Source organism: Vicugna pacos, chromosome 25 (assembly GCF_048564905.1).
Source record: "Vicugna pacos chromosome 25, VicPac4, whole genome shotgun sequence".
In the NCBI taxonomy this organism is placed as follows: Eukaryota; Metazoa; Chordata; class Mammalia; order Artiodactyla; family Camelidae; genus Vicugna; species Vicugna pacos.
The window spans coordinates 36695088-37782194 of record NC_133011.1 but is presented as its reverse complement, the minus strand read 5'-3'; the positions used below and the strand labels follow the sequence as shown (position 1 = coordinate 37782194).

At 51.1% G+C, this 1087107-nt stretch overlaps 6 protein-coding genes, 2 long non-coding RNA genes and 2 other non-coding genes across 45 annotated transcripts; 4 read left to right on the top strand and 6 right to left on the bottom strand.

The window, feature by feature from the left end:
* Nucleotides 1–5173: 5173 nt before the first annotated feature.
* DENND3 (DENN domain containing 3) lies at nucleotides 5174–50991 on the bottom strand. 5 transcript variants are annotated; one of them, XR_012064255.1, is made up of 24 exons: nucleotides 50842–50991; nucleotides 44480–44759; nucleotides 43862–43977; nucleotides 42524–42666; nucleotides 42199–42310; nucleotides 37426–37545; nucleotides 36953–37171; nucleotides 34017–34132; nucleotides 30505–30660; nucleotides 28713–28809; nucleotides 27120–27223; nucleotides 26392–26591; nucleotides 24736–25257; nucleotides 19881–20140; nucleotides 18796–18966; nucleotides 17922–18051; nucleotides 15936–16043; nucleotides 13237–13376; nucleotides 11000–11160; nucleotides 9659–9792; nucleotides 6659–6777; nucleotides 6445–6582; nucleotides 5937–6242; nucleotides 5174–5822 (listed from the first exon to the last, which is right to left on the bottom strand). XR_012064255.1 is itself a non-coding variant. In XM_072949803.1 (23 exons), the coding sequence occupies exons 1-23, from the start codon at nucleotides 50941–50943 to the stop codon at nucleotides 6042–6044; spliced, it is 3849 nt and encodes a 1282-aa protein (XP_072805904.1). In that variant the 5' UTR covers nucleotides 50944–50991; the 3' UTR covers nucleotides 5174–6041. The 5 variants fall into 5 exon arrangements, 4 of the variants coding, with proteins under 4 accessions (XP_072805904.1, XP_072805905.1, XP_072805906.1 ...); XM_072949803.1 differs by having other exon boundaries at nucleotides 5174–6242; XM_072949804.1 differs by having other exon boundaries at nucleotides 5174–6242; nucleotides 6445–6579.
* A 63715-nt stretch (nucleotides 50992–114706) lies between these two features.
* Nucleotides 114707–314770, top strand: PTK2 (protein tyrosine kinase 2). 19 transcript variants are annotated; one of them, XM_072949789.1, is made up of 34 exons: nucleotides 114784–114919; nucleotides 137541–137631; nucleotides 152951–153042; nucleotides 176114–176340; nucleotides 184657–184823; nucleotides 195662–195749; nucleotides 206995–207074; nucleotides 209060–209122; nucleotides 216686–216740; nucleotides 224976–225116; nucleotides 225611–225688; nucleotides 232231–232338; nucleotides 233948–234065; nucleotides 239424–239454; nucleotides 242601–242653; nucleotides 258825–258881; nucleotides 260271–260291; nucleotides 261378–261475; nucleotides 266348–266432; nucleotides 268657–268757; nucleotides 270388–270503; nucleotides 271330–271430; nucleotides 274457–274546; nucleotides 277230–277434; nucleotides 287562–287673; nucleotides 291720–291806; nucleotides 293264–293401; nucleotides 294168–294299; nucleotides 301463–301522; nucleotides 305452–305491; nucleotides 305780–305886; nucleotides 309954–310109; nucleotides 310706–310786; nucleotides 313566–314770. In XM_072949789.1, exons 4-34 carry the CDS (start codon nucleotides 176146–176148, stop codon nucleotides 313776–313778), a joined length of 3177 nt encoding a protein of 1058 aa, XP_072805890.1. In that variant the 5' UTR covers nucleotides 114784–114919; nucleotides 137541–137631; nucleotides 152951–153042; nucleotides 176114–176145; the 3' UTR covers nucleotides 313779–314770. The 19 variants fall into 19 exon arrangements, with proteins under 19 accessions (XP_072805894.1, XP_072805890.1, XP_072805889.1 ...); XM_072949790.1 differs by lacking the exon at nucleotides 152951–153042 and adding an exon at nucleotides 137375–137442 and having other exon boundaries at nucleotides 114797–114919; XM_072949788.1 differs by lacking the exon at nucleotides 152951–153042.
* A 16435-nt stretch (nucleotides 314771–331205) lies between these two features.
* On the top strand, nucleotides 331206–426261 carry AGO2 (argonaute RISC catalytic component 2). Of its 5 annotated transcripts, XM_072949782.1 has the most exons (20): nucleotides 331213–331388; nucleotides 331932–332129; nucleotides 368793–368985; nucleotides 382393–382513; nucleotides 388916–389097; nucleotides 390652–390788; nucleotides 391493–391627; nucleotides 392372–392459; nucleotides 393588–393735; nucleotides 394538–394657; nucleotides 394818–394940; nucleotides 397500–397633; nucleotides 399026–399210; nucleotides 400374–400533; nucleotides 403907–403997; nucleotides 406083–406277; nucleotides 408296–408430; nucleotides 412124–412225; nucleotides 414159–414358; nucleotides 414614–426261. In XM_072949782.1, the coding sequence occupies exons 3-20, from the start codon at nucleotides 368909–368911 to the stop codon at nucleotides 414720–414722; spliced, it is 2442 nt and encodes an 813-aa protein (XP_072805883.1). In that variant the 5' UTR covers nucleotides 331213–331388; nucleotides 331932–332129; nucleotides 368793–368908; the 3' UTR covers nucleotides 414723–426261. The 5 variants fall into 5 exon arrangements, with proteins under 5 accessions (XP_072805882.1, XP_072805881.1, XP_072805883.1 ...); XM_072949781.1 differs by lacking the exon at nucleotides 331932–332129 and having other exon boundaries at nucleotides 331206–331388; nucleotides 414228–414358; XM_072949780.1 differs by lacking the exon at nucleotides 331932–332129 and having other exon boundaries at nucleotides 331206–331388.
* On the bottom strand, nucleotides 333814–333887 carry TRNAD-AUC (transfer RNA aspartic acid (anticodon AUC)). Its single transcript has one exon. It is a non-coding gene; the product is annotated as a tRNA-Asp (tRNA).
* Nucleotides 358289–358361, bottom strand: TRNAV-CAC (transfer RNA valine (anticodon CAC)). Its single transcript has one exon. It is a non-coding gene; the product is annotated as a tRNA-Val (tRNA).
* A 3558-nt stretch (nucleotides 426262–429819) lies between the features above and the next one.
* Nucleotides 429820–432791, bottom strand: CHRAC1 (chromatin accessibility complex subunit 1). Its single transcript, XM_072949779.1, has 3 exons — nucleotides 432539–432791; nucleotides 431092–431218; nucleotides 429820–430475 (listed from the first exon to the last, which is right to left on the bottom strand). Exons 1-3 carry the CDS (start codon nucleotides 432683–432685, stop codon nucleotides 430360–430362), a joined length of 390 nt encoding a protein of 129 aa, XP_072805880.1. The 5' UTR covers nucleotides 432686–432791; the 3' UTR covers nucleotides 429820–430359.
* On the top strand, nucleotides 432761–866516 carry TRAPPC9 (trafficking protein particle complex subunit 9). Of its 10 annotated transcripts, XM_072949770.1 has the most exons (25): nucleotides 432768–432994; nucleotides 434451–434515; nucleotides 436440–436608; nucleotides 469976–470569; nucleotides 478906–479051; nucleotides 481755–481883; nucleotides 490737–490763; nucleotides 499766–499887; nucleotides 504455–504580; nucleotides 518386–518602; nucleotides 522685–522828; nucleotides 539088–539214; nucleotides 547560–547705; nucleotides 552379–552464; nucleotides 553997–554123; nucleotides 557040–557172; nucleotides 560607–560770; nucleotides 571561–571713; nucleotides 589287–589411; nucleotides 703661–703803; nucleotides 717261–717371; nucleotides 768829–768982; nucleotides 778695–778785; nucleotides 864833–865053; nucleotides 865714–866516. In XM_072949770.1, exons 3-25 carry the CDS (start codon nucleotides 436526–436528, stop codon nucleotides 865879–865881), a joined length of 3537 nt encoding a protein of 1178 aa, XP_072805871.1. In that variant the 5' UTR covers nucleotides 432768–432994; nucleotides 434451–434515; nucleotides 436440–436525; the 3' UTR covers nucleotides 865882–866516. The 10 variants fall into 10 exon arrangements, with proteins under 10 accessions (XP_072805876.1, XP_072805879.1, XP_072805871.1 ...); XM_072949778.1 differs by lacking the exons at nucleotides 434451–434515; nucleotides 864833–865053; nucleotides 865714–866516 and adding exons at nucleotides 782404–782482; nucleotides 783151–783405 and having other exon boundaries at nucleotides 432766–432994; XM_072949773.1 differs by lacking the exon at nucleotides 434451–434515 and having other exon boundaries at nucleotides 432768–432935.
* Nucleotides 866517–975696: 109180 nt separating this feature from the next.
* On the top strand, nucleotides 975697–976452 carry KCNK9 (potassium two pore domain channel subfamily K member 9). The gene has a single exon (XM_072949675.1). The coding sequence runs from the start codon at nucleotides 975697–975699 to the stop codon at nucleotides 976450–976452; it is 756 nt and encodes a 251-aa protein (XP_072805776.1).
* A 36098-nt stretch (nucleotides 976453–1012550) lies between these two features.
* LOC140689198 (uncharacterized) lies at nucleotides 1012551–1014014 on the bottom strand. The gene is made up of 2 exons (XR_012064082.1): nucleotides 1013794–1014014; nucleotides 1012551–1012720 (listed from the first exon to the last, which is right to left on the bottom strand). It is a non-coding gene; the product is annotated as an uncharacterized lncRNA (long non-coding RNA).
* A 27682-nt stretch (nucleotides 1014015–1041696) lies between these two features.
* Nucleotides 1041697–1080373, bottom strand: LOC140689185 (uncharacterized). Its single transcript, XR_012064073.1, has 4 exons — nucleotides 1079978–1080373; nucleotides 1059574–1059613; nucleotides 1056199–1056344; nucleotides 1041697–1041800 (listed from the first exon to the last, which is right to left on the bottom strand). It is a non-coding gene; the product is annotated as an uncharacterized lncRNA (long non-coding RNA).
* Nucleotides 1080374–1087107: the final 6734 nt, after the last annotated feature.

Sequence of the window (1087107 nt, the reverse complement as noted above, 5' to 3'; positions counted from 1 at the left end):
TCTCATTACCTCCTCGTGGGGAGCCAGCCATCACCCCTGGTCCCGGCTGGCCCCTGGGCCAGCCCATCCTCAGGACCTCAGCAGAGCTGAGCGCCCACTCCCACTCTCTCGCCCTCCCTGGGTGGCCAGGGGCACATCTCCATATGCTCTGGACCAAGACTGTCTCTTGGTGGCAGAACCACCCAATTGTTGGAAATGCCTCTTGTTACCAGAGAAACTCCCCAGGCATCTCGGAACAAAACTTATTTAGTTCCATTGTGAACTGGCCACAGGACAACTTTTTTATATCAACTTATTAAGTTGGAGCACTATAATAGCTCTTGCTGATTTTAGCAATGATGTAAGTGTGTGTTAAACACATAATGTTTTCTGAGGAAAAGGGATTATATAGAAGAGTAATATCGCACATTAATTTTTTAATCAGGTGGGCAAAAGCGGCCTGGCGTTTGTGTTTCCGCGCAGAGCCCTCGTGTGTTCTTCCCGTAGGTGTGGCTGCACGGCGCTGTCCACTCCTCCTCCTGTGCCCGCAGTCCTGTGTGTGTGACTCTCACCTCCACGTGGAGCCCAGCCTGGGTGTAGACCAGGCCCTCCCTGTGTCTTTTTGCTGTTACTCTGTGGTTGACTCTTAATAAACCTTTCCCTAACAAGTGACAGTGTGGGTGTGTGTGTCACCTCCCCACAGCCCCTCCCCCTGCTCTCCGGGGGCTGGGCTGTGGACCCAGGCCCGCCCACCCTCCTGGAGCCTGGGTGGGTCCAGGGCAGGGAGGGCCAACACACCCCAGCTCTGGCCAAGGCCAGCTCGTGGGTGTGGGCCAGATATCAACTCATGAGGTCCTCCCGGAGACAACCCCTGCTCCAAATCTGGGGGCCCATGTCTGAACCCCCAGCCCCTCCAGGACACCTGCCAGAGGTGCGGGGGTCTCAGCTCTGCTTGCCTCACTTGGCTCAGGTGGGAATGATACCCACCCAGCATGCTGGCTGTGCTGGTGACCTGACATGGCCCTTTAAGGCCAAACCCAGGATTGGGGCCCCAGCCAGGTATGGCCAGACATCTGGCAGCCCAGGCCTGCCTTGGTGGGTAAGTGGGGGACATAGCGGGGTCCTGACTGCTGGTAGAGAGCCCTCGGGAAACAGGGGAGCTCAGAAGCGGCCCTGGTTACCACCAGCCAGCCACAGAGTGAGCTGCCACCAGACGTGCGGCTACCGCAGGGCCTGTGTCGGCAGGGCAGCTGCAGGCGGCTGTCACCAGTGCAGTTGGTGAGAGGAAATGAAGGGGGTGGGACTCGCCCAAGGTGACACAGCTGTGTGAACTCAGGACGGGCTGGTTTGTTCAAAGGCTCTGCTGACGTGGGGTGGGGAGAAGGGTGGTCATGGTTTGGGGTACCGCGGAGGCCGCCCGGCATGGGGGATGGGAGAGGGGGTCGGGGTAGGGGTCGGCTCGGACTGCTAGGTCACCAAGGGCTCCCGGGGTCGAGCCTGGGTGTGTGGAGGCGGACGGAAGCCCGGACACCCCGGGGCCTTGGTCCTGCACCGTGACCTGAGCGCCCCGCGGTTAGAACCTGGGCACCACTCCCTGCTGTGGGGACTATGGGGTCACGCGGCACAGGCGCTCCCTGCGGGGCGGGGCTTGGGGCCAGGGCTCCGCCCTCGTCCCGGTCGCGGCCAAGGCCAGCGCGCAGCGCCCCCTGCTGTCCGCCCAGCCTCGGCGCTGGACGCTCAGAGCCAGCGAGACCGAGGCGCGGGGTGCGTGGGGGCCTCAGAGATCTCTCCGCCCCGCCCCCCACTCCGGGCCCGGGAGGCCTCTCCAAGGCGCCGGCTGGAGGTCGCACACGCATGGGCCGTAAATAACCGAAAATCGGTGCCCCAGGCCCCGCCCCCACCCGCATGCCCCCACATCTGTCCCACATGTGCTAATGCAGAAACTACTTTAACGAAAACTGGACCACACTGTGTAGAGTTCGCAATCCACATTTTCTGTTTAGTAAAATAATCCTCTTTCCTCATTAGCACATATTGGTCTACTACATTGTTTCAACAGTATGAACAGAAGTTTCTTGGGGTTTTGTTTTTATTGAAAAATCAAGGGGAAAGTTGTGTTTATACCTTATCTACGATCTGTCTGCCTGTCTGTACCTCGTCATTCTAAAAATTCACGGATCTGTGTTTCTGGAATGTGTACTGAAGGATTTTCCTGGAGGGAGGGAGGGACCTCAAGTAGGACACATGTAGGCAAGAAAATTTCATTAGTGAAAAGAGCTGAATTCTTAGAAATCTCACATGTGGCCTCGAACTCAGTCGAGGAACCACAGTGGCTTTAAGTATAAGCCTTTGGTTGCTTCTCACTTGCACAGCTCTTTTACAGGTCCTGTTCCGTGCTTGGTTCTCCCCCAAAATGGAGACTACACTGTGATTTTTAGATCAGGAAACAGCTCTGAGACACCAGAAGGTGGGCCCATTGTGTATTCGAGGCCCTTAGAAATGACAGAAAACACACACACAAACTCAAAAGACAAGTGTAGGGATCTTCCCAGGGCCCAGAGACCGCGAGGACTCCCGGAAGGGTGGAGAGCGTGCAGAGTGAGGCTGAAGAAGGAACCCAGTCTCAAGACTCAACAGAGGACCTCTTCGCAGAGGGTTGCAGAGGCGCCAGGCGGAGGTGGTGGACACTTGATGGGGATCTGGTAGCAACCAGGACACATACCACATAGCCACCTAGCAGCAGGTGGCGGCTCCAGGAGTGGACCCTTTCCCGGGGCAGCTTCCCAGGTAAGAACAGGAGACTGTGGACTTCGTCAGTCAGCACAGCAGAGTGAGTAGACATTTGGCACCACCTCGTGAATGCGAGCGCTGTGCATCCCTGCTGAATCATGAATCATGATTTAATTAATAATATAATGAGTTATTTCATTAAGAATATAATTGATGAATCGTGATTTTTCTATTTGAGTCCAACTTTAATTTTTGCTCAAAAAATTAGCTTCACTGAGGTATATATAACTTATGTGCAATAAAACTGACCAGTGTTAAGTGTGCAATCTGATAAGGTCTGACAAATGTCTACAGGGCGTAACCACCACTGCAGTCATGATATGTTCCTCAAAAAGTCGGACGTGTGTCAGGTTACGACACAATCCAGCAATCCCACGTCGAGGACATGCCCAGGAGAAATGAAGACATGGCCACACAGCAACGTCTGTACACATGTCCACGGCAGCCTCTTGTCCCCCCCAAAAGTTTCCCTGGTGCCCCTCTGCAGGCGTTCCCTTCTCCCACCTCTCATACACGGCCAGTCACCCGTTTGCTTTTCGTCACTATCGTTTTTGCCTTTTCTTGAGCGTCAGATACACGGACTCACGCAGTGTGCGATCTTTTGTGCCTGGTTCCTCCGAGTTAGCAGAAAGCTTTGAGAGCCATCCCTATTACTGCAGGTGTCATTAGTTTGTGCCCTCCTACTGCTGACCAGTGTTCAATTAAATGACGGTACTGCCATTCGTTTAACCGTGCAACAGCTGACGGACATTTGGATTGTTTCTAGTGTTTGGTTATTATGAACTGCTGTGAGCATTTGAGTACACGGCTTCGTGTAAATGTGTTTTCCTCTCTCTTCGATAAACACCTGAAGGGTTGCTGAGTCATATGTGCATTTTTAACTTTATTAAAACTGTCAAACTCTTTTCTGATGCGGCTCTACCATTCTGCAGCCCCACAGTCAACGAACGAGGGTTCTGTTCGCCCCACATCCTTGTCAGCAGTTTAAAATTTTTTGCCTTTCCATGTGTGTGTAATGTCTCACTGTGGTTCTGTTTCCTTAGATGTTAAGCATCTTTTCCTGTGTTTATCTGCCATTTGTATATTTTCTTTAGTGAAATGTCTGACATAGCTTTTTCGTCCTCTTTGGGGATTGGTTTATTTTCCTTGTGACTGCTGAGTTTTAAGGATAGAAGTCCTTTATCAGCTATATAGTTTGTGAGTATTTTCTCCCAGTCTGTGAGTGGAAGAAGTCTGCCTTGTTCCTGATTTCAGAGTGAAAACATTTAGTCTTCACCACTGAGTATAATGTTTGCTGTGGGTTTTTTGGTGGCTGTTCTTTATCCAGTTGAAGTTTCTTTCTAGTCCTAGTTTGCTGAGAGCTTTTATCATGAATGGATGTTGAATTACGTCAAAGACTCCGAATCTATTGGATGGACTTGTGGTTTCCCTTTTTGCATTTGTTAAGATGGTGAATTGCATTAATTGACCTGGATATTAAAACAACTTTGCATTCCTGCGATGAATTCCACTTGATTGTAAGGTGGTGTCCTTGTTTTGTATTGCTAGATTTGATTTTCTAAAATGTTTCTAAAGATTTTAATGTTTATGAAGGATACTGGTCTGCATTTTTTTTTCTTTGTAATATCTTAGCTGGTTTGGGTAGCAAGGTGATGTGAGTCTCGTGAGTGAGACTATCCAGATTTTCTATGTCTTCTTGCACTGGTTTCGTAAAGTTGTTTTTTAAGAAATGTGTGCATTTCCTCCCAGCTATGAGGTGTTTTGCCATAAAATTATTCATGACATGCTTTCGATGTCTGCAGGATTCTCTCCTCTCTCTCACTCCTGATACTGGTAATCTGTGTTTGCTTTTTTTTCTTGATCAGTCTTGCTAGAGTTTACCTATTAGTTTTAAGAACCAACTTTACAAAAGCAGAATCCCACCTCCCGCCCTTTGCTGCTGGCCTAGTCTGCCTCCTAGAAGTCAGGGCACACCCTGCCCATCAGGGCTGACGGGGAGGGATTCGGCCACCTGGCTGTTCTCCTCACCACAATCTCAGAACGTTCCCGAATGTCGATCAGTGATCCAAACCTTCCAGAATGCTTGGGTCTTGCAGACCCAGCCAGAGGCCCGGCCAAAGCGTTTACCCAGGAGGCACTGCAGATGCCTCTGGAGTCTGGCTCTGTCCTGGGGGCCTGACAGAGACCCTCAGAGACCTGTCAGGGGTGAGCAAGGTCTGGTGCGGTGTCTCCCCAAGTCCTAAGAGTCCAGGGCAGAGGGTCCAGCAGCCAGTCCCCTGTGCCTGAGCACTTCATGGGTCCACATGGGACAGGCCATGGGCCCTCAACAGTGCTCCCTCCTGGTCCAGCAGCCATGCCAAACCTTACTGACATTTGAGAATGGAAATCTCAATGTTACAGAAAAAAATGTGCAAAAGGTCTTTTTTGCAAATACTTTTTTATAGCTAGTAAGATTATCTTCAATTAAATAGTAAGGCACCGTCTACATATACATACATGCTATGCACACAAGATGCACATGGAGCAGAAATATACATTAGCGTCTGCTGAGTCTGTACATGATTTTAGATGGAGCTCTGATCTTTGGTAGAAAAAAGTCTCTGGGTTTCCTCATTCCAAAATTGTTGCATTCTTTTTGTTTGTTTGTTTTTAAGGCAAAGAACTTGCCTCAGTGGCCCAGCCCTGTCCAGACAGCCTTATCATAGTGTTGTCTCCTCCCTGGGGCAGATCCTGGTCACCTGCTCTGATGGTGGACAGTGAGGGCAGGCGCAAACCTGTTCAACCACAAAGCGGCCATTTAAAAACGCCCCTTCTTGTGAGCTTTGCTGGAAACGAGAGGTCAGTGTGGGGCTGTCGGCTTCAGCATTTGGTGAGTGAATGAGTGAGTGAAGCCAGGGAAAGGCAAGACCAGAGCCCTGAGGTCTGCGGGTCGCGTGTGCTTTGGCTAAACTGCTTCCAGCTGGCCCGGTGCTGGCCCAGGTCGTGGATTCTGAAACTGCCTAGACAACGCAGGGGTGACTTCTCAGCGGAGGTTAACTGACAGGCAACCCAACCTGAAACGGTACAGTTAAATCCGTTAAGCCCGAGAGAGAAAGTCCGATATTACAGGCCTGGTAACTGAGGCCCGAGCGCCGAGCAGGCGCCTGCACTGGCCACGCCCCGCTCACCGCTGGGCAGGTGGGGACCCGCCTTCTCTGGGAAGGCTCCAGAAAGCCGGCCGAAGGCACGCCGCTCCCTCGCAGGGCTCAGCGCCGCTCCCACGGGCGCCCAGGTCACTCGACTTTCCAGATGGCGATCTTCCCTTCCTCGCGGCCGGACCCGCTCAGCACGTATCTGTCCTCCGCGGAGCACAGGGTCTTCACCGTGTCCGCGTGGGCCACCAGCTCTTTCTCCACCGTCTTCCTCTCGGTGTCGACCACGTAGATCTTACCCTTGGACCTTCCCTGCGACAGCCCGGTGCCGCCCACCCAGATCTGGGAGGAGAGGCGGGCGTTAGCGTGGGGACCCCCTCTGCCGGCAGCCCAGGGGCGAAGCCTTGGGCGGAGGGGCGGGGCCTTGGGCGGAGGGGCGGGGCCTTGGGCGGAGGGGGCGGGGCGGCGGGAGGGGCGGAGAGGCCGTGGGGGGAGGGGCGGAGCCCCACAGGCAGGCTCCTCCGGGAGGCCTGGCGCCCCTTACCTGCTTCTTCACCCTGATCATGCAGTTGACCTCGGAGCAGTCGGGCAGGTGGATCCTCTGGGGGGGCTGGGCCAGGTCCCTCAGGCTCCAAATGTAGAGGTCGCCGTACCCAGCACAGGCCGCCCAGAGCTGCTCCTGCTAAAACATAAGGTGTCAGTGCGGGCGCTGGCTCGGGGGGCCAGCGTGCACCGCCCAGACAGAGGTGCTGGGGTACCTCGGGTACGAGCTGGAAACCCAGGAAGGAGGTGCTTATCTCTGTGAAGTTCTCGTTGATCTTCAGTTCCTGACGGACAAATCCATTCGTGGTCACGAGCATGATGCTGGTACCAGTACCTGCGGGACGGCAGACCCAGAATGAGACGCAGGTGGGGCAGATTCGACGCACAGGGAGGAAATCGCTGTCCCAGCTGCAGTGTGACTGGCGGGGCCACTGGTCCCTTGCCACATCTGACCACGCGGTGGGCTCTGTGACTGTAGTGACCACGGGGTGGGACTCTGTGACTGTGACAGCCATGTGGAGCCTTCCCGTTCTCTCAGCCACGTTGTCCTCGCAGCGACACTCAGACCATTAGCCCCATTTTTACTGATGAGGAAACTGCTGGAATCCAGCAGCCTCTTCTGAGGCTTTTGGGATTCTTCCTGCCACGGTTATGGAGCATTTCCCATCCCTTGAAGCCACAGTGTCTGCGAACCTCGTCAGTAAGGACAGAACTCTAGGCGGCAGTGCCCAGCCCACGTGGGACATGTCTCCCTGGTTAAGTGTCTCTCCATCTGTTTCTATTAATCACTCCAGGAGAACGTCTTTTTGTAAACCAAGAGTTTCCACACCATGAGAGCTGCAGGTCATCAAAATCAGCACCGCAGGGGAGAGGTCAGACCAAGGCTACGGGGGATGGACTCATCTCCAAGGAAGGTGAAGAGCTACAGGGCTGTCCTTTCTCAGCTTTTACTGCCAGCTCCCTCCTCCCGCCCCTGTGCTGAAGCCCCTGGGACAGGAGGGACCAGCACCCCGGGCGGGCCCTGGCTTCCTGCCGTGGTGGGTGGACTGCAAGCCCACAGAGAAATGACGCCCTGTCCTCAGCCGCCCTTGGGACTCGGCAGCTCAGCTGGGGTCTCGGTCCCAGAACCTGAGAGCCCGCCCCCACCTCTCCTTCCTGCCCGAGACCTTATTAGCAAACCCGGGCATCCCTTAGGAGGCCTTTTATCCAGAGATGCCATTATCCACTTGGGCTAATTAATAAGGTCCTTTTGGAGGCTGCTGACTGTCAGGAACACCTGGGCAGCAGGAAGCCCTGCTAAGCGGCACTGATGCCCCTGGAGGCCCCTCCCTGAGGCCAACCAGCCATGCTCACTGCCCCAGGCTCTCCCCAAGTGCAATCGCCAGGTACCAACAATGCCTGGGCCCGCTGGCAGAGAGCAGCAGGCAGAGTTCACACCAACCCTGCTTGTGCGAGTCTGGAGGGGGCCTGCTGCACACGGAGCAAGGAGTGGAGGCAACAGAGGTGGGTGGGACTGATCACTGTCCCTGAGGTGGGCCAGGCACCCAAAGAGAAGGGGCTCCTGCCACCCATGGGCGACGGAAGGGGGAGGACCCCGGGAGAGCTCTGTCCACAAGATGACCCCCATGGGGGACAATGTCCTCTGCAGCTCTGCCACCCACCCCCCTTTGAAGCCAGACCTGCTGTATGCTGGGTCCATTATACATGATGTGGTGTAATAGTTGCGTAAGGTAGACTGTGAGAAATTAAGGTGGCATATCGCAGTCCTTAGAGCAACCTCTAAAAAATAAAGCAAAACACACAGGCCTAAAAAGACAATACAAAAGATTAAATTGATTATAAAAAGTACTCAGCCTAAAAGAAGGCAGGAAAGGAGAGACAAAGGAACAAAAGAACATGGGGAAGATGGAAAAGAAATAAGTAGGTTTATATCCAACCATGTCATTAATAGCCTTGAGAGTAAGTAGACTGATGGGCAAAGAATCTGAACAGATGTTTCTCTGAAGAAGACACAAAAATAGCAAACAGTCCATGAAAGGATGCTCTGCATTGTGAGCCATCAGGGAAACGCAACGAAAGCCACAGTGAGATGCCACTTCATGCCCACTAGGACAGCTAAGATGAAAAAATAGATAGGTTTTGGTGAGGATGTGGAGGAACTAGAACTGTCATGTACCTCTGGAAAGGAATGACAGTTTCTCAAATGGTTAAACATAGTTAACCCAGGTCCATCCAAGGGAGAACGGATAACCAAGTTGCAGCCTTCATGCAATAAAATGAACGAGCTATTGCCACTGGAGCATCATGGCTGAACCCTAAAAGCACCCTGTTGCCTGAACGGAACCAGATGAACAGGTGCTCTAGGGTCCATTCAGAGAAAGTTTGGGAACAAACAAAACAAATCAGTGACAGAATCCAGGACAGTCGCTCCCCTCGAGTCAGGGGCTACCTGGAAAGGGGCACAGAGGGACTGGTAGCTGGGATGGAAATGTTCTGTGTCTCGATCGTTGGGTGGCTCTGTGGTGTATACTTCTGTCAAAACACTACAAATTGTACAGGTCCATCTGTGCATCTCATCATATATAAATCCAGCTTCAATTTAAAGAAAACATTCAATTTAAAGAAAACATTCACCAGTGTTGTCTGGCATCCAGCAGGGAAGCCTTCAAAGTGCAGGCAACCATTGTGCCGTGCTGCTCAGAAATGCAGAACATACGCCACCAGGCACAGTGTCTGCACCTCCCCGTCACACTCCAGCAAAACGCCCAGCTCACATCCACAGACCTCCCTGGCCCGAGGTCTGGGCAGGGGGTGGCAGAGGTGAGCACAGGGCACAGTCTGCCAAGCCGGCCCTCGGGCCGGGGAGACAGGACCACACACAATAGGGCCACTGAGGGCTCCCAGAAGGGGCAGCGATGACCCAGGGGCATTCAGGCTGGCTGCACACTACGAGCGGGGACAGTGAGAGCAGAGGCGAGGGGCAGGAGCGAGGCCACGCGGGGAGGATGCAGGCGTCCCGTCCCATTAGCTGCGAGCAGGGAACCCAGGGGAGCAGCAAGCTCAGGCAGGGAGCGGGGAGCCGCGAGCAGAGAGAAGAAACCAGAGTTTTACAGTCAAGGTTGGAAACACGTAAAGCCAAGGAAACAGGCTTTAGCTCTCATTTGGTTTCCTTTCCCGGGACGAGCAGGGCTGAGGGCGGCAGACAGAGGACTTACAGCACCACAGGCGGTCGCTGTGCAGTCTGATGGACGAGAGCCCGCAGCTCGGCAGCTGGAACCTGCTGGTCACCCGCAGCGTGCTCACGTTCCAGGCCAGGACCGTCCCGTCCATGCTGCACGAGTACACCTCCCTGCGGTGCAGACACGTGTGCACGTGCATGTCATGTGGCTGGGAGAACCCCGTGCATGCTCTCATCCAGAAAAGAACGAAGCTGCTGTCAGGGAAGGCACCCACAACACAGATAGCGAGTGACACAAACGCCGTCCATGTGGCAAGAACAAGGCTCGGGGAGGATGTGAACAGGGAGCGGGGAGAGGTGGGTTTCTGAGCTCACCCAGCACCTCCCATCACTGCTGCGTGTGCTGCTGCCAGGAACTGGCGAACAGAACCATAACGTCACCGTTAACTGAAACCCACCCCTCACAAGAGAGCTGGAAACAGCACGCGCCCCTGCGAGCTCAGGGGCCAGCATCAGCACGGTCCGGGGGAGGCGCGCCCGCCTGTGACGCGCAGGCCCCTCCGCCTTCTGATGCCGTCTCAGCTGCAGCTGAGACCCTGCGCCCACCGGACAGATGGCGTCCGTGAAACTCGGGGACGGAGGGGTGGCAGGGAGGGAGCCTTGACCGCTGGGTCCAGGGCTGGGGCTGCCTGCTGAGCCCAGGCTTCCTCACAGAGGGACCCGGGGGCCCCACCTGGTTCTCACAGCTCCCCTGGGCACCTGCTGGGCACCAGGCCCTGTTCCAAACACAGGACACAGCAGAGAGCAGGACAGACAGGGGCTGCCCTCGGGGAGCTGACGCTCTTATGCAGGGACGGCAACGAAGGAAAGAGGTAAACTGTGTCCCCAAAGAAAGATATGCTGAAGCCCTAACCTCTGCCCCCGTACCTCAAAATGACATCTTGTTTAGAAACAGTACAGAAGTATTCAAGTTACATGAATGAGGGTAAGCCATAGTCCAGTATGATTGCATCCTCATAAGAAGGGGACACTTGGACACAGACAGACACACAGGGGACTCTGTGCAAAGACAGGTGATTGGAGCGATGCATTTACGGGCCAGGGAGGGCAGGCAAACACCAGGAGCCAAAGAGCAGGCAAGGAAGGCTGAGTGCCAGCTGCTACTGACCACCACACTTCCCCCGGAGTTGGTCTCCAGGAGAGACTGCTCCTCTGTGCCCACAGCAGAGACAGGCAGGAACACCCCCGAGCTCTCCCTCCAGACCCGCTTCACTCTCCCTGCCCGGCCCGGCCCCCGTAGGCGAGCGATCCCTGCCCTCTGGGAGCCCCCGACCCAACCAGGAGCCAGGCAGCCCCCCCCAGCAGAGCCTGGACGAACCTCGGCGCCTGAGCTCCATCCTGCACGACCAAACCTGTGACGCTGGAGCGGTGGTCCGTGAGCTGCTTGTTGCAGGACATGCTGTGGATGTTGATGATGTAGATGACGGAGTCCTCGGAGCCGACCCACACCTGGCTCTGCTCCGCCATCACCATGCAGTTCTGACAGGGCCGGGATGACATGGGGAGGGCCATCAGTTCCCACTGACCCTGGGGTGAGCTGCGTCCTGCAGGCTCAGCGAGCGCTGGGACCCAGGCTGAGGCTCCTACAGCCACATTTTTCTTAACCGATCAATACGTCACCTTGTTGTATGTGTGTTTCTGTTTAAAGACACCTTATTTTATATACACTTGACCCTCAAACAACAGGTCTGAACTGCACAGTCGACGTACACATGGATTTTCTTCACCAGACACGCAGTGCAGGACCACACCCTCTACGGTGGGTGGAATCCATGGATCTGAAACTGGGGCCGGCTGTCAAGTCACACGCAGGCTGTCGACAGCGCAGAGGGCCCCCTGCACCCCGCTGACCCGTCCGCCTGAGCTCGCCCTGGACGGAGCCTGTCCACGGCACGGACGTCATGAGGCTCCGGCTTCTCGCACTCAGGACATTAGACAGCAGTCAGCTCTGCACTGGGGCACCGCTTTAAACAGCAAAACCACCCATAAAAAGCACAAAAATGCAAAAACCGTGGCACTAAATGGGCCGTGGAGAGGACACCCATGTACAGTGTGAGCTGGACCAGGAAGGCAGTTGCCTTGTTCGACCTCGGCTGGGAGCTTGCACGCAGCTGGCATCCTTTCCAGCTGTGTGGGCGCGCACGTCTGTGGAGGACCCTGAAAGCACCGTGAGTATGTGTCCTGGGGGTACAGGCAGGTTTTGTGAGCAGGTAAATCCGCACATGTGGAGTCTGCAAACAATGAAGCCTGACTGCATGTTAACTACAGATAGACCTGCCAGAGCTCGCTGTAGCGCGTTCTCGGGGTTCCAGCTTAGCAAAGTCAGCAGCCAGTGATGAGTTTAAGACTGCTGGAAATTAAACAAGAACTAAAACACCGAAGAGTTATAAAAGCCACATAAACGTGAAACACAGCTGTTTGCCTGGACATCTCAGCAAACCCAGCTGAATCCCTAAAAAATGCTCCCTAAAAATTTTCTGAGCTGGTGTCCAACCCCACCCGTGATGTGGGCAACACTTTACTGGTAACTGAACAAATGTCTCAGATTTTCAACACAAGTCGATTTTATAGAGTAACAGTTACACTCATGTTGGAGGGCTTGAGGCTAGACCTAAAACCAGATACAACCAGCATCGATGGTGGTGAACTGTTTAAGTCACAAGAAAGATCTTATAAAAACTCATAGTTTTAATTTTACCAATAAATATTCTTATAAATTAGGAAAAGGTGCTACCTTGCTAATTTCAGAATTAATAATTTTAAAAAGCCCTTTCTTTTGAGGGATCTACCTGAGAATTGTTATAATTTCAGTAAAACATCTTTCTTTAGTGGCCGAAAGATATCCTACATAAACCACTTTGAACTTCAAATTTCAGCGAAGGGAGCATTTTCTAGAGATTCTGCCCACGTTTCTTCCTTGTCAAATGGTACGAAATATCTCTGTGAAACTAGTGGGAGGATATTTTCACATAATTGGAATAACTTTCTGCCTCAGTTGTTAGCTGCCCTAATTGGGGAGCAACAGAGACTGATAACAAAATGCCACGTTTTGCTTTAATTTTCACTAGGATTTTAAAAGTTACCCTGTTATTGAACAGTCTTTGAAATGCTTGTAACTAAGAATCAACCCCCAAAATTCAATTTTAGGATGAGAATGATGAGATGAGGCTGAGTCTTTAATTCCTCCTTCTTGTTTCTCGTTTGGTCTAAATCATTCTCAGACTTCTGTGAATAGTCTGCTTTGACGTATCTTGGATCTTGTTCCTTTATCATATGAGACTCCAGTTTCGGAGTAGGGGGCAGTAGGGGTTTAAACCCATTATCTGCTCACTTAAATAAGAACACTTAAGAATAGAACAAGTTCACATTTAATTAAAAAACTCGAGATAAAAATGGGAGCCTTCCTGCTCGTAGGATTCAGGGAGGCAGTGAGATTCATGCATCCTGCTGCCTGTACAGGTGGGCCTGCTCACTTCCCAGAATCACAGCTTAATCTGGACGCTTACTTAACACAGTGTCAACACTGCCTGCATTTCCTGGGGACTTGCTACTCACCAGCTTAGAAGTGCCCACTTTAAAGCAGTGCTGGTGGACCGTCCACGAGGAAGCATCGAACACAATCACCTTGCCTTCGTCCAGAGCACACCACAGTTTGGGGTGAGCGTCCTCAATTTTTTCTGCTGGGTCCAGATGCCCTGACGAGGGAAGCAACCCAAAATGTTGGAAGGGATCCTCTGCTGCATCAGCCTGGGATGGATACAGAGGTGAGACAGCCCAAACCCCCTGCCCCAGGGAGCCCAGAGTCTCGTAAGCGAGCCAGCTCCGCCCAGAGAACCCCACAGAGAGCCAGCCAGGAGCACGCATGTAGGCGGCCTCCCCTGCCAGGATCTGAGGGGATCTGAGGAGGATTCACAAGGGAACAGCGGTTCAGGTACAGGGAAGTGGGGGCCAGGGACGGAAAGGAGAAGGGGAGGGAGGTCTGCGTGGAGGGACGGGCTCCAGGGGACATGCGCCGACTCCTTTTGCTCCGCGTCTTCGCCAGCACTTGGCCCCGTCAGTCAGTTCTCCCACCTTGGCCATTCCCGTGGTGTGAAGACGTGGCCTTTCCGCTGTGGTTTATCTGCCTTTCCTCAACTGCTCACGAGGCTGATGGCTACAGCCGGCCGTTTGGATGACCCTCTGTGGTGACACGTTTATGCCCCTGCACATTTCTGAGCTGCGTGTCTCACTCTGTGATTCGTGGCCACTCTACGTGTCCTCTGCGAGCCCCTCATTGGTCCTACTGTCTCGCAAATATCCTCTCCCCATCTGTGACTGCCACTTTCACTCTTGAAAGCTTCTTTTAAAAATCCTTTGGGATTTGCAGATACTGACTACTGTATATAAAAGAGGCGAACAACAAGGGCCTCCTGCAGAGCACAGGGAGCCACATTCACTACCTTGCGATAGCCTACGACGGAAAGGACATGTGTGTGTAACAGAATCACTATGCTGCACACCGGAAACTGACACAACATTGTAAACCAACCGCAGCCTAAGACAGCTCGACGCAGTCCCACCCGCCCCTCCTCCTCCACGGCCAGCGCGCTCTGTGTGCCGCTGTGACTGCTCTCCTCGCCGTGAGGTCATGGGTATGGCCGCCTACGTTCCCGTCTAGCTGTGTTTGTTCACGTTTGGTTTTGCCCTACGCGTCTGGACTTCAGTCCACTTGGCACTGATGACCGTGTGAGGTCTGAGGGGTCGTCAGCTTCATTCTTCCACACAAACGCACAGCGTCCCAACGCCTCTTACGATGAAGACAGTCTTTCCCCAGCCACTGCCCTGCAGTACCACCCCCATCGTAAGCCAAGAAGTGTGTATTTGCCGGTCTTTCTGGGGTGTTCCCCCGCTGGTGTGCTGGCCCTCGGGGGAGACACGCCCACTGAGATGCAGTCTTCAGTCCACCAGAGGCTGAGATGCCATGAAGCTGGGCTTCGGTTCCCCGGGGGCCTGGCTCCCTCTACTCCTGGGGTTCTCACGGGTTGACCAGCACTCCCTGCTCCTGACAGGTCCTGCCCCCAGTCTTGTCCCCCTAAACCCATGCGGCCCTGCTCACCTCTTAGCTTCTGGGCCACCACTTCCAGAGCTGTCATCCACTGCACGGGAAAGGGACCCCAGTCTTCCACATCGTCGTTTTTCATCCTTTGTCCGAACCCTCTCGATGTTCTCAGAGGAACGGGTACTGGCCCATCATGATGGGAAACCCAGAGTCTAGTCTGGTTTAATTTAAGGGAAACTAGCTTAGATCTAAAAATGGCTCATTTACTCAATTCAGATGTCTTGGTGGAAAGCATCTTGGTCTCTGATGTTACAAGCCAGTAACGTCAACAAAGAGCCTCGGCCGGATAAACTCAGCACCCGGCAGGACGAGGGCTGCCTGTGGTCCCCTCTCCCACGTCCGTAATCAGCTGCTTTGCTGGGTCTTCTAGACGCGCAGTGAGGAGACCAACGTCTCCTGCTGGGAAGCGGCTCTGCCACATCACTTCCATTTCTCCATGAAACCAAGTGAAGCAGGAGCCCCGTGGCCGAGAAGCCCTAGTTTCGCGAGGCCACAGACCTCGGGGGTGAAGGGGCGGGTGGGAGCGCCCGCGTGATGTGCTCACTCCTCCGGGCGCGGATGGACTGAACGCAGGGCAGCTGGCTTCTAAGGTTCTTTCCTGCCCAGATTGAGTGTCTTTGTTCCCCAACATCGTAAACCCTCAGAGTCACACTCGGCTGCCAGTCTCTACAAGCCGGAATTCAATAAAAGCGTTTTGACGGCTGTAACACTCCCACACAATGGCGGTCTTTGTTTATCCTCGGCCCCTGCGGTGGCACCAGAGTCTTCCCCCTTCCTCGCTTGGATGCGCCCTGTAGGTCCCAGCGAGTCTGCAGGAGGAGGACCGTCCGGCCACACCAAACAGGAGGAACGGGTGGTAACACATGCAGATCAGTCACCGTGACACAGGCTCAAGCGCTCTGCCAACCGCGACCTGCTCTCGCAGGCTGGCGGGGACTCACGTGCCTGCCGCCCCCTCCAGCCCTGCACGGCCCCGCGCCCCGGCCTGCCAGCCCACGGAGCAGCCGCACCTCCCCGCTCCGGGTTTCACCTCAAATGCAGAAAACCGCCCTCCATCAGGCCGTCTGCACCCCCCTTCCAGGCTGACCTTGAACACGCATCTAAACTCTCAGACTGTTCAGAAAAAAGCCACCACCAAGAGGGGAGAGACCGCTACCTGGGGTGTAGAGCAGGACGTCCACGCCGCGTGGGGTTGTCTCACCCGCCGACGGGTTTATCTTGTGCTTCAGCGTCTCCGAGGTCGTCTTGGGAACGGCCAGGGGCACTGAAACGCCAACGCACGCAGGGTTAGCTCACGTTCTGCCTTCCCTGGACTAGTAGTTCCGGGGTAAAACCTCTCGTTTGTGAAGATGAACTATCTTTGCAACCAGACGTTAAAGTAAAGCCACGTGCATCCCGCCTCCTTCCTCTGGCGGTGGGAAGTGACCGCCTGCTGCTTTCTGTTTAATCACAGCTCCCGAGCTAAATACCCTGACCTCCATCTGCACTCACCTGTCACCTGGCAGAGTGAAGACTTTTAAACACTTCTCTATACATCTCACCTGCGAGCAGTCTCTCAACCGTTGGGGCCATAGGGTGGCTGCCGCGGGGGCGTCCTGTGCTGTACGATGTTTGGCAGCCTCCCTGGCCTCACCCCCCCACTACACACCCCCCACAAATACCTCCAATCATTGCCAAATGCCTCTCCCCAGGGATGGGGTGCAGGTTTCAGAAAGTTTCATTTTTAGATTTTCCATCACGAATTGACCATAAGCTACTAACTTAAGCCCAGGATCATAACTTAAGCATGTTGCCTCGTCAAGCTTTACACAAGGGAAGGCAGTTCTTGGTTGGCAGCAAGGGGTCAGGGACCCCGAGCTTGCACAGCTCCCCTCTGACGGAACTGAGGGTCACGTGTTGGGTGGAGCCCTCGTTCACGGAGGACTCAGGAGGCTTTTCTGTAAACCTTGATCAAGATTAGGCGTGAGCGTGGGGCGGTCTAAACAGCTGACGTGCATTTGATTTTGTTCCTAATTAAGGGAAAAAAACCCCAGCAAATCAACGTCTGGTTCCAGGATTGTTGACAAGAGCTTCTGCAAGTCACTCCAGCAACTGGAGCATCCTGGCTGCTCCTGGAGATGGGGGTCCTGGGACATGGGAGGGGGTGGTCCCAGGACCAGGAAGCACGAGGGATCTCACAGCAACAGACACCGTGAAGGGTAAAATGCATGGAGGTGAGTGAACGTGTGCCTGAAGCTTGTTTTCCCTAAAGCAGGGGTGACACTTTAAAAACAGAGTCCTCCTCGCCAAATACCCAAGAAAAGTGAAAATACATGTCCCAGCAAAACTTCCGCGTCAGCGTTCAGGGCAGCACCATTCACGGCCAGAAAGCAGAAACTCAGTGGTCAGTGGATGGACGGATGAACTGCACTACGTCCGTACAGCGGAGTATAACTCAGCCGGAAAAAGTGACACCTCTGCGCGGATGAACACGGAAGCCATGCTGCATGGCAGGGGCCAGGCACAAAGGACACGTATGATGTCGTGCATGTGAAATGCACAGACGGGCGACCATGTGGCAAGTCCATCGAGACAAAGTAGACCAGCGTTCGCTTAGCAGCTGAGGGACGACTGCTGACTGCGTGGGGTTTTGTACACTTGTGGGTGATGAAAATGTTCTAAAATCCATTGTGCTGATGGCTGTGCAACTCTGAATTTGCTAAAACCAGTGACTCATACACTTTAGAAGGGTGTGGCATGAGAACTGTATCTCAATAAAACTTATTTTCTCAAATGCATACAAACAACTAGACTTAGTTTTTGAAACATCCCCACACCTTGGCCACCGTGTGTCATGAATTTACGTCGCTGGTCTAGCCCAGCACCTGTGACCTGCGGCACATGGTCATTTGACAGTGGTTAGCGCCTACTTCCGTATGCGAAGCCCAGGACAGGCGCCTCAGTGCATCCTCAGGAGCGGAGAGCCCCGAGGACTATTGCTAGGTAAGAAAAGGAAAGACGCAGAGCGACGTGTGCTACTCAGAACCTGAAAGCATGAAAGGGGGAAACGCGAGAAAACCGAGGAGACAGAAAGACAGCAGACAAAAGTCCCTGGAGACAGACCCAACACACCACGGCCGCGTCAGACACAGGCTTAGCTTACTCTCGTTCTTCATCTTATCGAAGTAAGACAGTTTGGAGGCAGCGTACACGGCCCCGGGCGACTGCAGCGCCCCGACGACAGCATCCATCAGCAGGACGTGGGTCAGCGCCTGCTGCACGTACTGGGGGTCCTGCCGGAGAGACGGTCGTTTCAGCACAGCCACAGTCGCTTCCCTGCAGGACCGTCACGTGACACGGAACGATACTTCTGAAGACATGTGTTTTTTCCAAAGTGACATGAAGCGTTTGATTTTGGATTTGATGTCATGTAATCATTTACTCTCAGTTGAGGCAAATACTGACTGTGTCTCCCAGGGGTCAGCAAACTTCCACAAAGGGTCAGGAAGCAAGTGTTTTAGGCTCTGTCACAGCCATCAACTTGGCCCAGAGTAAACGGAGGTCCAAAACTCCCCAGGATAGAAACGTAACCATACAGAAGGCATCTATTACACCCCCAACCGAAACCCTAATCCTGTGCAGGGAGAAGTGGAGAGTCACTCGGAGCAGGATGTGTGTACCCAGAATACTCAGCCTGAACCTGCCAGAGTCCAGCCCCCGACCCCCTTGCCCTCCAACCCCGGGGATGTCACCAGAATGGGGAGGTGAGGAGAGAGCAGACAGCCATCCCCACGGTCCACCCACAGCACCCTGCTGGCCCCTGTGTTTGCCCCCAGGGTGTCCCCAACCCCACGGGGCCCGCGCTGGGTCCCATGGGCCGCAGCATCCTCAGCGAGACGCTCCCCAATGAGACCTCATCTAATGCCACCCTGCTCACGGCCCGAGTGCCCCGGCTTCTCGCTGGGCAGGGCCGCAGAGACACGTGCAAGCCCAGAGGAGCACGGCACGAGCAGGCAGGGGCAGCCCGGGGCCCAGACCTTGTACTCATCGGCCAGCCTCTTCCCAGCGCACATCTCCTTCACCATCAGGTGCCACAGGTCACACTCGTTCTTGAGGTTAGCTTCAAAGACTTCCTTCTTGGACACCATTTTGACTTTTAAGGTGGGAATTCTCAGGAGCAGGAAAGCCACCGTGGTGCTCCGGACTTCCTGCAGAGGCAGAGAGAGAGGCCGTGAGGGGGATGATGGGCCATGGGGCAGACGAGAGGTGAATGTAGGAGCGGCGCGCTAAGGTCGTCCACTGTCCCCGTGCACACACGCCGAGGGGCTCAGCGAGCCCTCCCTGGGGACCCGGGCGGGGCGTGAGCAGCCCACCAGCACAGCCCCCCGGCTGGGCTCGTCCACCGCGTTCAACGGTGGTTCATTCTTTTGCCTCCTTAAGTCCCTCTCTCCTTGGACTCCTGGGAGGAAGTCTGTGGAAGCAGGTGTGGGGGGCACTGAAGGAAACAGTGAGAAGGGGGTCCGCTGGCTGCAGGGGCGTTGCCTGCCTTCTCTGTCTCTGCGAATCTTCTGCTGCTGGGTTAACACAGCTGACCTGCTGCTCACACACTGAGGAAGTGATCTTGGGGAAGTAAAGCTAAGGCAGCCACGGTTCCGATCTCCTCAGTGGGAAGATGACAGAACAGGCGTTCAAAGTTGTTATAAACTGAACCGCGTGGACCGGCCAGGAACCTGATCGGGAGGCGAGAGCTACGGCAGCTCCCAGGGGCCGGCAGTTTCTCAGTGAGTATCTCGGGGAGGAAGTTCTACGCTCCTCACACGTTCTCTGATCCGAGGTCGGCAAAAGAACAAGCTGCATGGCTTCCCGCGCTTCCCCTCCCAAACGCACACCAGCTGTCTCAGACGTCAGTCATCGGCAGCTCTGAGCGCGTGACACACCTAATCTATTCAGTCCCCACAGCAATCATGGTTGGAGGGTACATCATTATCCCCACTTTGCAGGTGAGCACACTGAGGCACAGACCGTACGGGGCCCATGGAGGATCTGCAGCAGGAAGAGGCGGGTGGTCTGCTCCGGCCGGTGTGCCCTCCAAGCTTGGGGCGGCTTCCAGAGCTGCTCTTACCGCTATGTTTCTGAAGGTGGAAATTTCCACGTAGCCCGGTCTCCCTTCGGTCAGGAGGAACAGGCGCTTCTGGGTCATGGCGATCTTGCCCACGCCGCGGTTCGTCTTGACGGAGCTGGACAGCTTATAGACACACTCGTTTTTATCCAGGTGTTCTATCACGGACAAAGGCAGACTGACTTCTTGGGCCTCTGCTTCTGCCTCCTTCCAGCAGTTGTAGAAATCCTTGAATGTTTCCGGGTCAATCTGTTTCTCGTGCCCTTAGTTTAGGAAGAGAAAAGAGACTTCTTACGGGCACTTACACGAACTTCAGGAATGTTGCTTTGTATCACGAAGCAGCGCATTACCGGCAGGAGGCAGCAGGTGGCGCCAGTGCCTAAGTCTACCCTGACGGATACCCTCCCCTCCTTTCCCGGGCTGCCCCAGGGGCCCAGGTGGGCACTTGATCTGGGCTGAGCCCGTCTGCCCCCTCCAGCTCCTGACCCAGGGATGGGGGTCCCCATGGGACCTAAGCAGTTAGTCACAGTAACTCTTGGGGCACCAGGCAATAACAGTGGGACAAGGACGAAGTCCTGTCACCCCTGAGCTGCTGGCAGCCACCCTGGGGCCAGTCCCAGGGTGAAGCTCACACTGAAGAGACCAGGTCTTTGGTGAGGCTTCTACACCACTGGACCGAGCCTCGCCTGAGGCCAGGTTTATCACCCTTTCAGTATTGGTTATGTGAGCAAATGTATCATTCTTAGTGTTTGTAACCCTGACGATCTTAGCTGATCCAGCAGCCTTCCCAATACCCAGCAGTCGCGGGCTCTGGAACTGGACAGAGACCCAAGTCTGAAGTCCAGCTTCACTACTGTTCGGCAGTGTGGCCAGAGGCAAGCTGTGGAACAAACCTGCTTCCCTCTCTGTGAAATGGAGCTGGGACCCCCACTGTCACCCAGCTCCCACCCGCTGCTAAGAAGTCCAGCCCATCCCAATCCCCCTGTTCCCCTGTGTCTGGCGCCTGCCCTGGCTCAGTGCTGCCTCTGCTCTGCATCCTGGACCTGTCTGCACTCCGTCCTGCGCAGGAAGAAGCCCACAAGTGCCCCACCTTCAAAGCTGCCCTGCAGGCGGCCTGCTTCACCCAACACCCAGAATGATTTTTCTCAGATGCTAACAAGAGCTCCCCCCTCTTTGTTCAAGCACTTCGGGGCTCCTGGTGTTCATCAGGCCCAACTCCCTCCAGGAGTGGGCCCCCTCCCCTCCCCTCCCCTCTCCTGTGTCCCAGCATGGTAACAAGCACGCTGTTACACACCTCTGTGCACGCTTCAGGTCTGGGTGCTTGGACCTGAAAACTCCCACCCATTCCTTAAGACCCAGATGAAACAACTCGTGTGCAGCTTTCTTGACAAGGCTGTCACCCTGGCCAGGCGGCCGCTGGGCTGGCAGGCTCTTTCCTCACGACACCTGCTATGCTCCACCCTCTGCATGGGCCCAGCCACCACGGGAGGCTCAGTCACAAAGGGACGGAGGCCTGGAGAGCAAGCCCTTGCTGGCAGGCGGGCAGGTGCCAGGTGGACATTCCCCCACCGACGCAGTACTGCTGTGTGTGTGCGTGGGGACCTCCCCGTCCCAACTTGGCTGCAGGCCAGACTGAAGCAGCCCAGAGAGGCTGTGAGAGCCCCGCTCTGGCTCCCCAGGCTCCTCACCATTAGGACGACAGTCGTCTGGGAATGTGACATCACGGCCACAACCCAGTGTGGCTGGATTGAGGGGCGGCCGGTGAGACGGGGGGCACTCCCAGTCTTGGGGGCACATCTACGGGTGGAGAGTGACTGCTGCCATTGGAACGACAAACGAGGAGGTCAGACCTCATCAGCACGCAGTGCGGGCGCGGGAGCGCTCAGGGGAAGCCCTCCCCCAGCGGCGGGCCTCGGAGATGATCCTCCAGGCCACCTGTTTCCCTGACTGCTCACAGTGGCTGCCTGCAGCCTTACGTATTTGTTTGATGGCACTGGATCCAAACAGAAACCCACACCCATGCCCAGGTCGATGGCACCTGGAGTCCCTGTGCCGGGCAGTGAGGCACCCGAGGGCACGCAGCAGGCGCCCGACCCCGCAAAACCGCTCTCGTCCTGCTGCCACCTTGGAAACACGACCCAACGCAGCTGCCTCCGACGGGGCGCCTCAGTCCACACCTGCTGGTGGCTCTGAGCCGTGTGTTTCATCAGAAGCATTTGCTTCAAGTGGACAACGTGAAGAAAACACTTAGCCTAAAGAGCCGAGCAAGAAAACCCAAGAATCAGGAGAATAAGAGAGGGGAGCTGGGGAGAACCGAGAAGCTGTCACTTCTGAAGGCAGGGGGACGTGGACCCCACACCCAAGCGCCTGGCCCTTCCATCATCATAACAAGCCCTCCTGCCAGCTGGGCCCCAGCACAGTCACTGGGCCCTGCAGAGGGAGGCGTGGGTCCCCAGCACCGGAAACAGCTGCCTCTCACAGACAGAGGTGAGGCGGGCCCGTGGGCTCTGGGAGCCAGGGCCAAGGACACCCAAGAGGCCAGGGACCCCCGCACGGGCCGGCGGGCGCCACCCTCCAGGGCTGCGGCACATCTGGACGGTGCACAGCCCCCGCCAGCGCGCACACCAGCCATCACGCACACAGGGGCCACACGCACACACCCCCGCCACGCACACCCCACCAAGGACAGAATCCTCATCCCCCATTTGTCTCCAGTTCTGCACAAAAATGCCAACTGTCGGTCTCTGCCCCTCACCCACACTCCAGCACACTCCCCAGGTTGTCTCACAGGGGAGGTAGGCTCACGGAGCCCCGGGGACCACGCTGAGGGCTGCATGTGGCAGCCTCCCGGCCCTGAGGCCACAACATGAGGGCCCTGCCCCACGAATGTCAGACTGCGACGTGTGTGCTCTTATGTCACGTTGATTCATTCTAAGATGGGGATACTCAGTGTTGACCCAATCCTGCTTTTTTAACACATAACTGGCCATCAGGCAGACTGTCCATTTGGTGCTGCATTACAGTGGCTTACGTGTCCCGGAATCAGGACAGTTAATGACCTAGTAAATGCAAACGGAGCCAGAGTGACAGCAGGGCCATCGATGGCATGTCTTCGTGAGTCAAGTCTGAGCACCTATGAACATACATCTGGGGCTGCTGGATGGTGCTCACGTGTCCAGCCATAAAATCACCCTGCCTGGCTCCCCGCAAAGGCGCTGTGGGCCAACAGGAGGTGACAGCTGGGGGACAGACCCTCTTCTTCCTGCGAGAAAACAGTGCCACCCAGGCCATCAGCCAACCTGGACTGTGAGGCAACAGGCCGGGCAGGGGCAGAAGGGGATGCCCCGCTACACGGGAATGATACCCCAGTAGTTCAGGCGCTGTCCGCAGGCTCTGCAGCTGGCCAGGCACCCGGGTCCTTGCCAAGGCCCCACTCGGGAGGGTGAGGGGCAGGGCCTCCTCTGAGAGCACTGAGTCCTGCGGCGCCCACCCGCCCAGCTCCTGGCAGCCCAAGGGCGGCCGGTCAGGTCCCAAAAGTGCCTCTGCCCCAGGGACTCAGCGCATCCCTGGGCCTTACCCTCAGGCCCACAGACGCCCTGGGAGACGGGCTGGTTCAGCCAAGGAGCTGCCACTTCTCCACGTAAGTGTCACCACGTGGAGAGTCCCGCGAGCCCTGGGCTGGCCGCGCCCTCATCATGCCGACTGAGAGGCCCCTGAACAAACAGTCCACGGCCTGCCTGGGGGAAGGGCATACGCGTGCACAGAAATGACACCACGTCTGCCCGCAGACGGGAAACAAGGCAGGAGCCATGTCCTGTAGTCTTGGAGTTGCACGAGGGGGACGTCCCCAGCCTGTTACTAGCAAAGGATGCCTTTCCAGAGGACACAGCAGGTCCTGCCCACAGAAGTGAGGGTAACTGTCCGATGGGGAAATGGGCAGGACTGCAACGAGGGCTCAGAGGACAGGGACCGGCGGCTCCAGGCACAGATGCTCGGCCAGAACGACAGCAGAGGTCTCCTCCCTCTCAAGGTGCGCCACATGCTTTCAACGCCAATGCCCAGGGGTCCCCAGGAGGAGGGAAGCCGGCCCCTCACAGGCGGGGCAGCCGGGGGTCGAGGCACCTGCGGCAGGGATGACGGCTCTCCTGCTGCAGCCCCAGAGGAAGGCGTCCCGCACGCTCGGGGGACAGGTGGCGACCCTCCGTGTCGGCACCTGAAAAGCAGAATCACCGACACCACCGGATGGGGAGCAGCTAACATGCTGAGCGGTCCTCAGGCCACACCGCCGGTGACTAAGCGAACGTCCAGATCCATGTGTCACCACGGGCACACTCTGAGAACACAGCATTGAAGAGAGCAGAAAACGCAGGCTGACATGCATACTTCACACGTGGTTCAGTTTCAAAACACAAATCCTGTGCACTGTTGGTGGGGACAGCCACTTCCAGCAAATGCATAAAAAATGGCCCGAAGGCAAAGGCCCAGTTTAGGACGGTGTCCCTCTGAGGAGGGAGGAGCGGAAGGGAGCTCAGCCCACCCGCAGCTGCAGCAAATTCGGGGAAACGAAGGTGGCGGGGGGGCGGGAGGTGTTTGCCACACGGTCTCCCCGTTACGAGTGTCGGAAGCGTTCCCGCTGAAGCCGAGGGCCCCCACTTGGGAGGGAGTGGTCATCGCGCAGCGAGCGGACCCCCAGGACGGGAGAGATGCCGTCAAGCATCCCCAGCCCCGCCCCCACCAGGGCCAAAGGCTTGGCAGCCCCCTAGGTCCTCACGCCCAGGGAGCCAGTGAAGGCCTCTCGGCGCAAGGCTCCTCCCTGCGGGCCGCCCCGCCCCGCCCCGCCCTGCCTGCGGCCTCGCACCTACGGTCAGTGCGGCGAACAGCCGGTGGATGGTGCCGGCGTCCTTCACGATGCCCGACTCCTGGACCCTCTTCACGAAGTCGTCCAGCTGCATGTGCGTCCTGGGCAGCTCGAAGTGCTTGACGCGGTCGTCGGCCTTGGGGGCGTCCGCGGGCTTGTCCATGACCTCGCTCATGAGCCTCCGCAGCTCGGGCGTCCGCTCCGCCTGCACGCGCTCGGGCCCCGACAGGGACTCCACCGTCCTCTGGACGAGGTCGGCGGGGAAGATCCGCACGTCCGTCTTGTATAGGCTCTGAAAGTCCAGGAGCGCGCCCAGCAGCTGGCCCTGCGTCAGGCGGACGAGCCCGCGCAGGTAGAGGAACCCGGCCAGGAGCGCCGAGCTCTCGGGCGGCAGCGAGCCCATGGCCTTGGTCAGCTGGGCGGCGCAGTCCGCGTGGAACGCCTGCACACACTGGCCCACCAGCGGGAAGTGGACTTCCGGGATCTTGAAGGTGTGCGTGGACTTGGGGGCCACACTCAGAACTGACGGGGGAAGCGGAGGCGAGCAGACAGTTAGCAGGGCCTTACACACCAACGCCGCCCCCTCCCAGCCCGCGGTCCAGGCCAGGGCTCCTGCCTCGGCACAGGGCAGGGCAGGGACCTGTGTGCCTTGTCCAGGAAGTTCCACACACACCGCCCCCCGCCGCTGAACAGCCCCTCACTGCCTTCATGCCCTCTGCGAACACTGAACAGCTTTATTTGCTAAAACTATTGATGCTCAACGGAAACAAGTGGTAGTGAGTCCTTACCCGTCGAAGGATTAAGCTAACACCCTAAGCTGAGATGGACCTGCTGGGGGCGGGAGGTGGGCAGCACCTGGCCTCACCGCAGCTTCTCTGGTCCACCGTGGACGGATGGAGACTTCACCCGGGGACCACAGGGAGAGGACCCAGAGCACAAACGACCGACACTGTGACTTGCTTTGCCGCGGCCCAGGCAGGGACAAGTGGGCTCACACACGTCCGTCGTGTTTTATAGCAACTTAACACCGACAGTCGGGGCTGCGCAGATTCCTTCAGAGATGCAGCAGCCGCATCTCTCAACTTGCCCTCCCCCGGAGTCTACCCGCTGGGGCCGCAGCTGGCCTCTCCAGTCACCGCATCGCTGCCCATCAGCACCCGACCACCCCGTGACGGCTCAGGTCATGACCCTGATACCCCGAAGTCACATGCTTCTCTATCACCTGCCTTTACCCCGGGAACGTCAGCTCAGGAGGGTGGGGGCCTGTACCCCCAGTGCCAGAAAGGGCCTGGTGGTCACTGGGGGCCCAGCAATTGTCATGTCCCTTTAGACAGGGAGGTACGTAAACACGTACTTGCTGTGTACATGTACATATATGTGCACCTACACACACACGCATGAAAGACACAGGAAACTGTACGACTGCCGCCTTCAGCAGTGGGATGGGATGATGGAAAGTACACACAAGAAATCATTCTCCACACTGGACACGGTCTGCAGGATGAATACTCGAGAAGTGTTTCAAATAATTAAACTTCTTTAGGAAAACCAAAAACCCGTCCCTTCTCTGGTTACAGGCTTCGGTTTCTTCTGATGACCTGCAGCATGAGAGTCACGTGACAAACAGAAGCCCCCAAACAGAAGTGGCTGTGTCACCTGCATGGCTGCTCCCACAATCCGAGGTGTGCATTTTCCGAAGCGACGAGTTGCGGGGCGGCAGCTCGGGAACCACGATGTCCTGCAGGTTGGGCATGCTGACCACCATGCGCCTGTCGGCCGCATGCAGCGACGAGGACTTGCGGCTGGCCATCTTCTCGATCGTCGGTCTTCTCGGACTTAGGAGCGTCCCATTTATCCTGAGTAGAGAAAGCCAGCACATCACTTTCCAGATGCAACAGGGACTGGAGAGCAAGGCTCAGCTGAGCATTCTCCCCGGCGTGGTGACCAGCACCCGACACTCCCGCACTGAGCAGGAAGCAGCGGGGACACACCGGGCTCTCCCACGTGCAGTTAAGGCTGAAGGACAGTCCGCACCCCAGGAGAGGCCACAACACAGACAACAGACGAGGGCACTGCCAACGGCTGGCGCATGTTTGGGGGATCAGGAAGAGCATCGAGGAAGAGGCAGGAAACAGTGAAGACGCGGGGAGAGAGAGAAGGTGGGAGAAAGCAGCAAGCCCAGACCCCGAGGGGCCAGGGCGGGCGCATTCCACGTGCTCCCCCAAGAGGCAGAAACGCACAGGGGGCGCCTGGCTGCTCCCCGGCTCCTGAACGTTACAGAGGAAGCTTCCCCGACTGAACGCGTCGTTATCCGCCCCGTACAGCCGTGCTGCATGAGCCCCAGGCCCCAGAGAGCCGGGCAGCCTCCAGCCCAGTCGCAGCACCTGTCCTCCTCGGACTGCGTGTGGAGGTCCATCTGGGCAAAGGCGTCCATCCTTCTGCTGAGCCGGGCCTTGAGGAAAGCGTGGAACATGTAGGTATCCAAGACCTGGAACGGACGCAGAGGGCGGGTCACGGCGAGCGCTCACTCGCTGGACCGGCCTCGCTGAGCCGAGCTAGAGCCCCGCCCCCGCCCCCGCCCCCCGCGTCCTCTCCCCAGCTCCTCGGACCGAAGCTCCCAAACACAGGTAGCTTTCGTAATTTATCACCACCTCAGAGTCCCCCTCAGTTCCCCACCAGCCAGTCTGAAGGAAGCAGCCACTCTCTGCATCTGAAAAATCCCTGAAAGTTCAAAAGCCCGAACCACCCTGCCCCCCAGGACAGCAGCAGCCACAGTTCCTGCATTTTATCAATGAGTCTGGGGTCTCCTGTGGACGGTGGCCTCCCAGGCGATCCACACCTTGCGGCCAGCGCACCCTGTCTGCGGGCTCTCAGGGACGGATCTCCACATCAGCTCCCGGGGAGAGAAGGCCGGCAGCCCAGGAGACCGCGCGGATGGGGTGGGCACTGCCCGGCCCTGGGACGGGGTGGTGACGGGAAGGGCATGGAATTGTGCAGGACGATGGAAAGAAAGGTTCGAGACCAGACTGGGGGGTGGGCTGCCAGGTCTATGCCTTTGTCAAGACTCATCACACTCGATACTGCAAATTTCTTTTTTAAGTGAGTAAGTTTATTCAGGGAGATACACCTTTCACAGACAGAACGCAGCCCGTCTCACTCAGCGGGGACAGCGGCCACGAGGTGCGGGTGTGGTTAGTTTTTTTCCTTAATTTTTAAAACTGAAGTAGAGTTGATCTGCAGTGTTAGTTTAGGTGTACAGCACAGCAATTCAGTTATGCACACACACACATATACATTTTTTCAGATTCTTTTCCATTATGTGTTATTACAAGATATCAAACACAGTTCCCTGTGCTGTACAACAGGTCCTTGCTGTTTATCTATTTTATATGCAGTCATATGCGTCTGTTAATCCCAAACTCCTAATTTATCCCTCCCCCATTCCCTTTCCCCTTTGGTAACCATAGTTTGTTTTCTGTCCGTGAGTTTATTTCTGGTTTGTAAATAAAATTTGTATCTTTTTTTAGATCCCACATAAGTGATATTATATGATACTTGTCTTTCTCTGTCTGACTCACTTCACTTAATATGATCACCTCTAGGCCCATCCATGCTGCGGCAAATGGCATTATTTCACTCTTTTTTATGGCTGAGTAGTGTTCTATTATATACATACCACACCGTCTTTATCCAGTTGTCTGTCAATGGACATTTAGGTTGTTTCCATGTCTTGGCTATTGTAAATAGTGCTGCTTAAAATGAGTGCATTTTGTTATATGTAAATTACACTCTAAAAAGCTGAATAAAAATAGTCAGAGCCTGCCAAAGGACCAAAAGGAACCACGCTAAAACAAACTGCTGGAAAAGCTGAAACACTGAGTAAAATATTAACGGATGCTGGAAATAATTTGTTTTGAAAAATACTTCCAATACAGAAAGGTGGGCAGATCATGGACACACGCCCCACCACCTCTCACCTGTTTATAGAAGGCCTGGTCCCCTGGGGCTCTGGTTTTGAGGAACTCTTCACTGTTGAACACACGATGTTCATAATTTAAGTGATTCTTCACATCCCTGACGAGGAGAGAGAGTCTAAATGGTGAAGTATCTTTATACATGAAGAACACATCACTGTCAGCAGAAAAATGACCGCAAGACATACACACTTTGAAAAGGCCCGTTCTGCAGGAGGACTGCCCCGACCCCTGAGCCACACGGCTTGGGTGTGCTCTGTGGTCAGGCTGTCTCGTTACTTAGAGCACAACTGAAGCTGAAGCTCCAGGAGGGGGCATCTGTCTTCTTCAAGCCCTGAAAGTTCCTTATGCAAATAAAGGTGCACGCATCAGTAATTATCCATACAAGTAAAACTGAGTTCAGGATGGTGACACGGAGGGGGGGCCAGACTCTGATATTAAACCAGCAAAGCCGCCAGCCTGAACACCACTGGCCACCTCGCATCTTTGTACCCAACCTCCCCACCTACACACCATGGGGACTTTTGCACATGATCCCTCGATCTAAAGTCACCGCTGCCAATAGAATCAACAGCCCTCCAGGGCGTATGCAGTATGTAGTCCGCTCAGTGTCTTCCTTCTCTTGTGAGGGAAACCATTACTTTATCTAGGGGAAATTCAGTTTTATAATCTGATATCATATGTTCTGCTTTTTAATGAACTAAACTCATCAAGCATGCAGAGGATTAAAAACAACCTTCTTCACGAAAGATTTCATCTCTTTTGTTGGGGGTGGGGGGAGGTAATTTTATTTGATTAAATTACTTATTCATTTATTCATTCTTAAAGTACTAAGGAATGAACCCAGGACCTCACGCATGCTAAGCATGTGCTCTACCACTTGAGCTACACCCTTGTCCCGAAAGATTTCGTCTTAAAAGAACAAGAGGAGAACAACATTTCTACGACCACACAAACTATCCTGCTTTGAGCAAAGAGCTGATACAACCTGTCTATAACACCACATCCCACTTCCCCCCAGTAAATGATCTGCTTTATGGAAACAGACAGCAAAAGAACCTGGCCTTTAAAATGTCGGTTTTGAAATCATCACACAGAGTGTCGTGAGGTCTGCTGGCCGGTCTAAGCCCCTCCCAGGCAAGGGGCCACCCAGATCAGAAGGAGACCTGGAGTCTGCCACCTTCCCTGCCACACGATTGGAGGGAGAGGGGGAGAGAGAGAGGGAGGAGAAGGCTGTGAGACAAAGCAGAGCGTTGGCAGAAAGAAAGGCCTGAAGGCTGCTCCACTAATACCTTCTTTAAAAGCTGGCATGTTACCAGGGCAAGTGCTTAGCATACGCTCCTCAAACGACAGCACGTTTAGGCCAGAAATAGCAGCTCCACCCCTGCACGTCACCACACCGAAATAAACACACTGTGCTGTCTACGTAACTGATTCCGCCCAAGTGCCGGTTCCCAGCAGCACGCGAGAGACGCTGATGGCAGTTACAGGGATGAGGAGAAAGGAGGAAGGTCTTGCGGGGCCAGGCCTGGGTGGGCTTCGTTCCCAACATGATCTGCCCATCCACTCCCTCACCCAGGCTGACCCTCCAGGAAGTCATCAGCAGGAGAGACGAGGGGTGGGAAGGGCCCAGGCGGGTCAGCGCCTCCCAGGGACCTGCTGATGTTTAAGATCACAAGGCAGGGTTCCTGGGGGCGGGGCCTCTCTCATGCCCCGTCACCTGAGTGCTGGTGTCAAGGCCAGCAGAACTGGGAGCTGGCAGGTCCGCTACAGACACGCGCAGCGTCGTGAATACCTGAAGATGCTGACAAGCAGGTGCACGGTGATCTGCTGTATCTGGTGGTTGAGTCCCTGCTGCCAGGCCCGCCGAGAGGCTCGGTCCTCGTTCAGGTCAGTGCTGGCGCAGAGGTGGGCGAGGTCCAGCTCGTGGTACAGCTGCAGGGTCTGGACCCTGGAAAGGAGCAGAAGGATGCTGACCACAGCTCAGGCACATCACCTGATCACTGCCTAATGGCCGGAGAGAGAGCCCCCTGGGAAGAGGTAAATTAACACTCAGGAACACAAAAACAAAAGCACTCATGGGATGCCTGAAATACCTGTCAATGACCGGAGGCTGGGGAAAAGGGAGATTAAAAATACACCCCAGAAGAGTTCATTCACCTCCGGACACACACTCACGAAGGCCTTGTCTTTGGACCATTGAGTTTTCACCCGAGCTGAATCATTCTGTCCCCCTTGCAAAGACCCTCCTCACACACACGGCGGCCCCCTGGCCAGGCAGGCTTGCGGCACCGCAGGATGGCCGCTGACTCGTCCAGAGCTACTCAGGCTAGCAGCGGTTTTCATCAAATGGGGTCCTGGCCTCCTCAAACCACCCAAGGCTGCACTTTTAGATGCAACTCTGGAAACCAAGGAGCGAGTCTGAGGCTCTAAATATGCAAAGGACACCCGCCCAACACATACCCATCCCGCCGACACCCCTGAGCCCAGAAGCCACGCCAGGCATCAGCTGAGGGCAGCAAAGCCCAGCCATGTGAAGCTTACGTTTGAGTGGGAAAAAGTAGAAAAATGGATAATGTGCCCAAATACGAGGTAGTGGGAACCAGAACAGAGTGACAGAGAAATCTCTCTGAGGACCTTGGACCTGAAAGGTGGAGGCAGGCCCTGAGCATATGGGGCGGGGGCCGGGGGTGGGGGAACACCGGCCACCAAAGGCCTCACTGTTGGTGAGGACGGGCTGGCGGGGCCGATGTGACTCCAGGTGGGGGTGGAGGTGAGACCAGGTCCCAGGAGCTCTCTGTTTCGCGCCCCATGAGGAGAGGCTGTGCAGGAGATGGGACGTCTCAGCCCCGGCTAACCCGGCTGACGGGTCAGGAAACCGCCCTCCTGGAAGGAGCGCCAGCCGCTGCCCTGCTGCTGTCCCCCAGCACCGGGCTGGCCGCTCACCCCGCAGAACCGGGGTCCCACGGGCAAAGGAATTTCAGTGACTTTTCCTGCAGAAAAGGCCCGGCGCTGCCTGCTGCAATCTCTCTCCCCTCCCACCCTGTCTTCTGTGCAGGGACCAAACATCTGCAGAAGCCGTCCACTCCCCCTGCGGCCATCCTTCCCTCTGCCCCAGGCACTCCGACAGCTCGGCCCTGAGAGCTGGGGGTCCCGGTCCCCATCCTCCAGGAGGCCAGGTGGGGCAGGGAGGATGCAGCAAACACAGGTGAGGAAGACAGGGGGCGTCTCGGGGAAGAAGGGCACTGCCCCTTGTCCCCCTCGGCCAAATGCGATCTGCAGACTCACTTACACCAGGCCCTGTCAGGACACTGACCACCACAGCCCGGGCCATGGCCCCAGAGGGCTTTACAGACATGCCACTGACCACACATGGGCTAGTTCATGCTTATAAACAGCCCCCATGGCGAGCCTGAGAGACTTCACATCCCACCTTCTAGGGGTCTGGCCAAGTGAGAATCCAACCGGCTGAGAACATTCTAGAATTCTGACAAGAACACATGGGCAGAGGCGGGAATCCCGTCTTACTGGGGACACTCTACCTGAGTAAACACTCGAGAAGCCTCAGCAAACGCTGGCAAACTTCAGTCCTAGAGTGTCACACTCCAAGTCAGGGGAATGTGGACTCTGCTTATCAGGAAGGCAGGGTTCGCTTTCTGAGGTCATGAAGGGGACAGCCCCACAGGACTCCTTGCTGGGGTCCCCTGAGCACCGCCCGCTGACCACACAGGACTCCACACCCACAGCCTCAGCTCTGGGTGGGGACTTCCATCAATTTTTTTAAGATGGAAAAAACAGTACTAAAGGTGACCCTCCTGTATGTTTTGCAGAAACCACCCAGATAGAAGGAATCACTGATACCAAGGTGTGATGGGCTAAACTGTGTTCCCCAAAATCCTTATGTTGGAGTCCTAACCCCCAGTACTTCAGAACGTGACTGTATTTGGAGATAAAGAGCGAATTAAGTTAAAATGAGGTCACTAGGGTGGCCCTAATCCAATGTGACTGGTGTCCTTATAGGAGGAGATGAGGACACAAACACACACAGAGGGACGACCACGTGAGGACACAGGGAGGAGACGGCCGTCCACGTGCCCTGGAGAGAGGCCTCAGGGAAAATCAGCCCTGCCGACACCTTGATCTTAGATATCCACTCTCCAGGACTGGGAGACAATAAATGTCTGTTGCTTAGGTGCTGTTTGTTACAGCAGCCTGCACTGACCAATACACAGGTAAGAGTCAGAACTCAGAAGAGCCAGCACAGAACAACCCACTCCCTCCCCGTCCTCTCAGGCCTCAGCTCTTTCCACATCGATCTCCCAACAGCAGACAGAGTAAAGGGGAACAGCCACCCCTGATGTAAGACTGGCTGCACCCCTGGCCCCTGGAGAGTGGCACAGCCCGGCTACTTGACCAAAGCCGAGAGCAGCTGCCCCACACCCCCACCTGTCACCACCACGAGCGTCCCACGAGGTCTGCCTGTGGACCGCACACACGGGCTGCAGGCCTGAACGCAGGACCTCTCCCACCACCGTTAATTAGATTCCAAAGGGGGGCAGTCCCCCGCAGGAGCACCCCGAGGGAGCCCCCGGCGCGGCCCCGGACACCCCGGGTGCACCTGCTTCCTGACTTGGGTAGTAAGCACACCCCCCCCGGGCGCACGTGTGAGGCTCGCCGCCAGGCCCCTCCCACTGCCACAGAGGCCGCCGGGCCTGCAGCGCCTACAACGCTTACTGCCTGCCTTTCTGGGAAAAGGCTGGCTGATCTCAGTCAAAGAGGTTTAGAAAACGCGTCAAGAGCCATTAGACAGTCGTGAAAACTAAGAGCGCTGAGCGAGCGCAGGGAGGGAGTGAAGGGGAGAGGCAGCCCCCTGCTCAGGGAAGGATGGAGCCACACATGTCGGGGTCCCCAGACCGACGGTGCCCGAGGGTGGGGCCACGTCGGTTTGCGCATCACACACACACACCCCTCCAACGCAAGGCATGTGATGGGCGCTGGGTCTGTGTCTGGTGAGTGAATAAGGAAAGAGCGAACGAATGAGGAAAAGGAAGCCTGGAGATCACAGGTGCAGGCCCTGGGGCACAGAAGAGGGTTGGGAGGTGACCGTCCGGGACCTGGGGGCCACCGTTAGCATGCAGGCAAAGTCGGAATGAAAACAAACAACTTTTATTTTTAAATATTCACCAATAACTTCCACACTCCTAAATACATCAAACATTTACTAATATAAGACTGGAAAAGACACTCAGAATTGGCGAGTACAGAACCCGAACAAGACTTTCCCAAAAACGCTGCTTCCCCCTTTACCTCTGGACAAATGTCTGCGCAGCCAGGAGAGGGATGTCGGGGACAGCGGCATCCTCCTTTCTCAAGTGCGCGATGCTGCCACTGTCGATGTTTATCAGAATCAGGCCATCGGCTTCCTGTAAGATACGTTCGTAAAGACCAGACCGACGTGAAAATCTGAGTCTATCTACCTCTCTGGACTCATTCCCTAAGATCGTATCAGCGTTCATTAAACGATCATGTCTCACATGCACACAAAGCTTTATATCATCTCTACCACAAATGCGGTGGACACCAAGAGTGAGGTCAACAAGCTCGTCTGATTAAATCTGCCTCTTTGACTCAAGATTCCAACGCACAACATCAGGCTTTCACCCCCCACCGTGTACAAACACGCCACGTCCTCCTTGAGGAGGTCTGGGGAGAGCACTCAGAGCTCCAGGGAGAGCGCCGGCACCCTGCACTCACGGCTCAACGTGCCCGCTGGGCTGCCCTCCAGGCACGGGAGCAGGGCGCGTCCTGGCCCGGGGAGCCCACACACTTAAGAGTTCTTGAAATGTGTGCATGTCTTACTTGTAAAGTCTTATCAGGGACAAAACACACAAATAATGCGCCAAACCCAGAGTTCTGCACCTCAGCTATCCCTGGAATGTGACACCAGCTTTCACCTCTTAACGTGTGTCTCGGGGGCACGTGAGCACGCCATAACACGTCTTTGGGGCAGAGCCCTAAGCCGGCAGGCGAGCGGGCCACCCTCGCGGAGCAGCAAGGATCCCCTCCAAGCCCCCAGCCAGAGAAAACACCCCAACCCTCAGACGCGTTCGGTCCAGGCCGCTGCCTTGTCCTGAAGTCTTCCTGGACAGGAGAATCACTCAAAGGGCTTCCTTGGTGGCTAAGGACTGGAATCAAGTACCCATGCCTGCAAGCTTCCCTTCTGAAGGGTCTGAAACAAGATGGTTTTTTTTCCCCCGAATGACTTAAAGAAGAAACATAATTTTAAACTCCGGAGCATGGTCTATTTTTCCCTTGTTTGCAAGGGTGACATATTTCCGTTCCTTCCATGAGGTCTGAATGGCCTTTTCCCAAACTGTGTTTGTCCCCTGGTAAGTCACTCGCTCTGGCAAGAAACACAGATACTTGGCTCCACCCCCGGAGGGGCCCTGGGCCAAGCACAGCGTCTACCCTACCCTCTTCCAGGAGTGGCTCTATATGCCCGGAAAAAAGCCAGATGATGGCTGAAGACGGAGGGGCGTGCACAGCATCCCCTCTGCTCCTCTCTCTGTTTTTGTGCCTACTTAGAAATTTTCAAAATGACAGTTTAAAAGGAAAGCTACCCTGTACCAACTGCCAATAAGCACATGAAAAAGAGCCCCACATGGCCAGTCACTGGGGAGATGCCCACCAAAGCCGCCCAGCAGGGGGGCTGGGGTCCAAAGACAGGACTAGTGCCGTGAGGCGGGGGAGAATCAGAGTCCCCCCACCCCTGCTGGAGGGAGGCGCGAGCCTGCAGCCGCTGGGGACCACAGCCTGGCCATTTCCCAAACGTTAGACGCCCCGTTACCACCTGACCCAGCAGCCTCTCTCCTAGGTGTGACTCCCGAGGAAAATGACACACGTCCACACAAACCGTGTATGTGACTATGCACAGCTGCGATGTCCACAACGGCCAAAAGGCAGAAACAACCCCAAGTGTCTCCAGCCCACGAGTGGATAAACTGTGGTCTCTTCATTCAAGGGAATCCTATTTGGCAAGAAAAGTCAAGTGCTGCTGCAAAGGTGAACCTCAAGGAGCATGACGCTTAGTGCGAGGAGCCAGTCACGAGAGACCACGTGCTGAGTGACGCCATCTACGCAAAACCCATGCGTACAGAGCAGGCAGCTCCACAGAGACAGAGGGTGGACACTTTCTGCCAGGGGCTGGGCAGGGGGCAGGACGGGGTGGCTGCTGATGCACACAGGGTACCTTGGTGGCTGACGGAAAAGTCCAAAATTAGTCGTCACAGCTCTGTAAAGTTACTGAAAGCCACTAAGTTGCACATTTTAGTCCAGGAAACTCTGGTATGTAAATTATATCTAACAAAAGCTGTTTTGAGAAAAGCAAACCTGCTCTGCCCGCTGGCGATACTGCAGTCCATCCCAGATCCATGGCATTAGCTCCCCTTCTAAATATACCCCGTCTCTGTCGGCATGGCGGGAAAGACAGCTACCACGTATTAAGCACTTGCTGTATGCAGCTGTTCTGTCGACCCCTAGATGCTGCCACGATAACTCAGCCACGCACGTACCGTCCTTTTGCCACCAGGACACTGAAGGGTGTCACACCCTGTCACAAGTCAGCCCCACGGCAAGTAAACGGCCACTGAACTCAGCACAGCCCACAGACCCCTCTGACACAGCTGCACACACCTGCATTTTTCTAGGAAGTAGGTCCGTAGTATTCGTGAACAACAGAGGCTTAATGAGAAAACTAAAAATGGAAAATGTGGAGCAATAACAATGCCGGCTCTGGTCTACCAAGCGCCAGCCACCTGCCGGGCACCAGGAGGGACGGGGACATTCCTCAGCCAGAGCCCTGCTCAGGAGCCCGAGGCAGTGTCCATTTCACAGACAAGGAAACTGAGGCTTAGCAAAGGCAGGGAAGTCACTCAGGGCAGAGACTTGAAATCAGGCTCCCTCGACTCCATCGCCTGCCCTGGCCTCGCTGAAAGGCCACAGAAGCCATCAGAGCCACTGTGATCTAAGTGGACTAAGCGGCATCAGGGTGTGACACCTGGAGCGCGGGCCCTGAACACCCCGGGACACAGGAGGTCGTGTACACCGTGCGTGTGACGCCCAGAGCAGCAGCGCTCAGGAAGAGTGACCGCGTCTCTCTGCCCCCACCCACCCTCGAGGGCCAGGGCACCGCCCAGCAGCTTCCCACCCGGCGTCCCCAGGCGCTCACGGGGTGGACCACCAACCTTGCTGACTTCTTCAAAGTGGTCGAGGTGGCAGCCCATGAGGAAGGATGTGGGCGCCATGAGGAAGTCCAGCATCTGCCCCGACAGGATGGGCACGAACGTGTGCTGCCACTGCAGGGGGTGCAGGTAGACCATGAAGCACTCGGCCACCAGCGTCAGCAGAGCCCAGCTGGACGAGAAGAACACGACGCGCTGCTCCGTCAAGAGGCATGTGAGGATCTGGGCGTGGACAGCACCGGGGACAAAGCTGAAGCACCGGGCATGGCACCCAGCATCCACCCTGCTTTCCCTGCTCCGTTTGCTGCAACCAAAGCCACTCTGACCCCCTAAAAGTGCTCTCTGCATATAGTATCCATTGTAGTGAGTGTCAGCTTTAAGCAAAAAAATAAAAATAAAATAAGTATTTTGAGTAGTGTGGATGCCCCAGGGAGCCACTCAGCTCGAGATGCTCACAGGCTTGGAAGGACGCGTACCTGCAGCACCTTCTCGGGTCTGAAGCACAGTAAGGGCAGGTGAAGGTCCAGGTCGATGAGCGGGCTTTCGGGGTCCGCTCTCGAGGGAAACACGATCTGTAGTGGTTTCATGTTAAATATCTGCAACAACCGATTTCCATCATTAGCTCAGGAGGCTGAAAGGCACTGAGATGCACTGTTCGGGCTCAGAAAGCAAACACTTTGATGTCACAGAGTAACAGAACAGTCTAGAGATAAACAGAACTGCCAGGGACTGTTCATGCTCAAGCTGAGCGCTTAGTGTCTTTTTCAGCTAAACTTCCTTAAACTCGTTAATCAATTAGCACGCTGCTCATTCACAAACCAAGGACAAACTGCCTCCCAGCCGCCCACCCCAACCCACACAGACTCTAACCACGCACATCCAGGTCAATCTTGGCTAGTACACATTGTCTCGGGTCCTGCTTATTACACAGTCTCTTGTATTTTCAATTTGATAGTCAAAGCTCCTTAATGACATGGGATTCAAAAAAAACTTAGCAAAGACACTTTATTTTTCAAAATGATGTTATTTAAAAGTAACACTTCAATTCAAATTCCACGTCCACAGGCCTGTGGTGTGTGAGAGGACGAGGCAGACGTGAAGGAGGAAGGTGTGGCCCCCCCATGTGGGGCTGAGGGAGCCAAGGAGGTGGAGGGGTGAACAGCAGGTGACGCCTCCCTTGGCAGCAGGCACCTGGGGGGCCCTCAGCAAGTGCTGGGGCCCGGCCGCCCCTGACGCTCCGACACACGAGTGGATGGAGGGGGCTGAGCACGAGCAGAGCTTTGGGAAATCAGAACAGGAAAAGGGAATCAAATCTTCGATGAAGCAGCTTCCTCTAGGAAAAGTGTGGAAGGTTGAGAAATGCAGGAAAGCAGAGAACTGGGTCGGGAAAAAGGCCAGGCAGCCAGCACCCACCAGCCCGCAAACAGCAACTGCTGGAGAGGGCGAGGGGGAAAGGGAGCCTCCTGCGCTGCTGGTGGGAAGGCAAACCGTGCAGCCACTGCGGAGGACAGTAGGGAGGGTCCTTAAAAAACTAAAACTAGAGTCACCATGTGATCCAGCAATCCCACTCCTGGGCGTATATCCAGAAAAGATGAAAACTCTAATTCTAAAAGACACCTGCACCCCAGTGTTCACAGCAGCACTATTCATGACAGCCAAGACACGGCAGCAACCTAAGTGTCCATCAACACATGGCTGGATAAAGAAGAGGTGGTGTATTTATACAATGGAATACTACTCAGCCATAAAAAAGAATGCAATAATGCCATCTGCAGCAACATGGGTGGGCCTGGAGATCAACATACTGAGTGAAGTAAGTCAGACAAAAGACAAATATCACATGCTATCGCTTATATCTGGAATCTTATAAAATGATACAAATGGACTTATTTACAAAACAGAAGCACTCACAGAGAAAACAAACTTACAGTTACCAAAGGGAAAACGGGGCCCTCGGTATTGATTAATTTTTGCGCGTGCACACGCACACACACACACACACACACACACACACAGAACTGGAAACAAGACAAGACCGTCATTTCTGACAGCCAGGACATCTGCTCGTGCCTCCAATCAATACTGGGGTTTCTTGTTCCCAGTTTGGCTACAGAAGGAAGGCATTAAAAATAAGGCAGATACACTTACGAGACCAATACATTTGTTTTAAAACAAAACAAAACAAAGCAGAATTAAATACTCCAAGCTGTGATGAATTATTAACAATTCTAACACTTGTACGAAAAATTCTCCTCAGTGTTTCAAAAACTAAACATGCCAACCAGACACCCATTAAAGACAAAAACCAGCTCCATAGTTTGCTGGTCACTCTACAGTAACATGGTCACTGCGACATCTCGGGTGGCCTGCTAACGATCTTACAGCCTTGACACTCACACCCTCTGAGGTGGGCTCTGTTATTCTACCCACTCTACAGATTTAAGAAACTGAGGAGGGAGAGATATTCTAGGTCAATATTTTCCGGATTTCAACCTGATTGGAGCCCCAGAGAAACAGCAGACTTCTCACACAGAGCAAACAGAACGTGACTCGGGTACAGTGATAAGCCACACGCCTCACTGGGCATCCCCGGTCAGGCCCATAATTTGAAAAGCAAATAAAATCAGAACCACTGCTGGGCAGAGAAAGCAGAGCAGGCCCAGGGCCTCTGCTCTCCTCGGCGGGTGGTCCAGGCCCCTGAGAGGATGTGCGGGGTCCCTGCCTCCCCACTCCCCACCCTGTGGGCCTCCTGCCCCATCAGCGCAGGTCAGAGATGAGCACGCGCACTATTCGACACACAAGGACCACCGCTCCTGGCCGCTGTGACAGCCTCTAACCTGGCGCTGGTTTGCAGTGGGTTCTGGAAGATTCTGCCGCAGCAGCTCCTGCCTCAGAGGACACTGGCCTAAGCTGACCTCTCGGATTTCTTCACAACAATAAACAGCCACTATTATACAACAGTCCCTAAAATAGATGACAACTCTTATGTCAACTTGGACCCAACAGCTAATGAGACGTGTTAGTGGAGGATCACAGTGACGGGACTTATCCAGACTCGGCCCAGGCGGACAGACCACGGGCCCCACACGCAGACCCTGGCTGAAGGAACACTCCTGGCTGATGCTGAAACAAGGCTCACTCACATTCACTCGCTGAACAGCACTCCGGGGGGTAGCAGCTGAGCGCTGGACGCAGTGGCAAGTCCTGCATATGCAGATCTGAGCGTGGCCTCCATCCTCACGCAGCTCAGAGTCCAATGGAGAAAACAGACATTCACCAAAAAACACGTGCATGCAAGCCCTAACTGCAGGCTGTGCTGAGCTCTGCAGGAAGAGAGCGGCTGCTGCGAGAGACCGCGGGTCCAGCTACTCTGGAGAACCAGCATCTGAGCCAGGTTGGAGAGAGGAGCAGGGGCTGGAGAGGGAAAATGGAGAGAGCCATACTTCCAGGAACAGCACATGCAAGAGCCCTGTGGCAGCACCTGCGAGGGACCGACCGACGTCCAGTGCAGCCGGAGGACAGTGACCAAGGGAGTGAACGGAGCTGGACAGAGCTGGACAGTGACGCAGGGGCCAGGGATGCATCTCTTGGTGAGGGCGACCAGGGAGAAACTGTTGTGGGGTTTTATGCATAGAAGGACAGTTCAATGTATAGATTTTAATGCTCTCTCCAGCTACTGTGCAAAGGATGAACTATATGTAAGGTCAAGAATGGAAGTGGACAGACCAGTGGTTCCCTAAGTCAAGTTAGTGGGAAAAGCTGGTGGCCCAGAATGGGGTGGTGACAGTGGAAGCGGGTGAACTAGAACCAGATGTTGGAGGCAAGCTGGTCAAGTGTGACTGACAGGTGTGGGTGACAGGTGGGTGTGACAGGTGTGGATGGTGGGATTAGAGGCATGGAGAATGTCCCCAGGACACTTTTTCACTGGGGCTGGCAGAAACGGAGGAACCAAACATCAACCACTCCAAGATTCTAGGACACAGGAAACTGGTGTAAGTACCATTTATACCATGTTACTTATGGCAAAAGGTAGAGCACAGCACATGACAGTTAATCCTAAAACTGTTCTGAGCTCAGGGACTTTTGTTCACTGCTGCAGCAGATCCCCAGTGAATATGTGCTGAGTTTCTAGAACAAGAAAGGAAACCTTGCTGATTTCATTGCACAAAAATACCAATTATCCGCATAGTAAAGGTGAGTGCCCAGCACAAAAATCCAACAAATTTCCCCACAAAGGTTTCTGGGGGTGGAACCGAAGCAGACAGAGGTCCTGCTCTGCCTTGAGCCTGGAATGCACTTGGCAGGATATCCCCCTCCGCCCACTGCCCCGAGCAGACTGCTGGGCTTAGGGTAACATTAAACATAAACGTTTCAAGTTCATAATCACAAATTTCCTAATAAATGTTTCAACAGCCCATAATAATCAAAATATAGAAAAACAAGACTTAGAAACATAATCTTCCAGAAGGGGCTAACAGAGGGAAACTGACTTTACATTAACTGTACATTTCAAGACGTTTATCAAATAGGTGTCTATTTTTTAAAAAAAGGGAAGCATCCTATGGTTAAATTTGTTTGGAAACCGCTGAGTCAAACAGGTTTCACCACACAGCTTAGCAGTCTGACACGTTACTCAACCAAGGGAAAGGAGGGCAGCCTCTCCCTGGCGGTCTCAGCCCTGAAGCCCCTGCCACGACACGGCCAGCGGCGACTGAGGGCCAGGGCTCCCCACACCCCAGTTCGGGAGACACCTGTTTATCAATTAAGTCACACAAGCGTTCTGCAAATAACAGAAACTATAAACCAGTTACTTCAATACTCACACCGACAGGAGAAAACATTCACAAAGTGAATATAATAGCCAACTGTCCAGACAAACACACTAAAGGGAAACTAGCAACGTAAGTAAACTTACATTTTCTGCAAGGCAAGTGATGAGTTAACAAGATAACCACCAAAGGGGCCTATTACTAGCTCTGATTCTGTTTTTCATGAGTCACAGCAAAACTCAAGCCTAAATATTTGACTTCTTGCCCCAAATTTTAATTTCTAATTTTTAGAAAATAAACTTCTGATTTATCCCTAGTTTTTTGACCTTTGAAATAGTGTATAAAACACTTCTGTAAGGAACTTGAGAAGCATAATTTAAATAAAGCCAGAACTTAAGAGAATCACTTAAAACATTTCAGCCATCTTCATCATCTTACATGTGTGCAAGGGAAAAACAAGATAATTCCAGATTTAATTACCAAATGGAGAGGTCCAGGTGGCGGGCTCGGTATTAAAGACAGTTTTGCAGCAAAATCTTTTATGTGATTGTCAACTTCAAAATCTTTACAGAACTTCAGATGAGTCAATAAACTGAAATTAATAAATAAATAAAATCGCAAAATAAATACGAGCATCCAGTGGTCATCTTAGCATTTCTAATCAAAGCTGAAATCTCTGTGCCAGGAGCTCTGGGACTTTTCACAACGAGGGAAGAGTCGGGGTGTCAGACTGTAGGGCCTGGCTGCCCGGGTGGAGACGGCGTCTGGAAGGGGGCTGGCGGGGGGTTCTGGGGGGCTGGCTCACCAGGACAGGCAGTCCTTGAGGGCGTTGTAATAGGGGAATCTGGAGACGACACACACGGCGAAGGGTATGAAGCAGCCGGCTGCGCCCCCGCTCGGTCCCGACACCTCCCAGTGCGTCTTGCCATTGTAAAAACAGTACTCGTCCTGGAGAAAAAGCAACGGTGCTGTCACCTCCCGACCCCGGCAAACCCCAGCCTCCGTCTTCAATAGTGTGGCATCTCCAGGCGGAAAGGAGACTGAGGGGCCGGACAGCCCTCCTCCTGCACGCCTGGCCCGCCCACTCTGGCTTCACTGTCCTAGCGAGCACCGGCCTTTGGACCAGCTCTGACAGGATGCTTGCACTGGCTGAGCGAGGGGCTCCGGTTACAGGTTCCCGCCCCAGAGAAACTCAGCGCCTTGCGTGGGAAGGTACCCACGGTTAGAACACAGGGAGACGCGAGAAGGGACCCCACTCAGAAAGGGAAATGCAGCATGTGAAGGTCCGGCAACCAGCTGGTTGTCACTGACCAGGGGAGGGGGCAGGAAGGGCCCTGGCCAATGACAGGCAGGGGCGGGGGGCGTCTTAGCTGGAAGAGAACACAGCAGCCAGTTGCAGAAGGCGCAACCCTCTGCGTAGCTTACAAGGGGCATAATGTTGGGGCCCATTATCTGGGCCCCAGGAGATGGCTCTTTGGGGTTGGAAGCAGTCGCCCTTCACCTGTACTGTCTGTTCCATTATTTCCCCAACACGTTCCCCAAGGCCGGCTGGTTCACACACAGTGGCCCTGCCCAGAAAGCACTCCCCAAATGTGTGATGGCTGGGCCACCCCCTCAAAACCCAAGCCTGGGCACCTGCCCTACATGAAAGGTGGAAGCAACCCACACGCCCGTCAGCTGAGAAAGGGGTAAGCAGAACATGGTTTACACACACCGTGAACCACGACTCAGCCACAAAAAAGAATGAAGCACTGCCACACTCCCATGTGGACGAGCTCTGAGAAAATCCAGCTATGTAAGAGAAGTCAGATGCAAAAGGACATGTATCGTGTGTTTCCACTCGCTTGAAATGAAATGACCAGAAAGGGCAAAGGCACAGAGCAGAAAGCAGCGGGGGTGGCCTGGGGCTGGGGCAGCAGGGACCGGGGGTCACTGCTGATGGCACAGGACTGCCCTCTGGGGCGATGAACACGCTGTGGAACCAGACGTTGGTGATGGTGGCAGAACATTGTGAATGTACTTAATGACACTGAACTGTATGACTTTTTAATGGCTAAAATGGTGATTGTTCTGTGCATTTTACCACAATTTAAAAAAAAACAACCTAGATCCAATTTGAGAGGGAGTCACGGCAATCACGTACGTGCAAGGGTCGGTAGTACTGGGCAACCACGCCATAGGTTCTGTTGCCGCAGACGTCGGTCAGCACCAGAAAATGGACACAGTCCTCCTTGGGCTCAGAGGCCACACACACGCCCCCTGTAGACAGAGAAAAATCAAGAAAAACTTCATTCCGGCCACATGGCATCCACCTTGAGGCCTGCGCTATCCATAAGCCACAGGACACGCCCTCTCCGACTGTCCGCTGCGGCTCTTTGATGCCAGATGTGCAAATTCTTCGGTCACGCACCACCTCCCGACATCCCGCTCCCGTCAGTGGCAATTCCTCTCCACCCTCTGTGCTCTGAAGACTCTGTGAAGGGATGTGGGCACAGCCCAGAGACAAAGACTTCAGGGTGCACCTGGGGTGCTGACGGGGAAGGGGGTGCCCCAGCCTACTCAGGTTGGAATCCCTGAGAGCAGGAAGCCACATCGATTTCTCGATGGAGACTCCAGACAGGTCCTTGCGTCAAGTCTTCTGTGTGAGTCCCCGCACCGGGCCCCCGCACGCTTCTCAAGGACCAGGGAGACAACACAGCCAGAGCACAGGCCGGCTCCTGGCGGGACCTGGCAGGCTGGGGGAAATGCGGGCCGTGCGCACCAGGGAAGCACAGCTGCGGCAGGGCCAGCAGGTCCACGCCGTTGGGGACGCTGACGTCCTCGGGGTCCGGGCCCCTGGGGCCGCCCGGGAGGCCCCTCCAGGGCTCAGCTTTGGGCCGCTCTCTCTTCTTCCGGAAGGAGCGCCTCCTGGGCTTTCCCAGAGTTGCACAGTTCACGCCAGCCGCCGCTCCGTCCTCCTTACTGACGAACGGAGGCACGAAAACGGACAGGACCTCCGGCTCGAGAGAAGACAGGCTCTTGACCCCCTTTCTCTGGGCGACCTAAAACAGGCAGAAGTAGGGGTCACTGCTGCGGGGCCGGCCCTGCTCTGTCGCGTGCTAGCTTTCCCCTCCAGTGGCTGGTGACAGTGAGGAACTGCCCTGAAGGATTCTCAGGCCCTGAGCTCAGCAAGTCAGGGGACCTCTGGTCATGGTCCATCCGCTGCTAACGTGGACCACAACCGGCCCCCGGACGCAAGGGCTCAGTTCAGAGCTGGCACTGCGCAGAGACCTGAGTTCAGATCCTAGCGTGGTCAGAACCACGGCAGCCAATTACTTGCACCCTCCGAGCTTCCCTTTCGAGGGGTGAGTGCAGGGAATAAAGGAGGTGACCCAGGTCAAGCGCTCAGCCCCAGGGACCCCTGGAGGCCCCCATGTCCCCTCAGAGGCAGGTGGGGAGGGCTCTGCACGTTGTCAAACCCACAGAGATGGGTTTGCCCGCTGGGCCGCCGTGCACATTAGCTCGGTCACCTGGGACCAGGGCAGATGCACAGAGGAGTGAGGCCAGGCCTGATGGGCCCAGAGAGGTACCTCCTTCCTCCATCCACCTGACTGTCCCAGGTCCATACAAGGGGCTCACTGAGCCAGAATCCTTTCAACCTTGAACTTGGTATAAGGTTTTTTTTTTTAACTTTTCTATTTTCATTCTTCCCCCAAATAACATAAAGCACCTTCTATCTCTTTTCTATCAAACTAAGCACCTGACAGGGCTCTTCTTCCTAGGCAGTTAGGACTAAACAAATGTTGGTGTCAGACTGACTTCAGATCTTCCCAAGAAGGTGTTTGAAAAGCAGTCTATTCCAGAGAAGGGAGTGGCTCAAGTGTCAAGCCAGCCACAGACAGAAAAGTTGAAAGCAGGATTCTCTGGGTACAAAAGAAATGGGCAGGTACGAGGTGGCCGGGATCCAGGATCTTTGAGGGACCCTAGAAATGGCATCAGGAAGGACACCAGGAGAAATGGGACCTTACCTGGCAGAAGAGGAATAGCCAATATCAGCTTTTCAGCAAGCATCCCTGGTACCAGCAGGGGACCCCTACACTTAAAAGGGTTTCTACAATGGCAGCGCTCCCAGTCAGTAAACACGCACAAACTCAAGAAGCTTACTTTCATGCTCTGTAATTTGAATTCGGGTAAGAGTTTCTTAATATTTGGTGGGTGGGTGGTGGGGAAAGTAATGCCAGTAGGAAGCAAGAGCAAACATGGGACCTCCCTATTATTCTGTCATTTTAAAAGCTTTTGCGTATCCTGCATGGAAGGAATCCACTTCTCTGGGTATAGGAAATCTTTTCTAAAACTTTCCTGTCAAAGCCCAGCAGTTCGGGCCTAGTTCTATGAAAGCCATCTGTCTCCTCCTCACATAAAACGTTATGCCCCTGGAGACTGGGAGGCCCACTACCACACCGCGGAACAGCTCTGGACGTACATCCCTGTCAGAGCAGCAAACGAGCTCGCTCCACGTGGCATGTGAGACGGCTGATCAGCCCCTTTCCTGACACTTTGCGAGGATGCCTCCCTTCTGCTGTTTCGCCTCCCCTGCCTGCTCCTTGGTGGCCCCCTGTGGGCCCCTTCCTCCCAGCTGTGACCACCCCTGCCCCGTTCCTACTCACCCTCCAGCCTGTGGAGCAATCTCCACACGCCTGTGATTCTGTCTGTGCACAGGGTGGGCAGCTCCCAGGGTCCCATCCCAGCTACACTCAAGTGGGTCCCCTAAACTTAGAGTTCCAAAAAGTAAGCTCTTGCTCATTTCCAAAAACCTGGTCTTCCACCTCTACGCTCCTCTGTGATGAGGACCGAGCTCCTTGGGGCTTCCAAGCTGGACTCAGCACTGTGTCCCCTCTCTCCCCATCCAGAAACTCACACCTCAGGTCGTGGGCCTCAGAAAGGTCTCTAAAATCAGCCCAGCTGGTGTTCCACCTGTACCACGTTTGCAAACCCACAGCTCAGAGGAGGTACAGATTCACTACGAACTAACCCATCACGGTTACTGCCATGAGAAGAATGACACCGCCTCCTCCCACCTGGCCCTGGGCTCCCCATCTGCATCTCCATCCTTCTCCCAAAGGGGGTCCCTGTCTCTTTAGAGGGGACACGTGGCTCGTCACTCACCTGCCCCAACAGCAGTGGCTTCTGCTGCCTAGCGCCAGCCTCTTACTCCAGCCAGCCAGCCAGCCCCACAGACCCATCTCTGACCCTCTGCCAGACCGAAAAAACATGTTTGTACACATAACTGGTATCACTAGCCACCCTCAGGCAGGTATCGCACAGGTGCATGTGCCACAGGACAGGCCAACCACCTGCACGGGTGCACCTGGGCAGTAGGCCAGCCTGCCTCCAAAGCCACGGCGCCCCAAGCCACTCACTGAGCCCCTCGGCCACCTCGACATACGTGCCTCTGTCACAATGCTGTGCTCTTCCCTGCTCGGCACTCGGCCTGACCCAGCCCACTGCTTGCCCCACCTTCTTACCAGCAACCCCCTCTCCCTCACACTCACCAGAGGGGGCCTTTCCTCGACTGCAGCCGGGCTGCACACCCTGAGGTCATCACCTCCTAGACCACGGCCATGCAGAGTCCACCTGCCCTCCCTCACACCTCTCAGAGCCCGCCTGCCCCACTCCGTGGTGCAGGGCCACCTGTAGAATCTCGGGGTGGGGCAGGGTGGGGAGCCCTGTGCTCCTCTCTGCGGCCACAGGCAGCACAGAGGATGCCTCCTGGGGACGCTGTTCGTCTGCTCGTGCCCCAGCACTCACGATCTCTTAGAGGCATGCTCAGTCTGGACAGAAGACTGGTCATTACGTTAAGGCCGAGAAACTCCGTAATTCTCCCTGTTTATACCTTTGGTCACTTAAAGTGATGTGGCCACAATCCAGTCAACTTGGCGTGCAGCAGTTTATTACATACCTATCTTTTTTTTCCCCAAAATGTAAATCCCTGTTGTCTTTTCTGATTGGAGAAGCAACACAGTCTCATTTTAAAAGATATTAACAACAATATGAAAATAATAAAGGAAATAAAAGAAAGGGAACGCCTTCCCCATAGCCCCACAACTCACAGGTAGCACCCTGCACAGCCTGAGGTACAGGCTTCCCAGTTTTTAATGTATAAATATAATTTTTTCAAAAATACAACCATCATTTTTTTTTGGTTTTGTTTTTGAGTTTTATTTTTAGTTTAATTTTATTTATTTATTTTAATGGAGCCGCTGGGGACCGAACCCAAAATCTTGTGCATACTAAGCACGCCTTCTACCACTGAGCTATACCCTTCCCACTCCACAATCAATATGTTTAAATGATTGCATTAGCTCCCCCCTCCACATTTAACCAGTGTGCTGACCCCCCTGGAGACACCTTAGAGTGTCACAGTGTGTGACAGTTCAGTACTGCATTAGCCCAGTGCCCTCCTGGGGGACAGTGGGGTTGCTCTCAAACCTTCATCTCTGAACACCCTGAGCAACGGGCAGCAAAGACCTCTCACTGACATTCTTTCACACTGCCCACTCTGTAATTAGAATAATCTCCTGAAAGCGCACTCCTGGACCCCAGAGGGTTCGTGTGTTACTTTCTGACACATGTTGCACCTGCCCCTCCCCCCAGAGGAAGATGGGGCCCATGTCCACAGACTCTGCCCGGGGTGGTTTCCTGCTCTTCTCTCCCAGACACTGACTTACTAAGCCCCTCCCAGGACCATCATTTCAGTTCAAAAAGAAAGCAGACTCATTAAAAAGCAAAAACCACAACACTGTAATTCATCTAAGGCACTGTTAGATCACATAACGGCATTGATCTTCACTATAGGATTGGCTGTCACTTGTGAAATAAAACAGAAATGGATTTTTAAAATATGCTCTAGAACGGCATTGTCCACCACAGCTGCCAGTAGCCACATGTGACTATTCACATTTAAACTGATTAAAATTAAATGAAATATAAAATCCAGTTCCTCAGTGGCACTAGCCATAATTCCCGCACCCAGTAGCCATCTGTGGCCAGCTGCTGCCATATGGATGGCAAAGATGAAGACCACCAGTTGTCATCATCTGGTAGGTTCTGTTGGACAGTGTTACTCTAGAAACTGAAAGCCTGGATGCCCGCCACTGAAAAACAAAAATATGCCTTCCCACACAAGACTTACACCAGTGACCTACACTGTGAGAGGTGCTCTGAGCACTTTTCCACCACCCTGTGATGGACCCCTTCACATCCTGTGCTAGTTTCCATAGCAACTAAGGAGTGGAAGGAAATGTAACTGACCACAGTAACTCACTGGGGACTGAACTATATTCTTGAGTTCTTTGTCACTACCTCAATAAAACAAACACCACTCCACCTAAAAAATAAATTAGGTTAGCACAAACAAAGCAAAATGAAAAGTTAGGACACTATACTATAGTAACATTTAGCAAGCATTTCTCCTACCTCTGGGTTTCTGTTTTCATGTGTCACCAAATAGGAATGCCTGAATCAGAAAGAAATAGTGATTTTTTTAAACTAAAATTAAAAGTTATTTAAAAGCCTTGGACATTCAAAATAGAGCTGCTATAAAAATAAACCTGAGTAAGTAAACTCCGATGTTTGGTTAATTGTAACAGTCACGTCAGCCTTATGAATAGGATGTTACTCCATCTCATAACACTGCTTTTTCTCCTGCTCCTTTACCTGTTTCTCCCTCCACCCTTTGCCAAACCCCTAACAGAATCAAAGTGTAGAATAAAGAGGATGAAAGTTAAAGTGCAGAGCAGCCAACTGCACACTCGACCTGGGCAATGTTGCAGTCTGTTCCGTTCAGGAAAGCACCACTGTAAATATTTCAGTTGATTCATCCTGTTCACACTGAGGCAACAAACAGGCGTGTTGTAATCGCCGAAGAAGCAAGAACGCCTAACTGCAGAGAAGCCACAAATGAAACCAGGTCCTGTTCTATCAGAAGAAAAAGGAAGAAATGCCATTTGGCATGGAGAGGCAGGGGGCCAAGTCAACGCAATCCCCAAGGGTCAGAGGAGACAGAGACCAGAGGGGGACCCAGATATGATGGGGGTGGGGGGAGGAAGAAGGAGATGCAGAAATCATCTAAATTGGCTTTGTATTAAAGTCAAGGAGTACAGACCACCAAGACATCATCAGACGTTTATCCGGTTAATTTGAGCAACATTTAGCTCCTCTGGGTGATGTCCATTCACCTTTCATTGCTGTCATCAGGTAACTGGGCAGTAGAGTCGCGGAATCTCCCAACTCACTGGGCATCACCACTAACCAGAGTAAAACGACAAAGTCACAGACCAAGGGAAAAAAGAGGGCCACAGACCCACTTCAAAGAAATCTGGGATTCTAGAACTAAGAAAAAGTGAGAACACAGGAAAGAAACAAGGAGAAGGAGAAATGTCCAAAGCTGCTGTCCTGGAGGAAAGGACAGGAGCTTAACGCTTTGGCTGCCCGGGTGCACAGCGGAGAAAAGGAGGCGGCGGCACAGAGTGAGAAAAACAGCTGGTTTCATCGCGAAACGGCTAAATGCAGAAAATATAAAGGTGGTCCTGAAATCTAGAACTGAAAATCTCATTATGCTGTGCCCAGAACAGCATGGCACCTAGGAGACAGCGAATCTTTGTGTCACGAGTGAAATCATTTCATTGGTGTTGGGCCAGGATTCAGTCCTAAAGGCCGCGAAACTCCAGGCGGCCCGGCCTCGTCTTCACCTGGTCCAGGTGGGCGTAAAGAGACAGAAAAGCCGAGAGGAGCGAACTACTTAAGAAGCGCCCGACGAACGCGAGCGCTCTCCATCATAATCGCGGTGCGACGCCAGCGGGTCCCACCCGAGAGCGGCTCCGGGAGCGGAGAGGGCGGGAATCCCCAGCCGGCAGCCGCTCGCGACTCCGCCGCCGCTGGGGAAACAGCTGCTGCTCCCGCACCCGGCAGGCTCCCGAGGTGGCCGGCCTGGCCGGTCCTTGGACTTAGCGTCCCCACCCCGCGGACGCCGGGGACGCCGCGCGCACGCAGCGGGGTGTGCGGGACCCGACCCCGCTCTCCGGCCGCCGCCGCCGCCCCGCCGCCCGGCCAGCGCCCGCGTCGGTGTTCCCGCGGGGCCCTTACCTGCTCGGGGCCGCGGAGGCTGTCCCGGTCGGGGCCCAGCAGCGCGCATAGCTCCAGCAGCCCCGAAGGCAGCGCTAGGTGCTGCGGCACGGCCTCCGCCATGGCTGCTCCGCGGCCAAGGCCGGCTGGGCGCACCCCGCTGGGGTGCCTCGGGCCGCGCCCTTGCCCCGCCGCTGCCCCACCGCCCGGCTCAGCACCGAGCGAGCGGCAGCCCGCGGCGTCCTGGGAGTGCGCCGTCCGCGGGGGCGGGGCTTGTCGTGGGGCGGGGCCTGAGCAGCGGCGGGGCTAGGGCCTGGGCGGGGAGGGGCGGGTCCTGAGGGGAGGGCGGGGTCTGCTGGAGAGGAGCTGGGGCTGGAGGGGGCGGGCCCGCACGAGATCGTCATTTCCGAACCGGCCCGGCTGATCCCGGCGCGTGCGCGGAGTCTGCGCGCCTAGACCCCTCTGTCGGCCCATTCCCTGCCCGCCCGCATCCCCCTCCCAGGGGAACCCAGGAAGGGGTGGCCAGGGTCCTCAGGTAGCCCAGGAGGACTCCCAGACCCTGGTGCCGAGGGTTCGAGAGTCTCTTGCTCCCGCAAGCCCCCGGGTCCACCCTGGAGGGACTAAAGACTTGGACAGGCCCCTGCAGCCGCCGACTCCGGGAAGCCCTCCTGCGCGCAGGGTTCCAGAGTTGGCCGGGTGTGGACGGCAGGAAAGGCCTGCAGGGAAAGGGGTGCCTGGTTAATAACTCTGCAGGGTTAACCTAAGGCTGGCCTTGTCTACTAAGAGGTTGAATAAAATTCAGCAGGAAACGGGGCGGGGTGGGCGGTGCCTGACTGGACCCCAGGGAGCGCTGGACTGAGGAGTGTCAAGAGGACGAACGGGGCCCTTCCCCGGCCAGCCCCAGGCCTGGGCTGATCCCTGCGGACCATGGGCCTCCCCAGCCACAAGTTGCGGCCAGGAGGCTGGCTTTGGTGCCAGGTCCCTGAACAATGAACTTAGAGGGACCCAGGTCCCTGTCCTAGCTCTGCCTCCTGGCTAATGACCTTAGGCTGCATGTACACAACCGAGTGGGAAATGACTCCAAAGGAACTTTTCTAGTTGTAATAATCTATGATTTTTTTTAATTGGAAAGGCTTAATGATAATGTCAAACAATAAATGCAAAGCAATGTCAAAATCAAAATGGGGAATTGGGAGGTGCTGGATCTGGGGGTGGAAAGATTCCTTCATCCTTTCCAGCCTGGTGAGGCCCCCAGGGACTGCAGCCTGACTCATGGGATTTGTGTTTCACTGTCAAGTCACTTAGCCATTGTGAGTCACAGCTGGTTCTCACTCAGGTCTGGAGGCTGCCAGGCACCCTTGCTCTTATTGGTGAGCCGTGACTAGCAGTTGCAGTCACGGACTTGAAGAGAAGGACAGATTTTGCTCATCCTGGTCTGGCTGCCTCCACGGTGTCCTGGTTGTTGGCCTCAGCAGAGGGTAGGCTGGACTCCGCCACCTGGGAATCTCCAGTGCCCAGGAGAGAGACTCACAGATGACCCTGGGGGAGTGAGCTGCTCCGGGAAGGCAGCGAAGCCTTGGGCCTGCAGGGATCTGGACTTGTGTCTGGCCCCTCTGTGAGCTATGTGACTGCCAAGCTCCTCACGGCCCTAACTTTGGCTTCTTGTTTGTTCAAACACCACCCAGTATGGCCAGGATTCAGGGAGGTAAACACTAGGCAGCTGTCTCGGTGGGGACCCAGCGAGGCTCAAGCAGGAGCAGGCATCCCTTTTCCTCCGAGAGGTGGAAGGGTTTAAGAAAGGGAGCTCCAGGCTGGGGCGGAAGGTTGGGGGCCCAGCTCCAGCTGTGGGCAGGGCTGTGCAATTCCACTTTCCTAGGCCTCCCTTGACACCCAAGGGGCCAGGTTACCTCCGTGGGACTCCTAGCTCCTTATGCTGTGCTTTTTAATAAAAGTCCCTATTGCTCATTCTGAAGGGACTTCCAAAGTGCCTGCAGAAAGATTTGCCCCATCAAGAGAAAGTGCTCATAATGGGATTGGAGATAGATTTGGAAATAACGAGCCATCAAAGTCACAGGCGCATGTAAGAAGCCCTTAGCGGGGAAGGGGGTACTGCTCAGTCACAGGAGTGGATGCTGCTAGCATGCACGAGGTCCTGGGTTCTATCCCCAGTACCGCCATTACTAAGTAAATAAATACATAAATGAATAAAACTAATTACCTCCCCCAAAAGAATATAAAAAAAAATCACATAGAGGCAGAGATGCAGACCCAGAGAAAAAGGGAGGAGCACTTTGAGCCTGGCTGACAAGACCACCTGCCCAGGTGGGTATCACTGGCCAGCACATTAAAGCCAGGGGAAGTACAGCTCAGATTGGTTAAAGAACTTGCTGGAACAGTGCCTGCTGGCTCTCGTGAGTAGGTTGCCCCCTCCTCCCTCCCCCTGCCTGTGGGACGTGTTTGATGTTCTGCCCAGCTCTTGGGATTGCTGTGCAACTCAAATGAGAAAATAGATAGGAAATAGTTTGCAAGTCATGAAGCGCAGATGCAAGGCTACGGGGTGAGCACAGCGCTGTTAGTATGTTAAGTGACACTAAGTCGTTCCCTTTGAAGTGGTTAACTTTCTGGTCTGGAGTTTCACCTCAGTAAATTATTTTTAATGGCATTTATGAGAACCGCAGTCTCAAAATGCAGTATATCAATACTTCTTTGGGCGTTTTAGCAGAGACTTGGGTGTTAACTACAATTCTTTTGAAAAAACATAGTGAGGGAGTGGGGGGGAGCTTTATAACATTGAATTTGGCAATGACTTCTCCCCATGACATCAAAAGCACAGGCAATGAACGAAAAGGAGATAAATTAATCAAAACTAAAAACTTTAGGTACATCAAAGGGCACCCTGAAAAGAACGAAAAGGCAACCCAGAGAACAGGAGAAAATGTTTGCAAATCGCATATCTGATAAGGAATTGGTCGTGTACAGCTCAACAACTACAAAAAAAAATTTAAAAAAGACCAAGGATTGAACATATGTTTCTCCAAAGAAGATCTACAAATGGCCAAAAAGCACATAAAAATGTGCTCAACCTCACTAACCACTAGGGAGATGCAAATCAAAACCCCGGTGGGTTACACCTCACACCCATTAGGGAGGCTACTACAGAAAAAAAAAAACAACAGAAAATAAGTGGTGTTGGCCAAGAAGTGAGGAAATTGGAACCCTCGTGCACTGCCGGTAGGAATGTCAAATGCAGTCACTGTGGAAGATTGTGTGGCTGTTCCTCAAAAAATTAAAAATAGAATTACCATTTGATCCAGCGATTCCACTTTCAGACAGATAGCCAAAAGAATTGGAAGCAAGGACTTGAGCAAGTGTTTGCACACCCATGTTCAGAGCAACACGTTTCAGAGTAGCCAAAATGTGGCAACAACCAAGTGTCCATCAATGGACGGATAGACAAACAGATATTCTTTTACTTTCAGTAAAAACTTCGACAGTTTTTACTGAAAGTAAAAGAACCCACTGGTTGAGTGCACAGATGCACAGCTTTCTCGACTTTTTCCTATGCTTTTCAGAGCAGTATGTGGTATGATGTAGTATCTTTATATGTGGATACAAATGCAACCAGCTTGTTGAGGACTTGGTGGTTGATGTGAAAGTGAAATGGTCTCCGATTAAACAACCGCACAGCGACAAAAAGTAGGGCACTAGTGTGTAGGGTGTTCAATGTCACTTTGTCCCCTGAAGAAGGGAAGAATGGTCCTGTTGATCAGTAGGAGGGGTCATGTCCGCATGACGGCATGTGGGTGTTTTAACTATTGGGAGGGGCCAGCCATCTCTCACCCCTGCATTAAAAGTCGGACTCCCTCTTCACCTCTCCCTGGGGCCCCTCCTGCGCTTCCCAGACCCAGCAGCATCCCTCCAAGTCTGTGGCACGTCCTGCTCCCCTGCAGGCTGCCTGGGGTGCCCTTTCCGGCTCTGGCCTGCACCTGCCCTTCCCCACCTCATCCTGCTGCTGGAAGCAGGGCTCCGCCTCTAAACTCAAGAACACTCCACTCTGGATAACAGCATCTTCATTCTCAATTGCCTGCTGCAAATCCTGTTTCCAATTTTTGCTAAGTACTTGACCTTGGACAAGTTACTGCATCTCCTTTGCGCCTCGATTTCTCATCTGTAAAATGGGGGAAATAATAGCATCTACTTCGCAGGGTTGTTCTGAAGGTTCAGGGTCACGGAGACCACTGTCATTGGTCCAGTGCAATCAGTGGTACCTTCTAAGGTCATCATTTACAGGAACTGATGTAAGTAGGGACTGGGTCACGTGGCCACACATAACCCCAAACGAAGCACATGGCGCAGACACCCACACGCAGCAGGCACGCCATACCTGCTCTCTGATGCACTCTGCATGCTTTGGATGCACTTTGCCAGGTTACAGCTGGTTTTTAAACATTTAAATTGTTTTTCCTCACAAAAATTGTGAGGTAGGGTTTAGCTGGTTCTCCAAGCAAAACTAGAAGCCAAGCGTCCCCATTTCTTGGGTAAGCACAATCACGTATCTGTAAGCAAAGAAAAACATAAGTCTGAGTAAACAATTTTCTCCAGGAAATGAGAGGACCAGCAGGTGGAGAGAAGGAAGTTCACCATGCAGAAATCAGACTCGAATCTTTCACATCCAAGCCTTCTTACTAACTGTCTGACCTAGGATGTCCCTTCACCCCCTCAAGCCTCAGTTTCCTGATTTCTGTTCGGATATTTATTGAGCACCTACTGTGTGCCTGGCCCTGTGATAATAGCTGGGAACACAAGCAATAAAATGCAAAATACAGACCCTGTCCACCCCCAGGAGCTCCCAGTGCAGCAAATGTGTGTTCAGTGGTGGGAAGGAAGCAGAGGGTGTGTGGAACCGGAGGAGTGATTCCAGGGAGATCCAGGCAAGAGGAGAACCCCTGAAACGAAGCTCCAAGGGACAAAAGGCCCGAAGGGCACAGCAGGCTACACAGAGGGAGCAGTATGGTATGTGCAGAGGCCCCGCGCGGGCACGTGGGTCCTGCAGCCACGGGAGCTGGTGGGAATGTGCCTGACACATAGTGGGGGTCCCTGCACGCCTGGGGGAGGGATGAAGATGGGCAGTGGAGACCAGGGTGGGATCGGGAAGGTGGACATCTGCCCTGGGGATCACAGTGAGCGGCTGAGGACTTTGACCAGGAAAGAGTCAGGGCCGGACAGGTATGTGACAAGGCTGACTCAGGCTACAGGGCAGAGGCGGGAAATGGAACCGGAGTCCTGCAGTCATCAGGCCAGGGAGAGGGGTCTGAATGGGCAGTGGGTGCAGAGTGGGGAGGCTACAGGGTGAAAGACTCGGGAGGCAACAGGGAGGGGGCAGGCGAGTCCAGGCTTCTCCTCCCTGGCCCCACAGGCGAGACCGGACCCCCGTACCACCTGTCCAGAGTGGATGGGCCCTCCAGAGGCTTGTTTGTCTGTCTGCCCGTTGCTTCGTCAGCAACTGAGGGGCAGGGATGCGGCCGAGAGGCCTCTGCTCTGTCCCCAGAGCAGGCAGAGCTCAGTACAGTGCAGGCCCTCCCTCGTGCAGGAAGACCTGATGAGGACCAAGGGGCACAGAGGAGCCTCCAAGGGACAGATGACCCTGACAGGCCCATGTGCACCTACATGGGACATCCAGGCTACTTGTTTGTGTGTTTAGTATGTTGCATCCTTGAGCGTTCAGGTTGGGGCCCTTTCTCCCCTCTCCCATGGGGGAAAGGACGGGAGGATTGTAGACAGAGGACTGTTACAATAGACGGTACGCAGGCTCTAGGCAGTGGGCATCAGGAGGGCGCCTGAGCCATCACCCAGAGAGATGGAAATGTGATGATGTCACAGCAAATGGCACAGGAGCTGCTAGACGCCAGAATAACGGCGCCCTGGGAGGGGCCGCCTTGCCGATGCGCCTGCCCAGACAGCACACTCCTGCCCTAGCCAGCTACAACCCCATCTTTCAACGTTGTTTTTCTCTTTAAAAAAATTAATGAAAAAGAGGAAGCCACATGTTAGCAGTGCTAGCCTCCTGGGGCCACTTGGAGATTGTACAATCTGAGCCCAGCATCTCATAGGATTTTGAAGGGTGCAGACAGTCTCTTCACACCGGCTGTAGGAAAGAACATCGGGGAACGTTTCAACAAACCCATCCTCCCTTCCCTGAGCTGTGGAGGGCCGTGTGTGGGCCGGGCCCTGACAGCTGTGGTCCTGCAGACACTCCCAGTGATGTAAGGTGCAGCCAGGCTTCAAAACCACTGGGCTGATGCTGCGTTGTCAGTTGCACACTGAGAGTGATAGCACTTCCTGCCCCCAGATACATTTAGCTCTGCTCAGCCAGTGCCCCGCGGCCGTGAGCCGACCACGGTCATGCCTGACGACTCTGGCGCGTAGGGGGCTGAATGCATGCTGGCGAATTAGAATCTGCCCCAATGTGGACCCAGCCGAGTGCCAACAGGTCGGGTGACCCGGGGCAGGCTGTCCTCACCCTGTGCATGACAGTTCCTGGCGCCTAGCCCTGTCTGACACAAAGGATGTTTGAAAACACTCTTTTTTTCAGATGTTAGTACTGGGGATTGAACCCAGGACCTCATGAGTGCTAAGCGGGCACTCTACCACTGAGCTACACCATCCCTGGCACAAGGAGTGTTTGATGACTAAAAGAATAATGATCAGGGTCCATTTGCACTGTGGGCGACATTCAGCAGTGGCTCACCAACCTAGTATCGAGTAGGAGAAAATCAGGGGGATACATACACTATGACACCGTTTAACAAAGTCCAAGCGTGGACAAACACACGTTCGTGAGAAAACCAGGAAGAGCAAGGGGTGGCGACACCAAATCAGGATGGAAACAGGCTCGGTTCTGCGCTCCTTCAGCAGGCGGGGCAGGAGCATCCATGTTAGAACAGTAAGACCTGTTCTTTGTCACCACTTTATCGGAAAAAGGAGGAAGTCAGTGATCTCCTCCATCTCTGGAATAGCACTGCGTTTAAAACAACGTGCGTGCGGTGAGGATGCTTCCCCAGAGTCAGACACCGAGCAGCTGTCCCAGGCCCCGGCCCCGAGAGGGTGGCCTGGGTCTAGGAAAAAGCTGAGAGGGGCTGAGGATGAGGATGAACTGTGTGACTTCAAAAGAAAAAGGGAAGCTAGCCTACCGCCTCGTGGGTTGTCTTGAGGCCCCAACAGGCTGGTGGCCAAGGGGATGCTCTCGACTGCACCCAAGAAGTGTCTCCCTTAAAGAAAACTCTTGGAAGGGAAGGATGGCAGAAGGGAGACCTCAGAACCTTGGGCCCTGGTGCCGGGAGCCTGTGTAGACGTCTGTAGCCGCAGACCCAGAGCTGCCAGGCAGAGCAGCTGCGGAGGTCCTGGACCAGGGCCCTCACGCCTGGGTAGCCACACTCATCCTCCTCTGTGCAAAGACTGACAGGAAGCTGCGGTCCGGCTGCTGCTATGTGCTTGGGTGGGAGGAAGGGGACAGATGTGAGAACTGTCTGAACTCATCCGGACTGGGAATCAAGACAAATAAAAATAGAGAGCTAACAGTAAATGGGTGGGAAAGGGGAAGTCAGGTACCAGCCTGCTTGAGGGCCCGAGAGGGAAGCCCAAGGTCATTCAAAGTTATTTCCCTGTGCATCTGCTGCTGTCCCCACTGCCCTGGAATGCCCTCTCCCCTTCTCCCCTTTTCTCCCCAGTAACTCTGCCTTATCTTTCATTGGCTCAGATACCCCCTCCTCCAGGAAGTCCTCCCTCATCTCCCTCCCAGCTTCCCCTGCCCAGACTGGGGCAGTCCTCCCCAACCCATCACACCTCCTGGGCCCTCATAATGTCCCCTGAGAAGCTGGTGTGAGGGCAAAAAGGACTCTCAGTAAACATCGACACTCCCCTCCACCTTGCCAGACTCACCCCTCCTCGGGACCCTCTGCAAAGCTGCAAAGCCTAGCCAGGGCTAGCCCGCAGCCAAGGCGCACAGGCTGCTGACTGGGCACCTAACTGATGCTTTAGGTGCACAGGTGTGTTCTTTCAGCCATTACTGCTCCAGCTTATGACCAGGTGTCACCCTGTTTGGCAGAACAGGACCTGTGGCCCGGCAAGGGAAGCCCCTTATCAGAGAGCACATGGCCGTCAGTGTGGGGATGAGGGTGCACACCTGCATCGTTCGGCCACCAGAGCCCAGGCCCCTGCCTGAGGCACACTTGCCCACCTTCGGCCCCTCTGCAGGTGGTTCTAACGTTTGCTTGGTTGTCACAGTACCTCCCACACAGGAATGTTATCATTAGAAGGGATTTTCAGACCATTTGGCCAAACTCAGTCAACTCTAACTCCCCAGGGCAGTGAAAGTTCAAAATTGGAAATACCCTCTTTGCATCGTAAGAACACATTCCTAAGAGAGGAGACCAAGCCCACTGAGGCTCTTAAAGGAGCCCGTGGAGGCCAGTCTTGAACAGGGCGCACCCTCCCACCAGCCCAGGAGGGTGGTCCTGTGCCCACCTACAGAGAAGGGTGCCGCTTCACAGAGGTGCCCAGCTTGCCCAGCCCCAGCGGGGAGTGGCGCTGGGGTGGCCCAGGTGGGGCCAGCTGGCCCAGTCCCTCGAGCTAGCTCAGGTCAGAGCGGCAGCTGGACTGTCCTGTCCCTCCTCTGTCCTTCTTCATCTCCAAACCCAAATCCAGGCTGACCCCAGGGTCGAGGAGGGGAGAAGCCCGCAGGCCCAGCCCTGTTGCTTCTCTCTCAGCCGGCCGCCTGCAGAGCCGCCAACACCCATTTCCTGGTGTGCGTTTGTGCGGCTGGGGCAGGGGGCATGTAGAACCCTGGGGGGGGGCAGGGCTGGGGAGGGCCCTGGACCTGAGTCCCCCACCCCAGCCCCCGGCTCCCCCTGACTTGTTGAGACATCCTTTTCAAGCACCTGGAGCCCTTCCAAGAACTACACGGAAGGAAGGAGCCGCTCCCACTTCCTCCTGAATCTAGGAATGCTCCCAGCTGGCTCCGTAAGAGAGAAGCCCTGCCCCACAGGAGAAGTGGGGATGGTGACTTCGGCCTCCGAAGAATTCGATGGAATGATCTGGAAGGCCTGATGGGGAGTCAGCCAAGGCCGGCTTTGCCTGAAGCTTTTCACTGCCTGAAACACAGTCCTCACCCTGCGGTGGGCTCTGTTCAGAAGGCCTTTCCCTGCTCCCACGGGGAGTCAGACATTGGAGAGGGAGGCTTGCGTGACCACAGCGCCTCGACACCCACCTCTGGCCCCAGCAGGGTCCTCCCCTCTGGATGGGCCCCTTTCCCCCCCTCTTCCCCTCACCCAACTCTCCCCAGGATGAGGGACCTACCATGGGCCTTGCAGCACTGCCCCAAAACCTGTCCACAGCCTTGATCCCGGCTGCCCCCACTGGCCATCGCTCCTTCTCTGTTCCTATCCTGCTCAGGTCCCCTGCTGGACTGGCCACCATGGTTCTGACCCTGACCTCAGCACCTGGTGCCTGGGGTCGGCACCATCAACCCAGTTCCGTGGACGCCTGGGGCCAGGCGTGCATGTCTTCAGAGCTCCGTCTGCTGCGTGCTGCCCCCAACCCTGGCAACAGACTGGGGACCTGCAATGGCCCTCGGGCCCCAGGACACCCCCTCACACGTGCTCAGCACCCCAAGCCTGGATGCATCCCCTTCCTGCAAGCCTGCCCCCGACTGAGTTCCCATGTTGGCGACTGCACATTCCCCACTTGGCTGACAGAGCCAGACACCCAGGCTCAGCTGGGCGCCTCCCACGCAATCACCTACTCAGTTCCAGTCTCAGCTCTGGGGGATGCTAAGCCTGGACACCACTCGCCGCCCAGTCTTCCCTGTGCCTGCCCCAGGACGAGCCCCAGCCTCCCAGGCCCGGCAACTCCAAGTCTTTGTGTCAGCCCAGGTGCCCCCAAGAAGAAACATCATTTGGGATTAAACAGGCAAGAAATGTATCAGGGGACGCCTGTGAGACAACATGGGGGAGGAGCTGGGGGACCGGCAGGCCCTGTGGTGGAGTGAATTGGGTCCCCCCAAGATTCATGTCCCCCAGGCCCCTCAAAATGTGACCTTACTTGGACAGTATCTTTGCCGACGTAATTAGCTAAGATGAGCTCCTCCTGGATTCGGGGGCCCTGAATCACACCACTCCCTGTACGTTAGGAGCGGAGAGGACAGACACACAGGGGAGGCTGCTGCCTTTGACTGGCTCTCCCATCCAGGCCTGCAGCCTCTGCACCTTGGCCGCACCTCACACACACCCCACGCAGGCCGAGCATCCCCCGGGTACTGCACGCTGGCTCATCCAGCCCTGCGCTGCCCAGCGCGGGAACCAGCCACACACGGCTGCCAGCGCCTGACACGGGCGGGCGTGAAGGGAGCCCACTTTCGTTTCAGACATCGCGAGACAAGAACGTTAGGTGCCTCCTTACTGATTTTCACATTGATTCCATGTGGAAATGAGAACATCTTAGGTCTAGAGTTAAGTGTATTATTAAAATGAATTTCACCCGTTTCTTTTCACTTTGCTTAGCACAGCTGCTAGGTTCTGTCTGTGCCGGCATTCTTCTTCTCTCACACAGGCCTAGTCCGTGTTTAATTATCCTTGGAAAGGAAATCTCAGGGACAAATTCATGTGTGCATGTCCACTGACGTTAACTGAGCACCTACTGCGTGTCAGGGGTGCGGCCCCAACCGGCCAGTTTCTGCCTTCTGGGACCTCCCTAGAGGCCACACTCCGAGGTGGTGGGGGACGTGGGACTCAGATCTGGGGGGCTGTTCCTCATGTTTGCCCCGGAGCGTGTGGGGGTTTGGTGAATGTGGGTGTCAGTTTCTCCTTCTTGGAGACATACCGGTTCAACAACATTTGGAGGCAGCCCGGCACAGGGCTGGGACCCGCTGTGCCTCTCCCTGCCTGAGGGGCCATCTCGCACCTCTGAGATTCTCTAAGCCAAATGGGGTGGTTGTCCCCAGGGCGGCCAAGGGGGACACTGAGCTGGAGTGGGCGACGCACCCACCCAGGGCCGGCACCCAGCAGCCTCTTGGGTCCTGGACCCCAACCACATCCCACCAAACACAGACGCAGGAGGAGGAGTCATAAAGAGAGCTCCTACGGTGTAGTCTGCACTGCGGGGGTTTTCTTACAATCATTTTGAACCTATTTTTATTAAACCTTTTTTAAAGACATGTAAATGAAAGCACCGAGTCAAACTGTAATTCTGCTCTTTCCCTTAACATGAAACCTTTATTGAGACTGAAATTCATTTATGTAAAACAAGCTTTCCTTGAACAGGCCGAGAGCGTCTCCTGCCCTGGTCCGCCCCCAAGTCTTCCGAATCCCCGGACTGGTCAGAAAGTCTGGCTTGTCGCGTCACCACACAGGCAGCGATTTCATGATAGATGTCACGTTCTGGGGGGTACTTTTCCCGAAAGCATTTCATTCTCAGGCTGACTTTTGCCACCGTATCACAAACGCTGAGCATCTGGGCTCTGGTTCCACTTCCTGGCTCACCCAGACCTGATGTATTTGACAGATGCTTAACTGATGATTATAACTGGAAAAAAACAAAAACCACCCAGAGAAACATACAAACAATATAGGCCAGGAAGTGCCTGGCTTCTTCACAACTTGCAAAACGTAGCAGGGAGCTCTTTTTAAAATACTAGTATTTGACTCACGGACATAGAAAACAAACTGTGGTAACCAAAGGGGAAAGGTGAGGCAGGAAAAAATTAGGAGTTTGGGACTAACAGACAGACATTACTATATGTAAACTAGGTAAAGAACAAGGACCCACTGTACAGCACAGGGAACTATATGCAATTTCTTGTAATAACCTATAATGGAAAAGAATCTGAAAATATATGTATACATATGTATAACTGCATCGCTTTGCTGTACATTGGAAACTAACATTGTAAATCAGTAAAAATGAATAAATAAAATAAAATACTGGTATTTGAAAAGATACCTGCAGGTGGGTAACAGCACTGTTGGTCGTTTTAGAATTACCTGCATCCTTCACCACGTAGTCTTCACCACCCTGCCCCCCTAAGAGTGAATATCCATTTTGCACGAGAGAAACCCGGGGCCTGTGCCAGTCAGCCTCTGACAGCGGGCGAGGGGCGAGAGGGTTTGCTGGGCACCTGCTTCCTGTAGGGTCTCCGGTCACGCTCCTCCCGTCAGCCCTACACTCAGCCCGGCTGGGACTCCCAGGAAGCCCACTGCATTAAACTCGGGCTGGGAGGATCCCTGTGGTGGATCGGGAGCTGGGATACCCGAGAGGCCTGGGGAGCCCTCGGGGTCAACGTCCTCACCAACACACACTCAGTAACCCCCCTCCCTGCTGTGGGTTTCTTCCCTGAATGTGTTACTGTAACTGTCCTTCCATCACTCCCGTACCTTGCTGGTCATCTGTCTTCTTGTCCGAAAGGGCAGGAATTTGGCTCTGTTATTCACAGCTATATTCCCAGCACGATAGACTCTCAATGACAATTTTTAGGATAAAGCCTGGAGGAATCTCCTTGAATCCTCAGGACAACCCCTTGAGGGTCCCCTCTGGACACAACCCTGCCATATTTGACTCTTGGCACTGACTGGAACCTGACCTACCAGATACTGGCTTGGTGACCACTGCATCCCAGAGCTCTCCATCAGCCATAGAGACCCTCGGTCGGGAGCCTCAGGGATGACATGGGGGGATGACAACTGTTGAGGGGATGTGGAGCATGTGTAGCTCCGGCCACACCGTGGTTTCCACTGTACAGACAGGGAGAGATCACAGTCTTGGAATTGGGGTGGGGGAATCTAAAATCCTCTCCTGGCCACTCTTCTAAGTCACCTGCAAACTATTTTGTTTAGGTCTTTTTTTTTTAATATTTCAAAAAATTTATTTATTATTGTATTATTTCACTATTTTATTTTGGCTGGGGAGTGGTTTGGTTTATTTATGTTTAGAGAGGGAGGTACTGGAGATTGAACCCAGGACCTCAGGCACACTAAGCATGCACTCTACCACTTGAGCTATACCCTCCTCACATTTTCCTGGAGAAAATATATACATTTAGAACAAGTTGGCTGGACTCAGTTTAGATGATCCCAATGTTAGTAGCATCAAAAGCATCACAGTCTGGAGCCAGCTGAACACATACCTTCTCCCTCCATCAGGGGCTGGCCTCGGCCACACCAGGTCACTGAGCACCATCTCAGTCTGCACGACCGGGTGTCAGAGGCCTTGGCACCCACGATAAACACGGGCTGTTCTCTCTTTTTCTTGCCCACTCGGTGGCCTGGAAACTCAAGCGCAGAGTGCTCAAGCTTGTGGTTCCCAGGGTGCTCTTGCCAGGATGTGTGGGCTGCAGAGGTGGGTGGTATGGGGACCTTCCTTTTCTTTGTGGCTGCATCACCCATCAGCTCTGTCTCCTTGGCCATCTAAGTCTTTGCTTTGGCACTTACCACGGGCCAGTTTCCAAGCTGGAATCTTCACACATTGTTGTTTCGTGAATTCTCACAATATCTCTCTGAAGTAGGTATCGTCACCCCAGTGTACTGGGAAGGAGACTGAGATCAGAGAGAGACAGTGACTTGCCTAAGCAGACAGCCAAGGCAGGACTGAAGTGCTCTGAACTTTCCAGTCCTTCTGCTCCAGCCCAGACTCAATTAGGGGGTAAGTAGAGTTTTCTGACCCCCATTAAAGCCAAAGTATTGAGGCCTCACAGTGGTAAAGAGTCATCTGTTCCGGAGTCCCTTGACCACTCTGGGACTCAGTTTCCCCACCTGTAAAATGGGGTTGGGTGGGGCTGGTGTCTGCCGTCGAGTCCCCTCCTGGCTCTCAGCTCTGGGATCCTAGCACTACCTACTCACCTGTTTGGTTTGGTTTTTAATCCTCTCCTCCCCACAGAGGGGCAATTCCAAAAAAGCTAAGTGAGCCCCTGTCCAGGCTGGGTTTGAGAACCTTCTGGATCAGGCAGGAGCCCCGTGGAAGCGAAAGAGGAAGTGTCCTTCTGTTTACCTCTGTCTGGTGACATCAGGCTTCCTGGCTTTGTGCAAAGCCCACAGGCCCCGCGGCCCACCCGTCCCCAGGGAGGGGGAGCGGGAAGCGCCTCGCTGAGCCGCTGCTCTGGGCGGGCCCGCTCCCCAGAAACAGGAAGCGCTTGTGTGGGGCCAGGTCCCCTCACGGGAGGTGGGGCTCCTTTCTCTTTGAAGCAGGTCTGGCTGCCTTTGGGGATGGCTCCTGGCTGGCAGGCCCCTTTAACCCATGCCTCCCGCGGGGCAGTCAGCGGGGCAAGGCTGCAGCTGCTGGTGGCTCTGGGAGGCCTCTGGCGGCCTCGGAGAGACTCAGAAGGGATGGGTGCAGGCCCCAGCTTTGCACTCACAAGCTGAGTCACCCTGGGCCAGTCACTGGCTTCTCAGGAACCACATTTCCCACCAGGACGTGGGAGCAGGAGAAAGGTGGGAATCAGAAGCCCCGGAGGCCCCCTGTTGGTCCCGGAGCCACCACTCACCAGCTGCATGACCTCGGACAGGTCACAGCCTCAGTTTCTCCACCCGTCTAACGAACAAGTTGGAGCAGTGCGATTCAGAGTGAAAACCAGACAGGATGAAGGTACCACTAGCTCTAAACTGTACACGGTCCACCTGATCCCAATGACAAAGAAATATAAGTCTCCACTCTGCAGGTACGTAGTAGGCCCATGGTGAACAGAGGCCCGCAGGGCAGAGGTGCAGAACTCCACAGTGGGCGGGAGGCTGGGCGCTGAGTCAGACATTCACTCCTCTCTGTTTACTAAGGGCCTGGCGTGTGAGGCCCGGCCGGGCTGGGGGCTGAAGATGCTCCCGTCTCGTGGAATCTCACATTCTAGCCGGTGGAGGCCACCAACAAGCCTAATGCATCGATGAAATCATTTCAGTTTGCATCAAGGGCTGGGATACGGTGGAAAGTGACCAAGGCAGGGGACCCTTGAGCTGAAATGTAAGCGATGAGAAGGCGGAAACCTGGGGAGAGGGAGGAGGAAACTGCTGGGCAAAGACCCTGACAGGGGCCGTTTGCTGTGTCCAGTGTGGCTAGAGAGTGTGGGGAACAGGGAGGATGGGACCAGATGAGGTTGGTGACGAGGCCGGGTCAGATGATGCAGGGCCTTACCAGTCAAGGTGGGGAGGCTGAGTTTAATCTGAGTGCAGCTGGCAAAGAGGGGTGGTTTTAAACCAATGCAACAGGGATCACATTGCATGACCCCCAGGGCCGGGTCATAGGGGGCCACATGGCTTCTGTCTGGTTCTTGAGCACAGTGGCTCTCCACGTGTTTCCACTCAGGATGCTCTCTCTGCAGACACAGCTGCCACATTGGGAGGAAGCCCAGGGTCCAGGGGGCAGTCACGGGAGGGGCTCCAGTCGACAATCCCAGCAGAGCCCGGTCTCCAAGCCATCCGAGCAGGGCTCGGGTCCTGAGAGTGAGATGACCTCCAGTGGCCCCAGCCTGCAACTGCTTGGGTCACCTCCAGTCATGGAGTCGTCCCAGAGCCCAGCTGAGGCCCTGGGCATCACGGAGCAGAGACAAGCCATCCCTGCAGAGCTCTGGCCAAACGCTCAGCCCTCGGAGTCCGAGAGCAAGAGAGCATGCGTGCAGCCGTAGATGTCAGGGCCGCCAGCTGCGACTGTGTTACGTCGGCCCATCTTCAGGCCCTGGCCCACGCCGCGCTCGCGCGAGCACCACGAGCATCATTTTCTCCTTTGCTCACCTTGGCTTATCATTGATAATCTAGATTTGCAGTTTGAGAGCTTGGTTTTGACACCACAGAATTCTTTGTTTCAAATGAAATCTCAGGCAAATCCAAGTGGAACTGGGGTGGGGAGCCCACAGCAACCTTCCCCTGCCCCTTCCTGCCTGGTGGCCCTGGGACAGCCGGGCAACTCAGGGGCCCTCCCCAGTCTGGATGTGGGGGGGTCTCTCTCTTGTCTGTCCTGAAATAGTTAATGGTAGCAGCAGGGGTCATGGTAACAGTGGCAGCTTCCAGGGCTGTCTGGCCCCTCACTCCGTATTTCACGCCCACCCTCTGGTTTGCCATCTGTCCGGGTGCCCAAGGGCACAGACTGGCCAGGTTCCGCCAGTCATCTGCCCACAGGAACCCACTTGTGGGGTTTTCCAGAATTCAGGGAAGTGGTGTGGAGAGTGATCTGCGCCCAGGGCTAAGCATGCAGGAAGCGTTCAGTGGTGCCAAACGAAAGAAAGTTGGTGCTTAGTAATGATTCAGGAGTCACGTCCTCCTTGGGGTCATGACCTCTCAGTTCTGGCCTGGCTCTGTCTGTAATGAGCCAGGTCCCTGCCCTCACCCACCAGGCCTCAATTTCCTCACAGGTGAAATGACACTGCAGACCCCCTCCCCCACTGTCTTATAAGGGACTCGCTGGTCCTGTGGCCAGCGGCTGGGTCAGGAGATGTAGGTCTGGCCGGCCTCTGTGTGACTGCAGACAGGTCACTTTCCTGCCTGGCCCCAGGTTCCTCCTCGGTCTGGCGAGGGTGCAATCACATGCTTTGACTCCAGTGGGCATCAGTGACCACCCTGCATCATTACTCTGGCCACAGCTTGGGTCATGCGGCCTCTCAAGAGGGTGGGTCCCCAGCCCAGGGTCCAGACAGGCCTGCAGAGGGCCCAAGGTCAGGCAAGAAATGGACTCCGGGGGCCACTCTGGTCTCTCACAGGCCTGAAATCTAAAGACAGGAGAGCAGTGCCTATAAGCAGGGAGCCTCCAAGAAATTCCAGGTTTTTAATTCATTTCTAATCTGTTTATGGTTCCCTAAACAGTGGCTCTCAATTGGGGAAATTTTGTCCACAAGGGACATTTGGTAGTTTCTGGAAACATTTTTGATGTCACAGCTGGAGGAGGGGGTGCCTCTGGCATCTAGCTGGTAGAGACCAGGGGTGCTGCTGAGCACCCCACATATACCACAGGACACCCCCCACCCCCGGCAGTGCTGCTGAGCACCCCACATATAACATAGGACCACTCCCACCCCCGGCAGTGCTGCTGAGCACCCCATGTATACCACAGGACAGCCTCCACCCCCGGCCAACAAAATTCTCCAGTCCCAAATTTCAGAGTGTCAAGGTTGAGAAGGCGTGGTCTAAAACAAATTCTGTCCACTCTCCAAAGCCTGCTTCAATCTTGCCTCCTCCAGGAAGCCACCTGGTCTGCTGTCTGTCATTAATGGGCTCTGACTGGATCTTCCAGTCCTTGGGAGTAATTACAGCAACTGCTCTCTCCCTCAAGGGGAATGGCATCTACCGTCTCACAAACCATGCATTTGTTCACCTTTGCATTGTAAGGTAAAACACATCTACAGGGAAACACGTGAAACATAAGTACAGCTCAGTGAATTGTCATAAAGCAAACGCCCCTTGAACCATCCTCCAGGCCGAGAAAGAGACAGTTGTCCCCCCTGGAGCTGCCCCGCAGGCCCCCTGACACTCACAGCCCCACCGGCCTGTAAGTTCCCACTATCCTAACTTTTACAGAAATACCTTCACTATGGATTTTGATCCATAGTTTCATCACCCTTATCCGTCTCTCGACGATATAGCTTAATCTTGCCCTTTTGAAATACTTGAGTCTTTCCTTTTATTTACCAGTTTTTAGGATAATTAACTGGCTCCCTCTCATCTTCCACAAATGACTAATCAGGGTGTTTGTTTCATATTCTATGAACACTTGAAAGTTTTAATCAATTGCGATTACTATCCTTTCCCAAGGTCAACTTGACCCGTCTTGCGCAGGTGGACACCTCTGCAAGGCAGACCCAGACACCTTTCAACACGACCCTACTCTTTGACGATGTTCTCACTGGCTGGTGTGTCAAGATGTTCCAGGTTCATCTTGTGTATTTCCTGCCCCAGGCCTGGAATCAGCCGTTTCTCCCAAAAGCCCTGGTTTGTTTTTGTAGGAAATTGTATTTCAAGACCATTACGTGGGTTCCAGGGATCCTCATTTCTACTAGATTAGTCTCCCTCTCTCTCTCTTTTTGAAGGCTTTTTCAGGGGACAGAATTAGGAAATATACCAGTATTTCTTTTAAATATAAAGCACCTCATGGGTTCAAACTGATACTTGGAATGAAAAATTCAGGACTACAGCATTTTGACGTGAAGTCTTCTCTATTACACCATTATCTCTTTTCTTCCACACTTAGAATTCTGGCACTGAGGCCATGGGGGATGATAAACCCACAGGACCACATGACCATGCCTTTGCTCTAGTCCACAGCACACTCTCAACCATCTTGGGGCGACAATACTAATATTACCAGCACCAGCGTGACTGCTGAAGGCAGCTCAGTCTTTCTTCACTTGCTCTCCCCATCCTCGGTCCACTTTTCGTACCCAGCCTGGTCTGTGCTGTCAGGTACTAGACTCCATCTCTGCCAGGCTTTCCTCTGATGCCTTTGGGTTTTTTCCTTCTTTCCACCCCCCTCCCCCGCCTCCAACTGTTCAGTGGAGGGACTGGGGATTGAATCGAGGACCTCGTGGGTGCTGAGCAAGCCCTCTACCACTGAGCTATATCCTACCCACCACCTCATGCCTTGAGAATTTTCCTGGCTGCCTGAAAGTCCCTCTCTAGTAGAATCCTCCGGACCCTCAGGCCACGAGACCCCAGTTTCCTACAGGCTGCTAACTGCCTGTGTCTTTTACCCGCAAAAGTCTGTTTTGCTGGATGTACTGTATCCTGCTCACGTTTGCTTTCTGATTTCAAATTTCTCCATTTTCTTCTGGCAGAGAGTGTGGCTGTTGCAAAGCCTGAAGGAATCAAATTTTCATTTTCTCATCAGTCTCTTGCTCCTTTTTTTCCTAGATTCCAGAAGGATTTTCTTTTCTTTGTCTTTAAATATTAGTAGTTTTACCACAGTGTATCTCCGTGTCGGTTACTCTGGGCGGATATTCTCAGATACACGGTGTGCTCTTTAAACACGCAGTTGCAAACCTCTCTGTCTCAGGACGGCTTTCTGCACCCCGCCTACTTGTAATTTGGGTTTCACGGGGACGTCTTTAGCCAAGTCTTGTCATAAATGACATTCTTTCTTTGGTTTTGCTCCCTAGTTACTGTTTTTTTCTGTGGGATTGAGGGATATTAAAAACTATGCTGCCCCAAACTGCTGTCTGCGCATACCCCCACAAATCCTTGTGTCCAGATGCCTCTTCCATTTATCCCACGGGAGCCCTGCGAGGCAGGGATACTCACACCACGTGACAGGCTTGGGAGGTGGAGCAACTTGCCAGGGCGCCTCAGCTGGCATGTGGCCAGGTGGGACATGCCATCACGGGCTTGAAAGCACCTGGCACTGCACCTGATGCCTAGTGAGCCATCAGGCACCCCTCACTTACTAAGAGCCTACTGTGTGCCAGGCACTGGGCTGGGGTGGGGGAGGGGCACTTTACTCTCTCCCGGTAGCCCAGGCTGCAGCCCCTTCCCCCCGACCTGCTGATTCTGCACCTGGGCACCTCGTCAACCAGCCACTGCCCAAGTTCGGGTCTGCACCACCTCTCCCTGGACCACCAGCTCACCTGTTGTCTCCACCTTCACCCCACCTCCCCATCCAACATCAGGCTGTGGCCACAGCCCTCTAGGGGCTCCTCACCCCCAATGAGAATGAGCCAGAGGTGAGCACCCCACCAGGGGTTCCAGGAGCAGAGCTGTCTCGTGTCATCCTTGTCTCTCTGGCCACATCAAGTCGGGCTCTAAGTGGGTTGATGTTCATGAGATATTAACCACTGTGGGTTTCCCCAGACTTCCTGCCACCCACAACCCTTCCCGGCTCTGGCCACAGCTGGGGTGGGTGCTCGAGGCTCCCGATCTGGGGAAGGGATGACGGGGCAATGCACAGGGGACGGAAGAGCCGAGTCAGGCTGTTTCCCTCCTGCAGGCTCTGCAGGGACACGTGGACTAGGTGTCTGCCCACCACGCTCCAACTCCACTCCACTGAGGGAGGTCCAGCCCTGCCCCAGGCCAATCCTGGTGAAGCACCCCAGAAAATCCAGGGGAAACTCAGGGTAGAAGGGGAGGATGGTGCCTTCACCCCAGGTCTAAGGCAACCTCATGCACCTCCCCACACGTCAGAGTGTAACACAGCCCGGGTTTCCTTGGACCCCAGGGTGGCACAGCAGGGGCAGGCCCACGGCCTTGGTGTCAAATGCAGAGGACATGGCCATTCCGCGGCTGGCCCAGCGCCCGGGGTGACTGGAAGGGGCCATTGCAGCAGATGTCAACCCGGACAGATGAGACCCCCACCTACAGTTAGACCCCAGGACAGAGCCCAGGACAGAGGGGCAGCCCCAAAGTGACTGGGAAAAGCCGGACAGTCAGGAACCACCGGTGTGGTGTTTGGTCCTAGATTCGCACGCAGCACACGGCTCGGAGCAGCCACTGAGAAGCCTCAGTAGCGTAAATGGAAGAGTGGACTTACTCCAGCCATTACTCTATCGGTTGCCAGATAACCCAGGAAGAATGTGGGGAAGCTGGGGTCTGACCTGGGGATCCTCTGAGCTGGGAGTCCAGCCCGCCACCCCCTCCCCATGTGTCCTCTGAGTGGGCCCCCAGCACTGCCCCCTGGCTGGTCCAGATGTGGTGATGCAGCCTGGACAGGTCACAGGGGCCCTGAGGCCAAGGCAAGGTGCCAGCTGCTACCCAGAAGGAAGCTGGAGATGCGGGTAGGATGGAGGCTCAGCAGAGAGCTGCCTGGCTCAGCCACCCAGAGGCTTCAGGAGAGAGCCTCCTGGTGGCCCATCCACCCTGTGGACCCAGAAGAGGAAGAGCCTCTCAAACCCACTCCCCAGGGTCTGGCCTGGCCCTGACCCCAGCTGTTTACACTCCTGGCCTGATTCCCTGCTGGATGGGAGGGGGCCCCTCACACTCTAAATTCAAGCCCAGGGAGGCTTCCAGGGGCTGCTGGCTCATTCAGCACATTCCACTTGTGCACAAGCTGTGCGGGGGCACTGCCCTAGGGGAGGGGGCCCCTGTGGGCTATACAGACACCGGAGAGATGTGGTGTTCACACTGGCAGCTAGGCTAACACGTAACTGTCATGTAGCTGTCATGTAACTGTCACAACACGGTAATGTGGGTGTATCCACCTCCTCTTCACCACTGTGGGGTGAGGCACCGAGAGCGTGGAGGCTTCCCAGGGTCCCACGGCGTCTATTGCTCTTAGGGACTGTGCGTTTGTGTCCCCCTAAAGCCCATGCTGAAGCCCCAGCCCCATGGAATGGTTGGTGTTAGGACCTGGGACTTTGGGCGGTCATTAGGTCATGAGGGCGGAGCCTCCACGATGGAAAGAAGAGGAAGAGGAGCCGGCCACTGTCTGTCCGTCACGTGAGGACAGAAGGAGACCGCAAACCAGGAAGAGGGACCTCACCAGAACCCGGCGCACTGGCACCCTGACCTCGGACTTCTGGTCTCCAGGCCTGAGGGAGAAACGTTGCTTTGACGCTGTCTGGCTTATAGCAGTCTGTCACAGCAGCCTGGGCCACCTGGAGGGCAGCCCGGACAGCCTGTGAACCCGGGACATGTGGACCAGCGTCCGTGATAAATGCACACAATAAATAGTATGTTAGGCGGTCTGCGTGCCCAGCAGGAAAGTAAAGCAGGAGAGAGTATGTGTGCGGGTGTCTGCATCTGTGCGCTTATGTCTCTGTGTCTGCTGTGCGTGTGTATATACACGTGTCTGCCTGTGTGTGCGTGTGTCTCTGTGTGTGCTGGGGAGGTTGTTTGCCAGTTCCAGGAACTTGGACTTGGAGCTAGAGCTGCACGCCCCCCACCCCGGGAAGCTCCCACATGACCCTGCTGGTGCCTGTGTCTCTCTGGGCCCTTGAGGCAGACTCTGCACCTCCATCGCCTTTACTTCACAGGCCCTGCCATGCCTGGGGAGGGCCTCTCACAGGCTCGCCACCAGCCCCGTGCTGGAGGGCTGTGTGGACAGCCCAGCAAGGGGGCGCCTGCCAATGGCCAGGGCCTTAGAGACTTCGCAGCCGCTCCTCCTGAGAACCCAGGAAATCTCATCTGGCGGCTGTGACAGATAAGGAAGTGGAGTAACATGACCAGGGTCGCAGAGAACAGGTTTCCGACTCAGCGGCCACCCTCCCTGACACAGAGGTGGCATGCCCGAGGGCACGTAGACCTGGGAGCTGGTCACCTGCTGCAGCACAGGAGATGGGCCCACAGAGGGCCGGCTCATTCATTCACTCATTCATTCATTCTCCCATAGGGTCGCCCTGAGCCCAGAGGGAGGAGACCGTGCAGCTGCGGACACAGCACCACTTCCGCATCTGGGAGGCACAGGACTGAAAGGCCTCCCTGGGAAAGTTGCCATGGGACTGAGGTGGTGTCTGTTCCTCATCCTCCGTCGGCAGGCGAAGCCACGGTCCCCTTCCTTGCCGCCTTTCACGCGGCCTGGGTGAAGGCTTTTGACCCCTCCCCTCCTGCCTTTCGACTTCTACTGGGCAGCCTTGGGCCCCCGCCTCACCCAGCCTGCAGGACTGGGCCAGGGGCCGCACTGCCGTGCGAGCCATGCAGCCACTGCATGGGAACATGGGGCGCCCCCAGAATGGGCAAAGGGGAACCAGGGCCCAGAGAGGTGACAGTGTGTCACCTACACACCACAGACCTACCCTGGCAGCTGGGCCTCTGTTCCGGGTCAGATGTGGGTTTGGCCTGGATGAGCTTGGCAGAGAAGTCTACAAGGCGAGTCCCCCACCCATCTCTGTCTAAATGACACCCACGAGGAAGGTGCTGGAGGCGTGCACTTTGAGATACCCCAGGACAGAAAGCCACGCCGTGACCTCCTAGGGTGAATTCCCGACAGAGTCTCAGGTTCCGAGTTAGCCCTACTCTGTAAGTGCACATTTGTTTTGTCTGTTGTCAGACTTCCTGACCTGGCATTGCCTGGCACATAGTGGGTCCTCATAATGTGTTGAATGAATAAAGAAATGAACAAAGGATGTACACAACTGGGTGGCAGTGGGATTGTAGGTGATTTTTTTTCTTTTTGCTTATTTTAAACTTTTTTGCAATAATTATCTAGAATTTCTAATGTGAGAAAAAATGCAATCATTGCAAAACCTGCACGGCTGGTGTGGCCACAGGGAAATGAAGGGGCTTTTGGCGGAAGGCGGCCCTGTAACTCCCTTAGGGTCATGATGAATAATGTGACCTCTACACGTGGCCAAGCTGTGGACGGGGCCCCAGAAAGAACCCAGCTGTGGGGAGCTGGGGTGGGGTTTCTCTTCTGTCTCTCCCTCTCAGTTGCTCTCTTTCTCATTTCTCCTCTGGTTATCACATTGCTGGAGGAATCAATTAAATTCAGAAAGGAATTTAATTTAATTTAAGGGTGGGATGGGGCTGGTCACGGTGGTGTTGGGCTGGGGAGGTGCAAAGGATGTGGGGTTCCAGGGCAGCTCATATCACCTCTGGGAGCCTCGGTTTTCCCATCTGTAAAATGGGGTGAAGGCACAGACGTCCGGGTGTTCTGAGAAGTGACAGCTGCTACCCTCGGGCTTGGCACTCATATTGTCCTTGGGCACCTCATTTCCTTCTCTTTTTGCTGCCCTGCCGCTCACAGGGTTAAGCAAGACTTCGCTGATTCTTGTTTACTGGCTGCCAGGTCAGAATCTGGAGCAGCTGGCATCCAAGATCGGGGAGGAAAGGAGGATGACAGTGAACGAGGGTCCTCGGCCAAGAACAGGGCTTGACGCCTCGGCTCGGGGCCGGGTCTCGGCTCTGCCACGTAGCCATGGGCACTGCACCCTCTGACGGTGGGCACAGTGGAGCCCACCTCCCTGGGTTATTGAGGGGCTTGCTCTTCCGACAGGTGGCTGTGCCCAGAGGATGCTCCATCCCAGCCCTTTCCTCCCATGCAGGACTGACAGCTCTGCCTCCAGCCCCTGCCCCGGCTGCCCTCCCTTCTCGTGGGTCCACCCCCTTTCCAGCAGGCCCTGAGCTGGCCCTCAGCAAACCCGGCCTCTGCTCTTCTCCCTCAAAGCCGAAAAACAAAGGCTTGAATCCTGGCGATGCCTGTTTTACTGCGTAGCGATTTCAGAGGAAACGGTAAATCTGAGGCAGAATTTTGGGGAGTTAGTGCTTATCTCATGTTAACTCCTACCCTGTGCCTGCTCCGTGCCCCACATCCTGCAATCTGGTCTTGTCACAATATCACAAGTAAGTCATCCTCATCTCACAGAACAGACGCACGATCACCAGTGTCTGGCTCCCCGTAGACTAAAAAAGCATTCGTTGGATGGGTGAGTCCACATACACACTAAATAGTTTGCATTTAAAAGTGGCATCACACCACACAAAGATGGACAACAAAATTCAAAATTTTGTTTGTTTTATTAGTATTATTAATTTGGGGGTATTTATTCAAAATACTGATGACATAATTTAAAATTTTTTTTCTTTTACTTAGAATGACATTCAATAGCTAATTAAGACCACTGAGAAGTCAGGGGGAATGAAGGATGGGGCGAGGGGCCCCCCTCCCGGGGCCCCCCTCCCCCCCTCCCCCCTGCTGAGCCCGCAGACCCTGAGCGCCTCCCCGGGGGCGGGAGGGCTCCCTTGGCCGCTGTGGCAGTTCGCTGCCAGCAGACCCGCGGTTATTCCTTTGCTCGGTGGTTCGCTGATTCCTTCTCTCAGCATCTCGCGCTGCCCAGCCGCAGCGTGCCCTGGGTGGGGACCCCGAGGAGTTCGAGTCGGGATCCAGCGGGGGAGGGCGCTGCAGGAGCGACAGCAGCTTAGACCGTGTCCTCACGTCGCGCGCGAGGACCGCCCAGAGTGAACAGAACAAGCAGAAGTGGCTTCTCCGCCCGGCGCCTCAGTTTCCCCGAGTGAAGACCAAGTGCCACCCCGCAGCTCTGGCTGGAAGCCCCTGAGGCCCCTGCCTTCCGCGCGGGGTGGAGCGTGCGCCCCCTGGAGGGAGCAGGGAGGAGGGGCCAGGCTGGGGCCCGCCTTGACCCTCGCTGCCCGTTTGTCTCTTCAAACCTCCCTGGGACGTTAGCGTCCGCCGCCTCTGCAGGGGGTGATAGCGATCCCTTCCCAGTCACAGACGCGCGCACCCCTGCCCCTGCCCCCCTGCTTCGAGGAACTTCTTGGGAGCGTGTCCATGCGCACCTGCAAAACGATGGAGACGATGCAGGTACAAGGTTGTCTCTCGAATAAACAAGCAGAGTCAGAGCAGCAGCGTGGAAGTAACGGGACGCCGCGCGGTGGTGGGAACAGAGGCAAGCCCGTGCTGGCCGCCCCAGCGGCCGAGGCAGCTCGGGGCCCTCGGATCCCCCGCCGGGCTCCCGGAGGCAGGACTCCTGGGTATGCCGCGGGGAGGGGCCGGGCCGGGCCGGGCGAGGCCACGCGAGGGGGCAGGGCCTGGCCCCGCGGGAGACCCTGGAGGGTGAGAGACGCCTCATAACCCTGGGGGGTGAGTTACAGCCCCCCCCCCCGCCGGGGAAGGGAGAGGGCGTTTGTTCCCCCGCTCCTCTGTCAGTGGCCGAGTTTTAAAATGGGTAAACCTCTGAATGTACATTTCTTCAAAGAAAATATGCAAGTGTCAAACAGCACGTAAAAAGATGCGGAACATCGTTGGCTGTCGGGGAAATTCAAATCAAAACTAAAATGATTTACAACTTTCATTAACCATAACAAACACCACAGGCTGGGGTCTTAAACTGCAGAAATCCATTTTCTCCCCGTCCTGGGGGCTGGGAGCCTGAGATCCAGGTGTCGGCGGGCCGGTTCTGGTGAGGCCCCTCCTCCTGTCTCGTGGACAGCCGTCTTCGCTCTGTGTCCTCACGTGGCCTTTCCTCTGTGCGTGTGTAGCGAGAGGGAGAGAGGGGTCTGGTGTCATCTTATAAGGCCACCAGTCCTCGTCCTATCAGATGAGAGCCACCCTTACGGCTTCATTTCACTTTAATTACCTCCCTAAAGGCCCCATCTCCAAACACAATCACACTGGGGGGTGGGCGGGGGGGGTAGGGCTTTAATATCCGAATTTGAGGGAAACACAACTCAGTTTGTAACACCACTCACACCCACTAGGCCTGGATTATTTAATAATAATAATAAAATAAAATACTAAAAATACGGGAGAAAATGTGGAGAAATTAGAACCCCCTGCAGTGCCAGTGGGGGTGCCTGGCTTCACAGCTGCCTGTCTCAGGAAAAAGTCAGCAAAAGATGAGTTCCTGAAACCCAAGAATCTTTTTTCATTTTTATTGTAGTAAAATAGACATAAAATGAAATTTAGTCTTCTGACCATTTTGAAGCATCCAGCGTGGTGGCATCAAGTGCATTCACACTGGTGTGCAACCCTCATCACCATCCACCTGCAGACTGTTTCACCTTCCCAAACTGAAACTCTGTCCCCATCAAACAGTAACTACCTACTCCTTGCCCCATCCTGGGCCCCCGCCAGCCTACTCTCGGCCTGTGAACAGGACCACACTAGGTCCCTCATACATGTGGACTCAGACACATCTGTCCTTTGGGACTGGGTTACCCCATTTACCATACTGACCTCAAGGTTCATCCATATGCTGTAGCATCTGTCAGAATGTCTCTCCTTTTTTAAGGCTGAATAATATCCTCTTGAATGGATGGACCATCCTTGTTTATCCATTCATCGTCCATGGACACTTGGGTTGTTTCCACCTTTTGGCTTCTGTGAATAATGCTGCTCTGAACATGAATACAAATACCCATTTGAGTCCCCACTTTTAATCACTTTGGGTGTATACTCAGGAGGGCAATTGGGCAGTCTACGTCTAATTTTTTTAGGAATTCTCATACTGTTTTCCATAGCAAAGCCCAAGGATCTGGAGGGATTCATAGACAAGGCGGGCCCCCCTGGAAACCCACAGGAGGGCAGGGGGACGGTTCTCTGCTTGGCTGGCCTCAGCCGGTTGCAGACCATCTGGAGGCATGAGGAACCACGAGCATGAACGCATCAGGCAGACCCTCATGCGTATCCTCCTCAGCCGCTTGGCACCAGGAGCTCTGCGGGGCTGTTTCTCCAACCCAGCGGGACTCTGGGAGATTTAAACGAGCCTGCGTGTGTAGAGGGCCCAGCCAGCCCGGCCCCCTCGCTGCTCAGCAGCAGAGTCATTGCTGAGCTTGCTGAATACCCTTCCTAAACTCCGCCAGCAAGACAAACCCATGCCCCCGAAGCAGAAGTTTTAAGAATAAGCCACCCGCGTGGGACACCTCCAAGGGGGCCTCCATCTCCAGCCACGTCTCCTGGCCTGTGAGCCCAGAAGAAGCAAAGGCTGTGAAACGATCCAGGTCCTCAGATCAAACGGGAATCACATCACCTCCTCTAGGGCAGCTGCACCACACAGCGCACCAATGCGGCATTCCGGAGGGTTCAGACCTCAGCGCAGCACTTTCCAGCTGCGGCCCTTGGGCTTTTCCTGCTCTATAACCTGGAGCTGATAACGGCAGACACCTGAGAGGCCGTCATGAGGGTTAAATGAGATAACGCAGGTGACCGATAAGCATGAAGCCTGCCCCTGACTCAGGGCTCAGCCCTGGGGCTAGCATGACCTTGTGTGATCTCTCCAGCCTCCCAGGTGACCGCCCTTCCCCAGTGCCCCAACCCCAGGGTATCCGGCTCCTCTGTGATGACCTTCTTACACCTCCGGCATCTTCACTCACCTGCTCCCTCTCCTTTGGCTCCCCAAAATGACCCTGCCTCTCCACTTCCCAAATGTGGACCAGTCTCCCCAACCTCACTTATCATTCATTCTGGGTTGAGTTGTGTCCCCACAAAAGATACATTCAAGTCCTAACCCCTGGTACCTGTGAATGTGACCTTATTTGGAAATAGGGTCTTTGCAGATGTGATCAAGTTAAGATGAGGTCAGACTAGAACAGGGTGGACCCTAATCCAATGACTGCTGTTCTTATAAGGGGAATTTGGACACAGACACAGAAGAAGAAAACGTGAAAATGGAGGCAGAGATTGGAGTGATGTCTCTAAGCCAAGGTCCAGGAAGCAAGGGTCGCTGGAAACTTCAAGAAGCTGGGAAGAAGCAAGGAAGCATCCTCTCCTAGGGCCTTCAGAGAGAGCCCAGACCTGCCAGGACCTTGATTTGGACTCAGTAAGTTTCTGTTATTCTAAGCCACCTGGTTTGTGGTACTTTGTTGGGCAGCCAAAGGGGACTAATATCCTTACCCTATCCCCTCCACAGCATCACTACTGTCTAATATTTCCCCCATCCCAATACTGCTCCATCCTTCCAGGTTAGTTTCAAAAACCTCCTCTTCCTCCAGGAGGTCTTCCCTGAGAATATTCTCTCTCCTGCCTCCCGTTGCTGCCCCCGTGTCTGTGTGTCTGCCACTGTGCCCAACACCCCATAACACTTTATACCCAGTGTTCTGCCCTAGAGTGAAATGTGCTAAGTGGCCTCCCTGAAGGGTTTCAGAAGAGGCTTCCTTCCAAGAAGTGGTGACCCTGAACAAGGTTTTAAAGGCTGAGTAGGAGTTTGCCAATTGGAAACATGACAGCTTTGTCCCAGTCACCCAGGACACTTACTTAGTCATGTATTCATTCAACAAGCATTTATTAAGTGATTTTGCAATGATTTATTCACCAAAATGTGGCCCCAGAGGCAGAACAGCAACTTGCTTATCTCTAACCAGGCCCCCCACTCTCCAGGAGTGCCTTGCAGCCCTGGATCAGCCTCAGTTCATGCCCAGTCAAGGTTTGTGACTCAAAGGCATTTTCCAAGGGTAGGTGGGGCCCCAGGGATGGACACATTTGGCAGGAGGGAGGATCAAGGGACTCAGAGCTTCCTGGGGTAGCAAAAAAGGGGACCACACATATCAGCTGAAGAGACGGTCCTGATTCCAAATCGTCTCTGCTTCTTTCCAGCTGACTGACCTGGAGGCTCTAAGTCCTGATTTTACCTGTGGAATGGGGATGATGGTGCCCGGCCAGGTTCCCAGTGGGCACCTGCTGGGGTGTTGGTGGGGACTGTACCTTCCGCAGTAACAAGCACTGGCCAGCAGGGGGCACGAGCCCCACCGCCTCCGGAGAGTCTGGAGGTGGGCACGCTGCACTGGGTGGAAACCACACCTGGTTACCCTTTGAACGTGGGTCCAGAGTGGGAGGCTGAAAGGTGGCTCTGGAGCCAGGTGGTCCCTGAGCGGCCCTGGAGAGGCCTGCTCTGCCTTGCCACACTGCGGACAGGTCCCCCAGGAGAGGTCCAGGAAGCAGCGGGCCTTGGAGCCAGGCCCTGGGGACAGCGCTGGATGAGGCAACTGTTGGCCTCTGGGGGTCACCGTCCAGGAGGCATCCTCCAGGGCCACAGGCAATGCCAGTGCAGGCCATGGGCTCTGATGGTAATAGACCTGGTGTCTTTCAGAGCTGCCCACGTCCAGGCACACACTTAACTCACTTCCTCCTCCCGTGTCACATATGGGGAAACCAAGACACAGAGAGGCTTAGGGACTTGCCTGAGATCACACAGTAAGTGGCAGCGCTGAAATGAGAACCCCGGTGATGTGGCAACACCCACACTGTTACCACCATGCCTTAGACCTGGTGGGAGCTGCCGGGGCTTCGTGGCCAGGTGGTGATGATGGACAAGGAGCAATTACCCAGGTGAAAAAGAGACTGAACTCCAGCAGTGACTTCAGGCCAGCCTCAGCCTCCTTGGTCCCTGAAATGGGGGTGCCAGTGCCTCCTCCCAGGGTCACTTGAAGGCCGGAGAGGCAGCAGATGCTGGGCGGAGGGGCACTGCCCAGATGCCTGTCGAGAGCCTGGTCTTCCTGGACTGGGAGGGAGACCGTCCTCTGAGGGCTCGGCTTCCCCGAGACGGATGTAGATGGACCCAGCTGAGTCCCAGGCCTCAGGGAACCGGAAATGTCCTCACCCAGTGTATCTCCCCCCTCTCTCCCCTGATCAATCTGCCTGCAGGTTCGTCCGCGGTTCTGAGCTACAGACCAGCTTTGATTCCAATGGTCTTGATTTTCTTGACGTCTGCTCTGATCCAGTCGCCTGGGGCGTCTTGACCCGAGGGTCTCACGCCGGGCATGGCCCTTCTGCAGCTGCTGCAGTGGTCTCAGCCCCACATCTGCACAGAAGACCTTGAGAGTCCTGGACCCTCTCCTGGGAGAGATGGGAGCAGCCTGGGACAGAGCTGTGGGTGTGGCCCAGGCCCCTCCCCACCTGGGAAAGTGGGGGACAGTCACAGCACTCACCCTCCCGGAAGGAGGCAGGCAGAGCCCACACGTTTCTGTGAGCCTCACTGCCGTCCATGGCGTCAGTACCATTGGCATTAACTCCTCTGTACTGAGGGGGGAACAGAAGCAGGGAACGGGTAAGTGATTTGGCCAGGGAGACAGAGGTGGAGCCAGGATCTGAACCCCGTGATCTGGCTCCCAGGAAGGGAACCTGGCTGTGTGGCGCGCAAGAGAAGGAGACCCTGAGTGGGACAGTATCACCACCCCTCCCCTCCACCCCCATGGCCAGGCTAGCTCAGACCCTCTGCTCCCTCCCCTGGATTCTGCCCCAGGCCCCTGCCTCTCACCCTCCTGTCCACAGGGGCTGGTGGCTACAGGACATTTCTGAGGATAAACCGTCACTTCCTTCCCTTTTCTGGCTCCCATGGTCTCAGGGCACAGGCCAAATTCTTCCCTATGTGAGGCATCCCCCATCTGGCCCTATCTCCCCACCACAGGCACCACTTCATCCCTGCATCCACCCGCAGCTACAGGTGCTTCTGCCCTTTCTAGCTGCACTTGACTTGAGAACTCTCCAAGGGCAGGGACAACACATCTACTTTTGTGTCCTTAGCATGCGGAGCTCAGACAGGAGAGTTGAAATGACCCATCCTGGATTGGGTTCCCTTAGGTGCCCCCCCTTCCGATTCCCTCCCCTGTGCCCATCCTCACCCTAGGATCCTGGTCCACCACCTTCCCTTGTCCAAATCCTCTCTCTCCAGGAGCGACTGTCAGCTCGGACTCAATGCTTGAGGCTTGTTTGGGGCAGTGGCGGGGAGGGGGTGGTCTGAGTGCTCACCTGTGTCTAACAGGCCTCCCCACCCCCTCCTCCCAGACTGGTTTGAGGACCCTAGGGCCACTGGTAGGGCTGGGGGGGTGCTGGTGCTCAGGGCCCAGCAGGGTCCCTTGAGCTGCAGGGGGTGCTCCAGGGGGTACGTGGAGTTGCCCCAGAGGAGGGTGGCGCCAGGGAGCTGGGCTGGGTCAGCCACGGCCCAGGCGCCATTTCTCATCGAGTTAATGCAGGAAGTCAGCTGGGTGATTTGCAGAATCCTGAATCAATTTTCTTCTCAAGGTAAAAAAATATTCTGCCAAGGAAGCAAGCAGACAGGAGCCAGACAAAGAATAAATAATGGTACTGTGCCGCCTAAGAGGCAGATGGAAGGGGGGAGGGGTTCTCGGCACAAGCTTCCCCTCCCCCTAGAGCACGACCCCACCAAGGTCACTGGCTAGGAGGGACAGGACAGGACAGGGAGCAGATGCCCAGATGCCAGGGAGAGGGGGTCCCTTTGCTGGGCCCAGGGCGAGGCCTCCTCTGACCCAGGATTCTTTTCATGGTTAGTACAGGCACACGTGGTCCATTTTCATCTAAGTGTGGTCTCTCCATGGCTAAGGTGTCAGCTGTCGGGAGTGGGGAGACAGGCAGCAGGAGGGCGGGGGTGCCAGGGCATACTTGCTGGGCTGAGTCCACGCTGGGCGGTGGGAGGGAGAGGTCCACCCGAGCAAGGGCCACAGAGGAGGGAGCCCTTTCCCAGGGGTCACAGGGAAGGAGGCACGGCCCTGGGTGAGTCAGAGATCCATTTCCAGCCCTGCCTCTCCCTGCCATGTGCCCTCTCTGCCCAGCACCCAGGGGCCTTGCCTGGAAATGGGGCACGGCTGCACCTCGCAGAGTGTGGGGTGATGGAGCATGCACCCTGCCTCATTGTCCTTGCCCTCGTCCCCCAACCCCCCACCCCCCACCAGCCCACCAGAGCGCCCCTCTGGACCACTTCCACTAGACCCTGGGCTGAGCCACTGCTCTCCTTGTCCCCTTTCCAGACCTTGTCTGTCATGGTCCCAGCAGGAAATAGATGTCATGTGCAAACGATGTTCTGGAAGGATTTTGGCAGAGGGACAGTTCACAGGTCAACCAGGGGGCTGGCACCCCGAAACAGGATCACCCACACCCCCTATATAAAGATGCAGCCATTGATGGACGTTTTTCACCAAATGTATATTTCTAGGAAATGTCCAGGATGTTTGGGCCTCTCAATTCACACCCTTGTGTGCAGTGAGGGGCCTGGGCATCTTCACACTCAATGCACTGAAGTTCTTCCAGGTGGCCAGGTGCCCACCTGGCACCTGCACCCCTGGGTCACAGGCTTCAGGGATTGGGACCCAGATATCCTCGGGCACCTTTACCCAGCCTGCCGGTGTGCAGATAGCTGTGGGGCTGCCATGCACTTGTCCACTTATGACAGACTGTAGTAGCTCTTTGCTCACTGAGCCTGGACACAGCCTCAGAAGCTTTCTTAACCCACCCCCTCCAGGCAGCCATGGCCAACAGGACAGAGTTGGTACACGAGATGACATTTAGGTTCCTTCCCCACAGTAAGCATTTGAAATCACTTAACTAATCTGAACTATAAAAAAAATTTCACTGGGCTGCTTTTTCCATTGGTAAGGAGTGTTCTTTACCATAAAAATATTTTAATGCATTCTTTCAGCTAAGAGTTGTATAAAAGTCGAACTCATTTCCATCCATCTCCCTTGAGGAAGATGCTCAAAGCTGTGTGCCTTAGAGATCATTCCCCCGGACATGTTTGGCAGCAGCGTCGGGGTGGGGGCCTGTGGGAGACTGGACTGGACCCCAGCTGACCCCATGCCTCATCCCCTCAGCCCCACCTCTCACACTCCAGCCGCTGCCAGCGTCCACCTGCACGGGGACGGCAGCGGGCCTGCGCTGAATGGCAGACCCTGGGGTGGGGGGCTGCTGTCGTGTTATCACTGAAGGGTAACCGGGGCCTGGACTAGCTGAGTGTGGAGAGGTCGAGGGAGCCAGGTTAGAACCTGGGGTACCCTCAGACCTTCCCAAATGGACTTGGCCCAGGAGAGGCCTGGCAGCCAGGAGCAGGACCCTTGCGGCCCTACTGTGTGTGGACCTGCATCTCTGCAGGCTCCAGGCCCAGCTCCATCCGGCTTCCACCTGGCCTCCCTCTGCCTACTTTCTGAACTTCCCCAGAAAGGGCAGGAGGGGAGCAGCGGGGTGGGCTGGGAGCTGCCCGTTTTCAGAGTTCCACCGGGACAACCCAGAAACTGGGGCAGGAGGAAGGAGAGAGGGAGAGGCCCAGACAGAGAGGGAGGGGAGGGGAGGCCCCAGGAAGGGGCTGGTCCCACACCTGCTGCCTGGTGTCTGGCCAAACGACTCCAGGGAGTGGTCAGTGTGAGTTTGTGTGGCTGCGTGAGACTGTGTGCATGTGTGAATAGGAGTGTGTAAGCGTGTGTGCAGGAGGGTAAGTTTATATGTGAGAAGGCGTCTGTGTGTGCCAGGGAGAGCAGGCGTGGCGAGGGGACCGCAGTGTGGCGTCGAGCTGGCAGGGACCTGGAGGCCGACTTCATGCCAGCTCAGCCTTTCCCAGAGGGGCCCTGGAGTTGCCCCAGGGTGAGGGGCCAGACCCAGGGCTCTGCTGCTCAGCCCCAGGAGCTGGGAGAACCCCTATTCTTCACGGTCTTCATCCTCCCTGGGGCAGAGAGCCCCCGCCCCAGCACCCCTGCAGAGCCCGGACCCCAGCTAGACCTGTGTTACCCTGTTTCACTGAGGAGGCACCCAAGGCTCCGAAAGGGTAGCTAGGGGCCTGAGGTGGGCACCGCTAAGAAGGGAGTCTCACCTCCAGTCATAAACCCCCTGCCCCAGGGAGGTGACGGCACCGAGGGAAGCCAAGGTTGCAGGGCTAGGGCCTGCGGGAGCTTCTAGAGACAGCGGGATGGGAACCCTGGGCCACGGCGGGTAAAACAGGGAAATGACACTGCCCTGTGGGCATGTGGGTGAGTGTGAGCATGGGGGTGGGGGGATACAGGGACCCTCTTGGCTCAGTCCCACCTTCCTTCTGCCAGTTCTCGCCCCCACCCACACTGACCCACTGCCACCTGAAAAAACAGACTGCAGTCCACTCCCTGTGACCCCGATCACCACCCCAAGTGTCCCTCCCCAGGACCCTCGCTTAACACTGCCCCGGGTCCCCCAAATGGGGCACATAATGAGTTGAAGATTGTGCCCCCCGAACCATGATCACCTGAAACCCCAGCATGTGACCTTATTTGGAAATAGAGTCTTTGGAGGTGTCACTGGTTAAGATGAGGTCATACTGGAGTTGGGTAGGCGCTCAATCCAGTGACCGGTGTCCTTGTAAAAAGAGGAGGGTCATGCAGAGACATGGAGGGAGCCGGCCCTGCTGGCACCCTGATTTCAGATTCTGGCCTCCAGAGCTGTGGGAAACAGCATTTGGGGTTTTTTAAGCCAGTTTTGGTCACTTGCACAGCAGTTGCACGACACAGACCCAGGACTCGTCCCCCCCTTTCCCGTCCCCTTAGCTGCTTTGACTGAGTTCTGGAGACAGGAGGCCCCGGTACTTTAGCAGTGGAGGGGACAGTTTGGTGCAGGGGGCCACATGAGACCCCTAGTCAGACCTCCAACTACGGGCGGCTGACCAGGACCTGGCTGCCCACTGTGAAACCCGGCCCGGCCTTCGGGTCTTGGCCCCGGCTCCCCTGGGCTCCTGGGCAGGGAGACCAGGGCAGGCATTCCTGAGAGGTGCCAGCCACCTCCGAGGACTCCCCAGTGGCAGTGGGCCCCACCCCGAACCCTCAGATGACAGGGGGGCCATCCAGGATGCTCCTCTGATTAACCCTGCCCACGCCTGCTTCCCTGAGGACCTGGCTGACAGGAGCAGACACGGTATTGTTACCCCCATATTACAGACGCCAAAACTGCGGCTCAGAGAGAGGCAGCAGCCGGCCCGGTCCACGGAGCTGCCCTCTTCCTCTCCCAGAGCTGGGCGGGCTGTGAGTGAGAACAAGAGGCCTGTGGCTCCTGCCCAGCCCACCCCGTCTAGGCAGCGCCAGGGGCTCCCCCCTGCCCTGGTTGCCATGGTGTCGGAGGAGGAGTGGATTCCTGAGACATATCCAAAAATACACCCCAGTGCCCCTCCTTCCTCACTCCCTTTCTCCAACATCAAAGCCTCCTTTTGTGCAGCGGAGGCCTGGGCTACTTCCTCCCGCAGTAGCAAGGGAGCAAAGGAGGTCAAGGAGGCAGAGGGTCCAGGAAGTGAGTCACGGGCGCTCAGCCCAGCCCAGGGCCACTTCCCAGATCAAGGGCTCCAGACTCTGTGGGTCTCCCATCCATCACCATCCACAGGGAAGAGCTGTGGGAGTTTCCAGACCAGGAGGGTCCCTTCCTACCTCTGGGCCTTGGCACATGCAGTTCCTTCCACCTGGAATGCCCTTCCTCATCCTTCAGATCCCAGCTCCAGCTTTAGTTCACTGGGAAACCCTCCCTGAGCCCCAGGGGCTTCCCCTGCATTCTGCACCCACCTCCATCACAGCCATTTTCTTGTACTGTGGGGGCTGTTGGTGGGCCTGACCCTCCCATGGGGCTAAGAGGTCTTGGGGGTACAAACTTCACCTTTTTATCCCTGTGTCCCCAGTGCCTAGCCCAGGCAGATGCCCAGTGAATACAGAAGGAAGGAAGGAAGGAAGGAAGGAAGGAAGGAAGGAAGGAAGGAAGGAAGGGAAGGGAAGGGAAGGAGGGAGGAAAGGAGGAAGGGAGGGAGGGAGGATGGAGGGAGGAAGAAGGGAGGAGGGATGGGAAGAGGCTGTGAGTCCACCGGGTAGCCCCCTACACTCACACTGCACCCAGGCACCCTGGTCCAGCCCACCTGTACCCTCACACTTCCCGGCTCAGATCTCATTCCTGTGAGGCCTTTCAAGTTCCTGGCCTATGAGAGGTTCCTCCCTGGTCCCAGCTCCACTCTGTTCTCTGAGAGTCCAGAGTGGTTGCTTAGGAATGAAGGAAGGCAGGAGGGAAGGAAGGAAGGAGGGAGGGAGAAACGAGAAGACGATAGTCTCTCTCCAGGTTCGGGAGGCTTTTAGAAAGGCACTTATTCAACAAAACTTGGGGCACAAGCAGACCTGCTGCATCCAGCCTGTCACAGGTGGGCTCGAGGCAGGAAAGGGGAGTAAAAGGTGGATATTTATCAAGGTCTAAGCTGGGTGTGTTTCCCCAGTGCCTCAGTCAGCCCCCACAGCCCCCCAGCAGTTAGTCTGAGGAGTTACAGATGAAGAGACTGAGGGTCAGGGAGGCAAAGTCACTGGCCACAGGCAGACTCTGTGCTGCCATGGAGCCAGCCTGACTGGCGCCAGCCACCTGGACATGGACAAGCAGGTTATGGCCAGAAGCCCTCCCCTGTGGGGCTGGCTGGCGGCTGGGGCACAGACAGTGCTGAGAGGGACCTGGGGGCTGGAGGGCACGTGGCCCATGGCAAGAGGGCATTAAGTGTTCTCCTTCATGGCCCCTCCTGCAAGCTGGGCCCCGGCTCTAGTGGGGAGGAAAACCGGTCTGACCCGTCAGGCTCCCAGAACTTTCCACTGAAGACAAATAAGTCCAGCAGGGGTCGCCTCTGAGGACAGAACAGGACTCAAGGTGGGGACAAGGAGGACAGCCATGCACAGGGCTCACTGTGCACAGTTCTATGATTATCTGAGTTTTTACCAAGAGAATGTATTACATGTTTTTGTTTAGTGAAAACAAAATGAACATCAACGACCCCGCGGCCTCTGCCTGCCCCAGAACCCTCCGCACCTTGACATGGTCGTGACAAAGCCCCAGAGCCTCTGCCTCCCACCAGCCCTCAGCCCAGTTTGGGAGCATGTCCCACAGGCTAGACCCGGAACCCAGAGGTGGCATGCATTCATTCATTCGCTTGTTCGTTCTTTTATTCCTCTGCATCAGGGCCCTGCCCCCCTTGAAAGCTGCTGATCTAATGGGGAGATGGGTACAAAGACCACACAGCACAAAACAAAGTGATCAGTACTGAGGAAGAATGTGGTATAGGAATGTGGCTGTGGGAGCAGTCAAGGAGGGCTTCACAGAGGAGGTGACCTTTGAGTGTGGCCATACAGAGTGAGTAGGAGTTTGTCAGAAGGAACGCATGTGGGGAGATTTTGCAGGTGGCCAGAAGAGTGTTGAACCTCAATGTGGTATGTTACCTGGGTGCTGGGAAGAGTTTGGGGAGAGTGAAATATGGGTGTGGGGTTGAGGGTGGCAGGAGATCAAGCTGGTTGGGGGCTGAAACCAAAACCACAAAAGTCTTGGATGCTGAGCAAGGGGCTTGCAGGTTTTCCTTTGGGCTGATGACTTTGGGCTTGCTCACCAGGGGCACTTTTGGCTCTGGGTTCTGATGCCTAGGCCAGGATTGAAAAGTCCCCAACTGGTTCTGATGGACCCCCAGAACTGGCATCCCCTGCTGCACCTGGGGTCATGAAAAACGTGAGTGGAGTGACAGCCCAGTCAAAGCCTCTGTATGAGGATAAGGTGGGGGGACAGTGAGGAGGAGGAGGTGGCGGCTGAGCTGGGGCAGGGACAGTGGGGCGGAGAAAAGGTGCCAGACCTGGACATATGGAGGAGGTGGACGTGGCAGAGAGCCCCAGCGTCTGGGATGGGAGCAGGGCAGGGACACGTGGCCGCAGCACACATCACTGTGCCCATCCAGCTCTGTGTCCCCAGTGCCAAGCCCTCAGCCCCTCCAAAGCATCCTTCATCTGTCTGGGTGTGTGGCAGGGGTCCTGTCTGGAGCTCCCCCACCCCCGGCCCACCCATGCAGCTCCAGGTGGCTCTGAAACGTGGAGATGTACACTACGTCTCCCAGAACCGGGGTCCCAGGATGCTTCTGCAGATTGGGCCCCACAGGCCTTCCCTGGGAGGGTGGAGGATGGAGATAAAAGAGCAGGTTTTGTTTCCTAGCTCATCTGTGTGGTCACTGAGCTGCTGGCCACTCCCTTGGGTGAGGCACAGCCGGACTACCACAGGCCCTCCTTTATGTCCATCTCCCGGGCCCCAGGTTCCACAGGGCAGCCTCACCACGGATGTCCCCCACCCCAGACCCAGGAGCTCCAACTCATGCTTGTGGGTCTGGCTTGTCCTTTCCTTGTTCGTCTCTCGTCCATCATCCCATCCCTGACTACCTGTCCTGTGGACTTAGGGCTCTAGCTCAGCCCCAGGACGTCAGCCTTATGGGGGTGCTGGCTGGCTCCATCTGCTGCAGGGACTCAGCCCCTGTGACCCACCATGCGTGTGTCGTACATGTTTCTGTCTGTCCATCTAGTGGGACCTGCTTCTCTGGCCGAGTCCCCCTTACGGCTGACCTGCGGGGATAGATACCCCCTCCCCACTCCAACACACACATACAAGACATACAATTTTGGGAACAAAAGTCAGATAGAAGTCCAAATTACCATGTTTCCAAGCTCAAAAAATGACCATTACCACTGGTTGAGCCCCTGCTGGGGGTACTGGGCACACCCCTTAACCGCTACCATGTTATGGAGAGGAAACCGAGGCTCCCAGAGGGCAGTGATCAGCCTGCGGCCCCAGGGATAGGGACAGAGCTGGGGCTTGAACCCGGGCCACTTTGACTGCCAGATGCTATCGGGCCACCCGCCTCTCCGCTAGCGTCCTGCTGGGGCTCAGTCTCTCCAAAGCCCCCTCCCTCGTCCACTGGTAACCTTCCAGTGCCCAGTCCTGCTGCCCTCGGGGCGGAAAAGCACTGTCACGTTTCCAGGTGTTTGTCTTTACAAGGCAGCAGGAAGATGTGTCGGAGCTGCCGGCTCCCAGCCCCGCCCGCGGCGGCTCCTGACGGCTTCTGTCCCCTCTCCGAGCAGCACCCGGGGCCCTCAGCGCCTGGGCCGGGAAGGGCAGAGACCCTGGCGTGAGACGGACCTGAGTTCACGTCCTGCCTGCCCCACGGGCCGGCGCAGAGCGGAGCCCCAGCAGAGCTCACCCACTGCCTGCCCCTCAGCGTGTGCCTGGCCTCCAGCACCTTCCGCCTCGTCCTATTTGGAGCCAGCCCACGGGGGAGTTTCCATACCCGCGGGTCTGCATCTGCTGCCAGTTAGGAGGCAAGGTAATTACCCGGTGATGGCAGACGTGTGCTTCCACTTCTTAACGAGCTGCGTGTGCTTGGGCGGCAAAGTCTGTTCTCCAAAACCGTGCTAGCAGCCAGCCTACGCACTAACCTTGCAGAGTGATCTTCAAACTCTTCCCAACCCCCTTGGTGCCTGAAGACTTTCTGCAAACATCAACTTACGTGAATGCTCGATATATAAAAAATAGATGATTCCATTATAAATATACATTCTTTCTCATATTCTTTTCCACTATAGGTTATTCTAAGAAATTGAATAGTTCCCCATGCTATACAGTAGGTCCTTGTTGTTCATCTATTTTATATATAGTAGTTAGTATCTGCTAATCCCGAACTCCCAATTTATCTCTCCACCCCTTCCCCTTTGGAAACCACAAGTTTGTTTTCTGTGTCTGTGAGTTTCTGTTTTAAAAAATAAAAATAAAATACAGATGAAAACTGAACGACATGGGTTGAGGTGGGGGTGTTGAAGGTGGGTTGAGAGAAGGGTCCAGAATCCCATTTGCCCTGTAGGTCTGGATCCTGAGGAGGCAGGGATTAGGGCTGGTCCTAGCGTAGAGTCAGGGTAGCTTGGACAGAGGGAGAGCACTGGGGAGAGAGTCCACTGCTGATGTTTACCAGCTGGTATAGAAGGACTTCAGTATCTCAGAGCCATAAGCTCATGCCCCTGTAGCTGAGCCAATTAACTCATCTTCACAGCAAGCAGTCAGTCTATACAAACAAACATAAAAGTCCGTCTTTGAAAAACATCGTAATGAGTTCAACCTTTTAACAATAACCCCACAGATTCTTTTCTTGAATTTGGAGGGATATTTTAGGGAAAGTATCTCTTGTATAAAAGAAATATTAATAGGAATTCAGGCATCCACTTCTTTTTCCTCTGGTAAAGCCAACAAAAATAAATTTAAAATAGTACCCATGATACGATTTTTCTGGTTTTGTAGAAGCATTTCTACCCACCTGTCCTTTACTCATCCTTCTGGTTTTTGGGTATTTGCAGAGTTGTCTAAAGTGATGTTCACCTAATGTTGATGATCATTTTGGCTGATGGGATTTGGGTTGGTTTTTGACTTCCATCTTTGGGATTTACAGCATGTTTTGAATTCTTTACAATGAACAGGTGTCACTTATTTCTTTTAATGTGTTTTTTTCCTTGAAAAGAGAGATGGGAAGGAAACTGATCAAGATTGTTAACCAGAATTAATTGTGGAAACTACCGAGACCATGGATGAGTGCTATTTCTTTTTTCTTCTTTAATTTCTTGAAGCAAAAGAAAACAATTTTACTTTTAATATAAGGAAAAAAGAAATCGTGCAGATTGTGAAACAAAAGCAGTGACAGACTGCCTGGCCATGATCTATTCGCTCAACAAATACTTGGTGGGAGGGTGAAGCTCAGTGGTAGAGCGAATGCTTAGCATGCATGAGATCCTGGGATCAATCCCCAGTACTTCCATTTTAAAAAACTCCAAAAAAACCCTCCAAATATTTATTGAACAACCTGATGCCAGGGGACCACTTCCCTCTCCCTGCACACCTGCAGTGAGGGCTCCTGGGTCCTCCCACCTGGGGCTACATTGGTGAGAAAATTATTGGTGCTTAATTTGTGGCTCTCACCTGCCCCATCCTAACCACCCCCTTACCAGTCTCCTGGACACCAGGCTCCTCTCTCCTGCCCAGTCTCCACTGGCTGCCACTGGGACCCTGACCGACCCCTCTCCCCAGTGGTCAGAGGCACTCCAAACAGCATGGATCTGAACTTCTCAAGGCCTCCAGGACCCAGTGCATTCCTCAGCCCCCACCCATGCAGTCATAGTAACCACATCCTCACCAGCACACACACTTGTACGCACACGTGCAGACACACGTGCATGCTCACACACCCACATACAGAAACGCTCATCCCCCTGCCGCAGTGGACCACCTCCCGTTTCCAAGGAGTCATCTCCACCTGCTCTACCTCCCAGCCCCTGCTGACTGCTGCGCTCCCACCCAGCTGGCAAGATGGGCGCAGATGCCAGCTCAGTGCCCTCTCCTCCCCCTCCCCCGTCTGCCTCCCTGAGAGCCCTGGCATCCTCCTGGGACCGCATGCTGGGTGACAGCTCCTTTGCAGCAAGGGGAGCTTAGATTCCCCAGCACGCCGTTTCTTCCTGATAGGAAGCTCTGATCTGGCTGATCTTCTGCTTTTTGACCTTCACCTTTGTCCTTCTTCCTTCCTGGACTGCAAACCCAAAGCCTAGAGACAGAGCCCCTGTCTTGCAACTGTGAGGACAAATGCCCTGCTCTAAAGATGACAGAGCAGGAAGCCAGAGGAGCCTCACGGGTGATCACCCTCTCGGGACTGCTCCAGCCCTGTCCTGCCTCCTTCCGGGCATCTTGCTTTGTGAGAAAGAGAAATCCTTTGTGGGTAAGCCACAGGGTCAGCTGCTACTACGGGCTGCTGCTGGAAACCCTAATCCGCAGAAGGATGGTTCATGGGAGACCCCCTGCAGCAAGCCTGCTGGATCCCCCTGGTGGATTCCAGCTGGTGCTCTGTGTTCGCACAGGGCTGGCCCTTGCCTCATCCCGGGTGGCGCACGTTTTCTCTCCAGAGAATCCGGCACCCCCGCCCACCGCTCACAAGGAAACACAGACTTCCGGGGCGGGGCCCGTCATGCTGACACGAGTGCCCCCTGGCTTCTCAGCCGAGTGCCTGGTGTGTTTCCCGGGGTGTGGAAGATGGAGCGGAGGACTCCACGTCCCAGCGCTGGCCCTTGAGTTCCCTCTTTAAGCCGCTGCTTCTCCGTCTACAAAACTGCAGCATCCACCTCCTGGGGGTGGTGAGGCTCCAACGAGGTAGCCTACGCGGAGCGATCCGGAGACAGAACGTACTGCTGTACAGATGGTAAGGGCTGCGGGGTCGGAGCTTTGCCGTTCACTCTGTACCACAAACAGCAACACACACACACCACGTGCATACACATGCCTCACACTCACACGCACACTCTCACGCGCGCGCGCACACACACACAAGCCCATCTCTTGAGCAACAGCAGCTTGAACTTCCCTTGGAAGCTGCCCAAACCAGCCTTAAGCAGCAGGGAGGCCACCCTCGATGATCCGGCAGCGGTTTGAGGCCTCGCCAGGCTTCTCTAGGTTGTTTCCGTTGAGCCAAACATGGTGTCGTCACCTTACGTGTTAGCGTTTGGCACTCTGTTTCCCACCCCGAGGCACAGGGGAGGCCTCTCCATAGCTTAAGCGAGGGAGCTGGAAAGCAGAGAACCTTTCAACTCAGGATCTCTAACATGGGATCTGGAGGAAGATGCTCTGGGCCCCTGCCTGCAGTGCGCCGCCCTCTGGCCACGGCCTGGAGCAAGCAGGGGGAGCCTCTCTCAATCTCTCCCTCCGACTGTCTCAGCAGGCAGTCTGTCTCTCCGTTTCTCTCTGTCTCTGTCTGTCCGTCTGTCCGTCTCTCCCTCTGCTCCTGGCCCCTGGCACAAGCTGCTCCAGGTGGGCAGCCAGGGCCCAGGCCTTCCCCATCATGACAGGGTTGCCCAGTGTCCAGGCTGCCTGTTCACTCAGCAGACGTTGCTTGAGCACCTGCTGTGTGTCGGGCCCTGGCTGGGCCCTGGAAGAACAGGCTGGACGCCCGAGACAGTGGCAGCCTGAGGAGGGAACGGAAAATAAACAAACGCGTTGGGCGCCCCCTTGGGCCAGACACCCCAGGGGTGCTTTCAACATCTGACTTAATCCCTGCACCAGCCCCAAAGTATTTACTTACTTACTTAGACTTGACGACCTCCACCAGCTTAAGGTACAAACATGGCCTGTTATTAATACCAAAATTATTCTCTCCCCAGCACCTCCCAGACCAGCAGAAAGGCCATCATATCTGTCTCTCTCTCTCTCTCTGTTTCATCTCTGTTTTTGTGTCTCTGTCAATCTGTCTGTCTCCCCATGTCTGTCTCTGTCATTGTCTCTCCCTCCAAGCCAGCAGTCCCACTTCTGGGTACGTACTCAGAAGACGCAAAAGCAGAGTCTCGAAGTTATTTGCATCCCTGTGTTCATAGCAGCGTTATTCACAGTAGCCAACGGGTGGAAACAACCCAAGTGTATGGACTGAAGAAGGGATAAACAAAGGTGGTCCAACCATACAAAGGCATATCACTTGGCCTTTAGAAGTAGGGGGATTCTGACGGATGCTGCAACATGAATGGACATCGAGGACATGATGCTCAGTGAGAGAAACCAGTCCAAAAGGACAAATACCGTATGATCCCACTAATATGAGGCCCCTAGAGTCATCAAGCTCACAGAGACAGAGAGTGGGATGGCCCAGGGTTCCAGGGGCTGGGTGTCGGGGGGGTGAGAGTTTAATGGGGGTGGCGTTTCAGTCTGGGAGGATGGAAGAGTTCTGGAGACAGAGGGTGTGGTTGGTAGCGCAACAGTGTGAGCGGACTTAATGTCACTGAACTGTGCTCTTAGAAACGGTTCAGACGGTAACTTTTATGTCATGTGTATTTTACCGCAATTAACACAACAGCAACAACTGCATCTGTGGGTGTGGACCTGGGAAGGGCCTGCTAGGTGGTGCTGGATGGTCCCCAGGGGTCCCACTCGGGGTCTTCCACTGCAGTCTTATCTCCTCAAGGGCAGGAACCAAGTCACGGTTATCTCAGGGTCCCCGGACAGTGTTGGTTGACTGACTAACTGACTGGCTGCTTCCGTAGTACAGTCCCGGCAGAACCCAGATCCTGGGCAGCAGGGCGGTAGAGGAGACCAGGAGCCCGGGTGCAGCTCTAGAATCGAGGCCTCCTGCCAAGAGGGAAGTCCCAAACAATAGCCCCCAAGAGGCCTCCCCACTGCCGGATTTGCACCTCTACAGACAAAGGAGGCTTCCTCTGAGGGAAGTGATACCCGAGGGAGGGCTTCCGCTGGGGCAAGCTGGAGGAAGGGCTGGGAAGGACAGGCAGGAGGAGGGGAGTCCTGGACACCCCTGGCCCTGGCTCCCAAGGCCACAGCAGTGGCCACCTCCCCTGGCCACTAAGGACTCCTCTGTCAGCACGAAGCACCAGTTCTTTGAGCCTGGAAGTCTCAGTCAGGACGTGAGGGTCAGGGGAACATGCACTTGACTCCCAGCCCCCCATTCTCATGCTGCATGGCCGGGAGCCCTGGTCACTTGTCCCCTCCCTGTAGACGGGACCAGGCATCACACAGACATTCCTGTGCATCTAGGCTCCACCATCCCAGTCCCCCCCCAGACCCAGGCCCGCCCTCATGTCCCTCATCGCTCTTCCAGGGAAAACAGACAAAAATAAACAGAGACATAAGAAGTAGCTGTGAAGCCCCACCTGGGGTTGAGTGTGGTGATTAACCGCCCCCTTCCATGCTCTGAATCAATGACGAGCCTGAGTCAGGAGGCAGATGAGGACCGACAGGTCAGCTTCGCTGCTGCAAAGTGGAAATGAGATGCTGGGGGTGTTCTGACTCAGAGCAAGATGGGATCTTGCTGCATCCCTTGCATTCAAGGTAACCGCCCAGGAAGGAGCCAGGTGGCGGTGGACAAGGGTGGGCCCCCAGCCCCCAGTCCCAGCCCCCGGTCGCAGCCCAGGAGAGCCTTCCCCAGGGAGCCAGCTAGGAGGAGACACTCACCCCAGGGCCACAGACAGGCTGGGCCAGAAGGGGAGACAGATGTGGACTTGGGAATCCTGCTACCCAGGGAGGGGAAGCAGGGAGGGGCAGGGGCTACCCCCCAACAGTGGAGTCACTTGCCTCCATGGAAACCTGAGGAGGGAGAGGGGCTGCCCAGTGTAACAGGTGTTAGGGAGGAGCCATGGGGCGGAGTGAGGGGCTGAGATCTGCAGTGGGCAGCCACTGAGCTGGCGACTAGAGAACAGAATTTGAGGGAGGGGAGGGGGCGGGGGGGCTCAGGACACCTGCACAGACTAGGGGACCAGGAGCCTGGGGGAGTCCAGGCAGCCGCTGCCAGCTTGTGATGGCAGAGAGGAGGCAGGCCTGGGCCTCTCGAGGAGCCAGTGACCGTGTGTGTGGCTGTTGGTGGAGACCCAGGAGACGGTGTCTTCCTGCCACCCATTCCTAGGGCTTGGGGGTCCTCCCAAGAGGGTGCCCAGCAGATAGCCATCACCTTCTGCCTGGAGCAAGAGAACGGAACAAGGCCAGGAGAAGGAGTCAGGAGAGCCCAGGGGAGCAAGGGAGAGAGGGAGAGTGTGCAGAGAGAGCCCAGGAATCTACAAATGAAGGGGGAAAGTCTGGGAAAGGGAGGCGGGAGAGCAGTGCCTGCAGAACAGAGTGGGCAGGACTTCCTGCACAGCTGAGGGGCGGGGGCGCTGAGCGGGCTCTAAGATGCACCCCCACCCCAGGGGCTCATGGTCTTGCTGCGCAGACAGGAGTGAGGAGTCGCGGGCAGCCCTGCAGGGCGGGCAGCCACGTGGCTGGTGGAGGACCCTGGGTGAGCTCTCTGGGTTGGGGGTGGGGTCACTGCTGGGGGAGGGGAGATTGGGCCCCTCACACACTCCTGCAGGTGCAGAACAGCCTCTCCTGCTTCTCTGCCTGCCTTCTCCCCACCCCACACGCCCCTGAGTCCACAAGGCTGGGTCAGGTCATTGTCCCAACTCGTAGTGGGCTGGATTTTATTCCCCCAAAAAGATATTTTCGAATCCAAATCCCCAGTTCCTGTGAACATGACCTTATTTGGTAAAGCTTTTGCAGATGTAAGTTAAGGATCTTGAGATGAGATCATCAGATGTAGGGAGAGACTTCGATCCAGCAATAGGTGTCCTTAGGAGAGGAGGGAAGACACAGAGGGAGGAAGGGCCTGTGAAGATGAGGCAGAGATGAGAGAGAGACACAGGGCCGCAGGCTGGGGAGCCTACCCAAGAGCCTTGGCAGGGAGCACAGCTGCCCACACTCCGTCTGGGATTCCGGCCCCGCGGGAGGGCACAGCCCTGCTGGTCTGAGCCCCGCATGTGCGGCATGTGGTAGTTTGTTAACGGCAGCTTTGGAATCGGATGCTCCGTAGACACCGAGGCCCACTCCCAGGTGACCAGCCTACAAGCAAGCGACAGGACACAGATGTCCTCGACCCTACTTCCAGCTCTCTTCCCTGCACGTCCTGCCTCTGGGAAAATCACGAGGAGCGTGGTGGCCAGGGGACCCGGCTTGGAAAGCAGGAGGGAGGCGAGCAGCAGCTGCGCTGGGCGCTCACCGCAGGGCGGAGGCTGAGCAGCTGAGGGGCGTGCGCTGAGGGAAAGTGAGCCTGTCTGGAGCCGGCCCTTCCCTAGGCCTCCTCAGACCTGCCCGCCTCGAGGGGAAGCGATCTCAGCGAAAGTGCTGTCTGCGGTCAGAGCAAGGAGGAAGTGGGGAGGTGACCCAGGCCTCCCAGCCCTTTGGGGCGTGCCTCTTTGTACCTAAACCCACAACGTCGCTTTTCCCAGCAAAACGACCAGCAGAGGTGAACCTGCCCCGGTGCCAGCGAAACTTAACGTTCACGGCCCCGTCACTTGCAAAGACCCCTCTAAAGCCCTGTACCTGTTTTTGGATTCTTTTTGTCCAAGGGGACCCCCTCCCCAGATTGTAAAAGCAGCGGGTCCCACACGCCCTGGCTCCCTCCCGCCTGACCCCCCTCCCCCCGGGGCACAGCACACCGCACAGCGTGTGCACACAGCCAGTGGTGTGAACGCTTCCCTGGATTTTCAGTCATCTGACCATCCGCCCAGTCAGCCTTCCTCACCTTCAACCAAGCTGGGTTTTCAAGTCCCAGAATTGGGAGATAAGCCTTGCTCTCAGTGCATACGGGTGGAGGCAGGGAAAGAGGATACAGAGAAAAACTGGAAGCAATTAAACTGACTGCAGCATGAGGAGCATGAAGAAAGAGATGGTCTGAAAGGCAGAACTGTGGAGGGAATGGTTGCTCCACCTGGAAGTCATGACAGCCCCACTGAGGAAATGATCTTCAGTCTAGGTTTTTAAGGATGAGTAGGAGTTCACTGGCAGAAATTTGAAGGGCAGCTTAGGCAGATGGAATTGCGTGGGCAAAGGTGTCGGACAGCCCCAGCCCTTGGGCATCAATGCGTGTCTTAGCCTGCCTGGCCCACAGGAGCTGCTGGATGAAGAGAGAAAGGAAAGGGCCCAGGCTGGGCGTAGGGTGTGAGCTGGTAGCCTGGGGGTGGGAGAGGAAACAGGTGTGAGGGCCCCAGGGAGTGTGTTCATTTACTATGGCTGCCATAACAAAGGACCACAAACATGGCAGCTTGAAACAGAGAACTGCCCCTCCTCGGAAGGCTCTGGGGGAGAGTGTTTCCAGCCTCGTCCAGCTGCTGTCTGTTGCAGTGATCCGGTCCTCAGTCCCTTGCCTTGCAGCTGTGTCCCTCCAACCTCTGCCCGCACTGTCACATGTCATGGTCCCAGTGTGTCCCCATGTCCCTTCTCCACTCCTTATAAGGACGCAGTGGCAGTAGATAAGTTACTAATCAGGTAACTGATTTCATCTGCAAAGACACCACAGTATTTCCAAGTAGCATCACAGGCACCTGGGGTGAGGGCTTCAGCAGATCCTCTGGGGGAGCACAACTCAACTCACAACAGGGGGGTGACACAGACAGAACTTTGTCCCCCCGCCCCCCCCCCCCGCCAAGTCCATATGTTGAAGCCCTGACCCCTGGGACTGTCCTGGAGATAGCGCCCTTAGGAAGTGAGAAAGGTACAGTGAGGCCACAGGGGTCAAGCTCTGACCCCATAGAACTGTCCTGGCCTTATCCTTACAAGAGAGGAAGACATACCAGGGTGTTCTCTTTCTCTCTTTTTCTGCAAGCCACCCCCACCCATGTGAGCACACAGCAGGAAGGTGGCTGTCTGCAAGCCAGGAACAGAGCCCTCATCAGAAACCAAATCCTGCCGAAACCTTGATTTTGGACTTTTCCAGCCTCCAGAACCATGAGAAAGGAATGCGTGTCTTTCAGGCTGCCCGGGCGCCAGCATTTTTGTTACGGCAGCCAGCAGCAGGAGCTAAAAGGAGGTTGGGTTGGGTGAGCGGGAAGCAGAGAGGAGCTGAGGAGCAGTTCCCCAGCGGTGGAGGAAGCGCAGCCCGCAGGCGCCAGGGCCGCACAGCTCCACCAGGAACTGAGGCTTCAAGGCCGAGCTAGGTGCTGCTCAAGGCTCACAGGAGCCCTGATCGGGCAGGGAGGCGGGAGGGGGCCCGGGCCTGCCAGATGCAGTGGTCCGTGTGTCTTAGAGACTGTAGGGGCAGGGCCGGCCCCAGGGAAATGTCCTCAGGACAATGTCAAGAATGCTGTCATCTGCTCTGACTGAAGGCTCCCCGCTGTGCCTGTCCAGCGTGACCTCTCTCCTGACCTCCTGGCTCACACGTGTGACTGGCTCAGCCCCCTCTGCCACCTCCAACTACACCTCCACAGCCAAATTCACTAGCCTTGTTCCCAAGGTGGCTCTTCCCGCCCCTGTCACAGGCTTTTCTCGCAGGCCCCTGCACTTCATCCTCCCCCCACCCTACCCTTGTCCTAAGACAGCCCTCTCCCCACCCCCACTGAGTCCTGAGCTTCATTTTCACTTGCCCCGGTGGCCCCTCCAAGCCTATGGGTTTAGCAAACAGGTCAAAGAAAACAATTCTTCCTGGGCTGTTTTCCTCTCTCCTGCTTCCAGCAAGCGCTGAGCCTGTGAGTCCCACGACCTCTGACTCCTGGGTTTCACCTAGCCGTGGGCTCTTGGCTATTGGGCCCCCTGTTCCTGGAGGGCTTTGGCTGGCTGCCCTACCCACTCTTGGCACCCAGAAGTGGTCCTCACCAGACCTTTCTCCAGCTCCATACCCAAGACCCTCCCGAGCCCTGGGCCCTGGCCAGCCTCTGGGTAGGGTGGGGTGATGCAGGTGAGGTATTTGGACAGTCACAGACCCTCAGGCTGAAACTTCAGGGTCATTCTCAATCCCCTGCTCCAAACCTGGATGTCCAATCAGCTTACTGGTGCTGTAGGTTGGGCCTCTAAGATGCTCCTCACACTCAGTTCCTCTGTGCTCTGGGGCCGCGTCTCCAGTGGGCGGCATCACTGTGCACCCAAAGGTCACACACAGGACGTGTGGGGCCGCATCTCCAGTGTGTGGTGTCACCGTGCACCTGAAGTCCACACACAGGAGCATGGTTCTCCTTCTGATGTTCTCTCACCCATTTTGCACAAGAAACTGATTGAGCCCCAGGAACCTGCCCCTTCTCCCTACTCCTGTCCCATCTCCCTCCGACAGCTGGAACAGGACTCAGGCTTGGAGAAAGGTGAACAGTGAGACCCCCTGAGCAGGTCCTGTGCTGGGCCTTGCGCTCTGGGAGCGCCACGCGTGAAAGGACAGGTGTGCATCAAGGGCTGGTGACACGATGCAGAGCAAACTGCTTCTGCTGAGAATTTTGTCGTTAGGGCTGTCCAGCCAGCTCTCAGCCCCAGCATTCTAGCTCTATAACCCCTGTGGTGTGTGCCGAGGCCTCGGGGTCTGCTAGGCTGGACTTCAACATTCCAAGACTGCCGGACCCCGCCCGCCGTGGGGCCCCACCTGGTGCGAGAGCTCCTCCCAACGTGAGAGAGGGAACTATGATACACGTTTGTACCAGTGCGTCAGTCAGGCTGCCTTGACCCTTTACCAAAGGTCAGGAGTTCACCCTCTGGAGCAGGACGGCCTGCCGCAGCGCCTTCTCACCTGTCCTGCCAGCTGGATGCGCCTGGGCACTTAACATCTGTTAGCATGTTCCTCATCTTTAAGAAGAGAATAACTGCGATACCGCCTCACAAGGTTCATGCAGAGTGAGTGAGATAGCACCCACGAAGGGCCTAGCACAGGTCCTAGCACGTGGTACATGTTCCGCAAGAAAACTGTTGTTGGGACGAAAGGCAGGCATATGGAAACCCAAGCCCCAGAAGGCTGACTTTTTGGGGCTTTGATTCAAATATACACGGATTTTTGTCTCTTTGGGAAGCAGATGAAAGTAGAAGGTAGATGGGTTGAAAATGGAATCATGAAAGTAAACTGAGTGGAACAATGTTTTTATATGAGGAATCCCTCCGCCTGTGGATGATCTGAATTTCCCGTCACGAAAGCCCACCTTGGCTGTTCGCTCAAGCCTTGTCCCTGTCGCTCCCTTTTCTCGGTCACACTGGGGCAGTAAATGCAGACTTTACTTGGATTTCACGTGCACTGAAATTCTTCTGCCACTTAAATGTCTCCTCCACCACGTGCACAAGCCGGTGGACACGAGCACGTCGACTGGGTGACATTTGGAGGGTTTGGCCTCACAGATGGTCTGCTCTCTGGGTTGGCAGATTCCAGTCTGGCTCGGAGTTGCCGTTGCCATGGCGCCCGCGTGTGTGCGGGAGACAACAGAGTATCTCTCCTCGGCTTCTGGAACACTCACCCCGAGCCTTGGCATCAGGTGGTGGGAAGACCGTGTGTGGAGAGAGTCAAGGAGGCGTGGACTGTGGGAGGGAGTCACTCTGGGCACCTGTGCCTTGCGGTGATGGAGGCTGGGAACAGGGGCGATGCCCAGGCGGCCTCTGGACCAGAAGAGATGGATGGGGGTGGAAGGTACATGGGGCAGAGGTGGCTGCAAGGCATCCTGGGACCTCAGCAGCACAAGCCGGTGGGGTGAGGGCATCAGACGGAGGGCCTTCTGCTGCCCCTCCTTCGACAGCAGCTTTCTGCCACTGTCCCCAGGTCACTGTAAACACAGCCCAGGAATTAAATGGTGCTGATTTAACCTGTGCCTCTAATAAATCAGCAAATAAATATTTAACCATCTGCCTGTGATACTCTCTTCCCAGAATTTTACGTGGCTGGAGCATTCTCAATATTCAGAGTTTTGCTCCAAAGTTATCTTTTCAGTGAGGCCTTTCCTGACCCGCTTCCACCCCTGCCAGCGTCCTTCACCTTTACAATGCCCTATTGTGTGTTTTGTTTTTGTTTTTGTTTTCCCTTTTTAAAAAAATTATAGTTGATTTATAATGTTGTGTTAGTTTCAGGTGTACAGCAAAATGATTCAGTTTTACATATATATACTTACTCTTTTTCAGATTCTTTTCCATTAAAGGGCATTACGAGATATTGAACACAGTCCCTGTGCCGTACAGTAGGTCCTTTTCCTAGTGCGTTTTTCTGTAGCGCCCCGCAGTGTCTGACATGATCATCTACATAAGCCCCAGCAGTGCACAGGTAACGTGGGTGTATCTTCATAACTGACTCATTGTAGGCACTAATAATATTGGATAAACAAAGTAGCAAATTGGTATGTTGTGGAATCGTGGGACGGTTTCAGAGCAGGCCCATTGGAGAGAGATTTCTTCCTGCCACGTGACCCTGGGAGAGTCACCTGGCTTGATTTCCTGGTCTGTAAAATGGGGATAGTGTAATTACTCAGAGAAGGCAGCTCTGAAGCATCCATGGAGGTCCCTGCACAGTGCTCACCCAGCCCGCTCTCACCTTGTTTGGAGAAGCTGGGTCAGCCGGCCTGTAGCACCGCTCAGCTGCAGAGGTACCACTCCCACTCCCAGGGGTGGAGGAGAGGCTGGCTCCAGTGGCATGAGCAAGAAGGTGGTTGGCAGTCACTGGAGGGGCTTGTGTGGGGAGGAGCTGGGGAGCAAGTCAGGGTGAGGTCTGCCCTCCCTCCTGGTCTGGTCTCCCTCTACGGCTCTGCTCACTGGGTGCCTCAGGCTGCCCCAGGGACTGGAACCAGGACAGGACACAGGAAATCTAGGGGGCTGAGGGAAGGACAGGAACCTTTGGACTTTGGGTCTGGCTTCTCCAGAGCTGTCCTCCCCTGCAGACTTCCTTCAACCCCCCGCCTTGGGGTCACTCGGTGTCCCTCTGTCTCCTCCAGGGACTCCTGCTGCCTCCAGCCAGCTCAGAGCTTTGGCTTCCTCATGCTGGGTTTCCTATACCTGCTGCCCATTCTTGCTTCCTCCTGGCTTATCTCCCTCCTGCCCCTCCTGCCGCAGGGCTTCCTGCTCTGCAGCCTTTCAATGTCTCCTCCTGCCACCTGTGTTGACAGGCACCCTCGGAAGGGAAGGGCATACAGGCACCATGGTGGACGAGTCTGCTCAGCGCCTCCACTTGCTGATGAGCCAGTCAACACCTTGCTTTCCCACAGCACCCTTGCCCTCCCCACCTCAGCACCTTTGCATGTGGGCTGCCTTCTGTCTGTCATTTCAGCTCAGATGCCACCTCCTCCATGGAGTCCTCCCAGATTGCCACAGTCAAATGTCACCTCTCCCTTCCTGGACCACGAAATCCCTTTGTCCCACTTTGATACTTTGACTCGTAATCATGAGGGTGGTAGATAGAGGAGCAATCCTCTAAAGATGTCCAGCTCCTAATCCCTGGGCCCTGTGAAGGTGCGACTTTACATGGCAAAAGGGACTTTGCAGACGTGATTAAGTTAAGGACTTTGAGAAAGGAAGCTCATCCTGGATTATCCAATGTAATCACAGGGTTTATAAGAGGGAGGTGAGAGGGTCAGTCTGCAAGGGAGATGTGAGGACAGAAGCAGACGCTGGCGGGATGCGTTTGGAAGACGGGTGAAGGGTGGTATGTCAGGGCTGCAGACAGCCTCCAGAAGCCGGAAAGCCAAGGAAATAGATTCTCCCCTGGAGCCCCCAGAAGAAACCAGCTCTGCCAACACCTTGATTTCGGCCCCTGGGACCCATATAAGACATCTGACGGCCAGATCTGTAAGAGAATACATTTGTGTTGTTTCAAGCCACTGAATGTACGGTACTTTGTGATAGCAGCTGGAGGAAACTCATACAATTAGCACTCGTGGGATTGTTCTTTTACTAGAACATCAGTATATTGAGGGGGGACTGCCTTGCACGTCTCTGTGCACATGCACACGTGTTTGAAACACCTGTTTAATGACTGCACTGATCTATCAGGTCTTAAGTGTATCAATCATTCACTCATCACCCCCTCTGGGCTTCTCCCACAGCAGGAAACATTTCCAAGAAGAAAGGAACGTTTGCCCTGGGGCCTCTACATCACTCCATCCCTCAATGGATGTCTTTCAAAATATTTTTATAATAAATTGAAGCTTGATTTGCCTATGCAATACCATTCACATATTTGTTAGGAAATGTTACGAAACTTCAAGGAAATATCTTGCTTCAATAAAGCCACTTTGGCCTCTGCTCCTGGCCGCCTGATAAAGTTTGAAAACTGGCAAAAAAGATAAAATTCGAACTTCTGTGGCTCTGATGCAAGACCATTCAGTCTGACCCTGTTCTTCTCCACAGCCCTCAGAAGCTTCTCCCTGCCACAAAGCCTCTGTATTGTCCTGTCCGGCACCGGATCCCCTGAATGCCGGGACTGTTCCAAGCTTAGGAATCTTAGCAAGTGTTCCTCCAGCCTAGAGCACCTTCCTCAGCCTGGCTCAGCCTTGCTCTTTGCAGGGAACTAAGAGGCAAGAGGCTGGGAGGTGACAAGGGGTGCAGCCATGGGTGAGCGGAGGCTCCAAGCATCCCCCACCCACAACCCCAGGCATGCTTCATTGTCTCTGGACCTCGCTTACAAGACACAGATTCAAAGATACAATTATTAGGAATTTCAAGATGGTGGCCGCAGAGCATCGAACTCCAATCCTAGGCCCCCTTCTGAGAACGGGGCCTTCTGTGACTTCACCGGTCACATGCCCAGGGAGCCAGCCCTCCAGCCAGCCTTCTGCTCAGACAGGGTGGGCCTGGGCCTGGCCGCCTGCCTCCTGTCTGTCCGGGTGGCAGCTGCAGGCCAGCAGCACGTCCCAGAGGCGCTCACAACAGTCCCGCAGGGGCTTGTCTAGCACACTCCTTGGGCCACACGAGCTCCAGGGGAACATCCAGGGAGTCTGAGGCCCTCCTCTTATCCCTGACCCAGTCTGTCCGGATTCCATCCGCCCCTTGCACCAGCCCCTCCGGGCTGCTCCCACCGGACCTGAAGGAACAGCGTGAGGCCACGGTGGCAATAACGATCCTGATGGAGCCAATCTCTACCGAGAGCTGTGGCCACACTCCAGCAGATGGAGGAACTGGGGTTCAGAGGTGCCAGGCCACGAAGCTAGGGAGGGCCGGGCCGGCTGGTGGGAGCCAGCAGACCTGCAAAGCCTGCTGCTCCCCGTGCCCTCCAGGCCCTGCCCCCTTCCCGGATCTCGAGGCCCCAGCCCAGCTCGCTTCTTGCTACAGAGGCTGCTGCGGCCAGGTCACATCTGCCCTTGCCGCATGCACCCAGTCGCTAAATTTACATTAATTATTTAAGAGAAAAAGGAGCATGTGCTTCTGAACAGCTAATCTGTTTCCACGTGCGTCAGGTCTTGTGACGTGCCTTCCTTCAGGGCAGACTGCTGTCTGAAATCGACTGCCTGCCTGCCTGCCTTCGGTTTGTAGCTACATTTTTTTCCTTTTCCTCTTTTGGTATGTTTCCATGTGTTTATTAAATTTGTTCTCAGTGGCTCATGTATTTTGATGTCCAGTTAGTAATTTCCGCCTCCAGGCCTGCAGACCAGAAGGGAGCCGCCCCTTCGGGCTCCTACGACCTCTTTCAGGCCCAGCCCGTCTGCTGCTCAGAGCTACCCTGATCTATGCTGAAGGGAGGGTCTGCCGGACCCACAGCTCCAGGAAGCACACAGTCCTTATCTGTTTCCTCCCGGCCACTGCTTTGTCTTAAAGTAGGAGTACAAGATTAATATATTTTGCAGGTCAAAGTGCTTGGTGGATTGAAGGACTGTTACAGAACGCATTGGCAGATGCTACACATACTGCAGCCGCCGTGAAGGCAAGGACCTGGGACCTGCGCCACCCGAATTCAAACCCTGGCTCTGCCACCTCCTAGCTGTGGGCCCTGGGGCCAGCTTTTCTCTCTGGCCCTCAGTGTCCTCATCTGTAAAATGGGGCTACTAGTAGTAAGGATCTCAAAGGGCTGTTATGAGGTTTAAATGGGTTAAGATTGGTAACCTGGTACATTTAAATGCCATCCAAGTATTTGCTAAATCAATGACACTTTCCTCGTTCCCTCCTGAGTTCTAGACCAAATGAGAAAGACACTGGAGGTTCAAGTAGAGGCTGTATTGCTGGTAAGGCTGAACTTAAGTTAGAAGGCTTGACTCACAACCACACTCTCACACCCCGGTACAAATACATTTGCCCCCAACCCCACCCCAGGTTGGCCAGGGCCTGTGCTATAATCTGGAGTCCAACCTCAATCAAGGGTGCGACCCGGGGACAGGGTGGGAAGGAAGCCGGCTCGGTGCCCACTCCCAGTCTCCGAGCCCCCCACACAGATAAGAAAGGGTGCAGAGAGGCCAGCGCCATGCTGCCCCTTCTTTCAAATGCCCAGACGGAGGGCCGGGGGGGTCTAGGGGAGCAGAACCATCTACCAAGTACCACTAATGGTTTTCATCTATCGAATACCCACTGTGTACCTTACGTGTGTTTCGTTGCTCCCTCCTCACAATAATATTGCAACAATGGGCTACTAATTTTTCAGATAAAGCAACTGGGACTCAGCAATGTGAGTGGACCTGGCTAAGGTCACACAGAATGCAGCTGAGTTGAGATGCACTCTTCCCCCTTTACCACGCCAACTCAGGCTCCACCCAGACAGTAGCAAAGGGCTGGTAGCCGGTAACCGGTAACCAGCAGCGAGAACCATCCCTTTCCTCTGAAAGAGGACACACTTTTGGCCCCCACAGTCAGGGGAGGTGCAAAGACCCAGGCCTCAGCAGGCTGGAAACTGGGGCAGCCCTGCAGATACAGGTGGGCAACGCCTGGGGGATGGGAACAGCAGGGTGGATGAGAAAAGATTTGGGGAGTGAGAGCAACAGGGACTGGGAACAGGTTGGGTGGAGAGAGGAGTCCGGGACGAGGTGAAAGGGGCTGTGAAGAGGCCCCCTTTCAGGAGCAAGGACCACCTGGTGGGAAGGAAGGTACACCCTTCCTTCTGGGGTACACTGAGTTTGATGTGCCTGTTGAACCCCCCACCCCAGTCAGAAGCTCTGGGCCAAAGCCTGGCCCAAGGTCCAGATTTGGGGGTCACCGTGTAGGGTGACGACAGAGAATGAGTGAGAATCCACAAAGACAGGGGAAACCACAGGATGCAGGGAGGGGAGCTGGGCCTAGGACCTTGCCTGCCCCCGCCCAGCCGCACCTCATCGTCCACACAGGCCTCGGGCACTGTGGGCACCTGTCAACGCAACACAGGCAGCCAAGCCTAGCGGACGTCTGCTTCCTTGTCCTTCCACGGCTCCTGGCCTGGAGTTTCACACAAAGCAGGTGCCCAGTGAATATCTGTAGCTTGATTTATTAATTGGAAGGAGACAGCTGGAGGCAAGTGGTGCCCCTGGTTTGCCGGGCCTTACACATCCCCAAGGATGACACGGAAGAGGGTGTCTGCAGTGGTGCACGGGGTCTCCCTAAGTCTCAGTTTCTGCTTCCCGACCCTTCAAGGCAGACAACTGTGCTTATTTGAACGAGAATCCTCGACTTGGCATATCAGTGCGTAGTAAGGAAATACAGGATGACACGGCCCTCCAGCTCACAAATTCTATGTTCTCCTGAGAAATACAAATAAATCCACATATTTAAACACAGGCCACCCACTCGCATCAAAGCGGGTGGATCCCAGGGGAGACGAGTACGCATGATGCTGGCTGGGTTTAAATCAAAGCCTTTCCTCACAATGCCTCATTCACGGCCCCCTTGGCCCACCACAGTCCTAATTCAGCCTCCTTTGTCCCAGATGCCCTTGTCAAGGCTGCCTTCTCGCAGGCTGATTTGGGGCTCTGGGCTAATCTGCATAAAACCTCAGCCGGTTTGTAACACCAAAGTGCCTCACAAGTTGTTTGTGCTCGAAATCTGCCTGCTGCAGCAAGTCAGGCCATTGGAAGTGTGGGAATTTTCCTAAAGCATTGTTTTAAAGCAGGCGAATGCTTTATTTATTAAGCACTCACTACCAGCTTTGCAGTTTGTGCGAGAACAAGGCCATCCTTGGCCTTGGAGAGCTCCCCGTGGGGGACTGCTAATGTCTTTCACAGACTGTCACCCTTTTGTGAATTCATGGGATTTCAGAGTTAAAGGGGCCACCTGGGAGCCCACGGAAGTCCCCTACCCCTCTACAGACCAGGAGCACGAGGCAGAGGAGGGTTGAAGGAACCGCCAGGCAGGAGCGACAGCTGGTGACTCCTGGTTGCCTGCTCTTCCCTGTGAGGCAAACAAGAACCCACGTTGACATTCCACTGGGAATCAGGGCGCTGCCTCCCTGCTGGGGCTGGTCAAAGTCCCAGCTCTTTTCCTGTCCCCGAGGCATAGGTGGTATTTCCACCCAGCTGAGTCACCAGAGTTTTTTCCAGGTGGAGATGGTAATTACCAACCCAGGCAAGCTCAGAGTTCCTTAGCCCCTTGTGGAGGAGGCCCTGGGCTGCCAATTTAGAAACAAGTCTGTCTGTGTGGAAATGTACCCTCCAAGCCCATTTTTAGAATGTGGTAAGAGTTCTGGATGCCATAGATGAATTATACACCATGCACACTTTAAGAATAATGATCACTATTGCTGTGCACCCCTGTGTCTAACCAACAAATATTTTAAGCACCTTCTATCAGACAGGTGTCTGTGCCAGGGAGGTGCTCCATGAGGAAGCCACCAGCTCTTTCCCACACATATGTTGTCTGCTCCTTATAACAACCCTAGGAGGCAGCTATGACAATGATCTCCATTATAAAGACAGAGGAACTCGATTTTAGGGAGCTCAAGTCACTTTGTTTCTCCTCCTAAGGAGCTTACAGCTTAGACAAGTCAAGAAATACAAAACAAAGTCGGAGTGCCAAAGGTAACACGCTGGGTCCACAATCGTGGGGAGAATCGAGTAGTTAGGAAAACAGTCACTCAGTCACTCAACAAACACTAGATTCAGCAATAGGTGATCCTCATTCTCAGCTGGGCTCTGCCCATGACTCCTTCTTTCCACATGCTTCCGGTGCTCATTTGCTGATGCCTCCAGTGCATCACTGACCTTGCCAGGCCTCAGTTTCCCCAGAGGGTGATCACACTGGCTACCGATACTGTGGACAATGATATTGTAAGCATGATGAGGTGTCATTCTCAGGGTGTGAGTCTTCCCAGGAGCGGGTGCAGGACTTTCCCCTGTAACTTATTTTTAGCTCTGGTGTCTGTGAACCCCTCCCAACCTTGCTGCTGAAGTGTGTGCAGTGTCTGTGGGCTGTGGCACGTGTTAATTACCTGGTGAAGTTTGGAGACGGCCACTTACTTTGGCTGGATAACTTTAAAGCAACGGCGTTCATCGCCGTCACAGTTAAATGCAACAGCACAAAGCTGGAGAAGATGAAAAGGATAATAGCTCAAGCCAAAGAATAAACAGCATTTCAGAGAAAGCAGAAGAGGCAGATACGAAGACCAATTGTAATTTAAAGTGACTCCATGTCCGATGATATAATTGCTGGCTTCTGGGTTGTTTCAGGTTAGAGTGAGGCAGGCACACACCGACCCAGTCAAGAGGCGCTGTGGCAGGTAGCAAGAGGTTTGATCTTGGGCAATCTCTTAACCTCTCTGTGCCTCAGTTTTCTGAAGATTTTCAGGAGAATGTGCCATTTGATCCCTCCTCCTTCTTCCTTCTTGCTGCTTGGAATGTGGAAATGATGGCTGGAGCTCTAGATGGCTGAAGCTCTAGCAACTCTTCTAACCCATGGGGTGATCTGAGAATGGAAGTCACATACCATGTAGCAGAAACAGAGGAAGAGCCTGGAGCTCTGATTAATTGACTGGGTCTCCATATCAGTTCTTTCTACCTCTGGACTTTGTTTATATGATGCAACAAATCCACGTGTGTTTTCCCGATTGCAGTAGTGTTGAATCTTACAGGTGCACCTCCCAGAAAAACTCCTTTAGCTTAAGACTACCAGGGTTAGTTTCTGCTGCTGGTAGCCTCACAACTGAGTCCTGACTGACTCACAGTCCCATTCGTTCTCTCTCCCAGTCTCCAGCCCCACATTCAGGCCCTAAACGCCTTGTTTGCCTTGACAGTGACCCAGCTGGGCTGCATTCCTCCCCAAGGACAGGTTCTCTCACACTCTGCCCATCTGTGCCATCTACCGGGACGCCCCTCCCCAGCCTTGCCTGCTTTTAAGACTCAGCAGAAACATCCCCTCTGTGGCAGCATGGCTGGGGTGGCTGGGGTGGCTGGGATGGCTTTGTGTCTTAATTACCTGTTTACTTGCCTGCTCCCACCAGACGCGAGTGCCCTGGTGTCTAGCAGTCTGTGTGGGCTGTCCTAGGGCTCAGTGTGACTGGTTGGAATGAGGGAATGAACGTTACAGACGTGGCAGGGGAGTCCAAGCTTGATAACTAGACCCATCAATCTCTATCCACAGGCCTGCTGCCTGCCTGGCTCTTTCCATGCGTGGAGATTTCTGTGCGTCACCTGGGCTGGTTTCTAGCTGTGAGGCAGCTCTATGCCAGGCCAGACGCGGGCCTGGCTTTGAATTGGTGATGTCAGACTTGAAGGTGTTTTGGATGTTACCAATGTCCCCAAGAGAAACAAAATTAACTGGCCATGGATTATAACCCAGAGAGAAAAATTAAATACCCACCGAGTCCATCCTGATATAAATGACTGAATCCACCAACAAATGGGGGGAGAAGGGACAAAGCTCCCACCCAAAACAGTTTCCAGGTAATCTATATAGCCACTCTGCCCTCAAGGGGAAGGGGAGCGCCAGTCTCTCCTCTTCAGGTGTGGGCTACACATAGTGACTTCCTCCCAAAGCACACAATCTGAAAAGGAGTGTGGGGGGAGGACTTTGCAGTGGAGCAGTCTGGCAAGGACATCTCAGCCAGGTGACCAAGGCCAAAATCAACTGCCGTAAATCACGCTGACAGTATGCACTCGTAATGCGATGACAGTGGCCATCAGTATCTGAGGTCTTCCTCCCAGTCAATGGTAACCCCCATCTAACATCCAGAAAAACATCAGACAAATTGTTGGTGGGTCATCTTACAAAATGCCCAACCAGTGCACGTAGTGGTCCTGACGCATCTTGTCTTTATACTGGCCAGAGCCTGAAGGAGGAACTGTGTCTTCCAGTCCCTCACACTGTCCCTCCTTTGGGCCTCTTTCCTAGGGGCATTCCCTGACTCCGTCCCTTCTGTTCTTGCAGTCTGCCCCTTCCCCCTCCTCACTTTACAGGTGAGGAGATTGAGGTTCAGAGGTTGAGTGGCTGCTTAGGGCCACCAGGTTGTCACATGGGGGAGCTAGTATTGGAATCCTGGTCACTTGGTCTCCTTTATTGTTCCACTGCTCCCTGACCCCTGTTCCCTGAGTAGCCTCTGATTCTTAACACCTAAGGACCAGCATCCCCAGGTAGGGTGACAGGCCCATAGCTCCCAGAAGCACATCTTAGTGGATCTAGAAGTGGCCCAGGCACCTGTCCCCTGGGTCCAACTTTCTCTCATTCCAGCTTCTTTAGGCAGATCAGAGGCTGGCCAGTGCCACGTTGTGGGCAGTAACCTGGGCCTCGGTGTCATCAGCTCCCGTGCCCTCATCAGCATGCATCGACATCCTGGCCTAAAAGGTGTGTTTCTGCTTCCCCACGGTAAGCAAGGCCCTCTGGGGGACAAGCCTCCCCAGACGAGATAGGCGGGGGCTTCTCCAGGGTCGGTGCAGCTGCTTTGCCAACGCACAGAAAACCCTTCCTGAAAGCTTCCCACGCGAGGTCAGTGCTCAGCCCATCTGGCCAGTGCAGGAAGGGAGAAGCCAAATGGTGTTCTGGGTTTTGTGTTTTGTACAGGGCCTGAGTGCAGCAGAGGCTCACAGGGAGAGGGAGGAGCACAGCCTTCATGGCCGGACAGACTGTGGCTCTGAATTCCAACCCTGCTATCTGTCTCATTGCTTTGTTTTTTTTTTTTCTTCTAAGCCACAGTTTTCACATCAATAAAATGGGGGTGATGATCCCAGTGTCTACGCTGCAAGGATGCTACAAGGTTTAGAGACAGTGTTTGCAGGCTCCGACCTACCCAGCCTTTGGTAACACACTCTGGGTGGTCCTTTGATATCCCCTCCATGATCAAGATGATCAGTATTCCGTACAAGGCTACGGCTGACCAGGAACACTTACTGAGGGCACACTATGCCAAACACTCTGCTGACTCTTACCAGATGGCTCATTTCCTCCCACAACAGCCTGATTTTGTGTATGTAGGTCCTTTGTAAGCCCCATTTTACGGATGAGGAAAGAGGCTCAGAGACATTAAGCAGCTGCCCAGCCTCGGGCGCTGCTGAATAGTGCACTTGAGCCTGGTCTGCTCCACTGTTCGTCCAACTCCCGAGCCTGAGCGCTCAGGCACCACAGCCCCGCTCCAGGGATAGGGGTCTGTTAGACCACAAACTCCTCACCATCTCCTAGTGAGTCTGCCTTTCTCCTATTTGTATCTCTTTGCCCGTCTCATTTGCATCACAACTTCTTCCTGCCCCTTCCCTATTTTCTTCGTTTATTAAGCAGAAGAATAATCAAAGCTGCCCTTCAAGAGCATCGAGCTCAAACGTATCAACATAGTCGAGGAAACTGAAAGTATCGGTTCTCTATGGCTGTGTAACAAACTGCTTCAAAATGAGCAGTGGCTTAAAACCACAAGTTTTAATTTGACTTGCTCATGATTCTCTGGTTTGGCAGTTTAGGCTGGGTGCAGTTCTGCTGGTCTTCTGGGTTGCAGGTGGCTCCAGGTGGCAGAAGACTTGACCGAGGCTGGGTGGTCCAGTGCAGCCTCACTCACCTGCCTGGCAGTTGGCTGCCTGTTGGCCAGGGTGCCTCAGTGGCCACTCACTAGGCTGGCATGGGCTAGTTTAAGAGGGTGAGAAGGAAACTACGTGGACTCTTGAGGTTTCAGCTCAGTTGTACCTGACTTGTGACACATTTTTGGGGGCAAAGCAAGTTTCAAGACCTATCCAAACTCAACGGGTGAAAAAGTAGATCCCATCCCTCATCGGGAGAAGTGTCAAAGGCTTGGTGCTCAGTTTTACTCTCACACACTAAGCGCAATCCCTCCCCCAAAGATATTCTTAATATAATCTCTTTTGTCCCTTCACTCCTGTCCCTCACTCCCACTCCTTTCGAATACTTTTAATAATAACTTCTTACTTCACATCACCCAAAGCTTCATTCACTCACTCAACAAATATTTTATTATGTGCTGGGGACCCAGAAGTGAACAAAACAAAGTCCCTGCTCTAGAGAATCTAATACTCTCATGGAGGGAGCAGAAAATCCAGAGATAAACAAGCAAACAGTGTTGGGCAGTGGTGAACAATACGTGCTTTGGACAACAACAGAACAGATGGGGGTGGGGAGTGTGTGTGAAAGGGTGGAGGGGAGTGGGTGGTTCCAATTACATACTGAGTGATCAGATGACATCTAATGAGGTGACATCTGGGCTTGAAGGAAGTGAGGGAGTAAGAAGGTCCAAGCAGAGGGCAAGAACTCCAGGTACAGCAAACAGACATGCAAAGGCCCTGGGACTAACACCGACAGACACAATTCCTTACACTCTTCAATGTAGTCTAAAAAAAACCAGTCATATACATTTCATGAAAGAATAACAAAACATTTAAATATGGTAAAAAACTCTTGCTAAATGAAAGCATTTTATTTTACCTGTTAGAACCGAATGATAGCTCCTGAGGAGCTCTCTCCGAGCTTGAGGGAGTTCACCTTTCGAAAGGAGTACAGTGTGCCTGGCTCCCGCCTTGCGGCGAGTATCAAAGTGACATCGAGAAAGTGAAAGTTGCTCTGCTTCTGGTTTCACTTCCTACTGCAAAGTTGGCAGTGATTTTCTTTGAAGAACACAAATCAGGTATCACTTCCTGCTTAAAACCTTCCAAAGGCTCCCTGCTGCCTAAGAATAAGTGCCAGGCACCTAAGCCCGACCTAAGAGGCCCCTAGCCAGCTGCAACCTCCTTTTCAAGCCTCAACACCTAGGGGACCAGCGCCTTGGGGCTTAATGGCCCCGAATCAGTGCCCCGCTGGCGCTCATGTAGATGTGTCTACCTCTAAGCCGGTTCATAAAGCTCTTTTCAGACCATCTTTCAAGACCAAATCTTGGTACGGCTCAGCACTCTGTGATGCCACGGAACAAGTCCCTGAGCCTGTTTCCCTATCTGAAAAGGGGTCAGGGCCACCAAACTCATCAGAGTGGGCGTGAAGCCAGGAGAGGACCTGGGCCCGGCCCGGGCACACAGCGTGGTCCCGACAGCGGTGGTTCCGACTCTGGGGCGGCTGTAGGGCAGCCTACCAGGGAGGCCTCCGGAGGGGCCGCGTTTGGGGTTTTGGGCAGGGAAGTGGGGCGACGGCTTCCCCGAAGTCCGTCCGACCCCTCCCGCCCAGAGTTTGGCTGGTGGGACCCCCGGACATCCGTTCGGCGGGGCGCCGCTCCCGCCCCCGGCCAGGGCTTCCCCTGGGCCGCAATCAGGCCGGCAACCACGCCCGCGCGCAGCCCCAGCCAGCCCGAAACCCCGGCCGGGCGCCCCCTGCGCGATCCCGGGCGCAAAGCCCGGCGGCGTGCTGGGCATGCGCGGGCAGCGGCGCGCATGCCCAGTGCTCCCGGGAGGCGGAAGCTCGGGACGGGGACACCGCCGGGAGCGCGCAGCGGGGAGGGGCGCGCGCCTCAGCCGGCCGCCGCGTACGCGCGGCCCGCGCCGACGCAGCACGGCCCCGAGGGCGCGAGCCCGCCGCCGCCGCCGCCGCCGGGCCGGGACCGCTGTGCGCCCGCGGCGTGAGGCGTGGGAGGAGTGCGGCCCGTCCGCCGCGGCGCCGCCTGGTCGTCGTCCGTCTTCGCCTCCCGGCGCCGAGCGCGGTCCTAGTGAGTGCGGGGTCGGGGCCGGGGCCGGGGTCGGAGTCGGGGCGCGGGCGGGTGGGAGGGCCGACTCCCGGAGCTGGTGGTTGGCAGGGCCGCGGCCCCCAGGGCGGAGGGCCGAGCAGGGCGGACCGACCAGTCCCGGCGGCGGATGCGGCGGAGACCGGCCCCTCCCGGGTCGGCCGCGGCCCGGAGAGGCCGGGGGCTCAGGCAGGCCGGGGGCTGAGGAGGCCGGGGGCGCGAGGAGGCCGGGAGCTCGGGGGGCGCTGGGCGGCCGAGGGTTCGGGGCGCGGACAGTCCTAGCGTCTCGAGGCCGGGGGATGTGATGAGGCCGGGGACTCGGGGAAGCGGGGATTTGGGGGCTGCCAGGAGGCGGGAGACTCGGGGAGGCTGGGGGCGGGGGCGCTGGGAGGCCGGAGAGCTCGGGGAGGATGGGGAGGCCGAGGGATTCGGGGGCTCGGAGGATCCGAGGGGCTCGAGGCCGGGGGACTCGGGGAGGACGGCCGGCCTCTGCCGGAGCGGGCCGAGTGCCTCCAAAACAAAAGGGGAGAGAGAGAGGAAGGAGTGGGGAGAGGGAGACCGACGAGGACGCGGGGGGTCGGCCGGACGCCTAGAGAGGACTCGCCGGCCCGCGGGCGGGGAAGGCTGGGCCTCGAACCGCGTGCCGGGCGGCCGGCGCGCAAGTTTTCTGAAGCCCGGTGCTCTTCTCGGCCGTAGCCCTGAGGACCTGGTGTGATTCAGTGCGCTTCCCAAGTTTCCTGCTCCTCTCGCCCCGGCCCCCGGTTCTGCTGCGCCCGCCAGCTCGGTGGAAGCGCTGCGTGCCGTTTCTCTCCGGCTCTGCGTTCCTTTCCGAGCACCCCATTCTTCCTCACAGGGAGGGGGTGTGTGTGCGTTCGCGTGCCGTTACTTGTTTTGATTTGATATTACTCGGTTTTTTTTTAAATTGCAGGATTTTGTAGCTTAGTGCACTAAGGGTAAAGTTTTTTTTTCCCTTAGCCATTTCAACAGTGTCTTATTCTTGCATAGTTAGCCTGCAGCTGGGTTTTTGGCAGTGAGACTTAGATAATAGTAATATTGTAGTAATTTCGACGAGTACTGGTTGAAATACAGTCAAGTTGAAGGCAATGTAGGAGTTTGGGGATCTACTTAAGACGACCATCCTTGGGATTCTTACTTAGAATGTAAACATTTTCATGATCAAAAAAATAGGCCGTTACAGTTTGAAATGAAATACCAGAGCCTCACGCTTAATGTTTTGTTTGTAAAACGGGTAATGAAATCGTCTCCTTTTTGAAATGACACAGCCAGGCCCTCTCATTAGTTGTCCTATCTTTGACAGCCTCTGTAAAGTGGGAGGGAAGTTTTATGCCTGAAGTGACTAAAGGTTCCTAATAAATTAGCATTCAGCTTACTTTGTTGAGCTACAGTGTAGATAGTATTTTGGTCCAGACGTACTGTTGAGTTAATTTTTAAAACCCAATTTTTAATATTGAAACACATGAATCTTTTAAAGGAAGTTTGTGTTTCAGTGTTCAACTCATAAACATACTGTGTTTCAGTATCTTGGTGAGTATACTGTTTCATATTTGTGGTGTCCTTATGGCGGAAAAGCCAGTTGAGTTACCGTTATGGTCTCTTCTGAACACTTCTGTGTACTAAGTGCTGCAGAAACAGCAAGATCAAATGCTACGGATTCTCCTCTGAAGAACTTCTTTCAGGTCGTTATCAAGTAATCCAATTTAATAAGCACTGGAAAATATTGTTTAAAACACATGTTCCCTTTTAAAGGAGCCCAGGTAAGACTTTAGTAAAGGACTGAATAGAAGGGCCTAGACGTCACTCGAAGGTGATGCATTCGGAAGCAAATCCTTGGATAAATAAAGACATTGACTCCAAAACTTATTATTTAAGTGTGGGGGCCGAGAGCGTGGGGACTCCTACCCGAGATCTTCGGAAGCTGGCAGTCACTGAACGCGAGAAGTCGTTGTGGGATCAGGAGTGAAATGTCTGAGGAAAGTGGCAGTTAGGAGAGGCAGTAAGGGTCATTAAAAAGATTTTAGCTAAAATCGCTTCTGTAACACTCCGTGCCCATTGATGGAAAGTATAGAACCTAGTGTCCCAGTTCTCAAAACTGAGTTTTCCAGCTAGAAAATTTTTCTTCCTAGGAAGTTGGAGAACTTGTCTAAATAACAAATTGTATTATTAAAGCTAACCTCTTAAAAAAAATACTGGTTAGCTCCCTCAGAAGAACTTATTCTGTTATATTTTATGTATGCATATATAGTCTACAATATAATAAAATATTATGTGTAATAAAAGATAATATTTAAAATTATTGGTTTTTCTTTGGGTGTTATTTTAAGTGAGGGAGGTAGATTGTTAGTTCATATCTCTAAAGATTTTATGGAAACCTTTCTTCCTGTATTTTAAGGTATCTTAATTTTGAGAAAAATAATTAAAAATTGTCTTAAGGGTAACAAAAGATGCAATTCAAATTGTTAATACAATATGTAAATCTTTAACTTCTGAAATTAAACATTTTCAATTTGGGCAAATTTTCACGTAGAGTAACTCTTGTTTTAAATTTCAGTGATGTTAAAAATTTTGTTATTTTTATCATATTTGTGAAATGAATTGTTTTTGCTAGTAAATCAGAAAAGTTTCATTTCTTTAGTACTGTATTTTGCCTGGAAGCTCCAGTTTAAGAACGTATTTTCATTGATTTCTCCATACTAAAACCCTTTAAATAATTAGCAAAAAATTACCATGGGAATCATTGAGAATTTTTACATATGTCTATATAAGTTACTTACAATGTTAATTTAAAAAAAATTGGGCAAAGTAAATGACCTTATCTGAGTCAATAGTAATGCACTCCAAGAAGTTTATGAACGCAAATAAGCATTCAGGTGTTAAGTTGCTTATCAATCCATAGAAGGGTCCTTGGAATGGAAAAGGATGGAGAGCAGTTCCAGCCCACCTTGGGTGCACCTGTGTTTCTCTGTCTCACCCACTACATATAGAAATTAGGTTTTTTTCCTTCTTCTCTGTGAAACTCTTTAGTAGTGAGTTATTTGATCCTTTATTGCTTTTTCTCTCTACTGACATTTTGGCAAGGTTTTTTTTTTTTTTTACTTCATTTCATGGCTACCAAAAGGCAGCCTAGTACAAGACAAATGAAATTCATATCTACCAGTTCCTGGCATTAATTTCTAGGAATTGTGCCAATTCTTACTGTTCAGAACTACACAAATGTGTTTCTGATTATAAAGCAGCAGAGGAACCCCCTCTGTTTCTATCTACAACAATTTATTGTTTTCTACTAGGCTCTATGATAGAAATAAAACTCATATAATCACATATAGTTAAACTTCCAGTTTAAATGGAATTTTTAGCAAAGACTGTTAATCATAGTCTGATTTGCATACACACTAATGAAATGGTTTATAGACAAAAATAGGAAATAGATGTTTTTCCCCGAGTGGCACTGTTCGTACTCTTTAGCAGTTGGAAGCCTCAGAGAAAAATACTAGTAGCATCACCACAAAGTTTACCTATTTTTAAGACCATGAAGGTGTTTCCTTACAAACTGTATTTAGTTAAAATAATGCTGTCTAAATCATATTCAGGTACATTGCCATTTACTATAAACTCATTTTTTCAAATCAAGAAAAATGACTAAAGTACACATTTGAATATTATCCAGTGCTGGGGAAGAACTTTACTGGGTGCCTGTGTAGGTACCGCATGTTGTCGTGGGTGTTACTACCTTTTACTGGTGAATTACACATGGGAGGGGCTCTGTCCCGGAAGTTGCGTTTGTTGAACACCTGAGCTTGGTGCTGTGCTGCTCCAGGTCCTTCACTCCTCACCAGAACTCTTGTTGTCGTGCTCTTTACACCCTCGTTTTATAGGTGAAACCCTGCAAGTGTAGTCAGGGCAGCTCGCCCTGGGCCTGCAGCTCACAGGTGGCGGGTCCTGGTTGGCCAGACCTGAGGGACCGTCCAGTGCAGGCTCCCAGCAGCGTGTGTGGGGCCTCCCTGGCTGGAAGGCAGCAGCCTTTGAAACCATACTGCAGTGTTTCGGAGCAGGAGTAAGTAGTGTGCTAGTGTAATGACCGTGTCTGGGAAGGTTTAGATAATTGTATTTTCTGTTTGACTCCCACACTTTCAAACCGTGAAGTTCCAGTCTGCCCAATATAGTGTAGGTAAACATTTTAATGAATATACCAAAATTGTTAGAAATTAATTCAGAATTAGGTAGGTTAAAACGTACAGTGCATGGTACAGTGATTGATGCTTTTTATTTGTCAAAAGACGTGCTTTAGTAACCTCCATACTACAGAGGTTTTCATTGGTGACTTTGTTGGGGTCTAGATTGTTTGAGTACAGTTTTGTGGGAAGCACAGAGTGTGTAAAGGAAAAACAGATTGTGCAATTCTCACACAAGTGTGAGCCCCTTGTAATCCTGGTATTTATAGTCTGACACGCTGCTGCTCTGGAAATGTTTCTGAAATGAATGTGTTCATTCTCACCAACTTGAATTTTCCATTCTGCTTTTAAGAGTTGACATATACTCTGCTCCTTTATTTGGGGTCAGCGAGCCAAAACCAAGGTTTTGGAGAACCTAGAAAGTCGTGTCTGGGCTGTCTGTGCCCAGGGTCTCCCTGCTGCCTCCATGTTCTGTGCTGAAAGTCCTGCCATCTGGTGGTTTGGGTTCTGCTGTGAACTGGTGCTCCTTGTCACTGACGACCACAGCACCGTGTTTGCCTTTGCTGGCCTGAGAAGGAGCTTAAATCACTTTATATATTGTAGGTTTTTAGTGGATTTTGTGTCATTTCATGAGGGTTTAGGCACCATGAGGGCAGAAACTTTGTTTCACACTGTTGCTTTCCCAGTGTCTGACACAATAAATATTTATTGAATAAAAGAACCCCAGCTTATTAACTATTGGAGAATCATTATTGGAGAACTGCTGTTGCATTAGTCTGCTGTCTAGTTTTGTTTGGCTTGGTAAAGGACCTCACTTAAAAGCCACATGAGACTTGACCCCAGGGGAGAATTGGGTTATCTGTGTTCTTACCTGTGTCTGCTTTATTTTAGATTACTGCTGTCCTCAAACTTGTGCCAGGAAAAAAGTACTGCTCTGCTCTGTGACAATTTTGAAATGTTCTTTTTTCCTAGAAAGTGATCTTGTAAGAATTGCTCTTGTATTCATTAGGACTCAGCCTAAGTTCTGAAGACTTAGAAAATTGCCCAAGGTGACAGAAGATGAGTGGGATTTATGAAAAGTCCTTGATTACTGGTCCAGAAGCTGTGATGTATCTTTTCCTAGTCAGCTGGATTCACTGGATGCTTTACAAGGGTTTTACATTATGCCCTGAAACCATTGTTAAAAAGTCACCTTCCTGTTGCTACAGTGCGGGTTATACAGCATGCTAGCTCTCCCAGAACCTGTCCCTGAAGCCCTTTACTGTCCTGCTGTTGTTCAGATAAAACCTTCTGAGAGTGACAGGTTGCTTCCCTTAACTTAGCTGGGGAAGAGTCAACATTTGGGTGAGAAGGAGCAGGTGGTTCTTCCTCAGCAAGTTTCCCCTTAGTTGTTTGCTGTGGTTCTTGCAGGAGGCACAGTTTGGCGGCAGCACCTCGCCCAGAACTGGTTAGAGGTGCAGATGCCACCCCTGCTTCTGACCTGCTGACTCTGGGGGCCGGCCCAGCACTCAGTTTTAACTTGCTGTCCGGGAGCTTTTGATGCATATTGGTGTTTGTGAACCCCTGCTTTAGAGCGCTTTAAAAGAAAAGCTAGTCGTTACAGGCAGAAGTTGGTCATAAATGGCAGAGGTATGTGTGTGGTCTCTTTTTTACCACTTAGATTTGCTGACAAGACTGCCTTCACTTCAGGCAGCAGTCTTTAATGCTGAGACCACTTAATTCTTTTTAATCTTGGTGTGGATTTTAAATGAGCAGTCTTATGTTGATGTATAGTTTGTCTGGCTCCTAGACTTGTGGCTTTTGGCAAATAGCAGGAGATCGTGTACATGTGAGTGCTTAAGGCACACGTTCCCTTTTGTTTTGGTGCTGAAAAATTGGCTAGCTCATACTAGAGTCAGAGTGATTGCCAAGTCTTGGGGTGACTAATGAAGCAGTACTGTGTGAATTGATTCTGTGCCTAGCATTAAATTCATATCTAGATTTAATAAGTTTAGTTTTGCCTTTTGTCCTTTCCTTTTTCCCTAAAAAAAGGGTAAGTAAAAGTGAGTACACCAAGATGGGATTAATAATGTGCCTTATTTATGTTTAATGCAGAACTGCTTGCATCTGTTGGTAAACAGCATGTTGTGAGCTCAGGGAGAAGGATTCTGTGTTAGCTATCACATGTCCGTGGTCCCCTCACAGCTTCCTCTTACTACAGTAGTGTAAGGTCAGTCAGGAATTGTTGCTGACTGAGGAAGAGTCTCTCCTGCTGAGGCCCTGGAAGGGGTCAACCACGAAGACTAACGCGAATGGCTCTTTAGTGGGGGCTTTGTGGTAAGGTGGTGTTAAGTATGTGAAAGTTGTTACAAAGGTAGAGAAGAAGAATTAGGCAAAGACAGATGGAATTAAGTGTGATAAAATCTCAAAACAGTGAGAAGCAGGTTGTTTCCATGTGAATTTTTACCCCCTACCAACATCCCCATCCTCATTATCAAGCTTTCAGTCAACTGCAGCTCTATGAAGGCAAAAATAATAGACGTGAGCTGGTGGGAAAGAGCTGTTTGGAACAATTTCTTTCTCCTTAAAGTTGGTCAGATGAAATTAAATTTCTAGTTAATGGTCTTTTGTTAACATGACTCCTGTTAAATGAGGAGCCGTCCCTTGGTATCCATGGAGTTGTTTCCCAGATCATATACCAGATCCCTTGGATGCTCAAGTCCCATATGTAAAACGGTGTAGTATTTACATTTAACCTATGCGCATGCTCCTGTATATTTTAAATCATCTCTAGATTACTTATAGTACCTAATACAGTGAGTGCAGTGCTATGTAAATTACTGCCAGTGTGACAAATTCAAGTTTTTTTATTTGGAACTTTCTGGAATTTTTTCCCAGTATTTTCAGTGTGGAACAGGAGGATACAGAGGGCTGAGTGGACTTCAGAGCACCCAGCTCAGGGCAGCTTCTCGGTAATGTCAGTAGCATTCTCCCGTTACTTCTCAGGAACTGTCCCCAGCCTTCTCTCTGATAGCGTCTTCAGCACAGCCTGTCTCTAGTCTCCTGTCCGTCTCCCCTCACCACCCCTTCTGGTGGTTTCTGTAGGATTCCTGCCTTGTGGTTTTAAATAGCCTTTTCCTGGTTATAATGAGGTTGCACATCTTTCTGTACATTTACTGGCCATTTGGATTCACTGTTTTGTGAAGTGTCCGTATTTTTCTATTAGGTTTTAAAAAATTGATTCGGAGACTTCTTTATATATTCAGACCACAAGTCTTTTGTTATATATTTTGTGACTGTCTCTTCCTACTTTGTCAGCAGTTTCACTGCCTCAACGGTGGGTTGTTGGTTTTTTTTTTTTTTTTGATGAACAGAAGTTCTTAAGTTTAACGTAGTACATTTTATCAGTCTTTTCCTTTATAGTTGGTGCTTTTTCTGTCTTTCCCCACCTTAATGTTATGGACTTAGTTCCTCTGTATTTTTCTAAGTGCTTTATGATTTCGCTTTTCCCCTTTAACTTTATAATACTCTCGGGATTGGTCTCGGTGTGTAGTGTGAAGATGGGACCCAATTTCACTGGGCATCTCGTCCCAACACCACTTACTAGAAAGAGCATCCTTTTCCTCAGTGCTCTGTGCTGACACCTTTGTTGTCATCAAAGGGCCATGCACGGTCCCTCTGTTTTTGGACTCGATTTGATCCCACTGGTACTAAGCTGCCTACGTTACTGTAGCTTTGTAATAAGCATCACCTCCTCGTGGACCTCTTCCCACTGGTTCTCCTTCGGGTGTGCCTTGGCTGCCCTTGACCCTTTGCAGGTCTATGCATGTTCTAAGATCACTTGGCAGCTTCCAAAAAAATTCTTCCAGATGTTGCTTGGGATGACACTGGACGTACAGATCAGTGTGTGGAGGATCGGCTCTAGTTTTGGGTTATTACAGGTGAAGTCTATGAATATTTTTGTACCAGTCGCTTTGTGGACACAGGCTTTCATTTCTCCTGGGAGTAGTTGTGTGTATGACTGTCGTGGCTGGGTCTCTGGCAGGGGTAGCTTTTGAAGAGAGTGCCCAGCTGTGTTCTAGAGCGTCTGCACCATCGTCCATCCCCACTAGCCGTGTGTGAGTCCCAGTGGCTCTGTACCGTCGGGGCAGCACGGGGTCAGTCTTTTCAAGTTGAGGTGTGTTCCAGGTGTGTAGTGATAGTTCACTGTGGTTTTAATTTACATTTATTTCCCACATGCCTTAATGACACTGAGTATCTTTTTATATGCCTACTTCATGTATCTTCTTTGGTGTTCAAATCTTTTGCCCACTAAATTTTTTTTTTCTTATTGGTGGATTCTCTGTGTATTCTGGATACAGGTCTACTCTCAGATATATTGTATGCTTTTCCCTCATGCTAGGGCTTGTTTTTTTCATTCTCTTAACAGTGTCTTGAAGAGCAGTAGTTATAATTTTTGATGATGTCCCATTTATCAGTTTGCTGTTTTATGGACTGTTCTTTTTTGGTGTTGTATTTAAGAAAGCTGTACCTAATCCTTGGTCACAAAGATTTTCTCCTGTTTTCTCCCCTCTCTAGAATTTTCATAGTTTTAGGTTTTACATTTAGGTCTATGATTCATTTTGAGATGATTTTTGCTGATGGTGTGGGATATGGATCCAAACCACTTGTAGGACCTTTTTGAGTTGAGAATGCAGGTAGCTCCCTCCAGAGAGCATTTGTTTTTGCTTCAGCCAGTCTGGGATCACCTTAAACCAAGTCAGGGTTTGAGGTTTTGTGGACCACATAGAGCTGTAATTTTTCTGCTGAGATGATTCACTTCTGGTTTACTCTCATCCTGAGCTGTGTAGCCTTTGGGGTCCTGCTTATGGAGGAGGGGAGACACTTGGGGGAGCCCAGCCTTTGATTCCTGTCCCTCTTTCCCTGCACTGCTATGTAAAGGAAAGCTGAAAATTTCAGAATTGGCAAATGACTTCAGGGCAGAGGTGGTTGCTGTGCTTGTCTCTCTCTTTGGGTTCCTGATTTTACTTTAATTTTGACCAGGTGTTTCCTGATGGTCCTGTCAGTTTTTGCTTGCTTTTAAGATTTTTGGAGTGTCCTGTCCATCTTTTTAAGCCTTTTTCAGTGGAAGCTTGGACCGAATAACAACCTGCAGTTAAAGAGCCGAGGAACGATCTCCTTTGTTTAATTAAAATGAAATACAATGAAGTGTTTAGCACCCACATGTGGCGCCCACGGGGTACAGTGCAGGTACAGAGCGTGTTCCCTGTCGCAGGAGGTCCTGCTGGATGGCACGGGCTCAGCCCTGGGAACCTCGCCGGGCCTTGTGATTGTGGGTGGAGAGCCACCCGCACAGGTGTCCTTGCTGCGTAAAGTTGGACTTTTTCTGGAATCCAGCCCAAACATGATTGAGCCCCTTCAGTAGGCTTACTGGGCAGTGTGGGTGCGCAGACCAGTGTGGGTGGGGAGCGGGGAAGCTGTGGTGCACGGATGAGGAAGCCAGTGAGTACTTACGGTTAACTCACAAATCTGTCCATTTAGCTGGGACTTTGTGAACACGTTTATTCTGTATTGAGCTGAATGCCTGTCCTGGGCTGGTCATAGTCAGTGACCAGGGTGTTCTTGGCCGCCTGGGCCCTGATTCTGGAGGGATCAACAGAATTAGCTTGGGGGTGAGGGGAGGCTGGGGGAGGGTGTGCTGGTGGGAGCAGGCCAAGGCTGGTTTACCACACTTTACATTAGGTCCTAGTATCAACAGAGGTGGCAGAAGCCACAGATTAAGGAAAATGTTATGAAAGGACAGTCCGTCCACTCACTCAGTATTTTCTGTGAGTTGGGAAGAGTGTTTACCGTCAGGGCTGGGTGGGAAGCTCTGTTTTATCTCTCAGAGCACCAGTCTTGGGAGGACTTGGTGGGATCATAGGACGTGCTGGAGCGGCCCCGACTGCCCCCCTTCTGCTGGCTTCCCGGGGGCTTCTGGGCCTGGTGCCTGCAGCCCTTGTCTGTAGTCTGCTACTCAGGAGGGGGGCTTCAGCCGGCTCAGTGAGTGGGGCCTGGCTCTGCTGGCTCTGTCCGAAAGATGAAGAGGACAAGTGGGACACTGGGTGGCTGGGGGAGAAGTCAAGGTCACAGACATGAGGTGGTCATTTCAGCCCTCCTCATGGCCACCTGGGGAGTGGCCTGCCAGCATGTGTCTGCGTTTGTTTTGGGATCAGAGAGCAGGCAGAAGAGGTGCAAGCTCAGGTGAACTGTTCTAGGATGTGTCTTTGAAATGGATAAACTACTTCAAAATACAGTGCTTGCGTGCACTGTGTCAGGGCTTCTCAGACTGTAAAATGCACATACGTCATCCAGGGATCTTGTTAAATTTTAGGTTCTAATTCAGTTTGTCTGGGTGCGGCACCAGATCCTGCATTTCTAGCCGGCTCTCAGGTGATGCCAGTGCTGTGGTCCGTGGCCCCACTTTGAGTAGCATGGCATCAGTTTTCAAAGTTTGGGTGCTTTTTCGTGGAGGCTGGACAGGAAGCACTAGGCTCCGTGGGCCACTGCTGCCTGTCGCCAGTGCTCAGCCTGCCCTTCCAGCGCGGGGGCGGCCCGCCCACAGGTGAAGGCATGAGTTGTCTCTGCTCCAGTACAGTTACATTTCTGAACCCTGAAACTTGAATATCATGTAATTTCACATGCTGCAAAATGTTACGATTCTTTTAATTATTTCTTTTGTCACATAAAGTATGGAAACCATTCTTAGCTCATGGGCTGTGCAGGAAGCAGCAATGGGGCCGGATTGGCCTGGGTGGCAGTGTGCCCCTCTGGTGTGGAGAAGTGAGCGAGTGAGGCCGGGCCCCTGCGGCCCCCTGGATGTGGAGCGTGCCCCCCGCAGGCCTGCGCCCCAGCGTCCCCCACGGGCAGAGCCTCAGTGCCCATCCTCCCTCCAGTCCCCTTAGCGCCCTCCTCCTGCAGGCCCTTTCACCATCCGATGTCATTCCGGTTTTACTTTTCTTTGTCACTTGCTGTGACAGGAACTCTGCAGGCAAAATGGCTGTCTGTTTACCACTGTATCTGCAGCATTTAGAACAGCAGCCACTGAATGAATATTGTGTTTATCATTTCTGCTCTGGGCTGGTCTTGTCTGTTTTGAACTTTATGTTAAGGCAGTGACGCTGTGTGTTTCTGCGTGGCCTTTTTCCTCAGCGCTGTGATGCCGAGACTGTCGGAGGCCCGGACAACGTCACTGTTTGTTCACGTTCACTGTTGTGTAGTCTGGGCTATGGTTGGTGGGCACTTGGGTTGTATCTAGTTTTCTGCTGTTGCAAACACTGCTGTACAGCCTCCTGCTGCCCACGTGCGTGGACACGCCTAGCCTGCAGGCGGAGGAGTGCGGCTGCCGGTTGGGGCTGGCTGGTCCTCAGCTTGACTGCTTACTGCCAAACTGCTTTCAAAGTGCTCTGCCAACTTACATCCCCACTGGTAAGAGAAGGAACGAGTCCTGGTTGCTCTGCATCCCTGCCAGGAGTTTATTTTGTCTTTTTTTTTTTCAGTTTTGCCATTCTGGTGGTTATGCAATAGTAGCTGTTTGTGGCTTTAAATTGGATTTCTCTTATTACTACTTTGTTGATCCTCTTAATGTACTGGCCATATCCCTTCTCTCTTCTCTGAAGGACTTGTGAACATTGGCCTAATTTTCTTTGTATGTTTTTCTTTTAGACTTGTAGCTGTTCTTCCTGTGTGTGGATTGCTAACCTTGGTCATTCTGAGTTGTGGGTGTTTTCTTTCAGTTTGTGCTTTAACTTTTTACTTTAGAGGTATCTTGGAACTGAAGTTCTTAATTTTAATATCGTCCACTTTATTAGTTTTTTCCTTTATGATTATTATTATTTTGCCTCATTTAAGGAATCTTTCTTTACCCAAGGTGTGAATTTTGATGTGAGGTATTTTTATTATTTAGTTTATAAACTTTATTTTCATTGAATACGTATGTTCAGTTTTTAGACATTTTCTAATTTCTAATAAGATTGCTTTGATGACTCATGATTTCTTTTAGTGTTTGATAAATTCCAAATGAATGCATTTTTTTGACGTACCTTGTGATTCATTTCTAAAATTGGATTGTAGTCAGAAAATGTATTCTGTATGGAACTGCTTCTTTGAAATTACTGTTTTCTCTAATAGACTGAAATCACGGTTCAGTTTGGCTGCATCATCGTCCTAACTCAGAAACTTCTGAGCACCTAGCTACTTAAACTCCAGCTATGCATAAGGATTATAGACTAGTAGATTAGACTAAATTTTTTAATTAGTAGTTTTTAAAAATTTTTTATTTGTTTATTTATTTTTTTTAGTTAGTAGAGTTTCTTATATTTCATGTCTGTCTCTGGGAACACTTGTTTCATTTCCTGCCTGAAGTTGAGGTGTTAATGTATGTTCATCAGCTTTTGGACTCTTCTGCCCAAACTGAAGCTTAAGGACAGGTGACTGCTTGCTGCCCGTGTGTCTCAGCTTAGCCGACAGGCAGGGGCGCATGCTGAGACTGCAGCTGCCTCCTTTCAGTGGCGTTTGTTAATTAAGCTGTTTAATTTTACTTTCTCAAGGACTGTTTTAGAAAAAAACCAATTTGTAGTTTGTGGTTATACCAAGGTCTTTTAGCCTAGTGCTTATTTTGGGTATCTACTTCATTTTTGTTTTATTTGTTTACAGAAAATAACCCTGACTTAAATGATCAAAGTTAAATAATGAGTCAAATTAAATTTCATTTCTCCCTTAACGTCTCAAATATTGGTAATGAAGGTGTTTAGGAACGTCGTTTGTGTAAAGGGCAGGTCTTGTTAATAGAAAGAGCGTCTCATCTGGGAAACAGAACCCTGGGTTCTGATATGCCTCCCTGCCTGTTGTCACTTGACTTTCTTTTTTTTGTTTTGTTTGTTTTTTCTTTAGCGGGGAGGTAATTAGGTTTATTTATTTATTATTTACTTATTTAATGGAGATACTGGGGATTGAACCCAGGACCTTGTGCACACTAAGCACACACTCCTCCACTGAGCTGTACCCTCCGCTTCATGCGACTTCCAGCAAGTTGTTTAGTTTCTGTGATTCTTAGTGTCCTTGTCTACAAAGTCTAGTGTTTACGATCTCAGCCTCTGGGGGTATGTGTAGCTGCTGCGTACAGTGTGGACAGATGGGAAGCGCTGGGGTTAGGGTCTCCACCAGACTGACACAGGCCCGGGCTCCTCCACTTACATGTTTGCCTGGTCTGTTCCTGAGCTCGTCTTGTTAGTTCATTCATTCGTTCAGCATTTATTAAATGCCCGTCTTTGGCCCTGGCAGTACAGACAAGAGGGGAGCGGGGCTGGCTCAGGCCGCGGGACGCAGCATGGTGTGACAGTAGCCTTGTCACAGCAGTGCTCTAAGGACTGGAGAGATGGTCAGGCGTCGGCACACCTTCTCTGGTAAAGACCAGACAGTAAACACCTTGGGCTTTGCAGGCTGCAGATGGCCTGTCACATATCTTTTTTTTTCCCCCCTATTTAACCTTTTAAAAAGGTAAAAACTAGTCTCAGTCCAGGATCCATACAAAAACTGGCTCTGGACCAGATGCGGCAGCCACTGTAGATTCTGTCTGAAAGAATCTGTAGAAGCTCAGTGGAAAATGAGAAGCGAAAGGGCCTTCAAGACAGGACCCAACCTGTGCACAGCTGTGGAGGTGTGAGGGGCAGGGGGCTTTGTCAGTCTGGAGTCTGGGGTGGGCTGGGCGGGGAAGGAGGTGAGGTTGGTGTTACAGGCAGGATGGAAGCAGTCTGTGCTGGATTCCATGTGGAGCAGAGTTAAACGGTGGGAAAGGTGTGGACTGGGTTACAGACTCTGTGCAGGAGGCGTCACAGTAATGCACTTTAGAAGGGGAGGCACCACGTGTCTGTCACACAGAATGTGGCTGCTGGTGTTACTGGCTAATGAAGTCACGGGCAGAGGTCAGGTGGTGCCATTTCACAGCCTGCGTTCTCTCAATCAAGTAATTATGTGCACACAACTGAAGAAGGCCTTGATTAAGTGTGCGGCTGAGGAACTGGAGAGAAGGGGATAATTTGAAGCCTGTTTCTGAGTTAATCTCCAGGCCCCGACCAGGCAGATGCCATGGCAGGGCCGGGAGAGGGGTCCAGGGTAACTCCAGCACTGCTCCTGGATTTCTCCTGGGTACCACGTTCACGAAGCTCTGTTGCCCTTGGGTATACTAGTACTCACAGCTGCTTTGAGAAAGAAACATTCTCTCCTAGGTCCGTGATCCTCAGAAGTTAAATTGTAAGCAGAACCGTGTGTCAGTGTGGTGTTCTTCCTTTGGGGGTGAGCTCCCGGGCTCTCTGGGTTATTAAGGGAGCCCATCACCCTGGGAGCTGCTCCATGTTGTTAGTCGTGCACATTTGGCCTCTGCAGTGACTTAGTGAGGGAGGCTCACCATCCCAAGTCACAGGAATGTCACTGGGAACGTGGTGTATTCCAGGCTGCCGAGTAAATCCCAAACACACGCAGCCGCTTCTGGGTGGAACTGCACCAACCCTCTCCTCCCTGCAGAGACAAAACAAGACACTAGACTGCCAGCCAGGTGTGTGGGGCTCCAGTGGGCATGGTGTGTTTTCTGCATACTCTTGTACATTACACAGAACTCAAGTTTACATCCTGTTGGGCAAATCTTAATAGTCACATGACTATGAGATGGACAGGTGTCACTTTTAAGTAGGATACGCCATCACCAAAAATGAATGTCCTTTCTTCTGAGGGATGTGTGACCTCAGGCTCTCAGCTAAGCTAAGGCAGTCTTATCAGGCAGGAGATTCCAGGGGCTTAGAGGTGACTTCCCAGGAGCTGCACCAGGACAGAACCTTTCTGTGGGCAAGGTTAATGCTTTACTGCCTGAAGCCCAAAGACGTTATTATTTCTATTGTTACTAGGGAGTTCAAGAAATTATTACTTTATTATTACTTCTACACTGGAGTGAAGATGTCTCCAGAAGTGTGTCATACTTGACACCTGTCCTAATGTTTTTATGAGGAACTTGAATAAAGATTAGGAGTCATGCTTGGAGACAGCTCATTTTTAGAATCAGAACTGTAAAATATTTTGACAGGTTGTAATGAATGCTAAGATCGATAAGGTAAAATTTTTCAGGAATGAATGTAAAGTGGCAGACCTAAGTTAAAAAGAAAATGAATTGAGAAAGTTGAAGATGGGTGAAATGTGTCTTAACTGTCCCCATGTGCAGAAGACGTGGAGGCTTAGTTGACTGAGACAGGGATTGTCAAACTTTTCTGTAAAAGGGCACATGGGAAATGCTTCAGGTTTTGCAGACGGATAGGCACGGTTAGATATATTATGTAAGTACTTCTGTAGCAAGAGAGAACACCTTTCTACAAATTTTGCATTGACAGAATCCAAATTATAACAGTATAATTTTTTTATGATAGAGGTCTACTCATGAGAAGAATGGAATTCTCTTTTGGGGGAGGAGAGGGATACCATTTTTCTTAATTGGAATTCAGAGTTAGTGCTCCTTGTCATCAAAATCAATGGCAAATACTCATCTCTTAATGCTGATCTGCCAGGGAAGTTTCACATGTTGCATATGTGAAATGTCTGTATGCTGAGAGGTATGCTCAGGTCCTGACATCATTGCAGGAGTGTATCATTTTAATTGAGCATATTCATTGGTTGGAAGGCATTTATAGAATTCTATTAGATTCTTCTTGATATTTGCCTTCTAGCATGCCATTTTATTGTGGATTAATCACTTCCAGTGATGGTTAGAGGGGTGCCTCAATTGCATAGTTAAATGGATTTTGAAATATGTAAGTTTTCATTGTACTTGCATTAAGGTTCAAAAAATGCTGCTGAAATTGTAGCTTAAACTTAGAAAATATACCTACTGTGAATTTGGGGATGGAAATCTCACTCCTCGTTCTAGCTTTTGATAGCGCAGGAAGTGTGTAAAGAAGCGCGGTGTGACTTGGGATGCAAACGTTGGCTGTCACTGAAATAACTTCACTGCAATAGAAGTCCCTCATAGAAGCACAGTTGTGCCTGATAAATTTAGGTTGAAGTCACTGAGAAACATTATCAAGTCTTTAGCAGAAGCTAGTTTCACTGAATACAGTGTCCTGTAATAGTGATAACTGAAGGAGGGTCTTTTTCAGAAAAATTTCACTTTTGGCTTTCAGGTCAAGAAGTTACGACAAGACCTACCAGACACCATTAAACTGCCGTGTGGTAGGACAAGCTGGGATGTTTCAGTGACGTCTGCTGTTGATGCTGCCGGTTCAGTAACACACGATAAAGTAGCATACTTCCCGCACAGTGCCTGCTGATGAGTGGGACGGTGCATGCCCGTAGTTCAAATAACCCTGGTTAAATGCTTTAAACATCTCACATTTTCATAACCTTTGTAAACCTTTGTCCAGCTAACCCGTTTGCTCCCCATGTATTTTTACTCTCGTTTATATTGCAGGTCAGCTGGTACTAGGTTATCTTAGTGTGTTCTCCAGCTCTTTGAAAGTCCTCTCATGTGTGGCTTCACATGGACTATTCCTGGCGGCCAGTTCCTCAGTGCTGTTGACTCCTTGAATGAGCAACGTCTGAGTGGGTAACGTTGGCTGGCTCCACTCAGAATCTCTTGTCTTGTTCTCTTGTTGATTATTGATGCTGTTCCCAATGTCCTCAACTCTGAGCAGCTCTTCTTGCTGAAAGGCTGAGAGTCTTAAACAGGTTTGTTTTTCCTCAGCACATTTCTTTGGTCGTGTGGTCAAACATGGTTCAGTTAACTTCTTGTCGTCCCACACAGCTGAGGGACCACCATTTAGGGTTTTGAGTTGAGAAATGGTGCATCTGACTGAGACTCCGAGTCACCTCCTGTGTTGAGAATAGGCACTGGGGTGGCTGGGGCAGACCTGTGCTCAGTGGCTGCTGCAGTCACCTGGGAGAATGATGATGGTGTCTCGAGTCAACGTGGCGCTGGTGAACGTGATGCCAGGGGCACAGTTTCTGGGCACATTTTGCTGGAAAAGGCAACAAGATTGGGTGGGGAGTGTGGAAGGGTGATACCTGTCGTTTTTGGCCTCAGCAGTTGGAAGCAGGGCCTGTCATAAACAGATGAGAAGTCAGTGTGAAGAGGGTTGTAAGGAAGAACCTGGCCTGAGCTTTGAGGGGTCCATGGGCTTCAGTTGTAGAAGTTGGTCCCAGCATACACTCTATCCGTCAGGGTTAGGTCAGGAAAACAGAAGCCACTGTAGATGGTTTTAAATACAGAAGTTAGAATCCATCACTGCCGTAGGAAGGGCTGGCAGAGTTGAAGGTCAAGGAAGTAGCCGTCACAGTGAGTGCTTCCTTGGAGCTCGTTCTGGAATCAACAGGGATCTGGACAGCTGGAGCCACTGCTCCTGATCTCTGTGATTGGAGCAGGTGGTTCCTGGTGTCTCTCTCAGGAGCCTCTGGGAATTCTTAGTGGAAGCCACACTCCAGGTCTTAGCTGCCGAAGTTGGTGAATTCCCTTTTCTCCCTAGGCGTCTGCCTGCACCCATGTTTCTGCCCACAGCTGCCTCCAGAGAGTAATTTTCCCTTTGACCTTACCAGTCTTACATGAGTGCCTCTTACTAGTTACCTCCAACCCTGAGTCGTAGCAGGAAGGGGTTTCAGGAAATGTTGTTCTGGCTTCTCCTCTGTGATGCGCAGGACAATGTAGAAGGTGGTGGCTGTGATGCAGAGCTGAGACAGTCAGTCCAGATAGCAGCCAGGCCACTGGTCTGAACTGCAGATACAAATTTTAAAGTTGTTAACATGGAAACAGCATTTGAAGTGAGCTGTCCTGGGAGGTAAGCGTAGACAAGAGGAGAACATTATGTTAGGAGACAGAGCCTTGGGGGCCTGTGAAATTGACTGGGAGGAGAGAGGAGGAGGAGGCACCTGGGAGCCGTGAAGATGGCATCCTGGGGCCGAGGGGAGGGGAGTGGTAGGCTCTTGTCAGTTGCTGCTGAAAAGTCCAGGGAGGCCGGGAAACTGAGCCTTGGATCCAGCAGTTTTGAGATTATTGGTAATTTTGGGTAGAGAACTTTCCACAGAGCAGTGGGGGCTGTAACCAGTGGGTTAGAGAGAGAAAGAGAGAATTTGTGCTATTGAGTGTATTAAGCATGTGCTAGGTTATAGAGTTCTTTGCATAGTAGCTGCTTTAAAGGCTTTGTGGGCTGATCTGACATTTGTTTCATCTCAGTATTGACTTACCTTGATTTTCTTTTCTCAGGGGAAATGAGGTTTACCTGGTTCTTCCTATGCTGAAGAAGTTTGCCGTGTATCCACCACATTTAGAATATTATGTTAGGAGACTGTTATATTTAAATCTCCTAATTTGATGATGGTTTGAATTCCAGTCTCCTTTCCTGTCTACCTGCTAGCATTTACTTTTGATTAAATAGCTTCTGCAGTTATTCTGTCCAGGTTTACTTTGCTGTCTCTCGGAGAGACAGGTTGGGGGAAGTTTTAAAGTGCAGAATGGAGCACTAGTTAAGAGCCTGAGCTTTGGGCGGATTTTGCTTTGAATCTCAGATCTGAAGCCTGCGCCCTGTGTGATGGTGACCAGGTCACTTAAGCTCTAATTTTGTTTTCTCATCTGTTAAGTAGAGATTATCTTGACTCTTGTAAGAGTAGTATAACACACTTCCTAGTCTGTAGCTAGTCATATAAATGACTAAAGACTTCAGGCAAGAGTCAGCCTGATGTTCAGCAAATACAGTTCCTAACAATGTAGGTGTTTCTACTGTGGGAATTTGAAGGCTAATCTTAATCATTCCCTGATTTAGTCTGATCATTTTGTCTAAGAACTAGAAAGCAGTTTATAGTCATCATTTACTCTGCAGACACAGCAGGCAACCTGTCAGTGTTGTTAATATTGTCTATTCAGAGTTTAGTAACTTACTTTATTCTTCCTTCGCAATGTATTCACTTAGTCAGTGCCGCTTGGTACTGGAGGGACGGCAGACCCCGTACCGGCCCTGACGCAGCGATGCCTGTGCACACCGTCCCCACTGTAAGCAGCTCCGTAGTCTAGTATTTGAGTATTTTTGGCTAGAAAATTATTTTGAAGCATAAAGAAGTTTTTATTTTCCCAGATGATTTTCATAATTACATTCACATTCCTTATGTATTTTTGGTTTTCCAGAAAGTTACTGGCCTTTGGTTTTTTGGTTTGTTTGGATTTAGGTTTTTTTTTTTTTTTAGAATGTAGGTTGGAGCTTGCATAAGTGCAGAAACTATTGGTAGACTGAGCCTAGAGGAGCTGCAGTCTACGTAAGTGGTTGTATGTTTTGGACATTGGAGATCTTCACAAGTAACTTACATTGTTAGGATGTTGTGGGTTAAGAAATAGTGGATTTGGGCCTTCTTTAGCAGTTAGTGTCAAGCAGACCATTTCTTCTCCAGGGGCTCAGCCTACTTGCTTAATTCGAGTATCTTAAAATTTGTCAGTATGTCGTGTTGAATGTTACTCAGCTTTAGGAAGGATTTTTCTGTCATGCTTGCTTTGGAAAGCCCAGATCGTTCATTGTTTTAACAATAATATTATCGTTGGTTTAACAATAATAATTTGAGAAGCCAGAATAGCATCACGATCTTAAGAGTGCTGATAAGCTCGTGTTTGAATCCCTGATCTTGCCCATTTGCCGTGTAACCTTGAAATATATCCTTGTTTCTCTAACATTTAGTTTCCTTTATATAAGATGGGAATACTAACAGTAACTACTTAGGGCTACGAGGATGAAGGAGCTAGTGCTTGTAAAACACTCAGGGGAGCGCATGGCATCCCAGTACTCCGCTGACGCCAGGCTGTGCCTGTGTAATGGTTAGGCTTGTTACTGGGACGCGGTAAGAGGTGGATGTTAGGAAGCTGGCCGCGTTGGGTTGTACACTGAACTGAGAACATGGGAAGCAGGCTGATGGAAGGGAATCGCTTACATGTTAATTAATGAAGCACAGATTTAGAGTGTGTGACACGTGGGAAGTTTTACTTTGCATATTGGAAAGGAAAAGGGATTCAGAGCAGAAAACATGAGTAAATGCAGAAAAACCTTTGCTTCCGTGTGTCGTGTGGCAGGCACTGTGCTGGGCTCTGAGCAGTGGCAATGAAAAATGGCTCTCTCCACAGGCCTTTCCAGGTGGTGAGGGACCGAGGGAGGTCAGGCACCGACGATGCCCGCGGGGCGAGTGCAGTGTGGACAGGACACAGGGCGATATGCTGGATGTCCGTCTTCCTGTGACCCCTCAGTCCCCTGTGTGCTTGGTTCTTTTTATACCTGCTGCTTCCCCCGTACCTTCTCATAGTCTCGTAGTAGTAAGTGTTCACAGGGCCAGTCATGGAGACTCATTTCTTCACATTTTCTCTCTGGGACGCAGTTTCCCGAAGCCCTCTGTTCTCTCCTCCTCTGAGCTGGAGGCTCCTTGCGCCGATCCCTGAGGAGCTCCCTGGACGTCCCTTCGCTCTCATCCCTTGGCTTTTCCCTGAAGTTGGGTTCCATGTTTGTGGTAGCTCCTGTCTTTGTCCTTCTTGACTGACTTTGTCATTTTGGTGGAGCACACCATCTAGAGGTTAGTCACTTTAATAAGGTGATCCAGCGTCTGTGGGCAGGGTGAGGACCGCCTTCTACATTCCCTTCTTCACCGTCATCCTGGAGACGCCTGCATCTTCTTCATCCAGGCTCATGTTTTCGGTGTCTCGTGACTTCCTCCTCTTTGTTATGCTCACATTTTGGTGGAGGACTTTCTCCAGTGGCTTTTTGAGATAAGATGCTTAAGAGGTAGGCTGTTTGAGAGTGTACATGATGGAGGACTTGCCTGACGGTGTGACTTTCCTTCATAAATCCAGAGCTGCTGCCCTCTTGCTCCTGTTCTCCATATTGGTGCTTAGTTCAGAAGCTTACTCTAATTTCGCATTCTTTGTATGTGACTTTTTCCCTCCCATCTTTAGAAACTTGTAGGAATTTAAAAATTTGTCCCAAGTCCTTTGAAATGTCATGATGTGTGGGTCTCTTTCCATCCACTGTTCTGCGTGCTCAGTGGGGCCCTTCACTCTGGCAGCTTTCATTCCTCAGTTCTGGGAGAATGTTTTGGAGTTGCTGTGCTGAAGATGTTCTCCCTTCGGTTTTCTTACTCTTCCTGGAAATCCTCTTAAACACAACCTGGCTCTCCTAGACAGGTTCTGTAATTTTCTTATACTTTCACTCCAATGTGTTTTTCTTTCCTCCCTCCCTCTCTCCCTCCCTTCCTTCTTTCTTTTTTATTCTGCTTTCAGGGAGTGTCTTCAATTTGACTTAATCTTCGTTTTTAGTTTATTTCTGTTTTCCAGTTCTTTAATATCCAAGAGCTCTTTTTTTGTTCTTTTGGAAGAGCATCCTATTTTTGTTTATTGAGTGCAGTGGCTTCTTCTCACTAGGTTATTGACAGTGTGTATAGTTTCTGTTTCTTTCAAGTTGTTTCCTTCTCTTCATCCTTCCCTCCCTCCCAGCCTCCTTCCTTCTGTCTGATATGGGTGGGGCCTTTTGACTTTTAGGTCAAGGTGTTCTGTGTGGGCCATTTGTTGGGGAATACCCAGTGTCGGTATCTTTAGGTCTTCCTGGGCTGATCAGATTCCCCAAGAATATTCTCCAGTTTCTTTCCTGTAGAATTCTGACTATAGGATTCTGGGAGCTGAGGGGGGGGGATTGGGATGGTCGGGTGGGGGTGGGGAGGGGTGGGGAGCAGGAAAATTCAGCTTAAACAGCCTCACCCGCTCCTCTGTATTTAGGCCTCTGCCTTTGTGCCCCCAGTTCTGTCCACACTGAGGCGGCCAGTCCACAGCCTTCTGGGATGCTGCTGTGTAAAGGGAGTTGAGTCTTACTTTTCCAGTGCTGGCTTAGGACCTGGCTTTCCTGGAGCGGCTGAGTCCTTTACTGTGCTTCCAATCTGTTACAGTTCTTGTTTCTTCCAAGTGTTTTCTTCTTTGCTCCTGTTTGTTTTGGTCTTTATCTTCCACGTGAGAAGCTTTTCTCACAGCCTCCGGAATTCTGTTTCTTTTTCTCCTTTCAGTCCTCCCTGAGCTATGTTTTGCTTTAAACATTTTTTGGTATCTCGTTAGTGTAATTTTAGTGGAGGAGACAAAATATTATTGGTGACCTTACTCTGAACTTATTAGCTGATTTTATGCCATGTTAATTTATGCTTGTTGATAGGTTTTGATAGTTTCAGTTTTTTACATGTATTTTCTTAACTGCAGTGCAGGTTTGAAGACAGGGACTTGATGCTGTGTTTTTCTCTCATCTCAGGTCTGGTGCAGCAGGCATGGTAGGTAACAAAACTGACTGGGTAGGGGATGGACACTGGAGTTTGAAAAAATGGTGGAAAAGGTGATTTCATATATGCATGTTGTCTTTTCTTGTCAGGTCCTCTGACTGCTATGGAAAGAGGAAAGAGAGACTAGGAGCACTTGTAAATCCTTGTTTGACGTCACAGAGTTATGGTGCCTTCTGAACTGTGAGTCCAGTGTCCTTGCTACACTTGTGCCTGGGTTTTTTGTTTCGGTTTGATTTTTCTTTCACCTGTCTTAAAGTAACATTTCTTTGACATACAGTAAAAACAGACAAAAGGTAATGAATTTTGCAGAGTAGGTGAGAAAAGTGTAAGTTGTTCAGTGCCTTCTGTGTGTAGATACTTTCTCTGTATTTTTGCTGAGATACACAGTATAACATAACACAAAGGACCTGTATCCAGAATATATAGAGAATCCACCAATAAGAAAAAAAATTTTAGTGGGCAAAAGATTTGAACACCAAAGAAGATACATGAAGTAGGCATATAAAAAGATACTCAGTGTCATTAAGGCATGTGGGAAATAAATGTAAATTAAAACCACAGTGAACTATCACTACACACCTGGAACACACCTCAACTTGAAAAGACTGACCCTGTGCTGCCCCGACGGTACAGAGCCACTGGGACTCACACACGGCTAGTGGGGATGGACGATGGTGCAGACGCTCTAGAACACAGCTGGGCACTCTCTTCAAAAGCTACCCCTGCCAGAGACCCAGCCACGACAGTCGTACACACAACTACTCCCAGGAGAAATGAAAGCCTGTGTCCACAAAGCGACTGGTACAAAAATATTCATAGACTTCACCTGTAATAACCCAAAACTAGAGCCGATCCTCCACACACTGATCTGTACGTCCAGTGTCATCCCAAGCAACATCTGGAAGAATTTTTTTGGAAGCTGCCAAGTGATCTTAGAACATGCATAGACCTGCAAAGGGTCAAGGGCAGCCAAGGCACACCCGAAGGAGAACCAGTGGGAAGAGGTCCACGAGGAGGTGATGCTTATTACAAAGCTACAGTAACGTAGGCAGCTTAGTACCAGTGGGATCAAATCGAGTCCAAAAACAGAGGGACCGTGCATGGCCCTTTGATGACAACAAAGGTGTCAGCACAGAGCACTGAGGAAAAGGATGCTCTTTCTAGTAAGTGGTGTTGGGACGAGATGCCCAGTGAAATTGGGTCCCATCTTCACACTACACACCGAGACCAATCCCGAGATGCTAGTCTCAGCTGCTTACTGGGTCCTCATGGTAACCCCATGAGGAAGGACGCTCTTCTCCCTTGCACATTTGCATAACTGCAGTGCGGAGAGGTTAAAGGTCACTAAGCTAGTAAATGCAAAGCCCAGAATCAGACTCGGTCTGGCTGCAGAGCACGTGCCCTTTGCTCCATACCTGATTCTCAGGGGCTCTGGGTTCACACAGCGACCCAGCTACCGACTAACTCTTTGCCTAAACCTAGCTTCTCACCCAGCGAAGGCGTTACGGTAGCATCTTCCAGGGCAGTGAGAGATGTGTACCGTGCTCAACGCCACAAATGTTCGCAGTTATCATTCAGTGGAATCTCCCCATTTTAATGATAGGAAAACTGAACCCCAGAGAGATTGGGTTCTTTGTAATTTGTCAGTTGGTAACTTTGAAACTTGTTCAGTGCTCCACAGCTGTAGCATTGAGTTTTAGAAGTTGCAGGATTGAGATCCTGTCCCAGTTTGTCTTACTTCCAAAGACTGCTCTTTCTCGTGAGTCTAGTGGTGAATTGAGGACAGGCAGTTGGTAGAGGATTCTTGACTCTCTCCTGGGGCGTTGGCATTGGTGAGCTTTGTGTTTCCCCAGTATGCTGTGTTGGTAAAGGTCTTGTGAACTTGGGCTGCGTGAGTTCAGAATCCACGGTACCTTATCACTGTGTTGAATTTCACGTTGGCCAGTGTCCTTATCTTGGATGTCCAAGCGGCAGGGCCCTGGGTGGTTTCTCCGTTTCCTTCTGAGGGTCAGCTCTTTCCTCTGCTCTTGGCCTTTCTCCCCCAGCCCACTTCTGTTTCTGCAGAGGCTAGGTGTTAGGGATGGGAGATCATGTCCTGTGGCATCGGTTTCTTAGTGAGGCCTGGAAGCTTCGCCCCTGGTTTCTCAACTCCCTTTGCCCTTTATTGGCTGAAAGAGGAGCCTCCCCTGCGACTGTGCCAGTGTGATTCTGTCACAGGGTATGAGGCCACAGCCCAACTGCTCCATACCTTGTTTCACTGCCCCCGCCCAGTCCAGATAATGTATTTCTTTCTGTAACTGTAATGTTTATTTGGGTGCAGATATATTTTTGAGAGTCTTTGAGGGCAAAGATTTTATTTCATCTCTGCATCTTTTCTGCTTAACGCACAGGTGGGTTGTACTCAGTGCTGAACAAAGAGATGTTTAATGCTGACCACAAAGTAAGTTCTCTTAGTAGATCTGAGCAGGGGGCAGAGCATCAGGTGTAGCCTTTCAGCGACATTAGCTCTCAGAATTATCTCACTTGGTGCAGTCACTGGGGGCAACATACAGTAAAGGCTGCTCAGAAGTTTTCCTCTGGATGTGACGCTGTGATGTGCAGTGGCAGAAGGACCGACGGGCGGGGGTGGTAAGGTGACCTGCCAGCTCCTGATGAACTAGCTCAGTGGAACTTTTAGCTCTGGGATGTGATCTCCCAATTCTGGTTTGGCTTTTTTAATTTTCCCCTAGTATTTGAAAATATGTAAGCCCAGGAAAATACCTTCTAACAAGTGTTCCTATAAATGTTTCCCCCAGCTTGTAGACAAATGGTCAAACTGCACGAGTAAATCTCAGTTCCCACAAGGTGGACCTAGGGATGTGATACTGAGAGCCAGGTCCTTGGATCTATCTGACAGCCCCATCATAGTCCCTGGCCCCCGCAGGATGGCTCTGCTCCTGAAGCTGCTCTGCCAGAGTTGGTTTAGGTTCTTGCTTTGTTTTGGGATGTTGCATTAGAAGGCAGAAATTTGAGATGGAGGAGTATTATAACCATAACTCTAGGAAAGTAAAGAAAAGTTTTGGAGGAGGTGAGTTGCTGGAATATGTGTGGAGATCATTTTCAGGGTTAGTGGGTTTGGGGAAGGTGACAGAAAGGAAGGCTGTCTTGAGACCCTTCTGAAATAAAGGGTCTCATTTGTGAATGAAGACATTGTTCAAGCATCAGAGCAACTGAGTACAGTGGAGATGGACTGAACTCTGAGGTCCTGGGGCTGCTGACTCAGAATTTGTTTTAGTGTCTGGAATTCCAGACGTTGTGCTAAATGATGAGACTTTCCTAGTTGAGCAAGACGGACATGGTTCATTTTCTCAGAGAATGTAGATCTCCCTCGGGTTGCAGAGAGTACCAGACTCCCGAGTCGCATGGTGGGAGAACGTGCAGACTGCCTTGCTTGTGTTCGTAGCACCTCGGGTCCAGCTGGGTCAACACAGGCTTCCCAGGGGTGTGATGCCCACGCTGAACCTCAGGGAGGGAGTCTGGCGTACAGGAGATCAAGGAGGGAAGTGTTCGAGGTTCAGAATACGTCTATGCAAAGGCTCAGAGACAGGAAAGCTTGGTGTTTGGGGATGTGTGAGTTAGAGCAGTGACTGCCTTAGTGGGAGCATGTGCTTTACCCTCAAGGTGGTGGGGAGGGACTAAAGGGTGGATTTTTATTTATTTATGTAATTGAAAATCAGTGGAATAGATGAGAGGATGATGAAAGGCAGTGAATTTCCCACCTCCCCAGCCCCTGGTTCCAGCCTCTGTCGTCATCCTCGAGCCATTTCTCATCCTGGACTTTCTGATGGTTACCCCCTTTTCATAAGAACCTGTCCTTGTCTTAAGGATTCACAGATCTTTCCAGGTGTGCATAGAGCATTATTACTTGTTTGTCTAAGTTTTATTCAGCTTTCCCAAGTTAGATCTTTCTTCCAAGGTCATGTTTTCTCTTTGTTTATCTTCATTTCTCTTTATTGCTCTCACATGCAGGTGTATGTCTGCTATCCATGGACATCTGTAAATAGATAAGAGATACGGACTAGTGCTTGTCTGAGTTGGCTATGTTCCTTGGGTGGGTCCAGGACCTGAGTGCTCAGTCAGAGTGCTTTTAGGCTGCGGGCCCCTGAACGAGAGAGCGAGGAGAGGTTTTCTGTAAGCACGTCAGCCCGTGGAGCTGGGACCTTTGCTTTATGTTGTTAGAGAAATGCCCCTTGGGATTTTGTTAAATCTGAGGGTGAATGCTGGGTTACCCGAGTACCCGCTGGTGTGGGAGAGTCAGGTGCTGAGGACGCGGGTGCTGCTGGGCTTGGTCCTGGATGAATCCCTGGCCTTCCCCCGCTCTCCGGTTGCCCTCTGCACACCTGGTGCCCTGTCTCCTCTCCCCCCGCCGTCTGGCTGAGGCAGCTGCTCCTGCATCCGCGTCCCTCTCCGCCTTCATGTCGGCTGGATACTTGTTCAGGTCTTATCTTCTGCTAGCTTCCTTTCTCTTATTTTTTTGTTATAGCATCCTGGAGGGGAGTAAGCAGTTAATGACAAGATAGTGTAAAACCGAGGGTGACTGGGTTGGTTCCTTTTGAAAAGCTGAGGCAGAAGGATAAGAAATCAGGTCCATAAAGACTTTGATGAACGCCAGCCCCAGGGCGCCTGTTGTGTAGACGCCCAGCTGTTCTCCTATGCGGCCAGGACCTTGCGTTTATCAGCGGGTCCGCTGTGCACATGCCGCCTGCAGTGTGGGCCCGATTTCACACTCAGCGTTGTGGGGAGCACGTCTTAACCTTCCCAGTCTCACATGTGTGATTCAGGAGCTTTGGGTAAAGGAAAGAGGACGTGTTATATTATAGTTATAATGTTATTTAATTTTTTATAGTCATTCAGTAAGGTAGCATTTACTATTTCCATTTTACAGATGAGAAACTGGACTCAGAGACGTTAAGAGGTTTGCTCAGGGTTTCCTGTGGTGGCCCCGAGCTTTCAGGTTCCTTCCCAGGAGCTCTGAGCCCTGCTGTGCCTCCCTGCGCCCAGTGTTTGGGTCTCCACTTAACAGTGGGGGGAGCTGGGCTGCCAGCAGACCCTCTCCCCCAGTGCTGCGCTACCCTGTGCCCTGTCCGCCATGGCTCGACCGCAGCCCTGGGTGCAGCACGGGTGCCCACACTGAGGGGCGTGAGCGCTGTTTCTGCGGCCCACCACAGGTGGTTCCCAGCCACGTGCTCCTGGCTTGGCCTGGGGAGAGTGTGGTCTCATCAACTACTTGTAAAAACAGGGAAATGGGTCCACTCTTGTCCAGAAAAATACTTTTACCAGCTTTAGAAATTAATAAAAATTTTGCTCTGATTAATGAGACAAATTTAACTGTGCAGTCTTCAGCTCTTTTGCTTAGTTGGCTGTACAGGAGGGTAAAGTTACATTTTACATTGCTAGAAATAACAGGAATGTACACAGAAAATAATACAGGTTAGCTTCAGTGAACTGAAGGCTTACTTGTGAGTGTAAGCACAGTTTCTTGAAAGTGTGCAAGGCAGGTGCTTGTTGGTGCTTTGTGGTGCTTCTGATGTCCTGCCGAGCAGTCACTTAGCATTTCCCCCAGTAAGTCCTTGTTGAAGAAAGGCCTGTTTAGGGCAGCAGGGGATATTAAAGTGGGAAGTTGTGTATGTGTTTTTAAATTTTCATTTAAAAATCAAAATTTGTTTGACTTTAGAAAATAAGAAAGGCTGCTATTTTAAGTGCTGGACTCTATTACTTTATGATGGGAGGATATTCCACTGCGTGAATCAGTGACGTGAGGTGCGTAGTCGTGGGGCCTCCTTGAGCTGGTTTCTGCTCCTTTGTTGCATGAGAGAGGCCTGCCTTACTGTCCCCCATAGGTGGTAAGTCACCATGTGCCCAGCCCCGCTCTGTGTGGTGAGCACATGGCGGAGACCTGGGGGCAGCCTCCCTGACGGTGTCTTGGGGACAGAAGAGAGGTTAGGACTGTCCTGCCGCATGTTTTCATCGTCTGACTCCAACCCTGTGTTTTCCTCTGGACTCTGTATGAGCTTGATCCGGGGTCTGAAGGCCGAGGAGGGTGCTGGGATGCTTCTGACCACTGGCAGCATTTCTAGGTGCCATCCTGCTGCCTTGTCCTTGCTGCGTGGATGTGGGCATGGGAGAGCGGTTCACACGGTGTCTGGATCATGTGTGTCGTTGGTGTCCCACACATGTAGAGCTTCACTGCTGAGTACAGTTCTAAGAGGTTATAGTGTACCTCACTTTCAATTGTGTATGCAGAACAGTGAAGCATGAGTTAGAAAAAACATTTACCCCTGTTTATTTTCTTATATTTTTCTGAAGGATACTTAACAGGTCTCCTTAAACAAAATGTATTAAAATATATTAAACTTAGTTTTAGCTTTTTTGGATGACATGGGGTCCTTAATATTAACACTTGTCATTCTCAATATGCAGTAACACAACTTCTGCCTTTTTCCTCAGTGTCAGGCTTTTGGGTGGGCTGCCTCTGAAAGCCCCTCCCTCCAGCACCCTTTCTAGTTAGCTGCTCCTTGTTTTGTTCTTTTCAATGAAAAAAAATTTCTTCTATGGAAGAGTTGTAAGAAGTAGTCTAGGGAACTCCCAAGTACCCTTTACCTGGATTCACCAGATACTAACATTTTATTACATTCGCCTACTTGCCCTCCCTCCCTCACCCCCGTGTTCCTCTCTTCTCCCTCCATAAAATTTAACATTGGTAGTGTTGTTATCTGGCATATAGTCCATGTTCACATTTTCCCCTTTCCCCATTAATTATAGCAGTTTTCCTCCTGGTAAATTGTTCTAAAACTTGAGAATTACTTGTCTTAGGTGATGAAGGTAAGATGAATGTCAAGATTCTCCACTCTAAGATCACTGTGTATTCCTGGTAATAAATGAGTAATCTTAGGGTAGTGTTTGAGGCTATGTGACCTTTCAGACTCTCCAGCTAATAGTCTGGGCACCCACTGATGACTCTTGCTTGAAACATTTATTACCAAGTAGTTGTGAAATGGTGATTTCCTAACACCACCGTTCCTTCTCGCTTACCAGCCATCGTTCTACCGTAAGGGAGAGTTTTCCCTCGTCTCTGCACTCCTTCTTTTACCCACTCATCCATCCGTCCAGTACCCGTAGCAGTTTAGCACCCTCATGGATTCTTACTTGCTTCGATGTCTTATAATCCATTGCTGTCATTATTCATTTTGTTGCTAGAATTCTCCTTAATTTGACTGTCTCCTGGGAGACAGATCATCTCCTGTGTCCTTTCAACATGTCCTCATTATTTTTTAAGAGCTTTTTTCCCTGTTTGGCACAATAAGATATTCCCAGCGTTTCTTGTTTCTCTGCGCTGTTACGGAGGCAGCTGTTTTTCCTGGTAGCCCTGGTTCATTTTTGTGGGAAGTGGACTTCAGAGGCCAAGCTTGGGATGCTGAGTGTGCCCTTTGGTCAGTGGGGTGTCACTGCTTCTCAGCTCTTTCCATGTGTTCACACATGTGCGTGCGCACCTGTACTCAGGATGCAGATCTTTCTTGTCGTATTCTCTGCTCCCAGAGACAACTGCTGTTTCCCTCCCACCTCAGGTCAGTCTTGCCTGTTCTAGGATTTCATGTCACAGAACCGTACAGTATGCGTGACTGTACGTTGAGGGTCATCTGTGTTGCCGTGTAGTTGGTTCCTTTTTATTGTTAAGTAGTGTTTCACTGTGTGAGTCTGTCATATCTTGTCTATTCATTCTTTCTTGATAAACACCTTCATTTTTGAAAGAAATTCTTGCTGGCTGTGGAGTTCTGGATTGACAGCGTTTACTTTCAGCAGCTGAACGTGCTGTCTTCTGGCTCTTCTTGCAGATTTCTAAAACTTATTTTCTGTAACTTTTTCATCACCCATCCTCTGCCTTGCAAATGAGTGTCAGCTCACTAAGTTTCCCCAAATCCAAAAACCTCTCTCCTCCGCCTCCTGAGGCTGCTGTGTGCTGTTTGGATGCCTTTTCTGTGCTGTGGTCCAGGGTTGCTTGCAGCCAGAGAGCGGTGGCGCTCACCTGGTGGCTTTCCTCCTTTTGGGGGGTCACAGCCCTGCCTTGCCCATTGTCTCAAGATCTGAAAAAAGTTGTTTCCTGAATCTTGTCCATTTTTCTATTTGTTTACTGTGGGAGGCGTTTTCCATACTAGCTGCCCCTTCGTAGCTGAAGTGGCCATCCCTGGGTCAGTGCTTTTCAGTGGTAGGCAGTTCATATGTGCACTTCTACATTTTCTTTTTTTTTTTTTTGACAGTTTTTAGTTGTGCCTTTATTCACCTTAGTTCATTAAAAATGTCCTTGTTTTAAAGATCCTATAAATCGAGTGACCACCCACTAATCTGGGGTACAAATCACCCCTCTTAGCATGGTATTTTTCTTTAAAAAGCAGAATTTCTTTAAGGAATCTTATTGATCACGCAGTAGTTACAAGAATGTCAGATATAATGATGTATACAATCTAAACAAGACAGGCTGATTAAGAATTTACTACATTTTCTGAAAAATAAGACGGTAAAATTGTACTTGTTTTAACATTAGCTTAGGTACTGATTTGTCTGTCTACAAAATCTCATGTAATTTCCATTTTGACAGAGGGAAGTCTGTTGTTTTGGCAAAGCTTTCACTTTAGTTACTTTGTTCTTAAACTGCATTGTATTTAGTGCGCAGTAGCATTTCTTGCCTGGTTTACTAAGTGCTGTGTTGCTTGTGGTGAACATAGCAGTTAATCCCAACTCCTTCAAGCAAAAGTTAGTTTCTTCCAGTCACTTGCCCGCCCATCAGTGACGCGTCGTTGTGTGAACAGTGAGTAGAGCCGGGCCAAGTGGGTGAACGTGAGCAGCAGGAGGATGCGGTCAGCACGCTGCCCACTGGCCGCTGTGACCCCGGCCCTGTGCTCTGCACGGGTCAACCTCGCTTTTCCCCTCTGATCTTTCAGATGATTGGTTGGAGGTTTGGAATTATTTTTGGCTCTTCTAGTTTTTAATGTACATTTTAGTAACAATCTTTTCCTTTAAAAAAGTCTGTTAATTTGTGAAACTGAAATTATCACTAACAGTTAATGTTAGAACGGTATGAGTATTGAAGTAATTTTTCATTATGGGAACCTTTTTGAGGTGACATACCATTAAATAAATGAATGTGTGCGTAGTGCGTAGTTTCTACCCACTCGTCACAGCTGCCTTAAAATACAAAAGCCTGGGCGTGTGTGTGCCTTTTGCTCACAGCCTCTGTGTGAGGTTAGGTTAGGACTTACCCTAGAACGGGGCGGGGGTGGGGGATGGACGCCACTTTCATGGCCAGCCTGGTTCTTGAGACCTGACTGAGAGAGATTTGGGTGTCCTCAAATGACAGTTTTGTTCTGGACCTGCACTGTTGATGAAGGCTACCTGTTGCATTTATGTGGAAACTCTTGGTACTAAATTTACCCTCTTTTGGGGCACTTGTGCACAGTTGTTAAATATTTACCGGCACGTGTATATCCCTGTCTGTTACATGCACTGAGGTGTTCACTGCATCTAGAACGGTCCTGGCGACGTAGGAGGAGCGCACTGGTTCCTTGGTATGTTAGAACAGAAGAGTACCTCTTCTAGGGTGGGTTTTGGTGATTGGGAATGTTGCTAGCTTATAGGACTTAGGTTTATGAATTTTGTAAGTGAAGAAATTTTGAGTTGCAAATGACAGAAACTCACCTCCTACTAGCTAAAGTGAAGAAAAGGAATATATCATTTTATGTAATTCTGAATATATTTAACAAATAAAAGCTACCAGTTGGTATTTGGAAATAAGTCTCTAGAAAAATCAACCAAGAAGAGAGAAATACAAATAAATAAAATTCCTAAAGGAACTATAACTACTATGAAAATGATAAATCTAATAATTCTTTGATCCAGCCTTGTTTAAAATTACAAGAAATTAAAAATAATCCCCCCCACCTCGTACCTGTCGGCATCATTCTGCATTCCCCTGACCCCGGCCCAGTGACCGCTCGTCCTCCTGTCTCCTGCCGGAGCCCTCCTGGGCCAGCTCACGTGGGACCCCTCCTGCGCATGGTCCTCTGTGTTGAGCTTCGCAGCTTACAGCATCTTCGGGCCCTTCTGCGTCCTCCTCTTACTGCTGAGTCAAGTGCGGCCTGAATACACTGCATTTGCCAAAACCGCTCCTGTTTTTCTGTCCTGTGGCAGCAGTTTTTAACGTTTTCAAACTTATTTTTCTTTTTTCCCTTTTGTTTTGTTTTTGTTTTTTGTCTTCTGGCAGCAGTTTTTTGTGGATGCAGAGCGGGGCTTCTCAGCCCCCTTCTGGTTCCCAGGGTTGACAAGGGAAGAACAAAGGGAAAGGCAGCTGCAGGACGTCAGCTCGGCTTCGTGGTTCCTCACCCTTGAAGTCTTAGCCCCTCGTGTTCTCACTGCTTTAGCAGCTCTCTGATTGTAGTATTTTATGTACTTCTCTCATTTTTCTGGAGGAAATGCTGTTCTGCTGCCAGCTGCTACATCTGTCTTGGATTCAGAAATCTCAAAAGAGAGGGGGAAGGAGAAATCTTTTAACAAGTATGCTGTTTCCAGACTCTCTCTTGTAGCTGCCACGCCCTGACAGTATGGTTGTGCCTCTCGGTGGCTGCTGGTGTTCTGGGTCTTCGGACGAGAGTAGGAGGGAGCAGATGTCGGATTTCTGCCCCGTCCCGGGAGGTGCAGATACCCACAGCCAAGCGTGGATGTTGCTCACGCATGGTTAGGGCTTGCCTCCTTTATTTAAAGCCGGAAGCTTGCTGGTAACAGCATGAAAAATACATCCCAACACTTCAAGTAAAGGAGATACATTTTGTCAGTTTAGTTACTGAGATTCTGGTCCTTGAAAAGGAAGTGTTAAATACCTTTATTGTCTCAGAAGGGAACTTTTAAAATTGAGTGATTGCGTTTAATATGCCTTGAGCAGAAATGTTTCTAGATTCACAACCCCCCAGGTGGTAGCCCTGGGTGTTGCAAGTCTTGGGTGGGAGGCTGGGGCCAGCAGGGAGACTGGAGTGTGGGAGTGGGTGTGTGAATGGGGCTCTGAGGAGGCATTTCTCAAGGGCGCCGAAACACTTGGTGATCAGGGTAAGTCATAGTTCAATGCAGGATTTTTAAAAAATCAAGAATTAATGGGAAAAATCCATGATGAACAAGATACCAGAATTCTAAATGAAGACAGGGTCATAATACTCATTTTCCTTTTGCCCCAGCGTGTTCTTTGTTCTGTCTTAACTTCTGCTTACTTCGGGTTTAATTTGCTCATGTTTTTTCTTCCTTAAGGTAAAAACACAGATAAGTGACATTTTTACCTTGTAAATATAACCACTTGAAGCTATACATTTCCCTCTAAGTACCCATACTCTTTTAGCTGAACCCTAAAGATTTTGATGTTCTGTATTATTATTCTGTTCTGAACATTTTCTAGATTTCTCTTTTGATGTGTTATTTGACCATACGTTATTTAGAAAGGATTGTTTACTTGCTAAGTATTGGGGACTTTATTAGATATCATTTCTTTAAAATGGTTATTTTGTATGTTTATTTATAATTTGGAATAGAAATACGCATGTTACAAAACTCAAATGGAGCTTGAAATGAATCATGACTCTCTCTTGTACACTGAGCTCGTTCTGGGTGAGCAGTGATCCTGGTTGTATAACCGCCCAGAGGTGCTCCGTGTGTAGAAGGAAGTGCGTGTGCGTGGACTTCTCTTTCGCTTTATACCAAATAGACATCATATTCTACATACTCTTCTAGATCTTTTTTGAAAAATTACTTAAAATTTGTATCTTGAAAATCCTTGTATTTTAGGACTGGGAGTTTCCGTAACTGCTTTTTTTTATTACATGTTGCTTTTTTCCACTAATATTTTCCAATATCAATGAAAAATTTTCAGCCAATGCCATTTTTTTAATGCTTGTGTAGTCGCTTATTTTGATGTTCCACACTTTATTGGCTCATTTCCCTTGTTTTGAACAGGTAGGCTGTTCCCAGTTTTTCGGCTGCAGGTAGACCTGGGAGTCACTGAAGCCTCCAACTACTGTAAGCCGCAGAGGAGATTTGTGGGGGTTTCTTAGACTGGCCTTCCCAAAGCTGGGACTGTGGGTGTGTCCTGTGGCTTCTGTGCTTGTCCTCTGTGATCTCTGAACTCTTTAAGGGCCAGGGCTGTGTTATTTTTGGATTCCTAGTCCTGAAGTCACTGCACTGGCATGGAAGATGCAGACTATTGCACTAATGATGGTCACTCTCAAAGCTCTTCACGTTACGGTATTTAATTCTCCTAATGACCGTGAAAGACAGATACCATGTTAAACTTTATTTAACTGATGAGAAAAGCAGGTCAGAGAGAGGTTAAAAAAAGTGCCCAAGGTCACATATCTAGTAGGTGGCAGAACTGGGATTCAGGGAACACTTGAAATAAGCTGAATGGACCACATTTTGGGCTTCCAGGTTTAAGGAGGGGCAAGTGGAATTATTTGGGCTTTGGAGTCACTTGTGGCTTGTCTTTTACCAAGTCTGATCTTATCAAAGCACTTTACCTGTCTAAGCCTGTTTCTTCTTTCTTGAGAAAGTCGATATTAGTAATTATCTCAAAGTTTATTAGGGGATTAATTTTTTTAAGCCACGTAAAACACCCTTGTACTGTGTGAGACCAGTATCAGCAGTGCTGGACCAACTCTGACCTAGTCCAGGACTGGTTACTCTCTCGTCTTCCCTCCTTTTGCACTGGGGGAATGTTCCGGATGTCTCAAGGCTTTCTCTTCATCTATAAGGGTGGACATGATGGTACCGTGTTTGCAGGTTTGTCATGAATTACAAGTTAGATTCACTCTTACAGTGGTTTTAACATTTAAAAAAAGCTTTTTATTGGCACAAACAAAAAACACGTAACATAAGATTTACCATCTTAACTATTTTTAAGTGTACAGCTCAGTAATACTAAGTGTATCCACATCATTGTGAAACAGATATTTAGGACGTCTGATCTTACAAGTCTAAAACTCTGTGCCTGATAAACAACACCCTCTCCCTGCTCTCCAGCCCCTGGTAGCCACCGTCCTACTTTCTGTTCCTATCAATTTGACTACTTTAGATATCTCAAATAGGTGGAATCATACAGTATTTGTGTCCTCAAGGTTCGTCGGCGCTGTAGTGTGTGGCAGAGTTTCCTTCCTCTTAAGGCTCAGTAGCATTCCACTGCAGGACACACCACATTTTATTTATCTCTTGAACCATCGATGGACACTTGGGTTGCTTCCACCTCTTGACTAGTGTTAATAATACTGCCATGAACAAAGGCGTGCAGATATCTCTTCAAGATCCTGCTTTCAGTTCTTTTGGATATGGAATTCCCCAACTAGATCATGTGGTATTCCATTTTTGATTTTTTGAGGAACTTCTGTACCGTTTTCTGAAGCAGTTGCACCATTGTACATCCCCATCAGTGGAACTCAAGGTTCCAGTTTCTCCACATCTTTGCCAGTGCTTGTTATTTTTGTTTTCTAAAAAAATAGTAATCATCCTGTTAGGTGTGAGATTGGTTTTAATAACGTTTTTAATGGTAGGAGATTTTAGGTGGGCTTGGAAAAGTGACTCCATCAATTTCTTGCTAAGTTGGAATAGTATCTGTTGATGCCAATGTGACAAGACCAAAAGCAAGAAGAGGGAAACTGACAGAACCGACCACTACGTAGCCATGCTTGAGAAAAAGACGAGCGATCTGTTTGCTTCTTACTGAGACCATGGCCAGAATAAGGACTGGGTCTGTGCTGGGTGTTTCTGGTATTTCTTGAAAACGGAGGGAAGAGTCAAATTGTAGGGGCAGTTTCCTTTTCCAGGCCTTGGTGAGGCTAGCTTAAATGTGGATCATCGGTGTCTGAGGCACAGGCTGGAGGAGAGCCTTGCGTTTGCCGCCAGGGGTCCTCCTGACACCGCGCTGACTGCTGCCCGGCGCCCGGTGCTGCTTGGCCCCCGCAGTAACTCGGGGAGGCGGTCCTTGAGACCGGCGCTGTTTGCTAGATAAGGTGAGTCATCCAGCTATGGGTACGTTGGATTTATAGGGTAAAGAGAACGTATGGTGATGAAATGATGCGTGTGTGCCTGTTCAATAAAATAAAAGTTTCAAAGTTGATTTGAACAATGTTAACATTAAAACAAATAACTACTTGATTGCCTTTTGATATTCGTGTCGTTTTGGTCAATATAAACAGCCCTCTATTTTATAACGTATCTAGTTAGGTTGAAAATTTCTGTTAGTCTCTCGTGCTGTCCTGTGTTTCTGTGCCTCTGCCGTGCACAATATTTGAGAAACTAAAGCAGCATCTTACACGTTTCAGGAGCCTTTTTTTTTTCCCTCTTAAACTTCATGGTGAGTAACCGCCAACAGTTTCTAAACCCAGAATTTAACACTGATCTTTGATATGGCAAAACAAGTAAGAAATGGCCATGAACTAGTGTCTGTGGAGATGCTGCAGTTCAGATTCTTGGGCCTTTTTAGAAGGCATTTTGCTTCTGTTTCATACACCTCAGTGCTGCTTAACCCAGTGCTCTGTTGCTCTGCTGGTGATTTCCGTGCACCCTCCCGGTGCCAGCCGCGTGTCCAGCTCGGGCTGCCAAGGCCCTTCTCTGAGTTTGTTCTGCGCGGGGTCGCTGACCCCGGGGCTGCTGCAGGGCGTCGTGTGGGGAAGGGAGCAGCCCGTCTTCTCCTGTCCTTCCTGTGGGCATGCTTCTCCCCTTCGTTTCTTTGTCCCTGCAGTCCTCACCATGATGCAGTCATCCCCCAGAGGCCGAGTGGGCCTGCTCCCTGACTCTCTAGAAGGCCCTGCAGCTTCTGGAGGTGGGCGCCACTGTAGCTGGTGGTTGAAGGGGGAGGCCTGGCTGGCGTGCAGGTGCTGGTGCAGATCCCAGCCCTGCTGTTGATGGTTAGCTGAGATGGCAGGTGTGTTGCTTAATTTCTCTGTTCCTCAGTTAGTTCACATGCCACACGTGGATTGTAGCGCCATCTACCTCGTTGGTGGTTGTAAGTGTTAATAGAGAAAATAGATGTTAAGTGCTGCAGCAGGTGGGTGAGGAACAGCCCACGGAGCCTGACTGACTGGGTTTGATTTCCGGCTGTGCTGCCTAGAAGCTCTGTGACCTTGAACAAGTCGCTGCCTCTCTGTGCTTCTGTTTCCTTATGTGTGCAATGGGGGTAATAGACTCTGTCTCATGGGATTGACTTTTAATAACTAAGTCAGTATTTTAAAAGCTCTTAGAACCAGGCTCGCATGTAGTGAGCAGTAACCCGTGTCACCATCACCGTCGTGTTTCCATCGTCAGTGTTGCTGTTACATGTTTTGTGACTGGCACATAGTCACCGTTCAGCAGGGGGCAAGTATTGTTTTGTCATCGTCCTCATTTTATAGGTGAACAGACAGGTTCAGGCTGGTGAAATGATTCTTTGTTTGTCTCACAGACAGAACTGGGGCTCCGGCACTGCGCCTTCCAGTGGCAGACTCAGCGCCTCCCTCAGCTCCCCCCGAGTCCCTGCAGAGTAACGGAAGGCAGGTATGGTAGCTGTTGTGAAACTTGGCCAGGAGAGCGAGCAGCACCAGTGCTGTCACCTTCCGGACTGTGTGTGCTTTGAGACCTATTGTCTGTCTGTCTTCGGAAGGTGGTTATATCCATTGTTACAGTTAAATTTCTTTAGTCCTTGTCAAGTCATTTTTATTAAAACTTAAATTTTCAGAAAAAGTTTTTTTTCTGTTTTTGTGGTCGAAATAGTGAGACACAATGACAAAGAAATGATAATTCTATGAGTCTTAATGGAATTAAGCTTAGAACAGGATACCCAACTTACGGAAGTTAGGGAGGTACCTGTGTGTTATAAAAGTGTTGATTTTATTTAAATTTGTAATTTTTGGTTATTCCAAACATAAAAAAGGTAAGAAGATTAATTTTGAATTGTGTGTGTATAATATGAATTATATCTTTCTGTTGTATTCCTCCTACTGGCTGGTATAAAAGCAGTTACCAGTGCTTTATTCTTCTAAGAAGCCCTGCCCTAAAGTTTTGGTATTAACTTAAGGCAACAAATAAAACCACGCTAATTGTGTAAGAGCTATGAAAGTCAGACTCGCAGCTTTGTGAGCTGCTCTTGTGACGTGTGAGCAGTTTGCTTGTGAACCGTTGTTTCCCAGTAGCTTTCTTACTAAAGGCCAGGTTTCTGCAGGGAAGCCAGACTGGGCAAAATTGTACGGCAGATGAAGGGTTCTTCTTAGTGATCTTGCTTTGAGCATTGTTTGTTAGCCTTCTAACGAGTTTGTTCTAATCTCACACTAGTTTCTTCTTTGCTCTACTGAAATCTGCAGTGGAAGTTCTGATCAGAATACCAGAGTACTGCAGTTGTGTGATGTATTTTTTATGTGGGTTGGAGAAGGGCATTCCACATAGTTTTCCTAGAATTTACATCAGTTTTTCTTTTCCCATTCTTATACCCTTGAAAAAGCAAGGTTTTCAGCAAGTTTACTTCATTTATTCATTCAGTAAATCTTTTTAAAGCCGCTGTGCTGGGTTTTGGAGGTGAGGCAGTACCCAAGACCCAGGCCAGGGCACGCTGGCGTGAAGCTTACTGTTGTGTCCTGATGTCTGGGACATCTGATGCCTTCTCTGGCTGTGGTTTTTAAAATAAAACAGAATTTCCCTCTGCAGTCTTATTACCTACTGGGATAGAAAAGTGTGTGGAAAAAGGCCTGTACATCTTACTAACCATTTTAGCAGTAAGACCCTGGAGACAAGGTGTGCAGTACAGAGTAAATTCCTTCCTGCCGTGGAGGTGCTGTGGGGAAGATGAAGCTGGGTGAAGGGCATGGGGTGTGCAGTTTTAGACGAGGCGGTCAGGAAAGGCCTTCTTGGCTGGGTGATCTGACCAGAGACTCAGAGGAGCAGGAGTGAGCCTGTGGCAATCTGCTGTAAGAGTGTCCCACTGGGAGGGACAGGCAGTGGAAAGGCCCTGAGATCGGAGGTGCCCGGTGGGCACAGAGCAGCAGGGAGGGCATGTGGTTGGAGCTGGGAGAACCAGAAGGGGTGAGGAGGAGGGGCTGAGACGCAGGGTGTGGGCGGAGGGGAGCACTGTGGTGCAGGGCCTTGCCAACCGAGCTCGGTGTGTGTTCCCCTCTTCTGGGGGGGGCTGGAGAGGTCCGGAGAGTGTTAGCGAAAGAGTGAAATGGTGCGAGTGGTATTTTGAAAGGGTCAGTTGCAGCTGCTGGGCTAAGAGGAGTGTAGGGCAGCAGGATGGAAACAGGGAGACCAGAGGAGGCCTGGGGCTGTAACCCGAGCGCAAGACGGCAGTGGACAGGGAGCAGCAGGCAGGCCGGAGCGCAGGGTCCAGGTGTATTTTCAAGGCAGGGGAATGGGTCTTGTTGATGGATTGCTTTGATATAGGAGACACAGAGAGGAGTCAAGGGTGACTGAGGTTTTGGGTCTGAGCAGATAGTAATCTTTCTTGTAAATTTTAATTAAGAGTTTACTTATTAAGTGGGACTTACCAGAGTTGCTTTTAACTATACTGATGCTATAAAGAGTTCGTTTTAAAAAAATCACAGAATTTTTTTAATGAATGATAGCCTTTGCATAGTATATAGGTTTTCATTACTTAGAGGATAAGGAATTGCTAATTTTTTTCATTTACATTGCCATTAACTGTAGACTAGTCCTATTCTTTTCAAGATGTTCCTGTATTGGGAATTTAAAAGCATATGGTGTTTTAATGTTTTGTGAAAAGAACATAGGAGCAGTGGTATCATCAAACCAGCTAGGACGCAGTCATCTGTCAGCTTTTTGGCCTGAGGCAGGTTGCTCTACCTCTGAACTGGGGTCCTCTTCCTGCGGAGCAGGGAGGGCTTTGTTGGGATTGTGCTGAGGGTTAAACCCAGTTGTTTTGGCCCCGTAGCTGGGGCTCCTGCTCTCTTCTGTTGTCTGCAGCAGCACCTGCACCGGCTGCCCTTTCTCCTCAGGGGCCGCACTGGGTCTTTACTTTCCCAGAGCTGCTGCTTGTCAGGCAGGCACGGTCCCCATGTCCTGGGGAAGTTCATGCTTCTTTGTATCCAGACATCTTTTAGACCCTCAGGACCTTGCACATCAAGAGGTGACATTCGAACTTGAAATAAAATACAGTTTAGCTTGGCAGGTGGAGCGAAAGCTGCCACCCACTGGTTACTTCATTTGAAGACTGGACCCTCTCCCTGACTCTCTCTCACTCTCTCCCTCCTGAACCGCTCCCAGGCCCACCCCTCGTCCCCGCCTGCACGGCCCTGCCGCAGCCCCAGCTTCCACCACTGCCTGCCCACACCTGTCCCTCTCTCTCCTGCCCAGCTGGGCCGTGGCATCTGTTCATTCCGGCTCAGAAACCCCTCTGGGGTGTGTGTGAAGACCCCTGGCTTCCCAGATGACAGGTGGACTCAGTGACACTGTGCCTCTTCTGGTCAGATGACTCCGTCTTCACTCATCTTTAGAAAATGTACTAGCACTGATTTTGCTTAGGGGATGTGAAAATTAGATGTGATGAGTATTTGATGTGTAGAATATTGTTGGTGACAAGTAAAAGTAGCTTTAATTTTTTCCTTTTGAGAATCATAGGTTCCAAGAGAGACTCACAGTTTGCCTGGGTTGTTTGCACAGCCTGTCCAGTTGATGGTTCAGATGAAACCCCAAGCCGTTCTCCTGGGGCTGAACCGGATGCCCGGGCTGCCCACTCTGTGCTGTCCGGGGGGCAACAGGCCTTTGTGTCCTGGCTCTCCTCGGTGATGGGGAAGCATTTTCCTCTTTTCTGCTTGATCTGCTTGTTTCTTCTGTTCTTTCCCTAGCTTGCTTGCCTGTGTTTTCTGGAGCCCCTTTCTTCCCAGTGTTGCCTGAGGTCAGAGCTCTTGCTGGTGAATGATGTGTTTTCACTGGGGCATTTGAGAGGTCACTTGAGCTCTGCCTACTATTAGGAGCCCAGAGGTAAAGCCTGCAGACAAAGCGTCCTCACGGGGGTGTTGGAAAGGAAACCCTTGCCCCGGGGCATCACTGCACACTGGCCTGCCTCTTGTTCTCCTCGGCCTCTGTTCAGCTCTTGTTTTCAGAAGTTAGTGTTCAGTTAAGTAAAGTACTTGATTTTTTATTAGCTTGTGGGATTTACTGCTAACAAAAAATCCCCCATATATTAGAAGGACTAAACTGTGTGGAGCTGAGCTGTGTACCACGTGTGCTCAAGACAAAGGCTCCAGGAGCCTAGTTACTTATTATCTTACTGCTGAGATAGTAAGTATGGAATGTGTTCAGATAGCTAACATTTTTAGATGACCTTGATTATTTCTCGGTTTGAATAGAGAAAGTAAGCGGCCTTGCATCTTTAAGAAAGTTGCCAGGACAGATTGTGGGAGTGTTTCCTGGCCTACTTCTTCAGTGTGAATTTACTGCTCACTTACATTTTGAAGCTAAGAAAAGGAATCATGCATGTTGGATCCCTCAGTGTTTCCTAAAGCTAATTTTGAAAGTATCTTGCAATCTCAAATTTTTGGTTTTTATTTGTTTTCTAGATAGCTTTTATAAATTTATAAACTTAGTAAAGTATCCGTCTGGAAAAATATTCGAGTTCCTATGGGCATATTTTTTGCAGACTTCTTTTTAATGTTGATCAGGATTTTGTTTTCAAGATTTCTGATTTCATCAAGGTAACTATTTTAACTGCAAGGTCAGAATTAGGCTGGTAAAATGCCAGAAGTATGACCGTGAAAACAGAAGAGGTTTGAGGAGGCACCTACAGACATGATCTGGGTCAGACTTGATTTGCAGCTTACTCAATTTGAGAATCACCTGTCAGTTTTGTAAACAGAAGTCTGCCAGATGAATTGGACAGAAGGGTGAGATTAACATACTAACGAGGTGCTGGCTACTCTCTGCCTTTTCTCCTCCCTCTTTTCCCTCCCTCCCTCCCTCTCTCTCCTTCCCTGAATGAATCTAGGAACACAGACCTCTGGGGTCACATTACTTGCTGGTTTCATTCTGTTCAGTAGCTTAATCTGGCCAGGACGGTCTGTGTTTCAGATTGCGGAAGCATGAGAAGATTCTGTAGCTGAGAGGCATTCTTCACGCTGCTGGAAAATATTACAGAAGGAACACCTCCCAAATTTTGCTTCAAGCTCTGAGAAAAGGAGCACGCAGGGGAAGCTTAGTCTTGCTTGCAGATCGAAGCAGATCCTGTGGGAGCCATGAACTGGGCCTTGATGCGCGGACTCCTGGCTCGGTCTTTCTAGGACTGCGTTTATGTTGTTGGAAGTGGTGGGCCGAGAGGCCCTGAGACCGTCAGGTGCTGTCTGCATGGAGAGGAGCGGCTGTAGTCCCTTTCCAGTGTGTTGGGCTAAAGGTATAAGTAACTTAAGTCTGTTTGGTGTAAATTTTATTTAAATTCATGCTTTTGCCCTAAAATGGTGGGTAAAAGTTTTTCAGAGTTTATTTCAAAATATTTACAGTTAAATTTAAGCAAAATAGAAATTGATGTGGTATGGACTTGCTACAACTGAGCATTTCAAATAGTAAATAAAATTGTTTTTATGGAAATGCATTTAAGTGAGTATTAAAGTAGTTTTTTATGCTTTGTCTTGGGTCTCTTAAAGTTTTATGTTTTGAGTTTTAATTAAGATGTCCATATGTGTTCTTCGATGTGAAAGTTTTTAAAGAATAAAGAGATTAATTTTAACTTGAACAGGACTGTAGGAAAAGGAGTATCATAGGATTCTGATTTCAGAACTTGGTTTCCTTGGCTCGCGGTAAAGACTGTGTTTAATTGGAAACTCCTTGTTATTGCCGGCGGGCTTATCACTGGGGATCAGCAGTCGTGTGCATAAGTCATTTTCCACTGTAATGCTGTGAGGGGTTTAGTTATATACAAATATAAACATAAGTTATTAAGCATTTCATTATAACATTCAACACAGTATTTGGGAAGCAAGTTTAGAAGTTAAAAATGCCATATAACTCACGCATGAATAAGACCAAAACAGGTAGGCTTCTTTGCTTAAAATAGTGAACATTTAACCTGGTAGATTAAGTCTTCAGTGAAGAATTTAATAAAGATATTTATTATTTTAAAAAATATACTTAAATATGTTACTGCACTTTGGAAAGATTTTTAAAAGGAAGAGTCTGCACTGGGTAAGGAGCTGCAGTAATACAAGTAAAGCTTCAGCTGATTAAACTTAGTGTTTAGGTTAAACATTTTAGTACCACTGGGACATTGATGTATTAACACAGAACTACGGTTTGGCCTTAAACTGAGGTCGTTTTCTATTAATTCTTTTCTAGGCTTTTAAACATTTCTGAAACATATTAGAACTCCTTTAGTTTGATGCTACCTGAAAGTACCTGTCATTTTATTACAAAACTAGATGTTCAGAGTAAAGATTTTGCTGAGTTAATTCAGACTCTTGAATTTTAAAGGACGTTGGGTTTGGGAACTTTTTTAAATTTCAGTTTCTCACCTCAGGACTGTATAGTGTAATTAAGCGTGACCAGTAATGAGTGCTCAGAGCCAAAGAGTTCTATTCTTGTTAAAAATTTTGTTTTTTCCGTAGACTTGGTAGGATTCATTTTCATAATGCCGCTTCCTTTCTGTGATAGGGGTGATAGCTTTCTGTTAGCAGTGCCCCTTAACAGTAAGGCTCTGATTCTACTCACAGAGTCGGGGCTAGATTCACGGTCTGTGAATCCAGTAGCAGTGCTACTAGGGTTTAAAAATCAGTGACTTTAGAACTATGAACTTTGGAAGAGAGATTGTAGTGGTCCTGCTTGTCCCACAGCAGTTGATTGAAACCACATATTTTTACATAATGTTTGCTGATTGACAGAGCAAATAGGTAGAGACATTTCTAACAGAAACATCATTTTGGTGGAGGTAGGGTTGGGCATGAGAGCAGAAGCCACGGCTGCAGAGGAGGGAGGAGTAGGGTCAGAGTCATTGTCAAGGTCAGAATCAGTCTACCTGTAGGGCTGGAAGTGGCTGTCTCCTCAGGTGCCTGGTCTCGTTCTGGAGGGGATTCTCACAGCACTTGGGAGCTTGCGGCCCTGTCCCATAGGGCTGAGTGCTGCCCTGAGGGCGGGGCCGGCCTCCGCCTGCCTGCCTGCCTTCGCTGCCCACCCTCTCACCCCAGGACAGGAGGGCAGGGAACCTTAGGTGTCTATCCTGCTTAATTTCTGCTGTGTGATAAAGACGAAGATGTTAGTGTAGAGGAATTGGCTGAATTGGTTATTTTCAAGTATAAAATTACTACTTTTAGATAAAGGCAAAGTAAAAAGCTCAAATCCAAAGAATATATATTCAAACCTCTGTTTGCAGTTAGACATTCTAAACCTCACATTTGCTTTTATCAGTCACATTAACCTCAAAAAACAGCCATGTCCCAATTTAGGAAGACATAAACTACTTATTAGAACAGGCTAAAAATAATAGAAAAGACCTATATTCATATACTTTGAACTGAAACCTTTAAAGTATCCTTAAAACACTGGAGCCTTTCCTGTAGCAAAGTTTATTGTACTGATGAATTCAGTGTAAAGACTCTACCTTAGATGCCACCTGCAGAAGATTGTATTTTAATATATTTAACAGGGCTTTGTTATAAATTATGCTCAAGTATATCATGATTTCCTAGGCTTAAAGACGGTTTTAATTTGGAGTCAGTATAAATTTTTACAGTGCTGTGCTTGGTTGCAAGGCTACTGAGTGCAGAAAGCCCTCCTTGGAAAGTTCTTCGACTATATCAGCATGTGGATTATTTGTTTCATCTCTTTGAAAGACTGGGGAGGATTAAGAGGTGTCAGATTTGGTTGTTAGAAATGTGTCTTGTTGATTTTTTTCCCCTGTATCTTTAGTGGTAGATTGAGATGGAATATATATATTATTAATAGTTCATTTGTGTGATTCTGGATGCTGTGGTTGATGTCATGCTTTTTCTGTGTCAATGTTTTAAACATCCATCTATCCAGATAGCTCTGTGTACAGCCCGTTGTTTCTTCTGTGTCTCAGGCTTCAGTAGTCAGCTGCCTCTTTTTTTTTTTTTAACTGAGTTATAGTCAGTTTACAATACTGTGTCAATTTCCAGTGTAGAGCACAATTTTTCAGTTACACATGAACATACATATATTCGTTGTCTCATTCTTTTTCATTGTGAGCTACCACAAGATCCTGTATGTATTTACCTGTGCTATACAGTATAATCTTGTTTATCTATTCTACATATGCCTGTTAGTATCTACAAATTTCTAACTCCCAATCTGTCCCTTCCCACCCCCATCCCCCCTGGCAACCACAAGTTTGTATTCTATGTCTGAGTCTGTTTCTGTTTTGTATTTATGTTTTTTTTTTTTAAGACTCCACATATGAGCAATCTCATATGGTTTTTTTCTTTCTTTTTCTGGCTTATTTCACTTAGAATGACGTTCTCCGGGGACATCCATGTTGCTGCAAATGACGTTGTGTTGTCATTTTTATGGCTGAATAGTATTCCATTGTATAAATATACCACAACTTCTTTATCCAGCCATCTGTTGATGGACATTTAGGCTGTTTCCATGTCTTGGCTATTGTAAATAGTACTGCTATGAACACTGTGGTGCAGTTGTCTTTTTGAAGTAGGGTTCCTTCTGGATATATACCCAGGAGTGGGATTCCTGGGTCATATGGTAAGTCTATTCCTAGTCTTTTGAGGAATCTCCATACTGTTTTCCACAGTGGCTGCACCAAACTGCATTCCCACCAGCAGAGTAAGAGGGTTCCCTTTTGTCCACACCCTCTCCAGCATTTGTCATTTATGGACTTTTGAATGATGGCCATTCTGACTGGTGTGAGTTGATACCTCATTGTAGTTTTGATTTGCATTTCTCTGATAATTAGTGATATGGAGCATTTTTTCCTGTGCCTATTGATCATTTGTATGCCTTCCTTGGAGAATTGCTTGTTTAGGTTTTCTGCCCATTTTTGGATTGGTTTGTTTGCTTTTTTCTTATTAAGTCATATGAGCTGCTTATATATTCTGGAGATCAGGCCTTTGTTGGTTTCATCTTTTGCAAAAATTTTCTCCCATTCTGTAGGTGGTTGTTTTGTTTTGCTTATGGTTTCCTTTGCTGTGCAGAAGCTTGTAAGTTTAATTAGGTCCCATTTGTTTATTCTTGCTTTTATTTCTGTTGCTTGGGTAGACTGCCCTAGGAGAACATTTCTGAGATGTATGTGAGATAATGTTTTGCCTATGTTTTCTTCTTGGAGGTTTATTGTATCTTGTTTTATGTTTAAGTCCTTGATCCATTTTGAGTTTATTTTTGTGTATGGTGTAAGGGAGTGTTCTAGCTTCACTGATTTACATGCTGCTGTCCAGTTTTCCCAACACCATTTGCTAAAGAGACTGTCTTTATTCCATTGTTAAGTTCTTGCCATCAGCCACCTCTTGATATTTAAATTTGTATTTTTCATAAGCATCTGATACCTGCCAGAGAGGAGCCTCTTATGTGTAGCCCCTGAAATTGGTTCCTCCCTAAATCCTCTGTCTTAATAAACGTGTTGAATCCCCATCCACTCCGTTGTTCATGCCACAGACCCAGGATGCCTCTTTGACACCTTCTTCCATGTGTAAAGAATCCATCTTTTTATCGTGTTGATTCTGTGTCCCAAATACGTCTTAAATTCTTCCCCTTCCCTCCCTCTTTGTGGCGTCCAGTCCAGTCTATGTGACCCCCTCCCCTTTGGGCTGATGGAGTTGCTTCCTTTTGGTCTTCCTGTTTCCTCATTTGTTCATCCTTCACACAGCTGCCAGAGTGATTTTGTAAAAACATAAATTTAATATTATTATTCTTAATACTCCCCAGTGGCTTCTCATTAGAACTGGAAGAAATCGCACATCCTTACCATGACCTACAAAGTTTCACCTGGTCAGGCTTCTCCCCACCGTCCCCAGTTTGGGCCGCTGACCTCTTGTTCATTTTAACTTTTCAGCACCTCGAACACCCGAAGCCCCTTCCTCTCGGGCCTCTCTATCTGTGGTTGCCTCTTCCTGGAACCGTCTTCTCTCCCTTCTCTGCCTGGCTAATTCCTGCCTGCCTTTCAGGTCTCAGCTAACCCAGTTTCCCTCTGATGTTCCCCTCTGTGCCTGCTCTCCTGCTCTTGCACAGCATTTACTGTTATTGATCATGATATATTGTGCTTGTTTGATTTCTGTCTTCTTTGCTAGGTAGTAAACTTCACATAGTCAGGGATTATGTCAGGGTTTCTTTGGCTTGCAAGTAATTGGCACAAATGAATACTACCTTAATGAATGAATAAATTTTGTATGGTTATCCAATCCACATGCCATTAAAAATAGCTCAATGAGAGGAGTGAATTGGTCTTTGAAGCAGCATACGTGTCACCTTCCAGTTCTCAACAGATGGGTCTTGGTCAGGCTCCCAGGGTCTGATAGCTTCCCTGGGGGTTACCTCCCCCATCCTGCCACTCTGGTGGGATGACAGCCTCCCGGCCCGACAGCTTGAGCAGCTAGTTGACTTGTGGAGAGGCAGTAAAAATGGATTTTTATGTAAATATATAAATATTTTATACTGTTCATGCAACTACCTAGATGTCTATAAATTTACAGCAAAAGAAATTAAACGCTTTCCTGAGGAGTGACTGAGTTTTCTGAGTGCACAGCCCAGGGCACAGCTCACGGTCCCTGAGGCAGAGCATGCCCTCAGTGAAGGCTTAGTTGGTCCAGGCCATTTCCCACCTGCTGGGCTGTGCCTCTTCCTGCCCCTTCACACTTGGGCTGCTTCTGCCTGGAACATTCCTTCTTCTCCACACATGAAGCTGTCAGGACTCTGTGTCTCACCTGGACCCCAGGGCTGGCCCTCACCTGTCTTTGTGCATCAGCTCTGCGCACCGCGTTGGACCTGGGAGCTCACTTGGCTTTGCTTGCTTGCCTGTCTCCTGTTGCCTGGTTGTAAACTTCTTGCCGGCCAGGTTCAGGTCTTAGTACTTTTTGAATCTCTGTGGTGTGACATATTATCAGCACTCAGTAATTGTTGGCTAAAAATGAAAACTGAATTGGTGGAGTTTGGGGCTTTTTTGATTCAGGCAGAGAGGATGGGGAGACTACATGCTGTCAGAGTTCTGCGTGCGAAGGTGCTGAGAGATGAAGGTGTCTGGAGTGTTGAGGAAAACGTGCTTTTCCATTGATTGCGGTTTGAGTTGCATTAAAGCAACTGGGGAGGGGTGAGGAGGGAAGGCTTGCTCTTCCACCCCGTGTCTTCAAGGGGTAGGAGTGGAGCTTTTCTAGTCACTGCCCACCCTCTCCCTGGCGGCCCCATCTCACCACACAGCTTTGCACACCTTGTCTGCCTCTGTCCTTCCCTGTTAGCCATGGGCGTCATCTGTCAGCTCCGTGAGCTCTTCTTCAGGTGATGGATACTCTTCCTATATCACCTGGGACCCCTCTCTCCCGTCATTGCTCCCTCCAGTCCCCTGTGGACCTGGAGCAGGTCCAGGTCACATTCCTTGCTTATCTCCTCCTGGTGCTCGTCCCTCTCCTTGCTCAACTTTTCACATCGTGGTGAATTAATTGTCAATAAATGTTCGTGCAGTATTTGCATCCCCTGCGTGTAACAAGTATATTGAGTAAATGAGTTTATGATAAATAAAGAATATGAAAGTAAAAGGTGTCTCTGTCATTACAAGGAGGGAACAGAGGGAGGGGACAGTTAGGCAGCTCTTGAACAGACATAAGGAAAGCAGCCTGGCGTGTGACCTGTGTGTGGGGTGCACCTGCTTCTGATGTCTCAGCCAGAGGAGCGCGGTGCACTCCCTTCCCACGCCTGTGTGGAATACTGCTGACTCAGCTCCCTCACCCACAATCCTGGTACCTTGGGTATTCAGGTCTCTTTATCCTCAGATTCTTTCACTTGTCCTCATTGTATTTGAGCAAAAGGCTCCTCGCACTCTCCACGTGTGGCCCTAGAGCTTTTAGGTTGAATGTGGGGTATTTGCTCAAATAACGCCCTTCTCAGCAGGGTAGGTAAAGTGTGTGCCCCAGTGTATCTGTCATCTCCTGGTTTGTGCAGTAAGTTATGTGTGTACCCCTTGACCACCCTGTTGGAAATTGAACCGTCCTCCTGCCCTCAGCGTCCTCCCCTCTCCTCTGCTCTCCCTTCCCCCACTCATCACCATCTCCCACACTGTACGCGGTTCACCTGTTTGGCTCCCTGTCCTGTGGTGCAGTGCACACCTGGGAGGCAGGTAACCGGTCTGTCCTGCTCACTGCTGTGTCCCAGTGCTGCGCACCTGGCAGACTCCTGTAGTGAGCAGAGGAGTTTGCCTTCACCTTTGTGGATGACATCATCCTATCTGCCTGCAGCAACAGAGGGCTAAATCATTAGAAGCCAGCGAGAATAGTGGAGATTTTTGTGAAAGTTAAAAAACTTTTGAGTTCTTTCTGGTGCTTTAGTGGTTAGTAACACTGATTTTTTTAAAATATTGTTCACAAATCCTTAATTCCAAATTTATCTGTAATTGTTTAAACTGTAAAGAATTCATTGTAAATCAACAGTTTTCTGAATTTCATCACTATCAGTTTTCAGTTAAAGAAATCTAACATTAAAATAATTATCACTGAATATTTTTGTTTTGCATTTAAGTAATTATATAAATTTTGTAATGTTATTGACATGTAGCTCATATAACTTAGGCTTATGATTAGGTGTATATGTACTGTCTTTTTAAACTTAAATTATGTACATTTGTATTTTTGTACTTTTTTTCTGAAAAATTGTATGAAATGAGTCATATTTTAAGTATTTTATTGGAGTTTGTTGAAAAGAAACCAGTGGTAGTAAATTTTTCGTTGAGTAAAAAGGTAATGAAACCTTGATTTATTTTGTGGTTCATGTAGCTTTAGTTTGTTGGGGAATTTTTTTAATTTTTTTTTTTTTTGGCCAGCTATCACAGTGTTCAGTTGAATTTGCAGGCTTATGGATAGAAAGTTTTACCAATTATAGCAGTTTTTGGAGGTTTTTTTTTTCTCTTTTGTTTTGATGGGGCTGTGTTGAAGCTATAGGTCGGCTTAGGAGAATGCTCTGTGAACACAGTCGGGACTTAGGTTGGTGTACCTATCCAGTTACATAGGTCTTCTTTAGTATTTCTTAGCTATGTATAGTAGCTCTGAGTGTGGAGGTCTGGATGTTTTTTTGATGCTGTTGTAAAGAATATTTTTTGGTTTTTTTAAGTTTAATTTTCCAGTCCTTGGCCTACTGTGTAGAAATTGGTTGTCTTGTTAGTTTATCTCGTGGCCTTCCTGTAAATTCACTTCCTGGTTCTCATGGTCTATTTGAGCAAGTGCACAATCCAGAGAAACTGTGGTCACGTAATGTGTAGATGAAAACTATCTTCCTCTCCAGTCTTGGTATCTTGTATGTCTTTGTCCTACCTTTTTGCCTACCTCAATGCGGACCTTCATCCCAACGTTAAGTAGAAATGGCCAGAAGTGATGCTTGTCCTGTTCTGACCTTAAGAAGAAAGTATTCAGAGTTAGATATGACTTAGCTGTAGTTTTGTCTTTTTTTTTGTTCTTAAGGTATTCTTTATCAAATCAAAAAGCTTTCCTTTTAATTCCTGGTTTTCTGAGGTTTTTCTTTTTTTTTAAATCACTAGAGAGTGTTGAATTTTCTTCTGTATCTATCGATGTGATTGTGTGAATTACGTTTTGCTTGTTAAACCAACCTTGCATTACTAAGTCCTACCTGATCATGATGTGTTATCTGTAGTCCTGTTTGTACATTGTGAAATTAAGGATACAGCATTTTGTTTAGAATATTTGTGTCTATTTCCATGAGGAACATCAGTCTGTAACTTTTTTCTTGTAGTCTTTTTGTCAGGTTTTCATATCAAAGTACTGCTGTTCTCAAAGAACAAGTGAGAAGATGTTCCCTTATGTGTCCATGTGTGTGATTAATTTACATAAAGTTTAAGAAACACTAATCTGCAGTAAGTAATGGGATTAGTAGTTCATTAGGAGGGTGTGGTGTTAGAAAGGGACATGGAGATAAAGCAGGCATGGAGATGTCCACACCTCGGTCTGGGTGTTAGTCATACAAGTGGAGAGTCACACACATGCATATATGTATGCACGTGTGTATAAGTCCTTGAAGTGTTCACTTAAGGTTTGTACATTTTACGATTATACTTCAACACAGAACTATTAAATTTAGACTATAAGTACATCTGTTTAGTAACACATTTCTGGAAAACCAGGCATTATTCTGGTTTACGAAGGGAAAACTGCACAATCAACAAAAAACATTAAGCCAGTTTCCTAAAACCCAGTGAAAGGACTGTACGTAAATAAAACCTAAAATGTAAGATGTAAAATACTGTTTCTTGATTGCCAGACAGTGTGGTTAACAGCTGTTTGTATATGGAAATTGTGCATGCTCTTCACTAAACATTTCATGGATAGTAAAGTGATGCAGCATTAAATAAATTTGCTAGAAAAACATGCAGACAAAAACTTACACTATTGGATATAAAATAAATATGGTACAAGGATGTAATATATAGCACGGAATATAATCAGTATTTTATAATAACATCACGTGAAATATAATCAGTAAAAACACTGGATCACTATGCTGTACACCTGAAACTAACATAACATTGTGACTCAGTTGTACCTCAGTTTAAAAATAAATAAATAAAATTACCAAAAAACCTCTTATAATAAAAAAGAAGGCAGTTTCCTAGAATTATGAAATGGAGATGAGAATTGAGACTTGAAGGAGGTTGAGGAAGGAGGCTGAGGGACGTCGGAGCAGAGGATTTTGGTGATGAAGGGGCAGCCCAGGCAGACTGTTGGCCAGGGAGGAAGTTCCAGGGATGCCCTGTCACTCCTCTGGCTGCAGAGCCAGGAGAGTCTGGTGGCGTTCTGTGGGTGGTTGATACCTCAGGGTGGAAACACTGCAAAGTGGAGCTTTGCTTACTTTCTCACTGTATTGTAGGGACTGTAAGAGGCACGAGGTGTCTGTGGAGGGCAGACTCCTAGAGCAGTCTCTGTCCAGGGCAGGGTTCCCCTAATTTTCTGAGGTCCTACAAATTTTATTTGGATTGTGACTTGAGACTTTTTCATACATGCTTTTGTTTAAAATTATGTCTTGAGTTTGGGAGATGTAAATATAAGGAAAATTATGTTTTATTTCAATCCAACTGAAAAATGATGTATTGAAAGATATATGTAGTCTGTTCTGCTGAGAAAACCAAGGGGAAACTGGGATCTGTTAACCAGCATGAGGCCAGCTTGTTGATCTCCCCGAGGTCTGTTTTGTTACCCCCCCTTTTTTTTAAGAGAAACAAAATACTGCCAGAATATCATACATTAATATTAATTTTTTACTGTGAAAATCTTATTGCTTTGTAAAGTTGACAGAATTTCATAGAGGAGATAATAGTCCCAAACTGTTGACTTTTTTTGTTTCAACTTTTTTTTTTTTTGGTTTCAGCTTTTATGTAGGTTCATGATGGAATGGTATACTGGTGGTATGCTTTCAGTTAAAAAAATGCATATTAGGGGGAGAGTGTAGCTCAGTGAAAGAGTGTGTGCTTAACATGCACAAGGTCCTGGGTTCAGTTCCCAGTACCTCCATTAAAAATAATAAAATAAATTAAGAAAAATGTTTAGATGCTTACTGCTTTTTTATAGGACAAGGCTTAGGAGAAAAGTCTAAAGGGACGCTTGTGTTTGGTTATTGGATTTAATAATACATTTCATATATACTGGATATTATCATGGTAAGAGTGGCAATCTGTTGTTTCCTTTTTTGACAAGGATTCATAAAGCTGTGCATGGCCTTGCAGCAGTGTGGCCCACGAGTGACAGGAAAATCGCTGGTTGGGGACTGAGATGGGACTTTTTAAAGTATTCATTAAGTGGGAGGGTCTTTCAGGATTTCCATTTGGAGAACAGCCTGACTTAGAGCTCTACTCTCTTGGGCCCCAAGAATTCGGGTCCTCCTCCTCTAACAGCTGTCATTTGTCGAATGCTGCCTTGGCTTCCGGTATCTATCTGAACACTTGATGCTTATTATCTCAGCTGGCAGGGTGGGTACCAGCAGGCCCACCCCACAGATCAGGAACTAACAGTAACTGAGGAGCCCTGGAGCTGGGAGTGGGCACAGGTCCTAATGTTATTAGTGACACGTGCTGCTCCTGAGTCCGGTCAAAGGCCAGAGGTCATGGCCCTAAAATCTTCCCTGGGACATGCCTGTTCTGTTGAGTGTCCAGTCTTCTTCAGCTACAGCTCCAAGATTCTCTTGGGCTCCTTCTCTTCAGGTTGGTTTGTGCGATTTTCATGAAGTTTTGGCTGTCCTGTAATCTCCAGGTGTCTCGCCCGTAGAGAGTACATGGACAGCTTGGGGAGGGGGTGGTGTGGAGGATGTCCGGATGTGCAGGGATGAGCCTGACCGGGCTGGTCTTCACCTGGTGCTGCTGACTGGCTGTCGTCATTTATTCTTCCCTTTGTAGGCTGTTTGCACATCTGGTTTTAAAAACTTCACTGTGGAAAATTTCTGGTGAAACATAGTACCTTGACTGTATCTTGTACTCAGAACTGGGGACTAAGTGCAATTAGGCATGCTTTCCCTTTCCGTCGTTCCCGGAATCCACGTCTTCTGAGGAGGCTGGGACTGGAGAAGAGGCCCATCCTGTTGGGCGGGGTCTGCTTCCCTGCCAGGAATTTGGTCTCCAAGCCAGCCTCGCGCTCAGGGTTGCTTGACTGACAGCCAGGTATTCAAAGACAGCCTCTGCTTTCACAGCATGAGACCAAAATAGAGAAACAAACCGAAAACAGTTTACAGGCCATGAAGATGAAACAGCGAACATAAGGAAGCTAAAAGAACGCGATAAATTTGTTTCGTAAGATTTCCAGAGTGCTAAGAGGAGATATTGCCTACATAAAAGACAAACAGAGTTTTTTAAAAAGTGTACTCAGAAGCAGAATTAAAAGTAAGAAAGCAGAAACAGACTCACTGGTTGCATTGAGAAATAACGTGGAAGGTATCTCAGAACATGAAAAGGAAAGACAAATGGAGAGAAGAAAGAAAATAGGATGATGAATTCAGAAAGTTTGACATCCAGGCAGAAAGAGAAAAAGGATAAAGTCATCAAAGAAATGATGCAAGAACATTTTCTGAACCAAAGGATCAGGGTTTTTGGATTGAAGTTTCCCTCATACTGAGCCTGTCCTTCCCCAAGCCCCTGAAGTGGTTCCCTCAGCTGCTCACAGCAGGTGCCCCGCGGCTGTGATGGGGTGATGCTCTGACGATTTTGGACTTTGTCTTTACAGCTCTTACTACAGTTGTAGTTCTTTAATAGTGCTTGTTACAGTTGTAACTAATCGTGTGTGTGTGTGTGTGTGTGTGTGTAGTTACTGTAAGGGAGGGGATAAGCATGAACAAGTGAATGAGGCTGGCTGGCTGGCTGGCTATGGAAATATAGCATCATTGGCTAATTATTAGAGTCTGGAGCCTAGTTTAGGTGTCTTGGGGTTAATGCTGTTCCAGTATTGAATATAAAAGGAAGTGTGATTCTTAGTTTTTGGATGAAATGTAACACTGTGTTCATAGGTTCAGTTCTAATTAGATCCCTGCCAGAGAGGTTTGGGGAAAGAATAAAACAGGCAGGTAGATTGTTAGTGAATGCAATTATTTTGGGAAGACAGGGAAAGTTCAAGAGATAGTAGAGAGGAAGGCAGAAGGCCCGGAGTGGCTCTTTAATATTCGGTAGATTGACCAGCACAAGACGAAAGCATGCGTTGGAACGTCTGGCATCAGTTATTTTTGGTATGGCCAGTTGGGTTGTCTGATTAAGTCCTCTGGATTCATTAAGTCAGACAGGGCAGCCGTCTTCATAATGTGGAAATAGTAGAAAGGGGGAGATCTGCATGTGTCCAGTGCCTCCAGGACACTCCTTTTACCTTCAAGGTGTTCTTAATACAGGCTTCAGTTATAGTAAGTGTGCCTTTCTTAAGATGGTTTCTTAAATAAGTCATCATTTCCTGCTCCCTTTCTAATTAGAGGTGTCTGAGAGGAAACCCTTATGTTTTCATAGCATGCAGAGGTTGTGAACAACCTTGAAGGCCTGTCTCCTGTCCATACAGATGTTTAACTCCTGAGCCTTAAACGGGAGGCAGGCTGCTGTTGGAGCTGTCAGCACAGCCCCTGAGCATGGGAGAGTCCTCTGTAACACAGCCATCCCCAGTTGAGGAAACCCAGCACCCAGCACCGAGTATACCTTAATATATTTTTAATATTTTAAATTGAGAAGGCACTTGTTCAGTAGTTTTGTACTTTCCAAGACCAAAAAATGGGAAGGATTTAGCAATGTTAGAAATGTCAAAGTACAAAGAATAAACTATAAAAGGAAGGTGACCCAAACTTAGGAAGGGCTATGACAGTTTGCCAAGGCATAGAAAAGACACTTGCTCTGTATCTTTAGTTTAACAATGAGGAGAAGGCAGCACGCATCATTCAAGCTACTTTGGGTAGTCATTTTCTGGCCCCACGCTCCACGCAAAGCGAGAACCACCTTACTTCCTGGAGTTGAGCATATGCTGTGTCAGTTACCTATTGCTGAAAACAAGTCATCCCAATGCTAAGTGGCTTCGAATGACACAAGTTATTAATGTTGTTCAGACCTGCAGTCTGGACAGGGCTGAACAAGGACAGATCATCTCTTCCCATGTGGTGTTGGCTGGGGCAGCACAGCTGGGAGCCAGAGGGTCTGCTTTCAGGGTGGCTCTGTCACGTGGCTTGGAAGTGTCAGCAGGTTCTTGGGGCTCAGTTCTTCTCCGGTTGCTTGAGCTTCTGAACAGCATGGTGGTCGGGTTCCGTGAGTGAGCATCCCAAGAAAACCGAGGGAACCCAGGTCCCTGCCTTACTTTTTTGTTGTTGCGTTTTATGATGTAGTTTAGGAGGTTTCTTAGTCTGGCCTGAGGCCCAGATTCAAGGGAGAGGGATGTAGACTCTGCCTCTTGAAAGGAGTGTCATAGTCATGTTGGAAGAAGAGCATTGAGAATGGGAGATTTGGAAAATATAAACTCCCCTACACGTGTTGATACTGTAATAGTAAAACATTTAAGTGACTTGATGTTAGCGTCTCTGTCTAGTAAAATCACTATAGGACATTTAAGATATCCGGGTTAGACTTTTTGTGAGGAAATAAACCCAAGTTTTGTGTAAAAGAACAAAATTAGGGAGAAGGAAACTTTCACATTGATCTAGTTTGCAAAAGGATTTACTTAAACTGGGATCGTTGTCAAATTCTTAGAAACTCTTCAAGCTTGATGATGTCTTAATTTTTACAAATGTCAGCTGTTTCAGTTTGTTTTCTTTGCTTCTGTCCTCTCCTGGCATGGTTCTCGAGTTTTATTAAAGGGCCAGCTTATTTCCAGCAAAATGAGTTTGCTCTCCTGGTGGGATCTTGGTATGTACCGTGAATGTAAACAAGGTGGCTCTGGACTAGGGTGGTCGTTATGGTCCGTGTGCTTTTCCCCCTCTTTCATACGTGCTGTTTTATGAAGCATTTCTGTCAGATTGTGAGGTGAGCCTTGGAGTCAACGCCATGGTTTGTCAGCACCGTGCTTCCTCAGCCTGCCTTGGGACTGCCCTCCTTCCCCCAGGAAAAGAAGTTAGACGCCAGGAACCCTTGAGACGGTCCCTAAGTTAATGAAAGGGAGGCCTGAGCTGGAAGGTCAGTGGCCATCCCTGGCAGGCCACTCATTCCTGGTCCAGGGAGCTCTGGCCTCTTGCTGCTCTGGGGACCCCAGCCGGGCAGCCTGGTGCCTGAGTCAGGACTCGCCGAGTGTGGCCAGCAGACTGGAGTTGATGCTGAAACTGTTGCCAGCCTAGGACAAAGTAAGGTAGAATTTGGTATAAGTGTCTAGAAACCTTTACAGCAATTTGACAGTAGTTTTATATTAATTGAGTCTAATGATAGAAGTTCTGTGCTTGGCTTTTGTATGTCTTTTATTTTTATTCTGTTCTCTAGAGTTTTTCTGTTTTCTGTTTTCCTCTTCATTTTATTTTACAATAGTATTGGCCTGTGACAGATTGAAAATTAAAACAAAACTGGTCCATAGTTTGAGGAGGAGGGGTTGGCCCCTCTCTGGGTGAGGATTCCTCTGTGTCTGTGACTCTGTTCCAAGGATGCACCCAGCCAGGGAGCCTGTGGTAATGCAGTGCTGATTTACTACTGAAAAAAATCTGCGCGTAAGTGGACCTGGGCACTTCACACCTGTGGTGTTCAGGGGCCAGCGGTAGTGATTTTTCATCACCAGTGTATCTTCTGGCCACTCTGGAACTGGAGAGCTGCTTTTCAGGAAGCAGTAGATACTACACAATACTTAGTCATCCTTACTGTCTAATTTGGGGAGCGAAAGAGATCGCTAAAATGATCAGAGTAGAGTTGATTTTGTTTAATGATCCAGCAGCCTTGCTAAATTCATTTATTAATTCTTTTAATTCATCTGTAAATTATTACAGATTTTCTTCACACATAGTTATGTAGTCTGTAAATAGTGATAATTTTATTCCTTCCCTCCTACCCTATGTTTTACCTCTCCCCCCCCCCCGTTTTTTTTGCATATGGAAACTAGTTAAGACTTTGGAACAATGTCAAATTAGACGTGGTAGTGGTGGGCCTCTGACTTATTCGCAGCCTTGGGGTGAGGTGCGGGGGAAGGGGCTCCTTTCCACCAGTATTTAGTTTAATGTGAATACTTTCATCAGATTAAGGAAATATTTTCCTATTTCTGCTTTGCTAAATTTTTATTGTGAGTGTTTGGTAAACTTTATCAGATACTTTTTATGCATATATTAAGATAACTGTGGTTCTCCTTTCTGAAAATACAGTGAGTTACATTGATTTTTTTAAAAATTTTAAGACTGCTTTTTTAAGAGCAGTTTTAGGTTCACAACAAAATTTCAGGAAGGTACAGAGATTTCCCATTTCCTCCTCCTCCAGTACATGCAGAGCCTTCCCCATTACTAAAGTCTCTCAGCAGAGTGGTACGTTTGTTACAGCTGAGCCAAGAAAGACACATCATGATCACCCAAGGGCCATAGCTTACATTCTGGTTCACTCTTGGTGTTTGCGTTCTGTGGGTTTGGACAAATGTATGACGACGTGTATCCCTTATTGTAGTGTTACGTTGATGATTTTCAGTGCCTTAAAGATCCTGTGTTCTCTCTGTTCATTCCTGCCTCCCTCCATCTCTGCATTCGCTAACATTTTTAAGGTCTCTGTGATTTTGCTTTTGTAGAATGTCACATAGTTGGAATCATGTAGTATGTAGCCTCTTCAGATTGACTTCTTTTACTGAGTAATGTGCATTTAAGTTTTCTCCAACTCTTCCCATGGCTTGATGGCTCATTTGTTTTTAGCAGTGAATAATACTATATTGCCTGCATATACCACAGTTTTTTTATCCATTCACTTGCTGAAGGACGTCTCGGTTGCCAACGAGTTTTGGCAGTTATGAGTGAAGCTGCTACAAAACATGGATTACTTTTTGAATGTTTAATTGTCTTTGCATTCCTCTTGGCCATAATATATTTTTCTTCTTAAATGTTGCTTGATTAAATTTGCTAACATTTTGTTAAGATTTTTGCACCTGTGTTTGTAAGGAAGCTTGATCTGGGTCCTTTCTGCTATTGTCCTCTCCATGTTTTGTGTCGCAGTCTTGCTGGTCTCATAAAACAAGTTGGAAAGTGTTCCCTGTTCTCTGGAAGAATTTCTGTAATATTGATATTACTTATTCCTTAAATTGTTGGAAGAACTCACATATTCCTTTGTGGGAAGAATTTTAATTACAAATTGACTTTTTTATAAAATAGTTCTGCTTGGATTTTATATTTCTTGTTTTGGTTTTGAGACATTGTATTTCGCAAGGAGTTGTGCATGTACCTACATTTTCACATTCATTGGCTCAAGTTGTTCATAACATTCTCTTACCGATCTCCTCACATTGTATTTCTGCCTCACCTCATTCATATCCTCTGTTCTCCTGCATCCGTGATGCTGTTAGGATTTGGCTTCCCTTTTCCTTGATTAGTCTTCCTGGAGGTCTGTCAGTTACATTATTCTTTTCTAAGAAATAACTTGATTCTGTTCAGCTTCTAAATTGTGCTGTTAGATGTGACTGTTGAGATCATTGATTTCCGGTCTTCATTTCTAATTGTGCATTCAGAAGTGCAGATTTCTGTCTCAGCACAATGCTATCCGGATCTGGTTTTGATATTTCTTTCTATTGTATCACTCAAAACACTTAGAGTTCTTTGAAATACATTGCTTAATTTCCGGATAATTGGGGATTTTCTGGTTATTACCTTTTTGTTGTCCAGCTTAGTGCTGGACACAGCACAGAACATACTCTGAATAATTTTAGTGCTTTGATGCTTCCTGAATCCTGCGCTTTCACCCAGCACGTGGTGAATATCTCACCTGTAGAGATGAAAGGCTGCTGGGTGCGTGTTTTCTGTGTCATCTTGTCCGTTGGTCATGCTGTTCAGACCTTCTCTGTATAGAAGGTGGAAGCTGTGCTCCCACCCCTCTGCCTCTCTTCAGCTTTACTCTGCTCCTGGGGGCTCCCTCGGGGCCGGTTTTGGGACTGGTGAGTGTCCTGGAGGGACTCATTTCTCCACCGTGTCCTTCTCACCAGAACCCGGGCCCCTGGCTCTCATAACCGGGGTCTGTCACTGCTGGTCTCTCTCTCATTAGGGGCTTTTTCTTAGATCCTCAGGCTCTCAGAGGCCCTCTGGGAAAAGGTGGCGGTGAAGTGTCTGTCCCCGGCTCCGTCTCTGTCACCTGTTGTCTTGGTTGCCTCAGAACGTCTCGGGCTCCAAATGTTTGGGTTGCTTTTCGGGTTGTCTTTTGTGAGTTTTCTCAGTGGGAGTTGAGTCTTGCCCATGCTCTTCCCTCGCGTTCAAATGGGAGTCCTCCCATCACTCTGAAAATAATTTAATTGTGTTGTATGCATTTGGGTTTATTTTGTTTTCAGTTGTGACCTGTCTGCTCTCCTGCTAAGTATTAGACTAAGCAAGAAGACCTTGTTTTAATTAGTGTTTTTTCATCACAAGCTCCTAGTGTATCTAATAACTACTCATTGAATTTTCTTTGTATGAAGAGAGAACTTGTACCTCATGTGAAATTTGTTAAAAGTAGGCAGCAAAATTAACATATTTTGCTTTCCTGTGAGCTTTTCTCACAAACTTAAAGGCTGTGATTTAAAGGGGGTGGTGGTGGTACATTAATGTTTATAGATAACATAGTGAACCTTTAACAGAGCTGAATTAGGATTCCTGGCCTTTTAATAATTTAACAAACATGCTTCTCTGAGTCCAATACTGCTCTGGGGCGGGGGCAGGGGCGGGAATACAGTGATGACCCTGGGAGACCAGGTCCCATTTCTCCTCGGGCTCACCTTCTGTGTGTGACATATCACAGGGAGAGAATGAAGAACAGTGTTAAGTCATTATCCACACAACACGTTTTATCCACAGATTTCAAATATTGCACACTGAAAATTATTTTCTTTTACAGAATATGACAGATACCTGGCTTCTAGCAAAATAATGGCAGCTGCTTACCTTGACCCCAACCTGAATCACACACCGAATTCAAGTAACAAGACTCACCCGGGTCCCGGTGTGGAACGGTCCCCTGGGGCCATGGAGCGAGTCTTAAAGGTCTTTCATTATTTTGAAAGCAACAGCGAGCCAGCCAGCTGGGCCAGTGTTATCAGGCACGGAGACGCCACCGACGTCAGGGTGAGTGTGCTTGCCTACGAGACACGCTCAACGTGTATATTAGGCTAAATGTTAATGGCACATACCGAAAAAAGACAACGTAATAATTTGTATTCCCACATTTCAGAGATGTTAACTTTTCTCTGTAATATTTATACAGTTAATAAATGACTGACCAGAGTTTTAATTGATATAAAATTTCTTGGAAAAATAATAACTGCATCAGATACTATTCATATAACGCCATTGACTTGTTTTTCTCCCGTTTTGGGTTTTTTTTTAACTTTTTGAAGGAGACAAGGGAACAAAGCAATTAAAATAGCCTCTGATACTTAAGACATATATTATTTTCTAGAAAGTGTAATTTTGAAGATATAAGCATGACTCCAAATAAGGTTGATTCTTCAAAAACTGGCAGATCTCTTCTGTATACCAGACATTTGGCAAGGTTCTGGGGATATTAGAAGTCTTGATCTCAGAGTTTCCAGTCTGCTGTGGCCAGGCCAGTGCACAAGGTGCTTCCCGAGGTGTTCCAGGTGACCAGGAGGGCTGCAGGGTAACTGCGTGTCGATGTGGGTGTTAGCTGGAAAGGGTTTCTTCTGGATGCTGAGGAGTTTGTAATGAAGAGCTCGGAGAAGCGTGTCGTAGGGAGAGGCTGCTGAGGAGGGAGACGGTGGCACCGTGATTTCAGAAAACTGAGTTCAAAATGTAAATTTTCAGAATGTTTCTTCGACCAAATGTTGCAGAAGCCCCTCCTCCTTCCTGCCTCTCCCCTTAGTCTGTGTTCATCTTCAAGGAGGACGAGTGTCCAGTGAGTAGGGCCAACAGATAGGTCTCCCCACACTTCTTTCATAATAATGAAACAAATTAATTTGCCTTAACTATTTTTAAGCAAAATAAAGGGATTGGTAGAATTTGGATTTGAGGCTACAACATTATATTTGAATTAGTATATAATTTTCTGTTACCGCTGTAATATTGTAATACTGACTTTTCAAGTGAAGTATTAAAAGGAGAGTCATTCACTCAGGGTTGACGTACATACTAGTATCTCTCAATGTGCTATGCTTGAAATATAGTAGTCTCTTTTTACAGATTGTGCATGAAGCTTGTTGGCTTTTTCTGGTCTTTTTCTATTTCTGTGTTATATTTATAAACACAATCGCTTGATGGAAAGACCTGCACCCAGTGTTCTACCTTAAGGTTAATCAGATGATTCATAGGGAGAGAAGCCTTGTAACTGTAAACGCCCTGGAGAGAAGCAGCGATCATGGGGCACATGGCAGCCTTAAGCCAATGCTGAGGACTTACCAGATATTAAAACATTCATATTGTGAAGAAAAATTTAAACCAGATACAAATGCATAAGTTATGAGAACACATTTGTCAAACTTCTATGGAGATCAATATGAGCAAAAAGCTCTGTGGCCAAAGAGCAAGCTGTTTTATTTCATAGTAATTGATGAACGTTTGAAATTCAGCAAATCTTATCAGTTGATGGTTGATTTTCCACATGAGGCAGAGAAACCTCCGCTGGCATTGATTCGCCACAGCCCTCTCCTGGAATAATATGAAAATCCATGTGAGCCTGGCTCACTGCTGTGGAGGGTGGGTGTTACTCCATTTAATGCTATAACATTCGAAAATGCAGTGTTTTAATTGTAAATTAGTGGATGGGTCTGAAAATCAACCATTTTCTTTTTAATTTTTATTTTTTAAGCTCTTGATCTTATTCAACTGGTTTTCCATTTCATTGATTTCTTTTGGGGGCATTAATTAAGTTTGTTTGTTTGTTTATTTAATGGAGGTACTGGGGATTGAACCTTGTGCATGCTAAGCATGAGCTCTACCACTGAGCTACACCCTCCCCTCCCCCTAAATCAACCATTTTCTGAAAGGAGATAGCTTATTGTTATCCAGCGTTGCTGAATAATTAGATTCAAACTCAGACTCTGTTGCTACAGTGCCCAATGTGGTAGCCGTGTGCAGCTATTGAACACTTGACTATAGCTGGTCTGAAGTGATGTTTTGCAGATGTAAATATATACACGAGATTTCAAAGGTTTAGGATGAATAAATAATGTAAAGTATCTCAATAATTTATTGTGATTTTGTTCTTGGCATACTAGTTTAAAGAAAGTACATTATTAAAATGGAATTCACCTGTTTCTTTGTGCTTTTTTAATGTGGCTGCTAGAAATTTTAAAACAACGTGTGGCTTGCATTGTATTTCTGCTGACAGTTGTGCTCTATAGAAAGTAATTATCTGGGAGGCTGGTTCAGAAGAATCAAAACCTTTGGAGGTGTTGAAAGATTTATTTTCACTAGGAAAGATCTGTATTCTTGTTACAGTTCATTACAGAGGTTCTATTTCTTGTGCTTTGATTAATAAACGTCACTCCTATCACATGCATGTGCTAATTATGCATGTCTGATGGCTGCTGACAGGGTTCGCAGGGCTCCACAGTAGGTAGAGTTGACAGAACAGCAGCAGGAGGTGGAAGGGCTTGTTGAGGGACTGGAGACCTCCTCCTCGAGGCCTCGGACACTCACAAACGAGCACTGGCCACGTGTGCAGCACCTGGGTGTGAGGTGGTCGAAGGCCTCTTTATGGTAGGGTCTGTGAGATGGCACGTTCCATCTCCATAACCAGCCTCGACCCTTGTAACTGCCCAAGTGCTGCCCAAATCAGGTGCAAGTCGGAAATCCCATTATGATTACTAAACAATAACAGGCTAGTATGTCCTGCCCTGGGATAGTCAGTAGCCCATGGTCGCGGGCATCACTTGTCTTGGCCATAGCCAGGTGTCAGTACCATGCTTCAGGCAGCCCTGGAGAGCCAGGATTCACCATGTTGGACAGTATTAAGACTGGCCCTGTAGAAACACTGTAGTGAAGGGAGAGGGTACAGCTCAGTGGTAGAGCATGTGCTTCTATGTTAAAATAGGAGTCCCCAGGACCTATGTTAAAATAAACAAATAAATAAAATAAATCTAATTCCCCCTCCAGAAAACAAAACCCAAAAAACAAACAAGAAACATTGTGGTGCTACGTCAGAATTACAAGGGTAGAGAGAAGATCCACATTGTACCAGAGAAGTCTCCTGCTTAGGAAGAAGGATGACATTTACGTCAGGCTTTCATCAGCAGCGCTGGACTCAAGATAACAGAATCTTCAGAATTTTCAGAGGCTCTGGGGAAATAACTCGGACCTCTGCGGTCTGTACCAGACAAGTTTTAGGTCACAGAAATGTGGAATGGAGGTATCCGCAGAGAAATAAGGATGTAGAAAGTTACCGTAGGCTCTCCTTAAAAAATGTGATGGAGTGTGAAGAAAAGAGAACTGAAAGGAAATGTGCGGTGGGTGCAAGGGCTGTCCTGGTGCCCGCGTGCGGTCTCCCTGGCACAGCTCTTACGTCCTCACTGCCTCCTGAGGCGGTGGTGGCGGTTGAATCCAGGGCTCTGCCTGTGCCACACCTGCGCCCCTTTCTGGTGGGTCCCGTTCTGCCTCAGACCTCATGCCGCCCAGCTGCACCTGCACTGCTCTTCTGCACCCTTCTTTCCCTGAAAGAACCCCCAGTGCTTCAGTCTAAGGGTTCCCCTCTTTTAGTTCCTTAGATCCTTGGAGTTCTGCTGCTCCTCTTTTGCTTGTACCCAACACCCAGTATGTTAGCTAGTCCTGTCCACACTGTCTTCAGAATATACCTGGAACCCCCATGTCCTGGCACCTCCACTGCACGCCTTTCTTGGAGCCAGCACATCTCCTGCGTGCAGTGTCACATGGTTTCTTGACTGACATCCCGCGTCCCCTTCTGCCTCCTCTGTCTCTTCACAACCCAGCAGTCGGGCCACCCTGCTGACTTGAGGGCCAGAACACATCCCTCCTTCACTCAGAACCTTCTAGCACCTTCCTCTCTATTTAGAGTGAATACTCAGTTCCTTCAGGGGCCCCTGCCCACTCCTCTCCGCGTCTTGCCGTGACCATCTCTCTGGTCTTCACTTTCACATTCTGCTTCCTGGCCTGTTTCTCTAACGTGCCAGCCTTCTAGACAGTAATTTGCTCAAAACCTCCAGGAGCTCACCATTTCTCTCAGAGAAAAGCCAGATTCCTTCAGTGGCCTACGAGGACCTCCTTGTCATCCTTCCTGGAGCTTCCCTAAAGCAGCCAATCCCTGCTGACACCCGTATTCTATCTCAGTGTTACCCATTTCAGTCTTGTGGTCTACAGAGCTGAAAAGTCACACCTTTGTGTTATTTTAAGCCCCTAAGTTTGTGGTCATTTGTTACAGCAGCATGGGGGAGCCAGCAGTGACTATAGACCACGGAGACAAAAGCGCATGCTTTGCCTTGGAGGGCCCCTGTCCACTGCTGCCCCGAGAGGAGGAGGCACGCTGGCCCGCAGAGAGCAGGATTTGGGTTTCCGCATCTCGTCTTTGGAGACTGAGTGATGGCAGCCTCCTGCCTGTACAGGTCCGATCAGAGAGGAGCAGCGGGAGCCCGTTGGCTTCCTAAACGTAGAGTGTACCTGGAGGAGCAGCACACTGAGAACAGTAGCCCCTGGACACAAAAAGACAGATCAGTACTGATGAGTGTATTTGGTAATTCTTAGGAGGAAGTAAAGAGATGAACAGTGTTAAGAGCAATACATGTGGCCTCAGATATCTCCTTTCATAGTAAACAGAGAGATGTTGCAAATTGCCTGTGGGGAGATAGCTAAAAATGTCAAACATCCATTTTCATCAGGTCCCCCGCCTCAGCTTCCCCACAGACTACCTAGTTTCTGCGTGTATTCATCATCGCGCCCTTCTCATGCTAGACTCCGAGACCTCTGAGGGCTAGGGTCACATCTCCCTCGTCATGCGGCCACTAGCCCCAGGCCTCAGTGGGCTCAGGTGGTCACTGACCTTATGAAGGGGTGTACATCCGTGAACAAATGGGTACGAAGGACAGGTGCACCACACCTGTGGAGAAGATCATTTCCTTCCAGAGCGCTACCTGCGAGATCAGTGATGCACTTGAATCAAGCGAATCATAGAATCACAGCCTCATCTCACTAGTTAGTAATCAGGGAAATGTGGGTTGTAACACCCACACCCCCTCATGCCCCTTTGGTCCATCAGTTTGATGAGCATTTTAAGATTGGTTTTATCCAGTACTGGCATGGGGTGAAGGACCGTCTGTAGCGTCACATGTCAGGTGTAATTGGTATGGTCTTATTGGGGGGCATTTGGCTGCACTCATCGAAAGGTCGCATTTTAAGTAGCTTTTGACCCAGCAAGTCCGTTCTAATCCCTAGTACTTTCACAAACGTACAATGGTGGCTAGAAGGATGTTTGTGGCCGTGTTGCTTTTGTTCCCACTTCCCCTTCTCCCCCAAAACAAGGAAATGAAAAAGAAAATGACCATCTCCAGTAGTAAGATGGCTGAATGCTGTGTTTTTGATGAGGTACAAGCCTAGTGCAGACCCTGGCTTCTTTTATTTTCAGTTTTGAGAAGGATTCTTTCTCTGTGAATATCTAACATGAGAATTTAATCAGGGAAATTGTATATTTCCAAAGCCTGGGCTGTGATATAAATAAATAAACAGATTTCAGAGTAGCTGAGTGTTGTCTTGTATACTTTAGGACCAGATTGTCATGAGCCTTTAAAGCCAGGATGAGAAATTTAAATTTAAGTTGGCTACCATTATTGGTATACTGTAAATCCATGTCCAGTTATTTCCCTGGAGACAGTGGAGACAGTCCCTTTTCTAAATGTAAGCATTCCAGAAACAGTATACACGTATACTAATGTATGAGTGTGTTACATGGAAATGGTAGCATTTCCTTATGGCAGTATTGTATTTGTTGAGTGTGCATTTCCCACTAAATACTTAGTTTTCAGAGTTATCTGTTCAGTTATCCAGAACCAGATACTTGGTTCTCAGAATTATTTGTTACTTCGTACATACCTGCATTCAGCATCAAATATTTAAGTACCGTGTATATTCGTAATCTTGGCTGCTGTCCAGATTGACTGAGAAATGACATAAGAGTACTGCAGAATGAGAAATAGGACAGAACGCAACAGGGAAGCATAATGGAAAAGTGAAAAATGAAATAAAAGGAAATGTCTGTGTTTATTGCTTAAGTTTTTGGTGGGGCGTGAGATTGCGGCCAGGCATAGTTTACAAGGCCCTGCAGTGTGGGACCCGTTGTTACGCAAACCCATGCCTGAACCATCCTGGCTGTCTTCTGGCAGTCTGATCAAGTGCCCTGACTCAGACTCTGTCTACTCCATAAGGCTTCAAGACTAGGAACTTGCTTTCCCCGAGTCACCCCATTTGTGGACTGTCTCTCTCTAATTGATACTGCCTCTCTTGCAGGTGGGCACCCATGTGCCTCGTGAGTTCACAGGACGGGAGGGTAACCTCTGCAAGGGGTAGCAGAGAGGGCAGCCAGAGAAGGTGGGATTTTTCCTGGGTGTTGATGGCAAATGCAGGTGAAAGGAGTGGTGTGTGCTCGGCCTGGCACTCTGTCTGGTGTGGCAGGTTAAACAGACCACATGCACTGACAGAGACGGTGAGAGATACAGGTGGAACTTGTAGCCCTGCCAGGAGAAGTGTTGGTCTGGAGTCTGAAGCAGCTGGGGGGCCCGTGGCGGGTGGAGGTCCGGCGAGAGAGGGTGGTGAGCAGCTGTGAGCTCTGGTAGTAGCCGGCAGAGCTGGGCTGGGAGACAAAGCCGCTTTTGTGGGAATTTGAAAGAGGCGCCAGCTCCTGTCCTTTGCAGCTCAGGGCTTTGGATGTTGGCAAGGAGAAGCTGCAGAAGGCGCCTTTCAGAGAATTAGCAGAAAAGATGTCCCTTGCTGTAGGCAAGATTTGCAGGCAAGCTCAGGGGCCGGACCTGGGCTCCCACGGCCACCTGTGGCCGGAGCCCTGGGTAGTGCCCAGCCCGTGCCGCCACTGTCAGAAATTCTAGGCCTTGAATCCGAGAGCCAGAAAGAGCCTTTATGTTCATCCCAGTTCCACCCACAGTTCTGTGGACTGTGCACACCCTGCTGTCCCAGTAGGAGTTCATCTTCTGTAGGAAGCTGTTTCTGACCCCCCAGCCTGATCCTTTGTTCATGCTTTGTCTCTGATGCCATGTCGCGGCCCCGCCCCATGCTTGGTGTCCAGCCTTGTCCTGGAGATGGAGTAGTTGTCCCAAAGGGAGGGCGGTCACGTGCGGGCCCTGGGAGCACAGCATGCATTTGCCCTTGGTGTGGGCAGGCTGGGTCCTTGGCAGTTTTTGTATTTAGTAGTGTCATTATGTATCTATTTTATGGGTAGGCCTGGGAACAGCCTTAATTGTATTATTAACAGCATTATGCAGAACTTGTAATAAAGAAATACTTTGCGCAGAACTTTTAAGATGTGTCTTACACTATAAGATACAGGATAGCTTCAGTTAATTGCTAATTTTTAAAAACCAGTGATATTTTTCTTTAATAATATTGATTTTCTTTAATAGGAATTTTCATGTTAGTATCAGCATCATTTAAAAAACAACCTTATTAATGGCCTATAAGATTGAGAAGAAAGCAGTGGACTGTGATTAGCACAGCCTCGTGGAAGGGCTGCGGGTGGTTTCCATTGTATGCTCAGATGAGTCTTCCACACATGCTGCCTGTTTACAGATACACGTGCATGACTTCCATGCCTCTGCAGGTTCAGGGAGGAATCAGTCCTAACGCTTCCTTTCCCATGGCCCCTTCTTCCGGGGAGCCTGTCTTGATGCCCTCCTTCAGAGGTTGCCTGTATCCCCCCTGAATGCAGGGCGCACACGTGTTGGGGCTAGCATTAGACTGGGGGCTGTTGTAGATTGCTGCATATTAATATATAGGGAGCAAACAGCAGGTGAGTAGGCCCAACTTTAAATAGCTTTTCATAAGTCATCAATATTATCAGAAACATGGCCTTGATTATATGTTCCTAAATGTTTGGTTTTGAAAATGATATTAAGGTTGCAGCCTGTTCTTAACAATACACATGGTACAGAGAGTATAACCCCTCCACAGGTCTTGTTCTCAGCAGGTGACACTGAGGGGTGGCTGGTGTCCTCTGACAAGTCGGAGTGGTGCAGAGGCGGCGCTTCAGAAATCAATAAAGGGGAAGAGGTTCTTGTGGGATTTCAGAACTTTTCTTTGTTTGTAAAAATACTATTTCTGAAAAAGGTCCTAAGTAAAATTAAGTAATTTATTTAAGTTGATAGTTTTTTACCAAAGATTTCTGATAATTAACCAAAGAAATGAACATTGCGTTAACTTTTAGCATGCAGTTTTTTGTTTATAACCGTCGTCTTTGTGGGGGGTGTGTTTTAGGGCATCATTCAGAAGATAGTGGACAGTCACAAAGTAAAGCACGTGGCCTGCTATGGATTTCGCCTCAGTCACCTGCGGTCAGAGGAGGTTCACTGGCTCCATTTGGATATGGGTGTCTCCAATGTGAGGGAGAAGTATGAACTTGCACACCCACCAGAGGAGTGGAAGTAAGATTACCAACCTACTTTGGGGTGGCTCACACTTGATTTGTTTTGCATATTAAAAAAGCACAAGAGGATGGTTATCTATGCTTAATTTTCACGCTGATTGTCACTACACCTCCTGTATGAATAGAGTTGGCCGTAATTTTTAACCAGTGATCTCTACACTTCCGTGTGGTCCTCTCTGGGCACCACTGATTTGCTTGCTTGACCCATCTGATTGATTTCGTTCTTCTGGGATGATCCTTTGCTCCTCACACTTCTCTTGTCTGTGCTGCTCTGTCCAGCCTCTGCCCTGAGGAGGACGCAGGCCCTGGTCCTTTTATTTCTGTTCTGCGGGCATCCTTTTGTGCAGCAGGACCCCATGTGCCCAGAGGAGACCACGCTTGATGATCCTATTAAGGGGCTGCCGAGCTTGCTTTTTTGTGCCCAGGAGTCTGCAGCCCGCCCAAAAAGTCGGTGTGAAATTGATGTTCACATACAACCCTGATCTCTTAGTGATACTGACCTTACTGAAACTAAAATCATTTGAGGTGAATTAAAAGAATTGCCTATAATTGTCCTTTCCCTGTTTTTCTTCTAATACCCCCCCCACTATTAAGTAAACCAAGGTGTTAGTAGATAATTGTACATCTTCAACACATACGTTTGAGAGAAGTGTAAGTTGTAAAATGAGGTTCTTCCACAGGGGTCCTCATCTCTGAGGATGATAAAGATGCAGAAACAAAGATGTTTGTGGAGGTAAGAGGGCTCTCCAATGCCAGGAGCTTTCAGTCCAAGCATCTGAGTAGGTAAAAGAAAAACAAAACATGTTTAGATGAATAAATCTCTAGTTGAGTAAAATCTGGTCCCAGTGATAGTTTATCAAAGAAGTAGTTTTATTTTCAAATTTATCAAATGGTTGTAACTAAGCTAATAAAATATTCTGTGAGTTGTAGTTTGGTTGGTTTATATCAATGGCTAGCCAAGATTTGACCTCCATCTACTTAGTCAATTAAGAAGTGTTTAAAATTAAGAGTATCTAAAAGTCACTGAAGAGAAAATGGCTGAGAATTTTGTAGAATCAGTGGATGACATGAGTTCCTTTTTTCTCCCCCTGTGTTTTTTAAATGGAGATACTGAGGATCGAACCCAGGACCTTGTGCATGTTAAGCATGCACTCTTGTCACTGAGCTATACCCTCCCCTCCATGAGTTTTTGAATGCAGATTAACAATCTCGAACAGGGTAATAAGATGAAATACACGTTTTGGCACATTGTAGTGAAGCAGTATTGTACAAAAGGAAAAGAGACGATGCTGGAGGCAGGCAGGGCTCAACTTCTCAGCACAGCGGGTGCCCAGGAAACAGCACGTTCACAGTGCTGGAAGTGGAGCTGGCTCCCTGGACTTGTTTGTGCTGTTAAATTACCTCAGGAACAGGTGCCTGTAAGTTTGGCTCCACAAAACAAAAATAATGATAACGCATTTTTGTATTAAAGAAGAGCTCAGTACTGGGTGCATGTTGAAAGATAGGTGATGAGAATTAAAATTTTGTCAGCTGAATCTTAAAGCTGTATATGAGGGTAACAGCTAAAACATTAGAAATAGATTTTATAACTTAAATCGTGGTTGAGTAAGTAGGTATTAAAGAAATGCAGCAATCAAAAAGAAGGAAAGAAATGGAGAAGCATGTGGAAACAAAAGAAATAGAAATCAATAAGGTTTAGAAATAAATGCAAGTATGCTAACAGTAAATGGTCAGAGGTTGTGAGCGTGATTAAAAAATAAATTTTGACTCTGTTGTTTACAAGATGTATCCAAAACACTGACGTTCATACGTTTTTGGCTTACTGGAAGAAATATATTTTGCCTTAAGAGCCAATACACATGTACACGTATGAATGTATGTGTCACAACTGTTTATGTATAATGGATCCACGTATTTCGCAGAATCATACTCAGCCTTGTTATTTACACTAAGATCTAAAAGTTTTCTCAGTAAAATAAATAAGTAGTTAAAAAAGAAGTCTTCCTGCCTACTCATGAGCTCTTTCAGTTTGCAAAACTCACATAAAGCATGAGTACAAGTGTACCAAGCAAATAATAACCAGGAAGAAAAGGTAGTGTTGGCCATTGATGTCCTGTGAAAAGAGATGTAAGGCAAAGAAGCATTGTGGCGGATGTAGTGGGCAGCGACATTATAATAAAAGGGTATTTCACCAGGAATTTAATTAGTATGGAAATAGGTATAACTCTTACAAGTTTCTAGACATTCCTGAAAAGGTATAAAGAAGAATAGCATATAAAGGAGCAAAACTTACTTCTCTTAGTCATTAAAAAAAGGAGCACAAACAGCAGTGAGTGAGCAGGTTTAATCACACGTGTAACTTCCCTCCCGGGTGGGAATGTGGGGTCCTGCTCTGACAGCATGGTAAGCAGTTGAAAGACACTTTCTAAGTCATTTGTGGTTGCAAGGAAGACGCCCAGTGTGCTGAGGCTCTGGCTTTGAAGTTTTGTCCCAAACCCACCACGGGCGCTGCTCCCTCGTCCTCTGCCCACTGTCTGCAGGGGCTGCTGCAGCCGCTCACTTCCTGTCTAGATCCCACCTGTTCCCTGCTTCTCACCTATGGATTCCACCAACCACGGATGGAAGGTTCTGGGGAAAAAAAATTCCAGAAATTTCCAAAAAGCAAAACTTGAATTTACTGTGCCAGCAACTTCTTACACAGCATTTGCGTTATGTTAGGTATTGTAGGTAATCCAAAGATGACTTACAGGATGTGGGAGGGTGTGCTCAGCTCACGTGCACACTCGTCATCACTGTATGTCATTGCACGTGAGATCCAAGGATGTGGTGTCCGTGGGGCCTGGATCCAGTGCCCTGTGGACCCTGAGGGGCTCCTGGACACCTGTCTCTCTTCTGTGAAGCCTTTCTTCCTGCTTTACTGACCATTCGCAGTCTGTCTTCTCCTGCTTGACGTGTGGGACTGCTCCGGTGACCTCTTCTTTCCTCTTTCTACTCTTCCAACATCCGGTGGGATATGCAGGTCGCTCCTGCTCAGAAGCTTGCAGGAGCTTCCCATCACACCCGGAGCCCCCTCCAGAGTTCCTGATCGCTGCTCAGCCCTTGTCTCCACCTGCAGCCCCTCCCCTTCCTCCAGTCTGGCCACTTTGGTCCCTGTGAAACTTCAGTTCTCTGTTTTCACAGGTCCTCGGGTTGGGACCTAGTTTGGTGGTCTTTTCTCGGTTGTCAGTTTCTCACATTGAGTAGCACAGCCCTTCATCTCTCTTCTCATTTTGCCTTTATCTTTTCCAACTTTTCACTTGCTCCACCTTGGCCACACTGGCACCCTTACTGGCTCATGAACAAGCCAAGCGGATTGTTCCTGGTGCCTTTGAACTTGATGTTCTGCTGCTGTATGTGCTCCTCTGCCCCTCTTTCGTTTTGGGGACCTCCCTTCATTTGGGGCGGTGCTCCACGTGACCTCTTGCCCGTGGCCTTCTCCAGACTTTCTGTCTGAGAGCTGCTGCCCTCCTGGCACTGTCTTTCTCCCTCCCAGGCCCTGTCTTAGTCACTGCTCTGTTTCTGGTTTCTAGTTGTGCCTGGTATACAGTAGCTACCCAATAAAAATAATCTTCAGTGAATCAGCAGTCATGAAATGATCAACCAGGAACTGAACAATACTAGTTTATGTTAGTAGCAGTATTGCTGTATCAATATGCGTCACTTACTGGGGGTCAGACACTGTTGAGAGACTTAACAACTTCCCGAGAGCACATGGGACAGAGTGGAACTGAGTCCCTGGACTCAGATGTTTCTTCTCTAGTCCTGTGTGAGGTGTGTGACTACAAGAAATAGAAGAGTGGCCATTTTCTTCTCTCACTAACAGTATCTTCTCTCAGTCCATAGGTGGCACGTGAGGGCAGCTGCAGTTCTGAGAAGTAGGATGTTAATATTCAGATGGAAGCACCAGGACTCATTAGAATCACTGGGTATCAGTTCCCATTCCCATGAGGTTCTTGAGCATAGATTTTCTTTTCATGCTGTCTGCTCTAGGATCTGTTCACGTTGTTAAGTAAGCCTGAGATATAAACTTGTGTAATTGTCTTCAGTTTTTCAAACACCACGGCAGCACATGCGTTTAGTCATAGCTGTCTCAGGCAGGATGACCTTACAGGGATGTCATGACATGTCATCGGGGGAAGGAAGGCCTGGGTCAATAATGGCTTTCCTTTAGGAAGAGTGACAGCAGAATTAGATCCTACCTTGAACAGTACACCAAAATCCTCTTGGGATGGTTCAGGTTAAACAAAGAAACAGAGGAAGTTTAATGGAAAATACAATTGAATGTGTCTTTGGCCCCACAGTAGGAAGATTTTAATGCCACCAAAACGTTCACTCTATCAGACAGGAATAACAAATTTGACTTTACTGAGTTAGAAACATTGTTTATCAGAAGATATAAGTGCAGAAACAGCTGAGCTGGGAGAAGATATTTTTGACACTTGGAGCTGACAGAAGATGGTGTCAGGTGTTCTCCTGCTGGTCAGTAAGAGAATTGTGAATAGCGCAATAAATGGGCAAGGGACACGAAAGAACTTTCGTAAAAGAGAAGCCCAGTTTGACCCTAGTCACAGGAAGACACCGTCAGCTTCATCAGTGATGAGGGAGACGTGAGTCTAGGCCGTGAGATTCCATCTCGCACTGTCTGGTTGGCAGAAAGTAAATCGTCATTGCCGATAGCTGAAGAAGTCATGGATCTGACGGGATCCTGCCTGTACTGCTGGGGAGAATGCAAATTGGCAGAGCCTTTGGGAAGACCACTTGGCGCCCCTTCAGGCTCTGTCCTCCAGAGGCTCTTGGTGTCCGTACTGGGAGCGAGCCAGGAGTGTTCATAGAGAAACCAGTGACGGCTGGGTCGGTTGTGGGTTGTTCACAGTGAACAAGGTCTAGGGACTGGCAGGGCGAGTGAGCCTTAGCCAGGTAACACCGTGTGACCAGAGGAAGTGTCAGGACCATGCTGTGAATGCAACACCACTGAATCGTACACTTTAAAATAGTTAATTTTTATGTGAATTTTACCTCAACTGAAAAACAGAAAAGTAAGTCCCAGAAGACTTACAGCATGATATGCTTTAATGAAGTAAAAAGCAAACCTGCAAGACTGTTACTGGGGACACATCAGCTGGGTGAGACAGTGTGGAACAGGTACGTGAAGGGTCGGGGGAGACGTCAGGCTCGAGCCTCTGTGGGGAGAGCAGCCTGTCCCCTTCCCTCCCCATAAGGCTCCAGAGGAACTTGTGCCGAGCCCGCGGGTCCCAAGGCAGAGCCTGTGGTCCCTGCTCTGTGCTCATGTGTCCGGTCCCTGCGTCCTCCTCAGGCTGCCTGGGAGCAGGCGCTGGCTGGGCCGTCCTTGGGGTCCTGAAGATCCCAGTTAAGCAGGCAGCGTTTGCTAGAATCTTGAGTCAGCCAGAAAAGTGTAAATTCCAGCGCCATACCTAGTTTATCACGAAGCAGAAGGTGTCATGCAGTTTTGAGAGATTTCCACCAAACAGATTTAAACATTAAAGTTTTGCACTTAGATGATTAAATTCTAGTCAGCTCATTTTCGATAACTGAGTTTTAGGTGTCTGGAATCACCTCCGTGGTGACCTGACTTCTGATTCGGTTACTCCGCTAGACACGGGCTAGGAGCTGTTGGGGAGCGGCCCAGTCCTTTCCCGTGTGTAATCCAGGGCTTTGAGAGCCAGGTGACTCCCTTGGCAGCTGAGAAAGTACTGCAGGGCTTTTTCAGAGCAAGTGAAAAAGAAAGTCCTTCTCACTGTTATCAAGATGTGGTTCACATTATCCTGCTTGGTGCTTCTCTGTTCCCCGCTGTTTCACAGCTTCTCGCTCTGCAGAGAGGTGATCCCCCCACCCAGACCTTTGCAGGACAAAAAAGTCTTTTATATAGAGGAAAGGTGTCCTTTTTCAAAGATGACAAAAGAAAATGACTAGTGATAGGTTAGGAAGGTTTAGGTTTTGTTTTGATGGTTTTCTGTGTTACCCTGAAATGGCATTCCATGTGCATATACCCTAAGTTGAAGAGCCGGTCTTTCACTGTAACACCGAGTTGAACCAGAGTTCTTTAAAAGAGCTAAAGCACTAAGGCAGTGAATAGAGGAGCATTCTGACGGGCCTGGGAGTGGTACCTTTAAAGGACAGGACGGACTTCCAGACTTGCTGACTTATTAATTAAACATTTACTGGGTGCTCCTGCACCAGACACTGACAGTGCAAAGATGAGGAAATTTCTAGTTGGTCTGTGACTGCAAAACTAGTGTTTATTGACCAAGCTGGTTTAAAACTGGTTCTGGTGGGTATTTGTTACCACAGTTACAGAACAATCAGCCTTGTGTATGTGGAAGTTTCTTTTTGTTTTCTGTAAGTATGTAATGTTGCGAAAATAACGCACAGCAGTCCTGTGTACCCCTCAGCCAGCTTCCCTAAATGTTGAAATCTTACTCGAACACAGTGCAGTTATTGAGACCAGCAGCTAATAACACTGATACAATACTGTTAGCTAATTTACAGGTGTCCTCTAATTTCACAGTTGTCCTGCTTAGTGTCCCTCTCCCTGGCCAGGATCCAGAGCAGAACACCAGGGGCCTCTCAGCGTCTCGTTGCCTTGGGTCTTTCTCTAACCTGGGACAGGTTCTCCGACTGTCTTTGCCCTTTATGACCTTGGCCCTTCTGAAGAGTACTGTCTGGTCATTCGTACTTGTCCCTTAATTTGGATTTGTCTGTTTTTTTTTTCTTCATGTTTATATTCAGGTTATGCATTTTGGGGACGAACACCACAATAAAGATGTTGCATTTTCTCATTGCATTTTATCAGGTAGTCTTTGATGACAATATGACTCATTTTACAGGTGGTTTTAAGCTGGATTGTTTGACTTGAGGTGGTGGCCAGGTCTCTGCACTGTACAGTTATTATTTCCCCTTTCTAGTAAGTGCTGTATTCTGGGGAAATCCAGGGACTGTGCGGGTATCCTGTTTTCTCATTCTGTCTTCACCCACTAATCTCAGCATCATTGATGGTTCTTTTTTGGAGTGTTTATTACTGTAATGTTTGCCGAATGATGAATTTCTGTTTTCATCCTTCCTTGTAGGTTTTTAAAATTGAAAATCTGTTATAAGAAAGAGCTGTCTGCAGCACAGTGTTCATGGGGGTCATCTGTGTAGCTTCCTGGAGTTGGGCTTGGTTTTTTCTCTCCACGCAATCTGGCCAGCTGATCCTTCTGGAATCAGGGTTGTCATATCATGTTCCAACTCAGTGTTTCAAAAAAACCACATTTCCTGCTCCTCCCCAGCATTAGTTGGTTAGCTTGTGGGTACCTGGGGGCCCGTACTTGGTGGTAAGAATGAGGAAGTTAGATGTCAGTGGTGCTAATGGTGATCTGTTCTTGGGGAGTAGACGCGGAAGGCTGGGCGTGCTAGTTTGCTGCTGCTGAGAAAGCCACGAGGGGCCCGTAGCAGAGACTTGGAATTGTGGGTCCAAATACAGCCAAACTCCAGAACAGAACAGAAGGGTGAGGAAGGTGCTACTTTTCCAGGAGGAGCGGGGTGGGGGGGTGTCGGGCTGGCCGTGGACGCCATGTGCTATGGTTTAAGGACTGACGTGAGGTGACTGGACTAGAACTGAACTAGAAGACCTGGGGTGGAGCTTGTGGGGTTGTGGGGGGGGCGTGCTAGACTGTCATGGGTTGAAGTGGGGACCACAGCCCTTAACATGACCTGGAGACCTTGCCGACCTCTGCGAGCAGCCTCACCTCTGTTCCTGTATTTTAGCCGTAGGTGCCTTGTCTTAGTCTCACGCTGCCCTCCTGCCTTCGTGCACGTTTGCCCCCATCTGCGTCCGACTCCCTCTTCTTAACCCTGGGACCTTGGGAGAACCACCTAATTCCCTAAAATTCTTTTTTCCCCATCTGTGAAAATGGGTCAGATAGTAACCTGGTCAGTATTTCTCGCCAGTCACTCCTGGTCTCCCTGCACCTCCCTGTAGCCCCTGTTTGCTCTGCTGGTGTTGCCTGACGGCCTCAGACAAGTGCGCCCTGTGGTGTCACTGTTCTGTGTGTGCACAGTGCTCACGGGGCTTCCTTTCTCCCTGAGGACAGGCCACCTCCTGACCCCACCTCTCCCTGAAGCCCTTTACTCGCTGCCCCAGTGGTCTCTGCACTTGCCTCCGGATGTGTATCCTCCAGCCTCAGGGCCTTTACACATTCTCTCCTATCTGATTCTCTCCTGTCTGACCGGAATGCTCTTCCCTGAGCAGAACTGCTCCCTCCCTCCCTCCCTCCCTCCTTACCCCCTCCCTCCCTCCTTCTTTCCCCGCTCCTTCCCTCCCTCCCTCTCTCTCTCCTCCCCTCCCTCCTTCCTCCTTCCCCCTCTCCTTCCTCCCCTCCCTCCTTCCTCCTTCCCCCTCTCCTTCCTCCCCTCCCTCCTTCCTCCTTCCCCCTCTCCTTCCTCCCCTCCCTCCCTCTCTCCCTCCCTCTCGCCCTCCCTCCTTATCCCCTCCCTCCCTCCTTCTTCTTTCCCCCCTCCTTCCCTCCCTCCCTCTCTCTCTCCTCCCCTCCCTCCTTCCTCCTTCCCCCTCCTTCCTCCCCTCCCTCCTCCCTCCTTCCCCCTCTTCTTCCTCCCCTCCCTCCTCCCTCCTTCCCCCTCTCCTTCCTTCCCTCCCTCCCTCCCTCCCTCCAGCTCTTTGTTCAGCTATCACTGAGTCAGAGCATCCTTCACCAACTCCCTTTATAAAATAGCACCTCATCGCTTGTTCCCTTTACCTGGCTTATTTGTCTGTATCCAGTTACCTGCCAGCTCAAAGAAATTTACGCATTTGCTGTCTGACTTCCACCACAAAGATATGAATTTATTGAAGGCTGGCACTTTGTGCATGTTTTATTCACTGATACATTCCCAGCCCCTCAAACAGTGCCTGGTAGGTGATTGGTATTAAAGTAAACATTTGTTGAGTAATTACTAATGTGGTAAATACACAGTAGAGACCATTGTGATTATGTGCCAGCGACTCTCTGGCCGTTTTGCGTTTATCAATTCACTCACTGCTCCCAGGGTCCTGATGAGGAAACTGAGGGATAGAGAGGCGATGGCAGACAGTGAGTAAGCAATGGACCAGAAGTCAAGCGTGCATGATCTCAGTCCACAGCCCATGTTCTTTCTGCTGCTTGTAGGGTTGTTGCTGATTAAAAGAAGGCATCTGGTTAAAATGCTTGTCACAGCCTCTGTCATGCCCAAGTGGTCACGAAACGTTGGTTGGTGTCAGCATCAGTGTCAGGGAGCCGGCCGTTAGTAGCAATGGGTGTGGAGCCAAGCTGCCGGATGTTTGATTGTGGACCAGTTTTTGTCATTAAAGTAGGATGGCCTCCCCATCAAAGCCGCCTGCAGCCTGTTTGATTCTGGCACGTCTGGCCTCAGGTCGCTTGCCCTCGCTGAGCATCGTTTTCCTGGTCTGCTGAATACGAATAGTTACTCTTGTGTTCTCTGATTGTTAAGAGAAACGGTGCGTATGACGTGCCTGGGAAGTCCTAAACTCAAAATAAATGAAATGTATTAAGCTTCTGTGAATAACTGTCCAGTATAGAGCGTTTGCGGTGGGGTACAGAGCTCCTTCTCAGAGTGAAAAGGAACCTCAGTGTTTGGCAATTGTGTATTTTAACAAAACGGACACTTAAAATCTCAGCAGAACTTGTGTATGTGTGTCTTGAATTTTTTCCACCCTTAATTGAACCAAAAGAACCATGTTGGCTACTTTGCATTATTTTCCTTATGAGCCCAATACGTTTTTAAAAGGTCAGTTTTATAAAATTTTTAGAAAAAGCAGATCTCTGTAACCTTTGGGTAGGCAAATATTTTACAAACGAAAACACTAAAAGAATTTACTAAAAAGAAAAATAATAAATAGGACTGTATAAAAATTACAAACTTTCTTCCTCAAAAGATACTGTTAAAAAAAAGATTTTTAAAATAAAATTTTGCAAGATACCACTAAAATAGTGAAGAGCAAGAGTGGGAGAGACATTCACCAAGTCTGGCGAAGGCCTCACGTCCAGAATATATAAACACCTGTGGATATGGGGGGCTGGGACTCCCCGTGCTGCTCGTGGGAGTGAGTCGGTGTGGCCCCTGGAGCTGACTGCTGACACCTGCCCTGACGTGTGTGTTTGTTACGACCTGGTGACGGTACTCCAGTGTACACCCAGCAGACGTGTATGTACGTTCACCGAAAGGCATGTGTGCGAGAGAGCTCGTGTGGGTGTTCACGCTCGCACAGAGAGCATTCTGGTGAACGTCATTTGCTTTGACCATTCTTGAAGGTTGGCTTCCTGAGCAGAATTCTTTTTTCCGCCTAGAGGAAGGAAATTAGAGTGTTGCTGGCAGCATCGTTCCTCACAGCCTGAGTGGAGAGCGCTCAGACGGCCATCACGGCCGTGTGGTGAATGATCCTGCGGTGCTTGTCGGCTCTGGGCAGACCGTGTTCTCCATAGGGGGCTCTCGTGAGCAGAGCAGTGACTGGAAGGGGCCCGACGGTGTGGTCCACTCTGGGGAGTGTCAGGTGCTGCGGCCCCAGGCCGGGGGCTTCTCACCACGTCCTGCTTCTGCAGGGCCTCCAAGCTGTAGCACACTCACGTGCACGTTTGTGCTGCAAACCAGAACACTTACATTGATAGAGTAATTGATTATATTTTCACTTATTTTAAAAATAATATTTCAGAGTAATTGGCAATGCCATACGATAATATTATTGTAGACTATGAATTGAGAAAATTACTTATTTCTAATTGTTTTATTTTGTTAATTATTTTTTAGATATGAATTGAGAATTCGTTATTTGCCAAAAGGATTTCTAAACCAGTTTACTGAAGACAAGCCAACTCTGAATTTCTTCTATCAACAGGTATAGGAGGGTGCTTTAATTATACTCTTCTCTTTGTTTCTTTGAATCCTGTTTACTTCAGATTAAACCTTTTTATTTTAGAATTAGATTAAACCTAACATTTGGGAGAATATAAAGTTATCACTGTATGGCAATGAGATTCTTTTAACTAGTGAGAAATCAGGAATTTTTGACACTTCGTGAATTTTTGTATGCTTGGGCAAATCTTAAAAGATGCTTCTTGTAAGTGGAGACAGTAAGTCCTCAGTGGCACAACACTGTTTTGTCTTTAACTCAGGAGTGGTTACCCTGCCTCAGTGTCAACAGACTTACCAGATTTCATTGTCAGAGCCACCTGTACTCGTATAGTCTCAATAGCAGTTTGCAAAATAAAGCCAGAATTGCTGTCTTTACACTAAAAGTACCTTACTTTTTTACCCATTAAGGTATTAGTTAGGCAATAAGTACATGTGGCAAAAATGAATCAACACAGTTTTAAAATCGAATAAATGTTACTAGTTAGATTTGTGAAAAGTGTGAAAAAAGATCTAGTGAGTATCAGTGAGACATTTGTATGTACAATTTTGCAATTAAATGCATGGGTAATTTTTTGTTTTAATAAAACTGTTCATTAAATGTCTGCTGTGGGTCAAGGATGCAGAAATTAATGACATCACCTACAGCTGCTTTGTGTCCGGCCCCTGCTGTCTGTGAGCACACGTAATGTGACAGTGTGTCGGAGCGTGTGCCGACTCAGGCGGGCTTGGGAGTCTCCAACTTCATAGGCGAGGCAGAAGCTGTACTTTAGAAAACACAGTGCCTTTAAATTTGAGCTAAAGTGGTTTGAAGAGAAATGGGTGAGAGGTGGGGACCGCATTGTGTAAAGAGGGTTTTAGGTTTTTCTGCTGCAGAATATTGGGAGCATTTAAAGAATTTAATTTGTGAGTGTCTTGATCAGAATTTTTTTTTTTAAATAAGACCACCCTGATGATTGATGGCAGAACTGGGAATGGATTGGGTCTTGAAAAGGCTGCAGGCCAGTTGGGGGCTCTTCGGCCATTTAGACAAGACATTCAAAAGGTGGAAGGTAGAACAGTGTGGTGGAAGCAAGTTGATGGAACAGAGGCTGGTCTAACTGGAGCGTGAAAATGAAGAGAAAAGAGGCCCAGAGTGTCAGTCCAGACACCTGAAGGCAGGAGGGAGAGAAGGTGGGAGGGGTTCCGGGGGGCGGGGAGGAGGACTGCCTCTTCCCCCTGCTGGGATGACTGGACGTCCTGCTTGTGTGAGAAGGGCCCAGTTCTTAGGATGTCTCCTGTCCGTGGGGTTGAAGTCATACGGGAAATGTGAGGTGTTAGGTGAGGGACTTATGGAGAGTTTTGTAGATTTAGGGTAGTACAGAGTTGAACGGAAGAGACGTTATGTTTGACGAAGTGGAAAGAGAAGAGTTATGTTTGGGTTCCAGCTGAGAGTGTGGGGCCTGCTCATTCTGCGGTTGTGACTTCCAGGTTACAGGCCGCTTCCCACGTGTGTTACCGAGTCCCCGCCTGCAGCTGGCCCTGAGCTTCGTGATTTGGTGAAGGAGGTGACGGGGTTTAGTTAGCGGACTTACTTATATTGTATTTTTCCCTCGTGTAGCATATCTGTGTCACCGGTATAATTTCCCACCCACTGAGAAGATCTGTGACTGCTTCAGTGACGTGGATTTTCAGAATGCATGATGCGGGTCTAAATAGCTCGTGGTCACTCCTTCGTACAGTTTCTAGGCTAACCTAAAGCCTGCAGCTTTTTGTTCCTTTCACTCTGTTACTCGGTTGTCCTGGTTTTTCCTTTCGGAAGATCTTGCTTCTGTATATGTGACTGTAGGTTAGCACACGTACCAGTGAACCCCAGATGTGCTAATAGGACGTGTCTCACCGCGGTCTGCACAGTAAGGTTGAGTTGTCTTCATAAACCTGAGAGAAGGGGAAGTGGGGCGAGCCTGCATCTGAGTGCCCGCTCTGCGTCTCCCAGTTCTGGGACTCTGGGTGCCCCGGGAGCTTCTTCATGCTGAACTGTCTCATCTCCTGAAATGCAGGTGTATGATACCTGCCCCTTGGGATCTTTAGTTGGTTGAATGAGGTAAGATTGTCTACCATGTAGCTGCCTGATGACTGTTTGAATTTTGGTCTGTGGACAGTTTACCACTTGCCCATCGTGATGCAAGTGTGAGCTCTCCCCCATCCCACCTTCTGCCTCTGTCCATCTCTGCAGTTTCTCTTCCAGCCTGTCCCCTTTAAATTTTTTTTGAAAATCGTTAAATCTTATGGTACATTTTTTCAAAGTCCAGAAAATGTTCTAGAACATCATTTAAATGATCTCTATCCCAGTACTTACTTTCATTTTGCTTATGCTTTTATAATCTTCTGCCAGGCACCTATCATTTACAAGGAGTAAAAATGAGTGTGGTCATAGAAACGTCTCTTTCCCATGTTGACTCCAGTTCTCTGTGTCTCCACGCCCACATCCCAGCCGTACATGACAGGAAGGGAGGGAAGGAGAGGTGGTGCTAAAACTGCACAGCAGGAAGGAGAAAGGAAAAGGCTGCGGTTGGTGAGAACTCATGAATTGGCAAGTGTGCTTAGAGCCCTAACTACGCTCAGGTTTGTGTGTGGCATTGTTGACATCGGCAGTCTTCCAAGTACAAACTAGTTGAGTGCTGGCAGTTTCATGGGATTTGAGCTGTGGTTCTACCTCTGGGGGTCTATTCTGAAGAAATGAGTACACACGTTACGTATGTGCAGGGAGGCCCGTGGGCACGTTGCCGTGACAGATGGGAGGCTGGAGCCATTGCACTGCCTGTCAGTAAGAGACTGGTGAACAAATTCTGCTGAGTTCCAGACCCAGGCATCCTTTGTAGCTAGTGAAGGACAACCCTGCTTGTGGGTGTGGAAGGTGTTCCATTAAATGCCGCTGTTGAAAAAGGCCATAAACAAAGTAAAAACATGTATAATATGGTTCCATTAATGTGAGTGTGTATATTTTTATTTTTACGCTTACCTGACAAAGTTTTGAAAACAGTACATTATTTGCATTGCTGCTTTGGCAAGTAATTATGTATTTACTTGCCTTCTGGTGATAATCTTTGAATGCAGATCCTGTCTCACATGCATGGAAACTTCAGAACTATTAGAGGTGACCTGTGTGTTGTCCAGAACAGACAGCCCCCAGCTTGGGAACAGGTTCAATCCCACTGTTGAGAAGCCAGTTAGGAGTTCACAACTTCCTCTTTATCTAAACACACACGCCGCCACCCCCCCATCTCAAAAACGAAGTACGAATAAAAAATTGGCTGTTCAGTTATTTACAGCCAAAGTCTTTTGAACTGAGAATGCAGCTGAAAAATTGAGTAAGAATTTGTGTTTGGAAATTTTCACTGCATTCTGAGATAAATTATTTTATAGGAGCCTCAGGATTTGATGACACCCAATTTTTAAATTTTAAAGGTCTTTAATAATTTGATGCAAATATGTAAGTTATATACATATCGCGTGCATATATTTTCACTGAGTTCTAAGCTAAATCGATCCACTTTTAAGAGGCTCAGAATTCTATGACATTGATTCAGTTGTTTAGATTCTGTAACATTTGGTACGTGCATTCTTTTGTAAGGTGTGATAATAAAAAAATGAACACCACGACCCTGCCACCTAGAGGAAGAGCACATACCTGACGTTCTCCTGTCCCCTGTCCCTGTGACACCCCTCGTGCCCCCCCCTTCACTCCAGGCAGGTAGCCATTGACCTGAGTTGGGTATTTATCACGCTCTTACCTGCTTTTGTTTGCCGGTTTTCACGTTTTATAACATATATGTGTGTTTTTCAGTTCTGGCCTTAGGGTAAAAGCTGACCCTGGCTGTCCCTGAACCGTCTGCCATCCACTGTCTGCCTGAGTAGATTTTTTATTTTGTTTTGCTCCTTTGTTATCCAGCTCATAGAAGCATTCCAGAAGACTTTAAAAAATACTTTATTCAGCATTCTTAGTTGTTTTCAGTGAGCACTTTGGCCAGGACATTGAGTCCACTGTGTTGGTAGAAATGGAGGCGATCACATGGGTATTAAAATTGTATCCCTTTTGGCTCATTTCTGAAATAATTCACATGGCAGTTCATTTGAGCTAAGTGTTCAGACCGCTTCATCCTCTTCACACCGAGGCTTTGTCAGAGCCCCGGTTTTGTCTGAGGGAACATGTCTTCTCAGTGCGGGGCTGGACGGGCACCGCTCGGTCTGAGGTGTTCCCTGTGCCACCCACATCTCCCGTGTCTCTGCTCGCTCTTCCGGCTGGAAAGATGGTGTGGCCTCATGCAGAGCCGGGTGGCGCTGTCTTCCCGCAAACTTGGGTGTGATTCTGCATCTTTTGTTTCCTGTGGCTGCTGTTGAGAAGCAGGCTCTCGGGGTCTGTCTTCGTGGGTCACCTGTCTTCTCTCTCCAGGTGGCTTTAAGACGGTTGCTTTGTCCTCAGAGGTTTGCGGCTTTATTACGAGCTAGGTGTGGATCCCCCCTGATCGTCCTGCTTGATCTATGGTGTGCACGCTGGGTTTCACCAGTCTTGGAGGCGTCCACTCGGACACCTCCTTTTCTCTGGTCTTTCCGCTGCCTTCTGGGTCTCAGCTGAGGTTACGTCAGAACTTCCCAGTCTGTATCTATTAACTCTTTCTTGTTTTCAGCTCCTTGTCTCCCTAAAGACCTGGATTCAGACAAATCTCTCAGCTTGCCAACTCTCCTTAGCTGTGACCAGTTTGAAGTCCAGGGCATTTGTTGGATTTTGTTTTTAAAACAATTTTATCCGCCCCCCCCCATTTTTTTTTAGCCCACCAGGCCATCTTTTATGGCCCTTATTATTTACCAGTTTTCCTGCCTTTTTATTTCTTTATCATTTCATATGGAGTTCATGTCTCTGTTCGGAATCTGAATGACAACACCATGGGCTTTCCACCTGGTGGTGGTGATCTGCACTGACTCTTTCTCACGCTGGCATGTTGGGTGTTTGTAACGGACCTAGCATTTTGTTGAGCTTCTCATGTGCGAACCTTGAGGGTCTATGCTTGGGGACAGTGAACACTCCTGAGTGTTTCTTGTTACTATTTCTGTTTTAAAAGAATCAGCATTTTTATTGTTATGGCTTTTATCAGGGTAGAAATAAGAGAATTATGTTTAGATTCTCTCTATAACCAGTCCTGTCCCATGAAAGAGAAAGAAAACTTATAAACGACTTACAATAAATTACCTTAATTGTATTATTCCTGATTTTGAGCTCCACTCAGGCCCACGGTTCATCATGCCCCTTGTGGATGGAGTCATGAGGGAGGCAGCTTGTCAGTGGGCATGCTGAGTGTTGGGGTGCTGCTGGGGGGTGATTCTGGGGAGGCATGCAGTTTCGTTGAAAGATGTCCTAGATGTGACTACCAGTGTCACACATCGCACATGAGTCACGAAATGTTTTTGACCCACTTTAGAATATCCTGAAAGTTACTAATCAGCACACTCTAAAAATAAACTAGACTCTCGTTACAACCCTGTTCACTGGAGAGCAGGAGTCTAACACGTAACTGCTGGTGCCACAGCTACGGGCTTATAGAGCAGCCAGAGTATGTTTTACCTTGAATTTGAACTTTTCTCCTACCGTGTAACATTTTATCCCTCTTTATCTCTGATTTGTTACAAAGTGTATTTGATTGGCAACCTTTTGCGAATAGTGGTGGCTGTTAGTTTGAAGGGCTGTGTCCACGTTTAGCGAAGCAGTTGTCCTGTTAACTTCGCGTGACGGTGCTCAGCTTGCACGAAACCATTTGGCGCCTCTGACATTTTCAGCGTTGGAGAGGCTTGGGTCTGACAGGAAGTTGTCACCGTTTTCTGCAAATATATTAAGATTTTAAATGAGTATATCCATCTGTTGGCTCTTAAAAAGCATTGAATGTGACATAATTTGTGATTTATTTGGCAGAAAAGTTTCCATTAGGAAGGTGAAGATGGTGAGTCCAGAGCCACCCCTTCCCTCGTGTGTGTGTCTGAACTTCCCTGAGAAGTAGGTGAGGTGCCAGCACACACTTACTTTTTGTTGATCAATCTTTCTGTTATTTTTATTCCAATTTTTTATTTTTATGCACTTTAATTCAGCTAATTGTATTATCAGAAATGATTTCTGTAACTGCATTTTCTTGGCCAGAAAGCTTTCTGTCAGTTACATATTTTGAAGGGTCAGCTGCAAGTGGGAAATTTTAGTTTGAAACTTGGCATTTTTTCCACGTGGGCATTATCAGCCGTCCTTTTCCAGAAGGAAGTTAAAATTTAATATAGGTCTCAGTCTGACGCATTAGATGAAGTATTTTCTGAACTTCTCTAACTGATGTAATAATGTGCATTTCTCCTTCTCCTCCACTCCTGCGTGTGTGGTGATTCCAGAAGCACTGTGGGCACGGAGGACGGGTTCGTGCTTTCGTGTTTGTACTCTTCACCCTGTGCTTTGGATCATCCTTTTTCATAAGAGAAGTTAGAAATGCGAAGGCAGCAATGGTTATTTTCTGGGTTAGTCTTCCCTGCTGATGCTTTACGCTTGCGTTCAGCCCCTCCTTAGGGCTTTGACCGACTAGTGGGAGTGCTGCTACCTTTGGCCCCCGCTCCACCTTCAGGCTCAGCCATCCATCAGGAGGCCTTACGGGACACAGAGGTGGTTATATTTGTGGTTACAGTTTATTATAGCAAAAGGGTATGAGGAAAATCAGCAAAGGGACGGGGTATGTGGAGTGACATCCAGCGGAAACCAAGTGGAAGTTTCCTGGTGTCCCCTCCCAGGGGAGTCACTTGGGACAGCAAATGCTGTGTGACAACAGGTGCAAAGGTTCACCAGCTTGGGACCCTGCTGGAGCTTAGATGGTTGAGGTTTTTACTGGGGTCAGGCTGGTGGGCACACAATACCTGTGGAACCGCATGTAGTCCTCCTCCAGGCCTGGGGGAAAGCAGGTGTTCATCATCACCTCAGTGTTTAGGCCGGGGTAAATTACCCTGTCACACTGGTTCATTGTGGTCCGAGGCTTCAGGTATGCAAGAGCACTCTTACCAGAACATTCTAGGAGTTCAGTTTCCAGAAGGCCCAAGAGCCAGTCCTAATGTTGGGAATGTGGAGGCACCGAGCAGCCCAGGCCTGCTGAGTTAATGTTTCTGTGTGTGACTATTCTTTCCTTTCCTGGTCCTAGATAATTTCTATCCATTCATCAACTCTTAAGTGTGTTTCCTGTGTAGAGCCTTCCATAGTACCTGTACATTTCTCATATAACTTGTAGTTATTTTTTAAATATTTTAAAATTAGTTTTACTGAGGTATAACTTCACATACAATAAAAATCACCAGTTTCAGTATACAGCTCAATGAGCTCTGACCAGTGTGTATAGTCAGGCAGTTTCTATCACAGTCATGCTATAGTACAATATAAAAATATAGAAAGTGATACTGGCAGAATACTATTAAGTAGACTACAGACCATATTCAGATTTCACCAGTTTTTACATGCACTGGTGTGTGTGTGTGTGTGTGTGTGTGTGTGTGTGTGTGTGGTTTATGCAGCTTCATCATAGGTTTAGATGCATGTAACCACCACCATAAGTAAGGCAGAACCATCTCTTCAACACAGAGAAACTCCCTGATGCTTTGTGGTCGCGCCCTCCCCCTTCCCCAGCCCTGGCAGCCACTGGCCGGTGCTGTTGTATTTCTGTGTCGTCATCTGCTGTCCCCACTCATAGAGTGTCACTCAGGCTGCCTTCCTCATTGTTGTGTCCCAGCACAGTGCGATGATGTGGGTTTTGGGCGCTTAGTTTATTCTCTTGAATGACTTATTAATGATAGTTGAGTTTTAATGTTAATGCCCTGATGGTCAAAAAATTTTTATGAGATTTATAAGATGTCAAAAAGATCCAAGAAATACAGGAATTTGAGAAATCACATGAAAAAAAGTAAATGTAATACTTGCCCACAGAAGAAAGTCCAATTACATCCTATTTTTTAAAGTAGGAAATTGACATCAACATGGAAACTAATTTAATAAAACAAAAAAACAATATTCAGAGATCTTCTCTTAAAAGACGTGCAGATTTGCTGGACCTAGAGTTAATAAGCAGTAGTAAACCAGGTCATGAGAAGAGAACACAGTACCGTGATGGTGGCAGAACAAACAGATGTGTGTGTTAGACCCTGGGGTACCAGGTGGTGAGATGCGGTCCTCACTTGCCCTTAATCTTCCTTGCAGCACAGGAAGTCTGTGCTTTCTCTGAGCTCACAAGCAGTGCACACTGATGCCCAAGTTGTGGGGTCGGTGGATCTGGTGTGTGAGCTTTAACTTTAACACTTGCTGTGTGACCTCGAGTAAGTTAATCTTGAGTCATTGGTTTTTCTGATCTTTATATATAAAGTAGGGCCACTGAAACCTGCCTGGAAGAGTCATTGTACAGACTACAAATAATACACCTGAACAGCGTAACACCCAGCCTCTGAAATGATAACTAGTCCTCTGCTCTCATTTCATTCTTTTTGTTTGTTTTTTTCTAAGGCTATAAATTGGGGATTACAGTAGTGTCCATCTCACAGTCCTTCTGTGAAGATTAAATAAGATTATATATAAATTGGTTTGATGTAGCAATGAGTATCTTTACTTTAAGCAACTGTGGATACCTACACCTACACTTAAATGCTCTATCAATTGCATTTATTTCACAAATGAAAGTGATGAATGCTGCTGGGAGTTAGTAGGAGGTGAAAGTTAATCACATGTTTTATAAAAGAAAGAAACACTGAGTATAAGAAACCCAAAGTCTTGAAGAAAACTGCATGAGCCCAGTGTCAGGAGTGAACGTGCCCAGAGGCTCAGAGAGCAGCATCTCTGGAGCCTGGGAGCCTCCGTGGGGGCTGCTCCCTCTCCTCGCAGGGGGCGGCTGCACAGTGCTGGGGAGGGTGCGGGGCGAGGGCCTGTTGAGGTGGCCTGTTCCATTGTGGCTCAGTGGACTTTGCAGAAAACAGAATGACTGCTGGCAGTGCGCGGAGTTCAGGCCGAGGCACCTGCAGCTCTGAGAGTCGAGGAGTAGCTTGTTGCTGTAGGAGAAACAGCTCTCAGAACTTTTAAGTCAGGTTCATAAATAAGGGGGTTTTCCATAAAGATTGTTAAATTTAACGTTTCCTTTTTTCCACTTTTACAACTAATACAAATTTGGTTTTGATAAATGAATAAAGCATGTGAGTACACTTTTCCACCTTTGAATAGTGTTTTAAAATTACAGTAATTAATCTTCAGGCAGCTTTGTAATGGTGCACTTTCCTCAACGTGTAATTGATATTCTGTGGTTGCTTCGAAGTCTGCGCCCAATTATAAACTAAGACCCACTGAATGTTACAGTCAGAACAACTGTGGTATTTCTCTGACTCATATAAATACAGTCTTTATTTATCTCTTCATTTTGTGTTCACTAATAAACCTACTTATGATGCAAAAACTTAGTTTTAAAATTTGAATTTATTTTTTGCTGTATAGGAGAAGGAACCAATTGAAGTGTAAACAAAATGATTGTAAAATTAAAGCTTTTTACTCAGTTTATTGAGCAGCTCAGTTCCATTGAATCAGTCTTAAATGCCTACTATATATAAGGAATAGAAATTAGATACTGCTTGTAAGTGTTATATGGAAAATAACGTTTACACACAGAGTTGTCCAAACCCCGATTTGACAGCTTTATTCATCCATTCATTTGCTCCCCCTTCAGTCAGTCAGTGTTATTGACCACCTGGGTATGGGTGCTGCTGCAGAAAATAGCAACGGTTTGGAGGAGGTGGTGTTTAGATCAGAAGCAGGCAGCTGCCCACTGCTAGCTGGCGTCATCGCTTCTGTCACAGAGAAGGAGTAGTACGTGACGTGCGCTTCAGGGTACAAGCTCTGGTACTTTAGAGAGGGTTTTCCCATCTGAAGACTTACTTTCTGTGTAAGAAAGAGACGTGGCAGGTTGAGAAAGTATGAATCTGTGTGTTGAAAGGTTCCTAGGCAAGCACTGCTGAATTTACAAGCAGTTTCAGGAGACCATCGGAGATTTGTTGTCACAGGTTTAAAGCAAAGCATAGATCAGCGTTTCTCCAGTTGCTCGCCAGTCAGCGTGGAGAAGGAGGTGGGTGGTTGGTTTCAGTGTTTGTTGGTTCTGCCAGACAAGGGAGATAAAGGGATAAGGGGAGATTAGGGCGTTGGTGGTCTTTGCAAAGGAAGGTTATAATGATGAGCTATCCACTGTAAGGCAGACGGAGTGCTTAACTGGGAGTAGGTATCTTTTGAGCAAGTGAACTGACTGGCTAGGAGGTAATGGCTGAAGAGCAGGATCTTCAGAATTTTTTTCCTAGTAAAGTGCTTTTTCTGTAAAGGGCCAGAGAGTGGATATTTTAGAGTTGAGGACCAAGAGGCAGAATGGAGGGTGTTGTGAAGTACTTACATAACAAGAGACAAGACACATTTCCACAGAGTTTCGTGTTGGTGAAGTTCATAACGGAATAACTGAGTGCGGCTGTGTGACACAGGCCCGCTGATGAGAAGACCGGCGGTCCTCTGGGGGCAGGGGCGACGTTTCACGCGACCAAGGTCTAGACTTGGTGCTCCCTGTCATCCAAGTCCATGGCACAGCTTGAGCTCTTTGTGCTGATCTCTGAAAATGTCTTCACTCAGTAAGGACTATCAGGTCCTGATGTCGGTTCTCCGGTTATATTAGTTGAGCAGGGTGGTTGCTTGGAAGGCATTTATAGAATCCTTTCAGACCCTTCTCTTTCCATCAGGCCTGAAGCGCCTTGTGACTTTGCGGATTAACATTCCCCGTCAGTGGTCAGCTGGGAGCACGCCAGGTGCAGGATTTTAAAATAATGTCAGTTTCCTTTGCGTTAAGTTCCGAAAATTGCTGCTGGGACTGTAGTTTGAATTCAGAAAATACATCCACTGCAAATTTGCATGGAAGTGGAGATTTGTCTTCACTCTGACAGCGTGGGGAGGGGATGAGGCAGCCAGCGCTGTGGTCAGACGATGCTGAAGTGCTCCGAGAGTGTGTTTCCTGCTGGAGGACTTCTACACTTTAACTCCTCTTTGGTGTTACTCACTTTTATATCTAGTGTAATTATTGGCACAGTGTGTATAATGGCACCCAGTAAACCTTTACTGAATGAGTGAGTCTAAAACATATTCCTTTAAATGACATTATTTTTCCCATTCCTTTTTATCATAGGTGAAAAGTGACTATATGTTAGAGATCGCTGATCAAGTGGACCAAGATATTGCTTTGAAGTTGGGCTGTCTAGAAATACGGTAAGGGGGTAACTAGACATTGAGGTCTTTACTCATCGGTATTTTCCATTAGTTTTGGAAATTACCTAGGTATTTCCTCTTTCTTGTAAAGCTTATCCGTAAGGTGTTGAGTAAAACGAGTAAAAATTTGAGAATATTCTGAATTCTAATTTTAGAATCTTTTAAAGTGATATTTCATTGCATGTAGAATGGAAGGGCTTATCAGAGCACAAATATGTAAGCAGGTCTAGGGCCAGCGCCCCAGTAGAGCCTGCTGAGGAGAACTGAGTGTTCAGCATCCGTGAGGCCCCTTGCTGGCCACCAGCTGGGTGGGTGCCGCGTGCTCACGCTGCACAGCGATGGACACTTGAGCGTGAACGACCGCGCTTGCCTGGTGCTGGCCGTGCAGCCTTATGGGGCTTGGAAACCTGAGAGCTTGTTTCTTATTTCTGATAACATTTGCCACCACTTGTCATATATTATCTTCTGTGCCACCATTTTAAACTTCGAATAAAAGAGTATTTTACTTTTGTCAGTATAATTTAAATTAAAATTTACCCTGGGTTACTAGTCTAAGATGACTTGGCTAAATTAGCTCAAGTTTGGTGTACCTAGTGGCAGTTTTCTGTAGAGATGACTGCTTTTCATGTTGCATGAGGCTGTTAAATCACAGTTCCTGTAAGGACCCCAACATCACAACTCTTAATTCTTCTTTAAAATTCGTCTTCAGCCTTAGTTGTGTATCCCAGGAACAGAGGCCATCTCTCACTGGCCTCCTCGTGTTCCCGTCCCTTCCAGTGTAGCTTGGAAAGCACGCTTGGACCGTCTTTCCTTAGTACACACAGTACTGTAGTATGTGACCTGCAGGAGGAACCAGAGTGTGTCAGCTCCCAGCTGAATGGCTTTTGTGCCTCCCGAGCCCCAGGTCGCTTTTTCCCTCTTCCCACTCTGGTCTCTCCCATGTTACACTTATCCCTCTCCTCACCTCCTGTGTTCGGTGTTGCTGAGTTTTGGGCTCTAAAGAAAAGCTTGACAAAGTAGTCACCCCTCCAGTTGCCCCTCCCAGCCTCCTCCCCTAATTGAATAGAAAACAGAAGAACAAATTAAGTGATCCTCTTTGGGCCCTTTTAAATTTTGCATCTAAATCTAGTACCTTCCATTTTAAGTAGGCCAAAGAAAAACTCAAACAAATTTAAAAAGCAGAATTAGTATTCATATTATTACAGACAGGTTTGAAACAAAATCTTGTTGATTGAACGTTCTCCTGTGAGATGAGTTCAGATGATTTGTAATATCTGTGTGTTCCAAAGCAGCGCAAGCCAGACCTTATCCTTTTGTGAGAGAACTGTGAGCACGCAGAGAGAATCCTGCCCACTTGTGGCAGGTTTTGTAGAGCAAGGACTTGGTTCCAGTAAGACCTGCAGCTACTTGCATGTGTCACTTGGAATAAGAAGGTAAAATCCAGCCTGTGACCACTCAGAGAGGTAGGCAGCACTTCTCTCCAGAGCCTGGCGCCTGTTAGCTGGACTGGCCCTCTCTGATTCTGCTGCTACAGGTCCCACGCGGTTTCCTTAGTGACAGACAGTGAGCCTTCCCGGGAGCGGGCGGGGTGCACACCTGGCCACAGCAGCGGCCTGGGGTCCCTGCTGCTGCTCTCCTGGCGCGTGCTGTTTCTGGAGAAAAGGCCAAGTCCAAGTAGTGCGTGCAGTGAATCTCTTTTACAACTGGAAGCTTGTTTCTCATTTTGCAAAGAGCCAGACTGCTCCAAATCGCAAGGGAAAAGGAGATTGTTCAGTAGACGTGAGGTCTGCGTTAACGGCTTTGTGCTGTGTTAGGGGGTAGGGACGGTGCTCTGAGTCAGATCCGTTCTTTATTCGTAGTTCATCAGAATGTTTGCGGCTGAGCTGCGGGACAGTTACATACCACCCCCTTCACAGTTTTTAACCGTTTAACACCGTGGGCGCCCCTGATAAATGCACATAAGTTTCTCTCTTCCCTGATTTTAGGCGATCGTACTGGGAGATGCGGGGTAACGCCCTGGAGAAGAAGTCTAACTATGAAGTATTAGAGTAAGTACTCCGAGGGGCTCAAACTGAGTTGCTCTGTACACTGTCGTTCACACTAGTTTATGTTTACTTAAAGTGTAATTTTAAACCTGAAACACTGCTGTTCCTAAAACTTCTGTATCTGGAAGAGGGGAAGTTTTATTAAGCATTCTGGATGACATTAATAGTGTTAGCTACCATTTAAATTTGTTGATAAATATCTTAAGGCTAATAGCGTCTTTGGCATGTTAGCATGCATGTAATAAACTTCTGTCTGTAGATTTATGCTGGGATGGAGTTTCACTTCTAGTTTATATTGAACTGCAGAATTATTATCATTTATATTTTCTTTTTAAGTTTGTTAAGGTTTTTTTTTCCCCTTGCCTGAAAAGAAGTGGAGATATAGTTACTTGTTGCTCATGTATCAGAAAATTTAGAATAACTGAACATTTTTCCAGTAGTGAAATTAATGTGTATGTTAGACTGTTAGATTATTTTAAATGCATATAAGACAGAGTGGGGCTTATATCTTGGAAGGCTAAAAGGTCTGCATGTTTCGTCTATTGAAGGTTAATTCAGGAAAAGACAGTTAATGTTTGTTATTTCTGGTTTTAGTTTCATTAGCAGTGGTGCAGCTTTTGCCAACACTTACTTTCTGGACACTTACTTTATTATTGCGAAATTCTCGTACCATTTGGAAGATGTTGCTACAGTGAAGTCAGAGTTTGCCCATAAGCGCTCTGCTGTCGTAGAGACTTGGCCTGGCTTTGGATTTTATTTGGGCTTTCTGGGTCAGCCCGACACCCATCACACTGTGAAAGTGTAATCTCTCACCATTTTTGAAAGCAAGGTTTTACAAGGGAGGTATGGTCATTTAAAAGTAGAAGTAGAAATAAATATTTGGGGGAATTGGTTACGAAGCGTGTCTGACCAGCAGCATGACAGTTACCTGTGCGATTCTGTGAGCCTCCTCCGTGCCATGTACACACTCAGTGTCCATTTCTTTCATAAAATGCTTCTTGACTTTCATTTATGACTGGTATCAGTACTCCTGTGCCATCAACTGAAGGGCAGGGGAAGTTCTACTTAAAATAATTCTGTGGGCTAAGATACCCCAGTTAATCTCTAAAATGCTTCATTCAGCGTCAGCCAGTTCCGTGTTTTGTTCTTCTCGCCTCTGTTAAGAGGCACAGCCTACGTGACGGATGTGTCCGTAAACACAACCACAGCTACACGGTGAGCACCTTCCACACGGCACACTGTGACGGACCTTGCACAGACGCTGTGGCGGGGACAGGGGGCCGAGGTCCCTGGGGTGGCATCTGCCTGCCTGGCTGGCTGGTTCAGCCTGTAAAGAAGGCCCAGGACGCGTCCAGGGACTCTCGGTTTTCTGTCCTGGGCCAGGAGGGATGGATGTCAGTCACAGAGAGGGTTTCGTGTTTGAAGGGAAAAAGGATAAGTTGATTGGGGAGTGTTGATTTTCAGTTCTGAGGGAACATAACATGTGTTTTAAATGAAAATGAAAAGAGAAATGTTGATTTATTTTCTGTTATAAAATCACTAATAAAACAGCAACATAAAACATTTCTGATGGCACCCAGTACCTAGGTCTTAGTTTCTAATGTCATTCTTCAGTGAAAGAAAGCAGGGCTCCAGATCCTAGGGAGCAGGGTGAAAATAGAAGAGTCTGGAGCCAGAGAGAGGAAGTGCTCAAACAGCCAAACAGTGGGGCCCTGTCAGAGCATCGCCAGAGCCCACTGAAGGGGCTCCCGGGTCAGGTGGGGCATCTGAGCAATGGCTGTTTTGTATTAGTTACTATACGTGTAAGACGTTTAAGGAAACATGGTAGTTCAGGGAAGGGAGGGCCAGCACCAGAGACATACAGTTCCGGGATTTGCTGTGCCTCCTCTCCGATCCCCACGCTGTCGCCCATCGTGGTGATTCAGCGCAGTCACATAAACAGAGTGAAGTCACCGCCTGTCCCTGTGGGAGAAGTGGGGGCTCGAGCAGAATGTCCCACCTTTGGCTCGCTCTTCCAGTTCTGTCCTGGGATCAGTAAAGCTCTTGATATCTGTTTCCAAATCTGTGAAATAGGGACGATGGTGATACCTCCCTGCAGACAGGGTTGATACGGGGCGTGGAGAGAGGTGACGCACGGCGGAGCTCCGTGCAGTGCCCGCCGCCGAGTGAACGCCGTCCTTAGTTGTCGAGAGCTTCGCCCCGATGACGCAGTGACAGCCAGTCAGCAGTAAACCAACTGTGCAGTCTTTTTTAGAATATTATCAAGAAGAAAAATGAGGGGGGAGGAAGGTATAGCTCAGTGGTAGAGCTTAGCATTCATGAGGTCCTGGGTACAATCCCTGGGTACAATACCTGCATTAAAAAATAAAATAATAAAAAAATCTAATTACTCCCCCAATAAAAAACAAAGCAAAAAAAAAAAAGAAGAAAAATCATAGAAAAAAATGTCAGTAGAAAAGAGTTCATCTCTTAACTTAATTTTAAGCCCTTTTAGAATATTTTTAATTTATTTGTTTACAGAGATAATAATACATTCCAGCTGGAGAAAATTGAAACTACACTGTCAAATGGAGGGGGAAAATCCTCAGATCCCACGAGTTAGCATTAACCACCTTCACAGTCTTAATAAATATCCATGTAACCCTCTTTGAAACACACGTGTGCACACAGTGCACTACCTAGTTTGATAAAAGACTGATAACACTGTCCTCTTTTTTATTTAGCATCGTGCTGAAGAGGTTTCCATGTGACTCCATATAAACACATATTAGTGTATTAATTCCATCAGATTGCTATATAAAATAGCATTTAACCAGTCACCTGATGGCAGACATTCAGTTAATAACAATATAAGACAATGTCACCATTTTGTTGTTTGTTTTGCCTGTTTGATTAGCAGCAAATAATAACTTACTTTGTTTACATTCATTTGATTATTGTTGGTACTAAACACATCATTTTGGGGGCCATTTTGTATTTTTTTATTAATTGTACTTTTCATCAGTTTTTCCATTATGCTTATGTTTTTTCTTAAGAGATGTTTGTCATACTAGCCCATGATTTGCAGTATTAGTTCCGTATATTTTTTCCCAGTTTGGCTTTCAAGTATGCTTATAGCTTTTCGTCAGAAGTTTTTCTTTTTTAATATAGTAAAATCTTTCAGTTATTTTCATTTTGGTTTCAAGTTTGAGACCTGATTGTTTGTTGTAAAACTTTTGTGGATTTATTTCTGTTTTTACATTTCCAAATGTGTGGATATTTTTAGAAAGATATTCTTAACTTTTAGCTTAATTGCATTATGAGCAGTGTTTGTGATAAGACTTCTTTGGCTTTTGTTGAATTTTTCTTTGTGGACTCGTGTAAGATCATTTCCCTCCAGTCATTTATTGTGGAGAAATTTCAGACATACAGAAAGTTGAAGAATTGCCTTATTTTTGGTCTTTCCTAGTTTCACTGTGTCTTAGGCTTGGATTTCACCTTGTAAATCCAGCTTGGAGCGAGGTGTACTTCCTGACTGTGGATTCATGTTTCTCATCTGGAAAATATATGCCATTATCTCCTTGTCAGCTAGATATCTTATCAGTCTTTGTAACATCGTAACATCTTTCATATTTTCCATCTCTTTTTCTCTGTGGCAGCGTGTGTGTGATTTCTTTCCTGTTTTCTAAATCCTTAAGTCTCTTTTAAGTAACATCTCCTGCCATACCATGTCTGTTTGGTTTTTCACATCACCGTTTATGTTCCACTTCCAGACTGCTTGTCTTGTGATGGAATCTGCTCTTTGTTCCTGGTGCCTCTGTTGCTCACATACGTGATTGTGCCATATATTTCTTCAAGCTTTCCATGCCAACTGTTTTGTGTTCTGTTTCTGACAGTGACTGGGGTGCTGGGCTGTCTCAATTTGCTGTCTTCTGACTCACTGAAGCCCCCAGGTGGAATCAGAGCCTGGGAGCCTGGAAGTGCCGAGAAGGGGTCTGGGGCAATGGGGGGCTTCTGATGAGAGCCACGCAGTGGATGGCACCACTCAGGCTCCCTGAGGTCGAGCTCAGTCCAGGGCCAGAGTGGCCAGGGCTCCCAGCCCTCTCACCGCCAGCACATTGGGTGTGTGGGAGGAGGGTCCTGCAGACCTGCTTGTTTTGTACTAAACGTTCTTTATTGTAGCTCAGCCTGTCTTCTGATAGCAGTTCCCTTTTTCTTAAAGTGTGTCATTTAGAAATTCTTTCACAAGTGTCTTTGGTTGTAAAATTCTGCTTTTGTCATCTTGTGATTTTATTTCTTCTTGTTCTTGGAAGGTAGCTTTACTGCATTAACAATTCTAGTTTAGTCATGATATTTTCTCAGTACTGCTCCCTGGGTTCTGTCTTCCAGCTCAGCTGTTGAGAGGCTGAGCCAGGACACTGGACCTGGAGCCCCGGGCACACCGTGGCTGTCCTGCCCGGGGGTCCAGCAGCCCCTGGCTCCCAGGGGCCCAGCACTTCCCTTTCCTACTGGTTTTCACCAGCAACCTGGAGCCACTTAGATGTGTCAGTATTTTCTCACTGTGGAAAAGATGGTACATGAATGCAGAATATTACTTGTTCCTTACTAGTTTATTTTTGGGTTCTCTTTTTCCTTGCCAATAAGGAGAAAACCTGTGAAATAGTCCATATATTTTTGCCAGAAAATTTATGGACAGTCTCAGTCATTTATAGCCTAATGAAGAAAACCCCTTCAACTTTACCACATTTCAAATTAACTGTTTTTTAATTATGCAGAAAATAATCAGGCCTAACTTCTGAAGTGAGAAGAGCACTGTTTGAAAACTTTTGTTGTTTTGTTTTTTTTTTTTTTCAGACCAACCAAAGTTAATCAGTCTTTTTTTTCCCCTGTGTCTTTCCAACCTTGGTAGAACCAGAGTACCTTTTCTGTAGGCAGAGGGAGGTACAGGGCAGTGCGATCCCCAGCCCCATCCCCGGAACTTGGCCTCCTGAGGGCTCACCCCGGAGTGCACGCTGAGGGCTCTTTTATTTACGTCTCCTGTATACCAGAGGTGGGATCAGATGGGGTGTTTTAAGAAAAGTGTTTTGTTGTAAAGCTTAAAAACAGCATTGTTGACAATGACAGATTAATCCAAAATAAGCTCATAATAATAGTGTTAAATTTATGGTTCCTAATGTGATATTGGAGAAGGAAGAATCTTACATACCAATGATTCTTCTCCAAACTACAGAATTATATTGTGAAATTATTTTAAATGAGCCATGGTAACTTTTCGATTCTGCTCATTTCTTTATTAAGTGGTTTGCTTTTTTTAGAAACTTGTTTTTAATCATCTTTGCATTTAATGTATTTTGCTGTAGTTGTTTGTGTAACTGTCTCTTCTCTACATAATAAACTGCATTATGTAGGGACCTCCTGATATTTCTAGCACTTAGCAAAGTGTCTGACATTTATTATGTATTCCATCGATATTTCTTGAAAGAATACATTCATGATTTAAAATTAGCTGAGGTTAATTCTAATTGTGCATTATTTTTATTTTTTAAAATTGTGTTTCTTATGAGTAGTAACCCAGTGATTTCTGTAACGACCAGTGATAATATGTCAGTGAAAGGGATGCTGACAGTGCGGCATGAATTGACGGACGGGCTTGACTAAGATAGAAGGCAGTTTCTCTTTCATAAGAACGAGTGCTGGACAATCAGTGACCCTCACCGAGGGCCAGGCCCCTTGAATCTGGCTGTCTGTCACCCGGAGTGAAGCCTGGTAGCCCGGGGCGGCTGGTGGGCCTCCCTTGTCCCAAGGAGAAGAGGGGACTTTCTCTCTCCCAGCCCCCTTCAAGGACACGTATGTGCCGAAACACCTCGCTCCAGGAGAGGAAGGCGGCTCCGCCTGGTGTAGCTGCCCAGAGACAGCTTCTCACTGCTCAGGATGGAGGACAGGGTGCCATTAAAAAGCAAACAGTAGTTTCTATTGCAATTAGAGAATCGTAACATTTATCAGTTTTTAAGAGGCTTAAAGGCATCATTTTAGAGGTTAAAATACCTCAGTGGTATTCTTAAAGGTACACAATTCTGAGTTTTGGGTTGAGGATAACAGGGTTATTACATGAAAACATGCATTTTCGTTATAGTTTAAAGTTGATTTTTGTTGCTCTTTTGCCTGGGCTTTAAATCTGTGAGGAATTATTTCTACATGTGTTGGCTAAAGCCAACTGACAAGCTCTGAATCTTCTCAGAAGTAGTGTTGAAGGAGAAACACATTTATCCTTGACAGAAGAATTCACTTATAATCAGCTCAATACACGTAAATAAAGCTATTCCAACCTCAGGCCTCCAAAGCCTGCTGTGTTCCAGGTTTGTGGGCCCGAATCCACGGGGCCTGGAGAGGCCACAGGCTGGGACCCGAGCGCGCTCCCGAGAGGTGGTGGTGGGCGCGGGGAGCGCGGGCAGTCTGGGGCGGGCGGGGAGGATGCCGGTGGATGACCTTGCTGAGGTAAAACCAGGAAGCAGCCTGTTGCAGGGGCTGAGGAAGAACTTCACACGCATGCAGTGAACTTAGTAAGAATCAAATAAAAGGGATGGGAAGCGAGACCAGGACATATCGAGGAGTCAGTTGGCTTGAGTACTGACTGGTAGTCAGGTTGTAGGACGGGGTTAAAGTGGTTGGAGGTCGGATCATGTAACCATGTAAACGCTGACACTTGTCTGTGGTTTTGTTTATAATACCCGCTAACTTACATCCCTGCTTTATTATTGTTTGATTTTGTACATTTAGTTCACTTTTATATAATCCTGAAAAGATACCCGCACGTCACTTTCCTCCCTGGGGGCTTTGATGTCATCTCTAACGTCTGCATCGCGCACGACTGCCGTCTGGTGGCCGAAGGGCCTGGCTCAGCCAGCAGCCAGGAAGGAGGAAGCAGGCGTGAGCTGTGCTTTCTGCTCCGAGGCTCTTGTTAGTGGTGACTGGCTGCGTAGTCTGAACTGAAGAAAATCACTGGGATTTCCAGCTTTTTGACTTGAGGAAAATCACTTAATTTCTCTTTTTGTTTTGCTTCCTGTGTGAAACTGAGATATAAACATTGATTAATATTAATCAAAAAAGTTTGTTTTTAAAAATAGTCAACTTTTAGGATTAATCTAATGTATTTAAACTTCCATAGTCTATCCCAAATTTTTTCTTAATCAGGCCAGAGTCTACTTTCCCTACTAACACACTATTCCCCAGTTGGAATTGAGGTTTATAAGACTAACGTTCAGGCAGAGTTTGGAAAAAAATTGTTTACTTACGCGTAATTTGCAAAGAGGCAATATTTTAGAAGGGTTTGTAATAGTAAGGGTTAAAAAAAAGACCTTCTACCCAAACCAACCTGTATCGATGTTTTCTGCACTCATCTAGAAGATGACCTATCACACCTGTTCTCTGACTCTGCTGGTGAGTCGGAGCTTCATTACACTTCCTTCCTTCCAGGGTAATATGTAGAAGGATAAGTTATGTAAACCGCTTTTACATTCCTACAACAATGTCATTATATTCGTTGATTTGGTGGTGTTATTTGTTAATACACTTCTTTTTGTATTTCAGAAAAGATGTTGGTTTGAAGCGATTTTTTCCTAGGAGTTTACTGGATTCTGTCAAGGTAATTTGTCTGCTTTATCTTAATCAGATGACTGTGTTAGGCAGATACCTCCCCCGTGGTATGTGCTTTTTCTCTCTTACATGTAAATGTCACTGTAAAAAGCTGACAGTTATTCTAGTCATATTAATGGTAAGTAGGTTTTTGTAGGCACAGCTTTCTCCCAGAAAACCATGGTTTCATCCTGGATTGTGTGTGATGCTCAGCTCAGTGTGAAACTAAGAAAGTTGCATTCACAGTGGTCCTCGTCACCTTACTCTTCATAGTCTCAAATTCTGACACAGGGAGGTGACGAAGCAGAATGAGAGAGCATCACTGTGGCAGCGGGATTGTGTGCACAGGCACGCACGCACACGCAGAACTGTGTTCTGAATGTCTGTCTTCTCTTGTTTCAACCAGCAGACACTCCTCCTCGCTGGGTTCTGACCTGTCCCTGAGGTCCCTGCTGCAGGGCGAGGGCACTGGGGACTGTGAGCTGGGGCTCCCCAGCCCACCCAGCACACGGTCGAGTGTGGTGTGAGTTCACAGACTTTGGGTCGGGATAGAGTCCTGCTCAGATGAGCTCTGCCATTTCTTGGGCTCATGGTCTTGGATCAAAATAAAAACAGTATTTTGTAGGGTTGGTGAGGGTGTGTATGTATTACCAGCGTAAGTACCTGTCGCAGTGCAGTCTGTAAACAGTGGCTGTCACTCTGCTAACTTGTCACAAAGGCCGTGTTCTGCACCAGACAGCTGTGTGGAAGACCATCCCACCCCTGAGGCCCAAGCAGGGTAAGAAGGATGAGAGAAGCACAGGGGTTCCAAAAACTAGCTCTGAAGCCAGACCACCTTGGTGGGAGCTCTGACTTCCTCACCTGGAATCACATGGGCCCCAGCTTTACCTGGAGAGTGAGTTCCTGGTGGGGCCGACGAGGCCCGGGGGCAGGAAGCAAACCACCACGTACAAGACACCAGTCTTGGGGATTTGCTCTGTCATTGGACAGAGAAGGGCACTACCCAGTGTGCAGTTAAAAAGCAGGAAAGCACATGGAAACGACCGTGTTACACTGGTAGTCGGCAGTGCGCCGATGTGGGTCCCATCAGAGTGGCCTCAGAATTACTGCCAAGTCCCCTCAAAACTGTATGTGGAGAAGCAGTTATCATGGGAGGCATGACTCCTGTCATTGGGAGTCCAGGAAATTATTCTGCATTTGCAAAGGATCCTCACACTCCAAATAGGGCACCCTTGGCACAGGTCACAGGTGCCGTGGGTGAGGGTAGCCGGGTGGGAGAGCGCCCAAGGAGGTTCAGCCGAGGATGGGCCCACCCTCCCCTGATCCTGGTCCCCCGATCCTGGTCCCCTGTGACTGCTCGTGTGAAGCTCAGCTTCTGAGCTCTTTTCCCGCGCAGACTCCTCACCTCCCCAAGGGGAAATAAAGAAATGGTCTTCTCTACCTTAGGGTCCTGATCAGTATCTTAACTTTTCATTTTACCTTCTCAGGCTTTAATCCCATAGATACTTACTCATTTGCATTTTGTCTGCCGGCTTCCACTGTGGTTTAAGATCCCTGAGGACACATACAACACCGGCCACATCTCTGCTCTCAGCCCCTTACTTGGCATAATGCCGGCCACACAGTAACAGCTGATAAATCTTACTTAAACAAAAGAAATGAAGAATAACTATAAGAGCAACTTGAAAGAAGACCAGAAGCAGAGGAGACACTTTCTGGGTGGAGGGTCCCATGTGGACGGAGCGTGAGGGTAGGACGATGATGCCCTTCCACAAGGTCGCAGGCGTGGTTCCCAGGCAGCCTCTGCTGCGGCCGCTGCTCCTGGAACTGTCCCCACGCCTGCGCAGCACCGCCCGCTCCGGGCTGTCCTGCAGGGCCTGTCCTGACCCTGTGGCCAACCCCAGTGTGCTTTTGCTACTGCCTTGAGCCCACGTGGCAGTCAGGTCGCTGGTGCGAACTGCAGCACTCAGATGGGAGCACAGAGGGGCTCCCGGGGTCTCTAGTTTTGGACTTTAGACTATGAGTCTGACAGCAGCATGGAGGACAGGTTGAAAGCAAAATGAATCAGGAAGAGTTGGAGGTGATTACTCTATACAAGACGTGCAGTGGTCATGTGTGGTGATCAGCCCTGGTCATGTGTGGTGATTAGGTTGACTAATAAATTATTTTTGTTGCCCAGAGTGGAGGGCAAGGAGCTGACCTTGGAGAACCAAGCAAAGAGCAGTGTTTTCTGAGAAGTTCAGTTGCTGCCGATTCTGATGCAAGTAGGAGAGAAGAGAATTAATTTTTAGCTGCAGTTTCTTAGATACAGATTCATCTAGTTTTTTATTTCTTACGCGCTTTTAATAAGAAGGGAATTGGTGTAACTTTGTCAATCAAATAATGTATGTTTGGCTTCTTAAACAGCTTAGTCAGCAGTTCATGTCCTTGTGCCAGGATTTTTTCATCGTCTTTGTAAGTTCTTTCAACACTGCACTGGTTGGCATCAGACTCTCACAGGCGTGGTACCAGTGTACACACACACTGGCGTATACGTGGTGTGCAACAGCTGCAGAACAGATTAGCTCGCGCTCGGATAGTCCCTCCTTCAAAACTGGCCCGTGAACCTTCTGCTAGTGAGAAACTCACATCGGCTCCTCGTTTCCTCCACCAGCCCTGGGGAACGTCTGTAAGATTTGCTTCTCCAAAGCCATTTTGTTTTACGTGCCTTTTTCCCTTATATCTAGATTTCTAGGAAGTTGTTTGTAGTTAACGCTCACACTGAAGGGTTGAAAATTTGCATCATTATATTAGACGGAATTTAAGCTATAATTGGCTGAAGGCAGGAAGGGATCAGGGGTGTACATGCCCAACTACTAAGAACGGTTTACAAGATATTTAAGATTTCTGTCTCTTTGATCTCGGTAATACCAGAAGCACATTTTAAAAAACAGTGTACCAGTAAAACTAACACATCAAAGCGAACCTGAGGAATAGTCTGCGAAAGTCTGGTCCTTACTCATCAGAAGTGTCAGAAGCTGCCGGAGCGGGGCGATGAGAAGACATGAGTAAACGCCAGCGGGCCCGGGGCAGTGAGAGGCCGTCCGGGCAAACTCGGGGATCTGAGTCTGGTCTGTTGTCAGCGAGTGCTCGTTGTACCCGTGTTGGTTTGTTGGCTTTAACGGATGTGCTGGTGTCGTGTGAGGTGTTGACGGAGGGCACTGGGTGGGGGGACCCAGGAGCTCTGCACTGTCTTTGCAGCTCTTCAGTTTATATGAATGTAATTCACAGTGGAAATCTAATTTCACAGCTAGAAATGTTACACGGTCAGTAGTTATCAGGGTTTGAAGTGTCTGCACAATTCCCACGTAACCAGGTGCTTTCCAAGGGCACGTCGGGAACACCGGGCTTACTCGTCACTGCCGCTTCCGTCGTCAGTGCGGCGGCGCCGGGCTCGGCGGCCGTCAGCAGTCCGCTCCTGCATCCGCTTGTGCCGGAGCCCGAGCCGAGGAGGAGGGCACCTGGGTCAGCGCGGGTTCCTGCCTGTGCTGGGCCCCGTGTGTAGTGTGGAAAAGAGGCACGCGCACACACACCGAAAAATGGTTCAGCCGTAAGAAGGAAATCTTGCCATTTGCAACGGTGTGGATGGGCCTTGAGGATATTATGCCAAGTGAAACAAAGAGAAAGACAAAAGCTGTATGACCTCACTTATATGAAAAGGCCAAAAAAAAGTTCATAGATACAGACAGCAGACTGTGGTGGCTGCAGATGGAGGTGGGTGAAGGGGTCAAAAGGTGCAACCTTGCGGTTACAAATAAGTCATGGGGATGTAACGTAAGGCGTGGAGGCTGTAGTTAATAATGCAGACTACCAGATTGCATATTGGAAAGTTGCTAAGAGAGTAGGTCTGAAAAGTTCTCGTCACGAGAAAAAACCTTGTCACTATGTAGGTGTTACCGAGACTTACTGTGATCATTTCGCAGTGTAGATAGATACTGAGTGACCACGTTGTACACCTGAAACTAGTGTAGCGCTGCATGTCAAGGCTCGCTCACTTGAACACACTTCGCAAGCACTTTTAACACACCTGTATTTAGTTCTTGACAGGTGAGTGGGTAAGGTAATTTCTCAGCTGATGTTTCTCAGCCTGCTACTCTTGTCGTTCATGTGTTTGGCGTTGTGTTGTGACCTTTTCATCCAGGAAGCCCTGGGCATCCATTGTTGCTAGCGGCACTCGAAAAATGTTGTGTTGACTAATAAATTATTTCTGTAGTTCAGAAGACTGGGTAGCAGCAATTTCTGATGATCCATCCTAATAATACTGCTTCATTTTGAGTACTTTTCTCTGTTTATGCATTGGTTTAAAATTGAATAACATTTCATTAAATAACGCCGTGTTTCCTAAGTCTGGGGAGACATACAGCGCATGTTGAAACCCTGCAAATGGGGGCGGAATGCAGTGCAGAACAACCGTGCTTGTCCCCCATGTTCTGGAAGCGTGTGGATTCGTATCAAGAGATTCCAGGGAGTTAGTTTGTGGAGTTTTGTCCTCACTGAGAAAGAGGAAAGCCCTGGCGCTTCCTGAGGCGTCCTTCCTGCAGAAACGAATCTAGGGCTCCTCTCGGCCAATGAGGGTTCTCAGGTTCTTGCCCAGCGCCAGATGCTGGAGGCCGGAGCTCGCAGTCCTCCTCTGGCCGCACTGAAGCGCAGGCCCAGGAAAGCTCGGGCATGCACTGCCAGCCGGGCGCCCCTCTACGTTGGCGGGGCTCAGTCCCTGAGTGGATACTGCTCCCCTCTGCAGCTGTTTGGGGAGTTGGTGTTTTTGCTGCTGTTTGCCACTGTGACTTCCTGCTTCTTTGCCTGGTGATGTGTAACACATGGGCAGAGCCAGGCAGAGAAGCCTGCAGAAAACTGACTCTTCCCCCAGAGTCAGCTGGATGAGACAAGTACAGTGAGACCACAGCCAGGCTGGCTGGCTGTCAACACCGCATAGTTACTGTTTTCAAATGTGCTTGCTGGTTACTGGGAAATCTTCCAGCAGGTCCAGGGCTCAGGTGCACGGTTTAGTTCTTGACCCCACATGCTCAGTCCATCGCCGAGTGTCTTGGGGAAGAAGACAGGTTGGCTGTATTTAGCACAGGGCTGGTGGCTTCGATCCCTGCCACGTGGGAACAGCACATGGCCCTGTATGTTTCTCACGTCAGGACACACTGTCACCACGACGGTTGATGGAGGCTCAAATGAGGAGGAGCAGAGGTGGAGTGGTTGGGGGCTGCGGGATGTCAGGGTGGAGTCACGCAGGGCTAGTTGTTGGCCTGCCATGAGCCTGGCCTCAGAAGCGGTCACTGGTGCCGGGGGTCCAGGCACCACAGTGAAAGGAGGCAGAACTGGAAGCATCGGGTCGTGGGGTCAGCAAGAAATGAGGCCCAGCAGGGACCACAGAGTGGTGCGCTGTATACACACACAGGTTTACCTGTCACAGGTGAATCGTTTCTGCACACTTGATACAGAACTGATTAACTGCGTGTAAGGCTCACGATCACAGGTACTTCCATTGCCTTGTTTTTTCAGTTGTCTGTCTTATGCCAGAATTTTGTATCCACGGGAAATACAAAGCAGGTATCAGAAGTCAAAGCAGGTCTGGGGCTGGTGCAGTGGGAGGCTTACAGAAAACCACATGGCCTTTGGGAAAGTGCCCCCAGGACGTGGCAGTGTAGTGAGTTTGAAAGGTCAGGGAGGAGAGGTCAAGGTCGACGCACAGATTTCCGCCTTAGCAGCTGGGAGACTTGGTGGCCGCCAGGTTTCAGGAGTCTGGGAAGTCCAAGTGGAAACCTCAGGTGGGCGGGTGGAGATGTGCAAGGCCGACGCTCGTAATCACAACCGCTGTGAGATGCCATCCCAGCCGTGGGGAGGGCCGCCTTTCGCAGTCCCTTGGCTCGTGGCCGTTGCTTGGGTGGTCCTCCCCAGAAACGCTTCCCAGACTCTACACAGCATCCCAGGCTGATGCTCATCTTCTGGGTGACATCTGATAGTCAAGCCTTGTTAACCTGGAACCCACTTGACTTCACTTTAGTTTCTGTGATTTGAAGCTGTGACTGAGTATCTTCAGAATGCCTGTAATTCCACACTTTGTTCACCTGCCAGAACTCCTGCCCCACCTTCCAGGCTTTGCCCACTCATCTCCTGCGTCCGCTTTATTTGTGGGAGCCTTCAGGTCCCCTGCCCGTAAGTACAGCAGCTAGAGGCCATGACGATTCCAGTCCAGCTCTGCTGTCCCCTGGGCTCCAGCTCTGTGCCCAGCGTCCTGCTTGACGGGTCAGATGGAAGACAAGGGAGCATAGGCATGTTAGAGTCAGCATGACTTCATCCTCACCGAGCCTGCCCTCTGTGGCTCATTTGTTCCTTCCAGAAGTCAAGTCAGTTCACTTACCCACTTGCCCCACCATCCCCAGCACACCCATCCAGGTGCCCGCTCCTTCCTGCCACGAGGAGACCGGCTGGTCTCTGTGTCCATTCTCACCCCCACCACACCTTCTCTGTGCAGGAGTGGAGCCAGCTTTTGCAGTAAAAGTCACACGCCCCAGGCCAGCACGTGTGCCCGCCCCCTGCCCTCCCGCAGCCTCCCGCCCCATCTTTGTTTCCGGCAACTGCAGCCCCTCCGTAGCTGTGTTCCGCTCTGTCCACCGCTCCTCGCTCTCCAGCTCATGCTCAGTGGTGTCCCAGATGCAGTGGTCCTCTGACCTCACCAGGACCGCAGGCCTCTCCCACCAGGCTATCACCGCTGTGAACCACCAGAGTGTGCCGCTGCTCCTGGTTTTCCTTGTGGACGCTCCGCAGCCACCTCGGCCTTGGCTGCTGCCTGCTCCCCACCTCCCTGGTTTGCTGAGGCGAGCAGGCCGCCAGGGGGCGAGGTCCTTTCACTGCCCCTCTGGCTCCTGGCCCTGGGCCTGTCTCCGGTCTCCTGGCTTTGCATCCTGCCTGTGTGAGCCTCACACGTCAGCTCAGGGTGGCCCTCGTATCCTCCAAGACCCTCCTGTGCCAGCCTGTTTCTCCCAGTCTCTGCCGTTTCAGTTCAGTGGTAGCTCTTACCTGTCAGTACATCTTGTTGGTTTTTTAAAAATAAATCTGAAGTCTGCCTTCTTCCTGCCCCTTTGTGCTTCTGCACTTGGGCAACAGTGCCCGGATCTCGTCACCTCTTGCTGGATTACTTTGGTAGCATCTCACTGGGTCTCCTCTGCTCGCGTCACACCGTTCCCCGCACCGCGGCAAGAGTGTCCCTAAGTGAGATCGTGTGATTCGTACTCCGGGCCGCCCAGGACTTCACATCTCACCGGGGTGGGGGCCGGGTGCTTCCCTTGGCCTGCATCCTCTTGTGCCTTCCTTGGACCTCGTCACACATCCTTCGCCCGCTGGCGGCCCCAAGCCACACTGCTCTCTGACGCCGCGGGCTGTGGGCTTGCTGCCCTCCACCCCCAGGTGCTTGTGGTGTATGAACAGAAAACTCAAGTAAACGGGAAAGGGCAGAAGGGCGCCTGTGGCCCGCCACACAGAAGCGAGGGCCTGCTGCTGTGTCTCCCCCACTGTGCCTGTCAGAGCCCCATCCCGTGGGCTTCCCTTTTATAGGCGTCTGCACAGTACAACAGATTGCTTTGTTATATTTTCTCACGTGGCCCCGAGATGCGGACCCTGATGTCAGTGAAAGAGATGTACCCAGCAGTCCTAGAACGTGGGTAGCAGGCACACCGCGCCGTGAGCCGTCCGTGCAGTGCTGCACACAGTCCTGCCCAGGGGCTCCTTATTGCTGGGTCTTTGCATGATTCTTTAACCATTTCTGAAGAATACTTTGAGTCGAAAATTGTGGTTTGAAGGTTTTTGATTTCTGTTGCCAAATGACCCTTCAGAAAGGGTGTGTGACCTTCCCTCCCAGGGTGGCATGTGTGAATGCACTTGGATTTTTAATGCTGGACTGTTTGACACATGTTCTGTTAAGCAGATTATTGCCTTACAAATTTCTGTTAAAAAAAATAAAGCTCGATCCCGCTGAACTGTAAGCGTTAAAATGGTTAAGATGGTGTGTTTTATGTTGTGTGTGTTTTATCATGATCGCTTTTTCAAAAAAAGCCCAGCTCTGATAAGTCTTGACATTTCGTGAACACGGGCGGCACTGAGTGGTGGGCGGGGAGGAAGTGCCCCTTGGTGCTGACTTACTGCTGTGGTCCTTACTCATTGTTGACTCTAAAAAGATTTTTGTAATTTTGTCATGCAGGCCAAAACACTAAGAAAACTGATCCAACAAACGTTTAGACAGTTTGCCAACCTTAACAGAGAAGAAAGTATTTTGAAATTCTTTGAGATCCTCTCCCCAGTGTACAGATTTGATAAAGAATGCTTCAAGTGTGCTCTTGGTGTAAGTATGGGGACATGGGTGCAGGAGACTGCTGGGGCTGACTTCTTTAGCTTTTTCTTATCCATGTATATCTAAATTCTGATTGAAATCTTATTTGTTACGTTTTTAACATCATGAGAATATTTTTTTGTCATAATGTGGAAAATACCAAAAGAAAACATATCAATTTGAGAATAAAACCTCCCTTTTTTGATAGCATGCCTGTGTCCATAATTAGATTTTTTTAATCCCAGCTCAGCGATTCATTGATTAACTGCTCTCTGAGGGCTAGATAATCTTCCCAAAGAAACCACGGGCTTCAGGCCCCTGGGCGGAGCACAGTCCGCCTCTGCCCAGACTCGGCAGAGGGCTACAAATGCTCGCATGCTTTGGTCACATAGATTAATAACAAGCCAGTACAGCCCCCTTTGGTCTTTTAACGTGTCCATGGCTCTTTATCTAAAACTCCTCTTTTTCCTTCTGGTACCTTTTTGGTCATCTGTTTCACCTTCAAGTCAAGCTGGATCATTTCTGTGGAGCTGGCGATTGGCCCGGAGGAGGGAATCAGCTACCTCACGGACAAGGGCTGCAGTGTAAGTGGCTGCGGGTGGCGCGGCAGGACACACCTGTCACTGGGCTCCACCGTGGACGCAGACAGGGGGCCTCGGGAGAAGCAGGTGGGCGTGCTCTGGGGGAAGATGTCATTCTGCCGTTAAACCTCCCAGTTCACAGCGTTTACTCCTCAAGGGGCAGAAGGGAAGAGAACGACCCTGTGCGGCTCTTCAGAGCTCTTTAGTCGGGAAGGAGAAGCGTCACACAGATTGCTTATTCATGCTCCTGAGGGTGAATGGGGCTGTTATCTGAAGAAGTTTGGGGCACTCACTTCTTCATTCAGTTCCATATCTGAATATAGATACGCAGCCGCTTCCGGCTCTTTCCAGAGAAGACGTGCCTCGTGCTTTCCCAGCTCTCCTCTGAGCCCTCCCGCACCGCTGGTCCTCCCGTGGGAACCCCGCTGGCCCCGCCACGCCCACGCCCTTTCCTTCTCTTCTCCGGGAGGGGCCGGCCGCTTCCTGTGCTCGGTTCCCACAGTGCGGCTGAGCACCTGCTGGGGGCCCAGCAGCCAGAGGGCCCTGCCCTTGCGTGGCCTGCAGTCAGGGTTGGGGCGGGCACCCACAGTGACAGGTGTGCAGGACAAATGTGGTGCCTGAGGGGCTTCTTCTCAGACACAGCTCCACCAAGGGCTCTCTTCCCTCAGCGTAGTCATGCGTGTCCCTGTACAGGTGACTGCATGTAAGTCACATACCTGAACAGGGGTGCCCTTTGTTTTCCATTCCTTTCTCCGCAGCTCCTGTGTCCCCCAGTTCCATTTTCCTGAGCCCTTCCCTTCCCCCACACCCATGGGAGATGACCCCGTGTTCTCCTGTGCCTGGTTATTAAAAAGTGCAGTGGTCTTGGGGCATCCTGTCCCATGCGGTAAGACCCGGTCCTGCCGGTCCTGCCAGTCCCCTGGGGCCAGGTCAGGGCACTTGCAAGCCTTTGTCGGGCTGACACATCTGCACCCTGCAGAGGTGTCGTCGGCCCTCTTCTGCGCACGTCTTCATCTTTATGCAGGGCTACTCTTTCTACTTCCAGGAGACACTGCCAGGGCTGGGTCCCTTCAGGTAGTTTTAATTTTGAAAGCTTCCAGATGGCTTTTCAGGAAGGCTAAGAACCTTCACATTGTGACCAGCAGCACTCACTGGCCGGCAGCAATTGTAAAAGCTCCTTTAATTTTTCCATTTTAATAGGTGTAAAATGACATTTGCTCAGTTTGATGCAAAGTGAACATCTACGGAATTTAAATGTACATTCGTGTCCCGGCCGTTTTGACTCCCACTTCTGTGAGTTATGCTCACATCGTGTATTTTGCCTCGTTTACTGATACTGTTGTGTTGGGGCAGGGGGGCAGTAAGAACATCGGTTAGCTCTCACAGCAAGACGTCTGGTGCTGGAGGAGTTCCAGGATGATCTGTTCACGAGCCCCATTACCTCCTCATTTACAGAAGATCTGTCTTTGCCATTTTCAGCACGTTGCCAGTCCTTCTGCCTGGTTGTCCTCGGAAACCCACATGTCATTTTCAAAGTGATGTCCTGGGGCAGTAAAGGGGGCGTGTCTGTGTGTGTGAGAGACGGGGAGAGAGAGAGAACATTGACCACTTACAAAGCCCCTTATGCTCATATGTATGTGTTTTTATTTGAGGACTGTTTTTGAATAGTTTTAGGTTTACAGTGAAATTGAGAGGTGGGTAGAGAGACTTCCCATGTATCCCCGACACAGTTCTCTTTTTCATTTCAATTTGTAAGTCTCTTTACACTTCAAGAAGTTGGTGTGTTTTCATTCATCTTTGTAACAATTTATTTACAAAAATCTCTCATCCACCGGTCATGTTAAGTAGACCGGTCTGTGTCCCCCGCGTGCCCTTTCTAGCCACTAGTCCTGCCCCAGGGGTGGCCGCCATCCTGATTTCTGGCATCACTGATTAACTTTTCAGTAAATCCTGGGGAGCCAGCTGGTTGTTCACAGAGGAAGATGTAACAAAAGTCTGTTCCAGCTGAAGTATCAATGTACTCGTGAAAGATAAAATGATAAATCAAGTTTTGGAAGAAAACACAGGGGACTATCTTTATAACTTTGGGGTAGGTAGAGATTCCTTCAACGGCATAAAAATGCTAACTCTGAAAGAAATTGTTGTTAAATTAGGCTACTAATGTAGTCTAATTAGAAAGAACTTCTCATCAAAATGTAGTAGAAAGGCAAGCCAGATACTTATATTTGTCAAATATAAATATAAACATATTTGACCATAGATTTTTTGATCCAGGGTAAAGAATGACAGCAGATCATTAAGCAAAGGGCAGCCAACCCAACAGAGGATATCCAAATAGCCAATAAATAAGTGGAAAGGGGTTCAGCCTCACAGCCAGGTAAATGCACCCTGTGATACTGTTACACACCTACTGAGTGGCTAAGGTGAGACCTGTAACACCAGGTGCTGGCAAGCGTGTGGAGCAGCTGGACCTTGCCTGCCGGCAGAGGTAGATGGGCACAACCTCTTCAGAAAGCTCTGACATTGTCTTTCTTTAATGTAGTCTCATATTTTCTTGCAAGGTTTTCTTTGTCTTTGTACATTTGACCCATGTGGATTTAGCCCATGGTACAAGACAGGGTGGGCACCTGCCTAGACTCCTAGGGAGAGAAGAGTAGAGGTGGGCTGCCATGTGTCCAGAGGCCGGGCTCTGCCGTGCGAGGCTCGGGGTCCCAGTTGGGCCGCCTGACTGCCAGCATCGTAACTTTGGGTCCATTCCTTCCGGTGGCTGTGTTTCCTTGTCAGCACAATGGCAGCGGGAACTGCAGAGTGTTAATTAGCTAAGAGGGTTGTGGGGGGATCAGGTCAGTGACACGTGTGCGGTGTTGAGATCATGGCCTTGCACCAGGGTAGCGCTTAGTGGGCCCTGGCCGCCCTCGTCCCCTCGTTGCCCTGTCCGTGTTCTGGGTGAGCACCAGCGTGTCAGCACAGTAGATGACGTAGTCTAACCTTCTGCCTCTGAAGTGGATCTTCCTAATTCCTGTCGTCGTCTGTGTCTGGACCTCTGCTCTGGTCCAGGGCCCCCGCCGTGTCTTTCTATACCTGTTCCATGCTGCCTTGATTGCTCTGGCTTGGTACCACTCCCAGGGTCATCTTTTTTGGTGTACTTTCTGTGTATATCATTCTTCTTTTGTGCACTTTCCTGGCTATTCCTGGTTTAGTCTTTCAAAACGAAATTTATAAGATGAACAGAAAATGCTGTTGGGATTCCATCTTGTGTGTTAATTTTGTGAAATTTTGTGAAAGTGGATATTTTCAGATATTGAGTTATCTGTCCCCAAATATGGTATGTGTGTTCAGGACTTCTTTTACATCCTTCAGTAAGATTTCATAGCCTTTTCCATATAGATCTTTCATGTTAAACTAGCTCGTAAGTATTGTACAGCTTTTGGCCTTATTATGAATAGATTTTTTTTTGGCCTTTTCCAATGTAAAATTCATACTGAGCACATAGCAGAATATACTTGATTGTTGCCTATCGTATATTCAGCAACCTTGTTCATGTAATGAGTCATTTTTGTTAGAACCTTAGATTATCTAGGTATATAATCATGTAATTAGCAAAAAAAAAAAAAAAAGAACTGGTTTAACTTTTCCCTCTCTAAATAATTTTTTCCTCTTCTCGTATTCACGGGTACCTTGAAGACCAACGTGTTTAATTACTGGTGGTAAAGGATTTCCCTGTCTTGTTTTAAACTTTGATTTCTCAGCTGAAAGTGTGTCATTATTTAGGGTAAAGTTTGTTGTTGGGTTTTAGCGTCTTAAAGTGTCTTCAGTGTTTTTAAACTACGCCCTTCTATGCTTAGAAGTTTTATTAAGAGTGGCTACTGGATTTAATCAAGGGCCTTTTTAGCCTTTATTGATATAATCCTGTTTCCTCTTTTAATGTGTTGTTAGTGTGTATTGACAGATGTGCTGGCATTGAGCATTTAACAGCTCCTGCTTGGCTATGGAATTTTATTCTGACACTTTTTGTCTTCTCTTTGTGGGGACAGGACACACTGGTTCTGTCAGGTGAACTGGAGGGCTTTTCATCACCTTGTGGCCGGATTTTTTTTTTTTAATTTATTTATTTATTTAGGTGATGGAAGTACTGGGGACCGAACGCAGGGCTTTGTGCATGCTAAGCACACGAGCTGTACCGCTGAGCTGTACCCCCTCCACCCCGCACCGTTCTCTTGTGGCCTGAAATGTTTGAAGTCAGAGTAGAATTGTTTTCTGTGAAGGTGGATGGAGTCAGTCTGTATGGCCACATGGTGCCTTTCTCGGGGACGGGTGTTACACTGCCTTTTCAGGCTCTTCTGCAGCAACGGGTCTGCTCGGTCACCGTTTCTCGTGTCGGCTTTGGTAATTCGTATCTCTTAGTGTACCGTCTGCGTCTCTGTGTTTTCAAATTGTTGCTCTGGAGTTGCAGCTCATCATTCTCTTAGAATCTTGACAGTAACTTTATTTCTGTGTCCTTTTTCGGTCGTAAGTTCGTCAACTTGAATTTGGCTCTTCTTTTCAGATTTGCAGAGGGTGTATTTATTTTAGCTGTCTTTGAAGGAGAAGTTTAGGGGCTAGGGTTATAGCATTTCTATTCACTTTCAACAATTTCAGTATTTACCTTCACAGATCCCCTCTTCCTAATATCTTTCGGTTATTTTTATCCTTTTCTTCTGCTATTCAATTTAAGTACTTCTTTAAACTTTAATCTCGTGTACTTTAAAGGTCATTTTCTTGCACAGCTTTTAATATGTTCTGCCAGTTTTGGTACTCTTCTTTTCATTGTATTTCTACATAGTTTGAAATTGCATTTCTATTTCTCTATTACATTATAATATTGTTTAATTTTTACTTAATTTTCAAGTAGCTCCAGGGGTTTGGGGTCTCATTTTTATTATTTCTATTGTTATTGGCTTATGAGCTGAAAACATGGTTGTTTTAAACATTAATTATGTTTTATTTGTTACAGTTTTCTTTATAGCCAAGCATATGGTTGATTTTTGTAAATGTTCCATGAAAATAGAGTATATTTATCTACTTGAGATTATAAGGATCCCTGCACCTTAGAAGTAATTTACCGGTTGTATGAAGTAGAAGGAAACTAGGAGGGGCTGTCAGGGTCGACCCCGGGAGTCCCTGGAGCACCAGCCCTCCTCGTGCTTCTGTGTGCCACACCCGCCCGCCTCCCCATCCTGTGCCTTCTGTGGGTAAACGTCCCACTCTTGGATAAGACCACCTACATATTTTGGCTCAGGAGCAGATTCAGTGGTGATGCTCTTGCTGATGTGAGGAAGGCTAGAGGAGGAACGTGTTTTGAGGGAGGTCCCTGTGACCAGGCTGAGTGTGCAGTCTCTCCCTGACGTCCAGTGGGGATATCATGGAAGGGTTGCATACATGAGTCCGAGTTCAGGGCTGGAGATGGTACTCATGCCTCGGGACTGGACGGTATTGCTGGGCCGTGCACAGCTAGGGAGGAGGATGTGGCTCGGCACAGAGCCATGTGGCACTTGCGTATTTGTGGACTGAGGAGGGGAGAAGCCAGCAAAAGGAAACAGCACCAGGGAGGTGGGAGGAACCCCATGAGGGCAGATGCCACAAGGGCCAGGAGAGGAGAAGGGGCTGGGGACCCTGCTGCGTGCTGCCCAGAAGCCCAGGGCAGAGAGGATAGAGGGCTGCCGTGTGGAGGCTGGAAGGCCTTAGAGAGCGCACCTGTTTCCCTGTGGAGGAGAGCTGAGTGTGCAACACCTGTGAACTGTCTCTGCGGCCGTTGGTGCTTAGGGGGGACTTGGCAGGAAGGGCTGATACCTGTGGCATTCTGAGAGGAGGCTCTAACCAGACTGGTTGTGTGAGTCAGTGTGTAGGAAGCGTCACGTGCGAATGACCGTTGTCATGAGGTGCTGGAAGGAGAAAAGACAGATGAGCGTGTTTTATCTTCACAAGACGGAAGAGAGTTTATTCTTCTTGGGAAAGTGAACACATGTCTGTGTGGGAGGGTTTGGATACCTGCCCCACCCCCAGCTCCGTCGCACTCTGGGGCTTCAGTATGTTTCACACACTTGCTCCAGCGCAGGCAGTAATGGGAATATTTTCCCGTTGGGAGTTGGGAGGGGGCTGAGGCCCTTCTCTATGTGAAAAGGGAAGCAGAAGGTTCAGTTGGACCAAGAATTGCCCACGGTTCCCCTGGCGGCAGGTGAGGCGTGGCGGGGACTCCTTTCTGCTTCCTTTCTCTGTCTTGTTTTTGCTCCGTGGTGCTGGTGACCCCTATTCCAGCTCCTGTGGCTGGAGTGCTCCTTGGCCATCAGGAGCACAAAGAGCAGACACATACCTAACCATGAAGTGAGCAGACAGTGGTTCACGACTGCTCCTCAGGAGAAAGGCGACAAGGACAATCGCTTTCCCCGGACGTCCGGTCTTGGGAGGTGTCTTCAGGAGAGGTGGTGGTCGGGACCGTGAGGACTGCACAGGAGGGTTCATGTGAGTCTTTCTTCTGGGTCCAAAGTGTCTTCCTTTTCTTTCCAAAGCCCACTCATCTGGCCGACTTCAATCAAGTGCAGACCATTCAGTATTCAAACAGCGAAGACAAGGACAGGAAAGGAACACTACAGCTGAAGATAGCAGGTGCACCCGAGGTGAGGAGGCTCAGTGCGTCACCGGGGCGGGGGCGGGTAGGGAGGCACAGTGCTGTTTAGAAATGGTGGTTGTTTCAGGAGAGGGATGACGGTTTCGTGGGTCATCAGAACCACGGCTTTCTCTTGTGTAGTGAGTGTTACCTTACAGGTAATAATGGTTAAATGCCCTCAAGAATAGGAGACAGATTTAAAAAATCAGTCGAACTTTATTGTGGAGACGATGGAAGATTGTCTTGAATTACCAGGAAAACCCAGCTCTTAGAATGTTGTGTATGTGTGTGGTAAGCAGTGGTGTTTCCCAGACTGTGGTGTGGCACAGGTGGCAACAGCTGGGATAACTGCCACCGCAGCCGATCTTTCTGCCATATGTGTCGCCCACCATTCCACACTTAACACAGACTCCAGGAGCAGCACCTGCCACCCTCAGCGCTGAGCGAAAGAGGTGGCCGAGGTCCCCTGTGACCCTCGCTCTGCCAGCGAGGAAGCCAGGCGAGGCGGTGGTAGAGATGGGTCCGCCCAGTCAGTCTGGACCCAGAGCCGGTCCTGATCGCGGGCAGGGTCGTCATCCAGGGTGGGCGTGCACGAGAAGTGGTCGTTTGGCAGCTGTTGCGCAAGATGACCTTTCTGAAAGTGGACAAAGCAGACACGTCTGGGGAGTCTGAGCGCCCGGCCACTCATGAGGCACGAGTCGGGAGTTCCCGGGCCCGCACACCGGGCTCCCCGCTCTGCCGCAGCCTTGCCTGCATGCGTCCAGCTACGCTGCCGCACTTCCTGTCGTCCCTCTGCTGCATGATTGCGGCATTCCTGAGGCTCTGGGAAGTGCATTTGAGTCTCAGGACTAAACAGACGGTACCACGAAATATTATGTCCCAATCGCAGATTGAAATGTCCAGCAGGTGCCTCCGTAGTTTTCTTGTCTGCGGCGTGGTTTTCAGGTGGTCCTCCCTGCTGCTTGACATTAGGATAACGCAGGCGAGACGAATGGGTCTTCAGAAGGAGGTCGTGATCGCTGTGTGAACTGCACACACTTGTGCCTGAAAGGAAAATACAGCTTTGATTAGCTCCTGGATAACATTTAATGATAGGTCTTTAGGAAATTTATCAAAATTGCATGTTCTACATGAAAAGAGTGATTTCTAAGCTCTTAGGCAGAACGTGCTATCCATGCTAAAAATAATGAAATTTCATGAATTTAATGTTAGAAAAATTATGGTGGATGGTTGATAAAAATTTTCTCCACGTTTGTCTAGTTTCTAAAATAACCCACACTTTAGCTTACTGACTTTCTAAATTCTTTCCTTAATTAGAGTGTGCCTGAGGGGCCAGACATTCTGGAGGAAAGTATTTTTCTTCACCGCCTTTTGTTGTAGAAAGGGAATCTCAGTTTAAGTGGTTCTTTTTTTCTGGATTTGCCTTCTGTCACATATTCTAGGAATAGCATCCTTAAATATCAAACTTCCTTTTTCACTCAAACCTTCTGACAGATCCTGCTTCACTCCCACTCTTGTCTGTTTTCAAGTGCATCTAGAGAGCTGATGTCACAGGCAGCTGGCCCTTTGATTACTGGAAAGAACAATAACGGCCCTTTCTCGGTCTCTCCCCGGCTCAGCCTCTGACCGTGACGGCGCCGTCCCTGACCATCGCCGAGAACATGGCCGACCTGATCGACGGGTACTGCCGGCTGGTGAGCGGGGCCGCGCAGTCCTTCATCGTCAGGCCCCAGAAAGGTGAGCGCCCCCCCGGCTGCAGCCCTTCTTGTGGGTCACTGCGTGACTGTGAAGACCACACCGGCGCCTCAGCCCCGTGAACCTGCGCTCTTGTTTTTCTAGGGAGCGGATGCAGCTCGCAGCCTCGGGGCTGGGTTAGGATAGAGGCTAAGGAAGACGTTGTTTGTGTTTAGACTATTTTGAGCAACATGCTTAAAGTATTTTCTAGGTTACCGTTAGTATTTTTAAATAAACTTTTGGGATTGTTTTCTGGGTTAGAATAAAAATGTGCCCTGTAACTCATGATTAGTGAAGTCTCTTTCCTGTTTTTCTTGGAGAGCTCCAGCGCTCAGAGCAGTCACAGAACAGAGCTGCTCCTTGGCCGTGATGTGCTGGACCCCAGAGACAAGGCTCTGTCTCCTCAGCCTTCTGCAGGAGAGAAGGAAGGGGTATTTCAGAGGACTTGGATTTCTGAAATAAGTGAAAGTATTCCCAGCAGAGTAAGACGTGGTGGTAGCAGGAAAAAACTGGGCTTGGAGTCATATCAACCTGTAGATTCAGATCACGAGTCTTCTGCTGCCATCCGCAAAGAACTTAGCTCTCGGCACCCCAGTTCTCTCTCCCATAAAATACGAAAGGCGATACCTGTCGTCCCTTGGTTGGGGGTGTCAGCCTGGTGTCTGTGGGTGGCTGGCGCTGTGCCGGCACAGGTGGCACTCGCACATTTCAGCATTGCCGTTGGCCCCAATGCTGCTGCCAGCTGCCGAGTGGTGCTGACAGCTCTGAGCCTTGGCTTGGAGACTCCTCATCCTTCAGGGAAGGACACCTACTATGTAGCCTGACAGGTGGGTCACAGTCGTCCCCATAAAGCAGCCGGCCCTGTGGCAGGTGGACACAAGGCCCCTGCCTGCACTCACCTCCGTGAGTAGGGTGCTCACAGAGGGGGAGTCGGGAAGGTCCGCGGCGCTGGATCTGCTGGGGCCGAGGATGTGGGGAGGCACAAGGCAGGCAGAGGACAAAGCCCTAGACTCCGGTGCCGGCGAGCAGGAAGCCCAGCCCGCCTGCAGCGAAGTCCGTGGTGCTGACAGCGCGGTGGTGGGCAGCGCGGCAGTGGGTGTGAAGCGGAGCATCACTGGAAGCTTTGCTTAAACGTCAGTGTCATGATGTTGTGCTCTGAAAACCATATCTAAAGCCATAAAAGCCAGTAAGCACATGGATTCCAGGACGTGGCTAATCTAGCAAAAATGTTCTCTCAGTGTGATCAGATCAGTAAAGTCTGTTCACTTACATTTTTTTCTGAATTATAGTGCATATTTATCATAGCTTTCTTTATATGAAAGATAATGAATTTGCTTTTAGAAATATCTCAAGACTGCTCTCAGTTTAAAAAAACTTTTGCATCCATGAGCTCTTGAGTTTTCATTTTGTGCTTTAAACAGAGGCATATACCTTGCAAGCATTATTGAAGTGTTTGGGGAAGATTGTGTCACATAAAGGTAGTATTCTGTGAAAAATGTTAAATGTGACGTATTGCCTGTCTCCTTTTTAGTAAATAAATTTTTTGCATTTCATCCTAATTTACCATAATGTTCTTTATTGGTTTGTTGGTATACAAAAAAATTACATCCAGACAGTAGGCATTAAATAAGCTGTTCCATGTTTCAGTTTTCACATCTTCCTGTGTTGGTTTTTAATTGGCTTTTTTTCTCCTTTAGGGAGAAACATTTTGATATCAAGTCTCATGAAATGAGATGCATTAAAGTCATCGTACATATGAAAACAGCATAAATGAAAATACTTCTCGTAAATACCTAGCAAGGCATTGGTTGCTGCCAATGTTGTGTTGTCGTTACAGAGTTAGTTATTAAGCTTGGATATTTACTTATTTATTCTAAATCATAGCATATCTATTTATTACATGGCTATTTTATAACAGATACCTAAAGTGAAGCTGTATTGCTTAATTGAAAGAATATTTTAAGTCAAACATTTTTAATGGATTATAGTCAGAAATACATAGACAAGAGCACTACATTTTTTTATGTAGTCTTTTTTTTTTTAAGAATTTCAAATAAATGTGACATGTTTCTACAACTCTTAATTTACCGTTGTCTTGGTAACATACTTTGAATAACAGTTATGTGTGTCCCCAGACGTCTTCTCTGGCTTATAAACTACTTACCAGGAAGCAGCAGCTGCCTGCTCGTGAGGCAGTCCACTTGTGTGATCTGCGGTTTCCGTACGTGAGCTCGGATGTGCCCGGAGCACTCTGTTAGCTCTGTGAGCCACTGTGATTCCTTAGAATTCATAAGTGCTTTTAAAGGTGGTTTCACTGGGGCAGAAAGCAGTGGGTCACGGGCCAGATGCCCTGAACCAGGTCCCACCGGCCCCCCACGTGACCTAGGCCTCTATTGTGAGGCGTTGTCTGACCTTTACCTGCAGGAAAACTATGTAGCAGTTTTTCAATTTTAGTAAAATTCTCAGAGGAAAGTATTGTGCAAATCACGGATAGAATTTCACCGTCCTTGAGCAGACTGTCTGCAGTAGGATGACAGTGGATGCTGTACGTGTGAGGGAGGGGCTGCGTGCTTGTCACTGACAAGAACCCGGAAGACGGGAGGAACAGATTTGACAGAGCTCTTTAGGATATAAATATGAAAATGACACAGAAGGGGGACATTTGTAACACGTGGAATGAAGAATTAAAATTTCTTGCTTCTGAAGTGTTCATATCAGCTCATGATATGAGACAGCCCAGGATGAAAATGTGCACGTTGTAGAATGCACTCACGTGTGTTCATTAAACACGTGGACACAGATGGCATCCCGTGCCCCGGAACACAGTCAGGTAGCGAGAAGACGGGCCGCACACACTCTCGGTGGGGCTCGGGAGGCGCACTCCCTCTCCCGTGGCAGCGTGAGTTGGTACCGTGTGTTCAGAGGACAGTGTCACCGGGCCTCCCTACATTAGTGCCCCTCCTGACACCAGCCCTACAGGGTGTTCACCGTCCACTGTCTACACTAGCAGAAAAGTAGAACAGCTGAGTGTCCCCGGGGCGGGAGCTAGTAAGTAAGGGAGGAAGCCTGCCTACACTGTGCAGCTGTTTGAAGGGACGAGATAGCACTGTTTTTGTGCTGAAAACCTGCATGCATGTGTGTGTATATATATCCAAACCTACATGTATTTATAAAAATAAAAGAAGTCTGGAAAGTTAAGTGTGGAGGATGGAATTGTGTGTGAAGTAGAGGAAGGAGCCTCCAACTTTCCCACTTTTTCTGTCCCCGTTACATACCTTTATGATTTAAATGTGTTACAATGAATGTATATTGTTTAATTAAAACACAATAGATAAAAATTTTTATTTAAAAAGTAAAAGTCTCAGTTCAAAAATCAAAATTAAAATGTGGATTAATACAAGATACATCCTTATCTCTAAGGAAGTTGAATATTCAGAGAAATAAGATAACTCATAAATGACAGGAGAAGACGTATTATTCATTCAACGTATAAATTTAAAGCAGTGTCAAAAGTTAACTCCTAGAATTGGGCGTTTTGGTTAGTGAGTACTTAGGGTTTTTTACATAATGCTGAAGCTGATAGTGTCTGTTGCTGTTTTCCTCGATATTCTGTTACTTTCTTACTGAAAATTTACTTTCTTAGGATCCTTCATTGTCAGTCAGCTCGTTTTCAGCCTTCTGACTTCTACCCAGCTTCTTATGAAGTCTGTAGTAACCAGGTATTTCATAACCTGGTTCTTTTCTCTCCAAGGAAATAAAAATTTCCACAAAGAACACAAAATAGCTGCAGGTGGCCCTGATGTGTCATTTGAAATCCGTGTTACTAGTTGACAGTGCGGAGTGTGAGGAGGATGGTAGTGGCAGCATTCATGGGGTAATAAACTCATGGCAGGGTTCTCTAGTTACTCTAAGTCTGGTCTTCATGATATAACATGGTTGTTTTCTTGAAATCTGGATGTCAGAAGGTCAGAGTGAGGACGCTGGATGCGGTTCTGCAGCGTATTGGGCATTCTACAGCAGCGGTGTGCACGTTCTCGCTTATTTAAGCCTCACAAGTATCCAGCCAATTAGGTGTTAGGACCTCTGTTTTACAGGTAAGTAAGCAGTAGTTCAGAAAGAGCAACCCACTTGGGGTCCAAGGCTGGTTCAGTTCTTCACTGACCAAGGAGTGGTCTGAGAGCCTGTGGAGTGCAGGGCACCTGCTTGGCGTGGGGTGCCTGTGGACAGGGCCAGTCCGACCTTCTCACTGTCCGATGCTCTGAAAGGACTCTGTTAGTGCAGCTGGAGCACCGGAGGGCCACCCAGAGCCGTTGGGGTGTTCCTAGAAGGGCTCCTTGGAGGAAGTCGCGCCAGAATTTAGCTTTGAAAGATTGAGAAATGATATTTCTTCCAGAAGGAAGATCCTCTTTCAAGGGGTGGAATGTGCAAACAGCATGACGTGTCCGGGGACGTACAGCATACAGTCACATGGGACAGGGAGATGGGAGAGACCAGACAAGGGCAGCCTTGGGAGCGCGGGGACTGGTGGGCTGAGCTCACGGGCAGTGCGAGGCGAGTGGCTGTGACTGCTCTAGGGGTCGCCAAGGAGCTGCCTGGGAGGCGGCAGAGGAAGCCCCCCACGGGCACACCGAGGTCGGGAGGCAGAGCTGAGTGGTAGCCGGTAGAGACCAAGTGGTGCCCTGTGGGTTCAGCTGAGATGCTTACCTTTCAGCCTGAGTTACTGCGAGACACCAGAGTATTAAGTTGGGGAATGACTTTAAACTTGTATTTGGGGAGGATTACTCTGGGAGAAACTTAGCTCGGGGACAGGTGAGTAGAGAAGATCAGCTGGAGTAAACCAGCGGCTCAGCACTTCCTGGCTCGTGAAAGGAAGGCAGGGAGGGAGCGTCTCCCCCACCCCGGGGAGCTCTGCGGGCTGCTGGGCTCCTGGGGGCCTGGCACCCCAGGTCCTCTGGTCACGACGCAGCCTTGGCTTTGTCGTCTTCGTATTCTAGGTGCTCCCTGCACAGGGTTGGTGTTGCTGCAGACTGTCCATCCAGTGCTTGGTAGAGAACGTTGGCCTTGCTTACGGCAAATCCTTCATCTTCTAGATCTCCTGGGGCGGACGTCTTTCACCATCTACCCCGAAACTTTGTTTTGATTAGGCCGTACCATTTTAAACAGTATGCAGCCACAGTCAGTTTGTCATAAATACTGAAAATAAAGCCAAGAAAACCCAAGATAGACAGAATAGTAACTTCCTTCAAGTGTTACTGCTGAAATTCTGAAGTAGAACTCATCTTCTTCCTCTGATTTCTACACTGAATCTTTTCAAAACGAATAGAAGGAGCCTCATCTCTCTTTTTCTTTTTTTTCCCCCAGAAGGTGAACGGGCTTTGCCATCGATACCAAAGTAAGTGCTGCCTTGGGTGTCTTGTTCCCTTGTTGTGCTACAGACTGTGAGGAAACCACTTTGCTTTATTATCCGTTTGCCTGAGTAATCACATTTCTACTTACATGCTTTTGGAACAAGAAAACAAGTATTTCCAGAAAGAAATCAAATCAGTTGTAAATCATATTATCTATTTAAGTTTAGTTGAATGTGTAGAATGAGTTTTCCCTGTAAGCTCAGTGCGGAAATGGTCCTAGTGATGACACTGTGGGGTCTGTCGTTAAACAGTCACTGTAGTTGGTGACAGTCTTTATAAAAACCTGTAAAAATAGGTACCAGTCTGGCTATTTTACAAGTGAGAAAATTAAGAATATGAAACTTACAGTAATTTTGAAATTTGTGTATGTCATGAATTTCATAGTAGATGTGTTGATCTATAAAATGAGAAGAAAGCCAAAGAGCTTATGTAATAACTTCTCTACTCTCAGCCAGTGTGCGAGGAAGTGAGGACCAGAGGAAGGTTACAGTCTAGACGTTCAGAGGTATAGGTGAATAAACACGGCCGTGCACTGAGTGCTCAGAGAGAGATCTGAGCAGAGTCCCAGGGCACCTGCAGAAGAGTCTGGCACCTGAGAGGCCACCAGGTGTAGGGATGAGGCAGAATCTGAGCGCCACCTCTGTTCCATCACTGTCCTCCATCACTGTCCACACCAGGTCCTTCCATTCTGCCTCCTCAATCTTTCAGGTCCATCCGCTTTTCCCTCCCATGATCCCTCCCCAGTTTTTAGCTGTCGTGATCACCTGTCTGGGCTCCTCCTGTAGACTCCTGTGTCAGGGTCCCCAGGACCACCCAATTCAGTGGTTCTCTGTGAGGAGCTGTCGGGACTCGGCATAAAACTCACGGCTGGGATAGTCGGCCGCAAAAGAAGACAAAGCAAAAGCGGCCCAGGGAGAAAGCGGTGGCAGGAAGTCCCGGGAAACCAGGGGTGGCGCGTGGGGCAGGACACGCCCAGCCCTCAGGAATGGGCGAGAGAACCCCTGAGGATGCCCGGTAGAGCCTCAGCGCCTGGGAGTTCACGGGGCCTGGTCACGGATGCACACTGTGCTTGGCAGGTCCCAGAAGTCCAGACTCCCAGAAGGAAGGCAGGAGCTTTACAGTGAACCGCATGATTTGTGCAGACAGGCTAAGCACCAGCTAGGGGTGGGGGAAACCCTCCCCGAGTCCGGGTTCCCACACAGCAGCCAGGGGCCGCCTCCTTTTGCCTGCCCTCCCACCCAGCATCCCAGCCATTCTCTGCAGCAGCCTGAGGGGCATCCTGAGCTCGCTGGCCCTGCCTCTCCTCCAGCCTTGCTTCCCGCCCCTCACACTCACTCCAGCTGCACTGACCTCCTTTGGTTCCTTGCTTTCCCCCACGACCCACCCACCCTTCCTCCTCCCTTGTCCTCAGCTGGACTCTGCTCAGGTCTCTGCCTGCTTCCCCTCCCCTGGGAACCTCCCATGGTCCCTAGTCCTGGGGAGCATCACTTTGCCATCATGCTTACCAGTTTAAAAAATTACCTCTCTGCTTTTCACACCCCTGTGGCCTCGTTCATGGCCAGGGTCATGTGGTGTTGCAGACCTGACACTGGGCAGTATCTGGCACCTAGTAGGTACACAGCAGCTGAGCCGGTGAGTGGAGGGATGGGTGAGACCAGCTTTCTCTTAGTTTTTAGGTCATGTGTTTCACAAACTCAGAAATACCCCATAGATACTTATTAATGCCCCACAGCAGGCAAGGAGCTAGTGCTCAGAGTATCTTGAATTGTGGAAAGTCTTTAAGAGATGACTTCAAGGATTAAAACTTACAGGAATCATAAACAGATATAAAAAGGTAGATTAGAAGTGGTAACACATACTAGAGGAACCCAACAAATAAAGCAAACCGTGAAAGAGCAGAATTTCCACAAATTGTAGAGCAGCAGACCCTGTTAGTGCTGTTGGTCAGAGAAGTGGGGGAACCCCTGCAGCCGCAGCCGTGAGTGAGCTGGCTGAGCTGCGCCCCGAAGTGCAGCGTAGCGAGGGTTGACCCGTGTTTTGTCGGCAGAGCCAGAAGCAAATGACATGATCTGCTTAGGAACGCACACCCTGGGACTGGCCAGTGCGTGGAGCTCAGGGACAGTTGTGATAAGTCATGTAGCTGCCGTGCTTGTGTGGAAAGCGGCTTTGGTTGAACTTTCATAGTAAAGGTACCATTTCAAATATTTTGAGAATTCAGTAAAAAGAACTCAAGTCTACGGCTTCATGCAGTAATCCTTAATTACAGAGGTTATGCAGTTGCAAATTGAGTATTTATGGTTCCCAGAAATGATACATTAAGGTCTAATGTTTCCTAGTGTGAGTCCCATGTGTACTAGAAAAAGTTTCTACTCAGTTCTACAGTAAATGCTTACGTAGTTGGAAAAAGTTTTCTTTTATAAAAAAGCTTTATAAAAAAATAGTAGCTCTGACGTCAAAAAGACCGCAGGGTTCCTTCTTCCTCTGTGCTTTGTGCTTTCCACAGTTTTTAAGCTGAACTATGTCACTAAAACTTTTGGCCACATTTTTATTTTATGTGGGTATATGTGTAAAACACTGATGTTGTTGAGCCATTTCATGAAATAAGTAGCCAGATACTTTAAACTTAACCTTTTTTCAGTCTGTAAATAACAACAGTATGTATTAAATGCACTGCCTGCTCTTTTACATGCTCTGAATTTAAGGACCAGGCATATAGCGGTACTTCAGAATGCATTTTAGAGCAAATTTCAGGTCCAGGTGTTCTTTTCCCACGTTATTTTATAACTTTGGCCAGTCCCTTGCAGCCCAGCATTTTATGTAACCTGAGTCCTGTCCACCGTGTTGACTAGCGTGGTGGTGCTTTCAGGCACTGGCCTGGGCTGCTTCCTCAGAGCAGTTCGGCGCTCCTTCTCTTGTCTGTCTTAGTGTCTGATCTTTGTAACATTAGGGCAGTCTGGTGGTTTTAAGGGCCTCGGGTGGTGGAATCCAGTCTTTTACAAAATCACCCCTCCAGAATGTGTAGTCTCCGTGGGAAGGGGCATGGCGGTCCTGATCCTGGGCAGCACTGGGTTTGAGAGAACAGCGGGGTTTGGTCTGAAGGTGGCACTCATGGTTTGCACCTCTGTTGCAGGCTGGCCAACAGCGAGAAGCAGGGCGTGCGGACCCACGCGGTCTCCGTGTCAGGTAAGAGGCCCGCGCGGGTGGTGGAGCAGAGGGTTCCGTGGCGGCGGAGGGGAGCATCGCGGGTGGTGGCTGTCTGCCCGTCTTCATCATGAGCACTCCTCTGTGGGAGAGCTTATGGAAATTACACATCCCCACTACCCATATTTGCGTAATTTTATCATTGCAAACAAGTTTAAATACGGCTCTTGGGTTTTTTTTTAGAAAAGATATACATGTGTAATACTGGATCACTCATAAGATTATATAGAATTCCAAGCTGTTTTTCAGTTTTAATTCTATGTTAATTATATTTAGAGTGAAGATTTTTACTTTTGATTATAATTTATCTTTGCAGTTCAGCAGAAATTAACAAATACTTTATTTATTAGTTTTTGAAGTTCAGGAAATGTGAAATGTTTTTAAACAGCTTTTGTCTTTCACAATCAATATGGTGTTTGAATATTGGTTTTTTAAAAAATATAGTTAAGATATTGGCACAAGCATTATCTTAACTGTTTGCTGGTGTGATTTAAGTGTGGTGTGCTTTCCTTGATATGTTTTCAAAATACATGTGCCTTTTCTCTCTATTTAAAAATGTGGAAAATAGAGGGAAGGTGGGAAAAAGGAAAAAGCATCTTCTATGGACCCAGGTTTGGTATCTTAAAATACCTATACTACACGTGTGTGTATATGTGTACGTGTATATGTGTACGTACACATATATAATATGTTCTTGTATATGTCATTTTTCTAAAATACTGTGTTCCTCATAACTCTAGCACCTGACTTGAAAGAAATCTAACTCCTGTTAGTTTAATTTACCTTGAGTTAATTTTTATCTGGAATTTAGTTTTGTGCTTCTGCTTTGTTGATGACTGAATTATTAATGTTCTCACATACAAATATAATGGCTTTTTTTTATTGTCCACAAACATCCCACTAGCCTCCTCTCAAGAAATACTTGTTTCACATGCTTAGCAAAGACCCTCGCGTGATGGAGGGTGTGGGGCAGGCGCGGGTCGTGCTGTAGCTCAGGAGACGGATCAGCTCCCGGGGGCGGAGAGGAGTCGGTGCTGGCCCCCGTCCTGCTGGGCAGTGTCGCCTGCGGGCTGCAGGGTTGCTGGCACATCATTGCCTCCCCTGGTTGCTCCTGACCCCTAACCCGGCAGTGACGTGGGGGCGCCGAGCAGCGCTCAGTATTTCCGCTTAGGGGGGCCCGTCCTCGCTTGGTCCGTGGTGGGAACAGATAGTTGAGGAGACGGAGGACAGGCCCTCAGGGGCTGTGATCTAGCTGGAGGGGGAAGGCCCCCCGTTACGAGTAGGCCTCGTTGTTCCTTCCTGCTTATCCCTTAACCACTCAAGTTCGTACTCCAGTCCCTTCGCTCCATGAGTCCTTTGATTGCTGCCACCTGAAATTTCTGAAAGAGGCACTTCTCTGGGCAGGAACTTTCAGGAGTAATTTACAATCCGACAGATGAGGTCTTGACTTCTTAGCTAAGCCCCAGTAGCCTGCCTCCCCTCCTCCGTCCGCAGCCTGCCCCGCCCCCCATCACTTTCAGCCAGGTAAAGCTGGAATCGTGCCTCTCGCTGTCTCCTTACCTCTAGCGCTGCTCGAGCTGCTCCACCACCAGCATGTTCTTTTCACACATCAGGTCCTTTCCGTTTTTCAGTGATGCGGACTCACGTGTGCCTCCAGTTTGGCGGTTTGCCCACATGGGCAGAGAAGGCATTCAGTGCCAGGAGGATGTTCAGTGACAGGACTGATGTTTCGGATTCTTGTCCTGTTGATCCTCCGTCGTTCAGCCTATGGCTTGCTCCCTTTGGTGGAGTTGGACTCAGTGTGTCTTATTTATATCTTCCACAAAGACTGTAGAGCATAACATCTCACCAGCCTGGCCAGCAGGAGCCGGTGTCTTTTACTTAACCTATAAGCTATGAGGTTGACTCCTACAAAGCTGACACTGTTGCTAAACCCCGAGGTTATTTGTTTTCCTAGCGACCCGGAAACCCTGCACCATATGAGTGTGGTAGTGGTGCCGAGGGGCCCTTGCCCGCTCCCAGATCCCTGCAGAACCCTGCCCTCCTCCCCCCACCCGTAAGCTCATCTGTCTCCAGTCTAACTACAAGCCCGCCGTGATCATTTGCTTTTCCGTACACTGCGTTCTGTTTGACCCCCAGCAGACCCTACAAGGTGGATATTACACCAGTTTTACGTGAATTCAGTCGGATACTTACCATGTGCCCGCTGGGCCGGGCCCTTCTCCACATGCTGGGGCAGCAGTGAACAAAGCCAGGTCCCTTCCTCCGTGGAGGAGACAGACCAGAGACACTGAATTAAGACAAAGCAAGTAAATGGAGTTGTGGGAGTGCTCTTTAAAGTTGTGGCCAAGAAAAGTCCCTCTGAGCAGGTGACTGAATGTGGTGAGAGTTGGAATCTGCAGACATCACAGGACGGCAATCCCTGAAGTAGGAGCGTGGCTGACGCAGGCACCAGCTGGGTAGCAGAGAGCAGGGCAGAGGGCTCGGAGATGCCGTGGGCAGGGCGGTCAAGGTCACACACAGCTGAGAGGTGACATGTCTCTTTTACTAAGTACCCAGTGTGGTGTGCACAGCGCTGGGGATTGTTTAATCCCTACGGCAGCCTCACGAGGTCTCTGTCATCTCCCCACTTCACAGATACGAGGAAAGAAATCAGAGCGGTGAGCAAGCTTGTTCAGGGTCACCCAGCCTAACGTGCTGGGCTGGGACTGAACTCAGGTACTTACTGCCCTCTAGGCTATAGTGCCTTTCAGTGCCAGTTTAAGGACATTACCCCAAGTCACCACTTGGGAAGATGGAGAAGGTGGGACTCACCTTACTCCCCCATTTACGTTCACCCGAAAGTTCTCACTCGACCTGCAAGATGCCTCCACCTCCTGCAAGCCTTCCCTGGCCACTCCAGGAGCCTTCTTCCTCAGAGTTCTCCAGCCCACTGTCCATCTCACTGTTGTGGATAGTCTCTAAGTGGATGTAATGATTTTAGAAACCTTGTCTGCTAGACCACAACCTCACCATAGGCTAAGACATGTTCTGTCTGTCATTTATTGTCTGAGATGTAGTGTTTAGTTATTGTTTTTAAGTGAATCGATGGAGGCCTGAGCATGTTACGGAGCCGTGCTGAGACCTGGAGGAATGCCTTCCAGACACGGGAGCAGGAGGAAGAAAGGCAGGGACCCTCAGAGCAAGCAGTGGCCGTGAGAGCTGCTGGACTCAGACGATCCCTGTGAGCCGGTCACCGTGAACCGTCCTGAGTGCTTTCCTAGGAGGTTTTGGGCACGTGGCATGGGGGCTAGGCGGAGGAAGAATGAGGGTCCTGATAACTTCAGACAGCTCTCAACTCTTGAAGGGTCCCTGGCTAGGAAGTAAAGTGATACCCTTACATTCCGGAGACAAAGTACCGGGTGCTCCCTCGCACATCTGCTGGCAACTCATCTTCAGGGAGCACAGTTAAGCTGCTGCTGAACATACTCAGAGTTACCTGTGCAATCTAGACGGAGCTCATCCATAAAGGCAGTGTAAGGCTAACAGGTCTACAAAATGTCTAGCAGAGCCGTGCACTTCCTTGGGCACAGTTTTCTGAGGGCCTGGAGTAAGTTGTTAGGAAACTTGTGCTTTTAAGGAGCTCGGTTAGAACTGGGATGGACAGGCCATTGCTTGTGCTCGGGGTCTGTAAGCGTGGTCAGAGCGGGCTGGGCCTGGGTGGGGCGCGTGCTTGAGCGATGTTTGTGTGGGTGAGAATTCCCCAGGATACAGGAATTTCCGGGGGAAATCAGTGAGGAAGGCTGGATTTAACTGTTTCAGAGGTGTACGCGTTGTTTCCTGTTTGGCTGGCTTTTGTGTTTTGGGGTTTGGGTTTTTCAGTAACCAGGCCCTGCATCAGGTGGTAGAACCTGAAGTGTAACCAGGAGTGCAGGTGGCAGCGTGGCTCGTGTCCCACGTCTGGGTTGTAGCAGGGGGACTGGGGATCATTAACAGTTTTCTCTCTTGTGTGTCTGTCACAGACACCACGGCAGTGACCTTTCCCTTTCCTTAGATATTTGAGTTGATCGTCTCTGCTGAGCTGTGGTGCTCAACAGGTGCACTTGACGATGATACTTTTTCAGTTTTCATTATGAACTTGAAAAAAATTTTTGTAACTTTGTATCAGCTTCTTTGGTTTAGTTGTTAATCATAGAGCCTCACTCCACTTGTATAGGATTACTGTTAATGTTTTTCAAGTTAGTGACTGAAAATTGTTCTAAAGTAAAATATACTTAATAAAATAAACGTTATTTGTATTAAGCTACTTCATTACAAATTCTGGAACAGCTACTGTGTATATGCAGAAGCAGTCTGTGAACGGAAGAGTTCTGTGAAATACAAGGTGGAATACGTATGGCCCATAATAATTATTTGAATTTTTTTCCCCTTTTTTTCTCCCGGTGTCTGGAGCTCTGGGTCTGTTAGTCACTCCCTGCCATGCCACTGCTTTGTGAATACAGGAGACGCTTACGTGTGAGTGAGGCTCGGAGCTCCTGCCTGGCACGTTCTCTGCCCTTGCCTTGTTTAACACTCAGGGCCTCGTCCTTGCACTGTTTCCACTTTACAGAGGAGGAAACTGAGACTCGGAGCTGAGGTGCAGGCCTGGCTCCCGGAGCGGGCGGTGCTGGGGAGCCTGATGCAAGCCCCGGCCCTGGCCTCCAAAACCCAGCGTCTCCCCATCAGAGCAGCTGTGCCGTCGGGAAGGCTTGCGCTGCTCACGTGTGGAAGGGAGGGTACTTCAGAAGCGCCTGAGTGTGGCTTCAGAGTAGCTTTCCCCCGTTTATCAGGAATGGCGCAGTGCTGACTCATCCTGACTCTTCCGTCGGAGTTCGGAAGTCGGTCCCGGACTCGGGTTCGAAAGGTTCCTTCTGCCGGGTGCACGCCCTGCTTTCACTCTTGGCAGTGTTGGGACTTAGAAGCTAGTCTGCATCTGTGCTGGAAGCTTGAGCCAAACGAAAGCTTTTAGGAGTTCTTTTTTAAATGCCCTAATTTAGAGTATTGTCACCTGGTTCATGTGAAGTTAATTTTTGTAAATTGTAGGCTTTACTACACAACTTAATCAAGTTAGTGCTACATAGTAATTGTATTTATTAAGATCAAACTACACGAGTCAACATAAAATGTGTTTGGTATTTTTATAAGCAAGTTACCGTGTGAATGAAAGGATGTCGTCATGCTTTTTGAATTCTGAGTTTTTCAACTTTTTATCCTGGGAAATTTCACACATGTGCACAAGTAGAAAGAATAGAATTGTATGGTGATGGTCACCCAGGTTCAGTGGCTAAAACCCAGTCGCAGCTCTGCCTCCACCCACTCACACGTACATGCTCCCTGCTGGTTGTCTTGAAGCAAATCTAAGGCGTATCATCTATAAATGTTTCTAAAAGGTAAAGATTTTAAAACAAGATTATTATACTGTAAGAAAGTTAACAGCCACTCCTTAGTACCAGCCGTCTGGTCAGTGTTCAGATTTCCCTGGTTAAGGCACCTCACACGCAGTGTTGTCCCGCGAGTCAGGCCAGCAGTGCTGTGTGCTTGGCTGTGTCTCCTCTCTGTGGGCTGGGCCTCCTTTTTCTTTTTTTCTTTTTCTCTTTTCTTCATTGCAGTTTATCTGTTGAAGGAATTGTGTCACTTATGCTGTGTTCCCACACTCTGGTCTGGCTGATTGGAGCTTCACGAGGTTGTGTTGGGCTGGTTCCTCTGTGGCCCCTGTGTTTCTGAATTTCCTATAAGCTGGTCTTTAGGATTGAGAGAAGTTTGGTCAGATTTGGGCTCAAAGATTTTGGTTTTACAAGAACATGCCATAGGTGATGTGGTAGCATCTGGCTGTCTCTGTGATGCTCAGCTGATGAGTAGGTTTGGTCAGTCTGTGGTCCGTTTATTAGAAAGTCCTGTGAGCAGTTCACCTATTGGCTTTGATGCTACTGACGATCGTGCCTGGATTTCATTTGGGGCCCCAAAGCGGTGCCTCCAAGTCACCATCGTTTATTCAGCTGCGGCACTTCTGAAGACAGCCTTCCCTCATCCGCTGTGGCGTTCCCCTGAGGAGCCGCCCTGCTCCCGGGGAGGCTCCCAGGAGGCCTTTTGGATCTAAGGCCCCGTCACTCCATTCACTCCTGATGTCACTCAGAGTAAAAGCCGGAGCCCTGCCGGTGGGCTCCTGGTCTGCTGCTTCGTCGTGTACCATCCAGTGCCGTCGCCCCGCCTGACCTCCCGCTGTTCCTCTGCTCCCGGGAGGCTTTGAGCGAGTGACTGCTTCCGGACTTAAGGCTGCAGCCTCACAGGAAAACACCCCCTGTCCTGCCTCTGCTCTGGGTTTTTCCCTCCTTGGCACTTACATGTTGGCATACCACGCAGTTGACTGACTTTATCAACTTTTTGCCAAACCAGAACGTGCAGCAGTCAGGTAGGAGTCTGGGCCGTCCCACCGCCGTCGCCCCATCGCCTGCCCAGCGCTGGTAGGTGTCCGGCGTGCGTAGTCACAGTAGTCCTCTCACGTAAAGCCAGGCGAGGGTCCTAGCGCTTTCATTTTTAAACGACATGGGTGATAGTCTTGGTACTGCTCAAGAAGAGGTATGCTTAACACTGAAAAAAAAAAACAGTTTGCTTTCTGAGTTAATACAAAGAATATTCAGCTCAATTTAGAAGTAAAATGAACAATAAAAAAGTCGGCCTAGCTGACAGTTGTGGAGTGGTTGCCCATGCCGGGTGCCCAGGGAATCCCGCGGAATCCTCTCCGCACCTCCTTACTCGAAGGAGCTTCTGTTATTACCTCATTTTACAAATAAGAAAATAGAAACAGAAATTGGGTAACTTTCCTAAGGTCAGGGAGTGAGTAGTGGAGGTGGAACCTGAATCCAAATAGAGATTCTTAGATGTTTTATTTTTCCAAAACTTTACACTTAGAGGATGGTTATAAGAATAGTGACGTGGAGTCTCAAATGCTCTTTACTCAAATTCACTCTGTATTCTGACCCACTCGCTTTAGCCTTCAGTCTGTTTTTTTCTTTTTTTTTTAATTGAAGTATAGTTGACTTACAGTATTGTATTAGTCTCAAGTGTACAGCAGAGTGATTCAGTTAAAAGTGTATTTTTTGATTATTTTCCATTGTAGGTTATTACAAGATACTGAATATAATTCCTTGTTGCATATCTATTTTGTATTTAGTAATGTGTATCCATTAGTCCCACCCTCCTAATTTATCCCTCCTCTCTCCCCCTTTCCCCTTTGGTAACCATAAGTTTGTTTTCTATGTCCGGGAGTCTTTCTGTTTTGTGAATAAGTTCATTTGTGTCATTTTTTTAGATTCCACACATAAGTGATATCATGTATTATTTGTCTTTCTCTGTCTGACTTACTTCACTTAGTATGATCATCTCTAGGTCCATCCATGTTGCTGCAAATGACAATATTTTATTATTTTTATAGCTGAGTAGTATTCCATTGTAAATATACATACCACATCCTATTTATCCAGTCCTCTGTTGATGGACATTTAGGTTGCTTCCATGCCTTGGCTATTGTAAATAGTGCTGCTATGAACATTGGGGTGCATATATCTTTTCAAATTAGAGTTTTCTTTTTTTCCAGATACATGCCCAGGAGTGCGATTGCTGGATCTTATGATAGCTCTATTTTCAGTTTTCTAAGGAACCTCCAAACTGTTTTCCATAGTGGCTGCACCAATTTACTTTCCCACTAATAGTGTAGAAGGGTTCCCTTTTCTCCACACCCTCTCCAGCATTTATTTGTAGATTTTTTGATGACAGCCATTGTGACTAGTGTGAGCTGATAGCTCATTGTGGTTTTGATTTGCATTTCTCTAATAATTAGCAATGATGAGCATCTTTTCATGTGCCTGTTGGCCATCTGTATGTCTTTTTTGCCTTGAACCATTTGAAAGCAAGTTGAAGATAACAGTGTGCGCCTTTACTTACAAACACTTCAGTGTTCATTTCTTAAGACCAAGGGCATCCTCTTAGACAGTCACAGAGTAATTATCAGAACCAGGAATTTGATGCTGATAGACTGCTCTTGTCTCGTCCACAGTCCTGTTCTTGCTTCGTCTCAGCAGCATCCAGTATAGCAGCTGCCCCTGCCCCCTCCTCCCCACTCCCACCCAGAATTCCACCCAGCCTGACACAGGACGTTCTGTTTTCACATTTTTGACTGAAAAAACTAGAGCCGCACTCTGGAAACGTAGTGTGTGCTAAGGGTGGCTTTTCACTCGAGGGAGGAAGATGAGCAGTAAATGTCGGCCTCACAGCACACCATTTGGAAATAGTACTAAATTGTACGTCTCGGTTCTCATTTCTGCTCCTAACATGTGGACTAATGACTGTTACTTGTTGCCACCTTCATCCTGACCCATCCTTTCCCTGGGCCCACACCTGGAGTCTTTACCTTCCTTGATGGGACCCTGTGCATCTGCAGTTAAATTTTGCGTGTCCTGTGTCTTTTCTGTCGCACGTTGTCATTGCTGCACGTTACAGGCTTGTACACCCCTTGTTTTGACTTCACTTTGACCTGTCTGCTGTTGCCCTCCCCGTCCTGCACTTGTTCAAGGCTTCTCTGTTTTTCTGTGCTGGGTGCTCCTGGAGGGCTGGGCATGTCTTGTTCATCCAGCAAGTGCCTGATATAGAGAGAGCTGACTGTCAAATGACTTTCCAGTACGTGAAAGAGGGAGTGAGTGAACAAACATAGGGGCCTTGCAGCCTGTGTGTTCAGGTATCCTCATCAGCAGTTTTTTATGTTAAGATAATTTATTTAAGGTGTGCACTTAAGGTCTGTGTCTTTGCTGATGATTTGGGAAATTGCTCATAAAGCTCTTTCACGAATCAAGATCTGCTCGTTTTCTGCCATTTTTTCTTTGTGGTTGAGTGTTAGACGTTCACAAGAATCTTGAATTATTTATTGGTCTTTGTTTTTTGTCTTGTTTCATTTTGTTTGTTTTGTCATTTGTAAAGGTATCTGTACCTTTACTTGTCTGGCTTTGTGGAGCTGGGAGACTCTTTGTGCCTTGCTAAAAGTTTCTGTGTCTACTGCTAATCTTTGCTAAAAGGGAAAATTGCATTTTGAAATATTAGTATGTTTTTTAAAGCGTCAATGGTAGTAAGAAATAAAGCATGCCAATAGTCAAATAAAAGCATTGCGATTTTGTATTTGTTTTTATAGATATGCCTTAAAGTGTAACGTAAGTTTTCTTTTGTACTGAAATAACGTTTCTCTTTCTCTCTTTTCCCCTCCTGCCTCTTTATAAAGGAAGCAGTCACTGTCAACCTAAGGTTAAGAAAGCTAGGCGCTTCCTCCCTTTGGTCTTCTGTTCCCGTGAGCCTCCCTCTGCGGGTACTGCACTTGGCCTTGCACAGACCCTCTCATAACCACGGCGCCCTGGGAGCGGTCTAACCAGACGCTTGTAGATTGTCCTGAGCCGAGCGTGTCTCTCCCGGGGTCTGCGCAGTGCTGTCCGCTGCCCAGCAGGGTACCGTGGGCCGGGGCTGCTCTCCTGATGCAAGGCTCTTCGTTTGCCTGTTTGCTGGTTTTTAAATGCATGACAGGGCGAGGAGTCGCTTACTGGTTTCACTCGTGGGGTCTTAGTATGTTACCGCAGGGGCTGGCGGGCACCACATCTTTGCTTCTTGGGTTTCCTAATACAGCATGCACCCGAGTGAAGGAGGATGGTCGGCGTGAGCCTGGGGTCTGCTTTTCATGCGTTGGGGGCAGATATTCAGGAATGCAGCAAACAGAGGCAGCCAGGCCCCGTGGAGAGTTTTCTCGGAAAGGAAAGACTGTTCGTAATAACTGAAATGATCATTTCTGCAAAAACTGTATACGTGTAACTGGAAACATGTCAGCAGAACTTCAGGTGCCTGGGTCCTCACAGCTTGTGTGCGGGGCCGGCCTCCACCGCCTGGAGCAGCTATAATCCCGGCGGCTCCCTGGAGGAGCCGTGCTGCAGGCTGTTCCTGGTTGTTGTTTGGTGTACACGCTAATGACCAGTGGTTTTCATTTCTGTCTAAGAGGATACAGATTCCCTTTCAGGAAAGCAGTTTTTCTTTAACATTTAATTGTGAGAGGCAGATTAATTTTGCTTAGTGCAGCAGAAACCAGCTTAAACTCTACAGCACAGCTGTGAACTTGGGACAACGTGTGGACAACTCAAAAACTCGCATAATACCCTTAAGTCAAGTCAACATGCTTACTCCTGTGATCGTTCTGTTAACTTTTGAACTGGACTTGGTGGGGGGTTAACTTTTGTGTTTTCCTTAGACGTTAATTTACTTGTCATTTTAATAGTATGTTTCCCTCTCTCCCCCCCCTTTCCTCTCTTCCTTCCCTCCTCCTCCCCTCCTTTCTTTGCATGCTACCTGGATCTTCAGATGAAATTAGTGGGGACGGTAATATTTATTTTCACATTTGTGTTACTAATATGAGATGATTATGTACAGATAGAAATATCATTTGGTATTTAATGAAGGGCAAAATGTGGCTTTGATCCAACAAAACAAGTATGAAAAAGTAACGATGCGAGTGAACCAGTGATCTCTTCAGAGCTGTTTGGGGCTCTCCCATGGGAAGAGTAGCTGTTGGTTTGTCACAGAGAAGTGGTGAATTCAGGTTGTGTAGCTTCATAGTGAATTTTAGAGATTTCATTAAAACTTCAGAGGTGAAGAAGAATTGTCAGAATGGTGTTGTTCAGCAGTAATACACACACTCTTTCCCACTTAGATGTTTAGGCTATTTTAGTTTGGGCGTGAGGTAGTGGAAAGGGAAGAGGAAAGGGATTTTTAAGAGTCACACAGACAGATAAGTAGAGAAATATCAGCAGTAGAGACGATGAGTATTTTCAACCAGCTGAGGGTAGCACTTAGTAAACTAGAACTTTGTCCCGTTGAGAGTCTTACGTTTCCTTTCCTTTGTGTGCTGCCTGCATGAAGCTTTGTGCTCTTTATAGAAAGGAGTAAGATTTTATTAACTAAAATTCAGGGGGGTTTGCATTTTTCCTCAGGGTTGAATGAATGGGTACTTTCACTGACGGTTTCGTCTTTGTTCATTTTGTGTCGGGTTGATAACCTGAGCTAATAGCAGGGCACTTGCGGAGAAGGGGCTTAAGTAAATGCAGCTTTGGAAGGTGCATCTTCTTCATGGGCCTGAGAGCCAGAGCATGGAGCTTTGTTTCCAGGCCAACTCCTCAGTCGCGACTGGTTAGCAGGGACTATTCGGGGGAGCCCCCATGTGCGTGCACTGAGCGGTGTGATTCCCTGTGCTGGTCTCGCTATGCTGTGGGTGAGGAGCCTGGTGCTCAGAGGGCTGAGAGGCGGGCTGGTCCATGGCTGCGAGGTGAGTGCCCCAGGCCCAGGCTCCAGCCCGCCGCATCCTGCCATCAGCTGGCCGCGTGGGTGGCCTTGAGAGAGCACTGAGAGCACTTCGTCTCCCATGTCTTCATCTGTGAAAGGTCTTGGTGGCTGTTGTGAGGATTACTGTGAAGGCATAGAAATTTAAACAAATGCATATAAACAAGTGGTTATTACCACACTGTTTACCTAAAGGAAACATTTTTGTGCGTTTTCCCCACATTTGAATTTCCCAATACTGTGAATGAGGGCCAGTATTCTTAACCCCATTTTACAGGGGACTAGGCTGAGCCTTAAGGGTTTAATCTCTTAGTCTAAGTCGGGGACCCACCACCTAAGGCTCTTGGGCCAAATACGGCCCATACCTGTTTCTGTTTCTCCTTGAGCTGAGAATGATTACTGCATTATTTAATGGTGGAGGGGAAATTAGAACAGTATCTGTGGCATCAGAACTTTGTGAAATTCAGATTTCAGTCTCCGTCAGTAAAGTTTTATGGAACATGGTCACACCGCTCATTCATGACACGTCTGCTCGCCCTGTGACTTGAACAACAGAGCTGAGTGGCTGCATTGGAGACTTTGTGACCAGCAGGATCTGAAACACTCACGGGCCGTTTACAGAAAAAGGTGTAGGTCATAGAGCCAGTTAACCCCTCAGCAAAGTGGAGCCTTCCTGGCTTCGCCACCTCTCAGGTTGCTGATGCATCCAGGCCTCCAGGTTGCTTAAGAAGCTGTGAAGAGGGTTGGTCCCACTGAATTGCCTAAGTCATCCAGTCTCGGTAAGGATGCTGCTTTGCGCAGCCATGACCTTCAGACCTCCTGAGGGCAGCAGGATGGCCAGTCAGGAGCAGCTGTCGGAACTGCAGGGGTCAGGCCGAGGCAGGGGCACCAGTGCCCCCTAGGCAAGTGCAGGAGGTGTGGTGACAGAGTCACAGCGTCGCCCGGTCCTCTGTCCTGCAGGCAGGTCAGCCGGTGTTGGCATCTGGGAAGCGTGTGCGCCCAGAGGCTCTCGTGCAGGCCCTTTATTTACAGCCAGAGGGCAACGCCCGCTGTCCGCTGACCCGTCCCTCTGCGACCCTGCACTGACCCCACCAGTGACTCCAGGGCACCAGACTCTTTATGACAGAGCTCGACAGGCGTGCGTGTCGCTGTTTCCAGCGCTGACTCCCTCAGTGCCTGTCGCTGCGCGTTAGAGCACCAGCCTGCTCTTTTCTCTCCTCGCTCCTGAGCTGCCGGTTTCTGTCCTTCTGACGTGCCTTCCTGTCGTGTTTATCTTAGCACGCATTGTGATACCAGACCTTTCAAACTGTAATGTTACTAGGGTTTTAGAAGTCTGCATTTTTCAAAATGTTTCAGATATTTAACTCTCAGGACAGGTCTCCTGAAATTACCTCCCAGGTGTGCAGCCCAGATCAGCCTTACTGGGAGCATCCCTGGCACAGAACGGCGCCCACGCTGGGGCTGAGGTCCCAGAATACCCTCAGGGAGACGTTCATAGTTTCGAAGCATAGGGCGCCTGGGCTCACAAAGGAAGTCCCTGTAAATGCTGTGGAAGATGACGAAGAAGGAGGCGTGCTCTGCTCCAGCTACTCGGCTCCGGGACCCGGAGACACTCTCACTCATGCCTCAGTGTCCTGCCCGGGAGGCGGGGATGACGGTCACAGACGTCCCTGGGGATGAAGTGGCGACGCGTGATTGTGTCAGACGGTGTCTCCGTTAGCTGTCCTCACCGTCGGATGTGTTCCTTTATTTGTGCCCACATCTTTGAGCCTGTTTCCTTTTCCTTCGTATTTTCCTTCTCTTACGCCATTATTTTGGGGGCCCAGGAGGTTTCAGGCTGGACTTCAGTATTTTAGGGGCCTTTGAGTTTGTAAAAGTACCTCTAGTGTCAGAGTCTTACCATCCCATAACCCTAAAAACCAGGAGAAAATAGAAAATAGAGCACAATCAAGATTAAGAATTCTCAGAGAAATGTGCAGTGAAACCTTCGTAGGTCCACGTGCCTTCAGCAGCGCTGACCCTGCTCCTCCAGCACCACCTCCTCAGGGGAAAAGCTGTGAAAATTCTCTGTTCGTGAGACATCAGTGCACGAATCTGCATCCCATGTGTCTCCCCGAGTGGCTCCGAGGTAGTCCGGATAATCCCCAAAGTTTTTATGCGAATTCGCATAGCACCAAAAGAAAAAAAACTGCAGGCTCTTCCTCGTGATGGTATGGATTAACTGGAGTGCACGTAGCTTGGTTTCTCCCGAGTCAGTTTTGTGTGCTCGCCTGATGTGTGAGCCATTTTCTTTTTGCTTCCTGAGCGTTGTTTCAGAGGCTGGTGTCTCCTTGCGGGTTTTATGAAGAGAGGCAGCCTGGAAGCCGCCCCCGGCAAACCAGGAAACCCAGCGCCCATCTCTTGGTCACCTGTAGCAGGCAGGGCCGAGCCACCACTCTTCCTGCATCTCCGTCATCCTCAAGACAGCCTCCAAGGCAGACACACTCTCCTTTCACTGGAGGGCACCACCGAGGCCCGGACAGGTGAAGCCACTGCCCCCAGGGAAAGGGCGCCCGGACTCTGCCCGGTGCGCGCCTCTGCCCTGGCCCGGCTTCTTTGTTCGTGGGGACACGTGGCCCCTTGCTGCTCCTCTTTGGTCAGCGCCTTCCCTGTCCTGGCCCCGTTTTGGATGCTGAGAATGTGGCGGTGGAGGAGATGCCCGGGTCCCCCTGCCGCAGGGCTGCGCTCTGGAGGGGCTGGCAGTGGACAGGAGCCATGGGACTTGCGGGCGGCTGGCAGTGCTGGGCTCTGAGGGGAGTCCTCAGGCGTCGTGGTGGAGAGTGACAGGGGTGAGGAGGTGTCTCTGAGCAGGGGGCACTCTGGGAGGAGCCGCATGAGCTTCAGCGCTGGGCGCGCCCCCAGGAGGATGGCTCTGCTCTGCCGCCCACCGCCTCTGCCCAGACGCTGCAGCACCGATGGGCCAGCCATGTCTCCTTAGCAGAGCTTGGGGCCAGGTGCAGGGTGTCGAAGGTTCTGAAGGGTTCTGGTCATGGGCCGCTGGGGGCTGGGAAGCAGAGGCAGGGGTTCTGGGCAGCTTTACTGCCTGCGTCCTGCTGCCTCAGTCAGCGGTGTGTTCTGCTTCCCAGGGCGTGTGCTTTGTTTGAAAGGAGGCCATGAGGGTAGGGGTGTTGTTGGCAGGAATGCAGCCTTAGTTGCATGAGCTTCCTGACGGGGTGGCAGGAAGTGGGGCCCGTTAAACTTTAGAATAGCGCACGAGCGGCCCTGTGTCCGTCTGTGTAACCAGTGTGGCATCCCACGTCTCAGCTGTGAGCAGGGCCCTCACGTAGTCCTGCCTCGTACACCTGCCTTGCAGCCTTCTGTCCCCAGGTTTCGTTTCACAGACTTTCATTCACAAAAGCAAGGCTCCAGACCTCAAACACGCCATGTTCACCTCTCAGTGTCCACTGAGAACAGGATGAGAGGCAGAAAGGAATGTAAGACTGTGAGGCGTGGGGCAAAGATTCCCCTTTAATCCTGTATGTAGCATTACTTAGAAACATGAAAGAGTAATATGAATTACCCCCCTGTGCTGCAAGACTTAGGAACAGTTTTCCTTTGCTAAGTGTCTTAAGGAGAACTGATTCACTGATTTCATATTCCACCAGCTGAATTTTTTTTCACCTTAATCACTTTTAATGATGATTACAAATTAAGAGATGAATTCTTCCAGTTGCTCTTAGATTGTGTCATCACCACAGCAGTCTGGAACAGTTGATACCCTAGTGACTGTAAGCTATGTATATTCTCTGTTTTCATTTGTTTTAATACCTGAATGAAGTAATAATGGCAGCACAGAAAAAGGAACTTTCAGTTCTTTAGCTTTTAGTTTCTCTGGGGTTAAAATTTCGAGATGATCTCTCTTCAGATGATAACTCAGGAATTACTGCCCCTCTTTCCTGGCCCAGCAGCTGAGAGCCTCGTGCGCAGAGCAGCTGGAAGCTTTCCTCTTCCAGAAACCTGTGTGGTTATTCAGCGTAATTGTGATCAGAGTGAGTGGTGCTTCTCCTCCAAAGGGCCCCCCATTCTTTACGTTGCTGCATTGCTGAAAGGGGTTAGTGGACACATTGGAACTCCTTGACATTACCTCCAAAAAGAACTCATCTTAGTATGCTGTCTGTTCCCATTTTGTTCTTTCTCATACATCTCTCACCCTTTTGCAGTGCACACCGTTCAGATGTCTAAGGGAAGAGTTAGGAGAGAGGAACCCCTGGGATGCTTTCATCCTGAATGAATGAAACAAGTTGCCCAGTGACTGTCCTCAGAGGTCAGGCTGCCACCTTGTCCTCTAAAGCAGAACCTGCAGACAGTGCAGTGAAGGCTGATTCTGAACGAGATCTGAGCTGCGCTCTGGGGGTGCTGGTCCCGTTTGGAGAAATCCCAGTACACAGCACTGGTTTTAAATGTGTTCGGTGTGGCTGAGGGAGAGTTTCACAGGCAGTATGGCTTGGCGGATTTGGATCATATGTGTGGTTGTTTCATGTCTCTGTTTCTCACAGGGGCTTTCTGTGTTAGCTGTTTGCTCTCTGAGAACAAGTCTGTGTATTATAACATAGTGGACCATGATGTCACTTTTATTTCCATAAGTGACTCATGTGTGGGTGAAAATTGAGTATTAGTGTTTTAAGAATATGTCAGCGTAGCAGGGGATTTAGGCAGATCGTTTTGCATTTTAAAATTTTGTTACAGGCCAGGAGGTCAGATATTTAACCTCTTCCAACACGTGTTTCCTCTCCTGTAGAAACCGACGACTATGCTGAGATCATAGACGAAGAGGACACTTACACCATGCCCTCCAGTGAGTCGCATCCCCTCGTCTTGTTCTTGTTCAGAGTTGACAGATGTTTAACTTTTTAAATGTCTCACGTTTAAAAGTTTTAGATGCTTATTGTCCTGTTAGAACCGTTTTTAATACCTTATTGCCTGCGTGACAGAAAGTCTTTTCAGCCTTTAGAACTCCGTGTGGTGTGTGCCCGCTGTCGGGTCAGAGCCCAAAACTCAAATGTCTGCAATAAGTCCGCTTAGCTACAGGATTCTTGAAATCCTGTTTTCTGGCTCCATGATAATGTAGCCTTTCTTAATTAGAGTGTTTCCTCTTTGTAGAAAATTAGTATTATTTGAAGTTAATTATATGCGCACACACATCTACCATTCTTCGAATACACACATTTAATGAATTACATTTCCCCTTTGAAGTTTTGTTTTTTATTACGCTTGACCAAGCAGCCCCAGAGGGCTTCCAGCACCAGCCCGCACCGTGCCAGGCAGGTCGCGCAGGGCCAGGCGGGCTCCCTGGGACCTCCCAGCACCCCGCCATGTCAGCGCCCCGCTTCTCTCTGCCACGTGGCCTATTGAGGAGGACAGTCTGGAAGCCCCACTGAGGGGCTGGAGACGCCCTTGAAATTTCACTCACATTTAAAACAAAAAAGTTACACCCACCTCTTAAAGAGGCCCAATTAGGAGTTCACCTTACAGCCTTGGAGGCCTTCATAATTCAACGTCTGATGTCCTCGCTTCACTAGAGCTCTACGTACTTGTGAAGTAAGTGTTTCAGGTGCTCTACCCTGTTGTGTAGATATCTGAGAAGAAGTTGTCAGTAGATTTACTGTGTACGTTGAGGAGATGTCAAAATGAAGAGTAATAATCTACCCCTCTCAGGCTGCGTTATCCTGGGGACCCCCTGGGTCTCCGAAATCAGGAGCCCCCCGGTAGTGATTTGAAACAGAGGCCAGAGCTGAAACTGAAAGTGTGTTCATTTTGACTTGCAGTAGCAATGTAGAAAAATGTTTAAATTTAAGTTTAAATTCTTGGTTAGCCTGTCAGTCATTTGTGCATTCCTGCAGAGTTTCCACGTTTTCATTCCTGTTTATTCTTAGTTGAGTAGTAATTGTCCAACATGTCTAACTTTTATCCAAACCCCACAAAATGCGTCACACTAAATAGGGCTAGGAATATCCCTGTGACCAGGAGCTCGTGGGATGGAAATGTAGAGCTTTGTTCATACACATTGAGTTAGCTTGAGGACGTCATTGTGTTTAGTCCTCTTGTTACACCCGTGTTCGTGGTTGAAATGTTTAACACAGTAAATATTGAAATGTACTCTCCGAGTTTGTTGTTGTTAACCTCATTGCTATTAGTTATTTCTAAGCAAGGTCTTCAATTTTTCTCTCTCTGAATTGCAATGCAGAAAGCTATGGAATAGATGAAGGTAACAGGATTCCTTTAAAATAACTGCGTTTGCTTGCAATTGCAACCTGTGGAATGATACGGGATGTTTCCGTTTTCGGTTAACTTTTATTTTTAAACTGTTTTTCATTGGTTTACTCATTGCTGTTAAATCGATGGAACTAGTAGCTAAAGTGATTTTAAAGAGGAAGATAATCATTTAAAATTTGGGTTGAATTTTCTGTATATTTATAACTTGACAAACCAGGGAGACATTTTTTAAATGTTTGGCTGTTGTTTTACTCCCTTGGTGACGACACTAACAGAATATGCACAGTGTGCATTTCCTGACTGGGAGAAATAAAAACGCCAAGTGGCTAATTGGACTCAGATCAGTCTGCTAGGTTAGCACCTCCTTAGCTAACCTTAGCACCTCCTAAATAGTGGGTTTGTGTGAATCATCACAATTTAACACATTACTTTGAGGCAGATGCTCTCAAAAATACAAAATAGGGGTAATTTACTGTGTGATATGTTCAACCTTGATTCCACGTCCTCTAATTTTGAAATTACCTTTTAGAAGCTGCCTCTTTAAACTCTTTTAGCTCCATGAATAATATAGATAGGATTATAATACAGTGGAAAACTCTTAAACTTTTAAAACATGAAGTTGCTCATGACACAATTTTTCTTGCCTCCATATTTATAAAGTTTAATTACTTGTAAAATAATTGCTTTAAATAGCTTTTTTAGCCTTCATATATTAATAACTGAACTAACAGCACATAGTAACTAAGCACATGATTAATTAAGCACATGTAAACTTGGAGCAGTTGTTTAGAAAACTATCAAAATAGATACCAACTAAATCAGACATTCAGAAATATGAAAAAAATCTACTTTGTGTAAAACTCATTGTTTTGGTAGTTGAACCAATGCCATAAAAGTTACATAAATTCCTTTTAAAATGCTGTTTAAGAGAATTCCACTCTATTTAAAGTATCTTCATAGAATGATGTGTCATCGATGGAATTTTACTCATGGATGATGAAATGAAATGTGTCAAGTGTTTTCCACATTGGGAATGTTGCACTTAGGTGTTTCCTGGTGTATGTCTCGTGTTTTGCAGCCAGGGACTATGAGATTCAGAGAGAAAGAATAGAACTCGGACGGTGTATCGGAGAGGGCCAGTTCGGAGACGTGCACCAGGGCGCTTACACGAGCCCGGTAAGTGCTGCAGGACAGCCAGCCACCCGGGCTGCCTTTGACCACTGACAGCCACATTGCTTCTTGTTTGTCTTCACGAGTCCTTAGTGCTTCAGGGCGTTCACAGCTGCCCTTTGTAGCGCTTATCGTATATGTCAACTCACTTGCTATGTTCAAAAACCCCAAAATGGCAAAATTAGCTGCTGGAGAGCTGGGTCTGTCTTTTCTTCATTTTACTCTTTCATTCAGTGTCGGTCATCAGTAACAGATTCTGCGGATGATTGTCCATCAGGTGGAATCGACAGATGGATGACCAGAGTCAGGAGTGGTTAGGCACTGTTCCCACTGACCCGTCTTCTCAAGAAAAGAACATTAATTTGCATCAAATTGCCCTCCAAAAGAGATCAGTGAATTTTAAAAATTATTTATTTAGTAATAGTTTTATTGAGATACAATTCACATATTATGAAATTCACTCTTTTAAAGTGTACAGTTCAGTGGGGTTTTAGTGTATTCACAGAGTCGTGCGACTGTCACCACAGTCAATTTTAGGACATTTTCTTTACCCCAAAAGAAACCTCGTGTCTTGGTGAGGATGTGGAGAAAAGGGAACCTTTATATACTGTTGATGGGAATGTAAATTGGTGCAGCCACCATGGAAAACAGTATGGAGGTTCTTCTAACTAAAAATAGAACTACCATATGATCCAGCAGTTCCACTCCTGGGTATATATGCAAAGAAGACAAAAACACAAATTCTAAAATGTATGTGCACCCCAGTGTTCACTGCAGCATTATTTATAATAGCCAAGATATGGAAGCAACCTGAATGTCCATCAACAGATGAATGGCAGCATGTAAGTCAGTAAATTTAGAACGCTCCCTCACACCACACACGAAAACATACTCAAAATGGCTCAAAGACTTAACATAAGACAGGACACCATAGAACTCCTAGAAGAGAGCCTAGGCAGAGTGCCCTCTGGCATAACTGGTAGCACTGTCTTCTTGGGGCAGTCCGCCCAGGCAGTAGAAATAACAGTAAGAAACAAGTGGACTCTAAGTTTATAAGCTTATGTACAGCAAAGGAAAGCATAAACAAAACAAAAAGATGACCTGGGGACTGGGAGAAAATATTTGCAAACGGTGCGACTGACAGGAGCTTAACTTCCAGATTCTGCAGGTAGCTCATACATCTCAATACCAAAACATTAACAATCCAATCAAAACACAGGCAGAAGACCCAGACAGACATTTTTCCAGTGAAGACACACAGATGGGCCGGTAGTATGCACACGAAAAGTTGTTCAGTATCACTAATTATCAGAGATATGCAAATCAAAACTATAATGAGGTATTACCTCATACCACTCAGAATGGCTGTCATTAAAAGTCCACAAACAATAAAGCTGGATAAGGTGTGGAGAAAAAGGAAGCTCTTACACTGTTGGTGAGAATGTAAATTGGTGCAGCCACTATGGAAAACAGTTTGGAGGTTCCTTATAAAACTAAAAGTAGAGCTACCATACGATCCAACAAGTCCACTCCTAGACATACATGTGAAAAAGATGAAAACTCTAATTTGACAAGATGAATGCACCCCAGTGTTCACAGCAGCACTATTTACAATAGCCAAGGCATGGATGCAACCTAAATGCCCATCAACAGATGATTGAATAAAGAAGATGTATGGAATATTACTCAGCCATAAAAAAGAATGGAATAATGCCATTTGCAGCAACATGGATGACCTAGAGATTATCATACTAAGTGAAATAAGACAGAAAAAGACAAATATCATAAATCTAAAAAAGTAACACAAATGAACTTATTTACAAAACAGAAATAGATTCACAGATGTAGAAAACAAACCTATATTACCAAAGTGGGGAGAGGGAGTATAAATTAGAAGTTTGAGATTAGCGAATACAAACTACTATATACAGAATAAGCAACACAGTCCTGTATGTAGCACAGGGAACTATATTTAATAGCTTGTAACAACCTGTAATGGAAAAGAATACCTATAATAAAAAACATGTTTTTGTATAACTGAATCACTGTGCTGTACCAGAAACTAACACAACGTTGTAAATGAACTATATTTCAATTTAAAAAAAAAGCACAGGCGAATGGCTAAAGAAGATGTGTATATACATACAATGGAATACTACTCAGCCATAAAAAGAATAAAATTTTGCCATTTACAACATCATGGATGGACCCTGGAGGGTATTCTGTTTAGTGAAATAAGTCAGAGAAAGGCAAATACTGTTATCACTTACATGTGGAATCTAAAGAAGAAAAGAAATGAATTAATGCGACAAAACAGAAACAGACTCATAGATCTAGAAAACAAACTTGTGGTTGTCTGTGGGGAGAGGGGGCCGGGGAGGGGCAAAATCGGGGTGTATGGGATTAAGAGGTACAAACTACTGTGTAAAAATAAGTAACATTAATAAATTTAAATGGAGTATAATCTATAAAAACTTTGAGTCAGTATGTTGTACACCTGAAACTAATACAACAGTGTAATCAGCTATCAGTTAAAGAAAGAAAGGAGAGGGAGAAGCAGCTACGCACCCGCTGGCAGTGCCTTCCCATCCACCCTCTCCCCAGCCCTGGACGGTCCCCTGTTTGCTCTCCGTTTCTGTAGATGTGCTTATCCTGGACGTTTTGTGTAAGTGGAGCCACACACGCTGTGGCTTCTCGTGACGGGTGTCTTTGAGTTAGCGTCCTGTCTCAGGGCTCATGCACGGGTCATCTAGCACTGCCTCCCTTCTTCTTACGGCCCAGTGACGTTCCCTTGCGTGGAGAGACCGCTTCTGTTTTTCGTTTCGTCGGGGTGGTCATTCGGGTTGTTACCGCGTTTTGGCCATCATGAACAACGCTGCTGTGAACGTTCGTGTACAAGCTCTGTGTGTGCAGGTGGTTCTCAGTTCTCTCGAGTGTATGTGTCTAGGAGTGGAGTTGCTGGGTCGTATAGTAAACGTTTATTTAACTTTTTGCCAAATTGCTGAACTTTTTTTGAGAGAAGCTGGACCAGTTTACATTGCTGCTGTGAATTAACTCTTCTAGCAGTTGTGTACTGACTGTCCACCAAGTGACAGCTCGATGGTGGGGACATGCTAATGAGCAGAACGGGCAGTTCCCGCCCTCACAGAACTTCACTTCTGTCTGGGGAGAGGCGAGAGCAAACACACTGAATGTTGAGTGGGGAAGCGGTGCTCTGAGACAGACAAATTCTGGGTGCAGGGAGGCCTGGGCGTGGGGAGGTCCGGACGCTCTTCCTGTGAGGCCGTGAGGCCGTGACGCGGAGCAGAGACCTGGGGGCCATGCGGAGAGGCAGGGTGTCAGCCCAGGCGAAGGGAACTGTTTAGATAGGGCAGTCTGAACAGGGACCCCAGTGCACATTCCTGGGGGAGGGGCATTCCAGGCGGCAGAACACGAGAAGCCACTGGCAGAAGATGCTGAGACAGAAAATGAGTCTGGGGGTGAAGGATTTGGGTGGAAGAGTGGGCCTTTGTTCCACGTGTGATGTGTGATGGGAGATCAAGGAAATCGAGGAACCAAAAATGGTGTCTAGGTTGTTTACCTTGAACAACTGTATGAATACTGTCTCTTTAATGAGATTGAGAAGACTGGAAAGGACGCAGATATGACATCAGGTGAACTAGCCTGGGTCATCTGAAGAAACGGAACCAGTAGGGTGGGCGTGGGTGTGTTGTTTTAAAAAGAGATTTGTGAGGAATTGGCTCACAGGGTTATGGAATCTGGCACGGATAAAATCTATGGTTAGCAGGCTGGGGCCCGGGAGAGCTGATAGTGGGTTAGTTCCACTCAGTCTGGGAGCCAAGATGGCGGGGCTGGAGCTCTAGTCCTGAGGCTGGAGGACGGTGACGCCCCGGCTCACCGGCCGTGAGGCAGGAGGAGTGCCCGCCTGCTCGGGGAGGTCAGCTTTTTGTTTTACTCAGGCTTTCAGCTGAGGATGAAGGCTACCACATCCGGGAGGGCAGCCTGCCTTACCCGGTCTGCTGATTTACGTGTTAATCCATCCAGAAGCACCCAGAAGAGCGCTTGACCAAGTGTCTGGGCACCACGGCCCAGCCAAGTCGACGTGTAAAAATAACCATCGCGGTGGGCGTCAGGGGTTTTGTTTTAGTCACATCAAGCTCCAGAGCTGAGCTGAGACCTTCCTTTTTCTGTCACCAAAGACCCCAGCTCACCCTGTCTCACGACGAGTCCAAATCTCCCCGCCTCCCCGCCCCCGCTGCTCCCACTCCTGTCCAAGCCACCAGCCCGTCACCTGCACCTCGTCCCCATCCTCCGCCCCGGGCCCTTTCTCAGAACCGCAGCTGGTGCTCCTTCCTGGAGGTCAGCCCTGGCCCCCTCTGCCCAAACCCTCTCCCTCAGAGTAAAAGCCGTGTCCTTCTGTTGGTCTCGAAGGGCCCCCGAGGTCCGGCCCCCCCTGCCCTCTGCCCTCATGGCCTCCCGCCCCTGGCCAGCACCTCCTCCCCTCCTGCAGCTCTTGGCTCTCACCCCCTGTCCGCTTCTCTCAGGGAGGCTGCTGCTTGCACCCCCCCCCCCCCGCCGTGAGCGTGTGTGTGTATCCCCACTGGAGAGTCAGCTTGAGTAGAGCGGTGTCGCTGCCCATTTTTGGCTGGTGCATCCTGGGCACCTACCGAGGCAGCAGAAAGGAAAGGTCTGTGGAACAGCTGAGTCCCCTGCAGTTTTACATGCAAGTCCGTTTTTTCCGGGGATTTTAGACAGAGGATTTTGAGTGTTCTAATTCTGTCTGATCCAGAATCCAGAGTTGCAGAATAACTAGCCTTCCCTGAACATGCCTGCTGATTAATACAGAAAATCTCTCTTTCGTGTGTTCCTCTGTCACAGGAGAACCCAGCTTTGGCAGTTGCAATTAAAACGTGTAAAAACTGTACTTCAGACAGCGTGAGAGAGAAATTCCTTCAAGAAGCCTGTAAGTTTCTAGAAATTTCTGTGTAACTCCATTTGTCTGTCTGTCTGTGAAATCCAAACCATCTCTGAAGAAATAAGAAGTAACGTTCCGACTTCTGTGGGCGACTGCACTCGTTACCGTGCAGGTGGTACCTGTCTGTGCAGGCGCAGGGCCGCATTCCCAGCCCGGCCGTCATGCTGGGAGCAGGGGTGGGGTGATTTACTGTCCCTTCCCCGTCGGCGCCTCGTACCTTGAACATCTGTATGCTGGAGCTGGGTGGAGGTAGGGATGCTGCCAGGCCCTGGAGGTGGGGGTGAACAGGGCAGACACAGCCCCCGCAGGACGGAGCCCACAGGCTGTGAGGGGCAGGGACCGCGCCCAGGGCCCCGGTCCCGCCGCAGAGCCGCGTGCCCGAGGGGGCTGCCTTGGAGACCCGTGTGTGACAGGTCCTCTCCTGAATGCAGGCTCCTGGGCCGGGCTCTAGTCCTGTCCCTTGGCCCACGTCAGCGCTCTCCCACCTGCCCTCAAGCCTGGGACGTGCTTCCTGCTAACGTTTCTCGTCCCTCCTCGTCAGCGCACGTGCGGGCAACAGCTTCCTTGGGAGGCTCTGTCACAGGACTGCTCTCTCCCTTCCTGAGCAGTCATAGTCATGATTCAGTGTGCAGTGTTTCAGAGTTATTATTGTCTCTCTGTCTCCCTCTAGACAGACGTTCAACTCCAGTGGGGACAAGGACCTTGTCTGTTTGCTCACCCTCAGACCCAGTGCCAGCACAGGGCTTACCTCAGGGAAGGCAGTCAGCAGCGCCCGGCCTGAGCTGCTGCCCTGGGCCGGTGCGTGCGGGGCACTGCTACGCCTGCTGAGCGCTAGTTCAGCCGGGACGGTTTCGTAGTGACCACAGGATCCTCCTCCAGCCCTGTACTGTGCGGCCTTTTTAATAGTTACTTTAGAGGAAAAATGAAAGGCTTGATAATTATGTATAAGGATATAAAACCAAAAATGATGGTAAATCAACTGAAATAAGAGTAAATATACTGGGTTCCTGAATGTTTCTCCAAAAATATCACAATATATTTCCACTGATGAACTAAATCTAACAAGATGAAAGTCAATGATACACTCTGGATTTTGTGCCAAGTGTTTATGTGTGGTTTTTTTTTTTTTAACTACTAGGTCCTTTGCTTGGAATATGTAAGAAAAATTGAGGTGGGGGAGAACACCATAAGGGTTTGAGTCATCTCAAGTGAGGGTGAGGTGACTTTGCAAGAAGCCAGCGTGACCCTTGGGTGCACTGGTGCGATATATAGCCCTCCGTGCCCCCAGGTTCTGTATCTGCAAATTCAACCTCTTGTTGAAAATCCTCCAAAAAAAATTCCAGGAAGTTCCAAAAAGCAAAACTTGAATTTCCTGTGTCCTAGCAACTGTTTGTGTAGCATTTACATTGTATGAGGTATTACAGGTAATCCAGAGGTGACTTAAAGTTATACAGAGGATATGCGTAGGTTACATGCAGATACTGTGCCATTTCACATGAGTGCCTTGAGCATCCGCAGATACTGGATTCCCCCGGGGGATCCTGGAACCATTCCTCTGCAAATACCAAGCGATGTCTGCACGGTGTCCAGCGTGAAGTCAGTGAGAGGTCTGTCTCCTCCAGACGTACCCAGCTCTGAGTTGCAGCCCACTCTGGGCTTCATGCTAAAGTGGATATCATGTATCAGTCCCCAAAATTTAAAAAAAAATCCAAGTGCTTTTCAGACCACAGAAATCCACGGGATAGGTTCCAGGGCCCTGCAAGGGAGCCACCCAGCCACACCTGCACTCAAGGAAGCCCATGCGAGGCCTGCGTCAGCCGTGCACCAGCCAGGAGTCCCCGTAGAGAGGGCTGCTTAGTGACACGTCACACATTGCGTCTGAGTCAGACTTCTAGGAGGAAACCTGAAGAGTTAGCCCAGGTCAGATGGGTTGTAGAAAAGAGGAGGAGGTTTCTCACCCCTTTCCCTCAGTGTGCCCTGCCGCCTCCCCCCCCCCACTCTGTAAAGCCACTACCGAGCTCACTGCAGAGGCATCTCGTGCCTCAATCTGGAGTCTGTTTTTTGTGCCATTTTATACCCACTGGTGAGGTGAACTGACCTGTGAAATTGAATTCAGTTTCCACATCTTTACCCTTGAGTCTCCGTTGAAGTAGTCTTCAGAAAAATTGAAAGGTTTTCAAAAGAATGACCACGGCCCACTGTTTCTCCCCAGTAACCATGCGTCAGTTTGACCACCCTCACATAGTGAAGCTGATTGGCGTCATCACAGAGAACCCCGTCTGGATCATCATGGAGCTGTGCACGCTGGGAGAGGTACCGCCCCGCCCCGCCCAGCCCCGCCTCTGTCTCGGCAAGGGGAGGTATGGGACTGTACCCTCGGGCTCCGGGTCAGAGAATGTGGAAATAGCGACTTCGACATTGAAATCCCAAGTAATACCCTAACTTTTCTGGCAGCAGTGTCTTCCCAACGGGAAGTTTAATAAGGACTGGAAGCAACAGGTGACCAAGTGGTTGCTTTTTCATTTCTGCTGCTGTTGCCTAAAGAAGAAGCCCAATAATTTGAGGATGAAAAAAGCCACATTAATGGAGTTTGGGCAAGTTAATGTGGAATTTAAGTAAATCAGATCAGTTCCTCCTCCTTTTTGAGACTTCACTTTGCAGAGTCTTTCAGACCAAGTAATGTTAGTCATGGTTTCTTTTTAAACAGTGAGTGAGTAACAGATCGTGGGCGGGTCTTCTTAATCTGTCTTTCCCCAGAATACAGAAACGCGTCCGTCTTTCACCAGTGTCGCTCCGTCACTGGCAGGTTGCCCCCACCCCGGCCTGTTGAGTCACAGGAGGGCAGGGCAGCTCGGGCCCCGCACTGTCCTCATCCTCAGTCAGCTCTGCAGCTGCCTGCTTGGGGATCCACAAGTCCACTCTCCAGTTTCTACACTTGACTTTGTGGTGCTCAAACTGAGTAGTTTAACCTGCTAGAACATCACAAACATTCCTTCTTTTTGGAAGGACACCAGACCCGGTTTTGCTCTTCATGAGAATTGGAATGACCAGTTACCAGGACTCAGGGTGGTTCAGATCCACCCTCCTCGTCACTGCAGCGTCAGCCCTTCCCTCCGTTGAGAGGGCGCTGCCTTGGCGTCTCCCCACTGCCATCTGGAGCGTGTGATAACGAAGGCGGCTGAAGGGGAGGTTTTAAGGCCTCTGTAACGTCTCTTCGCCCTCTCCCCTGCCTTTCCCAATAAACCGGTGTTTAGATACAGTTTTTTGTTCACATTATTTTTCTGCTTTTGTTTTTGGAGAATTTGCTAATTTTTCTGGCTTAAACTATTGCTAAATGTTTAGCCTTTAGGTACTGATTTTATAGAATTAGAGTGTTAAATTCATCTGCCTTCTTTGCTCTACTGGCATTTAGCTGAATTAATCATAAGCCGGATAGGAAGGACCAATAAGCCCAGCACATGACCGTTTTACCCTCCTGCACCCCAAAGCATCCCGGGGGCAGAGGGAGAACTTGTCACCTCCCCTTCCTCTGCACCCCCTTATCTCACACCCGCATGGGGAGAGCTGGCTGTGGCTGTGGGGTAGGCTTGTCTGAGTGGAAACAAGATCTTTTGTTCTCCAACTGCTGTCATCCAACAGTGTTTTATACTCTGCTCTTACTCATTCCCTGGGAGCATCTTTCTGTATTTTTTCAGAAATTCATCTACAGTCATAAACATCCCAATTTTGCAATAGGATTTCAAATAAAGAATGACTAACCATAATTTCTGAGCCACTATGTTTGTTTCATTACATGTTTTTGCTAGGGTAGAGTTAAAGCCATTCTCATAAAAATGCGTTTGGAAATGATGAGCAGTGTTGTTAAATGTAGGTCTTCTGCTGTTGATTCCTAGTCTCTGTCACTAATTCTTTTTCTTTTTTCTTTCGGTCACTGTTCCAAAAGCTGAGGTCATTTCTGCAGGTGAGGAAGTACAGCTTGGATCTAGCGTCTCTGATCCTGTATGCTTACCAGCTTAGTACAGCCCTCGCGTATCTAGAGAGCAAGAGGTTTGTGCACAGGTGAGAGCCGGTGGTGGAGCCGGTCATCCTGGTCTGAGCAGGGTGGGTGCCCCCTGTGCCCTGAGGCCCTGTGCCCCCTCGATTCTCATGCACGATGCCCCTAGGAAGCCCCACTGTGTGTGCCCCAGCCAAGCGAGGCGCCGCGGTGCACACGCACTTGAGGGCTTTCCCCATGTGGAGTTTGAAGCAGGTTGGCTACTCCTTCCAGACACTTGGGAGCCTGTGCATGCCACTATGGATGGAAAACAGACGCTGTCCTGGGACTTCCCAGGACACCACAGTGTCATGAGTGACATCTGTTGGCCTTCCGCAGAATTTCTGTTTATAATCCGGACCTCTCATTTGAGTGCACGGGAAAGCCCTTATAAATTGTTTGCTTAGTATTGTGTGAGAGTCTCGTTATCCAGTATTAAAACAGACCGTGTCAGCAAAGTTGTTTACAGGTGTTCAGAAGATAACTTTAATTTTATTTAATGATCTCTCTTAGTAACAGCAGGGTCACACATCCTGCTGGTGTGTCACTGTCAGTTAATGCAGTTAGCGATATGATAATCTGAAAAGTAGTAAGTGGTTTCATTACATGAGAATATTCTTTGCCATCATTCAAAATATTCATCACCGTATTAATGAGTAAGTATCTGCCAAAGGGATATATTTGAAGTAAAATAATTGAAGTGTCTTTTTTTCTCAGTTTATCATAGATCTCTTTTGTGTTGTATATAAGCTGTCTTTCAAAATACCTGTGTGTCTTCATATAACATAGATGAACCTGTGGGGCCTTTTTCCTTGTATTAAAATTTATTGTCCCAAATTCTTCCTTACTCAGGGACATTGCTGCTCGGAATGTTCTGGTGTCTTCAAATGATTGTGTGAAGTTAGGAGACTTTGGACTATCCCGATACATGGAAGACAGTACTTACTACAAAGGTGAGAAATCAGAGCAGGAAATAATAGGCTCAGTTCTTCAGTGATCTTTATTTCTCAGAATGGTACATTCTAATGTGCTCGGCTGGGTTTGGACAGGTGTGCCGTCGGTTCTGTGGAGGAAGGACAGCCTTCTCAATGACAGGGCGGGAGCAGCCGGTCAGCCCTGGGCAGGAAACGGCCCTCAACCCAAACTCACTCCGTGTTGACTCAGAGCGGGTCGTAGACCGAGTTACAAGACTTTTAAGAAAAAACATAGCAGTAAATCTTTTGATTCTAGGGCTGGGCAAAGAGTCCTTAGACTCGACACCAAAATCATGATACATAAAAGGGAAAAGTTGATAGCTTGTACCTCCTCAAAACTAAAAATTTTTGTTCCGCAAAGACCCAGGCCAGTGAAGGGAAAGACAAACTACAGACAGAGTGGGAAGGGGGGGTCTGCCAACCAACCACATGTCCAGCTAAGGACTAGCATCTAGATCACAAAAAGAACTCTCAAAACTCAACAGTAAGAAAAGAAGCAGAGAGCATGGGTAGAAAATGGCCAGAAGATAAGATGCGAGATCCCACTGCAGGGGTGCTCAGCACTGAGCCTGTCACCTACTGGGGAGGCGCACAGTGAGCCTGCAGGGAGGTGGCGGGGTGCACCTGTCAGGATGGCCGAAACTGACACAGCACTGACACCAAGTGCTAGCAAGACAAGACGCAGAGAAGATGAGTTGCCTATCAGTTGCCGGCGAGAATGCAAAATGGTACAGCCACTCTGGAGAAGAGTTTCGCAGGTCATTAAAAAAAATAAACGTGCAACCACCAGATGACCCAGCCATTACACTCCTAGGCTTTCTCCCAAGGAAACAAAAACTTAAATTTCCACGTTGCAATGTTCATTGCAGCTTTATTTCCAGTAGCCAAACGTGGAATCATCCCAGATGCCCTCTACCTGGTAGGCACAGCGAAATACTGCCCAGCAGAGGGGGTGGGTGCATTGGCTCAGTGACTGCCAGCGAACTTACAGATGTCCAGCCTGCTGACTCCGACACTTTGATCCTTTAGTTTCAGAACTAAAATCTAGCTGATGAAATTTTTCTTTAGTTTTGCCAGTCTTGGAATCAGATTGACTTGGTTCTTCAGATTACTGTTGAACAAATGTTTTCATTAATTTTCATATTCCTAATACTTCACCTGAGGTTTGGATTATGAATCCATATTATGCGCTTACTTTGTGTGCTTGTTATTGCGACCATTTTACAAAGGCTCTTTCTCAGTTTGTTAGGTTTTTATATCGCAGCAAAATGAGCCTGAATCCTACCTACAAAACTGACCTTTATTTTGTACTGCAGCTCGTGACTGTTCTCTTTTCAAGTGCTTTTTGTATTCTACAGTCTGATCCTTTGTTATGCAAAAGGAAAACTCTGGTTGTTTGTTCATTTTGGTTATATAGTCATTTAATTTAAAAACGACCAAGTCAGCTTTCCACCGTTTAAGATATATTTCATATTCAGCTCAAATCCTAACTAGTCCAAGTGCTAGAATTCCACTAGAGAGCTAACCGCCAGGCAGCACAATGGCCGAGGCCCCGCATCCAGGCAGCATTTACAGCGGGCCGCTGGCAGGTGCCATCCATGTTGTCTCAGAAAGGCCGGGAAGCGTGGCTTCCACTCGGCTTCAGGAGAACAGCCCCTGGAGGCTGGGTTCTTCGTGTGGAGCCCAGGTGTAGAGTAGTTTGTGAGGGAGTTCACGGAGGCTCTGCCCCAGTTGTCATGAAGGTGCATCAAGTTACATGGGAGAAAAGTAATGAAACAAGTGTAGTTGTCTTTTGATAAAAAGTCTTCAGAGGCACCCTTGTTGCAGAAGGAACCCAGCCCCTTGCCAAGCTGGCAGGGCCAGGCATCCCCGCTGAGGCCCGCCTCTCCCTATCTCGGGCCTGTGCCCTGCTGGGCACCCGCAGCTCCTCTTCTCCCTCCCCAGGTGACTCCCTCCCGGCCCGCCGGCCCCCAACTCCTCTCACTTGCGGGCACTCGGCCTGGGTGCGGGGTCCCTGGTGCTCCCACGCCGTGTCTGAGAAGACTGTCTACTCCTTAGAGCTCGACTTCTGGAGGGGCGGGTTCCCTGGGTTGTAAGCAGGTGAAGTCACGCTCAGGTGGGGTGCTGAGTGACATGCCACAGGAGAGCGCTCAGGCCCCTGCGGGGGGGCCGGTCTCAGGCTTCCTGAGAGTCTCCTTTCTCATTCCTTCGCCCCCTCCCGCTCCTCACCTGCTGGTGAAGGTACAGCCCGTCCCCACTTTTTGTGGATTCTATTTTTGCGCATTGGTCTACTTGCTGAGATTGGTCACGCCCCAAATCCATAGTCAGGGTGCTGTCACGGTCACGTGTGGACGTGCAGGGAGGAGTGGCAGGCTGGTCTGTTTCTGCTGGAGGGCGGAGAGGTGGGGGCAGCCCGTGCCTTGCAGGCACCCCTGGCTCTGGGCCTGTCCCATGGGTTTGAACCCCAGCATTGGGCGCTGTTCATGGGGCAGCCTCAAGCAAGTCACCAACACAACCGATCCTCAATTTCTAAAGAAGTCAGGATCTACCGGGATAAGTTTTTAGGGTTTAAGGTGATGATCTATGTGAGGCATGGCTGTATATTTACGTATTTGTCCTCTGAGCGGGGTTCGGTGTTCAGGGCTACCATAGGGTCAACTGCTGCCAATGAGGACTGGCCGGTGTCGTCACCTGCTGTTTCTAAAGTTAGGGTCTGTTCGGGGGTGTTGCGAAGCCTGCATCACTGAGCTGTGAGCTGATACCTCCCGGTAACCGGGGCTCCCTCCCCTCCCCTGCCCCCACCAAGGACCCCCATGCTGGTTCCCTCCCCAGTCCGGCCCCGTGTCAGCCCGGTGACCCGCATACGTCAGGAGTGAGGAGTCCTTCTCCCAGAGACGGAAAGCCCAAGTGGTCGAAGGTTTGAGGCTCTCTGTTCTGATAAAAATCTCAGCTAGCTGCAACTGGTAGAGAACAGGGAAATTTTACTTTTAAAATTAATCTTCTAGCTTCCAAAGGAAAATTGCCTATTAAGTGGATGGCACCAGAGTCAATCAACTTCCGACGTTTTACCTCAGCCAGTGACGTGTGGATGTTTGGTGAGTACTGGGGAGCTTCTTGAAATCGGTTTGAAAATGGCTTAGAAATGATGGTTCGCCTAGCCTACAGAGGAAGTTGAGTGCCGTGTCTCCAGAGTCTGCAGGTTGACGTGCCCGCCCCCCCGCTTGCCCCTGCCCTCCCCTCATCAGACCCCCGTCCCGCCTCCCTCGCGCACCTGCGCCGCTCTGGCTTGGCTCCTCCCGGCCTCGGCCCTCCGGTCTCCGACCGCCCCCTTCCCTCGCAGGGAGATGCCCTTCCTTCCTCCTCTGCTCTCTCACTGCAGCTTGGTCACTCCTGTTACGTGAATGACTTAGTTAACCTGTCCGTCTTCTTCTGGGACGGCCCCTCGATCCAGAGCGTCCTTCCAGTTACAGATCCAGACTCTCCTTCATCTCTTCCTTCTGGAATCTGACCTCCTTCCCGACTTGTCTCAAGGCTTGAGAGCTTGATCCTCCGTGTCCTGTAGCTGCTGCTTTGATGTCCACTCTGTCCCTTCCACCTGCTCCGAGTCCTCACTGTCGTCCTCCTCCTGCTCTGTGGGTAACTGCAGAACTCCCCCCACGAGCCAGCTACTTGATCTGAAGTTTAAAGTTGCTCCCCCTTTTAATGTGGGTGACACTCCCCCGCCCCCCTTTCCTGGTGTCACTCCTCTACTTGGGACACCTTATCCTTGCACCCTCCCTGCCGTGTGAAACTGCCTCACCCTCCAGATCACCTGAAGTGTCCCCTCTGCCATGAAGCCCTGTAGCAGGTGTGTCACCCCGACATGGGTCCCCTCCTCTGCTCCCCCTGCTCTTTCTCCGTCCGGCACAACACGTGCGTGTTGACTCTTGTGAGTGGTCTTGTGCCTGTGTTCTCTGCTGCCTTGTTAAACTACTTGCCAGGAGACGCCTTGTTAAGTTTATGTACCTTTTTTCCACAATAAATAAAAGTAACTTTATGCATCAAGTATGTGTTCTCATTTTTCCTTCTGTTTACTTGCTGTCGACTTTTGACGACCGTAAGTGCCCTAACTGATGCTCGGTGAGGAAGGGCCTGCGTAGAGCAGGAACTGGTGGGACGTGATTGGAGGGGGCGCCGGGCCCAGTTGGTTGGCTTCAGATCTGAGACCTCACGTAACAGCTTTGTGACCCAGAGAGTACGTTTCTTATCCTCTCAAGGAACTTTCATATTTCGGAGAGTCTACGGCTCCTGTTTCTTTTCTCCTTTCTGCATTTCTGGGCCTGGGGTATGTCACCCTCAGTGGCACCTCCCGGTTGGTGTTAGCTGGGGTTGTGTTCCGTGTGGTTACTCGCCTGCACTCAGGTAGACTTTGCTTTGTTTTGTTCATATTGGTGCTGCTTTCTTGTCTGAATGAGTTTAAAAGAGCTCTGTGGTAGGAATAAAATAATTCTAGACGGTAACAGGGATCACATAATGATTTAGGCTGGCAGCACACACCCCCTATTCCTGATCATATGATAGTGGCTCTTACAGTCCGTGGTATCTTAGATTTGATAAAATACTGTATTTAAAGAAATGCAAGGTGTGAGGATCAAGAATAACATGCAAGTGTCAAAGAAGGATGCCAGGGACATACTAAGGTCTCAGGAGATGGTACCCACGGCTGGTCTTGCTAGTGATGCTGTCCCAGTTTCTGAGAAAGGCAGACTAAGGCATTATTTTTGTCATACACTCTTTACTTTGAACCTGTTGGACTTTGGGCTGATTCCGGAATCTGATTCACATCAGTGTGATGATGTGCCCTCCTCCATTGAGGCGCACGCCGTTTGAGGTGCTAAAGATGCAAGAGAAGGTGGCCTCTCCTGTCCTCGAGGCCCTGTGGTGCCGGGCACACTCGGGCTGGGAGTGGACAGGAGGGGCAGGAGGGACAGGAGGATGGTGTAGAAACTCACAGATGAACCTCAGAAGAAGCGAGCTTGTGAAGAGGAAAATGAAAGGTGTTGAATCTAGAGAATTTCGCACACGCCAAGGCACGATGAGGGCTTGTCCAGAGAGGCAGAGCTGAGTGGCCAGAGTGGCAAGTGATGACGGGCAGCTGCTGGGAGGACAAGGTCCTGGAAGGCCCGCCAGGTGTTACGTGATGTGGTCCTTGGGGGGAAGGCTCAGGATGGTTCAGAAAGTTCTGGGAAAGTCTCTCGTTTCCGAGGGCAGTGCAGGTAAAAAGCTTCTCGGGGTTGATTATGGAGTTCGTGGATGAGACTCCGTGCGGGAAACACGCTGACCGATCAGCGGACGCGCGGACAGTGGTGCCTCTGTGCTGCTCGGCACAGGAAGCCTGCAGGGGAACCTGAGAGACTTCGGTTTTAGGGTTTTCTCTGCTGGGCCTCAGCTCGGCTGCTGTGATCGTGAGCAAGCTGGACTGCAGTGGAGGGAGGGAAACCTGAAGTTCATTCAGCCTCTTTTGGATTTGTTTGTGCAGCTAGAAGTGTCACTGACCTGGTGGGCCGCTCCCTTAAGATGAGTTTCTCAGAGGAATGGGCCTCCTAGAAAAATGATGGCTCTCCCCTTGGTAACAGGTTAATACCTCATTGTTCACGTCGTGTTAAACGACTGTTGCTGTTCTCACTTGGTCCCGGAGCTGCGGGTGCGGCTGTGTCCGGCCGCTCCGCCCTGGACCACTCAGCGGGCGCGCCCCTGCCCCTCCCGCCGGTTCACCGCTGTTCTCCGCCCGCTTCGCAGGTGTGTGCATGTGGGAGATCCTGATGCACGGCGTGAAGCCCTTCCAGGGAGTGAAGAACAACGACGTGATCGGGCGCATCGAGAACGGCGAGAGGCTGCCGATGCCTCCCAGCTGCCCTCCCACCCTCTACAGCCTCATGACCAAGTGCTGGGCCTACGACCCCAGCAGGCGGCCCCGGTTCACGGAGCTCAAAGCTCAGCTCAGGTAGGGGCGGGCCGGACTGGGGCCGGCGGCTGCCACGCCGTCTCCTCCCTTCAGGTCGCTCATCAGGTTCTGAGGACTCTCGTCAAGTTGTATCTGTTTACGCCTTGTTGGAGTCTTCGGAGATTTCTTCTTGAAGTCCTGAACTTCCAGTTGTGATCAGATATCCTTCCCCTGACTTTTACCTGACTTGGCGTGGCCTCCAAGACCGGCATGATCTGGTCCCTGCTCCCTCTCCAGCCTCACCTCACACAGCCCCTCCGTCTCCCGGACACCTCCGCTGCAGCACCGCCTGACCACCTGTGTCCCCCCACAGAGCTCACTGCCAGTGCCCTTCCCCACCTTGGCCCCCGATGACCCCTCTTGAGTCTTCAGAATCCAGTTCAGGTGTTCCCACCTTCAGGGAGCTTCCCTACCCAGCCCTGCTCCCGGAGAGAGGGCCACTCCTGTGGCGCCTCTCCAGAACTTCCGTCATTGTGGTTAAATCATCCTCACTCCCACATTCGTGCTGCCTCCTTTGTGCCAGACACTGGTGGACCCAGACCCCCAGTCGCTCCCAGTCCCGGGGCAATGCACAGGACTTCAGAGTCTGCACAGAGCTGGCCCACCACTGGCCAGACCCAGCCCTCTACGGGCCACACTCACCATGCCTCGTTCACCCTGTGGCCCCGGCACACAGGGCTCAGGGCCAGGCATCTAGGAAGTGCTCAGTAAATAGTTGTTGGATTGTGTTAAAGTCTAGCTCGAGACCTAATATGTTAGTAAACAAGATATTTTAATATAATACATATGCATGGGAGCTTAATTCTATAACCCACCAACCCACGCCATGGTTTAATGTGTTCTGTGTCACGTGCTTTCATATTTGGTATTTGGGGTATTCCCCTGGTTTTATGTGTTTTAAAATTTTTGCTGTATTTTTAGTCTTTTTTCATAAAAATTGCCAAATACTAGGATCCAAAAGACCCTGGCAGCCCCTCTCACCCTGCCTCATCCCCCAGTGCTGGGACCCTTGGTCAGCCTGCCCCCGCCTCACCTCACCTCACCTCCAGCAGCTCCCCCTGCTCAACAGGTCTCCCCACGGGGAGGACATTCCGAGGAAGAAGCAGGGCTGTTAGTTAGAGGTGTGAGAGATTCGTCCAGCCAGCAACTATCTGGCTAAGTGTCTGCTTTGTTCTAAGCTAAGTTCTGTGGATCCAGCAGTGAGCACAACCCAGTCCTGCCCCCAGACGGAAGTCCTGCAGGCTCGGCGGGCACTGACCACACAGCTGGAGTCCATGACCCTCCCCACTAGCCCGGCCTCGCACAGAGGGGCCTGCAGGACTTCCTAGCCTCATTCACGCAGAAACCTCCAGCTTCTTCGTTCTCACGCAGCTCCATTGTGTTGCGGTCACTGTTGGAGCTGGGTTGGGAGCGCGCTTTATTTCTTGTTTAGCTCATACATTTTTTGTTCCTCCTTGACCTTCCTTCTGAATTGACAGTCTGTCTTTGCAAATCTCCCCTCTGATACCAGTTCCATCCGCCCTCCTCCCAACGTGGTCTCCCCTGTTACCCTGCGTGCCTCCAGCTCCGCTGTGCAGCCCCACCTCCTCCCTCAGCACCTCTCCTGGATTGTCCTGTCTTAGCCTTCCCGCACTTTTGCTCCTACCGTGTCTGTATTGAGCGTCATCCTGCCTTTTCTCACGTGTCCTGGACCTGTTTTCAGTTACAGCCGGACATCATGTTTCTCCTAAAGTCAACCTGTACCTCCTCCTCTTGCCCAGCTCTTGCCCGCCACCTTCTGTAGTTACAATGGTGCCTTTACCTCCATCTGCTTCTTGGAACCATCAGTGGGTCCTCACCCTCCCCTGTCAGCTGACCAGCTGGGGAGTCCTCACCCCAGGGTCTTCAGACCCACCCCTTCTCCCCTGGTCCGGCATAACTCATCAGTCTTACCAAAACGTCACAGTGGGGGAGTGCCTCCCTCACTCAGAATGACTTTCAGTGGGTCTTCCTCCTGCGTTAGGTGGAGGCTTCCAGAGTAGCATTTGTCTGTACGACAGCTGGCCGGGGGCTTCCCGTCCCCTCCTCACACTGGGGCCTGAAAGGCTGCAGTCCTCCCCACCTTCCTCGCCGCTCCCCTCCTCTGCCCGCAGGGCGTCCGGGGCACGGGGTTCTCCTGGCTGCGCTTGCCCGGCGCTGCCACAGTGGGCCACGTCCCATGGTGGCCGTGCACGCCAGAGGTGGGCCTGGCGCCGGTCGCTGGGCCGGAGCACCTGACACTCTTCCTGCCCTCGAGGAGCTCACAGTCTAGTACGTCTCCTCCCTACTAGACTGAGGCTCCTTGAGGACAGGGATGGTCATACTCACCTCGCGGCTGCCCGCACCTCCAGGCCGGGAGCCTGGACCCAGTCAGGAGCCAGGCCGCTGCGACGTCACTGCCCGGCACGCGCAGGCTCATGCTGGCCATTTCATTAAGGCAGAGTAGCTCCAAAACTGTCCAGCATGACATCTTAGAACTAAGTACAGTAAATTTACACATGCACACGTACACGTGGACAAACATACTGTACCTATTTATAGATACTTTCTTGTGAACCATTAGCACAAGTCACTGGGCGTTGATTTGTTATGTATTGTTTTGTGTCAATCAGAAATGGAGTTCAGCTTTGCATTTGGAACGTCTGGCTACCAAATAAGCCAAAAAAATGTAACTTTATGATATAATAGCTTCCTGGGACATTTATATGTAACAGTGAATCACAATAATTAAATAGGTTCTTTTATTGAGGTTTTCAAATTTTCTATTATAGTCAAGGTTTTAATGAAGTAATAAATTTTGGATACCCTTACCCTGGGGCAGTTAAAAATGTTCCCCAAACCCCTTTCTCCCTGTCTGCCTTCAGAGAAAGTGCTGGAAAATAAACTCCAATTATCGCAGGCGTCCACTCCTCTTTGACTGGGCCACGCGCTTTTACTGTGAGTTGAGGAAGGTGGCCTCTCGGGGTGACTCTCACTAGGCAGGTCATAGAGTGCTGGACTCATGCTTCCGTGGGCTGATCCCTGTGACTCAGGCCTGTCCTCCTCGCATCCTGTTTCTTACTCACAGATGGGAACTTACTGGGAAGCAGAACGAGGTTAACCTCTAGGTGGCCTGTAATCAAGTATGAAAGTTTCCCCAAGAGGAAACGTCTCGCGGTGTGTGCCCAGCATGTTTGTGTCGGATGGCTGCCAGGTTGTGAGCGCTCTAAGTATCTTTTGAATGGAAAGAAAATCATTTAATCCCTCATTAATTCATTTAATTCTTTGTTAGCTACTGTGCCAAGGAAGCCACAATGAACAGCTTTAGTATTTTGCCCTTTTGGAGCTTAGGTTAAAAATATTTTTCCCTAACAGTGCACTGCTTGATTGATGTACCTGTGCCATTATAGGACAAGATTGCTAGTTTTATCGCAGGGAAACACTTTAAGTTAATGTGCGGTTCTTAAATTCTTTTTAGACAAATGAGAGCAATAAACAAAACTACCAATTTGAAGTTTTGTACCCTAATTTTTGTATTTTTTCGATTTTTTATGGACATGCAAAGGTGTGAACATATAAACATGCCAAGAAATAAACAGCCCACTGAGTCTTCACAGACAGGACACACTTGTAACCAGCCCCTGCACCCCAGAAGCCCACCAGGTGCCCCCTTTCCAATTACTGTTCACTTTCTAAGGGTGACCACTCACATGGCTCTGTCCTGCCTGCTTTTAACCTTTATGTAAATGGTGTCATTCAGTGTGTACTTGTTTGTGTATGGTTTATTTTGGCCAGCGTTTAGTGTGAGATCATCTGTATCATTCAGGTGGTACAGTGCTTCACTCATGTTGCTATATTGTGTGGTGTTCCGCTTGCAAATATACCATAGTTCATCCATTGTACTCTTGGTGGAAATATAGGCACTTTCCATCTGGGAGCTCAAGACTGGTGCTGTCTGGACATAACAGAAAGTGGTCTGGGTGAGCACATGTCCAGGACTTTCTGGATTTCTGGTGGGCACATACCCAGGAGTCAGCAGGAAGGCACGAGCTTAGCTCTGTCTGCTGGCTGCCTGTTTTTCGCAGTGGACCTACCAGTATCGTGCTCCCAGCAGCGATGAGAACTCTGGTTACTCCAACCATAGTTTTTTTACACCTTTGGAAATGGCTCCTTGTTCCTAAGCATGCCATTTTCACATATGAAGGTTAGGTTTAAAACAGAAAAAAACACACAGTTTGCCTGAGCTTTTCTGTTGTAAAGAACACTCACTTGCCAGGCCTTGTGCTGTGAACTTGCACACGCTGTTGCATCTCTTGATCTCGTGGTCCTTGGAGATGGAGGTAGTATTGTCGTCATCGGCTTGCAAATGAGGAACTCGAGGTTAGGAGGCTGGCCTGGGGTGACAGCTGGGATTCAGGGAAGGCCCACCTGAGTCCAGGGCACAGGCTCTCAGCTGTCGGGCTCCATACCTTGATCTGAGACACGGCTAGAAGTCAGCAGTGCTCCGTCTTATGATCGTGACTGGTGGTCAAGTTGTCGATATCTTTTAGTTAAAAACGAAAAAGAAGGAAAAGGGGAAGAAACCATACTGTTAAGGGATTCCTGCAGCTGATTTTCAGGCGTTTGCTTGTGTACCAACCAGAGAGAGTCCCAGAAAGAAGGCAGCATCTCCACATCAGACTCTTTTTGAAGGGGTTCGATGTCCTGCGTTACCATGTTTGGCTGTCACATCTCAAGCATGTTGCATGTGGCTGCTTGGCTGCCATCATCCCAGAGGTGGTGGGGGCAGTTGTGGAAGTTTCCCACGAGATTGAGTCTCCCCAGGGGAGCTTGAGGCAAAGTGGGGACAGGCGAGTGATGTACGCTGGCCGCCCTCTGCAGGCACCTGCTGAGCCCTCCTCCTGTGTCTAATTCACAGCCTGAGCTCCAGCTTGGGTCTTGCAGGGGTCTGAGGGGTGGGGAGTGTTGTCTTTGTTGTTATAACTTAATGTTGTCACGTTTGCTTCTCAACTTTATCATGTAAAGCTGGCGTCTGAGAAACCTGTTTGATCTAAGTTGACCTTGGGCAAGTGACTAACCTCCCTGAAGGGCAGAATCACAAATCCTGCTGCGCTCAAGTTTTCGAGATTAAATAAAATCATCTGAAATGCCCTCAGATGTACATGCTCACAAGCACACACACTTGATGGCTGTTCTGGCAGTGGTAATAACAACAAAGCTTTTTCTGAAGATCCACAGGGGGCCTGGGGATCTTAGGGGACTGGAAAATGATCAATTACTGTTAAAAAAAAAACCCAATAACTTTGTTATTTGAATTTAAAAGTGTTAACTATTATTATCCAGACACCAAAATGCAAGGCACATCTTTCTGACATTTTATAGGTATCTCATGGACATCTTATACAAGTATTTTTTAATCTTTTTTGGTTCTTCATTTATCCTAAAATGTGAACTCTAGATTAGATTAACGACATTAGGTAACTTGTGCTTCTTCGCCGTGTGTTTTAAAGTGGTTTTGTATCTGCTTCTGAAATTCCTCTCAAAGGTGATGTCTGAATTCCTCCTTAGTCATCAAACCAGTGTTTTCTGTCTCATTGCCATCCTGCTAGGTCTTGATATTGTCTGGAAGGGTAACCCATTCGTCAGTTATCCCGTTTTTTCTCGAAGTCCTTCTCATTGGATGATTTTTTTATCAGTTTATCTTCAGTTTCTCTGACTCTTCTGTCATCTCCATCCTACTGATCGTCCAGTCCTGTCCTGTAGAGATTTTTATTTCAGGTATTTTATTTTTCATTGTAGAATTCTCATTTGGCTCTTTTTTATAGTCTCTGTTTATCTGCTGACATTTCCTATCTTCTCATTAACTGTGAACAGATTTTCCTTTATGTCCTTGAATATAATAGCTCTTTAAAGTTCTTGCTTGCTAATTCCAGCTTCTGAGTCACCTTTGGAGTCAGCGTCCTTTAGATTGTTTTTTCCTCTTGAGGGTGGATTGCATTTTAATGCCTATTTGTGCATCAGGTAATCTCAGATCACGTCCAGGGTGGTGGTACTGACAGGCTGCAGGAGCCGCTGAAGAGCAGTTGGTTGGTCGGTCGCTTGGTTTTAGTAGGCACCTGGCTAGGCTGCCCTCACACTGCGCACTCTCCCCGTGCTGTGAGCTCCGATCTCAGGTCAGCTCTCTTAGCCTCAGTTGGGCTCCGGAGCCTGCCCTGTGTGCACAGGGCAGGGTCAGCTAGCAACTCCGGCAGAGTTTATGCTCAGAATCTGACAAAGCCCCCCCCTGCTCTTTCCTTCCTGGGACTTCCCCCCTCGCTTCCCACCAGCTGTGATGAGCCAAACCCAGTCGTCGGAGTCTTCAAACCAGTGAGGCTGGGGCCTGCTTTCTGGCTAATAGCCGTGCAGAAGTAGGAGTTGCCGCTACCACTCCCTTCCTCCTAGTGTCAGCGCCCTGCTTTGGGTTGCTCTGTGTGTGTGCCTAGCCCATAGTTGCTGTCTGCAAGAGGGTTGGTCAGATAGGCGTTTCTCAAACCTGGCAAAAATACGAAGCAGTCACCGTTTTAAAGTAAGGCTTTAGTAGAAATCACTTTTTAAAATAACTTTGAGATGTGTTACCACAACCAAACAAAAGTGCATTATTTCCTGCAGTTTGAGATACATACTAGTAAAGAGAGAAGCGCCGTTCAGGTGTGCTTGTGAAACGAGGTGTTGGTCTGCGGTGCCCACTTACAAGAGAAGAGAGCAGAGGCATGTGCTGTCCCCCTCTGTTTGTGGCATTTAGCCACTCAGTCAGCCAGCTGCACGGATGCCTTTCCCAGCTTTGTCTCAAGCCTCCAGACTTGTTTTCTGCAAAGATACCAAGGGGTTTTTTTGTTGCTGTTGAAAGGTCAATTCCATTCCTTTGTGGTGAGGCAATGCTGGCTAATTATAAGAGATCATGTTTCAAAACTGGTATTCCCATGAACTTGCCAAAACAAGCCATTTCCCTCGTGGCTTTTTTTTTCATCCAGTTTCTTGCTGCTCTTTCTCTGACTATTTTCCGAATTAGCCTGAGTAGCTATGAACTCAGACTGATTTTCTGTCCAGAGCAAATTTTGTGATGTCATCATAAAATTAGTATGTTTAGGTGATCAAAGTCCAGTCTTTTTTTTTAAGTTACTCAAGTACGGAGGAAATGTTTATGGTTTCAAAGAGAAGAAGAGCAGTATAATCAGCCTCGGGAAGGACGCTGCAGAACTGAAATAGGTGAAAACAGGCAGGTAGAAGTGCAGAGCTTACATTCACTCAAGCTCTCACTGGCTCTTCTTGTGTGCTTTGTTTCTCCATCCTGGCAGCGGGCGGGACAGGCAGTGTCATTCTCGTTGATGGGCGAGGACACGGCTGGCACGGGCCGCTGCCCTGGAGCCGAGCTCAGCAGACGCGCGGCTGGTAGCTGGTGCCTCTCCTCTGGGGCGGCGGGAGTGGCTGGAGTGCCTCCCTCAGGGCCGATTGCTCGTCTGCTGTGCAGCTTGTCTGAGTCCGAGATTTGCTCTGGTATCTTAGCCCGGTACTGGAAACGAAGAACCTCGCAGACCACTTTCTCGCCCTCCATGAAAATACCTTAGAGGTGAAGTCACATCTTGGCTCCAGAACGGAAATGTAACGAGACCTCCCCATCCCGGCCTGTGGAGCCCGGGAGATTGGGTTTCCCAGGGAGTGCTGCAGGCCGAGAGAACACAGGTTTCACGTCCTTTACTCTGATTTGATTACTTTGATGACTTTTAAAGTGGGAGAAATAAAACTAACTTTACATAAATACTCCTTTTCCCTCTTTCCGACTCTCTTCCCAGATGAGGCTCGTGGACGATCGCGCGTCCCAGCACTCGTTAGATGAAAGGTCTCACTAGCTTTTGTTTCATCTGTTTGCAAGTCTGAGACACAGAAGCCACCATCCCAGGAAAACACATGAGGGCTCGTTTCCAGTTCACATTAAGCAGCTAAAAGCTTTCAAATGGAATGTATTGCAACTAAAAATATTTGTAGTTTGGGAAAGAATGTTTCAAGTTGACCTCCTTGCCCCTGTGCACTCTGGTGCTTTGCTCTGGGTTCCTCAGCTGCTGTAAAGAGAAAAGGCAGAAATGTCTCCATGCGCCCTCCTCTTCCGACTCTGGAATAGGCTTCCTTTGTGAAAATGGATATTTTATGGGTTGTTTGTATTCTTGACTACACTGAGCAACAAACTGCGGTTTCTCAGAAGCCTTTTGACAAGTTATTTTTGGTTTGAGACTGAAGGGTCTGGCCTCCCGGTTAAGCCCGCCTCGGTTCTGCGGGGCGAGGCCGGTGTGCTCCATGAGGAAGCGCTGCGGGGCCTGACACGTGCAGGTGCTGTGCAGCTGACGAGGGGCCTGGCCCGAGTGTGCAGCGAGGGAGGCCCACGGAGCAGCGAGACCACCCGTGGGGTCAGTGTGGGCTGGGGGGCTGGGGGGAAGGGGGCAGAGCCGGGGAGACCAGTGGGGGCAGGATGGAGGGGGCGACAGGGTCTCCCTGTGGCGAGCGACCGCCCTGGCCTGTTGGAGGCTTTTGTGGGGAGCATGACCCAAAGACCAGGGCGGCCCAGCTCACAGGATGGCCCGCGGGAAGTCAACGGCCTTCCCGGGACCTGTGTGAGCCGGAGTCCCCTCGCCTTAGGGGGAACGTCACGCTTGGCCTCCTCGTAGCTTGTTTGTGTTTTAAGTCTTTGAAGAAGTTGGAAATAAGGACAGTTTTTTTAACTTGATTTTCTTCTTGGTTTTTATGGACTTTTCACTTGTTTAAAACTACGAAATCTTGGGAAGTTCTGATTCCAGGTCTGTTATTTTGAGGGTCAGGCGCCTGAGCAGGGCACTGAGGTGCTCATCGCAGACGGCCCAGCTCCCTGGCCAGCGTCTGCCTGGACTCCTGCTCCCGGCGGCCCGGGGCTTCACGCGCGGTGCTCTGCCGGCCCCGGGCACGCCAGAGCGGGCAGCTCTCAGCCGCCGCGTGAGAGTCCCAGCCGCGCAGGCCGCGTGCCCCTGGCCAGTCCTGAGGGCGCCACCAGCTTCTTCACTGTTAAAGTTCCGTGTGTCTCCTCAGCCCTGATCATCTAGCTGGAGTGAGAAGAAAACCCAGATCATGTTTTGAGGAGGGGTGGCACCTTTTGACTAAAATTTGCTTGTCACTAAAGTGCTGATGTGATCACTGAGGAGAAACCATTCCGTTCCTTTGTGTTAGAGGGAAAGCCCTGACATCTGGCGTGGCTTGCCGACTCGGGGCGGTTACTTTGTCTGCCGTATCCTGATGTGGAAGGGGTTACGTGAGGGAGGCTGTGTGAGAAAGCAGCTCCAGTCAGGCAGGAATGTCTTCCTGAAACCGCGAGCTGAGTTCCCAGATTAGAAAGGCCGCCGGCGGCTGACCTCACCCTCCGGAGCGCTGCTCACTCGCTGCTCCGCCGGGAGGCTGGGCTGTGCACGAGCGAGCAGGCGGCCAGCTCGCCCAGCCCGGCCCGGAGCCGGGAGCCGGGGCCCCGCTTGGATGGGGTGGGAGCCCGCGGAGAGGGCGCTGGGGGCGGCGGGTGGAGCGCGGTGCCCCAGTTTAAAGCAGGCGGTTTTGTCAGCAGTGCTGGGAAATACTGTCGCCTCTTCCCTCTTCCCTCTTCCCCGGTGAGAAGAGCGCTGGTAGGAAGATGGTCATGAGCAGTGAGGGGGTGACTGGCCAGGCGGCCGTTTGTCACTTAACATGGGATGTGTGACATTATGCGGGGCCTGTGTCCCAGTGAACAGTCTGTCCCGGGCTGGTCTGGGCTTGATCCAGTGCTGCTGGGGATTTCTCGGGGTGACTCAGTTCAGTTCTGCTCCGAGGAAGCGCTGGCGTGTAGACAGTCGCCCCGGCCATCTCTGATTCTCCAGCTTCTGCTTGTCTCACCTGCTGTCCGCTTCTTACCTGTGGCTGTGCTGTACACGGGCTTGCCCTTTGGACCCAGGCCATTCTGGAATCCTTTTGTGAAGTTAGAAACCGGCCTCTCTCTGCTTCCCTTTGCTTGAGTCTGCTGCGTGGCTGAGAGCAGCCGGAGGTCTGGGCTGTGTGCTCTTCCTCTGTTGCCAGCTCCCCTCAGTAACCCCGTCTTGTCTCTCTAGCACAATCCTGGAGGAAGAGAAGGTGCAGCAAGAAGAGCGGATGAGGATGGAGTCCAGAAGACAGGTCACAGTGTCCTGGGACTCCGGAGGGTCCGACGAAGCGCCGCCCAAGGTAGGCGAGCCTCCCCCTCAACCTTGGCCTTGCTCCTGCCGACTTCTGAGGTCTGTGGTGTAGGCAGTGCCGTCAGCAGGGAGGGCCGAGTGTCAGAGCCGTCGTCACGGCTGTTGTTTCATATCTGCTCCTCTGTGTGTCACCCTCCTGTGCGCTCGTTTCCCTGGTTCGCATTTCAGCCATAGGTTGTTCGAAACTGTGAGCGGTTGGATTAGACGTGGTCCTAAGATGCTCCTCCTCCCCACCCGCTCGGCAGACTTAAGTGCGCACACCTGGCTTGGGGGAAGCTCCTCTCTGCTGGGTGTCAGGGACCTTGCTGATGACCAAGTCAAGGTTAAATCATCAGGTGGACTAAAACCAGGCCATGAATGCTTTACATTTTGTTTTATTTTGAATTGAGTCAGTTTTCACCTGACCCTGTTCCTTCCGGATTTGGTTTTGCTTTGCTGAGAACCTAGTGTACATCTTCTGTCCTCTTCTTATCTGGGGCTGGTGGCTGGGCTGTCGGCATGGGGAGATCTGCAGGCGGCCTCTCAGCCCTGCCCTCCGGTCCCCCGGCCCCCAGGAGGCGGCCAGAGCCTTCCCGCCTCACTCAGCTCTGCTGCGGCCGGTGGGTCAGACACAGCTGGCCCTTCAGCACGCTCCTCAGAATTTTTTGTTCTCTTTTTGCTCTTGACGGGATGGTGTTTTCACACACTGGCGTACTTGCCGTGAATAATCCAGTTCAGGTCGTTTTCTGGACAATTAATAGTGGACTTTTTTGCAATTAATAGTTGCCAGCTGTTTAGCATTTGGTTACCTAAAAATATATTAAGGAACTTTGACAGTTCTTTACTTCATTTTCTGTTTGAAAAATATTCAGAAATTTGTTAACACAAAGTGCTATTTAAATATTGTACCCATTTTTTTTATCATGATTCCTGAAAGCTTCTATCTATTGGCCAATATTTTAAACTGTGTAAGACCCAGTCTTCAGAATTTTAGAGGTGAGGGTCCCGTAGCCTGGGTTCCTCAACAAACGGGGAAGCTGAGGCCCAGGGAAGGGGTCTCTGGGCCGGTTTGTGATACAACCTGAACATTTCTCCATCTCTCCTAGTTCAACAACCAAAAATTCCTTAGCTGCCTACCACAAATCTGTGAACCCCCATCCCAGCGTGGCCCTACAGAACAGTTCAGTCCTGGAGGCGGGAGAGTGTGGAAGTTACTCTCTCAGGCCTAGAAACCAAGTGGACCTGCTCACGGTTGGCTGCAGTGAGCGGGCAGGTTGCCGGCCTGCGCCCTGCCCCCTCCCCCGTCTGCAAGGGGAGGGCGCTTAGGCCAAACGAGGTGATGCGCCTGCAGCACTTGTGTCAGTCACAGAAGTGTGAGGCCTGGGTGTGCTCAGCGATCAGCACAGATGGTGCAGCGTGTCCCCTGCAACTCACAGAAGAGCTTCTCCATCTAAACGTGTTCCGTATCTGAATCGATAGGATTTGAGTGATTTTCTTTAGGCCAAATTTTGATGGTAGAATACTAGGTTCATGGGCACAAGTGGAGGTGGTTAGGCTTTTTCTGTTTGACAGAAGCGAAGTACAAAGGTGAGTTCTGCTCACATTTGTAAATGTCCTCACGTAGTTTGAGGTATTTTCAGAGTGTGTATTTTGAGGCTCTTTTCTATCATCAGAGATCGTTCTACGCTTTTGAAAAAGGGTCAGCAGCAGGCTGAGCCCATTGCCGGTTTCTGTTATTAGCTTTTTATTGGCATGAACGGCACCCTTCACTTGTGTCCATGGCTGGTTCACCCCTCGCAGACTGACTTGAGTGGTGCCGTTACAGTGCGGCTCAAAAAGATGACAATGCGTACTCCGACCCTTCAGGAAAAGGGCTGGCGACCCGCGGGTCACAGCTTCTAGCGGGTGGAGAATCACCTCTGGGAGCATGAGCACGCAGGGCTCGGCGCCTGCAGATGGGCTGCTCAGCCCCCTGCCGGTCAGAGCCCGGTCGCCTGTGCGGTGCTCACCTTCTCCATGCTCACCTTCAGAGTCGCATCCTGCTTCTGTGGTCACAGCATTGGACGGGTCTGGGAGGCGGCTGTGGCTTCCCAGCTGTCAGGCCAGTGCTTCCTCTCGCGGCGAAGCGGGAGCTCCGTGGGTCATTCTGCCTATGGTGTCTTAGGACAGCTGGATCCCACTGAGATTCCTTCAGTTAAGTAGGCTCTCAGGCTTTTGTAGGTAAACAGTGTATACTGATAAAATTTGCAGTATAGCTGAATTTATTTTTAAAGGGAAATATTTTTCTCTCCCCCTTTTAAGATTTAAAATTACCAGCTTAATTATACTTGCTTAATGGCAAAAGCATGGTAACCGCAAAGGTAATTATTACAGATACGTTGCTGATCTCTTCATCAGTACGTTAACACCGGCTCTTTCACACAATCATCATCTCTGGAGCGGTTTGCCTGTGAACAGCATGGGGAGGGTCACCTTTAGCCCTCGTTTCATTCCTGCAGACCCCAGTAGACTGGTGGGGCTTCATGGTAAAAATATCCTGGAGCTACAGTTTTCAACGTCTAACCCTTGGGCCTGAGAGTCCCCCAGACCATTTCAGAGGGCTGTGAGTTCAATCTTGTTTCATAATAATGTTAAGGTGTCATCAGCCCCGCCCGCTGTGTTGACATTTGCAGTGATGTTGCACATGCATGGGTGGGTAAAGCCACTGTCACCTGGGCAGGAGTCTGGGTGGCAGCACCAAACCCACTATTCGTCCCCGAGATCCTCGCCACTGGGCTCACACGAGGATGGGGGGGAGTTTGCTTACAAACCACCTTGAAGCAGCAGTGGGGTCTCCCGTGCGAGGCAAGAGGAGGCGCCCAGCCGGGGCTCCCGCTGCGCAGCAGATACGACGCATGGCTGGCTTTGTCTGGACGTCCCACCTTTGTCATGGAAGAACAGTTTTACTTGAAAAAAGAACTGGTGACACACGTGCTTGTTCGGATTTGGACATTTGCTCAGAGAAAGACGCGAGACTGTCTCATCAAGGAAAACAACTGACAGTGTTTGTTGCTGACGATAAAATAGGAGTTTTCATGCAAAACTTAGAAATTTGAAAACCTTGTCTCAATCCCCGTGACTTTGACAGCTTCCCGTTTCTTAGACTTTTCTCATGAGCTCAGGGCAACACGAACAAAGGTGATCTTTTCTTTCATGCTATGTGCTGAGATGTGTCCGCACTGGAAAGACCTGCATAGCCCAGAGGTCTGCATTTTCCAGATGATCACTTGCAGGACGCTCTAAAGTCACACATGGAAGAAAGGTCCCGGCACAGCGCAAGACAGAGGAATGGATTTTAATGGTCTGCTCCTTGCCTGCGGTCACACAGCCAGCAAGCAGCAGAAAGCGTCCGGGTGTGCGTTTCCCCGGCGCCGAATGCTGTTGGGCCTCTCTTCTGTGCTTCCTGGCCACTGGCATCTTCTTTGGGTCTGCTCATGCCTTTGACCTGTTTGATTCAATTATTTGGCTTTGTATTGTCAAGCTATTAGATTTGTTGTGTATTCTGGATTTGAGTCACTTAGCAGATGTGTGACGTGCAAGTACTTTCCGTTTGTAGGTTGTCTTTCCACTTTGTTGACGCTGTCGCTCTCAGGGCAGAAGCTTTTAATTTTGATTAAGTCCAGTTTCTCTTTTTTCCTTTTGTTGATTGAGCTTTCAGTGTCAAACCTAAGAAACCATGGCCTAACCCAAAGTCACAAAGATTTACTCCTGTGTTTTCTTCTAAGAGCTTTATAGTTCTAGCTCTTACGTGTGGAAGTACGATCCATTTTGAGCTGACTTCCGTGTGTGTTCTGAGGAAGAGGGCCACCTTCACGTCCTCTGCACGGGGGGGCTTCCTGCTGTCCCAGCGCCATTCGTTGAAAAGACTGCTTCCCCCACTGAAATGCCTTTACGCCCTTTATTGTTCTTTCCAACCACGCTCTTGTAGAGGCTTAACTTTTTCTATTCTTTAAAATATACATTTACTGAAATAGTCAAAATGCTTGTTCATATGACACTCTGTTGATTTGTTCACAGCCCAGCAGACCTGGTTATCCGAGCCCGAGGTCCAGTGAAGGATTTTACCCCAGCCCACAGCACGTGGTGCAAACCAATCATTACCAGGTATACCAGTCGTTCCAGGTCTGGGACGTGTTATTTTAGTCTTCAGCACACTTGGGGGCGGGAGTACACTGCATGTGTGTATAAATTAAAACGTTCTTTTCATCAAACAAATGACTGATTAACCTCTCCCAAGCCCCGAGTTTCCTTATCTTATAAATGAAAGCAGCTCCAGGACACTCCTCGTGGGCCTTTCTGGTTAAGATGCGTGTTGATCCATTCACGTGGTGGGTGTTAAAGAGGAAACAGCCTTAGATCATTTGAAGTCTTTGTTGTGAAAATTCCGAAAAGTTCTCTGACAGTAATAAATCCCTTCTGGTCAAAAGTAGTAACTGGTACAGCATTTTGTATTTAGAATTTTTTATTACAATGTTTTTATTCAAGTGAACTGTTAGAACTATCTGTCAGTCTTATTTGAAAGTCTAGTGATTGCATGTTGTCGGTGTGGCATTTTGGGATAAATCAATGCCTAGAGACTGAACGAATGCATGGAGTCTTTGTTGAAGGACGTGCGGGTATTTGGAAATACGGATTTGACCGTGATTTATCTCAATTTAAAAATCGGCTGACAGCTGTGGCCGTCTAATACTGACCTGGTGAGCTCTGGAAGCAAGCACAGATCCATTCTCGCCTCTCTTGATCGAGGGAGGGAGCCATATAAAGAACCTCCTCTTATTTTCCATCTGCCTTGAAATTTTCCTCCATGAGCAACTAAGTGTTTTCTCTCCGCCGTGGTCCTCGTTGTGAGACTGTGAGGACAGGCCTTCTCCGCCGTCAGCCCTTGTTTGTTAGAGGACAGACACTTGGGGGTTTGTTTGCTTCTTGTTGACGAAGCAGTACTGAGTGGGCAGCAAGGGGACTTCTGGAGCGGCGTGTGGCTCAGCCTCGTGCACGGCCGCCTGTGCTTTGGTGCCCGAGGACGGCCTGCTCTCAGCGTGCTGTAAACGTCAGCTCCGCAGTGAAGGGCGTCTGGTTTTCCCGCGGGTGTTGCGTTAGTTTTCTAGTGCGGTCATGATGGGCCACCTGTCTCGGGGCTTCAGCTGAGATCCAGCTCCTTGCCTCCACCTGCGCCCAGAGGTACCTGCGCCCCGTGGCTCATGACCCCTTCTCTGTCTTCAGAGCCGGAGCACCTCTCTGACCGTGCTTCCGCAGTCACCCTTTCTCTCCCCTTCTGCTTCCCTCTTGCATTTTTAGGGACCCTTATGATCACATTGGGTCTACACAGATAATCCAGGATAATCTCTCCATCTCAAGATTCCTAATTTATAATCACATCTGCAGAGTCCCTCGTAAGGGACTGTATTCACAGGTTCCCGGGATTAGGACAGGGACCTCCTGGAGGGGCCGTTCTGCTACCACAGTCTTTTCTGTAGCCTTAGTACTTCCTTGCACGTGGACAGCAGAGCTGTGCGGAAGTCACATGGTGTCAGAACGTGACGCTGCCGCTTGCTCACCCGCAGGTCTCTGCCTTCCCTGCTTCACATGGACTCACAGCCATGGCTGGCAGCATCTACCCAGGTCAGGCATCCCTCTTGGACCAAACAGATTCGTGGAATCATAGACCCCAGGAGATATCAATGTGGCAGCCCAGCGTGGAGGTAAATTGGATGTTCCTGGGCTTCGGTTTGTTAACTGATGAGGCTTTGCCCAAGGTAACTTTCATTTCTGAATCCTAAGATTTCTCAGTTTAGATGACCTAATTCTAAGATAAGGATACTCCGTCTACTCAGATGCTTTCTGATTCTGTGAGTCTTTTTCACTGAAAGAAAGGAGAGATGCTACCATCATTAGCTCATTCATTTGAAAAGCAGACTCTTAAAGTGAACATAATTAGCATTTACACGAGGCCAGTGAACAAAGCAGAACCTCCAGCTCTGAGGACTGTGTTAATTTCTACCAAATTTTCCCAGTAAAACCAGGAACCACCCCTGTAGTATTAAAAGTCATTTCTTTGACTCCAAGAACATCGTGCTTGTCTGCTGTCATGCTCTTTTCCTCAGCGTAAACATGCTCTACACCGCAGAACATGCATGTATCATATTTAATCCTCCTCCCATTGTTTTACATCGATGTGTCTACTCTTTGCTGTGACTAGTGACGCATTCTTTGCACGTATCTTGGGTCACTTCTTTAGAACAGATCCCTACCAGTGAAGCTGGGAGCTGAACGATTATATCCTTTCTAAAGATACTTCACACACATTAACCTGCAGCCTCAGAAAAGCTGCTCCCAGAAGCAGAGTATGAGAAACCCTATTTCCACCTCCCTTGCCGCGTTGCTTAACTTTTTGGAAAGATGACAGAAAAGAGTATGAGCATCACAAATAGACTTCTAAGCGTGGACCTGCCGTTTTGCACTCTCCAGGACTCTGCGGCGCTGGACCTGCGAGGACTCGGGCAGGTGTTGCCGACCCACCTGATGGAGGAGCGGCTGATCCGGCAGCAGCAGGAGATGGAGGAGGATCAGCGCTGGCTGGAGAAGGAGGAGCGGTTTCTGGTAACTTGAGTTTGGAGGCTCTTCCGTACCCTAGGCCCTGCCGGCATCTGCTGTCCTGCAAATAATTGCTAAGTCCGTCTTTTCCAAAGCAAGGGAGTTTTACATCTGCTCCCTAAAGCTTGCAATAGTGGGCTGTCTGCTTGTCTTGAGTCACGTTTCAGGACACTGTCGGCCTGCAGACATCACACACACTCCACACTCGGCTGACTGCGGGGCGGGACTGCTGCACACACCCTTGTCACAGCTTCACGGCTAATGTAAATCATAGTACTTCTCACATGCCATCACCAGGCTACGTGTTCTGATGTATCAAGTCATTCAGTCTTTGTAACCAGTGTGTAAGAAAGAGACAGGTCCAAAATACTCTTTCTGAAACTCTTGAAGGTTCTGCATGATTCAGAATTCACTGTTTCTTCACTTTAGAGAGCCAGTGTAATCGGACGCATGTGCCACATGTCATGTAAGAGTCCAGTAGCACAGAGTTAAAGGCACTGATACTCCTGCCGTAGAACACAGCTGTTCACGCCAGCAGGTGTGAAGTCAGCCACATCAGTTCAGGCCAAGCTTTGCCATGAAATTAATTTCCTTCAGATTTAAAATAACAAACACACTTACCCATCTTCAGTACTTTGTAGATTTTGGAAACGAGGATAAAGGACTATGGCTCTGTCCTTTGTTGTCCTCATTTTAGAAGTGGGGAAGTTGCCTGAGACCACCGGATCGTGTGGGGCAGAGCCAGGCTCCAAGCCAGCAGCCTGGCTCCGGGGCCTGCGGTGTGGACGGTTCTTCCGGGTGGCCTCCAGCCGCAAGGACACCACTCAGCAGCCCTGGCAGGCACCCGCCGCCAGCCGCTCCTCTGGGAGGTCTGCACAGTCAGGGGTGTGAGATGTTGACGGGCACTGTGAGCGAGTTCCTTTGCAGCAGAAGTTTCATGGCACCAGAATTCTACATTACTTATTTAAATTACAGCATGTCTTGAGGTTATAAGGAAGGCTGCAAAAGGGGTTGTTATTTGCTGCACTAATCTGAGTGAACCCGTTCAAATAATGAATCAGTTCCCAGAACACAGCTGCTGTTCCCTGGCCCTTCATTTTAAACAAAAAGTCCAGGTAGTCTGTTACTCCACATTGATCTGCATAAGTGAATGTTACAGATCGTCCAGACGAGAGTTAGCGTCCGCGAGCGCTGGTGTCCAGCACACATTGGCCCCTGAGCTGCGCGGGCCCGGGGCGCAGTGGGGAGCCAGGGGCGCTTGGAGGAGCTGGAGGCGGCGGGGCCCGGGCCTGGGGACGGGTGGGGCTCTGCAGGACACACAGGCTCAGGGAGTCCACTCGGGCCTGGGAAAGAGCATGTGTGACGCCCGGGCTGTGAGGCGGGGGTCTCGGATTGCCCGTGTGGACATGACCCGAGCTGGTCGGTGGGGAGTGGATGAGGGGTTAAGGCACTGGCTCGGCCTCTCAGTGACTTCGGGTCCTGAACCAGAGGTTCAAGGCTGCCTGCTCGTTGGCTGTTAGTGTTGTTACTTTTAATTGAGATCATTACGTGCAGTGGACTGCACAGATCCTGAGTGTGCAGTTTGGTAAGTGCGTGTGACCCGTTCCCCATACAGAGAACATTCCTGCCACTCCAGATAGTTTCCAAGTCACGTCCAGAGTCCACTGATGGAGTTGTGTGAGAAACCCCCGGGGTTTTGCTCACGCTGCGTCCTGTGACTGCCTCACCGTGTCTGTCTCAGCTCAGGAGGACGTCCCCGGAGTTTGCTCCCGGCCCCTTCATTCCTCCTGTACATTTTATTTCATGTTTTCTCAAAGTGCGTGTCCTGCTTCCCCAGTAAGTCACCACCCGTCCGTCTGGAGCTTCCTGCCACTAACACGATGCGTCTCATTTTTACTGAACTTCTTAAAAAATTGTTGTTTCTGTGCGTGCAGTTGATTTTTAGGAATTTATCTTGTGTATCCCAGGACTTATCGCATGAAATCTATTTGACTAATTTCTTTGAATTTTTTGAATGTACAGTTGTCACCTTTTAAAAAGACATTTTGTTTCTTCATCTTCAGTATCTGTTATGAAACTCTTATTGTTTCTAGAGTATCTCTTGCCAACTTTAATATTAAATGGGTTCTCACCTGCTTTTCCTGCTTTTGTTTTTAAAGGTAACGTCTCCAATCATCCTCTCTGCTAAGTATAATGTTGGCCCTCTATTTAAACGATACTGTTTTACCTTTTTAAAAGGTTTAATGTGATGAGTTATGTGAAGCACTCATAACCACACTCCAGAGATAAGCCCCGACTCAAGACATAGCTGATCGTCCTTTTAAGGTCATGGTGTGTTTGGCTTGTGATGTTTTTATTAGAATTTCATATTGACATTCACAAGCAGGAATGACTGGCTTGCTGTCATTGTTAATGGTTTTAGGGTCAGAGCAATATTGGTGTCATAAGCTGAGGAGCCTCCCCAGTCTGGCGGGTACTGGTAGGTGGGTGGTGTAGGTGGCGGGGCTGAGAGCAGGCGGGCAGCCAGGGCGGGGCCTCTCCCAGCGTGAGTAACTGGGTGGGCAAGCCACGAAGGCAAGGAGGTGGGGGCGAGCAAATGTAAACACCAGAGCACTTAAAATTGTCCCCTCCAAGCTATGTTCCTTGTCACAGCCACAGTGATATTTCTAGAACCTGGCTCTGACACTGTCTCCGTCTGACTTAAAATCTGCCAATGTCCGCCCCAGGATGACCACCCGAGGTCCTCCATTCTGCCCGTCCTCGAGGTCCAGCCCTCCTAGACCAGCCCCTGATTATGACAGAGAGGCCAGAGCGGCGTACAAGGCCATCAGGGACCTGCCCAGGAAGATCTGGGGGAGAACATTCCAGGGAGAGGTCACACCGAGTGCAGGGCCCAGGGCGAGGTGGGAAGGAGCCAAGAACGTCTGAGGATCGGAAGGACAGCCGCAGTGGCCAGAGCTCAGTGCAGGCATGAGGGGCGCAGACCACGCGGGCCCCGTAGGCCAAAGGCAGGGTGCGGGGGACAGGAAGCGGAGAGCAGGCTGCAGCTCTGCAGCCCAGATAGTCCTTCCCATCCGCGACTCTGCCTTTCAGGAGGTGGTTTTGGAAGGAGCCCAGGCTTCAGAGTTGGCTAGATGAGAATTTTAAATCCTAGTTATTATGACCCTACATCGGTTGGTTAACCTCTTTATGCTTTAATTTGTCAATCTGTAAAATAGTTATAATTTCCTCTGTGAAGTGCAGTGATACTTTTCTGTAGGGTTGGGTTGAGGATTAAATGTATAACATGTGAACAGCAGAGGGGCAAGGAACACACCATTAATTTTTCCAAGGGCTTTTATCTCTCTGACTTGGTTTGTTCTCTGTAGCAGCCATGAGAGCTACGTTGATGAAAATCCAGGCTTCTGGGCCATACACCTCACACGACACAGTGCCCTTAGGCAGTCCCAACCAAAGACTAGTGTAACAGATAGGGCGAGAGGTTCTGGCCTCTTCAGGGTCCTGTAGGCACCGCTCGGGAACTGACATCCTCTCACTGGATTTCATATCTATAAGCCTGAACTCGGTTTGCTCTCGTTAGAGCTGCCTCGGGGATTCTCTTCGCCAGGAGCTGACGGGCCCGCTGGGCCTGGGCGTGGTGTGCTGCTCCGAGGAGGCAGGCTCTGCTGCGCCAAGTGAGGGAGGACCCTTCTGTTTCTTCTCTGAACCACCCTAGACCTGATACTCTTATAAAATAAAATAAAAAGCAGTCACTAGAAACAGGAAGTTTTTTGAGATGTACAAACTATAAGCCAAACTTTTTTATCATGAGCTCAAACAGACCTAAAAATTGCTGTTTCACATTACACTAGAAATTTCTAAAGATACGTGTCCTCTGCTCCTGTCTCGTCGTGACTTGGTGACAGTAAATGGTTCCTGATCCGCCCTGGTCCTTGGACGGGGCCTGCCGCGCCCTCCGGCGGGGTCAGCTGTGCACCCTGGTAGGGGAGTTATGTTCTTACTTGAAAAATTAGCTCTCATGTTGCTTTGCTGTCTAAACGGCCGTTAGTGATTCCCAGACTTTTCTGATAGATGAGAATCAACAGCTGTTTGCGGACGCCGCCTCCTGTCGTGTGGGGTTACTGTCCTCAGTAACAGCCTCTGCTGTCACTGAGGGCGCTGGCAAGTCCAGAGTCCCTCAGCCCCTCTTTCGGCACGCTCTTCACGCGGCAGGCTCCTGCCGGTCACACGGCCACTCTCTGCTCCCCTCTCTGCTGTTCCTTCAGCCCGAGCTGTTTCCAAGGTGGCTCTGTGCCTGCGAATCCACGGCTGTAGAAGCTCTCCTGCAAGGTGGCCAGAGGGTGCCAGAGCCTTGACTAGGCCTCAGTCTGTTCAGGGGACTTCCTGTCCTACTGGGTGCTGCTCAGAGATAGAGCAACTCTGTTTGCTGTCTGTCTTTATTAACTACTCTGAGCACAGAAATTTTCTAACAGTACTGTGCTAAAAACAGGACTTTAAGTTGAAGATGAGAAAGTTTGGGTACACAAAGCCTGCTTTGTGTTCTGAGACAGGACATGAATATTGGAGCTGTCTTCCTCGTAGCAGAGCCGCCAGCAGGAGTGAAAGCTGAACGCCCCGGCAGGGCGGAGCGCCGGCAGAAGGCCGCCTCCGGTCCTGCTTCTGCTCTGAGCAGGCCGGCCCCTCCCAGGTCTCTTACAAGCTCCAGATTTGAAGACACTGTGGGACAGGGGGAGAGGACTCCGAGGTGAAAACTGTAGTAAGTTTGGCGTTTCCTAGAGTGATGGAAGCAGCTGAAGAACAGAGGCCACACCTGAGCTCCTGGCCGCTGCGTCCCCAGACCCAGGAGTAGGGCCTTCGCTCTGGGCTGCTGCCTGAGAGGGCAGGGCACGCTTGCCCACGTGGGACAGAGCCTTCACAGCAGTGTGTCCTTGTGACGCCAGGAGCAGGGACCCCACCTGCCTAAGGACAGCAGGATGGATAAACACGCCACAGTGGGTGCTGCTCAGCAGTAGAAATGGGCCGGCCGGCTGCACAGCCGCAGGGACGCCCTTAGACACAGCGTCCGCGGAGGATGCCAGCCACCAGTGCTGCTTGTTCGACCATTGGTGTGATCTGGGCCAGGAGGCAGGCCTCGCCTGGTCTGGGTGCTGTGTTCGGCGGGTGGATGCAGACGTGAAAACATGTAGATCTTTACACTGAAGGTTTGAGGACTTTGTTGTGTGTAAGTTATACCTGAATTTAGAAAAGAAAGAAAAAAAAGAAAATGCATGCCTGATGGGGAAAATGATCAAATAACCCCAGACACTCTTTATGTCTACGACCGCTTTGAAGTACCGCTTTGAAGTACGATTGACTTGCTGGTTTCAGATGCACCACGTGGTGATTCAGGACTCTGGTGTTGCAGGGTGGTCATCCGTGCAGGACCGGCTGCCGCCTGTCGTCACACAGGCATCACCGTGCCCCCCACACTGCGCCACATCGCAGTGCCTTAGTTTATGACGGCAAGCTTGTACCTCAGTCTCCTCGCCTGTCACACTCCTCCCAGCGCCTTCCTCTCTGGCAACCACTGGTTTATTCTTTGTATCTGAGTCTGTTTCTGTTTTGTTATGTTTGTCCATTTGTTTTATTTTTTTAGATTACACGTGTAAGTGAAATCATACAGTATTTGTCTTTCTCCGTCTTATTGTACTCAGCACAATACTCTTTAAGTCCAACCATCTTGTTGTAAATGGCAAGGTTTCATTCTTTTTGGCAGCTGAGTAATATTCCATTGTGTGCGCACACATGTGTGTCATCTGTCAGTGGAGGCTCAGGTTGCTTTCTTATCTTGGCTATTGTAAATAATCCTGCAGTGAACATAGAGGTGCATGTATCTTTTCAAATTAGTCTTTTGGTTTTCTTCAGAAAAATACCCAGAACTGGACTTACCCAATCGTATGGTAGTTCTTTGTTTAGTTTTCTGAGGAGCTTCCATACGGTTTTCCATAGTGGCTGCTCCAATTTACATTCCTGTCAGCAGTGCATGAGGGTTCCTTTTTCTCCATATCCTCGTCAACACTTTTATTTGTTGTCATTTTGATAATAACCATTCTGACAGCTGTGAGGTGGTGTCTCACTGTGTTTGACTTGCATTTCCCTGATGGTTAGTGGTGCTGAGCGTCTCTTCACGTGCCTGTTGGCATCTGCACGTCCTCTTTGGGAAAATGTCTGTTCAAGTCATCTGCCCATTTTTAAATTAGGTTGTTTGGGGGTTTTTGATGTCGAGTTGTCGGAGTTCTTTGTGTATTTCAGATGTTAACCCCTTATCATATATATGATTTGCAAATATCTTCTCTCACTCAGCAGGCAGGCTTTTTGTTTTGTTGATAGTTTCCTTCACTGTGCAAAAGTGAAGTAGTTTGATGTGGTCCCATTTGTTTATTTTTGCTTTTGTTTCGCTTGTTTGAGGAGACAGATCCAAAAATGTATGGCTAGGACCAGTGTCAGAGGGCACTGCCTGTGCTTTCTTCTAGGTGTTTTATGGTTTCCAGTCTTTAATCCACTGTGCGCGGCAGGGTGGGTGGCAGTCGGCATGGGGGCTCCTTCGGGCTCCATGAAGTCGATGGCATCGTGGGGCTGGCTGGGCCACCACACAGCGCTGTTTCCTTGAGGAGAAAACACTCCAAGCTCCACACCTTGGTGGCACATGGCCTACTGTGTTTATCCTTCTGTTAGGGAAATTTGCTTACTCTTATTTCTCTGTTTGGTTTCTGTATTCTGGATGCACTGTGAGGGGGAAGCGTGTGATTGGACCATTTGCCGCTTTGGCAAGACAGTCAGACCAAGCCTTCCTCTGCCAGGACACAGGAGTTGGTGCCTCCCCCTGGGTGGGAGCTTCCTCGGTGAGAGGAACTGGCTCTGTGGCCAGGAAGCGAGGTGAAGCACACGTGCTCTGTGTCACGTGGGGTGGGCCTGCCAGCTGTGCGCGTGTGCGGAGACGGGGGCTTTGCGGGGGCAGCTGACCTGGGCTTGTCACCAGTGGGTTTTGAGAATTTGCCTGAAAGTGGGGAACTTCCACCTCTTCTCTTCGGAGGACAGTTGTGTTATAAAAAGGAGAGACTTCGTACAGAAACACGTCAGTGGTTCTCAAGCCGAGAATGAAACTGTCTGGTCTGCTTTCTTTCCTCCAGAAACCTGACGTGCGGCTCTCCCGAGGCAGCATCGACAGGGAGGATGGTCTTCAGGGCCCGGTAAGCAGCTGCCCGTGTGTTTGGCGGGGTCTGGACCGTCGTCCCGTGTCCTGAGACGGCCAAGTTTGCCGCTGTTTGTAATACAGGCACAGTAGTTGATTCTATAAGTAAAGTGAATGTTTCAGCCCAGGCTGCCCAGCATTTGCATCAGCTACGGAAGTGTCTGCCCCATTACTAATACAGTCTTTTCAGTAGCAGGCTGAACTCTCTGTGCCCCAGAGAAATAAGTATACACATTAACTGTTGCTACAACAACTTGTCACCTGCTACATTTTTATACTCTCGTTGTGTGGTTATGAAAGTTTCTACTGTCACAGAAAACCGGTTCAAGCAAGGTATTTTTCTTCTGGGTGTTGTGAGGAGAAATGCCTGAAATTCTGTTTAAAGAGCTAGCTTATTATTATTCCAAATGTATTTAAAGTCTGGTAGAAACACTCCCTAGTCTTCAGGGAGGCAGTTAAAATTGATTTGTTAGGATTTTCATCGGCAGACATCTGGTTAAAATAAATGCAAGTTTCTTTAAACACTTAAAGAAGTTCCCAGTAAAAATGGGAAACCTGTAGCTGCCAGGCAACAGACACAGGGAGATAAATCTCCATCCTAATAAGGCTTCTGAGTAGAAATAAACTATTTCATCTCTAGACACGCATGTGTACGTACACGAGACATGTCATCATCCGTCTCCAAGATGCGTAGTTTTCCTTCATCTCTGCAATAAAATCAGCTGCCTGTAAGATGTGTTCGATCTCCAGCACATGAAAGTTTGGCGTTTCCTGTCAGATATGCTGGCGCAGTGGGTGCTACAGAGTGTTGGGCGTTCCTTGGTCCACAAGCACAAGGTCATTCTGTTCCCCACTTAACATCACACAGGGTGCTCCTTCCTTACATTGAAACGATAACACGTAGCTGAAAGCACTTCCTCTAAGATCAGGAACAAGACAAGAACGTTCACTCTCGTCACTTTTATTCAACATAGTTTTGGAAGTCCTAGCCACAGCTATCAGAGAAGAAAAAGAAATAAAAGGAATCCAAATTGGAAAGGAAGAAATAAAACTGTCACTGTTAACAGATGACATGATATATACATAGAACATCCAAAAGATGCCACCAGTAAACTAACAGCTCGTCAATGACGTCAGTAAAGTCGCAGGATACAAAATTAATAAACAGGAATCTGTTGCATTTCTATACACCAACAACAAACGATCAGAAAGAAAAATTAAGGAGACAGTCCCATTTACCATCTCATCAAAAATAAGATACCTAGGAGTAAACCCACCTAAGGAAGTAAGAGACCTGTAGGCAGAAAACTATAAGACGCTGATGGAAGAGATTGAAGACGACAGAGATGGAAAGATACACTGTGTCGCTGGATTGAAAGAAGTTATATTGTTAAAATGACCACACGACCCAAGGCAATTTACAGATTCAGTGCAACCCCTATCAAAATACAAATGACATCTTTTACAGAACTAGAACAAGTTTTAAAGTTTGTATGGAAACACGAAAGATCTTGAATAGCTGAAACAACCTTGAAAAAGAATGGAGCTGGAGGAATCACACGCCCTGGCTTCAGACAATACTACAGAGCTACAGTAATCAAAACAGTGTGGTATTAGTGCAAAAACAGACACATTGATCAATGGAACAGAATAGAGAGCCCTGAAATAAACCCAGACACCTACAGTCAATCTCTGACAAAGGAGGCAGGAAGACACAGTGGAGAAGACGGTCTCTTCAAGACATGGTGCTGGAAAACTGAATGAAATGAAATGAATACCTGTAAAAGAATGAGATTAGAATGTTCTGTAACACCATTTACAGAAAATAACTCAAAATGGATTAAAGACCTAAATGTAAAACCAGAAACCATGAAACTCCTAGAGAAGAACACGGGCAGAACACCCTTTGACATAAGCGATCGCAGCGTTTTTTGCTATTATACGCAATTACAGTCAAGTGGGACCCAATTAAACTTAAAAGCAAAGGAAACCACTGACAAAAACGTAAAGACAGTCTACTGAATGGGAAAAAATATTTGCAAATATGATTGGGGTTAATAGTCAAAATATATAAACAGCTCATACTACTCAACATCAAAAAAACAAATAACACGATTAAAAAGTAGGCAGAAGACCTGAATAGCCTGGCCGTGGGGGGCCTCCTCTCCTCCGGGGTCTGGTTCAGGTTGTGGGGCCCATACACGCGCTGACCACTGCGGGCTCTTTCTCTTCTGTCCTTTGTTAAAATAGCTCTCTTTGTGGCCCCCTTCCCACTGACGTGTCTGAAAGTGCACGGGCTTCGGGGAGAACCCTATATCCAGAGAGCAGTGTGGGCCTGTGAGCAGGTCTGAGCTCGTCAGCAGACGCAGCTCACTGCCTCACGGAGGCTGATCCCGCCTTTGTGCATAAAGAGTAAAAACAAAAACTATTTGGGTTTTCAAGATAGCATCCAAGTAGGCAGCTTGCTCACCTTGTGACCGCCATCCCATGGTGGGTGAGTGTTGTTGGCCTCGGTGTGCACGTGGGCAAACCACAGCCCCAGATGGGCGAGTGGCCCCTGCAGGGCCGGCCCTGGACGCGCGAGGGGACTGGCACCCCCTCAGACTCGTGCGCGGGGGGCCCTGGGTGCCGCCCGGCCCGGCGTGTGCACCTGCTGATTGAGCCACAGCGCTCTCAGAGTAGGACGTCGCAGGGAACGCACTTCTTGTTACCTGAGTCTTTGTGTTTCACACCTTTCACTGCCTGGGTCAGCGAGTGCAGCGTGTGTCTCTGTAAAGCTGGGGCCCATGTCCCTCTGCCCTCTGCTCACTTACTCTCCCGTCTGCCAGCGCCTGGGTTCCTCACGCTCTGCTCTCCTGGGGCCCTGTCTCCGGGTTGCTCCCCTCCCAGCCTGCACGGCTTCCCAACTCCTACCCTCTGCTCAGGGCTATGGCCAAGAGGCCTGACCTTCCTGTTACACTTGCACTTTCCTCATCTTCCACCCCACACCCGTCTCTTCTCACTGGACGCGGCCCCTCCGCACCCCGGGCAGCATGCCGTCCTGTGTGCTTGCTGTTACCTCCCACTTCTCTGCGCTGTCGGCTCCGGAAGGCCAGCACCTTGTTCTGGGCTGGAACAGTGTCGAACAGCAGGTGTTCAGTAACTGTCAAATAAAGGGCTGGTGGAAAAGTGGTGCACACAGTCAGCGTGGAAGGAATCCTCCTTCTTTACGCCTTCCAGCTCGGAGGGTTTTGCAAGTCTTCAGAATCAGGAGCGTCTCGTGGCGCGTTGGAAGCAGCTGTGATTCTGGGAGAGGAGCAGTTGTAACAGTGTGTGCCATTTCTTGGTCCTTGCGTTTCGAAGAAATGGATCTCTTCTCAGTAGAAAATAAAGCACCTTCAAATCGATGTATTTTAACGAGTCTGTTATTTTAAAATGAGCAAGGAAAGTCTTTCCAGAAGTGTAGTTCCACAGCTATTTCTTCCCGCTCGGCGAGCCTCGGGTAGCTAGTTGGATTGCAGTTGCAGGGGTAGCTGCCTGCAGCAGGACAGGTCTCCTGTGGAGCTGTCCTTCCATCCTGTCCTGGGGGCGGAAGTCACGGCCTGTGGTTTGGCTTCTTGACTTGGCCTGTGGCTTGTCCAGAACCAACGGAGGTGTCCCATCACGTCCCACTGCACTTTACGTCATAGACATAATTTCTTCAGGCAACTGCCCCCGTCCGTGATCCCACCATGTCCTGTGCTTCCTCCCCAGCCCTTACCCCACACCCTGTGGGCATTATTTGCGTATTAGCCTAATCCCCCAACTGAGGCCATGCAGGCGGGCGCCTCCTCCCGCCTCGGTCTCTGAGCCCAGCGTTCAGCACAGGTGTCAGAGGTGGGTGAAGGGGGTGGGAGGGGAGGGTCGTTACCCTGTAAGTGCGCTGAGCAGACTTTCCTTTTCCTGCAGACTGGAAACCAGCACATCTATCAGCCTGTGGGCAAACCAGGTAAGTGGAGAAATGAATTGCGTGTCCCAGAATTTGTGTGATGTGGAAGGAGCGGGGCTTTGAAGTATGTCGCTTCTTAGCTCTGGAGCACCTCATGACCTGGTCGCACTTGTCCTCTACAGACATGGCGAGTGTGACGTTTACTAAATTCAGCCCATGTCGAGAACACTGAAAACAGAGTTCGTTGCTCTGATGCATCAGAAATGCCTGTGGAGGGTCCGCGTGTGTCTGGGGCTTGTTTCCTTCCTCTTCACCGCGTCACTGAGCGGGACCCATTCCCTTTTGCAGACCCTGCAGCTCCGCCAAAGAAACCGCCGCGTCCCGGAGCCCCCGGCCACCTGGGCAGCCTCGCCAGTCTCGGCAGCCCTGGGGACAGTTACAACGAGGGGGTCAAGGTGAGCCTGGGCGAGGACCCTGCCACGCGCAGCGGGGCCGGGGCTGGGGCCGGGGGTGGGATAGCCCGTGCTGAAGCCCTCTCACAGTCGGCGAGCGCTCCTGGGAAGCCGTCTTTCCTGCTTCCCTCACGTGAGGAATTTTAGGGCCTTAGTCGGAGCCCCGCTTTCTGAGTACGCTGTCTCACCAGACAGGATGTTTCTTTAACATTGGTGCTGGGACGGCGTCTGGTTTAAAGAATGGATCACACACCTGTAATCCAAGAATTAAGGCCTTCTTTAGGCTCACTGTCGCCAAGGCTGCCCGTGTGGCCCCTCGGTCTCCATCTGGGGCCAGAGCTGCGTTTGCAAAGCCTCGTGTGCGGGGCTGTGGGCGGTGGGGGGAGAGGGGAGGCGTGGCGTGGAGACTGCAAGTGCCACCTCATCCTCCTCGCACCCGCTTCAGGCGGGCACTTTCTGCTTCCCACCAGACAGACCACCTGTCAAAGTACATCCTGTTCCTCAGTTCCCCCGTACGCTTTTCCTTCACATTTTAGTGTCTCTGAAATCAGGCTAGTGTGTGAATCCAGCTGGCGGTGTGGCTTTCCTCCGCAGTGGTGTGTAGCGAAAAGGTGCATCTTAGAGTCCAGTACCTATGGTATCAGTTAAGACTGACTTTGTTTCACGAATAACCACCGCTTACTGAGTGCCAAGTGCTGGGATGGGCCCGGCCCATGTGTTTGAAATCCTCACATCAGCTCACGGGCGGGGTTATTATTTTTCCCACTTGTCACACGAGACAGCTGAGGTTCACAGAGATAAAGGGCGTGTTCAGGGTTACAACCTCCCCGTAGCTGTCCACATGGGCGGTGTGTGCTTCTGCTCCAAGTGCCCCTCCAGGGCCGACGGCTGATCCCTGGATAGAAGCAGGTGCACTGCCAGTTCGGGGCATCAGAGAGGTTGTCCCCGGGCAGAGGAAGTGTCATCTCCAGGCACAGGGTGTGAATCAGCCCGCGGTCCAGAGGGTGGTGACCAGGGAGGGAGTGACCGGCACCGTCTGGGACCAGCCTGCTCCCTGCTGGCTGGGTCCTCAGCTCCTGGAAACTGGGGCGCTGGTCCGGAGCACTGCCTGGGGCTTGGCTCCCCCAGCTCCTGGGCCTCCAGTCCCAGGAAACCTCCCCACAAGCCTGCAGGCATCACAGAGGAGCAAAGGAGGACACAACCTTTCCTAATGTGGCTTCTTGACATAAATTTAGAAAGAAAAGAGAGAAACTGGGTTAATGAACTTTTTTCATTTTCATAAGGAAAAGAAGAAACTTCCAAAATGGTTTATATTGCAATGAAAGACCAACTTTAAAAGTAGATCAGACACCAGCTTAGCATTCTGACCTATATTCATTTTTTACATTTGGAATAACGTGAATGAATGTAATTGGGAAATACCCTTGTTATAGGGGATTAAGCAAGTAGGAATCTTAATAGAAAGAGTAAGCTTACTTAAAATACACTCAGTAAACATCTTAAAATAATAAGTATGACATGTATGTCTCTATTTCTTCATTACCCATCTGTTTGGAAGTGGTTATCAAATCCAGTCTAAAAGAACAGTACTGTTTTAATACAGAAATGCTCACTGTTAACTGGGTATAACTGAAATAATTCATCCAAATTATGTTTAGCCAGAAACCAGCCTCAGTTTCTCCTTGGTGGCTTCACAGTTTGGTCCCGAGCTGAGTCTTTATGGACCGTGTCCCCGCGGGTGGTTGTGTTTTCTAACCGCCTGCCAAGGAGACTCCAGGTGGATGAGCCCCGGGGAGCAGGGAAGCAGGAGTGGGTGTCTCCAAACCAAGCCGGTGCTTCAGGGGGCTCCGTGCACGGTCCCTGAAAGCGTGAGGGTGCTGCGCTGACAGGAGTCGGGCAGAGCATAAGCCCAAAAGGACAGGTTGGAATACACCACCCTCCCCCTCCTGGGGTCTGGAACCGTTGAAGTTCTTCTGCAGGAGCCCTGTCTGTGGCACCCCCCGTTCATGTTGGTCCCCTCTGAACTGTGCCCCTGCTCCATGAGCAGAGCTCCACATGCCTCCTCAGCGCAGAGGAAAACGCAGAGACGCCTCCTCTTCGAAATGATTGGTTACGAGTAACCACCCTCTTTCCAGTGCACAGACAATAACGCACCTGGAAGATGGAACCTCCCGGTTCAGGATTCTGCTAAACTTCTGTACCAAAGGGCATACTTTTCAGACAGCACTGAAGAAAGAACAAGATACCCTTATTTCCCCCAATTAACTTATTTAGCCTTCCAAGTCACAGTAGAGCAGCTTTGGTTTAAGTAGAGAAGAAAACATTCAATAAAGCTTCTAAGTTTTAAAGGGAAAGGGTTTAAAGTAACCGTAAGAACTGGTTCAATGAAGGGCTTTCTGTTTTAGTTTGTTTTCGTTTTGTTTTAAAAATAAGCTCCTGATGTCTTTAAACACAGCCCCAAGCCAGGCGTCTTCTCCACCTCAGGACGGCTGAGAGCCCGTCCCCGAGGGTGGGGACGCTGGCGGCGGGGCAGGGCGTGAGGCTGCTGTTCCTCACGAGCCGCTCAGAGTCCGATGGGCAGTTAGTTTCCCGTGATTACGAGCATAGATGCGCCTTCTTTCTTTTTAAAAGACCCTTAATTCTTTGTATCCTTGCATGGCTGCCAGATTGTCACTCTCGGCTTTGCATGCTGTTTTCCTCACTTACTCATGGGGACAAGCATGGTGCACGGCAGAGCCCTACTGAGCACGCAGTGCCCTGAGCGGAGGCCCGGTGGCCGTGCTCGGATGGCCCTGCACTGAGAGGCGGCAGGCGGAACCGCGTGCCTCCTGCCCTGCTCGGGTTTTTACTGGGGGGTGTCTGCTGCCTTTATTAATACTGTTTTTCTTTTTTCCCTTTCTCTGATAAATTTCTTTAACTTGTCCTCACCTTCCGTTCGACAATAGCCGTGGAGGGTAAGCACATGGTGTCTGTGTGTCTGTCCAGCTCTTTATCACACCCAGCTCTGCATGTGACTCTGGACCAGGAGTCGGGAAGCCTGGGGAGGGCTCTTTTGCTTGGCTCATCACCAAAAGCAGCATTTACATGTGCCCAAGAGTGAGACGTGAACATCTTTGCAGTGACGGACTATCCCAGACTCGGCACACGCAAGTTGCAGGCTCCTGGGGCAGTCAGCCCAAGGGTTCAGAAGTGGGCACAGAGTTTTAGGCTGAGCACTAACAGCAGACTCTTGAGTGAGCAGCTACTGGGTGCTGTAAGTTAGTGTTCTTAAAGTAGACATACACTGTCCTTTCTGTGCCTAGTGTGGCCAATTTGAATTCTTAAGTCCACTGAAGGTTCCCCAGAGGCCTTGTGCAGCCTTCAGGGCACAGGTTGTCTTGGATAACATGGGCTGGAGTCCCTCTGTGCCCCAGCCCTGGTGTGGGCACCTTTATGTAAGTTCCTTCGTTTCACCCCTGTCAGGACTGCAGAGTGTGGGAGCAGGGCCCCCCCCAGCAGCGCAGCACCTGCAGGGCTCTGGCCTCCGCAGAGATCTGCAGGCAGGCAGTGTCACTTAAAGAAGACTCATGCTGGTCACTTTGTATAATCGTCCAGGAACACACGTTCCCACCGGTGGTTTGAAGGCCACGAGCCCCAGCCCCAGAGGCTTCACTGCAGCATTCAGACGAAGTGGAACTTCTTAGTCTTAATGTGGAGCACTTGACCTCCTGGCCAGCTTTCTCTAAACTCCTCAAGGAGATGTAGAGTATATGGGTTCTTTCTCTTTTGGTGAATGATCTTGAGGGGACAATAAACCACTTCTCCGAAAGAATCTGGGGCTTTTAGTATAATGTGTGATTCTGTCTTATTTCCTTTAACTGAGCTCAAAGTTGGAAAAAGTTACACCTCATTTATTTGTCACTTGGATGAACTACTTTACTGTCATCCTCAAACTGAACCGTGTCCCCTATGACAAGAAAATCAGCTCTGTGTTCTGCTTTGATCTCTTTTAAAGTCCCTTTCTCCCCAAGTTGCGGTGATACGGCGCCACCTATGGAGAATAGAAAGGTAATCGGCTTCTGTGTTGGCAGCTTCAGCCCCAGGAGATCAGCCCCCCTCCCACTGCCAACCTGGACCGGTCCAACGACAGGGTGTATGAGAACGTGACGGGCCTGGTGAGGGCGGTCATCGAGATGTCCAGCAAGATCCAGCCAGCTCCGCCGGAGGAGTACGTCCCCATGGTGAAGGTGAGCGCAGGCCCGCATGTGGGCTTGTGCGGTGGGTCAGGCCTGATGCTCAGGCATCTGCCCCACGCGGTGACCATGACCCTGGGATGGGACTGTCCTGGGGGAGCAGAGCCCCTCGGTAACCTCTGCTCACACAGATCATCTTGTGTGAAAAAAGCAAGAACACTGACTGTGATGCCGTCATGTGAAGTTGGACAGTGGCATCCTTTCTGCCAGCGCCGTGAGGCCTCTAGGAGGCCTGGGGAGAGAACGGGGTCCTTGAGCCCATGGGGGAGGTGCCGCCAGGTCCAGGCGCTGGCGGGTGGGCGTCGGAGCCGTGAGGGTGCAGCGAACTGCGGAGGGCCCAGCACTGCTCTCCCCGACGTCCATGCGGCCCCTCCTCGGGCGGCAGGGCCGTGAGTGTCAGAGCTCTGAATCTTCAGGGAGAAGCAGCCTTGTTACTTAACGAGATCAGGCTCAGCGTGAGGAAAAGAAAGACAGGTTTTCCTCCAAGTGGTGGAAACGAAGCAAGTCGTGTAAGTGGAAGGGGAAGTTGTCATTGCTGGCATGAAACTCCTTCACGTGTGTCCTGACACTGGTGTGATCCTGTCTGCTAGGAGGTCGGCCTGGCCCTGAGGACGTTGTTGGCCACCGTGGACGAGACCATTCCTGCCCTGCCAGCCAGCACCCACCGTGAGGTAGGGCGCGGCTCTCCCCTCAGCGCGGGCAGGCCTTCATCCCGAGGACAGTTGGGGGTGTTGCCTGCCTGGGCCTGGCTGTTCATCCAGGAGTGGTGTGACCATGTTGGGTTCTGGCCTGAAGGACGGGGTGAAGGGTGCAGGTGCCGGGCGGGTCTTGCGATGGAGCCCCTGGAGGAGAGGATGAAGCGGAGGCAGCGGGCATGGTCGGGGGGCGCATCCCGCCCTCCCTACTTGAGTTCCTCTGGAAGATTAGAGTTGGCAAGGGGCCCTGGTATTCCACGTCAAACAGCGATACAAAAATTCCTCGTGGGCAGGAAGTACATTGGAGTCCAGGCCGGCACAAGCCCCGCTCACCTCCCGCAGCTCGCCTCCAGCTCCCACCGCCACGGTTCTCCTCTGTCCCTCAGCCCAGCAGGCACCGTGTGTGTTTGTCTGTTTTTGTTTTCTTGGTTCTTATTTTAAAATGATTTCAAACTTGTAGAAAGGTTTCAAGAATAGTACAGAGAATTTTCAAGCGTGCTTACCCCAGCATCTCTTCACTTGCACACACGCGGCAGCTGCCTCTCCTGAGCCGTTGGGCACAGGCTGTGTATCGCGCCCTCTGACTTCCCTGTTTCCAATTGCGTTTTCTGTTCTCTGACCTGCACACTGCCCCTCCCGGAGCTCAGCACTGACTAGTGTGCTCCTCTGGTTGCCAGGTCCCGGTCCAGTTTCATCAGTCACCCAGAAATGCTTTTTCCTCTGGTTCCAGACAGTCCAGGGCTCGTGTTTCCCCCGACATCACACGGCGGGTCTGTAAGCCTCTCTTCTGGACAGTTCCTCAGCCCCTCTGTCCTCCGAGATAGAAGGCAGAGCGGTCCTCGAGTTGAGTGGTGGAGTCTGTGAAGGCCCACGTTTCCTGTTAGGCTGAGGTTTGCGCCTGCGGTGATGCTGCGTCCTCCTCGGAGGCCGTGTCCGACAGCACATCCAGCTGTCAGGACGTGCGGGGCAGGCGTCACAGCTGGTCCTCCATAAATGGCATCAATTTGCCTGCACGGCATTACTGAAGTCGTTCTGAAGAACGCCTCAGACCGGTGGCCACAGCGTAGCTTTCTGTTTGCCTACAGTTAGGGGATTAGCTAGTTTATCTGCTCTGTTAGCACTTTAATTGGTTTGCACGGTGAGCAAAATTTTTGTCCACAAGTGGAGAAGCTGAAATGTACCCTCACAAATGAATATTTTGCCAGGATGGTTTCTGAATTCCTGCTGTGACGATCAACCTGAGATGGTCTCTGCGCCAGCCCTGATCCCTCTGCTGCCACCCCCCTCCTGGGGCCCCTCCCCACCTGCTTCCCATGGGTCACCAGAGGCCACGCCCCCCAGTCCTGACCCCCTCAGCGAGACCCCCAGATCTTCTCTGCTGCCCTGAGTGCAGCCACCCAATGGTGTCACCCACCTGCTTGTGTTTCACGGACCCTTTTTCTCCTTGGCATTTCTCCCCCCCGCTCAGAGATCCGAGTGTCAGATACCTCCCACACCCTGTGCTTTTAGTGGACCCGCTACCTGAGCGCTGGTCCCCCGTCTGCTGGATGTCTGCCTTGGTCGTCCACTCTGCTGCCTCAGTCTGTGGGCCCAACCACATGCTCCGCACCCCTTCGCACCAGGAGCCACCCTCCTACGGTCACTGTCAGGTCCCAGCTGGGGCCTCGCTGCTCCGTCCTCATGCCCGTCTCCTCCCTGAGTCACCGCTTAGCCACTTGCTCTGCCTCCCGGCTCTCCTGCCCTCCCGCTCACCTTCCACACGGCCACCGGCGCCATGCAGACTGTGTTGCTCCCCTTCCCAAAAGTCTCTGAGGCCTCCCGCTGCCAGGTTCAGCAGGACAGGCCAGCCTGGTGTCTGCGAGGCCCTTCCCATTGGAGCCGGCCTGCCTGTGCAGCCTGGGCCGAACTCACACCAGTTCTCCTTGTCAGTCCCTTTGCACCTCCGAGGGAGTGAGCTGCTCGCTGCTCTGTGTCCCCTTCTGGGGTGACGTTCCCGGTGTGTACCAAGTGCACGCTTCTCCCACACTGGACCTGAGTGCCAGCCTGTCCAGGTTGTCCTTGTAGCACAACACCAAGGGCTTGTGCACAGCCAGTGCTCAGTAACTCAAGAGAGCAAGTGGGTACACCTTCGGTGATTGAGTGAACAGGCAGGAAGGATGGTGAGACACCCCAGGCAAAGCTTTCTCATCCTGTGGGCACATTCCGTGGCCTCTTCCACCACCACTGCCCCCACTGCCGACTCTAGTCAGTTCAGAATGGTCTAGGGTTTACATCACGATGGGGCAGGAGTGTCTCGTGACTTCCTGACACCAGCCCTTGTGGGGAGACAAAGGTCTTGAAGTCGGTGCAGTAGAGAGCGCGCAGGCCTGCAGGTGCAGGCCGGGTGCTGTCCTGCCCTGGACGCACCCTGGCGGGGGCCCAGCCAGTCACTCCACACCTCAGTTGTCTGCTCTGCCAGGAGAGACTCTGGTCCAGGGACCTCGGAGGCTCGGTCAGACTCTGGAAGGAAAAGCCCTCCCGAGCCCTGCGATGGATTCAGTCGGAATAGTGCAGGCCAGGTGGAGGCCGGGGTGGTGGGGTTGCCGCGGGCTCTCAGGAGAGGGCAGAGGCCGCTGTGCCCGAGCGCACGCAGTGGAAGCAGTGAGTCTCCCCAGAAGACTTGTTTAAGGGGAAGAAAGAAGGCTTCTGAGGAAGGTGCGTAGAAACTCCCTGAGAGCCCTCGGAGGCGGCTGTCCTGACTGTCTTGTCCTTGCAGATCGAGATGGCCCAGAAGCTGCTGAACTCTGACCTGGGCGAGCTCATCAGCAAGATGAAGCTGGCCCAGCAGTACGTCATGACCAGCCTGCAGCAGGAGTACAAAAAGCAGATGCTGACAGCTGCGCATGCCCTGGCCGTGGACGCCAAAAACCTGCTGGACGTCATCGACCAGGCCAGACTGAAGGTGCTCGGCCAGACGAGGCCGCACTGAGTGCCCGGGCCCGCCCGGCGACGCCCTCCCGCCCAGGTGCCAGTACGCGCGGCGCCAGCTCTGGGTCTGGCGGCTGGTGACTCTTCGCCCTCATACAGTTCAACTGCATTTTGATTTGGGTTCAGTTTTTGTTTTGGTTCTTTAATCATGGTGTTCAGAAAAGTCCGGGATCCAAAATGTGGCATTTTTCTGAGGATAGAAGTTGTACGTGAGAAGTTCTGAGAATCGTGAAGAAGAGAGTTTGTTCACATTAGGGTATGCTTTCATGGAAATGGCCACGGCGGTGATGCGGTGATTCCTGAACCAGCCTGGCTGCATTTTGGAAGGAGAGGAGGAAGTGGAGAATTCCAGGAAACCCACGGGGCTGAGAATTCTCTGCCTCCGACAGACTCACTGTCCAGACTGGGGTTTTTGTTGTTAGAACTTTCTTCAGTTGCAAGATGCTAATACCACTTTACAAAGGAAGAATATAAAAGCTATATTTTGAAGACTTGAGTCATTTCAAAGAAAACCAGCCCCTTCCTGCTGTTTCCCTCCGTGTGGGTCCATGGGGCATCTGGTCGGAAACTAGCCGTAGAACGCACTAAAAACTTCTGTCTTTCTTCAGCAGAACGACGTGCCAGTTTTTTGTAGCAATGCCGTTTCTCTTGGAAGAATGCTTTGTACCAGAGCACCTCCAGCTGCATCAAGAAGACGTTCTGGAACCATCCCTGTTCTCCATTTTTATATAATTTATAAAGAAAGATTAAAGCCATGTTGACTATTTTACAGCCACTGGAGTTAACTAACCTTTCATTGTGTCTCTTCCCAGGAGAGAATTGAGCAAAGCAGAGATTTGGTTTCCTTTTGATGTCCAGTTTTACCATCCACTCTGTTAAATTCTTTTGGAAAATATACCTTCCCTTTAGTTTGTTGGGGGATGTAAATTATTCTCAGGAAGAATATAATGAACTGTACAGTTACTGTGACCTAGTAAAAAGGTGTTACCAGTAGCGTCTGGGTGTAACAGCCTTTCTCTTGGTTCTGTTCCTTCAAATCGTTTGAAGTTTCTCAGGTGACTTTTCAGATAAAATTACACACAGGAGAGCTCCCAATAATTACTAGTTTCTTTTTTCTTTGTCTTCTAGACAAGTCGAGAGCATTATGTAGAAGGAGGGCCCAGTATAAGCCAACCTTCTTGTTCCGTGTCCCCCTGGCACTGCCGCCGCCATCCGGCCTCCAGAAAGCTGTTTCCTTGAAGTGCCCTCATCGAGGGAGTTGTTACCACGCAGTCCCCCGGGCCCCCCCTAATCTGGCTGGGCCGTAGGACTGGGGTCTCCAGTGCTGGGGCCTGGGGGGAAGGGGCCCCAGAGCCCAGCCTCCAGGGAGGGCCTTGAGGGCGTGGCCTCCGGGTAGAAGCACCTTCTCTGTGTGCAGTCTGTGTCCCTCCTCATCTGAAAAGGTCAAGGGGATATCGCCCTTCTGAGTTTCTCTTGGTTTCTGAGCCCCAGTTTCCTCATCTTTAAGATGCTGACTGTGCAGATTAAATAAAAAAAAAGGCTGGTGTGATGGGTGAAGTGCTCCGCAGGCCTTGCAGGGATTTTGCTACGGGGCTGTGAGAGCTCCAGCCTCAGAGGGCACATCCGCCCGAGAGCAGTGCCAGCTGCTGCTGGTCTGACCTGCCCTCTGGTCAGAGAACTGCTGGTGAGTCTCCAGTGTCCTGTAGGTCACAGGAAGGGGAGTAGATTTTGGTGGTGAGGACAGGTGTGAAGCCGGTGCGTGGGCTGGAGGCCAGGCGTGCGGGAACAGCTGCATGATGAGCCAGTGTCTGAAACACGCCCGTATTGGGCAGGAGAAGCAGTGAAAAAGGCGAGGGCACGCCTGTCCACAGCCTCACCCTCCATCTCCAGCTGCTGGTATTGTGACGTTATTTTAATTAAAGACTAATTTAAGTGGCAAAAAGGGCACGTGAACTTAGACCTCACTGAATTTTTCACACAGGAGGACCCTCGTGTAACTGACGCAGATTCAGAAACAGAATCGCGCCGGCACCTGGAAGTCCCCCGGGCCCTGCTCGCCTCTGCTTCCCCAGAAGGGTCGCAGCCCCCGCCTCCCTCGTCAGCGCCATCAAGGTCGCGTTTCCACATGGGTGACTTTCTTAGGCACGCGCATCCGTCTTGGTCTGCCCGTGCGGGTGGGATCGCGCCTGTCACCCTGCCCCGCAGCAGGCATCCCCTCTCCCGCCCGCAGCACCGCACACCCGTCTTCTCGTTGCTTCTGAAACTGCCGTCTGTGCCTGCTCTTCTGGCTTCTTTCACGCCCAGGCTGTTCTCAGTGTCCGTGTGGTCATCCTTCCTTTCGTGGTGATGCTCTGTGGCGTGACTGTGTGCACCACAGCCTGTTCACCTGTTGGGGATGGGATGTCTGAGTTGTTTTCAGTTTCTGGCTGTTAGAATGGAGCTGCTGTGGATGTTTATGTACAAGTGGACGTGGTTTCCATTTCCCACGGGCAGACAACTGAGTGAATTTCTGGTACTTACGATGTGTACGTTCGGCTTTATTAAAAACTCCCAAACCATTTTCCACTGAGGTTATGCAATTTCATACTTCAGCCAACAATGCATAAACCTTCCTGTTGCTCCACATTCTCACCAGCATTTGGTAAGGTCAGTCCCTCACAATTTTAGACTTTGTGGTGGGGACGTGTTCCGTCCTCTTAGCGGGCAGTGATGTTGAGCATCTTTCCCTGTACTTCTCGGCCATTTGTGCATCTTTCCTGTGAAGTGTCTGCTCAGAGCTAGAATTGGGTTGTTCATCATCCTGCTCCTGGGCGGTAGGAGTTCCCTGTGTCCTGGATGCCAGCCTTTGTCAGACACTCGTTTCCCGCACGCTCTCTCCCAGTCTGGGGTGTGGCTGTTCATTTCTTTAACTGTGCCTCAGTGTGATTTTATCTGAAAAGTTGGTGGTGGGATTGTGATTGGAACTTCATTGACTTTATAGATCAGCTTGGGGAGAACAGACATCTTAAGAATATTGAGTCTTCAAAAACATGAACTTAATATGTCATCTCCGTTTCTTCAGACCTTTACTTTCAGTAATGCCTTGCTATCGTCAGTGTAAATAAAGGTCTTAAACATCTTTTGTTACCCGTATTCCTGCTCTATGCTTTTGATGCTTTTATGTTTTAAATTTTTCAAGTGTTGGTGGCCAAGAGTATAGAAGTGCCTTATTTCCACCGACCCTCGCCGGCAGCCTCGGCGAGCTCACCTCTTAGTCCTCGGGCTTGTCCGTGTGCACAGTCGCATCAGCTGTGAATAAGCAGTTTCAGGGTTTTCTTGCCTCGCCGGCCTGGCTTGGAACTGCAGCACGTTGCGGAGCGGAAGTGGGGGGCTCAGGCCTCCTCGCACTGTTTCTCGTCTTTGGGAGACAGCCCTGTCTCCTTTCAGCAGTTAGGCAGGGTGTTAGCTGCAGGCCCTTTCGTGATGCCCTCTGCCAAGCTGAGGACGGCGCCTTCTTTTCTGCTCTCAGGCAGCCAGGGGTTTGTCAGAACAGGCACTGAACTGTGGCGACTGGTTTCTGAGGCTGGGTCCTCAGTGTACTGAGCTTAACTTGCCCTTTTCCTGGCTTCTTCAAATGGGAAGTTAGAGCATGTTTGTTTGTGTCTTAGTGAAACTTCTTGTTCTGAGATACTTGTAGTTGCACGTGCAGCTGTAAGAAATACCACAGCTGTAACAGACACGCGGTGTGCCCTTCATCCAGCCCCCCACAGGTATCGCTGTTTAATCGTGAGTTGTTACGGAATTTTTGTCAAATTCTTTTTCCGTACCTATTGATAGGACAATTTTTCTTCTTTAGACTCGGTGTGTTGGGTTACAGTTACTGATTTTCAAATACCGAATCACTTTGCGTCCCTGGAATAGGCCCCCCTGGCTGTGGTAGGAGACTCCTGTGGTGTCTTGATGAATTCCATCAGCTACTGTTTTTTCAGGGTTTTTGCATCTCCGGGTGAGGGATGTTGATCCGCATTTGTCTCTTACTGTACTGTCTTTGTCTGGTTTTGATATCAGCGTAAGAGGGTCAGAGAGCTTCCTCCCCGGGGACCGCGCGGAAGTGCTGGAGGGCGGCGTGCTGGGGGCCGTGGCCGCCCGGCGCCCTCCCCGCACGCCTTGCCCTACGCTTCTCCTCCTCCTGGGGGTCCTGGGTTGTGTTCTTTGTGACCCACCGGTAGTCTCGAAGTGAGCCGTTTTCCTGAGTGCTGCTGGGACGGTCTGTGACCAGGCCCCCCGCCTGTGGGGTCTGACGCCAACTCCAGGTGGACAGCGTCAGAACGGCGGTGAGTTCCGGGATGCCAGCACCCACACGTCCAGTGACCAGAAGTGTCAAGTGAAGTATGCTGAGTGAAGTGTTGTAAGTGATGTAAGGGAAAACGAAAGCTTTTTCCCTTTACTTTCCATTTATAGAAAATGTCCAGAATAGGCAAGACCATGAAGACAGGAAGCAGATTGGTGGCTGCCAGGGGCTGAGAGGGGAGGAAGGGGGGTGACTGCTAATGGTACGGGGTTTCCACTTGGGCTGATGAAAAATGTCTGGAACTGGATAATGATGGTGGTGGCACAACATGATGAATGTACTGAATGCCACTTTAAAATGGTAAATTTTATGTGTATTTTGCCACAATGATTTTGTTAAAAATAAGATTTTTTTATTTGAAAACATTAGGGACGTTTTTCTGGGCATGTGTATGTGCTGCTTTTTTAACCACAATCATCTCACAGGCCCCAGATACTCTTTTGTGCCCCTTTCAGGTGGTGGCTCCACCTTCCCACCCTGTAAATTTTCACTGCTCTAGTCCCAGATCCATTTTCTTCGGTCCACCACAAAGGGTGTTCTTTCCAGCCGCTCTGTGAATGAGGATCCGCTCAGTGCCGTCACGCCAGTGGGAGCCCCAGCCTCTCACCTCGTCTGCTGCCTCCTCCTCGCGACAGTCGGGGTGTTCTTCTGTGGTTCCTGTAAACTGGGGGTGATGTGCAAAGAGTGAGGGTCTAGGTATTTGTCCAAAGCACGTCTCAGATGATGTGCACGTGTGGTGTGTGACATGAGGCAACACACATCTGCTCGCCTGCCCGAGCGGTGCTGGTCCCAACCGTCTCCATGTCTTGGGAAAGGTTGCTCCCATGTCTAGGCTGTTGTAAATAGTGCTGCTATGAGCATTGGGGTGTAGGTGTCTTTTTGAATTAAGATTCCCTCTGGGTGTATGCCCACGGCCTGGCCTCACCTCACCTTACCGTGACTGCGGACACGGGACAGCCCCCACCCTGGGCTCTTTCGGGGCCTGGAATCGCACAGACTACACACAAGTGATGACAGCGTGTTACGAACAAACTGAATGTCGCTGAGCCGTACACTCTGGAGTGGCAGCTCTTACGTGCCCGTTTGTTGTGCACGTGTTGCCACCACAGACCAGGAGAACAAGGGGACAAGGTGCGGGTGAACCTCAATGTCCCCTAGGACATCGGCAGGGGACCAGCTCACTCATCTGAGTGGTCCAGACCCTGCCCACTGTCCTGTGCCACCTCGGAGACACTTGACGTAACCAGCCCAGCCATTGCCTGTCCCCTGGGGAAGCTGTAGGTGGAAGCTCACCAGTTAGCTTCAAGGGCACCAGTCATTGTAACACACAAGTGCCCCTTTTACATCTTGTGTGGCAGACACGGCCACGTTCCCTCTCAGCAGCGACACAGAAACTGGTTGGAAGCCTGCATCTCTCGTTTGTGGCTCCTGCGTTTCCTGACTCAGAGGGCCCCATCCAGCATCTCCAGGTGGTCAGTTGGTCTGTTTCACTGAGCATCTGGGAAGATGCCCCTGAGTCCGCAGATCATCAGGAAGCATGGAGAGCTCTGCAGGGCCTCTTTCCAGAGGCTCCGTTTCTACTGATGCTTCTCTCTGTGAGGACAGAGGGCCCCTCGCTGGTCCCAAGTCCACCTGGGGCCTGGACCTGAACTTGGGAGAACATTCACGGCCAGCCCAGGACCATGCGCCCTGGGATCCAGGCTCTGGGCGTGCTGGCTGTTGGGATGCTCTGAATTGAGGGAAGTGGTGGAGTGGGGCTGCGGAAGGGGTGACCTAGACTGTGCCCACTGTGTCCCCAGCATGCACTAAAGAACAGAGTGGCCTCGAGGGGAAATCTCATGAGGGCAAAGCAAAGACGTTGATGAGAAGAATCAGGTGCCAAAAATACCTTTCTGGATGCATGTCAGCAATTCCCCGTTTTGTTAACCTCAGGACTCATCCTGGCTGGCATGTCGTTAGGCTGAAAGAGAAAGCCCCTTTGTGCAGCTGAAACAGTGACAGTGACAATGACAACTCTGTGAGATCTACCTGGAGTGTTTCCTGGGGCTGTCACGGTTTTCAAGATACATCGGATAAAACCCAGATAAGATTTTCATAGTGGATGAGCAGAGTGGTTGTTTTTAAACAGTGTATTCCTTTCTCTTCCTTTAAATTCAGAAGAAAATCTGGTCATGATATGCAACAAAGTGAATGGAATTATGTCTGATTTGTGGCGGGGAGGAAGCAACTAGGTGTGTTTGCTTGTTTACAGAGGAGGGGCTGCGGGCTGAACCCTGGACCTCGTGCCTGCCAAGCATGTGCTCTACCACTGTGAGCTATTCTCTCCCCACTATTTCTGATTTTTATACTTGATTCTCATTTAATTAATCTCAGGAGCCAAAGGCACACTTCAGTACACACATTCACACACATTCACTGAAGGAGTACCGTGCTTTCTTTCTGTCAAGCTCCTTGCTTCATAAGTACCCTCTCTCTCTAGGTACTGGTTACATTGTATCATTATATATTAAATAATGTTAGAGAGCACATCGATTTATTTTCTTACTTTTGAAACATAAAATAGATAACATCAACTACATTAGAACTTTATCAATTTTATTTTGACTGCTTTTAGTAATCTGTTTTACTAAATGCATTCCTTAATTTAATTCTCGGTGGGTTCTGTGATATTCCTGGAAATGTGTATTAGCATTTGAGTTGTAAAATGAAGTCACCTTCTGACCAAAGTGTGTCTCTTTGGCTGACAGATTTGACAAAAAGGCCTGGCTCTGCAAATCAGCTTCGGTACTTTTTTTTCCCTGATAAATTACTGAATAAATCTGCTGCTCTAAGAGTTTGACCAAAGATTTTATTTAAAGAAGTGATAAAAACTATTTCATTAAAAAAAATTTTGTTGGCCATGATAGAAATGAATGAGTAATATTTTATGTCCCTCAAACCTTTCTGGATATAATGAGTTAAACTCGGTCCCTCTAAGTGAAAGAGTATCAGACCTCCATCTCAGAAAAATACGGTTCTGCACAGATTCCGCCACCTCGATGACTGTTGCTGTATCATCAGTCTTGAAGTTGCTGGTGTGAGTCATCTAATTCTGTTCTTTTTTTCAAGATACTTTCTTTTCTGGCTCTTCTAACTCATTTGCAGTTATATATAAATTTTGGAATCAGTTTGTCAATTTCCATTTTTTAAAAAACCCCTTGGGACTTTGAATCAGCCTCTGCCGTGTCACGACACTTACTCGTTTTGCTGCACGTCTGTGCACCAGCTGGCGGCCAGCTGACCGGACGCGGCAGCAGCGCAGAGAGGAGAGTTGGTCTCGGTGACCTGGGTGGACTGTGGGGAGCGGGCCAAGCCCCAGGCCAGACCCCACAACCACACCTAAGGCCTCTCGGGGTGGCTCTGCTGACATCCTAGTGGCCTAAGCAAGCCATGTGGTTGAGCCCAGCATCAGTGGAGGGAGAAATAAATTGTTCCCTTGGGAGGAGGAGCTGGAACGATGACTTTTGGACGGGAATTGAATCCACCACACCTTTCCGGCAGACAGGATGGACTCTACTGGGGCCATAAAAGGTGCCGGGAAAGCTGTGTGATTCCCAGCGCTGGGCTTGCTTCTCCCTGAAGGCAGAGCTTGCTGAACATCAGCTGTCGGTCATCACGTGTAGCTGGCGGTGGATTAGGCCGTGGTGGGGGGCGTCACTCGGCCAGGTTCGGAGCTGCCACGCTGCTGCGACACAGCCTCCTTCCACTCCAGCTACCGGTGATGGAGCGCAGCCCTCAGCGCTGGCAGCTACAGAAAGGAGGTGTGGCCACAGAGCTGATGGAGAGCTTCATCTCAGTCCCGCCATCAGTCCTTCCCAGACCCCAGAACTCATCAAAAGTAAAGCCCCATCGCTACTTTAAAAGATGCGTTTCCAGGGTGGGTGGTGGGTAGAGCTCGTGCTTGGCAGGCATGAGGCCCTGGGTTCAATCCCCAGTATCTCCACTAACGAAAAAAACAAAAAGGAAAGGAAAGGAAAAGGTGCATTTCCAACAAAATTGTACTTCTCATGGCTAACAGTTATTTCTCCAGATGTGTAACGTACTTGTGTTTTGATCAGTTGTGAGTTGATCATTGTACTGATCAATAAATCCAAAAGAGTTTTTTTAACACTTTAAAACCATGAGGGAAATAAAGCAAATTTTTTAAAATTTCAATGTATGTACACACTGAGTGCAAAGAAATATGTAGAGTGATTAGTAAGACTTTCAAATTAAAAATATTATTTTGGGATAAATATCTGTGGAAGAATTAAAATGAAAGTAGGATTTTTGCGGGTCACAGAAGCATGTGGAGCATCTGAACGTTAGAGAGGTTCGCCACGTACTGTCTTTAGGGGCTGCGCTGGGTGTCGGGTTGATACGATGTGTATATTCCACCTGGTTACACTGTGAAGTGATGTGGCATTTTCATTTTAAATGTCAATATTTACAGTGTGCCAGAAATCGTTTTCTTTGTCGCTGTTTAAACTTATGAAATATTTTAGGTGTCAACTTAATGTGTGAGGAGGATAAAATATTTTAAATTAGGGAATATGTAAACAAAACCAGGGACCAAGGGCATCAGAGAGCCTCGCCGTCAGAAGAAACCAAGGGCTCAGCTACGGAACCCCTGGTGTGACAGCCGCGCTGCGCCTCGCCTGCTGGGAGGAGGCTGGTGTTGAGGTTCGGACCAAGCTGCTCGGTTCAAAGCCGGGCTCTGTGCTCACTGGCTGTGTGGTCCCCTGCCTCATTTCCCATCTGCAGCCTGAGGATTGGATGTGGAAATCACCTGCGGTTCTGAGAACAGGCACGGGGGCCAGAGGACACTCAGGAGCCCAGGGGACGGAGGTTACGCCTCTCAGGAACCACACTCAGCTCTGCTTTTTCAAGATACATAGAACCAGACTCTTCCCTTCACAACTTGGGAGCCCAGCGAGAGGTTGGAAGCCGCAGCCCCCACTGCACCCCAGATGGATCCCCACGTCCTCTGGTGTGACTGCACGGTGTCTGGACATGCCCCAGTTCTGACTGCCCTCTCTGGGGGTGGGCGGGATCTGGAGACAGAAGACCTTGGGTGAGTGTTGGAGCACCACTTAGAGCAGGTCATGTTCCAGCCCTGCAGTAGGAATGAGATCTGTTTACCCTCACCACGGACCACGCCAGCCCGGGCGTCCCAAGGCAGACGCCACGCTAATCTCAGCAGGTGCAGGGGACACAGGACCCATTCCAGAGCAGCGAGGCTCCACCCACTGCCTCTTCCAAGCAGTGAGGCCACCTAGCTTCACCAGGGTGATGTGTAGGGGGCAGAAACCCCAGCACGACGTGAACACTAGTCACTCCCCGCGCTCATCAGCGTGCCCGGCGTGGTGCCGTTCAGAAGTGGAGGTGATGTTCCAGCTGTGGGCAGACAAGAAAAGCATGTTGTCTATGACCTCCTCCAGGGCGGAAACCTAGATTTACCTCTGGGTTTGCTTTTCCTAACACTCCTCAGCCCTCGGCTCAGGGCGTCATGAGGACAAGTGATGAAAGGTCAGGATGGCCCAGCACGGGGCAGGGGAGGAGGCTCAGGGGATGTTCCCGAGGAGGCGGGCTTTACCGGCATGTGTCTTTTGCCCCCACAGGCAACAGGATGGCAGGAGAGGTTTCAACAAGGAGTGACAGTGTCTACTGTGCTGTGAAAATTATGGAGACTAGACTAGGGGAGGCTAGGGGTACAGGAGCCTGGGGCAGGTGGGGCAGGAGTCCATAAGGGGAGAGAGCTGGATGGTGCAAGGTGTTTAAGAGATAGTATCGCCCGTCATGGTGATGCGTTGGGAGGGGATGGAGAGGAACTTCTAATGTAAAACATTTGATGGCGCCACCACGTGCTGAGATCTCCTCCTCCTGACTTCCAAGCCGCCCCCCCCCACCCCGGGTCTGTTGGGTCTGTGGTGGCATCTCCTTGTGACTACAGTTCGCATCTCCTGTGTAACCAGTGGGGCTGAGTACCCTCTCCACACGTTTATGACCTTTTGAATTTCTTTTTGAAGTATCTGCTGAAACGTTCTGCCAGTTTTCCTATTGGATTGTCCTTTTAGAACATTTCTGAACCCCCTTGTATATTCCAGATGGATTCTTTTGCTTGTTCTTGGGCACATGTGATGCAATGTCTGCCCCACTGCATGAGCTTTTTCACTCTTTATGATGCTGTTTGTTGACCTTTCATTGTGGAGATTTTCAAGCGTATACAGACACGGAGTGAGGAGCGTGACGGGCCCCAGGGCCCATCAGTCTTGCCTTCTTCCGTCTCGAGTCCCCACCTCCACTCCGCTGTGGGGTTTCTTTGAAGCAAATTCCAGCCATTGTGTCTTCTTACTTGAAAGTGCTTCCATGTGATTCTCCGAAAGACAAGGATTCCTCTTTCACTGACATAATCAAACCCCCATTATCATAGCTTTAAAATTTCAATAAGTATTCCTTAGTATCATCAAAATAGCCAGCTGTAATTCAGATTTTCCTAACAGTCTCACAATTGTTTCTAGTTTCCTTTTTTAAATTGATTCCAAGTAAGGTGCACACTTCTTCTGATGAACAGAAGTTCTTAATTGAATGAAATCCAGTTTTTCATTACTTTTTTTCATGGTAGCATTCTTTTGCCTCATTTAAGAAATCTTTCCCTACTTCAGGGTCATGAAAACAATCTCTTCTACTGTCTTACAAAGTCTGTATTGTTCTGCCTTTCACATCGACCCCATTGTCCCTGCACTCCTTATCAGAAGGCCAGTCCTTTCCCCCCCCTGCTCTCAGGTACCAGCTTCGTCATAGATCAAGTGCCTGATAGCGCGTGGTCACTTTCTGACCTCTCTCTTCTGTTGATCTCCACCACCGAGTGACAGTGCCATGCCATTCTGGTTTTGTTTTGTTTCCCTGTTCAATTTTGTTTGTTTGTTTTGGGGGTTTTTTTGGGGGGGTGTAATTAGGTTTATTTATTTATTTGCTCATGCTGAGCATGCACTCTACCACTTGAGCTATACCCTCCCCCCCATTCTGCCTTAACTACTATAAAGTAATTACTTAGTTACTATGACTTCATAATAAGCCCTGATCTGGCAGAGCAAGTCCTACCACCTGGTTCTTCTCTTCAAGAGTGACTTGACTATTTTTGCCCTTGGTATTTCCACAAAAATTATAAAAGAAGCTTATCAAGTCCACCCCCCCCCAAAAAAAACCAAACATACTAGAATTGCATTGAATTTATAGATGAATTTGGGGATATGTGACATCTTTAGTGAGTTCCAATCCAGGAACATGCTCTCCCTCCACTGATTTCAGTCTTATAAAATTTCTCGGTAATGTTTTATAGGTTTCTGTGCAGAGGTTTTGAACATCTCGTATTACATTCACTCCTACATTGTTTGATGTTTCAATCTGTTTACATTTAATTTTTCAGTGTTCATCACTAATACATAGAATTGTGGTTCATTTAAAAGTATTGAACTTATAGGCAAACAACTTGCTAAATGATCATTTATCAGTAAATTATTTCAAAGAAACATTGTACTAGGTGATGAGACTGACAGTGTAAAGGAATCGCTGTGGAGAGTTAAAAATGAGGCCTCGTTTACACGTCCTATGCTTTACTCCTTTGAGAAACAGTATAATGTTTCCTTGATGGTTTCTCCCTCCATGAAAATAGCTTTTCTTTATCTCTTTTGACTCTGGGAGACACGGTAAGCTGCATATACCACATCCACACTCATGCCCAAGAACTTTGGAGAACGTGCCTTTGGGAGAGTTTGTGACTTTTTTTTACCCCCCTAATTGAAGTATAGTTGATTTACAATGTTGTGTTAGTTTCTGGGAGTTTGTGACTCTTGACCAGACAACATTAACAAGTCTTTGTGGCTTTGGCATGTGCTGGGGGTGGTCCAGAAATTTGGGCTGTCCTTGGGCTGGACCAAGGGAGGCAAGGCCAACCTTACCTTGCAGGTGAGACCCCAGGTCCTCCAAAGAGGGATTCGATCTCGAGTTAAGGGGCATCAAGTACGTGTGCTGGCCTGAAAAGGGGGGTCAGCACCCGTGTGGAAAAGGCAGCGATTTGAGGGGAAACAGCTCACAGAACCAAAAAGGACTCATTCTTCTCTGGTGATGCAGGTGTGGCCAGTGTTCAGACGAGCTCACCGAGGACAGACTGTAATGTGTGGGCCCCAATCACCCCTCCCGCCAGGGCCCGGGCCATCGGGCCTGCAGAGGATGGTGGTGGCAGATCTGGAAGAGGCTGGGGCTCTCCACACTGCATCTGTTCCTGATTTTTTGCTCTGACAGTCCCTGCTGGTGGGGATAGAACCGCCTATTTGAGCAGTGGGGGTTGGGGGTGGGAGTGTGGGTATCAGGAAACACGGGAAGGACAGGGGTTGGTGGCTGAGCAACAAGCCTTGTGGGTGAACTTGAGGGTGACCACGCAGGTGACCCTCCTCCGTCACACAGCTTCTGAAGGACGTGAACTTGTTTGGGAGGTTGCACTGTGTTGTAACTCCCCAGAAAGCAGTTCTGAGAGTCTTATGAATTGTTTTTCAGAGATTTAAGCCTGGGAGCTTCCTCCAGGCAGGGAAAAGATATTTATAGCAAAATGTGTTGGCATTAATCTAATAATTCTATTTCGGGGGAGTGTTGGAGGGTTGATTCTAGCATACGAGAGTGTTTTTTTTTTCAATTAAATTTTTTACTTTGAGATAATTGTAGATTCACATGCAGTTAAATAAGAAATAATATAAAGAGATCCCAGGTACCCTTCATCCAGTTTCCCCAATAGTAACAGCTTGCAAAACTACAGTACAATACCACACTAGGGTGTTAGCATGGACAAAGTCAACACGGAATTTTTCTACCACCGTGAGGATCCTTCATGGTGTCCATTCATAGTCACACCCTCTTCCCTCCCTTTCACCCGCTTCCAGCGCCCGGCAACCGCTAACCTGTTCTTCATCTATTATTCTGTCGTTTCAGGAGTGGTTTACCAGTGCAATCGTGTAAGATACCACCTTCTGGAACCGACTGATTTTCACTGCGTAAATCTTGAGATTTATCCCAGTGGTCGTGTATCTCAACACTTTGCCCCTTCTCACTGCTGACGAATGTCTCGTGGTGTGGACGAACCACACAGTTGGTTTAACCATTCACCCACTAGAGGACATCTGGGTTGTTTCCAGCTTTCGGTTACACAGAGAAAGCTGCTGTAAATATTCATGTGCAGTTTTATGTGGAAACATGAGTTGTCTCTTCTCTGGGAGAAACGCCCGGGAGTGCAGCTGCTGGGTCCCTGGTCGCTGTACGCTTGGTTTTTTGAGAAACTGCCAAACTGCTCTCTCTGAAGGCGGCATCACTGGACATTCCACCAGCAGAGCAGGAGCGTCCAGTTTCCGCTCAGCTGCTGTGGCCGGCGTGCTCTGCGCTCGCCCTTCTGCTGGGTGTGTGTCGCCATCTCGCTGTGGTTTGAATTTGCATTTCCCTCACGGTCTCGATGTCGAACATCTTTTCGGGTGCCTGCTTGCCGTCGGCACCTCCTCTGTAGTGAAATGCCTCTGTCTTCTGCCCGTGTGCAAGGTGGATTGCTCGCTCCTTTAAAGCTGAATTTTGAGGGTTCTTTCTGTGCGCTAGATGCTAGTCCTTTGTCAGACGCGTGGTGGGAGAATATCTTCTCCTGCCCTAAGGCTTGTCTTTTCCCCTTTTTAAACGGGGGGGGGGTGCTTTCACAGGGGAAGAGCTTTAATTCTGATGAAGTCCAGTGCACCCACTTTTCCTTTTATGGGTTGTGCCCGAGCACTGTATGCCTAGCCCCAGAACCCAAAGATTTTCTCCTATTATTTTTAAAAGTTTTGTAGTTTTATGTTTACATTTAAATCCTTCATCCATTTTGAGTTAATTTTTCGGTGTCTCAGTCAGTTGTAGCACCTTGGCTGTTCTTCCTTATTTTACAAGGAAAGGACACATCCAGAAGGAAATAGTGTCTCCAGGACACGCATTAGATGCTCCCCAGCACTTACAGGTTCCAGCGGATGCCAGGCTCTGCAGCACAACCGACATAGCCTCCTGGGTTGTTCAAAGAGGCAGCCCTGGCACTGAATAAGCTATGAATTGGGTCAAGGAGAAAGACTGGACCCGGGAGGCCCCTGAGTCAGTCCTTGTGGTCAACATCAAAGTGCCGGATGAAGGCTTGGAGGAGCAGAGCAGTGGCAGGCTGGAGAAGGTTCCAGAGACGTTTCACAGCAAGAATTGACTGGACTGGATTAGATGGATTAAGTGAATTCACTTCCTGGGGAGAGGCAGAAGGCAGAGGGACCTGGGGTTTTCCTGGTGGGTGGTGAATCTGTTGGCCACGCTGGGGACATGGGAGAAGGAGCGAATTGAGAGGAGGGAAGAGAAGATGGTGGTGGTGTGGGCCTAGAGCTCCTGCCGGAAAGGCGGGGCGCACAGGGTGTGCGGAAAGGGGGCGGGATTCTCCAACATCGGCCCGCACTAGGTGATGCCTGGGAGAGGTGGGCGAAGGAGGACCGGCCTGGTGTCCCAGCGGCGGGGGAGAGGGGGAAGGAGAACCCCAACCCGGAGGTGAGGGAGTGGAGGGAGGGGGCCAGGCCAGAGGTGAAGCGACCACAATGAAGCGATCGAGGGGGACATCATCTGGTCCGACCTGCAAGGGAGCCCTTGCAACAAAGTTACCCAACAGGTGCATCAAAGAAGCATAAGGCAGAGCTGAAGGGAGGCGGCAATTACAGGGCCTTCTGGGCGCTTTTTGGAGTTCAAGATTCCAGGAGCAAAAAGCAGAGTAGTTAGGCCTCTGAGTGATTCAGTGATTTTGGGCAGAGAATAGTAGAGTGCGTGGGGGCGGGGTGGGGCGGGGCGGAGGAGCCAGGGAGACACAGCGCAGGCCCTCGGGGGTGGAGTGTTGCTAAATGGGAGACTGATAACATTTACGATTATGCTTTTAAAATATCTTTATGGTGAAATATAGCAGAGGTACAGAAAAGTGAATAAAGATAATTGTGCAGCTTAAGAGACTGCTGCAAAATGAACAGCACTGTCATGGGAAGGTGCCTTGTGCCCCCAAAGCCTCAGGCCTCCCTGTGGTCACAGCACCCCCGCCCCCAGGGTACCCCAATTCTGACTGTAAGGTAATCACCTTCTTTCCTTTAGTTTTTCACTCCTTAATGCTGCATCCCTAAACAAGGTCATTTAATTCTGCCTACTTTAGAACTTCTATGAATGGAACAATGCACCAGGGCTTGTGGTTTCTTTGATTCAACATTGTAGAGATTCATCCACATTGTCGCCCTTGGCGGAAGGGTTTCACTTCCGTCGCTGGATTCGTCTTTATGAGTACATATCACGCATCACTTACTCCACAGCTGAAGGACATCCGGGTGAGACCCAGCTTCCTGTCCTGGCCTGCATTCTTACCTGGACTTCCTGGGCTCCTAAGCACACATTTCAGCTGAGCAGCTGCCTAGGGGCCTGTGCCCTCAGCTTTTACCAGACACTGCCAAGCGTTTTCTTCCCCACAAAATGAGTGTATTGATTCACACTCCCACAATAATACTCTTCAGAAGGTGAAGGTGTGGACCTGAAGATCCTGAAGGAGGTGAACTGGAAGATTCTGGAAAAGTAGGCAGGGGATGTGCTGCACAGGGCATTGCAAACCAGACTCAGGATTCTGGACCACGTGCAGATGGAAATGGGGAGCCAGCAAGGGTTCTGAGTGAAGCGGGCAGGTGCCCAAATCTGTGTTCGCAAAGCATAACTGTCAGGTAGAGAGATGGTTCAGGTCTCTGTGAGGGTGGAGGCGATGGGCAGAGGATTAGAGAGGAACGGATGGACATCTGGGAGGCCGATGTCATGGGACCAGCTCCCATTCGTATCAATGACTTGATGAAGACTGATGTCCTTTTAACTTTCTCTCTGGAGGACATGGTGGTTCTCCTGCATTTATATAAGGATGTCCCTGAGGACTACAGAGAACTAGTAGTAAACCTACAGGCAGGCATCCTGTTCATCTTTGTGCCACTCTAGGCATGCGGAACATAGACTCCCAGTGTGCAGATAATACATGCTAATAGGATAAAGAAATGAGCAGGCAAATATGTTAAAAAAAAAAGATGACAGTCAATTTTGGATTGTATTTCACTTTCTGGTTTCTAACTAGCCACCAGCTAGGGGAGAAAAGAAGTGACCTCTGGCTGGCCTTCCTGGAAGAGCCTTCAGAAAACAGCTGGACCCAGGGGGACTTCATGGATGGATCTGGGTAGGAGGGAGAACGTCCCGGCCCAAGCGGGGCAGAGACGCATGGAGGAGCATGATGGGGCCCGATAAGGGTCCCAGACAGAGAAACTGGGAAGCCCTGAGGGCTGGAAGAGGAGTTTTAGTTTGCTCTGATCACTAATAGCAGCTAAAATTGACCAAGAAGTTCTTTACACGGATTATCTGGGTTCTCGGCCGGGAGGTGGCGGTGTGGTAGTGCGCGAGGGCCGGGGCGCATTCAAGTTCAAGCTCCGGGTCGGGAGGAAGCTTCGTGACAGTCGTGTTTCGTTAATAACTTAAAAAAAGCCTGGCCGAGATGCCGATGCGCCAGGACGCGGCCACCACCACGTCAACACGGTGCCCGGTTCACCCGGCCGGGTGGGGGGGCTCAGGGTGGGGAAGGGTCCAGCCCGCGAGCAGCCAGAACGGGCTCCCGCGCGAGCAGGGAGCGACGAGGAAACAAGGGGTGTGTTTTCTTTTCTTTTCTTCCCGGTCTCGGGTGGCAGCGCCGCGCCGGCCCGCTCCGCCCAGCCGGAGGAGACGTCGCTCTTCTGAGTGGCTGCGAGGGGTCCCCCCGCCCCGCCTCCACCCCCGCGGCGGGGCCTCGCGCCACCGGGCCCGCGCCGCCCGCGCCCGCGCCCGCGTCCCGGATCCCCCGCCCGCCCCCGCCTTCCACCGCCAGAGGCCCCCGCCCCGCCCCGCCGCCGCGCGGGCCCGCCCCCGCCCCCGCCTGCCCTCCCCTCGCCCCTCCCTCCTCCCCCTCCCTCGCTCCCTCGCCCCTCCCCCCCGCCCGCCCGCCCGCCCGCCGCCTCCGCCCGCCGCCCCGGCCGCGTCGGGTAAACCTGTTTGGCTGAGCGGCCGTGCCGGGGCGGATCGTGCGGCCGGCGGCTCCCTCGCGGCTCGCGGCGTCGGGGCCCGTGGCGCGCGCGCGCGGCCGCCCCTCGGCCCCGGAGCCCCTCGGCGGCGCCACCATGTACTCGGGAGCCGGCCCCGGTGAGTCCTCGCGCTCGGGGCGCCGGCCCAGCCGCTCGCGCGCTCCTCCCCGCGGCGCCGGCGGCGGTTGGCGGGCCGGGCGCGAGCACGGCGCGGGCGGCGGGCGGGGGGCCGGGGGCCGGGGGCGGCGGGCCGGAGCCGGGGGTCGGGGCGGCCCGGGCTGCTGACCGTTTCTTCGGCCCCACGGTGGACGCGCAGCCCCGGCTTCCTCGGGCCCGAGTCGTCGGGGCGCCCTGCGCGGCCTGGGCCCTCCCCGCGCCGCGGCCCGGCGCGCTGGGACCGGGCGGGAGCGGGGACTGGGCCGGGCGGCCCGCGTGTAGGCCCGAGGCCCGGGCGCCCGCCTCGCGCGCCTGGCCCGGCCGCGGCCCCGGCCTCCTGCGCCAGGCGCCCGGGCCCCACTGCGGGGCCGCGGCCGCGGCCGGGCTCTAAGCGCCCGAGGGTGTTGAGGCCCGGGCCGGGAGCGCGGAGGAGACCGGCCGCTCCGGCGCAGACCGAGCCGCGGCGAGCCTGGAGCGCTCTCAGTTTCGTTTTTCTTTTTGCCAGCACTTCTGGGGCCCCTTCTCTGGAGGAAAGTCTGGAAATGCTGAATTTTGGCCGGTTCTTGTTGGGAGTTAGGACTGTAGACTGAGGAATAGGAAGCGGCACCCTAAAACCCTAGAACTGCGTGCGTCTCATTTTCATTCCAGACACGCCGGCTCCTTATTCAAGTGCTAATTGCCTTTTACAATTTACTAGCGGAAGGTAAGGAGATGTGTTGATTTCCTTAGCGTCTTTTCTAACTAGTCAGCCTCTCTTTCTTTAGAAAAGTTCTCAAAAACTTAAGGCACTAAAATTTTTATTTTCAACTTTTTTGGGGATGCAGAATAGAAGGGCAGTTGACTTGCTGAGCCAAGAATATGGTCAAGTGTTGTAAAGCTTTTTTCCCTTTCCCGCCAGGCACGTGGCTCCTAAATTTCCCGCTGGCCTTGCCACTTGGACAGGGCATATCCTGTCCCCTTTGTCCACCAGGCTCCAGCGGGCTGCAGGCCCTGCTGGATGGGCTTGGTCCTGACTTCTGCTAGGTGTGCTCCCCCTTCCTGGGCCCCCGCCCCCTCCTGCTGATGGGGCCCTGGCCCCACCTGTTCTAGGCCCTCCTGTGCCATTTGGGTCCTTTGACGTTTTCCCCCATTGCTGTGTCTGTTCACAAAGCCTTGTGAATACTCAGTGTCTTCTTTTTTTGATGTCATTTAGTTAGAAAACGTCTCCAAGGCTGAGCCTGACCAACTTTTAAATCCTTACGGACTCTCAGCAATTTGATGGAAGAATGGTTTTACCCCTACACCTGAGAGGTGACTCAACCCTAGTGGGGAATGGCCTTAGGCTCTGTTGTCATGGTTTTGGGGGTAGACTTGGCTTCTTGAAACCCTGGGTGGGCAGTCCACCCCCCCCGCCCCCACCCATGCCCATAAAATGCCAGGGTAGCTCTGTCACCTAGTTGAGTGGGGCTCTCCCAGCTGATCCAAGCCAGTGGTAGCCGCTACACTGCACGTTTTTTCCCCAAGATTTTTCAGTTTACAAGTTGAAGGCCCAGAAGAAGTGAAGAACCTCGAGGAAGGTCAAGCTTTTGTGTTGTGTCTTACATTTTTAATCTGTTGGACAGCTTGTTAAGTTGATGGTGGTCATCTTGAAGATGGGCAACAGAGGCTCAGAGGTTAAGAACCTTGGGAAGGTCATATGGCCAGTGAGCATTAGGATGGTCTGTCTGACTCCAAGCTGACTCTCCGTACACTCTTCTTAGAGAAGTGGCCCGCAGTCCTTTTGACCTTGACCCACAGTAACAAATACCTGTTACGTGTAGACTGGACTCGTGTGCTTAAATATGATTGAAACAAGAGCTTCAGGAAGTGCTGCTAACCCTGTGCTGTGTGCTCTGTATGGGGATATTTTCTTATCTATTTCATTTTAAAAAACGTGTTAGTTCTCTGGAACTCCAGGTTCATTTCAGGTCCTTAACGGCTCTTGGAAGAATCTTGCTCTAGTGTGGGTCCCTGCACTGTGGCATGGTGGGGAGAGGGCCCCAGTGCTCTCAGGTCAACCTGCCCTGAAATTGGACAGCTCTGGTTGAAAAAACTAAATGGGTCTGTAGGATAGTTCTTGGCTAGCGGCAGGATGGGAAAGAACCCAAATTTCAGGCTGTACCAGTGTGCTGTAATTATAAGGCTGTGGTGCAGATCAGTTTTATTCTACATACTAAGGCTTTTAATTTTGTTTTAAAGGAATTTTTGGAAGAGTCTCTTCAGTGAAACTCTTTTAATGTATTCCCTAATTTAGAATAATAAAAAGACATTTGATCTGGATTGTAGAAAAAAGTTACAAGTAGTTTTGCTACTTCGAGTTTGTATTTTTTATTTTGGGGAGGTAATTAGGTTTATTTATTTATTTTTAATGGAGGAACTGGGGATTGAACCCAGGACCTCATGCATGATAAACATGCACTCCACCAACTGAGCTATACCCTCCCGTTTTGCTACTTTGAATTTTAATACACTTATAAGTGATTTACTAAGTAAATTAATTTAAAAAACAAGAGCCTTTGCTAGGCCTATGTTACCTATTACAAATGCTGTTACATACATGAATTGATATCTGGACTTAGGTGTGTTACTGTTTCTTAGTTTTTTGAGCTGTTGGAAAGTGCTCCTGGTTTAGGATGGGTGGATTCTTCCGTGACCCTGAACCTTCATGGATGATCAGTCACATTTTTTTTTTTAAACCACTTAAGGGTCTTAAACTGAATGTCATTATTGCCTGTTGGAAGGAAATTGTTTCTGTCCGTTTCACTGTGCTGGGACTCCTGCGTGTTACACCCCTTACAGCTTTGCTACAGAGTAACTTCTTGTTTGCAAGTTGTCTTGTTTGCAAGTTGTCTGAACAGGATGGTGACTTTGAGAATGACGGACTTTTACCGTGGTGTCTAGTGTCAATTAACACCTCCTGTACCCAGCTTTTCCCCCACCCACCGCCCCAGTTGTCTCAATGAAGATATGCCCCGTCTCCCAGTGATGGTGTCCCTCTGCCACCCAGCAGACGGCCCTCTGACCTGCGGGGCTGCTGCAGGCTGGAAGGCGTGGCTAGGTGGTTGTGCAAAGTCCTGTTCAATCTGTTACAAACCTTGGAAAAGGATTTAAATGAATGTGTAAGAAAAAAAGATGTGAAAGGTTCAGCTCCTAATGCTTTGGCAGTTCTCAGAAGCAGAGCATTATTTCTTGGTCACTTCTGGTTTGAATGTCAAAAGTTTGTTTGTGCCAGTTGGGTTTATTCTTTATAATCTGTTATGCAACACTGCTGCAGTGTCCCAGGCCAATAAAATATATTTGTGTTTTGTGAATTGTTATTATGAGCATTCAAAATGTATCACTTGATTTTTTAAAATAGTTTCTTTTGTGAAATAATGTAAAGCACAGTGAAGCAGAGGGACCGGTACAGTACGCTCCTATTTATCCGTCAGCAGCTTCAACAGTCACCAAGATTTTCCACAATTGCCTCAAATGTGCCCCTTTCTCTTTACAGGAATATTATAACGTGAGTTCCAGATCTGTCATTGAACCCTGAATACTTAAGTACCGTGTCTGAAGGACAGGGACATTTTGAACCCAAAGCCCATTACCGCACTTGACAGCGCAGAGTCAGTTTCTCTCATTATCTCAGAAGTGTGTTTACAGTTGATTGTTTTGGATCCTTGAATTTTAATAAAAGTGCACACTTGACTGTGGTTTTGTCTTTGAGGCTCTTTAATCTAGACTCTACAGCTAGTGCTCCCCCCCCCCCGCCGCGTGAAGACATCGACGCTGCTAAGATCTCTCTTCAGAATGTGTCTGTCTCGCCCACTGCCTCCTTTCCCCCACCCAGTTCTCTTTCTGTGATTGTTTCTAGGAAGAGCCCCCTTGTTCAGCGTCCCTGTGTTTTGTTGGAGAAGGCTGATTGGAGACCCAGTTGCTCCTGACTTTAATTCTGACACACTCACCTTAAGTCATGTCTGGGACGGGTCACTTTGCAGCCTTAGTTTTCAGGTGCAGTGGAATCCGCTCTTTAGTTGGCGCTCTTTCAGCAGAAGGAACATGTGATGTGTGGAGAACAGGCGTGATGCTTGCAACTCCTGTGTGGTTTCTCTCCTCCTCCTCAAATTTGATGGATTCTTTCCTTCCCCGGTGTGTGGTGGGCCTCAGGTTGTCCCGAGGGTGAAATGAGGTGTGTGGGAGCTTCACTCGGGTGAGGCCGGGTGTGAGTCTGAAGGGCCCACGAGGCTAGGGGGTGCTGGCCACAGCCTTGCCTTCCTGACCCCGCTTGTTGAAGTTTGAACAAGAGGGTGTCACTGCATCTAGCTTTGTTACTGGCAGAAGGTGAATGTTAATAAAAATAAGGAATAAGGAAGGACCAGCAGGCTTTTGGGAGGAGAGTCGTGTGGCCTTTGGTCGTGGAGGGTTGGAGGCGGCGCTGGAGGTGGGGTTTGGGGCTGCGCACAGCCGGTGCGCCGGCAGGAGTTAAGTTCACCTGTGGTTCCCTTTTCTGCTAAAGCTTAAAGGTCTGATTGGATGACCAACACTCCTTTCTTTGGCTGTAATTTATGGTTCCTTATTGCTCTGATACAACTTGTCTACGGCTTCACTTAGAATTGGGGCAGAAGGAGACTTCTAAAGATGATCACTGGGGACGTCAGTGAATTCTCAAGGAAAATTGGTTTGTGTCCATCTTTGAGAACCTGTAGCAGCAAACGCACAGAACTGCAGCGGGGCTAAAGCCAGCTGGCACAGGGATCCAGGTGGTTTCTCACCTGGCTCTCTCTCGCTGTAACGGAGCCCACTGATTCTCAGGTCCTGCTGCCTGCTGTGCGGTCACTCATGGGGCAGCGTTTCGTGGTTTTTCAAGTTATTTCTGAGTGTTTCAGCTCTGAGCTCTGGAACTCTGAGAGTTGCACATAACAGGTCAAAATAAAAATGTTCATAGGTCAGAGTCGTTTGAGATGTTTTGTCAGCTCTGAGTCAAAGTAAAATAACACAACCACTGGGAGCAGACCCTGACAGTGTCACGTTCGTTTGGGAAAGAGCCTGAACCCAGCAGCCTGTTCACACGGCCGGAGGCGAGGTTGGTGCTCTGTGCCCTTCGTTCGTGAACTTGGATGGTGGGAGGCCCCGCACTGGAGCTCGCTCACCACCTCCCCAGGCCCCGGGGTCAGTCTTGCTTTAACTGAGCTGTACAGCATATGAAGGTGGCGTTTGGTGTGACTGTGGTGCTTGGAGCTGGTGCTTTTGGGTGGCTGCCTGAGTCTCAGAGACAGTGACCGATGCTCCTGTCCTAGTGGCACTGGTGTCATCAGTGTCCCCGCGGCCACTCTGTGGCACGTGGTCCCTCCAGTTGGTAGGCTGAGCAGAGCGAGAGAAAGCCGAGCGTTTCCCTGGACTTAGAGCTGGTAGGTGGTGGCACCGTTTGGTTTTTGTAGGAACAAAGGAGCAAAGAAGTCCAAGTAAAAACTGGAGAGAAAGCAAAGGAAGATGCGGAGTGAGAAAAAGGCTAACTTTGGGCAAAGCCCCGGTGTCACGGTGTCTGGAGCTCCCGGGAGAGAGTTGTTGCCGTGACACCCCGGCACGCCGCCCCTCCCCACGACACGGACCCAGAGCACGGCCTTGACTCCTGGCTCTGTGACTGCGCTTCACTCCGCCTCTCTGAGCCTCAGTCTCCTCCTTGTGCAGAGTGAACGCCTGACGGTAGAGGTGGTCGGATCAGATGAGAGAATGCGGGCGAATTCTTGTGCTTGGCCACCAGAAATGCCTCCTGTTCATTACGGTTCCTGCTGCAGTCAGTTAATCCTTGCTGTTTACTCTGCGCACAGTAGCTTCTTGCCCTCTGCCTTCCATCAGGTGCGCACACCGGCTCCTGGCTGCTCCTCTCCATGACCCTCCTGGCTGGCCTCTGGGTCTTTACTTTGTAAACTGTGAGGGATAAGAACACATTTTAAACATCAGGGGAGTGAACGATTGGCCTTGGTGCTCCCAGCAGAGTTGATCAGACAGGGCTCGCCGTAGGCAGGCCGCCTGGCCTGGTCATGTGGCCTGGAGTGATGCCGAGGGAGCCCCAGGCTCTGTCTCCAAGTGACGAGCCCAGTCCCGACCGTGTGAGCTACAAGACAGTTTCTGCTTGTGATTCTACGTGGTGGTGATGCTAGAGCGGCCGCCAGTGACTGGGGCAGGGACGTCGCTGGGGACGTTTTCTTCCTTCTGCATGCTGCTGCTTCGAGAAGTGTGTCTGCTGAATGTTACACACGTGGCTCCCTGCAGGAACGTCAGTAGACTAGGAGGGTGTCTCAGTGGCTGAGACTGGTAATTACAGCTTAACCTGGAGCTGTAGGCATTGAAAGCTTTTGGAGATGAGCAGTCAGAAGCACTTGGGTGGGGAGGTGGACAGAACAAGACATGCACGGGTAAGGTGGTCAGCAAGTGTGTCTGGGCACCTGCGACTGGAAAGCCAGGAGAGCAGGGCCGGGGGTGTTGAATGGTGGTCAGTGCAGGTGCCTCGTGATGGCCAGCCTGGAGCAGGGACCAGAAGAAGGGGAGGAAGGGAGGTCAGGCTGAGCTTGGAGCCTGCGGAGGGCCTTTGAGTCCAGGAGGGACTGAGCAGAGGAGGGTGTCGGCTGGCTGAGTTTCTGCTGTGACCCCTGTGGGTGGGTGGAGGCAGGGAGCCGACCTGGAGGAGGTTAGAGTGGAGGGACTGAGCCGGGAAGGCTGGGAGGTGTGAGCCGATGGAAGAGCATGTGTCCTGCCCCCACCAGCCTCACAGAGATCCTTGTTTCATCGAGAGCCCTCGTCACAGTCCCTGCCCCTTGTTTTGATGCAGCCCCAGCCGTCACCTCATTAATTTATAATGTGCCAGAAGAGACCTCTACAAGATGAGGGTGTCTGTTCTCTTCCTCCCCTGCTCCCCCCACTCGTGTAACCCCTGGTACCAGTGGCCTGGACCACACAGTGAGTGTCCAGATCTGCCCAGTGTCTCGTGTGTTGTGGATTTTTAATAGTTGATCAAATCAGGTCCCAAGTAACACCCACATTGTGATTGGTTGATGTGCCTCTTCAGTATCTTTGTACAATAAGAACTTCACTGAGTTATAACTCAGGCTCCACACAGGTCGCCATCTGAAGTGTGAGGCTCGGGTGTTTTAGTACGGTCACAGCCTTGTGCAGCCATCCCCACGGTCTGATTTTGGACGTTTTTGTCCTCTCCTTCCAAAGGCGCGCCGCACCCAGTAGCTGCCCCGTGCACCCCCTCTCCCCACTGCCCTCTGCTGCTGGGTGGGCCTGGGCCTGCCGTCAGGCTTCCTGCGGGCTGGGGCCGGCTGAGTGCGTCGTCTTGGTGTAACTCAGTGTGCTCGTCTGTCCCGTGTGGATTTCCTGCCAGTTAGTGGTCAGAGCCAAAGGCTTGCTCTGATGCAGGTTCTACATTTTGGGGTTTTGGCTCTTTTTTGGTGTGAATATTAGCTGCCACTGATCATGGATTGTTAGGCTCCATTAATTTGTTAGAGCTTGTACAACGCTGCTCTTCTGCTTCTGCAGTGAAGACTTCCCCAGTCAGCTGTTCAGTTTTGGGTCTGTCCTGAAGGCAGAGGAATGTCAGTGAATGCCATGAAGGCAGGACGACTGTTGAGAAGGGAGACTGGCTCCGGCTGGCACTGAGGGCGATGGAGGAGGTTTGGCGGTGATGCTGGGGGTACCTGGAAGGTGTGCCGAGGGTGGAGCTTTTTGGTTCTGTAGGTAGTGGGGACCCTCTGAGAGTATTTGGCAGGTGTGACAGGACAGGGTGGGCTAGCCTGGTGGCGGGGGTCTTCATGTGTCTGGTGGGGATGTAGTGAGATCCCCTGTTGGTGGCAGGTCAATGCAGAGGAGAGGGGCGTGGAGGAGAGCGCAGGGAGGCCCGTATCAAGGTGGGAGACAAGGTCACCCCCCAGGTGGCCTGGGAAGAGTGCTGGTCTCAGTGACACCGACCACGGGTGGGGGTTGGGGGGGAGCCCCGGGGCTGCGTTGCCTTTTACAGGGATGCTGCGTCTGAGGCGGTGCTTCTCGTGGGTCCAGGAGAAAAAATCCGTGCTGTTGACTTTGTGTGTTGCTGGTGGGGGTCAGTCCCCTTCATTTGCTGTCCAGGACCATCTCGGTTATCTTTTATCTCTCTCCGTTGTCCACCTTTATGTTTTCTTTTCATTTGCTAAATGCTTATTCCACTTAAATGTTTATTGTTTTAAGTTAAATCTGTTGACTTGAAAATTGTGTACACGTGACCCTGCACCTAGCCTGCCCTGAAACCCTGGAGACTCTTCGGTCCTCAGCAGAGGGGGTTGGAGTGGAATGTGACGGGGTGGGCGTGCCAAGCAGTCTGGAGGGAAGTGGACCAGAGGGGCCACTAACTAATTGATTTACTTAAATAGACAGTGGGCATGCATGGGAAAGGAAGGTCATAAGTTACCAGCGGGCAGATGGTGACGTCTTCCTCCATCCCATCCCCCTAACCTTTCGGCTGCCCCCAACCCCGTGGGGAAGTTGGCTGTAGGTGTTGGTAGAGTCAGTGCATGTGACACTGAGCCTGACTGCTGACCTGGCCTTGCAGGCAGAGGGAGACCAGGCTGGCCGCCTCCCTTTTGGCTTCCGTGGGTCTTGTCCAGCTGCGCCCTCAGGAGACGGGCCTAAGGGGTGGCCAGTGCTGGGTGGAAGGCACCTGTCTGTGGGCGCTGCCTCTCCCCACCCCCGGGCTGTGGAGCCTGAGGAGCCTGTCTGTAGCCTGGTGTCTTCATCTGTAGAAGGGGGTGCACACCTCCCTCCGTGCGAGGCTGGAGCGCATTAACACGTGTGAGTCCCAGGGCAGGGCAGGGCAGACTTGGGACTGAAGATAGAGGTGTGGTTTCGGCGACCTCCTTCAGTGATGCGACTCTGGAGTGCATGTCTTGGGTGAACATTCTCTGAAAAGTGAATGCTATGAAGTAAGTAGAAAAGATGATGAGAAATTTGGTTGTGAAGCTATAGGAGCTCTGGGTGGCATTAATTTTTTTTTCCTTTTTGTCTTTAGAAGAAAATCCAAGAAGTGGGTTGACTTTTTCAGGGATTTAAATCTCACTCCATCAGGGAAGCATCTCACCTGACATGATGAGTGGCTGAGAAGTCTCGGGTGCTGAGGGCAGCGTGTTGAGAAGGGGGCTGAGCCTCAGTCCGGGCTTATCAGAGAGGAGAAGGTGCCCAGATGGCTTTATCGTGTGCACCCTGGGGCCCGTGAGGGTGGGGCGCTCCAGTGGCGGGTTACCAGCCCCACCCGTGCTTTTAGGACGAAGTGTAAGCTGTGGTTTGTAAGACACACCCTGGGAGGCTATCTGCTGGCACCCAGTGTCCTTCCAACAGGCGTTCATTTGAAGCGTGGTTTACATGTTGTTTTTGCATGTTTTATTGAAATGAAGTGTCTTTTACACTCCCCACCTCGGGCGCTCGCTCATCAGTCAGGGAGTCCTGTGCTGCGTGGTCTGTGACAAGCGTGTCTGCACAGTAACAAAGGGAAAGAAAAAAGGTGTTTCAGAGGGAAGGTGCTTTCAAAATGCCATAGCCTCTTTTTGTAAATTGAGGTGGAGTTCACACAGCATAAACCATTTTAAAGTGAACGGTTCAGTGGCATTTGGTGCATCCGCAGCGTTGTGCTGCCGTCTCCTCTGTCTAGCTCCGAAGCAGCCTCGTCACCCTGGAAGGAAGCCCTGTACCTACTAAGCAGCCACACCCCGTCGTCCGCTCCTCCACCCCTGGCAACCTCCAGCCCGCCTTCTGTCTTGGATTTGCCTCGTCTGGGTATTTCACGTAAATGGAATCTAAAATGTATGACCTTTTCTGTCTGGCTCTTTTCACTGAGCACAGTGTATTCAAGGCTCATGTCCCAGTGTGTATCTGCACTTGATTTCTCTCTATGGTTGAAGCGTCCGTTATGTGGCTGTATCACAGCTGGTTGATCCATCCGCCTGTTGGTGGACGTTCGGGTGGTGTCTGCCTTCCGGCTGCTGTGACTGGTGCTGCTGCGAACACCCATGCACAAGTTGGCGTGTGGCGCCGGTGCTCATTTCTCCTGGGCACACGCCTGGCAGTGGAGTTGCTGGGCTTGGCTGCGCTGCCGGCTGTGGCTGCGCCGTGCGTTGCCCCCAGCAGCAGTTTCACCCTCACCAACACTGACTGTTGTCATCACAGCGTTTTAGAATGTGAAGCTCTTAATGGAATAAATCATTCCTGGAGTATCTTATATTTACCAAAGTGGGGAAAAATGATTTAAACATGCTTTGCCCATCTCTACCTAGGATACAAGGTGCATCCGTTTCTGTATGCCAGAGTTTAGAGTACATTTGGAACCTGGACAGTTACAGCAAACAGTAAAGCTGAACATACTTTAACAGGTGGGACGGAGCACCAGAGTCAGCACCCATGTCAGGCCTGTGTGCCTGGTGTCAAGTGTTCCCTCCTCGAGCGAATGCTGAGTGCCAGCCGTGCGCTGGGCATCGTGCCCAGTGCTGGGGGAGCAGGGATGGTTGCCAGTCCGGAGGCCCCTGCCCCCCGAGCTGACTGAGTCGGGAACATAGTAGAGAATCCCACGGTCCCCACAAATCCGTGGGAGATGGCAGGTGTTTCAGGGCAGACGGGAGGAGAGTACATTACAGAGGGAATGTGGTGGAGCCCGACCGGTCGGGGGCCTGGGAGGGGCCGCACAGGCCCAGGGGCAGAGGCCACCCTGGACACTGTGGTTTTAACCCAGAACACCGGGGAGCAAGTGTGGGAGACACATGTGTGCCAAGTGTGTTTCTAAGGAACCGCTGGTAGTGGGTAGAGAACAGGTGAGAAGTGACACATGGAGAGGTACCGAGGGTGGGGGTGGAGAGTGGGGTTGAGGGAGACCAGAGGTCTGGGAAATACATACATATATATCACACACACACACATATATGTATGCATTTCCGGGCGCGGGTGACTGGCGGTGCAGCGTGCTAACAGAAGCGGGCAGATGTGCATTGAGTTTACAGACTTGGAGAGAAAGTTCAAAGGACTTATTAATGAGGAAAACTTTAGGTGTCCAGAGCGGTCGAGGGAAAGCACGAGGAGCCCCACGTCACCACCCCTCCGCTCAGCCATCCTGCCAGTCCTGCCCGCTGCTCCCTCCCTGTCACTTGCAGCATCATCTCATTGCATTCATGAATGTTCTCTTAGCTGTTTATTTTGAAATAAATTCAGACTTGCAGGAAAGCAGCCGAAGTGATACAAGGTTCCCAGAGCAGCTTCCCCAGCATCACCGTGGAGCACGCTCAGTGGCCCTGCCCCACAGCCAGGAGGCTAGCACGGTGTGCTGCTGCCGCCTGGACCCAAGGTCTTAGTGTGGCTGCAGCCCCACCAGTGTCCGTTGTCCGCACACCCCGCGTCCACGTCTGCACCCCCGCCCAGCCTGGGGGCCGCCTTGCGCTTGCTCTCACACCTCTCCAGCCTGTGACACCTCCTCCTCTTTGTCTCTTGTGACCTTGACGTGGGAGCTCTTTCAGGGTGGTGCCCTTGTCCTTTCAACACACCCCATCATTTTCTGATTCTCTCCCTCCTGGACCGAAGATGCTCCGGGCCCGTCTTGGGTTTCCCTGCCCCAGTTTGGTTAGGCAAGGAGCCCTGGTTCTCTCTGTTGGGGCTCCGTGTGAGAAGCTAGCATGTGTCTGGGTGCTGAGGGTGCTCTTTGCCCCGGGGTGTCCTGGCCTGTGGTCTCTCCATGGTCATGGGATGTACATGTATTTGTCCTCACATACATGCACGCACACCTGTATGTGTGTTAGAGCCATGAGTTCACACTGGCATTTCTGATTCAGATCCACTGCCGCAGGGTTTATTTCCTCTTTCCTTATTTAGAACTTTCTCAGATGGCGAGAAGCCTGGGTCTCACTATCCACAATATATTAGCTTATTTATTCAGACCTAGCAGGTACAGAAAGCAGTTTCAGAATTACTGCTCGCATCACTGGGAGAAGCACACCTGCTAACCAGAGGGTGACGTGTGTGTCGCGCTCGGCGTGTAGCCCGGAGGGCGCAGTCGGCACGCCGTCACCCAGAGCCCCCCGCCGGGCCCCCTCTCCCCACTCCCTTCCACGTGCTTTACACCCAGTCTTCCCAAACACGCAGGCACTTGGGTATAAACAGTTAGCGCCAAGACATAAGAAATGATAGTGCCAATTGATATTATAATTAATAACTATGTGTTAATGTAAAGTTATGTATCACAGAGCTATCTTGATGATCGCCAGGGTGATATATTTTACATACAATATAGAGATTTAACAAATGTTAGTTGTGCTGATTCGTTGTGATTATTGTTGTGATTGTTAATTACGTAGTAACTAATGTAACGATTGGTATGATCATAATGAGCACTTTGTTGTGAAGGTAAAATGAGTTAACGTGGGGAAGGTGCCTGCTGCTGCCAGAGTGTGCTCTCAGTGCGTGTTCCTTATTATTCTAGTGATTATTTCAGTGGGTGGAAGAAATGTCGCAGCTCCTTTGAGGAATCAGCCCTGGGTAGAGGAGTTTGGAAATCACGCTTGGAGGCATGTCTTTGCGCGTGCTGCCTGGGGCTGGGGAGGCTGCAGGAGGCGGGTGTGGATGAGGCGGTGGGGGCGGTGGTCCGGCGTCCGGGGAGGCTCCTGTCCTGCCTGCACGACAGGGCAGGGGGGCCGTGCAGGGCTTGGCTCCCGGGTGCCGGCGCAGGGTTGTAGTCCACTCTGCAAACCCTGTGTGGGCCGCTCCCCCTTAGAGCGAGCCTATGTGACAGCATGTCGGTCAGTCCACAGGACCTTCCATCACGTTCCAGAAAGGCACGGCCTCTAGGGTGAGCTTCTCTGGTTTAGATGTTAGAGATGAGAGGCTACAAATTGATGCAGCTCAGTGATGCGGCGTGTGCTTCTCATTAACTACCTTTCTTCGAATGGGAACAGGTTTCTTGCGTTCTTCTAAGTGGCTTTCCGTCTTTGGTCCCCATTGCTTGCTGGGCATTGTCAAAGTTATTTCCAAACAAAGTCCTGGAAGAAACAAAGCAGGCTCCTTAGTGCTATAGCTCAGTAGTGTGTTTTAATTTGGAGCAGCCCTCTGCATGGATGGACTCCACGGTGCACAGAAGGGGACCATCTCTGCGTGTGACAAAACCGAATAGGGAACTGGAGACGGTCACTTGTAGGAGGAAGCTTCATCCAGCTTTTAAAAAAGGCAGAAACCACTCTGAGCGTGCTCAAATTTCACTCAACCTGTGTTTACCCCCAAAAATGTGCCACAGTCCACAGAAACTACTATTTCTGACCTGACTCGGCGCCTTTTCATTCTGTGCCTAGAAGAGCTGCTGTTGATGGACTGGTGGAGAGGCCCCACTCTGTTTTGGTGCTTTGGCCGTGAACTGGAGCCTGTGCTGCTCAGACGGCTGTTTAAGTATCGAGAGCTGTGCCATGTGCTCGGCAGACACCCCTGGGCACCTTGTGGGGACCGAGAGCAGGTGCAGGCTGCTGGTGGCAGCTGGCCCAGGTTGGCTACTCCTGAGCCAGCAGGACCTGCACCCTGCAAGCTGCCCTGTCACCATCCACTTTATTACAATTTTGTTTACTTTAAAAGTGGTCTGTTTAAAATGTTTGCATTTGGCAACCAATAACCTTAACCCTTAAAACTAAAAGTGCTATTTGCAGCACAATTACAGGACTTAGGAAGTAAGTAGTGGTGGATCAGTAAGACACAGGGCTGCAGGGCGTGGCTGTGGGTCTGTGTGTGGGCGGGCGCTGATGAGGGTCACATGGGGGACGTCCGAGGCACTCAGTAAAGTGGCTGCAGCTGCTGGGTGTAGACTGAGGGGAGGGAGGAGAGCTCAGAAGCAGCAGGAGCTGAAGCTCACGTGGACGTCGGGCTGTCTGTACCAGGCCCCTTAAAAAGTGCTGTACTTGTGCGGACTTGACCCTGCCGGGACCTGTCATCCTCCCCGCTTTTGGAAGTGAGGAAACTGGCACACAGAGGTGCTGGCCACACAGCAGCCCAGATTCAGACCTGGGCAGCCACCCGAGGTTCTAGGACCTTGACCCACTAGGGCATTGCCTGGGCGTTAGACCCAGGAGGGCCGCAGGCAGGCGGGTGAGCCCGCGGGAGGGAAGCTGCGTGGCTTTTCCGTAATCGTGCAGACGTACAGGACTTGGCCAGCCAGGTCTTTGTAGGAGCACCAACTTCATTAAGGAATAAAAGGAGAGCGTTGACTTGGAGTGAAGTGGGTTTGGATTTTATGGTGTTTTCATCAAAGAGCAGGCAGTTGATTTGGGGGTAGGGGATGCTGTTTTGAATTAGTGAATATTGACTTGAATTTTACTTTTGCTTTTTTCCAAACTGTGGATTTCTGAGTCCGTTCTGGGCTGTGGTTCCCTCACTGTGCTCCGTGAGAAATTTTCATTAACTGTCCTGGCTAGCATCTCAGACGCTTTCTGATACCGCCCCTGCCGCGCTCTGACGTCCGGTCACTTTGACGTGCTTTCTTGGAGGTTGAGGACCAGGAAGGGGTGATAGGATGGAAGGCCTTGTTAACACGCAGCTCCTGGACCCACTGTACCATTTCCCCTTTTTTACTTCAGAATGAAAAGGGCAGGGCTGGGGGAGGTGGCCCAGTGAGCCACCGCCGAAGGGGACGTACCGTGGCTGCGCGGGGCCCTGTGGCCCCCTGGTTGTGCTGTGCGGGCCGCCAGCCCTCGGCCTGCACAGGTGCAGCGCGCTGGCGCGTGGAGTCCGCCCGCCGTGCGTGGTGAGGAGCCTTGTGGTCCCTGTGAGGCTCTTGCTTGGGGGCCGGTTGAGAGAGCTGCTTGCTCACTGAACGTGGTGAAGGGCACCTGTTTGCTCACGTCTCTCCCTGGGGAAGTTGTATGTATTTTGAGGTGAATGATGTTTGCTGTCTTTGAGTTGAGCACTTGATAAATAGTTGTTTAAACTGAAGTAACTGGCTGCACTCTGAGATAACGTGATGATTTGCCAAACCTCAAAAAAAAAAAAAAGGACAGGAAACGTGCACTGGGGCACAGGGCCCTGTGTTAGAGGATTGTGAGGGTTCGGTGCTTACACGGACTTTGTGTCCCCACCACCCTCTCCTTCCCAGCTGTGCACCTTAGGAGAGTATGAACTAGGGTGATCCACAGACATTTGTAAGTGCACTTAACCCACTGGGGTCTGTTGTGGATCCTTTCATTCCCTTTGGAACAAGCGTGGACTGCTTCTGTGTTTATTCTGGTGAAATTTTCTGTATATGTCCCGTTCCCTTTTCTACTTGGTCGTTTCCCAGACAGCGTGGCTGTGGGTGCAGTCTTGTCCCTCACCTCTCACAGCAGCAAGACAGGCAGCGGCGGTGGGTCTGTCTCTGGTCAGCCATGCAGGTGGGCCTCCGGACGGTAGCCGAGTGCGGGCTGACTGCGGTCGCCTGGGCTGGATTGGACCAGCCATTCCTGCCAGCTGCCTTGTGTCCAGGTTCTCATTGCCTGTTGGGAACCGGAGCAGACGTGTCTGCAGCACTTCGGTAGCTGGGGGTCCCCTGATGTCACTGGTATTTGCTGCTACTGTGTTTATTCTTGGAGAAACCAGAGGCAGAACCCCTGTGTTTGCAGACTGAATTATCAAGGACCCCAAGGACCCTTTGTTCATGTGGGTTGTATCTAGTAATACTTACGGTATTAGAAACTGAAATTGAGATGGTTAAAAATATTTCATGTACTGACAAGAAATTCAGTATGTATTAAAATATTTTTATGAAAGAATTTTTTAAAACTAGAAAAAGAAGTATTGGAAAGAGTGGTATTGTTCCCCATTTTTGTGATTCTCTCTGAGGTTTTTCGTGATAGAAGCAGCAGCTCATTTCTGCATTCAGTCTGCTGGGACGTGTAGTTTTGGTTGAAGTACGTTGAGAAAGTCTGGCCTCACACAGACCTGTGGCCTTTCTGCATGGTCGTGGGTGTTCTTTGCAGCCACACCAGACCTCAGCAAGTCATAGTTTCCTAAAGGCTAGTTGCTGTGCAGGGTAGGAAACCCTGACGGCTGCAGTGTGAACCCATCTGTATCCAGGGGTGACTCTGTGATGTCATGCGCCAGTCATTAGAGGATTTGGTGCCTTGAGCTTGCAGGTCTTCCAAACATGGCACACAGTCAAGTATCAAGTTCGTAGAATCACCTCTTCTCTCATCAGAAGTCTTGAATCATTTGGAAGCTGTAAGTTCGTGATGAATACAAGTTTCCACGATTCCAATTTTCATGTTAAAGCTTGAATTTTATCATTGCAGCTGTTTTCCTGAGTGTCAGGCCCGCTTGCAGTTTCCCCTGTGGTTGAACCTCCAGTGCAGTTGTCAGCACAGAAAGGGCAGGTGACGTCTCAGTGCTATGATGAAAATAGTTTTGACTGGGAATCCCCTGTAAGAGCCTCGGAGACCCCCCAGGACTTCCCAGGACCACTCGTGGAGACCTGCTGAATTAGGAGAATGTTGCGTTGCATTCTGTTCTGTTTCACTCTACAGAATCATCTGCATGTGAATACTTAATTCCAGAGTGTGTCAGAGAGACGCTCCACTTTAATTAAATTGTATCATGATTTACAAGCATGTTTTAATAAAACCACCCAAAGGAGACAGTCTGATGTGGAGTCTGAATTCTCTTCTGCACGGCCCAGCTGGGACCGCAGGCTGGATTTGGGCTGGAACAGACCTGGATGGCCTGTTCCTCGGAGCAGGTGTGGTCAGAGGCCATGGGGTTGACTGTGGGAGGGAAGAGGGCTGCCCATCTCTGACGTGGATGGAAGTGGGGCCTGGCTTCTCAGTGATTGCTCAGTGATTGCTTTTGGGTTCTTGGTGGAGTACTGGCTCTCCCTCAGGTCTCAGACTGCTTTTTGAAAATAGGCAGCTTTAGTGAGTGGTGTCTTTAGTTTGTTGAATTCTACTTGTGCTTTTTATGAAGTGCTTCTAAAAGTCCTGTTAAGAAAGCCTGCCTTTGCCAGCAGGTGCTGATGGGTTTTTCTGAGAGTCTAAGTACACGTCGAGGCGTCTTCATCTTAGCGGGGCTGTCAGCTTGGACGGGCTTCCGTTCCTGGCTGGAATCCAGGAGGAGTTCGCCACAGTCTTGTGGGCCTAGAAAACGACCCTGCCCCTTCCTGCCACCAGTCCTCCTTGTTCTTGGTCACTGTTGTGTTTAAAAATAAAGTGTGTCCCTCCCTCCCCACCTGGAGGTTTGTTGCTGGGGGTGTGTGTGAAGCATCTGTGTGCTTTTGCCGGGAGTAGGGGGTTCTGACCTGCTCTAGAAAACTTAGGAGTGGGTGGGTGACCTGCTTGGAGGGGGCTTCTCGCTGATTCTCATCAGCAGGCAGTCACTTCTGGGCGTTTGAAACTTGTCGGTGGACTTGTGCCGACTTGCCTGCTGTCTCGTCACGGCCCTGGCCCAGGGATGAGGACAGCAGCCTTGCCGGCATCAGCCCGGCGTCCTCCACGCTCCTGGTCGCTCAGGTCTGCAGTGTGCCCGTCCCTGCCTGCCCCCCTCCGTGTGCTGAGCACCTACTCTGGTTTTGGATCCCATCCTGGATACTGCTGAGAAAGGGCACCAAACAGACAGTTCCTGCTGTCGGGGAGCTTGCAATCTGGTGGGGGAGGCAGGCGAACAGCCAGCGGTTAGACTGCAGTGGGAGCGGGGAGCGGCCATGGTCCCGCACAGCAGTCCTGCAGGCCGGCCCAGGCCCTCCTGAGGTCACACTGCCCACTTGGACAGTCTCAAAGGTTGCCGGCTATTTATAGAACATATTCTGACTCCTGGAGCAGCAACAGGAGCCAGGACCTTGCCCCGCCGGTGCCACCCGCCGCACTTCTGGCCGTGTGGCTCTGTGGCTGCCATGCAGTCCCCTCCCCCCTTTCCAGTGGTTGGAAATTCCTTCTTTCCAGGATCTGCTCAAATAAGGTTTCATACGAAACCTTGCAGAATAGCGTGGTCTTCTCCCCACAGCCCGCAGGCAGTTGGCTTGTTACCCAGCATTTGTTTCCTTCTCTTTGTGTTGTCTGTGACCTCGCAGCCTGTCTCCCCCACCATATGACCAGCCTGCCCCTCAGGGGCTGGTGATCCTGCCCCGGCGCCTCCCCTGATGTGCACTGAGCAGGCACAGGGTTAATAGAATAGGGGGCTGGTGGGCATTAGGTCCCGGGGATGTGGTGCTGGTTGGACCCGCAGGTCCCGCCCGTGGAGAGAGCTCACGGTGCAGTGGGAGGTGCTGAGTGGGTGGGAGAAGCACTGGACACTGTGGACGGATGGACAGATGGGTGGTTGGATGGACAGGTGGACTGACAGACCTGACACTGGACGAGGGCTTTGCGATCAGCTCCTTTGCTCAGCTGTGCTGATCCTGTGTGCGGGACCCTCCTTGAGAGCACCCTGAAGGTGCCCATTCAGGTGTTCATAGGTTCAGCCCGTTCTGTAGCCAGCGTGTGACCCTGGTGTCGCTCTTTGGAGGGGCTGAAAAGTAGTAAACCTGGTAGAGAAGCCCCTCCCTTACTGCTTCCATCTGGCCCCTTTAGCGTTTAGGACTCCGGCGAGTTTTAGGGATGGTAGGTCACTGGCCACAGAGCGCAGGAGCTTTGCTGGACGAGAGTGCAGTGCTCGGTGGCTGGCTTGGTGCCCGTGCCTGCCTGGGTGGCCGAGCAGCTCAGCTCGGGTGAGGTTTACAGTGACATGCTGTGTGCCGCCAGCCGTGACCTCTTCGGCTTGCGCCACACCTGCTCAGGTCCCCTGCGAGCTTGGCCATCCCCCCCAGCCTGTGGGCAGCTTACCTGGCCTGAGCAGCTCCCAGAAGGGGGATAGAGTGACTGGCTGTTGGGGTCTCTGCTGATGACTGTGGACAAGAGAATGAAGGCTGATATGGCCAGCGTCCTGAGGAGCTGGTGTTGTAACACTGGACAGCGGTGGCGGCCTTCCCAGAAGGTGCGGCGAGTGAGAATGGAGGTGGTGATTGATGGGGGAAGAAGGCTGTAAGAACCCATGTTCTGATTGTTATCTCTGTCTTGTTTAACACTGATATTCCGAAAAACAGCAGCTTTATTTTCTTAAGCTGTAGCTCTCAGAGCCCCAGATTAGCACCGTGATGCTACCTGTTGTTGAAGGTCTGAAGGTGCTGTTAGTGCCCGGGGTTCATCCAGTGGGCGTTTCCCCACTGACAGTCACAGAGGAAGGCACCAACTCCTCTCCAGGGGGCTCGGAGCTCAGTGCTGAGGACACACCAGGTGTGATGTACATGTGTGCATAAAACACGTATGACATAAAAGTTACCATTTTAAAGTGTATCATTAAGGGGCTTTAAGTCCGTTCATAATGTCTGCAGCCACTGCCTCTTACCTGGTTCCAGGCGTAGCTCATCCCCCAGACAGAAACCCCGGACCCTTCGCTGTCACTCCCTGCCCCCGTCCTCCCAGCTGCTGGCAGCCACTGCTCTGCCTTCTGTCCCGTGTATTTGCCTGTTCCGGGTATTTCATACCAATGAAATTATACAAGATGTGGATTTTTTTTAATTGAAGTGCAGTTTATTTACAGCACTGTGTTAGTTTCTGGTGTGCAGCACAGCAATTCAGCTGTGCACATACATGTTCCTTCTCATCACAGGCTGTTACAAGATACTGAATACAGTCCCCTGTGCTGCACAGCAGGCCCTTGCTGTTTATCTGTTTTATATACAGTAGTTGGTATCTGCTAATCCCAAACTCTCAATTTATCCCCCTCTTTTGGTAACCGTGTTTGTTTTCTGTGCCTGTGAGTCTCTGTTTTGTAAATAAGTTCATTTGTATCATTTTTTAGATCCCATGTCTAAGTGATATCATATGACATTTGTCTCTGTCTGGCTTCCTTCACTTTCTGTGGTGATCCCCAGGTCCATCCACGTTGCTCCCCGTGGCGTAATTTCATTCTTTATTATGGCAGAGCTCACGATGTGGGCCTTGTAGCTCACTTCTTCACCCAACAGTGTTCCCAAGGTCCTTCCACGTCACATGGGTCAGTAACTTCATTCCTTTTTATGGCTGAAGAATATTTCACTGCAGGGATAGACCACACTTTATCTATTCATCTGTTAATGGAAATTTGGGGTCATTTCCAAATATTACATTTTTAAATTATAAAATTCTTAATTTGCTGTGCCTTCAAGCCTTGCCAGGATTAATAAATGTGTGTGACTCTTTTATCAGGGTCATAAGGATGGTTTTGCTGGCCTTTCAGTGTTCTGAGCACATCGGCTTCTGGAGAGTGTTACTGCCACTCTTGTCTGCTTTGTGGGTGGAGGGCAGTGTCTGTGAGTCTCACTGAGCCCCTCCTTCGAGATTAGAGTCTGCCTGCTTCCTTCGGGCAAATTAAAATGCCGATAATGTTCTGAAGAACAGTGTCCTTCAGTGTTACTTCTGTGTATGTGATTATGGGAAAATCTTATCTTGTTTTTAGTGAACTATTTGTGAGCTGTAAGGTTTTTTTAAGGCAAACTCTGAGCATGACCGAGTTGTAAGCATGGAACAACGACGTATTCTGCATAATGTGTTTACGATATTGGCCATATTTAGTATATTTCAAGACTTGAAGTTTTGGAATATTAAACAGAGTGGGGGAAGAGTTATTTTCTGCACTTCTCTTCATTTTGCAGGAGTTAATTGACATGACCCTCTACTGCGGACCTCAGCAAGCCTGCGGGGCTTCCCTGTGCCAGAGCTGTTAACTTTCCCGTTTTCTCTTAGCCCCTGGGCTGGCTCTGAGGCCCCCTGCAGGCTTGTAGCTTCCCCTCCTTTCTCAAAAAGTTCCTTCCATTTTCCTTCATCAGCTGGGTTTATGATCATTCATTTTCCTGTGCAAGCCCGCGGGCAGGAGGAAGCTGTGTAGGGAGTGGGTCTGGACCAACGTGAGGCTGCTGTGGGTGGCTCCCAGGGCCGCTGCAGAGCCTGCCGTCCCACCCCTCACTCCTGGCAGCTCCAGACCCTCCCCTGGAAGAAGCCTGTGTGCTCATCCACAGCATCGCCTGCGGTTTCAGGCAACGAGCCATCCTGGTGAGAGCTGGTGGCAGGTCCCCCGTGTGTCCCTGCTGGGGAGAGTGTGTCTCCCCTAGCCTGGACTCTGCCACTGTACTCTGCAGCTGTCGTGGACCCGCTCACACTTGCTCTGTGTGGGAATCTCATCCACTTTGAGAATCTCCCCACTAGCTGTTGTGTTTTTTTATCCTTTAAAGGCACTTTTAACTTCCTAATGTGCATAGAAGGAAAGTCTCGTGGTCTCTCTGTGCTCATCACGCAGCCTCAGGAAGCACCGTCACGCAGGCAGTCTTGGAAGAAATCCACGTGTCTCGTCACTTACCCACGCGTCCTTCAGTGTGTGTCTCTGAACGGACTCCCTGTGGCCCTGGGGGGCGGCTGCCCCTTCACGTCGCCCGGTGACCAGTTAGTGCTTGGCTCTCCCCAGTGCGTGTTTGCTGTGCATGCGCCTGGGTCAGCACTTGTGCACACAATTAGCTGTTGCTTCCAGCATGCCTGAACTCTTTTGCCTGTGTGATTTTCAGCTTCTTGAGAGTTAACTGCCAGCTAACTGCCCAGCAGAGGCCGCACCTGCTTCTGACTTTCCCTGCGGTGCCAAGCCCACGCTGGCCACTCGTGTTGTAGGGGTGACTGCTTTCTGGGGTGTCTTCTGCGTAGTACGCGGGAACTCTGGCTTCAGACAGCATCTGCTCATGGCCTGAGCCTCCAGGCCTGCGGGGTGTTCACCTGGGCCACTGCAGGCTGGCTGGACAGCTTTGCCACCATGGTTGGGTCCTCTCACGGGCCTGGACAGCTGGCGCCTCCTGCTCCATCTCGCCTCCCAGAGGCAGGATCCTAGAAGAGTGAGCAGCAGAAACACACACCTCTTTTGAACCGCACGTTACCGTGGAAGTTCGCCCCTGTTCCCTTAGCCAGGGCAGGTGGTGCACGTTGGGTGGGAGGGGCCCCAGATGCAGGGCCCCCAGCCCGTCTGCCACAAACCCCTCCTGGAGACAATGTCAGAACTTCCCCGAGGGAGATGCTGACACCAGCTATGCTGGGAGGGAGTCCCTCTGCGTGAAGGGCACAGGATGGGTGAAAGGATTGGGACAGAAAGTGGTCGCCTGGGGCTGAGGGTGGGAGGCCTGGGAGTGACTGCTGTGGCGTGCGGTTTCTTTTTGGGGTGAAAATGATCTGGAAATAGACAGTGATGATGGCTGTAACAGCATTGTGAATGTACTAAAAGTCACTAAACTGTACAATTTAAAATGGTTAGGATGGTAATTTTTATGTTATGTGAATTTTAATATGGTAAAAAAAAAAACTGGCCCTGATCATATCATGTGTGTTCATGAACCCAGATTTCCAAACTTGGCATTGAGCTTGAGGGCGCTGGCATACTTCGCTTTGAGGTGTGACCAACCACAAATGACATTTGGGGTTCCACCTGCTGCTCAGGGGGCCCACCAGGACTCAGGAGACCCAGCCTGCAGTCCTCGCCCAGCTGCAGAGGCCCTGGGGGGTGCATGGAAGTCCAGCTGGTGGCTGGGACCGCACGTGGAGGGACATGCCATGGTTGTGTCCTTTCAGCGTGGTGGTCACACTCTGCATCTGGCCCTGTCCACAGGCCAGGATTTGTGCGAGTCTCTTTACATGTTTTCAGTCTTCTGAGGAACACAGAACATTTCTATTTACTTTAAATGGTAAGCTTGTTTCTCTTACGGAAGAATTGATTAAAGAGGCCCAGCAGTCCTGGGGGTTTTATGTGCTTGATTTTCAACAAATTTACTCCTAATTAATTATCCTGACTTGAAAAAAAATTGTACCTCCGCAGGATGCCACTATTTAGAAGTGACGTTTAAAATACCTAGTTGTACAAATCGGGAATTTTCCGATTCCTGTCGTTTGGTAAATTTGCTTTTAAGTATCCCCTTGGGAGTTGTGTTCATTCCAACTGAGGGGATTACCGTCGAATCGGCTCTTGGCTGAATTGGACTGAGCCGCGGGCCTTGGCTGCAGGAGCCTCGCTGAAGGGTGCGGGCAGCTTTACTTCTTAAAGCTGAAGCCCGTCTGGCTCAGTCTTCTCAGGTGGTTTTCTTGTGTGAGGAGCGTCCTGGGGTCTGGTAATGGCACCGGAATGCTTGCTGTTCAATGTGTGCCTTGTTGTATTAGCCTTAAAATAACATTTCTTTTCAAAATACCGTGACTGTAGTTTAAAATAAACGTGGGAGTATTCTTACAACAAAATCTAAGTTGAAACGCTTGATTTCTAAATGCATCATTGAGAGGAAACAGTTTTTCCCTTTACAGTGTGCAGTGTTGCAGACACGACCCTGTAGATATCTATCCAGGCTGGGAATATTTTGACGTATAACAAGCAACCGTGTTTATCACAAAGAAAAGGCATAAGGAGAGGCCGAAGTTTTTCCTTTGTAATGTTTATTTTTAAGCTCTGTTTTATCCTAGTAGAAAGAAAGGCTGTGTTCATTGCACGAAACATGGTGACCACAGAGGGGTATGTGAGAGTGCATGAAGCTCTTTAACCAACAGACCCAAAACGTAAAGGCTCTTACAGGAATCCAAACCCAGTGGAAATTTATTTGTACTTTGTGTAAATTTCTAGGGGTGTGAGGGCTTAATGCTCTGTTCCCAGAAGCCAGCCGGAGAGTGGGGCTGAGTGTGCCTCCGCCCTGGAGGAGAGGCCTGGGGGCGTTCCAGGGGCCGCCCGCAGCTCCCTCCTGCCCCTCCGCCCTCCTAGCCCACGGGGCGGCCTGCTGCCTGTGCAGGCAGTGTGGCTGGGCAGCCTGTGCCCATTTGCTGCAGAAGAACAGGTAACCAGACCCTGCCAGGTCGGGGAGACGAAGGAAGTGAGACTCTACCAGAGAGCTTTCGTCACAGCCCACTACGCCCGTCAGCCCGCTGGGATGAGTACTGGTGACAGCAGCACTTTGGCCTGAGCAGTGGCCTCGTGATTAAGAGGGACACTGGTGCATGTGGAGTTGTTAATGATGCGGGTCTTGGTGACCCTGTCAGGTGGATTCAGAGGCATCTGGGGGGCCAGCCTGGGCAGAGGGGTGGGGAGGAGGAGGGGGACCGAGTGTGAGCACGGGTGTGTCTGGAGAGCCAGTCTGGGGGAGGGCAGGGCTTGGTTTGGGACACCTCAGGGTTCAGGGTGTCTGTTGGACGTCCAGCAGGGGGACCGCGCAGAATGACTGACCACTGCCTGCGCGTCCAGGCTCACCTGCAGTTAGTTCCCTGGACGGCAGCTCACACGGCCCTGGGCTGAGAGACGCGGTGTATTAGCAGGTAGGGAACCTGTTGATGGTGTCACCCCCTAGCTGGCAGGAATAGACATTTGTTCTTTTCAAGGCAGAAGAAAGACTTCACTTACTTGCTCTCTGGGACAGAGCTATGATTGCAGTTTTTTTTTTTAAGTAGCAATTTCTTCTTATTTATGTGGGGGGGGTAGTTGGGCTCTTTTGTTTATTTAATGGAGGTGCTGGGGATTGAACCCGGGACCTCATGCATGCTAAGCACGCACTTTACCACTGAGCTGTGCTCTCCCCCGTTTTTCATTCTTGATGTCATTTTTTCCTTCCCGATTCCTTTTCTGTTAAAACTCGTCAGGCCTCACAAGGCAACACTGATGGATCAGGTTTCAGCGGATTTGCATTAGCTGGAGATATCTGAACGCTGATTTATGCTGACTTATTCTTAGTTACCCAGGGATGGCAAGCCTTGGATGCCTGTTGTGGCCAAGCTTCGCCGCCAGAAACGCTGTCGGGGAAGCAGGCGCCCAGCCGCACTGCTCGGCTGCCCCAGCACCCCAGCGCGTTCCTGTGGAAGCTCACGGGGCCCTGCCCTGAGGGAGAGGTGTGCTCCCAGCAGGATCTTTTCTTTAAGAATGGAGGAAACGCGGTGGCCCCCTGTAGTTTGGTGCACTGCCCCATCCGGGTCATGTGGCTTCTGGTGCAGACCGCCCCCCACCGCATCAGTGCAGATACCACACACCACCTGCCCCAAATGTGTAGCCACGCTGGAAGCCGCCGTGTCCTCTCAGCAGCAGAATCCCCGCGTGTGTGTACGTAAATGAGGTGGTTTCGAAACGTCTCTGAAAGTGAGTCAACCATGTGCTGTGTGTGGAGGGAGAAGGGGGATCCCCTCCTGAGTCAGACGGCTGATGGAGGAGCGGGTCCCGCCGGGGTGGTGCCCTGGGGCGTGTTTACAAATGAGCAGAAACAGGTCTTCTGAGTTGCTTTTTTCTTTTATGCAATTCCAGTATGATTCCCTTTATCTGGGATGTAAAACCCAAGTTAGGACTTTAATCTTGTATTTCAAGTAACATGTCTGCCAGCAACAATGCAGAAGAGTGTGATAAGCTTTGGGGCTGAGGCACCTAGGTTTGTGTCCTGGCTGGCTGGGTGCCCTCTGGCACGTCCCCAGGCACTGGCAGGCACCTGGCATCCTCCCAGGCCTCACGGCTGCAAAGTGAGGCGGTGGCTGCCCATCCCTCGGACCCCCAAGTGCCATCTCCAAGCTGGGTGCCCACAGGCTGCCTGCTGCTCTGGGTCTGCAGCTGTGGGCGTGGGTGGGGGGCTTAACCTGCAAGTCTCACTTTGTTCATCTGGAACATGCAGATGGGAATCTTAAATCCTGAGGCCCACCTGAATCCTGAATTGGGCACGTTTTTAAATCAGTGTGAACATCTATTAAATGGGAGTAATGACTGTGCCTACATCTTGTAGGTTTTTAAAAAATAGCTTTATTATTGTTTTTCTAATAATGGATGTGAGATGCCCACTTAAAAAATAGAGGCATAGAGAGGGCCAGAGAGACCCATCACAGTGTGATCATTTGGGAATAATCACTGTTAATATTTTGTTTTCTAATCCTTCCATAGGCTTTCCCATTCATCCACCAAATGTGTGTGTGTGAAGAAAGGACAAATACAATTGCATCAGACACTGTTCTGAAACTTCCTCCCACCCATACGTCTTTCCATGTAGTAACTGTGGATGTGTGGTGTCAGTACATTATCGTAATGGTTCGTTTAGCCAGCTTTCTGCCGATGGACATTTACGTCGCTGGCAGTCTTCTGTTATGACACACCAGGATAAACGCTCTTAGGTACAGCAGGTGTCTGAGTGTGTTAGGGTGAGCATCTGGATGATGAGTTACCAGATCAAAAGACACACGACTTAAAAGATTTCTGAAATATACTTTAAAAACCACCCAGCTCGGTGGTAGAGCACGTGCTTAGCATGCTCGTGGTCTTGGGTTCAATCCCCAGTACCTCCATTAAAAAAATATATATCCCCCCGCCTAAAAAGAAACCGCCTGGCTTGGACAAGTGTGGCTGCTTTTTCCAGCTCTTACAGACGTCAGGCAGACAACCATAGCTTGTGTGTGTGTGTGCTTCATTGGCTGAAGGCTGCGTGTGTCTTCCCTGTGTATCGGCTGCTGGTCTCCTGTGCGTACTGTCTACTCACAGGTGTTGCTCGCTTTCCAGGTGGAGTTGTTAACAAAACCTTATTAATTTAAACTCTGTATCAGGTTAATATTTTCAGGTTTGTGAGTTTGTTATGTCTGAAAATTTTTGAGTTTATCGAGCAATTAGGGAAGTTTAAAAATCTCCTGTAGTCAGAATTGCCTCCTGTGACCTCTGTTTTTTGCTCCCACCCCAAGGGTTATCAAAGGTTATTCAGTTTTAATGTATTTCTTTAGATGTTTCTGTTTAGTTTTAAAATATCGTTTACAGGTGGAACCCATTTGGATTTTTTTTTTTAATTTTTGTTGTTGGGGGAGGTAATTAGGTTTATTTATTTATTCTCAGAGAAGGGACTGGGGATTGAACTCAGGACCTCATGCATGTGAAGCATGTGCTCTACCCTTGAGCTATACCCTCCTCCTGGAATTTATTTTTAATAAAATGTGAGGAAGCTTATCCTAATTTTTTCCCTCAAATATTCAGAAAATTGTTCCCACTGTTCTTTTCCTCCTGTCCCACTAGTGGAAAGGCCACCTTCGCCTGCCCTGACCTGTCCCACAACCTCTCCCAGGGTGATTTTCTGCCTGCCCCCCTGAAGGTGAGCACTCTGGGAACAGGAAAGAGTGTCCAGTGGGCGTCATCGGGGTGACAGTGTGAGGGGATCTCCCCGCCCGGAGCTGGGCACACAGGTGACTCTGCACTGCTGGTTCGCACGTCTCTTCTGCTGGATTTAAATGTACCTGCTGTCTCGGACTCGCGGCAGCTCGTCTCAGTAGCAGAGCTCACGTCTCTGATGGCAGCAAGACCTGTGTCTGAGTCTCAGCATTGCCTGTGGTCCCCTTCTGGAACCTGGGGGTCACACGTGCGTTCCCCGGGGTGAGGACTGTATGAGGTGGTGCAGGTGAAGAGTTTACACTGTGACCTGTTACAGAGAAATGGCACGTTTCCTGTGGCTGCTGAGAGACGTCCTAGGCATCGAGGATGAATTAGTGACTGTAAAAGAGCTCCGAGTTGACTTTTCCGAACTTCCCTGGCTGCTTTGGAGGGATAGGGGTGCAGGACCGTGGTAAGTTAGGTTCTTGTATGTTTGGGGTGATAAAAAGGATTTAGAGGCTTTCCTGATGTACAAGAGATGTCAGATGGGCTCCTCTGTGAGGGAGGCTGGCGGAGTCTGTGGATGGCGCCGGCAGAGGCTCAGTGGAACCACTTGGTGGTCGGCCTGCAGGTGCCCGGGGCAGCCGCCCCCCATGCACCCTGGTTCCTCATCTGTGGCATGGGACAGTTTGTGTCCAAGAGGGTGGATGTGAGAATGACAGGGAGGTTCCAGAGATCTCGCGCTGGAATATTGTAGATGCTTGATAAACGCGGCTTCTGTAGCTGAAAGGGTGCAGGCAGTCTTCACACAAACACCTGACTCCTGTTTTGCCCTAAAACACTTAGCATTGAGTTGTAGATCAGTAAAGGCATTCCTGATGAGAGTTGGTTTAGTGAGAGGCTAAGATACGTTTTCTCACTTGTTCATTCATTCATTCATTCATTCCGCAGTTGGACAGAAGCAGACACAGTCCCTGTCCTCATGCTGCTTGCCCTGGTGGGAGGGGCAGTGACTAGTCAGAATGACAAAGTAAACGCAGAGTCAAAGCTGGTAAGCGCCGCAGGGAAGTGTTTGGGAGAAGTGCCACATGTGAGATAGTTCTCGTGTCTTCACAGGCTTTTTTAAAACTCGTGCAGATGTTCTGGCTGAATGGCTAAGTTTTCTGACGGACGCTTGGAAGACCCACTAGCTGCATTGATGTCGTATCAGCCGTGTGGGGGGACGTTTCTTCGGGAGGTGATTTGCATTTTGCAGGTGTTTCTTAAATTCTTCCTTGTATTGTATCACTTCTAATACTTTTGAGTAAAGACAGGTGGTGAATCAGAGGGGACATTTTTAACAGGAGGGAAAGTTTACTGAAACAATTTTTATGAGGAAAAGGTTTTCTTTTTATAGATCACAGGGTGGCTTTAGGGACCATTCCTCAAAGAAGATGGCTTTTTAAATGATGGTTGGAGTTTCAGGCTGAACCACAGAAGCCCCCTTGAAAGCCCACTGTAGACAGAGTTCTTAGAGTTTGCAACAAAAATAGAGAAAAATGTTGTTAGTCACTGGCAGAGGGTGGCTGGATGTTTGTTTCGTAATTAACCCTGCGCTGTCCGCGCAGCCATGTGCTCTCCTGGTGCCCGCGGTGCTGCTCACTAGGATGAGGCTGAAACAGTCTCAGTCTTACTCAGCCGACTGCAGTAGTTGAGTGAGGCGTTCTAGCATCAGTCTTGGGAGCTGACTTGGTTTGCCTCGCGGTCCACACGCCAGGCCAGCCGACATCACACCCGGGGACCTTGTGCCCTCGTCCCCTTGTGCCCTAGTCCCCTTGCCAGCCAGCCGGAGATGCTGCTGCGTGTTCAGGCCGCCTCCCAGGGCCCCTTCTTGGGGTGTTACCAAGAGCTAGGCTGAGACAGATGGGAATTTCCCTGAGAGTTTTTACCAAGAGAAGAAGAAATGAAAGACTTACAGGAACCGTGGCCCCCACGAAGATGACACATTTCCAGAGAACAGCCCTGCAGCCCACAGCTGCCGCCTTCCTCATGGGGCTTGACCCCTCACGCCTCCCTGGGGAGCCTGCTTTGGGTGTCAGCCTCGGCCAGGCTCTCCCTTCCTCCTCGTCCCCGGGCGGGAGGTGTGACCAAACCTGCCAGGGACACGAGGAGGGACATAAAGGGCCCGGGGTGCCCGTACGGCCTCCTGTGGGCCGGGACTGTGATGTGTGGGTGTGTCCTCCCCCCTCCCGCGGGGCCGGGAAGGGGGGTCCTGCCCCCACCGCTCAGGCTGGGGCCTGCACACCAGGGGCGTCAGCAGGGGCTGGCGCCAGGAAGCAGGGTCAGGACTCAGTGGTGGTCAGCTTCCCTGTGAAGTGTCCTGGAGCCCCTGCTCTCTGGGCCAGTGTTTGCCATCACGTGGACACCACAGTGGCACCTGCTCCCTTAGGAGCACAGATGCTCCTCACTGCAAAGCTGCCGCTGACAAGTTCCTCCCGGACAGCAATGAGCGCACCTGCTGCCTCCATGCCAGTCAGGGCCTGAGACACAAAGCCCGGGTCTTCCCTGTCCTGAGCATCTTACTTCCAGCCAGGGAGCTCATGAGCTGAGCCTGAGTTTACGGAGGGTGAGGAGCGAGAACTGGGCCAGTTAGGAGGCATCTGTGACGCAGGCTGGGTTCCTTCCAGGCTCCACTTGGTGGTGATACTTGAGCTGGACATGAGCGCGCGTGTTCCCGGGTCCTGGCGTCCGGCCAGGCTGCAGTCCGTTCCTCTGGGAACCCGGGCTGGGTCTGGCTTGTTTTCTCTGCTCACACTTGGCGGCTGGTTGCCCAGGTCTAACGCTGTAGTTCTGTGGGGAGTGCGTGTTTGTTTTACACCATCTCCAGCCGACAGAAGCAGATGCCCGTCTGCATTCTCAGCGCTTCATTCTGAGAATGCTTCCATTCACTTCCCCACAAAGGCTGCTGTGATTGTGTTTACTGTAGCTCAGTCAGTTTCGGTGGCCCAAGCGAAAGCTGCCTGTGTGGGCAGCAGGTGGCTCTGTAAGCGGCTGGTCTCAGCGGAGAGCACCAGTCTGACGGCCTCTGGTTTGTGGTCTGCGCCCGAGGGGCTCTTGAAGCCCATGAGGGGAGCTCGGGTGCAGGAGACACAGCGACCTGGGTGTGGTCCTGCGTGGCCACTGCCTGGCCAAGAGGCCCAGACACGTCGTGCATCCCCAGAGCCTCCGTGTCCTCCTCACAGGGACGTGCAGAAGCAGGTGGGGGCCCTCTCCACGCCCAGCTTGGCCCAGGGTGGGGCGTGGAAGGGCTGGGCCGCCCTGTGCTGTTTTGATCGCTTTCTTTTGCCTTCCTGGTTTCTGGCTGTGATGCCCCCCCCCCCTGTCATGAAACCAGAATTCTGAAGGGAAGGTGGAGAGCACGTGGCTTTGAATACTCAGGCTCGCTGTGAGATTCTGGAAGGAGCTCCCTGGTATTTGGGTGGAAAGTCTTTCGCATGATCCCGGTCCCACTAAGACGTGGGTGCAGGTGGGTTGGGCTCCCTTCCCGAAGGAGCGCCCTGTGCCCCCCAGCCTCCCAGCAGGGCTGTGACACGAGCCCGGGAGGCAGCCGCGGCCGGTGAACTGAGGCCTGGGGCCTCGGCAGTCAGCAAAGCTGCTTCACTTAAGAGTCAGGATATTGGTTTATTTAATGACTCTGTGACTTAGACTTTTCTTAAGGAACATGTAAGTCACCAGGGAGTGAACAGTCACACAGATCTCTTTGTTTCTGAAGGTCATATAACTCATAATAAGATGTAGCGGAAGGAACACTGTCTGGAGTGGGGGTGGTGACAGGCAGCGCGGTGCCCCTGCTGGGAAGTCCTGGTGCTTGCCTCTTGGTATTTTCACTCTGTTTCCTGCCCCTCCCCTAGGCCCGGCCCCCAGACCTGTCTCGTTGGCGTTGTGTCCCCAGCACCTGCACAGTCGGTGACTCAGAGCAGGTTGGAGGGGAAGCGTGGGTTACTCTCTCCTCTGAGTCTCTGAGGTTTCCCGAGGTGACTTCTGGCTTCGAATTCTGTGATTTATTTCGTGTAGTCTGTGGTCCGGGGTGCTGTTCTTGACCTGACGTTTGCGTTCGTGCTTGTGATAGCAGACCGCAGTGGGAGTCGGAGTGAAGGGTAGGGGGCTGTCATCTCCCCGTCAGATTCCAGATCCCTGTGCCTGGCCTAGTGTGGTTCGCAGTTAACTGAAGATCCAGTTCCTTGCACTTAAGTACTGAAGTTGTGCTTGTCCTCTCACTTGTCCTGGGAGAGCTCGATGCCCACACCGGTCGCAGGGTTGCCCCACCCCTTCCTGAGGCCTGCTCCTTGTGGCCCTCAGTGGACAGCGGGCAGAGCCGTGAGGCTGCCCTGGGGTGATGCTGTCAGGCTGTCTCATTTCTGATTCCCAGCTCAGCCGCGTGGTAGGCAGCCCGTGTGATGAGCAGGAGCCTGGAGAGCCTGTTGTCATGGCAGCTGGTAAATCGTGAGCTCACATCACATCAGCGATGGGTGATCACAGAGCAGCCATGGAGACGGGGCCCTGTTGGCCGCAGGGTGTGGTGCTGTCGGCAGGGCTGCTCCTGGTGAGGAGTGTCATACTTGCCCACCCTCCATGCTGCCGCAGGAACCATGGAGGTTTTGTGACATTTTCAGCAGCCAAGAGACCCTCTTCTCTGCATAGAGGTGAGAGCACCCTGTCCCCGTAGAGCAGGTGGTTCTCAGAAGTGTGTGGCCACAAACTCCTTGGACAGGCTGGTGACGCTTCCAGAAGGATCCCTGTCCAGAATGTTTTCCAAGACCCAGAACAAGATACATAGGATGACAAAGAGAAAAACAAAACAAAGAACACCTGGTTGTATCCAAGTAGTTATCAAAATACCAAAACAAAAGGATGACAAAGTAACAAATGGATCCTTTACCACATTTAATAACAAGGCTACCAGCAGATCTAAAACATGTCATAATTTTGAAGTAGCGCGAGTTTAAAGCGTGCTTTGCAGCACCCGTGGCTGCGGTGCGTGCTCCGTGAGCGTTCCCCCGCAGTCGGACGCAGTCACGGCAGCTGTTACCACGCTCTCAGATGCTCACTGAGCGAACTGGGCAAGACAAGACTATGATGCCCTGTTAGGTCACCCATTTCTTGTAAATTGTGTCTGATTTAAGCACATCTGCTGTCTCAGAAGGACTCGAGGCAGCTCGTCTTGGCGGCAAAGATCACATCTCTGATGGCAGCAAGACCCGTGTCTGAGTCCCAGCTTTGCCTGTGGTTACCTTCTGACATTATAGGCGATTTTAACGTCCTTTGATTTTTCTGCATCTTCTGTAATAAGTGTGTGCTTGATCCAGAGAAAACTACCACACAGGAACGGTTTCACCCAGCCCACATGGACCGTCCCGGGTGGGGAAGCAAGGCGGCCTCCCTCCGTGGAGTGTAACGCCCTCCCGCCAGCGGAAGGTGGGGAGGGACAGTGTCCGGGATGGCCGCACCCATGGGCCAGATGTCCTCTTCCAGGGAGTCTTGGCCACTTGTGAGGCTGCCTTGTGTTGTGGGGGCCCTGCCAGCCCACGTGGCTGTGCCCCTGTCTTCTCCCACGCTCCTGCCAGGGCTGGTCCGTGCAGGCCGCAGTCTCAGGATGCCTCCTGGGCTTCTTGGGTCAGTGGCCTGGGCCACCCAGTTCCAGGTGGGAGAGAAGAGAGATGGTTGTGGTTTTTAAGTTGTGCCCGTGTGTCTCCATCCCTTACTTCTGGGGAGGGCTGGGACGCGTGAACCACGGTGGCGAGGGGACTGCCTTCCTTTTTCACACGGGAGGGGGCTGCCAAGAGACGGTGAAGGGGGCAGGTGTCACACCGCCCTGCTCTGGGCCTCCTGGGAAGTCAGTGACAGGCCGAACTGCACGGGGTGGGTTTCTGTGGGAGACCAGCTCTGACCGTCAGAGCCTTGCTCACAGTGTTATGACCGACTTGCCTCTGTGGAATCTGTTAAACGCTTTCTGGTTTCTGTGACCTGGTTACTCATACAGGAAGTCGATGACTCATTCACAGCATGTTTCCCTTTCACTGATTGAGATGTGGCTCTTTAAACGCACGTGCTGAGTGACTAGCAGAGGGTCAGCAAGCGCTCGGTGCCTGTGTTGCACCTACCTGCCCCTGCACCAGGTTCTCAGGCCGGGGCTGTGCTGGCCGCAGCCATGGACGAGTCATTTCCTGCTGTGACCGCCAGCATCCTGGAAGAAAGAAGGGTCTGCCCCCCCCCCAAAGTTCCCCCGTCTGGAGGCAGGGCTGACGCCTCAGAAGCAGTGGGCAGTCTGCTTCCCGCAAACCTGTCTGATGAGCTGCCGGGCGGGACGTGTGGCCGTGCGTGCTGCCCGTGGCTGGGGCGAGCGCAGGCTGGGTGTCTGCCGGTAGTCTTCACGAGAAGCTGGAGCCTGAGTCCCTCCGTGAAGTGTGGAGGAGATGTGAGAGAGCCTGGAAGGTGGGGCAGGAGTAGGGAGATGGGGTGGCATCTTTGAGGGGTCGGAGTGGGGCTGGGTCCCTGCCTTGCAGGCCACCAGAGCCACAGCCAGTTGGCCTAATGCCAGCATGGTGGCATCTCATGGGGTAGGTCTCCCCAGATGCCCCCTCCTCTTGAGCCGCTCCCTGGTCTTCCATTTAGTTGTGGATGTTGGTGGCACCTGCTGCTGAGGAGCCCAGGGGTAAGGAGGTTGACGAGGGAGCTTGGGCTCTGGGGAAAAAAAGGACCGTGCGACTCGACTCAGAAGTATGTGCGCCTTTCTCGGCTGCTGCACGTCTTGGTCCTCCTTCCTCATCTTTTTCCTCCAACGCCCCACTCAGTGCACACGTGGCCCCAGCCCCAGCTCTGCCCGCAGCCGGCCAGGGGCCGTGGGCTGTGCAGGGAGAGGGCTTGGAGGCCTCCCCTCGGGTGACCCCAGGGTGGGCTCTCAGAGTCTTGTGTCACCACAGTGGGGGGCGCGTGTGCCCAGTCAGGCCACTGTGGTTCCCATTTTGGTGCTTGTTTACCTCAGGGCCGAGAGCTCACGCCCTGGTGAGAGGTCGCCTCCCTCTCTGGCTGTCCTGTTCCTTACCCGCTCAGGGCGGGGGGTACAGGGGGACGGTCCCTGGTGGTCTTGATCCTCGCTGCACCCTCCCCAGCGCTGTGTGTGTGGACCCTCCTGCTCTTTTGGGCAGCTTACACCTGGGGCTCCCCACATTAGAAAAATAGATCAAGGTGTCTCCAAGGACTTCATGTCCCTGAGCGGGAGAGCTTCCTTCCCGAGGGCGCAAAGCTCATGGGCCCCCTGCCCGTCCCTCTGCTCAGACAGCTTTGACCTGTGGGTTTGCGCTCTGCGTGCCTTCCCACGACTGTCAGTGTTTTCGTTATTAAAAGGTAGAAGCAGGGAAGGGCCGTCTTGTGAAGTCAGGCTTTTTATGAATGTGCTGCCACTGGGTCTTCTCTGTTGCTTTTGATTCTTGTGCGTGTGTTGGGGGAGTGGTAATTGGGTTTATTTTTTAATTTAATGGAGGTACTGGGAATTGAACCCAAGACCTCCAGCATGCTAAGCATGTGCCCTACCCCTGAGCTATACCCTTCCCCCTTTTAAAAATTCTTCTAATTCTTTTCCCCATTGCTTTTATTAATACGGGTGAGCAGTGCAAACTGGTAGGCAGCTTTCCTTGTTTTCCGCAGCACGTTTTGTAGAAGTGATAGGTGTTGGGGAGACAGGAGAAATGGGCTCAACCTGAGCAACAGGCCCCTGGTCTCCTCTGTGCTAGTTGCTGAGATTTCGGTGAGGCTGGGCACTGCGGTCCGGTGGGGGGGGGGAGCCTGGGTGTGGAGTGGGCACATCAGCTGTGTTCCTCTGTCCCAGCCTGGATGGCTTCACCTTTGAGGGCGACCTCTTTGCCCATAGCTGTGAGGTGCAGTTGAGGAATGTGTGGAAAGCACTTTGTGTGCTGGGAACCCTGTGCACGTGGATGGTGCTCCCATTCCTGAAATTCCTGAAACTGACCCGGGGTCAGGTTTCTCTGGATTTCGGGCTGGATGTTTCCTGGGACACAGTGTGACCTCTTGTAGTCTAACCTTGTCTCTGCATTACAGGGGTCCTCTTGCTGGGCGGAGCCCAACTGAGAACAGGGGCCTTGTGTCAGTGGGCACTCAGTGCTGAGCGCGGAGAGTGAGTGGTGTCCCCCCCTTGACGTGCGTGGCTGGGTGCTCAGTGCGAGGACCCCGTGGGACCTGCTGACTTGGGAGAAGGAAACACACTTATCCATTTGACAGTTTGCACTCAGACGCCCTCCTGGGAAGTTATGCGTGAGCTGCTTGCGAACAGTGTTTGTTTCTGTGTCCTCGGTCTCTACCTCCCGCACACGAGCCAGCACATCACGGGCCCGTGGGCATGCCTGCCCGGGGGGTGAGCCCTTGTGAGAGACTGAGTGTGTCACCTGTGAGGTGGTTGTGGCTTAGTGGAGAGAGACCCAGAGGCCTCCAGGTGGTCTCACTCAGTGGTATTATAACCTTTAGAGCATGGTCGTTTTCTCATACCAAGAAATCAAAATACAAAACAAGTAATTCAGGGGCTCTCTGAGTTTCTGTGTCAGACATCCAGTAGGAACAGCTTCTGTTATTTTTTGTAGAGTACTTTTGTTTCCAGGGAATGTCAACAGGGATTGACGTAGACATGGATTTTTTTTTTAAATGAGGACTTTATGGAAATAAAGATGTTGAATGAAAACTAAAGGTATTCTGTTATTGGAAAAATTTTTAGTTAGTTTTATCCTAAAGCTGCAGTTTGAATTTTATTAGTGGAATTACTGAAAATTTGAGTTGAGTTTCTTTCTACTGTCTATGAAAGGAAAGAAAAAAGCACCCTTAGATTAAATTAACAGGAAGAGTCACACAGGAGGGACCCTGCTGTGACGGTGTTGGCCCCTTTGATTACATGTGAGTCGTACCCTTTTGGCCTTGTCTTGGCTGCTAATTCACACTGCCCCATCTTTACTCTCCCACATGCAGAGAGCGAGAACAGAAGTGAGTGTGCGAGCATGACAACCAGAGTTACTGTGACGCATTTTAGGTGAAGAACTGACTTAATGTTCAAAGGAGGCGCCTCCTTTGTAGGAAGGCGAGGCTGATGTGTTGCGGAGAAGAGTGTTGCGTCTTGGCTTCTGGGGCCCAGAGATCTTGTGTGGGTGGAGGAGCCCAGCCCTTGGCAGAGGGACTGTCGTTAGGAAGTGTTGCTCGGGGCGTGGTGTCAAGGTGTGTGCCTGCGTGTTGGTGTCGGGAAGGCTGGGCTTTCCTGACGCGATGCTGCACGCGTCTTCCTTTGTGACGGTGGTGGTCCGTTGTGACGACGCTTTCTGAGCGACTTTTGCAGCCTTCCTTCATCTGTCTGAGCTTGAGCTTCCCCACGTGTAAGAGGAGGGGTTGATGGGATGTTTCTGGATCTTGTGCACTGAGTGTTCTCTCAGACCCCAGGCAGGCGGGGATCTTGACCCTCATGCTGCTTGCGGTCCTGCTGGGGAGGCCGATAGCCCAGTGTGATTACAGCACAGTGCGGCACATTCGTACTGGGAATGTGGCTACAGTGAGCTGGAGACTCAGGAACTCCATGGATTCTATAGGATTCTTGGGCCGTAGCCGACGTGTGTGGTCCTTGGGATGGGGGTGGGAGATCTTAGAACTGCAGAAGATAAAGCTGAGGCCAGATCATGAAGACCACGAATGCCTAAATATTGGGGCTGCGTGCTGGTATTTGGACAGGGTGAGATCAGACTGTGTAGAAGTGGGTGAGGGGTGCTTGGAAGCTGAGATCCCACCAGGATGGAATGGGGCCCCAAGTGAGGCAGACAGGAATGGACAGGAAAGGATGAATTTGAGAGAAAAGCAAGTAGGGTCATGAGTGTTGTGCACCTGGCCTGAAGACTGTGTGGGAAGGGTCTTGACTGTGGAGGAGACCCAGCCTCATTGACTTGGGTGTGGGCCCGAAGAGGTGGACTGCCAGCCTGCAAGAGATGGGGCCAGGTAGGGAAAAGCCAGTGTTTCAAGGATCTGGCAGAGCGAGGAGAGGACCAGGCAGGGAATAGTTTGAACACGGAGGGCCTGGTGCAGTGTGGAGAGGTGACCGGGTGGGGTGGGGGTGGGAGTCTTGGGAGGAGGGGGAAGGGAGAAGGAGGGGTGGCACCGCCGAGGCCTGGGATGGTGCGAGGAGGCCCCCCGGGGAGCCAGCCCTCTGGGTAACTGCCTTCTCTGCTGTTTCCAGTGCTCGCGCCTGCACCACCACCACCACCCATCCAGGGATATGCCTTCAAGCCCCCGCCACGACCCGACTTCGGGACCTCGGGGAGAACAATCAAGTTACAGGCCAACTTCTTTGAAATGGACATTCCAAAAATCGACATCTATCACTATGAGCTGGATATCAAGCCAGAGAAATGCCCGAGGAGAGTTAACAGGTACTCCGTTCTGTCTTTTATTCTGAAACGGTTCAACCCTTTGATTCTCAACAGGTCCTTCTGACTTTTCTCCCCCAAGAAGCTTCCGTTGAGTTTATTTTGTGAAAAATGTTTTTGTGTTGAGATGCAATGAGATACACGTCGTAAGTGTATGATTCAGTGCTGACAAATGCCCATCACCCCGGAACGTCGCCCTGTGCCCTGTCCGTCAGCACTGGGATCTGCGTCGCTGGGGCTGCTCTCTGCCCTTAGAAGCGGGGACACGCAGCCCACGGGACAGCCTCCCCTTCCTCCCGCCCCACCCACAAAGCCTGGTTTTGAGGTGCACCTGTGTGATCGTGTGTGTTAATAGCTTCTTATTTCTGTTGCTGAGGAACGTGCTCTGACCTGAATGTTCTATGATTCATTTACTCCTCCTCTTACATTAGGTGCTTGGGCGGGCGCTGCAGGCTTTGCTGTTGTGAATGAAGCGCTCTGAACACGCTTGTTCACGTCGTTTTTGTGGACGTTTGTCTTCATTTCTCTTAGATGAACACCCAGGAGTGAAATAGCTGGATCAAGGGTGGTGCAGGGTTAGCTGCGCGAGACGCTGCCCGGCAGCTCCCCAGCGAGGTGTCCCCCCTCACTCTCCCTTCAGTGAGTCCCGCTGCTCCCGTCCTCCTCGGCGCTTGGTGTGGTCAGGCTTTTTGATTTTTGCTATTTCGACGGGTGCGTAATGGTTTCTCATTGTGGTTTTAATTTTCATTTCTTGATAGCTGCTGAGTTGCGCACCTTTCGTGTACTTATATCCACAATCATTATATGCATATGTTACATATGGTATTAAATCTGTATTATTTCTACCAGAGTGTCTGCTGAAGTCCTGTGTCTGTTGTGCGGGCGTTGTGTCTGTCGGTGTCTGACGTGCTCTAGAGGCGGGTCTACGCTGGGAAAGTTCTCACCCGGCTGAGGCTTGCTGCTTTGCTGTCCTAGTGAGCAGACGTTTGTAACTTTGTTCGAAACTGTTTATTGTTTATTACATTGCATGTTCTCTCTAAGAAATCTCTGCCTTCCTGAAGTTCACAGAGACGCTCCCCGAGACTTTTTTTAAGAACAATTACAGTTTTGGCTTGTTTGAGGGTCACCTGTACTTTCTTGAATGTTTGGCTGAATTTGTCATTAAGTCACTGGGCCATAGAGTTTAATGTCTGTAGGACCTGTAGTGAAAGCCCTTGTTTCATTTCTGATGTTATAAGTTTTTGTTTTCTCTCTTTTCTCCTTGATCAGGTTTGCTAGGAGTTTGTCAATTACATTCATCTTTTCACAGAAACAGCTTTTTACTTTGTTGATTTTTCTTCTTTGTTGTCTCACCATCCCCCATTTTTCTTCTCCGATCTTTATTATTTTCTTTCCTTCTGTTTACTTTGAGTTTAGATCATCAATTTTAAACCTTTCTTTTTTCTCTAGTCCATTTATTTAAGGCTGTGAATTTCTCTGTGAGCCTGGTTCTGGCTCTGGCCCACAGGTTTTGATACATTTTAATTTTCATTCAGTTTAAAATATTTTCTCATTTTCTTTATGAATTCATTGTGGTTTTTTGGTTTGTTTTTTGGGTTTTTTGGGGGGTTTTTTTGTTGTTCTTTTTTTTTTGAAATGTGTTCAGTTTTTAACTCTTCGAAGTTATTTCGTGTGTTTTTTTTGTTTTTTGCTTTTTTTTTTGACATCCTGTTGTCATTGATTGCTCATTTAATTCCTTAATGATGAGAGAGCATACTCTGTAAGATTCCAGTCTTGAAATTTATTAAGACCTGTTTTTGGTTAAGCAAGTGATTTATCTTGTTAAACATTCCTCACATACTTGAGAAGAATGTGTATTCTGGAGCTGTTGGGTTTGGGCAAATCTGTAAATATTAGGTGGAATTGGTTAATAGTTGGAAACTCCTGTATATCTTACTTTTTGCCTGAGTATTATGTAGGTTTGTCTGTTTCCCCGTTAATACGATCTGGTTTTGCTTCATGTGTCTCAGAGCTGTTAGTAGGTATGTACGTATTTGTAACTGCTGTACCTTCCAGGATAAATCGACCCGTTTATCACCAGGAAACATCCTTCTGTATTTGCTAATTCTCCTTGTTGAGAAGCTTTTTCTGTCTGACCATTACTACACCTTGTGGACACTCCTACACTTACTCTTACGTCTTTGGCTGATGTACCTTTTTCCGTGCTTATTCTTTCAACCCATATCCGCGGGTGTGTTTCAAGTGCATCCATTGTAGATATCATATAATTGGAATTTACTTTTAGGGGGGTAGTTAGGTTTATCTGTTTATTCATTACTTTTGATGGAGGTACTGGGAATCAAACCCATGACCTCATGCATGTTAGGCACACACTCTACCACTGAGCTATACCCTCCCCCCAATTGGGATTTACTTTATACAGTCTGAAAATTTCTGGCTTTTAATCAGAACGTTAGGCTCATTTAAATTTAATGTAATTGTCTGTGGTTGGATTTAAGTCTATCATCTTGCTATTTTTTTATTTTTAGATCTGGTGTTTTTTAATTCTTGTTTCTCTTTTCCCTTTTCTTTTTGGGTTCATCATATGTTCTTTTGTTCTTTTTTTAGTTTTTTTTTTTAAACTGGATATAATTAGGTTTATTTAATTTCTTTTTTTTTTAATGGAGGTACTGGGGATTGAACCGAGGACCTTGTGCACGCTAAGCATGTGCTCTACCACTTGAGCTATGCCCTCCCCCAGCACATGCTCTTTAATTTTCCATTTTATCTCCTCTATTAGTTTTTAACTTTAACCTTTTTTGCTTCTTAAATGATTGCTCTGTAGATGTCAGCCTGCATCTTTAACTTACCCCAGTCTACTTAGTATTAATGTTGTAACTTCATATAAAATATAAGATTGTTATATTAGTGTAGTTCCCTTTGCTACTATTGTCTTGTATTTTATGTCTATATATGTTACAGACCCCATTGTTAAAGAAATCAGGAAGAGAAGATGGTCTGTTTGCCCACACAAGAACTGTGTTCGGAGAGTTCCCCCTGTTTCTTCCTGTTGGTGTGCGTTTTCACCTAGCATCACTCCTTCAGCCTGAAGAATGTCCTTTAGCCTTTCTCACGGTGTGAGTCTGCCAGTGATGAATTCTCCCAGCATCTTTTAAAATCTGTAGAAATGGAAAGATTTTTGCTGGATATAGAATTTTAAATTGGCAGTTTTTCTCCCTGACTCCTTAAAGATGTCATTATATTGTCTTTTAATCCTCATTGTTTCTATGAAATCTACTTTTCTTACTGTAATTCCCCAGTACGTATGTATTTGTCTTTTTTTCTCTGAAGAGTTTCTGTTCAGTTTTGCTTTTCAGCAGTTTGACTGCGATGTACCCAGGTGGGATTTTCTTGTTTTTCTTCTTGGGTCCTTTCAGCTTCTGGATGTGTACACTGATCTCTTTCATGATATTTGGGTGAAATTATTTTTTCAAATAGTTTTCCTGTCCCATTTTCTTCTCTACTTCCAGGATTGCAATTATTTGTATGTTAGATCATTTGATATTGTTTTCAGGTCATTGAGCCTGTGATTTAAAAAACAAACAATACAAAAAAAGTTTCCTCCTCTTTTCTCAGTTTGGGTAATCTTTATTGATTTCTTTTTAACCCCCCCCCCCCTTTGGGTAATACACAACCTTCTGTGGTAACCATCCAATAATTTTTTTTTCATTTATATATTGTAATTATTGGTTCTATAATTTACTTTTGGTTCTTTTTAATACTTTACAATCTCTGCTGAGATTTCTCATCTTTTCATTCATTGTTCCTACCTTTTTCTTGATGACCTTAAATGTATTTATAGTAATAGTGTATTTATTATAGCAGGCTTTATCTGCTAGTTACAACATGTAGGTCATTTCAGGGTCTGTTTTTACTGGCAGATTTTCCCCTAGATTACATGTCACCTTCCCCTGCTTATTCTTATGATCATATGCATAGTAAATTCTTGTTTGTTGAGCATCATGTATGTTACATTGAAGGAATCTGGCTTTTGCTGTCTTCTCTGGTACCTCGCCCCACAGATTCATGCCTCTTCTGACCCCTGTGTCCACAGCATAAGACTGCTGCTTCCTAATGCTCCTTACTTATTTTGTGATTTGGAAATTGCTCTGTGGCAGAGTGAATGTGTGGCTTACCTCATATGCTTTCCTTCCTTCAATAATCACAGTCCTAAGCTCCTGTTTTCCAGGGCTAGGAGTAGCTGTCTCATGTTTTCTCTAGGTTTTCAGCTGTTTAGGGCAGGAGGATGCTTGTCTACTTGCTTTGTCATGGTCAGAAACAGAATTCTCAGTCGGAGTTTGATAAGTCAGATTGGTTACCCAGCTTGTGCTGGTGCCTTAGAGAGTGTTCTTTCCTGTAATCTTTTTTTACTGATCACAACCTTTGTAAGAGAAAGAATGTTTGGGGATTTGAGCCCCTCATCTGTAAAACTAAACAGTTGGATTCACTCAGTGTACACATTGGTCCGGACTTTTTAGAAGGTGGCTTGGTGTATGTCTTAAAATAAAAAGTGTGTGTGTGTGTGTGTGTATACATATACATATATACACACCCTTATATACACACACATATATACACACCCTTTCACCCACCAATTCTACTTCTAAGTGTTTATCCCCAAAAGACATGTTTCCAAAGAAACAATACTTGACAGTTATATGAGGTCCTTCAAATATATGCTTATTAAAAAATGTGTTTCTGAACCAAAACTTTGGGCACACCTGGTTTAAACAGCTAAGTGAAGGTCTTCGGAGATCTTTTAAAATGTCTTATATGCTTTGAGATGCTCCATGAATGGGCTTTTTTGATTTTTAATGTCCCTGAGACAAAATCCTGTGTGAGTGTGTGATTTGGATACACCCTTAGAGCTGGAACGAGGTGTGAAAAGGCCCCTTCTGGGTTTCTGATTGCTTTGGTGGGCCTTGGGCTCTTACCGCGCCATCAGTCACCGCGCATGAGGAGTTCTCTTTTATGACAGTAGGCACGACTAAGGCTTTGTCATCTGGCAGCAGAAAAAGGCTGATGGTGATTAAAACTGGATGTTTTCACCTGACTCTGCTCCCATGTTCCTGTTGCAGTTATGACCATAAGGTTTAGAAATCGCCTGCATCAAGTAGTAAGTAGCGAAGGTGGGTCTTGAGCTGCATTTTTGTGGCCGAGGCCAGCCGATGTGCTGGCGTGCCGAGCTGCTGCTCTGGGTTCCGAGCCGGCCTGAGGTTGCTGCCTAGTTAATGTGTGAGCCTTCAGGGTTGTTCGTTTTACTGTTAATTCTGATGGACTTTGGCTGAGGTCCAATCTCAAAATTGTAATCAGTCGTCATGGTGTAGAAAAATGTTGGCAGTCAGGTTTTTGTGCTGGCAAACCCACGTGCTTGCACCTTGACGTAGTCCCTCTCTCTCCCGACCGTGCCACCAGCCAGCCACCATTTACGAAATGTCCACTGTGTGATAGGCGCTGTGCTACTTGGAGGTATGGTGGTGGACAAGGTGGACACAGTTTCTGTCCCTAGTAGGGAAGAGAGTCGGGCCCGCGATTGACAGTCTCCGGGTAGCACTGGAAGAGGGGAGCCCAGAGTGGAACAGAAAGGTAGGAGACGGGGGAGGGCATAGCTCAGGGGTGGAGCATGTGCTTAGCATGCACGAGGTCCTGGGTTCGGTCCCCATTACCTCCATTAAAATAAATACATAAATAAACCTAATTGTCCCCCCCCAAAAAAAAAATTAAGGAAAAGAAAGGAAGAAAGGTAGGAGAGCAGTAAGCTCCTGCTGCAGACCATCCCCTGGCAGCAGCCCTGGCCAGGCAGCCCGTAGCACCCCGTCTCCTTCCACGCTGCAGTCTCTGTTAAAGCAAAGGCAGGGTTCTGATTCTGCATTCCCAAAACCTTGAGCAGTACGTGTGGTAGACATTTAATAAATTCAACCCTGAGGCTTCATGCAGAGAAAAATGCCATCTACACACATTATGATGAGTCATTGTGAGTCCTGGCCTGGTGTGCCCTCAGTCTCAGAGTGCGTCCATGCCCGTTCTGAGTGGCTGCTGTGGGGAGGATACAGCATTCTAAGATGGGGTCCCTCTTCTCGGGGTGCTTCCAGTATCCTGTGGGCGCACAGGTGGTCACACAGAACAGTCAGTGCCAGTGCTGGTCCAGGCTTTGTGGGCCTTAAAGCCAGCCCTAGGAAACCTTGCTGCAGAGTCAAAACTGGCAGCAGCTCCTTGCTCAGAGGCACAGGGTGGGCTACAGGAAGGAAGAAATTGTGCTCCTCATCCTCCACCTGCCCTTTCCCTCCTGCTGCTCTTGAGCTCTGTCAGGTGGCCCCAGGAGCGCCCTGTGGAAGTGCTGGCTCTGTGCTGGGGGAGGGGGCCAGTGCAGCATGGCTCTGGCCTTGGCACCTGCCGCTGGTAGGCACCTTCCTCTGTATGTTGGTCCATACTTTTTAGAAGGTTGTTTAGTGTACATATTAAAATGAAAATAGTATACATACCCTTTGACTCACCAGTTCTGCTTGATAATGTACAAGGATGCCTAGTATTGTGATGGGGGGAAGGGAGGGAGGGAGAGAAAAGAAGTCATCTATGTAAGCCAGTGGGGCTGGTTAAATAAACATACTGTGGAGTGCGGTGAAACTGCAGATGGCAGTGAAATGGAGCCTTACAGTGTGAACACCGTGTCTGCAAACATAGACGACTGTGTGGTTGGTTAATATTACAGTACATGATACAGTAGCATTTCTGTTCTAGACTTGATGCCACTTTGTACATAGTGACAAGGGAAGGTGTCAGAGACACACATCCTGGGAAAACAGCAAGCTCCAGAACCATTTGGTGTGTGTAAAAAGTAATACACAGTATGTGTTTATGTAATTATATAGATAGGTCTGAAATAATAAGGTTGCTTCTGAGAAGAGGACTGAGGTAAAGAGGTGGTTTGGGCAGACTTGCAGCATTATCCATATTTGAAATTTATAGTGAGTATATTAATGCAAAACCTGTGTACTTTGAAATTAACCGAAAAAAATTAGCGATTTATTTATTTTATAACTGAAAGTTTGTACCTTTTAATCTCCCTCACCTATTCCACCCATCCCCCCCACCCTCCACTCTGGCAACTACCTGTTTCTTCTCTGTATCTGTGAGTCTGTTTTCTGTTTTGTTATGTCTATTTGCTTGTTTTTTAGATTCCACATGTACGTGAAATCATACAGTATTTATCTTTCTCTGTCTGACTTACTTCACTTAGCATAATACCTTCTGGGTCTATCCATGTTGTGAAAATGGCAAAATTTCATTCTTTCTCATGGCTGATTAATATTCCATTGGATGTATATATATACCATGTCTTTATCCATTCATTTGTCAGTGGACACTTAGGTTGCTTTTGTATCTTGGCTACTGTAAATAATGCTGCAGTGCAGCAAAGGAAACCGTAAATAAAACAAAAAGACAACCTATGGAATGGGAAAAAAATTTTGCAAATGAAACCGACAAAGGCCTGATCTCCAGAATGTATAAGCAGCTCATACAACTAAATAAGAAAAAAATAAACAACCCAATCCAAAAATGGGCAGAAGACCTAAACAAGCAATTCTCCAAGGAAGACATACAAATGATCAATAGACACATGAAAAAATGCTCAATATCACTAATTTTCAGAGAAATGCAAATCAAAACTACAATGAGGTATCACCTCACACCAGTCAGAATGGCCGTCATTCAAAAATCCACAAATGACAAATGCTGGAGAGGCTGTGGAGAAAAGGGAACCCTCCTTCCCTGCTGGTGGGAATGCAGTTTGGTGCAGCCACTATGGAAAACAGTGTGGAGATTCCTCATAAGACTAGGAATAGACTAGAATCCCGCTCCTGGGCTTATATCCAGAAGGAACCCTACTTCAGGATGACACCTGCACCCCAATGTTCATAGCAGCACTATTTACAATAGCCAAGACATGGAAACAGCCTAAATGTCCATCAACAGATGACTGGATAGAGAAGATGTGGTATATTTATACAATGGAATACTACTCAGCCACAAAAACCGACAACATAACGCCATTTGCAGCAACATGGATGCTCCTGGAGAATGTCATTCTAAGTGAAGTAAGCCAGAAAGAGAAAGAAAAATACCATATGAGATCCCTCATATGTGCAATCTAAACAAACAAACAAACAAACAAAAACAAAGCTTAAATACAAAACAGAAATAATAGACTCATAGACATAGAATACAGACTTGTGGTTGCCAAGGGGGTAGGGGGTGGGAAGAGATAGACTGGGATTTCAAAATTGTAGAATAGATAAACAAGATTATACTGTACAGCACAGGAAAATATATACAAGATCTTATGGTAGCTCACAGAGAAAAAAATGTGACAATGAATATATATATGTTCATGTATAATTGAAAAATTGTGCTCTACACTGGAATTTGACATAACATTGTAAAATGATTATAAATCAATAAAAAATGGTAAAAAAAAAATAATGCTGCAGTGAACATAGGGATGTGTATATCTTTTCTTCTTGTTTTCTTCAGAAAAATACCCAGAAGTGGAATTGCAGGATTGTATGGTAGTTCTGTTTTAAACTATTTGAGGAATCTTACACTTTTTTCCATAGTGGCTGCACTAATTTACATTCTCACCGACAGTGCACGAGGGTTCCCTTTTCTCCACATCCTCGCCAGCACTTTTTATTTGTTGTCAGCCATTCTGACAGGTGTGAGGTGATGTCTCATTGTGGTTTTGTTTTGCATTTCCCTGAGGATTAGTGATGTTGAGCATCCTTTCATGTGTCTGTTGGCATCTGTGTGTCTGCTCAGGCCCTGTGCCTAGTTTTTAATCGGGTTGTGTAGTGTTTCTGATGTGGACTTCCGTGAGTTCTTTGTCTATTCCGGGTATTAACTTCTTATTGGATATATTGCTTGCACATATTTTCTCCCATTCAGTGAGTCACCTTTTCATTTTGTTGATGGTTTCCTTTGCTGTGCAGGAGCTTTTTAGTTTGATGTAGTCCTGTTTGTTTATTTTAGCTCTTGTTTCCCTTGCTTCGAGAGACAGATCCAAAAAGAAATACTGCTCAGATGATGTCAGAGTGTACTGCCTATGTTTTCTTCTAGGAGTTTTAGAGTTTCAGGTCTTAAATACAAGTCTTTAATCCGTCTCTTAGTGTATTCTTATATGTGGTGTGAGAAAGTAGTCCAGTTTGATTCTTTTACATGTAACTGTCCAATTTTCCTAACACCATGAAGAAACTGTCTTTTCTCCATTGTATATTTTTGCCTCTTTACTTGACCATGTAAGTTGTGTTTATTTCTGAGCTCTCTATTCTGTTCCACTGATCTGTGTGTCTGTTTTTATACCAGTAGCTTTTATACTGTTTTGATGGCTGTAGCTTTGTAGTAAAGTCTGAAGTAGGAGCATGAGTCTCTCAGCTTCATTTTTCTTAAGATTGTTTTGATTCCACATATAAGTGAAATCATACAGTATTTGTCTTTCTCTGACTTACTTCACTTAGCATAATACCCTCCAGGTCCATCCATGTTTTGACTTAAGATTGTTTTGTCTATTTGGGGTCTTCTGTGTTTTCATACAGATTATAGAATTGTTCATTCTAGTTCTGTGAAAAATACCGTTGCTATTTAATAGATACTGCTTTGAATCTATAGATTGTCTTGAATAGTCTGGTCATTTTAACACTGTTAATTTTTCCAATCCATGAGCACATTGTATCTTTCCATCTGTTTGTGTTGTCTTCAGTTTCTTTCATTAGTGTCTTATAGTTTTCGAATACAAGTTCTTTACCACCTTGGTTAGATTTTTTCCTAGATATTTTATTCGTTTTGATGCAGTTGTAAATGGAATTGTTTTCTTAGTTTCTCTTTCTGATAGTTGTTAGTATATAAAAATGCAACAGGTTTCTGTACATTAGTTTTGTATCCTGCGGGTTTGCTGGATTCGTTTATTAGTTCTAATAGGTTTTTGGTGGTGTCTTTAGGATTTTCTATATGTAGTGTCTTGTCATCTGCAAACAGTGGTAGTTTTACTTTTTTCTTTCCAATTTAGATTCCTTTTATTTCTTTTTCTTATCTGATTGCTGTGGCTAGAACTTCCAGTACTATGTTGAATAAAAGTGGTGAGACTGGGCTTCCTTGTCTTTTTTCTCATCTTAGAGGAAATGCTTTCAGCTTTTCACCATTGAGTAGGATACTGGCTGTGTGCTTATCGTATATGACCTTTAAGATGTTGAGGTATATTCTCTCATACCCACGCTTCTGAGAGTTTGTAATTATAAACAGATGCTGAATTTTATCAAAAGCTTTTTTCTGCGTTTATTGAAATGATCTTATGATTTTTATTCCTCCGTTTGTTAACGTGGTGTATCCCACTGATTGATTTGCAGATACCAAGCATCATTGCATCCCTGGGATGAATCCCAGCTGATCATGGTGTATCTATCATATTTTTAACTGTTGTTGAATTTGATTTGCTGATGTTTTGTTGAGGATTTTTGCGTCTGTGTTCATCAGTGATACTGACTTGTAATTTTCTTTGTCTGGTTTTGTATCAGGGTGATGTTAGCCCCATGGAATGAGTTTGGAAACATTCCTTCCTCTGCAGTTTTTTGGAATAGTTTCAGAAGGATAGGTGTTAACTCTTCTTTAAATGTTTGGTAGAATTCACCCATGAAGCCATTTGATCCTGGACTTTTGTTTGTTGAGAGTTTCATTGCAAGAATGCATTTTTTTTTAAAGAAAAAACTCAGAATTATGGGAACAAGGCAGACAAGCTGCCAGCGAGCATTGCAGCATCTGGATTAACAGACGTGCCCCGTTACCGTGAGGCAGCTCACATCCAGCCGCTGCCACTCTCCAGAGTGTGGCTTGTGCCTCCATGTCCTTGTGTGTAGAGTGGAGGTGGCACTGCCCCCCTAGGTCACTGTGAGCTGTTGCTGGGCAAGTTGTGCATGTGCAGGGCCCAGCGTAGTCGGTGCCGACCCGCTTGCCACTGTCATCCTCCTCCTCCCTCTTAATATGTGGGTTTCTCTGTAAGATAGTGGGTACATACTGAGTCTCTAGAATTGGTATGGGTAGTATTTTGAGGCTGTTGCCTGAATGAGGTCAGAATCATAGCTTTAGAACGAGGTTCTTTAGTAAAGGTGCTTGTCCTAGGAGCTATACTGATGCAGCATAGGAGCTTGGCTTTCCAGGGGTCAAACCTGATGTAAGCAGTGAACTGAACACAAGGTCTTGAGGAATAGCACGTCCCCAGGCGGCCCCTCTCAGACAGCTCTCAGCAGTTGCTGGGGAGAAGCTGGTCAGAGAAGGTCCTTGGGCCTGGATGGAGAGGCGTGGGAGCTAGCGTTTACTGAGCATGAGCTTCTGTTGGGAGTAAGAGGTTTAGGCTGGACGGCGGTGATGGTCGTGCAGCACAGTGTGTGTACCTGATACTGGTGAGCTGGTGGCAAAGTTTATGTTATCTGTATTTTACCACAATTAAAGCAGAGAGAGGACAGGAAGGAAGTTGCTGGCCAGCCTGGGAGTCAGTCTGGGGTGATGGAAGGGACCTCCACGGTTTGGAATTAGTTGCCATCCTGTCATAAAACTTACATAGTATGGTCCCTAGTAATGTTTTGCGCAAGGTGATACAAGATGATCGCGCCTTCATTCCCATGAAAGTAGGCCATCGAGGCCTGGGGGGCAGCATGTGGGGGGTGAGGGGTGCTCTCTCCTAGGCCACGTGGCAGCCAGGGTTGTATACACTGGTCACCCAAGCAGGACTGCTTTGTAGTCCATGAGGGCGAGTCCCAGATGTAATGACTGGACAGCTTCCTTCTTTGAACAAATATTTACTGAGCCCCTGGCAGGGCAGGGGTCTGGAGACAGCGTGGGAGAAGAGAACACCTTTTCTGGGGTGGCTCAGAGCGGTGTGCGGCGCTGCAGGTGATGCTGCACCAGCTGCCCTTGGGGCTTGGCGCTGCCAGGGCTGTGGTCTCCCAGTGGATGTCGGAGGCCTGGTGCATAATCAGTGAAGCCAGCAAAGCAGGGGCTCCGTCTGCCCTGGGGGCTTCCCAGACAGTGGGTGTTTGGGGCAGGATTAACTGGGTCCCTAGACACTCCCTCCTGTAACTAACTAGCACGGTCGACGCCAACTGGGCAAAGCCAGTCTGAACAAGGAAACCCTTCTTAGGTCTGCTTTTCTCATTCAGGGAAGAGAGTGGAATGAATTTCGGGTCCTTGCCTTCTGAAAGATGACCAAGGCTCTGCCCCAGCGAAAGACCCTTACAGCAAGGCTGAGCCAGGGGTCCTCCCCTCGCCTCTCCCTCCCCTTTCTCTGCTTTTAGAGTCCATCTCTCCCTCTTAACCACATCGCATGAGCTGCTGTTTCCGGACAACCTCTGAGATTTTGAGCCTCTGACAGTTTGTCTGCTGTCAGTCCTTGGCATGTTTCCTCTATGAGGACCTTTAGGGGCCAGGCAGGCATCATGACTTCTCCTGTCCGTGCTGTATTGGAGTCGGGTGTCTGGTGAGTCGAGTGGAAATGTGGACAGAAACGTGCCACGTGGGGCTCCCCCAGAGCAGAGTTGTGCCGAGGGCACTGGCCGCCCTGAGCCTGGGGCCAGCAGGACAGCTGCTGTCTCTGGCCTCCCGCAGCGTGTTTCTGTGCCTCTGCTGGGCTGCGGACAGGCAGGCGGACGGGCCAGGCAAGGGCCCAGACCCGCTCGGTGCTCGGGGCACCACGGCGGAACAGCTGCTTCGCGCTCACCAGTTCCTGCTGCCGCCACGCCGGAAGGGTCACTTACAGCAGCCAACCTCCTCTCCACACCTGTGACCCCGCAGGGGCAGTGCTTTGGCTGTGCGGCCGAGTCAGGCTGGGCCTGGGCTTGGGCCACGTCAAGGGGCTTGTTCTGGAGCCCAGGCTGACAGGCAGCGGCACCCAGGCCGCCTGCCGCGGCGAGTCCCAGGAGTGGGAGGCGGATGGCCGAGCTGGCCCAACTTCGGTGGGTGGGAGCGCCCTGTGTGCACGGCAGGGCCTTGCAGGGTCACATGTGGCAGCTAGTCCTATAGCTCTGGGGACAGGAGCCCTGCCACCCTCGTCTTCTGTGCCTCCAGGGAGTCCTGCAGGGTCCATTGGCTACAGCGGGCACAGGGCCTGGCAGCGAGGGAGGTCTCTGATGGTTGAGTCGCCAGATGAATGCAGCAGAAACCCACCGCAGGTCTAGTTGATTCCTTACAGAAGGCATTTGAAAGTCATGTTATTAACAGGAGCCCCAGGGCTTATGAAATTGCTTAAAAACCAGTGTCAGAAGAATGTCTTCCTTGTGTGCCATTTCCCTGATTTTATTGACATTTTGCTCGAATTCTGTCTTGTTTCAGGGAAATAGTGGAACATATGGTTCAGCACTTTAAAACACAGATCTTTGGGGATCGGAAACCAGTGTTTGATGGAAGGAAGAATCTCTACACGGCGATGCCCCTTCCAATTGGGAGGGATAAGGTGAGCCCACAGGTGTGCCTGGACGACGGCGCGCAGCGAGCGCGCTCACCATGCTCTTGTCACGCCGAGCCCTTCCACTGAGAGGGGAGAGCTGCTGTTGGGCCCCGTGCTTCGTCGCGGGACCCGCGGAAACCACCTGACGCGTGTTGTGGTTTTCAGAGGCAGAAGGTTAAGTTGTCTAAGTCCAGAGAAAGGAGTTGAGAACTTCTTGAAACCACAGACTGCAGTGTCAGACACACACGTGCAGGCGTGTGCCCCAGCCCACCACCGAGCAGGAGCCTGGGTCATGAGGCTGGGCCTGCGGAGAAGTGTGTTTGTACAGGTGTAGGTGTGTGTGACAAAGGCCACAGAGCAACGCTTAACACTCAGCTGTAGCCCGAGATGCCTCTGAAACCATCATCGTGCTGGTCGGTCCCCCCTGGAGCAGCGGGCAGGTTACAGTGTCGCCTTCTCTTGTTGTCTTCATTCTTACTGTGGCTTTGTTTACAAAGCAGCAGCACTTCTCCCCAGAAGCTGTCACTTCTCGGCGTGTCTTCCAACAAATGGGCCGCTCTGGGCTGATAATGGGTGTTGTTTATACGAGAGGAAGAGCAAAGACTCGGTTCAGAAATGATTTTTACTCGTACTTAAAAAAACGCCACAAACTGGCAGTTTAGCAGTTATCCAAATCCCAGTGAGAACGTGGAAGCTGCTCCCCTTCGGCAGTGACCTGCACACTGAGCTTCTCAAAGCCTAGGGTCCCTGAGCAGGAGGAGAGCTCAGAGGGGCTGACGCTGCTGCCCAGTGACCTGCAGGTTCTCTGCAGGCAGTGAATTTTCTTGCATTTGCATTTTAATGATGATCTTAAATGACTAAGCGCCTTTCGCCTGGCGGGCGGGGCAGCAGGGCCAGTGGCACCAGCGCCCAACAGTGTGGCTCGGAACGGCAGCGTCTGATAAGGAGGGTGGTAAGGGCCGCGAGGAGGCAGGTGCTGACACAGCTCTGCGCAGCGACCCCGGGAGACGGCAGTGCCGCGGGGCCGGCTTGCCTGGCGCCGGGTGATTGACCTGGTGCCCTAAATGTGGGGGCCTGGGACCAGATGCCTGTCAGCTGAGCAGGGTCACCCCTGACAGGTTAACATGCTCTGCATTTGAAATTTATCAGTTATAAAGCTGTGTGTTTAATTTGCACATTTGTTTTTGTTTAAAGTTGTACAAGAAGGAAAAGCATACGGAGTTTATTCACAGTTTGGCCTGTGCACGTGTATGATTAGGTACTAAGAGAGGTTTAGGGTTATTTTTCCTTCTGAAGGGGTGGTGGAGCGTGCATGGTACTCAGATTTGAGGCATGTCATTGTGGGCATTCACATAGGCCCGGGTGTGGTCCCAGTCCCCAGGCCAGGCTGTGACTGCCACACCCCCAAAGTGGGCAGACGGTATAGATGCTACCTCTGGTCCTTGTGAGAACTGAACCCTTGTGTGCAAGTGAGCACGCCCGAAGGAAAGCCCCTCCGCTTGTGATGTGCTTTCTGCACCCCTGGGGCCTCAGTTAAAGGGTGGGTGCTGATTCAGGGTCTGCCTTTGGAAGCCGTTCCCGGGTGGTGCTCTGGCTGCTGGTTCTAAATCGTACTTTGAGTTGTCAGGTTTCAAGTAGTTAATCAGAACGCCTGGGACGTGGTACACACGTGGTCACAGATGCTAATAGTTACTGTTCCTGGTCTGAGGGATTCACAGCGGTCTCCTAACTGGTGTTAGTGGGGGCTGCCTCCGTGCCCACGGTAGCCCTTCAGACACATGGCTGAGTACCAGTGTTCGCACAGGCTCTCTTAGATTTAATCCCACCCAGCCCCACCCTCTCTTCGGGTGGCTTAGAGAACCCACCCAAAGCCACGGCATTCAGTTAGGGTGAGGTGCCTCGACTCCAGACCTCTCCTTCCGCTCATTACGGTGCTAGCAAACACTCGTGGGATGCAGAAATTATCTCTTCTGTCTGAGAGTTAATATCAGGTGTTACCCCTTTTCTGTTCCCGTACATTCACATCTTATAGCAAAGTGTCACACACACACACACACACACCCCTTTTTCCTTTTGTGTTTGCTCTGTGTTCTGTGAAGTATTTTTCTTTGTATCCTGGATGCTTCTGTAGTAGGAGAGGAAACCCTCGAATGTCCTGGTAGCCCCGCTGTGTGCCCGTGGCTGTGCGGGCTGCCGCAGACGTGCCCAGGGCTGCACGACGCCTGGCTCTGGCTGCAGGAAGGCAGCTCTTGTGATCTGCTCCTGATCTCTCCTGCTGACACCCTCGTCCACCCTCCCAGCTTCCAGCCCCTCTGTGGAAAGAGACACGCACCTTACGGTGATTGAAAGGCCCTGTGCCCCAGGTCAGCCCCTCACTTCTCAGAACAGGAGACTGGGGAGGTTGTTCGGGCTCCTCACAGTTTGGGATGTCCTCTTCAGCAGGAGCATGACATGATTTGCACGATGGGAATGTGTGTTGTTGTTCTGAATGCTGGCTGCAGCCCAGGCCTCCCCCAGGGGCCCGCAGCATCCTGGGGCTACAGCCTCTGCATTTATTCCGGGAAGGACACAGCACAGTGGGGCAGGTGCACACTCGAATGAATTGGCAGCAGACCCTGCAGGGAAGGCTCTCGTTCATTCACGGAGCCCACCACACGCCCCCTCCTGCTCGCCCTGTGTCCTGGGCTGCACGAGCCAGGCCACAAGTACCCAGCTGACCTGCGGTGACAGGTTGGAGAGTCTGAGCAGGGCGCTGAGGCTTCTGCACTTGGAGGGGCAGGAGATTTGAGGACAGGCAGGAGGCGGGGCCAGGGGCCATCCCTGGGGCCCCTCCTTGGGGAGGCACCGGGGAGGGCCTTCTCTGCCTCGCTGGCTCTCCTTTGGGGCTGTTCTGCCGCCTTCTGGGGCGGAGGGGCCCTCCAGTGAAGCCACAGTGTCTGCCGGGTGCTTTGAATGCAGCAGGTGGGTGGGAGGTGCTTCCCTTACAGAGCATTCCCTTCGGGCACCGGCTTTGTCCCCTGCGAGGGTGGTGGGACTCCTAGCGTGTTGTCACCTGGCGATGGTTTGCTTGTCGGAGGGGTTTGTTGCTGTGCAGTCACCGACCTTGGGTCTCAGCTCCCTGCACATGGAAACAAGGCCCGTGGCCCCAGGCACGGGCTCCTGCAGGCCCGGGACCGAGCCCACGGCGAGTCCGGCGGCCCCACGTCCTGGGGACGGATGGCAGCCGGTGTACGGGCCGCATGGTCTGGACACTAACTCTTACTGAGAGCGGCCCTCTCTGCGGCCCTGGCCGCGGGCGCGCCTTCGCGCTCTTGGCAGTTTCCTTTTCTTTGTTTTTTGCTGTGTGGCGGCACCGGGTTCTAGTCTGTCACCCTGGTGGTGTTCAGACATGGAGGTGAGTGTGGCTTTGGACTGTGGAGCTGCTGAGCTCTGTAGCCGGCTCGCGGTCCTCCAGGCCCTGGGCAGTGCCGGCCGCAGGTCTTCGGGTTGTGCGTGTTGGGAGAGTGGCTGTTGCAGGGTCCCCGTGTCCCGGCTCCTGCGGCTGCTGGCGTCCTCGGTGGCACGAGTGTCTGTGAGGCGGGTGGGCTGCCCTCCTGTCCCACCTGTACGGACAGGGAGCCCGGTGGACTCCCCTGCCCATGGTCAGACCATCGCAGTGATGGAGCTGGGAGCCCCGACACCCTGTGCACCTCCGGTCAGCGCCCTCGGACACGGCGCTGTTGGCAGGCAGTGCTCCAGGCTGTTCAGAGGTCCGAGGATCGTGGTGTGTGGAGTGGCTCCGCTGGCCAGCAGCCCCGACAGCGCGAAGACTTTGCTCAGGCTCCTGCCGCAGCTGACACCCAGGCTGCCTTGTCCCGGGGGTGACATTTCTGTTGAAATCTCTAGTGTCCCTCAGATATGAGGTGCCTGTAACTGTCGGCCTCTTGAGACGTGGTGGCTGGCAGGGAATGTTGTCAGGCCTGGAGTTGGTTCTGTTCCCTTCACTGAGGCTAAGAGGAGGCTGATCTAGAAACTTTAAAAACGTAAGCACCCTCTGCTGACCGAGGGCACGCCCCTCCGGGCCCCCCGCCCTGCAACCGGCTGAAGAGTTAACAGGCATCTGATTAGCACCAGCTCACAGGACTGTCCTTTAGATCCGCTGCGTCCTGCTGGGTGGAGACGCATGCGATGGGCTCCAGATGCCTGCTGTGGACGTCCGTGTGTGATTTGGAAATTAGGTTGGTGGTTTCCATCCACCTGTTGGCCGTGACCTTGGCGTACTGTTTCTGAACAGGTGGGGCTGTCTTCTCCCTCTGTTGATGTTGAAGCCAGGTCTCTGCTGGTTCACACAGAAGCCTCCCCCACCCCCTACTCCCACCACTATCCTGATGACTTGGGTTAAACTGACCCTTCGGTCTTTGCTGGTTTCATCAGCTGTGTGTACACCCTTCTCATGTATCTGCTCTGAGAGGAGCTGTACAGTACTGTCCTTCAGTGGCTTGCTTCTTTTACTTGGTCTTAGATACTTGAAATCCATCCATCGTGAAGAATCTGTTCCTTTTTCAGTGCTCTGTCCTCCCTTGGATGGACCTGGGGCCTTTTGCAGGTTGGGGCTGTCAGCATAATGGTACTTGGAGTGCTGCTGGGTGTGTGGGCCTGTGCACAGAGCGGAAGGATGTGTCTGCCTGGACACAGGTATGCAGGGGGCTTCCGCACAGTCTGGTTGCTGCTCCAGTGATGTTTGGATGAGGTGTGGCAAGTGCAAGACGGAGGAGCCCCCGGGAGCAGAGGGTGCATAGACAGGAATGAGAACAAGCTGCTGGGAGAAGGCGGACGGGGAGTGAATGAATAAGCCCGGTGCTGGCCAGGTGCTTGAGCCGGGATGCAGCAGCTGGCGGGAGTTTGCTGGGCACCTGAGGGGGCGGCCTTCCAGGCAGATAGTGCAGTGGGGTTGATCCCCTTCCTTCTGAGAGGCCCAGGGTGGGCGGGGCCGTGGCCTGGCCTGGCCTCTGCTGTGTTGCCCTCGAAGTGACAGCCCCCAGCCCGCTACTGAGGACCTTGCGGCCCCCTGGTCATCGCGTGGTGAGTGGAAGGACCTTTGGTCTCAGCCAGCTGGCTCCCAATCCCACCTCTGCCCTTTTGCGGTTGTGTGGCCTTGGACTGGTTTCTGTGTTTTTATGTGTAAAATGTGGCAAGTCTCCCTTGCTAGCATTTCTGGGTGTTTGAGGATAAAATGTGTGTGGTCTGTGACCTGTGGGCCATAGATGTTCTAGACACACGAGGAGTATTGTCAGCAAATATTAAAACTGCTTCAGTCCTCACCTGAGGGAGGTTTGTGTGTGCCGTGTTCAGGGTGTGTCTGCAGTTACCAGGTGACTTACCTGGAGGGTTTGAAGTGGTGGCGTAAAGTGACTGGGAAAAGGTGAGTCTGGGCATCACGCGGAGCGAGGTGGGGTGGGCTGAGTGCAGATGAGGGGCTGGCTGGAGGGGAGAGACGTGGGTTCATGTTCTTTGCGAGGGTGGAATCTGGAGGCCACACCGTAGACCGTGGTCCAGTACTGGACTGGCCACTAGCTACACGTGGCTCTGTGTGTTTAAGGTTATTAAAAATGGATGGAGCTAGAAGTTTGGTCCCGCAGTCACACCAATCACATTTTAGGTGCTCGGAGCCGAAGCTGCTTGCTCTGCCGTCCTGTCCCTGGTGGTGGCGGTGCCGCGGCACGTCCCTGTGCTCGGTGGGCGTGGGCAATCGGTGGGTGGGCAGGGGGCACGTCTACCTGGTGAAGAGCCGGCACACGCTGTCCCCGCCACCCGCATCCTGCCTTCAGGGACTCATCGGCTTACGCTTTAGCACGGACTCGTTTACTCAGACAGAAGGGGTGAAGGGACTGGAGGAGGCACGCCCCTAGACTCTCAGTCGTTAGCATCTTGCTGTTTACCTCATGTCTATTCTGAGAAGGCTTTTTGTTCACAATTCACCTACTGTGAAACCGGACCCACTACAGTTTTCTCAGTTCCACTGGAGAAAGAATGGCCCTCCAGGACCCCAACGATCTGCCGGCGTCCCTCCCCTGTCCCAGGAGCAGCCTCCACTCATGCCTGCCCCCGCTTTCCTCTCCCTGGGGCACCCTCCTCAGAGGGGCGCCGGGATCCAGGCAAGCAGCTGCGCAGCAGCCCCGTTGCCCTGATGTTGCCTCCTCGGGATGTTGTCTCGCTGCTGCTTCTCCTGGCTGCCCCGTGTGCGGCTTAAGAGTCAGCACCGGGCACCGCAGAGGGAAGAGCTGAAGTGCCCAGTGCGGCCCCAGTCACCGTGCGGGGGGCGGGCATGCTCGTGTGTGCTGGAGAAAGGACTGACTGAATGTCCCTGACCCCTTGATAGTTCCTCAGGAGGGAAGCATCAGTAACCGTGTGCTCTGGACGCCCCCGCAGGTGGAGCTGGAGGTCACGTTGCCAGGAGAAGGGAAGGACCGCATCTTCAAGGTGTCCATCAAGTGGGTGTCCTGCGTGAGCTTACAGGCCTTACACGATGCACTTTCGGGGCGGCTGCCCAGCGTCCCCTTTGAGACGATCCAGGCCCTGGACGTGGTCATGAGGCACTTGCCGTCCATGAGGTGAGGACCGTCCCTGGGCTGGTCCAGGAGCTTCTGCTTCTGACCCCAGTGCCACCTGAGCACTTGTCTGCTCTGTGTGAGGAAGAGCTGCCTCCTGGGTCGGGTGGTGATGGCCACGAGCATGCATGTGATGGAAGCACTACAGTGTCAGCCTGGGGAGAGCCTGCAATGGAAGAGCAGGTTGCTGGAACTCTCAGCCCAGCACGGCGACGCTGCCGCCCTGTCTCTGGCACAGCTGGGCATCGTCCCTCACTCCGCCCGACTGTGAGCTTGGTCCTGTTTCTCTGTCGCCCTCACACTGGGGACCCATAACAGTAGAATCCTGTTCCAGGTTCTGGGCTGGCCTGGCGTCCAGCACATGGAGAAACCTTTTCAGGACTATGGGCAGCGCCCCCGCCCCTGCCTCACATGTGGGCTTATTCTGCGGGGTTGCTTTCTCTCCATACCTGGGACAGAGCGCATCTGGGCACTCTGATGGCTCATAACTGACCAGCGGGAGACACAGGGCTGCACTGACTCCCCGTGTGGCAGCACGTGCGAGCCACACCCATACCTCTGTTTCCGACCTGGGGCGCCTGTTCCTTCCACGTCTGCGGCACACAGTAGGGCCTCAGGAACAATCTGAATGAGTAAGTGGAAGAAGGGATGCCTCAGACTGAAACAAACCTCCATCCTGAGCACTGCCCGTACCGACCAGAGCTCTCAGGGCTGAGGGGAGAGAGGAAGTGTGAGAGGAGGCGCCTGGAGGGGCTGTGCTCAGTTTCACAGCAGTCCCCCCGGCCCCCAGCATCTAATCTGTCACCACTTGGAGCTGTTGACGGCAGGAAGGTGGGTGGGTGCAAAATAACCCCACTCTAGAAGGGTTGTTGCCAGAACGTCGAATACGGTTTTTGATGAGTGGCAGGAATTACTGTGATTTTTTTTCTCTGAATTCCTTTGAATTAATTACCATGTGACTTTTATAGTCAGGAGGAAAGTCTTTCATTTGGGGAAAATAATAGAGAAAGAGGCAGGATTAACACATTAACACATCTAAGGGAGAGACAAAGAGGGTCGTGTGGTGGCTCAGCCCACAGGTGACAGGGTCTTCCCTTGGAGACCCTCGGAGATGCCGCAGGCACCAACTGCTGCGCTGTGGCAGCAGCTGGCCCCTGGGAGGGCGTGGGTCTGTCCCCCCTTGGCCTCGCTGTCCCACAGCTTGAGGTCTGAGCTCCTGCTCCCTGTGTTTGGAGCCTCTCCGTAGAGTAGCTGAGCGGGCACTTCAGGCTGGTCCAGCCGGCTCTTCCTGGCTGCGGTCGTGTGCACCCCGCCCCCCTTCCCAGTCCTAGACAGAGGTGAAGTGCTGCGTGCAGGTCGTGGGCTGTGGGCGGGGCAGTAGGTGGTTGGATCGTGTGGAAAACCGAGACTCAGCGGGTCCCCGTGTGTCCTGTTCTCCACGTGTCCCCGTGAGTCAAGGCCAGGCTGGGCACCCCGCAGAGCCGGCCGTGGACAGGGCGTGGGGCCGGCCATGGCGGGTGCCGCTGGCCGCCTTCCCAGCCCGGGCCCCCGTTGCAGGTACACCCCCGTGGGCCGCTCCTTCTTCACGGCGTCCGAGGGCTGCTCCAACCCGCTGGGAGGGGGCCGAGAGGTGTGGTTTGGCTTCCATCAGTCCGTCCGGCCTTCTCTTTGGAAGATGATGCTGAATATTGACGGTAAGCGAAGCCCTGGTAGTCGTGCTGGGGTGGGGCTGGGGACCGTCAGAGCCGGGGGAGGGGGCTGCAGGTGCCCAACCCGCCTCACTGCTCCTTCAGTGAGGGCAGTAACCCTCAGGCTTGGCCATCATTGCCACCGTGGGGCCCACTCCAGAGACATGGTTCAGGGCACTGAGGTGGACCTGGGCTCAGCTGGTGTCCGCGGGGGCTGGCTCCAGTTGGTGAGCGGACCCCCTGCTGCAGGAGCTTCGTCTCGGCCTGGTTGGTATGAGAACAGGGGGGCCGTTTGGGGGCCAGCTCGCGGTCACTTCCCGCCTTGTCTCCAGACTTGCAGGTGGCCCGCCTCTCTTGGGAGACTCCTGGTTGCCCTCTGGGTTGGCTCACACGCGGGGGTGGTAAATTTCAGAGGGACCTGTACAAGAAGGCAGTCAGAGTGCTAGGACATCCAAGACTTGTGGGGGTTGTCACGATCTGTGAGGCTTTGTTCTAAACCCAGCTTTGTTCTCAGAGGGTGACTTTACCTTTCGACTCTACCACTGCCTCTGACTGGAGTCGGATCGGGCAGTCAGTGACCGACTCAAGCCCCCCCGCTGCTCCATCCAGACTCTGCAGGTGCTGGGAGCAGAGGTGTGGGGTTCACTGGAAGGGGCTGCACCGGGCACAGCTGGTCATGTTTCTGCTTTTGTCTCTTTTCCTGCCTGTAGTCTCGGCAACAGCGTTTTACAAGGCACAACCGGTGATTGAGTTTGTTTGTGAAGTTTTGGATTTTAAAAGTATTGAAGAACAACAAAAACCTCTGACAGATTCCCAAAGGGTAAAGTTTACCAAAGAAATCAAAGGTAACTAGCCACCTGGCACGTGGGGTTGCGGCCCCTTCGTGGCCCCGCCCCTCTCCGGGTCTCTTGAGACCTTGTCCCTGCGCATTTCTGGGGTGGGGCGGCAGAAGTTTGTTGTCTGATGGATTAGCACGGGGACAGTTAACCCATTTCAGAGTGGGAGCAATTTCTAAATAAGTGGGTTTCTGTGTGGGGGCTCAGCAGCGTCCAGGCATGGATGCTCGGGCCTGAGGGCGGCTGCAGGGTCACAGTCAGCGTCTCATGACGTTTGGGAATCTGATTCCCTGGCATCTGACAGTCACAGCTTTGGCACTGTCTGTACCCAGCGGGCCTGGTTTCTACTCGAGGAAGTGCAGTCCAGAGTTCACTGGCCTGGCTGGGGTCCGTCTGCCCGTCATCGGATGGTGGGCGGGCCCCGCCGCTCTCCCCGAGAGCCCCGCCCCTCTACACCTGTCCCTTTCTGGGGGTGTCTCAAGATGGGCAGCAGTACTCATTGCTGAAAATAATCCTGAAGGAAGGAGAAAGCTGTGGTGCTGACACCGTGCCCTCAGCTGGCCCGCGCCGTCACCCTCTCTTTGAGAACAGTGCCCTGCCGCTGGTCTGGGCGTCTCGGGTGGCCGGCGTCCCTGTGGGTGCCGTGGCCCACTCCAAGGGCCCCCAGAACGCCCTTGCAGGGGTCTTTGGGCGCCAGTCCCTGTTGCCAGGTGGCAGGGCTTGCGCTGAAGCCCAGCTGCTCTGTGTCGCCAGGTCTCAAGGTGGAGATAACGCACTGCGGGCAGATGAAGAGGAAGTACCGCGTCTGCAACGTGACCCGGAGGCCTGCCAGCCACCAAACGTAAATGGCCCCCAGACCCTTATCCGCCCAATCTGCACTGTCGCCCAGATGTCACCCTCAAAGCTCAGAAGTACACCTTTGGCTTAGTGGGTCCTGTACTTCACGATGTGAAATAATGAGGTTCTGCCTGGGTGGGGTGGGATGGGGGCCCCCGTCGGTTTTCCTTCTTGAGTCTTACAGGCAAGAGGAGGGTCTTTTGGGTTAGTTTTCCAGTCCTCACTGCTGAGCGTGGTCCTGGAAGGGGGTGGCCATCAGTAGACACTGCCGCAACTCACAGGCGTGGCCCCGACCCCCGCTGACGCCAGGGCCTCTGCCCTGTGCTCTTGGTGCTCCATCAGCTCACAGTTTGGGGCTGTGATCCGTGCAGTAACTGGCCTGGCCACACAGACGCAGGGCCGTCTTAGCGTGTGTGGCCCCCGAGCCCCACCTTGAGGCCTCCTGGGTCCAGTGAGGACTCTTCAGTTTATGGCATGGTCATTCCATGGCAGTGCCGGGTGTGCTTCTGGGCACTGGTTACACCAAGATGCCCAGGGCCTGTGCAGCAGGAGCGCGGGATGGGCCTACACTCTGGCCCTGTGACCTCCCTCCACTGGCCAGAGCCTGCAGGGATGGCCGACCGCCTGGGCAGAGCAGAGGGATCAGCAGATGTCCCCTGACCCATGCCCAGCGCCCTTGGCCCCACTCTGCATGGGGGTCTCTCCCACCAGCTTGTCCCTTCCGCTCTTCTGTCCTGGGAGGTTTCAGGTCCCGTGGGGCAGCACTGGGAGCTCTCAGTCCACAAACGACATTCAGAATCAGCCCAGTCAGAGGCCAGCTAGAAGGCACACAGGACTTTCTGTCTGGTTCTGTCTTCGCTCGTCCTGAATCCCTTTTGCGTATGTTAGACGTGTGTGTCATTTGGGATTTTTGTGTATTGTAAGCATGTGGGTATTTTTCGTTCCGGCTCCAGAGGTGAAACAGAAGTTTAGGGACATGCCGCAGAGGGCATGATCTCGTTTTGACCCTTGGGAGATGCTTGACCTCCCTGCACCTTCTCCAGCCCTAAGGAAGCAGCCCTGTGCGAGCTGAGCAGGCAGGGGGGCTCCACCGTGCGTCCCCCAGGGCCTGAGCTGCCTCTCTGTTCCCTAGGTTCCCGCTGCAGCAGGAGAGCGGGCAGACGGTGGAGTGCACAGTGGCCCAGTACTTCAAGGACAGGCACAAGCTGGTCCTGCGCTACCCCCACCTCCCATGTTTACAAGTCGGGCAGGAGCAGAAACACACCTACCTTCCCCTAGAGGCAAGTGCCCCCCGTCTCTGTGTGCTGGGGGGACTCCGGGGGCAGGGCCCCAATCGGACCCCGGGTCCAAACGTCGTCACTTCTGCCACCGTGAGACCCCTGGCAGGCTAATGGGCGTTGTCCAGCCCCAGCTCCGCAGTAGTAAGATGGGTTTTGTGACTCATGGGATTCAGTGAAGGTGGAGACTGTGTGTAATGTGCCCAGCAGGCCTCTGGCATGGAGTAAAATGTGCTCAGAAAATAGACTGTTTCTTTCTTCACTTTCTATCTAGGATTCACTTCTGGTTTGAAAAATTCTCACCTGGGGAAAGATCAAATGCTGAAATTAAGATGCGAGTTTTAAATCTTTTCTGTTGGTGCTTTAAATTCCTGGAATTTGTCAAGTTGCTCGAACATCTAGGGCCTTGGTTTGGTTTTTCCCAAAACCAGACTGTCCAGGAGGTGGGCTTCCCTCCGTCAGCTTCACACCTGCTCCGCGCTCGGAGGACACAGGGGCCCGCCCCGCTGGTGGCGGTCTCAGACTGTGCCTGCTTTTACCAGCTCCACTCCCAGCTCGAGACTGTGATGCTGGGCTCCCTTTGGGGGGGTTTTGCTGTCGACCAAAGGGCCCCCTGCAGGTGTGCTGTTTCTAGTGGGTTTCAGGATCAGCTGCCACCACCAGAGTCTGTTTTGTGCCTCACAGTTTACCGCGAGGAGTAGACTTGTCACAGACAGAGCTGGGTGCCAGCCCTCACGCTCGGCCTCAGACCTGAGCCCGCTCCCCGGTGCTGGTGCTGACGCCCCGTTCCTGCGTTTTCTCGTAGGTCTGTAATATCGTGGCGGGACAGAGATGTATTAAAAAGCTGACGGACAATCAGACCTCAACCATGATCAGAGCGACTGCCAGGTCAGCCCCCGATCGGCAGGAGGAGATTAGCAAATTGGTGAGCGCATGTCCTTGGGCCAGTCCTGGGCGGGACACCCTCGGGAGGCCAACACTCGGTCCCAGGGCGAGGTACCTCTGACGCTTCGGACAGATGCGGCTTCTGGAAAGAAGCAGGGGCCGCCCCTGACTCTGTGCCTTTTCTTTCTTCCCTTTTCAAGATGAGAAGTGCCAGTTTTAATACAGACCCGTATGTTCGTGAATTTGGAATCATGGTCAAAGACGAGATGACAGATGTGACCGGGCGGGTCCTCCAGCCGCCCTCCATCCTCTACGGGGGCAGGGTAGGTGAGGGCCTTGGGAGTGTGGGAGTGCGAGTCCGAGCGCTGATGGGAGAGCAGCAGCATCGACCCCGCTTGGGGTGGGACCACCCCCCAGGTGCAGACCATGGCCAAGGCAATTCCTGCTCCCTTGTGAGCCTGTAACAGCTGTGGGGCATCATGAGGGACTGGTTTCCTTGACCCCTTCGAAGTTTCTGGAATTACCCGTTTTCTTTTCAAAAGGTAGACTTGATTATTCCGTCGAAATTGTAAAAACATCGTTGTTGTGTGTGAGGTGCTCTGCCGGTGGCCAGTTGTCTTCCAGAAGCTTATGCTGCTTTTCTGTCATCTAACTTCTGTTGGGAGGTATTTTGCAGTAAGTGTGTCAGTTAGTCCGGGTACAGGGCTGTCTGCCTGCCTGTCTGGTTTTGCCCATTTGACCTCTGACTCTTATCATCAAAGGATCCTGACCCTGGAGCCCTCAGAGCGCATGAGACGCTCTTGTCCCGCCCCCCCGCCCCCCCCCCCCGCACACCACCCCCGCCCAGGGCAGAGCGCAGTGCCCCTGCGCAGCCAGCAGGGCCGGAGCCTCGGCGTCACCGAGACTGGCGGGAGCCTGTGTTCCTCCTGACCTGGCACCTTTCCGCCTGGTGGCGCTCGGGTCCCCGGAGCCTGTAGCAAGGCTTAATTTCGTTTTGTTCGTAGGGTTATTTCCTTCCTTATTTTAAAATATGAGTTCTGTTCTTTTTTTAAATCTTTCAAGGTTCAGAAGTTACAAAGAATTATAGGGAAAAAATCTCTTTTTTCCCCATGTGGGCTGTTCTGCAGGAAGGCGTTCTCCTTTGTAAAATTGCCTCGGATCATTCATGCATCTTTTCACCCCTTCTTGTGCAGATAGCAGCGTATTAACTACACTGTGTGCCTTGATTTTTTTCTTTACTTACTGTTTTTCTCTTAGTCTCATGGAGACCTTGGAATGTGTGTGACGTGCAGCCAGTTGCTTCTGCCCCGCGGGGCGCTCCTTTGCGCGGGTGTCTCGCCCCGTCAGCGGGCATGGCGACTGCTCCTCGTTCTCTGAAGGAGGCCTTCCGAACAAGTCCCCCTGGCTCCTTCTCAGCCCACTTGTGCACCCGGGAGCCCAGACCCTGCAGACACAGCCCCTTCGTACCCTCCCTGCCGCCCTAGGAGGGAGGGCCTGTGACTCCCCTTCCAAGTCAGTGAGGCGGTGCCCGGAAGTAGTGAGACTCACATGGCCCTTGTGTGGTCAAACCAGCATTGCAAACCCAATGTCCTTCTACTTTGATCTAAAACCAGGAGTGGTCTGGAAAACAAAATAGCCCTGGTAAATCTAACCTTGCAAAAATATTAGAGTTGTAAGGATTCAGACCTTTTAATGCTGCTAAAGGAGCAAATATTTGCAGATTTCTGGAACAGTAGGAGCAAATCCTCTCCATCACTTGCCCTGCCCGGTGTCCACTGTTAGAGCAAAACACTGGATGCCCCCGGGGAGGGGTGGGGGGGACAGACGTCTGGAGACTGGGGTCGGGTGGGCAGGAACTGCTCACATCGCCCAGTGCACGCCCAGGACAGCTCTGCAGCGGCCCTCCAGGCAGATGTCCGTGGGGCTGAGGCTGAAGGACACGGGGAGCAAGGGTCCTTTGCTGTGAAACGCTGTGTGTCTGTGTATGTCTGCTTGCTGAGTCCGGAACACTAGACTGTTGGTGGTGGCTGTCTCTTACGGAAGGGGGCCGGTGGGGGGAGGGTGGTGGTACAAACCATACAGGGAACAAGGACTTTTGTTTCTTTAAAGTTTTATGTTTACAGTGAGCTTTATCACTTTAGTAAGACAGACAGTGTCTTCCATGAAAAACCACTTCTGCAGAGTGAGTGGCAGTGACTCAGACATAGCCTGTACTCTGCTGGTACCCACTGGCCCAGGGTGACCACCTCCACATGGCCCTTCCTGACCGTCCCTGTGCTGCAGAATCACTTGAAGGCAGTTCAGAGGTTCCTTAGGTGACAGTGTTGGGACCTGGTCCTTTCTGGCTGAGAGTAACAAAGTTAGGTGGATGCATCACCCGCTGTTTCTCCTCCCAGTGGGAGCAGCTTAGACAGCTGCAGGGGGCCATGGAGGGTCAAGGGCAGCAGGCTCCATCCTAGCTGGCCTGGCCTGACCACCCTGGGCACTTCTCTTCCCCTCCCTTCCCGGCGGCCTCAGTGGTGGTGAATGAGATGAAGTAAACACGGTGCTGTCTGAGCGTCACACAGCACTTCTGCTCCTCCGGGTGCCCGTGAGGTTGGATGGGGCTCTGGGCCCCACCTGCTCATCTTACCACCCACCGCCCTCCTCACTCCACCTCCTCACCCCATCCATCCCTCTTTCTGTCCTCCACCCTTCCATCCATCCAGACCTCTGCCGATGGCCTGCAAGGCGGGCAGCTCAGAGGCGGGCTGCCCGGAGGTTCAGTTCTCAGCCTCAGGAGCCCCCATCTGGTCGGGGAACCCTCAGCAGTAGGGATGGTGACAAAATCCAAGATCAGTGGAATGTTTCCCTTTGTCTTCTCACTCTGACTTTGTTTGCAGAACAAAGCGATTGCCACACCGGTCCAGGGCGTCTGGGACATGAGGAACAAGCAGTTCCACACGGGCATCGAGATCAAGGTGTGGGCCATTGCATGCTTCGCCCCCCAGCGCCAGTGCACGGAGGTCCACTTGAAGTAAGGCCCCGGGCGGGCGGAGGCGGAGGCAGGTTATGGGCTCAGTTTTGACGGCGGGGTTGGCAGCCTTTCCCCCTCAGAGGGCTCTGCCCAGGGCGCACCAGGCTGGGAGGCGGGGCCACCGGGCCACTTTGCTCTCAGGCTGCAGCTGCAGTGAGTGGAGGGGGGCGCAGGTGCATAAGGAACAAATAGTAAATGAAGAATGAGCGTACAGAGTGGAGGTACAAGGGAAGACTGCGTTCAGTGAACTGGAGTTATTATTTTTTTAATGGAGGTGCTGGGGATTGAACCCAGGACCTCACGTATGCTAAGCACGCACTCTGAGCACCACTGAGCTGCACCCGTCCCTCTAAAATTATTTTTTAAAAACACTTCAGCTTCATGTTTCTGTATCAGCCCGTGCTGGCCAGGAGGCGAACCCTTTGAAAGTGGCACCAGAGGCGTACTGTTTTGTCCCCCATGTTCTTGAGCCAAACAGACTAACAGGGAAGGGAAGGTCTCGGGCGGGGACAGGAGGGGAACTGCGAAGCCGGGGAAGGCAGCAGGTGGATGTTTCAAGACAGGGTGGTTCTGCAGAGCTTGGCTCCCAGGTTCCTGGAGAGGCGGTGTGCGGGGTGGGCTGTTCAGCTGCAGGCGCGGCGGGGGGCTGTATAGCTTGGCGCCTGACCACTGTGCCCCTCCTCCCCATTCTCCATCGTGGCCCCTCACCTCATGGTCCCTGGAGCTTGGTGGTCCCGAGGTAAACGCACGTTGCGGGCACAAGCACAGGTGCGGACTCGTGTTCCTCCGCCTGCACTGACGGGCTGGAGGTTGAGCGCTGACTAGGTTGGGTCGGGGTGTCCTTACCCTTATTGTAAAAGGCAACGATATTTTTACTCCTAAGCTTAAGATGGAAGTGGTGGCTCTGTCTCCCCAGCCCCACCTGTGACTTCTCGGGGCTTGTCGGCCGCAGCTGCCAGTGCTGCTCTGGCTGTGGGTTGTTTTGTTTTCTCCAGTGATTGTCATCCAAGGCCCCTGGGGGTGAATCCAGGGACAGTCGGCTCACAGTTCCCCCGACCCGGGCAATGCTTGGCACCCACAGAGCACGTGGGCTGCAGCTGCTCTGTCCGTGCCCGGCTTTGAGAGGCCAGCACGTGTCCCCACGCCCCAGAGTGTCACGGTGGTTGAGGTGTCTCCTGTTTCATCCTGGCTTTTCAGTAACCTGTGCTTGTGATGAGCACGCCTGGCCTTTTCCGTGAGTTAACGTGTTGAAACGGGCTGGTCCAGGACTTAAACTGGGGTTCCAATCTCAGTGAAAATGGTCTGGGTCTGTTAAGGGGCCCTTCCTTGGGCCCCTGCCTGGTGTGAGCCCTTGGTGCGCACAGGACTTACGTGACGAACATTCTCCTTCAGGTCCTTCACAGAGCAGCTCAGAAAGATCTCGAGGGACGCGGGCATGCCCATCCAGGGCCAGCCGTGCTTCTGTAAATACGCCCAGGGGGCCGATAGCGTGGAGCCCATGTTCCGGCACCTGAAGAACACGTACGCCGGCCTGCAGCTGGTGGTGGTCATCCTGCCTGGCAAGACGCCCGTCTACGGTAGGCCTGGCCGCACCGTCAGCCCCAGGGTGCTGGATGCAGCTGGAGCCCTTGGCGTCTTTGCTGCACCGAGGAGGTGCCTGTTTCTGGCCCACTTGGGAGCTGGGAAAGGCCAGGAGGTTTCTGATTGGTGCTGCGCTCATGCCCAGGGCTGCCCTTGTTGGTCTTGTGAGGCAGCCGGCACCTGGGGCAGCACAGAGCTCAGCACTTGAGCAATTCCCTCGTCCATCCGCCAACACAGACATCGGCCGGATGCCATCCTCGGGGAGTCAGCCTCTGGGGCCGACTCCTCCACTTGTGAGCTGGGCGGCATCAGAATCCTCTGAAAGTTCAGCAGAGTGCTTTCTGCCAGGAGGCTGGTTGCACATTCACTCAGCTAAAAGTTACCAAACTCCTGTGGTCAAGTCCCAGGCCCTGGAAAACACAAAGATAGATGAGACAGTCCTCATTCGGGGGAGACCCCGTGGACGGTGATGACCGGACAGGGAGGCAGGTGCTGTGTGCATCTGTTGGCAGCCCCGTGGGCACGCAGAGGCTCCCGGGGCGGGGGCATCTGGATGAGAAGCTGTAGTGCGTGGGGCCTCCGAGGCAGCGGGAGAGGGGGATGCGGTTTGTACCGCCCACCGGGTTCCGCGGACAGCCTTCCGAGCCGCACGTCCACAAGAGGGGAAAGAGCCCTTGTGGCCCCACCCTCTTCTTCTGGAGGCACCTGTCTCTGCCGGCCCGCTCAGGGAGCCCTGAGCAGCTGCTTCGTGAAAGAATCCAGCCGGAGAGGGGGTGTGGGCTCACACAGCTCTTTGATGTCAGGTTTGCATTTGCCAAGGATGCCAGTGTTATATTTTTAACTCCTGGAGCATGTGCTTGCCATCCTGAGCACCTCAGTGGAGGGCAGAGTTCCGAGGGACAAACCCTGGGCTCCAGCCTGGCCCTTCCCGCACCGCCCTGCAGGCCTGAGCAAGAGCTGCACTCGCCCGGCCTCCCTGGCAAGCAAGGGTGGCAGCCCCACAGGCAGCACAGGCGTGGGCAGGGCGGGGCGGAGTGGAGCCCAGACTCTGCCCTCCCTCCCCGCCGGTCCCCCCTTCCATAGGTTCGGCTGCATGCGGGGCTAGGGGGCAGTGGGGGGGCCATCAGGAGCAGTCTTAGCAAACTCTTCCGCTCCACAGCCGAGGTCAAGCGTGTGGGAGACACAGTGCTGGGGATGGCCACGCAGTGTGTGCAGATGAAGAATGTGCAGAGGACCACACCACAGACCCTGTCCAACCTCTGCTTGAAGATCAACGTCAAACTGGGAGGCGTGAACAACATCCTGCTGCCACAGGGGAGGTGAGGCCGGCCCCTCCGCCACGGGTTGGGCAGCTGGCACGTGGTTCCCAGGGGAGGGCCCAGGGGCGGCGGCGGCTCCCCTGTGTCCACCTCCGGCCTGGACACAACAGATGAAGGAGATAAGACTCCAGTCCCGGCTGCTCACAGTCTAGGGGCCCACGGCCATCTGTGGGCCACTGAGTGCCCTGGCCGTGTTCCCAGGAGAGCACAGGGGCCCAAGCAGAAGGGACTTCTTACCCCATCCCAGGCTGAGGGTCTGGCATGTGGCCAGTGAGCAGGCAGAGCAGGGAGCCAGCTCTGTGTGGACCGGATGACCGCTCTCCACTCGCCAAGCCAAGCTGACCGTTGCGCGGACGAGCAGACGGGGTTGAGCCCCAGGCTGTGGCTGAGTCTGTGCCCTGGAGCTGTGGGGTCCTCACGGCCCTCTGGCCAGGCACGCTGTCCCAGACACTTGGGCAGGGCTCAGCTCAGAGGTCCCAGCCTCTGGGGCCGGCAGGAGAACAGGTGTCCTCCACGAGGTATTGCTGGAGAAACGTCATTGCTAGAGTGAGACATTAGAGATGGCAGTCAGGTGGCTTGACAGGCTCCCCCTTCAATGAATCTAACTGTCTTCGAGCAGAAGTGGAACCTGGGAGGTGACAGGCCGCTGGTGCTGCTTCCGCTGGCTGGGAAAAGAGGCGCCGATGGGCGCCCACTACGCCCAGCCCTCCAGCCCTCCCTGGGGTCTGGAGCCTGCACACAAGGGCGAGTGTCTGAGTCCCCCACCTGCCTCTGGGAGCGGACCACCGAGGTTCTCACCAGCTCGTGTGGATCAGACCCAGCTGCTCGCGGGCTGAACAAGTTGCCAGGTGCTGTTGGTGCTGCTGGCCAGGGCCACGCTGTGAGGGCTGAGTCTCACTGTTAACTGCAGAGAGTCTGCTGAACTTGTCAGGAAGCAGGTGGTCGAGCAGGAAAACCCAAATTTGGAGTCTGCCAGGCTTGCGCTTGGATCCTGGCTCTGCGATGAGGGGTCATTGGACGCAGTTCGTGGGAGGAAGAGAGGCCTCTCCGGGGCTGGTGGTGAACCGTTCGTTCAGAGCAAATTCTGTGTTGGTTGCCTGCTGAGGGCTGGGAGCCAGGCACAGCAGTGGGCACAGGGACAGAGTCCTAGCCCTCTGGCGGAGGGGCCCAGGCAAGGGGATCTGTAAGTACAGGGCATGTGACTTCTCAGGGGCACAGGAGTGACACGGCGAAAGGGACCGACGCTCAGAAGGGTGAGGCCCTCGCGGGGAGTGTGGCACTAAGCAGACTGCAGGCGCTGGGGGGACCCTGGGAGGGGAGCACTCTGGAGGCCCAGGGTGTGCGAGGGCCCTGGGGCAGGATCCTGCCGGGGGTGTGGGAGTGGGTCTAAGAGGGCCTGAGAGGCAGAGGGTGCTCCCTCTGGCCGGGTTGCAGCTGTTGGAGGCTCACAAGTGGAGGCTGAACTCCACCTGACCTTGCCACAAAGGCAGCTGCAGCCATGCACGTAGTGGGGACCGGGCGCTCCTGCGTCATCCCGGGAGAAGTGCAGGTGGCGGGGGTGGGCCGGGGTGCCCAGAGATGTTGGATGTTTTGCAGACGGAGCCCTGGGGCTTGAGGACACATTGGGTTTGGTCTGAGTGGAAGAAGAGGATCAAGGGTGAGAGGGGAGATACAAGGCCGAGTTCCGGGTGAGGAAGCTAGAGTTAGGCAACAGCGTCAGCCTCCCAGGGAGGAGTGGGGTCTGGTGTGGTGGCGTTTGCTTAGGGATCCTCATGTGGAGGTGGCGTGTAAAGCCTCCAGGCTGGTGAGAACCCCCAGGGCAGGGTGCAGACGGGAGGGCTGTGGGAGTCTTTGGCCCTGGTGAGAGCCAGCAGGCCTGGAGCCTGAGGGTGGGCTTGGGGGTGCGAGCTGGGTCCCGGACCCCAGACACAGTGCGTGCTGTCACGTGGTGCAGACAGCCAAACGTGATGAGGTCTGAGGTCAGCCCTGGGCTGGGGGACGCGTGCAGGTTGTTGGGGACTTTGCAGAGAGGGGTCTCATTGCCATGGCAGTGCGAACCCTGGTTGGCAGGCAGTAAATGGGTTCAGCTAATTCCGGGAACTTTGCCACAAGGGAAGCGAGGGGCTCTGGGAGGAGCATGGAGTCCAAAGGCAGGTGCGGCTGTGCTGGTGTAAGGTGTGCGTCATAACTGTGTGTGGGGGTGTTTGGGGATAGTGGCGGTGGGGGAGGCGGGCAGCAGGTGAGAGCTGCGGGGTGAGGGGCATGTGCTGGGGGCCTGGGCTGCCTCCTCCTGCTGCTGCACTTCCTGGCCTTCAGGGGAGAGTAGGGACCGGGTGGGGCAGGGTAGGGGGCACCGGGGTTCAAAGAGCGCAGCTGGTAGGACGCAGTCTTGGGCTGTGTCTCCTCCAAGCCCGGCTCCCTCTGTGCACATGGTGCTACTGCCGGCGGCAACGTGAGGGTGTCCAGGGGCCCCAGGTTCTGGGCTTTGGAAGGGAGAGCCACAGCTCCCTGATGTCCACATTTTGTGGGAACCAGCACATGGTGTGCAGGCTTGACACGCCCCCCTTTTCCTCGCACCAGCTCCCCTGGGGCGGGCATTCCTCAGCAAGAGTCGGGGGCTGGTGGGGGTTTGATCACACCCTGTGAGGCACTGTCCAGTGGGAGTCCCGCTGGGACCCCTCTCCCACTGAAGCCGTCTCCTGCGGCGTCAGCTGGTGACCCCACGCTCTTTGCTACCAACTAAGAAGGGCAGTGCCGGTGGCGCTGAGTTAGCGGCTCCTGGTGTGCGTGCTGGGCCAGGCCCCCTGGAAGCATGGGACGCTGAGTCCTCGTGACCACCCTGAGGGTGAGCACTGTTACTGTCTCGGGTTTTCAGGAGAGGAAAGTGAGGCAGAGGCAGCAGCTCCAGGACGCGCAGCCTGAATCCCGGCTGCCAGCTGGCTCTTCAGAAACACCACCACTGGGAGAGAGGCTCCCCAGCTGGGTGGTTTTGCCCCCCAGAGATGGTGTGGCCGTGTCTGGAGACATTCTGGGGTGTCAGGATTTAGGGGTGCTACTGGCATCTAGGGGGTAGAGGACAAGGATGCTGCTGAACGCTGGTCACTGCCCAGGACAGTCCCTTGGCCAACAGAGTGACCAGTCTCGCTTCATCCACACTCCACCTATACCCCCGACCCCGGGTTATTCTGAAGCAGGTCTCAGGCTGTGCGTCATTTTACCCATGAGGTTTTCTGTATGTGTGGTTAAAAGGTGAGGACTCTTTAAAGACATAGCCGCAGCGCTCTCAGCACTGAAAGGAACAGTGCCAGGATTAGAAGGTGCAGGCCGTGTCCCTGCACTCGGCCTCTAACGCCCTGCTTCTCTCTGCACGCAGGCCTCCAGTGTTCCAGCAGCCAGTCATCTTTCTGGGGGCGGATGTCACTCACCCCCCCGCCGGGGACGGGAAGAAGCCTTCCATCGCTGCCGTGAGTGTCCGCGCCTCCTGCTGGGCCGTCTGTGGGTGCCGTCCTACCCTGTCTGGGCCTGGCGTCCCTTCGCAGCCATGGGGCCAGAGTTTCTCCCTAAAGAGCACTCAGGTTTACTGAACTGCAGTTGTTGAAATCGGAGTCTCATGGAAAGTAGGTTTTTGAGGCGGATATTCCAGACGGCGTGAGCCCTTCCTGAGAAGCTGTGCGATTGTTTGGGTGAGCGCTGCCCGGATGCTCCAACCCTGATGGGTCCGTCAGCACGACAGGCCTGCGTGAGGTGGCTCTCGTCCTGCAGGGCCTCACCCGTAGCTCAGGGAGCACCTGGTGGCTCCATGTTCCGCTGGGCCAGATGCTGCGACAGGTTTTATGCAGGCAGGCTGCACCTCGTCGTGAGTGTTTTCCAGCTTGTGTGTCAGTGCTAAACGTGAAGTAACTGTCGACAGTGTAGAGTTAAATGCAGACCTTGCCCTTACTCTCATTTGGTGAGTTTCACCCGGTGGGGTGTCGTTTCGCAGTCACGGTGCTGAGCGCCTGGCTCGCCGTCCCCTTCCCTCGGGGCCTGAGCCGAGCCTCAGACTGTTCTTGGGAGGGGACAGCACAGACGTAGCCACGGCCTTTTGTTCAAGAGGGCCGACGCGCGAACTCGGACAGCGGGGGCAGAGGCCTCCATGCGTCCCCCGAGCCGTCCCTGACGGGATCCCCAGGGCACCAGGCACGAGGCTGCGCGTCCCTGTGGGACTGCAGAGCGACAGCGAGGTCGCCGTCGACTGTCTGGAGCCACCTGGGAAGCTCATCTGTCCCTTGCCTCACTCCCTGCCAGCTGAGCACCTGCTACGTGCCAGGCACCGTGTAGGTGCGTAACTGTATTGTCTCAGCCTTACGAGGTCAGTGTTGGTTTCCCCGTTTCACACAAGGGGAAGTTCAGAAAGACTGAGCTCAGCTGCGTGAGAGAAACAGCGGAAAACCCAGCTGAACCTGCCTGAGGCTCGGGCTTGGCTTCTAAGCGGGTGTCCTTCCCGTGCCGTGCAGGCGATGGGGCTGCCGTGCCCATCGGGTCCCAGGTGCCTCTCTGTCACAGCGACTCTTCAGAGCAGCCGCAGGCACACGTGTCCCTGCAGGGTCTCAGGCAAGGAACCCGAAACACACTCCTGGGCAGCCTAGTGCTTCTCTGGGGAGCTTTGCATCCCGAGATGCACCTGACCACTGTGCAGGGAGGCCAGACCCCAGGTACAAGCTTCCAAGAGGGCAGCCCTGGGCCCCCGGCTTAGGTGCATGTTATTCAGGGGCCGAGCCTCCCCCATCAGGTCAGCATCGCGTAGTGTAATTCCTCCTACGTGGCCTAACAGTCCAAGTGCCAAATCCAAGTTGACCCTTGAACAACACTGACCCCTGCGCAGTAGAAAATCTGCGTATAACTTAGTCAGCCTTCCGTGTCTAAGACCCCGCCCGCATCTGCAGATTCAAGCACCTGCAGGTCGGGGAAGCTGAGAGAAGGTGCCTAGGAGAGGCCTGGTGCAGCTCAGACCTGTGTGGTTCAAGGGGCAGCTGTACCACCTGCACGCACAGCACCTGCGAGCTCCTGGCCCTTTCCTTGTTGGTCAGCGAAGCAGTGCGTCCGGGCGGCGTGGCATGGCCACGACCCCGGCAGTCTCGCTTCCTGCCGCCCTCCGCTTGGTCCCTGCAGACAACTGCTTTTGTGCCAGCGTGCCTTTGGGACACTAACCATTCCTGAGGTCAGAGTCTTGGTGTGTTGTGCGCTGGTATGCACGTGACTTTGGGAAAACAGTAGAACTGAAAAAATCAGAAACGCTGTCACTGTCACCAGGTGCCTTCTCTTGGCAGATGTAATTCAGCCACATCTGATTATAAACAGAATAGGGGTTCAAAATAATTGTCGATTTTTTGTTAGGTGCCTTGGGCAGACTTGTTGAGAGTTCATTTATAAACACTGTTGCCATGTGCTCAGAAGCAGTGCAGACATAGTGGGTTCACACTGTGTGAGCTGCCCACCCGCCCGCCCCCTCTCCGGCATGCACCCCAGCGGCTGGCTGTGGGGCCTGATGCGTGTGTGTCGCCCCGCAGGTCGTGGGCAGCATGGACGCACACCCCAATCGCTACTGCGCCACTGTGCGGGTCCAGCAGCACCGGCAGGAGATCATCCAGGACCTGGCTGCCATGGTGCGCGAGCTGCTCATCCAGTTCTACAAGTCCACGCGCTTCAAGCCCACCCGCATCATCTTCTACCGCGACGGCGTCTCGGAGGGGCAGTTCCAGCAGGTCAGCCACCCCTTCTCTGCCCCTTCTGTGTCGTAAGTTCACCCGTTTGTCCACAGAGCAGCATCTCGGGTTCACTGACGAAGTCAGTGGTATGGTTTACGCTCTGCCCCTGTATGTGGTCACAGTGTGGAAGGTGGGCCGAGAGGGAAAGGGGGCACAGGGTGGTCTGGTCAGGGGAAAAGGTCGGGGGGTGGGTGGGCCTGGATCTGACTGCCGTCCAGGGAGAGGCTTGTCCAAGCTGACTCCGTGGCACGGCATACCAACCAGGGCCCTTCCAGGTCCGGGCATCACCTCCTAGGCTGTGGGCATCTCTGCAGGGCAGGTCCACTGTTGTGGCTGGAGGTGACCTCTGTGTGCGGTGGGGGTGTGCTGGAGCCGGGGAGTGTGCGAAGTGGAACTGTGGCCTGGCCCAGGAAGAGGGTTGCTGGGAGCCCTTTTAGAAGTAGAGTCAACAGGACCCAGCCCCTGGATGTGGAGGCAGTGGCAGTGTTGGGTGACCTGTGGGGCATGGCCTTGGGCAGATGTCTGGAAGGCCAGGGAGCCTCAGGGACGCGGGGGCACTGGAGGAGGGGCCGGCGAGGACAGGGTTGGGGCTTGTTGCTGGGCTCTGGTTGAAAGCACCTGCAGCACCTGTGGGTCAAGGTGACCGCAGGCAGCAGTGAATCCATCTCAGCCCGGACCTCAGGAGATTGCTGCCCTGAGCGTGTCCATGTTGGTCAGGGCTAATGCCGTCCCCATGTCCCCAGCACACGCTTCATCGGGAGATACTAGCAGGGAAGGCAGAAGTAAGGTGTGGGGCCCACACCTGATGCCGCAGGAGGTCCGCCCACAGGGGAGGATGTCCTGAGAGCGGCCCCCATGTGTCCAGAGGCCCAGGCTGCCTTGATAAATGGGGGATGGCAGGTAACAAGACAGGGATACCAGTGCCTTCCTGGAGAAAGCAGCCGCTCATCCCCCTGAGGCCCACAGTGGCGAGAACGGCCCCGATGTGCCTTGACCGTCAGGTGGCTCCTGGCCGGGGCCTCTGATGCGCAGCTTCTGCGGGAACCTGGGCTGGTGGCCGCCCACGGGTCCAGATCCAGTGTGTGCCAGCCTCCCTTGAGGCACCTCTCATCCAAGGCCTGGGTTCCCTCCGCCAGGGAGCGCCCTCCCCCGTGCGAGCGCCCTGCGAGCTGCTGCCACATGGTTCTTGCAGGGGAGACAGGTGTGTCCTCGTCTGCCGTTGCTGCTGTGAACGCGCCCCGTGCCCTACAGAACCTTCACGGGGGGCTTTCAGGACGGGAACCAAAGACATACTTCTGAGACATCAGAGCACAGTTTTAATTAGGACAGTCGCTGAAACCCTAAGCGTGTGGCCCCGGGACAGCCTTTCTCGCCCCATGGCAGGCTGTTTGCCTGCGTCTCTGATGACAGACGGGGAGAGTCCAGGGCGTCCCCCCGTCCCGTGCCCTGACTCCTGGTGCCGCCGTGCCTCCTGCGTTGCACGTGACCTTAGTCTTCACGGCGGACTCTCAGGGTGGGATGTTCCCAATTTAAAACTGATGAAACTGGGGATCAGAGAGGGTACACGGCTTTTCCAAAGCCCCACAGTTACTCAGAGGAAGAGCCGGATTTCGGCTCAGGCCCAGCTCCTAATTCAGTGCTTTTTCTGCTGGATTCTCCCTCTTCTCCAATCCCGAGAGTAAGTTGGGTTGATTTGCTCACGTGTGTTACCCACAGTGCCTCGCACCCACTGTGTGTGATGGCCCTTGGAATGTTCCAGAGACCATGCTAAGCCTGTTTATGCATCATCTAACTTAAACCATTTAACCGTGAAGTCTGGGTGTCATCTGCTCCATCACATGAGTGAAGAAATGGGCTCTGAGAGGCAGAGTCACAGAGCTAACAACACGCCGGCGGGCCTGCAAGTCTTGACTTATGTGTTTATCACATGTCCATATCCTTAAGGGAAGGTTCTGAGGCAGCAAGAGGCCCCCAGACATAAGGGTCCTCAAGCGTGTTCTCCCTTCTTCCCTTAGGTTCTTCACCACGAGCTACTGGCAATCCGCGAGGCATGCATTAAGCTGGAGAAGGACTACCAGCCAGGGATCACGTTCATCGTGGTCCAGAAGAGGCATCACACACGGCTCTTCTGCACCGACAAGAATGAGCGGGTGAGTGTCTGTGGCTGAGAGGGTGGCCGTGTGGCACCCGGCCCTGGGCTGTGGGTCCTGGGGGCACAGGTCTCTGTGCAGCCTGCCCTGTGGCGACACTGTTGTCCCCGGCTCTTGGGAGACCCAGCCCTTCTTGGGGACCCAGCTGAGGCATTGGAGTTTGGCGAAGAGTTTGAACCTGTCAACCCGCAGGTCTAGGGTAGGTCCAGGCAGTCATCATTTATCCAATAAGGAAATGGCCTAAGAGGGGGCTTCAGAGCCAGTTAGCAGCTGTGGTGGTAGACAGTGCAGCGTGAAGAATGCAGTGGAATGGAATGGACTGGGGGCCCGCAGTGGGGTGGCAATGCCAGAAGGGGCCTGGGGAGCTCCTTTCGGGGTCTGGTCTGGTGTTGAAAGATGGCAGGGTCCAAGCTCCTCCTCTGCTACCTGGGTGTCCGGAACAAGAACCCCGAGCATGCAGGAGACACAAGACCAATAGACGGAATGTGGAGACTTCTCCACAGCTGGAGAAAGACAGGAATCCTCGCGTTAAAAGCCTTTTCATGTTCCCGGCAGGATAAATAAAAATTCACACTAGTCACATTGCCCTTAAACTGCTCAGCATCAAGGTAGGTGCTTAAGGAAAGAGTCTTCCCAGAAGGGAAAGCCATCACGGCAGACTGACCGCCAGCAGAGCAGGGCCGGAGGTCAGGGCTCAGTGTGCAGGTGGTGCCCAAGGAAAGTCCAGCAGTGCAGCCCGCCCATGCCGCAGCGGTACCACAGCACCGAGCATGCTTCTTGTCCAGGTGGAGGACAATGCAAATTGAGAGTCGGCAGTGAGGAAAGGGGATATTCTGTCACAGTCACAGAAACATCCACCGAGAAGAGACAGCTTTGAGCTTGGTGTACCTAACACCGTGACCTACAAATATATAAAGGGGAAAAAATGTAGAGCAAAAACGGACAATTTCAAGGAGAAATCAACAAACTCACCATCTAAAAGAGGTCTGTTTTAACACATCACTATCAGAAACTGTAATAAGCGCAGATTAGTAAAAACTGGAAACAAAGTGCAATGAATTTGCCAGATCTCACAGTTAGACAGAGCCTGCCTGTGACAGTGGAGCTCACTCTGAAGGCTGTGTGGGTTGACCTTGTCCCAGGTCCTAAAGGAGGTTTTAGGCAATTTCCAAACCGCAGTATTATACAAACCACATTTTTTGATTGTTATACAACTTTAAATCAACAATAGAGAAAAGCATAGGAAAACTTAAAATTTTTAATTTGATTCTAAGCAGCATAAGCATTTAAAATGTAAGAATAAAAATTATGAAATTTGATCAGAACTGAGCAAAAATTAGAATTTCATATCAAACCTTGTGCAGTGCAGCTAAAGCAGCACTTAGAGATGAGATTTCAGACATAGATGCATTTGTTGTGAAAGGAGGAAGAGAACCATCAAATCAGACAAGAAGGATGTCAGTTCCAGGGGTCAAGGGAAGCTGAGCCGGTGGGTGTCTGCTCCCTTCCTCCTCGGCCTGCAAACCTCCCTTGCCAGGAGTGAGGAGGGCTCAGAGTCAGCTTAGTCCTGCACCCACTTTCCTCCCAGAATAGAAAACAGTGAAGCAGAAAGTGAAGAAGCAACGAGCAGATTAACACAAGCAAAACCTACTTCTTTGAAGAGAGATAAACTTAGCAAGACTCAGCAAAAAAAGAGGACACTTCTAATGATGTTAGGAGCAAACAGGGAACTGAAGCTGCAGAGGGCGTGCATGTTGTTTGTATCATGTGGAACGGCACAGCTTCATGACAACACACTGGAGAACCCAGAAGAAATGGAAACAAACTCTTGTTTGTAGAATCGCATAAATTACCAAAATCAGCTGAAGAGGATAATCCAATCATTGTTCCGAAAGGCATCAGGCCCAGAGAGTTTTACAGGCAAGCTTTACCAAATCTTCAAAAATAGATCATCTTAATGTGTGGCAGAGAGTAGGAAAAAGGGCAAAACGAATTAGCTTTTTTTATGAAGTTAATCTAGAGATTTTTATAGGCAAGTGTTACCAAACCTTCAAAGAATACTATTGTACAGAGTATTTCAGAGAATGAGAAAAGTCCGGGGAAATCACATTATGGTGGTTAGCCTGATAATACCAACATTGTCAAAGATGTGGGTGCTGTGGTCAGGCACAGGGTCTGGAGCTAGAAACCCTGACTCTGGCCCAGACCCTTGGCATCTAGGCTGCATGACCTCAAGCCGTCAGCTGCTCTGCTCTCTGTACCGCCTTCCTAAGGGTGTCAGGAGAGTTAGCTGGGCTAACACGCAGAGCACTTAGCCCAGAGTAAATACATTTTCATGAAGAGGATTCTCATGCACTTCTGATGTACAAAGCGAATGACCAACTTGGAACACATTTTGGCAATTCTATAGATCTACCCTGGAGAAACCCACACACTGTAAACAAGGAGACATATGATATTATGGCACGTTGTTTCTAATAGCAGAAAATCTGTTTGCTAACAGGAGGAAAGGTTGCGATGTTTTTATGAATTGCCATTTATACAGCAATGAAAAGTAATAAACTATGTCTACCAAATGAATACATCTCAAAATTATAATATGGAACAAAACTGCAAGTAGCAAAATATACATGCTACACGTATACAGTTTAAAAATCTCAGCGTAACAGTGTAACGCCGCTGGAGACTTAAATACGGAGTGAGAACTGGAGGTGTGTGGGGGAATAGCAGGGTCCACACTGGAGACCGGGATAGGGAGGATACGAAGGTGGGCACTCTTTTCAAATACTTCACTTCTTTTAGAAATCTGAGGGTGTAAAAAAACAGTTGGCAAGAAGGAAAAATCAGAACCCAGGTGAAGGTGCAGGGAGGTTACACTGGGGATTCTTTTTTGTATGTACATTTGCAGTGTTGCACAGCTGAAAAACCCGTCAGCGACTTAGTGACCGACTGGGGTTTTGCTGTTCAGGAGCAATAGCTGGATATGCAGTGGCTTTTCTTTCTTTTCTTTTTTTATATATATATATTTTTTTAATGGAGGGACTGAGGGTTGAACCCAGGACCCCGTGCATGCTGAGCGCGTGCTCTGCCACTGAGCTGCACCCTCCCTCCGTTTGGTGGTTTTTCAATGCCAGCATGTAAACTGGGAGTTAAGTAGTCTGGTAGAATTTGCAGTCCCCTCCCACACCCCGGCTCCTTCCTGGGGGCGTGTGGATGGTCTCCAGGGAGCAGCCTGCCCCCCCCCCAGCGCTGTCAGGGTGTTCTAGCTCTTCTGCCTTGAGTATTGTGTGTGCGCCTGGATGACGGCTTGTCACGTGTCCATCGTCTGGTCTTAGATTTGATGTTGGTGACAGTTTGCATCTTGGCCTCAGCAAGAACAAAAACCCTTTAGGTGTCCCACACAGATTCTTCAGTGAAGACAGTGCGTTTCCTCATGGGTCGTTATGAGACGTAGCAAAAAATAACCCCAGCCCAGATACAACAGGAATTCATTTAATTGCAGTTGTTACTATGTTAAATTTTATTTTAATTCTATAACACTGAGCACATGTATTGGCCAATTTAAAGACTTAAGAGTAGGGCGGCTTTGGCCAGGAAGGCCTGGCCTGAGGCAGCGTGGCCGAGTCTTGTCTGCTTGCTAGCTTACCTTCGTCGTCCCCTGGGCATGACTAATGGGTTCCTGTGTTGCTAAAGGTTGGGAAAAGCGGAAACATTCCAGCAGGCACCACCGTGGACACCAAAATCACCCACCCGACCGAGTTTGACTTCTACCTGTGTAGTCATGCCGGCATCCAGGTAAGGACAGAGCGTCCCCTTTGGGCAGCGTCTTGGTGTCTCTGCGCTGTCATCAACACATTGAGCAAACACGTGCAGAGCACAAACCTCGTGCCTGGGCTCTGGCAGACACCGGGGATGTGGTGGTGGGCAGCACGGGTGCGGCTCCCGCCCACCCCAAGGGAGAGCTGGCAGTTAACTGGGGAGCAGATGGGGCTTAGGACCGTCAGGTGTTAGGGACGAAGCACCCACTGGGGTGCTGTGGTGGGGGGTCCCCCTTTAGCTGAGATGAGGTCTGGGTGGAAGGCCAGCACACTAGTGGGGACAAGGGGCGTCTCCGGGTGCCTGGAGCCTGGTGAGGTCTGAGGGGTGACGGGGCGGGCTTGCTGGTATCTGGGGGAGGTCGCCAGGTGACTTGTCGTCCCCTCAAGGCTCTTCTTGTTCGTCTTGGTGAAGAGATCCACAGCTTGCCAAGAGTGATTTTAGGGGAGAGTGGCCCCCTCAGAAGTGCCCCGTGCAGCCAGGTCTGCTGTCAGAGCAGGGACACCAGCGTCTGTGAAGGAGGAGCTTAATTCTGGGCACCCATCCTGCTTCGTTGCAGAGGGGCTTTTGTATTTTTTGAAGTAAGGATGTAAATATCTCTCCCCAAAGGATTTGAACCTAAAGCCTGAGAATTCACTTTGAACTGTGTCCTTTAATGTCCTATGGGAAGTGCTCAAACGTCCACACAGTTCACATCACCGTGGAGCTGGAACAGGGCTTAGCAAACTGGCCTGTGGGCCACATCCAGCCTGCAGCCTGCTGGGGTGGAGCCAAGGGCTGAAAATGGCTCTTACATCTTTAAAGCATCGTTGAAAAGAAAAGGACGTGGCTTAGAGAGCACAGTGCTCGCCACGTGTCCCGGCGCGTCTGTTGGGCGACGGCTTCTGCGTCTGGGCTGGCGCCTCTTCCGTCCGGGCCACACGTGCCTCCGCCAGTCTTCTTCCTGGCTTCCCTGCTGGTGGGTGGGGCCCTTGCCCTCAGGAGCCTCTGGTTTGTTTACGGGACAAACCTTTCTCCCTACGTTTTCTGTCCAGGCCCCTTCTAAAGGGGGAGAGCCCCACTGTGGAGATATTTAAGTGATGTGACAAAGTGGACTCAGCGGGCCCTGTGCAGACCCTCTTATACAGAACACCTGTTGCCCCAGGCCCTGTGACAGCTGTCATTTAAGTGCGAGAAGTGGTACTGGGATGTGTGCGGTGGTCAGTCAGAGGACAAGGGTGTCTGCCGTGCAGCGGTGACTCCGGCGGCAGGAGTCACGGAGGCCCCTGGCTGGGGTTGAGTGGCAGGGGAGGCAGGTGGGTCGAAGCCAGAAAAAGGACCCCCACCACACTACTACCACCAGAGCGGCTCTTGTAGGACCAGCACTCTGGGGACCTCGGCCCCCAGGTGCAGTGACCAGGACAGCACCAGGGCCACACTCGGCCAGCGGGTGGGCCAGGTGATCACCTCCCACTTCCTTCAGTTTCAAAAGGTTCCAAATGCATAAAATAATAACGTTCAAAGTCTCATCTAAAAAGCATCATTGTTACTTTGTACCTTGCCAGAGACTGCTCTCTTGCCTTTATGAATAAAACAGTGTAGGAGTCTTGGTATACACAGATACTGTCCTCAAAACAGCCGTTTCTGTGTTTCACATCTTTCCTGCGATTCTCTGTACATAAGTACGTGTGTGTGGCCTGTATTTTACAAACGGGGGTCCAAGTATAAAAGTCTGATGCCTTTTTATAATAACGCGTAACAAGGTAACACACGCATCTTTCTGTCGTTGAACACCCTCCCGCCGTGTCTTCTGCAACGCGTCCGCGGGCTCTGCTGTGCGGCTGTAGCGCGTCCCGTCTCAGCAGCGCCCTTTGGCGGGCACATCCTGAACTTCTCTCCTGCGTGCTCACCTCTGACTCTGATCTGCTTTTAGGGAACAAGCAGGCCTTCCCACTATCACGTGCTTTGGGATGACAATCGTTTCTCTTCCGATGAGCTGCAGATCCTCACCTACCAGCTGTGTCACACCTATGTGCGCTGCACACGCTCCGTGTCCATCCCGGCGCCAGCCTACTACGCTCACCTGGTGGCCTTCCGGGCCAGGTACCACCTGGTGGATAAAGAACATGATAGGTGAGTGTCCTGCCTTTCCTGGCTGGTGGTCATGGCAAGGGTCATTTCTGCTTTTCCAGAATGGGAAGCAGCATGGTCCCAGTAGCTGGAGATGGCTGTGACCCAGACACCCAAATGCCAGCATCTTCGCCATCACTTGCTAGCTGTGTGGCTGCCTCCCCAGATGTCGGGGCCTAGCCCTAACTTAGCTGTCAGCGCCCTGTCTCATGGTGCTTTAAAGGCTGCACTCTCTCTCTCTGTCCCCCATCCCCGCAGTGCTGAAGGAAGCCATACCTCCGGGCAGAGTAACGGACGAGACCATCAGGCCTTGGCAAAGGCTGTCCAGGTTCATCAGGACACACTGCGCACCATGTACTTTGCTTGACATGTTTTAGTGTTTACGATTGTGTACCGAGGTGGATTCACACGAGACCAGCTACACTCAGACCAACAAACGCCCAGCCCTAGCGTGACAGCCAGCACTGAACACGAGACGTCAGTGATTTAGCAGATTCTCCGTTTTCCAGAATGCCTTCCGTCCCAGATCTCAGACTTGGGTTTTGAGCTGCAGACCTGTATGAGACCCCACTGTCGCAGGAAATGTGGTTTGCCAAAATCTATGAGCTGCTTATTAAAATAGAGTCCCGTGTTTCCTAAAAATCTCCTAAAACCAGTCTATGAACTCAGGGCTTTAAAACATTTTTAATTTATTTGGTCACTCAACTTACTTGTTTTTAACACATGATCCTGTATGAAATTGATGGACTCAAACTAGCTGTGAACGTTCTGAGAGTGGAAGCAACACAGCACACAACGTGGTTTTAAAGCCTTGACCATTCTGATGTCGTCAGTAGGGCTTATTGCAGAGTGACGCCAGTGCACTCCTGACGTGACTGGCGCCAGCCCTGCAGGACCCCAGGCGGGGCCGGGCTGAGGCGCCCGCGGTCTCTCGTTCTGCCATTGCCTGCTTTTCCCTCAGCTCCCAGGAAGGCGCCGTGGCAGGGGATGGGCCGCGTGTGTTCACAACAGTTACAGGTCCAGAGGGATTGGCAGGCAAGTGCCGTTTTAATAACAGTTTATTTAAAAAAAGAAGAAAAAAGACAATATGCCGACAGTCTAATCATAAGATTTGTCCTATAGGACTGTGACATTTATTTTCCAAAGTTTCTAAAGAATACGGGTCTGTGGTGATAAATACAGTACAATCCTTTTTCACTGTTTTGTCTTTAATGTAAGAGAAAAAATATATATATCTGGTTTGCAGTATTAATGTGATAGATAGAAGCTGTTTTTCATTTTATCGACTACGGGGTGCTTCTTGTGATCTGTTCAGCATATCAAGAGTGTTTCGGAGCCTGGAGACTGGACCACCTCTTGTGGTTCTCAGTGCTTAAGTACAGGAGTATGCAATTGACTAAATGTGACCGCGGCCTGCCCCCTCAGTGCAGACTGGACCCTCGGGAGGGCCGGGTGTGCCCCCAGCAGTCACCCCCCTTCCCTCCTCCGCATCCCGTGGGTTGCTCAGCCGATCAAGCACAAGTGGAAAGCGTTTCTTCTTCCATTCCTGGGAACGAGTTGGTGTGTCCCGGTGCACTTCTCTGCGCGTGGTCTGTTAGACAGGCGTCATAGGATCTGTGCACTGAGGCACACAGGCGGCCGGCGGTGCTGGCGCTCTGCTGGATGCGAGGCTGGCAATCAGCGACGGAGCCCTGCCCCCGGGAGGACGGCTGAGGGCGAAGCCAGCAGGAGAGGCAGACCCTTCTGCTAGGATTTGCGTCCTGGGCCCTGGACGTGGGTTTGCCAATCTAGAAACCATTGCACTAAGAGTGACACCGTGGACAGCTCGCCGGGGGAGCAGCGGAGCGCCATTGGTGCTCGGTGGGTTTCTCATCCTCGTAGGCAGTTTTATTAAGAATCAAATCGCATTCAATACAGAGATTCGAGCAAGGAGACGAGCCTTTCCCTAGTGCTGCTTTGTGCTCTGCAGGCCACCTTGGGCCCTGCTGACGGCCCCCCTTTCTGGCCTGCCGTTGACCTCTGGCGCCCAGTGCTGTGTGTGAGGCTCCGAGGGGCGCGGGTAGAGCTGTAGTGGGTGCTCAGCCTGGACTTTGGTGGCAGCGACAAAGGGATGACTATGACTTGTGAAGATATATACTCAGAGTGGTGTGTGCGTGTGTGTGTGTGTGTGCGCGTGCGCACATGTGGGTGTCACATTAATGGCATTAGTCTCTTCTTGCTGTATCTTTTTATTTTTTGTCTTTTTAAATGACAGAAGCCTCTGCTCTAAAAAATGTTGCAATTCCCTGTTGTTTTATTAGCAAGTGGCACTTTCTCCCGTTCAGAATGATCCCAGTGCACTCTTGGCGTAAATTACCAGGAACATTCAAGCTAAGGGGGGACTCTTTTCACTAATAAACTTTTAAAATCTGAAATTAGGTTAATTTTCAGCCATTTAGGACCATCTAGAACTGTGTGTCTCAGAGGGGTGTTTCTGCCATTTGCAGGAGGATCTTGGTCGTCGGCGCAGTGGTGGTGAAAAGGCAGCGCCCCTGCGGCCCTCCCTGCGCAGACGCTCCAGGCCTGGGGCTGCCTGTCAGTGGGAGCTCCGGGGCTGAGCAGCTCCAACCTGGCGGCTTCTGGAGGCCCCGGGGTGGGGGCTCCCCGGCAGTTCAGGGAGAGGTTTTCTAACCTCACACCCTGGGGTGGATCTTGGGCTGGCTGGAAATTAGACCAAAATTTTTTTAAAAATCAGTTTGAAGGAAAGTTTTCTTTCTAGTGGGCCGAAGTACTTTGAGAAAGGTACATCTTACAGCCCTCTGCTTGTTTTGTAAAGCTTTTCCTACTTAAAAACGTTAATAAACCAAACGTCTCCAGCAGGGTTGGCTGCACACCCTCATACGTGTCTGATGGTCAGAATTCAAATGGCTGTAATTACAGTTTCTCAGGTAAATAATTGTTTTCCTAGATTTCTACCAATCCCCCCATTATTAGGATAAATTTTGAGACAGCATTAAACCTCAGAGTGCAGCAGAGTAGTTCCAAGCCCTGTCCATCTGGAAGCCAAAGGGGACCCTGCCCATTCTGATTGTGTTGTGCCCAGGGCGGCCTGGTGACCACGTGGCCGGCCTGAGAGGGGCCCAGGGACGTCGGCCTCTGCCTGTGTTTGGCGGGTTTCCTGAGGCCCGTGTGGGGCCTCGCCGATTTCAGGGGCCTCCGCTTGCTGGCTTTGCCCCACCCCACTGTTAAGTAAGGTGTGCCTTGCTTTAATTAAGCAAACTGAATGTGAAGATTATGATGTAGAAAAGCTGGATTCATTTAAAAGAAAAACTGGGATTTATCTCATCTCTTTGTAAGAGGCCTCCCAATTCAGTTCTTATCCTGGGACTCTCCCTGGTGTATTTTAAAACATTCACTGTAAGAAAAGTTAACGTCTTCCGGTCCCTTCCGCACTGTCTGTTCCATTGGCCAAGCTCTTGGCAAGTAGCTCGGTGATGAGACGCCCCAGGTGGGGGGTCGCCCTGCTCCTTGTGTTCTGATCACAAGCTCAGACTTCCTCGTTCACGTAGATCGTGTAAAGCTGGGCATCCCTGTACTTGCAGAAAGGGGTGGCTTTATTTTGGTTTTGGTTTTCTGTTTTGAGAGAAACATATACACTTGGCTTCTGGTCGTGGTCTCACTCTCCCGTGAGTGAATGCCTGTGAACCACGGCCCGGCCTGGCCCACCCGGAGGGGCTGTCGGTGCTGGAGTGATCCCCACGCCGTTCGCGGGCGGCCATGCCTGGCGCTGTCCCTGACGATTGTGCCGCGAGTGCTCACTAGAAGAGACAGTTGAAGTTCAGTTCCTACAGCAGGGTTTTTGGGGGGTGGGTGTCGCTGGTGTGTTGTGTGTTGTTTTTATTGTTGTAAATGGAGATGTCGCTATTTATTTTTCCTTTCTGCTCTGGTTTGATTTAGCTGGTGTGGATAGTCCAGTGCATGTGGTACCTGATGGAGATGATAGAAATTACTTTCCCCAACTTTTATAAATTACCTGATGTTTGTTTCCCTTCAGGTTTGCTGGATGATTTATTTTTGAAAGCCGCAAATGCGGTTTCTCGGGGTGAGTTGTTTTTCTTACACGTGCAGCAGTGTAACTTCACACTGAGCTGCAGGGTGATTTAAATTTTATTTTTACAAGGCAGTTTTCCAGTCAGATTATATATTTGATACAACGCGTTAAGGGCAGACCAGCCACGCACTGAGCAGCTGGGGCCGCAGACTGTCTCGAGGAGGCCGGGCCGGCTGCTCTCGGCCACGCCCCGTCGCGGAAGCCCTTGGCCGGCTTCCGGAGCCGTCGGCATCGGGATGCGTCCTGCAGCGGGACTTGGACCTGCTGGACAGTTGAAGGACTTTTCCTGGGCATTTCCTGCACCTAAGGCAGCTCCATTGGGAGGAGCTTTAGAAGTTGACACGATCCAGACAGTGGACAATCCCAGTGGCCCAGACAAGCCATAGAAGTTTTCCCCTGTGACCTCTCTCTAACTCACCTCTCGCGCTCCCGAGAAAAGGAATGTACAGTAAACAGAAACTTCCTCAACGTCCACGCGCCTCACTTTCAGAATGCAACTGTTCTATTTGTATTTTCAGCCCTTCCCCAGAGTAACCCAGAATGTTCTCTCCAGCTGCCGTGCCAGCAGTTTCGGCTGCTGTGACGTTTTCAGTGTAGACGTAACGCTCATGTGACTTTGTCATGGGGCTGTCCGTGTTACACACACATGCTGACTCTTTTTGTAAGGAAAAATTTCAACTCAAAATAATTGCACTGATTTTTTGACAACTTCCTTTTTATTATGTCCGACTTTGCATCTGCTGTACTTGTTTGAAATGATTGTAAATAGACTTAGGATAGCAGAAATGATGTGAATACGCCCCATTGCTTTGTTTTAGTGGTATTGCCCCATTTTTCAGTATTATGTGCTAGCGCTGTGTGGACTGACTTCTGCCCCCCCTCCCCCCAGCCGTGTGCCTGTGACCGCTGATGAAGGACAAGCTGGCCTCGTTGTCTTCTCGTCCTGGAGGGGAGTTTGCAGTCTGTTGGAAGGAGAGGATGCCCTCTCCTTGCGGTCTGAAGACTTAATTCTAAGAGGATTAACTCTAAACCCTTTTGCTCTGTTTAATTCCTTGTCATTTGCCGTGACTCCTTAAAGCGTTTGCCTCCGGCTCCATCCAGCATTTGACAGCTCGGAGGGGAAGCATCTGAAGGGCCACATTTCCCAAGAGTCAGGGCCTCCCTTCTCTTTGCTCCGCCGTCATCTCAAAGCCATGAGGTCACTGTTGTGTCAGAACCGTCGTTTGTGGCTTAACCCAGAGGTGCTGGGCAGGCCTGAAATCCAGTGCTGTTCCTTTGTGCCCTGTGATTTGCCAGACTAGAAGCGTTGCTCCAGCCCACAGCGTCTAATTCTGTTTGTGGTCGGGCTGCTGGGACCTCTTAAACCCAAACCAGTCATCTGAGTATGTATTATATGTCACGTCCATGCCATTCTCGGTGCCCTCACTTAACGCTTTTTTGGATGTTTTGCCGTTTTATTGTCTAAAGTGAATGTATTGGCTTAGCCATATCACTACAGAAGGTGGTTATTAAATACCTTTTAGTTAAAAAAAATGCAGATAAAGGCTACCTCTGAATTCTCAATAGACTCATGCTTTTAAGCGTAGCTGTCCACCCTGCAAACAGCCAAAATGTTGCCTGAATAAACTGAATTGTGAGCATCTCTCTGTTCGGTTCTGGCTTGACCATTTGTGTGCCATACTGTGACCCACGGGCAGTCCCCTCCCCAATGTGTGTCAGGACCAGACCAGGGACTCCTCTGGGCTGCCCAGCTCCGAGAGTCTAGGACTCTCAGTGCCAGCGGGACTGGAGCCGGGGGCCATTTCTGCGCCGACCTCAGGTGTGAGGCCTTGTACGGCGAAACCTGGAAATGACCCGCAGTCCTCCTGGCTTCTTACTTTCCTGTTTGACGTAAGAAGGCATTTTTTTTTCTGCTTTCCTTTTGAAAGGGTTGAAGGTGGCTCCCTCCACTCTCTCCTCCATTTTCGTGCGCTCTGTAAAATCACGAAGGTGCTTGCACGCCGACTCCCACGCAGACAGTGCCCTTACAGTACTGCGTGGTTTCAGATGCAGGGCAGACGTCAGTGCCCTTGACTTGGGAGCTTTGAGTTACTGTCACTCCGTACTTTAAAACGATAAGATTTGAAAGCAGAATGTTCTGTTCCAATCCAAGGCCCTTGGTTTGAAAGGAGCACAGGGTCCACGGCGGCGTCTCGAAGTAGGCGTGCCCTCTGCCTGCGTGCTGGGCATCTGTCCTGGCGGGGGGTTGTCTCACGTGTGATTAACCACTTTGCTGTCAGGAATGTCCTTTGCCCGCACGCTGCTGTGGGCCGGTCAGGCTCACCCTCTGCCTCCTCCACGTCTTTCCTTAGGTTCCATGTGTTCTCTTGTCGTCACAAGGTGAGTGTCTGCTGCAAAATCACCTGCACTGGTTGCTTCTGAGTTCTTGAGGGGCAGGTGAGCAGCGTTGCACTTGCAGACACCTGGGTGTGCCCTGGCAGCTTTGCTCCCCTCCAGATGCTCAGCCAACCTTGACTTTGTCCCAGCGAGGTTCCAGTTGCACCGTACATGGAAGTCATTGCCTTTAACGCTGTTGTTTTCATGCTGCGTGGAGTGGTTTAGTCCCAAAAGTGCTTAGTGTCCTTTGCAGTTTTTCTAAAAATGTGTCGTTCTGCGGTCACGCTGTTGTGCAGATGCAGGCGCCCCCAGCATCTGCTGACTGCTCCCAGGGCTACTGGGGTCTCTGAAGCAGTTCGTTTCCAGCCAGAATCCCATACAGGGTTTTCCGGGGGGCGCTGCACGTGGCCACCTCCTCTCCAGCAATGTGAACCGCTGAGCTCAGGTCTGCCCGTCAGCCTGTTGTATGCACGAGGTGGGCCTCCGCCACTGTCTTTGTGTTCCTGCAAGATCATTAAAGGTGAGGAAACTGAAGGTTACTGGTGCTTTTGTGAACACTTCGCTGTCTTACTGGTCGATGTGAGAAACTGAGGTGTGGTAGGTCTTTCAGTGCCCTTGGTGGGCGGCAGGGGGGCTGACGGGCCCTGACGCCTTCTTCAGGCAGTTCGAAGAGGCTGAATTTTCTCCTATGTACAAACTCCTTGGATTTCAGTAGTTCAGAGTTAAAGCTGGCACACCAAATACTGGCTTTTCTCCCCTCCCCTCCCCTCCCCATCTCCAGGAGCTCCTTGTGGAGGCCAGTCCCATCAGTACTGTCGGCACCTGCATCCCGAGTTGATCGCAGTTGCGCCCCACACCACGAGTCCGGGCTGCGTGGCACCGCCTGGCAGAGCTCGATGCTAGTGAGGGGCCCGAGGCTCCTTTGATCTCTGGCTATGGTAGGGACAATCCCCAGGGTGGGACTGCTGGCCCTCTGACCTAAGAAACAGTTGGCGCCCAGGCCTCCTCCGGTCCCCGTCGGTGCCGGACTGAGTGTGCCCAGAGACCCAAGCTCAGCCTCTGTGCCTTCCAGTCGGGTCCTGGGGGTCCTTCAGCATCACGATGGGGCTGCGTTTTTACTGGGAAGGAAGCCTGTTCTGTTCCACAGTCAGTCCCTGACACCCCCCGCCTTTGAAGCTGCTTCTGCTCCTTGGCTCCCAGCATTGTAAACTGTGAGGCCAGCACGTTATCTCTGGCTGGAAGGCTCTGGGTCTCAGCTGCCTAACTCCCCTGGCCCGGAGCTGCTGGGGCTTCAGGAAGGCAGGGCAGGGCCCACCTCTCGGTCAGACCACGAACCTTGTGCTCATGATCACCTGGCGTGAGTATTTAGTGGCACTAGATTTTTTAAGAGATGAATTGGAATTGGAATCATGTCTTTATAGAATGCATGTGAAGTCCTAGATGAAGGTGCTATTTCAGCCCTCCGTCTGTCATGGCGGAGTGCTTCTCCTCACTGTGGCTGTTTTGTGATGTGCGGGGAAACTGCTCCCTTGGGCATGGTGTCACCTAGAGCCAGTTCCAAGGTGTCTAAAGCGCAGCTTTTAGCTCTGACTTTTTCAAAACAGGAACCAAGCAGTTTTCTTGGCTGATGATCTGATTAAACCCTCCTTCCCTCTCAGTGGATGATCTTACTGGTTTTAAGTGGGGAAAATAACCCAACATTATTTACTTTAAAGTGTATAGAAAAGCCTTGTTGGTGGCTGCTCCAGGCACCGCCCTCTCCCCAGCCCTCCATTCCGACGGGGCTGCACAGAGACACTGGCCACAGGCAGGCTGGAGAGTAACGATTTTGGTCCTTCCTTCAAAGCCAAATGTACACAGGACTGAGATCCTGGATGTCTGTAGTTTAGCACTAAACTGAAATCTGACTCCTGAGTTTGATAGTGGATTTTAAATGTAGTTGTTGAAGGTATAAATTCATGTTTTGTAACTGTAGAGGCAAGTGAGTTTTTACTTTTTAAAAAGTTTTAAGGGAATAATTGTAAGTTTCTGTGCAGCAAAGTGGCTAATTACTCATTAAATACAAGAAAAGAATGTAGTGTCTAAATCCAGATTTTTCTTACCTCTGGTACACTTCAGATTGCTTACCTAATATGTATTGAGGGGTTTCAACCCTGAGTTTTATCAACTTTTCTAGTTTTATTTTATTTTTATAAAATAATTGAAAAAAACCAAAAATGAATTCAAATGTTCCATAGGTAGATCTTGCCCCTTCGTAATTCCCCCCCACACAAGAAAATTTTAGAAGACATTTTGAATCAAAATGTATTCTAACCATTTAAAGTTTACTATTTTCTAAAAAGCTGAGCAGCTCCAAGGGCCTCATTTCAGGTGGTACTCTGCGTGCCGTCTGCAGACTCCTTCACCTGTGCGGTGGGTCTTGTGACAATGTCTTGTGCTTGCAATATGGAAACCGTGCGGTGCTGTTGTGTAAACTGGCAGTTCCTGTATAAACTAGTATTTATAGACATTGGCCTCTCTGTATGACTTTTCGTTTGCTACATGAATTGTAAAATTAATTATAAAATTCTAGTACCTGCTAAATACGATTCTGAGGCTTCCTGTCCTTGTCTTTAGTTTAATACCATTCTGTGTGTTTTAAGGATGTCCAGTGCTTGCATGATGCTAGGTGGTAATGCCACTTTAAATTAAGCCTTAATCAGATGTTAAATTTGTAAGTTTCAGAGTATGCAAAAATACTAGGCAGAATGAGTTAAAACTGTTCAGATCAAGATGCTATATCATAATTCAACAAGTCTTTCCTTCGGAGTTACAAAGGGAAACTTTCAGTGACAACAGACACCTCTTTCTCTCTCTCTTTCAGTGACACAGACACCTTTCTCTCTCTCTCCCTCTCTCCCACTCTCTCCCTCTCTCTCTCTCTCTCTCTGTCTCTCTGTCTCTCTCTCTGTGTCTCTCTCTCTCTCTCTCTCTCTCTCTCTCTCTCGGGTCTGGCTGGCTGTTGCCATTGCCTGATGAAAATGGACCATTGTACATTTCTGTGGCAGTCAGCCAGAAAGACCTGTTCTGAAAATCTTGAGACTTTTTCAGGGTTATTTTTAAATGTTTGATTTTCCCCCTCCAGTCTGAGATTTCTTTATGGCTGATGGAGAGTATGATTTGGGCGTAAATCTTCTTTGCAAGCCTGCTCATGTTCTAAGCTTCCTTCAGGTAGTGCCACCTGCCACCTGCCATTGCTTCTGCAGATGATTACATGGACTTTTGTTTTTGTAAAAGCATCTTAAATTTAGACATAAAATGGAGGGGACCCAGCTTTCTTTACAATGTGGATCTACCTCAGTTAAACAGTTGGGTGCTATTTACTAAATCTGTCAAATTAAATTGGAAAAAGTAATGAAACAGCGAGATATAACTCCACATGAAGCTTGAAATCATAATTTCTGTTTATTTAATAATAATGTATTTATTTTGTGCCTTTTGTGTTGAATCCTAATGCATTGAGAAAAGTCCCTATGAAATTAAGTATTTCATGTTGCAGACGGGGAGAAAGAGCCCAGTTGGCCCTGGAACTTGAGAAATCACCCCGCCAGCTACTAACGCATATTGGAGTCCCAGCTGCCCTCTCGGGAAAGGAAAAAACGTCCAAGAGCAAATTCAGCATTTCACAAACAGATTCCAAACTCTTCTATGCACATGTTTGTAGCTATCACTTCATCTTTTGTGCCAGTGAAGGGGCGGCTAAAACATACTCACAGACACACTTGTCATTGGTGTTTTCACCGTGAGTGCCCCACCCCTTCCTCTGGCGTTTGATGTTTGTTTCATAAGCAGCGAGAGGACTTGTGGCTTTTGTCTCCCCGGCTTCCTGGTGGGGTGTTGAGCGCCATCGACAGAGGGAGGGGGAGCCTGCGGGGGGGGGGGGGGCCTGCATTCAGCAGCAGCCCTGGTGGTTCTGGAAGTTAGGAAAGCTTTCTGGCAGGTGAGAAAATAAGGTAGGAGATGGATGACTTTCCATGCTTTTATATTTGGCAGTTTACAATTCTAGACTTTTCCTACTATGGCGATCTTTTTTAACTTAATTCTTTGGAGGTAACACAATATTTTGGAGTCTTAAGAATTTGATTTTATACCAATAAGAAATAAAAATTAGGGATCTTTCCTGTAGTGTATAGTTTTACTATTTTAAAGAGATCTCTGGATTTTACAAGAGAACCAACATTCCTTAGTGGCAAAACTTTGAAAGTTGATTTGGGAGGCTTTTTGCTGCAGGATCTTAAAAAAAAAAAAAAAAAGGATGATACTTTAGGGGTTTTTAATTTTTAAACTTCCATCAGGTCGATTCTTAAGCTATATTCTGTAAAGAGTAAATCATCCTTTCGTATGCTGCATATGGAGATCAGCCTTGTTGCACTTTCTCTAATAATAATAAATGCCCTACGATTGGCTCACCAGGAAGCGTTTTTTTTTTTTTACCTATCAAGAGTGCTTTGGGGCAGGTGATTAAATTTATATAGGTACCTCAAGAAAAAGAACCTGAATATGCTGCATTTTGTTTCTTTAGCTTTTATAGGTAGCATTTTGTTCTGCTCTTAGCATTTTGTTTAGATACATGCTGTTTGGACCCCAATAAACTGTTGAAAGAAATCTTAAAAGTTACTCTTGTAGGGATACAGTATCCTTTTTTTTTTAAACTTTCTGCAATATCTGGTTCAAAGGTTGCCCACCAGTAGATTAATGCTTTACCCAAATACATCCATGAAAAAGGATGCCATGTTGATAAGCAGACAATAATGTTCCCAGTCCTTTCTGTTCATGCTGCTTTCTTAATTCTTTTCTCCATATCATCAAGAGGTTGGATAACTTATTTCTAAGGTCAGACTGAAACATCACAGCATCCAAACGTTTTCAACACAGACCTCACAAAATCGCCCTTGAGTAAGTAGCATGATCCTAAAGGCATTGCTGGCGCTAGGCAGCCGGCTTGGCCTGGCCTCTCAGACGAGCCAGTCTCCGCACCTCTCTTCCCCAGCGCTCGCCCTGAACTGAACAGGCGGGGAGTGGGCTTGACTGACGAAGATAAACTGGTGAAGAAAGCTAAAGGCTGAGACACTGAGCATCTATTGTCGTGTTTAAACTTAGCTGGGTCCTTTTGAGTTTGTTTTACAGCTTACTAGGTTAAGTAGTTTGCACTATTTTTGCAATAAATTCATGGAAAACCTAACAGTTACTTGTTTTCTTATTGTGGGTATGTAAACTAATACTAAAAGTTTGGCATAGTGTTTTTTCACCTCCTTACATAACCCTTAACATGCACAGAATGCTGTAAATCTGATAAACTATGATGTGAATGATATTTTATAAAGTTATTTTGTATGGTGTCAATTTTGTTTTGCCTCATAGTATGTCAGCAAAAAGTTAAATAAAATTCCTCGTATTTACAGCTGCCTCTCCCAAAGATCTTCAGTTACTCACGTTTATTTGGGCATTTCCTTCTGCACAGGTTAAGGTGCCAGGCTTCCAAGGTGGAAGTCTGCCTTCAGTCAGGAGTCTAGAGTCTCATGCTACACGTTGGGCCTCTTCTGTGAACAGTGTCCTCAACACAGCTAGGCATTAGCCCTGAGAACTGGGGGCTTGGGGGTGAAAACTTCAGGGGTGAACTGGATTGAAGAACAAATGTGGTGTTTAGTGTGAGTAGGGTGTCCTCCCTCTAGCAGCCATGAAAAAGGATGAAGCACAAAGTCATTCAGTTAAACCCCAACCAAGTGCGAAGCCCTGTGCTCCACACTGTGCAGGAATCACAGCTGGCCACATCTGGGGCTTCTGGCCTGGTGGGTCACTTGACACCCTCTGCCCTGGTTGACTCCCTCTGGACTGTGTCTGATTCTATCTGTACTGAAAGACTGCGGTGCTGGGAAAGGAGGGTTGGATTTAGAAAAATCCAGAAACGGCTGAAAGTCTATAGGATTATTCTTGTTAAAGCAGTCCAAAGTTTTGTTCTCATTTAAAGCCATTTCCTGATTTTTAAGAATATATGTTCATTATAGAAAATATGAAAATTCAGATATACAAGATAGAAATTTTTAGTTAATCTGTAATCACAACACTGATAGGTAATTTCTCTTAACACTGGTGTATTTTGTTTCAGTCTTTTTTTTCCTCTAAAAAATCAAGTCGTTTTGTTTTGTTCTCCTTAATGTGTCCAGGACCCTGTGCTTCTTTCTTCTTCTTGGTATCCAAAACTACAAAGCACCTTTGAGCCCACGGGCCCTGGGACGTGCTAGCTGAAGAATACACACCAACTGATGAGAGACTATGTTACCCTTACTCAGTAAATACAGTCTTCCCCTGTTCCCTATCACTTCCTGAACAGCCAGAAGCAGGCCATCTAATTGGGAAAACCTGAGTATAAAAACAGTGTATGATGATGTTACATGAATTAGGAAGATTTCAGAAAAGAACTAGTTCCTTGATCAGAGGGGTACAAGGGAACTTTCTTTTCTGTAGAAGACGGAGCCTATCTCAGCAGGAATGGAAGGTTCCTGCAGGAAAACAGAACGTAAAGCAGAGTAAGATCCGTGTCAAGGGCTTTGGCTGCCAGGTTAGGAATTTGTCTTCCCATAGATGGTGGGGAGAAGGTGCGCTTCTGTAAGTTCCCGTGAAGAGTGGAGTCTGGAATTTGAATCATAGTTCCACCACTTCCTAGCGGTGTCTTGGACCAGTTCCTTAACCTGAGCTTTAATTCCCTTCTTCATAAAGTGTGGCTACTTTGTAAGTTGTGAGGATTAGATGAAAATGAGCATGGTGTACACAGAAGAGGCTCAGCCCCCGTGGCTACTTCTGACCAGGAAACTAAGATTAACATTCATAAAACTGTTCTGATGATCTGATAGCAGCGTGCGTGGTGATCCGTGAAGAGGAGAGAGGCTGTAAAGGTGGTGAGGAAACCAGTTAGGAAGCTACTGTGGTTGACTAGCCTGTGGCTCAAGGAGGGGCCAAGGATGAACGCTCCCCAGTCGGATCTGAGGTGTTTATGCAGTTATGGTTAGGTTAAGGATGTTTCAGCTGGTTACACACAAAAATCAGCTAGTATTTTCCCCGGGGATTACACAGCACCACATTACTGTAGGCACAGAGATTGAAAGCAACGCACAGCACTTACACTGACACAGGAAAAGACCTTTGTGACTTTGGGTTTGGTGACAAGTTTTTACATACAAGAAAAGCATGATCACCAAAGGAAAAAAACTGATAAACTGGACCTCTTCAAAATTAAAAGAATTTTTCAAAAACATAATTTCTATTCTTTTAACAGTGCTTTTGAGAGAATGGAAAGACAAGCCACAGGCAGGAAGGAAATAACTGCAAATCAATCTAGCAAAGGACTTGTACTCATAAAACTCCCAAAACTCGATAAAAAGAAAAGCCATAAAGAGATGGGCAAAAGAGTTGGACAGTTCACCAAAGAAAATATATGGATGCAAATAAGCAAATGAAAAGATGTTGAATGTCACATGTCATTAGGGCAACAAATGAAAACCTACACCTGCTAATATGGCTAAATTTTTTTTAAAAACTGATAGTTTTGCAGAAGATGTAGAGCAAATGAAGCTCTTGCTCGCTGTTGGTGGGACTGCAGGACGGTACAGACACTAGAAAACAGCTTGGTGGTTTCCTATAGACTGAAAATAACATGGTTCCACTGAAGTGAAATGAAATCCTACATTCACACAAAACCTGTACCAAGTGCTTATAGGGCTTCAAGTGAAACCATCAAAACCGGAAACAACCCAAGCCGGGAATTACCCATTCACTGTGGCATGGATGAACAGATGGTGTATCTGTACAGCGGAACCCACTCAGCAACGGAAAGGAATGGGCTGCCGCTCCCTGCAACAACATGGATGGGACTCAGAGGCACCGTGCTAGGCCTCGAGTCATGCAAAGGCTACATACTATGGTTCCATTTGTATGGCGCTCTGGAAAGATGGGCGGGCAAACCACGGACTGTGGGTCAGGTCTGGCCTGCTGTGTTTTTGTGTGGCCTATAAGCTAAGAATAGCTTTCACATTCTCAAATGGTTGAAGAAAAATCAGATTTCATGACCCATGAAAATCATACAAAATTTAAATTGCAGTGTGCAGAAATAAAAGGCTTACTGAAGTACAGCCGCACGCATCCCTTTCTGTGCCATGGCAGCCTCTGTGCTGCAACAGCAGTGCTGACTAGTTGTGACAGACTATATAGCTCACAAAACTTATTTTCCATACGGCCCTTTCCAGAAGAAGTGTGCTGACTCCTGCTATGGGAGCAGAGAATAGCTACTTCAGTGGGTTGCCAAGGGAGAGGGCAGGAGTGAATCCGACCCTGAGGGATTTGGGGGATGTGACAGAGCTGTTGCATCTTAACTGTAGTACTGGGTATATGACTCTGCACTTGTCAAAACTCAGAACTGTAAACCAAAAGGGGGACTTCAAACTATTTTGTTTTAAAAGGACAGAAAACATCAGTGATTGCCTGGGGGTAAGAGAAGGAGTGAACTCCACAAGGGTCCAGGGGAGTATAAGGAGTGATAGAACTGTTCTGTGTATCGACTGCTTTAGAACCAACAGCGTGGACATTTAAGGATGATTTTACTAAATGAAAACTAGAACTCAGTTTAAAAAAAAAAAACAACAGAAAAGACAAGCCAAAAATGTACCATACGTGAAAAAAAACAGGACTTATGGTTTTCTCTTGTGGACAGTAAAAATTTCTACGGGTATAAAGAACAGTAAAATGAGAGTTCTTCAGTATACAAAATGTTTTTAAATTTTTTTAAACACATGGTAAGATTTCTTACCTGAATTTGATGTAATAGTTTGACTCAAAATTCTTCTCCAGGAGTTAAGGTATTAGAAAATGCTTATTTTTAAATGTCACATCTCAGATAACAAGCAGACCATTAGAATAATAGATGTTTTAAAATTATTTCCAAAAAACACTTTACTGTAAAGATATGTAAAGCTGTCAATAAAAAAAGACAATTTTATTTCTTTACAGTTAAAAAAACGCAGTATCTGGACAAATACAAAGCCAAGGAAATTTTCTTGAAATACGAAAATGCAAACGTCAACGTGCTGCCCACAGGCTACATATTTAGCTAAAACAGCGTCTAGCTGTTTACAGGAACCAATTTCAGAATACACATGTGAATTTATACAACTGGTATTTAGAAGCTCTTCAAAATCTACCTGTAAACTAAAAAGTTAAGCAAAGGTGTCTCTGCCTCCACCGCTCACAGCTACAGGCTGCTGGTGCCTCGGTCCCTCCAGCTCCAGCTGCAGAGGCCTGTCCGAGAGCGCCTGTTGTCCGGGTTACTCTCCTCCTGGCTATTTGTGGCAGAGGTAGTGTGCTCTCTCTCTGCCGGGAAAGAACACAGTGTGCTCAAAGGCTCTGAGAAGTGGAGAGACAAAAGCTGCCCAGCGTCATGCTCCCTTCAGAGCAACGGTGCTAATCCAGGAGCTCCTTCCAGGCTGATCTTGAAAGCACTTCCTTGGGTTTAGGATTCTGCTTCGTCAGCGTCACTCTCATCCTTCTCCTCCTCCTCGTCGTCTTCCCTCTTCTCTTTAAGCATTTTCAGATATTTACTAGCTAAAATCTTCTTTGGTAATATATCTTAAAAACATAAAGCTAACATCAGCAGCTGGTTATGGGAGGCCATGAATACGGCGATGCAAATTTCAGAATGTGCCAGTTCCTGCTTTGACCTCAAACAGGTTCCAAACAAGACAAAATTCAGACGACACTTCTTGGTGAAATAGCAGGAGACTAGCACTGCCTCCTGACTGATGCTAAAGACCTGTTCCTGTTCCACTGACTGCAAACCACATGCTTCTCTGTGCTGCTACCTCCTGGGAGCAGCCCTGCCCAACCCACCAGACCTGCAGATCACCTTAAGCTCTTTTGACTGTGGTGCACACAGCTTGTTCCACAACAGCAACTCTTCGTTCCTGTTTTGGCCAAGTAAGGAGTCTAAGAAGGGGGCCTGCCAGGCTCCCCCAGCCACCCTTGTGCATCGTTGCTGACTTAATTCTCACTCTAGGTGAACCACATTACAAACCTACTCAAATAGACAAAACTAAAAATCCCATGCCACGTCATGGTAAACTTTGGCACCTGGGGAAAGCAGCAAAATGTCTATTTCAGTGAAAGGAGAAAAAGAGCAGGGGAAAAAGGTTGTAAATTACTAAGCACTTTTTAACTGTTTCAGGCTGTTTCAAAGGCTAAGTACCTGCAAGAAACTGGAAAGTTTCCGACTCCTCTGCAGTATTTGATAGATCACTGTAAGTGAGTGCTTTCTTTTCTTTTCCACTGCCATGTCTGTAGGAATAGGTGGCTAGATACTGAACAAAGAGTTCCTAAAACAAAATGAAAAAGTAAAATGAAAGGTGTGCTTTGAAAACTCATCATAGTCTTTGTTTAATTACGTTAAGTCTGGATAATCACAGATTATCTTGGTTCCTCAAGTTACAGGAAATTACTGGAGAAAGGAGAACTATGAAGGCAGAAAGAAAGCAAGGCTGAATTAAAGTTGGCAGGGAAGCAGAAGTGTCCCTGAAGTTTACTTTAGACTTCTAACTTATGAAAAATATTTAAGTGATTCAACACTGAATCGTAAATGTTTAATGACCAATCTCCACAGTTAACAAAAGGAGCAAGAGACCATTCAAAAATTGTTTGGCTCAGGAACACACTTTAAGTCTTCTGTTTGAATACACGGGTTAAGTTAAGATGGGTCGCCTGCAACTGTAACAATCAACAGCCTGAAGGTGAAAAATGATAGTATTTCCGATTCTGCCCAGACACCTTCCCTAAGGCAACGACCTGGGCTGAACTTCTTGCTCCGTGTTTTTATTTTAAATCCTAGTTTAGTTGGTAAGGGATTAAAGAAATGCCTGCATAACTCTTAATTCTTTAGTACCTACAGAACGAAACCGTACAGAAAAACACAAATATTCCAAGACCACGTGGTTTCCTATTTCCCCCAGCTCTGACCAACATGCCGTGGGGGCACAGTCTACCGAGCTAGCGGGGGCTGGAAACAATCCGAGGCGAGTTAAAGCAACGAAGACGGTAGAGCTTAGACACGGCCTGGGGAAAGAACCGGAAGGTTCTGGCCTTCCAACACCACATCTAAGACACAAAATTACCTATCTGGACCTAGGAGAGTAAAACTAAGGAGCCGGGAGTTACTTCCATTCTGGCCCGGGGTGGCCCGGCCTGTGAGACTGCGAGGTCCGTGGGGCGAGTAGCCGGGCGGGCCCCGTCCTGAGGAAGCCGCAGGCCCTCCCACTGAACCGTTGGGGGAGATGGGCCCAAAGCCACGAAACAGACCGGAAACAACAAACGGGGAGGCTTTGGGGCCCGGAGTACGGGGACGCCGCAGGAGAAACGACCGGAAGAGACCCGTGCGCGCGGCCACCCGGACCACCCCCGCGCGAGGGACGGCGGGAGCGGAGCCAGGTGGGCGAGGCGAAGGGTGCGCGCGGCGTGGGAGGGGAGTGAGGCGGCTCGCGGGAGGGTGCGCGCACGAGGAAGCCCGGAAGGGGAGCCGGCGGCGCGCGGGCCGAGGGGCCGGGGTAGCGCGGCGCGACCGGGAGGGAGGGCGGACGGGGCGCGACGGTTCTGGGAGGCCCCCCTCGCCGCCCCCCGCTCCTCCCCCGCGCGGCCCGCCTCACCGTGGCCTTGGCCGTGAGCACCAGCGCCTCCTGGTTGATGCTGGACACTTCGGGGGAGCTCTTCATGATGACCCGGATGCGGGACAGAGGCAGCGACACGAGTCGCTGCTCCCCGCACTTGTCTCTGCCCGCGACCCCGTCCGCCATCTCCGCGGCCCGCCCCCGCGGCGGCAGCCGGAACCCGCCGCGAGGTGGCCGGCCGATGCGGTGGTGCGGGAGCGACGTCCCGCTGCCCCGTGGGAGTTGTAGTTTCGGGAGGCCCGGCCGCGGGAACAGACTACAAGCCCCGTGATGCCGCGCGCCCCGGAGGCTGCGCGGACGGAGCGGAAGGGCGGCCGGCCGGGTTCGCGGCGCCGAGAGGCCCGAGGCGGGCGTTGGGGCCCGGCGGAGGTGGACAGTAGGTGTGAGATCTGCCTACAGGATGCCGAGAAGTACCAGGAAGGAAAACGAAGTAGTGTAAGGGAATAGAAACCGGAAGTACTGTTTTAACCAGGGTAGTAAGGGAGCGGGGGGCAGTGAAGAGAGAAAACCGCTCTATTGGTGAGAAAGCGCTTTGCTGGGAAAGGGAGCAAAGGGTAAAGGCCCTGAGGGAGGAGCCTTTCCATAAAGCTCAAAACGTCCGCTTTGTGGAGGCAGGTGTGCCAGACGGAGTCTGTCAGGTAGCCAGGGGCTAGGTCCTGTTGGATTTTATTCAACGAAATTTAGGAGGAGCTTGAAGGATATTAGAGGAATGATGGGATATGTCTTAAGATTTTAAAAGATCCCTCTGATTGCTGATTGTGAATAGACCAGAGAGGAGTCTTGGGGATCGGGAGGTTGTAAGGGTGGGAGCAAAGAGACCAGGTAGGAGGTAACTGTACGTGATGAATAGGATGCCAGTGTGGCTCAGGTGAAATGAGCTAGGGAAAGAATGATAGCCACGGGGCAGATCTGACAGGGCCTTGTAGATCACGGAATTCTTTGAAGAGTTGGGAGGCCCTGGGAAGAGTAACGTGGTCCCGCTTAAGTGTTACAAGGAATACTCAAGTTGCTGTGTGAATAGACCTAGAGGGGCAAGCACGGAAGCAGGCAGAGAGCGCAGTTACTGGGCTGGAGAGAGAGGATGGATTAGACTGGAGGTGGAGGAGGTAGTGGGATTTGGGCTCTAATTTGAAGGTAGAGCCACAGGTCTTGCTAACGGAATACGGAGTATGAGTGAAAGAATGGTGGTGCTGTTTACTGAGCTGGGGAACGCGGTGGGAGGAGCAAATCTGGCACAGCTATGGTTTGGAGCAAGTTAAGTGTCAACTGTCTAGGAGACACCAGTGGGTGTTGAGTGGACTGTTGACCATTCCAGCTTGGAGTTCAGGCCGGAGCAGTGAAATTACAAGCCACGACTGTCTAGGTGGTATTAAAACCATGAACATAGCTGGGAGGAGAGTACAGATAAGAGTAGAAAGATCTAAGGACCACGACCTGGAGTACTCCCACATTTTTAGATGGACAAAAGAAGGAAAATCCAGCTTAGGAAACTGGAAGGAAGTGGCTGTTGAGTAAGAGGAAAACCAAGGGATTGTGTATCTGTAAAGCCAGTCGAAGAAAGTCTTTTTGAAAGAAGAAGCTGATCACCTGGGTTGAATACTGCTGAGAAGTGAGGTTGGATTGACCTACTCACTAGTGGTGTGACCTCAAGCAAAGCAGTTGCTCTCCCTGGGCCACTGTTCCCTCACTTGCAAAGATGGGCAGTCTCGGGGTCGTTAGGAAATGTGAAAGTGCCTGGCACGTTAAAGTCAGAGTCGTACCCCCATCCAGCCAGCACTGTGCCCCTCACAGGTCAGCCCTGAACGTCAAAGGAGATGAAAGTGAGAAGGTGCTTTGTGTGCCGCGCAGCGCCCTACAGAACCCATGAGCTAAAGTCTCTGTTCTGCTGCAGGGTCTTGTCACCCCAAATCAACTTTGATTTCAAAGCTCATATGGAAGGGGTCTGGAAAATTAAAGGTATATCTTGTTTAACCTCTCTGATTTCAGTTCTGTTCATCACTTAGGCACTGATTACAAAACATAAAATGTGTACTTGGAGAGCACATGTCCGCAAGTTTAGTGGGTTCTGAAAATTACTTCTCTTCCATCTTCCTGAGAAGAGGAGCCAAGGCCAGATGTCACAGGTGGTCCAGATTACTGATGTAGTGCTAGAAAAGTCTTCACATCTACCCTCAGCCATAGTGACCTAGTAATATTGGCACCTACTGTGTGCTTCGCCCCTAGAAGGTGAAGGCTGAGAATGCAAGGACAGTGTCATCTTCACCACTGTGACCTCAGGTCTTGGCCCATTAGCACCCAATACATGTTAGGGACCTCTGGGCACAAGGAGAGGTACAGGCAATGAGCAAGACGGCTGTGGTCCCTGCTCTCGCAGAGCATACTGTGAAGAATAAAGGAGACAAGAAAAATAACATCTCCTATGGTTAGCGCTATGAGGAAGCAAACCAGTGTGAGGGTGATGGGATAGCTTCTCTGAGAAGTGGTATTTCAGCTCAGATCTGGAGGTGGGAAAGGAGCCAGCCATGCAGAAGGGCTGAGATAAGATGAGCATTCTGAACAGGATGCCTGTGGGAAGACACAGCAAGCCTTCAACCTCCCCTTCCCTCTGAGCCTCTTTGTCAGTGGAAATATCCCCCGTGTCTGCCTGAGGAGATGAGTCTTTGCCTACTTGAAGTCCTGTTAGTGAACTCACTTGAGGTCTTTACCTGGCAAGACTCACCCCTCATTAACTCCAGTCCATAATTGGAGTCAGATCCTAGCATGCCAGGGAAACAACAGCAAAGCCTGATTTAGGAGATGGTCACACCAGGAAAGAACTGCAGGATATTCATGCATTCACCAGCAGAAATTAAGGGAGAATATGAGAGATAGATTCCAGTAGTGTCAGTCCAGGTACACAGAGCACGTTGTTGGGTTGGGCTGGACTTATCAATAGAGCAGATTTACCAGAGATTCTGGATTCAGTGTGTGAACAGTTAGGCGGGACTTGATAGTTTGCTTCACTAAGCTGGTGGAGTGGGGTTTGGAGTGTCCTGCACTGGTGGCTGACTTAAAGTCTACTTGAACCTCATCTGACTGTGCTGCCCTGATGCACTCACCAGATGACCCCACAGATCTAGGGCAGGCTGTTTGTGGCAGATTCCAATAGCAGAGTCAGCACAGACCAAGGGGTTTAGAGCAAAGATATACCTTCGAAAAAGAATCCTCCTACACTGCTGGTGGGAATGTAGTTTGGTGCCGCCATTTTGAAAAACAGTATGGGAATTCCTCAAAAAACTAATCCAGCAATCGCACTCCTGGGTATATATCCAGAGTGAAGTCTAATTCAAAAAGATGCATGCACCCCAGTGTTCATAGCAACACTATTTACAATAGTCAAGACATGGAAGCAACCTAAATGTCCAACAGATGACTGGATAAAGAAGTTGTGGTATATTTATATAATGGAATACTACTCAACCATAAAAAATAATAAAATAATGTCATTTGCAGCAACATGGATGGACCTAGAGGTCTTCTTTCTGAGTAAAATAACCAGAAAGAGAAAGAAAAATACCATATGATACCACTCATATGTGGAATCTTAAAAAAAAAAAAAAGACTATGAATTCAGTCTACAAAACAGAGACTTGCAGGTAAAGTAAACAATCATCCTTACCAGGGAAAAGGGATGGGAAGGGATAAATATGGGAGTTTGAGACTTGCAAGTGTTAGCCACTATGTATAAAAATAGATTTAAAAAAAAAACGAGTTTCTTCTGTACAGCACAGGGAACTATATTCAATATCTTGTAATAACCTTTAATGAAAAAGAATATGAAAATGAAATTTAAAAAAAAGACACATCTTTGGCAAATAACTATTTTCCACTTGAACAACAGCTCCAGACTTGCTCCTGAACACTGGTAGAGACCGGATGCAAGACTACAAGGCCCCAGATAAGCATGTGACCTGAACTGGGTGTGACATGATCCACCAAGCCACATGCACCATCAGTAGGAAGTTGATGTGTACGATGCCAGCAACCTTGAGCAGGTCCCAGGAGCACAAGTAAGTTGTGGCTGAGACATCCATGGTACCTCCTCCATCCCCTCCTCACCCACTCCCTACAGCAGTGGCCTCGGGGGATCCTCTGTAGGCAGAAGAGTGAAGAAGGAAAATGCAGTCCCAGTTAACAGATTGCTTTGTAAATATACTGGTACCAGGCAGAACAGGAACACTATGCATAACAGCTTCCCTCAGCCTGCCTGAAAGGTAGAGGTGAAGGGGCTTCTTCCAGAGGGCCACCTCCCTGGGGGAAGAGAAAGCCAGAGGTCCAGGATCCACACCAGTTTAGGGGTGGGAGCTGACAGATTGACTGATGGTCCAGGAACTTGGACAGAGCAAGACTGGAGACTTAAAGACAAAAGGATCTGGGGAAGGGGTTTGTGGATGAACCTCTGAGAACAGGGAGAGATGTGAGGGGGTGTAGCCCACGTGCGTGTTCACCAAAGGGCCCCTCCTACACAGGGGGCCTTGCTGGTACCTCTTGGTTGGTCTCCTTCTCCAGCCATCCTCCGGTGTTGCCCAGTGCTTGCTTGACCATGACCACATCTGGAGCTGACACAGCAAGCATGTCATCAAGGACCCCAGGTCTTTCCATCTTTCTCCTTCATTCTTGCCATGTTGGTTTTAGGCTTATGCTAATTGCCGCATGGTTCCAAAATGCCTGCTGTTCCAGACTTCATCACTGCATTAGACAGGAATGAAGGGAAAGGACCAGTGGCAAAACGGTCTTTCCTCATTAGGTCTCAAGGCTTTGTCTTTTTACTAAGGAAGGGAAGATCTCCGTAGTCTTCCCCTTACATCTTATTTGTCAGAACTGGGTCACTAGCTCACCCTGAGACCAATTACTGGTCAAAGGGAATGAGACTGCTAGGACTACTGTGTATACCATTTAAGATTTATCCCCTGGAGCTGTCTCCCTGAGATCAAAGAATATCTGATCCCTACTGTTGAAAACTGAGGGGGGTGGGAGGTGAGGTTTGAGACAGGGAATGGTTGCAGGTTAGACAATAACCAGTGTTGACCAAAGTTGCCAACATTCAAAATTCTGGAGATTTTACTTATAAATCTATCTCAAAGAGTAGGAGGGTGAGACAACACTGACCCCACATTGCCTTGTGGCAAAGTTGGCTGTCATCTTTGGATGAGTCACGGGCTCTCGGGCCCCACTTGGCCCTACCACTGTCCACCACTGCCCTGTCTGCTTCATCCACTTCCATTGCCTGCTTGGCCCCTGTGAGCATTTGAGTTTGTGGCTCTGACTTAAGGCATTGTTCTGGAGTGGTCTGTTTGCTTGCATGTTTCTCCCACTGACCTAGCATTGTGTTGGACCAGGAAAGTGTAAATAAGATGGAAAAAAAATGGCCCTCCCTGATAAGCCAGGCTATCACATGGCATGAGAACAGTGGTGGAGGCTCTGCCCAGTTTCAGTCTCGCCCCATCTACTCCCTGGCTCCTGCAGTCTGATTCTCATTTTCCTCGTCGGTAAATGAGGCTCGTTGCATCTGCTCCCCAGCGTTCACTGAGAAGCTGGTGTGAGCTCATGCATATAAAGCCTCAGGCAAAAAACTTGCAAGTTCCCTGCTCTTTCTCCTGGAAAGAGGAGTAACCAAAGTTGAAATGAATTTGGGGTGGAATTAGGAAGGAAAATTTTTAAGAGCTGAGACTACATCTTGTTAGCTTTGCATGGCTAGAAGTGCTTAATAAATATTTAATAATGATAATAGTCTTCATTTAGCTCTGTAGAAGATAATTATACAAATTGTAAAAATATAATTATGCCAGGCTGTCATTACAGATAATGACCTGAACACGGGGATAATGTGGGCAAACCGGAGCCCACCGTGGTGATGGCTGCCAACAAGCAGGCAGCTTGCAGAGCTGCTCCAGATATTCATGGGGAGAGCTGGGAGGAGGGATAGGGGAGGCACTCTGGGTCAAGGAGAGAGGTTGGCGGGAGCCAGACTGTACGTGGGCTTGTGATCCAGAATGGAATAGGGGAAAAGCATTGGAGAGTTTTCAGCAGGAAAGTGACAAGAGCTGATACATGATTTGGGGGGCAAGTTTTTTATCATGGCAAAATATATATAACAAAAAATTTACTTTTTAGACCATTTTTAAGTATAAAGTTCAGTGGCATTAAGTCCATTCACATTATTGTACAGCCATTACCACCATCCACCTCCAGAAACTTTACAGCTTCCCAAACTGAGACTCTGTCCCCGTTAAACACTGACTCACTATTCCCCCTTCTCCCAGCCTGGGGCCCCTACCATCCTACTTTCTGTCTCTATGAACTTTGCTCCAGGTCCCTCATACAAGTGTAATCATACAGCATTTATCCTTTGGGACTGGCTTATTTCACTTAGCAAAATGACCTCAAGGTTGATCCACGTTGTAGGAGGTATCAGAACTTCATTCCTTTTTAAAGCTGAATTAGATTCCATTGTATGGATAGACCACGTTGGGTTTGTCCATCCATCCATGGGTGCTTGGGTTGCGTCTACCTTTTGGCTGTTGTGAATAACGCTTCTGTGAACATGGATGTACAGATATCTGCTCCGGTCTCTACTTTAAACTCTTTTGATTATACACCCAGAAGTCAAATTGTTAAATCATATAGTAATTCTGTGTTAATTTTTTGAGGAATGTCCATACTGTTTTCTACAGTGGCTGCACCATTTTAACATTCCCACCAGCCATGTCTGAAGGTTCCAGTTTCTCCACATCCTGTCCAACAATACTTTTGTTATTTTTTAATGATAGCTACCCTAATGGGTGTGAAGTAGTATCTCATTGTGGTTTGGATTTGCATTTCTATAATGATTAGTGAGGTTGAACGGCTTTTCACAGGCTTATTGGCCATTTGCATGTTTTCTTTGGTGAAAAGTCTATTTAAATCCTTTGTCCCCTTTTTAACCAGTTGTTTGTTTTCTATAGTTGAGTTTTAGTCCTTTATTCCAGGTATTAACCCCCATCAGATGCATAATTTGCAAATATTCTCTCCCGTTCAGTGCCTGCCTGTTCAGTCTTGAGTGGGATGCATGAAAGTTTTTGTTTGATGCCACCTAACATATCTGTTTTTTTCTTTTGTTGCCTCTCCTTTTGGTGTCGTAAGCAAGAAATTGCCAAATACAATGTTAAGAAGACTTTCCTTCTGTTTCCTCTAAGAGTTTTATAGTTTTAGCTCTTAAGTTTAGGTCTTCACTCCATTTTGGGCTAATTTTTGTATATAAGGTGAGTCCAACTTCATTCTTTTGCAGGTGGATGTTCAGTTTTCTCAGCATCATCTGCTAAAAAGACTGTCCTTTCAGCCCTGAGTGGTCTTGGCACTCTGATCAAAAATCATCTGACCATATGCGCAAGGGTTTATTCCTGGTCTCTCTATTCTATTCCGTTAGTCAACGTGTCTGTCTTTATGACAGCACCACATTGTTTTGATTATGACAGCTTTGGAGTATGTTTTGAAATGAAGATGTGAGACTTTCTACTCTGTTCTTTTTTTTTTTTTTTAAGATTGTTTTGGCTGTTCAATTTCTTGAGATTCCGTATAAAGTGTAGGATGAATTTTTCTGTTTCTGCAGAAAAAATCATCGGCTGATACCTGATTTTAGCTTGGAGGTGTGGTAATCATGGAAGCAGGAGTCCAGTTAAGAGACAGTTTGGGCAAAGATTGCTGGTGTTTCTGAATGACATGGTAGCACTGGAGGTACAGAAACCTGGAGGGATTTGGGAAGTGTTTCGATGGTGAAATCAATAGGATTTAGTGATAGACTGGATGTGAGTGAGGAGGAAAGAAGAAATCAAGAATGGTTCCTTGGTTGTGGGTTAGAGGAAATGGTGGTGCCCATTTCTGGGATGGAAAGAATGGAGAAGGAGCAGTTTGGGAACCAGAGGTGTCGAGAGTTCCTTTGAGGGCATGGGTGGCTAGGAGACAACCAGATGGAAGGAAAGGCAGCTACACCGTGGACCCCAAGCTTGGGGCGCAGGGGAGACCGCAGGGCTGGGGAGGGAAGTAGGAGTGTCGGTACCAGATGGGTGACTTGCAGAGCCCTGAGACTGGTCGGGCGACTGAGGGAGAATAGTAGCTGGAGAAGGAGGTCCGAGGAGCCAGCCTACCTGGTTATTCCATGCAAGGGACCAGAGGAGGGAGGGGTCAGTGAAGCTCCTGGGGAGACTGTGCCCAAGTGTGAAAGTCACAGGAGACTCAGGAGCCAGGGCTCCTCCATGACCCTGTGCTTTGGGGCTGGTACTCTGCTACTGCAGGGAGGCAGCGGGGCAGCGCTCTCCTTAACCTCAGGGTTGGGAACTCCCAGCCCCCATGCAGCCCACTTCTGGCCCACTGCTGTCCACCAGGCCCCACTGTGTCCCTTCTTCATGCCCCTCCTCCCCCTTGAAGGCTTTCCCCTATGTGCTCGCCCTCCGGTGGATGACCCCGGGCTTGCCCTCCTGTGTGATCCTTGTCCAGGTGGTGGGGCCTGAGAGCGCTTGAAGACCACCAGTGTGTGCTTTGTTCACCTTCACTTCCCCAGTGCCCAGTATGGAGCCTGGAACATGCTGCTCTGGGTGGAGAGATTAAGGGGTATTTTTTAAATTATTTTTTCATTAATGGTCTAATTTTTGTATCCTGGCTATATATTATTTGTGTAATTGTTAAAAAGAACAAGATTAAAAACACCCAGAGAAGTGGAAGTGGAATAAATGTTGGTTTGGAAATGATAACCAAATAACAAAAGCTAAATGCATCCATTCACATCATTCACATGTGACGATGGATTGAGTACCCTTGGTGGGCAGCACTGGTCCGGGAGCTGAGGACGTGAGCTCTGCAAGAAGAGGCCTGGTCAAGTGGCACCCAGTGTTGGAGAGGGTGCTGCAGCTGCTGCCCTCACTTGCTGCTGCTGCTAAAGTTGTCCGGACATGTTGGAAAACAGGGTGGCAATTCTTAAGAAGTTGTACATGTTATTTCTCCTAGTGTTTACCCAAAGAAATAAATGCTTATGTCCACACAGACGATTGTCCCTCTATGTCCCTATCAGCTTTATTCATAATGACTAAAGATGGAAACAACCCAGATGCCCACGAACAGATGGAAGTGACAAATGGTGGCACTTCCACACAAGGGACTTAGCAATAAACAAAGAATCACTGAGACACACTGCAACCTGGATGAACCTCAGAGGCATTACAGCAAATGAAAGAAGCCAGACACAGCAGAGGACATGCTGCGCTACTCCATTTCTGTGAAATTCTAGATCAGGCAAAGCTAATCTACAGTGACAGAGGACAGATCCCTGGTTGCCTGCCAGGGTGGGGACGGGGCTGACTACAGGGGACATGGTGGGGACTCTGTATCTTGATGGGATGGTTGGTCACAAGGGTGTGTACATTTGCCAAAACTCATTAAACTGTACACTTGAAATGGATGCCTGTTATGGTATGAAATTATATCATGATGAAGGTGATTTTTTTAAAAAACGAAAGACACTGTCCCTGATGGAGCCAGTGGGGGTGAGAGATGAAATTCAAGGAACAGCAGAAATGCACGCAGGGTCACAGACTGTGGTAAGTGTCCTGAAGAAAATGCACAGGGGCTCAGAAGGCACCTCGCAGAGGAGCCCCGGGAAGCAAGAGGCCAGGACTGCTTGGGGGAGGCAAGGTGAGTTTCACAGCAGACGTGAAATCTGACCTGGGGCTTAGCACCCTTATCATCATTTTCTTTTTCAAAAGCAGCACTTCTTGCGTATAGAGAAAAATGAGGGAAAGCAGACCTGTGAAAGGAAGAGGAGAGACCTCGTGTGTTCACCTGCCCTCCTGCCTCACACAGCTTTCTGCACCTGCCCCTCCACACCTTCCGCCTGGAGCTGGGCCTACAAAGACAAGCAGGAAGGAGTTCCCCACACAGAGAAGGAAGGGCACTTGGGGCAGGAGGAACAGCTCATACAGGGGCTGGGTCCCAAGTGAACTCCAGGCTGAAGATCGGGCTAGGACTGTGCCACCCACACTGGAGAAGATGGGTCACAGTTGCAGCCCTGGTTAGAGCTGCAAAGAGGGAGTGGCCAGGACCCAAATTCCTGATGGGGCCGGGGAGAAGACACAAAGAGGTCTGGGATTGGCTTTGATTAGAAATCGCACCGTTATCCGCATGGGTCCGTGCCCTGGGGCTTACAGAATGTCGCTCTTGATTCACAAACCACAAAGCTCTTAATTCCATCCATCAGTGATTAAGCTCAGAAATAATTGGGGGAATCGGGTCCCCCAGGGCATTCATGTGGTGCCCACATGGCCAGATTCCTTTACAGGCACGGCTGACTAACTGTCCCCTGTGTCATGAACACCCCTATTGTCTCTCCTTTTTGTGTTTCTAATCAGAACCCAGCACTGTCCTGGGTTTGGATTAGGGGCAGGCTGGAAACCTGGAGCAGCTTGGATTGTGGGCAGGCCCTGGGGGGCCGGGAGGCTGGAGCCTGGAATCCTCCCCGCTGAGAGCTGGGTTTGGGGGTGGGGGTTGTTCTTCAGTGCGGCTTGCGTAGTGCTTTCCCATCACTCACAGATCAGCCTCCACTGTAAGTCTCTGGCCCTAGCTCCAGGAACTGAGCTCAGCTCAGGGGAAGGCGTTTGCAAAGCACTCACCCTCAGACCCAGCAACCTGCTGCCAGGTCTGGATGCCTTAGGGACCCTGGCCCCTCCAGGCCCTGTCCAGCCCTGCCTTCACCGGCTCCACCAGTGACCTCGAGGAGCACTTTTTGTCCCGATGCTCATCTGGATGTCAGTTTCATTATTTCCCAGGATTGGGGGCTTGCTGATCTGTGTGACATCAGGCAAGTTGCTTTGGCTCTCTGCCCACCCCCTTCCCCAGCCGTAAAAGAATGGCACTGATTTGGCAGCTGGCGTGAGGATCCGGTGAGCAGCATGAACCGGCACCTCCCTGGTGCCTGGCACATAACGTGCAGTAGATGGATAATGTCTGTGTGCTCATCCATCACGCATTGTGCCCTGTGATTAAGCAGCTGAGTGTTTGCATATGTCCTAGTTTGCATAGGTGGTCCTGGCTGACATCATTTGATCCAGAGTGGTAATTAACAAACCCTTCTTTCACTCTCAAAAATGTCCTAACTTAGATGACAAATGACATTGTTAGTACAGCACTAACCAACTGCCTCCACCCTTTCTCACCTGGGAAGGAAAAAGCAGCCATCTGAGTGCTGCTTGTATGTCATTTTACAGCCTGGGAGTTAGAGGTGGATTCCAGATACGTTTCAGGGCTAGACTGGTTTGCCTAGAATGCACACCAAATCAAGTTCACGTTTCTTGTATGACAAGGTGTTCAGCCTTCAGAAGAATCCTTGCTGTTTTCTTTGTTTCTTTGTTTATGAAAAAGAGGTCTTTTGTCTTTTGAGCAATAATTTTCTTTCTTTTCTTTGTAAATAAATCTCTCTGGGGACTCCTTTGCCAGAACTCCAGCTAGCACAGTGACCACATTCAGGAAAGGCCAACTGGGGGCAGAGAGGGCACTGTCGCCCCCTTAGAGTTGGGGGAGGACCACGTCAGGGTGTTGAGCGCCTATGTCATCAGATTTCCCCATCTTCCCTGGGGGTCTGGAGGAAGCCTGAGCCCCAGTGTGGGGGGCTCAAGTGCTGTGAAATGCCACACACCTCCCTCAAGCCTGGAATCATGTTGGCTCAGTGTGGTCACCCAGTGGGAGCTCCTGCTGCTCGGAAGCTCTTGGGGTGATCTTCAAAGAGTCTGATTAATAAGGATGGTGAGATGAAGCAGTGATTCCTTAACGGATGTGGCTGGCTTGGAAGGGCTCTCGGACACACGCCACGGGGCAGCGCAAGTGCACTCACTCGGCAGCTCTCTGGTGTGTGTATCTGAGGCCTTAGGAGGCCTTTGCCCCTGAGAATGTCTCTGAGGAAATCATCTGAAATTTGGAAAACTCATTATGCACAAAGATGCTGGTAACTGTCATCTATAGCAGTAAACGTGGGACGGTTCAGCTCCCGACACGGTGTTGGGTTGTGGTTCACCGCGGCGCAGCCCTGATGGGATTGAGCACAGTCGGTCAGAGTGAGATGCAGACACACGGAATGAGACTCGCTTGTCCCCAGACCTGCCTGCCCTCCACCACCTCTCGTCATTAGTCTGGTTGATTTTCTTTTTAGGGAGGTAGGGGGCGGGGAGAGAACGCCGTTGTGAATGTCGGAAATAGAAAGCGTGCATAAAGATTTTGAAAACGATGCTTAGGCATAACTGGCAACGGCGGGGAAAATGCTTTCTGTTCAGCGAAGCAGGCTAGGAGGCTGTACTCATGCTGGGATGTTACCCACGTTATCTGCAAACTTGGGTTCAAGAAAACTTTCAAGGGATAATTTTCCATGTTTATCCCGTTTCTGCGTGAGTTCCGTATTGCAGGATATTAGGGAACCAACAATATCTATTAAACAGAATGTCACGCATAAGACAAAAGTTACGAACAGTGGTGATGAAAAGGTTGTGACCAGGGATTCACAGGAGCCCAGCCCTGTGTGTTCCCCGAGGTGCCGTGGCCCGGGGTGTTACTAATTCAGTGTTACTAGTGACTTTAAAAACTGCCACTGATAATGAGCATCAACTGTATCATAAAGCAGGAGGAAGCAGTCGTGCTCCTGTGATGAGGTTGCCAGGAGCCCTTCTGTGAAATGCTGACATCCCCAGCCACCAGTTCCCAGCCACTCACCCACCCTGCACTTGTTCGGCCTCTGCCACATTCCTTAACTTTGCCACCTCTCTGTGCCCTCAGCTGTAAACTGAGAACCACACATACTTGGAGAGACAGTTGTATCACCACCACCACCTCTCCACCCGCTGCCTCGCACCCCCGCCACGTGCCCAGCACTTGTGCTCAGTTGATGCCCCACCTACCACAGTGTCACCTCCAGAACAACAATGCTTTCTTGCTCCAGCGGTCTTAGCCCTGTTTTCTAGATGGTGACACTAAGGCTCAGAGCAGTCCCACAGCTGGTCTGGAGTCACGCAACAGATAAGAGGCAGAACTAAGGTTCAAATTCAGGGCTTGCTGACTCCAAAGACTGGGTTCTTCCTACCCCAGTTCCTGCGTAGGTGAGCCTTCTCGACTCTTCCTACATCTTTTTTTGGCCAGGAGGGTGCAGCTTTCCCAGGGCTCTGGAGGTGCCTCCGGGTATCAGTGGATGTGTCTGCTCTGTGCCTACGAGTTCTTCCTCATGCTGTGGGGGGGGGCTGATTATGGCCTCCAAAGACACCACCGATCTAGTCCCAGGAGCCTGTAAGTGTGTTAGGCTACGTGGCAAAGGGGATTAAAGTTGCAGATTAAATTAGGGTGTCTCATCAGCTGGCACTAATGTAGGGAGGTCATCCTATTACCCGTGTGCCCAGGGCCATCACCAGCAGAAGGGGGACTTCGTGTCCAGACAGACCTTGGAGCTACTGCGGGTTCAGTTCTAGACGACGGCAGGGAAGCGAATGTCACGATAAAGTTAGTTGCATGAGGTTTTTGGTTTCCGGGTGCACATAAAAGTTATGTTCACACTAGCCTGTGAAAGTGTATTAAGTGTGTAATAGCATTATGTCTAACAAAAAAGGCATATCCCTTAGATCTAAAATGCCTTGTTGCTAAAAAGTGCTAACCATCACCCGAGCCTTCAGCAAGTTCTAATCTTTCTTGCTGGTGGAGAGTCTGGCCTCCATGTTGATGGCCGCTGACTGATGAGAGTGGTGGTTGCTGAAGATTAGTGGCTGTGACAATATCTTAAAATAAGACAGGAAAGAAGTTTGCGGCATCAATTGACTCTTCCTTTTGAGAACAGTTTCTCTGTAGCGTGTAGGGCTGCTTGGAGGCATTTTACCCACAGTAGAATTGCTTTCAGAACTAGATTCAGTCCTCTCAAAGCCGGCCGCTCTTTCTTCATCCACTAAGTTTGTGTCTTAGTCTAAATCCTTTGTGGTCATTTCAACAACCTATTAAGTTTGTCATCGTACATGGGAGCAGGTCATGGCACCCCAAAACAGTTACAATAGTGACAGCAAAGATCACTGATGACAGATCACTGTAACAAGTATAATAATCATGAAAAAATTTGAAATATTTTGAGAATGACCAGAACGGGACACAGAGATACAGAGTGAGGAAATGCTGTTGGAAAAATGGTGCCAGTAGACTTGCTCAAGGCAGGGTTGCCGCAAACCTTCAATTTGTGAAAAATCCCGTATCTGAGAAACGTAATGAAACTAGGTGTGCCTGTAGTCAAAATCATAGAGACTGAAAGTAGAATGGTGTTTGCCAGGGCCAAGGGGTAGCAGGAATGGGGCATTATTGTTTAATGAGTCCAGAGTTTTAGTTTTGCAAGATGAAAAGGGTCCTGGAGGTGGATGACGGCGATGGTTGTACAACAATGTGAATATACTTACTGCCACTGAATTGTACATTTAGTAATGGTTATATATGAAAAACTACTCAATGTACACTTTAAAATGGTAAATTTTACTTATGTGAATTATATCTCAATTGAAAAACAGAGATGTGAGACAGGACAATCCCTTTTTCCTGCCTCTGGGCTCGATATATAAGGGTATGGTGCCTGGAGCTGCTGCAACCATTTTGTAGCCATGAGGGACACTGGAAACACAGACAGCAGCCAAGCACAAAGACAGGAGGCCCCTGAAATAACTGACCTACACCTGACTTTTGTAATGTGATGTAGTCGAGGTTCTGACTGGAAGCCAGTTAATGGGCTGCTCTGTTCCTTGCAGCCGAGAGCATCCCTCCACAAAGTCCTGAGCACGCTGTACGCCACCTAGGGGTCTCTCCACCAGAGAGGCACATCTTACTCCCAACTGCTGGGAGGAAGCCACATGCCCTCCTTGCTTTGCCCCGCTGTGTCTTCTCCCCGGTTGTGCCCCCCCCCCACAGGGACTAGAGTTGACTAAGTGTCCCTCCACCCTCTTCCTGGGGGCAAGCCCAAGGCCTGACACAGGCCTCGACACTTAGTAGGTCCCCAGGAATTGCTTATTGAGTTGATCACAGAGGTGAGAGCAACTTGCACATGATAGGATAAAGGCAGCCTTGTTAACAGAGGGGGAAGTTTGAGCAGGAGCCAGAGCACCTACTGTTCAGGCCCTAAGGCATTTAGTCTTCACGACTGACCCCCACCCCAGCCCCACCCCGAGGTAAGCTTTACTGTCTCCATTTTACAGGTGACACAGGGAGACTCAGCCAGGTGAAGTCACCTGCCCAGGGCCACACAGCTGCCAGTGGGCAAGCTGGGATTCACACACAGTTCTTGCTGACTCTGAACTCTTGAAAAAAAAAATAGTAACAACTAACCCGTGCATAGTCATCACTACCTGACAAGCTCAACTCTGCCTCGTTTACCCTCCTGACTGCTCCACAAGGTGGTGGTGTTATCTGCTCTGTTGTGCAGATCAAGAAGCCGAGGTTCCTGGGGAGTAGAAGTTGCCCAGCCGGGGGTGGTGGAGCCTGGCACTGGTGGAGGCTCCAGAATCCCTGCTCTCTGCACCCAGAATGTCCTGGCTGTAGCTTGGGACCGGGGACATTTGGAGTCTGATTGGGAGCTGGCCTCTAGGCAGCGGTAGTGGTGATGGTGACAGATGGTTGACCAGTCGTACACACTGGCCCCACTGTGGGTTCTGGGGTGAGTTGGATGTTGTGTTGACTTCACTGTTTACTAACTGGAGGCTGACGTGACCACTCTGGTCTTTCAAATCCGACAGACCTGGGTTCTGTCTCTAACCAGCTCTGGGACCCAGGGCACATTGTTTCCTGTCTCTGAGCCATAGTCTCCTGGAGCGTGAGGGTGACATGTGCACAGGATGTGAGGGTGGGGTGAACATGAGTGCCCCCCAGTGGTGGCTGTCATCTTGTCATTGAGTCTGTTCTGCCCCTCAGGGCTGGGGTCCGCTTTTTCCCTGTGGTGAGCGGAACAGTGGTCTCCCAAATACCCACGCCCCCGTCCAGGACCTGTGCATATGCTGCTTTACATGACAAAAGGGACTTTGCAGATGTGATAAAGTTACGGACCTTGAGCTGGGGAGATTATCCAGGGTTATCCAGATGAACCGATTGTAATCACACTGAGCCCTTAAAAGAGGAAGACTTCAGAGAGGAGGAAGGCAGCAGGGTCTGTGAGAGAATTAGGATGACGGGAGAAGAGGCAGGAGAGACTCCAAAGAGACATTGCTGTCTTTGTAAAAGGAGGAGGGCAGTGTCTGGAAGCTGGACCTGGGACCTGGCCGACAGCCAGCGGCGATATGGGGGCCTCTGTCCTCCAATCGCAAGAAACTCACTTCTGCCAACAACTTGTAAAATGGATTCTCCCCCGGACCCTACTGGCTTTCCAACTGCAGAACTGTGAGATAATATATTTGTGTTGTTTTAAGCCCGTAAATTTGTGGGAATTCATTATGACAGTAATAGAAAGTGATAACACGTCTCAAAACTTCCTTTCCACTGGGAACGAGGGTTGGTCTTCATCTCAGCCTTGAGTCCATCCACAAGTGTGGGGCTCCCAGCCCTGCTCTCCTGAATCAATGTGCAGGATAACTTTCCACGGTCTCCAGCTGGAACACAGGCAGGACAGTGCAGCCCGGCAGAGGCCAAGCTTACTTGGCTTTATGCCCAAATAAAGCTCTGGATATGAGTGTACTTGCTTAAAAAAAAAAAAGCCAAGTGCTGACCCACTTTTTCCTGACTGCTCTGGCTCACACATGTCCCTCTAAAAGGAAATTTATTTCCAGTGCATGCTGTTCCCAGGGCTGACATCACCCAGCTCAACTGGGAGCAGAAGTACTTACTCTCAGGAGCTGGCGTCCAACATCTGATAATGGAGCAAAAACTTTGTGTTTTGTTTGTTTGTTTGATTGTTTTTCCTTTTTAACTGCATCAGCCTGGAGATGGAGAGGCTGGGAGTTTGGCCTGAGTTAGACTCTCAAGCCTGGAGAAACGCTTGTGGCATTCAGTCCCGGGTGCTCCAGCCCTCCTGGGCAGACCCTGGCAGGCCGCAAAGCAGCAGCATGGCCTGCCTTATGGCTTGGGTGACAACTATTGTAACCTGGCGCAGGGGCAGCTTCGAGGGCAGAGAGCCTCCCTTGGGAGAATGAGCCTTCCCAGCAACTACACGTCTCTGAGTGTCTGGCTTCTGTCTAGGGTGGCTTCTCTGGCCCTGTCTCAGAGGCTACACTAGCCCTGAGATGCAAAGGTGCACCAGGTGGAGTCAGAAAGGATGGGGCCTCTGGCGTTGGCCAGCCTCTGCTTAAATCCTGGCTCTCCACTCACTTACCTGGGGTACTTGACAATGAGCCTCAGTCACCCTTTCTGTAAAATGAGAATCGTGTTAGTTGTTGAAACAAATTACCACAAAGTTGGTTGCTTAAAGGACACATTTATTCTCTTAAAGTTCTGGAGGATGGAAGGCCTGAAACTCAAGTGTTGACAGGGCTGTGAGTTCCAACGGAGAGTCCATTCCTTGCTTTTTTTTACCACTTCCAGGGACACCTACATCCCTCGGCTCACGGCTCCTTCCTCTGTCCTCAAAGCCAGCAATATTGGACCTTCAAAACTGTCTCTGACCCCTGCTGTCGTCATCACAGCTCCTTCTCCGACCCTCCTGGCTCCTTTTATAAGGACCTTCGTGATGAAATGAGGCCCATACTAGGTAATGCAGGATAGTCTCCCATCACAAGATCCTTAATTTAAGCACATCTGCGGAGTCCCTTTTGCACTGTAAGGTCACGTGCTCACACATTACCTGCACCAGTGTTGGTATCTTTGAGACCACTGTGCTCCTCCCACCAGGATGACCACGCGTATTTGAGGGCTGTTGGGAGGACTCACCATAACCCGGTCTGCTGGTGTGCTGGGGCACCCTTCCGGAGCCCCCTTTCACGAGTGGGAGGGTCCGTGTGAATCTGGACCCCATGCCCTGGTTCCATGTCCCGTCATGCCTGACATGGTGCATACCTGATGCCATTCCTGTCCTGGGTTTAAGCCCCACCCTCCATAGTCAAGTTCAGGACCACCCTAGACCCCACTCCCATTCAGCTTCAGTTTTTTTTCTTCTGTTTCTGGTCAAGGCAATTACTTATCTTGCTTTTTGTGCACAATTATAGCTATTTTAAATATCGCTTTTTTTTATACTTTTTCCATCATTGCTGTGATTTGGAACAGAAAGGGCGCCTGGACCCTTGAATTTGCCTTCCATCCTGATTGGAATTCCATTCCATGAGAAGTTGTCTGTATTACACCAGTAATCTTAAGATTTTTTGAAGAATTCTCAGAAACTACATAACGTTCGCAAGTGGGTTCTGTGCTGATACCTAAATGTTTCCAACCTAAGTAGCTGCAAAGGAGGTAAACGCCAGCATTTATGAATACTGAAATTTTAACGGGAAATGTTACTTTTAAAATGCCTGAGGTCCTGTGTTCAATCCCAATACCTTCTCTAAAAGTAAATACAGAGAACCATGTTCAATATCTTGTAATAACCTTTAATGCAAAAAATATGAAGACAAATACATGTATGTATATGTGTGACTGGGACATTGTGCTGCACACCAGAAACTGACACATTGTAATTGACTGTACTTCAATAAAAATAAAAATAAAAAATAAGCCTGATTACCTCCCTTCCACTGCCAAAATAAAATAATATAATGATAAATAAATAAAATACTTTTAAAAAATAAAATATATCCAAGTGGAATTAAAAAGCCATATTATCATAATCCATTGATAACATAGATATACAAACCCTTCCTTGACCTTGCAGTCCTGTTTCCGTCCCTCCTCTCCCACCAAGTTGTATCCTTTTACTGATCACCTGACACTTCCCTTCCATAAAAATATCTATACAAGTTGAAATTTTAAAGATAAAAATTTCTAAGCCTGTAGGCTCTAAGAATTACAATATTTTTCTTCTTCATTGATTTGTCATTAAAGTTACTATTGGTACACAATTGACCAAAACATCATAAATATATTGTACATTTTGATAAATACTAAAGTAATATAAAGATATATTTTAGTGGAAATAAATCTCTTAATGAAATATTTTAAAGTTATTTTATGGACCTACAGATATTTACTGTTTGCTTGAATGGGAGAGATTACGTACCAGTCCTATCCCTAGTTTTAGTTTTTGTGTGTAAATGTTGAGAACTTGTTCACATGAACCATGTGAATAGATGGCGATAGGAGAAAATGTGTTACAGCAGTGTCTCTCAGTTCTCCAGATTTTTATAACAAAAATCAGATGATGATATAATCATTTCAAGTGATTTATCAGCTAACAGCTCAGCAGGGCTTCCTTCAATTTTGTTGAATGAAAATGATGGAAACTGGTTAATTTGCAAATGATTTCTTACCCAGTTGTTAGACTCATTCATGTTCTTAGCTCTGGGTGGTACACTAAAAGTTTAAAATTTCAGAGCAGTAACACCAAGAATTAGCACATGACTCTTAAATATACTTGTTACTCTTTTGCTTAGAGGCACCTCATTTAACCTGACTGCTTAAAAGAGGTGGGAAAATTGAAATACTGTTTCAGTTCACCTTTGCCAAGTTAAAAAAAAATTAGTGTAAATTTCCAATATCCAATGGTATTTTGGGAAATGTTAATGAAAATAATTGCCTTATGAGTCTGAATAATGGCCATGAAAATTTTTATAAAGTACCATGTATCTAAATGTAATATTGACTGTCAGAAGCAAAATGAAGCTTTTGTGTGTGTGAAAGGAATCTTCTGATTTCTTCCTCATTGAAATCATATGAAATGCAACTGAGTTACAGACTGAGCTGCAGGAAAGTAAAACCACAACGCTCTCCCATTGCTGAGAACAATGAGGAAGGAGAAAGGACCTCTCAGAAGACTAGCGTTTTCCTACGTGCTTTTCACATGTCTCAAGAATTCTAATCGTAAGAAAAAAGTGCCCAAAACTTGGCAATGAGTCAGAGAGATTACTGCGTGTCCTGCTGCGTGCTTTGTGGGCTAATCTGGTGGTGTCATTTGGGGCTTTTACGAAGTTGTCAGGGTAGGCATTACATTCTAGAAAGCTGATAATGATGCAAGATTCTTGAGTTATGGCAAAGGAAATGAATATTGTCTTACAGAGATGCAAAGGAGATCACAATCCAAGACTCTGCTTTATTTTGGATTCATTTTGCAGCCTTATTCTTATATTAATTCTTTCAGAGAATATATATATGTATATATATATATTTTTTTGCTTCTCTCTCTTTTTTGGAAACAGCTTTGTTAGTCTGCTGTTTCCTTCCTTAAGGAGTTTAGTTTGACACAGTTTCATTTTATATATTTTTTATCAATTTTATTGAATACTTCATTGCATATAATAACACGTACCCATTTTAAGCATAAAAATTCAGTGAGGTTTGATAGAGGTATACTCCCATGTAACCACTGCCACAGTCCAAGTATCCACCCCGCCACCATCAACCACCATCAGCCCAAAGAGCCCCTAGGCCTGGTGCCAGTCAGCTCCACTCTGGGCCCCAGGCTATACTTGATTCGATTTGCCTTTTCCAGCGTCTCTCATAAATGAAGTCATTTACTCTCTCTCCTACATCAGACTTTCTCTCACCAGCACGTGTTGGAGACTGATCCACGTGGTAGCTGGTGTCATCGCTGGCTCCTGTTTATTGCTCTGCAATATCCTGCTTCCCTGGTTATGGACATTGGGCCAGTTCCTATGTGTGACCATCGTGAATGAGCTTCTTGGACAGTCCTGGACGCATGACTGTGACTTCTATTCGTCTTCCTACGAGGGGGAAAGCTGGGTCACATAGTACATGTCTGTGTGTGGACTGGGAACTGGCAAGCCTTATTCCAGAGCGTTTATCCCCGTGACAGCCCCACCCGCAGTGTTTTGTCAGTCTTGCGTAGAGGCGCCCGCCGGAGGGCCTAACGTGGGTAGAGGAGGGTCTTCTTTCCTCCCTGACAACATACATGCACACGTGTGGACGCAGGAGCTCACACACAGCCTCCCGGGTTAGTTCTCCCGGACCCCTCCTCTCCAGTCTCTGGCTCCTCAACTCAGTGAAGCTGGTGGTCTTTGAGTGACCCGTCTCTGTGCCCCGGATCGGGTGTGGACTCCAGGCAGAAAGCCGGAGTGGTCAGACGCGCCTCATTCATTTCTCTTCTGTCCGGGCACAGTCCTGGGTGGGCTGTCGTCCAATGTCTGAAAACCCTTTTCTTTTTCCTCCCACATTTCTAGTTGGTTTTTGTTTGTTTCTTTGTTTTGTTTTTATTGAAGTATAGTCCATTTGCAATGTTGTGTTAATTTCTGGTGTACAGCACAGCGATTCACTTACACACACATCTCTCTATGTACTCCTTTTCATGTTCTTTTTCATTATGGGCCATTACAAGGTATTGAGTATATTTCCCTGAGCTCTACAGTAGGACCTTGTTGCTTGTCTATTTTATATATAGTGGTGTGTATCTGCAAATCCCAAACTCTCAGTTTATCTCTCCTCACTCTCTTTCCCTGCTAGTAACCACAAGTTTGTTTTCTAGGTCTGTGAGTCTGAATCTATTTTGTAAATAAGTTCATTTGTATCCTTTTTTAAAAGCAACTTTATTGTGGTATAATTCCTGTACAGTAAACTACACATATTTCAGATGTAAATTTGATGAATTCTGATAGACGTACACACCCATGAAACCATCACTACGGTCAAGATAGTTAACGTTTCCATCACACCCCAAGAGATGCAAATTTCGAACTCCCAATCTATCCCTTCCCACCCCCTTTACCATAAGTCTGTTCTCTATGTCTGTGAGTCTGTTTCTGTTTTGTTAATAAGTTCATTTTTTTTAGATTCCACATATAAGTGATGTTGTGTGGTATTTTTCTTTCTCTTTCTGGCTTACTTCACTTAGTATGACGATCTTCAGGTCCATCCATGTTGCTTCAAATGGCATTATTTCATTCTTTTTTATTTCTGAGTAGTATTTCATTGTAGATACATACCACGTCTTCTTTATCCAGCCATCTGTAGATGGACACTTAGGTTGCTCCCATGTCTTGGCTCTTGTCAGGTTTCTGGTTGTTTAAAGTGGATGCTGTTAATCTCCCGACATTTATTTTTCACCTTTTGAAAATTATACTTTTACATAATTTTAAGATAGATGCAAAGCTATGGCATGGGGCTTTGCCACGGATTTGTTGTGTGGATGAAAGAAGCAACTCCACTTTTGATACGATCTGCAGTTTCTCTCTTGGCTCTTACAGATGCTCCCTTAGTGGGGAAAGGAGATTCTGTGCTTCCACTGCAGATGAAAGTCTAACTAAGACGGATGCATTTTAGGAAACACTACATGTGGACACTGGGACTTATTTTTATGGAGGTCCTGGGGGCTGAACCCAGGACCTAGTGCATGCTAAGCATGCACTCGACCACTGAGCTGTACCCACTCCCAGTCCCACACTGGGACTTCTGATGGAGAAATTGAGTCCCTTAAAGCAATGTGACAGTGGGAATGGTTCTTAGAATAGTGTCTGTCATGCTTTAAGTGCTCAATGCGTGGTGGCTATTATTAGAATTAGTACAATGTAATAAAGGAGGTGAGGTCTGCATGAGCACTGCCTGCCTTGCAGCACGCCACTCGATCCCTCGAGGCCCCTGGGATCGTTATGCTATCTTGCCAGCCTGGGGTTTCGGATCCAAGCCTGCTTTCCTGGGCTTTCGCCCATGTTGCGTTATCGTTTCTCTTCTTACTTCCGTAACAGACTTCAACTGAGGTACTTACTTTGTCCTGGTCCTTATCTGGAGATGGAACTCACAGAACTGTGAGTGGGTCAGAAACGAGAATAGGGCAGCAAGTCATAGGTCAGAGGGATGCAGAGCAGTGCTGAGGGAGCCCTGAGGACAAAGGAAATCCCTTCGCTTGGGGAGCTGGGGTGGCTTCTCAGAGGAAAAGGGACTGAAGTTAAGATTCGAAGAGTGAGTAGAAATTTGCCAGACAGTCATGGTAGGAGAGAGAAAGAGAGCAGTGTCTGTAACTGTCAGAAGTATGGGAAGGATGACATTCAGAAAACGGCAGCAGTTCAGCCAATGGGGTGAGGCTGGAAGGGTAGGCAGGGAGCAATACTTAAAACAGCCTTATTGTGATGTAAGTCACATGGCACACAATTCACCCACTGGAAGAGGACGACGCTTTGGCTTTTAGCACATTCAGAGCCGCACGCAGCCACAGGAAGCAGCGGAAGCCCTTTCTGAAGCCCTTGTAGGACCTACTGAAAGTGGTCTTTCTGGGGCATCCCGAAGTGTCTTTTGGGGGATGTGTGGGTTCACAAAGTCTAGGGGAAGCTGTAGCAGCGCTGGATCCAGGCAGAAGAGATCACAGGCAGCAGTCCTTGTGCTGAGCAAAGCAGCGCTCCATCAGGTCTCCTGTGGGCGGTGGGGGAGGGGAGGAGGCCCCTGGCAGAGCCCAAACCACAGACCACAGCTTCTATAACCTGGGGCTGTGACTTAACAGTCAAAGCAAAGGGGACCATAAAACCCCAGAAGTGTGGCCCTGGGACTGAGGCTCCCGGGAGTCCTGCCTTTCTGACAGATACTAAGTGGGGGCAGGTGCCCCAGCGCTGACTTGGGAAATGCACCGAAACAAGCACTTTCCAATAAGTTCTTAGTTTTCTTGTTAAAGGTGGTACTTTTTTAAATGGGAGAGAGTCTCCAGTTTAACGTCAGGAATGGAAAACAAACACCTCAGATTGGTGGAGGTTGATTTTATCCAGCCAATTTGTTGAGAACAGATCTTTTTGAGCTGCCCTGATGATTAGATGCAAGGATGAGGAAAGGAAATTGGTTTGCACATACAGGCTGTTCTTCCTCTTCCCAGGCCAGGGGCAGAGATGCTTTCCAAACCTGGCTGTGTTTTTACAAACACACATTTCAAGGCCACACCCCCATGTTCTCATTCAGTGATTCTGAGTCAGGCCAGGAAATCGTGGTACTTTTAACTGCTTGGACTTTTTTTGGATTTCTCTTTTTGATGATTTTTAAACAACTGCAAACGTAAGTTTCAAGTAAGGTACAAATATCTCATTTTCCTTAACCATTTTAGAGTAAGTGGCTGCCTCAAAACTCCAAGAATTTAGTGTGGATTTTCCACGGGCAAGCATAAGCACAACACAGCCACCAAAACTGGGAAATTAACATCAGTGCGGTATTTCCATCTGATCTCTGGCTCCATTCAAGTTTCACCAGCTGTTGCAATTCTTTTTTTTAAGAAAAATGGTCAAGCCCAGCGTCACGGATGAGCTTTTGTTGTCCCGTCTCGTGAGTCTTTAGTCTGGGACAGTTCCTCAGTCTTTCAGGGACTTGCATGGCCTGGACACTTGCTTTTGAAAATCACAGGCCAGTTACGCTATAGAACGTCCCTAATTTCGGTTTATCTGTTGTTTCTTCATGATTAAATCCAGGTTACGCATATTTGGCAGGAATGTTACAGAAGTGATGCTTTGTTCTCTCTATTGCATCTTACCAGGTGGTGAATGATTTAGATTTGTCCCATTACTTCAGTTTGTCTCATTGATTCAGTTTGATACAAGTCCGTTTTTTTAAAAAAAAATTGCGATATAATTGTGTAAGATTAAAGTGTACAACAAGTTGATTTGATACACTTATGTATCAAAATACGATAACCACTTTAGTGTTAGCTAACACCTTCATTATTTTACTAATTATCATTTCTTTTCGGTGGTGAGTACATTTAAGATCTAGTCCCTTAGGAACTTTGAAGTATACAGTACAGTATTGTTAACTATAATCACAGTGCTTTGCACTAGAGCCCCAGAACACATTTATCTTCTAACTGCAAACCTGTACCCTCTGGCCAACCTCTCATTTCTCCTACCTGCCAGCCCCTGTTAGCCACAATTCCACTCTGTTTCTTTTGGTGATCTGCATCCTCTTTCTCTGCTCTGAGAAACAAGGAAAGACATGGTAAAAGTATGGAAGTTTAAAAAAAAATCCCACTTAATATTATTTGAGTAATTTGGTCTATGTTATTTGAATAATTCAGATACATCCTGTATCAAGTTGGCAGTCTTTCCTTTCAAAAGTTAACCTTACTGCTGTAATATTTAAGGCACACAAAAGATATAAAGAATAATATAACTCAAATTATAATAACTTGACATGTAATATACAACATATATTTCCAATTGGATTATTATTATTTTAACTATAAGATATATAATATAAGGTAATATATAATAAGTTGAATTCTCAAGAATTGTTACTGCCAGTTCAGTTCAATCTCTCTTATGAATTCATTCCTAACTCCAGTCTACTCTGAATTTGCCCAGAACTGACTGACCCAGGCTCATCTGACAAAGTGACAAAATCCAAGGTCTTAGAGGCAGTTTTTGAGGCCATAAGACCCTAATTCAGACCAGACACAGATGTTGTTTTCCTAGAGTAGCTACTTAGCTTGTTCTGGCATCTGGCGGTCACAGATGGGATTGCAGCTACTCTCATACGTTTTCCTTCTCTGGATTTTTCTTTTCCTTTTTAAATTTTTTTTCCTATTTAAACTTACTTTTGAAATGTAAAATCCAATTTTCTTAAGTTGGATATACCATAACTTTATAAGCTTTCTGCCTCTACAAGTGGCCACCATGCATTTGTAAGAACTCTTAAGTATTAGCTGTTTACACTTATAATTTTTAGTCTTTGATATAGTTTCTTGGTTTGTGTGTATCTGTGATTTTTTCCTTTGTTAATTCTAAAAATTTATTGCTGATGTATGGCAGGCACTGATGTAGATGCTAGCAGGAAAAAGAATAATCTGAATGGCAAATTAACCTAGTGCTTCTGATTATATACTCCATGAAGCAGGATACCTGTTTATTAAAGGAAGGAAACTTAATAGAGTAACTAATGTTTGCTGATCACCTATTATCTGCTGGATGAACACATGTTACTTCTCAGGAAATGTCACAGTACATGTGCATCGTTTGAAATGTAGTAAATAGTAAATTAGTCATTACTAGGCTGTTAGGTAATCATTCTTAAGATATCTGTGGATGTTAAATTCATTGGTGAAAGTTTGGTGAAGAATAGGTTATTTATGTAATCTCAAAGTATCTTCAAAAGATCTATAAGTTACTTATTAATTACAAAGGGAAAAATAGTAACTTTACAGTGGAGAAACCTGGCCCACTGCACATTAACCAAGTGATCACAGTTAACATCACGAACAGTGAGACAAACCAACCCCTGTGCCTCCCGAGATGACACACTAAGGACTCACATCACTTCTGTGGTCTGTTTTGCAAAAAACACATAACCTGAATCAATAAGCATTAGACAAACTCAGAATGAAGAACATTCTACAAATGAGCTGGCCTGTATTCTTCCAACACATTAAAGTCATGAAAGATGAAGACGGAGAAACTGTTCCTGATAAAAGGAAACTAAAAAAAGATACCACAAGTAATTGCAACATGTGATACTGGACAGGGGAACAACAGCTATGAAGTACACAATTGGGATCTATTTACCTACAAGATGATAAAACCAATGAAACAAAAATGTTAATAATTGGTTAACATGGATAAACGGTTTGAGAGTTCTTGTTACAATTCTTGCCACTTTTCTGTGTTTGAAGTTACGCACAAAAAAGTTAACCCAAAAGTGTTTCCAAAAGTAATAAGCTCTGTGATGACAAAGAACCGATCTCTTTAAAATGATTTATTTTCCATTATGAAATCAACATACGTATGTTTTTTTAAAGGAAAAAATATATTTAAATTTAAATATACATAGAAGTTAAAAAGAAAAACCATTAATCACGCACACGTCTATTTCAGACCAACACTGTCTGGGAAGACTGAACAGAGGGCCGTTTCACGGTGCAGAGATGTGCTAGGTGGAGGGCATTCTGGACCCAAGGAACAAAACAAAAGACAACGAAGCGTGGAAAGGCACGGCTTAGGGGGAAATGAGAAGGGTGCGGTGGGCTTGCTTTGAGGCCGGGAAGCTGGCGCCAGCAATCTGAGCAGAGGAGTAGACGCGGTAGGGCTTCCCAGGTGCCGGACGCACGCTTGGAAGGGGAGATCCGCGCAGGTCCGACTCTCCCCCGCGCCGGGGTCCACAATGCCTGGCCCACCGGCGGTGTCTGATACTTAGTTCGGGGCTGAATGAAGGAGTGCAGGGGCAGACCCTCGGTCCCTCCCTGCATCAACTCCGCCGCCCGCGCACAGCCCGCCGTTCCCGCGCCACCGCCTCTGCCCTGCTGACGCAATCGGGACGCAGGTGGGGGGTTCGGTTTCCAGGGCAACGAGAGCGGGGCCTCCGTCCTTCCGCTCTCACTCGTGCGTCACTTCCGGCCACTTGACGTCAGTGCCCTGCCGGTCTGTGGGGAGGTTCCGATTGGGACTATCTCTCCCTTCGTTAACTTGGGGCCTCTTGGTGGGGACGGTGTCAGCCAAAATGAGCCTTCGGTCCTTTGGGAAGAACTGGTCGGGAGGCAGGTGGGGCTCCGCTTCCGTCCGCCAACCAATCGCTTTCAAATCCGCCCCCTGAACGCCTCGGGGAAAGGCAGTCTCCCCGCTGCCGCGCTCCCACCGAGGCAGCCTCGGGATCCAGTGTTCCGGGTTTTCCGCGCAGCCGGAGGGGCGCGCGGAGGGGCGGGGCGGAGGGCGGGGCGGGCGAGCGAAGGCGCGATTGGCCATTTAGAAGCCCGGTGGTGCAGCCGCCTGGACCCCTGTGGCAGGCTCTGGAGTACACTCATTCATTCTCTCCCTGAATGGAGTGATTCACCCTCCGACTTCACTGCGAGTTCGCTGAGTCTGAGCTGGGCGCTGGGGACTCAGGTGCTCGGACTCTGGGAGCCCGCGGTTTGGTTGACGCTCTGCAGTGTCCCCTCCTTTCTTCCTATGCAACCTTACCGCCTCTCCTCTCCACCCAGGCCTGGTATGATACGGTTCTTGCATAGGAGCTGACCCCGGGCTCCTCTTACTCCAGGGAGCTTCCCTGAAGGGTCCCCATCTCTGAAAGCAGCAGCTGAACACTGAAAGGTCTGAGGTGGAGTCTTGGTTAGCCTCTCAATTACTGAGCCACCTCCATCACTTTAATTCAACTCTGAAAGAAATGGATAGTTATTTTCGGAGCGATTGTGAGGTTTAAAGTGAGCTTTGCTGCTTATTTCGGGGTTGAATCCCAGCTTTGCCCCTGATTAGTCTGTGCTACTAGGCGCCACTGGAGGGAGGCCTCTGTCCAGCCCTAGATGAGACTCGAGTCTGACTAATTCTAAGGCGAAGGATTTAGTAAACTCAAACATAACTTTTGGCTCCAGATCTAAAGCACCCTCTTCGACGGACATATTGGTGATGCAGTTTACTTGTAAATATCCACTGTCTGATTCTTTTGTATTATTTCTCAATGTTTCCACACTCAGGAAGGGAAGAACAACCTACCTGTTAGAACAGTAGGGCCATTGTGAGATTGTCTGAGAAATTTGTACCAAGCGCATAGTACATTACGTGCCAGGTAAATGGTAGCCACCACGATTGGGTTATTTTGAGAGAGTAGATGAGAAAGCCCTGCTCAAGTGGTGCTAAATAATGTAGTTAATTAATGAATCTCTTCCTTCTTGGCTTGGGAACTAGAAAAGCCCAAGTGAGACTCAGCACTATGAACAAGTATCCAAGTGGACTGCTTGGTAGAAGACACCCCTACAACATGGAAAGGAATTAGCAACCCCTTATAATACTGTTGGTGGATCAGAACTCCTGAGCTGTGTTGGGCTTTGCCCAAAGTTGGGTGATCCTATCACCAGACCAGAACACCTTTAGCCAGGACAACAGGAATAAACTGGGATTGTCTTAGGTGAATCAGGATATATGGCTACCCTATCCCAAAGCCATGCAAGTAGCACATGACAGAATTGAGACGGAACTTAGGTCTACCCCAGTGTCTCAGTACCTTCTCATACTTGATTTTTATTAGTCTGGAGAGTGACCCTATGAAGTGATTATCCCCATTTTATAGATGAAGATATTGAAATTATGTAGTTGGTGAATGATGGAGCTGGTGCTCAAACCTGAACTTTTGACTCCTGTTTCAGTGATAATTCTCAATTCCACAAAGCCCTCTTTGGGCACTGGTCTTCCCCTTTGAGACTGTGAGACTGGATGTTTCAGGGAAGCAGATTCTGCCTTACTTTATTGGAGGACTTTCTCACAGGACTGTATCACCCTGTCACTGAACTTTGCACCTCTGTTAAGACTTTTGTGGAGGGGATCTGGTGTGGGTGTGAGATTGGACTTGATGATTTTAGATGCTCCTTCCAATCCAACTTTAGGTGCCTGCAACTCCTGGAGAATTATTTGAATTCCCAACATTCAGAGGACATGTGCAGGAAATGTTACAGATACGTAAAGAGCAAGACAGAAGCAAGACAGCCCTGGGACTGTCTGGACACCCCCATTTGATGGCTGCGGTTGGGGCTGTGGCAAGCCTTTATATTCTCTGAGCCTCAGTTTTCTTATTGGCAAAAAATGCAGAATAATCTCCTTCCTCCCTCCCCCACAGATGTGCTAGGACAATAAAATAAGTGGGTACACTGTAAACAGAAACTTTGTACAAAGATAGCTCTGTTTCCTTTTGCCAGCTTTCCATCTTGCTTTCCAAATTGCTTCTATCCACTTACAGAGAGAATGGCAACAGGACTATGGAAAGGGCACAGGCGGCAGAGACAGACAGCCTTGGATTTGAATCCTAAATAGCACCAGCCACTTGTGTGAACCAGCCAAGTGGAGTGTTGTTTTTGGACCTCAGCGCTAAGAATAGCTACCTGTATGGATCTTATGAAGACACTGTGAGCTAAACTCTTTACAGAGGTCTGGGTGCCAGGAGCTCTCTTCTTGGCACCCAGACCTCTGTAAAGGGTGTCCTTTTTTTTTTTTAACCTTTTTTTTAATTGAGTTATAGTCATTTTACAATGTTGTGTCAAATTCCAGTGTAGAGCACAATTTTTCAGTTATACATGAACATACATATATTCATTGTCACATTTTTTTTCGCTGTGAGCTACCACAAGATCTTGTATATATTTCCCTGTGCTATACAGTATAATCTTGTTTATCTGTTCTGCATATGCCTGTCAGTATCTACAGATTTTGAACTCAGTCTGTCCTTCCCACCCCAAGAGTGGCCTCTTTTAACGTCTGTCTTCTGTGTTCTGTATCTGTCAATGTGCGTACTCTTAGTGCCATGGAGAAGCCGCTTTGGGCAGCTTTTTGTGGGATCCTGGAGGTTTTCCCTCTCAGCCTCTGGGTGCCTCTGCTGAAAACCCTTCCTAGCTGTCTGGCCTGCTGGAAACCACCTATTTTGCCCTGAAGATGTGTTCTGTTTATAACTCATTCCTACTCCTTGGAAAACAATTCAATAAAAACTCAATTGGTTGTCCACCGGCCCTGGGCAGGAATGAGGGATAGCATATTATTATTTTATAAAAAATATAAATAATAAAAGAAGTCATAAAACAGCACTGGGCACATAGTAGAGAGTCAATAAATGCTTCCTGGCTTAAAGCAAAAGTGACGGCTCAGCGTTTCCATGGCTGCTGGGTTTGCTGAGCTACTCTCTTCCTCCATTACACTTTGTTTTTTTTTTTTACTGAAAAAGAAATACATGCATATGGTAAAAAATTTAAACAGACCACAAAAATACACAAGGGAAAGAAGATCTCCCTCATCCTCTGTTCTCTCAACCCTCCCTGTGATGCAGGAAAAACGGATGTGGGGTGTGAAGAGGGCCGTGTCCCAGGTCTCATTTGAGTCCCTGGGACGTGCCCTGCCAAGTGTGGGCCCTTGGCTCTGTGCAGGAAAGAATTCAAGAGCGAGCCACAGTTGAGTAAAGGTAGATGTATTTAGAGAGATACATAGTGCATAGAGTGTAAGGGAAGAGGAAGGCAAGGACAGAGGTGGGGAGTTGGGTGCTCAAGTTAAAATAAATAGGTACACACTCCATAGACAGTGCGGGCCGTCTCCAAAGGAGAGGGAGTGAAAAAGGGCGGCCAGGCATAGTGTTGCCAGTTTTTATGGGCTCGGTAGCTTCAACTATCTACTGGTGAGACCATCCCAACAACCCTGGGGAAGGGGCTGGGATTCCCAGGAATTGGGCCACGGCCCACTCTCTGCCCTTTTGCAGTTAGCCTTGGGGCTGCCACGGTGCCCGCGGGCATGTTGTTTATCGATGAGCGTATAATGAAGCTCAGGGTCTCTTAGAAGTCAAACCTCCAGGCATCTTAATCCTCAAGGCCAACTGATAGTTGAATCTTACACAGTTTTGGTGTTAATTGCTGTCATTCCTTAAATGGCTGTGCCCTGCCCCCTTCTATTCTGTCTTACCTGGAGATGCCACTGTTTACAATCCTTTGTGTATTTTTCCAAAAATGCTATCCACATCCCCACCCTTGTATGTAAATTCCTTTAAAGCTTTACTTATTTTTAACCTAAAGGAATTTAAATCCTTAAGTGGCTCCTGCTCCTACCTACCTAGCAAGCTGGGTGCTGGAACTAAGGACAGCTGTCCCACAAGGTGGTGGGGGTGGTGGTGGGTGGTGGGTGGTGGGTGGTGTTGGTGTGTGTGGGGGGTGGGGAGACCTACTGTGAGACCTTGACGGCCCCCCCAGGGTGGGGAGTGGTTTACCCGGTTGGGATGGGGACAAGCAACCAACTCTGAGCAGTCTGCCCCCGCCTTGGGCTCTGACCTTCTGCTTCCTGATCCCTAACCACCCCCACCCGCCCCCGCCCTCAGCCCCTGGAACAGCAGAGTTAAGGCCCAGACCGTGCTGCCTCAGTTTCCCAGCCTGTAAAAATGGGAACTTAAACTCTCCCCAAAGTAGTTCTGAGCATTGGTGACAACGCCTCCAGGTGCTTGGTCCCCAGAGCGACACGAACCCCAGCTCTGCGTGGGGGCAACAAGTGTGATCCCCGTCCGGGTTCCGCAGGGGCCTTGGCTGGAGGCGCCACCATGGAGGTGAAATCGGAAATGCGCTTCTTGAGGGGTTAGAGAGGGGCGCTGAGGCAGGACTGGCACCTTCTTCGGAATGCCCCCCAAGCTAAAGCTATTTTCTCGGGCTCTGCTACTTCCCTCCGCCCTCCCCTCCCCTCTTCTTCCTCCTCCCTCCACTTTTTCACTCCTCTTCTCCCTCGCTTCCCCGGCGTCTTTCCCAAAACCCGGAGCGGATCGCTGGCCCGGGACGGGACCCGCGCATGCGCACGGGCGGTGCCGGCGCCTCCGCCAGTCGGAAACTCAGGCGCCGAGCGGGGGGAGCGGCTGAGAGGCTGCTGGGCCCGCCGCCCGCCAGGCCATCGGCTCCCGCTTCGGGCTCGGGGCCTCGGGCTTTGTAAGTGCAAGGTTGGGGGCTCCGGGGCTGGGGGTCGGCCGGCTGCGGGAGGGCGTCCGTGAGTCAGCGCGTGTCCCGCTGAGGGGCTCGCCCCAGCCCACCTCTGTCCGGGCCACCTGCCCGCCCGTAACCCTGCCCGGCGCCCCGGCCACACCTGTCCAGGGCCGGGTGCGCAGCTGCCGGGGACCCCGCCCCCCCGTCCCCGTCCCCGCCCCGGCCCGCACCTGCCGCCCCTCGGGTCCCGGCCGGGCTCTCTTCAGTCCGCGGCCGGCGTCCCCTTCCCCTGTCCCGCCCGCGAGTCCTCTCCCCGCTTCCTCTCCTCGGCCGCGTCCCCCTTCCCCGGGCGGCCGTGTCCCCCGGCCGGCGGGATCTGGGGACCGTGTCCGGGTCGGGGGCTGCAGCCCGCGCCCCCGCTGGGATCCTCCGGTTGTGAAGCCCAGCCTCTCCCGGCGAAGTCCTGGGGAAGGAGAGCGCCAGTGCTTGCTTTGGTCTCCTCCCCCGGTGTTTCTGCTCCACGTAAATGCCTCAGAACACGTTTTCTGGTATTGGGATGGGGGTGCGTGTTGATCTCACATTTATACTGAGAGGGATTACCGTGTTGACAACAGGGCTCGATTCAGTTAAAAATGAGCTGAAAGCACGAGGCTGTGACATCCTCCACCCCCCCCAACCCAGGGTGAAATATGTGACTGTTGATTTTAAAAAGATAGTTACAGCCCCTGACTAGTCCAGCCCGACTGGTATTAACGGGAACAACAGCACCAGAGGCATGATATCGAAGACCCGGGAGTATTGCAGTCTTAAAGATCTGACAAGTTTGTTTGTTTGTTTGTTTGTTTTGTTTTTTTGTTTTTCTTAAATTGTGGGGTAGTATAGAGGGAAAAATAGTTGTCAAGAAATATTTTTTCATGTAACAGCTTTATTGCGATATTGTTCACACACCATGAAGTCCGCCCATTTTAATGGTACAATTCAGTGGCTTTTAGTATATTCACAGTTGTGCAACGATTATTATTTCAGGAAGTTTTCATCACTTCAAAAAGAAATTCCATACCTGTTGGCAATCTCCCCTCCTGCAGCCCTTGGCAGCCACAGTTGTACTTTCTGCATTTGCATATTTTATGCATTACATGTAAATGGAATGTACAACACGTGGCCTTTTGTGTGGCTTCTTTCAGCTTGCAGGACGTTTTCGACTTCATGCTTCAAGGCTCACCCATGTCGAAGCAGTGTCAGTACTCCATTCCTTTCTACAGCTGTGTAATATTCTATTGTATGGATAGACCACACTTTTGTTTATTCATTTATCAGGTGGTGGACCCTCATGCTGTCTCCACTTTTTGGCTATTACTAGTAAGACTGTTGTGAACGTTCGGGTACATGTTTTTGTGTGGGCATATGTTTTAAATCCCTTTGATATCTACCTAGGAGTAGAATTTGCTGTTGATATGGTAACTCTATGTTTAATTTTTTGAGGAATTACCAAGTTGAAGGAATACATTCTTGATGTTTTTAATCTTTGGATTGGATTAATCTCAGACGCCAGAACTGACTCAGTGCCAGGGCTTATTTCATCACATTCTCCCTTGAAGAAACCAGTGGACGACCGTGGACTCTGGAGCCTGGCTCCAGTTTGTCAAGTACAGATTAGGAGACCTTGAGCAGGTGACTGAGCCTGGGTTGTTCATCTGTCAGGTTGAAGCTAGAAATGCTCTTTTCTTAGGATTCCTCTGAAGTCTAAATGTTATAAGTTGTAAAGAGCCCAGTGCAGTCCTTTTCCCACTTTATGTGAGACAAATTTCCTCCTGTTGCATGTTTTGAATCTGGGGCAAAAGTGAACAAGAATTTTGCTGATAATGACCTGCTTCAGGGAAGACTCTTGCTTGAGGCTGTAAGGTTTACTGAGCTGTGGATTTGATTGTTGGCCTGCTTTTCAAGGCCTAGTTGGAACTGGAAGGGACCCAGAGGGATCTCTTAGTCCAGGGTGACTTTGTTGTTCAGATTTCATAGATTGGTAAACGCCTAAACGCTGGAGGGTCAGTCCTGGGCTTGTCAGGTTTTATTTTTGCCCAGATAGGATGATGGGAAAACAACTACCATCTACTCTCACTATAGTTTTATAAAAGCAAGACTTTCAACAACAAGAAAACAAGGAAGTTCGTAACCTAAAAATAAACGATAAGAATAATAGCGAATATCTCTAAAGCACTTACTAAACTTACTTAAGTTCAGCTTTATGGATGTCATATCCATTTTTCGTATTTGGCTCATTTTCCTTCAGACTAGAGAAAGTGAACACCTCCTGTCTGCACCCTGTATCTGAGACCACAGTCTGCCTGTCTTCAGGCAGCTATGCGCCTGTACACACTTGCCTCTTCTGTACATCGACTGTTACCCACAGGAGAGGCAGCGTGACCTACCGATGCGTGAGAAGGCCTGAGGCCAGGCTCTGTAGCTGGCCAGCCTGCTGAAGCCCACACCTTAGGCCCCTGGGAGTCGGGCTTGCTTTCTTTTTTAACTCTTCACAATTTCTGAGATCTATAATACATTAAAGGATAGCACGACAGGGACCCCTGGGTCTACTGTCCAGCTCAGGGGATAGAACATAACTGCTGCTTCTGAAGCCTGCTGCTTCCCTTCCAAGCCGTACTCCTCTTTGCCACCCAAGCAACCACGATCCAAATTCAGTGTTTCTTTATAGTTTTACCACCTGTGGAAATATCTCTGCAATATATTGTTTAGTGTTGCTTGTTTCTGAACTTGCCATAAATGCAGTTGTGCTGCTTGTGTGAATCCACGGTTTGTTCTGTTCACTCGTCATGTCTTTGAGACCCATCCATATTAGTGGAGCTATAGGTCCTTCATGTACACTGTTCTAAAGCGAGCACTAGAGCATGAACAGTGGACATGAATGACCTGTCCACCCCTCCCCAGTGGTGGTTCTTTGGAAGTTTCTTGGCTGTTCCTGACCATAAATTAACTTGCTACCTTCCATGAAAAATCTGGTAGGAATTCTAATGAGAATTTCATTGAATCTATATATATCAAAATGGGGAGAATTAATGTCTTTACGACATAAACGTTTTCTACCCATGAATATATCTGGGACCCTGTCTTTTCATTTCTCCAGCACCTGGCCCGTGGGAGGTCCTTACTGTTGTGTCCGTGAATGATGAGATTTTATACATCATTAGTTGTAACTGTAGACTTTCACAAAAGAGAAAACTAACTGCTGTGAGGTATGTGACGCCCTGATGTTCAGAAAGAGTGACAACCAATGCTGGAGTGATCCAGTGGACTTGGTGCTTGCAACCACGGTTCTCTGCCACCTATTGCTAATGGGATTGCAGCGTCCTTTAATTTATTTATTTTTATGGCGTTGCTTTTTTTTTTTTTACTTACTTATTTTTTAAATTCTTATTTTTTATTGAAGTGTAGCCAGTTTACAATGTTAGTTTCAGGTGTACAGCAAAGCCATGCGGTTATACATACACATACATAATATATACATATATTTCAGATTCTTTTCCATTATAGCTCATCACAAGACATTGAATATAGTTCCCTGTGCTCTACAGTAGGTCCTTGTCATTTATTTATTTTATATATAGTAATGTATATGTATTAATCCCAAACTCCTAATCTAAGCCTCCCCTCTCTCCCTGCAGCTGACCACAGTTTGTTTTCTATGTCCGTGAGTCTATTTCTAGCAGCATCCTTTTTTGCTAGTAATATATGCTGGTTGGCTGCTTTCAGTTTCATTAATTCCGTCTTGTCTGTGGGCGTTTTTCTTCTGGTGGGCCTGCATGTGGTTTGCATACGTGTTAATAGAGATCTGTATTTGGGAGAACTCCAGGCCCCGTGTAGTGCCTGGCACGAAGCGCCCGCTGAGCTCATGCTTGAACTGGGAAAAACCATAGTGAAGGTTGGAATTTCCACTGTGGCTCAGACTTCTGGATTTCTGTAACCTGTGACACCTTGATGTAGCCCGCCTTCATGCTGGCCGCACCCGTGCTGGGTAATCTGCTGGAACTGCGTGGTGTGGCGGTGTAGAGAGGGCTTTGTGTGCTTTTTCTCTTTCCTTTTTTCTAACACTTGTTCCCCTGGACCTTGCACGTCCTTCACCAGCAGCGCCCAGGGCTGGCTTGGTGCTGCGCTGAGGCAGTGTTTGCTAATAAGGCCCTTTCCTCATCTCCTCTGAGCCTCTGTTTCCTTCTCTGTACAAGGAAGGCTTAGACTAGATAAGTGTTTTTCAGTTTCTTTTAAACCTGTGCCTCCTTTTGAGAAACAAAAAACTTAAATCTCTCCTCCCATCCCAACCCTTCAGATTTGGGTATGTCCTCTAATGGATGACATGGCTGCTCTTTGTTGAAAGTTGGTGTGATTCTGGTTCTTTCCAGGTGGTGCAGAAAAGACTCTTCAGAGAGTTACTGCAGGGAGGGGGCAGGAGGGGGGCAGTGTGTTGTGCTTTATAGTGTGAGCCCTGGAGCAGGGGCTTGGGTTTAAATATGGCCTCTGACATGGCCTCTCTGTAACCTTGCTCAATGTGATAAACCTCTCTTTCTCTCAGTTTCTTCATGTGTCAAGTTGGGGTGATACTATTTTAGGGTTTTCTGAAACAATACACACATGAGCCATTTGTGTCTGGACAGAAGTAAGACCTGTTAGGAGTCAGGGATTTCTTTAAAAAAAAAAAAATCCTGTTCATACCGCTTGGCCTATGTGTTATTTTGAAGTTCCTGGAGGGTGAGGGTTGAGTCTAAAGTCCACGATGGGACAGGTTGCCCCAGCGTCTGCGTGCCCCAGATTGCCCCCCACCCCAGTCCTCTTCCTCTCAGCCCAGGGTGAGGTTCCTGCCATTGGAGTTACACAGAGGTCTTTGCTCGGGCTTCCTCTGCCTTCCGGTGGGTACACAGCGGATCACCGCACCTCAGCCTCCTCTCCCCTCTCGGCAGGGCCTGCAACATGAGCGTCCCCGACTACATGCAGTGTGCTGAGGACCACCAGACTCTCCTCGTGGTGGTCCAGCCCGTGGGCATCGTATCGGAGGAGAACTTCTTCCGCATCTACAAGCGGATCTCCTCCGTGAGCCAGGTCAGCGTGCGCGACTCCCAGCGCGCGCTCTACATCCGCTACCGGCACCACTACCCGCCCGAGAACAACGAGTGGGGCGACTTCCAGACCCACCGCAAGGTCGTGGGCCTCGTCACCATCACCGACTGCCTCTCGGCCAAGGACTGGCCGCAGACCTTCGAGAAATTCCACGTGCAGAAGGAGCTGTATGGCGCCACGCTCTACGACTCGCGGCTCTTCGTCTTCGGGCTGCAGGGCGAGATCGCCGAGCAGCCGCGCACCGACGTGGCCTTCTACCCCAGCTACGAGGACTGCGGGACGGTGGAGAAGAGGATCGAGGACTTCATCGAGTCGCTTTTCATCGTGCTCGAGTCCAAACGCCTAGACAGGGCCACCGACAAGTCTGGGGACAAGATCCCCCTCCTCTGCGTCCCGTTTGAGAAGAAGGACTTTGTGGGACTGGACACAGACAGCAGGTAAGTCTACCTGGAGGCCTGGCCCCCCTGGCTGTGTGCCGCGGTTGCCTCCCTACATCCAGAAAGGGCTGAGCCAGCAGCAGGGTTGTCTTGCACCGAGGAGGGAGGGAGGTGCAGCCTGCTGGTTTTCAGACTTTTTTTTTTTTTTTTTTTTGGTTTTCAGACTTTTAAAAATGGGACTGCCTTTGGTTCAGGGAGATCCTTTGAGGGTTAGTGTGTCCTGGTTTCAGCCAGGACCCCTGGTGGGACCCCTGGAGCTGCTGTCCAGTAGGGTAGCCACAGGCACGGAGGCTGGGAGCTCTGGGGAGGAGGCTGGTCTGAGCTGAGATGTGCGTTAGGTCAAATGCACGTCAGACGCTGAGACTTAGTCTAGAAAAAATGTTCAGTATCTTGATACTTTCTATGTTAACTACATGTTGAAATGGGAGTATTTTACATATAGTAGATTAAGTAAAATCTGTTCTTAATATCAGTTTCCAGTGTTTGTTTTTTACCTTTTTTAATGTGACAGCTGGAAAACTTTCTTTGCGTGGCTCGCATTTCATTCCTATTGGACATCCTGCCCCGGGCACAGTCCCTCCCTTTGATGTATCGGTGAGGTGCTGAATCCCCAGAAGCAGCAGAACTAGGGGTGGAGCCGGTGTCTCCTGCCTCCTGAGCCTGGCACCTGCTCTGCTCAGGCCCCTCTACCTGCCTGACAGCCACCATGCCAGGTTAGGACATCAGGAACGTCACCAGGGACTTCCGAAGGAGCTCCTTATGCAGGGGAAGGCGTGTCACAGGGAGTATGGGATAGAGCAGGGAAAGGTCAGTCCTGGATTTGTCCCTGTGATTAAGTCCACGGCCCCACTTTGCCCTAGAATTGCAGACAAGCTCTTCTGGGCCGTCTGCCTCCTTTGCCTGCTGCTCTGTTTCCCTGTGTGGCCATCGTGCCGTCACTCCGGCAGCAGAGAGCGAGATGCACGCCTTTGTTGAGAGGTGGCCCCCTTTTTCTGGGGAGCACGTGGGTAGCTGTGTCCCCCCGGCCTTGGACCTCAGGCTCTGAGTCTGTCCTCCCCGCTCTGGAGAGCTCGCACGGTAGTCTCACAGGTGAGGGTCGGAGGACCTGCGGAGTCGCTGCTCCATGTTTCTTGAACTTACCCGAGGTCAAACCTGACTTTCTGGTTGTTGGTAAGTTGGAGGAGAAGATGCCAGAGAGTTGACAAAAAGAAAGTCCAGGCCAGCCCTGCGAGTGAGAGGCACAGGGGCCCCGAGTCCCACCTGTGCGCGGTGCCTGGAGGGCTCTGGGGAATTTTCACTTCCTCCCCCGGACCTGTTTCTGTGGCTTCAGGAAAGGGCAAGGCATGTCATAGCCACAATCTGTACTTAGTCCTCACAGGGTCCTGTGATCTACACGCCAGCGCTCCCCTTCTGCTCCTGGGAGCTGAGGTAGCAGGTTTAGGAGCCTGGGCACTGCCAAGGGCACAGCTGCCAGCACCAAGCCACTCCCACGCCGGCTCCTTTCACCTCACCTGTCGCCTCCTGCTGAGCCCCAGGCATCAGGCGAGGTAGCCGCCCAGGTGATGGTCCCTCCCAAGGTGGGGCTGCACGTGTACACAGCACCTGCTGTGTCTGCAGGGACCGCCTTTTCCCCCTGGACAGGCTGGTGGGTAAGTGGTGGAAGCCAGGAGCCCTGCCCCAGGCCCCTGGCCAGTGCCTCCTCTTTTGTCGTGTGAGGCACTGGTGACCTTTTTGCTCATCAACTTCTTGGCTCTGAGTCTGCGGACCCACCAGAGAATGCCAGCTTGTTTTTGCCTTTTGAAGTCTGTGCTCAGGATTTGGCGGAGTAGCTAAGTTTCAGAACACTGTGCTTGGCGCATAGTGGTTGATACTGTCACCAATGTTTACCCAGTGCCTTGTGTACCAGGCACGGCTCTGGGCATCTAAATACAGCAGCGCATTAAACCTCCCTCCTGCTGGGTCTGTCTGTTCTGGTACTGTAAATGCTCAGCCGGCATTTCAATGTCAGTGAGATAACGATGCCAGTGAGTTCAGATCAGACACATTTTACTCCATTGTTGCTTTCACTATCCCATAGTCATCTAATTTTTAAAACAGTGATTTGGTGCCAGAGCAGAGCCTAACTCTCTCCTGCTACTCTTGGTGGGAGTGAGAAAAAATGTTCAGCCTGAAATGCGATCCCATTTTGTAGCTCGACAGACGTCTAGGTACACGTAGGTGGAGTTTTGGTCTGGGGCACCGACCACGCTGGTGGCTCCACGGCAGTGCCGCTCCCCTCCGGCACCTGCCCTCCCTGATCTCACTCATGTCCACGCGTGGCCCGGGCCTCATCACAGCCACATAAATTCTTGTACATGCTGTCAAAGTTGTTTTTGTTCTTGTGTGTTTCTAATTTTTGCTTGTTCCTCTTTCTTTTCCTTTTTCCTTTTCCTTTTTCTCTCATACTGCCCTGTGAGTGTGTTGTTGGGTCTGAAAAGGTAGGCTGTGAACACACCGCATTGACAGTAGCTAGACTGCCCTCTGTGCTGCCTTCTCACCGCCTCCATCGCTTTAAAAATCAAAAACTTAACTGCTGCTTTGATCCATGTAATATCCTGGTTGTCTTTTTATTTTGTAATTTTTTGGAATTTTTGCTTTGTTAGCATGTAACCCACTGGTGTTTGATATCTGTTAAAATCCTTGCTTTGAGGAACCTGTTTGGTCCTCCATATACTTGGTGACAAATGAGCCCATAATTTTTTTTTGTTTTGAGGAAGCGAGATGCTAATCAATTTAGGCGGCTGCCAAGGGATTTTTCACGGGGTATTTTAACTTGGAAAGTCAAAGTCTGCAGCACCTTGCTTGATTCTGGCTTTTAAACGAACGTGCTCGGCACGTAGTTCTTGGCTGTTGCTGTGTGATGTGCATGACAGTGCTTCCTGGCCGGCAGTCACCGGTGAAGACGTGGCCGGCTGGGGAGTGTGCTGGCCGCAGAGGGACGCTGCTGGAGGAAGCAGTCACCAGGTTTTCTTTTGCTTCCACCTTGACCATGCCATTTACTTTACTTTGCCTTCATAAAGGGGTGGAAGCTGATCTAAAATCCATGCTACTCTTTTGTTCCCTTTATGAAGCTGATTTTTCTAAGTATCAGGAAAATATGGCCTTTTCCTAAATAGTTGGTTCATTTGGATCTAGTGGACACAGGGACCTTTATAAGTGACCATAGCTTCCTCTCTGCTTTAGCCAGTGAGCATTCAGAGCGGGGTCTGTGGTTTACCTTAGCCTCCCTGCTCCCCCCCATTACTCTTAACTCATGTTGGCAATAAATAGCTGATTCTGTATCTGTTGTGGCTAATGTCCACCACTGATGGCCATGTTATTAGTTTGGGGTAATGAAACTCCAGGTCAGCTGTGAAGGGAGATGCTTTGGCTGACCTAGGACCTCACATTCCCCTTCCCAGCCCACCTGAGGTTCACCTCACCCAGGGGAAGGGTTTTCCCACCACCGTCATGCTGGCCACAAGGCCTTGTTTCTCCTTTCACGTTCTGGTCCAAATGTGGACGCCTCATCTTTCACTGACTTGGTCTCACTTGAGATAGGCCAGACTTTCTGAAAGAGTCTATCACATTCTGGAGGTGGGGTGCGGGACAGAACAGAAGTAAGCGTAGCAAGTGGGCGGAGTTGAGGCTGTGCAGGTTGGCAGATGCAGGCTGGGGTCTGTGATGGCCGGGCTGCGTCCCGGATGCAGGGCCTTTCCTGTGGCTCCTGAGAGCCTGGGGGTCAGAGTGAGAACAGCCTTGCCTGGGTTCCTCCATCCTCACCTGCCCACTGGCTCATATGTCCACTAACTAGGAGCTCCCCAGACCTCGGGCACTTCGAAGTTCAGACCACAGGAGAGCCTCGAGTCCCTTCTCCTGGGCCTCCTGTGCGAGAGTCCAGTGTCTTCTGAGGTGACTGGTGCCAGGAGACACTTCCCCCTGCAGGGAGCACCTTCGGAGGACTGTGACTCAGCGCACCCTGCTGTGAGCTTGCAGGGTCCCTGCCGTGGTCTCTGCAGAACCAGAGTCCAGACGGACTTAGAGACAGAAATGACAGCACCGACTTCAGGGCAGGGCTGGGGGGAGGGATGGGGGAAATCAGATGTGACCTCAAGCAGCTGGGCGGGTGCCAGGACTGGTACTAAAAGGCGGGAGACCGGGAGACTGGGAGGTATCTGCCGGGTGGGGGGGTCGAGTTCCAGAGGAAATGGTGGACGTGAGGCATTTTAAGACGCCATTTGTCGTCCAAGTGACAACTTCAAATTGATGGTGGGGTTTATGAGCCTAGGGCTCAGGGGAAGGAGCCGAACCAGAGAGATTTGCTGGGAGTTGTCAGTTTTAGCTGGTGTTTCCAGCTGTGTGTGTGGACGAGCTTATCTCGAAAGGTGTGGACTGAGGTGGAGGGAGGGCAGGGCTGCGGCTGGGTTGGAGAAAAGCCTAGGCCATGCAGCTTTGGTGTGTCACTCGAAGGGCATTGGGGTTTTCGGAGCAAATGCCATTTATCCTCAAGGTGCTGAAGGGAGGGACGTGGCCAGGGGTGCATCTTAGGAAGATGCTGTGGCAGCAGGTTGGGGCAGCTGGAGTTGGGGGTGGGGAGAAGGCAGTCGCACTCACCTGTGAGGGAGGGAGGGAGGGAGGCCTGGGAGCTCCCCCAGCCCAGCGGACTCCCTTTCCCAGGGACAAAAGGCGACCAGACAGGGAGTCCAGGGTGAGAGGGGAGGGGTGCTGGGGGGGGAGCTGACGCGTAGCGGGATTGTTGGACAGTTCTGGAATAGTCTCTCCCCGCAAAATAGACTTAAAAACCCCAAACCCTTAAGAACACTGATAGTTACTAGGGAGGAAGCAGTTCTTTTTCTAGCCTCCTAAGGGTAAGTAAGGCATGTATCAGTGAATCGGACAGTCTGTCCCCGGGACTCAATACTTACCAGGAGGAACAGTGCAACTTTAAAAGGGGAGAAGGGCAGCGGAGGGACACTAGCCAGGCTCTGTGTCAGGTACAGTAGGCCGCCCTGCCTGCATGTGTCATTCACACCACATCCCTGCCTCCCAGGTGGGCGGTGGCAGCCCCCTTTTGCAGACTGGGAAGTCTTGTCAGAGAGGTTAAGTAATTAGCCCAGCATCACACGGCTAGTAAATGCTGTGGCAGGATTCAGGCAGGGCCTTGGCACACTTCCAGGGCAAGTTCTCTCTACTAATTCCGGTACCTCCCTGTTACATCTGGAATGGTAAATAGATCGGTTTTGGAGCCTTTCAGAAAAGCTCTCTGATTTAAGTGCCTCAGATCTGTTTCACAAAGCTCAGAGTTCTTTGACGGTTCGGAAGCATCACAGTGCTTTATGTCCCAGAGACGTAGGATCTTACTCCTTTGACGATGACGTGGATGCAGGTGATGGACAGGTGCAAAGTCAGTGTTAGAAACTTCTGAAGGGAAACTCTCCAGTTCTCCCTTGATCGGCTTTCTTCCGTGGGATGTAACTCTGCTGCAGCGCAGGCCTGAGCTTTCCGTACGGAGCGAGCTTTTAGTATCCAGCATTATCGTGAAACGGATCGGATGGAGAAAATTGACATTGACAGTCTATTTTCAGGTTTCATTAGACAAGATGCACTGTCAGTTAATGGCCCACATAGTATCTGAAACTGAGTACGAAACATGGCATTTCTTACTTTCTATTTAGAGCTGTCTTCCAGCGCAAGGTTGTCTGCTTTGGAACTTCGGCTCCAGCACCAGGGCGCCTGTGGTGTGTTATGTGACTGCATTTACACGATGCACATAATCTGGGCTTCCTCAGCCCCAAACACTCCAGCGCAGAATCATGGGCTGTAGCCATCACTTAGTCATGCAGCTACTTCTAAAACTCTGTTGCCAGGAAAAAAAGAAGGGAGAGAGAGACTTCCTTTATCAAAGTTCCTTTGGACTTTAATTGCAAACTGTTGTTGAGCAGCTCCGGTTTCCTTTGGATTCGAGTATATACGTTTCTTTGCACGTAAGTTGGTTTTTACACTAGAGCACCAAAGCCCTTGTGTTCCATGAGCCACAAAAATCGTACCCAAATTGCATACATGTGAAACATTTTATTCTTTTATCCGAGAAGGAATCCTTGAATTTGAGACTTGGGCTGCGATTTTGCTGTTTGCTCCGCGCACCCCTCTTGTCATGTCATCTCTGGCTCCTTCTTCCCGCGTGGCCTCAGAGAGATCGTGGTCTCAAAGGAGGAGGTGAACAGACACCCAGATGGTCACCATGCAGTGCTGCTGTAGAGGGAGCCCAGCCGAGAGCTAAAGGACATTATCAGGGAGGACTTCCTGGAAGAAATGGGCTCTGCATTCAGTTCTGAGGACAGAGTAAGAGTCAGCCAGGAGAAGGGGCCAGGAGGGTGGCTCAGTGGCAGGCGCAACCTGAGCAGAGGCCTGGAGGCTTGTGGGGAGGGGACTCGGGGACAGTGCCCTGTGCGGTCCAGGGTGGAGGGTGCCCCTGCTGGGGAGGACACTGGAGAGCGCCTGGGGTGGAGGGCTTTGGAGGAGCTTGGGTTTATACTAGAACTGACACAGAGGAGGCAGTGAAGGGTGTCAGCAGGAAGTGATCCACAGGAGAGGTACTCCCGGTTTTGCTTCTGCTGACGTTCTACAGAAAGAAGGGTTGGGATGGGCGAGAGAGCTCTGTCTGTCCCTTTGAGACCCACCCCTGCACTCGTTTATTCCCAACACACACGCCTCTTAGTGCCTAGTGGGGAAGGGTGGACCCACAATAGTAAGCAAAATGAACTTGCCTCTTGGGAGCTTATCAGTGTCAGAAGTTGACTCAGTGTAGAATGTTCTAGGAACACAAGAGGGGCCCCTAACCCAAAGTGCAGAGTTTGAAGGCAGGGAAGGCTTCCTTGAGAAAGAGTCAAAAGGAGCCCGGAGGCAAGTGGGAGGTAGGTAGGCAGAAGGGCAGGTGGCCCCTGAGGTCACTGGGGATCTTGATACGGTGGTGAGGCTGGGTGTGCAGGGCACAGTGTTGGGGGTGGGGGTAGAACTCTTCCAGGGAACCTCTGAAGGGTTTGAAGTGGGGGAGTGACCTAATCAGATTTGTGGTTTGGGAAGGCCACCCTGGCTGTGTGTGTATCTGTGTACGTGTGTGTGTGTGTCTTGTGTGTGTGTGTGTGTGTGTGTGTGTGTGTGTGTGTGTGTGTTTGTGTGTGTGTCTGTGTACCGGGGAGGATGGGGAGGGTGCTACCAAGTGGGAGGGTGGGAGGGTCATTAGAAGGCCATTCACAGTCTGGCGAGGTGACCGGTGGGAGGGGGCTGGCGGGGCTGCGTGGGGGTGGCGGGGGCAGTGTGGATGTAGTGTTTTCTTATGGGGAGGGCTTGTTAGCAGGCCCTCCCAGCGGGGCCTTGTGGCTGAAAGAAAACAGGCGGAGGCCAGGCTGACTTTCCTCTTCTCTCCTTCCCTGCCTGGTGTGATGATCTTAGTTCATGCAGCATTTGGAACAGAAGAGCTAAGTTCCAGGAGTTTGTTGAGCTCGTTTGAGTGAGACCCTATAGGGTTTAGGTTTGTTTTGGGATCTGTACGTTCATTTAGCTAGAAACTACATCTTTCGGATTTCCATAGGGGTTTTTGTCCTTGATAAGACTATTTTCTTGGTGAGAGGAAATTTGATACAGCTGCTGTTTTTCTTGAAAAAAACTGTATCTTTTAAGGAATTTAATATTCAAAACAATAGGAATATTTAAAAATGATAAAGTAAGGCTTTGGTGCAGTTTCTTTGGTTTCTGAGTTGATACAGAGTTAGAAGACTTTGCATTATTTAATGGCACATCCTTGCCAGTATTTAAAGAGCTGTTAGTGAGCGCCCCAGGCCCACCTCTCAAAGCATCACAAAAGTTTGCTCTGAAATAGTGAAGTCACAAAGGTCTTCTTTGCAAAAGCCCAGCAGCTGGTTTATAATATGCAGCATAGCTCTCTTTATAAAATGATAATAGGTTCAAAGTTAAGAAAGTGGAAGATAATTGATTTTTTAAAAAAGCTGAAATATGAACTTTCTTGTGCTAATGTTGTGACTGGAAAAGTTGAAGAGAAAAATCCTACCCTGATATCATCTACGTGAAATTCATATACACCTGCCACGTTTAAAAACAACTTCACAGCAGTTTTTGAAGTCAGGACTGTTCCAGCTCAGATACTGGCAGTGACGGTTGCTGGCTTTCAGTTGTAGAGCCCAGTTTGCCTTCTTAGCATTCTGCTGTAGGGAGAGGGTTGAGTAGTGCCTTGCCAGCATGCTTTTGGGGCAGACGTCATGCACTCTTGGTGATACATTTCCACGTGTTTTACTTTCCAGACATTACAAGAAGCGGTGCCAAGGGCGCATGCGGAAGCATGTGGGGGATTTGTGCCTGCAGGCCGGGATGCTCCAGGACTCCCTGGTCCATTACCACATGTCCGTGGAGCTGCTCCGCTCAGTGAATGACTTTCTGTGGCTTGGAGGTAAGATGGTCTGATGCAGAGGATCAGATGTGTAGTTAAAATGCTGTCACTTGAAATAAGAGAAAACCGAGAAAAATGGCTCTAAAAAGAGAGAAGGGAGGAGAAAAGTTGGCTGAGCTGGTTGCAGCGGGGAATCTTCTCACCTTGTCTCCTGCCACTCTCCCCTGCGGCCCTGCACGGCAGTCCTGCCGAAGCAAGCATGCACTTTCCTCAGAAACGCGCTGAATTGCCTTGTGCCTCTGTTTTTGGCTTTTTTTTAAGCACATCTTGCCCTTTGCTTAAATGCCATTCCTGTTAGTCACCTCTTACACTCATTCTTCCAGACCTTGTCCATACGTAGCTGCTGAGTGGATGAACAGAATGCAGTATCTCCATGTAGTGGAATATTATTCAGACAAAAGAATGAATGAAAAAGAAAAAAAAGGGGAAGATGAAAAAGGCCACCTACTCTGGAAAGTCCACCCTGATTGCTCAACCTACCCTTTTCCCTGGGAAACCCCACCCCTTATACTCTGCTCTGCTCTTTTTGATAGTACTGCCCACCTTCTAATAAACTATAACATTTTTAGAAGAAAAAAAAAGAATGAGATGCTGATACCATCTCAGCATGGACGGCCCTTGATAACAGCATGTTAAGTAAAAGGAACCAGACACAAAAGGCCACGTGTTGTTGATTTCAGTGGTCTGAAATGTCCAGAATAGGCGCGTGTAGAGGCAGAGAGCAGATGATGGTTGTGAGGGGCTGGGTGGAGAGGGATGGGGCGTGACTGCTAATGGGCAGCTGTTTCTTTCTGGGCGATGGGGTTTTCTGGAATTAGATGGTGATAAGTGCTGCACAGCCGTGAGTGTGCAGAAAGCTGCTGAATCGCACACCTTTAAGAGAGTGAGTTTTATGGTATGTGAATTATATCTCAATTTAAAAAAACCCAACAAACAAAAAAAACAACCCTGCAGCTGAGGACAGCCTCTCCAGACCCCACCCCGCAGCCGGTGCCCGCAGGCCCCGTCGCAGCCCCATCTGTCGCAGGGCTCTCCCTCCGTCTGGAGCTGCCTGTTGACGTGATTTTCTCCTGCAGGACCTTCTCCTGGAGGCAGGAGCGGGAGGCACGGTCTGTGGGTTTCCTGCCATGCTTGTTAAAAAAAGCAGTGGGGGAAGGACTGAAACGGGGCTCTCGTGGGAGAAGCGGACAGCTGAGTGAGGGCCCGTCAGCCGCTTACGATAAATGCGGTCAGGATGAAGTAACGAAGTTCTCTGACAGCATTTTAACCACGTGCTATGGCACACACGAACTGGAAGAGATTCTTGAAATGGACTTAAATTTCCTAATTTGGCTTCTTAAAGAGGAGAGGGAAATAGAAGTGGGAAAGAGAAGGAACAGACGCAAAAGAAAAGAGAGAACAGGTGAAAGATTAAGCCGGATGAGAGGGGCACGAGGGAGCTTGGCCTCGCTGTCTCGGGAGAGAGGTCTGTAACTCCTCGAGACTGACGGGCGGGGTGGAGCTGCGAGATTGGGCGCTGCTCCAGGGCGAGTGCCCACCCGGGCCCCTGACCCACGTGGTGGTGACGGGCTGTCAGCTTCCTGCAGGGGACGGTGCCCTGTGCTCTTGGCCTCCTCACCGTCACTCCATCAGAGACGCACAGTGGAGCTTCCCGGGGGCTCCACAGCGTGTGGCACCACAGCAGACGGAGCGCAGAAGCAGAGGAGAGGGCCCAGCTCACTCGTGTCGGGCTGGACAGGAAGGAAATCTGTAAGAATGTGAAACAGTGCTACTCTTCTGGTGCATTGTTTCTGTTCTAGGAAGCGGTTATTTTTCCTAAAAATTTAACATGTGATGGGCTTATTATTATTTTAATAGGAATGAACACATACATTTTAATATCCTTTTCTACTTCCTTTTTTTTTTTTTTTATGGAGGGACTGGGGATTGACCCCAGGACCCCGTGCATGCTAAGCATGTGCTCTACCCCTGAGCTATATCCCTCTGCCCTAGTTTTATTTTCAAATACGGTAAGTGTCTGTAGATGTAACCCGCATGCACACACAGAAGCACTCTTTGTGATCCTCAGTGGTTTTTCAGAGTGTCAGGGAGTTCTAAGACCAAGAAGTTTGAGACCCGCAGAACTAATGAATACAGGTGAAAACTGTCGCGCAGCTTGTCAGGCGTGCGGCAGCCCAAGGTTCTCTGGGTGGAACTGCCAGTGAGAGGAGAGCAAAATGTGGCCGCCCTTGAGGAGGCAGGCCTGGTGAGGCAGATGCATCTAGGGTGAAGGGTGCGGAAAGGTATTCTGGTACTGCTTTGGGTGCTATGACTGTAAGTGTTTTCAGTCCAGGGCACTTTCTGCTACACCCCTCATCCCTCCGCACGGCCAGCGTCTGGCCCAGAGCCTGCCGCATAGTGTGCACTAGACTCTTGGTTAGATGACGGAGTAGATGGTCCATGTCATGTGTGTGCTTGCCCCTCAGTGGGACCCTGAGCATCATGAGTCTTCCGTGTTGCCAGCCTGGACACGGGCATACAGAGCAGAAAAGGTGGCACGTTCCTGTTTGTAGCAGAACCAGCGATCTGTGGGTTCGATCTTTGTTTGGGGGAGAAAATCGGCATTTGCATGTAAGCAGGCTGTCTGAATCGTTCTTAGTCACTGCGGTCCGAGCTGAGGATGGCCTCTAACTTTGTTCATTGTACTCTCATTTTAATGCCCAGCTGCCCTCGAGGGGCTGTGTTCGGCCTCTGTCATCTACCACTATCCTGCTGGGACTGGTGGCAAAGCTGGGGCTCGGAGGTTCCAGGGCAGCTCTCTTCCTGCCGAGGCAGCCAACAGACATCGCCCAGGTAAGCTCTGCCCGTGCCTCTGTCCTGGGCTTGTTTGCAGCCCTTAAGCAAGCAAGAGTAATTCATTACTGTCCCCGTGAGTTAAGCTCGGCTATTGCTGAAATAAAGAGTAAAATCCGTTGAGTCAGGAATCCTGCACACGAGACGTTTTATTCTGATTTTATTGAATATGTGTTGATCTTATTGAGTCTTACTGAATGATATTAATGGATTACAGTGATTGATTTCTGGAACAGGTGCATAACATTTCATGGCAGACTGACCTTGAAGTTCTGTGTCTGGGTCCTTTTCATAATTCCTGGGTATTTGGTGAAGTTAACCCCAGATGTCAATTTTACCAGCTAACTTAGGGCCTGGGGGCTGTTACTTATTTTTCTGGTTGACCTAGTTCTCTAACTGAGTGAAGTTGGATTTGGTTATGTTTGTTAGCACTTAACAGAGAGTAAAGAAAAAAAATCATCTTTGGAGAAGCAGACCTACAAATGATCACTGAATGACTTTACCCTTTTGGCCCCTAATGAATGAACTTGCCTTAAATGGTTCAGGACATAGCTGTCATATTGTCACAAAGTTAATAACAAAGGGTGCAGAGATCCAGGTGGGACACAGAACTGCGAGGTGTTTTTTGATCCATGAGATTTTTATAGACTTTTCCGTCCAAAGAGAAAGCCCACGGTAGTAGGTGTGTATTAGACGAGGAAATGCCTTAAATTTCCTTTTCCCCGATTTATACCAGCCCCCACCGTCAACAAATTGTGCAGAGACCACCTTCATGAACCGTCAGTGCAGCCACACGGTCTGAATCTGGGTGCGCTCTTTGTGGAAATGCTTAGATGAATCTGTGATGGCTCTTGAAGATATTTCTTCGTCAGACCATTCTAGTGGTTTATTGGGGCCTCGGTTATTGGAGAGGAGCGTGAAGCAGGCTGGGAAGTGATAGAGGAGATCAGGCCTAGAATGTCTCTGCCCCCGCTTCCCTGGGCTTGATTCTGGCCTGAGGCCCCTCCCGTCAGTGTTCCCCACCTGTGTTTACCCTTGCTGTCGACCCTGCTGTCTCTGGGAGGAGGGTCAGCTTTCTAAGTCCCGCGGTCCTCTGCTCCCTCTGGGAGTGCCTGCTGTTGGGGGCGGCTTTGTTTTGTTCTCACCCTGCAGTGTGAGGTCATCATGTGCTGAGACCGCTCTTCTCGGGTAAGTGGTGAGGCTCCGAGACTTTGCAGGGTCGTGTTTCTTTCTTCCCCTTGCCGAGTGTAGGCAAAAAAATTTAAGCCTGAAAAGGTGCTCCATCTGCAGAAATGCCTTTATTTAGTTTTGCATAGTGTAAAAAGCTTGAGACCTCTTTAATCGTGGAAGGCAGGCTGGGGGGGAGTTGGGGAACAGCCAGTGAAGCCCAGGTGGGACCTGAAAGAGCCGCGCTTCCCTCACCGAGACGGGGGACGGTTTCGCTCCGTTCAGGCAGTGAAGGGCCCAGACCCGTGGACGAGCTGACATCAGGAATGTACGTGTGTACCCGCTGCTTCGCCTTGGATATCAGTGTCAAGCCGGGCCAGTTTGTGGCGGCGGCCTCACCCTGCATCAGGAACTCACAGCGCCTCCTCTCTGAGGCGGAGGCCAGGCAGACCGGTTATTTCACACTCCCCCTTGGACTGGCACCTGAGCTTCCCGTCTCAGCAGCAGAGCGGCAGGAACACACGTGTCCTTTAGTGCCGCTGTGGCCTGAGTGGGCTGGTCTCTGTGCCCCAGTGGCCGTGTCTGTCGGTGGGGAAGGCGATAGCAGTGCTTCCCTGTCTCCAAGGGCTGGTGGGGGGGGGGTCAGATGCACACGAATGAGCGAGTTCAGTGACCTCGGCCCAGGGAGGCCTCAGGGGAAGAGATGCCAGGACAGGGCGGCCCCAGCCGGCGCTTGGTCCGTGCTCGCAGCTGTTAATGTTACCAGTATCACTACTGTGGGTTATCGAGTAGTTTTAAGACTTGGTAATACGAATTCATGAATGATGTTAAAAGACTAGACATTTCAGATCTGGTTTACATAGTTTTCAAGGTTTCCTCTGCAAAAAGGGTTTTGTTTTTTCTTTTTTAACAAAAACCCTACAGTTTATTTATCTTTTAGTTCTTCCAAAATTGAAAGTGTCAAGTCCTACTGCTAAGGAGAAACAAACAAACAAACAAACAAAATCTGAAACCCTTCCCCCCTCTTCTTTTAAAGTCACAGAACACAGAAGGAACCGCAGGGGGACAGGTGGGCACAGAGAACCAGGAGGGGGAGGATGGCAAGATTAACTCCCCAAACACATAAAAGGCTGTTCAACGTAAGTGTGATAAATGCAGGGCAACGTGAGACAAGTAAAGACCAGGCGCGGCTGGGATGAGAGGCTGTGCTGCAGCCGTGTCCCCCCCAACCCATGCTCCAGGCCCGGGCGTGCCTTGCGCCTTCCAGGGCTAAACGCTGACTCCTTGGAGCCGCCGAGATTTCACTAGAAACAGTAATGAGGCACCACCATTCTTCCTTAGACATATCAGAAAAGAAATAGTGGTAATTTTGCTCCTACCAGTGAACCGTGTGTGAATTTGTGAGGAAGATGAAACTGAACCAGGGAGTATCACTGCTTCTTGTCTTTCATGAGGCAAGAGAGCAGGAGAAGTCAGGCGAAGGCAGCAGTGCGCGCAGTCTCACCAGCTCAGGTTGCACCGTTTATCACATCATTAGCAAATTCCAAGAACCTGAGAAAAGGGGTTTTTCCACCCCCTGTTAAATCTGAGTTTAGTCTCCAAAAGAATCCGGTAGTCCCTCCCTCTTTCTGCTTGAATTCTCCCCTTGTTTAAATAATGGTTTTTTCAGGTGGATGTGCTGGAGACTGAACTGAGGACCTCTCGCTTGCTAATAAGCACGTGCTTGCCTGACTGAGCTATCCTCTTCTCCTTTGAATTTTTTTTTAACTTTACTTCCTTAGTTTCAGAGGTTAGAGGCCTCTAATTCTTTTTCTGGAGACTTGTCCATGAACCTGTAAGTCTATAATTAATGGACAAAACTTGGTTTATTAAAAAATCAATAGAACATTCTGCAATCCATCCAAAAGGAAAGGCTCATTGACTTATAAATGTTTCTCCTTTATGATGATTTCTACTTTTTGCTCGAGCTTAACTTATTAACAGTCATCATCATCGTCATAATGACCAAAATAGCTCTGAGCGAGTGGGCTCCTCGCAAAGCCTAAATGCCTTCCTTGTGTTTTACCTCGTGGCAGGTGTTTGAGGGTAGGTATCAGTGTCTCCTTTTTGCAGGTGAGGGATTGAGAGATGGGGCCGCTTGTCCCACATCACACGCAGCTGGCCTGGAGCCCAGGCCACACAGTGTGCATTCTTAATCGCTCCTCTTACCAGCCTCCCACTGAGTGGTTTCCCAACTCCTGTGAGTCCATAAATGACCGATTTTAGTGATCTCAGCCTGATGAGGCTTTAAAGGAAGAAATACTAGTGAGAGTATGAGACAGAGTGGCATAGATTAAAATTGTACATTTTCACAATGTTTTATTCTCAGCTAATGATCTAAAAAGTTAATATTTTTTATCTTAGTGCTCTGCAAGCACTAAAAACAAAACATTAGAAATGATGCCAGTGCAGAAGAGAAGTGGGCTTTGAAAGTCCAACCATTGCTAGTGACTTATTGCTCGTTTTTCTCCAGTGATGCTTGTTGAGAGAAAAAGTTATAAAGACTAAATTGGTTTTATGTCGTCTTTAGTACGGAAGAAAAGATTGTCAGCAAATATTGAGAGAAAGTAAAATCTTCACTCTTTTCTTTCCTGATGATAAATATGTAAGTTGTTTTTCATGGCTTAAGTACATTTCCTCACTTGTGAAATTTGACTAATGTTATTTACCTCGTCTGACTGTGAGAGTTAGATGACTGTACACAGAGCACCCAGAGGTGCTCAATAAAAGTCCGCTGTCACAGTGACAGACAGTTTAGAAGGATCGGCTCTGAATACTGACGAGGGTGGCTTATTTCTGATTCATATTCATTGTGTATATGTGATATATATGAATGTGACTTAAAGTAACAAGGATTCAGTGGCTTTTTTTAGTGCAGTGTGTTTTGATGAAATCAGTGCCATTCTAGTAAGTAGGACTAGTTAAATTGCCTTAAGCAGACAACCTTGAAGATTATTTATACAGAATGTATTCTTACAAGTCAGGATTCATATTGCCATGTAACCATCCGCTAGAACCTTTAAATTCGTAGGAATCTGACCACAACTATTAAGTTTAGAAAAGTCAACATTGATTATTTTCATGATTGAAGAAAATTTTGATTTTTCTTCTGTACCCCTGAATAGGTTTTAAACAATCAAAACATTTATTTGACATCTGTCACTTTTCTTAATAGAGGGAGTAAAAGGAGAGTTCATGTTGTTTTCATATGTAAATAAATGCGTTTGTATTTCAACAAAATTGTGTGACTTCCTGGCTCTTGGGGAACTATTTTGCAAGACACTTAGATTACCTACTGTTGGAAGAATACAGACGTGACTTTTATGAATATAGGGCTAATACCGATCTGTTAGTTTTTGATACAGTGCAAGACACGAGGACTAGGAGAGCTTTGCTGCTGACTGCCAGGACAGGTCCCGGGTCTCAGTCTCCGTTTTCTGTAAAAGGAAGAGGCTGGCCTGGATTCCTTACTCTTAGATGAATTTCCATGAGCCTTTCTTTTGTTTATACTCAGGAGTATTAACAATTTCAGATTAAATACTGAATACCACTCCCTTCCCTGAAGCAGAATTCAGTATGTGCTAGATAAGCTTTTAGTTATGGACTCTGAGCATCCTGTTTTTAAAAACCTTACATACATGCAATTTTTGTGTTGCGTGTTTCCCAGCAACCCGGAAGGCCTTTCTGGCCATAGGTGGCGCTGTTGCACCTTTTTACGGTCAATTTTCCTGTTTGTAAAAGAAGGCTTAAACAACGTTCCTTTAATTTGATTTCTTTGTTTAATGCTTCAGGATAGCACAATGTCCATTAAGTCTGGCTACCTGGAAAATTTATTCTAGTTGTATCTTATTTTTATTCTGTCATCTCACTGTGAAAATTTCAGACTTGCTGTGCAAACAGTGGCAAAATTGGACTTTTCTTCCAGTATTAGAAACCAGTGAGCCATGCTTTTATAAAGCAGATAGAAGCAGTCTCTGGAGCACCTTCAAGCTGAAAAATGCATTGAGCTCCCTGAGTACTGAACCCGCTGCTGTGTGTTAATTAGCTGCAGGTGATTTGGTATATGGAGGAAGGGGCGTAGCTTTTTGACTTGGGTTTGCGTGCACGCGCTGCCACTGAGCCACGTGAACCTGAGTCAGTTCGTTCTGAGTTTTCCCCTAGTCTGTGAGATGGGGACCCTCATACCTGCTTTGTAGAATTGTGAGAATTAGAAATCATGTGAAGTGTTTTAGCACAGTGGGTATCTCAAAAGGTCTCATAAACTTCAGCTACTGTTTTGTACGAAGCCGTCATTTTACAGTCTTTGGCAATTACTGAGAAATTAAAATAGGAAAAGCTGGTTTTATGACGAAAGATAGTATTCGAGGAAGGTCAGTAGTTCCTATACTCGTTATTTAGCCTCAGCTGAGTTAGGACCGTTACAGTCACCCTGAGCCAACCAAAAGCCACAGAATTTGTGTATGTTGGGGCTTAAGGGGACCCAATAATTACACACTTGTTTGCTCCGCCAGCCAACTGAGAGATGACGCAAAAGAGCAGGCGGGCGATAAATGTTTCCTTTGTTTCTGAGGAAGCCACGTTCTCCATGAACTTCAGGGCTTCGGAAAAATGGGTGTCCTGATACTGTGTCCCAGAACCAGAGACTCACCCAGTCCTGGCAGCTCTGGGCCACAGCGGGCCTTCCCTTGAGAGGATCTGCTCCATCATGCACAGGGCTGTCTTGTCATTGAGCTGAGCATCCTGGGTGCTTCCTGGGGTGGCCAGCACCCAAGGGAAAAGAAGGGTTGGTCTCCCCAACCCCTGGACTCACACCTCCCTCCATTAGTGTGAGGAGGACTGGCCGTGGGCCAGGGGCCAGGGGCCAGGGGTGTGGAGGGAGAAGCGCCCCCAAGGACCGGAGGAATGGGGAGGAGGTGCCCCCTCCCTCAGTTTAAACAGGTGGTGGGGTGGGACAGAAGGGTGCTCCCCAAGAGTTTATAGAAGGGGAAATAAGGATAGCCTTTGGGACTTAGACTAGCCAGGAAACACAGAAGATGAGTAGAAGGGAGATTTGTGAATAACTTTAATAGGTGGCATTTGTTGAGCACTGAAAATGTGCTACATTCCTTTCTGAGCATTTTACAGAAACGAATCCTTCAATTTTCACAACAACCAAGAAGGAAGGTTGATTGTTACCCCAATTTTCCAGGTGTGGAAATTAAGGCACAAGAGGGTAAGTCAGTTGGCCAAGTCCCAGAGCTCGTAAGTGGCAGAGCTGGGACTTAAACCCTGGCTGTCCGGCTTCCAGGCTCCCAGGGACAGGCTCTGGCTGTTGAGAGGTATCTGCGTGCCTGTGGATCTCAGTACATCTGTACATCAGTCAGCCCAGAGAGGACGGGAGGGGAGAGTTAAACAGGTGCTCAGCCACTGTCCACGGAGAGCGCACCGTGATTAGTGTTACTGTTTTCTGGGCAGCAGGTCTGTTCTTGTAACAGAAATTTAGTCCATCGAGTTAATCTAGAAACAAACCCCTCTTGCTCTGCTTCTGTCCACGCTTGCCATGTGACCTCCTGCCTATGACTGTGCCGTTGGGGAGAAAATGTACTGACTGTTGAACTCCGATATTTTAGTCTGGTTCATAGTTTCATGTCTCCTGTTACATTAATAAGTTAAACCTCTGGTTTTCTTGCATCAGTCTCTTATGAGCTTGGTTAATGCAAAATCAGTCCATTGGAGCCCAGTGATGCTAACGGTATAATTTCTGAGCACACTGAGGCACTTCTACCCGTGGAGACCTGGCTGGAGGGTGCCCCTCTTTCTCACAGTGATTTCCTCCAACAGCACCGGTTATTCTCCCCCCAGCCCTCTGCACATGAGGCTTTCTGAGTAGGCCAGAGCCAAGTCTACCAATCAGAAAGCTATGAAGTGCCTGGAAGTGGGTTCAATAGAAGAAAAGGGCTTCCAGGGAGTCCGATGAGATGTTCAAGTCCATTTGGTAACAAGCTGTCCATTGTCTGTGGTTGAGCTTGTCCTTCGCTGTTTTGGAAAGACTGGACTGGATGAAGGGAGTTGAAAGGCACAGAGGGGTTGTTTCGGGTGGTGCCTCCACATCGGTGAGAAGTGGTGGTTGACCGCCTGTATGAGGCATAGACCGATTTTCACAGACTTTATAGAACAGCTTTAGAAGCTCAGCTGTCTGAGTGCACTTAACATGGGGTCCGGTTCATCACCGGACGTGCTGAGAGGTCAAATAATTGATGATTGTGAAAGTGATGTGGAGACATCAAAAAAGTCTCAATCATATCCCCTATTTAAAGGACATGGCACAGTGTAATATATTTGGCCTGTTTTTTTCACTGAACAGACAGTGTTTAGTGTTTTCTGGGAATCCCCAGTCCCCCGAGGTTCCATGCAGCTGGATGTCCCCTCAGTGCAGCTCTGTTGGCGCTTGTCCTGGGCGTGGTGTCTCGGGGAGCAGGACTGTCAGCAAGCTCCGTCTCCTCGCCCGCAGTGCAGGGTTTCTCATCCCCGGCTGCTCTGTAGCGCCGAGAACCACACGTGGTGGTTGTCAAGCACTGTGTTTGACATACAGTCAGTATTCGGTGGAAAGCACCTGTTTTTTTTTATTATAACCGTGGCTTCTAGATTGTGATGGGTTTCAGGCTGCATTTATTTTTTATAACTTTATTGTTATTTTTCATAAAAACTTGTTTTTACTTGTATTTATTTATGTTTATAGCAGTGCTGGAGATTGAAGCCAGGGCCTTGTGCGCTAAGCACCTGTGTTACTACTGAGTGATACCCTCCCCCGTGTCTGCATTTGAAAGTAGAGATTGCAATGCACAAGGCAGCTCTTAGATACCATCATGGGACCTGTCCTCTGTGTAGGCAGCTAAATACATACGCTAGTGCTGTAAGACTAAATGTTGTTGGGACATACCTTTTTGAATCTTGTTAACACATTTTAAAAACGATCATAGCTAGTGATATTCGTGAGTTTTGGATCCAGTACCACTTGGGGTGTGTTTTGCCATCATGGGAAATTACATTCTACAGAGAAGGCTAATTGGGTCTCATTGATATTTGGATGGTTTAGCAGATAGATGATCAAGGCTTTCAAAAGCTTCCTGATAATAATGAAGTTGACTGTTTCATATTTTAAACTAACTACAAAGTTACCTTCTAAAAGATGGAGCTCCTAGACTGTGACATGTTCAGCAACTCAGTGTGTATGTGTGTGATTTCAGGAAGGCAGGAATAAGTTCCGTGCAGCCTTCCGATACTTTTCTCCTCCAGTCCAAGGTGTGGGCATATATTTACACAAATAATTTGATATTCTTTTGTCATTGGCGTATTGGTGGGAATAAGAGGTTCTCATGCTTGTTCAAGGGTTGGGAAGAATGAGCTTAGAAAGTGGGAGGGGAAAGAGGCAGGTAGGCACTTTACGCTTTGTGCAGGCTATGAGAAATAGTAGCTTTTCTTTCTCTTCCTTCTAAAGCAAAAAGGCACTGAATTATAACATACTGTTACTCAGCATTGCTTTTCTGATCAGATACACGTGTCTCACATTTTTCAAGGCAATGGGAGTGATGAAATGTGTTTTAGCAGTTATCTTTAAAAGAAGTTTTGTTTTTCAAATAAAAGACCGTGATCTGTTCTTTCTTCCAGGGGCGCAAGAAGTTCTCATTGATCCAGGTACATGATCTATGTGCTTAGTTTCTTTGGCTTATTTTTAAGTGCTTGTTTCATGGTGGTGTGAATGAATGGTTAAAATTTCTGGATTATGATCTTTGGAACATGCTGATTTAAGTAACTTTAAATCAGAACTGTTAAAAGCCTGAGTGTTGTTTGGTCCTTGTTTGATGGGGGCACCCTTTTGATTTATGTTGTCTGTCGGAGAAGAAAATTCTTCCCCCAGCATGGCTAAGTGAATGGTTTGCAGTGTGCCTTTAAAATCCTCTGAATGCATCGAGCATGCTTGTCCAGTGAATTGTGAACTGACTCATAGTAATGACTTTGCTCTGATTCTGTGGCTTGTGCTTCTCTCCACGTGAATTTGAATTCTCTGTTGCATTTCGTGTCTGTGCTCTTAATGGGGGAAGAAATTTTGCATTTTTTACAGAGGTGGGTTTTCCTTTCCACTCTGAATGCCTTCTGTAATTAATACAGCAGAAATCTCTCATTGAGGTGCTTAATTATTTCATAATGAGCTGGATTATTTTTTTGGCTTAATTGGAAACAGTGACAAAGAGTGATAATAAAAAATATGAAAACCTTCCTTCCTTTGAAGAATAGAAATCAGATGGGCACTTGCTTTGTGACCAACACACTTACTTTCATGTCATTGTGTATCATGATTCTGAAGTGGAGTTGCTTCAGGTTTGTAGATTTTTGCTTTAACATTTGTGTTGAATTCTTCCTCTAGGCTGATGTTTCCTGTTGGGTGTGTGGAAACTGTAGAGGAAGGGAAACAAATGCTTTGTTTTGTTTTCAGGAGACTTCAGTTGCTGATGAGAAAACGGTTGAGGTGGGTGAGGAACAGAGTGGCACTCCCTCACCTCCCGGCTGAAATTGATGAACAATGAAATCAATTAGATGTATTGGTATTTGACCAATAGAAGTTAGCGAGCCCAAACTGGCTAGTTATGCCCAGTGGAAAGTACTGAATTCACCTGCAGGAGAATTAGGTGCTTCACCAAGCAGAAGTAGCTTAGAGCGATCAGAAAAACCAGTCATTATGATGAGACATAAAAAGAATATAATATCTTTTATTTCTGAAGCTTTTCAAAGTAAGGTTGTGTAGCGCTGAAATTGAATTTCGAGTGCCAGGAGTAAGAGTGTGGGTGGTTTTGTGGGGTTGTCACTCAGGGATGTGTCAAGACCCTGCTGGAGAGGTTGAAGCTGGCAGGAAAGGACACAGAGCCAGGGCTCGGCATCCCAGGGCATCTTCCGTGATGCTTCCCGGTGAGAAGGATGCGGGCTTGATCTCTCCTACCCTAGGGAGAGCGAGGAGGGAATTGAGATTCTGCTCCCTCTGTGCTCCGCTGCTGCCCTCCAGGGCCACTCCAGTTCGCCTGCAGCCTTCTGGCCTCTGCTCATAAGGCCTTTGTCCCAGGACCAACCGCAGCCTTTTCTTCCCTTGCCAACATCTCCTGTGTCTTTCAGACGTCGGTCTCTTCTCTGTGCTCCAGCCCTGGCAGATGTGATGGTGGTCAGCGTGCTGGTGGGCAGTCACTTGGGGACTCCCAGGAGCCTTGCTGATTCTCCTTAGTCTCTGCATCTGAGCAGCTCACGTTTGGGGTTGCAGAACTGTTCAGCTCCGGAGGAAGCCCGTTCACGTGAGGCAGCACAGCATCACATCACTTTCATTTTATTTTTGAATTTTCAGTGGAGAGATTATTTGAAGCAAACTGCTTCGGGTTTTCTGCTGCGTGCTTTCCTCACCACCGTCTCGTTGTTGTCTCCGGCTCTTGTTTTAAGAACCAGGCTTCTCTAGTCATTTCTAGCAGCTGCCTTGATCTGCAGTTGAAGCAGAATGCTTCTTCGTGGTGTCAAACTGGTTTTCCTCGTCATTTCTGAATATGTACGTTCAGTAACTGTTTCAGGTGAAATGATCTTTTGTCCAATGTCAGTTAACTCGGATTTGCTGATTTCCTATTTTCTTGTTGAGGGCAGTTTCTTCTTCCTATAATATAAGTTAGCAATTTGCAGTTACTGTGGGGAGGCACTGGTCCAAGGCCTTTTTTCCCCCCTTAACATTTGTAATACAATTCATGCATTATAGTCTGCAGTGGTTTGTACTCTATGTCCAGAGCTGTGCATCACAGTCGACCTGAGAGCTTCTTCATCCCCCAACAGGAAGCCCCGTACCCATTAGCAGTCACTACCCATCTCCCCCCTCCTCTCCCAGCCCCAGGCAACCGATTTTCTCTCTCTAGGGCTTTGCCTGTTCTGTACGTTTCCTGTAAATCGAGTCATTTCATCTAAACGGAATTGTCTTTTGTGACTGACTTCTTTCACACTGCGTAAGGTTTTTAAGGTTTGTCCACGTTGTTGTAGCCTGGATCAGGACTTCATGTTTTGCTATTACTGGATAATATTCCACTGTATGGATGGGCCACTTTTGTTTACCCATTCATCAGGTGACGGTCATTTGGGTTGTTTCTTCTCCTTCGCTGTGATGGGTAATGGCGCCGTGAACATTCCTGTAGAAGTTTTTACGTGGACATATGTTCTCAGTTCTCTTCCATATGTGCCTAGGAAGCGGAAGTTTTGGGTTATACAGAAACTAAATGTTTAACTCTTTGAAGACCTGCCAGGTTGTTTTCCAAAGTGGTTGCACTGTTCTACATTCTCACCAGCAAGGTCTCAGGGCTCCACTTTCTCTGTATCCTCATCAGTACCTGTCGCTGTCTTTTTGATTGTAGCTATTCTAGCGAGCGTGAAGTGGTTTCTCCTCGTGGTTTTGATTTGATTTCCCTTACAACTAATGATACTGAGCATCTTTTCCTTGTGCTTATTGGCCATTTGTATATTTTCCTTGAAAAATAATCTTTTCAGATCCTTTATTCATTTTTTAATTGAGTTATTTGTCTTTTTATCATTGAGTTGTAAGAGTTCTTTTTATCTTGAGGATACAAATCCCTTATCAGATGCATGACTTGCAAAAGTTTTCCCCTGTGTGTTGTTTTTTTCACTTTCTTGATGGTGTTCTTTGAAGCGCAGGAGTTTTGGATTTTGACAAAGTCCAGTTTATCTGTGTTTTCTTTGTTGCCTATGCTTTTCAGGTCATGTCTAAGATCTGAGGTATTTTATATAAACTTTATATATAAAATAACTTAATTCTTAGGGCCGTTCTGGGAGATAGGTGCTGTTGTCCCCGGTCTATTTATGAGGAAACTGAGATGCAGAGAAGTTCTTTGACTTAATCAGGGTCACAGCTACTTAGGGGTGTGGCGGGAGTTCAGACCCGCGTGTTTGTCTCCGGCATCTCTGTCCCTTCCTAGGAATCGTTAATGAAAAAGTCTTTACTTCTTTGGTTTCTTATTAATTTTTTTCTCACTGGGGACTTCATCTTTTCATTCTCCTTGCAAAGCTCAGCTTAGGCTGATTTTAGGTCTAATGTAGGCAGAAGCATTGCTATCAGTTAATTTCTTTATTACTCACCCCCAGTGATGATTGTTGCTAATTGACCTAATAAAGTCATACTTCAGTTTTTCCTGGTCAAGACACTTAAAGTAGAGTCATGACTTACAGAATGCTCAAAGAAGAAAGTATTTAATTGATTTTATTTTGCTAACCAATGAAATAAAAACCCCAGAGTTGACAGAGATTATAAGCCTTCCAGAATAGGGTCATTGTCTTACGTTTCATTTTGTTTGGTCACAGTGTCTGGATAGTGCCTTGTTGTCCAGCAGTTTAGTTAGAATATGGTGCCCGTGAATCATTGTAATGACAGTTTTGACAACAGACTGTGTTGTTCATCTCACAAGGAGAAAGAGAATATAGAATTACTGCTATTTTAAAATTAAGCTTGGAATTTTGAGAAGAGTTCCACAAACCGTATCATACAAAGGTATTTTCACTAACTTTAGATCTAACTTAGACACGTTATGGTTACATGGCAGAGTAAATTTATTAACTAGATTTGACAGAGTGTAATATTGATTATTTGTTGTTAAAATATTCTTCCTTGAATAAAGTGATTAGTGTCCAGGAGTGAACAAAAATGTTTGTATTTATGTGCAACATGGGAGCAGACTTCATATATTTATATATATGTGTGTGTGTATTTTGATCTGTTTTTCAGAGTTTTTGTAGTTTTCCAGCAGTGTTCTAACTTTAGAATTCTTCTAAAAAACATCACTGTGTCTAGTGCAGTTTGTACTGTGTATCCTGTCTTATGCATGGAATTCCACTGTCTCCTCGGTGAAGAATTTCCTCTCATACTGAGCTAGTAGCAGAGTTACAGGAACTGTGATTTCTAGGCCTTTGCTCTCCATGTGTTTGAAGTTGGCTATCATATATGATTTTCCCTTTCTTTCTTGGGTTTTCATTGTTTAGTTAGAATCTTTGAAAATGACTGTGTTAGTATGTTGCACAAATTTCCCTAGAAACTTGATGTGTTTGTGCCTTTAAGGTTTCAGTTTATGGAAAACGTAAACGCACTCTTGTTTTTAAGAAGTCCCTTTTCACTAGGTATTTATTTACCTCTTTATGGTTAAAAAATTTTTTTCCAGTGAATGAATAGGTTTGCATGTTTTAAAAAATAACTTGCTTTTATTTTCCTTGTTGTAAAAGTTATATTCATCGTAGAAAATTTAGAAAATAAAGATAAGCACAAAAAATAAATTAAAAAATTACCTGTAACTCTTCACCTAGAGATAAAGGTGTAGTAAGTTTTGAAGTTGAGAACTATAAGTCTTCTCACTTTGTTCTTCTTTTTCAAGATTGTTTTGGTTATTCTGAGACCCTCGAATTTCCGTATGAATTGTATCAGCTAGTCAATTTCTGCAAAGAATCCAGCTGGGATTTGATAGAGATTACATTGAACATATGGGTCACTTTGGGGGGTATTGCCATCCCAAGAGTATTGACTTCTGATCCATGAACATGGGATGTCTTTCCAGTTATTAGGTCGTCTTTAATTTTTTCCAGCCATGTTTGGAGTTTTCAGAGTACTGTTTTGTTTGTTTGTTTGCCTTTACACTGAGGACAGGCATACAAGGTACTGCGATCAGGAGTTACTTGTAGTTGTTCTTTAATCCTCCCTGTCAGCATAATTATGTTATTTATTTGAAATCTATTTAAGCTCATTTGTTTTGTTTGTCTGCCATTATCCGTCAGTCCTTATTAATCATGAACATGGTTCCACAAGTCAAAACTGTACAACAAGTTATCCCCTGAGAAGTGTCACTTCCTCCTTTATCCCTCCCACCCTCTTCCCACCTACCTGTCGGTGGCGAATCTCATTTGCTCCTGGTTTTTCTCTCTGGTGTTTTTCGTTAAACAGATGTTCCTGTTTCTATTTCTTGTGTAAAAGGTAGCATATTACATGTATCTTTTGTACTTGGCTTTTTTTTTGTTTTGTTTTTTTATTTTACTTTATTATGTTTGTATTTACCAACATGTCCCAGAAATCAGTTCATATCAGAGATCATCCTCATTCATTTTCATTGTGTGTACATGTCTCATGTTTTACTTAACCAGTCTTTTTTCCTGGACAATTTGGTTGTTTCCAATACTCGGTAATTACAAATGACGCTGCAGTGAATAACCTCGTACATGTGTGTTTTTGTGTTGTTGGAGTTGTGTCTTTAGCATAAATTCCTAGAAGTGGAATTACTGGGTCAAAAGGTAAACATATATGTACTGTTACTAGGTCTTGCCAAGCTCCTCTGCATAAAGGTCACCCCATTTTGCACTTGCAGTGGCTGTACTCGGGAGCACTTTCTGCGGTTCACCAACAGAACCTGTTGTCAAGATTTTGCATTTTGCCAACTAGATACGTGAGAAATGGCATCTCTTACTATTAGTGAAGTTGAATCATTTTTTTAAATGCTTGAGGGCCATTTTTATATTTCTCTTTTATGAATTATCTGCCCATATCTTTTGCTCATTTTGTTCTGTTGGTTTTTTTTCTCTCAATTTTTATGATCTCTTTATGTATCAGGGATATCAGCCGTTTGTGATACATGTTGAAAACATTTTCCTGTGATTGTTGTTTATGTTTGGCTTTGCTTATGGTAGTTTTCCTGTATTTTTATGTAATTGGATTGATCAATTTTTAAACATTGCCTTTGGATTTGAATCACATTTAGAGAGCCTTTACCTGTAACCAGGTTTTAGAAGAATTCACCCATGTTTTTTGAACTTCTGTTATGGTTTTCTGTTTTACATTTAGATCCTAGATCACCTGGAGTTTGTTCTCGGGTTTGCTGTGAGGTAGGGGTGCAGTTTTATCTTTCTCCCAAAGGCCATCTCAGTACTGTTTCCTAAGAAGCCCACCTTTGCCCCAGGCAATTCTGGTGCTGGAGGCGTGTATCTTACTCTTGCTTAACATCGGACTTCCTGGTGGCACTGTCTTCCTGCTGTTCCCTGCGGGAGGGGGCTGGTAGGACCCGCATGGCAGGGCTTTTGCTCTTCAGCAGAGGGCAGATGTCCGTGATCTCGTGCAGCGCCAGCCTGTCAGCTGTTCCTGGGAGCTTTGCCACCTGGCGCTGCTGTTCTAAGCCCTTGTTGTGTGTGGTTCTTCTCTCTTTACGGTTGATTTTGCCTTTCTCTCGCCTGCTTCATTTGTCTCTGCTTTACTCCCTCTTGTTTCTACTTTGTTTTACTCTTTGTCTGTTGACTTCCCGTCCTGGGCCCTCTGTACGATCTTGCACCTTATAGGAACTCAGTAACTCTTCCTGAATGAATGATTGAACGATTGTTGGATTGGAACTTGAGAGCCCTTGTGATGCTGCCTTTTTTCCACCCTTTCCCCACGTCTTCTTAACTATGCCCTTTCTCTTCCTTTCCTTCAGCCTGGGTTTCAGCCGGCCTGTGGCATTGACTTTTCCTGTCTGTAGACTCCTTGTTTCACTGGTTCACAATAATGTAACGTGCAGGCTGTCGAAACTTGACATCATGAAAGATCAAATCCATCGCATACTAGTATTTTTAGAGTGTGTTATTCTTTTATTGAGTGAAGTTAAGTCAGTCTGCCCCCCGAGCTCTCCCGTGAGCACTTCTCACCTTCCTGCCGAGGATACTGCCCTGGTTGCTGCATGTGCCTCCCCCGCCCCCAGCCTCGGGATTGGAGTTGAGCAAACCATCATCAGTGGTGCCCTTTCTTTAAAGGGTGGGGGGACATTTGCTCCTTCTCTCTGGTTGGGGACATCTTGGATGAGACGAGGCACTAGATAAAGAGTGAAGACCCACCTCATTCTGCCCCCCACCCCACTCTTTCCCTTCCTTTCTCCAAGGGAAAAGAGTAAAACTCAACAATGTAAAGATTAATCATTAGAGATAATGAGGTAAGTCAAGATGACCTATCACGTTTTAAGTATTATTTCATGCCGGAAAACAGATGTCTTACACACACAAAAAGCACACAAAGCACAGCAGCGTCGTGTTGAGAACGTAGGTCCGAGTTCGAGTCCCGCTCTGGAGGAGCTTGTTCTGTGGTCTGGAGAACTGGTAGGTCTGCTTAGCCTCTCTCGGACTTGTTTTCTCTCCTGCAGAGATGGGGCTCGCTAGGCGTCCCACACGTGTAGAGTTGCTGTGGGGTGTAAATGAGGATGCACGTGGACCTCCCTAGCGCAGGTTCTCATTCCTCGTAAGTGCAGCACAGCTTTTGCTGTGATGGCATTGTGACCACCCGTGTGGACTCTCAGTGCTCCAAAGGGATGCCCTGTGGTTTGGAGATGGGGTTCTCAGTTCTGTAAGGACCCGAGGATTGTCATTAGGCCTTGCTGATTTGAATATATTCTTTAGAAAGTATATATCGTAGATATTTTCTTTCAAGCATGCATCTCCTTTTCTTTTATTATTTATAGTTCTACCCTCTCGTCTCTTGCTGTGATTTTTCACAGAATCTAGGAAACAGTCCTAAGCCACCTGCCTCTTCACAGTTCTCTGTGGTGGTTTTCTTGCCTGACTAGAAGAAGGTTTTGCACAGGAAATTTTCTTTGTTCCCCTTTACTTGGAGTCTCTCTGTCCGTCTGCCCATCTTTCACCTGTCCGTCTGTCCATTTATCTACCCACTCATTCTTCTGTCTTGCTCCAAAAAGTGTTTGTGGCAGCTTACAGAATAACAGATATCAAATAAGCAGGTGAGAAAGTGGGGCCAAGTTCAGACAGCGAGGCTAGGAGGCGAGCTTGCAGGAGCGTTGCAGGCGTGAGACACACACCTCTGCCCTGTGAGTTAGAAGATCAACAGCAAACGTGTGCCTGAGGCTCCCAGCAGACACAGGGAAGCGGGGTTTGTGGGAGATGCTCACTGTCCGTGAAATAAACAAGTGGCTTAGGAGAAGCCCAGCCTTTCCAGCTACTAAGGCTTAGGAGAGTAACATGCGAGTGTCTTCCGAAATCAAAAAGTGTTTCATCTTTTGTTTTGTCAGAGTTCTACGTGTAGTTGGTCACATTCTATACCTGGAAATTTCTCCAAAGGCCTCCCCACGTGAGCTGGATGGCTAGGGAATGAGGTGGTTCTGCTTATTGACGGGGTTGGCCAGAAGTAGAAAATGGCAGCCTCGCAAAGGAGACTAACATTTGTCAGTTATATTTTTTTTAGCGCCGTAGAGTTCAGAAAATCCTTTTGCACAGTTTCCCTCTGTCTGAGGCGGCAGCGTGCTCTCTTACCAGCATTAAGAGCTTAGAGCTGGGGGATGGTGCAGGCTGACTGCACTGTCAAGACAGCCGAGCCAGTCACTGCAGGCGTGGTGCTTTTATATAGTGCATTTCGTGTTCTTTAATGAAAAGTTTCAACAGAGGAAAAAACGTATTCTAAGTTAATTAACCTTTAATACAATGCTTTGTTGATAAGACTATTATAGGGAGACCATAAGCTGTGAAGACTTCAAAAACGGTTTCATTATTGAAATTTCAGTAGAGAAGATTCACATTTTGTCTTATTTGTGCCCCTCTTTTAAAGTAACAAAGAAACAAGACGGAAAAGGCAAAAGATTATTTCTGTTCTTCCTCTCGGTTTGCAGGTGCCCTCACCACCAATGGCATCAATCCAGACACCAGCACTGAAATTGGACGTGCTAAGAACTGCCTCAGCCCTGAAGACATAATTGACAAGTATAAGGAGGCCATTTCCTATTACAGCAAGGTGACTTTACTCTGTGGGTCCTTGTGTAGTTGTGTTGTTTTAATCAGGAGTGCCCGTGTTACATCAGGTGACGGTGCTGCGGTGTCTGCTAGTTATCTGCTTCTGTAAGGATTCATGTGTTGTTCTCCAATGTGTGATTTTGTATGCGTAAAATGGCTTTTTTTCTGATTGAAAATAATGGGTATTTAATAAGTTTGAAAGAAGGGGCAAAAGAGGCTATCAGAGCCCTGCTACTCAGAGATGATAATTAACATTTTAATACCTATTTTCTGTTCTTTTTTGTCAGTGTGTGTTATCTATATCATAAAAAACAGGGAGCGATCTGGACTTACTGTGTGGGGAAATCCATTTTTCATTTGGCGTATTACGTGTTTTCCTATGATCTTAAATCTTCCCTGGCATGACTTTTGATGCCCAGTATAGCATTCTGTCTTGTGGAGGCATCGTTCTTTTTACTTTGGACTTAAACATTTTTTAATTCCAAATATACTTAACTGAAATACTGAAAACAAGAACTGAGGTTGTACAGGAGAGTAGTATCAAGTAAAAAATGAAAGGCCCCTACCTCCTCTCCCCTTATTTCCTAAGAGCGAAAGCTGTTAACAGTTTGGTGTATGTGTTTCATGACCTTCATGCCTGTGAAATACATGTATATATGAGAAATACATGTATGTGTGTGTGTGTATGTGTTTTATTTGGAGAACGAGACCATACTACATGCTTTTCTGCAGCTCGCTTTGCTCACTCAGTGTGCATCATGGATGTCCTCCCCTGCAGACCCGGCCCTTTCAGATAGAGCGCAGGGGTCTCCTGATGTGCGGATGTGGTCGCTTGTCCACCGACACCTTTGGTGGGGGAGTGCCGTGGACAAGACCTAGACCACGTGGAAACACCGGCTCCCTCGGAGCCCGCAGCTTGCCGTGACTTACTGTGTCTTTGCCTTGTCGGTGGGCAGTTAGGTTTTCTCCCGTTTCCACTGTCAGAAAAGATGTTTGAACATCCTTGTACACATGTTCCTGTGATCTTGTGTTGGCTTTGTAAATATTCATTTTGTAACTAGTCATTTAAAAGTTGTAAGTATGAAGTACTTTTTCCAGAGCCCTTTCTTTTCTACTTTTAAAAATTTGTTTCTAGGATTATCAAAATGATCATAGCTAATTTGTATAGATGGAGAGACAGATGGAGAAAGGGACTGCAGATACGTACTCTGAGCAGTTTCGTGGCTGCTTTTGGACCAGAGAAGCCCCGAAAGAGCCCAGGTTGGACCAGGGGTGGCTTTGAATGCACTTGAAAGCCAGCTCTCGTGCCTTTACGGGGAAGCCTGGTGGGCGTGGCAGGTAGGTGCCACTTCACTGGCCCAGGCCAAGCCAGGTCAGTGGCTGCACAGAGCACTGTGTCGGTGAGAACTGGAGGCTTCATTGCCCCAGGAAATGCTTGATGCCACGAGCATATCAGGGGAGCCGGGGAGCCTGTGTGTTAAGAGTTTTCCAGTCCTGGGAGTGGGAAGAGCAGACACTGCAGTTGGAGCTGAGTTTGAATCCATACTCTCCTGTTCACTGGTCCTCGGACTTTTGTCAATTATATGGCTTTTTTGAACTCCTGTTTTCTTGTCTCTTAAAATAAGAGAATTACAGCCTGCTGCTAGAGTTTTTAATCAGGGTAAATGATTTGTGTCTATAAAATGCCACGTACAGTGACAGGCTCGTTAGTGCTGCTCAACGAGAACCGGGTTATCGTCTCTTCTTCTGCATTTCAGTGCTCGGCAAGACATCGGGGGAAGGCCAGTTCCTAGTTTGTGTGTGATGCAAGTAGAAAAGCTAATGTGTTGCATTTCTCTAGCTGTATTCTTGGTCCTTTGCTTCATTTACCTCCTTCCTCCTTTTCTTTCCTCTTTCATCTCCTCCACCAAAAGAGCCTGAGACTTTCCCATGCACCCGGAGCACTAGATTAAAATTGCTTTTAAGGTTGGTTCATCACTGTGAAATGACAGTGACATAAGAAATATCTGCACGCGTCCCAGATTTGATTGTATATGATTTGTACGCACACACATATCTGTCTGCCTCCCACTTGCTGAGGGAGAAGGACCACCTTTGGTTTCCATTCGCTGAGAGTGAGAGCGAAGTCTTTTAGGCAGACTTTTGCCTGGCTTCTTGAATGATTTTTTACTGGATTTCTGCTTTGTGGCCAAAGGGGTAGTCTGCTATTAGAAGAGATGAAGTGGAGATGTAGACATTCTGCTGAGATACTGGTGTCATCATCTTTGAGTTGGAAGGAACTTAAGACAGCAGAGTCTTACGACTTTTTATGGGTGAGAATCCATAGTGGCAGATTTTGAACTAGAACCTGGGTCTTCTGTCTTCATGTCCACGCGGATGAAGAGGCAGCGGGGTGGGGGATGGCAGGCACCCTTCTTGCTTGAGTTCCAGGGTCTTGTGGATTTTCATTGCTCACCTGCCTTTAGTTTATGTCCATGTGGCCTCTTACATGAAGGTCACTCTGTCCTGATAGATTGAGCTTCTAATCAGCAGAAAGTTCTGGGGCCACTCATGTTCCCCAGAGCTTTTCTGCTGGCCTTCTGACACTTTGTAAATGAGACTGAAGAAACTGTTCGGTGTGAAATCCTTACTGTTACTGTTTGCCCTCGAGTCCCATATGTACGGGGTGCTGTCTAAGGCTGTGTAAGGCAAGATCTGAACAAAGATAGGGTGATAGTCTGTGCTGCTGGCATTGCCACTGCAGTTTTAGAGTCAGACACACCTGAGCTAAAATCCTACCTTCGCCAATTAGAAACTTTGTATGTTGGGCAAGAAACTTTACTCTTTTGGGTCTCATTTTCTTTATCTGTAGATAAGTTCAGTATTTATTTTAGGGTTTTTGTTTTAGAATTGAATGAAATAATCTCCTCATTTATTCCTGAAATACTGATTGCATGGTTCTATGCTGGTGTCCTGGCCTTGGCAGCTGATTGCCAGGGACTGAGCAGTGAGAGCAGCTGTGGCCCCAGGTCCCAGAGCTTGTGTTCCGGGGTGTGCTTGTAAAAGACTGGGTGCGAGGTAGAGTTTTAGTGAATGTCCCTTCTTTGCCTGGTCCCCATTGATTGTGGGTATCTTTCTACTAATATATGAATAATTTTGTATGATTGCAGTTAAATCTCTTTTAATATTTAAAATATGGAACTATAACCAAAATATGTGAAAAAAATGAATTGACTTTTATTTTCCTTTCAGTGGAAGTTGCTTTAAGAGTTTTGAAGGAACAGAAATTATTTTATTTCCATGGAATCAAGTCCCTGTGTTAGGTTTTTTGGTTGTTGTTAAATGGTATATAAAATGGGTAAATTTTGGCTTCCGTGTTGGTAGTTAGGTTGTCTTTGATGGATTATTTGCAGTAGATCATAAATGACGTGCGTGTCACATATTGGAAATGAAGGAACAGTGGAGATGTGCTGCTTCCGACAGTCATTTCTCTTCCTACCTCGTAAGTAATTTCAGTAAGAAGCGTGAGCCAATTGTGTGTTTTTGCGACTTGGTAACCAGTGAGTGGCCGACTGCCTTTCCGTGAGTCGTGCCGGCCTCGGGGTCTTAGTGAATGCTTATTGGGGGTGGTCGGCCCTGCAGCACGTCTGATGCCTCCGTGAGTGCCGGTGAGGGTCCCCCAGCCTGGGGCTCTCTTCAGGCACCAGCTTACGTGTGTTTACCTCCGGAAACCTCTTTTTCAGCTGCAGGGAATTTTTTCAGATAACTCGATTGAAAATCACTCCAGCTGGGGATAATTGGGACAAAAAGGAAAAGGGTTTGGAGTAGAAGAGAAGAGGGGCAGAAGAACAGGGAGGCAGTGGGGCCTCGGGAGAGAGGAACCAGCTCCTGTGCCTGTCCCTGCGCCCGAGCCACACAGCCTGTAGGTGGCCGGGGACCCCTCTCCTGGATGGATATCACTGTGGGCAGAAGCTTGAGAGCTGAAGGTGAGGGCGGGGCAGCACTCGCCCAGGGCGGGTCACCGAGGTCTTCGGTCCAGTCCACGGTGCCTTTTCTGGTCGTGTGTCTTCCCTTGTTCATCTCAGGATCTGAGGAGCAAGAGCAAGGAACTCAGAGAAATCCAGGCAGACATCCAACTGTGTTGACAGGAGGGACACAGTGACACGGGGAGCTAGGACTTTTGTAACAAAGTAAAAAGGATTTGCAGCTAGTACAGCAGAGCTGCAGGTGTGAGAGTCCAAGACTGTCTCAGAGTGCAAGAGACAAGTGGAAAGGAATGGCGAACTTTCCATGGACCCCGTTGTGAAATTTTGTAAAATATCCCGCTGCTGTTGGTTGAATTACCTGAGTGAATGCAAACATGTTTCTGTGGGCGTTTACAGGCTCACTCAATCCCGCCAGCCCCTCTTGCCCCCATCAGGGGTGGGCTTTCTCAGGCACAAGTCCTCACCCTCAGGCGGCGCCGCGGGTCCTCGTGCTGCGGACGGGCTGCTGCGGGGCATTGAGTCCCTGTGGCTCGGTCTGCGCAGCGTGACAGGAACATCTGTACTCTGCTCTTTTGACTGAGGGGCCTCCTTTTCCCCCTGCAGTATAAGAACGCCGGGGTGATTGAATTAGAAGCGTGCGTCAAAGCCGTCCGCGTCCTCGCCATCCAGAAGCGGAGTATGGAGGCTTCCGAATTTCTCCAGAATGCGGTTTACATTAACCTGCGACAGGTGAGTGGGTGTCCTCTCACAAGTGGAAGAGTTGATGCAGTTCTCCTGGAAACTTTTCTCCTCGAGTCCATCTGATTTTTCTGTGTTGATTCAGTATGGCCTGCTATAAACTCTGCAGTCAGAGCTTGAAACCCGGATGAATGGGGGTCTTTATTTTACCTCTTTATACCATAGTCTTTTACTTTCCAAATTCAGAATTTTCGGTTCTTTCAGAAGTTTTTCGGGGGATTGGAGAAACAGCTTTGCTCTCACCAGCTTTGTGACCTGCTGCTTTATGCCTGTCACTTGCCTGACTTCTGTCGCCTGTGAGCTGGTTCCGTTTGTGGCCCTGTCCTGGTGGTTCATGTTATAAAACACGAAGTTTGTGAACGTACAGTTCCTTTTACACTGAAGGCATTCCACAGATGTCACTTAATCTGGATGTGTTTGTAACAAGACAGAATCGTTAGAACGTTTACTTGCAGGTCGCTAGTGCAAAACCCCTGGGTTGACAGTCCAGGTGAAAATCTAAAATCTTTCTAATCTACCTGGATCTTTATGGATAAGGCATCCGAGACTCAAAGTTTACTTAAGGACCCGAGACCAGGATTAGAACACAGGCTGGTGCAACGTAGCAGGTCTTCCCTGAGCCCGGCCTTGTGCTAGAGGGCGGGGGGAGAGGTGGGGAAGGCAGGTCCTGCCCTCACCGGGCTGACAGTTCACGGCAAAGACCTTCACCTGGTGAAGAACTTGAAGTTGATTTTAAGAGCAGTGGGTTTTGAAAGAAAGGTCTTAAGAGCACGGGAGTGACACAATCCTACTTGTCTCAAGTAGGGGAGAGGGTGGGGGGGCCGGTTGGGAGACTTGAGTCCAGGTGGGCAGTGTTGGTGGCTTCCACCTGAGCAGTGCGACGGTCAGTGGAAAAAAGCGAACAGCTTGAAGACATGTTTAGGTGGTAAAAGGGAGAGGATGAATGATGTCTGTGAGGGTCAGATGGAGTAAGGCCCAGGCTTCTGGGTGGATTAATGAGGTAAATGATGATCCTGCTGTGCTCTGAGAGGGGAAAGCTGCCGAGGGAGTTCTGGGGGAAAAGTGATGAGTTCAGCTGTGGGTAAAGTGAAAGGCTATTAGATGTGTGGGTCTGGGGGTTCAGGAGGGGGAGGGTGGGGGGAGGGAAGAGAGACTTTAAAATCATTTTGTCTTGTGAACATATAAAAAGTTATGAGTAATAAGACACTCATGCCTCTGAAATCCGTATTTGACCCATTAACATTTTGTCATATCGACTGCAGAGGTTCTTAATTTTTTAAATAGAAATAAAATAGAAACAAAATAATGGAGTTAATGAACATCTTAGAGTTGATGTGTATCCTCCTGGTACGTATTTTGATACCTCATCTGTTTATGACCCTAATCTATAAAACGTTAACTAGTTTAGTGTAAGAGTTAAGCAGAGGGACTCGATATACATTCTTGGGCCTTGAAGCGGACCTCTTGGGCGGAGGGTTTAGCCTCTCTGCGCCTTCCTTCCGTCTCCTGTGACTGCCCCTGGGCCCCTCGCCATAGCTGATTTCCTAGACTAGACGTTGGGAGGGCGGCTGCTCAAGGGGGTGGGAAGTGGCAACTGCCAGGGGCACCGAAGCGAGAGACGATAAACCAAGTGCAAACAAATACCCCGAAAAGAGAAAGAATCCCACAGTGTTTTGAGCCACTTCGTGTAAGGGAGACAAAACCACGTGGACCCAAAGCTCTTGAGCACATCAGTGTCGTGGGTGGGCAGGTGTCATCAGAAAAGGGTTGAGAAAGGTCTTTTGGTTTCCCTTGACGTTTCCGGTAAAGGTGGGCAGGAGAAGTGAAAACCCACCGCTTCACAGTGGAAGGTGCCGTTTTACGGGAAACCAACCCAAGGGTGGAAACCAGCCGTCAGTGGTGCTGGCAAACGATGGACATCTGGATTGGATGGGCCACTTACCGCGACTTCTGGATGATCTGCTGGGTGGGGGCGGTGAGCCGGGTAGTAGGTTTGCAGGGTGACCCGGGCATAATCCTGGCTCTGAGGCTGCTGGTGTAATGAGCAGACCTGGGCACATGCAGTCCTAATGGGGTGGCCCGGGATGTGGCCGGGGACACCTGCAGTGCTGAGGATGAGAGGAGGGCTCCCCCAGTGAGGTGTCCCTGTGAAGAGTGGAAACCTCCACCTGCAAGGGCAGAAGAGGCTCTGAGCAGGGGGCCGGGTGCACATGCACGACCAGCCTGAGCACAGAGAGCTCAGGGAACCAGAAGTCATTCGGGCCCAAGCAGCTTTGCTCCTGAGAAACTGTGGAGGGAGATGCTGAAAAGGCAGGCTGGGGTCGGACCCTGTGCTGGGTCATGAGTGACAGGAAAGGACTGGTCAGGCAGGCATGAGAGAACCCTGTGGGTGTCCCAGCTGGGGCGTCACGCCGGCGGGGAGGAGCAGAGTCATGGACTTTGCCACTTATTAGCTGCATGACCTTGAGCAGGATCACTCTGCCTCTCTCTCTGTCTTCATCTGTAATGGGACAGAATGACGAGCTCATGTCATCAGAAGGCTTAGTTTAGCTCCGATCTTGGTGGCCAGTCCTGTCTCAGTGCTACCCTGCAAGGCCCCTCAGCAGCTGCTCTCATACGGAGGTCGGAGGGCGTGGAGGGACAACTGTAGCGCCCGAGGGCAGGAGGGAGGGTGCTTCCAACCTGGACATTTGACTGCCTGCAGCTGCAGGCGGTTTGGTTGAGGTCGTGGGGGGTACTTTGGAGGACCCAGCGTCTTGAGACTTGCTTGCCCCTCGGGGACCGGAATTGCCTTTGCAAGTTAATGTTGAGAATTTGGGCTCCTGGCAAAGCTGTTTTCACAGGTGGGTATATACATAACATGTATAAAATAAAATTCTTTTATTTAATGTGTGAAACTTCGCAGCTGTTGGAAACAGCCCTCCTGCTTTGTTGGCCGGGTCTCCACGGAGGACACTAGGGGTCAGCAGAGGTGTGCGGAAGAGTAGGCAGCCCGCCGTGCTGCTGCCCGTGTGTCCCCCAGCGGGACGCTCTGTGGAGTTGACTCAGCTCTGCGTTTGGTTGCCAGATGAGCAGACAGCAAAATAATGAGTTCTGGTGGGATTTTATAATGACAGGAACAAAGGAGGACCTGTAGTTTTTCTGGACTAGAACATGCTTTTGGTTCTTGATCCAGTGTGTTCCATTGTAGAATTGTGGAGTTGTAAAAATTCTGGGACTGATTTTGGCTGATCTTGAAACTTTGAAGGAACCAAGATGGAATTATCGCAGGTGCCTTCTGCTTAAGAAGCTCTGTGTAAACATAAACACGGATAAAGCATGCATTTGAGTTTAGTGGTGTAGACGAGGGTTTCTGCACGTCACAGAAGGCAAGGCAGAATTCCCCTTTGTGGACAGGGACGTGGGTCTTGTCTTCAGCGGTTTACGAGAGTAGTTTATGGTAATTAACTAGCACTGACAAACAGCACACGTTGCATTTAAGAGCTGGCCGGCTGTAGACTGTGTATTGGACAGGTGGGTTTCACAGGCACGTGGTCAGGTGGATGGGAGAGAGAAGGAGCGCAGGCCTTGCACCCCAGGTTCAGGTTCAAGTCGCCATTTCCTCACCGTAGGACCTCGGACTAGAATGTAAGCTCCCTTAGCCTGTTGGTGAATCTGTAAAATGGGCGTGATAATATTCATTTCTTCCTGGATTTGTTGATAACTCCCATGAAGCACTTAACACACGTCCTGACGCTTAGCAGCGTTCACTGTGTATGTCCGCCCCGCGGGTGACGTGTCAGAGCAGTAAGGACGTCTTGTGTCTGTTGAGGACCCACTGGTAGAGACTTGACTAGGTTGCACATTTGGTTCTTTCATTTAATCCTTGTAACCCTGTGTGTTATGGGCAGTTATTCCTATGGACAAATGAGGAACCTCAGGCTAAAGAAGACTGTGTAATTTGTCCCAAGTCAGGCCATAATTTCGGGTGCAGGGGCCTCGGGAAAGCATGCGCGTCTGGGCTTTCTGCCCTCTACGTTCAGCGCCAGGGTCGGGCGCGGGGCTGGGGTTGGGGTCGGCTGTCTCCCAGCCCAGGATATCCAGCTGGCAGCGAAACAGACCTGGCTCTGAGCTGCTTCAGCAGAAACTCTGGAGAGGGAGGCAGGTACTAAAGGGATAAACATAAAAACAGATGACGACAAACTGTGATCAGCTCTGAAAAGGAAAGGAACACGCCTCGCCCCGCAGAGCTGGGAGTTTTCCCGTCAGGGCTGCTCTGGGGGCGTTAGTCTTGGCTGAACAAGTTCTGCTCCTGGACCAAGGCAGGAAGGCAGGGCGTGTGTTACCAGGTAGACTGGGCCTCGTTGACATACTCACTCCCAGTTAAGCAGCCAGCTGTCGTGGGCACTTACCTGGTAAACAGATACAAGCCACAATCATCACGCACTTTGCTCGGTAGTTTTATTGGACCCAACTTGAGAGATGAGGTAACAGGCCGGGGTGTTTGCTGCATGCCCATGATTACCTGGGAAGTACCTCCACTGGTATTTAAATCCAGTTTGTGTGGTGCTAACGTCCCAGCTCTGTGAACGGTGTCGTGTAGCTCCCCACAAGCAGCCCAAATGACTGAAATTAACTTTCTTAATTAGTAGGAAATGGTATGTGACAATAAGAGAAAGAGGTAGTAAGGAATTGTTTGGAAAACTAGAAAAAAGCCCAGGACTTCCCCAGCTGGGGGAGTGTGCTCCGGGACCAGTGCCATTCACCCACTGCCCGGCACTGCCTCCCTGCCTCCCTGCCTCCCGTTCCACCCAGGGTTCAGGACCCACTCTGAGCCGTTTAAGAACGCCTGGACTCGTGACACTGTTGACTAGAACCTGCGACCTCTCTGTCCCTGGTTAACTTTCTCTTCAAAGCCATTTACATTTTATGCAGGCTACTCCACTCAGATGTACAGATAGCCTCTTTAAACTTCTTGATGCAGTTCCTTAATGAAGCTGTTGCTAAGGAAACCTAGCCAAAACCTGGGAGGTATGCACATAACTGTAACCTCGGAAGTGTGTCAATTCAGGTTCAGAATCAGAGGGATGGGAGACTTAGGAAAGGCTTTTTGAACGGAGATGCAGGCTCGGTTAGACTGAAACCTCTCGGTCCCAGCCAGCAGCCAGCAGGGCACCTGGCTTTCAGGATGGCCTGTGGGGAGTGCAGAGTTCTCACAAGGGAAGGAACGGTGGGGTGACGGGGGAGGAAAGTCAGGTTCTTTACTAGGGAAGGAAATGCTGGGGGAGGGGCTGCCACCCGCCAAGCCCTGGGGGCTGGCTCTGCTCTTCAGCTGGAGCCTCAGAGCTCGTTTTTTGCAGCCCAGTCCTGTGGTGACACAGAGAGAGGAAAGGCAGAGGCCGCGCGTGTTTAGCATGGGGAGGGTGGGGTGGGCCTGAGGGTGCCGCTGGGTGGTGAGAAGGATGGTTTGGATTTTCCCACCCGGGACCTGGGGACCCACCAGCGGCCGCTGCAGATTTATCTCCCAGGCATTACGGTTTCTCTCTCTCATCTTCTTTTCCTTTGTTTTTTCTTTTTTAAAAATACTTAATCTAAATTTAATTTCAGATTGTTTTTGTTTTTTACAAAAGTGAGAAATTTCTCTCTCTTCCTCTTTTTTTTTTCAGTGAGTAGGTAATTAGATTTATTTATCTGTTAGTGGAGGCACTGGGGCTTGAACCCAGGACCTCGTGCATCTAAGCAGGCATTCTGCCACTGAGCTGTACCCACATCCCCACCTTCATTTTCTTTTTGCTGCAGCTTCTAGGAATCTTAGAGCTGAATCTCTAGTTGGCCTCTAATACTTACCATGACTTCATGGCGTGCATTTTTATGGCTTTACCTGCCCCTAGTTTCATTTAAGTATTAAATCTCCATTTTTCTCTTCAGCCTCATTTTTGTCTTTTTGTTATTGTTGTTAGCTTGTTTTTAAAAATTTGTTTAGATTCTTTTAGCAGGAGGCTGAAAGTAAACAAATGTGTAAAGAGACCATATCACACTGCTTTTATACATTCTAAGCTGTTTAGTAGTTACTTAAAAACAGAACTCAATTTTAAAGTGGTATGTTTTAAAATTTAAAAAAAATTTTTTTAGTAAGGTATAATTGATTTGTAATACAAGTTTCAGATGTACAACAGTGATTCACAGTTTTTAATGTTATGCTCCATTTATAGTTGTTGTAAACTATCAGCTGTATTCCCCGTGTTGTAAGATACATCCTTGTAGTGTGTTTATGTTAAATGTAGCAGATTGTAGAAGAAAGTTGGGTGACGCAGGCAGAGTCTGGAGCGGGCGCTGTGTCTTGTTCAGGTTCACGGTCACTGCCGAGCATGGCGCCTGCCAGAGCCAAGCCCTCACTCCTGTTTGTAGGGGAGTGAGGGAGGCAGCTCTTACCGGTGCTGGCACCACCCTCTGAGTGGCAGTGACAGCGGTGACTGTGGACATGCAGAGTGTTGTTCCAAGAGCTTTACATATGCATTTCTGCGTTTAATTCTTAAAGCCCTCCTGTGAGGAATCATTTTATGTTTTTTAAGGTATATACACTTTGTTTTTATTTTGAAAGACTTCAAACCTCTGGAAAACACCTAGGGGTATAGTACAGGGAACACTTAGATACCCTTCACCTAAGCGGACAGTATTTGTCCTCTTGTTTCTGCCTTACTCACTTAGCATAATGTGTCAAGCTTTAATCCATGCTGTAGCCTGAATCAGTACCTTATTCTCTTGGCTTGATAATATTGTTGATAATTCTGTTTATCCATTTGTTGACGGATGGATATTTTTTGTACCTTTTGGCTACTCTGAATAATACTGCTATGAATATCGATGTACAGGTTTTTGTGAGAACATGTTTTCATTCCATTGGGTATACAGTTGGCCCTCTATATCTGTGGTTTCCACTTTGTGGATGCAGATGGCTGATTGCAAAGGGACTCGAGCATCCTTGGATTTTGGTATCCAAGGTGGGGGGGTCCTGAAACCAATCCCCCACTGATACCAAGGAATGACTGTATACCTGGCAGTGGAATTTCTGAGCCATGTGGTTACTCTGTGTTTAACCTTGTGAGGAAACACCCGACTGTTTTCCAAAGCAGCTGCACCATTGTCCATTTCTACTGGCCGCGTATGAGGGTTCCTCTTTCTCAACATCCTCACCAACACTTGTCATTGTCCATTTTTTGGTTATGACCATCTTAGTGGGTGTAAAATGATACTCATTTTGGTTTTGATTTGGCTAGTGATGCTGCGCATCTTTTCATGTGCTTATTGGCCATTTGTATCTCTATTTAAATCCTTGGCGAATTTTTAAATTGGGTCTGTTTTGTTTGTGTTGTTCAGTTGTAAGGATTTGTTATATATCCTGGGTACTAGTCTCTCATCAGATACCCGCTTTGAAAAATTTTCCTCCTGTTCTGCGGGTTGTCATTTCAGTTTCTTGGTGATTTCCTTTGCAGCACAAAAGGTTTTAATTTTAATGAAGTCCAGTTTATCTGTTTTTTCTGCTATCACTTGTACTCCTAGTATTGTATCTAGGAAACTGTAGCCTAGCCCAAGACCACAAAGATTTACTATGTCTTCTCTTAGGAATTTTATGGGTTTAGTTTTTACATTTATATCTGTGGTCCATTTTGAGTTAATTTTTATTTACTGCATATAGTCGGGGGGCGGGGTCCAGATTCCAGATTCATTGTTTTGCCTGTGGTGGGGTGCTGTGCAGATGATTCTGAGAGCTTATTCAGGATGATGGCTTCATCTTAGTTTCTTTTAAACAATCCTTTGGGTCTGTTTAGTCAGGTGCTTTAAGAAGATGCCCTTTTGATGTGCAGAGGAGCTAAGGCTGTCATTTTCAAAACAATTTCTAGTGAGAGTGTTGTACTTGAAACCTAATTTGCTTTAATCTTTGAAAAGATTTATGTTTCAGGAGCTTTGACTGAAGAACACCTGTCTTTATTCAGTGACTGTAACTAAATGGTCAAACAACACTTACGAGATGAAGCCGGCTCCCCCCGTGGTGCTGGTGGCTGCAGCTGTAACCGGAGTCAGTGCTAACCTTTTCTCATACACTCCTGGTGACCTGCTAAAATGAGTTCAGTAAACAGTTTGCCAGCAGTCTGCTGGACAAAGCCATAAAGCATTGATTTACGGTTCCTGGGCTGGAATGTGTTCTTATTGATAGTAAGTAAGCACGTATTGAGTGCTTGTTCCCCTGCCTTTCTTGTGTATTGTTTCTCTGAAAATCTCACATGCATCCATATTATTCCCACTTTACAGATAAGAAGACTGAGAAGTAGGTCTTCTCTCTTTTGGGGGGAGTTCATTATCGATGAATGGAAGTCAGAGAAAAAGGTCTTGGTTCATCCTGAGGAAACGGTTTTCTGAGAGTCAGCCTTGAAGAGGGTGCTCGTGACTGCTGTCTGAGTGAGGCGAGTTCCGGGTTACGTGGAGTTGGCGTCCTCGTCCCGGCACATCAGTGTAGAGCTTCGTGGTGGGCGGGGAGGGCGGCCGCGAGAGGCTGAGAGGCGGCCCGGGCCGTGCGGCTGTGTTCCGTCCCTGCGGGGCTTTGTCCTAAGGGCAGTGGACCGGCGCTGACTGAGTTTAAGTAGGGGAGTGGGTTCTCGAATAGATCGCTCTTACGCTTGTGGAATGCTTGGAAGCATTTAGAAGGCTCTGCAGGAGGTGATGTAATGAGTCAGACCAGGGTGGCTGTGAGATGTAGCAGTTTTCAATTTTCAAATGGTTTTCAGTCCCAGGTTTGTAGCTCAGCAGCCATGTCGCTTTGGACGACTCACTCAAGGGAGAATGAGTGAAACAGCAGAATTTATCTTATCAGTTGGAACAGCAATGTACCCACTTCCCAGGACAGTTGTGAAGATCCAGTGAGATAACTGTGTGCACAGTGTGCAGCGTGGTCCCCGGCACAGAGTCAGTGCTGAGTGAGTGTCAGTGAGTACCTGGCGGGGCAGGTGTGGGTGGTGGGACTTGGTGACTGAGTAAATCCGGGCTGTGAGGGAGGGGTCCAGGCATGTCTGTGAGTGATGAGAGTGAGCCGGGAGACGCAGAGGGACCTCGCCCCCCGACCAGGGGCCCTGGGCAGGACGGCTGTGTGAGGAGCACTGTGAAGTCAGCTCTGCGCAGGTGGAGTTGGAGGTGCCTTTGACACATCTAAGTGCAGTGTCACGAGCTCACGGAGGACTCCTAGGCCCGGGCTGTGCATTTTCCTGTGATCCGATCTGTGAGGACCCCGAGGTATTGATCACTGGGCGTGAAGATGTACTTTACAGGACAAGTGAATAGTAGTATCACCTGTGTCATCAAAACTCACACCTCTTTATTCATCACTTACTTGGCTAATTGGATATTTATGGAGTTCACTTTACTGCCCTTTCCTGGACGCAGTTTCCACAGTAAAGAGCTAGCAAGCCTCCTTCTCTCCCAGGAAGGAGACACACTTAATTGGTAGCCTTCTGTACGTTGCCAGACTTAGAATTTTAGTTTCTTACTTTAATTCTGTGTTATGTTGGCTGTTTCCTGATAAGAGAGACATCTTACCTCGTGGTCACGCTTTGGTTAACTGTTACTGAGAATTGCTGATCCCATCCGCAGTGTGTGTATTTTATTAACCTTGTAGATTATCTTCTCATTTTTCTGGCTTTGCCCTTTAATTTTGTATGTCCCTCCAAGGCTCTGTTCTATTTGGGGCCTTAATTATTTTTTTAATTAAAAAATGTCTATTAGCAATTAAGAAAACAAAAGAAAAGGAAAAATTCAGATGATACGTAAGTTTAGAAAATATCTCGTGTGTTTTCCGTCCTGGCGACACAGGGCTCTAGGACCTATAACAGCCTTCACTGCACAAGTTTCTTTAAAATGCTGGTGAAGAAATAAAACCTTTCTTTCTCATCTTTCAAGCTGCATAGCTAATTGGCAAGAAAATGAGGGGAAATACTCAGTAGGCAAGACAAACCGGAAAGCAGGAGTTCTGGGAGGTAAGTGAGCCCTGGAAGCCACCGGGTGCCGGCTGGCTCCTGAACTGGGTTTCAGTTGCCCTGACAGGAGGGCAGGAGGTGAGCCCCGGGCCTCTCACACTGGGAGTTGGGTGGCCGATCCCGTGTAGGCCAAGACCCGCCTGAGGAGCCTGGTTTACTAAAGGGTGAACTAGAAAAAAATCCTACTCCTCGAAACAAGAAAGTAAGGAATCTCTTGATTTTTGTTGGAAGGGAGAAAAATCCAAAGCAGACCAAACCGAGGGTTTAGTTTAAAGCTGCTCTGGCGTGAGAGTGACCACAGACTCCTGGCAGAAAAGCACGGCTCCTTCTGGAACGAGCAGTTGTGTTTGGAATGAATCAGTGAACAGTCAATACGAAAAAGGCCCCCAGGGGCTCCTGGGTCACGATGTTGGAACCCAAGCACACCAACCTTGCCTCTCCTCCAAGGTCTCACTTAAATAACCAAAAGGATTTTTAAAGGAAAGAAGCCATAATCATAATTCTGCCTATTGATATTACTGTATGCTAGGAATTCAGAGGTGACTGGAGCTGTCTTCTCTTTTATGGACCTTGCTTTCTGTTTGGAGACACACCTACGACACTTGGGAGCTTGGTGGAGGGAGGTGTGGGTCTGTTGCAGTCAGCCAGGAGAGATTAAGAAGGCAGTGCAGGGTGGGGACAGTCTTGTTCTTGGCTGGCTTTTAATTGCAGGCTCGATGAGTTGTCATTGGAGGGAATAGCTCTCTGGAGGATGGACTCAGGACTCTTCAGAATGGAAAGGTGAACCCCGAGAAAGACAGTCAAACCTGTGCAGTCATTAAAGTGCACATGAACGTGCCCCGTCCCTGAGCCAAAGATGGGACAAGTAGGCAGCAATTCTTGAGGCCTGAGGAGCTGGTTTTTAAGGTTCTCCTAGAATAAATCCCAGGTAACCGGGTTGACCAGCAGTCAAACTGTGACTTTGCTCTTCGGACGGCATGCCCACCAAGGATATTGACCATTTATAGTTTTCATTTCTCGTTAACGTGTGTCAGGTGATGAGTGCGTGAGTGCAGGAGATTAACACCTGGTCGAAGTGCCTTTTAGGTGCCTGCCTAGGAGCGCTGGCACAGCTGCTGCTGCGTCACACGTCTCGCCATCCATCCCACTCCCCGGCCCGGCGATCTTGGCAGAGTGACTCATTACCAGCTTGTCCGTCTCCTCCATGACCTCATAACCCATGAAGGGACTGGATCTTATTTAACTTGGTTTTGTTTTTTTCCCTCCTTCTCTTTGAATGATTACAACTGAAGGTGGATCCAGTTACGTTAGCAGATGTTTTACAAGTAAGGCCCTCGGTACAAACCTTGTAATCCTGCTTTGCAGTCTAGGAAAGAAAATTACATTCTTTGCAAACTGTTTTGATACACATATGTGGAAAATCGGTGTAATTTTGAATATGAGAATGCTGGGACCACTGTTTGTTTTCTCTCTCCCAACATCTTTTACCTTATTTGGCAACAAGGGGTGCAGTCAAAGGCCTGGCAGTTTCCAGGTTTGTGAGAAAGGCATGCAGGACTTCGGCCTCTCCTGTGTAGCTCTCCTCAGTCCTCTGCCTGTGCCTGGCACCTCACTGCACCGGCTCCTCTCTCTGCAGCTGTTCTGTGCTCTCCTGGGAAGCAGAGGCTGTGTCCTTCTCAAAGTGGCATATCCACGAGTCCTCTACCTAAACATAAAACTTCTAGAAAAAAACATGAAGATTATGTTTGGGACCTTGGGGTGGGCCAAGGTGTCTTAGATAAGGACACAGAAAGCATTAACCATAGAAAAAAAATTTATACATTGAGCTAATCCACAATTTCTGCTTATCAGAAGACCCCCTTTGGAAAACAAATGGCAGCAGACTGGGGGAAGACATTTATACATGACTAAGGACTTACATGCAGAACATATAAAGAGCTACAACTCAGTAATACAGATGACCTAATTAAACAGTGATCTGGAGGTCTGAACACTTTGCGAAGGAAGATCCGGAAGTAGCCAGTCATCTTGTGAAAAAGTGTTCAGCCTCGCCAGCTGTCAGGGAGACTCAAATCAGAGCCCCTGACTGGCTAAACGGAGAAAGACTGCTGACGTCAAGTGCCGGCGAGTGTGTGCAGCGGCGGTGATGCCCACGCACGGATGTGTGCGTGTGAAATGCTGCTGCCGCCCAGGCAGACGTGAACAGGGCTGGACAGGAGAGAAATGACACTGTGGGGTCCAGAGTGGTTCTGAGAACTTCAGGCAAGAAGCGGCAGCTGCAGGGCGTGGGGACGGGGCTGTTGAAGAGGCAGCCTCCGAAGGGACCTTTGAAGGAGTCAGACCTGGAAATGCAGGGGAGGGGTGGCAGGAAGAAGACAGCCAGCCAGCCAGGAGCTGAAGTGGGAAGCCCAGGATTTCCGGGTTCTACCTGGGGCATCTCTGCCTGGTCAATTCCTTTTTATTCCCTAGGTAAAGGGTAGTCTGCCCTCAGGGTACATTTCATCATGGTTTCATGGTAGAGTCATGGTTTCATTTCTTTATTCACTTATGTGCTGTCGTCTTCCCTGAGGGCAGGGGTCTTTGCCAGTTTTGTTCCCTGCTGTGTCCCCAGCCACAGCTGTGGTGGCCACAGAGAAGGCATTCAATAAACATGTGTTGACAGAATGAGAAAACCCATGAATTAGAGCGGTTCCATTTGGACAGGTCAGAGGTCGGCAGTGGGACCTAGAGTCACACAGACAGAGTGGGGCTCACTCAGGAGGGCCTGGCGTGCCGAGGGCATTTGGGTTCCATGGTGTAGTTCCGAGGGGGTTCTGAGCATCTCTGAGATGGGGTGATGGGCTCTGCACCGCGCCTCAGGACTGCTTGTCTGGCAGCTGCGTGTGGACAGGTTAAGGAAGGAGAGAGAGCTGGGAGGAAGACGACTGAGATGAGGCTTCTAGGTGGGAGCTCATGAGGGCCCAGGGCGGGCGTGGCAGTGGGCGTGGGGAAGAGGGGTGGATGGGAGGGCTTCCGGACGATGCTTCTGTGCAAGCTGTGCTTCTGTTCACACAGAAACATCTGGGAAACACATATTTTGTCAGGGATGTGAGAGAGTTAACGGCCCCCTTACATAGGGTGGCCTTGGTGGCAGCGGGGTTCTGGCTGTCCCTCCTCTGGAAAGGTAGCTGCGCGTGGGGAGGGGGCACCGGGCGGTAAGCAGAGCCCCACCCCAGACTCAGGTCTTGCCCCGGACACTCACTGGCTGTGGGGTTTGTCCAGGATGGTAATACCTCCCTGAGTTTCAGATTTCTGCGCCTGTGAGCTGGGGTGGTGACAGTTTCTGGGATTATTGCAATGATTCAGTGAGGGGCACTGCGTTTGCTGGCATGTGGTTGGTGCTTAAAAACAGAAGTTGTTACCATCATGTCAGTCTGTTACTGTATATTCTGTGTTTTGAGAAGTTGGGTATTTGATGAAAGTTCTGCCCAAGCCCTGGGGTCTGCATGAGCTGCTGTTCCTTTCCTTTCCCTTCCTTTTCCTCTTTCCTTTCTCTGCATCTCATGTGTAGGAGGCAGATTCCTTTGTTTCAGGGAATACAGGCTGGAGAGGTGGGGCCCAGAGGGGCTTGGAGCTTCATTGTGGCGCTGCTTCCCTGCGTTTCTGGATCCGGCCCCGTCGGCGCGCTAACTCGACCTTCCTCTTCCTCCCTGTGTCACCGGGCCTCTGTTTAATGGACAGGCCTTTTCCACGTGTCCTTTTTCGCTGGCAAGTCTCTTTCAGATGCTTGTTGCTTTTCTCCCTGTGCTCCAGCTGTCCGAGGAGGAGAAGATTCAGCGGTACAGCGTCCTCTCCGAGCTCTACGAGTTGATCGGCTTCCACCGCAAGTCCGCCTTCTTCAAGCGCGTGGCCGCCATGCAGTGCGTGGCCCCCAGCATCTCGGAGCCCGGCTGGAGGGCCTGCTACAAGCTCCTTCTGGAGACGCTCCCTGGCTACAGTCTGTCGCTGGATCCGCAGGACTTCAACAGAGGTGCTGGAACTAAAATGTCATTTCAGCCCTGCGAGTCGTGCCTGGCTTGGGCCCTGGGCTGCCTGTCTAATCAAGGTGCATTCGGATTCGTGTAGAGCAGGGCTCAGCAGACTTTTTCTGTCCAGGGCTGGGGAGTGAGTATCTCAGGGTCTGGGTCCCGGGTCTCTGGCGCAGCTGCTCGGCCCTGCTGCTGAGACGCGGGAGCGGCCAGGCCGTCTGCAGGCCGGCAGCTACACTCATGGCAGCAGCCGGGCTGGACTTGGTGTGCGGGCTGCAGTTTGTCCCCACAGCCTCCCTGTCATCGACACCCGCACCGGTGTGTGCGTTTGCTGCAGTGGGTGAACCCGCGCTGACATGTCGTCATCACCCAGAGCCCATACTTGACAGCAGGGCTTCCTCTTGGTGCTGTGCACTCTGTGGGTTTGGACAAGTGCACAATGACATGCGTCCACTGTTACAGCATCACACAGAGCAGTTTCCCTGCCCTAAACATGCCTGGCTCCCCCTTATTCATCGCTCTTTCCCCTCTAACCTCTGACAGCCACTGATTTTTCGGTCTGTATGGTTTTGCCTTTTCCAGAGTACCATACAGTTGGGATCATACAGTTGCATGGCCTTTTCAGATGGTCTCCTTTCACTTAATGATGTGCGTTTAAGGTTCCTCCATGCCTGTTCATGGCTTCATAGCTCATTTGTTTTTAGTGCCGAATAATAGTCCATTTTCTGGCTGGACCATAGTTTATTATATTTATCCATTCACCTACTGAAGGGCATGTTAGTTGCTTCTAAATTTTGGTGATTATGAAAAGAGCTGCTATTAACATCTATGCGCAGATTTGTGTGTGGACGTAAGTTTCCACTTCATCGAGTAAACACCAAGGAGTGGAGTTGCTGGATCATATGGCAGGAGTACGTTTAGTTTTGTAAGAAACTGCCGGACTGTCTTCCAAAGTGTCTGGACCATTCTGCATTCCCACCAGCGGTGAATGGGAGCTCCTGTTGCTGCACATCCTTACCAGCCCTGGGTGTCGTCAGTGTGGTGGCTTTTGTCTGTTCTAGTAGGTGTGCAGTGGGACCTCGTTGCTTTCATTTGCATCCCCTGATGACCGGTGATGTGGAGCATTTCTTCATGGACTTCTTTGGCATCTGGATATCTTTTTTGATGGGGTGTGTGTTCAGGCCTTTTGCTCATCTTTTAATAGGGTTGTTTATCCTTCTTGTTGAGTTTTGATAGATCTGGGGTATTTTGGGTACCAGCCCTTTATCAGTGTGCCCTGCCCTTCACCTGCTCCACCACAGTTGCCCTTTGGGTCTTGGCAGAGCGTCAGCTCTTCGAAGAGGTCCCCTGTTGTCCTTCAGCCTAAATGTAGTCCTTGTCTTTTTCTCTTTCATTGACTCCTGTTGTTCTTTTTAGATAGCATTTCCCATAATTTGTAAGTACATTAAAAAAAACTGGGCGATGACTTAATGGCGCCTCCCCCACCAGGCTGTGTGCACTGTGAGAGCAGAGACCCTGTGCCCATTCACTGTGTCCCGAGCTGGCACACGGCAGGTGTCCACGTACGTATGTGTAACATGGGGCCAAACCCGATGAGCAGCTACAGTGACCTGTGTTGGCTGCCATTTATTGAAAAGAGTTTGTTTCGTGATCTTAATTTGTAAATCACGTGAAGAAAACATGTTTCTTTTGAAAAGTAAAATGACAAAGCACACCTCCGCGTGACTTGGTGCTTTCTGCTTAGCCTCCTGATCCGGGAGGGGGCGCTCCCATCATTCTGTGAAGGAGGCTGGGGGGGGGGAGGCAGGAGAGCGAGATCAAATAAAGTAAAAACGGTAACTCGCAGCTGGCTGCGTTTCCAGTAAGACGTAAAAGCTGCTTTAGAGCCCATCTCCACTGTTGCCCTGGGCCTCTTTAAACATTTCTCAGAGAACTAAATGGCAGTCCACTAAACCCTGAAAGGGAAATTGTGTTCTCAGGACCTGACATATGTCTCTGGCTATTTCTTGAAGTGGACGTTTCCCCGCTGGTTACGGAAAGTCAAGGCTGGACACAGACGGGCACTGTGTGTGTTTGCCAGCTTTGCGGGCTGCTATTGGTCATTCTTGTCTTCTTGTGTTGCTGTGTGTGAAAGTTTTCGATCAGTCCTTTTGCTCAGCCTTGCCCTGAACAAGGGATTGACTTTTCTGCAGGAACTCGTGTGAAAGAGACCGACAAGGCACATGGGTTTGCCAAAAAGTAATAGTTGATGTAATAAACGCTCACGCTGGTGAAGTTTTTGAATACAAGAGAGTTGAAAATTTTATCACTAGGCCATATGCTGCAAATCTGTCTTAAGAATAAAAAGATTCAGATTTTATAGGAGGAGCAGTTTGAATCACAAAGAAGTTACGATTTGTACACTATTTGGTGTTAAGAAAATTTATCCTCAGTCTTATCATAATTGCCTGTGGTAGGGAAATCTACAAAGTGATATTTGGCCCATTCTTGATATGGTGGTGATGAGGTTAAGCTGAGTCGTTGAGAATTCTGGGCTAGGTTGTCATGGCATTGATTTCAGCCTCTTCATCTTCTTTAGAATTTCTTACTTCCTTTTGACCTGTGGTCTTCTGATGACGTGGACTTACTGTGGGATCTTTGCCTCCTTTCCTGTCATTGTCGGAAGAGATTTCTGTAAGGCAGACTACTAGGACATTAAGGTTTTTGTGTGGGGGTAGGTTTGGTCAGCTCTAAGGATTTCAATCAATAAGTATTAATAATTGCTATTCAGTTAATAATTTAAAAATTATTATAAAATAATTTAAATATACACAAATTAGAAAGAACAGTACCATGAGCCCACCACCCAGGTTAAGGCATTTACAAGTTTTGCTGTATTTCCTTCATTCATATTCTTCCTTTTTCTTTAATTCGTCCTTTGTTGAAGTATTTTACAGCAAATCCCAGAAACCATGTCATTTTATCCTCCGTACTAGAGTAGGCATGTCGGAAAAATGGGGGCCTTTTCTTTCATCGGGTTTTCAACTTGACCCCTGTGCTTGTTAAGTACCAGCCATGTCAGACATCTCACTAGGCATTAGGGATACTTGGGTGAGTGAGACACAGCCCTGGCTCCCAAGGAAGTTAAGGACTGATGGAAGAAACAAACACAGGAGCTTATGTGCCTCATGGCACCTGCTGGAGGATGCCTGTGGGACAGAGTATGTGCACGATACAGTGGGATTCACAGAAGGGACTGGTCAGCCTTTTAGGGCGGGCGGTGGAAGAGGTGGTCAGTAGGGCTACGAGAGTCTGAAATCCTTTCTGCTCCAAGCCCCAGGGGCCCTGGACTCACAACCCTGTGCGGTAACTGTTTTTGATTCCTGTTACCACGTCTCCCTCAGGAAGGATTTTAAGGTGGAAAAATTTTAAGAGCAGTAATTGTTGCCAGAAGGGACATGGAACAAGAAAGTCTAAAGATCCTGTGATCTGAAAGAGATCCTTTTCGATGGTTGTGAACCAACTTCCCCACCTCTGATTTTGAACACGGGCTTAGTTATTTTGGAGGGAGCAGCCGTGCAAGTTTGTTGGTAACTTTTTCTTTTTCTCTTTCTCTTTCTTTTCTTTCTTTCTTACTTCTTCTTTCTTACTCTTTCTTCCTTTCTATTTAGCTATTTACTTTTCTTGTATTTTAGAGAAATGCTGTGCTGTTCAGTTTCATGACTTTGGTTGTTGATAATGAAATCCCAGCAGATATCAGTATTCTTTTGAAAAAAAATTATGTTATAATACAAATACATGCCATTGAAAACATAATCTTTTGTTCTAACCTCACAATTATTTCAAACTGAGTTATTTTTGAAATTGTACCTTTGCAGAAGAGAATATAGTATATAAAACCTTTTTAAAAACCGTGTGAACAAACATCCCTTAAGCATTCTTTTCCGGGGTACACAGGGGAAGTGCTTTTGTTGCCCTTTGGGTTTGATAGTGGAGGCATTTGTCCTGACATCACTGAGTTGCACACATCAGACGTGGTTCCAAAAAGGATCTCGGCCCCGAGGCGCTGCTGCAACGTTTTGATGTCTTGTGCGTTCTGCTGCAGGCATGCACCGAGGCTGGGCTGCCGTCCAGATGCGTCTGCTTCATGAGCTGGTCTACGCCTCGCGGAGGATGGGGAACCCGGCTCTCTCGGTCAGGCACCTGTCCTTCCTGTTACAGACCATGCTGGACTTCTTGTCAGATCAAGGTGAGTGGCTTCAAACTCTGTTCTTGCCGCAGGCCCCCATCGACACTGGCCCGTGGAGGCGGTGGTGCTCCCAGCTCCCCGCTGCAGAGTGGCTCCCTGTCCCCCACGTCCTCCCCTCCCTGGCCACTCTCAGCACACACCACCGCTCTGCTTGCTGCTCTCAGCCTCCTGCGTGGGCTCCCCTTGCCTTGGCCTGCATTTTATAAAACATCAACGTCCAAGTGTAATTTTTAGGTGGAGAGGTGCACAGTTCACATGAACTCTGCTCAGTGAATTGTCATAGTGAGCACGTGGTACCTAACTCTAGGCCCCTCTCTGCCCCTTCTGGTCACTACTCCCCTGAGGGCAGCTTCTGTCTCCACTCCTGAGGGGCCGTGCGTGTCTGTGCCCACATGTCGGTCCTCCGTCAGCTTCTCTCCTCATTAGCAGTCTGAGTGCCTCCTGACCCAGGGTACTGGGCAGCTCCTGTTCAGTCTGGCTCTGTTCTCTCGGCACCACCCCGCCCCGACACTCCTCACAGGCAGGTGCGTGTAGTCTCATGGGCTGCCCCCTCTTCCCTGAGTGCTTCCCCTCCCCCTGCCTCATCTGCCATCTCGGACTTTTCCCCACAAATACACATCTTCCTGCAGAGGGCCTATGCACCCTCCCCTCCCTGTCCCCGGCTCCTTGTCAGCAAACTCCTGGGGTCTGGACTTGCTCTTGGCAGCCTTGTATGCGTCCCAGGGGACCAGTCCTCCCACGGTGTGGTCTCGTCCCTTGTGCGCTGACGGTCAGTGCCCGCCCTCCCTGTGGAAGCGTCACAACAGAAGGATCTTGCTGGTTATTTGAGGTCATACTAATTAGTGATCTAAAGGCACTGGGTTTAGAAGGAGAGAAACTGGGGACATCTGACCCTGTTGAACAAGCACTGTTTCCATAAAGGCCTGTGTATAGTGGTGTTGGGTTAATTGGAGTCTTCCGAGGAAAGGACAGAAGTCGGGAGGACGAAGGGTCCTGGCCACTAACCCCACCTCTGATTCCGTAACCTCAGATGGGTGATTAAATTCTTCCTGGCCTCCCTCTTCTCCTTTGAACAACTGGGATGTTACAGACAGTGTGGCAGTTTATTATTATTTTAATGATAGATATTTTAATTGATTGGGTGACCTTTCTCCTGGAGAGCTCATGGTACCACTCACAGAGCTGATGATTAACCTTTCTAAGTATGGCTGCAGTGAAATGAAATATGGAACAGAGGAGCAGCCAGGAGAGGGGAAAAATGACTCTGGGCGCGAGGAGGGGCTTGCTAGCCGTCTCCTTGCTGTAAACCGTCTGGCTGTTTGTGGGTGGAGACGGCGTACTCTTGGGGTGTTCTCGCCCTTCCTTGCACCATGTAGCCCCTTGACTGTGTGCAGACAACGTGCGAATCCAGAGACAAGTTAGGAGACCGACTATTGACATGGAAAGGCTCTCGGTTCCCCAGGACGGTCCTCAGTTTTGGCAGATGGACGTACCAACTTGAAGATTTATGGGCCTTGCTTTGGAGGTGCCCGTGTTACTTCTTATGGTCATCGGCGTGGGGTCATCTCTGCTGAGGCGTCCTGACTGGGGTCTGGGCACGAGCTTCTGTGGCATCGTGGCAGGAGACCGATGAGCTCCTCGGGTGGTGAATGCAAACCTGGTCCTGCGTGCTGCACCGGGAACACCGGTGACGCTCTCCAGCCCCGGCCTCTCTGCTCTCGGATCCCTGGTGGTCTGGCCACCAGGTGCTGCCAGTTCTCCAAACACAGCAGCAGGTCTAGCCTGTGGCCTTGGCACCTGCTGTCCTGCCTGCCCTCCGTGGCCGCTCCCAAGTGCCCCAAAGTGAAAACACCATTCACCAGTGTCCATCGATCAGTGAATGGGTCAGAAAGTGTGGCGCATCCACCTGGATGTCTCTCCTCTTCCCCGTCCCTTCTCCCTGTCCGTGTTCCTCCCTTCCTCGGGCTGGCGTCCTCCATCCTTCACATCTCAGTGTAGATGCCACTTCCGCTGTTTCCGGTGATGCCTCGCTTGGTCCCTGAGGTTCCTTGCAGTGTTCTTGGTGGAGCACGTGCTGACCCCTCGAGCACTGTCGCCCATGGGTTTCATCGCTTATTTAATTGACAGGCTCCCCAGCAAGGCTGCAAGCCCTCTGAAGGCAGGGCTCTGTCTGACTTGCTGTTTTTCCTGTTCCTGCCACCTCATGGCAGGTGTCGGCATCCATGTATGGCTGTTTGCTTTAATAATAAATGCTTTCTTTTCCTTTCTCAAAAACAACTTTATTGAGATTTAATTCACAGACCACACAATTTGCCCGTTTAAAATGTGCACTTCAGTTTTTCAGTAGATTCAAGAAATGCGCGCCTGTCACCACAGGCAGTTTTACGTTTCATCACCTCAGAAGGAAGCCCGTGCCTTGCAGCTGGTTGAGGTGCGTGCTGGTGCTTAGCTCCTTGTTGGGCGCATTCGTAACAAATACTTTCTTTCATTTTCATTCTCTCTTCTGGGCTCACCGGTGCTGCTTTTGAGGATGCCGTGGCGTCCTCAGGCCTTTGCTGTCTGAGCAGGAGAGACTCTATCAGGAACGGGGTTGTTGGGTCAGCCGTGGGGACCGTTGTCGCTGCTGCTGAAACACGCTGGAAATTGCCTTCTAAAGGATTGCCCTAATTACAGCGCCAGCAGCGGTGCTGCGGATTCAGCAAGTAGAGAATGCTGCCTTATTGTTTTAATTTGTATTTCCTGGGTAGCTTGCAAGGTTGGGTATTTTTCCTGTGTGCCTGTTTACTAATTGTGCCTCCTTTATGTGAAACTCTTTTCCAGCCTTCTGGGTGCTTCCCTGTCTCTCGCTTCATTTGATTCTCATTTCTTGGGAGGCAGAGGGTGTCCAGGCCTCCGTGCTGAGGTTTGTAACACTTTGAGATGCTAATTAAGTCCTTTGCCCAAAGTCTCCCCATTATTCAGGGCAAAGCCAAGCCTAGAACCCAACATTTAGCCCTGGTCCCAAGGATGTGTACGTTGTCAGCTAAAACACATTCTGTTCTGTGACATACCTGATGGTGTGCATCAGGCTTGCAAGAGTTCAGACATCTCCCCAAAGGGCTTTGCTTGTTTCTGAACTAAAGCTGAAAGTTGCAGGAAAATCTGTCTTAAACATTTTATGATAAATCTCCTCAGCATACTTTGTGATTAGAAACTTGCTGGAACTTTGAGAAATGTAAAATTGCAGAGGGTTATCTCAGACCAACACGTGTGCAGTTAACAGATGGTAGGAAGCTCCCTGCGATGGACCCACACTGTCCGTCCTTTTGTTTCTTGAATATGTCAAGTCTTTGTTTCCTTTTTTTCCCTCCTGTCTCAGAACATCGGTAAAGCTCTCACCCCTGCTTTCACGTGGCCATTCTTCCTGTCTCTGTCCCGTGGTGGTCTCTGCAGGTGGCCTCCCCGTCCGCCTCTCTCTGCATTTTCTAGTAGTGTCCTGACTCTTCTTCAGGGTGGGCAGTTTTGGAGGAGTTGACCCACTCTCGATGGTTGATTCTATGATTCCTCTCCCGATAAATCCCCTCTGGGAAAGTCAGGCCCCTCGGGGCCATCAGGGCAAGTTACCGGCCGAGAAGCTGAACTGCCTGGGAGCAGAGGGGTTTCCTCTCGTCTGCTGCATTCGTGTGGAGGAGCGTGAAGCCCCACGGCTGCTGGTGCCCACCCTGGGTCATGCGGAGAAGAGTCTAGAACTTCTCCTTCGGGGTCGTCTCCACCCTGTCCAGCGCCCCCCCAGCTGGAACGTGCTGTCCAAGAGAGCAGTGACTGCTTTGCTCACTGCATGTTCGTAGCGCCTAGAATGGTCGTAGGTGTGTGGGAAGTATTTGTGGAGTGAGCGACCACAGTGATCAGTGACACTCAGGAAATGCTGTAGGAGGGGGACGGGACGCCAGGGCCCTTGCTTGGAAGGTGCGTTTCAGTAAAACTTGCCCTAAGATCATAGTTTGAGTGATGTCGACCAAGCGACAGGAACCGTGAGGTGGCTCATCCCTCCCGCTTTCCCCACCCCCTGCCCCTGGCCAGACTGTTTGTGTGGGTTTGGTCCTAAGGAAACCCAGAAGAGGGAAGAGATTGGATCTTCCGGGGAGGGTGAGAGAGCTTTCATTAGGAGGCGGGATGTGCTGGGACCGCCCCGGGAGTGAGCAGGTTTTAGCACACGGTAAGGGAGAGGCGGAGGGAACGAGTTTTGGGGGAAAAAGGCGTGTGTGGGAAAGAGATGGTGTGTTGCTGTGCTCGGGCTCAGGGACTAGGCTCAGTCCGAGACCTGGATCTCCTGCTCCTTTGGTTTGTGACAGTGCCTGCCAGGGAACTGATCCCATCTGTAAGATGGAAACAAAGGCCCTTTCAAAGGATCTGTATGTCCACAGGAGGGGTCCTGGCGTTGCTTCTCTGACATCCCTGTGCTCTTGGGCCACCAGGCTGTTGAAGGTCAGAGCTGAACAAGACCCCTTGCAGAGGTGAGCACTGAGGTCCCACCCGGTCAGTGGCCTGTCCCAGTCTCACAGCGAGTGGCAGAACAAGCCGGACCCCTGGCCTCTCAGCTCCTAATGTGGGAGGGGGAGGGGGGCCACTTGCCCTGACACCTCTCAGCGGAGATTTGCTGAGCTGCCCCGTGAGTGACTGCTCCCTTGTAGTCACTGAAGTTGCTGATGGCGTGTTCGAGGCAGCCTTGCGCTGCTGCCCCCTGGTGTTGGGATGATGACACATGTATTTCATCAGAGGGGAAAAGCACTCACTGAGCTTGGAAGCGATTTCAAGATAGCCTGGCGTCACCTCCTTTGCCTTTTTGTCGTCTGCCTCCCTCCTCACTGGAGCACGAGCTCCCTGGGGCGGGGCTCTGTCTGTCCTGATCAGTCTGTACCCGGAACGGTGAGGGCAGGGCTCAGTGTTTGTCTGCTCACCATCCAGGTGGGGAAGTTGTTTAACTTCTCTGCACCTCACTGTCCCCATTTGTGTAAAGGGGATGGGGACCTGCCTCCTCTGGGGTTTCCTTCCCTTTACTGCATCTCTCACCACATGTGGAACTCAAGTAGCTTCTCCTCCCTCCCCCATCCTGAACTTCCCCGCATCACTCAGCTGGGTGAGGGTATGGTTATTTGGTTCAGATAAAGCTTAGCTCGTCAGAGAAATACTTATATTTTGGAAGAGAACAATGCTTAGCTGACAGTTAACTTCGAATTTTTGGTGCCAGTTGCAGGGCCCCCCTTTGGATCCAGGACCCAGGAGCCTGCATTTTGCAAGGACCCCTGGCAGGCCAGTGCGGGAGGTGTGCTCCGCAGGCTTGACAAGCAGAGGTTCTTGGGAGGCAGGTTTCGCTGAGGCCATTTCCGGGTCTTCGCCTGTTTCTAAAAAGCAGCCTCCCTCCTTTCTCCTCGTTAGTCGTCATTTGTTTGGTCAGGAAGTAAGATGCAAAGTCACCGTTGCAGCCTGGTCACCGCCCTTGGGAATTTCTGCATCCTTCTGTGCCCTGTCCACGGGGAGCAGCGTTTCCCACACCAGCTTTGTGACTTGGGGCCCCATGAGATGTCTTATGGAAAATACTAATTTTCCTGGATTGTACAGTGACTTGTATGAAAGTCATGCACAACTGTATCAGTTGTGGCACATTTAGTTAGAGATCTAGTGAAATGTTTCTATTGGGAAACAAGATCCTGATGTGAAATCTGAGGTGGCAGACGCCACGTCCAGGTTGCAGCACAGCAGTGACCTTGAGGGAGTGGAGACCGGAAGACACAGAGGCCCCACCCACAGTGTAAGGTGCAGGACGAGACGTCTGGATACCTCTCTGTCCCCGACCCCCGTGCTCTTTCTCTTGTGATAATTCTGGACTGTTGTGAATTAAAATGTACTTTTCTGATCATCTTTTATAATACTGGGTTTTAAAATATATGTTCTTTCTCTTTTTTTGAATTTAAGTAAATCATAAAACGGTATTGAAAATAAGAATGCGTTATTTTACTAGATTTTATTTGGTATCAGAGATTATGGGTAAAGAACATTACTATAATCATTGAAAATCTCTTATAATATGGACCAATTTTAATACAAGTTTTGGTTTAAAGTCCTTTGTGTTGTGTTTTGTTCTCACTATGAAGAACATATAAGTTTTTCAAAAACTTATTTTAATGTTTTTGTGCTGTTTTTGTTGTCTGCATTTTGATTTTATCACTCATAAGATGCAAAGGGAATAATGTGTCCCCTTAGACAGGAACTTAGCAAACCTCAGCATGTAACAGGTGTTTACTAAAGACTGTAGAGTAAATAATCGAATGAGGTAACAAGTTGTGATAGGAAATTCCTGTTGGGTTTTATTTACTTGATTTATTGAAGTATAGTTGATTTATAATGTGTTAATTTCTTGTGTACAGCATAGTGATTCTTTTATACATATATATTACTTTTCATATATTCTTTTCCATTGTAGGCCACTACAGTGTACTGAATATAGTTTCCTATGCTATATAGTAGGACCTTGTTGCTTATTTTATATATAGTAGTTAGTATCTGCAAATCCTGAACTCCCAATTTATCCCTCCCCATCCCCTTTCCCCCTGGATAACCGTAAGTTTGTTTTCTACGTCTGTGAGTCTGTCTCTGTTTTCTGAATAAGTTCATATGTGTCTTTTTTTTTTTTAAGGGTCTGCATAAAAGTGACATCATATGGTATTTTTCTTTCTTTTTCTGGCTTACTTCACTTAGTGTGACGATCTCCAGGTCCATTCATGTTGCTGCAAATGGCATGATTTCATTCTTTTTTATGGCTGAGTAGTATTGCACTGTGTATGTATGTATATTTCTTCTTCATCCAGTCATCCGCCGATGGACATTTAGGTTGCTTGTATGTTGTGGCTACTATAGATAATGCTGCTATGAACATTGGGGTGCATGTATCTTTTCAACTGACAGTTTCCTCCAGATATGTGCCCAGGAGTACAGGTTTTAGATGTGAGTTTCTGTCTTTTAGCAAAGCATGAAGAGCTGCAGCATGAGCTCTGCCCAAAGATGAGGCCATACGTTTTATATTGTGAAGGCAATATGTGTTATTTAGCTTCCTGTTGTCCCTTCCTGCCATGCACCTTTCCCCTTGCTTTACTGCCTAGATGATCTCCGGTTTCTTCAGGAGTTTTGAGTCACTGTGTTCCGTTTTTCACCTGGGTGGAGGGGAAGGGCAGCTGAGCACATGAATTGCTGTGTTATAGAGTTCTGGTGGGAGCTCTTCAATAAAGGACTATAATTTGTTTCCATTGCAATTTATACAGTTCCTTTTGTTTGTTCAGAAATAGACAGAAGGGGTTGAACAAAAACCCAGCAGAAATGCAGGCAAGCTTTTGACTTCCTTTTAGTTCTGTGTTGAAGAGATAAATACTGCATAGTGTCAAATAATAAGTACCTGCTAATGAAATGCATTCTCAGTAGAGAAGCCACACACGTAAAATAATGAGGTGGAGAGAAACTATCAGTAAGTCAAAATCACAGATGCATTAGTGGATTTACTAGTTATGGGAAAATACTAATTTTCCAAGCTTTAGGTGAACCAAATAGAGTGTCCTGGGTGATACCAAGAAGAGCCTTGTGCGCCTTCTCAAAGATCTGCGCCTGGGGCACGGCCCTGAGGGGGGTCCTGCTCTTCTGCTCACTCGCCCGGCACCCGCTGCACCAAGAGCCCACGGCACTTTCCAGACTGCCGCTTCCGGCCTGGGGTGTGGTGGTACGTCTAAGGAACTGCTTTGTCTCCCAAGTCCCATTTCTTGCCTGTCTTCCACCCAGGCTGTAAGTGAGCTAGTAACCAGGCAGGACCCTGTTGTCATCACGGTGACCATCTGGTATCTGTAATGGCGTTTGCGCCTGCTTAACTGCGTAATTATTTAGAGAGTTTTTCTCATGCTGTTGTTGACCAGGGTCAGGCTGGAGAGAAGGTGGGCTTGGGTGGTCTGCACAACCCCTCGAGGTGCTGCGTGCAGGGGTCATGCTCAGTGCCCTGCTTTTGCCCCCAGTGCCCTCCTTTTGCCCCCTTGTGGTTTCCTAGTATCCTGTTGTTCTGGCTGCAGGCCTCAGCCTGCTTAAAAGTCTGAAAGCATTTGTCAACCTGACTCTAAACTGCACAAGTTCTTGTCTAGAGCTTCCATGGAGTCCTGTCCTATGCATCCTTTGTTCTGTGTGTCATGTCCCGTATTGGTCAACGTGGGCTGCTGTAACAAAATGCCACAGGCTAGAGAGCTTAAGTGGCAGACATTTATTCTGGAGGCTGGAAGTCTGAGATCAAGGTGGTGATGGGGCTGGTTTCTTCTGAGGCCTCTCTCCTTGGCTTGTAGATGACCACCTCCTCCTGTGTCCTCACATGGTCTTGTGCGTGCGTGTGTGTGTGTCCTTCCATGTCCTAATCTCCGTTTCTCATAAAGACAGCAGTCTGATTGGATTGGGACCGACCCAGATGAGCTCATTTTACCTTAATGACTTCCTTAAAGGCCATCTCTCCAAAGGTTTTCGTATTCTGAAGTCCTGGGTATTAGGACTTCAACACATGAATTTGGGGTGTAGGGAGAGACAGTTCAGCCCAGAACATGAACCGTGACCTGTTCCATCTCATGGGATGTGGGTCACTATCCACTGAATTGATCTCTGTGGCCCACAAAGAGGTCAGAACAGCTTACGGTAAGTTATACACGCACTTCTCTTTCAGAATTGGCAGTGGAATTTAAAACTCATGTGTTCCATGCTGTCCTGTGGCAGCTTGCTCTGTCCTGGCACTTGTCCTGTCTCCCGTGTTACTGAGAAGGTAATAATCCCTTCCTCTTCATCTCCTCACTACCTGGCTTAGCTCTCAGCTGAGCACCAGCTCATCGTGTCCTGAGAGCAATTTCTCTGCCTGGTTCCCCCACTGGACTACAGGCTCCTTGGGGACCGGACTGTCTTACTTACTCACCTTTCATCTTCATCATTTTGGACAGCGCTTCCACAGAGGAGATGAATGTGGAACTGAATTAATTTACCATTGCCTTTCCCGAGTTACTTCTTAGTACATACTAATTGAGCCCCACTGGGCGTGAAGGAGACTGAGGAGTGAGACCACGTTGCCCTTGAATGTGGGGGTCCATTTGAGTGCTTTAAGGTAGATATTTTCCTTATACAGGGCAGATACTCAGTATTTGTTGAAGGAGCATTGAGGGAAATATGAAACAGTCTTAGAAGAGAGGGAGGTGGCTGAGCACATAGCAACTCATTACAAATGAGAGCCTGGTGGCGAAGGGGAGGCAGGCTGACCGGGGACGAAGACCTTCCCGAGGTTCGGTTTGCTCATCTGTAAAATGGGGAGAACAGCGGTGCCTCTTATGTAAGGTTTGGGGATGGTTTAATCAGGTAACACTGGAGAGTGCTTGGCACGGTGCCTGGCACATAGTAGGTCCTCATTAAATGTCCGTGGCTGCTGCTGCTGCTGTTCCTAAGCTTTGCCAAGGACCACTGAATGGGGGCAGGAAGGACTGTAAGTGTCCCTGCAGGAAATGCTCTGTCCGAACAGGGAACCTCAGAAGTGCCTGACTCCACTGACATTTCAGGATGGCTGTTCTTCACTCTTCCAGAATGCTGGTAAACAAACCCTGCTTTTTCTTTGTACATCTTCCTGAAAATTCAGTTTTGAGTTTTTTTTGTTTGTTTGTTTTGTCTTGTTTTTTGGGGGAGGTAATTAGGTTTATTTACTCATTTGTTATTATTATTTAATTTAATGGAGGGACTGGGGATGGAACCCATGACATTGTGCATGCTAAGTATGCACTCTACCACTGAGCTACACCCTCCCCCAATTGTAAGTGTTTTTAAAATAGCTTTTGCTGTGCAAATGAAGTATGCTCCCTTTAGAAACCTTGGAAGACATAAACAGAAAGGGAAAAAAATGTGTATAATCCTACATGGACAAACACACACACTGTTAACATTTTAGTATATTTCTTTTGTACTGTTTTCTATTTTTCAAAAAAAAAAGGGTGAATTTTTGAAATTGCATTTATTTCAGAAATACTATTTTGAATCCTTGTTTTCCCTGTCTCATAATAGACATTTTTCATATTACTGTGAACCCTTTATAAATGTCATTTTAAATGACTGCCCTCATTTGCAGTATGTTTCTGTTCCATAGCTGATCTAATCACTGCTTCATAACTGGGTGTGGGGATGCTTCCAAATGATTTATTAAGTTCCTATTCTTAAGGTAATTTTCCCTCTTGGGAGTTACATGATCCCTACAGATACTTACACATTTTCTATGTAGTGTTTTAAATAGGTGGTTATGTAATAAGTTGATGGCTTAACATAATTGCCATTCATTTTGGTAGAATGTGTTTATATACTTGAAAAGAACAAGGGAAGGTATTTAGTCTCCTGATGTACTTGAGTGATTGCTTATCAGGGCCTCTGCCCTGTCACTACGTAAAGTAAGTGAGAAACAAGTATGAAGTAGTGCTGAAGGCGAGCAGTGAAGGCGGCTCACTGCAGGTTGACCTGAGTCAGTCAGTGCTCTGTTGAGGAGAGGCGTGCTTTCTTGGTGCATGGCAGGGCACGTTCTGTATCTGCTGGTTTGGCAGGTGGTTAATCTCTGCAGTGGTGGCACATGGCGCTTCGGTCTTTTTAGTTGGACCATTATGCTGCCTGGTTGTATGAGCTGATTTTTTTCTTGCTGGACTTGCCAGATACCATGTTTTGGATACCCGTGTTTTCTTCTGTATTTTCCCATGCTGAGGCAGTCTGGGTGAGCAGTGTAACAAAATGGAAAAAGCATAGAGCTTGAGCTTATAGCTCATCATTTAGCCACTTATTACCTGAATGACCCCAGGAGAGTTCACGTGACCGACCATTCTGAGCCTCACATTTCCTATCTGTAAAACGGGCTCAGTGATGCCCCAGGAAGTCATTCCAAATGGTGGGAGGAGCACTAGATTTGAGAAGCCTGGGCTTGAAATCTTGGCAATTGTGAGTGATGTGCCTGTGAACATGGTTATAGGTATCTTGTTGAGTCTCCACTTTTTAGTTCTTCTGGGTGTCTACCAGAAGTGGAATTGCTGGGTCCCATGGCAGCTCAATGCTTAACTTTTTTGAGGAGTGCCATGCTGTCTTCCGCAGCGGCTGCTCCGTCTTACATCCCCGCCTGCGGTGCCCGAGGCTCATACAGTTGTCTTCTGCACCACTCGTCTTGTTTCTTTTTTAATACCCAAGGAGGAGGTAAGTAGTGCACAAAGTCATCATTAAGGATGTAAGGATGTTTTCAGACTGAGTGGAGAGGATAAGTTGTTGAGACGTTGGCACGTGGGAAGTTTGCTGTGGCTGTCAGAGCGTGGGGGTGGGGGACAGGCAAAGTGGTCACCTGATCGTGGGGAGTGAAGTGCTTTGTGACCACTGCTGCTTGTGAAGCAGACAGACCCCTGTATGTTGAGTCACCAGAGCAAACACCACAGGGCTGAGCACCTAGTGGAGGCTCGGGAAGGCCTTCCGGGTGGGTAGTGAGTGCGGGGTCTTGAGGGCCTTCCTACGTCGACCCCCCCCCCCCCGCAAGAAGACAACCCTGATTTCCGTTCTCTGTGCGTCAGTGCTTCCCTCGTAGAGGCGCGTGTGCTTTGGGGGACTCTGAACCCAGGCCTGGCCTGGCCAGCGGAGCATCAGTCTCCAGTCGCGGGAACGGCCGCGTGACAGTTTGGCTGGAGAAGCAGGAGGATAGGCTTGCTTGGGGCTTTTGAGAGAGAAGCACTTTTGCCTTTTTGAAATATCTTCCCAAAGCTGCACTCATTTGTTGGCGGAGAGTCAGTCTCTTCACAATGCCTAAGGTCCCCTTCCCGTGAGGGGAGTTCAGGTAGGGCGGCGGCAGGCCTCCCCGCTTCATCCCTGAGAGGCGGGATGACTTACCTGACTGCCACCTTTGGTCCTAGTGAGCAGCGTGCTCCTTTAGCTCGCCTCCCCCTGTGCTGCCTCCCCTTGGGAGGTGGTCCCCTGTCTCCGTGCTGGAAGCTGGGCCTGGCCTCTCTGGGCGGGTGCTGGGGCACGTGTCCAGTGCAGCACAGCCTGTGTCTGGGTAGGAGGCTCTGTCTGCCCAATTCTTAGTGTCAGGAAGGAGGTGCACTTTCTAAGAAAACATGTCATGTTCTTCAGTGTGGCCTATTCATGGTACTAAAGATGGCATTTTAGCTTTTTTAACTTGTTTAGAAGCGAGGTAGACAAGAGGGGGCCTTCTCAGTGGGAACCGTCTGAGAGATCTCAGCACGATGATGTGGGAGGGTCAGTAAGGTTCTTCAGCGAGCAATTCAAAGACCAGGTGTGCCTTTATTTTCAAAAGTGAAGGGGTCAGAATCGATTCTGAACGTGTAATTTCACGCTGTGCCAGGCCACACCTGTACCTTTCCCTCTGTATTCTCCCCCCACCCTTCTTCAGTGTCTTCTTTCAGATTTGGAAGAAAAGATACACCTCTTTCTCCTCTTCCTGTTCTCTGCCGGTTTATAAAAGCATAACTGACAATGCAAACGTGGTTGTCTCAGATTATTACTTAGAAGAGACAAGAATAGATAAACTGTGAAATCACAATGTGCTGGTTTTCATGTCAATGTCAACTCTTGAAATGGCAAATGGCCTGTGATCAAAAGTTTTGGTGATCATATTTTCTGCTTGTGTAAGGAATATCTAGTTAGGTGGCACCTCAGTTTTTATTGAAGGTGTTCTTTTTGCATGATTTCTTTGATTTCTGGGATGGGAAAACCTCTCAAGCTCAAGTTTGGCTGAAATAATTGTTGGATGTTCTGATTGGAATTGAACAAGATACACTGGTATTATGGGCTGAATGTTCGAGTCCGCTGCAAATTCATATGTTGAGGCCTTAACTCCCAATGTGATTGATTGTATTTGGAGGTGGGGTCCCTGGGAGGCGAGGAGATTTAGATGAGGTCGTGGGGATGGGGCCCCCACAATGGCATTAGTGCCCTGCAAGGAGAGGCAGAAACACAGAACTCTTTCTTCCCTTGTGCCCACACACTGAGGAAAGGCCAGGTGAGGACACAGTGAGAAGTAGACATCTGGACATACGGACCGAAGGCTAGCAGCCACCATGGCCTTGAGCTCTTTTTTCTGTGTTTTGGTGACACCGGGTATCCATGGTCAGGCCTAAGCTGTGAGGACAGGAAGACACAGTCAACTGGGGTCTGAATCCCAGATCTGTTCCTCTCTGGGTGACCTTGAACAAATCATTTCACTTCCTCAAGATCATTAAATATTTTTGCTATGAAATAATTTCAAACACAGAGATGCAAAGAACAATAAAATGAATCCCCATGTAACAGTCACCCAGGTTCAGTGGTTATCAAGATTTTTATATATTTACTCTATCTCCTACTTTTCCTATTTGCTGAATTATTTTAAAGAAAATCCCAGAGCTGTCATTTCATTTCACACATTCATGTTGAGTATGCATTGCTAAAAATCAAACAAACAACAAGAAAAACAGACATTTTCTAATATAACCATAATGTTAATGTTGTACCTAAAAATTAATAATTATTTTTGGTAACGTTTAACACCAATCCATAATCACATTTCCCAGATTGCCCCGCGTTCACTTTCTATCAGCTTTAAAAGGAGGTTACTAACCCCACGCTGCCCTCTAGGCAGGGATTTTTGCGGGAGGGTATTGTGTACCTATTATGAATAAAAAAATGTTTGAATTTGACGCAACATGGTAAAATGATTATGAATCAATGAAAAATGTTAAAAAAAATGTTTGACGTTCTGCTGTATAGCAGGGTCTCTTGCCTTGAAGACTTTATAATCTGAAGAACCTGGTACGAGATGTGGCCCAGAACACGCGCTCAGTGCGTGTGATGGTGGTAATGACTGCGGGTGCCTCCACGGTGCTCGCTCTGTGCTCAGAACAGCGCTGGTCTCCAGGGAAGAGACAACAGGGTACAGACGGCCTAAAGCAGACCCTCGACTTGCTGTTAGGCGTCCTCTCTGTGTCTGTCTCCCCGCCCCCCCCCCCCAGCAGAAAGCCTACCTTTGCTGCCCAGCAAGCTTGCCTTCACTCTCTCCTGTCAGGAGTGAGACTCCTCCAGCAGCTGTCACCAGTCTTCGGGGACCCTGTGTCCCACAGAAGGTCCCGCGCTGAAGCCGTATGTCGAGTACTTGGCAGTCAGTGTGCTGCCAGGCCAGCGGCATCCTCCCCATGCGGCCATGTCACTGTTTCCGTCAGGTTCCCCGTGCCCCCTGCGCTGCTCAACCCTTAGATGCTCCCGGTCGTCACCAGCCTCGCCAGGTCCCTCCTGCACGTGCCCCAGGCACCTTCTCTGTCCAGTGTTGTTTTGTGTGTGTACAGCTTGTAAAAACGCGTTGTTGTTCCCCCTCTGTCCTTACTGTTGTGTTCTTCCCTTGTAACCGCAAGACCTCCGGATGTTGCACTCGCTGGTTTTTTTTTTTTTTAAATTTCAGTTATTTATTTATTTATTTTTAATTGAAGTGCAGTCAGTTTACAATGTTGTGTCAATTTCTGGTGTGCAGCATGTTGGTTCAGTCATGCACATACATACATGTATCCGTTTTCGTATTCTTTTTCATTATAGGTTACCACAGGATACTGAATATCGTTCCTTGTGCTGTACAGTAGAAACTTGTTGTTTCTCTATTTTATATATGGTAGTTAGTGTCTGCAAATTTTGGACTCCCAGTTTATCCCTTCCCACCCCCTTTCCCCACTGGTAACCACAAGTTTGTTTTCTATGTCTGTGAGTCTGTTTCTGTTTTATGAATAAGGTCATTTGTGTCTTTTTTTTTTTTTAGATTCCACATATGAGTAATATCATATGGAATTTTTCTTTCTCTTTCTGGCTTACTTCACTTAGAATGATGATCTCCAGGTCCATGTTGCTGCAAATAGCATTATTTCATTCTTTTTATGGCTGTGTAGTATTCCATTGTATAAATATTCCACAACTTCTTTATCCAGTCGTCTGTCGATGGACGTTTAGGCTGTGTCCGTGTCTTGGCTGTTGTGAATAGTGCTGCTGTGAACCACTCATTGTTTTTGCCTCCAGAGTTCTGTGACCCTTGGCAACGACCAAATGTTGCCTCGTCTGCAAAACCTTCTTTGGCAAAATTCGGTGTCCAGTGTGCTCTTCCCCCAGTGCTGATCCTGCCTCTGTGAGGGCACTGATGAGGCGTGGTAACTCCTTGTCGTGCTTTGACTGTGTGTGCTCTTTCTGCTTGGGACACCTCAAAAGCAGAGCCTGCAGTGCTTCCGTGTGACTGGTGCCCAGTGCTGTGGGCACAGAGTAGATGTCTGATGACAGCTGGATGAGTGAGGGCCTGAATGAGTCAATTCAGGGAAGGTTAAAAAAGAGAAAGGGAAACAGTGACTTGATAAGTGAAGAAAAGCGACGTAAAGGGGAAGGGAGTCGGGGGGCGCCTTGGATGGTGGCTTTGGCCGTGTGTCGAAGCAGACGATAATGGAGGAGAACCACCCCAGGAGGGCACAGCCTTCATGTCGGCACGCGGCGCCCAGCGCTGCTGTGCCGTTCCCATTGCCGGAAGGCACACCAGGGAAGCGGGCAGGTGGTCCAGCCACGCTGCCTGGCGTTTGTTGGAGAATCAGCGGCTGTTATTCCGCACTGTGTGGGCAGAGTATGTGTGTTTATTTTATTTCACTCTTGCACAAAGAGTGATTCTCTCCTGCCCTTGGATGAACGAGGGCACCCAGCCAGCACGTAGTTGCTTCACACCTTTTGTCTTCTAAGGACTCTTTAACGGAGGCACTGGGGATTGAACCCCGGACCTCGTGTACACCAAGCATGCGCTCTACCACTGAGCTAGTGATTGCTGGAAAAATATTTGTTAAGTAATAAAATATTACTGATTCTCCAGTCCTGCCTGCCTCTTGACTTTCTTGGAATTTGATAAGGGTTTATTCTGTTGGAAATGAAATCTCCTCAGAGATAGTAACTTAATTTCCTTTTTATCCATTGGCCCTTAAACGGAGCAGCTGCTGGTGATTATTTAAATAAATTGAATAAAGCTTCTATTTTCTTTTTATCTCTTGTGGTCGCTGTCCCTTTATTTCTGTCAGAAGATTGGACTCATTGGACTGTCAGGGGTTGGGTTAAAATTTTTATTTTTGCTCAAAAATTAAAAGAAAGCAAAACAAAAGCTCTCCCACCCCTTACTTCAGTATTAACAGCCTTCATTTTGTTTTTTGTTTTCTCGTTAGAAAAGAAGGACGTGACACAAAGCCTGGAAAACTACACGTCCAAGTGCCCCGGGACCATGGAGCTCATCGCCCTCCCGGACGGCCTCCCGCTGCCGCCCGTGCCCTTCACCAAGCTGCCCATCGTCAGGTAGGGGGCCCCGCGGGAGGTGTGCTCTGGCCCCGGCGCCTGCCTTGGGTCTGACCAGGGGTGCCGATCTGGAGAAGAGTTACTCCCCGCTTACGGAAGCAAGTCAGTTAACCTCCCCAGGCATCAATTTGCTTAGCCAAAAAGAGTTGAGAAATAAAGCCCACAGCAGGGGGTGACTAGGAGGGTTCAGTCAAATAGCGTGTTAAAGTGTTGTCCTGTGCTTGATAAATGTGCGTCTTCTCTCTTTCTGCATTTTCTCGGAGGCAAGTGTGGTTCTGCTGGATGAAATGGTCTTGTCACCAAAGTGAGAGTTGTGTGCTCCTGAGAAATGCGGGCAGAAAGGGTCGCTGTGCACAGAAGTTGCTGGCGGGCTGCCCTTGAGTTCTAAGACGTCCTGGTGGACATGCATGGAGTAGCTGGCAGACTTGGCGGGCTGTCCCATCCAGAAGGCTAGGCTGTGGCCTGAGAGGTGTGGCCACATGTCTCAGAGCAGACTTGCAGCCCCTCTGCAGGGAGGCCTGAGGAGCGGGTGGCAGTCCTGTCCTGCAGTGGCTGATACACACTGATCCCGGGTCCTTGCTGGGCTTGTCTGTGAGTGAGACTTCAATTGGAGTGTGTTTGATGTGGGATTAAGGGCATGATTCATTTTTTGAAAAATTAAAAACTAGAAAAGCTTTTCTTAATCATTTTCCTTCTGTATCGTGACCTGGATCCTTAGGTTTAGACAGCCTTCCAATACAGAATATCTTGAACCTGAGAGAACATTCTGGGCTGTGGGTGCTGCATCTAGACCCTCAAGTGCTCAGCCTTCTGTCAGTGGAGCTGGGGGGTCAGAGCTGGCAGGTCACTGGGACGGAGGACGGAAAGCCCCAGGCTGGGTCACAGAGGTGGCCCTGGGTTGAAGTCAGAGCCTTGGGGTTTAGTCTTCACTCATGTGTGACCTTGGACCTTGGGCTTTGTGAGCCTTAGTTTCCTAATCTTGAAAATGGGTAGCATTTAGCATGCACCAGGTCCTGGGTTCAATCCCCAGTGCCTCCATTACAAAAATAATTAATAATAAAAATAATTAGTAAATAAACCTAATTACTCCCCCCAAATTAAAAAATTAAAAAAAAAACAGAAAATGGGTGAAAAATTGTCCCTCCCAGGCTACTGGTTTTGTTTTAGCTGGTCTGGTGCCTGTGAAGCAGGGAGCTGGGAGTAAGCCTTAGTTTTCTTCCTGCAGACATTTTTATACCTACATTTTCAAGCAGCGTGTTGATGGAAAAAAATCCTATCATATTAACATTTTAATCCCTTGTCTGTTTAAACACGTCAGCTAGCACAGATTGGGTGCTTAATAGTTTAACATTTAGGTGAATACTCTTTTTTTTTTTTCTTTTCCTGAAGATATGTTTCCCCAAAGAGAAACATTTCCTAAATTCACAATATCCTCAGAATTGTTCTTGGCTTAAACTTCTGTATAGAAATGTCTGGAATAGAAAGTTTTAAATATCAGAACCCCTAGGCAAAGTCTCCTCCGTGCGTGGCAGCGGCGCTCACTGTCGGGGTCCTCGCGGCCCGCGGTGGGGAGCGTCCCTCTCAGCAGCTCCGGGAGCCCGGCCTTGGGTTCTGGTGCCGGTTAGTCTCTTGTCCGCTGTGGTCATGGACTGTTCTTTGAAAATATGGTTTCACATGCTCCCCACTCTCTGCTTGACTATGTGTTTTAATGGTTCCTGGAGACTTTGAGCAAGAGAAATAAGCCCTCTCCGTCCCGGTGACTCATTCACTGCGCCAGTCCTCCCTGATGTCGTTAGGAACTGGAGAGAAGTACTGCCTGGGCTTAGGTTCGGGAAGTCCAGCGTCTGGGTTCCTCGGCCCCCGCAGCGTTAGCACACGGCAAAATGGAAGGAAGTGTCTCTGGGAGTTGGACAGTCAGAGTATCTCACTGCCTGCCTTGTTTCCTGTGGCTGTAGGCCAGAATCCAACTTGCTTGCTCTGCGTGCTTTGCCTGTGTGACAAGGTGCAGCTTCTTTCTTCTGGAGCCTCCACACTTGCCCCTTGCTTTCCCCTGTGGCTGCTGGGGCTGCGGGCTCCGATCTGCGTCAGCCCCCCAACCACGTGGCGGAGCAGAGGCCGTGTGTAGTCCCCCTACAACAAAACCGAGGAACTGTCGGGCACAAGACAAGGGGCAGTGCCCGACAGGAGGCAGCCGACGAGGCCCACCGCAGCGGCACCCCCGCCTGCCTTGCCCCAGCCTTTTGGCTTCCTAACTGTAGCGCTTGTGAGTCAGGACAGTGATAGATTCGTGTTTGTCCCTGTGGCTTCCTTTCCCAAGACAAAAAGCCTTACCTCGGAACAGCGCCTCCCGGAGCTAAGTGACTGCTTTACTGGGACCCTCTCTGACCCAGCGGGCTGCTCGTCTGCTTCCTTTAATCTGTTTTATCGGTGTTCCGATTCTCAAATTGTCCCCGATTTGGCTGGTGGGAGCCCCTTCCCGCTGGCTCCTGTGTCCTCTGTGCTGTGCCCATCATTCTTCGAGCATTTTCTCCTTTTCTGGGACAAAAGGACGCCTTGGGCTCAGCTTGTGCTTTGCTGCTCCAGCCCCACAGCCAGCCATCTCTTCAAAGAGCCCTGGATCGTTTCAGTGGGGAAGGAATCAGGCTAAGATCTGGGTGCTGTGTGTGCTCGTGCTGTTGGGGCGTCGCTGCTCTCAGTGGTAGAACCAGGCGAGGTGTGTTTACGCGCAGACATCAGTCACAGGCACGTTCGTATCTGGACTTATTTCTGCACCTGTTTCTATGCAGTGGAAGCCATGAGCTCACGCCACTACCTTAGTTCCATCCAGCATCGTAGGGTTCCTTCTCATTTTCTCCAGTCTGTAACTCCCTTCACAGACAGTGGGAAGCCTGTCTCCCGTTGTCCTCAGTGCGGTTAGTTATTTGGTCAGTTCCCCGTTCGTCACCAGTTGTTCCCACGGTTGACCTCTGACACCCCTGCTGCGCTGCTGCCCCCACGGGCCCTCCCTGCCCCACGCCAGCTCTGCCTCCCTGGGCCCGTGTTCCCTCTGCCCTGTCGCCTGCTAAATGCTAGCCCTAATCTTTGATGAATGTGATTTCTTGTCAGTTGGCTTTTGGCAAGAGTGAAAAAAAAGAAAGACAATGGTAGGTGTTCTGTGATGCTGATGAGGTGGCCGACTGCGGTATTGGTGTCGAGTCAGAACTTGAGCCCGGCAGGTGACTTCGTGTGGGACGGTTACATGTTCCTACTGCGTGTGGGACTGCCACACTCTTGTATAGTCCATGTTCCTCATATCTCTGAAGGGGCCCATATGGCACCTCTGGACTGGGCCCATGTTTTTTCTTAGAAAACCAGTCTGGAACTATTTTAATGTATTAACCAAATGTTTCAGAGACCTATGCCTGGGAAACATAGCCTGTATCGGTTTAATTTAAAAAAAATTCAAGTCAGGCCCTGCAGGTAACCCCCTGAAGCCACGGGAGGAGCTCAGAACATGTACATTTGAAGGCTGAAGCTCTCGAAAAATGTCCACATCCTGGAGCAGATTATCCGACCTGCTGAACAGAATTGTTGGACATAAGCTAATTTAATGTCAGTGGTGCATCATCATTATAATTTTGGTTTTAGAAGAGATGATTGAAGCCACTTTTTTCTGTTGAGGACTTTCCTCATTTTTGACAATAAAACCATTTCATCAATTCACAGGAAAATATCAGCTTGTTCCGTGTAGCCTGGGAGCATGAACTGGGCTCACCGCGAAATTGTTTCAAGTCATCATGATGCAAGTTAACAATGAAGAAAAACAAAGGGCCAATGTGTATACCCCTTTTAAAATTCTATTCTAATATTCAGGTAATCAAAGATTTATTGAGTGCCTCAGATGCACTTGGCTCAATGGTCAAGGCCAGGGATTTCAGTAATGGTTGATGTGCCAGGAGCCTGTGTGCCAGGAGGCTGTCAACTTGTACCAGTTCCTGCCGTCCAGGGTTACAGCAGAGTTCACGTTCCTCCTTACAGAATTCCCCACACGGTTGATCATGGACACAAAGGCCAACAGTAGTTGTGTAGGTTGTTCACACACTGCAAGCTGTGAATTATTAAAGAGGAAATTGGAGCAGAGTCTAGATGGCCTTTCCAGGAAACCAGTGGGCCTTTGCTTTGGGGCGAGGTGGGGGTGGGGGGGACGAGCCGGTTGCTTCTCTGATGAACTGACCTTGAGCCCCTCAGCCTGGCAGAGAGCCAGGCTAACGAGGCCACGTTAACTGATGAGGATCAAACCCTCCAGTCAGAAGGAGCTTGGGTTGCTCTGAGTGGCCTCACTGCTTTTAAAACTTAAATTTTTAAGTTAATTGTATTTGAGGAAGGATTTCAGGCATTTATTTTATTCAAAAACGAGCTTAGAGGCCACGCTGTCGGGGCAGTTGCTCCTGGTTTATGAAGCAGGGCAGGGTCAGCCCCCGGATGGCAGCCAGGATGCGACTCCACCATCTGCCCTGGTTCTTACCGATGTCCCGAATCTTCTGTCACCCTCGGTGTGGTCGCCAAGCCCACAACCTCCTTGTGGCCGTCTCAGACCGGAGCTGTAAGAAATATGCAGTATCACTGAGGAGTCCGAGCAGGTGGCCTCGCGCTGCCACCTTGGACCAGCTGCTCTGTGACGCCCGGGCTCAGGACACGGGCGACCTCCCCATCCCTCCAAATGTGGGCAGTTGTGGCCAGCTTTAGCCGTCACCTGTCTGTGCAGAGATGTCCACGAGGTTCTTAGATGTGTTTCTCCTGTGAAAAGGTTGAGGGATTAAAAACCAAGGGAGGAAAAGGAGCTGTTTTCCCCTGTGTCGTTCTCCCCAGTTTGTGCTGCGTCGCCTTCCGCCCCGGCCCCATGTGGCCCCAGTGAGCCAGAGAACACGGAGAGGCCAGGGTCTGAAATGTCAGCAGCATCCAGATGGGACCCCTAGAAGCGACCCTGGCCTGGGACGCTTCCTCTCTGGGCGCTGCTTTACTGTGGGCCGCTTCGCAGACCGGTACGGTGTTACTAGGTCCACAGCTACGCATGCTCAGTGAGTCATGTGTCCTTTCGGTCAGGTGCCTTGAACGATTGTTTTCTGGCGTACATTTTAGAGGTGGACATCTGATGCTCAGTTTTGGGTTATGAGTGAGTGCCGCGACTGCTTGTGGGCTCCTTTTCTGGCTGACTGCGCCCTCAGGATTCCTGGGCGTCTTATGTGATCTGGAACTTCTCTGATGATTCCTGGAATCCCAGATGACATGTCATTTTTAGGTGGTGACGATGACATGGAGTAGAAAGCTATCTGTGTTGCAAGCAAATGGAGTCCTTTTACAGATGATTAAACGTGGGGGCTCAGGTTGACGGTGCTGGTCCAGGTTCAGCAGGATGCTCGCAGCATCACTGGGACCAGCGCTTTTGTTTCTTTACTCCAGTGCCATGTTGTAATCTTTGTGCCAGGAACTTGGCTCTCTGCCTATAAATGAGTGTCATTTTAAGGAGGGAAGAGGAAGACTTGTGTGTGCCTACTATGCGTCAGGTGCTACTACAGGGGCTTTACACATACTAGCTCAGCTAGTCCTCACAGTACCCTGCTAAGGTTTGAAGAGCTCTGCTTCAGACCACTCCCTTTCCCTGCCTGAGTTTGGAATCAACAGAAGGAAGCATCCGTCTCAGGTAGATGGCAGAGACAGTGCCCGGTGTGGTTCAGGGCTGGCCAGATGGTCCCCAGACTCTGGCAGAACTGGGCAACCGTACGCTCTTTCACGGGACAGGCCCCGTTCAGTCCGTGCAGAGAGCAGGGTGGGATATGTGCTGTCGGCAGACAGGCAGGCCCCAGGAGAAGGGCCTGAGTGGTGTACACGCCAGTTCTCCTTCCAGATTTGCACCTCCCTTAGGAGAAGTGACGGGGGGCAGCGCGAGGTCAGGACTGTTGCTCTGAGGACGTCCCCCTCCATGGAAACATGGAATCAGGGAGAGGCGGTGTCCTCTTTCTGCACAACATGATCAGGTAACTGTTATTTTTCCTATTTTGTAAGTGAGGAAGTTGAGGTCCGGAGAGATGGAGTCATCTGTGCCTGTTGCCCAGCTGGTAGGTCCTTCTGGCTGCAGTCAGGTCTGTGCTGACTGGAGACGCTTCTCAGGAGCAGCTGAGCACCAGCTGCAGGCGAATCCCATTTGGTTGGATGTGCGTGGACATCAGATGCCCATCAGAGGTGGCATCTTGGCCAGCGCCAGGATTTGCTCATCCTCATCCTGGTGCAGTGCGACAGGTATATTTTGAATGTGCTCAGAGAGCTGAGATTTGCAGTTGTTACTGATAAACTGCTTAGCCTTGAGTGTAGTTTTGAAAGATCTGGAAGCTGAGTATGGAATTCAGGTTTTGGGAGTTTTTCCTCAACATTCACTGAGAGCTGCGCACTGAAGTGTTGCAGTAGTGCTGGGCTAGAGATGAATGAGGCCCTGGGAGCCCTTGTCCTGGGAAAGCGCACAGCTGAAAGGAAACAAAGAAGCCAAAGAGATCCTGCTCCTGCACTATACACGATACTGAGGGTGGTTGCAGGGACCAGGGAGTCGGAGGCAGGTGTGCAAGAGGGAGTCCTTGGTTTGAAGAGCTCTGACTGGGAGCACCGTCTGCTGCCTTGGGTCACTGTGGGCACGGATGAGAATCAGGTGGTGGCCCTGACCCTCCCGGGGCCGGACGCGGGAGCTGTCCATGACCGTTGAGTGTGGTGGGGCCGCTTGTGCGCAGGACAGGATCGCCCTAGATGTCTAAGAGCCCTTCCAGCTGAGGAAGGCGTGGTTTTGTGGATTCTTCTGGAGGGATCTTTATTAGTCAGTGTAGGTTCGCCTGTGCTGTGGCAGAAAAATTATCCCTGAAATCTCAGGAAAGTGAACCCTCACCACAACACAGGTTTACGTCTCACTCGCATGAAGCCTGACGCAAGCTGGCAGCTTTCCAGGACAGCTGACCCTCCTGAGGTTACTGTGATCTAGGCCAGGTCCACCTGCTTCGCCTGCTCTGTGTCTGGCCCCCAGGACCGCCACGCGGCAGAAGGGGAGGCGCAAGGGTGTTGTCTCGGAGGGTCGTGTATTGCTTCCCCTCACAACAGTCTGGCCTCACCTCCTGCAAAGAGGCTGCGGGTGGGGAGGGGAGGAGCAGTATGCATCCTGCCAGCTACCCCCTACCCCCCGGGCCTTCAGTCTCAGCCTTGGACAGTCCAGATCCAATCCCGACTCTTGCCCAGTGGCTCTGCTGGGAGGTCACAGTTGAAGAGCATCCTGCCTCCTGCCTGCCCCAGTTTCCAGCTGTGGGGGTTGCTGTCCTCATTGACCCGTGGGCGCGGTGCTAACAGTGCCCGAGCTAGGAAGGTGACTGTGAGGTTTGGTGGGGGTGATGTGTGAGCGGTTAGCACAGGGCTCCACAGACTGTAAACCTTCAGTAAGGCTTGCTGATTTTTTTTTTTAGAGTCTAGTTTCTAATTCTTTTTAAAATTTATTTTTTTATTTAAAATTAAAAAAATTGAAATATAGTTGGTTTACAATATTGTGTTAATTTCTGGTGTACAGCATGATTCAGTTACACATACATGTATATATATATTTTTCACATTCCTTTTCATTGTAGGCTGTTGCCTGGTATTGAGTGTGGTGCCCTGTGCTGCACACGGGACCCTGTTGTTTTTCTGTTTGGTGTAGAGCAGTAAGGCTAGCTGACTGAGCTGGGCGTGAGTGTCGATTAGCAGACGTCCACAGAGATCTGGGCTGTGCTGATGGACGATCAGGCATAGATGAAGCCGGCGGTGCTCGTGCCCTTCACACGTGGTGCTGTGGGTCGTCCAGGTCAGGGGTGCACTCTTGCTGGCCGTGGGCCTGCGTGTCGGGAAGGAGGGGGGCAGAGAGGGGACTCAACTTGTGCTGAGGGGTGGGCTTGGTACCCAGAGCACTTAGTTGAATCGTTGCAGTGGTTCTGTGAGGGAGGGAGCTTATCTGCATTTGATTGGACTGGGAGCCTGAGTTGAGGGAAGGCAGGGCGTGTGCCCCCCGGGCGCACAGCTGGCAGATGGCGCAGCCCAGGCCTCCACTGGACCCTCTGGCTCTAACGGCGTGGCCCAGGGCCCGGCCTCTGCCTGGCTGCTGCCTGGCCCTGGGCGTCTTCTCCTCCCGGCATGGCCCAGCGGGGTCGCGGGCAGCCCTCTCTGCTTTGGCCTGCGGAGTTGAGTGCTTTTCCTTCCCTCGGCTTATCCGCTGTTTGATTTATAGTCCTTCTGTTTGGTCATGTTTACGCTGAAGCCAAACTAACAAGGCAGTTGAAGTATTTTTGTCCTCTTTGAAACAATAGGCGCGTGAAGCTGTTGAATCTTCCTGCCAGCCTCCGGCCGCAGAAGATGAAAAGCCTGCTGGGTCAGAGCGTGTCCACCAAGAGCCCCTTCATCTACTCCCCGATTGTGGCGCACGGCCGCGGAGAGGAGCGGAGCAAGAAAATAGGTAGGCGGCCGCCCCAGCTCCTGACCCTTCCCCCCACCACCCCTACCCTGGCCCCTGCGGCTCTGCTAGGTTTCAGGTCCTTAGACCTGGTTCCAGTTCATTCGTGCACGTGTGAACCCACAGAGCTTTCTTCTACCTCTGCTGCCTCTGTCAAGCCGTTGCTTATAGATCAGAGTTTTGAAAATATCTGTTTCATAAAAGGTGGTTTCTGTGGAATCTAGAAACCGGAAGAGCTCTGTTATCTGAGACTTATGTAAACTACAGAAGAGAGATTCTTGGAGATCAGGGTGATTTTCCAAGGCTGGAGTGACTTCTGAATCATCTAAGGAGGTTCAGGGGTGACGGGGGCATTTGGATGTTGTATCATCATCTGTTTTGAACACTGGCAGCCCCCATTTTGTGTTGTGCTAATGACAGCCGCTCCTGCGAGGCCTGGTGACTCAGCAAGGAGCGATGTCTTTGTGTCTCAAGGTGGGTTGGGAGCGGAACTCTCTCATCCTGAGATTCCCTGCATGCTGAGCTTCCTGGCCTCTTCCCAGCCTGCGGCCCGCCCGCCGCTTCCTCACGGCGGACTCCCACGCTCACATGTGCCGCCACCCTGCCCCTCCGGTCCCTCCTGAAGTCTGGCCGTGCTGCGGGCCTCCTTCCTCCTCAGCTCCCCCTCCTCAGGCCCCTCGCATTTTGAGATTGGGGTGGGTGCGAGTCGCAGTGACAGAGCTAAAGGGTGGAGAGCCCCGTCCCTGGCTGGTGACGCTGATTCCCCGCGAGCGGTTTCAGTGGAAGACCTGCAGGACTTTTACACTCTGCTTCTGAAATCCAGTGCTTGCTTCACTTTTCTGTCTTCTCTTTTTCCTCTTAATTTCTAAACCCTCGATGTAGGAGAAGGCATCCTGACCTCCCAGGATGGGGGTGTCCTGCTGTACCTGCACCCCCCCGCACCTGTAGAGCAGGCGGCACGCACCTCTTAACCCTGCCCCGCACACTCCGTCCGCCTTCACGCTCACCTCCCACCTTTTCCTTTCCTGCTGTTTGGGCCCAGCCAGCAGCTCCTTTGTGTTCCTTGACCGTGACCTTCTGGTTCCAGCCTCAGGGCTGTGTGCTGGCTGTGCCTCCTGTGGGGCTCCCCCACCCCCAGGCTGCCCCGCCCAGAGAGGCCGCTCACTCAGAGAGCAGAGCTGTCCTGAGGAGCAGGTGGGCTTCTAAGGTGTGGCTCGGAGGGCTCTAGTTAAAATAAGAAGAAAATAAAGGAAAAAATTTGGGATAATGACCTTGAAAAATAGCCCATGGAGCTGGCCTTGCCTCTTCATTTTTTTCTCTCTAATCTTAAAAAACTGCTGAAGCCTCCTTTTATGAAAAGAATACTCTGCATTTGCTGCGGGGGCTTCAGCCTCATTCAGTGATTCTCGTAACTGCCTGACGCTGCAGGTATTGTTCCCAGTTTACAGGTGGGAAGGTTAAACCTGAGTGAATATAAATCCTGGCCTAGTTCAGAGAGCTAGTAAGTGGCTGGCCCTGGCCCTGGTTCAAGACTCGAAGCCCAGGGACTTTTCCTTTCAATATGGCTCTTCGTGACAGCGAGAAGCACCTGTTCGTCTGGGCTGGGGATAAATTCAGTGGTTGATGCAGGATTTTTTTCTGGGATGTAACGGAAACTTCAACCAAAATTCATGTTATGTGTTGAATACCGATGGGTAGGAAAATGTGATTTTACTCTGTGGCTTCTAATATCTTTTTGGCAATAGACTCATCAACGAGTGCCTGCCTAGAGGTTTGAATAATCACGTCTTTAACCCAGAATCACAGTCTCTATGAGTGAACCTTTGTGTATAATTGGGGGGTTATTACAGCAGGGGGTGCAGAATATGAGAGGGGGAGAAACCCCGGAGGGCACTTGTTGAGACTGCTTTCCGGTCTGACTTGGAATGAGGTACCTACCAGTCTTTCTGTCTGCACGTGGCTAGCGTCGCCAGCATCCCCGTGACCCCAGGCAGAGGTGACGCTGCCCGTGTCCCATGAGGGGGCACAGTGGCGTGAGGGGTTTTGTGTGATTTGTGCTGGGACTTGGTGGTGTGGCCAGGTGTCGTGCCGAGGTCAACAGCCGCCCTCGAGGGAGTGTGGTGGCCTGGACTGGCCATAGCTGTCGGATGGCCGTGGGCTGCCGCTTGGCCTCGCTGGGCTGTGGTTGTGCTGTCTATGGTGGGGGGTGGTGAGAAGCACCCTGAGGGGGTTCTTCCGAGGCTCAGGTGACATCACGTTCCCACAGTGCCCGGCGGCTGTTCCTGTTCGGCTCTGAGTAGCCGTTGTGTGCCCTGTGTAGGTGCTGGGCTGCAGGGAGGAATCGGGAGTGCCCTGGCCTGGTGGAAAGAGGCGAGCTTGTCAACAAAAGCCGCCGAAAGCTGCTCTGTCTGCGGATGAGAACATGCTCGGGGATGCGCAGGCCAGAGCAGGGAGGGCCCAGTACAGTGGGTGCTCGGTGGCCCTCTGCGCTCTTCCTTCCCACGGCTTCTGGACAAAATATTGAGGAAGGGACCCCCCCACCCCCGTGTGCTTTGACACACTCCAGCTCGGGAGGGAGATGCTCTCCTTTCAGAAAAAAGAACTATTGCTGTGATCGGGGATTGATCTTGGTTTACCTGTAGTGACGAGGACTGGACTAGTGCAGACAGCTCCTTTCAGAACCCCAGGAACATGAGATTTAAAGTCACGCTCTTTTGACTGACAGAGAAGACAGTTCTTTAGCTGTTGGTGTAGCAGCCTGTTGAAACAACATTTTCATTGGCTGCAATAAAGGGCTGGGGTGCTGACCGCGGAGCCAGTGAAGGGCTCAGTAACGCCAGTGATGGGACATTGCGGGCACCGTGTGCTCTGGGGAGTGACTTCTGGGAGCCTCCCATGAAGCTTCTCTGCCTGAGGGCCCGGAGGCTGGGTGAGGAGAGGCAGGTTGGAGGAAGCAGGAGCCCTGGGTTTCTGGAGCCAAGAGGGGGAGGGCGGCAGAGTGAGGGGAGCACAGGCTTTGGGGCCAGGCAGACGGCAGTCTGGCTCAGGGGGCCGCAGGTGGCAGAGTTTAGCCTGGCAGTGTTCCCTGCTGGTGAATGAAGGTGACATTTCAGTGCATCATCCAGAGGCCCAGTGGTCACGCAGGCATCTTTAAAGCTAATTCACCTGCTGGGCTCCTTGTTCATTTTGTGTAATTCCAGGATACTGGCTCTGGTTTGTGTGTCACAGTTTTGGGGGCACCCGGCTTAGTCTGTGTGTGGGGCCCAGTGCAGAGTGTTTGGAAAAACTGGTGTCTTTGTGAAAGCTTACCAGACTGAAGAATTCTAATCAGTGAATCTTAGTCTCAACTCCAGAAAAAACCCTTTAGCCACTAGGGTCCGTTCTCGACACCTCTGTAAGTTCACCGCCCTGGGCTTGAGTCCCTGCTGCACCATGTCCTGGTGACTCCCAGCAGGTTTACTGGCCCGTTTGGACCTTGAGTACCTGCCTCACCAGGTCACCGTGAAGGGCTGGCTGGGGCATCTGCCCAATGTATTGCTTGATCCGGAAGTCCCTTCTGAGTTGCCTAATGGAGTGTCTTGAAGGGACAGGGCAGTGGAAGTGGGGAGGGGGACCATGTTTGTTTTCTTTTGGTGTGTAACCAATGACCACACACTTAATGGCTTAAAGAACACAAATTGGTTTTCTCACTGTTGCCAGCATTAGTCCAGTGCTTGTTAGCTGGGTCCTCTGCTCAGGGTCTTGCAGGGTCACACCCAAGTGTCAGCTGGGCTGTGTCCCTGTCTGGAGTCCCGACTGGGGCGGATCTGTTTCCAGGCTCCATCAGGTTCTTCACTCATCTACTTACGTTGTAGGGCTGAGGGTCCCGCTCTCTTGCTGGCCATCAGAGGGACCACTTTCTGCTCACGGAGGCTGTGCTCGGGTCCTTGCCACAAGCCCTCCTCCATACGCCCTCTCGCACTTTGAATCTTTTCACTTAGGGTAGGTTTGGTTAGTGAGCCAAGGGCTCGTCTGATGGGACCAAGCCCTCCCAGGATAACCCCCTGATTAACTCAGAGTCCACTGACTGAGGGCCTTAATCACATACAAAAAATCCCTTTACCTTTGTTACATGACATAACCTGACCATCAGACCGCACTTAGGGGGAGAGGATTGCACAGGGCGTGTACACCAGGGGCCAGGGTCTTGGGAGTCATCTTGGAATTCCGCCTCCTATAGGTGTTGAACTGTAGCTGACCTGGGAGAGGTCAGGGAGGGGAAGCCACCACCTCCCCTCACAGTCTCGGGGCGGGGAAAGAGGGGTCATGCTGTGTGCCGCTCAAAATTGACCACAGTGCCATCTTCCTGGGTGCCAGCCTATGGGCCCGCGAAGGCCTTCGTGACCTAAGGCTCTGCATCAAGAACAGTGCTGTCTGGGTTGATTTCAGTTTCGTGAAGCTGCGTGTGGCACCAAGGGAGAGAGACATCAGTCACAAAGCGTCCAAGGGGCAGTGATGGCTTGCTTTGCTTCGGATAAAGCTAGCAGTAAAACCAGCGTTAAGGTGTTTATCTCAAGGGGATCACCACGCCCAGTTGCCTCACTGGAAAAGTAAATGGCAAGAGGAGTCCTCTGAAACCATGTGAAACATGCAGCAACACCGGCTAATAGTGGGTTCCTGTGTGTTTGTGTTTCTAGACTTCCAGTGGGTCCAGGGAGATGTGTGTGAGGTTCAGCTGATGGTGTATAACCCAATGCCGTTCGAACTCCGTGTGGAAAACATGGTATGTATCACCAGTATTTGACCATTTTGGGCTAACCATCAACTTTCCATTAAAATACTTTTTTTGCTTGATGTTTGAGGCACACTTTCTATGATATATGTCTGTTTTTGTCTTTGCTTTGCTAAAGATTGTAAACTTTTGTTGAGTGGAGACCACACCTTGACATTTCTGTGTCTTTAGTGCGTGGTGCTCATTAAATGTGTGGGTCAATGAACAAAGACGTCTCAGATTTGAACACATGCCGAGTTTAATTGATTCAACATAAGATTTGCAATAGTCATGTTGCAATTTACATGAGTTCAGCGAGGTTGCAGAGACTACACTGTGCCAGGCCCTCAGTGTCAGTGACTTTCCTGCTACAAGATGATAAGATGATCAAGTCTAAGGAAGCGCACGCTCTGAAGGGTAAGAGGATAAATCACTGCTCGGCTCATGGGAGCAGTTCTGTGCTGTGTTTCTGTTTCCATGTACGGCATTAGTGGCTCGCTCTGCAGTGGTGCCCATTGGAGCTGCTCACCTAATTGCACAGTCGGCGGGAAGGAGGTTTGGACTGGCTCTCCAAGCTGGATCCATGTTTCCAGAGGAGAGCCCTCCCCCACGCCGTGGAGTCCATTCCTCAAGCCTCGCCTGTGCTCGTCAGTGCGCAGAGCCGCCCTGTGCCTTTGCAGTGACGAGCGCGGGTGTTGGAGAGCTGGTTGATGCTCTCCTCTGAGGTTTTGTGACTCCGGTTCAGGGTGGGAGGCGGGCTCCCCAGGCAGGTGTCTTGTAGAGGGTCCATGCCACGTGTCCCTGCTGTGCCTGCAGCCAGTGCTGTGGTGCTGCAGGACTCACGTGGAGAGTCAGGGAAGGCCCAGCTGAGGACGCAAGGGTGACTGGGAGTTCACCAGGCAGACTGGGGGTTACTGAAGACGATGTTTAGGCCTCCAGCATGAGGCATGGTTTCCCCAAGTCGCTGAGGCTCCTAGCAGTTCAGCTAAGTATTAAGCTTAGAGCCCTGAGGTCACTCAGAAAACAGACCTCCTCCTGTTGTACAGCGTGCTGGCCCGGGGAGGCAGCTCCCGGTCGGGGCTTGCAGTGACCTTCTGACGCCCCTGCAGCCGTGGGGCAGCTCCTTGAGGCCAGGGAGTCTGTCTTGCTCGTCGTCAGGCGCAGAGCCCGGCACTTCGTGAGAGTCACAGATGCCCTGGAAGGATATTAACTGAAGATGTATTCCACGCTTCATGATTTTTCTTTTCGATTGTAAATAAAGTATTGGATTTTTTTCTCTTTTTTACTTTCCAACTTAGTAAAACAGCGAAACAGAACAGACATTAAGCACACAGCAGGCGGAGCCACCACTGAGCCGGAGCTGTTGTTGGAGCCAGCGCCGCGCTGTCCGTTTCGAGACTGTTTTGCGTGAATTGCCCTCTGAGGGCCTCTCTACGGCTCTCTGTGGACTCTCCCGGAGCCGCCAAGGGGTGTTTTCTTTCTGACAGGCCGGGCGGCCGGGGGTTTGGGTGTGGCCGCGCTCAGCCCCGCCCCTTCCGCTGCAGGGGCTGCTCACCGGCGGCGTGGAGTTCGAGTCTCTCCCTGCGGCGCTTTCCCTCCCGGCTGAGTCCGGGCTGTACCCGGTGACGCTCGTTGGGGTCCCGCAGACAGCAGGGACGATCACCGTGCACGGTAAGGAGAACGTCCAGGTCACAGTCAGGAGGGTGGTCGGCCCCTGCGCCGCCCCTCTGAGCCCCTCAGCTCCGCGCGCGCTGCAGTCCTCACCCACTAACAGGGAGCAGACGGGCGGTGTTTCTTTGGGAGGTGACGCGGAGAGAACCGCCTTGCGAGCGCAGGACGTGATGGGCACCACCCGCTGCTGTCCGTCCTCCCCGCGGCCTGCAGACACGCCAAGGCTCTCCCGCGACAGTGAAGCCCTCCCGGGCCCCCGGTTCCCCCTCGCTGTGGCCTCATCTCCCGTCTCTCCCTCTCAGCAGACAGTCCATACTCGCTGAATCCACTTTTCCACCCCTGTGCTGGTTCTCTAACCCACTGCGTCCTGGGTTTAGCCATCTGTTCACCAAAACTGCTGTCACTGAGGCCACGGGCAGTATTTTTCCAGCTAAATCCGGGGCCTACGATTCAGTTGTCCAGCTCCCTGCCCAGCAGCCTTTGGTGCCACTGCCCGCCTCCTTCCCGGGGCGCCTGCCTGGCCTCAGGGACTGCCCTCCCCACGTTCTGCTGCCTCTCCTGCCGTCCTCGGTCAGTGTCTTCCCTGACGCTGTCCTCCCCCCCCCACTTCCCCTTTCCTCTCCTTCCTTCCCCAGCCCTGCTTCCCCACCCGTCTTTCTCTCCCCTTTGCTCCCCACTCCCTCGCTCTGCCCTCGCCTCCCCCTCTTTCTCCATCTGCTGTCTCTAGGCAGTCCCATCAGACTCCTCTGCTTTCCTGGCTTCAGGTCCCATTTACATGCTACTGATGCCCCGGGCACGTCTCCCGTCCAGACCCCTTTCCTGAACCTGCATATCCAGCCGCTTACCAGCCATCTCCTTGGCTGTCTCATGGGCACGTCACATACGACATATCTCAACCAGAGCCCATCACCTCATCCCTGAAGTCTGTCTTGCTTGGCTACATCCTCCCACCCGGCACATAGTAGGTCTTCAGTAGCTATTTGGTGGCTGAAAGAACAAACATCCACCAGGAAAGGGTGCTCTCTCTCGAGCAGTGAGGCCAACAGCATCCTAGGTGAGGATGTGTTGCAGCCACTGCTGAGATGGGTGAAGCCCCGGCTTCTGGGGTATGGGGGAGGGGAGACCAGGAAGGGCAGGGTGGGTGGAGGAGGACTTCTCCTGGGATGTGACCCTGAGGTTTGAAGGTGAACCAGGAGTTAGTTATCTGGGTGAATGGGACGGAGAGTGGGGGGGATCCAAGCAGGAAGAACATCTGGCCAGGCTCTTACTTACCTGGTGGGGAGAGAGAGCAGGGCACAGAGGGGGCTGGGGGCGGCTCAGAACACCTGGTCCAAGGCAGAGGGGTGGCAGTGACGGGGCCGGGGAGGCAGACAGAGGGCAGACCCAGGGGGCCTTCTACATCCTGCTGAGGACTGTGCACTGCTGCGTTACTTGATTGGAGGAGAGATATGGTCCCATGGGCAGGTCAGAGCGACCCCTGACTGCTGTGTGGAGAACGGGCTGGACCTGTGAGGCCTGGCTGGAGGCAGGGAGACCAACAAGGAAGCCCCCGCCTAGTCCAGGGAGTAAATGCCAGATGTCGGAGCCCAGCTGTGGCTGGGACCAGAGCAGAGGGGCAGATCAGAGAGGAGGTGCCCAGGACTGGAAGGCTGGATTCGGGGCAGCACGACCAGTGCCCAGTGTGTCCCTGGAGGAGTCGTCAGCCCTGGTGACGGTGTTCTCAGCCCTGACCCCTGGTGCAGACGAGGCGGTGTTTGTTACTTGGTGTGCTGTATGTGTGAAGTGGAAAAGGCTGGCCTTGTATTATTGGACATAACACTGAGGGTGTGTCATCAGATTTTAAGTTTATTTGCAGTTGTCTTCAGCAGTCAATGAGAAAAGTCTGATTTTAATTAAGAAATTGAAAACGAAGATTGCTTAGTGGACAGAGCCACATTATCTCAGGTTTACTGACGGAACAGGAAGGGGGTGCGTTGTGCTAGGTGTGGGTTTCTGGGGAGAAAACGCGGGTTAAATTAGTCTTTTAAGAAACATACTTTAAAAAGAAGGAAGTATGGGTTCTGTGAATTGGAGTTATTTTAAGTTGAGGGGCCCGTTGGAAACTGGCAGAGGGTCCTGGGGGGCGTTGATGAGGCTGTATCTGGGCCCTGATTTGCCCTCTAGATAACAGCTTGCTTGTGCTGAGTGTGTGACTGTTTAATGTGAATGCAGAAAATTTGTCACCCTAGGCATTTAGCCATTGGGTATTATCTAACTGTGTTACAAGTGAATATTATTGATAATAATTATCCCTTGAAATTTCAAAAGCCATTTTAAAGCTTTGCTTAAACAATTTCAAGTGCTTATCTAACCAATGGAGGATTTTTTTTCATGGAAAATTTGCTAATCTTAAATTATAGTTCTTGTACACATCCAGCGGACTTGCTGTGTATCACGCAACAGTTATAATAACAATAATTGACTCTTGAACTTTCATCTCTCAACAGAAGATTTTGAATCATTTCTTCAAATACTTATTAAGTCGCATTAGGTCCTGGAAAGGAACACAAACTATCATTCTTATTTTAGAGGTGGATAAATTTGAGACGCAAATTAGTAAAGGGATGAGACACTAATTATTAGGTTGGGTGAGATTTACAAAGAGTCTCACATGCACTGTCGCTGGGACCCAGTGAGCCTTGTGAAGTAGGAATGCAGGTGCCATTGCCACCTCCACTCTCCGCTTGAGGACACCGAGGGTCTCCGGGGTTGAGTACGGGAGCTGGAGGTGAGCCCAGCAAGCGACCGGGCCTGAATCTCAGCGCAGGTCTTTGGAAAGGGGCTCTGTGCTCCTGTCACTCCTGGGGGCCACCTCAAGGTGCGGGCGTGAGCCGCGCAGCCTTTCCCGGTGGGTGAAGCTTTGCCTTTTGTTCCCAGGTTACCACACCACGGTCTTCGGCGTCTTCAGTGACTGTTTGCTGGACCACCTTCCGGGAGTAAAGACCAACGGCTGCACAGTCGAGGTCACCCCTGCTCTGCCCAGGCTGCAGGCCAGCACCTCTCTGCCCAGGTAGAGCCCGCTCGTGCCCCGGCTACTGTCTAACCGGGGGGCCCTTAGCAGCACCGCCGTGTGTGCCCTCTGACGTGGCGCCGGGTCTGAGGGCGCCTGAGTCTTATGGCCAGAACGTGGGCAAACAGCAAACCGGAACAAAGTTGTACTGGTTCTTACCGAGATCAGAACAAAATGTGGAATTAGCCTTTGGAATCACAGTTTTTGTGAGAAATAGTTCTAGTTTTGGAGAATTTAAGAAAACCTCTTATCTCTTTAAAAAATAGTCTTTTAAATTAAAAAAGTTTTTTAAAAGCATTATGGGGAAGCATAAAGAAGAAAGGGAAATCTGAGAGGGGATTACTGTCAGTGCTTTGTGGGGTTTCCCTCCAGTGTCTACCCATTAAAAAAATTTCTTTTTGAATAGTTGAGCTCACATTGTGTTAAATGTATGATACATTACTGTTTACATAACCATGTGACATAAGCTAAAACTTTTGTTTTAATTGCTTAAAGAAGCACATAAACATCTCAAAGTGGCATCACCATTTTGTTGCTGTCAGAATTTGGGACTGCCTCAAGTTTTGCTCTTATGGACGATGCGTTAATGTTTATCCTTTGGGCTGTTTTTATAAAATGTATCTTGGCATTTTCTGAAATGTTTTGAAAGCTCAGCCACATATTTAATGGCCCCTTTCAGATGCCAGGCACTGTGCTGGATGCCAGTGCTGTGAGAATGAACACACTAGCCCTGGGCCTTGCCCGGGAAGTGACCGTCAACAGGAAGAGATTGACAGGGAGCCAGTCACCGTCCGCTAGTGTGAGGACTCCGATGGGGCTGTGGGAAGATCCCTTCCAGGAGGTGACATCAGGTGTGAGGGGAGGTAGCCGTGTGAAATGTGGAGGCAGGAGAATTTTCTAGCAAAGGGAGCGCCTGTGAGAGACCCCAGAGGTGGGAGAACGCGTCGTGGGGGTGGGACTTAAATGAAATGCAGGGAAAAATGAGCTCAAAAGGCATCATGGTACTAACTGTGAGAGCTAAAAGTGTGAGACTTTCAGAAGAAACAGAAAATTTTGGTGACCTTGGGTCGGGCGGCGTCCTGTGCTGTGACAGCACATGCAGAATCTGTAAAGGAAAACGCTGACAGAGTGGGCGTCATCAAAACTAGAAACCTTCGTGCTTCCAAGGACACCACCACGAGGACAATGAAAAGACCAGGCACAGGGTGGGAGGAAATATTTGCAAGTCACGTGTCTGATGAAGAGCTGGTATTCATATAAAAACTCTTAAAACTCAATAGTAAGAGGCAAACAACCATTTTAAAAATTGACTAAAGATTTGAGTAGATAATTCACCACAGGAGATGCACACAAATAGCCAGCGAGCAGCCTGGAAAGACACGCGATGCCGTTGTCTCTGTGGAACAGGCAGCTCGGTGAGACTCCAGCTCACATCCCCCAGGGTGGCCGTGATCTGAAGGCAGACTGCGCCGGGGCTTCTGGGGCAGGGAAACTGGAGCCTTATTCATTGTGATGGGAGTAGAAAATGGTACATCCATTTTGGAGGACACACTTTGGCATTTTCTTGAAAGGTTACACATAAATTTACCATGTGACCCAACAGTGCAACTTGTGTTTGCTTGAGGCAAATGGAAACATGCATCAGCATAAAACCTTGTCTGTGAACGCTGACGGCCCCATTATTTTTAGCAGCTGGAAAGAGCCTGATGCCCATCAGGTGCTGAACGGACCAGCGAGATGTGGCCCCTCCATGCGACAGAGTGCTTGTAGCTCAGCAGTGAGAAGGAACAGACCCCTGCTACAGGCCCTGACGTAGAGGAGCGTCAGGAAGGACAGGGAGAGAAAAGGGAGAGGGGCCAGATGTTGCACCGGCCGGCCGGGGAGAGTCCTGGTCAGCCGTGTTGCTGCTCGGTCCTGAGGCCGACGCGCCGACACAGATGAGAGATGGCGGCCGCATCCTTAATAGAGAGGGTTTGCTGCTGCGGGGCTCACGCCTCCCTCCCGAGGATTGCCCACGGGAGCTGTGTTACCACGCCGGAGCGCCTCCCCACCAAGAAGCACTGCGCTCCTGTGCCCCTGGGGCCGAGCTGCAACCCCTCCCTGGGGGCCCTGCCTCATCTGCCGTCTCTTCCTGCCGCGACTTGCCCTGGGCTTGGCCCCTTCCCAGGGCCGGCCTTGTCTCATCCCGACTCGGTGCTTGGTGTGTGGGACGCTGTGCTTTGGGACAGTGGGCGCCTGTGTCCTGGCCAGGCCGTGGCTGTGTCATCCCCCGCCCTCTCCCTCCTTTTCCTGCTGCACCAGAGGGGCTGGCATCCTGTCTGCTGAGAGGCAAAGTAATTCATGCTCGCTGCATCTTGGTTTTTCCAAACACCTTCCCTGCAAATTCAAATTGACTACAAACAGCTTTCACCTGAGAAGGACCACATGTTAAAATATGGAGAGAAGTCATTACCGTGAGGACAGGAATCGCTTTTCCTTCCTTGATAGAGGAGGTTTATTTCTTGACTCATGAACGACTTTAAAGATATAAAATACAAAGAAACTCATGTCGATTCTTCGTGCTGTGACTTTCTGGACTTTCTGAAGGTGCGGCTTAGCTGTGCCCCTTAGTCCCACCCACCGCAGCGCCTCTCTCGTTGTTGGCTGTTCTTGTCCCCACTGTGGTCTTCCGTGATCTCCTTGCCCAGACGTGGGTTTGCTGCCTGTGGGTTGGGAGGGAGACACCCAGGGTAGTAAGCGCTCAGGGCCACGTGACAGTCAGGGACCTCAGACAAGAGCTTCAGACTGAGGGCTGTCATGCTGGGGCCTCGGGCCTCGGGCCTCGGGCTGCACCCGCAACCTGGTCCAGGGCCTCACCTGCCTGGTGCCGGGGACCCACCCGCGCCCTGGGTCACGGCAGGAATTTGCCTGTATTGCTTATCAGTTTACCTGTGGTACAGAGGCTGTTGTGTGTTCTTCTTGTTTTTCTTTTCCTCCAGTTCCCATGTTATCATTTGGAATGGTTCATTTAAATTTTCTTCTTAAATCTGTGGATTTTCCCAGGGCATTTCTGAACAGAAGATTTAAAATTTTTTTGAGAGTGCACCATGCTCATGGATCATTTGAATTAATCCCGTTTCATTTTTACCCTCAATCTAATCCAATAATTAAAAATTTGTATGCTTCATACACACGTGAGAAAGTAAGGCCAGGTGAGCGTGATCACGTGGATGGCACGCCAGTGACCCGGGGCACTTCTGTGTGTGGACAGCACTCGGCATGTGGCGGTTTGGCCGTGTGTCCCTGGTCGCTGGACGAAGCTAAGCTGTGAAAGCTAGGCTCCCTGGTCCCCGGTTCTGAAATGCTTAAGTGTAGTGATGTGAATAATTCTGAAGTGCGATTGGCTTTCTTTTGTTTCTTTCTAAAATTGATTGTAATCATGACTGTTGTTTTAGGTCTGCACACTCATTGCAGCCTTCCTCTGGAGATGAAGTATCTACTAATGTGTCAGTGCAGCTTTACAATGGAGAAACTCAGCACCTGGTCGTTAAACTGGAAAATATTGGGATGGAACCACTGGAGAAACTGGAAGTCACCTCAAAAATTCTTACCACCAAAGGTAGGCATTTTTAAGCAGAAATGTTTATCTTTTTTATCTACAGAAGATACACTTAAAATAACCAGTGTTCAGAAAGTCTGAAAACTCCTTCCACTTTTAATGTGATGCCACCACAAAATTAGTGTCCTAATCAGGGGTGACGAGCTCACAGAGAAAGGTAACGGAGCAGAGAATGCGCCTTTGTACTGGCCATGCTCTGTATGCTGATCAGAACCTCGGGAAAGTTATCCTCGAATGAACGGAGGAAGAGAAACATCTGCAGGCTCAGAAGCATCACCATTTGGGACCCACCCGTTCAGCCCAGTGTTTTCTGTGGGGTCTGCGCTTAGAATCCCCACGCTCCCCTTAGAGACGGGTGCTGTGTTTCCTAGCTGTCGGGCATGTGTAGCTCGGGGTCGTAAGACTTGTGTTAGATTTGGCTTCACCGTGTACCAGCCCTTCGTCCTGCACGTGCCTCAGCTTCCACATGGCTAAACAGGGGAGGCAGTACTTACCCTGTAAAGTGGTTGTAAGAATTAGAGGCGGTTGCCTGAGGCAGTGCCTCGTTACAGGTGAGTGAGTGGTGTTGCTCAAAGGGGGCATGTGTTGCATAGGAGGAGGGAGGGCAGCAGGAATAGTAAGTGGGAGTGAAGTCAGGTCGTTTAGTAAAGTTGGAGAAATTACACAGGCCGGTGAGGACGAGGACAAAGGCAGAGCAGGGCGAGGAGGCTGGTGGGGCTTCGGGGTGTTTGTTCACGTGCTCTGGACGCAGCAGCGAGGTGAGCCGGGTGTGCAGCGGGAGCCCGGCTGGTCCTGGTCGGGTTTCTGGGAACAGATGTGCTGTGCACATGTCACTCCCTGGCAGAAGCCCACGCCGCCCCGTTTACGCTGATGACGTTGCAACAGGAAAACCCAAGTGAAGTAAGCGCCCATTAGAGGTAGAGCCACAGGACAGCTGGTCACTTCAGCTGGAGGGAACGTCCAGGGATGAGTGTGGGGAACTTGTTGTGCAAAAACTTATGTCACGAAAGAAGGAATGTGGGTTGTGTAAGAAGGGGTTAGTCTGGGCTGGTCCCACTGGGGAGGGTTTCGGGGTGCCTGGTCTTTTTCTCCCATTGATGTTGATGAAAGTCTGTGCGTGAGAAGTGAAGCATGTGTCTGTCTTGTCTGTCCTCCTCGTCTGTCTCTCTCCTCCTTGGAAGATGCTGCCTGGGTTCAGATTCTGACAGTCACTCACTGGCTGGGAGTTACCTTGGGCAGGAAGTCGGACCCCTCGGCGTCTTCCTCTTACGTAAAGTACCACTAATGTAGCAGCTGCACCCGAGGAGTATTAGGAGGATGAAATGAGATAATACATACAAAATGCTCGGTGTGTTACTTACTAGCTGCTGTCATTACTGCTACCATCACCTCCCCCACCCCCCGCTCCCCCCTCCACTGCCGGTTCTTGCTGCTGTAGGGTGGTCTCCTGCAGGGCGTCTTCCATTATGTGGTTGAGCAGATCGGATCACTGTTGAGAACAGAGCTGCTGTGAGTACCCTGGCCCAGCCGGTGGGTCGAGGCAGGCGTCTCTGTGGATGTCTCCAGGATCTGGTGCTGGCCGACGGGCTGCAGGCGTTCAGCTTCAGAACTGCTTTTCCGAAGTGCTTGTACCAGTTGCAGCACCGTCCTCTGGGAGGGGCGTTTGCCCCGGGCCCCCTCCGCTGCTTGGCGCCCACAGTCATTTTCTCTGTGGCGGTGGGGGTTGGTGTAGTGCTGGAACACCATGCTTGAGTCTGCCTGCCCCTGATGACCAGCGAAGTTGAACCTTCTCACGAGGTTTTGGATACTCGGGTCCTTTATTGTGTCAGCCCTTGTTCCTTTCTTACCCAGTAGGTGTTCTGCCTTCTCTGGCCACCTGTCTGTCTGTCTGTCTCTGTCTGCCGCTCCCTCCCGACTTGCAGGACACCTTGGGTCCCTGAGACGACTTCTTTGCTGGGGACGAGTGGTGTGAGGGCCTCCTCCGCCTCCTCTGTGGTTGCCTTTACCGCTCTCTCAGCAGCGTCCTTGGATGAACAGAAGTCCTTAATTTTAATATGGTTGACCTGCTTCATTGGTTTTTGCTTTTATGGTTATTGCTCTTTGTGTCTCTAAGGCTTTGGGAAATTTTGATGATATTACCTTAATCTCATCCTTTCTTACTTTTCCCTCCTCTCTTCAGGAGCAAACATATGGATTAGGTAGAAAATGCCTCCCTGACATGAAATACCTTCATCTGGTATTCTGAATTTAATTAATTCGTTATAGGGTTTGGTTGTTTGAATAAGCGAACTAATACTGAATGGCAGAAAACTGCTGAGTCTGTAATGGTAAAAATTTTCACATCTCCTGTGACTTACTTTGCCTTCACAGCTTAGCAACTGGAAAACGTCTTCCTTTTTCTTAAGTAAACCCAAGTGGTAATCACAAGTCTGTTGTTCATTACAAACTTGCTGCTTCTTTCTGAAGCGCACATCCTAACATTTGTCCTTTGGAGATCCCGATTGTCCCGAGACCACTGGCCTCTGCCTCGGGCTCCAGCTCTGTTCCCCGCCTCTCCCATTAAGCTCTCGTCACTGCGATCATTAGGAACTGACTTCAGTTTGCTGGACGTTCGTGCTGTCTCTCTCAGCTTTCGGATGAGCCATCTGTTCTCCCTAGAAGCCAGCCTGCTTCCTTCTGTTCCTGCCCTTTGCCCTGTCTTCCTCAGTTAACTGACTCCATGGGTTTCTGCTCAGTTGTCGCTCTGGAGAGCTTCCTAGGCTGGGTCACTGCCCCGCCCTCTGTTGGCTCAGAGGCCGCAGGTGACTTCCGGGGAGCCTGTCCATTGGGGATCGTCAAGGCCCGTGTGCTGGTCTCTCGGGGCAGTGAGCGGGTTTCCCCTTTTATCTCCAGGCCTGGTGCCTAGTTGGTGTTCAGGACCAGGGATTGTCCACGGAGAGGGCTCTTCTCACTTCCAGGATGTGTGCCAGTCCCCCCTGGTGGTGAGGGCGTTACAGAAGGAGATGTGTGGGAGTTGCTCTGAGGTCTCTAGTGAGCTATGTGGCTGCGCTCAGGTGCTCTGCTGCCGTGTCCGCCAGGGGAGGTCCTGCCTCTGCCCCTTCGCTCAGACCTCCTCTGACCTCTCGGAAGACCCTCAGCGTCCCTGTCGTCTGAGTGCTTCCCTCTCAGTGTCCAGCCTCTGGGCGCCTCCAGCCTGTGGTGTTCTTTGAACTCTTCTGGAGCTTACTCTTTGTATCAGCTGTCCCCTCCCTCTCCAACCTTTTATTGTGAAAATATTCAAACATACTGAAGGGTTGAGAGAATTTTACAGCGGATGCCGTACACCCACCATCCGGGTTCTATAATTAACGTGTGGCTCTTTGATTCATCAGACATCTATCCAGCCTCCTATCCGTCCTTTAATCCATCTTTTTTTGTGTGTCCGTAATAAGTTGCAGATTTCTGTGCATTTTACCCATTAACACTTCAGTATGCATATCATTAGAGTTCAAAATTTATTTACTTTTCTTGGCTTAAGTGTATGTGCGGTGAAATGCACAAATCTTAAGCTATCGTTTGATAAGTTTTGTCAGATACTTGTGTCTCACCCAGACTCTTATCAAGATGCACTATGAGAAAGTCATCACCTGAGAAAGTCCCCTCACGTGCCTTCCCAGCCAGTCCCTGCCCAACCCCAGAGGCAGCCGCTCCCTGGTGTTTATCTGGCCAGCCCTCAGCCAGCTTTGATGGACAGTGATATGGAAGGTTGGAAACACGCATGGGAACTGGGCAGAATTCCCGGGACAGGCCTTCTGTGGTGGGTCCATGTGACACTGTCAGCACTCACCTTCTCGCCCAGCCTTCAGTTTAGTCCTTTGAGGGCAGAGAAGGCAAGTATTATTACCCTCACTCTGCGCAGAGGGAAGGTGAAGGCAGAAGAGGTTCAGTGACATGTCTGGGGTCACACAGCTGGCTCACAGGGGACCAGGGTGAGGACTGAGGCTCCTGGCTCTGGTGTCTTCGCCCTTCGTCATGAGACGAGAACCCCAGGCCCGTTACGTACGGAATGGTCTTGCCATTTGAAACGTCATGTTTGCAAGTGAAAAATTAAAGCTCTCATTCTTTTTTAATTCTCACCCCAATCTGTAGTACATTTACATGTGGAATTGAATGAATGAGAATCAACCATCTGCTTCCAAAATATACAAAGGGAATAATTCCTGTCACTCATATTCCACAGAACCAAAAAGCTGTCAGTATCAGTAACTGACGTGCCGTATACGTGAAGATGGGAGGATGTCGTAGGCCGGGAGCGGGAGCAGGGGTGCATGTCTGCGGGGGCAGGGTGGCAGGGCCGGCGTCAGGGCCCCTCGTGAATAGTGAGTAACGTCTCGTCCATTTGAGCACTGTCTTCATTTACGCCCTGAGTTGAGCTCCTTTAAACGTATCCTAAGTGTCTACTCTGTGCAGTGTCCACGTGGAATTAAACGCTCCCCGCCCGGGTCCCGTAGCGCCTTGTTGTACTGCTGGTGGAGTTGCTTTATGTCTCAACAGTAAGAACAGCCGTGCTTCTTAGCACTGTCCATGTGCCGGCTGAGTGGTACTTCGGATAATTTTTTTCTCATTAAATAATCGTGACACCTGTACGAAGTCATTTTGGGGTATAGAGGTGGCCTGTTTATTTCACCGCTACATCCAGGTGCCCAAGAACTAGCCCTTGTCACGGAGGAGGTGCCAGTGAGCACAGCTAGTCCCCGCCACGCAAGGTTGTCACAAGATGCACGTGTTAACCCTGAACCCGGAAAGCTGTCAGGACCATTCTGAGCACAGGGGCACCTAAGTCACACTGGCTGTGAGAACGTGATTGCTCTTGGTGTGTCCTGTCCGCGGATGGTCTGCGGGCTCGGAGCCTGGGTGCGCGGGAGACCTGCCTGCGGCCCCCGCCCTCTCCTCCTCCCGTTCCTCCCACCTGTCAGGGGCCCTCCTGGGTCTCTTCTCGACGACTGTCAGGGTGAAATAACCAGTTTCCCTCGATTGCACAACACTAAACTCTAGCATTAAAATGATGACTATTATTTCTGAAACTGGATTCCACAGGGAAGGAGTTAGTGGCATGGGCTACACTGTTGATTTGTGTTTCTCTCATTATTCCTGACGCTTCTCGCCGTACAGGATTTTGACAAGCCCCTCTGGACATTCCGTTTGGTGGCACAGCAGTGAAGGGAGGAAACAGAGGCCACTTTTGAGGCATAAAGCTGGATTAAATCTCAACAACGCTCTTCAGCTTTGCGTCCGGCTGCAGCCGGAGGAAAGCCTGTGCCCCACGCCTTTCTCTGTGTGACTCCTTAGCGCTGTACACCTTGGTCATTTGGCATCAGAAGGTGGCTAAGTGCTCCCCGTGAGTGGGTTTGCCTGTGGTCTGAACGTGTCACCCTGCGGCCCCATAACTTAATCCAGAAATAAACGGCGCAGTTGGGAAGCCTTCTCAGCGCCCCTGCCACGTGCTCGGGGACAGTGGGGTGCCGGCCGCGGGGCTCTGAAGGCTGCCTAGTTGCTGGCCTTTTCTGAGGGTGGAGGCGTGGATGGGGGCAGTTTTCAGCCCTCCTGCTGAGAGTGTGCCGTCGGCTCCGCTCCCCTCTGCTCGGTGAGCCCTTCTCCCCCATCTCCTCTTCCTGTTGCTGGTTCCCTGGCAGTGCAGGTGGCAGCCTGGCCTCTTTTCAACAAGTGACGTGAGCAGATGGGTCATGGAGCCCAATGGGGCTGGCGCTCGGCCCCTGCTCCGTTAGTTGTCAGCTGTGTGACGGTCCTCCAGCTGTTGTCCCCAGGTGCATGGTCCCCGGGCCACTGAGGGATCAGTGCTGCAGCCTGGGCTCCCCCGACCCCACCCCCTCCCACGTGGTGATTCCGAATGAGCGGTGGTACCTCCTGGGCGCCCGGCACGGGGCCTGGCACGTGGCAGCTGATGAGAACCTGGGAAGCTCCCTCCCCTTCACGTGGGGGAATGAGCTGCTGCTTTTGCTCCCGCTCCCCGCTCTGGGGAGGGTCTGCTTCCGGGCCTCAGAGTGGTCGGGCCGACTCGGAAGCAGCAGACACACACCCCGCCCGAGGCAGGTGAGGGCTTTGCTCTGCGTTTCCTGGGCTGACCTCTCTTTGAGCAGTTCAGAAACCATCTTCGCTTTCTTGTTGCTTTCAGATTTTCCCTGGAGTGGTGAAGTTGAATGATTCCCTGGATGAGTGAGGGTGTTCTGGCGTTAAACCTGCTCATCACACAGGGAATGAGCCCAGAAGAGGCGAGACGCTTAGCAGCAGCCTAGGAGGCCGTGGCAGCTCTGACAGAGAGGAGCTCACTGGCTCCTTTGTCCCTAGTCGCCTGGGGAAACCTGTTCCCTGAGTCCTGTTCTCAGGACCTGAGGGGCTCGGGAACCAGCTGGCTGAAGGGCCCTGGAGGAGTTTCAGTCAGAGTTACCCTTACTCTTCTTACTTTTTTTGGCCTGGGCTCTTTACGAGTTGCTTATGTTATGCTATTTTTATATAACTTAAAAAAAATTACAGTAATACACGGCAAAATTTAAAAAATAAATCTTGTAGAAAAGCACTTTGTTACTCCTTAGCATTGTCAAGGCATGTGAGTGTCCTGAGGGAAAAAAGACCCAGTTTCTTCAGTCTCCCCTCAATGTTGGCACCAAGCTCCCCCTGCGTGTTTGGGCGAAGACGGATGTCGGGGAGCTGGGAGGAGGCTGCTGTGGCCACACCGGTTCAGTGGGGGAAGTGGGCTAGTAGGAACCCCCTGGGATCAGGCCATCCTCCATTTTAAACTTAGTTATTACGGTTCAGATGACCGTCTCTGGAATCAGACAAACTGGAGCTGGAGCCCTGGCCTTGCCGCTTACTGGCCGATGACTTGGACCACGTTACTGGCGTCTGTCTGTGTCCTCGAGACGGGGGGAGCACTGTGGCATTCTTCCGGGTGTTGGACATGCGCTCAGCCCTTCGTGCACGACGGGGCCTGGAAGCAGTAGCCCCTCCTGTAAGCGGTGGTCGCTGTCATCGATGCCACCTCCGTCGTGACCTGGAGCAGCGTCCGCTCTCTTCCCCTTTCTTCAGCACGTTTTGCACAGCTTTACTGCATCTGCTTCTCGGGCCGGCATTCAGGGAATCCACCCTCTAGCTGGCTGCCTACCTGTCTTCTTTCCTTTCTTTTCTGCACAAACACCTAGTCTCCTCCTTGTTTCAGACTCTGTGCTTTCGGGGCAGGACGACCGCCGTCCCTGTGCTGGGCGCCTGCGGGGCGTGCGGAAACTTCTCTCTGTCTCCGGTCTGCCGTTTTACCCCCATTTGCTCATGTGTTTGTCCTGTCACCAGCTCTGCATTCTTTGCTCAGCTCTTCAGCGAGCCTTCACTGTGCACCCTCTTCCTGCTGGCCATGGTGCTGGGCACCAGGGCCACCCAGGAGAGCTGGCTCCACACCCCTGCCCCCCGGGCGCAGGAGGTGCTCCCCTGGTGTCTGTCCTCCGGCCACCTTGGGACACGTGGTCATGTGTTCAGAACTCTGCCCGCTCAGATCCCAGCCGCCACTCACAGACCAGCCAAAGGCCAAGCTTTCCTGCTCCTTTAAGAGAACTAGCGATGCCACTCCTGCTGTGAAGGCCTTGCTTATTCTCCTCTACAGCGAGGTTCATTCACTCGGCTTCCTCTTGTTCAGCAGTCCTTTTTCTGTCCCTTATCTGTCTCAGTCACCACGCCAGGCACATGAATAATACATGAAGTCTATCCTGGAGGAGCCCACAATTTTGAGTGGGAGTCAGGCATGTTCACTGGATTGAGTTGAAGTCTGACCGCACATCCGGTATTATTTCTGCTGCCTTTGAGTAACCGCAGTGAATGGATCTACCCGTGTCCCTCCTAGGGGGACATTCAGGAGTGACTAGAGCTCATTCAGCTCCAGATCCCTCGGCCACGTGGTTGTAGCGGCTTCTCTGTGCAAGGCAGCATTTGATACAGGTCTGGGGGCACTCCGGAGAAGTTCACAAAACAAGTTCATCTGAGACCAACTGACGTGACTTGTAATCAGTCGTGCGAGATTCGATGTGTTCACTCAGTGGGAGCACAGATGAGTGGGGAACAAATGTGCGAGAAGGGAGGGCAGGGGAAGTCAGGGTGTCTGGCCGGGAGTTCGGGGACTTCTGAGTTTCAAGTTCCCGGTTAGCTGTTTGGGGTTGGTGGCATTTCTTGCTGACAGCGTGTAAGTGTCAGGCATTCTGATGTCGCCTCCACAGGGCTCCCTGGGCCCCAAGAAGCCAAACACCCAGCAGTGCCCACGCCAAAGATAAAACAAGGGAAAAAATACACCTTTCAGACCTGAAATACAGCACTATTTCACAGGCTTGTTTTTGGGCTTAAACAAGCACACATATTCAGGGCAGGTGGTACAGCACAGAGTATGGCCTCAGGCAGCTTCCCCGCAATGGGGATGGTAGTGGGACCTATTGAGAGAGTCAGCGTGTGGATTCAGTGAGACAGCACCGGCGACACAGGACAAGGTCTCAGCATCGAGCCTGCCCCAGGGAAGCCCTCCGCAGAGATCCACTGTCGGGCGGTGGTGCTTTAAGTAACAGCACGTAGCGCACAATAAACGTGCATTTGTTCCCCTTCCCTCCTTGGGATTGTGTTAGGTAGGTGCCCCCCACAGCCCAGCTGAAATCACAGTTGACGGTATTTCTTTAATTTCGCATCTGTTATCAACCCCTGCTCGTGATCTCTGAGACACAGCCGGCCTTGGGTGTCCTGTGGCCAACTTTGGGAGCCCCGAGGACATCTCAGAGTTCACTGGAGCAGAGTTCATCTCTCAGAAACACTCTGAGAAGTGAGAAGTTGGCCAAATAGCTGAGAATCATGCTGTAATTAGGGTTTTTATTGTTCTCCCTGCACGACTCACACATTCCTGGCAGGCTAGACTAAGAGCTGAAAGAATGAGTTCTTTTGTACAAACCTGGGGCCTCGACAGGCTCACTTCTGAGTTCAGGCCTCTGGGACAGGGAGTCAAGTCTTACTTATTCGCCACCCAGACGTGGGCAGTTCATTCTTTCAGCAGTTATGGAACCTGTTCTGTAGGTAACGTGTATGTCGTAACTTTTCAGAAATGTTTAGGTTGAGAAGAACGGCCTCTGTCATCTCTAGGCTGCTGGGGGCTTCTTCTGTGCTCCCCTGCTTGCTTCTTCCTCCAGGCAGAGAATCCTCCCCGAGGCCCTTGCCCCTTGTGGGTGGGGCCACGTCTTCCTTATCTCCTCCAGGACTCAGCCCTGCGCCTGCTGCGAGGGTACTGAGTGGCTGTGCCGTGATGCTCCTTGAGTGAGTGACCCGGGCAGCAGACTGTGAAAAGCAGGTGTTAACGTAGTTGACGGAGGGCCTCTGTGTCAACCATGTAAGCAGTTTCTGTGTGCCCCGGGTGGTGGTTGTCCTTGTCATTGGTTCGCATGTTTTTTCCTACCCTGCAGTGGGCACCGTGAAAAGCAGCTGTGCTGGCTCAGGTTCCCATCCGCTGTCTCGGGTGGGCAGGCCTGGGCACCCTCAGTCTGCGCCGGGACTCTTCATGGGCCCGATTCCCGGCCTTCCCTCCCCACGGCCTTGAGGGCGGCGGCGGCAGTGAACCTGGACACTGGACTGAGTGGATAGCGTGTGCGTGAGAGTGTAACATGCACTTATTGCAGAAAACTCAAAAAATGCAAACAGTTGAAATCACCTGTGACCCCACTACTCAGATACAACCACTGTTAACATGTAGGTGTGTTTTCTTCTTTTGTTCCACGTGAACCTTTTAATGCGGTTGAAATTATATTGTGCATTCAACTGGGTATTCTACTTTCCACGTCACTTTTTCCCACCAGTTCTAATCTGCAGTCTGAAATGATGTCTGGGAATCCATGTTTCTGTCCCACATCGTCTGCTTGCTGAGTGTCTCCCGAGGGCCAGGGGTCTGGGCTTCCAGCAGGCAGGGGCCAAGTGGTTGCCTGCCCTGGCCGCACGTTGCCTGGTGTCTCTTTTCCCCTTCCATCCTGAATTAATTTATGGGACTGAAAAATAAAGACAAAGGATGTGTTAACCTGGTTAACACCTGTTTATAGACTGTGAGTGACCGGGTCATTGAGAGGATCTTGGTTGCAGCAATGCTTGGGGAAGGAAGGCAGTAACTGCCTTGAAGTTTCAGCTTTAGTCTTGATGCTGCTTTTGAGACATGACTGTTTAATCTGTAAAACAGCCACATGATGTCGGAGTTGTCGCCCCCATTTTATACACCGTGGCATAAAGGAATCATCGCTCCCCATCCTGCTCCAGGGAGTCAGAGACAGAAAGGCACCACACCCAAGGCGCTCTGGTGCTGGAGGGCAAGATCTTTTAGAGACAGGAGAACTGAGGAAGCTCCCTCCACGGGCCCTTTCTGATTGTGTTCCTGTCTCCTGAGGAGGGCCTCTCCCATTGAATACGCACCTCCCACTAAACGTGGATCCATTTCTCTTTAAGGTGATGGAACGTAGAAAGCACTTGTGGGAACCTTGGCTGAGTTCTGACCCCGTTCAGGAGAGCGGGGAGCGCACTGCGCCCAACACGGAGACGAGCCCGCTCGGTGCTCGTAGGCACGGGCGACGGCCTCGCAAGCAGCCGCACTCCTGGACTTTTTGGTACTTGGATCGGTCCTATTTTAAGTGATTTGCATCTTTCCTTGCTTTTGAGAGTGCGTCTGAGTTTTCTAGGGGGTTACTGAGCCTCCTGCTGCCTCAGTTGCGTCATCGTCTCCATTCTTACTGTCCTTGCAGAAAAATTGTACGGTGACTTCTTGAGCTGGAAACTTGAAGAAACCCTTGCCCAGTTTCCTCTGCAACCTGGAAAGGTGGCCACTTTCACCGTCAGCATCAAGGTGAAGCTGGATTTCTCCTGCCAGGAGAACCTCCTCCAAGACCTCGGCGACGGTAAGCTCCTGCCCGGTTTTAATTAGCACGTGGCGGTCCCCAGACGCACGGGCGCCGTCAGCGCTCCTCGGTGCCTGCTGTTCTCTGTTTGTAACGTGCTTGTCATTCATTAACCAGAGCAGCTGGAGACTTCTCCTGGGCACTTGGTTAACGAGTGAGTTACTGCGTATGTGGAAGGTAATGAAAGTACGTTTTAGCTGAAAGATTGTTTCATTCGCACTCTTACTGTTTTGTGCTCATTTGCCGGGAGGTCACCCTGAGTTAGCAGAATGTAGGAATCACTGCATTTTTCAGGTGTAAATACTGTGACCACTGGGACATCTAATTAGCTGTGATTATAAAGTTCTCCTTCAAAGTCAGGTGATTTCTGTAAGGAGATGGCGTCTGGAGAGAACGGGAATTTATTTTTGCGGCAGCGTTAGGCCCAGCTGCTCAGGGGTAAGACTTCATAGACTAACGATGTCAGATTATGAAGCGTGCACTCCTGCTCTCACTGGGAGGCATCGTGGGGGTGCTAGTTCACTCAGGCTGCCGAAAGAGGATTCCACAGACAGCGGGGGGACCGTACGAATGTGTTTCCTCACAGTTCTGGAGGTTGGAAGTCCGAGCCCAAGGTGCCAGCGTGGCCGGGTTCTGGAGAGGGCCTCTTCTTGGCTTGCGGACGGCTGCCTTCTCATGGTGCCCTCATGTGCCAGAGACACCACGAGCCCTCGCATGTCTTCCCCTCTAATAAGGACCCCAGCTGTCAGACTAAGGCCCCACCTCCTCGTGCGCCTCTGTCTCCAGATACAGTCACGTTGGAGGTTGAGGCTTCAACACGTGAATTTGGGAGTCCACAGACATTTGGTCGAAGGGTATTATTTGGGACGGTCAGAAGATTCCGTTACGAGAACTTAGTAACTGTGTCACTTGGACTTCTCTGTGCCTAAATCTTCTAATTTATAAGACGATAACAGTAGCCATCTCTAGGGATGTGAAGGTTTGCACCCCACCGGGAACACGGTGGGTGTAACGAGTGTTAGCTGTTGTACTTCCCCCCCGCCCCCCGCCTCACGGGTTTATGGCGTCACAGGACATTTAGCCACCTCTCGTTATGAGACGGAAAGCAGGGACTGGGTCAGAATGGCAGGTCCTGGCAGGCTGTGGAAGACCTGAAACTCCAGAGAAGCAGCTCGGACTTTACTGGAGGATACGGGAGGGTTGCTGAAAGTTTTTTGAAAAAGGTTGATGTGACGGAGACTGTTGGGGGAAGGTGAGTGGGTGGATTGGCGGGGGAGCCTGAGATTCACCTGGTGCGCAGCTGACAGGTGTGCTGGTTCAAGGGCGGGCCTCGAAGGTCTTAAGCGGGAGAGGAAGGAGAGTCAGAAGGCCGGCGTCTTCACCGGGGCGCGTCCTCCCCGCGGCCTGTCGCTGGCAGCCTCCGTGTATTTGCAGGACAGAATTTAGTAGCTGGTCCAGCGTTTGGTGAGCTGTTGGAATTCTATGCTGTTCCCCATGGAGAAATGCACTTCTTCTTGCCTGAAATGTCTCTTGTTTATTAAGCTAAAGGCAAACTCTGCCTCCGGGAAGTTGGAATCAGTTCAGCTCCTTGTCTAGAGTTAGAGATGCGTGTTAAAAAAAAGCCGTGTTTGCACTTGGCATTTCATTAAATTCTCCTTCACAAGTTAATGACAGCACACACTTCGCCTTGTCACTGGGGCCAGGAGTTGGTTTTATGTGAGAGCTGTCGCTGTGGCCTCTCCCGCGCTCCCTCTCGTGACCCGCCCCTCGCCCCGGTCGCGGGGCTCTGAAGCTGGAGCGCCGCTGAGTGTCCTCGTCCTGGCCTGCTGCTCTCCTCGGATGGAGACCGTATTTTGGAAGACTCAGTCTTACATTTTAAAGAACAGTGACTTCTCTTGAATTACCTGGAAATCAAAGGTGGTTGGAATCTTAATGCTGGAAGATTTCACCTTTCTTTACAATTCCTAGTTGCCTGAGGCTTTCATGGATGTATGGGATTTTTAAGGCCAGGGGTTTTCTTGAACCCCGGTTTTTTCTGAGGCTGGTGTGTACGGAGGAGGGAGAGAGGAAACATGCCCCGCGAGCTCTGTGCCCGGGCTGTTCTCTAGGCGCTGCCAGTTCTCTCGGCCCCAAGAGGGGCTCGGACAGCGGCCCTGGTGTCCGGGCTCTGTGCCCACCTGTCTGTGGCCCCAGCTCCCAGCGGCTGTAATTGTCTGCATTTCTGGTCTTTCTCACCACACGTCTCCCGTCCTGAGGGCCGGGCCAGGGTCCTGTGGGTCTTTTAGCTCCAGCTCCAGCTCCAGCCTGGAGGTCAGCGCCCCCTCCACAGCTTGCTTTCCCTTCCTGCTCATGGGCAGCTCTTAGTTGGTTCTGTTTGCTGGCTTTCCTTTTCCTCCTGAGAGTACAGACCAGAATGGCTCAGGGCTCCATCCAAGAGCCTCTGTTTTCCAAGTTTCCTCTCTCATGAGGCTTTCTTATCTGCTCCGATGGATTCAATGACCATCTCCCCCACCCCACCCTGGCCAGACCTCTTCTCTGCACACCTGGTCTGCATATTTGCCTGTGCGCCCCGAAGGCGCTGGGTTCTGGGGGAGGTGGGCAGGTGACGCTGGGGGGACGTTTACTTGGCGGCTGCCGTTGCCCTTCCCCAGTGGTGGGGGTCTCCGTCTGTGCTCTTCCCCGTGAGGGAGAAGGCTTGGGCGAGGGCAGAGGTGGTGCAGTGGCTCTGGCCCCTCCCACTCAGCACCAGGAAGCATTCTCAGAATTTTTGTGTAACGAGTCCACACTTGTGCCCCTTACCGCACGACAGGTCAGTTAAGTTGAGAGACAGAGTGTTGGGGCAAGAAAAAGTGACTCGACTTGGAAAGCCAGCAAAGTGAGAACATGGTCGGCTAACGTCCTAAAGAACTGTCTTAATTTGGGGTAGAAGTCAAGCTTCGCTTGTGCCAGGCAGTGGGGAAGTGGGGGGCCTGCTCAGCTCGTGGACAGTCTTCTGATGAGTTGGGGGTGAGATTTCGGGGTCAACATCATCAGCCTCTGGCTTCAGCCTGCCTGGGGTCTACCTGCTGGGGGGCAACATGCAGTTTACTTCTTCCCCCCGGTGGGGGTTTCAGCCTCTGCCAGAAGCCTCAAGGACATGGCTCAGAATGTTACCTATAGCCCTCAGGGAGGAACTGAAGGGCCTTGACTGTCACACGGCTAAAAAATTTTGTCTTGCTTGACTTTTCCTTTGTTGCTGCATTTTCTCACTTCTCTGATTAAATTTGCTTTTGGAAGTTGGGAAAGGCCTAGTAGACTAAAACTTCAGACAAAAATTTTCAACAAACAAGAAGTGGGGCACATGTCGGAATTGGGGGGTGTCTGTCCCTGGAAAGGCCCGGCAGGACCCTGCTTGGTTACACTTTTCCTGGTGGGAAAGCCTGCGTGGCGCTGACCGCGGCCCCCCAGAGCCTTCCCGCTCCTGCCGTCCACACCCGGCCTTTAGCGCTTCATTAGCAGCGTCTAGCTGAACCTTTCCACTGGCTTTCAGGGCTTCCCCAGAGCCCACTTGGGCACGTTCGCCAAGGTCCTCCCCTCCGTAGGTCCCTGTCCACAGATTCCAGGTCAGTTTCCCTGTGACGTCAGTTCTCTGATCAGTTAATTTCCAGTCTGTCCAGCTTTTTTCTTATCTTAACGCTTTTTTTTTTTTCGGCTCTCTGCACCTCTGAGCTGAAATCAGAGGCCCCCATCCTGTATGTTAAACCAGGCCTCCGTCACTTTCGGATTGTGCTGGCCGTTTGTCAGACGATACACTCCTTTTGTTTTGTGTTCAGTGGCTCATGTGCTTCTGTTCTGAAGGAGAAGGCTAATGATGCAGACAGCCCGCCCACCGTTACACTTAGCCTGCATCACCCACCCACCGTCTGACTCACAGGTCGTACTTTCACAGCACGATGGCTTGGCCAAGGGAAAGGTCGGGCTGCTTCTGCTTCCCGGAGCTCTCGGGAGAGCCTCCGAGCGGGACCAAAAGCCGAGTTCTTGCCCCTGACATCTGTCTAATCACCTGCGGAGGTGCGCCGAGCCCCAGGCCCTGTTAGCCTGTAGATGGGACAGTTGACTCAGTTCTGATTGAAATTCAGGTTGGAAAATAACTTCCTAAGCCCCCGAGAGCGAGTACAGATTCAAGTGTTAGTCATGCCTCAGCAACAGGTGAGCCTGCCGCAGGCAGCCAGAGCCGGGTCTCCTGGACCGTCAATCTCAGCGTTCCCATTACTGCCTTTCCAGCCAGGCTGGTGGTGAGTCCCTGGGAAGGAAATTAGGTGGGTGTTCGGTAGAGGTGATCCGAGAGTTTTTTCCCCTCAGAGGGGAAGAGGAAGGGACCCTTCTCTGGGTCCCTGCAGGTTGGTATAGTGTCAGCTCGCTCTCTCGATGGCAGCAGGTGCTGTCAGTTCCTTTTACTGAGACCTCCGGCCCTTTCTCCACGTCCAGCAGCAGTGCTCTGCTTCAGGCCCTCATCATTTCTCACCTGGACCATTTCTCACTGGCCTCCCAGCAGCTCATCTGCCCCCTCCTCTCTGTCTTCCCCATTTTCCCTGCGGTCCTCCTTCCAGAGCAGAGTCTTCTGTGCCCCTCTGTGGCTGGACATCTTCCGGGGCTTTCCATTGCCCTCGGATAAAGTCCAGAGCGTGACTCCCCCTGCTGTTCCCCCTCGCTGCCTTTGTGTTGGGGGAACACGTGCGCTGAGTTACGTGCAGTGCTGACTAGCCGGGCGCCCTTAGGCTTGCTGCCTGGGTACAGCCTCTGCGCGCTGGCACCGCCTCGGGTCTTCAGCAGCTCTGCCCGGCTCCACCCTAGGTCTAGTGAGCTCACAGGCCTGGGGTGTGACCTGGTGGCAGGGTGTCTCAGTGTCCCCGGTAATTCTTAGAAGCAGCGAAGTTTGAGAATCATTGGCAAATTATCTTTCTTCTTGAAAAAACTAACACATGCTCCCAGTCTCAGGTTGCCTTCAGGCAGGCTCACCTGCTGCTTGTTCTCTGTCTCCTCTGGAGGGTTTTGGCCCGGGAGGGGGAGGCAAGCCTCCCCTCTAGGTGACTGTTCAGGAGCTTTTTGGATATTTTCTGTCCTTCGATTACAAATTTCAGAATAGGTTTGTCAAGTTCCTCCTGGTAGCCTCTTAGATTATTGAGTGGATGGCACTGAGCCTGTGGGGCAGTTTAGGGAAGATTGGCGTTTTTATGGTACTTAGTCTTCCGAACTATGAATCATATCTCTTCGTTCATTTGTCATTTTTAATGTCTTTCAATAACATTACCTAACTTTTTTGAGTCTTAACAATATTATGCTAGATTTATTCCTAGATGTTTTTATTATAAATGGTGTCTGAGTCCTTTTCGATGGAGGAGTAACTTACATGCAGTAGTGAGCACAAAAGTTGTGTACAGCTTGATGGATTGTTATTTTTATGTTTGTATCCACCACCCAGACACGGATAATCTCCAGAAACTTCACGGGTTCTCTCATCTTCTCCCTGTGGGTGAGTCTGCATCAGGGTAACTGTAAACGTGGCGTCTATCGTAGATGCGCTTGCCTGTTCCCGACTTTGTCATACAGAAGAAAGAAATACAGCTACCCTCTTGGTGTCCGTTAGTCCTGAGTCAGTGTGTGTGCCCCTTCCCCGCTTGGCATTATGTGTGAGATTCATGCACACTGCTGTGTGTTGCATTTGTTTGTCCCTTTTCACTGCGTGAAACTACCACAGCTATCCAGTCTACTCGTGACGGGCATTTAGGTTGTTTCTGGGTTTCGGCTATCATGAATAGTAAACATTCTTAGACAGGTGTCTGGTGGACAGCAGCCAACGTTTTTGTTGGGTGCACGCCGGAAGTTGCCTCACTGGGTGATGGGTCCTGCGTGTGTCTGGCATTAATAGATCTCCAGTCACCCAGACTTTCAGCCTGCTTGTTCTGACTGGCACACACCGTCTGCATGTGAGTTCTCTGCTGCTCCAGATCCTCGCCCCTGATTGGCATGGTCAGTCTTTTCAATTGAGCTTTTCTGGTCCATGTGTAACGGTATCACAGTGTGGTTTTGTTTTGCTTTTCCCAGATAACTAATGATGTTGCCCAGTTAAAATGTTTTCTTTTTCTTTTTTTTTATTTAAAAGACACCTCACAAGTGTGTGGATCCAAGCCGTAACGGTGGGCAGCCTCATTAGTTACGTGTTCTGCAGCTTTGTTGTGACAGCTGTCACAGAACATTGTGTAAATTTAAGGGGTACATTGTGTTGATTAGATACGCTTGTACATTACAAAAAGATTATCACCATAGCTTAGGTAATACCACTGTCACCTCTCTTAGTTATGGTTTCTTTTTGTGGTGAGAACATTTAAGGTCTACTTTCTTAGCAACAGTCAGGTGTATAATACGGTATCAGTGCTGTGCTTCAGAGTGCCAGACCTTACTCGTCTTCTAACTGAAAGTTTTAACCTTTTGACCAACATCTGTCTCCTTATTTTGCCTGCCTCTCAGCCTCTGGTACCACCATTCTCTGTTTCTGCAAGTTTGGCTTTTTCAGATTCCACATATAAATGATACCATATAGTATTTGTCTTTCTCTGACTTTTTTCATTTAGCTTATCCATCCACCCATGTTGTTGAAAATGGCAGGATTTCCTTCTTTCTCAGGGAATAATATTCCATTGTGTGTGTTGTATCTTCTGTATCCATTCATCTGTAGATGTATACTTAGGTTGTTTCCTTTTTGGCTGTTGGGAATAAAGCCTCAGTAAACATGGGAGTGCAGAGATCTCTTTGAGAGCCTGTTTTGATTTCCTCTGGATATGTACTCAAAAATGGATTGCTGGATCTGTACAGTGGTTCTGTTTTTCATTTTTTGAGGAACTTCCACATAGTTTTCCATTGTGGCTCGCCCATTTACTTTTCCCATCAACAGTGCACAAGAGTTTCCTTTCTCCACATCCTTGCCACACTTGTTATTTCTTGTCTTTTTGAGAATAGTTTTTCTAACAAATGTGAGGTGATATCTCTATGGTTTTGATTTGCATTTTACTGGTGATTGGTGATTATGAGCATCTTTTCATGTGCTGGTTGGTCATTTAGATGTCTTCTCTGGAAATAAAATTGAGGTCGTCTGCCCATTTCTAAATCAGATTTTTTTTTGTTACTGAGTTGTAGGAGTTCTTTATATATTTTGATATTAATCCCTTATCAAATAGATGATTTGCAAATATTTTCAAAGTTTCAAATATTTGCAAAGTTTGACTTTTCATCTTGTTGGCTGTTTCTTAGGCTGTGGAGAAGCATTTTAGTTTGAAGCCGTCCCACTTGTTGGTTTTTGCTTTTGTTGCTTGTACTTTTGGTGTCATATCCAGAAAATTATTGTCGAGACCAGTGTTAAGGAGATGATCTCCTATGTTTTCTTCTAGGAGCTTCACGGTTTCAGGTCTTACATTTATTTAAGTCTTTAATCTATTTCAAGTTAAATTTTGTGAACGGTTTATGATAGGGGTCCAGTTTTACATTTCTTCATATGATTATCCAGTTTTCTCACCACAATTTATTTAAGAGGCTGCCTTTCTCCATTGAGTATTCTTGGCTCTCTTGTCAAATATTAGTTGACCATATATGCCAGAGTGTGTTTTGGGGTTCTCTGTTCTTTTCCATGTATGTGTGTGTCTGTTTTTCTGCTCTTTTGATAACTGTACTGTTTTGATTACCATAGATTTGTAGTATAATTTGAAATCAGAGTGTGATACCTTGAGCTTTATTCCTTATCAGGATTGCTTTGGCTGTTGGGGTCTTTTGTGGCTCCATGTGAATGTTTGAATTGCCTTTTCTATTGAAAAATGCCATTGGAATTTTGATAGGTAATGCATTGAATCTATGTCGATGGCTTTGAGTAATAGGGACATTTTAACAGTATTCCTATGATCCATAACCTATAATGAAAAAGAACATGAAAAGGAATATATGCATGAATATGTATGACTGAAACATTATGCTGCACACCAGAAATTGACACAACATTGTAAACTGACTATATACTTCAGTTAAAAAAATTCAGAAAAATTCTCACGATCCATGAACACAGGACATCTCTCCATTTGTCTACAACTTCTTTAATCGGGGTCTTAAAGTTTTTAGTGTTCAGATCTTTCGTTTCCTTCGTTAAATTTATTCCCAAGTATTGTTTTTGATGCTGTTGTAAATGGGATAACTTTCTTTATCACTCTTCCAGATGTTTCGTTGTGAGTGTGTGGTAGAGCAGCTGACTTCTGCGTGTTCGTTACACTTGCTGATTAGCTCTAACAGCTGCTGTTGTTGTTGTTGTTGAATCTTCAGGATCTGTCCAGACAAGATCATGTCCTCTTCAGGTAATTTCCCTTCTTCCTTTCTGACGTGGGTGCCTTCTGTGTCTTCCTCCTGCCTGACTGCCCCGCCGAGGACTTCACTGCCCTGCTGTGTGTGCGTGGTGAGAGTGGGCACGCTTGTCGTGTTCCTGATCTTGGAGGAAAACCTTTCAACCTTCCACCAGTTGAATGTGATGCTAGCACTGTGCTTGTCCTGCGTGGCCTTTGTTATGCTGAGGTATGTTCCTTCGCCACCCAGTTAGTGGAGGGCTTTCATCAGGAAAAGATTTTGAGTTTCATGAAATGCTTTTTCTGCATCTATTGAGATGACCATATTTCATCCTTCGTGCTGTTGATACGGTGCATCACATCTACTGACTTGTGTGTGTTGGACCATCCTTGCATCCCAGGGATAAATCCCACTTGATCATGGTGTGTGATCTTTTTAATGTGTTGTTGAATTCAATGTGCTAATATTTTGTTGAGGATTTTTACATCTGTGTTTGTTTTTTTTTTTCCATGTTGGACTGAATGAGGTAGATTTATTGCCATTCCATTGAAACTGAGCAGATGAGATTTTGGGGAGAATTTTTTTTAAACATTTGTTTTATTGAATTATAGTCATTTTACAGTGTTGTGTCAAATTCCAGTGTAGAGCAGTTTTTCAGTTATACATGAACATACAAATATTCATTATCACATTTTTTTCTCTGTGAGCTACGTTTTACATCTGTGTTTATCAGGTTTATTGGTCTGTGGTTTCTTTTCTTGTAGTGTCCTTGTCTGGCTTTAGTTTTGGGGTAATGCTAGTCTTGGAAAATGGGCTTGGTGTGTTCCCTTCTCAGTTTTTGGAAGACTTTGACAAGGATTGGCATTAATTCTTTTAAGACTTCTAGTTACCTGTTTCAGTCTGGGTTTTGAGCTGAGTTTTGCATGTACATATTAGGTACTCGTAAGTGTTTGTTGAATGGGAATGGCCATTATAGAATATTTTAAGTTTTGCCATACCGTTTTACGTTATGGCAGTAACTAATATTCTGTTCTAATCAGGAAACAAGACTTAAACCATTTCTTCTTTCTGGGTTTTTATAAAGCAGTGTATAGTTCAGTAAAGTAAGCTGTTATGGTGTGTATTTTTCTCTCTCCCCTTCACAGATATTTCTGGAATATCTGTTTTGTTCCATGTACAGGCGTACGTTGGAGATACTCCGGGTTAAGACAACCACAGGAAAGCAGATGTTGAGCTAGAGCAAGTCACGTGAAGCTTTTGGCTTCCCAGTGCACGTGAAAGTTAGGTTTCCACTATGCTGTGGTCTGTTAAGTATATAGTAGCGTGATCTTAAACAGTATGCGTGCCTCAACTAAAAAGTGGATTATCACTAAAAAAAAAAGCCAAAATAACTGTAATAGTAACATCAAAGGTCCCAGATCACCATAATAAATATAATAATGAAAACGTCTGAAATATTGCCAGAATTACTGAAATGTGGGACAAAAATGTAAAATGAACAAATACCGTTGGAAAAATGGTGCTGACAGATTTGCTTGACAGAGGGTTGCTACAAACCTTAAATTTGTAAAAAGTGCAGTATTTGTCAAGGGCAGTAGAGCAAAGTGCAGTGAGACGAGTGGTGTCTGGACTGCACTGCCCCCGGCATTGTCCTGAGGAGTGAAGTGAGGGGCAGTCCCTGCCCTCAGGGAGCCCAGTGCCCAGTGCCGGGCTGTCCGCAGGCCCCTTGGTGACAGAGAGGAGGCTGAACCGTGAGCCGTGGGGCCTGGATCACTTGTGGTGTGGATGGCACATCTGAATGGTGAAATAGTATTTGATTTTAATTGCTTTAAAATTTAAAGGCCCACCATCCAGCAGCCACTATACTAGACCACACAAGACTAGTGCGAGAGAAGGCCGTTTCACGGAGAAGTGGAAAGCCGCGCCTTTGCTGAGTGCCAGGTGGGAGAGGTGCGGGCACTGTGACCATGCCTCCGGGAGCAACGATCTGAGGGATGGGGGAAGGCTTTTCTCTGGAGGTGATGATTGAGGTCAAGTTTGCAGAATGAGCAGGGCCTAAGAGGATGAAAGAGGGTGAGATGGAGAAAATAGTTTCTCATGCATGTGAAAATCCTGTGGCAGAAAGCAAGTTCTAGAACTTAATTTTTGGAAAGTGTGTGGTTGTGTGTGTGTATGAGTGAGAGAGAGAGAGAGTCTTCCGGTTGACTCCATGAGAAGTTCTGCCCCGTTAGCATTAACAACTAATTTGTTGGGGAAAAAAGGTTTCGAGGGACGATGCTGGGGTGAACTTCTTTTGATAATTTCTAAAATTAATGTTCGGACTTAGAACTGTCAGCCTTGGATTTCTGTGATCTGGCTGGCTGTTTAATAATGAAGCAGTAATGACTTCCCCTGTCTTTCAGGGATGCGCAGTGCTTGAGGGCCGCTGTGAGGCGTGCTCCGGCATTCCGATTGTACTTTTGATTTGCTTCTAAAAGGAGAGCAGGCACATGTCTATTTGGCGGGGACCGCCACTCTCCCTTTGTTATCTTGTGGAAAAGGCGTTCTCCTTCCAATTTCAAACTGGCAATACTCTGCTTTTGTTTTCCTGATTTTATCCTAAAATAACATATGCTAATTGAGCTATTTCTGTGGCTTTCTTTGGAGAATTAATGTTCATTTATTTGTGTTTCTCTTCAAGTAGAAATGGAGTAACACATGTAAACAAGATAGAAAAGATGTAAGACCCAGAGTGGGTGCGTGAGAGGAGCGCTGATGAGCACGGCTAGGACCAGTCCTGTTGATCAGTGACTCATCGTCTCTCCTGAGGTCAAGCGAGAGGTCAGCAGGGTCAGGGCTGGGCCTCCACATCCAGTGCTCCTGTAAGCAAATTGCTTCTGGGCAAACCAAGAGGACACATCTGAGCTTTGAGCACCTGTCCTCATGTCTCTTAATCCTTGGACACTTCCTCCAGCAACTGCTCCCTGGTCATCCTCCAGTTGACCCCAAGCTCCTGGCCAAGAAGTTATCTAACTCCTGGTTGGCCAAGTCTAGTAACAAGGAATTCACTCCTCATCCAAGCAATCCATTCTGGCATCCTGATTCTACAAAGAAGTGATTTATGAGTGGTTTGGGACAATAATTCTTGGATTTGGAAGCCTGGGAATAACCCTTTCTGTCAAACACCAGAGAGATGGCTGTGTACGTGTTCCTGGGGAAGTCATCACTCGTCGTTCCCTCTTCTTCATCAGGTGCCCTAGATGCAGGCGTGCAGCTGGAGTCACACGCTGCATGGTTTCCGGGACTCTGTGCACCCCTGTCTGGGAGTGATGGCCCTGGAGGTTCGCCCTCGGCCCCCCATGTGCTGGGCTGAGCCCAAGGGTGTGAGGCATTTCTTTCTAAACAGTAGCTGGGAGATGATGTGGGATCACATGTTGACCCAGTGCACGTTCCCCCTGCGTACCAGGTGCTGTGACAAACTGCAGACACAGACTTCGACAATGCACAGTTCCCTCCCCGACATGCTCACGGTCTAGTTAGTGGAGGCGTTAGTGCCAGGACCAGAGTCAGTGCTGATTGCAGGGCCCCGTCTTCATCAGGAGCCCCGACGTCGCCAACGGCTGGAACGTCTTCACTTCCTTCACAGATTCCCAAAGAAGGCGGCGCTTGTGTTTGGCCTCTTATTTCAGGGCTCCGTCTTTGGTGGTCACTGAGGTTCCTGTTTTCGCTGCATGTCACTTGCTTCTGTTTAATCTCCTTTTTGTCTTCACACTTACGACAGGGAGAAAACTCAGTCGTGTCCCGATGCTAACAGGAACACTGAATAGTTTAAAAGTCACTGGCGAGGACCCAAGAAGAGAGGGCCGTGGAATGAAGGTGCTGCCCAGGGAGGCGCCGGAGGTCCAGGCCCGGTGTCGGCACACACCCGGCCAGCCCCTGTGTGTGCTGCTGGGTCTCGGCCACCCTGCCCTGCTTGTGGGCATCTCCCAAGAGCAGAGCTGAGCAGTTGAGATGGAGACCTATGACTGTGAAAGACTAAAACGTTTACTCTCTGATCTTTACAGAGAGTTTCATGACTGTGGTCTGGAACGTGGACTCGGGCTGGAGGAGAAAGATAAGGACTAAGGGAGTCTGTGGGTGGAGGAAAAATGTCTTCAGAGAGATCAGAGCAGTGTCGGGGGAGCGCTGGAGGGAGCGAGCGTTGGCATTGATGAACGAGGCACACAGAGCACGTGTGAGACTGGGGTAGCCTGGTGGGAACCACCTGGAACACTCCATGTGCTCAGGAGGCAGGTAGCCATGTGCATGGAGGTTCCTAAGGTCGGCGAGAGCAGAGGCCCTAAGTGTGGTCCCCTTGCTGGACAGGCAGCACCCAGTGGAGGGGGACCGGTGGGGAAGCAAGGCTGCCCGTGGGGACGAGGACTGTTCCCATTTGAATAGTACATGACGGCCGCTGTTTCTACATGAACCATTTTTCCATCCTGAGCATGTCCCAGAGTTTCTGAATGAATGAACACACTGCTTTCTCTGTGGAAACTGAGGATGAGCACTGCCTCATTTCTGAGCCAAATGCTTCTGCTGCGTGGTTTTCCTGAGGATATTTCATGATAACCAGATGGGCTTTTTTGGCACCCGTGGATTTTATGAATAATTGAAAAAGCATCTTCAAAACTTACTCTACCTGGAGCAGCATACTCGGACAAACTCCCACTGGGAGATCACTGTCTCTTTTTGCCTTTGTAAACATACTTTATTCTAGTTTAGTTACGTATACCTGTCACTTGAGAGAAAAAAGTATATTCAGCCTTAAGCATCAGTGTCTCTTTTGAAAGTGCCCCAAAATGGACACCTTCTTGGAGGAGCCGCCCGCCTGCAGATGGGTGCCGAGCTGTGTGAGAGCCCTTACGGTACAGGACCCGCGTGCTGCGCTGCAGGACGGCCTGGGCGGGGAGCTTCTGTGCAGCTCACGTCGGGGCTGAAATGTGCTGTTTGTCCCAGTCCAGCTGGGTCGTCCAAATTAGACCGTCCTGACTTGGAGTTCCGGCTGTGTTTCTGGTGAACTACCAAGTCAGCTTCTTGGAACCTCTGCTTCCTCGGCTGTGAAACAGGCACGCCCACCTCGCGGGGTGTCTGCAGTCGGTGGGTGGCAGGTGCCCGGGGCCGCGCCTGGTGCACAGCTGGACTTGGCCGCCAGCCCTTCCAGGCCATCCCTGTCCTCCAGCTGTGCTTCTTTCCACCACGCAGAGCCCTCTCCGAGCCGTCCTTTCTCCCCGTTGTCACCGTGGTGTGATACAGCTGAGTTGGAGAGAGAAGTACTCTTTTAGCATATGAGATTGTATTTCTGAATTGCCCACAGAGATGCTCTTAATAGAATGGAGCGCTATAAGCAGTAACTATGAAATTCTCCCTGGAAGCGCAGTTTGATTCACGACGATCTGCCAGACTCGCACCGTTCTCGGGCCTGGCAAATCTGCCCAGCTCGGCGGCCTTCCTCCGCGGCTGCCTTCATCTGCCTGCAACTTTTTTGGTCCTGTCTTCCTATTAATTGTCATCCCAATCTGTTCTCTGTTCTATTTGTGATCGCCTGTGTTGGCAGGAGAATTGGCCGAAATGGTTGAACAGAATTTCCTCTTCTCCACTCGCCCGGCGGGGGAGCGGCTGTGTCCCTGCTCCAGCCTGCCTCACACTGCCCCGGCGCTGCCGCCCCCTGCTTCTCTCCAGCCTTGTCCTCACGGGGCCATGGGCTCATCTTCCCACCTTCCAGAGGCTGGCTTCTGCCTCTCGACTGGGCTGGTGGCCTTCTTTCTGTCTCCATTCAAATTTGTGCGTCACTTGTCTTTTCCATCCTTGATTGAATTAGAGGGCAGAGTTCTTAATAAAGAAGCTGTGGAGTAGCTTTTTCAGTGTTGTTTTTTTTTTTTCCCTTTTTTTCCCAGAGCTTGAAGATGACAGGCTTCTGAGGTCTCTGTAGTTTTGGAGTCTTTGTCAGAAGATGCAGTTTCTAGCCTTTGTTGCCAAGTGCCCACACTCTAGATGCTTCCAGTTCCAAGACGTTACAGATTTGCACTTTCCATCGATTCCCTTGAGTTGGTTCCCATTTGAGTGTCAAGAAAACTGAGGTTACAGGGTTGTGTGACTTGCTCAGTCTCTTGATGTGGTGGGAAGGATGGCGGCAGGGAGGCCCCAGATCTGTACCTATACCAGACGATTCGAGGGAAGGTCCACCCCACCCTGCCCTCCCCTCCCTCCCTGCCAAAGATCAAATCTCAGGAAGACTGTACGTGACCCTTCTGGTGCTGCATGTCCGTGTCCATCACTGCGGACAGGACGTTTCTGTCTCTTACCCCAATCCCACCAGAGCCGCCTGGCGGGGGAAGGAGCTGCTCAGCAGGGTGGAGGGGAGGATCCGGCAGACGGGTCAGTGGTTCATGACGTCCTCCCTCTGTGGCGCAGCGCCTCTGGCCCGCCTGCAGACGTGAAGAATTGAGCATTGTTACAAGTGGAAAACGGGATGGTTATTTCCAAGGCAGAAGAAGAATCGCAGTCCTCTGGGAGCCAGCAGCATTTGTGTAATTTGCTAATGATGGAAACTTTCCCTCGGAAAGAGCGAAGTGCCCCAGGCCGTGTACAGGACAGGAATGGCACTTCAAATCCACTGGGCACTGCCCTCACTCAGCAGGGCGTGGCCTGGGGCGCACTGACAGGCCCCACCTGACCTAGCTTCCAGAGGAGCGTGCTGAAGAGCGCGGAGTTGGTTTTGGTAACGTCTGTGTTCCTAGGACTCGTTCCCATTGCAGCAGGCGCTGTGCTGTAGTGGGGAGGGTCTATAGGTGATGCCCAGGTGCTGGGAGAACGAGGAGAGGGAGGGAAAAGCTCACTCAAGCCCAACAGATTCAGACTGAGTTCCGCAGATGGGCGTCGGCACGGAGATACACGAGGAGATTTCAGTTACCTGTGAATGAGTTGATTATTGAATGTGACCCTGGGATGATGGGATTTTTGTTGACCATGGTGTGTAAACTACCAAATCTGACCCTGTAATTCACTCATTTACTCAATGTTTACTGTGGGTTTACGATTGGCCGGAGCCTGTGCCAGCCACTGTGGGGGTTACAGGTGAGGTCGACAGGGACTCCGTCTTCGAGGAGCTCAGTCATGCACGGAATCCAGGGCACTCGTGTAAGTGGCAATAATAATGATAATAGGAATAGTAATAGCTCTTTTTGTTGAGTGTTTGCCAGGTCCCAGGCATCGTGACACACACTTCGTACGCTCTGGCCCATCTGAGTCCCCTCCATGGCCCTGCCTCGCAGCCTGTTCCCTGGGTACAGGGCTGCCTGTAGTGAGCACGGGTCTCAGTGTAGACCAGCTGCTGGGACTCAGAGGAAGGCGTCCTTGCAGCCAGGGCGGCGGGGGAGGCTTGGTGAAGAGGACGCGTCTGAACTGAGACAAAGAACTAGGAGGATTAGGATGCACAAAAATGGCCGTCAGAGATGTGCGGAGGAGAGGACACAGGACAGAAGAGGGGGTGACAGGGCGTTTGTTTTGGCAGAAGAATTGCCTGAATCTGGCTGCAGGTCCTGACCTGATTCAAGGCTGGGCTCGGCTTTTTTTTTGGGAGGCTGTCCCTCACTTAGTGTGTCGTCCTTTGGGCCCCACCCAAAGCTTCCGGGGCTTACCATCCACTGTCCTTGGGGACACAGAATGTCACTGTTCCCCCCACCCCGGGCCCTGTGAGTGTGAAAGGCTCTGCTCAGATTCTCAGCCTCCTGTCAGTTCTTGAGGCCCCTCTGGGGGAGTTCAAGACGGGCTCCTGTCCCCGTGTCGCCTTCTGCCAGGCTGGGCTCCGTACTTGCTCCTAGCCTTGGTGGCTTTCCGGTTCCTCGGAGAGACTGTGGAACGGCTCTGTCTGTGCTCTCTGGTCGTCTGCAAGTGGCTGGGCTGGTCTGAATTGTCCATCTGCTGTTACCAGAAGTCAGGGCCCCTGAAGTCCTTTTTGTGCCTGTTGACTGTGAGCTGCTTGTGGGCCTGCTGGGGGTTTGCACTTACCTGTTTGCCTGATGGATGATACGCTGGCACCTGGCTTACCTGTAACTGAGTCTTCGTGTTGCTCTCTGCTGCTCTGTTGACTTCCTGTTGGGATTCCGAGGGATTCAAAAACTGTTCTGTAGCCACCAGCTGGAATTGTATTTGGGTTTGCTTTTTCTTTGCTTAATGCAGGTCATTTAAAAATTAACTTTTCATGGTGATGTTTCTTCAGATGTTTCTTCAGAATTGGTGGGCACCTCCATCTCATTTAGAAGTGGCTCTGGTTCATCACCAAGTCAGTTTCTTTGGGTGCGAAAGATACCTGCACTGTTGTCAGCAGTTTTTGTGGTCTGAGGGTGAGAGTTGGTGCATTTTTCTTCAAACTTATGCAGCCGTTGTGCTGTGCAGAGAGCCCTTGAGTAACGGGTGTCCTGGGAGCAGGTGATCTGATGTCCATTTCCTGGGCTGACCGCTTGGGGGCGGCGGTTGGTGAACCAGAGAGCATAGGGGAGGGAGCAGCTGGGAGGCCCCGGCGCTAATCTGGAGGGAGAGGATGGAGACCCAGATCAGGGTGGTGGCTGTGAAAGCTGCTTCTGGGAACACTGAGAGCTGGCAGGATTTCCAGTTGGATTGGGTGTGGGCGTGAGGTAAAGAAAGGACTCCAGGACGAGTCCCGGATTAAATGGATAGGTAACCTCACCAAGAAGAAAAAAGATCAGGGGACATCACGCTCTCCCGCCGCCCTGGCTGTGGGTGCCCCACAGAGGTTTAAACGTGCTCCTGTGTCAGAGAAGAGGCTTCTTGAAATTGGGAGAGGAGGTGGCTTTCAGACTCAGTTGAAGTGACACGGAGCAGCTGCCGCACGGACGAGGGAGCTGCTCGCGCCGAGGCCCGGAGGTAAAGGTGGGTTGTTGCCGTCCGGGCACGCAGCAGCCGGGGCGGCGCGGGCACGACAGGACGCGGTAGCTGTGTCTGCAGACAGGTGGTCGGCACCTGCCCTCCCTCAGAAGTGCTCCGTTCTCCACTCTTGTCGCCTGTGGCAGGTGTGACTGTCCGTTCGTGGGGATTCATCAGGCAGTTGTGATTAACAGGAGACGGAATAGTGAGGACACACGGGAGTGCTGCCCCGGTTGCTGTTGACACTCGAATAAAACCGCCAACGTTAAAAAAAAACCCAGCTGACTTCCGACTTCGTTCTCGCCTTGCAGATGGCATCAGCGTGAGCGGCTTTCCGCTGTGCAGCCCCTTTCGGCAGGTGGTTCGGCCTCGAGTGGATGGCAAAGCGGCGAGCGCGGCTGAGAGCAGCCGGCCCGGGGACCCGAGCCACGTGAAGGTGAGTCGGCCCCACGCGGGGCGGCCTGGCGCTCTTGGTTTCAGCCCAGCCTTTTCGGAGACAAAGTTTTGAGTATTTTTCAGAAAGGAAAGGAAGTGTGTATTTCGTAGCCGACTTGTGTTTGTGGGAAGCTGGTTTCTCAGCATCTCCCCTTCTGCACAGGCTCGGGAAGCGGCTGGAGAGAAGCCGTGTGTGTTGGCGCTGCTGACTTGTGTCCTGAAGGGTTGGGAAGTCGTGGGTAGAGTCTGTTTTGGCTTTCTGTCCCTCCACCCCCCGACCCGTTTTGTGTTGACACGAGGGGTCAGACGTGGTGGCTCTGCCCTGTGCTTTTGTGCCTCTGTGCGCTTGAGCCCCTGCCCGGCTGGTTGGAGAAAGCCTTCCCTCGGAGGGGCTCCTGACCTCAGCAGGGCCGAGGTTTTCCTCCAGGTGGGCTTCAGGCCCCTTTCTGGCCCACCTGCACGGGGACTGAGTCCAGGCACCCTCCAGGCTGGCGGGATTGGTACTGCTATAGGAGTCGGCCACTGAAACGTGGTTCAGACTGGAGGGGTCACTCAGGAGTCATTGACTGACAGCTGCTGTGTGTTGAGTAGCAGACCAGGTGATGGGGATGCATTAGACAGCTCTTGACTTGAAGGAACTCATGGGCTGCTGGGAAGGACGGACATAAACAAAACAGGAAAAATGCTTAGACGAGAGGTAATCCCGTTGCTGTGGCTGCACAGAGACAAGTGCCCTCTCTGTCCAGGGAAGCCAGGAAGACCTGTTGGGGGGAGTGGTACTTGAATGGAGTATTGAGGGAGGAACGTACTGGAGATGGCCAGCAAGCCAGGGTGAGAGGGTACTCCCCCATGGGGAGGAGCATGTGCAAAGGCCCTGGGGTGGGGGTGGTGCACTGTGGGTCTGGTGTCCTGGAGCTGGAGGGAGACTGTGGCCAGGCTGGCCTCTCTAGCTGCATTCAGGGCCCTTCTGGACTTTGCACCTGGCAGATCTGTCTGTCCCAGACTTCCCCTCTGCGCGTCAGCCACACCGAACTTGTGCTGCTTTCCTCAGGCGGTCTGGGGACCCTTGTCCATGAGTTTCTTATCAAGAAAACAAGAAGGGAAAGAGCTAACACTTCCAGGGGTGCCCTGCAGGCAGACAGGCACCGTGCAGGTGCTCTGCATCCATCACTTGGCCCCATCTTTGCACACACCCCATGGAGGTGGGGGAGCTGAGGCTGAGGGCCAGGGTGGCTCGCCCAAGTTCATGGGGTAGCAGGCATGGATGGAGGCTGTGAACCATGCTCCTTCTCTCACCTTATGTGAGTTCAGCCCTATGTAGGACAGGATCCCATGTGGGTGACGGACGCTGGGTGCTGCACCATCGGCAGCAGGCAGGGAGGTGCGGGAGCCTGTGTGCCTGGGATGGAGCCTCCGGTTTGGCTGAGGTCAGGCGGAGGTGGATGTGGTGCTCCCGTACCTGCGAAATGTCACAGTTCTTCCCAGTCGTTCAGATACGTCCTCGTGGCTCAGGTGAACTTCTGAGCGCTGGTGGGACTGGTGTCAGAGTGGCTTAGATGGCTTCTGGTGCTGTCGCGTGGGGGCCTCCTGGCTCTACACAGTCCTTCCCCCAAGACCAGGAGCAGTTTTAACTGGAAACGTGCTAAACCTGTAAAATCATCACTGAGGAATGGCGTAGCCATGGAAACAAGTAATTCAGTGAAAGCAGCCTCTAGGGAGCCCCTCAGGAAGTGGGGAAAGATGACAAGTGTTTCTTCAGGTTTCCTGGAAAGATTCCTTCCCCCGCTCGGCGAGCCCCAGGTCTATCCATGTTGATGACTGTCTTTTCCACACACCTTAAAGAACCTTCCAGGATGGAAAAAAGATTGTGTGAAGTGGATGCACACTTGAAATAATATTCCTGTAAGCCAGCCTCTGCAGCACGGCCTCTCTGATGCTCAGTCTCTCCATCTGTGAAATGGAGCAGAGGATTGTCAGGGAGTTTAAGCTGTGCCTCTGAGCAGGATGGTGCAGAGACGCAGCCCAGCTGTTCACATCAGGTGCTCTGTTGGAGTCACGGCTCGGGTGCTGATGGCCAGTAGCACCTTCAGCAAGCAGTTCACCCCAGAGAAGAGCTCCCGTGCTTGGTGTCTCCGGCCCCGGCTTGGTATGCACAGGGTGGATGTTACGTGTAGCTCTTACAGTGACAAGTCATGCTAAGGGGTACAATCATGGATCAGTCATGGTCCCTGCTCTGCGGAGTCTGCCACCTGGCAAGGAAGACAGAAAATGACAGAATTGCTAGGAGAGTGTGAAGCCGTGTTTTATGGGAGGGCAGGTCTGGGATGGTGTGGGAGCATCAGGTGGAGAGACACACCTGGGGCTGCGGGATGCTTCCTGCAAGATGTTGGAGCTGCTGTCGGGAGCTGCAGAGAGGTTGGCCTGGTCAGAGGATGTGGGGCATTCATGAGGGAAGAGAGAATGAGTAACAGTAGGTAGCTGCAAGAAGTTTCTTCCCATTTTCATATGAATTTTAGAATCCATTTGTCGATCTCTAAAAGAAACCTGCTAGACTTTTGATTGGAATTGCATTTGCTCTATAGATGAATTTGGAGAGAGCCAGCATTTTAATAGCATTTAGTCTGTTGACCTATGAACACAGAGCATTTCTCCATTCATTTAGATCGCCTTGAATTTCTGTCATGTTTCCTAGTGAAACTGAAAAGTGCAAAGGTCTTACTCGTTTGTCAGATTTATCTCTAAGTGTTTTGTATTTTTGGTACTATAAATGGTAGTTTTTAAAATACCAGTTTCCAGCTGTTCATTGCATAGAATGCTATCATTTTATATTGATCTTATATCTTACAGCTTTGCCAGCTCACATATTGTTACCAGCTGCTTTTTTGTAGATGTTATAGAATTTTCTTAGTAAATGTTCAGGTTGTCTGTGAGTAAAAAGCTTTACTTCTTCCTTTCTGAGCTGGATAACTTACTTCTTTCCCTTGCTTTATTGCACTAGCCTTGTTTGTGACAGTAAAGATGAACTATTGAGTCTGTCATCACTAAGTATGATGTTAGCTGGAGGTTTTTCATACGTGGGCTTTATCATATTAAGGAAGTTCTCTACAGGCATTAACAAAAAATATAGCTAATAAGTAACAAAGGAGGTGAAAATGAATCATAGATAGTATTCATTTAGTCCAAAAGAACAAATAAAGACAAAGGAAAGGAAGGAAAATGGGACAGAGAGAAGACAGAGAGCGAGACGATGGGTGATAAACTTGCATCAGTGATCAGACCAAAGGTACGGCTGAAGTGCTCTAACTGCGGATAGAGAATGTCGGACTGGGTAAGAAAACAAGACCCAACTGTACCTCCAAGTAATGAGTTTTAAATACACAGACAAAAATACACTGAAACTAAACGGACGGGGAAAGATACACCAGGCTTACGGTAATGAAAAACCTGGAGTGGTATTATGAGTAGCAGGAAAAAGTAAACTTCAGAGCAAAGAGTATTACCGAGGACAAGGAAATCTTTTCATAATGGTAAAAGGCTCGATTCAAGAAAACGTAAGCCATAAATATTTATATCTAATGACAGAGCTTCAAAATATGTGAAGGAAAGACTGACAGAAATGCAAGGAGAAATAAATCTGGAGAGTTCAATTAGCAGTCAGTAACTGATGGGACAAGTAGACAGAAATGAGTAAGGATACAGAAGATTTGAACTGTGCTGTCAACCACTTTGACCTGCCATTCGTAGAACATCCTACTCAACTATAGCCAAGTGCAGAGTACACAGTCTTTTCAAGGGCACACAGAACATTTTCCACAGTAGACCATACTGGGGCAGTGAGGGTTAGATTTTGTGTGTCAGCTTGACTAGGCTGTGGTGCCCAGTTGCTTGGCCAACACAAGTCTAGACGCGATTTTTGTCGATGTGATTAACATTTACAATCATTTGGCTTTAAAAGAGATTATCCTTGCTAATATGGGTAGGCCTCTCCAACAAGTTGAAGGCCTTTGAACCTAAATTGAGGATTTTGGGGGAGGAATTTCTCCAAAATTTCTTTCTCCAAAAACGGAGAAGGAATTCTGCCTCAAGGCTGTAACTCAGCTCCTGAGTTTCCAGCCTGGCAGCCTGCCCTACAAATCTCAAACTCTCCAGCCACCGCAATCACATTAGCCAGTTTCTTAAAATAAATCTCTTTGTACGGATGTGCACACATACATCATCCACACACATGCCTTACTGATTTGTGGTTGTTCTTCTCTGAAGAGCCCTGACTGATCTGAGAGCCACAAAAACAGATCTCAAACTTAAAAGGATCCTCAGTTTATAAAGTATATTCTGTCAGTAATCAAATTGAATTAGAAACCAGTAACAAAGATCTTTTTTAAAAAACCCCTCAGATTTGGAAACAAAACAGCACACTTATAATTAACTTATGGGTCAAAGAAGAGACTAAAAAAAAAAGTATTTTGAAATGAGTGAGAATGAAGCACAACGTATCGCTGGTGGGATGCCGCGAAAGCGGTGCTTCTGGGGAACTTATAGTGCTTAATGCCTGCGTCGGAGTGGGAGCGTGGCCTTAGATCAGTAAACATCAGCTTCAACTTTAAGAAAGTAGAAAAACTGAAAGTCAAACCTCAAGTAAGTAGAAAAGGAAATAAAGACCAGAGCAGAAAACAGCGAAGTGGGAGCAAAAAACCTGCTGTCAGCACCAAAAGCTTGTTGTTTGAGGAAAATCAATGAAATCTACCAGCTTCTAACCAGACTGATCAGAGAGAAAATACACAAAACTCAAACATTAAGAACGGAAGCGGCGACATCGCTGCAGGGTCTACACATATTAAAAGATAACAGACGTTGCGAACAACTTGATGCCAGTAAACATGAAAACTGAGATGAAGTGGACAAGTTCCTTGAAAGACATAACGCCCAAGCTTACTCACGGAGAGAAAGAGTCAGCGCAGCCCCGTGTCCAGTAAGGAAACAGGGTTTTCTGTGAAACACGCCCCGCAGAGGAAACCCAGGCCCAGGCGGCCGCACTCGCACGGCCCCCCAGACGTGAAGGGAGGACTACTGGGAGTTTTATGCGAACTCTTCTTTCAGGAAACCTGGAAAGGAAGGAGTACCCCTAATTTTCTGAGGTTAGCATTACCCTGACTCTTGAACACAGATAAGAAGTTTTAAGGGAAGTTTACCAGATCCTATTCAACAATACATATGATTGAGTGAATCAGGCTCATCTGAGGAATCCAAGGTTGGTTTAATTAGAAAATCAGCAAATGTAATTCTTCACGTCAGACTCAAAAAGGAAAACTACAGAAGCATCTCAACAGACGTAGGAAAAGCATGTGACAAAGTGCAATATCTGTGTCCCATAGAAACTCCCAGGCAGCTTCGTCATCCAGATAACGGGCCCCTGCGGCGCCCTTGGTACCTTCAGGTGAAGAGCGGGTGTGCTTTCCCCTCAGGGCCCTGGCGCCCCGGGCTCTGCTCTTCCTCCCTGCTGGCTGCTTGCTTTGGCTGGAGGTTCTCGCTCAGTTCTTTGGAGTCCCCAGTCCTCCTCCGGGGTCAAGGGCTAACGTTACTTCGTGGACCAAGCCTTCAGGTGCGGCTCCGGCAGGGCCAGGCCCTCCTCCCTGTGTCCCCCGCCTGCTCTCCACTGCCCCCTCTGTTGTCACACTGTGCTCGAGTCCCCAAGTTCCCCAGGACTGTATGCTCCATGTGGCACAGCGCTCTGCCTTGGGGACACCGTCTGGCCCCAGATACTCCAGATAGCTGGGTTGGGTATTCCTTTGCCTCAGGAATCCTCTCTTCTCTGAGGAGACTCTCCATCGGTGAGGCGAAGTGGGACAGAAAGTACGTTTCTTGTCACTCAGTGTGTTTAAGTCTAATTCTGCGATTCTTTAGAAGCCCAGCAGCATTCAGATGGTGTCTCATGTCCTGTTAAATATTTTCTATTACTTTAGCCCTTACAGTAAAGAACAGTAAGATGTTCATGATGTTCTTAGGTGCTTGTTCATTTTAATAATTGTATTTATGAGTGGGCTGACTGGAAGGATCTGCCAAGAAACCTTAAGAGCAAATGTGTTTGTTTTAAAAAAAATAACACATGGTATGCAATAGTATATTTTCTTAATCAAGCTGTGTTACGAGTGAAAAATGATTTCATGAGCCTTTGGGCACCTGGGGTGCAGCAGAATTAAGGTTCCCATTAGCTGGGAGGAGAAAGCATATTAGACCATTTATTCTCTGGTCGCTTGCCCGCTCCAGGATGGCTGGCAGGTGGGCATGCCCAGGCTGGGGAGCCGTGCAGGCCAGAGGGGCCTTGAGGGTGACACCAGGGAGACCGAACGCTTTAAACAGTCTGTGTGGAACACCTCTCTCATGGCCGCTCCTTCTCAGGGTTCCAGCGGGAATTTCTGAACAGCTCGAAAGGTTAAATAACATGCCCGAGGTCAAGCAGCTACAAAGTAGAAGCTGAAATTCAAACCCAGTTACGGCTAAATCCAAAGCTTGTACTATTCCCACAGTATCATGCTTCCCCTCTCTCTATAATCTGTAAGTTCCCCAACTTATTATGGGATACAAAACATCCCGATTGATTCAAGCCATATTTACAGAACAGTGAATATAAGCTTCTAGCATACTTGACCCTCAGTTTTTCAATCTGTAAAATGCAGATAATAAGACTTCCTCCTGAGCTATTGTCAGGAGTAAAGTGTCTGCTATTAGCTCTGGTAGATAAGAAAAGCTTACAAAATGGCAAATCCAATTCAGCTCCAAATTATTTCTAATCTGTCCCAGTAATAGTTACAGAGACAGTTTAAACTCTACAAAGTTGAAGCATAAAAACTTCAAAAGAATCCTTTAATCTGCTCAGCAATTTCAAAACTTAATAAGAAATGCAACAGTAAGAGAAGTGGAAAGAGCCCGCCGCGTGTGGAATTCTACAACAGATGCCAGGGAGGCAGGCCGGTCAGAGGACTATTCCTGGAGGCTCCGTGACACGCCGAAGACCTTTGTCCACCACGACAGCCACTGTTCGCCTGAGCCCTGGGGCGCTTCGCCCGCCCCACCGCGCAGCGTGGCTCTAGTGTGTGATTTGGGGCGTGGGGGAGTAGCAGGGAACAGGCCGAGGCCCCGGAGTCCACCTTCTGGCGAAAGGGACAAACAGCAAGCAGGCCCACGTCAGGCTGTGAGAAGGGCGAGGAAGGAGGCCGGGGCGGCTCACCGTTGGGGAGGCCCCTCCTTGGAGGCCGTTCTGCAGAGAGGCCGCGGGCCCGCGGTCCCCACACGCAGCGCGGCCGCAGGTGCTCACTGCTCTGGCGTGCAGGGCGTGGTCCGCGGCACCGCCGTCAGCTGCAGGGTGTCTGTTACAGGCGCCGTTTCCCCCGGGGGGCTGAGTTAGTCAAAGCTAAGGCCCTTCTTGATCTCGATATTTTCAGCACCTGGAACGGGGCCTGGCCCAGTACACGCAGTAGGCTCTCAGTAAGTGCTGAACGCTGAACAAGAAAGAGGAGGAAGTGCTTCTACGGCATTGCTATGTTTTCTCAGCTTTTTAAAAAATTAATCATGTACTGCGTCTGACTAACAGGGCCTTAAGGCATCAGCTGGTAAACATTTGCGTGCATCCGAATCACCAGGGGGCTGTTAATCAGTGCTGGGCCCCATCCTCAGGTTCTGATTCAGCAGGTCTGGGTGGGGGCTGAGGGAATGCGCCCCTAAGTTTCCAGGTGATGCTGCCGTGTTGGTTGTGGGGACCACACTTTGAGGACCACTGCCTTCAGATGTGGGATGTTTTCTGACTTGTCTGATTTTTACTGACTGTGGGACTGGACTGTAAGCATCGTTCTGGACCTCTCTGGTGTTCCTCGTGACCTGTGATGTGACCCTGGATCAGCACACGGGGACTAAGTAGCTCAGACTGTGGTACCTCAGTGACTGGCGCACAGCACCTGGATTCCTGGGAAGGCGTTTTCATAAATATTCGTGGTGAAGTCTTAAACATACAGTTAAGATTAAACCTGAGCCTTAAAATGCGCATTTTGGTGAAAGTCTGGAAATGCCCGTCCAGGATACGCCTGCCAGCGGGCCCCAGCCCAGGGCCCTGGCGCAGGGCGGGGTTCACGGAGGCACGGTGGGGGTGCAGCAGCTCTGAGGCCTTGAGCGCCTGACCCCGTGCTGCCGGGCCACCTGCAGGAGCCAGAGTCCCAGGCAGGCTGAGGTGTAGAAGAGATGCGTACTTCCATCGCAGTCTTGCCAAACAGGGAAATTGAGCTAGATCAGCTTTGCAGGATGACTGACAGAAAGCCAATATGTTTGCTTTGGGTAAGGAAATGGAAATTCCAGACCATGAACATACGGGGTCCAAAAGTCATTTCCCTGGGGAGGGTGTAGCTCAGTGGTAGAGTACGTGCTAGCATGCATGAGGTCCTGGGTTCAATCCCCAGCACCTCCACGAAAAATAAGTAAATAAATAAACCTATCCCCTCACCCCGTCACAAAAAATCCCAACCCAACCAAAAAAGGTCTAAAAATTAGAAAGTCATTTCCCAAAATGTACTGTCATACACATTTAGGGGGTCTCATTAGTTCCTTAAAAATCCCAAGCTGGGTAAATGGCGATCCCATGAAACAAAAGATTTCTGCCCCCCACCTCAACTCAGAAACATCTGCGCTAGTGAAACGAGCAAAACGGGGGGAAGTTGTTTGGCACCGACAGCCCTGGAATAAGCCTCGGCACGTCGCGGTGGGGGGTTCGCTCTGCCTGTGAGGGAGATAGCCCTGGGTCTGTGAGGGGAGCGGGTCACAGAGCCCAGGTGTGGGGACCCCCCAGCTTCCTCCGTCCCTCTCTAGCTGACAGTTCCCTCTGTTATCTCACCATCGCTGGACGGCATTGTTGGCCGTTGACCTGTCTGTCACCCAACATGACCCCAAGCTCCACAAAGGCAGAAAACACTCACCTTTCCTTACTGACTCTCTGCAGAATATCTCGCACATGCTGGGTGCCCGATCAGTGACTTTTAGGCTGAGAATCACGGGAGGCTGTGAAGGAGCGCACAGAAGGAGGAGCCTTCTCATGAACAGGGAAAGGCGAAAGGCATTTGAAGCTGAGGGACCAGCCTAGACAAAAGCAAGGCGGAATCAGCTTCTTTTACATATTTGGAGGAATTCTGCTTAAGTATGGCAATAAAAGATGAGCAAAGAGAAGGTCAGATGAGACCACGTGGTGGAGAATCCTGAATGTCCCTTGAAGGTCCAGCCTATCTATTGTGGGCAGTGGGAGCCACTGTGAGGCTCTCAGGGAGCTGCGATGTCACTGTAGCCGACCCCAGCTTGAAACTGTGGGCTTTGTAAACCACATCTTGCATATCCCAGGTTTTCTTCCTTGCTCTGCAGAGGAAGTCAGGGCACACAGAATTATCAGGGAAGGTGTAAGACAGCTGATGATAGGAAAATCATTGCTTTATAAATAACAGCCTCTGCAGAAAATTGTGAGGGGGAAGCAACAAAGAAAGTACAAGACTAGATACTTAAAAATTGTTATTAGATGCTGTGGAAAAGGCCTTGCCTAACTTAAAAAGTGTAACTTAGCATTTATTTTCCCTTTCTGACTCTTCTATTCCTATTTTGTTGAGAGTTTTTAAAAAGTCAGGAATGGGTGTTAGATTTCTCAGGTGCTTTTTGTGTGTCCTCTGAGATGGACATATGTTTTCCTTTTTCAGTTTGTTAGGACAGTGACTTACACCGATAGGTGTTAGAATGTCAAACCAACCTTGCCTTCTTGGGATAAGCCCCACTTAGTCTTGCTCTAGCATCCTTTTTAGCTCCAAAACATATGGAATACTTAAAAATAAACCTCACAAAAGATGCGAAGGCTCTGTGCCCTGAAATAGTCAGTGAGGAGGATGAGGAAGGTCTGAGATGACACAGGACGTGGGCCATGGGCTTCAGAGGCTTCCCCTGGGGTCGGTGTGCTCCTTTGTGGTGAGAATCAGCGTTGAGAGTGTGAGGTGGAATCACAAGACTGGCTGCGAGGTTTGGGTGGAGGGTGACTCCCTGAGATGGAGTGTGTTGTCCAGACCTGCCGGAATTGCCGGTCAGGGCGGCCGGCGGCCAGGATCTGTCAGGGCTCCTGAGCTGGGGCTTCTTTTACTCCTCTGAGTTCTCCCTAGTCTGCTGGAGTTGCTTTCTGTGATTTTTAAGGTAGGTCACACCGTGCATTCATGGTTTAATCTCTGATTTCCAAATCGGCTGTGAGGTGGCAGTCTTAGAACTTGTTTATTTACATTAAAGTTCTTAATCTTAGGCTTCCTCTGATCACGGCATTTAAGCAGTATTAACTCTTTATTAACGACGCTGACATAACACTGTATTTCTAAACGATGCTTCCAGCGATGGGTGTTCTCCCTCTTTCTAGCTCGCCAGGTTTGGGTTCGTTTCCTTGCAGAGCTAAAAATACATGAGCACGTTTCCTGCCACCTTCAGGACGTGACTTCACGTGTTGTGTGATATGACTTGCTTTTCAAGTGACCTACTCGTGTTCTTGATAGTCTTTGTGTCTTGTGAGTAGCAGTGATGTCTGATTTAACCCCCGATGACACTAAGAATTTTCTAGGCCGTGCAATTTTGACATTGGAGTCGTAGGATCAAACTTGAGGGTTGCCCCTCAGTGCGATCACTTCTGCGTCTGGTTTGGGTTTCCTGCACACTGACCTCTTTCTCCTCCTTTCCTTTCTTTGTTGAAGTGACATCTCCGTAGATGATTTTGAGTTCTTCAAGCACGCTCTCCCTGTCCGCTAGTTTTGTTCATTCTCTTCTCCCTGAACTTAACCTTCCAGCAGCTGGCTTAACTTCTCAGCATATTGGTGAAATAACTTCCTATGGGATCAGCTGTGAGTCTTTTTCTGTTGAAGAAATCTGATCATCTTTTTTTCACTGCCCGCATTCGTCTCCCGTCTTTTCACCGAGTCTGACACTACTAGACGCTGTCATTTCCTGCTGTGCCCCCTCGCCCTCCTACTCTGAGTGTGAGAGAGGTCTTCGGACTTTTCTTTACACTCTTAGTCTTTGAAGTTTAGCACCCTGGCCTTGTATGTGATGCTTCCGTGCCCTGGTACCCAGCGGCCAGGACGTCCTGCAGAGTCTTCTTTCTCGTGTCTCTTAGCCTGTATCACCTCTCCATGACTGCACGCACGCACCACCTCAGTCGAGCCCTTCCCCCACCTCTGGCTGAGTCCCTCCGGTCTTCTCCAGCTGGCCCCATCTGTCTCTGATTGAATCCACTTTGCTCTCATCTGGTGGCTCCGCCGTCCCCCAAGCACTGACTGAGACCATAACGTTCATTGAACAAAGCCGTGAAGTTGGTGTTGGCAGTGGGCTCACACAGGTGTGAGCGTTGAGCACTGTTGCCGTCCTGACCTCACTGGCCAGCACTGGGACATCGTCAGAGCACGGGGGTATTGCAGACAGACAGATGGACAGGCAGACAGAGCTTTGTCACCATTACAGAAGCGGCGCCAGCAAAAACTGATTGAGACAAGCAGAAGTGAAGGGAGTGAACGTCACTCTCCCTCTGCCCAGGGGTTCCACCCTGAGACCGGAGCGATGTCCGTCCGGGTTTTTATGGACACGCGTGTGTGAATACCTGTGCGTGTCTTTTCCCCTATGTCAGAGTTATGCTATAGGTATTACTTGATAACTTGCTTTGTCTAGTTTGTTCTTTTCAGTTTTCTATTTCTGTACAATTTTATTGCCTCTGACATGCAGATGATATTAAAATTTCTCCCACTTAACCCCCAAATTCTATTATAACTAATTAGTTCAAACCAGTATATGATCTAGGATCACTCATTTAAGTGGTGAGTGTGTCACTTAAGTTTATTTTAATCCAGCGCCATCCTTTTAAAAAAAATTTTATCAAATTAATTAAATGTGACAGAGTAGGAAGAGTAGATCTGGAGCCTAAAGCTGGCTTTGGGTTTACATCTTGCTCCTTACGCTTTGTGATCCTAGACGTACTACTTTACCTCTCTATTGTCGCTTTGTTTTTTGACTGACATGCTTCAGGGACCAGGCTGGTGGCCCTGTGGCATGTCCTGCTGCCCGGATTTGTCTAGTTACTTCCTCACGGTATTACCTGTTCCTCCATCCACTGACTTCACTTCAACTGCTGATTGTGTGCAAGGGCGTGTCGGGCTCCGGTGCCACGTGTTTGGCTGGAGCACCTCATCGATGAGGTTGGCTTTCTAACTTCGTCACATTAGAGATGGCCGATCCCGAGCTGTCCCCACCGCCAGTGAGGTTAGGGTTGACCGTTGCGGGGGGATGGTCTGAGCCCCCCTTGCAGCTAGAGAGTCCTCTGCCTGTCAGCACTTGAGCAGTGATACAGTTGCATCAGTCCTGCGTCTAATGTTTTTTAAATCAGTTGATAATTCTTGCCCGATTCAACAGTGTCATTAAAATTTAATAAAATGATTTTCTGTGTCTATCATGTCCTCTGCTTTCATAACGTGGCCTTCTCCTGCAAAGCAGCACTTAGCTCACGTGCTGGGGCTATTCAGTGACCCAGAAGTGCAATGCCTACTGGAAAAACAGAAACAAAATGCTTTTTGTCTTTTGATTTCTAATTGCACATGAGTGAATTGTTTAAAACCTTCTTCAAATGGTGAGAAATTAGGGCTTTTTCCCCTCTTCTTTTTTGAGTCCCATCCTGGACTCGGTTTTTTTTTATTGATTTGGTGTGTTTTGATCCCATAAAAATCACTATTCTGGTTACTCCAATTGTTACAACTTTGGCCAGTTATAGCTTTCTTATGTGCTTTTGACCTGACTCATTAATCTTTGAAAGACTCATTGCTTTTTTGTTACAGGGAGCTATCTCAGAGCAGGGGGATTGGACCTATTTTATTCCTCGGGAAAATGAGGCCTGAGGGAGCTGAGTGACTCCCTAAAGCTGCCCTGCTGGGCGGAGGTGGGGTGGGTGGATGGCGCTCACATCCCTGACTCCATGTCCAGTGCTTGCTCCACTCAGCCCATCTGTGTAGCATTGGTTGGACTAGTGAGTTGTCACTGCTCTCAGTCTGAATTTGGTCCTTCACGTGGACCAGTTACCTGCTCCCTCCTTATTCTACTTCGCTCCCTAAACCCACAGGTGACGGGGATATTCTCAGTCTCCCTGCCCAGGTGCTTCACCGGCTGCTGTAGGGGAGTACAGAGATGTCAGGGCAATTCTGGCCCTTCAAGAGCTGGCAGTCTTGTGGGGAGGTTGATGGACACACAGGTCCCAGAATGTGGACCAGAGAAGGAAGGCGGAGGAGAGCTATGTGTAACTGGCTGATGGCGGAGCCAGTAGCTTCAGGATTCCAGAGCAGAACCCTAAGATCAAGGGGGCATACACTTCAGATGGCAACTAGATTAAGTCACTTAAATTCGAAAGAGTGGAAAGAGTGGGGTTTCAGAGTCTAAAGCTAGATTTGGGTTTAAGCCTTGCTCCTCGTGCTTTATGGTCCTAGGTGCGTTACTTGACCGCGCCAGGCCGTCGTCTCTGAGCTGCTGCCCTTTTCTCCTTCTTCCCCTTGCTAAGTGCTGGAGTGAGAGTCAAATGCAACAAGGAAAAATGTCACCGGCGTCAAAATGACTCAGTTAAAGTTTCACTGTATTTTCGCGTTAAATATCAAGACCTGCCATCTGATGGCATGTATAAACGACGAGATACAGTGTTGGAAGTGAGGACTGTTCTAGGGAGTGAGAAATACCCTGCAGCAGTGCACACAGTGGGCACTGAACAAGTGAATGGAAACTGACTCTGTGATGCACCTTCTGGAAGCGCCACGAGATGACATTTGTCAAACATCAACTGAATGTTCAGAAAAAAATGAGAGGCATCCTGAAAGAATCCAGGAACAGTTTTGTTGTACGTCAAGCCAAGTCAATAGGCCAGCAGTGTTTACCGAGGAAATGGGAGACAGGAACCCTTCCCTCCAGAAACTTAATCTGCTAAAGTACACAGGGCCCTATAGTTAATTTCAAAAAAAAAAAAGAAAAAAAAATCCCCCAAATAAATATGCTGCAACTGTATAAATAAATGTGAAGTCTTTCTACTGCAGCCATGATGTTGCAGTCTCCAATATCCGTACTTCAGTTCAGAGGAAGTAGATGCTCAGCGGGCTAGAAAACTTAACCTGCGGGTTGATGTGTGGCCCTGCTGGTGCTTTAAGGACATTTTGGGTTTTAGACAGAGGGGCCCTTTCCAGCCCACCAGAGCCCCACCTGTCCCTGATGCTTCTGTGACCCCTGTGTTTCTAACTGTACAGTGGTCTTCAAAGAGGCCACTGGGATGCAAGAAGAATTTTATATTTATTTTTATTTCACCCTTTTAAAATAAAGTACCTTTTTAATTTAAGATAGTTATCGATTTGCAGAAAAGCTGCAAAGATAGTAGAGAGTCCTGTAGAGCCCTCAACAGTTCCCCTGATGTCAGCCTCTGTTACCACGGAACATTCCCCACAGTCAGGAGCCGCCTCGGTGCCTCCCATTCAGTTTCACTGGTTCATCCATGGCTGTCCTTTTCTGTTCCAGGACCCCACACGGGATACCTGGTGAAAGTTAGTCCTCAGGTCTCCTCTAGTTTGTGACTGTTTCTCAGTCTTTCCTTATTTTTCATGACCTTGACCGTTTTGAGGAGTACTGGTCAGATCCTTTGTAGACTGTTAATTAATCTGGGCTCCTTTGACGTTTTTCCTACAACGGGACAGAGTGGACTTGCGCTTCTCATCGCGGACGTCACTGATGGTACTGACTCGGATCACCTGTCTCGGGGAGGGGTTGCCCAAATAGAGTCCACGGACTCAGTTCCCTGGAAGCAAGTCCCTAAGTGCAGCCCACGCTCTACGGGAGGGGGCTTAGAGGGAGGGAGGGTGGGATTTAAACTCCACCCTCTGTTGGGGGAGTAGCTATGAAATAATTCGGAATTTTTCCGCAAGGAGGCTTTTCCCTGGCGTGGCATTACTTCTAGGCCCCTCCAGCAACAGAGCTAGGAAACGTGTGTGTGGAACAACCCCCATGCCTGCACATGCTTCTGTGTTTATCCATCTGTTTAACTTAACATCTGTCTAAGTTAAACGAGAGTTTGTACTGATGTCTGAGTTAACCCCGTCCTACCAAGATCCTTCTAGCTTTCCTCTCATTTCTTCAGCTTCCTGCCCCTGCCACTGCTCGACCCCAGGGTGCGTGTCCAGCAGTGTGTAGGGCAGTTAGAACAGCCTCAAAGTTGTCCATCCACACCCATGGGAAACAGCACGGCCAACTGGAGTGCAGAGTTTCCGTGCAGTTCCTTTTGTCTGTAGCTCTGCAGTTGCCTGTCTAAACAGCGCCTTCCAAAGTTGCCATCTCATCTTTTGAATATTTTATGTTTTAAAATGTACGTGTGTATAATTTACAGAAATGTGCATATTGGGGATGCATTCTGAAAAGTGGTTTTTTTTTAACTTAACAGGGAAATATAATAAAAGTAAGGTCTATGGATATAGACTGTGGTGCAGGTATAAGGCCAAATGTTTACCTTTTGGGATGCATTTTATTTATTTGTGTAGATTTGCTTTGTTTATTGATTTGAACATTTAATGGAAGCAGCCTGATACAGTGGCAATAACAGAGGTTCTGGGGGTTAGATAGCTCTGGGTTAAAATTCCAGCTTGGTTGTCTGCTGTGTGACATCAGGCAAGTTACATAACCTCTCTGACTAATTTTTCGCACCTGTGACATTGGTTCATATGCATCTCACAGGATTGTTGTGTAGATTGGGAGATATGTCTGGAATTCTCTGCACTCCTCCTCAAAGTGTGGCCCAGCGACTAACAGCATCCGTGTTCCTTGGGAGCTGCTGGAAATACAGATTCTCAGGCCCCACCCCAGACCTCCTGAGTTTGCAACCTGCATTTTTCCTATATCCCCAGGGGACTTGAATGTATGTTACAGTTTGAGAAGACCTCTGGGTACTGGGTTTTGAGCAGCTGTGGTCTACACGACTCCTGGCTCCCCTGATCCTTCTTCATGTTGTAGTGTTTCAGGCCTTGGCTGTGCTGGCATCTCCTCCAGGAAGCCCTCACCACCCCATCGCTGTGCGCTTTCTCGCAGCATTCAGCCGCAGTGCCGTCTGTCCTCTCTGCTGTATCCTCCCGTCTAGCGCAGTGCCTGGCACACAGTAAACATCAGCTGTATATGACTCAGGCTCTGGGTTCGAGGCCAAGTTCTGAGAACACTAGAGGAGAGAAAGTTGTGAGAAATACCTGCCACTCAGGAACTGTCCCCCAGGGGGCGGGGTGGGTCTGGAGAGGGCAGTGGTGATGCAGGGCCACAGGCTCGATGCTGGGAAGGCCCCAAGGAGGGGAGTGAGCCGCTTTCCCTGCAAGGTGTCGGCTTCCGCTGAGTCCCGCTGGCCAGGAGACTTGGCCACCTCCTCACTGCGCTGCGTAGGCGTCCTGAGGAAAGCCGATGGTCTTGTTCCCTGAACGTGCACCTTGGATGCACAGGGAGGCGCAGGCCTGCTGATCTCATGCCCTGTTCGAGTCAGAGAAAGATGCTTCTTGAGTCCCGAAACCGCTTTGTCTTTAGCCTGTGCCGCCTCTCCCAGGACAAGTCTTGACTCCCCCTGCCCCTCGCTGCTCTTTTGTCCTGTGTTCATTTGTTTTATGTTCTGGGCTCTCGCAGAGATCGAACTATTTAAAAAAGCAGCACAAAACTTATTAAATAAAATAACCCTAAGGGTTGGGTTGTGGCCTGAGTGTCATTACCTGTCTGGTAAGGAGAGAGGAAATTAAAACTCACATCACTGTCTCATCTGGAGCGTCCCTGATACGCGGGCGAATGAGTCCCAATGGTAGGTCCACATACAGCCTCTGCGAAGAGAAAAACCCAGCCTGGGCTCGAGTCCAGGTTCTGCTCCCTGGTTCCTGTGACCTTGGGAACGTCACCATGCTGCTCTGGGCCGTGTTTCTCATCTGCAAGGTGGGGGCACTGCCTAATCCGCTTTCTTCACAGGCCCTTCGAGAGCGTTCACTCTGGTCGCCCTGGGGTTAGAAAGATGCATTGGAGCTGGGGTTAGAGTTTGTGGCTCCGGACATCCCTTTTGCAAAATGATAAAACATTGTTGCTTCCGCATACTGGGAACCGGCTTTGTCTCTCACACTGTGCTGAAGGCTTTGCTGGCATTAGTGGCATTTCTCAGAACAGCCCCGAAAGGTGAGACTGACGATCCTCTTTTACAGTGATGGTCTGTCTGGCTTGGAAGTAGCTTGGCCGCCTGACCTCAGAGCACCCGCCCTGCCTGCCCGGCCGGCCTCTGACCTTTCAGTGGGCTGTCCTAGCAGTGTGTGGGCACAATTATCAAACAGGCGTTTTTTTCCCCTGAAAGTATAGAGATTGCGTTTGCTTGTGGAGTTTTGTGGAAAAGTGTCATTTTCTTTCTTTTGGCTCGAATCTGAACTTCTTAAACGTGCCCGCAATCTTAAAGAACAAAACACAAAGCAAAGCAGAGTTCTGTCCTAGATGGTCTGTGCTCAGCTTTGCAGTGTCTGCACCGTGAGGCTGCTCCCTGCTCTGAAGTTAGGTCAGTCCTCCTGGGTTAAATCTGTGTTCGTGATTTTTAAGCTGAGATCTGCAAGACCCTCCGCCTTAGCTCTGGGTGTGTGATTGAAATTGATTCTTCTGAGGGAATAACCAGGCTCTCCAGCAGAGGGTCACTCTGGGACGCGGTTCCCCATTTTAGATCTTTAAGCCGGGGATTTAAAATATTGTTGTTAAGAAACTTTTCTCCAAGCCACTCGGGGATGGAGGTGTATGCAGCAGGAGTCGTTTCAGACTTGCTTTCCCCAGTGGATTACTTGTATCTCTGCTGAATTTAAAGGGCCATTCCTTGCATGTCTGGGAAAAATCCCTAATACGATGCAGTGGCTGCTAGTTACTAGTGTCAGTGAGATGGTCAGTGGCCACCTAGGTGACAAGCATCCTGTTGAACACACTGCACATTGTTCCTAGTACCTGACGTGAGGCTAGTCGGGGTAGATTTTGCGTGTGCTGAAGCCGCATTCCACGTAAAGTGGCTTCAACTCTCTGGAACCTCTTTCCCAGGCTTGGCGATTTACCCAGCCTGCTTGGCCTCCATTGCCTGGCCCCGGGCTGGCGATCGCAGCCCAGGAAGACTGGGCTTGAAAGTGGACACAGCTGATTCAGCATGTCTGGATTGAAAACACTCTCACATGTTGACGCTTACGCAGAGGAGAAGGGCTAGCCTGCCGATGCCGCTGGGTGCCAGGCAGCAGCACCCCTGATCTCACTTCACCCTCGTGCCTGTCCTGAGTGGTGGACACTTAACGCCCCTGCAGGGAGGCCTGGGCCCAGGAGGTGAGCAATTTCTCAGTGTCCTGTGGGTGCGAAGTGTGAGAGTGTAGACCTCGGCTTTCTCCTGCTCAGGCCAGCCTGTGCTCTTTGCCCTGTGCTGTGGGGATGAGCCCAGAGACACCTGCCGTTCCGTGGGTTGGAGGAGGAGTTTTAGAGGGAATGGACACCAGGGGTCCAGCATGGTCTGTCACCAGTGGGCAAGTTACTGAGCTTTGGCTAGCCTCTGTTTCCTCATTTGGAAAATGGGAATCACATGAGCCCCAGAGCTCTTGTGGGAATAGAAAGAAATGTCCACAAAGCATCTAGCCTGCAGCAGGTCCTCAGCAGAAGCTGCTGTTCCTCCTGTCCCCGTGGTGCGAGCCCCTTGGGGGGGCAGTGCTGAGAATTTCAGAGATGGCTGTGGTGTTCTGTGCCCCCGCCCCCAGGCAGCCTGTGCGTCCTGTCTAGGAGACCACCAGTTCTGCGTGCGTGAGAACCGGGTTCTTGGGGTGCGGCTTGGCTCTGGTGCTTGAAGCGGAGGTGCAGGGTACAGATGGGAGGTGCGTGGGGCGGGGTGCTGCCAGGGGGAGTAGGAGAGGGGGAGGGGGGACGGGGCGCTGCCAGGCCCAGGGCCACACGCGGCCCTGCAGCGCAGGTTTTGCTCTGCCCTCTGTTGGTCTCTGTTCTTACATGTTTTGCCTTATTTCTTTGGGAAAGTCTGGGCAACAGAATTGAGCGAGTTCTTGAACTGTCTGAGCTTGGTTTTTTGTTTTTTTTTTTTCCCGAGAAATCTGCTTCCCAAATAGTGAATTTTTAGAGGGAGGAAGAAGGGAAAGAAATGACAGGGAAGAGGCTGCGGTCTGTACTCCTGTTAACAAGCTTGCTCTCTGCGGCGCGCCCTTGTGTGGCCAGACGCGCCGCTTCCCTGAGAGGCAGATCCGGTCCCCTCCCGGCTCTGCGGCGTGGACACTGGGTGGGCCCCGGACTCTCTGAACCAGTCCACACCTGCCTGGAGTAACAGCTGTCCTTGACGCCAAGTCTCCCCTCTGTCTTCTGACCAGGGCATCCGGCACAGCGACCAGCAGGCGATGATTAGCTTGGGCTTCTCCATGTTCACAGCTTGGCTCCCCAAGTCTTGACGGAAGTGTCTGTGCTTCAGAATTGCCTGTGGAGGGTGGCGGTGCCCACGAGGGACGGGGGCCCGTGGCGGCTGCGTGCCTGCCCTCCGGGCCCTGGCTGCTGTCCCGGGCCGGGCGTGGCCGTGGGACCGGGAGGAGTGTGTGTGCGGAGCAGGGGACGGTGAGGCCGAGTAAGTGGGAGCAGACAGCTTGCGCTGGGAGCTGCAGATGCAGAGCAGGAGCTCTTGGAGTTTGTTCTTTCAGGTGTGCTTCTGGTTAGTTTTCCTGATCACAGAAGCAGTGAAAGCCCCTTGTGAGAAGAATTTGGAACGTTAGGAGCAGCATGAAGGAAGCGAGCAGGACGTGCCCGTGACCTCTCCACCCGGAGCTGCGAACTGGGACCGGCTCGGCGTCCTGCTCAGCGTCCTCTCTGCGGCCTTTCATGTCGGAGGACCATTTAGTCTTCGGCCCATTACACTGAAATTCTATGCTAAACTTTCATAAACTTTTCCTCACTGCATGAAAGGCCCTTTGCAAGCTTATTTTTCCATTTCTTTAAATCATCTTTAATTTCCCTTGTCAGTGTTTTGTAGCTCTCAGCAGGCTTATTTTTAAGCCCCTGTCCTGCAGGACTGTACCACGACTGACAACATGACTCTGCTTGTTTGGCGCCTGAGTTGCTGGTTTTTCACAGTGGTAACCGTTTGACGTGAGCAGCTAATCTTCTGAAACAGTGGGCCGGCAGAGCTTCATAAGCCAGGAGTTGTTTCTCGGATCTGACTTTCAGGGCCGTCCCTCCTGCGGCGGGACCTGTGGCGGGAGACTGGGAGGAGGCGTTACGGGGGGAAGCAGGGAAACTTCATTCACCCAGCTCTCCTTCAGCAGATACATTCCAGGCAAGCATCAGGCCCTTGAGGAGGCTGTTGAAAGAGCCCAGGGGCAGGTGCCTCAGGCTCACAGAAGGTCATCTTAGTGGAGGTGGAGAGGAGGGGATAGAAAAACAGTCCTTGTGTGTGTGTGGCGGGAGAGGGGGTGTCCGGAAGCAGCTGGAGTGTTACCTGGGCCGTGTGGCAGAGGGTGGGGTGGTGACGGTGGGGACGGCAGGTTTCAGATGGCGCTCGGGGAGTTACAGCACTGCCTGTCGGACGTCCAGATGGATGTGTTACATGAAAGAAGTAACTTTCACCTGGAGTTGCAGGAGGAGCTTGAGGCTGTGAGATTGGGTTTGGACCATCAGACGGTGGACAGGGGCAGAGTCATGAGCAATTCTCTGGAATTAATGAGAGACAGGAGGAGCAGAGGTGGATCCCTGGGGAACATCAGCATTTAGGGGGCAGTCAAGAAGGTGAACAGGGACTACACACACACGCACACACACACACACACAGGGACCACACACACGCACACACACAGGGACCACAAACACACACACACACAGGGACCACACACACACACACACACAGGGACCACACACACACACACACAGGGACCACACACACACACACACACAGGGACCACACACACACACACACAGGGACCACACACGCACACACACACACACACAGGGACCACACACACGCACACACACAGGGACCACAAACACACACACACAGGGACCACACACACACACACACACAGGGACCACACACACACACACACACAGGGACCACACACATACACACACACACACACAGGGACCACACACACGCACACACACACAGGGACCACAAACACACACACACACAGGGACCACAAACACACACACACACAGGGACCACACACACGCACACACACACAGGGACCACAAACACACACACACGCAGGGACCACACACACGTGCGCGCGCGCACAGACACACACGCTTTCCCCCAGGATTAGAGAAGAAAAGGGCATTGCGGGCGGGGGCATCATGTGCACTGAGCAGGGGCTGGTAAAAGGAACGACATGTTCAGAGGCAGCGCATGACAGTGGTCATTGTGGTCCAGAGAGCTGCACAGCCAGGGCCGGCGGGGGTCGGTGGGCAGTGGTGGGGGCTGGGAAGTTTTGCAGGGATGGGGTCCAGGAGGGTAGAGGTGTAAGAAGTGCACACAGTAACTGCTAGCGAGCACAGAGAACCGAGTTCCCGAGAGCAGTGCTGAGGGGCTCCGCATTGCGGGTCGGAGGAGGGAGCTGCTGCTCACATCTGAGAGCATTAGGAAAGGCACGTTTATTCGTGGGTTTCTCTTCATGTTTTCATCTCTTTACCCAGTTCTGTTTGTGCATTGATTTGATCATCTGCATGTTTCGTATACTTCGAGAGATCAGTGACTGAAAGAATTTAAGTTTCCTTGAGGCAGTGACGCTCACTCGTTTGTGCTGGGGTAGTGCCCAGTCCCCCGACCCACTACCTGCCCTGCTGCAGGATTTCCTCTTGCCCCACGATCTCTGGGGAGGGGCTTCTGGGGAGGGACCTCGTTTCTCCTGGCTGCTCCTGGATCTGCTGGGGGAGCAGGACAGGGTGCTGGGAAGCGCAGAAAAGGCCTGGAGAGGGTGCGGCTTTGGGAGAACACAGCTGCAGGTGCTCAAAGAGCCAGAGACCCGGACAGAGGGGGAGGACGGGTGAGAGCTGGGTTGAGGATCTCACCATTGCCTCCAGAGCCCTCGTCGGGGTGAAGGAAAGCAGGGACGTGGGAGGGTTTGGGGTGGTGCAGGGTCTGCTCCTGTGGAGAGCCGGACTCCCCATGCACCATGTGGAGCGCGGCCCGGGCTGGGACAGCCCCGTGGACTGTCAGGGCTGCAGCTTCTTAGTGGGCTGTCCTGCGGGTCAGTACCCGGTGAGTAGTTTTGATAAATGATTGAAGTTTTACCTGCACTAGAATAGTAATGTAGCATTGATCTTTGATATATTTTTCTTTTTTCATTGCCTTTCAACAATAGTTTTATTGATTTATCTGACTCAACAAACGAGGGGAAAATTTCAAATGGTTTAATGTTCCATGTTGAACATAATTCTTAAGAAGACTTGATGATTGTGTACCACGAGCAAATGTTTTGCCATCCGTAAATTCTCTCTCCTACTGGCAGCATCTGCTCATGTTGGATTCTCTTTTTTTCTACCTACTTGAATTAAGAATTACGAAGAGACATAGAAATCTTTATGATGAAGTGTACAATCAGGAAGAAAAAGCTGACTGCTTATGTTATAAGCAGTAGTGTTAAATACAAGTGCTGTAACCACTTAATAACTTAACAAAGAAAGCAGAATTCATTCTGAAATAGGAACAATAGCAGTTTGTAAAAATTGCAGAGTTACGGGGACGGGGTGGGGGGTGCGTATGGTAGTAGCTCAGGGGTGGAGCACATGCTTAATGTGCACCAGGTCCTGTGTTCGGTCCCCAGTACCTCCATTAAAAAAAAGCGCTGTTAAATAATTGCCAAGTGACCATTGTCTTGTTATAGAAATTCGTTAATAGGTTTCTTTAAATTTGCTTTGCAAATTGTTTAAATTTAATTTGAGAAAATGGTTTACTGTGGAATTCGTGTAGTGATTTATGCCTTTCACAGGCCTTAATATCCTTTGTGTTGTTTGACCTTCACAGCTGCCTGGTGATGGCGGCCTTTTGGGCGTTAATATCCCAACTTCATGGAAAGAGCCTGGGGCTCTGAAGGGTTCTCCTCCCGTGTCTGGCTCAGGCCTTGAATCTCTCTCAGATTCCACAACAGCAGCCTAATTGGTCCCCTGGCCTGTCGTTTCTCTTTGCTATAGAGCTGCTCCTAACATACAAAATTATTTACATCACGCTGCACTTGAAATCCTTCCCAATCTCCCTGTCGATGGTGAGAGGGTCCTTGACGTGGCCTACACGGCACTTCCCAGTGTAGCCCCCACTGCACTGGATGGTCCCTGCTCCCCCAGGCGAGGCAGCTCCTGGTCCTCAGTGTCCACCTCCCCTCTTCTCTACTCACCCCTGCTTCCGGCAGGCCGTGCTGCTGGTGAAGACCCCCCGCCAAGGTTCCATTGCTGTGGCTGTGGGCAGGGGCTGCGTTCTGGAGCTCTGGACGAGGAAATGTCTGGAATGCAGGAGATGTGAACAGGACTCTGTCTCCTCCCTCTGGATGGAAGAGCCCAGAGGCCTGAGCAGTCTTGGTCTCTAAGGGCTGGACTGCACCCTGGGGACCGAGCAGCAGGGCAGGAGTCTGAGTCCTGCACTCTCGGAGCAGCCGCCTTGGCCCTCAACTGCTGGGCCTGGGCTGTTGCTGAGAGAGAGGCGTGGCGCCGCCGCCTGTGAGTCGCTGGCGCTTCGGTGGTGATGTGAGACCCCTTCCCCTGTCCTCACCAGCGCACCTGCCTGGCCTCGTGTGACTTTCAGCTTATGCTCAGCTCCAAAACCTGCCGGGCTCGGAGGCCACACCCTGTGGCTGGTCTCCTCTGTGTCTTCATGGACTCGTCCATCCCGCCACCCACCATGCTGCTGTGTGACTAAATGTGTGTGTGGGGGGCCCCTGGACCCCGGGGGCCGGAGGGCATCTAAACTGTGTGAGCGGAGGGCTCAGTGTGGGTCTGTCGAGCGAGGCGTGCGGCCGCCGCCCGCATGTGCTCTGATCGTGGAGGACTGTCAGTTTTATCACAGACCTGATGCTGAATTTGAGAGTTTGCTGGGGTTACAGCTACTATCCTGCTGTTAACTACAAAACTCCTTGTGGAAAGAATCCTCTCCTGTCTGGACATGGTGTAGTGAACTGAAGAATTAAAAATTCTTTTGTGTTTATTCACCAGTTCTATGCAAATCTAAAGTTTGGTGTTGGAGGTCAAGACAGGTTGCTGTGGGGTGAAGCGAGGGCGGGGCACCTGAGCCTGGGTGTGTTCGGTGTCCTGAGCTGAGCACCAGAATTACAGATGTTTGCCTGGTGATAATTCATCGAATTGACCTTTATGTTCGGTACACTCTGTGTTTTTTTTCCTTCCACTATTGAGATATAATTGACATATGGGGTTAGTTTAAGATGTACAACATAACGATTTGATGTATGTGTGTACTGTGACGTGATTACCGCAGTAGGGTCAGTTAACATCCATCACCGCGCATAATTACACATTGTTTTTTCTCGTGATGAGAACTTTTAAGACCTCTCCTAGCAGCTTTCAGATACACAGTGCAGTGTTGTTAATTCTAACCACTGTGCTGTAAGTTGCACCCCCAGACTGATTTACCCTCTAACTGGAAGTCTGGACCTGTGAGCACCTTCACCCATTTCCTTCACCTCACCGCTCCCCTCTGGTAACCACCAACTGTTCTGTTTGTGTGAGTTTGGCTTTTTTGATTCCACGTACAGGTAAGATCATTCACAGTTCTCTTTCGCTGTCTGATACATTTCACTTAGCATCGCACCCTCAAGGTCCATCCTGTTGTCACAGTGGCAAGCCTTCCTCTGTCATGGTCGAGTAATACTCCTGTGTGTAAAGTGCGTCGCATTTTCTTTATGCAGCCCCGTCGATGGACACTTCAGTAGTTCCTCGTCTGGGCTATTGCACATAATCCTGAAATGAACGTGGGGTGCAGTCATCTTGAGAGAGTGATTTCATTCCCCTCAGATGCATACCGAGAAGTGGCATTGCTAGAGCGTATGGTAGTTCTGTTTTTAATTTTTTGATGAATCTCCACACTGTTCTCCGTAGCGGCTGCACCAGTTTACTTTCCCGCTAGCAGCGCACGAGGGTTCCCTTTCCCCGCATCCTTGCCAGCACTTGTTATCTCCTGTCTTTCTGAAGACAGCCGTCCTAACAGTGTGAGGTGATGTCTCGTTGTGGTTTGATTTGCATTTCCCTGATGGTTAGTGAGGCTGAGCCCCTTTTCAAGTGCCTGTTGACCATCTGTATGTCTTCTCTGGAAAAATGTCTACGCAGATCCCCTGTGCTTTACTTGGGTTGTTTGATTTTTGTCTGTTGAGTTGTATGAGTTCTTTATATATTTTGGATATTAGCCTTATCAGATAGATAATTTGCAAATATTTTCTGCCATCCTGTAGGCTGGCGTTTTATTTTGTTGATGGTTTCTGCTGCTGTGCAGAAGCTTTTCAGTTTGATACAGCCCCACATGTTTGCTTTTGCTTTTGAGTCACATCCAAATAATCACTGTGAAGACCGATTGCAAGAAGGCTACCTCCCAAATGTTCTTCTAGGGGTTTTATGGTTTCAGCTCTTACGTTCGAGTCTTTAATCCATTGAGTTACTTTTTGTGTATGGCATAATATAGGGGTCCAGTTTCATTCTTTTGCATGTGACTGTCCAGTTTTCCCAACACGATTTATTGAAGAGATGGTCCTTTTCCCATTGAGTTTTTGGCTCCTTTGTTGTAAATTAGTGACTTTATATAAGTGTGGGTTTATTTCTGAGCTCTCCATTCTGTTCCGTTGACCTTTGCGCCAGTGCCATACTGTTTTGATGACTGTAGCTTTATAGCACAGTCTGAAACAAGGACGTGTGGTCCTGCCAGCTTTGTTGTTCGTCTTCAGGATTGCTGTGGCTGTTTGGGACTTTAGTGGCTCCATACACATTTTAGGATTGTTTTGTGTTTTACTTCATAATAAAAACAGTATTTAAGAGGTAGTTAGTTTCAGTCATTTTAAAGTATAAAAATGGTTTGAAAATGAGCACTGCCTTTGCAGTTAGACAACCAGTATCGCATTCGGGGGAACCCTCTTCCAGTCCTTCCCTAAAAGTATCTTGCTTTTAGAGAACAGTGTGCCACTTCAAAGTGGAAAAGAGCTACATACCGTATCTTGGATACATTTAACCCCTGCATACTTACAGAGGCCTTCCCTCTGATGCTGTTAGATTCTCTTGTCTAAAATGTGCGCTTTGCTGTGTTTTCCTACTGTCCTGCTGTCTAACTGGCTGTGGTGCTGTGGCCACCCCCAGCCCCCCACTGCTGAGGGGGCAGTGCCCTTGGCCACTTCTCCAGGCCTGGCCAGGAGCCTGAAGGGTCAGGCCTTGTCACAGGGTCGAGAAAACTATTGCTCAGACGCAACCAGTGTCAATTTCTTATTGTCAGACGCTTACGACTGGCTGCCAGATCGTGCTTTTTGGACCCATCTCAATTCAGACCGGAGCTCGCAGAGCTGCGGCCCAGAGCAATAGGTGACAGGGATGGAGTTCTGCACTTACTAGTATGTAGCACCTGCTTCTCTCTCCTGGGCTGGCTCCTTTGATTATGTCCCTGGGCTCGGTGGTCCCTCCTTCTCTGTGACTTTCGGCCTCTCTCTCCCATACCTGAGTAAGCCATGTCAGGATTTGGGACTGCGGAGATGAGACAGACTTTGCATGCACGTCTGCCACCAGCCCTCCCCGCTGCCCGGCTGTGCTGTGAGACCTGTAGGGCAGGGGGCGTTCCTTGATTTTCATTCTCTTCCAGGGCGCAGCACAGGGACTGGCATCTCGGGGACTCAGCAAAAGTGCTTTTTGGACTGAAGAATGAATGGAGATGTGGTCTTTTCCCTGGAGGAAACAAACAATGGCTTAGTGGTAGGGAAAGTTAAAACTGGGGAAAATGAGGCAAATCCGACAGCAGCTCTTTTTCCCTGTCCCCGTTCTGTGTGAGGAGTGAGTGGGGGGATGTCCAGGGGTGCTTTGGGCTTACGCTGCAAGGTGTGGTGAGGCGGACAGAAAGCTCTGGAAGGGATGCCCTGGATCTCTTGGTTGGAAAGGCTGCCCCGGGAAGCTGACAGTTGAGCTGTGGTTTGAAGGGTGCATCAGGCGGAGCGGAGGGCAACAGCCGAACACACGGCACAGGCGCCTCCGAGGCAGGGTGCGCGAGAGGACGCAGGGCAGATCTGGAAGGTCCTCGTTGCCGGCAGGGTGCGTTTTTAGAATTTGAAATTTCTTGAAGATAGATCTTAGGCTTACTAGTCAAATGGTACAAGGATTTGTTCTGCTGGCTCCTCATAGTCATTACTGGAAGATGAGATAGAAGGGCTCTGACCGAGCAGGGGGCTGAGAATACACTTAATGCAGTGACACTTCTCAGCCGATCACTGTGCACTCAATCTTTGAAAAATGAGTGTGAAGGCAGAGCTGTGCAGTTTAAGAATTAGGAGACATTAGTGTATCAGTCCTGCAGCTGTTTTCAGAAATATTTGTGAAATTGAATTTAAAATAGCAGGCAGTTATTTTTGGAAGCCAATCTTTCTAAGCTCTATTTCTTTTGATTTAGCTGAAATATGTAGAAAACAGATTGATAGACCAAGTTCTTAGGGAGACACTGTTCTGAAATACTCACCTCCTTCCACCCAGATACCAAATGTAATGAATTTTTAAATATATGTTTGCATAAGAAACCTAGAGAGTAAGATTTCCAGCTTTCTGAAACAAAGAGGAAATTCAAAACTGAAGCCAAAGTGCTTCCTTGTGATAAATTTTACCGACCAGCCCTGGGCTTCTGCTGCTGACGTGGAGAAGGGAGTCTAGGCTGCAGGCCTTGGTGCGGAGTCATGAGGGCTTCCCTGAAATTGGGCCAGGAAAGTGCCCTCCGGATTGGGGTGGCAGCGGCATACTAAGGCCTGGCACCACGAGTGTGCGAGGAGTTAGCCTTAGGGAAGTCAGCACGTCACTGGAATTTGCAGGGAGCAGTGAAGTCAGATAGAAAACTGCTCTGCAGAGACACTTCCTCGGCCACGGACACATGAGCTTTCCACGTGGAGTAGCTTCTGCAGAGGATGAGCGTACAGTCAGAGGCCACGGACGACTGCCAAGGAGGGGGATCTACAGGTGCCGCAAACGGGGAGCTCTGCCTCAAGACCTAGAAGTAAGAGGATAAACTGAAAGAGGCTTTTCAGTAATCCTGTTTGAAGTGGTTAGAATGATAGTGGAAAAGAACAAGAGCATAAGCATGAAACAAGAGCAGGCCGACTGAAAAAGGACCAGATGGGAATTACGAAAATTCCAAAATTAAAGAAGTGTGTAACTACTGAGGTAAAAAGAATTGGACACACTGAGCGGGCGGGTTGAAGAGGGGACTCAGCGCAGTGAAGACTGAGGAGAGAGAGAGTGGACTGGAAGGCAGGTCGTAAGGAACCTCCCAGCTGCCCTCGTAAGACAGGTGGAATGTGAAAGAGCGGTGAGGAGTCTCCAGGCTCCACCCAATGGGAGTTCCAGGGACAGAGACCAGGGAGAAATGCTGGGGAGAAAAATGTTTGCAGGTAATGAGTGACAGCTTAAGAAATACACGAGCCCTTATTGAACAAGCACCTCAGCTTCTTAGTTCTCAGATTTATTGAGAATGATAAATCCTCAGATCCAAGAAGTTTAACAACCCCAAGCAGGGTGAACACAAAGAAAATCACATCGCAGTCCAATTGCCGTCAACCGATAGTACTGAGAAGAGACTGAAGGAGCCAGAGGGAAAGCGTGCGTTCCATGGGGACAGAGGTAATGCCGTGCACGTTGTCAAATGCAAATGCAAAAATACAGCCAGAGTCAGTGGAATTGTAGCTTTCACTTGGCCAAAGAGAATACTGTTTACCTAGGATTCTGTGTCCAGCAAAAATATGCTCTAAAAAGAAGATGAAATAAAGACGTAGAGACAAAGGTTGACAGAATTCATCTCTCCATAAGACTGGCTCTGCAAGAGGGCTTGAAGGAAGGTCTTAGGGCAGAAGAAATCAAGGCTTCAGATCTTGAAATGAGGTGGAGAGAGTAGAAATGTTAGTAAATGTAAGGGTACATAGAAAATGCTTATTCTTAGGAATTTAAAAATTTCCTTAAAGAAAATAAACCACATTTTAAGCAAAAACACTCATTTTATTGTGTTTCAAGACATATATAAAGTAAAGAATATGACAAAAATAGAGTGGTAGGGAGAAGTGCATGGTGGTGAGTTCCTGCATGGTGTATGCTGCTGCGTAGTGGTTTTGAAGATTATGGTAAGTTCAGATGCACATAATAGCCACAGAAAAGCCATGAAATAAAACTGAACAGTACCCAGGGTTATAGCTAAGTGAATAATGAAGACAAAATAGAATCCTAAAAAAATTCAATCCTAAAATACAGTAGGAAAAGGAACAAAAAAAGAGATGAGACAAGCAGTGAGATGGTAGAACTAAATCCAGCCACATCTGTAATTACATTAAATGCAAAGACTTGAAAAACTCCAGTTTAATGGTAGACTGTCATTTTGGACCAAAAATTGAGACCCAACTATATGCTGTTTACAGAAAATTCATTTTAAATACAAAAACACAGAGTGAACATGAAAGGATTGCAAAAGCTACACTATCCACACACTTAAAAGGAAGCAGAAATAGCTATATTAATAAGAAACTAGACCAAGAATGTTATCTGGTATAAGGAGGGCCATCTCATAATGATGAATGGGTAAACTCTAAGAAGATGTAACATTTGTAAATGTGTAGGCACCTAAGAACAGAGCTTCTATGTGTATATGAAGCAAAGAACTGACAAAATTGAAATGAGAAATGGACAAATCCATAATTGTATTTGGAGCTTCTACCGCTCCTTTCTTGGTAGTCAATGAAATAGAAAGAGTATCAATAAAGGTACACAGACTTCAGTGATGCAACCAGCTGGAGCTGGCCGACATTTACAGGTCACTCCACAACCCAACACCGTGATACACATTCTTTTTAAGTACATGCTGGACACTTAGCAAGGTAGACCATATGCAGGACCATACATGGAGCCTCAATAAATTTAAAAATATTTAAATCATACAGAGCTGGTTCTGTGACCACAACAAAGTTAAATTGGAAGTAAATGCCAATGAGATGTCTTGATTAGTCCCAACATTTGGAAACACTTCTAAATAACCCATAAATTACATGAAGAAATCACAAGGGCAATTTGAAAACATTGTGAATTGAGTAAAAATGAAAACAGCATATCATGATCTCTGGATGCACCTAAAGCAGCGCCTTGAGGGGAATTTTGTAGCTCACATTAGGCAAGGAAACTAGTTTGATTAATGAACTGTATTGCATCTAAAGAAATGCCAAGAGAAGAAAAGAAGAATGGATTAAAGCCAAAGTAACCAGAAAGGAGAAAATAAAGACTAGAGATCAATGAAATTAAAGACAAACGATAGAGGAAAACCAGTGAAACCAAGAGCGCAGTCTTTTAAAATAGCAATAAAACACCTAAAGCTCTAGCCTACTGATCAAGAAACAGAGAAGACGTGCGTGATCAGCACTGGGGTGAGCGCGGGGGAGGCATGCGTGATCAGCACCGGGGGTGAGCTAGGGGATGTCAGTCTCTCCCACAGATGCTGCTTGATAATAAAGAGTTTTAATGGATCTCTTCGTGAGCGAATTTGATAGTTTAGATGAAATGGAAAAATTTTGAAAGCCAGGGTACCAAAATTGATTCAAGATGAAATAGAATACCTAATGAGTCCTATCTATTAAAGAAAGTCAGTTCATGGGTTTAAAATATTCCCCCAAAGAAAACGTTGGCTAGACAGCATCACTGGTCAATCTCATCACATTATAATGAAGAAGAAATACCAGTCCTTCCAAATCTCTATCAGAAAATCAAAGGACGGAAATTTCCCAGTTTGTTTTATGAGGACAACATTATCCTGTTGTCAAAATCAGACAAAGACTTTACAAAAAAAACTACAGACCAATACCCTTCATGAGCACATATTCAAAACCTTTAAAGTTATTAGCAAATGGAATCCAGTGATATACTTACTAAAACAAAATAGAAAAAGAATCCTGCAATACAGAAAATGGGTAATTCATCATGATCTGGTGGGATTTCTTCTAAGAATGCAAGGTTAGTTACATATCCAAAGTCCAGGTAGTGTAATTCACTGTGTTAACAGAATAAAGGATAGAAACCATAATCATATCAATAGAGAGATAAAAAAAGCCTTTACAAAATCACACATTTATAATATAAAAACTCCCAGTGAACTAAAAATGACAGAATCTTTCTCAACTTGCTAATGGGCATCGAAAGAGAAATCTGCCCCGAAAGTGATACTCAGTGGTGAATGCTTTCCTCCTCAGGTTGATGAGGAGGCAGGGGTGCTGATTCCTACTGCTGTTCTCTAACGTTGTACTGAGAAGTCCAGCAGGGAAAAGAAATAAACGTGCACAGGTTGGAAATGAAGACATAAAACTCTTTATTCCCCCGAAACATTTTTATGTACATAGAAAATCCTAAAGAATTTACAGAAAATATACTAGAACAGTTAATTTAGCAGAGTAATAGGTTACAAAGTCAGTATACAGAAATCATTTCATTTCTGTGTATTATTCATAGGTATTTGAAAAATGAAATAAAAACACCATACCACTTACAACAACAATAAAACCGTATACTTAGAAATGCATTTAAGAAAAGATGTGTAAGAACTGTACGTTGAAAATTACAAGATTTATTTTCTTTCAGAAAAAGACCCCAATAAATAGAATGGTATTGAGAGCTATGCATATTCATGGACAGTAATACCTAATATTGAGATGACAGTTCTTTCCAAATTCATCCTTAGATTAAGTTCCAGCAGGCTCATTTTCTAAAGAAATCGATAACTTGATTGTAAAATTTATGTGCAAGTGCATTGGACCTGGCACGCGCCACACAACGAAGCTGCAGTAATCAAGACAGTGGTGCTGGCTTATGGATAAACACTCAGGTAAGTGGGAACAAAATACAGAATCCAGCGGTAGACCCAGCCATATAAATTCAGTCGATTTTGGACAAGTGTGCCAAGGTAATTCACAAGGGGAAAAGGATAAACTTTATCAATAAATGATGCTGGAACAGTAATCAGTAAGCAGAAAATGAACTTCACCCTTATCCTACACGTACATGAAAATTAAATCAAAATAGACCTTAAACCTAGAATATAAGAGGTGAAATGCTAAAGTTTATTGAAGAAAATATTGGAGAAAAATCTCAGTTTTGGGATGTGCAGAGATTTCTTAGGACAAAAAGCATGAAACATAAAGGACAAAATGATCAATTAGGCTTCATCAAAATCAAAAACTTCTGCTCTTCAAAAGCCACTTTTATGGAAATGAAAACATAAGCCTTAGCCTTAGAGTAAATATTTGCAAAACATATATCTGATAAAACACTTGTATCCAGAATATATTTTAAAGAACAAACAAACAACACCTCTTACAACTAAACAATAAGAAGAGAAAGAACCTGATTTTAAAATAGGCAAGAGATTGGCTCATTCATCAAAGAAGATGCATGGATGGCAGATAAGCACGTGGAAAGCTCAGTATCATTTGTCAGTAGGGAAATGCAGACTAGAACCATGATGAGGTACCATTTTGTAGCCATTAGAGGACTGAAATCAAGAGAAGTGATTGTTCCAAGTGATGGTGAGGATGTAGAGGAACTGGAACTCTCCTCCGTTGTTAACGAGACTGTAAAATAGTACAGATACTTTGGAGAGCTGTTTAGCTATTTCTTACAAAGTTACCTTAGGACATGGTCGTTCTACTTCTAGGTATTTACCCCAGGAAAGTGAAAACATAGGTCCACACAGAGGCTTGACCGAGTTCAGAGCAGCTTTATTCATCATAGCCCCAAATTGGAAAAAGCCGAATGTCTAGGAACAGGTAAATGAATGAGCAAAGAGTGATTTATCTGTGCAAGGGAATGTCACTTGGCAATACAAAGGTACAAGCTACTGATGTGCCCAGCAATACAGATGAGTATCGGAAGCACTCTGTTCTGCTGAAGAAGACAGACACAAGAATGCATACTGTATGATTCCATTTATAAGGAATCCTGGAGTGTGTGAAACGAAACTGTAATGAGCGAAGCAGGTCTTTGGTTGCTGGGGGCTGTGGGTGGGACACACCCTGCATGGCCTGGCGGAGGCAGGAACTTTGAGGGGTCATGGAGGTATTCTGTGTGTTCCTCGGGCTGGTGGTCACACCAGTAAATTCGTTTGTTAAAGGCTGTTGTTCTGTGTACTTCATGTGGCAGCATTTTATTTCCTGTTCATTATTCTCAGTAAAATTGATAAAAACAACTTTCCTGTGCTCAGAGAAGTCGTCTTTGACCATCTTTCCTCACCATTCAGGCTGCTGATGTGTTTGGTAGCACCCTGTGATTTTATTTACCGAATCACTCAGCTCACCTGGAGTTGTAATTGCCTCCTTCCCTGCCTCCCTCTTAGGAGCAAGGAATGACTTTTATGCGTTTGTCTCCAGAGCACAGCCCAACGATGTCTGGCACAGGTGTTCACTGCTTAGTTTAAGTGTGTATTTAGTGTAATAGTGTCAGTTTATTGATCGCCTGCCATGTGCCAGCGACAGTGTCAGCCTTTCACTTACTCTTCCTGGTCTTTAGTGAATGTCTGTCAGGCGAATAAAGAATCCTCCATACATTCCAGAAGTTACCACGGTGGGGTTGCACTCTGTCATGAAGTACGTCTCACAGGAAGGCTGAAGCTCAGATGATTTAAATATTCGAGATCATTCGACTGTGTAACGGCCCTGTCGGGGTTGGAGCCCAGGGAGGCCGTCAGTTCTCTTGTTCTGCGGGTAGATCTTCACCTGTTGTTTCCATGTGTTTGGGCCTCCACTTCTGTGGTTTTAAGAATTGGTCTCATCAGCAAGCTGCATTCACTTTGGAGATGTGAGCCTTAAGTTTTGTGATCTCTTTAACAGCAGTTTGTTCTATTTGGATGATTGATTTAAAGTAGGAGATAGGCTGGAACCAACTTCAGAGGCTAGCCAGGTCCTTTAGGTTGAGCAGCATCATTGCCTGCTACTTGCATAAGAAATGAATTAATTATGCTGCACAAGCCTAAAAATCTCTTGTGACGACTCTGATGCCAATTTCTGTTTGCTCGCTTCCCCGCAAGGAAAAAAGGTTCCCTTACCCTCCGGCATAATAGAAATCCCTAATCCAAAAACCAGTTATTTTGGAAACTATTGGATACATTTTCTTTGGCATCCTTTTGTTGGCTGAGTCTCCTGTTAGCGTGAGTGCTGTTTCCCCACAGATGCGTGGAAAGTGGTATCTGCTGGAAATTAATTGAGTTGGGTAGATTGTGAGAGCGGACGATGGAAACCCGGCAGCACCAGAACTGCCGCTACTGCCACATTTTTCTTTTTCTTAAATCCTAGAGATTTAAACATATCTTTAACCTGAGATTACAGTCAAGAATGATCCCCAGCTGCACTGGAAAACAGTTTGGCAGGCCCTCAGAAAACTAAACATAAAGTTATCATATGACCCGGCATTTCCACCCCAAGGAATGACCCAGGAGAATGGGAAACACGAATCCACACATACACTTTACACAGATGTTCATAGCAGCGTTATGCAGAGTAGCCGAGTGGAGACAACCCCAGTGTCCGTCAGCGGTTGAATGGAGAGGCAGACTGTCGGGTATCCGTGCGACGGGGTATCACTCAGCCGTAAGAGGTGTGAAGTGCTGATGCGTGCTGTGACTGGTGAATCTTGAAAATGTTTGCTTAGTGAAAGAAGCCAGTCACAAAAGGTCACATGTTGTATGATTTCATTTATAGGAAGTACTCAGACTGGGCAAATCCTTAGAGACAGTAAGCCGATTTGTAGTTGCCAGGGGCTTGGGGAAGGGAGAGGGACTTTGGAGTGACTGCTTAATGGGTACAGAATATCTTTTGGGGATTGACACGACGCTGAAATTAATGGTGGTGGTGGCGCAATTCTGTGAATACACTAAAAGCCGCTAAATTGCCTAACGCTTTAAAAGGGTGAATTCTGTGGCATGTGAATTACTCTTCGATTAAAAAAAATTCCTAAGCAAAATCCTCCCCCCCAAACCACTTCGTCTGGGACCGCACCCCACTCCCCACTCACATCCTCTGAGTAGTCACTGTAACAGTGGGCCACATTTCTTGGGCTCCTGCCACATGTCATCTGCTGTGCTAGGTGCTGAGCATCTGCAGTTTTATCTGCTGCCCCCACACCCTCCACCCCACAGCTCCTCTCACAGATAGATGCCGATATCATCAGAGGCTCTGACACGCCGGGTCCCTCACCAGTTTCACATAAGTATGCAGCAGAGCCAGGATTTGAAGCATGATCTGTCTCCCCCCACCCCAAGCCTCATACACTCTTCTGCATCATTCAAATATACCTTCCTGGTGTATATCCTCAGCAAGTGCATAGCTATGTTTAAACGCCCATCTGTAGGCACATCCTGGACCAGGGTTAGCAAATGCTTGCTGGACAAGCAGGCCTCCTACTGCAGGCGAGTGGGAGACCCAAAGGTCTGTGCTCTGACTAGGGAATTTCCGCCACCGATTTTTAGGAGACACCGAGAGGCCTGAAGAGGAGATGTCTTTAACCCAGCAGTCCTAGTCTGTGACTCCCCTGATGCACCTGTTTCTTCCTACTTCCCTCCTTTCTTGCAATTGTAAAGTTTTAATCTGAAGTCGTACCAGTTAAGAGATTGCACATGTTGGTCACTATAAATCTGGCAAAACTGTACGCTCCACTGAACACAGCGTTATCTTTGCTCATCCGGGCTAGGAAGTGACTTCTCAGTGCATCTGTCTCCCCAGCCGGGCCCACGTTGTCAGGGCCCCGTGACCCTTGGCTCTGACAATTGTGAGCCTGTGAACTGGCCCCCTGGCCTCAGTTTCTTTCCCTCCAGTCCATTCTCTGATCTGCTGCCCGGAAGCATAGTGGCGTGGAGACAGTTTCTGTAGTGGGACTGTTGGACCCAGCCGCTCTGTAGTTGCGGACCTTGTTCTGTAGCCTTCACCTCCCTGAACCTCGGTTTAGTCGTCTGTAAAACTGGGAAGGGTAGTGCTTTGCTTGTAGGTTTCTTCGGGGGAGCGGTTTTAACAACGGCGGGGGCTCCCTTTGGGGCCTGCTAACTGTATGCTGGAGCCCTCCTAAACTCGTGGAAGGCAGCACAGTGCTGAGCATTGAGCTAAGTGCCCGGAAAACGTCAAGTGCTATGATTATTACTGTGTTGCTTCTAAAACTGAGATCTAATTAGGTGGTTCCTTTCTTCAGTCTCCTCCGTCGTCTGCCAGAGACAGTTCAGACCGGCACCTAGGGTCTTTCCAGCCTTCTTTCTTGGGGCAGCCTTTCCCTCTGTGCTCCATGGAAGCTCCTCACTGCCGGGTGCTCTGCATGCTCTGCTGCGTTTCAGAGGGACTGGGGCTCCAGGCCCAGCCCTGTGCCACTTCCTCGGCTTGCCCTTCCGTTCCTGAACAAGGAAACTGGCCTCCTATGTTACTCCCTTAGCAATGGCTGCACTGGATTCCCAGTTGACTTGTCCTTCGGGCACTAACTCGGCCTTTCTCCCATGGCACCTGCAGCTGCCGTCATTCTTGTCAGTTATCTGCCCTCCTCACCACACCAGACTCTGCTTGAAGACAGAGACTTTACATTTGCATATTCGATCCGTTGACTGAAAAAGAAGATACGTCCCGCCCGAAAGCTGAGAGTTATGCTTTGTCTGGTGGACTTTCTGAGGGCTCGAGCCTGGGAGGTGGCCTCGCGGGTCGCTCTGAGGGACTGCTCCCAAGAGACAGGGAGGACTCAGGATATACAGGAGCTTTCAAGAAGGATCAGGTAGTTGGAACATCAGAAGATTACTGTTACTGAAAGAAAGCCAGACACCTCAAGGAGCTTAGGGCTTTGTGCATGGGAAGGTGCAAAAGTCTGGGCTCACTGAAGTCAGTACTTCCGTATGCGCCTTAGCTCTCTAGGGCCAGTGTCCTGTGCTTTCCCATCTCGAGTTTTGTCAGGGGCACTGTTGGGGGCAGCGGCCAGGCTGCCTGCTTCCCTCCGTCCTGAGTTCCCTCTGCTCACTGTCAGGCTGGTGGCGGTAGCGGCTGATGGCTTGATGGCCGCAGCATCCTTTGTGTACTGATATGGCTGGCAATGTTCTTCATTCACAGATCCTGGGCACAGAGCTCCTTGGCTTGGTGTAGCCATCCTCTATCCCCAAATCTCATTTTCAATGTATTACAAGGTAGAGATGTTACATCCTGCACCAGTACACAGCCTGGCAATGTCCCAGCTTGCTCCTGCAGAGTCCTGGGGTCCTTCTGTCCCCCTCAGAGGCACAGCCAGCATCGCCAGTGTCAGGAGTTTGTGTGAGGGGCATTGTGAGCCGGTGGCAGAGCCTTTGCGGTGAGGACCTCAGCTCTTTTATGTGCTCTGACTCTAGAGGTTACTTTTGTATCTTGCTCTGTATGGTTCTTGCTATAAATAGCTCCTCAAAGATTTAACAGGACACAGCTGTAAGCAGATAATCACAGTAACCTCCGATGACTTGTAAGTAAGGGCTTTTCGGTCTGTTCCTCCAGAGGAATTAATCTTCAGTGGTTGCCTACTTAATTTCATATATGTATATATATATACGCACAATAAAAATGCAGTGTTTTCAATGGATGGGTGAATGGATGAAGAATGTCGCAGTATTTACTTAGTAATTTAAAAGTTCTTGTAAGAGTTTTTTCCTCACATATATACGACCACTTACCTGTTTGTGTCTGGTGTTAGTGATACCGTTTTATGTGTCTCTGTAATATTATGGGTAAGAATGTTAAGGTTGAGGAGGACAGTTTGATTGCATATCCAGAGGCCCAGAATGCCCAAATGACCTGCTAATTGCCTCTCGCTCCCTCCCTGACGTCCGGAGGGGGCTGTGTGAGACTGAAGGCCCAGGCGGGACTCAAGGAGCCCATCCGTGGCTGTGGGGAGACCCTGTGAGCCGCAGGTGCCAAATCTGCTAAAAACAGGTCCGGGGCCCAAGGCTCCCTTAGGCTGGAGGCCTCAGCTGGGTTCACGGTGTTTCTGCCCTTCCCCCCCGCCCCCGATTCTAAAGCTTCCAGCTTCCTCTGGCCACCGTGCTGTAGAGGGGCCCATCAGGTTGATCCTGGTTCATTCTAGTCTCCCAGCTTTTTTCCTGATGGTGACAAACCCCGAGAGTAGAAGAACACGGTGTGATCCACCTGCCAGCACGGGTCGTCGAGGCCATGCTGCAGATGCGCACCAGACAGGGAGTCCTGGAGGAGGTGGTGTGCACACGCGCTTGTGTGTGTGTGTGTGTGTGTGTGTGTGTGTATGTGCGCATGTGCGCGTGCGCCTCATGTGCCTAAGATGTGTTTGCTCCCACTGGAGCCCTCTGCCTTTCCCCCGTGGCCGTGTGCCCCTTCCTAGTCCGGAGCAGGGTTTCTCATGCCGTTAGTGGCAGGAGCCTGGCCCTACTTCGTCTCTGATCTCTCTCTCCTGTTCCCTGCAAGTTGGTACCATTCTCAGCTTCCACGTGGCAGGAACTTGGTTGCCCTCCCTCCAGGCCTGGATTCCCCCAGGCTTAAAATGAGGGAAAACAACACGCACTTAGCTTTTCTTGACCAAAAAATCTTGGACCAGCCTCCCCAGCAGCCAGTCACATGCCCCAGATTAATGGAGGCTGGCGTGGGCCCCGTCCGAGCCTCAGGTCCACCCCTGAGGCTGGGGGGACCAGGTCACTCCCTCCAGAGTATGTGAACTAGGCCCCGGTACTGCATGACTCTCCAAAGAAAACAGGGAGCAAGTGGACGTTGGAAGGCAGACCAACCCGCGTCCTCCCTGCTCTCCTGCAGAGTCCGCTCTTCCGAGGACTTGTTCTGCTTCTCAGATCCCCCCAAGGCTCTTCTCCCACCGCAGTGATGTACTCCTGGAGTTTCTGTAACTCACTCTGCTGTGCACTGGAGTGTGATGTCTGTCAGGTTCCCTAGGTGGCTTGTAAGTTCCTGAAAGTTAGAGACTTTCTGCACTGTTTTTCCACACCCCCAGCATGTGTCAGATGCTCGGCCAAGATGTCAGAAGGCCGGCGAGCAAGGGAGTCTGGGCTTGGAGCATCATGCCTGGCTCCCTGCGTGGCTGTTCTGTTTATTAGCTGAGTGGCCTGAGGTAGGTTCTTTTGTTTCTGTGAACTCGGTTTCCTCATCTAGAGAACAGGCACAATGATGTCTCCTTTTGTCAAGTAACATGAGGCTTCATAGAGCATCTCATATAACATCCGGCAAATTGAAGACGTTGGCTCTTATGCACCTGACGTAGAGGGCAGTCATACCACGACTCCTGCCGCCCCCACCCCACTGCCACTTTCAGAGTCACAAACAGTGGAATTTGGAAAGATACCTGCACACCTTTGTTGACCGCAGCATTATTTACAGTAGCCAGGATGTGGAAACAGCCTAAGTGTCCACTTAGAATGAACGGATAAAGACGTGGTGTATACATACATACAATGGAATATTACTCAGCCATAAGAAAGAACAAGACCTTGCCATTTTCAAAAACATGGACAGACCTAGAGGACATCATACTAAGTGAACCAAGTCAGAGAGAGACAAATATCATATGACTTCACTTGCATAGGGAGTCTAAAAAACCAAAACGAGCGAATAAACATAACAAAACAGAAACAGACTCCTAGGACAGAGAAGACACAGGTGGTTGCAGAGGGGAGGCAGGTGGGGGCGTGGGCAAAATAAGTGAAGGGGTTTAAGAGGTAGACACTTGTAGCTATAAGACAAATAAGTCAGGAGGACATAATGTGTGGCACCGGGACTAGAGTCAGTAACATTGTAATACTTCATACGGTGACATTGTGACTAGACACTTTGTGGTGATCAGTTTGTATGTAAGTCGAATCACTGTGTAGTATACCTGAAACTAATATATTGTGTGTCAACTGTACTTCAGTGAAAAAGAGAAAAGGAAAAAAAAAATCACAGATGGAGTATCCTGCTAGGGCTTCTGTTTGTTAAAACATCAAAGAATATTCGTATCACAACTTTATTACTTTCAATAAAAGGCTTGGAAAAACGTTATGTAAACTATTTGAGCCAGTTTTGTTTTCACATCTGTTCGGTTCATTTCCCTTGTTGCTCTGTCCCAGTATTTTTCCAGCATTACGTTCTTTGCTGCTGCTTTTGTTGCTCTACTGGAAAGCTTCCCTGAGTGCTGGTCTGAGCTATGCCTCTCCAGCGCCCGGGTGCGCGGGCGGCGCTGTCAGCCCCAGATGCACGAGGGGCCCTTGGGCTCAGTAGCGGCTGCCGATTCGAGTTACAAGGGCTTCTTGCGGCCTTCGCAGCTGAGTGCTTCTTCCTTCATGTGGCCCTGCCTGCTTTCCTGTCTGGTCCTCCCTGTGAAGCTGGGACAAACAGACTGAGGACCAGGAGCGGAGGTGCTGCCCGAGGGGCCGGCATCTGGAGGAACCGGCCTGAGGCCTGGCCAGCTGGCTCACAGGCAGTATCTCCTTCACCAGAATGTCACTGTCACTGGGGCGAGGACCAGGTTCTGTTCCCTGCTGTGCCCCAGGTGTCTTGAGTGGGGCATGAGATGTTAACAGAGACTTTTTTTTTGTTTTAATTCAAGTACACTCAGTTACAATGTGTCAGTTTCTGCTGTATAGTGTAATGCTTTAGTTACACATATACAAAAAAAGATTTTTAATAAACCTCTGTTGAATGAATGACTGGACACTGGGCATGACCTAAACTGTCACAGGGGCTCACAGTCCAGGGGAGACAGGCAGGTGAGCCAACAAAGAGTGAGGGGTGAGACGTGGACCCGGAGGAGCCTGTGCATCCCTGCAGGACCCGGGAAAATCATCAGTTTTTGAGTAAGTAAAAACAACATTACTTAGGAGTGTTTTACAGTGAATGTTGACTTGACTTGTAATCAAGTAGTTACTGAATGCAAATCAGAACCACAGTGAGGTGCTACCTCACCCGCTAGGGCGGCTATTATCAAAAACGGGGAAGTAACAGATTTTGATGGGGATGTGGAAAAACTGCACCCTATTGACACAGCTGGTGGGGATGAGAATGGTTTGGCTGCTGTGGAGAACAGCGTGGTGGGTCCTCAGAAAGTGAAACAGGGTTACCACCTGATTCACAGTTCTGGCCCTGGGTATACATCTGAGAACTGGAAACCTGCTCAAACAAATACGCACAGTGAACCCTTGAACCCTGTGGGTTTGAACATCATAGGTCCACTTATATGTAGCTTTGCTTCCCTAAATACGTGCTACAGGACTACACGATCTGTGGTTGGTTGAGTCCATGGACACAGAAGGGTGTATTCCAAAGGCTGACTGAATGAAGTTATATGCAGATTTTCTATTGTGGGTGGGGTGGCAGCCCAGAAGGGCCACCTATGCACTCACATTGACAGTAGCCCAAAGGTGGGAACAGCCCCTGGGTCTGTCAGTGGGCGAGTGGATAAACAGATCGTGATATATCCACAGTGGAATATTACACAGCCATGAAAAGCAATGAAGTACTAATCCATGTGGAAGCTTGGATCAAAGACAAAATCACCTCGAGAGGCTAATGTGTGTGGTGACAATGACACAAGGGCTGCACTCATGAGATGCATACCCTGTTGTCACTGCGTTTCACTAGGCAGCCCCTCGTGGTGGGAGGACCCACGTCTCAGGAGGGAAACGCGGGTCTGTCCTCATCTTCAGTGCTCTCCACGCACTCCGCCCCACCAGCAGCACCTTTCATGCAGTCACCACACAGATTCCTGCAGAAACCCCCCACCCCCCGCCTCCGTGGTGCACACTTCCTGGGGCTGGAGGGCCGTTGCTCCTGGGGCAGGTGCACCCGTGAGAAGGGGCTCTCCCTCCAGGTGGGAAGGGAGATGTTCTCAGATAATCCCCGTCATCTCTTTACGGAAGGACTGGGTCAGCTTGCGTGTGGCCTTTTATCTTGGAAGTGAGAGGCAAAAAATACGTGCGCGTGGCTTATGGAATATTAGAAGCTTAAGACTCACCTTCAGCTCCATTTTCTTACTGGAATTGACACCTCAGTTTCTAATTTCCTTTGAGGTATTCCCATTCAGATGCCTTCATGGCCCTGTACACTCAGCATCAGTAAAATTGAAGCTATCCCTGACAGACAGCCTTAGGTTTGAGAACTATTTCAGCCACTCGCCAGCTGTGTGGTCCTGATCCGATCCGAGAGCCTTGTCCCCTGACTTGTGCAGTGATGCCGGGACAGTGTGTCTGGGGTGCAAGGATGGTCTTCGGCATGTGGCAGGTGCAGAAGGATTAGTGCTTTTTCTCCCCATCCCCCGCTACACCCCTTCACCGTTTTTGAAGAACTTAGACACAATGTTTATCCTCCCCCTAATTACCAGTGTCACTGTGTTCCCAGAGACTTAGCTCTATGCTTTATACTTGGACAGCACCCCCCTTACCTGTGGGGATATATGTCCCAAGAACCCCTGTGGGTGCCTGAAATCCTGGACTATGTTCTCCACAAAAATGATTTAGTTTATAAAATTGGGATAAAATAGATGTAAAATTGACCATTTTAACCACTTAAGCGTACGTTCCAGAAGCTTGAAGTACATTCACATTGCCGTGCAGCCAGCACCTCGTGCACCCACGGAGCTTCACACTTTGAATTCTCCCCTCCTCCCACAATGTGTTTTGCAGCGGCTTCCAGGCTGCTGGAATTTTTTGGTTATTCTGTCATTCATTGTTTATTGACCACCTACTGTGTGTTATGCACTGGGCTGAGTACTGGGGATATGGAGCAGACGAGACTGGCACCGTCTCTACGGAACTCAGACTAGCAAGGAGCACAGTAATAAAAAAAAAAATCAATCCTGGACTAGGTCGGTGCGCACGGAGAAGCCTTCCACACAGGAGGCAGCGTGTGAGAAGGCGCAGAGGACTGAAGACGGCCGGGTAGTTGAGGGAAGCGCGGGGGCGTTCAGTGCCGAGGGCGGGCGTCGGAGCCAGCAGGGGGAGGCTGGGGCCGTCCTGCCTCCTTCATTTGGGTTTTTCCTGCAGCAGCAAACTGTAACAGTTCCTTCTTTCCCAATTTCACTTGGATTCTGTAGGTACATTTTAGCACAAGTGGTACTTACAGAGCAACAGGCTGTAAGCTCGAGGCGGGTAGTCTGGCCATACAGTGGGGCTGAGTCCGCTGAGCGCTGGTGGGCGCCTCCATGTGGAGCGGGCGGGATGCAGTGGCACTGAGGGTGACGTCTCCAGCCCCCGCTGGCGGAGCCCTGGGACCCGGCCTCGGGAGGCTGTCCTGTGTCGGGAACCGGGCCTTCTCTGTTGTGCTCTGGACACCCTGTGGCTTACTTCTGCACCCCCTTCTCTCTCTCTCTGCCCCTCCAAGCCTTGCTTCGCTCTGAATCTTGAGCCCGTTCTTCAGTCTTCATTGTGGTTGGAGTAATTAAATGAACGCTTAACGCCTGGAGCGGTGGGTCGGGGGTGAATCCTGCCTCTGCTCCCGGCCAGCTGTGCCATTGTGGGCAAGACGCTTCACCTCTCAGAGCTGCAGCTCCTATGCCTGTCAAGTCAGGATCAGATTTACCTTGAGGATTGTGCAGAGGAGATACGTTGGCAAGGTGCTTGGTGCACAGTCAGGGCCCTCTGAAGCCTGCAGACAATACTTTATTTTGTGTCACCGAAAGGAAGAGTGGGGGAAGGGTTGGGCATGCCGCTTCCAGTGGAGGTCCACCTGGGTTCCAGAGAACTCTAGGGATCCTCGGTTATTCGCTGAGACCTTCCAGCAAGTCATTGACTCCTCTGAGCCTCGACTTCCTCTCCTCTGAAAAGAGGGATGATAACAGCGTGACCAAACCAGGCAGGGATCGAGGGCCTGGACACGAGATTGGCACAGCGCGAGCCTCAGTAACAGACGATGCTCATCACATGTGCCTGTCGTGACCGCTCGCTCTCCTTTCAGAACGCAGGCTAGTCTGGTCCACGGGCACCTGCTCCGCTTCCCTGCCTACTGAGTAGGACAGCAGCCTCTCCAGCCCAGGCAGGAACGCGCTCGCTGGCAGTCGCACTCCTGGGCAGTGCACTGCCATGCAGTTCCTCGTCTCACCACACGGGGCCGCCCCTCCTCAGCCCAGCGCTAAGCTGCGCCGCGGGTGGGCCCCCTTGAGGAGGATTGCTTCGGAAACAGTATCAATCACTTGATTTGGGTGTTGTTTTTTTCTTTTCTTGCTCCTTTTTTACATGTAATGCTTGATTTTATTTGGGTTTGCAGAGTGAGAGACCTGCTGTCCTTCTTTACTTCAGCTGAGTGGTGTGGCTGAGATTCAGAACTTCTGGCGGTATCCCCTAAGTTCTGCTTTATTCAGCCAGCTTTTCTCTTGCCTCGTGGGCTTTACTTGTGGACGTGGTTTGGAGGCCGGTGGGAGGCACAGCTCTGCAGGGAGGACACCTGCTGACACCTCTGTTAAATAGAGTGACTCCCCCCTGGCTCCCTCGCCGCCTGCTGTCACCGGCTGTCACCGGCTGTCACCGCTGGGAGGGGAGCTCCTCTGAGGGCAGAGACGCTTCTTCCCTTCCCTGCTGGCGAGCAGAGGTATTTCCGTGTTCAGCGTCTATTCCGTATGTACCTTTTCAGTGTATTTCAGTATTTGTTGAACAGCTGAATAAATAAGTGAATCTGGGGGAGTCACTTGACCTTCCTGAGGAGTAGTTGCTGCGCTGTAAACTCACAGTAAGTTAGTCCTTGCTTCCAAGATTCGGGAGAGACCCTCTTCCGGGGAGGGGGGCATTATTTGGCCTCCTAGAGTGTGCAAATTTTCTGAGCCAACAATTCTATATTTAGTTAATTTTTAGAAAAAGAAACAGACTCATGAACAAAGATGTGTACACTGGGTCGTTTGTCATAGCATTATTCAAATAACTGAATTACTGGGAGCAGCAAATACCCAGTAATAGGGAATTAAGTAAGGCACAACATATCCGTATGGTGTATGCCCATCAAAAGCGAAGACCCGGAGGCCGTGCTAACATGGGAAGGCACCCAGGACTTAAGTAACGAAACACGTTAACAAAATAGTGTGAGCGACATGGTCCCACTCCTATAAAGTACACGCCCTGTATGTGTGCACAGGAAACGTCTGGAAGGACACACATCAAGGTGGTAACAAGGGTTCTTTCTGTGTTTTGGGATTATGTATGATTTTTTTTCTTTTTGCTTCTCAATATATCCTAACATTTTGACAGTGAAAATACATTCATTGTATAAAAAGAACCCACCTCCTTTTTTAAAAGGAAAAATGACTGAATTTAGTGGGAAAGAAAATGTATGATTTCATGCAGAATTGGCACCTGGAAGTTCCGCTTGTTGAAAAAAGAATTGGCTTTTTCTTTGAATTGAATCCTTAGCCCCAAATTGATGGCAGCCCCTGACTCAGAGCTCCAGGGAGCCTTGTGGAACCTTGTTCTGCTCTGGACCCTTCTCAGAGCCACACTCTCACTTTGTCACCCATGGGTCACCCCTGCTCCCCTCTTGTCCACAAAGAAGGAAGGCTTCTGAGCAGAGAAGCACTGCTTTTTCCAATTTTTGCTGCAGTGTGATGGTTTTACAGTCTTTTTTTTTTTTTTTTGGACTTGCTTTTTTGAGGCTCCTTCCCTCATACATGAAAATTTTTGCCATCCTCTCTGCTCTTCACAGTTAAAAAACGTTCTTGGCCATATCTCCATTCTGGAGATCCTGGGGCAGTCCCCACGTTGTATCGGTGGCCGCTCTCTTTCCTTCGTGGTGGTAACTTCAAGAAAGACTGCTTTTCCTCGTCTTTGTGAGCCTTGGGCTGTGTCTTCCGTGGCTGCGGAGGGCGTGGAGGAGCCGGGCGGCGCTCCGCTGCCCCTTGGCGGTTTTGTTCCTTTATTGCAAACTGTTGCTAGGCTCCTGGTGCGGATACAGATTGTTTTCAGATTTCTTTCTGGAAGCATGTGGCTTTTTTCTTGCATACTAGGAGAAAGAAAGTAAATTTATAATTCAAAAATAATTGGATAGTGTTTTTGCTCACGTGTTAATAGCGGAAGTTTAACACCCTCTTTGGTGCCCACCCTTCCTCTGAGTCTCCCAGCAGTCCTGGGAGGCAAGCAGAATCATTATTTTCAGTTTTCAGAGGCAGGAGTCGAGGCTCTGAGATGTTGACTGGTTGCCCAGGCATTATGTGGCGAGTGAGTATCCCTGTGGGACTGAACGCCCACGTCTCCTTGCTCCCAGCGCAAGGCCAGGGCCTCCTGTGCGTCAGGCCCTGCTGTCGGCATGCTGTCTGGATCCTTACAGCAGTCCTGTCGTGTTGAGTTTTATCCTCTCCATGCAGTGGGCCGAGGCTCAGAGAGGGAAGGATGTTGTCCTCCATCACACAGCTAGTGGGAGACCAGACCCGGGACCCTCGTTCCGAACCCCAGTGCTTTTCGCCTCCCCTCGTGTTCCTCGTAGCGAAGGCACTGACCGCTGTGCTTTCTAAGGCATGCCCTTGAACTTGCTAAGTGGTGGCTCTCGGACAAGCCACTTGCAAGATTCACAAGTGTTTCCAAAACCAGCGCCTGCCTCGTTGTCGCCATTATCGCAACAGAGCCCCCTTTCCCGTCAGGCTTTGCCCATCAATTTGGCAGGTGTTGCAAGAACCAAATTACACACTCAGTTGGCTTAGCAAGGCTGTTTTTTGAGCATTGGTTGACAGTCAGGGGTCACATGTCAATAGATCCACAGAAATTTATCTTTTTGGCCGAGGGATTACGTATTCAAACAACTGGGACTGTCCTTTTAGTTAGTTAAAGTGACGCCTAAGATCTAAGGGTTGGAAGCCATCTGAACGGTCGCCCTCATGCCCCTCGGGGCCCTTTGCATCTTCTCTGCGTCTTCTCTGCGTCTCTTCCCCTTGTTCCCAGCATTCGTGTGTTAAGTGTTGGACAAATACTTTCTGACTTAAAAAAATGTAGTCCAGTCTCTGCCAAATACGGGGATTTTTTTCTCCAGCATGCGAGTGGTGGCCGTGAGGTCTCTGCTTGGTCACGTCCAGCAAAGGGAGCTGAGGTTCTTCCTTACCTTGACCCGACGGGCCCTGGCCCCTGCCTCTGGGAGCCTCACCAAGTCTCCACTAGAGACTCCCAAAGGGGAGGCTCTCCCTTCCTGAAGCTTGGTGTTCCTGAGCTGAACAGTCCCAGGTTGGAAGCGCATCCAGATCTCCCTGCCCTTGTGTTTACCGGTGAAAACTTTTGCCCTTCGAAGTGGCAGCCCCCAGAATCTACCCATCCACGGAGTGAGCCCGTCGGCCATGAGCTGTTATTTAGGGAGCATCTGCTAAGGGTCAGGGATGGTAATGAAAGAGCTTCCTGCCCACAGGGAGCTCAGTCCAGCAGGGGGAGATGCATCAATGCAGCAGCTCCACAGCACAGCCGTCTCAGAGCACAGCCCAAGTGCCGTGCTGGACTTCCGCCGAGGGACTGGGCCAGTTCCACTGAGACCCGCAAGGAGTCAAGATTCCACGTATGTTTGCTAACGTGACAGATACGCGCTGAGCCCCTCTCTCTGCCGGGCGTGTGCTGGACCATGGGGCACAATGATAGGGTCCTTCTCTCACAGGGTTTGTAGTCTGTAGACAGAGTCCTCTGATTCAAATAGCTGAGACAGAAGCTCTGACAACAAGGATGTGATTCTCTGAGGTCAGAGACTAACCCAGACTAGGGTATCAGACGAGCTTTTCCCGAGGGGATGCTGAGATCTGAAGGGAGAGTGAGGGCTTGGGAGACAGGCGAGAGGGTGGATGCTCAGAGTGGAGGGAACAGAGGGCGAGGGGGCTGGAGTGGTGGTCGGCCGGGGGAACGTAGCCAGGCAGCCTGTAGGCCACAGTGAGGCTTAGTGTTTGTTACCAGGGTGTTGGGAGCCTTGGAGGATTGCAGGTGGTGGGGGGACGAGGGGCGTGAGATGGTAAGCGTGCACCCTTGCTCCAGTGTGGGGGCCAGCGCTGGAGGGGAGGCCAGTGTGGAAACACTACGATACTAGTCCAAGAGAAACAAGATGATGGCTTGGGTAAGGTGATGGCCTTCAGAGAGATTTGGAAACAAGAAAGGCTGGCACCTGGTGGTGGAGGATGTGGGGGAAGGAGACGGAGTTTCTGACCTGGGCGTTGGGACTGATGGTGGAGTCGTGTCTGTGCCGGGAAACGTGGGACAGGAAAGGAGTTGCCTTGGCAGAGGCAGGGTGGACCTGGTCATGGGCTCACGCTCAGATTTGGGCAGTGTGGGTGCCTTTGAAATAGCCAAGCGGCGTAGACAGCTGTGTAAACAGATCTAGAGCTCCTAGGTGCTGGGTGAGCTGACTCTGGAAAAATGGTTGGCGGGTTTCCAGGTGAGCCTCTGAGAAGGACACTGGGGGCAGCCGGCAGAAGGAGGGTGGGGCACAGCGCAAGCGCGGTGCTCAGAAGAGCTCTGGTATTGGGAGCGCAGACGGCTCTCGGGGGTTCAGGGAGTGGTGTGTAGTGGAAGGTATGAACGGAGAGCTGTGGGCTGGAGCAGGTCCTAGAGAACCTTTGATGCTGCGGTAGGGAATATGGACTTTGTCCTGGAGGTATCAGCAGCTGTCGGGATGTTAGCAGATGACTGTTACAGTCAAATCTGCTCTTCAGAGAGAGCCCTCTGCCGGTAGAGTGGAGGGTGGGTTTGGTGAGTCATTCATTCATTCGTCCGCCGGTGCCAGAGGGCGCAGGCTCTGGCTCGAGCACTGTCTTACATGTGGGTGGGACAAAGGCCAGTGAGACGGAGATGGTGCTTGAATGGGTGGACACCTGCCAGGGAGGAGGTCCTCACAGCTGTTGAATGGTGACGTGGGGACTGTGGGCACAGGTGCTCAGGGGTTGCAGCACGGACCAGGGAGCTCAGCAGACTGCAGAGAGCGCCTTTCTGAGAGGAAGTAAAACAGACTCAAAAGACCTGTCGGGACTTGGGTGTCATAGAATCGCATGCGGAGAGAAGGAGGCGGTGGTCACGGGTAGGGGGAGAAGTGGCCAAGAGTGCTGGGGGGTCTCCATTGGGTTGCTGTCAGAAGTTGAAGGGCAGAGCGGGGGTGGTGGGAGGTGCTGGGGAGGGGCCGGGGCTCCCACAGCAGCCTAGAGTCCGAACAAAAGGCTGCGATCCGATCAGCGCTGCCTTTCAGAGGGACCGCAGGGAGCGGTGCAGACCTGAGACTGAGGAGCCCTTCACCATACAGACAGCCCCGCAGAGAGCAAGCCCCGTTAGGGAGGGCCGGGACGCCCTGCCAACGTCACCTTGGCGGCGGGAGCCAGGACGCTCCGCGAGACCAACTCCGGCCCCTCCTGCTCCACGCTGTTCAGGCGGTGCTGGCCGGGGACTCGGGCCGGCCTCCAGGTCGGAAAGGGGCAGGCAAACCACCTCCGCTTGCAGAAGGTACGCCCTTGTGTGAGTCTGTCACTCAGACACCGTTAGAACTGCTCAGCGAGGTCAGCAGAGCTGCAGGGTACCAAGAAAATAATTCTTTTAATAATAGTATTGAGAGTAATAAAATAATTAGGAATAAACTTAACGCAAAGAAGTGGAAGACGTGCATCTGTAAAACATCACTGAGAGAAGTTCCGGAAGGCCTAGCTGCCGGGGGCGCCCGTGCTCCTGGGGTGGACTCCACGCTGTCTGCACGTGGACCTGCGGGCGGCCGGCCAGAGCCGACGAGAGGCCTCGGGGGGAACCGACCCTGCCCACACCTGCTGCTCAGACTTGCAGCCCCTGCGCTGAGAAACAGTGCATTTCCGCTGTTTCCGTCACGCCACATTTCGCTCCTTTATTTTGGCAGCCCTGGCGGGCTAATCCAGAGAGGAAGGAAGGACGTTCAAGAGGAGAGACCCTCCACCAGACGGTGGAGTCCGGGCCTGTCCGCCAGCTCTGGCTCCTCTGTGCAGGGGCTTCTGTGTCGCCACGGTTACTGAGGGTGTGCCCATCCCCCGCTGAGGGGCTGCCCGCCCTCCTGCCCCCTCCCCTCGTCCGCTGTCCCTCTCAGCCTCCCTGTATCTGTCCCCTGCAATCGATTCTTTGCAACGGAATGTCGCAGTGAGATGAACCCTTTGTTGAATGTCATCTGACTGGTTTTGATGCCGTGTATCAGCCAGGAGAAGTCACTTACAATTTCAGCTCTGCTGTCTCTCACGTTGGCTCTCCCCAGAGACCTGTGGTGTCCAAGGAACTGAAACAAACTTCCTTATTCTGTTCTTATTGAAGTCACTGATTTAAAACAGAAAAACAGTCCCGTGGGAGACAGTGCCAGAGGAGCAGCAGCAGAGAGCCCCGGCCGTGCCTGGGTCCTTGTTCAGTCTTTCTCCTGGGTCTCCTGGCCATCTCAACACCCCCACCTCTCTTCTCCCCTGCCCTTAAGTGTGGATGTGGCTGGGGTATGATTATGAACCAGCTGCTTTGTACGTTTGTCTCTGTCTCGAGCCCCTCTCCTCTCCTGGTTCTAGTTCACCACCCGTGGCTGCTGGTGATTTGGGGGGCTTACTCCTTTGGTCCAGCTGGTGTCCACCCTGAGTACCTCCTGGCCTTCCTTTTCCTCATCTATAAAACGAGGGCCACACTGATGATGTACACACAGGAGGGTGTTGTGATTAAAGAAGGTGGTGTGATGGCAACCTGGGCAGTTGTACCTGGTCCCCGTAAGCCTTTGCGGTGTGTGCATTCAGCCACCTCCGCCGTCCCCACCCCACCCCCACCCCACCCCCACCCCCACCACATGCACGTCTTTCCCGCCAGACGTCCTGCCCACGTATCTCGCCAGAGCGTGTCATCCAGTCAGAGTCCTTTGGGGTTTAAATAGTGTTACACAGACATACCTGCAGGTAGACACGTGTACATAGGGGTGTGTGTGCAGTGTTACACAGAGTCATCTCGTGTCGGCTCCTCAGACCTCTCAGGGCTCAGATTTGTCCCTCATAAATGGGGTTAAGTTGAGCAAAGACGCGAGTGAGGTGACGGATCCCCGGGCACCTCGGAAGAAGACGAACTGTATACGTCTCATCAACACAGCAGCCCGCGTGCAGGTGTTCTCCCCCCGTTTCGCAGGCGAGCAGTGGGATGCCCGGTCAGTAATCAAAGAGAAGAATGTTCTGCATCCATCTGAGGGCCCGAGGGCCCTGCGTTGTTGGCTGTCCTGGGCTGTTCCGGCCTGGCTTGCTGTCGGGGCGACACTGGCCTGCTGGGCACCCGTGGGGCGTCATTTGCAGGGACACTGGCACCACAGGAGTGAGACCCTAGGTTGGCAGCACCATTGCTCTCAGGGGTGTAATAGTAGTAGTAGTAATGATGATGATGATGATGATAGTTCCTGCCACCGGGAAGGGGCTTTCATATTTATTACCTTGTTTAGCCTCCCCAGACAAGCCGGCTTAGCCCGGCAAGGACAGATGGACAGTGTAAAGGACTTCCGTGGGCACTTTTTCCGTGGCCAAGTGGGTGCGCCCTTCGGGAAATGCAGTCAGTACGACAGGGCTGTCAGTGGTGTCTGTAAGTCAGCAGCTGGCACCCCAGCAGCGCACGATCGGGTGCAGCAGCAGATGGAAGCACCGAGCTCGGCGTGAGCACCCGTCTCCCTGTCGTGCGTCTCCCTCCAGGAGCCTCCCCGCGCCGTCTCTTGCAAGGTGAGTGCGTGTTGTTGGACACGAGTCTTAAACGCCCTGCCCGAAGTTCCCTGTGGGTCGCAGCAGGGCAGTGAGAAGGTGCAGCCTGAGAGGAGAGCCTTCTGGAGGAATGCCGCGGGCTCCGATGCAGGGTTTTCGGCGAGCACGGTGGGACAGTGGGCGCTGCCTGCCCGCCTGCCTGGAGGCCTCTCACCATCCTGAGCTAGCTTGGGGACAGCTGGTGGCATGGGACACGGGGCGCATGAACACGACCCGGGGCGGTGAGAGTGAGGTGACAAGTGGACCAGCCTCAATTCTTCTCAGGCAGCGAGTCCATCACACGCCTCGGGAGCGCTTTTCTCTGACAGCAGAAAATCTGTTACAAGAGAGAATTTGGGGGAGTAAAGTGGAGTCCAGAACCCAGGTGTGACAGTCAGTGAAGGTGTGGTTGGTGGCTCTGAGTGGTGACAGGGCAGAGTTGTGGCAGAGAGGCTTGTTTCTGTTCCGGCGGTCCGGGCGTGTTGGTGTGAGTGATGAGACCTGCCTGCCTCCCGCAGCTGCCTGGGTGCCTCTCTCCTCCCTGCACCCGGGCCCTGGAGGGTGGGCTCCCTGAGGACAGGGCCTTGGTGCCCTGCTCACTGCTGGCGTGAGCCAGCTCCTGGCACAAAGCAGTACCTCAGCAAACATTTCCTGATGAAGTGAGCGAGCGCAGCTCCCTCCCTTGCTGCGGAGCGCTCTGCACGGGAGGCTGCCGTGAGGAGCTCCGGCAGCCCGGCCAGGGCCCCGGCACTGGGAGCCCGCTGTGAGTGTCCCAGTCTGGTGGCCTGGGCGCTGACTCCATATACTTGTCCCTGTACCTGTCCTAGCCTCAGTGTCCTCTTCTGTCAGTGAGCTCTCTGTGGCTTGAGAATTCAGTGAAATAATATATATAAAATGCTTTTTAAAACCAGGAGGCGTTGTTGGTGATTGAGCTGTGTCTGTCTGTCTCATCAGTCATTGTAATTACGCTCATTTAGGACAGGGCCCAAGAGTGATGTTCACATTTAAGATAAAAATAACTCTGATAATGTTAGTATATTCTGATTTATTCTTTGATTTCCCATCTTCCTGCCATGAAGTTATCCAGCTATAAATAAATACTATGACTCTTATGACAAAGGAATTGAAGCAGTGCTGTTTTCTGACACAGCCAACTTCTCTTGACAGTGTTAGCCTGTGCAGCTCCGTGTCTCCTCTGATTATTGGCCACGCCTGGCTGTCTCGTGCCTCGAATAAGACATCATCCAAGAAGTGGACATATTTCTGAGATGTGAACATCTGCATGTGTGCTGAGAGTCTGTGTACACTCTCTGTGTGTACCGGGAGTGAGAGGCACGTGGCATTGCGGTGGCACAGGGGGCGGGTCCTGATGTAGGATGTTCATGCCAGTGGGTTTTCTGCTGAAGTTCGTAATGATGTGGGTGGTGAGTGGTCCAGCGTAGCAGGGTAGAGCAAAACGTGGGACCAGAAAAGGGAGAAGCGGCAGTCATACAGGAAGAAAAGAAGAGATGGATGCCTGAATAGAGATGGAAGGAACCTAGTCTTTACCAAGCACCTGTGATTTCACACACCTGACTGCTTTCAGTTACCAGAATTGCCCTGCAAAGCCAGGGCTCTTATCCCCAGTTTTTTTTCCTATAAGAAAACTGAGCCTCGTAGATACTAAGTAACTTGCGCAAGGCTGTAGAGTTTATTAATGACAGGGTAAGTGGTTTCAGAGCCTGCTGCCTGAGAAAATATAAGGAGCTGATTAGTTATTATTCATTATAAGAGGCACAGTAATTTAGGAGAGAGGCTGGCAAGAACCATGTTATTAAGGTGGAAGTAACATTTAAAAGCTGAAATTGATGATAAAATGTCCTAGTGTTGCTCTTTAAAAAATAGCTTTAAATAGAGTTGGTTTCTAGGAATATGCCTTTTGAATGGGTGGGCTTACATTGGCTTGAGTGTAACCTGAGGGGAGAACTGTGTCTGTGTAAACATCGCATGCACCCCGCAGCCCCCTGTACATGTGTACACTGTACCTGTTGACACATATTCCTGGGGGCTGAGGGTAGACTTCAGTTCCTTACCAAACCCTTGGAATCTGCTCTGATGGGAGTGGCAGACGGGTACCTGCTGTGGCAGCTGGCACACGTCTCAGTGGCCCCACATCTGCCTCCTGCATGTGCTGCGCTGTGTGACATGTTTCCAGAGGAGGCAGAGGAGGCATTGAGAAAGTCCAGCATGCGTAAGAGTTGACTAGCTGGTGAAGAATTTACTAAATATATCCTCATAAATTCCTTAAATATGTAGCATTTCTTGTTTTCTTGAAGAGAGTTGGTTTTGAAAATTCAGCTAGTGTATTAAACATTCAGCAATTTGTTAATTGGAACGAATCAACTCTACTATATGCCAGGTATTCTGCTAGGGCCTCTGACAGGCATTGTCCCATAAGGGAGTAAGTACTGAATTTAGGCAAAGGTTTAGCTACGGAGAGACGGTGAGGAGGGACTCATAGGCGGGGAACTGGGGTGGAATTCCAGGCCTCAGCAGATTCTGCTTTGATTTGTTCTTGCCAGAAAAACAGCTTAGGCAGTAACAGGAAAAAAAAAAAAAAGAGAGGGAGAGAGAGAAACCCAAAATACCTCTGTGAGTTAAAATGTGAACATTTTTTGAAATATAAATAAAATAAAAAATATGAAACAACTGGATTCTGGGTCCAAAAGTTGCATTAGTGACTAAATTTTAGCACAATGCAAAAGACAAAAGCAAAAACAAAAAAACTCCAAAATCCTGAAATAGAATGTAAGCAAATCAAGTTCTGCTGGGCGTAAAAGGAAGAAAATGCATGGCCAAGTAGACTTTACCTTAGAAATGCAAGGATGTCAGAAAATCTGTTACATATCATACTAGCATATTAATTGAGGGAAAAGCAATTTAAATAGATACAGAAGATTCAATAAAATTCAACGTACATTAATTATAGCAGCTCTTAATAAACTAAAACTTCAAGGGAGCATTGTTAGCTTAATGAAAGGTGTCAATGAGAAATCATGAAATGTCGCACTTACCGACAAAACTTTTAGCACATTAGCTTTTCAGTCAGGAGCGAGACAAGGCTCAAAACCGCCCCAGTTCTAGCTAATGCAATAGGAAGAGATAAAAACATGAGAAATACATGAATCAGAATGGAAGAAACAAACCCATCTTTATTTGCGGATGATCAGATCATTTGTTGGGAAAATTCAAGGGAACCTATAGACACCTATTAGAATTGGTGAGAGGATTCAGTAAGCTTTCTCGATTCAGGATAAAAAATTAATAGCATGTCTCCATACTAACAAAAACAGTTAGAAAATACAATTTAAAATACTCACATTCACAGTAGCCACAGGTACCATAAGGTACTTTGAAAAAGAACCTCAATGTAAGTCCCTTATGAAGGATATTACAAAGCGTAAACGTAGATGTGATGGAATCGCCAAGTCTGTACCATGTTCATGGATGGGAAACCTCAGTATTGTGAAGACGTCAAGTTACTCCTAGTTTAATCTGTGAATTCTGTAGCATTCCTAGTAAAATTCCAACTGGAGTTTTAACTCGACCTGACAGGCTCATCTTAGAATTCCCACGGGAGAAGAGCGAGCCGGGAAGGAGCAGCCGAGACAGGCTGAGGAGGGACGTGGCTGGGGTGAGGGCGCTTGCCCCGTGAGACACTAAGGCCTGTACCAAACAAGGGCAGTTACAACAGTCTGGTGACTGTACCGGGACAGCAGACACGTGTTGTAAAAGTAATTAGAAAGGCCCAAGTCAGATCCACAGGCGTCGGGAACGGTGACGCGCCTGGTTTCGTTAATTCTAAGAAGCCTTTGTTTTCTCTCTCAAAACAAATTCACCTTGGAATCTATGATGCTTTATAATTGTCGTCAGCCAGGTGGCAGACCTAACATAGTTTTATAAAAACGTTCTGATGAGAGCGTTGGAGCTGATGGACAGGCAGGCACCGTGAATCAGTGGGGGAAAGTCGTGAATGACGCTGGAACATTTGGTCATATGTGTGGAGAAAAAGGAATTGGAATCTGATAAACAAAATTAGTATCAGGTAGGATGAAGACACGAGGAAAAAGCAACATGAATGCAGTTCTTGGAGGTACTGCAGGAGACTCCTCAGCGCCTTTGCAGGAGGGAAGGGTTTCTTGGGCTTGGCCTATAAAGGAGAAGACTGACCAGTTTGATTACATCAAACTTATACAGAATTCTGCAGAGAAGACAGTGAACAAAATGTAAAGCTAAGTCCTGTGTGCAGCACACGTTCTGCGTCTCTCGGTGTATACGACGTATCCCAAGCAACGACAGGGTTGAACAGACAGGGAGAGAGTCCACAGGAAGGGAGAGGTGACCAGCACTCACCACCGCCCGGGGCTGGGCTCTAGACTGGACGGGGGCACTTCATGGAGGCTGAGTCAGTAAGAAATTAGAGAAATGGGCGGCGGGGGCAGCCGGCCCTTCCGAGAAGAGGAAGCCTGAGCTGGTGCGGGTCCTGCCTCTGGTGCCCCGGTGGCCTCGCTCGCTTGCCCGCCCGGGCCCCAGCCCCGGGGGGACGTGTTGTGGCTGATGCGCCTGTCGGTACTGACCAGGGAGATGCATCAGTGGCCGCTCCCTCGTTCTCTCCCCTGCCATCTTGCTTCACTGTTCTCCATACGGTTAGGACTCCCCGACATTCCATTCATCATATCTTATTTCTGTCCACAGCCTGTTCCTTGAAAAGGCCACTGATTTGTCTGTCTGTTCACTGTGTGTCTTCAGTGTGTTTAGCACAATGCTTGGCGTATGACAGTTTAAATTTCTGTTGGGTGAGCAACTGGATGGACAGATGTATGGCTGGATGGAACAATGTAGTTTCACATTCGTAAAATGTACCCATCAGATTGGGAAAACTAAACAAAAATCTTTAATCCCAGAAATGGCAAGGATGTAGCAAAACAGGAACTCTCCCTGTGGTGGTGGCTGAAGTGTAAACCCATGCAGCCATTCGGCCCTTGTAGTAAAGGTGAGGCTGTGTGCATTTCGACCTGTTGCCCCCACTTCTTGGATGACACAGCAGAGAAGCTCTTTAACAAGGAGGCAAGTGCGGGGTTCCCTGTGCTGCTGTGGGAGTAGTGAAAGTTAGAAACAGCCCAAATGTGCGTTGATAGGGGCTCTTAGATACAATATGTTAAATTCATATATTGAAATACCACACAGTAGTTACAATGACTGGACTAAGTCTACATTTATCTGCGTGGTGAAATCTTGAAACGATCATATATTGAGCGAAAACAGTGAGTTTCAGAATAAAGAGATGAGTATGATTACATTTCCGTCACGTTTGAAGACGTGCAGAAAATAATATAATATTTGCATACATGTCACAAGGTTATAAAATACATGCCAACAACAGACACAAACTTACAGGTCGTGGTTACTTCTGAGAAGGGAGGCAGGAGCCCTGAGGCCTCCGCCTGTAAGTAAATATGACAAAATGTGAAGATTTCTTGCAGTCTCATGGGTTTGAGTCCGTAGATGAGGACTGTAAAGTGTACATGGTACCCCTCGGCTCATGGATTCTTCACATCTTGCTGGATTGCTGGCCGGCCGGCCGGCCTTCCAGTGAAGCCAGACGTTGAAGACACAGCCGAGCTGGTACCGCTGGTCTGATTCCCCGTCGTCCTCCCCACCACGTGGCCGGCTTAGCCACTGCTTTGAGTCTGGCGCTTGTCGTGCCGACGCCTGTTGGGTTGGCTGTTTGTAGTTTGTTCTGCAGGTTGGTTGGGATGGAGGGGTGTGTCTGGAAGTGTGTGGGTGAAACACGCCCGCAGACACACGTGTTCCCACCAGACTCAACCACGGCTTCAAGGTGAGCACTCGGTCCCACACTCCCCTCTGATTGCTTTGGTGAGTGGGTTTGGTTTTGAGGTTTTAGAAGACTTTCTCCTTTAATCTTTTCTCTTTCCCCTTAGAATTCCTCTGTAAAAAGGAAAGTGACCAGAGCTCACTGTATTTTCTGCCCCAGTGGGGGAGGTTGAAGGGATTTTAAGGTCCTTCTGTTTTTATAGAGGACCAGACACGGGCAGAAGTTACACAGAAACTGGAGACATCCCTCTTGCTCTGAGGGCTGGCGGTGGGATGCAAAAGCTGGCGCCCCTGGCGCTCAGGGTCCCAGCGGGAAGAAGCGGGCAGGTGGTGTTTGTCATGGGTGAGGCTCCCAGCAGGTGACAGTGGTGGGAGCTGCCAGCGCCTCTAGGCCTATAGGGGGATGAGGGGACCATGTGGCACTACCAGAGCCTCTGAGAGCTGCAGCTGTGGACGTGTGGCCAGGCTGGGCTCTGGGCCCGGGAGGACCCAGCCCTGCCGAGCTGGGGAGGTTGGGTACCCTGCCTCCCTCCCGCCACCCTTGAGTCTCCTGCTGTTCCTCCTTTGGCTGAGTCCAGCCGGGGAGCAGGGCCCGAGGGGTACAGCCCAGGCTGCAGGGCAGCCAGGTAGATGGGGCCAAGGGTGGGAAGGCACGTCCAGCACTCTCTGTGCTGCTTCCCCGCAGTGGATCTTCTCACCTCTGTGGGGTCCATCCTCTGTCTCCTTCCGACAGGGGAGGTGGAGGCTTATGCATAGGGAGGTGAAACCTGCCATTCGGAGAGTCCTGACGTCGGCCCCCATTTGCTGAGGGACTCGGAGTGTGGGGCTCCCTGCTCCTGAGCTCCGCCGTGGGGCCTGAGTTGCTCTTTGAGGAGAGTGGTGTGTGTCGGCGCTGCCTGTTTCTGTAATCTTTTCCTGGCCATATACACACACGTCTGCGGCACGTGTCATGTATTGCTGTGGCTAGAAGACTGCCCCATCTTTTTTCTCTGATGGGATGCTTGAGGAATTGTGATGGATGGGAGCAGAGAGGAGGCCCCACACCTGGGCCAGAGGCTGCCAGGGTGGAGGTGTCATTCTGTACTCATGTCCCAGGGCCCAGGACAGGGCTGTGGTCACTCATTCACTTGCCCCAGTAGCAGCTGCTTCAGCACTGGGCACCATACTACCTGGATGCGTACGTGGGGTGACGTGGTCCCTGCCTTCCAGGGGGTATAGTCCGTGGGAATAGGAAAGAGAGCGAGAGACATTGTGGGAAACTGGTATGTTTTGTGCTACCAGGTGCTGGGCATCTTTTTTTTGACTCTGATTTATTCTTAATTCTCTGATTTAGGCATTGCATGATCCCTCTTTATAGTGGAGAAGTGAAGGTTTGGAGAGGTTGATTTATTTAAGCAACTAAACTAATAATGTGGCCAAGCTGAAATTCAAGCCCACAGCTCTCCGACTCTAAGCCTCTTGCTTGTGTCTGGAAGACAAGCTATATTTTAGGAGCAATGTGGATAAGATGTCCCTCCAGGTAGAAGTAGCAGAAATAGGAGAAGCCTGCACAGAAGTGGCCTCTGAACTTGGTGTGAAGCAAGGGCGAGGATGGGACACCCCTTCTTGGGAGCCGCTGTTCGCCTGGCCCATCCTCCTCCACGCGGGCTCATTGTAGGAACCGCCTTCCCAGTGAGTGTGACCTGCGGGGCGCTAGGGCGGTGGTTTGGAACAAGGGTGGAAGCTGGACCCCCTTTCTGTGTTGGGGGCTCCTTTTTGGAATGTTAGAGTGAGAGAGGAAGGTCATGAGATGTCACGGTCTGTTGTGTTCCTCCAGTGTTCACTTCTTGGCACTTGGAAAGAAGAAAATTAAAAACCATTCTGTACGCGTGTGAATATGTGCACGAGATGCAGTGTTTCTGAGGACACGTCTTCAAATGCAATCGTGCGGAGCTATTTTTAGGCATCCCTTCTCCCAACAGTGCTGTTTAAAGATTCAGCTCAGGCTGCTAATAGGTATATTTATAACCATTCTGTCGACTGCCCCGGCATGAATGCTGCTGCAGATGATGCTATTCTTGGAGGCAGTTGCCATGGTTACCATTAACCCTTTCGCCTTGGAAGAGTCTATCGGTGGTATTCTTTGTTCCCCCAGGGCGCTCAGGAGCATCTGAATGCATACATGTACTCTGAAGTGGAAACAAAAGTGGAGTGCATTTTAGGCTTAAACAGTGAATAACTCCATAAATGACTAGGCAGCACGAGTGATTAATATTAGTAGAGGCTCCTCCCTTGCTCTTAAAAAAAAAAAAGCAAGACAAAACGATAAAGTTAGCTTTGTAGCCACTGCTGAGCCCTGAAGTGCTACAATCATCTTTTAAGTCTGAATAGAGACACCTGAGGAGAAAGAAGACTCAGCCCCTTGAGATACATCGTTCCTGCTTCACTGCATGTGGTTTCTCTAACTTTGCAACTTGGTGGTTTAAAAATGCAAGCTGCTCTTTATTAATATTCATTCATTACCTAGAATGCCAGGGCAACAAGCTCTGAAACTGGCTTCTCTTGGGATGCAAGTTCATTCCTGATGTATCTTGGAGGACTCATCGGTCACTGGGTTCAGAGTGAATAGAGGTGTAATCCAATAAGCAAACTTACTCCCCCTGCTTGTAACGAACCCCGCTGTGTGTGTTGGAAGTGGGGTTCTCCTGCCCCCCAGGGGCTTGGAGTAAATAGTGAACTACTCTTGAGTGAAGAACACCATCCCTGGAACAGAAGGAGCAGAAACGCTTTCTAGAAACGTAGGGGAGGTGCCACTTGGGCTGGTGCTCCAGGACTGTGATGAGCCTAGGTGGGGAGGAAGTACGGCTGGGAGAGAACCCGTGGCAGTGCACGGCCTGCTGAGCCGTGATTGTAGCATGAACACATCTTGGAAAGGGGTTGAACGAAGAGGGTGGGGCTGGAAGGGAACCACAGGGCTTGACGGAGGGAGGCAGAGAGAGCCATGCTGAGGGGTCTCTGTTAACTGAGGAACCACCCAAGGCTTTTGAGGAGAAGGGTTGACCTGGCCTGGCCCCTGTCGTACGGAGACAGGACAGTGTGTCTGGATGCTGGAGGCAGAAAGACAGTGGAATATGAGGTGTTGCTGGGGTGTAAGAGCGTTGTTTGTTGAAGTGGGCTGTCTGTCATTCAGTGGTTGACGAGTCTGCAAGAGACGTTTTTATGCTCCTGTTGAACACCCGGCGTCCTGTGGGGAGCCAGGAGTTAAGCAGACAGGCACACTCGCACTGGTAGGAAAATATAGGTGATTGTCCGTATTTAGAGCTCATGACTTCACTGGAAGACATGCATCTATGGAGGGAACAGTCAGGCTGAGCCAGGTAAAGGTGAAATAAAATGCAGACGCCTGGGATGAGTGTGTGAGGGTCTAGCGAGAGGGTCACTGCTGGGAGCTGGGGTGTCTGGTCCGAGTCCCGCTCTTTGGCTTTAGTTTCCTTTTGTAAAATGAAGGGGAGAACAGTTCCGGGTTCAGATCCATCTGAGACTATGAGCCTGCTTCCGGGAAGTCCTCTGGATTCTGTCCCTCGGTGCCCACCTCCTGGCCTGCCCGGTGCAGAGCGGGTGACTGGTCCCCGCACACGAGCGCCGCCTTGTGGTGCTGCTGCCTCGGGGTGTGGTCTTTATCTTTTGTGTTCCCTCCCCCACCCCCCTTCCTCTTCCGCCCCCAACATCAGACTTCAAGTTCTTCAACGGCAGGAAATGACCTTAGGTACATGTGTTCCCATTCCTACAGTGGAACTCCACTTATAACAGATACCAGGAGTGTTGAATGAATGAACAAATGAAAATAAAACTAAGACATAAAGGTTTTTTGGTGGAGTGGGTTTTAAAAAGTTTATTGGGAACTATTTGAGGTATACCAAAAAGGTATAAAGAACAATATATTGATTGATTGTGTACCTACCATCCAGCTTAAGGGGTGGATTCTTTTGATGCCTTTGAAGTGTGGACGAGCACCCAACCAGAGCCTCCCCCTCTCCACGGAGGAGAACCACGGACCCCCAGTTGGTGGTTTCTCGCTCCCATGCGCTTCTCTGTACTTTCACTAAAGAAGCACCACTCGTTTAACAGTAATATTGATACACCTATTTTAACCTTTTTATAAATTGAATTGTGTGTGTTGGAGTGAGACCAACTTCCAGAGCAATGTCAGACACACATTTGGAGGGAAGACGTGACAGGCAGAGAGGTGAGTCTTGGAACTGACAGCTCACTGGAAAGGTTGGGTCAGGGAAGGGGACAGGAGCCAGGAGGGAGGTAGCACATGTCTGTGTGATTTAAATAGCGAGGAGCCCCTTACTTTTGCAGACCCTGTGACGTACAAGACACTTAAACGTTTGTTTTCTCTTTTCATCTGCACTTAAATGACCAGGGCAGATGCTGTTCTTATTCTATAAATGAGAAAACCGAAATTTAGGAAGATATTAATTCAGGAATTTTCATCAACCGTACCTGAAAACATCCAGAAAACTGAATTCGTAAGAAACTCAGGAAATTCTGGGCTTTTCTTGGGCACCAGCTTCGAAACATATGCTGTAAGTTCTGATTCTTATTTATTTTTAAGTCCATTACACGGGTCCGACTTTGCAGTACTTTTTTGTTAATCACAAGAAGAGGTGAGCACACTTTCCATTACATCCATCCTTATCACTTAGCATGCCAGTGAGGGCTGTAGATTAGACACCAGCCTTGGATTATACATCTCTGGAGAATCTTCTAGAAAATGGGAAATGCAGCACTGTCTTCTCAGAGATCTTTTATTTAGAGAAAGTATCCGCTGGATAAAAACGCGCAACCTGAAAGTTGTGTGTTATTAGGTGGACCTCCTGAGGAGTGAAGCCCGGGAGTTAAGCTCTGAGGAGCTGCTCTGAAGACGTGGGGGAGGAGCCAGGATATACAGGGGTTTTTGCAACAAAGACCAGGTAGAGGAAACATTAAAAGTTCACTGTTAATGAAGGAAAGCCAGGCATCTCAAGTGAAGGAATTCAGCGCTTTTCTCTGCACGGGGAGGTGCAAAACTCTGGGCTCGCTGAAGTCACTCCTTGGATCTGCACCGTGGCTCTCTGGGGCAGGTCTCCTGTGCTTTCCCATCCTGGGTTCCCTCAGGGGGCACCGCTGGGGGCCGCAGAGGCCGGGCGGCCTGCTTGTCTCCATCCATCCTGAGTCCCCTCCACCCACTGTCAGGGGTGACGGTAGCGGTAGCGGCTGAAAACTTGATGGCTTCAGCAGCCTTTGTTTATGATAAGGCCGGCAGTATTTTTCATTCACAAAAGAAAAAGAAAAGGTGTTACATGAGATGGGTTTCTGTCCTCTCTGTTAAAGGATTGCCTTAATTGTTTGGTGTCATATGCCAAATAAGTAAGTGGCCAGATCGGCAGACAAATGAAACCAGGAAGAAATGTCAGGAACAGTCTGCACTTTTGAATGTATACGCATTGGAAGTGATTTCTGAATAAGGATGCCGCTTCTGACATGCCACAGAATTGGTAAGGAGGCTACACTATCAACCTGTAGTTGAAACTCTGGACCTTTTTGTGTGTGTGTCAGCCTGGTTACCCATTTCAAGGTGGATTTAGGACAAGCTCGCACGTTCCTTCCTTGTAGGATGGTTTGGGGTTTATCTCACTAATTTATCTGGTTTGAAGTGGTAGATCAGCGGGAGGCGGCTGGCGCAGTGGGTTAGGGCGGAAAGAAGTCTTTGCTAACAGCAGGTCTCACAGCGAACTCCCTCCTGGCTGGCGGGGCTTCTCTAGCATCTAAAACTTTAAAAGGGGAAAAGGTGGAACCAATTTTTACATTAGTTGAAAGTGCGCTCTAACAGGAGACTGACTGTTCCCTGGAGCAAGCAGGAGCTCATGGATGGAGGCTCCTGCAAACTCTGGAAGATGTCCCTGGCCACTGTGTTCTCAGAGCTGTGGCTTATTGCCCGGGGCCCTTGAGAATGGAGGGGGCCTTACATTTCATTCATCCTTTCATTCATGCGTAGAAGGCTGTGTGTCTTCACTCGCTGCATTTCATCATCAGTAAACAGAGCTAATGATAGTGTCGATGTCACAGAGTCGTGATGTGGGTTAAATGAGCTGCTCCAGGAAAAGCTCTGGGCACCGGGCCTGCCCCGACTGCAGTGCTCCGTCAGTCCTGGCTGTCGTGTGGCCATCGCTGACTCATGCCTCCCTCGAGCCCGTGCTGGGTCCTGGGCGGTGGGGGCAAAGCCCCACAAAAGGCAGGTTACGGTCTGCTTTCAAGGAACTCGCGGTCTAATGAGTGAAGTCATTGGGTCACCAGGTGATTACTGGTGTCCAGAGTCCAGTGAAAATACCAGACAGGCTTTACTGTGGAAAAACCCTTGGGCTGAAGGGTTACTGGGTGTTGGAGGCCACCTGAGCCTCAGGCGCCCATCTGGAAACGAAGATGGCCCCCACCCAGCGGGTCAGGGAGGCTTCAGCGAGATCCTGCATGTGTGCACTCTGCCCGACCTGACGCTGTCCTGTAATATTTGCTCAGTGAATGATGGCTTGGTGGGTTTTTTCAGTGAAGTTTTTAACTGAGTTAAAACTTCAAGTCAGAGGATTGCACAAGTCGTAATACAGCTTAATGCACTGGGCTCCCCTTGTGTGGCTGGGTTGTAGCCGCTTCTCAGATCAGAAGCAGGACTCTTGCAGTGCCCTAGGAGCCGTCCCCGTGGGGCCCTGCTCAGTCACTGCGCCTCCTCCTCCCCATTCCTCACTGTCCCAGCGTCTAACCCCGCAGATGCTTTTGCCTGTTTGTGAGCCTGACGTGAATGAGTTGGTGTGGGCGCACTTTCTTTTGTACCTGGCTTTTCCTCGGCATCATGCTGTGAGATTCTTCCACGTTGAGGTGACAGCAGTTTATCTGTTTTCCACTGGGGTGTAGCATTCTACTGTGCAAATCCACTGCGGCTTACTCCTCCTGCTGTTGACGGGCCTCTGGGTTACTTCCTGTTTGGGGCTGGGATGCAAGAATGCTGGCTGGGTGTTCTTGTACGCGTCTTTCTGGTTTCTGCTGGGTAGAAACCTCAGGGTGGAAATGCTGGATCATCAGCTGTGTGACTGTTTTTATGAGAAAACTGTTAGGAGCACAGTGTCATTCATACAGGTAAAACTGTACAGAGAGGGGAGAGAACCCACCGTCCCCAGGAGGGCGTTGAGGAGAGCGGCACAGAATCCGAATGGGCCGCGCAGTCTCGCTGGGGAGATGTGCCGGAGGTGCTGGCCGGACCTCCCGTGCCTCCTCCCTCGGGCCCCTGTGCCTGTTGCATTCGGGAGTTCCGGGATGCTGTGGCTGAGCTGTCCTTGGCTTCCTGTATTTGTCTGCCCTCTCTAGAATGCGTGTGCGGGGACTTCTGTGTCTCGCTCCAGTTCCCAGGTGTCCCGGGCGGCTGCTCCCAGTCTGTGACACCATCGAGCCTCTGGCTGGGGGTCAGCACACCGGTCTCCTGTGTGGTCCAGCAGGGCCTGTGCTCTGCATCTTCAGACAGCTCACGTGGCTCCGTGCCCCAGGCTCCGGCCATCACTGCCACCTGGGTTAGGGCTGACTCTGCCGCTGGTGTCCGAAGCCAGTACTCCCTCCCCTCTTTTTCTTTGGATTGTTTCCTTTTTTGTTGTATAACCACTTGTCCCTTTCTCATTAAGGCAGCGCACGCTAGGCCCGTTCCTGTCATTCCGCCTTTCTGCTTGTTTCGCCTCTGAGTGGACGAGGCGGGGTGTTCTCACTGTTCAGAGCTGCTGTTCCCGTCGGGGCAGCGTCAGCGGGCGGAGAAGCCGATCTCTCGCCCTGTGGAATCCGTCGGGCCTGAACTGAAACTTACCGTGACCTCCACCAAGCACGTGGAGGAGCCAGGAGACACACCTCTGTGTGTGAAACGCAGATAACGGACCGGCAGAGGCGTGGTTTTAGAAAGGGCCTCTCCCAAGCTTTCTCAAAATAGCCGAGAGAGACTGTGTCCAACCAGAGAAACAGTGCCTCCTGAGTAGGTTTCTGCTGCCCAAACACTTGCTGCTGGTTTAATTATTGCCTTGATAGCATGACAGTAACGTTTCCATGTATGTGCCACTGCTTCAAGGAGACTTGGTCACACTGCATGATATGCTTAAAGCACAAATTTCAAAACAGACATAACATGGATTTGAAAGTCAGCTTAGTTACGATCTTGGACAGAATACATACTATCACTAAGTTCCATTTCTCTCATGTGTAGAGATGCCAATGCCCGCTTCATAGGAGCTGAACGGGCAACTGCAGTGAAGGAGGTTCTTCCCAGGTACTCACCAGCACCAGCCATCTGAGGGTCCTGCTCAGAGTGAGGGATTCAGCCGGTCGGGGCGGGCCGAGGCTGGGGACCCCGTGTTTCTAACAGGCTCCCAGCAGATCCCGGTTGCTCCCAGTGCTCAGACAGCATGTGGAGCAGCCTGGGCTGGAGCTGGGGGACAGGTCAGTTTGCAGTAGGCATCCAGGGTGTGGTCCCCGAGTCCACACAGCCACAACCCAGATCTGAACTTGGACCCTCTGCTTGCACTGGCCCTGCGTCCACATTGCTGCACCGCGTACCCAAGTGTAGACCTGCACTGACACCGCTGTGCCCCGGGTGCGAGTATAGACCGGTGCTCTGCCACCTCCCCAGCTGCGTGTGCTTCCCGCAGCTTACACTGCCTCCTTTCTTCTGCACCTCGGGGCCCTACCCACCCTCCCAGAGCAGCTCAGATACCCTTCTTCCTGAAGACTTGGCCTCCCCCCCACCCCCGCACTAGGGTTACTTCTGGCACCTGCTGGGAGTGGTCGGGCCCCAGGCTTTGAGCTCCTGGAGGCCAGGATTAGAGCTGTAGTCCTTCTGGCCCTTGCAGGTGCCTCACAGTTCCTTACCCACAGACCTGGAGCAGTAAGCGCACAGTGGGGACCCAGACAGAGCTGTGATCCCGGGGTCCGCCCTGCCTTCCCTTGTGGGTTCCTGCTGGTCCCCTGGTTTTGTGCAGCTTTGCTTTGTCTGGTGGGAGCTTGATTTATCCAGACGAGGTCCCTCCACCATTCTCCCAGCCCCGCCTCACTGGCCCCTCACCCACCGACTCCCCTGGTCTTTTTAGGGCACGATGAACCCACCTGCCTTTCTCTCCACACAACCAGAACCATCACAGGCCGGAAGCTGAAGAAAGTCACCTGTCTATTGCTTTTCACTGCGGTAACGCGTAGTCTTCCGGATGGAAGTGTAGTAATTCGTCACTTTTGTTTAATCATCAGGATGTCTCTTTCTAACACAGCTGATTCCGCCACTATTCCTCTTAAAACCCTTGCTTGGAGAACGGAAGCCAGGCTCCTCCCGCTTCACCAGACCCCCCTCCCACTCGAAGGCGGCAGCTATTTAGAAATCTCTCTCCTTTACAAAATTTTATTGTGCTATGTCTGTGTGTGTTTATATAGACACATTTTTTGGAAGAAGTACCAGATTGTTGTCCACATCGGTTGCACCATTTTAATTCCCACCAGCAACGTACAAGTTTCTCCACATTCTCACCAACACTTGTAATTTGCTTACTTTTTTCTTGTCCTAGTAGGTGTGAAGTAGTATGTCCCTGTGGTTTCGATGCGTATTTCCTTATTGATGGACAGTGTTGATTATCGATCCGTGTGCTTCAATCTGTTTTGGAGAGATCTGTCTCATTGCTTGGTCCATGTTTTAGTTGAGTTGTCATTTTGTTCTTGAGGTGTAGTTCTTTACATACGTTCCGAACAGTAGTCCTCATCACAGTGGTTTTCACATACTTCCTCCCGCCGTGCAGGCTGTCTCTTCACTTGCTTGAAAACGCCCTTTGATGATGCCCAAGGGCGTTAGAATGTTGAGGGAGTCCAGTTTACTCTTTGTCTACTTATGCTGCATTTTCTCTTGCTTATGCTTTTGGTGTCAGATCTGAGGCGCCACTGCCAAACTCCGGCTCGTGGGGTGTCGCTGAACGTGTGCTGGCGAGTACTTATCCGTGAGCCCTGGAGCGTCTGGGTGGACAGGACCACGTGTGCACCTGAGTCTGGGCGATTCAACCTCAAGACTTTGTCCCTCAGGGTTTCTGTGGAGGAACGGATCTTGGGCGTGACCTCTGGGAGATGGAGACATCAGCTGGCGTGGAGACAAAGTGGGCGAGGAGAAAGGGCGTGTGAGCCCCGTCACAGAAATGGGAAGTCCTGCACAGTCGCACCCTTGAGAGCTTCGAGGTCCGCAGCAAATTGCTCAACCCACCGAGCTTGACCTTCTCAATGTGTACTTGGAGGCTCATACTAATTTCCTTCCCTCCTCAGGGCGTTGTTGCAGAGGCCAGATGAGCTATGTCTGCCTACAAGAAAGCCTTCTGAGTAGCTAAGCACTGGACAGATGGTGATTGTGTGAGAATCCAAAGCAGTTTTTAGCAGATCCTCTCCATACAGCTCATCTTGTATAGCTCAGTGTAATGTTTCTGCTGGGCAATTTGGCAGCCCTCTATGTATCAGGAGTCTTTAAAAAGTCTATATCCTATTACCCAGTGATTCCACTTCTAATATACCCTAAGGAAAAAAATCCAATACGTGAAAGGATTTGCATGCAAAGAGGGTTATTGCAGTGTTATTTATAACAAAGGAAAAATTGGAAACAATCTAAGTGTGACATAATAGAGCATTGATTAATGGAATTATTGAACAGCTTTATAATGGAACAATATGCAGCCACTGAGAAAGTTTAAAAAGTACATTATAAAATATTTTTTCAGTGTAATTTCAGTTTATTAAAAATCCATGCATGGGGAAAAGACTGAAAGGCTGCATATGGAATTAATGGCTGTTACCGTAGTGATGGGAATAATAGGTTATTTTAACTTTCTGTCCCATGTTGTACATTTTTGATGATGAGCATTCACTGTACTTGACAAATTTTTTGTGTAGTTTTTATTTTGAAAGAATCATAAACTAATAGAAGTTTCTAGTACAAAGAGCTTTTTTCCCTCCATCAGTTGAGAGTAAGTTGTCAACCTGATGCTATCACCCCCAGATTCTTGACTGTATGCTTCCCGCAAACAGACATTCGTTGTATAACCACAGTACCATCATCAGAACAAGGAACCTGCCTGCCGGCCCGCAGGCCCCGTTCCCTTTGCCGGCCGTCCCGGCTGTTGCCTTTAGGCAACAGGGCCCTGCTCTTGGTCACGTGCGTCTTCAGGGTCTCCATCCCTCGTGCAGTCTGGGTCAGCTCCTTGGACTGTGTTTGAGTTTCATGACCTTGATGTTTTATGATTATAATTCAGTGATTTTTGTGGAATTTTCCTTAGTTCAGGTTCACTGTTCCCTTGTGATTAGATTCGGGGTGTGTCTCTTTGGCAGGAATGTCCCAGAAAAGATGCCGTGTTCTCACTGCATCTGTCAGTGACTCACGATGTCCCAAGTCTGATGAATTCCACCCTGAACACTTGGTTCAGGTGGGGTCTGCCCGGCCTCTCTGCTGGGGAGCTGCTTTGAAGCGCTCAGGTATTTCGTAGGAAGGCCCTGTGAATCTGTGTAACTCCTGTCCTCACCTGCCTCTCCGTCTGCTCACTCATTTATTTGCACCGACATGCACTCGTGGTCTCCTTTTGCTTCATGCGTTGTAACCCATTACTGTTACTGTTCAGTAAGATGCTCACGTTGTCTCAGTCAACCAGTGGCAGCTCCTTCAAGATGCCTTTGTCTTTTTGACACGTGTGACTCGATTTTTGAGTGCTTCCTTGCTTTCTGGCATAAGATGTTTCAAGCTCATTGTACTTTCTTTGCTCCAGCTCTGTAAAGGATGGGAGGCCAGTTGTCGCAGCTGCTGCTAAATAAAGAGGTTTAAGTAGAGAATTGGAATGAGATTTAGAGGTGACTGGAGACTAGGAGGGGGGACTGAGCCTTGTGCCTGCTGAAAACCCCCACGCAGATCCCTCTTGCGGGCAGCGCCGCAGATCTGTGGAGAGGCGTCTTCTCGAAAGGAGTGTCTCAGGTTTCCTGCTGTTAGAACAGGAGTCGGTCCCCTGTGTGCAGACTTCACAGGACAGTGTTGACTCATCCTCAGAAGGACTTGATGGAGGCAGCGTGGGTGGGTGGAGAGGGCGGTGGATTCGCAGCTGGAGAGACCCATTCCCAGGTCTAGGCTCTACCATTCATTGGCTGAATCATGTTGGTCCCTTGGGCGAGTCACGCCATCTCCTCTAGCTTCAGCGTCCTCTTGTGTGAGGTGGACACTGATGCTCCCTGCCTCACTGGACTGCTTTGAGGAGTTACAGTGTGTGGACCGTAGTCGGTTTCAATTCATGCTAGTTCCCTTCTTTCACCACTTTTGGAGAAGATGAACCTGCCTCTCCCGACTTTGAAGTGTTTCGTCGTTCTGGATGCCGAGGCTCAATAACTGATGAGAGCGTTATTGACGAGGGGCTGAGACCCGCGTTCCCTGGGTTGCTTCCTTAGCATCCCTCGGCCCTGAGGTGACTAGCCTGTGCCCCTGTGCTTGGTCTTGAGCCTGGCAGCCTCAGACCCTTATTGTTTCCTGCACGCCTGCTCGCGTTCTGGGTGGGCTCAGGGGGACACACCCACCTCCATCAATCTGTGGGCGCCAGCCACCTCCTTGTGGATGGCGTGCCGACGCTGGACCTGTGAGCGACTTCCATGAAAACCAAATTTTTTTTCTGTTTCAAAGTAAATGAAGCCACACTTAGGCTGTCTGGACACCAGGCATGATCTGGGTTGACCTGTACTCTGGTGACCTGAATTAAGCAGTGACTAACGAGCCTGGGAGAGTACCATGGGCATTTCTTGCCTTTGGTGTTGACAGAAACAAACGAAACACTGTGAACTCTAACTTTTTGTGTCATTGGCTAAAAAGCCAGTTTAGATCTTCACTGTGAATCATGTTAGTAAGTCGGGGAGATGCCGTCTTTGTTGATTTATTTCCCTGCAAAAGATGAAGTTACCTGCACTTTCATAGTAAAGGTGGATTTGGGCTTTAGAATTTATGACTTTCGGCTAATCTAGTGAAACGGCCTTATTTTATATCCAGGAACTTCATTTTGGCAAGAAACTGGTGTAGCAACAAACGTAAGTACTCGTGAACGTAGACTTTCTCTGCTGCTGTGGTTTTAGGCTCTTGCTAGTTGACATAGGAGCAACACATGGGGACATGGTGGGTCTTTCCCGTGATGGGATTGCCTTTGACACCAAGAACACATCTCCTTTAAATGTTCACTGATGAAATGAAATAATTTCTGGAATATATTTTTTAATCATCAGTGAAATCTGAAACGTGAAAAAAGAAAAAAAAAACACGTTGTTAAAATGGCTCTGAGGCTGAAAGATTCTTCAGGTTATTTAGCTCACTGGATGTTTATTGAGTGCCTGCTGTATCCCTGGCGCTAGTCTGCCTGCTGGGGATGTGGTTATGTGTAAACTGTGGCACTGCCCTGCAGGCACCTACTGTCTGGTCGGAGAGAGCTGCGTGACAGCGCAGCTCACAGGGGACGGCGTGTAACCGCGGAATTCAGCTTTTCCTTCCAGTATCTAACTTGCTGAAAGTCATCCTCACTCTGCTCCTCCACTTTGGATTCCATCTGGTTGTACGTGGCGTGCTCGCGATCCTTTTCACTCATTCGTTTGCTGTTTGTTACAAGTCCACAAGTGCACACGTCTTGGGCCGCTGCCCTTCATGCTACTCAGCCGGCCGTGCTGACTCAGTGCACACCCTCAGGGAGCTTCTGTCTAGACCCTTCTTTGTTCTGAAGAAACAACTCTGACGTCTGCTTTGAGAACTTGGGGCTTTTTTTTGGGGGGTGGTACCGTATTTCACTCTCACTGCCCATTGGAAGGGGGTGTCTCTCCCCCATGGCTTACAGATAAAGGGCTTCTGGTTCCAGATGTGCGTACCAGGGAGGCACCGAAAGAAGGTAGACTTCAGCTCCAGACCCGTCTTTGCCCCGCCTGTGCAGGCATGTGAGGATCAGGACTCCTGTCTGTCTGCAACGTGGGTGGGGCGGGGTGGGGCGGGGGCCCCCGCCGCCTCCTGTGAGTCCCGGCCCCGGGCTCGCCAGAGCTGCTGCACATCCGGGCGGCTGTTGGGTTAGAGATGAACTTTGGCAGAGTTAGCCAGGCTGAGCTCCTTCTCCTCCCTGCTTTGTTCTGGCTAAACACACTGTCCTAATTAAATGTTGCTTTTTCATTTAAAATTCCACACTGCTGTAATTCAAATGAGAAAGCTGCTATTTTGACAGATGATGTCATTTAATTTTAGGATCATTGTGCTTCTTGTTTTCAAGTGCAGACCAAGTTGGACCCCACCTTGGAGCTTTTATACATTGTAAAACATCACATTTTTACACGTGTCTGATCAGCGTGACTGGATGGGATGCCCATCTTCTCTGAGAGACCCCCTTGACACAGGTCGTGCTGATTACTTAACTTACTTACTTGGAACCTGGTGGCTTGTGAGTCTGGTTCTGAAATAGACCCGTAAGTTTTCACTTGTGTGGTGGCCACAGTCTCTGTCTCGTGCCTCAAATGCTCCAGGTGGAACCCCCTGTTCTCCCTCTTCTGTGAGCCCTGTGGCTCACTCCCGACCCAGCACCCTCTGTCCTTGTCTGATGGCCTCCCAGTGCTCCTGACCACCTCTCTCAAATCTGCCTCACTGAGGTGTCACTTACGTACAGCACAGCGCTGGTTCAGCTGTGTAGAGAACGACTGTGAGAGATATCTGTGCCCATGAAACTGCCACCAGTCAGGACATAGGGTATTTCTACTGCCCCTCCCCAAGCCCCCCAGACCCCCCTGTGCCCCCGTTCGCAGACGGCTGTCGTTCTCTCTGTAACCACAGGTCAGGTTGGCCTTCTCCGTGCACATGAACGGTGACCTCCTGCAAATCTGTTGGGAACGTCAGCTGGGTATCTGCTCCAGTCCTGCAGGGGGCTCCCGCCTTTCACGCGGGGTCAGCACACTGGCCTCCTGGGTGGCTGCCCAAGTCCAGCCCGCTCTCCCCCCATACACCCCACGGCCTCTAGGATGCTTTTTCTCAGAAGCACCCCAGCCTCGTGGTCCCCTCTCTAGACCTTCTGGGCAGCTGCCTCTTCAGCCTTGGGGAGCATGGCATCCCACCCTGGGCTCTCGGTGGGCTGACACATGGGTCAGCACCTGCCCTGGCCTCCCGCCACCGTCCCCTACTCGCCACAGCCCCTTTGAGGAAGTGGCAAAGGGATTATTGTCATCTGTTCTAAAGATGAGAGTCAGTGTCAGGACTTATCCAAGGCCCTGGGGAACAGCGAGGCCTTACACCTTTTATCAGGAGCTGTCTTCAGAGTACTTTTGCTCTAAAAATGGAAAGATTCAAAGCCGAGAATTCCTAACATCTTCCCTTCCAGCTCTGCAAAGTATGAAACTGTGTACTCCCTAGAGCTGACTAACAAAGACTTCTCCAAGAGAAGACTCCACTGTGGTGGGCGGTGTCACATCACACGTGCTTGCTCCTCCTCCCCCGACCCCTGTCTTCGGACCTTGCTGACTGCGCCCCCTCCACAAGGCACTTGCGCTCCCCGGCCCTGGGGACATCAGGCATGGCCTTGGGGTTTGTTGTGGCCCCTGTGATTGCAAGGGACGTGTGGGAGAGGGGATAATGTTCCTGCCAAGGTGCCCGCGTCCTAATCCCCAGGCCCCGTGGACGGGCTCCTTCCCCAGCAGAAGGGGCTCTGCAGGTGTGCTTACGTGAAGGAGCCTGAGACGGAGGCTTCTCCCGGAGTGTCCGGTAGGCCCAGGTCCTATGAGAGGGAGGCTGGAGGTCCAGAAAGAGTGGTAGATGTGGTGATGGAAGCAACAGGTTGGAGTGATGCCGGGAGTGCAGGTGGCCCTAGACACTGGAGAAGGCAAGGAGACAGGCCCCCTGAAGCTCCAGAAGGAACGCAGCCCTGCTGACACCTGGACCTCGGGACTTCTGACCTCCACGACTTCCATCAGTCTGTGGTGTTAAATTTGTGGCCATTTGTCACAGTGGTTTTAGGAATCCACGACAGGGCATATGCTGCTTCTGAGCAGAGTTTGGAAGGGTCATTGTGGGGTGAGGTGTCCTGGGCAGGGCTACATCTTCGGCCAAGGTCCCGGTGCAGACCGACCAGAGCCTGGCTGCTGTAAGACACGGGCCCCGATGGCAGCCCCTGACGTTTGTGGTCAAAGTGTGACCCAGCCTCTCCTGGTTGACCTTCTTTCCCAGGGTAGTTACATTCCTCACATTTAGCTGGCTGTCAGGTGGAGACTATGTGCAGTTCCTTGCCACAGAGAGGTCTCACCAGATGACTGCCTGTGTCCCACAGGCAGCCTGGGAGAGGGGGAGAGAGGAGAGGACTCCCGCAAGACAGGAGCCACAGCCTCGTGTGATGTAACCACACACGTCCCGTCACCTCTGCTGTGTTCTCTCGGCTGAAGCGAGTCAGGGAAGTGGGTCACACGGGAGCGTGAGCACCAGAAAGGGAGTCGTGGGAGCCCCCTTAAGAGCCTGTGGGCCGTATAGACAGAGGCCATGTCTTACGTGTCGCCTTAGCCCCTCCTGGAAGGAGCACCGTGCTCCCCAGAGGAGGTCTAAGCACATACTGGCGAGAGTTAAGCCATTGGTTTTCCATCAGAGAACTTACAGTTGAGTCTCCAGGAGGCTAGGCACATGCTGTTGTCTCTGGCGATAACTCCACAATGTGCCTGTAGATATAACATGGGGAGAAGGCCGGCTCATCTCTCTGTAATCCATCCTGCCACCTCTGCAGCTTCCCCAGGGCCTCTGGAATGAAACCCAAGCTCCTTGGGTAGCCAAGTCCTCCGTGACCTTTCCCGTTCTTTCTTCTGCAGCCCTGTCTCTCGACACCATCCCTTGTGTGTCTCAAGGTCGCCCAGCACCAGGGCCCTGTGATGCCCTCCTCACTGTCCTGACTCAGGCCTCTCTTTCCACTAGCCACGTGTGGCCTGTTGAATTCCTACTCCTCCGAGACGCCGTGCAAAGCTTCCTCCCAGGTGGAGGCCTCCCTGACGTCATTAGGAACAGCCCCCTCTCTTGGCTTTACTGTGTCGTGCCGTGTAGACCACCTCCACTCCCTTACAGGGTTCCATATGTTGTGTAGTAATTTGATTTTGTTCCTTAATTTTAAAAAAAAGTTCCCCATTTCATTCTCAGGACCTTGGACAGTGTTAGCACGTGCTCCATAGTTTTGATTGGACTGATGAAAAGGATGAATGAGTGAATGGTGGAGGAGAAGTATCGCCATGAAGCTGGGCGGAGCTGAAAATCTTCACAGCAAAATCTGTTTAAAATTCCTGTCTGGGAGAGGCATGCTGTATTGTATTAATTAACTCAGAAGCTTGCAAATCAGGGAAATGCTAACGATCTCTCTTTCCAGTTACTGAAGAGACGAGCTGGCAGAGTGCTGGCTTCATTCATCACTTCAGCTCAGGTCTGGCCGTGCTCATCCTTCTGGTAAAGAAGGAAGAGAAAGTACACCGTATTTTGAGTTGGAGGGAGTTTCCTCTGGAGTCCAAATCTGCCTTGATTTCTGTTTTGTGGGCACATGCCAATATTATCCAGTCCAGGGCTGGGCCGGGCTGCCTCCTCTGGTGGAATCTGCCATGGCACCTAGACCAGGGCTGCACATCCACGTACTCACACCTTTGGGTTTCCCTGAGAAACAAGTCCACGTTGATCTTTGCCCACTTTCTGAACGTTTACTGAGCCCTTGTTACATGAAACTAGGCATCCGGGCATCTAAGCCTGGAAGTCAAGGAATTTGCCGAGGTGGATGTTGGGAGAAGTGCAGTTAGAGCTGGTGGGCGGGGCGGGTACTTCAGTCCTGTGGGAGCCCAGCGAGAGGAAGGGGCGTTCCTTTCTGGTTTAAACAAACTTGAAAGTTTGTGACATGTGGGAGGCCTCATGGCAGGAGGTGGAAGGGTTTGGAGTCAATAGGCCTGGCTAAATTCCCTGCTTTATTTCTCTGCTGAGCTTCCCTGGAGAGGTTAACCTCCAGGATGGGAATATTCACGTCCACCGTGATGTGTGCATGTGATGATCAAATGATACAACAGTATATAAAAATACCTTAAAGGATGACTTTCGTTTAAATCATTTTGTTGAAGCTAGATCCTAGAGGTTGGGTGGGAGCTGTACACAAAGCAGCAAGGATGTGCCGGGGGTGTGTTGGGGCTGTGCCTGGCTGTGTCTTGCTGGGCTGGGGGCATGTCTGGTGGGAGTGTCTGGGCGGGGCTGGGGCGGGAGGGAGAATGCTCAGCCTGGTGGTGTAGGCTGTGTGGTGGGACCCAGGGTGGAGACGGTTTGAGAGGAGCCGTTCAGGGGTGATACTGAAAGGATTCCTGTTCTGCTTTATCATGTATTGCATTTTTGTTTAGCCAGTTCATCATCCTGATCAGTTTTCTTAGGCTGTGGATAAAATTAGCCTTGGTTTCCTGAACTCATTCCAAGTGACAGCCCTCCTGCCATGTGCTTGCTGGCTGCAGGCTGACAGTGCTGGCATCACTGGGCCGGCCTCCTTTCTGCCACAGGCCGCAACTGTGTGCTCTGGATCCCTGCCCTCACCTGTATCTTAAAACACAGCTCTCCCCTCTGGGTCTCCCGGAGACCCTTAAACTTCAGATGGCTTTGGTGTGACTACACCTGGAAGGGGCCTGGCTACATTAGGACTCTTGATTGTAGTTAGCAAAATCGCTTCAAGCTGTCATAAGCAAAAGAGGGAATGCACTGGGGGAGAGGCTTGGGTGTCTCCTGGAATCCGAGGGCGCACTGTGGAGTCAGGCTGCAGGTGGGGCCTGGGCTGGACGGCTCTGCAACCGGCCTGCCCGGCTCTCGGCTCCAGCTGCCCCCGGCTCTGTCTCACTCTCTCAGTGGTTTCTTGTCCCTCCTTGGTCTTCCTCTGCTCACCAGTTCGTCTGCTTCTCTGAACCCATGGGTCCCAACAGTAGTGATCTCACACCACTTCTGGTGAAACCAGCAGCCCTGGCTAACTGGATCCTCTCAGCCCCAACTCTGTCTTTCCCGGAGGAGGAGTTGTCCCGGCCCAGCTTCTGTTAATGTGTCCTCCCTGGTCCTGCCCCCTGGGGCCAGTAGGGCCTGCGCCCGTTAGTGACAGACATGGCTGCTGGTGGCCCTGCCCATGCACAAGAGGACAGACGCTCAGGAAGGAGGTGACTGTGGGCTGGGCAGAACCTTCAGACACGATCACTGCAGGTCCTGGGGGTGTTTAAATCCTTTGCCTGCCAAGCGGGGATCCCAAGACCCCTTCAGAGGCCGTAACAGTTGCAGTGAAGGATAGTCATTCATACAACGTTTATTAATCTCCCTCAGTGGCCGGTGCTGGCTGTGTTTGGAGGGTAAAGTGTGTCTGTTTCTTTGGTTACTCTCCAGAAGTCTGGTAGAACTCTGACTTTACCTGTCCTGAAGCTTTGTTTTGGCTGGACTTCGGTGCACATAGTGTCCAGCGCCCACTCCTGGCCAGCCCAGTGCTCTGTGGGCGCTCTGGCGGTCAGAGCCCTGCCCCCGGGAGGGCAGGCGCCGCCGTGCGCTGTACAGGGCTTCTCCTTAAGCACATCCTGGTTCCTGATTTGTAAAATGTGATTCATAAAACCATCTCATGGAATTTCTGTGAGAAAATAGGTTATTATGAACTCTGTAAGCTCTGAAATGATTATGCAGATGTGATTGCAAATTACTAGTGATTTCAGGTAAATAATTTAGTTCAGTCACCGGAGAGATGAATTACCTGTTGGTCTTTGTAGGTCCTACGCTTTGGAGGATCTATTTGTCACTTTCTAGACCATGTGCATTTGCTGTTGTCTCCCATAACAAAAATACAGTGCTGAGTTGGAATCTGGTTTCCGAGTTCCTCCTAAGAGTGGAAGTATCAAGCTTACCTTCGCCACTCACTGGGTTCCATATGTTGGAGGCTGTTTCTTTCCCTGTGGGTTCAGATTTTTCACTGCTTGGCCTTCTGTGGAGCTGCCCTCACGTACCGGCCCCGCGCCCAGCGCTGTGTGAGCAGCTCATGGTAATTTACACGGCTTTCCCTTGCAGGTGAAGAAACTGAGTCTGAGTGAGGAATGATGACCTGTGTAAGTCACGTTAGTAAGGCTCTCGGACTTCAAAGCACCCCCCTCCCCACAGGACCACACTGCCGCACATTGTAGAACAAGGGCGCGTTAACAGCTGCAGGCAGGACGGCGTCGCCCACTGCTGTTCCCATGGACCCTGGCAGCATCTGAGTGACGTGGGAGAGCCTGAGCCCCACCCACTCAGCCCGCCTTGGGCCTCCGGCCCATCTCCAGGGCACCCCACTGGGAGCCCTGGCTCTCCTCCCCACTGCCCGTGCCCCCCCACATTTTATACACTGGCAGACTGGGTCCGCGTCAGCCAGCCCTTCCCTGAGAGCCACCACGCTTGTCAGCTGCCTTCAAAAGAGTATGTCTTGGATCGGAGCAGGGCCTGGGGTGACTTACACTTGCAGTCACAGCAAGCACTTACTGTCTGTAAAAAACAATAGCGTCATGAATCAGTTTTAGTGCCTGAGCGGGACAAGCGGCTTAGTGTAACGGCTCCCTAAAATCTGTAAGCTACAGGCACCAGCACCCATAAAGCACAGACAGCGCCAGCCCGTGACTCCTTGTCTCCTCCCCCAGGGCCCGTGCGGCTCTTACCTGCTCTCGAAGGGAGGACCGAGAGTGACAGGTTGGCTGCCTCCCTGGATTCTCCTGAAATGTTCACAGGGGAGAACATGTCACGTGTAGATTAACCTGCCTCTGTGGGTGACTGTCGCTTTTAGGTGTGAATTTCCTGCCTCTGGAAGTTGTCCAGTTTCTTCCAACAGGTGCAGAATAAACCCTCTCCTCTTCGCGTCATGGCCAGATTTCCATAATGCAGATAAGGTCCTACCTCCCCCTGCTCGAAATCCTTTCATTATTCTTTCGGGGTAACCCCCACCCCAGCCTGGCAGGCAGATGTTCCGCCCCGCCTCTTCCCCCACCCTTTACCACTGTCCAGAATGGCAGGTGGTCCCCTAGCTCACTGTGCCTTGTTCCCCCTTCATTGGGCACCTGTGCTTCTCTCCTTGGAGCCACCTTCCCCCGCCTTGTGTGTCCTGGGGGCTCCTTCAGGTTCTCCCTTCTCCATGGTCTTACCTTCCCCCCAGCAGTGTTCATAATCTTGTTTCACCAGCACCCGCCCTGCGCCCGCGGGCTTGTAGATGTGTCCGCTCACGACCTCACCCAGCCCCCCGGTCCTTCAGAGGGTGCTCTCTGCAGGGCAACTGGGGGTGCGGGCGAGGGAGCAGCGTGCCCCGGGTGCTGCAGCCCGGAGACGTGGGCCTGGTGCTTAAGTCCAAGTCTGGGCTTCCGGAGCTCGTGCTGTCCTCTTTCTTCAGGTTGTTTCTCTCCGATGATTAATCAGTCCCTTATCTGTGCACCGCTGCACTTTTTATTGCTACATTTAGCACACTGTGTTGTAATTCGTCACTTGCACATCTGTGCTCTGGGCTAGGCGGAGCTGCCTGCCATCAGGAGCCAGCCTTTTCATTCTTCTCTCTCACTCCACGCCTAGAGCGAGTCTAGCTCTCCGGACGTGGTGGAAAGACTGTTGGCTGAATGCAATTGAATGGACCGCTGCACTGTCATTGTGTCTGTGTTGTGTACATATATACGTACAGTCACCTTGCCAGGAAAAAAGCTTGTTTTTGGATCAACAATCTCCTTCCCTCTTCTTGCCCCTTGACTTACTCTACTTCCCTTCTGTTCCAGAAGCTTTCTCCATATCCACTCAGTCTTTGTGGGAACTGTTGGGGGACGCGTTTCTCCAGGCCCCTCCTGTGTGCTTTCCTGTCCTGTGCCTCTTATTTGCTCCCCTAATCATGGCACTTCACCACTTTCTTTCTCCTTCGTCTTAAGTCTTGAATGTAGGGACCCAGTGCAGAAACGCCGTCATGAGTCGGTCGCAGGGGTGATGGATGGTCCCGTCGTGACTGCATCCTATGCTGGGACTAGGATCTTACCATGAAGTGCCAAGGATGACTACCGTACTGCCATCTTTTTGATCAAGCTGAACTCAGATTTTTGTCAGCGAGAACAGTTGAATCGATGGCACTGTGGCGGCAGACTTCTGCTTTGGGCTGCGTGGCCCTCACGTGTCCCGTGTCTTTCACAGTGTCAACTGGGAATATCTTCTTTTCGGAAAGAGGTGTTTTTGTTTTTTAAAAATCTCTTTCTTCCTTACTCACCCAGTGCTGGGGACAATTGTGGACACCCAGTGCTGCCCGTCTTGCTGGGTGCAGGGCCTGGGGCAGCATGGGGGTCTCCACACACGCCTGGCCCGACATACCTGTCCAGGGCGCTGCCGCTCGCCTCTTTCTTCCTCAGACGGAGCTCCTTCAGGCAGGGACCACGTCCCGTGTGTCGTGTCTCTGTGGTTCCCAGCTCAGTGCCGGCCACAGTGTGACCTTTCCTGTCCTGTTCTCTGCTCCCTGGTGACACGGGGCTCACTGCCACCCCTGTGGCAGTCTCATAGATAATACTAATGCGGTGCTCAGTCTGTACTGCCGGGAGAAATGACTAGTAAATAATAAATAAGTGAATGAAAAATTATGTGCAAGGAAATGTTTTATTTATGAGATCTCAACAAAAGAGGAGTGTAAGAAACCGAGGCTGTGTCTCGGCTGCAGCACGACGTGGTGGGAAGGAGGGGGCCTTAGAGTCAGACCCTGGCTGTGAGCCGGGGGCTCCAGGTGGGATGTCCGCCTGCACATGAGAGCTGGAGAGCAGGGGTGACGGCGGTTCTGTGGGAAGATGGGGCGGCTCAGGGCTGCTGAGAGGGCCGAGGACAGTGCCTCTGGGAGGGTGTTGCCACCATCCAGAATTCTCCATTCCCTCTCCGCAAGCCTTCGAGGCCGAACGAGCCGGAGCTTCCTGCGCACACAGCTGTTCTCCTGTGACCTCCCTCTTTATAAAACAGGCGACCTTGATGATGAAGAGGACCACCTACCTGCAGACCTGCCTTCCTGGAGAAAGCTGTGACGTCTCATGATCACCGCCGGGGCCTCATGCCCTCCGCCTCCCGCAGGAGGCCCCTCATGAAAGTGTCCCCTTGATGGAGTGTCCCGCCTGCACGGGAATAGTGCCCTGTTTCAGAGCCACTTAAAGTCACGCATACTTTAGGGTGCTCTGTCTGTCCCGCGGATCGCTGGCAGGACAGGCCACCTCGCCTTTGCTCTCACTAGGGCAGTGCAAGCGCTGTTGTCAGCCCCCTGCCTTCTGCTTCTGTTTCACCGCAGTCCTGAAGGAAGTTTCCACCTTGTCCTTGTCCATATGTTCGGGGCTCTTGAGGGAATCCTCTTCGCCCTAGGGGACCGTGACTGTGGCGATTAGGCGTGTCTGCAGGCTGGTGGCTCTGTGTGCTTTGTTCTTCTCCACTGAGGGCCTGGGAAGGAGGCGGCCTATCCTCTGTCCCCTCCAGGTCCCCGAGGCCGCAGCAGGGCAGGAACAGAGCTGGGGCTGGAGAGAAGAGTCGGGGCGGCCATTTTGAAGGTGGTAATCTCCGGGCTTGCTGACCTCTCTGGGGCTCAGCTCCCCGCTTGTGCAGGGGACAAGGAGGAGGTCCTGCCGGCTGACTTGCTTGCAGGGCTAGGCCTGACTGTGCCTGGAAAGGACAGGGGCTCAGGGTCCCCACCAGAGGCAGACAGGCACTCAGGGGTGACTGGGGAGGCTGGAATAAAGAGAGTCTCTGTGCCCATGTGCGTGGGTGGCGGTGCAGCCCTGGTGAGCAACAGCTGGGAGCCTTTAACCCTCCAGGAGGGCTTTGGTGCAATGAATTTGCCCGAGGCTTCGCTGCCGGGTCTGCGTGTCCTCTGGAGACCTGCTTCAGCTCACGGGGCCAGGAACAGGCAGGCCGCGCCCAGGTGGATGTGGGGCTGTGTCTCTCAGCGGTTTTGATGCCATTGCAGGGAGGTCACTGGTTGGCCGGTGAGGAAACACATTGTTGGAGAAGGTGACCATGTGCCCCGCCTCCCATAGTACTTGTAAGGTGGCTTCTCACCAGGCCCACTACCCACTGTGCACCTGGGCTCCAGTCTAGACCGAACCCACCACCTTTTCTTCTACAGCTCGTAACCCTGTGATGGGAGTAGAACCTCGCTTGGCCCGTGGTCACACCGCTGGCAGGGGGCAGGTCTGGAATTCAAACCCAGATGTGTTAGCTCCATTGTGCCGTGTGGCTTGTTTGTCTTCAGCATTTTTTGAGTCTCAGCTGCCTTTCCCTAGGACCTGACCCTGTGCTTGACCGGATGATCGCTGTCCTCCATCTGAGCGAGCGGTAGCCTTGTGTTTAATGCGCTCCGTCTGGAATGACTAGAGTGACCATGCGCCCCAGGTTGTCCCAGGCACGCCGTTTGCCCTGGTGTCCCTGTGTCCCCTGTCAGAGCAGGCCCAGGACCCTCAGACTGACCGCCCTGTGCTTACCAGTGAGGGCCCTCAGCCCTTGTGACTGTGCTGGCCCTTGGCCAGTGAGGGACTGTGTTGACCTCGCCTCCTCTTTACTTGTGAGATGTCCCTTTCGGTACATAATTTTTATAAAATTTGAACACGTACCTCGAGGCATTTTGGAATCGGAATTGGAAAGGAAAAGTAAAGTATTTGGGGCAGCTGTAAATTACCTGTTTTGGTTTTTGGAAACTCCTTTTATATTGTGCTTTTCCCAGTGACTACAAAGGCTTCTTGAAATAAGGAAAAGAAAAAATCCTACCCTCTGGATAGTTGTTTTGAATTTATTCTTGGCTGGAGGACGGTGTGTCAAGGGAACCCGTCCAAGAACCCCGAATACAGAACAGATGAAGGTAGAGCTACTGTTGGAAGCGACATCGTGGAAGCTGGGGCTTGGGGACGTGCAACTCCTCAGCTCCGCAGCTGTTTGTGGAGGGGCTGCTGCGTGCCGGGCTCTGATCTAGGCGCTGGGGACACAGCAGAGAACAAAGGAGACCAAAAATGCGGCCAGGAGGATGACGGCCGTGCCAGGTGGGGAGAGGCTGGAACCACGGCCGTGGCAGACTTGCTACCTTGATCTCACCCTCTTGCGCGTGCTCTTGGGAAGGTGAGGGGTGGGAGGGGGCTTGAGGAAGGTCAGGGAGGGGCTGCATTCCAGGTGAGGGGGGGCGGAAGTTGTGCAGGCCTCCGAGGGCCCTTCCCTCTTATTTTGCAAAAAATGTTGTGGAGTCAAACCAGCCTGTATGCTTCGCACCTTCTCTGCGCCAGGTCTTGTGTCCGTCTCCTGAGACGACAGATCAGAGTAGCTCGTTACAACTGAGGGAACACTGGCCATTCACCGTGAGGAGTAACAGAGGACTGTGCCCCCCTGAAACCAAGGGCTCAGGGCCGGGAACGTGCATTTTGGGCCCTAATTCTCGTTTTGCGAATACCTAAGCCCCGACCCTGATAACTGAAGAATGGGTTTCTCCCCTCTCTGTGACACGGTTTCCCTGTTTGGACATGGAGGGTTGGGCTGGATGGATGCCTAACCCTCCCCTTTGCTGATTCATCCTCATAGATTTATGAGTCAGAGGTCAAGTTCAGGTTTTACCCAGAGGATATCTTATTTATGCATATAGTACACATATGCATATATGTGCATTTATTGGGGGAAGGGTGCAGCTCAGCGGTAGTGTGTGCTTAGCATGCACGAGGTCCTGGGTTTAATCCTGGACCTCAAAAATAAACATAAAAAATAAATAAACTTAATTACCCCCTCCAGAACGAAACATATATATATGCATATGTATATTTCTTTTCTTCTTGTTTTGAGAACTGAGATCCTCACACTGCCCTTCCTGGCCTAGGCTGGGAAGGATGAAGACCTCAGGAACCCTGAGCCTTACTCATCGCCCCCGCGTGGATCCCACGCCCCTGCCGCTGCAGTGCCCGATGGGGCGGTGCCAACCTCCCAAATCCGTGCAGCTTTAGATGAGAGCAGTTGAGCTCGTCCTTCTGAAGCCCGTTACTGGCCGCTGGGCTGTAAGGGCTTGTTCTTGGGGTGACGTCACGCGCTGGGCATCCCCCACCCTCCCAGGGCTGGGCCAGGAAAGTGGGCTAAGCTTCTGCTTGGCAGGGACCCAGAGCGACTTCATGCACAGTCTGTGCTGGGGAACGAGAAAGGCCGGAGCTCTGGGCTAGAAGTGCAGGAGGGGCGCCGCCCCGAGGATGGGGGCCGGGGTGGGGGGTGAGCGCCTCCCCGGGTTCTGCAGGTTCCCGGGTGGCCGAGTTTGTGGGGGTCTGGGAGTGGCCTCCAGGTCACTGGAAGGATGAGCAGGAGGACACTGAGAAAGCTGATTCGTCCCCGTGATGAGCACCGCAGTAACGACTGGAGGCATACTTGTCCCCGGCGATGTAACATGTGCTGTATACGCACCACCTGGTTTAGTTCCCTGGTGTCTTGAGGTCAATGTGTTAATCCCATTTAACAGGTTAGGAAAAAAAGGCTTAGAGAATTTAAGTCATTTGCCCAAGTTCTCGTAACTGCTCAGTGGCAGAACTGAGAACTTAGAGGTTTCTGACTCTAAACCCCTTACACTGTATGTTTGCTTACAAAAACGTGAGAAGTGTAGAAACACGTTAAAAAGCCCCCATTGTTTCCAGCACCCAGAGATGATCACATTTTGAGGTGTCTGTTCTCCAACCCTTTGCTAAAGGGCGGGGAGGGTACCTCTGGGTGGGGTGCGGTGGGAAGAGGGGCTGGCTCATGGCACTGGGGAGTCTCCCGCCTCCTGGAGAGCGCGGTTCTCACCAGTAGGAGGGGTGGAGACACTGCAGCACTCAGTACTGAGGAGGAGGTGACAGAAAAGACTTATTGGGGCACCTGACACAGTTCGGTTCTCAATGACTGGTGCTTCCACTATTTTGGTAAAAAAGGTGTTTGGTGAGTGCTTGTGGGTTTGCTGAGTGGAGCCGGAGGCAGAAGAGGGGAGGCTCTCTAGACAGAGGAGAGGGCCAAGGCCGGGCAGACGTGCCGTGGGGAGGCTGGGGCAGGGCTCTGGGGCTGACTGGCAGGGTAGCTCGTGAGGCTGGCCGGAGGCGGGTCTGTGTGGGTGGGTAGGATGGCCCAGACCTCACAGGCCTTGAAAGCCGCGCTGAGGGGGTCAGCCTCTGTCCCGAGGCCCTGGGGGGTGCCACTGATAGCTGAGAAGAGACTGCTGGGTTGAGCAGCCCTGGGCTGAGAACGGTTTTGAGAACAGTTTTTAATTCTGTTATTTTTGTAACTTTACTGCAGCAGTGGGCAGGACAGCAGATCAGAACCCTTTGAAGCTGACTTCAGAGGCCCCTCGCGCCCCTGCTGCACGGCTGACTTTCTAATGTCTTTCATCTCTGCTCTGATCCAGATCATGGAACTTAATTATCTCCCCAAATATTAACTCTCCCCATGACTTTATAACGAGATTTTCCCATCACCTTCCGAAGAGAACCTGCTGGTTCCTGCGGGAAACACCCTTTGTAGTGTTTTGGCGCCGAAAAGTAGAGGCAGCAGAGGCGCTTCCCAGATGCGAGGGGTGCTGAAGGGGCGTCCTTTGAGCAACGTTGGCGGGAAACTTGGGCAGACCGCCCACCTCCGTCCAGAGCCTGCCCATCTCCTCCGCAGCGTCGGTTCAGCGTTGGGCCCCAGCGTTACGAAGCCAGCTGGGCCGTCACGTGTGACGGGATCTATGTGACAAGTCAGACAGGGCCGTGCACAGTGAATGGCAGGGACGGAGCAACGAGGGCAGAGGGCAGGGCGCCTAGGTCTTCAGGAAGTAGGGGCGTCAGCTCTTACCGGGCGTTTTAACGTTCAGGACTCAAACTGCATAGCTGTACTTTGTTCCCTCTCTCCCTCTGTGCTGTCTCTCCCGTCCAGCTTTGAAGCGTGGGTCAGCCTTTCAGGCTCCGATCCCCTCAACACTGGGCTCACTGACGTCTCTGGGCAGAGCTACACCGGCCCAGCTCCCGGAGGCCAGTTGGTTACTGCGCTGCACAAGGGGGTTCGTGTGCACGCGACCTTCCCACCCGCCTGCGCGGGGAGCAGCCCGAGAGCAGAGTTGGGCCGGTGCGATGCCTGGCTGTAGGCTGTCTCTGGGGCACTTGAGGGGTCTGAGATGGGGGGTGACTGTCCGTTTGCAGTGTTTCAGCAGATCTCAGCGCCACTTGGGGTTAGCAGTATTCATCTAAGGAAAATCGCCTCCACCCAGTGGGGTGAACCATCGCACTCTCCCTGCATGGGCCTTGCCTGTCTCAGGTGGGGTCCATTCTGTGTTCACTGAGGGGTTCTCAGGAGGTCGGTCCATTCCCCCTCCTTCGAGATCATAGCAGTTTTATCCCCGCTGCATCCTGCGGAGGCACTGGGAATGAGCTGTACTCCGCCCGGTCTGCCCTCAGGGTGCGGGCGGCATCGGAAGCCGGTTGTAGGGTGGAGGGTTTTCTGGGGAGGGAAGGAAGAAGGGGCCTTGCCAGGACATCAGCGGCTGGGGGGACCTGGAGGAGGACCTGGAGAGACACAGCAAAAACCTGTTCTAGTAAACAATGGGGAGGGACTCTTATTTTTGTTTCTGTGTTGCTTTTTTATAAATGCAATTTTGTTTTAATATAACTATGATCTTCATTTTTTCAAAAGTCAAGCACAACAGAAAAGTATTAGAAGCAAATATTCTGGATCTTACTGGGCGGACGGAGAAATTATTTTCCCTAAAAGTCGCATCATACTGTGCAAGTAATTTTTAATAAAATAAGTTGCATTTCACTTTAGTGTAACCGAGGAAAAGGAGGTGGACGTAAAATGTAAGGAACTGCTGAACTTCTGGTGTGCTGATTCGTGGCAAGAGAAATTGTTACCGAGAAACCCTCTTTAAGAGGAAGAAATTGTGAAGACCCCGAGGACAGAGCGTAATTACGTCATACTGTTAAACTCTGTATTTTAGTTTTGCACATTATTGACTTCTTGTTATAAAACATGAGAAGATTTGTACTTGTATATTTATTATCGTTTCCTGATCCCCATTCTGCCCCTAAAGGTTGGCTGTTTCTTTGCTAAGGTTTGTAGCACTTACGTTCTGTTCTCTGATCGTAGTTGCCCAAGGTAATCGGCCCTCGCCGGGCGTTTGAACAGGGGCGGCGCTCTCCGCCTGTCCTGAGCCTCGGCTTTTCCCTTCTTGGGTTTGCTCCTGTGTGTCTCTTGGTTGATTGGATCGCATCAGGGGTATTTTTATTGGAGGCTGGCTGTCTCTTGGGCGGTAGATTGTCATATTTCTCACACGGCTGACAAATGCTTAATGAGTGTATACTGCGTGTCACACAGGTTTGGAGGCAGGAGGCAGGTAGCAGCGAGCAAGGCAGAATCCTGCCTTCAGAGGCTCATGTCCTGGGTGGGTGGTGAGTCCCTGAGGGAAGCGGAATGTGAGCGTGGCAGTTCTGGGAAGGCATGCGGCGCTCAGACTAAGGAGGCCGGTCTCCCAGGGCGGTGGGGGGCTTCTCCTGGGGAGGCCTCTGTTCTGAGGTCTGACTGAGGGGAAGACACAGCCACAGAGACCTGGGGTGGGGGCACCAGCTTCCCAGCAGAAATGACAGACGGTGTGAAGGCTCAGGGCGGGACCCGGGGGTGTAGAGACCACTGCCGGGACTCGCGTTGGCTCCCAGTGGTTTCGTGGGCTGAGTCTGGAGGCCGCAAGAGCCAGCCTGGAGCTGTCTGGTCGCTCCTGTGCTGTAGAACGTCGGACCTTGCGGCTGCGGGTTGGAGATAGAGTGTGAGAGCGGAGGGCAGGAGAGCAGGGACAGGGAGACGGGTATGAGAGGTGGCGCCTTCCAGATGGCCTGCATTCCACGGGGGTGCGGAGAGGTGGGCAGATCGGAGAGACTCAGGAGAGTGAGGCCATCCCGGCAGCCATGGGCCTGAGCACGTGGCCGTGGGTCGGCTGTGACTGAGATGGGAAAGTGCGGTGGGAGGGAGGTTGTGGGGAAAACTGCAGGTCCTTTGAAGCACGTTCTGTTGGCGTCACTTAGCCCTCGGGCAGGGCTGTGCCGGGGCCGTGCCAGGGCCTGTGGGCCTCCAGCTGGTGCGCCAGGGAGGGGCCTGGGCTGGAGGGAGAGTGTGAGAGTCCACAGCTCGTAGAGGACCATGTTGAAAACCACAGGTCTGGACAGGACGACTGAGGTGGTGGCAGAGAGGGAGCACCACACTTGGGGCACCTGGCATCTGCGCGTGACGGGCCGGGGTGGGCACAGGAGACCCGGAGGGAGGCCCACAGAACGGAAAGTGATGCAGGTGCCTGGAGAGGGGAGGCGCCTCCGGGAAAAGGTAGCGGGAGACCGGTCACAGCCACTGAGTCACCAAGGGAGGCGGGGCGAGAGCTGAGCCCTGGCTTTGCTGCAAGTCAGGAGCAGGAGGCGGGAAAGCTGGCCGGGGTGGGTGCAGGGAGAATGGGGCTTCAGAAGAAGAGGCAGTGAGAGTGGGCAGGGCTGTGGGGGGGCTTGGCTGCCAAGGAGGGGAGAGCTGGGGGACACATTGGGTCAAGAGGAGGGGGTGTTTCTAAGGCTCGTGATGGCACCGTGTTTGTGTGCCGCCGAGGATGGTGGGCTAGAGGAGACTGCGGTGATGCGGCCGGAGCGGGTACCAGGGTGGAGCCTTCCAGAAGGCCCTAGAGCTGAGATGCACACAGAGGCAGATGTGGCCTCCAGAAGCCACCGGGATGCCACTCCTCTCCTAACAGGGGGGTGTCGGACTTGGGGCTGCAGTGCAGGGTGGAGGCATCTCTTCTCATCCTTCCTCTTCCCCCTCCTGCCCCCTCCCCTCCCACCGCCCCTCTTTTCTCTCCCTCCTCCTCCTTCACCCTCCACACTCTGAGCTCCTGCTGCACTTTCTTGATGCTAGCACACCTCAAAACCTGTGATCCCCCTACACCCTGCCACCTTTTGACACCGTCTAAGCCACAGTTAGGTTATGGCTGAGTTTGGCTGCATCCTTTTAGTCTGCAAGAGGAGAGGTGCTCTGACAGCCTACTAGGTGGTCCTGTGCTTCGGGCAGGGAAGTCATGGGTGCAAAACAGGAGTCTGAAGGTTGCCCATGGGGGCCTGGACTGCTTCGTTGGTATTTCTTTCCTCCAGCCTCCCTGTCTAGACGCCATAGTGCTTCCCAAGGAGGGAGGGGAGCTGCCATGCGGTAGCTGTAGGAGACAGTTCTGGCAGCACTTTGAAGAAGAAATGTTTATTTTTAACAATGAATCAGAGAAATGAAAGGCATTTCATTGACAGAGTCAGGCTGCGGCTCCCGCATGGAGAGCACCAATCAGGGCCTCCTTAACCAGAGCGGCCGCTCCCTCCCCTCCCGTGGGGTGGGGGCCAGACCTCAGCAGGGTCCTCGGGTGAAGGGCTTGCCCCTTTCCTCACTAAGTGGACGGGGAACAGAAGAGAGATGTTTGCTTTGAAACAGAGCAGAGTCGTCAGCTGGTGAATCCCGTGGCAGGTCTGCTTCAGTGAGATGAGTTCCTGGAGGTGCGGGGCTGGGCCAGCTGATGACGCTTCTCCATGATTTTCATTTTACACCATAAAGACTTCTGCGTGGAAAAGAAAGGATGGCTTATATTTACAGAGAGAGATTTTCTCAGGACGTTAAAGATAGAAGAAGTTGAAATTTATACTTTTCAGTATAATCTAGTGGGTTTCAATACCTTTTTTTTTTTTAAATAAACAGCATGCTTTCTGCAGATCAGCCGTGCAGAGGGAACCTGAGGTATAAACAACCACACCACGCCCAGTAGAGGTGGGTGTGCGGCTGTCGGGGGGTCTTACTCACAGAGTCCCTGTTTTCCTGGGACAGCATCACTGAGCACCAGCTTCTGGAAGCTGTGGGCCGTGGGGCTCACAAAGGCCTTGAGGGAAACAGGTCACTCTCTGCGTGTCTCTCTCTATCCAGTATCCATATTTGTAGATGGTCTAGCTGCAGATTGTGGAGATACAGAGGCAGCCCAGAGAACACAGAGAAGGAAGAGCTGGAGCGCATGGCTTTCAAGCCCAGCCCTGCACTGATCCCAGCCCTGTCACCTTGGGCAGGTGATGGGACAGGACCTCTCCAGGTATCAGTTTCCTGTCTCTCACATAGAGTGACCACACGCCTGCTCTAAGGATTCATTGTGAGAGATGAGAAACACGACCCCACGACAGGGCTCAGCACTGTGCATGGCCCTGACTCACGCTTGGTGAGCCCCCCGCGGTGGGGAGTGTCACCCAGACCCCGTGCGCTCAGGGAGGCAGGTCATCTGGCTGAGGACAGGCAAGGCTTCCCTGGAGCCTGGCCGCCGGCTGGAGCCTCACGGGGCCCCAGTCCCGCTGACACTCGGAGAGCAGCCCCATCCAGGAGCAGCTCTCAGTGGAGCTCAGGAGGCAGAGTCAGCTGTGGTGGCCTGGTACATTCCAGCTCTCCCGCTGGCCTTGGGAAGGGTAGGTGGGGCTGCATGCTGTGCAGTGGGCTTGGTTCTTGTGGCTTTTAGACAGGAAGGGAGTGAGCTCAGCAGGCTGTCACCGTCAGTGGGGATTGGAGACCCTGGGCTCCCAGCGGAGTTACGGGGCCTGCGAGCCAGGCTGCCGGCGGTATTTCTATGACCTCCCCCAGTTTAGGAGCTTTTAGTGGGCAATTTTACTTTTACAGAGATTTGTTTTCATTATAATAGCCTTACAAGTTCACTATAGAAGGTGTTAAAAATACAAAAATGTTGGAGGAAAACAATTATACTTCTACTGCCCAGACTCAGTCACTGTTGTCTTTTTTTTAGTTGAACTTTTAATTTTGCAATAGTTGTAGGTTCACGTGCAGTGATAAGAAATAATACGAAGAGATCCATGCAGCCTTTACCCAGTCTCCCCCAGAGGCGACACCTGCGGAACTGCAGTGCAGCATCACGACCAGGTCAGGACGCAGGGCAGATACATCACCCCAAGATGCCCCGTATCATCCTTTCATAGCTACACCCACCAGCTTCTCCTTAACCCCTAGAGTTCACTAATCTGTTCTCCATTTACTAATTTTTTCCATTTCAGGGATGTCATGTAAATTTACTGTACAGTCCTTTGAGTTTGCTCTTTTCACTCACGCAAGTCTCTGCAGATTCATCCAGGTTGTTGGGTTCATGCGGTCGTTCATTCCTTATTTCAGCTGTTACTCCGTGGAAGGGATGTACCACTGTTGGTTTGACCATTCACCTCCCTGAAGGACATACAGGTTGTTTCCATTTTGGGGCTCTTATGAATAAAGCTGATAAAAATTTTCATAACTGGTTATTGTATGAGAAACGTGTCTTCATCTCTCTGGGGAGAAGGAGCAGGAGGGCAGTGGCTGGGCAACATGGCTGTGACATGGTTAGTTGACCAGTTGGGGGGAAAACTGTTCAGTGATTTCCGGAGCGGCTGTACCGCTTGACGGTCCCACCAGCAGTCTCTGAGTCGTCTGGTATCTCCTTCTCCTCCTCCTCCTCTTCAAACTTTGATTCAAGCACTGTTCTTATTCCTTTTCTACACACAGTGGTAACAGTCACGGCCACCGTTTATGGGGTGCCCGCTCTACGATAGGCAGTATGCTAAGCTTCTCATTAGAACAGCTCCCAGGGTGGGTTCACCTTCCCCTACTTTACACAAAGGGAATCTGAAGATCAGAGAGGTGGAGTGGTCGGTGCAGCATGCATGGCACGTCTATGAATGGCAGAGGTCGGATGTGAGCCCTGCCCTCCAACACCATGGTTCTTTTCTCAACATCATCAAGTTGGATGGATGTTTTTGTATCTTGCCTTGTTCACTTAGTGTTAGTACATTTCAGTCAGCATCATTGTCAATGTAATTTTAATGGCTGTGTGATACTCTGTTGCACAATGTTACCAGAATATCCTAAATATTTTTCCCATGTGTTGGACATTTAGGTCCTGCCCCTTTTATTGTTAATTTAACAAACACTGTTGTGATAAAGATTGCTTATCTTGTTTATCTCCGTGGAAAGGGTTGTCCGGATCCCAGATCACATTCTCAGGAGAGATTCCAAGAAGTAGAATGGCTTTGTCTGAAGGTGTGAACATTGAACGGTGTCAGACTGCTTCCCACAGGTCTTTCCCAGCTCAGCAGCCCAGCTGTGTGGGCAGACGTCCGCATGGCCCCACGCTCCACGGCAGTGGACGTCCTTGGGGTGGCCTCAAACAAATGTGAGCTTGACTGAAACATGAGTGGTTTTGACCTGCAGGCACGTGATCTCAAACTAAATCAGACCATTCTGATTTCTTTCTGTGTAACAAATGCTGCTTTTTCTCCTTTTAGCTATCTTTTGCAAAAGCTTCATTTCTAGCAGAAGAATTAATTTGAGCGCCAGGCAGGCTGGGAAAATATGAAGTTTGTTTGTCAAGGACGGGCCTGTTCAAAGTGGTACGTTCAAGTCCAGTAGTTTATAATCCTTAACTTCTTAGCCCTCTCTGTTGTGTCTCTGTCACCACCATAAGGTTAATGAGGTTGCTGAAGTGCAGGGACGTCTCAGTGCCGTGACGCTGTCCTCTTGGTCTCACCCGTCTCCGTTATTTGGCAGAGCAGAACGCTCGCTGTGCCGGAAGCTTCCGGGCATTCTGTCACCGCCCAGCCCGGGAGCCACCTCCCTGAGACGCCTCGTGTGCAGGGGGACGCTGTGCGCTGGTTCTTCCGATGCGTTCTTCATGCCGAGGAGACATGTGGCTGTCTCATGTTACATTTTAGATTCTTCCTTCCTTTGAGTTCTGAGAAAAAGATGGCTGCTGGGCCTGGGTCCTAAAACACGTGGCTTTCGTCGGGCTGGTGTAGCTGTTAACAGCAGCAGGAGGCCTTCCTGCAGGCTGGATCAAAACTCAAATTTCAGATGAGGAAGAAACGGGTCACCAGACTTGAGAGTGTTTCTTTCCGCTGGCAGCATCCTTCCCTTGTGAAGCCTTCTTCAGCTTCGTTTAGTTCCCAGGCTTGGAGGATGTGCGGTGTGTGGGAGAAGCTGGGCCCGAGTAGCACGAGGTGAACAGTGGCGCCCCTGGTTCCCAGGGAAGGGGGGGCAGAGGCGGGGCTATTGCCAGACTCTGGCTTCGTTCAGTACGTGCTGTGAGAAACAGCCATGGAGTTCCTCCTGTGCGCTGGGCCTTGGGCTGGGTGTCGGGACCGAGAGAAGCACTGAGACTGAGGGTGGGAGCCACGCCTGGCTGGTCCAGTGACCCGTTTATGACCCGGCCACTTAGGATGTCTGCAGTGGATGACTTACATTTATTTTCATTACAATAGATCAGCGACTGAACACACCAGTGTGACCAGCTTTCCCAAACCAAAAAAAGAGGGGGGTTACCCCCCCAAGGAATTTTCCCTGGTTTGTATCTTTATGTGGAATATCTTATAGCTGCATCAGGTGTGCATGTTTGAACGCATTGATGTGGTGCTGAAGAGGGCTTGGCCCACTGCCTCATCACCTGTGAAAGAGGGACCTTGACGGTGCCTCCTCCCAGGTCCATGCCAGGTCGACGTCAGAATCCAAGCCTTTTGTCAAATGTATACGTTGTGAATACTTTCTTCTCATCTGTGCCTTGCCTCTTCATAAAAAAAAATCAGATTTATCTGAGTATCGTTATGTGCATTAAAATTCACCCTTTTTGGTATATAGATTTCTGAATTCTGACAAAACCATGCATGTAACCACCACCGCAAAAACATTCAACAAACCTTTCCCTAAATCCAAGTAACAGATGTTTTCTCCTGAAACTTTCATAGTTCTAGGTTTTACATTAGGACCATGATCAATTCTGGTTTTATTTTTTCTTCCGGTGCAAGGCATGAGTTGAAGTTGGTTGGTTGGTTGGTTGGCCCAGTTGCTCCAGCAACACTTGTTAAAAAGACGTTTCTTTCCCTGTTAAGTTGCCTTTGCATCCTTGTTGAAGAGCCGCTGGCCGATGTGTGCGGGCCTGTTTCTGGGCGCTCTCCTGCTGTGTTGACTTGTGTGTCTCTCTCGCCACGCGTCTTGGTGATGGCAGCTTTGTAGTAAGTCTGGAAGCCAGATAGTGTGAGTCTCCCAACCTTCTTCCTTTTCAAAATGCTTTTCTATTCTAGTTCCTTCGCCTTTCCAGATTACTTGTAGAATCAACTCATTGATTCCTCCCGAGTGTCCTGCCGGAATTGGGGCTGAGGTGGCAGGAAGCTGTAGGTGAATCTGGGGAAAGCTGATGCCTTAGCTCCTACCTAGTCTCCCAGCGAAAAGGGCTCTGCTTTTCCCACCGAATTGCTTTGCTGTTTTTCCCCAGAGCTCATGAGTCTGGATCTGGCTCTGTCAGTTAGTGACCGTATCCGCTTAGAAAAGACGCACCATCCGTCTGACCCTCCACGTCTTCACTTGTCAGTTGGAGAAAGAATACTTACGCTTTGGGACGGCTGTGAGGACTGAGTGGGGTGATGAGGGCGGAGCGGCTGGTGCGGCCCCCGCCGTGACAGAGTGCTGTGCTGCGCTGGGAGCCGCGCTGGGGCAGAAACTCCTCCTGTTCCGCCAGCATTTTGCCACCGTGGCCTGCGCCCTCGTGCTCCCGCTGCATCGTGACACTGCCCAGAGCTAAGGGTGCAGGGCTGAGAGGGGCTGCACGGGGCCCTGTTGGTCTCTGAAGCCCCTGTGTGAGTGTGGGCGGGGAAGCCCTGCTGGTGGCTTCTAGCAGGTGTGGCTCCTCCGGGGTCAGCGCGGGTTTGGTTCAGGGGGCAGCTGGGCTGGCGTGAAATGCCGCGGATACTGGTCTGATCCTCCTGAGCCAGGTGCTGGCTTGGTTTGAGACCCCACTGTGCTGTCTGATTGCTGTGGCAGATGTCAAAATAAGACCCGGTGCCCCCCCACCCCCCAGGGAGCCCCTCACCTAGCCGTGGAGTGGGGACTGTCTGGGGTTTTGTTCCCATTGCAACCGCTAATTGTTACGATTCTTTAAAGGAAAGTCCACATGTCTCTGCGCCATCGTTAAATACGTATGTGTGTGTCACATATGTGTCTGCACGTGTGGCGCATGTGTTCATGCGTGTGTGCATGTATGTATGATGTGTGCGCACACGGGGCACGTGTATGTGTGTATACGTGTCGTGTGTGTGTTATGCACACGTGTGTGTATTTGTGTTTCGTCTGTATGCATGTGTTGTGTGTGCACATGGATGTGTGCAGGTTTTTTAACTGTTAAGTCTAGGACTGGCAGCCGTGTGTGGAGCCTGGCCTGTTAACCTGTCTCTGTTGCCAGTGTAAGTTGGAACAGTCCCTCAAGAAGGCTGAACGTCAGTACACATCACCTGTGCTATAGTGACGTTTCTGTCTTCTGCCTCCAAATTCGTATAATTCAGATATGGGGAAAGAAGGCGTGCGTGAAGATGTGTTCCAAGCTTTACCTGTATTAGCAGATACGAGAACGACTTGAACGCCCACAACCAGGGGCACTTTTGGTGGCTTGCAGTTCGTTCAGGTAGTGGTTTGTGACGTGGTCAGTAGAAGGTCTGTGCACGTCAGTTATCTAAGCTCTAGAGGTTGTGTCCACCCATAAACTGTGTGCCTGTGGACGTGGCCCAGAGGGGACTACCCAGGCAAAGCCATGGCGACGTGGCAGAGTCGGGTGCTCTACCCGTGTCGCCTGAATACCCCCTCCTGACCCTTCAAGGTGGACAACATCACCGTTACCTTTTAGAGGAACAGTCCGAGGCCTTCGGTGGTTAGTGTGTCCAGCCTGTGTGGGCAGTGAGCCGTGACTGCGAGGTCTGAATTTGAACTCTGGGCTCTCTGCACCTGAGATGGTCTGGGCGGTGCTGGCTGAGCAGCCTAATGGGGTTGAATTCTCCTCTTCTTTACGACTAAGTAATTCTGCTATCCTGCTCACATTCTTTACAAGTTGGATGAGCACAGTGACTTCGGGAGGGGAGCTGGGGGCTCTGTCTTTGTGCAAGTAACTGTTCACGGCATGGGACTGGCAGGCACGTTCTGTGTGTGTGGCCTGGACCCTGCCAGGGCCAGTTGGTTTGTGCATTTCAGAAAGTTAAGTTTTTCAACATTTAAAATTTTGTTTTCCTTCTAGTGTTTTTTATCCACAATATATTGTGAATGCAAGGGAAATTCAAGGATGAATGACGATTTAATATAGTAACAGATAAAATAATAAGTGACAGATAAAATAATCATATTCGCATTGACAGTGGAAAGGTCTTTGTATAATTCAGGTAGTTAATACTCACTCATTTACCTTATCAGGCAAAGCTGCATCGTTTACGCCAAATGAGGCGTTGTTATCTGTTATGAATGAGGAGGATTGAACACGTGTCCTGGGCAGCGCTGTTTGTGGTAAGCTGATTAGGTTTTGATTGCTGCCTGCAAAATACAAATGGACTAATTAAGCTACTTTGATTTAAGAAATTCAGAATACAGGTGATCACCCATTCCCGTTTCATCCACGAGCCTGGTTTCATTAGGAGGTCTGCTGAGTTTGCATTATTCTTTTGAGTGAGGAGTATTGATGATGGAAGTGTCTTTGCAAGTGAAAATAATTTAATTCATAATTATGTAAAATTTCCCAGGGAAAGTCTCCTCCAAATAGAAAAGCTTCTGTCACCTGGGCATCGCTCAGCAGGTGACGTGTAAGGGACCCGTGGCATCTCTTCGATCCCAGCGGGAATTAGAGTCACCTCCTTCTGGTTGCCTTTGTGCCTGTGCCTGCAGGGCTGCGCACGGCCAGCAGAAAGCTGAGCGCGGGCCACGCGCCTTCACACCTGCTGTTTCTCTTGCCTGGAAGGTCACCACCCTCTCTTCGTCTCCTGTGAAGCCTCCATTTCTTTCCGAAATGGCTCAAATATCATTTGTCCATGGCAGCTCTGTCCTGCTGCTGAGTGCCGGGTACAGCGCAGGAGAACTAAGATGAATCTGTCATAGTCCTTGCCTGCAAGGGGCTCACACATAGAAGGAGGCCTTCAGTTCCTGTACAAGGTGGCACACACGCGCACGCGTGCATGCACGCGCACAATGGGAAGTGCCAAGTACAAGCAACCAAAAAAATGCGGGGATGCCTGAACACACATTTCACTTGCTAGTGAGAAGGCTCTTCCTCGTGTGCACACAAATGTGCCTTCTTAGACCTTCTCTGTGTGGAGCCTGGTTCTCCTTGGTAGACGTGCTCCGTGCCTCACTCCTCTTTCCACGATCCTGCAGAGCTTTGAAGGTGGAGGCCAAGCTTTCCTGGAGTTCTCCCCTTCCTCTCTGCGGCTTCTCTGGTGGTCACAGGGGTGACTCTGTCCTTTCTCCGCACGGGCCCTGGCTGTTCTGTGGCAGGTGCACCCAGACACTGAAGGAGCACAGAGCGTGTGCCTCTCACGCCGCCGCCTCTCGTGGACTTGTCCTGCCCGTCCCCTCCCTGCTGCCTTGGCGAGAGCACTGTCCTCCCTGGGGTTTCATCTGCAAAGTGGAGAAACTGGGAGACATCCTCCTGTCTGTCTCTTCCCTTTACTTCCATGGACCCAGCGGTCAAGCCCTGTCCTCACCTCTGTGGGCTCTGGGCAGTAGCTTCCTCACGGAATTTGAGGGAAATCGGGTGGCCTATTGCCCAGAGCCAGATCTGACTATTTAACAGCATGGAAGGTTGAATGAGAAGAGGGGCTTTCACAAGCCACTGCTCTTCTCTGGGTGACTCCTCTGTTCTGCTGGAAGGGAACGCGACCAGCATGCTTCAAGCAGAGGGAAGATTCTGACCCCCTTCAAGGCTCCCCTCACCTGTCCTTCTGGACGCGGATTCCGCTGACTTCCCTGGAGCTGTGAGGGCGGCGGCTGGCCCTTCGCGTGCAGTGCCTTTCTCTTGTGAGGAGATGCGAAGACAGCATGCTGCCGCCAGGGAGTCCGAGCTGGAGGTGGTCGGGCGCCGCACGCCCGTCCCCGCCCCCTTGGGCCGTGCTGCTGCCAGGTGGTGTCCACTTCCGTCTCCTTTTCAGACTTCTTTCTCCCTTAAAACACAGTAGTTGCTCCTTAGATGTTGGTTCATCCAGGCTCCGCACATGGTGGGCGTTCGGTAAATCCTCGGTATTTCGTTGAGAATTTCCTCCTGTACATAATTGCGCTGATTCCTTTCCTTCCCACTGACCGTTTTACAGTTAAAAATCCTAGCAGTGAATTTCCCACGAAGACGTTTCATTTTCCCTGTTTTCGGAAACTCGCGGGTCTCGCCCGAGCACATAGCAGTTCAGCCCAGCTCCCTGCATGTGAGCACGTGCTCTCTGTGCCGGCCCCGGGGCTGTAAACTGGCAGGGCCATTCCCGCCCATGTGGAGAAGACGTGCTATCTCTTTCAGTTTCCACAGCAAACTTTTCAGGGGGCTGGCATGGGCAGAGACCTTTCTAGCCCAGCAGGAAGCGGGGGCTGGGGGTCTTCTGGGCATTAACAAGCACATCCAGACCGTATACTCTTGTCTCTTCTCCATAATCTGATGTCCAAACCTGTCCCATGGAAGCACTTTACATGCATCCTGTCGCCGGGAGTTCCGATTGTTGTCAAAATCCATTGCCCAGCGTTTGCAAACTGCAGGACAAGCCTCTACAGGTTCCTTTCCCCCGACAGCTTCCCGCCCATCTTCTTGGCCTCTGGTGGTGAGGCCTCCAGAACACACACATCAGATTTTCTTTCATCTCTCAGCTCTCTTCTGTTGCACCAGGGAAATTCACAAGTAAAACGTGGTCCTGCAGGAGCTCCGGGGAGCCTGCCCGTGAATCCCTCCGCTCCCAGGTGGACTGTCACAGGACTGTCGCCCCACGTCTTGTTTTCCTGGGTCTTCACAATTCATCAACTCAAAAATGTCTTCCTGTCCCTCTGTGTTTTTCTGCCCTTACTTCTTTTTTTACCACTGCAGTTGAAATCTCCAGCTCATATTCCACAGAATTCTAAGTATTTGTCAATAAATGTCACTGTAAAACAAGAGACAGTGAAATAAATGCTGACCGGTTCACATAACCCATTGTTGTGCAAACACAATGACATTCTTTATATTGCTTAGGAAAGGGTCATGTGGGTCAGTGCAAATTGGCATAGAAACGTGTTACTCCTGCCAAGCACATGGGCTGAGCTGGGAAGGTGGACCGTGGGAACACGCTGTTGTGGAGACTGCTGTCACAGTGTGTGGAGTCACAGAACCACACGAGATGACCGGCTACTGAAACGAAATGACTGCGCAGAGAAACATGAATGAATTTTCCCCAGGAGAGCCCTCATGGACTCATGGACTGCCATTTCACTGCCGTTTCTCATCAAAAGAGCATAGGATTTTGGCTGGTAGAGAAGAGGGACATGGTATTAACAGAAGAGACACACGAACGCGCCTCAGGATGCAGGGCTGTGCCTTGGGCAGGGGCCTATGAGGTAACACGCCAGCCCCCAGGGGGAAGCTGGGGCGTGGGCCACTTGGGAGGCCTAGGGCAGGGTCCAGTGGATGCCCCACCCTTGGGTTGCTTGCTCTTCTGAAGACGTAAGATAATTCTTCAAAAGCAGAGCTGTTTTGAGTTACTCTTAGTTCCACATCCTCCTGAGATAAATCTTTGGTGAAGGAAGTATGCCCTGAATGGTCTGAATACTACTCAGACATCATTTATGTTCAGTATCAAAATCTGGGGGAGGGTGTGGCTCCACGATAGAGTGCGTGCCTAGTGTGCGTGAGGTCCTGGGTTCAATCCCCAGGAACTCCATTAAAAATAAATTAGTAAGTAAACCTAATCTGCTCTCGCCCCCTCAGAAATCTCAGTGTTCTTTATTGACACTCTGCTGTTCTGCTCATTCATCCATTCGACAAGCATGTTTTCCTAGGCTGCCTCTGGCCGGGCGACCTGGTGTTGAACGCGTCAAGTGCTGAAAGGAAGTGTGCTCAGTACATGGGGAGCTGCAGGAATGGAACGGCCGTGGGCTCATTTCCCAGCGCCAGCACCCTTGTCCCTGAAAGGTCTCTAAGAATTTGCTAGCTGGATACGCCAGGCATGTGCGTAATAAGCAGGGGCCACGTGTATGAGAGCCTCGCGTTCGTGACTCAGAAGCACCTGCTTATGGCCGAGGCGCTGGGCAGATATGGGGCCAAATTAGGAAGTGCCCAGAAGACCTTGCATTCATTCCTTAGGTGTTCCTTGAGCACCACTGTGTGCTGGGCAGTGAACAGGGAAGGTCCGTGTCCCCAAGGAGCATGTCTCTAACTCCATGACACAGCCCCTGGTGCCACCCTCCTCTCAGCTCTCCCGCCTGCCCTCCCATCTGGGCTCCTGGTCTATTCAGTCTCACATTCCTCTTGCTTTATGCTTAGAACGTGGGCCTAATGCCTCCACTTCCTTCGCTACCTTATGCCACCTTATCCTTGAGAACCCAGCACAGACGCCCCATCTTCTGGGACGGCTTCCCAGACTTGCTTCCACAGGGCACCGCCAGCCCTCTGCAGGGCACCCCAGTCCCAGCTCATTTGCTGACTTCTGGTTGCGGTAACGTTTCTCCCCCGGCTGGGGCTCCTTGGGGGCAGAGGCCAGCCCTGTTCACGTCCACAGCCCCAGCTCCTCAGATGGCGACTGCATGGACTCGAGGTCGGAGTGCCAGCTGCAGCCCAGCGCGGTGGCCGCTGGACTGGCTCCCGCGGGCGGCCTGCCCCGCTCCCTGGGAGGGGATGTTTGCAAATCGAGGGTTTATGCCAACTGCAGCCTGACAGTTACCACATGGTAGCCTCACAGCTTTTAAATCTTTTAGTGGCTCCCTAGTGCCTATAGATCTGTTCCTCAACTCTGGCTTCCCATTAAAGTTGAATTATCTGGGGATATTAAAACCTGCCTGGGTCCATACCCGGCTGACTGAATCCTAATCTGAGGTGGCGGTCTGCACGGCCTCCCCAGGCGGCTGGAATGTGACCGACAAATGCTGGCCTGTAACGTGTGCTGTCTCCCTCGTAAGGCCCCGCTTCTTTGGCTGAACGCTGGACTCACCTGGTGACCTTAAAAACCCACGGATGCCGAACCTTCTGGTAAATTCTGATTCAGTCTCTCGGGAATGTGGCCTGCACATTGATTTTTCTAAAGGTTCACAGGTGAGTGCCTGCCCCAATGGAGAAACTGGTGGCAGGCCTGCCCTCCTGCCGCAAACCGCCAGAGAACTGGGAAAAATGATCTAAATAAAAACTGCCAGACCAAGAAAGAAAACAGAAAGCCAGCCCAGCGCCGTGTGGGCCCCAAAGAAGAGAAACCAAGGAGGTGAGCCGTGTGGCTGCCCTGGCGCCGTGCCGGGGTGCGCGGGCCGGAGGGGGTCAGGCGCGGGATGGCAGTTTGGCCGGGCTGGGGAGGGGAGGTCAGAGTTCAGGAAGGCTGCGGTGGATGGAATTGCAGGCAGAGGGCCAGAGAGGGATCTAGCAAAGAGAGCCCCTAGAATGTGCCCCGGGGTCAACGTGAGCGCCCTGCTGGGTCCTAAGCCACGGACGTGGAGGCGGAAACCGCTCTGAGCCTGGGTGGGACCCACCAGGAGGCTGCGGGCTGGAAGGTGCCCGTAGCTCACGCCAGGCACGCTGGGAGACAGTCACCATGAACACCACGAGCCTGCTGGATGGAGACCACCCTCAGCTGGAGGTCACTCCTCAGTCGTCAGGCCAGCCTGACTCCAGAGGACAGGCAGCCCTAGACTCACCTGAGAGAGCTGAGAGGCAGGGCAGGGAGGAAGCCGCTGACGCACAGGCCCTGAACCTCCGGGCGCAGCCGGCCGCAGCCGTCCCTCAAGGACGGCAGCTGGAGCCGGACGGCCGGTGGCCTGAGCCCTGTAAACTCCCGGGAAGCGGTGCGAACAGGCACCAGCGCTGGAATAGGCTGAGGGGTAGGCGTGTGACGCGGCTGGCGCACACGGATTAGGGCGCGGTTACGGGGGACTTAATGGAGACTACAAACAGGATGCGGGAGGAAATGGAGGGAAAAGGACAAATGGGAACTTTGTATCGCTGAAAATGCAGCTGGAGTTGTTTCTAGAACACGTCAAGAAGTAGTACGACTGGGCAACATGACCCAATTAGAAGGGTGCAAAAATTTGACCAAGTAGAAGAAGGTATACAGACGGCCCACACACGTGAAAAGTTGACCAAGATCACCAGTTTTCTGGGGAATTAAAGTCAAAACCTTGGTGCGACACCGCTGCACACCCACTGCGCTGGAGGGCCAGTGAGGAGCGGAGTCACTGCGATGCGGGTGCTGCTGGTGACAGCGTACAGCGGTGCAGCCACCTTGGGAACTGCTGGCAGCTTCTTTGAAAGTTAAACCTGTAGTCTCTGTACAAGGAAGCAGTCTCACTACTTGGAATTTACCCAGGAGAAACGAAAACTTTTGTCTACACGAGTCTTGGACGCGAATATTCACTGCAGCTTGGTTCAGAATAGCTCTAAACTGGAAGGAACCCCCACGTCCAACGATAGGTAGACCGCTAGTTACAGGGGAGTTGTGGAACACTCCCGGTGCTGACAAGGACCAAACTGCGACCCACTTAGAGCCGTGGGCGGGTCTCAAAGACATGACAGTGCTGGACACAGAAAGTACATACCGTGTGATTCCATTTATGTGAATTCTGCAGTGAGCAAACTCATCCACGATGGTAGAAGGCGGATGTCTGTTTTCCTGGGGGGTGGGAGGCTGTGAACTGACTGCACGGGAGCAGGAGGGACCTTTTTCTGGTGGCGGTGATGGACAAGCTTCATCTCTTTTGCTGTGTCAATTATACAAGCATACAGTTGTCAAAACTCATTAACTTGACAGGTATGGTAATTATGCTTTGCTACCATGGATTTGAAAAACAGCAACAGGACAACACAGACCTGTCTGGGAACTTTTAGTGTACAGCAGAGAACTTGAGAACTGCAGCCTCCGAGGCCCTTTGTGATCCGACCTCAGCCTGCCTCTTCCTTGTCTGTTCCTACCTGTTTTCCCATCTGTCAGTCTTCCTGCTCTGGCTGGAAGCCCACATGGAGTTACGTGCAACTCACAGGGCATCCTGTGTTTCTTTGCTTTTCCAAATGCTACTCCGTTTCCCTGAAACGTCTTTCTTCCACACCATCTACTTCCACCCCCAGCCTTCATGGAGACTCACCACCACCCTGCGTGTTCCCACTGGGGCCTCCCTGCCTGGTGGGTCTTTGTCTCCGCAGCGCCTTCTCCCGCTGTTTTGTGAGAACGCGTGGTTTCAGGCCCTGCATCTCCACCTCTGTATCCCAGGGCCAGAGGTATCCGGTGAGCGGGAGAGGCTGAGTGAATGAATGAATGGAGGAACGAATGAAGAGGCAGGGATGCTTTCCCAGAGGGAGCCACGTGAATGGGGCTCAGAGGCGGGGCAGCGCTCTGACACAGGGAAAGAGGAGAGACGGGAAGGGAGGGGATTTCAAGGAGGTTTCACCTGTGGGTTTATGTTCTTATTTATATGCTCTTGAATCGACACCGAGCCTGTGACCATTTATAGGGAGGGCATTTGGAAGTAGCCGAGAAGTCACCCCACAGTGCCCTCCCACACACACCCTGGCCAAAGATTCTGAGAAGTGACTGGGGGAAAGGAAATTAATTTTCCTTTGACACTGACTGATTTTGATCTCAACTCATTTAAGGGCTGACCCAGGAATCTTCTACGACTGAGCGGGGGCAGTATCCCAGAGTCAGGAGTCGACGCGCCTGCGAGCTGCCACAGTTGCCAGGAACTTCCCGTATGCGATGCGCTTTGAAAAATAAAAGCTTGCACACGATGTGATGCCGTCTGGTGGCCGTGGCCATTCTGTCAGGGGTGACGCCACCCTACCGGGTGGGTTGGGGGGACACTCGCTTGCTGGTCCCGCCCCCTGTTCCCCCAGCTCATGGTTTGCTGAGCTCTTCCTAGATCCTCGGCTAGGACTGCCACACCCACAGACTGGCTCTTAGCCGTGACACTGCCAGGCTAACGTGACATCCCCTCCTTACCGCTGGGGAAAACTGAGGCCGGAAAGGTTGAGTAGCTGCCTTCACGTGGGGGAGGGGGGAGCCCGCATCCCCGACGGCATCTGCGCAGTCTGAGTATTCGTGTGGTGGGTGCGGGGGGTGGAGCCTGTGTTCACGTGGACGGGGTGGGGCCCGCACTCCCTGCGACGGCGGCACATGCAGCGTCTGAGTCTTGGAGCAGTGTGATGCTTGCTCCACTCTGCTTTTTCTGACCCAGCCTCCTGCCTGAAATCATAATGCTGTTGTTCCCCAGCAGCATTTTGAGAAACTGTCCCGAAAATCTTTTTTGTTTTTAGAAAATTTTCATTTTTTGGTGAGAGCATTCTCTCAGTGTAGGTGAGGGGAGCTGAAAGGAACGCTGGAACCCCCCCCCCCAGACGGTTCTGGTTGTTTGTGTCTGTCTGTCCCCAGAGGAGATCTGGTGACACGGAGACAGGCCGGCTGTGCTGGGGCGGAGGCCGTTTCTCGTTCCAGCGCAGGGGCTCCGGTGCCTGGACCTGTCGCAGCCTCTCCTCTCACCATAAGCTGTGAACGTAGCGCACGTCTTACAAGGCTTCAGGGTGACTGGGTGAAAGCAGATGCCTGGGAGGCCGTCCCCTCCCAGCTCTGCTTTGTCCCAGGTCCAGTCCTGAAGTTTTCTGCAGCCCTTAAGCTTTCAGAGTCACCGTGGAGGGAACGAACACCTCTGCAGTCACCTTCCTGACCACATTTGAGCTGGTGCCAGTGCTCCCAGGCAGGGGAAAAAGAGACTTCCAGGATCCCCCTTTTTCAGGTGAGAACCCAGAGGTGAGGGGTTCGTGTTCAGGTCCAGGAGGCACAGCCCGCTCCCTGCTGCAGTGGAGTAGGTGCTCACTGAGCGCTGCCCTGCCCGAGGCTCCCAGGTCTCTCCCCACTCCCCAAGGCGTGGCCTCATCCTGGAAGGCTCGGCAGGAGCTTGCTTTCTGCAGGCTGTGTGGTGGAGGCCCGGGGTCACAGTTCCGGTCTTCACGAGGAGGAGACGGGGTCTGGGGGAGCCTCTCAGCTAGCCCGTACCTGCCGTTCTAGCCTCATCTTCCCCGCCTGGGACTTCTTATCCACGTGCTCCTTAGGTAGAAGGTGGGTGGCCCCATTACCCAGTCTAGGTCTAGTCCCACAAGCCCCCGATTCCTTTCACTTCTGGTTAAAGTCCCGCTGTTCTTTCGAGAGGGACAGTGCATCTGTGGGAAGCCAGTGCTGCTCGAATATTAACTACGTTCAGATCGTTGTCTTGGTGATCAGTGCTTTTCACTTTTCTTGGTTAAACAGATTAATATTGACTCAGAGCCACTGTTTGGAGAAAGGACTGTCGAGGGGCACAGTGGGTCTGGGCTCCTGGCCGCTGGGCGGTTGAGCAGGCAGCATCCTTGCACTTGCACTGTCATTGGACCGTTGGTTTCATCTCCCTAAAGGCCGCGAGGCCCCCTTCGTCTTTGTCCAGTGGGAGGGGCTCTCCACCTGGGAGCAGAGGCAAGCGACACTGGTTAAACCCAAGGCCCTCGTGTTCTAATTCACGGCTCACAGCTGCCTGGCAGGCGGGCAGGCGACCTTCCTCACGTCCCGAGGAGCCTGGAGCTGGAGCCGGGCCGCCTGCCCAGGGCTCCTGGCCCGCAGGTGCAGGACTGTGTCCAGCCACAGGTCCTCCCGGCCTCCTGTCTGCCTCCTTTCTCTTCCTCTGTGTCCACAGTGGGGTGACCAGAGGCAGGGACCCAAGTGCGGCAAGAGATCAAATGCCTTGGTGACTTGGCTCTTGTTTTGGGGGTGAAGTTCTCTGCCCTCATTCTGCATCTTTTTTGTTTTTAATACCGATGATTCTCTGTGGTGACTTATTGACTGCTCGCTAATCCTGGCTTACCTCTGGTTTCACGTTTTCAGCTGACACAGAATGTTACTCCTTTGTAATTTATATTATTTAGCTGTTCTTAGTCTTTGGAGTGAATATGTCTTAGGTGAGTGTAATTAGAAATGCATATTTAGCACACAAGGGATAATTTCCTCGTATGCAGTTGTGCATTAAAAAAAAAATCTGCGGATCTATGAGGTTTTCATTTAAAACAGATTTATTCTCCCAGAGGCTCGAAAGCCATAATCCGCTGAAAGCTCTTAATATCATTGCTGAAGGTACTGCTTCCATTCATTTATTTGTTTATTCAGTGAGCGATGATTGAACCCTCCATCGGGCAGCGGGCCAGGCTGTGAGCTAGCACCGGGGACACTGCCGTGCCTGGAGGGACTCCCAGGGGAGGAACCTGACATTTAAATGGGTTATAATGGCTGTTTTTCCAGCGGTTCCAGGGTGGCCTATTATGAGGACTCGGGGAGATGGGCGAACATGGGATTGAATTCTACCACCACTAAGCTTTGGGATTGGTTGGACAAATTATAAATCCAAGCCAGTTTCTTTATCGGCCCATAAGGGGGTCTGGAGAGGTGATGTCTTGAGAGTCATTTCCTGCACAGAAAGCGCATTGTAGGTCTGCTGTGACTTCTGTTTGTCACTGTGGTTCAGCTGCTTGTGCCCAGCACTCCGTCCCGGGCCCTGAGCGTGCTCTGGCTGGAGCTCAGCGGCTGGCCTCCACTGGTCCACTTCCCACCTCTCCTGCTGGACACCTGCCTTCATGCAGCTGGGGTCGAATGTCACACCCGAAAATGGTCAGCCTGGATTCCTCTCATCTCAGGCCTCTCCCAGGAGAGTGTGGCCCTCTCCTCGCGCTCTTGCAGCAGGACCAGCAGCACAGTGTTCCGCACGGGGTGGGGCTCAGTAAACGTGCGCTGGACAGTGAAGGTGGTGGCTCTGCCTGGCCTGCCAGGGGAGGGGGGCATTTGGCTGTCAGCCTGTGTTCCTGTGGGTAACGGCTTGAGAAGTGCCTAGCCAGCATCTTGCTTGCATGACCTAGGAATCTTCTAAAAAGCACCCGAAGTCATCCTTGAAGCATGTTTCTGCTCAGCAACGTAGCTACATAGTTCTCAAGTCTTCCGTTATTTTTTTTAAGTCAAAGGCTCTAGCATCCTTGATGTGTTAATTCTTTCTTCAGTGTTCTATATTGAAAAATTTCAAACGCGAAGTTGGAAGAACAGTGCAGTGAGCATCCGTGCTCTTTGTCTTTCTTCTTTCGGATACCATTTGGAAGTAAGTTGCAGACTTGATATTACTTCCCCCTTAAATACAGCTTCACATAGCTCGTGAGAACAGTGACATTTTCCTAAATAACCACAACACCATGATCACACCCATGCCATCTAATGTCGGTTCGGTGGTGTTATCTAGTGGACAGTCTGTAATTAAATTTCCCCAGCTGTCCAAAATAACAATTTGTTGGTGGTCATTTCTTCCTGATTGATAAGCAGTCTACAGACTACAGTCCCGCCTCAGAACCTGCACAGCTTGCTCTGTGGTGTCTTCTCCCTGTTTTCCTTCACTGACAAGACGCTGGGGTGGCTCTCACTGCTACCCGGGAGCCTCTCAGCGTCGTGCGGCTGCCTTGAGTTGTGGAACTGGGTAATGGGGTGAGCTTCTGTACTTTTCTTTCACATTTTCTTCAATTTGAGGTATTGAACTTAAAAGTTTAAAAGATAAACTTTAAAGTGGTAGGGGAAACTGGAGAACGTTATTTTATAACTTTGGAGTGTGGGAAGTGTTTCTATGATTCAGGCGCCATAAAAAAGGTGTAAGAGGCATAAAGGAAGAGGTTGGTGCATTAACTGCAGAGATGGTAAAAATTTATGCAAGGCAGAAAACATCAGCAAATCCAAAGACACTGTCCAACTGTGAAAAAGTCTTTGCAGTTTGTCTCACAGGCAGGGAGGAGTCTCCTTAATAGATAAAAGTCTCCTAGACGCCTGAGAGAAGAAAGACTGATGAGTCAATCAGAAAGCGGTCAAGTGATGTGAATGTGTGCTTCACAACAGAAGCGGTGAAATGGCGGCTTTTTGGATACCAAAAATCAAATTTTTGCCTTGACCTTTTAACAGCCCCCAGACACATCCCCCTCCATCTGGACCTCGTGTCCTAGCCCTTCTCCGTCACCCAGGGTCTTCTGGGCCTCCGGAATAGGGGCTGTTTTGATGGCTGGTGTTGCTCAAATTCACTCCTAAGTTACTGTGGATGGACGGTTTAATTTATAGTCACTTGGTATCTTTAAGGCATAATTAACGCTGAAGAAAGACTTTGGCCAAAAGTGCTAATTAAGTAATGGTAAGGATGCCATTTGTATGTTTCACTGACCTTAAGTAAATGGTAGGACTGGTCTCCTGGGGTAGGAGCCCCAGCTGGGACCTGTGGTCCTGAACATTTGACTTAATAAGCGAATCACATCACAGCTGTTAATCTGATACCACATCACAGAAATAGAGCAGAAGGAAATCTGCGGTGACAGGTCCACTCGGGGTCTTTATATATTAGCAATCTATTTCTTAGACATTTAAATTAAGTAAGGATACCGTACGGGGTGGTGGTTTTTCTCCGGCAGTAGCCTTAGTTAGATTAGAAATCATGGGACATTAGGTGAGTATTGCAAAATGCACAGTAACAATTCGTGTAAGAACCGGTAAGAGCCTCGGGCAGGATTTTGCATACGTCTCAGATCTCACAGATGAGCGTACTGAGAACTAGAGAGGGCACGTGGCCTCTCCAAGGCCGGGTGAAGTTTTAAGTGCAGTAAATCATAACGTCACTTCCATGACTCTGCTGCAGACCCTGGGAATCCAGGGCTCCACACTCATCCCCAGACGCCACAGGCCCTCGTCAGTGTGGCCCATGCTGTGACCTGGGAGTCTTCTGTTGTCATGGCTGCAGGTGATTTTGTGCCTATTAAGGATCATGATCAGTTTCTGAGATCAACCTTACTGAGTGTGATCTGCATTCCGTAAAATGCAGCCACGTGAACTGTACGGGCCTCAGCTGATCTGCGTTTTGTGCTGAAGGGTAACTTCTATCTTCTCAGGTGCACACAAGCCCTGTGCCTCTTTCACGCAGAACAATGGGGGTTTTTTTCCGTGTTGTGTGTATCAGAAGTTTGTCCCATTTTGTTGCTGAGTAATATTCCATTTTATGAAACATATAATTTAATGTATATATAAAATACATAATTATATAATATATAATTTAATACATAATAATTTGTAATAATATAATTTGTGTATCTTGTCACCTACCTCCTGTTGGACATTAAGGTAATTTTCAGTTTGGGATTAAACTGTATTAAGAGCAGAGTTTCCGGGGACATTCGCATATGCTTGCTTGGTATGCATTTATATTTTTATTTTTCTTGGTTGGAGTTTCATTGCCGAGTAATATATTCTATATTTAAATTTATGAGGGATTACCTGGTTGCATTGCAAAGTGACTGTGCATCTCACAGCACCACAGCAACTTCTGCGAGCTCCGGCAGACCCCTTAGGGTTGGGGCGCACGCCTGCGTTGCTTGTAAACAGTTTCACTTCTTCCTTTCAAACGTGTGTGCCTTTAATTTCTTGCCTTATTGAACTGCCCAGAATCTCAAGTACAGTGTTGATAGAAGTAATGAGAGCTGCGTCCTTCCTCACCTTATTCTGGATTTTAGAGGCAAAACATTGTTTACCATTAAGTCTGGTTTTAACTGCAAGCTTTTCATGGGTGCACTTTGTAGACTGAGGATGTTTTTTTAATGCCTAGTTTGCTGAGATTTTTAAAGAATGATAAATAGGTTTTGAATTTTGCCAACTGAATTTTCTAACTATTGAGATGTTCATATGGCTTTTCTTTTTCTTGTCTGTTAATGGTCTGTTACGATGGTGAATGACATAGATTGTTTTCTAATGTTGAACCAACCTTGCATTGTTAAGAACCTTACTTGGTCACAATGTATTACCCATTTTCAATATTACTGAATTTGACTCAGTAACTGTTGTTAAGGATTTCTGCATCTAAATTCAAGAGGGATGTGGGCCTGTTGTTTTCTTTATAAACTCTTTGCTTTTAGCATTTAGGTAACACTGGTCTCTTAAAAAGAATGGGGATGTTTTGCTGTCTTTTCTGAAGCTGTTCGTGTTAGCTGATATGGCTGCTGACAGTAAGTTCTGACAGAGCTCAGCTGGGATGCCACCCCAGCTTGGGGTTTCCTCCGGGAGGGTGTGTTCTGAATCCGTGTCTTCAGTTAACAGGGGCTTCTTCGGGCTTCCTGTTTCTCGTCAGTTCCGTTTGGTACTGTGCGCCCGTTTTACCTGAGTTGTGGAATCTATTGGCACTAAATTATTTACACTGTTTCTTTATTATCCTTTTCATGTGTGTACGATCTGTACTGATACACATTTTCATTCCTAACATTGGTAATTATTTTCTCTCTTTTTTTACTGGATGATACACATTTTCATTCCTAACATTGGTAATTATTTTCTCTCTTTTTTTACTGGTACTTTCAAGAAATAGGTTTAGTTTGAGTGATTTTTTCCCTTCCGTTATTTATCCAGTTTCTGTTTAATAATGGCCCAATCCTGTCTTCTTTGCTGGGTCCAGCTCCACACCAGGCACACAGTCCTCTTCCCTCCTGTGCCTCTACACGTCCTAGGACACTTCTCTGGACGTGACACGTCACAGTTGTTTTACGTGTTGGTGGCTTGTGTCTCTGACTGGACCTGAGTCCTCGGGTGGCATCATGTCCTCTGCCGTGCTCCCTTGCGCTTAGCAGACCCTGCTTCAGGATCAGTGAGTGAGTGACTGGGTAGGTGCAGAGCGTTGTCTGAGCAGTTGTCAGAAGTGGAGGAGAGTGGGCCGTGCAGCCACGCAGCTCTGTTTGGATCCTGGATGTGCTGCTACTTCCTGGGTGTGAGGCCCCGGCCAGGCACCTAACTGCTCGCTGATGAAACCTGGGCTTTCCTCGTAGGGCTTGTAAGAACGTTAGAGCCCAGCTGCAAAGATTACTTAGCAGAGCATCTGGCACTTAGTGGGTGCTCAATGGAAGACAGTTATTGGAAGACCTTTCATTTTAGCTCAAATAAGAAGTTGTCGTATGCCTAGAAAAGGAATAATTTTTCTTTAATTCTTTGCCCCTTTCTGATTCTTATAACAGTCTTCTCTCAAAGGCTGTCGCACACTCTGAGAAGGGACAGTCTTAGGGCAGACTAATGCTCTGCTGCTGCTTACATTTTGGTTAAGAAAAGCTTGGATGTCCTCTGTCTTTTCCCTTACCAGCCCGCTTCGTGGCTTGATTGAAATGCTCTGATTGTACAGGGCTGAGGTTGCTTTTAATCAAGGAAGAAGGGAAGTAATACTCGATGGTTTTACAAAATCTTTTCTGTGCTTGATTTTCATAAATTGAATATTTTCCCATAATGATATCTTTTCCTTGCTTCTCTACAGAGTAAAGAAACAGCCAATTCCAAGAAAACAGAGACACAGACTATTTCTTCTGTCTTACATAGTGCTTGACACTTACCTGTCTCTGTAGTTTTTGCTCATTTCCCAGGTGACCTCTGCTACATCACTCCCTGGAGACAACTTTTAAGTTCATCTTAAAAAACAAAAAAGCCAGTGTGACATGTTTTGTTGCTTTCCTAGATTTTGGCTTTTCGAGGCCATTATTGAGAATCTTATGTTTATTTCCTTGACCACCATGCCTGCAGTTTAAGGAAGTTGCCAGATATATGTTGGGTGATGGGTTGGTTTTATTTGTTTATTTATCAGTCAATTGGTTCAGACATTCTTTGACTCAATATTTACTGAGCTTTCTGAGATCAGGGACCACCCTGTACTCATCTTGTTCTAGCACTGACCCTGGCTCTCAGAAAGTAGCCAAGAAGCGACTGAAAAGCTGAATGAAAGAAGAGACCCAACGGGGAGGCAGCTGCATTGAGAAAGGTGTTACAGAAGGGCTGGTTGGGCTGTGTGTGAGGGGTTCACCTTCTGCTGACAACAAAGAGGTTGTCGGAAGTGTAAGACGTGTTCACGTGAAACTGGCATCCTTCTGAGATGATAGTACAGTGCCTTATGCTATGGGAAAGGAATTTGGGATTTTGATGAGACCAGTATATGATCCTTAAGTATTAAAAAACAGACAGACAAACTAGTATTTCATCGAGTTTCTATTAAAGTAAGGCAGTATGGGTATCTTACAGGAGAAGGTGTGGCTCTGGGGGGCCATGAAGGAGGAGTGACATTTATACAGGCCAAGAGAATTAGTAGTCCCAGGGCTCAAGGAAACCTGTAAGCATACGGACCTTGAGGAGTTGTGGGAGGTAAGTTGGAACAGTGAGCTCTTAAAGTGGGAGCGAAGGACTTGAACGGACGTTTCTCCAAAGAGGATGTACACATGGCCAGTGACATAAAGACGACGCTCAGCATCACTAGTCTCTGGGGGAATGCAGATCAAAACCAGAATGAGGTACCACTTCACCCCCATTAGGGTGGCGATTTTTAAAAACAAACAACAGGCACTCCCTCTGGCCCTTTGGAAGCGTGGCCACCCTTGGCTCCCGCAGGTGAGAATGCGCTTGAGCCCCCCCCTCCCCCGGACATGTGGCTCTGGGGCCCCATCCGGCACTGCCAGCCCGACGGTGCTCTGAGCTCACCTCACTATTCCTCTTCTTGAAAATGCTTCCACTAGCATCTTTAGCGACCAGCTTGTCGCCAAATGTGTCAGCTACTTTCTCAGACCTTTTTTGTGTGGCTTGGCAGCAGTGATGGGCCTTCTGGCCCTTCTTCCCAAAGCTCCGCCCTCCGTGGATTTCCATGACACCAACCTTTTTTGTCTCTTGTTGCTTGCACTTCTAGTGTCCTGTCTACCAAACCACTGCTTATCCAAGATCACAGAGGTTTACTCCTCTGTTTTCTTCTTAGAGTTTTATCTGCAAACTTTATGTAAAGGACCAGATAGTAAACATTTTAGCTTGGTGGGCTGCGTGTGGTCTCTGTTGCATACTCTTCTTTGGTTTTGTTGCTTTGTTTTATGACCTTTTAAGAATGTAAAACCTGTTCTCAGCTCTGAGGCACAGAGAACCGGCTGCAGGCCCGATCTGGCCCGTGGGCCGTAGTGTGCTGATGCCTGTTTCAGGACCTTACTGGGGAAGGCTGAGCCATTTCAGTGAGGAGCTGAGCTGGGGGTTGAGATTTCTTGTTGCTGTGCTTGCTGCTGGTGCGGCACAGGCTCCAGATTGTGCTGGGGGGCAGGGGAAGAAAGTGGGGGCCGCTGGGATACCAAGGGCTTTTCCCATCATGGCCCTCCTCCATCCTCAGCCCTTAGCCCTCCCTGCCTGCCAGCACCCGGGCTGGGTCTCTCCCCACCTCTGTTCCTCCCCCAGGGACGCTGCTACCTGGGCGCCGCCAGGTCTGTGCAGGAGCAGATGGGGCTCTGGCTGTCCCGTGCTGCTGCAGTCCTAGGTGGGAGCCGCGCCCTGGATCTTGGGTGTGGGCTCTCCGCACTCCTGCTCCCGCCCCTGGAGCAGCCAGCCTCAGCCTGGTGTCATGGCGGGCCTTCTGTGTGAATGGGTTTCCCACCTCTGCCCCAGTGGCACTGCTGTGGGGCCCGGCCTTGGGCCTGGCTCCGGCCCTCCCCTCACGAGAACGGATATTTACCCCTGTCTTGGTGCCCTTGGCATTTGCAACCTCTCCCCGAGAAGCTTAAGATTTTGCTTCAGAGGAAAGAAGGTTCTGGATGGCGTTGGGAGGGGGCAGGGGCTAGGGTTGGGGTGTTGGCTTCTTGTTTTTCCTGTGGTGGCAGTTGACCCCCTCCTCTGTGCCCGTGCCGCCAAGGGAGGCCCCTCTGCTCTCCTGCCCCCGCCAGTCCTTTGTGTGTGCCCCCAGGGAGGTGCCTGGCAAAGGGCCTGGAGTGGGGGCAGCTGCTCTGGGGTCTGGGCTCCTGGAGAGTCTTCGCTATGGTTGGAGCCCCTGCTCAGCCTTTGGCAACTCAGTAACACCTGAGCTGATTCCTTCCTGTCAGCCTCTGTGGTGCTGGCCCTGCCCCTGCCAGATGTGTCCCCACCCCGTCCCTCCACGAAGGGCCTCGCTCCTCCTTGGCCTCCTGGCTACGAAGTTGCCCTGTGACTGTAGCTCTCCATGGGTTCAAGGAAGGGTCAGGAGTCACCGATAGTCTCCTGGGAGCCATGCACCACCTCCTTGATGGAAGTTCCCCCACCTGATCTGTATGTTTAAGTGATGCTAATTGAAATACGTTTCTCTCTCTCAAATGCTTATCTCATCACAGAGTAATTTCGGAGCTCCTTTCCATTTGTGTTTCCAGGCTGAGAATTGTTGGTGTTAGACACAGGGCATCGTCCTAGGAAAGACGGTGCCGGGCGTCAGGTGCCAGGTTAGAGCTGCCTGGTGCTCATAGCTTTGCCAGCGGGGTTACCTTCAGCCTTCTCGGAGTGAATCCTGCCTCCTGGAGGTAGGGTGACCAACTTAAGGAGTACTAACTTACCATTTTTTGCATCTTTTTAGACCCTGGAAGCTGTCCTGAATTTTAAGTACTCCGGAGGCCCGGGCCACGCGGAGGGCTACTACCGGAGCCTCTCCCTGGGGCTGCACGTCGAAGTTGAGCCATCTCTGTTCTTCACCCGAGTCAGCACTCTGCCGGCAACCAGGTAAACGCACGTCTGCTCTCTGATCGCCCTGTGCTAGAGTCTGACGGCCCTGCGTTTGGAATTCTGACCTTGGTGTCCGTCTCGGTCCCGCCTCCCATTAGATCCGAGCCAGGGTGCCAGGACCTCCCTGGTCTTAGGTTCACATCCGTGTGCAGAAATGTCCCTCCAGTTAGATGTGAGTGAATGGGCTTGGCACCTCTCAACATGCTGTCATCATAGTGTCAGCACTGCAGTGTGCTTGCTCGTGGTCGTCACTGTCCTGAGCCTGGCCCCTGCCCCTGTCTGGTTCTCCAGTTCACAGGGACTCAGCGGTTAGCCACATGTCTTAGAGACTCCTGAAGGAGGCCAACATCTCTTTCTATGTCACTTCCGGCATCGCAGGAAGACTCTATGTGCAGCCAGGCGGTCCAGCATCTCAGCACCCGATTCCTGGAGCTCCCAGCCCCCGGAGCACTGGGTCATTTCTGCCCAGAGGGCCGTTCTTCCTGGAGCCTTGCTCTCCTGGTTACTTCCCCAGGCCTAGTCTTCTTCAGAGAGAAAGAAATCAGGTCACTTGTCTGCTTCAAACCCCGAAGAGACCAGAGGTACTTGGAGGTATTCCTCCCTAAGGCGGGAGAATGACAGTTTCTCACCCCAAACTGTGACCCGGGTGAGCTAGGAGCAGTGGGGCCTGAAAGCGCTGGGTGGAGCCCAGCCACCTGGAGGCCCTCTGGGGTCAGACCCCTGCCCAGGCCGCGAGCCGCCTTTGGGAGGCGGGGGCTGGTCACCCTGTCACTTCCGTGTTCTCTCGTCCCCGGGCGCCTTGCGTCTCCGGGTGGGGTGGAGCGGGCTGGCATTATTTATTTTCAGCAGAGTTAAGGCTGTATTGACCTCAATAGCCTTGACCGTGGGAGAGAGGACGTCACATGCAGCCCCCTCCCTCTCCCCTCCAGCAGTCGGCTCTGTGTTCCACAGAGTGTGGCGGGGAATGTCGTTGTCCGTGTTGACGTGGGGCTGAAGCTCTCCTTGCGGTGACACAGCCCCAGATACTGAGAGGGGCTGTCGTTCACAGGGAAGACTGTTCTCCCCAGCCACTGGAGAATGGCTCAGCAAGGACTGGCGGCTTCGCCTGAGCTTTCCAGCATCGCGTTTCACCGTCGGTCACCTTTTCAGTCCTCAGAGTAATGGTCTTTCTTGCCAAGGCTCGCCTCTGTTTTGAATTTGTACGAAGCATCAAAGCACTTGCCAGCGGGAGGCTTTGGCCAGGGCCGCTGCCAGATGCTGTCAGCGTTTTTCTGGCCCTTTCTGTGCGTTAGGTCCGCTCTGCCGTCAAGCCGGCGTGTGTTCCTTCCTCACCCCCTCGTTGCCTGCTGCCGCTGCTCACGTGAGTAGGTCTTGGAAGCAGCACAGGTTGTCACCAAGTTGGTTATTTTCCTCCTGTTAATATCTGGCTTCCGTGTCATGGCCCCCACAGCTCTTAATGGCAGTTTAAGATGAGACAGGTGTTGCCTTGTGGTTTGGTGCAAATATGCACTCGGAAGAGTTGGTGGTAACTGAAGGGCTTTTGGCTCCTAATTTCCTAGCCTGTTGACCTCACTCTCTTTCTTTTGACCTACGTGTTTCTTTCCCCTGCTCTTGGAATGGAGATTCGATTTCCTTGAATCCTCCCTTCCCACTCCTGCTAAGTCTAACTGCTCCCCAAATCCTGTCGGTTGAGCCTCCGAAATGTCTCTGAAAGCCCCTGCATCCCAGTGCACATCTTTGTCACCTTTCCTTGGGACTTCAGGAATACTTGCCTACTCGGCCCCCTGCCTCTGTTCTGGCTCCTGCATCTTCCTGTAAATACAAATGTTCCCACGTCACCATCTAGCTTAGAGACTTTCCCAGTACTTACGAGGTAAAGTTGAAAGTCCCTTCGTGATATTCAGGGCACTTAAAAATTTGACTTAGATGTTTCTCTTCAGCTGTTTGCCCCTAGTCCCTCCACAGTGCATGTGAAAGACGCTTCCTTCTCACCGTCCCTGGGACGTGTCGGGGCAGCTCACTCCAGGGTGCACTTGCATCCATCCTTTTCTAAAACTGCTCTTTTTCTTAAACTCTCATTCCTTCAACGAACCTTTTGGAAAATGTCTGTTTGCCATTGATCTGTGTTACCTTTTTGTAAAATTTTCCTGACCATGACTAGCCATAGTGGGGGTCCTTCTGTGGGCTCCCCTGTGCATTCTTCGTATGTCTAATAAAGCACTTACCAGACTGTAAACCTTTAAATCAATACCTCTAATGTTTCAGGTGCTGTATGAAGCACTTGTGGGGTCAGAGATGGATAGAGCATGGTCTTTGTGTTTTATCAGCCTGATAAAAGCTCATCAGACAGAAATAATACCAAATGGAAACCTGGACCTACATTAAGGAATGATGAACCCCAGAAATAATAAGTGAATAGATATAAGAGATTTTTTCTCATTTTTTGATTTCTTTAAAAGACTCCTGACTCTAAGGAAGAAATGATAGCACTTAATTTGGTAATGTGTGTCATGTGTAGAAGGAGAGTAAGTAACCAAAAATGTAGCACAAAGAAATGGAAAAGGAGGGGGAAATGGGGGCTTTTTATATGCAGTGTTACATTATTTGAAGTTAGAATGTGCTCATTTAAAGTTGCATATTGTGAAGCCTCGAGCAACCACTTAAGGTATGGATAATATGCCAGAAGAGATAAAACAGAATGCTAAAAAATACTTAATCCCCCAAAGGGGGAATGAGGTGGCAAAAAAGAAAGAGGAAAGAACCAGAAACATCTAGTCAAATAGGAAACAAACAGCAATGTGGGAAACTGAAACACACTGTACCAAGAATTACATTAAATGTAGATGGACCAAAAACTATATTTAAAAGTGGAAATTGTCATACTGTTTAAAAATATAAGAGCCAACTATATGTTTTCTATAACATTAAACTCACATGAAATAGGCACAGTTTTAAAAGCAAAAAGATGGGAAAAAGATATGTCATGCAAACACTAATCATAGAAAAGTAGGCATGGATGTATTAATGTGAAATAAGTAGACTTTGAGGAGAAAAGGAGAGAGAGAGGATAAGTTGTAATGATAGGAGAGTCAAGTCATCAAGAGAACCTAACAATTCTAAATGCAAACGCACTCAAAAACATAACTTCAAAATGAAACCAACATCTGAAGGGGGGGATGAAAAACACACAATTATAGTTGGATATTTCAACACTTGTCTCCCAGTTTTTAATAGAACAGGGAGATAGAAATTTAGTAAAAATATAGAAAACTTGCACAGTTCTAGTAAACAACCCCAACTAACGATATTTATAGAGCAGTCAGTGCTTACATTAGAAGTTGAATATCTTAAAATCAGTGGTGTGAGTGTCTGTTAGATAAAGAAGAGCAAAGTGCACCCAAGATAAACAGAAGTAAGATAGTAATGGTAATAGTAGAGTGGCTATAAATGAAGTGGGAAATGAAAAAATAATATGTAAAGTAAATGGAACCAAAAATCAATTCTTTGAAAAGATTAATGAGATTACTAGACTGTAGACAGATGATCAAAATTTTTAAAAAGAGAGTGAAAACACGTTACCAATAACGAACATAAGAGAAAGGGCATCACTACAGATTCTGCAGACATTGAAAGAATGACAACAGTGTACCGTGAGAAATCGTGTTCTGGTAAACCTGACAACGTAGATGGAAAAAAATTTTGAAAGACACAAATTACCAAAGTTGGCACAAGAAAAGACCAGAACCCCTGAGATAGTCATATTAGAGAGTTTAATTTTTAGTTTTAATTAATTTTGATTGTTAATGAAAATTTTCCCATGAAGCAAACTTCAGGCTCAGATGTCTTGACTGAATACATGAAGCTTTTAAGAAAGAAAGAATAGCACTTTTTGGGGGGAGATAATTAGGTTTACTTATTTATCTATTTGTCTATTTATTTATTTAATGGAGGTACTGGGGAATGAGCCCAGGACCTCATGCATGCTAAGCACGTGCTCTCCCCCTGAGCTGTACCCTCCCCCACCCCCGAAATAAGCACTTTTACAAAAACTCTTCCAGAAAATAGACAGGGAGGGAATACTTCCAACTCCCATTTTATGACGCTAGCTTCATCCTGGTGCCAAACCCAGAGACATTATGAGAAAATAAAACTTTAGACCACTATCCTCATAAATACGTAATTGTGAAGCCTCAAAACAAAATACTTACAAATCAACTTCAGTGATGTATAAGGTGGATAATGCAACATGACCGATTCAGGTTTAATCCAACAACACAAGGTGGTTTCACTTACCATTGAGAAATTAGTCAATATAATTTACCATATTAGCAAAGTAAAGGAGAAAAATCATTAGATCATGTCAGTTGATGAAAAATCACTTGACAAAATGCAACACCCACTTATGATCCAAGTCTCAGTAAACTGGGACTAGGGGGGAATGGCTGCAAGCTGGTGGAACGCGTCTGCAGACCTGCAGTTCCGTGTAATGCTGCGCTTGGTGGCGAGAGGCTGAATGCTTTCCTCTAGGAGCACACGCAAGGCACGTGTGTGTGCGCTTACCACTGTGTGTGTTACTTTTCTGCCAGTCCTAATCAGAGCAATACAACGAGGAAAGCAAAGCTATGAAAATTGGAAACGAAGCAGTGCACTTGTATTATCTGTGTGCCTTTGTGTGATCGCATGACCATGTACATAAATATTCTAAGGTACCTACCACTCCAGAGAAATCATTAGAACTAGTAAGTCCATACACTAGTGACTAATAATTTGTAAATGAAATTTTGAGAATGTATGTATTGTAATAAAAAATATGATGCACTTGGGATAAATTTTTAGCAGTCTGTTGCCTTAACCACTGGGCTGCCTTGTCTCACTGGAATCCATTTTAAAAAATATGATTTCTACCTTGAAAATGACATAGCACAGCTAAGGAAAATTAAAGAAGACTTAAATAATTAGGGGGAATACCATGTTTATTGATTGGAAGAGTTGGTTTTGCTAAGATACCAGTTTCCCCAAATTTGATTATATATTCAGTGCAGTCCCAGTCATAATCCCAGCAGGATTGTTTTTGGAGGGGAATGGAAATTGACAAGCTGTTTTAAAAGTTATTTCAAAATGAAACAAACTATTGCCAAAGGAATAGGCTAATGACTTGAGAAAAGAACAAAGTTAGAAGACTTCAGCTATATGATTTTAAGACTTACTGTAAAATTACAGTAATCAAGAGATACGCTATTGTTGTAAAGATGGAGCAATGCCATAATAGTCTGGAAGTAGCCTCTGTCCTTTATGATCAGTTGATCATATGCAATCAACAAGGTATGAAAACAACTTCTGTGGAATGAAAATCTTTTCAACAAATGGTGTTGGAAGAATTGGATATGTACGTGGTGGAGAGAAGAACTATCACCTGTGCATCACATCATGCACAAAGATCCATTTGAGAAGGGTTCTAGGCGTAAATGGAGAAGCTAACTATAAACCTCCTCAAATAAAAGTAGCCGAGTGTCTCCATCACTTTGGGGCGAAGCTTTCTCAGATGGGATCAGAAACTGCTAATCATAAAATAAAAAGTTGGTGATTATCAAAATTAAAAGCTTCAGCTCATCAGAAAGCAAGCTCCCTACTGGGGGAAAATGTTTACAATGCACTTATGCAACAAAGGTCTGTATCTAGTATAGAACAAAGTCCAGAAAGTAAATAATGAAGAGACAAAAATGGGCGGAGCATTTGAACAGATATTTCACAGAGGTATACTAATGGCTTGTAATCACCTGAATGTGCTCAACATTATTGACCATTACAGAAGTGAAAATTGAAGCCTCAATTAGGTACCACTATAAACCCTCTGAAGTGGTTAAAATTAAAGAAGATTGACAAAATCAAATGCTGGTAAGGCTGTGAAACCACCAGAACACTCCTAAGTTGCTTCTGGAAACGTAGAACAGTACAACCACTTTAGACATCGGTCAGCCAGCCTGTCGTGAATTGTAACATCTACCTCCCCAGTGTCCAGCAGGTATTTACATAAGAGAAATAAAAATTCACATCCATGAAAAGACTCCTGCAGGAATTTTCGTAACAGCTTTATTTATAATAACTCCAAACTGGAAACAACTCCAAATGCCCACCAGCAGATGAATGAATAAACAATTTGTGGCTTATCCACACAGGGGAGAGTTGCTCAGAAGTAAAATGGACCATTGATACGTGCAACACAGGGAATAAGCTCAAAGTCATGATAGTCAGAGGAGTCTCGTCACAAAGGAAGACATACTGCTTGACTCCATTTATACCAATTTCTAGAACAGGAATAATGTGTATTTCGTTGTGTATAAATTATACCTCAACTTTAAAGTTTTGCTCGCATGTGAAAATAAATGCACAATTGAAGAGAGACCAGTTTTTACTGGAGAAGTCTAGGAAGGCTTCACAGAAGGGGAAACACTGTCCTAATTCTTGAAGAAAGAGTAGGATTTCACCATCTCTTCTCCGGGAGGAATTGGGAAAGTGTTGCTAACCGTGTTTCTCTTTCCCTTGCTGGATTCTGACCTCTGTGCAGTCAGGAGCCAGGCAGACTGGCACCCGGATACCCCGACTTCAAGGCCTCTGCAGCACAGACAGGGAGATGACCGCATGCACGTTGTTGGAGTCAAGCTGAATTTGGTGCAAAAAGAAGCCGCGTAGACATCACAAGATAACCTTATTGCTGGCATCAACGGAATCATCTGCTCTGTTCTGAAACCAAGATACAAAGGGATATTGCTCCAGGGGTAGTTTGTGTATCGGCTCCTTTATTAATATTGATAAGCTATGCAGGCTTTCTCATTGGTGGTTTTTCACTAGTAGAGGTCTAGAAGAGGAAGGGGGAGGGAAACCCTGTTTGTTCTGGACCCACTCTATTCTAAGGCTTGCCCTAGGTCCTCTGTGTTCAGCATCCCATTTAAACTCCAGAGAACCCGTTGAAGTCAGCATTGCTGTATGGAGTTGAACATTAATGGGAGGCAGAGATGCGATTTGAATTATGGCCTTGTTGGCACCGAAACCCGTGCTTTCTGCCACACACGCTCTGAACTGGGATTCCGGAGACCTGGGTTCCTTTTACTCCCATGGCGTCTTTGGAAACTTCTCTTTGTCTCTCCCAGCTTCAGCCTTCCTGTCCCTCGTGGGAGTGATCACCGGCTCTGCTCACCGCCTGGGGGTGTAAGAGAATCAAATTAAACAATAGAGGGATCCGTGTTTTCTCAGAGCCAAAACACAATAAAGGAGGGAGGTGCACATTATAGGTGGGAGGTGGAATTCTCATTGGCTTTTTTTTAAAGCGTTCTCCCTCAGGGGTGTGTATATAGGTTTCAGCTGACTTTTATTTAGGAGATCAATTACCTTCAAGATCCACTTTTTGCACCAAGCTGCCTAGTAATGTCATTAGGGACAAGATTGAAATGGATTGGGCCACGCCGCCCCGTCTGAGGGCCGAGCCTCCCTCTCCTCCGGAGCCATTTCTTTCTCGGCTGTTAGGATAAATGGTCCAGTCTCAAACATTGCTACTCTGAGCAATGTGGAAAACACACTCCCCTGAGCAGGGTGCAAGGTGTGAGCGTTATTACATTATTAATAGAAATCATACAGTTTGACACACCGCAGTGCTTCTCTCGGCCATGTAGAAAAATTCCATTTCCCCCCACGGGGTGGGACTGCGCTACTCTGTGGAGAGCGTGTGCTCACCGACACGCAATGAAGGCAATTTCAATGTTGGATTTCATCATGGACCATCTTTTGCAAGTTGCTGTGTTATTTAAATTGGTTTTTAAATTTAACAAGAATTGAGAATTTTAACAAGCACAGGATTCAGAGCCCAGCGGACCTGTATCTGATTTCAAATTTTGATTCTACCGTTCATTTGCTCTGTGGTCTCAGGCTAGTCATTCCTGTTTCTTTAAGCATCATTTTTCCTTCATCTTGAAATGAAGGTAACATTGATCTTGCAGGCTCGCGGTAGGGCTTAATAAATGTATGTAGAGTGTCTGGTACAGTGCCTGACACGAGGTAGAAACTTGGGGAGTGGTGGTTGGTGAGGGCAAGATAAGGGACTCCCGCTCTTGCCTTGTGCGAGTGACACAGGGACAGCCCACCCGGGGACTCGTGTCTGGCTGGTTGGTAAGGAAACTGGGGCTGTGTTACTGAGAGGGAAGCCCTCTCCCGCCCAAGAGCTCCAGCCTCTCTGCGGCATCCCTGAGGCCAGGCTGTGAGGAGTGCCCTGGGCAGGATGGGAGAGGATATGGGACACCTGCCCGAGACCGGCTTGTGCGATGGGAGGGGCTGGGGACATGCACTCTGCACCCTGCACCCTGCCTCGGAGTCGGAATCTCATCTTAGTTCCTCATCAAGTCTCCTGTTGGAAGGAGCTTAGCGACTCCGTTACTTTGCTTCATCCCATCCTGCTCCTATTGACCTGTGTTCCCTGAAATGATAAGCACGCTTTTCATCATCTTTGCAAGTGTTAACGTGGTGTCTATCTGCGCAGGCAGGAGCTGCGACCCAGCCCTCCCATCCACTTGACGGCTTCCATCCAGCTTGACACCCTCTTGGTGGTTAGCGCGCGGGTCCCCAGTGTCCCCAGGGGGAGCTGCCGAGGCAGACCACCTCCCAGTGGACTCCCTCCCGCTTCCCTGTCTGCACAGCTGTATCTTGAAAGGACCTTCTTTCTTTCTTACTCATACATATTATTAAATTATTACAGTCAATAATTTTAAGTGATCTATATTTTACTTTGAACTATATTATTGAATGTTGTATATTAATATTCACTTAAAAACACTATCAATATTCATTTAAGGCATTTAGAGATTGCTCTATTTAACAAGTAATACATGCTAATTATAGTAAGGAGTATGATTTATAAATGTCAGTGGGAAAGGCCCACATCATGTTTGATTTAGGAGTTGGGTGTGTGTTAAAAGGGAGATTGTTCATCACAACAGTCGGCCTGAGTTTTTCATGATCTTATATTTAGAATTTTTGCATTCTGCATTTTCAAAGTTTTACTGCTTAGTTTACTCATTACAGAGTTCATTTCAAGTGGTGATACATGAAACATGATTTCTGGTTGTTATCTGCAGGTTCATTTCCATCCTTTTTGAACTGGACTTGTCTTCAGTCCCAGAAAACGAAAAGCCAATATGGCATAGTTGTCATTGTATGTTACCTATTCACCTTGGATTTTGAGGCACAAACGTCTGGGTGTTCTGTCGGTTTCATGCCCTTCTTAACATGTGGTCTTCATGGTTCTTTTCTTATACCTGTGGCCCGTTCCGAGGACAAATGAGATGATGTAACAGGGAGTAAATGGTGTGTTTGTCGCTGAGCGCTGGACCCTTGTGAGGTGACGCAGCCCGGTGCCAAATTATATCACCAGAAGATTTGTTCTATTTTTTCCCCTTTAGATTGAATTAAGCTCCCTGGCTTTCTTAAGACTTACAAGAGAGCTCTCCATCCTGAAACTAGCTACTAGTTTTTTTTAGGAAAGAAGACAGATTAGGAGCAGGCAGGTTTATAGAACTTTAAAAGACCCCACAGATTTGGCCAGAGGTGTTATCTGGCTGTCACTGCATGTTCGACTGTGTCTCCCGTCACTTCACCGCGCCCCCAGGAACGATGGGACGTTGATGTCTGGACCCTGGGAGCCTGGGAGAATTTGGCCGGGCCTGGGGAGGAAGAGCCCCCTTACACTCTGGGCGTGGCACCGTGGTTTTAGATGGACTGAGGCCCCGGTGTGGGGTTTCTCACACTCACTTGTAGCTGAGTCATCATGGAATAATCAGCTGGGATTGCTTTGCTAGCAGGGTTGTGAGCTCCTCTGCTGCTCCACTGACTGCAGCCAAGCTAGTAATACTCACCCGCTCCGACTTCTGGCACCCCCTGCTTGCAGCGCTACAGAGCACTTTCACTTTGCCCCTCACTGGAGCCTCCAAATCATTCCATGACACAGGTGCTCTTGTTCCCCTGGGGGAAACTGAGGCTCAGAGAAGTTAAATGATGCTTACATGCAGTAGCCAGGAAGCAGCAAATCTGGTATCGGAACAGACTTCGTGCCCTGCAGCTCATGCAGCTCAGCACGAGGTTTATTTTTTATTATATAGATTTTAAGAGATTTAAATTAACGTGATAAAATTGACTTTTTCTGGAGCACAGTTGTGTGTTCTAACACGTGTGTTCTGCCACAATCAGGATAAAAAGCAGTTTCATCACCCCCAAAACTTCACCCTGCTGCCCTGGCAGTCCTGCCCTGACCCGTGTCGACCACCGATGGGCTCTCCACTGCTGTGTGTCCTGTAGACTTTTCCAGAATGTCATGTAAATGAAGTCGCACTGCATGTGACCTCTTGAAAGTGACTTTTTTTCACTCGGCATAATGATTTTGAGATCCCTCCCTCCTGTTGAGTTTGCAGTTTGATTTGTATTTTAAATGTGGAGGAGCAGTCCATTGAATAGATGCACCCTAGTCTGTGGGTCCATCCTGCAACTGAAGGACATTTGAACTCCCACCGTTTTGATTATGACTAGCGCGGCTATAAATACCCGTGCAGAGTGTTTGTGAACATAAGTTTTACTTTCTCTAGGAATGGAATCACTGGATTATATGGTCAGTGCATATTTAACCTTATAGGAGACCCCCAGGCTGTTTACCACAGTGGCAGTGCCATTTTATTGTCCCGTGAGCAGTATGTAAGTATATATATATAAATATATATATACACACACATATATTATAAAGGTACTCAGTAGACACTGATATTTTTCACATGAAATAATTACGAAAATGAGTTGTCCTAATTCTGGACAGAAGAAATAGTGTGCACTGACTGTACAGATGTGACTTCACACACGCTGCTCTCTCTGCCTGGATGGTGCCCCGCTTTACCCCGGCGGCCTCGCCCCCTTCCTCCCACTTTACTCCAGATTCTTCCCTGCTGCTGAGACCTTGCCCCCTTCCTCCCTGAAACCAGGCAGATGGATCTGTTCTTTGAAGACCTGCTCTGACCTCAGGTCTTCCAGGAAGCTTCCCGGGTTTCCCTGTACTTCAGGAAGATGGATCCAGAAAAGAACCGACCCCCCCCCCAAAAAGCAAACAAGAATTCAAAGTAAATATACGCTCAAACACATCTTAAAACTTAAGAAAATCATCCTGAGCGACGCGGAGAGATACAAAGAGTGAATGGCATTGTCGTGAGCTCGCTGCCGCTGCAGTCTGGGGAAGGGACTTGGTTTATGAATGATGGGTGGAAAGTGAACAGCAGGCAACAGTTGGAAGGCGTGGGAGCACTGGGGCAGGACACCCCACACTCAGACAGCGAGCCAGGAAGAGAGGACAGAAAAGTGCTAACGTTCCGACGTCCTTGACTCTCGTGCAGTTTTCTAACAACTCTGTTCTGCGAGTGAAGACAACACGTATTTGAACCTTTTCTTCCCTGCTTTAGAAAAACCACTTCAATTTTCTTCCTGTGATAAATGTTTTCTGAATTCCCTTTTATGATGGAAGATTTCTCTGTGATTAAAGATTTCATGAAGTTATGACAAAGGCAGAAGGGATTGGATCTTCCCTCTTGAAAGCTCATCTTTCTGTGAGCTGAGTGAAGAGGCCTCTTGTAGGCAGCTGCCGGAGCTAATGAATGTTTTTCCAACTGCTGAACCTCTGAGGAGGACACCCCACCACAGAACCCAGAATCTACTGACGTGACCCCGCTCTTCTAAGACGTGGCGTGCAGCATCTCATGGCAGTAAGAGCCGGACCATCAGGTGCCTCCTTGCTTCCTCCCCTGAGAGCAGGTGAACGTACACGTTTGGAAAAACTGGCATTTCACAGGTGCGCAGTGGCTTTTTGATGATGTCCGTCTTTGTGTGTGTGTATGTGCGTGTGAACCCGTGGACACTTCACTGTGCCCCTCTCTCCCTCAGTCCCCTTCTCTGGAAAGAACAGAGGACGTAGTTTGGATTTGGCATATGCATCGTCTGCTGTGAGCACGACAGGGTTTCAAGCTCTAAGTCGTGGGTCTCAGTCATTCACCAGCATTTTTCGTCACCTCCTGAGCGTCACTCTCCTCTCCTGTCACTGGGTCTCTGGAGCACACCCTCCCAGGGCTTTTGTATGAAATAACCACGTGCAGGCAGCCCAGGACATGGGTGTGAGCCCTCCCTCACCTTTGCTTAACAGCCAGCGACGTCTTGCATCATCACACTTTGAGGTGCACATTTGAGGATTCAGATGCCCTTTGGAAGGCCATGTTTTGCAGAAATGCTCAGCTGAAAATGACCCAGAGCACAGATCCTTCTCTGAATCTGTTTTATTTTCCCTTCAGTGAAAATCTCCTTACCCTGAACCTCCAGAAAGGAGAATGGCTTCTGCCTCTGCTGCTCTTCCCTGGCTGCTCCTGTCTTGAGTCCGGCTGTCCCGTTGGGAGGAGCTGACACTTACTGACCAGCTGTCACACGCAGCTGTGACACTTGGCATTTGAGATGCTGTGGTAGTTTTCGGCAGGCATTCGACCGTCACGGAGACCTGACAAATGGCAACTAACCAAATGAAGCGTGTGTGGTTGGACTTTTGTTTCGCATGTGTAGCTAATGAGTCTACACCATCACTTCCTGGACCCCTCTTCGAATGCCCCCCTGCCATCCACAGCCGTGGTGCGTGAAGGTCTTGAGGGTCCACTGGGTCACCCGGTTTCCCTGCAGAAGAAGGAAGGGAGCGGGGAGGCGGAAGGGTGATGCCTTCCCCTCTCAAGGACTTGTCTTCTTATTCGGGGTGGAGCGTCTCCAGAAGCCTGCAGTGGGCTAACTTGGTCCATGGCCCTCCCCCTGGGGAAGGGGGCGATGGGAACTTGGTTACTGTGGTTTACTGTCTGCAGTAGAGAAGGCCAAGGAGAGGAGGTTTCACGTGGGTGGTGAGTGAAAGTGTTATCCAGAGTTCTGGAGGGAGCAGGGGGTGGTCCCTGTGGGGACTTGTGGTGAACGTGCGCGTGGACAGTGTGGACGCGGAGCTGCGTGTGCCCCGCCCAGCAGCCGCCCGGCACCTGTGGAAATCCAGGTCTGTGACGCGGTCATGTACTGAATGACACTGTCCCCAGCGCCTTCCCTCTGGGTCCTGTCCCCTAGTTGTCACATGTGTGAGGCTTGGAGAACTCAGGTTACCTTCCCGAGGTCACTCATGTGTAAAGGGTTGTTAAGCATGTGTCCCAGGACCCTAACCCTAACCCTGTCCAAACCCACTGTTGAGAATTCAGTTTTTTCAGAATGAGTCTCAGTAAACCTTTAGGTCCAGGGACACTTGACATTTTGCCAAATCGCACTTGTGATGTCCCCAGTCGTGGAGACCTATGGAGAGGATAAGGCGGAGTCACTCCCCTCTTTGGCTGCCAGAAGAGTCTGAACTTCCCTTTGTCTTTGCCCCGCAGTACCCGGCAGTGCCACCTGCTCCTGGACGTCTTCAACTCCACGGAGCACGAGCTGACGGTCAGCGCCCGGGGCAGCGACGAGCTCATCCTGCACGCCGGCGAGTGCCAGCGGTGAGTGTCCCCGCGCCCCGTGCTCCCTGTCCCTGCCTTCATCAGCCGCTCGGGCGACTCTGTAGTAATCCTGCCCTTGAGGCCCTAGAGGTGGGCAGTCTGGTACAGTTCTTGTTCAGGTTCAGTGAGAGTCTGCGTGGCTGAGATTGGAGCCAAGTGTAAAGTCAAGGCAGGAATGAACGGCGTCCTCCTAAGGGGGGCAGTGGTACCACAGCTACGTGCGCTCTGGGGCGCCACCTCTGAGGACGCTGAGACGGCCGGGCGAGACCTCTCACTTTTCACTTCCTAAGGAAGCTGTATCTGGGGACGCAGGGTGTGGGTTTGAGGAATGAATGTCAGTAGCAATGAGAAGTTCCTTGCAGGAATTCATGCCACAGAAGACAGGCCAGGCTCAGGCCTCTGGGGGACAGGCAGTGTCACCCGAGCCCAGTCCTTGGTGGGTAAAGAGAGGTGGCCCCACCAGGGCCCAGCCCCGGGGCCAGCCACTGGACGTGCCCTGGCCCACAGAGGCGCGCAGGGAGCCAAGTGGAAAGTGAGGAGCAAAGCCGGGGCCACAGAGGCCAGTCCCGAGGCAGGACTTCTTAGTGGCTTCGGGAAGCAGCTCTTCTGTGTTGGGATCCCTTCCCCAGGGCCTGGCCCACTCCCAGCTGGGACGCTCCCCAGGCCAGAAGCCGTGCCTCCAAGCCCAGCTCGGGTGTTAGGGCCGTGCCCTTACAGGGGGAATGACAGATGGAGCAAGATTCAGGTAGAATACAGTTTTCATGTTTAATTGTAAAATACTTGAAATAGACAGGAAATAATTAGACACTAGCATGCCTAATCTCAGGTTTGAGCACTTTGCTGTGCTTGCTCCAGATGCGTGTGTGTCTGTGTGTGTGCCTGTGTCTGTCTCTGTCTCTCTCTCCTTCTTTCTGTCTCTTCTCTCTCTCTCTCCCTGTGTGTGTGTGTGTCTGTGTGTGTGTCTGTGTCTCTGTGTCTCTGTCTCTGTCTGTCTCTCTCTCCTTTCTGTCTCTTCTCTCTGTCTCTCTTTGGGAAAAAAAATGTTAAAAAACAGCTGATGTGAACACCATTAGTCAGTGGGGAGGAGGGAATACAAATTCGGTCCTCAGTGAGACACCACTGCGTACTCATCAGGATGATGAAGATGACAGACTGACAATATGAAAGTGACAGCCTGACAATGCCGAGTGTTGACGAGGAACGCGGGGCAGCTGGGACTCTCACGCCCTGGTGGGAACATGAGGTGGCGCAGTCACTTTTCAAGGACGTCTGACAGTTTCTTATGAAACTAAACATGCACTTTTCCCTAGCAATTCTAACCTTAGTTACTTATTCAAGAAAAATTGAAACATGTGTTTACAGAAAGACCTGTAAAGAACGTTCCTAGCCAAAACCTAGAAAGAGCTCCGGTGCCCATTATGGGAGAATGGCTTAACAAGTGGTGGCACTTCCGTAATGGAATACTACTCAGCAACAAAAACGGACAAATTCCTAACACGTCCGTCACCGTGGGCGAGCATTACTCTCGGAACATTATCCTGAGTGCAGGGAGACTCACCCAGAATAGCACGTACCGTGTGAGTCATCCTTCTGAAATCCCAGAACAAGCAGAACTCTTCTATGGTGATGAAAGCACAACGGTTGCTCCTGGAGAGGCTGGGATGGGCTTTGACTAGGAAGGGCCCAAGGGGACCTCTAGGTGATGGTCATGTTGTGCCACTTGATATTTGGGTGTGGGTTGCACAGCTGTTTGCAATTGTTAAAGTTTAGCAGATGTTTACTTAAGATTTTGCATTTCACTGTAAGTCAGTTTTATATCAAAAGAGAAGCTGTAAGCAGATGTGAAACTGGTGATGTTCCTGCTGAGGGATTTGAGGGTGGCGTGTGGTATCTGCGCCGGCCTTTGAGATGCCTGAAAATTAGATCCATGTTGGGTAGAGGGATGGAAAGGTGAAGAGACTTGGTTGATAAAGCAAATGTGGTAAAATGTTAGTTGTAGAATCTACCAGTGGCATACAGAGTCTTCACGGAGGATTCTTTCAACTTCACATTTGAAAAGTTTCACAAGAAAATGTTGGGAAAAAATGCGCAAATGAAGAAGTAGTGAGGCTGGACTCCCTCCCCCTTCCCTTCTCCACCTCCCTTGTCTTCCTCCCCGGGGGGGGGGGGTCTGCCCTCTGGGAGGCGGTAACATTGTCCACACCACGTTTTACCCCTTTGTTGTGTTTACAGCCACAACAAACACGATTTTCAGAGTGTCTTTTAAAATGACATGAGTGGTTCCATATTGTATGTCTTTTTATAACTGGAGCGCTGTGCTCTGGAGCTGAGTACGCGTAGGGGTTTGGCCTTCTGGCCGCTCTGCATACGGGGTTCATGAACGCGTCCCGTTTGCCCGTCTCCACGCTGATTTACCGCAAGGTGTGATTATTGAGGATGAGACCCATGAACGCAGTCGTACCTGCGATCCGGGGCTGGTCAGTGGGAGGGCGTCGTGGCCTGCCCTTGAGAGGAGGGAATACTGCCTCCCAAGAGCTGCTGCTTCCAGCGGGTTCTCGCTGTGTGGGTGTGTCCGAGGGGCTCCGGGCTCCTCCTGCCCGGAGGCCGTGGCCTTGCTGCTGACCACGTCTGGCTCCTGGGCGGAGGCACAGGCTCTTTCCTGGGGCACGGATGCGTCCTTGGGGCCTAAATTGTGGAGGAAGCCGTCTGCCCCCCTTGTCTGTCTTGTCCAGATGTTTTGATGTAACCCGAGATCCCAGAGGACGTCATTCTGGTCGCCCCATGACACCAGCATGAAACCTGCTTTAAAAAAATGACAAGGAGCTGAGCTTGTTCTGAGAGTGGACTCGCCCGCGGCGGCGGGCGGCTGCCTGACGCTCACAGTGCCTCTCGCACGTGACCGCGGTGGGGCGTTGTGCCGCAGGCCCTGCGTTATTAAGCTTATTGCTCAAGTTCTCATTTCTCAGTGCTCCTAACTCACACATGCTTTATGCATTCATAAAATATTCATTCAGTAAATACCGATACGTGGAGAACTTGCTCAGTGGTACCTGCGTCAGGCTCAGCCATGACAAGTAAGGACCCCTCCTCCCCCAGAGTGACGGCACGGTGTGACGAACGTCTCATGCAGCCTGGGCGGCCCGTCTTGCTCTTCCGTGGGGGGGGTGGCAAGCCAGAGGCCACGCTGTTGCCTTCTTTCATCTCGGGAGTCAGCTTGGCTGCTGCGTCCACGGCCCCCACTAACCCAGTGGTGGCTGCTGGGAACCTGCTCTTCCCTTTCCAGACCTCTCCAGCCCCGCCCGGGTCGGACACATGCTTTACCTCCCTGGAGGGGTCCCAGGTCTTTGGTCTCTCAGGGCGGGTCTGGTGGAGGGAGCGGCGGCAGGGGACTGTCTGGCGGCACCGGGACGCCCCTTGCAGACCTGGCTGCGGCCCCTGTCCCTCCAGGCTCTGTCTCTGTTGCCGAGCTTACGCTTCTGTGCCCCGATTACCGAGTTAAAACTTGGAGACAGGTGTTTTGGATGAAGTAGAAAAGGCAGCTTGCTTTCTTTGCCAGGCGAAGGCGGTCACAGTAGGCTAGGGCTTCCAAGACTGTGAGCCCCCTTGGGAGGGGTGGTGGGGAGTTCTCTAGCAAATGTCCAAGGAGCCATGCTTCTGATGAGGATCCGAGTATACACGGGGCTGCTGCCCTTTCCTTTTGATGCAGTCGCACTGGGGCCTCAGATCTGGTGACGGGGCCTCCTGTTCCTGCAGTTCTCAGACCACGTCCACCGGGCGGGGGGCCAAGGTTTGCCTCCTGTCCTGGGAGTTAACAAACCACCTCTCTTCACATCCCTGTACCTGGAGCAGAGGGTGCTCCGGGAGGGGTCTGTGGGCTTGTGCTGTGAGGACGCGCGCAGCGTAACACCAGGCTGGCGTGTCGCTGTAGCCCGAGGGGAGCTGCTCGGGGTTACTGCTGTGCAGTCACAGATGTTATGCGGTCACAGATTCCTCACTGTTAATCTAATCCTTCCGTTTGGTGGGGGTTTTTAGCATCTAAAAAACTCATGAGATACCCTCATCTTGGCGCTTCAGAGAGGAGGGTCTGTCCCCTGAAGGCCCCACCGGGTCCTGCTTGGTTACACTTTCTTAGAGCCCTGTCTCTTCCCAGAGCCCTGAGCTCAGCCCCACTCCAGGGTCTTCCCGCCCCCTCTGGGAGCCAGCCTCACCACAGCCCAGGCTGCCCTCGGCCAGGCAGGCAGGCGGGCTCTGCCCAGAGGTGAGAGCCTCAGTGGTCCTCAGCTCTGGTTTGGTTTACCAGCGTGGGCAGCAAGCCAGGTTCTCTCTGCTGCCCGGGGTGTGGGTCCTGCTGGGGCGGCACGGTCTCATCTTCCGTGAAGAGCTGCGTCCTTGGAGTTAACGTGGCTTTGCTGCTGCTCTTCTCGGAGCCCTGGTATCTGGGTCATGAGGCATTTGATGTCCTTCTAAGGGTGGCCTGAAGTCTGGGAGAGGCACCAACTCCAATTAGGTTGTTGGGGTCCCCACCTCTGCCTCCCTCTGGGTAGAAAGGCAGGCCCAGTACAAGAGGAATGTGTCCTCTGGAACAGGGAGTCACAGTCACTGAGTGTGGGGGAGTTGGGCCCCTCAGTGCTCATGGTCGCCTCACGTGGAGAGTCTGTCCACAGTTTGTGGATAAGCAGCCGGAGTACGCTGATCAGAGTCATGCGGTGGAACCCACGTCTGTCTGATGTCATGGATGTGCTTAGAATGGGCTGGAGGGGTCGGGGAAGCAGGTTCTGCCCCCCCCCTTTCTGTGCTGTGCAGCCTTAGGTAAGCTGCGACCAGCACCGTGAGGGCCACGGTCAGGAGTACAGGCTGGCAGAAGGCAGCGAGGCGGAGGAGCAGACTGGCTCCTTGGCTTCTGTGGTGCCATTAATTCGTTCGGCGAGCGTCTCCTGAGTGGCAGGTGGGTGTGAGACAGCGAGTAAGGTCGTACCGCCTGTGTCTCTGCCGTGCTCGTTGTGGTGTGGAAAAAAGTCGCAGACAGGCACTACCACATAGTGGGAGGAGAGTCAAACCCTGTAGGAAGAACGCCAACACGGGGGCTGTGAAGGCTTCCTGGAGGAAGTGATGCCAATGCAGAGCGGATGAGCAGGAGTGAGCTGGGGCCGGAGCGCGAGGGACGGCAGCCCAGGTGGAGGAGAGCGCGCCCTAGAGGGTGAGTGTGCGGAGGGTGGTGGGAAGTTCTTCAGAGGCTGAATATTTGAGGTTTTAAACTAGAAGTACCTTTCTTGTCACATCTTAGAGATACCTTCTTAAATCTATAATTTAAAATACAACATTACAGCAAATGGTTGTAGAAAATACTTTTTCCTCTTCCTCATCTCTTCCTTTAAAAGTTCTTTTTGAAATCAGTGGCTCCTCTGTTTCTGAGGCAGGGTTGGTGTATCAGGTCTGTCATTAAGGACCGTTAGGTGCCCTCTCTTTTGCCAGACACGGCTGGTGATGCATGGTCTGTGCTGGTTACGTTGCCTGGGCACCCCCTCCGCTGCCCAGTCCTGACACTGAGGACGCCCTCCAGACCCGCAGCCACCTGCCTGCAGGAACACTCACGCTCACTTGTGGGTGGTGTAAAGAAGATGCTGTGTGCCTTGGCATCTTTAACACGCAGCCTCAAGTGTGGGCGCCGCACCTGTTTTTGCTTGTGAGTGAGAGAGGCCAGACTTGCTGAGGGCCGCGCAGTTAGTTGAAATCGGAATCCAGGGCCGCCCCGACGCCAACGCAGCTCCCGGGGTACCGCGCTCTCACTCCCGCAGATACACAAAGGGTGTCGGTATAGAACTTCTCCCCCAGCTCCTCCGGCCAGCGACACAGCCAGACTTTTTCACCCCTCCCTCGCCAACCCCCCTTTCTCCCTTGTTATTTTGAAGCCAATCCGAGAAAGCACGTTATCTCACTGTAAGCACTTTAATATCCGACATTGGAGCTCTTTTTAAAAGCATGACCGCCATGCCACAGCATGTCTTAAAATGAGCAGTTCCTCAGTGTCAGTGTTTAAATTTCCAGTGACCTCGGGGTCCTGTTTTTAAAACACTTTTTAGAATCGGAATTCCGGAAGTTGGAAAGTCTCAAGGCCGGTTTTAACCTGTGGGCGCCCCGTTCTTGGCTTCTCGCAGGCCGCCACTGCCTGAACCGGGGCCCCGGCGGGCTCTGGCCCCTGGCGGTGCTGCTGCGCCGGCTCCTCCGACGTCTTTCTTTCCCTTTATTCCTCATGAAATGGGGAGTAAGATCTAGAGGCTTGATCATGTTCAGTGACAGTTTTCTGTTTTTGCAGAGAACCTCCATCAGAAGCGCCGGTGTCTGCTGCTTCTGCTTCCACTGTCTGCAGTGGGGCCCTTATGATCAGATCCTTCCCTCTTATGTGACCTTACACCCCGAAGGTGCATTTTTTTCCCCAGCAGATCCGTAAACATTAAGAAATTCTCTCTTTCTTATAAGCTCAAAACAAAGCACACGAGGGGGTGGGGGTGTCGCTCAGTGGTAGAGCACGTGCTTGGCGCACACAGGGTCCTGGGTTCAACCCCCAGTGCCTCCGTTAAGGAAAAACAAAACAAAAAACACACCAGCATTTTCTGTCTGTGGTTTGGAAAATGACCAGATGGAGTGAAGTCATTACCTGTGTGCCCTCCCTCCAGATCATCCCATTCCTCAGGTAGAGAAGGCGCATCGTTCTCAGCAGCTGCCAGGGAGAGAAATTGGGAAAATGCTGGTGCGGTTTAGGGCTCTCAGAGGCCCAGCGGGACTGGAAACCTCACAGCCGCCTCCAGGAGCTGGCGCAGCCCTGGAGCCAGTCGCTCTGGACCTGGCAGGACTGGGCTGTGGCCCCCAGGGGAGGGACCGCATCCCCGCTCTCCCTGGAACCGTTTCAGGGCCTGGGGGGACAGGCAGGGGCAGCCGAGTTCAGCGTGTCTGGGACTTTCTGCCACAGACTGGCTGGAGCAGCATGTGTGTCTCATGCTGAGCTGCTTCCTCTAACAGTAACCTAAGCTCGTAAATGTTTGTGTTTTTCAGGGACAAGGGTTATTTTCCCGTCTAACGGATAGTTCACCGCAGCTTCGGATGGGAGAGGTGTCTCAGGGATGGGCGGGTGTTTCTGTGGCCTGAGTGTACAGGGAGTGAGGACTAGTCTGGGCCAGACCTTAGAGGACCTTGGAAGCTGGGCAGAAGGAAGTGATTCGTACTCCATTTTTAATGGGGGATTCGTGTTTTTGAAGGTCTTTGTCTTGTGGGTTTCTCCCGTTTTCACCTGCGGGGTAAATGACAGCTTCCGCACTGGCTTGAAATCCTCCCTGGGAACTGTGGTTTCCAAGTGTAGCCCCTGGACCCACAGCGACACCGTCGCCTGGGAACTTGCTAGAAATGCAGATTCTTGGGACCCACCGAGCAAGTGGTGGTGTAACAAGCCCTTGGACGCTTCTGATGCTCAGGGAGGTTTGAGACCCTGTGTGTTAGAGAAACGCTGGGCAGTGCAGGCGGGCTGTGCAGACACCCAGCAGGCAGCTCAGGTCCTGCCCCCGAAGCCACGCTCTTGTCTGCCGCTCCTTCACCTGCACGTTGATAGAAGATCTTGTCTCTGGCAGCACTGGTGTCTGCTTGTAGTGAAAGGTGCCAGATCTGGGATGTAGGCCCACTCAGAACTGCCTCCCTTTTTCCCTGGCTGTGCTTCCCAACGTGAAGAGTGAGCTGCATGGGATGCTTTCAGGGGACGAGGATGGTCTTGGCTCAGACAAGTTTTGCACAGTCAGGGCTGCAGTGTCGTAGGAGGCGTTGAAATCTGTAACAGCTGATCTGGGTCTGCCGATGGGGAGGGAGGGCAAGGTAGCCCCAGGAGAAGCCTGCGGGAGATGCCCTCCGCGGGGTTCCAGGCCCGAGAACTGGGCAGGGAGGGCCGGGGCGGCAAGAGGAAGGCTGTGGGAGGAGCACTGAATTTACCCCTGGGGTCCCGTCCTGCCTCTGCGTCTCCAGGCCTCGTTCCCGCATCTGTAAGACAGGGCAGTCCTGTGGATTCGGAAGGGACGAGTATGAAGCCCTGGGAGAGGAGTCTGTGCAGTGGCACGGGGCATGTTTTCCTTTCCTTTTCTCTGGTGATGCTTTGGGGAGGCTGGAGCCCTGACTGGCTGGATGTCACGGAAGGAAGTTTGAACTCAAGTGCCCTTGATGGAGGAACTTCATTTATCTGTCTCCGGGAGCTTTAGTTTCCAGTCTGTGTAGTGGGGCCAATAACACCTACCTCTAGGGCTGCCCTGAGGCTTAAATAAAAGGACGTGGGTCTGTCCGTGGGTCTGTGCGTGGTGGGGACCCTCCCCTGCTGACCCCGCAGCTGCCAGAGCAGTCGGATGTTGAGTTTCCTGCCATCGTGGTCACGTGGCAGAGAGACTGTATTTTAACTTTATAGATCTATCCCTTTGGGAAGAACAAATATAAGTTTTTGTTCCATGCAGAACTACCTTTTTGGTTCTGCGGGTTTCGCGCTCACCCCTCACGTCAGGGTTGTGCCACGGAGGTTTTATACGCCATTAGAGGCAAGTGTGTTTGTCTCCTTTAATGTGTTTCACCAGAACCTCTCCCCGGTTTTTGGTGGCGGCACGTGGGCATGGGGAGGGGTGGCCACAGGGCACTGCCGTCGGGCGCGTTCTTCTGTGCGAGGAACGTAGAGCAGGTAACTGGTGCCTTCGGCGTTCATTGAGCCTTCGGCTGGTTCAGCCCTTGTGAAGTGTGTATCAGCCATCCTGCCACACGGTGCTTGGTGCTGGCGAATCAGCTGAGGCCAAGACACGTTCTTTGTGCCCAGAGCCACCAGCTCGCGGTGTGGGGTAGGGCAGAGCACCCCTCCCCCCGCCCTTGGCGTGTGGTTGGATGCGGGGAGTGAAGGCAGGCGCTCGTCCACTAACCAGCCCAGGGGGAGTCCGGGATGGCTTCTCCGTGGAAGTGACCCTCAAGAGAGACTTGAAGGCCCAGGAAGGAGCTGGGCAGACTGGGGCGGATTTGGGGCAGGAGTGCTTAGGCAGAGGGAACAGCCCGTGCTGGGCCAGGAGGTCAGCACGCTGGGCAGTGGAGGCTGGAGGTTGTTCAGAGCTGGAACCTAGAGGGGACTCCAGGGTGAGGCCGGAGGGGCAGCAGGGCCTGGGAGCCAAGGTCAAAGCCGTGTCTGTCTCTTGAGAGAAGGGATGGTCACAGGAGGGTTTGAGGCAGGAGAGTGTCAGATTGGCCTTTTAGGAAGTGTCTGGAAGGGGTGACAGCTGGTGAGAGCCTGGGTGCTGGTCTAAGGTAGCTCACAGTGGCTGCGTGGGGGGCGCCCTTTGGAGCAGAGGGGCGTCTGGATCCACAGACCCTCGGACGGAGGGAAAATTGGCGGGGCGTGTGAGTGTGGGGTGCAGAGAAGGAGACGGAAGTTTCTAGTCTGGGCAGCTGGGTGGGTGGTAGTGCCGTTCGCTTGCGCAGGGGACGTGGGGCCGGAGCCAGGTGGGGAGTGCGTGCAGGGAGCAGGGGCCGTGGCCACATGGCTGCTGTCCTTGCGGTGCAGCTGGTCCCCCTGGCTGTGTCAGAACTGCCACCCTGTGTCCTTGGATGAAGAACGTTGTCCTGGAGCCGAAGGTCTGGCCTCTGGCTGTGTCGTTCAGGTCCTGTGAATTCCCCAGACCAGCTGGGGCCTGGGTGGAGCTGATTCTAACCTGCAGGACGCTGGGAAGGTGTGACCATTTTCCATCTCTTCCCTCTTGCGAGCGAGACCCTGGTGGGAGGCAGGGGGGAGGCACACTCTTCCCCTTCTCCTGGGAACAGGCGTCCTTTACAAATGGGGCGTTCCTCTGGGGCTCCAGAAGGCTCTCAGGCCCCTGGGACCTGGTCTCCCAGCTCCGATCGGATTTACAACCAGTAAACTCTGTGAGCCGGCGGCTAGCCGAGCTGGGATGGGGCCCCCTGCGGGACACTGGGTCTGCGCTTTTGTTTGGGCATACCTGGCGCCCAGTCCCCCAGCTCAGGGAAGCGCTTCCCGTGCCGCCCACACCCCGCTTCTTGGCCTGCGAGGGGGACGCAGGTCCCACTGTGGGTGGAGAAGTGAAGGAGGAGGGCAGCGTCCTTGTCTGGGTCAGCGGTGTGGGGTCAGCCTGAGGCTGGGCAGGCTGGTCCCAGGGCCTGGACGTGCAGGGACTGTCCTCTGGGGCGGGGGTCTGGTCCAGGCTGTGCTGTGGCTTATCAACAGACGGATGGTTGGCCCAGACAAACCACTATGTCCTTTCTCAGACTGCAGTTTATACATTTTTCACATAACGAAGTACTTCAGGGTTGAAGTCTGGCTGGGAACGTGGATAACCAGGCAGCCTCGGAGCAGAGTGTGCGAGCCACTGGCGGCACAAGCAAAAGGAAGTGGGGCTGATGGAACGGAGCCATCTAACCTGTGTCCGTGCAGAAAGCCCCCACGAGGTTGCACTCACTCAGAAGCCCTCCTAGCTTCAGAACCTGCCCCGGTAGATGCCGTGAAACCGGTGCTGTCAGGGAGCTTCTCCTGGCTTCCGGAGCACGAGCCCGGCTGCCCGTTGCGTTGGAGGGGTGGGGAGGGGGAGCGTCCGAGGCTTTCCACACAGACCACTTGCTGACACCTCTGCATTGTATATGGGCATGCTTTAGAGTCTGACGCCATTAGCAGAAGGCTTTCAGACCTCTTCTGTCACCTCCGATCCTTGTATTACCCCTGCATGCCAACTGAGGAGACAGGCTCGGTGAGGTCAAGCGACCCATCCCTGGTGACCCGGCCAGTACGTGCCTGAGCCGGGGTTAAACCAGGGTCCTGAGGCACCCACCGAGGTGAGCTCCCTCCCACTCAGTAACAGTGTCCACCAGCCACGTGATCCCAGAGGCCAAGTCCAATTGCCCCCTCCTGCCGTGTCCTCCCGCCTGACAGGTGGGCACAGAGATTCCCATATGCCCTGTCCCTCCCTCCGCGGCCTCCCCATTATCAACACCCGCAGCAGAGTGTGCATTTGCTACAGTGGGTGAACCTGCACCGACACGTCATCGTCACCCAGAGCCCGTGCTTGACACCAGGGCTTCCTCTCGGTGGTGTGCATCTTGTGGGTTTGGAGACGTGTGTAACCACTGCAGCATCCTGCAGGGCAGGTTCACCGTCCTGAACATGCGCTGTGCCCTGCCCTCTAACCCTGGGCCACCCTGAGCTTTTTACTGCCTCCTAAGTCCTGCCTTTCCCGGAATGTCGTATTGTTGGAGTCGTACAGGATGTAGCCTTTTCAGGTTGGCTTCTGTCACTTAGCAATATGCAATTAAGGTTCCTCCATGTCTTTTCATGGCTTGGTAGCTCATTTCTTTCGAGTACTGAATAATGATCTGTTCGGGGTACCTCAGTTTATTTATCTGCTTCCCTACTGAAGGACATCTTGGTTGCTTCCAACTTGGGCACTTACGAGTGAAGCTGCTGCAAGTACCCTGCGCGAGTTTTTGTGCGGACGTAAGTTTCCACCTCCTTTGGGTAAGTAAATACCAAGGAGGGTGAGGGCTGCATCGTATGGTATGAGCCTGTTTACTTCTGACAGGATCAGCGTGCATTTTAAAAAGCCAAAGACAATGCATGCTTTTTTGCCTCTTTGATCATCCAGTTTCCAGTTATTGTTCCACAGCAGAAGGAACAGAAAAGGAAGGAAAAAAAATACTCTAGTAAAACAACGTATGGTGTGTTGGAGGCTGGGGGTGTCCTGCTCTGTCTTTGTGGAGGGCCCTGGCTGCCGGTCTCCCTCAGCACCTCCTCGTCCTGAGCACCACCCTCCCCCACCGCCCCGGGCCTCCAGCCCTCCAACAGCTGCTATGCTGTTCTTTGCCTGCGTGTCTCTCTCTGCCCTGGGAGCCACCCGGGGCGGGGGTCACGTCCTCATTGTGTCTGGGTGCCAGCTCCTAGCTGAGTGCCTGGCCCAGTAGGGACTGGACTGAATCACTTTCTGTATCATTGAATTTAGGCTAAGTCACTCTGCAGAAACAAAAGATCCAGAACCCTAGTTACTTGGTACAACAGAAAGATGTGTTTCTTGTTCAGGTTTTATATGCGTCACCGGTGGGTTGAGCTCTGCTCCGTTTGCTTTCATTCGTGACCCATGTCCCCTGGAGACACGCCGGTTGTGTGGCAGGGGGTAAAGAGAAGGGGCCAGGCCATGTGACAGCTCAGGAGTGTCTTGCTTAGACGTGGCCTGTGTTGCTTCCTCTGTGTTTCATTGGTCAAACAAGTCACAGGACAGCCTGAGCCCGGAGCGACGAGGGCGGGCAGCCCTGTAGGAGGCGTGTCAGGGCTGGGCCAGTGCAGTGGTCCAGGTACCTCCCTTGCGTTTAGAGAGACTCCCGCACTTTTCTGTCTTCGTCTTCGCTGTTTTGCCCTCTTCTCAGGACGGTTGCCTGTTTCCTATGGGAACATGTCATGTTACAGCGGACCCTGCAGCCTTTCGTTCGTTCCTCCATTATTCAGAAGATGTGACCAGAACGCCCACCGTGTTTGTAGCAGCCTGCCGTGTAGTACGGAGAAGGGGGCACAGTTGTCCCCACTTAGCCTGCGTGCCACACGTGTGCACTCAGCCTGGAAGTGAACCTCTTGTTACCTTAATTGGGTCCGTTGAGCACCCGTCACACTCACGCTCCTCCGGCTGGAAAGGCCAGTCTCTGCTCCCAGAGGGCTTTGTCGTGGGGCATCAGAAAGGGACTTTGTGTGGCCGGCCTCGTGGTGCTGGCTTTAGAAACTTGCTTGTTTAGCCTCAGCCATCTGAGAGCAGGCGGCCCGTGCCTGTGCGGTAAAGGGGGGCCGTGTCTATGGCCCATCGGGGAGACTGGGCTGGCGGGGCCAGAGTCCTCACGTTCCCTCTCTGCACATGCAGGAAGCCTGGGCGAGGCCTGCGGTGTGGGTCGTCTGGCGTCTGGTGTCCTGCTCTGGGCCGCATGGCACGACCTCTGCGCACGTCCAGCTTCCCAAGCCAGGGCCCTCGTCTCACCTGCCCTAGAACCCTCACTGTAACGCAGCACCTGGACTGGAGGGGGTGCTCCCCGGTATTGGGTCGAGATCGACTCTCTTCATGGTCTCCTATGAGCATCATGTTAAAAAATTATTTTTTCAGGATTGATGTGTACCTAGGACCTTTTCTCTTTAAAAACCTCCCTCTGAGAGAACTCAGGGTGCTGAGCTAGGAGGCCTGGAGGGAGGCACACGGTCCTCCGAGATGCCGGGCCGCCCTGCTACTTCGTTGCTGCGCGCTGGCGGTCAGGTTGAAGGCAGCTCTTTTTCTCCAGTTAGTCGTCCCTCGCGGACCTGCTGTGCATTCTGCACACAGACGCCTGACTTAACAGGGGGCTCCTCTCTCTCCGGGGCTCTTCCGTGCTTTTTATGAGTAATTGCGTTGTTGGTATTTGCTCCTTGTGTTTTGAAAATGTTCCTGGAAGAGGGAAGCAGAGGTTGTGGTTGATGAATGCTGATGGACACCTTGAGGGGGGCCTAGCGGCCGGGAGGCGACGCTGCTTTGCTTGGGGAACCTTGGTTCTGGATAAACATTTCTGACTGTTGAAAATTTATGAAGACATTGTTTCTGCTGAACGGGACCTGAGGACCACCATGTTGGCCGTGTGCTGCAGCCTTGCGCAAGGGACTCCAGCCGCCTCTGCCCCAGAGGTGTGTGCAGACGTGTCTGTTCAGAGGAGATGGGGCCTGAGGACACACAGCTTCACCCTGGCGTTTAGCTGAGAACAGGCGATCTTCAAGGGTGTTGTGTAGGGAGAATCTGAGACCTCCAAGAGAGCAAGCCACTGCGGCTACAGAAGGCACTTTTCAGACTGTGCGAGAGCATTCCTTTAAAAAAAAAATTCTGTTTAATTTAGGTGCTGAGGCTTTGAAACCTGGTGTGCATTTCACACTCCAGCACATCCCGCTGCAGACCAGCCACATTTTTCTAAAGTTTTTTTGTTGTTGCTTTTTGTTGGGGGGACAGAATTAAGTTTATTTACTTATTGGAGGTACTGGGGATTGAACCCAGGACCTCATGCATGCTAAGCACATGCTCTACCACCAAGCTATACCCTCCACACTATACAAGAACATTCTTAAGAACCCTTTCTAAAGGCCTGAGTGTCTGAGGCTGTGTCCTAGGTGCTGAGGGTCTCAGACGAATGCTCTGAGGTTACTGGTGGTGCAGGAGGGAGCGTCCACTCTAGGTTACCTCCGACCTGGGCGGCTGAGAGCAGGCAGAGGCCGGGGCCCTCGCCCTCACCCACCCTGGTTTTCTTGGATCAGCATAACGTGAAGCTTCCCTCCAGGCTCAGTCCCGGGGAGGAAATCAGTTGCTGTTTGAGTAATTTTATGAGCCGCATTCTTCTGCTGCTTTCACCGAATAATCTTCTCAAGTGTGTCTATTAATATCCCTGGGGTCAAAGTTCCTTGGTAGAAATGTTTAGTATTTTAGAGAAATTAAAAATCCAGCTTCTATCAAACATTGCTTTTCCCAGAATTTGCTGAGTGCTTGAAGTCACACAGTCTTGCCATGTTGGTTTTTCTTATTGAATCTCTTCCATGTTTTCTTAAATAACTGCTCTTAGTATCATTTTGGCAATGCAGTTCTTCTGAATATTTGTAATGATTATTCTGAAAAATACTTCTTAACTCCATCCAACTCTGGAACCTTTAAGTTGGAAGGGGGAGGGGTTCTCTGAGATCCTCAAAGCCCTGACCCCTCATTGCAGGTGGGGACCCTGAGGCCACTGAGAAGGCAAAGTGGCCTTTGCAGGATCTCACGGCCACTTGGGAGAGCCAGGCTGGACTTGGTGTTCTGGTTCCCAGATCCCAGGGCTCTGGTATCTTATTAGCAGGGGGTGAGTCGGGTGTCTGAGGGAGAGGGCATTCCCAGGATCAAGTGTAGACCGATGCTCCGTGCTGTCCCCTTCTCCTGCGGGAACAGATGTCTCCTTCTGTCCGCCTGGAAAATGTGTCCATCCTCCCAGACCCCGTCCAGGCGGAGGCCTGCCCGACCTCCTAAGAGACCTCCCTCCTTCTCTTGTCCTGCAGATCCTGGCACCTGCCTGGCTCTTAGACTCCACTCTGCCACGACTGTGTGTCTACGGGTGTCTCTTCCCAGGAGGTGGGGGCTCTGGGAGCGGGGCCATGCCTTCCACATTTTCTCTCTTCCCAGGGCTCAGTGCAATACACATGGTTAACAAGGGGGTTAGGCAGGATAATGCTCCCCCTGCCCCCAGATGTCCCCGTCCTGATCCCCAGAAATAGTGAATATTCCCTTATATGGCAGAAGGAACTTCGCAGATGTGATTAAGTTAAGGACGGCAAGATGGGAGGTTATCCTGGTGTCTTGGTCCCTTCGGACAAAGTACATGGACTGGGTGGCTTAGAAACAATAGAAATTAATTTCTCAGAGTCCAGGATGCCAGCATGGTCGGGGTCTAGTGGGCCCTCTTCTGGGTTGCAGATGGCCACCTGCTCACTGTCTCCTTATGTGGTGGAAAGAGGCCTGGTAGCTCTTGGGCTTGCTCTTACAAGGGCACTAACCCCATCATTACCCTCCTCCCCCCATTGCCTAGTCACCTCCTGGAGGCCCTGCCTCCGTACACCATTACACTGGAGCTAGAGTTTCAACATATGAATTTGGGAGGGACACAAACGTTCTGTCCACTGCGCCTGGAGTGTCCAGGTGGCCCACTGTCATTACAAGGCTCCTTGTAAGGCAAAGAGGGAGGTAGTGGGGCCAGAGTGAGAGGAGATGTGACAACTGGTGGAGAGGCTGGAGGGGTGTGGGGCTGTGAGCCAAGGGGTACGCACAGCCTCCAGGAGCTGGAAGAGTCAAGAAGACAGGTTCTCCTCTCGAGCCCCCAGAAGAAACGCAGTCCTGCAGGCCCATTTTTAGACCCATGACTTCCAGGACTGTGAAATCATAATTTGTGCTATAAGCAGCTGAGTTTGTGGTCATTTGTTGCAACAACAGGGAACTCACAGAGCAGATAAGGCACGGTGTGTGTGCAGCGTGGCGGGGGCTGGGGTGTGGGCTGGGTGCTGGCTCCAGGGTCCACGGCTCTTCTTGGACTCCTCTCCCGCAGCCTCAATTCCCCAATTGCCAAACAGGCAGAACAGCACCTGCCCCGAGTCTCACGGCAGTGCCGACGCGGCGGGGGCGTGTGTGTGAGCGGCTGGCAACCCTCGCCGGTGCTGTCGTCACGTTAGTGTGCAGTCCTGGGTTCTGAGCCCCGGGCCCTTAAAGCTTCTGCTTCCTGAGGCCAGAGCCCTAAGGTTCAAACGTCGCAGGCTGACTGTTGCCAGGGCTACCTCTAGTTCAGTATTTGGTCAGCTTCTCAGTTTCTAAGGGCCCGTTAAGTAGTGAACTTCGTCAGGATTGCAGTGGATACTTGGGGATGCAGGGCGCGGGCACCGGGGCTCGTACCTTTGGGTGCAGAGCACCGTGATGGTGAGCGCTGCCCACCTTTGGGCCTCCCCTCAGCGGGACCCGGCACCAGGCCCTGCCTACGAGCCTCACCTTCCCCGGAGCCCTTGTTCTGGCAGGGGCCGGGGCGCCACCTTTTACAGATACGGACACAGAGGCCTGCAGACGCCGAGCTGCCTGCCTGGATCGGGCGTGTGGTCAGCCCTGGCCCAGGCCTGCTGGTGTCAGAAGGAAAGGCCTTTCTCTTCCCCACTTTACCGGGGCGCCCAGTAGTCACAGGCGTGGACTGTTCTCAGTTCCCACGTTATATGACAGGAAGGTTGAATTTTTCACATTCTGTGGGTAAAATACCTAGAGAACGGGCTACCGTGTGGCTTTCCCGCACCCTCGGGCATCTCACCCTCCACCCGGGAGATGCGATCGCCTGCATTGTGCCAGGCCCCTGCTGGCTATCTGGAAATAGTAGATCTAGTCCTCATAAGAAGGCAGCTTTTATTCCAGTTTCACAGACGTGGCGGAGGTTTAGAGAAGTTAGGCCCATCCTCACCGATTCATTACTGTACGCGCTCGCTCGCTGCTTCCTAGGGCTTGTGGAGGGCCTGCGAGGCGCCGGTACCGGTGCTGGGGGTTTTACCATGAACCAGAGCCGAGCCTGCCCTCCGGGGGCTTACTGCTGGCGGTGTCAGGTGCTGCGAAGTGCTCTGCAGGCCGCTGAGTAGTGGGGGTGGGGGAACGCAGGACAGAGCCGCACAGGTGTCACAGGTGTCTGGGCGCGGGAGAGACTGAGGATTTGACTCAGAGCCAGGGAGGCCCTGGAGGGCTTGGGGCACAAGGACTGACATCACCTGACCTAATGCCCTTAAGGAATCAGCTGCTAGGCCTGGGAATGGGGCTCACAACCAGATCTTTGTGCTTCTGAGGCCTGGCCCTTCCCCTGCATCTGGGGCTCACAACTGCTGGAGGCACGCCTCACTAGGGGACCTTGAGAGTATTGGTCAGGGTCAACCTGCCTTCCCATCCCCTCCTCGTTCCCTGGGGGGCACGGCTCCCGGTGGTCTGCAGGGATTCAGGAACTTTAGAGGAGCAGGCCTCGGCCCTGGGGTCCTTCTCCCGTCCACTTTGGATGTTTTGCTGTGAAATGTCCGTTTCCATGAACGAAAATGCGCCTTCCCGCTGCAGCCATATTGCAAAGCCATTTGGTGACATATAACAAAGAGCCTTGGGAGTTTTTGAGCCAGTGAGTGAATCCCTGCTCGGAAGCTGCCTGATGGAAATGAATCGAAACTGCAGACTGGGTGTTGGACACAAGGTTGCTTGTTCCTGTGTTATTTTCAGAAACCAAGCGTCCAACAGTGGACACGATTAGTGAATTATGGGACGTTTGTATAACTGACTGTTACGCAGTTATCAGAAATTATGTTTTTATAGAATTGGTCGTGCCACGCTGTTGTCACAGCAGGGATTGTGATGCCGGCAGGTGTGGGAGGGCATGGTCCTCAGTGAGAGTGAAGGAAACCCCACACCCCGAGCGGGGGGCCCAGACGCCTCGGTCTGCAAGGGCCAGGATGGCCCCGGGCTGCTGCCAAGACCCCCCCGATGGGGCTGGGGTCTGGTCAGGTTCTTACAGAAGCTCTGGGGCTGTCCTTGGAGTTGTGGATCCTCCCAGTTTCGTCACTGCACCAGACCCCCCCGGCTTTGGGTCTACCTGTCCGCCACGTGGTGGACATCCACTGATGCTTCCACCAGGCTGGGAGAATCTGAAGTCCATTTCCCAGGATCAGGACTGAGACATGGCAGCCACCTTCAGGTCCAGACTTCAGAGGACCTGAGGGTCCTTCCTGCAACCTGGGTAAATGTCCACTGCTTAACACGTGGAAGGGACAGGACATAACTGGTATTTATAATATGCTACGCAGTGCATCCAAATCAACTCACATAAATAAGACATGCAGGTGCTCATGTGACTGAAGGAAATGTAACACAATGCTCACAGCGAACGAATCGTGGCGGAATCTTTTCCTTCTGGGCTTCGGTTTTTCTGATGTGCATAGAGTATTACTATTTGAGATATATGCAAGTAATTCTTTCAAAAACCCTCACCACATTGCACGGCCAGGTGTGTTTGAGTTTTCCAGAGCTGCCGTGTTCACTTCTCCCATTTTGGTGGTTTTGTGCTTTGGGTGTGTTCCACTGTGCTCACCGTTTGTCCACCGGGAGTGCCGTGTGTTTCTGGGGACCTGGCGGCTTCATGCTTTTTTGGGGCGGATTTGAACTTGATTCCTGCCCACCTCAGGGCATCTCCCGTTGCTGACCCAGGGACGCCCCCCCTGCCTGGGAGTCTTTGGAGATGCAGACTGCCCGTTCCCAGCGTGTTCAGAGAGGCAGCTCTTGGGTCAGTGCTCCCTTGGGGGAGATTGCAGCCTATAGCTGCTGAGCTCGGCTTTCCACTCCACTTTCTCCCTTTCACTGGCTGTGGAGTCTTTTCCACTGGTGTTTGCTCAGCCATGGAAGCCGCCTCCAGCTTCCTAGGGCGGCATAGCAATGTTAACTGGCTGCCTCTGTGTCATCTCCTGAAGTGGGGAGGTTTGTGTAGTCGATGGGCAGCTCTTGGCAGCCCCTTTGGTGTGTGGAGGTGGCTTTTTCCAGCTGCCTCCGTGCCCTCTGCCTGACCTCTCACTGTGCATTTTGCCGCTGGCACACCAGCCTTCGGGGTGCCCTCTGTCTTCAGCTCTCCAGCTGGATGTTATTCTCGTGTTTAGGCTCCTTCCATCTGTTGACTGAACAGGGGCTTCTCCGTCCAGCCTGCCCTCCCACTTTGGATCACTGTGTAGATTCGTCGTTAGTATCCCACTTAAAATGCTTGGAGAGCTCCTCTTTTCCTTTGCAGTGAAGTCTAAATGCCTTCGTGTTGCTCACAGGTCTTCCACCTTCCTTCCCTTCTCCTGCCATCCCTCAGACATGAGTTAAGAGGATGTGAGATGCTGTTCTGGACTCAGTAACAGAAGATCTCGTCTCTGCTCTTGAAAGTTCACTGTCTATTGTTGGGGCAGACAGATGCCAGATGCTAGGATACAGGGTGGAACACGGGGTCTTTGGAGCGGATGATGGGCGGCACTGGGACGTGGGGGCTGGGGCAGTCGTCAGGCCCCGCCTCGATTGCCGGGCTGCCTTTAGTCTGCAGTCGGTTCAGCCCAAGACGAGCAGAGCAGTGTGTGGGGCCTGCCCAGCGTGGCACCCAACTTCTCCGTCCGGCTTAGAAGATGAGTGCGCTGGCCCATTGGCTGCGACTGAGCTGCTGTCTGAGACGCACCTGTCCCCGGGCACCTGCCAGCCCATCGTCCTCCTCTTCCTGCGCGTGTCCAGCTACACAGAGAGCCACGCCTACCAGGCCCCAGAAGGGCGCAGCCCGTGGTCACATGACACCTTGTTTGTCACTGAGGAAACCGGGACAGCGCGCTGTCTGCCTGGGGCCACGCGATTGGTGTGGGACGGGTCCCTGCTACCCTCCTGCCAGGCTCCAGGCGTGTGCTCTCCGGCTCATCTGCTTATCCCCTCAGTTTTTTTAAAAAGGGAAGTCTGACTTGCACACGAGAGCGTTCGGTTGTATGCTGATTGCCTGAGACAGGTGTTGGGAGGAAGAGTGTGTCAGGCAGCCTTAGCACCCCCGCCCGTCCTGCCCCGGGTCCCCGGGTCCCTGGGTCCCCGGAGACCTCAGCCCTTCTTGCCCACGCGCCTTCCTCGCTGTGCTGTTTCCATGGCAACTCTCTGGGCCTGCGCCTGCCGAGCTCCTGCGGACAGAGGCGGTGCTTGCTGTTGGGACTAATTGGGATGTGTTGGCTATTTTTAGCTGCTGTGAGGGGAGTCTTCTGACCTGGCGATGTTACGGGACAACGAGTTTTCAGAGCACACGGCACACTCTGTGGAGCGAGAGTTTGCGGACTCTGAGGAAGCTGGCTTCTCTGCCGCTCAGAGGCGCTCTCCGGAAGTGCCCTTCAGTGCCCCGGTTCACTGTCGCTGGCTCTGAAACCCCACGTGCCTTTTCTGGGCTAATTAGGGGGGTGGTGGTTTTTAACCAACCAGAGGTGATGACCACACCCGGCCCTGCCCTGCCCGCGCCAGCCTCAAGCCCACGTGCTTTCCTTCCGGGTGGAGGCCACCCCCAGCCCCTTCCCAGTGCTCTGCGGGGTGAGAAGACCTGGTTCAGTGCAGAGCCGGGACCCCACCCCGACCCCAACGCCGTACCCCAGAGCCAGGGCCACGTGCGGACACGACTAGCCCGCAGGTTCTGGTTTAGGAGTGTCGGGCCCCTGTGGTACCGCAGACGCTGTCCTGGCACCGTGACCCCATCACGGTTAGCTGGGCACAGAGGGAACCCTCAGGTGAATTTGGCACCGGCCACAGCATCATGTAGAGGAATCTGAGGGATGTGGAGGCCATGTGGGGACGCCGGGGGGTTAGTGAGGGGCGAGGAGGCCAGAGGGGAAGAACCAGGTCTTCAAGTTCTTCTTCCCCAGTCTATTCAAGAGCAGAATTTATTCTTCCTTGAATGAATGACTTAGATTTTCATGTTTCCTGGGTTAAGTAACTGCAGTTCTCTGTGGCCCTTCAGGCATGAGTGATGGACTGAAGTGGTCCGCATAGCTTCTCCGCTGCCACGTGAAACCGAGTTTGTGTGTCCAGGGCAGCACACGGGGAGCCACAGGCGCCAGAACCCGCCGGGGACAGGTTCCGGGAGCGCTCGGGCACCTTCCACGTCGTGTGGTGCCGCCCCAGTTTGACGGTTGACGATCCGGAGTCCTGTCTGGGCTTTCTGCTCCAACCCTCCCGCGGCCGCTGGGGAGAAGGGGCCCTCGAGGAAGTGTCCTCCTGGGTAGCACGACACCCTCCACCTGAGGTCAAGGAGGCAAGGCTCACAGGTTGCTTTTTCAGGCTCATTTCTTGTCTGGGTTGTTCCTTTGTTGTTGTTATGAGAAAAGGGGCACAAGAAATTGGGAGGCAACCAGATGAGGTAAACAGTGGCCAGGCATCCTTTGATTCCCCACTGCTGGTGTGATTAATACCATAATAAAATAATTTAAATATTCATTTGCATAAAATTAGATACAGAATCCTTCAGCTGATGGCACTTATATTTGTGGAACCACTCTTCCAAATTATGTATGTCCCAAATGATAAGACCAACACAAATAACACGATCAGATTAACCTGACAAGATGTTTTGGTCAAACTAAATTGCTAATAGGTGAACATATTATTGACAACTGCAGAGCTGGCTCCTTTGATTTTAGCATGCCTCCGTGAGCAAGGGGATGGATCTATGTCCTCAACGTTGTCTTCATTCAAACCAGGGGAAGCTGCCACTGACAGGCACGGTGTCATTTGAGCACCAAGTGGTGTGCACATCCACCTTGGTTCTTGTGTCGTTAGCGGGTGACTGTGGAAGCACTCATGCCTGCACGGCATAATCACAGACACAAATACAAGTGTGCACGCTGAGGTTACATGGCAGTTTCTTCTTACAAGGTGGTCATTTAGATGATTTACAAGACACTTACACTGATTTTTAGCAGCCATGTTAGCTCGAGCTACCATGACAAAATACTGCAGACTGGGGGGCTTAAGCAGCAGAAATTTACTTCTCACAGTCAGGAAGCTGGGAGTGGAGGGTCAGGGGCCAGCCAGTTCACCCCCGGTGAGAGCTGTCCTCCCGGCTGGCACCTGGCCTTTCTCAGTGCGTGTGGCAGGGGAGCAGGGAGAGAAAGAGAGGGTGAGGTCTTTGGTGTCTCTCCTTGTAAGGACACGGATCTCATCATTAGGGCCCCACCCTCATGACCTCATTTAACTCTAGTCACCTCCCAAAGGCCCCCGCTCCCGAATACACTCATCACGTTGGGTTGATGCCCTTCAACCCGTGAATGTGGAGGGACACACGCATTCAGTCCATGAAGTAAAGTAAACTGCATGTAAAGTATACAATCTGGTAAGTTTGGGCGTATGTTTAGACCCCCAGGACCATCCCCACAGCTGAGATGATGAACAAATCCGTCGTGCCCCGACGTTTCCACGTGCCCCCGGGACGCCCCTGCCCCAGCCCAGTGCCCAGGTAGCCCCTGCGCTTCCTGTCACTGCAGGTTACACTGCGCTTTCTAGGTTATGCAGAGATGGCTCAAGTAGGATGCACTCGCTTCTGTGTGTGGCCCCTGTCGCTCAGCATAATTATTCTGAGGTTTGCCCCTGTCATCGGGGGCACCAGCAGTTTCTCCGCAGCCCCCAGTGTTTGACGCGACCCTCACCTGCGCTGACGCCGTTCTGGTAGGTGTGCAGAGACGCGGCCCTCCCTAATGGCCAGCGAGCATCTTTTCATGTGCTTGTCTGCCTTCTGTGACTTTTCTTGGTGAATTGTATGTTTGAATCCTTTCTTTTCTTTCTTTCGGGGTGGTGGTGATTAGGTTTATGTCTTTATTTATTCATTCATTCATTTATTTAGTTTTAGAGGCAGTCCTGGGGATTGAACCCAGGACCTTGTGCCTGCTAAGCGTGTGACCTACCACTTGAGCTATACCCTCCCCTCCTTTATTTTCAAAATGGGTTGTTTTGTTGAGTTTTGAGATCTTTATGTATTCTAGATATATAAAAACATGTAATTAGATACATGATTTGCAAGTACTTATTCCAATCGAGCTCGTCTTGTCAAGTGTCCTTTGAGCAGAAGTTTTTAATTTTGTTGAAGCCCAATTAATGAGTGTGTTCCTTCGGTGTTGTATCTCGGAAATCTCTGCCTGACTCAAGGCCATGAGGATCTTCTCTTATGTGTATTTCTAGAAATTTTATAGTTTTAGATTCTACGTCTAGATCTGTGATCGCTTTTGAGCGCACTGTCGCACTCAGTGCAAAATGCAGATCAAAGCTCACCTGGTTCCACACAGATAACCAGTCGTCCCAGCGCTTCGTCTGTCTCCAGACCCGGGGCTCCCGTCCTTGCCGTCCCTCGGCACCTCGGAGCAGGCAGCAGGCGTGATGGCCCCGTGGACTCCTCGGATTCAAACCCTGCTCTTCCAAGCAGTGGGACCTTGGGACGTTAAGTGACCTCTTAGCCCTGAATTCTGTCATCTGTAGAGTGTGGCTGACAGCGGCATGTACTTGTTGGGGTAGAGAGGACTGATGGGCTCTGATGCCTGGTGCTCTTAGTACGGAGTGTGATTCACGGCAAGCGCTCAGTTAGTCGCTTAAGGGTGATGTCCTTACTGCCACCATCGCCCTGCACAGGGAGCGGCCCCGGCCATGCCTCAGCCCCTCTCTGACGTCCCGGATGCCTGTCTTGTCATACCTTGTTCTCAGCATAGGCACCCCGAATGTTCACGACTGCCTTTTTATTTCCTCTTGTCCCATTTTCATGGCACCTCACTCCCTCCTGATGGGTTTCCTTGGCACACTCTTTGTTCACTGTTCCTAAGGCGAGCCCTTGGATGATCCCAGCTGCTTGCCTGTAAATTCTCACCCTTTCGGGTGCAATTTGTTTGTTCTGCCTTAGCCGTCCATGTTTCGTCGCTTACGCAACTGTTTGACTTGGCAAGTCACCTAACCCCCAAGCGGCTGCGCTTCTGCAGCGAGAAGAAAAAGAGGGGCTTCACGGGCTTCTGGTGGAGGCTGGGTACAGCGCGGAGGGCAAAGCCGTGCGCCCGGCGCCAGTGCACGGGGCATGTCTCCTAGTGGTACAGCTGAGTTTAAAGTGAAACGGAGCAGAGCTTTAGCCACAAGAATTTGCAAGGAACAGCAGCAGCCGTTTTGAGACTGAATTTAGTAACAGTTGATGTTGTGGCCTGGAGAGAAAGCCAGGAGTGTCCCCAGGTTGTAAGCCTGGAGGGGTGGTCCCTTCCCTGCCTCCTGCTCCTCAGAAAGAGGGAAATTAGAAGAGTAGGTTCGTCCTCTATAAAATACGCTTTTGGTGAGCCTGGTGAGCAGGTGCTTGAGCTGTGGCCACAGAGGTGGCAGGAGCACCTCCCTTCCTGATGTGCGTGGTAGACGCGGTGACGACGATGTCCGTTCTCTTGCCTCTTGGCCTGGAAGGCTCCAGGGGGGCGTCTTTTCTTCAGTTGCATCGCTGTTGAAGTGGTTGATTAATGGCTATTAATGCTCTGGCCTTTAGACTGTCTTTCTGTGTCCCTCTTCTGTCCTGTCCTGTCTCAGCCCTTCAGTGTGGACTTAGAGAGAGTGACCTTGGAGCCGGCCGCGGCGTGGTGAAGAGAGCCGTGGGTTTGCAGCTGGCTGTTACCTGTGAGTGTTAGAGCTCGGCTGGTGAAGCGGCCCGCTTCCTGGGCAGCTCCCTGACTTTCCGCAGTAGATCGAGTTCGAGTCCTGGTTTCTAGTTGTGAAACTGGCAGATCCACTCTGGTCTTGTCCCTGAGCACGCTGGACGCAGTGACCTCACCCTTCACCTGGAGAGGAGTCACCCAGGACCAGGCTCAACCTGTTTTTCCCTTTGTCCTCTTTCTTCTCCCACCTTCACTGAGGTGTAATTGACAAGTAAAAACTGTGTATGTTAAGGTGTGCAGTGTGACGTTTTGATACACGTGTACATTGTGAAGTGGTCGCCACAGGCCAGTTATTTCAGGCAGTTAACTGTTTTTACTCGAGGTATAGTTGATTACAGTGTTGCGTTAGTTTCAGTTGTGTAGCAAAGTGCTTCAGAGGTAACATATGCTTTTTTAGATTTTTTTCCATCATCGGTTATTGTAAGATGCTGAGTATAGTTCCCCATGCTGTGCAGTAGGCCCTTGTTTGTCTGTTTTATATACAGTAGTGTGTGCCTGTCAATCCCAAACTCCTGACTGGTCCCTCCCCCCCTTTTCTGTGGTGTGATGGGAGCACTTCAGGCCTACCTGCTTTCTTAGCAAATTTCAAGTACTCAGTCCAGTGTTGTTCTCTAGTCACCGTGCCGAACATCGGAGCCCCAGAACTTACTTGTCTTATGACTGAAGCTCTGTACCCTTGAGAACAGTGTTTAAGGGGAACAATCAGAACTTTATTTCTCAAGAGGGACGAAGCATGACTTTGTTTCCATTGAGGCAGGAGAGGTCTGGGGACGTGCGGTCCTGGCTCGTTGTTGTCCCCACACCCTTCGCTCCTGAGGCTGAGGGGCGGGTACCGTGGCTTTTCCCAGGGCCTTCCGTGGTGCCAGATCCACGTCTCCACTTGTTACAGGCTATGTGGTGGCGTCGATGGACATTAGTACCTGGTGCTTTATGAAGGTGGTGGAAACCCCTTTAAGTCCGCCTGAGGTGTTCGAACATTTACAGCAGCCGACATGTGCTTGTACGTAGCTCATCTCCTTCCTTGCCCATGGGGCGGACATTTCACTGATGATGCCACCCTGTTTTGCAACAATACCCTGGTTGGTGACGTGCCAAGTGGATGCTTGGAAGCCCTGCAGTCTCACAACAAACTCGTTTCTCTCCACGTGCTCACACAGGGTAGGAAAACCCTTCTTCGCCCAGCCAGGCCTGCCTGTTCCCTGCAAGATGCTGTGGGTGCTTCCACATCAAGCCCTTGTCTGTCTGCCTCTCGTCTTCCCTTGTGCTGGAGCCGCCCTGAGAACGCGGTCACTACCTGGCCCCAGGGACACTGAAATGCATTGCTAAGTGATTGCTCTTCCTCCTCCTTTCCCCTCTACTGTTTATTTTGAACAGCACTGCTAAAGAAGGGGTTAAGAAGCAAAGCTCCGAACATGTCACTGCAGGCCCGGAAAGGGAAGGGAGAGGGTTGCTAATGATCATCAGCTGCCTGCAATGTGCCAGATGTTGAGGTAGGCTTTTGACATCCTTGGTCTCATTTATTCCCCAGATAATCCTTCCAGTAGACACAAGTATGGCCCCATTTTACAGATGATGGAGCCAAGGCTCAGAAAGCGGAAGTAGCTCCACAGCGAGGAATCTCTGAGATTGGAATGAGGATCAGATCCACCTGACACAAGGTTGTGCTGTGCCAGTAGAATCTTTGTGTTCTGTTTCCTTGAGGTCTTTCCCAAAGGTAGGGGGCAGCTGGCTCTTGAGACGGATAAGTGGGGGAAATACTGTGCAGCCATTTCCCCCTCTTAGAGACTGACAATGTCCATTCGTGTCTAAGTATTCTGAGACGACTTCCATTTTAAAAAAAAATGGAAGTTTTCAACCTTTACTATGAAAATTCTCAAACATATAGCAAAGTTAAGAGGATCTTATAATGAGGACTGGTATACCCACCACCTAGAGTCTGTCATTAATATTCTGCTATATTTGCTTTATTGCATTTGTTTATATATTCACTTTTTTATCCATCTGTTAATTCATATTTTGTTCATGCATTTTAAAGTAAATGGCAAGCACCAGCACACTTGCCGCTAAAAGCCTCGGCGTGCGTATCACCAGCTCGGCTTTAGTACGTACGCTGTGTGGTGTCCGTCTTGGCGGGTGTAGGTTGCTCACTCGGAAGCAGTGTGTGTTCCGGCGTCGTCTGCTGTGGTGTTCCCTAAGTGCCAGCTAAGTGATTGATAGCACTGTTCCATTCTCTTGTGTCTCCCTGATTTTTCTTTTCCTCTTTTTCGGTCTTAATGATCAATTCCGAGAGCGAGAGCGAGAGCAAGCACTTAAAACCTCCAGTTGCGGTTGTGGGATTGTCTGCGACCCCTTTTCCTTGCAGACAGTTTCTGTTTTTATATCGTGAGGCTCTCGCTGCACCTGCACGTTTATGATGACTGTGTCCTGCTCGTGGACTCGCATCTGTCCTGTTGGGGACTTTCCTCCTTGTCTCCGTGAATACTCTTGGTCTTGAAAGATGCCTTCACGTGATAGTAATACAGCCACTCCCGTGTGGTAATACAGCCGCACTGCTTGCTCGGCAAGTGTGTTCAGTCCATTTACTTGAACCTACCATATGCTTTTATATTTAAGTTGCATCCCTTACAGACAACATTCAGTTGAATTTTGCTTTTTTGTCTATTGTAGCAATGCCTGGTATCTAGCTAGCTAGCTAGCTGTATACACACACATACAGTCACCCTGCTGCCGTTTTACCTGTGCTCTACATTTTTTGGGGTGGGCTCTAGGGATTACAATGTACAACCTTCATTTTTCACGATCTGCTTAAAGTTAAGAGTATATCATTTTGTATAAAATGTGGACGCTGCAGCCGTCTGGGCTCACTTGCCCCGCGTCCAGGTCGTGTATGTTAAATCTTTACACGCTGGTAACCACATGAGATATTATTAAAGTGTTGCTTTAAGAGGTCCTATGTGTTTTAAAGAAATAAGGGAAAAGAAGTATTCAGTATTTGCCCAAGTATTCAGTGTTTCTGCTGGTCTTCACTTTTACTTGCGTATCCGGTTCCATCTGGTGCCACTTCCCTTCAACCTGCAGACCTTCCTTCAGCATTGCTTGCAGAAGAGCTGTGCTGGTGACAGCTTCTTAGTTTTCCTTCATCTGAAATGTTTTTATTTTGCCTTCATGATCACAGTTGGTCACATTTGGGACCACCAGCTGGCGACAGTTCTAGCCACGCTGTCTGTGGTTTGTCACAGCTGTGACTGGGCCTGGAAGATTCCTTTCATCCTGCTGTAAAATTGTGTTGTGATGTTAACTGCCAACCAAGGTTCTCCCTGCCTTTGCTGAGGCTTCGTGGGATGAGGGGCTGCCTGCCCTCCTGCAGTGCTGGTTCCCTGATTTCTCTCCTGCTCTTCCAGTCTGCAGCTTGGGCCGGCCTGTCCGTGGGGTAAGAGAGGCTTACCTGAATCCCTCATTCCCAGGTTGGGGTGGCATTCTCAGCACCATTTCCTGGCCTCAGGATGCTGGCCCTGCTGGACCATCCACCCCTGCTCTGACGCTTCCATCTTTACCCTGCCGGGGTCTCGTCCCTGGGGTCCTGTCATGGTGGGTATGCGCTGCACGTCCTATCTCAGCTGGCAGCCCTCCCTGAGAGGGGCTGAGGGACATGGGGGACACCCCTCTCACTCCCTGGGGACAGACAGACAGCATCTCCCTGGTGCTGTGCCGGCCTCTGTGCCCTGCTGCACTGCCCTCTGGGGCTGAGGCCCAGACTGGCGTTCCCATTCACTGCTCCCCCGCCGAGTGATGTGGGCCTGCCAGAACACCAGCCTTGTGAGTCCCGCCTCTGTCATCTCTTGGTGAGGACCTGGATAGGACATGCCACCCCAGGGCCCCTTCACTGGCTGCCGTGAACACCCGGCCTGCATAGTTGGCTTTTGTGAGTGCTTGGGAGCAGCCACAGCCTCGGCCCTTTCCCTGACTCCTTTGGCCTCGCTTCTCTGTGGGGACACAGCCTCCGTGGGTGTAGCAGGGGAGTAAGTCCGCCTCTTGCCTCCAGGCAGTGAGGGTGGTCAGAGGAGGGTGACGCTGGACCCTGACTCCCAGTGCTCTCTCGAGCTGTGAGTTGGGGAGGGGAAGGGTGACTTTTCACGGTGCTCGCACCCTCTCTGGGCTGATGTGGTCCTGTCTCCTTGACTGACAGTGGAACTGCCCTTCCTGCCCTTAGTGAGGCCTGGATGGAGTGCGGTCCTACTGTGTCCCCACCAGCCATGTGCTGTGGCACAGCTGAGTGACCACAGTCCCATTGGCTCATCTGAACAGAGGTCCGCAGTCCCTCCGAGTCTGGGCTCCCCCTCTACCTTGTCCCGTGTGCTCTGGCTGTGCCGTCTGATTCATTCACATTTTTATTTTTCACCACCCCTCCACTTCATTGTGAGATTTCGTTTCCTTCCATCTGGCACTGTGAGATTTTCCCAGTGTGACATGTGAGATGAAGATGATGTAGACAGGCACATAGGGTGGAACAGGAGATGGCAAACGCTCCCCAATTAAAACACACTTTAATTTTGATTTCATCCCTATTTTTCTGTCCAGTGATTTGTGGCAATATATAGGGAGGTGGCAGAGAAGATGTATTAAAAACTTGACTGACAGAGCTGTTCAGCAATAAGAGAGACTTCTGGTCAGTAATGGAGCTCCCTGTGTAGGCTGGTTGGGGGGGGCGCCCACAGATCCTCGCGGGAAGTCACGTGCCAACCAGACGACCTATCAGAGAATCCTAGATGGAGGGTCCAGCTCACAGATACACTTGGCCTGTCTCGTGTTAAAAAAAAAAATTGAGCCACTGTTTTAAAAAATACAGAAATTTTAGTTTCCATCTAGTTTCTGATTCTCTTGGCAAGTCAGGAGGCAGGCAGCTCGGAGCCACATCTGCAGGTCAGCTGTCTGCCCGAGGCTGCTCCGTCCCTGCTCTGCGCACGCAGGCTGCGGTGGGGTTACCACCAGAGGCAGCCACGAGCCTCAGCCTGCCGCCTGCTGCTCCCTTGATTCCCGGGCCTTGAGGCATCATCGTCGACCCCCTGAACTTAAGAGATTGCTTTCCGGTCCCAGGATTTAGGATTTGAAAGTACTTCGGCATCACCGAGTGAGCTGTTACTAGATGTGATCAGACTGATCTGGTCCATGAGAACGGGTGAGCGCTTTCCTGCTTGCGGCCACTGGGGGCACAAAAGCTCATAGGGTTGGGGTGACGTGGGTCAGAGTCAGGGCACCTCTGTGCTCTTTACACCTGCAGGCCCAGGAGCCTGAAGAGGACCCTCCCAGGAAGGGGCCTGGGAGGCGGGGTCAGGGTCATGGCTGGTGCTCTGTCCTGCAGCCCCACCTGGCATCCTGTACCCGCCTCCCCTGCCCCATCTCCTGAGCCGCTCTCAGGCCCCCATGGCGGTTCTAGCCCCCCCCGCCCCCGCCCTGTGCTCTCTCCATCCCCATGCCACTTCTGCCCCGCTCACCTCTTCAGGTGTGGTGCGCAGCCGAGGCGTCACCTCATCCCGGCCTCCACCTGGGCGTTGCTCATTCTCCAGCTCCCAGGACACGTCCTCCACGTAGAGCACTTGGCACCGTAGGGCAGAGTTACCTGCCCTCCATCCATCTCTCTCTTCCAGTCCTTTGAGTGTAGAGACCATGTTTTCTTGGCGCCTCTGTCCCAGGACCCAGAGAGCAGGGGATGCTCCTTGCCTGTGTGGAGAGACTGGAGGAATGGAGGGGAGGTCGGCCAGGGAGACATGACACTTCGCTCAACTGCCTCATTTCTCCTTTGGCCTCCAGAAAGTAATGTGCGGTAACACTCCGTGTGTCACGGGATTGCAGTTTAACAGCTTTTCCATAAAAACAGACTGTTTCAAAAGACCAACTACTCTTTGATGTCCTCATAGGATTTCCATGGGGGGACCACTGGCTGGAGGGGTAGACGGGGCAGCTCCCAGAGAAAGACTTGCAGGCAGAATGCGGTGGGGAGGGGCTCCGCTCTATTGTTTTCGTTCAGGAATTTCTTGGTGGCCCCCAATGCCTGCTCCATACTGTTAAGGGCATTCCTACTTGTGTCTTAATGGCTGGGGTGTTTTCAATGTTAAGCCAGACTCCTGAAAGATTTTTCTGGCTGAATCAATCTCCTGCAAGGTTGATTTCTCTGTTTTCAAATCCCCAGAGATGCAGAGCGGCTCAGGAAGTGGCCCTCTCTTCTCGCCTTGTCTGCTGTCTGAGCCGAGCAGGCACAGAAGCCAAAGCGGACGTCGGGGCTGCGGCGGTGACTGCAGTGCTGGCTCCGCCCCGTGCGGTCTGGGGCTGCGTCGCCCCACGCCTCGGTCAGTTAGAAAGCCTCCTGGCCTCGGGAAAAACACGTGCCACCTATGTTAACGTTTCCACTTCACACTCTGCCTTCGGAGTGTTTCCATCCACAGCCCTCCCCATCCGCCAGGAGCTGTTCCGGAGCCTGTTCCAGCATCGCCTCGTTTTTACCCTCTTCCAGCCTGGCTGTGTGCCGTTTCCTGCGTGGACCATGCCCGTCCCACTCGTTTGCACCAGCAATCCTATGGGCATCGACTGTGTCCCCCGTGCCAGGCCTCTGCTCGCCCCGTCGCTGTCCCTGTGCGTTCAGGCCCTCATCCCCTCTGCTTTCATCCTGAGGCCACCTGCTGCCGCTGTCGGCTAGCCGGCCGGCTTCCCAGGAACGGGGTTTCTTTCCTGCTGCGATAGCATCTGTTACCCCTACAAAAATAACATGTTCATTTTAGAAAAGTAGGAAGAAGATGATGTTTTTAATTACTCTTATCCCACCTCCCAGGGATGACGTCCTCGCCGTCCACATCCTCTCCCTCAGTGATGGCAGAATATAGTTCATTTACACAAAATCAGGATCCCATTGTGACCTTTCTTACATTCTTTCATAGGCTGCCTTTTCCTCACGATATAGTAAGAGCTTGTCTTGTGATTCTTCAGGAACACAATTTTCCTTGGTTTCATGATGGCCCATAAACATGGTTTATTGAGGCAGCTCCCTGCTGGGGACGTGGCACGGTGTCATCTGACCCTTGCCCACCTTCCTGCCTGAGCCCCGGCCCCTACCATGCTGCGCTCATACCGTCAGCCTACCGAGGTGCTCAGGAGTCCGTGCGAGCCCCACACTCACCACCCTGCGCTGATCCAGGGTGCCCTGGCCTCCCTCCCCAGCCGGGCACTCTCCTCCCGCTCCGGGAGGTGCCAGGTCTCACGCTTTCCCTGCCCTCCCTTGGGGCCTGGCACTCAGCTCTGCTGCAGCACCGTCCACCTCTGCAAATGTGTGTCCGCCTCCCTGCTAACCGTTCACTCCTGATCGAGAGGCTGCGTTTCACTTGTCTTCATATTTCTGCTGCGAGGTCTGCTGCTTTTTACAGGGCTGGCACTTACAACGCCTTTTATGATGAATAAAACACTGCATCCTCAGAAGTCACTTTAGACACTGCTTGGATTTCCCATCTCTGAATCCTCCTCTAGCTGGAGTGACGAGGCCTGGAGATACGTACCAGCCAGTGTGTCAGCCTGCGGCAGTCCTGGCCGCAGCTGGGTCCTGTCTGGGCAGGGCAGTGTCTGGGGATTCAGGAATCTTCCATACCAGGAACCTGAGGTCTTGACAAGCAAGGTAGCAGGGTGCGGAGAGCGTCTGTGATGTTGTGTGTCCAGCCAGGGATTCACAGGGCGTGGCCCTCACTGCAGGGCGTGGCCCTCACTGCAGGGCGTGGCTTAGGACAATCACATGCACCGATGCTTGGGACTTAGTGTGCCATCCCCGTGCCTCGGTTTCCTCGTCTGTAAATGAGGAGGGACTTGTCTGGTGACCGAGCGATGTAACTGACCTGAAAGGATGTTTAAACGACAACGCACTGAATAGTGGTAGAAATCATGCCTTTATTCGTTACTTTCGTTAAGTGCGTTGCCAGAGTTCATGCAGCAAATTAGTTGAACTTGAAGCAAATCTAAGCATGTCCTGAAAATGCAAAGTCTGAAGAAACATTCTAAGGTAGGATTCAGATCTGAGAGGTGCTTTGTACAAAAATACATCATGGCCCGGGTTCCGGTTTGGGGCTCTGGACAGAAACGGGATGCCGTCTCTGCCACCGTGTGTTACAGGTGTGGAAAGGGGCCCGGGGGGAGAGTCATCCACACACATCGTGAATGTGGCGCTGGGCCCTGTGCTCAGCACGGAGGACATTCTCTCTCTCTTAATTCCTGCCTCAGGACCCTGGCACGGGCACTTGGGCTTACTTTGAGGACAAGGACTTCAGGGTCCAGAGAGGAAGAAACTGTCAAAGGTACCCGAGCCGGCCCACCGTGAAGTTGGCAGGATAAGTGGTGGGTCTCCCCGTCTTACAGATGAACACCAAAACACGTGTGATTTTTAAAAAGTTGCTCCCTCTCTCCCTCCCTCCTGCGGCACGTTCCAGACCTCTGGGGCCCTGCTCAGGGTTGTAGGGTGGCTGCTTTTGCGGGACGACGTCAGGCATGTCCGCTGGTGTCGAGGTCCCTGGCGGCACCCGCCCTAGGCCTTTCTTTACAAAGCTCCTGGGAGGTGGTTTACAGATGGGCTGACATCTTGGTGGTTAAGTGACTTACCTAGAGTCTCAGGTTTTTCTGGGGAAGGCCTGCAGCCCTCTTTCTCCATGAACAATTCCCTTGCGCCAGAGACAGTCTCATTTAATTGTCATGACACCGGTGAGTCAGGTGTCATCACCCCCATTTTTAGGTGAGCAAAGCAGAGCCTCAGAGTGCTCTCTGTCCCCTCGAGGCCACAGCCGGACTTGGCAGAGCACGTCCTGCCTGGCGCGGTGCCCCGTCTGCACATCCGCTTGCCGGAGGGAGCCCCAGGGGCTGTGTCCAGTGTGTCTGTGCACAGAGGCAGGGGGTGAACCTTGCCTGGAGTTCAAGGACAGGCCTCTGGCCATATGTTCAGCCTGGAGGCTTCCCAGCAGGACAAGAGTTAGTTTCCTGTAGGTAGAGGAGAGTGAAAAGAGAATCGTTTAGCATTTTAGAAGTGATGACTCAGACAGAGCCTGAGTCTTAAGGAAAGATCTGTCTTTGCTGTGGGCATCACTGAAACAGCACCAGGAGGCCAGGCAGCAGCAGTGCCCGGTCTAAGACCACCTGGGAGAGCAAATCTAAAGAGCCCAGACCTTGGGTTGTCTGCAAATCCTCTCTCTCTGACGCCACCACAAGCATAGGGGCAGGCAGGAGCCCCCCCGCGGAGCCTGCCGGAGCTCGCGCTGGGCTCACGGGCGCTCGCTCTAGTGGGACCGGGAGGCTCTTGCAGCCAGCAGTTCAGCCTCTTCCCCTAAAACAGCAGCTGGCCCGGTGCTGGCACACAGGACATTTTGTTGAATGAACAAAAGTATTGACAGGAGCTCAGCCTTTTTTTTTAAATTGAATTTGTTCTCGAAAGTGAATTCTGCTGAGTGTAGCTTCTCATGTGGGTTTCTATAATTCGGCATTAGCTGAGGATGGAGGAGTATGGAAGGATGCTATGACAACCAGATTTCTGAAATAGAAGGTGGTACCTCCTAGCAGCCACATGTTATAGCAGATTCCTTCCCGCCATTACCTTCCTTTTATAAGGCATCATTATTGTTGTTCTCAGATGAAGATACTGGGGTTCAGGGAGGTTGTGTAATTCACTCGGGCTCACACAGCCAAGTGAAGCCGACTTGGAATTCATATCCTTGGTCTCTCAGGGCTGGTTTCCCACGGGAAATTAATGTTGAAACAGAGATGCAAGTAAAACATTGATCAAGGGCTGAGATTAGATATCAGTAGGTGTGAACTGATCTGCAAAGCACAGTGCAGGTAGAACAGAAACCAAGACGGGGCCCAGCTGAGGGCAAGGAACGAGGCGATGCGTGAGTGTACGTGGAAGAGTCTGGGCTGGAGATACTGCCGTGTGTGGTCCTTGGAGAGGCCGGGCAGGTCACGCAGCCGTGTCCTGGGAGTGGTGCAAGGCCCCCGGAGGGCTCAGGACCTGGCCTTCTAGTTCCTCCGGTCCTCTGCTGGCACAAGGGTCCCTGCATCCGAGGCTTTGCACGTGGTCACTCTGCTCTGTTACAGGATGCAGTGAATGGACTAACGGCTGGTGGGAATTGCTCCCTGCAGGAGAGGTAGGTTTCTGCAGGTACCCCTTATCATACAGTTGGCATATTTGTTCCTAATGCGACATTTATTAGTTTACTAGTGGGTCGTGGTCCTTAAATGTTGGAGGAGACCCTGGTTGTGGAGTTCACTGTTTGAGACAGAAGACATGAGAGTCAGACCAGTCTTGCCTGGGGCGTGTCCTCAAGGAAACTGTCCTACAGCAGAAGGAAAAGGGGTCATGAGAACTGTAAGGCAGAGCAAAGTGAGAAAGCTCACAGGTGGACCGGAGGTCCTGAGAAGAGAAAGGCGGCTCCTGGCTGGGGAATCAGGAAAGGCTTCTGGAGGTTGGGGCTTCGCACTGGGCCTTGAAGAGCCAGCTTTCGTCTCCGTGGGAGAGAGCGTGGGCGTTCTGGGGAGAAGAGCTGGCCGTTTCTCACTGGTTACGCCGTGGTGACCAGCTGCCTGCAGGCGTGAAGCTTGCCGTTGCTCGTGCTCACGTCACCCATGGAAGAGGCGGTGGCCGAGGCTCTGGGACACTGCCCCGCACTTTTTCTGCTCCAGGAGTCAGGGCAGCCGGCCTCCCTTTGTGCTCATGAGGGGGAAAGAGGACCCGCCGACCACACCGGGGTCCTCGGTGCTCCTGACCAGCGTGGGCAGCTCCCTCTGGCCGTGTGCAAGGCTCCTGCTGACGGCCCGGGGCGCTGCCCTGGCTTCCGTGCCCTCGCAGGTCAGGTCAGCGCTGCCGAGCTCCAGGCCGCAGACTCTGGGGTCGCCCCGCCTCGAGCTGTACCTCCCGACTTCTTTAGCCTTTTCTTTTGCTTTGAATCATATCGCTGCTCTTAGGCGCTCCTGTAACGCTTGACAAATTCTCTGTGAATAAGGGGGAAAATTGAAGCATAAATCACCCGGCGAGCAGCATTCTCTAATTTGGATGTGTGGCAAAACAACTCCGGGTGACTTTTATTCTTTATTTTCAGCAGCGTTTCTCTGACAGGCCGTCGTCATCTGCTGCGGAGCGATAAATCACACTCAGATTTTCAGGGTGAAGCAGGTTTAATTTCTCACCGTTGCGTTCGCGTTTCCCTTCCTCCTCGACCACGCAGGCTTGTACCCTTAACGACTCTGTGATAAGACATGATGGTGGGAGCCCCGGGCTCATCAAGATGGGCTGATGGATGGCAGAGATCTGAGCTCCTCCCACTCACTGCCTGCGCCGACACTGTCAGAGGCGGCTTTGCTGGTGACGGGACTGTCCCAAGTCCGCAGCCCCACCCAGACGAGCAGCGCAGGGCAGGGGCGGCGCCCAGACCTCAGGCCTGGGGCTCTGTGCAGCCTCGGTGGACGCGGGGGCTCGGCTTTGTTTAATTGTGCAGAGGGAGGGATGGGCTTGTTACCTCCGACAGTGCAGTTCCAGCCTCTGAAGCCTGGGTCCCAGCAGACAGCTGTTCTCTCCAGCAGCCCCAGGGCGAGCCTTGTCTCTGGGGTTTGCCCTGCATGAAGCTCCGGGCCCTCAGTCCCCGCCTCTGTGAAGCGGGGGTTGCTGCCCCGGGGCGGGAGGGTGGCGGGAAAGCTGTCCTCGTGCAGCCGGTTACCTGCAGCTCACGTCCTCATGTTCAGAGCCGAAGGCTGAGCCCGTGAAGCCGGGGTGGCCTCCCGGTCATCCCATGCTTGGGATTGTAGACGTGGGGTGGGAAGCACCTCCATGCTCCAGCCTCACCCACTGGGCAGCCTGGGAGGTGGGACATGGGAGTTGGGGGTCGTGGGCCTGCTTCTTGCCCAGGACAGCAGAGCCGGTTCCAGCCGGGGCTCAGCCTGCCTGTGCCTCAGTCTGCATCTGTGAAGGGGGCGTTGGCCAGGCGGCACCTGTGTCTGCTGTCCGGTGAGCGCGGCTGCGGCCACTGCAGTGATTTCCTCTCCGGTAGCCCTGTGTGGCCTCCCGCCCTCCTCCTTGCTCTCTGAGCCTCTCCTGGGGATGTCGGGCTTTCTCAGGGACTGCCAGTCACCACGATTGGTTGAAAAGGAAATCTAAGTTCTCTCCTCCATGGGACCAAACGTGCGAATGCCTCTTCCTGGACTTGACACGTCTAGAAGGGTTGAAAATTGTCTTTGAATATTAATCTTGTCACTGTTACCTTTTTGTCCTTTTAATGCATTGGCTGGAAAAAAGGGAGGGTATAAATAGCTTTAGTCTGTTTCCTAAAGGCCTGCGTTGTGTTTGCTACTTAAATGCAAGGCAGGAGCTCGTTTCCAAAGCTTTGATCCAGTCATTAGTTTCTTGCTTTCCAGTGTGATCCGAGCCCATGCCACCTGACTGACCGTAACTGGGGTTTGCCAGAGAGCACCGCACCCTGGATGTGCTTAACTGCTCTCACCGCCGCTCACGTCAGCTGTGTCCTGCCCCGGGTAGTGTCAGACACAGGTTGGCTGCGGCTCCTGCCCCTGCCCCTATGCCTGCCCCTCCCAGGAGTGGGACGGAGGGTGAACGCATGTTACAACAGGGCAGCAGGCTCTGGGGGCATGGCCTTCCCTGAGAAGCACCCTCTCTCCCTGCACCTGCAAGGTCCGGGTGGTCCCAGCAATAAGAGAAGTGCAATCACGCTTGTCCAGCACCCGTTACAGGCCGTCCCAGTGCTGAGTGTTTGTGTGTATCCCCTGTCCTTGTTGGAGAGGTCTGGAGACCAGCAGGCCACTCACAGCGTCGTTCATTCCCGCGGCCTTGTGAGTCGAGTCCTGCTCCCAGGGCTGGAGAAACCCTCAGCCACCAGGCAGTGGTTTCTCCATTTGACAGATGAATGTGCCGTGTTTTGGACGCTGAGGGGGTTGGAGGGCTGGGCTGGGCCTGCGGCTGGAAGGGCAGTGAGAGGGACTCCAGAGCCCCCGCCTTGGCTCAGTCTGCACACCCTCACCCTCTGCGGACACCCCGCGCAGCCTTGCTGGGGCTGCAGTCACGGGCCCGGGGCAGCTCCGACCAGCCTCCCGCTTGCATGTCAGGCTGTGACTTGTTCCCAGAGTTGCAGGACATGCGCAGAAGCACAATTTCAGAAAAGGCAGAGAAGTATGGAGGGGAAACCTGCAGATCAGGGAGGGAAGAGGGCAGCCTGATGATTGCGAAGGGGAAAGAGACCCGGCAGGGACCAGTGGCTGCCTGAGGCGTGGAGACAGGGAGAGGGCTGGCTGAGTGGCTCTTCTGTTTTCCCCTGCAGTCTGAGACCGGCTGTGTCATAAAGCTTTTTAATGGCACCTTCCTTAACTTCATCTCTCAGATGCCGTGCTGTCTCGGGCCGACTCAGGGCTTTGAGCACATTGGCCTGTTGTCGGGCGGCTCCGGCGTGAGCGTCCTCTCGGGCTGGCTTCACCGGCTGCTGTTCTGGGCAGGTCGGTCACGTCTCCCTGTCTGTGCACGGGAGGTATTTGACATGCACTCGGACGTTGTGAGTGTTCTTTCTTGTAGACTCTGACTCTGAGGATTGTTTTCTGTGAGCCTCAGGGGAGCACTGATGGTTTGTTTTGGCAGGCAGCCCGCCCAGTGAGGCTCTGCTCATAAATCCTGCCTCACCTTCCTGGGGTGGAAGTCAAGATCTCGGTTCCTCCAGCTCCGTTCCCCAAGCCTCTGCTCTGTTGATTTGGGTCTGTCCAGGGCGACCTGCTAAATCGTTAACAGCCCACTGGCACTATAGCATTTGCCAACTTCTGTGGTGCAGATACTTCCCCTGGGGTCAAATCCCAGTTGCCATGACTTCGCTGGCTGCAGTGTTGAGAAGAGAGGCCAGCACTGCCTCCTGGGGTCAGGCCGAGATGCCCCTGCCTGTAGGCAGCCTGGCTCCTGCCGTGCTGGCTGGTTTCCATCCAGTGTACCCACAACCCAGGGGTGAACTGAATCTGAAAGTTATGTGCGGGTGCTGAGGGGTCAAATCCCAGTTTGTTCTCCAAGCCTTTGCTGTGTTGGGTTAGGGAGGCCCCTTCCCTGGCTCCTTCCCGCCCTGAGATCCCTGCAAACACTTATACCCTCCTCTGCCATCTCCAGGTTTTTCTCCCTTTTCCTGGTTTTTCTGGCCATGAAGGTGGCCCTTCTATCGGAGTTGCAGCTAATGCCCTGTAGCGGGGCACCCTGGCCACACTGTGGAGAACAGGGTGGGTAGAGGCTGCCCCCCTATGGGTGGTGGTCCACGTTACTGCCCTGCACCGCCTCCCACGTGTTCTCCTCCCGGAGAGCTCAGCAGGCTGCCTTGGGGCCGGTCTAGACTTCTTGTAGTTAGTGGGAGGGGTGGGCTGTCCCACCAGGGTGCAGAGGGCTCGGTGTGACCTCAGTCCCTCTGTGCTACCCCCAGGGCCACACAGAACAAAGCCGGCCCCTTATCCTCATCACGTCATTCACATTCTCAAAGGCAGTTTATAATAATTCGTTCAGCAAACTCTTGTTGAGCACGCAAGTTCTAGGTCTGTGCAAGGCTGGTAGGACGGTTTCTTCCCTCTGCGAGTTCACGTTCTGGTGGTGGGGTGGGGTGTGAAGTAGGCGTGTGAAGAAGCTAGGGTCCTGAGGATGGCTGACCATCTGCCAAACAGCGGGCACAGAGCGCTAGCTAGTGTTCCAGGTGGCGAGGGTGGGCTTCTCACGGGTGGAGTCGGAACAGGGCAGAACAGAACCAGCTTCACAGAGCTGACCCCTGAGGGCTGAGCCGAGGCCCGGCAGCCTGACTGTGCTGCAGTCCGGTCCCCGCGGGCCGGCGGTGGTCCCGGGGGCCTGTGGCTGAGGCACAGCCTGGGCTCAGACGGTGCGGGCTTCGCATGCCCCCCTAAGGAGCCTGCATTCTCCGTGGCCTCCGGTTCCCGTCTGCATCCCGTGGCGGATCCAGTGCCAGGGGGTGATGGAGACGGTAGTATTTGAGTCCAGCTCCCACTGCCCGTGGAGCGCATCCAAGTTGGCCTCAAATCCTTATCTTTATAGCAAAAAAAAAGCTTCAAAAGGCCAACTGGTTTCCGCAGTGACACAGACAGAGCAGAGCTGGGCTGCAAGCCTGGGTTTCCGTGTCTCTGGGGCCCCGAGAGCCCCCTCCGTCACCTGCACCGCCTCTGGGGGGGAGAGGTCGGGCCGCACCCCCACGCCCCTTCCCTAGCTGGGCACACGCAAGGAGTTGGCTTTCCTCATTTAGTTTAGGAACTGGGACGTTAAACTTAGAAGTGATGAAATGTGTGATTAGATGTAAAAGCACTTTTTCACTAACGGCAGCTGACTTAAGGTGGTTGAGCGTTTTGTTAACAGAATGGAGGCATTTCCCTGCCTTAAAGTAATCAGCTTGGGGATGTCCTCCAGGAGGGTCGGCCTCAGCCACGTGAAAGGCTTCCAGGGTGACTCTGAGTTCAGCCAACGTTTTCTTGCGCCCCTCCTACATGCCTGGCCTGGTACAAGGCCCTGGGAAGAGGGCAGAGAGCCCCGTCGGGGTGGGGGGGGCACGCACGTGGCCCTCCCTGAGCAGCTGCTGGAGGCCTGGCGGGGGGCGGGGGGTTAGCCAGGTGAAGGTGGGCGAAAACAGGGGCCTAGATGCTCTGAGTGAGGTGTGAACGTGGCCCAGGGGCTGGGCGGTGGGAGGCGGCTGGAGACCCTGGCAGGCAGGTCACTGAGGCTGGTGCTGTCCCATGGCCCGGCCGGGCTGCAGAGAAATCAACGCCAAGGCGTTTTCCTGGCGCTAAGCAGCGGGTGGAGGCAGGCGTGTCCCTGCTGTCTCGGTGACGGCCCTCGTGTGGTGCTGTGGAGAGATTTATGGGAAGAGCTGTCTTTTGAAATAATGAGGACTGATGGAGGCACCTCTGGAATGAAGGCCGGGTGGTTGTGAGAATTAAACCAGACGTGCTTGTAGAGAGCCCAGCACAGCGGCCATGCAGAGGGTCTGGGTGAGGGGACTGCTCCCCGGGTGCAGATGCAGCGCCGGATGCCCCGCCCCTACCTGAGACCCTCCCTTCCCTGCGCTCCTGGTGAGGGAGAAGCAGGCAGGCGTCCTGTGGAAAGTGGGGAGGTTTGCATCCCGACACAGAAAGATTTCTGTCCAAATAGACAGCACGGTACAGCACGGTAGCGTCTTGTAGGTTCACCTCCACATCACGGGGACCTTTTTACACAAGGGGATTTTTGTTTCTGTGGAGGATAACTGAGTGCTGTTGGCCTTCAGCAGATGCAGTGTGTTTTCATTCACCTTTGAAACTGGCTATGTCCCAGGTTCCTGACGCTGCCTTCCGATCAGTTTCACCGTCTGGGCCATCTGTAACTGTTCTACAAGAGCTGTTTTGGGGCTGTTCAACTCTGTTGGCTCTTTTGCTTCTGATCAGCTTGATGAGGGAAACTGCCACGGTCTGCCTTAAATCCAGACGTCAAAAATACTTTCTCTTGCCTTCTTTCTTGAGCAGTGTACTAGGAAAACATCCGCCAGAGATGTTCCTTTTTCCCCCTCTTTCTGTTCATCCCCCGGGCCCAGGGTTGGACCTGCAAGTGTCCTGGCTCTGCCCCATATTTGCCGAGCGGGTTTGGACCACTGCCTCCCCCACCCTGTCCCAGTGCAACCCCACATGGTGCACGGAGCAAGGTTGCCTTCTCCTTTTAGAATCTGGGACTTGGCCTGGGCCCTGGCGTCCAGGCAGCATCCCAGGTGTTACTTGGACCGGTGGGAGGCGCTGGTGCATCCCCTGTGGTGCTCTTGTGTGCACAGTGGGTCTCTGGCCACCTCGGTGTCCACATAGCACAGGGAGGGGGCCGCGCCCGGCCACCATCCCCACCTGGGCTCCACAGAAAGACGTTTTTATCCACGAAGACCTGCCTGTTGGTCATCACCCATCACCTGCACCTCAGTTTCCTCATCTGCGTTGTGAAGGTGATAAAACCACTCAACGGATGGCGTGTGTGCCGACCGCGAATGTCAGTGAACGTTCTCTCCCCCTGTAGTTTCCTTTCCTCTCCCTCCTTCATTTCTTCCTCTTTTCTGTGTTTCTTCTTTCTTTTTTTTTTAATTTCCTCTCCTTTTAAAATGAGTCTGTGACATTCCTTTCGGCAGGAAACCGGTAAAGCATCTGATCAGTGTTTTAACGTTCGTACACATTTCCCCGGAGTGGTCGGTGAGGAGCACTGGAGAGACCCCAGCCCCCCCGGAGAGGAGGAGCGAAGCCAGGACCCGCTGAGGTGGTTTCCGTGCTCAGCAGAGAGGGGAGGCCCTGCTTCGGCCGACCTCAGGCTGTGCCGGGGGGCCTGTGAGTGCCCCGTGGAAGGAGAAAGAGGGAGGAAGGAGATGAGCCCAGACGGGCAGGAGCGGGTGCGGTCTCGGCGCCCGTTCTGTGCGGGAACCGGGGAAGCGGGGGGACCTGCAGACCGTACAGGGCTAAGGACACAGCGAGAGGCCCAGATGCTTCCACGTCAGCCACCAAGGCAAGACAGAGGAAAGGAGAAACGAAGTCCCCAGCATTTATTTGCTGGCTTGTACTTCATAAAATGTCTTCACAAATGCTATCCTGTTTGATCTCAGTTCATTCTAGAACACTTTTTTTACCCCCAAAGTAATAGCTGAGTAATTTTGAGCACCAGTTTTGTGCCTGGAGGTCCAACTCCCCACAGCCCTGACTAACCCCAGGGTAAGAGAACCATTTCACACATGCAGAAACAGGCCTGGAGACACTCAGGTCCCCGGCCTCTGGTCACAGGGCTCACAGTGACCCAGGGTGGGTTTAGAATCCGGGTCTGTGTGATTACAAAGCCCGTGCCCCTCCGCACACAGTTCTCCATCCGGGACGAACCTCCGCAGTCAGGTGGCACGTCAGGAGCGGAGTCGGGCCTGAGCTCCAGCTGCTGGCCCGCGATCCCGCCCCCGCCCGCTGCGCTGCAGAGGCTGTGGGGAGCGGGCCCCGGGCGCCGGCTTCTCCCTGCCCTCCTGAGCCCCACGGGTGGGTCCCGCCGGCCAGCAGCCCTGTTTAGACAGGAGGGCTCTTCCCGCAGGAGGCCTTGCAGGGAGAAATCCATTAGAAGTGACCCCAGAAAGCAGGAATCCAGCCCTCTCTCCGCTTCCTGCAGTTTGGGGGCTGCTGGCAGCCTGGTAACACTGAGTGAATCTCATTTTATTAAGCACTGTTTTCTGTGCCGAGGGAAGTACTTCCAGGTCCTAAAATAAATGTCCGTTTACAGAGCCGCAAGGTAAGGGGTTGTGCTTCCACAGAAACGTTGGCCAAGAGGGAAGGCGGTGCTCCCGCACTTCAGAGCCGGCTTCTCTGGCCCTTAGAAGTGTCGCTTCGCCTTATTTTTCTCTAATGCAGAATAAACACATACCAGGTTTACACAGGCGGTGTCAGCATGGAGGGCGTAGTTCAGGTGCCGCGTGTGCGGCACATACACCGCTACAGGTCGTGGACGAAGCTGTGTGCAGAGACGGGACAGCGGGGCTCGGACGCTGGTGACTGTGAGGTGTCCTGAGGACAGTGACACAGTGACATAGTTGGGTGCCCCAGCTGGCTTGGAAAGCAAGGGTGGGAGTCAGGGAGGCCACGTCTGGCTGAGTCTCGGAGGGCGGGTGGAGTGAGCTCCCTGGAGGAAGGGTGAGGGCAGACGAGGGCAGCCTATCAGACCAGCGCCCGTGGGCTCAGGTCCTTGAGGAGGGAGGACTGGCTTCGAGCCTGGCTCTTTTCACCAACACTGGCGACTGCTGTGGGCTGTTTTCTCTTAGCTCGTCCCTCTGTAAAATGGAGTAGTGCCCTGGGGTCCCGAGATGTGGACCCCGGGAGAGAACATGTCCAGGACTGAGAGTGACAGGAGCCCACGTGGGGTCTCTCCCATCCCGCTCTCTGAGGAACCAGCTGGCTCCACACCTGTGTTCACACCACACAGTCTCCTCTGAGAAGCTGTTTCAGCAGGAAGAGCCTGCTGTCCCCTGGCAGCCACTCCAGTCCCCACCCTTGGCCTTCGCTGAACTCACAGAATCCAGATAAAGAGGTGGGTGGGCCTCGAACAACCTCCAGCTCACGGATGAGTAACTGGAGTTTGAGACTCACTGAACACCTTGGAGGAGGACTCGGCGATCGCGGGGCTGGGATGTGTCCGACGCTGGCGTCCCCTCGGCTCTCTCCCCTCCCCGGGACTCTGGCCCGTGCGTGGAGCAGCTGGAGGGAGGAGCCCCGACCCCCAGGCCTGCACTCCTGTCCACGCTGCACTGACCCTGTGGGCGCCGTGGACCCCCTTGTCCTCACCTGCCACAGACTTCGGGCTCTCCCGGAGGGTTCGGAGTCCTCTGCCCGCGTTGGTTGTCCATGTGGCCTTGGACAGCATGTGGGTGTGGTCCCACCAGGGCTGCCATGACGATGGACAGAGATGTGGCGGCGAGGCACGGGCTGGGCACCGGGTGGCTGGGGTGGGCCCGCCGCCTTGGTGCTTGGTGCAATCCCCGACGATGCCTTGGTTGGACCGAATTGTGCCTTTTTAGAATGCAGCCTATCTTTTGTCTTCAATTAAAAGTAATAGGAAGGTTTTTTAAACCATAATTGATTTATGAGTCATCAGGAGAAAAGGATCTTCTTCGGGACGTGATCCAGATGTCAGCGCTGATGCCGTTTGCTTGTCTGACGCAGCTCTCCTCGTTCGGGTGGATGATCCGGAGGGTGGGCTGCTTCCCCTTCGCCTGGACTGCACTTCGTTGTCCAACGGAAGATAGGCTGGTGTTCTGCACAGCCCCGTGGTCTCCCGTGAGGTGCACTACGTAAATTTAGAATACCATCCTGTAACTATCAATTACCTCCCGATGAAAGTGCAGTTTAATTATATGTGGCTAGTCCTTCTAAATCCAACTTCTTGATTTGTATTTAAATGTCATCATTATGACTTCCCTGGCGAGGTTATCAGCTGTTCAGAGACTGAATCATATGATATGGTATTTTAAAAACCTCTACTTTTTTTTAATAGACTCTTCAAAAATCATAGCACCATTTTAAGTGCCAACTCTAGACTATCATCGTCACATTTGGCCACTAAAATTAAACATGAAAATTGGCATTCAATAGTAGTATTAATTTTATTTAACCCCGACTCATCAAAGATGAACAGAATCCAGTAGTGGTAGGACCTGTGTGGTGAGGAGGCTGGGGCGGTGCTCAGATTCTGGGTTAGTGTCAGAACTGCGTTTGGAATCCGAATCTCAGCCCTTCTGTGAACAGCTCAAGTTACTTCCTTAACTCCCCAGCACCTTAGTCTCTCCATCTGGGACGTGGGGTTAACAGTCGTGCCAGTAGCCGCTGTTTGCAAAGCGCTGTTTGTGCGCTGGGCGCTCGCTGATTGTTAACTGTATCTGCACAGAATCTCACGAGAGGCGGCTTCCTAGTCCCCGTCTCGGGCGCAGGGCTTGTGCTGTGAGGCGCTACCACTCGCAGGGGGACTTGTGTCGTGAGGGTTTGTGGTGTGGACAAGCCTCGTGGTGGAGCTGACTTCAGGTAGCGTGTTTTATGAGATCTTAGTGCTGTCTCGGGAGACGTGGGGCCTAGCCCTCCTCAGCTGGGATTCACGTCCGGTCCTGTCATCTCGTCCGGAGGGACCCTCTCAAAGTGCCAAGCAGTTCACACCCCGATCACACCTGTTTAGAGGGACCAGTGACCCAGCAGGCATCCTTCCCATTTTACAAAGAGAAGTTGGGGATTGTGTGGAAGACACACAGGTGACCAACAGCCTCACTCCTGGAGCTGCCAGTCAGCTCCGAGGCTCCTCGCCCTTCAGCAGGCGAGCTCCCACTTCTGCCTGCTCCCCTCCAGTTTCTGAAGAAGCTGCAGCCAGCCAAGCCGCGTCCTCCCCCAGGCCAGACACTACCCACCGGTCCTGCGCTCACGCTGGGCTGGGCGCGCCCTTAGGTGACCATGAAGAAACAAGCGAGGACCAGAAAGCATCCTGGCCAAAGGCACGGAGCCAAGGAGCTGCGTCAGCGATGTCGCAGCCCTGGTCCAGCCCTGCCGGCGGCAGAGAGGGCAGCACTGGGCCCTTGATCCTGCACTTGGTCCTCCTGCTGTCCCCTCTCCTTTGCTACGTTATTTCCAAAGATAACCTTTTCCCATTGGGCTGGGAATCACCAGAGGATCAGCCAAGTTTTGGATGACTCTCTGGACATTTTCTAGCAGGGGGTGTGTGCATATTCTCTGACCGGTGTTGCCTCCCCCCCGGGGAAGGTTTCACGCGGTACCAGCTGACACCCCGAGTGAGGAGGGCGGTCAGCATCAGCAGGCGAGCGGGCTTATCCTCTGTGGGCAGCTGGGGGAGAGGGCGGTGGCTTTAGTTCAGTGTTAGTGATTTTGTTGCTTCATTGTCGCTATGAAAAATCGCTGGCTAATTGGGAAAATAGGTTGGAAGTCATCCAAGGCCCTAGACTGAGAGCCTTCCATGTGTCTGGCTAGGTGATCACCGTTGACTGACACAGAGTGAGAACACTGACCTCTCACCCTTCCTCAAGGTCAGTACTGCTGATCACAGAGATGCTCAAGGGAGTAAAGGGCAGTGCCCAAGGCCATGTTCACGTCGGGGCAGAGCTGGGAGTCCCAGCCAGGTGGTCTGTCCCAAGCCCAGGCTCCATGCTCTGTGTCCTGCTGCCACTCGGTGCCTGTGGGATGGATGAGGGCTGCTGTCGGGGCCCCAGCTCCCTCCTCCTGGGGGTGACTGCGGTAGAGGGTTTTTCTCTCTCCCTCCCCTCAGTGGCTCTGGATTTCTCCCCTTCTGTCCACACCGGGGTCCCCCAACACCTCCACTTTAGTTTCTCCATGAGCAGTTCTGATGAGCATGGGGCCTCCTCCGCAGAGTCCTCGCCAGGCAACTGGTTTGTTAGCCACTCTGCACACAGCTCTGTCTCCAGCTGCTGCCGTCACCAGGGGGCACTGCTGTCCCCAGTCAGGGGGCTTCCTGCCAGTTTGGTAGGTGGACTTAGAGCAAGGGGGCCTCCCAGGGCACCAGGCAGTGGCTCCTCCTCCAACAGGACTGGCCCTTGGGACTTATTTATGTAAGCGGTGTGTCACGACGGGTGCAGAGTTCGCACGTGAGGACTCAGCTTTAGGAAAACAGTTCAGAGGTTCCTGCTGCCACCCCTTCCTGAGGGGAGGAAGGGGGAGGGCGGGGAGGCTCAGAGCTGTGCCCCAGGACCATGTAGACAGAGACAGAGAGGCGGGCAGAACTCCTCTGTGCTTTGGGGGAACGATCCGCAGGTCCTGGAGTTGCCGTCCTGGCTCTAGGGTTTTAAGCGGGGTGACCGTGGGTGAGTTACTCAACTTCTGGTGCCTCGATTTTATCACCTTTGGGAAAGGCAAATACCACGTTTGGGACACTCACCACATCATGTGCTCTGGGGCTGGCGGAGAGGAAGGTTGCTGTAAATTTGGGGAGCATGGTGGCTCGTGTGGGTGGCAGGGTCTGCAGTCACCGGGTCTGTGTCCCATGCCGGCTCTGACAACGGAACGAGCAAAAATAACCTCCCCTTTAGGCGCTCTGGCTAAGCAGATAGAGCAAAAACAGAGCAGCCTGAGAGGCAGGCTGCTGAGAGGCTGCCAGCTCTGTGACACCGGGCAGGTGCTCACACGCACACAGCTTCATCGCACCTGTAAAAGGAAGCAAAGCGTGCGCGTCCTTAGGCCACTGTAATAGAAAAGGTGAAGGTGTGTTTCGCACACCTGGCCCAGGGCTGGGCTCGCAGTGAGTGTTACGGCATTTCATTTTCTTCCCTCCCCTGTTCCGTGGGCACACCTGGCTCCACTTTCGTGAAGGGTGGAGGTAGGTAATGTGGTGTGATATTTACTCAGTCGGAATCGTTTAAAAGAGATCCCCAGATAATCACAAATATAATCCTGGTGGCCACAGCATCCAGTGTGTGTCCTGACCTCAGGCTGCTGAGAGCGGGGCCTCTCTGCATCTGCTGAGCCCAACAGGAGGAGAGCCTGGGTATCAGGGCGTGTCCAAACCCATCTGACAGTTACTAGTTCCTTTTGAGTTATCAGACGATGAACTGAAATTGGCCTTTTTAGTGAAACTTAGGAAATATTCTGACCTTTTGTTTGGCGAGAGCACTAGTTTGCTCTGGGCTGCCTTCAAAGTGGGGGCTGGGAAGGCCTTTGCTAGCCGGGACATTAGAAGCACTCTGGCTGCACGGGTAGATGGCTCACAGGGGAAGGAAGATAAATGGCTAATAAGCTCCTGAAAAAATGTCCAACCTCAGGAGTAATTCCGACCTGCAAATTAAAACACCATTGAGGCCGCATTTTGCCTCTCACTAGCACAGATTAAAAATTGATCATTGTCAGTGTGGGCAGGAGCACAGAGAAAGGGCGCCCACCTGCACTGCCCAGGGCCCCGCCTTGGGAGGAACCTCCCTGAGAGGGAGCCCAGCCCCCGGCCTCCGAGCCTCAGAGCACCTCACACCCTCACGTCAGTGATCCCCCCCTCAGAAGTGGATTCTAACAGACACTCACAAATGCAGAGAATGAACTTAAGCACAGAAATGTTTTTTATGATTTTTTTCAACAGTGAGTCTTTAAAAAAATGAAAATCTGAGAGTATGAAGAATAGAGGAATTGTTAAATTATGATACAGCCGTATGATAGAATATTCTGCAGACTAACTTTTTAATGATGTAAAAATATTTGTTGTATATTAAGATAATAAAGCAAGTCTTTTTTGTTGTTTTTTTATTTTGTTTGTTTTTTAAAACATTTTTTATTGAGTTATAGTCATTTTACAATGTTGCATCAAATTCCAGTGTAGAACACAATTTTTCAGTTATACATGAACATACATATATTCATTGTCACTTTTTTTTCGCTTTGAGCTACCACAAGATCTTGTATATATTTCCCTGTGCTATACAGTATAATCTTGTTTATCTATTCTACATATGCCTGTCAGTATCTACAGATTTTGAACTCTCAGTCTGTCCCTTCCCACCCCCCTCCCCATTGGCAACCACAAGTTTGTATTCTATGTCTATGAGTCTGTTTCTGTTTTGTATTTATTTTCTTTTTTTAGATTCCACATATGAGCGATCTCATACGGTATTTTTCTTTCTCTTTCTGGCTTACTTCACTTAGAATGACATTCTCCAGGAACATCCATGTTGCTGCAAATGGCGTTATATTGTTGGTTTTTATGGCTGAATAGTATTCCATTGTATAAATATACCACCTCTTCTTTATCCAGTCATCTGTTGATGGACATTTATGCTGTTTCCATGTCTTGGCTATTGTAAATAGTGCTGCTATGAACACTGGGGTGCAGGTGTCATCCTGAAGTAGATTTCCTTCTGGATACAAGCCCAGGAGTGGGATTCCTGGGTCATATGGTAAGTCTATTCCTAGTCTTTTGAGGAATCTCCATACTGTTTTCCACAGTGGCTGTACCAAACTGCATTCCCACCAGCAGTGTAGGAGGGTTCCCCTTTCTCCACAGCCTCTCCAGCATTTGTCATTTGTGGACTTTTGAATGATGGCCATTCTGACTGGTGTGAGGTGATACCTCATTGTAGTTTTGATTTGCATTTCTCTGATAATCAGTGATATTGAGCATTTTTTCATGTGCCCATTGATCATTTGTATTTCTTCCTTGGAGAATTGCTTATTTAGGTCTTCTGCCCATTTTTGGATTGGGTTGTTTGTTTTAAAGCAAGTCTTAAAATTGTGTGTGTGTGTGTGTGTGTGTGTGTGAACATGTACATGTAACACTTATATGATGACTTACACTACGCTAAGATACAAACACTTAGAAAGAAGACTGCAGAATTAAGTATCAGTGATACTTACGGTGTGAGATTCTGAGTGCTTTTGCTTTTTTATGCTTTTCTCTCTTTTTCAACCTTTTACTGTAAGCCTATCTAGTTTTATCATCAGAAAAGAATGGTAAATGAGATTTTTAAAAATATGGCTCTGGCTGTGAAATGCACTGTTCTGTCCTCACACTGAAGTGCCTCTGAGCCCCGGGTACCTGAGCCTTGGATGGCACGCTCCCAGCCAGATGCTGTGGGTGTGCTGGCATTCCAGTAGTTCTCTCCAAATTATCAAGACCTCTTCCTTGGGCTTCATCTTACACTCCCTGAATGCAGTTCCTGGTTGGTAAAGGAAATAGCTCCGAAGGCCGATTGGAGCATGTTGGGTTCAGCTGAATACTTTGGCCACATGACCATCTGTGCGATGATACAGAATTCCTGCTTTTATCTATTGACTGACTGACTCAGTCATCTTCAGGGCCTGACATGAAGAAAGCTCCCTTCCTCCCCTCCCCCTTCACCTGTCCGTATAACGCGTTTTTATTGAGTAGCGACTGTGTGCATGATTTTGTGCTAAGAGGTAGGGTTTCGAGCATCCGTAAGACACAGCCCTGGCTGTAAGGCGGTCATGAGCTTGGGCGTGGGAGTGGAGGCAGGCTGCAGGCAGTGGGTGAGACCCTCCAGGCACTCGTGTTGCCTGCCTTCTACGGACCAGGTGCTGTAGGACCAGGGGATGCAGCTGAACGTGGATGCAGGTATGAGGGCCGGGCAGCAGTCAGGGGGAAGAGGTCGACATTAGCCTGGGCAGGATCTTAATTCACCCATTCATTTCTTCTTTGAACTGGTTACTGGGTTACTTCAGTGTACCAGGCAGGCGTTATTCTAGTTCTGGGAAATACCGGCAAACCAGACAAGAGGATCTCTGCCCTCAGGGAGCTAAATTCCAGTAGAATTGATAGACAGCTAATAACTCCAGAAGTAAATATTTACAACTCATGAGAAATGCTATGGCAGAAATAGACTGAATGCTGTGATGGAGAATAAGGCAGTGGGGAGGGGGGTGAGAGAGAATGCTGCTGGAGAGAGGTGGCCTGGGAAGGCCTTTCTCAAATCTGAAGAATGAGAGGCTCCAGCTGTGCCCAGGGTCAGGAGCAGAGCATTCCCGCATGGGGAGCAGTAGGCACAAAGACTGAGGAAGAGCCTGGTATGTTCTAGAAACTGCACGAAGGTTGAGAGTGCTGGACACAGCAGCAATGTGGGGCGGCTTTGTAGAGGATATGATACTGGGGCAGAAATCTGAAGGGATGGTGGGGTCCTGGGCACAGGGTTGGAAGCAGGCAGATGGGGCGCTGTGCAGCTGGCGGGGCGCCGTGTGGCTGGCGGGGTGCAGGGTGCATGAGCCAGTGTGTCTGGCTAAGGATGAAGTGCGAGATGACAGGCAGGGCTCTGAGGATGAGGCTGCAGTTCCCGCTGGGCTTTTGGGATCCCTGGGGCTAAGTAATTGCCAGTCCTTTCTGTGATGTTTTTACCTTGGTTCCTTGTTCCAAAATTCAGATTTCCTTCTGAGGTCCACACATCTTCCCTGAGGTTGGGTTCTCTGACTGCGTCTTCAGTTCTAAACTGTGTTGAACCAGCACTGAAGCCAGTGCTACCCTGGGAGTCAATTATTTCATTTTCTTGGAATGAATCCGTTATGAGTTACTAATGATAATGATTCATTACTCTGTCTCATGCTGGCATGTGCTGATTCTCCAACAGCCCGCTGAAGAAATTGCCCTCCTGATTAATTCTCTGCTTCTGTGTTTCTCCCTTCTCTTAGAATGGCAATTCAAGTGGATAAGTTCAACTTTGAGAGTTTCCCAGAATCCCCTGGGGAGAAGGGGCAGTTTGCAAATGCGAAGCAGCTGGAGGAGGAGAGGCAGGAAGCCCGAAGCCTGGAGATCAACAGCAAGCTGGACATCCACTGGACCATCATATCCTTCCCACGGGCCCACCCTGGACCTGAGGGCCACTCAGGGGGACCCCAGAGGCGCCAGATATTGGATGTTAGCCACAGATAACGCAGAAACGGCATGGCAGGGAGCTGGGGATGAAAGCGTGGGCATTTTCCTACCCTCTCACCACATGCAAGGCCCCGTGAGTGAGGAATCGGTTCAGGGTAAGGAAAGGCCTCCCGGGGCCGGTGCTGTTCTTGTCCTCGTCATGTGTCCTTGGCCAGTGCTGACGTTCATGTTGGTGACAGGTTCTAACAGCCACCTATCAATGCCGGGCTTGAGGGGCTCCACATAGTGACAGTGAAACGCAGGGTACAGTTGTCTGGGAGGCTGAAATCGGTGGTACAGCTCACCGTAGCCCAGAGATTTCGCTTTGAAGAGACCAGGGGCAGGGGTGTTCAGGAGGACCGTGCTGTAAAAGGGTGTTTTGTAAAACAGCTGGCCCCGCTCTGAGCTTCAGATCAGTGCCTGGCTCGTGGTAGACACTCAGCTGGATGAGTGGAAACTCTGGAGAAACCCCAGGTTCACTTGTTTCTTTGTGTGTTCAGCAGTCTTTCCAGAGTGCCCACTCTGGGTCAGGTATTTAGCTAGCCGCTTGAGAGGCTGAGATACAAAGACAGGACCTCAGTGCGGCTTCAGGGTCTAGAAGAGGGTGGATGTCGTCTGAGAATTAAATGTACTGCAGGGGGTCCAGGGAAGAGAGTTGTGCCACGTACTATGAGTTTCAGAGGGTGAAGCTGCTGGGTGCAGGGCAATCAGGGAAGGCTTCACAGAGGGGGTGACATTAGAGGGGCTTTTAAGGATGAGCAGAAGTTTATTAAGGGGACAAGGGGAGGAAATGCCCTGAAGTTCCCAAGATGCAAGAAGATGGCTCGCTCAGAGAATGTCTTCCAGGAAGAGGCAACGCTGATGGGAGTGTCTGTTAACGATCTCGTTCCTACATTGGTTCTGTGACTGTGGGATGGTGGGAGCCTGTTGTAGGTCTCAGCTCCTTCCAGACCATCTGCCTAAGGAAACATCCTTAGGTTGCAGGAGGCACAGTGTCCTGAATCTGGGCCTGGTAGACTGGACTTCTGCCTCCAAGGAGTTTGTGACAGAAAAAGCACTGTAGATGGAAGGCTTTGAGAACGAGACCTAAAAATGGAGCACCTGGGGACTCTTGAGGTGAACCAGCCATGCCTCATGGAGTTAGGGCTTTTGTCTTCTGTACAGAGAGAAGGAAAAAGGTGAGGACAACCAGAGTCACCTTTCTCTCGGTCCCCCCAAGGCTCAGCACAATATCAGGGTCCAGTCAGCTGGTGCTGGTTCTGCAGAGACTGGGCCTTGCTGGGCACCAGGGTGCAAGGCAGCACCTGCGAGCATCACAGCCGTCACTTCCCGGGTGCTGCCCCTGGGCACCCGCTCAGCAGCTCCCAGGGCGCTTTTCATCCTGTCTTACCGATGGAAACTGCCTCTGAGCTCCTGCGGGGAAAGGGGAGGAGCCAGCCAGTGCTTGATCCAGCAGCCTGGCTCTGAGCCAGTGGTCCTCACTTTCCAGTGGGGTGAAGTTGACCATCAAAACCCTTAGCTTCTGGAAATCTATTATTGAAATGTACCGAAATATCTTTCAGTTTCTCTCCTTTTAGCCTTGACTCTTTTAAGAAGTTAACTTACCTATTTTCTGTATTCGATAAATAATTCATGCAACAAATACTTACTGAATGCCTGCCGTGCGCCAGGCACACCTGTCTCCTGGATTCACTGGTTGGAAGCTTGCTGAGAGGCTGTCTGTGTAGGCAAATTCAAGTAAAAAGAATTAACATTACAGACACTCCCTCCCTCCCCGCTCCTGTCTGGTAATGACATCTGGTGTGGGGTGAATAGCAGACTTTTGCTATTGTAAACCTGAATTCAAGCAGATGGAAAGACCAAAGATTGAATTGGCTAATTATTTCATTATGCATTTTAATATTTTCTCAATATTTAGACTGTATAAAGAATTTGAGGCTAATTGGACACCCATGCGTGGTAATAAAAATGGCCCACATGTAGCACAAGAGGCTGGATGGACATGATCATGGAAAGGGTGGCTCCAGCAGTAGGTATGTGCACACCTGTCTGCCTGTCTCCAACCATCAGATAAGCAGCAGGGGACACCAGGAGCACCAGACTGACTCTTTACCTGGCTGACGATTGAGACGTCTTCTCGTTTCCATGTGCTGGGCCCTGGAGAGGCCCCTGGTGGGGGGGGGGGCAGACACAGAGATGGGCACTGCCAGCGCAGCCTGGGAGGGCTCAGACAAGAGCATTCCTTCAGTGAGGACGGGCATTTACGCACATTCCAGAGCCTGAAATGCGGTAGGGGCCTACACTGTTCCCTGTGACTGGTTATACAGAGCTCAGACTCAGGCAGCAGGGTTCTGGGCCTCTTAGGCCATGCTGAGGAGTTGGGCTGGCTGGCCAGCCTTCCTCTCCCGTTTCCTGCCCCCCACCCAGGTCTCCCGTGCCCACTCTTCCCAGGAGCCCTCTCTGCCGCCCCTCCCACCCAGCCCTGGCTGGAACCACCCCTCCTCTGCGCTCCTGCAGCACTCAGTGCTCAGCTCTTGTTTGCAGTGCTGCTTGCAGAGCACAGGGAAGTTTGCTTCCTTCTGCAGACTGTCCCCCTGCCAGGCTGCGCTGTTCTTGAGGCCAGGTCATGTCAGCAGCTGTTTATTGATGACCGACAGCGTGCTGGGGGTGGTGCCAGGAGCCAGGGAGCACCGCAAGGAGCAGAGTCGGGTGTGGATGCTGCCCCACGGAGCCCAAGGGTGCTCTCTCTTCCCACGCCCGTGCTGCGTGAAATCCTTAGCACGTGGGTGTTAAAACCATTTGGTGAGTGAATGGTCTCCGTTTCATGCTGCAACCAGCCGAGTGGGTGCTCGCTCAGCTGCACTAGACAGAGTGCTGAGATGAACATACGAAGGGAGCTGCCACCAGCAAGATTCATCTTAATTTAACCCTGGCTCCTTTTCCAGGGGCAGCCTGTGTAGACGGTCTGTGGTGGACACAGATGAGGGGGACGCTTGCAGCAGGCCTGGTGTCAGCTTCCCTTCTTGTTTTCCTGGTTTTTGTTACAAACCTCCCTTCCAAGAGCATTTCAGGGTTGGCAAGATACTTGCTAACCTATCAGAATCCAGCCCCTTCAGGGTTTCCTGACAAGAGCTGGGTGCACAGTGCAGCTGATCCCCATGAAGCCGCTGGCCTGGACCATCTGGGCCGAGTCTCTGCTAGGTGGTCTGATAAGCATGTGTCTCCGCCTTCTGTCTGGAGATCATTTGTAACCATCTGCTCGAGGGTGAGGCAGACGCTCAAGGAGCCCGAAGGCAAACTGGGCTTTCGGTGCCTAAGAATCGCAGACCCAGAGTGGGAGCTGGAAGGTCTTTGCGGGACACGTGAGGCACAGATGCGTGAATAATTGGGGAGGAGGAGATGCGGAGCAGTGCCGGCTGTTGTCTCTGAGAGCAGATCGGGCGTCCCGGAGGGGCCACCTCCCCAGAGGCTGGCCCCAGGATGGCTCGCATCCTGGGCCGTGCTGCTGAGTTTGTCTTCACAGGCACCAGTCATCCTCTGTCAACCCAGAAGCTCAAGAGTGGCTGTGATGCTTGTCATTGGTTTTTCCTTGAGGTTTCACATGCCTAACCCTACAAGACTCCAGGCACAGTGCCCTCTGTTTGGTTAGTCACCACCAGGGCAGCCAGCCTGGCCGTGGCCATGCCTGGCTTCTCCATTTCCAAGACTACCTTCCCTCCAGGAAGGAGAATTTGTCAACAGCCGAGCCCACCTCCCTCTTAAAACAGAAGCAGAGGTTAAGCAGTTTGCAGTGGATTGCCCAAGATGGCCCTCCGCCTCGAATTGGCTTCTACTTATTCTCAAAGGTGCTTCTGGTGGACCTCCGTCTTCTTCTTGCCTGAGAGAAATTAAATATTTTTAGACAAGATTCCTTTAAAACACATTGCACTATGTTTTTCTAACAGTCATCTTAGGAGAAATAGTTTCATCTAGACAAATTGTAATACAAGGAGCTCCTGTCATCAGCACCGCTGATTCCTTGATCATCTTCAGTAAAATGCAGGGTTGCAGCTTGTATCCGTCTTTAGGGAATTTAGTGTTTTCAGCTGTGGATAATCACTATGTTCAGAGGGCTTTACTCCTCATAGTGGGGAAGCCTTGCCAGCCAAAGAGAAGCGTTGCTCCAGACCTTTGATGATGTAATGTTGCCCTGGCTGTTTGGCCTTAGTAGACAGAGGGAGGAAGGTGGGAAGGATGCATGTTTGATCACTGCCTCCCCAGAACCCAAGATATGGTAGACACGCACACCCTGAACCTTGAAATTACTTTGGAAGCAGTCAGGGTTTGACACAGAGAGCATTGATTTTGGATTTGGCTGGCTCATGAGAGTGGGGAAGGACCTTTCCCTAACATGAAGAGTTTCGAATTTATGTGTGAACATGCACATGGATCGACGTGCATTGTGTTGGTGTGATTGGGTGCACGTTGGGCTTGTACACATTCTGTGTGCTTTTGGCACGACATTATTGCGAGCACATGTATCTTATATAATAGAATCAGAAAAGTTCAGAGCCTAATCCCCGCACGGCACTTAACTAGATGCCAGGCACTGTTTAAAGCAGTTTACATAGATTTACCCAATTTTTGCAAAAACCCTATGAAGTACTTTTTACCTGCATCCCATAGATGAGAAAACTGGGGCCCAGTAAGGTTAACTAACTTGTTCCAGGGCCCCCAGCCAGCAAGTGGCAGAGCTGGGGTTCACGTCCAGCTCTGGCTTCAGAGTCTGTGCTCTCAGCTCTGTGCTGGGAAAAAGAACAAAAGAGCATCTGGTCTCTGCCAAGGCCTTCAAGTTATCCCCAGTTTTCAGATGAAACCAAAGAGAGCATTCCTCGGGCACCCTGCTGATGGACACGCTCTGCCCCCCCCCCGCCCCCCGGCCCAGCAAGATCTCTCTCCATTTCACCTGCCCTCCTTCCTGGGGCCCGAGTACCCTCGCCCAGTGAGACTTGTCGCAGTGAACCGCTTGCAGACTCCCTTGGCAGCTTGTGGCTCTGCGTGGCATCTTCCGTCCAGGGAGCTGAGCCCAGACACCGGCACCCCTGCCGGGATGAGAAAGGCAGCCCAACATCACTGTTCTCCAAATTCACGATGCAAATTAGAAAACAAAGTCATGGGAAAGAGTCTCATTAATCACCTAAAGCAGCCTTTCCATTAGTGTAATTTCTAGTGACGACAATTTGCTAATTTGAGCTGAAGTGGGGCTGGGCCAAGTCCCTGCACCTGTGGTTATCACTCCAGCATTGGCATGTGGGACATGGACAGCATATCTTCCTTGGGAAAGGGGTGCCTCCCCTCCAGGCTCCCCACTCCTGGATGTTCACCTAGAAGCCAGTCCGGAGATGCCTGTGTCAGCTGCTCTCGTGGGCCGAGTCTCCAGCTTTTGCTCAGTAGACCGCGTGTAACAGCCAGGTGTTCAGAGCACGATGCTTCCTTCTCCTGTGAGAGAACCCAGGCCTGCAGGTTCAGAAGAAGCCTGGCCACCCACCAGGCTGCACGTTCCCCCAGGGAAAAGTTGATTGAATAATCCTTTTTTCTAGGACTAAGTCAAGGTAAACTTCAGTCTCATAAACACAGGAAAGATCTCAAAAGCTGCTCCCTGGCTTCAAATGGTCCTTTGATTGCAGTACATGACCGAATATTTCACTCCTGATGGGCGAGCAGAAAATGAGAGGGGAGGCATTTTATTAACTTTCTGCATTTTCCTCGCATCTGGCTGTGTTTTTCAAAGATTTGGAAGCAAATATCCGTGGTTCCCAAGACACATAGAAGATTAACTGAGACGCCATGCATGAAAGCGTTTGTAAACAAAACTGCACAAGTATTGATTAAGTTTAATTAACAATGATGGATGACTAATATTAAGATGAGATTCTTGCACAATAGGCTGGGCTTCTTAAAAGTAGGAAGGATCTCACCTTGGTTGGTCCTTTTGTCCCCAGCAGCTACTGCAGCCTCCTGTGTAGGTTTGGGTACTCTGGTGTGAACCCAGGCTGGCATGTGGTGGGGGAAGGGGCACACGGGGGCAGGTGCACACCCCTAATGCAAGAGCAGGGTAGATGTGCTACAGGACGTGGTGCTCCCGGCCGGTAGGGAGGGGAGGGGTGGTTGCTGGGGTGGGGGTGGGCTGTAGAGGATGTCCCAGGTGAGGTGAAGCACAGGCACTAGAGATGGGGGATGTGATCAGGTTAAGGTAGATAAGTAGCACAGCGTAGATGTTCAGTGAAGAGCAGTGAGCCTTGATTGAGCACCTACTGTGTGCCAGGCACAGTGCCATTGACCAGGGACACCATTCCTTACTCCCCCAGACTTAGGCCACAAGTGGTGCTGAGTTCTTTCTGTATTGATTTGCAAAAAGAAGCAGCTAAGCAGTTGAGAAGGTCCCCACCCCCACCCCCACCCCCCGCTTACTGGCCTAGCAAGTTTGAGAGGGGATGGCAGTGGAAGTTTAAACTGAGCAAGGGCCGCCTGGACCCTGGGCCTTGCGGCTCCCCACCTTTGTGACAGTTAGGAGGCTCCAGGTTACTCAGCTGTGGCTGTGAGGCAGAAAGCGGCAAGTGCGGAGGGCACTGTGAAAGGAATGAGTGGCTCTTTATGAGGGAGTTAGAGACTGCCTGTGTTCCAGAGGCAGAACATGAGTTGAGTAAACTGAGCTGGGAACTTGAATTTTCTTAAGGTTCAGGCCCACAGCTGTCAGTCATGATTTGTGGGTGTGGCTAGGAGGCTTGCAAAGCCTGGGTTGGCACCAGCAGTGGTTCACTGTCCTCTTGCTGCAGTGTCACCATCCCTGCCATCCTAAGGGACGGGAGTAGATCTTGGGGCAAGAACCCATCAACTGACATGGAAACTTAATCACTGTGTCCCAGGTGACTAAAAAGTTCTTTAAGGGGAGAGAGCACCTTCAGCACCACGGAGAGTTCCCAGTAGGCCCTCCCCCCAGGGGTGGAGGAGGGAGGCTGACCAAGCTCTGTGCTGGATTTGGGTGATGATTCAGCCACTGGCAGCCACGGGGTCTTGGCAGGACCCAGGCTCTGTGCTCAGAGGGTCCTCGTTTGTCAGGTGGGGATAATGGGTCCTGGCTTCCAGGTTTACTGTGAGGAATCTACAGGGTTTACAGGAACATGTCTGAAAGTGGGTCTGGAGCATGAACCCCAGGCAGACTATCTGGATCCTGCCATCCCTAGCTGTGTCCGCTTTCCCGAGTTTTTAAAAATCTCTGAAGTGGAAATAACAGTCTGTCTTAATTTGAAAATAGTCAATATTGGGAAAATACATGCTAACCCCTTACCACAGGGCCTCGCTCATGGGATTCACTTTGGAAATACTCTTTCAGGCAGAAATAATGATAGGAATTATTGTCATCATCGTCATTCTTTATTGACTTCTTGCCCCAAACACCAGGGTCCATGTATTTAAGAAACAGTAGCCATTGCCACCTGCACTGTCCTCACCGTAACATTGTAATTTGGGCTGCAATCCTGGCTGATTAAGCAGCTGCACACCTGACTGGTTAGCCAGGGTTGCGTTCGTGTCTGCTTCCAGGCTCAGACACGAGACTATTTTGATGGCTTATGGGGCTGAAAGGGAGGGGGACGTGCACGCAGGTAATTAGCTTTATTAGCTCAGCTGTATAATTTTATGGCTCGTGTCCGAAAGCAAATTAATACAGAAATATGCTATTGGAATGATTTCCAAAGCTCCAGCACCATTTGGCAACTTTGTAATTACTCACACGCTAACTTGCTCCTCTAACTAATCAACTCAAAGCCCCTCATCCTGGCCACGTTTGTGAGGCGCTGTTTCTATTCTGCAAGCACTGTGGTGCGATCAGCTTCAAAAGCCTGGTGTGATTTCTTTTTTTTTTTTTTAAACAAGAGGAAGTAATATGCTGTAATCTGAAGTCTTAATTGCATATGAGTGAAAATAACCCCTTGAGGGAATCAGGAAAAAGAGCAGAAGAAAGCAACACAAAAACGTGGCCCTGCAGCACTTACCTGGGACGTTTCCTCATGCCAGTGTTGGTCTGGTCATCACACAACATTCACAGAGCAGTGCAGTAGGCCCTGTTGCAGGCCCCAGGATGGGGGCTCTGCTTGCCTGTCTGGTGCAGGCTGCCAAGGCAGTGCTGAGAGCCTTCGGAGCAGAGACAGCTCAGGGAGGCCTTCCTGGAGGAAGTGAGGTCTGAGGTGAGAATTAAAGAATGAGTACTGTGAGGCAGGGAGAGGGGAGGGAAAGGCAGTTCCTGGCAAAGAGCATAGAATGGGGAGGGTCTGGAGTTCGGAGAGAGCACGTGTTCTTTTAGAGGAATGGAAACAGGTCAAAGGCAGCCAGAGAAGGACTGGGGATGCACAGGGAGGTGGGGGCTTCTGAGCGTCCTGGACCCTTACAGCTTGGCCTGGGCTCCTGTCTGAGGCTGAATGCCATGTGCAGCCAGCCAGCTCTCTTGGGTCGCCAGCCCTCTTGTCTACAGCTTTCCCTGGATGCTTGGCTGGGCTGTCTGAGGGGGTGACATCCTTCTCTGTTCAGTGCCTCTGCCCAGGCACCCCTGTCATGCCAACAGATGATTTCAGTGAGCCTCGCATGCCAGCCCTCTGGCCGGAGGGACCCGGGCTCTCTGGCCTTCATTCCTCCAGGGTCTTGGTGCTCCTTACTCCCAGCCTCAGCCCACTCCCCTCTGCCCTCGTGGCTGCACCCCGACATGACCATCCTCAGGCTTGGCAAGTACAGTGAGCTGTTCCTGTATTGTCAGTTTCATTGGAATGGGAGCCTCTCAAGTTAAAGGTTCATGTCCAGTCACTTCAGTGTCCTCAGTGCTTCTCACCATGCCCGTCTCGTTTCAGACACACTCTGTGTTTGCTGAATGCAATTAACTTACCAAAGGAAGAAAGAAGTGGATTTCCCCCCACTTCCCCAGTCACTAGCGAATGTCAGGAACTAAATTCTTGCCTTTTGATTGAACTTAAATACTGTAGGTTTAATTTATGTAGGAAAAGGGGAAGAGGTTTACAGGTTGGTTTCTGAGGACCACGTTGGCTGTTTAATATTAGCACCTTGGAGAAAAATCTATTTTCTGCATTTCTTTACCTGATTTCTTCATCCACTGACGCTTGCTGAGGGGCCGTATGACTTCCTCAGTTATGAACCTGCCCAAGTGAGCCTGTCAGTAATAATGTGTGTGATTGCAGCAAGGCGTGACACTCAGCAGACGTGAAACCAGCACGAAACCAGCACGTGTGGGGTCACGCGTTTTGTTGTATTGAACAGTGAGCCACAGTTGGTGTGCTTTTTAGGAAAACCAGCCTTCCATCTTCTTTATATCCCCCAGCAAGCATGACTGTTGGATTAAAATTATCCCAGTGGATTTCCCTTCTTCACACAACAGCTCAATTAACCAGATTTGGGGGGAGGGGGAGGCCCTCTGCACTGATGTGCCTGTTTTCTGCACACTCAGATGAGGTCTTGCGGTCAGTTAGACCATCACTTGAGAAGAGGGGGACAGTCATCTGCTGTGGGGGGTTTCCTGTCTGGGCATCTGTTCTAGAAACGTCCGGAACGTCTCCTCCTGGCCCGGGGCTCAGCAAAATGTTTCCTTGACGATGCTCACCCCTCTCTGAAGCGCACGGGCGAGGCGAGCGTGGAAGGCCTCCTGAACCAGCTGGTCCTGGAGCACCTGCAGCTGGCTCCTCTGCTGTGGGGTGAGTACCGCCCGTCACCTCGGGGCGCACGTGCTCCTTTTCTCACAATCTGCAAGCTCGCGCTGGGCGGTGTGTGCTGACGTCATCAGGGAACCCTGGGTGGGGTGGGGCTCACATTTCGTGGTCCGCACTTGGGTGCCGTCTGCACTCAGGCGTTTGTGGCTGTGTCTGGCGTGAGCTGGGTTGTGACTGGTTCTCTGCCCTCTCAGCCCAGGTGTGGTGATGGGTGTGGAGGTGCCCTCAGGGTCTGCCGTCCTCCCTAGTGGCCCATGGCCATACATGGGCATGTCTTCTGCAGGCATTTCTGCATCTTGAGTGAGTGGGGTCAGGGGAGGGAGTGAGGGTGTGGTTACCTCCTCTCTCCTGGATGTGAGCTGACAGCTTTTCCCACGTCAGCTTGTAAGAGTCTGTTTGGTAAACACCTGAACTCAACCAGTGCTCAGCCTGGGAGAAGTGGTCCTGAGGTGACCCTTAGAACAAGGCATTTAAACTCATGTTACCTGTTGCGCCTGGAACTTTCACCTCAGTTTGTGCCTCCCTAAACAGCACTGGAGAAACTTTGTTGAGAAAGAAGCTAAATGTAGTATATTTGTTGAAGTGAGTGTCTTTGTTATTCATCATGTAATCTATTTGGGGTCAGATGCCAACAATCACATATGTATGTGTGTATCTTCTTTCTTTTCTTTACCCTGGAAGTCGTTGAAAGTTAGTGTCTGGTCTTCCTTCCAGTTAGATAATACGCTTGGCCTCCCCCTTTCGCATGTGGGAGACACATGAGAATTGTCCCAGGGGCCTGAAGAGAACAAGCCTTCCTCCTGGGTTCTCACTCCCCCCTAGTGTGTGGGAGCCCCTCATGCTAGTGGGGGGCCACCCCGCTCGGCTAGGCTCCCTGCTCCCGCGGATGAAGGTTGTCGGGGGTCCTGTGAGCTATGCAGACAGGCAGCTATGAGTGGACTGTGTTCTACACAGTGGCTTCTTCATGCAGGCCGTCCCCCTCGCTGGTCCAGCCTGAGTGGAAGGAAGGGGGTGGTGTTTGCAGAACGAGTCACTGTTTGCAGCTCTGGGGCATCCCTCAGCCTGACACTTCCCTGGGTTGAATGTCTTCTCTCTTGACAACCTGGGCTCAGCCAGATGCTTCCACCAGACGTGGCAGCTGCAGAGGTCAGACACCCAGGCCCTCCTGCCCCCCGGGGCTGGGACAGGCCCCCGGGAACCAGCCCTATGGAATAAAATGACACAAAACTTGTATTAAAGTCAAAAGAAAGGAAATCCGCCAGGCACAGGCAGTCTGGGAGTGAGCCCTGGAGGGTCTGACTCACTCCACAGAGCCCCCGGGGAATCAGAGAGGCAGCCAGAGGCCCTTTGCTGTGTTTGCATCAATGTCCTTACAGGTGTTTTCCTTGTCACGTGTCACACGTACACCAGTGTGTTGGCAAATACTGCAGGTATCCATGATGTTATCCTGGAGAAGATGTGCGAGGTTTTAAACAGTAATCCCAGGACCTGAAAGGCGTTTCTGCCAGGCCTTGCCTGCAGCGCACGCAGCGGCGGGCTGCTCGGCGCTGCACCTGCGGGCTCCCGGCGGCACCCAGGCGGCCCCGTTCCTGTCTTTGTGGCGTCAACATTCTCCAGAAACAGTGTGTAACATTTTCCTGTCGGAGTGTTGTAATTAATTTAACTATTCCCATATTTGGCTGTGTCCAGGGAACTTTCTTTTGCACACATTTTTCTTTGATTTTTCTGACTAGACCCATTTTCTAGTTTCGGAGTTATTAAGTCAAAAGGCATGAACATCTTTAAGGCTCACGAGCTGCTTTGTGCAGTAACGTGTGACTGTTGATGAGCGATCATGGCATGGGCATTGTGCCAGCCTGAGCCTGACGTTCTCACCCCTCTTGTGCACATGGTTCCAGGGCAGTGGCCCGAGGAGGAGGGCGGTGAGTTTCGTTGCCTCCCTCCTGCCCCATACTGGCCGCCCCAGCCCACATCCCTGGCCTCAGCACATGTCACCTCCCACCCTGCTTAGCACGTCTGCAGTGGAGCCCACATCTCGGGGCTGCCGGCTCCTCATCTCATGACTCAGGCCGTTCTAATGCTCCTTCCAGGGCCCCTCAGAGAGTGAATCAAGGCTGCAGTTCCCCGGAGCCCCCATGACCTGGGGGTGCAGAGCTCACTGCCCAGACTGCCTGGTCCTGGTGGGCCTCTGCCAAGGCTGGCCAATTTGGCCTGGGCTGGCAGATTTCTTCTCTGACTTAGAGTAGGTGCATGTAGGCAATGCAAAAAGATAAAGCCTGTTATTTTAAAATGACCATCTGCAAGTGCACAGCACGTGCCGGGTGAGGTGTGAGGACTTCCCGTCCTCACTTCTGACCCCTGCATGTGGCCCCTGGCCTCCCAGCGATGATGCGGCCGCTCAGCCGGGGGGGTCTGGTTCAGCCCGACTCAGCTGACAGGGAGGGATCCAGGTTCAAACGCAGATTTCCTCACCCTGGAATCTTGACCTTTCCACTAGATCACTTCATGAGAGAAAAATATTCTCATTGTAGAAATCCGGGGGAAACCAGAAAATTTGGATGGAGAAAACTTATCCTTTCCCTACCCCCCAAAAACGGTCTGTTTCATTTCATTTTTGTGCATTGCTACGTCTTTTTGCTGCCCCCAATTTAAATTTTGTTCCTAGAGGTGATCATACTGCAATTGTATCTTTGTGTCCTTTTTTATACTTGGCAAAACAAATATTTCCCATGTTATAAACACGTCTTACACATGCTGTTAAAGTTCTCACCATGAAGTCATCGAATGGATACAAGGTAGCGTAGTACTTGTACTGGCCTTTGGACGCTTCTGCATTTTGGAGATGTTCATTGTCAGGCAAGTTACTTGTTTGCGTTGGCTGTACATAGAGCTTTTTCTGCATTTTGTGGTCATTCCCTCAGCCAGAATACCCTGAAGTTGTTGCTGTTTTACGGGATGGTGACAAAGAGCACGACCGTGCATGTCTGCTGTGGGGTGGTGGTTGTGTCACGTGTCACCTGGCATTGGCTCGAACTCACCACGGGTCTCCATCCTGGCTCTGCCCTTGGGCAAGTCAGCCAGCTCTCTGAGTTCCATCTGTCAACTGGAGACGCAGAGGGCGCCAAATCCTGGGTGACGGTTTGAAGAGATGCCTGTGGTCTGGTGAGAGTGTGTTCCTTGCCTCCCAGCACGGACGTGGGCCTGGGGCGGTGGGGACCACTGGGATTGATGTCGTGAGGCGGTTGAGGAGGGGAGGAAGCTGAGGCTCTGGGGTGGATCCAGTACCGCGTGTGCTCCTTTCTCGGAGCATCCGGAGGCAGGACAGGGCGCTTATGTCAAACGGTGTCAAGTGGAGGCCTTGGTTGGGGTGACTGTTAGTTTCTAACACGAGATTTGTGCAGAAAGGCAGCAGTATTGTCTCTCGGAGACCCTAGGAGGGGGAGTGGAGAGCAGGCTCCTCCTGCCATCCGGCAGGACTGTCAGCAGCTGTAGGTGGCTGTGCTGTGGCCCAGGCCTCCTTGGCAGCTGAGCTGCCCACTGGCCCCCTGCCTCCTTCCCATGTAACTTAGCAACAGCGCTGGGCGGTGGATTTCTCCTACACAGCCTGCATCTCCGAACATCCGCTCCCGGACGAGAACGTTAGCGCTCAGGCCCCCTGAGGAGGCTGGGGCTGCTGGGCCAGGTGAGTCAGACGGTTTGGAGAACCCGAGAGGCTGGTCAGCCTGGGCCGAGGACCCTTTCCCTGGGGCCCAGTGATGGCAAGCGGCCGTCTGGTCTGAGTCCCGGCTGGCCAGGCAGCAGGTACAGGGAAGCCAAGGGGCTGAGTCGCTGTCCCTTTGGCGCCTTTGCCAAATATGAATAGGTAAATTTATAAAAAATAGAAAAATTGTATAAAGGATATGAAAGTAGTTGTTTTGAAGGAAAAAAAAGTGAAAACCAGAAACCCATGTACAAATAAAAAGCCCCAGGCCACTCCTGGTCCCCACAGGAATGACCCTGCGGGATGAGCAGGTCCTGCCGTTCCGTTGGCGGGCGCCCTGTGTGGGGGCCCCAGCGGCGCCGCTGCCTGTCTGCCTGGACGGGACCTGAAACCCGGGGGCCTTGGCGCCGCCCAGCTCTGCCCCAGAGCCTGGCCCTGCCCTTCTAAGTGACCCATCTCTCTCCTCTCTCCTCCCACCGTCCCCCGCCCCCGCCCCCGCCATCTTCTCCTTGGTCCCAGACATTCTACTTGTAAAATCACATTTGCGAGCCCGCTCGGTTGTGTTCCTCCTTCCCCAAAGAGTCAGCGCGCTCGTGGAGCGCTGGCTGCAGGCAGCGCGCCAAGTCACTGCCACCCCGTTTACTCTGCAGAGCCGCCTGCTGGAACGAGCACTGCTCGGTGTTTCACGGGAGAAACTGGCGAGTGAAGAGATCACATAGTCTCTCCCCCAGACTGCTGTCCCTGCCTCCAGTCTGCTCCCCGCGATCTGGGGTCCTCATCGCAGCCCAAGGGGCCCTCCCCACCTTGACCCCAGCTGTGTCACTCTCCCTCCCAAGTGTGACGCTGGGTCTGTCACTCTCCCACTGGAAACGCTTCCTTGGCTCCCCTAGTCCCGGGGATAGACAGGAGCACCCTTGAGGAGGCGTAGAAGGGCCTCCGGACCCAGCACCTCCCGGGGTCTGCGGCTCGCTCGCGGTCAGTGTTTGTGTGGTTTATTTGGTAAAAATAAAACATGCACAGTCTGTGAGCTTTCCACCTCAGGGGGACCGCGGGAGAGCTTTCTGCGGCTTCTCTTCCGCACACATGCACATGGACTGGGTCTCATTCCTTGCCGATAACACACGTGGAGCTGCCACTGTCTTTCTAAGACATGAGATGTATCATAGTTTATTTATTCTGTGTCTTTTGATGGACCCTTTGTAATATTTTACTATTAGAAACATTTTGCAACAAATACCCTTGTAAGTATGCCAGTCCCCACCCAGGAGTGAGTCAAGCTGGAAGACACTTTAAATTTAGCAATCTCTTGAAAAAAAAAACAAAACTTCTATTTTCGTATCATACTTAGAAAGACTTTCCTCATTTAACTTTTATTTTTTTAAAAAATTCTCCAAATACTTTTATGGTCTCCATTGTTTTCACATTTAAATCTTTTATTTATCCAGAATTTATTAAGGTGTGAGGTGTGAGGCATGAATCCCACCCTTTGTTGGCCCGAAAGCTATCTAACTGTCCCCAAGTCACTTACTAAATAACCTGTCTTCACAAATAAGCAATGCCGTTTTCTCATCTGTCTGCCCACGAGCCAGTGTTCCTCTTGTAAGGTTCATGGGGCTACAGTGTATTTTAATATTTGCTTGGATAATCCTCTTCCGTGTCATTTTCTTGCATTCATTCATTCATTTATTTAAGTATTGTGGTAAAAAAAATTACAAATTTGCCATCTTAACCATTTTTAAGTGTACAGTTCAGTAGTGTTAACTGTATTTATATTATTATACAAAAGATCTCTAGAATTTTTTTGTCTTGTACCTGCTGAACATCTTTCGTGTTTATTTTTGTGACTTCAGAAATTGCTGGTAGAGCTCATTGTTAAAAAAGGGTAACTTCTGTAGGTGTTTAACTGCCTCTTTACCTGAGGGTTTCCCCCCCTATTTTTGTTTCTTCTTTTCTGTAATTTTGCTTCCTCTTCTTTTTCTTGACCGAGTGGGACGACAGTCGGCTGAGTGGGCTTGACTGAGTGACCTGCTTTTTTCAAAATTCTGTCCCCCGTCTTTTTTCTTATTTATCTTTATTAATTTCTTCTTTCTGCCTTATTCGGGCTTCTTGTATCATTTTCTGCCTCGCTTACTGGGCTGCGTATTAGTTCATTTATTTAAAACATTCTGTTATAATTATACGTGGCTATGGATGTTCCTGTGATCACTGCCTTAATCATGCTCTGGTATTTAACAGTTTTCATGTTGGGTGTTTTTAGGCATTCTGGGAGTTGAGTTTGTTTTCATTTTTATCCCAAGAGTGGTGTAAAACGCAGTCGCTTCATTTTCTCATTTTGCTGCGACTTTCTGACATGACGGCCTGTAGGAAGTTTAGTTCTGTTCTCACCTCTTGGGATTTACTGAGATTTCTTTGTGGTTAGTTTGTGTGTGTGTGTGTGTGTCTCCTCCACGGACATTTAAAAGGAAGGCGTATTCCTAGTTTTAAGTGTATCGAGTTGAAATGTGTCGATTAGCGCTGCCTGATGACTTTCTTTAGGTCTTTAATATCCTTACATATGTGATCTTCCCTGGACTTTGAGAGGTGAATTACAATGACTGCGATCTTGGGTCCACTTCTGTCTCCCTGGCGGCCTGGTGTCCGTCGGTCTGATACGGCCTGTCCTGTCGTACGTGCGGTGCGTGGGCACAGATGTCACGGCCGTCCTCACCTGCTGTGCCCTTTATCACGTAAGGCGCCTCCTCCGCCTTCTCTGTTGTGCCCTCCCTGCTTCCGCCTGGCCTGTTGCTGAAGTTCGCACCCCTGCTCTCTGTTTGGTTGATTACCTTTGCCTCTTGGTTTATTTTAAACATTTGGATTTTTTTTCCATTTGATTCTCTTAGATGAAGCATAGAGTTGAGTTTCATTTGTGGGCGAACTTCAGAGTCTTTTTCATTAATAAGTGAGTTCAGGCCATTTTTATTCCTTGGTGCATCCCACGCGTTTGGTCTTATTTCTGTCGCATATTCGGTCCTGCCTTCTTAAAAGTAGTTTCTTGCTTCGACTTTCGTGATCTTGGTCTCCTTGGTTTGGTTTTGTGTGACAGTTTGGTTTTTTCTTCCTCTTCCTTTCTAAGCCCCTCCTACTTGTCTGTCTGACCTTCCTGGTCCCCATCGCCCTTCGCAGGCCTTATCGTTCTCTGAAATATATACATTGTATATACAGGTTTTACCTTTTTGTTCGTCTCCCCCTCTGCTAGGGTGTAAGCGCCACGGAGGAGGAGTCTGGTCCTCTCGGTACTCTCAGAACCAGTTACTGGAACGTGCCGGCTGAATAAATATTTGCTGGAGGAATTGGTACTGCGCTCATTACAGAGTGTCTCTCAAGCAAGTAGTTCTTGCCGCTTCAGGGGAAGCGAAGTGCAAGGCGTATGCAAGGCCATTCAGCCTGCAGGTGGCGCAGTGGAGGCTGGAACATGGTCACTGTGATCCCAGAATCCATGCCGTCCCCAGCACAGTGCCTCCCAGGTTCATAGTATGAACCCCTGGTCTACAGCTGGAGTTCAGGCCTGGCTCTGCTGACCTCTAACCAGGTATTCCACTGGGCCACACTCTTTTAGAAGGAAAAGAAGAGGAAAAAGAAGAAGGAAGGGATTGTGTTATTATTCATAGACTTACCAAAAAGCTGCAAGTCCGGTAGGGAGAATTTTTTCTGAGCCATTTTAGAGTGAGTGACGGGCCTGAGACGCCATAATCGGAAATTATTTAACATATATTTCCTGCGAGCAAGGACCTTCCCTCTTACAACCACAACACGGCCATCAAAACCAGGAAATTAGCACCAGTTCTCCCGTCAGATACCAAGACCCATTCAAGTTTTGCCAGTTGTCCCAGGAGTGTTCTCTGCTCCTATAGGATCTGGATGTGGTGCAGAACCACTTGCTGCCTTCAGGCGTCACAGGCCTCTGGTCTCTGCTGGTCCCAAACAGTTCCTTGGTCTTTCTTTGACTCGCATTACCTGGGTACTTCCGGGAGTTGCCAGCCTGCAGTCTGTAGAATGGCCCTCCATCTGCGTTTGTGTGACGTGTCCCTGCGATTAGATTCAGTGTCTAGGTCTTCGGCAGGAGTCACGGAAGCCACGCTGTGACCTCTCCCCACTTCTCAGATGGCTTGTGAGTCCCGTTGGTCCCCTTGCCAGTCATGGCCACCTTGGTCACTGGACAGCGTGATGTCTGCCAGCCCTCTCTGCTGGCAGGTTCCTTTTTTCCTCTTCATAGTCACTAAGCATCTTTTGGGAAGGTGCTTTGAAACTCTGTAAATACCGATTCCTTGTCAGGGCTTCCTTTGTTCATTTACTCTGTATGGTTTCATCATTTCCTACTTTGTTCAGTGGGTTAAAATGTGTTCTGTCACTATCTTGACACACAGTGGAGGCTCCTTCAGGCTGACTTCTGTGCCCCTTGACACGTCCCAGTCACTCTCTGAACAATTCCTTGCTTTCTGGCACAAGATGTTCCAGATTCACCATCAGCTACTGCTCAGACAGCATCCACTTTCCCGAGAAGTCTCGGTTCCCTCTCGCAAAGACTGTGTTTAGTAACCAAGATGCAGACGTGAGGACAGAGCCAGGAAATACACAGTCCATATAAACAGAAACACACACTCAGCATCTCTCTCTGTCTACGCTGATGGCCATGCGTTCACACTGACCCCTCTAATTCCAGCCCAGCATGGCAAACTTCACTCAGGTTTGTCCCCTCTCCTCCCTTGTCCCGCCCTTCCTTGACATGGAGAGATTGGCTTTCATCATCTTTAATGCAGTTACCAGTTTGTCACTCCGCACTGTAACCGGTCTCCCCTCTCCACCCCAGCCCTCCCCCACTCTCAGGATCTCAACCTCTCATCACAGGGGATCCATGTCCTTCATGGGTGGGTCCCAAATGGGGTGGCTCCACTGTGCAGATAGCCTCCACCTCGTTCCTGGTCCCCTAGACCTCCGGGCCCCACCCCATGGCCCTAGAACTGAATTGTCCAGGAGGGGTGCATAACACCTCTGCCCGTGACAGGCCCTTCCCTGCCGCCTCCTTACACCCTTTCCTGGCTGGTTCATTCTCCCTTATCCTCTGGGCCCTGCTCTCCACCCCACGTGGCTCTGTGATCCCCTTATGAGTGTCTGGGCCTGTCTCACGCTCACTGTGCACTCACAGGGGATGAGGTCCAAGTTAGTGTCCATCTCCCTGTCCCCAGAGCCTATTCTGTACCCGACCCAGAGTGGGCGCAAGACAAATGCTTGCTGAGTGACTGGTAAATAGTAAGCCTTCAACAAATGTGTGTTCTGTGAATGAATGAATGAATGAATGAGTGCAAAACAGTCTGTTTCCTGAAGGAGTTCACAGGCCTGTTGGGGGAAAAAGGCTGTGTTCCTACCAGACAGAAACAAGTGGGGCAGAGGACTTCCTTGGGGGGAAGCATCTCTCCATTTGTAAAGGTGCCAGTGGCTCTGGGTTCTGAGAGCCGCTTCTCCAGCCTCCTCACTACCCGCCCCCCCCATAGCCTTGATTGTGGTGGTGCCCCCCGTCCCCGTGCCGTGCCTGCAGGACTCCCCTCCTCTGCTGCTGCCTAACCACAGCGAAATCAGAGACTGTGGGCTGCGGGTTTGAGCTGCTGCTAATTAGTACGGATGTCGATCAGGCCCAGGTCTCCGTGGGCTTCTCAGTTCCAGAGTTTCCCGTGGGCTTCCAGGCAGAGCTCACACATGTGTTTCCTGCGGGGCCGACGCCGTCGCTCCTGGACCTGTTGATGTTTGCGCTCGGCGTCCTGGGACGCGGTGTCCGTGGGCGCTCCGTTGGCTCGTGGCCACTAGCACTTCCCCGCAGAGGAGTAAGTGCTGGCGTAGAACACTGTGTCGCAGCGGACGGGGATGCCCCCGGGAAGGTGCCCCGCCCCCATCCAGGTCGAAGGCCGTGGTGGGGGCTGGTGGTTGTGCTGGACTTGGGGGTCCAAGGCCCTTTCCGTTTGCTGAGATTTTACCTCCAGGATCAGGAAAAGAGCCGCAGTTCCCGGGAGGGTGGAGGTGCTCACGGCCCTGCGGGGCTTGCCTGCCGCATGCCCCCTGCCACCTGCCCTCCGGGCAACGTCTGGCTTGCTCCCCCTGGGCCCTTAGAGCAGGTGGAGGATACCCTCAGCCCAGAGCTGGAAGCGGGGCTCTGTGGTCTCCTGGCCAGAAGGTCACAGAGCTGGCGATTGAGTCAAGCACAGGACTTGGCTTCTGCCGCATTGTGTCCAGTGTTTTCTGTTTCTTAAATAAAAAAGTGAATTTCAAGATAGGCAGTATGCTTATGTAAGTGTTGGAGACTTCAGTCTTTCTCTGGTTTTCTTTACAAGATGAAAACTTTAACCCCTAGTTCTTACGTCTTGCAGGAAATTTTCTCTCTGGATTCTGTACCCTTTTCAAACCCTCCTGTTGCAGGACTTGAGGGAGAAAACATATGTTGTTGTTAGAGGTGGGGGCCCTTGAATGGGATGGCTGGCCATGGATTAGCTGGGACTTACTGTACCAGTGAATGAGATCTCTTGTTTTTCTTGATGCCTCGTCCAAGGACAGCGCAGGAAGGAGCCTCAGGCGCCAGCTGAGTAAATGGCTCCTTGGATGAGCCAGCACCGGGGCTTCTGGTGGGAAGCCCCCTCAGGAGAAGGACGAGTCGTCTGACCAGGTCTCTGCAGCCAGTGGAGCTGCTGGGAGCCCTGGTAGTGGACGCCATCCAGCAGGGCCTTGCTGAGATGAGACCCTGGTGGTCGTTGTGCTAAACGCAGGCGGGGGCAGCCGAGAGCTCTGGCTGGTGAGGGCCATCAGCCTAGTCCCTCTCGTCACTCCTGGGTGGGATGGGTGGTGGGCACCACCGGTCCCCACGGACTCAGGTCCAGGCTGGCCGGGGTCAGCAGCTCCCCCGCATCCCAGCCCCGTCCCTCACCGTCCGCCATCTGCTGCAGAGGTCTGCCCACTGGGCAGCCTGCTGCTGCCTCCTCTTCCTCCTCCCGATGCCCCTTTTCCTCCTCCTCCAATTACAACATACTTTGCTGCTGCCAAAAAATGTCCTCATAGCAGTGGCCCTTCCCTGTCCCAGGTCATGCTGTCGGCGCTGTCACCTAGACAAAGCCGGAAGGCCAGCATTTGGGGTGCAGACACCGCCCACCGCTCACCCTGGGGCTTCCTCCTGTATCAGCATGGCTCACTGGCTGCTTCTGCCCAGAGGTGCTGAGGGAGCCCTCAGGGGTCACGTCCACTCCCATGGTGTCCCATCCCAGCAGCCTGGCCTGCCTCTCCTCCTCTTTCCCCCACCCACAAACCCTCCAAGGCTCAGGTCCCCTTGCGGACCTGTCCCCACACCACCTGGCCGTGGCCTCTTTCCCCTGCACCGGGCGCTGGACATCCCCGGCCCAGACGCACGGGTGCCAGCCCGTGTGCCAATGCTTCTGTGCAGGCGGCTGTGCCAGCTCTGTGCCCTGGGCGGGTTGTGCCTTCAGATTTGTCGTAAGCCTCGCCATGTCTGGGCGCCTAGGGTGGAGGCTGTTTGAGTCCAGCTATAAGATCAGCTTCTCTCGTTCCCCCGTGTCATGGGAGAAGATGCTGGCTGCAGGGCCACGTCGTCTGTCCCCGAGGATGAGGGCGTCTCTACCCGGGTTTTCAGCTTTCTAAGTGCTTCCACGTCCATGTTGCAGCGGAGCTACAGAAGAGCCCCTTTGGGGTGATGTTGGCATCACCCCCGTTCTATGAACAAGAGTCCTGGGACACATAGCTGGCCAAGGAGACTTGCCCGAAGCCTCAGGACATCAAATCCAGACTCTAACTCCCTCTGCCATGCTCCTCGCCTCCCCGCAGCTGCTCTCACGCCTGGGCATCAGGCCTGGTGAGGCGGGGAGGGAGTAAGGCACCTGCCAAGATCTAGACTTGGGACGGGCACCCAGCTCCACCAGAGAAGAGCAGATGAGTGGGCAGGACGCTCGGGCCATCTTCTCACTGAGCTGGAGGCAGGGAGGAGCCCAGTGGTGGTAGCCAGCGCCTCCTCACCCGTGGCTCCAGCTCACTCACCTCCACCTCCGTGTGGACTCAGGAGGCAGCTGCCCTGGGCTGGAGTCCCACCTTTGTGACCTTAGTGACTATCTTAACCTAAGACCCAGGAGGTGGCTGTGAGGATCTGCAAACGTCAATGTGCTTTCTTCCTGGCTCCACAAGGTGTCTTTCAGGGAAGTAAGACCTCTCCTTGAGGAGTTTAAAGTCCTGCCCGGTGGCCTGCTGGGGCTGCGCCTGGACGGATGGCTGACCCCAGCTGGGGATGCTGTTTCAATCCTGCTGGCAGGCAGTGCCCCTGCCCAGGGCCTTTGATGCTTGAGTCCTGGCCGGGACCCACGGGGCTTTCTGACAATCCTGGGTAATGCTGCTTTCGCCCCAAATCCTGGATTCTGTGTCCAGCCCGCCGAGGGGAGAGAGCTGCTTGCTGCCTGCTCTCGCAGGCCCCTCCCTGGGCTTGTTGGTGGCGCGCATATTTTTAGCTGCAGCGTTCAAACCCAGGCTGCAAGTGAGACAGTAAGTGCGGGATGCGTGTGGTGGGGGGTGGGGGTGCCTCCGCCTTCGCCACGCTGACGAGTTTGCCGGCTCAGCCTTTCTCAAAGACAGAAGCATCTTTTCTAGACGTGCAAGCAGAGGGCCCATTCAGACCCAGCCTGCTGCCGGATGCATGAATGAAGGAAGCAGCAGGATGCTTGAATGGGGAGCGGGCGCCTTGCCTGCCGGTCTTTGTGAAGCTCCCACCAATTGGCGCAGCACCTCAGACGGACACGGGGCCTGTGGGAGGGGCCTCCCTGGACATCTTGTCCCACCTGGCATGGCCCATGGCATCCAAGGGCAGTGGGAGCAGTGACTGCCCCCTTGGGGCTCAGAGGCTAGTGTTGTGGCCAGGGGGGAACCTGACGAAGTGCAGTGCAGCCACCAGGAAGCTGTGCCCAGGGTGGAGAGGCCGCACCTGCAGAGGGGTCACTTCTGGTTCAGGGGGAGCTACTCCTGGTGGCACCTGGAAAGAGTCGAGGCCAAGCACCCTTCTCTGTTTGCCTAAGCCTGTTGGGGCCAACTGGAGCCCTTCTCATGGAGAAGGTGAGCCAAATGACCTTCTGTCTGTAATTATGGAGGCTCACTACCTGCTCCGGTGAGACCAGGGAGCAGGCGCCGGCCTCAGGCGGGGTTTGTACCGTTTCCTGGACAGAGGAGGGGTCTGCAGGACTGTGCCTCAGGCTTCTGTGCCCCTGGTGTGTGCCAGGAGACGGAGTGGCCCCTGGACAGCTATCCATTCTCAGAGGCGTCACGGCCCAGCTCATGCAGAGCTAGGTTTGCTTTGCACCCCGGGCGGTGGAAGGAAGGCTGAGCAGGGAGAGAGGGCTTTTCCCCGCCTCTGCGTCTCAGTCGGGCCTGAGGGGCGCATGGGGGGCACTGGGGCGGGGCGCACAGGGCTTGGTCATACCTGTGGGGTGGGTGGTCAGGAGACAGAGAGTGGGAAGGACCTGGCACTGGCCTCCCTGTGTTCTCCAGGGGCTGGCATCTGGGGACCACCCAGGGGCACAGGCACTTCCCTTTGGTGGATAGAGGAACTGAGCTCAGGGTTTCAACAGTTCGCCCAAGATCAGGCATCAGGAAGCAGGACCAGACCTGAGCCCAGGCTCACGGCCCCAGAGCTGTTTCCTACTGCGAGGATGGGCCGGCGAAGGGAAGAGGCTGCCCTCCCCGGTGGTGGGACGGCAGGGCGCACACACCGACCACCTGCGCAGCCTGGCCCTGAGCTGTGCACGGGCCCGCTGTATAGCTGAGCAGACAGAGCCTGACGTGGTCTCCCTCCAGTCCGCGTCCCTCCCAGTGCTGCTGTCAGACCCCACCCCAGCCCCGGGCCATCAGCAGTGACAGGCACGTGTCTGAACGCAGAAGCTCTGGCTTCCACTGGCTGTCCCGAGTGACCCTGGATAAGTCGTTCTCCCCACCCCTCCCACAGTCGCAACGCGGGCCAGGCCCAGGGTGGAGCGAGGAGCCCTCTGCATGGCCGTGGCCGAGATGGTGTCCTCCGGGGGAGCGCCCACGGGGGCGTGGACGTGAGCGGGGCCCCCCAGGCCACCCGGCCTCCTGCAGGTCCCAGACGGGAACTGTGTCTGCCCCCTTCTGGTCTGTCCCTCTCCCTCCCCAGGCCACCGCCGACAGGACCACTGGTCTCACTGTACTTCAGCCTCAGTTTTTGTGTCTTATCCATGTCATTTGTGCCAAATAAGCACAGAGCAGATGCTTATGGGAGAGTGTTTGAAATTAAGCTGTAATTTTCCTGGGAAGGAAGAGAGGTCTGGAAGTGAATGTGGGTCAGCTTAGGCTGTGGTGCTAAGAGGTTTGGGGGGAAAATAACTCCTTCCCGTATGAGGAATCGACAGCGGAAGCCATCTTTGAAGAGGCGCCGGCCTCAGGGCCACTTTGAAGCCAGACCTTGGGCCTGACTAGGCCACTTCAAAGACTCCGCTCCTGACCTGTTCCAGGCAGCTCCTGACAGCATCCTTCTCCCCAGGGCCTTTGCTGGTGATTCGTCACTGCGTGGCTGAGCCAGTCCAATAGCTGGGAAAAGCCCGCCAAGGGATCTTTGCTCTCGGAGACGTCAGTCTAATCAGAGGGCCGCGTGGGAAGGCGCAGGACGCCGCCCGCCTTCCAGGGTCACGGCAGCTCGGCCGAGCGCCTGCCCCGGGCCCTCCTCCAAGCTGAGCCCTCTTCGCGCTGTGGCCTTGGGGACGCCGCCTTTCCTCACAGAGCCTCAGTCTCTGAGTCTGTAAATGGACCTCAGCCCCACCGTACGGACAGAGGGGAAGGTCAAGGAGAGGGCACAGAGCACTCCCGGCGTGTGCCGCACCGGGGCGCCTGGTGGACGGGCCTTCTCCGCGGTAGCGAGGTGTGCAGACAAGCGCAGCGGCAGCCTTGGCCGTCGTGTCCAGAGCTCCGGGGACCCTGGTGATAAACACACACGTGAACAAGGCTTTACATTCCCTTTCCCAGGGAGCTGACCAGATCCTGCGAGTGTTTCCCCCCGTCCACCCAGAGAGCGCTGGTCCCTGAGGAAGAGCCCTGCTTTTGCGAGGGTGGCGCGGAGCTCCATCATGACCAGGCAGCCAAGTAGATGTGACCCCCTCCGCTTTGTCATGTGGGAGACCAGGGCTCAGAGACTCAAAGCACCTGCTCAGAATCTCCCAGCACCCAAGTTCCCTAGGACCGAGAGCACACCCTCTCCTCTAGCTGGGAACGGGCAGGAGCAGCTTCACCAGGCACACTCGGAAACCAGCTCTTCCCGACAGCGCACGTGGCTTCAGAAAGTACAGGAGTGCCGCCGTGAGAAGGTGCCAGGCAGCCGGGTCATATGCCTGCCCCGCAGGGCCATGCAGTTCCTGGAATCTGCAGGCTGCTGTGTGTGCTTACTGTAACTTTCTCAAGAGGCAGCTCTGTGCAGGTGGCTGGGGAGGGGGCAGGTCCCACAGTGGGAACCTGCGGCCCTGCCAGAGGCCTGGAGGGAGGCTGCCTTCTGAGCGGGGTCATGCTCAGCTGGCACTTGTTTCCTGAGCACATGCCGCGAACCCAGGCCCGGGCGGGGGACCAGGGGCTGGGGGGCAGGAAATGCTGGAGGCAGGGTATACTGGCGTGATGGGAGGGGCTGGACCTCAGGTGTCCTGAGCTGGGGTCCTGGCTTATTGGAGGACCTTGAGCACGTTGTGAGGACTGTCGGAACCTCCGTGTGCTTGGGGCTGGGGACGTGGCAAGGCCCAGGAGTGGCTCAGAGCCTGGCATCGGGCAACTGATGTTTTCATGGAGAGACGGCCATTCATTCATCAGCCCATCATGCACATAACGCAGCAGTGCGATGGCACCGAGGCTGTGCGGGCGGGCAGGATGGGAGTGGGTTTCTTGGGGAGGGGGCTGGAGGAGGTGACGTTTGAGCAGAGATGGGAAGAGGAGGTGGAGGGCAGGGCAGTGCAGGTCTTTGGTTGCTGCGCATCAGGGTGGAGGAGGCTCTCCCTGGGGTCGTGTGCCTGGAGCCCTGACAGTGAGGGGCAGTGGAGACAGGTCAGCTCCAGCCCCTGCGGCTTGGGAGAGCTTGGTTTTTATCCTTCTCCAGCTGGCCGGTGGGAGGAGGCCAAGCCCCACCTCAGCCGGTGATGAGGCATCTCCAGAGTCCAGGTGCGGTAAGATGTGTGTTTTGTAGCAGGGAGACGTAAGGGTCCCTTGTGTGGCCTGTTTCGCTGTGAATTAGGAAGAGAGAGCACATCACGGGGCTGGGGGTCAGTGCGTGCTGGAAGCGTGAGGAGTACGGAAGAGATTGCATGTAGTGCCGGACACGGGAGGAGCTTGGCCACACTCAGAGTTCATTAAATACACTCTGAGTTAACAGAGGGAGGGTGGGATGTGGTCAGGAAAGGGGAAATTTCATTCCGGGGGGTTACGTCAGGAGGGGGAGGGAGGCAGTCCCAGCACGAGCAAGGCTGTCGGGCCCCTCTCCTGATGGACGCGTCTCCGTCCCTCCACGCTGCGAGGATTGTGAGAAGGACCAGGGAGAAGGTGGGGGAGCAGGAGGGGCTCATCACCCAGCGGCTGGGGAGTTGGCCCCTGATTGTTTTTCCAAGAGGGGCTGTGAGCAGCCCTGTCTCTCTTCCCAGCTCTACTTCTCCCCCAAACCTAAAACCGTGAGGGGAATACGGATGGGTTGGCACAGCTTTGGCCAGGGGTTCACGGTCAGGGAGACCTGGACACAGCTGGCATTGAACAGGCAGCTGGACATCTGGTTCTGAAGACAGGACAGAGGTCGGTCCAGTACAGGGCTCCAAGGTGTAGCCCCGGGCGGGTACGGGCAGAAGGGACCGGGGGATTGGTGAGCTGCTCACAAAAGCCAGGAGGAGGCAGCAGGACCTCAGTGACCACGTACCAGAGAGCTTGGGCGACAGGTTGGTGCCGTACATGGTGACCCCTACTCTCTGCTTGTCCCTGCACCCGTCCTGCAGGTGTTTTGTGAGCCCGGCACCACCCAGGCAGGAGGTGCGCTGCTGTGGCTCCCACTCAAGCCCCTCAGTCCCCTCCCCCGAGACCCCCACCTGTCACTCTGGGTAGGGTTATTTGCCTGCGTGTTTCATTCTCGGCAGTCTCCCTGAGGTCGGAACCCACCCAGCATTTGGGTTCCCAGCCCTGCCCAGAGTTTCGCGTGTGGCTCCAGACACAGACCGTCTCGGGCCAGAATTTCTGAGGGACATCAGGGCTGAGGGGCTGCCGCTGGATCGGGTGCTTCTGGGTGTTACAGGGAGCCTGGTGCTGGAAGGCGTCCCTGCAGACTTGGAAACCTGGGGTCTCCTGGACGCTGGGGACAGCCATAGAAAATCGAAGCTCAGCAGTCACCACGATGTTTGTGAATGAAAGAGTGGCGGGGGTGGGAGCGTAGCATTGCCCTGAGCAGACATCGTGTTCTGGGTGCCATGTTTGGCCTGGGGTAGATTGGTTTGAATTACTTCAGCCAAGTTTTGTTAAAAATCCATGTGCGCTTTTGAGAAACCGCAGTAGGGATGTCACAGCCCACATTCCACCCGGGATGAGCTCCAGCCCCTCCCCCTGGTCTCTTGCGCAAATGGACCTCAAGCAGCCCATCTCCGTAAGCACAGGGGCCGGTGGTGAGAAATCGTGGGGCTCCCAAGTGCTTGGCACAGGAGCAAGCCTGCTCCCGGGACACATCACCTTCCTGCGCCTCCGAACCCCCGCGGCAGTGTCGCTAGTTCCCGGGCCTGTGCTGTCAGTACGCGCTGGGGCTCACGGGCTCGTTCTACGTTTGAGGGAGACAGGGGCTTTTCTCCAAGCCTCGTGTGCGCTTGGTTAAGGCCCACTCACAGCCGTGGAGGGATGAGAGCGCCGTTCATTCAGTTGTTCATTCACTCAGCATCTGTTCAGTGCTACCAAGGCCCCGGGCCCAGGCGAGATACCGGAGGCACAGAGATGCGAAGGGGTTTGTCCTGAGCAAGTGAGCCGTCCTCAGGCAGCACAGGGTCACCTGCACCACGTGTGAGGGTTCATTTCTCTGGGTTGGGGTCTGTAGTTTTCACGAGATCTTCAAAGGGTTTGTGTCCCCAAAGGGGTCAGAGTCCCCATATTGAAAGCACTAGCATGTGGTCCCTTCCCCCTCCCTTCTTTGCTCCATCTGGGGAACTTACTCTGTTCCCGGCCGGGACCTTAGGGCTCCCTGCACGTGCTCCAGGAGTGCGTCCCGCATGCGTCATCCCGCGTCTTCTGGGTCCAGGCCCCGGCCAGGCTCCTCTCCACGCCTTGCGTCTTGCTGGCTGCGTGGGGCAGAGCTGGCATCCGGACCTGGTCTGCGTGCGCGAGGACCTGCAGCACAGGCCGCGCTGTCCCTGGCTAGGGAGCAGGATCGCCAGCGGTCATTCCCTTTTTCAGATGCAGAACCTGCCCGGCTGTCGTTAGGAGGAAGCATTAATTTCCCGGCTCTCCGAAGCTGTGGCGTGTTTTCCCCCACGTGCCTTTTCTATTTCTGGAAGCATGAACTTTATCATGCAGAAATTAGGCTTTGCGTAGTCGGCGGTAGAAAGCCCTGCTTTAGCTAAATGTCTCTGTGGGTCACGGGGACAGTGAGCAGTAGTGATGGCTGCTTCTAAAAATGGACACACTGAACGGGCTCGCCGGTTGGGAAAGGAGCTGGCAGGAATGCTCCTGTGTGCCGTGAGCCAGACTCAGAAGCCACTGGGCCGCACAGTGACACGGGCCCGTGGGCCACCTGGGCTTCAAGTAAAGTGTCACCCCCTGAGCTCTGACTCGGGCCAGCTGTTGGGGGGTGGGGTGGTGCGGGGGCAGCTCCCAGTCCGTCAGCCTGGTCTGGGCGTTCTCAGACGTTGCTGAGGACAGCGGCGCCCTCAGTGCCCTGTCCGCAGCTGAGCAGGGCGAATTCATGGAAGATGCAGCCTGTGAGAGAGGGCTGACGGTAGCGGTAGGATTTCAGCACATGAAAACAGAGGGGAAGCTTTCCTAGGGAGGCCAGGAGGCAGACTGGTGAGGTGTGCCCACGGACCAGGGCAGTGGGGGTGCAGAGCAGGTGCGTTCGCGGAACCGGGCTCAGCTCTGCTGGTTCGCTCTAGTCTTGGCAAGACCACTGGCTCTTCCTGAGGGTGTTCTTGCCCAGTGACGGGGCCCTGCAAGTGCAGGTGTGTCATAGGTGTCACCCGAGTGAGTGGACCGCAGTGCAGTGGGTTCCCGCGCACACTTCCTTCTCTCCCCACCCCCACAGGCACCTGCCTCCTGCCGTGGGGTGGCCAGTCCTCCCAGCGCCTCCCAGCTGCCCACTGTTCACGCACATCTGACAGTCGAGCGCAGAGAAAGCGTAAATCAGCTGCATAGTCCATTAGAAATCTTTGAGAAGGGGCCGAGTTTCTTGAAGTTGGTGAAAATGATCCAGGAGCACTTCCTTTGGCCTCCGAGACTGAACCTGGGGTGGAGGAGGAGCCGGCAGGGGGCGGGCTGGCAGCTGAGGAAGGGGCCTCAGCCACCTCCGCTCCGGGGACTGGAGCAGAAGGGGCCTCCCGCGGTCGTCTGCACACATGGATGCAGACAAGCTCATGACCGTGCTCGCAGGCCATCAGAGAAGGGCGGGAGCGGCCGGCACAACACAGCTCCTTCTCTGCTCCTTCGAGGGCTTAGTATGTGTGGCACATGTGAGCTGAACTGCACTACATGTGCGCTAAACTAAGCTTGTTCTCGTAATTGTGAAGTTTTATTTTCTAGTCCCAGTCGTGCCTTATATTTTCATTATTTGCCATGACAGTTTAGTCCCACGTGTAACTAGGTTCACCTAAAAGTAGACCCTTTTTGAGCAGTTCTCAGGTGGCATGTCCTCCTTTCCTTGGGACAGCTGCCTGTTCAGTGACCAGTGGGTGACAGTTGAAAGGTGGGTGAGCCCATGGGCTGGGCCACTTGGGTCCGTGGGGGCTCCGTCCGGGCTGCTGCTCCCCCACCCCACAGCAGGCCTTGTGCAGCTGCTCAGGAGTAGCCCGTGGCCTCCACGGCAGTTTCCTGGTGGGAAGGGGCTCTGTCTCGGCTGCGCCAGCTTCTTCACCTCTGCCTGGGCTCCAGAGCCTCCCAGCTGCCCTCCTGCCCTTCCTGCCTCCTCGCACAGAACGCGAGCCTCCCTGAGAGCAGAGGTGCAGCTGAGTCGTTGCTGTGTCCCCACGCGGAGCACAGCGCCAGGTTCGCAACAGGTACTCCGCGTATTTGCAGGAAAGATGAGCGAGTGAATGAGCGGATGGATGAGTGTTTGAGGGAGCGAGTGTATTTCCTTCCCCCTCACCGGCTCTGCCTGCATTTTTCCTCAGCCTCCCCCTGTTTCTCAGTCGCTCCTATCTGGCAAGCACCAGGTTTTGACATGGGGAGAAATTAACTCTGAAAGCGAGCCTGTCACATTTACAAATGGAGGTGGTGCTCAGACGTGGAAATCTGAGCAAGGAGGTTGGCGAATCGTTTGCCTGTCCCCCTCCCCCGCCGCCAGGCTGGCGCTTTGCTGTTGACCTGAGTCATGGGGAGCTCTGGGGAGGCCCAGAGTGCGCCGGGAGCAGCAGTGCCCGCACACCCTCTCCTGCTAGGGCTCAGGCTGCTGTCGGGGGGTGTGGGTTCGCTTCCCTCCTCTTGGCCCAGAGTTGAGGGCACAGCAGAGGGCAGGGAGCACCCAGGGCTCTCTGAGTTCTGTCTCCTGGGGGAGCAGAGGTGGCTCAGGACCCAGGCCCATGGGAGGGTGGGCGTTGGTCCTGAGAACCTTCCAGAGGGAGGTGGGGATTGGAAAAGTCCCCATGAGATGAGGCCCTAGGCCTGTAGCTGCCCTCAGGATCAGACTCCCTGACCCGATCTCAGCCCTGCCCAGTGTCTGCACGCCCCTTCTCCCCAGATTCCCAAATCCTTGTGGTGCCGCGGGTATGGTGGAAGGGACTGCAGCGTTGGAGTGAGGAGGGATGAGATAAGTAGAGAGGGAGGGGCTGCTGGGTGCGGACTAAGCCGTCCCTCTTGTGGACGTCGTCTTGTTTCATCCTTGATGTGCCCCAGGGAGGTGGAGAAGTCATTCCCGCTTTACAGATGAGAGGACTGAAGGACTGGGGCTCAGGGAGCTGGGGAACTCCCTCGAGGTCACACAGTGCGTGCGGACCCTGCTACGCTGTGCTTCCACCAAGCGCGCGGCCTTCTAGCTCTGGTTCTGCAGGAGGCCGTGCTAGCTGGGCCTGGTGACCTGCAGCAGATGTTCGAGGGTCACCCTGGGGAACTGCGGTCTCACAGGCTGTACAGACCATGCATCAGATGGTGGCCTCACGGCCCGGGGCTCAGCCAGGCCCTCCAGGAGGAAGGTGCTGTGTGCACAGCCGCTCCCAGGTGCCCCACACCTGCCGGGGCCTCTCACCAGCCATCCCCGCAGGGAGAGGGCGAGGCGCCAGGCTGGCCATTTAAGAACCACCACAGGAGCTTGAAGGAGGGGGTTCCTGGCACCTTTCCTCCTGAGAATTCTTATTTAGAAGGTCAGGAGCGGAGCCCCAAGTCTGCCACCCAGCTGCTCCGGAGAGCCAAGCTGGGACCCTGCTATTCACGCCTGGGTCCCCGAGGGGACCTGCAGCATTAGGGATTCTGCCGCCGTTTGAAGTTGCCGAATCTGAGGCTCAGAGAGAGGATGCGACTCAACGAGACACTGGAGCCGGGGTTCAGACCCATCAGGGCCCCAGAGCTGAGCGTGGGGCACCCTGTGACCCACGGGCTGGGCGGTCACAGTTTGGGGCTCTCAGCAGGAGACCTGGAAGGTTGGGAGCTGCTTCCCGGGCCCCGGGAGAAGCAGTCCTGGGCCGCAGGCTGTTCACCTCCACACCCAGCGGCTTCACGGTCCTGATCCAGAATCTTTGGGCCTGTTTTATTTATTTGTCTTTGATCTGCGGCCCAGTCCTGGTTACCCAGCTCCTGGTTACAGGGTAACCAGGCACACCTAGTTGTCCTGCAGGCGTGTTTGTGAAGGAGACAAAGTCCCCTGCCTCTCCAAGACGGGAACAAATAATGGTTTAATAATTGACGCTCCCACCTCGGGAGCACCGTGCCAGCTGCTGCGGAAGATGATTTATCGCATAACGGAAGGGGCCGGGCAGCCCATCCAGAGCCTGGGGGCCCTGCTGGCCCTAGCTTCAAGGTGGCAGGGGTGGGCAGCCAGGTCAGTATGATTTGCAGGAGGAGGGGGAGGCCAGCGTGCTTCCCAGTGTGGGTCCCAGGGTGTCCAGCGCTAGCCTCATGTGGTGTCCCCTTTTCTGGGCTCATTCAAGACCCAGCAGTGCCAGCAGTTCTTCTAAGAGATCTGAGCAGGAGAGAGGGGTTCAGTGGAGCAGCGTTTGTTATGACTTGGCTGTGTGCCGGCCACATGCTGAGCTGCAACAATCACTGTGACTCTCTTTATCCCACCAAGGCTCAGAGAGGTTAAGTTCCTTCCCCAGAGCCACACAGTGCAGAAGTGGAGCAGCTGGGTTTGAGTCTGGGTGCCTGGGTAGGTTAGTTACCCTTTCCTAGTGGCGGTCCATGTGCCAAACACGGCCACGTGCTCCCACGCAGCCTCCTCCTCCCACATCACAGGAGGGCACACCATGAGCACCCCAACCCGGGCACAGGCCAGGCCGCGGGAGTCCGATCACCACCCAGGTGGAGCGGGACCCCAACCCAGGCCTGATTCTCTGCCCTGAGTTCTCAGCTCCTTTCCAGAACTAGAAGCATCATGAATGGTGGCATCTGTGATCAGAGGCTCTAGGGGACAGAGGCGGCCCAGCCGATTCTGACTCAAAGAGAATGAGATGATTTCACTTCTTGATGTTCCACAGCCGTCAGGGGAGTGAAGGTGTTTTTCGGGTGTCAGAAGAGCTCAGCTTACAGAGATTTCCGAGCACAGTGAGCCTCATAAAATCCTCCAAGGATTCGAGAAACTGATGGAAAATGAAGAATCTTCTACCCCGGAACGCTCAGGCACACAGCATGGTCAGATGTGGTCATTTCCCTGGTTTTGATGTTTTACTGCAGTGAGACCATTTTCCCTGAGAATTAAAACAAAACAGAAATCCAAATAATATTTACACATTTTGCACATTCATCATATAATTATATGCATTATGTGTGTGTGTGCGTATGTTAAAATTACATATAACTCCAATAATTATGTGGCACGTGTAATATTAAAATATTAAACATTTACATACTTATTTACCGGTAAAAATAACACAATGAAAACAAGAACCCTCTGCCTCCTCTTCAAGGTTGCCCTTGTCGGTTGGCCATCTCTCTGCCACCAGGCACGCTAGCTGCTGGGCGCTCCTGTCCCTGAGGCTCCGTCCTGGGTCCCCGGAGTGAGCACACGGCCCTCTGCTCCAGCTCCAGCTCGGCTTCTTTCCAGGTCTGCTCCTCACCCCCCGAGGCTGGCCCTGCCCTGGTTCCTGACCGTTGCGCCCTGTTAGGAAGCAGTCACAGCCTCAGGGCTTAAAGCCGGCTCATGCCCTCCAGCCCTGGAGCCCTGTTCACTTACTCATCGCTCATTCGTTCTTCAGACATTCGGTGATCCCCTGCCTTGTGCTGCGTAAACCAGGTTCTGTCCCTTCTCTCCCATCTCTCCTGGCAGTGGGGCAGACTCATGAGTCCCTGGATCCACGCCCTGTGGTAGGAAAGAGGAGGGAAGCAGCTCTTTCCACCCCGAGGAGAGATCTGATCCCTGGACCTCCCCTGGCTGCTCACGCCACAGGGACCCAGGCAGCACGGGGGAGACCCTGTGTTCCTATTGACAGGAAGAGGCCGCTGCACGCCTGCGTTCCCGCCGTGGGTGACAGGCAGGCCTTTCATGGGCAGACGGGTCAGGAGCGTCACCGCAGAACGTCCTGTAGGAAGCTTGGGTCGGAAACTTTCCTGGGAAGGAAGATGCTTGGAACTAAGGACACGTGTGGCCTGGGCAGCAACTCACGGATGCTCAGAAGGTGTGGGTGGGCCGGGGCCGGAGGACAGTGGTGTCTCTGCTGCCACCTCCGAGGGAACCTCTCTTCCCAGCTTCTCTCCCCAGGTTCACCGCATTTGGAAAGTTTGTGTCAGTGAAGGACGACGAACTTGTTTTTCGTCTCATTAATCAAAACCACATCTGCCAGCCAGGGCTGGGGTAACCGGTGTGACCGTGCAGAGCTGCGCACTCGCGCCCGAGGAGAGGAGGGTGATGCTTTCTCTGGTTTGTGCTGGCTGATGGAGGATAAGCATACGATTTCCAATTGACTGTTTGAAATACTGAAAACCGGTACTGTTAATACCATCAGTGCCTTCGGGAGCCCCAGATGGGAGCCCTCGGTCCGAACCGTCTCTGTCATTCTGAGCACTGGAAACTGTGTCCACAGGAAGGATGTTTGCAAGTGGCAGGACCAGGACCAGGGAACTGACACTGACTGAGTGTTCACTGTGTACCCAGCCCTGTGCGGGGAGCTGCCAGCCCGGTGGGGGAGGTGGCACCAGCAGAGGAGTTTATGATCCAGAGCTACAGGGAGAGGTGGGCATGTCCAGTGCCACAGAGATCCAGGCAGGGGTCAGAGCTCAGGGGTGAGGTGTTCTGTTTCCCAAGTGCCTAGCTGCATGCTCTGTGTGTGGCTGACGCCCCAGGAAGGCCTGCAGGGTGTGCGGGGTGCTTGTTACCCCAAACCAGCATCCTTTATCCATCGCCCACTCGACGCAGGCGGAGGGCAGCTGGACTTTGCAGCCTTGCCACCTTGGAGATCTCTTCCTGATCCACCACGGTCTCCAGAATGTTAACCATAAAGCTGTGTTCTGTGGCCACCACATATGCTCCAAAATCGTTAAATAAGCATATTTTCAGTAAGTCCATGGGAAGTCTGTTCCCTTCCTGATTGGTTTGCCTACTGAATGTTGTATTAGGTTTTCCTGCCTCTCCAAGCTTCCCGGGCTGTATCCCCATGTCTGTGGTGTTCTTACTGCTTCCGCTGGAGAACTGGCAGTGGTGTGTGGCCAGCCCAGGGCCCGGGACCTTCTGCAGAGCCGTCCCAGGCACCCTTCCTCCAAGGACACATTTTCAGGAAATCCGGCTTCACACGGCTCCTTGAGTCAAGATGGGGGAGCAGCCTGGTGGCATCTGGGGTCAGCATCTGTACTTTCTGACTTGCTTTGGGCCTGAGCTTCTATTCTTATTGAAAGCAGGTGGCAGCATGGGAGGGGTGTGAGTTTTTTAATCACTTAGGATGGAATCAGGTCAAGTTCAAATAACGTGCAACATTCTCTGACCCTGGTACAGTGTGCTCCCAGCTCCCAGAGTATCTTGTTCACACCTCACTGCATTGTTGTGCAGACGTTCCTCTACTTACCCACAGGTTAGACTCTGAAGTCTGCTGCCGAGGTTTTCCCAGCGTGGCACCACCTAGGTGACCCAGGCGTCCGCTGAGCTGATGTGCGTTTTCTCCGTTGCGGGGCTTTCCTTACTGCCGTGAAAGTTCCTAAAGTGAGAAGCGGTGGCTGGAGGAGCCTCTGCAGCTTGTTTTCCCGTGATGGTGTCCCCTTTAAGACTGAGAGTTTCTTTCAGGCAAGGAGGATATTTCATTCATCCGGGTGCTCCCGTAGCTGGAGTGGTTCTCGGCATGTGGCAGGACTTCCAGAGGTGATTCTCAGGGAGGCAGACGGCGGGGAGGGCAGATGGGAGCGTGAGTGGGTGGCTGGGTGGGTAAATGGCTGGATGCACAGTTGGCTGAGTGGTTGGGTGAAGAGCTGAGTACTTGGACAGTAGGGTGAGGAGGATAAAGAACACATGACTAATGGTAGGTGGCTGTGTGCACTTGTGGGTGGTTGGGTGATCTGGTTGCCCGACTCACTGACGTACCAAAAGTCTTCCTTGAGTGACTTAAATCCCTTCAAATGGCAAATAAATAGCCCAGCTTTTGCAGATGTTTTAGGATGTATATCAGAGTCCCACTCTTTCTTTGACAGTTTTGGTGATTTGCAATTAAAATGTTGTCACAAGTAGCCCCATTCTCACCAGGACAAAGGCAGTGGCAAGACGGTCGCCGGGAGCTCCTGCTGCAGGGTGTATGTACTGCATCAGGGGGCTGTGGGGGAGGAGCACCGAGCAGGGAGCCAGGAGCCCTGGGGTGCAGCCCTTGGCTGCACCCCGTGAGACCTGCCCACCCTGCAGAATTGAGCATTAGTTGGAATTGTGTACATAAAACAATTAACACTGTAGTTGGCACATCGTGACCACTCAAAGCTTCTCGTTTTTCTTCAGTCTTCCCCGTGTGTAGCGGGTACCAGATGAGACAATGGAGGCTGGAGCGCTCTGATGGTGGTCTAGGCTCCAGGGGTTCAGGGCTCCACGTGGCTGGGCTTGGGTGTTTCTGGGGAGCTGTGCAGGAACCGGGAAGCAGAGCAGAGAACTGTCGGAGACTCGGGCACTTGTGGGCGAGGAGACTGGGGCACAGGCCCTCTCCCGCAGAGGTCAGAGGTCACTGGTGCCGAGCCGGGGCAAAGCGAGATGCTCTGGCAGGACTGGCCCTTGAGTCAGGTGGACTTGGAGGGGAGTCCCGACAGGGCGACCCCGAGGAAGCTCTTTCCCCTCATGGCCTCTGTCACGCTGTCTGTGAAGGAGGAGGTGATGCCACTGACAGGGTGGCACGAGGCTTCAGTGCGGCAGAGGCAGGACGGGGGGCTTCCCCGTGCTTCCCCGTGTACAGCACGCTTGAGAACACGCCCCTTGTGATGCTGCTGCCACAACCGTGTTCACCGTCGTGCATCAGGGTGCTGAACGTTACGTACCGTAGCACAGAACTGAGAACGTGTGTCTATTTGGCAAATAAATGCACTTATATTGTAAAATTAAAACAATTACTAGGAAGTTCCCCTGTGATTATTAAGAAATTGTTCATGAGGACTGTGATGAAGATGCGGAGCCAGAGGAGAGCAGGGTAAGAAGACACAGCTCTGTGCACCCGTCCCTTCCTGGGTCCTGGCTCGCTCCCCAACACCTGAGCAGCGAGGCCCGTGGGGGCCGGCGGTCATGAATGCCCCTCATCAGCAGTGAAGCGCTTTCCAGCCACAGGAACAGCGTCCACAGCGCAGCCTACGTTATCCGTTTCCCGTTTGCTCTGTGCTCCGTGTTGTGGCCCCTCGAGTGTGTTCTTGGAGGCCCCAGGAGAGCCTTCTTTCCTCAGGGATCCTAGAAAGGGCAGGAGGAAGGACCACTATCCATGGTGGCCTCGCCTCAGACCTACTGGAGATGCAGCGCGGGGGCCAGTGGGCATGTGGGGTAGCTCTCAGGTCAAAGTACGAGGCACTGGGCAGGTGTGCCCCGAAGTCGTCACTACGTTGACAGTTACGAATCGAGTGGAAGCCTTTCACGGTGACGGCATTCCATGTTTGACGTCTGGCGAGCTCTGCATCCTGAGCAGACCTGCCTGCAGCCGACATGCACGGTCAGTCCAGACAGTGCGCCTGCAGTGGGCTGAAGCTACCTCACCGGGGTCAGAGCCGCACGCCGGCCCCGGGAGGGCTGCTTCGGGAGGGGAAGGCGGCTGAGGACGTGGCGCGTCTGGCGCGGGCGCTGGCGCCTTTCTCCTGAGATGCGCCGGTCCGTCCCAGGGCGGAGGTTCTGTTTCAGGGTCTGGAGATACAGGCACCGTGCAGACTTAAACGGAGACGGCCGAGTCGGTGCAGCTCTGCGCCTACACATGGAAGGAGGCCCAGCTCCGGCACGTGCGCGCGCGGCTTTTGCATGGATCCTTGCACGTGTGTTCCACGCCGCAGGTCCTGGCTCCCTGCTGTCAGGGTAGGGTTTTCTACCTGGAATCAGTCAGTGCTGTGCATGTGGATGTGTGTGCACACGTGTCACTTCTGTAATTGCGAGAGCCCACGTGGGCCGCGGGCAGGGGAAGCCAGGCGTTTCCTGGGTGGGTGGGTGGCTGGCTGGTGTGGCGGGTGTGCTGCGGGCCCCTCACGTGATGCCCGGGTTCTCCCGGGCTGCTCGCTGGCCGTGTGGTGGAGGCTCGGCTGACACCCCGGGGGCCCAGCTGTCGGGAGCGAGGCTGTCAGCAGCTGTAGTCTCATCTCCTGTTTCTGTTCTCCTTTCCTCCCTCGGAGTCTCGGGAAGGTCGTTTCCCTTGAGGACCTGCCCGTGGCGAGGGGATGTGGGCTTCCTGGCGCAGGCCCCGGAGGAGTGACTGAAGTTCTCCGTCCTGGACCTCGTTTGGTTCCTGGGGGCCAAAGTCCCCAGGGCCCCAGGGCCCCCATGAGGCGACACGGGGCCCACAGCAGCGGGCTGGGAGGGCGATGCTCCGGTGGTGGTGGTCTTTTGTCTCGGAGGGGCCTCTAAACCTGCTCCTTTCCCGGCGCCTTCGGCGGGGGACACGGATGCTCTCACCCCTCCCCAGGCTGGGCCAGGGCCGTGGTTTCACTTCTTCACATTGTTTTGAAGCATAACACAGGGCCGAGCGCATAGAACCGCTGGCTGCAGGGTCGTGTGTGTGTGTGTGTGTGTGTACGTGTACGCTAGGTGTGGATTGCAGAGCATCACCCAGCTGACTCGGGATGGGCACCTTGAAAATCGCTGATGGGCAGGACCGAGGACCACGGGACGGAGATGGTGGTGCTGCCTCGCTGTGCTGTGAGGACCCTGCTATGGGGGGCAGAGCCACACTGACTCTCAGAGCCTGAGTCCTGAGCCCACCCCCCACCTCCTGGAGCACGGGGAGCTGTGATCACGGCCCTGGGCAAGAAGGCAAGAGAACCTGTTGATTCTGTCTACCAGCGTAGGGAGTGCCTGCTGATTGTGTTTATTTGTCAGGGCTGCATCGAGGCTGGTGTCCGTGGGGGGTATCTGCGCTGACAGGAGTTAGAAGCGGGTTTGTTCTCTCCTCCAAGGCTCCCTGCTCACTCTGAGCGAGAGGGTGGAGGCCTGGCTGGAGGGCTTCTCTCAGGACAGAGCTGGACAATCACAGGTGATAAAGCAACTTGCTCCAGGAAGGATGCCCCAGACCCGTTCCTGAGAAGGAGGGAGGGAGCGCCCTGTGGCCAGGCGGGAGCTCAGTCCCGTAGCCAGGAAGGCCACCCCGCCGCCCTGCACTGGCCAGAGAGGCTGCAGCCTGGCCGGGCTGGTATCAGGACTGTCTTAAAAGCACAGATCTGCCCCGTGGCCGGAAGGGTCCAATCCACACTTCCTAGTTTCCCATACAAGGGCCTCATGGACTGGCCTCTCTGTTCCCAGTGAGCCAGGCCCTGCCCATGCCCCACCCACTCTCCCCCATCTCCTCCTGCCACTGTCGCTGTCCAGGCTCAGATGCCCCTTCTGCCGGGAAGCCTTCGCTGGCTTCCTCCCAGGGTCTGACTGGTACACTGCCTCAGGGTGGGCTAGGGACCAGGTCCTCCACTGGCCGGTCGGCTCCGTGGGCAGGCACGGGGCCTGCCTTGCATCTCCCCAGGGACATGCATGTGAGCATGGTGGGTCTGGGGCTTCTGCCTGCCTCTGTGAGGTACCGGTGGCCTCTCTGGGAGAGCGAGGACTGGCGCATCCCCTGAGACAGAGTGGATGAGGACAATGCATTGGAGCCCGCTCTCAGCAGGCGTCGGGTCAGAGCAGTCAGTTCTGTGCTGGCTGGCTTTGCAGGGGAAGCCTCCCTGGCCAGGCGAGCAGGGGTCCTGAGAGAAACGGGGCCAGGAGGCCAGAGGCAGCATCATGGCCCCTAAAGTTCACATCCTAATCCCCAGAACCTGTGAATATGTCACCTTACCTGGCAGGGGAAATGAAGGCTGCAGGTGGAATTACCGTTGCTAATCAGCGGACTTTAAAATGTAGAAGATAGCCTGAATTTATCCAGGTGGGCCCAGTATAACCCAAGGGTCCTTAAAAGTGGGAGAGGAAGGCCCAAGAAGGGTCAGAGGAAGCAGTGTGAGGAGGACTTGCGCTCCTGCTGCTGCTCTGCAGGTGGAGGCCGGGCCAGCAGGAGGCAGGGCGCCCCACGGCTGCTCTTCCTGCTTGTTACCGAGGGGCTGCCACCCTTCCTTCAGGTCACCCCTGAAATGCCACTTCCCCCAGGAAGCCTCCAGCTCGGTTGTGAATCTTCCCTGTTTGGTTAACATGATAAGGAGGAAGGAAGGCATGTTCTTGGCACAGCACATGGCTGGTGCTTCTGGAGAGTGAGCGGGTACGTTCCAGAGACGGAAAGCGGGGTGAAAATAAATGGCCTCTCCCTTCCAGGATCCGAAGCACCCATGGCAGAGCCTTGTGCCATCTCCAGTGGACTCCATTTCCCAAGAGACTCTGGCACCAAAGAATGCGCGGCTATTAAGGACTACTTTGCTTCAGTAATTACTGCCCCCCAGGGTGGCTATTTCCCGTCAAAAGCAAGGAAAATGGAACTTTGGGCTGGTCTGGGCCACCTGAGCCCAGACACACACACACACCCCCCAGGCCCTCCAAAGTGCTGGGAATGGCTCCCAGACCCCATCCCTCGCCTGGAGGACTCGGGCCAGGGTCCACAGAAGGATCAGGGGACCCGTGAACTGCTATACACCCAGGGCTTGGCAAACAGCACCAGATAAATATTTGTTGAATGAACAATGGAACGAATGCTGCTTACCAGGTGTTTTCATGCCATGTCATGTGGTAGTCACGGCACCAGGGCAAACCTGAATGCACGTTCTTAGAAATGATGTGACTCTGCACAGCTCCCCAAGATGCCTGAGGGGCCCTGTGCTGCTGGCCGGCCAGGCAGGAATTCACAGCAGCCCCTGTTCTGGGCTGATCCTGGCCTGGCCTGGCCTGTGGGAGTCCTCAAGGCCCTCCTGGGTAGATGTTCGTACTGAATAGGCCTCCCATCATGCAAAGGGAGACGCAGCCCCCAGACAATGTGGCTGTGTCTTCTTACCTACCTGGTGTGTCAGCTCCCCCGTTGCTACAAGGCTGGCCAGCCCCGGGCTGCAGCTGCCTGCCTGCCCGCCCGCCCGCCCACCAGCTGGGTAAAGGCCCTGATCTCTCCATAGCAGGGCCTGGAAGAAGGTGGGAGCGGAGAGGGGCAGTAAGGAAAAAAACCCATGATCAAGTTCCCAGGCAACCCCTGGACATCATGCCTCATTTCAAGGAACCACCTGGAAGGGGCAGCCGTGAAAATGCCTTTGATGGGGCTGAGGATGTCCCCTGCGCTGCAACCGGGCAGCAGCCACCAGGCACAGGTCACTGTGGTGGCCGCCTCGGCACTGGTGATATGTCCTGTCATCACCGCTAGCAGTCTGGTTCTGGGGAGCCCCGCCCCAAAAAGGAAACCGGCTGACTGATGCTGGCCACGATGCTGGCATCCAGGAGGGTCTGAGGCTCTCGGGTCCGCGGGCAGCAGGAAAAGGAGGCTCTTTCTCGAGTGTCTCCAAGCGGCCATGGGGACCAGAGGGGAGCCTTCCGTGGCGCAGGTCCTCGGGCACCGTCCCCGGGGCTACCCCACGTGCGTAGGTGCCTGGTTCCCCGCTCCCGAGGTCCTAGTCGTTGACTCCTGTTTGCTGAGCAGGCATTTGGGGGTGAGGCGTGACAGATGTGGTCCCTGTGCCCACAGAGCTTCCAGCCCAGCAGGGAAGAAACACAACCAAGTGTATAAGGTGTCAACCAAGGATAACAAGAGCTAAACAGGGAGCAGGTCGAGCGGACACGAGGGCCCACACCCCTCGGAAGAGCTCTCGGTTGGGGCCTGGGGCAGCTGCACGCCCAGGAGCCGCACCCCCTCCAGCGTGCTTGCCCGCCACACCTCGGCGTCCTTGTCTGTAGATGGTGACGGGACTGCCTTCTTCCCCTGTTGTCTGGGGCTCCGTGAACAGTGTGAAACAGCCCTTCCCACTGTCACTGTCACCGCCAGCAGGGCTCTGAATACTTACATTCTGGTGGTGATAAGGGCCACGGTCTGGCTGGCACCTTGAACAGCCTTTCTGTTCTATGCAGGTGTGTTATTTGGGCTTCAAAGTTCATGAAGTGTTTTCCTGTCCACTTTCTTCTGGTTCCCTTCCAAATCCTACTGTTGAGTCAATCCTCAGGGCACCGCTGTGAACTGTCCTGTCTGTGCCCCTTGCTCAGGATCTTAGAAGTGAGCTTGAACTTGAACCCAGGTCTCCAGGCTCCAAGGCCTCATCGTTGTTTTTCTTTCTCTTTTCTTTCTTTTTTTTTTTTAATTTAAAAACACAGAGTCAGAAGCAGCAGTTCCCACGAGCCTCTCTGACTCCCTGGAGGCAGTGGGGCCAAATCACAACTACTGTTTTCAGCAACAATAGCAAACACTGGGATTTTTTTTTTTAAAGATCATATTCTTTAGTTGACAAAATAGAGTATCTCCAATTAGAAGCATCTTCCTGAAAAAGCATTTGTTTCTTCTCAGAACAAATTACACGTATGCTGAGATTTCCCGGAGCCTTGGTCTCTGCGCAGGGAATTCAGTAGAATGTTCCAGGGCCTTGCGGGAAGCCGAGCTGGTTTCTCTTCAGTGCTCTTCCAGCGTGCAGTTGAGTTCTCAGTTTTCAGTCCTCAGGCCTACGTCCCAGGGATATCTCGACTGTTGAAGTGGACGGAGCAGCTCTGGGTTCAGACGGCCTGGTCCAGGTCCTGGCAGGCTCTGTCTCTCCATGTCCACCCATGACAGGCACCTGGCGGTCTCTGGTGTATCCGGGCTTGGGGTGGGTTCCAGGAGCAAGTGTGTGCCCAGCCCAGGGGTCAGAACGAGAACGGTGTCCTCCAATGTCTGAGACGGGAGGGCGGAGTTGTCGTCTGGGAGCGCTGCCCTTGGTGGAGTGTACCACTCAGCCAGAAACAAGTACAGTTTGTCCGAGCAGCTGGCAGGATCCGGCCACGTCCCCTGCTGGAGACCGGGCACCCCGGGCTTGCCAGCTGCCCCACGTGCCCCGTGCTTGCCGTCGCTGCTTCGGTAGGCTTTCTAGGGAAACTTGGAATTTTTTTTTTAATCTTCAGCTTCCCAGCTCATGTCTCTGCAGACCAGTGAGGCCTGGAGTCTCTTCATTTCACTCTGACAGCTCTTATCAATCTCCTCCGTAATTAAAGAAAGCAGATTTAGCAACAGGCTCTCTTATCTGCTGTCAGCTGGGACCCGATCAGTTCACAGCACCAGCGGGGGTCGGCCTTCCGTGCTGCCTTCCACTCATGTCCCCAGGGTCATCCGTTAAAGATGTTTCGTGGATGTAAAATAGATGCATAGATGGATGGGTGGAGAGATATGTAGAGAGACGGGCAGACAGACAGAGCACACCATCACCATCGGCCTGCAGGAGAGGGAGAGAGAGACCTGCGCGCTCATCACAGAGTCAGGAAGGGCCTTCGGGATCCTGCTCAGGGGCTTGCAAAATTTATTAATCAAATGCAGTGTATTTGCAGCCCGACATAAAACAAACAGAAAGCATTTCTGCCCTGGTTGTCGGGGGGTGAGGAGGCCAGAGGAACTGGTCAGGTGGGTGGAGACCTGCCCCCGCCCCGAACCCCATCACATTGACAGGTTCTTCCCACACTCAAGGGGAGACTCTACAAGGCTGAGGGTGGAGTTCTGCTGCTACATGGAGCGGGGGACAGCAGTCTGACTTGGGGGCCAGACTGCTTCCTGGCAGAGGCTGCCCTGGGCAGAACTGTGAACACTGAACAAGAGTCAGGTAGGCGTCCAGGCAGAAGGCGGGCCCCTTTGCTCACTCTGGTGAGCCTCATTTATGAACCTTTCCCCAGAACATCACACCTGCCCTTAGCCTAGGGCTCAAGTTCAAGACGTCAAAGCTGGAGTCCAAGAAACACGCGCAATGGCGAGGTCAGAGCGCCAGGCCCCCCAGCCTCCCTGGCCCCTGCCCAGTCCCTCTGGCAGGGAAGGGGTTCTCACTGGCCACTTGCACCCAGTTTCCTGAGCACTTCGTCTCAGTGTTGCACATACCTCGCCAGACTTCAAGTATTAAAAGCAGACTTCAGGCTGATGGCAGTCAGATGTTATCATGTGAATGCTGCTGTTTTTACAGGAAGGCCAAGGAAGAAACAGGCTGTTTTGCACTTTGGTTAGAAAATGTGCTTAGGAGGCAGCAGAGTCATTGTGAGGAGACCAGGGAGCCCGGCGGGGCAGAGAGGGCCCTGCCCAGCAAAGCCCTCAGGCCCCGTAACGGCACCCCTCGGGGGTGACCCTGTCCTTTTATGAGCTGTTGCTGTCCGGGGGACACCGTGACAGCATGAAGGAAGGACGCCAGCGCGGGTGCTGCCCTGGGAGAGGAGGCAGGTGGAGAGACGGGGTTGATGGGCGTTCCTGGGCAGTCTCCATCATCGGCCTCTTCCCCCACAGGCCTGGGGACCCGCCTCCATGCTCCTGGCACTCAGACCTCCCACCGTGCCTTCCCACCCTGCCGCACAGCCGCCGCGGACCTGTCTGCACCTACCAGGCTTCCATGCGAGATTGGTTCTGAGCGTGTGCCTGGCACTCAGTGGGAGTGAGGAAGTATCTCAGGAACGAACACACATCTAGGTCCTAACCCTCCGATCCGTCCTTCAGCCTCCATCCAGAGGGATGTCCCTGAGCACAGCAGGTCAGCCTGAGGTGGAGGTCTTTTAGTGGCTCCCCACCCCGCTCCTTAGCTTGGCACTCGAGATGGTCTGCAGGGAGGGGACACTCAGCGCCTGCTTATAAATTGGAAGAAGAGGACAAAGACCCCTGCCCCTAGACTCCTGCCTTCTCCCCCTCCCTCCCAGCGCCCCCTCTCTCCCCGCCGCCCTCCAGACTGTGTGGCCCCACCTCTGATGGCCCAGGCTCCCGGGTGGCTTCCCTCATCTGTGAGGGTGGGGGGCATGCCCGCTCCCTTCCCCGCCAGAGCTGGCCTAGCTGGCACCGTCAGTATTCAGACTGAGTGTGCAGGGGCGGGAGCCCGACGGGAGCACTTCAGCACTGAAGCCGGCTTCCGTCTCGGGGGTCTTGTGGCTGCAGCCCTCTTCAGGACCCCCTGGCTGCTCCCCGGACCCTCATGGGGCCTGTGTGCCAGCCCCTCCTGCACAACGCCTGGCTGAAAGCCAAAAATCACAATTTCCCAGGGGCTGGAAGTGACCTTTTCCTCAGAACTTACTGTGGAAATTGAATTTCCATCTCTACTGGGAATGTTAATTGATCCCGTAGGGGTAGAAGGCAGAGATCCTCGGGTCAGAGTTTCAGAGGTGCCCGTGCAGCCCCCTCCCGGGCCCTGCCACTGTGCCTTCAGGGCCTTGTCCGTCCTGCAGTGCCAGCTGAGTGACCGGTGGCCCAGGCAGCGGCCTCGAGGGAATCAGTGCTGCCCACACCAGTGCCCGCTCGCCATCTCTCCTGCTTTCAGGGAGGCAGCGAGCTTCTGGACCCAGCTGGGCAGCAGGCCCAGAGGGGAGGCCGCACGCAGGAAGTCCAGAGCTGCCCCCTGCCCGGCCCCGCGACGGCTGCGCTGTGGGTCCTGCCTCTGGTCCTTCCAAGACCCTGGCCCTCGGTGACATCTTTCCGGTCCCCTCTCGTGGGCTGCCGGATCCCGGTGCCAGCCCCTCCCACGGGCCCAGGTGAGCCAGGCAGGGACACTGTAACCAGTCCTTCCCCTGCTTGGCCTCACTTGGAGCTTCATAGCCGAGTTTTACTTAGAAACAAGGGAAAGCAGAACCCCACACGCGCAGTGTCCAGGGGCCTGTCTGAGCTGGGAAGTGGGGCTGTGGGCAGGGACCTGAATTCGTGATTCCCCAGCTACGATCCCTGACTCCTGACAGCGCTTCCCAGTCGGCAGGTGTTTCTGGCGTATCTCACCTCCTTCCACCCTTTATTTTCGGGTTGAGGACCCTTTATTTTAAGGTTAAGGGGAGAGAAATGAGGAGACATCTGATGGCTGGCCCCCACCTCCCAGCTCTCAGGCAGGAGGGTCAGGACCGGGCCCCCTTGACCCCCACACCCCAGGAGGTGATGGCACTTAAAGGACCCCTGCCTGAGTCTCTGATGGTTTTGAGGGGACAGTGTAGGGTAAACTCCTTGGCCTAGCGTTCCAGGACGTCCTTGGTGCCTTTTCAGACTTTACACTCCTCCCTCCAAACCCACTCTGCTTGGCAGGCACTGGGCCTCTGCCCACTCAGGCTCCTTAGACTGATGCCCACACTGCACCCCGACTCCCTCTCCCCACCCCGTCACTCACACACACACCCTCTTCTCTGGTCACCCACTGTTCTTCTGTGTGACAGTTGAAGCTCCTCCCGCCTTGGGCCTTTTGGGTGACCTGGCACTGTGGAGGGTAGTGCTGCACACTGAGTAAGTGCTCCCCAACCCCCCAAGTTCATTTGAAGCCCCATCGGTTACCAGAGCCTCATTGAGCACGTGGTCCCAACTTCTGGCAACTGTCCTGTGGACAGTGGCAGAGGGTTAAGCAAGGTCACAAGCCCGAGTGCCCCCCTTGGTGGGTGACAGCCCCACTGCCTTCTCCCCTCCCCCATCTTCCAGTGCCCCGTCCACACGCCTCTTCTGCTGCGGGGACGCCGTCTCTCACACCCACTTGAAACACAGCCCTGGACGCCCCGTCTAACTGTGCTCTCCCCGAGCTCTGAGCTGTCCGTAAGCATACACAAGCAGGGTCACCACTGTCCCTCTTCCCACCGGGCTCTGAGCTGGGTGGCGGGCCCAGGTCTGCTCTCCCTGTGGGTCCAGTGCCTGGCGTGTTCCCTCTGGGCACATGGGTGGTCGGGCAGCACCTGGACACACCTGTCTCTCACGTGGGAGGACCGCACCAAGGGCTGTTGAGGTCACCTCCTGGCGTGTCACTGACCCGGTGACCCAGGGTCCTCGTCTCCCATGTCTCTCTCCTCGGGGCCCCGCGCTTGGCCTGGATCGATGAATAGACAGAAGACGTCACTCTGGCCCCAGGGCTTGGCCCAGGTTGGCTCTGACTTAGTCCCTGCTTGGCTCCAGGACTGGATTTTTAGTTGAGCTGATGAACTGGCCTGTCCGGAGCCCCTGGGCTTCAGAGCTCCCAGCAGCCCCGTGTGTGTGATGCAGGGGGGTGGGGGGTGGGTCTCCTGCATCCAGTGTCCCCCCCCCCCATGCCGCCTGGGGCTCTCGGCAGTGCACAGGGTTCCTGATAGAGCTGTGCTGACAGAGAGGGCAGAAGTCAAAGCCTGACTCCCGGGAAGAGCTCTCAAACCTCCCTGCCTGATTGCTCAGCCACTCCACCAATTCTCCAAGTGAGGGGCAATTTGGGCCCGGCCAATAGCCGAGCACGGTGCCCCCGTCCACCTTCTCTGGGCCCAGCTCCGCGGGGACGGCTCCAGCTGCTGCCTTTTGATTCCGATTTCCCAGGCTGTTACAGTGCCGAGAAGCCTTGATCTCCCTGCTCAGAAGCCTTAACAAGCTCACCGGTCGTGTAAGCAGGGCTCACTCTTAGGCCAATTACAAGCCTGGGCATCGCTGTTGGTTTTCATCCTGGAAAGCACTTACGAGCCATTTATTACATCTTTTAAATTACAAACGTAATCCCTGTTCATTTTAACCAGTGAAATAATACAAAGTGGGACGAAATGTGTTAATCTGCCCACCTTCTCCGTCCTGTCCTCCGGGGAACCCAGCACCTGCGCCCTGGTGTGTGTGTTCACGCACTCCCACCCGCTTCTCCAGCCTCACGTAACCCTGTATATGTGTATTTATACATGCGAAATGGGCTTGTCCTTCATAAGGGGGGCCTCCTACTGTTAGGCTCCTCTAAGATCCACACACTCGACCCGGGCCACCTTCCTCAGGGCGCTGCTGCGGCAGGCCGCCTGCCCACCAGCCCTCGCCCTGACGCGTCGATCTCATGTCTGCTCTCTGAGTGCACCAAACGGATGACAGGTGAGGCTGGGCGTCCCTTCTGTTCATTCCTCGTTGGCTTCCTCCTGGTTCCCCGCGCTCATCCTCTGCCCTTGTCCTGCGAGGCCCTGTGCCTTTCTCACCCAGTGCAGGAAACTGTCGCCTAAGCGTGAGCACCACCCTCTGCTGGATGTGCTGCAGGCACATTTCCCTCGTCCGCTGCCTCCGGGTTTGTCTCCACGGCTTGTGCCGTCAAGGGTCCCTCCATTTCCTACAGGTCAATGTGTCTGTCCTCTTAGGAATGCCCCCCCCACCATCATACACATGTTCTTTCAATTTATTTTTTCATTTAAAACGTTACTCTGTCTAGAACGTATTTTATTTATTTGTGCACGTAGAATGAGGTGGATCCTGGTTTGTCATCTTAGAGATGTTTAGTCAGTTTTGCCAGAACCGATTTATTTTGAAAACCATCCTTCCTCTTCTGAATTAGCGAGCCATCTATGTAATATATTTAGTTCCTGTGGAAGCGTGGATCTATTTCTGGATTCTCTTATCTGAAGTATTGACAAGACTTGTCTATTTCTGTGCGAACACCACGCCCTTTATCGTCGTGGCTGCAGGATCAGTGTTAGGATCTGGCAACACAAGCCCCCCCTCACTGTTGTTCTTTGTACGCTTTTCTTGGTTGTATGTCCATCTGAATTTAACAGCGTTTTTGTCCAATTAGAAGTTAACATTCTAATTAGAAACACAGCAAATTCACATATAGATACATATGAGTTTGTAAAATAGTTTTTATAAAAATAGTTCTTATAATTTAAATAGTTTTTTTTCTATTTTAAGAAAGGTTTTTTGGCAGGGAGGTCTTCTAAATTTTTTTTATCATATGACTTTTGGCATTTATTAATATGAATGCCAAAAGGGTAATCTCTTCCCCTTTTAAATATCATGGACCATTAGGTTGATAGATTTTTGCTGTGAAACCATTCTTAGAATAAACTGCCCTTGGTCACGGCAGGTTGTTCTAAATAACACTGCTGGATTCCACTTGCTGCTTTTTTTTTTTTTTTGGCATCTCTGCTCATAAGTAGAATTCATCCACAGTTGTGTCTGAAATACTGTCTTCCAGGTGTCACCTCCGTGCACTGGGGAGGTGGTCCTGTCTCGGGGGCCCCCGGGAACAGTGCTGTGTGAACAGTGTATGTGGATAGTTCTGGAGAACTTGTGCTGTGACTGAGATACGGACGAGGGGACGAGGGGTCGGAAGACAGCATGAGGGATGGCCTGAGGAGCTCAGGAACAGCTTTCTCCAGGTGCTGACGTGCGTTGGTCCTCATGGAACAAGTGGGATGTTGCTAAGTGGCAGAACGGAAGCCTGCTAGTGTGCACAAGGACCCAGTCCCGTTTTCAGGAATTTTGCGAATTTGATAACATCACGTTGGTAGCTAGATCTCAGTCAGTGGGAAGTATTTACACCAGGGAAATTGGCAAATGACAAATGTCCCAGTTTATGAGACTCATGAAAGACGGTACGCTGAAACTGAGGCGAAAGGAGGAAGCGGGAAAAAGGTGAGCACACAGCACGCTCCCAGCGGGTTGGGGGCCAGGGCTCTGCGAGGTTGTGGCCGCTGCCCTTCCACCTGAAGTGTGGCCGTTGTTGCAGGTGAAAGGGCCCTCAGGAGGCTTCCGGCCCCTGCAGGCTCTGTTGAATGGCCCCTGGAACCGCAGTCAGATCTGGAAGAACTCTCAGTGACCTTGATGCCTGGGGAGGCAGCTCCAGGATCAGAACCATCCAGGCTCCACTGCCCCTCTGCCAGCCCCTCTCACCCATCTCAGTCCCCCAGCCCCCCCTCGGCCCCGCCGCCCAATCTCAAAGCTCTGAGTGTCCTGGCAGCCAGTCCTTGCTGCTCTAGGTCTGCACTTGGTGGACTGGAAAGGGATGTTTGTTCCTGCATAAACACGCACCCTCTCGTCCTCCCTCTCCAGCCTCAGCCCTCACCCTCCTTTGCTCCCGCTGCCTCTTTCTCCAAGCAGCCCCACATTGCCTGAGCGATTCCTGTTGTCCATGGAGCCTGCCTGCCGGGTCTCCGTGCCCCCTCCTTTGGGAAGCTTCTCTGGCCAGCAGGTCTGCCCCGAGCACCCTGTAGGCCGTCCAAGCGTGACTGTCCTGGCCAGTTTGGCCAGTGGTTAGGAACTGGCTTGGGAGTCAGACCCACCTGCTTGCTGGGTCACCTGGCCCATGTTCCTGAGCCTTCCTGGGCCTCAGTTTCTCCGTCTTGTCTTGGAGGGTGGCTGGGGCGGTTCAGTGAGGAATAGGAGTGCTGACTAATGAGGTCGAGGCCCATCACTCGGAGCTCAGCGGGCCACTGTCATCCTCACTGTGTGTGTCCTGCTGGCAGCCCAGCACTGCCTTCTCCCCAGGGCTCCCGGCAGGCAGCCAGCACGCGGCAGGGAACGTCTAGTGGGTGAGTGGGTGTTGAATGTAAGCGGAGCACTGGGTGGTCTCGGCAACTTACAGATGGAAAGAAGTTGAAGCAGATACAGACGACTATGTATAAAATAGATAAGCAACGAGGTCCCACTGTGCAGCACAGGAACTGTATTGAATACCTTGTAATAACCTATGATGAAAAAAAACATGAAAAGGAATACACACACACACACACACACACACACACACACACACGAGGCGATGATACTTGCCTTCTGTGCTGGAGGACGAGGACCCTGGGACACTGGGGGCCTGTCTGAGGACTCGGAGCACTGCTGAGGGAGCTTGTCCTCCCCTTCCTTCTCTCTCACAGCTGCCTCCCCCTTTATGGGCAGGAAGATAAAGCCACTGTTGGCAGCCTGACCCTGACTTTGAAGCTGCCCCAGGCTGAGAAATGAGGGGAGGCCAGGTCCCCACGTGGGTGCCCGCTAACCCCTGCACAGAGCTCCAGGGGCAGCTGGGACCACAGGGGTTTGTCCCCGCCGCGTCCACCCGCAGAGCCGACTGCGCCGGCGGGCACACCTGGTGATTCACAGGAGCTCCGTGGGCACGGGTCCTGAGCAGTGCTCGCTGTCTGTCTGTCTGTCTGTCTTTGGCGCTCTTCCAGGCGCTTCTCAGTGTAGGGACACTCAGAATTCTCAGCAACGGCTCTCTTTTCCTCCAGGCCAGCTAGCAGTTTGGGGGGTGCTTTAAATTCAGATTTGGAGGCTAGCCCTGCTACTTGTCAGCAGAAAACCCCGGAAAAGTGGGTCTGCTGAGCCTCTGTCGTCTGCCCGGACGTCGAGCACGGCTCCCTGTGAGCCCAGGCGCAGCAGCCCTGGGTCCTCCTCGCTGTCCGTGCTCGGGCCGTCCTCCTCCGCCTGCTGACCGCCGCCTGCCCTTCCAAGTGGGGTCAGCCTTGCCCTCCTCCCAGCAGCCTGAGGGGTTCTGAGCAGCCGGCTGCCCCCAGCTCAGCGTTCTTGGTCCTGGTCTTCCTGTCTCTACTGGGAAGGCCGTTGGCATGGAAACTGCTCAGCTGCCAGGCTTCGGCTGGGTCTGACCTCACCATTGACCCCTGACCGCACACCCAGGCCTCGTGGAGCCCGGAGACGTCAGGTGGCACCGAACAGCTACGAGGGCTGCTGGCGGAACATGATTCTTCTTTGCTGGGTTTCACGCTCAGGAGGTGGAGGCAGTTTGGGGGTCAGCTTGCCCTAGGCTGGACTCTGGTGTCATCTCCCCCAAGCATCCTCTGTGACCTCTCCGCAGCTCTGTCGAGCTGTCCCTCCCCGTGTTCCACAGTTCCTTCTGCAGCCCTCTTCCCTGGCACTTCCGCCGTGTGGTCCTCGTTGGCTCTGTGTTGTGCTGCTGTGGGCCCCTTGGGGTCTGTGATGTTGGATCCACTCTTCGGCCCCAGAGCAGGCAGGCCCCCCAGGGAGCCGAGGTCCCACCAGCCCTGAGCAGTGCAGGGCTCGGGGGAGGCTCTGCAGACCCGTGCGGGTTGTTGGCTTCTCCCCACCGGTGCCGCCGTGGTGGCCGGGCAGCCCTTGGTCCCCTCCAAGCCTGGGCCCGCGGGGCTTGTTCCCTGTCCTGCCCTGTGCTCTGCTGGGAGCACCGTGGGGGAAGGAGGGTCTTGACTGGGACTCTGAGCCGAGGAGAGACCTGGACGGCACTCACCCTTCTGCCCCTCCATCCTACCACCAGCCCCCCAGTGGGTGCATGATTGTGACAGATCCTGCCCAGAGAAAACTGAGACTCCAAGGTTGACTTACTCAAGGTCAAACAGGTGTGAGATCTCATCAGTGCGAGTCCCACATCCTCCTGCTTTCCTGTCCTCGCCAAGCTGCACTCCACTTGTTCTGGACAACGGAGGTGGGGACAGGAGCTGAGAAGATGGCCAGAGGCAGGTCAGGATTGGGGGGCCCCCAGGAGCCCGCTCTAATGCAGCAGGACCACCTGAGATGTGTCTGTGCAGCCAGTCACGCGGGCCCGCCCCGCTTCACGCATTACTCCTGCCGACACGCGGGTAAGGGAGCTGGTTCTGGCCCATCTCACAGCCAAGGAAACTGAACTTCAGACAAGTGACAGCAGGTGCCCCAGGGCAAAGCTCCCTTAAGGATCCAGACCCTGGCTCCAATCCGGATGTTCCTCTGGGGTCGGGAAGACACTCTGCCCATCTGCACAGGGTCTGGGGTTGGAAGCTTCTATCTTCATTCATTAACGTTGTCTTCTGAGGGTTTTTGTAAAAACTTTCTCGTTCAAAGTACTATGTAGGTGACTAAAAGAGCCAGTTACTGCCCATGGCCTGTGATGAGAGCCAGCAGCCGCTGGGGCCTGATCTTGGAGCACGTCTGCGGACGCTCAGCCGTGTCTTCAGGCGTTCACCTCAGCGCTGCTTCCGGGCTCCGCCTCCCGCCCCGCCCCAGCCGGCCTTTAGCCACACTCACAGGATGGCTCCACTCCTGTCCCTGTGCAAGTTTAGTCCAAATGTTGCTGATGCAATCGGGGCAGACTGCTGAGTCCGCCTTTGGACAAGGCTGTACTGGGAAGTCAATTTTAGAAGCAGCTTCTGTGCAATTCGAGGTAACACTTGTTTGCTTTGGGGGCAGATGCTAAGTGGGGCAAGTAAAGAAGATCATCTGGGCTTGGCTTTGTTCCCCTGTCCTCGGAAGGGCTATCGAGTTAGACGTTTCCAGTGATGAAGCATTACCGTCTGTACTAATTTATCCTTGTTTTATTTTTTAACATTTTTTATTGGTTTATAATCATTTTACAGTGTTGTGTCAAATTCCAGTGTTCAGCACAGTTTCTCAGTCATTCATGGACATATCCTTGTTTTGACCTAGGGAGTTACAGGAGCACAGGGCCTAAAACAGGACATCCTCTCCTCAGGGAAGAGACATTAAAATGCGCGAAGGAACAGGCAAACCCTCGCGCGGTCGTTCGTGGCCGTGTGAGCCGTGACAGCGGAGGGTGGAAGCAGCCAAGCGAGCCGTCCACCAGCTGATGGCTCAGTGACACGGGGTCTTTCTGTGCGATGGAATATTGCTCGGCCGTTAAAAGGGATGGAGTGCTGATGTGTGCTGAAGTGCAGAGGGGTGTTTACCGTATCATGCGAAGTGAAAGAAGCCAGACATAAAAAGTTACATATTTTCTGATTCCATTTATTAATTTTATTTTATTTTTCACTCTCAGTTTGTTTCTTCCCACCCCCTTCCCCCGCCATAACCGTAAGTGTGTTTTCTATGTATTTTGTAAATAAGTTCATTTGTCTTTTTTTTTGTTTAGATTCCACACATGAGTGATAACATGGTATTTTTCTTTCTCTTTTTGGCTTAGTTCACTTAGAATGACAATCTCCAGGTTCATCCATGTTGCTGCAAATGGCGTTATTTTGTTATTTTTATGGGTGGGTAGTATTTCATTGTATAAATATTACCACAACTTCTTGCCCAGCGTGCTGCCCCTCACGTGACCAGGGTCTCACATCACTGAGGGACCCTCTTCCCCAACATAGCCCCCCTCTCTGTGCCCCTCCACCCCTCCCCGAGAGCTGACCCCCTGCCCACTGGTCCTGTGAAGCCCTAAAGCCTTAGCCAGGGCTGGCTAACGGGAGGCATGCCTGGAGCCCAGCAGGAGGGCGTCCCCCTGTCCTGGAGATGAGCCAGGTGTCTGTGCTCCCATTCGTGCAGCTGTGCCTGGGTCTCAGCCAGATTGTGGGATACAGGGTTGGAGCAGGGGCCCAGGGCACAGTGTCAGGTGTCCATGAGGCACGTCTGTGAGCCTCTGGGGCTCCCTGGTGGCTTCTGCAGCCCAGTGCTGGGTTGGGAGGCCTGAGACGCTGCTGTTCAAAAGCGGAACTGCCCACTCCTATTTGCAGGCCCCCAAATCCCGTTTCTTAGCTTGAGAGGTTTCGGGATACAGAATAGACCTGAGGGAAGGCAGTGACACAGCACAACTGGTGGGCGGTCAGCGTGGATTCCTGGCTGGTCCCTCACGGCCGTGAGGTTGGAGACCTGACCCCCTGACGTCGTGGTGCTGTCTGGCCAGGACGCCGACTCCAGCCCTTCACACGGAGCTGTCACAGCTCACAGCGCTGGCCCGCCCCGCCTCCACCACCTGACGGTGGGCACACCGGGCCAGGGTGGGAGGACGCACCACGGAAACGCCCCCGCCCCGTCACAGTGTCCACATGCTCCTTCTGTCCCGGCCACCGGGCCGCGTGCTGTTGGTTATGTGTCTGCCTCTTACGGCTTCTTCATTAGCTGGCCAGCCAGGACAGCCCAGGTCCTGTGTCCCTGTGAGAGCATCCAGAGCCTAGACCATCCAGCCGCCTGTTCGAGGCCACCTGCATGAAGTCTCGCTTGACTCATCTGCGGTGGAGCTCAGCGCCGCACAGACCCTGTGTCCCCCCAGAGTGGGCCTGCCTCCTCTCTTCTACTGGGGGGACCGAAGCCCACTTGGGTTCTCCTTTGCACACCGGCCCCAGAGTCTATGAGCCAGAATCGGGAGCCGGGGCGCAGTGGCGGTGCAGAGCTGGTGGTTTGGCCCGGTACTGAGAGCTGCGTCCACATGCGGTGGGCCCACGGGGCATCTGTCAAGTTGCAGTGGCGGTTTGTCCTTTTTTCCTGCTCTCCCATCTCCACTGTTATGAGGACAGTGTTGTCCAGTTTGGTGTTGCTTGTCGTTAACTTGCATCCCCTGCACCTAGAACAGTGTTTGGTGTGCAGCCAGATGCAGCCTGTGTTTGTGCAGGAAGTCCTGACCCTCGACCTCAGGGCCCCCGGACCCAGCACGGAGCAGGGGCGGGAGGGCAGGAGGAGCAGACCACCGCCGTCCTCAGGGTCTGGTTCCGTCCACTGTGCTTGCAGCTCCCTGCGGGACACACACGTCTGTTTTTTGGGTTTTGGCTTTTTTCCTCTCTTCTTTTTTATTGTGGTGAAATATATACATAACATAAATGTATCAGTGTGACCATCTTTAAGCATACAGTTCTGTGGCATTAAGTTTATTCACATGTTTGTGCAACCATCACCACCATCCAGCTCCAGAACTTATTCATATAATAACATTGAAACTGTCCCCATTCCCCGCCGCCCAGCCCTTGGTGACCCCCATCCTACTTCCTGTTTCTGTGACTGTGGCTACTTTAGGGACATGGTGTACGTGGAATCACGCAGTATCTGTCCTTCGTTTCATCCCATCCTGGCCTGTGTCAGGATTTCCTTCCCTTTTGAGGCCAAATGACATTCCCCTGTACGGCTACGCCACACTTTGTCCATCCGTCCTTCTGTGGACACCTGGGTTGCTTCCACCTTAGTCCACACGCAGCTTAGCAGACGTTTATCGAGTGCCCACTTCTTAGCTGACGAAACACCGTGCGCTGGATGTTGATGTACATGTAAGTAGCAGACGGCCGGTGGCCCTGTTTGTTAGTTGTCTGGATGATTCCAGGCCGACTTGGCACCAGCCTTGCTCGAGGGCAACTTCGCAGCTCTCTCAGACCTGCTTCCAGAGGCTGGGGATTAGGCTGCCTGCAGACTCCGTACCCACGAGGGCCAAGGCTGGGCCAGGGAAGGGCCTGTCCCCGTGTGACGAGAGCAGCTGAGGCCCAGGGAGGGAAGGGGCTGGCCGGGGCACAGCCGGCGGGGAGAGGAGCCCTGCCCCACCCTTGCGCCCACCCCCACGGTGAGCAGGGGCCCCTCTTCCTGGTCCTGCTGCTTCTCTGGCCTCTCAGAGATGTGATGACATGATTTTTAAATGTGAGGCTTAATTATCTGACAGCTCATCAAATCCTCCATCCCTTTTATGCTCTATTCTCTCAACGAAAATAATGACACACTAAACTTTCGTTTCAGTAGTAAATCATGCCGTCGTCCTCCAGCTGAGGAGCCGACCCCGACTGAGAGCCGCTCCCTGCGTGTGTCCACGATGCACGGAGAGCAAATTCATTTTCTGTTCTTGTCATCGGTTCATTTAATTCATTCTTCTGACATATCTTAAATACTCACTGCCTGCCAGGGCCAGAGCAGTGAGCAAACCAGGCACACCTCCGCCCTCCGGAGCCCACTGTCTGTCGGGGAAGGTGGACCAAGACAGACAGATGGATGGCGGCAGAGTCAGGCAGGTGGCAGGATGCACAGTGGTGCTTGGGGTCGCGCGCTTGAATTTGTGGCTCCCAGCTTGGGAAACAGACCCCAACCCCTGGCTTCTCACGTCCCTCGGCCTCCAGCTGAGCCCAAGCCTGGCACGTGCATCTGGAAGGCCCTCAGCCAGTGGTGCCAAGGGTCTGGAAGAGTCACAAGGCTGTGTGATCCTCCCTAACAGTCCTCCCAGGAGGAGGGGACCCACCGCCCTCCTGCACAGAGCCAGGTGGGCTGACCGTGATGGGGTGGGCACCTCCCCCGGCCAGCAGCCTCCCGGGCCCTGCTCTCCCACTTTGTTGCTGCAAGTCTGGGGCCCCTGCAGTGCCTGCACGTTGGCTTACAGCAGAAGCCTCCCTCGGGCAGGAGCTCCGCGGGGTCTGGGAATGGCCGGCATCACTCACTTCACGCAAGGAAGGGATCAGGGCTCTTTATCCCTGGGAATTGCGGAATGTGACAACACATGGCCAGAAAGGGTCTCTGTAGGTGTGACGAAGTTAAGGAACCTGAGATTATCCTGGACAGTATGCCTGGGCCCTTCATGCAGTCACATGTATTGTTAGGGAGGCCAGAGAAGATACTACACACAGGGGAGGAGGAGAGAGAGTGGAGCGATGCGGCTACAAGCCGAGGAAGGCCAGCAGCCACCAAAAGCTGGGAAAAACAAGGAACAGAGTCTCCCCAAGGGTCCCCGGAGGGAGTGTGGCCCTGCCAACACCTGGATTTCAGCCCAGCAGTACTGGTTTCAGACTCCTGGCTCGAATACATAAGAGAATGAGTCTCTGTTGTTTTCAGCCACTCGGTTGGTGGTGATTTGTTAAAGCAGCCCCAGGAAGCTCTCCGAGCAGCATTGCCTGGGTCCCGTTCCGTGTTTCCATCCGGACTTACTGAAGTGATGGCCAGGACCCAGGGTTTCAGAGGATTACCACCAGAGCACCAGCTCACACAATCTCCAGTGGATCGGATTCAGTTACCCCCTTTCCAGAGTTGACCCCTTCAGAGCACAGATCCTGATATAGCCACACCCCTAGACCTCCCTACCGCCCCTCTCTTTGGAAAAAAACCAAACAAATAATCAGAAGCATCCATCACTAGAGTTCTGGTTGTCGTCTCCTCCTGGGTTGGCGCAGCAGCCTTCTCCTGGTCTTCTGCATCTCCATTATCTCCAGAAGCTCTCTGTAGGATGATAAGGCAGTATTTCTAAATCCTATCTCTGATTAAAAGTCTCTGTTCCCATGAAGATTGGTATATCAATTATATTTGTCTACATTAGCTATGAACAACCCCAGAATGAAATTAAGAACACAACTCCATCTACAATAGCAGCAAAAAGAATAAAATTCCTAGGAATAAACCCAACATAAGAAGTGCATGATATGTATGCTGAAAATTTCAAAACATCCTTGCAAGAAATTAAAATGTTAAAAAATCTAAATAAATAGAAATCCTTTGTTCAAGGATTGGAAGACTGAATTTTGTTAAGATCAGCACTCTCCAAGTTGAGCTACAGATTCAACACAATCCCTATTAAAATCCCAGCTGGTTTTGTGGCAGAAATTGACAGGTTGACCCTAGAATTCAAATTCAGGGGAATCAGAAAAGCCAAAATAATCCTGGAAAAAAAAAAAGAACAAAGTTGAATGACTCACACTCCCCAATTTCAAACTTATTACAGAGTTACAGTAATCAAGACAAGGTGGTCCTGGCATAAGGATGGGCATATAGATCAACAAAATAAAACTGAGCATCCAGAAGTAAACCTTCACATTAATGAACTGATTTTCAGCAAGCATGCCGAGACGGCTCAGTAAAGAATGAATAGTATAGTTGACCCCTGAACAACATGAGGGTTAGGGGTGCCCACCCCCTGCACAGCCGAAACCACTGTGTAACTTCATAGACAGCCCTTCGTATCCTCGGTTCCGCGTCTGCGGATTCAGCCAGCCTCAGGGTGTGTGGTACCATGAGTACCTATTTATTGAAAACAACCCACGTATGTGTGGACCAGCCCAGTTTAAATTCATGTTGTTCAAGAGTCAACATTTCAACAAATGTCCCTGGAACAACTGGGTGTCCATAAGCAAAAGAATGAAATTGGACCCCTACCTCACACCATATGTAAAAATTAATTCCAGATGAATCAAATACCTAAATATAAAAGCTAAAACCATAAAATGCTTAGAAGAAAACATAAGGATAAGTCTTCATGACCTTGGATTTGGCGATCTTTTCCTGGATAAGATGTCAAGAGTACAACAATAACAACAAAAATCAGAAATTGCACTTCATCAAAATTAAAACCTTTGGTGCTCTTACAGACACCATCCAGAAAGTGAAAAGACAGCCCACGGAATGGAAGAAAATATTTGCAAATCATGTATCTGATCAAGGACTGGTATCCAGAGTATACAAAGAACTCTTACAACTCAACAATGAAAAGACAAATAATTCAGTTTTAAAATAAGCAAAGGAGTTGAGTAGACATTTCTTCTAAGAGAAATCAAATGGCCAACGAGCACATGAAAAGATTACCAACATCATTCATTAGTCATTGGAAAAATGTAAGTCAAAAGCACAGTAAGATGCCACTTCCCAACTGCTGGGATGGCTAGCGGCGGTGGTGATGTGGGGAAGTTGAAACCCTCACGCACTGCTGTGTGTGTGTGAATGGACAGTGGTGCAGCTGCTTTGGAAATCAGTCTGGCAGTCACTCAAAAAGTCAAACATAAGATGGCTGTGTGACCCAGCAGTTCCACTCTGAGATACATATACCCAAGAGAGCTGAAAACCTGTTCACACAAAACTCATACACAAATATTCATGGCAGCATTTTAATAATAGCCCAAAATGGAGACAACACAAATGCCCATCAGCTGAAGAATCGGTAAATAAAACTTGGATCATGCCTGCAGTGGAGTGTCACACTCGCCTGCGCTGAGCTCGGGCGCGCCCTGGGGGTGTCGTGCTGACTGAAAGTGGCCAGACACGAAGGCTTACCTGCTGTCTGACTCCGTTTATGTGAGATGTGCAGAATGGGCAAATGCATAGAGACACAAGGGAGAGGAGTGGTCGCCGGGCTGGGGAGGGTGGGGACAGAGTGGGAATGACGGCTGTCCTCAGCTCCTGAGCATGCAGCTCAGAATTGGGGTCCCGGGGCTGGAACAGACCCACCAGGTGACTGAAGTTGACTCCTGTCCCTGGGCCCCAGCGTCACTGAGACAGTGCAGGGCTTGGCCCTGAGCACCCCGAGAAGCCCGGGGCTCTGCTCACAGGCTGCCCTTTGTGAATGTCACTGAACAGCGCAGAAAGGAGAGGGTGCGTCCTGAGTGGCCTCCCCCGCCGCCCATCCCTGCTTGTGCTGAGGTTCTTACTGACGGCACTTTGAGCTTGGCCACCTTCTCCCGTGCTGGGCATGTTCAGTGACCGTTCAGCACGGCTAGTGTCCCTGAGAACCCGTGCACTAGGGTCCCTGTTCCCTCCCTGTGCCATTTTGTGGATCGATCTCAGGGTGGTAATTGGCTTGTGCTTGGCTGGTTTTCAATTCCAAAGGTCTGCCTCCCACGCCGCGCGTCTCCCCGGCTGGGCGAGCACCATGAACTTTGATCACTTCCTGACACTTCAGTTGTACACTCTGGGTATCAGGTTAGCCATGGATTATTTTTCAGATAATTGAAAAGGATGCTTTCAGAGGCTAAATGCTGGTTGTAAGTGCTCATCAAAGCGTCCACTTACGGTGACTTCACCTTTCCCACCGCCTCCGGCACGCCTCCTACCCAGCCTTGATTACAGATCCTATCAGCTGCATTGCCTGGCAATTAAGCCATGTGAGCCCCAGGGGAAAGCTGTGTTTGGATCTTGAAAACAGGCTGCTCAAGCTGGAAGGGTCCCTGGGGATTATCTAGCCAACTCCCCTGTTTTCTAGGCAGCGTTTGAGATCTCTCTGTCCAGAATAAGCCTGGTGTCTTGTTGAAGGGCCCACAGAGAGGTCACTGCCGACGCAGGGTGGCAGTCTGGTTTCCCCAACTTCTCAGCAGTGACCTTTCTCCTGCTACAAGTATTGGGCAGGCTCTGTGGTGGCGCCAGGACACCTGGGCCCCCATCCCTGTTTCACCACGGCCTGTGGGGACCTGGGTCAGGCTCAAGTCTTGGTATAAAGAGCCCAACATGGCACAGAGAATCAACCTTTGTGCCTGTCGGTGGAGCCTTTTGCGTCTCTCCGCAAGAACCCAGCCGGTCCTTTCTTCCCAGGGAGCTGAGAGGACTGAGGTAGTTAGGGTGTGAAACGTGTTCAGCATGAAGTAGGGCTCCTGTCTGTCTGCTCGCTTGCTGCCTTCACCCAGGCTTAGGAAAGGGGCGGATGCATTTTGTCGGGCCGCGGGCCTGATGGCAGGCCGCCCTCAGGATGGTCACAGCCTCTGACACATGAACAGCCTTAAAGCGCAGTGAATCCCCAGCAATCGATGCTGCTTGTTTGGGACACAAGGCTGCTGTCAGCCTGCATGTCTTTGTTTAGCACCGGTCCCTGCCAGACCCTGCAAGGCTCAGCCACAAGCCCCCAGGCGGAAGCAGCGTCCACCCAGCCTGGCCCACTAGCATGTCCTGGGTGAGCACAGAGGAGGAGGGTGTGGTCTGCAGGCTGCGGGGGGACACAGCGCAGGCCCTGTGCCGGGAGCAGTGCCGGAGAGGACAGCCACACCTTTGTCCTGCTTCTGGGGCCAACACGTTGGTCACCAGGCAGGGTTCACCCTGGGTTCCCAAAGCCCGTCCCCCAGGTGGGCCTGCAGTGAAGAGCTGTGTCTGCGGGGACGCACTTCCCCCCCACCCTAAAAGCCCCTTGTCGTGACGCACTGACCTTCTGCGCAGTCGAGGTTCCGGGTTGTTCCCCGTGTGACGAGTGTCACCGTTTGCCCTTGGAACCCTCCCTTCCCAGTACACCTGTCTGACAGCCGCCTTGGGCAGCCCTGCCTGAGTCACGCGATCGTTTGGGGCCTCCCTGGGCAGCGAGAGCCCCACGAGCCACGCGGGGGGCAGCCGGGGAAAACGGGAGGGGTGGTGATGACAGTGCCCACAGGTGGGCTGTGGATAGTGCCCTGTGCAGGCGAGGTGGGGGACCAAGCCAGCGTGAGCTCCTGGATTGTACCTCCAGAGGGTACCCTGCTGTCGCTGCAGTTTGGAGCTGCTTGAGCAGGACAGGTCCCGGTCTCCTTGGCTTCGGAGCTTGAATTTCCTCCTCTCCACCTCTGCCTCACTAAATGAGCTGACCCTCTGCCACCCGCAGCCTTCAGGGGCCCAGCCTGCCAGTGGGGGGTCTGTGGGCTCAGTGAGACAGGCCTGTAGACCCGGTGCGGGGGGAGTGCGGTCTCTTCCCTCTAGGAATCCTGTGTGGGGACCCAGTCTGATGGGAGCAGCAGCCGAATGAGAGGGGGCTGCCCTGGCGGAGGCAGGTGATGCGTGCAGGGCTGGAGGGAGGGTGGCGGGGCGTGCCACGCAGTGGACACAGTAGGGGCGGGGCTGGAAGCCAGTGCAGCGCAGTGGGCTGAGGGCAGAGCTGCATCAGGGGCGAGCCAGAACCTGGACTTGACTCTGTCCTGTTCAGGAAGGGGAGCCTGGGAGGGTCCTGGCAGAGCTGGGTTTGCCTTTAGAAAGTTCCTCTGCCCTGGAACCAGCTCAGGCCCCTCAGGCAAGTTGCAGGAGAGCCCCCATCTGTGAGAGGCTCCGTCTGTGCTGGTCCCCCACTCCCTCACCCCCTGTAGTCTTTACAGCCCCCCTGGGAGGTAGGGGTTGTACCCCATTTTAAGAAGGGAGGAAACCAAGCCTCAGAGAAGTTAAGTGTCTCACCCAGGGCACACAGCCTAGTAAGTGGCACAGGCTGGTTTTGAACTTGGCTTCTCTGCCCCTGACAGCCTGGATGCCTTGGACCCCTGGCTGGGCGCGCAGCTCGCTGCAAAGCCAGACCCTGTGAGTCACTCAGCTGGCAAGGTGGGAGGGAGCTGCTTTATGGGCCAGCTCTTGTCCCCTGGCTCCTGTCCCCCTGACTCATGACGGCCCAAGGAGGCCCTTGGTCACTCATTGCTGTCCTGTGAATGACGGTTTTATTCGATTGCTGTTGATTATTGTCTCTGGACAAATAGGGTTTAAAGTCCAACCAGTGTCACTTTGCCCCGGAGACGGTGCAGGCCGAGGCTCACCCCCACTGGCCCGCAGACACCAGCTCTGCAGTGCGCCGTGCGGGGTGGACGCAGGGTGCTCAGGTCTGCATCCGCAGAGCTCCTGCTGCCTCCCAAGGGGGTACAGATGTGCTGAGGACTTGCTCCCCTCAGGGGCTGGAGTGGGCGTCTTCCCAGGATAGGCAAGGGCCCTGTGGCCAGGCCCTGGCCTGCCTCTCAAGCCCCACCCCCAGGCTCCTGCCAGCAGGCTTCTGCGCTGCTCCAGGGGCCGGCGGGGCCTTGCTCTCCCACAGGCACGCACACACAGACACACACACAACCCCGCACACCCCACATGTGAGCGCGTGTGTGCGTGGTGCACGTAGGCTGCGGCGGGACCCCATAGCCGGCCAGCTGGAGGCGCTGGCAGGGGCAGCCCTGGAAGATCTGAGACCCCTTTCTCCCCAAGATGTGTTGTTTGCTCCCCTCCAAGCCCCGTGTCCTTCTGCAGCAGGGGCTCTCCACCGCAGCCCCGTGGACGGACGGGGCCGGATACGTCTTTGCTGGCGTCCTGCGCACAGTAGGACATCCAGCAGCCCCTCTGGCCTCTACCCACTGGATGCCAATGGCACCTTCCCCCCAGTGTGACAACCAAAACCATGTCCAGACATTATCAAGTGTCCCCGAGTGGGGGAGTCAGGGTCACCCCTTTTGTCTAGAACTTTTGCTCTGTATCCCAAGCCCTTTGGAGCCCTCCCAGTGCCCTGAGCCTCAGGGTGGAGGCTGCGGCCTCCCTGTGCCTTGCTGGCCGGGCCTGGCTCCTAGGTCACACCCAACAAGCGTCAGCTCCCAGCCTTTGCACCCAGCCCCCTGCTCCTTCACTCCCTCTGCTTCACATCTCCTCCTGGAGAACAAAGCAGGCCTCCCAGGGTCATTCATCCTCAGGTCACAGTTTGGAAAATGTAGGCGGTGGGTTCAGAACGTCTGAATTTGATTAGCAGGGCTGAGCTCTCTGGCGTTGGCGTTAGCAGAGCACTTGGGTTCCTGGTTCAAACAGGGCTAAACTTATCTTTGGGAAAATAGACTGTGTTTGAGGCCTAATCATAGACATTAAAGCCATTAATTAGTAATAAGATTCAATTTCCCGGTGTCCTTGCCCGTGTGTGTCCTGATGCAGAGATTGTGCTGCGAGCACTTTCCACAGATGCTCTGACGAACACCTGCTGCCCCAGTTCAGCAGCGACACGTTGTAATGTTCCCCAGTCCGGCCAGGCCCCGAATAACCCCCTTACGGAGAAAGATGAGCCACACCAAACGTGCTGCCTGCGGCCGGGTGGGGCGGGAGGGCGGGGAGGGGGAAGGCCTCAGGCGAAGCCCTCCTTAATCTGATTACTGATTTCAAATGTTCCAGTTGAGGGCCGTTAATAAAATGGATGAGAGCCGGCTCAGGAAGGCTACCTTTCTGTCCTCTGCCGTTAACCCTGTTCTCAGTTTGCTAACCTCCCCCACCCGCCACCACCTGCCTGGCTCTGCGGCAGAATCAAAGGTGTGCTTACCTTTCATACCAGCCCAGGAGACCAGTGAGCAAGCAGCCAGAAGTATGTGCTGCGTCCGGCCAGGGCAGGACGGTGGGAAGGGGAAGGTCTGGGTGCCCTGGCTCCAGGGCCACCATCCCAACTCCAGGAAGCCCTCAGGGAGACACATGGCCCTTCCAGTGTGGCTCACCTGGGCTGTAATTCAAGCAGCCTGCGGGTGATGAGGCCAAGTCTGAACAAGTGTGTGAAGGCGGGTCAGGTGCGGCCGCTGTACAGCCCGGCCACCTCCACGGGGCGCCCAGCAAGCCTAGGGGTGGGGAGGGGAGACCGTGACCGTGACCTCGCCCACGGCAGCACAGCTCTCCGAAGGCGGCATGGCACCCCTGAGGTCCTGTCCTGGCTCTGTGCTCCCTCCGTGGGTCTCACCCCACCTGGATGCCCACCTGGAGGGGAGAGAAGGGGAGGAGTCGGGAACCAGTGCTTAAGTGAGGGGTACACTTCCCCAGGCAAGACCTCCAGACCTCGTGTTTCTGATGCCTTTTTGTAATTTTATGATATTTGGACTCACATTCTTGCTGATGATCTTAGCTTCACTGTCGTCTTAACTCCAGTGACTGATTTGCACCTTTGTGTATGGAGAGTTTCTCGTGTTGGAGAATGAAGTGTTTCGTGTTTTGGCTGTTTTTAAAACAAGGCGCCCTTCCTTTGGGCTTTTCTTCTAAACCCCGCTGGTCTGACCTACAGAGTGTTGCAGAGGGGCCCCGGATCTGGCTTTGTCCCTCTCAGAGCCTGGGGCTCAGCGTATCTGGAAGCCCCCAGGAGGGCAGGCAGCCCGGGGGCGGTTTCTGGGTTAATCTGCTCAGACACATGATGGCTGACCTTGTGTCCGGCGAGGGCTGTGGGCCATGAGCCCTGGCCCCGGGGTCAGCGGTTTGAAGCTCCCCCCGCCCCTTCTCTGCCACGTCTGTCCTCTCCCTGGAAAGGAGGCTGGGTAGTGGATGGAGCCCAGGCCCAGGCTGCGGTGTCCACAGCCACCACCACTGCGCGGAGGCCGCCCCAGAGTCTGTGAGTCCAAATCACATTTCCACTGCTACACGGTGGGCATCAACACCAGTGACCACAGGCCAGACAGACAGGCTGGATTTTCAGTGACTTGGCCTCGGGTGTCCCCAGCCTCTTGGAGCGTCAGTCTGCTCTGATGAAGACGGGGTCAATGTAGGTTTGTGCTGGGCAGACGGGGAGAGGACATGTGCCCCAGGGCCGGGTAGGCCCTGGGGGAAGCATTTGACACAAAGAGGGGGTCCCCCACCATTATCTCTCACGTGGTCAATGTCAGGAAGTGTCCATGGCAGGTTCTGGTGGCCTCCCCCAAGGGGAGATCTTGGTCCCAGGACTGCAGGCTGCCCGCTGGCCGGCGTAGCCCAGCAGGTGTTGGCAGCGGGAGGCCCAGAGCTGGGAGTCCTCCCCGCGCCTCGCCGCTCCCTCCCCAGCAGCCCATATCTTTGCCCAGCGTGATGGTTAACAGTTCTGACAGGCCAAGCTATTTTTAGAAACCTGTTCCCACTCCTTTTCCCTGTGGGAAAAGGAAAGCAAGTTAAATTTTAAATTAACCCACCTCCCCTCCCTCCTGCAGCTCAGAGGGGCCACTCCGGGTGTGGGGCTGCACAGGAGGGCTGGGAGGGGAGGGAGGGGAATTGCGGAGGGTCCTCTGCACGCCAGGCCCTGTGAGGGCCACTTGCATCTGTGATCTAGAAGGCAGGCCTGTCTGGTGCCCCCGCAGGCATCACCATCACACTGCTGTCAGCACCGTGGGACACAGCAGAAACACATTCAGGGATGGAGAGCAGCTTGTGAGGTCACACGGCTGGGGGGCCAGGGATTGCTGGAACTGGGCCTCCTGACTCGGAGTCTAGCCCTCTGCTGTGCTTGGGCACGGATTGGTGGCAAAGGAAGACCCTGTGGGGACGGGGGTCAGTGCCCACCAGGGGTGGGTCCTCCTCTCACTTCTGGGCAGTCCTGTGTGCCTCCCGGAGCTCTTCCGCTCCCAACCGATGTGCTGATGGTAGCCGTGGGAGCGAGGCGGCATTGAAGTGTCACCCCCACGTTACCAGGCAAACCTTGAGGCCCAGCCATGAGGTCCCAGGTTGCTCCAAGTCACACCTTGGATCAAGTGTCTTTCCCGCCAGGCCCGGCCCACACACAGCAGTCCCTGGGCAGAAACCGGACCGTGAGCAAATAGGCAGGTACACTCCATCCAGGACAAGGAAGTGTGAGTCACAGCTTGAAATGCAATGAGGCTAATTTGAAAAATAAATTTAAAGTGGACATTAAGCAATCACGAGTTTTTTTTTCATTGAAGTATAGTCAGTTTACAATGTTGTGTCAATTTCTGGTGTACGGTATAGTGTTGTGGTCATACATATATATACGTGTATTCGTTTTCACATCTTTTCCATTATAGGTTACTGCAAGGTGCTGAATATAGTTCCCTGTGCTCTACAGGAGAAACTTGTTGTTTATCTGTTTTATATGAAGTAGTTAGTACCTCCCGAATCTCGAACTCCCAGTTTAACCCTTTCCACCCCCTTCCCTGCCTAGTAACCGAGTTTGTTTTCTATGTCTGCAAGTCTGTTTTGTAAATAAGTTCATTTCTGCCTTTTTTTTTTCAGATTCCACATGTAAGAAATACAGTAATGGTATTTTTCTTTCTCTTTTTGGCTTACTTCACTTAGTATGACGATCTCCAAGTCCATCCACGTTGCTGCAAATGGCATTATCTCATTCTTTTTATGGCTGAGTGGCATTCCATTGTGTATATACACCACAACTTCTTTATCCAGTCATCTGTCAGTGGACGTTTAGGTTGTTACCATGTCTTGGCTATTGTAAATAGTGCTGCTGTGAATATTGGGGTGCAGGTGTCTTTTTGAATTAGAGTTCCCTTCAGATATATGCCCAGGAGTGGAACTGCTGTCACCAATTTCTAACTATCAGCCTGATAAAGAGTAAGAAAAAACTCAAACATGTCAACGTCTGTGACTTGACCCATTTACGTTGAAGTTTTTAGCAAGGCCCTTTCCTGTTTAGGGGACTGACAGTGAGACCCCAGGAAGGAAGTCAGCTCAGAGCCGAGGTCCTCATCTTCAGGGCGGGTGCGGCAGGGCTGTGATGAGGCGGAAGACTCGTGACTGCAGAGCACCCAGTGGGGCCCTCCCCTGCCCTCTCTGCTGTGACACAGATGTGAAGTGGCTCAATCATTTGGAACAAGAGTTCTCCTCCTCAAATTCAAATTAAGCAGCGACTGGATGTCCCCCCAGCCGTGACTGTACTTCTCTGCCCGTCACATCAGTGCCTTTTCATGGAAGAGGCATGGCCTTCCTGGATGCTGGTAATGAAAGGGGGCTCCAGTGCACCCTGATTGATTCAGTCTCCGGATTTTTAGCAGGTCTCATGGACCTCAACTAAACCAAAGTGTGCAACCTGATAAATTTGGACAAACATATACAGTGGTGACGCCCTCGTCACCCCAAGTTTCCTCTTGCTCCGCCGTGTTGCCGCCTTCCTGCCCCCGACGTCCCGCCCACCTCCCCGTCCTGGTGTGCTCTGTCACCGTAGGCTAGTTTGCGCGTCCTGGAGTTCTACGCAAGTGGATTCTCACTCTATAATATACCCCTGTGCCTGACTTCTTTCACTCAGAACAGCCGTTTTGAGATTCCCACATGTGTGTGCATCCTTTCTGCTGCTGAGTAACACGCCGTCGGAGGCCCGAACCTCCTGCTCCTTATCCGCTCGCTCCGCGCACACGGGCTCGCTTCCGGTTTTGGAAGCTGTCCTACATGTGCTTCCGTTTATTTGGTGTCACTGCCTGGAAGTGGATTGCTGGATCACATGGTAGGTGGTGGTTCATCTTCTCAGTGTCACCCCTCTCATTTCTGACATTATGATTTGCGTCTTCTTTCTGGGTCGGTGTGGCTGGAGGTTTACTAGTTCTGCTGGGCCTTCTCAGACAACCAGCTTTTGGTTTCATTGATCTTCTCTGTTGATTTTCTGTTTTCTGTTTCATTGAGATCCACTTTGCTGTTTATTTCCTTTCTTTTTTTTTCTTTACTTTGGATTTAATTTTTCTTTTGTTTCTCATTTCTTAGTGTAGGAGCCAAAATCATAAATTTGAGATTTTTCTTCTCTCTAATAGGTGTTTAATGCTGTGAATTTCCCAGTAAGCGTTGCTTTCTTGGCATCTCACGGATTTTGATATGTTGTGTGTTCACTTTCACTCAGTTCAAAATAAGTTCTAACTTCCCATTTAATTTCTTTCTTGACTTGAGGGTTTTTTTTTTTTTGTGGAAGCGTGTTGTTTAGTTTCTAAATATTTAGGGATTTTCCAGACTTCTCTGTTATTAAATGCTAATATAATATCGTTGTTGTCAGAGAATATACTTTGTATGATGTTAATCTTCTTAAACTTACAGTTGCGAATATGGTCTGTGTTGATAAATACTTCATGTGCACTTGAAAGTAATGTATATTCTGTTTGGGTAGTTTGCCCTAGAAATGTTAACTAGGTCAAAGTGTTTGACAGTGTCTTTCAAGTCCTTATGCCCAGGCTGCTTTTCTGTTTACTTGCATCAGTTACTGAGAGAGGGATATGGAAATATGCACCCACAATTGTGGATTTTGCTGTTTCTCTTGGCAGCTGTATCAGATCTTACTTTACAAATTTTATTTACGTGTTTTACAGGTACGTAAACGTTTAGGATTCTTAAGTCATTTTAATGAATTGATCCCTTAATAATTATGAAATAATGTTCATAACTTCATAGCATCAGTTGCTCTGATATTGCCGTGACCACGCCAGCCACTTTTCCTTCATGATCACATACTGCCTTCCACACTTCCAGTTTTAACCTATCTATTCATTTCTATTTAAGGTGCATTTCTTGTAAGCAACATATATTTGGGTCTTGTTGAGTTTTGTTTTATTTTGTGTTTATCCTGACAATCTCTGCCTTCTATTTGGGTCCATTTACATTTAGTCTATTAACATTTAATGTGGTTATTATTCAGTTTAAGTCTGTGATCTTCTGTTTTCTGTCTGTTCCAAGTGTTCTTTGTCCTATTTTCCTATTTTGCTGCCTTCTTTTGGATTCGTTAAGTATTTTTATGATTCCATTTTTTAAGAATAGGCTTTATCTTTACAATAGTCTTAGATTCACAGCAAAATTAAGTGGAAAGTACAGAGGGTTCCTGTCTGCCCCCCACCCCACAGTCCACCCCCGCTGTCAACACCCCACCTTGATGTGGTGCATTTGTTGCAGTCGGTGAACCTGCACTGACACTGGAGCACCGCCCAAAGTCTGCAGCTTACATCAAGGCTCATTTTTGGTGGTGTTCATTCTATGGATTTTGACAGACATGTACTGTCCACCATTGGAGTATCATACAGGATGTTTTCAGTGCTCTAAGACTGCTCTGTGCTCTTAGAGCCTGTTCATCTCACCCTGAGCCCCTGACAGTTACTGATCACTTTATTGTCTCCATAGTTTTGCCTTTTCCAAAATGTCAAATGGTTGGAATCATACAGTGTGTAGCTTTTCAGACTGAATTCTTTCACTTAGTGATATACATTTAAGGTTCCTCCATGTCTTCTCATGGCTTGATAGTTCTATTTTTTTTTAATGAGTGCTGAATAATATTCCATTGTCTGGGTGTACCACGGTTTATTTATCCATTCACCTACTAAAGGGCATCTTGGTTACTTCCAGGTTTTGGCACTTGTGAATAAAGCCACTTTAAACATCCATTATTTCCTGTGGACGTAAGTTTTCAAACCATTTGGGTAAATGGCAAAGAGATGACTACTGGATAGTATGGTAAGAAACCACCAAACTGGTCTTCCAAAATGATTGTACCATTTCGCACTCCCACCAGCGATGAGCGGGAGTTCCAGTTGCTCCGTATCCTCATTACCGTCTTGTGTTGTCGGTGTTTTAGAATTTGGTTATTTTAATAGGTATGTAGTTGTACCTTGTTTTAAGTTGCAGCTCCCTAGTGACATAATGGTGAGCAATTTTTTAATGCTTATTTGCCATCTGTTCATCTTCTTCGGTGAGGTGTCTCCTCAGGTCTTTTGCACATTTTTAATTGGTTTTTTGTTTTCTTATCATTGAGTTCAAGAGTCCTTTGTATATTTTAGTTAAGAGCCTTTTACCAGATAATGTGTTTTGCAGATATTTTCTCGCAGGTTTGTCTTCTCATTCCCTGGACGGTGCAGAGAGGAGCTCTCAGTTTTAATGTGTTCCAGCTTGTGATTCTTTCTTCTGTGGGTAGTGCCTTTGCTGCTGGATGTTAAGAGTCATCACTGCGCCCAAGGCCATCTAGGTTTTCTCTTACACTGTCTTCCAGAAACTGTGTAATTTTCCATTTTGCATTTATGTGAACCATTTTAGTCTAATTTTTGTGAAGGGTGTAAGTTCTGTTTCTAGACGCATTTTTTTTTTTGCATGTGGATGTCCAGCTGTTCCAGCATCTTTTATTGAAAAGACTGTCTTTCTGCCATTGTATCGCCTTTGTTCCTTTGTCAAAGACTGGTCGGCTGTATTCACCTGAATCTGTTTCTGGGCCCTCTGTTCTGTTCCGTTGGTCTTTTTATCTGTTCTTTCACCAGTACTACACTGTCTTGATTACTGTAGCTTTCAGTAAGTCCTGAAGTCAGGTACTGTGAATTGACTTTGTTCTTTTCCTTCAAGATTGTGTTGGCTGTTCTGGGTGGTTGTTCTTCTTGTCACTTCATACAAACTTTAAGATCAGTTTGCCAGTGTCCACAAAATTACCTTCTGGAATTTGCATTTTGATTGCATTGACTCTATAAATCAAGCTGGGAAAAACGGACATCTTGACAATATTGAGTCTTTGATCCATGAACGTGGAATATCTTTCCATATATTTACTATTCCTTTGATTACTTTCATCATAGTTTTGTTGATTTCCTCACATAGATCTTAAACATATTTTGTTAGATTTCTACCTAACTGTTTTGCTTTGGGAGGTGCTAATTGACTTTTGCATGTTTACTTTATATTCTGCAACCTAGCTATAATCACTTAGTTACAGGAGGTTTTTTAGTTAATTCTTTCAGATTTTCTACATAGACGTCATCAGTGAACAAAGACAGTTTATCTCCATTTTGGCTCAAACTATAGCTCTTTGCTTTACTATGTAAGTGACTGGTTTAGGATTCATAGTGTCCATTTTTAACACATCACAGTTTATCTTGAAGTGACATTATACAGTGGCATGTGTACTTTAAGGACCTCATTAATAGCATAGTTCCAACTCTCCTCTCTGGGCTTTAATTCTACAATGATCATACATTTTATTTGTATATATATTATAAACCCCGCAAAACATTTTTATTATTTTATAGTTTTCAATAAGAGCAAAATCTTACATATTTACCCGTGTAGTTACCATTTGCTGTGCCTTTGTTTCTCCTCATCAATCCATGTCTTCATCTGGTGTCGTTTTCTTTGTACCTGAAAGACTGTTTTAACATTTCTGAAAAGGCAGATGTGTTTCTGATAAATTCTTTCTGCCTTTGTATTTTTGAAAAAGTCTTTATTTCACCTTAGTTTTGGAAAGAGGTGTTTCCTGCCTGGTTTCGAATTCTAGGTTGGCAGTTCTGCACCCCACCCCATCCAGCACTTAAAGATGTTGCTCCACCGTCTCCTGTTTTACTTTGTTTCTGATGAGAAAGCCCTGTCGCTCTTATCTTTGTTGCTCTATATGTCTGTATGTAACATTTTTTCCCCCTCTGGCTGCTTTCAAGATCTGTTTTTCCCCTTCATCACTGGGTTTGAACTATGTGAGTATAGTTGTCTTGACGTGGTTGACATCATATTTCGTGTGCTTGGGGTTTGGTTAGCTTCTTGGACCTTGGAGTTCATAGTTTTTATCAGCTGCGGGAAAAAGTGGCCATTATTTCTCAGTTATTTTTTTCTGTGTCCCTCCGTGCCCTGCTCCCTCAGGGGACTCCCAGTTGCAGATAGGTTTGGCTACTTGAAATTTTCCAGGAAGTTACCGATGTTCTTTTTATAAAATTTTTAATCTGCGTACTTCACTTTGGATGGTTCCTATTGCTGTGTCTTCAGGCACGCTCCTTTTTAGTTCTGCAGCGTATGGTCTGCTGTGAACCCCGTGCATTTTATTTTCATGTCAGATATTGTGTATTTCATTGATAGGAGTTCGAATTGGGTCTTTTTTGTACCTTCCAGGACACTGCTTAGCTTTCTGCACATCGGGGGTTATTGCAGGAGCTGCTTTAATGTCCCCTTCTGCTGTTCCGGACATTTGTGTTACTTCTGGGCCTGTTTTGGCTGTTGGTTTTTATTTTTTTCCTCCTCGTTGTGAGTCATATTTTTCTGTTGCTTCTTTGAACCAAGCTTCTCTGAATGCCTAGTAATCTTTTCTGGGAGGCAGACATGATCAATTTTGCCTTGTTGGGTGCTGGATATAAATATTCTTGAGATTCTGGGACACTGTTTATTACTTAGAAAAGGTTATATCACTTTGGTTTTTGCTTTCAAGGTCTTTTAGTTAAAACCAGAGTGGCATTTAGTCTCGGGCTAATTATTCCCCACTAAGGAGGCAAGGACTTTGCAGCTAGGCCAACACCTTATGAATTCTGATGGATGTTGTGTTGTCTGGCCGGTGGGAAGAGGTGCTACTCCTGGGTCTGTGTGAGCAGCAGACGCTTTTCCCTGCAACCCTTTTAACCCTCCCCCAGCCTCGAGTGCCGAAGACGTAGGGGACCCTCTGTGGACCGCCACAGTTTCTCTCTTGCTCTCTTCTTTCCGGTGTTCTGTCCTGTGAACTCTCGCTGCCTTCACCTCCCTAGACTCTCAGCTCTGTCTCCTCAACTCACAGACTTTGGGGTCCCCCTGGGGTCTCTGATCCCAGTGTTGCAACCCAGAAGCCTCTCAGGTAAACTCAAGAATCACTGTGCTTTGTTGCCTAATGAGCGCTGTGCTGAAAACCCCTGTTCCGTGTGTTCTGTGCAGCTTTGTTGCCTTGCCTTGTGCGGTGCGGGGTGGGGGAAGCTTGTCCCTGCTACCCCTTGGCTTTCACTTCAGCTGGTTCGCCGTGATTCTGCTTCGCCGAAGTGCACGTGAACGTGTGAGCAGTCTCCGGGCCAGCCTGAGTAGCGTGCTCGTTACTGTCAAGGAGAAGATCTTTCATTCGCTCATTGGCTTGTTCAGGAAATGCTTACCTCGGCCCCGCAAGGCCGGGAGAAGGCCACAGAAATTAAACAGGCACACCTGTGGGGCTCACTGGGCACCGGGGCCAAGGATGCCTACAGCTCCCTTGGGGAAATTTAAAGCCTTCCATCCCTCATTCAGCTGACATTTACCACAGACCCGCTCAGCACAGCCCCAAGGAGCACGTGGGCTGAGTGGTAGAGGTACACTCAGAAGATGGTCACTGAACGCTGAAACGAATCCGTAGAAAAGGTGAACATGCGAGTTTGGACCACGAGGTGGACAGAGGACTCCTCCCAGACAAAATGGTGGGGAACTGAACTTTGAAAGATGATCGCGGTGGGAGCAGGGAAGATGGAGGAACAAGCCGGCATGTGCGGGCAGGCAGCAGACGTCTCAGGCAGCTGGAACCCTAGTGCCTGGGGCTCAGTCAGAGACGCGGCTGACAGGGTGGCCCCACGCCGGGGTCACAAGCTGAGGGTGGCACTCCCGGAGCAGCGGAAGGTTTAAGACACATTGGATCTGTGGTTTAGAAAAGAATGATTACAGGATCGTTTTATAAAGATTCAAAGGCATGGTGGACTTTTATTGCTCCCACATCATTTTCGGTTTCCCTGAAGAAACTTTATGGTGGTTTCCCAAGTAAAATTTATTATTAATTTTGCTGGCTTGGGAGCCTTTTCTACACCAAGCACCGCCTGTGCCTTCCCATGTACAGACACGTGCCCTTCCACGTGTGCACACATCCCGGGCACACAGGCAGACAGGCGGCCCGACAGAAGCCCCTTTGGAGGCCGGGGTCAGGGAGAAGCTGCGGGCTAGGCGGCCTGCTGGTCAGCAGCGCTTCTCTAATCAGTCGATCGATTTGGTGATTAAGATCCTATTTCCTGAATGGAAATGTTGTTGTGCGCCCCCTTTCTGTAAACAAGCCTTGCTACTGTCCTTGTCTCCGATCCACCCTCCTTGCCAGTTAGGCTTGCCTCTGGGCCACAGAGGGTGGCCGGGTCAGCGCTGTGTTGTGAAAAATGAGGCGATGTCCGGTGGTAGTTTAGTTCCCCTGCTCGGTCTGTGGGCCCTCGAGCAGCTGAGTCACTCTGCAGCCCTCCCCTGGCCGGGCCTGGCGGTCGAGTGCAGGCCAGTAGCTGCTTGGGGCAGAGGATGCTCCACCTGGAGATCGGGATCCGAGTCCCCACTGAACTAGCTGTGGTCCTGCCGAGTCTTCCTAGCACAGTCCTCTTGTCCCCAGTAAGGCAGTGGTCAGGCCCAAGTCCGCTGAGAGGGCCTGGAGAGGGGGGAGGGCGGCTCAGGGGACCAGGGTTGCTGCGTGACTCGGGAGGCAGGACCAGGGTGGCTGGCGTGTCAAATGCATGTCCTCGAGACTCTGTCACAGGGAGGGGTCAGGAAGGGGCCTGCTTGAATTCCAGTGGGCTAAGTGGAAAGGAGGACATCCCGTGGGGGCATCACCGTGTTGAGGCCCAGGCACTAGGGCTAGAGGGACAGACGGCCATTGAGGGCAGGACAGAGCACTTGGTCCTGACGGTGGGCTTCACCTGGGCCTTAGGGAGAGGAAAGGGCCCCCACAAGGAGGGCAGGTGCCTGGCCTGTCGGACTCACAGGGCGCCCAGGCTATGCTCACACCTGGCTCAGGCCAGGCTGTCTCCACCCTTGGGATGACCCCTGCCAGCTGCACGCCCCCCCCCCAAGCTGTGGCCTCGGCACTCGACTTTCCAGCAGCCCCAGAGAGAGGCTGGTGGTTTCTAGCCTGAGTGACACGCTCAGCCTGGGCCACAGGCCCTCTTCTTGGTTTCTGGGAAAAACAAATTTATCAGCTCGTGGAAAGGGGAAATGTTTACAGGAAAGAAGGCACAAAAATGAGTGAATAATTGCAGCCCTGCTCTTGGTCCCCAGAGACTAATATTCCAGTCTCTTGCTTTTATTAGAGAAGTGAGCCAAAGAGAGCACTTATCTAGAGAACTGGGAACTGACCCCCCACACCAGCTTCCCCGGTTGATGGGCAGGAAGGGGCCCTGAGGGGCTGATGTAGGACCTGCGAGTGGGCCCTGAGCTCTCCTGGGAGCCCTAGGCGTGGCAGCCACCAAGATGCCTCTGGGCCCACTCTGGCCTTGGGGTTGCTGGGGACAAAGCCACTGTTGGCCCTTGAATCATAGCCTTACACCTGCTTCTTCACTAGACATCACCCTAAGGTCACATGATGCCACTGGGTCATTCCCTCTGTGATCAGTGACTTTGTTGTTAACTACATGTTCTTGGTCGCTCTGCAGGGATGGGGGTTGGGCCCAAGCAGCTAAGGTCCGTTCCCAGCTCTGCCCCTCACTTGTCAGTTGGGCAAATCTCCTCCCCTTCCCCAGCCTTCACACCTTTATCGGGAAATAATCATCTCAGTAATAACGGCAATGAGCCACTGGGGTTTGACAGGAAGAGCTGTGCTCCTTCCGTGGACGTTCTGAAGCACACCCTCCCTGTCCTGGCCCTGGGGGACCGAGGCGGGAAGGCCAGGGCCTGGGAAGGCGGAGCACCCTCCTTGCTGACGAACTGGCAGGAGGTACCAGCTGGATGGTGACATGTTTGAGTGGACATTGGAGGCCATGCCAGATGAGGCCATGTGCAGGGAAGAGGGAGAGCCACCCGGCGGTGCACACACGCAGGGGCACGCACACACTTGTGCACACACATGCGCACATGCAGAGGGTCCGAGGCTGGCAGCTCCCCCAAGTCCGCCCCCAGTCTAGCCACCATACTCATGCTTCTCCTGGGCCCCTTCTCAGGCCTTCATCTGGTCTCTCCTCACCACAGCCTGGGTGACCCTAAACCACTGAGTCAAGCTGTCTCCCCAGCCCCCCAGCCTCCCTGCCTCCTCTGTCCTGCCCATCCAGGCGAGCCCTCACTTGCCCGTCAGTCCACCAGCTCACCTCTGCTCCCCCGGCGCTCACCCGCTCACTCACCGCCTACAGCCACCGCCCCTGCCCCTGCGCCCTCAGCCCGCGTCTCCCCCTCACCCCGTCCGTGTCCTTCCTAGAGCTGAGCCCTCACCCACAGGGGACGTGCCAGCCAAGTGTTTTCTGCCTTCCCCACGAGAACCTGCGCCTCAGAAAGCAGGCACTGGTTTGCCTTTCTGTTTTATTTGTTTCTAGATATTTGTGTTTTCCTTCTACAAGAGTGCCTGACATGTAGGAGGAGTTGAGTTCAGGGTTGTTGGAAGAATGAACATATTAATTAACTGGTTGGTTGGCTTCAGGCACTGGGGCCGCGGGAACCACAGGCCCCCCAGGAGATGAGGGCCTCCCGCCGAGCGGGCGGTGCTGGGCGCAGGGGAGGTGGCATCTGCCCCCGACGTCCATCCTCAGGGAGGACCCTCCCACATCACTGCCTCTGCTTCCCGTGAGGGTCATCTGCCTTTCAGGCCTCCAATTCCCGTCAACTTCCCTCTGCCATTTTGCCTGGGACCAGGGAGTTGTTTAGCCTCAGGACAAACGCCTCCCTTGTAGTCAGGGCCTCCAGCCACCACTGGGAGCTTTATCTTCATTTACTTTAATTTTAAGGATCCCAATTAACACTAAGCACTGTCTAGCATTTACTCTGGATCGTAATTAAAACCTATTAAAGCCGCCAGCACGTGGAGAGACAGAGGCAAGGACCCAGGTGTGCCAGGCATTGGGCTGGCACGACCAGCCTCACCGCGCTGTCTGCCAGGTGGGCACAGTGCGTGGTGCTGCTGAGGGAGCCAGCACCCCGTCCAGAGCCAGGCCCAGCCTGTGGAGGTGGCCCAGGCACGAAGCCCGGGCTGCGGGGCTCCTAGGAGGCGCCGGGGTGGGAGGGGTGTAGGCATTAGGCCGGAGGAGACGTGGTCTCTTTGCCCCTGCCCCTTCTCCTCCATGGAGCTGCTCTACAGAGACTCACTTGGCTCGGCTGTGGCCGTGGGGACCCGGTGTCCTCAGGAGATGAGCAGAGGACACCAGGCAGGGTGGGGGGCGGGGATGGCCGTGGCAAGGAGCCCCAAGGGCAAAGACAGATGCTGGGGGAGCTCGTGGGATCCTGGCAACGTGGGGCTGAGGTGAGGCGGCCATGGAGGTGGCTGGAGTGAAGGGGTTTGGGGACTGTCGGATGGGTCCCTCAAGAGGATTCTTTCCTAACGTCCCCCTCTTCCTCCAAGGGGACCTCGCAGCTCCTGGAGGCAAGGATGGCGCTGCGTGCTCTGAGTGCCTGAGCCCCACGTGGGTGCCCAATCCCTCTCCTTCACCCACCAAGAAGTACACCAAGACCCCTCTGGGCCCCCATTCACCTTCTAGAGCGAGGAATGGCTGGCCTGGTGTCTTGCTTCTGAGGAGGGGCTGTCCAGTCTTCTTCTCTGCCACTTCCTAGCAGGGTGGGTGATATGGGTGGGTCACAGAAACCTGAGCCTCCATTCCCTCGTCTGTAAAATCTGTAAGATCCGCTTTGCCGTGCTGAGTCCCCAGGGCCGGGGGTGGGGACATGACATACATACAGTACCAGGCACCGCGACCGCCCCATTGAGGCCTCCCCCATCACATGTGGCACACACCTGCCTGTGGCTGTGCTCACCTGCGCTGGTGCACACGCACGTGGGCCATTTGGCTTGATTAAACGGTCATTTTCCATTTGGATCCCAAGCAACTTTATAAGCACGCTATATATAGCCCTCGGAGATTGGCAGGACAAATCGATAGCATTAAGCAGCGTTTGGGCAGCCGACACCCCGCGTCCCTCCCAGCTAGGCTGCAGCGTAATCACATTTCCACCCGAGGGGCTGTCACCGTTCGCTGAGTCATCTTCCTGCCCAACCAGCCTGGGCAGCTGTCCAGGTTAGTAGAGGCAGACATCTCCGGGCCCCAGTTCTCAGCAGGTAGGGAATGGGGAAGGGGTCTGTGGGAACTGTGTTCCAGGACACACCTGACCCTGATGTTGGAGCTGCAGGGACAGGTGGGGTCAGCTGTCTGCACACACACAGGCTGGAGTCGCTGATGTGCACCATTTCTGCTTACATCACAATGTCCTGTGGTCCTCAGGCTGGGTCCTGGGATCCCGATGAGGAGACATGTGTCCTCCTCGCCTGCTGCTCAGGCTCTACCTGGAGCTGGTCACCCCACCGCCGGGAAGAAGCTGGTTTCGGTGGTCAGCGAGGTCCCTCCCAGCTCCAGCGTCCCAGTCCTCAGTGCCCAGGGCAGGTTCAGTCCTCTGTCCTTGTACATTCTTTGTCTGAAAGCATCCACTTACACCCCCATTTTAGAAAAGTAGGCACATGAGGACAGCCCCCTTGCCTCCATTGAAATCTGTTACGCTCTTGCCTAAGGCCAGGCCTGCGGGGCTCTGAGGGTCAGATGAAGGATGCTCAGGTGCTCCAGGGTCCAGTCTGGCTCCTGGCTTCAACCAGCAGGTATCTTCCTTCCACGAGTCACACTGGACTGGGGCCCACCCTTATGACCCCCTTGTAACTTAGTCACCTCTTTAAGAGCCTTTCCTCCAAATACAGCCACGTTCTGAGGTACAGGGTGATAGAATTTGGGGAGACATGAGTTAGCCCCTAGTGTCATATACACTGGTGTATATTTAACACAGATTGCACGAACACGAGAGTAAAAGAGGACTGTGAGCTCTCTGTTCCCATAACCCTTCTTGACACATTTTTAAAAGTTTTGTGCTCATTGTAGAAAAGTAACAGTTATGGGTGAACACAAAGAAGTGGAACACGAGCAGCAAGCTCACCGTCCCGTGGTGGTGACTGTTAGCAAGCAGGTCAGAGGTTGTCCAGATGACTCCCTGTGCACGCGTTGTATACAGTGAGGCCGCACTGAAAACACAGGTGGTAACTATGCTTCTCCTTCACACACACAGCCCCTGTCTTTCCGGACAAGATGCACGCCTAACGCCTGGTTTTAACAGCTGTGCAGTGTTCTTTCATACTGGTGTTTCCCCGTCTACGGAGCCCGCCCCCTCTGTTTTGGGGCCGTAGGTACTAGTTTCTGGTTTCTCAGTGACATAATCTAAATCCACCCACAGTGATAACCTCCTAGAAGTGAAATCACCGAGTCAAAGTGTCTGGGTTGTTTTTTAAATTTTCTTTTTTGACTCCTTGCAAAAGTGTCTGTGTTTGAAGGCTGTTTGCTACTTACTTCGAGAGTGCTCTCCATAAAATCTTACAGCTTCTAGACGCTTGTCCCCCATCTATGTGAATGTCCATTTCCCTGACTCTCGCCAGCAGTCGCTTCTGTTCGCCTTAGCAACGCGCGCCAGGCCGCCAGCCCCCGGGGGGCGCTGCAGCCGCCCCTGCGCTCAGTGCCTCTGGTCGCCGGCGGGCTCGGCTCCGCGCCGGGTGCACGCCAGCTGCGCGCGTTTCCTCTTGGGTGCAGCGCCATCGTGTCTGCCGTGACCCTGTCTCTGTGCGGAATCTGGGCCCTGCCAGCTCACACCACCTTCCCCTCTGCACTTGGCTCCCGCGCCTCCTCCGACTGGAAGCTTCTCACCCTCCTCCCACCCGCACGTGCAGTCCCCACCTGTGCCCTCAGGGCCTCTCGCTCCCTGCCCACTGCAGCCCTGGGAAGGGCCCTGGTGAGGACAGGCTCCTCCTCTCGTGGGGCCTTGCCCCCCACCCCCCGCATGGAGCCGACTCCGCTCACCTCCGAACACATGACCAGAGCCGGGAAAGTGGGGCGTTGGGGTCAGGCGGGACGAGTGTCACCGTGTGGTTCGGTCCCGGAGCCTCTCGGAGGCTGCCTTCCGTCCGTGAGCTGAGGACTCGTCCTTCCCTCCTCGCGCGGCCACTGGGAGGAGTGAGGGGGTGATGTGCGGAGCCCCGGAGGCCGTGGGCAGCACCGTGGTCCTCTGCGGCCTCAGGGGCAGCTGTCAGCAGGGCTCGTGCCCGGGGCTCACAGTCCTGTGGGGGGCACACACGCGCAGTCGGGACTAAGGACATGTGACGACGCTGCAACAGTGAGCATGTGGGATGCACAGGCAAGTGTTCCCCTCTGGAGAGCAGGACACTCCCAGAGGCTGTGACACGGGCCTGGCTTTCCACTTGAGGAGGGTGCTCCCAGGAGGAGCCGGGCTCAGCCCTGAGACCCATCTGGGGTCTCCGCCAGCAGGGAGCTTGGGAGCAGAGACCCTAAGGGCAAACACCAGGGGTTAAGCACCTTTGCAGGAACGAGCTTGTCAAGTCCCCACACAAGGCCAGGACAGCATGCCACAGATGAGGACACAGAAGGGCCCCAGAGGGGCCTGACGTCTCTGAGGCCCGTTGGTGGTAAGCACCATCAGATCATCATCGTCGTCTCATCAGAGCCCTGATGTGAGTGTCGATCTGATTCCAGAGACCCTGGGCCAGGAGTCAGTACACATTTGTTGAAGAAAGGGTTAAGAAGGGGCCACATTTGCATTTGGAGAAGTGGTGGCACTTTGGAGGCAGCCTGGAATAGAGGCTCATGAGCATATAGCTGTTAGGCCCGCTCTGGTGGGGGGGTGGACAGGGCTCAGAGGTGGGTTGGGGGCGAGGTGTGGCCCCGCGGGGGGCCACTGGGACCACTGCTGAGGCCAGACCCCAGTTGGTGGAGTGAGGACCTTGGGACTCTGGTCCGGAGCAGGCCACGTGCCCAGAGACGTGCACTCCACACCCCGAAAGGCTGGGAAGCGCCTCCTTTTCTCCATCGCTGTTCCTTGATGTTTGGGGCCAAAGGGATTTGGCAGGTTCCCTGAGGCCTTGTGAAAAAGAAAAAAAGGCAACATTCCGCTATTAAATTGCTTTGTGTGTGAGATGTTGTGTCTATGGAAATTGCTTTATGATTATTTTTGTGCTCATGGCCCTTTTGGGGATAAAGAGTTCTGTGTCCTTAAAAGGGGCCACTGGCAGTTTCCAGGCTCCAGATCAGGTACTGGAGCAGCCTGGCTAGGCGAGCCTCCCTGTCCCGGCCCCGCCACGGTCCCTGCTGGGAGCCACGCGGGGAGTGGGGGGGCCTGACGGGGGTCTTCACTCCTGTGCACAGCTGTGGGGAGAGAGCTCTCCTGGGCGTGACTCAGAAGCGGATTGGTGAGGGCTTTGCGTTACAAGAAAGCGTGTCTCTCACACCCACTCCTACGTTCTTGCTTTCGGCCTCCAGGATCTCACCCTGACCCTGCACACAGGGCCCACCCTCGCCCCTGGGGACTCCTCTGAGGGCCTTCGGGACCCACCTTCCTCCTGCTGGCACTTGAAGTGGGTTCTGACCCATGAATGAATCTTGGGCCCTTCCTCGTCTTCCTTTCCTGTTGCTTCCTCTTGACTCAGACCCTCTTGCCCGCCTTCTCCTCCTCCTGCCTGGGTCCAGCCTGTCCTTTAAGATGCCAGCTAGTAACCCCTGGGGGCCTCAGAGTGTCTTAAGGATTGATGAAACTTTGGACCATCTGTTCAAACCCACACAGTTACTCACAACGTGCCTGTCCGGGACCCTGAGGAGGGAGCGGAGCTTTCAGAGGCCCCACCCTCCCACGGAGTCTCCTGACTTTGCCTGGCTTTCCCTCCGTCCCTCCCAGAACTGGGGATCTACCCAGGTCCTCACAGTGGTGGGCACTTCTGCACATGGTCAGTGAGCAGGGAGCGATGGGATGGAGAACAATGAACCAGCGAGAGGTGGGGAGGAGAGAAGAGAGGGCTGGCCAGGTGCTGGGAAGTGTACCCTGGGCGTGGGGGTGACCCGGCCAGCAGCAGGTCCCTCCACAGCAGGGACCTGCCCTCACGCAGCTCCCGGGTGCCTCTGGGCTGCCCCAAGTGGGTTCTCAGCAAGTCCTCAGGAAGAAGCCAAGCGTTCGCTGACATGGACTAGAACACAGGCCACAGAGAGCACCTTTTATTATGGACAAGGGCCCCTGGTCTTCGGTTGCTGAAGCCCCGCTGTGTGCAGGTGCTGGAGATGGCCAGGGAGAAGACAGAATCCCTGCGGGGCCATCGTCCTCCGAGGGAGTCGGAGGGACGCAGTTGTGAGCCCAGCCAGCACGCGCTCTGCCAGGCGTTGGCGACTCCTCTCCATCCGTCTGAGGGTCCTTCCGTGGCAGAGGGAACACGTGCCTGGCTGACCCGGATCCTGCCTTCCTTCCCACTCTCCCCACAGAACCACAGGGGACGAGGGCTCCTCCGTGACACCAGCTGTGGAACTGGTGTGCCCCGGGCACTTAGATTCTGGGAAGTGCACACACGGGAGGGGTGAGCACCCTGGTCTGAACAGGTGTCCAACCCAGGGCTGGAGAAGGGGTGACAGCAGCACGAGACAAGGGCAGTGCTCTGCCGGGGGCACGAGTGATGGGCTGTCCTCTCTGAGACCCACCTCCTCACGGGGCCATCCCGCTGTGATGCGGCTCTGCCCTGCTCTCCATCCCCCTCGCTGCTGGCATCACTGGCCCCCCCCCCCGGATCTGCAAAGATGCTGTGATGTCTGCACTGTCACGGCCTCCTGTGACCCTCATCCTCCTTCTTTACAGCCACACCGACTGCTGAGCTGTCCTGGCTCACTCCTCCCTCGCTCTTCCCGGCTCTCTTGAGCCCCCTCCCCGCTCCCACCAGGCTGCTGGTCCCCACCACTGTCACCTGTCCTGTCTCTACATGGTCACCGTTGATCAAGCCCTCCTCCTGACACGTCTCCACTTGCCTCCTGGGACAGGTTTCTCGCTGGGTCGCACCATCCACTCCTCTGCAGCCTCCCCTCATCCCCCACCTCCAGGTGTTGCAGGGCCCTGGGCTCCATCCGCCAGTGCCGGCATCTTCTGGCTCTGCTCTGCGCTCAGGGTCACATCCAGCGCAGCTTCCATTCCGTCCACACCCTCAGCTGCTTTCTTACAACGGAAATATGATTCATGTATCCTAAAGTTTACCCTTTTAAAGAGTTCAGTTCAATGGCTTTGGTATTTTCACAAAGTCATGCAACCGTCACCACTGTCTAGTTGGGGAATGTTTTTGTCACCCCAAAGAGAAAGTTCGTACCCATTAACTGTCACTCCCAGTCTCCTCCCTGGCCCCTGGCGACCACTGATCCACTTCCTGTCCCCACGATCGGCCTCTTCCAGACAAGTCACATGGTGGATCATACAACACGTGGCCTTTGCATCTGGCTCTCACTGAGCGTGGTGTTTCCGAGGCTCGTCCGCTCTGGGGCCTGTGTCCGCGCTCCATTCCTGTGCTCAACAATCTCACACACCTCCCTGGATAGCTGCTGGGCGTTTCAGCTCGACAAGGCCAAGATCAAGCCTTCATCCCCATCTTCCCGGCATCCCCACCTCAGTCCACGGTAGCTCTTCCGGGGCTCAGGCTCAGCCCCTGGGTGTCCTCCAGAGCTGGGTCTGACCACACTCTGCCTCATCCCTGCTCCCTCCTCTCCCCGAGCCGACCATGGGAGCCTCCTGACTCACCTCCCCAGTTCCTCACTGCCCACCGCTGAGGTCAGCTTCTGGGGCCTCCCTGTGCAAGACCCTCTGGGGTTTCCACCGCACCTGGTGGAAAGGCCAAGCGCCTCCTGGATCCAGCCCATCTGCTCCCCCATCACACGTCTGCCTGGTCCTCGTGTGCTGCTCTGCATCTGCTGCCGGAACTCACTCTCCCAGATACTTGTACCTCCAGCTGCTTTGGGGCTTGGCTTAAATGCCTCCTCCTCACAGAGACCGTCCCCAGCAGCCTCCACCCTTTCATCCTTCACGACCTCGTGTCGGACTGAGACGGGGGTGTGCATGTGTGCACGTGTGTGCGTGCATTCCCTTGTCTGCTGCTTTCCGGTGGGTGCTCAGGGAGGGCATCTCCTGAGCTGGCTGGATGGATGGATGGAAGGATGGTCGGACAGAAGGACGGACTTAAAGGTCTCTCTGGTGGGGAAGTCAGGCCGTAGTTTCCATCAGATCCTCAGTTTCCCTAGGACACAATAAAGGCATTTCAGTACGGAATCATTTTCCTAGATGCAGCCTCGATATTGTCCATTCTCTCGGGAGACCAGACTTCAGTGTGGTTTTGGCGGAAGGACGTGAGCTGTGTGCTGAGGCAGAGCCGCATTGTAATCCTGGCATGACTCGATGCCTTAAATCGCTTAACCTCTCCGAGCCTTGATTTTTGTTTTTTCCCTCTCCCAAGCCTTGCTTACAGGGTTATGAAGAAGATGAAAAAGAGTTATTCAGAACATGTCTATTGCTCTATCTACACCTCGTTCATGTTAAACTAGGGCCCTTAGTGAATATTACTCTTTCCGATTCAGTCAAAGAATGAAGAAGAGTTTCTGCCAGTCCTGTTACTGCTACTCGTCCTGCTTTCAGGAAGCTGGGGGCTGGGGTGGTCTGTGGGGGACTCAGGACTCTGCCCCAGCTGGGGCAGCCTCACCTCTGAAACCCCAGGAGCCTGGGACCAGGGTTCTGATCCCCATTTCCCAGGGGAGGTGCAGGTCAGGCCTTGGTGCCTGGGTGCGAGACCAGGTCCCACAGCTTAGAGCACAGCCCTGGGGCACCTGGCCCAGGGACCCTGGCTTGCCTCGCCCACCCGCTTCCTAAGTGCTGCTCACCAGGAGGTGGTGGCAGAGATGATTAAATTATTCAAGAGAACAAACTGTTTTCGAGTGTCTTGATTTGCATACCAGCCCCTAACGTGCTCATTACAGCCATTCCTCTCCGTTCTCTAAAGCAACAGTCCTCTCGCCAGCCCTCTGGGTGGCTGCTCTGTGCGCTTAGAGGAACCACAGAGGCGTCCTTAGCCGGAACCCAGACTGTTGAGACCTGGGTCTGCCCCTCTGATTAGCGTGTGGCAGGGTGTGGCCAGGAGGGAGCCTCCCGTCCCCTCCGAGGGGGCAGGTGCGAAGGGAGACAAGCAAAGGAAGCAACGTGCACTGTGGGCAGCCAGGCGGGTGCGGAGCGGAGGGCTTGGAGCTGGAACCAGGAGGGGTGGTGGCACCAGGCTCTGGAGAGGGGCCCTGGCCATGGGAGCAAGGGCAGAGCTGGGCTGCTCTGGGCTCAGGTGGCTGTTGGGGACGTTCCCGTGAGGCCGAGGGGCTCTCCAGCCTGGAGAGCAGGGAGGCACTGAGCGCTCACCAGCGAGTCTCCTGGGAGAGGTGCGGAGGCTTGGCATCCAGGAGTCTGGGGTCAGAACAGGGCTCACCAGCCCCGGAGGTGGTTGAAGACATGGGAGGGAATGAAATCACCTGCAGGGGTGTGGGAGGTGGGAGGGAGAAGGGCCACGGGGGCTCCCCGACATCGTCACACCCAGCTCAGAACTCTGAGGGTCCCAGCCGTGGGCTCGGCCCTCCCAGCCTCAGTGAAGGTGTATTTGCCACATTTGGAGGATAAAAGGCGTCTTAGGTCACGGCTTCTAGCTTGGTTTAGAGCTTCTGGATCTGTGTTGGGGGTTTCCACGTGTGCGCTCAGCCGGGCTGCCGGTGCGGGTGGGCCTGGCTGGCAGGGCCTCTCCCCTGCCGTTACTGGCAGAGGCCGCAGCGGCCGGCTCCTCCTTGTCCGGAACCCTGGTCCCCTGCCCAGGGTGCTGCTCTGTGACCGAAATCACTTTCCTGCTAATTAAGCAGACAACACAGCAGCCAGTCGGCTTCCAAGGTGCTGTTAAAAATTCCATTTTTCTCCCAGAAGCGATGCTGTTGGCCTGGAGAGGTATGTGCTGTTTCTCACTTGACAGGAAGAGGCTGTCAAACCAGGAGGGTGCTGGATGGCCAGAAAGACCGATCTAACCACCCCGTCCCCGTCACCTCAGAAATTCAAGGATCCCAACGCTTCTTCCTTCACAAGCATTCACAGAGCTGGAAACGGCCTCCTCTGTGCTTCCAAAACCCAAAAACTGCGCCCCGAGCCCCCCTGCCAGGGATGGGCGACCTCCTCTCTCAGTGCACTTCCCGCTGCGCCCCCCCACCATCGCTGGGGCCTCTCTTGAGCTGGAGTGGGCTTGGGTGGAGGTGGGAGTGAAAAAGAATGTCTGATTACGTTTGCAGCGTCCATCAGAAGCCCGTGTGGGGCTGCTGCTGGGGAGGTGGCTGGCTGTGTGAGCCGAAGCAGAGTCAGGGGTCCTGGAGAAAACTTAGTGTCGGGGCCAGGCTTCAGAGGTGAGAGGCTGAGGGGCTCACAGCCTAGAGGAGGTGGTTCTGGGAGGAAATGGCAGCTGTGTTGTTCTCTGAGGGCCTGGTGAGGATGGAGGGCCCAGGCCCGAGGCCAGGACAGACTTCCCAGAGGTGGGGCCCTGCGCTGAGTCTGACGGGCAGACGAGTGCAGCTGGGCCACCAGGACTAAGTAAAGGTGTGGGGCTGCCCTCAGGCTGCGAGCCTGGTGACGTCAAGCCTCCCCTTAACTTCCCTGAGCCTCAGCTTTCCCATCCCCAAAATACTCATGCCTTCCCTGCTGCACCGCAACGAGGATTAAGCGTGTGCATGAGGTGCACCAGAGTTCCTAGCAGGTTCCCAGCACCGCGCAAGTGAGCAATGACACAGCCGTCGCACTGTCCCGAGCGGTATCACGCTAGGAGCAGCCCCAGGCCAGTTGGCACATCGGCCCCCGGTGGGGGATTTCCAGAACCCACAGTGCGCTCTGCAAGGCAGTGTCGCTGCCGCCGAGCACCCTCCCTGGACCGCTCGTCAGAGCCCCTGGGCTCCAGGAGAGGGGCTCCTTGTCCCTGGGCTCTGGGGCTCTACCCCTCAGCTTCCTCACGAAGACAACACCCAGCTCAGATGACTGTGTGTGGCTTCGGGGGGACCATGCACGGAAGAGCCTAGGTCAGCGCCAAGAACACCATCTGTACTCAGTAAACACCACCCTGACATCTCCCTTCCCATGCGATGGACTGCTGCTAATTTTTTAACCAGCCATGGGCATCCAGCCTCCAGCTCTGCCCAACTGTGCAGCCTGGACAAGTTACTGACTTCTCTGAACCTCAGTTTCCTCATCTGTAAAGTGGGGGCAGTAAGCACTCTTAATGCAGAGAGTAGCTCCGTTGAAGCTCCTGGTAAATGGAGCTGCCACCAGGGGCAGCAGGAGAGCCTACCCCTGTGACCAGTGCTTACAGGCTGGTGTTGAAAGCAGGTGGGCAGTATGCAGAGACACATGAGTAAGGGTCCGGGAATGGCCCTGATAACCTGGCTGCTTATGGGGGACCTGGGTTCTGGAAGGGCCAGGTTTACCTAAGAGGCAAGACTGGGGTCCGTGCCAGGTGCCCTGAGCATCCCTGGCTCTGGACCCTCACAAAGATGCATTCTGTTCTGTTCTGGCTTCTGGGCACTTCACAGCTGAGAACTCCACTGTGATTTCCAGACGCACACCTGACAGATTTGGGCCAGAGGTTTCAGATGTGTAGCTAGGTGGGCTGATGAGGTGGGCTGCCCTTCACCCTTCTTGGGCTGGGCTTGGCTGGGCTGGGCGGGGCTCGTTTCAGAGGGCGTGTTAATCGGCTCAGTGGGGAGCAGGGCAGGCTTAGGCTGCCCACGATGAGGCCTCTCCCCCCGCGGGTGGCCTCCCGCTCCCCTCAGAGCAGGCCGAGAGCTGGCCGGACTGCCTGGCGGAGGGGCAGGTGCGCTGGGCTCTTGTACCAGAGTTACACTGGGTTTCTCCACGTCCATCCTGCCCATGTCACTTGCTGCTGCCGCAGGGAACAAAGAAATTCATGCAGAAAGAAGCAGTTAAGAGGGTGAGCTCTGCGGGTTGAATCCCAGCTCAGACCTAACCTCTGTAGTGCCTCGTCTGTAAACTGGGGGCAGTGATACCCTTTGTCGTGGGGCCCTGGTGAGGATGAATGGGGTCATCCTGAGAAACGAGAACCGGAGGACTGGAAAGTGGGGAGTGAGTCTCTTGTCGTGGTGTCTGGCGGTGCTGCTGGCGCAAGGGGTCCCTGGGATCTGAAAGGCCCAGGGTCACTGCAGGAAGGGTCACCCCCAACACTCCATGTATCATTCACTCACTGAGCAAGGCACAAATAAACCTCGGCCCCTGCCCTCTGGGGCTCCCAGTGCATGGGGGGAGCAGCAGGGACAGGCAGTGACCTTGCAGGGCGGTCAGGGCCGGGTACGGGAGGGGTGTCACAGGGCCCTGGGGGAGCTCAAGCAGGGGAGGAGAGGCAGACAGCCTTCAGCTTGGTCTCAAGGCTCTGGAGGAGCAATTGAGGACGTCAGTTCTGTATCAGCATCCTTTTACATCTTCTCCCTGGAAACGGAAACTCTTTCTTCTTGGCTGTCTCTCCTGGAGTCCAGAGACCTGGCTTCCAGGCTGGGCCCCACTCGTAGTCAGTAGAAAGTCTGCACATCCCGGGGGAGGTCCCATGTACTCAGGCCCTGCTGGGCACCGGGAAATGGAGTAAGGAGTGCCCACATCCCGCCTTCAGGGGTCTGCTGGGGAGGCAGGCCCCCAGGGAAGGACAGAGTGCCCAGTGCAGTGCCCGAGGCACCGGGCAGAGAAAGCTTCCCGGGGAAGCGAGGCTGAGCTGCACAGGCACACAGGGCGGGCGCACAGGCCCAGGCCGTAAACAGGCTGTGCAAAGGTCCTGGGCGTGAAACCAATTGCACAGCCCCTCCCCACACCCACTGGGACTCTCCTGTGCTCCCTCCCTCTGGCCCTCAGCTCTCTCACCTCGGAAAAGAGGGTCCCTTGATTCCTCCAGATCCTCCTGATGCCGACAGTGCCGCATGTGTGATCTGACCCTGCAGTGAGACGGTCTGGGGTGGGGTGACCTCGTGTGGTGCCGACCAGCCTGAACACAGAGCCACGGGAGCAGTGGTGGGGCCTGCCTGAGGGGCCATGGCCTTTGCTTTATTTAGAAAAGTCTTGAGATAACATAAAAAATGAGAGATTGGAAAGGTAGAGACACAGCTCAGGGACAGAGAAGTCACTTTAAATTCTCTGCCGTTCTCGGAAGGATGTCTTTGCATAATGCTACCAGCCAGCAGGCATAGCTTTCATTTTTTTCCTGGTTTATCTTCAGTTGTCTGAAGTGCTTGTCCAAAAAGAGAAGGTTGAAGGCAGAGAACTTAATAGAGGCATTGTCTCTAGCAGGCAGGTAGTTCCCTGCGCAAAAAGCAGCTGTGTTCCCACTGGGAGGGAAAGGGCACCTGGGTTCCAGTGCCCCCGCCACCACCAGCTCACAGCGTGGCCCCAGGCACGTCAGCTCCACACTGGGTTCCAGCGTCCCTTCTGAAAGGGGAGAGTTTGGATAAATGAGCCCTGGAGGCCTGTAAATGGCACATCTAAATGCTGTAACAGCCCCAAATTTCAGGGACCTAACCCACCAGCCTTATCTCATGTCTCTTGGTGCCCTCGGTGGAGGGGTCTGTCTGGAGCTCATTGGGACCTCGGCCCCGCCCACACCCCTCATCCCGTGGCCCCTCCTCCGACCCTTCTTAGCACCCTGAGTTCTCCTGGGGAATCACAGGAGGGGTGCGCTTGTGGGCCAGCTTTGGGGGGTGTCATTTTCCCCGCTTCCGTCCACTGACCAGGACACAGGCTCACCGCTGTGGGTGCTACAGTCTGGCCATGTGCCCAGGAGAGAAGGGAATGGTTTGGTGAACGCACAGCCAGCCTCCCTCCAGAGCCTTCTTTCTCAAGTTCAAATGTTCCAACAGGGCAGAGCAGGGTAGGCCCCTAGGTGGAGGGGGCTGGTGAGCAGGGCCTTGAGACCCGGAGCTGGGGTTGCATGTGTAGGGGAAGATAGCAGGTTCCTGGCACAGAGAGCCCTGGGTTCGAATGTGGCTCCCCCTAGTCTCTTCAAGCTGAACTGGCCTTGTCAGCTGCGCCCTGCACCACTGCCTGAGACCCGCATCACAGCCCCTCACGTTCGTCCTGCACTTCTCTGTCCAGACTGGAGCTCAGCCCTCTCCCAGCTCCGCACACCAGCCCTCTGGCTACGTCACCCCTTTTTAATGGAGGTACTGGGGTTGAACCCAGGGCCCGTGCCTGCTAGCATGCACTCTGCCACTGGGCTGTACCCCGTGTTGCATCACCCCCTTTTCAGACAAGGAATCAGAATGTCTGGCTTCTCAAGGTGCTTCCCTGGGCCCTGGACTTGGCATCTGAGCTCAGCTGCCCCACCCGCGGGGCCTGAGAACCCTGGCCTGGTGTCCAGGGAGGGCACTGTGGGCAGGGGACCCCAGACCTCGGGTGCAGTCTTGGCTGTGTGTGTTTCTCCCTGTCACTGAAGCAGGTTGGCACCGTCCACAGGCAGCCACAGGCCATGCAGGTCGCAGCCCAGAGATCTGCCTGCCGGGGCTGCCCTCGCAGTCCTGGAGCTTGACCCGCAGCTGCGGGGGCCTCTCCTCCGCAACCCCACCCCGCGTGCCCCGCGGGTGCTGGCTCCTGGGTGGACGAGCCCGGGAGGCCCGAGAACGTCTCCATGTGCTCACTCGCTCCGAGCTGCAGGAGTCTCCTTTCCCATTCCGGCTCGCCTTAATTTTAATTTAATTACCTTTAATCTTTAATGAAAAGTTGTAAAAGTAAATTATTTACCCAGGAGAGCCCGGCGGCTCCACGGGAACTGTTCTCGACTTGGGGTAATTACACGTGTGGGCCTCAGCGGCCCCCTCCCTGGATGCTGAGGGAGAGGCATTCTGCTTTCTGAACGCGTTAGCTGCCTCAGTCACTGGTACAGACACGCCGCGTGGGGCACGGAGCGCAGGGCCCTGGCCTCACATGGCGCCCACCCTGATGAGAGCCCACGTGCACAGGGGGCCTGTGTTCCTGGCCCAGGAGCCCGGGCAGCCGGGCTGAGCTGCCAGGAGCAGCCCTTCCTTCTGCCCTCCACTCTCCTCTGCATCATCCCCCAGTGCGGGCCAGCACAGCCAGCAGAAAGGCCCCCTTCCCCGCAGTGCGTGGAGGGGCTCGGCAGGTGGGGGAAGGGGTGATGGGGAGGGTGGCGAGAGGGCGGTATGATTTGACCTCACCTCCCCAGGTGTCCCCCACCCAGAAAACCATCATGCCCCTGGGGCACTTCTGTGCTTCTAACCTCTTTTGCAAACTCTCCCTCAACATACAGTCAAGTAGAAAATAAAATCTAAAACTTCTGAACTGAGGGAAGCCATATTTGGCTTAGTTGGTCAAGACTTGGAGGCGAGGGCGTGCAGGAGAGGCTGTGTGTGTGCGTGCGCCGTGTGTGGCCTGAAATACGGCCGCTGAGGGCCCCGTGGTGCCCGAGATGGGGCCACCACGGGCTCTGAGCTTCCGAACAGCCCCAGGGTAAGGGACGGCGACTCAGTTACCTGGTTCTCATTGGTAAAGTGGGAGAACTTGCCTTGTTGGTTGAGTCCCTGGCCGTTAGCTACGTTGGCGTTGGAGGAAGTTCACCACCTTTTACTGGGTAATTACAGGCTTTCCCCCCACAGCGGCCTGCGGCCTCCCCCTCGGGCCGGCTGGCCGGCCGTACGGGGAGGGCAGGGCCGGCGGCCTCGGTCCTCGTCCCGTGTCCAGCTCAGCTATTGTCTTCCCCACTTGAACTGGTTTTGCTTCATCTAAGGAGTGACAAGGCTTGTTGACTAATTCCCACGCCAAGCCTTGCCGAAATCAAATTTGGCTCGAAAATTTAGGCCCACCCAGGATTTATGCCAACTAGAAAAATGTGTGTGTCTTGTGAAATCTGAAATTTAAATGTGCTTTCGCTGAAACCGGCCTGGTAGAGCTTCGAAAACCTGACTCACTCCGGCTGATTCTGGGTCTTCACCTCATTAATTCCTGCTGCATTGTTCTTAAGTCTTTAACATTTTTTATCCAAAATTAGACATTTGTGCCTAAAGTCTGCTTAGCCATTCCCTGTTTCAAAGAAACCAAAGGCAAGGAAATGTGCGTAGTGGGGCGAAGCTCTGACACAGGCCCCCCCCTCCCCAGGCTGGGCCGTGGCCATGCCGCGCTGGGGAAGGGAAGCCAGTCCCAGAAGACCGTGTGCTTGCGACTGTGTTCACGGGAAAGCCCGGAGCGGGGCCATCCACGGAGCTAGAGTCAGCTCAAGGTTGTCTGGTGCTGGGGGACAGGCAGAGGCATGGGGACGGTGAAAGGGTGTGGGGCTTCTTTTTGAGGTGATAAAAATGTTCTCAGATCACCTGTAGTGATGGTTGCAAGGATCTGGGAATATAGGCAAAGCCGTGGAATTGTGCACTTTAGTGGGTTAACTGTGTGGTTTGTGAACTAAATCTCAGTAAAGCTATTTAAAAAAATAACACGAGGCCTGGAGCCCAGGGTTCTGGTGGGGGCTCAGCACTTAGATGTGCACCTGGGGCCAGCTGCCGGCTCTCTGCACCGGGACGTGGTCACCTCTGAAGTGGGGCCGTGACGGTGCCAGCCTGATGGGGCCGGTTTGAGGAGACCATGGGACCATCCCCTTGAAGCCTTAGGACAGTGGCTAGGATGCCGTTGGGTACCTGTCACCCACAAGAATAATAAGGGTGAGAAGAGCAGGGGCTGGTGTGTGCCGGGGGAAGGGAGGCCTGGTGTAGGAGGCCGAGCCCTTTCCACTGCGCTCTTCGCTTGCTCCTGGGCTCACTCTGACCAGGGAACCTCTGCAGGGAAATGGGCATGGTAGGTTGGCAGATCCCGAGGGCTGTGCCTCCCTGTCTCCAGAGCAATGAGAATGGCTGGCTGCCTGCAGGCGCAGAGCACAGTAGAGGCAGCTTTTGGTGAGGCCAGGAGGGGATCTTAAGCAGCCCTGCACGGGAAACAGAGCTGCTCCCGCCCTTCCTGGAGAAAGAAGGGAAACTGACACTGGCGGGAGGGCAGGACTCCAGCCCCCATGCTGATTCCTGAATGACGGACACAGGGCGGAGCATCCTCCTCCAGGAAGCCTCCCAGACCACCAGTGGTGAGAGGCTTCCCTGGGGACATAGGATCTTACCTCTCCAGTGCCAAACTCAAGGTCTCAGGACCAGGCAGCCACAGAGCTGAAGTGGGGTGGGTCAGAGGCCCCGGGGCCCGGCAGCTCCATCCCCTCCCTCCACTTCAGCGTCCCTGCGCAGAGCCCGCCAAAGCCGCACCTGTTCTTGCTGCCCTCCAGGGGCATGTGAGGTTGGTGGGGAGGGGGACTGGCACCGGGCAGTACGGGCAGAAGACTCACTGCACCTGCCAGTGGAACCTCGGGCCAGCCGCTCTTTCCCCACCCGGGGCGCGCACAGCTCCCCTCTCCCCAGGGCCTCTCCCTGCGTGAACCCCCACCCCCAGTGGCTGCCCTTGGCCTGAACGCAGGCTGGCACCACCACTTCCTTTCTCCCGTGCCTCTCGCCAGAGTCGGCCCCGCAGGCCCTTCCCTCATCCGAGCTTCTATTTATAGCGTATGTTTCTGCCAGAGCCGGTCGACGTGCTGTAGCATAAACGTGGCCGTGGTTTCAGGAGGAATTCTGGGCCAGATAAAATTAAGTCCGTGACTCTGGCTGGTATTAAAAGTGAAGGAGAATCAGGGCCGGGGGTGGGCAGAAGATGGACTGTGGCCCAATTTAATGCTCTGAGGGAAGAGACTAACCTGCTCCCAGGAGATTTCTTACAACATGAGATTCTCCTGCATAAATAATCTCCTCCACGAAAGCCTGGTCTGTGAGTTGGGGACCCAGAGCTGGTGGCAGGTTGGTCCTAATGTCCTCTCTGTGTGGGCACTTCAAGGACATGACCCAGGCCCCTTGAGTTCCAGATGGAGTGACAGGGGGCAGGGGGCAAAGAGGGCAGAGCACAGCCTGGATTTGGGCCCAGGTACTTCACCCTAAAGCCCACTCATTTACTCTCTCCTTCATCCATTCATTCTTCCAACAAATATGAAATAGAAAAGTGCCGACCTGGCCTGGGTACTGGGACAAGGAGGGAGGAACACAGATAGTTAATAAACAGATGGATAAATGAGAGAACTTCAGATAAGATGTGGAGGGTCAAGAAAAAATGTAGAGTGTGGAAGGAGAATGGGGCAGTGAGGATCCCTACTATGTGGTCAGGGACAGCTTCTCTGAGAAGGGGGCCAAGATGGTGAGAACAGCAGGTGCAAGGGCCCTGGGGCAGGGACGAGCTGGGCATGCTGGAGGAACAGGGAGGAGGCAGTGTGGTTGGAGTGCAGGGAGCAGGGAACAGCAACCTTTGTGATGGGGGGAACCTGGCTCAGGGCCGTGAAGGGCCCTGGAGACCAGGGTCAGCAGCAATAATTTGATCAAAATTCCCTTTTATGCTGAATGTAAAAAGAAGCCACGGGCCAGGCAAGGAGCAGGCAAGAGAGGGAAAGGATGGAACCACATTTTATGCCACTGTGAACTGGCTGCTGTGTGGGAAAGGTTCAGAGCAGGTAGCTGGCCTGAGCTAGGATAGAGCGGGTCAAGGTGGACATGGTGTGGGCCACGGGGCATGCCAATGGCCAGGGAGCACCTCAGTGTGACCTCCAGGTGTGAGGCAGACCCGCAGGGTGGGGCTGCTTCTGTGTGGCAAACCAGGGGAGGAGGGGTTTCAATTTGGCCAAGCTAAGGGTGACGGTGCGGATATCAGGGTCCCGGCCACCTCTGAGTGCCAAGCCCCTCCTGCTCAGCCCTGCAGGGTGGCCACCTTTCCTGTGCACGAGTCCCCCCGGCACTGCCTGAGGGCAGGGCCACGTCCCAGGTGTTCAGCAAACACTTGTAAGATAACGAGGGCTGTGGACTCGGCCTAGGGCCTTGGATTTCAGAAATGCGGGGCTTGGAGGTGGTCCGGCAGAAAAGAACCTTCAAGAGCACCTCCTCTCTTTGGCACTTTCACAGAGGATGTGACCCTCACTACCTTCCCAGATGAGGGACACATGCAGGGTTCAGTCCCCGCGGTCTGACTCCAGGCCAGGCTCCGAGGGCCCCGAGCAGCACCTGTGTTGGGCCTCTCGGCTGCTCTAACAAGTGAGCGCAAACCTAGTGGCTTAAAACCACACACCCTACTGTCCTGTGGTTCTGGAGGTCCGCCTAAGCAGGGTGGCCGGCTGCAGGCCTGCCTTCTGGGCTCTAGAGGCGCCTGCGTTGTCCGTCCTACCAGCCGCTTCTGAGGAGCTCCCGGGTCAAGGTTCCCTGTGCATGGCTCCCCTGCACCCTGGGGTTCAGGAGATGGGCTTCCAGGCTGGGACCGCCTTCTTGCCTCTCCGGGGGTGCCTCCTCCCTGAGGCTGGGACATTCCAGGACCCTGTTGTGGCCCGCATGCAGGTTCCCTGGGGTCCGCGGGCCTCTCGGGCTGTGGGTCTGCCTCCCTTCTGGACAGAGCGGCCCGGGAGAGGCCGGAAGGACTCGTCCCTGCAGCCTCTGCGCTCTCTCCCCATCGCACCAGCACCTGGCTGGCTCATCTTCCGCCATCAGCATTCATAGCCATCCTGCGGGTGAGGAAGGGCCCCGGAGAAGCTATATATATAAACGCAGTGTCCTCGTTGGCTGGGGATTAGAGCTGACGGGGGAGAGGCGCTCGCCCTACGCTGTGACGCCCAGATCTTCCTTCAGCTGGTGTCCCGCCTCCTCAGTGCCCTAAGGGCAGCCCAGCCCTCACTGGGGGCATCTGGGCAGGTCATTCTGCAGGTGACTCAGTAGAGGCCCAGCCAGGTGCCTGCGGCCACTCGTCCCAGGCCCTCCTACATTCTCAGGCCCTCCAGTTCTGAGTCCCTTGGTCCCTTGCCTGGCTTTCCTCCACCCCCAGGAGCCTCTCTGAGGGGCCCTCTGGGGCCCCCAGATGACCTTGGAGCCCTCTCGGCCCCTCCAGTGTGGCACAGACCCCTTAGGGTACAGCTCTGGCCCCCGTGCCTGTCTCTGCCAGCCTGCACATCAGGAGGGTGGGGCCTGGGCCCTGCGTCTGTGTCCCGGCTCCCAGCCTGATCCAGAGCGGGCGGCAGCCTTGGCCGGTGAAGGAGGGAGGACTGAGTGAAGAAATCAGCATGGGAATGATGAACAGAGTACGGCGGAGGGGGGCTAGCTGGGCGGTGCCCTGCCAGTCTCACGTGCCATGTCCCTTGCAGACGTGCTGGTGGACGGACAGCCCTGTGACCGCAAGGCGGCGGCCTGCCACGTGGGTGACCCTGTGCGCCTGGAGGTGCGGCTGACCAACCGGAGCCCACGCAGCGTGGGGCCTTTCGCCCTCAGCGTGGTCCCCTTCCAGGACCACCAGAATGGTGTGCACAGCTACAACCTGCACCACGCCGTCTCCTTTGTGGGCTCTGGCACCTTCCATCTGGACGCAGTACGAGCTGGCCCCGCGGTCATTGTCCCCTGTCACCCCCCCCCCCGCATGACAGGCTTAGGGATCCTCAGACGCAGAGTCTCCTCTGTGCTGACCCTTGTCCCCATGACTCACCTGGAGACCATAGACAAGTTCACATCTCTGCACCTGACTCCTGAGGGTGGAACCAGGGTGGCGAGACCACCCCTAGGGCTGTTAGGGAGCTAAGGCGAGTGGAGGGGCCTAGGACCGCGTCAGATCCCATGCGCCACTGTCACCGTTGCCTACCCCACGTGGCCAGCTCCTCCCTGCTCGGCGGTCACTGTGAGCCGGACCAGAGGGGCTGATGAGGCCGCAAGTCTCCGCCTCCCGATGACACACAGCGCAGTCCTCACCTGTTGAGATGGCGCCTCTGCCCCAGCCACTCGCCATGCTCCCCGACCCCCAGGCCCCAGGGAGGAAAGTGCTGTTAGCTCCTTCCAAGGATAGGGGCTGAGGCCCAGAGAGGCGCAGTGACTTGCCTGGGGCAGCACAGCAGGGAAGCCCTGGAAGGCTGTGGGAGCCAGGTCTGGGGGCCCTCCCCTCCCCCGCTGCCCCTGTATCTAGGTAGGTTCGGGGGTGTCCTGGCAGCTCCAGGGGTCCGTGCTGCTCCCGGCTGATGGCTCTTCCTCCTGCCCGCAGGTGCAGCCTTCGGGCCAGTCGGCCTGCCTCGGGGCCCTCCTCTTCCTCTGCACAGGCGACTTTTTCCTCCACATCCGGTTCCATGAGGACAGCTCGAGCAAGGAACTACCGCCGTCCTGGTTCTGCCTGCCCAGCGTGCACGTGCGCGCCCTGGAGGCGCAGGCCTGAGTCGCTCCCGCCCTGTTCTGGGTCCCTGTTCCTGTGGGGAATGATGGCCAGAGGGCCCACGGGGACCCAGCCTGGCCCCTGCCAATCAGACAGGGGACAAGGCCTTTGCTGCAAGCCCTCCCATCCCTCTGGCCCCCATCCCTCGCCTCCCCGTGTACCTGTGACTTCCTGTCTGGGCTGTCAGGGGCCCCCAGACATGACAGCCTCCCCATTCCCGCACTGTTCATCAGGATCCCCTTCTGGAGCTGGCGCTAAGGTGGCTGCTGACCAAAACCCAAAGCGTGGCCCCACCCAGCCCAGGTCTGGGATCCCTGCACTTCCCTGCACCTGTCTCTGTGACCTGGGGTGCACAGCTCAGCCAGTAGGAAGAAAAGGTGAGCGTGAGGGAGGGGCACAACTCGCGTGGTCCTGGGGAGCCTCCCTCGGCCCCCCACCCTAGGCCCTTGGAATCCTCCAAGGGCTGGCTCTTCTCCCAGGGGCCCCAAGGCAGCCCAGCCAGGAGAGGCAATGACATGGTCAACACCAAGAGGGCCCACTTGCCCTTGGCTGGTTGCAGGCCGGGCTCCACGCAGCCATGGTTGTGTGTGTCTGTGACAGATTCTCCAATAAAGGCCCTGCCTTGCTTCTCTGCTGGCCCACCTGCATCCGTGCACCTGCTTGTCCGGGGTGGTCAGGGGTTTGCCCCCCATCCTGTCCGCCTCCAGCTCAGGTGGGGGTTACGGTAACTCCCCACAACACACATGCGGCCGGTAGGCAGCAGGGTTGGGCCTGTGTCTGTCTGTCTGTCCCTGTGGTCCCTAGTCTCCTCCCATGCGTGTGCTCTTTGGGCCTGAGTTTCAGAACACTGTCATGATTCCCACACTACGATCCTCTGCCCCTGCGATGGCTCTGGCCTTCTCGGCCTCCCACTTTGTCTCCTGAGGTACACACACTCTCAGGAAGACATGAGAGAGTCACGCAGGCATCCAGAAATCCTGAGGCGCGACCGCCCACCTGCAGCTCTCACTCCCAGCCTGGCGGGCTTAGGGTCCCACCCCTGCTCAGGTGTCCTCACCTTGTCTGGCAAACGCCACCTCTGGAGCAGAGTTCTGGGCCAGAGAGAAGGCGAGGGTCCCAGAGCACAGAGCCGGGGTGGGGTGAAGCCAGAGGTGACCAGACTTCCGGGCCACCCCATTTCTACAAGGCTGCCCAGGCTGCAGGTGCGGCGCCGACCCACACACAGGGTCAGAAGGGGATGGGTGGTCAGCAGCTGTCATGGGCCTGGGGTGCGTGGCCCATGAGAACCCCACGACCTCAGAGGCGGGTGCCCTTTCACGGGCTGTGGTGTGTCCCGAGTAGAAAACACCCACACGAAACTCCAGGCTCAGGCCGGCGAGCACCTTCGGGCCCTCCATGTCCCTGGGTCAGTGCCTCCTGGTGCCCAGTGTGGTGGGACTTCGCCCTGCTGTGCAGCCTCCGTCATGGGGGCGGGGGACTGAGTCTCCAGGCGCCAGGAGCCCAGAGCTGGACGCCGCCCAGCAGGATCTGAGCTCCGCCCCGTTCGTGCTGCCCCAACCCAGTCACCCCAGGGGACACCCAGGAGGGGCTGCTTTCTCCCGCACGCCCCCTCTCCGTTGATGTTTATGGTCCCTTGTGGGCTCTCAGGGCCCAAGTCCAGGCCTCCTGGGCCAGGCTGCTGGCCGCCCAACGGTGCCCACCGGGAGGGCAAGTGAGGGCCGGAGTCCAGGGTCGCCTCACATGGGGCTGGGCCGCCTCATTCAAAGTGTACAAAGCTGCCACGTTCCCGCCACCCCCTCAGCCTCTCCTCGCAGGCTTTGCTTCTCACAGAGGCCAGCCCTTAGCCTGCCCTCCCCTCCGTCCAGGGCACACACCTGGGGCCTCTCAGAGGCCGGCCCAGGGAGGGTCTTTGAGTGTACCCCTGGGAAACCCTAAATTTGAGTACAATCTTGTCTGAGAGGTGGGGGGACCCCCATGGGGGAGCGAGGTGGTCAGGAGAGGGGAAGGGCCAGTGAGGGAGAAGTGTTGGGCCTCTAGGGCCAAAATCCTCTGGAAGCTTGGGGGAGTGAGAGTAGAGCCTCAGAACCCCCCCACCCAGCGGCCCGAGAGCTGGCCCGTGTGTCCTCCAAGCCCCAGGGGTTCATTCCTGGGGGCCTGAGCCGATCAGTACCAGCCTCGGGAGTCCCCGGGGCACTGGATGTTCCAAGGAATCTTGGGGGCCGGGATCAGGGAGTAGGGGCTCGCCAGCAGCCATTTTCTGAGCCCGGCTGAGTGTAACATAATCAATAGACACTTGGTCTCTGCCCTGAGTTCCTGACACAGCTCTGACATCCCTTGGAATTTCCTGGGTGACAGCAGACTTTCATTCTAAAGAGGCAGCTCTGGGTGGTCCTGGATGCTTCAGGATGGGGGCTGGTCCACCAGAAAGACCCAGCATGACAAGAAGCTTGGATCTTTCCCTCCCACCCCTACCCCAGAGAGGGGAGAAGGGCTGGAGACCAAGTTTATCCATCATGCCTACAAGACGAAGCCCCCATAAAATTCCCTAAAATGCGGTGTGGAGAGCTGTCTGGTTGGTGAACACATCCATGAGCTGGAGGCGGTGTGCCCCAACCTCACGGGGACAGAAGTTCCTTCCCCCTGGACCCTCCCAGACCTCGCCCTGAACGCTCCTTCGTCTGACCGCTCACCTTACCCTCTGTAAATCCTCTGTAATAAACAGGTGCATGTAAGTAAAGTTTCCCTGAATTCGCTGAGCCGTTTTGGCAAATTGCCCAACCTGAGGAGGAGGTCCCGGGAGCCCCAGTTTACAGCTGAGGGATGGCCGGGAGTGCGTGTGGCCAGGACTCGCGGTGGCCGTCTGAGGCGGGGCAGTCCTGGGGGGCTGAGCCCTTGACCTGACTCAGCGCCAGAACTGAACTGCCCTGCGGGAACCCCAGCTGGGGTCAGGAGCCTGGCGTCATCGGGAAGACGCTCACGTGCTTGGTGTCAGAAGTGATGTGAGCGGAGGAATCGTTTTCCTTGGCTGAGCCCCGAAGGGAGGGGGCTGCCAAGGCCTCCCAGGGGGCAAAGAGTTGGCACCAGGGGCCCAAGAGGAGCAAGGTCACCCTGCAGCCTCTGGCCTGGGAACCCAGGTTCCGGGCTGCCTGTCTGGGGCTCCTGCCGTGGAAGTCCACGCCGTGAGCAGAGTACACTGCCAGCTGCCCGTGGCTCGTGCCCCACTGGAGACAACCCCAGGACGTCTGCCTGTGGCAGGGACCGGGGACCCTGGGGAGGCCTCGTCAGCCCTCCCAGGTAGGATGTATCAGAGCAGGGGTGTCTGCAGCGGAGATGCCAAAGCCCTTCGCTTGGGATGCTGGAAAATGCCTTCCAGGGCGGGGTGACCATCCATCCACGGCTCCCCCAGGACAGGGCCAGGTCTGACCTGTTCGCCACCCCGAGTGCTCTGTATTCCAAGGTAAGGTAGATGTGCCCCGTGCAGGAGGCCTTGGCCTGGGTCAGGTCCTGGCTCAGCCCCTTCCCAGGCTCGTTCCCTGGGCGTCTCCACTGTTAGAGTTCGTTGAGGGAACCTGAGGTCTCGTTGCACTGCCCGCACACAGTAGGTGCTCAACAAATGGCCAGGCAGCCCCTCAGGCTAGGGTCTGGGGTTGCACCTTGCATTCCTGGTGGCCTGCGACTTCCGGCCGGAGGCTCTACTTGCGATGTCCGCTCTGCGCACCCGTCACAGGCAAGCCTGCCCAGGGAGGCGGGGGCCGCTGGGGCTGCTCCTCACTGGCTTACGTGCGGGGACACCTTCAGAAGGAAACCAGAACAATTTCCTGGCTGCCACTGCCGAGCTTGGGGGCCACTCGCCCAGCGCCAGGCCAACGGTGAGCAAAGCGCGAGGGCCCCACCTAGTTTAACTGGACTAAACGGGATGCCGGGCTAAAAGCCGGTGGGCTGGCACCTAGCGCCCATCGGTGGGACCCAGGACATGGAGCCCGCAGTCTCAGTGCAGGCACCTGGGGAAACAGGCCAATGAGCTGGGCCTGGGGGCAGGAGGATCAGAGAAGCCTTCCTGGAGGAGGTGGCGTGGGGGTGGGAGCAGATAGGTGAGAGGAGGAGTAAGAGGTCTCCAGGAGCACAGAGGGCTGGGTGTAGACTTGGAGATAGGACGATGGGCTCACGAGTCCTGGGGACAGGGAGGGACCACTGCCACTCTGCTCACCCTCTGGTGGTGACTGCCTGTGCTCCGCTGAGACAGGACCGGTGGGAGGTGATGACCTTATGGGGACAAGGAGGAAGGGGGCTGGCTCTCTTTCGGGTCAGAGAAGGCTTGCCAGAGGGGGTGACCCTGGACCGGGCCTTGCTGAAGTTCACCAGAGGGAGAAGAGGGAGGAAGGGTGTGCAAGGAGGAGGAACAGCACTGAGCGGGCCAGGAGGTGTGGGACAGCCTGGAGCGGATGCGTGGGAGTAACTGGCGTGACGAAGGCGTGTGGTCCCAGGCCCTGAAGAGGGCAGAGACTGCCCATGAGGTAGGTCAGGGGCCCAGGGAAAGCGAAGTGTTCCCCAGAAGGAGCCCCTGGAGCCCAGGAAAGACAGGCCAGAACACGAGATTTGGGAGGAGACGGCTGCGGAGGAGGACAGGTCCCTGAGCAGGGAGTTTGGTGGGTCCTGGGGGCTCTGGGGATGGATGGGGCTCCTGCCCATTTCTCCACCTTGAGTCCTAGCACCCCCGCCCCGCCGTGCACACGAAGCACGCCCGCTGCTGCCCTGGCCCTCTGTTCTCTTTTCTGTCACCGAGCCTCTTCCTGCCCTGGGGCCTCGAACGTCCTCTCCACCCACAGGCCCCACTTGGCTCCTACTGTCCCATCCCAGGCCCACGTCCCCTCCCACGAGGGGCCTCTCCTGACCACCCTGGCTAAGTTGGTCCCAGCCCTCCGGGGAGAGACGGCCCAACCTGGAATGATCTATTTGCTTGCTCGTGCATCATGTGCTCCATCCTCTGCCACAGAGAGGGCACTTGGTGAGGAAGGGCTGACAGCTGTCCTTGGCCTGAGGGGCCTACTGGGAGCAGTGCCCTGCAGAGGGGGTGCAGAGCATGAGATTTGGAGCTCAAGTGATGCTCCAGCTAGCTCTGTCTTGCTGTGTGACCTTGGGCTGGCCACTGCACTTCTCTGAGCCTCTATTTCTCATCTGTCAAATGGAGATAGTGCCTGCCTCAGGGGAGGCTGTTGAGGGTTCGTTCTAAAGGGCCTGGAACTGTGTGGCTCCTGGTTATACGACAGACGTGCCACTAAGGACCCCACCTGCCCAGACAGAGTGAGGGCTGGAAACCAGGAGATGAGGCACAGGACGAAGGATGTGGTTCACCCCCAGAAGGCAAACGTCTCTTCGTCCCAGCATGGCTTGTCAATAGAAAAATAGTAACAACCTAAGTGACCACTAGTAGGGGCCGGGATGAAACAGCGGTCACGTACAGCACTGAGGCTAAACGGAGCAGAGCCCTGGACCAGCTGGACAGACCCGAGCGCTGAGCTGCGGAGGGAAGCCGCAAGTTCCCAAGTGGCGGGTGAGCCTGACCTCACTCCAGTGAACAGCACCCCCGCCAAAAGCTTTATTCATCTTCTTTGCAGGAAAACATGTTTAAAAGGTGAAAAGGACACACACTTCCCTTACAATAGGGACCTCTTTTAGGGTTGAAAGAGGGTGTCAGGATCGGGAGCAGGCTGGGAGCACTTCAATCACATAAAGTTACAACAGGCTGCGGCGATGAAGATCGAGACAGAGGTGATGAAGGTGGGACAGAGATGCAGAGAGAGCCCGCGCTATGTAGGTGCAGGAAGACTAATGCAGGAAAATGTTGACAGGGTTGGATTCTGAGTGGTAAGCATTTAGGTAATTGTTATTCTCCTTTGATGTTCTCTATGCTTTTTTGTTTCCAAAACAAACAAACACAACAGTTACCAGAGAAGTTCCTGAGGCACCGAGAGAGAAGTCTCAGAGGGCTACTTGGAGGAAGGGCTGTTGGAACTAACCCAGGCACCTGAAAGATGACCCCGATGAGACGTGCACCACGTGCCCCCCGTGGTCTTTGAGTGGAGGAGACAGACCGGGTCAGCAGGAGCCAGGGAACTGCACAGACAGCGGTGCTGCTGTTGGCATTTGTGTGGCTGGACCGTTCCAGCGTGGGGCTGTGCTCGTGGTGGCTGAGGTAGAGAACACAGGTGCAGGTGTCTGGTGGAAGCCTTGGGTCCCGTGCTGTCAGCTCCTGGGCACCACAGCCCTACAGCTGCTGTATCTGGAACCTTCCTTCCTCCCCAGGGCCACAGGAGGCTGAGCCAGGAATAGACCATGTCCTTTTCACTCCACCAGCTGAGCCGGCTGGGTTTTGCCCTCCTGACATTTGTTCCATTTGAGCAGGACAGGCCTGCAGTGACCCCCTAATCACCCAGCTGTCACGCTCTGTCATCTGAAATTCACGAAGCAGAGCCCAGACCCAAGGGAAGATGTCTGAGGGGCTGAGCCCCAGTTCAGCCACTTGTCAACTTTGTGACCTCAGACAAGACAATTAAATGAAGCCTCAATTTTTGCATCCGAATAAATGGAGATAAAGAAACTTCTTTCATGGGCACTTTTATGTTAATAGTTTGATTTGATCTCCTCAACATTCCTACACATGAGAGCAGCTCTTCAATAAATCCTGGTTCCCAACTGGTGCCCCTCTCATTGCCTGTCCGTGTCCTCCCGTCCACATATGCAGCATGTGCCTGAAATTCCACCATTCCTTTGGGAAGCTTGACATGTAACATCACTGTTCCCCATCAGACCCCTGCATGGGTTAATTATATGAAGTAACATGAAATAATATGAGGCAGATCTTTCTAACACAAGTTCTCCAGTGATTGCCTGACAAAGGAGTGAGCTCTGTGACTGTAGTCAAGCAAAGCCTGGAATTGAGGATGGTTTCCAAAGATGCAGGTGTCCGATGAGGCCTCTGAGGCTGCCAGCCCAGAAGCCACTGTCATTAGATGACTTAAGAGCCAGCATGGCCTTAGTAAGCAGAGAAGAGAGTGAGGTATAGGTGGTCACCTGGCTCCTGGCGCCTCTGAGCAATGTCTCAAGGGATTAAGACAAAGAACACATGAAGACCAAAAGAGGATGTCAACAAAATGGAGTAGGGGCCCAGACTGAGCCTCCTACTGAAAACAACTAAAAGCTATGATAATTATATAAAAACACACCAGTGAGTGCATCCACAAGCTGGCAGGAAAGTAAGAAATGCTCAGCCTGGTACCTGGTGTGTGGGCAGAATCCAGAGAGGCGAGCAGTGTGCTCGTGCCAACTTTCATTTTGAGGGTTTCTGCCAAAGCTGGAGCATCAGCTTTTGTGGTCCCGTGAAACGGGAAGGAGGAAGACAAATGCCAGCGCCCACCAGGCAGGGAATCTAGTGGAAGACTGCTTTCCATTAATTTGGGAGCCCTACCCTACTCAGAGTGTAAAAGTAAAACCGCCCTGTCTCAACCCTTTGAGTGCAACCCAAGCTGGTCCCCCCGGATCTGCAGTCCCAAGTCCTGAATGCCTCCCCCAAATGCCAAGTCATCCGTTAATTTGAAAATGATCCTAGATATATACGACCCACCACCACCACTACACACAAGACATCTTACAGAAGTAAACACATCCTTTCTGGAGGGATCTATTTTTGTCCCAACTCTCCAAGGGTTTCTATAAGGAAAATGAATAATTCAGTTTTAAAAGAAAGGAAGTCATTAAGTGCACAAGGAAATAATGCATTGTGTGTGAGAGACAGAAGGAACAAAAAAGAAACTCAGGCTTGAAAAGTAATGGGATATTGGATTTATCAGACAGAGACGATAAAATAAGTGTGCTTTATACATTACAAGAAATGAAAAAGGTTAACACGAGTAAATATCTAGAACATCATAAAATAGTCAAATGGAACTCCTATAATTGAAAACAGAACTGAATTAAATACTTAATGAATAGGTTGAAATGCAGATTAAACCCAGCTTCAGAGAGAACTAGTGAATGGAAGAGAGAGCTGAAGACGTTGTGAAAAATGCAGCCCAGAAAGAGAATGTGAAAGGACTTAGGAAAACACAGAGGAGAGAGAGATGCTCTCACATGAACCTAATCAGAGGTTTTGGACGAGAGAGTAAAGAGAATGGAGAAAAGGCAGTATTTGAAGAGATAATGACTGAGAACATCTCAGAACTGATAAAAACAAAAATCCACATATTTAAGAAGCCTGACAAATTCCAAGTAGCATAACATTAAAAAGACATAATAGACATGTCATAGTTCAATTTCAAAGACCAGATGCAAAGGGATGATTTAAAAGGAACTAGAAAGACAAGACAGATTACCTTCAAAGAAGTGCAATTTGATTGACAGTTGACTTCTCATCAGCAAAAACAAAGTCCAGAAGGCAGTGGCATAACATCTGAGGATGTTCTAAGTGACACAAATATTTCTCAACAGGTGAAATAATTACATTTTCTTATAAACAAAAATAGTGTTTCCCACCACCAAAACCTCACTTAAAGAGAGTTCTGAAGAATGAATTCCAGGTAGAAAGAAATTGATGCCAGATAGAAAGACAGAGATGCAAGGAAGAAAGAGCAGCAGATAGAGTGGCACGTATGTGGACAGATCTAAACAAACATTTACTGTATAATAATGATTATGAATTATGAAGTTAAAACATAATATATATAACAGCAAAATAACACGTACATGTTGGTAAGGGGATGATTGGAATCAAAGTATTCTAAAGTGCTTTAGTTTCAATTTTAAAGGTTCAGGAGGAAGATAAAGATATTAAATTAGACTTGAGCTTTGGTGCTTTAATTACAGAAGTTCCAATTTCTGGGATAAGCATTAAGAAAATAAAAAATAGCATGAACAACTTCCAAAATAAATGCTCCAGAAAATGGAGTAAGGAAAACTAATTATTTAGTGCAAAAGAAGGCAAGAAAGGAAAGAAGAAGGACCAAAGAAATAAGTGGAAATGACAGAAATAAAATGATAACCATAATGGTATTATTATTCCCGTATTACATTTGAGAAAAATGAGGCGCAGAGCTTAATTAAGTAACACCTAGAAGTGGTTATAAAAGAAGTTGTGGAAATAAATTAAAGTATATCAGTAATAAATAATAAATTAAATTCCCAGATAAAAGACTGGACAAAACCCACAAAATCAAGTTTACGATGTTTATGAGAGACACTAAAACATAAGGTTATGGTAGGTTGAAATAAAATGGTAGGAAAAGATGTACTCAAAAAGTCCTAATAAAAAGTAAGTCTAAAGCAAAAAACAAATTACTTCAAGAAATAAAGACAATAATATCATGATGATAAAAGTAATAACTCACCAGGAAGCTATAATAACCCCAATATGTACGCAACCAATAATATAGATACATAAAGCAAAACCTGATAGAACTACAAGCAGAAATAGACAAGTCTCTCACAGTAACTGAAAGATCAAGAAAATAAAATTATTAAAGATACAAAAGATTTGAAAATTGCTGTCATTAAATCTGATTTGACACATTTATACAGAATACTCAGCAGCTGTAGAGAGACATTTTTATCAAGTACATGTGTTAAGATTTGCTTTATGGCCCAGCATGTAGTTGAGGGACGTTACCATACAGATACAGTGTCTGAACCAAATATACTTAAGTAGAAATCCATCACAAAATGATGATCATAAAATTCTCATGTGTTTGGAAATTAGGAATTTCTTCTAGACAGTTCAGAGCTGAAAGAAGAAATCACCATGGAAAGAAGGAAATATTGCAACTGAATAATAATAAAAGTATGTCAGAACTTGTGTGATGCACATAAATCAGTATTTAGAGGAATGTTTCATAAACGTAAATCCTTATATTCGAAAGAGGAAACTGTAAAAGTTAATGAACTAAGAACCATCTCCAGGAGCTGAAAAAAGATGGCAAGAGATCAAAGATACTAGAATAATATAATAAAGATAAGATCATAAGTTAATAAAATCAGAAACACACAGTAACAAAAAGCTAAGGGTTGTTTCTTGGAAAGGCTAATAAAATTGAGAAAACTCTGACTAGATTAATAAAAAGAAAAGAAAAGACACAAATAGCCACATTACAAATAAAGAGGGGACATCAGATACTGCAGACAATAACAGAAGTATGTTATAAGAGGAAATTATGAAGAACTTCATAACAATGAACTTGAAAACATTAATGAAATATAAATTTTCTAGAAGAATGTAATAAAAATTAAAATTTATGATAATGAATAGACTGAATAATCCTGAAGCCATTAAAGAAATCAAATCAGTAGTTTAAAATCTTTAAAATATTTTTGAAAAGAAAAGTCCAGGCCCAGATGGTTTTTACCAGTGAATTCTAATTCAAGGAACAAAAAATTCTAATGATACACAAAATCTTTCTGAACATGGGAAAAGAGGTAAAATACTTGAATATATTTTATGAGGCTGGTATAACCTTGATATCAAAGTCTAACAAAGACAGCATAAGAAAAGAAAATTTTAGGCTAAATCATCCATCAATGTGAATACAAAAATGTGAATCTAAATGTTAGCAAACAGATTCAGTGACATGTGTAAAAGCTAGAATACTATGACCAAACTGTATTTATCCAGAGAATGCAAGGTTGGTTTTACATTGGAAAGGATATTAATGAATCCACCACATTAACAAATTAAAGAAGAAAAATCATATGCTCATTCTTATGGATGTGGGAAGTCTTTGATAAAAGTCAACATCCTTTCATGGCTTTCAAAAAATCCCTAATGCCCCAAAGAACCTCTTAGTAATTTAGGTCTAGAAGACAGTCCTTTACCTAGTAAAAGGATACCTATAAAAATATACATGTAACAAACATTATTCTTAATTTTGAAATATAAACACTCTCTTTAAGATCAGGAACAAAACAAGGAAGCTCATTATCTCCAGTTTTATTCAACATTGTATAACCGGTCCATGCCAGTGCAGAAACTTAACAAATAAAAGGCATAAGGGCTGGAAAGGAAGAAACAAAACTGTCACTATTTGCACATTATATCATCAATTACACTTAAAAATTCTTAAAGAATCTTCAGGTTTAAGAATTAATAAGTGCTTAGCAATGTTGTTGATACAAAATCAACATAGAACCACAGCATTTTGGTACCACAATAAAAACCAGCTAGAAAATACAATTATAAACATTGTCATGTATAGAACTATGAAAAAGTATAAAGAATCTGTGGTAGACAGAATAATGACATTCCAAAGATGTCCAGGTCCTGTTTCCATAACTTGTGAAAATGATGGGTTACATGCCAAAGAGTAATTATGGGTACAAATAAAATTAAAGTTACTAATAATCTAACTTTAAAATAGGGAGATTATCTTGTATTATTCAGTTGGGTCCAATATATTCACAGGGATCCTTAAAAGGGAAAGAGAGAAACAAAAGAGAACCAGAGAGATGGCAGGGTGAGAAGAACACAGCCTGATGTGCTGGCTTTGAAGATGGAGGAAGGGGCCATGAGCCAAGAGATGCCGCAGCCTCTAGAAGGTGGAAAAGGCAAGGAAACAGGTTCTTCCCCAGAGCCTCCACAAAGAACAAAGCCCTGCCAGTGTCTTGACGTTTGCCCAGCGAAACTCATTTTGGACTCTGACTTCCAGAACTGTAAGAAAATCAATCTGTGTTGTTCAAGCCGCCAAGTTTGTAGAAACTCGCTACAGAAACAATAGGAAACTAACACAGAACCCAGGAATACATCTTTTCTTTAATGTGCAAAACCATTATGGAGAAAGTTACAAAAAATTTATTGGAAGACATTAAAGATCTAAATAAGCTGTTGGAAGACTCTGTCTCATAAAGGTAAATTCTCACGAAATTGATCTATAGATTCAATGCAACACCAATAACAATCTTAACAATTTTTATTAGGCTTGGCAAACTGCTTCTAAAGTTCATATATAAACTCAAAGGCCTAATAATTGCCAACATACTCTTAAAGAATAAGTCAAAATGTATTGTAATGCTAAACAAGTAGACACTGCAAAATAGAAAAATGGACCAGTGGAAACCGCAGAAACAGACCCATGCTTGTAAGGACATATGATGTATGAAATACTGTTTTCAGATGCCAGTGGGAAGAGGACAGACTTTTCCTGAAATAGTGCTAAGAAAGTAAGTGAGTAGCCATAGGGGAAAGAGAGACATTGGGCCCTGCCACACACTATACATAAAAATCTATTTGAGGTTAAAGGCCTAAATGTGAAAGGAAAAGTATAAAATATTTAGAAGACATTATAGATGTCTTACAATCTTGGGGTAGGGATGGATATTCTAAGTAAGACACAAAAAGCACAAGCCATAAAAATGATAAATTTTACTATATTAAGATTATGAAATTTTGCTCATCACAGGATACCATAAAGAAGGTGGAAAGACACCGTCTGGGAGAAATATGAGGAGAGTCTCATGCTGCAATGAGATTATTCAGCCTGGAAATAATGTCAAGTCACATATGCTCACAATCCACCCAAAAGAGCAAGTTACATGGCCTCACCTGACGGCAAATGGGGCATGTCTCTTATTTGGAGGAGGGAAGAGTGAGTACCAGAAGTTTCTACCACTCCTAGTGAGGTTGAACGGGTCATACCCTATGACCCAATGATTCCACCTCCATGTACATAACTTAATGAATATGCAGTGGCTTGTGCAACACGAGCTGGGAACTAAAATGCTCATAGCAGGAAAAAAGGACATAAAATCCACATTCCATAGGAAGAATGGGATGTACAAATCCATTGTAGCATATTTATGTAGCAGAATCCTATACAACGGTGAATATGCAACAGCTTGATACACTTCCAAAACATAACGTTGATGGAAGAAAGCAGGTGACAGAAAAGCACATGCAATATGATTCTAATCACATGAAGTCCCCAAAACAAATCAGTGTATTTATGAAAGATACACACACAAGTTATTAAAAAAAAAAGACATTAGAGACAAGTAAGTAACTGACAGAAAATTTAGCAGATTCCTCTGGAGTAAAGAATAAGGATGGAGTTTGAGAGGGGAAAGGGGGGGTGCTTTAAGATTCAGACAATGTTCCATTTATTCACCTGGGCAGTGGAAACTTAGCTCTATGCTTGTCTTCAAAAATTGAGATGTTCAATTCAGGCCCAGGTGATGAGACTTGTCAAAGACATGGCTTTCGGTAAAAATAGAAAGATCCTTTGGCACAGACTCAGCAAACCAATAAAGAAATTCTTTCTATCTCCCACCTTTAGAATTTAGTTTGCCATTTCAAACCTGCTGATTAATCACAGTATGTTGCTGGCAGCCACCCAGGCCAGCTCCTCTGAAAATGGGTGAAGTCTGAGACCTCGGGCAGGAGCACCTCAGTACCATGGACAGCGACCCACGGCCGGCCCTTCAGAGACCCGCTATGCAAGGATTCGGAGTTGAGGAAGGACAGGGGCCTTCAAAGGCATGGCCCAACCCATCAGCAGGCAGAAGCTGAAACAGAACCCAGGTCTCCCTTCCCTTATCCAGTGTATTTTTCTCGTTGCTCCCAGCTTTGGCTAAACAGACTGGGAAATTTCCCTGAACCAGGAGGTCACCAGGGGACGTGTGGCTTCCACGTGTGCCATTAAAAGCTTGGGTTGCAGTCAGTTGCAGCAGGGTTTGGATCTCAACCCTGTCCTCACCGTCTGAGAGCTCTCAGAAGTCACTGCGCCTCTCCAAGCCTCGGTGTCAATTATAACAACGCCTCACAGAGTTGCTGCAAGAATTCTGTAATATTAGATCTTGTGCTCTGGTGCTCAATTGAAACCAAGAAAATTCCCTTTCCCTCAGTGGATTTCAAATCAAAAAGGAATTAGTTCTTTGGAACAGTTAAAAGATGCTGAAACAATTAGAGCTTCTTTTGGAAATAAGCCCCATAAAATTCCCATATAAAATCTCGGCATTTGCTAACATATTAAGGCCCCCTTGGACTTAGTTCTGTCCAGTCTGGTTCACTTGAGCCCCCTGATCATTGCCTAATATGTCCTTACTTTGTCCTACCAAGGAACCCTCAGAGAAGAGGGGTGACAATATGCCTGCAAAATGTTCCCAAGGCCAAGGGCTCTGAACCACACACTGCTTTCCCACAATAAACCTCAAGGGTAGTGTATTGTTCTTTTGATTATAGTCACTGTATTCTACTTGCTAATATTTTATTTAGAAATTTTTACCTATATTCATAAGTACCATTGGTCTGTAGTTCCCCTTATTTCATATTATTTGTATTAAACTTCTTCTAGATGCCCAGAATGAATAAGGGAGTTTCTTGTCTATCCTTTTCTATGGCCTCCAATAGTTTGAATGGTGGCAAAATGATCAGTTCTTTAGAAATTAGATAAAACTCGGCTGTGAGCCTGTCTGATTCTGGTGTCTTTTCACTGATAGATCTCCAGTCACCTTCTAATCTCTTCCATGGTAATTGGACTACTAAAGTTTTCCACTTTTTCTTGGACTGATTTTGGTCACTTACTTTTACGAAGAAATCGTCCATTTCCCTGAGGTTTTCAATTTGTCATCACAGAGTTGCATGTAATATTCTAACTACTTTTATCTCGCTGTATCTGTAGCTACCTTGGTGTGGCCACCTTCTCACTCCTAATCGCGTCTCAGTTTAGTCTCTCTCTTCATTCTCCGTAATTGGACTCACGAGGGTTTTCCAAAAATTTTATTAGCCATTTCAAAAAACAAGCCTTTGTATTTGTATATTCTTCCCACTATTTCAATTTTTTTCTATTTCTTCAATTTCATTTCTATATGAATTCCCTTTTTCTTGTTTCTTTTGTTACTCCTTTTCCTAATTTCATGAGACAAGTGCTAAAAATTATGTTCTGTCTTCCCCCTTCCCTAATGAAGACATTTCAGGCTGTGTGTTTCCAAGCTGTGTTAACTTTACTCCATATGTTTTAACATGAAGCATTTTCTTTTTCTTTATTTTCCAGATATTATATAATTTTGCCTTGGATTTTTCTCTTTGATCCAAGAGTTAAATTTGCAAGTTAAGTGTGTTTGACTCTCTTTTTGTGATTCATTTCTGCTTGTATTGAATATGGCTGGAGCATGAGGCCCGTAAAAGATTTTATTCTTGTGTTCTTGAATTTGGTAATGTTTTCTTGCTGGCCTATTATATACTGATTCTCATCAGTGACCTTTGGGCACATGAAAATGTACTCACTATTTGAAAAAATATACATGTATAATTGTATATTGTATATGCATTCATACTTGGTTGTATTATTCAACTCTGATGTGATTACCTTGTTGTTTTTGAATTTCAAATCTACATAAAATCAGAGAGCATGTATACTCTACATCTATCACCAAGATTCAGTAACCGTGCACACTCTGCCGTGTTTGTTTTTACAGAGGCATTGGGGGTTAAATTACTGGCTTCGTGGCATTTCACCATTAGACACTTTAGCTCGCCTCTTTACTAAAGAAGGATGTTCCCTACGTAACCACAATGTCACTATTGCACCTGAGAAAATAACGGTGATGTTCTATAATTTTCTAAAATTCTACCCGTATTCAAATTTCCCTAATTGTCCCTAAAATGACTTTTTAAAATCTGGTTTGTTCAAAGTAGATCCAATCAATGGCCATGCAATATAGTCGATTGCTTCTTAATTTCCAATTCGCTTGCCATTTCTCATAGAGATATACAGTTCTCTTTCACTGTAATTTTATTTTTATTAACTTCTCTTTCCTTTCCTGGTACATTTTGTTTATATATTTAGCTCTTTTTTTGGTTTTTGTTTTTTAAATACAGGCTATGACTGTGTACTGCTTTATTCTGTAATGTTCTAATTTATCACAGATAAATATTTTAAACCTTCTTGAGATCAGTATCTGCCAGTCTTAGTTTATTTTCATTTGCTTTATTCTTGTAAATATTTTCCCAGAACTTATTTTAAATATTTAAAATATCATTTTGTTTCAAGTGTATTTCTAATAAACAACTGCTAATTGGCTTTCTTTCTTTTGCTTGTTGAACCCAACATGACAATGTCTGTCTTTTAATGGGAGAATTCAGTTCTTTCCATTTAAGAGATTAACTCATATATTTAATGTAGCTCCTACAAGAGTCCACTGTTGGTTATTTATTTTGTATCATTGTTTCTCCCTCGTTTTTGATGGTTTTGATCAAGTTACTGTTCCTCCCATTTCTCCCTTTGTTAATTTGGAAGTCCCTGCTTATGCCTTTCTCTGATGTACTGAATGTTTCACGTGTCTCCCAAAATTCATATGTTGAAGTCCTAACCCTCAGTGCAGCTATTTGGAGATGGGGCCTCTAAGGAAGTATTTAAGTATTAAGTCCTGGTAGGACTCGTGTCCTTATGAAAAGAGATACCAGAGCTCCCTCTCCTCCTCCTCCTCCCAGTGTTTGCACAAAGAGGCTAGTTGGGCACACGGCAAGATGGCAGCCGTCCTCAAGCCAAGAGATGGGACTTCAGAATGAAACCTTCCTTGCGGTCCCCTTGCTCTTGGAACTGCAGCCTCCAGGACTGGGAGAGACAACGGTGTGTTGTGTAAGCCCCCCAGTCTGGTGTTTTGTTATGATCATCCAAGCAGTCAGACCCTCAGACCCCTTCCACTGCACTGATGGCTGCCTCCTCTTCCCTGTCTCCATGGCCAGACCCAGATCTCTCTGCTTTGGAAACAAGACACCAGCTGTCCCACGCAATAAGATGTTCTGTTTTCCCCTAATTATTCCTCCTCAGCCCACTAAGATGGCGCTTCTAGACTTCCTTTATTGTCTTCCTTTTTCCTCCTTCGAAGATGAGGTCCTTGCGAGGCTGATCATTCCTACCCGCCCCACCCCCACCCCGCACCGGCCGGAACTCGAGGCTGCTGCTGAGCTGTGACTTTTATAAACAGACGATCATTAGAATTTTCCTTCCAGGACGGACCTTCTATTTCAGGAAACCTGACTTAGCACTTAGATGACACAGCCTGAGACAGGCCTATCCTTAACATTTTGATTTAGTTTATCTACATATCGAGGTCCACTGCTCACCACTATGTTTTTCCCTTTTCACCTTTCTTTATTTTCTGGGCTTGGTCCTGTCTCGCTGACTTTCAGGTTTGAGTCTCCTCTCGAGTCTTTTCTTCAAATGAGTGGCATGAGGAAAGACAAGAATTTGAGAAATGCACTCTCACTGCCTCCCTTTTGCCTTCACAGGTCAACGGGAACTTGCCTGGGGACAGGATTCTTGGGTGGAGGTCTTTGCCGGGTCGTGAGGGAGGACAGGAGTCCCCAGGCTCGGCCATGCGGTCGGCTTTGGCCACCACAGTGCACTCAGGAGTGACGTAGGATGTCTCTGGGCAGAAGCTTTCAGGACCATGGCGAGAGCTCTCCGGGTCCCTCTCCCTGTCAGGGATTGTGGAGGCCTCGGGCTGGGGAACATCTGTCAGTCTGGGTCTCAGAGGGCAGTGAGCAGAGCTACCTGTCAACTCACACAAGCAGGGGTCAAGACTTTGTAACTTGAGCTACTGATTTTTTTATTTAAAAATTTTTCTGGTGCCGTTATGTCTCAGTTAGTTCAGGCTGCTGTGACAAAATACCACAGATGGTGGGGCTCACACAGAAGACATGCATTTCTCATGGTTCTGAGGCTGAGAAGTCCGAGAGCAGAGGCTGGCAGGTCCAGAACCTGTTAAGAGCCCTCTTTCTTGTTTGCAGATGGTCCTTTCTCACTGTGTCCTCCCACGGCCCCCCTTGGCCGTGGGGTGGGTGGGGGGAGAGAATGCTCTGCTCTCTTCCTTTCTATAAGCGCTCTAATCCCATTATTAGGGTCCCACTCTCACAACCTCATCTAAACCCGATTACCTCCCAAAGACCACCAAGTGCCACCACTTGGGGTTACACTTTCAATATAAGAATTTGGGGAACACAAATATTCAGACCATAACATGCTATATAATCCATTCCATTCTGACTGATTCAGAAACTGATAAGATTTGTGGGGGAGCCCTCACTCTCCAGGTATGATTGCACCCATCCTGTCTGGCTCTGGGCCCCCCACAGATGCCGTGATTTTTCATCGTAAGCTCTTTGGGGGCTCAGATCTGATTGCTGAATGCCCCTGTGTTCGTCTGGGTCTCCCAGGAAGCAGATGTTGAGACGCAATTGAACACACAAGAAATTTACTAGGGAGACACTTATGAGAGGAACGAAGAGGGAGCTAGGAGAGGTCGGGGAAACATCACACCGTGATGCAGATCTGGCCCCAAGTGAAGGAGGGAGGGAGATGTTAGGGCAGAAGCTGAATACTCAGTTAAATTCAGCTGTCAAAAGACTCCTGCTCAGAAAAGTCAAACAGGGAGGGAGATGAAGCACGGCCTGGCCCCAGAGCCTGACCTCACCTTCTCCCGGCACTTTCTGTGGTGGCTGAGATGCATGTGCTGGGTGGACCACAGGTGAGTATGGCCAAGTATGGGCTACACGAGCGAGGAAGTGGGATGGGGTGCTGAACGGTATTGTGGATAGTGGGCCACAGATGCCAGCACAATCATGGTATGTTGGTCTGTGACGTATGACACCCTGACCTCACCTTTGCAGCCCCCAGGGCCTGGACCAGGAACTGGTTGAGTAGATGCTTAATAGACGTTCGTGTCAAGAAAGAATGAACATGTGTATCTCTCTTCTGGTCCTGAAGGCCTCAGACTCTAAGATACAGTCTGGGAGAGAGAGACTTGGGGGTGGAGACACCAGGGAGGGGTCCACCCGGGCCAGAGTCAGGGAAACCTACTCTGATCATCTCACTCCTGCTGGTCACCTCTCCCCGCTTCTGTCTGATCTGCCCCCACGTTCTCCTTCCTCTTTGACTCCTGCATCTCACCACCTTCTCTCTGCCCTCCACGTACCAGGCTCTCCAGCCTCCTCTCTAGTCCCAGATGTCCCTCTCCTTCTCTCTGCTGTCCCAATTCTCCTGCTGCTGCCTCTGCTCTGCTGGGTTCGAATTCCTTGGGACTGTTGTGCAGTCACCAGTCACCAGTGCCCCTGCATTTGGAGAAGCAGCAGCAGCTTACGAGAGAGTGAGGTTCAAAGCTAGGGATGGAGACAAACATGACCAACTCACCTTCTTTCGATGCTCACCTGTGCCAGGTGCTCTGCTAAGTGCAAAACACACCACATCCCCATTTCAAAGATGAGGAAACTGAGACTCGGCTAAAGTGACAAGCCCAAGGTCAAACAGCCAGCTTACGGTGGAGCCAGGATTCAAACCCAGGATTGTCGGACTCCATAGCCCACCCGTTTGCGCTACCTCAAGCTGTGCTGGGCTGGTACCTGGCTCACCTCATGGCTTTTCATCCTCATCACCACCCGACTAGCCAGAAGCCTCCACTCCACCTGTTCTGCAAGGGAAGAGCCTGCGGCTTGAAGTCCAGGGACCTCACCCAGGAAGTTGGTGCTCAGATCAGAACCAGGTGGGCCCCAGTGTGCAGACTGAGTCCTTGATCACCACAGGTCACCCCTCCAAGCACTCTTCCTCCCCAGCATCATGGTCCTGATGCGCCCTTGCTCGAGTCAGTCTTGACCTGGGGATATTTGCACATGCTGTGTTGGGACGGCATGATTGTCATGCACTCGGGAAGGAAGGCATTTCTGCCTGGCTCTATCCGAGCTGCACTGAGGGAACTAAGTGTGACAAAAAACAGAAGTGCAGCCTGTGATGTGGGCTCAGTCTCCTCTCTGGGCTCCTCCGTCCCTCTAAACTCCTCCTCAAACCCCCTTGTCTTTGCTCCCTGCTCCCTTGAACTTGACTCTTAAGGGAGGTAATTTTTTTTTAACTTCAGCATAGCCACTTGACAAGGCTGTGTTAATTGCTGGTGGACAGCATGTTTCAGTTATACATATACGTCTATTCCTTTTCATATTCTTTTTCATTACAAGCTATTACAAGGTATTGAATATAGTTCCCCTGTGCTGTACAGTAGGACCTTACTGTTTATCTATTTCATATGTAGTAGTTAGTGTCTGCAAATCCCAAACTCTCAGTTTATCCCTGTACCCCTCTTTCCCCCGGATAGCCATGTTTGTTTTCTATGTCTATGAATCTGTTTCTGTTTTGTAAATAAGTTCATTTTTGTCATTTTTTAACATTTCACGTGTAAGTGATAATCATATGGTGTTTTTCCTTCTCTTTCTGGCTCGCTTCACTTGGTAGGACGGTCTCCAGGTCCATCCCTGGTGCTGCAAGTGGCATGACTGTATTCTGCTAAGGGGCACCTTACGTCAGCATCCATGGGCTTTCGGGTGTGAAACTCCATGTTTCCCAGGACTGGGCTCGTTGCTGAAACGGTGCTAACTTCCTGGGGAAGATGCTTAGGATTTTTTTTCTTTTGTTTCTTTATACAACCCTCTACTTTTTAGATTTTAGGCAAAAAGTATTTGTGATCAAGAATAAATAAAAAGGATGAAATGATTTTTAAGAGTCAGTCATTCAACCTGCCACCATTAAAGAGGGTGTAGTCATCGGGTGGAGGTGCGAGAGGGGCCTGGGGAACTGGGGGCCCCTCCTGGTGCTGTGTCATATAGGTATGACTAGGACAGGTCTGTCCTAGGTCACTGGAGGCCGGACAGCATCAGAAGCTGCGGTGCCTTCACCCAGCTCACCCCCGACACCCAGGTGCTCTGTGAGTGGACCTCGGCACCCAGCAAGAGATGCTCAGCGGTGGCCTCTGGGAGACTGGGACGTGAACTACACCACACAGCATCCCCTGAGTCTTCAGAGTCATCAGTGTTGGAGGCGTCATTGCTTTAATTGGCCATTCATTTCTTGGGGGCCTTTCTTCCTCCGGGTAGGAGAGCAACCCAGGCACCCTGTGCTGCTGGTGCTACTGGATGTGGGTGCCTGATACCGTCCACTGAGGCGTATGTGCCTCAGTTCCTCTGCACACATTGCACGCGTGGACATCTGTGAATGCACAAGTGAAATCCATCTTCCTTCCACTGCCTGAGAGACCCTTCACAGTCTGGCCCTGCCTCCTGTCCTCCTGGGGGCCTCGGAGCCCTGGCCTCTGACCTCAACTTGTGCTACCTTCCCCTGGGCCCACATCCCAGCAGCATCTGCCTTCCGGCTCTTCCCTGAATAAGCTGAGGTCCTTCCACTGACCCCAGGGCCTTGGCATAGGCCTTCCCCTCTGCTTAGATGCCCTTCCCTGGAGCCAAACATGTCATTCAAGTTTCAGTTCAAATGCCATCTCCACGGGGAAGCCATCCCTGACCACTGCACCCAGTATACCTCTCGGGCCAGCATACTTTCCACTGTCCCATGTTTCTCATCTTCCTGCAGTCACCTGTCTCTGGCTTTACCTTGCTGGTTGACTGGTTTATTGTCCACTCTCCCAGCAGGACGTCTACTCCGTGACAGCCGGGATCTTGCTGCTGGCTTCCCAACACCCCTCACAGATGCTGGAGGCAAGAGCTGAATTGTGGAGCTACGTAGACTCGCGAGGGACCCTCTGAGGGGACCTGGGCTCAGGGGGAGCCAAGAGGTGGATGGTGTTCCAGCTCTGCTGACGGTGGTGACTCCGTGACCTCCTGTAAGTCCTGGGGATTCTCTGGGCTGTGATTTCCTTATTCATCAAATGAGGAAGGAGACTTAATTGCCAGCATCCCTTCTGCCCCCGGGAGGATGCTTAAACCCCTTCTGTGTGTGCATCCTCAGAGCGTAACTGCGCCTGCTCCGTGCTTATCAGAACCAGAGAGCTGGGGATTAGCCTGTTTCACAGCCTGGGGACTGGCAGGCAAAGTCCCCTCTGCTGGGAAGTCCTCCAGGGTTCACCAGCCTAGCCTGGTCTGGGCTCCCACAGCCCCCACCTGACGCACAGGTTCCCAACTCCAGACCTGCCATCTCCTGTCCATCCTGTGTCACAGACTCCCAGCACCCGCCTGGCACGGAGACCCCAGTCTGGCAGGCGATGTTGGGACAGAGAGCAGCGCAGAGGCAGAGGAAGCCTCCCAGAAGCCCTAGGCCCCTGCAGAGCCCCGGGGCATGAATTCAACTCACTGGGTGTTTCCTGAGCCTGACACTGTGCTGGGGACACAGACAGGTCAGATCAGACCCTGTCCCAAGAAGCCTGAGGCCAGAGCAGGGAACAGAGCAGTACTGCTGAGGACAAGGGCTGTTTTCTGGGGGAGCACACAGGCTGTTCCAGACCCCGCTTGGACCAGGAAGGCTTCCTGGTGGAGGTGCCCGGGGAGCAGAGGGCTTGGGGACTCTGGGGGCCTCTGGAAGCACCCCTCCCCCTCTTCCCTCTCCCTGGGAGTTGACAGGCTCGTAGTGACACAAACGCTACACCTGCGAGTCCCCAAAATAGCAGCAGTGTGTTCAGGGACGCCACGCCTCGCTGCAAAATCACTGCCACCTTGGCTGCGTTTGCAAAAATACCTTCTGCCACACAAAGGTGAAAATGGCAGAGGCGAGAACCAGGCTTCTGAAAAGGAAAAATATTGAAACACCTTCCGCAGGGATCTGTAAACTCTCGGCACAAGCACGGTGATGGCTCCATGTGACTGGGCTAAAGTTAGCTCCCCCCAGGAGGGAGCCGGCTGCGTAGCAGTGTCCCCACCGCGAGCATGTGGCGGCTGGCACTGCTCCCCGGCCGGCCGGCCGGCCAGCGGGCAGGGAGGGGGGCGCGGAGGGCAGGCCGCAGGTCCTCTGGGCAGGACGAGGACCTACACTGCGCACCCCCTCTGCCGGGAGCCGCACGAGCCTCCCTTCCTGCACTTCATCCCTATGCGGACGGGGACAGTTTTTCTCGCCTCATCTAACCAACCAGGAGAGAGGCACAGTGAGGGTCCCTTACTTGCCCACGGTCACACCAGGTTAAAATGACAACCTTGGGGTTTGGACCTCGGCCGTCTGGTATGGAAGCCAGTGCTCATTCCGCAGCCTGAGTGCAACGTGGGGTCCATCTGGGAGAACTGACCTTGCGGATGAGGGAATGTTGGTCACATCCCACGTGCACTTTAGAGACAGGTGGCCTTCCTGGAGAGAGTCCCCAGCCCTGCCTTCACACCCCAGCTTCGCCCCTTCCCTGTGCTGGACGATTTCCGGGTGTTGCTGTCCAACCACATCAGCGACCGCAGGAGATGATCCCAGCTCACGCCCAAGTCCAAGATGAGCAAACTCAACTGGGCTGCTTTCCCAATGTCCCCAAACCATTGTTTTTGTTTACTTTTAAGAGAAGATTTTTATGTTTAATTTTAGTTTTAGTTATTTAGCATAGTCAATAAGGAGGCAGAAGGGTTGGGTTCAACAAGTGTCCCCTCTCCACGGGTGTCTCATTACTTGGGATATTGGGTGGTGAGGTGACTGAAAGGTCACCAATGTCATTTCCGGGCCACCAGTGTGTTGTTCTCAAATCCATCTCATTAATCTAGTCAGCAAATGCCCAGCAGCCTCTGCTCTGCCAAGCCCCAGACGCGGAGGCTGGGACAGGATGCCCTCCTCGCTGCGCAGGAGGCCCTGCTGTGGGCACGAACACCCTGCCCTTCCATCTCTTTTGCCTGGTTTTAGAACAGCCTCCCGTGGGTGTTGGCCGTGCCATGCCAGCCTCGGTCAATGAGACCCTCCCGGTGGGCACAGGGTCCACGCTCCTCCAGCAGCCCCTCTCGGGAGCTGTCAGCTGGTGAAGCCTCCACCGCTGGCCTGACTGATCCTGGTAGCACTGGGGATCCGCGGGGAACGCGATGGAGCAGGTGTGGAGATGGGCAAGGGCTCAGGCCGCACTAAGACTGAGCTCCGCTGATCACACTCCTTCCAGTAAAGAAAGTGCGTGTGTGTGTCCAGCGGCGCCGGGGGCTGCCCTGGCATGGAGGAGGGGGGCTTGGCCTGCCCTTGTCTCTCCCTCCTTCCCACATTTGCCACGTGACCCTAAGTCCCAGCAAGCGCTGACTGGCTCCCTATCTACTCGGTGAAGTTCCCACTCTTGAAAGTCCTCTAACTCTGACAGCTGATCAGATCCACCCTGAGACTCGGCTCCGCACACCAGCTGTCCCAGCAGCAGTTTAGAGCATGAAGCACCCTGGTGTCTTTGCCCATGTGGTCACAGTTGGAGACCTCACTGCACGTGGAGAACTTTGGGGCTCAGAACTCCCCAGTAAGATCCTGTAGGGCTTAATGTCTCAGTCTGGGGCTCGGGTCCGCACATCACCTGTTGATGGACCTTCGGGACAGCCGGAGGTCTGACAACCCACAGGTCACAGGCTCTGACTGTCCACTCTGTGAGCTGTCCCTGCCCCTGACAGGACATTCTGGAACCCTCTGGGCAGACTGAGCCAGGACCAGCCTCAGTTTCCCTGTTTTGTCATTGGCTCTGCCACGTGTGTCTCAGAAGCCCTGAGCCATCTTCCTGCCTCCTTCTCCTCTGATCCTCCCTACATCAGCTCTGGGACTCACCCTGGCATCTTTTGGATTTCATCACAGAGCCAACGAAACAACTTCGAGCACCTCCTGTGTACCAGGGTCTGCGCTGACCTGCCCTTTTCCTCCTCAGCCTTCTTGCCATCACACCAGTTCAGCCCTGCCAATGCCTGGAGAGAAGGACACAGCTCCCCAGCTCCTGCCCTACCCCCCGCAAAGGATCTGCAGTCAAGGCCACCGTCTTAAGCTTAGAGCTTTGGCTTCCTCACTGGCCAGATGAGATGATGATGGTTTCACAGAGTCATCGTGAGTCCCTGGTGCTCAGCTCGGGCTGAACACCCAGCACGTGCTCAGGAAAGGCTCATGTACTCAGGATCAGCCCATCAGGGTGCCGGACACCCCCATGACACCACTCTCTTGCTCAAGAACTTCTCATGGCTCTCACATGGGGTGTAAACTCTTCTTTGCCAGTTCAGCAGGGGCCAGATTGGTGATGGCCTTGAAAGGAAAGGGGTGAGTATTGAGCCCAGGAGGAGCCCTGTGTATACCTTTGTGTTTCAGATTCTCAGGCTGTAACAGATCCTGGCCAAAGACGGGGCTGGGATTGACTAGCAATGTCTGCCATGGGCACGGGCCAAGGGCAGGCAGCCTGAATGCCAATATTGGTGAGTGCGCCCTTGGCCCCACTCCCCTCCTCTGTTTGAGCTCTTGTTGCTCTTTCTCTTCTCTTCCACCTCTGTCTTTCTTGTTCATTCTTCTCCTTGTTCATTGCTTTGGACTCCCCAGGACATCAGAGTCAAGGCTTAAGCCTTGGGGACTCTCGGGGTCCTGGCAGGCAACCACCTCTGCCATCTGCAGTTTTTTTTCCCTTCTCTCTTCTGCATCTGCTTCTTCCTGCCTTCTGATGAGAGCTCTTGCTTGGGGTGATGGCCTCAGACCCACTGGCACGTGAACCCAGCTCTGCTCTTTAGTTCTTATCAAACATCTGATCATGCAGCTATGGTGTGTCAGGTCCTACATGACCCAGTCGAGGCAGGCATGGCCCATGCCCTCAAGGAGCTCACAGTCTGGCAGGGGAGGTGTGTCAGGCACCAAAGAGTCTCACAATATAAGTATGTGCAGGGACATGGGAGTCTTGTCCAGCCTGGGGACAGGGGAAGCTCCTGGAGGAGATGCTGCTGGAGCTGAGTCATGAAAGGTGAGGAGACAAGGGCCTGAAGGGGAAAGGGAGAGGCATGCAGGCAGAGGGAACAGCATGAGCAAAAGCAGGAAGGTATGACGTGCTGAGGAGACTGCATTGGGTGGCTGGAGCAGGAGGCGGAAAAGAGGGAGGCAGGAAGAAGTAGGCAGGAGCTGAATTGAGACGGGGACCTAAGGACAGATCTGAGGGTGGGAATGCCATGGGGTGGGCCTAGACTTAGCCTAGGCGCTCCTGGAGGCTTCTCAGCATGGCACTGCAAGGGCCAGCATGTTCAGAAGGAGGCTCTGGCTGCAGGTGGAAGAGAGATGGGGATGCTCAGCTGGAGGCAGGAGGACCTGGGAAGGGCTGGAGGCCACAAAGATCTGAACTAGCAGAGGGCTTGTCTGTGTGGGGCCAGAAGCGGAAGCCAGGCCTCCTGCCTCCCTTGCCCCACCCTCTGGGCTGGGCCAGTGGTTCCCAAAGAGCGGGCCCGGGACCTGGTTTCGAGGCCAATTCTGTGCCCAAAGGCTGATTCCACGGTCAGATGAATTTGGGAAATGCTGCTCACAGAACTCTTATCTGAGGGTCATGAAAGCCCATTAGCAGACTGAAGGCTCCCAGAAGTCCTAAATCCTCCCCTGCTTAATCTGGTTTTCCCAAACTGTGTATAGTCACGGACTGCTTCCTCAGTGACACACTTATTCACATCCCAAAGAAGAGTCTGGGAAGTTCCTCATGGGCCTGGATGCCTGGCTTCAGTGTTTTCCTCTATAATCGGCCACTGCTGGAGTCTAAAGTGAAGACAGGCCATCAGCTGCAAGTGTCGTGGGCCACGAGGGCTCAGTGGAGTCTGGCAAAGCTGGGAGTAAAGGGAGGAGCTGATAGCACTGGCACTGGGGCCATGAGGAAGGGCAGGGGCATCACAGGCCGTCTCTCGATTTGGAACCACTGGTCTTAGTGCCTCACTTTCCCCATCTATAACGTGGGGACAATAATTCTGCATCCTTTGCCTATTTTCAAATATGTGGGCATTAATATCACAAAACATTAAACACTTCCAAGATGTCGGGATGTCCCGGGAGCAGCAGACAGCTCCGGCTCCTTGCCTGCAGACAGGACCTGCCCTGGACCAGCACTGACCGATCTCAGATGGAGGCACCTGGGCGTCTGTCTGGGAACCTGGCCTAGAGCACTGTACCTCCCCACCTTCCTCCCCTGGGGGTCCACTCTGACTCTGTGTGTAGGACCAGAATAAAGTGGCTGGCCCCCCTGGATAAGACAGGGTAGTGATTCGCAGCCCCAGGGGCTATGGACACGCCCACTGTGTATAAGGAACCTAGCAACAAGCAGGCAGTAGATAGTTATAAAACCATGATGTTCTTTCTCTGTTATCTAATTAGATATATTCGTTTTTACTGAAGAAGACACTGAGGTCCAGGGAGGTCCAGGGATGGATCACTGGAGGAGCACAGGCAGGCTGCCAGCTGGCAGGCACCAGCAGCACCGGTCTGCTTGGGACCAACTCACAGTGGCCTAAACCATTTGCTCCCAGAAGTGGAGCAGCTCTTGTGTGCCCTGAAGTCTTGCAGCCTCAGTACCTGCCTCCCTCCCTCCACCTTGGTTCCTCATAGAAATGCTTCCCCAGGGCTCTCACCAGTTAAGAGGTGAGCCACGCCCAGCCAATCACCGTGGCTAGGGGAAACCTAGCTCAGACTGGCCACACCTGAGCTGTGAATGCACCTCCAGGCTGGGCTGGAGTTGGTGCTCCCAGACCACAGGAATAGAGAGGGAGGTGGTCTCCCCAGAGACACTGTCACCGCCTAACCTCTGTCTGGACTGTCATGGGGAAGCAACCTGAGCAACTGCCTTGGGGATGAGTGCTGGGGTCACAGGGAAGATGTCAAGACCCAGGCTCTGCTCCAAGGAGCTCACCTCCACCTGCAGGTCAAGGCCATGGAAGGAGAGTGCAGGGTGAGGAGAGGAGTTTGGGTGTGGATGGTCAGACCAGGAAACCCCCCCCCCGCCCCGATCCCGCCAGAGGCCGGGCTCCCCCCGCTTGTTTCCCTTGAGTCCAAAGGCCGCATCTGGGAGAGGGGGCAAAAAAGCAGCAGCAGCGTTCGGGAGCGGCCTGTGGCTGTGCATGGTTCCATGAACTTGGGGGTCGGAAGGCAGCTGGGTCCTTGAAGGAGCGCAGGGCAGAAGCCAGGAGGAGGCTGAGCCCTGGTTTTGGATCAGAAGTGCCTTGTGTCCCTGAGCTGGTGATCCTCTCCCGCTGCAAGTGTTCCCATCTGTAAGACAAGCGGCTTGGACTAGTTTATCTCTGAGGTCCCTTCCAGTACGCACGCAAAGCGGCTCGGTTTTCCTGAAAGGCTGTATGTAAACTGAATAAAAGTGACTGTCTATAAAGCTTGGAATCTGTGGGTGGAAAGCATCCTTTCCCCGGCTCCCACACCTGCCAGTGGACACAGCTTGGACTTTCCTACGCCGTGTTGGCTCAAAGCGGGGCGACGTGTGGGTCGGAGTCTAGTGCCCCCTGGTGGCGCCCAGGAGGGCAGGCCGCTTCCGGACGGCGGAGGCCCGACGGCTGTGACTCAGGGGTAGCGCCGCGGCAGGGCGGCGGGAGGCCCGACTGGGGTTCCGACGTGGGCCGAGCCACGGCGCAATTAATTACCAGCTGCTGGGAATCCTTGTCGCCCGCTCGCGGTGACTCACAAGGCGGCCAGGCTCGTTCGCTGAGCGCGGGGGCCTCGGTTTCCAAAATGAATTCTGAAGAGCACGCCTGCTCGGGTGGGGCTCTCCGCCCCCGAGTCCAAGGGCGCCCTCAGACCCAGCAGAGACCCGGCAGCCCAGACATCGCCCACAGCGCGGCCCCCCTTCCCCGGTGTGCCCGGGGCACAAGTACCCGTGAGGCCCCAAAATGTGGTGGAGAGCATCCCAGCCTGGGGACCTCCGTGAGGCACAGGGTCCCCAGACTCACTCTGAGTCCTGTGGACAGGGAGCCCGAGCACGGCCCGGGGGGGGTGACTCAGAGGCATCAGGGCTCCCGGAGCGAGATGCACGGGGGTTGAGTCTGATTCCCTGGCCTAGCCCTTACAGCCCACAGCTTGCTTCTGCCCCGCTTCTTAGCCAGCCACTGGCGGGCGCCCCTTTCCCCAAGTTCCATCTCTTTCTTGGCTGGGGTCCAACGTCGCCCGACCCAGGGAAGGGAAGCCTGGGAGTCTCCGCGACTTCGCCTGCCCAGTTCGAGCTCCATTGCTCAAGAGGCAATGAAAGTAGCCGGTGGTCGGAGACACCGTCGACTATCTGAAGGGAGATGGGGAAAGAGGGCAAAGGAGGCTGATATGAGAAGGTAAAGTCAGGTGAGGCCTCCTCTCTAGACTCAAGGAATAGCTGCGCCCAGACCGAGCCACCGGTTTCTTGTCCAGGCTGGTCCAGGGAGGTGCCGTCGCGCAGTGCGGGGAGCAGAGGGTAGGTCAGGGTTGAGTTATGGGCGCACCCCTCGCCCAGCCTCGGGGAACCAAGGAATGTTTCTCGGAAAAGCAACAGGGAGTGGACAGAAAAAGGGGAACGCAGCGTCCTCCCCAGCGGCCCGGATCCCAAGAGTGGCGGCTTCTTTCATCCTCAGCTCTCTCCCGGGAACGCTCCGGTCCGCCGGTGCTGGGCCACCCGGCAGGCGATGCTCTCAGGGTCTGATGCAGCCCTCAGGACCCCACCACGCGACGAGGAGGTGCCCCAGGCTAATGACAGGAGCCCGCGCTAGGTGGCTGACCCCGGGGGAGCCGCGGGAGCCTCCGCGCTCCCGGAAGCCCACGGACCCTCCCCTCGTGCTCCTACTTTCCGCCGTATCTCTCCCCTCCCTTAAGCCGCATGTCTGCCATCTCCGGCGGTATACCGTTTCCTCCCCCAGCCCCGGGTCCCTCAAACTCTCCGCCTCGCGTGGCTGCATGTGCTCTCCGGGAGCTGGGCTAGAACTGCCCAAGCAGCCTCATTTATCCTCCCATCCCTCGCCGAAACAGGCTGCTGGCTCCGCCCCCTACCCCCACTCAGGCGACACCCAGTCCTCGGCCCGCCTTCGCCCCCTCCCCGGCAGCACCGGTCGCCCCTCCCGGGCTCCCTTCGCGTGCGCCCTGCGCCGCGCTCGGTCTGCAGCGGGAGCCGCCGCGGCTGCCTCGCCAGCTGGCTGGGGACCAGGCGGGAGGTGGCGCGCCCGGGAGGCTGCGGGAGGGAGGGAAGAAAGGAGGGAGGGAAGCCGGGCCTCGGCGTAGCCCGGCCCCCGCCCCCCGTGTCCCTCCCGCTGAAGCGGGGCTGCCGCGCGCCCGCGCGCGCGCGCGCTCACACACACCCTCACACTCACACACACACACGCCCTCACACACACACGCCCTCACACACACACGCCCTCACACACACACACACACACACACGCCCTCACACACACGCACACCGGCACACATACGCACAGACACGCACACACACTCGGGCTCCCTCCGGCGCGCACGCACGCCAGCGCCCCGGGTAGACCAGCGCTGCGGCCGCCTCTCCGGACGCCCAAACGCCGGAGGGCCCCAACCCCGGCGCGGCTCATGCGCCGGCGCCCACCCCGCAGCTCCGCGAGGCCCGCGGGACCCCTCCCGCCGCCGCCGCCGCCGCGTCCGCCGCCCCCGGAGGAGCGGACTGGCCAACCGCCGCCGAGTCGTCCCCCAGCTGCCCCCGAGGCCGCTCCGCCGCGGGCCCTGCCGCCCGGGGGCCGCGCCCCGCTCCTGCGCCTCGGGGGCTGAACCGAGCAAACTTCGTGGACCGGCCGACGCCTGGCGGGGACCCCGCCGCGTCCCGGCGCGCCCGGGTGGACGCAGGGCGCTCGGACCTTCGGGCAACCGGCTGCCCAGCCCGCTGCACCAGCTCGGCCCCCTACCCTCTCGCCGGGGACTCCGGAGACGCCGCCACTTCGCAAACTTTTTCACCCCCACTCGAGGTGGGGCGCGGAGGGGTAAAAGGGGAAGGAGGTCCCGCGGGGCGCGCGCAGACCTGCGGGCTCCTAGCTGGGCACCGCCTCCCCGGAGCCAGACCCGGAGGGGCGCGGGCCCCGGCGGCCGCTCTCCGGCTCCGGCTCCCGCCCCTGCTTTTCCGGCGGGAGCGGGGGGCGGGGTGCGGAGGGCAGCGAGGCCCGCGCGGTGCCCGGCGGGGCCTCCGTGCATGGCCCTGCGCAGTGGGGCGGGCTGCTTCGGCCCGGTCTGGCGCAGGGTGTCGGGGCTCCCGGACGCCTGGCCCCGGCGCTCGAGCAGCCTCCTGTGCCTGTCCGCCTTCTCGCCCGAGCCCGGGCCCGCGCCGCCCCTGCCCCGCCAGCCGCCTCGCGGTGGCGGCGGCCGTGGCGGCCCCGGCGGAGGGGGGCCCCCCCAGCCTCCCCGCCCCCCGCCTCCCCGCTGCTGCTGCTGCTGCTGCCGCTGCCGCCGCCGCTTACAACTTGGAGGCGGCGGCGGCGGCGGAGGAGGCGGCGGCGGCGGCCGCCGGGCGCTGCAGTGGGACGCGCGCGGCTGCGAGCCTGCGGGACATGCCCCCCGCGCCGGCTCCTTGCTGGCGGCCATGAAGAGGCAGAACGTGCGGACTCTGTCCCTCATCGTCTGCACCTTCACCTACCTGCTGGTGGGCGCCGCCGTCTTCGACGCCCTCGAGTCGGACCACGAGATGCGCGAGGAGGAGAAACTCAAAGCCGAGGAGATCCGGATCAAGGGCAAGTACAACATCAGCAGCGAGGACTACCGGCAGCTGGAGCTGGTGATCCTGCAGTCGGAGCCGCACCGCGCCGGCGTCCAGTGGAAATTCGCCGGCTCCTTCTACTTTGCCATCACGGTCATCACCACCATAGGTAAGGGCTGGGCGCGCCGCCGCCCGGCTCCCCGCGTCCCGGGAGGAGTCCGGGGAGGCGGCTGAGCGCGCGGCGCAGGGCTGGGTGTGGGGCGCCGAGGGTTAAACGCAGCCTGTCGCCGGGGCCCCTCCCGCAGCGCCCCCTCCTCTCTCGGGAGCCCTCGCGTCTCCTGCGCCTCCGCGCCGTCTCACCCCTAGCGGACCCCACCCGATGCTCTCCTCCGCGCCGGTGTCTGGGCCGGGCGTGCGAGCCCGGAGCGAGCGTGCCGGAGCCCGGAGGGCGGAGGCGCCACTTTTGCGAAGAGAGTGGAGCGCTAAGAATAATCCCAGAGCAGACACCCACCCACCCACCGCCCCGGCGCGGGCTGGGCTGCGCGGGGTTCCAAGCCTTACACTTACTACCTCTCCGGGAGTTGGAGAGGGCTGGCCTGGCACTCGCCGCGCGGAGACCGAGTCAGGTGGCCGGGGGACTGCTCTTGGAGCGTGGGATGCGCTGACCCTCGCCAGCCTACAGCCTTCTCCGAGCCCAGATTTCAGCTTTCCTCCTTCCCGGCTCCGCTTCTAACAGTGCTGGAGCCTGGCTGTGCCAGGCCCCTGGGAGGAGAGAGTTTGCCCCTTGGTGATGGGGGGTGTGGGGGGAGGGAGCGGTGGTGGAAGCCAGGTGAAAGTCTCCAGGAGCAAGGAGGTGCAGGACAGGCGGGCAGGACCAGCCCACCCCCAGGCTAAGCCAGTGGTTAAGGCAAGTCTGCATATCTCCCAGAAGCCGGGGAAGTTCAGCCCTGGCTCCGGGGAGAGAGTCCAGTTGGTACACCCTTGGGATTTCTACGGGTCCCGAGCCCAAAGGTGGTGTTCATGAAGCAGTCTCTAGTGGGTACCTAGGGCAGGACCCCTACTTAGGCCAGGGGGTTCAGAGAACTTGCAGCCATCACAATTTGAGACCTGTGGGCACTAGAACAGGTCACTTCATCCCAGTGGCTGTGGGGATGCCCTCCTGACAGGGCCCGGAGATAGGGTGGTGCCTCCGTGGTTTGCACCTTGTCCCAGCATGGTACCAGGCCTCTCCACGGCCACCTCCTTGGACCTGTCAGGGCCACCGTGTTGGCTCAGGGGCCATCTCTGTTTTGCTCCCCTCCAGTCCTTTATGCCCCTGTGCTCTGAGAAGAGGCCTCCTCTTCCCCATCTTTCTCTCCGTCCCTCTGGCCTGACTTCTCTGGACCTCCTTCTCTGATTTTCCCCCTTGATATTTTTCTTTCTCTGGAAAGCTCTGCATGCTGAAAAAACAGGATTTCTCAGTGCCATATGCAACAGGAAGCACCAGCACAGGACGGCTTGTCTTTCCTTCTTGGTTGAAAAGACTTTTTAGAGAGTCATCTTGTTCGAAATGTTTAATTCATTGGTGTAGCTTTTTCCGTTTTCAGAAGGAAACTGCCCTTCTGTTGTCTGCATAACCAGCTTTGCTCCCTTTTGCCACACGCCCTTGGCCCAGTGGCCAAAACACAGAAAAGTCTTTCCTTTCCCACCCTGTGCTTCCAGCTCCTGAAAGGGCCAGCTGGTCATCACCATCATTTCTGTCTTTAAACTTCCAGCGTGAGCTGTGGAGGTAACAGATGCGCAGGCCGGCCTTCCTGCGGGGCAGGGGCTTGTTTGCTGGAGAGCCAGAGAGCAAGAAATATGCCTCTAAAACTGACCACCCCCTGGGCAGGGGAAAACTCATCACCCCCGCGACGTGCCTAGGGTGATGTCAACCGCAAACAGATGAAATCTGTGAGCTTGCTGGTCTCCAGCAGTGACATGAGCACAGGGAGCGTTTGGCTGGTCCCAGGAGTTGAACTGCAGCATCCAGGAGAGGGTTGGGGTTAAAATCAAACCCAGAGATGTTCCCGTCTACCTGATAAAGTGCTCATCTTTGTGTTTATTGATTCTGATTGGCCGATCTGAGCATCTGCTTCAAACGGTTACGGCTCCAAAGAGAAAACCTCAAGGCACGGGTGGCCGAGAGGAGGGTGTGATCCTAGGCAGGGGTGCGGGTGGGACTCCAGTCAGCACCGGAGCAGGGGGGCGGAAGATGCCTGTGTTGAGTTTCCAGCTGATTTTCTAGAAAGGCTGGAATGTATGTGTAAGGGTAGGAAGGAAAAACTGCCCTAGCTCTGCTGCCCTATGGTGGAAAGGTGCTGAACCCGGAGTCTGCTGACTGGGCTTGGAACCTGGGTCTAGTCAGACTGGAAGACCATGAGGGGTTGTTTCCTGACTCCCAGCCTCAGTTTCCCCATCTGTAGAAGGGGTGTGACAGTGTAACCGCCCACCGGAGTGGCTTTGAAGGGCCGGTGGGATCCCTGGTGCCCACAGCCGCCTGGAACAGTGCAGTGCGCCCTTAGTAGGTGAGAATCTGTGATTTTTGACATCGTCTGAGCCGCAGATCCTCTGCCCTAAGAAACCGCTTAGCTCCTAAGAGCCCATATTTGTAGGAAACAAAGCACCTTTCTAGTTAATTCTGTTTGTTTTCTTCTTCTTCTTCTTCTTTTTTTTAATATAAATGCAAATTAAGGTGCTCTTAGGCCTAGAACAAAACCCAGCCCCCAGCCAAGCCCTCCAAGGAACTGTCGCTGATTGGACAGCGACATTAATGAGTCAGGTGCATCTTCAATGGGTGTTCTTATTTTTAATCTAACCTTGAACAATTTCTCGAGAGAGCTTCAACTTTGACCTCGAGTCTCCTAGGTGGGGCAGGAACCCCCGGCACTCGGCCTCAGTTAATGAACTTGTCTTCCCAGATGAGGCTATTAGCTCCCTCTGTGAAATGGATTTTAAGAACATACATAATTACCACCCTGCCTTGGATCTGTGGCCGCGTGCGTCTTCGTAAGAGGCTTTGGAAGGCTGTCACACTGAATGCCACCCAGCTCTCCGGGGAAGCCCCAGGCGCCGCCACCTTTGTCCTTGGGGGAGGGGAGAGCACCGGTCCCCTGGGCTCTGGATGGGCAGACTCATTGCAGCCGTTTACCTGGTCTGAGTGCCGCTCCTCCCCACTTGCTGCTTTTGATGTCTGTGCCACTTGTGGGAACTGCCCAGGAGGTGATACTGTTGCGTTCTAAATTTGGCAAGCCCCAGACCGTTGGAACTCTCCATCATGTTCAAGATGAAAAATCCTCTGCGCACCCCGCTGTGCTTGTCTGATTAGCGGGACGATTGGAAACACCCCCTCCCCACTTTCTAAGCTGTTGGTAGCAGCGGTGGGAGCGGGGAGGGGGGCCAGGGCCTGCCGGGGCTGCAGAGCGCCTGGGCTGGATTTCTCTGCTGGGGGCTAAGGCCCGGGTGCGCAGGGAACCCCCCGCAAACTCATCGTCTTCCTACCGGAGGCGCTTTTGGCCAAAATTGTGTCCCACACTCAGCTACTACTCTAGCAACAGCAGGGATCTCCAGGCACTTCTTTTTTGACTGCGACATGTGTGTTCTAAGTTGTTACCACCTTCAGGATCATCCAGAAGAAACTGCTTAGAATTCAGATCTCATCTGGAGGATCTAAGGACGATTTAAAAACTGGTCCTCATGAGGGGAGGAGGGAAAGAAGAGACATGGGTTTTGTGTTTCTGCTGCTGTTTAGAGGCAGGGAGACTGACATCGGGGCCCTTTGGGTCCCTCTGAAGGTGGGCTGGCTGCCGCAGGGACTGAGGGGCCTGGCCCAGGAGCCGGGGTCTGCTGGCCGGGGTGGGGCACACTCGGAGAAAGTTGTCCTGCCGCTTCGCTTCCTTGCCCGAGGTCCCCCACCTGCTTGAAACCAGAATGCAGGGGGGCGGGGGGTGGGCACACTCCCTTTCTCTCATTCCTACCTTGAACCTTGAACAGAGCGTTCAGCGAGCGGAAAGCATTTCCCGCGTCATCTTCTCTCTCGCTCTCTCGGGTGCAGTTTTCGAGACGCAGTTTACACCCTCGCTGCATGCCTGCCCCGGCCTCCCTGTGCTGCCTCTGAGGCTCTGGGGACCATCTAGATGACAAGATAAGGCCTGGCCTTGAGGCTGGAGGGTAGCTGGAAACGCAAACAGTTGGGTGCAGTCCAGCCTGAAGCGCAGGGACAGCTAAACTCAGTTAACCCTTCCGTCCTGCCGGTCCAGACCGCTGACTGGGAGCCGCCTCCCTGATGCTCAGTGCACCCCGCCTTGTGCCTCCCGCCTCCGGGCGTCTCTCAGTGCCAGCATGGCCGATGTCGGCCCCAGGCTGAACCGTCTCCTCCCTGCCCCTGGAAGCCCAGCACAGAGCCCAGCATGCAGTGGGCATCTCCGGCAGGACTGCGGGATGGAAGCAGGTCCAGAGGGCACGCGACTTTGCCCAAGTGCCCTTACTGCACCCCTGGGGCTGGAGGCAGTAAAGCCCCACTTTGCAGATACAGAAACCAAGGCCCAGGTGAGGCAGTGCACACAGAGACAGAGGGCCCGGAACTCCGCGGTCAGGGTGTGGACTTCACCCAGGAGCCAGGGAGACGACTGTGGAATGTTCCATCTGTGTCCTCCTGCTTCCCTCTTTGCCTCCAGTGTTCAGGGAACCTGCTCATCCAGGGCCAGGTGAAGACCCTGTCCACCCAGCACACACACCAAGGGCTGGACGGGAGGGTGCAGGTCTCCCTGTGACTTACGGTGTGGCAGCCGACCCTGCGCTGGAGCACGAGCTGCCGGTGCTCAGCCCCTCCTCCCAGGCCCTGCCCGGGCCTGGCCTTCCTCGATGTGGCCCTGGCCCTCCAGTAAACCTGGCCTATTTATAGATGTCCTGGCGGAGGCGGAGAGGTGGGTTCTCTCTGACTTTGAGTGACCGAAAAGAGATGGCTCTCCTGAGGTGTATGAGACACCATGCTGACTGCCGAGACCCACAGGTAGCAGATGAGATCCTGTGTGCCAACACCTGTCACCTTCACCTACTCTTTCCTGGGGCGGCCTGACTTGCACAAGCCAAGCTGGGGGAGGTCAGAGCAAGAGCAGGAGCCTCTGTGTACATCTCTTCCCCTATGGACCCGTGTTCGCACCTCCACCCAGTGTCCCCTGTGCACGGAGTCCTCCTGTCTGTCCTGCTCCGTACATCTGGGCATCCATCAGTCCATCCCTCTGTGCATTCACATACTCATTTGCTCCTTCCCCTGAGTGCTCACGCAGTCCCCTTCATGCTCACTCTCCTCCATCTGTGGGTTTTCCCCCAGCTCCTCTATGTGCCAGGGACAGGCACTGTGTGCACCTGAGGTGCACAGTGGGCGCCCCTAGCAGGGCTCAGGAAGTGTTAAGGCCTTGATGGCAGCGGGGCGGTGGTGGAGGGGTGTCCTCAGGTTGTCCCAGCCTCATCTCCTTCCTGCCAAATGGTCAGCCAATCCCATCTACTTTAATTTTGAAAAATTGTAAGAACAGACTATTCATACTGAGAACTGCACATATCACGAGTGTACTGCTCAGTGATTCCTGTAAACAAGCTCTGCCAAGCAGCCAGCACTCAGATCAAGAAACAGCATTACCAGCACCCCAGATCTGCTGGCATCAGCCAGCCTTTTCTTGAATGCCTCTAGCGACAGGGAGATCATTACTTCACATGTGATGAAGTATGTGTGTTTAGCTGAGTGTTGAGGTTATTATGTGATGTTCTGATCTGGTGGGCATCTATGTAGAAAGAGGTATGTGTGTGTGAATTGGAGGGGGGTCTTCTCTTAAAGGGCTGGCCTGTCTTTGTGGTAGTCACCTGAGGATGAGCCAGGAGGTCTCTGTTTGCAAAGTGGAACTCGGGGGCCCAGCCCAGGAGAGAAGTGGGAACCTGGCACACAATGTGTGGGTGTGTCTGGAGCGGGAGGGTGTGTGGAGGTGGTCCAGGGTATGACTGGCACGGGGAGCCCGGATGGACAGGCGGCCAGCTCAGGGAACCTACCCCGCTGAGTCAGAGCACAGAGCAGCCCCACACTTTGTCCACACCAGCCTTGCCAGAGGACCAGGGAGAACGCAGGAGGAAATGAATGCGACGCCTGGTCTCAGCAGTGCCCTGGGAATTAGGAGGCAAGGACCCTGGGCTGACAGAGGAGAGGCCGTGGGCGCTCTTGAGAGAGTTGGTGGCAGAGGATCTGGGACAGGAGAATTGGGTTGAGGGTCTTCCCCTCTACCTGGTGGGACATCCTGCCCCCTGCCAGCCGTGGGTGTGGAGTAGGGGGAGTCTGGTGTCCATTTCCTTAAGGAATTTTGTTCAAAGTTCCCTTTTCCTGCCTGTCCCACCTCTGGGACCCCTGCCTGTAAGAAGTTTTCCCTTTTAAGCTAAAGGCACCCACTCTGTGGCTTACAGTTCTCCAGAGGAATGGTTTCCTGCCGTGACCATCCTTAGGAATTTGAGGACGGCCCCAGGGTCCCTGAGTTTCTTTGGATAATGCCTTGTAAGCCAGGCCCCACTCCTCTGAGCAGTTTTGAGGTGTGCGTGTGCTCTCCAAGTCCAGCCTGATCGCGTAGGGAGTGCGGGACGTCACCTCCACTCGCCCGGCAACATACTTCTGTTAATGCCTCCAGCTAGTACGCCAGCTTTTCTGGGCAGCCCCTCCCTGCATTGACATGTTTTGAGCGTCTGACTCCTGCGAGCTTCTATCGTGTGCTCCTAAGGGGACTTAACTGTAGTCTCTGTCTCAGATTGGGGTGAGCCCAGGCACTAGCCCTGAGGTTGATCACTGATCACAGAACAGCCCTGTGTTGTGGACCCAGACAAGAAGGACGATTGAAGGAGACATTGGCAGCAGGGAAAGATGAGAAAGCTGAGGAGTCCCTGTGACAGCGCCGGCCCGGCTTGTCAGGACACTGAGAAGCCTGCCCCTGGGCCTGGGAGGAACAGAGCCCCCCAGCGGATCACTAGCTCCTCGATCGCACTCCCTCCTGGGGTCTCGGTCCTGAGGGATGACGGGGCCTGGCAAGGGAGTGGCTGCTCCACGGCAGGGCCAGCCCCATGGGGTGGGCTTGCTCTCAATGTCCCCACCCTTATCGTGTCCCCAGCTCTGGGAGGAGCCGAGGGTGGCAATGAGGTGAAGGTGGGGCGGGACTAGAGGCGGGTGAGCTGTGGCTGGTGGGGGGTCGGGGGTGCAGATACTGTTGGTGGCGGACGGGGCATGCTGGGTCAGGCATCTGGAGAGCGGAGGGAGCCAGGTCCAGCCCCCTCTCGACCTCGGTCTTGCATCTGGATGAGCAGGTCAGGATGGCACCCGCCTCCAGAGACAGAGTGCAGAGGGGCTCGGAGGGCAGGCAGGTCATGGGGGCCCGTAGCCGTGGGCAGGACGGCTCACGTCTGCCTGTCCCGGAGGCCGGACCCTAGGCCTGTCCCGTTAGCCTGGGCTTTCTCATCTATGAAATGGGGACGTCGAACTTGGTGTCTGTGTGTCGTGAGCATCAGAGAACATGCCAGAGCGTGCCGTGAAGGGCCTCCTCTCACAGCCCTGGGCTTCACTGTGATGATGCTTCCAGGTTGGTGCCTGTGCCCCTGTGCACTTCGCCAGCTCTTGGAAAATTGGAGAGTTGTCATTTGTAGCTTCCCAGTCCGGCTCTCCCACCCACCCTCTAAGGGACATCCCGTCCCCTGCCTGTCTCCAGCTGCCGCCCCTGCTGGGTCTGTCCGGTGGCCCTAACCCTCGTGAGGGGCTGCCTGGTGCCCACTCCTCACTTAGAGAGCGCCCTCAGAGATGGAAGGGCTTCTGTCACCCAGCGGAAGGAGGCTCTCGTGGCGGGGTGCCAGGCTGGGGGCTTCTGGGGTCATGGGTTCCTAGCCCGGCAGGTGGGTTTTCCCAACCCAGGCTGGTTGGGGAAAGGCGGCTTCCCAGGAGGCCCCCTCCCCACCCCTCCCGCCACGCTGAAGCCCTGCTGTCACCTACCCCTGCACCCCCATCCCTCTCGGGTCAGAGCCAGGTCCTCAGACTGAATCCCCATTAGATACTTCAGGTCCCCCGTGTCTGACTGCCCAGGTCAGAGTTGCCCTCCCTCCCTGGCTCCAGCCAGGCCTTCTCTGCCCACAACTGTCCGATCCCCCTCGTTTCTCTGCTGCCAGCCCCCACGCCTCCCGCAGGGCGCCCCAGGTGTGGATTTGCTCCGCAGCCTTCCCAGTGGTCCCCTGTGTCCCCAGGGCAGGGCTGGGCACTTACTGGTCTCAGGCTCCCCAGGGCCAGCTGGCCCAGGGCTGCTCAAAGCACCTGCTGGAGGCTTAGGCTCCTGCCTGGCACCCAAGAGCTGAGGGGGCTTTGAGCCGAGTGGTTTGGGGTCATCTTCCTGCGTGGTTGGGCCTCGGGGCCACTGGGCAGGCGCAGAGCAGAGGCCCAGCCTTTTGGTTTTAAGGGAAGATGGCAGGTTAGGGCCCGTCCGGTCAAACGGGGAGCTTCTCACTCCCACGGCTTGGATGTGTAATCTCAGCCCCCAAGGCCACTTCTAGTGACAGGCTCATAGGAGTCTGTCGGGCACCTGGTGGGAAGAGACACCCACCTGTGAAACAGCCGTGGGCTGTCACCGGCCCTGCCAGACGGGAGGTGCGTGTTGTTCTGGATGGTGAGAGGCCTCCTGGTGGCCAGCATCGCCAGGCCTCCCCCAGGGCTGAGGGGTACAGGTGTTCATCACTTGACAGCGTGTTGTCATGACCCCCAGCCCTCCACCTGGCTGCACCCCACCTGCCCCTCCCAGCCTCCTGCCCTGTGGCCCCTCCCTGCCTCCCTCCCCTTGTCCTTGCACCCACCCTGGAACGCTCTTGTCGGGCAGGTCCCACCTGGGACCTTGATCTTGCTGTTCCCCCGCCCAGCCTGGCCCTGTGCTGAGATACTCAGGCTATCCTCATGTCTGTACCCTGGACACTTATCATTGGGTGACAGCAGGGGCCTGAGCTGTGCTGGGTCTGTTCACATGAAAGCCACTTGAGGCCTGGGGTCAAGCTTTTATTTCAGGGTCCCAAGCACTTGGCACATACTGGGCCCCAGAACATGTTTGTTGAGTGACTACTTGATGGCTTATCGGGAACAAGACGTTTTACTCAGGGACCGGGAACACTAGTAAATGTGTGAAGCATGTGGCAGTGGTGTCTTTGGTCCCTGTTGGCCGTTTGTTGGAAGTGTGCCTGGTGGGCATACATCTGGGGTGCTGTGAGTTTTAGGGCCCTGCTGGAGCAGAGGGGCATGTCTCGGGGGAGGTGACTCTGGAGTTGAGCTTTCAAGCAGTCTGATGTGGATGGCAACTGGGAGCTCAGGTGGGGCTAGGTGAGTCACTCAGGAGGGACTGGGGAGACATCACTCCCTCAGGTGGTGGGGTGAGTTCGGTGGTGGTGGGGAGGACGGCAGGTGGACACTCGGCGTCCCCCCTTCCCCGCCCCAGCAGAGGTTCTCAGCAGCGCTGTGTTGGGAGGACTTGAGGGGCATGGTTCCTGCTCCAGCCCAGCCACTCCGCACCCCAAGGCCCACATGTGCAGTGTCAGGGTGTCTATCCCTCGGACTCTGTGGGGTACGACTGCTGGTGATGCAGGCAGGGCTGGGCCGGGCTCTAACCACTAACCAAGAAAGGGCCTGGCTCAGGGATGCTGTGGGGTAGCAGTGGGGGCGGAGGGGCATTCCCACTGAATCCGGTTGCTGTGAGCTGTTTCCCAGGTGCACACCATTTCTAGGGGGACGATGATCATTTGACTGCACCCCAGGTGCCGAGAGCCCTGGCGGTTGGCAAAATTGGTCTGGCGTCTATTTAGGACAAGTATTTAGGCCAGGGGGATTCAAACACCAGCGAAGTGAGGACTCCAGTGTGTGTTGATTGACAAAGTAGCTCTCACATTGCTGGGAAGGGGAAGAAGTAGACCCTGGCAGAGAACGTTTTATCAAGAGGGGAGAAAAGTCCCCAGTCCTCTGTGGTCCCGTGGCCACATTCAATTTGCACATTGTTGTCATTGCCCAAATGTGCCTGCTGTTTTTATCATTTCATCACAATGAATCTGTGAGGGACTGTGTTCAGCTGCCTGTTGTAGAGAACAGGTAACAGGCACTGGAGCAAACAGCAGTTAAGAAGTCTGGGGCGGGAAGTTGGGCCGACAGGAGGCTCCACAATGCCTTTGGAGACTCAGGCTCCTTGTCTTTCTGCTCAGCCGTCTTAGCTTGGCTTTAGTTTGCAGGTTGGTGCCTCATGGCTCCAAGATGGCTGCTCCACCTCCAGCCTCACCTCCAGCATCCTTCCTGGCAAGAAAAAGAGGGAGAACAAAAGACGGCATGTGCTCTTTTCTAAGCAGCTTTCCTGGATGCTCAAGGACTTCTGCTGACATCTCATTAGCCAGGACTGTGTCTCATGGCCACCCCTAGCTTCAAAGTTGTCTAAGAAACATGGCATGTTGCTTTTCAAGCCAAACGGGTTCTGGTGGTGAGGAGGGAGTAGAGATGGGTATTGAAGGCCCCCACAGTGTCTGTGGTGGTATGCCTAGCATTTCAGGGCCCTTTTCTCTTTAAGTTTATGTCAAACATTACCTTGTGTTTGTGCAGTCTAAAGAGAAATTTATTTTCACAGCTCCATATCCATGAAATGAATGTACTATAATCTACTTAACCACTCCTCTATTTATAGTGTTTTCATGCGTCTTTCCTTTTTTTTTTTTTTTTGCCAATTATAGACAGTGCTATGTTGAATGTCTCTTTGTGTGTGAGTAGATTGTGCTGGGTTATTACTTAAGGGTTTGCTGTGGTGGCGGGACCCCAGGTGGGGGGCATGAGCACCCAATAGCGCTGTGTGTTGTCCTGTAAACAGCAGTGCAGGCGTGGAAGGGGCTTCTGGTCTCACCGCAATTTCAGTAGCCCTCAGCAGTGCTGAAGACGGTTTGATGTTCTTACTATTTCAGAGCATTTTCTTAGCAATCCTTTGTGTGGCCTGGACCAGGTCATGGGGGTTGGAAGGCTGGCAGATCTACCCTCATCCCAGACACAGCCAGTCCAAGGGTTAGGGGCAGTCTGTGGGTGCAGTTGCCACCTGGAACCTACAATCTCCTGTGGAACCAGGCGGAGGCAGGGGAGCCACTGGATTGGTCTAGCTGCTGGGTTAGGAGGTTTTGCCTGATCAGTCTGGTATAGCCAGTTGGCTTGGTCACTGAAGCTCTGAGCTAAGAAACAGCTCCAGTGGGGAGAAGTGCGGTGTGGGATCGATTAGTCATGTCTGCCATTGGTATCAAGTGGACAGTGACAGCATGCTTGCCACATCCTTGCCCACCCTAAGCTAGTGAGCAGATGGCTTTTCCATCAGTATGCCTGGAGTGATGTCTCTGTGGATGGCTTGCCCCTTGGTATGGCCTGATTTACAAGGCAGGTTCCCACCCACTACCATCTTTCATCCACATGACAACCCTGTGAGATAAGCATGGTTGGGATTTATTCTGTTATGCCAGTGAGGCTAGAGATATTCAGTGGCTTCCCAGGGTCACATAGTAGAGTTTGGGGCTTGAACCCATGTCTTCTGCCCTCCAGCCCAGCATTCTCTTCTTCACACCACAGCCTCTCCCAGACACTGCTCACCTGCCTGGGAACATGGGTTGGGTACAGGAAGCATTATTGTCTGACAGTCAAGAGGACTCAGGGGTCATCTGGTCCTACCGTCTCAGGATGGCAACATTGCTTGACCCTCCAAGGACAGGGGGCTCACTACCTCACTAAAATAGTAGGGAAAGGCAGGTGTGGCATCAATGTTAAAACAGAAGAAAAAGGCAAAAGGTCTCTCATCTGCTTGTCTTTGTCATGCTAACCAGAGCACTCCAGGACAAGCTTAACCTCTAGTCCCTTGCTGCAACAGGGCTATCATTCACAGGGCCCTGTTTTTCTATAGACAGCATTGCAATTAATTTCATTCTCTCAACAACTCGACCAGGTAGATATTTCCATCTATCTGATTTTATAACTGAGGATATGGACAATCAGAGAGGTTAAGCAACTTACCCAAGGTCACACAGCAAAATAGTGGCAGAACCAGGAGTTGTACCCAGGCAGTCTGACTTCAGAGTCTGTGCTTGTAACTGGTTTGTTATCTACTACTTGTTTCATCCTTCTGTATCAGTTAGCTAGTGATGTGTAACAAATCACCCACAAACATAGAGACTTAAAACAACAACCATTTATTATTGCTGATGGACTGTGGCTCAGTGAGACTTGGCTGTTACAGAAAGCCCAGCTGGGCAGCTTTTTCTCACTGCTGGTCTCCAGGCTGACTGAAGAAGCTCTGTTCCAAGCCATTGTGTGTTTTCATCTTGGTGATGGAAGAGATACAGGAGGGCTGTGTGAAAGCAAGTGAGGTGTCTTGTGCCATGACCCCACTACTAAGCTGTCATTTCTTCTACATACCTTTGTCTGGAGCCAGTCATGTGACAAGGTCCAGAGTATAAGGGCAGGAAATACACCTGCCCACGAAGCCAAGGCAGTGGTACAGTCCACTCATCCTCCTGGCTGACCGACTGTCCACACCCTTGCCAAGCCCCTTCTGCTGTCTGTACTTAGCTACCTGGTGCAGTGGAGAGAGCATAGCTCTGGACTCTCATCTGGGTTCAAATGCTGTCCATTTCATACCCCTAAAATGACATGCTATTTTCTCATCTGTGAAATAGACAGTGCACCATCTTCCTCTGTATTAAGCTCAGGCTGCCTTAACAAAGCACCACAGGCTGGGTGGCTTAAGCAGCAGAAGTTTACTTCTATTTTTTTTGGCAATTCTGGAGGCCAGACGTCTGAGATCAAGGCGCTGGCAAGGTTGGTTCCGTCTGAGGCCTCCTTCCTAGGCTTATAGGCAGCCATCTTCTTCCTGTGTCTTCACGTATTCATCTCTCTGTTATGTCTGTCCTAATCGCCTCTTCTTATAAGGACAGCTGCCACATTAGATTAGGGCCACCCTAGCGACCTCATGTTAACTTAATCATTGCTTTAAAGACTCCCATCTCCAAATCTGGTTCCATTTTGAGGCAGGGGAGGCAGTTAGGACTTCAACATATGAATTTGGGAGGACACAATTTAGCATGTAACATCTTCCGAGAGATGCTACGAGCATTAAATGAGAGAATGGAGATGAAAGAACCTCCCCAGACCTGTCATGCTCAAGTCCCTCCGCAGACGTTGGTTGTCTGCTTTATCATGTGTGGGAGTGTGAACGTGAATCGTTATAGCCAGGGAGATTTTGTTGCCCCAACATGTTTATTTTCAAAATCTGGTTATACATTGGGTCAAAAGGCTGCCATGATGGAATGGACCCAGCCTAGGATGTGTCATCAAGAGACCCAAGCTCCAATCTCTGCCACACCTCTAAGTGACTGGGGGACGGCAGGAGAGCCCCTGCACTGGTCTCAGCTTCAGTGTCTCCATTTGCACACTGGGCGGTCTGCCTCCTCCAGCACATTGTGGGGCACAAGAGGGTGACTGTGCTGCTTTTAAACTTCTTTCCTAATTGGATTTTTAACAGGTAGCATGTAGGACTTCTGTAGTTTAACACACGTACCCATGTTAATGTTAAGTTTTTGGTGTGATTATTATTTTATGGTTACATATAATGAAGGAGTCCTTATCTTTTAGAAATATTTACTAAAACATTTAGAGATGAGATGAAATGTCTGGGATTTGCTTCAAAAGGATCCAAACTGCAGGGGAAATGGGTGGGGATTTAGATGAAATGAGATCAGCTGTGAGTTGTTAATTATGGACATTTAATTATTTGTATTTGGGGGCCTATTCAACTTTCAGCCTCCAACTTAGTATATATACATATGAACATTTTCATAGTGGAAAAAATTGAAAATGGAACCAAACGTAAAGCCGAAGCAAAATCTCCCAGCACAGTCCAGCCCCTCAGCCCCACTCCCAGGTGACGGCTGCCAGCAGGTTGCTGTGTGGAAGAGGATGAAACACTTGGCTCCCATGAAGGCTCTGGCCTGCTCATAGGTTTCCTTTGGCCCTTACATTGCTTGAAAATATTGTCAATTAGTTGCCAGCACATATTGACCTTTTAAAAGAAGCGGCTCTTGGTTTGACTTATTATAGTTAGGCTATTTATCTAATTGACGTCTGCTTTTGTGTTTATTAAATACTTATTTTACATTCTTTCAGTTTATTTTTCTTTTCCTACCTTCACACACAGACAGTTAGTAGGCTTTCTGTTTCTTAAATAAATGCATCAAAGGCTATAAATGTTCCTCTGCATGCCACTTTGGCTGCATCCCATTGGTCTCTCATTACTACTTATTTATAAATAATTTGCAAATGAGGTTTTTCCTTTAACCCAAGAATTATTTGAAGTGTGGGTATGTGTTTTAAAATTATGTGCACACACACACACAGAATTAGCATAGTGGTTACAAGCATGAGCTTTGAAGTCAGACTGCCTGGGAATTATTCTTTCTTGGCCATTTACTAACTGTGACTTTAGGATTTTGCAATCTATAAAATGATGATGATGATGATGATGACATAATGATAATAATAAAAAGAACAATAGCCCTCAAAGTTGTTGAGATAATTAAGTTAGCTGTTAAATTCCAAACATTTAAGAGCTAATGTTTATTGAATGTTCACTATCTGCAGGCACATTTCTAAAGTATAATTTCTATATTTTGAGATTTACTGGACTTTTTCTTTGTAGCTCAGTGATTACTTTTTGTAGAGTTCTACAGGTATTTGAAAAGAGCACATTCCTTTTTGTTCATGAAGTTCTACATAGATCTGTTAAATCAGACTTGTTTATCATGTTGTTCAAAACCTTTTCAATGCTGGAAACTAGTAATTATTGGTTAAATCACACGTGTTGAATTAAGCACACATAGTGTTTTAAATGATCATTATTTTGTTTATTTTTATGCCTTTAGTGGAACATGTGCGCTGTCCAGTTCACCGCATTCTGGTCATCATTACATCAGTTCCCGTCACTCATTTACTTCAGCTGCCCGACGCTGCAGACACTTCACCGTGTGCCCTGGCCTTGTACCCACTGGATGATCATTGTAATTAGGTCTACTTAATTTCTGAGGGAGATATGTAGTGTCTCTTTCTGTGCTTTGTCACTTTCTCCTTGTGTTTCTGCGAGTGTTGGTTTTATGCATTTTGAAGCTATGTGGTAGATGCATAAAAGTTCATGTTTGTTATTTCTTCTTGGTGTGGAGATAAGCTTCCCTTTATAAAACAAGCTTCTTTATCGTGTTTGATGTTTTTTATTTTTTTGCCTTGGGTTCTTTTTTCCTGTTATTATTTCTGTCGCCTGCTTTCCTTCATGAGCGCTTGTTACATACGTGTATGCGTGTGTGTGACATACATGTATGTGTGTATGTGTATATGTATGTGTGTGTGTTTGTATGTATATTTCTATGTTAATGTTTTTAGCTTATTTTACCCTTTCTCTTCTAGGAAAGATTTTAAAAGGTTTATAATCAAAGGTGTAGAAATAAAATAAGACAAGGCTCAGGAATCTGGGGTGTGTGTGTGGATTCATGTATATTAACCATCATGATAGCCAGGGCAGTTCAGATTTTACTTGGAGTTGCCTTAGAGTTTCTTAAAAACAAAACGTATCAAATATTATAGCTCCTCCTATATGACGTTTGGCACTAATTTGCACTAGGATGTGCTCCCATGCCTTCACTGAGGGCTCACTGAGTAACGTGTCAGTGTCAGCAACATGGAGGAAGGCCATGCTGAGATGTGACTGGCCTAGAGGCAACTGCGGGACGTGGTGTTCCCAGGGGCTGCCTGGGTGGAATGTCCGGGGAGTGACGGTGCTGGTCTCTGTGGTGCTCTGTCCAGGGCCATCTGGGACCTGGGCTCCTTGGACTTTTTCCACTTCATCTTCTCTAGTGTTGTCACTTACACTTGTGTTGATCACATCTCCGTTCTAGGCAGGAGGAAGGAGGGTGGGGCAAAGGTCGGAAGGTTGGCTAGCTGAGAATGCCCTTTGCACAGACTTTCCAGGAAGCCCACCCGGCAACTTCTGCTTCTCCCTCATTGGCCAGGGGTGGGTCACATGGCCACACTTAGACCAATCGCTGGGAGATAATGGAGAGGGGGATGTGGCTGCATGCTCCATTTCACAGCTGCCTGGAGGCCTAGGTGTCATGGACCCGGACTCCTCGGGTGCAAGGGATCTCCTAGCAGCCTGTTCCGAGACTTGCAGACTCTGCCCGTATGCCCTCTGTGACACCTCACTGAGCCCCCATCTGAGGGCAGAAACTGCGTGTCCTGGTATGTGACCTGGTACCACATGGTCAGTGCCATCCCCTTGGGCAGGTCCCCTTCCCTGTCTGGGCATTATACCCGCAGTGGGAAGTGAGCCCACAGATGAAGTTGGCTCTGAGGTCTCATTGGTTGGCGATGGAAACCCTTGGACATGCTGCTGGAGACACAGGTCACTGGCCACTTTATTTGGCCTCTCGGGGTGTCCTGAGAGTCCCCTGTTCAGGGATCAGAGGAGAAGATGGAGCTGAAATGGGGAATGCTGTTGGCAGGGGAGCACCTCAGTGTGGGAGGAGCAGGGGTGGGAGGGGTAGGCAGAGGGAGCTGCTGGCAGGGGTGGTGATGCTCTGTCTGACCGCCCTCTTCTCACGCGTGGTGTCCACACCTGCTCACACCCCTCTGGCCCAGGAGAGTCTGATGCTGGTAGGACAGTGCCCTCATCTGCTTAAGCATTTTCTCCCGGACCAGCAGTGACCCTTATAAGGTGGGGTGTTAAGTGCTGTCAGTACCTTTCACTCTCTCCTTCCTATCCGGTGGGCACTGGCCACCAGCCAGGACCTTGCCCTGTCAGTGTCCCCTCCTCCAGCCCCTGACGCCCCTGGCTGAAGTCCTCCCTTCCCCCTAGACCCAGGAGACCCAGCTATGGAAATGTTCTGGGTTTTTTCCTTTGGGTTTTGTTTTCTCAAAACAGAAAGGACCTAGCTCAGCCTAGGCCCTTTCTGGGCACACAGAGGAGCCCTCTCGAATTTTTGGCTTCCTCTGGGGATGACCTAAGCATTTGTTTTTAAAGGGCTGGCAAGGGGCCATGGGGCCTTATGCAACACTGCACTGAGACCATGTTACCCACTCGGCCTTGTCCCAATGCGTGCGTTTCTGAGATGGCTCAAGGCCTGTGCTGATATGCATCAAGCTGGCCACGGGCCATCAGATCAGATCGAGGCGCTGCCCCGCTCCAAGGCCGTCGGGGCTCCCAGCTGCCTGCAGCGGACGGGCATTCTCACCACGGCCGCTGAAGTCCGAGCTCAGCCCCGTTCAGCACTGCCCTGCGCTGTGCAGCCTGCGAAAGCCCCTCCTCTCTGGCTGGTTAGGTGCCCCTCCTGGTGTCCCTGCAGCTGCAGGGCCCCTGCCAGCTCTGCCCTGTCACCCTGTGTTGTGCTCAGCTCCTCCCAACCTGACTCCCCCACCCCCCTGTCCCCGACTCCGCTCTCCCCTCCGCCTCATCTCTCACAGCAGGGGCTGAGGCGTTTGTCCACCGGCGTCTGGCAATGAACAGGCCTTCGGAGAATGTTTGTTGAATGAATATAGGCATGGAAATGGAACAGCTTTTACCAGAGCTATATTTAATTCTTCTAGAATATTCTCTAAGTCTTTCCGAAAAGCAAATCCTTGAAAACCACAGCCCACGAATCTGAATGGCAGGTGTTTCCAAGAAGTGTGGGTAGTCCAGCTGGGGGGCTGTCCTGCTCGCACGGAAGTACGGGTTCTTCTGGTACCCCTCAGTTTCCCTGCTTGTTCTCAGATGCCTGCTGACTTTGCTCTTTTCCCTCCAAACCCCAGGGTACCTGTAGGCCCTGGCCCGGCCTGAGTGGGGTTGCCAGGAACTTTTGTATGAGCAGGCCGTGGAAAGGAAGCCTTTCTTTGTCCACCCGGGGCTGGGCCACTTTTCCAGGTGGCTCTGACCGAGGGGCCATGCAGGCTTCTGGTCAGTTAAATGAAAGCTCTCCACAGCATCGCTCCATTCACTGATCCTCTCACTGCCCTCTAAGTAGGGTGCTGGGTCCAAGCGTCCACTCCAGGTGGCCAGTGCCCCGCCCCATGACGCAGGATGACCCACCATGGAAGCCTCTGGAACTCTCGTTCCCCTGGCACAGGGAGCAGCCAGCCTGCCATTTGCTGCTGTGCCGCCCGCAGCCCTGTGGTGCAGGGTGCGCTTCCTGAAGCCTGCGGCCCTTGTCCCAACCCCCAAACCCTCAGAAGCTCTGGGAGGTCTGCAGGGTCATGTCCAAGTTCTGAGATGTGTGGACCTCTGCCCAGCCAGCATCCTCTCCCCTTCACACTGAGCTCTGGCTCCTGCCATGTGGTCCGTGCCTCCTGCCTCCCACCTCTGCACGGGCTGGCCCCTCTGCCCGACAGCTTTCCAGGCCACCCGGCTGTGTCTTCACTCAGCGGGCGTGTGCGGAGCAGCTTGTTAGTGAGAAGAGTGGCGCCCAGGTTAGAGGGGGCTCGGGCACAGGCTCCACGGGGGTGTGTCCTGGCCTGCCGCTTTCCAGTTGCGCCCTCTTGAACAGACCAGACCGCACGGCTCGGTGTTTTCATTTGTAGAATGTGTAGAACAGTGGCTGCTCCCCAGTGGCTTTACGAGGATTGAGTGAGAGAAAGTGGGCAAAGCGCTTGGCCTGGCGCCGGCACGTGGTACTTAAGGAGTGCACAGTGGATGCCGTGATGACGATGTGGATGTGCTACGCTGGGCACCGTCCTGATGGCGGGTGGCTCAGAGGTGAGTAAAACAGACATGGAAGCCCCATGTCTGCCTGGGGAGATTGTTATCAAACAAGCAAAACCACAAATCGCGCTGCAAGAAGTGGGCGCCATGGGAGTCAGTGATGGAGACTAAACTCCGATTGGGTGGCCAGGGACGGCATCCCCAGAAGTGCCATTTAAATTGAGATTTAGTGATGCAGGGAGAAGTTGCTTGCCTGGGACGGGGAACAGCATGGCATGTGCAAAAGCCCTGTGGCAGAAGAGGCACTGAAAGAAGGCTGGGGATGAGGCTGGAACGAGGGCCCCCGGCTGGCTGGGTGGGGCCGGGAAGAGTTGGAGGGAGGTGGTGTAGCTCTGGAATTAGAGAATTAGACCAGTGGGACTCAAATCCTGGCTCAGCCAGTTACTAGTGTGTGGCCCCAGACACATCATGTCACTTAACCTCTCTGTGCCCTCGTTTTCTCAACTCCAGGGTTGGGGTCATGAGTATCAACCTCAAAGGGCTGTGTATGGATTCAGAGAGAGTGAGCGAGAGAGTACATGTGCCCAGCCTGGAACACAGTGAGCGCCCCCCTGACCTAGAGATACCCCCTCGACTAAATAAGTCAGCCAGATGGGGTGCGAGGCGGCCTTGAGAAAGACCCCTTGGCTGCAGGGCCTGGAGGGGAGGCGGGGGCCCTGCAGCCTTCTCCCCTTCCCCCAGTGAGTGCAGATGGGGCCTCGGTGGGGGGGTGGCTTTGGGGAAGGGGAGAGGCAGACCTAGGATGCTGACATTGCAGGAGGGCAGCCTACTCCAGGGGAAGGGCCCCTCCTGTCTGCCTCTCCCCTAGCCCTAGGGCTGTCCCCCAGGTCGCCCTTGATGCTGTCCAGCTGTAGCCTCTTGGAGGTGTGCAGGGCCCAGCCAGGATTAGGGGCTGCTCTGATTTCTGGAGGCAAGTGAGGTGAGAGACCGGGCTCGGTGGCCCCAGGCAAGGCTCCTTCCTGCAGCTGGGCCCCACCCTGCTCCCGGGACACCCCTGGAGGCTCAGGCACTGGAACTTCCGGTCCCTCCAGTTCTGCCGCTGCTGGCCGAGGCCGAGCCAGGAGCCCGCACTTGGCTGGCTCTGGGCAGAGGCTGTGCCAGCCGGAAGAGATGCTGCCAGCTCCTGCTGGCCTCGGGCACGACTCCCCAGGCAGGGGGTGGGACCAGGTGGCACAGGGGACTGGCCGCAGGAGCTGCGGGCCCCTGGGCCATGGGCCCCAGGCTCACCTCACCTGGGGGCGCTGTGCTCCATCGCTTGAGAAATAATAACCGCTGTGATTGGCTCCAGGTGAGGCTGAGAGAGAGCCCTGCGGAGGTGGGAGGGTGGGGGCTACGGCCTTCATCCTTGCTTCATCCTTGTTTCCGTGTCCTAACTCAGCACTTGCGTGTTGAAGAGTGAATCCACGTGCAGTCCTGCCCTGCCCCCAGTTGTGTGGCTGCCTCCCCTCTCTGGCTTCAACCTCCCCATCTGTGAAGGAACCTGGGTGTCTCTAAAAAGACCCAGGTTCGAATTCCGACCTGTGCCTTCACAGGCTGTGTGACTTCGGGTGAGCTCGTTAACCTCTCTGAGCATTTTCTCGTCTGTAAAATGGGACTGCTTGTGCGAGTTCCAATGCTGGCACGAGGCAGGCTCCTGGTGACTAGGGTGGTTCCTCACAGCAGCCCCTCAGCTTTCCCCAGGGGCATGAGCATGCCGAGGGCCTGCGTTGAGTGATTGCCGCCCAGCAAGGGTGGTGTCGGCTTTTTGCAAGAAAATCTGACCACGGCCGCTCACCAGCTCGGGCTTTTCCTCAGAACAGGGAGTTTGGGTGTCAGCAGTCCAGGCTGGGAAGCCGTCAAGGACCCCGGCCCCGCTGCCTTCCTGCCCCCGCACTCTGGTGAGTAGCCTTTATTTGTCACCCCTCGTCCTGCCTCCTGGGCAGGAGAAGAGGAGGCGCGAAGACGAGCGTCCTCTGGGGCTGCACCTGGCTGTCAGGGACACGGGCTCTTCCGGAACCTGGCCTGGCCCCGGCTTCCGCGCCACTGGCCACCCCTGTGTTTCTAGCTGGGCCCATGGCTGCTCCAGATAAAACTGGGGTTTTAGAAGAAGGGGCCAGCCCCTGTGCAGGCCCCAGACCAAATGCCTGCTACTCTGCCATGGGCTTGGAAAAAAAGCCAACCCTGCAAACGCGCCAGGGCGGGTCTCTCAGGCCGGTGTGGACCCACGCCTCTGCGGTGGCTGCGGCGGCTCTCTCGCTGGGTGTTTGGCCCCGGGCGGAGCCGGGCCCGCCGAGGAAGCGTGCCGCTTTCCTGCCCCCTTCACGCCTGGGGAGAGGCCATTCACGGCTGTGACTTAGAGCAAGGACCTTGGTCCAGGACGGGTGCCCATAGGCCAGCAAGGGCCCAGTGACAGCCCTCAGCCTGGCTACGTGGGGCTGGAGGCCAGCTCAAGGTCCCCAAGCCGGCAGGCCCCAGACCCCCAAAGGGAGTGGTGTCTGTGGGTGTTAGAACTGGCCGTGCAGCTGAACCAGCGGCCTTCCTAGTGGTGGGCACAGAGGTCCTTGGGGACATCTTAGGTGTGTGAGGACCCAGGTCCCCCGAGTCACATCCCAGCAGAGCTGGAGGCCCCTGTGGAAGGGCCGAACTGGCTGTGGACTAAGTTCCAGATGCATGTTGAAGTGACCAGGAGAAGGATCCTGAGAGCCTGGGCGAACACAGGTCAGTGGTCTCAGAGGGACAGAGACCTGAGGACTCTCAGTCCTCAGAAGGGAGGTGGGTTCGAATCCAAATCTGAGAGGGGAGGCCTGAGAGGCACACCTACCAGGAGAGGCCACTCTGGGACCGGGTGGCATCCTTTCACCCGCAAGACAGGGGCCCACACTTGGATGGAAACCTGATTCCAGAGCTTCCCAGGGGTCCTTGTGGCCAGTCCAAGGTCTCAAGGCCAAGCAGTGGGACGGTCAGCGGGAGCGGGTGGGGAAGTCACTGGGCACAGCTGGGTGGCCCTGATGCCGGGCGGTTGGGCTGGGATGCTGGGTGCTGCTCTGAACTTGGGAGCATCTGGCTTGTTTCTCTTCTTGTCAAGCGTTCCGACCCACTTTTCACCCTTTGCTGAGTGCTGGCGTTTAGAGGAATTATGCTCTCACTTGGCCCTGAGATGCCTCTTGGGGTTTGAACAAACCCGCAAGCCAGGCAGGCCGGGTGATGAACACTTCCTGGCATTTCGAGTCAGACTAGCCCACAGGACAGGTGTTGTGGACAGAGCCACAGGCCCTGGGGTTGGGCAGGCCTGCTCGGAAGCCGGTGTGGTCCCTTCTCCCTGGGGTGACTCAGTGTCTCAGCCTCAGTTTCCTCATCTGCCACCTGGGATGCGCCTACCCAGAGGTGACAGTGACAGCGTCTGACAGCCGGCACAGGCATGGCTGCTGCAGGAGTCGCTGTGCCTGGTGTCGCCTTTAGCTGGCAGCTGTGAGGGACGGGCCGAGGGGTGCAGGGCAGCAAGTGGGAGTGGCTGTTCATCCTCTGGTGCGGCCACCTTTGGTGTTTTAGTGACACGGTCTCCGTGTTGGTGAGGACATCTAGTGACACGTACTCCCACCTCCCAAGGGATAGTGGCATCTGCAAGGCAGCGGGTGTGCAGAGCGCAGAGTTCCTGGAGGTCCCTGTTGGTCTCCGAGCCCCCAGGATGGGGTCCTCCTTCTCCAGCCCAAGTGGGCCCCTGGGCAGGGAGACCCAGGCTCAGGGCCTCTGCCCCCCGGTGCCTCGCATCCGGCCGGCTAGGGGTAGTGTCTGTCTCACTGGATTCCTTTGCCCTGAGTTCCCAGAATTTGTACTCAGCGGAGCTGGACAGGGTGAGCAGCTCACAGGGGTGGCTCTGGGGACAGTTGACCCTCGGGCTGGACTGTGATGGCCCGGGTGTGTGTTCTCAGCAGGAGGTGGGGCTGGAGTGGGGCCGAGCACTGTGCTGGGGATGCGCGTTCTGGGGCCCCACGGCCTGGCTGCCATGCTGCCTTTGCAACCTGCCTGCCACGGGCCGTGGGCAGGTGATTTGCCTCCATTGTGCCTCGGTGTTGGGAAGGTGAAGTGAGCGCGTACCTGACACGGGACTGATACCTAGCTATCGCGTACTCTTGGAGAGTCAAGCATGAGCTCAGGCCGGAAGGCCTTTGTGGACAGACTTCTCTTCCTGGAGTTCTGGTGTCTTCATCAGGCAGAATTATGAGTGTGTACTCTGCACCAGCCCAGCCAAGGAGACAGAAATGAGTGACAGGTTGTAGCTTGGTCCTCAAACAGCTCACGGACCAGGGCGGGAGACACAGGAACCTGGCTAATGATGGCAGAGAGCACTGAGCGCCAGGAGGGGGCTGGAGGAGCCACCGCTGGACATCGTTATTGTTGGAGGGGAGTCAGACGCATGCATTCGTCAGCATGGGCTACCTGCTGTGCAAACACCCTCATGTCTCAGTGGCTTAGCACAACACAAGTTTGTTTTGCTTGCACGTTAATGCAGCTTAGAGACTCTGCTCTGCTCCACTAGGTCACTCTGGGCTCCAGGATCCTACTGTCTTGTGGCTCTGCCTTCTTCTAGGTCCTTGATGTCCTCTCTACTCAGCTAGCCAATGGGAAAAGAGAGCCTGGAGGTGCGCCCAGAGACAGACCTGGGATTGGTGTGTTTCATTCCTACCCCTGTTCCATTGGCCAGCACCCAGTCATGTGATCCTGCCTGCTGCAAAGGAGTCTGGGAGGTGTAGTTTAGCTATGTGCCAGGAGGAAGGGTGTGAGATTTGCGAGGTTTGGCAGACACCACCCCTGGGGTCTTCTGGGAGAAGCTCAGGTTGGCTTGGTCTGTGGAAGACGGGTGAAAGTAGGGGGGGAAGACAGGCCCTCCAGGCAGGGGGCAGCTTGAGCAAGGCCTGAGAGAGCCCAGCACGTTCTGGGGAGACAAGAAGCCCAGGGGACAGGGCGGGTGGAAGGGTGTGCAGGAGGACAGGGGGTGCCCCCTCCTTCCTCGCCCCCATCCCCAGTCGCTGAGGTGTTTGTTTCCAGTTGAGCAGGGCTCACCCTGCACATTACTGCCTCATTCAGGCCTTCCGCGTCTGCTCCCTTTTGGGCTGGGGGACAACCAGGGCTCCGGGAGATGAAGTAATTTTCCTGCAGCTCACTCAGCCAAATAGCACGGAGCCAGGATTTCAATCCCAGTGTGTCTGCCTCCGTGGCCAGTGCTATTTCTGGTGCCCCACACTGCGTCTGTGTCAGCCAGGCCAGGAGTGCGTGGCGGGGACCCAGGGTGGGGAAGGCTCTGGGGGAGGAAGAGTGTGTCCCTGGGCTGACACGCTGTCCCCAAGGGGGACATGATCCTTGGGTGTGGCTTTCAGGGAAGCACTTGCCATGCATGGGGCTCTGAAGGACCCACCTGTACTGAATCCCTTTTCTGCTGCTTGGCCTCAGGGCCACCAAGCGTTTGAGCTTCTGTGACCCTGACAGCATGGGCACCGTCATAGCGTCGTTACTCCCGTGAACGTGTCGGCAAAGGAGGAGCAGAACAGAGTCGAGGAGGGAAGCTGTCTGGCCAGGTCAGGAATGGCGTGGGTTTATGGGCGGAACTGGGCACTGGGGGCATGAGGTCTTGGGTTCTGGTCCTGACTCCTCTCTCTGTGGCCTTAGGTTCCTCATCTGTGAAACAGGGGTACTGGGTTCCCTGCCTCACAGACAGATGGTCCTGGGGGACACTGCAGTCTGTCCACCTGGCCCTGGCACCCTGACTTGGTCAGCTCAGTGACCATAACAAAATACCACAAATTGGGTGGCTTAAACAACAGGAATTTATTTTTCCCAGATCTGGAGGCTGGGAAGTTTGTTGTCAAGGTGCTGGCACAGTCGGGTGAGGGCCCCCTTCCTGGTTTGCAGACGGCCCCCTTCCTGCTGTATTATTATATGTTGGAGAGAGAGCTCCGATCTCTTCCGCTTCCTGTGAGGACACGAATCTCGTCATGGGGGCCTCACCCTCACGACCAGTTACCTCCTAAGGCCCCACCTCCAAATATCATCACACTGGGCGTTAGGGCTTCAGCATATGAATTCTGGGCGAGAAAAATATTCAGTGTGTAACATCCCCCAAATAGGCTGTGGGAAACGAGCTGGGGGTTCTGTCTTTCTGGCATGCACAGTGGTCTAGAGCTGGAAGGATCCAAAGACAGCCCAGACAGCTGAGCAGGGCGGAAGGGCAGAGCTGCCTTGGGCTGGAGCAGTAGGGTCTGGCTTTGAGAGGAGGGGGCCCCAAATCTGGCCTATTTGTAACCTGCAGAGGCACTCAACCCATGGTCCCAAGTGTGTATAGCTGACATTTTGCTTGTACGCACAAGCTCTCTTTCCAGCCTGTGTTTGCCTGCTGTGTGGCCTGGCTGAGCGCTTGACTGCCCCATCTGTTAAACGGGCTACTGGCGTTTCCCAGGTCAGACTGTCAGGGCTGTCTATGTGATTAGTGAAATGTACGGAGTCCCTGCTGCTCACCTGGCCAGGTCCTGCAAGGTGTGCCCTCCTGACTCCTGGCACAGCCCTGGGGGCTTCTTTCTCTTGGGAGCAGCTTTATTGGTACAGCTGTTCCTAGAGCGTACAACTCCCTCCTTCAGTGGGTACCGTCCCGTGGTTTTAGCATGTTCACGGATTGGACAACCATCACGCCACTTTTAGAACCTATTCAACACCTCCAAGAGAAAGCCCACGTCCTTGAGCCCCTGCCCCTCATTTCCCCCTGTGTCTACCAGGCAAGGTTTTGAGACCATTTCTGTTGGGTGTTCATTTGTTCACTAATGGGAATTTCGGTCCCTGAAGCCAAGGACCCAGGGCCCCCTCGTTGTCATTTTCTGTGCCCGAATCCCATTCTGCAGAGGGCGGGTGGGGGCTCTGTTAGCAGTGGGCCAGCTGAGCCTGGGGTTGTTCATTTATTTCTCCCCCCTCGTCGGTGCCCCCGCTGGACTGGCTGCTCCCACTGTGCCCACCCGCCAGGCCTGGCACCTCACCACGTGACCGGGGACACTGAGGCCCTGCAGGCTTGGGCTACCTCTTCTGTGGCCCTTCTGAGCCCACATGCTCCTTCCCACGGCGTCCCTGGAGAGCACGCAGGGCTGGAAAGGGGACTGGACCCTCTGTCCCTGGGCTGTGTCCCCAAGATCCTGGGCCCACCTGCCCCGTCCCCTTCACCCCCCACTCCCCGGAGGCGGCCCTCAGGCGTGGGGCCGTTGCCATGGGAATCGTGTATTGGGATCTATTTTGAGACCATTTCTTAGCGTGATTTTTAATGCTGCCTGGTGTTGGCTGTTGGTTTTTCTGTGTTTTCCTGAGTGAGTGGGTTTTGACTAGCCACCGGGGTTGGGCCAATTTTGTTTCTGGCTGTGGCATTCCCCAAAATGTGGTCTGAGCAATTGGTGACAGGTGACAGGGGCCTGGCGAAGACCCCCCCCTTCGGAGGGCGCGTCGTGGTGTCCCTCCCCCAGCCTCCGGCCAGCTGGGCGATGTCAGTGGGCGGGGCCGTGCCCTCTGGGGCAGACGCCGAGCAAGGGGGCAGCCGCCCCGGCCCCAGGAGTCCGGTGAAAGGTTAGGGTTGAGGGACTGGCTCTAGAGCCTTGGCGGTGCCAGTGATGAGTGGCTGCTGTTGGCAGGAGCTCCAGCTGCCGCAGGCCTGACGTGGGGTCTTGCTCGCTCACAGCATTCCTTGGACCTCAAACTGGGAACTGAGTGTGTGTACATTTAATGCCTGCGGCTCCCGCTGGACTGCAGACCCCACAAGGACAGAAGGGCGCGTGCTGATGCACCAGCCCCACCGTGTGCCTGGCCCAAGGGAACCGTGAATAAATACTAGTGAATACAAGAATGAACGCAAGCCAGTGGCCGTGGGGAGGCGCTCGATGCTGGCCACGCCTCCTGCCCACGGGAGCTTCTGGCAGGCGGCATCTCATCTCCCTGAGCAGGCTTCGGAGTCCTGCTGCTAGGCGACAGAGCAAAGAAGTGAGGACGTTGGCCAGAGAGGGTCCAGGAGGGTGGCCCCTAGGATGGGTGAACAGGAGAGGCAGGGAGGGAGGCACTGACTGTGGAGAGCCATCTTTGGTGTCAGGCTGCTGGGGGCCTGGGCATCCTTTGCTGCCTCTGGCTCTAGGAGCAGCCGGGCAGGTGACCCGCCTGCGCCCGTGCCCGCCGGCTGCTGCTCTCATCTGGATTCTTTCCTCTCGTGATGCCGTGATTAGAGCAGGTGTGGAGCCAGGAGTGAAGCCCACGGGGTGAGCAGGGGACACTCACACGCCCACGCCATGTGGCCGGGTGATGTGGCCACAGAGCCCCTGCCTGGTGCTGGGGACGTCTCCAGGGCCATCATCAAATCCGGAGCTGGGAAGTCTCGCCGTGGGGGGTCAGGCTGCCCAAGTGTGTCCCATCGCGGTGTTTCTAACTTTAAAAAACAAAACATTTTAATCTGGTCGGCAGTACACGATCATTGTAGGGAAAGTTAGAAAGCCCAGGTGAGGGAAAGGTCTGACTTCCTCCTCGCTGGATCCACGGTGTTTAGACGCCAAACGTCATCAGTCCGTGTTTTTCCGTACGCAGGCACCCGGCATCTGTGTCCCGTTCTTACTCTTATTTTCATTTGTTTTACGCAATGCCAGGACTGCACTGCACTTGCTGCCCTGGACTTTTGGCATTTGCCATTTAGCATATCTAGAACCCACCTTCGTGGAGTAAGTGTCGTACTGAGATCGTCCCCCTGCTTAACGGGGCACCTGGGCAACGGACTCTTAGTCCCCATAGTGAGCTGTCCTCCTGTGCTGCAGATTCAGATCCTCTCAGGTTTCGCCGTGATGCAGAATCGGTGATGCCCACCTCGTGCACACAACTTTGTGCACTTGTCCAGCTGTCCCGTCAGGGTATGTTCCTAGAAATACAGTTGCAGTGCCACCCGCGTCTCCAGCCCACTCTGTTCCATCTTTGTAAAAGCTGCCTGGGCTGTTGGGGAGGGTCCTTGCGGTGGTGGGCGGCAGGTGGGGGAGAGCAGCTGATGGGTGGGGCTCTGCACTGTGTGGAGACCCCCCCCCAACCCCCGGGTTGCTGCTCGGCCTCATATGCTTACAAGGCAGTTGTGCGCTTGACCAAGAATCTGTCTTCTGATCTCTGCAATGAGGGTAACTGAGTTCACCTCACTGAATTTTCCTGTAGGTGGAATCTCACGGCGCCAGGCCCCTCACAGTCTTTCTAGGGATGGTGCCTCTGGCCAGGTGGCCCCGTGGGTGTGCCTGGAGGGTGGAAGCCCGCCTTCACACTCTCCGTCCCGGGCGGGGCCGGGTACAGAACCCTCCTGGGTGTGAACTGATTCACTGTCCCTGCCCAGTGGTGTCTGGGACTGATTGTACAAGGGAGGGGCAGTGTTTAGTAGGGACGACAGATGGGGTGTGTGTGAACACGGGGAGAGCCTGTGCCCTGCCCTCCTCTGTCACCTTCAGGGCCCCCTGAGGCTCCTGCAAGGTCGTTCAGGGAGGAGAGACAATAGGGGTCCCGATGAGTGGCTGGTGTCCTTGTGAAATCTGGGTCCGGCATGGTAGGTTGGCCGCTTCAGAAGCCTGAGGGATGTGGTGGGTTTGGGGTCTCTGAGCAGCCCTCCCTCGGGAGGGGCTGGGGGGCTGGGGGTTGTCCTGGCAGAAGCTTTGTCCGCTGGCCTAGCGATTCCTGAAGAGGAGAAGGCAGTCAGGGCTGGCGCGGGGTGTCCTGGGGGCTGCGGGGCTCTGACGGCCCCCACGTTCCCTGGGCTCCTGGGGCTGGGCGGCCTTCCTGTAATCCCGCCCCCGATGTGATCCTTCCCTGCCCAGAGCCCAGGAAGGGGACTCTGGGCACCGGTGGATATTGTCAGGCCTTAGCAGGTGACTCAGCTGCCTTTTGTGGGGCTGGAACTGGTTTTGGCTGATGCCAGTGGTGACCGTGCCTTGGAGACGGGGGGTGTGAGGGCGCTTGGAGGCCGCGCTGGGAGGAGCACAGGGGCTTGAGCCCACGTCTCCTGCGCGGGTCGGTCTGGGTGCTGCTCGTGGAGGGCCTGAGCCTGGCCTCCCGCCCCGGCCCACCTGCTGCCGCACCCTTCCTGGAGATGGTGCCCCACCCCAGGCTCCTTAGGAGGGGTGAGGAGGGGCTTGCATCAGGACCACCTCTGTGTGGGCATCGCCCAGCAGGTGCATGTGGCTCTTCAGCCTGGCCCAGGCGTGGGGGACAGGACGAGCCAGGCAGGAGGGCTGTCAACCCTGGCGGGGCCTTCCCATGTTAACCACAGACCCAGGGCAGCACGGAGAAGGCCAGGATCTGAGTGCTGGCCGGTCCTGGCCACCCCTGGCTGGGTGGCCTTGGAGGGCAAGACCTTCCACGGGGCCTTGGTGTCTTCAGGGAATGGAAGGGCCCGCTGGTGTCCCTGGGAGCCTGCCTGCCAGGACAGGCGAGGGACACATTCCGCACTGTGCCCCAGGGCCCTCTGCCCTCCCCTTCATTGGAGACTGACGACAGTGCTGTAAAGCAGGAGGTGTGGTGTCCCCCGGGCTGAGCTGGGTCCTGCTGGTCCCCCGACACCTCCCCTCCCCTTCTCCTTGCCCCTCTCCCTGCCTCTTCTCTTTCTTCATTTATTTTACATCATCAGAAAAAAATGAGGCTCACAACTCGCGAAATCAATTTTCCGTCCACCGCTGTGGTGTGGGGCTGGCTGGTACAGGCCCTGCTGGGCCAGGCCTCCCCCGCCTTGTCTCTCTCCCCTTCTGAGCACCAAGGGAGACCCAGTGGAAGTGGGAAGGCGTCCTGGAGACGGGACCTGGCTGAGCCCCTCGGCCTTGGAGGCCTCGGCCTCCTCATCTGTGGGGTGTATATAGGGGCCCTGACTTCTCAGGGTTCTGGCAGGGATTCAGAGAGAGAATGCATGTCCCCACTTGTTCCGGGAGCTTCCATCATCCTTGACTGTGGCCCCTTCCCCACGTCCGGTCTCTGACTCCACCCCTGTAGGATGGAGAGCCGGGGTCCTGGAGAGAGGCTGCACAGCTGGGCGCCAGCGGAGTCTCCTTGCCTGTAACGGGCGTGCGAGTGCCCCCTGCGCCACCTCTGGAGCGGAGGTGTTGAGTGCCCGGCGCGCTGGAGGCCTGTGGTGCGTGCTGGTGGGCAGGTGTGTGACGGTGTGGCCGGCGGGCCCGTTAGTGGGCTTTCCTCTCTCTCTGGCATAGATGTCTCTGTGTGTCTCCAAGTGCTTGTTCTCTGCGTCTGCGGTGCAACAACCAGCCGTATGCTGAGACCTGTGCTCTGTTCTCGCTCATATCACAGATTTGTTTCTGGAAGGATCACACCATCAACTCTAAACACCCGTATCAGTAAAGTCTTAGCTCATGCCAGGCGCAAAGTAAATAGCCTAATTATATAGACATTAATCTAATGCATAAACCACCTGAAGGGGTCCAAGGATCACACCTTGAGAAACATTCTCCTGCATGGAGAGTGCCAGAGGAGCTATCAAAACTGAGAACAACTTCATTTTATATTAGTAACACCAGTAACCAATGCTACTTGGTTAAATGGCCAACTCTTTTATTCATAGGGGGGAAAAATCCTCTGCCTTTCTCTTCTTAAAAACTACAAATCCATTTCATTTTCAGATTGTGCCTGACTACTGCGGAGATGGATTTGTCAATTCTCTCTGATTGTCTTTATTGGTATCAATTTGCATATAAACGATAGTCCTATCTTAAAAGCCTGTATACATGGACAGTAAACAATTCCCCATAGGGGGAAGAAAAAAAAAAAACCAAGCAGTGCCTTGTTGTACAAATGTGGGGATGGGGGCCTGACTCCCGGCTCACGTGGGCGCCTTTGAGGCTGTGTGGCCTTGGCTGCGTCACGTCCTACCGCGCCGCTGGGCAGGTGCTGGACGGGTGGGTGGTGCACCAGCCTCAGATGCAGCTCAGTGGTTGGAGGTGGGTGGGCATCTGCTCAAGGGCCAGACCCAGTGCTTCGGGCCAGGGCAAGTCCACGGGCATCAGTCAGTCAGCGCCCAGGGCTGAAGGTTGAAGAATGGAAGAAGGAACTGTCAGTGGAAAGAAATAAAAATCACAGTAGTTGGTGATGTGCCAGTTATTAGATACAGTTTAAGGTGGCTCTGGATTTTTCTGTGGAGCCAGGTACCTCCTCTTCAGACAGCAGGTATTTGAGCACCTGCTGTATGCAGTGCTGTGGGGGCTGAGAACGCAGCCTCGGGCCGGCTGCCAGGTTCAGGTGCTGGCTGTGCCGCTCCCTGGCCTCGGATCTGGCTGACTCGTGGGTCCTCCCTTGTGCCAGTTTCCTCCTCTGTAAAACGGGGTGATCCTGGCATCTGTCAAGCTTGTAGAGGGTGCCAGCGGGGCGCTGACCCATCAAACCTGCCAGCCCCCAAGGAGTGGGTACTCTGATGTGTGTATTTATTTAGCACTTTATAGAAAGGACCTCGCACAGCACCGCACAGAGCAGGGCTTTAAATAGTATTGCGTATTGTTTTAACCACCCTGGCTTTATTCCCATTTCACAGGCAGGGAAACCAAGGCTCAGGAATATTAAGAGCTTTCCCTGGCCACTGAGCCGGTGCCAGGATGTGTAGCTCTGCTTCTGGGAGTTACTGCTACTTTCTCCCAGTTTCTTGCACTCTAGAAAGGGGTGCTCAATCGCCACACGACTTAGGGCTGGGAGCCACGTGGCTGGGTCAGGGCCCAGATGGGTACCGAGCCCTTCCCTTGCAAGATTCCACTTTGGGGGCACCTGGCTAATGTTACGAACGCTTAGGGCATCCCGAGTGCAGTGCTGATGGGGTGGACATGGCCGTTGATGGGCGCAGCTCCTACCAGGTGGCGTGGAGCTGAGATCCTCACGCTCAGCTGCACGAAGTGGAGTTGGGCTGAGGGGAAGGAGGCCAGTCCTGGGGGTCAGGAGCAAAGGGACTGGAGGAGATTCAGGGCCAGCCTGAGGAAGAGAGGCCACCAGACAGGCCCAGAGGCAGCGGGACAGCTTTGCAGTCCTGAACTCAGGCAGTGAGGGGGGTCAGAGCACGGGCAGGCCCTGAGCCGGTGGTGGAAGAGGGCAGAGCCTGGGCCAGCCCTGTCCAGTCCTGAGCACCTGGTAGCCTCAGCTGGGGCACTCCAGATGCCACGTCTACGCCACCACCTCGGATTGGGCAGCAGGGAGTTGTAAGATGATTGTCGTGGCCATGGGGTGGCAGTCCCCTCCCCAGGAAACTGGAGGAGGGCAGGAGGGCGGTCACTGCGCTCCCGCTGCTGCTGCTGGCACCCACGCAGCGCCGCATCCCCTCCAGCGGCGATGCTCTCCCCTCGGGCACCTCCACTCCCTCCAAGGTCTGTTGAAAGCCCATCTGGCCGCGGGGCCGTGCTGTCTCCTAGCCCTTACACCCCTCCTGTGTGGTCACCTGTGCCCTGGCCCTGCTGCGCTCTGCCTCACTCTCGGTGGGCACGTCCCCACCTCAGGGCACTTGCATTGCAGTGTCCTCAGCGGCTGGAACGGAGCCCGCACACAGTAGGGGCTCAGGGCGTGTTTGTGGCGTGTTTGTGGCGTGAGAGGACCCCGCTGTGTGGCTTGAGGCCCCAGGCTTTGAGTCCACCGCCCTCGGCCTGAGTCCTGGCTCTGCCTTGTTCTAACTGGGGCTGCAGCAGCATGGAAGGTGGGTGTTGAGGGTGCTCCCTTGGGATGGAGTCGGGGCAGCAGCGGGGGCTTTGAAGCCGAGGGAAGCTGGGTTGCTCTGCTGACCGACTCTGAGACCTCCTTGGGCAGATGGCTTGACTTCTCTGAGCCTTAGTTTTCCCATCTGGAATATGCGGATAGTCATAGACACATAATCTCAAAACAGCCTATGAGGGCGTGGCTGTCTTGCATGATAAGCCCCTTAATGGCAAGCAGCATGCATTGCTGATAATCAATAAATGTTTGTTGACTGAATGACAAATATATCCAATATGCAGGCTGTACCCGGGCATTTTTATGCTTTATAGGAAGTAGTTGGGGCAAAATAGCCTTATTCTTTGTGAGCTGCTGTTGCCGAGTGCTTGCCACCTGTGATCTGGGGGTTTGAGTGCTTTACAGAGAGTCTCCCATTTAATCAGCATAATAATATTCCAGAGAGGTTGAGGCTCAGTTTTATCGCTGGTGCTAGTACCTTCGGAAACGTGTTACTTGCGAAGGGTCACATAAAAATGAGTAAAACAGCTCTGACCCAGCTATTTAATTGAGCAGGAAATACACTTACATAGTTCAGATACTAAGACAAGATACAAAGGTATTCGCTGAAATAACTCACTCCTATCCTGTTTTTTAATCCCATCTCCACCCGTTTCTCCATGTTCTTACTAGTAAAGAGGGAAGCAGTTTTATTAATGTCTTGTGCTACTGACGGAGGCACAAGTACCTATTTTTAGCCCCCCTTTCTTACACAAAAGGCAGTGTCCTCAGTCACTGCCCTGTCACTTGTTTTCTTGTAACAACAAACCCCAGGGATCTTTGCGTAACTTCCTCTTTCGTTCTTCTTTTCTCTCTTTCTTTTTTTTGACAGCGGCGTAGTGTTCCATCGTAGTTGTGCAGACGTACCAGAGTTCAGTGAGTCCTCTACTAATTGATGTTCTATTCCTAACAGAGTAAGGTTTGGAAACAACTCATGAATGAATAACTTTGTACAGACATCGTTTTGTCCGCGTGCAGGTATACCTTGAGGATAAATTCGCAGAAGTGGAATTCAAATGTGTCTGTAATTTTTAGATGTTGCCAAGTTCCCCTCTGTGGGAGGAGGCGGAGTGGCGCCTGCCCAGCAGCCACGTTTTGGTGGGGATGGTAGCCTGGTGTAGCTTGAGTGTGAAACGGAGTATCTTTCCGTATGTTTAGTGGCTGTCTGTGTTTCTTATTTTCCAGGAAATTGTCTGTTCACGTCACTTGCCCAGGCTGTCAGTTTAGACCCCCACCCCAGGTTCAAATTCCAGCTCTCCCATAACTTAAAAAGAAATATGGAGACAGTAGTAAAAAGAGAAGGGGGGATCTTTGAGAAACAGCCCCCACCCAGGGAAGGAGCCCACCCTCTCCCCGTGCTGGTCACTTGGCCACTGCTGTCAGATTGCCAGTAGGCGGGTGCCTCCTACGTGGCACTGGGGTCAGATATGAGCTGGAGAGGTGCCTGGGCCCAGTGCCCGGTGCCAGAGGGTAGGTCAGGGCGGCATTCTCCATTTTTAACCAACGTGGCTGAGGCAGAGGGCAAAGAGGAGAGAAACCCAGCCTTTGCCCTCAATCCTAGGCATGAGCTTTGCTGCAGAAATTTGAAGGGGACCCGAGTTCCAGTAGGGAAAACCGTGGGTCTCGTTCCAGGGCTCCAGGACCCTAGTCTGCAGCTGTGTCCCTAGCACATGAAGGGCCTTAGGCCGGCCCCCTACGACAGTCAGGGCCCCCATCCACATGGGGTGCCTTGGGGCACAGGTACTTCCTGACCTGTGAACTCATTTGACACCCACAAGGTCCCTAAGCCTCAGTGGCTTTGCATGTACTGTTCCTTCCCCCTGGAATGCCTCCCTCAAAAACTTGTCCTGCCTCAACATTTTAATTTTTCTTTCCAAATCACTTCTAATCCGGTCTCCATGGGGAGCTTTCCAGGACTGCCCCCCTCCCCCAGCCACCTGGAAAACATTAGGTCTCCCCACCCTATGTTACACTCTGGACTGGGGGTCTCAGAACCATGGACAGCGCCCGACCAGGCAGGGCCTAGAGGGCAGGGCCGGGGTGGTGACAAGCCTGGAACGCTGGGGAGACAGGCAGCTGATTCGTGCTGAGCCCCTGGAACACAGCCTTGTTAGCTGTGACCATGCCATGCCGCTTAGCTGTGACCACCTCTGCTGGGCAGGTGGGGAAAGGGCTGTGCCTGCAGACCCCCTCGTCCCCTTCTCCTGTGGTGGACAGCAGCGAACTCATTCCCAGGTTCCCTTGCACTCTGGTCGGGGGTGGGGGGTGGTGGTTAGCCCAGGGGAGGCAGTGGCAGAAGTTCAAAGGGTAGGTGACGAGAGGGTGCCCACCGCATCCTCCCTTCCCTGGCATTCCTGGCCACGGCCCCAGCTCCTGGTGGACAGTCCCATGGCTCCTGCTCTGGCCAAGTGGCCTGACCCTGGCCTGCCTCCTCTCACTGCCCAAGCCTGGTGGCAGCTTCTGACCCGCTCCACCCCCCCCCCCACGCCCTGCCCCAGCCCTGGTCTGCCTCAGCTTTCTTGTCACTCTGTGACCCATGCTGTGGGCAAAATTCCCTCTGTTCTAAATTCTTCAAGGGGATATTTCCTAGTCAGGCTCCACTCAGAGAGGCTCAGCCACCTACCCAAGGTCACACAGCCAGTTAGGCACACCAGGTTGCCTGAGTTCAATCCTGGCTCAAACCAGCACCTACCTTTCTACCACTCCATGCAGCCTGGTTTCCCTGGGGCACAAAAGTAGGCTTCCTGGAGGCAGCAGCAATGTTGGGGCTGAGCCGCAGGGGAGGAGCAGGGCTTAGGCGCAAGGACCTGGTGGGATGGGGATGGGCAGTACCTGCTGGAGGACACAGCACATGCAGTGGTGTGTGATGGGGGAAAGTGGTGGGTTTAGAATGGACCCCAAGGCCGGGGGCTCCAGGAAGATGAGGCTAGAAGAGGAAAGGCTGTGCTGTGCAGGGTGGGGCGGGGTGGGGCTGAGCCTCGGGGAGGGAAGCGGACCGCTGGCATTGGGGTTTGGTGAGCAGGGGTGGGGCGTTATCTGGTTTGTGTCGGAGAAGATCACTCTGGCGACTGGACAGTCTGGCCCTTGGGGCCAGAGATGGGGAGGCCATGAGAAGATGTGGCATGTGTCCAGGTGAGATGACGGTGGCCTGCACCCAGCCGATGCATGGAGCCAAGAGAAGCAACAGGTCTGGGAGACAATCATGATTGTTCAGGAAGCGTTTGTGGCAGGAGTGGAGCACTTTGTGGGTTTGAGTCCCTCTAAAATTCGGCCTGAAGGAGGAAGTAATCAATCGTTTCTTGGGAGGTGGGGGTGGGGGTGGAGGCTTCCTGGAGGAGGGACCGTATGACAAGGCTCTGTGCACCCAGCTGCGCACTCATCTGCCTACTCCTTGGTGCTGGGAGCCCTTTGGGGAAAGTGGCTGTGGCGGGCCCGTCCGAGATGGTGAGGAAGGAGTGAGTGCTGTCCTACCTGAGATGATGGGGGAGAGAAGAGCATGCCAAGGAAAATGGGGAAGGGTGCTTCGGGCAGGAGGAACAGCATGGGCGGAGGCCCAGAGGTGGAAAGTGCTTGTTGCATCTGGACAGCAGACGTGGCAGGGAGGTGTGGGCTGGAGGAGTCTGGAAAGTCAGGGTCTGGGGCTGAGTCACCTCCCGCTCCCCCTCAGGCTGCTCCTGTTTTGTATCTTGTGCCCTAGAGGGCCAGATTGGCCACCAGGAGGGGTTGACAGCTGCCTCTCAGCTCAGCTCTGGGCACTAATGGGGTTCATGCACCTGGGGTAATCAGCTGGCCTCCGACCCTGGCTTGTCTGAACCTCCTGTGCTGTGTCCATGAGAAGTGTGGTGCAGAGGGGCCCTGAGTCACCTGCCTGAGTGTCCACAGAGTGTAATGGCTCAGTGCCCGTCAGAGGGCTACCCTGCCTGCCCCCAGCTCTTTGTCTGACTCACCCCACCTTCCTCCCAGGGTTCTGGTTCCCCGTATGCAGATGAGGAAGCTGAGGCTTAAAGGGCTCCGGGAGTTTTCCCAGGGCCCCATGGCGTGGCTCTGCCTCTCACTTGCTATAGTTAGGGATCCTCTTCGGAACCATGTCTTCTCTTCCAGGAAGCCATCCCTGACTACCCTGGCTTGGCTCACCACATCTGCTTTCTCCCCTCCACTCTGGCTGGCAGAGCCCCTGCATGGGGAGGCTCAGGGCCTGGGAAGAGCAGGCTGTTGGAGTTGGCTTGCCTTCTTGTGTAGCCTAAAGTTACTTCCCTTCTCAGGGCCTCAGTGTACTCATATGAGAAGTGGGGATGACACCTGCCTTCCTGACAGGTAGACTGGGGATTCACCACGTCATGACACCCCCAGCACAGCGTTTGGCACAACTCAGCTCCCTGTTTCCCTTCCAGACCTGGTGGGAGTTGCAGTCTCTCCCGCCCCTTCCCTCCCCCACCCCCAGCTCAGGGCTCTAGAAAATCTGCCTCGTCAGGTTTGAATGAGGGAGAGCCAGCCAGCCAGCGTGTCTGGGTGGCGAGAGAGGCTATTTTGGGAACGAGCTGGGGAAGGAGTGTTTTGTTTTGTTTGCTCCTCGTGATTACAAGAGGTGGCAGAGTCCTGCCTCTCCTCCCCTGGACCCTGAGTGAGGTCTGGGCGAGGGATGGGGAAGGGAAGGAGGGACGCGGCTCTTGGTGAGATGGACTGTCAGACTTCTTGACAGCCGGAGGCCACCTGGGTCTGCAGCCTAGCCCCCGTCACTTGTCACTGTCAGCTTGTTCCCAAGCAGTGTCTAAGAGAAGGGGAATGGAGGAGGGGAGGGTTGAGAAAGCAGGGAACTCAGATCCTGACACACCAGTTTTATTTCCGGCTCTGCCATCTGCCTAGGCGTCCACCCATCAACCCACTGACCTGTCCATTTGTAACTAACCATCCTCCTACCCATTTGTCATCCATCCACCCATCCATCCATTTGTCCATTTGAGTGATCTGTTCACCTAAACACTTACCCACCCATCCATCCATCCATCCATCTCGCCATCCACCCACTCACCCATCCATTTTCCCACCCACTCATCCACTCACCTATTCATATCCGTCCACCCACGCATCCATCCTTTCGCAGGAGACACCACAGGTGCTCCATAGATCTGTCCCTTGTATTGCATGAGGCCCCTGGATAGGATGGCAAACAGGACACATCATGGCCACCGCCTTCCCCTCTAGGGGCCATGATTAAACAACTAACTCAACACTTAATGCTTGTCTTTCTGGACTTTACAGTATCCCTAGGTGTTTGGAAGGATTTGAACAAGGTCCTGTGTGAGGGAACCCCTAAGGACCAGAATGAAAGGCTCTGGGAGGGGGTGATGTTCCAGCTCCCACCGCGAGCCTGGGTGTCCGCCCTGCACACTCCTCCACCGCACACACGCTCCACTCCTCCCTTTGCTGAGTGAGGGGCCTGGAGGCCCTGAGGTGGGTGGGGCTGTTGTCAGAGAGCCAGAGGGCCTGCAGCTCAGTGCAGGGTTGGGGATGGGGAGGGAGGAGAGTGAAGGGAGACAGCACAGAGCCCTGGGGGCTGGAGAGTGTCTGTCTGTCCATCTGATATACTCTGTGGGACACATGGGCTCACACCCTGCCCTGAGGCCAGCTCCCTGTTCGGAAGCTCTGTCCTCTTGGACCAGGCAGAGCTGTCCCCAGATGAAAGGGGGCTGGTGCAGAAGGCCACCGGGGCACCCAAGTGATTTGGTGGCTTGTGTTTTACAAGTAAGTGTTAAAAACACTCCCCAGAGCCTTCCGCAGCTGTGTAAGCGGAAACCTCAGATAGAGCCGAGCTGTTCCCGGGTCCTGCTTGGCCTCACTGTGAGTTTTCTTTTTCTTAAAGAAAAGCGTCTTCCTCTCCTCCTCAGGTGTATTAAACGGGAAAGCTCTGTACTTGCGAGAGCTGAGCGGACAAGGCTGTGGGCCCAGGGCCTAGTGTCCTGGCCTGGGCACTGACCTGCTGTGTGGCCTTCGAGCACCCACTCGCCCACTCTGGGCCTCCACTTCCTCCTGGCCTAAAGGAGTGTGGGGAGTAGATCCTGCCCCTTCTGCTCAAGGCTGTGGGGTTGGGGGACCTAGGGAGGGGTGTGAGGCCTCGGGCCGTGTGGAACGGGAGTTCTGGGGAGGGTGCTGCTGGCTGCTGAGCTGGGCTGGCGTGTGGAGGAGTGAGCCTGTGGGCCTCTGGACAGCGTGGAAGATGGATTCTTCTTGAGCTGATAATACCGCCTTGTGTTTGCAGAGCGATTTATGGGTTTTGAAAGCACTTTCCCTTGTGTCATCTGACTTGAGTGTTGAGTGTCTGTTGAACGAGTGTTTGCATAGAGTGGACAAATGAAGCCGGGCCCTGCAGGGTCAGGGAGGGAGTGGGGATGGCTCTGTCCCCTGGGCTCAGCCACAGCCCAGAAACATCTGTAGAGAGCAAGAGGAAAGGTGGGTCTCAGGTGAGGGGTTCTAAGTGCAGACCACCGGAATGATGGACTCTGAGATCGGGAGGCAGGGGATAGGGTAGGGGGCTGTCTAGATCAGGCAGGGGCTCTGGGTGGGGGACCTCGATTCGATTCAAGGTAAAAATAGCACCAAGAAATCAGACACTTCAGGTATTCTTTTTATTATGTTAAGATAAAGCCAGTGTGTGTAAAATGTGTCCATAATATATTTTTCATTCCCGGCCGGGTATTTGTGATCTTCTGTAATGAGTCCTTTCTAAAAGAGTGGTCTCTGCCACCTGGAAGCGGGTCTGGAATCAGAGGCCAACGGGGCTGGGCAGGCTTGAGCAGGGCACAGACAGGCCAGTGCTTCTGCACCCCGACATCCACATCGTACGGGCATTTGAGAGAGAGTGGGGGTGGGGGTGGGGGCAAGAGGGCCCCGTTGTGGCCCATCTCGAGCTGCCGTCATGGCATGCTGCACCCCCGTGGGCAGCGGCTCCACCATCACTAGCCTTCAGGATGCCAAGTTCCCACCCCAGGAGGGAAGGTAAGAAGGGAGCCAGGGCTGGGAGCCCCGCCTGGTCTCTGCGCTTCGGGCTCAGAGAGACCCTGGGCTGCTGCCAACTGGGAACTGGGTGTCAGGAGTGCCCAGAGCATGCCACCTGCTGAGGGGCGCTCCCAGCAGCCAGCGGCTGAGCATTCGGCTGCACAGGGCTTGGTGTATTTATGGGCCCATAAAATATTAAATGATCACCACGCAGCACTTTTTCTCCTGAAAACTCTTTAGGGTGCATATTTCCCCCATTTGGAAGGCAGAACAAATAACCATTTAATTAACCTCCAGCTTCCGGCACGAGAATCCTGCCTTCGGAGGACGCCAGGCCGGGCAGCCCCACCTCTCCCCACTTCTCACCTGGTGAGTCGGAGGAAGCGCTCCTCCAGCTTTTCACAGGGAGGGGTGCTGACGCAGGTGGCAGGCCAGGGGCTTGAACCCTGAGCCCCCAGGAACAGCCCAGGGTCCAGGGGGAGAGGGCGGTTCTCCCAAATTGGGCCGCCGCACGTGCACGTGGTCGGCTCGCCACACTCAGGCTGCTCAGGTGTCGGTCCTTAGATGCATTTAGTGGAGAAGCATTCTTTTCACAAACGAGGAGCGCACAGAGCCCTGGCGTGGTGAAGGGCGGAGGAGTGAGCGTTGGGCTTGGGCTCAGACGAGCTGTGAGTGAGTCCAGGTGGAGGTGCCCTCGGAAAAGGTCAGAAGCATCCCGTGTGGCGCCAGTCTGCTGGGAGGGCTGGGCGCCGTGTGGAGCCTCTGGGGTGGGTGTTTCTCACCTGCACGCCGCTAGCCTGTTTCTGCCTATCCCATCATCCCGTTTAATTTTGCGAAAAACTGGGATCCTGTTACCTCGCTCCCAGGAGTTTGAGAGTGAGGATGTTTGAGACTCAGACTGGTGGCACGCGGTTCACAAGCTGGGGAAGCTCAGGAGTAGACCGGATTTCAGGTACCTGGGGGCCTGGGGGTTCAGGTGTTGCTGTCAGAGCTAAGAGAGGGGCCCAGGTGTTTCTCTCTGCAGCGGGGAGGATGCGGAAGATTGGAGGGGCTCAAACCACCCATTAGTCCTAGCTAATGACTCCAGAGCAAAGAGCGTCCGTATACTCAGTACCAGGGAAAGGCCTCGGGCCTCAGGCAGGACGGGGCTGTGACCGGAAGCCCTTACCAGGACCGCAGATTGGGTGCATGTGTGTGTGGTGGAGAGGGTGGGTCGATCCCAGAGGTGGACCAGATGGCTGTGTCTCTGACCGTGTGGACACCAGTGGCCAGTGATGGAGGCTGAGTCGGGATTGCGGGACATCCTGCAGTCACACCACCTCCCACCCTCCCTCCAGCTCCTCCCCTTCCCTGAACAGTTGGTGAACTGCTCAAGGGTCAGTCGGTCGGCCTTGGTGTTGCAGCTGAGAGGTGGATTGGAATTTAAAACACATTCTCTTGACCAGCAGCCCAGCATTCTTGCTTTTGCATTCATCCAGACATTCCGGAGCTTTTGGTATGAGTAGGAGCAAATGTTTTTAGGGTTGGTGAGGCTGCAAAGGCCCCCACCTGTGAACAGTCACAATAAGCACTGAGTAAACTGGTGTGTGTGCTGCACTGTCCCAGGGTTCACGGTGAGATTTGAGGCTTGGCTGGGTGAGGAAGTTACTAGTCTCCAGAGAGCTGTTGTGTGGGTGACATCAGTGAGCTACGGCTTTACCTGCGTGAACAGAAGGTATCCGGCCTGTGCCCTCTGCAGTCTGTTATTCACACAGCAGCCAGAACAACCCACTGAAAGTCGACCTTGGATTCAGGATTCAGGATCTTATTTTGGGTGAAGTGAGAGGCCACGGGGAGTTTCGAGTCAAGCTCCTCCAAGGGCTCCAGGCCCTGTGGTATCTTACCTTGTATGGATGGGTTGCTCCTGCCCCGGGGCCTTTGCACATGCTGTTCCTATTGCCTGGCTTGCTCTCTCACTGCCTTTCGGGAGATGAAAAAGAGAGGCCTTCCCTGACCACCCCTCCCCGCACCACCTCTTTCCTCTGTGGACTGAGACTCCTGTTCCGTGGTCCTCCATTCTGGCGGGGAGACTCTGTTTCCTGCCTCTCAGGAGGCGCTGCGCTATTCTCTGCTGCATCCCCAGATCTTAGAACATCCTAGGTGCTCAGTAAATATTCTCTTAAGGCATGATTGAGGCAGAGAGGGTAAATAATTTGCTCTGGGTCACACAACAAAGAAGGGATAGGGCTGGGACGGGAAGCCAGGCAGTACAGCCCTGGAACCAGACCCCGTTGTCTCGCAGGTGCCGGGGAGTCCTCAGAGGCCTGAGCAGGGGAGTGCGCCTGCGGGCAGGGTGCAGGACTGGGAGTGGGAGTCAGACCAGGCGTGGAGAGGCCCCCTCCCAGGCTGGGGCTGCCGCGGCGTGGGATGCGGAGTCCACAGCAGGAACCCAGGGAGGGGGGCATCTGCGTGGGACATGGAATTGAATTCGGCCCACCCTGTGACTCCTTGTTTCTGTGAAACCCACCCTCTTTCCACACCCACGATGTCCACTTGCCGCTAGCCCCCAAATCAAATGGCGAGCTCATCACAGCCTCTCGTGCCCCAGGCGCCAGCGTTTGCATAATTAAACACACACTTCTGATGCGCCACTCGGCCAATTTTCCAGATCGCGTCTACTTGAAAATCCTGTCATTTTCTACCAGCTGAGTTACAGTGAAAAAGGATAATTTAACCAGAGTGCATCCATCTTCAGTGAAAGCGAGCAATTCGGCCCCATCTGTAGTTGAAGGTCCTGAAACCCAGGGTGGAGGAGAGGAGGCTGCGGCGTCAGGGAGGGGGGAGGACGCTTCTCGGAGGGCGAGCATGAGCTCAGCCTTCTGTGATGATCTGGGGGGGACATTTCCCAGAAGTGAATTCTGAAAATCTGCGGAGGTAATTCCTGAGGCTTCTAGTGACTCCTTTCCCCTTATAAGTGGATGACTACCTGCCCCAGGGAACATGTGCGGTGGAGGTTGAGTTTGGGGAAGATGGGAGGAGGGGCAGCAGTGGCCCCCAGCCCGGGCCCCCAAGTGGAGCTCAGGGCAGTAGGGCAGCCCCTCAGCCCGTAGGCTCCTGTGTCTCCGACCGACCTGTTGGAGGGCAGGTGCCGTGCGCTCTCCTGTCTGCAGGCCAGGAAGTGCCTCTCACTGGTTGATCCTGCTTGCACCAGGCTCTGGGTTGAGACCCAGCTGGTCTGGTTGGGCTGGTTCCAGGGGGTGTTTATGGTCAGTAGCTGGTGACAGCAAGTTCCTGAATTTGTGCACTGAGCTAGTGGCCGCCTCCTCGGCGGGGGGATAGGGGGAGGAGGCAGGAACCCCGCATGGAGGGGGGTGACACTGCAGCTGCTCCCATCTTGAGTCTGGATTGTATAGGAGCCCCACCCCCACGCCTCCAACTGACATAAGATACGTATCATAAAATCAGTAATTTTAAAGCGTACAATTCGGTGGCATTTCGTACCTTCACAGTGTTGTGCAGCCATCACCTTGATCTGGTTCCAGAACGTTTTCAACCTCGGAAAAGGACACCCTGTGCCTGTGAAACTAACTCCCCACTCCCCGTTGCCTCCAGCCCTTGCGACCATCAGACGGGCATGTCTCGTTTTACTGTGCTTTGAAGATACTGTTTTTCACAAATAGAAGCTGTGCGGCAGCCCCAGTCAAGCAAGTCTGCTGGTGCTGTCCTTCCAGCAGCCTTTGCTCACTTCGTGTCTCTGGGTTCCATTTTGGTAATTCTCACAACTTTTCAGCCTTTCCATTATTATTATATTTGGTGATCAGTGATCTTTGGTGTTTCTATTATAATTCTTTGGGCTTTTTTTTTTTGCAAGGAAGTATTTTTAAATGAAGGTATGCACATTGTTTTTATCCATAATGCTACTGCACACTTAACAGACTACAGTGTAATATAAATGTAACTTTTATACACATTGGGAAACCGAAAAGCTCATGTGACTTCCTTGATTTCGATACTCACTTTATTGTGCTGGTCTGGAGCCAGACCCGCAATGTCTCTGATATGTGCCCATCCTCTGCTTTCTGTTTCTACGGATTTGCCTATCCTGGATATTTTATGGAATCGCACCGCCTGTGGCTTTTGGTATCTGGCTCCTTTTGCTCAGCATAATGTTTCCGGGCACAGTTCATCCCTGTTGCCGCCTGTGTCAGACCTTTGTTCTCTGTAGCGTATGTCCGCGGCTGAGTGATGTTCCGTTGTGGGGACAGACATGCACGTGCTGATGGACGCTGGGCGGGGGTCTCCACTTTTTGGCTGTTGTGACGAGTGCGGCTGTGAACACGTATTTGTTCGAGTTCTGTCCGTTCTTTTGGGCCCATGGCTAGGAGAGGACGTGCTGGCTCAGGTGGTAACCCTGTGTTTCACTTTTGGAGGAACTGCCAAACTTGTGCATGGTGGCGGCACTGTTTCACGTTCTGCGGCAGCCTCTTGAGGAGGGCAAAGGTGGGACGTGGGGACCTGCGGGTTTGTTTTAGAATGGATGTCAGGGCAGAACACTTTGGGGTTCAGAACCTTCTGGAGGAAAAACCAAAACCCTTACAGTGGTCCACGGCCTGCCAGTCGGGTCCCTGTGACCTCCTCTGACACTGCCTCCTCCCCCTCACTGGTGGCCCCAGCCACCCCGGCCCCCCTGCTCTCCTCCAATGGGCCAGCATGCCTGTGTCTCAGGGCCTTTGCACGGCTGTCCCTTAGTCATGGGGGTCGCTGCAGAAGACAGTGACGTGTGACCTCACCACCCTTTCTCCTGTGGTACAATTCATCTATTGTGTTTGGTAACCCCTTCCCTGAAAGAATCCAGGTGTCTACAGCCGTGCCTGAAGTTTAAGTGCTCAGTAAGTATTTGCTGCATGGATGAATGAAGATGACACAGATGAGCTCTTTCCTTAGACCTGCCACCAACTCCTCAGGGGCCTACGGGGTAGGGGAGGCCAGGGACCACCCCTCTTCAGACTTCCACGCCCCAGATCCTCCCCGCTTGCTTCCCAGGCACCGTCTCTGGGCCCATTCCACTGTGTTAGTGCCCCCTTAAAGGCCTGTGCTCACCAGAGCCTCTGCTCATGCCTTTGAACCCCAGACTTGCAGAGCACCCTGCTCCCAACAGGGGACGGGAGGATGCTTGATTCGGGGTCTGTGAGCCCGGCGTGCAGATAAACCCGGCCCTCCTTTATGTGCCATGTGGGTGTGTTAGGGTCGGTACCAGTGTCCGGACAGTGGCCAGGGCCCCTGTCTGTGATCCCGCAGGTCTAGACAGACATCCCTTTTGGGGTGGCTACATCAGCTTACGTATTCAACTGAGGGGTACCTGTAGTGCCAAGTCTGTATTTGCATAGACTTAGAGCCCACGTTTGGAAATTCTTGCTCATCGTGATTTATCTTGTTAGGGTCAAGATTTTTAAATGCTGGAAAGATGGCCAGAACTGCCATACGAAATATCATTCATTCATTCACTCATTCAGTTAGCCACGCCCCTGGAATACCTGAGATTCCCACGTCTAGGACCCTGCTTGGCGCAAAGACATGGCCCTGTCCTCGAGGGCCTGTTCTGCGGGCCGCCCTCGCTGCTCTGCACGGGGGGCCTCTTCTGGCTCACCGTCGGAGTCACTGACGGAAACTTGCCCAGGGCAAGTCTTAGACAGTGCCCTGTGGCGGCCACTCGAGACCTCCTTCCACATCGACCTGCTCCCTAGAGTCCCTGTTGTGCTTATTAACAAAAGTTCAGAAGCCACTGACCCATCTGGGCATGTGCACCTGTCTTCTCCACAGGATACTGGAAGAGACTCAGAAACGGACAAATTTGGCCAGATGTCTACTGTTGTTGGTCTTGGTCTTTGCAAGCAGCACCAGCACTGGACAGCTGCAGGAGCTGGCGCAGGGCTGGCAGGGGGAACGCGGCGAGGCCTGTGTGCGTCCCAGCCAGGCTGCAGGGTGCCCCGCAGAGGCGCCCCGCTTGCAGCCGTTCCCGATAGGCATGTCCCCAGGGCTCCTCCCACACCCCGGACCCGGGCAGGGCTTCCTGGGGAAGGTGACAACCTCCCAGGCCTTGAACACTGGGTGCGATTCTAACCTGGGAAGGAGGGAGGAGGGCTCCTTCTGGTGAGCAGCAGGGCACAGGACGAAGGCGTCAGAGAGAATGGGCAGCAGGGAAGCAGCAGGTGTTCCTGGCAGTGCTGAGCATGCCAGGAAGGGCAGGTGGGTCAGAATAGGGAGGGCTGCGGCACCAGCCTAAGGCAGTGGGGTGCTGAGCAGTGTTGGGGGTCTTCAGGGGCCTCCAGCAGGGGCAGGGCAGCATTGCTCTGAGGTTCAGGAAACCCTCTCTCTCTGCCACCAGGGTGGAGGCGGGGGAGCAGGTGGAGGAGGTGAGACGACCAGGGAGCAATGGTGAAACCCTCCCGTACACCATTCGGGGCCTTCAAAGGCAGGTGCTCAAGATAGTTGGCTGACTGGCCCCAGGTTACGTGGGGGAGTGTCTGGCTGAGGCTGTCCCTGAGACAAACGTGGGACAGGCTGCAGTGGTGGGTCCCAGGTGCCAGGAATGTGGGGGTGGGTGGGAAGGCAGGGAACTGGCTTCCCCTGAGCACCTGCTCTGGGCATCAAACCAAGTTTAATATTTTCAAGAATACTTCCCCTTAGAGCGCTTTCCACGCCCTGAGCGGGAGGTGGTTCAGGCCTTGATTTGCAGACACACAAGACCAGGTTTGGGGAGGCTCCCAGCTCTTCCACTTCCTGGCTTTGCCAATCTCCTGGCCTCCCAGCCTGGACCCCGAAGGCCCCTGCCCTCCCCAGTGCTGAGGGCAGGTGGGCACGGGCAGGGAGGGGCAGGTGCCTCTACCCGCTGCAGCCAAATCCTTGAGCAGGGTGGGCCTTGGGCTCCCAGGCCAGCCCCGGCCTTTGGAAGGTGAAAGACCCTGACCTCTTTGTGTAGGTGGTACCACTGGGGCCCAGAGAGGGTGAATGAGGCACCTAAAGTCACACAGCATGAACCTTCCACCCAACCTCAATGCGCAGGGCCCCATGGACACCCGTGGAATGCTTCCTGTGACCCTCTGGAGATCCTCTGGAGATCCTCTGGAGCCCTCAGTGGGAGCCCCTGCTGGGGAGGGGGGCCTTGCTCATGGTTCCTATTCCACATTCTTAATTTTGAGATGACAAAACTGCCCACGGTGTGGGGAGGGAAGCAGTCCGATGCCAGCCTTCTGTTTCTGAGCTTCCTCCCGCCTGGTGTGGACCCGAGTGGGACTGACTGCAAAACCCTGCATCTCAGGGCCGCCAGGCAGGCCTCCCGAGCCTGTCTCCTGGGCTCCGCGTTGGGGGCGGTGCTGCCCGCGGACGCACCGGAGCCCACCCGAGTGCTCTGGCCACTCACTCCCGAGCCCACCCCATCCGCCTCCGGCAGCAGAACCCTGCCCGGGAATCTCGTCTAAACCGTGGGCTGTGATCCATTAGTGGGTCATGAAATCAAGTTAGTGGGTCACAGCCAGAATATTAAAAGGCAAACGAGAATGGAAGGGGATCAGAGAATAGGGTAGAGAGAGAGGGAGCCTCGCGGGGAGCAGAACCTGCCCTGAGACCCGGGCTCCGCGCTCCAGCAGCTGTGACACCACGTTAAATACGTTTCTGGCCGCGTGACAGCTTCAGCCTGTCTGGGTCTGCCTGTCAGCTCTGCCACCTGCAAGTGGGGACACTGGTTAGTTCCCCCTCTGTCCCTCTCGGTCAGACAGGGTGGTAAGGGTCATGAGAGTCCCCATATCCCATAGCCCCCAAAAGCCCTTATTTGCAGAACGCTTTCCACGGGCCTGGCCCTTCCTAACGACGAGAGCATTAAAGCTGGGATCATGGTTATTTCGGCAACAGCTATGAGCTCCCGCTTGTGGACACCGTGGGAGGGGTGGGGACCACGCCCCCTGCCCTAGTCGGGTGCTGGTGGCTGCCGAGAGATCACCCAGCCCAGAGAGCAAGAGTCCAGGGCAGTGTGGACAGAGACCTCCCCACCTCCTGGCCCCCATGCACGAGGAGGTGCCAGGCAGAGGGAGGGGTGCCCTCTCTGGACCTAGGTCCGGGCAGAGGACCCCTCCTGCCGGCCCCCAGGGTCTCCTCCGCATCTCCTCCCATAGCCCAGGGACTGACCGGGGTGGACCTTGAACCTGGCCTCCGGAGTGGCTCTTCCCTGACAAGCCTGACCTGTCCACCTCAGGCTCCCGTGGCGCCTGCACGTGGTGGGTGCTCGGCCATGAGATGAGTGGGTGAGGGAAGGGGTGTGTCCCCTTGCCCTCTCCAAGTGCTTCCCCTGGGCTCGCAGGGAGGCTTCCTGAGGGAGAGCCCAGCTGGAGCCCAGTGAGGACACGCTGACTTGCAAGTCACTTGTCACTTCACAAGGCTGGGGGTTAGTTCAAATGCAGGGCATTCCGCAAGAGCCTTACTCTTAAAAAAAGACAGACTTTTTTTTTTTAAAGCGTGCTTTTAAGCTCACTAAAATTGTTGATTGGTTTTGATTACAGCAAGCGAGTGAACCAGAGTTCTTCCTTTTCAGTTAATTTAATTGCTTTGGTGCCGTTCCCAAGTCTTTTCCATGGGGGTAGATTCACCTTTGTTCAAGGACCTCTGGTTCCAGCCACATTCTTAGCAGCTCCTGAGTCTGGGCAGCTGTCTCTGAAGGAGCCGCTAAGTTTGCACAGGCTGCTCTTGGTGGGAGATGGAATTTAATTGATTTTAATTTTAGGTGGGGGAAGGGCTGTCCCTGAGCCACAGAAGTCACTTGGGGTTATAGGAATGCCTGAGCTGGTGGAAGGACCCTTCGCAGTCCTCCTCTGTTGCAGGAATCTTCTGGACCATCCTGGGAGTGTGCTTGTCCCACCCTAGCTTGTACACTCTCAGCCACAGAGAGCTCACTACCACGGCTGGTCCGTGGCTGAGCTGAAATGGGCATCTGGCTGGCAGAGCCTGAGAGGAGGCCTGTTCACTGTGCAGGCTGAGCCCTGCCAGCTGGACAGCTCCTCCCTCCGGAGTGCTTGTCTCCTGCAGCACAGTCCTCGCCTTCAAGGAGCTCCTGGTCAGGTGTGGGCTGGCTAGGTGGCGGGGGGGTGGGGGTGGGGAGAGGTTGGGGGAGGGGAGTACATTACCGACGGGATCATTGCCAGGGCCAGAGGTTGGGCACAGGATCAGGAAAGTCGCAATAGACAGGCTGGCCAGGGTCAGCCCATCCTGTGATCGGGGTCAGTCCAAGCAAGGGCACAGCAGGGGCAGCGGCTGCCGGTGGGAAGGGGCTCAGCGTGCTCAGGGACGAGGGAGTAATGTGTACTGGAGCTGGGTGTGTGGCGGGGACCAGCCAGAGAGGTGGGTGTGTGTCAGAGTGGGTGAGGACACCGTTATTAGGGGTGACCTTCACGAGCCGCTCCATGTCCAGGAGGAGAAAGGTCACAAGGCCCGTCTCCTGGGGCTGAGGAGGACTGAGGTTGCAGGGCCTGGCCCAGTGTCCACCCGATGGTCAGCAGCAGGCTATGTGGTCTGTGCCGAGCCCAGCACGCTGACCGGCGGCCTTTCTGCTGCAGGCTGGTGGAAATTGGGGTGGTTTTAGGAGGCAGGAGGTGGAGAGGGAAGTGCCCTGAGTGTCCTGTGCCCCCAGAGCACCCAGCGTGGGTCTGGGGTACAGCTGCAGGTCATGTATGAGCTGTCCCTGCAGGTGGTCCAGGCATCTGCTGCCGCCCCCAGGCATGCGTGGCACTGGCTGCCCTGAACCACCAGGACGGACAGAGCCCCCACCTCGTGCCAGGCCTCGGGCGGAGCGGTGCGATTCCCTGGTGACCTCACTTAATCCTCTCTAGAAACCAGTAAAACTGAAACACAGGTATGAAAATAAATTTTAGAAGCGGTGACTCAGTGATAAGTGTGCTTCCCGATCAGTGCGTTCAATAATACGCACTAGTGGTGGGTCCAGCAACTGTGATGAGCCCCCCCTGGTGATGACGTGCGTCCTCGATGTCTCAGAATGTCCCCGGCCACATGCGTGGTAAGGAAACATGTCGACCTTCTGTTGACATCACAGCAACAGCCACTTCTGACCCCTCCAGTTTGAGGTTCATAGTGTAATAAAAGGAAATCTTGAATTTCAGCCAGAGGGTGGTGAGAATGAAGATGGTGTATTTTTCCCCCGTCCAAGTTTTGGATGCCCCCAAATTCTATCCACTGACCCCCAGGGCTCAAGGTCCCTGTCCAAGGTTATCCTTGACAGCCCTGAGGGCAAGCCCTGAGGGCAAGTGGTGTTAGGAGGCCCTGGTGAGACCCCTGTGGCTCTGGGTGTAGGTCTGTGGCTAGGAGGCGCAATATCAAAGAAATACAGTCCTCTGGGTGAGGGTTCTGACGCTGGCCAGCACGGGGCTGCAGAAGCGTGGGGCGGACCCCCAAACCAGTCCAGCGGGGCTCCACAGATGAGCCCTGACTACTGTCTCGGGGAAAGGGGCGTGAGGTGTCACGGGCTGGAGGACTAGTGATCAGTTGTCCCAGCAGCCACCAGCAGCTCGGCTCATTCTGGGAGTGGAAAGTTCACAGCCAAGCAGGAGCTTGGCAGGCATTCTGGGGTAGAACAAGAGGAAAGGACTTAAGGAGGTGGGTCCGGTGACAGGCAGACTAGGGCTGGACCGCTAACGTGCCCGAGGCACGGATGCCTTGCAGATGCGAAGGCCGTGGGCATTATTTCATTTAAGCTCCACGCAACCCCGCTGCGCTGTGCGGAGCTGAGCGCAGTGCCCGGGGCCCGCAGACGCTCCTGAGCACTGGCCGAGGCTGGCTGGTTTCACTGCTCCTCCGGCGCTGGGAGGAGTGCGGCGCTCAGGAGGCCCGTGACCTGCACCGTGCCTGGAAGAGCAGGGAGAGGCTGGCCTCGGGGTGGTGGGAGGTGTGACGAGCGGGCTCAGAGGCCGCACGACCGCAGGGGGCTGGTGCGGGGACCCGGCGAGGCCTGGGGCTGCCGGTCGGCCTGGCACAGGCATGCCCCGTCCTGGTGACGTCTCTGTGATCGCTGGGGTCCTTACCTCATCTTGCAAGTGTGGGTGCTGCCCTCAGGCTATGTCCGAGGCCGGATGGGCAGTCCTGTGGGTCGGGCCAGGGCTTGCTTGTGCAGCGCCGGCAAGCTGAGGGCTGGCGCATCTGGGGGCCTCAGCCGGGCTGGCCCATGCCTTGCCTGGCGTGGGCTCAAACCCTGGTGCTGCCACTTGCTAGTGCCTGGCCCTTGGTGAGGCCCTTCGCCTTCCCTGTGCCTCCATTTCTGCTTCTGAGAAATGGGGTAGCGCTGGGGCCTGCACAGGGACTAGGATGGGAGTTGTGGGCTTATCATTTGGCATCACTTGGCTTGGAACAAGCGCTCAGCAAATGTTAGCAACTAATGTTTTATGACAAAACTGGAGCTCAGAGAGGTGAAGTAACTTGCCCAGAGTGGCACAGCTAGCTGCTAGGCCTCAAAGCTCAGGTTTCATCCTCTCCATGACTCTCCCACTTAAGCTAATTAACATCACCTATGGAATACAAAACAGTTGCACGTGAATAGTGCTGCTTTGACATTTGGGTGAGGTTAACTTGGCAGCAGGTGCCCAGAATATGTCAGAGTTGCTGAGGCCATGGAAGGGGGCTGAGTCCCCTCCCCCCGCTCTGTCACTCAAGCAAGACTGGACCTAGAGGGGATGGGGAGCAGGTAACTTAGCCAAACTAGGGGTCCTCTTCCACTTTTCCCTTTTCCCAGTAGGATCCAGCTCTGTTCTGCACTGGAAATAGAGGAGGAGACAAGATTTAAATTGAGTTTGAGATGACACTTGAGGTTTGAATGAGTGAGAGGGAGTGGGAAGTTGTGGGATCTTCCCCGTATGTCATGAGAGGCTGATGGGGCAGGGAGCACTGACAGGGTGGGTTGAAGGCAGTGACTGGGGGAAAACCTGAACTTCACGGGTTCATCAGTGAAGTCCTGTTTCAGGCATTTGGGGCCCGGCTGTTAGGCACATGTATGTTTATGATTGTGGTGCCTTCCTGATAGATTGACCCTTTATTGTCTCTTGTAGGGCAGGTCTGTCAGTAAGTCATTTGTTCAGTTTTTATTTGTCTGGGAATGTCTAAAATTCGCCTTTATTTTTGAAGAATAGTTTTGCTGGATATAAAACTTTCCATTGATGATCCTTTTCTTTCAGCACTTTGCACGTGTCGTCCCGACGTCTTGCAGCCTCCATGGTGTCAGATGAGGCGTCAGCTGTGATCTTACTGAGGATTCCTTATACACGATGGGTTATTCTTCTCTTGCATCTCCCAAGAGTCTATCTTTGTTTACGACTCAGTAGTTTAATTATGTTGCCTCTCGGTGTGGATATTTTTGAGTTTATCCTACTTGGAGTTTGTTCAGCTTCTTTGATGTGGAGATTAACGTTTTCATCAAATTTTGGAAGATTTTGGCCATTGTTTCTTTGTATATTCTTTTTGACCTTTTCCCTCCTTTGCTTCTAGAACTGTAATTAAATAAATGGCAGATCTCTTATTATAGTCTCACACGTCTATGAGGTTCTATTAATCTTTTTTCTTTCTTTTTTTCCCTCCTGTTCCTCGGTCTTGGTAATCTCAGTTGACTTGCCTTCAGGTCCATGATATTTTCCTTCTGTCAGTTCAGATTTGATGTTGAGCCTTCCGGTGGATTCTTCATTTCAGTTATTGTACTTTTCAATTCCATAATTTTTATTAAAGAATAAGTTCTGACTCTTTCCTGATACTATTTAGTGGGACATCATGGTCACGCTTTCCTTTATTTCTTAAGACATGGTTTCGTTCAGTCTTTGAACATATTTGTAACACCTGATGTAGTATTTCTGCTAGTCTCTGGCTTCCTCAGGGACAGTTTCTATTAACTCCCTCCCTTTTCCCCGTGTATGGGCCTTACTGCCCTGTGTCTCTGTGTGTGTTGGGATTTTCTGTTGAAAACTAGATGTTTAAAATGGTATAATATGGAGACTCTGGAAATCAGACTGCTCCTCTCCCTCCAGGATTTAATGTTGCTGCTGCTGTTAGCCTACTGACTTTCCTGGATGAGTTCTACAAAGACTGTATTCTTTGTCACATGTGGCCATGAAGTCTCTGTCTGCTTAGCTTAGTGGTCAGATAATTTTTGGACAGAGATTTCCTTAAATTCCTTGATCTGATAAGCCTCCCAGTTTTTCCAGAGGGAATGTGTGTGTGGGTTTGGGGTCCATAGTGCTTTCACAGGCAGTTTATAGCTCCACCTTAGCCCCCAATTCCTGCTCAAGTGGAACCTCATGGTCAGCCAGAAATGAGAGATTAGGGCCCTCTAAAGTGCTCACTAGTAAGATGCACAACCCTGTGTATGTGTGTGGTCTTCTAGATTCCCAGGAATATGTCAGAACTTTTCAAAGTCTTCCATTCCCCATTTTTAACTTTTTAATTTTTTGGTTAGCTTCTGGTTAGCACCAACTGGTAATACCACTTCAGGCAGCTGCGGTGTTTAAAAACTTGCCTCTGATCGTTTTCAACAGATGTCCTGGGGATATGTTTCCTCACTGAGCAGCTCTGAGTCATGTCAAATAAAGACTAGCTATGGGAATGGAATTTTTCCAGAAACTGCCAGACAGGTCAAATAGTGGCAGTTCTCTGGGTACAGGGTTTTCTGGGGAGCCCCAGGCTTCCTCTGCCCCCTCCCACGGCTGCTAGGATGCTGTTTTTGCAGCTGTCATGATTGCTGGGCTGTTGATTTTTAAGGCTACCATGGAGCACCAGGGACAGACGGATGGGACTAGAAAACTTAAAATACCATAAAGCTTCCCTTTCTCACTGTAGTTTAGTCACTTTTCTTGAATAAACCCTTCTTGGATTATTGAAAGCCGTTAATTTCTAGAATTTGAGAAAAGTTGATTTTGACACTTTTCCCAGCGCTCTCATTGTTTTCATGGAGGAGCAGGTTTTTGGAAGTCCTTACTCTGCCATTCTGGGAGCTGGCTGTCCATCAGTGAAGTTCTGTGACCTCAGAAAGCACGTTGAGGATTGGGTTCATCAGCAGGAGGTGGGGCCAACCTCTGCTAAAGGGAAGGGGGCCACAGTGAGGCGACAAGAGTGGCTCTGGATCTGGCGATTGTGGGAGGCTCAGGAGTTGACCCTACCTTGGGGCACAGGGCCAGCCCAGTTCATCCCAGCTTGGATGTCTCCGGCCCTGGCTGTGACATCAGCATGAGAACTGCTGTGGCTTTGGGGCAGAGAGATGAGGGTCATACTAGCTGTGTGACCTGGGGCAAACCACTCGACCTCTCTAAGCACGTGTCTCCATCCGGGAAAATGGAGGTGATTACCCCTAGCAGTGCGGCTGCCGTGGGAAGGTTCTCCTTAGATGCCACCCTCAGGCAAGGGCACATGGAGGGATCTTTTTCAGGTTTGAATTTCTTGCAGTGCTCAGCCCAAGTTCAGGCATTTCATTGGTTTCTGGTCTTTTTACACGGTATAAGCAAAATACTAAGAGCCAGAAACTGTGTGCTTTGGGCTGAAACCCAAATGCTTATTAGCAACAGAGACACACAGGAGATCAGTGGATTCCCTGTTTAGCCATTTAGGTGAAGGAATTGTGGCACATCTACTTGAAGCTTCTGCAGAATTAAAAATGATGTTTGTGATGAATTTCTGTTGGCAACATAATGGCATAAGCATTTTCTTATAAGTAGAAAAAGAAAGAAGGCTGCATAATTGCTTCTATACAGTTTGCTCTCAGCCTTGGAAGATGTATTTAGGCAAAGGTTGGAGGAAATGTAACAAAATGTTCACAGGGCTGCCTCTTGACTGGTGGGATTGTGGGACATTCTCTCCTGCTTCTGTAGACTTCTTTTTAAACTTGGTGATTCTCTTCAGTGAGCAAGTATTGTTCCTACAGTGAGCAATTTACAAAATGGAAAAATCTCAAAAGCAGAAAATAAAATGAAGTGAAGTGGCTAGAAGTCTAAGAGCTACACGGAGGAGGATTAGATCGGCGGGGATTTTTCCATCTTGTTTTACACTTCAGTGCTTGATCTCTGCAAGGTTAGGTGACTTGCCCAAGGTCACATGGTGACATGGCAGAGGGGGCACCAGGACCCGGGTCCCCTGTAATAGTTATGACAGTGAGTGAGGACATCAGGCATCCCCTCGGAGAGGCCAGCCCGCTCCCCTTGCTGGTGGTGTCCGATGCTGGATGGTGATGATAATTGCTGGTGACAGATTCAGGAGAGAGTCCACCCCAGAGACTGTCACCCTTGGCTTTTTCGGGAAGGGTATGAAGGGCAGTGCTCTGGGCGGGCACGATTTTCTCCCAGTGGGGCTGGTGCAGAAAAGCTTAAATCAGTGGGCATTTGCCTTTGGGGACCCTGTGAGCTTCCATCCAAACTGCACAACCCTGGGTGATGCGTCCAGCTTTACACCCCACCGCTGGGCTCAGAGACATTCCCCAAATCCAGAGCCCGGCTTGGGTTTGGACTGTGGCTCTCAGACTCCAGTTTGGGTGCCTCTAGAGTGTGGAGTCCAGGGCCTGCTCTGGGGTCCTGATTTCAGGGGGCCAGCGGGAGGGCCTGGAACCTGGCCTGGACTCTGTATTTTTGACTGGTGCCCCCAGGGACCCCATGAATGGTCTGTGGCCGTGCTTTGCAAAACCCTGGGCTGGGTATCACCCAAGTGGTTGGTGCTTCAACAGGAAGGGATGTGGAATTTTGCAGAAAGACACGTGAAGGCGGCCCAGGGCTGGCGGGGGAAAGATGACCACCACTGGGGCTTCTGACTGCCTGTCCCTGGGCTGCAGGCATCACACACAGGGCCCACCTCGCAGGGCAGTAGGAGACACGTGGTGGGGGGGGTCCTTTCCCTCTGGCAGATGAGGAGACTGAGGGTCACAGAGGCTAAGTGCCTTGCTCCGTCACGTGACCTGTGTGAGCGCTGCACATCCATCTTCAGCCCCGCCAGCGCGAGGCTCCCTGAGTGGCACCTCCATCCTGTGGCAAAAGGTTGGACAGCTTTCCCGCTGCGATCCTGCCTGCTTCCCCGGCACATTTTCCTGGAGGAATAGTGTCCTGGGACAGGTTTGGATTAGGGGAACAGTGGGGGTGGGGAGGAGATTAGGTTTCCACCAGCATTTGTTGAGGGCCTACTACGTGTCCGTGATGTCGTTTCATGTCACCTGCGGTTCTGAGGAGGCTCAGCGACAGACGGCGCCGTGTGCTGCTTCTGGTGCCGACGCAGCGATTTCTCTCCACCTGGCCCTGTTGCCCCATTTAACCCTCCAGCCACCGCAGGGAGCAGGACCAATCTTGTCCCAGGTGACACAGGGGAAACTGAGTCCCAGAGGGGCCAGTACCCTCCCTGTGACCTGAGCCCAGTGTTCTCCCCAGGCCCATCCCTGAAGGCCACCTCTCCCAGCGCAGTCTCCTGTGGCCAGCATCTGGGGGTCTCCGGAGGAGTGCCGTGCAGTCAGGCAGGGGCCCCGCTCACCTGGGGCCCCCCAGAGCCTGAGCCATCCTCATTTCCCCTGGGGCCGAGTCGGGCAGAGGCCCGTCCAGGCAGAGCGCGGGCTGTGTGACCAGCAGGAGGGCGTGGCCCTCTCCGGCCTGGCTCCCTGAGCTGCACATGGCACCAGGACACTAAGCCACTAACGAGACAGATACAGGGCTGCCCTCACGGTCCAAGGGCCATCCCTCATCCACAGACAGCTGGGCAGTGCTTTAATTAGAAGGGCTCCGTGGCTGTGGAGAGGTGAATTGAGGCCAGCTCCTGTTTGTCAGCGCAGCAGGGATGGAGGTGTCCGGGCAGGCTCTTCTCCAGGGAGTGGGGTGTGGACAGGTGCCCTCCCCTTCTCAGGTGCTGAGCCGGGGCCGGCCCCCTCATTTACAGCTAGCGGCTGGGGGCGGGGCTCAGCACGTGAGGCCCTGGGTAAGGACAGCCTCTCCGTGCCTCGGTTCCTTAGACGCGACCCGAGGATGTGAGGGGCTTACCTGAGACCCCGTCTGTCTCCTGTCCTTCATGACTGGTGACGCTGTGCCCTCCATGACAGAGCAGCTGATTTATCGCCTTTAGAACAGTGCCCGACACACAGCATCCTCCTCGTCATCCTGGTGTCACTGTCCCCATTGTCGTCGGCATCCTCACCCTCACTCTTGTCACCACTAGCTTGGCCTCCCCAGTGCCCGGCACGGTGCCCGGCACGGTGCACCCCTGTTGTTGCCATTGTCATCACTATCATCATTGTCCTCCTCCTCCTCTTCATCGTTACCATCATATCACCGCTGTCATCATCATCCCCTTCCTCCTCCTCACCACCGTCCTCCTCCTCCTCTTCATCGTCATGGTCATCATCATCATCATCACCGTCCTCACCATCCTCCTCCTCTCATCACTGCCATCCTCCTCCCCCTCACCACCACCCTGTCTTCCTCCTCCTCCTCCTCCTCCTCATCTTCTCCGTCATGGTCATCCCTGTCACCATGGTGACCGTCCAGGTCGTCTTCACCCCATCCTCCTCCCCCTCCCCGCTATCACCGTCATAGTTGCCATCGCTCTATGCACTCCCCAGTGCCCGGAACAGGGCCCGGCACATCGTAGGTGCTCAGTGGTTGCCTCTTGGATGGATGAAGGGTGAAGTAAGTGCCTGCATGTGCCAGGCACTGGGAGGGCAGAGATGGAAGACACCAGTGTTTCCCCAACTGAGGCACGAAGGAAGGAGATGTTCCCACCCCGCACTGCGGCAGTCTGTCCACAGAAAGGCAGGTGGACACCCTTGGAGAGTTTTGAGCCATCTGGCCCTGATGTCGGGGCCCTCAGCTTCCTCTTATCCACTTTGAGACCCTCCCCACCTGCCTCTGTGCTGCCTTCTCTCCTTCCTGCCCTGGCCTCCTTCCCAAGGCCCCACCCTGCCCCTGCTCCACTCAGAGGGAGGGGCCGGCCTCCAGCTTCTATCCTCCACATGGGACAGTGGGCGTTACTTTGTCACATGTGGACAATTTTACCCCACCCTGGCAGCAAGGCAGCCTTGGGCACAGGGCTGTGGGGAGGCAGCGTTCTGGCTTCGAACGGCCTCCTTGCCATGTCGACAGCTGGGCGACCTCGTACTGGTTATAGCTCCTGAGCTCTAGTTCCCTTGTTTAGAACATGAGTGTGGTAATGGCACCTCCCGTGGGTGTTTAGAACAGTGCCCAGCACGTGCTGACATCTGTCAGGCACTTAATGGCTTCTGTTGTTCGTTTATTCGTTCATGTCACAAATGTGCACTGAGGTTCTGTGCATCCGACACTGGGGTTCTTAGCGGCTGTGAATAGAACAAGCTTTAGAGAGTCTGTGAGGGGTCCTGCCTGCCCCCAGCTCTGCCCGCGGGCCGGCCACGCAGCCCTCCCTGCAGGGCTCTCTGTGCAGCAGGGGGTGAGGGGAGGGTGGCCCGAGTCAGCGCCCAGCCTGAGGCCACCCCCAGACCCCTGGCCAGGGTGGCAGATGATTCCCAGCCTGTGCCCCAGGCAGTGCCCCTTCCACAAACTTTCTTAGCAAAACACGACTCCTGCACAGACCAGGGAGGCCTGGCCTGCCCCGGCTAATTTCTTTCTTTACAATCTGCCTCCAAGGATCCCTCCCATTTACATCCAGTTTCAGTCCTGTGTGGAATGACACCTGGAGAAGAAACACCAGAGGGGACCTCCCCGGTTCAGTCGTTTGGCCAGCAGCTACCCGCCCCTCCTGGACCCTGCATGCCAGGCTTGGTCCTGGGCTCCAGAAATAAGTCAGAGGCTGCCCTTGAGGTGTTCCTGCTGGTGTGGGGAGGACAGATGGTCCTGCACGGGAGAGCCAGCCCCTCCAGGGCAGATAAGGTGTCCTTTCCAGGGCGGGAGGGTGTGGGAAATCTCAAGATACAGGAGAGATGGTGCTGTCCTGCAGGGCCGGTGACAGTGGGCCTGTTGCCCCTGTGGCCCTCAGGCTGAGGGGAGTGAGGGCTCCGGGGAGGGCACACGGCAGGCCCATGGCACATGGACACCAGTGCCTCCTTGCCAGGAGGGTGGGGGAGACGTCATCAAGGCAGAGGCTTTGCACGCGTTCGGCCTGTGGCCCACTCACAGGCGCGTCTGGACGCCTGCCTTTCTGAGAAGGAGGTGGAGGTCAGGCCCCTGGGCTGCACCCCCGCAGAGCAGTCACTGGCTGGGGCTGCCCCTTATGCTGCACATGCTCTCCCCTTCCTCAGGGTCTCCTCCTCCCTCTGACCTCGGGGACAAGTCCTGCTCCCTCGTGACTGGCACTTACCTCGTCCCTTGAGGCCACCAGCCTAAGGGAGCCAAGAGGCAGGGGTGTCTTGACTTCACACGGTGGGTCCCTCCGCTAAGCCCGAGGCTGGGGGACAGTGGGTGAACCCACAGGTGGGGTGTGGAGCCGAGGAGGGCGCCAGCAGTATCCGCAGCTGGCAGTACAGCACATACAAAGTCCCTGGGGCACAAAATAGAAGAAACGAGATTCGTGTATGCCTGTGACAAGCTCATTTACAACATTTGTAGGGGTTCTTGGAAACCAAAAGGCAGAAATCAAAGACCAGGAGGGCCCAGGAGAGGCCCCAGATGGTAGGGAAGCCCCCGCCTGGCGTTCTGAGTCTGTGATCTTTAATGTGCGCCGCACGCCTTGCAGGGAGCTTTGGGTTGCTTGGTCTCCAGGACAGACCGGGGTGCGAGGTGTGAGCGTGTTCCCGGAGTCAGGCAGACAAGCAGGAGCAGGCTGGCTGGGGTGGCCGTCCGCCAGGGTTTTTCCACTCTGCCCGGAGACACCTCGGGCTGCTGTTATGTAAGGGAGGGCCTGGGAGCGCCGTGGTCTGGGCTGTGTCAGTGTGTCTGTGTGCGTGTCTGTACGTGTCTTCCCGCAGGTGCTGGCTGTCACCTTTTTAGAAGGAGGGTGACACGGAGTGGTTTTGTGGCAGCAGATTAGTTTGATGGCCCACGTATTAGTTGTGTGTCCTTGGGCAAGTGACTTGGCTGCAATCCTTTAATCCTCACCACTCCGCGAGGCTGGTACTATTATTACCCTCGAGTTTCCAGCGAGGAGGCGGAGGACAGAGGCTGCGTGCCAAGCACGGCCCCTCGGTTTTTGTAAGTGTCCACATTTAATGCAAGTTCACTGTTAGTGATTAGGGAGGGAGCGAGTGGGCTTCTCAACTTCTTCCGCTTCATCTCGCTTCCTTTCTGTTGCTCTCCAGAGCGCCTTGGGCCACAGGTGTGCGTGTGTGCACAGTGTGTCTGCGTGGGTGTGTATCTGCACGGGGGCCGTCAGCATCATATGTTGGGCTGCACTGTGCAGCCACAGCCATGTCCCAGGCCTCGCCCCACTGCTGCTGGGATGTCCCCGAGGTCACAGAGCTGATCACGTCCCTGAGCCCGAGTTTTCTCACCTGTGAAACGGACAGGACCGTCCCCGCGCAGCCATCCTGGCGCACGCGCGGACTGTCCATGTCTGCACTGGCGTCAGGGCTCTCCTCGGGTCCTTGCTGGATGACAGGGTCGGCGATGGGGTCTGTGCGGATTTGCTCTCTGAGTCCGGTCCCTGTGCAGGCAGCTAATAATCTCTCTCATGTGCTGGCTGTGAGCTCAGTGCGCACCAGGTGCTGCCTGGTATCCCTGGCGTCAGGCAACACGAGTCACTTCACCTCTCGTGTCATGGCCACTGCCCATCAGCAGGGGCTCTGCTCCACGTGGTCATTCAGGACCCGGGCTTCTGGCACCCCGTGGCTCCGTCCTCTCCGAGACGCTGAGTCCTGTCCAGGCAGAGCCGAAGGCGGGAGGGAGAGAATGAATGAGTATCGTGAGGCTGGGTTTATAGGCCCCCAGGCCCGGACCCTGCTAGCTGGTGCCGAGTCCCATTGCCGCGGCTCCTTGTGAAGGGCTGTGTGCCGGGGGCAGGAGGGCCCATGTGTGGGTGGGGGTCAGCGGGGGGCACCATGGTCTCACTGGAACTCACCCCTTCCTGTTGACAAAATGAGCATCTCACAACACGGGAGGCCCTGGAAGCCGTTTGCTGCCGTCAGACCTAGGAGTGCAGGGACCTGGGTGCGAGGTGCGAGCATGTTCCCGGAGTCAGGCAGACGCGTGCTTTGGACGAGGCCTGGTGGATGGAAGAGAGGGGAGAATTTCACTGGGGAGGGATGGAGGAGACAGGAGGAGAGGATAAGCTTGCATCAATTTCCCTGGCAAGCGGGGGGGGGGGGAGGGGGCGCTGGGCAGCACATCTGGAGTCCCCCGCCAGCCGAGAGCAGGGAGGGAACCCAGCTCCCCCTGACTCTGGGGCTTGCAAAGAGAACACCCTTGCCCCCTGCTGCGGAGATAACACCACTCGCTGTGCAAAGGGAGTTCCCTGTCCTGCAGAGTGAATGGGTGTCTGGCACAGTGCATGCCCTCGGTAGATGGGGGCTGGGGCCACAACCATCATATTGTTGTGTTTCGTCAGTGCTGTCACTGGTTGATGGTAACTTCTGAGGACTTCATCACATGACACGTGTTGTCTATGAAAAGGATGAATGGCTTTTCCCTGACGCCTTGGTTCTGGACGCAGTCATGTCCCTGGGGAACCGAGGGCGACCACTGCGGCGAAGTTCCGGCTTCTGCAGTCTCCCGAGTGCCCGCCAGAGGGCGCCCTTGCATTTTGGTCGCTGAGGCGGTCCAGGTCTCTTGGGCGAGTGGGCCTGAGAAGAGTGAGGACTGTGGGCTTTAACCATAGTTTCAGCCCACGAACATTTCACAGGACCCTCTGCAAAAGCAAACTTACGTGACGGATGGAGGACTGCTCGCCTCTTCCTGTGTGCGGTTCCATCCCTCTGTGCGTCCAAGCCTGAGATGTCTGAGTGGCTGGGGCTGGGGGATGGGACGCGGTGTGCCTCGACCCAGTCCAGCTGCTGAGGCCTGTCCTGTTCGGTTCGGAGCCGGGACCCTGGTAGGGGCCTCATCAGAGCCTTGGCAGCCCCGTGAGACGGGAGGGGCATTGCCACCTCCTGGATGGAGGGAACTGGCTGGGCCCCGCCCTCCTCAGAGCCTTGTCTTCACCCGCCTCCCAGAGGGGCTCCGTGGGGCTGGCCCGGGCCACAGCCCCGGGTCCAGGCTCTTCCCCACGGTCCCCCACCAGCTGCGCCCCCAGATCTGGACAACAGTGGGCCTTTTGTTGCTGGAGGTGGCCCGTGGCTGGTTCAGGGCTGACATCTGTCACCTGCATCGAGGCCAGAATAGTTGGTTACGAGAGGCCCACCAGGGGAGTGGTCCTTGGGGGGGAGGGTGGGTGCCCAAGCCACGTCCCCACTCCCGAGAGACCCACAGGCGGGGACGTGGCTGCTGCGAGCCTGGGTTCTGCAGGGCGGCCCCAGCACCCCAGGCCCCTGGGGCGGAGCCGGTCCTGGCCACCTCACGCCTTCTTCCTGGGACCCCTCAGAGCCCCTGGGCCCCCTATCCCCACCTCCATCATCCCCCGAGGCCCCGTTTCCCCGTGTGTAAAATGGGAAGAGGTTGGCTTTAGAAATAACGTCTTCCTCCCGCTCTTTATTGAGGTAAAATACATGTAATGCAAAACTAACCGTCTTAAAATGCATGGATCAGACGCACTCGGAGCCTGAACCGTGCCATGCAGCCCCCGCTTCCGTCTAGAGGCTCTGACCCTTCTCCTTCTCTAGACTTGCCCATTCTGGGTGTCGCACAGAAACAGAATCACACGGTGCCACCTTTTGTACCTGGCTTCTTTCACTTTGAATGACGTCTTCGAGGCTCAGCCATCCTATAGTAACTAGGTGTCTAGTTCCCTTCCTTTAAAAAGGTTTTTTTTATTGAGATATAATTGAAATATAACATTATCTTACTTTCAGGTATATGCCATAACAGCTTGATATCTGTATACGCGGCAAAATGATCGCCAACAGTGAGTCTAGGTGACATCCATCACCGCACATAGTTACAAGAACTATTTTTCTTATGATGAGGACTTTAAGCGGCTTTAAAATATGCAGTACCATGTTATGAGCTGTAGTCACCGTGGCGTACTGCACAGCCCCATGAATTACTCACGTTATAACTGGACGTTTGTCCCTTTGTCCCCCTTCACCCACTTTGCCCCACCCCCTGCCTCCAGCAACCCAGTCTGTTCCCCATCTATGAGCTTGTTTTTTTGTTTTTTGTTTTTTAGGTTCTCCATACAAGTGAGATCGTATAGTATTTATCGTTCTCTGTCTGACTTATTTCATTATATAACGTCTATTTCTGTTGTCATAAATGGCAACACTTCCTTGCCTTTTATAGCTGAGCAGCGTTTCATTGTATGTATGCACCACATTTTATCTAGTCACCCATCGTGGACGCTTAAGTTGCTTCTGTTCCTTCTTCAAGACTGAGTGATACTCCGCTGTAGGGACGGACCACACTTGGCTAATCCATCCATCCGTCGGGACATCTGGCCCGTCTGGGAGCAGCAGCCACCGTGAACCGGCGTGCACACGTATCTGAACACCTATTTTAAGTGCTGCTGCTATAAATCTAGGAGGAGAGCTGCTAAAAATAGTCTCTAAGGGAAGCAGTTTTCGGTTACTCGGGTCTGTGCTAAGAGTAGAGAACATTCCAGAGCAAACTGTGAAGTCGTGCTTTTACTTGCCTGTGGACTTTTGGGTGGTCCCCACTGTCTGCTGTGGGCGTCATTCCCACCACCCTCAAGGCCATCTGAGGGGTCCCCCGATGCCAGCCCCCCAAGGTCGTTGCTGGGATTGAAGGAGAAGCACATGGGGCCGCCCAGGCTGCTTCCTCACCCGTGAGATGGGGGTCACAACACATGACTGGATCCTCAGAACTCAGAGGAAGTGGGACCCGGCAGGTGCTGCCCAGAGCTGGCAAGAGCCCAGCTGGCGTCCGGACCAGGGCTCATAACAGAGACCGTCTGAGAGATGAGAGGTCCTCTGAGCGCAGTGTGGGGAGCGGGCACCAGGGGGTCTGCTGAGTGTGGGGGTCCCTGAGGCGGGAGGGCTCGGCCCTCACCTGGGGCCCCGTCCCGCCTGCCCAGCCCCTCCCCCGGACAGAAGGAGGAGGGCCTGTCACGAGCTGTTGGCAGAAACTGGTGCCTTGCAGAATTGCGTATTTTTAAAAATACATTTTTAGGTCTCCTTTCCCCCTTAAGACATACCATGAACGGAACCCAAAAGGGAACATTTTGGGAAGTTATTATTATTTTATACATAGTATAATGTATACTGTTATGTAACACTAACACTGACACTAAAGCTCGTAAGGGAGTTGCTCTTTCATTAAGTAAAACACTAAATCTGCCAGGTTTTCCCCCAGAGAACAGAGCCAAACCTGTGACTGAGCCAGTCACCAGGCCTCCAGGTGGCTCTGAGAGGGGCCAGGGCTAGGGCCGGAGTCCCACGGTTCTAGACAGAGAGCCTCTGTGTTCTCATCTGTGAAATGGGGTCATGGTCCCGTGGGGTGTCTCCCTGGGGGTTGGGGGCTGAGGCCTCCGTCCACGCGGGAAGGCCACACGGCTCTGCCTGGTGCCCCTGGCTGGCAGGGTGACCTCCCCACCCACTTGGCCTTTATTTGTGCGTCTGTGAAGTGGACGCAGTGGCTGATTCTTGCCCCAGGGCCTCCGTGAGTTGGAGGGAAGGTGGTCGGAGGAGGGCGAGACGGGGCTTGGGGGCGGGGGCCTGCTGTGCCCAGAGTCTCTCTCAGAGCCCCTCCTGCTCTGTCTGTTGCCCTTCCCCCTTCTCGAGCCTTCTGTACCCCCCCTCCAGTTCTGGGGCACCACGACTTCCCTGTTAGACAAACAGACGTCTGTCCTGACTTACTTTGTTTGGCCTGTGTGCCACATTTGAAAATGTTTCATTAGATGCCAATTAGAGCCCCCATTTTCAAAATCCGTATTTCTAGCTTCTCTTTAAAAAACCAGCAAACGGGGTCACCCTGGCCTGCAGCCCTGGGTGGGTCGCTGGGCTGTGGGGAGCAGCTGTGCTTTGCGAGGCCCCAGCTCTCCAGCTGGCCGTGTCTGCCCGCCTCCCCGCGCACAGCTCTGGTGCCCTGTTGGCAGGAGCCCCGTGCGGTGCCGGAGCGTGTGAGCAGCAGAGCGCTTGTGACCAGCCCAGACGGCTTCTCGTTATCTGTAGTCATGCTAAGACACAGGACATGTTGAGCGTTAATCCACTGCAATCAAACAGTGGCCAAAGCCAGAAGATTTACTGGGGGCCAGACGGGAGTGCCTGAGACCAGCCGACGGTAGGCAGGACTCACATCCAGGGAGGGCATGGCATCCCTGTTTCTCAGGACAGTCTCCTCCGTGGTGAGTGCATCCTCATGGTGGTGAAATGACTGCAGCAGATCCAGACATTACACTGGCTCCTTCAAGCCTGGCAGGAAAGAGCAAAAGCCTCACTGGTTCAGGGCTTGGATCAATCAGAGCCCACAGAACGCATCATCCCCTCTCGGGGGCGGACTGGGAGCCTGCATGAGCCCAAGCCCTTGTGGTGGGACCAGATGGAAATTCAGGCTCTGTTAAATTGTGAAACGAGTGGCTTGAGCCGGGGCTGCCACGGGGGAAGCCCTTTCTGATGAAGGACTGAATGCAGAGAAGCTTTGCAGACTGTGAAGTGCGGTGAAAGTGGAAGGGACTCCCTCGTTGCTCACGCCCCTCTACAGAAGAGAAAGTCAAGGCTTCCACGGTCATGGCTGGTAAGGGGCAGGTGGAATCAGAAGCAGCCTGTGGGACTTGCTGATTTCCACCCAGGAACCCCTGAGGGCCCTTTCCCCCCACCCCCACTCGCCACCCTCTGGGCCCCGCGGGGCCTGTGTTCCTGTTCCTTTTTGGTGTCTGCAGACACCTGGGTCTTGATACTCATGAACGCTCACTCGGGGGCTGGAGCCAGGCCAGCGCCGTGGGAGGATGGGTGAGTGGGATGCCTGTTACAGGCTGAAGTGGGGAGCCAGCCAGAAAAACAGGGGGGCCGAGGGCCCATCTCCAGCACCTCCCAGCTCATAGCCACCCTGAGTCATTCTTTAATGGAATTTGTGCCTATTCTAATTCCTAAAGCCACAAAATCCTTGCGTGTCCTTTATAAATATTTCATTCTCTTCCAGCAGCAAATTTCCTGATGCCCAGGTGCCCGTGTGGCCATCTCCTTCCCCGGCTGGGGAGGGGTAGCCACGGCCACTGTCACCCGGCCCTGGCCTCGATGGCTGCTCCTGCTCAGGGAAGCTGGGATCGCAGTGAACTTGACAGAGGACAGTGAGGAGGCCTGGGGAGGGGACGGGCCCTCCGTGGTTCCTCCGGGGCGGAGTCAGGGCTCCAGCCCAGGTTGTGCTGCGCCAGGGGCCAGTCTCGGCCCTTCCGCTGCAGTGTCCTGGAAGGGAGTTCAAAGCTGGGTCGATAGTTTCTGGCAGAGGGATCAGGGAGGGGCACTCCACAGTGGGGTAAGCTTTGCGAACTGTGAAGCATTGTGACCCTCTGAAAAGGCCATTTACAGCCTGCTGTTGATGGACGCAGATTCCCAGGAAACAGGAGGGAGCCGTGGACAGCTCTGAAGCACTGGAGTGTCAGGAACGAGGCTCGTCTGCGACCCATGTTGCCCGGTTGACATGTTCGTTTTTCGCAGCGAGGGGAGGCTGCTGGACACTGAGTGACACACTGCCCAGAGCAGGAGCCGGGCTGGGAAACCTCTCCTTGGACCTGGTGGCTGTCAGGCCTCCGGGAAGTCTCCTAGGAGCCAAGGGAGCACGGGGCATCTGGCAAGGGGGTGCTGCCTTCCAGCACCACTGGCTCTTCCGGGAGCCCCCGACCCAATAGAAACGATTCGTTTGCTGCCCTCCTTCCCGGCCTCTCCGCGAAGAGCCTATTCGTTTTGTTTTATTTTGTTAGCTGGCTGCAGCCAGGAGACACAGGCCGCTTCTCTGCACAGCCTCTCCCAGGACAGATCAAAGAGACCCACCAAGTCTGTCAAAGGGGCCGTGAAAATCGGGCTGGTTGTTGCAGTGTCTCGGGCAAAGCTGGCCCCAGCTGTGCGGGCTTGGGGATTGGCCAGGCCTTCCAGGCTGGCCTGGAAGACGGGGATCACGTACACGGCGATGCATCCTCCTAAATCCCGAGTGCCTCCTCCGCGCTGGGCTCTGGGGTCCGCAAGTCTGAGCCGGGAGTGGGCTTTGCCCTCCTGGGAGCTCAGCCTGGCCAGAAGGCAGCGCAAGGAAGGAGGGAAGGAGCGAGGGAGGGAGGGAGGGAGGGAATGACTCCTGCCGACGGGGCCCAAGGTGGCCACAGCTCTGCCTCGGGGGCAGGTCAGGGTCTGGGGCTGAGTGAGAAGCACAGTCCTGGTGGCGGAGCTTTCCTGGGGGTGGGGGCACATGCCGGGCGAGCCAGCTGAGGCCCGGCGCTGCGGGCAGGCGGCGGGTCAGCTCCGTCGTGCTTGGGCACGCCTGGCTGAGGACCCACCCAGGCCCCAAGTGCTGGAAGGCGGCACCTGGCATCTGAATGCCGTCCTGGGGTGGGCGCCCAGCTCCCAGGGCCTGGCTGAAAGGCTGCAGAGCCCGGGTGAGTGCACAGATAGGTGCCCGTGAACCTGGGGTCATTTCTGGGCGGCACCTGTCTGCTGGGCTGCAGTGACAGGATACCACAGACTAGGGGGCGTAAACAAGAGACAGTTTGTCACAGTGCTGGAGGCTGGAGTCCAAGATCCACGTGACAGCAGTTTTGGAGCTTGGTGAGGGCTCTCTTCCTGCCAGCAGACACAGCCACCGTCTCGCTGTGTCCTCACAAGGCAGAGTGCACAAGCTCTGGTCCCTTGTCTCCTTGTAGGGCACTGACCCATCCCGGCCCCACCCTCATCACCCCGTCTAAAGCCAGTCTCCTCCCAGAGGCCCCACCTCCAAACATCACCCCCTGGGGGTTAAGGCTTCAATATATGAATTTGAAGGGGGCCATGCTGGTCACTACCAGGCTCCTGCCGGGCTGGGGAAGGATGACCCCGCCTCTTGCGGAGTGGCCATGAGCTGGTCTACTTCCCTTCTCCAGCCTCACTTCCCACATCTGTCCAGCAAACTGAGTGGCTCTGCTGAGGTCCCAGAGCAGCCGCCCGGAGGCATCTGTGTGGGGCTGCCCGGTTCCAGCACCTCTTCTGCACCCCGTGCACGCCTCTTAAGCCCCGTGTGAGTCAGCCTCAGATGTCTCTTTGCCAAAAGGACAATTACTCGTTGGTGACGACGGAAGGGTGAGCAGCACGGTCCTAGCTGGGGTTCCTGACGTGGCGCTGGGGAAGGGGAAGCTGGCTTCCAGTGCCTGGGAAGATGGGGGTGAAGGGAGCCTAGGGTCTCGGAAAACCAGACAAGGACGTGGCTCTGAGCTCCTGGGACTGGTCCTCACAGGTCGGGTGGGAGGCGACCGGGAAGAACAGGCAGTCAGCCTGGGAATCCTCGGTGGCCTTACGACACCCACGCCCTCATCCTGTCCAGACCCCCGCCTCCAGGCACAGGGCGCGGCTCTGTGTGCGGCTGGCGGGAGCCCCTTGAGAGAACTCGGGGAAAGCTGAAAAGCCCCCGTGGACCCCCTGAGCCGAGCAAGGTCCTGGTGCACAGTCGCTGCTCCGGCGGTGCCTGAATGGGTGACATACGGAAAGATGGATGAATATGGCTCCCGGCCCACGGAGGCCAGGCTAAACTCACTCACTCACAGGCGACAAAACCAGTTTTTCAGGACCCGAGCTGGCACCAGGTTCTGAGAGCGCATGGGAGATTTGCACCCCGTTCTCCTCTTGAGAAGGAGAAGCCGCCTTCCCCCGTGTGCGTCGGGCACAGGTGCCTTTTGTGTGTTGCGCGCTGCGTGTCTTGTGCCTGTGACCTGCGGGCATCGTGTACGCGACTGCACCACAAGCACCATCTCTGCGGTCCGTACATCCGTGTGGTGGACACGTCCTGTCCTGGCGTGCGCTCCGCGTGCTCCCGTGTCCTGCACAGACACAACGTGTGATTGGGGGTGTGCTGCGGGCACGGTGGCTTCCTGAGTATTGGCTGAATATATAAACGGTGTGTGTTTTGTGCCTGTTTGTTCCACATCCATGTGAAGTCATTCTACCCACATCCATCTTTCGCAAAGCTCCAAGCGTACGCCACGTGTACTTGTATCAGGCGCCCTTAGGTGCTATGTCCGTGTGTTCCATTTAGATTCTTGATGAATTTACTGCATGTAGACTTGATATGTGTAGACCCGTTTGCACCCAGGGCCCAGTGTCATCTCAAGCTTCCATGGGAGGCAGATCCAGTGGAGAACACACGTGGTGGATCAGCGAGGTTCTCTGCAGGAGGCAGTGCTCTCAATGTGAACAGTCAGTCAGTGGGCTGGTGTGAAGAACGCGGGCAGAGCAGTGGGAAGCAGGCAGGGAAGGTGCGGACTGGACCAGCAGTGGAGATGCTGGCTGGGGATGGAGAGCTGTCACTCAGCGTGCCTGGGGCGGAGCTGCTGGGCAGAGTTGTAGAGGAGCGCTATGTCCTGAACCTGCCTGCAGCTGTCACTCATGACCAAGGTCTTCCTCCCACTTCCTCCTGGGGTCGTCCCTTGGATGAACGCAACTGGACACTGGAGGGCCAAGAAGGCATTTGATGTGGCTCATACAGACTAGCCTCCCCTGTGGACAGCAGGGTGTGTCTAGATGGGAAAGTTGAAGATACCGGCACAGCCCCCCCTTTCCTGGAAGGCTTTGCCAGTTCTTCAGCTTCTCTCTCCCTGCAGTGGGAACGGTCCTGTGCCTCAGACCCCTAGGTCCCTAGATTTGCTCATGTGAAAGGCCCTGAACTTGGGTGGTGTTCCTCGCCCACCAAAGACACTCTCATGCACCTGTCTTGCTAAGGGATGTCATCGCTGTGACGGGCCAGTGAGATGCACTGCGGGGCATCCACATGACCAAGCCCTTTCATTCTGTAGTATGAGGGGCGGCCGGCGCAGTGACAGGCCTGAGACAGGGTGCACATCCAGTCCCTGTGAACGGAAACTGCTTCTGGTCATCTTTACCGACAGGAAGGGATGGGAGCCTGGCACCTGGTTTTGACCCAGTGAATGCTGTGTTGGTTTCCTCTGGTAAATATATCCCATCCGGAACCGTTAGCTAATTTACCGCCTTATTAAGTTTCCAACAATGTACTGTTCTCCAGCATCCATCTGGTTTTTATATCAGCCACACAGGTGAGCTATATGGAGATGCAGTGGGATTCCCACCCCTGCATTTTGTATAAATATAAACCCACTTGTTTACCAAGATGTGCCGCATTCTTTCCTACAGACCTGGGTCTCCATCTGGCATCATTTCCCTCCAGGCAGGAGAACTTCCTTTAGTAACCATGCGGTGCAGATCTGCTGGAAGCAAGTTTTCTTTCGTCTGAAAGTGGATTTTGCCTTCATTCTTAAAGGATAGACGGTTCTGGGTTACCGTCTTTTTTTTTTTTTTTTAAAGCTCTTTATAAGATGCTATTCCACTGTTTCTGGGCTTCCATTGTTTGTGATTGGAAGTAAGTGGTATTCAGACAGTTGCTGTTTCCCTGAAAGTGATACATTGTTTCTCTCTGGGTGCTTTCAAGTTTTCTCTCTGGTTTTCAGCAGCTTGATTCTGAGGTGTGGTTTTCTTCGTATGTACCCTGCTTGAGTTTTACTGAGCTTCTTGAATCTTTAGATTTGTGTCTTTCACCAAATTTGGTTAATTTTGGCCATGATTCAGTTTTTTTGTTTTGTTTTGTTTTTTGTTTTTGCCTCATTCTCTCTCTTCTGGGACACTTGGTGATGTCGTCCTACAGGTCTCCGAGGTTTTAAAGATTTACTTTTGATCTTTATGCCTCACTGTTCTTCACGTTGGATGATCTCTGTCGGTACACGTGTTCTCCCCTTCTTCCTGTTTTCCTGTCCCGTCATTTCTGGCTGTCTCTACTCCAGTGTTGTCGTGCTATTTCTCCTCTTCCCTGAGGACACGGGGTTTCTGAGGAACCAGCTCTGTGTTTGCTGAGTGGGAGGGAGGGCCAGAGAGGATGAAGAGAAGGCCTTCTAGAGGCAGACATTTGACATCACGTCTCTAGTGGAAGTGGGCCCTTGGGGCAGGTAGGACGTGGCACAAATTGACGCTAGGGGAGGGACAGGCAGGCTGGATGTAAATGATGACTCCCTGGTGGAGGGGTGGCGGTCTTGGGGTTTAGCAGGTCCCTAATGAGTGCTAGACCCAGGGCTCAGTGGTCTCTGATCTCAGCAGATCTGTACAACAGCCCCCAGGAATTATTATCCCATGTAACAGATGAAGAAACCCAGGCTGGGAGAGGTGGGCTGGGGCCCAAGACCATGCAGCTGGTTAAATGGCCCTGAGCCCCTGAGCTTGTGGCTCAGGTCAACATCAGGAAAGCCTTGTTCATTTGAGATGTTGGAAGGCCATGTTCATCCTTCAAATTCTCAGTTCAGATACTGCACATGATCCTGATTTTTTTTTTCTTTTCTGGGCTGTTTGAGTCCCAGAACTTGAACTAGTCTTAAGGTTCCTTCTGCCATATTATGCAGACCCTGTCCTGGCTCTGACAGTATCACTGACCAGCTGGGTGATCCTGGCAGGTAGCTTCACCTTTCCAGCCCCACCATCCTCATTTTGAATGTGAGGAAATACAGGTTCACTCTGCATAGTTGGGACCTAGGATCAATGAAGGGACATTCTGTGAAGTTCCATGAAGAGTTTTCAAAGCACTTATGCACACGAGGTCTTAACGGTTACGGCAAGGCCACATTCACACAGCGGCACAAGTTTATTCCTTCCTTTATGAAAGAGATGTTTCATGTGCTCAGCGTTTGTCTAGCTGTTGGGGTATAGCAGTGAACAAAACAGGTAAAATTTTTTGCCCTCATGGTGTTTATGTTCCACTCTGCAATGACTTCTCTTCTGCTTTTAAGCCTGAGACTTGGAGGAGAGCAAAGCAGGTACTATGAGACAGGGAGAACAGAGGTAAATTGGTGCAGAGGACCTGGGACACCTAGCCGTGCCCCCAGCCAAAGACGTGAGCCTGCTGCTGTGTGTGAGGGCTGGGTGCTGAGGCTCAGGCTTCAGAGGACAGACCCAGGGAGAGTACGGGGTTTGGCTGCATGGAGATGGCCTGGCGGGGCTGGAGCGGGGTGTGGGCTGAAGCTGGGAGAATGAGCAGGGCAGGCCAGGTCTGCCATAGAGGCCCCCATGCTTGTTACACATGCGGGGAGGGGCAGGACCCCTGCCAGAACAGCCTCTTTCTTGGCTTGTGTGGGGAGGGATGGAGCAAGATGCCATCATAGCTGTCTCCTCCTCTTGGCTTGCCCTTGGTCCAGGGTGGCTCCACTTCTGGGAGGGCATAGTTGCTGGCAGGTTGCCCCAGGTGTGGGGGGGGCTGAGGTCTGAACCATGTCCTAGGGGGCTTAGGTGGATTTGTGTCCCCATTGCCTTTGTGTGCTTGATGCCTGCAGGAAATCTGAGCAGAAAGCTGGCGCATGGCTGGGGAAGGCCTGGTGTTAACAGCAGGTGTGCACACGCGGAGGCAGGGCCAGGGTCTGGGCTCCCTGTAGCCCACAGCAGATCCTGTGTGTGACCAGATCCTGATGCCTAACTTCAACAGATCTGCCCTGGTGGCTTTGTGAGCACAATACCTGAGGGTGTACTTTGTGAGCCTGACAGTGGGTGACAGGTGACTCCACCCCACAGAGTGCACTTCCCAGTGGAGGAATGCTGAGCGGCTCTCCTAGCAGCGGAAGCACTCTAGTCCTGCCCACCTCTCACAGCAGCTCAGAAACAATCTGGGGGCTTCTACTCCAACAACTGGGGAGCAGGCCCAACCCCCAACAGAGCTGTGACAATCATGGAGCAAAGGAGGAGGCCCTGCTCAACATCCAGTGCAAGCTCTGGTCACCTCAACACCACTCACACCCCCTATCAAGGTGATAATAGTCAGACAAATGGAGGAAAGGCATGGCAGCCATCCATACTAAAAACAGCCCTCACAACAAAAACATTAGACACACATAGAGTACACAGGGATGCTCACACATAAAAACAGCCCTTCAAGACCACAGTAGATAAGTGTTACTTCTAAAGTCATAGAGTTAGAGAAATGTAAGTTAAATGAAGAAGCAGAGGAATCACTCCCAATTAAAAGAACAAGAAAAATCCCTTGAAAGAACAAACAATGAAATAGACCTCTCCAGTCTACCAGAGCAAAAAGGGGATAATAATACTGAAGTAAATAAAAGGTTATTAATAGAAATGCAGATTATTGTAAAGAGTAGCCAATTAAGATCAGAAAACTCAATTGCCAGAATAAAAGCTAAGCTAAGGCAATAAATATCAGACCAAATAATGCAGAAGTATAAAAATAAGTGATCTGGAAGGTAAAATAGTAGAAATCACCCAATCAGAACAGCAGATAGAAAAATGAACAAAAAAGCAATGTAAGAAATCTATGGGATAATATAAAATGTGCCAACCTATGCATAATAGGGGTCTCAGAAGGAGAAGAAAGAGAAAAGGGTATTGAAAATGTATTTGAAGAAATTATGGCTGAAAGCTTCCCAAACCTAAAGGAGGAAACATACCAGGTACAGGAATCACAAAGGGTCCCAAACGAGATGAACCCAAACAGACCTACACCAGGACATATAATTTAAATGACAAAAGTTAAAGACAAAAGATTTTAAAGGCAGCTAGATAAAAACAAAGAATTAGTTACAAGGGAACCCCCATGAGGCTATCAGCTGATTTTCTACAGAAGTGTTATAGGCCAGAAGGGAGTGGCAAGATACATTGAAGTTTTGAAAGGGAAAAACCCACAACCTTGAAAAAACCCACAGCCTAGGATACCCTACCCAGCAAGATTATCATTTGGAATAGAAGGAGAGAGAAAGAATTTCTCAGATAAGCAAAACCTAAAAGAATACAGCAATGCTAAGACTACCCTAAAAGAAAATTTGAAACGTCTTCTCTAAATAGAAAGGCAGCAAGAATCTATAGAAAAAAGAAAATCACAGTTGGAAATGTGCTAACTATAATGATTAGCAAAAGAATAAATATGAAGCTGTAAAAGAGGGCATGAAAATCAGAAAATATGGGGGAAAGGATTAAGAAAATGTAGACTTTTTTTTTTAAGAATGGCTTTGAGCCTATATGGTTACCAGTATAAACTAAGTAGATATAGTAAGGATCAACAGACTTGAAGAAACAGGGTAATCACAAATCAAAAACATACAATAGCACCCCAGAAACCAAAAAGAAAACTCAAGCATAATACAAAAGAAAAACATCAAGCCACAAAAGGAAAAACAAAAAGAAAAAGAAAGGAATATATAAGGAATACAAAAATCAATGGAAAAACGTCAATAATTACCTTAAATGTCAATGGACTAAATGCTCCAATCAAAAGACAGAGTGGAAGACTGGATAAGGAGACAAGAACCCACAATATACTGCTACATGAGACCCACCTTAGGGTGAAGGACTCATATAGATTCAAAGTGAGGGGATGAAGAAGAAATTTCATGCAAATGGAAATGACAAGAAAGCAGGGATAGTAATACTCACATCAGACAAAATAGACTTTAAAACAAAGGCCATAAAGACAGACAAAGAAGGACACGACTATATAATGATAAAAGGATCAATGCAAGAAAAGGATATTAAATTCAACATATATGTACCTAATCAAGGATCACCTAAATACATAGAACAAATACTAACAGACAATAAAGGGAGAAATTGATGGGAATACAAGAATAGTAGACTTTTACACTCCACTAACATCATTGGACAGATCTTCCAGACAGAAAATCAATAAGGCAACAGGGGTTCTAAATAGAACAGTTAGACTTAATTGATAATTTCAGGACATCATGTTAAACAAAACAAAACAAAACAAAACCCAGAATAAACATTCTTTTCAAGTGCACATGGAACACTCTCTAGGATAGACCACATACTCAGACACAAAACAAGCCTCAATAAATTTAAGAAGATAGAAATTATTTCAAGTATCCTTTTTGACCACAATGGCACGAAACTAGAAATCAACCACAGAAAAAGAAATGAGAAAAAATTGATTGTACAGAGACAAAACATCCTACTAAAGAAAAAATGGTAAAGAGGAAATTAAAAAATACCTTGAGATGAATAACAATGAAAACACAACCACGCAAAATTTATGGGATGCAGCAAAAGCAAAGACAGAAGTTTACAGTGACACAGGCCTTCCTCAAAACCAAAAAATCTCTTAAACAACTTAACCTACCACCTAAAACATTAGAAAAAGAACAAACAAAACCTGAAGTCAGCAGAAGGAAAGAACGAATAAAGATTAGGGAAGAAATAAGAGAGAAAAAACAATAGAAAAAGTCAATAAAACCAAGAGCTGTTTTTTGAAAGAGTAAACAATTGACAGACTTCTGGCCAGACTCACCAAGAAGAAAACAGAGAGAACACAAACAAATGAAGCAAGAAATTAGAGAGGAGAAATTCAACCAATACTACAGCAATACCACGGAAATACAAAAAATCATGAGGCTACTATGAACAACTACATGCCAACAAATTGGACAACCTAGAAGAAATGGACAAGTTTCTAGAAACATACAGTCCATCAAAATTGAATCAAGAAGAAATAGATAATTTAAACAGACCAGTTACTAGAAGTGAAACAGGATCTGTAATTAAAAACAACAACAACAACACAAAAGCCCAGAACCAGATGGCTTCACTGGGGAATTCTACCATACAAAGAACTTATATGGATCCTTCTCAAACTCTTCCAAAAGTTTGAAGAGGAGGGGACACTCCAAAACTCATTCTATAAAGCCACCATCACCCTGATACCAAAACCAAAGACACTACCAAAAAAGAAAGTTACAGACCAATAAATATCTTTGATGAATATAGATGCAAAAGTTCTCAACACAGTATTTGTAAACATAATCCAACAAACACACAGAAAAGATCATATACTACAATCAAGTTGCATTCATCCCAGGGACACAAGGATGGTTCAACATATGCAAATCAATCAATGTGCTACACCATATCAACAAATGAAAAGACAAAAACCACATGATCATCTCAATAAACAGAGAAAAAGCATTTGATAAAATACAACATCCATTCATGATGAAAACTCTTACTAAAGTGAGTAGAGGGGGAACATATCTCAACATAATAAAAGCAATTTATGACAAACCCACAGCCAACATAACACTCAGCAGTGAAAAGTTGAAAGCCTTCCCACTAAAATATGGAACAAGGATGCCCACTCTCACCACTTCTATTCAATATAGTATTGCAAGTCCTAGCCATAGCAACCAGATGAGAAGAAGAAATAGAAGGGATCCAAATTGGAAGGGAAGAGGTAAAACTGTCACTATATGCAGATGACATATACTATATATAGAAAACCCTAAAGACGCCACATAAAAGATACTAGTGCCTATAAATGAATTCAGCAAGGTAGCAGGATATAAGATTAGCATACAGAAAGCTCTTGCATTTCTTTACACTAACAATGAAATATGAGAAAAGGGAAGTTAAAAAAAAATCCCTTTTAAAATTTCATCCAAAAAATACTTAGGAATAAACTTGACCAGGGAGGTGAAAGACATGTGGAGAACTACAAAACACTTTAAGGAAATTTAAAAATGGTTCAAAGAAATGGAAAGATATTCCATGCTCTTGGATTGAAAGAATATTGTTAAAATGGCCATACTACCCAAAGCAATCTACAAATTTAATGCAATCCCTATCAAATTACCCATGACATTCTTCACAGAATTAGAATAACCCTAAAATTTATATAATCACCAGAGACCCAGAATTGCTAAAGAATGAAGCTGGAAGCATAGCCCTCACACACTTCAGACAATACTGCAAAGCTACAGTAATCAAAACATTGTGGTATTGGCACAAAAACAGACATACGGAACAATGGAGCAGAATAGAGTGCCCAGAGATAAACCCACATATCTGCACAATTAATCTTTGACACAGGAGGCCAGAATATACAATGGAGAAAAGACCATCTCTTCAGTAAGTGGTGTTGGGAAAGGTGAACGGCTACATGTAAATCAATGAAGTTAGAACACTCCCTCACACCATACACAAAAATAAACTCAAAATGGCTTAAGGACTTAAACATAAATCAAGACACCATAAATCTCCTAGAAGAGAACATAGGCAAAACATTCTCTGACATAAATCATAGCAATATTCTCCTAGGGCAGTCTACCAAGTTTTACCAATAAAATAATAGCAAAAATAAACAAGTGGGACCTAATTCAACCTATAAGCTCTTGCACTGCAAAAGAAACTATAAACAAAAAGACAGCCTATGGAATGGGATAAAATATTTGCAAATGATGTGACTGACAAGGGCATAATTTCCAGAATATACAAACAGCTCATACAACTCAGTAGCAACAACAAAACAAACAACCCAATCAAAAAATGGGCAGAAGACCTAAACAGACATTCCCCAATGAAGACACACAAATGGCTAATAGGCATATTAAAAGGTGTTCAATATCACTAATTATCAGAGAAATCAAATCAAAACTACAGTGAGGTATCACCTTATACCAGTCAGAATGGCCATCATTAAATTGTCCACAAACAATAAATGCTGGAGAGGGTGTGGAGAAAATGGAGCCTTTCTACACTGTTGGTGGGAATGTAATTTGGTGCAGCGACTATGGCAAACAGTATGGAGATTCCTTAAAAAACTGAAAAATAGACTTACCATATGATCCAGCAATCCCACTCTTGTACATATAGCCAGAGGTAACTTGAGTTTGACAACATACTTAGATCCCAGTGTTTATAGCAGCACTATTTACAATAGCCAAGACATGAAAGCAACCTAAATGTCCATGAACAGATGACTGGATAAAAAAGTTGTGGTATATACAATGGAATACTACTCAGCCATAAAAATGAAATAATGCCACTTGCAGTGACATGGATGGATCTAGAGATTATCATACTAAGTGAAGAAAGCCAGAAGGAGAAAGACCAATACTATATAATACCACTTACATGTGGAATCTGAAAAAAGTGAGACAAATGACCTTATTTACAAAAGACTCACAGACATAGAAAGCAAACTTATGGTTACCAGAAGGGGAGGATAAATTGAGTGTTTGGGATTTGCAGATACTAACTACTGTATATAAAATAAACAACAAGGTTCTACTGTATAGCACAGGGGCTATATTCAGTATCTTGTTGTAACCTAAATGAAAACTATGAAAAAGAATATGCGTGTGTGTTTGCCTGTAACTTAACCCATGGTGTCCCTGCCTCCCTGGGCAGCCCTGCTGCTCACAGCAGGGGAGGTGCAGGATCTGCACTTCCTTGGGCTTCCGCCCACCTGTCTGCCTAACCGGCCTTATAGTGAGCATTTACTTAAGAATAAAATCATGCTGGTCCAAAACAACAACAAAAACCCCAGCTAGCGCTCTTTGACTATTCGCTCTTACTGTTGATCCATGGTGAGCATAAAGAATTTTCTCCCTTGGTCTGGCTACTTTTGCAGTTTTCTGCAAAATATTATTAGTGAGTATGCTGCTTTTCTTTTTAAAAACCGTGTTGTTCTGAGAACTACGTCTTCCATCCCTAACTTCGAAGGACATTTGTCATCGATTCTTCCCTGCTTTTACTCCCTTCCCACCTCCTGCCAGGTTATATGCATGGCCCAAGCCCCGTCCTAACTGCAACGCCCAAATTCACCCCGACCTGCGGCCTCACGGGCCGCTCCTCACTGTTCACCCTGTTTTCTCACCTCCTCTCCCAGGTTATGGGCACGCTGCTCCCGGCACCGACGCGGGCAAGGCCTTCTGCATGTTCTACGCCGTGCTGGGCATCCCGCTGACGCTGGTCATGTTCCAGAGCCTGGGCGAGCGGATGAACACATTCGTACGCTACCTGCTGAAGCGCATGAAGAGGTGCTGCGGCATGCGCAACACGGAGGTGTCCATGGAGAACATGGTGACCGTGGGCTTCTTCTCCTGCATGGGGACGCTGTGCATCGGAGCGGCTGCCTTCTCCCAGTGCGAGGAGTGGAGCTTCTTCCACGCCTACTACTACTGCTTTATCACGTTGACTACCATTGGGTTCGGGGACTATGTGGCCCTGCAGACCAAGGGCGCCCTGCAAAAGAAGCCGCTCTACGTGGCCTTTAGCTTTATGTATATCCTCGTGGGGCTGACGGTCATCGGGGCCTTCCTCAACCTGGTGGTCCTCAGGTTCCTGACCATGAACAGCGAGGACGAGCGGCGGGACGCCGAGGAGAGGGCATCCCTTGCCGGAAACCGCAACAGCATGGTCATCCACATCCCGGAGGAGGCGCGGCAGGGCCGGCCCCGCTACAAAGCGGACGTCGCGGACCTGCAGTCCGTGTGCTCCTGCACGTGCTACCGCCCGCAGGAATACGGTGGCCGCCCGGCGGCGCACCAGAACTCCTTCAGCGCCAAGCTTGCCCCCCAGTACTTCCACTCCATCTCTTACAAGATCGAGGAGATCTCACCAAGCACATTAAAAAACAGCCTCTTCCCATCCCCCATCAGCTCCATTTCTCCCGGGTTACACAGCTTTACTGACAACCACAGGCTCATGAGACGGCGGAAGTCCATCTAGGGTGTGGGAGGGAAACACAAGCAGAAAAAGCCACTTGTCATAGTTGACGTTCAGTCTCATTGGCCCCACGTGTCTTTTCTTGTTTATTTATTGTTGTTATCTTTTATTATTATTGTCATCGCTTTTTCTTTCTGTCCTCCCTTCTTGGTTTCGTGTCCTCCCCACCGTTCCAGCGAGACAGAGCCGGCCAAAGGGAAAAGAAAGGCCCGTCTTCCTCTGAAACTCGCATCTGAGCATGAAGCATGGATTTCTTCCTTCTTCCCAGCGAAGTATGCCTTACATTTCTGCCCAACCTGCCCCATCTCTGGGGTGGCTTTCCCAGGACAGGTGTGAGACCAAGACAAGGAGACAGAGCTGAGAGGATACCCAACCCAAAGTTGCACACCCAGCTGAGAGCCTTGAGCGCCCACCCACAGTGGTGTCTCTGACCCAACTCCTCTCTCTTTCCCTTCCCAAGCAGCAGGTGGCCGTATGTGTGTGGTCTGAGAGTGTGTGAGTGAATGCACACACCAGTGTGCTTGTGTATGTGTGGTGTGTGTGGTGTGTGCACCGTGTGACCAAATGGAAAGTATCAGGTATTTAGCTTTCTTTTCCATCACAGTTTTGTTAATAACCTGCTTTTGGCTGCTTCCAAACAAAAAAATGGGAAAACAAAACCTATGAGGTTTTTGATTTATCATCTTGCCAAATCAAGCATGTTCCATAAGCAGTCTTTATCCCAGATGTGTCATGATCACATTTTTAAAATGCTAGGTTCTAAATTATATTAGCTTCTTTTTAGGGGGTGGGGGGCAAGAAGACATGGATCATTTTAGCTTGCCAGTTCAAAAATTTTTAACAAGCATGCACTTTGTTAAACTGGTATGCGTTATCAACACAAGAAAACAAAACTAGCAATGGAATAATCAAAAGCCAATAATTTATTAGAGATACTTTTAATTTTACCATCTTCTGTTCCAACAATTTTCTGTGCAACTGGAAGTATCAGGGGAAACTGGAAAATTGTTGCAACTACAGAGTACCTATTTTATTATTTCTTATTTATGTGATGATGATGATGATCTGTGCAGCGTCTACCTACATGAGTAAGAATTACAGTTTGGGATGCTTGGATGAGAATGGGTATTTGTCAGTGGATGTTGGATGTGGTTTCTTTTCCTAATTAAAAAAAATGACAGGGCACTCCTCATTTTAAAGAATATATATAATGTATTTTAAGAAAGATTGTCTTTAACTGCATTTGATCTGTAAATAAGGGAACGTTGATGTTGGTCTCAGGAAGAGTTTAGAGGCAAGGAGCTGTGTCTTGGTCTGCTGGGAACTTGTCAATCTCAGGGGATGATTTTTTCTGAATAGTGGAGAAATTCCTCCCCACTCTCTATAGGGGATGATGCAAAAGGGAAGGCCTGCTAGTCTCCTGGGGCCCAGTTAGGCTATTGAATGTGACACATTGGAGGCCCTTCTCATGACAGGAATAAAGGAAGGTCTAACCTCCAGCTTCAGAGGGGACTTGTCAATTCCCTCATCCCTGTCTCTGCCGTTTCTAAAAATCAGCCACCCTCGCACTCATTTCTCATAAACTCAAGTTCTTGGCTCTTGGCTGGAAATGAGCATTGGCTGTGCTGCTCAGAAGGAACAGTGGGCTCTCCCAGAATGGAGGAGCGGCTCCCTGGGAAGAGCAGCCCTACAAGGTTTCCTAAAGAGATGGCTGCAGGTGCATCCGTCCCAAGCATCTGGGCCGTTGGACTGAACACAGCACTCAAGATTCCTCTGAGGGGACGTGCACTTTAATGTTACATCCCATGTTGAAAATGGCCCTGTCGTCCAGGACACGGGGCCTGTGGAAGGAGTCTGGGAACCTCAGGTTCTTGAGGCCAAAGTGGACAGTTATCAGTCTTCAAGGTCATATCCATTAACTCATTTTTAAGATTTTTTTAAATTTTAAGGCTCTAAAATCTGTCTAGAGAGTAGAAACAGTTGTTCTTTAATTTTTTTTTTCCTCTTGTAAGAACATTTTGGCTACCGGGGGTCAGCGGTGCAGAAGTACTATGCGTATTAGCAGAGCACTTCATGCTCTGGGGGGGTGGGGGTGGGGGCTGCTTGGAGCACATGTAGGGTTTCTCCTGAAAACTTTTGTAAGATTTGCTCTTGGTGGAGGGAGGGTCATCATCTTTGATCTATAAAAGAAACGGGGGCGCTGAGAATGAGTGGTTTGCTCCATGTCACAGAGCTGGTCCTTGGTAGAACTGAGACATTACTCTCAGTCTGGACCCCAAAAGGGTCCAAGAAGCTGACTGCCGCACCACAGCATCCTCATTCAGCCCTCAGATGAGGGAACCAGCTTCTCTTTCTCCACAGGTAGATGCACCAGGCCCTTGGAGTCCATTAGAGGAACGTGGGTTCAACCCTTCATTCAGAACTGGTTCCCCCACCAGTGTACAGCGGTCATAAAGTGGCCTACTTCTGCTTGAATGCTTCCAGTGACAGGGAGCTCCTCACTTCACAGGGAGATCTAGAAAACATTCCAAAATCTTCTTCTGCAGAGCTGACTCTCCTTTATGGGCTTAAGGTGGGTAGCATGAAGTCTTTTCTGTTTGTGGGATGACCACTAACTTAAGCATCTGAAGCAACTTGGAATCAGTCTTGGTTCCGTATCCCCCTTGTTTCTTCTGCCCTTTGCTACCAGCTCATCCTTCTCTAGGACACTCACCGAGTCTTGTCTTCTGAAGTGAAACACCCTTGTTTATGCTCAGAGTGTTCGGGGGTGGAGGTGAGCCTTGGTTTGCTTCCCTTGTGATGTCCATCTTTTCCTCAGATGGTCCATCTCTTCCCTACCATGGTCTCTGGCCAAGGAGTCCTTTAGGTGCATCCAGCGAGGGCCTCTGATGGAGGCAATGAGTCAAGCCTTCCCTGGGGTTCTCCTCTTTTGATAAAGCAGGATGGGGCATCTCCACCTGGAGCTTGGCCCACTTGATCAGTACTGGAATCCTCAAAAGCCAGGAGGATGCCTACTCTGAGTCACCTTGCAGAGGTCCCTCATGTTCAGAGAAGGAAATCGAAGTCCAGAAAGGCTGGACACAATTCTGAGGTCCCACAGCCAGAACCGAGGCATCCCCGCTTGTTCCTCTTTCTGCTGCGTTGCCGGCTGCTGCGACCGAACAGCCCTGTTGCTGGACTTCGTAGCATCTCAGGCTCAGGGCTCCTCCTCCCTCACACCTGCTGGTGTTTTTCTTTCAGCCCAGGTTTCCCACACCCGTCTTCCAGTTGACCACACCCACTCTGATGGGGAAGAAATCACACCAGGTTGTTTGGATTCAGGCTTCAACTTCTGTTAGAATGAGCTGAGGAAGAGCCACATCCCCCAGAATCACAGGAGGGTGGCCTGCCACCCAGGCCTGGGTGGGGTGAGAAATCAGCGTGGCCGGTAGGTACTTGACAAGGCTTTGGACGCTCACTTGAACGCTTTCCCACTAGGCGATCTCAGGCCGTCCCCTTCATTAAAGGACAGAAGGAAGGTGGGGAGTGGTATCGATCATTCCCACCAGCTCTGGGTGTCACGTTTTCTAGAGACCGTCCCATTTTAATCTTTATGGCATCCATCCGGGGTGGAAGGTGCTGTCACACCATTGGCCTGCTGGACTCTTTACATAGGAGTGAAGCAACCTGTCTGGGTTCTGAGGTACCCGGCTAGCCCCAGAGCTGGGGTCAGAGCTCTTCTTTTCCATCTGCACCACTTTGTCCTGAAACCCAGGCAGCAGCCTCTTAAACACAGTGGGCTGCCTGGTGCTCTAAATTTAAACACTCTGAAGCATCTGTTGCACTCCCATTGTGCCTCGCTGACTGGGAGAAGGGTGTCTGTACTTCGGAATGATCACAGCAGACTGAAGCCCAGGAATCCCACTGGGTCCCTAATCCTTCCAGGAGAGGAAACAAGTGGACACAGACTAGCCCAGGAGACCTCTCCTCTGCAGGTGCTCGTGAAGCCCATCCATACAGAAGGGGGCGCTGACTGCTGACTCGTGGTCCGCTGTTTGGCCTCTGCACACGGGGCCCCGATTAGGAGAGTGTCTGGATGGTAAAGCAGACGCCCACAGACAAGCCCAGGCAGGCCAGTCTTCTCTGCCTCCAGATACGAAAGCCTTGTGGGTCCTGAGTCCCACTGACTCCTGGTCGCTGGCTGCCGGAAGCTGGAGAGAAGGCTTTAGAGGCATTTACTGTCTGTGAGTTGAGTTGGAGAGGAAGGTAGGGGAGCAAAAGATGATTAAAAAGGAAAGCCACCCATCGCCGAGGTTTTTGGCCCTACGTCTTTATGCCGTCTTCTTTTAAAAATCAGAGGCCCTAGTTAGTGTTCCAGCCAAGGCATCCACGGAGGTGGGAGGTCTGCGGCCTGTGCCGGAAGGTGTCCCTTCTCTTGGTGGGATGGGTGTGGTCGTCTGTCAGTCATTCCAGTGAGTTGTGTCATCCTTCTGAAAAGAAGAGGGACAAGGGGCCCCTCATGCAGGCCTGCTGCCTGGGGGCCTCAAGTGTGCTTCTTACAGTCGTGGTTTGTGTGGGACCCCAGAAGCATGCCAGGCTTACAAGGAGAGGGTGGCAGGGCAGGGACCCCACTCACCCCTCCTGCTTCCCTGGGCTCCTGGAAGTCAGCTCCCCTCCCTGGGCCATGGCGGGCCAGCTTGCTGGACTTGCTGCACATTTAGCCTGAAATGAGTTTGATCAATGAAGACATTTGGCCTGGACGTCCTGGTCACTGGGCACATTTGAGGGTTGAGCCACAAAAATGAAAATGAAAACCAAACCCCACTTTGTCTGGCAGCGGGGAAGCGGGGGGACAAGCAGGGGCGCTGAGAGCAGTGTCGTCATGCGAGCCAAGGCCGCGTGCGCGCCGGGCTCCCCGAAGCCCTGGGCGGAAGTCTGTTTCCTGTGGTTGCGTCTGAGCGCACCTTAGGAGAGGCTACCGATTCAGAGAAGGGAAGCTCGCACTGTGATCCCCGCCCACCCCCACCGACTTCGTTCTGAAGCTTCCAGATTTACAGAAGAGTTGAGAGAGCGTGGTGAGCCCCCACCTGCCTTTCACCCGGACTCGCCAGCCTTCAGCGCTCTGCCGTGTTTGCTCAGCCCCCTCCCACCCTGACCCCCTCCACTCCCGCATTCACACAGGGAGGTACTGGGAGGATGAAGCGATGTCTGCAGCCTTTGGGTGGTTCAGCCAAAGGGAAACTTGTTTCTCTCCCAGGAACAAGAGCGTTCTCTTTGGTACCAGGGCCATTTTCACCTCTAAAAAGTTGAGCATCCGTACAATGATATCTAAGGCACCACCCGTAGTCACATTTCCCCAGTTGTCCCCAAAATATCCTCCAGAGCTTTTTTGTGGATCTGAGGACAGTCCAGGACTGCCTCCCACGTTGCTTGTCCACGTGCCCCAGACACCCCCAGTCTAGGACATTCTCCACTAGTTTTGTTTTTCATGATGTTGCCATTTTGGAGCTTGGGCCAGGCGTCTTGTGGGCTGCCCCACGATCTGTCTCTGTTTCCTCAGGTTAAGGAATTTAGGGAAGAGGACAGTGTAGGTGTCATTACGAGTCATGCGTTTGGGAAATCTGGCTCTCTGGAGACCTCTGTGATTACCTCTTTCATTGTAGATAAATGAGGCATGCCAAATGCTGCTCTCCGCTGTTGGAGACACTAACTGAAGCTTCAGAAGGAGGTCCAAAAACCCTGGACGCTGGGTCTCATCGCTAAAGCCAAGCAAGGCCCTGCTATTTCTGACCTCTCACGTGAATTCTCTTCTGTGCTGAGTGTCAGCAATCTTCTCCCCAAACACCTGTGGCGATGATCCAGCTATAAATAGACATCAAGCACGCAGACATTCTTTCATCGACTGTAAAGAGCCAGCGGGTGCAACCCAGTAGGTTGGATGTGAGGTGAGGATGCCTGTAAGCCAGTGGGGCACTTGGGCACCCAGCTGCATGAGTGGTCACGGTGACCGAGCCTTTCCTGTCACTGCTAGAAGTGAGATCTGTTGTTGTGGCACTGCTCTTGGCCAGGAAGGGTTAAAACTTGTGACCTCCATTTGAGATGGTTCTTGGCACTGGCGAGTTCTAGTCTGTGTACACTGGCCCTCTCAGTCTGGTAACGAAAAGCAATCTACCTGCTTCTATTTGATCAGGAACACCTGCCCATGCTGATGCCCACCTGTCCAGGCTGTTTCTGCCACCTGGAAGGGCTCTCTGCTGCTCCCCAGCATGGAGGTGGACATGGGACCATCTCACACACCATCCTTTAAAAGCTTCTCCTATTTGCTCCACAGGGGATTCAGGGAGGCCCTGCTCTGAGGTCCCCAGTCCTTTCTATCGTGGATGAACACACTGAGAAGCCACCCTCTGATGGCCCTGGCTTTCGGAGCTGCGAAGCCCAGGCAGCACCCAGAGAGGGGAATAGACAGTCGGACTCCCAGCATCCAACCTAAATGCGCATTCATCGCTTTCATCAGGCATGTCTTAAGTTCAATGCAGGCGTTTGCTCCTTCCGCGGAAACCGATGCACATCTGTGGGATGAAAACCATCCTCCCACCGCCCGGCAGCGCTGGATGTGTCGTGTGCAGTCGGGCATTTCCCACAGAGCAGGTGACAGGCTTGTGACATTGCACCCTGTTGGAGATTGCACGTAAACCCGGCTGCAGAGCGGCTGCAGGGACAGCATGTGATGGCACTTACCGGGCACCTGCTCTGAGCTGGGTACCGAGCCGGTGTTCTCACACTGTTCGCATTTCTCGCAAAGCCCAGTCCGAGTCTCCTGCAAGGTTACTCTGGGGCATTTGACTTGCAGTCAAAATATGGAAGGAACTAATCAGCCTGATGGAGGAACTCAGGCAGGGCTTCACGGAGGAACTGGCTTTTGATAATCTTTGAGGAGAACCTTGGAGGAGCAAGTGGGCACTGTTTTAGGCGAGGCACGGACGTATGAAAGTTCAGGGAGCACAGATTTCATCCACTGATCAGTGGACTCTTGCCACAGAGCCACGCCTGGTGGATGAGGCAGTGAAGTGTCAAGGCCCTTCACAAGCTGGTCACATGCTAAGTCATCCAGGCCATTCTTATGCTCAGGAAGCTTCATGGCTCCCCAGTGCCCTCGCACAAGGTAATTTCAAGGTCCTTCAGTCTAATAGCCATAGCCTGAGTCTTGGGCTCCTTGGAGGAGCTAGCCATCCTAATGTCCCTTTGGGTCCTCCTTTGATAATGAAAGTCTGCAAGTAGATCCTGTCCCATCTCTCTGAGCCTGTTTCCTCTTTTGTGAACGAGGGTCTGGAAGGGTGGATTTTCCCAGAAGGACTGGGGTTGGAAACCAGTCCGGTTTCTCGGAGACCTCTGCCATCCAGAGAGCAGCTCTCAGTCTTGAAAAGGGAAGTCTTGTGACGTTTAGCCATAAACCTCGGACACTAGAAACAAAACCTCAGCTTTGCCTCTCCCAGCTCCTGGGCGTTGGGAGGTGGAGAACTCAGGGCCCTTTGTAAGCACCGAACAGCGGCTTCCCTTTCTTCCTCTTTGTTATCGGGCCACGTGGCCTCTGGCAAGTCACTTCCTAGCCTTTTCTACGAAGGATGAAATGGTCAGGGGAGAAGCAGATGTCTCCCAGACAGGTGCCGGCAAAGACAAAAGGGGATAAGGTCATGCACCAGGTCCTTGACGGGCAGTTCCGTGGGGGGCGGGGTGGCCAAGGGCCCCCGCATAGGGTTCCTAAGCTGGGCCAGCTCCTTGCTCCTGGGGAGTCTCCTCCTTGCACTGGAAGGACTAGGTCTTCCCCCAGCTCCTCTGGCCCTTCCGTTAACAGCCTCTTGCTTGTGGCCCTGCTCTCGGCCCCCAGATGCTTGGCTGTGCTGTGGGCGGGACGTTTTCTAGTGAGCCGGAGCCCACCTTGCCCCCACCAGCCTTGCGGGAAGCCCTGCCTTTTCTCACCCTGAGAGGAAAAAGCCCCTGAGGCGCGAGGCAGCAGCTGTGAGGTGCTGTAATCCTGCCCAGCTGATTCATTATCCCGTGATGGTTTACGGAGTGTCTGAGCATTTGCCACCAGCCAACCTCAGCAAGAGGCCATTGTGGTCAACCAGACGCCCACGCTTCCTGGCCTCGTAAGGCTAAAATTCCTAGGGCCACACACTTCCAAGATGCAGAGGGTCTAGAGACAGAGTCAGACGAGCAGGTATTGGAACCAAATCATGGCCCGGCCATCCCGGCATTTTCTTGCGCTGAATTTTAAAAGTTGGGTCGAAAAAGAAAAATCCAATGAAGGGAAGAACACGATTAGCGGGAACCCAATGAAGCAGAACCCACAATTACCACAACTTCTCTGTAATTTGATGGCTTCTCGGAGAAGAACACAACCTTGAAACAGACTAATTATATATCTGCTTATTCAGCCCACAAATAGCATTTTGACAGCCATTTGGGGCTGGAAGGGACCTCCAGAGGCCATCTCAGTCCACCCTCTGCTTTATCAGAAATCTCCACGGCATAGGTAAGGCATTGAATTAGGGGAAATGATGTTATTGAGCAAAATTTAGATGGGAAACAAGACTAACCCAGCTAGAGGACCTGAGGCTCTCATGTCCGTAAGGGTGTCGATCAGAAAGCTTGCAGTTAAACACAGGAGACCCAGGCAAAGACGGCAAAGAGGAGGAGTAGGTTTTAAACTACTGAACTCATCACGGAGGAAGGATTTCTAGTCTATTCCCAGCAGGCCAGGAAATGGCTGATGCTCCCTCTAAGACGGACCCTTTGTAACTTCAGCCAACTGTGTATCCTTGTGCCTCAGAACCGTGACAATTTAGAGAGTCTTTTGTGGCCCCAGGCGTAGGAGTGAAGCGTGAGTGAACTGCAGACTCACACCCATGAAGGTGACCGGCGCACAGGCACGGGGCTCATCCTGGGGGCGGGGCGGGGGCGCGGGGGCGGGTCTGCGCGGCTTCATCGGGGGCGCATGTGTGCACCGACTGGGTATCTTTGTTGGCATTGCTGGAGTTTTCATGACTGTGGTAAGAGGACCTGGGTTAGTTCTGTTGGTGGTGCTGCTGGAGGGCTTCCAGAACATTCCCCAGGGCGAGATGGGAGTCAGGCAGCCTCCACCAGAAGCTGGGTCAGCCTGGCCACTTGCCAGGAGGATGGAATGGCTTGTCCCGAACCCCTAGCCGGGACCTCCCTTCCCACGTCGGTGGGCGTTTGGGCTTTGGATGACAGGCCCAGCCGCGGTCAAGGCATCAGACCTTTGGTGGGCAGCCACACCAGATGTGGCAAAACCAGTGGCTCCGGCTGGACCGCAGCGAACCAAATTCAAAGAAGCCTGCTGTTCCTGTTTGTTTTCCTTTCGTCTCTCCTCTGCCTTCTCCGCCTGCGGAGAGGGCGCCTTCACAAATGGCCTTAGAATGCCGTTCTGAAGTTTGACAGAATGAGACAACCATCAAGTGAATATCAGAAGTATTTATTACTGCAGCTTAACCTGAAGAGTGAAAAAACAAAAAAACAAAAACAGAACTGTATCACCAATGTTTACAAGTCCAAGTAGACATCCAGCCCGTGTAAAAATGTAACTAATGCAAGGGATTGCATCTTTCTTTTGTAACGAATGCACTAAGCAACCCTGTATATATTTTACAAAGTCTTTACAGAAAAAGAAAGAACCATTTACTGTAGTGTTGTAAACTAATGCACTTTTCTAATTTTTTCATTAAAATCTCTATGGCACGTTTGCAAATGTGTCTTGGTCTTCCTTCACTAAGAAAGCTGAAAAAAGGGTCACTGTGGTCCGGGCCCTTCCTGCCTTTAAGCCACATTTCCTAAAGCAAGGTGGACAGTCAAAACTGGGCACCAGTTTGCTCACTGGTCCCCCGCACCTCGGGCAGGCCTGCTAGGAAGACTTGCCCCTGAAAATCTTGGCCAGGACCTCAAGTATGCGGAGACCCGATTTGCTGATTTTTGTTTTTCTTGTGGAGGAATCAAGAGTTCAAAACATGAGACGCCCCCTTTTGCCCTTCTCCAGCTGTCTGTGTGTCTGTGCACGTGGAGAAAAGAAGGACGACAGGCGACCTTACCTCTGCGCCAGAGGCCAGACCTGCTCCTGCCTACGTGCCGTGGCTGCTGGGGCGTTAGGGGCTACTGACGACACCTGTGTTCCGGAGGCCTGGGCGTCACGGAACTGTCTGCGGGGTCCAGGGTCAGAGCTTCCTGGAGGGCAGAGGTTCTCTGATTTGGGCGTCCACCCCAGGGGCTTCCGAGAACACAGACTGCAGGGCTCCACCCTCGGTGTGGGTCCTGGATGGGCCAAGAGTGTGCGTGTCTCACCAAGCCTCAGGCGTGCGTACGCTGCTGAGGTCAGGGCCAGGTCTTCCCTGTGCTGTCCCAGCTCGGATTAGGGGGCGATCCCGCGCAAAAGCGCATCTGGCCGCAGGTGGAGCCCCGCAAGCCAGGCCCCTCTCTGCCCATCTCGTAGGACATGCACTTTCAGCGAGCACCTGCTGCCTGCTCGGCTCTGTTCCACTTCCCCAGAACAGAGGTTCAGACAGGGAACAGACCTGAGCCTGGTGAGAGCCTTGACTCCTAATGATTTACATCACGTCACTGCTGTTTGTCCCCCCACTAGCACACCTTCTTTCAGGAGCTGGGTCTTCTCAGCCAGGGATTGGCCAACTTTCTCTGTCAAGAGCCAGATAGGACCATTTTAGACTTACTGCAGTACCCCAGAGGGCAGAGCCTGAGCGTGAACCCCAGGCCAGCATCAGTGAGCTCTCCGGCATGGGGTGGGCTAGTGGACCCATGCAGGATGTAGTTTTAAGTAGAATGCGACTGCGAGGTACAAGTCTCCTAGAAAGGCCAGAGCGACTCCCTGCACGCACGTCCTGCAGAGCCGGGCAAGGCTCCTGGCGCCCTCCCATTCTTCCTATTGCCTCCCACCCCGTCATTGGTTTCCAGTCATGGGCCAGGCCCCGAGGGACAAGCTCATGGCCCAGAGATGAATCGGAAAACATAAGATGTTTGGAGGGAGCACCAGGCTTGGGGTCAGTGGTGCAGCCTCCATGTCCCTGCCGTGGTGTTAGGAGGTCTGTGGACTCAGCTATTGAATTGCCTGAAGCTCAAGTCTACTGTTTTAGCAGCTCTGGTCAACTCAGCCCCAGGCAGACCAAGAGTTGCATTGAAAAACAAACTCAAACAGCCCAGGGGCGCAGGGCTCCCTCACCTGGCCCCCCTGCAGGGCTGGGCACAGTGGCAGGTGGGTGGCTGCCCCCAGATCAGCACCCCAGTCCTAGGTGGCAATGCTGCTTGACCTCACTGCACCACAGGTGCCCTGTGTGCAAACAGGGACTTCGGAGGGATTATTGTTAACATCACCCCATGAGTCAGGGTACCTACTGGGATAATATATGCAGTGCTCATAACAAATGCCAGCTGTGTGCCAGCGCCGTTCTGAGACCCTGATTGTGTGGTGGTTATTCTCGGTTCTGCTGTGTGCATTCCACACACGTTCCCTTTGGCTGTGTGTCTACCATGTGCTGTACGTCTCGTATGAATAGTGACTTCCTGTGTGTTTATTCCTCTGGCGCCTGCCCCCTTTTGCTCCTTCTTCTGATAATAGTCCAGACTTGAGCCATAATCTGACCCAGAACCCCTTGAATGAATGAGAGGCCAAGTGCCTTTGAGGAAGGACCCTGGTACATGGCTAAAAATGTATGCTATTAAATCTCCCTTCCAGCCTTCCCTGAAGGGACCTGCGGCTGTTTACCAGGGTGTCTCTGCAGTGGGGAAAGGGAGACAGACTTTGAGGGGATTCCTGCACGCTGGTTCTGAGCTGACATTAATTCCAAGAGACCCAAAACATCCCCTTGGCCCACCCGTCAGAGCAAGAGCTTATCCAGGTCAGTGATCAGTGAGGTCCAGTCTGTCTCACAGTGGGTCCATCCAAGTCAACACACATGCATGCATGTGTGTGTCGCTTCAGGTTCTGGAATGCATCATTGGATAGACACACCCAACAATGGCAAGGTCCTCACATTGTTAATAGACCTTGTCCCCAGCCACAGGGGTGGTCTGTCCTCCAGGCTGGGCTAGTTACAGCACCATGTCCCCTGGGCCACCATGGTGATTGCTCCAGGCTTGAACATGTGACCCAGATCAGCCAGTGGGAGCCTTCCCTCTTCTTCCCCAGCAGGAGCTGGCGGGGCTGAGGGGACGACCTGTGCCTGCCAGCCGCTGTGGCTGGGGTCTCAACGCAGGTGGGCTGAGAGGATGAAGCCGGCATCCAGACGTCTCACAGAAGCCCTGCATCAAGTTTTCCCCGTGGCCAGGCCTACCCTTGCCCTTTCTACTGGCCGATGATATAAGCTAATGAACTCCAACAAGCCAGTGAGAACTTGAGCTTGACTCTAGGGTCCTGAGTCAAATGCTGGGCTGGGACTCCTCCGTTTTCCCCTTGAAATCTCTCTCCACCTCGATCCACTCTGCTCTGTGTCCATGGAAACAAACCTGTGTGGCTTCCGTTTAGATTTGGCCACTGGGGAGTGCTGGCACGAAGGGTGGAGGGAAGAACATGTATTCCCTCCATTGCCCTTTGGAGACCTGGGGTCGGAGTGTTTTCTGTAGCAGGTGTTCCAGCCTCTGCCGGGCGGCCCTCTCCCCGCAACCTCTGGTCCCCAGGTTCTCAGCGGCTCCTCTTCCCTTGGCCCAGGGGTAACGCTGCCCTGACGTTATCAGCTCCTGGTACTGCACGATCCTTTATGGCTTCTTTATACTCTAAGTTTTTGAATACTGTTGCTTCATTAAACTATTCTCAAATCACCCAGCGTGAGGATGCATTCTCCCTCCTGGTGGGCCCTGCCAGCTACATACACGACATGATTGCTTCACCCAGACCCCTCGGTCTAAGTGGACAAAATGTCATCACGAGATGATCTCAACCCGAGAGCTGGGGGCACGCCTCCGCCCAGGCAACGATCTCGGGGAAGTGAACTGAGGAAAAGGGAGCAACCGCTCAGTAGCCTGTGACTGATCAGTTAGTGGGGGGAGCCCTTCTCACTGGGATCAGTGCCCTTACTCAAGGGGCTCCAGAGAGCTCCCTCTGCTTTTCTGTCATATGATGACAGTGACAAGACAGCCACCTATGAACCAGGGGTTGGGTTCTCATCAGACACCAAACCTACCTGGCTTGATCCTGAACTCCCAGCTGCCAGAGCTGTGGGAATAAACTTCCATTGTTTGTAAGCCCCCAGTCTGTGGTATTCCATGATAGCCTGAAGGGACAAACAAGGTCCATCCAGCAGCAGCTCATCCTCTGCTGGAAGCACGTCGCGATGCATGATTCCTTCCCTTTTTTCAATTTCAATTTAATCAAATTTGGCAGGCGCTATAGACAAGTGCACCCATCTTAATTACATGGCTTGATGAACTTTCACAGACTGAGCCCCCCGTGTGGCCAGAGCCCCAAATCCAGCAGTAGAATGTGACGGGCACCCTGGAAGCTGCCCTCATCCCTTCTGGGTGCAGACCCCTCACCAAGGACATGGCTCTCCTGGCTTCTGACTCACGTGTGCAGCACACAGGTCTGTGCTTTACAGCTTCAGTAAGTGGGACCACAGAGGATACACCCACTAGTGTCTGGCTTCTTTTGCTTATTTGTAAACTTCGTCCCTGTTACATGCCTTTGTGGTCTGTGGCCATTCTATGGACGTGTCGGTCTACTGTAGATGGACATTTTTCCTAGCTTTTGGCTATTATTAATTATACAGATATGAACATATTGGAACGTGTCTCTTGGATTACAAAAGCAGCCGCGTTGCTGCACCACTGGAAGACTCTAAGGATGAATTTACGCATCCCTTGCGCTTTTCCAGAGCCCCGCCCACATTTGTGTACTGCCTGATTCTTACCCTAAGCCTCTGATTTCTACAGCATTCATGCCATCGCCACCTCCCTGAAGCCCGATGGACACAGCTGCTGGAACGGGGAGTGGTTCCCAGAGCAGAATCGCAGGGATGGGAACCAGGTACTGCTGCTTTGATCTGAGCAGATTAGGAGACACTGATGATGCAGGTGCCCAGAGGCTCGTCCTGTGGTGGCTGAGTTACAACTCGAACTGAGCTCACAGCCCTAGGGCTTCTCATGTTAAATTAGAGCTACACCCAAGTGGCGGCTCAGCTCCTACATCTACCTCATTTTTCACTTTGGCTTTCTGTAATTAATTAGTAACATCTGGATCCCAGTTCCAGCTTCCAGGAGAGAGACCAACGGGCTGGCCTTGGCTTGGGCTCACACATCTGTGGCTAGCTAGCATTTTGGTGCCCAATTAAAGGTAGCCATGATGGCCGATGGCAGAGGACATTTCTGCAAAGAGAAAAATATTACAGGTTTGCAGAGGTTAGAGGAGGCAGGAATGAGTGTGGTAAACTCATCATTTCAAGGGCCCTACTTCTTCCCACCAATGATCAGTTTTGTTGTGTCTTATCTTCTTCCTGCCCCCATCAGACTCCCTCAGCCACGACCTGCTCTCTCATAATACGACTGACCATCTGTGCAGATCACGTGGCCAAGTTGCTTTCAAAATTAGCACCTATTATCTGCTAAGAGAAAGGCGAAGAGGCTGAGATTGAGAGTGGAGGAATGGGCGGCGGAGCACATGGAGGGGGCTATGGGGAGGACCTGGGGTTTCCCAACAGCCACTTTGGTGCTCACCTGCAAAATGGGAAGACTGCTTCCCCAGCCCAGGCGGCATGTGTGTTACAATGAGATGCAGCCCAGTGGGCATAAGATGTGGTGAGCAGGTGGTACCTTCATGGAAGACAGTCTCCCCTTCCCGTGCATGCTTTGCAGAACCATAGCTTGGTAAGGATAAGCCCCATTTCCATCTCTAAGCAGCACAGCTCCTCGCCTGTGGTCCACCTCCCCTGGGCAGCACGCAACAGGCACAGCTACATGCAGCAGCTCCCAGAGTTTTATGTGCCAGGACAAGGGGCGTGCAACGAAGGGCCAAATCAGACACCCCTGTGCTGACCAAAGAGGCCAGAATACTAACGAGAGGGAGGAAGGTCACACTCCATGAATGTACTTAGCACATGCCTGGTCCTTCATACACAAAATCATGTATTTATTGAGTATCTAAGCAAGGTGAGCTCAGTTTTTTTTTTTAATCTTTTCACTTTTCTCTTTTTTTCCTTTTTTTTTTTAAGCGGGAGGAGGTAATTAGGTTTATCTATCTATTTTTTTAATGAAGGAACTGAGGATTGAACCCAGGACCTTGTGCATGCTAAGCACACATTACACCACTGAGCTACACCCTCCTCAGAAGGTAAGCTCAGTTTTGAGCCCCATTTTTAAAAATTTAATTCATTCAAGAGATAGTTATTGAGAGCCCATTCTATGATAGGCATTGCACTCAGGTCTTGGGGACACCCAAGAATACTGGACACAGACGCTTTGCGGGCTTAAGATTATCTCGTGTGGGGTGAGAAAAAATTAAACAGAAATAGATAAATGAAACAGTTCATCTGAAGGTGTGGTCATAATCAGAGGAGGAAAGGAATGAGAAAGAGGGACTTGGCGCCTCAGTGGGAGGCAGGTGGCAGGTACAAAGGGTGGCCAGGGCTGATCTCATTGCAAAGGTGAATTTTGAACAAACGTGAGCAAAGGCTTCAGGAGGGAAGGAATCAGCCAAGCAGACGGGTGGAGAGCATTCCAGCAGAGGGACCGTCTAGAGCAGAGGGCGTGGCCAGTGTGTTCCAGGCCCCAGGGAGGCTGGCAGGGCTGCATGCATCAGTATTCTTTAGATACACAACCTCTGCCGACCTCACTCCCAAGTCTCCGTCGGCCGAGCAGCCTCAGGCATGCCTCGTCCTCCACCGTCTTTCTCCTGGGTTCAGATGAGGACTTCAGCAGATGGCATCTCCGGTGTAGACATCCATAGAACTGCTCGTTGAGAGCACCCCACCTGCCGGTTCTCCCCTCTCTTCACAGACCGGGGTTTGTGACAGTGGGGGATACAACATGCGCCCATAAGGCGACATCATTGGATTCGTCCCTTGCAGGGTTATGGCTGATAATGCAGGGACAACTTCTTGCTGGAGACTTTGGGGTGGACCTGGTGTTCCTGCTCAGTCAGGTGTGCTGGGGACAGCAAATGTCCGGCCCACAGTCCCCTCTGCTCCCGCCTGCCCCTGACAGACATCTGAGATCTGCCGTCACATGCCTGGCATGGGTGCCAGTTCCCACTGACTGGCAGTGATGGCCAGGAGGAGGGTCCTGAGGAAGGAGATCACCACTGATGGGTGTGATCTTGCAGGGCTGAGAGACCCCACCCCTAGCAGCCAAGCTGCCCCTGATTTCCTAGTGCTCCGAATGGCCAGCTCCAACGTGGCTCTGGGCTGCAGTGCCAGGAACAGCTCTGTGAGCTCTTTCCTCCTGTTGCTCCCCTAGGAGGCTCCACCCACCCCGTGTTCCCCTTCAGGTGGTAACGGGGCCGATGCTTCCCTGGGGGAACACACCTCCCTCGCCTTGGCCCGTCCAGCCCACTCCCTCCCACCATCAGTACTAAAATCAGAACTCCGATTTTCTGCACTTCCCAGCCAGCGCCTCTTCTGTGGCCCCTCTGCCAGGGTCCCTGGCCCCTGGGGCCTGGTTTGGGGTGAGGCCAGCCCAGTGAGGGGGGTAGGAAGGGAGGGTGTGTATTCACCGCTCAGAGCAGATGGTGCTGGCTTGCACAGTCGCCCTGCGAGCCGTGGGGTCCCCAAAGAACCGTCAGAGAAGCAAGTCAGCTTGCTGGGCCTCCTGCGTTGCCCTGTTGCCATGGAAACGCCCCGGAGCAGCACCAGGAATAGATGGTTTTTAAGGAGGGAGGGGTGGGTGGTGTCTTATAAGATGTATTAGTGGGCTGAGGGGGAAGGGACCTTCCCTGAGGGATTCTCTGAGTGGGCACAGGAGCCTGGGATGTCCCCCCTCCCCCGCCAGTGCAGAGCCGCCCCTTCCACCCTGTCGAGCCAGCAAGCAGCTCCTCCTTCTTGAGACAGATGTCTGCTGCTTGCGGGCGGCAGTGCTGGGCATCATGGGGAGGGAGGTGCGAGCACAGGGGCACATAGGGTGGGCAATTGAGACCCATTCACCCCTGGGTCCTGGAGGCCAGGGCTCCCTCTGGGCCACACAGCCTTGCATAATTAAAGGTGAAACAAAGCAAGGGGCTTGGGGTCAGAAGGGCCTGGGTCCTAATCCTGGGTCTTCACCTCTTGCTGAGTAAGCCCAGGCACGTCCCTCAGCCTCCCAAAGGTTCAGTGCTGTTCTCAGCCAGGGGCCAGCCAGGGACGCAGAGCCAGGAGAAGAGCCGCGTTAAGAGGCCTATTGCCAGCAGCTGGTTTCCATGATTGTGGGGTCCGGCCCGCGACGCCTGGAGAACACAGGGCAGACCATCCGGAAGGGCAGGCTGGGATTCTCCAGCCCGGGCTGGAGCTGCTGTCCACATGCAGAAGCTTTTTCTCTATCAAGGGGGCCCCAGCTCGGCTTTTAAGGCCTTTCAAAGGACTGGATCAGCCCCACCCAGATTCTGTAGGGTGATCCTTTTTACCTGAAGTCAGCTGGTGATGGCCTTTACTCACATCTACAAAATACCTTCCCAGCAACACCTAGATTAGTGTTTGGCTGAGTAACTGGGGGACCGCAGCCAGGTTGGCATCTTTGGAGGAAGGGCCTGGTTTGGCCCCGGGCTCTTGCACTCAGGCTTCAAGGCTCCATTCTGGGATAACTTCCTTATGAGTGTGTGTGCTGGCTGTTCTCCAGATGTATTCTCTGCCCACCCCTCCCCTGCTCTGTGTCCTGGAATGCTGACCCTGTGAACTTCATCATCCAGGTTCCCTCTGGCTTCTAGCTGGAGTTGGTCAATGGGAGACACTGGTAGGAGATGAGAGGGTGAGAAGAGAGATAATTAGGGTACATGCTAAGCGTGACCCCGTCCCTGCCTTGCCGTGGAACAGTAGTCGCCCATCTCCATGGGCTCTGTCAACACCACCCACCCTTTTCCCCGACCCTTCAAGGCTCCAGAGTGAAAAAGGCTTCCCACAGTTCCTGGACCCTTGGTGCCTCACCACCCCTCTCTGGTTCCCCTAACTCTGCCTTTATCTCTATTAATGGTCCCTTAATTGCTCTGTCTCCAAGGAAACCTTTTGGGCATTCCATCTGTCTCCTGCTGGAGACTCGTAGGCCTGGGGACTGCTAGATAGCCGCCCACCCTGGGTGATGAAAGGTGTCTACAGGAGTTGAGGCAGGGGGAGATCAGGCCACTCCAACCTCTGCCGAAGGACAACACACTTTATAAGCCCGTGAAATGATCAGCTGGATCTGATCCCCCGGGTGTGTGACGGACAAAGTGGGGTACCAAAGTCATTCCAGTCTTCCCAGGACACTCCTAGCTTTAACATTGGATGTCCCTCCTTTGCAGGCTTCCCTGTCCCAGGCAGACGGGGCAGGTGGTCTCCCCTGGAGCGAAGTCACCCTGCTTCTGCTGTGAGGGATGCTCACCGGCCTTGCCACTCTGGGGGTTCACAAACGCATCCCCAGGATCCCTGCTCTGGGCTTCACGGAGGAGGTGAGGTCAACTCAGCCAGTGGAGACGGAGGCCCAGAGGGAAGTGGGCAGCCAGACTGGCCCTCTGCTCCCGTCCAGCCTCGCCGGGACCTTTTTGCCTGGACGTGCCACTTTCTTCAGCGATTGTCTCTGAGAACTGGTTGGGTCTAATTGCTTGGCAGATTGTAGCCCCAGGGCCCAGCACAATTACTGAGTATTTAATAATAATTAAAAGACAATGAGATAAGGCACTCCTCCTCTGTGCCTCTCACTGTAGGATCTGTACTCCCCTGGGCACGCTTAATCGCTGTAATGACGTTGTCGACTTACAAGCCACCTCCTCTTTAAGTCCTGACAGGGAGGGCTGAACCGGTGTGTGTTTGATCAGTGATGCCAGGCAGGGGGTGACCCCCACTTGCACATGCTTTTCCCTTTGCCTGGGCATCCTTCGCCTCACTGATAAGCCTGGTACCTACCCTCACTGGCTCAGCAAACCACCCACTGAGAGCTCACTCCCTGCCAGGCATCCTCAGGAGCTGGGCAGACAGCACTGGAACAGACCAGCAGAGCCGACTGGTGGTTCCAGGGTTTGCCCTGTGCCTGTCACCACCCCACTCTGCACATTGTCTCTAGGACCAGAACAATGTCATGTGGAGAAACGCCCTGAGGCCTGGAGGTGACTTTGAGGCATTTGTCACACTCTGATTCCACCCACCACTGACATGTCAAGTCTCAGAAGGGAGCCGCTGATCACTGTCTGCTCTGAATCAGATCGGAGCCTCTCAGATACTAGAGTCCACCTTCTCTGGTCGATGACAACTCCCCACCACCAGGCTACTGCTGTTCTAAGCCAATGAGAAGCCATGAATAGGTTTTGGATGGAGGAAGGCCATTGTCTGAATTATTGGCCACAGACAGCAGGACACTGCAAATCTTGCTCGGCCTCCTACACACTCCCTATTCTCCAGCTACCATGGTCTTCTCTTGGCGTCTTCAGGGCCCCAAGTGTCCTCCTGACTCAGTGCCTGGGCCCTGCTCTTTGGTCTGCATGGACAGCCCTCTCCTGGGGCCTGGTCAGTTCCTACTCATCCTTCAAGTCTCAGAGATGGCTGCCTTGGCCGTACCTGCTCAACATCCCCTCTGTTTTCCTCTTGTGTTCTCTTGTAACGCCCTGGACTTCCCTCTCATAGCACTTGCGAAAACGTGCAAGAAGACAGTAACCAGATATGGCTCCCAGCTGTGACAGCAGACTCTACGGCGTGGTCACTGCTGTGTCTTCAGGGCCTGGCATCAGGGTGCCCATGACTACAGCAGGCACTCGGTGTCGCTGATTCAAATGAATATGAAAACAAAGACAGTGGAAGAGAAATGTAGACATTTGGAGAGTCATCCTCTATAGAAAACGGGTTTTCCTCTCTTGTGTCATTCACTCCTGAACCTCAAACAGAACAACATGTCTAGGGCACTCACTGTGCACCAGGCACTCTGAGTGCCTTACATCCATCATCTAGTTTAATCGTCACCACTCTGCAAGGTGAACACTATTATCATCCCGACACAGGAGGAAACTGGGGCACAGAAAGAGTAAATAATCCTAAACTAGCAAGGCTGCGGAGACAGCCCCAGTGGGATACAACGGTAGATGGTTTCTCCAGATCTTCAATTCGATGATCATAAAAATGGAGCAAAGAGGTAGGCTCGTCCAGTCTGCAGACAGAGTCAAAACGCCAAACTTCGGGTTCTCTGACTTCTTCAGGGATTCAGATGCCTTATTCTAGACGCTGACCTACTTTTTTGGGAGGAGAGAGGAGCAATCATTGGAACGCAAATCTCATGCTTGCTTTTGGTAGAAATACATCATCATAAACCCTAAGTTTCTTTGATTTCATCTTAATTAAAACTTGGGTGAACCCGGGGCGGGAGGGCACATTAACTCAAGTGATACAGAGCACTCTTAGCACACATGAGGTCCTGGGGTCAAGCTCCAGTACCTCCTCGAAGAATAAAATGAACCTCATTACCTCCCCCCACCCCAAAACATTTGGTTGAACCCACAGACCACAAAATTCACCTGTCAGTTAATGAGGATACCTTTGGAAGATAACTTGTGTATTGAAGGTGTTCACACACATGCTTTGAAAAAGCAAAGCACTGGATTAGCCAGCCGTTAGTTTTAATTTAGAAAGAAAGAAAAGAGTCAGCAAGTATTTGCACAGTAGTGCCTGTAACATTTAAATGTAAGCTGTACTTGCTCTGAAGTTGTCGTTGTAAAATTCTGAAGGAAAATGACTTACAGTCTAGAATTCTATGCCAAGCAAAACCGTCATATGTGATGATGTGGTGTAGAAACACTTTCACACTGCATCCTGGGTCTTACTAATGATGGCAGCAGATCTCTTGGTAACTCTTTATTCTTCTCCGGTCCAGAGTGTTTGGTACATGGCAGTCATGCTGGGTCTTTCCTTTCTTGTGTGTGTTTGTCTCTGTGTCCCACTTTCTCTATGTACTCCATTGCTTTGTTGGAGCATACCCTCCAGGAGCTTTCTGAAAAATGGCTACATGGAGGGAAAAGTCCTGGAAAAATTGCTCTGTAAAACAAAATTTGTCTTTATTTTACCATTGTAATTGTTTGACTAGGAATAGAATTTTGGTTGAGAAGTTATTTATCTTCAAATTCTTAGAAGTGTAGCTCTAGAGGGCTGCCTCCTAGTGTTGCTGTTGGGAAGTCTAAAGCCATTTGTATATCTGTTCTTTTCTTCTGGAAGTATAATCTCCTTTTCCAGCTCTATGGCTCTTTAATCTCATGGTAATGTGTAGCAATTGGTATGCAGGGAACTTGGACAGCTCTTTCAGTCTCGAAAGTCATGTCCTTCATTTCTGAGAAAACATTTTTAAAAGCTTTCATTAATGATTTCTTCTCTGGTTTTCCTTTCTGGAAGTTCACATCTGGTATCTCCCAGGATGGTCTTTTAATATTCTCGTTTTGCCTTCTATTAGTCATCTCTTTGTTTTTTGCTTATTTCCTGGAGATTTCCTCAAAAATTGTTCTGCAGCATCCTATTGAGGTTTTCATGTCTACCTTTATTTTCAAATTCCCAAAGTTCTTTTGTTCTGTAACACATTCTCCCTTAAAAAATTACATTCTGTTTCATGTCAACAGTGTCTCTGAGGACAGTAATGTTCCCCACACACACATTCCTTCTTGCTTTGTCACAATTGTTTCAACTTTGTCTGACAAAAAAGCAGAGACCAAAATAAGCAGGAGAAAAAAATTTTCCTCAGGTTTCTGGTAATCTTTGGTGTGGGCTTATGTTTAAGACTGGGGGACAATGTTTTTACGGGGTCTCTGAGCACAGGGTGGAACTCGCTGACCGTGAACTTCAATGTAGGATGGTCTAGCAGGGCCTTCTCGGGGAGGAATCCCTGAGGTCGGTCAAAGTTCCCAGAGAGTACCCTTCCCAGCTCCTCGGAGGGGCTGACGTGGGGCCGCCGGCGGCTCGGAGAGGAGCTGAACGCCTCGCTGTTCAGTGTGCACGTGCCCATGCGTTGCCCTAGTTCTCCACCAGCACTTCTTCCCCTCGGTGTTAACGCGCCCCCCAGATCAGAGATTCTGCTTTACTCACTCCGGTGAATGAATTTCCAGTCTCGGAGGAGTCCGTGTTGGACAGACATGCCGAGCCCTAGTACCTCCCACGTTGTTCAGTCCCAGTGGCTGCCCGGGCAGAGGGTAGCCACAGATCGAACGCTGAGATGGGTTCTGAAACACCAAGCTGGAAGCTTCCAGGGATCAGCTCTGTTTATAGCTGAATGGCTAGTTCTTTCTTGAAGGGAGAGCTGGGGCTGCGTCTCCATGGCTCACAGGGATGGGGGAGAGAGGAGGCACTAGGAGCTAGCTTCCTGATCCTTTCTTCCCTCATTGCCCATCTGAGGGGGAGGGGGAGGGTCCCTAAAGCCCCGCATGTTCACACTTTCAAGGCTGGGACAGCACAGTGCAAAGGCTTAAAAGCCTTTCAATGAAGGTGAGGTGGGTATTCTTGTCTGATGATGCTGCGTCATAGTGCTAGTCTTTCCCCACAGGCTGATCAACACCCAAGTTCAAGACAACTTTCATGGAGGCCCTGGAAATAATAGCCAAGAAGAGACTTTCTTGGAGTCCTGCCAAGGAAGTGAGGCACAGCCCGGGATGGGAAGGGCCTCAAGGAATCAGTCGTCATGGTAATAATTTCCAATGGCCAAATGTACTGTGTGCCAGGTACCTTAAGTCCATAGTGTATATTTCCATCTGTCATCTCCATTTTACACGTGTATCATCTCCACAGTTCTCACAATAAAAACGACACCCACTCCAATCACTGACTCCCACCACTTTACTGACAAGGAAACTAAGGGTCAGATAGATGAGCTGCTACTTGCAGGATGAACGAGAGGCATGTAGAGAGAAGGGGCTGGGTGGGGCTGTCTGGGCAGAGGGAAGAGTGTGAGCAAACACATGGAGGGTGTCTGGAGCAGCCACCAGCAGGCTGAGGGTAGCTGGAGAGAGGACGAGGCAGGAGGGGGAAGGGCCCGGAGAGCCAGCAAGACCCCATCTTAAGTGCTCCGTAGACGACAGTGGGGCTTGGACTAGGTGACGTCCGCAGCCACACTGGTGATCCCAAGGGACACATTCTTTCAGCACAGCAGTGCTGGACAGCTCCAAGCCTTGTCCCCATCAGCCTCAGGTAAGTTGACCCTCTGCTTTTCCTGAAGCCAGAGAAGGCTGCTCAGCCACGTGAAGGCATAAACTTGCACGGAGGGAGGAGTCAGCTTCCCTGAGTAGGCCAAGTGCAGCCCCAATTCCTGGACGCCCAGGCACGCCTCAGGCCTGGAGGATGGTGAAAACGGCAGAGGCAGCCAGTAGGCATGGGAAGCCCCTGTGACCCATGAGGTGAGGCAGCCTCCATCTGGCACATCCAGGGCCCATTACAACCTAAATCTGTCCCAGGGACGTTCACCCATTCCTCAGTTCCCCGGGGAAGTCAGGGCTGTACTATCTGGCCACTAGATGGCAAGGGTGAAAACGAGGGGTTATTATTATTCTTTTAAGCTCTAAACATAAGCATTTGCTCTCCTCTCAACATGTTCTCAGAAACCCTGGAAAGCCGAGGCAGATGACACGCGGATCTGAGCCAGTACAAGTGATGATGCAGGAGTGTGGGCTGGGAAGGCAGGCCTGGACTCCATCCCCAGGCCCCCTTCATGGTCCAGGAGCCTGGCCCAGTCACAGGAAAATGGGGGGAATTACTCTCACAGTAACCTCATGAGGCAGGTGTAGAGGAAGGGCCCAGCCCTGTGCCTGGACCACAGTGAACAATCATCCTTGTCTCCAGCCAGAGGCATTTGTTCCCCCATCCCTGGAATGCAAGGCCAGGCTTCTCAAAGCTGAGAAGGAGCCAGCCTGTGCATGAGAATTTAGTACCGGTCAACTTAATTAAGGACTTTCCTGGACACTCTAGATCAGTGTTTCTCAATTGGGTCTAATTTGGCCTTCAAGGGATATTTGGCCAAGCTTGGTTGCCACAGATCCTGGGGGGGGGGGGAGATGCTCCTGGCTTCTAGTGAGTGGAGGCAAGGGGTGCTGCGGAGCATCCCACAGTGTGCAGGACGGAGCCCTCCTCCCCACCCAGAAAGGAATTCTCGTCTAAATGCCAGTAATGCAAGCGTGAACCCTGCTCTGGAAGATCCCTGATCAGCAAAGCTAATCCTAGTTGCCGTAGTATGTGTGAGGCACTTCACATTCAGTGTCTTACTTCCAGACTCAGAGGGCTTGTTGAAATTAATACCTTCACTCTGGAGATGCGGAAATGCGCAGGGAGGGAAGCAAGTTCCTCCTGGGGCCCTGTCCCTAAGGGCTTGGGGCCTGGATTCAAATTGAGGTTGGTTTAACTCCAAAGCCCAGGACTTTGATGTCCACACCCTGGACGCAGGCCACTCGGCCTGTGTGCAAAGCTGTGGGGTGGGCTGTGCTGACAGTCTGCTGGGAAGGAGCTTCTGGGGGAATGCAACAGCCGGCAGCTCGGTGCCCAGAGGCGGGGGATCAGTTTTAATTTCTGAATGGACAGTTCATTCACGTGATTCAAAATCTGAAAGGTACAAAGGAAGATTCAGTAAAACATCTCTCTCCCATCCTGACCCCCCATGTACCCCACCCCCAGCTGCACAGACAACCAATGTAGCCAGTTTCTTACATAGGCTTCTAGGGTTAAGGTATTTTAGATTTTCTTAAAAAAGAAAACTACAAAAGTTTAATTTTCTAACAGTGAACATAGATTGCTTGTTTAATGAGGATAAGTAGACAGAACCCAAGAGAATAAAATCACCCACAATCCTACCCTAGAAAAAGCCGCCCGGTATGCGCTGGTGTACAATGGCCCAGCTGTGTTTTCTATTCATAAACCTATGAAGAGCTCTGTCCACATACCGACAGAAAAATAGTAACTTTGGTAAAGCACTATAACTGTATAAAAATATAAAATAACATAAAAACTTCCTAAGGAACACAGGAAACCCAGAAGCTGGACAATTAGAAGTTTGACTATCTAGTGCTTGTCGTCACTCAAAATTTTAAACTTTGAAGTCAAAAGAAACAGCAGCCTGAGGAAACGTTTGTCCTTATTACACAGATTTAATAGGTAGGAGTCTTATGTGACTCAAGCGAAAGATGAAAGTTGGCGTTTTTAATATTCAGGCAGCACACTCTTCTGTCCCGCTCAGGAAGGTCTCCAGCGCACCACGCTTATTACATTCTTCCTAAGTGTTGTTTTAGGAGTTGTATTAAGCACTTTTGTTATTACACTTAAATCGTTACCTTTTCACAGTCCTCCCCCACCCCCAACACGTACATTGCAATTTTTAACCCGCCTGGAGTGCATTTTTGTATATGGTATAATTTAGGGGGTCTGGCTTTGCTTTCGTCCAGGTGGGGAGCCAGCTATACCAGCAACATTCACAAACTGGACAGTTATTTTCCCACTGATTTGAAATGCAGCCTTTATCGCAGGACAATCTCTCCAAGGTGCACAAGTCAGTACAGCAGAATAGTGTTGAAAGAATTTTCAAAAAAAAAAAAGGCAAAGTCATGACTTTCATACACATAAAGATGAAACATTAACTATTTGGTTGCATAATGAGAAAACTGAGGTGGTGCAACCAGTTCAAAGGAGAACCCAAAGAGCACTTTCAGTACTTCTGATCTATAAATGGATGTGCAAATGGAGCTGAACATTTTCATCTGTTTGGTGGGGAAGTGGAGGGCTCATTTACATTTGAAATAATTATTTTGTACTATTACCAGTTATCTACAACTTACAGAGTTTTCAAAGAGCTTCCATACACTCAGAATCAAACTCAGAATGGAGGTCTACAGATACGCCCTTCCATAGTTTTCCACTGAAGCATGCATTTTTTCCCTGTCCCCTCACTGTTCAAAGTTAAAATTGCTCTCAGTCATCAGGTAAGGCCGGTCTCATCGAGTTTGGCCTGATTACGTACCTGGGAGCACCAAGAGTGTTTACTTACCATATAGGCCCTAAGTTTGCTTTGCGAGAAGTTTTCAAAAGGAAACTCAGATTGGACTGTTAAGTAGGGGGTCTGCAGGAACGCTGAGGAACATAGAGGGGTCTGGAGGGCAAAAAACCCTCAACATGCTGCTTTAGGGCAAAACGACTCTTTTCCTTGCAAAACAGAAGTGCGCGCCTAGTCATTATTTCTCTGCAGCTGTGGCTCCCTAAGTACAGCCTGACCGCTTATAACCGTTTCATTAGTTACATTATTTTAAAACAGAGTAGTCAGTTCTGTTTCACAGAGACAACTAGGGCGTAGCTGAGAGCTGTGGGTCACACACCAGCATCTGAGCTGACACACACACAGCTCTCTACAGCCACACACGTTCCTCACACAGCGAGCGGCAAAGTGAGCCTCTTCTCAACAGACACAAAGGTACAGTCTCTACGTAGCACATGAGAATAAGGAGCAAAGTCATACAAGCCTAAACTCACGCTTCCTGATCTGTGTTTAACAGTTCTGTTTCACTTAGAACTTATCTAGGCATCTAGTGAGTATCATTAGCTTAAAGCCTTGGAGATGCTAAATTGAGTTATCTAAATATTTTGGAAATTATCTTCAAGCTGAAAAACTACAAAAACCATGTTGAGATGCAAGTTCATCATACACGATTTAGTTAAATGCAAATCTACGTTTTTCATAATATTCACCATGTAGGAGTAATATTAGCTCCTTTGATCAGGAAACCTGAGCCTGCTTGGAAGAACAAGTAGAATAAAAATGTATGTCTGTGTTACACTTAACACCGATAAATGAGAGAAGATTTAGTTATGCAATCACAGCATCTGTAAGTAAAGATGTCTCTTGCAAATACTAGTTCTGCGCATTTACTTTGTATATCTTATGCTTATTAATATCTGAAAATATTAAGTAATAGTTTTTGGTGGGTGATCTTTATAACGTCTAATAGCAAACACACCACATGGGGAAATACTAAGGGCATTTTCATTAAAATCCAGAACAAGTCACAGTTTCTCTTTAATCCTATTTCACACAGTTTTTATAAGGAATTGACTCTGAATTACACCAAATGCCAATTTGGTAGCTGTTGATACAATTTTGCAGCCTCCTTTATCGCATAATTCATTGCCTTCACAGGCTGGACTTCCTGAGGTTGAATTCTCTTTGTATTTTTGGACTAAAACTGACTTGGTCACTGTCTATTGATGTTGCAGGTTGGGTTCCATGGAAACAGGTTCTCAGATGGAAAGTTATGTGCAACAGCAACTCAGAGAAGGAAGCAGGATTGGACAGAAGCGGAAGTTGAACTGCTAACCCCGCAAGGATGCTGGAAATGATGGATCAGAGTTTTGAACTGGGGCCAGGTGACTGGACCTTTCTATCCCTGCGTCCACCAGGAAGGGGGCATAACCTTGTGGGGAGAGGCTCTGTCCAGTCAAGGTCACTGCTCGGGGAGGGGCTCGGCTGAGCATCGTCAGCCACCAGCATGCCCATCTGCTGGGAGCAATTCAGTCGACAAAAGGGGTGGCACGAGATCTGTGTTGCCCTGTATCATCTCCTGCAACTGATAGACTGATAATGCTGGTAGGTTCCATGATTTGTATTTTATATTGACAATACAATCTATTTTTGGTTCTATTTTAATTAGATTTTGCTATTAAGGTTTCATTAGTTATAGAAAATTCAATGAAGAGATTTCCTTCTATTTCTGTATTTGAAGTCCTAAATGAGCTCACCAGGCGGCTGGGTGTGAACAGAGAAGAGGACCAAGGAGTAGACCCTGGGACTCTGACCTGTCAGGGCCATGTCAAGGAAGAGGGCGCAGTGACGGAACCTGCGAAGAGGCAGGTGAGGTGGGAGGAAATCAGAGTGTGCTGAGTTCCCGATGTTCTGCAGTGGCTGTCATTTGACTGCTCCCCGTCAGAGGAGTATTATGGGAGAATCTTTCTCCTCCACTCCAGTTGTTTCTTTCTAACTGGACAGAGTTTGATTAATGTTAACTTCCGGCTCCGTCCCACCTTCTTAAAAAATTAATTAATTAGTTAATTAGTTTTACGTATCAGAGGGAGAGAGTAACTTGAGCACCTGAGAACGCCTAGCCCCTTCCTCTCCTGTGCCAGAGGGAACACCACTCCCTTAGCTGCTCGGGGCCAGGGCTGGGTCCTGCACAGCCGGGATGGGGTGGGTGTGACTGCGTATCTTGGTGCTCGCTTAGCAAGGCCTTTGGCTCTTCCAGGAGGTTACACCTCCAACTTCGCCTTTGTCGGCAATGAAGCTGATACGTTGGAGCAGCAGATGGAGTTCCTACACAGCTTCTCCAAGTACGTCCTGAAACCAGTGCGAACGGGAGGGTGGGGGCGTTTATCAGGTGCACCCTCTGAAGATTTATTTGGCTCTTCCTACTCTTCACAATGAGACTCAGACTTCAAGCTTTTGGGACAATGTGATCCACGTCACTTTTTAGATTCCAAGTTACTGTTACTAAACGAGTACACCTAACCATGTAGTCTCTGAACAATGGATAGAGTTACTCAAGTCAAGTACCAAAACTACCAGGCTAGCTTGTGTAAATGTGGGGTTTAGGCTTCCACACACACATGACCACACTGCATCCTTGCCGCGGCAGTACGATCCAGATGCTACGATGAACCAAACTACAGCACTTAACTGGCTTGAATACTGTCCGGTTTTTATACCACTACTTCCTACCCTGCCTTTTTTTCGGAGAAAACTCTCTGGGATGTAAGCGTCTAAGGCTGTTCATAACTGAGCCCATCTTGCCTTCACATATGAACAGCCAGAACTGAAAGCGCCACACGACATTGCAAAGGAGCCCCATACTGGGGAAGAGATTAAGTAATTTAAACTCATTTGTTAAAAACAAAAATGCCCAGCTCTCCAATTGGGCTACAGAAAATCTCAGCTACGTGCTGCTTAATGTGAAACTTATGTCAAATTGTCTATCCTGCCTTTAACCTTTGGGGTTGTTTTAGGGCAATGGAAACAAACAGAAAGATGGCGTGGAGGTACTGGTTTCAGACCCAGTGTGAAATGGAATGATGGGCTACTTGACATTGATAAATGATCCAATTCATCTGCTCAGTACCTATGCTCCGCAATATATTCACAGTTCTATGAGTACCTAATTATGCCCGTATCTGCGACTCCTCCCCAGATCCTGCTGAAATGACCAGTCTAATAGAACAGTGAAAAATTCTTCAATCAGAGTGTATCCTTGGGAAGAGTCCAATGGTTATTGCAGGAAACATTGCAGAACCAAGTGTTGAGGGCTTGCGTTTTGTCTGTCTGCTCATCCACACGGACTGGGATTCTTTATAGATATTTGAAAGACTTAAGGTCAAAGGAGATAATTAGTCTGAAAAAAAGCAAATATTTCCCAAATCAAGTGGAGTTACTAGAGCACATTGGAGAATAAGAAACAAGCCTCAAATGTCAGGACCTCCCAGGAAAAGCTATAAATTAAAAGAGAGGAAAGACAATGTATTTGTGAAGATTCCTTTGGTTTTGAGTGGAAAAAAAGACCCCCTTTAGCTTAGCACCCCAGTTATCCATTACTGTGCAACAAACACATTCAAACTCTTGGTGGCTCAGAACAATTCACTACCATCTCTCGCGGCCCCGTGGCTGACTGGACTCCCCTGGGCGACCTTTCTTGGGAGTGCTTGTGTGATTGTACTTGTATTTGAGTTCTAGTGGGTGTGTGCTGCTCATGGTTCTCCAGGGAAATAGAACTGGGAGGAAAAAGTGTGAGAGATTTATTTCAAGGAATTTGCTTATGTAAATTGTGAAGGCTGGGAAATCCCAAGTCTGCAGGGTGGACTGGCAGGCTGGAGACCCAGGGAAGAGCTGACATTGCAGTTCAAGTCCAAAGCCTGTCTTCTGGCTGAATTCCCTCTTGTTCAGAGGAGCTCAGACTTTTGTTCTATTCAGGCCTTCAACTGACTAGATGACACCCACCCCCGTGATGGAGGGCAATCTGATTTACTCAGAGTCCACTTCAGTAAACATTAATCTCATCCAAAAACACTCTTACAAAGATATCCAAACTTATGGAATAATGCTTGGCCAAATATCTGGGTGCTGTGGCTCAGCCAAGTTGTCATGTTAAAAAAAAAAAAAAACCCTCCAGGGCAGGCCACCGTCCTGGAAATTCAGGCAAGTAATGATGTTGCAGTCTTGAGTCCAAAGGCTGGCCACTCAGGCAGAACTTCGTTATCTCAGACTGGAAGCAGAATCTCTTCCTTTGTGGGAGACCTCAACTTTGCTCTTAAGGCCTTCAACTGATTGAATGAGGCCCACCCCCACTAGGAAGATAATCTGCTTTATTCAAAGTCTTCTGATTTAAATGTAAATTATGTCTAAAAAATGCTTTTATGGCAGCATCTAGGCTGGTGTGTGACCAGACAACTAACTGAGCACCACAGCTTAGCCAAGGTGACACACAAGATTTACCATCACACAGAGTTCGGGGTCACCTGAAGGCTCCACCGAGCTGGGTGCTAAGGTGGCTTACGCACACGGTTGGCAGCTGGCAGTGGCTCAGTAGATGCTCAGCTGTCCACTGGAAGAGGCACATGGCCTCTTCTGGAGCTTGGACTTCTCACAGCCTGATAGAGAACAAAGGCAGAGACAGGACAACAGGGCATTGTGGGGGCTCTAAGTTTGAATTTGGCAAACACAAGCATTAGGGGTGAGGAAATGGGTTCTGTTTGTCTCACTTTTCCAGGCTTACATGAGGACTTCTCATTAGCAGAATGGGAATAACAGCCAGCAGCCCAGAGGTGAGGGTCTGGCGAACATACCGCCTAGACTTCCAACCCCATGGCACAGGGGGAACAGAATGAACTCTGGTTGATTCCAGAGTTTTATTCTTTCCGAAACGAACTTAATAGCCATCACGCACATGCAAAAACAAATACGTTCCTAAAATTGTTGGCTTTAAAAATGCAGAGGTTCTAAAGTGGTGGTGGTGGGGGGAGTCCCAATTTTGGCACGGAAATTGGATAGGGAAAGAACAGTTTTTTACTAAAGAAATGATTTTGGACATTGATTTGCTCAAATATATGTAGAGATAATTGGGTTGAAATTAGCGCTCAGCATTTGCAAAGTTTTGAAAGTAATTGTTTGGAAAGAGGCCTTCTCAACAATCAATTATGGTACTTAATTGAAGATGAGAAATTTCCATTTTGCTAAATTTGTCAGATGCTTCTTTTGGAGTCTCCTATGTTTATGTCTTGGCCCAGTTGAATGTTTGATAAATCTTACAGTTTAACTGTTTACTCAGAAAAATCACTGATTTATGGCTTTCAAGTATCCTGGAGCAAAACAAACCCTGACTTATTGAGCATTAGGTATTCAATATCAAGTATGATTTAACTTATAATTAAATTTTAAATTCCCTTTTAGGAAAAGGGATTTTTTTTTTTAAGAAGACAGTCAGGCTAGAATGTCAATAAGCTTAGAAATCGCCAAGAGATAGAACTTTGGGCTCAGTATGAAACAAGGAGAAACAAGGGAAAGTGTTTGTAAGCCTTTAGAGGCAAACCTCCCAATGGACAGAGAAGGAGGTTGGTTAGCTAGTTCAGTTCTCCTTGCCTTTTAGGAGTTCCATAAAAGTAGTTACTAAATAACACAAAGTTAAACAATTAGAAAGTGAAAATATACAGTGTAATACACGTGCAAAATGAGATTTCACTTTAACAATTGTCACATTTGACAGATGTTGCCAACAGTGTTGGGGAAAATATTTCTTTTTATAGTAAAGTGCTAAACAAGTTAATGGCGGTTCGTGGTTCACTCCCATAATACCTATGACATTTCTAAAAACGCAAGATTGAGTTGTAGGTATATTCTGATAGAAACCATGCAAAAATTCAAATATATGCACTTTAAGGTGAAATTTAGAAATTTGCACTAACAGCAAACTAACTTTCTCTGATGTATGTTTCAGAAATTGTGAATTTCTTTCTATAGAAACCCCACTTTATATACATCATTACTTGGTTTGTTATTAGTACCCAAATCAATGTTAATATGCCTTTTATATACTGTATAATACTGCAAATGCCATGGATTATAATTTTTTTTGTGATCCTATTATAAGTTGTGTGTGAGCTGAGCCCATGTGAACTGTGGGTAATTTTTTAAATGGCAGGATTTGCCATTTTCCTCCCTAAAAACTTTTAACACTGCTTTAAATTTCTTGATAATTTCAATTTCTCCAGCTCCCCATCTTCCCTCCTCTGGAGAACACTGAGAAATTGCAATTTAACATCGGTACTTCATGTGAAAAATAACATTTGAAGTAATAATGTACAAATTTTGTCCATAATGTGGGATCATCTATGGATGACTGGCCCAGGCACTTCAGATACCAGTATCATTTTAAAAAATGAGAAGTTTTGAGATCAAACCAGCCTAAAGAGAGAAGAACTGCAATGGCCGAGGACCAGCCTCTGAAAATTCACTCCATAAAAGCAGCGAGAACACCGGTGAGATGTGTCAGCAATAAACTTTTATAGAATTCTTGAAATTAGCTAAATGCTTGCAACAGTCGGAGAAGCATTTATTGAAGAAAACAGTTGTCACACGGTTTCAGGGCATTTTAACTTGCCCCACGCCCGTGCTGCCTCCCCAGCCTCACGGTAGCCCTGAAAACCACAACAGCCTTCCAGCTGCGGTAGCTGTGAGGGCCCGCCGCCCAGAAGCCGCTGGAAGGGTCAGGACAGCTTGGAGCTCTTCCAAAGCCCCGTCCACAGAGAATTTTCACTCTTTGGCCTGAGAAGCTCCAACCTTCTTCTCTTCTTCCTTATCTCTTTCCAGGAAAAGACCCCACTGGGATCCTATGGGAGCTTCTCCTAGGAATTATACCAGGTAGATCTGAGCGGGTCGGGGGCCGCGGACACTGGCAGACACCGCCCACATGCCTCTCCGGGGACAGAGGGCGGCTCCCCTTCTGCTGCTTTTCCCGAGGGACGCACCACCTGAAGGAAAAGCCCTGGGCTGTTGCTACTCTGAGGTTGCTTCAGCTGAGAACTTCTTTGCCCAAGGTCATGCACTGTCCCAGGGTGTCGGCCCTCTCACCCCCCCCCCCCCCCGTGAGATAGCTCTGAACCACTATCCCAACGTCAGAATTCTCGGTAGGGTCAGTGTTCTCCATCAGTGAATGTGTCATAGGCCAGCTTTCGCGCAGTTACCGGTCCCAACAGCACTCCGTAATGTGCTCCTTGCACATCTGTCTTGGTCCTCCACTGCTTCCTGAATAGCTCTCCACGCACAGCTTCTGCCTTTAAGGACTGCGGCCAGACTCAGCCTCCTGAGCTCGGCTATGACTACTGTAATTCCAGACTGACTGAAAATCCGTGCCATCCCAGAGACACTGCCTTAAAGGGCAGCTGTTTCTCTTCAGAAAGGAGCCATGACAGAAGCCGCAGAGAATTAGTCCTGGAGGACCTGGCAGGAGAGGACAAAGGGACAGCATCGTCAGAGACTCAGGAGTGGAAGGTCATGAGACTAACTGCTGAGGAATGGACGGCCTTCGAGAGGGGCTTGTCGTGCTCTGACAGGAAGGGAGCTAACTAACATTCTGAAAGTAGGTTCCCGCATCGTTCCTCAGTCCTGAGAGTAATCAGATCCGAGGAAAAGATGAACAGGACAGCATCCGTCATGTGCCTTCCAGTTACTAGGGATTTTCAGAGGACGTCTCCGCCTGGGTTGTGCCTGCATCCATTTGACGTGGTTATTAAACCAAGACCTTACTATTGGCTCATTAAGGCTGAGAGTTGAAGCCAGTTCCACCAAGACAGCCTGGTCGGTGTACATGGTCTTCCAATATTTTCAGCCATTCCACAGCTAAGATTGTGGCTCTGACAAAGATCTTGGATTTGATGATGTGAGATCCTTTGGGAGGGCAACAGTTCAATCAGATGGGTCCTAGGTAGTTACTTAGTTTATTCCATCTCTGAGAAGACTTTTAAGTTGATGTAAAATTCCCATAAAATTCACCATTTTAACCATTTCCAAGTATACCGTTTAGTACTATTCAGTTTCATTTAGTATATTCACGACATTGTACAGCCATCACGACCAACTTGTTCTAGAATATTTCCATCATCCCGAAGGAAATCCCCCAGCCATCGTTTCTTAATACGGATTTGAGTTGCTGCCTAGTGGCCTTTCACTGAAGTCTGAAGGACTCCAGCATTTCTTACAGGGCAGCTCTACCAGTGACGGGAAAATAGGTCATCTTAGTACCTGCTGCACCATGCTGTCAGCCCTCCCCAACGCCCCTTGAAGCCCCCCCCCCAGTGGTGTGCACCCCAGGCTGACCTCCCACAGCTGCATCAGCACACCTGCATCTTCTTCGGAGGCCACTTGTACCTGTGGGACCCACTTTGCAACATAAAAGGCTGGGAATGCCTCGGGATTAACATCCTCCCCAGATACCACTGGGATTCGCTTTAATTGGTGGCTAAAAGTGTCAGGAACACGCACAGCCCAGCTTTCTCCGTCTGGGGCCATTCTGTAGTGTGTGTTTTATACGAAGTCCTAGAGCCCTCCTGAAGGGTTAAGCTCCAGCCACACACTGGCAGCTGCCTTATTAAGGCACCTCTGCCTGCCTGTCCCCCGTGTCTCGCCTGCTCACTTCCTCGTCAGCAACTCCACGCTCTGCAAGTAAACCCTTGTCTAAGGATCTGGTTTTCTTACGGCCTGATTTGAGGGGAACCCAGCAATGGCTATGGGAGGAACACAACTCCATTGAAGCAGAGCTAAATATTCAGTCCTGGCCACTGATGTCTTCTGTCTTAGATTAGATACCACTTTTTTCCCCCAAATATCACATGTTATGAAGAGATGAGGCAGGGAAAGCTATGGGAAAATTGCTAAGAAGCGTCAAAGCTCAGATTTGGTTCCAAGTAAATTAGAACTGTGTTTGTCATTAGCTGTGGAGGAAGCAAGCTTGGAGGAGTAAGGAAGAGGCCAGCTCAGCTGGGATCTGAGTATCAAGTTTGCCCTATTTGAATAGAGGAGGCAAAGAGAATGTGAAGTTTGTGAAGGGGGTTGAGGCTAACCGAAGCCCACCCTACTTGACTTCATTAACTCCTGTTGCTCTGATGTTCTTTGGGGGGGGTGGGGGGGAAGAGCTCTAATCAGTCTCTTCCCACTAGACGCTCCAGGAGGGCAGGAGCCTTGTCCAGCTTGTTCACTGATGCATGCCTCATGCCCAGAACAGCGCCTGGTGCCTAAATAGCGGGCATCCACCTCTGGTCAATGAAGAGAAGCATCGAGACTAGGGGTCAATTGTGTAGACAATTGTGAGATGAAGACGGAAAGCCCCGGGTGAAGGGCGAGGCCAGAATCAGTGTCAAGGTGAGGAGGGATACAGAATTCTACATTCCCACCTCCGGAGAAATGGAATGAGCTCTTTTCGGGGAGGAAACCAGTACATGAACAGAACTCTCCACTTCGGCCAGCGGTGTCTCTCACCAGCTCAGGGCAGACACACTGCTTTCAAAGGCTCCCCCGTCTTCTGGAGAAGAGCACAGCGTGAAACAAGTAGGTGACCAGTGATGCAGCCTTTGGAACCGCCACCTGGCTTCCCCGGTGCCTAGGAAAGTTGACGTTGGAGACCCCGGGCGAGGGCACCCAGGGGCAGGAGGGGCCTGGGACTTCCAGCACCATGTTTGTCTGGTTTATCACGCCTGTCACCTACTCGAGGCAGCCACCAGGAGACAACCAGCGTCTGCTTAGCGACCCTAGTCCACTCATTCCACCTGTTGACAGCTGGCTGACGACTTCATTGTTTTGAGTCAAAACCTGCCTCGCTGTAAGTATCCACAGGTCCTGGTCCTGACCTGACAACTCAGCTTGCCAAATCGCGTCTTAATAGACCAATGACACTCACTTAGTTACATGAGCAAACACTGATTCTGAAGCTGCTGTTTAGCATTTTGACTCTTAATATTTTTATTATGATGTAGTCCGTAGTTCATGGATACACTCGTGACGTTTAGTCGCAAGGTTTCTGGGTCAAAGACGGTGAACATCCTGCGTTTCTGCCGAGACCCCGTCTACGTCTTACAGCCCAGGCACAGTTAATGCAGCTTTATTACTAAGGAGGGACCGAGAGAGAATGGCTTCACTTTTATTCATTTACTGCTGGGAAGAAGAGTTGGCATCAAGAATTTCAACCAAGTTTACTGTCAGCATCCTGCCTTTCAGCCCCATAGGACATCTGCCACAATATAGGTTTATTTGGCTCAAGCAAGATCAAGACACACTGAAGATTTACACAGCTTTCTACTGGTCAGTAAAGCAGCGTCTACACCCACCCCCATTTACTCCTCGGGTGCCACAAGAGCTAGTGAATTAAGTGATAACATGCCTAGGACAGGGCTTGGCTCTCTCTGGTCACCGCAGTGACAGCTTTTCCCCTCATTATGGAGTCTTTAATTAAAGACCATTCGTATCACCCCGTTTGGATCGATATGACTGCTTCTACTGAGCAGAGGGCCACACAAGACTTGGCTGCCTCCAGTAACCGCCAGGTTTTATGGAATTTAGTGAGTAGGTCCGATAAAGCACAGAGGAGCTTCAGGGCAGGGCTCTCCCACGGGCGCACGAGGCTCCAGCCCTCCAGCGTTCAGCAACCCTCTGCTGCCCCCTCTCTCCGCGCCCACCTGACGCTGGTTTCCATGGTGATGTGGAACCCCTCGGCTGCTGCTGGACCAGTGCAAGTTCAGCCATGTCTTCCCTGCCCAGTACTTCTGAGTCAACAATCCAAGCCTCACCCTGGCTTCCTGAGCTGGAGGGAGTCAGTTTCCAAGATCCCTTTCTGAAGGACAGAGGTTTCGAAGGGAAGAAGGGCTCTTTGAAGGGGTCTGGTTCTGGCAGGACCCCCTTGTCATCTCCTTACGGGTTTCATTGGACAAAGGCTGTCACGTCCTCTGTCTCCTTAGGGACTTGCCTGCCGGGAGACCTGCCCGCTGTCCTTTTAGGATGAGCAAGAGTGAGGACAGGAGAGCTGCTGGGGGGCAGGGAGGGAGGCAGCCAGGGAGTCCTGGGATTCAGGTCTCCCAGAGAGAGGCAGGGGGTCCCTCAGCCCTGCCCACTGCAGTCTCAGCCCTCCCCTCCGGACTGTCCGGGGCTCGTGGCCTGCTCTCTGACTGAACCGCTGGTCCTCACCCTTTGCCTGCTTCCTGTCTTTTCCATTCTCCTCCAGTTCGCTGGCATGATGAGCATCTGAAGCCCTTCTCCTGCCAATTGTAAGTACACGGGTTTCCTGGGATGAGGAGTCCCGGGTCCTGGGCCTTTGAGGATTTCTGGAGGGTGGGTACAGTCATCACCTCTTAGTCAGGGGAAGGGAGTCACCCTGGAAGTTCCCTATGTCTCACTTCAAAGGAGAGAACTACTTAATAGCCGTTTCCATGGCACACGTGGGATGCAAGTAAACAAGAAGTATCACCCTGTGGGACCTTGCTAGGAGCAGAGTAGGGGTTCAGAGGAAGGAACCATAAGAGGAACGAAGATCAAGTGTAGGAGCAGCCACTCAGCTTGTGGGGCCTGGGGCCAAACGAAAACGCAGGCCCTCTCGTTAAATAGCCAAGAGCTTTGAGAAGATGATAGCAAAGCATTAAACCAAGTGCAGGGCCTTTCCGAGCACGGGGTCTGTGTGACTCCCCGGGCCACGTGCCCATGAAGCTGGACCTGCTTAAGAGAGACTTGTGTGGGGCTGACACTTGACCTGGGCCTGAACAGTATCCGTGGACTACAGACATGTCACTGTAAGGTCATTTTCTACATTAAAGCATCTTGATTTTTTCCTAGATTAGCTACTGAGTTTTAGAAATTACCCTGAGCTATCTCTGCTTCTAGATACAAGGCAGGTCACGACTCTTGCTGAACTAGGAAAAGCTAAATTACCCAAAAAACCCCCAAAGAAACCCAAGCAAAAACCCCAGCGTTACAGGCATCAGAACCACAGCCGCACAGATGACTAGATAAACTAAATTTGAGCTGGGGGAATGGTGGGGGTGAGTTGGGGGTGAGCTGCTTACAGCCAGCCCGCAGTCTGCTGGTGGCAGTTGTCGGTTCTGGGCATGGGCTGAGGACCCGGCAGGCCCGGGGCCTCTGCTGGGACAAAGGCAGCAGAGCTTTTGCTGCTGTGCAGGCTGCTATGACAGACTGGAGGTGTGAAGGCTTTGAGAGCATGACCAGCTGTCCCAGGGGGCAGCTTCTCGGTCTCAGGGCTGCACAGAGGGCTGGGCCTGGGGCTGAGAGCTTATGAGCGGCAGAGTGAAACTGGTAGCAGTCTTGCCGTGCATAGGGCGCAGATGTGCTTGGGAAGGGCCCACCCCAGGCACGCTGTTCTCCAGGTGCTGCAGCTGCGGAGGCGGTGGGATGCTGATACGCAGAGCAAGGTCTCCAACAGCCTTCATGGTGAAACTAAACTGAACTTCCGGGCTCTCCACCAAATCCCCCCATATAAGGGCACCCCAGAGTCTCACTAAAACTGGTGGTGACCAGCTCAGTCTCTGATACAGGGCGAGGGGAGGTCTCCCCAGCCCACGTGCCCAGCAGGGAGAATGGTCCTCTCTGGTGGGAGACACTGGGTTCTTCTCACGCACAATGCCTGTTGTTCAAATTGTTGAGACGTGCAAAGGGAATGTAGCCAAGAATCAAGCAGGGAAAAAAAAACCAAGCAGACCTGCTGGACATCCAGATTTTAGCTCCAAGAAGAATGTCAGCGCTCCCTCTGGCCCTCAGAACTCCTCATGCTGTTTGTAAGGGATCAGTTCCTCACAGTTTATAAGCATAAGCACGTGACACGGAGTCAGCTAGAAAAGGGAAGCTGGGCAGCAATTCCTTTCATGTAGTTTCAAAAATCCAAAATAACTAACAAATCTGACCTAGTGGTACAGAAATAGAGCTCAGCATGAGCAAATAGGTACCCCCCCAGGAATGCAAGAGCTATTTTATACAGAACCCCCTCCTCCAACTCAGTGAAATTCCCCACATTAACAAATAAAAGTCGTGTGATCACTGGGATATATGTAGAAACAGTGATAAAAGTCACAGCCCCTTGTCATTGTTAAATAAAATGGCACCAGCAAATAAGGAATAAAAATCCCGAAGATGAACGTTGCACCTTAATGGTGAAATATTGGAAACCTTTCTTCTGAGAGTGGAAAGATCGTCAGTGTTACTGCTCCCCCTGAACGACATCCTGGAGGTAAAATGCAACAGAAAGACGCAGAACGCCTGAGGATTCTAAAGAAAGAAGTAAAACTTATGCACGGATGACCTGATTTTTATATGTATAGGATCCAAAAGCAGCTATGATCTAAAAATAAACACTATTTTTAACAGGTTGCTGGATATGAGGTTAATATTTTTTAGAAAGGCAATTGTGCTTCTATACACAGAAAAAGCACTAGAAACTGGAATTAAAAGTACTGAGTGCATAGGTATGTTTAGAGCTGCAATTAATTTTCAAAGTTCACTTTTGATGTGTGTGCACTTTTCTGAATGTATGTTGTACTGAAAGTTTATGTTTAAAATAAAGGTAAAGATATTTTTAGTGAAAATAAAATTGTCACCAGCAGACTTGCACTATGGGAAGTAAGACTGTTCTTAAGGCACAAAAACCACCTCCAAGATGAAAAGGCAACATATGGAGTGGGAGGAAATAATTGCAAATCATGCCTGATAAGGGATTAATATCCAGAATAGATAGAGAACTTACACAACTCGATAGCAAAAACAGTCTAAGATACGGGCAGAAGAACTGAAAAGACGTTTTCCCAAAGCAGATGTGCAAGTGGCCAGCAGGTCCATGAAGATGCTCACCATCACTGTTCGGGGAGATGCAAGTCAGAACTATAGTGAGATACTACCGCACACAGAACGGCTTGCAAAAGGGAGAGACGTAAGCGTTGGTGAGGGTGTGGAGAAAGGGAGCCCTTATGCACTGTTGGTGGGAATGTAAATCGGTGCAGTCATTATGGGGAACAGTATGGAGGTTTGTAAATAAAAACAAACAAAAGGAACTGCCATACGATCCAGCTATCCCACTTCCGGGTGTACAGCCAAAAGAAATAAACACTCTCTCAGTGTAATATCCTCACCCTCATCTTTACTGTGGCATAATTCAAATCGCCAAGACGCGGAAACTACTTGCATCTGTTACGGGTGAATGTGAAAATGTGGTGTTTAGACACAATGGATTGTTATTCAGCCACCAGAAGGAAGGAATCCTTGTCATCTGTGACAACATGGACGGACCTTGAGGGCATCATCCTAAGTGAAATAAGTCAGAGGAAAGTAGACACTGTATGATTTCACCTACATGTGGAATCCTAAAAAGCCCAACTTGTGGAAACTGTGGAATGGTAGTTGCCAAGGGCTGGAGGGTGGGGGACGTGGGAAGACGCTGATCAAAAGGGTACGAATTTCCAGCTGGAAGATCAGTTCTGGGGATCTCGTTCACAGCATGGTGATAATAGTTAGTATGTTGTATGCTTGAAAGTTCTTAATAGTATATCTTAATTTCTGACTACAAAAAGGAAATGCTAATTATGTGAAATGATGGCGGTATTACCTTGCACTACAGTGGCAATCATTTTGCAGTAAGTATCGAGTCATATTGTACACTTTAAACTTACAATGTTATTTGTCAATTTTATCTCAAAGCTAAAAAATATTGTTCAGGAAGAAGTTAATTGGTGCAGATGAAGCATGAATGAAGGAATGAAAACTGACAAAAATATAAATACTGACAAATGAGAGTTTTAAATATGATATGTATTGAAATGGCATGAAATATGACACCCAATCAGGACTGGGTGGTTGCCATTACAGTAATTTGCATGTGTCGTGTTTCCTGGGGAAGAGCTTGGGGCAGGGAGCAGAACTTCTGTACTTTCTTGGAGACAGATTAAGACCTAGTAATGTATTTTGGACATTTCTAAAGCAGCAACATATCAAGCTAACAGAATTCAAGAAGTTGATGGCCTTCCTATAAAAGTTTATCCCCACTAGCATCAGAATTAGGAGCAGCGTTAACACCACTAACATCTGGGTACTTACTATGTACCCACCCATGAATTCAGTCCACGCACCTGACCAGCGCCAGCCAAGGGACCTGGCGTGGGCTTTGTCTGCAGTGCCCAGCCTCGAACCACGACAGCACTCCACCTGCGTTCCCAGTAACAACTCCAGGGCTTCCCCTGGTCCTGACCTCGATTCTTCAGCAAGCAATGAAGAAACCAATTTTTGCCTGGAGCACTCCCCAGCAGAGCCTCCAGAGAACAGGTCTGGAGTCCTTCTAGGTTCTCCAGCTTTCAGAAGCACCCCTGGACTAAGCCCCAGACAGACTGGCCCCAAAGCAGAACTCCGCGGTCAGCTGAGCTGCTACCGCGGTTCCGGTCAGTTACGCGGTGGGATGCTGGGGGTTGGCTCTCCTTAGCACCTCAGTCTTTGTGCTCCAAAACCCTCGAGTCCAGTGCCTTCTTTTAAAGATTGGGAAATAACCAGTGGCACTCCAGAAAAAAGAGCCCCGCCCCAGCACCTTAAGGACCTCAAACATGCTGTTCTGTATCTCCAGGGTCCAGTAAAATCTGAGAAACTCTTTCCCAATGCCCCACCTGGTCTTCTCCTCCTTGGAGGAAGGTGACTTGAGCTGAGGCAGCTTTGAGGCAGGAGTCCCCTGCAGTCCCCCGACCTGCCCCTCTGGCTTTCCTGGGGCTGCGGCCACGAGAGGAGCGGTGAAGCAGCAGCGACGAAGGAGGGAGCAGGGTGTCCTCCGCGGCTGACGGCTTTGTGCTTCCAGACTGTGGGCCACGTCCCACTGGCAGCCCAGAAGATATTAGTGAGCACACTGGGAACATTTTTATGGTTTCATATTCCATTTTTATGAGAAGAGTTATTGTGTATTTGAAGTACATAGGAGTTCTTATAGCCTATGATGTAATAGTTGTGTCAGGAATTATAACTTCACATACATTTAAAGAAAACACTAATTTTAAGTAAATGGGATATCATTTGGTCTTCTGTATTACAAAAGATACACTTTTCTCCTACACCCACATCAGCACAAAGGAATCCATCAGAAACTGAGAGCGGGTGGGCTGTGACTGAGGAGACAAACCCCGAATTCGTCTCCTACTCGGTCTCTGTGACTGGCGTTTTTCTCTCTTCAACTTCCATCAAGGAAGATGGTTAGTGCCACCAAATTCAGGACCCTATCAGAAGAGGCAGCCAGCCTCACGAAGCTCAGAAGCAGCCTGTGGTCCCCTCCCCGCGTAGCATCGATGGACGTGTGGAGGCAGAGGCAGGAGCGGGGACCTCAAAGCACAGTCAGGTCAGCCTGATCTCAGAGTCTGGAACCTCCTCAGCGCCCAGTTCTAAGAGTGACGCTTCCCTCCAGACCAGACCGCCCCCTCTGCTCTGCCCTCAGGCCAGGGGTCAGGGGTCAGGGGTCAGGTAGGCAGCCCCAGAGCTGCGCGCTCCGGAGGATCAGGCAAGAACATGACCCCTGTGGAGGCGGCTCTCCGTGAGCCATAGCACGTTTCATCGACACCAGTGTGCCCTGCTCCTCAAGGGCCCGGCTCCCCTTCTCTGAGCCGCTGCCCCCTGATAAGCCCCTCCACTCGCAGGCGGAGCTTTTGCTCCCTCTGATCTGGACGCGAGTATCGTCTAGCTATTCCAGCAGCAGCGGAGGCCGTGGCCAGGGCCCATTTGCAGAGAAACCCCTCTGTTTTGGGAGCCAGCAGGACCATCCCTAGGGATGGATTCCCACTCCTGGAGCCAGTATTCTTGGCCTTTTGTCCTTAGTGCACATGAACTTGTCCACAGACACATCAGCCTTGGTCACCACCTTGGCCTGGCAGGGTTTTCCTTGTGGTCTCCGTGCCGCCATCCAGGTCAGTGACTGCTGTACCTCAGCAAGGAACCCCTAGCCCAGGCTTGCTTGGGACTGGGGGCGCTACTCCCAGCCTCACACAAGCACCTTGTGGTTGACTGCAAGACAAATGATTTCCATAGCTGGCGACGCCAGGCCTCTGTCCCACATGCCCAAACCAGACGCCCAACAGCAGGATCTGGACCCTGAGTCAGGATATGCTGAGGACACCACACAAACTCACTGGGCCTTCCTGGGGATGCTTCGTGCGGCTTGTGACCTGCAGCAGCCTCCTGCGGCCTGCAGTACAGAGGCCTTTAATTGGAAACTCCAAAAGCCTTTTCATCTCTGGACATCAGTTGGCATTGGGAGAACCAGCACCACATTTTGCTTGAGTAACAAGTCAAGGTTCTGTCCTGATGACATTTTGTCCTTGGAGGACACCTAAAGTAGGCTGAGGTCACGGACTCTGATCTATTTTGGGAGAAGTTTCCAGCTGAGAAGGAAGCCAGCTCTGGGGGCCTTCTGTGCTTGTTATGACTTGAGGAAAAAAGCACCAATTGTGCAAAAGCCACCATCAGATACAGACGTAGCCTGCGTGGCAGCTGGGTGGCATCTGCAGCAAAACTTCAGTTTCTTGTTTGACATCAGAGGCCAGATGCAATGAGCTCTGGTGACAGCATGGTGATGTGTCCAAGGAGTCTCCAGATAAGAACAGGACGGGAGGGAGGCAGAGGACAGCCGGACAGCACGACAGCCGGACAGCACGACTGACAGCACTAGAGGCCGCGGGGAGGAGGGGTGGCGCCGAGTGGGCCCCTCGGATGGATCTTGGTCCTGCACTATCTCCTCATCACTTATTTCTTCTGGGATTTTATCCTGTGCCTTGTCCTGGAAGATATTCCTCTGCCGCCTCATTCCGTCTGCATTTCTCTGTACTTTTAGGTAGGTTAGTTATGTTTCTCGACCTTGGAGAGGTGGCCCTCTGTGGGAGACGTGCTATGCGCCCCAGCAGTACACTGCTCTCTTGTCACCAAGGGCCAGGGGCGAGCTGGTCCCAGTGTAGAGCCCGGCCTGTGTCTGTGGAGGTCCTGCCCTGTCCCGAGGTGAGCGGATGTTCACAGCAAACCAGCCTGGAATGGTCATTATCCAGGGACGGTTGTCAGGGGCTCAGGCACCCTCAGGAGCGAGTCCGACTCACACTGTCAAGGAAAGCACTCGGGCTGATGTCAAACATCCTGGGGAGAGGGCTGAGGACGGGCGCTGGGGGCAGGAGTGTGCCCACCTGTTCTAGCTCAAGATCGACTGGAGTGACAGGGCTGGAGTTCATCCCTCCAGCCTCCCTCACTGTTTGCCCCCCAGAGGCTGGGGAAGCTGCTCCCTTACACACGCGGGGAAGTGTGTGCCCCGGGTCTTGAGGAAATGTGTTCGCCTTCAAGGAGAGGAGTTGTGTGACAGCCTCCAGCGCTCAGTGTGTTCAGGACTCATCTCGGCATTTACGTCGAAGGCCTGTTCCTCCTGGGCGGCCCCCGCCAATGATTGGGCATCTCTGTCCCACACCGGTCTCTGTGCGACAATTCATGCCCTGAAGTTCCCCACCTGGTTGATTGAAAAGGTCAGACCAGCACTGTGGCTGGCCTTAGCTAGGGTGAGGGTGAGCGTGAAGAAGAAATAAGTGATGAAAGGAAAGGTGTGAGGTCGTGGGACCAGTGCACCCCGCTCTGGATACCCCATCACGAAGAGCTGAAGGCTGGCGTAGGTTCTGGCTTAGCAGGTTCACTCACTAGGCATGGGAGGGTCGTGGAGAGACTGCACTTCTGAGTGGTCCACGGACGACAGAGGAGGACTCATCAGCCTGCCCTCCCTCCTCATCTTTCTTCCTAGAGGTCAAGGTTCCCCCACATGGAGCTGAACCCCAAACTTCAGGCACCTGTGGTGTCTTCTTAGGAACCCAAATACCATACCCCACGCCATGGTGTCTCAACCAGGTCTGAAAACAGGTCAACCTGGCACAGGCAAAGCAATTAAGGAGATGTTTAAAACGTCCTGGGATACGTACAGGGCCACCACCATGTTCTACATCCGGGAAGCGGGACACTCTGTGAAGTCTCCTAAGCGGAGCGGGTCCACGTGGGGGATCAGTTCTTTCCTTCCGACGGGGATGGCGAATCCCGCTTCCCGCGGTAGCCGACCGCAGTGCTCGCAGCACAGGGGCGGGCGCCTGCGGCTCCCGGGGATGCCTCAGTCAGAGGCAGCGGCGGGGGCAGGGCCCTGTCCCGGGGCGGGGGGGACGTGGAAGCCACGGGTGCGGAAGGGAAAGCGCCATTCCCCGCTTAGATTAGGAATATTCAGGCCAAGGCTCCGTCTTGGGGGCGATGGGGCATCAAAACTCCTGTAAAGCGAAGTCTCTAGGTGCGCAGCAAAACCGAAAGGCAGGCAGAGAGATTGCTCGTGTGCCCCCCCCCCCGCCTCCCCGGCCCGCACAGCCTCCCGTCACCGACGACGTCGCGCACCAGCGCAGGCGCTGCGGAGTCTGTAGCGCTTGGCAAACCCGCGCTGACACGCCCCCGTCGCTGTCGGAGTCTGCGGGCCGCCTCTGGGTCCGCTCCTAATGCTGCGCGTTCTGTGCGTGTGGACAGACGAACAAACGTAACAGGAAACAGCAGACCCGGCTCCACGCTAGGTCTGCTCCTTTGCCTTGAACCCTGCGCCCCGTGTTCCAGGCTCAGTCTTGCCGGCGCTGCGCTCACTAAAGGTAACAAGTTGCAGAATAGAGAGTAACATTCGTTTGTGGAGGTTTTGCAGGAGCACCGCGAGCCGGCCCACGGGGGCGGCTGCAGGAGCAAAGAATTCCTGCCCCAAGAAGCTTTGATCAACCACACCCCCTCCTGTGGTGTTTGTTTTTTAAATATAAAAGGAGCTTGTATTCTGACTAAGGGAGGATGGTTCTCCAGGACAGCAGTCTGCCATCCCCTCGGTCTGCCGGCTCTCCGAATAAAGTCGCTATTCCTTGCCCCAGCACCTCGTCTCCCGACTTGCTGGCCTGCCGTGCGCCGAGCAGACCGAGTGTGGACTCAGGAACACAAAGACACCAACCTCTCATTATCACACGCTTTGTTTTCATTGCCCTAAAACTCCTGTGCTCCTCCGGGTCTCCCTTCTCACGTGCTCCGAGCGTGCTCCTGCCAGCGTCTCAGTTCCCACCTCCACTGGTCTCTGCCCGGAAGGCTTCGGCCCTGAGACTCCTTTGTAGCACCCTTCGGGCTCTTGTGTAAAGTTCAGGGGGTCTGGTGTGTAGATTGTTCCGGGACACGGAGACAATGTTCTGGGACAAGTGTCAGGAAGCCCTGACCTCCGCTGGCAGCAGGGGGCTCGCTGAACACCTGCTCCCCCTAAGGGTTTCTGTTCCAGCGATCACTGAGGACCTTCCCCTCCACTGTGAGAGCCATGAGTGTGTTCTGGGCACATGCCCTTCTCCACGGGCTCTGCCACTTTTAGTACCAGTGAGATACAGGAAAAATAACATCACACAGGGAGCCACTTCCTTGGATCAGTGACACCTTGAGAATAAACTAATCTACCTCATTGGCAGCTTCCGTGTTCGTTGGCGATGCCACAGGAGAGCATCACTTCTAGCTCTGGGGAGCTGGAGGACAGCAACTCTTAGTAAGTCCCGGAAGGTGACCTGTTTGGTTTTTGCTCCAAGCACCTCACCCTCCAGAATCCCATCAGTTCACTTCATTTGCAGAGTCACTGAATTAACTCTCAAAGGAAGCACCCCTCCTGATCCCTTTTAAGAAACATCAATACATACTCTGCAAAATGCTACGTAGGGCCCAGTTTATGGGACAAACTGGCATTCTTCCTCTGGCTCAGGTAGCGTAGACACTTTGCTACTGAGTCAGGAGCCCTCAGGTGTCTTAAAGTGGACCGGCACCCTTCCCAGGGAAAGGCAGGGGCATTATTTCCCACAGACCTTGTGACCTGTCAGGCAGAAATTCTTCCAGGAAATCTCTGAATATTTTGTCCACAGCCTGAAGCTATCAAGCAGAGGGTAGAGCTGCACCTCTGTGGTCTCAACCGTTCATGGGGATCAGCTCTTCTGGGCCCTGGTGGACCTCTCCTTCCTGCAGTGAGGAAGAGGGCTGGAGGCAAGGAGGCTAACAGGATGATCCACAGTCCACGTCAGTGCAGTTGGTCCCAGAGCCACAGCTGGTACCCATCGTCTTCCTCGTCCGCCCTGCCCCCAGACCTCCCTGACCCTTAGCTACAGCCTACACTGCAGTCGCTGGCTTGGGTGAGAACCCCTCACTCCTGAGGGCCTGAGCCTCCAGCAGGCATCCACCTCAGGACTGGTTGCTACACTTGTCCATTCACAGTCATGACTGGGCAAGGGAGCATCAGTGGTCAGTGGCCACCTGACACCTCGTCCCTTCTGCCCTCCTTGTGTAACAGCAACTCTCCCTCACCTGATCACCAGGATCAGCCATCCCTGCAGGATGCTCCTGGATACGAGGAGTCCAAAATGCCCAGAGCCCAGTCACATACACTTCAGGGGCCCTGTGCTGTGTCCCTGGCAAAAATGAACCCCTGCTTCCACCTTCTCCAAAGCCTCCATCCCCTTGGGACTAGGACTTCCAATGCTGCAGAGCTGAACTTGAGATGGAAAGCACAGATTCCCCTGTAAGACTCCACAAATGATGGTGAGTGAAGTCACACCTACTCCTGCCCCTTAGTTCCTGGACTCAGGGGTTCTTTCTGTCAGGAAAGAACATCACGTGGAGTTCCTCTACTTGCTGTGGACTCTGAGCCCTGAAGGACAGCGCCCACCCTCGTGGAGTATCGCCTGGGCCACTGTGTCAGCTGTGCATACAGCAGGCTATTACTTTGCTTTATCAGGACAGTTCTCTGTGGTGCCGTAAGCAAGACGGCATGCCTTGGGAACCTGCAGTGTGATCTTCTCATGGTTTACCATGAGCTCCACAATGCCTCTTTCCCACCACTCACATCCCCAGCGCCCTGGGGGCTGCCTGACCGTGCGACCCGAACACCAGGGCTGTCTGCCCCCCAGCCCAGACCTGCTCTCAGCCTCACACGAAGCTGGTGGCCTCTGGCATACATGTTGGGGTACACCTGGGTGTGGAGAGAAGCCTCCAGAATCCCAGCAGGCCTAGCAGGCTTGTGAATCTCTGCCATTCCAGATGCGAGACAATTTGTCTTTCCCTTTGCAGTGATGCCCCAGCATGTCTTGACTTCTTAGAGATTCTAAATCCATTACTGAAACAGCAAGTTGTGAAAATCCTTGTGGCATTTATCTCCCACCTTCTGAGGTGCACGGGTCTTACCAAGTCCTCCTACGTGCTGGCCCCTCTTACTCACCGCACGGCCAGCATGACACTGATGTAATGGATTTCTCGCTCGGCAGGATGCTCCGCCATTTCAGCCTTTGTGAACTAGAATATAGCGGAGCAGGCAAATTCACATAGTCCTGGGAGAAAGCTGAATGCGTATTGACTGCTGCGAATGGCACAGTGTTTCAGATCCTCTTGCTCTGCTGGGATGTAAATTAGCACACCTGCCAAGTCGATGGGCCTGTAGTGTGCAGCTGACGCACCTGGGCGCCAGGATGCTGCTCCACTAAGGACGCTGTGTCTGCCACGGCGGCTAGGGTCGGGGCTTCCACTCTGAGCTCATGGTGGTCTAGTCATTCTAAGACTTTCCCATTTCCGTAGAGGCAAAATAAGTGAACAAACTGGGGATATAATAGGACATTCACTCCTGCATTCTTAGGAGCAGCATGAAGCTTCGCCATCACTGGGATAACATTGTCCAGGGTTTGTTACCTTTGCTGGGGGAATGGGCAGCTTAAGAAGCTTCCACTTGTCTTGCCTACAGCGATAGCCTGTTCCACAGGCCAAGGTCAACGTGAAGGTCATTCCACATTAAGCTTGTCATTCCCAAGTCTGTATCCAGGGGCTGCAGAAACGACAGCCAGGGGTGTCTGCAGGTGGAGCAGACCCGGAGAGGTCTGGAGCTTGTCCAAGTGCCCGGATAAAACCTGGCCCTGGATACCCCCACTTAATCAGGAGCCACGATGAAGGTGGAGACTTGAGTATCAATGTCATCTTGTGTTGCATCTAAACAGCCCTGGAAGTAGCTGGTTTTCTTTTTCCCCAGAGTATCGTCTCAAGTAAATGACCCACAGGGCTTCTGGGGAAAGGCGCGATCACCAGAATACACACAAGGGTGTGTACTTGTATCTTGGAGCCTTTATTTAGGTATCTGACCACCTCTTCAGTCAATGGGTTCTGGGTCTAAAAACCGTCTTAGGTTCAGGAATTGGGCAGGATATCTTCACGTGGTGACTGCCCTCTTTTGCTTTTCATTCTCACTTTTGCTCATATGCATGGGCTGAGTAACTGCTTAGCATGTGACATGTCCCACTAACCTTCTCCACTGTTCTTTGAAGGTCATGGCCTCTTGGTCACAACAGGTGCCTTTCCAACTGTTAGGTGCTGCCCTCTGACCTCTACTGCTTGGGTTGGGGAGGGGGGTGTGGAATAATGCCCACTGCTGATCAGGGATCTGAGTCCCATGAACGCCTGTGTCATCAGCCCTGTTCTGCAGGGGAGCCACCGCTGCACTTAGCAACGCTGTGCCTTTCACCAGTGCACCCCTGGTGGCCTTCGTGGAGCTCTGCCATCCAGGCCTTCGCATGGGCATAATCTTCTACTCATCTTCTGAGCGCACATGCTCCCCAGTGTGCTCACTCCCCTGGGCCCCTTCACCCCTTTCTGTCTGCCAGGACAACTCAGACATTTCACTTAAAAGCCTGGGAAAGCCCTTGCTGAGCAAGGGACCACTGACATGAGTTTTTACTGTCGCCTAAGGTTCTTAGGGTGTAATTCCAAGAAAGTGCCTGAGTCAACAAGCTCCCCCTTATCCCATTTTAACTCAAGCCCCTTTGCTCAAGCATCTTTGCAATCTGGTCCCACGTGTACCACGCTCGTTCCTGCGGGCACACACTGGCTAATTTTTGCAGAGACCAGCTCTGGTTCCCGTCCATCTTCTCCTGGACTCAGACAGTGGGGATCTGACCGCTCCCTCCATCGGAAGAGAGGTGCTTCTCAGTGTTGTGAGGCTGAGGCGGTCTTGCCTTCATAGCGCAGGTGGGCGAGACGTCTGTGGCACCAGGAGAGCCCAGTGCAACTTCTCTGGGCATTTGTCTTGGTCCAAGTGCTCTGTGTCAGCAAACCAAGACTTAATACCTGAGCTGGTTACGGTCTCAGCCTTTCTCACGTGTGTGACCTTTAACCAGCGGATCTGGAGTTACATGGTCAGCACTAGTGAGATAAATAGACCCCGTTGGTCCCACCAAAAGGAAGGGGACCTTGCCTTGCCCTTTTCTGCCTGTGAAAGGCTTGCATTTCGTACAGCTCTCTGGAGCTTCCTTCTAGTCACTAGATAGAACGCTGCCCAAGGCACGAATCATGGAATAAAGCCTCTGGATCGCTGAGATGTACTCCATGAAGTTTTGTTAACCGATGAAATGGCACTGATCTTAAGTGTGCCACTCAATCAGTTTTGGGGAGCTCCTGCACCAGTGGCCCAAATCCCCGGCACAAGGCAGAAATCACCCCCCACAAGGCCCCTTTCCTGTCAGCCCTCGTTCCGGTCCCTCAGAGACAACGCTGCTGATTTTTCGCCTCTGAAGTTTAAATCCTAGAATCCACGTAACCAGCCATGCAATCTGCAAACACCCTGCGTGGCATCTGACCAGCCACATCATACAATCTGCAAAGGCCTTCTGCAAGAGTTAAGCTTCTCAGCTTTGTAAATCCATAGATACCGTGTAAAAATCTAAATTTCCAGCTTTTATTGAAAAGGGGATTGATCTGGCAACCTTGTGTCTGAATTCACGCACAGTGAAGGAGGTTTGGGTTGGGAAGCCATTTCCCACTTTCAACAGCGCATGAACTCCTGCAGGGCGGCCACTGCAGGGTACCCGGTGCTCCTCCCTGACCCAAACCCTCTGCTTGGCTTCGGAAGTACTCGAGTTTGTCATCTCTGCACTGAAGGAAGGGAGATAGAAACCCGATGATGCACGCTTCATGCCGTTTTTCTGGTCACAGGAACAGGTGAGCCAGCTCAGGTGTGCACGGGGATGAGCGGGGGTGGGGGGCCTAGGTAGGGTGGCGCCACCCACTGCCTAGCAGGTTGTAGGATCTGGTTCTCCGCTCTAGTGTCTGCCTCCACGAAAGCTCAGGAGGTAGGAGAGCTGGCCAGGCTCAAGACAAACTAGCTACCTACATGGAGACAATTAGGTTGGTGATTTATGAACTCTGAACAAGAGATACCTATTTTTCCAGTCACAAGTATATATTTCTGCACCCTGGCAAAGAGCCCTTTTCTGGTACCAAGGTACTCACTCAGCAGGTACCTGCCCTTCACAGTCCCTTCAGCTCTTGCTTTGTCATATTGATGTCATGAAATTTGACAGCTTTCTACAGATGGCAGGTGAGGTCCATGACTGACACTTTGGGAACATGAACAGAGGGTCTTTTCAAGGAACATTCATCTCAGGGGTGATTAAGCCCATAGTGTCAGAAGAATCAGTGAATGCAGTGATGATACTAAACTCAAGACCACGTATCTGAGATCATTGGAAGCCACTGACTAGAGCTTATCAACTTAGCTACTACAGGTAGTGAGGAGCCCGAGATGGCCTGATTCACTTGCTCTGACGTTCACCATGTATCCAAGGGATGCGGCTGCCACGTCAAAGAGGTCCAGCTGGATGCTGAAGTTTTAATGCATATCTTCCACCGGGCAGGCAGTGGATACAGTTCTGCATGCTGACGAATGGAAGTTTCCCATCTCAAATGGAAAGACGCATTTGGGAAAACTTTGAGCAGACAGGAGGGGAGCTCTTCAAGAGGAAGGCCTCTCCTTTCTTGGGTAATTTCCCCAACTTCAGCTCCCGGCCTCTCTGGCAGTTGCCTCAATGTGTACCCTCTTGCATCTCCAGGAGTTCATTTCCCCCCAGCCTTTTAAAAATTGCATTGCAAGGATTAGGGAAAAGCATATTCTTAGTGTGAAAGCGGAGGGAAAGAGTGGCTTCAAGATGTAAGACCAAACTACCCAAACCTCCTTCACAGAAAACATATTGAGTCACTGTTATTCTTGCAGCAAACAGATTGTGTAGACATTTAAATTCTTTGTATCCTTCTGGAATGTAGTTGCTAAAATCAGTACTGCAATTTAGCCTGTGACCTAACTCCATAATTCAAACTCCTTTAGAATCACAAGCCACGAAATAGCAGTTTGCCTAGTCCGGACAATCCCCTTATATTTATGTCAACCACAGTTTTGTAGAGGGGCTCTCTACGAACGTAGAGCTGCAGTCAGGAAAGAGCTGGGGAACCCCCCCCCACCAAATTCAACCCATGTTCATACCCACAATTCCTAGTAAAGAATCTCCAAAGTAATGATTTGGCAAAAGTTAAAGTTTGTTTATTCACAAATATCCAGGTAGCGCCCACTTAAGTTTTCTATTGGATATTTTACATTAAAAAAAAAAAGACACTTAATCTAGCTCTGCAGACGACAGCAGAAGAGGCACACCTCTCTAACACAGCCCTCTTTCCATGTCACTATGAACAGGGAGTTGCATCTGAGTGTGCAGGTTTGGCACTTAGTGACAGTTGTCAGTCACAGAAGGTCACAGCTTTCAGGGGACACGACATTCCCATGAGGATAACAGCTGGAAGTGTTAGTCCTACATCTCAAACCTCGGATTCCCACAGCACAATTAGAATCCACTTATCCAAGCTGTCGGCGTGGATGTGACCCTCCCCTCTGAGGATGTGCCTTCCTTCTGGACCGAGCGTGGCCCCAGCTCCGAAGCCCTGCTGTTACTTGGCTTATGCTTGTAGCTCTAGTGGAGGGGCTTCAAATTTAATGACCTTGCTGGGTCACCTGATTCCCAGATTGTCAGTCTTGGTTTCTTCGGGTTAATGTAAGTCTTCCATGAATATCCTTGCCCTTTAGCCAATTGCTTAGCTGGAAGGCTGCTAGGAGCCAGAATTGTAAAAACCGAAAAACTTGCAGCTGGTTTCAAAGAAAGCGTAAAAGCCGCCGCTGTGTAGTGCCACGTTGGTCTGCCGATCACAGGGATGTGATGCCCCAGTTCTCATGTGCTTTATGTGCCCGAGCAAGTCTGAGGGGGGAGGGAGTAAGCTAGAGATTCTGGATGTGTCTTTCAGCTCGGCTTTGTCTTCAACCAACCATCGCAAATATACCTTAACACGGACGGCCCAGCCCCAACTCTTCAATATCCTCCTAAAATCTGCCAAGCCCACAGTGCCTCCTGCTTCTTGCCTCCGTGATTCCATGAGTCACAATCCCCGTACTAGATGGAAGTCTTCAAGTCCGCTCCCATGGAGATCAGGACAGATGGCCCCGGGAAAGCTGAGAAAAAGTGAGTTCTGCTTTTCGTCTTCAGTCATTTCACTCTCTGAATTTCACTTTCCTTCTTACTTCCTAGTTAAGGCCCAGCTTCATTCACCAATACCACCCCAGTCCCTCAACCTCACACTCTAAGCAGACTTATTCCAAGACTTGGGCACCCCCGAGGGAATCTGGGCTGTCAGAGGACCTGCACCCCGGAGCTCCTCTGGTCTGGGCAAGTCATATGGCTTCACCATGCCCTGCTGTGTGGCTAATTCAGCCAAGTCATCTTCATGTTTGAATTTCATTTTGAAAATAAAAACTGAGACCAGTGTGAAATGGTAACTTCATGACACTGGGCATCTGGATTGATCTGGCTCTGAGAAGGAAACTGAGAGCTCTAGCGCGGTTAGGAGTATCAGCTCCCTAACAGACTCCAAGAAGCTGTTCCCTAGACAGTGCACAGACCAGTAATCTCCATGGGCCCAAACGTTATAAATCTACACCTCCCTTTAAATAAGGTCTTGCTGCTCAGCTCTGGGGAGCGAGGCTAACAAGCCACTTCCAGATGTGAGCCCCTTCCCCCACGGCCGTGCCCTTGTCAGGTGATCAACACCCAGTGTAGGGCCTGGCTATTTTGACCCAAGGCTTTGGATGGATCCAGATTCAAGTTCAGAACTCCCTCTGCCTGATCCTGCACCTTCCGTCTTCATCCAGGTTCTATGCCTAGTAAACAGCCTTTCTGTGGGGTTGTCTCAGCGTCTGCTGTGGAGAACACAACCCGTGAGGGATAAATACAAGGTTCAGAGAAAACCCACACTTGTTAGGGAAGAGAACCCTCGGTCGTTTTGGCGTTTTGCAGCTGTGTTTCTCTGCGTTCAGATTCAGCTGCAGAGGGCTCTCGTTAACGCCTTATTCCATCCATCACAGAGGGACATTAACCTTGGTATTCTATGAAATTAAATTTTAGTCCTGCTACCTTTTCAAAGTCATCAGAATGCTCCCCACCTTGGCCAAGGGCAGAGGTCAGGCTTCCCGGACCCCAACCAGTGCAATAATTCCAATCAGAAGCTTATCCTGGGAACATAGTCTGCAGTTAGATTTTTGTTACTCATCGTACTCCTTTCATCGCGTGATAAGTTATAGAAACATCTGACTTTACAGACGTGCTATAGCTCTGAGGACTCTGGATAGGAGTCAGCAGCCAACTAATAGGAAGATAGTGCTTACAAACAGGTCTAAAAGCCACAGGACTACGTGACTTTTCTAGTTAGGAAGACAAAGAACATGTCCAAAACTCCAGCAGGGTCTGTTGTGGAAAGCTGGGGGCTTTCCTTTCAGCCTAGTTATAGACCATTGTACCTGGCCGGGTGTATTGACGTAGTTCCAGCAAGAAGCGCTTGGGCTAGCCCAGGTTCCTCCTCGCCCTGCTCGGAGAGGGGAGAACCGAGCATGGCGTGACTGCTCCTCACAGCCAAGGCTGAGAATTTGAACGGAATCGCTGGGCCTGTGGAGAAGAGCTTGTCCCCAGTGTCTTTCTAGGGTGAGAGACGTGACTGACCCCTTTCCACTTGTGTTAATGCTACCATGGGAAGCAGAGCTTGCACAATAAACACGAGCAGTAGTTACTGCTCTTGGAAGTTCTCGAGTAGCCCGCAGTTGCTAGTTTGGGAGGGTTCTGGTTGTCCTTAAGGAAGGATGGGCCACCGCACCGGATGGGAGTTTTAAATCTGAAAGTCTAACAGTTACTCCCGAAACACCAGGTGAGTCAGCACAGGAGGTGGGGTGGGGGTGGGGGAGGGCAGGCAGGCATACACCTGCTGTCTGCACATTAGGACCTGAGTTGGACCCCCTGACCTGGGGGTGTAAGTCTTGTTTATCACAGAGTGAGCCTGCGCTTTATCTTCCAGGTAAACAGGTTTTTCAGTGGGTTAGGCTATTCTTGCAAAGCAAGCAGGAGTCTCTGAAGAGAGCATGCTGACTGTTGCAAACACAGGGCCACTACGGGTATGTTTGTGGTGAGCTGGGTTCTGCTGGTAGGCTGGAATGAGCTCAGCAGGAATCCCAGGAGGAGCTGGAGATTAGGATGGACGATGCGAGGGACGTTTAAGTGCCAGAAGGAATTTGAAGAACGAGTCTGTGGCTCCTCTAGGGCGGTGTAAGGCCTAAAACAGGCCCAGCGTCAAATGCTGCCTTGATAGTTGGGGAAGTGGGGGGGCTTTGAATGGCCTAACCCGTAAGCTCCCCTCCCAGCTCTGCTCCAGAGGGTCAGATCCCCCAGCAAGACGACCCTCCTCATCAAAGGGGCCAGGCCCAGCTCCTGCTGATCCCTGAGCAATGGCTTTCAGTTCCTTTCCAGCCCATGGAATTATTCCAACAGCCAATGACTACCCACCATGGCACTGGGGCCACCCCACCGTGTCACTAAGACCCCACCTCCCACAGCTCCTAGTCGTGCTCTGCTCTGTGGTGGGGCCCCGTGTGGCAGTGCCCTCTCCTAGGCTCTGAGTGGCCATGACAAGTCAGCTCCCGTTGCTCTCACCTGTCCAGCTACATCACTGGAGAGTGATGCTCTCCTACCGACAGGGTGAGGAGGGGCCATTAAAACATGCTGTTGAACTCACAGCAGGACCCTTAGTCTGAGGAAAAGGCCATGCATGATTGCTTTATTTTTGCTCAAGGGTGAGAAGAGGAACTGATGGGGTCAGAAATAAGATGAAGCATGCAGAGAAAAGACTAGGTGGCTGCTGGGTAGTGTCCACGCAGTAGGAGGGAAGGTGTCAGGGGGAAGACGAGTTTTCTGATTCCCCCAGTATTATGTCACCATCTTGAGAGAAGATGGCCACTCCCTGCAGTCAGCAGCTCGACTGGACAGTCTGGGCTGGAAGCTACCTGATCCCCCTGTAAGTCATCTGCTGGAAGATTCTGGAAGGGAGGGAGAAGGAGGCACATGGCCAGGGACCCTGGAGCAGGAGGACAGTCCAGCAGCGAGTCTCCTGGGTTTTTGTCTGACCTCCTGTGCACCCTCGCCTGGCACTAGGTACTTCCCTCACTGAGGCGGGGAGACACCAAACAGGCACAGACAAGCGGCAGCTCCGGGGGAGGCTGTTCTATCTAGCCAGGTGCCCGCCTGTTCTTGAGGTGAGAAGTCAAGCCCCTCCCGCCTCAGTGGGCATGGCTGCAGCCGAGATCACGGGAGGAAGCTCCTCCACGCCTACAGCGACGAGGAGCTGCCCCTCCCCCAGAGCCCGTGGCCCTGCTTCTTCCACCACCCTCCCTCCTGTGGGAGGCAGCCATGCTCCCCTCCCGGCTCGCACCTAGGAGACCCTGGGGAGAGGCTTGTCATCTGGGCAACAGGTGGGAACAACCAGAATAGCATGGCAGGAGCTTTATTAACTGCACTGACACCTGATCTGCAGCCCATGTACATGATGTGCCTTCTGGCCAGACAGGCTGACGACCTGCTCAAGTGAAACATCAGTAAGAATCAGTCTGGTATTCAAAAGCCTAAGGGTTCAGCCCCAAGTCACACACGCAGGCCGAGATCCAGAAATCTCAGCTGGAATGAGAAAAACACAGGAGGCAGACCTGGAGACACAGATGTCAGCTCAAGTCCAGTGAAGCGCAGGGGGTGGGATCTCCCTGGGCAGAATGCCTGCTCTCAGCTCCGGCATCCCACGTGCCTTTGGCAGAGCCCTGAAGACAGGAGGGTGGACCCTTCCTCGCACAGTCCCTGTCCCTCTTCTACTGGAAGGGAGATGGTGGAGTACCAAGCAGAACAGCCACATCCTTCGCGGCCCTGAGGCCTGGAGGCCCGGAGGCCCGGAGCCAGCCCCGACCACTCGGTCAGGTGCCTTCCAAGCAGCTCCTGCTCCCGGGGCTGGTGCCTCTGCCCAGTGGCCGCTCAGACCCTGGTGAGCGGGGCAGACCTTTGTGAGGGCAGGTTGCCTGCTCTGGTCAGAGCTCCGCTTTGTCCATGCTGAGCAGCCAGGAGACCCCTCCCTCTAGGGTGAGAAAGGCTAGGAACCTGGCTGTGTCTTAAGCACGTGCAACGAGGACTCCCCAGGGAGAAGCGGGCCTGAACTGCTGTGTTCAGCGACCTGGAACTTGCCAGATAACCTCATTAAGATGAAGGCAGAGCAGAGTCAGAACAGAACACATCTGGGGATGCTGTTCAGTTCCACGGAACAGTTCATTCCCACAGCGGCCACTATCAAGTGGGACGCAGAGCCAGACGAGGCTGGCAGGAGCTTCCACGCAGCACAGGCACATCTCAGGAGGATGTGACTGTGGAAAGATCTATGGCGGACAGAATTTTAAGTGCTTCCTATGGGTGTACCCAGCTTTTCAGAGTAAATGCTGTCACCCAAAAGCTGGCAGGTCTTTAAAAAGGTGGCCCTCCCACTATATCAGCACCACAAGTTACAGGACCACGTGCCCAGCTTGCTCATCAGATAAACTCACCACGGGCTGAGTTCAAACACTGGGCCCCGCTTCCCTTAGCTCCCCTCTGGTTTGGGGGAGAAGCTTAAGAAAGGCTGATACACCTTGGACCCCACTCTTTAGTTGCTCCTTCACTGTTTTTAATAAAACGTGAGGCTTCATCTAACCCCTTGGAATGCTGAACCCACTCTCAGGCCCTCAGGCCCTCAGACGTGGACTTCAGGTCTTTCGATAAGTGGGGTGGGGGTCGGCTAACTGCCCATCAGGAGCTGCCCCTGCACCTAAAAGGAGCTCATGGTAGGGGCAGCATTGCCCCACTGAAGAACCGGTGTGAAGGGAACCCCATCTCTCCCTCAGCGCCTCCCATTAACTTCAGGAAGCTGCTTAAATCTGAGACACCAACAAAACCATCAGTACAATGACATTTCGAAACTGAAATAAAAAGGATTGTTTTACTCTCCAGCAGCATCTGAGCTGAGATGGGGAGTTGCAGAAATGTAGCCAGTTTGGGATGAACCCCACTGAGAGCAGCCTACAGCTGAAGCACCTGTGAGACCCACGCAGGGACAGGTGGCAGGTGTTTGAATATGCTGGGTGGGGGCCCAGGAGAGCCCCAGCAGAGGCGAAGACGGGAAGGGGGAAGGAAGAGCACACACATGGCGCTTAGTTGAGGCCATGAAGCTGTGGGACAGAACCCAGCGCACGAGCAATGGGGACCAAAGAACAGCTTCCCTGTGGAGACAGGAACAGAAGAGCCAGAGATGTCAGCCCTTGGGTCAGGCAGCATCTCAGAGCCCTCTCGGCCCAAATCAAGCAGGCCTGGCATGAGGGAGGTTGGAGTCTGTTTGGAGTGGACTGACCACATGAGCATCAGGTCCCGAAGTCTGGGGCAGTCTTACAGACACGCCGTGTCACAAGCACCGGTGCAGAAATGAGCTCCCAGGGCGGAGACCCCGGGCTTGGGAGGCGGGGAAGGAGTCCCAGGAACAGGTGAGATGAAGGGAATCCTGCAGAATGGATGGAAGATACTTCTCTCCAGGGCAGAGGTCACCCCAGTCCATGAGACAGGCCTCAACAAGCCTTCTACCACTGAGAAGTCGTCTTTGAGGGGACCTAGAAGCAGCTGAGGTGCAGGCAGGATGACAGTGTGGTCTGAAGGAGCCCTGCAAGCCCTAGAGAGGAATCCAAGGGCTACTGTGTTTCCCCAGCCCGGAAAGCCACCTTTCACAGGGCCGGCCACGGGGGGGTTCCAGGCGCACCGTGACCCATGCAGCCAGGTGCCCCATCAACGTGGACAGAGCCTCCTCGGCGCGCTGGTGCACAGAGGCCAGGAAGACAAAGACGGCCCCCAGTCTTCTGAAGCTGCAGAGGGAGAACTCAGGCAAGTGCTAGTGAAGAAAGAGGCACAAGAGCAAGGAAGAGCCAAGCTCTGTCTGGCTCCCTGGGGTTTCAGGCCCTCCGGGCCCCTCTTTTTCTTGTCGTCTCTGGCAGGCAGAAGCTGCCTCTCCCAGGAGCCAGCTCAGGAGCCCTGGGCCCCGAGGACGCGGCCTCTAGGCCCTGACAGCGCACAGAGGTTCATCCAGGTCTCACCTTTAGAGAAGGTAAGGTGGTGAAGGTCCTGTGGGCGAGAGTGTCCAGTGTTCCCTGGGGAAGGACACAGAATGTAGGGCTTCGGGCACAAGGCAACAGCCCTATTCTGCCAGTTTTACCCCAACCCCCACTACAGGCAGGCTGCCTGTGGTGAGGACGGCTTCTCCAGGCCCCCATCCAGTACTTCTGGTTATTTCAGATTAGGACCCAGTCCTCGATTATGGAAGAGGGAGAAGACTTGATCTGTATTAGCATCACAGGTTCAATGGGGAAGACCACTGCTGGGCCATACGAGGAATACCTGGGGATTTCTGGCTCCTCATTCACTGCCATTGAATTTTAAAAATTCTTAACTGATACACACAGATTCTGCCTCTGGCTCCTTCAACCAGTGTTTATACTGGCTGCATCCAACACACATCATAGGAGTAATAATCCCTTCTAGGAAATGAGACAGCAAGTCTGAAGGCATCTGTGGTTCCTGACAGAGGCCAAGAGCCGTCTTTACATGGAGGTACTGGGGACTGACCAAGGACCTCGTGCACGTGCTCTGCCCACGCCCACCGTGCTGGAGATGGAGCCAGTCAAAATGGGCAGGTCTGCTTTTTCAAAAGGAAAAAGGGTTCTTTTTGCAATCATTTCCCCCAACCCCTGACCCCTGCTTTTAGGACTTATCACTGTCAGTGATACAGGAACTTGACTATACTTTTGGCCATGTTAGTATGTTGCCCTCCCCTGGAAGTCCCTCACATTGGGACCGACTCCCCTTCACCACAATGCTCAGGAGTCAGAACCTGCTCATCTCGTGAGATTGTTTGTTCCTCCTGACCGTTTGGCCGTTGGGAGTTTGGTTTTGCTTGTTATAGTCTTAAGAACTGGGCACTTTAATCTCCATGGCTCTCATACAGAGATGACAGCTCTGGAAGTCAGGTATCTGAGGATGGAAGGTCCAGCAGGGTTTTGTTCTTTGAGAGCACCCCCTTCCCCACAGCCTGTCGCAGTTCTGTGTAGGAAGCCACTCAGGAAAGCCATCTTCATAGCGGTCCTGTGATGGCGCCAGGGGATCTACTGGGCAGGTGTTCGTTTTTGCTCTTGAAAGTGAGCTTCAGAGGGACATGAAGTCACGTTGCCCCAAACCAGCCACAAGGATACTCTGCTGGATGCCATGTCATCTGTGACCCAGAGTAAGTGCCCATGGGGACCTTCTGCCCCCCGAGTATGTCTTGACTGAATGCATCTTTCAGAAGCACAGCTGGTACAAGTGCTTCATGTGGCTGGATTTTGCCAGACTTTCCCTTCACTTTGACACATCAAGTTTTGTGCTGCAGCTGGAAGACAGGTTACTCGTTCAGGTCTAGTGACCCTGCATCCAAGAAAAAGCTGACATCCACTCTCAGGGAAAAAAAAACCAAAAACTCCAGGATTCAGGGTTTTCATTATTTTTGGTTTACTTTAAAGCAGGCAGTGGCCTACCTGGGATGTGTGCTGACCAAGCCGCCAACTCACCCCCAAATTCAGTCTGGGGCATCGCTGTAGCGTCAAGCCAGTGCCCTGTCCAGTCCACGCTAGGGGAACACTAATGCTCACTTCGGGAATACAGGCACGCCCCCCCCTTTAGCCCCTCCCAAGGGGGTCTCCGTGTGGAACGCAGAGCCTGGCTCCTTATCAGTAACACGTGTCCCTGACTCTAGTCAACCTCCAGACAAGGACCAAGACCGACACCGTCCCCACCCACATGGCTAGGCAGAGGGCAGGTTTGGCAAGGACAAACCCTGTAAAGCTCCACATTCAGTGTCCTCCGCCACACTTCCAACTCGGTTGCCAACCTCTGACCGCACAAGCATCAGAACAAAGGTGGTCATATCCAGAGGCTCCTCCCCGGGCCCCCTGCTTGCAGGGCTAGCCCCCCAGGCCGGCAGTAGCCGGCCTTCCTGCGGACCCACCGTTCACCTTGTACCTCACGCTTCTCGCTCCTGGCGCACGGGCCACGCTTGATACTGGGGGTAACCTTTGGTAATTTTTAACCACTTGCATTCAATACAAAGCTTTCCTCCTTTTATAAATGCAACCTTTAAGTACCAGGTTAGACCCCAGCTGCAAACTATGAAGAAACAGCTCTAAGCAGTCCATGAATATCTTAGTCCAAAAAAAAAAAAAAAAAAGACCAGACACGGGTAAGGGAAGAGCAGGGCGGAAACCGCTGAGTGTGAGCAAAGCCCAGGAAAACTCGGAAGCATGGTGCTAAGTCCAAGGGCCCTGCTTCAGCACCAAGCGGTTCGGGCTGGTCTGCTCAGCTCCCGCTTGGACCCCAGTTCGGGGCCGTCGGGCCCTCACTGCAGGACCGCACTCTAGCTCTCCTTCGCTTCCTTGGGGCCTGACGTCAGAATGGGTTCTGGTCTTAGAATCAACCTCTGTTCTTTAGACCTGTGAGCGCAGTTCAGGGCAGAGGCTGGTGCAAGCCACCTCCAAAGCCACGTCACCTGTGCGCTCTGGGCTTCATCCAGGACTCCAGGATGCCCTCAGGGGATGCTCTGAGTGTTACCAGCCTGACATTTAGACCTAACGCCCATCAGCTGTTATGTTTGAAAAGATGCTTCTTAATCTTTTTAACCTTTCTCTTACCACCTCTCAATAGAGGTGGAGAAATGAGAAGCTCGTGGGGGAACAGAGAGGAAGGGTCTCCGTCTGAGCCTGTGCACTCAGACCTCTAGCCTGGGTGTGGGCTGCCACGTCTCCGGGAGAGTAATGAGCCTGCACTCCGGGCCCCTGGAGCTCCCGATGTCCACCACAGGGGCCACCAGGGCTCACCAGTGCCCTGTAGGACAACGTCTGAGTGGCCTGAGAACAATCATGGGACAGCGTCAGGTCACAGGGACATCACCCTCCCAGCTGCACACTGTCCAGTGAGCAGCCTCTGAACATTTTACGTGTCACATACATTGACTGTGGCAATTCAAGGCTCAGCTCTGTGGCAGTCTTCACACTGCTACTTCACTGAAAATGAGAACCTGTCACCCACCAGCACAGACCCTGTACTACTGTTTGGGAACGACCATTTGACCAGCAAAGCCCTCAAGGTGACTTATCTCAGCAGTGAGAGGAGAAGCTAGACACAAGCCAAGCTTGTGGTCAGTACAGGAGGATTTTTAGTGGCTTCTCATTAAGCATGAGTTGGACTGTGGTGTTTTCTGCACCATAAGGGGACTTAAACATGTACCAGTGTTATAGCAGGACAGCAAAAGGTAGGTGAGAGCCTACATTGTTAGCTTGCTCTCCAGGGTGCGTGCTTAGAGGCCAAGTCCTGTGCATTTCCAAGTTCCCCGCGAGGAGCACTGACACCACCTGCATTTAAGTTGCACCTGTCGGCCATTTGTGGCAGCGTTCGGAGGCTGCCCCAAGCAATCCAGTTGGAATCTCACTTCCAGCTGAATATCCACTCCTGAACCCCAGAGGTGATTTAGCTGGTGTTCCCTAACTTTAAGCGCCCCTCACGTGGAAGCAAGGTCTGTAGAAGCCTCAGAATCACCTACTCCCTTGTCTTACTAGGACACCAGTCTCAAAGCAGCCAAGAAAGCCTAGGTTTACAGGGGTGGGAGTCAGGCTGCAGCTAAGTTCACATGGTTCCCAGCATCAAGGATTGAGAGCCAGTTAACTGAGTAGAGCTGGCCCTAAGTCTTCTCCACCTGTATCTCGTTACGTTGCCTTGAGACCCAACTAACAGACATTCCCTCCCTAGGAGGGGGGTAATGTGTCCTTAGGGGAGAATAAGGCAAGTGTGGAAACCTATTACCACCGAGCGCTGGAAATGGGATCAGCGTCCCTTCCTCATGGGGACAGTGCTGACCAGAGGAGTGTTGAAGTTGACAAGGGGTGTTGAACCCTTGACAGGCTAAGAAAAAGATTATTTGGGTTCAATTAAGTTTAGTTCACTGACATGCCGAGTCTTAGGTATTCATGTAGGTTTAAATATCCCTTTAAGTCCTGCAGCTCACAACTTGCTAACAGCCTGGCACCCAGAGCTCCAGTGAAAGAGGCGGCACAGCTCAGGGAGTGGTGGGGGGCAAGCAGCCTAGACGGAGGAAGTCCTGCCACTCAGTTCAGGACCACAGGTTCATCTACTTAATGCCCCCGTGTTCCTTTCTCTCTGACCTGATGGTTCTGGTAGGACTGGACTGGCCTGATTCTCGTGGAAGACAGACACGATAGCAGAGTAGCTGTTCTGCAAACCCCAGCCCCGCAAGAACCTTCCCAGCTTCCAACGCCCAAGCTTTGCAGAGGCCCTGCCTGGGGCTCGTCCCCAACACTGGCTTTCAGGGTGATATCAGGACGGGGAGGGGCTTTGGAAACCCTCCCCTATGATTTCCCCCTGAGGCTGGATCATTAGGGGCCCAACCAGCCCCTTTTTGTCCGGTTCTTCTGGATAAACTAACCAAGCTTCTCCTTAGCGCCCTGAACCAAGGACGTGCTTTCCCTAATTTTCTTCGGAGAAAGAAAGAGAGGCATAGAAACAAAGGAGGCTCTTTGTGCAAAGAGGAGGCTTCAGAGGGCGCCGGCACAGACGCGGCAAGACGGGCTTTTGTTGGCTGCAGCCTTATTTTAAAGCTTTAGCCGGAGAAAGAAAGAGGAAGAGAGAAAGAGAGGGAGGCAGGAGCATCTTCAGGAGAAAAAGGAGCGAACTTGTAAGCTTGAAAACAAACGCACAGCAACCCCCCAGCCCACCCATCAGGCAGCAGCTCGAGCCCCAGGCAGCTCCCGCCAGCCAGGGCCCCGCCTGCCGCCGCCTTATATTCCTTCTTTCTCCCCGCCCCCCGGGTAACTGGAGCTCCGGGCACCTGCCCCTGCAGCCCCTCACCTGCCCGCTCCCGTCAGCATTCTGCTGGGTTTGCTGGGCTGAGGAGGGGCAGCTGGGCCTTTCGGGGCGTGAAGACTCCAAGCAGGTGGAGGGGCGAGGCTTGGAAACAGTCATCCGAGGCTTAGCAGCTTACTCTGAGCAAGAAAACCACCCTTGGGAGATCCTCCCGGCCGTGGGGGCAGCCGTGCGGGAGGGGTCCTTCCTGGAGAGGAGCCAAGGATAGAGGCGGGGTGAACAGTTTGTCCCTGTCTGCCTGAGACCGGCTCAGCTTTAGCGCTGCGAGTTCCGTGTCCCAGGAGACGCCTCCGTCCTGGGCGAGTCAGAGGCGGGTCACCAAGCAGAGTAAGTGCGGCGGCTTCCCCCGGGGTTCGCAGCAAAACTCTGCAGTACTGGGGCGCCCGGACTGGCCCCCCACAGTTGGCAGGGGTTGGACTGGAAGCTGTCAGGGAACAAGCAATGCCTTTGTGTTTTTCTAAACCACTGAGATTTACAGACCACCTTAGACATCTCTCATCTCTGCCTTTTCAAAGTCGGGAAGCACTGCGTATTGCTCTCAATTCAAATTGTTTAAATTTTTGGTAGAAAGGCTAAGACTTTCATGAGATTTGTTATATGTGTATTTCATTTTTTTAAACATTTTTTATTGATTTATAATCATTTTACAATGTTGTGTCAAATTCCAGTGTAGAGCACAATTTTTCAGTTATGCATGAACATATATATATTCATTGTCACATTTTTTTCTCTGTGAGCTACCGTAAGATCCGGTATATATTTCCCTGTGCTGTACAGTATCATCTTGTTTATTGGTTATGAACAAACTCACCAGTTGTGTCCAGGGAGCTTTTTTTTTTTTTAGTGGTTTATTATCACCTTTTTAAAGAGTTCAATGTCAGGGATTTAGCATTAGGTTTTGGTCCACGTGAAAGATGGTAGGGCGTTCCAAAGGTGAAAATCCTAGAAGAAAGTAAACGGTCAGAGTTAGGAATTTGAAATTTTAACTCTGCAGCGGTTGTAGGTTTGTGTGTTTCATTTTATTTGTCCTCAGGCCCAGTAAGCTCAACGAATTAAACTCTTTTTGTTGCATTGCCAGCTTTGATGTTAAAGCAAAGTATCTTGAAACTGTTTCATTTGTGAAGTTTTACTTTAATAGAAACACGTGTGGATGATTTTAGTTAACACATTTTAAGCTTTATATGCACATATATATAAAGATGCTTATTATATTGTCTGTGTGTAGTTTAAATAAAAATATTTTGGTATAAACAGTAAAAAGTGCTTGAATTCCTTTTGTCTATATCCCAGGGAACTTCAGTTCATTTTGAAGTAACTTAAATGAGATTCTGTGTATCTAAAGGAGACTCTCAAGCACTTTAAAACCCTTCCTCTGCTTCTAAGGGAACTTAGAAGGAATTTCTCTTTGGTACAGTGAACAAGGGCCAAGCCGGGTGGCTGCCTTGAAGACTGCATGGCTGCCACCACCCTTGGGTGAACAGGGTCTAGGCAGCAAGCGGCCCCCAGCCCAAAACCTTCCCTTGAACCCTGTATCCAGAGCAGCTTGTGGGGCTGGGTTCCTCCTCCTCAGCGCCTTTGCCTCCACGGATGTCTCAGATCCCCGGAGAGGTGAAAGGTTGGAGGATTCTGTCTTGTGGATGTCACTGCGTTTTCCCCAGAATGAAAATTTCACCCTGCTTTTGGGATGCTTGGGGACAGAGTATAGGGAACTCTGAACTTATAAAATACAGTATATGACTGCTCGGTGCTTGATAGCTAATTAATGCTTGCGTGTTTATCAGAATGGGCCCTAAGCCGCACCTCTGTTGAGACACTCTCTGGCTGTAGGGTTGTGGGACAAGGGACATGCCTTCCCCGTGCCTCTACTGCCCGATTATTGATCCCAGTGACCACAAAGAACGGGCAGTGCTGGATGGTCACGCTGCTCTCAGTCATTTTGCAATAGCATTTCTAAAGCCCTCCCCCTCCCCCAGCACACACACACTGGGTGACTTGGTTTTACCCACTTGCAAAGGAGACGTTTTCTGCAAATGGTTCTTAACGGGTGACTGAACACCTGCGCCCACAGCAGAGACAAGCAGCGGCCTGGCAGAGCCAGGTTAGGGCGGCTCCATTCTTTCAACACCTCTTCCACACATCTGTCGAGCTCCTCTTACCTCCCAGGGAACAACATCGCTGCTGTGAATTGCAGTGAATACGGTAAACACAAACTTGTGTTCCTGGGCCTCGAGTCTTAGCGGGAGTGGGCAGATAATATACAATAACCCACTTCTTGCTTGTCAGGGGAGACCGTGCTCAGAAATCAACACGCCCAGTAGGTCGGTGGTGGGTGGAGAGCGGGTGCAATTCAAAGTCAGTTGGAAAGGCAGAACGAAGCGAAGGCTGAAGTTGATAGAGGACTGAGTCCTGTCCTGATTTAGCGGACACGTCGGATCCAAGGAACTATTCGTCCAAAGGCCTTCGGGTTGGACTGTGCCTGGTTTGTTCCAGAAAGAGCCTTGTAGCCTTTTTCAACAATGGGCAGGGGATCCGGGAACAGGGCAAGGAAGGGCACTGGGGCCCTTGAAAGCCTCTGTCAGGACTTTGGCTTTTCCTTTAGGGGACTTGGAAAACCCTAGAAGGTTTTGAGCAACAATCTCACTTATATTCTTAAAGTCGTTTTCAACATGAGTGCCTGGATCAGCAGAATCAGCTGAGCTCGGGAGTTTACTGGGATAAACTTCAGAGTTTCAATTTCACAGACACCACTCCAGACCTAATGAATCAGGAAAAACAGCCAACTGTGTTTCACCAAGCCTCCAGGGAGGAGAGCAAATACAGAACACCCAGTTAAATTTGAGTAAGTCTGATAGGCAAGGAATGCTTTTTTCAGGCTAGTCGTGTCCCATGCAATGTTGCATACTCATATGAAAAAAAAAATACCTGTTTATTGGAAAATCAAATTTAACTAGGTGAACTGTATTTTTATCTGCTAAACCTGTTTCCCCTCCGTCCAGACGAGTCACTTAAGTCTGAGAACCACTGTTTCAGAAGCTGGCGATGACCCATGCAGGTGCCCTTCACCAGGCCAGGGTGCCCACCCCTGGCTCTGTGAGTGCTGCTGGCCACTGGCTTTCAGCTGCACTTTCTCTGGAAGTTGCTCACTGTTGACCAGAATAACCCTCAGTCCACAGCAAGTGATGGGGTAGGGGGTGGTGGTCACGGAAGCCGAGCCTCTTGCCTCAAGGTTTATCCTTCTAATTCCTTCACCCTGTGGATCAAGCCAAGGCCAGACTCTGCTGAGACCCCATCCTGGTTCTGCTCTTTCTTCTTTTTAATTCTGCTTCCCTCATTCCCTTAGATTCCTCCCTCCCCTGCGAGAACTCCCTCACGAAATTGTGTGCATCCAAAGCCCCACTGCAGGATCTGCTTAGAGGGGACCTGAGCTAAGGCAGAGGGTCACTTTATCTGCCATGTTGAGCACAGACTCTTGAAGCAAGTGTAGAAGCAGCGAGATGTTAGCATCTGACCACAAAAACCTGGTGGTCTGGACAGGGCGGTGGCTGGGGAGGTGTTGGTTTTGGATGAGTCTGCAGGTGCAGTCAGCTGGGTTTGCTGGTGAGCTGGAAGAGGTGTGAGAACGAAGCTGAGGATGGCTCCAGGGGTTCTGCTGTTTGTTGGGATGGATAAGACTAGGAAAGGGACAGATTTCTTGAGGGAAAGATCCAGACTTGGGTTTTTGACTTGGTAACTTTCAAGTGCCTTTCAACCATGCAGTTAGATGTGCGGAGGAGTCGGGGGCACACCACTCTGAAACTCAGGAGAAGCATGAGCACTTTAGTGTGCAGATAGTCCTGAATACCACTTTATGGGTCAAGAACACCTATGGGTGGAGTCTTGAAGGGAGTGTGCATAAAAGCGTCCAGAGCCTGCTCCCCGGAGCGCTCTCACTAAGAATCAAGAAGGTAAGAATAGATGAAAGGAAGCTGAGGGGGAGCTGGCGGTGAGGCGGCGGGGGCGGGCGGGGGCGGGCGGGGGCGGGGAGTGAACCAGAAAAGTGCGCTGTTGCGCGGGAGGGCAGGTGAAGACTCCTTTGCCCTGACGGAGGGAAAAAGTCTTTGATGAGGTGGAGACACTTGCGGAGGTCTGTGCCACTCCACTGTGCACACAAGGACGGTTCCCCCCACCCGCACCCACGCGCACACGCACGCACACACCTCGCACTTCCACAAACTGATGGCCAGATCCACAGCCGAGACCACCCGCTTAGGGGGCAGTGCGGGTGGGGTGACAGTAACAGGGTGACTTGGGGGAGAGAGGATACAAGGGAAGAAGAAAGGGGCTACCTAAATGTGAAAAAAAAAAAGAGAAGACTGTCCACGTGGAATCCTAGACCAGGTGTCCCATGAAGCTTCGCCCACAAACCTCAGGTGGATAAAAGAGACAGAAAGCGAATTTCTACTGCGCAGCACAGGGAACTATGTTCAGGATCTTGCAGAGACCTATAATGGAAAAGAACATGGAAGGGAATGCTTGTGTGTACCTGTGTGACTGAGACACGACGCTGCACACCAGAAACGGACACCACATTGTAACTGACTCTACTTCAATAAAAACAAACAAGAGCTCAGGGGCTCGGGGCAGAGCACACACATTGAGCTGCTTCGTTCCTCTGACTGCACCATGATGCTTCCCTTTCTCTTCACTTGGTTCACATCAAGTCTTCTGAAATATCCCAGCCGGTCTCAGGTGTATTAAGAAACCAAGGAGTAAACAAGTCCTCTTCTGTCAGGACAGAGGGTCTTTGGGGGGCATGACAGACAGAATAATGAGCCCCCCACCCACCAAGGGGTCCCTGTTCCGATCCCTGCAACTAGTGCCTGTTACTTTACAGGGGTGATTAAGTTAAGGGTCTTGAGATGGAGAGATTATCTGGGGCCAGTGTAATCACAAGGGTCCTGATAAAAGGAAGGCAGGAGGGTCAGAGTCAGAGAGATGTGATGATGGAAGTAGGGTGGCGGGGAGGAGAAGGACAGGGAGAGATGGGAAGATGCTATGCGGCTCCTGGCTTTGCAGGTGGAGGAAGGAGCTACAAGCCAAGGATGCAGAAGTCCTCTGGGAGCTGAAGAAGACAAGGATATGGGCTTATGCATTTTCTCCTTAAGTTTCTGAAGGTGGGTCAGAGTCAGAGAAGCAGAGTCAGAGAAGTCAGAGATGCGGCCCTGAGCCAAGGAACGCAGGCAGCGTCTAGAAGCGGGGAAAGTTAAGGAACCAGATCCTCCCCCAGCGCCCCCAGTAAGAAGGTGCATTGAGGACTTCTGACTCCAGAACTGTGAGAGAATAACTTTGCATTACTTTAAGCCACGTCTTACTTTAAGCCACTCCATTTGGAGTAACATGTTATAATAAGGGTAGGAACATAATAAGGAACAAGGAAAAGGAAATAAGGAACAAGACCCCCCCAGAGTGGGAAGATGAAACAGGGCACAGACTCGGGGCACCAGCCGTGCCTCCCCACTGCTCCCTGGGACTCGGTCGCGGTAAGAGCCGCTCCGCTCTGTCCTGATCTTGGAGGCTCCTCCCCTCCGGGAACAGGATGGTTAGCTGCCCTTGCCTGACCCTGAAGCTCCTGAGTTTCCGGTTTCCCGGTGTTTCGTTTCCCTCTGGAGGCAGAGCGATCAGGATTTGCTCTGTTCTCTTGACCGGCCTGTCTCAGGTTTCTGACGGGAGACCCTCAGGCAGAGGTCTGGCTATTCCTTGTGTTCACGACGTACATTATTTCTGCTCCTGGAACTGCAGGGTTGAACTGTTTCACCTCTAAGGAATTCAACCTTAGAAAAACAGCCAGAATACTAATTATCACCAATTCCTGAGGAGAATTGTTTGGAAGATAACCGAAGAGGACCTCACCTTCGTTAACACATCATTTCTTCTTCAAGTGTCCAGTAACAAAACAATACTAGAGGCCACTGCCTCTCATGAAAATAGGTACCAAATCCTTAATAAATGGCAGCAAACTGATCCAGCAATATAGGTACTTATAGCCCAGAATCCATTTGGAACCTTGGCATCTCTTGAATCTATTCTTTCATTAAAAATAAAATTGGAAAACTTCGCCATGGGCTTCAAGCGCTGTCTCACCCGTGCCTATTTCTTCTGTCCCGGACTCTTCCTCCCCACTGCCCTGGGAGTTTGGTCACTAACATCCATGATGTTGAGGAGAGCTTCCTGACTTGTCAGCTTGGCTCGGCTGAGCAAGTCACCAGTTACTCAATAAAACGTTAATTTAGATGCTGCTGTAAGTGAATTTTGCAAATGTGGTTCTAGTCCATAGTTAGCTGACTTTAAGTTGGGGGCATTGTCTTGAGTGGGCCTGACTTAATCAGTTGGAAGACCTTAAAAGAGGACATATGCTTTTCCTGGGGGCGGAGAGAGAGAGTCCTGGCTTTGGACCACATACCTGTTGGTTTCCAGGGTGCACGTGATTTTCCCTTCATGGTGGCCTGCCCTACAGACCCCAAGCCTGCACGGCCAGCTCCCACAGCGGCATGATCCAATTCCTTGTGATAAATCAGCCTCAGTCTCTCTCTCTGTCCTCCTACACACACACACACACACACACACACACACACATACATTGTGTTGGTCCTATCTCTCTGGCTGAGCCTTGCCTGTTACAATCATCCTGTTCCTGTGGCCTTTGCTGCATCAGTTATCCTACCTGGAATTTCCCCAAAGCCTTTCAGCAGACACTTTTCTTTTAGGCAAAACTGAACTCTGAGTGCTGACTTAACAGTGTGGAGTGGCGGCAAGCACTAGCCATCAGGAGGCAGAAGTTCCCAGTACACCCATTTACCACCGGATTGTATGCTTGTGGACAGCTCATGAAGTTCTCTGGGTCTGACTTTCCTCATGGGTAGCATCAGAGTGTTGGCTGCACTGTCCCTGGGCCAGAGCCGCAGGGGGACAGAGGTGTGGAAAGAGATGTGATTCTGCCATTTCACTCACTTGGGTCAAGGCTGCTCTTTTCTTCAGTGACCTCTCCCATCCATCATGTTATCTAGGACTTTCGGCTTTTTGCCCACCCCGCCCCAAATGTATTCTTAAAAAGGTGAGTTTAACAGGGACTGATTTGAGGATGGTAACTGCATGTCAACGAATGGTGATAAATGACATGTTTAACACAATTGATGGCAAGGTTATAGATCTTATCATTTCATGCTTTGGCTTCACTTCGCTTGCTCAGAGTGTCCAGCACATGAATAATGACCCTGCTGCAATTTAAGCGCCTAACCTTTATTTGGTAAATGAGATTACACAAAGAATCTTAGGGATAATTTAAGGGGAATTTTCGGCTAGAGTTGGTGACCTAGGAAGGTGACGAGGTGACTGCTCCACAGTCCAGTCCTGCTTGACTACCTGGATTTCTGGGGGCTTGTTCCCATCTGGGATTTGGCTCCAGCTCTTCCTTCTGGAAGCATATCCTTTCCTTCCACCCCTGACTGTGCCTCTAAGCAGGTACTTAACGTCTCCCGGCCCCGGACTCCTCCTTTGTAAGATGCCAGCCTGAGATAGATGATCTTTAAGGCCCCTTCATTCCAGCTGGGAAACTGTCTGAGCATGAAATTCAAGTATGAAATTTCAGCATCTTCTTTCTTTGAAAACTAGAAAACAGAGTAATGGGAAACCTGCTTTGGCTCATTATTTGAAAATGAGGGATTGGGAAGATTGATGTATTTGCCCAGAAGAAAAATCAGCTTGGATGCAGGGTCTGTAAAGTGTACGCTTTACAAAATTGTGAATCTTTCAAGAGGAGGAAGTTACATGCTCCTGCGGTTACTGCGTGACTTGAGGCAGAGAAGTTATTTCCAGCCGGTGCCAGGACTAAGAAAAGCGGTGACACCGAGGGGCCAGCAATCCTGCCGGCATGGCTGTAACACATGCACCTTCGCCTCCCGGACTCCTGCTGCCACGGCCATCCTGGTCCTTATCCTTGCCATCTGGGTCAACCTGCTCGCCCTGCGTTTGACTCTCCATCCCGCAGTCACCCCCTTCGTCCTGCTGGCCCCTGTTCGTTCTGTTCAGGCCAAGGGAATATTGTCCTTTGCCAACAACCCGGGAAGCCATGGCAGAGGGGACGCGTAAAATGCCAGCTGAGGCTGCAGAGACGTGTAAGTGGATTTAGAGTCAGTCAATATTTATCACATGCTTACGGGGTGCCAGCCCTTTGCCAGAGCTTTTAAATACATTGTGTCACAACAACCCTGCAGTTCAGCCCAGTGGGCTGAGTGACAACACCCCCGCCGCCCCAAAAAAGTTACAGCTACATCCTAATCTCCCGAGCCTGCCTGAGTGTCTTACTTGGGAAAGGGTCTTTGCAGACGTAATTAAGTTAAGAATCTTGGGTTATGAGATCACCTGGATTATCCATGTGGGCCCTAATTCCAATGAGAATGTCTTCCTAAGAGTGAAGCAGAGGGTCCTGTAATAACCTTCAATGAATATGGATATATGCGTGTGTGTGTGTGTGTATATACACACACACACACACACACACACACACATGGCTGGGGACATTGTGCTGTGCACCAGAAACTGACACATTGTAACTGACTATACTTCAATTTAAGAAAAAAGTGAAGCAGAGGGAGAGCTGACACACAGAGAAGAGGAGAAGGTGGCCATGTGACCGTCAAGGCGGAGGTGGAGGGAGGCTCCAGCCCAGGAACGCTGGGAGCCACCCGAAGCCGGAGGGGCAAGGAACAGAGTCCTCCCTGGAAAACTGGAGGAAGTGTAGCCCTGCCGACACCTTGATTTTCGACTCCGGCCTCTAGAACTGTGATAACATAAATACCTACAGTTTGAGCCACACAGCTATTGACAGTTCAGTACCGAGGGCCTTGGAGACGCACACACACGGGTATCCTCCCTCGAGAGGGTAAGCAGGAACCTCTGATGTCACTGGGGTCAGTGGTCTCCTAATATTCATTTGAAACAGGATCTCTTTTGCTGCACGTCCCACTGCTTCCTCCCTAATGGAAACCTGTTTGTTTTTTCCCCTGAGTGTCCATCCTTTTCCAGGCACAACGTGCCCCAGGGGAAGTGGGTCCCCCTGCAGCTTCAGGGCGCAAGTTCACTTCTTGGGAAGGAGTGTACGGCCTCGCCCTGGCGGGTGAGTCACCAGGAAGGTCTGATGAGCCTTCTGGGAAAACAGTCCTTAATCTTAGGGGGAGCAAGTGACACTCTTTTCTTCCACAAGATGTCAGTGGATCATATGTGAAGTTTGTGAGATTATAAGCCATCTTCCTCCTGGCTTGAGGGGGACGTCAACACCGAGGATGGCAAGATGGAAAGATTAAAAAAAACACCAGCCATCTTGGTGCTTGCAGATAACGCTTAAGGCACTGAAGCCTATGTTCCCTTTGGACATAATGTTATGTGAGGGACGAATTTCCTTATTTTTTATGCCATTTTGACTGGGGTTACTTTGGGGCTGCCGGCAGCTTCCCGACTGCTCAAGGCTCCCCCAGGTCTCTCGTCTCCTGTGCTGCTGTGGCTGGTCTTCATGTTGGCCCCTGAAGTGACTTCAAGGATCATTTAAGGCTCCAAGTAACATAGCTTGAAACCACAGACTGAGTGCTTCTCTTAGTAATGCAACAGGATAGGGAAGAACTTATTCTCTGCGTCCAGAGACCTGTGTAAGTTACCCAACTATATTTTGTAGGTATTTTAAAGACAGTGTGTTTTGTTTTACTCTGAGGATAGGACCAGTCTCTGTATCCTGTGATGCCCAATTTTTATTTAAGACAGACTAAGTGCCAAGAATGGCACAGAAGCCATTTAATCTTCAATTAGCCCAGCAAGGCACTAGCTATTTTACATATGAGAAGATTTAGGTTCCACGGCTGACAATTTGTGAGGACAGGATTCAGATTTCAGATCTTGCGATTTCCCAAGGCTGCCTGTTAATTAGCTGAATTAAATAAGGTCTGTGTTCCTCGTTTTGACATCGAACATTTGTGATTTATCAAATGCTTACATCCTCCTGAGTTATCACTTTAATGGAAAACACTTCAAAAGAATTGAAAGTTGATGATCAAATTCTGTATTCTGCTGAAATAAATCAGTGAAGACTAATTCAACATCTATTTCAGATTGTTATTGTAAAACAAAATAGTGGCCAATAAATTCTGAGAAAGGACGTCTGATGGGGGCAAGGCTGAGTCCTGGAAATGGCTTGGATGCGGTTTTGTGAATCTTATTTCTTTTGTCTGAAAACGGGTGGGGGTGGGGCTACCTGTGTTGACTTCTTCCCGCATTGTTCTGAGGATCAAATGTGATAATACACACATAAGTGCTTCGTGAGTGGTGATGGGGGCCACCATGTTAGGGGCTTCGAGTTCTTAATCTGGGACCAGTCAGAAACCACATAAATTATTGAAACAGAGAATTTAACCCAGAGAATTGTTAGTTAGGTATCCAAAAGGAAAGACAGGGCACTCGAAGGAATCCCAGACACAGCAATCTCACGGCTTAAAGAGAAACGGCCACAAGGATGCACGTACAATGTAGGCATCGAGGGGAGGGGTCGAGGGGCTGAGCCTCCTCCTTCTGAGGAGGAGGCTGCTCCGCTGGTGCTAGGGCGTCTCAGGTGCCCTGAAGAAGTTGGTTCTGTGAGTGCTGACAGAACTGCAGACTCCCAGAGGAAGGAGCGAGCCAGCGCCAGGGTGTGGAAACCCTGTACTACCATCTCACAGGAACAGGAAGTGGACGGGAATTCCCTGGGGAGCAACCAGGAAGGCGCATCTGTCTCCTCCAGCACCTGCTCTGGCAGCCCCTGTTGCCAGAGCTTCGCATGCAACCAGCTGGCCAGGCAGCAGAGTGGCTTGCAGTCCCAGCCCCAGCACCGCCTAGCAGAGTGTTACAGGGGTGGGTCTGGGCCAGGACCCAGTGCTTTAATAGTTGGCACTTGGTCCTCATTGCTAAGTCCTGCAAGATCCTTGCAAAGTAACTTCTGTCATTCCCATTTTATGTTACAGAACATTGTAGCAGAGAGACATGAAGCTTTCTCTGAGCTCAGCCAGAATGTTCCAGAACCAGGATTATAATCCAGTTCTGTTTGACTCTGCAGAATTCTCCAAGGGTTAGCTTCTGACTCATTTGACTTCATATTCAACTACAATATTCAATAAATATTTATCACTCTCCTCAATGCCAAGCACCATTATATGGAGTGAGGATATTCTAGTGAATAAATCATAATCCTTCTCCTCCTGGAATTTATAATCTCTGTTAAGCATTACAGACACACATACAGGCACTCTATTTATGGGGTGAGTCTCACAATGTTAATGAATTTAACAACATTTTGAATGCATGTGTACAAATAAAAGTTATGATTTTTTTTTTAAAACAGAAGAGAGAAACTAGGAAGGGAATTTTAGAACAAAATGTTAGTGGACTCCGAATTCTGAATTTTCAACCGACTTCTTTATTATCTCCTCCATTCCTTTAATCCATTTTTTCTAAGTTGTTGAACACTTGCTTATTTTTTCTTTCTGTGATTTCTAAGTCCACTTTTTCTTTTTTGGTTCTGTTTGCTGGTTTGAATGTGGGTTTCTACTTTAATGAGTGTGTGGCAGGAGACTGTGAGCTCATCATCAATTCATTGAAATTTGTTGAGACATTTTAATGAGATTTGTGAGGGGGAACATGTGTGTCTTTGTTTTCGTTCAGTCATAATACTTCCAATCTTTTACATTAAAATTTACTATTAATTGTGCATTTGCCAGTTTTGTCCTTTAATGTTTATCGCTCTACTTGAGGCTATGTTTTGGACACAGAGACGTAAGCAGGGTCCTGCAGGTGGTGTCTTTTTGATGGGCAGCCTATTTTATTCTTTTGTTGGGTTGATCCTTTTAATCTTTTCACGTTTTTCTTTTTTTTTTAATCTGATATTAAACATTGCTAAGATAACTTTCTTGGTTACATGACTGGAAAGGGTTCCATATTCACTGTCAAGTCGTGTATCTTGAGTTATGGCTAACCTTCAACAGTGCTCCTGTGTGTCAGGCGTTGTCCCGAGCACGACAGCTACACAAGCTCATATAATTCCAGCAACTCCCTATAAGGGGGCTGTCTTTGGGTCACAGGTCAGAACACGGAAGCAAGCTCCAGTAGCCAATAAACAGCAGGATGGGTTTCAAAGCCATGTATTCTAGCTCCAGGGTCATGCATTTAACCATGACTTCCCATTGCCAATAAATTGCTTCTTGTTAGGGTCAGAATGTGGGGTTGAAAGTTCCTTTCCTTTGGCACCTCGAAGGTACTTCATTTCCCTCTGAGTCAGTTTTCTTGCTGATGAGAAATCTGGTCTGCAACAGACTTCTTTGTAAGTGAGCGTTCATTTTGGAAAGCTTCTGGATTTTCTCCTTTTTCTTTACATTTTAAAGCCTCTCTAGGCATCTATGCCTTTTGCTTGGAGTTTAGAGTATCATCTTCTAATGTGAGAGCGTATGTCTTTTTTTTTTAAATCTTACTTCTGGAGTATTTTTGGTTGTTACCTCCTTTGCTGGCATCTGTTTCTTTCTGTCTTCAGGCACTCTGACTGCATGGACGCCGGAGGTTCCCGGGGCAGCCTTTGTGCTTCTTGTCAGCTCTTGTATGTTCTTTATCACTTTACATCGCAGTCCAGAGAACTTCCTCAATGCTATCTCTCCGTGCACCACCAATTAATTCCACTGCATCTAGTCTAGAGATGATCATAATGGGATTAACAGATCATTTAAAAAAAATCAGTTCATTATGATGCAATTTACATACCATGACTCCAACCCATTTAAAGAGTACATTTGTGTTCTTCAGTACCACCGTGAAGCTGCACAGCTGTCACCACCATTTACCTGTGGAACTTGTTCGTCATGCCAAAAAGGAACCTCATACCCATTAGTGGTCGCTCCCTGCGCCTCTGTTCCCTTCTGGCCTTCAGTGCCCTTGAGGGGAACAGATCGACTTTCTGCCCCTCTGCAGCTGCCTGCTTTGGACATTTCATCCAGATGGAATCACACACCACGTGGCCTTTTGCTTCTGGCTTCTTTTACTAAGCATAATTATTAAATGGCGGTATAGCAGATACATAATATTATATAGGGCTCAGGTATTCACATACAGTTGTAATAGCACTATTTGTTGAAAATGCTGTCTTTCCCCCATCAAATTCTCTGGCACCCTTGTAGAAAATCAAGGAACTAGAAATGTAAGCATGTATTTCTGGCTTTCAGTTGTATTCCATTGATCTGCATGTCTACCCTTGTAGACGTGCACAATGTTACCTTCATTACTAGATCTTTGTAGTAAGTTTGAAAATTGTGAATCATCCAGTTTTGGTTTTTTTTTTTCAACGTTGTTTTGGCTCTTCTGGGTCCCTGGAACTTCTAAATGAATTTCAGCATTTTCTTGTCAATTTCTGCAGCATAAACCAGCTTGGATTTTAAAAGAGATTACATTTAACTCTGTAGCTTATCCAGGGGATTACTGTCATTTCACCAATATTATGTTTTTCATAAACATGAGCATTCCTTACATTCATTTAGATCTTTAATTAGCGTCCATGGTGTTTTGTACTTTCAGTGCAGAATTTGTACATTGTTTTCTAGAATTTATTTTTAAACATTTAAATCTTATTAGTGCTGTTGTAAATGGAACTGTTCCCTTAATTTCGCTTTAGGATTGTTCATTGCTATCAGAGAGAAATACAACTGAACTTTGTGGATTGACCTCGTATCCTGCAGCGTTGCTAAACTCAATTATTAGCTCTAACAGTTTTTAGTGGGTCCTTTCAGATTTTCTATATACAAGATAATGTCATCTGCAGATAGAGATACTTTTATGTCTTCCTTTTTTTCTTTCTGTTGCTTTGTTGCGCGGACCAGGACCTTCAGTAAAAAGGGGAGTAGAAATGTCAAGGGTAGACTTCCTTGTCTTGTTCCTGATCTTAGGGGCAAACATTCAGTTGCTCACCCTTGAGGATGACGTGAGTTGTGGGTTTCTCATACGTGGACTTTCATCAGGCTGAGAACGCTCCTTTTATTTCTAGTTTGTTGAGTGTTTTTATTATGAAAAAAAAAGTGGTTTTTTCTCTTTTTTTTTTTGCATTGAGATGACTGGTGGTTTTTTTTCTTTATTCTATTAATATAGTGTATCATATTGAGCATTAAGGCATCGTCTATGCCATGGTTCTACCGGCAGGAGTTTCAAGCCTCTGTCTGTGGATGGGGGCTGCCACCCCCAGCTGCCGGTCCCCGCAGTGAGTGTGCATCCTGCCTTCCTATGCAACTGGGAGAACGTTCTCTCAGCGACGTTTTCCTCGGTGTCTCCAACATCTATGAACAAGGAGTGCCTGTCATAACATTAACTAAAGAGAGCACGGATTTTTGTCCATTTGTTGAAAGATACATTCTAGTTGTCTAGAATAATGAATAAATGATCAAACAAATAAATGAAAAATTGAAGTTGGGGAAAATGCTTTAACAAAGATCAGCTGCCCCGGACTTGCTCAATCAGACCGCGAGTCCTCAGGGCTTGGCCATTTGAGCCAAGGAAGGTCCTCATACGTGCGCTACCACCACTAGCAAGAGTAGCTCCCCCCACTTCTTGTTTCTGCAAGGAGAGCCCATTGATGGTAACATCTTTGCGTTGCCTTGAAGAAAAGAAAGGTCTTTTGTGGCCTATGACACCACACATATTTGTGAAGTCTCAAGGGTCAGAAAGAACAGAGGTCAGCTCCCTGCTCGCCACTTTGTCCCTGGGAGCCTCGGGCCGGCTGGCCTGCCACTTCCCGCCTTAGTTTCCCCAATGTTACACGAAGGTAACGGAATCCACCTCAATCGTTGCCGTGAGAATTAAATGAGTTAACTTGTGGAGATCACGTAGCGCACGTCCTGGCACTAGTAAGGGCTCGTAAATACTAATCATTATTACTGAATATAACCAGTATTACTTCTGAAAATAATATTGAAGGCAATTAGCTTAACCTTAAGTATATGATGTAAATTTCCAGAGCGTCAGTTCTCACCGAGGACTTGAGTTTAACACCAGGTCACCTGCTCATCACCATCACGACATGGCTGGTCTTGAGCGTCATGAGCCTAGTACATGCAGAAAAAGCTTCAGAGCCAAACTGGGGCCTTGGCTAATTATGGGAGTCTTCTTGTTGGAGGTGAGTGTGTTTCGGATCCTATGAAATGGGAATGAGAGTGCTAATACAGGAGTTCTATTTTGAGGGGATCCAAAAAAAAAAAAGACCCTAAAATTAATTATGATCATTTTTGCCAGAAGAGGCGCAAGAGGGATGCTGACTCACACTGCCCCTTCAGGTCTGCATCACTGTGGCAAAGCTGCCTTTCTCCAGATCTCTGCCCTCTAGGATCCGTCCAGAAGTCCGCCACTCCGTCACACCATCATGGAAGTGTTCCGTATCTCTCCCGTTCACCACCACCGGCGCTGCCCCTGGAAACCACCCAGAGAACAAAGCTGGAGCCCCTCGTGCTGTGCCTCTAACGGTCCTTCTAACTGGGTCTCCAGCCCTGAAATTTTCACTTAAGCACATTGTTAAACTGTTCATTCTAATCAACACCATCAACATGGCACTTCATCTATTATTCACACGCCCCAGCCTGTCTCCTGATTCGGAAGAGGCAGCGCTCAGCTGGGGAACGTTTTCTGTTGACTTCCTCCCAGGGGCCTAGTCTCTCCTCTCCATTTCCTCCCGCTGTGGGGCCTTCTCCCCGGGATCCTCCCGGCAGCTCCTCCCTGCGCTGCTGCCTCCAGTTCCTCTTCCCCTAATGAGCCGCACCAGGGGCTGCCAGTATCTTCTTTGAATACAGTTCTAATTGGGCCGCTTCTCCGCTGTAATCCCCTGTGGGGATCTACATTCCATGGGGAGTCAAACCAAACGTCCTAGAGAGCACTCTGGGCCCCAGCAAACTGCTTTTCCATCCCCACCCCCTCTCCTCTGCCTCCGCCCCACCACCGATGCCGCGGCCCTCCCTGAGCATCCACGGCCATGGCAGTACTGCCCCTTTTCCACGTGCTTCCTGCCCCCGCATCCCCCACTCTCTCTCCGAGGGACAGGGCAAGTCCAGCAGCCTTGCAGACTTGGCTCAAATGTCACCGCTTTCATGGGGGCTCTCTGCCTCTCCCTTCCCAGCGTGGAATTTAAATGCTATCCTCTGCATTACGTTGCTCTTTAGGCTACGAGGGGAAAAAGCAGATCGGCCATAAAATAGTTATGTTCGAGAAGCCTCAAGCCCCTTGCCAAAGTTATTTGGAAATAAGAATGCATTTCCTTCCACTTTGTAGGGCTCATTCGGCTGGTGACACAGGACCTGCTTTGCCCTGCAAAGACCAACCTAGGCCAGTTATACCAGCATCCTGTTCATTGTAACATTTGTCCCGATATAGCCTTTTTAATGGTTATTTTATTATTAAAAGTAGCAACAAGACAGGCCTAGATTCTGCATTATACACTGTGCAGCGTGAGAAGCATCCTCTCAGCTGTTCTCCCATGGAAGGTGGGTTCTGAGACAGCACAGGCTACGGCAGGAAAGCCTGGCCCCTTACCCGGCCACCTGGCCCCAAGGGTTTGCACTGAGGAAAGGGACTGACTGTGGGTGTAAACTAATTGGCTCAGGGGTGCAGGGCCATGGCCCCGGCCAGCGTGAGGAGCACTGGGGTTATCTTTTCTAGAAGAACCTCCAGCGCCTGCAGCAGGTGCAAACAGTGAGAGCATCAAGGAAGCAGGTGCGTAAGAAGGAGCGCCTGGCCCAGGGCACCGTCCCTTCCTGACTCTGCAGAGTCACAGAGATCCAAAGAGCGGTTCCAGCATGGGGTGGGAGGGTCTCCCCACTCTCTGCCTTGTGTTCAGAAGCAGGACTAACTCCATCAGATCCAATGAGCCCCTGGACAAGAAAGAGACGCTGGATGTACTGAGTAGGCTGCCGTGGGGGCCTCAGGACCCGCCTTATTCAGCATCTTCTGCGCTGTTGAAGGGGGCCCCACAGTCTACGCACTTGACGCGATTAATCTCATGACAACCCCCAAAGGTAGGCACTGCTGGGCTCCATCCCTCTCTAAATCCAGGGCAAGGCGCTTCCCAAGTTCCAGCTCCATCCTCAGGCGGTAGGAAGGGATTCAGGCTGTCTAGTCAAGTATAAACAATGGGCATCTCTCTTGCCTTGACAGATATAAAATATGCAGAGAGGAGTCGGCCTGATCTGCCTGACCCGCAGACGCACAAGCAGAGGCCTGCAGGCCTGCCATTTGGTCAGCATGGTCCGAGCTGGGGAGGGCTCTCCCGCTCATGGGAAGCGACTTCCTGACTCCAGGGTGGCATTCGCCAGGCGAATCGGCCAACTGCAGACGCACCAGAAGGGCTGCAATCTGGCCCGGACGCTGCAGAAGAAAACTTTGGCACCTGAACCTGACGTTTGCCACTGGCAATGAGATCTGTGTTTGCATGAAAGTGATCCCTTCGCCGAACACACAGTATTTTTCAAAGTCATTTCTCAGTCAATCATCCAGTTGCTTTTTCACCAGTAAGGCGGCATGGCCTATGGACCTTCCTGCTCACCGGGGCCTCCGGGAGCTGACTTGCTAGGTTGAGATCCATGTTCCAGATCTAGATGGGAGGCCTTGAGCAAGTTACTTCATCACTCCTTGCCTCAGTTTTCTCATCAAAAAAAAAGAAAAAAAAGGAGTTGTTTTGAGGATTAAATTAGAAAACACAGAAAGGGGATGGGTACAGCTCAGTAGCAGAGTCATGCTTAGCATGCTGGAGCTCCCGGGTTCAACCCCCAGTAACTTCATTGAATGAATGAATGAATGAATGAATGAATAAATAAATAAATAAATAAATAAGATGGCAGCATCAGGCCTGCTACCTTTAAAACAAACAAACAAACAAAAACACAGCTAAAGTGCTTACTATCATGCCAGGTCTATTGTAAGTTTCTAGTAAAACTCAGCTTTTATTAATGGGGTCGGGTTGGTATAAGTTGCACCTGGGAAGGTGTATTTGGAAATGTTCTGCAGACACATGTAAACAATGAACGTTCTTCTGATTTGTTCTGTCTTCCTCCTGCGCACACATGGGCGAGGCAGGTTTACACAGGCAGCACCTGCACACACAGGGCTGGATGAACCTGCACCTGGTATCTGACGGGCGGGTAACTCCCACACGGTTGCAGGTTCCCTTAGCGCATAACTACGGGGCCCGAGTATGACATGGGGCCTCCCCAAAGGCCTGAATCTCCAACGCCAGAGGCTGGGTGAGTCTGGGGGCCTCTCCTGTATCTGCCATGTCTTACCATTACTTTCTCATGGCCTCCTCTGTGCACACCTGCTCCTGTCTGAGTCAGCATAGTCACTCAGAGAGAGCTGGTACACAGACTCCAGCCCTTCGCTGTTTTTCTCAATAAACACAACCTCACTCAAGAGTTGTCCTGGTGAAAACTTTCCTGGAGGCCCGAGGAGTCAGTGGGAATGATCTTATAAAGACCTCACAGCTTTTTCCTTCCACCCCCCAGTCCGTTCACTCCTACAGGGAATGAGAGAGTCCGCTGTGAGAGTGTCAGTCACTCAGGGCAATGCCTCTGACTTCTTGAGCTAATTTAAAAGATAAGTGGTTGTTTGTCTATTTAGATATGGTAGTTAGTGCCTGCAAACAACAAGGTCTTACCGGGCAGCATGGGGAACTGTATTCGATAACTTGCAGTAACCTATAATGAAAAAGAATATATATACACATGTGTATAACCGAGTCACCATGCTGTACCCCAGAGACTAACACAACACTGTAAATTGACTATGCTTCAATTCTTTAAAAAATCAACCAAAAAACAAACAAAGAGAAATGGTTTTGCTTTTGGAATCATAAGATTCCAACTAGCTCAAACTAGGTGCTCCAAGACTTTTATTTCTCATTTGCTTTTCTGTTGGAATTTTATCAATTGACTTTTTTTTAAAGTGATAATTTCGTGAAAATAACTCACATTTATTGGGCCCATTGTACCTGGAACTGGTCCAAGTGCTTCACATGAATCAAATTAACCCTCGCAACAACCTTTTGAGTAGGTATTATCGTTATCCTCATTTTGCAGATTTGGAAAAATGAGGCAAAGAGCTTTTAAGTAGCTTGCTTAAGGTCAGATAGCTTCACATTCATGACGTCTGATCTTTGCTCCTAAGCAATGCATTCCTGATTGCATGAGACTTCGTTTATGGCATAGAGTAGATGCATTCGTATATTTCTGACTTTACAAGCCAGAAAGGTATTGTATCAACTGGGATCAAACCAGAAAAGCAGACACCATTCTGTGCTGGTGGAAGTCATTGAGAGGATGTGACCTGTGGCTGACCCGTGAGCTGGACCCAGGATATCGGAGGCTCCTGGGCTCCCTCCCTTGTCCTTGGAATGAAAGCTGGGCCCACTGTTTCCACAGTGGAAGCTGTCTTCAAGGATGCAGCCTTGAGAGATCATGCATGGTTCAGATCACCTGGATGGGGTAAGTGACCGAATCCCATTAAGGCCTCTCTATAAACTTTGAAGATCCTGGTGGGTGCAGAGACCTGCTCGTCCCGAGGCACAAGGTGAGCCTGGTAAGTTCGCTGTTTATTCAGCCTGCTGCCTGCCCATCTGAAACGGCGTCTCCTCCTTCCATCCCTCCCCGGTCCATGTACAGCAGCCAGTTTGCAAACCAACAATTCTGAGTATTTGAGAGAGAATCTGATGCTGGGCATTGGTTAGAAGGATAATCAGAAAGCGTATAAACCAATAGGTGACGCTGAGCTAGCCCAGACTGAGTAACAGCAGAAACCCACTACCTCCGTTGCTGGCCCAGGTGTGGAACTCAGCTCCTCTGTCAGTTGCCATGTGCACACTCACACATACGTGATTGCACAGTATTTATACACAGAGCCAAGTTTCTCGAGACTTAGGGAGGAAGGAGGGAGGTGTCTGCATTGACACAGTGCAATCACGATCACATTGGATATTAGATTCTCTGACTTTGAAAGTCCACGGGCCAGTCAACCACACCACTTAGTAAGTCCGCTCTCTTTCCTTTCTTCCAGTGCTCCACGTGCTCTGTTCTTTCCTAGGAGCAGGCATCCTAGCCTTCTCATGTGTCTGACTCTGCGTACTCAGGACTTCAGTACCTCAGTGTTCACTTCAAGCAGCTTATCAAGTGTCGTTTTAAACAAAGATCCTTTATGTTGGGGCGCCAGCTCTAAGGCTCTCCTCTCACAGATGCTTATAATCAAGTTGGGGAAGGAAAAGTAGAGGGATAGGAGAGCCAGGAATATCTGCTAATACTATAGAAGCATGCTCCTCACTGAGGGGAGAGGAGGACCCATGGGGAACTAGAGAAAACAAATCTGTGATGGAGGTGTGTGCGGTTTTGGGCAAAGACAGAGGAAAGACTGTCACCCAAGGCTGATGGCTCTAAATAAATGGAAACACACAGGAATGGAACAGATCATCTTCCTTTTATTTAAAGGGAGTGGAAGTCAGGCGTAGGAGTGGGAAGAAGGGAGAGTAGAAACAGATGTGAGATAATACACATGTTCTTGTGTACATTCTGAGAATGTTTGCAAGCTCCCAGCTCAAAGATGAAAACGTATCTCTATGAGGGTGATCAGGGTCGAGGTGCTGAGAAGTAAAGTGCTATGTTTGGGGATTAATTTTGAAAACAGAGCTGGTAAGACATGCTGGCAGACTGCACCTGGGGTGTGAGGAGAAGAGAGCAGGTGAAGATGGCACAAAGGTCTGGCAGAAGTAGATGGGTGGTGCCAATGACCGAGTCAGTAAGCCTCTGGAGGAGCAGGCAAAGGAAGCAGGAACCAGGAACTGGACTTCGCAAAGTCTGGTTTGACCACTAGACATCTAAATAGATGTTGAGCAGGCAGTGGCCTAGAGAAACTGGAGCCTGTAAGGCAGAAATGGATATAGCTATAAATACGGACGCTGTCAGCAGAGCAATGGTATATAAAGCAGTGGGGCTGACTGAGATCACATAGCAGTTGTTTAGATAGAGACAAGATTTCAAGGATGAGCCCTGGGCTCCAACATGGAAAGAGAAGAAATAAGCAAAAGAGGGACCAGAAAAGCAGGAGGAAATGTCAAGAGAGCGTGGTGTCCTTGAAAATAAAGTCAAGAAGGATGCCATGTTCGGCTGTGTCAGTTGTTGATGAGAAATTGAGTATGATGAGTTCTGAGAGTTGGACACTGGCCTTTGTAAGGTGGGGAGAGGTAGGGTACCAAGGGCAAGAGTCTGATGGAGATGGTTGCAAAAAGTATCAGAGGCGGAGAAATGCATGCGGTCACAACAGACAGTGATTTTTACTGTAAGGAGGAAAAAAATTATGTGTCTCTTTCAGAAATGATAACAAATATTAATGTTCTTAATTAAGAGTGTATCCTTTCACTCTGAAATAATATTGTATTATTTTAATTCTATTTGCTTGTAATTTATTATGGAATTTTATAGTAATATTTCAAAGTTAGACCTTAATTTTTTTTCTTATGCCATCTTCATCAGAGTTTGCAAACAAGATTATATGCTGGATTTGTAAAATTGAAAGCATTTCCATGTTTCTATGTTCTAGCACTGTTGACGAAGAATAAGAATTCTGAAAAAAAACTTCATTCATGAACTCTTGGCTGAGAATTTTTTCAGAAGTAATTCTGTAACTATCTGCTTTCCAGTTTGTTCTGTGGTTACTGTCCCTTTCAGGTTACCTGTGTTTTCTAGTAATTTACCTCAAAACATCTAGATTCAGATTTTTTACTTAAGGCAACATTTTAGTATTTTAATATCCTCTGAGCCCATTATTACAGCTTTGCTTTAAGATACTCATTTGTACCGTTTGAATGCTTGTGTTTGCCTCTTTGCACTTTTCCCCTGCACTGGGGGATGGGCTGGTGAATCTGTAAGCTGTATCACTGATTGTACTCTATTCATCTTATACTCCCTGTAACAGTTACTTTTACAGACTCTGCAGTGATGTCAGGTGTACTTGCTGCTGGTTTTCCTGTCTCAGCTCATCCGTGTTGCCTGGTTGACTCTGCTTGTTTTGTCCTGTGGTTTTCTGGTACTCTTCGCAGGAGGACAGATCTCACTGCACCTTTTGAAAATTCCAGACAGCGTCCTGGAACTTTCTGCTTCACTGAGGTAGATTATTTTCAGCAAAATATTCTATGGATAACCTTGCCTTTCCCTGCTCATGTCACACTTCTGAGGACCTATATGCATTTTCCCCCTTAGTCCTTATGGAACGAGGTGGGTATTTTTTTGGATTGCATTTTTGCTGAAAGACAGTATTTACACAGTGCTCTTCTCGGCACAGCGACGTGGTGGCCAGGGGTTCCTCCGATCTGCTGCGTGTTAGTGTTTTATTTCTAGCAAGCGTGTCCCTGGGAGCTGTCCGCGGTCTGGAGCTCTTCTGCCCGACCCTCTCTGTTTCCCTCGGCCAGAACCCCAGGTCTCCAGGCATGACTCCTCTCTCCCTCTGTAAGTCAGACATCTGTCCCCTAAGTAGCCTTAACTCCTATGGGACCTTTCCTCATCTACCAGTGTGATCTTGAAAAAATGAAGTTTCAACTTCCTGCCTAGACCCATGAACTGTCAATTTTGACCATCCTTTACACAAGAAACTGTCCCTCATCAACTTCCTGAATAAAAAAACTATTTCAATAAAGCCCACTGTATTATAAAAAGAAAATTAAACCAATATGTGTTGATAATATCCCTGTGCAGAAGTCCGTTACATTGATTACCTCCCCAGTGGGGATGCATTAGCACTCACTACTCTATCACAGAGTCTTGAATTGTGGGACTTACAGCTTGTGCTTCAAAAGTCACATAAACATACCAATTCGTATCCCACCTCCTACAGGAAGCCATCCAAGATCGCCCCATTCTAATTTTTCATGCCTCAAACCTCTAAATTCCACGGTTTTAGCCCCTTAGAGGTGACATTTATATTGGACATATGAATTTTTGTTTGGCACTCTGTAATGTACAGAGCAGATTTTGCATACATTATCATCTTAACACAGCATTTCTGTGAACTAAATAGTACAAATTGTTCATATTTTGTATTTGAAGAAATTAAAGATGAAAAAATTGTCCAAGTTTACACAGTCAGTAAATGACTGAGGGGGTGGAAAGAAATAACTTTGCCAGGTTCTGTAAATGAGGATAGATTCACAGAAGTTAAATAAATCACTCAAACATGGAGAATCAGCATGAGAGTCAGCATTTGAATCTTGGTCTGTGTGAATTTACACCCCATGCTCTTTTCTGTATATCACCAAGAACTGGCTCATGCTTAGAGCAGTGCTGTTTTGTGTTTTCCTGAAGGTGTAAGTCTTTTTCTCTAAAAAAAAACAAAACACAAGAACTCAAAAAGTAGACATTATTATTAACATTACCATTATTACTATCATCATCTTCATCATCATCGCCATTGGTTTCAAGGCTTAACTTAAAATGTGCCCACTCTGGATTTTGTGCAATTCTTCCAGTCAGTCCACTTTCTCCCAGGTGGTCTTTGTGGCACTCTGCACTTAGACATTCACTTCTTCAGTTCTCCAGGTAAGGTTTGTGCATGATTATTTGCATACGTCCTCCAGTAGATTCCTGGAGATCAGGTGCTGTGAATCTTGTCTTGATTCAACACCTTGAACATCCTAAGTGCTCACAAAGTGTATATTGAGATGATTTTTACTCATATCCTGAAGAGAGGACTGGCACACTCACCCTGTGTTTTAAATCCCAGACTTCAACAACACTTTGATTGATGCTATCGTATATCGCAATTCTCACTACCACTACGAATTTATATATATATGTATGTATATATGTATGAGTATTTTAATTATTCTCAACTTAGATGGTCATTACCCATTAATGAATTGGTCAAGTCCCTATAAAAAATAGAGTCAGGCACTGGCCACGTAAATGTATTCCCTAATTTGGCATCAGAGTATCTCAGATCATTTTTCCTCAGTTTTATATTAAATTAGTCTCTTTGCTTGACCCAGGCCATTAACCTCAGTGGATGAGGAATTCATTCTGCTTCAGGGCTGAAATATTTTATATCCAATCTCTAAATTGCTGGACTATCTACTCTGTCTTTGGAGGCTGGGACTGGGCCACGGGACACGTATTTTTTCTAAGGAGTGGACCCCCTGCTGTACTGTCAGGGCTCTTCCCCATGTGCTCCCATCGTAGGGCTCCAAGCAAATTCCTGATGAGTCTCCATGCATGATCAGTACTTTTTACCCCTGTGCTGAGTGATGTGCCCCCTGTACACCCCTACTACGCCCAGGGAAGACCTTGACCAAAACTCCTAGCATACACAAGCATACTTATCAACTGATGTGTGTGTATATGTAGTAGATCCATTAATACTTATGAATGAGTATATGAATGGGTGGATGGCTATGTGGTGGCCTGAATAATGCCCCCTCCCCCAAGATGTCCGTGTCCTGATGTCCATGTCCTAATATCCAGAACATGTGAGTGTCACCTTACATGGCAAAAGATACTTGCAGATGTGATCAAGGTAAGGATCTTGAGATGGAAGGATTACCCTGGATTGTCCAGGTGGGCCTAGTCTAATCACAATAGTTCTAATAAAAGGGAAGTGAGGGATCAGAGTTAGTTGTAGAAGATGTGATAATGGAGCAAAAAGCTGTAGTGATGTGAGGAAGGAGTGGGGAGCCGAGGAATGTAGGGGGCCACCAGAGGCAGAAAAAGGCAAGGAAATGGACTCCCCCACCCACGCCCCAGAGTCTACAGAAGGAGCTCAGTCTTGCCAACACCTTGGTTCTAACCCTGTAAGACTCACTTCACACGTCTGACCTCCGGAACTGCACAAGGACAAATTTATGTTGTTTTAAACCACTCCCTTTGCAGCAGTTGGTTACAGCAGCAATAGGACCACCCACCTTCTTCATCCTTTAAGATCCAGCTCAGGGAAGACTGCCCTCCTCACCTCCACTCACAGGCTTCTCACCACTCTGGGCGCCAAATTCGTTGTCCCACCAGGATCCACGATCAGCTGCAGCAAATACTTGCTGCATTGCCCTAATGCCGGTTTTCTCCCCGTGTCCTTACTAAGCGGTACTCTCCAGTAGCATTTGCTACATTCTGCACTGGATAATAGCTGCTTCTCCTGCGCCCTCCTGTGAGGAAGAGGTTTAGCACAGCGATCCCGGGACCACTGTCCTAAGAGAGGCCCTCTTGCGAGGTTGGACCTTGGATGGAGGTGGAACTTGGGTTTGGGGAGGGTTCCCCCCATTCCCAGGGTGTAGAGTGGCTCCCTGTGCCTGAAGTGTTTATACAAAAAATATGGTTTATGCTGAACTCCCGCTTTTTCCCTGGAACTCTAGAGTTTGGGATGTGCTGGGCAGAATGCCTACAACACCAGCCCCCAGGAAGACCCTGGGCACTGAGTTTCTCATGAGCTTCCCCAGGAGACAGCCTTGGGCTTGTGTTTCACATCTCGGTGCTGCGGGAACGAAGCGCATCTTGCGGGTCTCCACCGAGAGGAGACGCGTGGAAGCTCGGGCTGGTCTCGCCTGGGTTTTGCTCCACGTGCCTCTTCTCTTGCTGATTTTCCTCTGAATCCTTTCACTCTAATACAGCTTCGCCGTCAGACAGTAAGCTGAGCTCCATGAGTCCCCCTAGGGAACTGTCTTGGGGACCTCAGATACATCTCTGTTAAGTTGCAAACTTCACAGAAGGAGGGACCATATTTTTGGCATGTCCTCCTCTACTTATTACCCAGCAAAGGCTACGTACAAGTCATACTGGTTTCTTCTATATTTTGTTCAATGAATGGAGTATTACTATTGTCAGGGAGAAAGACTTGGACCACCGGGAGGATTACAACTGAAGAAGGGTGCGTTGAGAAATTCAGCTTGTTCACCCTCCTTTCACGTGTGCCTACGAGGAGAGGCAGCACGAAGAGGAGCTTGCGCAGGGTCTGGTCCCGGTGTGCTCAAGGCGTCACGCCTGTTCTTGCCCCACAGTTTCGCTCACACAGTCCTTCTGCCTCCAGTGCGCTTCTCTCTTGGCTTCCATTCTCAGCATTCTCGCCAGGAAAGAGTTTGTGAGTGCTTCACCCTTTTCCCCACTTCAGAACTAATCACTGAGCCTTTCAAAAAGTCTTGAGGCCTCGGGTAAGGTTGCATTTAGAACATTTGTTGATTACAGCTCGTTAATGGCTCGAGTTGTCGTCCAGGGCTTACAAGCTTAGGAAGTGAGGTCACTGAGGAATCTGGGCTCCTAGGAAAGCTGAGACATTTCCACAAAGGTGTGCCTGTGCCTGTGATGAGTGATCATCTCCTAACACAAAATTTTAAATCATATTGAAGACGCTACAAGCTCAGGAGACTGAGCACAGAGATGAAATATTTGGGCTCATTTTAGACGAAAGGGGGACACGTTTTTGCATCTGTTCTTTCCAACTCGTTATACTACCTCCCGCAAGTTCAACTAATTAAAACTTGGCTGGTTTCCATCTCATTTGGGATCAATTTGCATGAATTACAGGTTTGCATTATTCAAGATTTGTGTTTAATTACAAGCATTGCACCAAAAAAAAAAAAAAGAAGGAAAAGAAGTAACAGAAGAAGTAACCCTCCCCTTCAAGCTTTTTATGTTGATCTCAAATGTGGCTTTAATACCAAAGCATAGATAGTACTCTAGGGTTAAAAGCTGCTGGAAAAAGCAAGTAAATATGGCTTTTCGTTGGTTTAGAGCCTTCTCCCCACCTGAAGACCTCATCCATCTACTTTCTGCTGTCCAAGTCCCGCTTGCCTCTGGAGCCCCAGGTCAGACGCCTGATCCTCAGTGGGATGCAGAACGTGAGTGTGAAAGAAGCAAGAGCTTCCAAGTCAACGGCTGGAGTCTGAGTCCTGGCCGCACGCCTCCTGTGCAACAAGTGCATTCCAGGCGGTCCCACACACGCTGTCTTACTTCATCTTACCCTCTCAACAGGCCTGCAGGGTGTGGACCATTATTCTCACCTTGGAGCTTGAGGCTCAGAAAGAGAAGTGACTTTCCAAGGTCCCGGTGTTGGGAAGCAGGAGTGCCCAGACTGAAACCTTCGTCTGTCTACCTGAAGCCAAGCTTTCAGATCTTGTCTGTAGAAGACAGATGGGTGAACCTCGTTCTTGGGAATACAGCCCCCTCAGATCTGCACTAATTCGTCCCTTGAGCTGCCTTTGGCTCTTTCCTGTCCTCACCTGCCATAGCCCCACTCTGTCACCTCCTTCCCTCTCTCCCTTCAGTGTTGGCTTCATCAGTAAGAACAGTGGAATGAAAGCTTTCATCTGTCTATTCGTTAAGAGCCAGATGGAAGCAGCATCAAATGCTGGTTCCATAGCTTCCTTGCTGTTCAACATCGGGCAAGAAAATTATTTCAACTCTTTTAAGCCTCAGATTTTACATCTGTACTTTTGGGTAATGAAACCTGCCTCCCTGGGTTTTTGTGATCGTTGATTGAAGTAACACATACAAAGCACTTAGCGTAGGACTGGCCAGTCAATTACAGTCAGAGCTGTTAAGTACAGGATTTGAGCTTATCCTCCAAACACAACTGGTAAATGGTACTATCACCCCATCTTACAGATAAAGGAAATGAAGCTCCAGGGAGGTTGAGTGATTGATCCAGGGTCAGGTAGGAAGCAGGTGGTGGGGCAGACACCACGTGAGACTCCTGGGCTTCGTAACCTCTGCTTTCCCATTAAATTTCCCATTGGGCTTCCCAAGTAGTTTTCCACCAAGACCCAGCCCCTCCCCCCTATTTGCAAGAGCATCTTGCTGCAATGAGCCTAAGGACTAAGGCTGAGTTCACGCCATTTGCAACAATGATAGTGCGGGGAGTGTGTGTGTGTGTGTATGCACACATATAAATAGACTAAGTGACACTGAAAATAAAAATAAATATCTCCAAAAATCAGAAATCAAAAAATACATATATCCTGCTGTAAGTAGGGATGTGCTGTGCAAATCTACAGGACCCTGGGCCAGAAACAGACACACGCAGCCACGTTCTCAAACCCTGCGAGGGTTAATAATAAGGGGGATTCTGGCTCAGTGCAATAACAGGGGATCCAGGATCACTGCATGAAATAAGGGGCTCAAAGTAGACAGTGAACTTGCCCTTAAAAAGAGGCAGATAAAAGCTGTGATCAGGGGCCAAGGCCATGGCCAGAAGGATGCTGACTTCCCAGAGGAGCAGAAATGAGCAGAGGCAGCCAACGTCTAGAACTGGGAAAAACACCGTCCTGGCTCAGGGACTGAATCAGGAGCATCCCTGTGAGACAGGAATCGTTACTGACAATATTAGATGTGGTTTTACAGTTGGGGACCTAAGAGTTAATACAGAGAGAACAACACTAAGAAACAACTGCGGGGAGAATATATATATAAAACCTAAAAAACCAAAAATTAAAGTGTGGTTCCTTGGAAGTAAAATGAGAGGAAACCAGAGATGAAAAATTCTATAAAGTTACGGAACATTATACCACAGAAAACAGAGGAAAAAATAGAAACAAGTGGGTAAAAAACCAAAGCATTCAGAAAATCTGGGAAAAAATTTAAATTGATAAAATTAAAAGTCAGTAGATGGAATAACTCTAAACTAGACACAACCAAGAGAAAACTGAGAATGAAAGATAACTGACAAACTCACAGAACAGACGGAAGGATACAAAGATGGCGGATAGGAAAGAGATTGCGCGTGACACTGGGGACAGATTATGGTGTTTTAATACACATCCAGTATTATTTCCAGAACTAGAAAACAGGTGAGGTGGCAAATGGAGCAATGTTCTAAGAGAAAACTTGATTTCATCATTGAAGATAGACATGAGTCTTGCTACACGGAATAAAACACCTTCACACCTAGAAACATTGTGGTAAAAATTAAGGACATAAAAGATGAGGGGAAACTCTTAAAAGTTACCAGAAAGAGAAAGGAATATTTTGTACAAAGAAACAACAGTTAGACTAATAGCAAAAATGAATCAACTATAGTAGATACTAGATGAACGTCTTCAAAAGGGGGACAGGAAATAAACGTCAGCCCGGAATGTTGAACCCAAACAATAGCATTATTCAGAAGCAAATTGAAACAAAGATGTTTTCGGACATGCAAAGAAAGTGTATCTCACTCTGCCTCTCACTGGATGAACAAACTCCAAGAGCTTGTATCACAACAAGGGAAAAAAATGAATCTAGAGACGTGCACTAGGATCCAAGACAACAGAAAGAAAGGGAAACCTGGAAACCATGTTGGTAAATCTAACTAAAGCTTACCTTAAAAAACAACAGCAAATAATAACACCCACTTATTTGTTCCTATACAAATGGGAAGATACCAGCTAGTAATAACAACACTTGCATTAACTGAAGGAGCTTCTAACTAAAGCATGCGGGAGTTCTGATCACTTAGGGGTGGGGAGAAAAATAGTAAATAAAAAAAATAGTGAAACTGAAGAAACTTCATATGTAGTTAGAAAAATGTCTATATTTTGAACATTTAGGAGTGACCACTAATGGAAAAAACAGAATCAATAATTTGTAAGGGCAAGGGAAAAGCAACAAACCTCTATCAATCCAAGAAAAAGCAGGGAAAAAGAAAGCATATTGACAAAAATGATCAAATGTTATCAGTAATTACAAAAAAGTAAATAGAGTACGCTCATGTCTTAAAAAAGAGTATAGTATATTTGATTAAAAAAAAAAGCCCAAACATGCATCTATGCTGCTTACAAAAGTCACATCCAAAACAAAAGCAGGAAAGAAAAATAAATCAAAGTAGTTGAAATTAAAATGGTGAGAAATAATATCAAAAATGAATGTATCAATGTTATTATCAAATAATGTGAAAAAAGGTACCACATAATCAGACAAATAAGTTGCCAAGATAACAATAAACTAGTATGTACATAATAACACAGGCTCCAAATACATACAGCCCAGCAAGAGTCAAGCTCTTCGACGTGGCCAAAGGGAGTTTCTCATAGAGAAAGGGATTTGAGTGTTTAGGTGGCCTGGAGGTTTGAGGCCTAAAACATCGAGGGAAAGGCAGAAACTTCTGGTGTGTTCAAGCATTTATAATTGTGGACTATGGAATGTGCCTAAAGATGTAAAACTGGACAGGTGATACCTGGCCGGCTCACACAGGGTACTGTGGGCCATATGTTCTTTACAGCAGCTTGACTGACTGAGACACTTGGCTTGAATTATCCTGGCTCTTCTGATATGAGACAAGGTACCAAGCTTGAATCTCCTCATCTATAAAATGGAGCAACGATGCCTACTTCTCATGTTTCTGTGAAGTGTCTTAAATCCGAAATTGCAAAGTTTGTTGCACTCAGGAACAGCCAGTGAACCCTCTCCCCCTGCTATGAGAGACTTATCCCTTCCCACCAGACTTTACACCCCCTGAGAACAAGGAATGCATACAAAATTCCTTTGGTATCCTTCAGAGTATCTTGGGTGGGGGTGATACACTTAACACACCACCTACATTTCCAGATCATTCCTTCCAGGTCCTAACCTCACACCAGTGCACTGCTGTGCACACTCCTCTTTAACATGCTGATTCCTGAAAAACCAGTATTTATAAGCATTCTCTTTCTATATACCCTCCCAGCTCTCTTACCCTTTCTTGCTTTGTAGTACTGTCTTGGAAAAAAACCCAGACCTATAAAAAGAATTCTCCCCTGCTCTGTGCCTGCATCCAGGTAGCTAAATATGGCAGGAGAAACCCAGAACAGCCATGGTCTTACTTTAGACATACGACTCTGAGTCCCTAAGGGGTGGCTCTTTCATGGAATCCCACAGTCCTCACACCTTCCCCTCTGGTCCCCCTCCCGTGCTCCACACAATGGCGTGCTATCCCCCTCGGACTGCCAACAATCTCTCCTCGTCTCCACTCTCCGGTGATGGCGTGGCTTCTAGGTAGAAAAATAGAATTGACGAGAAAAGAAATTCCACATGTTTTGACACCCACACCTCCCCACCTGTCTGCAGCTGCCCCTAACCCTCCTGCCTTCTCTCCAAGTGCCGTAACTTCTCTGAGTTAACGTTTCGGAGCCCCGCCTCTTGTGCATGTGGTAGCACCCCGCTCCTCCTCCAGGACACGGAGACAGTAATTTTCCACTCCGTTCTCATCATCACTTCCCCACCCAACTAGGTCCCTTCCCATGAAAGCAGGCGAATATTTCTGCCATTTAAAACACCCAGTGTTGATCTCACTTCTCACTTTCCTTCCCTGCTCTGCTCCATTTTCTGCTCCTGTTGACAGAAAAACTTCCTAAAATAGCAGTCTCCTCTTGCTTTTCCAAATTCGTTTCTTTCTTTTTTCTCTTAAGCAGATTTTGAGTCTTTGTCACCACTTGCTAAAGAACATGACTTTTGATCACATCAACACGTGTTTCCTGCTGTGAAACCCTGCGGTCATTTCTCGGTCCGCCTCCAGCCATGAGTAGCACAGTGGATTCCATCCTTCTCCTTCAAGCTTAAAAAATTTTTCATTTCTTCCGGGACAACACATATGTTAGCTGGGGTCTTGGCAGAGACAGATGAAATACTCAGCGGGGATTTTTAAAGAGACATTTTCATGAATGGGGGATTTAGAGCAGTGTGACAGAGGAAGAGAATGTTATTCATGGGCGAATCATCACCCCAGGAAGCAGTCAGCATTTTCAGATGCAAATATTGTTACCAGGACCTCAGTGGGAGTCGGAGCCAAAGAAGGGGACGCGAGGCACTTAGCGAGGTTCTAGACTAGAATCTAGAGGGCTGGGGTTCCTGCCAGGGCTGCTGTGAGGAAGGACGGCCTGGGAAGAACAATTGCCCCCACCGCTCTCTGCCTGCACCCTCTGATGTCCTGACAGTGACTCCTACTGGCTGAGCCCAAAGTGAAGCCAGAGGGCAAAGAAGCCCCTCAGGGTGGATCAAGTAGGTGACAGCCTTCCAGGGCACATGCAGCTGGAAAGGACAAAGAAATAATCTGGGGCGGTGGTGGCGTCTGGCGTACAGATAACACACTGACTGCCCCCTCCCCTGGGCTGGACCTCCCTCCCCTACAATTGGACTTCCCCACAATTCACTCCTCAGAGCCCTGTTCCCTTCTCTGTCCACATTTCCTTGATGGTCTTCTACCATCTCCTGGCCTCCAATAACCTCCATAGGCTAACGCCCTTGCATTCATTTCCCCAGATCAACCTTGGCTTGGAAACCCACCCTTGCATATTCAACTACCTGCACGACAGTGGCCCTTGTTAACATGTCCACAGTTAAACGCCTGGACATCACCGCAAAACCTGTTCCTACAACAGTCTTCTCCATCTCAGTTCATGGCAATTTAATCTTTCTAGTTATTAGATCAACAGTCTTGGCGTCATGCTGGTTTAATTTTTTTAAATCTCACACCAAATATCCAATTTATCAACAAATAATTTTTACTCCACTTTCAAAATGGTTCAAGAGCTCAGTGCTTCCCCTCACCTTGACTGCTAAGGCCCTTGGCCAAGCACCATTACCAGCTGCACAGACTATCACAGCAGCCTCTGTGGAGGGTGCCGTGGTGTGCTGCCCACACCCCTTGCCCACTCAAAACTGACTGCACATTCCTTCCACTGCCAATAGGTTTGGTGGCTGAAAGCATTCAGTGAATCCTTTGCTAGGAATTGTCCTTCACTGAAGAGGGCTGCTAGTAAAAATCATGTCTTCATCTAGGAGACAGTACACATCCAGTGACCAGCCACTGTGGGCTAGAAAGAACTAGTCCTATCTTGAGACTGGACAGCACCAAAGGCCACTCCAGCATCAGAGAACCATGGGATCGGATGAGGGTTTTTGCACCTGCATGTGTTCAAACCCTCCCTCAGCTAAATCCTGTTTTTTCCCTCTCCACATAAATCCAACACTATCCCTGGTAAACTTTCTGCAGGTAGATTTCCATCTTGAAGTCTGGCAGGGAAACAGATCTAAGACAGCCTCCTTGGTGACCTCCTGGCTATCATTCTTGCTTCCCTCTCCAGGCATTCTCCAGCTCCATCCTCTACTTCATTCCTTTCCCTAAAAAGTAGTATTTTACCCCAAACTTGCTGAGTCTATCCCTAAACATTGCAGCAAGAGTGCTCTTTTGAAACTTAAGTCAACTCTTGGACAATAGTATAGCAATTCCTCAAAAAATTCAACATTAAATTACAATACAATCCAGAACTCCACTTCTGCATATTTATTGAAAAGAGTTGAAAGCAGGGTCTTAAAGAACTATTTTCACACCCACATTCATAGGAGCATTATTTACAACAGCCAAAAGGTAGAAAAAAACCCAAGAATCCATTGACAAATGAGTGCATAAACAAAATGTGGCACATACGTATGATGGTTGGAATATAATTCAGCCCTAAAAAGGAAGACATTTCTAACACATGCTGTAACATGGATGGGCCTGGAACACATTGATCTAAGCCAAATAAACCAGTCATGAAACCACAAATATTGTCTGGTTCCACCAATATGGGGTAACTTATATAGCCAAACTGATAGAGAGGGAAAGTTGAAGGCTGCTTCAACTGGGGCTGAGGGGAGAGGGAAATTGGGAGTTGTTTAATGAGCATAGAGTTTCAGTTTTGCAAGATGAAAAGAGTTCTGGAGATTGGAAGCACAAACAATGTGCATGCACTTAATAGTGCTAACTGTACACTCGGAAACGTTTAAGATAGTACATTTTATATAATGTCTTCTATCAGAATTTTAAAAATGAAACAAAAATACTTAAGTCAGATCATGTCATTTCCTGCTCAGAACTTTTCAGTGATTTCCCCCTTTTGCTCACAGTAAGATCAAAGTCCCTATGGTCATCATCCTTGGTGATCTGGCCCCATTAGCTCTGACTCCAGTCTCTTCCTCAGCCACACGGGCCTCCATGAGGTCCCTCCAATATGGCAGCCCTACTGCTGCTTCTGTGCACCTGCCAGGATCCCCCTTCCCACAGTATTTGTGTGTGTGGCTCATCTCCTTACCTCCTTCAAACCAATGCTCAAGTTCGCCTTCTCCATGTGGGCTTTCCTCATCTATCTGATTGCAGCCCTCCTTCCTTGGGCATTCCCTGCCTCCATCCCCTACTTCACTCCTCCCTCTCAAAGGCAGCGTTTTCTCCTACACTTTAACACTTACTTAGTTTAATGATTGCAGGCCAGCTCTGCCTCTTCTCAAACACCTTCTGTAAGAACAGAAATTTTTACCTCTCTTTCCATGGCTGTATCACCAGTGCTGGAAAAGTGACCAGCACATAGTAGGTAGTCATTAAAAATGCGTAGAATGAGTGTGTTAGGAGCTAGATATGTATATTTTGTTAATGAGATATAATTTGTTTGCCCCTTTTCCATATTTCGGATAGAGGTTCCTAAAAACACAATACTGTTTGGAATTTTTTTTTGTCAGGGGTTTAGTTTAACTCAGGAAGGATTTAATAAACAAATAGTTTAATTCCAAGAGGTAATGCTCTTGAGAATGGATGCTTCTGTGCCCAGTATAAAGATGCTGTTTGATTTTGCCTCATGTAATTGAAAGAACACAGCTTGAAAAGTTTGCCCCACTTTTGGATGCATTTGGGCTAAGTTCCTGGAAAGGGAGATGTCCTAGTTAGAAAGGCATGAACGATGTATCTAGCACCACGGCAAGGGTTCCAAAATGAACGACCCACGTAGGTTTCTACACAGTAGAGGGAAGTGGAGATGCAGGAGGGATGTGCAGCTCCAGCACTGCCCTCGGGGCCACTGCAACACCACAGACCTATACCTGCTCATTGATTTGGCAAATATGAGAGTTCAGGGCACTGCTTCTCATTAGGAGCTGTTCCAGTCATGCTTTTAACTCTGGAATTTGATAGAAGGGACTGCTGAAGATTGCACCGTGATTTCAGCTTATCATATATCTTCCAAGCTGTAGTGCTGCGGGAGTAAGGAGGATGAATTATTTATTTTAACTTCCAATTATTAGATCATTTATTAAAATAAATTTAAAGTCATGATCCATTATGCATTTCAGTTTCTTGTGTGCAAAGGTATTAATTGGTTTTCCTGGATTCAGAGAATTGCAGCTCTGCTGGCTCCAGTGTTCAGTCCTTGTTTCTAAACCGAAACATGTACATCCCGAACTCAGCATGCAGACCTATGCAAATGGGACTATGCATTTGTGTCCGTGGTCTCCCTCCACAGTGCAAACCTTTTCAGGAGAGCTGAGTGATAAAATCTTATACTTTGCCCCAAACCTTACTTTTATAATTTTTTTTCAAATCCAGATAGAGGAGAAATTAACTCTTTTGGTTTTACACTAATGAAGGCATCGGATTTATCAATGTCCCAGGCCCTCCTGTTGTAGTCAATAAGGGTGAAAACAGGGAATGAAGATACTGAATAAATCCATCACTTTCCCCAAGTTTCCTTGTGTCTCCCTCGCTTTCTTCCTCATATTCTCAGGTTCCCAGGAAACCACTAGTCTGCTTTCTACCATCATAGGGCACTGGATTTTTAAGGTGGAGTCATGCAGTGTGCCCTTTTTCCACCTGACTCCCTTCACTGAGGACAATCACCCTGAGACTCACCCACGTTGTTGCAGGTGACAATCGTTTGTTTCCCTGGATTCTAAGTGGCATTTCATGGCATGGGCGTACCAAACATGCCTGTCCATTCGCCTGCTGGTGGCTGCTTGGGCTGTTTCCCAGTGTTTCCTATCGCACACAACGCAGCGAGGGAGGCTTGTGCCCAGGCCTTCACGTGGACATCGACTTGCATTTATTTGGGTGGGCGGAGACTCTGGGTGGAATGGCTAAACCATAGGGCAGGTGAATATTAATCTTTTTAAGAAACAGCCAGATTGTCTTCTGTAATGATTGTACCATTTTACTTTCCCACCAGCATTTCTGGGCCAGGTGGAGACAGAAGTACAGGGTCCCTCCTGGGCCTCCCTCCAGAGACACCTAAGGAAGGGCCTTCTACCCACTGCTGGGTGAGGATGGCAGTTCTGGCTGCCCACGTGGTCTCCGCTGACCTGGGGCAGGTGGGCATACCTACCTGGCCTTCTCTGACCTCACCCCCCACTCAGTGACAGGGAGGGGAACCTCATCACAGCCTCCAAAGGATGGAGGAAGCGCAGCTCCACGTGTGGCGTGGGTGGTGGCCGGGCCATAGCTTTTCCTTGTGGTGTTTGTATGGAGGAGGGTGGCTACTGTCAGGCTTCTGTCTCGCCAGGCCGCCTCTTCCCTGGCCCTGCGGCTGGCGGAAACACGCTTTCACTGGGGCTTTCTGGTTGCAGCCGTTGGTGTTTCTGAGTTGCCATCATCTTCAGCTCCAAGTCTGGGACACATAAGGCAGAGGGAAAACCCAGGACATTCTCTACCCTGTTGTTCCTGGGGTCCTGAGGGTCTAGCTGGTCTGTACTCAACAGGAGGAACAGACAAAAAAAGCCCGCGCTCTCCTTCTCCCTGGAAGTAGAAAGCTGGATAGTACTGTTTTTTGAATTGCAATTTTGACGGTTCCTTGCCAGCGTATAGAAATGCAATTTTTAAATATTGATAACGTATCCTGTAACCTTGCTAAACACACGTTAATTCCCGGGTTGAAAATGTTCTCTCCTATTGCTGATTTGTGGAGTATTTTTATCATAAAAGGGCACTGGATTTTGTCAGATGCTTTTTTGTACCTGTTGAGGTGATCATGGGGTTTTTTGCCCTTTATTCTTTTATTACAGTGGATTGCATTGGCAGTTTTTGAATGTTGAACCTATCTTGTATTCCTGGGATAAATCCCACTTGGCTGTGTTGGATGACGCTTTCAATATGCTGGCTTTGGTTTGCTAGTAATTTGTTGAAGATTTTCCATCTATATTCATAAAGGATATTGATCTGCAGTTTTCTCATGATGTCATCATTGGCTGCATTAAATGAGCTGGGAAGCATTCTCTCGTCGTCGTCTTTTTTTCTTTTTCACAAGGATTTGAGAAGAATTGGTGTTGATTCTTTAAATGACTGGTATTCTTCACCAGAGAAGCTGTCTTGCCCCGGACCTTTTGTTGGCAGTTTTTGATGCCTGACTCAATCTCTTCTTGTAAGAGGTCGATCAGATCTCTGTCTTCCTGAGTCAGTTTTAGTAGTTCTGTCTCTTCAGGAGTTTGATCCTTTCGTCTAAGATGTTTAATCTGTTGGCATAAACACGCTCATAGGATTTCCTTATAATTATTTTTATTTCTGTAAAGTCCATAGTAACATCTCCTCTTTCATTCCTGACTTTACCTACTTCAATATTCTTTTTTTTTTCTTGGTCATTCTACCTAAAGGTTGTCAATTTTGTTGTTCTTTTCAAAGAACAAGTTATTGTTTTTCTGCTCTCCATTTATTAATTTCTGCTAATCTAATTTCCTTCCTTTTGCTCGGTTTGGATTGAGTTAGCACTTCTTTTTCTCTTTTCTTAAGGTGGGAAGTTACGTTACCAACTTGAGGTCTCCTTTGTAATGTAGCAGTTACAGGTACGGATTTCCCTCTAAGCGCTGCACTGGCTGAGCCCACAGCTCTGGTCTGGGGTGTTTTTGTTCTCACTCATCTCAATGCGTTTTCCTAATTTCCCTTGCTGTCTTTTCTTTGACCCCTTGGTCATTCAGGCATGTATTGTTTCATGCCCACCTATTTGTAAATTTCCCACATGTCCTTCTGTTATTGACTTCTAGTTGCATTCCCTTGTGGCCAGAGAACATCTTTTGTATGATTTCACTCCTCTAAAATTTATTCAGATTTGTTTTATGGCCTAACACGTGGTCTGTCCTGGGGAACGTGTGCTTGAGAAGACGATGTATCTGCTGTAGTCAGATGGAGTGCTCTCCAGATGTCTGTTAGGTCCAGTCTGGGTTTATAATGTTCAGCTCTTCTGCTTCCTTGTTATCTTCTGTCTAGTTTCCGGTATGTTATGGAAAGTGTGGCATTACAGTATTCAGGTGTTTTTGTTGAATGGCCTATTTCCACCTTCCCTTCTGTCAGTTTGCCTCGTGTTCATTTCTGTCTTACCTGCTGCTGCTTAATGGGGTTTTCTGGAGATGAAGCGCACAACTATGTGTCTTTCACACGTCCACTGAGGTCTGAGAATCACACTGTGAGTCGGAGTGTTTTATTCTAGTTATTGACAGAAGCCCCGGCAAGGGAGGAAATGCCCGCTGTCTTCTGGAGTCTGATCCAGCTTTATCCCAGGGAACTGTGTCAGAGGTAGGGTTGGCAGAGTTGAAGGCTCTGCTCTTTGAGGGAAGAGCTAACTCCCCAATATAGCAACAGAAACAAACAAACAATCATAAAGGAAATACAACCCAAACCACAAGAGAACAATGAAATCCCAAAGGACAACACTAATATGATGAGTGGAGTTATTTTGCTGAAATGAAATGCTGATTGTCACGTGGATGATCACAGATGCTATGGGACAAGTCTTGTTGCATTTTCCATGCCTTTACGGCTCTTTGCCACTCGGAGACTTCATTTCCTCTCATATATCTCATTCATTCCAAATTATTGAAAAACCTTATATCATACAGCTCACTATCATTTTCTTTTGCTGGCCCAGACGCAAGCACATCATTTACATGATAATCTGCTTTATTCTCCTCTCATTAGTCTGAGACAATTAATGCAACATTATTAGCCACTTGGTGCCAATATGGCCATAAACAAAAATGATTAAGCCTTGATAATAGGTTCTAGTAGATTAGGTATTTGAAAAGCATGCCTGTATCCCCACAGTATTTGGTATGAAGAATTCAGTCCTCTTAAACATATTCATGCAATCAAATCGGATATCAAAGCAGAAGAAGCTAGTTAAGCAGAGAGGTCTTAAGAACAAGTGTACAAACAAAAGCACAGTTGGTTTTCTAATTGTTCCTCCCTTTGGAAACTCCGTTATAAAATAAGTCTGTCTGACATGTTCAAAGGCAGAATGGTTTTAATCACCTTTTACTGCATACAAAGCATCTCAGAAAGTAGTGGTTTAACATAACATCACTTACTGATGTTGTAAGTCAGTGGGTCAGTACTCGTGCGGGGCTCAGGTAGGTAGTCTGCCTGTTTACCTGGGCGCAGCTGATCTTGTCTGGGGCTTACTGGTGAATCCGTTCAGCTCCCAGAATGGTTGGGGGCCAGCAGAAACTCAACTGGGGCACCAGGGTTCTCTTCCATGTAGAATCCCATCCTCCAATGAAGGAAGTCAGACCTGTTACCATGGAAACTGGGCTCTAACAGTAATAGAAGAAGCTTGCATCTCCTCTTGGGACCCAGGCTTAAAATGACATGACATCACAGCATCCTATTGACAAAAGCAGGTCAGAGAGTGGAAAAATAGACTATACTCTCGATGGGAGATGCTACAAAGAATTGTGGCAATTTTTTTTTTTTGAGGTGGGAAGGGGCAGCAGGCAATCTACCAGAGTTCTACCTAAGAAGTCTGAAAAGTTCTGAGTTCCACGACGATTTGTACACATGTACTTTGAATTCTAGATTCTAAACAAACACTAGGGGTTGGCAGACTTCAGGCCATGGGCCAAACTGGCCTGCTGCCTGTTCTTGTACGTAAAGTTTTACTGGAACACAGGCACACATTTTATATTGTCTATGTCAGTGTTCATGCTACAACAGCAGAATGTAATAGTTTTAACTGAGACCGGCTGGCTGACAAAGTCTAAATGTCTGTTTTCTAGCCTTTTACAGAGAACTTTGCTGGCCCCTGCTCAAGACCATCATGCGATATCAGGGCCTTGTATGCATTTTGTTTATGACCATATTGGCACCAAGTAGCTGGTAATACTGCATATCAGACTATTTAAATTATTTTAGATTTATTATGGTTGCTACCTGGAGGGGCAATTTCCACCCAGTGTCCTTTTTTCAAAACGTCTTGGCTACTATACGGTTACTTTGTCTCAGATAAACTTTAGAAATGCTTTGTGAAATTTTAGAGCATCACACTAAGATTTAGGTTGTAGAAACACATGTTAATTTGAAAAGAATTGATAATTCTACAATATTGAGTGTGTCTAGTTGGGAGTATATGACAGCTCCCTATTTATTCAAATCTGCGTTACGTCCATCATTAAAACTTTGTCAGATTTGAGTGCGTGGAGGGTGGCTTTTTTGGTCTTCATTATTTTGTTTTCAACTAAGTTTTGTGTCAATTTATTTTAAGCTTGTCGAGATATTTTTATTGCTCTTATGAGAGAAAAATGTCCCAACGTACTTCATAGTAAATGTTCAGGCGCATCAGGAGAAGCCATTAAGAAACACTTAACGGGATAATTTAATTAAAGCCAGCTCTCCGAGACTCTTTGCTCTGCATCTCTTTATTAGCTTTCTTTGCATATTGGCATGCCTTTGAAAGTAGACAATTATATACCTCTTAAAAGTATTTTGAAACACACATCTTTCCCAGGTGTTGTTATGAAACAGCTACAGCTAATACTGCTTTCCTTAAATGCCTGTGCATCAGTCTTCCAAACCTTTCTTTTCTGCTTGGTGCTTTTACCCACTCTCAGTACATTCCTGGTCCCAGGCTGCACTTTCTGGTCCTTCGGCTGAACTGAGTCAGAATTCTTCAGTGACGTTTACAGAACCCCTGTGGTCACCAGTCTCTCTCTTTGGGCTCCAGCTTAGCTCAGGGAACCTCACCCTCCCTTCCACTTCTTGGTGGGCCCTGGACGTGGCCTTGACAATGATTTGGGATGACTTGAACCTTGGGAATGAGGGCATGCCAGCCAGGGATCAGGAAAGACAGGGAGGCTGCACATGTCCCTGCCCACTGTGACAGCGTGCCAAGCAGAACCAGCTTCCCTGGGAATCCTCGCGCCAGGCTGCGCCCTCCACGGTCCACACCATGTGCTGGGGCGTGGGGTGGGGGGGGACAGAGCTTCCTCCTGAGCTCTTCCTTCCCGTTGCTCCTGCGGGCATGGGTCTCGTGGCTCTGCCGGGAGAGAAGACGCTTGCTCCCGGTTCCTCTCAGGTTCTCTCCCTCCGCTTAACAGATGGCAGTTTTCACTTCGCTGCTTCACACACTGGCAGCCCAGGTCCGTGCTCCAGGTCACTCCCAATGTGTCTCTGGCTCGGGGAGGAGGCAAACTGTTGGTGAGTAATTTCCTGTGCCTATGAATTGGCAAAGATGCCAAATGATACTCATTTCAAATCATGCTTGTCCATTTTTAAAGGACGGTTTTACTAACTGGACCAGGCAGCTGGCAGTCGACCTCATTTTACTGTTTCAAAGAAGGAATCTAGGACTATTGTCATAGGAGGATGCTTTTGTGTTACTGCAGTTGCTTTGTTTTGAGAAGAGAGAGCCAACACGGACACAAGCGTCCTCTAACGCAACGTGAAGCACGTTCCGGGGATACAGAGAAATATTTCTTCCATGCAGCTCCAAAGAGAGAAATAAAAAGAACTGAGTGAATATTCTAAGATGACATTTGTTTCCTATTGAAGGAAGATTTATTTTTACACACTCAGATGTTCAAAAGTGGAAATGGCTTCCTTAATAGGTGGTGAGCTCTTCAGCAGTGGAGGCATTTAAGCAGGGATAGGATGCTTACTGAGGGAATAGTTTGTTATTATTTCCTACAGTAGTTGAACATGGTATCCTGCAATTAAGAAGCAGCGCAGAAGAACAGAAATAACACAGGCAGTAGAATTAGGCAAACTTGGTTACAGTCACTGTTATATTTTACCTTGGGGCAAATCACTTAATCTTTCCAAGCTTTAGGCTTCCCTTAGCCTTGGCATTTTGTGATGGCAACACTAGCAACTGAATACAGAGGACACGTGACATCTGGGCGACCTTCATTTTACCAGACAGTTTGAATTAGGGCCCACTCTGGCAGCCTCTTTTTAACTTAAGGTGAGTTAATCCCCTCCTTAAAGGCTCCGGCTCCAGTCACAGTCACATTCTGAGGCCCCGGGGGTTAGGACTTCAACATATGAATTGTGGTGGATGGGGAGGAACACAATTAAGCCCATTGCATTTCCTATCCTCAGATTATCTTCATCCCCAGGCACTGACCTGGTGTTCATCCCCCTCACTGACCTGAACGGGGAACCAAGTGCACCTTCATGTTGGATTGAAATAATCCACCTGCAGAGAAGCCTCAGTCTGAGATTTCACAGGGGAGACGGAGGGTGGGTGCCAAGACTGCACCCTCGACAGCCCACGATTTATAATCACGAGTCAACTTTTCTCTTTTTGAAATCGGTGAATCCCAAGCAAATTACTCCCTCACAGTAAGTACCCCCTCGCTGCTTAAACGCCTCCGTTACTGGAGCGCTCGCCACCAATCCAAGCAGTAACGTCCATTTTTGAACAAGTGGGTGTATAAAAATAAACCTCCCTTGTATGAGAAATAAATGTCGTCTTGGAAATCTCACCCGGTTCCTGCAGCTCACCTCGGAGCAGTGTGGAAGGAGTACTTTTCTAGCATCTGTGCCTCCTCTGGGATTGTTGAGTTGTGTGTGTGTTTCTCTCTTCTCTTCACCTCCTCCCTTGGTAGCATCAAACTCAAGTTCCTCTTTCTTTGTAGCTTCCCTCCCCCACTCCATTATCAAAGTCCTTCCCCTCCATTCAGCAGAGAGGAACACATCTCCTCAGACTCACCTGTACAGACCCACCTGGTGCTCTGCAAACAAAGGGGCTGCCTCCTAGCAAGGCATCCCCTTCTTCGAAGGCAACTTACGAGGACCTTTAGAGACTGGCCCTCTGCCCAGGAGGCTCCCTGTGGGATTGTCTCCGAGAACACACGGCTGCCTCGCTCTCCTACTGGGAGCAATTCTGCTGAACAGTTTCTCCATCTTGATTCTGCACGCTAATAACTGTATGCATCTCAGGTGGGAGGGGGTGGGCGGGAGTGTTACCTGTGCTCGCTAGGCTTCCCGCCCCCTCCCCCATGAATGTGTGAATAGATAAACGCTAGAAATTCAAGGATTCAAAAGAGTATTGTACTATGTGAGTTGGTCCTGAGATTCCTTTGATTCTTTTCCCAAAGGGTGTTGTATAATTCAGAATTGCTAATTCTGACTTGCTTTCTTTCCATTTCTACATGGTTCTATTTTTAATAGTGAACATTCATTGAGTGCTCACTGTGGGCCAGATACCGGTCCACAGATGACTGGCCCCAGTGCTGTAGTTATGTGGACTCGTGGAATCCTCACAAGCATCCTGTGTGGAGGGGCTTTTGCTTTTGCCCCTTTTATCCTGGGGAAACTGAGGCAAGGGCGGTTAATAGCCTGCCCAGGGTTGTGCAGCCAGTTAGAGGCAGAGCTGGTTCAAGTTGAGGCGTTCGGAGTCCACAGCCCACAGAGGAGTGAAGCTGACATCACTCTTCCCCAGTGACGGCACGTCCTGAATTCGCCCAAAGGTCTACGATCAGGGGTGTCTTGAGTCCCGCTGAGTGATGAGCTGGTTAAACAGCAGCCAAGAGGAAGCGCAGCTGCACTGGAGAAGCAGGTTGGCAGTGGGAGCTGGTTGGCCATGAAGCCCACAGAATCCCAGTGCTCAGAGCTACCGTTAGGTCGCTTGGTCCAACCATCCACCAGCTGCTTGGTCCTCTTTGCTCAGCATGTTCTTGAAGATCGTGATTGATTCAAATCCCAAGCTCCACACTTTCCATCCTTGACCACAGGATGCTACTTACATCTCTGAGAGTCAGCCTCGCATCATTAAGATGGTGACGCCTGCGTAACGGTCCTGGTGAGGGTTAAATTAATGAACAGAACAAAGCTGTTGGCACAGTGTCTAGAAGAGCACGTGGTTAATAACCACGGGCTGCTCATCACCATCCTCATGTGCTAACTGCACAGTTAACATAGAACTTTCACATAATCCAGTCTTGTCAGAAGTAAAGGATCAATCAAAAAACAAGTACTTTGTGTGAATATTCTCCCCATTGCAAGTAGCAACACTGAGTCTCAGAAAAATTTTTCCCAAGGAAAACTAAGCTTATAAGTGGTAGAGTTTATGTGATTTTAGCTCATCTGTTTCAAAATCTCAGCCCTTTGCTCTACATTAATTCCTTAACTTGTCATCCTGCTCATTCATTCATTTGACAGATATCTATGACCAGGCACTATTCTAGATGTTGGAGACACAGCTGTGAAGCTAGTCATGAGAAGATCTGGGCAGAGAGAACCTTAAGCTGAATGGAAAATGCCTGCAGAAGTCCTTGAACATATTTTGAGAAGCAGAAAGAAGTGCCTGTCCTGGATTTGGGTGAACAAGGTGCGTTCAGAGATGAAAAGAGCTCAGGGAACACAGGGCCTTTTAACTAAACACAAGGGACCAGTCTAGCTGCTAAACTCTATCTGTTCCTCAGGTGTTTATTTTCACGTGGCAGAACTCCGAGTCAAAGCGACTTAAATTTTTGTAAAAAGGGTGGGGGAGGGATTTACCATTCCAGGGCTCAGAAAGCAGTCTGGGGCAGCTCAGGGCATCAAGGAAGGAACCACCCCAGGACTGATCTGAGGGCTGCACACCCACCTGGTCCTCCTCTCTGTCCCCCTCGGAAGCTCCGCTGGCCTCTGCACCGTCCGTGGCCTCAGGGCCCCCCGCCTCTCCACCTGGCAAGCCCCAGCCCCGCACTCTGGGTGGAAGGAAGGAGCCTCTGCTCGCACCTGGAAAGGCAAACCCCAGAGGCGAGTTCTGATTGGCTGTTTGTGTCACGGGACCCGCCTGTTCCCAGGATGCGCGGCGATGAGCCCCACCTGAGCACGGAGGCTGGCGGGAGGCGGGGAGGGAGCCGAGGCGCGGCCCCAGACGAGGAGGCTAGTCAGGCTCGCTGGGCAGGTCGAAGCCGATTGCTGTCACAGCTGCGAAGAAGACTTACGCTGAGTCCCACGTCACCAAACCGAGACTTTACCTTAATTACAGCTTCTGTCCTCCCAGAAACGGAGCCGTCAATCAAGCGAGGAAGCTAGCGCCAACCAGCACCGGACAGGCAGTCTGCCCAGCAGGCCCCGGCTGCCCCCTACAGGAAAGTGACCTGGACACTGCCGCCCGGCTGTTTGTCTGGGGTAACGTCCTGTTGCTGCTCCCCTCTGCCTATAAAAGTCTTTCATTTCGTACAGCTCCTCGGAGCGCCTTTCTGTCTGCTGTGGATGCTGCCCAGCCCGTGAAGTGCTGAATGAAGCCAGTGAGGTCTTTAAGATGTCCTCAGTTGAATTTTGTTTTTCAATAAGTCCAGGACAATGACAGACCTGAGGAAACCCAAGCCACAAAAAGACCATTCCGTGTTCAGATGCTGAGAACTGTGTCCCCCGGAGAGAGGGAGCAGCTGGGCCTGCCTGTCCCCTCTCCTGCCCCTGAAGCTGGCACAGAGGGAGGCAAGGTGCAAAGGGAAGAGACGGGAGAATGTGCAGTGTGTGAATGGGGGTCAAGGCCGTCCTTTCCCGTAGCTCCACTTTCAGTCTTTAATATGCCAGTCTCTCTGGTGGGGCTCCGGAGGGAGCCTGAGCTATGCTAACGGGATGGGGAGGAGGGAGCCTTCCAGACAGGAGGCAGCAGGAGGCGAGGCGCAGCGTGTTCGGCTCGGGGAGTCACGAAGGCCCAGGCAGGGCTTGCGGCGGAAGCACCAGGCGGGGAGGGCGGGATGGTCGATGGGGCCAGGTGGCGGGGCCTGCATCGGGCTGTTCCGGGGGCTGTGCGCCCTGCGAGGGGAGGGGACCCCGGGCAGGCGTGTCGGTGCCGGTGTGATGTGACCCGTGGTCAGCGGAGTTTTACACTGTTGTTTTCTCTTCCCCGAGGCCGGCTCTGATCTGCATGGTTTATGCCGATTTCTGAATTCTCGGTATTCTGGTGATGCGTGATTTGCCTGAAAGTGGAGAAGAGTTTGAATGTCCATCAGTGGTTGAGAAAAACCTCCACCACAGATTGATGCAGCATGAAAAAAAAAGACAGAGGGAGAGGTTGACACAGGAAAGGGGCGGGATGTATTATAAGTGCAAAGAGCACGGTGGGAGTGATGGGAAAGGAAGGTCCCACTTCCTATTCTGGAAAGAAAAGAAAACTTGGGAATAGGGAATGGTATGGAAGGGCAGATGGAAACTGCGTGGTGAGGGGCAGGGCCTGGATGGGTCACGACAGCCACTGAGGAGACACAGTAGGGCCAGGGGT

Excerpts from the sequence above, each read along its gene's own strand:
- DENND3 (XM_072949803.1), bottom strand. The coding sequence starts at position 50,943 with ATGGCGGAGGCCGTGCCGCAGCACCTAGCGCTGCCTTCGGGGCTGCTG. Across the intron at positions 34,133-36,952 it reads ACTTTGAAGAAGTCAGCAAG|GAAGCCGATGGCCTGATTCT; the intron begins GTTGGTGGTCCA and ends CGTATCTTACAG. Across the intron at positions 9,793-10,999 it reads GATGGAGCTCAGGCGCCGAG|GGAGGTGTACTCGTGCAGCA; the intron begins GTTCGTCCAGGC and ends TCTGCACCGCAG.
- PTK2 (XM_031690411.2), top strand. The coding sequence starts at position 157,780 with ATGTTGTTGGAAGTGGTGGGCCGAGAGGCCCTGAGACCGTCAGGTGCT. Across the intron at positions 176,341-184,656 it reads GAGACGCCACCGACGTCAGG|GGCATCATTCAGAAGATAGT; the intron begins GTGAGTGTGCTT and ends GGTGTGTTTTAG. Across the intron at positions 274,547-277,229 it reads CAGTGACGTGTGGATGTTTG|GTGTGTGCATGTGGGAGATC; the intron begins GTGAGTACTGGG and ends CCCGCTTCGCAG.
- AGO2 (XM_072949780.1), top strand. The coding sequence starts at position 331,367 with ATGTACTCGGGAGCCGGCCCCG. Across the intron at positions 368,986-382,392 it reads TGCCCGAGGAGAGTTAACAG|GGAAATAGTGGAACATATGG; the intron begins GTACTCCGTTCT and ends GTCTTGTTTCAG. Across the intron at positions 390,789-391,492 it reads GATGATGCTGAATATTGACG|TCTCGGCAACAGCGTTTTAC; the intron begins GTAAGCGAAGCC and ends TCCTGCCTGTAG.
- CHRAC1 (XM_072949779.1), bottom strand. The coding sequence starts at position 432,685 with ATGGCGGACGGGGTCGCGGGCAGAGACAAGTGCGGGGAGCAGCGACTC. Across the intron at positions 431,219-432,538 it reads TGCTCACGGCCAAGGCCACG|GAACTCTTTGTTCAGTATCT; the intron begins GTGAGGCGGGCC and ends ATTTTGTTTTAG. Across the intron at positions 430,476-431,091 it reads AACTTTCCAGTTTCTTGCAG|ATATATTACCAAAGAAGATT; the intron begins GTACTTAGCCTT and ends TATGTTTTTAAG.
- TRAPPC9 (XM_072949773.1), top strand. The coding sequence starts at position 436,526 with ATGATCCACCAAGCCACATGCACCATCAGTAGGAAGTTGATGTGTACG. Across the intron at positions 560,771-571,560 it reads AAAAATTCTTACCACCAAAG|AAAAATTGTACGGTGACTTC; the intron begins GTAGGCATTTTT and ends CTGTCCTTGCAG. Across the intron at positions 717,372-768,828 it reads CACGCCGGCGAGTGCCAGCG|AATGGCAATTCAAGTGGATA; the intron begins GTGAGTGTCCCC and ends CCCTTCTCTTAG.
- KCNK9 (XM_072949675.1), top strand. The coding sequence starts at position 975,697 with ATGTTCCAGAGCCTGGGCGAGCGGATGAACACATTCGTACGCTACCTG.